At 36.9% G+C, this 1,153,433-nt stretch overlaps 1 protein-coding gene and 1 long non-coding RNA gene across 3 annotated transcripts; one reads left to right on the forward strand and one right to left on the reverse strand.

The window, feature by feature from the left end:
- Positions 1-23,461: 23,461 nt before the first annotated feature.
- Positions 23,462-499,150, forward strand: PCDH11X (protocadherin 11 X-linked). Of its 2 annotated transcripts, XM_050901950.1 has the most exons (7): positions 23,462-23,489; positions 32,276-32,859; positions 57,523-57,570; positions 60,662-63,148; positions 234,136-234,207; positions 357,671-357,869; positions 498,340-499,150. In XM_050901950.1, the coding sequence occupies exons 2-7, from the start codon at positions 32,320-32,322 to the stop codon at positions 498,729-498,731; spliced, it is 3,738 nt and encodes a 1,245-aa protein (XP_050757907.1). In that variant the 5' UTR covers positions 23,462-23,489; positions 32,276-32,319; the 3' UTR covers positions 498,732-499,150. The 2 variants fall into 2 exon arrangements, with proteins under 2 accessions (XP_050757907.1, XP_050757908.1); XM_050901951.1 differs by lacking the exons at positions 234,136-234,207; positions 357,671-357,869; positions 498,340-499,150 and adding an exon at positions 69,491-69,931.
- Positions 499,151-962,662: 463,512 nt separating this feature from the next.
- On the reverse strand, positions 962,663-1,041,982 carry LOC127019775 (uncharacterized). The gene is made up of 3 exons (XR_007766978.1): positions 1,041,841-1,041,982; positions 964,548-964,646; positions 962,663-962,950 (listed from the first exon to the last, which is right to left on the reverse strand). It is a non-coding gene; the product is annotated as an uncharacterized LOC127019775 (long non-coding RNA).
- Between the last annotated feature and the right edge of the window lie 111,451 nt (positions 1,041,983-1,153,433).

Here is a 1,153,433-nt window from a genome sequence, read left to right on the forward strand (position 1 = left end):
TGATTGCAACAGAACATAGATACATGCATTTTGCTCACAGATTCAATATGAAATATGGAAAATGTATTTGATTACCATCTTCCATAATGCGCTCTTCATGAAATAAGAGGAGCGATGCCTAGTGCAAGGTTTTAAAATGTTCAGAGGCTAAATCACACAGATGCGCATGGAAGGATCCCTTAGCTTGGAAAAGAATGATCTCGGAGCAGCCAAAATTTTCCCTTTACCCTTCAAGTGTTTGCAACATTGGTCTGTAGCACTGAACACATTGTAACTCCGTAGGCACTGGAAATTTGTGGGAGAATTACTGGAGATTCAGAACAAAATTTGTACATGATCCAAGTCTCTCTTGGGCAAATACAGCATGCTGGAAACTTGGGAAGAGTGTATATTATGTAACCAGGCTCAGCTTCATAGCCGATTTAGAAAAAAATGACATTTTGCTTCCCAGAATGAGATCTGGGTAAAGAAATTTTGTCTTGATCAAATGCAGCAGCTGTTGCAGTTTATATTCAAGCATGATGCAAATCAAACCCCCATTTCTGCTCTGTTCCATTCTGCCCAAAGAGGAAACTGTTGTTGGGTTTTTTTTTTCAGAGAACTGGCCTGTGGTTTGAACCCAAGTAATTACAAATGATTTAAAATAAAATTATGCAAGTTCTGGCATATTGTAATGACACATATAAACAATTTAAAAATACTTAAGTGATGAATCTGTGTTGTAACAGCCAGCTGCAGAGTACTTATAACTGGAGTATGTTAAACCATTTAAATATTCCAAACATTATGTACAACATATCTTGTACTAATTCATTATGAAAACAGCAATTTCATTTAATCATTTATTAGCTAGCTATAAGGTGTCTGCATATTAAGTATGCATACAGATTGTTGTTCAACCTGGCGACCAGTATAATGATTGCATAAGTGTCACCCATGCGTAATCACTAACGATTTTTTTGGTGACCATTGTTCTCAAGTACTAGTTACCAGCATGACTGTATGGTTCTGAAACATGTATGCGTAAGAGTAAATAAGTCTTTGACCCCCTAAGAGGGGGAAAAAACCCAACAAATTGCTCAAAACAATACTCAAATTTTAATGTAAGTCATTCATTACTCATTTCTGTTCACTTCTGGAATGTGTATTTACTACTGTCATAATAAAGACAGTGAAACAGGTTGCCCAGAAACACTGTAAAATCTCTGTCCTTAGAGGTTTTCAAGAGCCAACTGGCCAAAGCCTGAAGCAATCTGGTCTGAATTCAGCACTGACACCTATCTGCGCAGGAGACTGGACTACAGCCCTTTCAAGGACCCTTCCAACGTGAACGATTCAGTGACTTCCTATGAAGTCACAGTGGGGAACTAAGCAGAATGCTATTAGTTATCTATTATGTTTGCAAGGTGGTTAAACTTAATTTTGTCGTAGAATACAATGTTGGACTGTGATTAAAAAGGAAACAAATCCAGAGGAAGCAAATTGTGCAATACTCCGTCATTCTGCGTTGGTGTATCTTAATCATTGGTATTTTTACCACACTGCTGCAGTGCTTTGTTTTGTAATATGAATGACACGTGAGTTTCAGCTTCCCTGTTGTGATAATGAGCTGCTTTGCTGGGTCTTGCTGTACCGTAGGGGTAGGGTACCATAGGATGCAACTCTTATTAGAGTATATTGTTTGCCACGTATCTTCCATACGTATCTGAATCATCTTACTTATCTGATGATTAAAGCTTTGAGAACCTTAATCAAAAATTTGCCACCAAAGTTAAAAATATCCAAGGATTTAGGCTATCAAATCCTAGAGCATGACTCTTATGTGTGTCCCATAAATATTTACTATTTTGGAAATAGTAGTAGTGCATATCTTTCACAAATTGCAAAGATCTTAGCTTGAGCTCTAAATAGCTTTACAGCATAATGTAAAATGCTAATACTAACAATAAATGTAAAAATGTGCAAAATCGAACATACAGCCATCTTGCTAAAATTCAGCTGATCAGGTTCAAATAATTCTCTTCCATGCCTGGTCACATGCTTCTCTGCCTGCTGCATAAACCAGGATGTGCACTAAATTATGTGTAGATTGAATATGACTTAAAATTCTTACTAACAGGATTATTTATCTCATCTAGTCTTACTCCTAAAATGAGTATATGAAGACTGGAAGAGACCTTGTAGGTCTTAACAATCTTGAACCTTGCTACTGCAAACACCTCACTATATAGTCCTTTTCACAGATGTACTTACAGACTATTTAAATCTTATAAAGAGTGTGGGAAAGGGATAAGATTTTGTTGCAAATAATAATTTTCTCACACACCTCAGAACTTGTTGTTTATTTTCCCCTTCCCAAGTAGATAAATATAAAAATTTCTCTTGCCAGGAAAGAATTGATAAACTGATGAAGATTTCAAAACTCCAGCAGAGTCCCATAGTGATACATCGCTTTGTTCTTTCAACTTTAAACTCTTAGATGCAAATATTTAGTGCTGAGGTATTTGAGGTTAGCTACACTATGCATTTCTTATGAGATGAACAGACTCTCATAGACAGTGAAAATGTGAATTATTCACAGACAGATTTGATATTGTTTGTGATGCTATATGCAAGGGCACCTGCATTAGTTTCACTCTTTTTAATATCTGTATTGTTGCCATTTTAGTTAAAACTGAGTCTACATTTTGTTGTAAATGTCTATATTCATGAATTCCAGTTGTCTTTGTCTGATCTATAGATACATACCTACACATATGAGAGAGATTTCTTTTTAAAACCGATTTTATATTCAATTGTGAGAGTGAAATTTCCCTCTCTAGGCACTTCAAACTGAAAAAAGAAGTTTGTTTAAAAGAAAGACAACAAAAGTCAGCAATTGATAAAATTAAATGGGAGATAAGGAAAACTGTGAAAAGCCAGAATCTTAAGTCACACATCAGTACCTGTGGGCCTTCAACAACGTGGCACAATATGGCATTCAATCAAAATGAATATTGTTTAAGCAACAGTGAATGAGCGTAAAGTATTTCAGGGATTAATGACAGACTGAAAGAAACTGCTAGCTTGCAGTAATCAAGAGAACTCATCTGGCTATTAATTGCCAGGAATACCTGCGATGAAGTCTTCATTGCTATTACAACTTGAAATTGATGCAGAAAATAGTATAGAATCTTTTTGCATAACGAACATTCATTTGCTGTTTATTCATTTTTTCAGTGTTTGTTCCTATCACCTAAATGTTTCCAAAAATAGAAAGGAGGAAGGAAATTATCCAAAATTATCTACAAGGGCTTGTATAAAGTACTGCTTTTGCTGCTCCCTAGAAGAAACATGCCAGTTACAGGCATCAGTAACTGAACTACCAAAACCAGCATAAAACCAACAAGAATTCAGCGATGGTAATACCAAACAGACAAAGGACAGCAAATAAAAAAATAAAGGTCCATAAAAATATTTGTGTATCAACTTGCCTGGCACTCCAAAGAGAGCTTTTCTGGGGAAGTAACATCATTTTACATACATTTTGGTACTCTGAAAATAAACTTTGATATGAACACACATAGTCTGCTTGTCCTTCCATTTCTGCTCTTTTTATACCAGTGCACTTACACTGACTTACTTAAATGGAATTACATCCTGATGAAATATGAAATTAAACTGTCTTTAATGTTAATTAGTATAACATTAACTTCCAGAAGCCCATTACCTGAGGTTTAGGATGAACTGTTCCTTGAATGTATGACTGCAGTGAATTGTAATACTTGGTCATGAAAATTATGTAAGGAAAAACACAGAATACTGAGTACTCGGCACAGAGTACTCAGATCCTAGAAGTGGAGTATGTGACAGACCATTTCTAAGTAGCAGAATTGGCAACCAGTGTGCAATCCAGTTTCAGTAAGCACGGAAGCCAATAAGCTAAGTTATGATCTTGTATTCTTTACAAAGCAAATCAAAGAGAAGAGAAATCACATTTGTTAGTTTAACAGACCTTGGAAAGCTCTTACTTCCACAGTGCCGCCTGATTCTGTTTTATCATGTGAATATCCTTTTATATGCCACTAACAAAGTAATCTCTCTAAATTCCTTTCCAATTTATGCTTAACCATGCTGATTTGCATGCACATAGAAAAGGAAACGAGAAACTTTTAAACCAAAAATCTGTATTCTTAGAATTTGATATTCATGCACATTTTTATGCATGGTATTCCCATTAAGATTACTGGAAGAATTACCTACAAATCTTCTATCCTGGAAGAGTGATTAAATTTCCAGCATTTTATGAGAAATAAGAAAACTGTATCTTGCTTTTCAATTGTCAGTTAATGCTAATGAGAGGCATGTGCAACTACACCCTTGTGTATTTAAATTGACCAAAAGGTTTTTATGAAGCTGGTTTGAAAGCTAGAGTTGGATATGAATCCATGAGTTATTCATGTCTCAGAGGAAATACTTTTTGGTTTGACTTCTGCTTGTTGCTGAATAATTTTTACGTTTTATTTTTCTGCAGAAAAAACACCTTTAATAAGAATGTGAATACATGTGAATGTGCGTAGATTAATTCACGAGTATCAACTAAAATTAGTATCATGTTTCCTAGATAAAATGTAACCCTTGAGATAACACGACTTTGTTTTTTAAGGCTACTGTTCAATTTAAGGAGTTATACCTTCTGTTAGAACTATCAGTTAATCTGAATATGGTCTCAGTTGCATAAGTGTGATGTAGCAAAAATTCCCATTCCTACTGAAATTAAAATACATTGCAACTTCAACCCACCCAACTGCAAAATGTCCCAGAACCTTGCTTTGTTTTCTGTTTCTAGGGTAGCAGCAAAGAATAATTTATTTCAAGTTTCATCACTGCTCTCTAACTTGTGGGAAACATTTGGTGCCTCATTTTGCCAGATACATTATACCAGAGGACTTGAATTAATAGTGGCATCTTAGTCTGGTGGTGATGAAAAGCCCAAAGAAAGATCTGCTTATTTAGTCTGAGCTGCTATACAGTAATATACTGTGCACTATACACTGTGCAGCTGTTTAAATCTATATGGTGAATTCAAGCAAGTGTAGAAGGAATGAAACTGGAAGAATACTGAGAAACAGTTATTGAGATTGCAGTACTGGAGCATGAATGGCTGTATTTTTTATCTGGGAGAATGAGAAGAATCTGTTGTTCGCTGCATGTTCTTCTCTTTATATTATTTCTAAGTTTTCAATCCTGCGGAGTCACTGTAAACATTTCTTTAGGAACTACACAAAACAGTAATGAGGAGGAAAGAAATATTTCTAAATTTTTCTTTTTTTTTTTTGTTTAGACAAATTCTATAACCTGTATTTTATTTTTAAATTATTTTAATAATTTTTATTTATTTCTGATCCTAATGACTCTCAGCATAGCAAATATTCTCTCTGACATAAATAGTACTGGAGTAAAATAAGACGTTTGGAAATCAAAGTTATTTGATTTTAGAATTTATATTATAGAGAATTGAAAAGTTCTCATCAGGATTGGTTGCTGAAGATGATGTACAAACATAAATACACGATCCTGGCCTGAAGAATCTAGGAATATAAAGTGAGTGCAATGAATAAGTTTATTCTTGGATAACAGGTATGAAGTGAAAATAGGTATGTGCCTTCTGTGCTTTTTCTGGTCCTGACATGAAAAGAATTACTATGGGTTTCATAATTCTGTATTATTACATCTTTAGCAACTTGGAAAGGAAAAAAACTAAGAGAAAAAAAATCTAGAAAATGATACTACATTTTAGTGCAAAATTTGCCCTTTCTACCTATAGGTATCTCCAAGTCCAAAGAAAATATTGGCGAAACAGGATTTTGATTTTATTGGCTACTTTCACATTGGCAATACACAAGTCAGAAATTGCCTGAAACCTACCCAATAAAATCACAGAAATTCTTAGAAAATGTGTGAATTTAAGTTCCACCTGGTAGTAATAGTGTTTCAGCATAGTATTTTTGTCGGTAAAGGATGAGGCACTTGCAGTGTGTTCATTTTTATGCAGAGTGATCCTATTTTTTGACATATATTGATAATTTGAACTAAAGCCTTGTGAAAGGGCATTTTCTTTTATGAACTTGTTAAATGCATTTGTTAGTTTGATATCAAAGGGGTTGCTCTGATTTATAAGTCCTAAGCACACAAGCCAGACATAAGGCAGGGTGAGTGTACCTGTGTGAATACTGAAATGTTTATGGTAAAGAGGTCATGAAGGAATGTGCCATCAATTTCAGTTGCCAGCTGACTGATAAACTACCTTTTTGCTATTATTTTTATAAATTGAAGCTAGTTTTCATTAAATATGCTTCTGATATCACATATTTTTCATAAATTTTAAAGGCACAGAGATTTAAACATTTTGCTACTTTTGCATTCTTTGTGCTATACTCAGCCTTGATGTATTTTTGAAATTGTGTGGCAAAATTTTTTACATACAGTTGTTATTGACTGTTTTCCAGAGACAAACTACAGACTCTGCACAGAAGAGAACTTTCTGATATATAAAAAGCTATATAGTTCTTTCCAGAATTCAGATTCCTAGTGTAGCTTCTTTTATATTATTGTTCAGATCTAACTGGATATTGTAGATGACAGTAACACCCAGGGGCACTTTTGTCTGTTACTCTTATGTGACACGTTAGTATACCTGATTACATTAATTCTGAATTGCCCTGGCAACTGGACATCTAGGAGTGTTGTCAAGAATTCTAGGTACTTGTTGGCAGAGTAAGAGAGCTTGAGCATTACAAATATCTTTATTTTTACCTTTTCAATTAATGCCTAATGCCTCCTGCTTGCATTTTCTTGACTTCCTAATTACCTTTAGTTTTGTTTCACCTATAAATGAGGGATTGAGCCATTAAATTTACAGCAAAAAAGCACTCCAGATTAAAAAGGAAAGAAGAAAAGAGGAAATGTAATTGGTATAAAAGTTGTATAAATGAAGTTTCTTATTATTTTTCTTTAAATAATGAATTATTCAGTATTTTGGTGTTAATAATTTAACAGAATCCAAAGTAAGGTATCAGCAGGCCGTATGTGGGATGGGTGGTAGTTCAAGTTTGATCTAAAAGGCTTGCCTTTGTATAGAAGTTGGGTTGAAGCTTTGATCTATTTATAATGAGTATTCTAAGGGTTTACTAATTATTTTAAACCTGAAGAGAATCTCATAGTCCATTTTGCAGTTGGAAAGGAACCAAAAATAAACCTTGCTGGAAGGTAAAGGCAGAAAGTCATAAAGTTCAGGCATGTTTTTTAAAGTTAAAGCACCACCGCCTACTGGCTATAATTTCTGATAAGTTTGGGGAAAAATGTATTTTCTGTCTCCTTTTTTCATTCTGTAGCATAAGAAAATTTTCTGAGGTACTTCTAACTTCTGACTAGAGATATGGCATCCTTTATATATTCCACCCATTTAAAAAGTTCATAGCCATAAAGTTGAAATGCAGAAAAAATTGTTTTGTTTGTTTTGTTTTTTCTTTGGAATTATATTTACACAAAATGTGTATCAATTTCAGTTACCTACCACATTTAATCTATTAACAAACTAAATTAACTAACATACTTGTTTATGAGAAATTGCGGGATGGTAATCCATTTAGCAAGGGAAACGATATAAAAATGTTCATGACTACACAAATACAACTTTAAAAATAAATCTGAATTTATCACTGCTTAGAACACTGCTCATGATTTGAGAGGGTTTTTTGGAAACCAGATACTTGTGCCTGATCCATATTTAATTCCATCTTTAAAGGCAATATACTTATTCCACTTTGTTACAGTTTCTTTGTACAATGATTTTGTCATTCCTCAATGGAAAAACTTTAAGTTTTTCAGATACACAGAACACAAATATAATTTCCTAAGGTGATCGTTACAGAACAGCAGTGACAGTAATCAGGTGGACATAACAAAGTCCTCTAGCTGTATGTCTACAACCACTGCAGCACGTAAGCTGCACAGCCGTAACAGCTGGAAATTTTCATTGTGTTTGAGGGTTCATATAAATATTCCTTAAAACACTAGTAACAAGGCTAGCGAATTTATATGTATTTGCATCACAGAAAGCAGAAATTCATATAAAACAGTTCTGTAGATTCTGGCTTTGGATCAGTCATTTTTTAATCTGGAAGATGTGGAAAGTATTTGTTTTATGGAGACATTACTTTAACTTACTTGATGGTGAAAATGAATACTTTCTCTCACTGAAAACACCTACCCTCCTAACAACTACTGAAGCATTGTTCCTGAACATAAAAGGGTGTGCTTCACTATGGTAGTAAGTGCTATTTACATCACGTGAGAAATATTTTTCTTTGCATTTGCTAGGAAATTTTCCAGTTTTCAAGGGGTGCTGAATAGTTTAATGAATCTATAACACATACAAAATACTTTCTTTTTTTCCCTTGAATCAGTATTTGGGATTATAGGTGAACCTCTTTTCATGGTTCAAACCATTTTCATTAGCAGAAAGGAAAAACATGCCCAATAAGCCTGGTACTGTGAAGAATTATTTAAAATAGTTATGTGGAGCAATTTTTGCCTTTTCAGTTATACAAAGTGCTCATCAGGTTTTTGTCTTTGGTAATCTTTGGCTGATACTAAAAAACTGACACGGACTTCTTGACCTGACACAAATGTAATAGCTGTGAAGGTTTTATTTATACCTTTACCCTGGCACAAGATTAAAGAAATGAAAGTACTGCATTCCACAAATCAAGCTCATACTTATACCTGTATCTTATCCTTGCGATTAAATTTTTATAGACTCATAGAATAATTCACATAGCAAGGAACCTTGGGAGTTTCTAGTCCAATCTCCTCCTGCTCAGAGCAATGTCAGCACTGAATTCAGATCTGGTTGCTTTAGGCTTTGTCCAGTCAGGTCTTAACCTTCACAGAGAGAGATTCTACAGCCTCTCTGGGCAACCTGCTCCAATGCTTAATTATCCCAAGGGTGGTGGGGGGGGTTGTTGCCATAATATCCAGTCAGAACCTTCCCCATTTCAGCTTATGAGCCTGTCTCTTGTTCTCTCACTGTGCAGCTCAGTAAAGGGCCTGGCTTTGTCCTCCTGGGATTTTTTCCATGCTGGTAGTTCCTTTCCTCCTTGAACCTTGTGTCTTTAGGCACAAAGACCTTTTCCCTAAAGACAGAGGTAGAGAGGCAAAGTTTCTATTGTCTGTCTTCACTTTCATGTCCTGTGTATGTCCTTTTTGTACAGGAGCTCAGTTACGAGTTCCCTGTGAAACCAAGCAGGTCTCCTGGTATGTCTGCTTATTTTCCTGGGTTATCAGAATGGAGTGTTCTGCTTGCAGAATGTTGCCCTTAAAGGTCTGCCAGCTCTCTTGAGCTCCTTTTTCTTTCAGAGCTGCCTCACACAGGATCTCACCCACCCAAAAGAAATCCCTGCCTAAACTGAAGTCTGTCCTCTTAAAGTCTGGGGTCTGTACTCTGCTACTTGGCTTCCTTTGTCCCCTCAGGATCTTGATCGAATATCACTTCTAGACTGCTATAACACATCAAATAATATACAGGAATCTCTTAATTAACATACTTGTATAACTAGGCACATTTTACCAAATTCAGTGAGGTGTAGCTATTTTCTGGTAATTAATTACTGATTGGTCATTTAAGAATTTGTCACTGGGACCTAGATGGAATAGATAATGAGACTGCTTGTTACAAATTCAAACAATCTAGATCTAAGTGCAAAGTATACAAAAAAGAATATTAGAATTAGACCTAACCAATCACTTAATTAGCTGTACCAAGTAAAAAGCTGATAACAAAAAAGATCTTTAACTGTTCACTCACAGGATTTCACTTCCAAGGTGCTGTATTTTAAAGCCCCATAAGACATATACTGAGTCCATGACTAGTCACTACAGCAAGTAGTTACTCATTGTCATCAAATTTAGCATTCAGGGGACAAAATTTGCAATGCCATAATATTAGAGACAATTTATGCCTTTTATACAACAGAATTTTTGCTATGCAACTATTCTGGACTGATACAAGATCAGAAATACTGTAACACTGAATCTCTCACAATTTCAAAATTAACACAGACTCCAATCGAACTAGGGCAATGGAAGTCTTGTCCAAGTCAATGGAAGGTCAATACAAATCAAAATAATATAGTACATGGCTGTACTGTTCTTTAAAATTAATTGTATCTCTATGCCATTGGCTTTATTGGGATTATACTGAGGTAGGCTTTGGTTTGGTTTATTTAAAATATTTTTGTATAAAAAACAGGAAGAAGATTGGAAGAAGGGGGACCCTATTTTTCTCTAATGGAAAAAATGTTTATTTTCTTTCATTCAGTTTTTCCATCCTTTCTGTTTTACTAAAGTCAGTGGAAGAGGAGATTTTTAAGGCTCATAGCATCTGTCTGAATGACATGCAACCAGAAACCATATATGATAAACTACAGTGCTGAGTAGTCATAGTTAATTGTGTAAAAAGCATACTTAATTCTAATTTATTGTGATTAACTCTAGAACTTACTGATGAATCCAGACATGCTGTAGTAATCTACTAGCTAAGTAATACACAATAAAACTGAGTTTTTTCTTCTCTGCTCCTTATTTTGCCAACATAGTTGACACGTAGAAAGGGACACATGGCTTGTAGCTTGTACACATTTTCCTTGGGGTTGTGGTAATTTGAGTCTGAACAATGATTCAATACATCGTATATAGAAGATACCAGTAGCTAGGACATATGCAAAATCCTTATTCAAAACATATTTAGCTGTTCTAAATGTTTGAATGTGATGTTTTAAGCCACATCTGTATCTGTTATCATATGGTGTGCTCTAGTACAACAGCAATTTTACATAGTAATATATGAAAAATATTTCAATGTTTATTATTTGTCTCAGTACAAGAACACATTCATTCACATTTAAAAAAAAAAAATTACATTTTTCCACCATGGCTTAAATATACTGGCAATACAGAATACATTCAGACAGCTTTTTTTGTTGATGAACACAAGATTTCATGCGTTCTTTTAGTAAGCACAGGAATATTCTCTGTTTATAAGAAGAAAACCTTTTAAAACTTTTAAAAGCAGGAAATTCAGAAAGAACTGAAGTTTCTTTCTCATTATTTAACATAAATAAAAATACTTATGTGTAACAACAAAATGAAAAAAAAAAAGAAAAGAGAGATGCTTACATACCAGCAAGGACTGAAAGTGTAAGCAATGTATACAAATAACTTTCAAAAACCCAGGCTGCTTTCTCTCAGTATTTACCATGTTTAAGCTCCCTGAAGACTGCCATAATTAGTTTTCTCCCTTACAAGTAATTATGAGCACCTGTAATTTAAAAAAATATTTGTGTCTGAGATATGATCCCTCGGGTATTTTTTTTTAGAATCTTCCTCATTTGCTCTTAGAAGTTCTTTTCCACTAACTTCTACTCTTGGGATACTTTAAATGGAATGAAATGTTCCTCTTCAATTACTTTTAAAACCAGATGAGACCAGAAACAACACTGACAATGTTTTTCCTCCCCATGATCATTTTGGAGTGAATGTCATAGGTTCGGCATAGCTGACTACTACCCGATGAGACAGGGAGATAAGTGTGGTCTATTGTCGTGGTTTAACCCCAGCCAGCAACTCAGCACCACGCAGCCGCTTCCCCGCCCCCCTCCCAGTGGGGTGGGGAGGAGGAAAAAAAAGAAAAACTCATGGGTTGAGATAAGAACAGTTTAATAACTAAAGTAAAATAAAATACACTACTACTACTAATAATAATAATATAATAATTGTAATGAAAAGGAATATAACAACAACAAAAAAATAACACCCAAGAAAAGACAAGTGATGCACAATGCAATTGCTCACCACCCGCTGACCGATGCCAGAGCAGCGATCCGCTCCTCTTGGCCAACTCCCTCCCTGTTTATATACTGGGCATGACGTTCCATGGTATGGAATATCCCTTTGGCTAGTTCGGGTCAGCTGCCCCGGCTGTGCTCCCTCCCAGCTTCTTGCACACCTGCTTGCTGGCAGAGCATGGGAAACTGGAAAATCCTGAACTTGGGATAAGCGCTACTTAGCAACAACTAAAACATCAGCATGTTATCAACAGTATTGTCACACTAAATCCAAAACACAGCACTGTACCAGCTACTAAGAAGAAAATTAACTCTATCCCAGCCAAAACTAGGACATCTATATAGGGTATAGTCAGACCAAGAGTAGTCTTGAAAGGGTTTCACATGGTTCACATTTAAGTCCTCTGAAAATTTCATAGCAGATGGCACCAAGGTATGGGTCCGTATTAATTGCTCTACATAGTCCACTCCATGATGGCCACATATTTTAAAATAATTATAATGTAACCAGAAATGTAGCAAGATGGCTGCCTAGAAACTGCCTTGTTGCAGACCCTTGGATCAGACCCTTGTGATACAGGATATCTAACTGGTGTCTTGATGTGCTACTATGGGAACAGGATGGTGGTTCCTTTCGAAAGTGTCCTGGGCGCAGCTCTTAGTAGCTATTCAGTGACAGAGATATGGATTTTACAAGCAGCTGGATCTTAAGGAAGATTTCTGTTAAGGGGTGGTAAGTCAATATTTCATATTTTCTCACTGTTCTGTTCCACCCTTTCTCAAAATAGACTGTGTATCACTCTTTGGGAATTATGCAATACCACAAGTCAGAAGATACTTTAGACACAGAAAAACCCAGCATTATGTTCCTCTGCTCTTCCTTCTGCTCGGATGTGTCGCAGGTCCAACTCTACAGAAATAAATCTTCCATACCTGCATGTTGGCATTAGCTTTAAGCCAAAAGATTTCCTCAGAAAGAATTATTTAATAGTAATTTTGCTTAATGTGAGAAACAGACAGGATAAGCCATGAAGTCTACAAAGAATTGCCCATTAATTTGACAAACCTAAACCACTGACTGAGAAAAGAATTTGATTCAGTTTTTGTTCTAACACTGTATTGATCTTAGAATGATCTTAGCATTCATTTCAGTACAGCAAACCAGTGATTAAGTTTTGTGTGTTTTCTTTTTCATAAGATATTTTGCCATTTCTCCGTGCACTGAATCACCGATACAATCTGATGGAACTACTTCTTCATATAAGCAAATTCTCAGTGATGGATAAGAATCACTGAAACTGCTTTGGTTTAAAAAGCACTTTGGTTTAAAGGTTGTCAGATACAGTATATACACCTAAATTCACATGAGGGTTAGTAAGTGTCCTTAGAGGATAGAGTTGTGTAGCCTTAAGACTTTAAACCTGCAGGTAACTTATAAAGTCCAGGACCTATAAAGTCTTCCCAGGCTCTGGACAAAATGTCCATCATGGGAATTTTCTCAGTTTGTGCTGATAAGGAATTCAGACCTTTCCACTTTTGTATCCTTTCGTAGAAAGAAATGCCAATTGCACAAACTTAAAGGCGACACGTGCTGGCTCAATCTTCAGCCAGGCTGACTGGGAGACCAGGAGTCAACAGCTCCTGTTATACAGCTGAGAAAAAACCTAACTGGCTCTAATTTTCATTTTCATCCCTCCTTTAATCCCTGTTAAAGACAATGGAAACGCTATATTCCTGGAAGGCAAAAACATCCACTATTTTTAAGCTATAGCAGTTTCAGAATTTCTCTGCCTTCTGTAACGCATTAATACCAAACTAAGAAAAGGTTAATTAATACCAAACCAAGAAGTACAATATGCTTCAGAATGCCCTTCCTCTATCCTGTCATGCAAATACTTTACAAGAACAGGAATGGTATAAAGCTATTTATATCAGCCCTATGCTTGGCTCAGAAATTACCTATAGAAGAAGGTCTTTTCAAGGAGCAGTGCCCATTCCCTTTAAGGCCCCTTAATGTTTTCAGGGAATCAGCTCTACCTGGTTACATTTGACCTTGTTAAAAAGACTGCATTCAAACAAAGGGGAACTAATCTAGATTTCACAACAAGAATAAAAATGAAAGCAATCACTGGCTTTTCAAAACTTGCATTGGTCTTGGCTGGATATGCTCACCTTGTAATTGTATTTTCCCAAGAGCCTTTCTCCCAAAGAAGAGGTTGGGATGCTATTGTAATGTCAAATCTGACTCAGTGTTACAGTTGCTATTAAAAGTTAGCAGCTGTAATTAGGGGAGAATTTTGAAGCTGCAGTGTTGTATTGTCAGTTGTAACAGCTTTTAATTATCTTATATTTTTCTTTAAAGTGATCAGCTTTGCAGAAGTTGAATGTGCTTTTATCATTTTTACTCTGGAAATGAGCTGACACATTTAATATAATTTAGATAGAAATACTGTTACTGCAGAAAACAATTGGAATCTGTGAACTTTTTAAAGGATTTTGAACACAGGAGACCGCCATAGTGCTTAGGGGGATTTTGCCATCATCCAATTAAAATAGTCCTCCATTCTCTCTAATACCATTCTATCTGGTCTTAAAATGCGTAAGACTAATTACATTAGCCCACAGAGGCTTGCATGGCTAATACTATTGGCCATTTCCTCAAATAGAAGAATTATAAATGATTAACCACTTTGCAAATAATACCAGTGTTTCTACTGCAGGACTAGATTTGATACATAGATATGCCGTCATTTTTACACTCCGCTTGCAGCAGTGTATGGTACTTGAGCTTAGAATAGATGCCAACGTTGAAATTGCAATGGCCAATTCCATTGTCCCTCCAGCCTACTTTAGTCTGTCAGGAAACCAAAACCTTTTGTTGCTATTTCTAATCTGGTCTTATGCTGAGGATAGAAAGAATAAAGACAGAGCCTTATAGATTAGCCTTATAATAGGACAAGCCTTGTTATGCATGAATTCACTCCCTTGAAGTCCCTTCACTCGTATCAGAAAAAAAAATCAGATTTCCAGGGAAGGACCCTGGTTCTTAAAGACCTGAAAGAATGCAGTTGGTGTAGGATCTACTTGTGAAAAAGAGTCTGGGTTAGCAGACTATCCTGTGGCATGCACCAGTCTAGAAGGCAAGATACAGCTAAAGAAATATTGTACAGTATTGTCATTTTTGGCAGACAGCGTCCTTGTCAATATGCATGAGCACTCACATGAATGAGAGAACCTGTCACCCAAGGGATGTTACACATTGATGATAACAACCAGTCACAGGTCCTCTACTCTAACATGTAGTTAGATTAAGTTCTTTTACAGTTGTCACTCTGAAAGGAGGAAAACCGCTAGGCAGCAAAGGACAAGCAGCATTGGTAGTGCAGCCATTCTTGCAGCCAGTATTGATGTTTTCACTTTTTGGATCCTGCTTCATAATTGATTCCTCAAGACTGGAAAAAGTGAAAATTCTGTCAGCTTCAGGAGCCCCAGCAAACCTGAAAATTAATCCTTACATTATGATACTGTCCACTGTATCCCCATTAGAAACCAATTTAGCCCATGATTCTTAGTTCTGGGAATGCTGTCTCACCCCAGCATGTTGGTATTAGATTGCATTGTTTTGATAAATTTTAATTTCATATGTTGTAACTTTCATATTCAACTAAAAATCCATCATGGGAGAGATTCATGGTCATGTCATGATCTGGTTCATGTACTCTGTTTTTAATTACCCCAGATATTACTGGCTCTACACTCCCCAGATTCTTTGGGACAAGGGCTAAATAAAGGTTCAATTTGGGTTTTTTTGCTGTTATTAATGTTTGAGTAGGGATGATGCCTTTCAAATCAGAAAAGCGGAAGTAATCAATCAAGCAGGTATGGATGGGCATCCTTTACCCTTCTAATACATGACTAATATAGATCAAGAGATGGGTAATAAGACTATAATGTTTCAGGAAGGATAATTCCTTCTCCCTGTGAAACTCCAGAAAGCTCACAAAATGCTACAGGGGAATTTTATTGTTATGAATCTAAATTTTAGATTTGAAATTTGGCAAATGGGAGCTATCATTTACCACAGAAGGAAAGATTCTTTTCTTTCAAACACATTTAGAATTTACTACCTGTTCTAGGCAGGTGTAACACCTTGGAGTGGTTTGGGGTTTTTTTTTGTTTGTTTGTTTGTTTGTTTTTAATAAATATAAATGCCCAAAGTAAATCTCATCAGTAGTAAATGCATTGCAATCTAAATGATGTTGGATAGTATTGGACAGTTATATGGTCACAGTCACCTACAGAATGTTTAGTATCTTGGGGAAAGAAAATCTCTAACTGTTCCTTGAGGTAGATTTGTAAATAGTGGGCATGTTCTCTTAAATTTTGGTTTAATGCTCCAAAGAAGTTTATTTCACTGATTGCTTTTCATTATTTCTTTTCCATATAAGCAGTGTATATACACACACACAAATCCTAAATAAGTTTATAAATTGAACCAGAAGATTCAGGGTATTATGCTTTCCAGAGTAAACAGGTTTTTGAAAAAATATTTAACTTGGACTTTAAGAGCACTGGATGACATATCCAGCACTGGATATACATTTTCTGGTGCTGTGGGAACCTAAGTTCCACTGAAGTTCAGGAAGACTAAAGCATTGGTTCTGACTAAACCATTTGTGATCTGACATACTTTCATGAAGACATGTCAAATTAAGATATTTGAAAATTAGCCTGTAGAATCTGTATAAGGAAATATTTTCAGTATCTTCTAATACCTTTGAACATAGCCCTTCCACAGGCTTAAAATCTCACTATTCCAAGGAAGGCACTAAGGGCAATTTAAAATTGAGTAAAGAAAGAAGTAGTCTTTTTTTACTTTGAGAGACTACTGGCTGCTTCTTGAGATTATTGAATTTTAATTCCAGTATACAGGAAAGCAGTATATTGCCAAGATGAAACAGAAAGCTTAATAGGCACTGTATCTCTTGATGTTTATGAAAACTTTACCAACAATCTTAAAAGAAGCTGAATTGGACTCTAAAATACTGACATAAATTAAATGAGGAGGAAATACCCCTTGCAATGGTACTACCAGATGTGTCATTCACACTACTAAAATACTACATTATTCTTCTTTTTATTAGATTAAATTAGAAATCACATGTGTCCAAGAATAATGGGAATCTCACTTGTAGAAAAAGACTGGCATTTATTTTTTCAGCAACAGATTGAAATAATTTAAATCTTACAAGTAGCTTGATTACTTACAAAATTAGCTTTTAAAGAAAATAATTTTATCTTTCTTAACAAGAAAAAGATGCATAACTAGTCCATATTTAAATTTTTTACAGGAAACTGTCACAATCTTACTCTAGGGTGGGAAAACTTAATTCTCTATTATTCTTGCAGAGTTGAAACATGGCAACATGATTTTGATACCCAGTCGACGAAGTGTACTGTTACTTCTTGCAGAACACTTAAGGTCATTATAGAGTACTTGTTATTGTTAGGCACTAGGTGGCCTGCTTGCTAAAACATAGTAATGAAGACTTACGCAAAGACAATTTGCAAAAGCAGAGTGAAAAATAAGTAAATAAAAATGCATCTTTAATTTCTAATAGAGGATGATGCATTTAAACTATCCAATGCAAAGTAACATATGCATGGAAATCTGCAGATAGTACAACCTACCTAAAACCAACTTAGCACACAATTATTTTGTTCTTGCCTTGCAGACAATATTTAGTTCCTCTCTGTATGTTTGCTTAAGGAAGACTAGTAACTCACTCATAATTATAGTGAAATCATTCTTCTCTTACCCAGCAATGTCTTAACAGTCTTAACATCAAAAACTATCTAGCTATATGTGCGTCTTTTTTCCTTCCCACTACCATAAAAGATCAAAGTTTCCCACCGAAAGATGGGATACCAATCTGTATATTCTCTAAGTTGTAAGCTCTTAGTTCTCCTGAGGGAAGTTAAAAACTGGCAAGTACAATGTAGTAGTTGCATTTGTTTTAGAAACCTAATGGATTATGCTCAGAAACATAAAAAGGGTCAGTATTATTTATTGTTTCTAAGGAGCAAATGTAACAGCTAATGTTTTAGGAGTTAGTTGGACACATATACTCAATCTGATCTCGGATAGCAATCTATAGAAAACAGTAATTAAGAGCAGTAAGCAAAGCAACACCTTGCTGTTTTTTTTTTTCTTTGGTTTGGTTTTTAGTAACTGAAGGCTAGACATGACCTGTGGTCTTTGAGTATTGCAGCCCCAGTCCTGTGCTAGACCAAACCATGATAAGCTATATTTTTCAGCAGTTTTGATGTTTTCATTTGTTGGTCTGTGACTCTTGTTAGTGTCAGTAGGAGATACGTGGTGACTTGAGGTGGTGTTAGGTTTGAGCTTTTGGACATTGATTTAAAAGAAAAAAGTATTGATTTTATTTATTTAAAATGTAATGAAACAATCATTTCAATAACAAGCCTTCATTAAAGAACAGTTAAATAATTAACCACGGATTTATTTCAATATGATTATTCACCTTCTTAGTTTCAGGTCAAGTGCAAGACTAATGAGATGGCTGAAATTCTAATGATTATTTTATCTATCATTGATAGAATTCTAAAACATTAGCAGTCAAGGAGAGTGCAAAGCTTTTACTGTTCTGCAGACACCATGTGAGAAGTATATATCTGAACCAAGGAATGGAACACAATCTGCATTCCAGGCAACACTGTTTTGGTCATCAGCTTGGAAATTCATCTTGCAGATATTTTTCAACTGAATTCCCCTAATGTCTCTGTTATAAAACAAATAAATGAACAAACAACAGAAAGCTCCATTGCACTGATTTCTAATTGTATAAGAAAGGGCATTGTGTGGCTAGTGTAATTACTTTTTTCGTTTTCTGCTGAAATGATATGAATTTAAACAATAGATTCAGATGACTGATCATATTTTTCTAGGACAGAAAAGATACTTCAACCTGATATTTTTGTGCTTTAATCTGAGTAAAACACACCAGCAAATATATGGGAGAACATAGTGTGTTCCATGAAAACGTCTAATTTTTTTTTTTCCCTACAAGAAAACATTGCATCCCAATAGAAGAGGAACTACAAGAACTTGTATTTTTGTGATTTGATCAAAAAGTGTATGCCTCCATACTCCAGCCAAGTCTGAGCATGAATCTCTTGAATTGATTTTAAAGAAATCAGACTTGGCAGTATCCCTCAGGTTACAGAGAACAATTCTCCATTTAAAACAATGCAGCATCCATCCACACTGTGCACTGAGGAATAATATGCCTCCTCAAACTCTGTCAAAAAAAGAAAAAAATCTGTGATGCGTGGCGCACAATAAAAAAAAAAAATGCATCACTAATGCTGGTAGTAGCAGTCGTGAACGAACTACTGATGATACACATGCTTCTACCGACGCATAGAGAAACATCACTGTGAGACATTAGACTGCCTCTAGGAATTCATCATCTCTGGACATCAGAAAATAGGTATAATGTACTGCGTCACATAAAATATAGTGGAATTTTATTAGGCAAATAGATCTGCAAACTTAAGACACCATATCACACCCTTTTTATATACTGGCATGTTTGAAAAAATTGAAAGTATACTTTGCAGTATACATGGGACGAACATCATTAAGGTCCAGGAAAGTATTCCAGTAATCCTGTTAAACCTTCCAATATTTTCTTCCTAATGATTATGTTGCAATAGAAATTGTGGCTACTTTTCAATACCACAATACTTTAATACTTCCAGTTCCTATACCAGAATAGAACGTTTTCTTTGGGAAATCTGCTCTAGTGCACTTAATACATATCGCATATAACGCAACACTGGAATTCTTATAGATTTTAGTAACAGAATACCAAGTTTTCTTTACTAAACACTCAGGGTTTGAATTTTATAAGTTCTGAGCATCTATTTTACTGGAAATCATTAGGAGTTCTGACTGACAGTTACATTGTCAGAGGTTAAAGATTTGAAATGTTATTATTTTCTCTATTCATTTAATCACAAATCAATATTTCTACTTCTTATACCAGTAATTGAGCAGTTAATCTTATCACTGTTGCTCTATCTTGTGAAGCAACATATAATTATGTCCTTGTGTCACTTGCGTTGATCTTAAGTCATTCAAAACAACTTCTGCATATAAAGAAAAACACCCATTTTCTTGGTAGGTCCTAGATTTAGAGGCATAATTAGCTGATGTAAAGGAGCAGTCTATCTGATGTGTTTTCATGACATTTCTATTACAACCCTAATACAAACATCTAATTTCCAGAAATAACCAAAAAGCCTTTGGTCATTTCTAGTTGACTGAAACAGGCAAAGTCACCAAAATGTGAAGCATGATAAAACTTACAAACGATACAGTATTTAATACAATCCTGTGTTATTCAAAGATTCTCTGTGTTGTGATTACTTCAGCTAAAAGGCTGGTATGTGTTTTGTGGTATTTTTTGTGCTCTTTTCTGTCTTTCTTACATTTAAATAATAAGCTGTTATCAACTGGTGAAGTCACTCCATTTATATGCAAAATCAGTTTTTTCACATCGGTTTGTGGAGTAGGGACATGACTTTTATACAAAACAGAGGAAGAAGAATATACATCTATTTGAAACTTTAATCATTGTTCACATTATTCCTTTAAGATTTTTCCTCATTTAATTCCTACTTTCAAGAACTAATGTTCTATTTTCTTCAAAAATGTTCTGTGCAGTGTACCAGTAATGATAAAACACATCATGGGCCCATGATATTGTGTGAGAAAATACGCTTCAATATGATTTTTAAAAGCTTTTTCATGAACATCAATGAGCTACAGGACTCTGATATACAGATGTCCACTGTTCTCATTATTAATGTAGTTATGACTTGCCCCTCCATTAAAAACCTTTTGAAGCTGTTCATCCTCTTGCACTGTGTCACAAGGAGAACGGATGGGAAATAATATCCCAAACTTTTCTGTTCTACATTACAAGCCTAAGTCTATGCCACATCACCTGTGTCTGGACATCACTGACAGTAGGCTGGCCACACCAAGTCAATGGACACGCAGATTTCTAGCTAGAAATATTTTGTCCACATTACAAAACCCCTTTTATTTCATCCTAATTGTTGACAGGTTTCAGTGAGGAGGCAGTGAAGAAATGCAAACAACACATTTTCCATTATTTGAGTACAGTTTATGAAGGAGCTATAGTTTCTTTATAAAGTTTATGGATCGAGGCAAAACTTTAAAAATCCGGTTTTCTCAGATTCTGTTAAGCATCAGCTTTACCATGGCAGGCTTCAGTCAAGAGCATAGCTTGTTTTGATCTGGCCTGACATTTGTAATAAAATCTAAAATTAAGTATTCAATGCTGACACATAACAGTCTATCCAAATATTTAATAAAGTTCTGTTGTTGAGTTATGTAGGCTCTCTTACTTTACACTTAAGGCATTCGATTTCCAGAGCTATAGTTCCAGCAAATTTTGTAAACCCTACAGAAGATGCCACTGATTTCAGTGAGCTTTGAATCAATTTAATAGAAAATTGTTAACCAGATCCTCTGCTTTTTAAACCATATTTACTATACAGGTAAAACAAAATTTAAAGTGCATAACCAGGCCCTGCACATCAAACTGCTGTAACACATTTTAAAGTATCCTTATAATTCTGTTTCATCCAGTTCTGTGACTCTTTTTACTGAGTATTTTTTGTACAAGTAGTCTGACTGACTTTTGGTAGCTGCTTTCTCCCAAGTCTAAACAGCTATGCTCCATCATTTCCACTGGATAATTTAGTTTTCAATCACCTTTCCAGAATCACTTTAGCGTAGTGCTCCTGGCACAGCATTTCAGTGCTTTGAGAAGCAATCCATGTGTTTGCAATCTCTACAGCACTTTGGGGATCTGTCACGATGGGAGGTGCTATGCACTAGAAAGTATTTTACCAGAACAGTTAGATGATTCCAGTGTCATTTTGTTTTGGTTTTTAAAATAACAGAGAAAAATACTGTACATTTTTGTCTATATAAACTATAGAATTAAAGAAGTATTTTTCTAATATATCAATAAGGCATGATACTTTTTACTAGTTAGAGAAATTTCTTAAAAATTTACATTATTTCACCTTTCAAAAGCTGGTTTATCTTTCATAGTCATACATATGCTAATATTGAGTAATTAAAAAACTCAGTCCTACTCCATTAGTATATAAAGGATTAAGTTAAATTTTGTTGTAACTCATGCATAATTTGCTATACATCTTTTGTTTGAAACTTACATCAAATAATGTGAAAAAAAATTACAGAAAGCACAGTATAAAATAATTATTATTGTTATTACTATCTTTAATTACTTGCACTGTATCAACATATTGAAATAAAGGTCATTTCAAGCTACAAATGTAGTAAGGAGAGAATTTCTCCTTAGGACAATTGGAAGAACAACAGGTAATTAAAGACAGAGTTGTGTCACAAGGAAATAATCAAACGATATTACTGAATTTGATTGAATTTTAAATATATATTTACTCTATATTATATCATAAAAGATAAAGTCATGACCTTAATAATGTAAGATATGAATTAGTAAGACTTGATCTTAATCTTTTTAACTATAACCAGCTGGGATCAAACTCAGATGCTTTTGGTCTCCCACTTAATAAACCACAAGAAATCTTTTATCAAACTGCTTTTCATTTTCTTTTATATCCATTTATTTCCTATAGTTAGTAGAAGAAAAAGGGTGGTTCACTTCTTCCTCAGAGAAAATTTTTGTGATGCCAAACTACGCTGCAGCTGCTATCGCTAACACCTTTTATGTATACAGCACCTTTCACTTTGAGCTATCCCCAAAGTGCTTTATAGACTCTACATACAGGGATTTTTTTCCTCATACCCCTGAAAGTCTGTACCAACGGTGTTGCACTGAAGTGGCTTCAGGAAAGGGAGCACACAATAACCTCTCCACCTGAACCTGTGAAACACTGGCATTTACATAGGCCAGCCTGTGGTAACTTGGGACAGAATTTGCAGGGAATTTGTAAGTGCTTATTCAAGTAAAAGTTTACAAAAAATTACAGCCTCTCTTTGCCCCCGTTTTCTTCACCTGCATATCTAATACAAAAGGCAATACACACACATGTACCACAGTTTCTACCGAACAGGTTTACTATTTACCATTCATTTATGTTTGTTAGACAATGGTACTCGATGGGGGTACCTTGTCAAATGTCCCTCTTTCACCAGGCGGTGGGAGCAGCCCTCGGTGAGAGGCGTCGGCATGAAGCCGGCTGAGGCAGGAACGACCCGCCGAGAGGAAGGCGGCAGCCCCGCCCGCTCCCGGGAAGCTTCGAGAAGGAGGCGGTGGGGGGGAGGGTCACGTGGGGCGGCGCTCTGCGCTGAGCAGTGGGGGCAGCAGCGGGTGGCGCCATTACGGTGCTGTCCTCGGACCCGCCCGGCTGAAGGCGGCTACGAGGGTCTGAGGATAGAGCCAGTAAACTGTGGTATTTTCCCAGTCTTCCCGCACTTTCTGTCACAAGACCTTCCAAAGCTAAAGGTGGTGGCTTTGTCTTTGTGTTCAGGTAACAAAAAAGAAAGGGTTTTCCTAGAAACTGCTTGAGGGTCTGTGGAGGGAGTGGTAAGCCCTTAAGCTAGCTGGGCTCAGCTTGCCTCAGGACAGGCAAGCCTGTCTGGGAGGAGCTAGCCTGCCAGGACAGCGAGTGGAGAGACACTTGTTTATAATCTTATTTTTCTGTTTTGTCTCAATCAGTTGTTGGTTTTTTTTTTCTCTCCATAAAAGGACTATGGTTTTGTTTTATATTCTAATGTAACTTATCTTCAGGTGGTTTTGTTCTGCCCTTGGAAAAGCCTTGCTTTCAAATTATGTTCTCTTAGGAGAGTCTTATGTTACATACTGTGATGTTTTATTCATATAGCGTATTTAGATAGGGTCAGTTAGCTAAAAAACGTGTTGATTGCTTTTTGGACCCATACATATATTATGAGAAAATTCCTTCCAACACATGCAATTAGTTCTCATGTTCATGGTACTCTTAGAGATTCCAGAGTTCAGTTTATTATTTATAAATATGTATTCTTATGTATTGTATCCATATGTTACATGTGACAACTTTGGACAAACATGGGCATTAGGTTGTTAATTGGTGAGATATATGCTAAGGTATAGAAAACTTCTTTTATGATTTATTTTATATTTTAAACTCTTGACCAGTACCTTCTGGTTTGAATCTCATTTACATTTAAGCTATCTTTAACAACAAAAAATCCCATATGAAAATGAATAGCTATGCTGCCACTGGATGAAAAACATACTGTTTCTTATCTAAAGACTTCCATGGAGACTCTGCTGCTGTTAAAATTCTCTTTTTTGCTGTACTGTATAAACTTTTGCTTGAAGGAAATAGATTGAATAGGAGACATTTTACTTCTGTGAAGTGTTTGCAAGGATGAACTTAAAATTACCTGAACTATCCCATTTTACCGAGGAAGAAGAAAATAAGTTATTTGATGCTTAGCTAGTTATTAATTACAATAATAAGTAATGAAATACATTAGTTAAGGACTGCATAAGTGTATGAATTTTGTATGTTTTAACATGATCCTTCACGAGCCTTAGCATCAGAAATGGAACACAGTGTCCATTTCCAGACAGCCTGATGGGAGGTCGGAATAAACAAATACTAAAATACGTTTTATACTTGTTTTGTTGCTGTAATCTCCTGGTCCTGTTTTACGTAGGCACACTGATAATTTGCTGAACAGGAAGTATGGTAAAAATTCAGCTACTCTTTTCCTTTCAGGCTTGGAGTACTGTGAGAACTTGTTACAAAAATCTGTGAGAGTATTCCCCAGGACACTCAGCCTTCTCTGGGTATGTTATACTGAGGCAGAGAGAAACTGATGGAAATATAAAAGTTTGTGATTGAAAAAGAAATGTATAGAAAAAGTAAGGTTCTGATATCATTTAAAGTCTAATATATGAATCCTGACACCCAGGAGAACTCCCCCCCCCCCCCCCCCCTTCAGGAATTTGATGCGACTAGTGCAAAATTCCGGATATCCTGGGTTTAACAAGAATTACAAAATATAAATAGAAGATTTTTTTTTTTTTTTAAACCCAAGACTTCTTTTAAAAGAAAAAGTGGCTATATATATATAGTTTTTGTTGATTTTTTTTTTTCTATAAGTTTTGAGAACAGTGTTCTCACAAATGGAAGTTTTGGTTAAATGAGAAGTGTAAGTTAGTGTAGTTATATCATCTCTGTTTTGAACTGAAGGGGGGATGGAAGAAGGCAGCTGATTTCTGCTGCTCTAGAATGGTGTTATGTATATGACTGGACTCTAGGCAGAATTGTATTTAGTGTAAGTAGGTAATAGAAAATATAGCATTCAGCTGTGAGCAATATTCCTATTCTTGTTTACAGATACTTCAGTTGTTTAGTAGACACTGTGAAATGTATTTTTCTACTATTCAATAACAAAAGTTATTAACTGGCAGCGAGGCAGTAAAGCAAAATGCATTATGTATTAAACAGGTGATCTTGACAATTGCCATTTCAAAGGATTTGACACAAGTGACTAAAATCAGATTTACTTCCATTTTTAAATAAATAAAAATGTGTTTTAAGTTGAAATGCATCCAATGATCACATATGTGGTTTCATATAATTTCTTATTGTGATATCGTGTTCTCTTGCCAGTCGTTTGTGGATGACTTTTCTTTTGTTTCCATTAGCAGAGATTTAGTTTTCAGATTTGAGGCATGAACAGATTTTCAAGGACCAAAACTAGAGCAGTTTTCACTTGATTTGTAAAATGTATTCATGTGTACAAACACACAAATAGAACACTAAGAAAATGACATTATGAATCATACCATTAATAACTTGATTTTTTGTATTGTTTTTGAAAGTCGGTCATTGACTTTTAGTGAATATGTATTTGAATTTGTAGAGCAATGTTGTGTTAGCTCTGGAGTTGTAATATTCAGCAGGTTTATAGAGGGTTTGTGTGTTGGGTTTAGGTTTTGGCGTTTTTTTTCCTATTTGTTCAGACATCCCATTTGTGATAGAAAAGTTAAAAAAAAAAAACCCGACCTAAAAATGTTCTATTTCTAAAGCAGTGAAGACTCTGAATCAGGAGAGCATGCAGCTGTAAGCAAGTTGTGGCTCACACTCAATTCTTTTGTTGACTTAAATGGATGTGGGGTGATGTTTTCTCCTGGTGATAAGAATTTCTAGTTTCATTTTGTTCATCACTGGAAAAAAACTCAAACTAAAGAAACCTCATTGAGGTCTGTAGCATCATGCTAGTAAAAAGTAAATAGAAGAATAAATCAGTCCCTTAGTGGATTTAGAGTAAAATCATATGAGGGAATGAATTTGAAAGCCTTGATAATATAACAAATTGTCTGTTTCTCTTTGACGTAGGTCTTTTTCTTTGAATATGATAATGAAATATACTATGTGGGGAGTGGATCCTGTGGATAAATATTGATGGCTGTAAAATAATTTATGTTTGAAACATTATAGAGTGTGAAAATGAGTTCAGGTCATTATCATTTGTGCCTGGCCTTAAAAAAAATGAGAGGGATTGCTATCAGGCAACAGCTTTGTAGTGTTTCTTATTGTCATCAAAAATGGTAAGAAATACCAGTAAAATGTCTACCTTTTTAAAAAAGTTAACCACCATCAAAACCAGCCAGTTCCTTAAATGAAACATGGTATGTGTGGTGACAAAGGATAGACATTGCTGTGTTCAGCTATGTTAGTGACTTACAGCAAAAAAACCCTCCAACAACGAAAACACCAAACACTAAAAATCTGCAGTACCAGAAAAGGTCCTACCTAACAATCCAACAGCTGGGGTCTACAAGGTAAAGTTGGATCCTTATCAACATGATTCAGGAATTCAAAACCTCTGGCATATATCATAGAACTTCTTAATTATCAATGGACACTTTAGAGGGAGCCTTTGTGAACTGGAATAGTTGCAAATAGCTCGCTCTTCGGTTAAATAACATTGTAATCATACTATTGACTGACAAATAGAGCCCATGTCATGGGGATCTTTTGCTCTGAGAAACACTGTTTTAACACAGGGATTTAAATACTCCTATTTAAGAAGTTCACGGTGGATTAGTAGCAAATGAAAGGGATACTATATTGAAAAAGTGTGGTATACTAGCTAAATTTGTCCATGTAATTAAAATAGGTTCAGGAATATGAAGATAAGAATGGGAGTGATATTTTCAGGATTTCTTCTCTGTTATGATTTCAGTATTTGGATATTGATGTAGTTTTGGACTTCAATGTAATGTTCCTAAATTTTTTAAATAGTCTGTGATACGTTTTTCTTAAAACTTGATGTAGCAGTTACAGAATATTACTACAGCTTATTTATTCCTATTCTAAGTCAAATGTGAACCCAAGTATCAAGAAATGGTGTTGCTTTTTCATCTGAAGTGGACACCTGAACTCTTTACTGCATTTACTACTTTTCTGTCATCCTCTTAAGTAAGAAATAGCAGTTGAGTCCTGTAATAAGCTACAGGAATTCTGGCTCAGGTGGGACCAGATAGAGCCTTGTGTATAAAGAACAGATTTAGATTCCATCTTCACGTCATACTCCATTAGGTAGTTAAAGTTTTTATATTCTGTCTACTTTTCAAGGTATGATTTGACAGCTGCTAAATGAAGATAATAATGAACAATGATAATATTTAAATCATGCCATTAATATTTAGTATATTGGACAAAAAAAGCAGGTATATTTAAGTGCACAGATACTCAGATGAAAGAGAGCAAATCTCAAATTGTTTTTTTTCCCCCTCCTACCCTCCATCCTGTCCATCTGGGCCATTTGCCTTACTAGTTACAGAAGTCAGCAGTACAGACATCAATGCAGTCTTTTGAAAGCTGGGAAAATGGCTTGGCAAGCTTAATGTTACCTTCTGTTAAACAATTTTATTTGTTCTTAATTTTTTTTTTTACCTCCTTAAAAGTGTTAGTGAGTGCTGGAGCTTATGAAAGGTCCTTTAGAGTTGGACTACTCTAGCCTTCTGTAGTTTGGGTTTTTTTTTTTTTTCCATCTATACTCCAGTCATCAAGAAAGCATGTTTCTACACACTGTACTGTGACTGCCTTTCTGCCCTGTTCCTTTCTTTTTTCCTTTTTGTATTTTTATCTTGTCTGTCTTAGTTCATCTCTGACTTTTTCCACCATCTGTTACTATTCACATGCTCTCTTTTGACAATTTCTCTTAATGTCCTGTTTTGTCTGACTCTGCCATTTCCATTTGGAGTTTCTTTAGCCTTTCCTTTCGCTTTTGGATTTGTATTTATATTGTTTTCCCATTTTGTGGTATGTATATTTATTATATGTAGACAAATATGAGAGACATATTAAATAGCGTATGTCATTAGAAATACTCTGATTTCATAAATGTCTTCCAGGATGATGCTTGGTTGCTAGAAAGTACCTCATGCTCTTTTTCTTTGCGTTGCTGTTGCCATAGTATTCCTATCAGTGCTGTGGCACAAATGACAGGCAACATACCGCTATGGCTATATAAATAGGTTGCTTTAAGAACAACACTTTCCCCATGGCATAAGATGTTCCACTGTATATCTAAGCAGAAAACTTGAGTCATGTTGGGTTTTTTTCTCCTTAAAGGTCTACAGCTCTAGAACGGTTTTTAAAGGTTCAGAACTGTTCCTAGAATTGTTTAGAAAGGCAGGTAAAGACCATTTAAAAAATAGTGTATTGTACAGAAGTTCAAGAATTGTAAGTCATTGTTGGTTGTTTTTTCTACTTCGAGACCAGTTTTCTGTTAAAACTCATAACACTACCTATTACGTGTCTGTACTCTTTAGTAGTTCAGGAAAATCTACAGCAGTAAAAGACATTACAAAAAGTCATGTTAGTATTTATCTAACACGGTTTATAACAATGGTATTCTATTATTTCCATGTTTTAATGCATTTTCTTTAGTATGACACAAAAATAGTTTTAATAGAATGGTTCAAACTTTGTTTCATTTGAAAAAAGTAAATAAAAATATGCATAGTAATGTAATGCTGAGAAGTTCCACCCCCCAGTTTTCCTGACAAACCTCTTTGAGTTCTGCTGTTGTTATTTTATAATCCCTAGAAACTCCATTGCAGTTATAGCTGAGGTTATAGGAATTCTTATCAGTTATTTTTGATATAAATTACCTACTGATACTATCACAACTTTCAGAATTGATTCAGGAAAGTTTTTCGTGAACTCTTTAGACTGTTCGATTTGTGTACTCATCCTCAAATTGCTTTGTGAAACTTGATAGATAAAACACAAACTTCTGTTTTGAGTGTGACTAGAATTCCCTGTATCTTCAAAACTAGAGAGAGAGGAGCTGTGCAGCATTAGTGACCTTGTTAATAATCAAAAGATCTTTTTATAGTGTGAGATTATTTATTTGGAAGAAGTATATACATGATTATACAGTATTTTTATATTATTATAATTTATAGGCAATCCTTACATCAGTGTTGTCACAGAAGAATTTGGGATAGGGACTGGAATTTAGTTTATATGTGTGTTTGGGTTTTTTTTAAATTTTATTTCCTCCCCTCAGAAATGAACTGTAAGTTTAAAATATTACTCTGTAAACATCAGGATGTGAAGTTGTTTTTTCCCTGTTTTGTTGTTTTTCAGTTTAACTTCTAGTAGAGAAGAAAAAGAGGCAGAATAGTGCTTTCTAGTATGCACAGAACATGCTACCATTCTGTAATTTTGTTTTGAGGGGAACATTTAAATATCAACTCTTCATTGTAACCCATACATTTTTATTGGTGTTTTGCATGGAAACAATGTAAATATATTTATTTTAATACTAGTGGATACAAAAATGTACTTTCCTGAAATAAGAGCTTTCTGCAGGTTGAATGTACATGGGCAATTACTTTAGTGGGGTGACGATTGCTGGAGATGTATTTACAGAAGTATAAGACAGTTAATAAATAAAATCGTAATGGTCAAACTAATATATTTGTACAATATCACCACAGTTGTTTCATTAAACTCATGCTGCTACCATAGTATTACCATTAATGATAATCAGTATCTGCTGATGACTTCCTTATTTACATATTTAGAGTTTAATATTATAATGGATTTATAAAATGGCTGTTTATAGTGCACTGTTTCTTCACTCCTGAATGCTTGTTTAGTGTTGTATTGTGCCTTATACTGAATTACTGAAGTACTGCAAATAAGTCAGTGAATTGCTAAAATACTGCAGGTAATGCGTTAACTATGCCACATAAACTGCATATCCAGTTCTTACCCATGTTGGCAGTCTCATTCAGGTTAATTGAATTACTCCAGTGAGCAATGCCTTTTTTCATAAGTGAAGACTTGCAGGATTGGATTTTTATTTCATGTTGCTCCTTTTGTATAATCATAAAGCCAGAAAATGCTTTACAGTTAAATTATGCTGACGTGGAAAGATACACGTTGCAGATCTAGTTGGAATGTTCTTTATCTGTTACTTACTCCCAATCAAAAGCAGGTTGCAGAGTTTAAATGGAATAGCAATATTAATTGTTCCTAATCTGTTCCACTGCAAAGTCAAATGTTTTAATTTAAATTACCCTGAAAGGGGTACTGCTGAAAGGCAGTAACTAACGGGTGAAGACAATTACTGGCTTCAGTAATTTCTTCAACCACTGCAACTTGATCTGCAGGAGTAAATCAATCTATGCTATGACAAGGAGAATAAAATCAGAAAAGGCAGGAAAAAAAATTACATTTTTATCTGCACAATGAAAAGAATGTAGATGAGTTAGTACAAGTATATTTGAAACAGATGTTAAGCTAGTAAGAGCTAAAATTTCATTAACTAAAAAAATCATTTTAGATGGAATTCTTGAACATCTACCTTACAGAAATGCTATCCTAGGTTATCCTAAATTCTGGAAGGGTAGAATTATGCAAAGATCAGGCAAAGCAGCATATTCTACATGTGGAGTTCAATAGTGTGTTTTTTCTCTAAAAGTTCTCAGCTAAAGGCTGTAGCTACATAGATAACCGTATGTACCTGTAAGTCATCCCATTCTACTTCCATCTTTCTTGAGGTTGTTAACAATCTTGAGAGGAGAATATATTGTTATTCAGAAACTAGGTTGAAAAGTATAGAATGTTCTTTTCTTCAGCCCAGAACAAATCTGTATCTCACTTTGAAGGTATTGGTATCTCCGAGTACTTAGCTCGTATATGAGCAGACATCACCAGATTTGAAATTATATGAAATTTCTTACAGTGCATTCTCCAGGAGATGTATTAAATGTTGTCACATACCAGAAGGGAGATTATTGCTGCATAGTCTACCTTTTTTTTTCTTTTTTCCTTTTTTTTCCCTAAAATTGAAGAAAGCAAAAGAAATCTCAACTGTCTTGGAAATTAATGACAAGTATCCAAATAGAGATTATCTGGCAATATGGTGGGCAGTTGGGGAACTAAGAGGGTTACAAGTTTGCTCTTCCTGCTGGGAAAAATCTTTTAGCTTTAGTTCTACATCAAAAACTTTCGATGTTTTGTTGTTCTCCTTCTGTGTTGGAATTTGTGCACTGCTCTTTAGACACACAATCCAAATTTCAGTGAATTGAGTACTAGTATTTATGTTTACTTCCAAAGATCAAACCGGGTCTTGTCATCTTAAAGAAAGGGACTGCTGTATTAGTGTCGCTGTATTAGATTTCCACCCATTGTTGGCTGAAGTTCACCAGACTCCATCTAGATAACATTTTATTGCCAGTCTAAGTTCCTGTATTAAAAATAGCCAGATTTCTTTGCTGTTAACAAATATTATATAATTTTGTCATTGCAAAACTTGGGGGAAAATTAAGACAAGTGTTCTTGGTTTCCCATCTCTGAGCAAGAGGTATAAAAAGATCTGGTTCTCAGCAGATGGTTGCTTGCAAACTTCTTACCTACTTTTTTCTTTGGAAACAAAAAAATTGAGGACAATGTGGCAGAGGGCTCAAAGGAAGAGGTTTTCTTAAGGAGCAAAGGAAAATTTCATGCTGGAAATAGGGACTTTTGTATTTTTTTGTTCATTCGCTCTGATCCAGTTCTAAGATTCTTACCTCAGTGTTTAGTGAACAGTTTTAAGTAAAATATTGTGCAAGAAATTTTATACATTTTATGAAGGGTTTAAGTCAAATATCACTTTACTAATAGGTTTTTCAAACAGTTCAGGTTATTTGCTATAGGAAAGGTACTCCTTTCATGTCTCTATCACTTTAAGAACACAGTATTCTGTAAATTTTTAAGACTTTTTTCTTTCTTCCTTTTCCTTTTTCCAGGTACTCTTGGTGTTCTACACGAATACTCATTAGTCATTCTGGAGATGGACTTGCTGTCTGGAACCTACCTCTTGGCAGTCTTATTAGCCTGTATTGTATTTCAATCTGGCGCACAGGAGAAGAATTATACCGTGCGGGAAGAACTGCCTGAAAATGTCCTCATTGGCAATTTGCTCAAGGATCTTAACCTAACGCTGGACCCAGATGTGCCCCTTTCCTCACCGCTACAGTTCAAGCTTGTGTATAAGACTGGGGATGTACCATTAGTACGGGTGGAGGAGAACACTGGTGAGATATTCACAACTGCAAACCGCATAGACCGAGAGAAGCTGTGCTCTGGCATCCTTAGTGAGAATCGCTGCTTTTATGAGGTGGAGGTTGCTGTTTTGCCTGATGAAGTTTTCAGACTGGTCAAGATCAGATTCCTAATAGAGGATATAAATGACAATGCCCCCCTCTTCCCCTCAACAGTTATTAACATCTCTATCCCTGAAAACACAGCAATTAATTCTCGCTATTCTGTCCCATCTGCCATTGATCCAGACATTGGTGTGAATGGTATTCAACATTATGAACTACTTAAGGTGAGTTTCTTCCATTCTTCTATGTTACTGTCTGTGTTATGGTCTTCCCACAAATGTTGCCCGTCCTCATCAACCCATTAGAAATATGAAGCTGTGTACCACAGTAGTGGTACACTGGAGATACTTGTCTTGAAATGTTAATCTATACCCCTGAGTGCATTCTAGTGCATCATATCTTCACTTTGTGGAAAGCTGCTTGTTTATGTGTATGTCTATCTGTGTAACAGTATGATGAAACATGCATGTCTTCATGAACTCTCCACCAGGATTCAAAGTGTTTGTGCACTTCAGCTAACAGTCTTCTTAGACCATTAAAGATGTGTTCTTATTGCCACCAACATGACAGCGCCAAGTGCAACGATGTTTTGCATTGGGTTTATGTCTCCCTCTTGCATGACTGTCAGATTCGAGCAGTAGAACTTAGCCCAGAAGTTTATGTGATGTGATGCTCATCTGTATACTGATGAGCTATTTCAGAATGAAAAAGAGTCCGTTTGTCAAAGCAGCTTTGTAATGTTTGGGCGGGCGTAATGTCTGGGCAGGAGAAAGTCCAAGATATGCATGAATGCAAGGATAGCACTGCCAATGGCCTTGTAAGAGCAGATTTTTCATATTCTTGCTTCTTTTACTCTTTCTAGCCTGCAATTAGTGAACACAAGAATAACATGTAAACGTGTGTAAGAGTGTGTGATTACTAAATAAAGGATTACTTTCATTTGGGTTTACTTAAGTAGAGAGTTTAGAATAAGAAAGGAACTTATCTTAAAACTGTTGGGTTATTATGTGGGAAGCTGAAAATGTCTTCACTTCCCTTGATTTGGAATAGGGAACTATTGGGTAGTTTGCTCAGTAACCAATCTGACACCCTCATTACTGATCAGAAGATTATAGACTATATAGGCCAATATATTGCTTGATTGACTTGATAGCTAATATTCACTGATATCAGTACTTAGTAGCAATTTAATAAAAATAAAGTGCTACCTTATTTTAGCTCCTTTAAATTGCTTACAACCTGAAGTAGTTGTGGCAGTGTGGGTACTAACTAATGGCAAAGACGTAAAAATTTCTTTCAGAAAACTACATCCCACTGGACACTTCTGGTTAGCTACCTAAAAAAAAAAAAAACCCACGCACATACATCTGTCTGCTCTCAATGTAGCCTAGGAATTTAAAACTTTTCAAAAACTTACTTCAAAGTTTGAGGTCTTTGTAGTAAGCTCTTTAAAACTTTTAAATTGCTAGGTTATACTGAGAACAGACAGATCTACATGTGTGGGGTTTTTTTAGATAGCTAACCAGAAGTGTCCAGTAGGATGCAGTCATCTTTATTTGGCATTTTAATGAATAACAGCATATTAAATAAGTAACAGTAGGAGTAGAAAATAATAAAAAAAGCCAGGGCTACAGACAAAATGTGGCAAAATAATACACGATCTGAATAGAGAAACGTTAGTTAATATGTCTGAGAGAAATGTGCTGTTATTTCAGGAAAAGGAAAAAAAGAAAACAGCAAAATCAGGAGTCCCTGGGATTAAGTGAGCAACAGTTCAGATCACCACAATAGTAGTCTTGTTTTGTGAGTTTATTTTTGGACTGGGTGTCCAGAAACAGAATGTAACAGATCAGCAGAACAATAGCATATTTGTATCACACAAGTGGGAGCTCATCTAAAATACAAGCTACAGCTCTGTACCAAAAGTAGTGTAGGGTGTAAAGCCTTGTCTAAAGATCTAACGTGAGATCAGATGGTCTGCCAGAGAGCCAGGTTTCACCAAGAGATGTGCAAATAACTTTAAAAAAAAAAAAAATAAAGTAATTTGGTATTTGGATTGGGGGGGGGGGAAGTAGAAAACCAGTTACATGTTTATTCAAGTGTCTCTGAAAAAATGCTTTTGCCACATAAGGGAAAGAAAGATGAGGAGGATGAACACACACTGGTATGGACTGAAACTTCTGAATTCTTGTGCTAGATGTGCCGCAACCAAAACAATTTGTAAAATCACAGCCCTGTAGACGGATCTCCTAAATGAATTAATTGCATTTTTCTCTTGCATGCCTGTTGGTCAGGTAGTTTTTGAGTTATGGATCCGCTGCCTTTAAATAAGCCAGCAATTTGACATACCTTGGAAAGTATCTGTAAAACCAAGAAGCAGTTCATGACAACCAGACACCGTTTGGAATAGTAATGTCCAGATGTTATTCCATTGGTAGTTTTTACAATGTTAATACCAAAAGTGATTGTATAAGAAGAGGGAGAAAAAAGTAGTAGAAATGAAGGATTCTGGTGAGCAGGCAGGGAATGTAGTATGTACAAAGATTCATCCGTCACTGGGGAAGAATAGGGAGATGAAAAAGGAAGGGAAGAGTGGTGGTGCCTGAGAATTCTTTCCTGAGTAACACTGAAATACTGGGGGGGGGGGGACGGGACAGTCGCACAAGGATGATGTTGCTTGCCTTTTCTCCCAAAATGCTCTTCTCATGTGCGTTATCCTATGCTGTTTTTTGGGGTGTGCTCTGAAGATACTAATGTCTTCTGGCTTCTGATGTGTGTTGGCTTTTTCCTTCCTTTTATAACCAGCATACAGATAAGTGGGGAAACTGCAGTACATGCAACTGTCATACCTTCTGAACAGGATGAGTCTAGCAGGGCTGATATGACAGTGTTGTGGGGAATTTTGGGAAGCACTAGATATGAAGATGATGGGCAGGGCAGCATACTTGGAGGATGGCAGAGGAGTGGGAGATAAGATATGCAAGTCACTTCGTAGAATTACAAAGGCTGGCGCTTTAGTATGCGTGCAGCAACAGTGTGAAATGTGTTGCTCTATATTTTAGAGAAAGTAATAGCAAATTGACAAGCTGTGCAATGAAGAGAAAGTTCTTCAGTTATACTTCACTTTTTTAAAAAGCGTAGCTAAAATGTGCTTATTGTCTGTGTGAAGCCAGGCCTATTATTGCCAGAACATAAAGAGTTTTTTGCCGTAAGAATTTGTAAAAAAGAGTAAACTTCTCACTACAAACTCAGCTGAATAGTTTCTAGGTTTTTAACACATTTCAGCAACTCTGTATCTCATTGGGAAGGTAACATTCAGGTGTTACAATATTTCCTCACTTGGTTACACTTACCTTATTGCCTCTCTCAAAGTATGGGAAAAAGGTTCCATATAATTGTTGTATTCAGTTTCCTTTGCAAAGTAAATAATTAATGATAAAGTCTTTTAACTATATGAATGATTTTCACGTTATTTTAATCTCCTGCCTCTTTCTAAAAATCCTTTTAAAATAGAAGAAAACAAAACATCGTAAAAAAGGTGTTCTTGTGTTTTGGGTTCAACATTACTTGGAAGTTTTGTAACACAGGATTTGACTTCTTTAATACAAGAGAGCACTTTAATTACCACACAAATTAGCATTCAGGTATTTTTTGCCTGCCTGCATTTTGTCAAAATGTACCTCAATAGGAAATAACTTCTTTATGTATAAATGATGCATGGTACTGCAACTTCAAAACTTTCCAGGTGTCTGTGATTCAACTATACGCTGTCTGAAATGCATGAACTCTAAGAAGACAACAGTTTTATGTAACCTCTGCATTTCTTCTCGTAAGACTTACTTAGGAGTTGTAGAGGACAAGTTCTAAGAGATGTTCTAAGGAAAGCAGTGTTTTTAATTTTTTTACTTTTTTTTTTTTTAAAGGAAGATCCAAACATGTCTTTTGGATAGCTTTTGAATTGTACTTATTGTTTCCTTACTTAGAAAATAAGTTTCAACAATTTGCAAATATCTCCCACCCAGCCAATGTAATAGCACCAGTAATTGACCAAGAGTTGCTCTGATAAAGTTTACAAATATTGAATTATTTAAAAGTAGTGATGCTTTAACATTACATGCAGTTCTTTTTGTTTGTGTGTTTGTTTGTTTGTTTTCCATAGAAAAGAGGGTTTCCAAGGAACAGTCATGCATGGCATCTTGCTGTAACCCAAAAAATTAAATTGTTGTGCATAGCATTATAAAAGATCGTGTTTCTCTGCTGAGATGCCCAAAGCTGACCATGGAGAGGATGACATTAAGGGTTCAAATGGCAAATGGTAAACAGTGTTTACTATGAACAAGGCTAGGGAGGGAGAACTTAATTAGATATGATTTAAAAATAAAAGAAAAAGCATTTAGAATGAGAAATAGCTCCAAGTCTAGATTGGGCAGAAAGATGGTATAACACTGATAGTAGGAGGTGGTAGAAGGGGCAGCTAAGAGAGATAGTGAAGTAGTTCAGAGAAAGAAATGGCCAGATGGAAAAACAATAATTTTGTCTCAGTTGAGATAACTACTTAAAGTATAAACTGGGAATGATAGGGAAAAAGAGAGACGGGCGTTCATAAACAGAAGTAGTATGTTAAAACAGCAGGATGCAAGAGCAAATTTTAAATTGAATGTTAATAAGCAGTGATTTCTGATTAAGGATGAATCTACAAATACTAATGTTCTGGTTTTACCCCAGTAGGTAACTGAGCCTACAGGTCTTTGTTCACCTCTTCAGGGCGTTCACATTGCTTACATACTGATGTAAAATGTACATTGTGTCTGGCAGTACCACCACAGTGTTAAAAATACTTACATGCTGTTGTTGATTACACTGTTTCAGTACACTTATATTTGAGTTCAACGCAAGCTAATATTTAGTATAACCTCATTAATACACTTAGAATTTACAGATGTCACAGGTCTCTGCTTTGACTATGAAGAGTTTAATGTGAAGCATTTCTTTGTTCTCTTAGGTGCTAAAAAGGGGAGCTGTTTCAGAGTGGGTTTTGAATAGAATTCCAGCTCAGAGCACTGTAATGGAGGCTCACATGCATACTTCCAAAAGCATTCATATAAGTGCATGTTTTAAATTAAATTCTTTTTATTGATTACTTAGCATTTCTTGTCAAGTAGGTATACCATATACACTAGATGTTGCATAGGCGCAACAATACCCAGTTAGCAGTGGACTAGAGTGAAAACATAACTTTGCTCTTACAGGAGCAGAGCATTTTCTTCTGTGAGCTAATTCTGTGCACTAATAGGTTGTTGCTTTAATCTGTCACAGTTTGGAGGGAAATTAGATTGGTGTTACTGTTATAGTTCCATTACTCTTACCTATTACAGTAATTTTCCTGTATTTGCTTATCATCAGAAGCAGCTGGTGCATTCCTTTTAAAATAATGTAATAATCTTTTTGTAGCTGTCAGTTCATACCTCTGTAATCTGACAAAATAGATTCATACTCAGTCTCACAACACGTCAGTCTTGCCTCTGATGAGGAGACTTACCTCTTGCTACTGTAGATCATCTCTTGTGATGTCTTTCACTAGAAGCTTTCCCCTTCTTTCTGATACAGTTTATCAATTCCATGACCCGTGGAAGATGGAGATCACAAATCTTCATCATATTTCAAGCCCACTCCTGCAACTACGTTATTTGTGAGCCTCACGGTAGTTCTGGATCAAGTAACTAATGTCACTGTTTGTGAAAATCAAGAATGGAAGGAGATGGGTTTTATGTAAAATGAAAGGTAGGAAAGTAGTTAAATCAAAATTAAAGAGTGAGACTAGATTTGTAGTTAAATCAGAACAAGAAAGATTAACGAAATTATTGTTGATAATCATATTGTAAGCAGTGGTACAAATTTGGTAGTCAAAAACACTAACAGTGGAGGAGGACAAACAAAACTTTTCTATGACCTGTTTGTGTTTTAACGTTGCACCAATACTATCTGAGTGGTTCAGTACATAAAGGAAGAAAGCACTGTTAACGTCCCTGCCGACTCCACGCACAGTGACACAGACTTACATTTTTTTTAACACAGGTGTTCACCAGATCATCTTCACTGTCCCAAGCATCAGCTGCTTGTACTTCTCATTTCTGTCCTTTTTTATGCTTTCACTCCTTTAAGTGGAAGCTGAAGCAGCAACCCTCACTTTTACTCTCAAACCATGTTTGAATGAGGGAGCATCCTACAGCTAATCATACTGAAATTAAGGTGGATGATTCTTCTGTGTAGGCTTCAGCAGTATGAGAGGACAATGAAGTGGTATATTGGCCCTTTAAATAGGTCACAGAAAGTCTGGGGTCGTTGTTATCAATATCTGCCTTCTATGAAAAAACTGCCAAGATAGAGCTTTTTCTACATGTAAACAGACATTTATTAATATTGTCAGGTTTTACTGAATATTGCAGTTAGACACTAATAAGATGAGGTAAATTCCAACTTCATTACTCTCCCATTATCAAAAATCCTGTATAAATTTATGGTAACTCACTAGCAGCAAAGTATTTTTGCACTTTCTAATTTCTTATCTATTAGCAACCCTTTCTAGTAATTGCGTAAGGGACATACAGCTGAATTGTAAAAGATGGCTATTCAAGATCCCAAGAATTTTCATTTTGCAGAATTACATATACTCAGGAAAATACATGATTCAGATAGGAAATTTCTTGACTTCCTGATAAGACAACAACAATAACTTTTCAGTATTTCTTTTTTGTCATTGGAGAAAGGCTTAGTTGGTTAGTGATATTTCAAGATTCACTGACACTAAACCAAAAATCAGTTGCACACATATTGATGTCCCAGGTAGCAATAGTACTTAGGTATTTGAACGTAAAACTGAGAAATAATGGTTTTGTTAAAACAAATCCTAGATTTGACAGTGCTTATAGACAAGGTGAAAATAAGATGCATGTTAAAAAAGCATTTGAGTGTTGGTTTTTTTGTTTGTTTTTTTTTTTCCTCCCACTGACATGTAGCTTACACTAAGATTTTGAGTTTGTGCTTGGATGGAGGGATGGCTTGTTTTTCATATTTCACAGTCCCTTAATTGAACTAGCATAGGGATTTCATTCAGCATAACTTTGCAGGACAGGTTAACTTCTGTCTTCATTGTAATGGCTCATGTGGATTATACTTCATATATTTGCGGAACACTACTGTGTCATCTTTTCCATTTCATGTGCCAGCATAGATGGGGATGGTAGTAGATTTAGGGAGCTCAAAAATAGATTTAGGAACTTTTTTGCTCTGGAGTTGCACTCCAGTCAAGCTCTAAGATCACACTCTAGTGCCTGTAATTTAATAAATGTGGAGAATTGGACACGTTGTCTTTCTAAGGTAACTTTTAGCTGCCCTTTACAAGAGAGGGATTTTCTAGGACAGACAGGCTGTCTTTTGAATGATGCTGAGTACTTTTTTTCCTAAGTCCACAGTGGCAGTGGGGAATAGGTCAGAACTGAAACATCTTTCCCTTTCTCTGTTACTGCTAGAAGATCAGTGTATTTGTTTAATGTTATAACATAGCTTCAGTTTTTTTCACAAGTGGTTCCCTTTCCTTGTCTTTTCCACTGAGATGTGGATAATTACTGTCTGAAGTGACAAGAATTTCAGCAGTCCCTTGAAGATTTACAAATAATAGTTGCTGAGACGGATGTTGTTCGTAAAACTTACCTTATTTCCTTTAATATACATTTCTAGATGTTGAAGTGCCATTGCAGATTTCTGTTAAATCTTGATGCACCTATCTTCCAAGTAATTTAGGAATTTTTATTCTCTTTGTTTTATTCTACTCATGAAGTAGTAATGTGCTGCACAACAGGGCTAGATTTGAAAGTTAGTCTTCAGGTATAGGGAAGTTCAGGCATTAGTAAAAAGGCTCAGTTCTTTGAAAGATTGAGCCTCACAGTCTAAAACTATTCACAAATACATAACACTTCCCACTAATTATGTGATTTAGTTAATGTTGTCCTTAGTACCGTTATGTAGAGTTTCAGATGCTGACGCTGTAGAGCTCTGATTGGGGAAAGATCCTTTTTGTTCCAGAAACCTGAGATCAGTTGGTTTCAGCTGAAGTAATAACTTTGACACAACAGTTTTAGAGTTAACTTCATAAGTAAGTGTCCTTTACTCTAGAAATCAGTTCTTGAAAAGTAAATATATTTTCAGAAGTTAATGATTTTCCTTTCACGTAGGCTTTTGCCTGATAGGTACAATTAGACGTGATAATAGCTTTGTTTCTGAACTTGTTTTATGCAACAATCCTCTCCCCCGTGTTTCTGTCTTGTTTTTACATGTATACCAACTTAACTTACCCTGCACAACTTTTACCCCGGTACCTTCCCATAAAAGAAACCTGTAGTGAGCCTATCCAATGAAGATATAGGTGTGCATAGCAAGTATTTGATATATGCTTTAAAGAACACATCAAATGACTTAGGGCAGGGTATATTTAGGTAACCCCTTATGTTGTTCTTGAGGGAAGAGAGGGAAAAATCTGTTAGTATTGCAAATTATAAAAGTTCTTAATGTTAAATAAATGCTAATATCAAAGATGTGCAGAATTTTCTTGTTACCAGTTTCCTTATGATATAAAAGATAAGTTGAAGTAATGAGGAATAGTTCAAATAGAATGGAATAGAGAGTTTACCCAGCTTTCAGTTTAGGTGAAAAGTAATTGGCTCCCTACCACCATTTCTCTTGTCTAGGTTAGGTAGTTTTGGGGTCGTGGATAACATGACGTGAGCTGAAATAAGCTATAAAATGAGATACAGAAACTTGAGGGATGCTTATGAGTGCTAAGTGACATCCTAAAAATCTTGAAAAGCTCCCCTGCAAATATACGAAAGGGACAAATAACTTTCATTTTGATCTTATTTTCTATTAGTAATTACAGGAGAACTTGGAAGGTGGACTGAGGGAGAAGTTATAAATATGTGTAGATAGAATTCTTATCACTTACATTTGTCATTATCCTTGGACATCTAGTGAAATATATTAGCTTCTCACTGTTTTCCAATTACTTAACTTCAGGAACATAAGGAATTAAAAAAAAAAATCTTCCTTTTACATAGCTCCCTGACCTCAAAATCTTTTTACATCATCTTTGCATCATAAGACTATTTTCATTATTTTATGACGTAGTTCAACATCCACCTTCTTACAAAGCCCCCCCCCCCCATTTTTCTTACTATCCAAAATATCAAAGTATATGATCCTTATGAGAAGGTTTTGTAGTAGAATAAAAATACTGCTCAGTAGTAATTTGTCTAGAAAGATCTGGACAGATAAGTGGTCATCTATGAACATTGCTTTGAAAAAGTCACTGGATCTGATTTTTAAAGGGGAAAATATCTGATTTGCATTCATACAGCTGTGAATTAGTGTCCCTAAGTAGATAAAACTCTACTACTGACTGGTGGTAGTGAGTCAAGGTAATTGCTTCTTGTTGGTTGATACAAGGCTCCTTTAGGGTGGTTTATGGCATTATTACTGTAAAACTGTCAGGTTCCATTATCCTGACATCCCTTTGGGGGATTGACTGAAGAGTGGAGGAGAAAGTCTTGCTTCCAGGCACAGTAAGTTCAGTGAGTTAGGGTGAGGGACAAGTTGGTGTATCTTTTTGCATTCAAGGCACTGATTTTCACACTAGCTGTCATGAAACAATAATATATAACTTAGCATGTCTCTGTGTGGGAAGGATGATAGACTCAAGCTGGAAGGCACAAATCTGTCAAATGGAGATCTTCACTTCATCTATCTTATATGAATATTATCTTTTGCTGATGTCCAGACAGATCAGTATGCTAGTTAACACAGATGTGGTGATGCTTTCTGAGCATAATAGACTAAGGATTTGTTTACATAGTCCTCTTGAAACCAAGTATATAGACAACACTTAGAAATTAATATTTTCCCAAAATACATTGAGTAAAAACTTCAGTTTCATTTATATGGAAAGAAATTGCCAATTACACAATCCATAATGCTCTCAACAGTAAACCATAATAAAAGCAGTAACAAAAACCCCATGTATCTCAATAAAATTATAGTTTGGTTTGCATATATGCATGATATTGGAACTGCAAATATGCAACGTCAAGCAAAGTTACAAAAAGCGTGTTGTATTCGTAAGCAGTTACACTGAAGTGTCCTGTAATGCACCTCTGAGGCAAATTTATAGAAAAATATTAAAGGTTATATTCAAAATCAGTTAACTTGTATTTCATGTTCAGCTGATTTTTCCAGACGTGACTTAATTTTGGTTTTTATGGATACTTTTAAAGTCTTTACAGGTTGCCAAAATTTCTAATGTTGGCAATATCTGAATTGACTACAGGTGTAAAATGTATGGCAGAAATGGTGTTTTCCATGTGTCATTTGTGCGTTACAAGTTTTAAAGTAAGCTCACTCATTAACTGAATGTTCTGAAGGTCTTTGAAAGTTTCACATAAGCAACAGTATACTGAAAACTTCTTTTTGCCCTTTTCTGTAGGTTTAAATGCTGGTGATGGTTACCTGGAGGACAGGTTTTTTTTTTTTCATGTGCTTGTTTGATTTCGGATAGCTATATCTTATGAGCTACTTGGAGGAAAGAAACAAATCAGTGTTACTAGCTCAAAATAAGTCTGGCTTAAGAGAATTTGAGACTTGTGAGGGTTTATGAAGCATGTGAATGTAGACACTTAAAAATATTTCAAAAAGTACTGCAGGATCGTTGAAGATGAGATTTTTTTCCCCCAGTTATTTTTAAAAATTATTGGCTAAACATTTTATAAGTGCAGACAAACAATAAAATTCTCTAGGAAGATCTCTCTGAAAGTTAAAACTGAAGCCATGATTGAGTTTTACTGGTCATTTGATCAAGACTTCATTTGATTTCAGTAGAAGCTGCCTTGAGTCTTGAACTTTTCCTTGTGTTATGCTTGCCATAAAATCCTCCTCAGTTTCAGAGGGTAAGAAACTATTATTTTTATTTGATTTTACTTTCTCTATTTTCTCCTTTCTACAAGATGCAGGCAGGAAGACAACAGTTTTAATTGGATATCACTACAGATTATGCTGCTGTTACAGTTGCACGCAGATTTCTTGTGTACAAGTATGTCAAGTACTTGGAAAATTAATTTGAGCTAGGATAGCAGAAGTGTGCACTGTGTGTCAACATATTTCACACTCTTCCTGGGGGCTATACTTAAAAATACATGTAAGTAAAAAATTCTAAATTGAAATTTTAATTTTTACAGCTGTTATTAGCTTTCCTCATGACAATCTAACATTGAAATTCAGTCTTTTGAAAAATCAGTATCTTCACAGTCTGAAATGAAATAAATTTATCAGTGTTTTTGAGGAGTAAGTGCTTTTATCAATTATAAAAGCAGCTCCTGATCATTGTTTAATCCATATATACCGTTTTTAAAATCAGAACAATTTTGGAAACTGTATACAGAAATTAACCCCAAATTTGCCACCGAAGTACTCGGGTGAAGAGGACAACATCACTGCATGCCTTCCTAATGTATTAAGACACTCTTGATGCCTTACAGTGTAATGAAAAGTGCAACGATAGAGAAGAGTGAGGAATTCAGCAGAACTCTGCTAAGTTTTCATGACTTGATTTGCAGACAACTTGCAAGAATTTCAGGGGCCTCAGATTTCATCACATGTTCCCATTTGCTGTTGTTTTTGTACTTCCCTAATCTGTGTGTTGTTCCAACAAGGTAGCAGTTGTTTGCTACCAAGTATAGCTGGCAGGACACACACTGATCTTGCAGCCATCCAACGAGCAGTGTATAAGCCTTTTCTTGACTCTGTGATAAGTCATTTGATTTCTTTGTGTCTCTGTTTCCTGGGCTGTTGAAAATTCATCTGTCCTACCTGCTTTGCATAGATCAGGGCCCCCCAAAATACTTAGGGATCAAATATGGCCTTCAGGTTTCTGGCTGTTCTCTTTCCCCAGATCTGATAGGTGAGAACAGTGCTAACAAATTACCTCTTCTGGGAACTTTTTCTCAAATGCAGTAGAAGAAATAATTGTGGCTTAGACTATATATATATTTAGCAATTTTATATATGGGACATCTTTTATTCTGGCAGGTTGCTAACAGTGCACTTAGGACAAATTATACTGCACCCATAATCTTTACTACTGTCTCAAAATCTACAATATTTTAAAGACTTCATATTTTGCATGTCACAACGGAAAGAGGTAGGAGCCTTTTCAGAATACCCTGAGAGTTTACCGCCATTGTGCTGGTACATTGTTTTTATATATTCAATGTCAATATCTATGAATAAAGATGTTTCTCTTTGGCCCCTATTTTATCTTTAAAGAATGGCCTGACATAGGTTTCTGAATTTCAGACCATTTATTTATTATGTTAGTGAAACTGACTTCATTTTTCAACTTGATATAGTAGTCATCACCAATGTATCCAAAAGAATTTTTAATTTTTTTGGTAGTTTTCTTAGTTAAAAAGTTTGTCACTAAACTCATTTATTACTGAATAAGAACCTTATTACTAAAGGCAGCAAGAGCTATCACCATTCAAGCATGAAATGTATTATGTTTAAAGAACATTTTTTTTTTTGACCAAATTAAAAATAATTATCACAAGTTCTAGAAGAAAAATTAACTAATCGTACTCTGTATTGCTGCGTGGAATGTAAAAGTTCTCTGGACCCATAGTAATTCTAGTTTCAGAATAATTTTGTGAGAATTATTTTTTTTCTGCTTCTTTTAGTTATTGTAATGGATGCAGCAATTTTACTTGTATTTGACTATCATGTGAAACCTTGAATTAGGTTTCCAGCAGACTGCATGCAAATCCTAAAATTATTCCAATTATTATTATTAAAAATTCCAAGTTATTCATGAATAGTTGTCTTTTTCACATATACATATGAGACAAAAAACCACTACTGTTTTCAAAATGTTCAGTAAAGAAAAGAAAAAATGAAGGTGAATGATAATATTCACAAAACTTTCCGATTTTTCTTTTGTCCAACTCACTTTTCTGTGACCTCTGTTTTTGGGAGGAATGAAGATTTCCAATTTTTAAGATATGTTTTGAAAATAGGAGAGGTAGTTTCAGTTTTTCCTGGTTTTAGTTGTCATAAAATACACAATTAAAATATTAAAGAAGCTTTTACAATAGTAATGTGTTCTTGATTTTAATTTTGCTTTTAGCTTTCTAATATTGGATGTTAGTGATAGAGATTTAATTAATCCTAACTGGTTTTCCCCCAAATACACTGTATGTAATATTTTTCTTCCTTTCAAGAGGAAGTACAGGGAGGAGAAAAAGGTAAGTCCAAAATTATATTCTTTTAGCTATCAAAGAATACATTTAAATCGAGTGTCAACCATGGATCGTGGCACTTGACTGCATTAGTATGGTTATTTTTATTCCTGAAAGAAAGGTTTATTACAAAGTAATTTATATTCTCAAGCCCAGAAATATAATTGGTCTGAATACTGAAGTCCCGTAGAGCTTTTGAAGCTGGGACATGCAGCAAAGAGCATTTCAGACAATTTTAAAGAAACAAAAAGAAACATTGGTAAAAGGAATGAATTCTGAGTCATCAGCTGTCAGTATTGAAATACATTTTTCTCACATTGTGCTATAATTGCTGGCTCTATTAATGTGATGTGTATTATTGCTTTGGTTATTGCTGATGTTCCAAAGTCAAATAATTGTAGTTTCTTCTCTTTGCTTTATCAAGCAACTTGACATTTTCTGGTTGTTGGTTTTTTTTTTTTCTTTTCTTTTTCTTTTGAGTCAGGATGTTCCTCTGTGCTTTTCAGAATGGGATATTATATGGCTTTTTCACTTTGAGATTACTTTTTCCTCTTCATTTTAACCCCAGCCATATTCTTTTCATGCTCATTTCCATTAGGGACTTTTCAAATGTATTTGTTGTAGCACATTTAAAGGTATAAACAAAGTGGTAGCTTCTGTTTTGTTCCTCATCCTGTTTCCCATGTAACCTCAAAAATAGTATTCTGGCAGTTATATATTAGTATTTTCCATTGGTGAATTGACCTTTGTATGGAAAGCTAACACAAAGTGTGAATACCATAATTTGAAAGTCAGTCTTACAAATAGACCATAAAAGGTCGATGGAAAGCAGGAAAGTCCTATCAGTGTGGCGCACCTGTTATTGTTTCACATAAATGAAATATTAATCCAAGATGAATATCCCAGATACTTGCTATGCTTGTAAAATATCAGAACATGAATCGGTTCCTTGAGGTTTACAGATTACCTAGTTCTCTGTAAGATTTTTACATTGATTTTATGGGTTTTTTTAACTTCTGAAGTAGTCTAGTAGTTGTTTCTTACTCATAAAAAGTTGTCATTTGAATAATTTAAACCTTTAACTACCAGCATCATCCAGAGTTCTTGGCAATTAAGTTCAATTCCCAACTGGACCTTTGACAAAGTTAAAGAAAAAAAATTGTTAGTGTGTGTTTTAATGTCTGCTTCTGATGTTTTTATTTTTTTATTATTCAGATTTTGAAGTGCATTGTGTTAAGACTTTATGACCTTTGCTGTACACTTTCACATATGAATCTTAAGCTGGACTTTTGGCTTTTCAGGCTTTCCTTGTCTCTGTTTTCAAAGTCTCAAATAGTTATCTCTCCCAGCCCAGCTGTTTCTGCTAAGTACTAAACAAAGACAGCAATAGACAGCATGGACAGCAATAGAATCTATTTTGTTTCTGTGGTGGTTTTTGCTTTCAAGGTTGTTTGTGAGGGTGGGGTCCTAGAAGGCAAAAGTGTGTGCATTTCAATCATATTGAAGGGAAAAATAAACATAAACAATTGTTCAAAGAATCTGAATGAAAAAATAGAAAGGACACAAACTATTCCAATGGTCTTTCTTCTAGTACTGTGGTATATGGATGGCAGGATTATTATGTACAATGTTTATGACTTCTGTAAAAGATCAGTTTTATCATCATTCTTTCTACTAACTTTTGGAGAGAGTAAATGAGCAATCTGAATAAAAGTTTTTTGTTATTTAGAGCAGTGCTGTATGAGAAATAGTGGTGTCTTCTTTCAAACTGCATAGGCAGTTTTCTGAAAGGGTACAATTGACTTGAAATCCTGTTCTCATTTTGTAATGCAATCTAAACCAGTAGTATTTGTGCTCTTGTGTTGTTTTCTGTAACACATATATTCTGTATTCTGATGATGTGATCTTTGAGGGTCACTGAACTGTGAGATTTGGGTCATTGTTGTTTTGTTATTGGCCCGCAGAATAGTTGTGAATGAGTCACTTCTGCTTTCTGTGCCTCAGTTTCCTCATAGCTAAGTGATGTGAAGGAAACTGACTTGACCTGAGAATGGCCTTGCTGGATGAAAATGAGTTTCGTCTGATCTTGTATCCTGTCTCTAACACTTGATATCAGATACTTTGGAGAGACTAAGAACAGCACAAGCGTATTTTCCCAAGCTATTCCTGGGCTTCCACCAATTTGAGGCTCACAGATTTCTTGTCCAGAAGTGGTGGTTCTGATATTCTTATCTGGATTTTTTTTCATATGTGCAGTTTCTCCAGTCGGGTTTTGAACATATTTTGTAAAAATTGCAAGTTGTAAAATTTGAGCATTCAGGGTATGGGCAAAGTTTTAGAAACTACGTCATGCAACGAGCACTTACTTTACCTTCTGCTTGCATCAGTCTGCTGACAACATTCTTATACTATGAAAACAGCCCTGTCTTTGAAATGTGTTTTGGTTACAGTGATGAAGGAATTAAACTTTATTATTTTACTTAAAAATGTATATACTTTTTCATAGGCTGGTGGAGATCAGAAACTGTGCAAATACATTTTTCACAAATAAGCATGCCCATTGTATTAGATTAAGTAGAAATAAAATTAATTTGGTTCATATTTGAAATGTATATATGCTTGAGCTAAGATGAGAAGTAAAGGCCAGAGATATAAGCAGAATTTATTCTGCTACCCAGTGGCAGAAAACTTTGTACTACTCAAGGAATAAGGTTTTCTCCTAAGTTTTCCTATGTTAAGGAACTGGAAGAACAGTCAAGGCTCTTTAAGAAGTGAATTTACCTTTGTGGAATTAAAACCTGGGGGTTTTAGATGCTTCCATATAAATGATGAGCTTTGATAATAACTTTAAAATTATTTGATGTATGAGCGTATAATTCAGTGTTCCATGTGGTTGAAAATCTCACTCCCAGGCTTGAAACCTTTCACAATAATTAATGGGGGTGGGGGTGGTGTAGAAATCATATCTAACATTCATGGGGCTAGAAGAAATGGCAAAACCACCAGTCTCCTCATTGCTGTTGTAATGTTCAGATAATATTAAAAGAGTTCTTATAAACAGGAGTGAAGCCTTTCAGAAACTATTTTGAATATAGATTTGAAGTTCAGCTACATATTTGTCACAGCATAACACATGCTACAGGCTACTGAGTTTCATGAGCAAGGTAACAAAGAAAATTGCTTTTTGTTACTCAGTGCCTCTAACAAAAACCCAACTAATTTAACAGTTACGCACAGTGGATTTTTTTTCTCCCCCCCTCATATTTTTTTGTTTTTTCTTTGTATACTAGTGGGTGGAACAAGTTTATCCATTCGAAAAGGTTTTAAGGTAGTAACTTACATTGTGATGATCAGGAATTTCTGACATGGTTTGGATTTGAAATATTCAGTATCACTATAAATCAAAAGATGCAAGCTCATGCTATAGTGCTGTGTGGTACCTGGCTCTGAAATCACTGAAAACTAAAGATACACATTAATATGCGTATTACTGTGGAATGATTGGTTGGCTTTTCCTGCTGGGCAGCTGTTGGAACTAATCAGGTTGTGCCTAAGAGCATAGTAAGGAAAAACTTTAATAATGCTTAGCCCTCTTGGCAGCTCTGTCGTTTCAACTGTCGTACTCACTTTCACTAATTTAGTCTAGGTTTGCTGTTTCATTAAAAGCCATAATGCTGAATTTCAAAACAGATTTAATTTCATTTTACATTTTACAATGGGTTCTTCCACATATGCACAATAGGCCTCTTCTTACAGTAACAGTAAAGTTAATTGAGGGTGGGAGTAGAGTTTTGACTCTGTAGGTAGAATGCATAACAAATTTAGCAACTAGTTTCATCGTGTCACCTTAGGATTTTGAGATAGTGCTCTAAATTGTGAATCCATATAACAACTGAAAACTATTTTGTTGTAGTGAGCAGTCCTGCAGATTTCTATGACCAAATTGACTCAATCCTTTCGTGGAGAGTACTTGTTTTCTCTTATTTCAGTACCTGTGAATTTGATGTCTAAAGACAGATGCAGTAGTTGGTAGAATGTCCTAGGCATGTTTTAAAAATAGTAATGTGCCTAAGAAAAATTTTGAATTCAAAATCAACTGTTCATTTAACTCACTGCTTCATAAACATAAGAAATTGAATTCTTGTTCATAGCTTAATACCTTAATATGGAAGAATCTGAACAATACATTAAACCCTTTAAAATACATAGAAATTAAGTAAGTGTAAAAATCAAGGTATAGGCTAAGTCTTTGTGTCTAAGTTAAAAATTGTTCAAGGAGTGTTTAAGTTGAATTGTTTGAGGTGTGTTTTGTTTTTCATGCTGATGGTCAGTTTCCCAGTCAGTGGACATAAGTTGATGTGGTTTTACTGGATTTTAGGTTGACTTATTTTAGTAGTTTTGGTTTGGTAGATTCTGCTGTTTACATCACGTTTTTAGAATATGAAGGCTAAACTTTGCATTGAATTATTCAGAGCATGTTATCATCCCCAGAGGGTGCTTTCTTACAACCATTTTCCTAATTCTAACCTGTATGTGGCTGAGAGATGCTCTCTTTGTTAGGAAGTGTCTCAAAGAAAGGTTAATTCTATGGACATTGTGATGGTTCTTTAACCTGAGGTTATTATCATAGTGGAGTAGTTATGAAGAATCTAGGGAAAGTTCTCAGGTCTTGTTTGCCACGCTGACACCTTGGTGGTTGAAATCATGTTGGTTGCCCAAACGCTGTTGATATTTTCCACTAAGGAAGAGGCCGCAGGTCCAATTTCTGTGTGCATATTACGAAGTTTTATTGTACCACAAGTAGTATACATACTGTTATTTGGAAGCATCTGTTTCAGGACAGTGATTGAATTAACCTCAGGAAAGAACTTTGAGTGGATCCAGACCTGGGAAAGCTTGCTTTTTCTCTGACTTGGATTACACAAGTCATTACTGGGCAGAAATTACTTCAACTATCTTTGCTTAATTTGCTTTTTCTGGAATAGTACAGTTTGTGTGAGGTCAGTCATATTGCTAAATAACACTTCACCTATTTTGTTTATTCTGGTGCTAGCTTTCCTGTGGAGATACATCCCATCATTCACTTTACTACTAAGATTAACCACTCTATGCAGTTTTTCCCGTGAATTGCGGGAGAGCTTGTCTCAGCCTCAGAGGATAGATAGTTCACAATTTATTGGAGGATACAGGTTAACTAGGTGGGACTAATCTAGATCTTTGCAACAGGAGATGGATATTATATTTCCCTTCTGAAGCTGGTGTTCTTCATGCTTAAATTTTGGTTTATTGTGTTCTATGGTTCTATAGTTTTCTTCACCTTTTTTTCCTGTTGGAGGAAAAACCCCTGACCATTAACCAAAATTTATAGTGTATATTCAAGACTGAACTGCTACTAGAGAATATAAACAGTGAAGAAAAACTGAGCAGAAAAGCTGGAATGGAATGATGAGTGTTTGGTATTTCCCCTGTAAACATGCCATTCTAATATTCTTAATTTTATTTTCTTTCTTGCAAATCAATTGTGTCAATTTCATCACTGATTTTAAGTCTGAGAAATAGCACAAGTATATTCAATTAGAGTAAAATTGGAATTTTGTTTTTGATTTTAGAAAGGAATATATTCTTGAGTATAACTACTTATAAAAGTATGTATCAAATATGCTTTTAAGATTTTTTGATCCCAAACAACTCACAGGGAAGCTGTTTTTAGGTATGTAACTTGTTAACTAGAAAGTCATGACAGTTTATGTATTAGAACTTTCAATACACACAGGTAGCACACGACTTCTTTTCAAAATTGACTTTCAGAGTTGAGTTACTGCCTTACAGTAAGGAAATGTTTCTTCCTTTTTATCTTGCTTTTGTTCTACTGATTCAGATAAATAGAAGGCAGTAACACTGGAGGAGGAAGAAGACAAGTTGTCTTCCTGATAAATCCAGCACCGGAAAATACGTTTTTGGTTTATCCCCTACATTCCCTGATCAATGTGGTGAAAAGTCTTTTATTTAATGAGTTTTAGAATTCAGTCTCTTTGGAACTATTTTTAGTACTTACTGTCACTCTGTATGTCTTCTCAGCAACTGTCTCTGATTGATTACTCTGAAATTGCAGTATTATTTATTATCTTCCGATGTGTAGTGAAGTGACATCTTGCGCTTACATACATCATGTACTTTTACAATTTAATATGGTAGTTCCACTGTTATTTTCTCAGAATAATACAAAAAAGATAAGTTTTTGTTATTTGGAAAAACATAGCTTCATTTCTTTCAAAAGCAAAAATGATCCTGTGGTAGTTAAATGTCCCACACAAACTTTCTCTTCTTTTGAGTTTTACAAAACCCTGCAAAGAGTGGAGGTCTTGAGAAAGGCTTACTATCATGTTCATTACAGCAGTATTTGCGACAGGCCTACTATTTCTAAAGCCTGTTTGTGAAAGCTGGGAGATGTCTACTCAAAATGAAAGAGGTGAACTCTGTTATATTAGGTTTTTTTCTCATTCTGTTATATTTTTGCCCACATGAATTGTTAATTTTCTGCATTAAGACCTGTGTATTTTTTAATGTCAAAATTCATAAAGCAGTGATACACACACATTATGGTCTCTGCATGTGAAAGAATGTCCTTGTGATGTAAATGCAGAGAACAAGTTATCTTACTCATTTATTTTCTTTGTATTTCTGGATGCTAGGATCCCTGAAGAGAAGGGGGTGTGGGTGTGAGATACTCGTGCCATTCAGATGAAAGTTTTTTCAACATTTTTTCCTGGAAGTGTAAACATAAAGGGAAGATACAGTGGTTTTGCTCACAGCTGAACTTTAGTTTAAAAGAGCCTCAGATCAAATAAGATAATCTTGCTAAATAACTTCTTAGAAAAACTACAGCATGAGAGGTTAGGATATGGATTTGTCTTAATGAAGATGCCATGTATTTAAAGAAATTGTGCATCTTAGCTGAAATTTTTTGTGTGTGTGTTTAAAAGAGAATGAGATAATAACAATACATTAATTTAATGAACGTTGGTTTGCAAATATTTGTACTCCTTTTTAACAAAGGACAAAGGTTTTCTGTCTGTTTTAATTTTTGTTTTTCCATTTGTCATGAGCCAAATCCATGTGTGTCCATCACCCCCAGTTCCCACTGAAATTACTGAAAGCTGAGGATACTGGGCAATCTCTGCTTTAGGGTAAACGAATTTTCGGAAATGTCTCAGTTGTTTCTATTTTCTTGTATACAAGTGGCTGTCAGTTTTAATCCCCTTCTGCCTGAAAGTAGTGATCTGGTTATAGAGCAGGTAGTGAATAGGAGGGCATTACAGGTTCACACTACTCCAACACCCAGTCAGCATTCATCTCAGAGCTCTAACATGTGCGATTAGGAGCCTAAGATACCTTGTTTGGCTGTCAAAGCAAAATGAGGTTGTGATTTAGGAGCTGTTCCAAACAGCAATACAGAACTGTTAGCTGTTACCTCCAAAAGCACAGCGATGCGTTAGAGAATTACATCACTAAAACATACTAATTTATTTCTCATTTTTAGAGCTGCTCAGTTCTGTTCCTGTTGCTGTTCTCAACTAGGAAATAGAGGAAATATGTAATTGTCACGCATATATAATGCAAATACCAAAATTTACTTGTTGAATATATTGTTGCCTAGTATAAATCCTAATTTTTTTCTTCATTATATATCTATAGAGTGACTCCAAAGACAGAGAACATACTGAAGGACAAGTCAGGTATCTTGAGCTAGCCAATCTAGCTGTGGAAACATGGGAATTCAGAGCAAAGCTCAAACATATTTAATACCTTAATCTGAACACCTTCAGGTGTGTTGAAAATGTATTTTCCTGTTCAATAGGATGTCTGTGAATATTTCTGAACAACTATAATGGAGGAGATCAAGAGGGAAGGTTACTTCCCTAATTACCTTACCTGCAGCTATTGACCTTTCTTCGTTTGGGAAGAGTGTCTCTAAATGAAAGAATTTTTGTTTAAAGTTTAAAATTCTAAGGTTTAGTTTCTAAAGTTTAAAGTTCTAATTTTTAGTTTAAAACATGATTGGTAATTCAGAAGTGGCTGGCTCTTTCAGACAAGATACAAACCTTGGACAACTGATAAAATGTCTCTGTACTTCAGTTTCCCATCTTTAGATAGTGCTGCAACTGTTTATATAGCCAGGAGTATTGTGAAGATAAATTCCTTAAAGTTTTGTGGTGCAGCTGAATATTTTGCTGAAATATATAATTGCATGTCTATAGTACATTGTGCAAGACTATTCAAGTGACAGCCCAGTTCCTGCTGCCACTTTTTTGTAAGCAATTATCTTGGTAATTTTATATCATGTTAATGCAGTAATGTGGATACACATTACTCCTACCCTAGTTTGTAGAGGTGTGTGAAGTGAATTTTTATTAAAAGAGAAGTTTCCATTTTTTGTTTTGTTTTGGGTTTTATTTTTTTAAATTGTAAACCATGGTTCAACAGAGAAGTTAGATTTCATTAAAAAAAAAAAAGTTGAAACAGCATTTCACAGACCTAAGGTGTAATATGGGAAGAGAGTTACTCTTGAAACCTGGTACGGTCTTGAAAACGTTAAGTGTGTGTATTGCTACTTTCCAGCTTTCCATGTTCTCTCCCTTGTAAAGCTTGTAGATTAAAAATATTAACACATTTTAGGCATGGAGATTCAGGCTTGCTTTAAGTGTTGACTGGAGAATTTAGGGCAGCAAAAAAGTAAATATATTAAAAATGTAGTATTCACTGTCTGTAATTGTTTCTCCATAATGGAGGTGAACATGATCTAATAAATACGTTCTGAGAATTGGATGCCAAGAATTGAGGATGCAAAAATATTCCATCTTAGAAAAAATTGACTATCTATCTTATATCTATGTATCTTAGAAAATGAAGTTGACGATGTTCAGAATATGACAAGATTGAAAGGAACTCTTTACAGAAAGGAACAAATCTTCTGAAAAGATTAAGGAGGCTCAAGCGATGTAATTGTTAGAACTGTTTCAGTCTTTTTGTAGTAACATTAAATTCAGATTTCCAAGGAAGTAATTTCATGTTTAGGTATACCTCCTACCTTTTATTCTTCTTCTTCAGAAAATCAGTATTAAATGCATTGATTGTCTGCTTCTTCATTCCATATTATACTTTTTACTGTTCCTTTCCAGCATGAAATGGTTCATTATTATCCCTATGTTCTATTGATCTCATCTACAGCATTTTGCTTTCTGTCTGCTTCATAGGACGAGTAAGGTTTTGTGTGTGGCTGTATACATGAAGAGGAAATCTTTGGCAGTGCTTTACATTTATAGAAGCTCTTTTATAATTGGAGGTGGAAAAATAGCAAGTTATGATATAGACATTGCTAATAAATGATGTCCTTAACTTTTATGTAGGGATGGAGCTAATTAGGATTCTGAATGCGTGAAGTACACTTTAGGTTCATGCATGATTGAAAGCTTCCAAGTCCTACTTTTACTGTTGATTTGAACTTGTAAGTTCAGTTTATTCAGAGCTAAGCTTTGGCTTGCTTCAAAGGAAACCATGTGAAACAGTGTGTGATACTGACAGAAAACCATAAAATGAACAAAACTCATAGGAATCTTGGCCTACAAATTAAAAGTCTGTAGTTGTTTTGACAAAGAGCTAGTTTCAAATATGTAAGCAACTATGCATCTGCTGAGTTTTGCATTGTAAAAATTTCTTACCTTTGTAATTTTATTTCCTCCTTTGAGATACTGTCACTCAATTCATAAGGTAACCGTCAGTATTAATAACACATATTTCAAGTAACTTTGGGTTGTAAGCTGTGCGATGTGATGAGGGTAGTGACTGTGCAGTCTTTAAACAGGACAGCTGTCCAACAAATTTTAATCTTCTAGAATGCATAAACACGTGAATTGTACACTGTGTAAGTAATAGCAGACAAGGGACCTTTATTAGAGCTACAACATTTACGATATTATAGATCTGAGTGTACTAATATGCACCTATTGTAGGAACTTACATCCATTATTGCCGATCATGTAGAATATTTTGTGTTTAAGGCTTTAGCTTGGCTTTGGGAATTCACATTTTCACATCAAAAGTATCACTTTTGAAGGAAAAATGCAAATTTAATTTTCAGCTTTTATTAAAAATGCTGTCCACTGTATAACTGTTGTCCAGTTTTCTGCATGAGGAGTTGAAATTGTGCTACTATACTCTTTTCTTTGCTAATATAACACTACAGTTATAGAGCAGTTCCATATGTCGTGGCAAAAACAGACAAGGAAACAGTGGCTGGGACCTGTCTTGTAATTTTGCAGGAGACCTGCAAAGGTTTTCTGTGTTGCTACATCTGAAATAACTAGGAGTTAGCAAACATGCATTATTTCCTGGACTTTCTGAAAAGATTTTAGAGTCCTTTGGACACAAGATTGCATTTCAGGCAAAGGTTTTATTATTAAGTAATTACTTTAATGAATTACTGAATTACTTTCTAATGGGAAGCTGATGTTTTTAAGTTTATCTCTTTTTTTTTTCCCCTTCCTTTTTTCTCTTTTTAACTTTTTTTTCATTTTATTTCCCAATATTGCTGTATTTGGCCTGCTAAAATTTAGTCACTGCAAATCTACTTATTTTGTATTTCAGGCAGAGTAAGTAAGATTTTTAGAAATAATAAAACTAGCTGATTTTAAGAGGATTGTTGACATGTAATGAATAAGTGTGCACTTCTAGCTTCTTGCAATATTCATTGAAATGAGTTACTGTAGAACATCAGTAAAAGTTTTTTATGTGCATGTTGTCTAGCCCTTGACTTTTGTTTAAGATTCAGTTGAACTAAAGACATACATCCTATAATGTGTTTGTCATTTACAGTGCATGAAGATAAATATTGATAATAAGTATAGGGCAAAGTTGTAGACACAAAACAATGAGCTGTCTTTGCTCCTGTGTCTTTCTCTAAAGGTTCAGAATACTCTTCTTGAATGAAGATTGAGGATAGTGATCTACTCTTTGTCAGTGTATAGTTATTATGTACAATTATATAATTTGTAGTGTTTTAAGAAATAATCACTAATAGACTGTCTTAATTTCAGAGTACTTTGTATCACAAGCAGTCATTTTTGTATCGTTGTTTAGCACAATGTCCTTTCCCTTCCCTATTTTTTTGAGAAATTACTACATTCTATCAACTTACTGGTCTACTAGTGTAAGTTCATAAGATGTTTTGAACACAACAGACCGTGCCACTGTTATGAGCATTAACCAGAAGCTGATCTTTTTTCCCATTCCTCTCAACAATGTCCAGGTAGTCAATACCCCATGGGTTTCATGAAATACTGTGATGAAATACTGTGATACTGCAATATGTATGTCTGGAGGCAAGTTATGTGTAAAGTTTAGGTGCACTTTGTCACATGCAGTCCTGTCCATAATACTAGAAGCTCTCCTAGCTTATCACATCGAGTGTCCGTGTGTCATTGATTATGTATTTATTAATCTACCTAAATGTTACAATTTTTAAAAAAACTCTCTAATTTTTTATTTACATGACAGCCCAAAACAGCTCCGAAAAGGACATTTGGATCCATTACAAACGATCAGGTAAATACACAGTAGGAAGTGTTCAACAAGAATACTGGTTTCATTATTTCAGAGACTGCTGTGTGTATGAACCCACTGAAAAGGATGTTATGAAAATTGAATAAGGTAACAGAGTTGCTTATTGCCCTGATAAAGAATGTTGTGATCAGGGCCAGAGCTTCTTAAAGCTAATCCTGGCTCTGAGATGGGCATAACCTTGTTTTGCCTCAAATAGTTAGGTTACGTTCCTTAAACTGTCTTTTTAGATTTAAAAAAGTCAACCTTTTTTATTTCTCACTCCCATCCTTCTGTAGTGGTGGAGATAATGATGTAGCAAATTATTTTTACCAGTCAGTCATTTTAATGGTGAAAGGTGCTATATAAATGTTAATTATCTATTATACTTTTCTTATGGACTCATACCCTTCCTAGTATGAATGAAACCTTGAGATCACTGGGATAATGTGGTGACTGAGGTACAGTTCAGTCCAAATAACAGTCTGACCCTAATGGAAATTTTCACTTCACTCAGATTTTAATGATGATAGAGCCATTTACTTCTAACATCAAGAATTTAATCCTGAAGGTTTTTCTTCATGTGTCTTTCAGGATTTTTAGCTCTCAATGTCTTTGCTCGTAAGGGAAAGAATTAGATATTTATACTCTTAAAAATATGTTTCTTGAGTGTTTCATCATTTTATTGGAGTGTTTAGAATGGGAGAACTGTCCATTCCCAGAAACTGCATTTGTTAAAATGCAGCATAATGTCACACCTAACCTTATCCCTTAAACAATGTGAAATAGGTTTGCTTGAATTAGGAGAAAGTATAATTTTCTGTAACTCTTGATTTTTTTTGGTGGTTTAAAAAGATGTATAAACCTGTAATGAATAGCAAGAAATACTCTTGGATAATATTTTTCCATAGAAAATTACTCAAGTGTTAATAATTAACTTGGAAGAGATGTTTGCATTCTTTTCTGTTTCTGTAGTAGTTTAGTGCTAGTGATGGGGAACTGAAGCTCTGTATTTTATATCAAGTCATATGCTATAACGAAAAATATCTTTCTCATACTTGATAGTTAAAGAAAAGCAGAAATGGGTATGCATATGTATAGCTGCATGTATTCAAAGTCTATATGAAGCGTTTGTTGTAGTTGTGGGATCTAATGACAGAATAATCAGTGCCCATCTGTCAACTTGTGTACAAATAAAGTAGTAAAAGATAGCTGACAGGTTTTTTTTTCTCTAGCTTCTGTTACTTTTTTTTTCTGGAAATCTATGTTAAGGCATAGAATATATAATTCATCGTTTCTCAGTAATTATGAAATTTATTGCAAATAACTGCTAGCCAGATTGAAGATGAAGAGGAAACTCGCACTCCGCCTTCACGAAGAGATCAGCATAGAATTACCATTCTAAAATTTAATCTAATTGGTTCAAAATTTACATCTTGGTTTAGAAACGATTTGCAAGACTTAAATTTTCATATGCCTTCTGGTAAAGAAGCCAAAGCTGTATTTGTTTTATTGTTTCAAAATGTGTTCCAGTTCACTTTAGACTGTCCCTAGTTGCAACTTAATGTTGTCACAAATGCTGTGCAAGTGGCACAGTAATTTTTGAAAAGTGGATGAATAGTTCTTTTCCATGAAATAAATGATTACTTATGTAGGGTCAAATTCTGGCTTTGAGAAAACAAATCAATGAAAGAGTACAGCCTTACACAGAAGTAGACCTATAAATGCATTCACTTAACGGTGGGTAGCAAGATACAGTGAATACAAATCTCTTACAAGTAATGAGAAATAAGGAACCTTGCACACTGGGAACATTTTCTTTCCCTTTGGTCTAAAGTGTCTCAAACCAGTTTAGGACACGCATACAATTACATGAGTAAAGGTGAAAGACAAGCACAATAAACAGAAAAAGAACCAGGCTGGACGCAGTTGTTCATTATGACAAGTATGACACATAAAAAGAAAATCCTAATTAGTCAGCATCTTTATTGATGCCTCCTTTTTCTGGTCATCCTATACATTCAGCTTTAGTGATCTGCATTCTAGCTCTGCCCTTATGGAAGATACGGCTGGAAAACTGCCTTTACATCCTTTCTTCCGCTGAAAGGTGAGAGCTGTGAGGAGAGAAAAGAGGATAATTGTGATATTCTTAATTCCTGCTTGTCTGAAGAGACAGCAGAAGATGGAATCTAGTCCTAGATTCCAATCTTTATTTTAGCAGACTACTTTGTCAACACTAGTGTCTTAAAAGAAGCTATGTTTGTGCAATATATGTAGCATTTCTTCGCAATCCAGGTGTGTTAGGTGTTCAAAACACCCTGTGAAAAAAATTGATTATTTTCCAGCTGATCTCATAGTTCTGTGATATTTTTTGAAATGAAAATAGATATTCTTTTCTCACTGGGATTGAAATTTTCACTACAAATATAAAATATGTAATGATGAAGAAAGGAATAGTTTTAATGAGTTTTTAAATATATATCTAAAAAACTGTTATGCTTTAGTTTTTTCTATACCATCTAAAACCTGAATTATGTAGTAAGCCCCTTTTCAATGATGGTGTTGGTTTTTTATGTAATGGTTTCAGATCACGTCTAGAGTTGCTCCATGAACAGAGAAACAGTTGCTTTATCTTTCTTGTTTTCCTTGAAATTGAATATTGGTTTAGGTCCTCCAGTGTATGCATACTGTCTTGCCTTTGGATGTGGCTGAACTTTGGCTTCATTCCTCTTCTCCACACTCACTCATACAATAGAGAAACCAAATTACATCTGTCCAGGAATTTAATAACTTTTCTGTAGAAATAGAGAAACTGGTTAAAAAACCAAAACAAAACATACCACCACCCCCTCCAAATCCCCTCCTCTGTTTTTCTAAAGCATCCATTTCTTCCCATGTTTGCTCTGAAGGTTTCTTAAGGCCCTGGAGCGTAAAGCAAAATTGTATATTACAAAATAAAGGTAAATATATAAATGTATATTCCTGTATACAGTATGTATATAAATATATATTCCATTAAAATTTCAGAACATTAATGAGATGTTTTTCTATTTAAATATACTGTCATGCTAAAGTATGTTCTTTCTGTGTCTTGTAGGGTCAAAATGTATTTGGTCTTGATATAATTGAGACACCTGAGGGAGATAAGTGGCCCCAACTGATTGTCCAACAGATCCTGGATAGGGAGCAGAAGGATACCTATGTGATGAAAATTAAAGTTGAAGATGGTGGAAGCCCTCCAAGATCTAGCACTGCCATCCTGCAAGTCACAGTGACTGATGTGAATGATAATCGCCCAGTCTTCAAAGAGAATGACATTGAAGTTAGCGTTCCAGAAAATGCTCCAGTGGGCACCTCTGTTTCTCAGCTCCATGCCACTGATGCAGACCTGGGCTCAAATGCACAAATCCACTTCTATTTCAGCAATCAGATCTCCAGTTTGGCCAAGAGGCTGTTTGCCATTGATAACACCACTGGCCTCATCACTATAAGAGAACCACTAGACAGGGAGGAATCTCCTGTACACAAATTAACGGTTTTGGCAAGTGATGGTAGTTCAACTCCATCAAGAGCAACGGTGACTGTTAATGTCACAGATATTAATGACAATGTCCCATCAATAGACACGAGATACATCATCAATCCAGTGAACGGGACAGTGCTTTTGTCTGAGAAGGCTCCCCTTAATACAAAAATTGCATTGATAACAGTAACAGACAAGGATGCTGATCTGAACGGAAAAGTTACTTGTTTTACAGATCATGATGTCCCTTTTAGGCTAAAGCCAGTGTTTGATAATCAGTTTCTTCTGGAGACAGCCATGTTTCTAGATTATGAAGCCACACGGGAATATGCCATTAAAATAGTGGCTTCAGATTCAGGGAAACCTCCCTTAAACCAATCTGCAATGCTCCTGATTAAAATTAAAGATGAAAATGACAATGCCCCCGTTTTTACACAGCCTATCATAGGTCTTTCCATCCCTGAAAACAATGCTCCTGGTACTCAGCTAACCAAGATAAGTGCTACGGATGCTGACAGTGGGCGCAATGCTGAGATCAGCTATATCCTGGGTTCTGATGCACCCTCTATTTTCAACCTTGACCGCCGTACAGGCATTCTGACAGCAGTGAGAAAGCTGGACAGAGAAAAGCAAGACAGGTACTCCTTCGCTGTGCTAGCTAAGGATAATGGGATGCCACCCTTGCAGACTAATGCTACTGTGACAGTGTCAGTCCTGGACCAGAATGATAACAGCCCTGCTTTCACACATAATGAATATAATTTCTATGTGCCAGAAAACTTACCCATGTATGGCACAGTGGGGCTTATCACAGTTACAGATGCTGACTCGGGAGAGAATGCTGCGGTCACTCTCTCTATATTAAACGGTAGAGATAATTTCATTATAGATCCACTTACTGGTGTAATAAGACCAAATATTACTTTTGATAGGGAACAGCAGGGGTCATATACTTTCCAGGTGAAGGCTGTGGATGGAGGAAGACTGCAGCGTTCCTCAACTGCCAAAGTGACCATCAATGTTGTTGATGTAAATGACAACAGGCCCGTTTTTGTTATTCCTTCATCTAATTATTCGTATGAGTTGGTTCCAACATCAGCCAGTCCAGGGTCTGTAGTTACTAAAGTCTTTGCAGTTGATAATGACACAGGAATGAATGCAGAGCTCCGCTATAGCATCATAGGTGGGAACTCAAGGGGCTTGTTTACAATTGACCAGTTAACAGGCAATATTACTTTGAAAGAGAAGGTAATTACATCAGATCATGGCTTGCACAGACTGGTGATAAAAGTCAATGACCTAGGACAGCCGGAGTCTCTTTATACTATAGCTCTTGTGCATTTGTTTGTGAATGAGACAGTCACCAACAGTTCCTACATACAAGAGCTAGTGCGCAGGAATATGGAAACTCCAGTTGGCCAGAATGTTGGGGATGGTGAGATAACCCCACAAACCAATGATTATGTCAAGATCATCATTGCCATTATTGCAGGCACTATGACAGTTATTCTGGTAATTTTTGTTACTGCTTTAGTACGGTGCCGCCAGACACCTAGGCACAAGGTTGTCCAAAAAAACAAGCAGAGTGGTGAATGGGTTTCCCCAAACCAAGAGAACAGGCAGATCAAGAAGAAGAAGAAGAAGAAGAAGCGCTCTCCAAAAAGTCTCCTCCTCAACTTTGTGACTATTGAAGAATCTAAGCCTGATGATCCTGGCCATGAGCACATAAATGGCACTTTAGACATTCCTGTAGAGCTAGAAGAACAGACTATGGGAAAATATAACTGGGCCACCACACCAACCACATTTAAGCCTGATAGCCCAGATTTAGCAAAGCACTACAAGTCAGCTTCTCCACAGCCTACCTTTCAAATTAAACCTGAGACTCCTGTACCCCCCAAGAAGCACCATGTCATTCAGGAACTGCCTCTAGATAACACCTTTGTGGTGGGCTGTGACTCACTCTCCAAGTGCTCATCAAGCAGCTCGGACCCTTACAGTGTTTCTGAATGCAGCTGTCAAGGAGGCTTCAAGACCCCAGGCCCCATACACACCAGACAGGTAATGGAAATTTTAAGGTGCTCTCTTTACTTTGCCATTCCTATAACTCTAGCTCTAAGCACTGCAAAATAACTTTTTCTGCAAGGATTAAAAGTTTGAAAGGTCATGTTTGATCGAGGCATTGAAAAGTAAACAATCTGAGATTTGTCAGTGTTAAGGGAGAAAATTAAAAGAAAATGACTGTTGGCTGTAAGGAAACTGAGCAGTGAATTATTACATTGGTGGGTATTCCTGACTGCAGATGGCAGTATGGCACTTCCTGCATTACTGCAGTACCTAGTGCAGCTCCGTAAGGCAGAGAGGGGTTATGGGACTGTCCTCTGTAGTATTGTATGCTCAAGAATTGAAGTAATCTAGGCCAGGTGGAAAGCAATAAAGCTTTACAGGATCTGAAAAGTGGTTCTTAATATTAATGGAGTCTGGAATTGCAGCCTTCATTTGGGCATAGCTTTACTTCAAGGTCTCTCAAAAGTAGGCAAGGATTTTCTTCTGAGAATTTCAGTACCATTTTCAGACTAGAAGCATACTGGACTACTTAAATCTGGTGGAATGACACAGTCGACAGGCAAAGTTAGGGGAAAATTAGAAGCGTCAGTATAATTGCTCTCACTTATTTGCTGCTCTGCCTGATAAACCAGATATTAGCTTCTCAGAAATTCACTACAGCGAACAAAATGTCTAAAGAATCCTCAGCTTAAAATAAAAAAAAATTGAGAACCAAGATACTACAGAAAGGCTTTAAGTCACTGGAAATTGAATCTAATGTCTATCCGTATTCTGGGCAGTTTCATTAATAATAAAGCTTTGCTGTTTGTCTGTTTACTTCTCTTTCTTCACAGATATCACAAAGTTTTCAGTGAAAATAGTTTTCTAGTTAAGCTTGAATTGGTCAAGGAATTAATCATTAAAGAAATATATATCAGGAGAGTTTATTATATTATTGATAATATATTTTAATACTATTGCTTGGGAACAAATCCTCAGATGACTAAGTCTGTTAGACATTTTGCTCCAGCTGAGGTTTTGAATTTTTTCTGTGGGCTTTGTTTTATTACCACTAAAGTGATAACAGAAGGTGCCTAAAAAAAAGCTGCTCATTCAAAGTAGTCGTCATATTTTTGAAAATTGCAGGATGGGTTGTTTGTTTTATTCTATTTTATTCCCCTTACCAACACAAATCTGTGTGGTAGTCGATATCACTATGCTTTATAAAGCTTTTATCTTTTTCTGAGATGCATTAACAGAAAAATTAAAGGGGAAAAAAAAGAATTTCTTATTTCTAAGGCATGACAGCACTGCAAAATATATAACTTTTTGAGATTTGAGTACTTTCTATTAAAGGTATTTGAATGTGTTAATTTAAATTACACGTTAGAAAAGCTTCTTGCTAATTTGTTCATCTGTTCGAACTCTCATAACTCTGAGGAGGGTGGTGCTGTTTTCAGCATTTCTGTAGGCCTGATCTAAGTGATTTTTCAATTGAGTTCTGGTATAGTTCCTCTGAGCCAAAAAAGTTCTTCCGTTGTCTGCTCAAATACACTTTGTCATGCAGTAATGCTGCTAACAAAGAAAGCAAGCTCATGACTCTAGGTTTTTACTAACATAGTTCTTCCATCAGAAGGGGCTTTTAAAGTAGAATGGAAAGCAATTCTCTTCTGCAGAATTTGGTTGGGGAAAAGAGCATTTTCTTTTATCTGTACCTTAAAGGTGAATGACAGGGGCTTCCTATCTGGAGGAGCAGAATAGAACTGGGTTTTTTTAAATACTCATTACCTGATACTGATATTAGCTAATCTTCATATAGCTGTACCTGAAATTATATTAGTATGATGCGCTGAATGTATCAAAAAGAGATTAATGTTACTATCTGTATTGATTTTGTTAAATCTACAACTATCCTTCTTTTAGGTATATTTTTCTGTATGATAGTGATCATATTGTTGGAGAAAGTATAAATACTCACTATCAATGGCCCTTTACACTAATTTGAAAACAACATTTACCTTTAAACATGTGAATTCACATTTCTACTACTTATTTAAATAAAATATAAGTAATTTCATTAATGCATTTATTTCCATAAATTGGGCAAGAAAGACCATTAAAATCCTTTGTGTTGAACTGTGATCATAAAGGCAGAATTGTATTTCATGAGAAGTAAAAACAAGCACAGTATTTCTTAAACCTCAACGGATCTTTTAAAAGTCAGTCTTACTCCTAACCTGGTTTTGTATACTGTAGTCTGTATAGTTTTATCTCCTGTGGGGCTATAGAAGGTGACTCAGGACAGACTAACTTAGAGTTGTCACTGTTAGCCAGTAAAGAAACAAAACAAACAAAAATAAACTTCTGCCACAGTGCTTCAGATGTCATGCTGTCCCGCCATCCTCCAGCCTCGGAGACTAACAGGATGCTTGTGGTTAATGATGCATTTATTGTGCACTCTCTGAATTTTCAGAAAACTGTAGGACAGCCTGGAGAATTGAAGGATAATACGTTCAGTTAAAAAGGGAGGTGTGCTAGTTTGAAAAATGAAAAAGTCTCATGTGAGAAAAAATATTTTACTTTATAACAATTACTGTAATGCATCCCTTTTGCAAGGCAAAAGCTCTCTGAAGGAGACTAAAGATTACATTCACTGTGAAGATAGCTCTTCAGTTTCTAATGGGTGCTGATATTAATAGGTGGCACATCTCAACTGTTCTTAGTTTTGTCCATGCAAGACTTTCTACTCAGATATTTGAAATAATATTGAGTTAAAGCTAAAAATATATGTTTTCTTTTGAAGTTCTAAAATTTGTGTATGTCTGAATGCTATTGATTCAGGTCTTTAAAGAAAGGAAAGCATGTCTTTGCTTTACTGCTAAATTTGTCTAAGTGATCTATAAAATGACAGAAAGTCATTATAACAGTTGTACGCAAAAAGCATGCAGGAGAAGATGGAAGGGTTTTTCTACTAAAAACACAAAATATCTCTTTAGTGGTCATGTGGGCAAATAAATACAGCAGTGCAACAGCTGAAATTTTTATGGAGAAGGAATCAGAGACTCCTGAAGCAGCTGAGGACACATTGAATCATGAACTACAGGAAGTTGAAGAGGGAAAAGTATGGTCCTAATGTAATGTCCCCTAAGAGAGAGATCAAGCTTCTGTTGTATTGTATGTGAGAAAGGGCAAGGGAGAGAGATATTAATATTATTTTGAAGTTACACAGTAGGAATTAATAAATACTAGTGAATAGTATTTATTAATAATAAACACCTTCAGAATAGCATGCTTTCTTTTGGGATGTAGTAGAGAGAATTTTTTTTAAGAAGTTTTACCAAGTGATAAATTGTGAAGGGGCCTCTTATTCATAATAAAGTTTTTCAAACTGGGATATCTGGAGGCTCATAAAATCAAACTGACTTTCAGTGTCATCAGATTTTCATTGTTTTGGTAGTCATGGGCCTCGTAGAAAGATGCATTTCTTTAAAGGTGCTGTATGTTTTTCTACCAAAGTTTATCTGTCTGCAAGCTTTGTAAAAGCTCAGTTGCTTTTGACATTTACCTTAGTGAGAGCAGACTATATGAAGTATTCCATACTGACACAAATCTTCTAATTCTTTATGCATTTGCATTGGAATGATGAAAAGAAAGGAGAGGTGTTTCCAGTCTAGTTTTCATGTAGTATGTAACACAGTTTTAAAATCTGAAACCTTTGCTCAAGTACTTTAAACAACATTCAGACAATTCAAATGCCTGTCTAGGCATCAACCTGTCTATTCAAAACGTGCATAATTATAGAGTACAGTGTTATCTGTGGCAACTTGGTTCAAAGAAGCTACTGCCAGAAAGGTTCATTAGAACTTCCCATGCATCCTCCTTCTTGTCCCTTTCTTTTAATTAATGCTATTTCAGGCATTCTTTTCATTTGAAAATAATATAATGCATACTATAGGAGCAGTAGAAATCTTCGAAAATAAACACCTGGTCACTCAGGAAGGGTCCTGTGTATTGTCATTTTAAACTTCAACTTAAGAACAAGTTTTTTCTGGCTTTGTGTTATTGAAGAAGTGTGAGTGTTCATGAAAGCAGCACCTCTTCCACTGATAGAGCTGGAACATGCAATCATGCTCTGAATCTATGATTACATGCTTTTTGGTGGTTCTCCCTGCTTCACAGTGGACTCTGGTCTGTATGTTAATTTAGCTCCACTGCTAGTACACTATACCATCTTCGGAAGTTGTTGAGGAAGTGAACAGGCATGCAGATAGATTTTTCTCATATTTACTAATGCAAATCTTCATTAGTTGATTTTAGTTGCCAGGATTCTATCATCTGTGAACATATCCATACTTATGAATAGAAATTTCAGATGACACAGTGATCTCTGCTGAACTTGTTCGTTAGAAACTGATTGGAGATAGAAATTATATTCCTTACAGACATCTGAATGGGAAGTAGACCTCATTTAAAATACATTGCATTTTGTGGCCTTACTGTCTCAATTCTGTGATTCTATTAGCTACTGCTTAGACCTGCTTATGGTATTCTGATTTGAAATGTGGTGAAATGTCATTATAGCTTCCCACTCACTATGAGAACAGTGTACTTAAGATGTGAATTGAAAGACTATTGCACTGTTCCTGAAACTAACAGCTCTAAAACCTCACCTGTTATGTAAAACTTTAGCTCTAGGATTTATTGTTTTGTTTAGTAACAGTGAGACGAGTGAGTTTAATCTAGTATACTGTAATCATCAGTAGGCAGTGCTGATGCTTCTGGTGTGTAGAAAGGTGTAGAGATAACACTGGTACTTTGCATTGACAGATACAGAGTAAATTACACTCATTTTCTTCTAAATATCAGCTAAATAGCTGTTGGTGTAAACTCTTCCTAAAAGCTATTTCAAAATTGATTGCTATGATTCTAAATATTCTTGTTATTTTCTCTTAATTTTCTGGCCGGTAATTTTGCTGGTAGTTATGATATGCTGCTGTGTACATACATTTCAGAAAAAAACTGAAATTCACATCTGGGGAAAAGATTTCTAACTGAAGGATAAGTGAAAGTCTGCGACTCAGAAGTTAATGAGCAATTACTTATATGTGCAGTACTACTGAAGTAAGGCTGGTCAAGAAAATGCTTTTCCTCTGTGAAACACTTTGAAGAAAAACTTCTTCAGAATTGTTCTTTCAATATGTATCTTTCACTGGAAAAGCGCGGGGGAAGATATCTGGAAAGTGCCCCCTTGCCTCATAGTAGAAGACAAAAACAGAGCACAAATGGGAAGAAAAGAAAAAAGAAATTCATGTTTTGTGTGAGGAAAAAATGAAAGATTTTGAATATGACACTTAAGTAAAAACTAATTCAGAGAAAACATAGGCTTTTTTTTTTCCCCGGTAAGAACTCATTGACTGAGTTTGTACTGAAGTTGGTAGATGAAGTTCCAGCATTAATAAATGGGTGATTTTTATGCAAGCTAGAATGATATGCAACTCTCTCTCCAATAGCAGCTTGCCTTGGGGTAGTAGCAGCATGAATTTTCCTAAACATTAGGTGCATTTCACCTTCATTTTTCAGTGGGATAACTAAAAAGTTTACTTTTTTCTCCTCATGACCCAACTTTGTTTTTTTTAAATGACCTATAGCTATAAACCATTGCCAACAATGAAGTCTGATTTAACTGTGGTTTAATTTTCACACTTCTTTCTTTTCCTATTTTCTCCCAGAAAGTATTGCACTCAATAATCTGCAGTTAATAGCAATTTCCTGACCAGTGAGTGGCTAGTGTCTTAGTGACTGTGGTATTGATAGTGCTTTCTTTCCTGTGAAATAATTGATCGGAATGGCTTAATTTCTGTGAATTTTTAGGACTCTAACTCTGTTGATGATAAATATAGGTTAAAGATGCAAAATAACTCTTCAAATCAAAATATTTTATGCTCTTAGGAATGATGCTCTTGAATGAAGTCTGCTAAAACCCTGTAGAACATGTTCTAGGTAGTATGGTAGTCTTCTGATAGCTATAATCTTGCAACAGCACTTGGGTTTTTGAGCTGTTAAAGCAAAAAAAAAAAAAAGAAACCTAGAATAACATACATAGAAGCCATTTCTGTGGCTCCTTCTGTTTCGGCATTTTTGCTATGTGTATATAGATGTGTGCATATCTCTGCTTGTGTACAGAAACCTGAAAACACACACACATCAAAAATGGTTGGTTACTTAGAACCGCAATAGTTCAATACTTCTTAAACCATAAAGTGACTGACATGGTAGAAATTTGGAAACAAACTTTACAATATATGGGGAAAATTATGCAGGAAAGGGCTTTTCTCATGCTGTTTCTCTGTTTGCCAGCTCTGAACGTCATCGCATCTGATGTTATATACTGAAGTCGTACGTGTACACAATGATGTTAAGCCAGCAAACATGAAAACAAGGAAATAGCACGAGAAAGCCCTTTGTCCTGTCTCTGATTGCCGAAGAAATTTATCGTCTGATCTCCAGAGGGGTTTGGAAGTGACGATGAACTGTTCAAGCTGCCCTACTGAAAGGTATCAAGGGCAAGAATTTTTTAAAAAGAAAAGACAAAGAAATTTTAGTACATTGTGCTATAGTGTTCTATAACGTAGTTTTGCTAAGAAAAAAAGTAATGTGACCCATCCTTCTTCACAGTTGGTGATTATGGTAAATCTATTTTGCTTGTAATCATCTTCTTGTCCCTGATTTTTTCCTTATTTATTTTAGTTGAAACAATTAGGGATTTTGTTTCTATAAATATATTAAAAGGGAGCAATAAATTTTATTCATACATTAAAAAGAGAATGTAAAGTTCTTTATACTCCCTGCATTTAGAAGAAAAACAAATGAATTGTTGTCACTTATAGCACCATTATACATGTTAAGAATTAAGTGTTATTTATATCTATTCCATAATATTTTTAATGATGATATTGCTGCTATGGATCATAAATAGAATTGATCAAATCACTGCTTTCTCATTTTATAGGCACAATAGTAGTAGTGAAAAATGAGTACTTCCTGCTTTCTTATCCACAACATTTTGTAATAAATGATCACCTTTTAAATAACTGGAAAGAATTCACTTAACTTTTAAAAATAAAATTTAATTTGCATTTTGCTTGCTGAAGTCTAGGTCATGTCTGTGTAACAGGTGCCATACATTTAACCTTTTGAAGTACTTTTATTTAAAAAAAAAAGAAGTCATAAATCCAGTGGCTTGGTTTTCAGTGTGATAAAATAGGAAATAGCATACATAATTTTTTCACTGTTAGCCAGCACACAGGGGAAAAAAATGGCCTACTGTTGGGTTTTTTTTTCCCCAATTATTTCTCTCTATAGTTAACTTTTTTTAATTTAAATTTTTTACATTATAATTTGTTATTTAGCACAGCTCAAATTTTAATATCATAGCTTCGTTTGCAGGTTGGTTGCAAGTTCTTGTATATTGCCTCACATTTTAGGGAGTAATGCTTAATATGTATCATCTATAATATTAGAATTTCATATGTAATGCAGAATCTCTTAGGAAGCAAAGGAGTATAAAGAACCCTGTTTTCTGCACTTATATGAAGACATGTAATATTAGTTTGCTAGAATAAAATGAAATACAGACACTGCTTTTAACTGGGATGTATACAGTATATATAACTTTCTTTTAAAAAAAAGTTATTAATGATTCATGAATGAGACTACAACATGGAATTCTTACACATTACTGTATGTTTGATGTAAAGATATTTATAGGCTTGTACTTAATCACATTGCCTCAGTTCTTGGACTGCAGAATGTCTACCATGACTGTTGCCTATAGTTTCCTCCACATTCGCTGACTCTTTTAAAAATGTGTATTTGGCTATTTGATCTGTAAAATAAATTCTATTAATAATGAAGTACGTATTGTAATTTAGCATATTGTATTGCATAATTATAGCTATGACTGTTACAGAAAATTTTTCATTTCTGATAATGAAATCATTTTCTTGGGAAGAAGTTTATGTATCTGTAAGACAGTTTTGCTATTCCTATTTATCATACCCTTGCAGCATTTATGCTTCAAACTAAAAAACCAACACTTTCAGTGGTTAGACATACAGTAATGATATTTGTTGACTCAATGCCACAATTCAGCCAGTTGCTTTGGGTTGAAAGTTCATTCCTAACATAGTAAGGAATTTATTCAAGAAGTATTGTTTAGTGTAGCAAAGATTGGTCCTGCCTATTGCTGGTAAAATTGTTTGCTTAGGTGCTTCATAGGAGGGTGATGGGAAGCATTCAAAGATATTTGTTAAGAGTAATAACCGTTTGGCCTAGTAGAGTTGTCAGGAAGATAGTAGGATTTCACAGACTTTCAGTTTCTGTTTTTTCTTTGTTTTTTGAATCTTCGAATTTCTGTTCTTATGGTAATTAGGTTGGATTTCCTTGATGAGAAAACTCATATACATAAAATTAATGTTTGATTAAGAAAAGCACCAAATAATGTCAATGCTTACATTGAAACTTTTTTTTTTTTAATCAAGGGATACTGAGTTGAGATACTGGACTAGGTTAATCTAATCTAACCTCAAGCATGTAAATTAGTCATCTCAAGTGGACATATAGTTGCCCTCGGTTTTTTCTCTTGTAGTGAAAAGGCATAGGTATACTATAGTAGGTTATTTTGATTTTAGGACTGCATGCCCTCTAGAAGTGCCTACTTTCTTACACTGAGTATGAAGAGAACCTGTGATAAGTACCTTTCTAATTTAAATGTGCCAGCTATGTGCTAGCAGAGAAAAATATTTTTCATGAGATTCCTAGTTCTTTTGCTTTTACCCAGCTGAAGGTCTACCTTTTTCCTAGTATTTCACTGGTCATATCATTCTAGTCTATCAATAAATAATTCTAAAAGAATCTAGGATGATTTTAAACTTTAAAAAAGTTACATGTAGGAAGTAAAAGGTACATCAAGTGGTTGGATTATTGGTCCAAATCAGTAATCTCTCTCTTCTACTTCTTTCATGAGTCAGCACAGCCAAATATAATAACGCTCCAAATGCACTAAGGGACAAGCCAGCAACCTCTTAAGTGGTTCAGTTTCATGTGTTTCCTCTGTTTCAATTTTTGTTTTCTTACATCTAAGTGTCACTTTTTAAAAAGTAGTTCTTTCATAGACTGGCCTAAGACTTGTTCAGAGAGCTCATTTCCTTCTGATGGTTAAATGGGTTCATGAAAGTCTCATGAAAGCCTAATGTGTACTGACCAAATACCTATGTGTGCCGAATATAAATTTCTACACTTTTCAATGATGTGAAGGCTAAATGGAGGCCAGTCAAAAAATTCTGTATTTAGTTTTGGGGTTTTTTTTAAAGTGAGTGTTAGCATCCTGAGTCAAAGCTAGGTGCACGTGTTTCAAAACCAGCTCTGTTTCTCAAATGTTTTCACCTACAGAAATACTGTTTTCTGACTGCATAGAAGTCAGAGTAAATTAAGAGCAAAAATCACTAAGTTGACCAAATGCTGCTTTTGAAATTGAAAACTCATGATATTCTCTTTGGAATATCAAGCATACTTTCTAAGTTATTTTATTGTACTTTAGACTAATTATTATTACTCACTGTCATCTCGGTAAACTTCTCAAGAGATTCATCCTTTTATCTGGTGCACATTGCCACCGCTGTCACCAGTGCAGACAGGTCTGTGTCTATAGATAAAGTCCTAGAGTTTGGTTTTGGTTAGTTACAATGCTATGTGTGGCTCAGCAAAAAGAACAGTTCTTTATTTGTTGCCAGTTTTACAGAGTAAATTAATCGCATCGCTGCTTTTAGCCCTACAATGCCAGCAGCCAAAGATGGCTCTCAGATTTGCTGTTCTGCATCCTGTGTCATATTGTCAATGCTTGGATTTCATATGGATGTGAATCTACCAAAGCTCAATGCCACTCGATCTCAGACATGGCCTGATATCAAGTGAGTCACTCCAAGGAAAAGCTATGGCACACAATCTGCAGTTTGTATGAAAGCTGCCTATCGTATCAGAAAACATATTGAACTTTGGAGGATTTAAATCCTTCTGAATTTAAATGAGTGGAGGACTGCTGAAGGGCAGTAGGGTGCTGTCAGGACCAAAGCCGGTTTGTGATGTAAATAGAATTATTTTTTTAACATAAACTGTAATGCTGCGGGGTTTTTTTGTTACACATTTTCAGTGATTTCCCATTTTACCATAAAACATATATTTATGGTATATGCTGATCTTAAGTATTATTTGTAAAATCTTTTTAACAAATATTTTTTAATATGTATTTTTGCTTTCATATTGAATTACCGAGCACTGTTCCTTTTATGTCTTATTTATCTATTTCTACAATAAATTTTGTTTGAAGATTATATTTGTATACCTTCTGGAGAAGCACTGTTTTTAAATACACCTCTGGTCTGTTTGCTTAATGCATGGACACCATCAGATCTATACATATACTGGGGGTTTTTACAGTGATTAGGAGCTATAATTATTAAAATAACTTTACCGCACATAAAGTACCGTAAAGCTTACTAGTAATCTATCTGAAGAAATATGCTTCTTTCAAAACCTCATACTCCTTAGCAGTACATTTCTTTTGTCTACCTTTTCTTCAAAGAAATCTGGTCTAAGCAGGAATTCCAAGAGTTGCACATCTTGTAACAATGTTTACATGTATGTGTGAGTGTTTATACAGTGTTTAGAGCTAGAGAGAGAGAGATATAGTGCTTTTTTATATATATATGTATCTGTGTGTGTATGTATTTTGTGTGCATGTGTATATAAAGAAAGAGCATGAGGGTGTATATACGCATTTATCACATATTCAATTAGCAAAGTTTATAGGCAGTATATATTACATAGAATATAACTGTAGATATGTGACTATCTCAGTACCCAATATATCTTGCTATGAAAGATAGGCAAGCACTAAGGTTTTCACTTTACCACATTATTTTGAGATTTGGAAAGGTTGGTCTTCCCTTCTGAGAATGTACTGGGTTCTCAGTATATTAGAAAGTGACTCTTGATAACTTGGAGGTTAGGATACAACATGATAAGTACAGTTTTGAATTTCAGTTCTTTTTCTTTCACTATTTCACTTTTACTCATTCCAATACTGTTTCCCACTATTCTAAAATACTATTTTTTCTATTACATAGACTCATTCTCTTAAATCTTGCCACTGAAAATGTCATGAAAATGCCGTTTCTGTATTTCCTCCAAATTGTGAGCCTCTGCTTATTTGTAATAGACACATGTAAATCAAATTCAGTTATTTATATTCATACAGATGGATATTAAGTAAGTGTGTTATCAGGAGTTTTCCAGGGGTCCTACTGACTTTCTGCAATCTTTTAAATAGGTTTTATTCATTTATATTTAGTATGTGTTTTGTTTCTGTGGAAGGTATTCATTAAAGCTCAAATAACTTATTTCCAATAAAAACTGAATGATGATATCAAAGATGTGAGGCTGATTTCCCATCACTGAATTGCAGCTACGAATTATGAGCTGAATTTCAGTCTGTTTTCTCAGCATAGTTTTCATCCTTTCTCTGCTAAGAGATGTCCATGGCTGTCAGATGGATGAACTGCCCTCTGCTTATGTTCTCTGTTTCCTTCTGGGCTGTGGTGTTGTTTGTTCTTGATATGATCACCAGAGTCAAACATGAAATTTGAATCTAAGACCTTTCCTCAAAAGAATTTCTTCCTTTTGATTGTCTAGGCAGTACAAAAACTTCCCTTTTATCTGTGTGCATCAATAGCAAACGAGTTGCAGGCATATAGATACACTGAAACTAATATGGATCTGAAGGACTCCAATCGTAGACTTTCCCACACAAAAATATTTTTCCTAGATCCGTATCTAAACCGTCAATGGGCTGATTCTTCCTCCTCTCTTCCTCCTCTCTTCCTCCTCTCTTCCTCCTCTCTTCCTCCTCTCTTCCTCCTCTCTTCCTCCTCTCTTCCTCCTCTCTTCCTCCTCTCTTCCTCCTCTCTTCCTCCTCTCTTCCTCCTCTCTTCCTCCTCTCTTCTCTATTAGAAAGAAAACGACAGGGAACAAATTCTGGTCTTATCCAGACACTAGTGCATGTGTGTTTCAGATAAGCAAATGACTCACAGACAGAAGTACTTCAAACAGGTGAATGGAATTTGGAACCTCCTTTCCTTTGAACTTTTAGAGTATTTGAGTAATTGGAAATATTCAGGAAAACACATGCCTTCCATGACTTAGACATACTTTATGGGGAGAAGCAATTCAGGGAAAGAAAAAATCCTCTTATTCTAACGAAATAGAATCACAAGCTCTTTAATTGTTATTTTGTATTAAATAACAGTTTAAATATTTTAAATTTTAAAATATAAATTAATTACAATTAAAATAACAGCTCAATATTTTCTGGCAGAAGCGGAACTCATAAAATAGCTTCTTACAAAATATTGAGATTTATTGTTATTTTATTAATTTTAGAGAATTACGTTATGTCATTGTATGGTATACCAAAATTTCCATCTATTTGGGAGCGTGTCATTGGTGGAGTTGTACTAGAAGATCTGACTTGAAGTTAAGAGGACATTTTGGGTTACATACGTGTGGTATGCTGGTTTATTTTGTGGGGGGATAAGCACTCAAATTATTCTACATTTTCAAATCGATTTGTTGATAAGGTGATTTGTACGATCTTAATTGCTAAGGTACAAGAAAGCATCTTAAAGTACTTGAAAGAAACTAATGGAGTACAGCAGTAGTATTCATTCTTGCCCCCAGTTAAATGAAAAATACCTTTGCCTCAGCTATTCAGTGCTGTATATCTTTTGTGATTATCAACCAAAGTTGCCAGGGTCTACATAGACAAGGTCATGATCATGTGCAGGACCTAGGCGGTATTAGGATAGAAAGGGATGAGAGAAAAGGAAGATCTTGTTAGCGTATAATTTTTATTGTGGTGGGATAGCTCTATCAAAACTAAAGTATCACGTCAGAGATCTTTGCAGATGTAGTTTTGAGTCACGTTCTGACATACTTTCTTAATTGGATTAGTGTGGATTTATTATTACAGATAAAAGTAGCAGAATGTTGCCTGCTAACTTTGAATGTATGTGACCACATGGATACATGTTCACATCTCATCTGAGTTGAAAAGTCTGATTCGTATCAGGTTTATTGTGATTGTAAGGTAAAATGTCTTAATTGTATTGTAGACTGATTTTTATTGATTGTTAGAAATTTTGTTTCCCTCCCTTTGAAAACTAATGCATTTTGAACTGAAAAGAAATGCAACTTAGACTGGAAAAGCATATCGTACAGGTTTTTTTGCTATTTTAACTGGATGAAACTATTTCGATTCTTAAGGGTGGTACAAAAATTACGGTATGATTTACCTTTTTTCCATTTTTAAACTTACGTGAGGTAAAATTACAGTTTTGTATAACAATAAACTGTCTTCTAGCTTTGTTGCATTTTATTTCTTGAAATATGTTAAATAAAAAAGCAAGTACTTTTGCTTGCTTACGTAAACATACAGAAATAGATATTTAGAATTATACATTATGAAAGCATAAGCATTTTCTACCTTCTGTCTTCTGTTCTCAAAAGCATCTAGTTTCAGGGGGGTTAACATGAAACTATCTGTAGCAAACATACCAATGAATCAAACGGAAGCTGGGAAAGTGGTTTTCTGTTTTGCATAAGTATATTTGTAAACAAAACTTCAAGAGGGGAGGAAGACATTGGATTATGTTCTCAAGCTTAGGAGAAAGGAGGCAGTAACTTCTACAGCCTGCTGAGATTTTGATTGCTATTGATTTCAAAGTTAGAAGCCAAAACCACTACAATTTATAGAAGAAATGTTTCTCCCAACTCATGTTAAACTCAGAACTCAGTGAGAGCTGCAACTAAGAGCTGCTGCCACTCGTAAAGGTATGTATGATATTGTTATTAGCAGCAGTGATCAGCATTGTTGTGTTTGCTGTTCTGCAGTCCATGCTGAGTCAGCCTGATCTATAGTATTTTTTAGAACTGAGTGCGAACAATGGATTTACCAAAACTCCTACAAGAAAATCCTTTTTCCTCCCTCAAAATAGCAGTAAGCTACTCTTCCAAATACAGATATCTAATACTTTTCAGAAGTATGTCCCGTTAGATACATTGAAGTAAGATAATAGCTTCTATGTGGATCTTTATTCTTCACACTAAATATTTACCTTTTTAACTCTTATTTTATACATTATAGGGCTGTAGCTGCTTATACATAGATATACACACAAAAAGAAGGTAATTTTCTAATACTTTTCAAATTCTTATTTTCTCTATAAGGGCGTATTCTAAGATATTTCTTGCTGTTCAGTAGCATGGCTGAATGCATTTTTGAATGGCCCAAAGTAGATTTTTATTTTAATCTAGCAAAATGACATTGTGACTAATTAAAAAACATGGATGAACAGATTGGTGTTTACTTACACATGGGGCAATCATCAAACCTACTAATTTTGAAAACATTAGGCCTGAGGTTTCCTTCGAACTTATTAACTCAAATAACTTCTAAGTATGTGATGAATACATTTTAAGAAAGTAGTAACGTTCTTTGGCCGTTGTTTAGCCAAAGTTGTGAAGTAATACCTGGTAAGTGATCTTTGCTGATTCAATTCCCTTTCTTCATGACGTTTATTGTAAGACCACTTCTGTGTGTTATTCCTTTGGCCAGCTTCCTAACTCAAGTTACTTCATATCCTGTTCATCAAATATTATCTTTGTTCTTTCATGGTTTAAAAGAATACTTGTATGGTCTACCACCATGAGATTCTTGTTTTCTGGTCTCTAATAGAGGGTTTAGGATTGTCTTATTTATATGTTTTCCTACTTTAATATATTGAAACTATGGTGGGGTTTTTTTTGTGTAACAGTCCAGACATACATAAGTTCTTGCACTTGGCATTGTGTCAACTTGATGTTTGACAAAAGCGCTGTGATAATAACCAAAAGAATTAATATCAGATGTATAAATCTCCTCTGACAATATATTATAACCATTTAGGATATGTTGGTGGGTCACAGAATATACATTTATTTGTTATATTAGAGTTCTTAAAGATTACAGATCATGGAATCATAGAGTAATTCAGGTTTAGAGTGACCTGTGGAAGTCACCTAGTCCAATCACAGTGCTCAAAACTAGCTAATTTAGATCGATTTGTTCTGGACCTTGTTCAGTTGACTTCTGAGTATCTCTAAAGGTGGAGATTCCAAAACCGTTCTGAAACACTAGTTCCTATTTGACTACCCCATGGTGAAAAGTTTTTCCTTGTCTTAAATGGAATTTCCTTTGTGTTTAATTTCTATTGAAAGAGCATGAGTATACTTTACAGATTGATATGAAGTACTTGAGTACCAGTGAAACCTTTTCTGGGGCATTAGAGAAAATCCAGCAAAATCTGTTTTGAACAGAAGTTATTAAAGCAGATCACAGTCTCTGATTTTATTTCAGTCATATCTCTGTTTCTTTGACAAAAGTGTGCATTATATCCCAGACAGCATATATGCTCAATCATACTTAGTGATTGTATTGTGAGCTCTCATACAAGAAGTGTGTTCCCTGGCTTCCAAGTTGAAAAAGTCATGATGGGATAAGGTGAAAATTTCCAGTCAGCTCTAGTGAGGCCCTCACATGTTCAGGTGGTCTGTCTTTCTTCATTCCTTTCTTCCTATCTTGAAAATTGCTTCATTTTGAATGAGAAAACTGAACCGCTTCATGTTAGGAAGCTGCAGGATAAGTTCTTTCCTTACTCACAGTCTCACTTTTGTCTGTACCTCCATCTTCCTCTTCACTTCTGGATATTGAGCAGTCTTCAGCTGTCTCGTCATGCTTCACCAAACATGTCTTTATCTTTTTCAGTCTTCATGTATTTTGCACTCTGTTTTAATACGTACAGTAGTATGTTGCATCATCACACTATTTCTTTTGTGTCGCTCCCTGTTATTGCAAATACAGAATCTGTGAATATTCACACAAATGTGTTTTAAACTAGTGCTGAAAACCAAGCATATTTGGGAGAATTTGACTCTATGCCATGTCAATACTTTCAAGAAAGTACTTTTTCTTATTGAGCCTATTTCTAGGATCCTCTGAGAATCCTCTGGGATCCTCTCAGAATTCTCTGAGATTAATACATTCCTACGTCAGTATAAATGTTTAATATATCTGGATCCTCAAGTATATGTAGGTGTCACAGTGGAAATCAGAATCTTAGTTGTTTTTATGGATCCACTACTTATATGCATAAATATCCAAATGAATTAAATTTACTTATAGATGTAAATATTTTAAATATATCTATTCATGTGCATTTTCAGGGTAAAGTCCAAAGTAACGCTGTTTTCTGCTCACTTGTATGGCTCATCAACTTGTATTCATGTTTATTTTATAAATATATTGTGAGTTTTCATTTGGATTCTGTCTAGTTCTACTAGTGAAAACACCAATAAGTTGACATAGTTGTGATTGTTTCACTCACAAAGTAATGAGTGAATCAAACATTCTCAGAAATTATCATGAAGGTTGGGTATTAAAAGCAGATAGAAATGATAGAATAATTCTGTCAATAGCAATTAAAAAAGGAAAATGTAACTGGAGGGAAAAATATTCTTTTGATGTTTTCTGTATACAAGATATACAATGGTGCAATTATCTGTTCGCTTTCAGCTACCAAGCATGATTTATTAGTTACAGTATTTTGGCTTTGAAACACTGAACATGGATAAGACAGCACGTACTCAGTTGTGTAAGGGTTCCAACATCTGTCCTGACAATCCTCTTACAGAAAGTCTTTTTGGAATTAGGAAATGGCAACATGAGTTCTGAAATGGATATGGAAGAAACAGAGTAAATGGGGTGGGGGGGTGGGGGGACTGGAAGAGAATATTTCATTATTTCATTGCCCCTTTTTAACACATTAACTGCTTGAACTGTTTGTTTTTATGATTCCAGATGGTAGCAAGATGCATATAAATGAATAAAATGAAATAGAACAAATCAAATGCTTGGCTGCTGTTCAAGAGCAGCTAAGGCTAAGCTTTATTAAATTCACATGAGGATATGATAACTGTGGAATTTCACAGAATGAACTGCAATAATCTTACTCATGAAGAACATCATTCTTCTTGAGATAGATGGGAGAATCTAAAACTTTATCATGGAAAAAACAAAGCCCCTTAGGAGCTTTATTTTCAGAGGGCATTCATTACTTGAGTGAAATCTGTACATGTACCACAAACAGAATCAACATGCACAATCCATTTTTACACATCAACAGTTTTAAGGGTTTGTTCTTTCTCAGCAGCAAAGTAGAGAATACTTCAAAGAAAGTTAGTATGTTCTATGTTAAAATTCTTCCCTGTGTCATATGAAGTCCCTTTAGGAATAAGCATATTTAAAGAGGGGGGGAAGTATTAAATTTTAAAATTATATTAGACATTTAATTTATATTTAAATAGGAAAAAATATAAAGCAGACCAAACCAAATATTTTTTATGATTTTTGCCAGGATATAATTCACATTGTTGATGTCTTTTTTGTGACTGTAGATCATTTTTTTTATGCTTGTGCAGTTGAGTGGCTGTCTCTATACTCAATGTTTTTCAGACATCTCTTTTGTCACTTAATGAAATTAACTTTAAGCAAAAATTGTTGTTTCTTTTTAATATGCTATTTTTCTCTTATTTCTTTTCATTGAAACTTCAAAATTACTATTTACAATTTCTGATGAAAGAGTAAAATGTTTTCCTCAAAAACCCTGAAATATATTTCCTGCCAATACTTACTGGATATATTTTGTTAAATTTTCCATTTAAATATAATTCAAATTGAATTTCATTCATAAAACTGCATTCGTAAACTGCATCCCTCTATCTAAAATGAAGGAAAGAGAAAATGCTAAAACTCAGGGCTAAATGACTCTGAGCGCCCAAATCTATTGAGGAGCTGGTCAGGGAAAAGCAAGGGAAGGAATAAATCCAAAGCTGGTTTTATATTCTCTTTATATTTCCTTGGCTATTTTAGTCCAGCATGGTCCCTGTGCAATACCTTCTATACCAGATGAAAAGAAGGTCATAGCATGGATGGAGATGAATGAATGGAGAAATCTACACAGCACTTCATAGTATCTGGAGAGCCTCAGAGGAGGTTTTCTTCAGTGGACAGCTAAGATTATTTAGTGGGCTTTATATCAATAGAATAATGTGTAGCCTGGCTCAATATTGACTTAATTTCTAGCTGTATATTCGTAAGGTATTTACACTCCATAATGATTTACTGTTTTTCCCATTTACTTGCATAGAAAAGTGACACAAATAAGCAACAGCGTATGGATCTCTGAAAGTATATCTGATGAAGAGATAATTGTCACAACCAGAATTTAGTCCCTTGAGTAAAAGTTTCAAAATGCAAAAGCCAAAAAGGAGAAATTGAGTCAACTCTTTACCTTGTGGTAAAAAATATACTATCAACGTGACTCAGTTAATTGCAAGGCTTTCTCATAAATGAAATGAAAACTCTATTTGTGAAGGCTGCATACGGAAAATGTGCAGGGAAAATCACTCCTAGGTATGCTGTCCAGTGGATAGTGACCATCTACTATGACTACTGAACTTTACCGGGTTTACTAAATTTCATAGTCACAGGTAGAGAAATTAAGTAACAGGTGACATAATTGATCAAGTCCTGCAGTTCTTGGTATTTACACATAACTGATGGATCATGTAAAGTAGTTTACTCCTTCTCAGTGGAGTTACTACATGGATCAGGAGAAGAGGTGAAATGAAATTCCCGTTAAGGAAAGCTTCACAAACATGGGAAAGGATGCAGTTCTTGCTTGCAAATATGTCTTGATAAAAGTTTCTGTTTGACAGGTCAAGAAGATTTTGAAGCATTGAGATAGCCTAAAAGGTAACTCTGATATGACAACTTGAATAATTGCAAATGTAAACATTTTTTTCCCTCTTTCCTTGGTGGTTTTTTTGTTGGTTTTTTGTTTGGTTTTTTTTTTTTAAATGCTTGAGGGTTTTTCCCAAGGCTCATAGCAGAATACGCTTGCAGCAGCCTACAATATATTTTTTCTTTTTACTGGACACTGTACATATACCTTTTTACAGCTCTTTGGCCATTTGATGGAAGGTATGAAGTAAGCTAGATCCTCAAATTCAGCATAATATTTTGAAATGATTCGGTGCTGGGTACAGGACCAGTGCAAATATATGTTATATATTGGAATTTTTGGTAACAAAAATACTTTATATGACAGGCACTTGTATGCTGTTCTGTGACTTGTAAGTCAATTTGAAAAGATTAGACTAGTGACATCTTTTGATCTTGTCTTTAAAACTTACTTCCGTGTTTTTTAATTGAATGAAATGATTCAAAATTAACATTTTAGAACAAAGAAAGGGAAAACTGTATTAAGAGAGAGCAGTGAACTATATTGAATATTATATGAATATAAAGTCCAAAATATAAACATTAGCTGTAACAGAAACTGTATCTGATTATTGTTTATTACTTATGAGTGATACTTGTCTTTACTGTACGTTATATGTGTTTATACTAAAGTTATTTTTGAGCAATACACAAACCCAGAACATAGTTTGCAATAATACAAGGAAATATTATAGTACAGTAATTACAAATTTTTCAATAGGTGCAACTGATTGACATTTATCCATTCTGTCACAGGAAAGAAAAATGTTGAAAGAGCATGGGAAATTTTTATAGGAACTGATGAATCATTACCTTCCAAAAGTTAGGTATAATTAGAGTGGACATCACACAGAAATAAAACTAAAAACAGTAGAAGGCAACTGCTGTTTTAGTGTTTTGATGGAATCCCTTGTAGTTGGTTTGGGTAATGTCAAATGTCAGTTTTGGTTTTGGGGGCTGAATAGCTTGCTCACTGTTGTCCCCTTTGAAAATGAAGTGAAAGACAGAATCTGGCTGCTTGGTAAACTGAAGGTATTCATCAAAGCCACAAATGCAGAACTTACTTGAAGGCTACCTACACTTATTCCTGAAAATAATAGTCCAATGGTCTATATCAAAAGTAATGGCCAGAAAAAGTCTGACATATGTCATAACAGATAGATAACCTTTTCTCCTTGTGAAACCAGCCCAAATAAAAACTCTCAGATTTAATCAGAATGGTTTTTCCTTTCCATGTGTCAATCAAACCTTTCCTATTGATAATCTGAACAAAATAGGGTTGAGAACACAAAGTCTACTTTTGTATTATTAAGATGAAAAGATTCTGCCAGGGTTTGATAACATTTGAGATGCAGAGGCTGTTACAGGAACATAATGAATATCAAATATATCTGCGAAAAGGACTTTTTATCAAGATAAAATCCTCATTAAAAATGCCACTTATTCTTTATTTTCCATCAGGCAGGTTTAAAGACTACAAATCAAGAATGTAGATCTATATTTAATGGAGGTATTTAGTTTAGTACTCTGTGTGCTGAAATGTGAACCTTGAATTCCGTTGCTTCTCATCTGATCAAAAAAATAATTTAAAAATTAGACTCAGTTCTTTCATATTCAAATACAGAATATTCTATTAATCAGAATTTACCAATGGATGTCACAGCCTTATGGGTAAATCTGTATAACCTGTTATTCCAAAGGAGTTCTGTAGTATTTGGACTGGTTTCAATGTAACTATTTATTTTGTGAATTATTTCCAGAGGAAAAAGTATCTGACTGGTCACTTTTGATTTGTACACCTCAGAAGTAGTAGGTACCATGAGTGAAGAAATCAGATTGGGTACAATGAACCAAAAGTTGCCGCATGCTAATTTCATATGATAGTTCATGCCTGTCATCATTTTTTTTAAAGATAGACGAGGCTTATTAGTCTGTTGTTAATTGTTTAATTGGTTTCTGTTTATTTCTGGTTTTATTTGGCAGTACAACACATCTGATGCTGACTTTGTTAAAGGTGTTATTCAGGACAGGGAGTGAGGAGCTGGAACAGGATGTTCCACTACTGGTCAAAAAACTGTTGTGATGGGACTTCACAAGTGAATGTATTGTAATCCTCCACAGGGATTGTGGAAGATTGTCTTACACTGTTTCTGTTCCATGACTTGGGTGTGGTTGTAGGCTTTGTATGGATTGTCTTTTTTGTAATTGTTTTTGCCTTGGCCATGCTGTGGCTGGAGATTCGAAGAAAAAGGAAAAAGGTCAGAAAAGCTTAATAGCAATTTTGTTTTTGAAAAAGAGAGACTGATTGATCCAGCTTAAATGGTTACAGCTGGATCAACCAATAACCGTTGAATTAGAGAGACAAATGCAAACTGCAAAACCTTACAGGTCAGCACTACGCCAGCTCTAACCAGAAGAGGATAGTGGGAAGGAAAGGTGAATCAATAGGACATACCATAATAAAATTTTGAGAGGATATCCAGAAACAGATGGGGGCAAATAGAACACCCCTTCTTTACTAAGTAAATGACAGAGAAAATCAAAGACAACTGAATTTCATAGCCCTGCCATTTGGAGTGTTGTTGAGGATGAATGGGATTTTCTTAATGAAAGACAGAGTTCTATTCACAACTGCATTGGTTGTATACCATGGTGTTTATGTAAAGTACATGGACCATATTCAGGTGTAGGTATGATCTCACTGAGGCAATGACCATACTGAATCCCTTAGACTGATACAAGTGAACATTTTGTGCATATTTTAGTAAGAGAAATGCTGAAAAGTGATGAGGTAACGTTTTACTTTTCTTCTTACTATCTTTGGGTTACTTAATTCTCTTTTGCAAATTTAGAACAGATTGGCTGACATACTGGATCAGTAAATATGTTGTATCAGGCCTAGATACTCAACTGTCAGTGGGCTGAAGCACAAGCTTGGGGAGGGAGAATAAGCAGAGCACATACAGCCTTATTACTCACTTCGTATTATGTAGTGCTTGATGTTGAAGGCAGACATCAGAATCTCATAGTGATTTCTTCCAAGTGATAATAGTTTCCGTTTTGAATGACTATAAAGGTAGCAGAAATATTTTTTTATGAAGGATTTAGGTTGGAATTCATTTCTTCTGTAGGAGGTGAAGGAAGAGAGACATACCTAGAGAATCACCTGCTATAGCTGTCTCAAATACCTAGCATAAGCTGGAATGAGTCACTCTCTGTAACTATCTTCCCTCTATGTACTGTAGGAGGAAACTGTATGAACACTTAGCTTTTAGATAGCTGAAGCTGAGTGAGATGATTTCTGAAATCTAATACAAAAATAATTTTAAAAACTAGGGCTCACAAAGCGGAGAACTTTTTGAAGCTGTGACCTTCAGTACTATAGGCATATGTACTCTCAGTTAGAAAGAGCTGAGGTAATTAAATGATAGATAATGCAGGAAGGAGTTTTCAAAGTGAGTAGAAGTATTGTACTCAGATATTTTCACCTCCATTGACTCTGATGTTAGGGTGCTTATTCCATGTATGTTGTTAGAAGTTGTTTGAAATATTAGTAATTTCTACTGTGTAAAGAGAAATGAAATTCTTTGATATTTTTCCTTATTTTTGTAGAATAAACATTTTATATGCTATGTTATAATGATCATGTTTCTTACTTCTGAAGTAATTTCTCTTCATTACATCATTTTTGTATGTGTGTTTCCATCAGTCTGATTCACCTCCTTTACTCTTTGCCATGAGCTGATAAGATTCAAGTGCATTCATTCTGCTTGCTTATTTGGGCGTATATTTACAAATCAAAAAAGAACAAGGATTTTGGATAACATGTATTTAGTATATCAGCAAGTGCCTCCATATTGCCAGCTGACAACTTGCAGTGGATCCTGGTACATTCCAGTAATCCAAAAACCATGCCTGAGGAGAGAGTGAAAAATGTTGTCTTCAGGCAGTGTGGGTAGTGGAATCACTTTCTTGTTTGCCAGGTTCACAGGTGTCAACATGCATGTTTTGTTTCCTTTGATAGCATCTAACATTTGGAGAAAATGCCATTCACTTTGCATTCTGATGGTAGTCACTATTGAGCTCAGTCAATGAAGCGTTGGTCAGTTTAGAAAGTCTCTTTGGCAACACATCATTACAAAATAAAGTTCATGTCATGTTGTAAGAGAAGTCAGAGTCAGTGTCTTCTTGAGCTGTATTCCTATACTGCTGCTTTGTAACTTGCAGCAAAACATTTTGGGAGAAGCACTCCAATAGAGAACTTGTTTTGAGAAAACACTAGATATTTTGCTATATAAGTACTACTATCAAAGCCTAAATTGAGTTAATGGTTTTAAAAAGTTCATGTTCCTTTTGGATTATGCCACCAGGACTGCTTTTGGAAAAACTGGACTAAGAATGATAATTTGTCAGTATAATAATTCTGAGATGGGATGTAAATGGAGAACATTGTATTCAGTTGCTTATTTCCTCTTCCCAGAAACCTTTGGGAGACTGAGCAGCACAGTTACGTCTTTATGCAAAAGTGTAGGAGCAGAAGTTGGAAGTAGGGTGATAGGAAGATGGGAAGTGGAGACTTTGAGGGGGAGGATTTTATCCAAATTAAATCTAGGAACTCCTAAAATGTCACAGAAATGTTTGAAGCAGAAGAAACTTGTTGCTTTGCACAGCTTTTGGTAAAGTCCAGGGATTTTGATGTGTGTTAAGCAGTTTTTACTTTATCCTTCCTTTGGAAGGAGTACTGTGTGGGGTGAAAAGAACCTTATGATATGGGAAAACAGAAATTAAACTCCACTGTAATACAGTTCTGCCTTTTATCAAAATAGTCTGTTGCTCTTTTACTGTTGCCAGAGATAGACATCCCAAATCTCATAAACTGCCATCCCATGTGATATTAATTAACGCATTTATTGTGATGTCCAGCAGGATTTCAAAGTCTAATTAGCATCTGGCAGCTGAACTATATTTTCAGCGTAAGTGCAGCTCCCATCATGTCAGGGTTTACATGTGATAGAGTGGTATGGTAAAGCTGCTCTTACACTGTGATACGTTTTCAGACTGGAGAGGTTTCAAACCTGAACCTTCCTGAGTAGTCCTGATACCCACATGCGAGATTTACGGAGTAGGAAAAAAACCAACCCCAAACTATATTTTAATCTAGTTTCTATTAAGATAATTTGACAAAAAAATTACTTCTGATGGCTGCAGTCTGGTAAACCTTAAAAAAGAACTTCTATTATTACTGTTTATTTTGCTAATTTTTATTTCTTCAAGGCCACATCTTGAATTTATTTCAATGGAAAATCAAAGGTACAGTTATTGTTTAATGCATCTCATTTGCTTTCTTCTAGTTTGGAGAAATAACATGCTTTGTATGAATAAAAGGCCAAGAAAAAAGTATAATAACAAAGAAGTAGAATGATATTCTATAGACATCTTTGTGATACTGTACATCGTATTGCATTATATTTGTTCACAGCTTTACACTGTAAGAGAACCACAAGGGGATGAAACCTCAAGAGAAAAAGCCCTGTGAAATGGGAACAAATAATATCAGAGCATAAGGGGTCTTGCTAACCTTTAAAAATGCAGTGTAGTCCTACACAATTTTCTTCATTCAGAAACAATCTGCAGCTCTTTAGCAGCAAACCAATCAGTTGAGTTCTCACTCACTTTGATGTATGAGTTGAAATTTAATACAAAACAAGAAAAATTCTTTTGGAAAATCATATTAAGGGAGGTTCATTTTCATTATGTCCAGTTTTCTTTCATTATTGAATAGTTATAGGGATATCTCTCTCTTCCCCACTGCCCTTCTCTAGGTTATTTTTGTGTGTGTGTGTTTCTTCACATGCCTTGAAATCAGTGTGGTAGTCTCTGCTACCAGTTTCTTCCTTCCTATCTTGCTGTGTTAATTTTAGCTACAAAATTATATAGCTTAAAATTTTAGAATCATCTGTCCTTCACTGTGCTTTGACATCATATATTTTATTTCTTTGTTCAGTGGCAAAAGGTTGCTACTGCTTTATAGGAAATGATTTGTTTGGAGTTTTATATGAAACCAAGCATCTTTGCATGATCTCAAGTACTGAACAACAAACAAAAAGTGAAGATACAGTAACGGAAGTATTTTAGTAAATTGTTGACGTTCCAGATGAAGGGACATTATCTGCTTTTAGCTCACTCTACTACGTACTTTTAGTGACTCAAAGCACTGGAACTTCAATGAGTACTCATGTTCTACAGTGAATTCAGAGGAGATTGCGTTTGCTCAGGAGTTGAAGCTACTGAGCGTCACTGGTAGAGTATGAGGTCATTCCTGTTCTTCAGAAATTCTTACTTCTGTACATGCTTAAGATGGGCTTTTCGAAACTATGCACGCTAACTCCACTTTCGGTACAGAAGCGTAACGATTGGCTTCTGGGGAAGCAGAGTAAGGTCAACGCACAAAGCTTTACAAAACTCCATTCATCCAGTTTTCATTCCAGGTTATCATTAAGAAGGTAGCCAATATGAAACAGGGAGGTTAACCGTGAATGCAAGTGTCATTGAAATGGCTGGAGTTACAGATGACTCCATTACTGTCACTCTTTTTTCTAATATCATATTGTTTTATTTTAAAGTACTTAATTTTTCAGTGTTCTGTACAGTTTAGAGACCCATCTTTTTAGCCACATGCCAAACTGGTATGGAGTACACTGAGAATTATACCATTTATGACATTATATCAAATCAGATAATTCTGTGTGTGTCTGTATAAAGAAGCATTACATTAAGCTAAACTTAGCATTACATTAAATTAAACTGTAGTTTCATTCTCAAATTTGAAGCAGAAATTACTTTAGTTTTGAATAATCAGAGATGTGTGTGTGCACATATTTATTTCTCTGGTTGTTTACAGATGTCTACAGGAAAAAAAAGTTTAAATAATTAGAAGAATTTAAACATTGAAGAATAAAGAAGGCCTATGCTTAGGGCCATTAAAATCAAGACTTCTCTTTGTTAATCCACTGCTACTTACATCTATTTACTGGGGTTTCTTTCTTACCGACACGTTAAATTAGGACTGGATGAATCTAACTTTAAACAAGACCTCTCTGGTTTGATAGGACTAGGACAGTGGATTGATCCAAGTGAGGTGTAATGGATCAATTACCTTGCTACTTGGAGAGGGAGGGAATTGTCAGCATAGGAATGATGGTCTGAACGCTCTTTTCATGAAAGGGAGATTACTAGGAAGCAGTGGAAGAGAAGGAAAAAAAATTGTCTTCCATTTTAGCAGTGGAAGTTACAATGTATGTACATTTGAATGATAAAGACAGATGATTAACATGTTGCTAAATTGTGCTGGTCACCCTCACCAGTCATCCCAAGAAAGGACAGGTAGGATCTAATGAACAATTTGTGGGAAACCTTAAATTTAACTAAAATAAAATGTTGCTCAGGCAAACAAAAAGAGCAAGGATCACTCAAGACATTGCCCATTATTATATATACTGGAAAAATGTGAGAGCAAGATTTAGGTACTGTGGATGATGACAGAGTTTTAAATATGAGATTTCTTGATCTGTTTTTGAAGAGAACTTCTGTGTTGCATTCCTGAAGAAGTATGTTGCTGTACACTGTCCTGTGTCCCTTTCAGTTCTGGAGGCCAAAATGTAAGGACATGCTTGAATCAGACAGTGGGATGCAAGAAGAAACTTGTACTGGCCAGCTAGTCTGTTTATCTGCAGTGTTGTAGATAAACATAGAGCAACATTCACTTGTAGTGCTGTCTGTTCAGTTTCATCCCAAAATTTGTTGAAAAAAAGAATTTTTTATCATGAATGTTAACCAACCTGTTCACAGTAGAAGCTAGTGACAGCTTATTTCGAACAGTGTGAATCCCTACAGTCTGATAAATACATTAATAGATTTTCTTAGTTCAGATGGCATAGGAACTCACCATTTGGAAACCATTGGTATTAGTTTGACTGCATTTAGAACAGATGTTGTGGCTTAATGGTCTTCAATCTCCATTGGCTATATTTCCATATCAAGGACACTGCAAGCTTTTTGAAAAAAATTTCAGAGTAATTACTATTGCAAATTATCAACCACTTGTTCCACATAGTAGGGACTAACCTTACTTGTTATCCATTATTTAAAGGAACTATATCACTTCAGAAAACTGAGTATTCTTAGGTGGCCAGCAAAAAGATTTTATTAAGTTGAAACAATTTTCTATAATTATCCTTCAACAATTCACAGTTTAAGAAAAATGGCCCTTTTAGCAAAATGAATATAATGAACCACTCCAGAGAACTCAGAGTATGTACTCTATAGGAATCTCATTTTAAAAAAAAATCTCCCAAATAAAACATCTTTAAAACTTACTCTTTTAAGGATTTTTTTTTTTTTAATGTTGTACAACTGTCAATAAAACCCTGTAAACCCAGCCTAGCAGCATGTGATGGAACCTCTTAAAGAGAGGAACATTGATTGATGGGTGTTGGTATTAAGTAGCAGGAGAATTTTCCCATCAGATAGGACCCATTAATTAGAGGGAAACCAAGAGCAAAGCCTAGAAAGAATCTGAGACTGAATTAGATATGTACTGATCCACTGTGCCTGAAGAGAATCTTCTCAGTTAACTGTATAGTGTAAATGATGCTTCATTAGATGATGGATTTCACTGAGGATCTCTGTATTGGTTTGACTTGGAAGAAGTAATGGTAACTGGAGAATGGGCAAGACACCTTTGTGCAGGATGTTTTCTGATACAGACATTCAAAACAGACTTTATCTCCCTGGAAAGAAAAGGTTATAAGTTTTGGAAATATGGCTGATTTTACTTCTAGTTCATACAGCTGTACTAATAATTCATTATATTCAGCTTTACCCCTGTCTGGAAGAAAATAGGATGAAAAACTGTATTGAAATCTATCTTAGGAGGTTTGGACTAGGAGTTAACACATCATACTAACAACCTGATTGCCCTTACCTGTTGTTGTTATATACTTCCTGAAGTTCCACGGTTGTGGTTTAACCCCAGCCAGCAACTCAGCACCACGCAGCCGCTTCCCCCGCCCCCCTCCCAGTGGGGTGGGGAGGAGGGAAAAAAAGTAAAACTTGTGGGTTTGAGATAAGAACAGTTTAATAACTAAATTAAAATAAAATACACTACTAAGAATAATAATAATATTATAATAATTGTAATGAAAAGGAATATAACAAAAAAAAAACCCCGAAACACCCAAGAAAAGACAAGAGATGCACAATGCAATTGCTCACCACCCGCTGACTGATGCCCGAGCAGCGATCCGCCCCTCCCGACCAGCTCCCCCCTGTTTATATACTGAGCATGATGTTCCATGGTATGGAATACCCCTTTGGCTAGTTGGGGTCAGCTGCCCCGGCTGTGCTCCCTCCCAGCTCCTTGCACACCTGCTTGCTGGCAGAGCATGGGAAACTGAAAATCCTTGGCTTAAGATAAGCGCTACTTAGCAACAACTAAACCATCAGCGTGTTATCAACATCATTCTCACACTAAATCCAAACCACAGCACTGTACCAGCTACTAAGAAGAAAATTAACTCTATCCCAGCTGAAACCCAGACATTCACCCAGCTAAGTAATTGAAGTTTACAGCGTTTAAAGGTGTCTGTTACGGTGGAAGCTGCTTCACTTACATTCTGTTTCTGATAGATGTGTAATCCCTCATTTCCATATTATAGCACTCTGCATCTAGATGCCTACGAAGCAAGAACATGGAGAATCCTGCAGTTCTGTATTCTTTAAAGTTTTATTTGAATAATGATTAGGCTAACCTGGCTTGGACTAGAAAGAGCCTGTTTAAAATTTTACTATCCTTAAATGCCGTACAAATGAATTCTGATGAAGGATAACCTAGAGAATGTGAAACTCTTTCTGAGTACAAGCCCTTTGACGCAACCATCTAGAAGCCAAATCAAAGGCCTTCTCTTTGTTGCTAAATGTTTCTTCCTTGAGTTAACTTATATACAGAAGCTGTCCTGAGGTAAAAGCACAGTAAAAGGGCATATTAGTTTCAACAACAATGAAAGCTAGGTGAGGTCAGCCATATGCTGAGGCAGGTTGTTGTCTAGGCCTAATTTATCTCACAATAAAATGGAAGAGTATTGTCATCTCATCTATGTTATTTTGTTGTTGTTACGTCGTGTTGTTAGGTTTTTTTTCCTTAAAGCTGGAATTTCTCATGCAAATTAACTGCTTATCAGTAATAACTTTTTTTAGCAGTGAAATTACTTTAAAAGTGTACCTTCATTTCATGATTACTCTAATTTATCATCAGGAAGAGGCTTTTGCTAAACACTTTGCTTGGCTTCATTGGTTAATATAAGATTCTAATCAAACAGATATTTTCTGAAATTTTTAAGCTTTAAAAGATTATAACATTGATGAGTTCAGTAATGGTTAATTATATACATTTCTCTCACCTTCCTAACAAGATCAAATGTACCAACTTTTTGCTATCTGGCAAGAAGCTTCTTAACTCTTCTAATTCTCTTAACTCTCACTCATACTCATGGTAAGGAATTTATGTGGTATAGTTTTCCTTTTACATCAGTCAAAATAGAGAGCCGTAAGAAATAAATCCAATTCAATACTTTATAGATTATCTACGCAATTGAGTAGCCTGAGTTTAGTAAAATGCAAAAGCAATTTCTGCAAATATTTCTGATACTGTTCTAAAATACTCCAAGCTTACATACTAATTTACGTGTTTGTATGCCAGGGTTCTTCATTCCTTCTGCTGTAACAAAAGTAATTAAAAAGAAAACAAATGCTGATTTGACAACTTATGGACATTAAAGACCATTTTCCATCTTTAAACTGTAGACAATGGTGTAAAAATACAAATGTAGCAAGTTATTCAGTATGTAAAATATAACTGAAGTATAAAAAAATTGAATATGATACTTATTTCTAATTTGAGAAAAAAGACCAAGGAACTATGAAAGGTATTTGCTATATAACAGCCTTTTGCACTAGGCAGAGGCAGCTGGAGTTTCTTTGGTGAACAGAGTGGGAAAAAAAATCATCTGACAAAGAAAGTAAGGATGACTTTTAATTTTATGGCTTGAAGAACCTATGATAAACTCCATTCCAAAAAAGGGGACAGAATTTTGGGACGTGATAATCATAAATCACACTCAAATCCTGCTGAATATATTAAATAAAACTTACTTTTTCCCCACAAGTATTTAGGCTTGGTATTTATTGAAGTCTGCCATTATTTAGAATGAAATAGCAATGAAAAAGAACAGAATCTGAATCTGTTCGCCTTCCCATTTTCTAAATATTTCATAGTCCTACAGATAATAGAAATGCATGTGAAGCAGTAATGCAACATTTGGCCATTTGACTCTGAAAGATGCCAGATCGAAGTCTGAGTCTTCATTCAGAGAAGTCCATCACTTGCATTTCCAGTCTTACTTGCACTTATTGTCAGATAGTATCTGTCAAATTTTCATAATTAAGATAAATCTAAAGGGTTCAATCTCAGCTGATGATGTTCTCTAAGTTCTGATTTTCTCTACCTGCTTATAAAATAAAGATGATGAATAGATACCATCCACATATTTATAAGATGTACACCGTGGCAGCTGGATAGATTTATCTTCATCTTTGGTTTTATTTCATGAAGTTCATCCACTCCTGTTCTGATAGCATGAATAGTATCTATACAATTCGGTTTGAGGTTTTATAATCTAGGAAAACAGCAGCTATAGACAGAATTAAAAACCTTAATTAAAAGTAGGAAAAAAAGTGTTTGTGCATTTGTGTACAAATGGTCACACAAAATCAAGAGTATCAGAGAGATCTTTCAAGATCGTGTCTCAGTGATGTCAGATACACTAATTACTGAGAGCACACTCTGAATGTTAAAGCATGACAGAAAGCTGTTTGTGACCCTTGAATCATCAACTCCAGAAACATACTATATCCCAGAAAACACTGAGTTTCACCAGAAGTCATACTCTGCTTCCGTTGCCTTTCATGATCCCAGTCTTTCACCTAGCTTTATACCTGAAGCGGAGGCCTGCTGTTACGCTTTGGGTAAGGTGAAGGATGGTTTAGCATTCTAGCAGATATGTTAAGATGCTTGAGGGTCCTAGCTTGTATGTTTTCTTAGGAGTTTTGTTGTTATTCCCTATCTTATAACATGCTTAAGGTAGAGAAAAATAAATGTAAATGCACAACCATTTTTTCATAACATTCAGAACAGGCAACACAATTGAAGCCGTTCCTAAAGACAGATGAAAAAATCAAATCTATGTCTGATCTACTTGTACAACGGTTACCGCAAGTTTCTTTCTCTGCATTCAGCAGAACACAGGGAATGCATGATTGGAATGATGGACTGAAATGATCCACCAGCATAAATTAACACAGCTGAACAGTTATTTTAATTGAAAGTGAGTAGTGGTGTAGTGACGTTACACAGTGATTACAAAAGTGGGAACATCTCTTAAACTGGCCTTGTGTTCTGCCAACCCAGAAAAATATGTCTCAACCACTCAAGTGAGAAATCTCTAGATCAGTTTTTATTTCAGCTACAAAGAAAAGAACAGTTCAGCCGTACACAACGAGCAAATTCCCCTCTCCCCCCTCTATGACTCACATACAGATTAGGCAGACATACAGTGGAGTTATTCAAGGGTACTGTTCTCTGTCTCTTAGTGGACAGTGTAGCTGAGGCCTTATGGTACTTGCAGGAGTGTTGCTGCCTTAGGAAACCTGATAAATTCTTCACCACCATATGTTCTTCAAAACAGGAGCTCTACTCCATATCTGGTTACATCAGTTACAAGGATGCTCTCTAGGGATAAGTGATGCAAAGTGCATGTCCGTGACTGGACCAACGGTCCTTGCCCAAATTCCTATGAAGTTTTGAGGCTTTGTTAATTTTTATACAACATCTTAAAGATGAAGCATGATAGCTAACATCATCTAATATTGTCATTTATATGCAGAAATATATTCTGTTTCGTATATTTACTTCCACAGAAATCATCCGACAAGTGTCAAAATGCTAAAATACATATAACTTATATAAACATAGGCATAACTTGGCGTGAAGTCAACAAAACAAAACATTACCAATATAACAGTTTGATTTAGCTACATTCAGAAATGAGTAACATACTTGGTCATGATATCTATAGTCAAGAAAATATACTTGGGAATTTAGCCCCTGACGGCAGGAAAATAATAAATGAAGTGATTGTATTCTGTACCAAGGTTAAAAATAACCTAATGGAGTTTTAATGATCTTACTAAAACCAGAAAGCAACTGCTAGTTTTTCTGTCAAACTGGGTCATTTAACCAAAACTTGATTGCACAAAGGAATTAACCATATATTTTCTGACTTTGAAACTAGTTTACATATCAGTTTTATTTTGCATTTTGTTTAGCTGTCTGAGTTTTGTGAACACATTTTCCCTTAATGATTGTTGAGGCATCCTTAATAAAGCAGGTAAGTGTAATGCGTATGTCATACAGCAGTCAAGAAAGAAAGAAAGGGAGGAAAATTTTTTGGCACCATAAATCAATATGCTCAAAGATACTGACACTGTATATTCTGTTGTAAATTCTCCTTCTGCTTTCCTGTTACCACTGGCTCTTGCCACTGCTTAGACAATGAATGGAGCGCAATTCACAACATGAAGAAGATTCAAAATGCTTGTCTGGCGCTGTTTGTTCCAAAAGCAGGAATCAGAATCCTCCCCTGCAGGGTGTCTTCATGGCCAGAAATGAAGCTTGTGTGCAGTGTGGTTTCATATTTTAGATGTGGCAAACACACATTGTAATGACCTAATTTAAATTAGATGCACTAAAAAAATGGAAATGGCATGACCATCCACAAGAATGATAGAAAAGATGAATTACAGAGTGAAGCTTTTGTTTATAGAAATAAAGTGCATTTTCAGTCAAGCATGTAGCATATTATGTTGCTTATAAAGAATAAGTTTTCTTATCTGTAAGCGTTGACTGTAACAGGACTGAGTTATAAACTGTAGTATGGCATAATGATATGTATTTCTACCACTCTTTAGAACAGTGGACTACACTAAATTTACTTTAACTGAAAATTTTCCCTCTCAGTACAACTATACTGCTGTGCTTCAGTTAAAAATCTTGCTCAGACTGTTTTTTAATGTTTTGTTCCTAACTTGTCAGAAGAATTTTCTTAAGAACATAGTGCCTCAGCACAATCTACATTTAAAACTTTCTTTAAATGTGAAGACAAAAAAATTTTAGGTTTTCGTGTATTTCCCCAGTAACGGATTGCAGTAATCAGGCTTACCCTGCATTCCTTCCTCAGGCTAAGTTCCCAGAGAAGTGTGACTTTGATGGAAGTCATGAGTAAAGAGTGCTGAACAGGACCCATTGTGATTAGACACGTATTTTGAAAAAGCTTTAGGAATGCTAAACTGCACAGTTGCAGTATTGCTATTTTATTTTCTATTTAAGAAAGACCAATGAGATTTGAGGTCTTTTAAAAGAGCAAAATGGGTAATAAGAAGTATGTTCTCTTGGAGTTTTCCTGAAGGCACTTTCTTGTCTACTTCTGTCATGCTCCAAAAAGTGTAAAAGATATTGTTAGAAACTAAATGAAAACTTCTACAAGGAGAAGCTTTTTTTTCAGTGTAATGTAGGATGAAGTCTTCTGAGAATTCACAGGAAGTATAGTGGATTGAAGATTAAACAGCTAGCAATGTTACAAACAAGTAAAAGGTCAAATGGGGCCATCGCACACAGACATTGAATAATTCAGGGGTTTGCTGTGCATGTCACCTGCAGAGCTCAAATAGTTGAAGAAGTGTAGAATCATGGCTTGCTGAACCACAGTAATAGCACAGATTATGAAAGACCAATATTGCCACTATGTTAATTAACTAGCACCGAGTAAGCAAGCTCAGTGCTTATGACTTTTGTAAAGAGTTAAGCTGGTAGAAGGAAGAATGCAGTGTGAGGTTTGATGCACCACTCGGCAGTCCAGCCTTATACATTCTGCATTGGAGTGCATAGTTGGGTTTATAAACCTAAATCAGACACTTAATACTTTTATTTTACTTTGTTTGTATGATAATTGGTTTTCTCTGTGGAGCATGAGATGGAGGACATTAAATAGCAGTTGGGAGTGAAACTTAGCACTAGGCAGCCACTGGATAAGTAGTTAGGAGTGACAATGATTCTCTCTAGGGAATCATGTACAGGGTGTCACCTGCTGGCTGCAGCACAAAGGAGCCCCACAAGGAGACTGATAGGAAATAAAAAGCATACAATTAGGAGATACAAAAGCGAAAATTACTTTGAAACTCAGTAGGGGTCCACAGCAATCCACTGCTCAGAAGCAGATGAAAACTACCTAGGTCAGAATCGAGTCGTCCAAGTTCCACATAGCACTACAGATAATGAGTCCATTGCCAGTGAATCAGTCAGTGCAAAACCAACTATTTAAAGTGTCAGAACTGTCAAGGGCAGTTTGACTCATCTGATGACAGTGTTGAACCCCTGTCACTTAGAGGCAATCAACAAATTAAGTTTGAAATCTCAAAAAGATTATCTCAATTTAAGAGACGACATTTGAATCAATATGCTTTTGGATCTTCTAGTAAAAGAGGGATGTACGTTGATTCAAGTTTACAAGCTGTAGACAATGGTCTGTTAAAGCAATTATAGTCACACATCAGGCTGGTTGGAAATCAATATCTGCAAATGTGAGATATTTGCATTTTTTTTCTGCACAGGCCTATTTAAAATAAACTAACCATTTTCCCTCTCCAGGCTTCGAGTTACTGCTGTTTAAAATGCACTTTATATTCTACATTCAGGATTCTTAGAATCAGGTAATATTATTAAAAATAATCTAGGAAAAAATGAATGCCAGACCTTGATTAAAATTACTGTCATGTACACCATGGGAAAGAACTTGAATATTCTGTGAAATGAACTTCATTTACTGTCCCTTGTCTTTACTTAGCTTTCAGGTAGATTTCAAGCGCATCAGTACAGTGGTGCTAGTTTATTGTAGATTTACTTAGCCACACTTTCAACAATCTTGATGGACTATTTTGATTCTTTTAGTCCTTTCTCAGAGTAATTTTAAAGAAACACTAATTAAAGCTTTTCTATTGAATAATACATGTGCTTCACCCTCCAAAGTTTAGCTTAAGGGACTCACATTGACAAAAATACATTATATTCCTTTCACTTAATTTCATTAGTGGGACTTCTCTGACTTTATGGGAACATACAGATTTTCCTCCAGAGCATGTTAGAGCACAGAACGATTAGCAGAGCATTAGAAGTAACCACAGCCCAGGAATAATGTCAGTTAACCCTATGGCAGTATGTGAGTTCCAGGGCAATTTGTAGATGTTCTGTTCAATGGTGTATAAAATAGGGATGCACTGCATTGTACTTGAGGCACTTTCTCTAGAACTCCAGCCAAGTCTGATACACTAAATAATTCAGACTTATATTTTGCCATTTACCAAGTAGTATACTTTATGTACGGTATTGACAACAGAAGAACTTCAACTTAAAAAGCGATTTTTTTTTTTTTTTTGGTATGCAAACCTAGAAAAGATGGTTTGATTCTTGTGTTTATGCTACTGAAAATCAAAAGAAGTTCTACTGAAATCAAGAGGGTTTTACGGGTGTAAAATTAGGTTAAGGGAGAGGAGAATCATGCCCTCACGAAACACTAAGGAGCAAGGAGTGACAGTAGAAAAGCATTGGTATGCTACTGTGAAGCTAAACTTCCTGCAATAATGAGTGCATAGCAGAGGCCAAACAGAAAGCAATACATTTGGGTTCAACATCACATTCACCTTTTGTGGTCTGGGAGCACATGGGAACAAAAGGAAATACGAGCAGTGATTTCAAATATTTCTTGTTATCCTTTTATTTCTTTACTGCTTTCTATTCCTTTCTGTCAGTTATCAGTGATCATCATTTTAAAACCACTTGTAGTTCTGGGAACAGTTCGTACTCCTTTGTTGAAGCATTTATGATTGTCAGTAAAACTTTTCAGGCTATCATTTTATTTAATATAAGCCAGTCTTATTCTCTTTCAGGCTACTAGAAGCATTTTCCTTTTTCATCAGCCAGTCAAGTTGCATGGCTGTGCTGTATTTGTGAAGTTTTGAATTAATGTGCTGAATTACACTGCACTCATTCTCATTTTAAGGCAGGTCTTGCACAACCTTGGTGTTGTGTATCTACTCACTATATGCAGGCAATTTGCCAACATTGATAGGAGTTTATAGATATGTGCTATTATTAATACAATTTTTTTTTTTACGTGCCAGGTCTAATAAAGCGAACAAATACAAAAAAACATTTAGGACTACCGATTTTAATGTTCGTTCTGTGTAGTGCAACTCACAAAATTCACATTACACAGATACGAACTAACAATAATGCAGATTCTTTTCAAACAACAAGGAACTATCCTGCTAAATAAATTTTCAGTTTAAAATGTTAATACAAATTATTTGGTAAAATAAAAGCCAAAATTGACTGAAATTCTGCCACTACTGAGTTACTTCACTGAATATCTGCAGTTACAACTACATGTAATTCTACAGATTTGAAAATAAAGCTTCAAAACCTTTGCAGTAGTGTCATGACTTTCCTCACTAGGTCACCCACTCATCCTCCTCCTGGTTCTCTGATCATTTCTTTATTGTGTTATCCAATAGAATATCATCTCCTCTTCTATCTTCTGCTACTCTTTCAGTCCATTTTCATCAGTGGCCTGTCCTTATTTCCTTTTCTGTCTCCCTCTAGAAAATATATCTGAATATGATGAGTTTAAAGGCCATCACAGTACTGATGATTCACAATTCTACATCCTTACTCTACATCAGATATCTCCTGTAGACATTGAAATGAAACGTAACGCTCAGAATTATGCTTCTGATTTTTTTTTAGCCTTGACTGCTAGCTTTCGCTATGTTGCATCCAAATTAGCAAGCTTTGAGGATGGGATACCAGACTAAGCACAAGCAGTGGAGTACTAACCCAAACACAAGCTAATGCTTTCCCTTTAAAGTAAACAAAAAACTTGCATATGTAGCCATACAGGCTGCTAGAGAGATTAGTTCTTCGTATCTTAATGTGAAATAAGGCAGCAGCAGAACTAGTGGGTTTTTTGTTTCAGGCTTGGATACAAAATTTAAAGACAAGGCTACCTATGTTCTCTGGTTGTTAGATGAGGAGTTGAGTGTGTGACCCCTACACAACAGCTAGTCAATGTTTCACAACAGGTTCCTTTTTTTCATGCCATCCTTCAAGACGAGAAATTTCTCCAACAGGAGAATTTTGTTTTTACCAATACTCTTTAGGATACAGCTTTCTGATAGCGTAACTAATGGCTTCATTAACACAATTAAGCCATGCACGCAACCATGTTTTTGTCCTTGCTTTTGTTATGCCCTGAAGCAAGTTTCTTTCCAGGTTGCATTCCGCATTTATCCACTAGTGGTCATCTACATTTATATTTCTGTGGCTTCTGGTTTCATCCTGTGGCTGCATCTTTAAGGCTTCTGCTCTCAGCCTGGGATTCACTCAATATGCCATATTATTAAAGAGTCATTGACAGTTCACTCTTCAAAATAATGGTTTCTTAAAAGCATATGTATTTGTATGTGTGTAATACTTTTTCAACAATTTTATTGTTGATATCTAATTATGGCAGTGTTACTGACAGTTTTCAAATGTGTTTTCTTTATATTTGTTTGATTCTCTTAAGGTTACAGCAACTATAAACAATCTGCTTCCCACCTGATACTCCATTCAGAAGCATTTTGTACTTGACTCTTCCTAGTATGCTTTGATGCCCACATATTTACTGGTTGTTAGATCATTATCGTGATTTTCTTAGATTGTGCTCCATCTTGGATATTACACTTGTCCATTTGGTTCAACTCTGAGAATGTCCTGAAAGTGAGGAATGACCTTTCGCTTTCAAAATGGGGAATTATTAGAATTTACTATGCAGCAGATGTGGCATTTAAAAGGCACATTACTATAAATAATGGGTAGTACAATTTTGATAAAATTTGATTCTTTTTGTGCTTATCAACTTGGACACACAGGATACTGGAGACAACAGAACTTTCCCATCTCTTATAAAGTTCATCCCACTTTTTCCTCAAATTATTCAAATTGGAAAAAAATAATTAGTAGGTGACTACATATAAATGCAATAAACATTTTACATTATCTTACTTTCAGACAAGTTCTCACTTAAAATGTGAGGTTGATAATAAAACATAAAGTCCAGAAGTAATGCTAACCTCCTTTTTATTTCACTTCTGTGTTGAACAGTGAAAGCTTTTTTAGTTTGTTACTGAACCACAGACCTCTCTGGTTTTTATTTTGCATTGTCACATTTAGACAATGAATCTACACACCAGAGCTCGACTTCAAGTGTTTGATTTTTTCTGTGCATCTCTTCCATGTGCAGTACTGTAATCTACTACACATGTATAGCCAATTTACTTTGTGGGCTTGACCTCACAAGGAGATTTCCATTTATTTTCTCATTGTGAATGTGGGATAGTACATAGACATTTTATCAGTTTACTTTATTCCCTGAAGTTTCTTGTGGTGTGCAACACCGCATCTCCTCAGACTCTTGCTTCCTTTGCAGCCAGGTGGTTTTTTGGTTTTTTTAAACTACCTTCTTTTTTAGTATTCATTGAAACTATAGAATAATATTCTGACTTTTTAAAGGCAGAGGCTCAAAGTAAAAGGATGCTACACAGACACTGTCCAAATTTCAATGACAGCAGCATGAGCATATAGACGATATTACAGCTTTGCAAGAAAAATAAGATACAGTATTTATAAAACCCCTTAATATTATTGATATACAAGTGTATTATATATTTTGTCTTATAAAATTTGTACAATTTTTAAATTTGCTGTATTATTAGTAGTCATAGAAATAGGACTGGCCTCTATGCTTTTGAACAAGAAATGGCACTGATTCCCTGATAATGTAATTTAGCATATTTAGCCTGCCTACCCTAAGTGATCTTTCCCAACAGTTTGTCACAGTTCTTGTCCCAAATCCTGTCTGTGTGATCTGACAGAGCAATGTTCCTGACAACAGAAAAAACAATTCAGGTAGATTCAGAGACAATTCAGTAAGAAGATTTTGGATTTTCAGTAGCTCTGCTGGTTGATGTAATATTGAGGAGAGTTATGCAAACTTGATTCACTATTTTAGCCAAAATTAGCAAGTAGAACAATTTGAAGAAGCGGTTATCTGAGTGAAATTTGAGAACCAACAATGTTGATGAAAGTTTCAATAGGAATATGTAGGTGAATTGTAAGATGATAATGTATCCAAACTTGCAAATACTCTATTATTGGTGTTGTAACAGAATTTCTGTTTCTCTGTGATCTTTCTTTTGATGGTTATAGGCTAGTCAGAAGACTTATTCTGAGCTTCCTCACCTGGAAAATCGACTAAAAAGGAGATTTTTCCCATCCAGTCTGTCTAGTAGGTCTCTCCCCCTCCCTCCCCCTGAAATCTACCCATTTAAAACTGCAAAATCTCTTTAATCACTATCTGAATCGTAGTAAACTTGACTGAAATGTCTTTGTTTACTTGCCACAAAAGAAACTGTTAGACATAAAATGTACTGGCCATTGTAAATGTATCATCTAAAAAGGGCTATTTTTATTGGATTCCTGCCCTTTCTTTTCATCTTCACGCAAATCCATTCTCGTGCTGAATTAAAAATAAAAAAAAACCAACCCCAAAACAGATGTCTCAGGATTAGAATGCTGAAGGTTTTTTTGCTTTATTTCTTGATTTTGAAAAAAGAACAGTAGATTATAATCAACATTGTTTATTTCACTGCTTGACTTCCTAAATAATAGCGACTGGATTATGAGCTTGTCTGTGGATAATCAGAAAAGGCCAAGAATTGCCTATTTTGAAAATCCTTTCTAACCAGGGGTAGGAATCTGTATCTAGCAAAGCTGATGGCAGCTTTTAATTCCTGATTAGTGCCAGTTGAAAAGCTGTAGAAATTAACTGACCAGACAGTAATCAGAAAGCAGAGGCAGACAGAGGCTGGGAATGCTTAATGGATAAACTATGATTATTAGCCTGACAGTGCAGACCTCGTTGCAATACTGAAAGAAAACAAGAATTTTAACTTTAAAGTGGAGTAATACTTACAACTAGAAAATAGTTGAAGCAACTTGTATATAATGAGAAGATGACTTTTTTGTGCTACTTGTGTAACTACGTGTAGTGGAATGAGCTCTCACAGCACTGGAATTGTCAGTTCTCACTTCTAGAGCCCTTAGGATACTTAACCTTAAGCATAAGTTTAACTGCTTGGCTTGGTTACCCTTGTGTCTCAGATTAACACCTAAATGCTTCAAAATGCGAATGCCCTCTGCTTGTTTGCGCTGCATACCCACAAAGAAGAAACAAAGAGTGGACACCTAGAGGTGTCCTTAGAACAAGAGCTGTTTTTTTCTACCTTTCTTGAAGGACTGAGTCCTGCCCATAAAGTGCTGGAGATACCAAATTCTTTAGATTGTTTTTCCCTTTACATTTTCTGTGTTTGTTTATGCTTCCACGTGCCAAGCAGGTTCACAACAGGCTGAATTTCATATCCATACATGTTATAAATCAGCTGTTGATGCTCGGATCCTTGGTATAACAGTCATGTCTGGAAAAAATAATTCATGCCATTCTTAGAGTTGTTCCAAAATACAATTTTTTTGTCTCTGAACTGGAAAAACATTTGGCAACTTATCTAAGAATGCGTAGTGTTTTAAGAAGAAGCTTCATTCACATCTGATAAGTGCTATGTGTGGTTTGAGTGGTTTTGTTTGTTCTCTTGTTTTGTTAAGTCCAATTACACCTGCTCCCTATGTGTAGGAATGAAGGAAGTCCTAGTTAGGAAGCTTAGAGGTTTTACAAGAATTAGTTTGCGATATGTCACACGGTTTGTGGTTGTCTGTATTAAGTATGATTCAGTACTACCAGTTAATCTGAAATGCCATGATCCACCATTGCTCCTTTAGCACATAGGAATACTTTAACTGACTTAACGTGTAATCTTTATATTTGAATGTCCCCTAACTCCACGACACAGAAACCCATTGGATATCATGAATCTAGATACGCAGTAAGAAAATAAAATTGTGACTTCAAATTATTAAGAAACTTAGATAACTTCAGATGTCCCAAGCAGTGGTTTTCCAGCTTATAGAATTTCAAATGTTTTGATGACTTTCACCTGCACTTTTCCCATTATTTAATTTCTTGATGTAGTTTTGAGAAGGCTCTATTGTATTCCCCTTTTTTGAGTCATAGTGACGCAGTGGCCTAGTACTAGTCACACATTTATCTTCTTCTTATGATGTGAAAAGAATTGTCATCGGTGTGACCTTTCTTTTTTGAATAATCTTGAGCATTAATAGAAAATAATGCAGAATGAGCGCTCCGAAATTCTTCATTGTAAGTATCATGTCCTCAACACTGCAACTCCATAGTGTCTTTTCACAGTGAGACTAATTCTTTATTATGGCACTGTGGATATATTTAGTTTGCAGTAATGTGACACTTTCCTCGCCTTAAAAGTTGCATCATTTTCTTGGAACTAAATATAGTATAGTGTAGATCTTCCCTATAAGGCTAATATGACTCACTCGTAGTATCATTAGTCTATCACATTATCATTAGTATATCTTCAATATAATGTAACTAGAAGTAGTTGGAATTTTTAGTGCATTACTTGACCAGCTACATTACTTCTCCAGAAAGTGTGAATTCACATCCTCTATGGCATTTCTGGTGTTTGAGATTCCAAGAGCAACAAGTAGCAACCGCAGTACCAGTCAGTCTAATTTGTCTCCTTTTTGAGCTTAGTTATCATGACTATTAAGGTCTCAATCTGCCTGTCATTCTGTAGATCATAAATGTATTGCATAACTGTACTTCTTAGTAAAACGGATTCAACAACCAAAGGTATCATAGAGACTTGGTAAACAAATGTGCCTGTTGGACTAGTAAAATACATTAAGTTGTTACAACTGAAATAATGCATGTTGTTCCTGTATTTGTTAGTGATTTTGAAAAGAATCCCAGTATTTGAAACACTGCGAACAGATGCAGCTCAGCAAGTCATAAATTAATGGAATGCAAGAGACTCAGAAGGGAAGGAAATGATATTTTGGAGTATGTATCAATTGCAGGAGAAAGTATTTTTGTGTGATGCGTAATTAAAAATGCATATTATATCCAAAAGTCCAAATGTGAAGAAAACAGTCAAATAAAAGCATTTAAAATTCTCAGATCTTGACTATTTTCATTTCATCTCTGGGACAGAGATGAAAAACTTCCAAGAACCAAAAACAAATAGGAATTTGTGTGTGTCATCCAAAATGAACATGTGATTCTTAACATCAGAAGCACTCAGAACTGATGGCATTGAAGTGTGTGTGGAAATAGATAATATATGGTGCATGGAGGGGAGAAATATTGAATGTAAGACAGGTTTGATTCTTAATAAGAGTGCGAGTAAAAGACAAAAGCAGAAGACTGAAACATTGTGTAGAATATAATGAGCTGAATCAACAGAAGTGTCTACAGAGGAGAAGGAGATGCGAGAAGTCATGGTTACTGTTGAGTTAGAAAATAGGTTAAAGGTACAGAAGCAATGGGCAGATTAGATGGTGCAGCTGCAGGCAGAACAAGAAGAATTAGTTACAGGGAATTATGTGAGCACTACTCATTGTGAATTAATTTAAGCAAATGAGCATTTCACTTCATGCAAAGAATTGGTGCCAATTTGAAAAACAATGAGAAGAGAAATGGTTAAAATCTAAGAAGCTGCCAGAAACATCATCAGAAATATCTCCATGGAACCTCAGACTTGTGTGTTATACTCTGTAAAACAAATCAAATTCTGTATCTTGCTTTGCAAAAGTCCTCTCCTAGTAGTGGGAATCTGGTCAGAGTTTGGCACTCTGAAAAATATCCAAATGACAAGAGATCCAAAGCAGGTGGTCTTCTCTAATTTTTGTCATGCACAGTTAGAAGCTTCTGGGAATGCAGGAAGGGAGAAATAGCCAGCATGCTGTATTTGTGATCTTGTGCTAGTATTCAACACTTGTGTTCCTAAGACAAATTATAGAATGATGAATAGCACAGTATCTTTCAGTACTATAGCTATGAATTATGCTAATTAGTCATGATTTTATGAATGTTAACTAGTAACTAAATCTCAACAAATTAATTAATGAAGAAATGGAGAGCCTATTTTGATAAAATTGAGGCATTTTCTAAGGCTGCAGTTGGAAACAACACATGAGATGATCAGAGCACGTCTGAGGTATTTTAGCTGCTCTCTTGTTAAGAAGTTGGTCATTCTTTGTGGCTTTAATATGAGGGGGATCGTTGTTTTTCATTACATGGTCCATCCATCTGCAGACTAAGAGATAAGAAGATCACAGAAAGAACTCTAATATCTATCAAACTCTGTGGGGTTTACTTTTTTTTTTCCTTTCTTCCTTTGAATGGGGAGAGATATATTTCTGTTTCAGAATTTTTCTCATTAGTATGGGAGGATTTTTCTCATTGTTAACAAGTAAATTAAATAAATAATTGGCAGGACTTGATCACTTGCAGCCTAATTTTCCTGTGCAATTTGGGACATGAATGTGTCCAGGGTAAAGCGTAATTTGTCCACTGGATCAGTGCATAAGTACTAATGTTAATATGGTCATGGAGGGATTTGTTAAATGTGCAAAGTGAATACGTTATAAGCTAGATGTGAAATAATTTACTTTTGATTAATGTAGTTCAGTTTGAGACATTGGCAAACAGGCTGCTTATGCAATTTTTACTAATTTTGTTTTGCATCTGTATTCCAAGGACTTTTAAAAGGAAAATGGAAAAATAAAATAAACCTCATTTAGAAACGATAATGATGTGTGTAGGAAAATATAATCTTGTTTCTAATGTGAACTTTAAGATACAACATTTGACACAGTTACTCTGAAGAGTACACTCTTAAAAAGTAATTGTATTTGAAGTATCTTCAGCTGCTGTCTGTGGTAATCTTTTGAAAAGAGAAAACTCCATTTGCTGTCCTACCTGTAGGTTTTGGGTGCAAATGTAGTAGTTTATTTCTTCTGACGGCTCATGTCACCTAACTCTGTTTTCTCATGCAAATATGACCTTTCTCTCATTCCATTGAATTAAATTAAATTATGGACTTGTCTGGCTGTGCAAATACTTCAGGAAAGGCAAAAAGGTTATCTGAGGAGAAGTGGACCTGTGGACTCTTCCACTGCTTGTTGCTTGACTTTTTGAAGAAAACAAGTAATATTTTTTTTCTTACTAATTTCTCATCTCTTCATTTTGAGGACGGTACCCCCCTAATGTCCAAAAGTAGATTGTAAAAGTACCTTTAGCCATTCTAGGGCTTGCAGTCAATTTATGGTGTCTTGTGTTTCTGAATAAACCTGAAGACTAGCCTTGCTTCCTAGATTTTTCGGTTATTATTCAATAAATTTTCAAGAAAGACTAATAGACACTCTGGGAGTAATGTACTGCGGACTATTAATAAAAGAATGACAACTATGCCACTTTTCCGCCTTCAACACTCTCTCACTTTTTCCTCATTTCATGCAGTCCACTTCCTTATCAAAAAAGACCAACTTTAACATCCTGGCAACATGTTTTGTCATGTAGCCTGACCACTATTGATAGTATACTAAATAAATCGAAATAAAGATTAAAATAAAGACAAAGCATGCAGTTGAAACAGACAGGAGCAGAAATAACAAAAAAGGAGCAAGCAGAAGTTTACTATGTTTTACATAGTAAATGATATTTTACATAGTATTTTATTCTTCAGTTACCACAGAAGACAAACAGAAAAGGTCATTAATAATAACATTTATGCTCATCAGTGCTATTATTTAAGGAAGGACTACTGAATGAGTCCTTGGAGTTGCAGTGCCCATAGGTTTTTTTTCTTTTCCTTTTTTTTGATGCAAAGTTATATTTTTATCTGTGTGATGATGCATGATATGATGAAGCAGTAGACTAGATATGATTTCTGTTTTATTAGGTGCCATCATTTTGGATTATATTATTATGATTTTTTTTTAAGCTCCTTACTTGTAAAATAAAGATCAAAGCTGTTGGCTTTATCCATCACTTCTTTTTTTTTTTTTCCCAAAGCCAGATAAATCACAGAAGTTCAAATCACTCAAAACAACTTAATACAAGTCTATTCATGGCTGGATTGAAAACTAAGAATAGACTTTTTAATTTTTAAAAAGTAAGAATTGCAAAGTTTAAATATTGGATTCTGTAATAGATTGTAAAGGATTTGAAAGTAGAGGGGGTTTTATGGCCCATGTTCATTGTTGTTACTAGATACGTATGATCTCAGAAACTCTGGTTTACAGTGAAACCCTCTCATATTGTACACTCACAGACGTAGAGGTGGAGACAAATTTCTACTTTTATCCTTGAAGTTGTTCTGTACCAGTACGGGGCTCTAAGTCACTGTTGTCCAATATTTATCATATCTAGCTGAAACTGTGACTATGTCATGCTTTACAAGATTGCTTATCAATTCCCCTGTGAGGTGCAGTGGAGAGAAAGGGAGGTCTCTTTCTACTAGGCACTGTTTTCCATGCTTGAGTCACTTTAGTGAATAGCTGTTCATTTTGATATACACTTTAGAAAGATTTTAAAAGTACCTCTAATAATGTGTTGCTGTTTCATTGTTTATCTTAATTTAATATTGATGTTTTACTAATCTAATTTAATATGTGAGGGCACAAAGCTTTGGCTGATGTTTTCTAGTATGGATGGTCCTTTGGTTTTTTGTTTTCCTTATTTTAGAAGTAGACAGTTTAGATTAGTGCGTGCATAACTCACAAAATTCTGTAAGAGTTTGTGTATCACTCTGCAAGCATCCTGATTGCTTATGCATTTTGCCTGTGCAGTTTGGAATTTAGCACTGATCCTTCTAGTGGGTCTTACGCTTCTTGCAGTGACTATGATTGCCCAGTTCTGTATTACCTGTACAGCACGTGCTTAAAGCACTTGTGCAATCTCCTTTGCAGATTAACAGGTAGTGATTTTTTTTAAAAAATTGTAGGTGTGGTTTTCATTTGCTTTGTAAACCTGTCACTATCCTCTGTCTAGAAATAAGCCTAAAAAGGACCTTAGTTTACATCTCTGATTGTGACTTTTGCATAGGAAGACATAAATAGGAGAGAAGAATCTCTGTGGAAATACATTCAGAGCACATGTTTCTGAGATAACATGCTAGATGATTTTTGTGTGTGTGTATGTTCAGAAGAGGTTAAACTTTAATTATATGAGGTATTCTGAAAACTTTAACGGTAGTATTTCTGACTAGACTGTTTTATTCACCTGAACATAGTTAGACAGCTCTGTTCTCTGAAGTCCACAAGAGGTATTTTCCCCCTGTTGTTGTTGTTCAGAAAGTTGTGGCTCATATTGTGTCCAAGTTGGTACCCTGCATGGCGGTACAGCAGTTTACAGCCAGACACTAGAGCGCTTATAACTGAGAGGAGAAAGAGAATGTTAAGTGTTGTTCCTTTGCTTGTTGAGTTCAGATTCATTTTGTTTACAATGAGGCAGTTAGTCAAAATAACAAGCAGCAATAAATGAATAAAGTAATTCTATTCCTAGTTCCCAATGTATAATGTGTGGAATCTATTCAGAACTGATTCTTTGCTAAGTTTCTTGAAGTTGTTCATGTTGTCCAGATGTTGGTGAAAAGGAAGTGCAAGTTCGTCTTCCTTTTCTAAAGCCTATTTATTTTACTGTAAAGAACATTGCTAAAAGCTATTCTCAAGCCCTTGCTCAAACACAACTATAGTTAAAAAACCCCACAGTGCTCAATGAGAGCTCCACCTCTTTTGGTATGTCATTGCTGCAGTCTCTTCCAGGGCAGTAGGAACAGCTATCTAGACTTGTTTTAGTAAAATCAAGTTACCGCAATCTAATCTCAGTTTTCTCATCCACTCTGCATTTAAGAGGATGCACCATATTTTATTTTGACTGTATGTACTTGCAGTTCATGTGGCAGTTTTTCAGTAGTTCATCTTTATAACACAAGTAGTCCTCCATTTTTTGCAATGAGACCTTTTAAAATAGCTGCAGAAGAAAAAAATGTGGACCACTAATCTGAGGATCAGTATTTAGAAATTGTAAAAAATTCAATTAAGAAATCAGTGTAGCTAAAGTGGTGAGCCTAAAATGCCAGCATTTTAATGTACCAAAAACTACACCTGTCTTTTGCCAAGCTTTTGTATCACTCTTGCTATTAAAGCTATTGAAATGCTATTTGTTAAAGTGGTTTTCACTTTCCATTCTTCACATTGCAAGTATACTATATATCACTGTTCTGACATAAGGCTGTAGTGTGCACGTTGTGTATTTCTACAGTGTACTGCTCTGCTGTTGGAATAATAGTTTTCAAGTTACACTGCCCTGAAGAAAATTAATCTTTGGCAGGTTAGTTGAAGAAAAAAAACCTAGGCAGATGGTAAAGGAAAATAATATACAATGTTTTATTTTACAAATTGTGATTAATTTCATTTTCATTTTATAATCCTTGAGGAGTAAAGCTTTTAAAGTCCCAAACCTGATTTGAATAAGTATGGTGACACTTAAAATTCTAAACTGAAGTATAGCATCAGCTGATTTACTCTGCCATGTACATGCATTTAGAATTAATTTGGAAGACTGTAATTAGCACAGAGGACATAAAATAATATGAAAGCTTTATTGTTCAGTGGAAATTAGACTATTGTTTTCAAACTTCAGTCTGAATTTAGATCTTGAGGACACAGCTGAAAGCCAGCCTTAGTTAATAGTTTTGAAAAACTAGTTCCATTTCTCCTGCAAATGATAATTCTAGCAAATGTTAGCTAGCTCCCAGGTTCTTTCTCCTGGTTCTTTGATCTTCCACAACTACAAAAATTCATCACAGCGGGAGACTAGAGATACTGCAAAAACTGGAGATTTACCAGTTTGGAACCTCTGCCTAGACGGGCTTGTTTGATTTTTAAATAGGTATACAAAATCTCTGTTACATAGTTTTCCCTGGGAAGGGCAACTCTAACAGAAACACATGCTTCAAAAATTACACTTGTATTTGTTCTGCAAACTGGGAAGTAACAGGGTTTTTATTTGCCCTTTAAAACTGAGGGACACGGTTATTGTGGATTCCTAGATATAACCATTACTAGTTAAGGCTTGATGTCATTTTTACAATTTTTTCCCCTTATAAATGAGAAATAAAACATAGAAGATAAGATTGGTAGGGTATGATAATAAATACAAGAAATTACATGTGAAATCTGCCATTTGGCCGTACAATAACATGTACATGGTGAAAATAATGCATGCTAAAGCGTCTGCTAGAAAAAGAATCAGAAGAACTGAGCTCTAAGTTAAATGAATACATTTTTCTGTGAGACAGTCTAGCAGGAAGCTGCTTTACCATTTCTTTTAAGGCACTATTTTATTAATCAATATTGGTGGCTGTGGTGAATGCTGGGTTTTTTAAAAAATAATTATTATTTTTAATTCTTTTTATAGTTTCCTACTTCTCTTACACATTGTCATGATAGCTATGCTAGCTTGTTCTTAGCCCTTACTTAATTTTTTACCTTCCATGAAATTCCCACTACTTAGTCAGAAGAAAATTAAATTTCCTTGGATCACAAAACTCAAGAACTTTGATAAATGGTTTCTTTCATTGCGCTTTCCTGTAAGTCTTGTTTTTCCTTTTGTGTAGAACATTTATATATCTTCCATAAATAGCTCACTTGGATTATTACTTGCTAAGAAGGCTTTTATTTTGACCTTGAAGATTTCATTTCATTTCTGAACTACTAGGAGATATCTCTGCTCATCTGGCATTCTTTTGGAATGAAACCTGAAAGCAAGCACACGTTTGCAGAGAAATCTTATTTTTAGAGAAAAAAAAGGTGTGTTTGCATCAGCCACAGTTAGGTTTAAACTAAAAAGTTTAACTAATTTATGACCTTCATTTGGAAATCTTAAAAAAAATACTTTACAAATTTGTAAGGCTCCTTTGCTGAGATCATTTTAATTGTTTTTAGCACTGGCATCTCCCATGGATCACAGCTTGAGCTACTACGGAGTTCCAGGAGTGAACTTCATAGAGCAGTGACACAGCAGTAAGAAAACATGAGTTCTTCCTTTTGAAGAGTGCGTTCATAAACTTATAGTAGGCAAACAGATACATAATACTTGAAACTTTAAAATATATTGAAGTTTTAGAGAGTGTACAAAATCTTAAGGTGTACCTTTCAACTGTTGCTGATCCTCCTGTTTCAGATATACCTAATAAAGTACATACACTGTCAGCTAACTTTTTTAATAATAATATTATATTTGTAGTCTTTTGTTTTCAGTTAGGATAAAAATAGGCGCTCTTTCAGTGTTTAGTAATCTACTGTTAAGTCTATTGTATTTTTTCTTACTTTTGTTACATAGAAACACAGGAAAGGGCATTAAAGAATGCCAGGATTAGAGAGAGACAGAGAGAGAATGACTGACTGAATGAATGTTATCTTGAATACTGTATAGTGATCCAAGAGGCCAGTCCTGGGGAAAAAGTGAAACCCCAAAGAAACTGTAATTATGTTAGATCAGTGTCTTTCAACTTTTTAGCCTATGCCTCCCCTGAATCACTTAAAGGAGCTTTGGCACCCTGTAATATAGTTCATGGAGTGTCAGTGCTGTTCATTCCCAGTGAAGGGCACCACCCACTGACACTGCTAAGTAAAGTATTAACCAAATGCCACTTACAATTTGTCAGAGACAAAGGAGTAGTTTCTTTGCAAGAGTTATATCAATGTATTATTTTGAGGTAGTCGGTGTTACTGTAGATAATTTCTGGGAGTGAGAAACCAGTAATTCTTTCCCTGGCCACAGCCAACACCAATATCCAGGAGGCTTGACTTCTCTGATGTGGATCAAATGAAGGGCTTGAGCATACTGGGCTAACTAGTCTTTTGAATTCAATGTAAGCCCTTAAGGACCCATGTTATTTAACTGAGGTTTGTTTGGAGTTTGTTGTTGTTGGGGTTTTTTTCCTTTTTTCGACTCAGAATCAGGTTTGGAACAAAGCCTGTTGTACCCCAACTTATCACATGAGACAGAGACCTAAGCCTGAAGACAGTTATGTCTTTTAAAAAAACACCAACAAAACAAAACCAACCAACCAAACAAAAAAAATCCCCCCAAAATCCACGACAGTATCAAGTGATGGTAAAACCTAAAATGTTGAAATATGACTATAAGTTTGGCACTGTATTCACTTACGTAGATTAGTTAATGATTGCTGAATATAATTTCTCATTGAATGTTCAACTGTGAATAGAAACAGAAGTGCATACATACTTTGTAGATACATCAATGAATAAAATTAGAAGTTTGGAAATCTGAAATGGGTTTGAGCAAGGTTTGGATGTCCTTAAATGATTTATTTCTTGTAGTACAAAAGAAGAAATATTCAGTGGTTTACTGAAAAGGTTTAAAATATTTTGTGACTATTCTACTTCAGTGAAAAGCTGAGGAAATACTAATTCATATGACAAAGTTAAGTACTAAAAGTTGTGTAAACAGAAACTGCTGATTTTCAAAAATGTTTAGTAAATGTGTTGTTTATGTTTGTGGACGTTAAAGTGCTACCTACCTGCAATCAGTTAGGCAGCTTTCAGAGAAGTGGTCATATATCTTCTCTGTCTTGTTACAGTTTTCCATAAAACTTTCTGTGAAATTCAGTAGTTCTTTCCCAAAGCTGTGATGCAAAAAGTGAAGGCTTTTTAAAAGCAAAAATATCTCCTTTCCTTACACCTGTGTTGCAATACTGTAGAAAAAAAATAACCTCCATAATGATGAAAGATTTAACAAAGGATGTACCTCAGTTGTCATGTCTGCCACATGAGTATAGGAAATTAAACCTTTTTTCCAAGTGCACAGTTTCTCCTGTAGTATTCAAATGTGTTTCCTTGCTGAAAGTCTCTGTATAGCTTGGATTTTTTTCCCCTAATGTAGTAACAGAAATATTGGAAATTGTTTTATAATTATGCAATACACCTAGTACAGCAATAGATGAGAATCATGTGACTTCTCAAAAAAAAAAAGTACATTCATGCATCAAGTAATAACTTATTAGTGTTTATGGGTGTTGAACTAATGTCAGTACAGAATTGTCAATTACAAAAGAATCTGAAAATACTTTCATATTTATTTTGTACATCAATACCTACTGAGTCTCTGTACTGTTAGAAATTCTGCATCTTTCTTAAATGACATTTTGTGTAGAATCCTGGTAAAGTATATTAAATAGAAGTCATTTAAATGAAATGGGTAATGCTGAAAAAACTGTCATGAGGGTACTTGGTTTTATTAGGAAATGTCTTCAAAGTTAACTTTACCATGTTAATCACATAAATCTCTTAATTATCAGTCTTATTCACTGGGGCTAAGTGTTTAGCAGGCTTTAACAGCAATTAAGTACTTTGCAAAGTTAGCAGAGCTTTTAAATAATATTTATTGAGAGAATCTCATAGAATATTCATATGACACCTGAAAACAGTTTTTAAAGTATCTTTGAAAGAATAGCATGCGGGTACACGTCTAGCTCGTCTCTCTGAATTACAGTGATACAACGTGGGTTACTCTGAACATTTGCTATTTTGACAAGCTGAACTGCACAAATTTAAGAAGCATGTTATTTGCTAGCATTTGTGCTATGTAAAAGCTTACATGTATGCAAATGTTCATCTTTGCTAGTATTGTTAAGTAAAAGTTAATGTTAGTATATGTAGTAATCAAGATACAAACATAGAAGCCTGATTGTAAACCCTGTTTCTCATATTGAAAATGCATAAAGAGAGCTAGTGTGATATGTGTGTTGGCATATTGTGGTTCAATGTCTGGATTAATAGATACACTGATAGTAATATAGTAATAGTAATTTGCCCCTTAGAATGCAGGATGAGGACTATCAGTCAAGGAAGCTAAACTTTTTTCAAGAGTGTTGAGAGTGTTCAGTTTCCCTAAAACATTGCTGCCACTTATAATGTAACCTGAATTATGAATGCATGTGCCCATACACCTGTGAGATTTGCCTTTTTTAAGAGTACTGCTCTAGAACAGGCTTATTTCAATATCTAGGGCTGGATTATTGGTGTGAAAAATCATCAACCGTAAATTTAATGGATTATTTTGTTTAGATATTATCCATTTGGAATCAAATAGGCACAATTAAGGGAGCAGGTATATTCAAGAAGTATTGTGAAAGTACTCTCAAGATTTAATAGTATTAGTATCTCATGGTGCACCTTTGTGCAGGGATGGCTTTCCGTGCCTTTCTTTTGTGAGTATGCATGTGCATGTGTTCCTGTGTGTGAATAATTCTGTCTGAGATGTGACTTGTTTTGAATTTTGAGGAAGTTGAAAAAGAGTAAAAGGATGATAAATTTATGCGTTGAGTTGCTTCCTGTAAATCAAACACATTTTGTTGCTTCCATCTTGACATCTGAACTTAAATTCATTATACTAATTGTCTTTTTTAATATAGTACGTTTTGAGTTATTTTATGTAGGAAATATTCAAGCCTCAAAACCAAATTTTGTGATAAATGGGTAAGTGCTGATAATGTCAAAGATCATCACAATCATCTATTGTACAGAGGTTAACTATTTTCCTGAGAGTTAGTATCAATATGTTAGAGTTTTTTTGACGCATCATAAAATCAGAATGAAAACGAAGATGCTTCAATTTGAAGATGCCATCCTCTACTCTGATTCATTTTATTCTTCCCTTGAGACAGATAATTTGCTAGAGAGCTAAATGCCAAATGTCTCGCACTACAGTCCTGTATAACTGATGCCTCTCCCACTCTATGATACACAGCACTTAATTGTTTACTTAGTCTCAGTGTATGTTGGTCCATTTTATCACCTAATTAGATTGTGTTTGAAACACCATTTGGTAGTAACAATCCAATCTGCTTTGCCATTTGGTTCTTCATTAATTTACTTCCAAGGGTTTGTTTTTACTGGGGGAAAAAGAGGAAAAAAAAAAAAAGTTTTTTTGCCACAAGGTATCTAACACATTAGCAATCTAGTATTAAAAAACCACACTGAAGAAAGCACACAAGTTGTTGGTAGATCAGCTCTAAGCTCCACTTGGATTTCAACTTTACTGCATTTTTAGCTTGAGAGGACTGACACATACATATTAAAAGCTGCAGGGGAAGATTGGCAGGTAGAGAAGACAAACCCCAAATGCGTTTTCATTGTATGTTATAATTCAGGACTATTATATGCTTTTACCCATCCAAACCTCCTTGTCCGTTTCAGCTCTGTGTGCGAGTGTGCTGCTGTCTCGCAAGGAATCGCTTTGTTCTTTTAACTGTGCAAAGACATGTCATTCCAAGCTTTCTGAACAGTAGATATTTTCAATATGTCATCATCCCTGAAATAATGTTTGATAACTGAAAATGCTCTTTGATGAAAGGAACTGCCTCCTTCAACCATTTGTTTTCCAAAGCTGATTGCCTGTGGCATGATTGTTTTACCTGTGTCTGAACAAGAGAATATACAATTTACTCAGTGCTTTAAATCAGGGAAACATCCTTGAATGAAGAATAAAAGGTTGTCCTCACTCACAAAGCAGCATTTTGCACTATACGGTAATGTAAATTTAGCACCTCTAAACTTCTTTTCTTGTAGCTAGAAAATATGTAACGAGACTTCATTTTGTCTAAAATGTAGCTAGGTGAGGAATTGCTGTAGGCAGAGGACAAAGAACCCCCAACGCCCTTGTAGAGCGGTAGGCAGTGGATAAGGAGAAAGGAATTCTTAGAATTCTTTTACTGTACAATAATATTTTTTTTTATTGTATGGTGGCATGATACACAATTAGGCCAGAAAAACAGAACCTTGGTAACGAACTTTCTATTCATTGAAGTGATTTTCTTAGCCCCCATTAGTTATGCTGTGCAAGAAGTAACGGTTCTCTGAATAACTCTGTATTTCTCACCCCACACCCCACCCACCTCTAACATACATTTGTCACCAACCGTTTGGGTCTGAAAACTAGACTGATGAATAATAGTAAAAGGAAAATGTAAAAGAAAGCTATAGCTGATGCATTTCAGGCGTTGCAAACCAGAAGAACTTCTAGTCTGAACTGGTATGGCTTTTCTCATTTTTATCTAGACCAGCATCTTCTTCCTAGAGAAGACAAAAAAGTGGGAAAGGTAGAAGTAATTCTTTTCAGCTTATGATAGTATGTGTCTTAGTTACGCCTTTGATTCTTATAGCATTTAATGTATTTTACTCTCACAAATTAGTCCAGCTTTTTATGAACTCACAACATCCATAACATTCTGCATCAACGAATTCCCCAGTTTAACTACAGGGTGTCTGAACAACCAAGTTGTTTTGTTTTTTACTCATTACTTGGTAATTTCCCTTGATGTCCCCAACAAGTTCTTCTACTCTTATTCCAGTACAAAGAAAACATAGTAAACAGGCAATCTTTGCCTTCTCTGTGCCACTCAGGTTAAAGGTTTTATGTCACACACCCCAAAGTCAACTCTTCTGACGGAAGAATAGTTGTTTGTTAGCTGTCCCTGGTACAGAAAGCATAATCTTTGATTATGCTGTCTCTGGGTTTTTTGAAGTACCTTACATATTTTTTGATGAGTGGAACCAAGCTTACGCACCATATTGAAACATCTGTTAGTGCTTTAGATAGTGTTTCATGCTTAACTGCCAGAAAATTATAGCTACAGACTGTGGTCAAGGAGTAAAGGTATCTTTAATATTTAGATTGATATTACCTGTCAACTAAATGAAACTGATGTGAATGTTTGGTTTTCATTTGACATGTTTTTCAAATATCTGATTTGAAGTGAGAAATAACTAGATTTGTTCTTGCTCTAAAGTATTTAAATCTCAGATTTGAAATCAGAATGTCAATAGGACAATTAAGGATCATAATATCTCTTACATATGTTAAATCAATGTCTTTAGTGTGACATATGCTAGTGAGTATTATAAAGAGCTCCACGATATAAGAAGAGGACTTAATGTTGACTTAAGAGGATTTAATGAGAGAGTGAATTACATATGTGCTTCTTTTATACAGTCATAGAATGACTTCTATAGGCATAACAGCAGATAAATGATGACACTCTTTAAGGGAGTTTCTATAACTTTTGGGATGTTTGTTTCAATGTAGACTATTTCTGTAGTCAGAATACATCTTTCTTACTGTCCGGGCAGGAACAGGGACGAGTCATCTATGGTTTATGTTCTTTCTATGTGTCTGCTGAATTTGCTGTAACTGAGCCTCCAGCTTTAAAACAGAGGAACAGAAAACTAACAGCAAAAACACCTACAACAAAAAGCATTTGAAAGTCAGCAAACTGCAGCAGCTATTTTCCATGGACTACTGTGCAACAATCCTGTTGCAAACAGATTAAAACAGCAGGGCAGCAATTGTACTGATAGTACCAATATCTGTTGGTATTATTTTTCCCCAGGCATGGAGAGGAAGTCTTTGTGCAGTTTCATCTTTAGTATATACCCATCTCCAAGATGAAAATATTTTTGATATCTTACACAAGGTGAATATTAAGAAAATAAAAAAAATCCAAATATCTGATTGCCAATACTCTTTATTTTTCTTAATATATTTACAAGGTTTCTACTGATATTGTGGCTGCTAATCTGAAATTTTCCTGCATGGAATTGACACATCTCAAACTTTGCAAGGTTTACAGATGGTGGTCCTAGTTTCACCACTAAATATAGTTGAAGTTGATCAATGGAGGGTAATGAAAAACAGTAACTGTTCCAAGGAAATGACCTCAAATTTATGAAAACCTTTTTTTTAATCCGTGGTTAGATATCCATAACTTATTTACCTTGAACAGACCAGTATTAACCTCTCCCTTCACAGATGGATGGTCAGATGGATTTTGTATTTTTTCCAGCTCTTCATTCTTTTGGGACCAGAAAGGTGATGACTGGTGACCACGTATTACTTTAAACAACTTCTGTATTTCAGAGAAAAAGATGGAGATTCAGATCTGTGGGCTATCCATACATGGAAATGTACACACATCCATCTTTGTTCAGAGGTCAGCAAGACTAAGCAAGAAACAAGACTGCTTAAAACAGGATAGATTGAACACTTCAAAATAGTGAGACTTGAGTTTTGCAATGTGTAATCTAGCCCTGCCATTCTTACAGTTACTTAGCTGACAGTGAGCAGGGTTGTGAGGGAGTTTTTATACGTTTTGCAAGTCAACATCTGATAAAGGAAAGTTTGTTTTTAGTTTGCTTGATGTGTTTTGCTTGTCCTGTTTTGAACTTCTTTCTTCTCAATGATGCTTTCATGCAAATATATCTTTCATTATTTATGCTGGAGGGGAAAATCCCAGGCACCTATGATCAAATTCTCACATACACTATAAACAGACTTACTATATTGAGGTCTGAATTTACAGGGAGTAATCAATTGAAAGCACATCATGTTGGTCGTCTGCAGAAGTCTTTCACAATAATCAGAGGCGGGGGGGAAATCTTTCTGCTTTATCTATTTTTAATCACACTTCCTTCCCACAAACTGTTCAAACACACAGGCACAATTTTCCTTCTTCAGTTTGAGGTTGTTGATTTTACCAGAAGGCATGTTAGCATTTGTCCACCTTGAAGTGTTTTTACATCACCATAAAGATAAGTACAAGTTGTGTTTGTCTTCTGAAGAACTATGCTTTTTGGGATATTCTGTCACAGTTCTGATACAGATCTGAAAAATTGAATGAACATAAAATCCAAATAAATTCTTTTATCATAATCAACATATATAGAATTGAATCACAGTACGCACTAATGAGATAGGATGGAAACTGACAGTACACAAATCTTTGTACTTCTGTGATTTCTTGTGGGGGGGGGTTATGCTCAACACTGACTAATGAAAAAAGCTGAAAAATAAATGATAATTGCTTTTTATCCAGAGTTTATGAAACATGCAAGAATGTTGCTTTGTGTCAACACCAGACTCTTTCCCAAATAAATCTACATATGGAGAATGGAAAAAAAAAGCTTTCTGCAAACATAGCAGCTGAAATGCATGCTTGTATGAAAAAGCAAGAAATTTGAGAATAGGCAACCGAAGATGGATTTTTGACATCTAGTTTGTACACTGCCAGTTGCTTTTATCTGAATATTTCAACTCCTAGGAATACTTGGGCGCTGCTTCCTATAAAAAGTGTATCTATCTTCTCCCTCCTTTCCCAGAACAAATAATTCTGTTGTTTAGCTCTCCAAACAATGGGAACAGCTAACCACTACTCTGGTCTCCAGTGCAACTTACCTCCTCCTGACTTGTTGCTAACAATAAGGGTGAAGCAAGAGCTGGTGTTGGTTGAGCAGCCTGAACTGAGGAAAAGAGAAGTGATGTTTGGGAAGAAACATGAACAGGGAATTGCTGTATATGAGACTGCAGAGCTACTTTAAACTCTGCTTTATCTCCAGTAAGGGACCTCTCCAAATAGCTATGTATCTCTACCAAACTCACTACTTTGCAAACAAACTAAAAGGTATTATTAAATTTTGTGTTTGTTTAGCACGAGAGGCTAATCTAGGATTTTATGCTAGTTAATATATTTATATACAAATATATTAGGAACATACTTCCTATTGTGTCAGATTTTTTTGAAGACAATAGGAAAATTGTCTCAGGGCAAATGCTCTGGGGGCTGAAAGCCTGAAGGTTGACTCTTTCACATTTTGAAGTGTGTTGTAATGTGAGTTTCCCATCAGCTTGGCTGCTGGTAGAAGTGAGATGTTGCTGTTTGTAGGTAGAGAGGGGAAGAGTTTTGACTGAGAATTGTTAATCTAAAAAGCCAAACAACTGTGAATAGTAATTTTACTACTGATTTAAAAATGAATATATTTATTATAGTGCAGACTAGTATAAGCTCTAAGATATTACAGTGCTCATAATACACTGGTCTAAAGCAATAAACTTAATACATATTTATTAATACATATTTATTAATTATTGATACTTTCTGTCACTGTACAAAGCAGATGTTCTTCCTAAGTGAATATTTCCATTCTTTGATGTCCAAACACATAATATTGGATAACTGTAATCGCAAGAAGTAGTTGACAGATTGGCTCTGTTATTTGTGGATTGACATAAAGTCATCAAAGTTCCTGCAAACAGCCTATTTATTTATAGAAATGTCAAGCAAAATTAGTATTGCAAATTATATTAATTAGAGTATATCAAGCTATATTAACCAGCATAATATATTTTTGTATTAGAAAGGTTTAAATGGTTGCACCAACACTAATTAAAAGAAGTGTACAGAAATCCTTTTTTATTACCAGTTTGCCTTTCTTGTTCTACAGGTGTCAAACCATGCAAATAGCTAAAAAACAGAATTTAGAAAAACTACTAAAATTAAGTTTAAATAGTGCTGAATACTGCTATATTTTATGCCTCATTAAGTAGACTCTTACAGCAAACTTCATTGTTTCCTGCAGGTTTTTGAATATAATGTCAGATCCTTAGCTCAAAATAGAATGGGAATTTTCTCAGCTTTGCTTTAAAATATGCAAAAAACAGCATTTAATTGAATTTACTTCTAGGCATAGTAGCTCAAAGCTCTCACGTCCGATTTAAAAACAATATAGCAAGATTTTGAATATTGGAAATACTGTAAAATCACAAGTTATTCCTTGTGATAGATAAAAATGGTTTTTAGCACTTTTGGTATGTAATGAGATAAGAAGTAAATGTACTGTTCACAATTTTTACTGATTTCTGGAGTTTAAAATGCAACCACCTGTCTCTCAAAGTCTGAGTTGCAAATCTCTGGGGTGGGTACCTTGACCCTCTTTCCCATTGTAAGGTAAGGAAATAGCTCCGCATCCTTGCTGTGTTCTTTTGTTAGGTGTTCCCTAGCATCTGCATTTGATGCTGGGGCATCTGGCTGAGATACTGTAGACCTTCAGTTTAACCCTGTGTGAGTTTTTATCATGTTATGTAAGGCTCCACTTGGAAATATATAGGTGGAATTTTTATTTTTCCCCTAATTAATAATCACTGGTTTTGTTTATGCCTCCTAATTGTGTTCATTAGCAGAGCACCTTTGTGTCATTCTCCTGGGAGTGGAAAACTTCATGTTTTAAAAAGTTAAAATGTTTACCAGGTGGTTGCCCAGTTGACACTTGAAACAATTGAAACTTGAAAATATTTGATACATAAATCAGCATTAATGTTCAAGTTTAAATATTTGCTGTTGTCTTTATACTGCAGAAAGCATTCCTTGCCTTGCCCACTTTTCTCAGGCTAAACTCTGACAAGTTTACTGGGAGGTACAGAACATCATATAATATTCTGTAATTTTCTAGCCTTTTCTAGGGAGGAGGTATTTTTGTCCCCAGTGTTTTCTTCAAGAAGCTTTCAGCTGAGAACTTCTGTCCTTATTGCGACATAGAAATAGACTCACAGTTTCAATGAACAGTGGGGCGAGACAGAGGAGAGGGGAAGGAAGGCGTGGAGATGGGGAGGGGGTTGCGTGTGTCTTTAGAATTATTATTTTACTTAAATTTCTGATAAAAACTACCTAGTGCTATTTTTGCTGCCTGAGGATATCCAAAACATGCGTGTCGGGATAACAGGTCTTACATGGGATCTACAGAAGACCTGTACCTTTCTTGGTTGGTATTTGGTGTCCAGCCAAGACAACTTAGGGCATCTATAATAGTGTTACAGACCGATGTTTAGGCAATCATTTCCCACTTTGTGTACTGGCGAATTTTCGAACAATGATGAAGTTGGACTTCGAGGCCCTATGGTGTAGTTAGTATTACTGCCAACTTCAGGTGCATTTGTTCTCACATAGAAATTACCAAGTGTAAACTCTAACATTTGTTTTCTGAACAGAAGCACAAAAGGATTCTTCTTATTTAAAAAAAAAAAAAAATTCTGGTCCTGAGTTTTCAAGTATGTATTTCTTAATTACTGAACTTCACCTCTTAGCTTGTAAATTATCAGATCTCTCATTATAACCTAAAGGAATATATGTTCTTATTTTTTCCAGATGGGTTGTGGGGGGCTTTGGGGGGATGGAGGTGTTTAGAGTTGATTAGAAAGTGGCTACTACTAAAAAGAGCTGTTTCATTGCCTGAGATTTAGTTTGATCTTGGGAGGAACTCTTTGGAAGCCTGTGGGCATTTGCAAATGTTTCCATGTGTCAAGGCAGTTTAAGTGGTGGAACAGTTTTGAGCTGTGAAATGAGTGACTAAGTGCAGAGACCTGGTTTGTTTCTAAGTGTTCATCTTAGATAATGTCGCATTGGCAATTTAAAAATCATTCTTCATCAGTTTCAACTGAGTGCCAGTCAGACTGCATAGTGTAAGTAAAAAAAAAAAAAAAAAAGAATCCAGTATCAACAAACTAACCACAGGAGGCTCTTGCTTCATAACGATGCTCAAAAATGTGTTAAAATGTTAGGAGAGTGTGGGAAGCCAAAGAAGAAAACCTACTCTTGTCTGATCTGACACATAAATAAGTGGATTGATCTGATGTAAACAAGTGGATTAATCTGAGTTACAATGGTTTGCAGTCATCAATATACTTTTGTAATAAACTGGTATTTGTAGGAGGGGGAGAAAAAACCCTCTACCTGCCCTTCACTGATTCTTATCATAAAAGAAAACATTAAAGGAACAGCAGGACAAGATGTATATTTCAAGCAAACCAGAAGAGGCTTTCTTTTCTGTTTGATTTTGCACTTGGGGAATTTTACTTTATGTCTCCCTTCAAAGGTAGCAGAGAATTCATTTACTGTAGCCTGAGGTTATGATAGCAAAACAAAGGCTCGCAACTTAACATACTTCAGAAAAAACAAAATAATTCAATTAGACTAACTCACTTGGTTGTTCTTGGACACTTGTGAAGTTGGGAAGGACACATAACTTCTGTTTTTAAAGGAGGTAGTCTGTAAACTGGAAAGAAAAGAAGAGTCTGGGAAAAGGAAAGGAGGAAGATTGAAAGGGAGCACTTGGACTAAAAAAAGTCAGTCAGCTTTCACTTCTTCTCCAGGTGAACAGCGTTTTAAAGTGGAAGACCAAGAGGTCAGACCAAGAGGACTTGTCATTTCTAAGGATAATGAATTCAGTCTAGAAGATAAAATGTTCATTAAAGTTGAGGTAGCTGAATATTTTATACAGGTGGCCATATGATCATGAGAACTTTGTCCTAATGATAACACAGCTGTTTCTTCTCTAAAGCAAGTTACCTAACCTTAAGTGAGTAATTTGTCTTCAAGACTTGATGCATTGTTCTAAGTGACTTTTTCTGCTGTTCTGAGATTTTGTTTGCTGAACAGATGTCAGACAAGCCTTTATTATTTCTAGGATATTTTGGTTTGTTGTAGTGGAGATACTTAAGGCTTTAATATGGATGAATGTGTTGATATAAGTGCTATCATATTCCTGAACTTAGTGGCTCAAGCTTTTTGATGTACACAGTGTCATCCATGAGCTTGTAAATTATTTTGGGAGTTTTTTTTTAATATATAGACATCTGGTAGATTTTTATGAAAAACAAAAACTGCTAGTGGATTTTGCAGTAAACCGGGTTTGTACCGATCTGGATTAAATCCCATTGACGTACCTTTAACTTGTAAAGAGATTTGCCTGTTATTAGGGTATGTGTCAAACCAATTGCCATAGGTAATGATACATAGCCTAAGTTGAGCTGCATAAAGAACGTGATTTTAGTATCACAAGTCAAGATACTTTGTGGCTACATAACCTATGAAGGCCTAATGGGGAGTCTTTTCATAGTTCGGATGAATTTACGCTGTACTAGTCAGTCGATGCAGTTTGTACAACAGCTCGTCCTTTCAGAATTAGTTTGCATCAGAGAAAGCTTGTCTTCCGCTCTCTCCCATATTTCTGTGACCTGCAGTGTACTTCACTTCCAAGGGCTCTCTAGCCAAAATAAGTGCAGCCATTTCTGCCATCTGCTTCTAGTCAGCATCCCATTGTAAAATGTTTTAAAATACAAATCACAAATTTCATTTCTTGGCAGCCCAGTCTAATCAACCTGACTTAGGTTTCCTGATCTGCCATTGTAATTTTTTTTTCTCTCTTACAGGGGGAAAAAAAGTCAATAAATGGAAACCTGAACCCCAAATAAGAAATATACATCACAAGTCTATGCAGATATAATGCATGTTACTTACATTCTTCCTCACGGGTTTTGTAGTCACAGAGAAAGTGTATTGGCAGCCCTCTGCACTGTGTACTACCCACTCCTCTCGGGGGCTGCTTCCCTGAAAAGGGAAGAAAGCTTATGTAGGCCTGGGCTTAAGTGTGAACGCTCAGACTAGGATTTATGTGTGTATAGTGTACTCCTTAGGATGCTTGTACAAGTGGACAATTCCTTCTGCCTTCTGATCTCACTGGAGATCTCCACTGCTACCCTACTTGCAAGTATCACCTTTATAGGACTAAGCTTACATATCCTTTGAAAGGTGAAGCTCTGCTCCCCTCAAATCCTCAAAAAGGAGAGCTCTGCTCCCCTCAAATGCTCTGCTCTGCTACTTTGACTTCAGAGGAGGGGGAATATCAGCTGATCTTTGGCTCATCTTCCTGTCTTCCCTATTTTTCAAGCTAACAATTTGAGTAGGCTTGAGACAAGTCGTCCCTTAACTTTTACGTAAAAATAAATGTCAATGGAAAAAATATTTTCCCCTTCTTTCCATAATATTTCATTTGGTCTTTCACTCAGTCACCCTGGTGATATAACTCATCCTTTTCAAAGCAAAAACAGATGTAAGTGCTCCTGGTTTTCCCTTTTTTGTATCCAGCACTTCTCATGGTGCTGAAAATTGGGTTTTAATCTCCCCAGTTAAAAATATATTTGAGTTCAAGAAACAAGAAGATGAAATTTTTTTTTTTTTTTTTCTGGGACAGGTGAGTACATCTCTCCCTAATTTTCTGTGTGTTCAGTTCCTTTCCAAATCCTCATAAGTAATCTTGCTTTTACAAACATATTTAACTTCCTTTTTGGAGATAAGAGTTGCAGATGGTGAGATTTTTATAAAAATATTTAATCTGGAAATAAACCAAAGAGGATTTAAAACTGTGATGGGAAAAAACCAGATGAAGAAAGGAATCTTGAAGTGATCCAGGAAATTCAAAAGACAGCTCAAACCCGTTATATTTAGTATGTTAGTGCCTGTTTGCATTGTATTTTTCTTCTGTACAGAGTTGCAAGCATAAATTTCAGAACTTCTTGTAATGACGTCGTATTCTGTGCTAGTAGGGACCATATGCATTTGTAAGAAGTTGTTTCTAACATGATAATCCACTAATGGTGAAATAAACATTTCTTAATTCAAAGAAGTTTGAAGATTTTTGATCGTCTCGACTTTTGAACATCTTTCTTCAAGTCCAAAACTTGTATTTTCATTTTTATTAGCAAGTTAATATTTTTAATATGTTAAGTTTCAATAAAGGAAAAAGATTGTAAAAATGTGAATTGAAACATTTCAAACAGGTAGATGAAAGAAGAACATAGTGGAAAATGCCTCTGTGAGATTTCCATCAGTTGAAGGACTGTAACAAATAGCACTTATCCCTTTGTTGGCAAATGTAAGAACCGGAGGCATGGCTGGACAGCTGCAAGTGCTAAAATAGAGAGCAGGCATAGTGCTGGTTTTATGACAATAAAAAAAGAAATTGAGTTTTATCCCACCTGTGGCAGAAATTTTGGCATTTTGGAGAGAGAGAAATATATGCTTGTCTGTAAAATGTTAACAATCACTGAATCAGCATAGCTTAGTGAATATTATTTTGGGAAAGAAACTTTTAGGAGACCTCCTTTAAAAAGGTTGCGAGACGTGAATGTGTTATGTAAACAAATGGATAGCCTTAAGGAGATCGTAATTACTTCTGCAAAACCAACTTTGTAGGTATGTGGCAGCTGGGAAAAATGCATCTACTTACTTTAAGAAGTGATTCCTTTTCACATTTTATTTAAATACTCAACCAGAGGGAGGGATATGGACCACAGTTAGAGGATTACAATGTTATGTATATCACTTACTATTTAATTCCCCAAGGAAGTATTCTGCTTAAGGAGGAAACGAGAGAAAAATGGGCTTATGTTTGGGTTTGATTTTGTGTTAATTTATAGGCTTCTTTTATAAGCTACTAAGAAGAAAGAAAGAGTCATAAAGGGATCTTTTCACAGCTACGATTGCCACTGTAAGTTACATTTTTCTTCTGTCCTCACAGCATTCCAGTCATGCCAAAATGACCTTTGTCTTGGAGTCTAGATTCCTTCTGTGAGACTCTGCAGCTATCCTAAGTCTAAATTTAGCTATAGCACTGCCGCCTAAAATATAATGTCAACAACTAGAAAACATTCAAGGTGAATTTTTTAGTTTTCGCTTAGCAGTCGTGCTGTCTAGAAAATTCTTATTCACATATCTTGCCGTGCTGCAGTTCCCTTAGAAGGCAGCAAGTCCTGAACAAAGGTAGCTAGCCAGCTCGGCCATCCAGCACATCAGCTGCTGCCTCCAATTTTGTGTCATTTGCAAACTTGCTGAAGGTGCACCCCATCCCTTCATTCAGGTTGTTGATGAAGATGTCAAATGTATTAGCCCCAGTATTAACCACTGAGTAACACCACATGTAACTGGCTGCCAGTTATAGTTTGAATCATTGGCCCAGCTTTTGAGCCCATAGTACAGGCATTTTTTTGTCCACCCTGTACTCTGCTCGTCCAATCCATATCACCTCCATTAACCAGTATGGTATGGTAGACTCTCAAAAGCCTTCCTAAAACCAGGATAAATTATATCCACTGCTCTCCATTATCCACAGAGTCATCCATTTCATTGTAAAAGGCTTGATCGGGTTGGTAAAGTATGGTTTGCCTAGTGTTAGTTCCATTATGGCTCTTTCTTCTTGTGCTTTTTGTGTTTAGACGTGACTTCTGTGTAGACTTGCTCCATAATCGCCACTGAGACTGAGGTGAGGCTGCCTATCCTGAGTTCTTTCTTGCCTTTTTGAAGATGACCATAGTATTTGCCTTCTAGTCATGGGTCCTCCTTCAATCCTCACAGTCTTTGACATGACAGAAGGTGTCTTCATGATGACATTTTTCAGCTCCTTGCATGCCCTTGAATGCTGCCCATCTGATCTCGTGCCTGGACTTGTATGTGTGCTTATCCAAGCAGTCCCTAACTTGATCCTCCTCTATCATGAGTAAGTTTTCTTGCCTACCTAAACTTTGCTACTAGACACAGGTCTGTACCGTGACTGAGAGAAGCCCTTGCTAATGATGACTGAGGCAAAGACAACACCAAACACCTCAGGTGTGGGTACTAGTGAGAGTACCCCAACACAGTAAAACAGTTAAAATACTACTAATGATTTTAAGAAAATGGAAACTGAGATAGGTAGATAGGGTTAGTAGAAGATATGATCAAACAAGAATGCTTTCTTCAGGTTTTCAGCAAAAGTTCTGAAAAGCAAACGCATGCCATTGTGCCTTTGTACCATCCTGCTGAACTGTAGTAGCACTGAACCCACTGAGATCATGCATGCACTTTAATTAGACATGGGAACAAATACCTTGTTGAATCAGAACACTGTTAGTTGAGATATATGTACTATAGTCTAATTCAGTAGCTGCTTCTTATTTCTCTGAAAATTCAGCTGAACTCTTTATGCAAGTATTATCTTGTCTCTCCTAAGATTTATCCTTTCTATGGTTTATTAGATAAGTTTTTGAGTTGGACTACAGTCAGGTACGTGCTTTATATGCCTCTGCAAATAAAAAATATTATAAAATGGAGCTAAGCTTAGAAATAATTTTTCTTTGAGTTATCTGGACATGTGTTTGAAATTGCAGTGGCTGGTGCTTTTACATTGTCAGGCTGATGAATGTAGATGAACGTTGCCAGTGGAAAGGGAAGGGATACCTTGCAGTATAGGATACGTAATTCAGTGTTTGAGATCTGTGTATTCATTAAAGGTAATGAGTATCCCAAACATGCAGCCCTGTCAATTGCAACGATAATGAATCAGGAGAGCTCAGTTTTCCATAGATCTGAATGTATTATTGTGAAAACAGCTTTAATGACTTCCTGACAAAATTTACAATGAAAACATACTTCAGCTAATTAGTTTTGTTTATATTCCTTTGACAAGAGGGCTATGGCATGCATTTGTAATTCCCCTTGGAGTGCAGTGTTAGGTTTTAATATGTACACTTTATTTTCCAGCATTTAGTTTATAAAATAAGAATGAGCTTTCTGCTTTAGTTCCTTCTTTCTCTGCTGCCTGTATCAACTGTATTGACAAGACACACAGCAAATACAGTTTTTTAGAAAACTATATTTTTTTCCCCAGACAACTTGCATTTAGTATCTGGACATTTTTCTACTTTCTTTATTCTCTACATGTTTCCCTTCCTCCTTTAGGTTAATCACCTTTACATTTAAATAAAACAGATTTTCCTGTAAGATCATGTGTCTTGCCTTTTGTACAGAGGAATAGCTAAAAAAAGAAGAGGAGGAGGAAATGCTTTTCCTTTATTGTATATTGATTTAGAAATGAAAGACTATAATGGAAACGATAATATAACTCTATCCAAAGCAGTAGTGAAACTTCAGTGCTATGAGTGAGCAGACTGACAATCATTCTTCTTTAAGAATTACCTCTATATTATTTACAGAAGTTGCAATGGAAGTAAAGTTCCTGTGCTGACGGTGAAAAACAGCACCTAAACTTGGGTGCAAGTCTTCACACTTTTTAGGATACTTTTCTCTTAGATACGTTTTCATCCTTGTTCTGATTCTGATAAACGTACAGTAAGAGTAAAGAAAGTAGAAAAAAGTCCAGATACTAAATGCAAGTTTTCTGGGAAAAAAAAATCTTTTGTTGAAGTCCTCTGTCCTCTAAATGTAGAACTTCTTAGGCTGTGAAGTCAAACAAAAAGTCTAAGCTCCTAGGAGATTTATGTCCTTGCTATATTATTCAGTCAATATCTTTAGTTATTTGGAAATGTTTAGTGATTCTCTAATAATATTAGAAGTATGTTAATATTTCATTGTTTTTTCCTAAGGTTTCCTGCTAATCACTTACAGAAATGACCATTAAAAATTCAGGGACTGGATCAGCTCCAGTTGTTTTGGAAGTATACAGTTGTATCATTTAGTTCTTGTTGCTGTACATGAAAACACAGTGGCACAGTTGGAAAAAAAAAGTGAACTAGTTTTCAATTCCTATTTTGATGTCATTTTTTTAATTCATTATAATTTATTTATGATTGCATATTATCACTATTATGGAAACACTGAGAAGCTCTGAATAAGTGTTTAATTATATCAGACACTATAGACATGCAAAGCAAGCAAAAGAAAGGCTATTCTCCAGCTAACTTATAATCTTACAAGATAAAGATATGGTGGGAGAAAGGAAACTGCTTTGTCATCACTTTACAGATCAGGCCCTAACACAGACTGAGTCTTTCTGTCCCTCTCTCTCCCCCTCATTGTCTCTCTCATTTAAAATATCTTGAACACATACACAGCCAGCTTCATATAACAGTAGAATTTCTTCCTGGGTTCCAAAATTGGATTGGTTACTATAAACCTAAGGCATGTTACAGAATACATACAAGTAATGAGCAAATTTTTCAGCCCAATGGAGCTATCCGTCATTTTGCCAAGTCAAGTCGTTAGTGATTGAGGGCAGTTTTCAACACCCTGATTGTGGGAGTGTTCCTGCCTGTAGAATGAGCAATGCATAGTGTAATAAAATCTCTATTACTATTGCCATTTTTCACAGTTGTCTGCTAAGCTTGTTGTTTGATAAATTGCATGGAATTATAAAATACTGTATATAAAATGCTTATGGGACACTGGTTTATCTTCTGGGCATCAGTGGGAGTATGTCCCAAGGAAATCTGTTTTATGTCCAGTTCGATTCTTAGTCAAATATGGTGTGTAAAATTTCATAAGTTAGATTCTTGGTGCTGATTCTTCAGTAATAACATCTCAAAAATATCAGACAGTTCTCTATAGAAAGCAGGGTATAGCACAATTGAAGATGTTTGGGGTTTATCCAAGACATTAAAACAGAGTATAGAGGAGCAGTGATTTAAGGAATAGAATCTGTTGGAATAGAATAGGAAAGTTATTTATGTCAGTATTTTAGAAAGATATCTTATTCAGTATCATTTATAGGAAAGCTATATAGAGAGAATTTTCTTCTGTTCCTTTGATATTTTATTCCTAACAATATGTTAATATTATTTCTTTAGAAAAGAATGTTTTAACTTTGTGCAGAGAACAGATTTCTTGACATATTTTAATACAGTACTGTATAATTACAACTACAGATTCTTTTTTTGTCTTTGTTGTTGTTGTTTTTCCTTAAAACCTACAAGGCTTTACTTTTCCTTTTAATACAAACAAACACCTTCTAATTATAGTAATCAGTTCACATGCAGTAATCGCATTAGCTGTGTAATTATTATATGCATCACCTGGACCTCTATTTGGGTTGATAGACAAAATCAATAATTCTCAAGTAGGCAGAAGTGTGAGGCTGATTATGTGTTCAAGTGATCAGAGATCAGATTGCATTTGATTAAAAGAATTGGTTAGAGATTTTAGTAATTAATGTTCTTCATTAAAATACAAAAAACTAAACAAATGCATATGCTCTACCCTTGCTGATAAATGGTCGTGCACACTGAATGCCATGATTTGAAATGGGAAAATCAGAGTGGCAGCGTGACACCCAGGATCTCAACTTGAGACTGCAAGTTTAAAAAAAAATTCTTTCAGTCTCTCTGTTACTCACCTATTCTTTCCTGAAAATATAAATTCACAAAAAGTTGTTAAATCCTGCTTTTGGTACTCTGTTCTGTATCAGGTAAGCAGTCCTGTATGATTTTTTTCCCCCAGCATATTAGAACGGGAATGTGTTTGCAGCACTGCTGATTACTCATCTAACTAGCAGAGAGTAATACACAGCTGAAGTGAAAAATTACTGTCTTGCAGTCTCCTTTGTGTTTAATGCTTCAGGATAAAACTTTTCATGGATGATGACAAATCATACTAATGGACAAGAGATTAAGCATTATTGTAAAATAATACATAGCAAGATAATTGTTAACACTTGTATGTAAAGAAAACTTAAGTTTTAATCAGAACAAAAATCTTGAATGGGATTACATAGCTCAGCGCACCAGTTTTCAGGCTTGTTTTACCTAACCGCCTAAATTTTTTCAACAGCAACAACAAAAAATCCACAAACTATGTCATACTATATTCCCACAGTGGATGGGGGATTTATATAGAACACAGAATTTATATAATCTGTGTGATACATAAAACCAAGATTGTGCTAAATTTAAAGTTCAGTTAATACTTTTATTTTCCTGGATTTCTGATATCTGCAAACTACTGATAGTCCATGGACTGTAGGAAAACACTTTCTGGTGTGGCACACCTGGTATTTGGATTCTTCAGGCTTTGTCTTTTAACACTGCACTACCTAGATGAAGTTAGATCTTTGCTGGTTGAAAACTTCTGTATATCTGTATCATCCTGGGTGTATGGGTGTAATTCCTTGTTTTGAGATTGTTCAGCAAAGCTGGTGGTTGTACAGCACTTTCAACTTGCTAAACATGTCATTTCAGAAGTTATTAAAATTAACCTTGATATTTAGAATATTTTAGGTAGCCTTAGCACTTAATTTAGTATGTATTGGCATATTGTTATTTATTGTATTTAGAATTATAGTATATACTAAAAGAAATCTTAGTGCAGTACAAAATTATTACTAAAGACTTAACGAGCTACAGTGCAGGACTACTTTGAAGTATTGGTTTTGTGCAGTACCTCAGCAGAATGTATGAGACGGGATGATGACTAAATCACTCTTCCACCTCCCTTTACTGTAGGTAAAATTGATTGTTCTATGTATTGATAGAATAGCATCTTAAAATAATATAAAGTAGGTTAATTTTTTTATGATATTATAGTTGCAAATGTGAGCTGGCTAAGCAGCAGTGAATCCTGGCTTTGCTCCCCCTTGTCACTGGATGCAACAAAAAGGGGCATCTTCTCAGGACAAACATGTTTAAAATTCCTGGCTTTACAGTATCCGTAAATTGGATCTAACTGATACATTAGAGTGTTCTGAAGCCCTAAGAGATAAAGCACGCTGAAAATATTTTGTTATGTCAGTTTGTCTCAAAATGAATCCAGAAAACATTTACTAAAATTGTAAATGTAATTAATAAAGACTCTCTTCGTATCCAGATTATGAAAGAAGGACATTCTGTGTCAGTGGTATTCTTCTGTTTCTCTTTGGCCACACTGTATGGGAAAATAACTGCCTGTATAACGCTCATGTCAGCTCTGTCTTGGGGAGAGTAAGGAAATAAAGAAAGGACTCGTCCTCATGACACAAGAACACAAGTCGGGGAAAAAAGTGAACACCAGCGTTAATTATGACACACATCAAATAATATGTCTATGAAATGTCAGCTGTGTATGTGCTAGACAGTTCAGAGAAGTGTGAGCGAAAAACCCAACCAAACAAAAAGTTCTCTCATCACAGTAGTAAAAGCAGGACCAGTTATTGCAGAGCATTGCTGAAGGTATAGCTCTGCATCCCTGAAAAAAAGTTTCTGTGGTCAAAGGAGGCACCTTGTACTGGTCTTGAAACATTCAATTATGTCCATGACCAAAGAGAATCAGATCCAGCTGTAGAGTGAAGAAGCATCCCAAAATAGAGGGTTAGAATGAAAGTTTGAGAAAATGACAGGCGAAGTGTTCTGTACATCAAGATATGCTATTTCTGCAGAAGTAACTTTGCAGAAATCTACACTTATTCCCCTCAGCAAGGCTAGACTATATGAAAGTGCTGCTCTACACATTACAAATCATTCTACAACAGCACTAACTTAAGAAATGGTGCTGCCTGAGGCGCTTGTTACTACTTTTACTGTAGACTCAAAAAGGGTAGTAGAATGAGAAGTTGCAGGCAAGTAGAAAGAATGACCAGAGGCATGGAGCTGCTTCTGTCTGGGGGGCAACTGCATGAAACAGAACTCTTCAAACTGAAGAAGAGGCACCTGAATGGAGATGTGATGTGACAGAACTCTGTAAACCCACGTGTGCAATGGAAAAAGAGGCTAGGGAGCAACTAATCACTGTTTTCCAAAACAAGAACTGGAAGGCATCAAGTTAAGCTAGCATCTGGAAAGTTCAGAATAATAAAGATTCCCAGTTACAGTTAAACTCTGGAATTTCTTTGCCACACAGCATTGTTAGTAACGTGTTTTACATGAGTTGAAGTGATAAAAAAATCCACTGGGAACTTTAATACAAAATCCTGTCTCTTGTTCAGGAGACAGTTGAGTTGGAAGCTGAGGGAAAAATCTAGGGCAGTATGTTGTGGGGTCCATCCCCTGTTGGTCACTATTAGGGACATGACACAGAGTTAGATGAATCTTTTCTCTGTATAGCTGTGCTTTAACATGTAGGTTTTGAAAGATAAAACTAAGTGTATTTTGAAATAGTAAAGAAAGCTGGATTTTAGATTGCACGGTTTAAAGATTGATAATTGAATGAAGTGCCTTTTCACGAGTCTAGCACACAGACGCAAGATCACTGAACCACAGCAGCTGTTGGGGATGGAACTCAGCCGGGTGCTGGTAAAATTCAAGAGCTGGAAGCAGAATCATAGGGCAGGAACTTCTTAAAATAGATTGGACAGCAAAGAAATATTATGTAAATACATGTATAATTGTTTTCTGTGATGTATCTCACAAATAATGTTCCATAAAGATTTTTGAAGGACGTACCACATTACCTGTAATACTTCTGTAAGCTGGATTGTATTAGAAAAATTAAATTGCAGTATATTGCAGGAGAACTTCTTTACCCTTTTTAGCATATGGTAGGAATACTGCAGGGGGGAAAAAAAAAAAGGAAGACCTTTAAGGCCATTAATGGAAGTCTTTCTATGGCCTTAACTTTTATACAAACACATTGTGTCAGCAGGTGACAAGTGGTGCTAAAGAGGTTACCCTTCTTTCAGGGATAGGATTTAGCCCTTTTAGGGGCTGATTTTTTGAACAGATGAAGATATTTCTGGGGGTCACCAAGCATCTTTGAGAAAGGATAGGGCAGGGAATCTAATATATAAACCTGTAAGTTTAAGTTTGCACCAAATGAGCATGGAGAAATCTCATCTAGACATGATGAAGCTCAGCTGGTTTTTCATGAAAGAAATATGGCACCCTTGGTTGCAGGGCGGCGCAGGTGACTGCGGGTTCCAGCGTTGTAGCTGTCACTGCACCAGCCTGCAAGGACTGTTTCTGTAATTGATCAAAGATGTAATTGCTCCCAAGTTGGCTGCCACTGTCCTTGCTTTTTTCTTTGCAATTCTACTTGCAATGTTTTTTCTTTCCTTCTGATTTTTACCTTCCTCCCCAACCCCCAAAGTTGGAGAAGGTTATAAAAGCAAGCAAAGAGAAAGTTTAATTTGTGCATTCCTTAGCTTAAAAAAATGCTCAAAATTTACATTTTTAAACATTTTCCTTGGAAAGTCATCTGCACAGATTATGAATTGTATGCAAGTTTGCAAGAGAAATTATGATTTGCTATAAAATGGAGTAAGCAATGCAAGGGGATTTTTTCCTTTCCTGGTGCAAACACTTTTTTCTCCCTGGCATGTGTGTAACTAATACCAGTTTAACGCTGTGCTACTTTCAGAGCTCCCAACAGTATGTAAGTTTAATCCATATCAATATAAAGCAGATGAGTGATTACCTTGCTTCAAGACTACAATTTTTTAACATTGTTTTCATTCAGTTTACTATCTCTTAAATTATCGTAAAGGTTTATTGCAACAGCAAGTTCAGTACAGATCTTTTGTTTATCCAATTCTGTTTCTTATTTTGTGTTTCTTCTTGTTTAAAAGAAAATGAGTTCTCCTATTTACCAGAAGCAGAGGAGTTCTTTGAATTCACTTAACAAGTATTCCCTTTTGTCATTCTCTATTGGAAGAGCTTTTGAGGACACTGTCTTTAGCCTTATTAAAGCTGAAATATAAAGTACTTTCAGAAACCTACTTCTTATTCTGAATTTCATAGGACAAATTGTCAAGAGTTGCCTTGTTTTTCCACATTTTTATCTGTAAGTAGTAGTTTTCAGGAAGACATTTGTGAATCTCAAAAATATTCTCGCTCTAAGTATTAGTGCTACATCTGGAAACTTTTCATTAGCTCTAGCCGTATCGCTCATGGAGTTCACTAGACTTTGAAGGACCTTTAAAGTTTGTAACAATTGTCCCTAATGCTACACACACGCTGCTCACAGGAAGGTCAGTTATGCTGAGAAACACTGAGTAAAGAAGTAATTGTGATCTAGGAAATCAGATCAAAGCACAGGTTTGGTGGCTGCTTATAATTAGTAGCTATTTCTGTAACTAGTGATTAAAACATGTCTCACTGACATAAGAACCTGTAAGTGAACAGGGAACAGAGAAATTATGCTGATGCACAGGGACTGATAAATTAGTTCGAAACTTGAACAGGTAAGATTCAGCACCCTAGCTGCTGGAGAAAAGTGCAGGTAATTTTTAGATATAAATATGTGTTATTTATCTGTAATTTATGCATTTTGATATTTTCAATATCAATATCTGTTTTTAACTATGAGTCTATTATCTGGTGTCACCAGAAGTATGTATTGCAACCTGACTAAGTCTTAGGTACCATTTATAAATGTCTGTCCCTGTGCTGGATTATTTGTGTTTTCATGGCAACAGGGTTTCGAGAGAACTTTAATTACTGTCCTTAGCAACGTCAGCGTTCCTGGACTCTGCACTTCTTCTCGGGATGCAACACTTTGGCGTAGCCACCTTATGCTCACAGGTCTATCTCTTAGCATCTCAGCAAAGATCTCTCATAAATAAATGTGATCTCCTGTAAATAAATGTTTGACTGGTAGGTAGTACAGGTTTAAAAAAATTCCTTGTGAGGTGGGGTTCTCATTCTTAAGGGTACTTGTAGATCTTTGTTAAAGAGATCAGTAAAATGCAATAAAACGGGAATTATTTATACACCAAATGAGACATCTTCTGTCATCCTTAGTTGGAATCTCAGCCCATCTGTGAAGGCAGCTTTGTCAGCATTTCAGTCATAGTATATCTCTCTTCAATCTCTTCTTTGATAGCATAGTCTTTAGCATATGATGATCAGTGTCTCTGCCCCATGCTTACTGAAAGACTATATCTTCTGAAGTATCATTTATGATTTCTTTTTGATATGCACCCTGTGACCAAACCCTTTCCTGGAGTCCAGCGTGGTTCAGTGCTAGAGGCTTTGATACTTTCCTGTGACAACTTCTGTGCAATTAATTATGCAGAAGAAAATGGAGTTGCATTTAAAGGACAGGACTAATGTTAATCTGTCCTACTATGTACTGCTGCATTCCTTATACACCCTGCTGCAAAACATCCGATACATGCAGGTGGTAATGTTAAAAAACGTAGTGCTTATTCCTTTTTTTGTTTTTGTGTGTTACATCTATAAATCCTTAACCTAGAGTTACGTTCTTTGAAAGAACGTTTAAATGCAACTGTTCTACAGCAAGAAAGGAGAAGAATACAAAGAACAAAATAAAAAGAATAAATCAGAATCTAACAGCTGATGTTGGGAAAGAAATAGGTAACCATCTTGTCAAAACTTGCAGACTTTACAAAGTCGGTCATTCAGTTGCTGATTTTGGCTGCATGTTGAAGAAGGTGGGCAATAGTTCTTTTGCATATGATGTAAAAGAGATGGAAGGGCCAAGGTACTGTCTCTTGACACTCTTCTAGGTACACTCTTGTAGGTGTGCTGTGTTTCCAGATTTCCCAGGAGGTTTATGTAATTTTTTTAGCCACATGGCTGAGAAGATTGAGTTTCATGGAAGTAAGGTAAAAGCTTGGTAGAAAAATAATGACCTTTTCATATCATGATCTGAAAGAAAAGACTTGAACCATTCCAGACATTTCAGTTTGCAGTTTTATGGAGAGTCCTTGATGGTCAACAATAATGGATATTTTAGACAGGACGAACAGTTGTTGTGGATCTTCTGCCTGAGAACATTTCTCTTTTTTTCTTCTTTTTTCTGTACTGAAGCAGTCTATCTCTAATATCTGCTTCTTTGAATATGTGCTTCTTATATAGGCTAAGAAGTTTCTGCATGTGCAGATTTAGTTTGCACCTTCTCACCTTTGCAGGAATCCAGTTCAACTACAATTAACACATGTAAAATTTTTCTCACATTTTTAAACACCATAGAGAAAAAGAAAATCTAATATACAGTCAGTGAATTATGTTGGATAGCCTTGCAGCTATCCAGCTACTTAAGAACTGTAAATACTCAAAGTTATTGAATATATAGGAAAACATTAAAGTAGTATTAGCAAGTATATACACCAAACTGATGGTATAATATGTTGAGCTGCTTGAAGGAAGGAATGGCCTACTGAACTTGAGTTAAAGGACAAAATCTTTTAGTGTATCTCACGCAGTAATATGTGGTTCACTTAGAGGGAACCGGTCTGTTAGCATGATTCGCATTTCCATATTTATGTGTCTTTTTGTGTGACCCTAATTTGATGCACCCTATTGATAGAATAATCTAATACAGAACCAAAGGGCATTCGTAAGAAATGTTTTAAAAGGAAGCGGTGAAAAAATATATCTTGATTGTCTGCAACCCTCCTGCTTTGGGTTGGTTTTGTTTAGACAACTTTCATAAAAAGAGACTCTACAAGCAGAATATTCTCAACATACAAGTACATATTTATTGGTTAATACACACAAAACAGAGCTAAAGGTAACAAGCCACTAGGTTAAGTGTTAATATGCTCACTGATCCCAAAACCACACACAGGGAGGCTTTACTGGCCAGGCAGTCATCAGCTGGATGGGGGAAGGCTGGCCACCTTTGCTCCTCGGGACAAGCTAAAGTGCAACGGTACTGAGCTGCCATCTTTCAAGTTTGTTACCCTTTTGTCCCCCTTCCTCCACCCCCTGACCCTTCAGATTTCATACCTTTTCATGTCAGTGTTTTTCCTCTTATATCCTTGAGCCAGTCGCTACTACCGTCTCACTCTGTTTTTACTTTTCTTTTCTTGGCTCTAGCTTATTTTCTCACACTTTCTTTCTAACAACTTATCAATTTTCTCAGTAACCTGAGCCAAGGTCATTCGGCTATGCTGCATCAAAGCTAAGCCTTGGATCACAGTCAGCTGAACCCTTGGGTTGAGAGTTACATCTCCAGGATAACTGAAGTGCAACAGGTTTAGGAAATACATTTCCTGAACAGATCAGCCTGGATTCGTGATGAGCACTTAAGTGAATATTTAAACATTTCCTTTGGCTTTACAAAATAGACATAGAATTGGCATAATCTTGAGGTTTTCCTAAATAGAGGTATTAGTTATTGAGTTTGAGGAATACTTAAAGTTTGAAATTTGAAATTATCTTTCCAACAGACAGATCTTTAATACCCTAAATAAGTCTTCTTGCATCACACAGCATTAAAGCTTAGTAGCGGATTTCTTGTTGAAAATTTTCCAAAAGGCTGTATTTTTCAGGGAGCTATATTACAGTAATATAGAATACTTCTAAAGCTTAGCTATATCACACAAAGTAGCAACCAAACATCCGGCATTTGAATAATTCTCAGTGGATGTAGTTAAATCAAATAAAATTTCATGTAAACTCAAATGTTAGATCCTATAAGATCTTTGGAAAATTTTGATTATTTCAGTGGCTAATGAAAATAAAAACTCCATTCTTGTCTTTTTTCATTCTCCCTGATTAGGAAAACGTTATGGATTGAATATTTGGAGGTAACAAAAAGTTGTGTAAAACAGTGGGGATTTACTTCTCTCTAAATTCCTGTGTATTGTGCAAAGTTGTCAGAGTTCATTTTAAAAGTTGCTGCAAGATTTTTGAGGCACTAGGGTTTTCTCAGTCTTATTTAGAGAATCCCTGCTCCTACGAGTGATTTCACTGAAGTCAGTGACTATGCAGAAAGCTGACAGTAAGGACTGAGTCACAAGCAGGAGTAGCTTAACTTCACTGGTGGTGTTTCTGTTCAGAGTAGTCTATTCCTCTCCTCTGTTGTTTCATTTAGCATTCCCATCTTTGTGAATCAGCAGCTTAACCGCTATGATTTATCCCATGTTACATTAAACAGTCATTGATTTTTGGCTTTCATTAATACATTTCCTTGTAGTTTTCAGTGATTCAGGGAATATTCTATGAGCATTAGAGCCTGCAACATAGAGCTTTTATGGAAGTCACAGGTTTAGCCTTCTCCATTTGTAAATCAGGGCCCAAATAATGCTACAAACTGGGTATGTTTGTCATACAGTGATATCCAAAGCTCTTTCATAGACATAGCCTGGCTGGTCCTGAGTGATAAATGATGATACAGTCCTTGACCAGAACAAAATGACAGCCTAATAAGGTTCACATGAATGATGACAGGAGAGAGACGCGATCAAACATACAGAATTTTTACATGCAAGTATGTTCTTGCTTCTATTATTATAAATAGTTAGAGTAAGTATAAGTGCTAAAGTGTTAGATCCTCATTTTTGCTCTGGAATTATACTTAGTGTTCTCTGCTTATCCAAAAGGAAAGTGATAGTTCTTCATTTCCATTTGATCTATTTTTTTCCCTCCAGCCTAATGAAGAATGATGATACTTTTAGATGTTGACATTTTAGAAAGCTGAGATGGTATGTAGTAGACTACAAATGATGAAAGCTTAATGAAAGTTATTTTCTTATAATAGCTCTAAATTGGCTATTTTCGCAGAGTGGAGTGGGTCCAGTGGATTGAGCTTGAACTTTTTACCCCTCTGTAATCCTGTAGTTACCAAAAGTAATATGGAATGACTTTAACTGTTTAGCTTTTTAAAATCCAGAGTTAAGAGAACTGATTCAACTTGGAATTTTCACATTATTCCTATATGTAGGAATTTTGTTACTGTAAAGAGCGGGAGGATTGTTATTTCCTGACGTACTCCATTGCAAGCCTGGCAGTCAAAACCAGAAACTATGTTTTGCGAATAGTAAAGATCATAATGTAAAGCAGTAGGAAATGAGAATTTTAAGCTTCTATACTAGGATAAAATTTTCATATTATCCAAACTGTGAGCCAAAATACAAAAACTTTCAGTAAATCAATCTGTAATCATTTAACACATGTAGAGCTGGAAGGCTCCTAAATCTCATTTCTCTCTAGAGAGTTAGGAAGATTGTTCCCAAATACATAATAAAATGAGAACTTTCCCAAATTTTCTCTTTAAAAAAAAAAAAATCCAAATCCTTATTTCAGCAGAACCTTTTTTTCAATACTTAAAATTGTTGGAAATTTTGTTGTCCTGATTGATGCAGACATTCTCAGGGTGCAATAATTTCTCTCGTTCGTGCTCCAGTGGGTCAAAGATCCAAGATAATAAACCTGAGACATGCTAATACATTTCTAAAAAGAAGTTGTGACTTTTTTTCTGTCCTCAAATGTAATTTTTTAGATGCAAGTCTCTATTATCTATTACATTAAGTTTTTCAGGATGTATGCATTTATGAGAAAGGTTGACTTTAATTCTTGTAGTTGTCTCAGGCTAAAGGTAGGGTTGTAATATTTCAACAGTCTTAAAATGTCATCAGCATCCTGGGCAAACACATTATCAGAAAAATGTTTTCAGACCTAATGTGATTCTATCAAATAAGCATAAGCTTCTATTTATAGGTGATTGACGGAATTAATGAGGAAAACTCCGCTTTTGTAAATCTTCATTTTGTAAGCCTGAAGTTCCCAGTAAACTGTTTGTTCACCCTACCAATTTAATAGAAGTATGCCGTTGAACTTCCGAAGGATATATTCTAGTTGCTTGGCAATGGATTGTGGAACAATTCATTTAAAGTTCAATGAACACAGAACTAGAGTAATTTATTCAAATCCACCACTTATTAAATCAGGATTTGACTTAATTTTTTTTTCCTGATTAATAAAACGGACTTGAAAAGAACTAGCTAAACCTCTGTGGAATTGTGACAAAGTAATTCTGATGACTATGTTGTCTATTAGTTTTTACTGCCAGTAAGTAAGGCGAATGGAGATGAATACATTCCCCATTGTTTTGTAGATTGTCAGAAAGGGATTTATTTCTAAACAGTTTATTGTCTCAACATCATCCTCCTTTCAAGATAAGTAACATGGAGATAATATACCTGCATTTTTATTAGGCATCTGAAGTATCTGAATATTTGACAGGAAGGGCTATTTTCTTTCTCTGTCACTAGTAAAGTGAGCGTTAAAAAGCAGAGACTGCAAATGTTGAATTGGGATAGTTTTCTGATGGGCATGAATAATTTAATTGCTTAAATTTAAACCGTTACAACAATAAATACATTTTATTTTAAGTATCAGTTTTGGCCCCGTTTTACTAATGCATGTATTTCCGGTTGGAGAGTTGCTGCTTCTTTAATCTAAACAAAGACAGACAAATATAACGTGACATATTCTTGAAATGTCAAGCTCACCTGCAGTCACTGGATTTTACTGTGGAACTCTATGAGCTTTTGATCAGAGCCATAAAGCATGTTTTATTATGCATTAGGACCTGAAAGAAGGAAACGTGAGATTCTGAGAGTTGTATTGTTGTTATAACATTATCCTCACTATCTGTAAATCATCTTTAGATCAGAGCACCAGAGCGCTGTGTCCTCTAGGAGAAAACAAAGCAAGACAGACCGAAGAGCCTACAGACAGTATAACACAAGATATAACTGATGAAAAAAGAAATGCATTTCCTTGTCTCCTCAGTGAGATAACATGGAATATTTATCTAAACACCAGTCAAGTCTATGGGATCTACAGCTGTATGCAACTCCAAGACAATTCATCTTATTTTTTCCTACCCATCCTCCATTTTGAAGGGATCTCAGACATGGGCAGGGTGCAGACTGCAGCTGAGATGACATGATCTGGCAGTGTCTGCCTGTATCTAACTGCCAATTTTCTCACAGGCAGCCTCTGACTCAGGCAGGTCCAGGCAAGTCCATTTATCCTGTAGCTCAGCAGCAGCGTGTTCTGTGCTTCCTGACCAGTTGGCTTCATCACAGGATAAAGTGCACAAAGAAGGTGCACGCTTATGGTGTTGTGGCTCTTATGATTTAAGGATATAACCAAGACAAAGCTTATAGCAGGGAAGATTTTAGGCACATAAGCCCTTCTTCTTAAGGGTTTTGACATGTTCAGTCAGGATTTTAAAAATATCTTTGTGATAGCATCCTAAATAGGAATCGCCAGAATAGGACTGCGTTTATGAAGAAGGGAGGATATATTCCTAAGACTCTTTCAAAAGACCAAATGTGAAAATAATTACAGAGAATTACAAAATAAAATGGCAAGTTGATGAAATCCAAGCATTACCTCTTTCCAAGTGGACTTTGCCTGACAAACTTGACAAATACTCATGATCTGCATTATAGATGGCCATGAAGAAAAGTGATAAGAATGAACTAAAGGAATAAAACCACAAAGAAAGGAATGGACTTCAGAGATTGAACAGGAGGAAGCCATATGTAAAACTGCCTCTGGTGACTTCACAAACATGATCTTCCTAAGGGAATTTTAGGATTTTTCTGAGGGAGCAAAAAATATTTGCTTATATTTGAAGATTTTTGACAGAATTAAATCTGTCAAGGTTAACTCATATTTTCTTAAGGAAATCTGAACGCGCGCGCACGCGTGTGTATGTATGTATTCACTTACATAATGCATGGGTGTCTGAAATAGATTTGAAATAGTCTGAGAAAGACTTTCCTACTTTTCTCTGTTTATTAGACCTCACCTTTTGGGTCTTTCCAGCAGAATACCTTGGTTCCGATGCCACAAAATACTGTCCATTTTTGTTTCTATTTGGTTCCTCTGCTACATTATCACAGCCAACTCAGGAAAAATGTCTTTAGTTCTGAGTTAATTAGCATTCCATGACCAAAGCCTCACTCAGTGCAGAATTCACTCTGCCCAAGTACACACCTGCCCACAGGTTCCTCAGCGTAACAAAAGATTCCGTATGCTTGTCTTTTAGTAATGAGTCTCAAGAAAAAACGTAAGTATACAGCAGAAAACACTAGCCACCTGTCCTGGTTTCAGCTGGGACAGAGTTAACTCTCTTCTTAGTAGCTGGTACAGTGCTGTAGTTTGGATTTAGTGTGAGAATAATGTTGATAACATGCTGATGTTTTAGTTGGTGCTAAGTAGTGTTTATCTTTAGTCAAGGACTTTCCAGTTTCCCATGCTGTGCCAGCAAGCAGGTGTGCAAGGAGCTGGGAGGGAGCACAGCCGGGGCAGCTGACCCGAACTAGCCAAAGGGGTATTCCATACCATGGAACGTCATGCCCAGTATATAAATGGGGGGAGTTGGCTGGGAGGGGCGGATCGCTGCTCAAGCATCGGTCAGTGGGTGGTGAGCAATTGCATTGTGCATCACTGCTTTTTTTTTTTTCTTTTTTTCCCCTCTTCTTTTTTTTTTTTTTGTTATATTCCTTTTCTTTACTATTATTATTATGATTATTATATTTCATTATCACTATTGTTAATTTTATATTTTACTTTAGTTATTAAACTGTTCTTATCTCAGCCCATGAGTTCTACCTTCTTTCCCGATTCTCCTCCCCATCCCACTGGGAATGGGGGTGGAGTGAGGGAGCACCTGCGTGGTGCTTGGCTGCTGACTGGGGTTAAACCATGACACCACCATTTCTTGAGAAGAATTCTATACATTCTAAATACTTTGTGTCTTTTTTAATTAAGTAGCCTCTTAAAGCAAACTATTAATAAATCTTCTCTAATGTTTGTATACTTTTTTTTTTCAATTTGTGTGTATGCTTGCCGAGATAATAGACTCAAAGCATTAAAAGCGTATATGCCTTAACAAAGGGATTCATCAACGATGCATGATCTAAAAATGAAAAGCTAAGAGCAACAGTGAACATGACGGTACCTTATCGTGGTTATCAGGGGTGAGAAGAGACATCAAGAACATTGATGGATTCAGAAGTAGCCAGAAGTGTGTTTGAAAATGGGGGTGTATTGGAGGATGTGTATTCTACACCACTGATGAGTGGGTGTGCAACAGCAATAGTTACAAGAGATCAGACATTTATAAAGAAATGTGACATTCTAAATAATACAATTTTAGCAGACCCTAGTGTTTAGTAAACAATGCAATAGAGAACCTGTTGTTTGCAAAGCTCTTAAACGTTAGTAAATTAATCCCCACAACTTCATTAAAAAGGTAAATTGTTTCAGGTGAAAAGGGAGAAAAAAGGCAAAGAAAAGAGATATGCAATATACTTCGAATTACAGAGGGTTTTTTGGTTTGTGTGGGGTTTTTTGTTGTTGTTTTGGTTTTTTTTTTTCAAGTGGAGTGAATTCAAGAGTTCTTTACTTTCATGTGCATTCATATAACTAGCTGCTAATCCTTCCTTCAGTCTATTCACTTTGCTTCCATCATAGTTTGGCTCATTCACTAGCATTTATAATGTAATTATGTAGTGAAAACTTCCTAGAAAGGAATAATGACAGAGAATTTTATCCACTTGCTCTTTTACAAGTGAATTCAGAACCAAAGTATATAAAATGTTAGAAGAGTCAAATCAGTTTTGTTTCTTATTCAGACATACAGTGAGATCCCGATCAGAAGAGCTGATGACCATTTTCACCACTTAACACCTTTAGGTACCAGAGTCTTAGATGCCTAATTTTTTAGCAATGTTATTGCTTCCAGAAATCATTGATGCATGCACACTCTCCTTCTTTCCTACAAAATTTCTGTTACCTCTGGGTTCACTGTATTATGGAGGTATATTCATGTTATGAGACAAGAGTTAAAAATCTTTAAAAATTGAGTACAAGAACTTGGTTATTATTTTGGCACTGTTTCACTGTCACTGATAAGCAGAATATAACAAGAAAATAGTATCTCTAGTAGCTCAGTGTTGAAAATCACGTAAGTGTGCACTCCTTTACATGAGGTCCTTCAGATGTGACCAGATGCCAAAAATGTGTTAGGTAATCATGACTGAATTCTGTGTGGCAAAATATGACGCCAGCAATACTCATGTGAGTACTATTCCATTTTCTCTTCTTATAGTCATCAATAATTCATTTCTTTATCTTCCTATCTTATATTTCTAAGAAATCATTGATTAAACTGTGTATTATACTCATTGAATTTTATTCCTAGAAAAGAATTCAAAGTATAAATTTCAGTGAGACTGGGGTTGTAACAGTCAGCTTTGGGAATCCCATGCAAAATTATTTAAAAGAAAATCCATTCTAAAACCACGGGAGAGTATGATGGCTGAAACCTAAAAATGGAGACAAAGTGCATGTTTTGTGTGTTTTTTGCATCTACCTGGACTAAAAGTACTTCTGAAAAGGGCTTCCTTAAAAACAAAAAAACCCTTATGCATTCCCTAGTGAAGTTTTTAAAAGTCATGTTAGTAGCAAAATTTAATAGCATCTTGGAAAAAATCAATGAGATGAATCAGAGTAGACTGGAATAAATCAGTATGTGTTGGAAAGAAGTGACTAGAACTGGATGTTGAAGTGGTGGCTGTTTCATAATTGCATCATGTCTCATCTCATGCTCATGTTTTGAACTGATGAATTCCAGTACTTTGTAGTTTCTAGTGACATAGCAAGAATAGGAGGATCATTTTCTGTATATATGGCTTCTGACTTCTGCTTGAGAGCCAATAATGATATTAACATGAATTTTAGGGGAACGGCCAGGCAGCAATGCACTGCGTGTGTCTGACAATCTAGGAACAAGGGGGTTTCTGAATTTCAGAGCAAATTCAAGTGCTGCTCTCTTTAATTACCTAGTGACATATATGCAGGGCTGATGCTCATCTTTGGGAAGATAGAGAGTAAGAACTCACAGGAACTAAAGAATCAACACAAATGCTGCCAAAACATTGTTTCTGAGGGGAAAAATAATGAACAAAACCCACATCAGCTTCAGGACATTCAGTGAGAGAAAGTGAAATACAAGACAACCAAATATCTGTAATTGTGCAAAAAATTGTGCAAAAAAAAAAAAAGAAAATTTCTGTCCTGCCTGCAGATCCAGAGTCTCTATAAATGGTTCTGCTGTAGCTGTAGGGAGTACCAATGAACACTGATCAAACTCAAGTACGACAAAACATGTCTCTGTTCTATGTTTAGTGTAAGTTACTAATAACTGTATCTAGGCAATGGTGTCATTCTCAGACTATTCAGATAATTGGGGAACAACATTAACCACCAATTTACAAATCCCTTGGACTGATAGCAAAAAGAAAAATGCAAGGATATATTGCAATTTTATATCAAGCTTAATGGAGTTCTGGATGCTACAAATTCATGTTCTGCTTAAAATGGAAGGAGCAATCCTTTGGAGGAAATGTCATTGGTTTTCTTCTTTGTAATGAGTTGTAAAGTGGATCTGTTGTACTGAATGGACTAGGAATAGTTCTTTTTACTATTTATTGTATAGTGCCGTTAGTTCTCAAGGTGACCTTAGCTGATGGTTGGGACTCGTTCAAGGACATACATAAAATATTCATGATTAGGTAGGTTATTCAAATTGACAGTTTTTACTGGGTGATTGTATTAAATTGATAACAATCAAAATGTAGTTCTAGCTTAAGAAAAAGTTTATTTTAATATAACGAATTAAAATTAACATTCATAGGTGTATGGATCCTAATAACAAGTGAGTGTAATACATCTCACTGCTTGTGTGTAACTTGTATTCATAAACTCCTATATGCATACCCTTCAGGTACAAAATTATCTGGTTTTTTTCTTCCTGTTAAAACTGGCTAATGGTCTCCCATATATAGTGTGTATATACCTCTCTTTCTGCTGAGATTTACTTATCTGTAAGATAAAAGAGCCTCCCTAAGCAAACTGGCTTGCCCTGTTTTCCTGAGTAGTCCTACTGGCTTAGCCAGCTCTGTCTGTCAAACTGCACCGAACACTCACTGCTTCCAGAGTTCAGACTTTCCAGCTTTTCTAAGAAGCTGGTCAAAAAGTATCAGCCAATCTATCTCAAAGAGGCAAAGTGCACATCCCCCAGTCTTTGTGCAGCTGCTCATTCCAAACTTGAACAATATCGTGTGGTTTGTAATGTTCCTAGTGCCTAGTTCCGTGTGGCATGGAAACCACTGGCAGAAAGCAGTTGCAGAATACAGGAAGGAGCATCAATGGGCTTGTTCATCTTGCATACATCAGCTGGAGTTTTAAAATGTCCCTTCTAAAAGTCTTTATAAGTATTTAATTCTTTAAGCATTACCGTAAAAGTCTGAGCTTAAATTGTATTTTGGTCACAGTTACACTGCCTTGTGCTGTCTATAATTTAGATACTGAAATAATGGAAAAGACATTGTCTGACTTAAAAAGAATGTTTAAAGTATATGTGATTATATTTATAGCATAATAGGAATAACTACTTCTAAAGCTTAAGGACAGAGGTGTGCCAATTAAAAAGCTGATCTAACTTTCCATAGCAATGAGAGTATGGATAGGTTTCCTTTAAAAGAATAGTATAGCATATTTAAAGAATAGTATAGAGTATTTAAATAATAATGTAGAGTATTTAAAGAGATTTAACTTTCCATATCAATGAGAATATGGATAGGTTTCCTTCAAAAGAACGGTATAGAGTATTTAAAAAGCTTTAAAAGGAAGAACTATGTTTTGTGTTGTATTTCTGCAGATGGTTTTATTAGATCGTTAAAAAGTTATATACAAAGGGCAGCATTTCTTACCAAGAAAATGAGATTTTAAAATAACTCACATTAGTGGTCAGTCCTTGTTATGTATGTTTGAGTTCTAACAGGTGTAATGATTTGTTTTAAAGGAGCCATATCAACCTGTGCTGATTTTTAAGCCTTTGCTGATTGATTTGACTTGTTTGATGTATTATAAATCACACAGCTGTAAAGTCACAGTAAAAATTCCATTAAACTTGTGAGGTAAAAAAAAAAAATCTCCATAAATAAAACAGTACGAAATGCAAGACAGGAGCAAATGTGCTATTTCTTTTCCTTTTTTAAATTTAAATTTAAGTTTACAGCCAAGGCCTTTTTTGTGGGAAGAAAAACAATGGCAACAAAGAAGAATCTACCAGGAGTCTCACTATGTAGGTGTATTTTATTTCCTATACTTGAATTGGAAATGCAACAGTATTTCAGTTTCTTTCACTGCACCTCTATAAAGCTGATTTTTGTTATTTTATTGATCAGAACTGGTATTATTTGTTTTCAAATTAAGACTCTTGACCTGGGGAAGCTATTGTTGAAAATACCTAAAAATAGCTAGAAGAGGTGAGGACTTCCAAATATGATCCCTCTTCCTTCTAATACATTAATCCTTGCATTTCCACAGTCTAGTACCATCTAGTCTGTCTAACCAGTAACTGTGCTGAACCTCACACCAGACTCTGTTTTCTGTATGATTTCTTGTTGCTGTATATTTTGTCGTGTGAGTTACCCCTTTTCATTTCCACATTTAGGCGGAGTTGATAAATACTGAAGTAATTCTTTACAAGTGACAAAAATTTTGTGATTGAGAGCTCAGAAAGGAAAAAAACCTAATGTTCTTGATTAAATGTCTCAAAAAGTCGAATGAATTGTTCTAACTTACACAATTTTGTCAGAATTCTTGCCATTTTCTTCCCAAAAAATAAAACTTAGCCTAAATGTAAGTTAAAATGGTGAATATTGTTAGAATTTACTGTGTTTTCTTTAATTTTTTTCTTTTTTTTTTATAGCCATAAATTCAGGATACACTCATATTATTTCATTGTATCTTAGCATCTTCATAGACACAAGGTATAATATTCAAGACACCAGATTTGCATTTTGGATTTTATCATAACAGGCAAATACGACAGGGCATATTCTGCTAGTTAGTTAACCTAGACTTTGGTTGTACTGTGGGGCTAAAGGTGACATAGTGGTGTATGTGTGAGATAAGTGTTAACTGGCTACTAAAACATCTCCTGAAATATCTTAAAGCTAATGACTATCTCTTTCACCTGAGGCTGCATTTTTATAAATAGTAATACTGATGATCCATATGCCTGTTTCCTGTCAGTGAGATGTGGCTGAAGAGCTGCTGATTTTCTCAGGTGTTGAAGAACATATAATACATTGCATTATGCTTTATCTACATTTCAGTACAGTCACATGGACAGTAATCCTTGGTTGTTCCATACTGCTGTCCTCACCCTGACTCCTGCGACTTGCATTACTGGTGCTCCACTGTTGATGCAGTAGGTTGTATTCGCCTCAGTCTCTGCCCTGGTCCAGTTTGTTACCATCAGAAGAATGGGGTAATCTCTGAAAAAAGACAACCCAGCTTTTGTTAAGTATTAAGTGCTGGAAAGTCTGCCTTTGGCGCTGTGATCAGTGAGGTTTATGAGGCAATTAATGCTGTGTTGTCTCCTGAGTTGTCAACAATGAAAATATTCCTATAATTATTGCAGGGATGGAATAGATGAAGTTTCCAAACTGTTCAGGCAGATATATAAATATCAGATGCATAATATTTCAAGCAAATAAGTTTAGGAAAGAATACATTTCCTATTATATAGATCTTCAGAGGCAAATCCGTAGAATCCTGAAACATATTCATTGGTATATATAGTAGGAACATTGAAATGAGACAAGATACAAAGATGTCCGATGGACCTGTTCATTGCTGTTCACCACAATAGTAAAGTTGTAAAGAGGTATTCATTCCTCTGGCAAGGCCAGCATTCACTCTCTTCCCTTTCTGAGTAATCCTCATGCTGAGAGTTGTATGCCAGCAGGTAAACAGGCAGTTTAAATGTACACTGAGCAAGTAAGAGTTGGCATTGGTCTTAGGTGCTACTCAGTGCGTTACAGCACACAGTTGTGGCACACCATATGAATGGGCGTTAATGAGAAATCAGAGGGGAATACCAAGAGAAGAACATAGTCACAGAATCGTTATTTCTGTTCTGAGTCAGAATGGGCTTGTAGAAAATCAACAAATCTAGCTTACAGTTGTATTACCTGCCAGATGGGGATTCCTCTTCAGCTGGTTGGCAGATATATGAAAATGCGCAATTGATTACGTATTTGGATGGTTGCTTTCTGTAGAAGTGCACATGCTGATAGTTTTCGAAATGGTGGATATATAGCTGCCTTTAATTAGTGTCAGTCCGAACAAATATAGTGAGTGCCCCAAATATCGCATAACAAATATTGTAGCTCATGAGTATGCGAAGGCAAATATACATAGTCAAGGTGTATTCCAGTTCGCTCCCTTGGCTCTTGATGCACAGAGTTTCTGAAATTTCTCTGTAAAATTCTGTATCACATTTTTCACGGGATCACAACAGAAGGCACAGAAAGCACCTCCTTTCTCTCCACTGTTGCTTCTCTCTCTTTTTTCCCATTTCCTTGTTTCTTATTTCAAGTACTTTTATGACTGCAAGGAGCACATCTCATTAATCTGTTATCAGATTCCCTCTGCTGGTCTGTCATTTCGTCCACAACTTCAGAATCCTGACATCAAGTGCTGTTCTTGACAGGTCGAATATTTGTTCCAGAAAGAAAACTTGTTTTTATGTTTTTCTTGCATATACAGACACTATTACAATTAAATAGTAAAGGATTTTTTTGGCTGCTTTACTCAAAAGACTGACATTCCTTTGTTTTACGTATACATACACATTGAGATTATTACAGAAGAAGGAATAGTTGGATAATTCTACCTTTTAACCATTCAAATCTTCTTTGCAGCCACTGCAACTTTACAAGATGTGGTATTTCAGATACTACAATGTAAGAAAGACCTGTTATTTCATGCATTGGGTCTGAGACCATCTGTTTTTTGCTGAAGAAATTTTTGTATGTCTTTTGACAGTTAAACTGATAAATAACCAAATGGGAATTGCAAGTAGCAGTGGTAGCAGTGTGAGGTTTGTCATGCCAAGAAATCTCAGAGACCACCTGGAATTACTACTGAATGAAAAAAAGAAATATGTTTTATTACTCCTGAGTACCCTTCCTTTAATCACTTTATCTTTCCTGTACACTGATGTCTAGCTTCCTTATCTCATGTTCTTCCTGCAGCTTCTTAGAAACACTTCGGTTTGTTCAATGTTCTTCTTTGTTAAAGTCACGGGTTTTGCTCATGTCAGCCACAAACTGCTGCAAGATTATTGCTCCAAGATTACCATGAGTCTGTACAAACTTCTTGACAGGATTAGTAGGGGCCACTGCTGCTTCAGATAACGAAGATAGTCTAGACTGGTGAAACTGCGAGCAGTATGGAGGTGTGAGTACTAATCAGGGAGATGTCAAGATAGCCTATTTATTGTGTGAAAGTAGAGCACAGGAATGGTCAAAGAGCATACGTGAAAATGTTTTCAGTATGCTTGTTGAAAGGTGGGAGGGAACCACGATACCTGAATTTATTTCAGCTACCTTGGCTGCACGTGTTCGCTTCAATATACTTTTGCAGTATGAAGACAAGTTAAAAAGTCCTTGGTGCCCACAGCAGTGCTTACTTCTCTATGTGTTGGATAATGACATGTGGGTAGATACTCACATGTGTGCCAAAGTAATGCAGGAAGAGAAAATTCTGCATAAAGAATCTCTGTGATGAAATCACGGCCATTGCTGGAATAGCTGCTGCATGTCAGAGGTATGGTTTGTTGTCTCCAGCAGAGCTGCCTAGTAGCCCAGGGGCTGTTGGCTTTCCAAAGAGGTGTGCAGCATGCAGGAAAACCTTCTGCATTTGCTTTTCCTGTAGATTGCTGATGCTAGAATAGCCAGAGCTTTAGAAAAGCGAAGCCTGGGTGGGTGAATGCTTCTTGCTGAGCTGAGCAGAGGATGGCAGGCAGCATTTTCTCTTTGATGTCTGCTGCATTTGACAGAGTTTCCCAGGTGGCTAGGCTTCTTTCAGGATGATGTTCCTGTTAGAAATAGCTAATTTGGGAGACATCAAATAGTTCCCAATTTAGCTTATTTTAAAGGAACTCAATATTGAAAGTGAAGCAGATAGCAGTGAGATACTAGTGAGAGCAGCGGGTGGGTAAATGTATGTGGGGTGAGTAAGCAAAGGAGACACTTCAGAGTACTAAAAAAAAATCCATTTGCCTTATGCCGATTTGGCTTCAGATACATGTCTTCTGAAAGTGTCACTGAAATAAGATTTCCCCACTGTTCTTACATACAAATAGGAGTGTATTTACTTGTCACTCGCATATAAGGAATAAAGTTGAGGCGGCTGAGATCCTTCATTCAGACACAGTAAATACAGGTATGAAAACGTCAGTCACAGGACATAACACATGGAGATGTGAAGGAATATAAAGTCCGGTTTTGAGCTAGTGCATGGATGTGTGCACCTCTCCTGGTTAAAAGAAAGCCCTGAAGACAGGTCCAGTCTCTGAGGGTTTTTTCTCACCTTGTGATACATAGCCTGTATCAGGGCCATGTATACAGTCTTACCTGTAGCCTTCTCCTTTCCTAACATCCTTGAATATTATTCAGACATCTAATTTTAAAATGCCAGCTGGTTACTCTCTGTTTTTTATCCCTTCCCTCATAATGTAATGGGTTGCCTGTGGTCACAAGACCAATGGTGACTTTGAAAAAATTTGCTTCCAGATCTATGCATCCGATTCACAGCTGGCTCCTTAGGCAGCCAGAACCAGACTATAGATGACTTGGCCTGGTAGTGGTGTCTTACAGTTGCCCTGTCTTCCCGGTTGCCATTGAATGCTCAAAGAGAGCAGGTCCCCGTTGCACATGCAGAGTGCAGATGATTTATTCATGCGTCAAGCTGATGCTTTCATAATAAGCCTAATTAGCTGCAGATCTAGCTATTACCTGTATTCTGCATGAAATTGAGTGCTTGATGCAGTATGAAGGTGCTCTGCACATCCAGCATTTCCAAGAGCTTGGAACGTTTAGCCCATTATACTCTCTATCTTGTATATCTCCTTCAAAAAGTTAAACATTCACGGTCTTTAACACATTTGATACTGCAAAATCTGCTTGCTGGACAGATAGCATGTAATCCAAATTTACTGTGACAGTTGGAAGAAGATCCTCTTACCTTTATTTTGCAGATACTTAACTGTATCTTTTAGTATAACATGAAGATTTGACTTCTGACAAGATTGACACCAAGTTTGAATATACTGGAAACACAAAGAGGCTGAACATTGCTGTTTGCACTTAGCAAAGTAGCAGCACAATGCAGTTTATGAAATGTAAAATGTTTTTTTCATTCTGAATGTTTTTCATGATTTTTCATATTTTCAACATTACAACTTCCACAAGTAGTTGGAAAATGTTTATTTTCATAGTAGTCAAACATCCAGTATAAGATTATAATATCATATCTCTCTGATTACTATTTTGCCTTTTTCCCTTCACTAGAGGATTGTCAAATGGGTGTAGTTGATGATACTTCACAAGCTGACTGAACAAAAAAAGAGCTAATTCTTTCAGCACTGACAATATTTGCATTATATATGTATATAGTATATAGAAATGAACTTACTTGCAATCTCACCTAGAACTTTGATGGACAATCTGGGGCACTGCAATTAAAGAAAAAACTTAATCCAAATACAAATTAGAAGAATCTGATATAGATATGTGTTTGTGCAATCAAAAGGAGGGATTTTTGGTTTTTTTGCATTTGGTTCACATGTTTGAGGAATGAAATAATATCTTTATAATGTTCTTTAATGGCGGTAATATTGAGATTTTTACCATGACTCTTTCTGCTGAAATGCTCAGGCCAACAAATTTATTGAGTGCTTTATTCCTTGCTCACACTGGCATCTCTTTGACATAAGCACATCAACTGAATGCATTATACACAGAGAAAAAACACTTCTCAGTGCTCAAGAATCAATTATTTTTATAGTTGCAGTATCTGTTGCCACACTCAAGAAATGAAACAGAAAAAATTAAACACATGGTAGGTATTTCCAAGGATACCTTCAGATATCGCTTTCAAGACACAGTCCATCTTTAAATTACTTTTTGAAGAGGTGCTAGAAACACTATCCTTCTCATGTATGATGTTCCAAAAGATTTTTCTGGAAAAATATCTGATTAAATTCAAGGTAAGAAATTAGAAGTTGTTTGCTGAACAGTCAGTTATCAAAATCTCTGTCATATAAACTCCTGTACTGCATTCAGCAGAGTAGAATTTCTAGGTACAGTAGCAATTTGTGAAATAATCAAGGTGCTCTTCAATTACATTCAGACTTCTTTCTTTCTCTGCAGGGGAATGGCATTTTCATAGGCTATTTTTGCATGCTTTCAGTTTCATAAGGTTGAGACTTGCAGAAAATAAAATACTATTAGTAGCTTATGGCAGACTTTACACCCTCAAAAAGAAGTGAGATGCAGCACACAGTTCAGATACACTTCTGTATATTAGGTATTTATTAATACCCTCCAGATAAATCTAGTGTTTTTTTAAATAACATCACTGTTTTAATGTTTAAGGTGTCAGCACAGCTGCTACTCCATAAGTGTGTATTTAATTTTTTTTTTTTTTTTTTTTTCATTTGTGGTGTTGTGATCTAGCTGTATTGCATTTAGACCTTGGTCTTCATTTTGGAGGAATCGCTTTATTGCAAAGAGATTTGGCCAGATTTTTTAGCTTGTGTAAACTACCATCCCCTTGATTTCCCTGTTTATACTTCATCATTCCCAAGTGATGCCATGGAAATTATATAAGTTCTCCAGAAGAAAGTCTCCCTTTCTCAGTTACGTTTATAAGGGAGTGAAAAATGAAGAACACAAATATAGGTTCTACTCTCAAACTTGTAGCTTTGATCTTTTTTCTTTAGGAGGCTTGCTCATGCTTACTGAAGTCAACTGGTACTTTGTCATTGAATTCAATAATGTGTAATCTTGTTCTTCATTTCTTTTAGAAATTAGGAGTTCTGTTTGTCCTGGAAGTCCCTTTTGAGAAAGACAATTACTGTCACATCCACTGGCTGATGGAATGGAGTCCAGCTTATTGGATTTATTACTAGTATTGTCAGTTGTAGCTCTGAAGTAAAAAAGGCACTTAAATGGGCTGGTGAAAGATGCATATACAGACTTGGAATAAAGTAATTTTTTTTTATTATTATTTGTAGCATTTTATTGTATGTGGTTTGCATATTTTCACAGTCCTTGTTCCGGGAAAACCTCTGTCACAATCAAGTTTTGGCTTCATAAGAGTAGCAGGATTATATCATAATCCTGCCTCCAATTTGTAATCACTGTGTTTGACTTCGCACTGTTACAATAACAATAACAAAATGAGCATTAACAAAATCACTTTGACGTGTAACTCCTTTTTCCTGATGTGACATTGTCTCCGTAGTCCGTGGAGCAGCAGCTTTCAGCTCGGAAAGCACCTGTCTCTGTCAGCTTTTGGTTCTCTCTGTCTCTGTGTTAAACTGTTGTAGTTGATTTGGAGAGAGGCTGGACAATAGAATGAATGAACAAATATGTAATTGCATTTTAATGGCTTCTTTCCTAAAGGTTCTTTCATACTTGGTTAAATATAGGATCATAAAAATATAAAGGTAAATTTTTGCAGTCCAGTCAGCATGTAAATTAAGACTTTCTGGTTGGAGCTATTTAATGTCAGTCTAGGCAATTTGTCCTTTTTCTGACATAATTGGCTTGGCTTTGGATAATTACAGATGTAATAAACTGATGAGGAAACCTTCATATTTTTTAGCAATATAATATCTTCACAGGTAAAGTGACCTATAGATTCTACTCTGCAAATGTGGCTTTAGGTTAGCAGCTGCATTGAGTGGTGCTATTGAAGTCAAACCTGTAAAATAGAGAAGCACAGGAAGACTTTATCAAAGCAATCTGTAATATTTAAGCAGAATGAAATTAGCTGGGTAAGAATGAGATCAAAGCCTTAAGTGAGGTTCCGAGGGTAAAGAAAAGGCTGCAGTGGTGAATAGCGATTACTTGTAGTTAATTTAAACTTACTGAAAGATTTTAAGGATCAAAGTTGGGTCTTTTGAGGAAGGGGATTCATCCAATTTCCTCTACTTATATTTTTCCAATATAAATTAATCTTGATATATTTTACTAGCTTCTTACTTTTTTTGGAGGAGCAGGAGCACTTTGACCGCCATCTGCTGAAACTCCAGCTTTTGTTTATTGAAAACACACGGGAGTTTCTCTGTTGCTGTCTCTGGGTTTTGAGCCCTAGGGGCTGGCTCTGGTCCTGCCCCTCAACCGGACACAGTAGCACAGGTCAGTGCTCTGCTGGGGAGGAGAAATGATTCTTCTGCAAAGCTGTCTTGGGTCCAGTCAAATGTGGGTGCTCACGGTTTATATGTGCCCTTATAGGCATCCCTTTGGTGCCCAGATGAAGTCAGGAAAAAGATTTCCTGTATGTAGTTTATGAAATTGAAATTCTTTTACAAATAAAATTACATTCTATAAATTATTTGTTGAGGTACGTTTTCATTGTGTGTGGTTTCTCAAAACGCAGGCCGAACAAATAAAGTCATCCACTGCAGCACTGTTTGTAATTTAGGGCAGCAGAGAGAAGCTGCCTGTATCTCAGCTCAGAATATGCAGTGAAAAACACTTTTCAGCATATTTCTTACTTATAGAAGCGTAAAGCTATTTGATCTTTTGAGTATGCAGCATGGCCAAAAATTTTAATATTGTATTCTTAGGTAATTCCATGAAAGTGCTGTTTAACAAGCACATGTTGTCAAGTTTTTGTTTTCTGTTTGGCTTTTAATGCTTCAAAAAGTGATTGTAGCCATTGTGTTTATTATATTTTTAAAACTGTTTGTGTAATAGTGATAGCAACAGGTCTTAAACAATTTGTCTGCTACTAATTGGATAATCTATGTGAAGAAAGCACATTTTAATGAGTGTGTGATAAATATAGTTCCTTATTTGAAACGTAATAGCTAATAATACACCTTCGACTCTAGTAGGTTGTTTTACAATTAATTATGGCTGCCCATACTCCATTCAGTTACTATGCTTCAGTGGTAAATCTGTAATGAAACATGAATGCAATATTTGGCAAATAAAGCATTTTAACATGATGGCAATATCCCTTTAGGATAACCTTTCAAATTCTACTTTCTTACCTAACTTTGTCATCTGTGAAGGTATCCCATCAGATAATGTTGTCCAATGACTTCTTTATCTTTTCTGCAAGTGTCAAAAGCCTCCAAAAATATTTCCTTTTTTATTTTACGTTAGTGTTTGGCAGCTGTGGCAATACTAGTATATAATACTAGTATATAGCTGAATGGCATTTTAAATCAAATGTATTACAAATTGCCTGTTCTAAGTAATAAAATTAGTAACTGTAGCAAAATAATAAAGAAAAGATTAGTCAGGTATTGCATGGGAATAAAAAGTCTCTTGGAAGTTATGTTTCAAGGGGTATTTAGCAGTAATTTTGCTTTCCTTAAAAATGTACTCTGATAATTAAACATATATGTTACAATTTTAACAAAAAATACTATTTAGAAAAATGTTCACCCCGGACAGCTCTAGTAGGATTTTTGCTGGTAGTCAAATATCCCTCCACTTAGTACAAGTTAGGAAGTATGGAATATGTTACGTTCCTTTATATACTTGTATGAATATGAAATCCAGAAAGAGAGCTTAAAGTAAGAATAGATTTTGTTAAAGGTTATAATCATTTTATATACTTGGTGGATTGGTTTTAGGCTCAGACTCTCATGATGAGATTTCACCTGGTTCACTTCACTGTGAAGTGCTGGTGAAAGCGGGGACTCCCCTCTTTTCTCTGAATCTATCTGCACACTTCAGCTGGATGCAGTGATCTCTTAGTGATCAGGGTGATTCCGTTTATGATCAAAAAGGGAATATGAAACAAGCCATATGAGAAATGCTTCTTCCTTCAGCTCAGGTTGCTGAAGCAACTCTCTTTGCAATTTAACCGTCATAGTTCCAACCCAAGGGAAAGGTGCAAGATCACTCCTTCGACAGTAGTTTGCTGCAGACAGTGATCATCCTGAGTGGTCACCCTGTATCTGCTGTCCTCTGGGGGCTCTCCTAATGCTAAGGACAAGGGCCTGAATGCGGCCCACCCGCCTGCACTGTTAGCAGGTTTGTATTCCACACGCTTGACAAAGTTGTCCATACCGCAAGGCTTCCACTCTTCTGGCTAAACCTTTAGGTAGCGTGAAGCGTTAATGTTGTTGATCTCAATAAAACTGTCTCCAGTTTGAACCAGGTAAGAATTTGGCACTCTGAGTTTGGAATTTTCATACTTAAAAGCCTTCCTACAGCCTTGCTAGTACCTGCTGCTGTCACCAACGTTTACAGACACACTTCGTCTTGCTGTTCTGTGACAAGCTGAAGAAAAGCAGAGTTGCAATTCGGTTGATCTCCTGAGAACAAAGATGGGCATATTGGGGATTTTCTTTCATTCAGATCATATTATGAGCACGATTTATATCCCTCAGTTTTGAAATGGCAATCTTTTTAAACAATCTTCCAAATCATGACACCTCTTCTGATGACATCCTGTATACAAAAGCATACTTGCTAGATCTACTGACTAGAAATGTGTGTGAAAATATCTTTTCAACTTGGCTTTTCTTACCTCTTTAATTTTTAAATATTATAGCTCTTAAACTGTGTTTTTTATCCCCTAAAGTGAATGGCAAAGCTTCAGTACAACATTGGTATAAGGATTATGAAAGTCTTAGCTCTGAAATCTTTTTAGTCTAACCTTAATTTTCTTCTTCCTTTAAATCTGAACCATGTTTAAAATTTTATCCTTAATTATGAAAATCACAATTGTTATATCTTCAATTCATGAGCTTCTTCCACTTACTAGTAATTACGGCCTGGGGGAATAAAAACTTGCTAGTTTCTTTAAGACTGAAATAGAAAGCTGGGAGTTCGTAAAATACTCTGTTCTTTCTCGATTAATACTTGACTGCTAGCAGTGGTGTACCACCTTCTGTTTGGTCCATGAGGCTCCTAGTCATTGTCAAAAAACAAGTCATGGTTTTTAAGCTTATGCAACTGAATTGCTCCATAAGAATTGTGCTAAAATACTTCATCCCTCATACATTAGTCCAGCTATTCAGCTGCGTACAGTGATCTTCACAAGGAATTTTTCAAACCTGCTTCTGGTAAACATGTAAAATGTGTAATCCTGCACTTACCTACTAATAATCTAAATGTCACATAGTTCATCCCACTGTTTAATAAAAAGAATCTACACTACATATTCATATGAAAGACTGGGATAATGTGAGTGTATATAGTTAGCCTAAACCCACTGGTACCTTCTTGCGCTGTGTTATGGGAGGTTTAGATTCTGGAAGGGATGCAGGGAGTTACATCTCTGAGTTGATGATATTTGATGTCTTTAAAGACATGAAAGTGTGCATCTCCACAGAAGACTTTTTGATGATACTACAATATTGCTTGAAGAGATTTAAATTCCAAAACTACTGTCACTTGAAAGTGACTTATTATCTCTATATCTAGTTTCAATGAAAAGACACATGGCATAACATATACTTAATCTTATTTGGAGGTTATCTAAAGGACAATATGCACAGGTTGATGAAAAATAAAAGTTCAGTGGATACAAACACTTTTCACTATCAGTTTGTTGCAGAATGTGTCTACCTGCAGGTCTTTGATTACCAGATGAGTAAGGGAGAAGAGCTTAAAAGCATAACTTCTCACAGGGCCAGCAGATCACTAACTCACTGCTCAGTCAGATAAAGAGAGCATGCCTGATCAGGGAAAACAACATTTGCATCTCAAAGAAGGAATAAAATAATAAACATATTTCATTTATTTGGATACATTTCATAACTATTTCTTACAGCAATTAAAAATAAACATCTTTGGGATGTGAGAACAAGGGAGGGGGGGATGTGTTAAATCTGCTCAGCTCCTTTAAAAACTCAAAACGGAGATTAACTCTAAAAGCTAACAGACTCCATTTTCAAATGGGCTTCTCTGACTAAAGAAACCTGAGGAAGACAGAGTCCCCGAGGAGGTTTTGTCAGGAAGGCATCTAAAGCAAGTCAGCTGGACACAGGAAAAGAGAGGCCTTTAAGATATAATCCTTGTTTGATAGGTTAAGTGTGGTTTCTCTGTCATTTCTTCTTCTTGCAGCTATGTGAAACAGTAATGTGTATTTTGGATGGTGCATAAAGTACTTCTATTTTCAATTTACTTTTAAGCAAGTTTATGTTAAAGTTAAGTATAAGGTTTTCCTGGTCAACATCAAACTGTCCACCAAAGGGTGTAATCTGTAAATCAGGGTACTGAAATCTGAATAAATATTCAGCTCTCATTAATGCTTTACTCTGCGATATTTAAAGAGTAATGGTGTGTAGCCCCCTAGAAATTTCATAGGCCATTTAGTGATGTGGTTTTGAGGTGTGGAAGAAATGTCGTCTAGCGAGCAGTTTTAACTAGAATGGGTCTCTGGAAAGCAAAAAGGTACTAATAGCTGCAGTCAGCAAGGTATCATGATGTTCTTCCAGATCTAAGGGTATGGTTGAGTAGGAAATTTAATATCCATGAACACTAAAATATGATACAAAAATCTGGAGACCCATGGCAAGAATTTCCCAAGTGGTTTTTGGCTTGTGAACAGAGTACATTTTAAATAGTGTTCTGTGCACACGCTGGTGTTTGGAAAGATGTGTTCCATGAAAACAAATAAGATTCCTTCAGTTTGAAAATGCCAGAGTATTTACTTGCTAAATAAAATATAAAGAAAGCTGTAAATATGCTTCATTACAACACAGCCTGGTCTTTAGAGGATTTTGAATAGCTGTTGTGCACAGTGGAAGACAAATTAATCTCTCTGAATCTCTCTCAGCTGAAACATTCTAATGTTAACTAACGGTTTCTAGTGATCAAAGTGATTTAGTTAAATTATTTATTTGCATATGCATTTAAGAGTTTTTATTGTTGTAGCTCAAGGGAAGAGAAGGGAAGGGGGAAGAAGAAGAAGAAGAAGGTCTTAAGATAATTACCTGAGATTTAAGAGCAGCTGGCCCTGCCTTGTCCTACTTTCAAAGCTAGATCAGGCGTCTTTGGCTGTCTAAGGTCTCCCAGTTGCCACATGGTCTTTGCTATGGCTTCTCACAATTAGAATTGCAGTCATATCTGCCCTTTCTCCTTTTAACTAGTAATCAAAATTATCAAGAATAGATATTTTCCATCCATTAAAAAATATGCTGTGTTGTATTCCACTCTAGTCAAAATGTTTGCTTAAAAGGTAAATCTCTGTTTTCCTGCAGAGTCTATTGCAGTTGTATTTTATTGTCTCTTTTCTGTTGTTCCCTGTATTGATCTCTTTAATAGGAAAATTGTCAACTTAAAAATCAGAACCAGATTCTGTTTGGCACACAAGAGAAATCAGTGGAAGGCTAAGGTTATAACAGTGCTCTTTTTTTTGCCTTTTTTTTTTTCCCCCTTCAAGTTAATTGGTTACAATTGCATATTGCTGCTTTCAGTTAGTAGTTTAGCCGGTGTCTGCTATGTGGTAGTGTATAGCCCCAGGAAACAAACTGATTAATGAAAGCTAATCGGGGTGCAAATTTGTTTGTATTGGCGTTTGAAGCCTGAAATCAATACCATATAACAAACAAAGCAACTAAACTATCAAATCTTGTATAGCTCAGCTTCAAAACGAAAAAGGCAGCAATTTTTTGTTTTTAAAAATATGTTAGCAAAAATGATGAAGGGAGAAAATTGCCATTCTTAGTATTTTGAGTATCATTCCTGTTCCATTTTTAATTCTAATGCCTTTGAAACTTTAAAAAAAAAACACAGCAAAACAAAACCTCCAGAAAACCATTTAGAAAGGACAAGGCAAATCACTTTTTGTCTTATCACCTTTACATCTGTGGAGACACTAATGCTCAGGACTCATAGGAGGAGCATTCTATTGTGGCTTTGAAAAATGAAATAAATGTAAACAGAATACTATTCTGCATATTCTCACAAGGAGGAGGCATCAATCTGTATGCTTTGGCAGTCTTTCCTTTACTTTTGTTGTCTTCAGGACTGCATTTTAAATTATTGTCTTGGATACCTGTATAATAAAAAGCATATGAAAAGGGATCTGAAATGGTAATTAAGCTATTTATGAACTTTTTTCTCTTGTAGAATAAAAGTTCTTTATTAAAAGGTTAGTGCAACTTCATATTTTTATTTTTTCAGCCATTCTTTACAAAGAGTAGTCCCACAAAGAATTCTGGAAAATACTGTTAACCACATACATAAGTATCATATTTGTGTCCAGACTTCAGCATGTGTGTTCGTATATCCATGTACAATTATATATATGTATATAGGATTCTGTAGTAGGAAGTTTGAGAACCGGGTGCCTTTGTATGATTATTTGTTTTGATATTTTTCTAACAAAAACACACAATAAATTCAGCATTCTGTAATACAGCAGTGTGGTGAAAACAGATAAACTGTTATTTCAGATGGCAAGTTATAAATACCAGTTATGACTGAAAAGACAGCTTTAATCTAATAAGTAATATAACTGGTTAATTACATTGCCTCAGATCTGCTTTATGCTCTTATCAAATATGAACAAGACCTTTCTTCATTGCTCATGAATGAAAATGTATTAAATTGCTAATTGTTGCAGTTACTTTTCATGGAAGAATCACTAAGTGAAGTATTCTAAGATTAGTTTCAGATCTATCCTGTATTATCATATTCTGCAGACAGGACATCGTTATATTAAAAATAGACCATTTTATTTGAGTCATTTGCACATCGCTATGATTTTTAAAACAGGTGAGGCTTGACCTAACTCTGCTCCCGTTGTATCTGGCCATTTTCAATGATTCTATGATTCTATGATTTTATACTTAAATTGCTTTTTATTTTGTTTTGCTGTTCGCCTGCAGCCTAAAGAAAAAGATAATGCACTGAAGTAAATGGCGCTGATAAAATATAGAGATTAAAAACCTTTGGAAGACTTGCGAAAGTCTCTCTTTGCATATCTGTAAATTAGTCTCATTTCTGACCTGACTGACACTTTTTTTTCCAATTCTGATTATAGACTGCTTTTGTGATGTTGTCAATTAATTGTATGGGCTAGATGAAGACTTTTAAACACCTTTTCACTACTAGTTAACTCCCAAAGAAGGATTAGAGTCAAGGTCCCCTGAGCACACAAGTTAGTGTATTGGTTCATGAAGTTATGTTATTTCTCACAATAAAATTTAATAGGAGATAAATCGAATTTTTGAAGTCATTAGCTATTTCAGTGGCATTTTTTCTTCCAGTTTTTGTGATGACTTGTGGTTGCATCCATAAACACTTGGAAATCGAATCCTCACACCTAGTATGGTTTGATGTATATATCTGATTGTACATATGGATCCGTCTTCAGCACAGTGTAAAAAACTGCAGGAAAAAAAGACAAAAGAAAAAAAAACACTTTTTTTGCACGTCTAGATCTTAAATTTTACATAGCATTACTTCTTTCCTGTGTTTCGTTCAGACTTCAGATTCTTTTTTCTGTGTAAATAATCCTACCACTATGCTTTTCTTCTCTACCTTGGATATATTAATTTCATATCTTAATGTCAGACATACTAATAATTTTCAATCTTTCAAGCATTCTTCTGGTTGGTTATTTTTAGTATTTTGATTTTTACATGTTCTCGTTTTCCTGCCTGCCTGCATTCAGTCTGGATAGCGTATATGAGACAGATTATTTTTCTCCTTTTTGCCAAGTTCTAAAAATTTTCTATTTTAATAGCTGCATAATGGTAACTATAGCAGTTCTCTAATTCAAGACATCTGCAAAAGTAATATCTCCTTGGAAATATGTTAACCTGATCTAGTGGAAGTAAAGGAATGTTTATTTTTTTTCAAAAAGACTCACTTGAAAGAAGAGAAAATCTAATGTCTGCATATTTAAGCTTTGATTTAAACAGTGATCCTGAACCTTGAAGTTTTAAGGGTAGGGTTTTAGAATGTAGATCGTTAAAATAGAAAGACTGGGGGTTCTGATTCCTTTAACAACAATTTCAAGGGGTATGCAAGCAAGTCCTGAAGTGAGATCCAACTCATCTGATTAACCACTAGTATAAGAAAATTTTAATTACTATGGAGATTACTGAGACTGCCATCCTATAAATCAATAATTTTTCCCTGGGTCTTGTCTATGTGAGCACACATACCGTCTTTTTACAAACATTTGTAATTATGCTGAGCTTGTCAGTTACCAACACAGATCACTACTGATAAACAAAATCAAGAATACAGTTACAGTAAATATACGCTAATGCTTATTAGTAAAAATGTGTAATTACATACCTAAAAGACCTAAAGGCTATGGTAAGTTGTACTCTTTGTAATGTTAAAGTGCATAGCAGATGATACTGGTTTTCCTAAGGGCTCGCAATTTTATCTTGAAAATTGACTGTTAAAAGGGCTCTCTGTTCATTGTGTCAGATCTAACTTACCTTGAAAAATTACTCCGGGATACCAACGTCATAATGCGTTCTAATACTGCTTTTAATTAATGATCTCTAATAAAGATAATGAGTCAGCTTACTTTCTACCAGATTAGTTTAAAAATGAACTTCAAACTACAGTCTAAGGGCTAAGTCAGGCAGAGACTGGCAGAAAGGGTCTGACTGTATTAAAATATTGATTGGAGACAGAGAGATCTTAACTGACTTGCAGCATTCAGGACGTTCTCTGTCAGGACAGGACCATTCTCCTGCCCTTTGGACTTCTCATCAAGTTTTCCATTCTTACAGACTTCAGAAAAGAAGGATGATGTATTTTGTGATCATTTTGTTATTCTTTGTTTGTGACCCATTTCTTGCAGTGCTTTCTCCTTACCTCACAAAAAAGTGTCTATGTTCGGCGGAACATGCACCCACTTTTCCTTTTCATCTGGCTCTCTTCCTTGCCTTTCTTTCTGTATGCAATTAATTCCATATCTATCTATTATGTATTTGATCTAGATGTACATATTCATTCCACTGAATTGAAACTCTGAAGTACCCTAGCATGTGATATCTATAAATTATTCAAAATTCCAGTCATAAATTTTAATTTGATTCTGAACAACATACTAATCTAAGGAGATGTTAAGTAACCTTTGCAATATATTTTGATATATAAATAGTGGCATTAATGCCTCTGAACATTTCAATAAGTGTTTCATGGTATCGTACATTCTCCATCTCTCTCAGTTCTAAAAGCCATTGTTAGCATATATAATTTTCTTAGTGAATTCTCAGAGCCTGATCCCATATAGAGCCGCTCTACAACTTAAACTGTTTTCCATTTGTTTTGCTCACATGAAATGTAGAATTGTGTGCGGAGAGTTTAGGAACCTAGTTTTGCCAATTATCATTGAAGAATCATGGAATGATGTAGGCCATGCAGGATCTCTGGATGTCTTCTTGTCCAAACCCCAATCAAAGCTGGGCAAAGTTTGGTGTTGCATTAGGTTACTCAGGGCCTTTCCCAGTTACTTTTAAATATTACCGAGTATGGTGATTCCACAGACTCTGGGCAACTTATTCCAAACTGTATTTGTGAATGTTACAGGGTCAAAACCAAATAAAAATGGTTTGAAGTGTTATGATTAACACATCATAGTTGTCCTGTAACTTCAAGAGGAGCTGTTAATTAGCATGAGATCCTCTGTGTAAGAGAATAACATTAAATAAATTTTGTCTCTGTTTTTACCAATTGAATTTTAGTATTAATTAGTAGTACTTTGTAATCATATTTGAGTTATCATTTAAGAGTAACAGCTCTCACAGGTACCCATCAGCAGAATGCTGCATAGGAATACAGAAGTATTTTGTCTTTTAGTTATGAGTATGAAATGGTCTCATTCGATTTAAAAATCAAACAAAACTTTCTTGTGAATTGCTGTGAACTAAAAAAAAGGTTGGTATTTGTAGTACAATTTAGTGTAAAAGAATTAAATAAACCACAGAAAACAGTCAGTAGCAAGAAGAAGAGATAACTTGAAAGTTTTATATTTTGGATATTTCCTAAAGTAATTGTTAACTGTGATAAGTAGAGGCAGATTTTATAGCACTGCAGTATACCTGCCAGGAAGTATGTAACAAACTGTTTCAATTGCTAATGCACTGATATTAACAGTGCAAGCCATGACAATTGTTCTATCAATAATTACTGAGACATGGTGAAAAACAGTGTACGTTGCTTGATGTAGCCAGCCAAATGGAGGCCCAATAATTGTCTGTTGCATCAAACTGTAAAATATAATGACTTTTGAAGGTTGAAGTTTATGAGAGCAGTTCATTACGTGTTCCAAACAATGCTTTATTTTGCTATTGTTTCTTCATTATGTGGATAGGAAGCACTGTAGCAGAAATTGGGCTCAAGGGAAACAGTGTCTACCAGTAGTTTAACCTTGTGACATTCCACTAAAAAGCACAGATTCTTCTGAAATACATAATACATGAACTTCTCTGATTGTTTAGCATTGATCAGTACTCAAGTAAATTGAGTTACTATCTTATTAGCATAAACAGCAAGGCTTTAGTGATCTTCTTCACCCTCCCATGGTATATCAAGTGGCTTAGGGATTTCTGCTTCTTTAAAACTGAAAGTCAATTTAAAAAAACACAGAGCTAGAAAGCTCTTTAACAAAGGCAGAACAGTATTTTGAAGCGGCATCCTTCTGATTGCAGATGCATCCCTTTTAACTTCAATATTCAGGTTCCAGTATAGATTAGTTCTCAGACTTCTTGTCTTCTGTTGTCAGGTCTATCTGTCATTACATTTTCCTCTCTCTCCATAAGTGTATATATACATTATATATAATTGTATATATACAATATATATAGTAGATTTCTGTCGTAACATAATTAGGCTGTGTTTCAATGGTAAAATTAATAAAACTTCTCCCCTTTAGGACCCAGTAAAAGCAGAACATTAAATAGATATGCCTTCCTCAGAGAAGAAACAATGGAAGCATGTTTTAGAAGCATGTTGTCCTTTTCTTTATAAAAACATGTGTACGCACAGGTTATATCTTTAAAAAGCTAACAGTTTGTCATTGAAGATGTTTTCCATTTGCGATGTTAACTTTTCATCTTTCCTTCCTCTCACTTTTCCGGTTGCAGAAAGCAAACTGGCCAAAATGGGTGGAACGTTTCTAGTATAGACTGATTGAGTCTACTTTTATCTTCAGTTGTACATAATTATAATTGTCAGCATTTATTTTTAACTCTCAGCAAAAAGTCAGGATGAAATATTATGTTGAATCAGGGGAACATGCAGATTAAGGCTAACCATGTATTAAGAGCATTTCAACTCTGAGGGAGGCATTTCTGTCTAAATTAAAGTTTGATGTCATGGGAACTAACTTTGATTTTATAATGTTCCGAGCCAGTCGTCCAGATTATCAAAGGTAGTTTCCCTGTAAGACGGGCAGAAAACATCAAAAAGAACCCTTTCCAAGACCCTTTCCTAGAGCCTTAATTGTTCAGCATCTCTGACAGTTTTGAATCCCTCCTTACTTGTCAAACACAGCCTCAGCTGTTTCAGGTGATGCTTAGATGCCTAGAATTGCAGGAGTGTAGGAATCATAGAGGTATGCCAGGCAGCAAAACCCCAGCTTTTGTGTCTGCTCCTTTGTCTGCACACTGATGATGCTGAAGCTAATTTTTGATAAAATTAGCAAGACGAGTATCTCATAAATAAGTGGAACTGTGGTATAGGTGTATGCTATCATTTGCACATCATTTAAATCTAACCTTTTGCATGAAAAAATATTTCCAGAATTTAAAAGACATTAAGTGTGTGTACATATTTGACAGAAGATGTTATGTGGTATCAGATCAGGGAGTTTGGTGTCTTAATTGTTGTTTGCTTATCATTTTGGTCCTTTTCTCGTTCAGTTCCCAAGTATCTTTTGGTTGTTAAATATCTTTCATTCTTCAGTTCACGCACAGACACTCCATAAGTGGGATAACCAGCAGTAAGATACTGATTTCTGGATGCACAAAACCTCCTTCATGGTTCTGTGAGATGAGCTGGTACCTGTAATTCTTTTTTGGGCTTTCTGAAGTTAATGTTCATTTAGAGTACGTGTAAATTCAAGCTGTCATCTTGGCCAACAGCAAAGCACACGACCTTGAGAAAAAATGTAAGTCTGGAAACTTCTTTTAGTCTGTACTCCAGAGCAAATAGAGAAACAAATAACGCCCCTTCGGGACTTAAGATTTGTCCAAAGAAGCCACGTAAATAGAGCCATTAGTCTTCACCAGCCTTAGTCTAGAGCTTCAGCAGCTTCAGTTTCAGCTTGGCTGTTTATCTGGGTACTAAAAAAGGGATCTGAAGGTCCCTGAGCTTCTTGTGGATCTTCCCTGCTCTCCCTTTCAAAACATGATCTTACTGTTCTACTATTTCTGGATCACCCAGAGGAATCTATAACCATTGAGAAGTTCTTGTAGATGGTTGACCCCCAACAGGTGCTACTGACACTGTGTTGCTCTGGGCACAAAGAGCTGAGGTACTGGTCGGGAGCTGATTGCTTGTAGACTTCAGCTGGGCAGAAGCTTACTGGTTGGAAGATGGCTCCGGAGATGGTTCCCAGGTGGAGGAGCAGCTGTAAGAAAAGGGTTGTCTGCTATGGAAGGTGGTGGCAGGCACTGGTAAACTTGGAGAGATGGTGAGGTAAGGGTGCTTTTAACTATGGATTGCTGTACAGTAATTGCTATACACTAATAACTGTACTTTGTGAACTTTGAGAGCTCCTTAACAGCTGCATATACATACTGAGGGTTTTCACACCTTTTCTATACCAAGCTTACATGTCTGTGCAAGCAGTGTGTGTAGCAGTGAATTCAATCTCAAGTCAGGCAGTGGCATTCCTACAGGAGGCAGTTGTGTGAATGTGAATTCCTACTTAGGAGAGGCTTTGCTAGAGTCTTTGAATTGGCTCACTATAGTAAGGAATTTAAACATACATGTATGAACGCTTCTGTAATTAGTGTTTGCACAGGTAATGATCCTTGTTGGACCAGAGTTTCAGGAGTTAAATTTCCATTCTAACACGTAGAACTTTTGTTTTTATTTTCCAAATGATGAAGTAGCAGTTATATTTCTCTATAATATCCTTTTCCTCTAGGATGCAATCTCTTACTTATCTGTCCGGCATCAAAATATTCTATCTACAAGTTCCACTTGTTTTGTTTCAGCCTAGCACATCTATTTTTCACTATCCAGCATCATGGATTGTAATATAATGTAGTTCATACTTCTGCCTAATATTTATTGCTCTGAATATACGATAGTGTATTAAGACACAGGATAATAGCACCAATTTATGTAATTCAGTCATTTTGCCTTGGGGTGAAAGGTTAAATTACTGTTTCTGTTGTTTTCAGACCTGCTGAAACACTTCAACTCTGCAAATACCATTTGCTTAGATATTTTTCTTATTTGATTTGTAAAGAAACTAAGTCAGAGCAATTTCATTGTAGCAGATGTCGCTTAGCTTAGGCCATTGGTCCCCTATCTTTCTCCACTGCATTCTTGATGCACTACTGAATTGAGCATGGGTAAATTTGTTGATAACAGAAATGGGAGATCTAGATATGATTAAAAAATAATTGCCAAAACCTTTTCCATGCAATTTTTTTTTTCCCCAAACTAAAACGGTGTTATGTGCAAAATTCAGCCTTCCCAGTTAGATTATGTGTTTATATATGTGTTTATATAACCATTTAGTTAGATTTTGGTCTAACAACTGGCATGTAATTAGATGGCCACAACAGAAATACATTGCATTTCCTTTTAAATAGATTAATTGCAGGACTCTTGCGCTCTATCTGGAAGTGCAGAAGAATGAAGAAGAATCAAATCCTTATGGAATTTTTACTCTGTAGAGTAAGCAGCTTCTTCGCAATAGGTTAATTTCAACAGACTGAGTATGAATACACTTCGGACTGGCAGACACTTAGCAAGAGGAAGTTACTGATTTCATTATGTCTGTGTAAATCCGATGAGATTTATAGATGAGTTCTGTCAGATGAGTCAGAAAATAAAAACAGTTATTGGGAATGTGCTAATAACAGATTACTGCCTATATGCCGATATTGTCCTCTGTACAGAGGAAATAACCTCATTAACATAGTCAGATTTATCAGACCAACTGACACTTTTGCAATCTGTACATGGCTTTTCATAGGAAAAGCTGAGAAATGCTGCCAAATGTTGATTGATTAGGAGACTCAAAAGAACTTGCTGAAGAATCATATTTTTGTTATTTGTTTACTTGAGATCTCAGGTAGCCGATTCTGTAAAACTTTTTGTAGGATGGTTAATATCTTATTGAAGATTTCTACTTTACCTAAGTCCTTTGAAAGAGGAAATGATATGAATTGTCTATCAAAGTATATCAGAACTAAATTATTCTTGGTACTTGCATTTGAAAAGAATTCTAAAACTGCAAGTGTTTTAAAATATGATTTTAAATAACTGATCATTAAACTAATTTCAGGTCCAATTCCATTTTGTGAAGGTGGATTGAAACTCTTCGCTTCTGAAGATTTTTTTATCCATCAGTTTAGAGCATAGGTTTTTTTTTTAAATATTCAACTAAATCAAGAACGTATGCTTTTAACAGACTGAAATCAAAATGTGTATAATTCACATTATGCACAAGCTCCTTCCTATTGGAATTGCTACTGACAGTGTTTCTGTCCTCCCTTTGGTAGATTACAAGGTCTGACATCACAATATCTTTAAAAGTGGCTGTAGGAAATATTTTCTATCTTTACTTTAAAAGAATTTAGCGAAAATATTTGATCTTGGAATTCATCCTTTTCCTCCAACTCACATAATTAGTTTTTAACCGCTGCAGGCAAGATTAAAAAAAAAAAGATTACTAACTTGGGGGCTTGGGGTGTTGGTTTTTGGTTGGTTTTTTTTTTTATTATGATGTAAGTGGAAATAGCTTAATAGGGCCTTGTGCTTGGTAACCACCAAGATCTTACCATCTTGAAACAAATTTCCTTCCAACTGTCAAAAGTGGATTCTCAAGAAAGCACTAATCAGTTTCTGAAAAGTGTGGTCATACTGCTGTTATGCTTTAAAGAGAATCAGTGGGGCATTTTTCCGAAAATCTAGTGCCTGGGCAGAGCTCTGTAGGTAGATCCATCACGACTTCTTGAACAGCTTCTGTGACATTCAGATTAATTCTGCAGCAGTGCAGTAATAAGAGACTAAAATCGAAACCAGTGAGTTCCTATTTATGCTTGACATAAAGTTGCTCCTTAATCTGTGCTGAGGGGTAATGTAATCAAAGTACCCACATCAGATAACTGCGGAGGGGCAGCCACTTGCCCTTTGGCATGTATAGAGTCTAAGTGGCAAATTGCCTGACTTACAGCATAACTGCTGCCATTAATATTTATAAAAGAATAGCATACGCTGATATACCATGAACCCAAAGTGTAGGAGACCTGGGGTGTAAGAGCTGTCACTAGCCATATTTATATCTCTTTATAAAAGTAAGAGATGGAAAGAATTAATAGATCACCGAATTCATCCTTGCAGTACAGTCTACCAAAATCTAATAAGCTCAACCATTCAGCTAATTTGATTGAAGATTTTAAATAATCAAACTAAATCAAAATCATGCATTTTAAAAAGGAATCCAATCAAAGTATTCTCATTCTTGCCATACGGATATACATCTGCATGCATCTCTGTATGTCAGCTGTATACATCTAGATATACAATCACAACTGATAGGAACACTGGCTCTAATAACCCTCAAAGAGAAATACAGACATTTGAAGCCTAATTAGCAGTAATGTGAGCAGAAAATTGATTGGAAGATAGATGTTAAGACAAATTTGCTCATATTAAAGAAGAAAGTACATGCTAGAGAAATGCTTGCATTCTTAGCCTTTGTTACAGGGATTGTGAGTGGTTCTTGCCAGCAAAAGGGCAATAGCTTAATTCTTTTAAAATGAGAATAACTGAATTTTCAGAAGAGTTTATTTGTCTTGCTAGATTGAAAGATAGATGAACAGCATATAAAAGTTTATGAAAACATAATCAAAATCTGATTCTGAGATATTTATATTTTTACGGCAACTTTCATGGCATACAATGTAACTCAATTTACCTCCACTATTATTAGCTAAAGGACAGTGATAAGTCTCTGAAATACCACTTGTCTCAAGAAGCTATTGCTGATATTGTCAAGAAGATATTCGCCCATTACATGTCACCAGATAACAGTGACCCTGTAGAGGTCATATTTAAATGACTACTAATTTGTCATTTCTCACATCCTAACACTGAAGGAAGGGTTATCCTTAGCTATTTGGTATTTATCCCAAAACAAGAATTATTAATATCCCTTAGGCATTTTAAAATATTCGAGATGGATCTATATTTTTCTCTTCTATATTTGCCCTGTTCATCTACCAAATTTTGTCTTGCTGTCTTTCAGACACAAAAAAAATAGTCCTCTATAAATTCTTAACAGTTCTTTAATGTGGCATTTTATTCAATATCTCCGAATCTCGAGTATTAGAATTTTTAGCTTTCTTTGAGACTGAAAGGAGCGTTTTCAGGCTTTTATGTGTTTAATTTATATCTGCAATATTTTCATATAGATGAGTCTCCACAGATTTAGGCTATGTGATACTTCACAGTACAAACATGCAAACAATCTGAGCTGGTTTTGAAACACTTAATAGATTAATTTTCTTTTAATTATCTTTTTGCTCGAACTGCTGAAGTCAGCAGTCTTTCCCAGCACATAAGGATATTTTTCAGAGAGAGATACCAATAAAAAAGTAAACCATCAAAACCATATTCATATCTGAAGTCCACCTTTTTCTGGCAGTTTGCAAACAAATACCTTTAGAGCAGAATAGAATTATTACCTGCTCTGCTGATAAATTCTCATCAAAGCCATCAAATTAAATTTAAGTGCCTCTTCCAAAGCTCTTACTCTTCATTACTTGGACCATATTTATTTATAGTCCTCACCTAACTTCTGCAAAAGAACGTTTTCAGTGTTTTTATATTCTTAGACCTGATTAGTACTGCATTTTCAATGGATGAGTTTTCATCAGTGCCTCCTATCTTTGTCTCCCTTCTTCCTTCTTACGAACATGCAAATTTTTTTCCTAAGTATGCCTACCACATCATTATATCTTTTTAAAAGGAGAATCTTCCTCATAATTGATTGGTTCAGCATTCACATAATGTAAGTATTTTAAGTAGAATGAGAATTTACTATGGCCTTGGTAAAAAATGAAACATTTCTTTTGCTACACTTTTGACAAGAACAGTTAGTTCTGGACTGGAACTTAAAAGAGGTGGCCTAAATTTCTGGCTCTGCCACAAACCTTTTTTTGGGAGCATAAACAAATAATTGAATTTTCTCTTTGCCTCAAGTCTCTATTTTGTTAATGGGGATATTAATACTTCCCATTTTTCTGACAGTTTTAATAGATCAAATACTCAGGACACATTTAGGTACTGTAGTTGTACAGATCATATATTTACACGCATACAGTTATTTAGAGTAAAAAAAACTCTAGATATGCTTCATGTGTTTCATAGACAATAATCTAGTGTTTATTGCAAGGGAAGACTGAAAAAGAATTTGAAGGATGTGAAAGATGGAATGTGATTCTAAATGGGATTTTGATCTTTTGTGCTCTGTAACCTTGCACTAGTTAATATTCTGAGTTTCAGGGGTTTGTCTAACTTTAAATTGGATTATTTTATTGATTTATTCAATACTTTAAGTAAGATGCAGGTTAAATTTCTGGTATATGTAAAGGATCTAATCCTCCCGGTTTTCTAGGTTAAACCCAAAGATTTTAAAACCTAGCAAAATTTTACTTAATTGCAATGACCACAAAGTGTTGGCAAAGTAAACCTGTGGCCAAAACTGTTAAAATTCTGCTCTCCAGTCAGTCATTAAAATCTTTGTAAAGAGCATTACTAAAAGATCTCCTAGTTGTCCTGATTAATTTTCCATAACTTGCTTGCATATCAAAGAAAATATTTCGTAAGATTTCTGTAATATTTATTGGAGATGGATTCATTCAGTATGGAATGCGTTTATTAATTTAACAACAAACCAATTGAATTCAGAAAGTTCTGAATTTCACCAATGAGTAAGAACAGTCCTCTTAAGTAAGTAATTTGTATTCCAGTAGGAAAAAATTGAAACCGGGTACTGTAACATTGATAATTATTTAAGTTTCCAGTATAAATTCAGAGTCATTCTAATGATAACTTCACTGGTAGTACCCCTGATAGAGAAGCAGAATTCATTTATTGGCTCAAGTAGTATGTTACTTTAGCTACCAAGTAATTACCAGAGGTCATTCTTTGTCTGCAGGGAAACATATGTTCAAATGTAAACCACCAGACATCTGTTTGGTTTACTAAACTCTGCTCTGTGTATGGAAATGTTTCTGTGCGAATGTGTGGGTATAAATGAGCCTATGTTGTGTGTATTCAGCCAGTGTGATGATCTGAAATAATTCCCGCTGGTTTTGTGTTCCTTAATAAATAAGTTTAACTATGATTCATATGGTACCCCATAACTCACTGATGAAGAGTATTTCAGGTTTGCATTGCAAATATGGAAGGTGTCTCACTGAAAAATAACATTGATTTCTGATAACAAAGTAAGCCTAAATTTTCCTTCTGCAGTTTGTTCCCTCTAGGCTAATTTTTTTTCTTTAAACTTCTTACTCTAAGCTTGCTGATAATTTTCATTATAAGAATTTCTGTATACCTATTTTGTATGTCCCTTTTCTTTTCCGTTTGTGAGTTCAACCCAGATGTACCTCTGAAACTTATACTCCGTAACGAGCAGTGATACTATCCTCAGACTCCTACTAAAAAACCTGACACCTTCGAAAGACTGCCTTGAAATCAGAGCTCTCCTCTGGTTGCTGAGAGAGCTTTCTAAGGCAGGGCGATAGATCTGCTCCTCTTTTCTTCCCAAAGAATAGAATAGAATTGTATTTTCTCAGACTTATTGCTTATAGAGCATGGAGGTACCTATAGTAAAGGCTACAAGTCAGAATGAATGTCAAGAAAGAATGCTTAATAGCTGTTTCCTATAATATATGTCCAAACCACTCCATTCATGCAAAGAATTTGGTTGCCAGGCAAAAGACTTGCACAGCTCTTTAAATTATAAATTAATCAAAACAATGTTATTTCTGTACAGTCAATACATTTACTTTCAAGGAAATTAAATACAGCATAGAATTTTATTGTTTGGTAGTGTGACAAGACAAGCTTGTAGTAAAGGTAAGTTAAGGAACTGTGATTCTTTCATTGGTGGCATGAATTTAAATAATCATCTCAAAAATGTAGTCTTGACATGCTGGAATTGATACCAAAAAGCGTACCAAAATGTTGGGATGCTTTTTAAGAACTTGCCCTGCCTGAAAGATTGCCCCTTATGAAAGAGGCAATCAGAAGAAGGATGATTAATAATGGAAAGGAAAAAAAATGAAGAAAATGAACATACATTAACAAATACGGCAAGAACAGAGAAAATATCTTCATCAGTGTCTGTTACTCAAAACAGTAATATTTCTGTCTGCCTCAGCCCAGAGGCTTAATGAAATATTTGAAGAAAAGATGTATTTGCCTACTGTTGAAAGACTAAAATTCAGGTAACTGATGCAACTAAATTGTCTGTCTTCATCAGTTAGTTCCTTATTCCTCTGCTCCTACAGTGTGAATGTCTCTCATAAGTCTTGGAACTATTACAGTGAGAACATTGACCCATGATTTTTATCTCACTTTAAACCCTAAGAGAAACAAAGAGCAAGACTTAAGACTTGTATTGAAAAGCTAAATTGGCGGTTCTTCCTGACCTGAAGACTGACCCTACCTCATTTGTCTCGTCATGAAGTAGAGATACTGAACTCCATTAGGATTTTACAGCACAGTAGGTAACTTAATCGGATAATGGAGAAGCACACCTTTTTATTTCTTTTTCCCGCCCCTGGTAGTAAGATTAGCTGCTTTCAGAGATAACTTCTACGTGGGTATGTCATGGTTTAACCCCCACCGGCGACTAAGCACGACACAGCCTCTCGCTCACTCGCCCCGCGTCAGGATGGGGGAGAGAATCAGAAGAGTAAAAGTGAGAACACTCATGGGTGGAGATAAAGACAGTTTAATAGCTAAAGCAAAAGCTGTGCACACAAGCAAAGCAAAACAAGGAATTCATTCACCACTTCCCATCGGCAGGCAGGTGTTCAGCCATCTCCAGGAAAGCAGGGCTCCATCACACATAATGGTTACTTGGGAAGACAAACGCCATCACTCTGAACGTCCCCCCCTTCCTTCTTCTTCCCCCAGCTTTATATGCTGAGCATGACATCCTATGGTCTGGAATGTCCCTTTGGTCAGTGGGGGTCAGCTGTCCCGGCTGTGTCCCCTCCCAGCTTCTTGTGCACCCCCAGCCTCCTCGCTGGCGGGGCGGTATGAGGAGCAGAAGAGGCCTTGACTCTGTGTAAGCACTGCTCAGCAGTAACGAAAGCATCCCTGTATTATGAACACTGTTTCCAGCACAAATCCAAAACATAGCCCCATACCAGCTACTATGAAGAAAATTAACTCTACCCCAGCCAAAACCAGCACAGGGTAGTAACTTGTTTGTGACACAACCAAAGTCAGTTTAGCCGGAGTGAGTACTGCAGCAGGAGCAGTGCTGAGGAGGGAGGCTCAGGTAGGAAAAAAATGTTTTGTTCTTGTTTTAAATTCAAGATTAAGCTGTTTTAAAGAGAAATGTGTATGTCAAAGAAGCTGGAGAAAAGTGTTAGCAAGTGGCTTCTTGTAGGCTTTTTCAGTCCCTGCGTCAGTTTATTCGAGTGTACATCTGCTGGTAGACTTGTGTCAGACTGAATAAAGTTCTTAAAAGTCTCATTATTTTAAGAGTTAAAGGAGTTACTTTTTGCTGTAACTGTCATGATTTTTAAATTTTGTCAATGACATCTTTTAGCTAAGTGAAAGTACTTAAATGCTACGTTGTACGTAGGCCAATGCCCACATTTTAAGGTTCTAATCTGTTGCACTGCCATTAGGAGTAAATTGATTAAATAGCTAATTTGACTCATGTTAGCAAATTATTGAGTTTGTCTAACAGAACACAGAATTAGTCAGTCTGAGAATTCATATTTGGTGGGATTTGTTGTAATGCCTCCTGAAACTTAAATTTGAACTTGAAATGACTCAAAAGGCTAATACCCTGACTGTAAGTTCATCTTATTAGTTGCTGGTGACTTTATAAACAGCATTAGCAAAGGTAGGTTTTTCTTTGCGCTTTTGCAAACCTTGAGAGAAAAAATGAAAAAAAGAAAAAAAAAAAAAGTTAAATACACAGTAGCACAGGATATGCTAGTGTCAGACTTACCTGAACAATTTAGGAGGAATTTATGCTGAATCCTAAGGACTCTCTCCCATGGTATTGTAAAGTTCCTCAGTATTTGAGACTATTGTGGTTGCTTGCTACATTGCTATAGCCTCCTTAAAGTACTCTGGCTCTATTACGAGTCACTGAAGTTCTGGAAGTAATTTTATAGTTCATACAAACCATGGAAGTTTTATAATTAGTTTCAGAGAAGAGCAAGACTGGAAACCAACAGATAATTAGCTAGAAAGAATGAGTCCCCGTTAGCAGCTGAAGAATTTGGTAGAGTTTCACTTGGAAACCACATTGGCAGCTGTATGCCAGTTCTGATACACATTATGCTTCTGAAAAGGGAAACTCTGGCAAGTGATTTCCGTAAAACAGCCAACTTCAGAGCCAGCTTCGTCCAGCTGGGCCATATGGAACCAGCAGCAGTGGCAGCCCTACCCCTCTCTCCCATCCTTCTCAATCCATATGGAATAGGAAGAAGCCAAGCTCCAGCAGAATTGGCATGCTAATTTTGGTATCTAGCAAAGCTGTGCCTAGGTGAAAGAATGCTACCTGGGGCATCGCTGTATCTTACGAGCTCTTCTACAAGTTGTTGTAATGGTTCTCTGGAGATCAGTGCTTTTGGAGGGGCTGGAGTTATATTCTGAGCTTGAGAAGTTCCAGAATAGGGTAACAGCCAAACAGTGCAATCATGCATTCCTCTACCTCTTAAAAGTAATGCATCATTCTATTCCTACCGGTATATCTATGGTTTGTTACACAAGCTGCAGTTATCATTCTTACATCAATTATGTAATGGGTGCCATGAGAAATTTTACCCAAAAAAAGAAAGATACTGTTGTGCAACGTCTAGCTCATTGAACTGTTGTGTGTGCTGGGAGGGAAATGTGAGGAAAAAAGATTCTTTTACATTATTTTGGGATCAAAATTACATGTTGATAAGGCATAAAATTGCTGCGCTGAAGTCTGAAGTTACATGATAACAGTATGAGATTTTATGAAATGAGAAAGCATTGTCTCATCTCAGATGGAACATAATTGTGCAATGTACGTCAGATAAAGGGGTTGTATGCTGTCTTAGGTAATACTACAAGACTGCTTTTAATGAACTAATACGCTATTTTTTGTTTCTGCTTCTTATATTTTACATTGTAGGAAACAATATTGTATCTCTTTTCTTAAAAGATAATGCTACCTAATTAAAGAAACACATTGCTGAAATGGGCAAAAGATCAGATATGGTTTTTCCAAATTTCCAATTCATCTCTTTTGCAGAAAGTAGCCTAACAGAAGAGACTTTTTTTTTTTTTTTTAAGAGTATTACTTCTTAGTGGCTACATCTATACTGTTCTGTATCGAGGTCTTCCAAGAAAACAGGAATCTAAACTTATCTATATACATATTTGCTGTCTGAAGGCAGCTTTTGAAGTTGCATTTAGAATGATCATGCGGATATTTCTAAAAAGAAACCTCATTTCTACCCCCTGCTATAGAGCCTAGTCAAGGATAGGATACCTGCTAGTCCATCTGTCCTTACAGAAATAATGCTGGAAAAGATGAAGGAGAAAGCGTGGGAGTATTTCCTAGGTGGGCCCTGGCATTGGCGACGTGTGCAATTTCCAAGTAGGAATTCGCACACTTGTGAAAGCATGCGGAAGAGGGGAGGGAGTTTTGTTTCCTTCAGCTGAAAGGGAATCTGAAAGAGCAGGGATCTTCTCAAACAGAAAAGGCAACAATGGATTCCTAACAATTGATGGAGTTGTTTGCAGTTAAATGGCTAATACACTGGACTGGCATCCAAAGGCGGTTTCTAAATAAAGCTTGCTGGTTTAGGCTAATCTGCTCTGCAGTGTTGTTATTAGCCATTTTATCAATATGAGCTTTTGTTTATGGTTCAGGAACTAGAATTTCTTTCTTAAGAAATGTATAGTCTGAAAATTTCAGTCAGTTCTAGAAAAACGTAAAGATCAGAGAAACTTTAGTCTCCAAAAATTAGTCTAATTAGAATATCAGTAGCTGCTTTTCCAGTGTAACTGCAATAAGCATCATGGGAAATTAGCAAGATAATTATGGGAATTGTTGCTCGATGAACTTGAATGCTTATTTGGCAAATGGACTACTTGTAATGAAATGCTTTGTGCTATGTTCCACCATTTTCTTCAAAAATACTCTCTTAGATTCTGTTTTATACCCAGTTCACCAAATACTTTAACCCATTTAAACTCTTATGTAAGGGGGGGGGGGGGGGGGGAACCTGTGAAGTTCAGTTTTAAGCAAGTAATTCTGCTTGGTGAGGTACTGCCAAAGAAAATGAAGATTTTGGCTTTTCTTTTTTTCTTTTTTTGGTCAGTGCACAATCTTTTTTCACAGATTTTTAACAGAAGTCACTAATAAAAAATGATGATGCATGCACATACTGCATAAAGAATCTTTTTAGTTATCACTTTTTATTTATTTTCTGGTGAAAGATGGATTAATTTAGAAATAGACATTGCAAGTACACAAACTACAATTTCAAAAAAAGTTCTTGGCAGAAATAGCTCAAGACATAAGCTTTCTGTAAGAAGAAATGAAAGCAAAGAATGAGATTTGGCCAAAACTTGTCCTCATATGCATCTCCCCCCCCCCCCCCCCCCCCTTTTTTTTTCTGTAGGGCAGGCATGAGATTGTTACAAAAGTAGAGTTACATATTGTAAACAACCAAGTAAATAAATTTTGTCTGTTTTTCTTCTATCTGTGTGCTTTTAGCATACTTTTGATTTTACAATTACTGTCAATATAGTTCTTACTACTTTCTCATGCTAAGAGAAGATTAATAGTATATGTAAGAAAAAAGAGAGGTACTGTATGAAGTTTGACTCTCAAAAGAAGTCTTATAAACCACGGGCTCTGACAGAAGCATACACTTACTGTTATTGTTTTGTGTTTATTTAAAAGCTGCCAGTCTGCCAGTGAGGTTGGTACCATCCCCGGAGAAGAGAAGCTTTATGCCATTGCCAAGTAGCATGTCTTTGATTAAACACATCAATTAATTCTGCTGTAATCTAACAAAATGGGGTCCTTTTGACTTTAACCTTTCTTAGTGTGGCATGTCTGTTGCAGACAAGAATGTTTTTGGGGAAATAATACTGTGCACACCAAAGAATACTACTTTTTCTAGTAGAGATAGAGCAAACTAACCCCCTAAAATATCCCTCAGTGTGTTCTGGAGTGGGTTTAGGTAGCACTGTTAGCCAATAACATTTATTTATCACTGATAGCCAGTATTGTTGGAAGAGTTGTAGGAATCAAGTTGTGCTGCTTTGGGGGCATTTAAAGACCCACAGTAAATCTGCAAGAACAGTGAGTGCCTCAGTCCAATTCAGTTCTGTTCTACCAAGCTACAATTTTCTTACACCTTAATCCTCAGAGTTTCAGTTTGTGTAATCTGTCCTTGCACCACTGACGGCAGGGAAGACACACCAATTTACACTGGATGCCAAAGCTGTGTTGTACGGCATTTCTTTCTCCGTGTTGTTGCGTGCGTATGATGGACTGAATTGCTAAAAAGTTACTGTGCCAGTCCAAGAGTGTGATACCTGAAGCAATCTTAATGAAATGACACCATTTCTCCAAGTTCTGGGATCCTTCATAATCTAAGATGTGATATGTATGTGCCCAGGTAATCATTGGACACCCATATTTAAGGGATAGAAAAATACTGTGCCATTTCCCTTTTTCATCTCTTTCTAACAGAATCCAATAATTACTTGAAAGCAGAGAGAATTAATGACTGAAACAAGTCAGTGTGGAATTTATAAACCTACATTGAAGTTACCTGATGTGGTGAGGCATTAATCAGAATTTACAAGGAGGAGCAATTTTCATGTTTCTGTCCTGATATAGGTCAAAGCTGGGGTTTTTGTTTGGTTGTTTTTTTAGCTAGGCTTCCCTGCAGGCTGACATTGGCTCAAGAAAAGCTTAAATAATGTTTTAAATATACAAGGTAACAAGTTAAATTAAAATAAATGAAATTAATTAAAACACCAAACTCAAATTCCTCAGTATACCTGTTCATGAAGTGCTACAGTGATAAATTAAGTGAAATCTAGAGTGACAGAGAAGAATGTACCTTAAAATTGCATTTTTCACTGTAATCTAAAGAAAGAATCAGTGAAGAAGAAAAAACGTAAAGGTATGGCAATGCTTTTAGTTTTAATTAATAGTGAATATCAGCAATATTTAATCATTCTTTAAGTATTGCAGTACTTTGCAGTATGCTAATATGTGCTGACTACAAAAACGTTTGTGGAGGCCCAGAAATACACAGTGCTGTGACTTGTCTCTTTTAGATTATCACGGATAGTTCACTGCTTCCATCTGAATTTGTACAAATGTGCAAATCTCTGTGATGAACTAACACAGAATAATGCATATGACTTCTGGTTTTGCTGAAGTGATGCTCAGATAAATGTTTCTCCTGGCTTCATTCTCACTTTTTTTCTCCTTGTAAAGCCACTCAAAATCCTACATTTATAAATCAGTGAACAATGTCATGTAATGAAAAGTGTGTAATCCCATCAAGTAAAATTGAGATGTTTTAGAAATTGTGATGATTGGTTTATGAAGATGCCTACTGTTCTCCCACCCCCCCTTCTGATTTGGGCATGATTATACATTCTAGCTCTGAGTTTTAACCAGAAATTCATGCTGATTATTTTTCTTTAGCCATTAATGTAGGTTAAGCTCCTCACACATGGGGCTTATGGAGGTTTTTGCCCTTCTAAATAAATGCTACAGTGCATCCAGTTTTATTACAAACTTTTTTTAATAATCATGAAACACTGTGTGAAGACTTTTTCTGTAGAAGCTAAGATGTACTTTTTATGGTACATACGAGGAAGATGTGCCAGCAAGAGACACAGGGTTGCCTGTTCCTTTTTTATGTTGTGTCTGTAGCAAAAGGCCATACCCACATTTGGAGCGAAAAGTCTGAGTCTTTAAATTGCTAGAGAATGGGATCTGGTTTATAACGAGTAAGAAAAGCTCTTTATTTCTCCTGGAACTGACAAAATAATGAGTTAAATGCTGATAGTGCACTGACTTGGCAGGCAAATGGTACAAATATAGTATGCTGAAGAATAATTCACGTACAGCCTTGGACATTAACTATAGACTATTCTGTTAAGAAAAGACATGGTTGGCTGGTGGGATTCTCCTTTGTGTCTTAGCCCAGATGCCAAATGTGATTTTTGTGTGTGTGTTAGAAAATGAGTATATAGCTTGAGCAGATTTGGGTCTGTATATACAGATTAGAAGCCAGGTACAACATAGAAAAATGTGTTTCTTTTTTTTTTTTTTTCTTTTTTTTCCTTTCATTATTTATCTTTGCATTTTCTGTTTTCTTTCAAATTGATTAAGCCTGTCATGTTGAAGGTCCTCAGCTGCTCTGTAGTAATAGGACCATAGGGCTCAATCCAGCAAAATGCTGAGCACTCCAAACCCAGTGCAATAAAGCACGTAAGTGCATACTTACAATTATGAATGTGATTGGTTGCAATGGGCATTTCCATTTAACTGCATGCTTGATTTCTTTCTGGGTTTGAGGGAAAAACAATGTAGCACCTTCTAGGGACAAGCTCCTGTTAAGAATACATTTATTTAATTGTTACTGTTGGTGTGGTTTTGAGGTTCTACCTGCAGAAGTCATTGCTGTTTGATGTTGAGTGATCGTGGCTCATCTAATGAATCCTTGAAATATTTTTATGCCAGGTTAATCCATTTCTCATTAGCCTTTTTTAGTTTTTGTTTAAATTGCTCTAAGTTGGCACAGGTTTTTCAGTAGTCTAATATGATGCACGATGATCTTGCAATTCTTTGTTACATAAAATTGAACAAATTTGGTCAAATGAGCGTAAGAATTGAAAAATTTGATGGTGTAAGCAGAGGTTCAATTAAGTAAGTCAGGTTGCTGCTTCTTTTACTCTAGTGTTCATGTGATCGTTGCATGAGCAGTATCCCAATGCGTAATGACTGTTTTTAAAAATTAATGACCAATTCTGAGATATCAGCTCTTCATCTTCTCTTGGATTTGGGATTCCCAGTGGGTCCTTATAACAGAAGGAACATTTCCATGTTTCCCCTTTGAGGGAATGGAGATAGACTTAGTCCCCAGTGCCTAGTACATGATTTTAACAAGGCACATAATCACAAGCCATCATCAGTAAGATGCCATAACTCAAGTGCTGTAAAAACTGAGAAAGCAGGCTTGTTTAGTGTGTTGTAAATTGAGTACCTAGAATTGGTGACTGTGATATCTGTAGTAACCATAACACATCTGTGGGATATTTTGTCCAAGGAAAAGCAAAAATTTGTGAAACATAACAGAGGGAATAGTGTTGAGATTAGCCGTAAGGATAACTTTATGAATTCTTCTTAAGAATTGTCTCAATGCTAATTCCAGAGTAGAATAAATGGGTCCAAGGTTTTATGTTTAACTACTGTTGGAAATAGCAATGAATTTCTGATCGTAGAAAAAATCCTCTGTAGTACAACTAACCTCAGTACCCCCAAAACAGTAAACTCTAACGAAATGTAAAGCAATTAAAGGTCCCCTCTGTCTTACTGTGAGGTTAAAACAGCGAAATGCTGGGAAAGACAATCCAGTTCTAACTTTGTCACAGGAAGAGTTAGTCCATAAGCCTGGACTTTTCCATTATACCATCTTGATTTTCTGTTAGTTTACAGAGCATCGCATGCAACTTTCACAAGCCTGCAATTGAATTCTCCTAGACTGCTGCAAAATGGCTGAAATTTCTCTGAATTGCTGGCTGATTTATGATTAAAATGGTATTAGGGAGAAGTACTGTCCTTTTCATAACTTTGAGGAAAAATTGGACATTTGACCTTGTATTTACTGAAGACAATAGCCAGCTAGCTGCTTCTTCCTTTCAGGCCAGCTTGACATCTCGGGGCTTTATTATACATTTTCCTTGAGGCACTGGTGCTTTCCTTTTGCTTGATTTAGAATAACAGAAATGTTTTGATTCGAAGGACCAGCCAAAGCTAACTTCAGTGTTTACCCTGAAGCACGATCCCTGTGAACACATGGGGTTTATTCATCCAACCATTACAGAAAATGGTTTTAAAAAAATTACTCTTACATTCACTGATTTCATTGTAAATGAAGGCCCACAGCCTTCCCTGTGGGCCTGCCATTAGAAAGAAAGGTATAGATTGAAGAAGAGGGGAAGACTTGTATGTCTAACTCAAACATGTCAAGCGTTCACTTCTTTGCTGAAGAAGAATAATACATTTAATTAGACTATCATTGTGACAAATTGGTTGTGATGAGGCCATCTATCTCAGGAGAGTGATGCTAATCTTTCTTGTAGTTTAAAGGTTCTCCTGTGTTGGCATGAGACAGATAACTAATCTTTTTGAGGCCGTGGGGAAAACAAGAAATTCTTCCTATTAGAAATGATTGGATACTTCAATTGCTGTATATAAGTATTTTTTTTAAATGAGGAATGGTTTTGAGGACATAACGATTTTGAAGGACTAAGTCCCATTAATGCCTTAAGCACTGCAGAACTCAACTTGCAAGTGTCTAACCTCTGCCCCTATAGTGGAATCCTAAACCTACAGTTTAACTCTCCCATACAGTAAGGAGAGGGTTATGCATCTGAGAAAGCTGGTCCAGAAAGTTACTTGCTGACGAAAGGATCATCTTGAACGAGCTGAAAGGAATAGCAGAGCAGTGTGGCACATGCTTCGCAACTGAGACGCCTTCTGAGCTGCTGAGTGCAGGTGTTGCTACTTTTGCTCTGCAAAACCAAGAATCCTCTCCTAAGAAAAGGTACTGACAAATTTCTTTCTCAGTATTTAGCATGCCTGTTTCATTTCAGAGTGTGGCTTGCACTGCATCACCTCAAAAAATCGAGCAATGTAACAATTAGCAAAATCTTCACGAATCTCTATAATCATATTTTCTACTGCAGGGCTTGGCATAAAGAGAAATAGAGGAGTATTCTGCTGTACTTGAAGAAAATTTTGAATGCTTGCTTTAACCTGATAGGAGTGGTCCTTTAGGATCTTGTGAAGTTCAGTAAAAATAAACACTACTGCCAAGATTGTTGTAGATAATGCTGAATTGATACTGTTCATCGTAAAAGGCAGAAGACCAAATAGGTCATCAGCCTTTGGTGAAACACATACACGCTCCTGACACGTCACTGTTTCTAAGACAAATTTTACCATTTCTAATGCTCCATCTTAGCCTTTTCTAAAGGATAGCTGCACTCTTAACTTCGCGCCTTCCCCCCAATATCTTGCTTCCTGAATTTTTGACCATTTTGGTAGTCTCTGGTCTGTCTCTGTCTTCTGCTCCTCCTGAGGCCTCCCTGGAGCTGAATGAAGTCATGGTCTTCTGTCTTTCACATACAGCTTTGTTAGTATTTCCAACAAGAATTGGTAGTTTTGAGCCTCCATGTTGTAGAACATCATAACTTAAATTTTAGGCAGCTATATTAATCTCTTTTTCGCTGAATTTATGTATTTGTCAAAAAATTTAGTGTCAGTTCCTTACTGTCCTGTGTTAAGTCTTCCCGTAGCAAGGTTCTCTGGGCAGGCAGCTGCATAACATCAGCTAGGAGACTGAAACAGTAGAAGCATGTGAAAGATGGCGTTGACTAATAAGTGTTAACCTAAGTTAGGCTGTTGATCCAAAGTGACCAAATATACTAGAAAGAGAGTGGGGGTGGGGAAGTAGCTTGTTGCTAGCTCCTTAGAAGGCACGGGCACTTCTCTCTGAAAGCAATGCCTGAACTTACTATTCAAGGTGATCCGAGTGGCATCCAGCCAGTGGGTGCCTTTCATTTAGTTATTACAAGCACAAGATGCAAACACCTATATGGTACAGCTGGGGCATGTGAAGATGAGTATATTTTGCTGGAATGTTAATTAGATCTTGTAAGTAGCTAAACTGTATTAAACTGAAAACTGCAGTGCAAAAAGCATTAAAGGTCATGGGGGACTGTTGGATGTGTGGTAATTATTTCCTACTGTTACATACTGAAGTGTCAGCTGTACCTATAGAAATCAGTGAGATTGTGTTTCTAGAAAGAGCTGTTCACCCTCTTCCTGCAAGTTTACCCTCAATAGCATTATAACAAAGAATCTGCAAGGACTTTCACGTGTTTACAAGGTGAATGTATATTGAATTAACTATCTTATCCCAACCAGTTAAAAATTAGTCTTATAAAACTGAAGTTTATATTGATGAACAATTAATCAGATGAGTAGTCCTGTTGAATAAAGGCTTAAAGCAATAGACTTATTGGGAAAATTGCTACGTATCTAGACAGTTGATATCACAGAAGGAATCTATTTCTTTATTTATTTTTACTGTAATTGAAATAGACCCCAGGACATGGTGAAGATAAGAATGCTTATGTGAGCTGATCTTTATATACCACTTAAATATCACGTGATTTGTTCCTATATTAAGTTGCAAATGTGGAGGCTCAAGTGCAAGTCTTCCACACTGTTGGCCCTTCCAGTGAGCTGCTGGGAGAGATAAGCAACTGGAGCTGCCATATGCTGGCAGGATCACTGATTAATCTTGCATGGGTTGTACCTAACAGAGAAACTGTGTCATCTTGCTTCAACCTATGTTTGTTAAATATAGCATGTGGTAAAATAATAAGAAAGAGCGTGTGTATGTGAAAATAATCAGCTTGAAACACCTTGTTATTCAGACTGAAGGATATCTGTTTTCTCCCAAAGATCAGATTCAGGGGCTTGAATAGCCCTGCTGGCTGCCTCACACAATGCTATCATTACTTCTAGCAGCAAATGAAGCATATGTGCCCATGAGATAACTTTAAGCTAAGAAAATTCCATTTTCCAATGGTAGTCTCAGAAATCATGATGTGTTTATATGTAATATGTTAAAAGGAATTTTGCTGTATCGGTTCTTAGGATGTATTGTTTCCCCAATACATGTTGGGATTTTGTACACTCACAAATTGATCTCGTTTGCTAGCATCAGAGTTTAGTTGATATTCTAGAATAGGTAAACACCTGCTTAATGAAATCTCATTACTACGATCCTATTTAAATGACTGAAATTTGGCAACATTTTTTCTGCTGTGGTGTATCTTGATATTAATCTAGTTATGTCTGAAGGCACACTTCATTTTTTCTAGGAGATAGAACCACTATCTAAAAAAGCTATCTCTTTTCCCTCTGCCCTTCCCCTTTCCCAGTTCTCTAGCCTTCCTGCTACGTCCAAGCAGGAGAAGTAAATGCAAATGTTAACAGAAAGCTATGAAGCATGATTTAAAGAAAACACTGGGAAAACAAATGTTTACTCAGAGACTGATCTGAAACTTAAGATGTATTTTATTAAAAAAAAATTATAATTAAGAGGACACCTATGAAAAATTTTCTTTGCAGAAGGAACATTACAATCAAAGAATAAAGAAATGAGAGCCGTACTGGCAATAATGTAAGGCGTGTAGCAAGTGGGGAAACATGATGGAGTTTTGCAAAAGCTAAAAAAACAAGAACAACTAAAAAATCTACTCTAAAAAACTAAAGAAAATATGCTTTTGGGACTTGCTCCGAGAGGTGAACCAAAATAGACTTTGGCAGTTGCAAACAAGAGCTCTTCTCCCTTTCTTCTACATACTGCAAACGTGACATTTGTATATTGTTTTCGCTGATAACTGCCCTTGTTCTTCCCTTATTCCCATGTTCCCTGATAAAGTGTCAGTGCCATTTCTGCTTATGCTGTTTTATATCTGAGCTCATGACATAGTCTACTTGACACCATTCAGGTGGGATGGCTACTTATCCGTCCTACCACAAAAGCACAGCAGATGACGTGGTTTAGTTTCCAGTATGGATGAAGTGAGTTGTAATGCTTCCCTGGAAGTTACTCATATTTGCAGGCAGACCCTGTGAATATCCATAAATCCCTGGCCATAATGTCGTGCTGCAGATGTGCATGACTGTGCAGCAGAGGACTGCTTTCTCTATGGTTTCTGCACAGTTCTTTCTGTGACACAGTTTGAGATTCCTTTTAATGATTTTTTTTTTTCAGTAATCTGCAGTACTTGCCTTAAGAGAAGACAATAAAGATGTGCAGAACTGTGATCCTAAATATTTGAAGTGTTTTCATGATGTCTTGTCTATTTTTTTCAGTTTAAGCTGAATAATTGAAATTGCATATGGAACTAATCTTTGTCTTTTTGAGAGGAATTTTTGAGGACTCTCTTAAGCATGACACTGGAAATGAACACACTGGGTGTCACAACAGAAAACAAATTATGGTATAGATTGCTATGTTAAACTGTAAGCTGCTAAGCTTTTTCTCTTTGTTCTATGGTTTTAGAAGCCCAGTCTTTCAGGCTGTTTGCCGGGTGCACAGTAAATTTCAGTCAATTATTTCTGATAGCACTGATTTTTGCACATTTACAACTAAATACTGCAGGAAATCCTCTTTGTATAGAAAGTGGTATGCATGGGTTTTTATACCGAGAGAAGTATCATGCCCTACTAATAAAAGAATAGATGAGAACCGTGTGTATGTTCCTATGTGCAAAGAAGAAAATATTTTAATACATGGATAGAATTTGATATACCTGGACTAAAAGCAAAGTCTAGTCTTCTGCCTGAGTTAGAACTGCTCCCAGAGGTATTTTCTGAATCTTCCCCATCTGACCAATGATTTAGAATTGGGATTTAATGAAAAATTACCTCACAGATTAATTCAGTAAGAATCTTTCAGATTGCAACATTTACTACTGCAAACGGCTAGTGTCTCACGCATGGTTGAAGTCCATACTGTAGATAGTCTTCTACCAGGAGGAACCGCTGCAAATCAAATTATTGATGACCCAGAAGCTTACTGGTTAGCTCAGCTGTGCTTGGCTCTGGTGAAAATTTCAATCATACATTCTTGGTTTGCTTCTTTTAAAACCAGTCTTGGGAGCCCATAGAAGTTCAGCAGTGAGCCGCTTCCCTGCAGCCAGGAGAGACACTTCAGAAGAGCTTTTCTGATAGTTGATAAGCACTGCCATGATGCAACACCTGCACGGTTATTTTTCAAGAGCTCCTTGTATAAACCTAATGTACAAACAAGTATTGTATCTGGCATTAGCTTGTTAGAATTGCTGCCTCTACAGTGCTTAAGAGCTGTTGTAAGATTGAGGTTTAAAGTACTTTGTTTTGTGTGTGGTTGATGGATTCTGCAGAAAAGTGGGGCTGTTGTTATAGGAGCATTAGCTGTGTTCAACTGTTTGAGTTACAATGTGACAAAGCATTACTGCCAAAATTATACACTGGGAATTTTGAAGCAGAAAGTCAAAGGTTGGCCTCTAACAAGTACCTATAGGAATTCCCAGTAAAGTGTGGAGTTGTTTGTTTTTGGTTTTGTTTTAATCTGTTGAGTAGGCATCTGTTATGTTAGAGCCAAATTTGTGCTTTAGGAATACAACAGATGGATTTTAAATTTTTTCTTTTTCTGATCTCTGCTGGGTTTTTGCTATTGATCATGGGAAAGATGTTTTTATTAATATTTCTTGGTTTCAGAACCTCTTTTTGTCAATATTTTATTTGATGGAGATTTCCTGACCAATTCTGCTTACACGCTAATTTTCTCAACACTGAAATGTAAAAGCACGTGCTAGCTACCTATATTAAACATTTCTTAAATGCGTTTCAAATATTGGGCAAACCTTGTCAGATCTCAGCTGTTTGTTTAGCTTTTTTCTTCTACTTCCTAATCAGCTGTCTATAGGCATGTTTATGCATCTTTTCTGTTCTGGAGGGGTGGGATTTGCGTTATCCAAGAAGAAAACCACAATCCTGGATACATCCTGAATATGTGCTGGAAGTAGAGGGAGATAAGGGAAAAAATGTCAGAACAAAGCTTTTTTTAGACTTTGCTGGCCTTGTATATGAGTTAGATTCAAGGAAGACTCTTGGTCTTACTCAGCTCCGTTGTGATCCTGTGCTGTAAATGTCTTTCTTGCTCCTGTAAGGGTGGATGAAACCCCCAACTGGTGAGAGACCTTACACTGCTTTTTCAGAGTGAGTTCTGGTTTTTAGTTTTACCTCAACAGTTCTCTTTTTTTTTTTTTTTTCCTTTTCTTTTCTTTTTTTTTTTTTTCCCCCTTTTCCCCTCTGCTTATTGCTGGGCAGTCCTTTACCTGGGTCTTTCCTGCACTGACCTTTCTCACTGGCAAAGTGGACTTTTTGCTTTCCCTAACAAGTCTAGGAGGTTTGTCTAAGGAGGAGATATGGTGAACTGAGTTATTTGTTCTAAAGTCTCTGGCCAATTAAAGGTTAATTGGTAAGAAATGGGCCAAAGCTGCAGTGAGAGGATGAACGCACGCAGCATTGCTGGCCTGCAAGAGGTGATGAAGGGACTTAAAGACTAGTGGTACTGCTGATTTACATAAAAATGTTTTAAGATTTTAAGATTATGCTGGAGCATTTCAGAATCCAAGGCATGGTAATTCTTGGCAAATGGTGGACTTTGAAAAGATAGCTGTTCATTAAGAAGTAGATCATCTAGAGAAAAAAATATTGGAATTTCCTTGACCTGCAGCAGGTCAGGGTCTGGTAGAGAAGTTGTCAAAGGTTTAGTTTGTTTGTTAGAAGGTTCATTAGAGTTTGTTACAAGATTGTTTGGTTTGTTGCAGAGGGAAATGCAAAGGGAACATTTCAGTAAAAGCTGGTTAAAACTGTCATTGTGCTTCTGTGCTAATGCAACTTTTACTTTTTCCCTTTCTTTCTCTTGTTTTCCCTTTTCTTTTTAATGAATGCTGGTCACCTGGCTCGCCAGTAAGTGACCTTATCAAACAATGTGCTTTTCATCAGTTGCTTTCATCTGGTCTGGAACACTTAATTTAAATAGATAGAAGTTATTTTTTCATTGATTTGAAATTTTTAGAATAATTTCCTTTTTCCCAATTAACCTCAGTGTGAAGTCGTCTTCTTCACAGTGTTTGATATAATCACAACAGACACGTACATCTCCTTTCTTTTCTTTAACTTTGTGTGTTGTTTTGCCAAGTAGATTATCACAAATGAAGTTAGACTTGCTTTCAGACTTCTATAGTGCTATTGTATAGTCCATTAGGTACTTGGATCTCATGTTTTGGTTGCGTGTTTGCATGCAGACTTAGCTTCTAAACTTTTACCTGAGCTTTAAACAACAACAACAAAAAAAAGAGTCCAAGGATTGGGCTCTCATCCTGTGAAAACACTGGGTCAGTCATAAAATCTGGTCTTTTCAGCATGCTAAAAAAAAAAAAAAACATCACTAGGATTCAAATCCTGAGGAAGACTGTCAGATAAATGTGTCACATGAATATTCGTTTCAAAAGCTAAGTAAATAAAGTGTGTCACCAATATCTGTCCTCTTTACTTTCTTTGCTTGTATTTTGAAATAGCCCAAATACCCAGCTTCTACCCGAGTGTTTCCAAAGCTGCTCTTGTTCTTTTTCTACCTTTTTTTTTTTTTTTTTTTAGAAAAGGTTTGCCTTTTTCTGCCTATCAGAAGTAGAACTTAAAAATGCAAAGGTTATCCACTTGTAAGAACTTCTCTTCTTGGATGAAAGAAGAGGACAAACAGCTCATCATTCCTTAGGACAAACAGCCCATCATTCATTCTTGTTCTACTGACAGGTCACCAGTGTGAAATGAAAAAGCTAGAGATAGCTAGTCTCTTTTATCTTCCAGATTATCTACTGGAATAAGCATGCATCTGTACATCATCAATAAAATAATCAAGAGAATACATTATTAAATAGTCAGCACAAGCAATCAGAAAACGAAGAATTTTATTTTACTAGAAAATTCTCTTAATTATTCAAGAAAGCTACCGGAATACAGTAGCTGTGCAGAGTTTTTTTCTCTTGTCTTTCACAACAGGTGATGGGTTGTCCAGTCAGGGTACAGCACCAAGAGAGTTGCTTGGTTGTGCGCAATGCCAGGAAAGCTGCCTTGCGTGACTGAAACGGGAAGCAAACTTAAAGCATTTTGGTATGTCTGTGTAGCCCAGACCTTAATTTGTATTTAATTTCTGTTCTACCGGTGAACTTACTGGAAGGTCAGTGGTCAAAATACTAAGGTTGATTTTACTATGGTAATTAATTTTCTTCATTAACCTGTACATTGCCAAGATAAAATTGTGTCTATTTTTACATCTGTATTTTTCTTTTTATTGGGGATCTTACTACTGTATCAGTGGAATTAGCCAACATGAAAATGACTATTGCTATGAGGTGCTTTTTCATTTTTCTGCTTTATCTACATGCACTTTTAGCCCAGGATTAATTTTATCCCTAATAAACAAAGAAACCCTGCACAAAATTAAAAGGCGCCATTAAATTCGAATGGACAAAACACCACTATTAATTTGAAGGGAGTGGTTTGCTCAATTGAGGCCGTTGGCTTAAGGCCAAATGGGAGGTTATACAGGCGTGAAACAACCAGGCAGATTGAAATCACTGTCAGTCCTTATCGACTGGTAGAAAATGCAGTGGTTCTTGCTCGCACGTCTGGTCATGCAGTTGTTGGGGAACACATGGATGGGAGCCCTAGCACATTCTCTGGTGTTATTCATGCCACTGTTGGATGCAACAGCAACATTTCCAAATAATTTTTTTTTTTATTAAATGTATTGCATTTAAAAGCAGTGACACTGAACAAACCAGAGAATGCCTTTTTTTTTGTATGAGCTCTGGCTTGATGGAATGCTGGATCATGATGTATACACAAAAAGTAGAGAATGTACTTTAGTTTTTCCTCCCTGAACTTTTCTTCCTCCTTTTTATAAGGTAAGATACTGTCAAGACCTCATTTGAGCTGGAGGATGGTGTTTTAATTGAGTAAAAATCAGTCAGCAATATTTAAAGACAAATCTTTACTCTGAACCAATGAAACTGTCTGGATTTGTTATTATTTTTGCACTATAACGTCAGAAGTGAAGTTAGCATTTGCAGTCAAACGCTCTAGAACAGTTTATACAGCTGCTGTGTCCAGCTGTCAGCAGGCTTGATAACAGAATTTCAGGATTATTTATCTGCTTTGCTTAAATATTGCAAATTGGAAAATGCTAATGTTTCAGTGAAATCATGTATTTTCATTCTATCCCTTTTATCTTCTAGATATTCATTTTATCTACTTTATGCTTTTACATCTCATACTTTCTGGGTGTAGAAGTAGTATCTTCTTGCTTCGAATGTATGCAGACTAATGCTTGGCAGCCTTTTTTCCTACTTCCTGGCTAATCAGCTCTTGTGATCAGATACTGCAAACCACCATTTAATGGGGATTCTCTGAGCTGTGGTGCATCTATAGAAAGTCCAAATCTTGCAATAAAGCTTACCCAGTGACTGTGAGACAGATTACATACATTCAAAAAGAAGTGCTTGCAGGCACTTGCTTTTGAGGTCTCAGTACAGAAGTGAGAACCAAATAGTGTAGAACATTTAGTACTAGGTCTGCACTGGCTCTATAAGTTTAGTGGCTTACCCTCCATTTAATTTTTTTGTTCCCCTTTGTCGGGAAGTGTTTTACCTTTCTTCAAAGTTAATATTCTGTATTCTGTTGATAAAATGCTTTCCTAAATAGCAAAGTGCAGTTAAGGTATATTTTTTTTTTTTTCATCTTAAAGAGCACATCCCAGCCTAGCTACGTCTGTAGCCTTTCCCATCAGCTCCATAAAGGGTTCACCACAGTATGTATATAGCAAGAAAGAAGCTTCAGTGAAGATGCGTGCTAACTAAATCACCCCTTAGTTACAGATTTATTTACACAGACATCTTGAGAAATCTGAAGCGCACATATTTTGTCATGTTGGAGATATCACTATTTCTTATGCCTCATTCTGGTTTATTTCCTTATCATAGTAAAATTTTGTTCACACTGGGGTGGAGGTATACGGGAGAGAAATTTACTTTCTAATTAAATGAATTATAGGTAATACGTGTTGATTTTTTTAATGAAAATCTATTTATTTATTTGCTTTGTTTTTTATTCTTCCTCCCCCGATCTTTGTGGCTTGGCAAGTCAGTGTGATTTGAACTTTAGACTAAATCTTTTTCCTTCATCTCCTCCTAGATTTTTCCTGTGTACTTCAGTCATATTGCAGGAGTTGACATGCATATAAATCCCACTCAAATCAAATAGAAATTAAACATTGATAAGGTTATGCCGTAGCTTAATAAATGTAAGTCCTAATATTTCAAGTAAATGGTGAGTAAAGGAACACAGAGCTTCATGCAAGGAAGGATTTCTCTGGGAAAATGTGTTTAAATTTGGTGGGGATTTTTCTATGCTCATATTAAGCTGCTAGAATCACTTAGCAGATGCTCTTGAGCCTGACTTCCTGACTTATCTACAACTATATTTGTTTTGTTGTTTGGGATTTTTAGATCTTATTATATTTATCTGAGTTTCCATGTTGTTTGAGCAAGGAGCTAAAAGTCAGAAAGCAGTACTCCACGAGCGAGCCTGACACCGCAGGAGCAGCGTTGTTCTCGGGAGACCTAGCAAAAGTCCTGCCAAGTCTCCCACGTCAAACAAAGATGCCAGTGTGCAAGAAGAAAACAGGCCGAGTACTAACCACACACTGACTGAGATAGGAAACCCAGGGTCTTGTGAAACATCCTGTTATGTTTGTGGAGCTAATAAGCTGTTATACAGGAGCATTTGTTCACCTAAACTTTATTAAATTACACACAATTATGTCTAGGTAATGTGAAAAAATAAAACATACATTACATTTCTGTACTACAGAATAACGAAACCCAGAATATAATTTTTAATGTTGAGTTTCTACCCATTTAATCACATGCACACTTTCTCAAAGACATGAAGTAAAATTTGGTAATATGTTGTAAGGAAAGTTTTTATTGATAAGTTTTGTGATTATTTCTTAGTTTGGCATTTTGCAACTGCTTTTTAGTTTGCAATACCGGGAAAAGCCCTACACACATACATTTAATGCATTGACTTGCTAAAGTTTGGAGTTTGGACTGAGTTTTCCCATTTAAAAGTCAAACATCTGAGAGTTTTATAGTATGAATTTTATTTGGCAGAGTTTTTTTGTGTTTACATGTGTAGTATCATCAGAAGTGTTTCTAGCTTCACCTGTGTGTCCCTGAAGGTAAAGGCTAGATACTTTGCTTACGCTGTTCTCATTACTGGGTACATTTGCATCGAAACAAGATAATTACAATACCTTCTGCTTACAGTAGATTCCCCATGTACTTTTAATTAGATACAGCCTCCTTGATTTCATTTTGTGAACAATTATGTAGCTTGCTATGCAATGGTAAATAGTTTGTGTTTCACCCCAGAAGCGTGTGAAGTGATTCATAAATAGGATAGGATTATAAAATCACTTTGTTGGTATAAAATTGCAGATGGTGAAAAGCAATCCACAAACAGCATGACCAGGGATATATGGTAGAGGAGGTGGGCACTCCCAGGAGAGGGATGGAGACTTGGAGCTGCACGAGGCAGAGGAAAGCAGAGAGGATTCATCTATAGCAGATCTTTCCCTCCCTCCCTCCCTGCCTCCGTCCCCCACCAGTCATGGCAGTGAGAGGAGCTTCCCTGGTAATTGCAGAATATCACTTGCAGATTTCAAAGGAGGCTAATAATGCTGTTTGGAGCTAGTGGTTATCAGTGGGAAGAGGAAGAAATGTCATCTTTATGCTGTGTATCTGTAGATCTGTGGTATCCTAAACGTCTGAAGGTTCTGTTGATGTCTTGCAGAAGGACAAACATAGTGCATTGTGCCACTCTTCTGTTGCTTTGTCCTGCTATAGCTGCTGTGTCTTTGCTCTCATCCATTTCTTCTCTGCGGGAAGCTTAGAATTAGCTTGTAAAATGCTCTCAATACCTTAAACAGGGCACTCTGCAACCGTTTTTGAAATGCTCACTAGGTTAGCCAAAGCCTTTGGGGTTTTTGCCCCCATTCTTTCTGAGCATTTTCTGTGCATCTCGCCGATCTCAAGTGTCACTCTGCGTTTTCCCCACTGGATTTGTGGCTACTTTATTGTGTGTGTCACTTTCTTAACCACTGTGGGTTTGTTGGGTTTTTTAGCTTCTTTCTTTCAGCAGTCAGTTACCAGTAGTGTGCAGTAGGAAAGAAGCTTGTACAAAACCAATGATTTTAAAACAATAGCCAATTTCTGTGCATGTCTAAAGACTTACCTTGATGCTAAGCCTGGTCAAGTGATGGCTCAAATCTCTCTACTCTCTTTTGCCCATTCCTTTTTCTTTGATGCAGCTTCCATCTCTCTTGAGAGTACAACTGTTTTAAATATACCAGTCATGTTATGATCATAGCTTGCATTCATATATTTTGTCAAAGAAAAGGAAGGTGAATAAAGGATTTGTTTCCCATACATGTACACTGTACTTAACAGCATTCAGAACAATACAACAGAGGTGTTGGCCTAAGCAGAGCTGAAAAAATACTTCTGAGCAGCACTCAAACTGCTTAATGTAAATCCTTTTCCAGGATAGGCACACAAGTTTAAAATTAGTTTGTGATAATACTCCATCTCAGGGCAAGCTTCATGATGCTACGTTCATCTTGTCGGCAGGAGGCAGAGCCCTTGCTATTTCACCAGACATTCTACAGCGACCCTTCTCCTTTCCCTGTGCCGCAGCGCAGTACCAGGCAGCCTACCCCTCGGGTTGCAGGCACTTGAAAATATTTGGGAAACTATCAAAACCAGGGAGTTTTCCCATTTACTTCGCAACTAGCATAGGATAGTCTTCTGAAGGAAGCCTTAATTAGACCTAAAGGAGCTAAGCCTGCATCTGAATCCAGACATTTGTTTTCTTTGATAGTAGCCACTTTTAGTTATATTGGTAGAAAGTTCACGGACATTATTCTGCTTTTATTCCCAAACAAGTTTGGTTTTTTTCATCAGATCCTAAAGAGCAGAAGCAGCCTTCAAATCCAGTGACTTTGTACTGTTACCTCACTGCATAGTTCTAACAGCTTTTTCATGCATTTTGATGTTTGGGGTTTTAATTTTTAAACCGGGTTCTCTATTACTGATGAAAAGTCAACATCAAAGATACTAATTTGGAGGCAGGTCTTCTTCTTGTCTAAAAAAGAAACAGAAACGTTCTAGCTATCTGATTTCCAAGGGAATGCTTAATTTTATTATGCCAAATGCAGGTGCTACATATTAAATGATGAAACTTAGCTAGCAACAGTCACTCAGAGTTAGAAGGCCACAGTATAATGTAATTTTAAAATGGGAATGTGTGGTTTATGCATATGGAAAAGGATAATAAAAATTCTTGATTTTTGTATTGCCATTTGCATAGTTCAGAAACAGAATGTCCCCCGTCTGTAGTTGACTGGAAGGTCAGAAGGTTTCTGGTTTTAATGAATTGAAAATCTCTTTGTTATGACAAATCCTACTTTCTTGAGCAAATGTATTTTTATTTTGCCCTTGCTACAGTCATTCACATTTAATATAAAATGACACATACTCCTTCAATCGACATAATGCCGCAATGTGTTTGCGCTTCATGTCCTTTTATATTGTGCTCTGTTCCTAGGCGTGGCATCCATACCCAATCTATCACAGGGACACCAATGTAAGTGTGACATTAGCTCAGACAAAAGCAGTTGCCGGCTGTCTACATCTGAATATTGCACCTTTTTTACTGTGATTATACTGTCTCCCAGGCCTTCACATCCAGACTCATTCTGGAACGCATCGTGGGTGACTATGCAGCCTGCATCTGGCAGGTGTAGAGAGTGATGTCCCCTTCACAAGGTATAAGTAGCTTGTTGAGTATTCCAGACGGCTCAGGTGCCCTGAGAAGTTTCACTGCACAGCTTTTGCAAGAGAATGTCAAAGCATTATTTCTTGGGCTATATCTTGTGGTGGGCTTTTTCTGTGATTTCTGTGCTTTTGCACCCAGCATAAATAAGCAAATCCTTAGTTTCATTGCACCCGTTATTGTTCTCTATGCTGCATAGTGAACGTAAGCATTTATTTTACCTCAGGCTCCAAGCACCAAATACTTCTCAGTCATCATATGTGTTATTTTGAAAACTTCATTTCTGTCAGTAATACAAATGCTCCAAAGCAGATTGCAAATACCCCCTCAATTCCCCTTTTCAAGAGATAGTGTCTTCTTCTACTTCATCTCATCTGCAGAACTCTCAATTGACATTGAGCTCGAGTGCTAAAGACATCTACTAAATTGCCAACTTAATCATCTCAGAAGACGGGGCAAACTCTAGAGCTTTTCTCAGTGCTTCATTTATCAGTTACCAGACAGGGTACCCTATCTTACCCAGTTTGACAGATGGCCAGAAGGTGGGCAACTGAAGGAAAGAGGCTGGCAAGAGAAGGGCAAGGTGAGTGTCATAAGTTACCTGCATTATTAAGGTGGAGTGAGTGTTCTCCGTAAAGAATAAATAGTGATACAGAGATTGTATTTCATTATCTGTCAGTACAGTGAGTGCTTCTCATGATTTTGTGAGTAGGAGGAAAGCTGTTTAAGCTAGAAAGGGGGCACCAAGTTTGTAAACCTAAAGAAAAAAGATGCAGAATTAGAAGCAGCTTTCCAGGGAAGAAGCTTTGTGGAAGGTGGGAGGGCGGCTGTGTTTGTTTTAATACTGCAACAACTACGGTCAGTATGGAGTCTCATTGTTAGATGTTATCTAGCCATGTTTTATTTCACTTTGTTCTTCTTTATTTGTTTCCAATTTTTATAATTTTAAAATCGCTAATGTACTTGGTGAGAACAGACTCAGGTTTGGGAGGGGGTGTTTTGCTTCAAACTTGACTTGTTAGTAAGATCAATTTCTGAAAACTCTAGCAAGCCCGGTGCACGTTCCTTTTCAAGATAAAGTAGTTCAGTGGATGTACTTGCAGGGTGTTTGCAACCAGGAAAAGTCAGGAATCTCCAAAATTAGAAGCAGCCAGCAGTGATGTTGCTGTGCAGGGTATTGGGGAGGGTATTCATTGACCATGAGCCCTGTGGTGGGGGAAGATGGATAAATAGGCACCCACAGCCACAGGTAGTAAATGTTGTCCCCCAAAAACATATTTTAACAAACTGAATAGAGAGTAATTTTTTCTTTAATACTTTAGTAGGAGTACAATGATAGGAACTAATACTATTTAGTTTCGTGTGAACTGCTCTTTGGCTCTTTCAAATATTGTACCTGAAGAGTTCCAAGCAGAACAACTGATTCTTCCCTAAGGTTGTTAAACGATACAGCAGATTTATGTTTGCTTATGTAGCTTCTGTTACGCTTCATGAACACTTCATGAATGCTTTGAATGCTGAAAATCTCTTGGTCAACTTAGAGAAAGCTGAAAACACAGTCTCTAGTGTTTTGGCTTTGTTTTTTTTCTCCCCCCCCGCCATAAGGATTGTTTACTTACCTAAAATAAAACTGTCACAGTTCTCCTCAATCTTGCAATTGTTATTTATCAATCTAAATATGCACTGCCTAAATAGAGGACCAAAATACTTTAGACATGTTTTGATAATTTTGTTGTTGTTGTTGTTAAAATTTGTTCTAATTCAAGCCTACAAAGTAGATTTCTAAGTTGTTGTGATTTAACCCCAGCCAGGAACTAAGCCCCACACAGCCGCTTGCTCACTCCCCCAACCCAGTGGGATGGGGGAGAGAATCAGAAGAGTAAAAGTGAGAAAACTCATGGGTTGAGATAAAGACAGTTTAATAGGTAAAGCAAAAGCTGTGCACACAAGCAAAGCAAAGCAAGGAATTCAGTCACCACTTCCCATCGGCAGGCAGGTGTTCAGCCATCTCCAGGAAAGCAGGGCTCCATCACACATAATGGTTACTTGGGAAGACAAACGCCATCACTCTGAACGTCCCCCCCTTCCTTCTTCTTCCCCCCAGCTTTATATGCTGAGCATGACGCCATATGGTCTGGAATGTCCCTTTGGTCAGTGGGGGTCAGCTGTCCTGGCTGTGTCCCCTCCCAGCTTCTTGTGCACCCCCAGCCTCCTCGCTGGCGGGGCGGTATGAGGAGCAGAAGAGGCCTTGACTCTGTGTAAGCACTGCTCAGCAGTAATAAAAACATCCCTGTATTATCAACACTGTTTCCAGCAGAAATCCAAAACATAGCCCCATACCAGCTACTATGAAGAAAATTAACTCTACCCCAGCCAAAACCAGCACATAAGTCATGTTTGTCTTTTCAGCAGCGGTTGTCCTTGCTGTTTTTTTTTCAGCAGCAGTTTTCACTTGTTTGGGTACATGGAAGATACATGTGCACTGAGAACTAACTATACATTTGATAACACTATGAGATGATGTTTCAGGGTTGCTAGTGGGAGTTATCTGGCTGGAGAATGGGCCTGGGAGCTCTTGGGACACCCAGGGAATCCATGAGCTGAGTGCTCTGGGTGTGCTCGGAGCTGCAGCCCTGATACCCAGCTGCACCACACTTGTAACTCAAGGACAAACTGGACTTTGATACATACAACTCCCTTATACCTTAAATCCCACAGCTCTTGCCGCAAGAACTAAAGACTTCCCAAGTACAAGTGACTAGTTTTCAGAGCGGATGAAGTATGCCTTTAGAGGTTTTGTATGAGTCAGATTTTATCTGTTTCTTTGGAGACTTTGATCAATGTGATATTTATTACAGTATCCATATTATGTAAATAAGTACAGATTTTTTCTCTTGTTACGGCTGTACAATGCAAATGTAATTATCTTTGAGGAGGTGGAGAGTATGGAATCTGTTAAAGTGTGGAGTTCCTTTACACCTTGAAGAACAGTAGCAAAATTTAAGTGCTAGCTCAGAAAGGTTAGTAATTAAATTTTGATTTAGATACAGACAAAAATAGGTCTATTAAATGCATACTCTTTAATTAGGTCTTCCTTTTAAAGTCATGCAAAACTAAAACTTACAGGAATTGTTATATTAAGTATTTTATGCTTGTACTATAGAAATAGTGAAGTTTATATTTAACATTCTTTAATGTTAATAAGTCAAGTAAGCTGTTTAACAACACTAAACCCTAAGAATGTTGTCATACTTGCAAACCACCTGAGTATGTGAACAAAACAATCGACAGATGCCTCGTTCTGTGAAACAGAGAAAAGTATCCTTTCTGTCCTCTGAGCTATCCAGTTCACAGCTATTCGTAAACTGTATCAATTTTTAAGGCCTTTCACAATGTTTTTAATATTTTATCCTACTGATTTACTATTTGCAATTAAATCACCCTTATATTGCAGTATCACCTATGTCAGAATATTGCCACATTCATTTTGTCTTGAAAAACATGGGCTGAAGGCTCAAAAGTTAGTTCTAAAACAGACAGAGCATGTCATTTAGTTTATTTAGTTGTGTGTTAATGTGATACAGGGTAAATTGCTTTTATTATTTTACTATTACATTCATTTGTAGACTTACATTCAGTTGTATGCTTATATATGGTATTTATGCTATACCAATATTCTTTCTTATACTAGACACAACACTTTCTTGCTGGGCTTTCAAACTCTTTTCTGGCTTCTATTTGTGTATCCTCGTAACTATTATTTCTGGGAGCTTTAATATCAGTAACAAATACCTTATTGACCAGACTCAATAAATATTTGACTCCTGTAAATAATTTAGAACATTTCAAGGTGGCTCCATTAGTTAAGTAGGGGTTTTTGTAACACCTAGCATATCTGCTGAGAAACTGTTTTTAGCACTTTGTTTGATCATAATCAGTATCCATTCAGGAACTTAATCAGTGTTCCTCTTATAAACCGCTTCAGTCATACCAGTTCCTCTATTTTCATCACAACCAATTTATGTCTCTTTTTTCCCCCTGTCTTAAAATACCAAATTTTTAATGATAAAAATGTGTCTGTGTCCTGGTGGGATACTGATAATGATGATTAATTATGGTTAAGGAAGGAAAAGACTTTTTGCACTTTGGTGACTGGAATGTCATGAAGACATTTATACATATTTTATACATATTATCAGAATGTTAAAGTAGTCCCCTGTTGAAATATAATGTAATATACCAAGAAGAATATAGTGAAGTGTCAGATATGTGCCTCCCTCATGCAGTCTATTCCTTGATTTCAAGGGTGCAAAAAAATATGCAAAGCCTTACGCACATGCAGCATAACTAGACATCAGTAAAATAGCTCACACTGCGTTCAGTGGCTTTGCATCGGTATGTGGCCAGGCTATGTTTCTAACATTAAATATAGAAGCAATCCATCTGAAATCACAGGGATGATTGTTCAGTACTTTAAGGTACATGAGCAGGAAGGCAAAAATCTGTTTATATATTGGAACCATAAGTAACTCCTTATGCTTTAGTAGGATCTGATATAATTAAAATTCTCTCTCCCCTCCCCAAATTGGAGTCTTTGCTTATCTTACTGGTGAACAACTGACAAATAAAATGCCTGGCTTTCTTTCAAACTGCACATCTCGTAGTACAGAGTTAGCAGCACAGCATGCAAATGGGTACTCCAACGAGGGCTGGATCCTGTTATGGGCCCTGGAGAAAAGCTTGATCGACAATACTGAAACCAGAAAAAGACTTGTTTTCATAACATCAGTATTAAGTCGTGTAGTCATAATATGAGTGTGTGAAAATGGAGAGGAATTGTCTCTTTTGAATGCATGAAAAATATCCCTCTCCAGGGAAAATGATTCCTAAATACCCTCCTATTGAAAACACTTCACAGATTCATCACAGCCATCATGCTGTCCAAACTTAGGAACAAGAAAGAAAGTGGAATAAGCCTCTTCCATCTTAAATTAACTGTGTATCTAAATTAGGGCACGTTGTGTCTACTGACAAATTCTGGTTTCTTCTCAGTTTGAAGCCATCTGGTCAAACTGTGTTTGGAAGGGGCTTAAAATGCGAAGTGAGTTCAATAAAGTAGTGCAATGAATTGTAAAGTAACAGTAGAGAGATTAAAAAAACCCTCACGTGTATATTTGGAAAACAAAAGTTCTTGATACTAGTTATGTAGTTCAGCCATTGTTTTAGGAGTCTTTGAACTAAGTTAACCGTTTTCATACTGTGTTCTGTTACATGCTGTGGAAACACAGCTGAACTAAACTGCCTTGTGCTTGTAGCTGCCACTGGTGTTTTAGTGTGAATATTTGTTGGGAAAGTCCTGGTAACCTGTGTAATATTCTGATGACATTTGTGGGTGATTTATTAAAAATTGAGAGTGTTTTTACCAGAAAGGCAGTGATATCCCTAAGGGAGCCCGTGAGAGGTATCATGTTGGCCTTGTTTGGGATATACCTTATCAGCATCAAGCCATAAAAAGTTTATTTTGAAAGCACTCACAAGTGGCAGCTAGATGAAGTTCTTATGATAAAATTCTGTAGGGAATATTTCATTGAAAAGAAATTGAATACATATTTCTCAAATAACCTGAATTTAATTCTCCTAAATACCCATAGGTATGTGCTAACATAGAGGAGACCCTAAAACTTGTATTTTTAAAATAAATCCCTTTTCATGGGCAAACAAAAGCATGAAAGGTACTTTTTTATTTAGTTTCCTCTGATAGATTTTTGTAGCTTCAAAATGCAAATTAAAGTGTTAGATTGCCAGTTGTTACAGAAGGAAAGGTATGGGCAATTGTAGTGAGTTAGTAAGACTAAATCTATGTTTGTTTAATTAATAGCCACTTGAATCTGAAAAGTTTGCAATCTTATGTGTAGAGCTCAGTGAGTGTTTACCCTTTCTGTAGTTTACGTTCAAGACCATGAAGTTTTAAGGGTCAGCATTTGATCTGTGAAAATCACTGGATGAATTTTATCCATCTTTAAGGCTGAATTGAGTGCTAACATCCCCAACTCTGTACCAAGTTAGAAACGTTCTCTCAATGCATCTGACATTAGACATCTAACTTTTATTTCAGATTGTTGTTAACAAATCATAACTTGTGGTCATCTTAGCGCCAGAGGTTTTTTGAAGGAAATGAGGATAGTTTTTAACTAAAAGTTTAAGCCGATTGATGGTAACTGAAGATAAACTGCAATGTTATTGTTATCTCCACTTCATGTTGTTCACTCATTTTCAGTGTCCAATTTTGCATTTGGACTATGGGAGAAATGTTTTAAGACACTTGTGCTTTTTTGGCACATTGATTGGGAGCGTATACTCTGTACAATCATGTGTGCATGCGTGCTGCTGCAGTGTTATAACATCACAGAATATTATTTGATACAACATGTATCTGTAGGTAGCTTCATTGCTTTTAAGAGACTTGCACAGTGGCTCAGATCATGGTTCTGATCTTCCAATTAACTGTCATTACAGGTAATGGCACATAAGCCTTGTGAATAGAAAGGATAACCACTGATGTGCTCAGCCACTTTGCCTTCTGGCCTCTCTTCTGAAAAGATACATTACATGAAAATTGTGTTTAAAACTTTCTCATCGGGCTGGAACCATTATACATGCGATGTTCAAACTAACAGAAAGATGTTTTGTGCATAAGACAGGTTTTGTTCATATGTTTTGTCCAATAACTGTATGCTATAGCTATGTAAAGCCCTAGATCTCTGCTGCTGTTTTGTAAGGGTGACATTGATTTTAAAGCAAAAGAGAAAAGGAAAATGGCTGCCTGTTTGGTAACAATGCAGAACATAAGTGCTTTAATGAGGTAAATGTTAAATTCTTGAGAAAAGGGGCTTTTTGGCAAATGGAACTCACAAATTAATGTTAGGAGCTCTGTTTGTTATGAGTGCATCGTATGTTTTAAGTAAAAACTCTTCGGTCTGGTATGATTCTTGTTTATGGGCTGGTAATTTGATGCATAGCCTGATAATGCAAAAGAAGTAAATCCTGATCAATATGAATAATTTTATTGAGCTTGATCATTCAGGATTGACAGCAGAAAGTGCTTCAGTGTGTGCCTAGAAAGAGGAGAGCAAAAATTCTCTGAAGATAGAAACAGGCTTCCCCAGAACTGTATATGTCTTCTAAAGGTGGGCTGCTAGAGTTAAGAAGGTGACATGTTAATTATTTATCACTTTTTTTGGACTGAGTAATATTGCTCAGCAAAAATTTTATTCATAAAGTAGGCATTGGGAAGTTAGAGGAGTTTGCAGAATTTAGCATCGTAATAGGATGTGCTTGTTTGCTAACATTTCCACTCATTGCAATAGAAGCTTCATTTCTGGAAACATAAAATACTTTTTCTTTGTGATTTATAGGAAGATGCTTAAAGTAATTCAGTTTGATAAGTAGGTCTTTCAGAAATGATTAAATGCTTCCTGTTCTCTAAAGAAGAAATAGATACACGCTTTAGGTTATTATATATAGGCTGGCAAATTGCTTCATAATGCTTTCTGTCTTATTTCTATCCCTTGCTCTGAAAAGCAGGAACCCAGTAGTTCCTCAGACATCAGCATAAATGATAAACAAACTTGAAAAGGAACTTTAGGAAACGGGAGAAGCCTTTAAGAATCAGAGTATCTTCTTGGCCGGGCACCATTGCCTTTAACATCTCTGTTAAAAGGAATTCATACCTGACAAAAGAGGCAATTAGTTTGCTGAATGACAACAAGAAATGTCACCACTGGTAGTAAACTGATGACTCTATTCCTTATTCTGTTGGCAGGTCTTATTATTATGAACATTAAAGTAATCAGTTCCCTGTCACTTAAAATCCGTACCTACCTCTTCCTTTCCTCAAATACCCTGATTTCAGTTGCACGCTGTATTATTTATGTACTGTTTGTACTAATCCTTGCCGGCCTGAAACATTACAAAAATCTTGCAATCTACATAGAAATATGACCCGTAATAAGCATGAGGAAGAAATGACAATGCTAGCATATAATCATTGCTGAAGTGCTGTTTATAGCTTTGTAATGACATAGGGGTCCTCCACTGATTTAAAGAAGACAGCAAAGAGGATATATTTCAAAAACATAATATTAGTAAAAAATTATTTTCTACTGAAATGGAAATGAGGCAGATCTCTTCTTTTTTTCCTCCACTGTCTACAACAGTTCAGACCCTCCTTGGTGTCCTGGCACAGTCTTTTCATAAATGGCATCCTGGCAACATGCTATTTACCAAACGTACCCAACCTGAAACTGGTTTTGCTCCTTGCTCTACTTTCCTCTCTCTGGGATTGCTTAACTAAAACCAGTAATTTCAAAATAGCAATCAGATGGTTTTAGCTGATCTTAAATTAAAAAACTGTTGACTATAAATTAGGAAATATTAGAATAAAATAAGCTGTCTCTCAAAATTTTATGTAGCCTTATTGAACACTTGGAAAATGATCCCGAAATTGCCAGTTGGATGCAAAATGATGCGGAAGGTGCACCTGCATTTTAGTTCAGATAAAGTGGTCTGTACTTCGTATGCCTCACTTCATTTTGTGCAATGGTTTGGGAGTATGCAAACTGAATTTGAAAGTGAAGGATACATTTCAGGAGGACACCTTCTGTGCTTCAGTGAAGATTGGTTGTTAACAATGGGGCCAAACTGAAGCTAGACTGAAACACCTGAAACATACAGGGCAAATCCCGTGTTGGTCACCAACCATTTCACTGTACTTCAGCCACAGAACATTTCACAGACTCCATCTCTTCTGGGATTTAAGCTTTCTTCTCTTGTGTTGATATTGTGGTTTAAACGTCTCTTCCAATCATTAATTTGAAATACTGTGCTCAGTTGAAACTTAGCAACGTAAGTGATAAGAATGAGCTGGTTGATCTTTTGCTATGGATGTTGCACAGTATCTGTCTTTGGCTGTTGAGTTGGGTCAGAGCAATAGTTGCCTCCTCTAATGCTTATTGAACTCCAGGCAATTATTCCCACTGTATAAGGTTAAGGCTGTGCCATAGTTGTTGGGTGTTTTTTAAGTAGGTTTAGGGAAGAGTGTAAAAACAAGCCCAGAAATAATCTAGGAAAATCCTATAAAGAAAAAGAAATAAATATTGCTGGTTGCAAACTTGTTTGTCTAAACTTTGCATTTAAATAAAGAAAACCCTTCATTTCACCTCTTGAGTTCTGTGGGAAGCACTTCTGTGAAATACTGTGCTGTTGCTCTGGCTCTTCTGCCGCAAGACACGTTAGTATGGAGAGAGAATCTTAAGTTAATGACATGATTCATGGTAGTTTCAATTCTGAAATCCATCACTGGTATAGCACACTAATGACTTACCATAACATTGCTTATCCAGCAAGCGTGCAGTTCTGTTGTTCGGTCTTGTATACGTGAATGGCTGCTGGCCATACAGTCTGGAGAGACAAACAGGATCTGAAGTGCGATTAGCTAAACACTTCGACGATAACTTTCAAAAAACAGTCACAAGGTAAATGGTGTAACTCGTTTTGGCAGTTGGTGATTTACAGGAACATTAACTTTCAAGCTCAATTGACAGCCTCGGAGCTATGTTTCATATAAAGTATGTGCAGTTTGGAAAGAAAGTCACAGAGACAAAGAAGTCATCTATTCCATTAGAGGAAGTACAGTTTTAAAAATAACTTCAGCATTACGAAAGGAGGCATTAATGAAGTATTACTTTTACCCTTCTTTTCTTGATTCTAAACAAAAGAAGCAGGTGTCTTGCTATAGACACCTACAAAATGTTTTTTGTGCTGTCATGACAAATTATTATATGAGATTGGCAATTTGGGAGGTCTCGTGTAGAAGAATCAAAAGTGAAAAAAAAAAAAAGAAAAAACAAACCCACAAAAACTTTGGAAGTCGTGGAAACTTTGGTAACTTACTGTTAAAAACAGTCTTCAAAAAAGATGATGACCATTCTGAAACTGTGTATGCTGTGCAAGAGGTCTTCAACAGAGTGGAAAATATTATTCTAAGTTTAAATATCTTTTAATAAATACATCAGAGACTTTCTAAACTTTTAATTTAGAGTGAACTTTTTGCTTAAGAGATTTTAACTTTTTTTCTGATTGGATTGATACTTCCAAGATGAGTACCTCCTTACATTTCCTCCTTACATTGTTTCTTCTCTCTTTGTAGTTTGGTCCATGTTTTGTTCTTTGAGTGGAGGAGAGTTTTTGTCTGAATTCTTACTACTTTGGTGAAATCGGGTAATCTTTAACAGGTTGAATAATTCTCTGTGTCAAATGAATGGAGTTGCTATTGTTAAAATTGTGTGTTTGCTATTGAATGAGCTAATTTGCAAGATCTGTGACACAAATTAGAGATACAGAAACTGAGATGTAGCATGCGTATTTAAGTTTTGCTGTAATCTGTGTTGTATCTAGAACTGGCATAAAAAATTCATGTAACAGTTGTGACTGTAATTTTTACATAGTCTGAATTAGCCTTATTACTGTAAGTATTTTCAGATGTATCTCTTCAAGAATTTAATCTAAGACCCAAATGCTAAAGCATCTGCTCTGGAAAGATGTATTCCTGTCTGAATAAAATAATTCATGGGAATGAACGGTATGGTTTCATCCTACTGCTCCATTGTGCAATATCTGGCTTTATCCACTTAAGAGGGGTCATTAGCACTTGTTGCAGTATTACCTTCTGTCTGGAATAAAATGTGCACATGATATTGTGCAGGAGAGCCATCATATCTTTCATCTAAAATATTACTAGTCTGCTAGACTAAATGTTTTGCTGTTAGGAGATGCTACTTCCATTAAGTCTGTTTCTATGAATTTCTCAACATACCACCTTGGACAACTCACTTAATCTCTCAGTTTATCTTTCTGTTATTGAAAAAACCACACAGGATAATAGTGCTTATGTAGGGTGAGAATTATTTGATTCATTGATATCTCTGTAGTCTTTGTGCTTTGAGGAATTAATTACTTCATTGCATTTGAAAGAGCTATAAAATATTGCCAAGCATATTTAATCTTTAAAAAAATCATCCCACCTGGAAAGAACAAAAAAAAAATTAATTCAGTAGACAGACAGAAGTTATCTGTTCTACGACTGGCCAGTTAATGTTGCAGATGCCATCTTTACACTCTAACCGAGCATACAGTTCAGGATAGTATATCTGTAAGTAAAGCTCAAATTTAAATACTGTTCACAGCACTTGCTAAGAGATTTGAGATGACTATTTTGTTTCAAGAAATAACGAGACTCAGAAAAGGGCTCGCTTCTGTGGCAATGAAGGTAGCATGATGTATGCATCATGCATAAGGTAGCGCTTCCCTTTTCCCACGGTGATACTTGTGTAAGAACATTAACAGAAATATCTCTACTTCACCTTTAGAATACCTGTTGACCTCTCCGGTTTAAAATACTCATATCTTTCTCTTATTAGCATCTGTTGGGAGAAATGAAGTGAAAAGATTTCTGCCTTATTCTACTTAACAGCCTATTTAAATTAAAATGGTAATACACACACACATATATTGTCCTAATTTGATCTCTCTGCATTTTTTCCAAACAAAGCATTTTGTGTTTAAAAGAAAAGCAGACATTATTTGTCTATAAGGATGAATTAGCTCTGTGGCTGAAGTGTGTAAAGAGAAAGCAAAGATGAAAAAAGAGATTTCACATAAAAGCAGATCTGTAAGGAAACCAAGCTAAGTCTGTGACTTCCACAGTTCTGTGCTTTCGAGTCTGTGGAGTCTTTGTATTTTGGAGGCATCAGCAGCGGGAGGGAGAAGAGGATATAAAACAAAGCTTTCCAGACAAAAGAGAAATTCAGGTCTTTATCTTCCAGCTTCTAAAATGTATTTACTGGAGTCATTCATCCTGGCAGTCACTAAAAGTGCTTTCAGAAGGTTTCCAGTTGCCTTGAAAGACTTCACAGAATCATAGAATGGTTTGGGTTGGAAGGGACCTTAAAGATCGCCTAGTTCCAACCCCCCTGCCATGGGCAGGGACACCTTCCACTAGACCAGGTTGCTCAAAGCCCCGTCCAACCTGGCATCCACAACCTCTCTGGGCAACCTGTTCCAGTGCCTCACCATCCTCACAGTGAAGAACTGCTTCCTTACATCTAATCTAAATCTACCCTCTTTCAGTTTAAAGCCATTATGCCTTGTCCTATCACTACGTGCCCTTGTAAAAAGGACTTCAGGGTAGAAATGTTGTATTAGCTTAGTAGTTGTGTTCTTCTTCCCAGCAGGGTTTCAGAAGTTTCTCACTGGTTACTTTATCTGAAAATCCAGGAGATTGTTGCTTTATAATTCAATTGTGTTGTGAATTCTCCTCTTCAGCCTCTGATTTGTGGGATGTCTGAAATACAGCTCTGCCTCTCTGGGGGGTGAAATCTGGCGTTAAATCTTCTGCCACGTGGACTGAAAGTGACTGTAGAGAAGCAGTGATGGTGAGAGTAGCTCTGAGGTGCTCAGAGGGGGTGCCTGGAGGCCAGCCCAGGTGGCAGCCCTTGTGTGAAGGGGTGAGGAGTTGTACCTACAACTCTGCTTATTCTTCCGTGCATTAGCGCCCTGTTGAAGGGTGCCATTTTCGGGTTTAGTCTATGGTTTGGGACGTGCATCTCCTTACATGTGATGACAGTAGTTGTGAGTGGATCCTACACTGCTTATCGCAAAGGAACAGAGTACATAACAGTATTCACTGTTGTAATTATTTCAGTATAGGCTATAAGTTATAGCTTTAACACGTGGATGTTAAGTGTTTTACACTGTTGTAATTGTAAATCTATATAATTAGATGGAGAGTCTTTTCAAGACACTGACCCCTGTCTAACAGCACAAAACAATTTTTATTGATGGTGGTAATCCAGATGGCTAGTAATAGATAACTAAAAGGATAGAAGAGTAAGTGAAATTAAATAAACATTTGAAGTTCAACTCTTACTGCAAGAAAGGTTAGTTTACTAATTTAAACATTGGCAGTTCAGTAGAAGGCCTACTCACTCTATTGTATCTGAAATGGTGAAGAAGTTCTTCAGCTTAGAAAAGAGGAAGAAAAGCTGTGAGGAAAGTACTTGAACATCTTTTTGAAAAAGAAACCCACAACAATGCAATTTGTGACAAAAAGCCAGAAAACAAAAAGTTTTCATCCTTTCTTAAAATAAAGGTATACCCCCAAGGACCCTTAGTGCCATGTCAGCCATAATGGATCTTTGTAGTTCTGCAATTATGTTGTACCTATGATGTTTAAAAATATTTTTGAGAGACTGGAGAAGGTTACTTGAGTGAAAAAGGAAAAAAAAAAAAAAGCTATCAGAACTAGACACTTTGAGATGTTAACATTCACAATAGTTGCATAATTGAAACAAATGAAATTATTATTGTACACTTAAGTACGTTAGTAAATTCTTTGAATTGGCTTATTTACCTTTTAAAAGGTACTGTACTGTTTATTACCTAAATTGGTACATATGTATATATCTAAACAGTACAAAAGAGGGATAAATGTTAATTACAATTAGCAATTTTATTCATATACTAAAACTAACTATAAAAATTGATAAAATACTTGTAAATTAATATGCAGACTGTATTATGCCCTGTAGAAAAATAAGCATACTCTTTTAATTGTTATTAATATTTTATGGTATGCCGAAACACAGTAACAACTAACATAATATAAATAAATAGTAGCACAGTGTCCTGGTTTCGGCTGGGACAGAGTTAACTCTCTTCTTAGTAGCTGGTACAGTGCTGGGTTTTGGATTTAGTGTGAGAACAATGTTGATAACACACTGATGGTTTAGTTGTTGCTAAGTAGCGCTTATCTTAAGCCAAGGACTTTTCAGTTTCCCATGCTCTGCCAGCAAGCAGGTGTGCAAGGAGCTGGGAGGGAGCACAGCCGGGGCAGCTGACCCGAACTAGCCAAAGGGGTATTCCATACCATGGAACGTCATGCCCAGTATATAAACAGGGGGGAGTTGGCCGGGAGGGGCGGATCGCTGCTCGAGCATCGGTCAGTGGGTGGTGAGCAGTTGCATTGTGCATCACCCTTTTTTTTTTTTTTTCCTTTTTTTTCCCCCTCTTCTTTTTTGTTATATTCCTTTTCATTACTAGTATAATAATAATAATATTTCATTATTAGTAGTAGTATATTTTATACTACTTTAGTTATGAAACTGTTCTTATCTCAACCCACAAGTTTTGCCTTCTTTCCCGATTCTCTTCCCCATCCCCCTGGGAGCAGGGGGGGGAGTGAGCAAGCGGCTGTGTGGTGCTTAGTGCTGGCTGGAGTTAAACCACAACAGTCCTTTTTGGCGCCCAACGTGGGGCCTCTTCAGTACGCGTCACCTCCTCCTCTGGCCATATTCCAAAATCTTTGCCTTCTGGCCAGTCTGTGATCACTTCCAAAATTCCTGGGCAACTGGGGTTTCTTATTCGACTTCATTGTGTGATCAGTGCAACCCACTTACTCCATGTAGCATCAGTTGCATGATGTGTAGAAGGGACCTTCCATTTGAACATCTAGCCAGCACCAGCAGTCGGGGTGCTAATAGGAGCTGTGTTTCGTTACCAGCCACTTCTGAAGCAGCTCGAACTCCTTCACATGCTGCTAATATCTCCTTTTCAGTTGGAGTATAGCGGGCCTCACTCGGATCCTCGATATCCCTGACTCCAAAACCCTAGAGGTCGACCTCGGGTCTCCCCTGGTGCTTTCTGCCAGAGGCTCCAGGTAGGGCCATTCTCCCCGGCTGCGGTGTAGAGCACATTTTTAACATCTGGTCCTGCCCGGACTGGCCCGAGGGCTACTGCATGAACTATCTCCCGTTTAATCTGTTCAAAGGCTTGTTGTTTCTCAGGGCCCCTTTTAAAATCTTTCTTTTTCCGAGTCACTTGATAGAGAGGGCTTACACTCAGACTATGATTTGGAATATGCATTCTCCAAAAACCCACAACACCTAAGAAAGCTTGTGTTTCCTGTTTACTAGTCAGTGGAGATATAGCTGCTATTTTATCGATCACATCCGTTGGGATGTGGCGACGTCCATCTTGCCATTTTATTCCTAAAAACTGAATCTCCTGTGCGAGTCCCTTCACCTTACTCTGTTTTATGGCAAAACCGGCTTTCAGAAGGATTTGGATTATTTTCTCCCCTTTCTTAAAAACTTTTTCTTCTGTGTTGCCCCATACGATGGTGTCATCAATGTACTGCAGGTGTTCTGGAGCTCCACCTTTTTCCAGTGCATTCTGGATTAGTCCATGGCAAATGGTGGGGCTGTGTTTCCACCCCTGGGGCAGTCCATTCCAGGTGTACTGGACGCCCCTCCAAGTGAAAGCAAACTGTGGCTGACTCTGCTGCCAAAGGGATCGAGAAAAATGCATTAACGATATCAATTGTGGCGTACCATTTGGCTGCCTTTGACTCCAGTTCATATTGAAGTTCTAGCATGTCTGGCACGACAGCACTCAGGCACATCTCTGGTTGTTTTGTTCTTCATAAAGATACTGGGCACAAAAGACGAGCTTTGAGAGTTCCTTTGGAAAGTAGATCTGAGCTGAGAGTTTTGGTTTTATTCCAACATAAACAAAACAGTAGACTAGGGAATTTCAAAGAATTTCAGTTATGTTGAAAGTATTCTTACTTTCTGACCGCAATTGTTACGGAGTATGGACAAAGCATGCCATTTCATACTGGTGGGACATTCCTGCACATACCAGTTTGTGGTAAGCAAATTTATTCTGGCCAGAACAAGTCTCTGGGTGATAACTTCTATAAAATGTAGTTGTCGTGCTGCCAGATACGACAGCGCGAGTTTCATACAAATGGGCATGTATTTCTAGTTTTCTATAAACCCAGGATATTTACGGGTATGGGATTTCATAGTATTGTTTTATATTGGTAGGAATCTTACAAACAAACAAACAAACAAAATCCCATTTATACAGCCTTAATAAAAAGGGTTTAAAAATCAGATTCCAGAAGAGTCTTTTCCTCACACATGACTTTTTATCATGGGCTGATAACTTTAAATGCCTAGTCATCTTTACATGAAAGAAACCCAAACATGTATGTATGTATCTAAGCTACGAACTCCAACGAACTTCCAGACTGGGAAACTAAGACCAAAGAAGTGAAGGAGGGATGGATGCAGCCATAGACTTGTTGCGCTGGAGAAACCTCTTCTGGAAATGAGAATGACTATGAACTACAGTTGAATCTGTTTTCTTACTTTCACAAAGTCATATACAGTAGGAAAGAGAAAAGCTTTCAGCTTTGGAAGAATCTTTGGAAAGGTATGATCAATTTGGTTTTATCCCTAGTAGCAGGGATTGGGGGGGTTATTAGTAGAGTATAAATACATGAATTGTGATTTTCTCCTGGCTCTGCATGGTGGCAGCTGTGGAGGGCAGCTAACATGTAATGCTCCATGCGAGCCTTTTCACTGCATTGCCTTTGTTTCCTCTGTGCTATGTAGCAGTTAATGATTCTGCTGAAGAACTTGGCTATAACTTTTAACATTGGGTTGCCAGGGCCAAGGTGCTTGCATTTTTTTTGTCAGTGCTGCATTCATAACAGCTTGTATTTGTTGCACCTCTCAGCGAGGTGATCTCCTCCGCACGTTTGGCACAGAGGGCAGTCTCAGAAATACAAGTTTCAAATTCAGTACAGTGTGCTGCGCCAGGAATGTTGTGTTTGGTAGTTAACTCCTCTAGATTTACTTGCACAGCCGATTGGCACTGGCTGATAATGAAGTGGATGATTTACGAATGCTAAGGGCATGGTTAGGATGAACTTGTTGACATCTGAAAGCAGAAAAGAGCACGTTGAGCCTGAGGAAACGGTAAAAGCTTTTTATGCTAGTGAATGTGTACTGTGTATTAGGGAGCTGACCTTAATGCCCCAGCACATTTAATTTTTTTTTTCTTTTAAATTCCCTGAAATATTTTTTTTATTTTATTATTTTTTACTTCTCCATGTTAAAACTATTACAACCTACAGCTTTGTCTCATAAAGCTTGTGGTTCATCAATTTCTCTGAAAGTCAGAAACTAATTTTCCTATATTAACACGCAGGTTTGGAAGCCAACTATCGCAACATGCTCTAGCAAATACAGGACAACAGATCTCCTGTTACTACCTAATGGTTTCTTCCATGAACTATTTTTATTATTGCTGAAACACAGTTTACCACAGTGTAACTTACTGAAAGGATGATTGATTGATGTTGTTGAACGATTCAGTGATTCTGCAGGTTTTGCTGGTGCTGTGGTCACGCGATCTATAGTGGTTTGGATGTGGGTTGTGATGAGAACCATGAAATGCTGTGTTGTGCCCTGCCTACACCGGGAAAATCATGTCCTCAGAGCTCTGACTTTCAGTTACTGAAATTAAGTCACTGGAGCACACATGTAGTGACATCTTGGCTTAGCCTGCTTGTCAGCAGGAGATCTTGTGTTGTTCAGGGGGTTGTTTCACTCTGAAGACAAGCTATGGTTTGCCAGCTTACATCAAACTTGTGCGGACAAATGCAAATCTGCAGAAACAAGAAACACCGTGTTGCTAAAACTGTAAAGTACAGCAGAACTAGCACGGGCAAATGTGAGTTGTTTATGAAAAATGTGTTAGAAGTGCCATAGGGTGGAATTATCACTTATAAAGATCTCACTCCCACAGCTTAGAATAGCTTAAAGGTGCTGGAAAATAAGGTTCTGCACTGCTCTCTGGAGATCGTGTCTATTTTATCTTAATTATTATAGCTCTGAATATTGTTACTCTTTAATGCCACATTGTGAAATCCGTGATGTGCTCAGTACTCCAACCATACAGCACACAAGATATTTTTTTTTATTCCCTTAAAAAACAACATATTAATTTAATTGATTCCCCCACTTTTTGAACTAGAATTTTGCGAGCAGTCACCATATAATTTACTTGACCTACAAATACACCTGTGTGTGTCAGTACATATATCCTCTTATGTCACGCTTTTCATTTTCTTCCAAGATGAACAATGTCGTTCATTTTAATATTTCTGTAGGAAAGGTATGTTTACATTATCTGTATCCATTTTCTTCCTGCCTCTCTGACCTATCTAATGATGTGGTGGTCTTTCCAAGGTACAGAACCATTTCATGTGAAGTTATTGACTTGCTCCAGAAAGTCTGAACAGCTCGGTCATTAATTATGCTCCGGATTGTTGAGGTACAGCAGTCATTCTCGGTAGAGCTTCTTAAAGTTACTTCTTTGCGTGGCTGATTCTAGTCACTAGTCAGTTGAGATCAAGCCCTAGTTCCTGATCTTTTTTTTTCCCTGATACTTTGTTGCTGGTGCACTCTGTAACAGTGAGGCAAATGGAAAGAAGTGAAAGAAGTATTTCAAAACTGTAAGGTGGAAAGGCATATCCTAAGCGAAGTTCTAACTGTGGTGCATGTTGGGGTGTGTGAGCAGATGGAGAACCTCTACTGGTTTAAGTAACTCCTTTGTGTGGGGCAGCGTATTCACAGCGTTCCTGCCATCTTCCAGCTCTGATGGACAGTGATGGCAGTGAGACTGGGAGCATTGACTGGTCCATTGGCTCTGTCTGAACCCCGTTGTGATGGCAAATGCTTAATATGAAATGAATCTTTCTCCACTGCCACAGAGAAATACAAAAAAAGGAGAAGAAGGATGATTACAACTTTCCTCTTGCAGGCAAGAGGTAAGCCTTCAGAAAAGTTGGAGGAGTCAAAGGATTGATTTGTTGTGAAGGATAGTTTGAGGAGACAGCAAATCAATTTACTGAAGCGAGAAGTTTGTGGGAGGGTCTGCGAGGACTTGTGGCTAGGGAGGACTAAGTTAAATGATGCCCTAAAGTAAAACGATGTAGATAAAGGCGGACGTTTCTGAAATGAAAGGAAGGAATGTAGAATTAAATGCAGATCTCAAAGCAGCAAAGAACGTACTCTTGTGCTTGGGAATTTATGATAGAGTTAAATTATAGAAGTCAATTGTTGGCAGAAAATTGCTTGAAGAAATTTTATAAACTAGAGATAGCTTCATAAGGACTGAGAAAGAAAGAGAAAGGAAAAAAATCAAATCCCAATATGTTTCTGGGAGAGAAATGTTAGAATTTTTTAAAGTGAATCTGATTTCTGGTTGAGATATAATGTTAAACTTTTGTAAGGAGATAACTATTTAAGATTTTACTTGAGCTGTGTAATTTCCTTTATAGCCATTTTAGCCTTTTATGATAAGATTCTTCCATGCTAATTTTTGCTGAAACAAACTGGTTTCCCTAAAGTGAATCAGTGGTATCTTATGCTACAGTAGAGTATTTCTCTAAAGAAAGAGGTAAATGTAGGAAAAGTTTGTAAATAGAGAAGTAGAAAAATTATTTCCACAGTGGATTTTTTTCTATAAATCTTGTGATTTTGTAATAGTTCATGCATTTATAGGTATAATCTGAAGGGAAGTTTAAATATGAATTCTGTATTATTGGTGTTTCATCTAGTGAAGAGTGATTCTAGATTCTCTGTGTGATGAGTTGGGTAGTGGGGAGGGACATGTAATTTAAATCTTTAGTGTGATTCATTGATGTGTTAAGAATAGAAGTATAATATGTCATAATTCTTTGCTATCTTCTATTTACTGCTATTGGCCTTTCTAAGATTGTTTAAAAAGAGTCTAAAAATTCACTAATGTAACATAGTTCTTAAAAAATTTCCATGAAGCAGAGATGCGAGGTTATGTAAAATTCCTCACTCACAGGATTCAGGACAATGCAGGATTAGGTCTATTGTCTTAAAGTTTATATTTATCATACATATTTAACACAGAAAATAGTTTTGCATTTTTTATTTGATCTTCAGCTTTCCAGAAGTCTTCCTCCATCCCTGTTGATATGTCTTTTGTCTAACATCAGTCATGTGACACATGCTCATTTTGCTATGTATCAAAAGCAGCTGGTTTTCAGGGAACCCTTTTATGTCATTTTCTTTGTGTGTCATTTATGATTTTTATTAATTATTTTAGCTGTGATTTTTATATTTGCGGTAGTTAAATTTTCTTGGTATAATCAATGTATGTCTACAAAGGAGAACAAATGTCTTTTCCCTGTTTCAAAAGGTTTGTCTTTTGGGGGCTTTTCAGTTAATATCTTGATCAGCAGTGTCTCTTAGCACCCAGTGACTGAGCATCAGTGACATTTTTGTTCTTCTCATTTTCATTTTTATTCCAACTTTTTGTTTGCTAAAGAAACAGAATGGGATGATTGTTTCAGGATGTTGTCAGCATAGGTTCCTGGGGCTGGCCAAGTGTACTTGTGCCAGGTACATTGCTGCATCAGAATTGAGCATAGAAATTTTGAAGGACATGAAAAGTTTATGATGTTTGCTTTTTGAGTTCCACTTCGCTAATATTGAACAGCAGTGTATGTACTCAACTACATAGGGAAGGAAAGGGAAGAGAAGCTGGTGCGTTTGTGTAGCCAGCCCATCTGTACTGCATGTGATTGCCTACAAAATTCCATTTGGTTCAGTCAACAAGTTTTACATGGCCTCTTCTTTCTTTCCAACTGCTTCCTTTGAGATAAGTCTAGAATAGCAAAGAAAGGAAAAATAAAATTTTTACCTTTGAATGCAGAGGCTTTATACATGTATAGATAGATCATAACAGCTTTACATTCTTGTAATAATGGTGTTTTGTCTTTATTTATTTATGTTACAATGGGACTGACAATATTTAAAGGATTGTGGGACAAAGTGATTTCCATTTCCCTACTCCAGAAAGAGATCATTTAAATAAATTTTCTTTGATTTCTTTTGTTGATAAAGTTTCAATTCACACATAATGTTAACCTATACTTGCATTTGGAAAAACAAATAAAGTGTAAAAAATAGAGAATACTGACCCAGGATCTTTTTTGTTAATTTGTGGGGTTTTTTTGTAGTGAGCCTTGGACCAGTGTTTCCCCTGTAAATGTTGTTTGTGATGAGTTCAGATCTTTCGTTTCAATAATACTTCATGGTGTGTAGGAATTGGAATAATAAAGAATGTAATCTGAAAAGGTCAAAGGGCCACTGTCATGTAAGTTGTGAGAGTATTTCATGTTCCTTAAGAGTTTGAATTTACACCAGCAGGTTCAGTGCAATAATCCTGAGATAACAATGGTTTTTTATGGAATACATAAATCATAGGTATTAGAGAAGATCATGCAAGACTTACATAACCCTTTAGAAAATTATCACAATCTTTATAAGTGAAATTATTCCCAGTCTATTGCATATGGACAGAATAATGCACCTTATAATAAATTCATGAAAGTGGCTACTGTGTATGAGTTCACTGCCATATATTATTTCACTGAAAATGTGCTTAATCTAAGAGAAGTAGCAATTCAGTGTAAATAGTTTAGAAATTCAGTGATGGCCATTTTCGGTGTTTTTGCCGTTGCTTTTCACATGCTCCAAATGTTTATTTGCAAATCTCTTATGTTAAGTGAGATATGCAAACCCCTCGTCTTCCATCAGAATGATGTTTCAATGATTTTTATCTCATTAACTATTTCTAAAAGCTCAAATTATTCCTGGAATACGTCATCTGGAAGAATTAAAGCAATTCCCCCTAATAAGCAAACTGCCATTTTCCTTAACACATGTAAGAGCTCTGTGTACAAAATAGTAGCTCCTTTGATGCTGTTTTCCTTAATCCACTAGGATGTATTTTTTTCTACGAAAGAAACAGAAGAGAATGTTTTAAAGTGATCTTTGGTTTTGTAAGTTCATGTCTATGACCTTATCTACCTGAAATTAGAAATTCCAGGTTTTGCACTTTTTTCTAACAACACGTAGAGTTTTGGTGGAAAAAATTGAGTTCTCAATCTTGTAAAGCTTCCTGTATTTCTTTGTAAGCTGTCTCAAATTGAAGTCTCTGCTATCATGTGTTCACTATTTTTTGTGTTCAAACTAGCTAGAATTAAACCGGAGCAGGTATGTGTACACGTTACCATGTTTTGGATTCAGCATTAGAAATCCTTTGCTAACATTTTTGCTGAAATTCCAAGAGTTCCATATTCATCTGCTTGGGCCAGAGCTTGTCACTGAGGCATCAGATCATCTAACTCATTCCCTCAGGTTTCACGTGCCCCGTATCTGTAATGTACTCCTGGGAAGTCAGATGCAGAAAAAGAATTATTTGCAGTGATTTAGAAAAAAGCTTGACTTATACAGTGCATGGCTTAATAAGAATATCCTCTACAATGTAACAGAGTCTGTTTTATAAAAATGCATAACAAAAATCAAATGCGGTTTCATGTAGCACATCTGAAATATTTGAATTCTGGAGTGGCTCTGGAAATCAGAGAGCGAGAGAGCATGTGTGTGAATAAGCATCTGTTTTGAAAGGTGTGTTCCAAATTCTAATCTTCTGTATTATGAAATCTACTTCCAATGTTCTAATGTATTACTTTATGACAGTAGTTTTCTTCCTAATCTTATCAAAGAGATGACATTTTGTCTCTCATCTTGGCATTAGGAGTAAAAATTTTCTGTTGCTTTAATAATTACTGTATGTGTGACTCTGCTCTTTAGTTTGCCATTTTTAAAATGAGGAAAATGATGCTTCCAGAGGAGCGATACTAATATCAGTTCATTATTGTTTTTTATAAAACAGGAGGACCGTGCTTGAAAAGTTTTCCACTGCAGGCGTTATTAGGGGAAGCGGACCTGCATAAACTAATTTAATCAGATATTTATGGAAGACTAGATTTCAGATACTATATTCTGGGTTTTCTTTTTTTCTTCTCCTGCTCTGCCCCGAGGGGGAAAAACAATCTCTCATTCAATAATTCATGAATAACAGAAAATGAAATAGAAAACACGGAAAGTGTCAGGAAACGTATTTGAGAAACAGTGTGTGTCAGGATTAAAATAAGCTTTAAAATAGAAGGTGAGAATGCACTTGGACTTACGTACAATACAGTCAGTAGAAGACAGTCAGAAACTGATTTATCTTAAGTGAAGACACCTCACAGGATTAAGTTTAGACGTCCTTAACACCACTGTAACACCTGCTTGTCAGCGTTCTTCAATACTTCAGAAATACTCCTTCTGCCTTGCCCATTATTTAAAAGACTTGGATCTCCCCTGATCCTTTGCATTCTTAATTCTCACCTTGATTATAAAACCTATGGGGAGCGTGGGGTTTATTTCTTCTTGCGTTCATTATTTTACCTTCTAAACTTTATCTAACTGTCTTCAGTTACAATAGCAATAAAATTTTGCAGTAACGTGGGTTTCAGCACAGGCTGTGTAATCCCTGTGGATCGCTAATCTGCGCCGATCACACTGCTGCCCTGTCGTTGCCACGCTTGCTGCTGGGTACAACAGGAGTAGGTGAACTCTGCCTCTGCTGCATGCCTGTGCTCTGAGCATAGTTCTGATCAGAGACAAGATAACAGATGCACCAGAGGTAATACTTGTATTAAGTACTTCAGTTTTAAAGCCATCCCAATATCTGGGCCGAGGAATCTTGTAATGATGTCTAGACAATAATGAGGGCACATCTATGTTATGATAACTTCCCTGAATCTCCTGGGCGGGCCCATTACTTGTACCTATGTATGTAAAAAAAACCCAAACCCCAGACAAACAAAGACCCCAAAACCAAAAAAACTTTCAAAATACAAAACCTCAAAAACCACTGAGAATGCTTCTGAGCCTGCCTGATTTGCACTTCTGCCACCATGTCCCAAGCATACATATCTACCAGAAGTATGGGGGCAGTTAAGTGTCAGTGAAGTTCTGGCATTGGTGTACCTCGGCCTCGGTCCCCCAGGACTTCCAAAATCTTTCTTCAGTGCAGCCTCCCTAGGTGATGTCCCCGGCCCACCAAGGCTTCTGATGAGTTGTAGGTTCCCTCCTTCCAGAAGGGCAGCACAGCAGACAGACTTATATACGTCAGCAAGAGCAGTAATTTCATAATGTTATTATTTATTATGTTTAGCTGAAAAAAATAAAGGTGAGAATTTTATAATTCTTCCTGAAATAGAATTACTATTCTCTTCACAGCAAATCATATTAGCACAGCTGAATGTATGATATCAAGGTAGGATTTTTTCCTGTGACTTTAGAAGGGATTCCTGACAGAGAGTGAAGATGGGGTTGGTATGACGTATGAGTATTAGGGGAAATGTGATGGGACTTTGAACATCTGTGGACAGCAGTTTCGCATTGGAACAAGTAAATAAGTGTTTTCATATTTTCTTGGTGGAAAGCTCATGTGCCTAGTTGTACAAGGGAAGGGAAGAAGCTGCAGAGACACAGACAGGCACCAGTTTCTTTTCATTAACAAGAATGCAATACAACTTTAAATGGATTTTACTATAATACTGTTGAGATTTCAGACTCTATCCTGACCACATGTAAGGTAACGAATGACAGGAGTATATGATTACATACGTCTATGCTTATAAAAAGACTCATATATCTTTTTCACAAGTTGTGCTGATATAGCCCACAGACATTCTTGGCTTAAGCGGGGCGATGGATCTCCCTTGCATTGACCTGCCCTAGAGTAGATGGAGCTACTCTTACCTATACTTACCCGTGGTGACTCCTACATGCATTTCCCTGTTCCTCCCTATTTTACAAATTACACTGTTTGCATTCTGTCTGAATTCTGTGCCATAGGTTAGGATACATGCTGAGTAATTTACTCAGAGACTTGATAAGAAAAAAAAGTTAGTTCCAAACATACTTCTTTATCTCTTGAGGGATTATTTATGGTACAAGTGCCTGTTCTGGACATACTCTTGCCACCTGAAGAACAATCTGACTTTTTATTTTACTTCGTATACTAAGAACTACAATATGCACTAGAAAAATCAAACATACTTTATAAGGCAAATAGTCACAGCTGGGGATAAGGAATATAAATAGGATGACATCAAATGAAAAGAGCTGATGATCCAACAAGGTTCCTATAGATCATGTTGTCTCTAATGTCAAGAGAATTGCAGATTAGTCTTGCTGCTCTTTTATAAGTAAGCCTATTTATCAACTTTCTGGAAAAATCTAATTTAAGGTGGCACATTTTCCTTAGTTCTGCCACACTTCAAAGCTTAAAGTATAGGGCTTTGTCAGCCATTCTCTCCTGACTATAATCGGCGTGTGAGATTCCTGTTTCAAGCCTTTCTCCACCAGCCAGGTCTCGGCTACTCCTGGCCGACTCTGATAATGTAATTTTAGTTTGCTTGATGAGTAAAGTAAAAAAACTAGGAAGCCTTAGCTTTTAACAACTTTATCTAATTCAGACTTAATGTTCAGAGAGAAAGAGCAATTTAAATTGCAAATGTTCGTTATAAGAAGCTGGATTTCTATAAAGTGTAACTTAGTCGCACCATAGAGAAAGAAGATGACAAGCCCTAGAAAAAAAAACCATTTGGACAAGGTGGATACTGGCAGAGGCTATGCTATTTTTCCTGAATAACCTACAGAAAGAGATACTATTTTTATGAAGGGGTATAACAAGAAATGTGACTTTTAAGAACTCCAGAGAAAATATGCAGGAATATAAAAATTCATAGTTTTGCTACCATGTAGTACATTTTTAACATGATGCTTTATATCCAAGTCACAAAACGGATTTGTGTACATTTGTATTCATTCTTTAAAAGCTAAGTAGAGCTCAGGCAACTAAAACAAGCTGTTTGATATTATGTTCTTTTTTTCCCCTTTCACTTGATGTAAGAATACCTTAGCATATAATGTCACATTAGTTTTATATATGTAAATACTTTCAAGTCAGAACATGTAGTGTGAGCATATTTTATCAGCTATTACCACCAAGATTTTTACATATACAAACTAAAAAAAAAGTTCTGTGTTTATCAAAATTTAAAGTAATTTTGCTCCTTTAGGATTATCTGAATTTGTGGGAATGCCCCTGTTCTTCTGTCAGAAAGAATTTAACTGCGCATTGATTAAGAAATTTTTATCATTTCTGAAATTTGGGAAATTTGTTTAAGTATGTTAGCAATGATGTGCAAGATAAAATAGAAGTGTAACACAGTATCTGATTGTTACTTAAATGTAATAAAATCAGTTGAACAACAAAGTCTTCAATAGCATATTCTCATAGATAGGCATTTTCTTAGACATTCCAAAATGCTGATATTCTTACAGACAGCTTTAGGATAAATCCGTGTAATTCCTGTGCATGACATTTTGAAAAGACTGGAGCTGTGAATATCACACCTGATTGCTTTTAGGTCAAAAGCTTTCACGTGCAGGAAATAATGTTTCAATTAAAAAGAGAGAGAAGGGGGAGGTCATTTGACATTACTACATTGCATTCGAAATCATGTACAGAAAAAGAAAATTAGAGCAAATTCAATAGGCTGCTGACTCAAAGCTGAACAGACTTGAACGTTTGTATCACCTGTTGAGAAGATTGATAGGCCACAATTTTAGTATCAAAGTGCTGTATCGAGTCGCAGAACTTGGCGGTCTCAGTCTCTTGGTTTTTGAAATTTTGCTGTTGCTAGTTACCAAGTACTTGGTTTTATTCTCCATTGTTCCCAGTTCAACTTTGTCATCGTTTAGTGTCTGAAATCTGTAAGTTCTGTCTACTATAATTTCAACTGTGAAGATACTGTGTAAGATTACAAATACTGACAGCAGGTGGAAAGAATTTCTACACCTTAGGATACTGACTTTGCTTTGTGCTTTTCCATGTGAACTGTATTTGATTTACAATTAAAAGTATATATATGCACTTGTAAGATCAATGAGCATTTTAATTTTTAATACTACATACAGTATCTGACATTTCACTGGGGATTCAGATGAAATCCTTTCTCTTTGCATAAACTCAATAGGATGCATTTACCCTAAAATTGCCCTTGAAATAGATACTTTTTCTAGTAATATTTGGAATAATTTCTCCCAAATGACATCTCCTTTCCTGTAAGATGCTTGATCATTGAATCCTGAAATACAGATTTGGGTTTTGCTTATGGTTGGGTTTCTTTACAGAACCATTAAGAAAAAAAAAATTGCCACATGAAGATTCACCACGTATGTATGGATTTGCTAGCTGTATAAAAAGCATTGTTCTTCTACGGATGACCTCCTTGCACAGAATGATAGTTTTATCCTTCTCTACATCATTATGTTTGCTGTACAAAAATCCTGCTGTGCTACATCATAATAACATGTAATCTTCTTGCTTAGTTTAGCTGAGATTTAAGGAGCCGCTGTTCATGGAAGCAGTTTTCTAAAGTCTGATCTATAATTTACCAGAATCAACCAGGCAAAAGAGCAAGAGGCTTTATAAGAGGGATACAGCCCTTAAAACTCTTAAATGAAGATTAGTTTAAAGTTTTACAATCCGGCACAGAACCATCTGGCAAATCTCATGTCAGACTTTGTTAAACCTCTGAGCTTTCCTAGTATGCTGTAGTCATTCAACCCCCACCCCACGCCCTGCCTTTATCTTCCATTCCTCTGTCTCGGGCCAGGCACACGCTTTACTCATAGATATCTTGGAACAAAAGAAGGAAATAAGGAAGCGAAGGGCTGATTTTTCTACAGGGATAGTATAACAGCTGTAAGTGATGGAGGCTGTGAGTGTGCCGCACCTCTGGAAATCAAGCCCTTATAATTGCTGGCTGGCTGGATATGCACTAGGTGATTTGTTGCACCTTTGAAGAGGTACTTGCAAGATAAAAGCTGCCTGTTGGCAGAAGCATTAGAGACTTGCTGGGTTAAATTGTGGCTTTTGAGGCGAAGGAATCACTGGGAGGACGTATAGCAACATCACAAGGCATTTTGATACTTTCAGAAATGGAGCCGCAGTTGTTACAGCCAAAACAGTGTAGAAGTTGTGTCAGTGGTGATTCCAGGTTGCTGTTTGGTATGGAAAGCCAATTGTTCCCGTCGTTCCTAAATCACATTTCAGGGCTGTAGACTGTGGGTTCCCCGCCGATACCTCCACAAAGGGGCTTTTATCTGTGATTTTCAAATCGTATTTCTGTTCTTTGGCAAAAGGCAGACCTAATGTGTTTCTCGAACACAAAGCAAATACCTTCCCATATGAATCCTTACTAATATCTTGATTTCAGCTGTCCTATGGCTTTTCCATATACTTATGTGTCATACAGATATATTTTCATATTTATATAAAGCTTGGAAACGTGGAACAAAATAATTTGTTCTAGCAGTCTGTTACATAATGTTCTAACAATCTGTTACATAAAATTATACTTTCTTCACTTAAATTAACCCTCTGTTCACCTTCCACATGAAGGATTTTAGGAGGCTGAAGCAGAGGACTGCAGGAGTCCAATTACCTGAAATCAACTTACAGGCAAGAAGGAGGCATTGTTAATGGAGATAATCTCCTTCTCAGGCTTACAGCGTTTCTCTGTCTCAGTGTGATAACAAAGATGTTCTGCCTGGACAGAGAAATTAGTATACATGATTTCCTGATTATAATGTGGGACAGAAAAATAGTAAAGTCTGCAGTTCCTGTCTAAAAATGTAGCTTTTGGCCATATACTTTAAATATAACTAGAAAAGACAAAAGCTGCCCCAAATAAACATGTGCAATCCCAACCAGACTTCAATAATGTAACATAACTAATATATTACTTACAAAATATCTTTTATAATATTTTTTTACCTAAATCTTACTTCAAGCCATACAGGATTTCAGCTTGAAGGACAATTTCATAAAGCACTTTTTTTTTTCTTTCCTGTAAAGTGCAGGAGTGGAACACTTTGAGTCAGACAATCTTAATGCTGCCATAGCAATTTTGTAAGGCACCAGAGAAAAATGCATTGTATTATCTTTGAATTTCAGTCTGCTTTTGCTTCTCACAGCAATCAATAACCATTAGAGTTATTGGTGGTAGTATCTATCTAGATAATTTTAGGGCTTTTCCAGAAATCAAAATACATAAACCAAAATTGTCATGTTGTAACTTTTTCTTTTCTTTTTAACTCTAATAAATCCAGATTTGCTTTGAAGAAAAGCAAAAAAGTGTCAATAGGGAAACGGGATGAAAAGGAGATGACACCTAGCTGAACAGGTCCAGCAGTTAGAATAAAAAGTTTGAGGGCCAGAACAAATTCCCTTTGCAGCCTGGAAAAGTGATAGTCATTGAAAAATTAGTCATATCCATGGGTCAAGTTACTAGAAATTTTTATGATTATTTTAAAAGCCCAGCTCACGAAGCTGAGGCCAACCAATTGAACATAATTTAACTTCTCTCCAGCAAAATGAGAAGACTTTCCCACAATTTTAGAGTATGTATTTTGTATTAGAGGCGGCTGCCTGGCAGCTCAGGAGTCCTGGCTGTAGGAAGCGAAGGGATACAGCAGGCCCTGTGGCCAGGAGTGCAGCTCGGGCTGGGTTCGGCAGAGGCGGAGAGCAGGCAGCTGCCTGCCTCTCTTGGCTCCTGAGGAGCAGGGTGCTGTTTGCATGTGCAGCTCGAATTGGCAGCTTCCTCTGGTTGCTGCTGCTAGTGTGATGCGCTGGGGAGAGGGAGAGGCAAAAGGGAGAGCTCGGCGGGTGGCTGTCAGACAGGATCGCAGGGAATGGGCATCCCTCTTCCTCAGTCGCCTGCCTCCCCCCTTCCTGACCTACATAGGGGACTGGCAGGGCAGGATCCTAGACAGAGCGAGCTGGACTAGTACCTTAGGGCAGAGAGAGAATGGGGTTGAGTCTGATGGAGAAAATAGGTTGAGCAAATTAGCAGTGTCTTGTTATGGATCAGCCTGACCTGTACAGAGACCAGGACCTGAGTAGCGTAGGGGGAGGATGCCATCAGAAGGGAAGTCTTCTGTGGACAAGCAGTTGTTGTAAGATTAGTTTGAACTATCTCAGGTGCACCAGAGATTTCCCCCTCATATTTTGGAGTGGGGACCACCAGTGTAGCATCTTAAAGATAAAAATGAAGTCTGACTTAAAATGGTGACTTTCATAACCTTTTAAAATCTATTTTACAATTTATTTTCTCAGGTAGATTTTGGAAGCCCGGATATTACCTGTCAAGCTGTCATAAGTAATTATATGTTTGTTAACTTCTTGTTCCTAATAAACAACAGAAAATATTCATGATGAATTTCATTTTTCCCTAAAAAAAGATTTAATAACTACTTTGATTAAATATTAAAGCTTTCTTTTGCTGTTACAACTAGACAGAAAATTCCAAATATCAGCAAAATATTTTGTGCACAATCTTTTTACTACCTGGCCATTATGCTTTATTGATTGCTAACATAATTGATCAGGGTAATTTTTAGGTGGTCAGGTGGAAGACTGATGTGACTGGCTGTATGATGACCCAGCAAACTAAAAGTTCTTTCATACTGAAAATACCTGAAAATTGGACTTTCTGTGGATAGACAGGATTGCCTGGCCTTGGGGAGCAGTTGACAGTATGGTGTTCCCACTCGGCAGAAGAGGTCACTGATATAAAGGAAACTTTTACAGCCAGCAAGACCTTATGTGGTTTCCAGTCTTTTTTTTTGCTTTCCCCAGTGCCTGTACCAGGGCAGCAATACGGCGTGTCAGGTAGTGATTTAGAGCAAAATGAGTCTCCTTCAACTCTGGTGGAGGGGGAAGATCTCAGAAGGTGTTGGATGAATGATAGGAACCAAATCAGTTGTCTAGATATGGCCCGTGCTTGTGGAACGGTAGCTGGCTGTAACAGAAGTGGCAGGTGGTTCATCAAACGTGAAAAGAACCTAATTTATTCCAGAAGTCAAGGCTGCCTGCTAGAGAAATTGTAATCGGTGCGTGTACAAGAGCTAAGGGAGCTTTAATGGCAGTGCTGAAACCATAAAGTAATATCCAGGTTGAAATCATTCCATCTTTATCTCATTATGAGTACAATTTTCTTCTATGTGTGAAACTTAAATGTCAAATTGAGGAAGTGGAGGGAACATAAACAAAAGACTGTGGGCATATTCTGTTGTTTCGTTAGAGGAATTGTAGAACCTGCAGAAGGCTGTGGGAAGATGCTCCAAGCAAAATGGGGGGATAAAGGCTTCCAAAAACTTCCCACTTTTAGTAAGAGCTTCTTTATCTGTGCTGGAAGAAAGAAGCTCCCGGGAGGATTGTCTATCATTACCACATTCTTATTCTTTAAAAAAGAGAAAAGAGAACTTGTGAATAAGTGCTGCTTATGTGATCCATTAAGAATGTGTGTGTATCTCAGCGAGCGGTAAGTAGGGAGCTTGTATACTAGAAGCACAACTGCTATAGTAGCAGGTAGTTCAGAACAGGTATTTGCACAATTTGAGTTTTGCAGCATGCTGAGTTGGAAGCTGCAGCAGATGTGCTGCTAGTCAGCGGTACAAGTGGTGGTTCATTGTAAGCTCTCTCGCATATAGTCACAGCTCACGTATAAGATGTTTTTCTACACTGAAAAGTGGCAATGCAAATACACTTCCGGGTTCTCCATGGCAAACCAGATCTGTGCTGTGTGTTAGGGCCTTTAATTTCTAGAGCTCAATTCCTTTCGTTCTGAAAGGGCATTGTAAAACCGGAATGAGAGCTAGAAAGAAGATACCTACTGTGTCTGGAAAGCCTGTGGGGGCTGAAAGCAGTTACTACTTCTTTTTTTCTTTCTTCCATGTGCTCCAGGATGCAGGCTGCTGACTGACGAGTAGTTGCCCCAGAATCTGCTCTATTTTCACTCTTGCTGTGTTTTGTCACTGCTTTCTGACGCTTGTCTTTGGAGGGGTCAAAGGGTCTCTTTGGGTGCTGGGTAGTGGAAACAGTAGGAAGTAAATAAAGAATACAAGTGTCCTGGTTTCGGCTGGGACAGAGTTAACTCTCTTCTTAGTAGCTGGTACAGTGCTGGGTTTTGGATTTAGTGTGAGAATGATGTTGATAACACACTGATGGTTTCAGTTGTTGCTAAGTAGCGCTTATCTTAAGCCAAGGACTTTTCAGTTTCCCATGCTCTGCCAGCAAGCAGGTGTGCAAGGAGCTGGGAGGGAGCAGAGCCGGGGCAGCTGACCCCAACTAGCCAAAGGGATATTCCATACCATGGAACGTCGTGCCCAGTATATAAACAGGGGGAGTTGGTGGGGAGGCACGGATCGCTGCTCAGGAACTAACTGGGCATTGGTCAGTGGGTGGTGAGCAATTGCATTGTGCATCACTGTTTGTTTCCCCCCCCCCCTTCCTTTTTTTTTTTGTATTCCTTTTCATTACTATTATTATTATATTTCATTATTACTATTGTTAGTATTATATTTTACTTTAGTTATTAAACTGTTCTTATCTCAACCCATGAGTTTTACTTTTTTTTCCCCTCTTTCCTCCTCCTCACCCCACTGGGAGGGGGAAGGGGGAAGCGGCTGCGTGGTGCTGAGTTGCTGACTGGGGTTAAACCACGAAAACAAGGTGCTAGTCTATAAGAAATTCAGCGTTAAGAGGTGTTTAAGTCTTTGTTAAGTCATATCTAAGATTTAGAGCATGGTGTTCAGGTGTTACTCAAACATTTTAAGTATTGTCTCACCTAAATGTACTTTTACATCCCTTTTCTTCATGTACTCTTACACTTGCTTTTTCCTTTTTCTCTCTCCTCTAAAAGAGAACTGACTGGACAAATGTTTTATAAAAAACTGATGTGAAATTCCAAGGAAAACTATTTCTCAAGAAATAGTGTGACTTTTAATGTCAGTTCCTGGCAGGTTATTCCATATGGAATTATTATGGTATCTTGGCACCACAATTGATATGTTTAATAATTTTCATTATGTGTTTGGGTCCCTTTGATGCTTGATTATTACATTTAAAGAAAGATTATAAGGTAGAATACATTTGCTTTTGAACATACGAAAAACACAACCTTCCCTTTCCAGATGCATTCATTTTAACTCTGTTTAGCATTCACTAAATCTGTGGTTATTTCTTTTTTTCTTTTGAAATGCACTTATTGTTCTATTTCAAGAATGAATCATGTTCCGTTGCTACCCCAAAATGTAAGAAAAATGGTAAAAATGATTGTCTGTAATCTATTATTACAGGCAATCCAACCTGCCAAAACAAAATTGCCATTTAATAAGGTGGTTTTTTGAAATGAGCCCTGTGAATGCTCCATGCTAACTGAAGTTGCCCACAAATTCTGTATTTAAAAAAATGTTTCCTTTTAAGTGGCCATATTTTACTATATATGACAGAAAGTCCAATGGCGTATCTCTCCCTCTCTTTGTCAATCCTTGCAGTCTCCATGGGCATTTATATCACTCTGATGTGAGACCTGGATAAGATGTTATTTATATTACATATTGTCAAAGGCCATATCCAAAGGGTAGTACATTAGAGATGTTGTATTTCAGGAGGAGGAAAATCCTGGCACTACTTAAATAGTGTATGTCAACAGAGGACCTTTTTTGTGCATGTCATTGTTTCCATTTTATGACAGAAAGAATTTAGGGAGAAAGAAGGTATGAGAGACTTGTCGGTATTTTTGCAGCAATGTGTGAAGTTCCTTCCCTGGGAAATTGATATGGAGAAAATTAAAAGGAGCCAACATCCTATTCAATCCTCAGTCCCAGTGCTCAAAAATCTTACGCATTTATTATTGAAGCAGAGCAACTACAGACATTAACAAGTAATTGCAGGATGTTTTGGTAATACTAAAAAAGGAAGTGTGAAGGGTCAGCAAGTCTACTTCTTTGAAGACTGCTTTAATCTATTTGATTATACAGACTTTTGATTTGGGGTGGTCGATCTTGAGATATTCCAAGGTAGTGGAAAGCTGAGGAGACAAGAAGCTGTTAACTGCTCAGTCTTCTGGCTCCAGCTCCGAAGAGCATTAAGGAAAGGCAAGGGCTCTCATCTGAAAACATGGCTCCCCTGCCCAAATAATGCAGACTTTTAAGAAGTTTTCCTTAATATTTCTTTTAATTCACCTATTTAAGTTAGTTCCGCTGCAGTCTATGTCCTTCTTTCAGGGTGTCCATTGAACATAGCACAGACTGGGAGAAACGGAGTTGTGTTCCTTCTGAAATTCTGCTGCTGAACCTTACTCTGTTGGCAAATCATTTCACATTTTTGTCCGAGTTTTTTTCATCTGTACACACAGAGGAAGGTGTGTACCCCCACACCTTGAAAGTTAAAGCAACTCTATAAAAATTAAGTTACTTAGCTGCAAAAATATCAGACCTACATTCTACTCCAAATGTATGCAGTCATGATACGTCACCATTATTTTGTATGAATTTTGTACCTGACTGTTTTATTTCCTCAAGGGAAATTAATGCTGAATGCTGACAGAACGGTTGAACGTATAACTGATGCATTCTTTTCTCTCTTAAAAGCACGCAAAAGAAATGGGAAGGCCACAAACTCCTTTGAAAGAAACAACCTTGGAGCCTTGGACTCAGCCACAGGTAGGCTGGAACAACTTTTCTGATAATGTGTTTTCTGTAATGATGGTTTCTGTAAATCCTAATAGAATTAGTCTGGGGCTCTAAAGAAACGCTGCAACAGGTAGCTCTCTGGCTCTTGGCATCGTATGTCAAAACGATTTGTTTTGGTGGTTGGCTGCCCAGACTATTGGTGGTGTCCTTTTAGTTGAAGTCTCAGCTTTTTTCTAAGGGAGAAATGCCAGGATTATCTTGCCTTCAGTTTGTGTTCCTATGTGCTTAAAAAATTTGCAGAACTTAACAAAACAAAACTGCTTTCTGAATGGCGTGTCAATAAACTGCGAGCATCTCCTGGTGTAGAAATGAAGTTTGTCAAGTTTGTTGTTTTGAGAGGAAGGTTTGAAGGATCAACATTTTGCGTCATAAGGATTTAACGAAAAACGAAGCAATACTTAATCATGCAAAAAGAGATAAAGAAATGGGGATATTAATATGCAATCTTCCTTAACACGAAGTGGTTTTGGACGTTTTGGCCTTGCAGTTGTGTACTTACTTGAGCAAATCGGTTATTATAAATTTCTTACGTCCAGGAGTTCAGAGCCATTTTTTGCTATTTATTCCCTGTGTATCAGTGTACTGTACTGCACATTGAAATATGTGGCTTCGGAGCTGATGGGAGGGAAGGAAGGAGCCAGTTCGTAGTGTAGGTGAAACTGGATGTTGCTGTTGCAAGGACAAGGATTGGGACTGTAAAAGAGAAGGCGCTGGAGCAGGGTGGAGATGAATTAGGGTGCCAGGAAGACCAACCCGGAAAATCAGGCTGCTCCTGCAAATTCCCAGGGGAAGATTCATGCTTTTTATGGATGTGGGGGCATTTTTCCTTTAGCAGTTACCACATCTGTAATTCATATGGCACAGTGCCTCTTCCTGACAGAAACACCTACCTCTGCTTTGCAGGGTTCACCTGTTGCTAAAGGCACCAGTAAATCTATAGCTGTAATGCCCGAGTTGAGAGTTTCCTGGCAAAGATGGAGAGAACCAGGCAGAGGTAGCAACCCCTGATCCGTAATTACAGTGTGACTGTAGTCTGAGTAGGCTCTGCCTCGTATTTTCAGGCTGTAAGCACTCTGCCCAAACAAATATTCTCCTATTTAGTCTCTAGCTTTTACAGACGACATACATGAAATCCTAGAACTTAGGCTTGTTCTAGAGGCACGTTTACTCCAAAAGCATATGGCAAACACAGCGTAGGAATTTAGAAGTAGAAATGAAAAAAACCCACATCTCTGTTACTGCTACCTTTGTTCATGTTTGAGTGCATTTTTTTTTACTAGTTGCAATGCTAACTGTGCAGGCTTTCATGGTACAATCTATACAGCTGATTAAACTATAGTAGCTCTTAAATGGTAAATTCTTCACTGTAGTCACAGATATGTGGTATTTGTGCACCTCTGCATACAGGTAGTTATCTGTAAACATGCAAGCCTTGTACTGTAGGGAAATCCCTCAGCTGTTACTCTCCAAAACACAGGATCTTCCCTGCTTCCTAAATAAAAGGCTCCCAGGTGCAGTGTGTGCCCTCACTGTTTCCAGCTACTGCATGGTCAAACCTCCAAACGCCTCTATCCAGGCAGCTGCTAATCGCAAGAGTTAAGCATGCATTGATCTGTGTCTCCAGTCAATAATGTTTATGTGCAGGACCACAGGAGCTTGCTACGGTCCGTAGTTACTAATAGACAGTAACTCTTTATGTGCAGGAACAAAACTGTTGAGGAAAGTGTTTCGTTCCAGCAGTTACTGCTAAACAGCTGATGAATCATTAAGGGAGGGCTAACAGGCTCCTCCTGTTTCCTTGCTTACAGCATGTGTTGCAGAGCAGGCAGGTAGAGAGCTTGGAGTTAGGGCTGGGCTTTGGTTTGTGGCACAGAAGAGAGAATTTTGGCATCTGAGTTGTGAGAGGAGGAGTCGAAGCAGCTTGATGCCGTGATCGTCGTTTAGGGGAGCCCTGGTGCATGAACGTGGGTGTCAGAGGTGAGCTTTTGCAAGAGGTGGTTTGTGTGACTGCTGCCAGCAGCATTGTCAAAGAATATTCTGTTGGGCTGTCTCAGTGCTGACGAGAATCAGTGTTCTTCCTGAGTATACAGACCGTCACCGTGTTATCGGTTCACTTCTGAAAGCTGCCTTTGCCACGGCTTTATTTCATAACTACACAGATTAAAATGTGTGAAATGTTTTTGTCATTTCTATTCACTTTTGGGAAAAAAAAAATCTGCCTTTTAAAAAAATACGTACAAAGAAGCTAACACCAATATGCTTTTTTATTTCGTGGAGAGAAGAAATGTAATCAACAAAATAAAAAACTGCTGGAACCATTATTGTAGCAGAAAATTAAATTAGTTGTTAATTCTTTCATGGATGTAATTCTGGCCCCTGCAAATCCCTCCTTAGATATTTTGTATAAAGTGAGTAAAAATTCATGGCATGGATAAAAGCTTTGTCTATTTTATGAGCAACAGGCAAATGATCCAAATGGTGCTCATAAAGCAAATGGTTCCCAACTCTAAAAGCAGGAGGAATATATTTAAAAGCCGCTAGAATGAACCGTGAGTAAAACCAACTCCTATTTACAAGAAGATGTTATTTACATGAAAGTTTTTTGAGTTCCCCTCTCCCCCCTAAAGGGAGAGACTCACTACTTTTGTCTACTTAATAATAACAATAAAAAATCATTACACTTTCCTGGGCTACTTACTGCCATTCAGTGTTGAGAGCTGCTGTGGGATGCGTTTTATCAACAGCGAGAGTGAAAGAAATAGCTGAGAGCACCGTTTCAGTGTGCAGGGCCAAACAGTCAGTGAAGCAGAAAGTACCACATCTGGCCCCTAATATCATGAGGTGCGGAGCTGGTATCTATTAGCGGTCGGGCAATTTCACACAGAGGTTATAGTCTGGGGGAAACAAGAAACGGTGCTTTTTGTGTAGAGGGAAGGAAGGCTTTATGTTGCCTGTACTGTCATGGCTCTCATTTGCCTTATTTGTTCAAGGTTTCATCTTAGAAGTAGCCAGGTAGCTGAAAATTTTGAAACTGAACTGTTCAATTAGACAAAAAATGAAGAGCTGTAGTGCTTTGTCAGGCTCACTTCTTATTCTGTGGTGGGGTTTTTGTTCTTGGTTTTACGGTTTTGTTTTGGGGGGTTTTTGGCTGTGATTTAGTAAGTTCCTAGAGCAATATGACATTGACAACGTGGGAATTCTTTTTCATGGCCATGCCTTTTAACTTGCAGTTTTCTGTATCTTTTTCTGTGAACTCAGTGAATGGAAACTGATGTTACTGCCTGGAAAATAAAGTATGAGAGACTCGTTCCGATAAATTCGGGACAAGACCTTTGCAGATAAGGAACATGTGTGGTAGTAGTTGCCCAAATAGACTTGTCATTGGTTTACAAGCTTTATTTAAATGCTAAATACCATGTATTCCTGTGGTTATGTTTTTTGCTGCTTTGCCTGATTAAACATTTAGCTGATAAACCCAGTCAAGGCTGTTCAGAGCTACTGCAGTTAAGATTATGTATTTATAGCCTCTATTTTTATGGTCATTTAGAAACAGGACAGTTTAAAATCAAAGTAATCTGTGATTGTTTAAATTTTTGAATTGACAGTATTTTAAAATCTGAATTCTGTGTGGTAACAGCATGAAATGATATCGATCATGATGATTCTGATTCAGAAACAAATTGCTTTATTCTTCCAAATTACTAGGAGGATAAATCTAGAAAGAGAATAAGGATTTACCAAAATAAGGAAAAGAACAATGATTAAGGTTATATAGCTTAAAACTGCAGTGGTGGCTGATAGTGAGGTTTGTCAGCGTGGCAGATAGAGCAAAACTCCCACTCTTCAGTTGCAGAGTATTTCTGATTTAAAGCTTTTTCTTTTTTGGTGACTCTTACATCACTATCTATTATACGTCTATCTGAAATACTGCATAAAAGTGATTCTTAGAGGTGTTCGACAGGATAAAATGTGAGAAGGTAGTGTTATTAGTGCTGCAGCTTTTTATTTGTTTATTAATTGTAAGAACTCCAAGTGCCCTCACTCACTTAAGATAATGGCTAAAAAGCCAGAGTATGGTTGCATATGACTTTCCTGGCCCAAATGTAGCATAATTACTTTAATGAACACATTAATTTATCCCCTTTCCTCATGCTCTTCCTCCTTCACAGTTCACGTTGTCACTGGAAACCCAGACAATGATGACCCTCAAGGTTTATAGCTCTCCTTAAAGTTCTCTGTGAGGGTTAAATATCCAAGGACTAAGATTTGTCAGGCTCAGGTAGTGCACATTCATGTGTGTCTTACAAATAAGCAACATCTCGCACCAACATGGCTGCATTACCACCTGGTGTAACGGTGGTGCATTGCCACAGCAATGAGCATGGCAAGCAGGAGCAATAAGATACAGACCAAGTGCAACCATTTGTCTCTCAAAAGCAGAAGAGGAAAATAATTTGTTTCCTCTTTTGCATCTATAGTTTTATTTTCTCTTTGTTTGTGTGCAGAGCACAGTCTTTTTCTCTTTTTTTTTCTGTTTTTTAAAAACAGAATTACTTTTTGTGGAAAGGCAAAAACACTCAGACTGAAATCTAATTACAAATGATAGAGAGTAGTATTTTTCTGCTGAATTTTAAAGAATCACTTTATAATCTTGGAACAGTGGATAACAACATCACTAATCCAATATTTTAACAGTAAATACGTTTGATGATGGGAATTGCTACACTAATCTTATATCCCTCCACAGTATAGTTAAGAAATCCACAGGGGGTTTTACTAATCAGTTTTTGTAAAGTAAATCAAGTCATGTAATTCTCGTTCTCTCTAAACGCCCGGCAACTGCAGGCAGAACCATGTGCAGTACTTTTTGTTCTTTTCATCGGTTTTGTACCCTAATCTGCAGCCACGCTTTCCCCTTCAATATGCACGAAAGAGACTTCTGGAGAGAAAAGTCTCCAAGCACCCTCTGACAGAGATGTCGTCTTAGGTGAGCTGGCAATTCACCTTGTTCCCCTCGCCTGCTGTGCTGGGAAGGGATGGAGTGCGTCCACCTCCTGCACACAGGCGAAGAGCTGCCAATAGTAAATATAATCTGACCACGTTTGCTACTATGCTTCTGATACATATGGTTTAAGCTACTTAGTTTAGACCCCAATTTTACTGACCAGTGAGATATATTGCAACATGGCTTGTGTTTTTTATCTTGTTTTAAAAAACTGTCAAAAGTAAACTAGTTTTCTTTTTTTTAAATTATAAACATTAGGAAGAAATATTAACAGCCACGGTTAAATATTTGAAGAGAAGCAACTAATAAGAATTCTGTGCATATTTTGTTCCCACAGTTCGTGGGAACGGAATTATTTTTCATGAAGTCCTGGTGTGCTCTGTTTACTTAGCTCACAGCTTCAGCCTTTAGGATTCAAAATTAGTGAAAGTCAGAATGAAAGTGAAGCTTTTTTTCTGATTCGGTGTCTTCAGCTTAGATACAAACCAGTCACCTAAATAGATTTATACAGTCTAGTTATACCCTGGTTATATTTAGTATTTAGAATCTGTATGCTCAAAATATTCCCATTTTATTTGGTGCCTTAATAAATTTACGTATGCTCAAGTATATTTCTTATTTAATGGAACTTCAGGTGTAATCCTGAGTTCCAACACAAAAGACTTGGTAAATTTAAAAAAATAAAAATAAAAATCCAGATCAGAGTAGAAAATGTGGGGATTGTAAATGCAATTAGAATTGCCTACATAAATATCTGAACTGTTTTTGAACACTCCAATCTTAAAACCTGATTCTTTTGTCTCTTAAAATGGAGGCCTCACAAGCTAGAAGCCAACTGGAAGCAGACAGTTGTTTTGGTCCGATCTGAGTACTAGCAGGAATGAAATAGTATTTTATTAAGAAACTTAAGAGAAAAACACACTAATTATTGCACTTTGAAAATAATTATAGTGGATACCCTCATAAACATTTAATCTTTCCAGCAGCAGCTAGTGCAGTACCTGGCTGCCAAAAGGTACAAACCTGGCTTCTCACAGATAGCAACACTATTTCATTTTAGCTGTGTTTCTAGGTTATAATCTGTAGGGTGTTCCTGACATTCTAAACAAATAATGTATCCAGAAATCAGGGTACAGTTCTGGAAGGTAACTTAATGGAAAGGCAATTTATTAAGTGGAAATGGGCATTAACCATTTCCTGTCTAGCGATTGTTCTCCCTGATTGTTCCAGTTAATACAGAATAGAAGAATACCAATATGCCGTATATAAAACAGTATATCAGCCTGTATTGTATTAGGCCACTGGGAGTATTCAACTATAAATTCAAAAAGTGAAGTTTAATTACAAGATGTTTGCAAATAAAAACTTAATTATAATTAAATAAAGACTTACTCTGCAGTGGAGCAGGGTTGCTAAGATAACCTGGCCAACAGGAAGAACTCTATTTTTATTAATCTAGTAAGATTTTGGTACATTTGACAGGCTTTATATATATATAAAAAATACATATTTTTTCAAGATCTAGTTTTGCCGTAGCGTATGAGCATTGGAAGTTAGTAGCTGATGTAGCTGAAAAGTCACTCAGAGAAAATAAGAAAAAAAAAAAGCAGGATATCAGAGTTGTGAGCACTGAATTTACTATTGATTTCAGCAGGGGAGACCATTACAAAGGCAGAAAAAAAATCCCATTTCATTTAAGTTTATCTGTCTCTTTTCCAGACCAGCTCATGATTCTATGATTAAAAGCTCTCAATTTGAGCTAAGCTACAGTTCTCTTATGAGTTAATTAAAATAAATGAGAACTCTACAGACAGTTTCCATACAGTTTACTCAGTATATTCTCAGGCATTTAGCTGTACAGAAGCAGAAAGCCAGTCGCTTTGGGAGTTGTGTCTCTGAGGACAGAAACTTGCGTGTTTGTCTCTGTCAGATTGTTGCATGTATTTTCAGAACCCAAATGTCAAAGCTGCTGAGTGGAAAATTGGGGAATAGTAAAGGTTTCAGGTCCTTACTACCTTGAAGTATTTAGATCTTTTCTAAGTCATTCACCGAGACTTTGAAGAACATCTTTTCCTTTTTTGTCCACCATGACAGCAATGTTGTCTGCCTAATTTCTTTGGCTCACACTGTTAAATCTTTTCCTTCCTCTTGCTTCTGACATGTCAGCGTTGTTATTACAGACTTGAACAGCGGTGTAAATGAGGAAGGAATTGGTAACAGAAGCGGGGAGCTCAGCTGTAGAGCATCACCTGGAAATTCAGCCCAGTGTGCATGAAAACAGGTAACCCCAGAAAGCCTCCTGTCAGTGTGCATTGTACTGGAGATACAGGAGGGAGCTGTACTGCTCAACGCAGGTAGTTGATTTATTCTCCATTACCATATGCTGAGTTGGAGGAGATGGGGTACTCAGTAGTGAAATATCCAATGACATTGTTTAAAAAGGGCAGGTAGACAGCTACTCCTTCATCTTTTGAGATGCGGAAAGCCCTGTCAGTGTCTAAGTAAATCACCACCGACCTGCTTTCAGAAAATGTAGATGAGATCTTTGAGGTGCTTAGTTATCTATGGGGATGCTCAGAACAGCTTTTCTGCCCACGGTATTTCTTCTGCCGTCACCCCCATTTGGCGAGAAAGTGGAGACGTCCCCGTTATTTAGGAGAAAGCATCAAGTAGCAAAATCATTAAGTTGCATTGGACTGTAACTTACTTGCTCTGAGCTGTGCTCAACATGCATAAATCTTAAACAGAAAACATAAATGAGGTGTGATTCATCGAGGTGTCCATTTTTCCAGTGTCCAGTTCGCTGTCACTCGCAGAGCAGTTAGCTGTAATGTAAGGCGGGAGCTGTGCACGGGAACAGATCCATCCTCTTCACTACTGCAGCTGGCAGATGTAGTTATGCATCTCAGAGTAAAAGGAGTGGTCTGAAAAGCTTTTGGAAAGCATGAACATAATAAAAGCTTTCTGGTGGTATGTTTTAAACCTTAAAAATGGTATTGGCTTCAGCATGGACGTTTGCATGAAGAGTGTTTGAGGGAAAGCTTTTGGAAGCGTTGGGCTTTCAACTGTCTGTTAATCTCTTGAGGTTTTTCTTTTCCACACTATGCTTTTAAGAAACTTTTAACCACTTTTTCTTGTTGGTAGTGTTTTTGTTTGATGGTGGTGTGGGTTTTTTTTTTTTGTTTGGTTGGGTTTTTTTTACTATAAACTTTTACAATGTATAATAAGAACATTATGTCTTCCCTCCTGATGAATTAGCGACACAAATTTTATCTTCCTGGATAGCAAACACAGGCACTGCCATAAAGTCTTCTCACAGGGAATAACAGAAGTAGGCACTAGATGCATCCTGTGAGCTGTTCACCTGGAGATATCCATCCTGGTCGTAATTCTGTAGTGCTGAACATTTTACTATTGATCGTGATGGAAGAAGACTGAAACCTAGTGTTAGCTTTCAGGTAAGAGGGACAGATTATTCACAAATGCTGTTAGGGCCCCCAGTGCACACTGACCAAACCATAGTTCATATATCTTCAATGTTGAAAATAGTTTGTGACTGAATTTAATTAACTGAAATGAGGTATTTCACCAGTCCGTTAAGTTATATGATTATTGTTGTCTATCCGTAGTGGAGACGGTGGCTCTGGGTTGCTGTTGCCAGGTCACTTACCCTCTCAGTCAGTTTCTCAGCTATGAAATCCGTTGTTTTTCTTGAAGGATATTTTATGGGCTGATTAATTTTTTTGGCTGCAAATTATTGCACATAAAGCATATACACTCCAACTTGGTGCCCCAATGGCTATACAGTAATGGATATTATGTATCCATTCAAAGCCCAAATGAGATTAACACCACTGTTCTCTCCATCTGCCTTTGAGAAAGAATCCAATAAATAATGAGGCATATAACGGAAGATTATCACATTATATTCAGCATTTACAGTGTGTGTATTAATTATTGCAAGGAGACAGGCGCCCACTCAGAGTGGGTACGGGCTGCTGTGCCGCTGCGAGTGCCGCTGTTGAGCTCTTTTAACCCAGAGCAGCGCTGGCCTTGAAGAGGGACGCTTCTCACTCCTCGGGCTGTGCCTCGTGGACTCGCTGGCAAGCAAAGCTGCACGGTGCTGCTTGTTAAGATTTTATTGCTTACCTTCATCTAAAAGGGATTGCAAAATAGGGAGGGGGGGTTAAAAAAAAAAAAGGCATTGTGGAGGTTTTGCCTATTCTGATAGCTTTTGATTGCAGATTCTGATGCTGAGCTGGGAGTGTCAGAGTCCAGCCTGGCCACATGGCTCCCTTGCATGTGCCCCCTGATCTACATCCAAGTGTCTGTGCAATGTGTAGGGAAGCAAGTGGGTCCTCTCATAATTAGTTCAACAAATAAAACCATCTTCCAGATCTTTTCCTTCTGTGTCGCATGTTCTCCTACCTCATATTCCTGCAAAGCAGGAGCAGTTACTGATTTTCAAGTCATATGATTCCAAGTCATTTCTGTCCATCTGACTGAGCCTGCCTCTGTCATCTTCCAGCAGCACAAGTTTTTGTAACAGTTGGAGACAAATTACAGGGGGTCTCAAAAAGATGGTGGCCTGGAATCAATTGCCACTGAAATGGTATATCCAGCCTGCAGTCTGCCTGCTTGTAACTGAAGGACACAGATGAACAACATAATGTATGTGCTAACTCTGAAGATGCTTAAAATAGATTTGTATAATACAGTATTTGTCTTCTCTTAGAAATGAAAATATTTTTGTTTAGCAGCTAACTCTGATGATGGAAGGTGGTTTTTTGGTATATATCATTCTTCCTATGTATGAACTTCTTCATGTGCGAGGCTCCTACAACACTCATCCATGCTGTTATGAATACAGATTTTACAAACTGGTTCTAATTGATTTGTTTATTTATGAAGTTAAATTAGGGAATATGCCATTAGAAAAGAATACCAGGTTCCAGATAGTAGATGTTGGTGCTGCAGACCAAGACTGTAGTTTGGAAAATGATGACCAAAACTTTACATTTTGACTTTGTTTTGAAATACTTCTATGCTTTCCCAAATACCACACAAGGATAGTAAAAATATTTGTTGTGCATTATGCTGTTTTTCTAATTCTAACAGATATTAGAAGTAGCTCAGACCCAGAAAGGAATTAATGTTGCAAACACTGTGACAGTGCTTGGTGTTTGTAGTAGAATTCATCATCCCTGAAAAGATGCATATTTTACTGCTTTGTTTTTAAATCCATACATTTTCACCAGTAGCACAGTACTTTGTAATGTGATGAATTTCACTATATGGCTGCAATACAGATGGTGTAAACTGTGAACCGAGGGAGAAATTGTGCTTTATATTTTATTTGTCATGCCCTCTCTTTATGCTACTGTTCTCCCTCAGGTTTTTATTCTAAATTCCTCTTCACTCAGGTTAAATAGTCAAGTTGCCACCACTTGTGGAAACTTCCTCTCCCGAGGTGCCTACAAAATGGCCAAGATTAGTTCTATGTGCTCATTTTTACAGTTCAAGGTGTTCAGGGCAGTATCGTCCTAATCTGAAGTACTAACAATTCCCTAAGTATTTACAATATGGGGACATTTTTACTACTGGGTCGTTTATCTGGTAATATTCTATACTTAAGTTTTAGCTCTCCAAATTGCTGTAGTTCTTGGGTCTGTGGCTCAGATAACATGATAAAATGCCATCTCCTTTATTCTGTATGTTTAATACAGAACGTATGTTTGCTAGAGGATCTTGAACAGCTTTCCAGGTATTTCTGTGCAACCCGACTGTGGACTATGAGCATCCAGTCCCTAGTTTTACTGGGAAGGAGACCCAGGTTGAACCTGTAGCAGCACGGACCAGGTAGATAGTGGGAAGTGTAAGGAGCACGTTGTCTGCCCTGCAGCTGAGATGTACATCTTACATTTATGTTGGTTTATGATGGCTTTTCATCAGGATAATAGCCAGTACTGATGGATCAACATGCAGTACAGAAGGCTTTTAATATGGATTCAGCCTTTTTGTATATTTTGCTCTCTCTCACTTCACACGTACGTCATTGCCTAGCCAGCCTTCCACAGACCAAAGGGTCATTTTAGCAGGTATGTCAGTGATGGGCCATGCCTGTAATCGGTGTAAGCATACTGACAGAAATGCATAGAGTAAACCTGGTTCTTCTTCTGTTTGCTAACTTTATACAAATAAGTCAAAGTATGGAAGTATTACTTATGATTTTCTTTCTCGTTGTTTTGCGGAAAAAACTGTGGTCTAAAACTGATGGCTTGTTTTGTTTTAAGATTGCTATTACTTAAGGCCTTTAAAAAATTTTATGGTTTTTTTTCCTTTTCTGAAAAGAAGTGCACTCTCTATAATCAAAGGTGAATGATAAAGTTGTTCGTCCATACTCATGTGTTTCATTGGCTTTTCCTTGCTCTTTTCTTCCACTTTTCCCTATAGGAAAACCTGGTCTTTACAGTGATCCTCTGTCATGTGCATGTTACAATTTTCTCCTTCCAGATTTTGTTTTTGAACATGAAGGATCATTTCTCAGGATCCATAAAACCTTTGCTATCCACAGTGGATTCTTATGATTTGTATCCGCCGATTTTATTTTCCCGCTCAGCAGCCTGCCTGTGAGGTGATGGGACAAGGCAGGCAGGTCTCAGCGAGAACAAGGCTCTTGGTGCTTTTGAATTCTGGTCGTTTTTTCTTTAACTGCTTTCGTATATATGTCTAACACACAGATCTTTATCTGTTTAAGTAAAAGTAATGATGCTTTATGATCTGTTTCATTCCCTCTATTTCAGGATTTACAAGTGTTGTGACTCAGAAGCACCTGAACTTTTTTTTAAAGAGGAGCAGTGAGAGGGACTAGCTTGCTTTATTTATTTCTTTTTCAGAACACAGCTAAAATGGTAGGCTTCTGGGCTTGGCAGTTTTACAGCAACTTGATAAAATAAAAATAATCGTACCATCACTATTTTATCTTACTTCTTTCAGATGTGCTTCCTTCAGAATTGCTTCTTTCTTTCATATTTGTGGAACTGTGCTCGGCAGAGTGGCAGTCTGTTCACAAGCTCTGCCAAGTTGAGGATTTGAGAGAAAGTAAACAACTCGGTTGGAAACATGGATAGCAAGTGTTGCATAGACTCTAAGAAGCAGAGATATGCTGCTGTATTATACAAAAGTTCACTTAATGGAAAAATGCTGTTTTCCCCTCAGAAGGAATGAATCTATCTTGCTAGCCATTGTAAAGTAAGCCAGTAGTGCCTGACAACTGCACTCTGTTCGGGCAACTTCTCTATCAAGTTTTTTATAGCACTTTTCCTGAATGAGAAAAAACATTTTTTGGCCCTCGGTTAGAACATAAACCAATATTTATAAGGAATAAAACCGCAGGCTAGAACTACCTAGAGAGAGCTGATAGAAGGAGCTGGGAAATACCTGAGAGCGCTGCGAGATGGGCAGTTATTGAAGTCTTTTCCTACATATGAAATAGTTACTCCTTGCATATTCCTCAAATATTAGTTTACTTGCTAGTGATATTTATTCCGTGGGCTACAAATCCATTAATGATACTTTACAAAATAGTACTCGCACCCTGACAGATTTTAGGTTTTGCAAACAGGCATGATTTAACTCAGCTGCTTCTCAAGTAATTTGTGTATTGCTCCTACCCTCACCAAACTACCAAACAACGGTGAGATGAAAGACAGTTCCTAATTATCTTCCTAAAGAGGAGGTGGGGCTTCACTTTTAAGAAACATCCTAAAAACATTGCCTAGTGCAGTTTTCCTGAAGCAGAAAGATTGTTGTTAGAAGATTCCGGTCCCACACTGTTGCTATGCAGGCTTTAACTCCCTTTTTTGTATCTCCACACTCAGAGATAGATGAAGCTCAGAATAGACCCCAGAATTGATACTTTTTTTTTTTTTTTCTGAAAGTCAGTCCCATAGCTTTATGAAGCCCTGTGATATCTGTATTAGTTTAAGGGATTGCAGGTAACTCATGCTGTATATTTTGCTGAATTACTTCACCCCTCCTGGCAGCATACTTTAGGTCTTCAGGGATAAGTTTTACCTATAGCTGTGCGTCACTGAAAGAACTTAGCAGAAGTTGTTCTCATTAACTTTTTTCATTGATATCGCTTTGCTTTAGAAACCTAGGAATGTGACTGGCACCAAACATTTAAAATAGTGTGTATCAATTGAACTCAGATATCAGAATTATTGTAGGGCATTATTTACATTGTTGGAAAGTATAACTACCACCTTTTTGGATAGGAAAATTCCCATTCCACTTAAGTAGTGTCTTGAGAGATCATATTTTTAAATGAGGTGAGCATAGGTATATTTTAAAGGTTTTCCAAAACACTTATACTGGTCCTTATTCACTGATCTTCATTCTCCAAATAAACTAAGCTCCCTCAGAAGGCAAGGGTGGCAGTCATGATGATAAGGAAAGAGATACAGAATGAAGAGGAGGTACAAAACAGCTTATGTGATATTGTAAGCAGACACAACATAAACTTGTGTTGGTATGTGGGAACACACAAAACAGTGTATACAGCAGAAGACCACACAAACATAGCTGCAGAAAATAAATGCTTCTGAATAAGATTGTTTAGCTATGATAGATGCATTGTCAACCTGCTGCAGCTAAAAGCTAAATACATGAGTTAGAGGGGAAAAAAAAAAAAATCCAATTGAACAAAATCAATCATTGGGGTGTAGGCTATTAAATGTTGACAAGTGGTAAAGGCTGGTTATACTGCCCTAAAACTTTGGGGGATAGCAAAGCACCTTTGAGTAAACTTACACTCTTTAAATCAAAAATGAAAGTTTGTTGTTTTCTTTCATGGCATTATATGTCAGGGGCCAGTATTCTCAGAGACTGTTACACAGTGTGAAATTACTGTTTTACTCAGTTCTTTATATTTCTGACCTTGAGATCTTGATCATTACAGTCTATCCACCTTACCGAACTGCAGAGTTCAGAAAGAGTTTAGATTCTGTAACAATAAAAATCTCAATTTTTTTAGCTAAATAATGAGCAATACTGTTTATGCAAAGTGGAAGTCAGGTAACTGATTCATTTCATTCTATAGCGAACACTGCACAGAAAGTCCACACAGCTCCTTCATTTGTTTTTCTTCTACAGCCAAAGAATTCACCACACAATTGCATGAAAATGCAACCTGAAGTCTTAAGGAGACAATATTTCAGACTCTTTAGAATTGCTTTCTTAAAATAACAAAGCTTCCATGGATTTCTACTTCCCCAATATGTTTTAGACTATAAGGTTTAAATTGTTTAAATTTATATAGAAAACAGGGAGAATAGACAGAGCGCGTTAACAGTGTGGAGACACAGGGCTTCAATTGCATGTTTCCTTATGCATTGATCTGACTGTGTTATTTGGCGGTTCTGCCACTTTCTGAGGGCTGAGGACTAATGATCAGCGCTCACTGGAAGAATGAAAGGGAGCTGGTAACCAAATTTAACTGTGACAGCCTGCTGTCCTCTTCTCTTATCAATGCCTAGGAAAAACACTTCTTTTCATGCCAGTCAATGCTAGAATAAACTGAGGAGTACTAAGTGATGAACAGTAGTCATAACGTACAGGTTTCACTTTATAGATCTACAAGGAAGAAACAGTAAAACAAAGAACAAAAAAACGACGTGTCTACTCCTACTGTTGGTGAATTTTTCAAAAAGATGATTTAATCTCCGTTGTAATTTGTGTCCTCTTGCTGTTTTTCCTCAGAGATACAGTGTTGGGGTATCATGACGCATACAGTATCGAAGCTTTTGACACACACACACTTGTGGCTGGATTGTAGTGAACAAAATAGCAGGTCTAGGATCCAGAAGGGTAAATGCCTTTGGTCGCTTCTAAGCCTGTTCTGATCTTTTGGTCAGCTTTTATGGGGTGAGGTCAAGTGAGTGTAAAAAGTACTTGCTTGAGTCATTATTTCGGTATCCTTCTGAATGTTCTTCTGTCGGGGTGCTTGCCTTAGAGTTAGCGACAGTTTCCTAACACAAAGAAGAAATTGCCTCCGAATGAAAGCATACTGGAAATGATCAATCTTCCATAGCTGCAGTAAGCTACTGGAACAGAAAGCAAAAAGTAATATTGTATGTTATATGGCCTGTCACTGATTTCTAGGCATTACTACAGAGCAGTCAAGGCTTCTCTGTGCAATAGAAGGAACTAAATGTATAACTGCTAATTAAGCCTAGACAAAATAAATTTTATGGTGTGTTTCCTATAGGTAGCATCATATGGCTGTGGCAGACTTTATGGGGAAATTAAGGCCAAACGAAGAAACAGCACTGCTGCTGTGCATGTGGTAGTTTTCCTTAGAAACAAATAACAAGAAATACTCTGTGGTGATGTTACCTGCTGCAATGAGGTGTGAGGTAGAAGGAATTTTTCAAATGCTAGTTGTGGTTTTAAGGATTTTCCAGTTTAACTGTAGATGCTGGTGAAGTTAGCAAGGAGGCACAGAAACGCAGATATCTTTTGCCTCTGTCCCTACGAGAGTGGTAACAGCCCATTTTATGTCATATTATCCCTACAGAAGACATATGAGAATGGAATAATGTGTATAGATCCAAAATGTTTTTGTCTGGAGAGAGCTTTAAATGCTCCCACAGCAAATAGGCGGATCCCTGCCTCTTTTGGAGGTGGGTGACAAATTCCTCAGTGGCATAAGAAAGATCAAGTCAGGACAATGACAACTTGTTTTTGACATGAAAAGATAACAAAATTGAGAAACATACACTGTGAAAAACTTGGTATCTTCAGCATGTTAGTAAAGCTGTAGTTAAAAAGGCAACTTCAAAGCACTGAGTGGAAAGAGTGGCCAGCTGGGAGGTGGCCCAAGAGAGCACCTCATGGCAGGAGGAGTATATCTGTTGGGTACCCAGATGTCCTTTCCTCAAGACGTTAGTGTGTGTTACCCAGAAATATTTGCAATCTCTGTGTGTTGAATGGAACCTAAGATAATTTACAAGACTACTTAGAAATTCTTTGGTTTAAAAATTTTCATTGGATTTTGTATTTGTTTGAATTCTTTTTCTTCTGTTAGTTGCCTTGTTGATGAAATTTTGTTTTCTTATGCTAATCTTTGTTCAAGAAACCCACATTACCTTTTCCTCTCATAATGAGTTTGGATATGCAAAAGAGTAAGGAGACTCAAACATTCCTGAAAGGCAAAGACAACTGGAAGTTTAAAAATTCCTTAAGCTCCTCCAAAATTTTTAGCCTACGTTCTTTGAATTAAGGGAAGTGTGACAGTTTAAGGGCTTGTTTTACTGGTAAAATCTTTACTTTAAAATAGATCCTTTATGTCATGCATGAGATAAATCATAGCAGTGGTTGTTTTGACACTCTGGAGTGTAGTTATATTATGCACTGGTTTCCCAAGAGATCTTAAAATTTAACAAGCAGAGGCCAGTGTGAGTGATGAAATGAGGCAGCAGTAGAGCCATTTCAATTATACTTTTATTACGCAGCCATTCTTCCTAGAGCGCTTCATACTTTTTGTAATGCTTACTAGAGTATGAAGTGCTTCGTGTGAGGGAAAGGTAGCTCCGATTTTATGACTAAGTGGACAGCGTGATTTCAACTTGCTTTGACAGCAGTGCTGGGGTTGTAGCAGCATGAGTAACACAGGAGAGCGCAGGGAAAAAAGAATGCTCTGCTTAACTTTAATGGCTGAGACCCTTCTCAGAGAATGGTAAGATTGATAATTCAGTAATATTGTTAGGAACCAGAGGTACTTGCAAGCGGTTTAGGTTTCTCTGTTTTGTTTTGAAGGTGATTTACTGTTTCAAGTCTATGGTTAACAGCGGTTACCTTCCCCCGCCTCCCCCAATAGGCCAGTACAACAGCTTTAATATTAATCATGTTCCTTATTATCTTTTTTTCTCTGCTTATCTCATAGTTATCTGCTTGTACTATGAATTATTCCTGAATGTTTATTTCTAATATAGGCTATCATCTAGAAAGGCTATTAAATATTTTGAAGTGTTAATAATGTAACTTGTACTTTAGATTATGCATATAAGTAAGCTCCCTTTTCTGCAAAGACAGTAAAAAGCATGTTATACAGATTACACGTATAAGTAAGTAGTTAAAGATCCAAAAGTTTAAACCATCTTTCTTATTTATTACATTTTAAGGAGCAATTTGAATTTATCAGAAGGGATTATATTAAAATAACTTTCCATTTAAGACTGCAATAACAACACCAGGCGCTGGAACTCCTCTTGGGTTACACAGGACATTAAACAGCTTTTGCTTCTATAGTAAATTTATGATGTGGCCTCTATTTGCTTTAGGGTATGTACCTTTCTGTGTTATTTCATGTGCCCCTTGAACCGTCAGCACGGTCAAATGGCCTCCACTAAATGCATAACCAATGCGGGTGGCACCCAAAGAGGGGGTGTTCTGTTCACTGGGCACGTTTAGGACAGTGCTTCGAGGGGGACAAGAATCACGGCTGCTTCTTTGGTAATCGAACTGCTGCACATATTCTAGTCAGGCTGTGGCTGATTGTGGTTATTAAATTCCCATCAGTATATACTAACTTTCATTCTAATACAGCGTTATTAGAAATCTCCCTCACTGTCTAAGGTAATTGTTAATTTAGACCACTTTTGTCTTTCTGAGATTAGCGAGAAGGGAATCTATTTTTTCTCCCTTTACAAGCAGGCCTGTTAAATCCTTTAGCTGAATGGATAACGATTACAAGTCTCAACTGACAAGCTACAATTTTTTCAATTCCTGAAAGGTCGTTTATAATAACAGAAACGACTGGCACAGCACACCTACAATATCTGTGTTGTGAGGGAAGTCTGATTAGAATTTCAGCTGGTACCAAGGGGTACGCTTTTTGTATGCAGAGGGAGGCTGTTAGACTGCTATTCATGTCCACGGCTACTCTGGCCAGCAGCGAACATTCACACTCCTTTCTTATTAAAAAAATAAATGTGATGGTATAAATGCAAACTGCCTCCATTGATGGAATATTATTAAATTCTTCTGATTAGAAACAGAAGTGCAGCATTTCCTGTCACAGAAAGTATTGTCAGACTGTAATGCGGCAGTGCGAGGCGGGCATATGAGGAGAAGAGGGAAAATTCAGTTTTAGAAAATGCAAAGGAAAAGGATTTTTTTTTTTTTTTAATTCTATTTGCTATTTGTGCTCTGAAAAAAGTGAAAACAGATGACATATCTAGTGTTTGAGAACAGAGATATATCTCTTTGCCAGTCTTGGAGTGGGGTTTTTGTTTTGTTCTTTTTAATTAGCACTTTTTAAGAAAACTCTTAAATATGCTGGAATGAGTATGGAGTTCATGGTATAGGTTGAATAGTTCTGGTATAGTTGTAGCACTCTCTAAAATTCAGGAAGTTTGTGAGCACTACCACTAGATACAAGGCTGTAAAGTTTCTACAGCTGTGCTCAGACTTTAGTGAAGTTCATATGATGTTCGTGTTGCGACGTTCCTTTTGTTGCACCTTTGGACCCCAAGGCCGAGAGTCTACTGGAAGAGTCCTGCAAGCTTGAGTGTTGATTCAGGAGTGACAACTCATGTTCTGTTCTTTGTCTGTACCTGTGTAGACTTTAATATCTTTTGGGAAATCTTATCTTCCCTTGTAATATCTGTGATCTGAAGTTAGCTGGACAAAATGAAGTGAATATCTTGATGCAAAGAAGTTCAATCAAAATTGCTTCTCAGTAATTTAGCCAGCCATTCTGTTCAATTTTGGACAAATGACATACTTCTCTGTTTCCTTTTACTTTGTTTAATCCTTCCCATATAATAGGCCACTGCATTATAAAGAATGTTCCATCTGACAATATGCGTACATATTTTCCAGGAATAAATTAGGACATTTCCCAGTGCTCCAGCACATCACTGTTTAATATAGGCCAATAGATCAAAGACAACTACTGTAGTTTCCCTCCTGGGTCTGTTAAAGCCAGTATAAATGTGACCCTTTATAATATGTGCTGTATTATTTAGAAAGCCACTGTTTCCCTAGAGTTAATCTATTCAAGAAGTTACTGAATTTGGGCATCTTTTTAAGTACATCTTTCTATGGTATGTCCAAATACATATCTAGTTAGCTAGCTAGCTTGTTTTATGTAACCACCTAGTTACCTACCTTCACCTACCTACCACCTGCACCTACCACACTATGCTATATTCGGACCATGAACCAGCAGCCACAAATAATTTATCCAACTAGTAACTTCTCATTTCGTGTATAGAGCCCTCAAATGGTTAGTGATTCAGACAATTACCAATTTGCTAAGGAATCCAGAGAGCAGTATATGGATGATCATATTTTTACATATGTGATTAACCTATGCAAAGTAATTTCTACTTCTGAAGAGTACATTACATTTTATGATCATATCTGTAAAATAGCTCTGTTATTCTTGTGAAAGAAATCAGTGTGATTTCCCTCACAATACAAAATAAGTAAAATTGCTACGTGCATGTGTACGTAAGAGAAACAAGGAGTGCTGTGTATGTTTGTGAAAAGTTTGATTGGAGTATATACACCAGTCTTTGAGACATTCTTGTGTAATATGTTCACTAGCATATTAAACGCTAACAGTGTCTTTTCCAAAGTATGAAAATTTGTGAGCTTTACTAGAAAAGACATTCATTAAAATGCTGCATCATTAGACTAAATATTAGCACAATAAATGTCATCTTGCCACTAGAAACGAATGATCAGAACCTTAATATGACTTTCAAATCTTTCCTAGCATTTAGGTGATGCTGTATTACTTTATTGTGAAAGTATTATTATACCACAGCTGGGGGAAGAAAGAGCAGAATATTTTATTCTGCTATGGAAATCAGAATGTAAAAATATAAAACCCTCGTTGGTTTTTAGCAGCGCTCCAGGTTTAGAAAGTAAAAAGCTTTCTAGTATCCAGTATATAGTTCTCAGATTAAGAAATAGTGGAAAGGCAACTTTGTTGTAATTTGCAGTAGGAGAAATCTGGAATAGCCATAGTCCTCTGCCAAATTGGTAACCCAATTTACAGATATACCTATTAGCTTCCAGGTAGAAACTAGAGATATTAGTATCCAATTTAATTGAGATTTCCTAATAGTATTTACTGGTTTATAGGGGATAAATAGGGTAAAGTGATTGATAATATTGCTTATTTCTGTCAATTTCTGCGACGTTCTTTTTTTTCATGGCCACCCAACTGAGAAACTGTGAGTTGCTTGGTGTCCACATTGCTGTCCAGTCACGCCAGCTGCCAAGATTGATGTTCAGCCTTGAGCTCATGCATTAACTGACCCAACTGTCTGATTGAACAGTGCAATATAACTCCACGGTGCTTTATTCCTACTCTGTCATGCACTGTAGTTATTTATTATCCTCTCTTACACAATTTAGTACACTTTGGCATATGCTCAGATGAATTACATCAAAGATTAGTGAGGTCTTTTATTTTCCCCAGGAGACTGAAATTTAGCATTATGAAAATTAACCAGCGTTGCTGTCCCCACCCACCTTCTGTGTTAAAACTCGCAGGATGTAAGTTGAGCAATGTTTGCTTAAATCGGCACTGAAAAAAAACACCTGCAATCAGAGTTTCAGACATATTCAAAAATGGCTGATCACAGAAATCATTTCTTTCTGCCGGTAAACACAGTAAAGTGGTTGTGCGCTTTGGATGTTAATACAGAGAGGGCATGCGTGGCAGGCTTCCTGTTTCTGACTTACCTAGGCATGGTCTAACAAGTGATTTGTTATTTAATGAAATTTCAAGTAGCTGAGGTAAAGCATCAAGTTCGGTATAAACAAATCATTTATTATATAAACAAATGAGATCTAAATTACAGTGATTTTTCACCTGATACAGATCAGTACAAAGTAAATAGTAATTTACATTACACCATGTAGCTGCAAGTGTATGCAAATGTATTGCAGTGTTGAAGAGCAGAGGCTGTACGGTGGGAAGCCCTGTCCCTTTCTCTGCCCATTTTCTACTTGAGGGCGCAGACAGGTCTGTGGCAGCTGAGGAAACCTTCCTTCCTCCCCTTGCAGTCTCTCTCGGGGAGTGATGGCTGTTGGGCCCTTAAATCTTAAAAGAGCAGTTCATGCCAAAGGGGATAAAGGGGCCTCAGTCTTTCTCTTCAGTTGCATTTCATTTCCTTCCCTTGCATAGTTTTTTGATCTGTGAAAAACTAATTGTTCTTTCTGTAAAATCTGATCAGTCAAGAAGGGGAAGAAAAGATCTTGGATCTGACCTTTCCTGACATTAATGCTACAGGACTAAAGCAGTTCTAAATGTTTTTTTCAAATGTATATTTTACAGACAAAAGAATTATTCACTTAATTCCTAATTGTTGGAACAGTGTTGCCACTTTTAGTTGTCTTTGGGAAATAATCAGGCTTGGCAAACATGACCCGTAAAATTTCAGAGGCGCCAGTGAGTAAAAGCGCTGGGGAGCAGGAACGGAGGGAAGCGTTAGCAGTGATCTAGCTGCTCTATCAACTGATTGACAGCGTGGTGTAGGTACGTGAATGTCTGAAAGATAGGTCCAACGGTGCAAGACTGTCTATGCACACAGACAGGCACAGTATATATATATATATATATGATCTGTATATTACATGATTTTAAAAGAAACATTCTTAAAACTCAAAAGGGAATCCTGTTATTGGGGTTGATCGTTCCATTAACTGACAGGGATGCTAAAACCTGTTTCTCCTACCTTGATGGCCAACTGGTGTGTATCTGTCTCTCAAGTGCTGGATAAGGTGGTAGCTGTTGTTGTTATCAGGCAGAAAATGATTCCTACTAGCAAGTTTGACCTTCACTTGAACCATCAGTACTGTTAAGTTGTTGGTAATGATACACATTTGCTCCAGCCTGGTGCATTGGAGAATATTTTCCTGACCCATTTATGCTTCTCCCATGTATCCACAGCATAGCGCTTGTAAAATATTTTCTTTTTCCTGTGCTTTACCTCTAATGATTAATAGTAAACCTAGTGATGAATGTCAACGAAAGGGTGGCAATTATAATTTCATTAATCAGCTAATAATTGGGGTCCAGGGCTCAACTGTGACTTTAGACTTCTACATCCTAAGGAATTAAAGAGAAATTTCTATTAATCACTGTGTCCCAGCTGCTGACAAGGCCTGTTCTAACAATAGATCTAATCATTTCAAGATGTGCTACAATTAGTGTGAGGATGATAAAGGAGTTCATCGTCTGAGCCAGCCTTCTGGTCCCAGGAGGTTGCAGGAACGAGCCTCTCTGTTACGCCGATGATTTACCTCTAAATGCTATGCGTTAAAGTCATGCTTCCCTGGAGATTTATAAAAGTTTAAAGCTTTTAATAAACTTAACCTGACTTACGGAGTCTGTTCAAAGCTGGATGGTTTGTTACAGTTGGATCTCTCTCTGGTGATTTGGCTTTCCAGTTGCTGGGTGGTGCGCACCCCCAGCCAGAAAAAAAGATGTTGAAATTAAGGATATAGTGTGTTTATTAATTTGTGCATGGAAAAACATCTGGTTGCAATTCCTTCATTGTGCCTCAGCTTAGTGATAAGGTTTGAGCAGATGTGTGGTTAAATGGTAAATTAGAAAGAGTGCTGTGCCTGATTTTGTGTGACCAAAGAGCAACTTTGTAACACCATTAACAGCCAGTATGTCCGGCTTTGCCAAAAGTAGGGAAATGCATCTTATGCTGCTATTTCAGACCTCCAGCTGGTAGGAGCATTTTTTGTATAAATCTTCCAGAGAAATGCTTCAAGTTCCCTGGCTCTCTCTTATCTGCCCTAAGTACAGAAATAAATGAAGCCACCAATGTGTGAGCAACATTCTGAAAATAAAGACTCCATGCATAGAGAAATAATGAATTTTCTAAAATCTATATGTGGAGATAAGCCACAGGTATCCATGTTTGAGATACTGAAATGATGTAACTAAGGCAACTGGAATAATAATTTGACATCAGAAAGAAGCTGATATAAATGGGATTTCAGGGAGTTGTATACATTTTGCAGAGGTTTATTTAAACTCTTTTCCACAAAAGTGAAACTTGTCAGAAACATGAAAATCTGTTGAAGTTATCAACGCTTTATGTTTATGTTTATCAATCATTCATGTTTATGGTACATCTTTGCAAAGGCTTTTGGTTTTGAATAGAAGATTACAAGTAATCTTCTAAAAACAAATAGAGCATTGTAAAGGTTTCCATATTAAACCCTCTAGGCTACAAATTGTGCATGATTTTATAAGTGATTCCGCGTTGCAGTATTCATAGAATATCGCTTCGACCTTGTAGGTGCCAGGGTATAAAACAGCCTTCCCCATGCATAGAAAAACTCAGCTAAGACCTGTTCTGAAACAAGATTATTGAACTGAATGTGCTAAAGCTGGGGAGACAATTAAAAGCAAATGAACTTTGGATGTCGATTTGATGTTTGAAGCAGGCTAATCATACATAAGATAATTAATCCTGTAGAACAATATAATTATTTTATATATACACATAAAGTACCACCTGGATCATTATTTCAAAATGGTTAATTTGAAGGAATAGGACTAGAGCTGTGCTCTTTCTGTATCACACCTTTATTCAGAAGAGTGGGTGGCTTGCTGTTCCTAGGTAGCCATCCTAACCAAGGGCATAGGGTCCTGTCGTACAATGTCAGGTAGTTCCTAATGAATAGAATTAAATGGAAAAACTGCTTTGCGAAGTATTCCTGAACTGAATGCATGGTTTTGAAAAGTTTAATTAAAATCTTGGCCCAGTGATTAGGTGAATCGCATCTGATTGAGGTGAGCCTGAGTAGTTTAAAGTAATGATCTGAGGTGAAGCCAGCACAATCAAATACTTTGTTATTGAAATTGAGCTTTGCAAATAATTTAGTTGTAAATAATTGTTAGTGAGTTTAGCTTCCTTTTCAATTCAGAGGCTGTTTGAAAGCGAGTTTTGGTTTCCTCCGTGGTATTTGCTATTCCTATTGTTTTTCGTTTAACTCTGTGAGGCACTGAACTGTTTGCTTTGGTCGTTTCCTTCATCACAATCAGGTCTGAGCTGTTCAGCTCAGTTAGTGTTGCTGCTTGTACTGCTTGGTGAAGCGTGCATCTTAAAGAGAGGACTTGATACAGCTTCAGAAGCTTTAGGTGCTTAGGATAAAGAAACAGAAACTGTATCTTTAGTAACGAGGTTCAGTGGAGCTACAAAGAGCTGTACCTCTTTGTGAGGCTCAGTTAAATCCTGGTTCTTTTGGGTGAGTTTTAAGACTTTTGCTCTTTTCCTATGTGTAAGCAGGTGTGTCTTCCATCAGTCATGCTTGTGCTGATGGGAGAATTTGGAGACTGTTGCCCATGAGAATTTGTACACACAAAAGCTGTTGCTTGGCAGCATGGCAAGGGGAACTGGTGTGAAGATTGGAGTAGTGGTCTTCTGAATTCAAGTGAATTGGATTTTATGGACGTTCACTCAACTTTTATGCTATTTTTTCATGTTTCTGAGCAACACTCATTTTTCCATACAAACTGTTGAAATTAGAGGGGAAAATAGTGCCAGGATGTTTTAAGAGCAAATGGACTGAGCTTCCATTGTGTCCTTGGTTTAACATTCATGGATTCAGTTATATGACTTTATTATTACAGGTAGAACAGGTGACTGCCATCCTTTTTAATACAGACATGTTATGATATGTAAGAATAGAAATAATTTGAAGATAATAAATTTGAAACTCAGTTGCTGTTATTACACCCCCCTTCCTCCTTTCTTTAAGAAGAGATGTTTCAGATCTTTCTGCTATCTTACATTATGATGTATGGGCAATAATACAAGGAAAATTTATAATCTGTGAAGAAATGTTGGCTGAAAATTTTGTTTTGCTTCAATAAATGAAAAAAAGGTCTTTTGCATTCTTGTTAATTTATTGGCGTTCACCACAAAATGATTACATACAGAATTTTGAGAATTTTAAGTGGAGTTCAAAGTTACTAGTCTGAAAAGAGATCACTGGGATGGTCTGTTCATTTCAAATGACATTATAGACAACAAAAGTCTCAGCATAGGCCAAATGAATGAAGAAAGCTGAATTTGTGTAACAGCATGGAAACAGAACATGAAGAACAGGAATACTGAGAAGTGTTTCCAGAAGACAAATTACTTTTCAAACTGTTTGCTTACTATTACTGTTAGATTTCTGGCAAGTGCTACAAGTTCTTAAAAGGCTCATCAAATACTTTTTCACAAATATGGTTATTTTTTGTATTCTTTTGGATAATATTGATAGCACTTTGTCACGCAAGAGGAACTAACCCCAGCAAGTCATTTTGAGATTGAAAATAGTCACCATCTTCATACTTGCTACTGAATTACCACCTTTTGTCTTTGCTTAGGCAAACGTTCTCTTTTCATCTTCTGTCTAAAGTTTGGCACTACTAAGGATAGTGTAGAAACAATTTTTGTCTGTATGTGTTTTGATGTTGTTAGAAATGAATAGGCATATAGTGTTTTCTGTTACTAAGGGCTTATATTAAGTAGTAGCTGAAGGTGTGTGCTTTACATATCATAGTTATTTATTACTCATGACCGTGATTTTTTTTTTATACGTTTATACTCTGTTTTAATGTATTTGGGTATGTAAAGAATTTATAATATTATAGAAAACTTACACAAATCTTAAAACAGTCATCTTGCTTTGCTGATCATATTGAAGACCAGAGCGTGGAAAGACAGAAATGAAAGAAGCTGTTTATTTGTTCTTACAATACTTGCTTCCTTCCCTCTCTAATACCATTTTCTTCATACTTTCTTTCATACTCACACAGATTTTTATATATGCTCTACAAAAAATAAAGCAGTATGGTATTACACCTTCAAATAAGGGTACTGCAGATCAACATACTTCAGAATTACTCCAGAATTAAGTTTCTCTATGAGCAATGCTGTATACTGTAGTGAATGTGTGTGTAAGTGTTTTTATTGGTGTGCATTTGAGATTGGCCTTCTCCGGGCAGCCAATTTCTAGTACTCTTTGGGTCATGAAAAAGACTTCTTATGCTTTCTTCCATAAGTACTACAAATAATAAAATTTCCCTATTTGAACCTTTCTTGTAAGGACTGAGAATAGCAGCAGCAGCAGCAGCAGCAGCCGTGTTATGGCAAGTATTGCCATTTGGGATCCTGCTGGCAAATAAATATAGTGTAGCAAAAAGGTGTCATTACAATGACTCATTTCGCTCAGGTTGTGAAAGGCTGTGATTCATTAGTACCAAATATATGCTATAGAACATGATAACTGCTGCAGCCTGAAGTTTTCAGTAATGGGAAGGCAAGAATAAAATGGATTTTAAGAAGAGGGAGAAGGAAAAAGGAAGTCCCTCTACCATCAGTTGAAGATACTAGTTTTCACTTGATATTGATAAAATGAATATGCAATAAAAATGAATATGCAATAAAGAGAAGTTATGTAAAATCACTATTCAGATGAATATTGGGAATAGCCAATATTCATAAACCTTCGCATAGGATCCTTTTATGTCCTTTATTATTGTTCTTTCACTGTATCTTCCAGTCATAGGAACCTCAGCTTAGAAAAAAGACCTGTCATACAATTTATGTGACAGATTTATGGTAATCAAAAGATTTATGTTTTTCTTTATTTTTTTTCTTTTTCTAAGAATATTTTACTTTAAAACCTGTGCCCTGAAAAGGGTTTTGGATGCTTTAGCTTGATCCAGTAAAGGCAGTCCCATAAGTCTTGTGGCACAATTAGGATATGAAGTTTTTCTTATAAATGCTATGAGGAAGCTTTCTTCTCATTTACATCAGTCCTTCAGATCCCCCAAACTTCTCTTAACAAAGGGCAGAAGGATAATAATTACTAGTTACATGGAGATTTTGTTTAGACAAACAGGAGAACATGTTTTTGTACCCTGCATTAACTTTAGATTCTAGAGCTTTCTCATTGTTCCGGCATATTTAATTTGCTCTCTCAGCAAATTTTGTTGACACTTTTTGCTTCCTGTAATTTAGGATTTCAAGTTCACCTTGAACTAGAGCTGCATACCAACTGAGGAAATCTTTCCATTTCTTTGTTTTAATTTTTGGCAGAAGGTGTATTTGCAAGTAGGTGTAGTGTCCTTGCATATGATACCAGCTCTACAGCATTGTACATGCAGTGTTTTGTTATAATGATTTTTAGCAAGAAATGTTTGCTTTTTCATTTTTTTTCTGTTGATGCTTTGCTCTAATGTGGAAGTTGTCTTATGTTTGCTAGAGTTTGTTTTCATTATAGATGCCATCTGTGGAACAACTTGGCTTCAAACTATGTTGGAGAATATACAACATTTTCAATAAAAGTAATTCTTATGTCAAGACATGGGCATGTTAGGGATTGTAAATTTTGACTTTACTGCCAACCTCTGCCAGATTTTACTTGCCGCTCTCTGCAATTCTCTGTTGAGCAAAATATTGTCATTGTTATTCTTTAAACAGTTAAGGACAACATTTCAGTATTAGAAGGGAAAAGATTTCTCAGTATCTTTTCCTTCTTATGTTTTTTTGCTTGTTCCACTCTGCAGTGTTTTTTACTCACTGTGTAACAAAGTTGGCATTGGCTTGTAAATGTAGTATCTTATTAATAATCTCATTAGCATTCTTTTTTAATGTGTACTGCAATTCAAGTGTCAGAGGGGAGCTCCCTTGCCCAATTACTGTCATTGCTTACCTGAAGACTGTAATGATACAGAGTGTTTTTATTTATTTGGTCATAAATGCAACGGCAGCCGGGAGCCCCAGCCCTGTACTAGGTGTGAGAATCTTTCCAGTGCTGAAGTTTTCATAACAATTTTTGTTGACCTCGACTTTCCCCATCCCCAGTGCAGAAGTTCCCATAAGATAAAGGTGATGGAGCCATAACACTAGGTAACATCTTTTGCCGTTTGGGTCTAGCAGAGATACATCTCGGAGCACAGGAGAGGCTGCGTGGCATGGCTCTGATCTCACCAGCGGGCACATCCTATGAAAGAGACTGGTGTCTTTTGCATGCAACTCGACAGGTCTGGCATATGGGACCTCTATTTTTGTGAAATGAAAGGTCTTTACAGATCAGCACAATCACATATCTGAATTTGAGAGCCTCGTGCCAAAATGTTTCCATGGGCAAAAGTGTATGTCCCGAATCTATGAAGCTGAGGGTGAAGAGGGATAATTAATTCATGGACAAGAGTTTTGACTGCCTCTGTTCCCACAGAGGTAGACATGGGCTGGATTTGCATCCCTGTCCAGCAGCCACCCAGCAAGGGCAGGCTCTTTTTACTCACATCTTCTTGCATTTATATGCAGATTTGGATTACAGCAGCGCAACTCAAGCAGAGTGGAGGGTTACAGCATGGGAGCCACACGTGAAGTAACTGAGGTTCAAGGGTATATCAGCCACCTTTAGTATGTTATTTCCTTAGATGCTCTTGCATCCTCTGTTAAGTCCTAGAGGCAATGGAAGAGATGTGGCCAGATGGTAATGCTTTATTGGTGTAGTGCAGCACTTCATCTGCATTAGGCTGTGAAATGATGGTTAGGTGACGTCCACAGCACAGGGAACGCTTCAGCTGCCTGAAGTCTGCTCAGACTTACCCAAGTGATAGAAATCTATTTTCTAACTTCTGTCACTAAGTTCAAGTAGCTTTGTATAAAGAGCCGCACAAAGATGGTTGTCGTGGTTTAGGCCCAGCTGGCAACAAAGCACCACGCAGCCGCTTGCTCACTCCTCCCCTCCGGCGGGATGGAGAGGAGGAAATACAACAAAAGGCTTGTGAGTCAAGACAAGGACAGGGAGGGACCACTCACCAATTGTGGTCACAGGCAAAACAGACTTCGTTTGGGGAAAAATAGGTCAATTTAATTTGTTACTAATCAAATCCGAGTAGAATGATGAGAAATAGAACCATATCTTAAAATCACACCTTCCCCCCGCCCCTCCCTTCTTCCCGGGCTCAGCTTTGCTCCCAATTCCTCTACCTCCTCCCCCAGCGGTGCAGGGGGCGGGAATGGGGCTGCGGTCAGTTCGTCCACACATTGTCTCTGCTGCTCCTTCCTCCTCAGGGGGAGGCTCCTCACACTCTTCCCCGCTCCAGCACGGGGTCCCTCTCCGTCAGCCATGATCTCCCTCGTCCCGCACTGCAGTTCTCCGCAAACTGCTCCAGCCTGGGCTTTCCCACAGAGTCACGGCCTTCTCCGGGCCCAGCCACCTGCTCTGGCGTGGGGTCCTCCACGGGCTGCAGGGGAATCTCTGCTCCGCCATTAACCTCCATGGGCTGCAGGGGGACAGCCTGCCATCTCACCAGGGGCTGCAGGGGAATCTCTGCTCTGGTGCACCTCCTCCCTCTCCTTCTTCACTGCCCTCAGTGTCTGCATGATTGTTTCTCTCACATCCCACTCCTCTCTCCACTGCTGGTTTTGCAGCAGTCTTTTTCCCCTCCTTAAATCTGTTATCCCAGAGGCACTGCCACCGTCGCTGATGGGCTCGGCCTTGGCCAGCGGCAGGTCCAACTTGGAGCTGTGGAAGCTTCTAGCACCTTGTCACAGGAGCCACCCCTGTAGCCCCTGCCCCGCTACACAAAACCCCACCATGCAAAGCCAACACAATGGTTCTGCTGGTTTTTGCCCCATTTAATCTTCTGCTGACTGACAGCAAACATGAATGACAAACTTGATACCTTGAGTTCCTTGCATTGGCGTAGCAATGTCACTTGCAGCGCTTCTCTGTTGATGGTGAAGTATTTTCATCTCCTGGTTGTTGATCGACATTGTAAATCTTACAAAAGCAAAGGTTTAGAAATGTACTTTCAGTTACAGTGCTCAGATGATATTCCATATGCATTGTGTGTATCTGTTTTGCTGAACAATGGTATAGTAAATAGAAATATTTAATCTCTGAATTGTTAACACATTGCCTGTGAGTTTTTGGAGAATTACTTGTTTGTGTCTTGATTTGTCAAATTAGCGCAGTGAACAGATTTGCAGACTTCATATAGTAAGATTATATATTAAACATGAAGTCTGTACAACTATTATTGTGGCCTAATCTTTGTAATGCTTATGCTTCAAATGACCTCATACTGTAGATTTACCTAATAATGTGATATTTTGGATTGAGGGCAGGACTTTCAGATTTTTCTGCTGGTCACCACTCCTGTTGTAACTGAGGTCAAATTACTGAATGAGCAAACCTTTCCAACAGCGTCCGTGGAAGAAACTCTCAAACTCAGCTGTTTATTTTTGATGAATCAGACTAACTGTAACCAAACATTTTTGCTCTACAGTTTGTTTCTTAAACCACTGCCTATCATGAGTAAGCTCACTGTGGCTATGGCACCCAAAGAAACTGTCCTGGCAACCTGCCATACAATGACATGGTTTATGTTCCTTTGTTCCATCAGAAAATGATAATTTGTTTACTTAAAAGTATCATCCATGCTTCAATCTTCATTTTTCTTACCTTTGGAAACGGCTGCAGCTCAATGAAGGAGAGTGTGATCTTATATGTGACATATATATAATGTTATATATATAAAGTATATAGTAAAAATTAGTTGATAATCAGTTGATGTATGGGTGTTTTCTTGTGAAGCTTAACCAGCTGGTATTTTTAAATCCTACACCATCCTTAGGTGAAAAGTTAAATGCAAAGTGTTATGATGAGAAGAATAAATAGCATATGTTGGAACATAAGTGCACAATATGCAGTGCAAGAGATCCCAAAGTGTGGCCCAAAGCAGTCTCTAATCCTATTGCCGTGAACAGAGGATTGTGTGACTCAACCATGTACAAAGGCAAATAGTTGACAAACATTTCTGGTATGAATGGGTAGGACTTTGGGAAAGTCCTAAGGATTGTGTTTTTTCTCCCACAGCATAAAACCCATCTGGGATGTAGCTCCTCTCTTTCAGGTTCCAGTTCTATCCTCTTACAAAACATATTAAAAGCTGTACTTCTGTGGTTTAGAAATGACTTACCATTGATGTGATAGTTTAATTCTTTACTGTAGAAACTGTGTGAAGAATATCAAACCATTAACTCAATTTTATAAAATTATTAGCTTAATGTAATCAGTTGCAAATGAAGCTGCCGTTACGTTTTCCGTTCACTGGAGACTCTATTAGGCAAAGTGCAAAGGATTATGGGAGGATGAGGATGAACTTTCCTCTTGCCCACTATCCGCGTGTACGATGTTGTAAATATGTATTACGAGTGAAGTAGTTATTGAAGCCAAGAAGGTGAACTAATTCTGACTAGATGTTCAAACCAGAATGTCAATCAGCATGATCACTGCAACTCATCATGCGTTGCTCCCAGCAGATGGTCTGATAGCACACTTGTAATTTATTAGCTAATGTGAGACACCATATTGATTTAGTACTCTCTCTGTTATACCAGCTCACTGCTATGTGGTGCAATTCTGCCTTGGAGCATGACCTCAATGAAATGAGCTTTAGGTCTATAACAGCACCAATATAAATCATGTGTCTCACCAAAACACTCCTAAATGTTGACTAGTAATTAAAATTTGCATGGAGATGGGTGTATCTAGCCATCCACACGAGCTGTTTTATAGTTTTATATGTTTAGTGTATTTGGATTAGTTAAACCTTAAGCTCTTCATCTGGTTTCGTAAGGGTGTGTGCAGTCCTCACTTAAATTGGTAAGAATCCATATTTCAGATGCGTTTTCGGACTTGTGTGACTCCTAATTTTACAAGATTTCAGCAGAGAGGTAAATGTCTAAATACCTTTGAGGAGCTGAGAAGAACTTTTTTTTTTTTTGCTAAAGGTCTTTTATTGCTTATACGAAGATTCAAAACTTGCTGGAATTTTTCTCTTGAGCTAAGAAAGTCTCAAGTTTTTTAAAATTGAAGGAAAAGTTAGGAAGGCACTTCTCCCATTACCTTACAATTAATATTTTATTTATATTACTTGCATGAAGTGTGTCTCTATCAGTCTGAGATCTATGGTCAAGTGTATTCTTTCCACTTAACTGCAAGTTTTCAAGATTCTCTGGGGATATGGTATCCAGTATTTCTATTAAAAGAGAGTGCATGCAATAGAGTTTGACTTCCCTAAGGAAAACAGAATGAAGTTCGCACAGATTGTTCTATAGATTCATAAGCAAAAGGGCAGGAGGAGGGAGATGTGAGATTTATGTTCGGTTACCAGCAAGACTTGGTCACATTAGTGACCCCATGTTGAAGGTCGCCAGTCTTAGGAAGATCATCTGTATAGGTGAACGATTTCACAATTTGTAACAATAAAGAGTCATGTAGGTCCTTGGATTTCCAGCCTGAGGGACTGGGAATTTTATCACTACACTTTGGCTAGTGCTCTTCTTCATGCTCTTGCAAAGCATCTAGTTTCTCTTAACCACACCTGAATTTCTATGTGTGTAGTTAGGACATTATTTTTTTGTCTCTGAGGGGTTTGTTTGATAGATAGCTACCTCTGAGTTATGCTCCATATTAGTACAACTGTTAAATTTAACACTGTGTAAAATTTGACAGACATAAAGACAAAACCTTATGATTAAAAGCCAATAATCAACATAAAATAGTAAACTACCCCCCGAAATTTTAAACTAATATGTATCTTTGTATTGCGTCAGAATTTATCACAGATGTGGTGAAGAAAGAATTGATAGTTGAAGCTTCTAGATAGTACCTCCATTAATTAAGTTTCCAGCTTTTAGATGGGAATAAGCAACATGTATTTATATGAAACTTGCACATCAAATTCCTTCACTGACAGGAGAAAGAAAATTATTTATAGCAGTCTTCACTGGCTTTACTATTGCTAATTAGTTTCTAGTAGTTAATGGAATAGATGAGATTATGGAATTAAACCAATGCAGCTAGCAGTGTTTTGCCAGACAGTTAGGATTTAGTGATAGGCTGAAAAAAGTTAGTAAACAGTAATGGATAAATGACAGCTTGGATTAATTTCAGAGTGGAATGCTCTTTCTTGCAGGTATGATAGTTTCTGAATATTAAGTGGATGTTTCCTAGAGTCTGAATTCTGAAGAGCTAGTTAAATTAGACTGTAGGAATATTTAAAAGGCAAGATTATAGATTTTTTTAACAAGAATTTCCCTCCCCCCCATATTATCATTCTCATCTTAGTGTTTTGGATCTGTGGTGAATAATGGAACGCAAGTGGCACTGGAAAATGTACTGTGCTTAACACTTTGTAAAAACTGTGAAAATAAGGAACAGGAAAGCAATGCAAATGTGGCTTGTGCTAAGGAGACGTATGTGGTAGGTCAAGTATAGAATGATGTCTCGTGCTAATGAAGTCACCATATCTGTGAGCAAACAAGTGTAAACTTGGGCAAAATCTAACTGTTATCAGTTTCACATATCAGTGGTAACTGAGAGCGATGTGAGTTGGGTTTGATTTGTGTTCTGGCCTGAGACATGACCATATCCGAGAAAATCTTAATTATGATTAAACGGCTCATAAGGAGTTTCCATGTAAAAGTATAGAGAAAATTTACCAGTTTAAGAATATTCATCCCTAGTACTTCACATGCATTGTGTGTAAGCTGTGAGGCATGTAAAATGCTTTTTAATCAGGTCTGAATTAGGATTATGATAATAATCAAAAAGTCCAGATGGCCGTTTTTGGAATATTTCTGTTTTTTGCTGTATCGTGGAGACCGTTGGGTCTTTGTGTCCTCCAGGATGAAAAAGTCAAACACAGACGTTCACCTCTGACTATCCCAGTCTGGTCCTAACGAGTAAATAAGCATGATGGTGCCAATTTAAAGATATTTATAAACTACTTGTAAAGAGAAATAAAGAAAACATCCTAACATAACAGTATCGGTTACTTACATGTCTACCTATCAACAGTTAAAAAATTCATACAGTTACCTGTCAGTTATTTCTTGTGCTGATCAGGCAGTTATGATTACCTCTTTGTTTGAAAATGAGTTAGTGTTTCTTCTGAAATTGGGCTCTTGCTAAAGTTATAGAAGCTCTTCAGAATGAAACTAATTTGAAACAGAAAATTAAATGTTAGTTACATGTGATTGCAGATGAGAATTTTTTCCCGAGACCCTTTTGTTTGATATAAATGTGCTGATTTCTGTGAAACAAGTATTTTAAAGTGCTAACTCTTTGATACTCATCTTGTGAGCAGTTTTCAATCTGATTTTATTTTCCCACCAATAATATATTTCCTGCTGTTTGGAAACTACATGCAGCTGGCAACATCACTTTGAAATATTCTTATATTAAAATGTAACACACAATGATAAAGGGAACTACACTGATGTTAATTCTCAGTTTAACTGTGCCAAAAATTAGTGACTACGAGTTGTAAAGTAATGAGAGGGGCTCTGAAACAAATGTGGTGATAAAATGATGATGTGTTTGGCCTTTGCTGCAAAGGCACCTAGCAGATCTCTCTCAACGTTGCCACTGAAAGGACTTGATTGATCCTAAATTAGGCTTGTCTTGCCTAGGTCCACAGGCCGTTGGCCTTATTTTTTATGAAGAAGAAAGGTTTACAGTATACTGAGCTTTTCACATGCATGAGAAATAGCAGATCACTGGCACAAGCTCCGTGTCCTTAACTATGGAACTGAGAGAAAATTTCAAATAAAATGTCACTATATGGTTTTAATACAGTCGAAGTAATCTACTTTTCACGTTTTTTTCAGTAATGGACTAAATTGAAATGGCCATAAAAAAGACCAGTCAGAACTGTTAACATTTGGTGGAGTCTTTGTAAACAAATATAAATAAGATACCCTAGGGACTGTTAGGCAACCACAGTAGTCACCAGCCCAACCGCCACGACATGCTATAGCTTTGTTGGAGCTACCTACAGCCAAACAGAACCAGACCAAAATGTGCCTGACATCATCACAGCCTCAAGTGTGCCCTGGCAAGTAAAATGGAGTGGTTTGGTAAAGACCTGATAGGTAAAAACAGAGCTTAAAAGAAATGAACTCATTTGGCTGAAAGTGATTAAGAAGCACACGGATCTGGAGGGGGTTTATCAGTGGGGATTGGGCTAATGTGGTGGAAAGAGCTTCTTCAGTGGGCACTGCTAGAGTCAGAGGAGGGCACAGCCTGATACTTCCAAATTAATAATGTCTGAAAACAGATTTGAAATCCCAGGTGGTTTCTTAAATTGGTCTTTTGTTTAAATAAGGTAAAAACTGTATTTTTATGTGGGAGCTGACCATTAGGGAATTATAGTAGGAAATAAGTATTCCCAAACTGATGTATGCTGGGTTTATGCACATCTATATTGAAAAATATTTTTAAAAAATAATACACAGGGAGATAAATTGTGACTTGATTTCGGAATGCTGATTAATTTGGTGCTCAGTGTACATTTCCCAAAAAAGGTTAATGAATCTGTTGAACTAATGAACTTTTCTTAATTAATACAAGTTTCAATTTTCTCAGAGCAAGGGCGTTAGAGGAGAGCAATGAATATCAAACAAATAAGCACATAGGCACCACATTTTTGTCAACTAAAAATACATAGAGGATTGAGTTATTTTGCTGCCTTTATACAAGACACTTAAGGAGTGAATCTGTGTATGTAAATATATGTAGATATTTCAGGACTCTCTCCAGAGTGTTTTTATAGGTAGAGTTGAGCTTTTGTCCCTCTGAGACGCTTTTTCTTTGTGTAGCTATTTCACAGAGGTGAAATTCCTACGAGGAAGAAATAATTGTTCTTTTAGTTAAATTGGCTTATAGATGCTAAAGTGGAAAGGTTCCCGCTCAGCGCGGAGGCTTTTTTCCCTCACTAATGTCTAAAACTAAATCGCCCTCAGGCCTTGAGCAAATGGCCAGCCTTGTAAAAGAGTGTGTTCACCAAAGTGCTAAACGAGAGGTGGCAGGAGCTGAACGGAGGGGGATTCTCGGAGGAGCATGGTACGTACCGCTCTGTATTTGCCTGAGGTGAAGTTACAAAGCGGCTCCCATCGCCGAGGTGAGCAGGTAAGTGAAAATAGGAGCTCAGTAGCTGGGAATGTAAAAGTCGCTGCCTGCCCCTGGCCGCTCGTCTTCAGAACAGCTGTCAGCGGGGCGGCCGGTGTGCTCGTGCCGCCGTGAAGGCGTGCGGAACCCTCTGGGGGCTTGAGGAAACATATGTTCGAAAGCGAACTTCTTTGTTCGCCTGCCAGAGTCATGCTGCACCTTTTCATCCCCGGGTATCCCACTAACCATTTCGTGGCTTTACAATGTACTAGGAAATTACTTTCTTCACTGATTTTCTTCTGATTTTGACTCAGTTCCACCTTTCAGTATGGGCTTTGGACAGTGCCTCATGCATTTGCTTTTCGGAGTCCAAACTTCCTTGTGAAATTACAAGGTTCAGCTCAGCTCGAGTCAAGTGGCTGGAGTATAGCTTGTGGTTATCAGAGGGCAGATCCTTCAGGTCTCTTCCGTCTTTCATAGTCCAAGTGAAGCAAACTTTTCAAGAGTGCAAGCTGTATGTATGGCTTCAAACGAGGGAAATTTTGTTTCCTCTGTAATCACATTAAATGCCGTAATAAAGAAAAAGGTATTAAATAGATCATTCCTATTTATAAAAGTAATATTTATGCCGTTATTCTGCTAAGTAGCTATTAAGGATTGTCAAAGATGATTTGTAAAATAGGAAGCTAGAGCTTAATTATGTAGACTTTTGTGGTTAGCAGGGCTCCCTGTTACATCCTCTTTCTGAAGCAGGAAATTTATTGAGCTCGTACACCAAAGGGAAGTAACGGGGTGTGAGGGAGAGCGGGAGGAAATACAGCTGTTGTGAAGGGTCGTTAGGATGGATGTTCTGCTCTATAGAGTTTCTTTTGAAATGTAGTCCAAGCCACCCTGTGTTTGGGTAGCACTGGCTGCCTTTTGAGAACCTTATATACAGTTTCAAGAGTCCCTTTTTATTTTAGCTCATGGATGCGGCAGCTGAAAGATCCCTCTCATTTTTTCTTTCCTTAAATTGTCTTCGTTTCTCGGAATGAGCTTTGAAGTAAGTCTGTGATGCTTTTTGGCACTCCTGTATCGGTACGCAGTCCTACACCGGAGTTACCCTTACTGATGTGTAGGATTATGATGAATATGGAAAGAAATCACTGTCTCTTTGTACTTGCTTGCTTGTCTGGTCAGAGCTGATGGTCTGTAGGCGAGGAAGTAAACTGTTGTCAACACGGGGCTCAGAAAGGGCTTGCAAGGAGTAACAGGGAGCCAGGAAACTATACCTGTTTCTATTCCAAGGGTGGGCAGGTTGCTGTGACTTGGTTGATATTGAAATAATTTTACATAATCTTTTGAATCCTTCAATTTCTTTTAATAGAGAAGGTCCCCTCTTGCTTCTGATATAATGCATATGTTTTATAAATGCTTTTCTATGTTTTAAAATTTTAGTACTAAATAAAACAAATTTAATAAATTAGTTTGTAATCAAAATAAACTACCTGTTAGTTTTCAAACATAATGTTAAGCATTTTTTTAACTTACAAGAAAACCATTAGGCAAACAAACTTATATGAACTCTGTGTCTGTGTTCTCTTTTATGTTCTCTTTTAAACTAGTTTTGTTATTTACTGTCTATAGTATTGATGGACCTACTCTATGAATTAAACTTTTATTAAGTAATAACTTAAAGCTTCTATATTCTTCTGCCCCTCTCACTATACATATAGCTTTCAAAGCCAGTTTTGAAGGGTTTATATAAAGTTAAAATAACTTAGGAGAAAAATTCAAATTGTAAGTATGGTCTAAAGAGCAATGAATAAGACTGGCCTCTTCTTACTGAAAGAAACTCACCCTTAAACTTTGCGTGTGTATTTAAAATCACAAACATTATTTTAACAAGATAATATTGTATTAGTTAACAATGTGCTAGCAACAAAGTATAGAAAATGGAATTGACTTCTTTGCTTTGCATTTATCGGCATTGTTGTGCTTCTATTTTCAATTCCAGGAATTGTATTATTGATGAGGTTATATGTCTCAGATTAACCTTGCAAAGGTACATGGAACGGAGGGGAAAACCATTATATTTGTGTATTTTTAATAATTCACACTTCAGACAGATAAAGATCTTAATGTATGTTGCTTTAATGTACAGCCATTCGTGTAATCACAATTCCTTCTGAAGCACTAACAGCATAGATCCATCTACATTGCCGTTCAGTTAGCAGTATGGATTGAACAGCTGCTAGAGGAGCAGTATAGACATGCACGCAGTAATCAAATGCTTGCTTTGAGCAGGAAGCTGTAAAATAAAGCATCTTTAGAATAAAAGTGCCTTGAAAAGGGGAGCGTGTGTTTATAACTTGCACAACGAACATAAGTAAAATCAATGCCAGGAAGCAGGTTAATGCCCCAGCTCCTTTCACACGGCTTTCGGGATACTTAGGTGGATGCCGAGCAGTACAAAGATGAAATGTTTTCTACTCCATTGAAGGCCCAGGTATCTTAAGAGGCTGAAAAACACACAGCTCCTGTGAGGGCTGAAAGGGGTCTTCTTGCAAGCCCCTGTTTTTGTCCCCAGCATTTGTGGGAAATCAGGCATATGACGATTAATCCTTGTGTTACATTGATTGAGCTGTTTGTACAAACCCAACTCTGTTAATATACAGCTCCATCTGTAGAGAATACAGAATATTCAGGCACTATAATGGAACAATCAAGAAAAGCGGCTCACATTCTTCCTGGGAGAGTACTATGAGAACACAGTACAAAAGTAAGCAAATGAAAATGTTACCTAAATATCAAGTGACAATATTCCTTTAGTGCTTTTGTAAGACTCTGTTCAAAAATCCATTCTCTCTAATATTCAGCAAGCTTATTTTTGTTTTGAAAATAAAATTTGGTTTGCTACGCTCATTTTTAACTTGTGTAAATATTTTCTTGTATTTTCTTATTTAACTACATTGTATTTCTTTTTTCCACTGTCACAGATGTAGGCAATTTTCTATCTCCTCCCCCCAGCATTTTTTTGGCAGCTAATGAATGCAGTCCTTTGGATCTCATCTGATCTTTGGCAGGATATCTGGAATTGATGTCCTAGGATGTGTGTAGCTAGCTCAGTAATGATGTTACAGGAAAACTAAACACTCCAAGCTACAAAGCTCTATTCAGAAATTTTATCTCTGATCCAGAGGCAAACTAAAAACTGCTGTAGTCCCGTGAATCACAAAATGAATATTCGGTAACACACACAGATAGCCAAGGGAACGAGAGGGTGATCCTCCAAGGAAAGCGTAATACCAGCAAGTCAGAGTGCTCGGACTCCTTGTAAGGGAATTGTTGTATATTCTTGAACAAGTGGCTTAATTGTTTCTCCATTGTCCTCAGAAAAAAGTGTAACGATATAATATGAAGTATTGTTAGTATGTGGGTTTATATCCATATTTAATATCTAGATCCCACCGTGAGGGACTGTAAAGTCAGTTTGCATTTCACCTGCTTAAAACTAATTCCTGCTTCATGGGAGTAATACAGCAATCCCATCTAGGATTTATCCGGGATGCTACCAGGTGCCACGAGCTATCAAACAGTGCATGAGCTGATGTGAGACAGGTGGAGGACTCTGTCACTCCCCTCATCTCTTTGGAATAATTCATTAAATACTTCTACCTGTGTTAGTTGCAGGTAAAACCTATGGTGGAATTATTTGTCTCTCTTCTTGTTAATCCCTTGCCTGTCAGCTCTCATCAGGCATTACATTCTGCCTGCCTTAGCAATTTCGAACATGCAGATTCTTTGGCTGATGAAGTGCTGCTAGACTGTCTCATATAGGTGTATATTATGGATTTGGGTGTCATATATTAATCTTATAGTAATATTTCTCTTTGTAGTTTGGACACTTTCTAGCACAGTTTTTAACAGCAAATAATTGAAATCCTTTAAATTTTTTTCATGAAACTAGACATTTATATATTGGTTTCTGCTGAAACATCCAATAGCCAAGATTCCAGTTTCAATGGATGAAAGTGTGCTCCAGTGCAAATTGTTAGGTGTATAATGCTTTAATACATTTTATATGATGGTGACTGCATTGACAGTAGCAGCCCTATGCTTTACTGAAATCTAGCTACCTGGAGGCTGGGCACCAGCAGTCATTTAAACGTTAAATCTTTGTGTAAAATAGCAAGTCAAAAAGATGAAGTATTGTATATCTCCATCTACCTGCTGAAAGAGGACACAGGCCCTGTAGGTATGTCCTTAAGTTTCAGCTAGGAAACATCAACTTTTTAAGAAGCATCTTGTTCAAGTTCCTGTTAAAACGTTTCATTTACACAATATTTAGGCTACTGCACTCATTTAATTCTGACTCAGTATATTGTGCTGTCTTAGGAAAAAGACCAAATCATTAGCTTAATTTTATTATGTCATATAAGTAACAAAGTACTGATAAAAGTGTGCTGTGTATATTATAATATTTTTTATAAAGATAGGATGATAATTCAGCCATCCATGGATTTTAATGCAGTTAAAGTAACGTCTCCATCTTGAGCAGTGAAATGAAGGTGTTGTCTGAACTATTACCTTTACTCGTGCTGAACACCACTCTCCTTCCAAACAGTCCTGTTGAACTCGAGGCAAAGTCCGACTCAAAAGATGAAAACCACGGATTGCTGAGGGACCTACATATTCTGCAGCAACTGAAATCTGTACTTCTAAACTGATTAGATGAGTATGTTCCCTATCTTGAAATAGTTCAAATATTTACAGTCAAGGGAGGTTTTGTCCAACACCATTTGTTTCAAATGTCTGGCTGTTACTGTTTAAACATTTTCTGCTGTATTTGGAAAACTATAGATCTTGATTAGGCACTAAAATTTGCTCCTCCATATGACTTGTATCTGCATAGCTTATGTAGGGCTTGATCTGTTTCACTCTGCTTCCAGCCCAAAATATCATTCCTGTAATTTCCATTGAATACACAAATCGTTCGACAGCTGAAGCTTTAGAAACTATTCATCTCAGGAAGCATAGGGTTTCATCCCTAGTGACAACCAATATTGCATGTACGTGTGTGAAGAGCAGCTTATTCCCATCTCTGTGAGATTGTTCAAGTTGAATCGCCATATAGATGCATGATTACTACACACATATAAATACACATACACACACATCTATATAGTAAAGGGAACAATTCACTGTGAAGTAGTGTTTACCACAGAGCTTCAGAGGACTAGGGGTGGTTTTTTGGTTTAGTAACACATTTGCTAGAAAGGTGGTGGTGGAGAGGAGCCAATAATCAGTGTCCTCACACCTTACCTGTACTCAGTCATAAATTTAATAGTAGAAAAATGGGAAGTGTGATATTGCATTACCAAGTTTAACTTGGAGAGGGGACAGAGAAAAATGTAATATGAAGTGTGGTGGACAGAATAGGCAATGAACAGAATACTTTGAGAAATAATACAGAAAAATCCTCTCCCTCTCCCCCCAAAAGACACATAAGCCCAAGACCTACCCCACCCTCAACAGCCAAAATCAAATTATTTATCACTGAAGAAGGATGTAATATATTTCTGAGTGGAATAATGAATTCTGAAGCTGTCAGTTTGTTCCAGTACTTTAAGTGCTGGAAGCCCGGAGTACTTGCAAAAGTAGTTTTGTCCACATAATTAGGCTTTTAATGTAAAATCAGATCTTTGTGGATTTCTTTCTTTCGTAGGACTGCAACTGTGTAAGGAGAGTGTTTTGATAAGCATGAGTGAGCAGCAGCGTGTGTTTTCAGTACTGTTAATAGGCTGGAACCAGTGTCAAAGAGAACATATGTATCTCTTCTTCCAGCCACCTCTTCTGGCTGCTCTTTGGGCATTGATGCCAAATAAATGAATAAATCTTGTCAGTCCTTTCAGGCCATTCATTAACTTCATTTCTTTTTGTTAAATAATTTCGTATTACTCTAGGGGTACCAACGTTTTTTTGCATGAGTTTGATTTTCAGATTCATACACTTATTTCCTGTGTGTTAAGCAAAGCCATTTTCCTTTTTAATTGGATTCTGTGTGTGTGTATGCTTACTTAAAAGTAGAATACTCAATTTGGGTTGGGGTTTTTTTTTTTTTTTTGAGTATAGGATCCCTACAATTCTGAGAGCTTCCAGTAACCAATACCTAGTTTGGACCCTGCCTATTCTGCTTCTTGAAGAGTAAAACCTCTTTAGTTTCACTTTTCTAGTTCTAGTATTTAAATGCTGGTTTCAGAGGTGGTTGCTGCTTCTATTTTTTTTCCAGCGAGAGAAGAAGATGGGTCATGGGGTTCATTACAATGCTGTTCTGTGTACTGATGTAATGACTGAGTTAAAGCTGGTGAAAAAAAATTCAGGACTGGGGGACCACACTAGCCTTTCTACCAGCCCAGTCTGTTCAAAAGGCTTAGGAAAGGTTTGGATGGTCAGAACTCGCACAAGAGATGGCAGCAGCGTGTAGCTTGAAATACAGGAGGTAAAGGTAGATCTGCAGTAGCCAGCAGTAAGGTGGACAAGGCTTCTCTAAGTCCACAACCTCAACTTGCTGTTTGACCCTGTGTTTCTATGATGAACATTAGAGCTCTAGATACAATATTGGAATACCTATTGAGTAATTGGAGTACCAGCTGGAAAACATCCCTCCTGCTCATATCTTCTCATAGCTTATCCATCTCATAGCAGCAATAGTATGGCGGGATTAAAATATAGATGTGTTTTGGAAACATTAAAATTACAAATTATGTAGGTTTATTACTTTTGTTCGTGCTTTTAATAAGAGGTCTTTGAAATTATAAAGCTGTATCTTTTCATGCGATTGTGTGTCTGTCAGTATTCCGGAGGGAAGACTGTCTCCAGGAGAAGGTATCAGAGTATGAATACTGCTGAATGATTCATTTATAAGTTGCTTTATTTTGTTAGGAGTTTTTCTGTTGTACTTTCCTCTATAATACCTAAATTTTTCCATGCTGTAATAGGCTCATATTCTTAAAACCTCTGAGAAAGTGTGATATTACTTTGATCTCATAGGCTGAACAGCATGGCAAATGAAGCATAACGGACTTCCGTAAGTAACCTTAAGGTTCATCTGGAAATGGGGCATGTATATCCCTATTTATTCTGTCTTGTTACCAAAAGATAGCCTTTTCTGGGTGCATACATGTGAAAATAGCACAGAGGAAGAAAACTCCTGGTTAAGGCAATTGAGTTATCCGGGAACCTGGATTTTTTTCTGGTATACTTGTAGGTATCTGGTGTGCATGAGTGTATGTGTGTTGAACACTAAGACGACCACTTAAATTCTTTAGAGAGGTTGAGCAACAGTAAGCAATAAATGGGATTATTGACCTACTTTAATAAATGGCCTGTTGAAAGAAATCATTTGTGTGCATATAGTATTTCTTCTATGCTACATAAAAATCTCTGATGTGGGCTTGACAGATTTGTTCAAAGAAAATATTTATTGTACCCTGAACTATGTAACATGTCTTGATTATTGATGTTTCTTGGTTTTACTGGCAGAGAATGATATTATTGCTTTTTTCTTCTTTCTTTTTTTTTTAAGAATCCCTGACGTTAACAGTAAAGAACTAGGAGTTCCACACCTTCATTGCAGTGCTTTGCACAGTACTGTGTGTGTTATGTGTGTCTGTGTTATGAGCTACTGAATATTGATATTCTTCTCTTTACTCCCAAGATTGTATATCCTTTTTTTCTTCCACTTGTTTTTCAGAGGGAAGAAAAATATGCTTAAACTTATGTCTGAAATGCAATTCAACTTAGTCTTTTATTGTTATAATTTACACGGAACTTAGATGGCTTAACAAAGAACTTTTTTTTGAGTCAGCTAGATGATGCTGAGGCAGCATAACACACTTTTCTGCAGCAGTTACCTTAATTAGTAGGGCTCTTGCATGCTTTCTGTGAGGTCCTTGATACCAGCTTTAAAAAAGCCTCCTGGTTCTTTAACCTTTCTGATCAGAAGGGTGTTACGGGAGCAAAACAACTGCTTAAAATGAAAGACAGTCATAATAGGTTTAAAAAAACTTTTAGAATATGAACGTATACATTAGTATAGAGTTGGAAATACGGGGAGAGAAGGAATCTCAGTATGCAGTCTGTTCTAGGGGTCTAAGCTTGAAGATGAACAAAATGGTTCATTGAGATTTTCTTGTATTTTCCAAAGAAACAAATATATCTCTTGTCTGTGTCATTGTCTGTTAAGAAAATGCTAGTGTGAGTAATATTTGTTGCAATATATTCTTATTTATTTGTATCTGTATGACATTTTGTTAAACATAAAAGCAAATGGGAAAATAAGGTGCATCAGGGGGATGTTATGGCTGAGAGGGAAGTTTATCACTGAGCTGTCATGGACAACTGAAAGAATTCATAGACTCAAGTGTTGCACGATAACACATTGCTAACAGCAACTTATTTAAGTATATCATTCTGAATTTAAGCTATGTGCTACCTTCAAGGTTAGTAGCTAGAGGATACTTGGGATCAAAGAAGGCAGAGTATGAAAGAATCTATTAGAGTCTAAACCAAGTGCTTAACTTAGATGTTGAAATGGGTTTATCACCTGAATCCAGATCAATGACTCTGTGTTTAGCACTGAGTCTGTTGTAGTGTTTTGGTCGCCCAGAAAATGGTCCTATTCTTGAGGACAAGGCATCGTGGGTACCCTCATCATCAAGAAAATGATACATGGAGTCAGCTGAGTTTTGTCTTCAAGAACAATTGAATCCCAAGAACCCTTGTCTGTGGTAACTTGCTCTGTAAGGTTAGATCAGGTATTTTAAGGAGAAATCAATTTCTAGCAAGTTGAAGCAGAGCTTTGGTATTGAAAATTTAAGGAAAAGAACAAAATGATAGGAAAATGTTCCATTGCAAAGGACATTTAGCTTAATATTTTACTTTAAACATGGAGCCACTTTTTGCTATCTTTATATTTTTCTTTTTCCAGAGGAACTGGATAGTCCACAGAGACAATATTGGTTCCATTTATTTCTCCTTAACTGGTTGCTGATTCTAAGGTTAACTTAACAACAAATATATTTTTGAACATTGTGGGTCAACAAGTTCCTATTGACACAAGCATTCAGTAGCATTCTCCAGGATCAGTTCAGCTTTGCATGTCCATATTAATTGACTAGATTTCAGAGAGATCCATGAAGGTACGCTTGAATATATATGGCTGCTGAATATGCCTGTATAAAATCTCTTGTAGAATAATGACCTCAGATAACAGTTTTAAATTAATCATCATGTTCATTACAAGCTCCAAATGTCTGCAAAGCGAACATTTAGATCTTCCCCCTGTATGGAGGAACAAGCTGTATAGCATGTAGCTACTAAAATCATAAGACATCTATTTCAGCAAGCAACTTAATAGAACTGATACAACTATGAGAAAAAAAATGTTACCCTGACCATCATCTTAGAGAAATATTTTTATACTCCCTCATAAGAACCTTGCTGACAAAGAAAAACATGCCTAGTGATTCCAGGTATGGGTTGAAACATGCTATGTGGTCAAAGAAGGTCTGTGAAGAGCGGCTCCCTTTAGAAGAGTCTTGTGAAGCTTCTGGAAGGGAACAAGTGAGGATGTGGAAGAACCTGAGAGAAAGTTTGTGTTTGTACGTTGAGCTGTGATCTGGAGTAAGAAGTAAAATTTTCATAATTGCATTAGTAGCTTAAAATGATTGGGATAATTGAACTAGTTAGTTGATTCTGGATTGAATGTCAGTGGCGGTGTGTGGAGGGAATTCCCTGAAGGAGAGAGGAGCAGGTGCTAATGGCGGATCTCAGTCACAGCGAGCAGGTGGTGGTGTCCTGTGACTTCCAATAACTGTAGCTTTCCTCAGTCTTCATTTTGAGATGATTTTTAGCTGCCTCTCCTGAAATAAAGATGTCTAAGTTGAAAGACTGGTGTCAAAATCATGGAGTCACTCAGTTAACACACTTCCCTCTCGCCTAAAATAACTATATCCTTAATATGGGACTTGTTTCATATTACTGCTCAGCAAGATGGAATCCATGCTTCCAAATACATTTTTCACCATTTACAGCTTTTGATGCAGTGCCTAAAGCTTGATTTGTCGCTTCGGGATGATTCCACATTAGGTGCCATGAATCAAATTATTTTCTAACACAATGGGCTTAGCACCTCTCCTGCTGTGACGAATGGTTTTGCAGAGGTACCAAAACAAATGCTCCACAGCAGCAAGGTTTATCCCATATTTCGAATAAAATCTGCCCACTTGTCCACTCTTCAGTTAGCTAGAGAGCAGTACAGGAAATTGTTTTCCTTTGAGGTAAATCCACATCAGTATACATCATGGGCTCTTCGGAATTAATTGTTCTTGGGAGACAAATTTCCCTGAGTATGTGGGGCAGCTAGCTATGGGGAAGTACCTGTGAACTGGCACTCCATTCCAGTGTCCTTGGCAGTGTGAAGGAAAACCAAACTACAAAACCTGAAAAGTCAGCTAGTCTTGATGTCTTCTTTTTTTAAGTCTATGTGCATATCACTCCTTATGTGTTTTTGTAATTCTTTCAAAGGGAAACAATATATATGGGGGGTTTAGGCCTTGCAAACTGATTCCATGTTTGGAGCAAGAGTGCAAGTTAACTTCTGGCAACTTTGCTGATGTGAATAGTCTGGCTCTCCAGTGAAAGAAGAATTAACCTATCCATATTTTTTTCTTTACCTATTTAAAGATTAGAGAAATAAGAACACTTTGACTTTCTGTAAGGCCTTTCAGTTGAATACCTTCAAGTGTATCATAAAATATGAATTATTTTATCTTTCTATCCATTATAATGCTAACAGAACATTATAATCTCCATTTGTTGATGGAGTTATTGAGTTACATTGCAGTATTACAGAGAATTTAGATCATGATGGAGAGAAAAAACTGACACAGGAGTGGGACATTTTAGGGACAGAGACATTCTACATTTTGTGAATAAGGACACACACACACACATACACGCGCAAACACACTGACGTGCATAAGCAAATTTTAAAATAATTGTAAATGTATTAGCTTCCAGAGCCTTTGATAGTCTTTCCCCAAATCAAAAGCTTTGACATTCAAATGGTGGTTTTGTCCTCATAAAATGTTAGAATAAAAAACCCAGGGCTATATTGGCAGTAAACTAGAGTTGCTTTCTAAGTGCTTGTTTGATTGCAGCAAACACTAGCATATTATTGACAGAACAGTTTTTCTTCAGGTGAAGGTTCACCTTCATCTAGAAGTTTATAGGACATAGTTTTCTATGGAAACTTTTCTTTTTTACAAATATAGTTTGATATTTTACAAGGGATATTTTCTAGACTATCAATTTTATACTTTCCTTTTGGACTGCATGTTACTAATGTATTGTAATTTCTCCAAAATGCTGTGCAAGAGGCCTATTGCTTGGTGGTTTTATGTACAAAATACTAGCCTTCCACATCAGGTACTGTATTTCACATTTAATTTGAAATCCCTATGAGATATACTGAACTGCTGTAAACAATTTGGGTAGCTGGTGAAGCACAATATCAAGGCCTATAGGTAGTGTAAGAGATGGGGGTTTTTAGCTTTTTTGCTTAGGTCTTTCAAAAATATGGTGTCAGAGCTAAGGTACCTCCTATTTAACTGGATCAGAAATGTGTTAATTCTCTAAATTGCAAACTAATGAAATTGCTGCATAGGAAAAGGTGATACCTACTCTTAATTAACTTCAGATTTTTCATACACCTCAGATACCCACATTATGAAGTCATTTAACATAAACTTGAGATTTTAGTCTACATGTCTGTAAACATCCATAACTAAATATCTGTATAGATGGGAAGAATAATTACATTAATGCTAACTGATTAGTTTCTGACATAAAGATGTTTGCACCATTTGTGGACTAGTTCTCCTCAATGCATTTGATTGTACTCTGATCAGCTGAGGGAGGCTTAAAGACAAAAGTACTAAATTACTTCTGAACAATTATAGGATATGTAGTCTTCCCAGGTCTTCACAGTGAGAGGGGAAGGATATTGCTTTTGGTCCGTGGCACAAACTATTTTCTTAGATATGAAATTGGATTATCCCATAGCTAGATATGTTTTGAAGTAACCCTTTGGAATCCTTTTACATCAGATGCCCTTTCAGTAATGTAAATTCTTTCAGCTTTTCTGCCAGACTTTGTATTTAGTTAAGAATCTTTCTCCCAAGTATATATTTAAAATGCTTAAGCCACAGATAATCTTAGTCGAATGTAACTTTAAACTTTTTTATTTCAGCATTTTAGAGCTTCCTTCTTTTATCTCATTCCATAATAAAAAGGAAAAGACGCACACACAGTCAGTGTTAGGGCATGAAGATGAGGTTCAGATAATGGAAACAGACAGTGTTGAAAGACATATAGGAATTAGATATAATATTGTATCATTTATCATAGAATTTCTGATATCAGTGAATAAAATGTGGCAACCTAAGTGAGACTAGCCCTGAGGTATCTGAGGCTGAACAAAGGTCAGCCAGACAGCCCAATGATTTAGCTGATTTTAAGTGTTGTGTTGACCAAGTAAATCTGCAGTTGAAATACTAGCTAGTGTTAAAACAAAACCAAAATTTTGATTTAATCAAAATAGAAATTAAAACGTCATTTGGTGGTGCAACAAATTTTGCAAGGCAAATCCTATGCCTATTCTTACTTAAGTGTTGCTATTGTATGTAGGAGAGAACGGCACACACACTGAAAGAAATACTACAATAGAAATTTCAAAATGAATAAATGTCTCTGAGAAAAATCATATTCACTTCATCATGTAGCATTTATATTAGCACTGCTACTTTACTGGAGACAAATTAAGGGGATGACTTATTAGAAAAAAATTACTTGCACACACTGTAATTGCAATAGGTTAAGAACCCGTAAGTGCTATCCCAAATAATGGAAAGAAAATGTAATCATTTAACCTCATGGACTCTTGTCCGTATTTGGTATTTGGCTATCTGCTGGAATTATGAATTCCAATCTTATTTTTTATGTTATTTTGTGTCAGGCTTTTTGGTAGACTCTTCTCAAAATTGCAGCAAAGTCTATCTAAGATGTGTACATTCTGTATGGAAACATGTAAGAACAGTGAAACAGGAATCTCAGTAAACAATTCTATAATATCAGCTTTGGCATATGGCAATTCACTCTTGTCCAAAGTCATGCGTACCATTTGCAATCCATTTTAAGAGACACATTAGGAAAAAGTGCAATTTGAGGTGCTCAACAACCTGCATGGCTTCCCTTTAACTATTCTGTAATTGTGAAATATAAATACATGTGAAATCTCCATCTTTTCTGATTTTAAATGTGGTTGACTATATCCAAAAACATCTATTTAGTGAGAAACTTGGAATTAAAATCTAGAAATCCTTATTCTTACTTTTGTGCCTCAATCACAAAACCAAACCTAGGCTTTTGGGGTTTGATTTTATTCATAGTAAAATCATGCTAATATTAATTTAACAAAGGGAGGCTTCAGATCTTACAGGTCAATGCATAGACCAGTAGCATTATGTTTTGCTCTCCATGTTCCATGCAGGTGTTTTCTGGACTTTTTTTTTTAAACAATGGTACCACTTTCAAAATATTAATTCTACCTGCTGCAGCAACATTAACAACAACTGCTGGATTGTGAACTCCTAGAAAAGCAATAGAATGTAACAGTATTAATGAAGTCCTTAAAATGATGGCAATCATTAGAGTGATAATGAGCAAACCTCTTCTATGTTCATTAGTTGCAGAAGAGTATATTTTTATTACAGAACTGATTTCTGTAGGAGCAGCTCATAGTGTGATTGAAGTCTGAAGGATCATTTGTATTAAATATGACAAAATTATGTATAAAGCAGGTATATGAATCACCATTCAAGGTTTTATACCTTTTGACTTCTAATCAAAACTGTATTGTTACTGGTAAATGATTGTGACTGACTTTTTCTGTTGTAGCACCCTTAGCAATGTGGCATTGTGGTTTTGTGCTTGTTGTTGAGTGAGAATATGAGTATATTTCAAATCAGGAAATAAAACCAACATTGATGCTCTTGCAGTAAATGAAATAGGAACATATTAATGATGAAAAGAAAATCGAAGGCACTGCTTATGTGAGCTGAATTCTGTGGGACTGAAAGCATAAATAGTTTAAAAAATTGGCGTGTAAAAATCCATAGTCTGAATAGGAGGACAAAGTCAGACTCAATGGGTGAAAAATGTCAGTTTTACTCCCTGTTTGACAAGTAAAACTTAGTACTTTTAAAAAAGACCTTTCTGTATTTGTGACTGCTATTTTCTTTTCCATTTCATTTTTCTTCTTCTAACAAGAGACTATGCAGCCCCGTATTCTTATTCATTCAATCTGCAAAGTGGATGGAGAGTTCTTACCTTGCCAGAAAAGATTTAAAAAAACAAACCCCAAACCCCCTCAACTTTAAGTGCTTTGATCTCATTATTATCACTCGAGGAAGACTCTGCGAAGAGCTGCCACACACAGACCGTTTATTTTGCAGCTCCCTTTTGAAATCAAGTCAGTACAATACCTATAAAGCATAAGGGCTGCTTATCATTTGAAATGCTCGTGCTTTGGTGCTGCTGCATGGAAAGGGACTGCTCCCCACTGGGGAACACGTGCCTGCGTTACCCACGCAAGTGAGGACCTGAAGCCAGAAGGTACAGAATGATAATCAAGTAAGGAGAGCTTTAACGTTGCGGTACATGTACATAGAGATCCTGCAGAGCAGTCTGCGTGAACTGAGACTTCTTAGACATGCTGGAATCCTCTGGAAAGAGCTGAAGTGGCAAATCAGCCAATTTCCCTCGTTTCTAGCTAAGATAAATTTGTCTGGATGACTTGTAACTCTCTCTGCTTATGAATGAGAGCATTTGAGTTAAATGTATCACTCCTGATAAGAAAAAGAAGATTAGGAGACAATGACATCTGCTGGCTTTGGAAAGAGAAGACATCAAATCAGCATATCCCGACTAGGCAAGGACTTTGCTTTTTAGCAGTCCTTCATTTTGACTTTTCCATGAAGCTGTGAACCTATAAAACAATGTGAAAAAGGGTACGTGGACAGAGTCCTGCCGTCAGGAATACCAGGCGCCTTGGCAAGGAGAGCGGCTGCTGGCTTCTGCTGGATCGGAACTCAGCCCGTGCAGGCAGGCGTTTCAGAGAGAAGGAAGGTCCTGACCAGCGGCTCCTTGGCAGGAGCTGCTTCTCTGCAGACACCCTCGTAAAACGTCCTGAGAGACACTTCTGGTGCACTTCTTGATTTGGATAAGAACAAACACAGCTAACTATCCTTCAAGGAAGATGTTGTCCTAGAAAACCAGCATATAAGAAAAAAATGACAGAATTTTTTGTTTTATTCCTTCTTTGGGGTGATGGGATAGATCCCCTTTCAGATGTTTCTGTTGGAACTCTTAATTAGCACTGTGCTACATGAAGTATATAGCATCTTCCGTCTGGTGATGTCAGGAATCTTTAAAAAATAAATGAATAAATTGTACCTATCCTTTTTTCCAAAATGAGGAACTTTTTATCCAACGTTTCCAGTCTAATTTGTTTAGGGATCATAAGAGTGGATTGAAAATCATAACATTTGCATTGAATATTTTAGGAAGATTTTTCTGCATTTGCTTTACAGCTTTGATTAAGATTCATATACTAAATCCTTCTGCAATCTCTTAAATCTCTCACTGTCATGTAATCACATCTCTCTAGAAGCAGAGATCTAAGGAAAATACTAAATAGGAGGTGTTTTGAATTAAAAATTGAGATTTTTAGCATTTGGAAGCCTTTGTAGCACAGTAGGCACCTGGAGGAAACAGAGGCACTGTTTGTTTCAAAGATTTCTTTGGGGGCCCAAAAGCCAAATGAAAATACCAAAAATAAAGCCTAGGCTTCCAGCTGGTCTGTGACTGCAGTGGGTCTTAATGCTTCTCTTGAATAGGGAGTTTGAGAGAGAGAGATGTTAAAACAGTTTGGCTGCAGTAAAATAATGTCCAAATGTCTCTGTGGCTTTTGATTTGATCGCTCAGACTCAGCACAAAGGGAAAAGTTGATTACAATATAGGCGGGAGACTCAAAGTACTTATTATTTAGTCTGTGTTGTCCACTTTCTGTTCATCTTTATTATAGCCTGTTTCTTGCCTTCTGCCACTTGCCCTCAAGCTCCAGAGTTTGACTTACTAGCTGATAACTACTAAAAGTCAGCCCGCTGTTTTTTTGTTTGCTTTTTTGTTCTTTTTTTTCTAACCATACTTCAAATGTTTTTGTCAACCTGCTTTTTCTGTACTAAACTGTGTACTAAAGGAAAAATGCATCTGTTTTCAACAGGATATAATAGCCTAGATTTGAAGTCAAATGAATGTATTAGGATTACAGTTTCACTTCACAAGCAATTGCACTGTGTCATCGTGGTGCTCTTGTATGTGAAATATAATTTACTTATTTCCGAGTGGGGGAGTGTAAAAGTTTTTCTGTGATTCTCTGTCAGTCAGCTGTCGTTCACCTTCCTCTGCAGTAGGTTTTGCTGTTGTTTTTGTTCTTTCTGGGGTTTCTTCTGTTGTTGTTGTTGTTCTTGTTTGGTTTTTTGCTTTAAATCAAGCCTGGTCGTCTAGTTGGCACATTGTACCTGGACCTGTAGAAGAAACGTGTTGAAGTATCACAAAAGGGAATTAAAAAGATGAAAGATCTCTGGGCCCAAATAGTTTAAAAGCTCCTCTATATACAAGAAAAAAATTCTTAGCATTCATAGCACGCCTCATAGAAATGCATTATATATTGTTATCACGTCAGCTTGTAATATTGGTACATGGCTTCAGTGCCTTGCTTGTATTTGTAATTACATTTAAATAATTTAACTCCATTATAGTACAATGTCTAGTGGAAATGCATGATTCTTTAGGAAGACATTTCCTTTCAGATTGATCTAATGACTTCAGAAAATGCTGCTATTATTAAAGCTTGTTAACTATTGATATGCAAAAATAAAACTGTTATGAGTGCAGTGGAAGACATTAATAAATATGCTCATTTTTGAGACTATTTTTGCAATGAGCTATTTGATAACTCATTATTTGATTTGGCTTCTGTGTCAGATATCCTGAATAGCCTGACTAGTTATATTTTGCAGATCATAGGTAGCTTTTATCAAAATCAGGCTAAAAGGATTCCAATGGATGAGTGATTGAAGTGGTCCAGTGAAATACAGTAATTATTCTAGAATAATGCAATACCCAGCTAAATTCTTGGATGGCAGCAAGATTTCTTGGACTGCAATGGGACTGTGTTCACCTGAAGCTGGAAAAGACGGTAGAGTACACACAGTAGATTTTTTTTTTCCTGTATGTTTACTGGAAAAATGTTTTATGATTTATGTCGGATGTGCAAAGGGTAGCGTAGCTTCGTATCTGCTGAAATTCATCTCATATTTTGCTTTGAATTTGTATAAACACTTTGAAGTTGTTTTTCAGTCTTCTGTTGGGTTTCTTTTTGTGGGTTTTTTTTTCATCGTGGAAAACAGTCTACCACAAGTTTTGAGTATAAAATGCTACATCTCTGTTGCAGAGTGTGACACCAGAGAAGCTTCTAACATCATAAAAAAGTACATTGATGGCAAAGTGCGCTTCCTTTTTTTTTGTTCACACTAAACGAGCCTGTTTGCAGGCTCATGGTAGGAACTAAATAGTAAATACTAGGATGAGCACATTGTTTTTCCTCCGTAACACCAGTGAGTCCTTCCTTATCAGCACCGTAGAACAATATATGGAGAGCTACAGTAATTTATCACAGATGCTCAGTAAATCTGTTGCACTTTCTCGTCCTTGGGTTGCTGATTCACTTCTTTGCTGTCAGTCCACAAAACGGGCACAAGGCTCTGGCTGTCTCTCTTCCTGGGTGTACCTCCAAGGTTGAACTGCTGGGTTTCTTTGGCTTTTTGCTTTCCCTTTTTCCAACCTGTTTATTCATTTCCGTCAAATCTGCCTGCCTTCTCCCAATCCTTTATCTTCCTTTAATCCTTCGTGTCCTTTTCCTAGTCTCTGAGGGCTTTTGAATGTCTTCCGCTCTTTTTGTTGATTTTTCATCAGGGGATTCTTGTGGTGGATCCAAAGGTTTGTCTCAGGTTTGCAGTGCTCAATGTGTATGAAGTGCTCTGGCACCACAGTAGCAGCTTTCCGTACCCCCCCAGCCCTCCCACCAGCAGTGACAGGCTCAGATTTGTGTCACTGTGGAAAAAACCTGAAAGCGTCTGGATCAGGTTTTCCGGTCTATTTATCATAAAATAGATTTCCTTCTTCTTAAGAGGCTTCTGTGGAGCAGGGAGAAAAATCAGACATATATGAAGCTAAGTGGAAAAGATCTGAGTGAAATGTCAGGACCCTGTTTTCTTTTCCAAATGTGTTTTTTCTAGTTTTTTTCTAGTTTTGCCACTAGTGGTGAATTTAATGTATTAATGTAAGTTTTTCTACATGCTAATGGGCATGGCTGAAAAACCCTGAAGGTTTTTTTTAAATATATGCCTTTAAATATTTCTATATAAACTACCTTGAGGTTTGGTTGTTTTTAAGCTAAATGGCAACCATCTAAATTACTGACTTTGTATTTTCCTACTGAACTAAATGCTTTGATCTGCTTTAATATAATCAATAACAGAAATACACTCTGATTTGGAGGAAAACAGATGATTAAGTGTTTTTGCAAAATGAGGACAAATAGGCGTGTCTCCCTGTTGTCAAACACATTTCTTTTTGTTTGACTGAAAGTACAGATATTTTCATTGTACGTTAGCTGTGCTACTTAATGAAATGGACCTATCGTTACAGCTCAAAACTATATATAAATTACATATTGTTATAGTTGCTATGGCAAATAATTACCATTATTTAATGGTAACTTATGAAACCATTGAGTAGCAAGGCGAATGTAGTTGCTAAACGCAAAATGCTGTTTCTCTGTGGAATATATTTAATACCAGATCTAAATTATTTTTTCTTAATTGTCTAGCTTCATAGCTATTTTGAATTGTGTACCTCTGAAACATTAACAGGTATACAAGAAGGTAGCTTGATTTGGACGCAGACTGTACCTGTATGTACTCTGTGGTCCTGGTTCTTGTACTTCTAGTTTTAAGGATGTTCCTCATTAGTACTCCAACCTTCTCTCTTTCCCATCTGTTGGTGTTAAGAACCTGTGCCATTACCTTCTCATAAATTAGTCCTAGACTGCTTCAGACTTCAGGCTTGTCTAACTGTGGCTCACCTCAGTAGGCTATTACCTTTTAATATCAAAGGGATTTAGATATTTGTCATAAATGACAGTCTGAATTACAGCCAAGAAGGTATTGCTGATAGAAATGCTTGATGCTGGCCTCTTCAAAAAGGTGAATTTTCTATCATGCATGAATCTTTTGGGATGGTTCATGGAAATCAACAAACATGCCTCTTTGCAGAAATTTTCTAGCTAAAAGGGAATCATTGTAGTTTACTCAGGAGAGGAACAGATGCAACCACATGGATAAGTGTAAGTAGAAACACTGCAAGCTCAATATATTCCAGAGGAAAAGATGGAAATAAATCTTATATGTATATTATACTGTCAAACTCAGTAGTAATTTTAGGATTAATTTGCCTCCCCATTATTGATATGTGTCACATTTCCCCTGAGTTGAGTCAAACCCTGTTTATTTCTTGCCTTTTCTCTCCCTCCATCAAAATTTGAAAGGTGTCTAATATATAGAGAAGTCTGGAGCTGAGTGTTGTTTAAGTAATGGATTGATCCAGGGCTTTGTATGCAAATAAATGGTACTGGGAATAATTGCAGATTTTGCACAGCTCTAAAATGTATGGCAATTGAAATAAAAATTCAGCATTTATTTGTGAGTGTGTTGTGCAGTGTTGTTCCTCCTTGACAGTAGACTTAATTACAGGATTTTACTGTGGTAAAGCTTGGTCACTGTTGGTTTTATCAGGTACTGTTTGGTACATGACTTAACATTTTTGTAACAGGCTGCTGTTGCCAGTGGATAAACTTGGTCTAGCCAATAAAGGTGATCCAACTTTGCAATAGAGACAATACAAACACCAGCTAGCTTGAAATCCACACTCTGTCGCTTGCGGTGTCGATGCTGTGGCTTGTCCAGGTTGACATCTGTTTTCAAGGAGCGGGATAGAAATGGCGTATGTAGTTTTTCTCTTACAAAAGTGGTTCTGGCTCATTTCTCATTAGCGCACTTTGTTCATATCTCAAATATTAGAAGGGAAGAAGAATGAAAACTGTATTAAGAAATGTGGCATTTAACAACATAACCTCATCGATTAAAGAGCTTAGATTTGGCAAGGATTAGATATTTACAGCATGTAAATAAAATTATTAATTACATAAGTTATTATTTACTAAGATTCTTAATCCTCCTGCTTCAGGGTGTAAACTAATTAGTACGCAGTGCTGAAATATTGCATCATTTAATGATATGAGTTCATGGGAAAACTGTGGATGAACAAAATGAAAGCTGCCATGTGATATTAATAGACCAGCACAGACATCATTGGCTCTTGATGGGAGGTTGTACATGCAGAATGCTGGGAGAAATAATCCTAATCAACTGGAGAACTGAAGTGGGGATGGCAGCAGCCTTTCAAGAGCAAGGAAAACTTGAAACATCTAATTCAACTTCCTTTAAAAATGGTATCTGTAAGAATGGGTGATAATTAGATGTGTATCTTAAATAGACCTTTCTCAGCAGAGACCACACCGTAAGTATTTTAAGCACAGGTGGCGCATTCATCTTTCTGAAATGTGAAAATCTTTCTTAGGTTTTTAGTCAGCAGAATAATGGCTTACAAGAACCTCGTCCAACAGTGTGGTTAAATCAGGGCTGTCTGTCTGTGGCAGGGCCGTTATCCTGTGGGCCTGGAGCGCTTTGGCAGGCTTTGTGCTCTGGTGGGTAATGAGGGTTAGGAATGGGCAGCAGCTAGCAGAGGTCAGATCCCTGTAACGATTCACCTTCTTCCTACAAGCCTATAAAAGGAAAAATAAACTACCATTTTATTCAGCAGCACAGTGCTACCGCTTTGAGCGGACGTGTTTCTCACAGGCTGACTTTCCCACACAGAACCCTGCGCTGCTTTTAGCTGCTGTTGATCCCTCCCCTTGCTCATCCGTAGCCTGAAGGATTTGCTGGCAGTTTCAGGAGAAGTCCAGGCTCATGACCCCAGTACCCTTATCTTCTCTGTCCTGTTCACAGAAACTTGTAACGGAGAGAAGCTCTGTTCTTTCACCGGGCTGCCCTGGGAGCCCACCAGAGAGCCTCTGTAGTTATCCGTATTCCTAGAGCTTCATTAGGAGCTCAGGGATGCAAGGGAGCAAAGAGAAAGATATGCCAGTGTTAAACTAATTAAAAATCTTATCTTCATAATTTCATTTTTGTGGTTGAATTCACAACACCAGCAGGCTTCTATGTATTTGTGTGTGTATTTGTGGAGGTGTATGTGTGTGCATTCAAAGTGAGTGTGTATATGTATTAATCCTGAAGAGGAAAACAGACATTGCAGAAGCAGAAAACTACAAAGTTACTTGTGTCTGTAGACAGAATAGTATTGTGGTTAAAGGTAATAAAAACAAGGTAGGAATCAGCTTCTCCTTTCTTTACAGTCAAGGTCAGTGTAAAGAAGGACCTGTGGAGTTACAGGTAGTTCACATCAAGTATTTTCTTAAAACAGGACAGAATGTGAAACCTTTGGAGAACCAAAACATTTTTTCTGCTCACATGCAAATAAAGTGACTTAAATATTATTTCTCTGCTTCTGTTTTTCTGATCCTGTAATACTGGGGAAACTCAGCAGACACCATAGTTCATGAAGGTTAACGACTGCTGCCTCTTTCTGGCTACAGAACTAGTTGGGATCAATGCTCCAAACAGAAGCAGGTTTCAGGAGTTTGCACCAGCTCAGGACTCTGGATATGACAGCAGGAGAATGATCTCACTCCTGCCTTTGTCAAGCATTCTGAGACATGAAATAGTATGGTGGTGTAGTGTGCAATACGATGATCTGTTATATAGTTTGTGGATGACTTCATACCTAACTAGTGGTTGTGATGAGTATAAAGGTTGCGAGTACACTGTGAAGTAGCATAAAATTAGAGTAGCTTCCTATGATACAGTATGCAAAATGAGAGTTGTTAGGCTTCGAAGAGATCACAGGAGTGATACTGAAACAAGTAGAAAGATGGCAGGTTGCGTCTCCATTTTACAGCACTATTCTTCTAGCTCTTTTTCTTTCTAGTCTGTCTCACTAATTTTTTTCCTGAAGTATAAGATTATTAACAATGATCCTAAGTGAATCATTTTTCTAATTCTTTGTGTTGAAGTAGTAGATTGATGATATTCTCACTCATGTCTGAAACTTGCTCACCATTATTTTAATTTATTTTTCTAATTGTCTGGTTATTTTGTTAAATAATGAGTATAATAAAGCTTTGCAAGGCTTTCCAAATAAATAAGAAGCATAGAATGGCATATTTGATATATGATTTTTGAAAGTTCCTGACCCAGGCTTTCAACAAATCTTAATTTTGTAAGTAGGTGGTGGATGAATACAGTCTTGAATTCAGAACTGCACATTCATCTGTTTATGTAATTTTGTGTTAATTGGGATTGTCTGCTTTTGTCACTAGGCTGTTAGACCTTCAGCTCATGAAATGTTGGCTTGGATTCTGTTGCTCTTCTCTCTTTTTGCCACTGCTTCTGACTGAGTCTTTCCTTTGGCAAATAGCTTGTAGTCAGTCAGTGACTTTTTATTTTGGTACGAGTTTTCTGACTGGCTAAAATTTGTTGGCATGATTGAGACCAATGCAAGAAGTAGTGGAAAGAAAGCGAGAGAAAACTGTTGTAATTGCAATTTACTCTGATTCATGAACCCTCAAGCACAGGCTGCAGTTAAACCCCATCACATCTGCAGTCAGCAAATAAAATCCTAATGAGAAATTAAAAGTGTTGCAGCGACTCCAAACTTGGTATTCCCATGGAACTATAAACTGATGCTTCTCCAATATCCAGAAGAACATACCAAGATGAGAAATTAGTAAAATTATGTTAATCTAAGTTAGCACTTAAATGCCCACTTAATTTTTGGTTAACTAGATACTCTAATTTCAGCTACTCATGTGCTTTCAGTTAAGTCCTTTGTAAGTGGTTTATTTAGATGTAGACGATGTTTTTTCCATCTAGCATTACATAGTGGTCAGGCAGAATATGGAATATAACTTGTACAATAGCAGCAGGTTTTACAGTCTGTACTTCTTACTGAAGGGAACCGGAGGGAAGCAGAGTTATTTCCTTCATGTGTTACCAGTATGAATTAGCTTATGTTTGCTAATTAGTACAGTAATCTTTCAGTAATTCATTCTTTTTCTGCATGGCTTTTCATTCTTCAAGTGTTTTTTATTGGTACAGCATCTTTGTATTTTTGTGTGTTTTTCCAAGTGTAATGAAGACTTCAAACCCAAAGAGAGGGGGCAAGCATGAGTAACAGCTAAAAGAGGAATTAAAAACAGTGTTGCAGTGATGCTAAATACGTTCTTCCCAGAAGGCCAGGAATGACATCTCACTCCAATCTGCATAGAGGAATCAAGATAAAAAGCATTTTAATATTCTTCAGGACTTCAGTGCTTTGTATTTGCAGAAGGCTGTACTAATGTTACTTAATGGTTGCCTGTGGACCGCTGACTGCTTGTGTCCCCTTTGATTTATCCCATACACTGAAGTTCAGTAAAGGTAACGCAGCAGTCAGAAAGAAGTGTTATAAAGTGTGACAAACCCAGTTTCCTCTGAAGAGTTCAGCTGCCATGATGCATATTTTACATCTTTCTCTGATGTAATGAGAGGTGTGAGTTCCTTTCTGATGTTACATTTTGGAGCTGGCTATACAGATTTAGACTTGCCTAGAGCCAAAAGATGTCCATCAATATGAAATGCTTTATGTTGGGTGAAGGGGCAGCAAATCTTTTGCAACTTGAAAGAAGGGATGGGTTTCCTGATACACTCCACTCCAATTTGGGAACTTAGAAAGGGCTTAATGAATACTCTGCTAATTTTGCAACAATCTGTGTAGGTTGATAAATATTCTGACTTAACAAAATGTCGTAATGAAGTCAATCAAAAGTTCCAGGAAATATTTCAGGAATTCAGAATAAAATAGAAAATGATGTGAAAGTGTCTGTAGAGGTAAAATCAAATCCAATAAAAGCATGCCTCTGCAGAAAGTTTAGCTAAACTGAGAAATACTTAGGAAAGGAAATGATGATATAAAATGAAAAACTTTTGAAGGATGAAACAGAAATGCTTCAGGGGGGAAAAAAAAGGAAGAAAAACAAATCTTTCAGTTTAGATAGGCAATTTGATGTAAAGAGAGACAAAGTCATTTGAATTTTATTTTTTCCACTTAATCCTGCTGTATATTAAAGCAAGAGCCAAAGCTTCAGGACTGACACTATATCTTTTCAGTTACAAATCTCTTCTGATTCCAGTGTCAGCAAGTTCTTCTTTGCCAACCTTTGGGCTATTATTTAATTCAGAAAAGTCACTGATTAATTTAAAAAAAAGAAGTAAAAACCTATCCATGGACCTCTGCCCATGAAGAGAATATTTAGATTTCAGAGGTAAACAGAGAGAAGCTATGAAATGCCCCATTTTAAGTAAATTAGCCAAGAAAGTGATACTGTTCTTGGGTATATCTAGCCTGTTCTGTGTGTTGAAGCATACACACGTTCTTTATTTCTGTAAAGCTGTTATAGACTGAGGGACAAATGTACATAAGCTATAGAATGTAGATGTAAAAACAGAACTACAAGATTGCCTTTTTAGGATTCTTTTTTTTCTTTTTTCTTTTCAAGAGGTAAATAAATAGAGTTTTTCAAATGATCCCACAAGGACATCATTCGGGGAGAAGAAACTAAGCGAAATATTATTCCTTCTCGCAATGGGACATAACTAGCTGAAAATTCTTCAGTAATGAAATTTGATTGTAATAATAGAGGAAGACTGCTTTGAAAAGCTCTTGTGATATAAGGTTATGGGGATCTGGCAATGCTAAACTATGTACCTGGAAGACATTTACATACATAAAGACTGAAGAGAAATTATTACAATCAATTGTATTGTTTTTCCTCGTATTTCAGAATGGGCTGCAACATGCATAATACAGCAAAAATCAAGTGAGGAGAAAGGGATGTCATGTTAATTCATCTAACTAAATTCTAATTTTCAGGCCCTTTGTTTGGCTGGGGAATAGCACTGGCAGGATAGTGGCTGCTGGCAGAGAAGTTCATTTCTTTCCCAGAAGAAAAGAAATCAAAACAGCTTTGCACTGATCAGCTGGCACAGGCTGCTGGATCAATGGTTGGCAATTTGCAGAGCTGTGCTGTAGATAAGGCTGTCACATTTTGGCAGTCTCATCACTACCAGTCAGCCACATAATAGCTGATAGGTCCCTTTCAGATAAAGACGAGCAGAAGATAGAAAACTGAAGAGAAAGGGGAGTGAAAGGGGGATAGAGGAGGAAGAGAAGATGACAAATCAGTATTTTCAACCTCACTTTGTAGTTGTGCTCCTTTGGTCTCTGGTTCATTTAAATGTATGTTAATATTGCTGTTAATTCTTGCAGCTTTCAACTGATAGTGGTGCTCATCAGTGTAATTCTTGGTTTTTGTGCTTTATCCTTCTGAAAATGAACAGATGTTTGCTGAAAAATAGCGCTCCCCCCCAGCCCCCAAAACCAAAAGCATAGGTAGATAGATAGTCACTATCTGCCTCCAGATGTCAAAAATCCATCTGGTTTACATCTTAAGATTATTATCTCTCACTTTCTTTAGTGTAAATATGACATAGAGTGTGGTTATCTTGAAAAAAGAAAGTGGACTTTTGCCCAGATCCTCTCCTGGTCCGTTATTTATTGCAGCTTAGCTCTCGATGGTCTTGGGGTTTCTTTTGGCAAAGGTTGTGTCCTGGGGAAGGCAAGCTAGTAAAGAAATGAAAAGAACAGGAAAAAAGGTACTTAGGCAGCAGCTGGATTATTTTCAGATGTTTCTGGCTTTAGGAAAATTCTGAAAAATAGCCGCTTCCTCTGAATTCTGCTGCTTTCTATTTTTCTAGTGGTTCACTGCAGGTCATAAGGAAATCTATTAGTGACTGGATGACAGTGCAATGAAAAGAGGTGTGGGAATCATTACATTAATACTGATAAAGCTGCTAAATATGCTTAGGGAGATTTAGACATTTCCAGAAGCCTGAGAACACACAGAGTAAAGGATTCTTTAGTAAAAAGTGTCCTGGCTATTTGTAATCATCTTGAATCTTGAGCTTGTATTAGGTATTCCTGACTATAGGGAATGTTCTCTAATTCCGATGTCTGGTGTTCTACAGCCTTCCAAAATCAGTTATACCCAGTGTAGGGAATAAATTAATTTTTTACTTTTCCCTTTTTTTCAGATTTCCACATTTTACCTGTCAGGAGGAAAAATGCTTATTTTATTTGTAAAGGAAATTCGAAAGGAATTTTTTTTTTCTGCAAAACCAATTTTCAAATGTTTTTATCAGGCAATTTTATACCACTCATTTTGGAAATCTCCATATAAATTATTTTTGCTGTTTAGTCCTTCACTCTCTTCCTTGTGAATAGAGGAAAACAACTCTTTTTGATCCATTGCAAAGAAGCTGATGAAACTGCATGTATCTGCAGTGAGGTAGAAGAACTCTCCCTAAAGTCCAAAAGGATTTGGGATGTAGTCAGCCAAGTCTTTCAGACTATTTTCCAACTTGATTTAGTCAATTCTTATGGTGCATTGCACCACTTTGTTGTGACTTGATGTCAGAAATACTAAAAAAAAAAAGAGGGAAAAAAAACCCCTTTCTTTATTGGCATTCTGAGGAATTAAAGACCAGGAATGAGAACACCACAGTGGCAGCTGACATGGATTGTTTATTTAATTCTTCCAATTTGTTCACCTTAATGAAACACCAAAAGATTTGAGTGAGCGGTAATTAACAAGAGAGAGCCTGTCTAATGAAACCAGTACAGGATGATATTTGTTTCAAGGATCAATAAAAGACTGTGAGTGAGGATCATACTGGCATCATTCAGGAAAACAAATCACCTTGTGCCAATCAATTGTCGTGCTGCACATGCATGAATCTGTGTGAAGCATTTTAAATATTGCATCAGTAGAAAGACAGGAAAGGAAAAGCTTGGTGAATTTGGAGGTATCTAGTACTTAATTTGTTGGTCTGTCAGGTACTATAATTATAGTTGCAGCATTCTTCTGTGCCTTCAATAGTCATTACTAAGCAAGTCTAGTGACATAATCTAATTAAAGTATGCTTCTCTTAGAGCGTACTGAGTCCATTGTGTAGGGTTTCTTTGTATTCTAACTATCACCACTTGCATGTTTTCAGGAAAACGATGTAGACTTCATACCCAGAAAGAAAGAAAGAAAGAAAGAAGGGTAGCTGATAAAAAAAAGCTACTTCTCTGACAATCCTTTTGGCCCTCCAGAGGCAGCAGTTGGATTCCCTGTTGCCACTAGTTGACTTAGCAATTAATAATGCAGCAATTAGCAGTGAGTTTCCAGATCTCGGTGCACAAGGCGTGGTTTTATTTATACAGTGAAGTTCCTGACAATAACAGAGTAAAAAGGAAACAGTGGTGGAAAAGTTTTATCTCAAAATACAGAATCAATTTGATTATGGGAAGAATGGGGTTAGTGCTAAAGGAAGGTAAATATGTGCTACACAAGATTATTGAAAGCAATATTGAAGCTAACGTGAAATTGTTTTGCTTCTAAAGAACATAGATTTGAAATTATGTTCCTGAAAGAACAGAATTCAGAATGTTTTTAACTGCATGGAAAGATTCAGATTATAGATAAATGTTTAGGAACGGGATTATACTGCTGCCTGTAATTTAGAAGGGGATTGGTGAAGAGAAAATACAGATGGCCTCCTTTGAACAATGGCTGAAGGTAAGTCAGAGAGCTGTAATGAGGTTAGAGGTGATTTAAAAAAAAAAAAAAAATAGACATAGTTCTTTGAAAAACAAAATACTACACTTAAGCTCAGTCTTTGGGTTGAACAAAAAAGAGCAGTCCCAGAGCCAAGGCACTGCTGAAACTAAAATAACCAACTTAATGTAGATTTGTAGACTTGAGGTGCAGAGAATAGTGTGGAGGATGCAGAGAAATTATCAACAGGATTCATTCAGGTGGCTGGAGGAGGTTCAGAAGCTTTACTTTTTTCATCCTTGTAGATGCAAAGATGAATGACAATTTCACTGGAGTTGTTGGTTTATTTCCAGGAATTTTATTCTAGAGCACTTTTTTCTTTTTATTCTTATCTGTAAAAGAATTAGACAATTAATGTCATAACTCTGTGTAATGTATACTTTGTTAGGTATTCAGACAAACTCATTTGGATAATGGGAACGCATTTTTAACACAAATTCAGAAATTTAAACTCTCATGTAAATCTTATGGACCTTGTTTCGTCCAGCTACAAGAATCGTATTCAGCAATTGCATTTGTAACTGACTGGCAGCCAGAGCTGAGCTTAGTTCTGAAACTTCTCAAACCTTATGAAGTGGCATATAGCTCTGACTGGCTTTATTCCTGGGATGGCATGGACTCCAAATTGAGAAAGTGCCTTTAGAAAGTGGAATTTGCATGGAATATTCAACCACCAGCAGCCACAAACAGGAGGGAGTGCAGCAGCGAGACAGTAATTATGCTTTTTGTCAAAGTATCAAAGACAAGATGATCCACAAGTGGCACAAGGTGGCAAGAACTATAGGCTAGAAGCTGCAACAGATTAACAAGAGGGAATTGTCTTTAGCCATTACAAATAATGGTTTTATGTATCAGGATATTGCCCCATCGAATTATTGGAAGATACGTGGAATAGCATGAGCAACTGGAGGTTGCTTCAGTGACTACTTAGAAACATTACTTCTTATTATGTCATCCATGTGTATATATATTGATGGTGTGTGTCTAAAAATATATGTATATATTTAAGATAACATGGGTAATTTCTGTCATCACAGCAAGCGAATGGGTTGTGGGAGGGTATGAGACAAGAATGTGTTCAGTTTGCAGCCTTTCCTTTGTGTGGCAGTGGAAGTAACGTGGGATAAGGGAAAGACCTTACATAGTGAAACTGATTTACCATTCATTAAAATCCTTGAACAGATTTCAGCTGTAACAATAAAACAGAGTCTTTCCACAACTACCAATTTGGAAGCAACAAAATATTGCAAAGAATAAGGACTGTTTGTGAATGTCAAAAATCTAGATTTCATTAATCAAAATGAGATGCAAGACATTACAGTCATCGAACTGCAGAGACAGTAAATTCATACAGTTATTTAGGATCCAACCTAAGCTCTTCTACACTATTTACTAGTTTGTGCTTCTTGTCAGTTAAATGCATCTGTTGTCAGGAGTTCTTAAAATTCCCAAGTAAAACAATTGGGAAACTTGAATTCTACAAGGCATGACTGGTAAAAAGTGCATTTTTTTTGTAGTAGCCAGAATGTGAATCATGAGAAAGAAGTGCTGCTGACAGGAAGAAAATTGAAATCTTGAGGTGCAGTGCTGGCAAAATTTCAGAAAAGTAGACAAAGGCTTAGGTTAGAAAAATTAACTGCAGGGACTTTTGTCCAAAATAGGTTACAGCAAATTTATGTGTTTGATCATGACAGCCATCGGAATGATCATAATCTTAAAGATATAATTATATGAAAGCAATGCTGGAAGGTTGTCGTAATAGAGGGCAACCATGGTCACATGGATAGAAGATATGCTGGGAGGTTGGATCCTGGTGCTCGCTTGAGACAACTTCTAAAAATTCTATTGTATGTAGGTTATAAATAAGTTACATTTTTTTAGCTGTTTTGCTTTCATCACGTTTATTTTAACACTATAAATCTGAGAACATCGTTATGCTACTTCTGGAAGAGGAATTGATCCTCCTCCACATTTTACAAATGATACAGTTGTAAAGTTAATGAATGCTAAATTGCACAGATACTACCCATGTACTAGTCTGCTTTTAAAACTGTGATTTTGATTTAAAAAAACAATTTCTGGTGAATACGTCTTACGACAAAGCTTTGCAAAGAACATTAATTTTCTACAAGCATGACCCTGCATGACTGATAGCGACCATTTCTTTATGGTCAAGGCCATCTTCTTTCTCAAGGAGTTATTCGTACTGATATACCATGACGTGCCTCCCATTTGGGTCCAAACTCACTCTGCATGAGGGAACTCCAAACTGAAGAGAACCATAAAAATGTTTGAGAAAAATTCCCATGTTGTTTTTCTGTTTCCATGAGGAGACTGCTCTGGTTTTTGTGTAGGTGTTGGTCTGTCTATTGAAGTATGTTTGTTTGTTTGTTACTGTTGAGTATGTGTATATAAGTTGATAAGTGCACGTCTCCTTTATCTGATAGTTTTCCCTATTCTTGTTTTGATATTTTTCTGATGACTTAAATAATTTGTCTGTGAAATAATCAGCACGTTTAGAATAGGACTAGGTACGTTTTCAATAGAGAAAAATAAAACAGATGGAAGAAAACATTTAATTTGCAAAGGAGAGGTAAAGTAACTCAGTGTTCAGGCTCTTGTTTTCTGGTTTGCTGTCCAGTCGTAATAAATAGATAAAAGTAGATGACTTATCAGTAGCAATAAGAAGGTTGAATTAAAGTACATTGTGTTTTAAATTGTATTTTACTTGTAAATTGGTCTGGAAATTTGTGCAAGTTGTAAATGTTCTATACGAGAGCATGCATCAAAATTTGACATTCTACTGGGGAGGTCAAATTATTGGTTGACACAAGTTGAAATTGAGAAGATACTCAGTCTTTCTTAAATATAAAGGTGCATTTCTACTACATGTTCACGAAATTCACCCAAATTTCACCTTATTTTTAATATTCCCTTCTTTCTTAATTTTATAGTGTGTACCTGCTAGGCTATATTCATTACCCTGAAACAACATACATAAATCAAGCATCCCAACTGATTTCATCCCTAATGTATCTCAGAACACTAATTATTAGCTGACATTAAGAAAAGCTACACACGAATAGGTATGCATTAATGTACCACGTGAAAAAGCAAAGGGAGCACACTCACAGTCCTTGCAGTTTAAGTTCTCCTTATGAGCTTCAGATGAGAACTACGTTCAGAGGTGGTGTGTGGTGCGTGGTGCGTGTGTGTCTGAAAGTATTGCAGTGTCCCCGTGTCTGAAAATAATCTCACATTTGTTTGACACTTGTGAGTATATCTGGATTTTTTCCTAAAGAAATCAGGTACATAGACAGCTATGAAGTAGTTTGTTTTCAGGTGCTGAAAGGACAAATTTTTATCTTCCACTCCCTGTAATCTCTCTCTCTCTTTCATGCGCATCTCTCTCTTTTATCCTAAGAGTCTGTCCTTATTGTTGAGGACTCGTTATACTTGACATTTCAGCCACCTCTTGTCCACAGTCTTATCATTTATGTTGGTGAAATGTGTTATTCGCAACACTAGTAGTGTCTAAATATCTATTACATATTTAAAAGCAGTGTGAGGGCAAAATGACTTGGTTTTATGTTGTATCAATATTCATTGCACTTGTAACTGCTGTCGCAGTTGTAAAGAGAAAAGAAATGGGGAACCTATTAAACAGATAAAGTATCAAGTATCTGAATTGTGAAAATGATTTAGCATCTAATCTAGTTCAATCTGTGCAGATGTTGCTGGAAAGGCTTAGGGCTATTTCATTCTAAAATTTTTGCAAGTAGTTACTGTTACTTTATTTATTTAGAACAAGTTGGGTTCCTTCCATTTGAAGGATACAGGCAATTAAAAATATATTCTTTCTTTTCTTCTTGGTAAATACAAAAGAACAAATGTCGGCACAAATTATTGTATCACACAAATGGGAGGATATGCCAGTGTGACTGTTTCCTTTTCTCCCTAATACTTTGAAACTGTTACTCACTGTTGTATGGATTTGGTATGTGACAGGTAGAGCGACATCTACTCATTTAGGATAAGAAAATACGACTGGAAAGTCTCCAGGTGTTTGATTTGATTTAGACCCATTTGTAGTTGTGTAAGAGAGAGAATAAACCCTAAGGAAAGCTATAGACCTGTGATGTATTGCACTACAAGGACTGCATTAGAGCCCCTGTCTGGTAGTGTAAATAAAAATTTTTATGTTTTCATTTATTGACTGCAACGCTAAGAAGGCTTTACATTGTCCAGTAGAAGCGGCTGAAAAATAATGTATGGAAAATCTATAGGAGACACAGAGGCATTTTAGAAAGTAGAGAACAATTAGCTTTATCGTCAAAGACAAAAGCATTGTTACATATAGGCTGCTTTGCTTCTCAAAGAACCTATTGATATTTCCCCTTGTGTTGAGCTGCTAACAATACCTTCAGTAGAAAAGGCAAAATCTGTTCTCACTGGGGGAGGGGGGGCTTCATAGTCCATTTGTATTTTCTTGAACGCCAATATTTCCTGGAAAGAGTAGGTCCAAACCCTCTGCCACTGGGATTATAGGATCTTTTTCTTTAGCTTCAGTATGACCAGACTGAGCTCTGGGTTGTGTGGAAATACGGGAGTACTGACCCGAGTGTGTCTGGGGATGAGGGCACACTGACGACTGGACAACAAACTCAACCCACAAACCACAACTCAGTCGCATTTTTAACAAACATACAAGGAAATGGTACAGTGAAGACTGTGAAAAAATCACACATTCCATTAAGTCTATATTCATATTTCTTTTTATAGGCTTTTGTATCACTGAATGTGTAGGGGTTATGATATAGTATGTAATATCTTCAATATTTTAATAGAAATGAGTGATTAATGCTTCACAAAGCATTAAAATTCACTAGTCACTTCATTAGCTCATGAAAATTAGCTCTTTTCCACACAGCATATATACATTGTCCTGCTTTCCTGCCTTCGCTCTAGAATAAGTATATATAATATATACAGTGGTGAATGTACCCTTGAAGGCTTTTAACCATCAAAATACGAGTTCTTGAGTAGGCTGGAAGCACTGGCCTGAGTTCTGCCACTGTCATGATTCCTGAAGTCGTGAATCATTCCTTGTGGCTCAGATATCACTGTTAAAATGAAAATGGATGTGAAAAGAAAAAAGCTATGGAAGAGATCACAGCTCACATTAGTCAATCTAAAGCCATCTTTGTAAAGTGTTCCCTCGCAATCAAAATCTGTTTTTACTCACATAAATAACAAAGAAAAAAAACAATGATCTTGATCTAAAAATTCCCCATGTATATCTGCGGAGAGTTTTGTAGTCATCTCTTATTTATACTCATTTGATGAAAGAATGAAGTAGGATCGGGATATAGAGTTTGTCACTTAGTCTTTGATCAGCACCTATATAGGAAATATTACTAAGACAGGAGAAATGTGCTCCATGGTCAAGTCGCAGCGTTTGTGAGTCCTGAGCAGTGGGAAATGATGGTGTGAAGGGGAGGGAGTGTTAGGATTTAACTGGAAACTTCACTATGTGCAAAAAATGCTAATCATGCAAATAAAATATTTGTAATACTGCACTTATCAGTAAGGCATGAGAGAACTAGCGTCTTGAATTTAGAGGAAAAAAATTGAAAGGATTGAATGTAGAGCTGATCCAACGGCACAGAAACATGGCCAATGGTTCTGCAGCAGCACTGAACAAAGGTGTACTTTTATTTCTCTTTAAATGCAAAATAACTATTGTTTTCAGTCCTGTTGCCCTGGATTCACACAACTGGAACAGACTTCTGTTTACCAGTATGTAAACCTGTTCAGTGCCTATTTACCTGTCCAGGTTATTTTCGCCTGTGTACCAACTACACAGTGCTAGTTATTATAAATCTGTTAAATTCCATAACTTGATTTTGCACCTTCCTAATCCTCACACTGCAAATTCAAATGCTTTGGAGGAAAGATATATGCCTGTTGTCTTTAAATTAGCGATTCTTACCAAATGCCCATACATGGTGTTTAATTACGTGTTTTTAACTCCCTAAGTTTACTTTTCTCTGTTTATGATTTGCACGCACACATACCCAGTTACATGACATACAATCCAGTGCATCTAAGAGATACCTATGCTACTTACAAATGAGCCTCTGCTACAAAGTTAGCTTTTACTGTAGTTGAAGTATGTATGTATTCTAGTATGTAACTAGAAATTATTCAGAGCGTTTGTCTTTCTGCACTCTAGGAATCGTGCAGGCAGTTGTCGCTACTGTGTGGCCCAGCTTCCCTCCGGTTGCTCAGGTGCTGGGAATTGGGCAGCTGTACGTTTTCAAAAGCCGGAGAAGTTCTGTATGCAAACCTGCAAGTTGGTTTTAAATAATTCAATATGTTTATAAATGAGTTCATACAAGACAAACATTGCTTTTTAAATCCTAAGGTTTAACATTTTATTGTCACATAAGCACAACAATAATATTAAAAGGAAAGCAATGGGCTTTTTTCTTTCTTTCCTTGAAGTGATTACAAAGTATTAGTTTATCCCACTGCACTGGTTTGCTAATAGGCTAGACGCTTGCTTAAGCCAGCAAATAACATGGGCAGGATTGTGCCGTTACCCTGCAAGTAAACAGAGTAACAGTAAATGCACTGCCAATTTTAGGCTAATAGTTTTTTTCCCCGTGGCACCGGTGAGCGGGTGATCTGGAACCTGGGAGACAAAGGGAAACCGGTGTGACAGACCTGGAGGCCAGGACTTCACCAAAACATCGCCGAGGTGCTCTCAGGCTGCAGCTGTTAAAAGCAGCGTGAGTTTCATAATTTCAGTGTTCCTGCTGCTTCTCTGCTTTAGTCCGTTTTTCTATATTCTATTTTAGCTGGAGTCTCCCTAATTTCACAAGTCCCCCGTGGTGTATAGGATTTTTTATAGCTGTAAGGATTGTGAGTTGTTGCCTTGGAAACACAGTTGTGCATGCAGCTGTTGTAACTATACTTGTTACTTCTGCTTTATCACAAAAGGTTTCAAAGCTTTGCTGTATTTGTCTGACATTTCTTGATTCTGTAACTCTTTATAACAATCTGTTTGACAAATTACCAGAGGAGGAAATAAAACCTCAACCTCACAATGTACAGCAGGCCCCTGCGTCCTGACTGAATCACCTGCTTTCTTGCCCTCAGAAACCTTCAAACCCCATTCAATCCCCTGCCTGCCTATTTCAAAAAATACGAAAATGTAAGAATTTTTGAAAAAAAACTTTCGATATTCTCCATCAGGGCTTCTATCTGCAGATGCTGGGGACAGCCTGAAACTGCAGCTCCTCCAGGTTTCTGCCTGGGACCAGCCAGCTGTAGGAGGAGAAGTGCCTGCGCCAGCCCGGGCCTCTGCCAGGCCTCTCGCTCGTTAGGACAGATCCAGCAGGAACAGTAGGAGGTAGCAGATGATTCTGGAACGCTTCACCCATATAGAGGACCTTGTCCATGAAAGCTGCTTTGGCACCAGAGCAGGACTAATGTTCGTACTTGCTGCCTTTGTTGTAAGAGTGCTTAATCCTTTCCTTTGGGCCTCCTGCTCAAGATCAGGTCCTTGACGTAAAAGGTATTTGATCCCTTTCAGCACTGAGAAAGGGGGTTGTTAGATCGGAAAGAAACCACACAGGATCCCCTTCCAGGGCAGGTCCTCCTTACCTGCCAGCTGCGAACTAATGCCAAAGCTTGGGATTGCTTTCAGCCAGAGATGGCTGAAATGTGTAGACAGTAGTAGCACAGTTTTGAAAGTTGTGTATGTTCGCTTTTTTTTAGCCAAGGCTTCTAATTGCCGGCATATTTTCAATCCATATACCTGTCAACTACACCAGTTTAGCTGGCATTTCACTGCCTTTATATTGTCTTCTGTTTTTATAGCGATATAAAAAATGGTTCATTTTTTGTATGTCCCTCCCTCACTGAGCTTTCCCATTTCCCCAGTCTGCAATATAAGCCATAATAGTTGGAGAGGAGGACAGGTGGGCACTCTTTCTGCTGTGCGCTCCAAAAGCAGAAAGGAGCGCTGCACGAATAAACAGAAAAGCTGCTAACTGCAATTAGATATTACAATGGTTTTGTCTCCTTGCATCTACTTGCTTTCCATGGACCTCAGTCCATTGTAACACCTTGCGCTGCACATTGTTTGTAGCTAAAGATTTTGTAGATAGCCTTTAATGTGAAGATTTGAGTCAAGTCAGCAACTGAAATCACAGTCACAACTGTTTTAGATGACCAACATGAAGTTTGACTAGATTTGCTATGGAGAAAGGTAACCTTACCATACTAAGAGAGGCTTACTATAGTATAAAGTAGTAAAACTTTATTTTTCAATTTAATTTCTTTGGGTGATTTAACCTTAGTAAGTTATAGTCTGCATTTTTTTAAAGGAGTTTATTAGGAAAGCCACCAAAAAGCAGATCAAACCAGAAATATCTGAACAAGTAATATGCAGATATAATGTACAGCGCTGAAGCAGACAAGGAATGGATGTTTGTGCTTTCTTGTAAACAATCTTTATAAACTCAGAGAAATTTATAACAGTTCTTTTCAAATTGTCATTCATCTGATGAAAACACAAGTTAACTGTCAAATTGTTATCCAATTGCAAAAATTACTCAGTAACTCCAGAGGAACACGGCAAAAAAAAAAGAAGGATAATGGACAATTCTGGAGTTTCTTGAGCTGTGGTTGAGAAGTACACAGAACATCCTGAGGGTGATCACAGTCAAAGGCGCTTTTTTACCCCATTGTCTTTGATGGGTCACTCTTTGGAATAAGAAATATTTCTACAGAGAAGCACAAGCCATATCTTCAAGTCCCTTGATTACATTCATTAAGCTGACAGGGATGATATAGGATCTGCTATTTTACCCCAGTTTCTCACTGTATGGAGAGAGGATTTACAGAGCTTATCATCTTTTTGTCTGGGCAACTGCAACAAAGCGAATTTGTAAGTTCAGAGTTAGGGCAATAATTTAAAGTAGATGATAGTATCAGTTTCAGAGCAGCATCTCTGTAGTAGTTTCAGAATATGATTAAATATTAAAATAAGTACAGTCTAGATTGTTAAAATGTTGACAGCTAAACTAATCTGTATTTTTACTGATTTTATGACAGTATCTGAAATACTTGCTTCTACTGTTTGTGTTGAGTATAGAAAAGAAATTCTATTTGACTCTATAAAGTTCATATACTACCACATGCAATACTCTGGAAGCTAGATATTAATGGTATCTGTAGTTTAAGCATTTGTAAACTTATTAAGTATTTATTGAGGTTGTGTCCTTGGTTGCTGATTGGAGTGAGCTGTGAAAAGCATTGCACAGTATGTTCTGTCTTACTCTGAGACTTTCTTCCTCTGTCAGCCCCGCCTGGGAGGACACTCTGACATAATAACCTTTACAACAGAAGTTTCCAAAGCGTGGACTCTGGGACCTTAATATATTTCGGACTTGCATGTTTTTTTCTTGACTTGGAGGATCCTTTGGATGGGAAAGAGATTTTCAATTGCAAAACACTGTATGTATAATAATCCAAACACTTACTGTGCTGCATTAGCAAGAATGCAGGCAATAGGTCCAAGGAAATGATTGTTGCCCTCCATTCAGCTCTTGCGAGACCACGTCTGGAGTGCTGTGTCTGGGCTTGGGCTCCCCGCTGCAAGACAGATGTTGACTTACTGAAGCAAGTTAAGCAGAGGCCACCAAGATAGTCAGCAAGCTGGTGTACATGTCTTGTGAGGAGAGGCTGAGACAATTGGGTTTGTTCAACTTGGAGAAGAGGAGGTGAAGGGAAGCTCTTATTGCAATCTGCAGGTGTCTTAGAAGAGAGCAGAGAAAAGATGGAGGCACTATGAGTGTGGTCAAACACTGGAAGCAATTTCCCAGAAATGCTCTGGAATCTCCATCCTCGGAGGCATTCAGAACCCAACTGGACATGACTCAGGGCAACATCTTCTAGGTGGACATAGTCTGAGCAGGAGGTTGGAGTAAGTGAGCTCCAGAGGTTGCTTTCAACCAAAATTATTCTCTTCCTCTCTGATTTTTTTTCATCCCATCAACCTTGTCAAAAATATATTCATCATCTACGAAGGCAGTTAAGGAAAAAAAAAATTATTATTTGAGGATCGTTTTACTGTTTGTTCAAGCACAGAAACTAGTACAAATCAACAGATATTTGCAATTGTGGAAAAAAGCAATGGGTAAGATGAGAGAAAAAAACCAGAAAACCCCTGATGAAGGTTGTTCAGATCTCAGAACTCTCTCAGAGAATCTCAAGAAATGAACTGTCTTAAATTATCCTCCCAGGAATGGGGTGGCAGTGGAAATGAATGCTGCATTTGCTACAAATGATAGCATCTTAATCACTGCACTTTGTATTTCCCCGACTGTCTTCCCTATCGTATTTCAGCTGTCGAACTCCAAAGTCAAAAAGCTAACAGCTTTGCAGATGAAGTTCTGCTTTCCCATTCCTGACTGCAATTGCTTCTGACAGCCTGTGTTTGCCTATCGCTGAGATTCACACAGATTAATTTCCATCTTGGCACTGAGGATTTGCATCAGGGTATTAAATGTACAAGGACGCAGTGAGTGAATACCTATCAATATCCTGAAGACACTTTGGGTCTTGAGAGCCTTTAGGGACTTTATAAACTGGCTTGTGCAGATAAGGAGATACGTTAGTGAACCACCTTTGGCAGCTACTGCAACAGCCTTACGATTTAGGAGGGTTACTTACCGCTTTGTTCCTGATTCTACTAAGTGAAAGAAAAACCTCTGTAATAGGAAAGGGTTAGATACCACCACTCCTGAAAATAACTGTAGAAAATCAGTGGTCACTAAAGTATTATCTTCTGTCACTGTTCACACCACTGGGATCACAATACTTTTTCAAAAGATTGACATCTTTTGAAAAACAACGAACAGGATTTTTTGTTAATACCTTAAAGTTTGTATTGTAAACCTAGAGATGTATATCATAAAGTGAGGAGTGGCATTGGAAGCTTGTAGCTATCAAGCTAAGCATCCTTTTTTTAGCTCCCTATTTTAGAAAGTGTCTTTTCTTGTTAGTTGATGTTATCTTTTGGTGTCACACATTCATGTCATTACTACTTGACACATCAGCAGCCTTCTGATGGCTGGAGAAGTCGAAAGGGAAAGGACAGTAGCGTAATGAGGATTCACCTACTCTTAAAATGATCACATGATGATCATTTATGACCTTATAGTTTAGTAATAATGTATAGACCTATTCTGTCTTCTCAGAACAGCTTTATTGACACTGCAATGTGTTCTTCAATGCTTTGCTTGTGAAAAGAAACTCATGTGGTTGGTGTGCAGCCCCGGTGTAAGAAAAAAGTAGTAAGTTCTTTCCTCCGGACGGCAGAAGAGACATGTGCCAAAATTCTATGTAATCTCTAAATGGTGGCTTGGAGTCTCCCAGTTCCGCTGTACTTAACTGTTTTGAAAGATTGTGCTAAGGGCACAGAGTACTGACAACGGGCTGTTACACAGGCAAAAGGTTAATTTGACTGGTCGTGAAAGTACTAACATAGAAGTATGTGGCAAATCCATTCTGCAGTCAAAGGAAGGGGAAATAACTTGTTATTACTGAAGCATGTATTGTTATTTCAGAAATCACCAGCATTGGTCACAGAAATAGAAACAAGATGGTTGCTTTAAGGTACTTAATCTCCGAGAAGGGAAGCATGGAGACGGTGCAGAATAAAATTGGAACGATGTCACCTGTTGTTAGCTGCCATGCCTACAGATATAATAACTAGCTATTGACCAAAGCAAGGCTTTGATGCAAAGACAGGCTTGCTTTAAAATACCCAGCACTGACAAATGAATTACTGGGTCAGCTGAAATAGCTGGATGGTAAAAAGTACAGATCTGATGTTTGTTATTTAATAACCCAGATTACTTTAAGCATAAAACTCCAAAAGAAAAATAAGAATCTATTAGTGAGTATGTGTGTCATCCTATAAACTACAACAGGAAGACGGTAGGAAGCTGAAAGACAGCATTTAGCACTCCCTCTCACCATAGTTGGGCTTCTTGTCACAAGTGTGCACAGTGCGCTGATGGTGACCCGCTCTTCAGTTCATCCTTTTACATGCAAGAAAAGAATTGGAGAGGATAATGGTATCTCATTCATTCTCTTTAAGATAATCAGATTTCTGGAGGTTACTAGTTTTATGGGTTTTGTATTCTTGAAGTGAGGTTTGCCATTACCATGGAGTTTACTTTGCAGCTGGAAAGAGTCAAAAAGCATCAGGGTTTTTAAAGGTCAGTGAAGCTTTTCTATTTCAATAGATATTTTCTTTCATAATGTGCCAACAAGCTGATTGGTACATTGAAGGTATGCATGTGTGTGTATCTACATGTACATCTATGCACACTGCATATAAATATACATTAAAAAAAACATCTAAGAATTCACTCGCAGCAGTAGCTATGCCACAGGTGAAAGGGTGAATTTTTAGGGCCATTGAACACTGTAAATGTGTTCATTGTATCAGTGCTTCAGAAATACCCATTCTAAATGACTTTGTGTTGATCCACTGTGAAAATTCATTGTGCTCAATTGCCCTCAAAATTTCTCATTTCTCATCTGTGATGTTGCAGTCTGCTGACTGCACACGGAACTGCTGTACAAAGCGTGTAGGCACCCTGCTTCAGAGTGTCTTAAAATACTTTATAGTGCCTGCAAGGTTTCTGTGTGTTACTTAATAACTGAATAGATCTGTGTCTAGGGCTTGTATCTATGAGATTTTCAAAGATGGGAATAGACTTCATGGAGTTAGTTTATGTTGAGGCATGTACACACAATGAAACAGTCTTGCGTATGTCACATATCAAATGTATCTAACACAGAAATGTGGAAAATGGAACTTTGGCTTTAATTTTTAATCATACCTTTGATTCAGAGAAATCAAAACCACTCTCACATCATTTCAATTCTATTCAATTTAGGAGGAAAAAAAAAAGAAATTACCGGTGGCATAAATAACTTTCTTTTGGCATGTATGGCAAGAAGTTGAGTCATAAAATGATTGGGTTTTTTTGACATCTCATTGGAAACAAGATTTACTGTTTTTTTGGGTTTTTTCAATTTTAAAAAGGGGCATTTATACCAGACTTCTAATATGGCTTTTATGTCCTTTAATTTACTGTATTGTCTGATTTCTTATAAAAGCCTATGCATATCAGCCTTTAAAGCGTGGGAGAAACAAACGCCTGTTTTGGAACAAAGGATAGGTGACTTTTAAAGACCTCTCCAGAATATGTCTAGAGCTGTCTTGGTTGGTCCTTACTGTGTTACAATACATTGGTTATTGCCTGCGGATGCTCTCAAGCATTAGAATAATGATATCGTTATAAAAGCTTGATGGGATTGACAGAAACACTGGCCGAGGAAGGTGCGTCTAGGAAAATGAGAACTTTGCATTCAAATTAGATGTGGCAGAAAGTGTGTTGAGGAGTCCAAAGTTCCAAATTTAAAAGAAATGCTGGTTTTGTTCACCGTGCAATTCTATGCTTGTAAGTTTACAAGACAAAATCTTGCCTGTAATTTAGGCAAGTTGGACACTTCGTCTTAAAAATCGGGACAGGAGATACTTAATCATGTAAGAAGACTTTGATTTTTCTTCCAGTTAGTAGGAACTTTAATTATGTCCTTGTACTAACATCTTGCTGGAGCAATGGTTCATTTCTGAGTTGCTGTAGCAGGGCAATACCTCCTTAAGCACCATACAAGCCACTGCTCCAGGAATGATTCGGTCTTACATTACTAAGCCTGAGATTCAGCTGGACAATGCCAAGGTCAGACTCTGTCTCACTCAGAATCTGTTAAATATGTGAACTCCCTAGTAACTATTTAATTCATATTTCACTACAAATTCAAAACCGTGTATTATTTACAGTTTGTGCGGTTTTAATCTTTAACACTGAAAATGGGAAAATATATAAATAAATACAATTTGTGTGTTTGTTTGTTTGTTTGTTTTTGTTATTAACAGCCCATTTGCCTTACATCCCCAGTCTGCTCTGGTTTTTGTTTTTCAAATAGATTATTTGTAAGCAGATGAAAGCTGTCTTCTAGGGATATGAATTTCCATCATAATTTTTTAAAGAAAAACAGTATTTGCAAGCACATTGTATTTCTAGTCTTGAATGTTAAGTATGTAACAAATTATAATCTTGGCAAACACATAAAGCGCTTTCATGTCTCTGCACGTCTCTACATTCATCTCTGGCATCCAGTAATAATACTCTGGGTGGCAAAGAAGTACTAATTCATATAAATGATGGGATGAACAGTCATAATTCATCTGTTCTTCAGGTTTAAGAAAAGACCTAGTATTCTAAACCAGAAAATATTGTCTGATTTGATTTTATATAATAGTTTTGTTCTTTTGAAGTTCTTGGGAGCAAAACGGAAGATCTCCCTCGTTTTAGTGCCACTTTTTTTGTATTTAAATGCATAAAAAGAATAGAGCCATTCTTATAAAGAAAGTAAAACATCAGAGAAATATTCTTCTGACTAGGCTTGTGAAAGCTGGGTTTTGTCCAAATTATTTGCTGACTTCAGTCATCCATTTCTCAGAAAGAAAAAAAAAAGGTATCGCATCACATAATCTCAGAAGGTCTCTCAAGAGAAGATAAAGGCCAGCTTGAGTCTATTGTCTAGACTCAACCGTTCAATGCTCATCATCTTTATTCTTTTTATTCTTATGCCTTAAAGTAATTTTAAAATGAGGAAAGATAATAGGAATAGTTGTATGAGAGCGATATCTCTGGCAAATCAGACCAATTTTGTAGAAAAGGAGCTGCTCTTGTTATAAAGCTTTAATTTTCTTTTACTTAGCTTTACTGCAGGTCTTCAGCATTTCACTGCTGTTTTTATGGTATTTCAAAAAACATATACTTTCACAGTAAAAGATTATATTTATGTAGTCTGCAAATTTACACTTTTACATAGTTACAATTGCATCTTTTGTTTCAATAAATTGCATTTACATTGCAGTTACATTCTGTTTCATAATTAAATCGCTTTCAATCTAAGTAAGTACAGGAAATCTATGCTTCGATGTGCAAGTCTGCTGACAAAGTGAAGGGTAACCCAATTCTCATCCATGCAACTTTTTAATTAGTTGCTGTACATCTGAGAATTAGGTTTGTTGGGATGTCTTGCAGAAAAAAACATTAATATTCAATTTGGTTAAGGACTTTCAATAAACAAACAGAATTAATAAAGCTATTAAACAAATGTCTCTGATGACCAGTTTCCATATGTATTGCAACTATTCTAAGCCATTTCCAAATGCAGAGAGTTGAGAAGGGTTTATCTTTCAGTGGTTTTGCTGAATCTTGAAGAGGATCTGGGTATTTTCCATTATGAGCTAATATGCGTTTGAATTTGCTGAATATATTTTCTATGGTCTGCAAAAGCCAGGTGGAAAATAATGCTTTGTTACAAGCTCTGTTATCAGCCTCTCAAAGTACATTATTTCATTTTCTATTTGTCTAGCTTTTGGAATATTCTGCATCCGAACAAGATAGCTTTTTTTGCCAAGTTTGAAATTATTATTTTAGAGATGAACGGTTTGTTAAATTATGCCCTTACCTGGAATATTTTTAAATGAATTGATACGTGAGGAATAGTTTTGTGAAATAGTCTGGATGAGGCTCTACAGCTCTGAGTTAAATTACTGGTATTAAAAAGCAGCTCATCTAAAGTAAACCTGGAAATTATTTTAGGCTTATATTATCATTTGAAAAATTTGGAATTTCAGTGCAAGAGAACTGGTATAGAAACAAATTCTTATTTCCCATATCCCTTGGAAAATAAGCTCTGCTATTTAAGTCCTGGCAGGATGGTGTTGATTTTGTGTGGAGAGTTTTGGCTGGTTTTATGGTGGCATAAATTCATTTTATGTTATAGCTTGCTAATACATACAGTGCTATAAATCGAAAACATTCTTTCACAACTTTTGAGAGCTATTGAGGTGACAGTGATGATGTAACTTATCCCAAAATACTATTTACATTGTATTAAGATTCCTGTAGGGACAGGTTGCATTTACATCGAAGAGCCATTCAGTTCCTACCCAATATATACGAATTTTATTTGTAAATTCCATGTATTTGCAAGTGTGTACGTGAAATTTATTTCACTTTCTGGTTTTTGCCAAGCAATTTCAAAAACGTTTTAGATAGCACTAGAAGAAAGGCTGTTAAGAAACCCTGCACCCAACAGGAGTGTTAAACTCTTTGGGTGTTGGTTTATGAGGAGCTCTGCACTAAACTGCAACAAGAGAGTTGTTTACCCGCCTTGCAGAGGGTGAGATCCCTGCAGGGGGATGGCTGCGGTGGGATGCAGGCACTCCTGAAACATCTCTCTCCAAACCTAACTGGGTGAAGAAAACAGAAACTGCTTCCTTTAACCCACTGGCCTGGGAGCTGCATTAGCAGAGAGGCTGTTCAGCAGTCTTGCAGTGGGGTTGCAGGGCAGCATCCTCCAGGAGAGGGTTTGGGCAGGCTGCTAAGGAGAGTCATTTCCCTAGTTGTCCCAGTTCAATTTGCTGCCAATTTGATTTAAGCCTCTAATAGTGAGTTAAATGTGCTGAAGCGCTGCAGGTGGTGTTTGTCTGGAAATTTCATGTTCTGCTATATTGCAGAGGGTGACCAGCTACTCAGAAAGCGAGTGGGACCCCGAGCACCGTACTGACTCCACTGCTCTTCCTTTTGCACTTTGCTCCGTGCTCCATGCTAAAGTTCAGGTCTTGAACTCTTGTGAGTAAATGAGGAATATTCCATATTGTGGCTGCCAAAAGGAGTAGGTAGTGGAAGAATATTTCAAAGGGAGTTTTCTTGTGACTTTTCATAGCTTTGAATGTGCAGTTTGCTTTGTAATTTGCCTAAATTTCGTAGAAATCTGGGTTCTTTCTTCAATGTAGTCTATCGTAGCCTTATCTGTCTTTAAGGGGGTTTTGTGTTCGTTTGCTTTTTCCCATAAAACATCTTCTGGAATCTGATTCAGTTATAAAACAGTATTTAGGCTGTATTCTTGGTTGTTTTGCAGATTGAGTTTTATGCAGTAAGGTAGATGCATGTGGGCTACTTTTGTATAGACTTTAAAGAAAATCCTAATGTATTTACTCTATTTATGCGTTCTCTAAATTATTGAACTTTACAGATACAAAGCTTAGGGAAACAACTGTCAATGTGTTTATTAAACGTAAGTGTTGTGGGTTAACCCCTGGTAGGCCACTAAGCCAGACCCAACCCAGTACAGTAAGGTTTATTTCTAAGGATCTTATATATGTTGTTGTAACCAATGTGAAACAAACCTGAGAGGAGTAACACTAACCCAGAGATGCAAAATTGTCCGTGGTCCTTTTTAATGGCCTGAATTGTCATTACGCTTTTTCACCATCATTTCACTGCCCCGTTGTTGATGAAAAACAGAGTACTGATTTTGTTCTGTGGTTTCTTCCCTGACTCACGGTCAGCAGTAGATACCATACTCCCTTCACTTTATAGGCCAGGGCGAAAGTCACGTAAGGGATATCATTTCTTTGTGTAACAAAGATGTAATTATTTATAGTAAAATGTTTTCTCACCATGTTTTCCTGTCCTGCGTGGTTGAACGCTCAGGATGCTGATATGAATGGTTAATCCACTGAAATAACAGCAGTTTCTGCTGTCTGAGGCATTGCTCGTTGTCAGCAGGCAGGTTCCAGCAAGTGCCTCCCCACCATCTGCAGGGAGCTAGTTAAGCTCCATGATGTTTGTTACTGTTAATTTAGTATGGCATTGCATACAGGACTGGCCCAAAGTCCAGACTGCAGTTTAAGGAAAAGCAGTGAAATGATACAATTCTTTCCTTATTTGGTAGAGGTTTTCTTTCAGCCCTGAATTTCAAGTTATTTGAGGATTAAATGCAAAGTAGCTCTATAGGAACAGATTTGTAGTTAGCTTTCATTCCTTAAATTAGAATGCCAAAAACTGCAATTCTATGTGACGCTACTTTCACATTTTCTAAATACCTTGTGAATTGGATGGCCTTTTCCCAGGAGCAAGGGGATTGATGCCTGGATTTTATGTAAGGGTTGGGAGCCAGCCATACTTCCCTTCCTGCCTTCCCACCTTTCGTTCTGTAAGGCAAGCGGTTACTGCAACAGATACAAGGCTAATGCAGATCAAATACGTCCTTCCTTCCATGTTGAGAGAAAGATAAGATTCCTAATGCAACTGCTACTTAGCACAAACATGGGGAAGGTGAAAAAATCTTTCTGAAAAAGGATTCTTGTGCTACGAAGGTTGTTATTGCTTAGCCATAACATTATGACAACTTCTTAACCACTTTAATGGGACTTCTGCTGTCAGAGATAGATTTTATATATTAAGGTACCCAGGAGGAACCTATTCACACATTGATCTATCGAGTTCTCAGGAGAAATTAAATAAATAATAAATTGTACCGACACGATAAATTTGGAGGAAGCCTTTAATCAATTATTAATTGGTTATTCACATGAGCACAACCCTTGTAAAGATCAAAACCTAATTTTGACAACATATGCAAACTTTTCCTTTTGAATTTAATAATATATTCTCAATCTGTTGTTCATTAAGGTGAACATCTGTGAATTGATTAATTTTTCTCCGAGATTGCTGCACCACAAACTTCATTTCTTTAACAAATTTTCCAAAGAATAATCCCATTACAGGCTTAGTTTATAATACATACAATGACAGCTTCGTTAGCATGCTTATTTTCTTTTTGTCTAATAAGTCTTTGCAGCAAAATCTATTGCAGGATGGTATAGGGCAGTCAGACCAGGGAAAGTGTATAAATCTGGTTGAGGAAACTGGCTGCAGAGTTTGAGATCTTGTTATCTGAGCTCATAAAAATGTGACAGCATAGGTTTCCCAAAATATGGTGATTTTTAGCTCTAAATTGTCATTTGCAAGTTACAGAAAATACAGAATTTATCCAGCTTGGTATTTGCCTTATTTTCTTTTCCAAACGGAAGTTTTAATATAATACAATTGTAAAAATCCCTCTTTTGCTAATTTTACATTACTATGTAAGTGAAATTATAACAGTCCTATAGTCCTAAAGATTTTCAAAGCATACCGGGAAGGAGAAAGGAGAAATAGGTTAATGATTCCACCTGCAAATATTGATTTTGAACTTTTAAATGGAAATGTGTAAGTAAAACTGTACTCAGAGAAAATACCTATAGGTGTTTCTTTAGACACTTTCCAGACAACGTAGATACTCTTCCCTCTTACCTAGTACAATTGTAACTGAAACCCGCCTGTCTAACCCTTTCAGGCATATATCTATAGATAGCTGCCTCTTCTTTCTTTGACATTTTTTCATAAAGTTAATGGTAAATGAAATACTGACGTTTCAGAGAAGATGAGTTACATGCTGTATTAATCTGACCAGTCCACATTAGGAGAGCACTGAGCAGAATTTGCAGCTGCAGAAGATTGTCACTGTGTTCCTGTGTTTAATGGAATAATTTAGGCATAGAGACAGAAAGAAGTCTATACTAAAATGAGTACAAACACTTTTAAGTAGAAAACCTGTAGCTAATTTTCAATCCTGTAATTGAATTTGCAGGATAGCACATAAATAAAGCTAGGCTTTTTTAAAAGTTGGATGCTTTCCGCTGCGTAATAATGTTTTACTGCCTTGTAATGCTTTCCCATGTATTTTCCCACATACTGTGCAATTACATCGCAGCGCTGCATGCCTGAAATCTTCACCCGTGATGCAGCCTCTGCAGCGTTGCATCAGGGAAGCTTCAGAAATACATGCAGGATGACTGTTGGCAAATAGTTGACAGCCTGCTAGATCTGAGTTGTTAATTTGTAATTTGCTGTATCATGCTCAGCCATCAGTGCGTGGTCCATGCTGGGTTGTATCCTAAAATGAGGTGCAAAACTCTTTCCTTAAAGCCTTTTTGATGATCTTTGTGTTTTGCTCCCACTAAAAGTCAGAGCAATTCTTAAGAGGTGCAATTCCAAGCCTGAGCTTTAAAGAGTTTTCCTGAAAAGAAATTCCAACAGAATAGTATTAAATTATGTTAAGAAATACATAACATTCTTTATATCTTTTTCTGACTTTATTGAACTACTTGCATTTAGTAATTAAGCAGAAGATTTTGCAAATTACTGACTAAAGTGGTGTTAAAAAGTTGCCGTAATGACATCAGTTTAAACAGTCATGTCCTTGAACTCAATACTACCTCACAAATCTGTGTTAGATTATGTACATTTGAGATGCAATCTTACAAAGTACTGAGTTCTCTCGACCTTTTTTTGAAGTCGATGGAAACCAAGGCCACCTGGGTTGAAGCAGAGGACATGGAGCTCATTGTAAGATTCAGTCTTCACTGTAACTTATGCTCTTAACATTTTAGATAATCCGTCGATCTCTTTTGAACAGGTAATATCTGTAATAATACCACATTTCTACATCATCTGAAGTCAATTAAAAGGCATGTATTATAGCTATATTTCAATCAAAACTTACTGGGAAATGGAAGTAAAGATTTCTGCTTTTCTTAATAGTACCATTTGCAAAAAGAAAAGCTGACTGGAAAATCAAATTAATTATCTGTTCTTTATACATCCTTTACATGTCCACTTTCTTCCCAAAATGAATTTAAATTACCTCTATCCTAAAGAAAAAGGTGTTTCAAAATCATGAGAAAAAGTAGATGGATCTCTCCAGAGCATTCACATGGAGAATTCAAGTATAATTCGTTAAACTTTGCTCTATAAATAAAACCTCAGCAAAATACAGGTTGTCACTGAGAGGTGGTAAGTGGACAACTAAGTTTAGTATCTTCCAGTCCTATCTACTAACAAGACTTAAATTAGAGGGAATGCATTTCACTATTAAGTAGGATATGGAAGAAACAAACTGTCATATACAGAACTGCAGAATGGGCTTGAATGCACTGCTTTTTTTCTCACTCTTCCAGTCTGAAAACTCTGCTCAGATGTATAACCACTCTGTACGCCGCTGTTCCAGGTCAGCAGCAAGTACCTGCCTTCAGAAAATTGGCTGCTGTATTATTTCTGAACTGTTCAGTATTAGTATGACTGTGTACTACACTGCTAAATTTTGAAGGGTTTCAGGACCACAGTTGAGAAGCATTTGCTACTTTTCGGTGTGTTCTAAAGTAAAAAATCAGTATCTTACGAATTAAGTCATCTCATCCGAAACATGATCTCGCATACCTGCTCAAAGAAAAGAGTTTATTGCATGCATATGAGGGATTGTTGTGGACTGCTGAATTTGTTTTGATAGCCTAAATAAATAATTAAAAACGGAATCTACAGTTCATCTAACGTATTGTTATTTACATTCTGTACTTCTATGGAAGGTAAGCTCAAGAGCGGATGTAATCAGGAAAGCAAAGGCTGATTTGTTATTTACCGCACATTAAGAATGGGAAAAAAAGATACTGCATTGGCAATGAATCTATTGGTCCTGTGACAGATTTGAGATTAAGTTCTTACACTTCCATGACATTTTGAAGTAGACCATTTTTGCTGAGGAAAAGAGAGAGGAAAAGGAAAGGTCATGTCTCTCTTATCAGGCAGTCATAGTCTCCTGTAAAATAGAAATGTCTGTTTAATGTCAGTGAACAGCCCAGATGGAGATTCATGTTGGAGCAAAACATCTACACTTTATCTTATACCTCAAAGTTTATACTACTTAAACCTTGTGATAACAGAATCCTAAGTCATTTTCAGATGTGATTCCTCTGCCATTACACCATGATTCTCCATTCACGCACTGTGTCCACCTTTTTCCTCTTCTCCTCCAAAGTCAGCCTCTCTGCATTCCTGACAAAATAATCCTTGTATCAGGTATCTAACATCATGAAAGACTCAGCAAGCTCAGACTCATGTTACTATGTTAAAATGTTTCACGGTTTTTGCTCCGAGTGGATTTTGCAAGTCCTTTTTCCTTCCTGGCTGAATGTACAGCCAGAGAAGCCAAGCAGATCATTGACCAAAGTGATTAAAAGGAGTGGTGCTACAGTGGTGTTATAAGGCACAAAGCAAGGGATGGTAAATAAAAGCATATTACCTACATAAAGTTTGACTTCATAATTCCTTTGAGCTCTGTATGAGGAACAACTTCATTTCTGTACTGCCTTTCGTTTTATTCCGCCTCTCTCCTCTGTCTTACGAATCTATTTCTAGCATTATTTACCTAAATGTTTTATTTAAAAAAATCATTGCTTTAAAGCTTTCCTTTACTGATAAAATAAGATTCTGTTCTTCTTCTTTTTAACCTTTACAGGCTATATAAAAATGGAAAAAATTATTGTTGGCAGTCATGATAGTTTAATTATAGTAATAAGAGCGATAGCTTTTACTTTATTACTCTGTGGAGTTATGTTTCTGAACTATTACTTTTCGCCACCTTAAAATAAAAAGGATTTAAGTGCAGTCTACCTTGAGGTTAAATGTGTGTACGTGCATTTGAATGGTTTGTACACATGGGGGCTTGGCATAAAACTGGGTAAAATCAGACCACCTGTAAATTAATATGCTTGAAGGAAGTTTTGATATTACCAGAAACTAAAATCATTTTAGCAGATGAGTGTATTTTTTTGTGTGTGTCTTTGTGTGTGCACGTGTGGTGGTTTTTAATTAGGTACATAGCCTTTTCTCACTGTGCCCTTCTACATAAGGAATATCCTTCAAAGAAAGATACACTTTTTAATAGCTAACACTTTCGCGTTATTTCTGGCAATAATTGGTGAATATTATTTAATAAGTAATGATTGAAATAACTTTCACAGAAATTAGCTATTAAGGAATTTGAGAAGTGATGGCAAATTATATTGCATTGCATATTCATGCAGTTTGATATAATACAATATTTAATGTAAAATATGACATTAATTGCTTATAAATAGTTTCTTATCCTCTAGATGCAATTTTTTAAAATCCTATACTATCAGAAATAATGACCTGGCAATACACTTTCATCAGTCAATGTCTTTGTTAATATTAGGTGTGTTGGCAAAGCAGTAACCGTAGTCAAACAGGGGACTTAATCACAGGTCTTCTGGAGCCTGATACCATAAAGCAAGTGAGGTCAATGTTTTGGCAGCTAAGATTCTAGGAAAAAATAAATGTAAGTAATTAGTTTATGTTATATGTTACTCTCTCCAATTTTTCTTCCCCTGCCCCTTTCTCCTACATTTCCCTTCCCCTTTTTAATTTTCTCCTATTTCTTCTACTTTTCTCCAGTACCTTCATGTCACTGCTTACTCCACCTTTTGCCTATGGTAATTATTTTTTTTTTTCCTCTGTTTCAGATTCAATCCTCCTCTTAGTCCCTTCCCTCTACCTTCTGCACTTGGGTTTCATTTATCATCCTCAAAACATTATTTTTCCTGATTTTTCATACATTCTCACAGCCCCTTGGAGGCTTTTTTGATAAAAACAGAGGACATGCATCAACTCACAGTCCTCATATGCCACAAAGTGAAACGGTCATGTCTGTTGAGCACAGGTTACAGCAGCAAAGTCAATTATGTACAGACAGGTACCTTTGCAGTGTTTTGTCCTAGATTTCGGGATTTACCTTTGATGGGCAGGGCTTTGTCTACCTTCTTCTCTCTGTTATTCTGGAATTTTGCTTTCTTTCAATACCTTCTTATTAGGAGCAATGAGTTGTTCATATATGGTGTGATTTGCTGTCATTAGTATTATTTTACATTCCTTTCCAGATCAAAACATGTAAATGTCTCTGGGTCTCTTGGGAAGCTTTAATCTTATAAAGTAGGTTTTATTGAAGAGTTGTTGTTTTTCAACATTCATGATAAGTTTGATAATTACATTAATAATTATTCTTTCATGTTTGCTATTTACAATCAACAAAGCATCTGATTGTGAAGCTCAAGGAGAAATCAAAATATTAGTAGAGTCAAAGCTATAACAGCAATTGAAAGCAAATACAGTTTACATTGGAAAGAAACAGTTGAGTTTTAAGAGGAAGGATGGTTCTGGACAACTCTGCTGTTTCACTACCGCACCGTAACAGTTATACAAGGTGTGTTTCAGCTATGGCAGATGAGAAAGCTGTGACTGGAGCGCGGTCGGATTCCCCATTATCCTCAGTAACCGTGTCATCTAACTTTCTTTCATAAACTAATCAATTTCTGCCCTAAATCCCTTGAGCAACCATTTAAATAACTGGGAGCTGGGAGCTTAGTGTGTCTATGTTTTCAATTTACAAAATTTATCACTTCACCTCTGGGTTTATAGTGCGGATGTGCTGAATACGAATACTTCAAAGGAAATTTAACAGTTGGAGTTCCTAATAAATCCTTAGCTCACCCATCTGTATAATTTGTATTAACACGTCCATTAAAGGTTTGCTTACAGCACGTAGATTTCTTTCAGAAATGCTTCAGAAAATTGAAACAAGGGGAAAGCAGAAAATAACAACATTCTGTAAATGTGTATCTATTAAAAGCTCAGACAACTTTTTTTTTTTTAAAAAGAGGTATTTCTTACTCCCATCATAATTAACCAAGTGCTTTTCAACTCCCAAATCATTTTGTATCCCAGTCTCTCAAGCTGTGAAATATTGGAAATATTGGACTCTATCCTTGTCCTCTTCCTTTCAGTGAATTCTGTTTTGGAATTTTGTGCTCACAATATCAGGTCTGCTCTGTTACTTTTCATTTTTTAGTATTCTAAAAATTCAGTTCATGAGAAAATTCAGTTCTAGTACTATAGTTAAATATAATTTAACTTACCTAACAGTTTACCTGTGACAGGCAAGCATTGAATGGATAGTAAAAGGTATTCTTGAATGACATTATATCTATCTCATGACCAAGATTTTTCTTTAAAAAGAAAAAGAAAGGGGGAAACTTGGATTGGTTAATACTACTGTTGTGTATTGTTTTGTTTTGTTTTTTAAATTCAGATACAGTGCAAGGGCTTACTGCCCCTCTCCTGGGATGGATGCACTTGCACTGCTGTTAGTATAAAGTATTGTTTGGAAATCGAGAGCTTTAGACTCTTCTATATCATTGGTCCTCTGACTTGCAGTCTTTGAAATCCACATAGTTTTCAATTGTTTGTTTGGTTTTCCTCCTAAAGCTCATGACACACTGGAAAAAAATCCATGTTTTGTTTTAATTCAGACAGAAATCTTTTGATATACTTGAGTTTGGCCACCAAAGTTAATGTCCAAACATTCTTTTCAACTTCTTTCATCCTTTATTTAAGGGAGGGGGGGGAGTGAAAATGGCACATCACCTTGCTCTGTGCTGGAAAGCAGCAGGTATTGGAAGAGCTGTAGTTCGTCAGCACTTTGGGAGAAATATTGAAATATTAAGGCATTTCTAATGGAAATGGGGAATGTGTGCTACATTTTGACTGACAAAACTACTTACTTTTAGCATCAATAATCATCTAGAGCCAAGCTGAGTCCTAGGTCAAGTATCTAGCCACCCTGAGACCGTGCCTGTTTATCCCAGCAGCTTCAGTGTCGCTCCATGCAAAGAAACTGAATGCGACTTCTCTTGCTTAATGCAGTTATAGGAAGATAATCTTGTAGAGACTTCCATTGGGAAACTCAAAATGTATGTAGGCGCATGAATTTTCTGATACGCTTTATATTCCATCCTTTTACTGTGTTATTAAACATGTTTCCTTCTTCCCTACAACCGCCTTGATTATTTTCTGTTTTGTCATAAAATATTTGCTTAGTAACAGGCATAGGAAATTGGCAGTCATCTCTGCATTTCTGCCTTTGATTGTTAGGAGCTTTGAACCCGTGCAGAACATTTTGCAATTCAGAGGGGAAAAGTAAGACTGGCAGTTGATTTCCAGCTTTTAACCAACATACAAAGCAAAATATTTATTTACAGTGATCACAGTTCTATTGTTCTGCAGACTATGGGAAACAATAATGCCTAATCAGATACTTCTGCAATTCAGAACCTAAAATTATCTTGACTTCTACAAGATTGGCTTTAACCTTTATCTTACAGGTTTTCTTTCTCCTGTTTTCCTCAGATTTTTCATGGCAGGAAAAATGAAGACACTTTTGCATTTTTCTGACTTCAGCATGGCAGGTTTTATTGCCTATCTGTCTGGCTCAAGTTAATGAGAATATTTATCAACCCTATGCTAGATATTAACAATATTTATCAAAAAGTTCATTTTTCACATGAATCTAACATTATTCTTGAGCCATCTGCTATGCTTCCCTGAATTCAGCAACTTAAGGGGATTTACTAGAAAAAGTGGTCCAAATCCCCAAATACTTCTTTTTAGTGAATTCTTAACGCTCTTAACTAATTAATTTTTATTTTTTAAGGCAATAATATAACTTTTGGTCTTTTAAAATTCATCTGATAATTACAAATTATTAGACCATTCCACTTTCTAGACAATACTGATCATAGCCAACAATTTAGCCAAAGATATGGAAGGAGCGTTTGTCTTTTCTTTGTTTAAATTTTTGCATATCTGAAAGTAAGCCTCAGGACTGGACCCTTTTGCATAAGAAGAAAATTAGGTGGCCATGCAAGTAATAATCAGCTAATACTAACAACTGGTTTTTGTGGTTTCAGGTCATGTCATGTAATCACGTTTTTACAAACAGCCTTCAATTATTGTATACTCCCCTTTTTCCATGGGCGTGCCAGATTTATTTCTCTCTGAATACTTATCTCACGGGGCTGCCTGACATATGGCAGCCCCTGATAGTGGTTCAGACATGCTCAGAAAACCCGGGTCTTTTAGCGATGACCAGTACAAATGATTGGAGCAGCTCTGGATGTGCTGGGCGGTAATCTGTGCTTTCACAGTAAATCCTACAGGCCTTGAGCATATCCAAATTGCTGAGCATCTTTCCTGGCTGGGCCTTGGAGGTTTGATGGTTTGGGAGTGGTGGACCCACAGAACATATATTGTATATGATAAAGTCCTATGATGTGGAAATTTCAGGGAATAAATTTGGTACCTTTGCATCGTGTTTTCCCAGAAGTACATATCAAGATTGAATAAATGTTTTAAAAAATGTTTTTTCAAACTTTTCAGAACTTTGAAATAGAAGAGGGAGAAGTTTCCTCTTTTTGTTGTGGAAATATGTTTAAAATTTATTGGATAAATTAACTTTTTTATTTCAGTTAGAAAACTGAACAAATGTTTTAGCTTAATTGACATATACCTTCATTTTATCCTCATTTTTTTAATGCAAAATGCTTTTAAAAACTCGATTTACAGAAATACTTTTTTGATTTGGGGAAAAAAAGAAGTTGTGAAATACAGTTTTCTGATTCTCCACTAACTCTGCTGATCTCTGAAACCTTTTTCTGTGGTTTGTGCAGGGTAACTACAGACAAAGTGCCATTTCTTGACATGTTTGTACAGGTCAGGTCATAAATGCCTCTATCAGTTTTGAGTCCTTCCATTGTTTTGGGCTTTGAAATCTGTTTATGTTGAGCTCAGACAAATCCCATATATAAATTTTGTTTGGCTTCTTGAGGTCAGGTGGAATAACAATGCAGGTTTGGCTTCTCTGAGTATCTGTTGTCTTTAGGATTTGATTTTTCATTTTTAGGGAGAGCAATGAAAAGAAATGTCTGACTAACATTGGGGCTAATAATGTAAAGATCCGTATCACAAACCTTGTTACTAAAAGTTAAAAGCATGATGTAGTAGTTTCTCCTACCTTATTTACTTGGTACCATGCACAGAATAACTTCCTCATTTAGCATTTGAATAAATTTCTTGAAATGCAGGTAGTCCAAAATTTTCTGCAAGATTATCCCTGAAAATATATATCCAGGGAGATAAAATGAAGAAAGTTAGGATGTTAAAATGCAGGAATGGTGGTGAATTTTGCATTATCACTGACAGGAAAACAAGCCTGTCCCATAGCCAATCCAGCCTCATAAATAAAGCACAGACATCACAAATCATTTGCTTCTCTTTTCACTATCTCTCCCCCTTTGTGTTCATATTTTTCAGCAGCTGTATGTGCTATTAATCTGCATTTAGGTATGCGACTGAATGTCTGCTGTGTACTTTTTAACAGATGCAGTGTTCAATTTGCTAGTTGGGATTGAGGCCTTTTAAAATGTCATCCTGTGTTTTAGCATTGCATACAACATGTTTCTTCAATTTTGATTGAAAAGCTTGCTTTAGCGAGGGAAGCATGAACCACCATGTTTGGTATTTTTTTCCTTATTAGCACGCCTAAGCATATTCCGCATTTGCTAGCAGAGAAGCAGTTAGCGTACAGTGAAACTCTCCCTGATTGCCTGCTAATCTGTAAGGATCTTTCTTACTTTGTTACTACATCAGCAAATTACAGGCTGCTTGTTTGCTCCGTGCTTGACTAGGTCTGGGGCACTGCCAATACATTCCATCAAAAGAAATTGCGTTGTTCTGCATTAAAACCTCCATCAGATGGAGTTTTGCAGGGCAGAGATTGTGGCACGCTTGTAATCAATGCTAGTTGTAACATAAACAATTAGTGATACTGCTGGGTGGTGTATACCACACGATAGTATATATGAGGTCCTATTTATTACTTTCAGCAAGAAATTAAAGCAGATTGTGACTGTACACTTATGGCGATAGGAGTCTTTGCCTTGAGAAGTACCTGTGGGTTTCTGACCAAGATCTCCAGTGCAGTAATCTCAGACACCCAACGTCTGTGCAAATCCAACCCATCACTGTTATTCTCTGCTCAGTTCTCAGGACAGCCTAAATCGCAGACTCTCACATGCAGGTTGTCTTGAAAGAAACCAAAGCACCGCTGGTTTTGCTGTCGTTCTTTTCAAGTATCCTAGCAGAGCATTATGAAAAGTTCTGCCATCTTATATGGTTGATGGTATAGATGGTACATCTGCACATTGTGCTCTGGGCATGAGCAGAGTCTATCTGTGCTCTGAGTCAATAGCACAGATTCAGAAGAGCACAGAGCCTGCACGCGGGCTCTCTATGGTGTAAATATATCCTGAGATATTTTTCCATGTCAGTGCTCCTAGCAAACAGTCACCCTTTGATCCATGGGGGAAATAGTCCCTGGGAGATAATCTGAATAGCAAAGCAAAGCAAAAATCAAACTTCTCTTTCTGTGCATCTTTGATGCACTAGAACTTAATTTACTTTATGCATAGAACTGCTTTAACTTCACCTGGAGGCAAGGTGCAATTTAGATTGCTTTTCTTTTTTTTTTTTTAAGAAATCCCATTAGCAGTATTAAAGTGTTTCATGCCTATAAAATCATAGGCTGTAGATTAACCGTTATCCCTTTTTATTTTTTTTACTCAATCAGTTTGAAGCATGGGCTTCTACGACTTACTTAGTTTGGGTTCGCCAAAATTAACAATTAATTTATTGCAAACCCTTTATTTATCAAGTTATTCTTTCAAATACTTTGCTAATATATATATGGCTTATCCTATTCTGCAGGTAGATGTTAATGTTCTTATGTCTTTACGTGGCAGAGATGCAATAGGCATGTCCAAAGAAGGGCGCAGCTTAGTATAAAAGCCCATCTTGTTACACCGTTGAGGCATCCCAAATTGTTTGAGTAGCAGTGATATAGCTGTGATTTATCAGTGGGAACTCTGACTTCCAAGTGAATGAAAGCCAGGGTATATACAAGCAGGTACATCAAATTAGATGTACAAATTTAATTGCAAGATTTACGTTCCTAAGTAAGTTTTGACCTAATTTTTCTAAATGTCAGTCACTTGCTATTCCCGTCTGCCTCACCAGGACAGGTTTTGGTTTTCTAAAAATATAAGTGGGAATGTAGCTTTAAACACCTCATTCTGAAAAAGAAGCAAGATAAACAGTTTAAGTCCTGGCACTAGGCTTGAATCTCTGATGTTCTGATTCTCAATATATTGAATGCACTTTTTATTAAAACTTATTAATAAGTCTGGCATAGTGACATTAATAGTGAGGGTTTAATTCTGAAACAAAGCTTATTTCCACCTATAAACTCTGTTCAAACCAAAATTTTTAAGTTGACTCCTGTAGGTTTATATAAATTTTTGGTTCTGTGATACCTGACAGAATTACAGGATGCCCAGCAGCAGCTGCCCATTAAGTTTTCACTCTGCCGAATGGTGGCTCGTGTCTGTGCTGGGATTCTTTTCTTTTCCCAAAATACTGTTGTCTAATAAGCAGAAGCCACATTTTACCACTCCAGATTTTAATTAGAACATTTGCTTAATGCAGAATGCTATTCTTTCTTAACTGTAAATCCACACAGATTTTGTTAAATTCTGTTGTCCGTGGGTCAGAGCTTAGAATGAAGTAGCTATTGGTCTCAAAAGGAGTTAATACTTTAGACAGTGGGGGCTCAGTAAAGCAAGTGCATTAATATTTTCATCAATTCCAGCTAACTTACAGTATTTCACTGGTCAGATCTAATTTGTTTGATGAGACATCACTGAAAGATGTTATCTATAGTGTAAGCTTAGAAATTGATTGTAACACATAATTCAAGGGCACCGTTTGATGCCTAGGGCAAGAAATACTATTTTTCTCTTCATTTCATTTGCTCTTTTATAATAGCTTACCTTTTCCAAACTATATCCACGAGATTTGTTTGTAGATTTCCAGAGAAGCAAAAACCACAATAACAAAACACCCTAAACTGCGTTTTTTTCACTTGGACCACACCGTAAAGTCGCGTTTGTTTATTTTTTGCCAAGGTATGTCGGAAGGCAGCAATATCTTAGGCAAATCAGATCTCAGTTTATATTTGCATTCAAAGCTACTGTGGTTAATTTGGTTATCTCATTCTTCAATCATTAAAAAAAAAAGACTTAGCCATCAGAGTTTTAACAATATTGTGAAATTCACATGTTAAACAGGCTCCACTGATATTTTATATATATACACACACAAACACAGCAGTCACCTCTTGAGCTAATATCCATTTAGCATGTATCTTCAAGCTGAATCTTCAGCTCTCAGACTGAAATTCTTATGTTAATTGGCTTTAAAATGTCCCCTTTCTACCAGTTCCATCTTGTGTAAGCCTAGAGACATCCTTCTGCTTTGAGAGCACTGTAGGTTTGATCAAGCGTGTCCCGAGATGATGTGTATTTCAACTGTTTTGTTCGCTTCATGGTCGTTTTTTCCCCCCCTGTAATATGAGAGAATATACTGTGATGAGTCAGCTGAATACTTTAGGTACACATGAAATTTACTGCTGCTTGCCTTTACCCTTATCACTGTAACTCCCCCGGGTCTACAGACATAAATACATTGCCTTCTCTACAGCTGTCATTGTGACAGTCTAGGAAATTCTGACATTCAAAGTATTAAACCAAACCATCAGTAGTTTTCCATAGTGCCCGTGAAAATTTCAGATTTCAGACAATTCAGGCATCATTGGCCTTGAATGTGTGTAATTTATTAACATTTCTTTACATTTTTTAAGAGAGATTGACAATTTACTTTTTCCATAATTGCTGTTAACTCAGATTTCTATGCTTTCAATAGGTTGTAAGCAACGTTAAAATACTCTCCTTTAGTACACACTTCATCTGATACTGGACACAAGAATAATTTGGGTCGCCTTGGACATAGTCTTTTCTGAATTTCTAAGATTCAGGTAATTAACAAAGTCAAACTTTATCAGGGCAGAGCACTGACCAGAACAGCCAGTCTTCTAAGAAAATCAGTTCTCTATCCATGATGGTAACCCATCTATCTTAATTGCTTACAACAGGGGTTTATGTCTCCCTGTCTTGTAGCTTTATTTTACTAGGAACAAGTTTCCCTTTATGTAGCCAATGTTGATGCTGTTTGTCTGCCTGCCTTGATTTCACATTATACTTGAGGCTTTTATGTGTGCAAATTTATTGTTCTAATCGTTGTGCTAGTGATTGGTCTCTCACATTGCCAAACTCTTAGATGTGATTTAATGTCTTATAGATCATTAATTAATGAAGTAGTAGTAATTAATTTAGTACAAAGAACTCTTTTCCTGGTCAGATACCAGTCTGACTTGTCAAAAGCTTGTGGTCAATACTTCGGAAAGCCAAGTTCTACCCATCGGCAGTCATACCAGCATCACTCCCAAAGTAAGAGCTTGTGTTTGCTCAGGTGTTAGCTCGAAGTATCACTTCTGTGTAACATGAGGCAGGGCTCACTTTTTGCCTTGATGTCTGTGTTCTCTTCTCCATCTTCCTCCAACACACCATAGTTTGACGTTTTTGGATATTATTTTACTTTTTTTTTTTTTTTTTTTTTTTTTAGATTGCAGCAATAGAGTTGGTTATTGGACATTAGGATGTATTCAGTGGCCTCTTTGTGCAGTGGCTTGTGGAGCAGTTGTTCTGCGGATCTGTCTTTAATGCCCATGTATAATCTGATTGCCTATGACCATAAGGGACTTGAATCATTGAAGAAATGCATGCTTCCAGTGCTTTGATTGTGCTTTTTAATTCAATCACTGTGTAGATCCGGTATTGTTTTTCACTGTTCGTTTCTCATTCAAGCAAAATTATCTGACTATTCATGTGAGGTTATGCACTGAATGTATTTGATGCCCCTCATTCTGAGCATTGTCTGCTCAGGATTCAACACTTCCCTTTGACTGAAATTACCATTGTAGGTGCTGCTGTCATAGTTCAAATTAATCTCCTATTTAACAGGGATACTAACGAGCTACAGTGACAAGAGTAAGTGCAGTTGGAGTCTGCTCAGCTGAAAACTGAAAAGTAAATTGGTGGTCTTTTGAGTTCTCAGTGTTATGATCGCCTTTCTTACAGGGGAGGCTTTGTGATTCTCCCTTTTTTTAATGATTTACCTTTTATGGTAATCAGGTGTATTTTGTATGTCTTATGTATTATGTATGAGGTGTACGGCACAAGTGTATTTTCTTGAATGACATTTGGCATGGATTGCATTCTGTCTTCTCCTGCTCAGTTGAACCCATATGTATTTCTATGCTGAGCATCTGCATTCTTGAAGAAAATGGCTTAATTTATAGAAATATTTGACCTGTCCATATTTCAGGTATTTTAGTGGAACACATAGTTGATGCATTTTAATTATTTAAAAAAAAAAAAAAAAAAGCAAGCTGCTTGGATCTGCTCCTAAGTTTTAGGACTTAAATGGCAGCTATAGTGCTCTGTGACATGTATGAGAATGAGCAGCTCTGGAAGAACTGAAGGACCTTCTGACCAGACATACGTGACCACCATTCTGAGCCCTTTGTCTAACGAGAACAATCACAAGAACATCATTTTCTTTCTTAGATGAACACCCACCCCAGTATTGATCAGAAGAGGAAAGAGATTCCTCTTCATTATCACATCAGAGTTCAGAATCCATAAATAGTATTATTCTTCAGAAAGGTTTTAATATAAGCTTATTGCTATGTTAAGGAACTGGGTTTGTAGAAGTCTCCAGAAGCTTTCTGTCTTGGTTCAGGCTCTTGCATTTTAGTCATCTGTTCTTGCTATGCTTCGGTTGAATGAGGATAATACTAATTTCTCTTCATGAAGGAACATTCTGAGGATTCATTCTTAAAAGTTGATGAAGTTTTTGGAAATGAATCCTGAAAGCTAATTGCTTTTAAAAGAGTATTAAATTTAGGCATTTTAAAAAAAAACCACAGTAACATATAATAAAGAAAATAATGGTAATGTATTTCTACATCTCAGGCATTACATTTTTAATAAAAATTTACTATTACCTAAACCTTTTTCAAAATAGCATTCTATAGATTCTAGCAATTATTTTGAGGCTGAATTGAATGTTCCAAGCTGGTTTTGTTCCTTTCTTACATTGTATACCAAGTAGCTGCAACAAAGTATACTTTTCCTATTCCAGAGTACTTTAAGAGGGTATTTGCTGCCATCATTTAAGAAAAGGATTTAAAATACTGTTCTAGAATTTAAAATACTGTTCTAGAAAGGAAGACAGATCCCTGACTTGTAATGAGCAGTCCCTAGGACTATGTTTGTGTTTTTCTATCCCTATGATCAGAGCTGGCTGAGGTCATCAAACCCTTGGATCAGGTCCTACAGAAACAGAGCATATGTGTGTTTTAATTTTTGCCTAAGTAATCTCATAACACTTTCTCTTCCCAAAATATGTCGCCTTTGAGATCAGTGTGTTTTGCTAGCGCTATATGGACTGATTTTCTGTCTGCTTTCTTTGTAACCGCTGGAGCCAACGCACACGGGTGGAGATGAGAGAGGAAATGTGCAAGTGAGCGTTGCTGCGGGACAGAACCTGCTGGATCACGTAGGCATCTTTCAGCACGTGTCAGACCATTTCCCAAAAGGCAGTTTATTACTTTGCCACCACCCTCAAACAAACAATAAATAATGTGAAATTAGTCAGACAACAAACAGCTGAAAAGAAAAGCAAACCGTACTGAGCACCTGCAAAGGCAGACGATCGTGCTTTGGCATACATTGAGGAAAAGAACATTCCAGAGTACACCTAGCAGAAGTAGGCTTAATGAACAAGTTGACTTGACAAATTTCACCTCCTTTTCTGCTCATCTGCAAGCTTTCATCATTATGAATTTCCTATCCTGAATTACCTGTTAAGTATTTCCTGCAGACAGATGTCAGCTTGTGAATTGCTCAGATGCTCGGTTTTTCTCATTGCTAGCGCTGTCTGATTGCCCACTTAGTTAAGTGCTCCAAGTTTCTTGCCCCCCAGGCAAAATACAGCTGCAAAGAGGTAAAGACCCCATACCAGAATTAGGTTTGTATCCAGAATCTTTACTTCTGTTTGCATAGAGAAATAAAAGTTCATGCCCAAAATGCTTGCATTCAGGTTTACCGCTGAGTAACGGAATTAAGGAAGTGATGGCACAGTGGTTCCCTCGTCAGGTTGATCCTGACTGGATGTTACACTTAGACTCATGTTCATATAATGTTACAGAAGATATGCAGACATTTCATTCACATTGTTACTGAATTTCCCCCCCAGGCATATGGTTAGTATTAGGGTGCTGGCCCTGGTATGATAGGATGTTATCCCTTTTAGTTGTATTTCAGTCCTGGTATTTATGGGGAAAATTTACAGGGATCCAGTTTCTATTCACCTCCTCTTATGAAGGTCATTTGTTAAAAGTAAAAAAAGAATGGACGCATGTGCAGACAGTTGTCCTGGTGAGTCCTGATAAGGTGGCTACAATGCCAGAAAAGTAGTGTCTCTGATGGTGCTCCATTGTTTGTGCTGCTATTAAAAGAAATAAGAGGTCAGGAATGGATATCTAATTATATTTCTGGTTTCCAGCTTTCTATCAACCCTTTCATTATAGTTTATGACAGGTCCAGTAACATGTATTTCCTTTTTATTTTAGCTCAAAAATAATCTTTCCACGCTGTTTCTAAATGGTCATTGTAAGAAAATTTGTGGTATTGGAAAGATAACTGTCCTGTATCAGGTATCAACACATGCTGAAAGTTTGGAGTTGTGTCATCCGCAAATGTGGATCACATCCCAATCCATTTTTCAGTAGCGCAAGGAAGGTGTGACCCAATGAGGGCATGCTGAGCTGGAGTGGCATACGTGGCTTTAAGTTATTGACTGGGAAAGAAGCAGATTTTTGTTCTTTCCATATCCTATACCCCTGTCGTTATCTCTGCACCCTCCTGCTGTTTTTCTACAAGCACTACTATTGTTCACAAAGCAAATTAAGTTTTCAAGTAGATTTTCAACTTTTTTGGTGTTGGGGTTAGGCAGTATAGAAGGTGAAGTAATGAAAACCCTAGACACTAATGCCTATTTACTTATTGCCGAGACAAAAGAAATGAACTCCAGATCGCTCTGATGTGGTCTTAGCTGTAGCTCAAAAGGTTGAAATGATTCCCCCTTGATTGCTGCATAACGCTTTGGTGATGGAACTCCTTCAGTGCTGGAGTTTCATCTCATTAGTTATACCACCTCTTTTGCTGTAGTCTGTCAGGGCAACTTGAAAGGATATTGATTAAGGGCTTAACTCACTTTTTATCACAGCTAACTATATTTTTTTGGCCAGGTGCTAGATTTCAAGACATTGGTTTTGGAGCAGCCTCTAACAAATGGAGGGATGATTAGAACTTCAGCGAACTGTTCGCTACAAATTCTGACTATCAGCTATCAAAATTGGTATTCATAAAGAACTTGAAAAGGAAAATTTTCCAGTTTTCTGAGATAGCTGTTAAGAATTCAGACCTTATCTTCGTAGTGAGTACATGCTGCTTTTCATCTTCCCTTACTTGCACTGTTGCTTGTCAAAATTGGGGGGGCGTTCTGAACAGTAAACCACAAAAATTTTGGTGCAGAATTGGCTCTGAGGGAGCCATTGCATTTCTGAGATAGATGTTAAGAGCACACCTTTGAAAATGTGAGATGAAGAATTAACCAGGGTCAAAGGTCCTGATGTACTAATTAAATATAATTATGTTTATACAAGCATCAGCACAACAACTTTTGCTTTTCGCTCTTTTTAATAGTGTTTATATGCTTATAGAGTATTCACTGTAGTAAGGTGCTAACGCTTTCTTGTTATTGCATGCTCATTTTTTCTTTCTGAAGCTAAACAGGTATTTATAATTGCATTTTATCATCTCAAATTACATAATATTTTTGTTAATCTGGGAAGCGTGCTGAAGCCAGGCTTTTTAGGAAGAAGGAACAACACTAATTAACTTTGTAAGGAATGAGATCAATATTGTTCTTTTCCAGTTTCTCAATTCAATTTCTCTGTTCCGTTTTCTGAAAATGGAATTGATGTAGGATATGGTCAGAGGTTTAATGTGATAGTTTTCATCGTTGCTCAAGTGAGTAAGCATCTCTCCCAATTGCTTCCACAAACATAGTCTTGTACACAGCCACTATTACCGGTTTGTTGCATCCAAATTACAGAGGAGGTTGCTTGAATTCTCCATCATTTTGTAGTCAAAATCCTATTGCAGGCAAAAGAAAACAATTTCTGTGCAAAACTAAGAATTTTTGTTAGTCTAATTGAAGTCTTAGTGGTCTAAAGAATTATTATTAGTCCAGTTACAATGATACTTATAATTCAAATTATATACAGTTAAATTTAATATATGCAAACTTTCTGTTATCTGCCCCTTTCTTAGGTGTTATGTTACTTTTCCACTCCCTCACTGCTCAATAGCTTCATTCTGGAGGGAGGTGAGAATACCTCAATCATGAGCATTCGAGTCCTTTGCCAGAAATGTGATGCTGATGATGATTTCTTCTTCCTTGCCCTTCAGTCCAGTCGGGGTCATCTTTATGCGTTTGCTAAACGTCCTACACCTTGCTCTTTCTTCATAGGACTGCTTAGGTCCAAATTTACAATATACAGTGTCTTTTACATATGTTGGATACTTTATTGATATTCTTTTATCCTCTTTGTTAACTCTAAAACTAGTTTTACCCAGCTTTCGGGGGTGCATTCACCACTAATGAGATGGGGTTTTGTAGCTCTTGGGCCTCCAGTATCATCCTGTGCCTGTACTTTGAAGGCCCCTGCTGTTATCCCATGCCCGTACTCCTCTATGCTGCATTTTATCTACAGTCATAGACAGTTCATTTTACCCAGAATAGCTGCATGTATTGCTATTTTTTAGTTTCATATACTTATAGGTGTATATATAAAACAATATCTACTTCCCCATACCAGAAGCACAGAAACAATAGCACCATTCTGAGAATTGCTGCTACAAGCAAAGCAAACAAACCAGCAAAGCAAAGCACACCTCAGCCCAGCCAAGGCAAAGCCTGAGAACACCTGAGGTCTGTGCTGCGGCTTAGCACAAAGCCTCTGGCCTGTTCGAGCAATGGCAACATCGTATTTATTGGGCTACTGGGCTACTAGGCTACATAACAAAGAAAAAGTCTGAGCTACTTACAGTTTTATTCTCCACTAGCATATCACAAACTAAACCTTTCTCTTTCCTCTTTCACCGCAGTAAGCTGAAACCCTTAGCTGCCTTTTTCACACTTACCTTTTTGCAAACATAACCTTGTTACCCCAACAGTCCTTCTGCCCCAGGCTGGTACCTACAGCTGCTACACTTGTTTCATTCGTGCTCTTTGCCCGTGCTAATTTTCTTTACCTGTGGATGACTCCTGAAAGGCACCAAACAGTGAGATACCTGAATGCTGGAAAATGATAGCTGATCCCCCTTAATAATGAATAATGGGGATGAAATGTATGTCTGTGTACCTTCCCTGCATTCTTAAATGTTGAGTTTTGGGCAGAGGCAACAGGGCTGTGTCTGGTGCAGATCTTGAGCACTGAGCACACAAAGAGAAAAGTCTGGACTCCAAGTAATTTGCAATAAGCATTTGTAATTCCAAGTATTAAGTGTAACAGTGCTCACTCCCCCTGTGATTTTCAGCACCCATTTTTTCCTCCTCTTCCTTGATTGCTAATCAAATCGCATATAGAAATGCTTTGCTGATGAATCTCACTCAGTCTATGGGCAGTCTCTCATATGTACTTCACTACCAAAACATGCAATTTGATCACTATATGCCTATATAATATAATTCATCTTTTCAGAAGCTTAGAAGAGTCTCCCTCTGTGTCAAAAGGCTGAATATCCCAGGCGGCCATTAAGTGGACTTGTCCCTCAAGCCTTAAGAAATAAATGGAATGCTGATTTGATACAGATTCGAGCACAATTTAAATAACCACAGTATCCCATTTCATAAACTGTGTGCTGTCTAAGGCTTCTCTGTATTGACTTCCATGTTTGGGAATGTTATTGTGGGTTTTTGTAATTTTGCTTGTTTGTTTTTACCGAAAAAAAAAACCAAAGAGGAAGAGAGAAGGGAGAAGAAAATAAGTCTTGCTATACCTCTGAAACGTTTTCCTATTTTCATATGTTGTAGGCTTTCATGTGTGTGTTCAAGCTCTTAAGGATTTTGTATGATAGATTAGGCTGGGTCAGTGATTCTGAAAAAGTAAGATTTGAGGGAATAATGAGAATGTACATGTGAACAGGATAGGGAACAAAAGCAGGCTGTTATTGCATTGCCGTGCCTGTACGCTGACAATAATGCCTGGGATTGCAGTAACGGACCCAAATGAATAATAAGCCTTTTTTTGAGCAAGTTAAACTGTCAGCCTGTCCCTAAGATATTCCTCTGTCTTATCGAGTTAGCTGTAGCTCAGGAGAATCACCAGGTGCTGTTTTTATGCTCTTAGTGTGCAAGTAGAGATGTCACACCAGCTGGCTTTTTCCCCTGTTTGTAGCTCCTGTGCTTTGCCAAAGGTCAGTATGTGAAGATTTCTGCTTAGCTTTGGAGTCTGATGTCTGGTGCTGTACTAAGGTAAATTACCCATGTAAGCACTCTCTGAAATGAGTTGTCTTTTGTTCACAATGGTCTGATTTGAGTCATAGTATATAATAAATAATGAATGCAAAAGAGAGGTTGCAGTTCAGTCACAAATTATTATTTGCAGAATTACTGCTGACCTCTCATTAGCACTTACAAGTGGCAGACCAGCTCTTGAAGGATTTAGGAGATTGCTCAATGAAGAGTCATTTATTAAGATGTATGGCTGTCTAATATACTGGTCATTACATTGATCTTAGGATTGGATCAGAGTGTGAGCAGCCTCAGTGTAACTGAGGAATGAAAAGGAGAAGCAGCTAACTACTTGGAGCAACTTTGTAGTCATTATTTTTTGGATTTGTCTACTCTTTGTATTAAGAGGTAGCTCTTTCTTTCTTTCACTCTTCTCTAAAAGCTTTCCTTTCTTCTTTAACGAAAAGATATTTTGTTACATGGTATTTTTAAAAGCCAAATTTTGTATAATAGTGCTGTATGCTATTCCGCAATTCAGTATTACATTTTCATTACCTATTGTAAGGCCTACCATAATTCTATCCACATAGGCATATGTAGTCTGCTTCAAGCTGTGTGGTTTTGACAGACAAATTATATAGGTATGTCAAAAGTATAAACACAGTAGAGAAACAGAATGTCTGAAATATATTTTATTCATAGGCATGGACTATTGTGTCACTAGATGTCACCTAATCAGGGAAGATAAATGTCTCTCTGAACTTAAGCAATTTGTAGGTATAAATTAAGGTTGTGTCGTGCCCTACCCATATTTCTATTTTCTCATTTGTTTTCTTACCAAAACTCATCTAACTGCTAAGAGATAAATATGTACACATTGTTTAGGAATGACATATTTTTTCTTTCTGCTACAGTCATTCTTGGTGTGCAGTCACCTTCTTTCACAGCCTTTGTCCTCCTGGGAGAGACAGGGGAATATCCTTGGTTTTGATGGAGCAACTTAAAATATCTCCAGGTGTTACCCAGGTCTCGTAAACAAAGGAACCTGGGGTCTCCTGTGTGACCCACGAGGGGCTTAGTGCCCTCCTGATGCACTGCTGGAGCTCCAGCCGCATGGCTTCTGTTTTATGGTAACGCTGCTTCTGCGTCGTAGCATTTTTATTGTGCGTGGAAGAATCAATCTTCCTTGCAAAATACCCAAGGGTGAGGGATTGTGCTTGTGTGGCGAATAGTGCTATATATGCCAGATTATAGCCACAATTCCAGCATCGAAAGATTTTGTTTGATCTGTCTGTAGGGATTTACTGGGTTTATATATGACTAAAATACTACTGGCAAAGAAGTGACTAAAAGCAGTGGGTCTGTGTTTAGCTGTCAGTGGCTGGAACCCCACTTCAGAGGGATGGGCATGAGTTGACCTGAAGAGTAACAAGCTTTGGATTTATTCTGATGGCAGAATAATACTATACAAATACAGTAATGTGGATTAAATGTAGGGAAAGTGGTTTTGGTTTTTTGTTGTTTTGGGGTTTTTTAAAATCATTTAAATGGAATGATGTAAAGCCAAGGTAAAGTATGTTTTGAATTTCAGATTTTCAGGATTTCTTCTGTTCCTGAGTTTTGCTTCACTTTCATGCAGCAGCTCAGTATTGTTGTTTAGTGGCTTCGGATATATCTTCCTAGGGCCAGAAAATTGGATTTTGCCTGATTTTCCATTCTGGTGAACTCAAATTAAAAACAAACAAACAAACCCACAAATAAAACAAAGAAACAAACAACCACCTCCAAAAAACCACGTGTCCAATGCTTTATTTTCATGGATGGGAAAACAGCCATTGATTGTTTTACTCAAGTTTTAAGCTAGCTGGGATAACGCAAATCATTACACTTAAAATATAAGTTGCAATAATTGAACCTTCTGCCTTTGGTAGGGTTATCTCAGTGGGAACCTTTGTCAGACGTTAACATGCACTGAGGAGACATTGACTGTTTCAGCTTTCCATTTCTGAAGTTAATTGTCTGGTCCTCTCTCACCTCTGTAAATCGATCAGGTTTTCAGCTTTTTCTGCAAACATGCACACTTACAGCACTGGTGGAAGTTAAGGCAGCACATTGTAGAGTCTGTGCTGGATTTCCGAGCTGCAAAACAGACTCATTAGAGAGAAAATCTACCTTGCACTTTCTTGTCAAGCAACAAGTGTCACAAGTATTTTAGTTAGACTCTTCTAATTCAATGGCATCCCTTTGTTTGAAGAAAGGCGAAGCAGGGAGGCGAACGCACGTTGTCCCTGTCTGAGTGGTGGGCATTCTGACCGTGGGAGAACAGTCTGGAGGTGATGATCAGCCATCATTAACAGCAGAATTTGACCTTTTTATTTTTCTTTTATTGTTTTTAATGAGCCGAGCATTTTGCAGTTTAAAGCGAAATAACTCTCACAAATTACCTTTCACCTGGCAAGAGATCCTTTTAAAAGAGAAGAAAAATCTGTTTGCATGTTTGCATTAAGGTATAAGACCTCTGCCAACTGTAATTGAGAATATGTCTAAAATCAGTTTGTTTTTCAATATTTTTCAGTCACTGAAACTATCAGAAAACCAAATTAATTAGTTTTTTTCACAGGAATTATCAAGAGTATCCTCAAAATAGTTTAGAAGTCAAACTCCATACAATAATATAATTTTTTGAATGAACAAAACAGTAAAAATCTGAGGGCGTGATGTCTTCAGCTGCCTGGAAATTAGCTGGATCCATTCTGGTTCCTATTTTGGACTTAACCACAATATCACTAAATATTTCCAGAAATTACCGCAGAACGAGCAAATTGTAAACAAATTAAAAAAGATAAAGTTTATTTTTTCCCTGTTTGCTCTCTTGTGGGGATTATTTTTTTTTTTTAAAGGCTTTAAAATGGCTGAAGAACTGATTAATCCACGTGCTGCTTGTGGCAAGATGAAAAAGAACATGGCATAAACGAAAAAACGCTGGTGTGAGAGCTAATGTAGATTTCAAGAGTCTATTGAGTAAATCATACGCAGCAGCGTGACTCCACAGCGGCTTCATACATGCACTGGGGAGTGAATTAGTTCTTTGCCGCCGTACTCTTATCCGGGAGGCAGCAAGGACTCTTGGCTGGCCTGTTGCTAAGGGAGGGTGGAGTGCAAGGTTTTAGTAGAAGGTTTTCCACAGGTTGGTGTTTAAAATGAAGCAGAATGTTTGGGTACCTATGCAATAATTCAGCCTAAACATACAGCCTGTTAAGGTGTCGTGGTTTAACCCCAGCCAGCAGCTAAGGACCACGCAGCCGCTCGCTCACTCCCCCACCCAGTGGCACGGGGGGAGAGAATTAAAAAAAAAAAAAAAAAAGTAAAACTCATGGGTTGAGATAAAGACAGTTTAATAGGACAGAAAGGAAGGAAAATAATAATAATAATGATAACAACAATAAAATGACAATAATAATACTAAAAGAATTAGAATATACAAAACAAGTGATGCACAATGCAATTGCTCACCACTTGCCAACCGATGCCCAGTTAGTTCCCGAGCAGCGATCTGACCCTCCCAGCCGACTCCCCCCAGTTTATATACTGGGCATGACGTTATATGGTATGGAATATTCCTTTGGCCAGTTTGGGTCAGCTGTCCTGGCTGTGTCCCCTCCCAGCTTCTTGTGCCCCTCCAGCCTTCTTGCTGGCTGGGCATGAGAAGCTGAAAACTCCTTGCCTTAGTATAAACACTTCCTAGCAACAACTAAAAACATCACTGTGTTATCATCAACATTATTCTCATACTAAATCCAAAACATAACCCTGTACCAGCTACTAGGAAGAAAATTAACTCTGTCCCGCCTGAAACCAGGTCATAAGGTAAATTTGCTGTTACTACTTTCAGTGTTGCTTATTTGAGAGTGTCTGCAGCTGGAGCTGTAGCAGTGTGCTTGTAAGACACGTAAGCTCAGACAAAATCAAATCTTTACAGATGGATGTGTTAGTTTGTGATATAATGCCTTTTGGCTGATTTTGATTTGCATTGATTTGCCTGTGGTTTTGTTTGATTACCTCTAGGCTGGTATTAGAAATGTGGGCTTTTCTGTTTGATCCCCCATTAGGCTTTTACCTAGATGCCCTGTTCATACATGCCACTCGCTTCTCCTCTGGCCTCCTGCTGAATGCAGCTCCCTTCCTCTCTGCCTTTGGAACTTGAAAACTTGAATGAAAAAAATTCGGAGTGGGCCTGGAGCTGAACAGAGCTCTGGTGTTCTGTTTGAGTTTCTAAAATGAATAACAATAAAACATTTCAGCATTCATTTAATATGATGAAGCTTCATGAAACTTCAGTACTAGCATTCCTGAAGAAGCTCTCTAATGCTGCTTTATAGCAGGGCTTTGGTTAAAGAGAGTCTCCTGGAAAAATATTATGGTCGTTTTCTGTAGAATGTTATTTCTTGATACAAGTTGTGTCAATGTTGAATTGCAAGACTGATGTAGGAAAATCACTGAATACGTCTCTACTAATGTTTCCTTTGTGAAGGGAAACTTAAAATTTTAAACAATGTCCTCTGTTTCTCTGAGTATGTCTGGGTTTGCCGGTGATAGCTTGTTGGGACTCAAGATTTAGCCCTGTTTTGTGTATCTTCAAACTGGTCACTATTACCATGTCTTAGATTATGAATCTGGATTTTATTGAGGCTTTTATCATTCCCTTCACCCACCAGTTATTTGGAGGGAGGTGGGGCTCGGGGAGAAGTACTTCAGGGAGCTTTGGATCAAGTCTGCCATATGTAGGTAATGCATCTGTCGGGGGTATGGTGGTACTACCTTGAAGCATTTTAAAAATCTGAGCAGATTGTAAGATTGACTTAAATGCTAAAAGGAACACCCATGCTTCTAATCTAAATTCTGCATTACATTGCAAAGCTGGTAAGTTGTTGGACGTGACAGATTTCAGGCTCCATGCTCGGAGCTCCTCCCAAAGCTCAGACTATTCTCGTGGAACGAGTGGCAAATGCTGGCAGGAGCACTGCTGTCAATGCAACTTCAGAACAAGAAAAAGACATCTTTAAAAGTGATAGCAGATAATTGTAATGACTCAGTCTTAAGCCTCATGAACCTGCAGAGCTTTTAAGCAGGAACTTTGCTTGTCACGGCAGTCCTTTCTTAGCCGTGGGTTTCTCAGCTCTAATTTGAAGATTTCCATTAATAAACTGGTCTGTTACTCACAGATGGAATATCTGGCAGAATGCGTCTTCTACAGTCACCCGTTTTTCATTCTTGTTAGAGCAGATAAGGTCATTGTTCTCTCACTTGCTCACAGAGGTTTAGTGTTAGATAATGTTGCTAATGGCATTTTTTAATCCATATGGCTCCATTGAAACAGACTGCATTAGCAGTCACTTCAGTGAATACCCGCTAGTATAGGCCAAACTAGTCAGAAAACAGTTTTTATTGAGTAACTTTCTTTTGGATTTGTGGTGTATTGTCTGGCTTTGATATGGTTTTAAGTGATGCTGTATGTGCTTGTATTTATGTGCATTATTCTTATAAAATGCACATGCATAATTCCCTCTTTCGGGCAGTCTGTGATAGTTTATTGGAATGTAAATACCTTTTTTTGGTATATTTTGAGAGAGAAGAGCTTTTTCTCTGGGGAGGCATGCTAGATGGAGAACATGAAATGTAATTACAACTCGCCTAACGGTGTCCCTTCTGTCCAGGACTCCTGATTTCATTTTTGGATTCTGCCATTGACTTAGCCTAACCCTCAGTCACGAGAATCAAGAGGGCATAGCCATTTGTGCTTTGGTTTGTTGATTTGTAAACTGTTTTAATAACTGTCTTTTCTCTTCTGTTATTCTGGAACTGAATTCATCTTTCTAAAGCCCATTTGAGTAAAGAATGATATATATGTGCAAAGTACTATTACACTATAGACTGTTTTTCAGATTTCTAACATCTGTTGTCAGTCTGTGGTGGTTATTGTACATTTGTATTGCTGGGAGAAGGAGATTTACTGAAATGCAAAACCCACAGGATGCAAAAATGCTTAATGTCTACCTAGCAAGTGTAAAAGTACATCACTGATAAGGAGTTTTGCAGAGTTAATGCCGACAGGGCGATGCGCTTGTGGAGTGACAGGGAAATTATTGATTGGAGCTGGAGAGTCATCTTTTTGTAGTTGTTGTTTGGCTTCTCTTTCTTCTCTGAGTCCCTGGGGAGTCAGTTGGGAATTAGACTGTAGTCTGTACCAAGAGTGGATTTATAGTCTTTAACTGTGGGGGAAAAAATGGGGTATATCTTTTGAGGTAGGGATGTAAACAATTACAGAAAGTGAATTTGTTGGCTGGGGTTACAGCGAGCCAGCACACTGGCACATAACACAAGAGGAAATTATTTCCTCCCAACTAAGGAAATGACTTCCACAGCTGCCTGATCTCTTTCATCAGAGACTCTCGGCATTAGTCATTATTTCTGTTATGAAATAAATGAACGTATCATGGGCCTGAGTCTCAAAGGCAATTCTAGAGATGTAGGTGAAAGGGACAAAGTGTTGCTCTGGATTCCTTTTGTTTCACTGCCTGTGATGGCATTTAGTATCTTGCCGCCTTACTACACGAGCCCTGACTGAAATCTGCGGTAGTTTTGATTGTGTTCATTTGAGATGTGACAGTACATTTCTCTAGTAAATATATCCCTGTCTGTGCTTCAGCTACCTATGGCAACACAGCCCAAGTCTTTTGAACTTCTGGGAAGAGTCAGCTGGTGTGCTCCAGGCTGCTGCTTCACTTCTGGTTTCCCAGTAAACTACTTTGAAACCAAAGCAATGCTTCCAGCCTTCTTTCAAACAATGAGCCTGCCTCAACAGTTTAATATTATTCCACTGAATCTCAGAGAAGCATTGGTTTTTCAGAGAGGGGATGGTTGGTTTTTTTAAGAAATTATTTTTTTGTTTTCGACACACTAGAATGAGATCAAAGTCACTTTAGTTTGTGTTCTGTGCAAAGGTCTGAATCCAGTGTTCTGGAAGTGAAGCTTCATCTCCCTGTGGCTTTGATTTCCCCCTTGCAAATACCATGTTTATGTGTTTTCTTTGTTATGTATCTCAAAATGTTTAAATGTCTTATACATTACAGGTAGTATTTCTACTGCTGAATCGACTACAACCAGTTCTGTAGCCATTCCTCCCCTTCCCACCACCCCTCCTGCATTCACCCAGCTTCTGCATAAAGGGATTTTTAAACAGTGTGGGCAATTAGCTATAAGAGTAGCTACAGATATTTTTGATTCCTCAGCACCATCTAAAACTGCCAGAAGACTGTAGAAATCACTCCATTAAAGGTGATTGCTGACGTTCATGACACGCCTTGATTTCTGGCTACAAATGAAAATACATTTCAAAGTCTGTTGAAATGGAAGCTGTTTAACAATAAGCATTTACCTTCCTCTAATTCTTCACCAAGAACCAACATGATTTTCAATAAAGTAGGATTCTTTTTAAAATGATGATTAGTCTCTGGTGTAAAGAAGGGTCCTGAAAGTGTTTAATTAGGCAACAACAAAAAGCATGAAATGAGCAAGGCTGATTCCGTAGATACCTGACGATCATACTGAGATATAATTGAAGTAGAGAAGCCTGTTGCTTCTAATAGTTTAAGTGCCTTGCACACCCACTGCATGTACTGAGTACAATAAAATGTTCTATCACACGTTCTCTTCATCACACCCAATATATGATCAGTACTCCTGCAATAATAGCCGGGATAATTAATTCTGGCTTAAGTATTTAGAAAATTATTAAGCGCCGCAATTACAGGCTTTCCAAATGGCAGTATTTAGAAGCAAGAAGCTATTCTCTACACTCCCCCCCTCCCATATCTGAGTGCACTGAAAAACTTCAATTCAGCAACGTAAGGAAAAAGCCTCTGCAGGAGTGCATCTTAATGTAGTATTAATTGGGTAAAGGAAGAATATAGCTCAGGAACACAGAGGGTGCATTTGGAACAGGACAAATAATCTGAAATACAGGTTTGATGAATTCCCTTCATCTCTGTGCTGTGGTTGCTGCAGCACTTTTGTTTATATTGATCTGAACGGCATGGAAATTTTCTTTCATCTGTCATTTACATTCATTTTACCTCTTGCAATTGCCTCTGCCAGCTTACATGCTTGTTTTCTGGTGAATCTATTAATAAGATTTCCAGTACATCAAAAGAATTTCTTTTGTGCAAAGGTAGAATATAATACACCTAAGGTGTAGGAGGGTTCCTAGCTTCAATTTTACCCGCTAAAAGTTATTAATGAGTTCTGTGAAGTAAAAAAAAAATGAAAAGGATAATGCTAATTGCATGCTATAGATTTTCCTCCATTGCTTACTCATTTAGTTGGTGACTTGCAGAATAGAATATTTACACCGTAGCTTTCTTCTGATTGCAATATGCCTCCTGAATTCACAAAAATAGGACCAAAGGTCAAATTAATTAAAAACAGTAGGAGAAAGAACATAATTAATGCTGCAAGTTTGTATTTACATGTTTTGCCTGGAAAATGTGTGAAGTGCATTTTGTTTTGTGCAAAGCACAGAAGCTGTATGCCAATGAAAATAAAAAAAACACTAAGAAATACCTTAACGAGTAGAATTAAATTGAATTCTTTAGTCAGGAGAATTTATGCATAATGATGGTTTCAGGGTGAGCAACTAGGGCAGTTACCATTGGTATTCGATAGTGTAATTGATACAGGAATGCAAGACTATGTGCGTGTACGTGTAGCTGTGTGTGGAAGATACCTGTGCCCGTAGTGTCTCCCTGTTGCCTGCATGCCTTATGCCAGCTCTGCTGACATTAATGTTATTACCCTTCCACACACACATTTTTCCTGCTGGTTTCTTTCAAAGGTCCTCCCTGGTTCTTAGATATCTACAGCAATTTGCCTTCTCCTGAGCAGTAAGAATACGGTGTAGACCCAAAGCCTTGCATTTGTTCTTGCATGACCGCATGTTACAAGGGATTTCTGCACCGTCACGCTTTTCTGGATCAACAAGAGCAAGCAGTTGCCTTTCCTGATCATCTCCTTGGTGTCAAGAGTTGCGAAAGTATTGCAGATTTATAGGTTGCAAGTTCAGTGTGGCTTGTATGGAGAATAATATTTACCTCTGATTTAACCGAGCTTTACGTGAAATTTGAATAGTCCTGAGGTAAAGATGGTAACAGTGTTAATCTTCTGCACGGCAAGTGAGGAACTAGAGGTAGCCACTGAATGCACTCAGGGAGTTGCAGAAGTGGCATTCACTGTGCCTTTGGCCTTCCCTCCCCAGCCCCTTTTATTCCTCAGCTCTTTGGGGCACATTTACTTGGGCTTCTTTCCAAAGATGCGGGAACTCAGACTCAAGATTATGCTATTTATGAGTATGCAATAATGTTATTTTTGGGTTTATACAGTAAATGGCTGGGACTAAGTTGCTCTTAAGCAAAACATTGGTATGCTCAGTGCTGCTGACAGAGGCACTTGGTGGTCTGTGTGGGCTACGCAGCTGGCAGTCCCGTGAGGAATTGCTGGCCTTCGTGGCTCACTGGAAGTGCCCAGTCCTCACTTCTGCAGACTTCTCTACTATTTCCCCTTGGTGCTTTATGTATTTTTGCATTAGTACCTTTCTCTTGACTCTTTGAGTTACTACGTAAACAACTTCACTTCTGTCTCGGTTTCTACTTACTGTGTATGGCTTGAGTTCACCCGTTTTCTCGCTCACCTCAGTAACTGTTTGTCAGGAAAGCAACCCAAGGTCACAGGTCTGTGCTTTATAAAGCCAGGTCCCTAGCGACAGACGCCTGAACCTCACAAAACTGGACCTTGACTTACAGCTGCCCTCCGCAGCTGCACTCTCATTGTGATTTCAGAGCACAGCTCCCGTGGTTGTAGGTCGTGGCTGGGTCGGAATCGGGGCGGCTGTGGGCACAGGGGCCCGACTGCGGGCAGGTCGCCTGCTCTCAGCTGCACGCAGCAGCTCTCGGCTTGCTTGGAGAGGAAGCGACTTGCCTCAGAGTTCAGCTGGAGTCCCTTGATTCCCCTTGCCCAGAACTGCATTATTTCTTTATGCAAACTAACATATGCTGCATTACTTCAGTAATTTGTATTACATATTTTGCTCCGTGAAGAAAGATGAGTAAGTAATCTTAATAGTCCCAAAGAATGGCTGCACTGAATATGAAAATAAGCTAGAAGGATTTAAGGAACAAGGGAAGGCTAATGGCTTTATATTTTGCTTTACTGAAATTACACAAGTGGTGAATTCTGAGAGACAGTTATATATTCTGATTATCTGAAAGGACAATTGCAGAGACATTGCTCTGTAGGAGTGAAGGATGGTATCAATGATACAATACAGCACTTCAATTTGTAAAATTTTTCCCATTTACAAATAGGTATTTCAGACATCCATTTAAGAATGCGTTAGTAGGATGTAGCTCAACTCACTTTAGTAATTTTGAATATTTCATGTATTCTACTGTAAATAACAGCTAAAAACTTATTCATTATCACCCTGATAGTATAAGCTGTGAAAATAGTGATGAAAATGGGAGATTTCTGACTTTAATCAAATAAAACATAATGTTTTTTCTTAAAACAACTTGGAGAGAAAAATGGATATTTCAAATATTTGAAATAAAACCAAAGTATTGCAACAGTGTTCACCGTGGCATTTATCACATAGCATCTTTCCTATTTACAATAACAGAAGATTGAAACAAAGCGAAGTGTACCAGTCAAAAGTGCCTTTATTTCAGTATATGGAATAACTTCTCATATTGAGAGTAAAACTTTTCTCCGACAATTGGAAAGGCAATTTCAGGATACATGTTTTGACCCTGGAAGCTTTCTTGGATTCCTCTCAGTGGTACCTCTTCTGGGGAAAGTTTTCTTGATCCAGGGAAGATTGTCCTGGACCACTGGAGTCCACTAAAGAGTGTAACGCTGATAGAAGTCTCCATACTGAAACGCTGGAATTTTACTTTGTGCAAAGCAAATACAGCATGAACTGCATCACTGCTTGTAAATTTTGGCCTACAGCTTTATTTTACACAGGCCAGCAGGTTTTCTTTGTATTCTCTTCCCTCTTCCTTAACCCTTTCACCTAAAGGTGGACTAATTATAGTTGCCATGAGAATGTACTTCAGATAGGTGACCTCAGATGGCAAACACACTGTACATTTAAAATTAAGAATGGGTAATCTAGGTGGTTAAAGGATATTTGCTAAAGGCCAAAAAGATAAATGTTGCAAGCAAATACTGATACAGAGAGCAGAAAAGAGAATGCTTTCACTGCACTCTAAGTAAGTCTTGAGTTTCCTGAGAGCCTATTTTGAGTAAAAGGGTAACTTTTTGCCTATTCTTTCTCTTCTCCAGAAAGAGCAAGATGCTTTTTTTGACAGCTGCATAAATTATATTAGGTTTATCCTTCCATTTTAACTATCATCAGTTCCCATTCTAGCTAATAAAACACTTGATATCAAACATTATAGATTTGCTGCTATAACAAATTAAATGCTGTTATAACAAAGGTGTGCTGTCATAACAAACGTAGTGAGATAGTGACATGCCAAAGAGCTGCTTTTCTACTCACTTTAAAAGGCCCTTCACTTTTAATTTAATTTATTTTTTAAATTTTTGTGTTGACTCTTCTTAGGAGATATTGCAGAAAACCTGCTTCTTTACTATGTCAGGGTGTAGCAAGGGCTGGCTGCTCCCTGGGGGCCAGGAGCAGCGGGTGGTCCCCACAGCTTTTGAGGGCTACTGTGAATGATATCAAAATTGGTGGAAATGTAGTCTAGAAACCTTTGGATCCAAAAATATGGGGCTTTTTTCTACAAGAAATTGAGGAGCTGTGTCTGTCTGTCTTTCCTTCCGTCCTTCTGTCCTTCTTTCTGTCTGTCTGTCTTTGTCTTTATTCAAGAGGTACCTCAACCTCTTCAGGTTCTAAGCTTACACTGTAGACTTGCTCTCTGCCCCGATTTGGGTACCTTTCTTTTTAACCATAACAAAATGAGTTCAACTACATACGTGAACACATGAACTGCTTGATAATCACCCCACTCAGATATCCTATCCCCACCTGCAGGAAAAATTTCTGTAGAGCCAAGATTTATTCTATAGGGTGAAATACAACTAAAGTGATACACTACTACTTGTGCTAGAGTATTTAGGAATACTCCTTGAACATGTCTTACTAAAAGTATGCCTGTGTTTTTCTTCTGACTTCCGTATACTTTCAGCCCAAAGAAGCAAAATTAGATAAAAGTCCCTTTTTCTGGGAAACACTGATAAGAATAGCTCCATTTATTGGTTGCAAATGATGAAGGCACATTTTCAAGCCTCTTCAAGTGAATACTTGTGATGGCTTGTGAAGTTATATGCATGTGTATTGCTTCAGAAAGATTTGACCTTTAAATGAAAAACTGAATAGAAAAAAATTGCAAATGGAAATTGAATCAGGTTCTTGAGATTTCTTCCAGGTCTCTATAGCTCTAACAACCTCATCACGCTTGAACTTAATGGCTTAGCCTTGACTGCTACGATGCAAAAGTAGAGGCTGGAGGTCAGTGAATAATTCACTGGAACAACATTTATTATTCCATAAATCTATACCTTACTCATGAAGAAAGATGAAATCTATTTATCTGAGCCACAACTGAAATGTATAAATTAACAGAATGAAATTAGAGCGAGAGTGCTATGTACATTTATGAAAGTATAAATTCTGCTCTATTTCAGTATTAACACAAAGAAAATACTAGGTAAGCAATAGTGTTGCTTTTAAAAGAAATATTCACAACTGTAATAACACCGATCAATATTTCTGCTAAAAAAGATCCATGTTGTTGGGCCACCAGTCAGAAGTGATCTCAAATATTACCAAAATATTTCTTTATTATTGTTTATTATTATGTCCTTTTAACTAAAATGGCTTTGCCTATCAGAAATCAAGCGTTCAAGGTAATAACATCAAAGATGATAACCTGGAAAGTGAAGAACATATTAACAAAAAATCAGAATTGAGACTTTCCTATTTCTCAACCTTAGCAACAGCACAGCCCTAGTGCAACTTTCATGTGTAATTTTTATTTAATCACATGTCAAATTGAAGACTTACATGGATTAAACTTTAAAAAGCATGCTTTCAGCTATCATTTTGACATCTAGTTAGCATACAATAACTGCCTTTCAAAAGCTAAATAAAATGTTTGACAAGCTTTAAATGTTATTTTCAGTTTTATTTGCTTTTTGATTTCAGTTCTTTGTTGTTATTTCAAGAAGCTCAGAAAATACAATTTAATTGTTAAATGTTGCTGGGAAATGTCATATGAGATATACTCTTTGGTACAACGAGGATTAGAGTCTGAAAATAAATACCCATTGAGGTTGTTAATCAGAAATTTGTGAAGTTCCAGGTTTATAACGTTTTTGTTCAGCGATGATTTGGCTAATGAGTTTGTTCCATGACCTCTGTGCCGCAAGAGGAAGGTGGGAGTATCGGCTTAGCTTCTAGTTACTTCAGTGAAAAATGGCATCAGTGAAAATTTGCTTCTTAAAGCAGGTGGTGTTAAAAAAAATTTCTGTTGCTTACCTACATGAAAAAGGGTTTCATTATTCTTTTGCAAAAGCCAATAGCTGAAATATGACTTTTTCACTTATCAGTCAGGTGCAGTTTTACATGCCTGCAAGAAATGCCTGTAGGGGCATATAAGTATGATTTTAAAAAGGCACTCTGAGTAAGTGAGCGTGGTAGAGTTACAAGATAGTCTTGCAAGATTATTTCTCATCACTTGAGGAAACTCTTTGTGTGAGTGAATCCAACTACAAGATCTGACAATTTTAAGTAATTTCCATTTGAGCAGGTAAAGGGGCACTGTCTTGTTCCACTGTTTTGCTGTGGAGGTAGTAATTCTTTCATTGAAAAACTACAAATCTGTCTAGGATAATCATCCATATTGAATTTGCGTTTGTCTGGGCAGCCAACCAAGCTTTTGCTTGCCTTTTTGAAATTAATAGATTATTCTTCCTGCATCTAAATAAATTAATAAAGTGGGAGGAGTTATTTAAATCAATAATAAGTGAAAGCCTAAAACTATTTATGTATCTCATACTACTATGGAACAGTTAGGTTGTTAATCACAGTGAGGAAAAGTAAAAGTATTTATCAAAGCTTTCTCTTCTTTAGAAGGAAGCCAGATGCTTTGTTTTCCATTAGTAATTAGTGAGGATGTAAGACACCAGTTATTAATGTTAGTGATATTAAATCAGGAGGACTAGATAAATTTCTAACAAGAATGTCAAAAGGATTATGTTGGATTTCTGAAGTTATAAATAGCTGAAAATCTAATGTTTTGCCAATATTTAAAAGGATAAATATGGTAAACTGGGAAAACAGTAGGTCTGTTTGATTTGACAAACATATAGAAAATCAGAAGCTGAAAGGGATGCAATCAATAAAGATAGGACAGTAGCTGATACAGCTGAACTTGTTCAATAAAAAGAAGGGCTTGTTCAACAAGCTTGATCTGTATGAGTTGACAATTAAGGCTAACGGTATTGGCAGTAGTTGAGGGCATTACTTTTTCATGTGAGATAGGGAAAATACTGATTTTAATGTCCACTAAGCCTGGACTTCTGAAATCAGCTGGATATTGTCACTTTGATGCACACTACCTCTCCCCTTCCCCCCCAGCAGACAAGCCCTTCATTTTGCTCTTTTAAAAAAAAACAGTCCTGTGCAGGATCACTGCAGGCCATATTGAAGAAATTATAAAAAACCAACTGCTAAATCATCAAAGGTGATTGCAATAGTGCTTTGTTATTAGTGAATTGTTTCTAGTTGTGTGTGATAAAGGTGACCAAGAGTGTTCAGCATCTTTATAGATGCTTCAAGAGAAAATACAGATCACTGTTGGTAAAAATCTAGAAGTTAGTCTAATTTGAGTGAAAAATGATAATGAGCTACATTATATATTTTGTCCATTACAAAGTAATCAAGATAACATAGTAAGATCTTAGATTTAATGCTCAGAGCTGCAATAAGTATGTGAAATACAGACTTATAAAACAATTTATAGCAACTGTTTGGGCCATAATAGCTATGCTGTACACTAGTAAGTTTAGGGAAAGGAAAAATAAAAATACTAGCTTGTCTTTCTTGAGTTTCAAGACAAAGACATGTTTCCCACTGGGTTTGTAGTTGGATCCTTTCAAGCTGTTTGTTTTCATGTTATTCTGAGAATTTTACATTGATAGTAGCTGGGTCCTGTATGTCTCAATCGAAGCATATGGAAGAAGAGATTGTTGTTTTGGAACAAAAGGTGATAGTTGAGTATAAAAAGATTTGAGCTGGAAATTATAGTTTGATTAGGGATTTTCTTCAACAACTGAGAAGTACTGGTCATAACTGAAGATAGTTGTTGTCTGGTTATTTAAGGCATGCATTTCATACCTTCCTAGCATTTGAAAGACAGAAGCAACTGAGAAAATGAATATTAATAGCAAAACTAGATTTTAAAGTTAAAAAATATTTTTGACTACTCCTTTATTCACTGGCTGCTAATAGTGGAGAAAAATGTTGAAGTAGTCCTATTCTTTTACTTTTATGCTATCTTACAGCATCTCCTAAATAAGGTCTGTTTTAAATCAGAATTATAATCTAAATAATATAATTAATTCAACATAAATTAAACAGTAGTATTTTTTCTTTACGATCTCCTTTTAAAAGGATATTAATTTGCTTCAATGGATGAAGATAATAAGGTTAATAGTTTAATGTTCCTCAGTTGATATCTGCTGCTTTTTCTATTACCTTTTTTCAGTTTTTGATTATAAATTGGCTAACCCCTGGTGTATAATTCCAGAAATCATCCCTTGAATGTATCCAAAGCTATTTACTTAGACTCATCTTTTATTATTCCCACTGCCACAGTCTAATTATTGTAGTGAAAGATTGAACACAGAATAGTTTGGGGCTTTGATCAGTCTTCATATAAATTTCAATAATGAGAGTAAAAGGTTTGCGGTTTTCTGAGATAATTTGATCCCTCCAGACACACATTACTTTTAAAAAATGCCATGGATGCCGTATGAGACCTCTGACAGAATTTGTGTCTGGGTTCGTGACATCTCTGGAAGCAAAATTCTTTTTTCATACCAATAAAGAGTAATTTAATATTGTTAAATATGTCAGAGAAACTATACGCTACTGTACGTTTTTCCTTAAATTTTCACTTCATTTTCCCCTATCAGTCTAATTGTCTGTATTACAAGTTCCTACATCAGCGTTTTCAGAATCCACTAAGAATACATAATGGATTTGCTTGCATTTCTGTCCTTTTGAAAAAATATACTAACTGTCAGTCAAATAAATAAAACAAACCATAATCCTTGTTATTCTATTACTATCAGTGCTAACTCCCTTTGGAGATAAATAGAAAAGCAGCTGGAGTCTGAGGATATTTTGTAATCTTATAAACTGAAATTTAAATGCCTCAAGGAGGAAATTTCCAAAATAATTGTGACAGAAGATAAGTCCCAGCTTTTGGCAAAATTTTATTAGAATTACTTGTTCCAGATCATTATCTGATGCCTGTATGAATTAAGAAAATGGCAGCACTGCCATGTGGAGAAATAGCTGGGGTTTTTTTCATCTTGATAAATTCTTCCAAAAGTGCTCTGTCCTCAGCGTTATCACATGTGACATACTCAAGGACACTATCAAATTAAAAATCATGAGCCTTTAGCTGATGGCAGTTTATTTTAAATCGTATGTTTTTTATCTTCCCTACTAATAACATCTCAATTTATGTAACTAAATAGTTACAATTTTTTACTGAATGTGAGGGTTAGTTAGTGAGATTTTTAATTTTGTTTGGGGTATGACTTTTGTTTTTTCTCACTGGGCTAAGCAGTTAAAAAAAAAGACTCGGTGACTTTCTGGTCTCCTTTACTGTCATCTGCTTAAGAACTTTTACTGTATTTTGGCGACAAACCATGAAAAGAAATAGTCATTTGTTTAAAATTAGTGAATCCCAGTTGCACATAATAGCAACCATTGCATTCCCAGCCATTTGCAAAAGCTAATACTGGTATCTAACGCTAAAACTTGGGCTAATAATGCTTTAAGAATACTTTATTCTTAAGATTCACTGGTAGCTTGGAGATGAAAAGATACAACCTAGCATAAGTACCAAACAGCACGTGCGCAACGTGAGACAGCACGAAGGCAATGTAAACCTCACAAAATACGCAGAGTTTTTACAAACAGTTCATGCAATGAAGGTTGATTTTTTTATAGATACTGTGAATAGCAGACTCATTTAAGACCAAAGAAATAGTATATTCCATTTCCACATGCTGTAGCTATATGTCTGTGCAAGCTTGCTGCAGTTTTGTATGCGGGGAGTAAACCAGAAACATTGCAGGAATATTTTCACTGGATCAACTCCACAAAACTTCAGTTATTTGAACGTTCAGGTAAGAGTCGACTGAGACTGCTGGTACGAATAGGGCTCTGGGAGGCAACTGACAGTTAAGAAGTAGAATAGGATAAGTCATATCAGCAATTTCTGTGGATCCATCTGTTTTTTGGACTGTGTAGACACACTCCATGTATCTCTACCCATCTGTGGTGGGAAAAGGATCAGACAGCCAGTGGGAGGAGCAGGACCACTGTCCCAGCCAGCCTTCCAGAGAGCCCTGGGAGCAGCTGCAGACAGCTCACTATAGAGTTAAATAATAAGATTCTTCTGGTGACATGAAAAATGTAGGGGGGGGGGGGGGAATGTGGGGGTGTTAGCTGCGAACCTTTCACCATCTGAGTTTTTTTCCAGTGGGCTGTAAGGCTTCTCCTGCAGTCACAGGTGGGATGTCTTGTCCCCTTTCCATCCCATGTGATGGGAAGTCATTCTGTGTGCAGGTTTTCAGAGCTCAGCTGGTGTCCTGGCTTGATCTGTTCCAATTTTTCTTAAAGATCTGCCTAATGAGGGAGAGTCTAAAACCTGCAAATTTGGTAAACAGGAAAGCAGGACTGGAAGGCAAAGTGTACTTGATGATAAACAGATGAAATCATCTGGAAAAACAGAATGGCAGGAAGAATGAATGCAAAGCGCCGCACTTAGGCTCCAGCAATCAATGGCAATAACCAGAAACGGGACAACTAGCAAAAGACCATTAGAAAAGGAGCTGGGCATTATGGTGGTTGGCAAGGAAAACGTGTTACGCTGCCATGAAAAAGGCAAAGCAGTAGTGGAGCCTGCAGGAGATGTGAAATGATCCTTCTGCTCTACTCCACACTTTAAAGATCTCAGCTGAAGCACCGTAATGAGTTTTGAGCAGTGCACAGAGAAGCATGTGTGAGCACGTGTGCAGGGGCGAGCAGCAAGAGATATCAGAAGGCACACGACAGATTGAAATAAGAAAGTCTGTTTATTCTGAAGTAGACTAAAGTGCCAAATGCCAGAAAGATGAGTGGGAATAACCGGACCATGATGGATGGGACTGAAGAAGTGATTGATTTTGTAACAAGAAAGAGGCAGGCTAGACATTAGAAGAAAACCTGTCCATTAGCAATGGTGAAGCACTAGAACAGATTTTCTGGGAAAGCCATGAATTTCTTACTGGTAGCTTTTAAGAAGAGTTTTCGCTCACATCTGTCAGGAATTACATAGGTAAAGTTGATCTTGCCATTTTCTTGGCTGTACCACACTGTACAGCAGCTGTCTGTGGGCATATGTAATAATGTCACAGTGATAAAAAGAGATTTTGAAAAATAGAGGAACTTAACTTTTTAGCAAAAACTTAATGTAACTGATGGTGTTCAACACCATCACCTATAGGAACCAAATATCTAGGGACCTCTGACATCTGCTGTAGTACAAACACAGTATATACTTTTTTTGCATAATTGCATCAAAAATCTGATCTCCAGCTTTACTAATCCCAGCAGTTCTGGAACTGGAAAGTTTTGCATTGCCTTTCAAATGGAATTTTGAGTAACATCAAGCTAAGAACATTTTAAATTGTTATTCTGGGTTTTTTTTGAATCTTCATGTTTCATGTTTCCAAAACACATGGAAATAAGACACATGGAAATAAGCAGGAGAGCTGCTTATTTCTTTGTTCGTATTTTCTTTTAATACTGGGACAGATTTACATTTCAGTTATTCAGCTCCTAAATCACGCAGAGTCACTTAGGTAATGAAAATACTGTCCTATGCCTGATGCATCAGATGTTTCGTTTCACCTGGCCCTTCCTTCAGTAGCTGTGCTGTGATGCTTTCCTTCCTCAGCTCTCTGTTTCCCAGCTTCCAGCCTTTTACAGTTAAGATACAGGTCTGTGGTATAACAGAAATCAAAGGGGTTGTAATGAAATGTCTGAAGGAGAGCAGTGGAATCTACTTTTAACTCATTAGTTTAATAGATGTGCAAAATCTATTAAAATTGTTTTCAATACATAAGGCTTGTTATTGTTTGTTCTTTCTCTGCCTTAGAAGAATCCAACAACATTAGAAGTGTGTCACATTTTTTAGGCCCAAAAGTGTGGAACAGGTTTTAATGGGAAAGAAAATGTTTTTTGAAAACTAGAAAACTGAGCAGTGAAATAAATTGAGCCTCAAAAAGTGATTGAAATCTCCAAGTCAATATACAAAAGGCATCCAAAGACTTGTGAAGTCTGACAGAACCTCTTTAGTTTGAGTTGTCTTTCATTTTGCATCAGGGCTTACATTTTTAAAAAATAGAAGAAAGCAGCGCTGTCAGGTGAAGCGGGTTTGAAAGCAGGCTGCCTGTTCATGAAAGCCTGAAATTGTGCACAACTCTAGATAATGCGTCTTCAGCAGATAACTGAAATAATACATTTCCTAAATTGCTTGCATTAAGCAATTACTGATACTGTAGTGGAAACCATATAATTTTCTTCCTTCCTTGTAGCCTCAGCGCCGTGTCACGTTTCACCTACCAGATGGCTCCCAGGAAAGCTGCAGTGACAGTGGGCTTGGAGACCATGAACCCACGAGCGGTGCTAGCACATCGCACCCTCTGCCCCTCGGCTTCCCCCAGGAGGAGTACTATGAGCAAGCTTCACCCAACAGCCGGACAGAAGGAGACGGCAACTCAGACCCGGAGTCCAGTAAGTGATGAACTCTGGTCATCTTAGTTGTTAAATCATTTGAGTGTCGAAAGTGGGCTGCTTTTTCAGGCAATTATTAAAACTGAATGTTGATTTTAATGTGGCCAAAGAAGCCCTATATTTCTAAAAATGTGAAGTCTGACCATTGGAAATAAAACACTCTTGAGCTGTAAAGACTTTATGGATGACCTGGTATTTTTATAGATCTGCTGTGCTGTACGCAGAGGAGCTTTCTGATGAGGTTAACACTGTTACCCTTACGGTCATAAATACTGCGCTGAGGGAGTTTACACTTTTTAATGTGTTTCCCTATCCAACACTACTGCGCATTGTAGTTTGTTTTAACAGGAAGAGCTTCTGGATGATGAGTAGGTCTGTGAAGACACTGCTGTCTCCAGAAATAAGGGTTTCTGGATTTGTCTTTTGAGAGCAGCTATGGTATGGAGGTGACAAACTCTTTTGAGATTATTACTTACTTCTGCCGTTATCACTGGCTTCTTACGATATTGAAAACAGTTAGGCAAAATCAAGGTGAGCTCAGGACCATGCTAAAGCTGTGGATACCGGTATTGCTTTCTCTGCCGTGATGTGATAGCCAGTTAGAGACTCCACTGTACTTTAGTCAATTGTTAATTGTCCAGGGGCTCTTTATCTGGATTAGATTGAACCATGCCATTGATAAAGAGACACCTGAATGTGTGTAAGCCTCTAAGGCCTTGTTAGCGGCCTAATAAGTGATTTGAAAATACATCTGTTCTGGGCAAAACTTGGCCCAAAAGGTGTATTTCAGCTGCTTTAGTGTATCATGAAGAATGAATTAGTAAGTCCTATGCACTTGAAATAGCTCTGTGAGAAGGTAGTTACATCTCTGCGCTGGCAAATACAGCATCCAGCAGAGAGCATTACCTCTGACTCTGAGCTGGCTCTGACAAATTCAGCCTGGCTCTTGGAAATCACACTGCTGCCTTTGCCTTGTGCTGCCCGAGACTGGAGTCTGAGGGGCTTGTCTGCACGGATGAGGTCCATTCTCTCTTTTTCTTTTAGTTCATAAACTATTAACTGGGGATCCTCAGTTTCAGACTTTTTAAAATTTGTAAAATTATATGGTTCCGGAAATAATGCCAGAATATTATTTTTTCTGAGCTGATAGACAGCTGACAAGAACCATCAGAGGTTTTGGATGTTGTACTGAAAACATTATTCATCGTTTGCTTTTGTTTGTGTTTATATATTTGAGGCTGTAATATACCCTTAAGAATAGGCAGTCAAACTGAATTCTTCACAGAATGAGGCTCTAAAGGGCTACAAATATACCCCCAAAGAAAGAAAATATCAAGTTATAGATTGTGTTGGCTGCTTTTGCTATGCATACTCATGATCTGAACTTGCTTTACAGCTCTCTCTTGTTGTTTGTAACTCTGGTATTTATACTTCACTGCAGTGAGCATGATGTACATGAAATCGGTATTTGGGTCCTTTCGTACAGAGAGTGTGGGACAGGACCTGGTGTATGAGGAGCTGTTAGAACAGGCATGTGGATCCTGACTTGCCGTTTACAAAGAGGCTCAGGTTTTGGATTCACCACTGCTTTTTGAGCCCATTTTTTGCAATTTCAGAAGAAATATGGATCATGACTCTTCTAGAATGTTGCCCTAAAAGTAATACAGCTTTGACATCTGAATATCATTGACACATGTCACTGTGTGGAGACTAAGCAGGCATCTAATATCTTTTCTGGGTGAAGCTGAAGAAAGTTTAATCACCTGTCTAATTACCTGACAGTTCAGTTTTAAACTTGAAATCACAGTTTAGTTAGCATTTATGTTATGTGAAAATTTTTTCCCCTTCTAACTTGTATCTTATTGAAACAGTTTAATTGACACAATATAGTGTGATGCTTACAGTGCGGAAAGCATAGTTAGCAGTCCTTTTTAGTGTTTTATGCTTATATTAATGGCAGCATCTAGTGGCAGGAAAAAAAGCAGATATAAATAGATGTCTGTTGTGTGCTCTCATACATCTAAGTAAAAAAGAAGAGGAAGACCCACAGCATATTTTTATTCAGTATACTGCTGTAAAGTGGCTTACTGTAGGTAAGAGCAACCAAAATATCTTGTGTGCTGATCTATGAAAGTGTTCAGCCTGATGTTCGTTTCGTTCACTTGTGCATGCGTGACACATTTAGTCAATAGTGAAATAGTGAAAACCGTTCTGAATTGATAGTTTCCTCTACAAACATGCTGCTAGATTTTTCATTGTTGGTTTTTTCATCTAATTTGGAGTGGCATGATGTATTCAAAGTATTTCTATTCTTGTTTCATGGAGCAAAATGTTGTTAATGTGAAAAGAGAAAGGAATATATGGTCAGATAATCTGAGTAGAATTCATACAGCAGAATAAGCATGACCGTCATTTTGTCTCAAGATCTTTAATGTCTGACCTGTCTTAATCTGAAACATTGTCTAAAACATTAAGCCTGATTAATCATCTGATGGTGATTTAGTTCAACTTTGTCTGCCAAGGAGACATAGAGTTGGGATGAAACAACTTCAATAACGTCTAGAGTCTACTGAGACGTTAAGTGGCTTATGAAAGCTGATGACAGATGCCACATCACACAGGGATATATTCAAAAGTGTTTTCCCCTCTTGTTTTTCCTGAATACAGTTCTTAGGTTTTATTTGTTTCTCTAATATTAGAAATTATTGTATTTTGGAAACTTCCCATTTCTTAGCAATAGCAAAGCATTTATTACAAAACACTGAAAAAGATGAGCATAACTTAAAATAACAAAAGCTGAGAAATGTTGGTGACAGGAAGCCTTACAAATTCACATCCAATATAGGACTGAAGCAAGGGCGAAAGAATAACTGCAAGAATATAGTGGTTAGAAAACGATGAGCAATTTATATGTACACCTTTAAAATTAATTGACTGTACTAATTAAAATTAGAAATAGGCTATTTAAAATGATTTGTCTTCTCTTACTTTAGTTGCTCCTCAAAAAAGCATAATGTGCAGTGTGGTAGATGCGTCATAAGGAAGATATGCCAATAAACTGTCACACTAAGTAAATAGTAATATAAAAATGTGTGTAGGTTTGTAGAGAACGTTATCCTTAAGTAACAGCACTGATGTATGCGGTATTCATACATTTTCTGCTCATAAATTGCTAAAACTAATAAGGATGCTCCAATAACTCCCTATGCTAAGGATTTTAACTGTAGTACCTCCCCCCCCCCCCCCCCCCTCTTTTTTCCCCTCTGTATTATGTTTAAATACAAAACACACTACAAACATAGACAAAAAGTAACAAATTCTCTTTGGGTAAACTTCCCTAGCAAACTGTCTCTCAGTGGTGCCCACTTAGTGGCTGTAAGCAGTGATGTTGACCAAAAGGGTTGAAAGGTACCTGTTAACCCCAGTTATGCTTGGTTATTTAAGAGATGTGTAACATACTAATGTCGAATTTTCATGCTTCACCTGTTTTTATAGCCTTACCAAAACAATCTGGCTATTTTTTTTTTCCTCTAGAGAATAAAATTATTTTTCTTACATTTATTTGGAGAATGTAGAATACGCCCAGTTCAGTTAAGAAATTGGGCAGACTAAGAGTAATATGATTGCAGCTTTGGGGGAGAAAAAAGCCAGAAAACCTGAAAGTAATATGCAATTAAATAATTGTAATTATTTTGTATAAACAAAATGGAAGTATAAACAAAGCTAGTTGAAAATTAAAGGACTAGTTAATGAGGCAGATCACACTGAGATTTCAGGGTTTCGAACAGGAGAAAACTGGCGTCTTAAGGCGAGGGGGTCTCCATAAGGATATTTAACATGAATTAGTGACTAATAAGCCAAGAAAGTTGTCTTGAAAATCAGAAGGTGTAGAGCTAAGGAAAGGATGGCCACAAGGCGAGGTGATAGGCACTGTGACTTCATGGTCACTTCGAGCTGGTGTTGCCAGAGGTGTCTGTGGCTGCTTGTTTGTGCACCTTCTCTTGTGGCAGCACAAGCATTTGTAGAGCTGCTTGGGTGAACTGGATAGAAGAATTCCTCTAGGTTCAATCTGATCTAAGGGGGGGAAAGTTATTTTTAAACAGATCGATTCCCCAATTCCATTCGTTACATGAGACACTACTTGTGGACAGCAAACAAGTGAATGAGTAGCTGGGCCAAAGCTTATGTTGGCTTTAAGTGATCATCAGGCTTCAAGAGAATTAGTCTTAAGAAGAATTAAGACTGTAATCTATGGTATTTAGCCACATAAGAAGGAGGTTTGCAGCAAGGATGACATCTGTTCATGATTAAAGATAGCACATATTTCTTCCCCAAAATTAAAAGAACACTTTCACCTTGCCTTAATTTTTGATAAGGGTGATGTTGATGAGAGCAAAGACAGGCTGATGAAGAATGATGATAAGGGAACTAAAAGTCAGAGCAGGTTCAGTGCATTCATGTGGAGGAGAGGAGATGATCTTCCTCCCAGGATCAAAACTGTTAGTGTTTTCCGTATTTTTCTGTAATTCTGAGAGACAAGGTGTCAAGAAAAAAAAGTGCTTGGTCAGGCTTCACTGCTGGAAAACGTTTACAAAAAAGAAACTAAGATATACGAAACATAAAACAAAAAACGGTATCGTAGGTTTCCCAAGAATAGTACTAGATTAGCTCTATTATCTCACTTCAATGACATGTATTTTTAATATTGGGGAATACATATATAGTTAGTCTATAGATATTTAAGAACTAATAACTATTATTATGACATTAAGGTGGAGCATTAGCAATTAAGAAGGAAAAGACACGGATTAATACAAGAATGGAAAAATCTCCATCATTATCTTCATTAATGAGTTTGGCATTAAAAAGCAGGAACGTGTCAATGAAATATTCTGCTATCTCAAAGCGAAGCATCACTGAAAATAGAGGAGGAGGTGTGTATGACACAAGAATTGGATTTTGCTAAGGATTTGGAGTAATAACAGTGGGATGTAATCTAATAGTTGAGAGTCTTTCTCAAAAGAACGGGTGTATGTAACTAGTATATAAATCACCAGCTGAAAATGACATAAAGAAAAAAACAACTGAGTATTACAAAGATAAACTATAAATCACCAGTACCTAATGTGATTGTGAAAAAATCCTGGGTTACTCCTAGTACAGGAAAAAAAGAAAGAAAAAAACCCCCGAGGCATTGATGATACCACAACTGGCCTATTATGAATAGTGTTGGCTTCCTACATTAAAGAAAGGTGAACTCATGAGAGAAACAGGTATGAAGAAACATTATTAGTAACAAGGGAATGGAATGCCTATATACAGAAAAAGGAATGAATATTGGCTTTTTTAAACTGCAAGGTAAAGGCTGGCTGGGGATTAGGACTGCTCTCAAGTAATAGCAGAGAACGGGGGCCAAAATGAAGCGCTGGGTTGCTTCGCAGGCAAATAAACAGGTGCTGTCTGTAAACCAGCCGAGGCCAGAAATTTGGGGATTTCAAACAAGATCAGTGAGGAAGTATAGAAGCAGGGAATGAGAATGCTAATTGGTGTTAAAGAGAAGCTTGATAAATTTATGAGAGGGCAAATAAATCGCCCTCCGTAATAGCAGCAAATCTAGTCTGTGATCCAAGAGGTCCCTTTCCTATGTTGGTAACATCAAAGCTGTCAGCGAGCGTGTGTGCTGAGTCTCAGTTCTGCGTTAGCCCTTGGCTTCCAGCTGCAGCGCCAGGCTGGACACCGGCCTGGCGCACGGCCTGCCTCACCCGGCCGGGGAGCTTCGCCCTGCTGCCGCCCAGCGCCCGCGCTGGCGGGGAGCCACGCTGGCAGCCCGGCCCCGCACAAGCGCTGTCAGAGGCTTACCTTAATGATGGCTTGCAGGGTCCTGTAAATCTCGTCGGTGTCGTCATGAAGACGGAAGGGTCAGTGCTGCACATTGACGGCAGACAGCTGAAGATAGGAAGCTTGCTCTCCCTGGGGAAAATGGCTGCATTTTTCGCCATGCTGACTTGTCTGATAGTCAGAAACTCTGCAGTTGCTGAAATATACTCTTTAAACATCATCAGTAAGACTGCTCTGGCAGCTGGACTTCAGACCTCATGTTGGGGCACAAGAAAAAATAAAACTACAGAGTTTTAAGTATCTTGTTCCCTGTCTGAAAACTGGGGCTAGGATTGCTTGCTAGCAGATATAATTTTTTTTTTTAATGGTGTTTTCATTTTTTTTGTTCTCTTCTTGTGTGCTTTTAGTTCCACAATAAGGTTGAAAGGTAACAGTAATATTTTAATTTGGTTGTTGCTGAGTTATGAACACACTATAGCGCTTAGGTCTAATTTGAGTAAAAAAGGAAGACACTGTCATTAGTTAAAGATAATAAATCTTGGGCTAAAATACATCCCAGTCTACCACATCTGCCCGTTGGGTCCTTTTACTTCTACTGTATTGGGTTTTTCTATCCCCACGGCTGAACACTAATAATTAATTCAGAAAGTGCTGAGGTAATTAATCTTTCTGAGGCAATAGAGTTTGATTGATCTTCTGCCTTTAATCAAATTAGCTTGTACGTAGGTGGGAGAATGTAATGGCTGACTACGGTACTGTACCACTTTGTGAAATGCCAACCTTTCCGATGACCTCCTGAGAGTGCACCCATGAATCACGTATATATAAACCACCACAGCAATCATTAAGTGGTTGCTTGATTTAAAAGATGGGGACCTGGCAGAGATCAAAATCAGGGTGTGCTCAACATTCACATTTTAAAGTATGTCTCCCTTAGAAGTCCAACTTTATATCTGCATGGCATATGTTTGAGGGCATTGAATGTCACAGGCCTGACAACTGTGTGGATTTTCCAGATGTTTTAGCTATCTGTTTCTAAAATAAAATAACTGTCTAGTCATAAGCACATGCAGTGAAGCAAGCCAACAGAAACTCCTATAAAACAAAACATTATGATATTCTTGATTTGTTGATGACTGGAGATTGCAGAGGGGGAAAGAGGTCAGATTGGAGAGGTGAATTTCAATGGTACAGATGAGTGGCTTTTGCGAGCGGGTTTTTACTTGTACCTAAGAGGATACAGATTGCATATTCAGAAATAATTCCATGATTTGGTAACTTGATCCCTGAGTGCCTGACTTCAGAGTTATTAAGGCAGCTGACACAAAGGGGAAAAAATGGACAAAGCAAATTAAATGAAAAAATGCCAAAAGATTGTACTGCTCGGACTCTATCAGTCAAACACAGCGCTATAAACACAGACTCTGATTTTTAAAATCTTATACTTTCTGTGAATAAGGAGCACTCTCTGTAAATTCTTCTAAAAGTAAATTTTACGTATTTTATTGTTGATATTGGAATATAATGCCTTGATGTACATTTTCTACTGTTCGAAGAAAAGTAAGATAAAAGCAAATTTTCCGAGATGCGCCATATTCTTTCATGCAAAATCAATGGGGATTGATGAGGAAAATCAATGGGGAAATCTGTTGGATTTTCTAGACTACATACTGGGATGAAGTAATTCAGGCAATAATAATGTGTTTGTGAATACCATCTAATGTTATTCTTGACTGAGGTTTATAATAGAAGTGACTCTGTCTAAAAAGATTAGAAAGAATAGCTCCACCTTGCAGTTTAGAAATCAGTCATTTCTTCTGAAATAATAAGGAAGGCTTTAAAGTGTTTGTTTTGGGGTTTTTTAAATAATAAATGAGATCTGACATCTATAAACAGTGATTTAGTGGCAGATGTTCTGTGATATATATTTATGTTATCACTTAAGCTGACATGGTAATGGATAATCCTATTTTTTTCTGTTTGAGGTTTATGAAAGTTTTAAAATATATCGCTATAGCAAGCAGCTTGGTGGGGCAGAGGTGGATAGAGAACAAATTTCTTCCCTCTACTTTTTCAGACTCCTTTTAGATCTGACTAGCTGTCGCATTTGCAGTAAATAGAGGCCCTGAAGTTTGGCTGGGTAAATGGAATCTAATTTGGAGCACCCTGTATCCGGGATTGTATTAGGGCTTTGATGGTTACGATAGCTTGAAAAGTCACAAAGGGCACAGATTAAAACGGAAAGTTTATCTGGAGCGTATGAAAGCTGAAGTCATTGATAGAGTTCCCTTCTGGTGACAGCTTTGAAGACGAGTGTATCCTACGTATCTTAAATCTAGTTATGGATGAGATAGAATTTTATCACGGGGAAGCAGACCTCTGCAAGCAAAGCAATCCCTTATCTTGTCCACCGGCTTTGCAAATGACAAGTGTGAAGACTGGGCACAAGTGCCAGGCGGCAGCGGGAGTCTGGGGCGGCAAAGTCACCCTGCTCCAGCAAGGCTTCCGTCGGAGGGAAGCGATGGCCGTCTTGACAATACGCCTTTCTTTGCTTCTGATTTTTATTAGGCCACCCAGACAGTAAGATAAAGTTCATATGATGTTTGTGTTTCTGTTACTTATGAGCCACGAAGCAATTAATTTTATGTCCTTCTTCTGTCTCTCTTATTTTGTCTCGAACTTTCACTTCTTTCTTATTTTAAGAATAGGAAAACACAGAAGATGCAATTTGGGGTTTTTTTTTGGTTTTTTCAAGTCAAGCTAATCAGTGTCACCGGGAGGAGCTTTTACCAGTATGAAATACTAAGATGTTTTTTAGCATCTAGTTACAGTTTTAAAAACAGAAATACAGAAAAAACCCTTTTTTTTGTATTTTATATAATTTAAGCCATGTGAAAAGTTGCATGATTATAATTTCATTTGAAGCATCATAATTTATTACTTGATTTCACTGTGATTAATGGAAAATATATCAGGAAATGTATTTAATGACTGTCTGCAGCTACCAATCTGTCTTAGAAATTAAACAGAAGAATTGTATTTATTGAACAAAGAAGATTCCCAACTGACAGTGCACGTAAAGTCACCATATTTGCTGAGTGAAATCTGATAAACTCAATAAGTCTAGTGATTTTTGTCCTTGTTTGTGTAGAGATGTGGTCATCCTTTAATCTGATGTTTTCCTTTTAACTGGACTTTTGGTAGGGAAATAGGATCCAATCTTGAAGTATGCATTAGGAACAACTAGAATTTTTGTTCCAAAAAGCTCATGTACATCCATATATTCCTGAATAAGGGAGATATTTTTGCCTTTACTCTTCAAATATCTTTTAGTCTTCTGGAAAAGCAACATGTTTTTAATAAACTGCTGTTTCTGTATTTTTTTGAGGTTGTATAATCTGCATTGTGATCCTTTTATTTTCTGGTTACTTTTCAAACCTTGACTTTGCTGCAGTAAGGTCAAGGGAAGGCTCAGAAACCCCTGCACAGGCTCTGCATCAGGGGAATGCAGGGCTGGTGTCCTTGGTACATGCTGTTGATCCAGCCAGTATAACACCAGTTTTTCTTGAAACCTACTGGTCACTGGTATTATATACACGTTCTGAAAAATAAAATGTATTTGTCTGGGTTGAGCTGGAGAAACCTAGGTAAAATATTTATGATGATACTTTTGGATTTGTATTACATCAGAGGTTGAGATTCTCACTTTTGTGTTTAATACCAATAAATAATGTCGCTGCTTTCTAGTTAGGGGCAGGATTTTGTATGGGTTGTGTTTTATTCAGAATGCTGTGTGATTCAGTACTTTTGTTATGAAACCAAGTGACATTCTAATTGTTCTTAAACGTTTTCAGAGTTAACTCTGACTCTGTACATTGCTGATTTCAGCAATGCCAGAAGCTCCTGTCTCATGTATCCGTTTCATAATTCTCATCCTGCTCTCACGCTGTCTTGGTTATTTGTACACATCCATTCCCATGTTTCAGTTTGAATTAGATGGTAAACTCCCTGGATTACAGGCAGAAATTTTGCTATGTATTTGTGGGGCTCCGAGCACAATGTGGCTGTTACGCTGATTTTATGCTCCCAGTACAATTGCAGTAAAAATCATCACTAATACTTGTATAATAGAAGTGGTTCAGATCTATACAAATAACATATGCTGTACTAGCAATGCTTCTAAGTGCCTATCAGGTCTTTTTGTTTTCATTTCATCCTGTAAAAATAGATAGTTAGCTTGTCTTGTATTGGATTCCCAAAGTTCAGTCACACTGTTAACGATGATGTGAATTGGGTAACTCATCATGATGTGAAAAGGCAGGAGCCGTGTGTGGACGAGGAGAGCTGCTGGGCAGTACTGTGGTGGGCCAGCATCGTGCTGTTTTAATTTGCAGAGTCACCCGACTGCCAGATCAACTGTTTCATGGAGGTTCTTGCAATAAGAATTTAGTTTAACCTTACTGTATACAGTGTCTGGCAAATATTCACCTGCATCTGTGCATGTTAGTAACACTAACTTGCTGATTGTATTTAACAAATGGTTTTATGTTCCTCAGATTTGTGTTACTTCTGTCAGGGTGAGCATCCTGAATAGCTTGGCTTAGATGGGATAATAGGATGGGATAGTGAGATGGAACAGGAGTTATCTTCCCTTTTTCCTGCTTTGTGCTTTGAAAAAACCATTGCTTTCTGACATGCCTTGCTGCCAAGCAGCACTGTTGCAATGCTTGTCCTTGCAACGCTTAAAGCTCTACTTAAAGCCTTGTTGCGTCAAATTAAAATTCTCTCTAAATAATAATAGGAAGCAACAACTGATCCAGCTAAAATGCTGTTTCCAGGATAAGGACATGGCTAGCTGATTCTGTATGGTCTACTGAACTTAAATTCCTCTCATCCAAAATAACTCTGTTTCTTTGAAATATCAAGAAGAACAATGACACTATTTCAATAGTAGTTCTTTTATCTGGTTATCTTGACTGATGTTCCAAAACCAGTGTCCCAGAAGATGTGTCCTCTATAGGATGAGATGTTATAAAATCTAGCCCTCACCTAATACTTTAAAAGAAAGCAAGCATTCCTCTACCAAGAAAGGCTTTACTCATGTCACACACTAATCATGTCACACACTAACCAAAGAACTGTTTAGAAAAAGAAAGACAACCTCTGCCTCTCCTCCTCAGTAGTAGTACATGTAAAGAAAAACAGTGGCAATAAAGGGAAATAGGAATGGTGAGAGAAAGCACTTTGAAAACTATAAAAGCAAAAATTGTTTTTATCTTATTAGAACTGATATTAAAGCTTTTCTTTATACACACGCTCATTTTTTCACTGGAGGTCAAATATCACTGATTACAGATTCTGCTGGGGTGGAGCTCTCATACGTCTGTCTCTAAAATTAGCTCCTTACTTCTCTTTTTTGTGAAGATCACAAGAATCTTTTTCCATCAGCCCCATTATCAGTCAGCATTGCTCTGACCTACTCCAATACTGGAACATATTCACAGCATTGTGAAAAAAATGTATGCCAGAGAAGATCTGTAAATAAAACGGGTCCTTTACCTTTCATTGCTATGTCCTATGAATGGAATAGCATTTAGTTATGTCTGTAAGTGGGGTCTGAGTTGTCATATGATAATTAGGAGTTTAGATGATTAAAGCATGATTTGTCTGTTTTAAAGAATATTAACAGTTAAATAATCAGCTCGGATATTGAACTATCCAGTTTTCCATTTAAGGATTCATAATTACAAGATGTTTAGCTTTTGGGAAAAGGATAAGGTACTTCCTCCTCAATTTTATTTTATATTTTTGTTTACATCTGCTCAGCTACAGAAAGATTTCAAAAGTGCAATGCTGTGAATTATTCTGGAGTTGGAAAAGGACAATTCTTTTTTGTTTGTTTTCTTCCCCCTGAAATCTTCTGATTTTTTGATACAGCGGGCTATTTCTGTGGAGGGAGTTTGTGTCTGGATCATTGTACGACTCCTGGCCCTTAATTTGTGTCAGAATGCAGCAGATTGCCAAATACGTGTCACAGCTTCAGAAATGTTATTCTCTCTGTCATCCTATAACTGGCACAATAGAAGAAAGCACCAAGGAAAGAGCTGTGACGTTAGTAGGACTTCCTTTGCTACTGATATCAGCTAATACAATAGTTAGTAGGGCTCTAACATTAACACTTAACTGCTCGATAGACCTAATGAGTACACTTGGTTTATTTGAAACTGCCTGCCTCTGTAACAAGAAAGCTGACTCACTAAATCTTAATGCAGTAGGAGATTTTCTGTCTTTGAGCTAAGACGAGGGGCGTATAGCGAGGCCTTTAAGGAGCATTTCCTAGGAGTGTTTGTTTCTAGCAGGGACCGTGCTGTGACAGGCATCTTGCAATCAGAGCTCTTCGCACAGAGCCCCAGCAGTTGAAAGCAAAGAGAGGAAAAGAAGGATTCACATCGCATGATTAAAATTGCCAAGGAGACCACTGTCCACATCATGATAATTCAATGCACTGACATAATAATTAAACACTCTGATAGACAATACTACCACAAATCCCAGGAGAGGCAAGATATTTAGGAGCAGGGAAAAGAAGAAAATGCCCTGACCTTATTCTAGCTCCTGGGTTAGGAGTGAATCATTATGAGGATTACAGAACTTAAGATATTAATATAGCCACTAAAGATGTCTTAATAAAAAACTCCCTCATAATTCTTTCTTTATGCTTTTTATAAATACTGAATTTTAGGATTTGTTTTCCCTTTGAAACATACAAAGAAATGTGGTTCTGCTTTGTACATTCATCATTAACCTCTGCTATCACCTTTGTATTTCTAATCTAATGAGTTCAAGAGACATTATAATACAAATAAGCAGATGTTTTCTATTTTGTATAACACCTATTCTTGCTGCATAAGGAGAAAATATTGTATATGTAGAGGGACGTTAATATTTCTGGTTAAAACGTGCTTTGCAGGCTGAAGAAACTCATATACATAATGATAGTCAAAAGTCAGGGAGTAAAAATAGGAATTTGTTAAAAACAGCTGTGCTGCACAACTCTTTGACAGGAATAGAGGAATGCTTTATCCAGTAAAAATTTCAGAGTTTATTTAAAAGAAACTGTAGCTGCTAATTTTCATCAAGACAGAAGGTTAACAGCTCTGTGAAATGGGGGGTTGGTTTGGTCTTGTTTCATGACCATGAAAAAAGAAATGTTTAACTCTCTGATAGAGCTGCCATTTTTCTCATAGCAGAATTCTCTGTAGCATCATACTGTGGCTGCAGTGTATTTTTAATGCTGCCAGCCACACCACCATCATCTTAACGTTCCCTGAGAATCTTTCAAAGAAATGCTGGCACAAAATAATATTTAATGCTCTTGCTATCAGTTATTTTTACTTTTTTTTTCCAAAGTGATCTTACAGTCATTGCCCCATTTCCCAATGGAAGCGCCAGGAGTGCAGCCCGGGGTGTTTGTGTGCCGTAGTCCAGCGCTTTGTACACTGGGCAGCACTGCAGACGGTGCGTGTGATTACCACTGACGTATGGACACAGGTTACTCACTGTATTATTCAACTGAAACTGGCATTACCTAAGTAGTTTTCTAGGTTATTTGGTTAGTATAGACGGTACGTCAGAAAAGATCTTGGCTTTTTAGCCAAATGATTAGCAAGCTGAATTACAGATGGTCAAACCTCTGAATTTAGAAACCAGATCCAGACAGCTGCCTGCACTGGAAGGCAAGAAGATAGTTTCTTACCTGCAACACTGATGAAGCTCCAGAATATATAGTACAGTACTATGTTGCATTTATGCTTTAAAAATTGATTACATTCTAAGCATATACCGTATCTTACTATTTCCAGTGATTGCGAGAAACTGGATCTAACGTCCTGTGCTAAACAGTCTTTGACTAGTAATGCACAATTTTGAAATAAGCACATAAACAGAGTAGATGGGGGGCGGTCACAGAAAGATTTTTCTGGTCCAGAAGCTGGAAGTGAACCTGTGACCCAGCCAGGCAGCCAGCATTTCTAATTCGCAGTCACTCTATCCTTTCCCCCCCAGCAAATGTACTCTAATCCATAACCATTTTGCATGCTGAGGTGAAATGTTAAATACAAAGAATTGCTTTTAAATAATAAGCTTATGACACAAACCAGCAAGAACAGGGATCTCAAGGTTAAAGATGGCATTCCTCCTTCAACCTAAGCTGCTGTAAAGGAAGAGATTTAAAAAAAAAAGGGGGGGAGGGGGGGCAAAAAAAGCTCCCTGTGAATACATCAAAATACATCATAAAAAGATTTTAAAAATCTGATGTCAGTGTATATATATCTAACTGAGACATATTTGTCTTCCAATGTTAAAATATTTGTATAGAGGCAAGATCTTTCTCAGGTGTTTGCTCCATATGTCCTCGATTCAAATTATCGTCGTCTTTGTTGCATGTATAACTACTTGCAGAGGGACATATTTTAATGCAGATGGCAACTTTTTTTTCTCACAGCAGTAGAAGATGGTTCCAGTAAAAATATACCATCTTTATTCAGATGTCCATAGTAACAAAAAGAGGAAAATAAACAAGCTTTTTTCTCAACAGACATCCCTTTGAAGACAAGGGGGTTGTTTTACTCAAGTGTCAGTGGTGTTTCTGGAACATATTTGAATCTTACGCACTTTGTCTGAGCTTCTGTTATGATTCTGCTCTGAAACAATCCTTTTTCATAAACATACCTCTTTCCTGCTTAGCATGTGTGTGAGTTCTTCCTGGAGGGCAAGTAAAAAATTGTTGATTGATGACATGAGATGGGCTGCAAAAAAGGGGTCATATATCTGCATATATATTTAAAAAAAAAAAAAACCTGAAGAATTCCATTGGATTCTATGCGTGAGTTTTGATTTCATTTTGTAAAGAGAAAGAACATAATTTGGTAGATTACTGATACAATGGGAAAAATCTGGCAAAATTTTAACTCCTCAAATATCTCCATAACTCTCACTGAGGACTCTGCAAGCCATCCATCTGCTCAAAGCTTAGCTTTGGGTTGTTCACAGTCTCTCTGACTCTTGGTAATGTACAAGGAATAATTTCAGGTACTGAAGAGAGAAAAATAAAAATAAACCCAGTCTGAGAGGATAGGTATGTGAAGCTATCAGTAAGAAAGCACAGCACTGTGTTTAGCAGACTTCACTGTAAAATCAGTAAGATAAAAACCAAACTTTGTAGTTCTATTTCAACAAATTCCTTTCTCCAGAGCAGAACTTCAGCTGAAAAGTGGGATGCCACTTTTCTTTCAAGGTTTTTAAGAATAAGAGAGCTTTCTCTGGAGTTCTTAATGGAACTTGCATTTTTATTCCCATTGTGTCAGGAATTTATCTAACTTCTGCTCATGTCAGAAGAAGACTCAGTTGTAAAACGTATTTGTAAATTACTGTTTGAGAATCTTCAACTAAAAGACCTGGTTTATTTGATGTGAAAATAATTCTAGTTTCATGCGTAAGATATGTAATACGTAACAATAATGTTGCATTGATTGTACTAGGTTTGTTTGGAAAAAAAATAAGCAACTCTGACTGAACTAGGCAATTTGCAGCCTTGATTAAATAGAGCAGACACATGAATGACTGAGAAGAAAAAAGAGCTCTGAAACTATGGACGGAGCAGTTTGCTCAGGCAGTACAGCTTTTCTCTTTTTTCTTTTCATGTGCCTCAGCTTGGTCACCTATTCAGCATCAAAATGACAGGGTTGTAATATACTTTTCCCCAAACATACTGAACTTAGCGCTGCCTTTCAGCAAGGCCCTGGTTTGCCACCCAGGATCTTATCTAAAAATATATCTACCACTGAGTGAGACTCTGGTATTAGTATGATTTTGGTTAGTCCTGCTCTGCCTGTTGATGGATACATTTTTCTAGTCTAACTCTGGGATCCATATAGTGGCATCGGGATAGAAATTATACATGACACATGCTTGCGGGACAGATGCTTTCTGCCTCCAAATACGGTGAAACTGTGGAGTGGTTAATAACAAGAACTATCAATCCATAAATCATTACAATTACTATTTGCAATTATGAATGCTAAGACATAAATTAGGAAACTCTGGGCACCAGTGTAATAGGCACAACCACAGCCAAACTTCACTATGAAGCGCAATGAATAAATAAAGTGATAGATCTGCAGAAATGACATCTTTTATGAATAAATGCAAATAAATTGGATGTGAAGGGGTTTGGGGTGGTGGAGAAGGTTACTTAGTTTTTCAGCAGTGAAGGAAATAGACAAAAGACCATTGCTAACATACAACCACACCTAAAACTTGGCTATATTAGTGGGAGATGTCAGGGCTGTGACTTACTGACAAAGGTGAAGATTGAATTGTTCATCCACAACACACGAAATAATCGTAGCTCAACACTGATCCTAGGCTGTATTTCCGAGGGACGCAGCATACTTTGGCTTCAGACCTTTGAATGTGTTACAAACTTACTGTCATGGACTCTTGAAAGATGGGCATCTCCAGTTTTCTGCTGGAAACTGAAGTGAAACTATCAAGGTAGTTTTCAAAGCATCCAGCAGATACCACATGCTGGTAATGCAGTACCCATCACTTACAGGCATGATATCAACCCAAGATCTAGTTAACATGCAGTGTCCTATAGACCAGTTTCTCCAAAGGTCTGTGTTCTGGAACTCAGAAAGGAAAAAATGTATTAATCTAAGTTTCAAATAACCTTTTACTTTGAGATTCTGCAAGTCACCGAATACTAGAGAGAGAGATTTTTTCCAGTCACTAGAAAAACAAACTACTCCTAGATGTAAATCCAGCACATATGATCAGTAAAAATTGTTTTGAAGTATATTATATTTTCATTTTAACATAGAAACTTGTATGTGCTCAGAAAGCTGAACAGTATGTCTGGCTTTAGCCTGTGCTCATTTATAATGAGTAATTATCTAATGACGATAGTGTTCAGCATGCATGAGAGCTCCTGTAGCAAGATTTGGAATTTTAAGGAAACGCTGTAGATCAAATGATAATGTCTCATTTGTATTCTCTCAGTTCTCTAGTCACTATTGCACTTCATAAAGCAACTACAGAAATGGATTGCAAATATGCATCATTTTTGTGTGAGACGAGAAAAGGCTCAATGATCCTTAAATAGTACCAATAATCCCTTTCACACACCTTACAGTATCAGATGATACTGTTCCAAGCAAATCACGCGTTGTATGAAATATATTTTCAGTCCTGTCTAGAAGTGCGCCACTAGTAAGGTCTTTGGGGATAAACGTGTAACTGAAGGCAGCATTAGCTCTGCATGACTATGTGGACATGTAGTGTAATTTTTGTCATCCATCTCCTTAGTTGGAGGACCTGGTGATACCTTTGTCGTAGCAGCAGTGTGCTGGAAAACTCATTTTGGAGTTTCCCCTTTCTAGTCTGCGATTTAGGACCATGGGATATATGGGATGTATGTATGAACTGTGACTTGAACAGAAGTGTCTACTTCCACTCTAGGTAGTGAAGCATGTTGTTCATACCATCTTCAGCATCAGTTTCGTAAGGCAGATTCATAAGTGGTAACTACATGTTAATCAGGTTTCAGCCCGGATGTAACGGGCCGATGGACAGAGGACATGCCTATTTTCCTGTTGTCAGGGCCCCATGGACCTGCAAATGAATGTGTAGATGGAGCAAAAGCCTTTTTCTTGTTGCTAATGTCACAAGCTTCCATTCTACCCCACTGGGGGAGTAACTGAAAAGATGGCACGAACATGAAAAAGTTTGGATTGACGAGAGGCCCCAAATTTGTGTGTATTTCCAGCCATCAACTCAATCCATGCATGAAATTGAGTCTAGCTGATTGTGTTGTATCAGGAGGAAGATTTGGATTTGTTAGGGTCTACAGAGCTGTGCTTGTCTTGCAAGCTCTAGGCATATCAGCATACTCAATCACATTTATTGCTCAAGAAAAATATTTACCCTACTGTCCTGGTTTCAGCTAGGACAGAGTTAATTTTCTTCCTAGTAGCTGGTACAGTGCTGTGTTTTGGATTTAGTAGGAAAGGAATGTTGATAACACAGTGATGTTTTTAGTTGTTGCTAAGCAGTGTTTATACTAAGTCAAGGATTTTTCAGCTTCTCATGCCCAGCCAGCAAGAAGGCTGGAGGGGCACAAGAAGTTGGGAGGGGACACAGCCAGGACAGCTGACCCAAACTGGCCAAAGGGATATTCCATACCATATGATGTCATGCCCAGTATATAAACTGGGGGGAGTTGGCCGGGAGGGGCAGATTGCTGCTCGGGAACTAACTGGGCATTGGTCAGCAAGTGGTGAGCAATTGCACTGTGCATCACTTGTTTTGTATATTCTAATTCTTTTAGTATTATTACTGTCATTTAATTATTTTCATTATCATTATTTTCCTTCCTTTCTGTTCTATTAAACTGTCTTTATCTCAACCCATGAGGTTGGTGGGGGTTTTTTTCAATTCTCTCCCCCATCCCACTGGGTGGGGGGAGTGAGCGAGCGGCTGCCTGGTGCTCAGTTGCCGGCTGGGGTTAAACCACGACACCTACAGATTCTTCTGGGCTCTCTCCCTAATGTGACTTGGCTACATCTTCACAGACTAACTGTTGTATAGTCTAACCTTTATATATCATTCCACTTGTTGTACCACTCCACGCAGGCTGTCTCTACCTTTCCATAAAATTCACGTGACCTCGTAAATGAATTTTCTCTGTATTTTGCCAATGTATGTTAGTGAAATAGCATCGTTCGGTCAGTAACACTAAGCAAGCAATACAGGCTTTAGACTAGGACTGCAAGATCAAGATAAGATTTTATGGATTGTCTTGTTATCAAATCCACACCAGTTAGTTTTTTAAGGTCTTACTGTTAAGAACATTGAAGGGCCTTGTATTGATGCTGTTGTCATAACAGCAGCACAAGTTCCTATGTTATCATATGTTTAATAATGACTCCTTTGTTGTAGAAAACCAGAGTGCATGAGATGGATTAATGAATATACTGTACAGACAGAACATCACTGGGAGCAATTCAATATTCTGTCTATACAATGGATTTTTTTTTTTTTTTTTTTTTTTTAATTATCTTGCAGGACTCTATACATTGAGAAACACACTATGGCTAAGTCATGGGTGCATGTTAAAACTATCAAAAACGTATGTTTTTCCTGGAGGCTCAAATTCTGTTCTGTGTGGGTCATGTGGATAAGGCAGTCTGTGGCCATAGAATAAACTTATTTTATAACGTTATAGTCTGTTCCAAGAGTTGCACATATTTAGTGCAATTGGGTATGGAAGTTCAAAGTCTGTTCTTTCACCTTGCAGCAACTGCTTTTTGATGTCTCTGCATTGAGAGTGAAGAGTGTTTATCTGCAACTGTAGGTTTATATTATGGATCCATCACTGTGATATCTGACACCAGCTGTTGACAGAGTGGCTTTATTCCCTAGCAGTCCCCAAAAACTGTATGAAAAAACCCAGATAATCTAGAAATTGTATGCCATATATAATATAAAGTGTATGTAACTGTGTTACTTCCTGGACTTTGTACTGCTGTTACGTGGTTTTCAGGGTCTCCTGTCAGTGAGAACTCTCTATGATTAAAGCCAAAGTTGAAGCAAAACTGTTCCTTATTGTGGGAACTGTTTAAATCCATCTATAACTTACTACACTATGGTATCTTATGCTAGCTTAAATCTATGAGCATATACAAAATTTCCACTGAAGAACTTGATGTCTTGCATTAATGCAGTAGGAATAAGTAATGTGATGCAGGGGAGGGAAAATGTATCGGTCTGAACCAATGATGCCTTTGCACTGTATGCTGTTATTTAATTAATGGCATAGTTCCATAAACGACACAGTGTGTTGAGTGAATTGTAGACAAATTCTCTGCTGAGTCAGATGCTCTTCGTCCGCTGTGCTTTTAAATGTGAAAAATGTTACTTTTTGACATGTTAAAGTTGTTTGGTTTGGCTTTTCATTATGTAGTTGTTCATTTCACAAAGATGGAAGGGTTTACAGGGGTTCTGTATTAAGCCTGAATTATATGATTATTATCAGTATGCCCATGATTTACATTTAGAGTCTGTTAAGGTTTCAAAGCCAAACATGTAGAAGAGAGTAAAATGAGAATCAAGACTTCTTACGTAGTCTTAATTCAGTGTCTTTTGCATATGCTGCATGATATTCAGTTGATCTTTGGGTCAAATCTTATTTTTCTACAAAACATTTTGTTTATTTAGTCATAGGATGGACAGTGTGGTTTGAATGAGAAGCCTCTCAATTTTTATTTTAAATCTTTAACAGATAGATACTGCAATTACTGAACCTTTTAAAGACTAGTCTGAATAAAGACTGGTGTTCCTCTTGGTCCTTAACACTTCCTTGGTTCTAACAAAGAGAGCTGGGGAGCATAGTGGAGATATTTCTAGAGATAAATGCTCCAGCTGGCACTAGCACAGTTGTCAGTGAGTGATCTTTGGGATAATGCACAGACAATCTAGTGTTGCTGGGCAGAGGAATGGGACTGGGATATGACGATGGAATTTAGCTACATATTTCTAACAAGTCTACAAAGGGGACCTTTATGCCCACTTGGCCGAGCACTGCCTCCAAAGCCACTGTTGGACCTGCCAACAGCTGAGACAAGAAAATATGTTTGATCTTTGCCAACTGGCTGACCAACCAGCACATGTGCACCAAAGGTTGTACAACCAGGCCAAAAATTAGAAAGGATTGATGAGAATATGAGGAGACTGGAATATATAACTGAAATATAATTGAGGCATGTAGTGTCCCACTTCCTTTCTCAATTCAAGGTCTCTTCTTTTAAATAATGTGTGGAAATTTAGGAAAAATCTTCTATAAAAAGAACAGCAATGTTAGTGAGATTTCTTTAACAGCTGTTAGTCCCAGTTTCAAAGCATGTACGTGTCAGAACTTTCCAATGGCATCGTAATGTTTATAGCTAAAGTGGAGGGGGAAAATAACAAAAGCTTGAACGGCTGCTTATAAATGAGAAGCTTCGTAATCCTTTTAAAACTTTTCTCTGTTTGGAACTGTTAATTAAACAAATAGAAATCTGTTTAGCAAAATAAAAAAGGTTTATAATGTTAAAATAAATGAACTACAAACGTGAGTATTCTATTTTTAAAGAGATTTAGAGTTTTCCATGGACAGTAGACAATAATTTGGCTTCTATTCTAATTTCAATATTTTTCACTGTGTAGGAGATATGCTTGTATATATGCACATATATGCATATTTATCTGCCTTCATAATGTGGACAAATTATGTGTGCATCTAAACATGTGTATATACAGATGCATACATCTCATATTCCACTGACTCATGGCTCAGTTTTGCTTAACTCAACACTTTATCAAAGAGACTATCAGGGAGCAGTTTTACGCTTTGTTGGGGAAAGACAAATATGCCCATGGAAGACAGTCTTGTAATTGGAAATAACAACGAGCAAAATGCTTTGAAGTCCACCATGGATATAAGCATGCAAAGCTGCGTTCACTGTTTAGCTTTTAACCTGCAACAGCCTATGTGCATTCTTTAGTTAAATTACATACTCTGAGCAGTTCCAATGAATTCAGTGGGTCTACCCTGAATGAGCAAAGTTAAGTAGGTGCATAAGTGTTTTCAGGCTTTAGGCTTTACAAGCTTTCATAATTAGTGCTCTAGACAACATTAATTAAAGAGTACTTTAGAAAGAATATAGCTGTTTAAACCTCTAGTGGTTTGCATCTTATTCAAGGATCCCAATCAATGCAACACATGGATAATCCACTCAGAAAGCGATGCTGTGTTGGTATGATTATAGTTTAATATAATCTGTATACATCTTTGCAGTTGTATATAACAAACATAACTTTTACAAAGTCACTTCAGTTCAAGGATAATTAAACAAAAGATAGTAATAATGAAAGACAACATATGTTTTCTATTTTATTATAGAGTTTCTTGCAAGTGTTGTGATCTATGGTAATCAAATATGATGAAGAGGTAGGATTTCCTGAGGCTAGTAATATTTCTCTTATTTCCTTCTTTAGCCTTGAGCCAGAGTTAGAATTTGTATCTCACTCGTCCTCCTGTTATATAATTGAGGGAGAATTAAAAATAAAGCACAGCTTAATAGCTGTAAAATACTTTTATGAACAAAAAGACTTACTGAAATGTTAAGCATTATGTTAGATCTAATTTATTGTGAAAAGGCTGTTTTGATTTGTTTTGTTCCACTGTACGTGTTATATAATAAAGTCTTCTTTCTTCATGAAACCATCTTAGTATCACGTGGCAAATATTTTGATGTATGATTGAGAATGGTGTTTGCCAGTATAGCATCCCCTGTAGCAGCTCTACTTAAGGCTTAAACACAGTTTTAATTTTTGACACTACTTGCCTTTTATGCTGTCTTTTCCTCCCATATTGAGATAATTTCCAAACGCTGATGAAGAAAATTACTGCATCTTGTGCTGATATCGTTGTAAAGGCACAATAAAATTTGACATCTTCCATTTAGTGAGTGTGTCTTGATCAGAAATAGGACTATCACTCAGAACAAATTATTTTGAAGCCTAAAGCAGGAAGGATATAATAGTTAAGCACAAAATTACCTGATGGGTCTTTAATCACCCGACAATTACAAAAGAAAAGATCTTTGTCCATTATTGAAAGAGGAACGAAAGACCAAGAATAGAAATAGAGACAATGACTAAATAATTGAGAGGGTGGGGGTCTCCTGTACTATCTCAAAAGTCTTAACGGTGCCTAAAGATGCTCAAGAGTAATGGGGAAACTCAGACATTTCCTTGAGTACGTTGAGCTTCTTTTCATCTGGCTTTGTGTTTTAATTGTTCGAACAGAAAGAAAATACTGAAAAGCCCTTAGACAATTTGGGTGTCTGCTTGTTTTCCTGTAATATTTCCCTGAAAAAAAGAAGTGGTGGACCCAGAGTGCCTGCAGGGTTTGAGGTGTGGAAACATATCCAAGTCCCTGACAAGCCGCCAGCCTGATTGCTGGCCTGGAGTGCCAGAGAGAGCAGGACTGCAACAATCCTTTGGGTTAAGAGATGGAGGTACCCAAAACCACAGGAACTCACATCTTCAAAATAGTGATAGGGTTCCTTCTCGAAGGGGGTCAAAGATATAAAATTCTGTAGTTCTGTAAATACTGTTTCTCTGTTTTGTTTGAAAGACCAATTTTTTTATAGTATGTACTTTCCACTCCCTGTCAGCATTGCTCCCGCAAATTCCACTTAGTTAAATTAAGCTCCACTATAAAATCTCGATTTGGCATCATAATACAATAATTATTAAACAGGTAAGTTTGAATCATCATTTTTTCCTCTGGCCTCGACTCTGTGCCAGTGACTGCTGATTATAAATACTATTAGTGAAACAGAAATCAGCACAGTGTACTCAAGTTTCTTTTCAAATAAAGGGCTTTTTTTCAGCATTCAGGTTCCCCACAGGCTTTTAATCAAGGTTATGGGAAAGTCCATAAACTTTCTGCTGAATATTTAACAAGCTGGAGGTCGTAGCAGACATGAGATCCCAAGGACAAGTGAAATGAGATTGCAATCAGAAGAACAGAGGAGACCTAGAGATAAGCAAAGCTTTGTCCACAGATAATATCGAACAGAACAAACACCAGAGTCACATTTTCAAGCTCCTTTTGTGAGACTTAATTTTCGCAGTATAAACAGCCATAAAAAGGGGTAAATACAAATGGGTGGTTGCACTAGTTTTAGTCACTGAATTTCATTGAAATGATGATTGAAATCCAGTCTGAAAAAAGTTTAAAAAGTGGAAGACATTTCATTATAGTTACACACATTGCTTTTTTGCTGTCCTGAAATCCCAATTCCTTAACACCTTTTTAAAATAAATTCTGTAGACAACCTCTATTATACTGAATTGTAATGCCTGTTTATATGCGTTTAGCCAAGAACTTTTGTTTGCTAGATCTTTATAATTGAACTATTTTTAACGGTTTAGTTGTGACAATATTTTTCTGTAGACAAATGGGAAAACAGTCTTGCAGAAACTTTTATCCATGCTGTCCTGGTTTCAGCTGGGATAGAGTTAATTTTCTTCCTAGTAGCTGGTACAGGGTTATGTTTTGGATTTAGTAGGAAAATAAAGTTGATAACACAGTGATGTTTTTAGTTGTTGCTAAGTAGTGTTTATACTAAGTCAAGGATTTTTCAGCTTCTCATGCCCAGCCAGCAAGAAGGCTGGAGGGGCACAAGAAGCTGGGAGGGGACACAGCCAGGACAGCTGACCCAAACTGGCCAAAGGGGTATTCCATACCATATGACGTCATGCCCAGTGTATAAACTGCGGGAGTTGGCCGGGAGGGTCGGATCGCTGCTCGGGAACTAACTGGGCATTGGTCAGCAAGTGGTGAGCAATTGCACTGTGCATCACTTGTTTTGTATATTCGAATTCTTTTATTATTATTATTATTATTCTCATATTATTATTTTCATTATCATTATTTTTCCTTCCTTTCTGTTCTATTAAACTGTCTTTATCTCAGCCCATGAGGTTGTGGGTTTTTTTTTCAATTCTCTCCCCCATCCTACTGGATGGGGGGAGTGAGCTTCATTGCTGGCTGGGGTTAAACCACGACACATGCCTATCCAGCAGCTGTAAAAATATAATTATAATGCTCTGCATAGTGTAGAGTGAATATTCAGAAAAGTTATCTGTAATATCAGCCTGACAAGCATGTAGAGGCTACATGGAGTTTGCACCATGACTTGGTTTTGCAGCAACAGAGCAAGAGACAGGAGTGAGACAGTGCCATAGAGCTGCCGTGGCTGCAGTGGCTACAGGAGCTGTGTGGTAGCACGGGCTGCAGCGAGCGTGTCTGAGATGACAGCAGCTTGCAGCCTCTGCTTTTTTTTGTGATCCTTGGAATTAACTGCCCAACAAAGTTCTCTCCCCATTAAATAGTGGAATTTTAACTGTGTCTTTCCGAAACTGATGTGTTGTTTATTCTTCATTTGTAGCAAAAAGTCACTGAAAATTTTAATACTTGGCAATATAGTTTCACAGCCTGCTCTGAATAGTATAGATATAAATTCCTGTAATAAAACCAAGTTGTCCTATGCCTTTTTATCTGATGAGGGTGGTGAGGCACTGGAACAGGTTGCCCAGAGAGGTTGTGGATGCCTCATCCCTGGAAGTGTTCAAGGCCAGGTTGGATGGGGCTTTGAGCAACCTGGTCTAGTGGCAGGTGTCCCTGCCCATGGCAGGGGGGTTGGAACTAGGTGACCTTTAAGGTCCCTTCCAACCCAAACCGTTCTATGATTCTATGATTTTTTTTTCCCCTTGTGTAAGAACCATTAAAATATCTACCCTCAAAGAATCTGCTGAACTTCAAGTTGGCATTGTAGCTCAAAAGCTGAGCACATCCCATTTCTATTAATAGAGTAGCACACTGTTTTGCCATAAATCTGGTTAGACTAGGTAGAATATACTCATAATATCGCCTTTGGCTTAATTATTATCATAGAAGAAAAACTGATGCTATGCTAAATGTTTTCCCTCCTTTTCTTATACCAGATACTGTTAAGGAGTCCAAATGTTAGCAACTCTGTGACAACTATTCTAGGTCTGTGGTGATCTCCAACAGTCTTTCATAAATCAAATCATTAATTTGGGGATTCATTTCTAAGCATTGGGTGAATTCTTCTTCAGATTATTCCTTTCCTAATTTCTGTTCATTTTCATTGAGGGGAAAAGAGAGCCCAGAAGAGAATTTTACGCAAGCTGTTAATTTTTGCGACAAAACATTTGAGACATTTCTGTTACAAAGGTTCAGTTTTTACAGCACCCTTATACCCTCTGTCATTCACTGAATGGATTCTTTAGTTCAAATATCTTGGCGAGCACTTCCAGCAAGGAAGGCTAAAAGTGACCCAGCGTTTTTTTCATTAAATGCCAAGAGCTGGAATCCCTTTTCTCTCTCTAATGAATGAGGACTGCTCATCCAGAATGGCTGGGCTCTCTGTCCCAGACGCAGTACTGATACTGGCATCCCTGTCCACACACTGTAATGATGAAAAATTTATGCACCTCAGGAGTAGAGATTTTTGCATGACTTCTTTCAAAACAGGGAAGAAAACACCTGTTTGGGTATTCTCCCTTGCCAGACTTAATGAGGTGAGATTTCTGCATGGGGTTATGCGGGATGAAGATAACTTTTCCTGTGTGGGATTGACAGGGCATGGTCCACATCGCCCCTTGGTTTTTGATCATGCTGTCAAATCACATCTTTGCCACTATATAAATAACTTCATATGAAAAAAAATCACTCTTTCTGATGTATTTAAAAATACAAGACAAAAATTTGAATCGTGCAATTTTTAAGTCTAGTCATAAAATAACAATCAAGCATTGCAACAAGGAAACATGTCTGATAAAAATACTGAAAACCTGAAGGAAAGATTGATTAATAATAAATGTAATCTCAGTGCTTCACTTGTAAGATACTCATGTTTCACTTGAGACTGCACTGCTTTGAAGATAGAAGGGCTGAAAAGAAGTATATTGTAAACATCCATTATATATAGTTCGTGCATATATCTTTTTCCTCTGCCAGTCTAGTCATGCAGTGTTATACTTTCAGCATAAGACAAAGAGAAACAAGTTCAGCAAATGATGAAAAAATTAGAAAACTTGTGTTGAAGATGAATCTTTTGACCCCACTACGTTCAATCTGTCCAGTGAACTTGCACAGGAAGTGTTTATGTTTTAACTGCACTTCTCCGTGGAAATATCACAAAGTAACAAGCGTAAAGCCACAAAAAGAAAGTTTGTTTGTTTGTTTTAAATAGAGAAGTTTGTTAAAAATGTAACAACTCTCTAACAATAATAATACCAGGAACAAAATTAAGAAGAAAATATCAGGTTAAAATTTAAATTTTGTTTTTAAAGAACTCTCTCTTTTTTTTTTTTCCCCCTGATACCAGTAATTTATAAACTCAGTAGCTATCTTACCAGTCCAATATAGGACATTTCAGTGTGGAGCTACTGAGTTTAGTTTCTCCCTGTAGCAAACCTTAATAGTCTCATTATCTTTGATTAAACATGTTTGTCTGCCAGAGAACAGCAGATGGATTAAAGATAAGAAAAACAAAAACTTTTCATCTCTTCTAACTGACCTTTATTCAACCTTTTTTTTTTTGCGTTAGTAATGTGTAATAGTTTCTCAATCTCTGTAGCATGTGTTTCGTAAGTTTAAATTTAAACTTAATGGATTAAACTTAAATCTATTTCTCTACATACACTTAAGTTTATGTATATGTATATATATTTTAAGGAACATATAGGGGTTGAGTTGTCTTCAAAAATAAGTATTTTACAGTACTGCATTATATATCAAGACTTTCAAAATGTTTCATAGTACATATAATCTAACAGCACTTAATAGTAGTCATACTTGTTCCAGACGATAGATCATAGCAGCTGTTTCTCCGAGATCGGCTTACTCTAGTAGCAGCACAGTCACAATCTCAGGTCTCTGCTGCTTTTGGCAAATAGAGGCTTGGAGTTGTCTGACTTTGAAAAAACAGCACAAATGTCCATGGAGAAAGATGGTTTCCCAAGCTGCCCCTTCTGGTTCTGTAAGATCCATGAAATTAGAAGAAAAGGGAAGAGAGACTAAGATTAGAGACCCTCAATGTGAAATACTTTCACAGTATCTCTGCAGAATATTATCAATGATGTGCTTATGAATAACACATAATCATTGCAGAGATTTCATTTATTCATATGGAGGTATTATTATGCAGTAAGTGCAATAGATACCATACGTATGTCTTATATGTGGAGGTGAAAGTGATCTTTGTCTATTCTTTGTGCTTCTTTGCATTGTCAGTTTGTTTTCTCTGAAAATATAAAATGTTTTTAGGAAATTTAAATTACTGAAGGTTTTGGGGCTGGTGGTGGTTTTGTTTTTCTTTAAAGATTAGGAAACACTAATAAGCCAAATGAGGGAAGGTATTAAAAAGGATATAGATAAAACTATTTCCATATGAAGCTGACTGAATAACTATTGATCTTGTGAGAACTGGAAATTTAAAACCTGTCTCTGCATAAGCTAAAAGATAGGTATAAGATACGGATCCTAATCTATATTAAAGGAAATATTAATGTGTTGATAGAAATGAGATGTATTGATAAAAGTGCGATACTTCCATTCCACATTTAAAATAGTAAATGTATGTATATATTATCTGATAGTTGTTTCACCTAATAGAGAAATAGTAACATTGTAGCTAACAAATATGATAAACAGGCTACACAGCTAAACGAAGAACAGTATCTGAAAACCTGGCAAGACTGTGACAAGCCTTCCAGATAGCTAAAAAGCAGTAATGAAAGAATGTGTAGTCTTGTCATATTAGAAATATTCATAAATCCTGCATAATGTGACAATGAAATGATTTTCAGCAGGATTAGGCAAGGAAGTGCAAAATTATTTATTCTTCCAGAAAATAAACTAGACTGCAAAAATGGGCAGGATGACATCCTGTCAGCATCTCGGAGAACTTTATTTAGCCCATGTCCTTCATATCTGATCTATATTTATAGATAAGGATATTATGGAAGGATATATGAAAGTTGTCCCCATTACATGAAGTTCGATACTGTGTTTTTACTTTATTGTAAATGCCCATTGAGCCATGTATCTTGATGTAATACAGAGAGATATGTTGGGTTTTGCACTAGAAAATAGAGTAGACACTTCCCTGCCTTCTCAGTCTGTAGGCGGGATACATAGCCTCCTGTAAGATATTCATCAATATGAATGATAACTTAAAACAAGATCTCTTTGTCAAGATGGGGCAGGTAAGAAAAAATAGTGTCGCTGGTTTGTCCTTGGTGCTCTTTCAGATTTTTTTCCATGCTGCCTCAAATGAGGAAAAAAATACTGGTTTTGCTCAGGAAGTTAAAAACGGTTTAATATGTTTTCATTTGTTTTTATGAGACACTAATGAAATATAATAAAAACTGATAATGCTAAGTTGAAGTCTGATAAATGAGTTATGAAAGTATGAAAATGGTGTTACATCATGGGAAAATTGTCAGGTAGCTATTGGTAGGAGGGTTGTCAAGCAGTGAAAATGATAGAGATTTTCAGAAATTAATTTGAGAGGTCAATATGTATATTTTTCTCAAATATTTTCTTCATGTTCATATTTTTAAACGGTCATCATAAATGTTTATTGTAATTAAATAATTTCGTAGATAGCCAACTTCAAATGATGTTTATATCAAGGTAATGTAAGAAAAGGTTATTAAATTTTCAGGAGCTTTATTCAATTTCTGTTGTTGACATATTTAAGAGTTGGAATTTTCTTAGCAGTTATGAAAAGAGAATTTTTTTTAAAGGGACATTTTGTTTTAGAAGCAAATATTAAATAATTCATTAATAAAAACCCCCACCTTTCTGCCAGTCTACACTCAATAACTGAATTTTCAAATGAAATTATGGAAGAGATGGAGAGTTGAAGTAAGATTAAACCTGCAATTCCAATAGTAGAACATAAGAAAAAGCTAAGAATAGTCCTAGAAATAGAAATGAATAAAGAAATAATTCTTCACATGTATTTTTCAAAGCTATGCTGACATTTTTCATTTTGCCAATCTGTTGTTTGACATCCCTCATTCTCATTATTCTCAAACATTAATCCAGCAATGGCATCTCTGCCTTCATAAACTTCCTGGTGTGATTGCTGTATGCTGTCACTGATGTCTGAGACCAAACTAATTTCAAGAAAAAGTTATATATGTAAGATTTATAGGTGAAAAAGATGCATTTCATGAAAATTTAGTCAAAAAAATCATCAAGCCCACTCATTTAAAATGGTTTGGAAAGTTACTGGAATAACAGCCATAGAGAACGTTTTCCTGGGTTTCCACAAGAGACAATAGTGATTGACTGAACTTGGTGTCCAACTGCAAATGTTAGCTAGACACGACGTTACTGCCAGCATTATAAAATCATTTACTGTGCAATCTGAGTAGTAAAGGTGACAATGGAAATTGGAGTTGAGCGCTATATGGCTTGCCAGGGACACATAGCCACTGTTGTCCTATAAATCTTAATTTGCTCAGTTTGGTTTTGGCGTAGTTTTATTATGGCATGCAAGTACCTTCTTACTTGTGAAATTACTGTGAAATTTTCTCCAGTATGCTCACAGAGACAAGCACATGATGCTGTACTCTATCTCTTTATACTTGTAATTAAAATGGTCCTGAAATAATGTAGAAATCACAGATATATATTCATGCTGTTTAAGTATGAGAAAATACTGTTATTCATTCAGCATGGGTAATTAGTTTTAGTTACAAGAAATTGTAGGGAAGTCCTCTGAATGGAAGTCAAGAGATGCAAACCTGTTGTCTCTTTTAATGGGTTTTGTGTCCATGCAATGGTTGATGTGTTGGGTACCTACATAAGGATGTAAATTAATCTGTGGTTATTACTTTATATTTGTGATTCAAGATGAAAAAAAAGTAACCTGTTATATTTAAGTCTGCCTGCTGGAATTCTGAAACTACTATCTGTAATTTCAAGTTAGATTCTTCCAGACTTCCTATAGTATTCAGGCTGTATGCATGTTTTGTGAGAAAAAAAGAATCTGTGCATACATATGTTGAAAAGGAAGAGTTCCTGACTTTGTTGGTTAATACTTTTTAGAGAAGTCATTATCTATCTCTCATAATAACAAATTTTTACATAGCTTTTCTTTTTCACCTGAATGCTGTGAAATCCCTGGTTAGACATGTGTCCTGTGCCTTTGCTAACGGTAGGAAATCATACTCTCTTTCCACAATTCCCCGCAAGGAATTTACTCTTTGTTAAATGTGAATAAAGGATAATTGGTGACTTGTTAAGTGAAGCTTTCTTTGGAGTTCAGTATCGCTTTATGAGTACAGTTTTCATAGCATGGACTATTATTTCATCAGCAGAACAGAAATCTCGCTAATTTATTTTACCGATGACAGTGCTTGGTAGCTGGCACTTAGGCTTGTTTAAGCTATTGTATTACCATTTTCTTTGGTGTAGCTTTCTGCTTTATACAGTAAATGTCATCTGCAGACAAATTAATAATTTTTTATCATTTGCTGAAGCAAGAAATAAGAGGTAGAAGGTAAGGTAGAAACCAAGTAAGTATCACTTAGAGTCAACCCTCAAAATATCCTGGTAGAATGCAATAAAAATGAAACAGTTTCTCACAATTGGTTGCCACCTTCAGTACATTAATAATAGATAAACATTCAATGGTGCTATCAAGTTCGTAGAATCATAGAATGGTTTGGGTTGGAAGGGACCTTAAAGGTCACCTAGTTCCAACCCCCCTGCCATGGGCAGGGACACCTTCCACTAGACCAGGTTGCTCAAAGCCCCATCCAACCTGGCCTTGAACACTTCCAGGGAGGGGGCATCCACAACCTCTCTGGGCAACCTGTTCCAGTGCCTCACCATCCTCACAGTAAAGAACTGCTTCCTTACATCTAATCTAAATCTACCCTCTTTCATTTTAAAGCCATTACCCCTCGTCCTATCACTACATGCCCTTGTAAAATGTCCCTCTCTGGCTTTCCTGTAGGCCCCCTTTAGGTACTGGAAGGCCGCTATAAGGTTTCCCCAGAGCCTTCTCTTCTCCAGGCTAAACAACCTCAACTCTCTCAGCCTGTCCTCATAGGAGAGGTTCTCCAGCCTTCTGATCATCTTCGTGGCCCTCCTCTGGACGCGCTCCAACAGGTCCATGTCCTTCTTATGCTGGGGGCCCCAGAGCTGAACGCAGTACTCCAGGTGGGGTCTCACGAGAGCGGAGTACAGGGGAAGAGATCACCTCCCTCGACCTGCTGGTGACGCTTCTTTTGATGCAGCCCAGGATACGGTTGGCTTTCTGGGCTGCAAGTGCACATTGCCGGGTCATGTTGAGCTTCTCATCAACCAACGCCCCCAAGTCCTTCTCCGCAGGGCTGCTCTCAGTCCGCTCATCGCCCAGCCTGTATTTGTGCTTGGGATTGCCCTGACCCATGTGCAGGACCTTGCACTTGGCCTTGTTGAACTTCATGAGGTTTGCACAGACCCACCTCTCAAGCCTGTCAAGGTCCCTCTGGATGGCATTCCTTCCCTCCAGCGTGTCGACCGCACCACACAGCTTGGTGTCGTCAGCAAACTTGCTGAGGGTGCACTCAATCCCACTGTCCATGTCGCTGACAAAGATGTTAAACAGCGCTGGTCCCAATACCGACCCCTGAGGAACGCCACTCATCACTGCCCTCCACTCGGACATTGAGCCATTGACTGCAACTCTTTGAGCGTGACCATCCAGCCAATTCCTTATCCACCAAGGAGTGGTCCATCTGTCAAACCCACGTCTCTCCAATTTAGAGACAAGGATGTCTTGTGGGACAGTGTCAAACGCTTTGCACAAGTCCAGGCAGATGACATCAGTTGCTCTTCCCTTACCCACCAATGCTGTAACCCCGTCATAAAAGGCCACCAAATTTGTCAGGCACGACTTGCCCTTACTGAAGCCATGTTGGCTGTCACCAATCACCTCCTTATTTTCCATGTGCCTTAGCATAGTTTCCAGGAGGATCTGCTCCGTGATCTTGCCAGGCACAGAGGTGAGACTGACTGGCCTGTAGTTCCCTGGGTCTTCCTTTTTTCCCTTTTTAAAAATGGGGGTTATGTTTCCCCTTTTCCAGTCAGTGGGAACTTCCCCGGACTGCCACGACTTCTCAAATACAATGGATAGTGGCTTAGCCACTTCATCCGCCAGTTCCCTCAGGACCCGCGGATGCATCTCATCAGGTTCCATGGACTTGTGCACCTTCAGGTTCCCTAGATGGTCTCAAACCTGATCTTCTCCCAGTGGGCGGTTCTTCATTCTCCCAGTCCCTGCCTTTGCCTTCTGTGACTCGTGCGGTGAGGCTGGAGCACTTGCCAGTGAAGGACGAGGCAAAAAAGTCATTGAGTACCTCAGCCTTCTCCATGTCCCAGGTAACCAGGTCTCCTGTTTCCTTCCCGAGAGGGCCCACATTTTCCCTAGTCTTCTTTTATCACCAACATACTTATAGAAGCTTTTCTTGTTGCCCTTGACGTCTCTGGCCAGATTTAATTCTATCAGGGCTTTGGCTTTCCTAACCTGATCCCTGGCTGCTCGGACAATTTCTCTGTAGTCCTCCCAGGCTACCTGTCCTCGCTTCCACCCTCTGTAGGCTTCCTTTTTGTGTTTGAGTTTGTCCAGTTTGTCCTTGTTCACCCACGCAGGCCTCCTGGTGTTTTTGCCTGACTTCCTCTTTGTTGGGATGCATCGCTCCTGAGCTTGGAGGAGGTGATCCTTGAGTATTAACCAGCTTTCTTGGGCCCCTCTTCCCGCCAGGGCTTTATCCCATGGTACTCTACCAAGCAGATCCCTGAAGAGGCCAAAGTCTGCTCTCCTGAAGTCCAGGGTAGCCAGCTTGCTGTGTGCCCTCCTCGCTGCCCTAAGGATCTTGAACTCCACCATTTCATGGTCACTGCAGCCAAGGCTGCCCTTGAGCTTCACATTCCCCACCAGCCCCTCCTTGTTGGTGAGAACAAGGTCCAGCATAGCACCTCTCCTCGTCGGCTCCTCCATCACTTGGAGAAGGAAGTTGTCATCAACGCATTCCAGGAACCTCCTGGATTGCTTATGCCCTGCTGTGTTGTCCCTCCAACAGATATCGGGGTGGTTGAAGTCCCCCATGAGGACCAGGGCTTGTGAACATGAGGCTGCTCCTATCTGTCTACAGAAGGCCTCATCCACTCAGTCTTCTTGGTTGGGTGGCCTGTAGCAGACCCCCACTTTAATGTCACCTGTCCCTGCCCTCCCTTTAATGCTGACCCATAAGTTCTTGGTCGGCTCCTCATCCATCCCCAGGCAGAGCTCCATGCACTCCAGCTGGTCATTGACATAGAGGGTGACACCCCCTCCTTGTCTGCCCTGCCTGTCCTTCCTAAAGAGCCTGTGTCCTTCCATTCCAACACTCCAGTCACAGGAGCCATCCCACCACATCTCCACGATGCCAATAAGATCACAGCCCTGCAAGCATGCACACGCCTCTAACTCCTCTTGTTTATTCCCCATGCTACGTGTGTTTGCATAGAGGCATTTAACTTGGGACCCCAATGAAGCTGACTTACTGGCTGGAGTGGCTGGAATTCCTTTGTGCTGCTCTTCAGGTGCTCTCCTGCTGACCTGTGATCCTTCTCCAGGCTCTGGGTACCTGTTGCTGGCACTGGCATCAAACTGGTAGGAGTGGGATGGATTGAGGTTCCCCTCCCCCGGCAACTTCAGTTTAAAGCCCTCTTCACCAGCTTGGCAAGCCTACGACCACAGATGCTCTTTCCCTTCTCTGCCAGATGGACCCCGCCAGCCCCCAGTAGACCAGGTTTCTCAAAGCGAGTCCCATGGTCTAAGTAGCCAAACCCCTGGCTGTGGCACCAGTCCCTTAACCATTGTTGATTCGCCAGATTCGCCTGGCCCTTTCAAACCCCTTCCCTTTGACTGGAAGGATTGAGGAAAAAACTACCTGCACTCCAGAGTCCCTTACCACCGCTCCCACGGCTCTGTAATCCTTCTCGATACTCCTCAGACTGCTCCTGGCTATATCGCTGGTGCCCACGCGAAACAACAGCAGTGGATAATAGTCAGTGGACTGTACGAGGCTTGGAAGTCTCTCGGTGACATCCCTGACACAAGCCCCCGGTAAGCAGCACTCCTCTCTCTCGAGTGCGTCAGGTCGGCAGACGGGTGCCTCCGCACCTCTCAGAAGAGAGTCGCCTGCTGCTATCGCCCATCGCCTTTTCTTAGTTGCGCTGGTTGTTACACGGGGAGCAGATGGGGCTGCCTTACTCAGCTCCAGCGCCTCTCCTGAAGTGATGGGTCTTTCCTCTTCAGTCTGCAGAGCGGTGAAGCGGTTCTGCAAGGGCACCTCAGGCTTCGGGGGAAGTCCCTTCCTCCTGCAGGTCCCTGCCGTTGCAAGCTTCCATTCTTCTGCATTATTGGCCCCCCTCCCCTCCGTGTGTGCCGGTGGGGGAGTTTTTGCCTGTTTGGCTGTGGGTCGACTGCAGACTGCGCTTGGAACCAGCTATCGAACTCCTTCTCAGCCTCCCTGATGTTACGCAGCCTTCTCACTGCCTCCTGCGGCTCAGCCACCTGCTGCAGGAGGTCCTCCACCTGGGCACACCTTTTGCAGGCAGGTCTGCTGCCCGTCCCTGCCCCAGGAGAAAGGTCTAGGCACTGCCCGCAGCCTGAGGTCTGCACTGCAGCCTCTCCTCTCAGCAGCTCTGTCTGGGTGGAGGCAGCGGCCACCGCTGGGGTAGATGGTGCAGAGCCCCCAGCCGGAGCTGCAGTCTTTGCTCCCAGATGAGTGCCCACCGTTCTGCCTCGAGGGTCAGGTAGGATGAGTGCCCTTGGCCTGCGCAGATGGTCACAGAACGGTGCCCAGTTGCCGGGTTATGTGGCCTTCAAGCCTCTCCACTTGGTCAGTTATGTTTGTTCTGTCAGTGTGATTAGGGAGAGCATCAATATTCTGAAATGGAACATGCTGTATTGTAGGCATGCGTACAAAGCCTCGTCTTGCAGCAACTGAAGCAGGAGTTTCATCATCCACTTAACTGTGCATCTGAACAAGCCTTTATAGCCAGTCAAGTAATTAAACACATACATAAATGATCTCTTAATAGGTTCTCCAGACTAGGAGTTTCTGAAGAATCTGAGAGTGTGAGGTAACTAGTGTCCATTGAATACTGTCATGAATTTCTTTCAGTGTCCTGTGGAAATGTCTTCTTCCAAATAATCTGCGTTATATTATCACTTGGAGAGGCCAAGGTATCTCTCTTTAAGACGCTGAGTCCCTTCAGAATGGTTCAACATAGTCCTTGTTTCCTACTGGCTTCAATTGGAGTTTGATCAGCAACTTATTAGCTAGAGGTGAAGGCTGCACTTGTCAGAAAGTACTTTTTATTCTGCAGGATTTGATCTTGCCATGCAGAAGGACTTGCTCGTAGAGGACACGGTGAAACCATTTACTTAGCTGCAATTGAAGGTAGCTAGCTGTCTGGCTGCTGCTTTTAATTAAATCGACCACCAGCCAAACAACTTGGCTTGTTTCCATGGCCTTGTTTCTTAGAGGTTTTTTTTTCCCCCCAATTTGTCCAAGGATAATCTGAATGCTACAGCTCATTTGTGATTTTGACTAAATAGCACATTGCTTTACTCTTGGTAGTTTTATTAATCTTTATTAAGCTCATGACCAATCTGGACGTAGTCCCTTGATTTGGCTTTTATTTTTTATTATAGTCCTTAATAAATAAAATCACCTTTATCATTGCCGAAGGTACTGTAAGGAGTAAAAAATGTCTCAGAGCAAGGATATTTTTACTAAATGGGTGTGTTTGTTATAAAGAGTTGTAACACGTCTAAAAAAAAAAAGTAAGCTTATTCAGTATATAGTTATTTGCTGGTACCTTGATGGATTAGCTTACAAATTAAGGCGGTCAGACATATCCTATTATTTATACAATGGCTTTTTTTAAGAAAGTTCATTTTTAAGGTAAGCAATCAAGTAATTCCTTATATGGAGATGGGGGAATACTTAACCTTGAGTACAACAACATTAACTCCAGTGAGCTTAATGAATTATTCATGCTATTATCCACCTTGAAAGACATCAAATCGCTCTGCAGTGTCTGCAAAGTGCAGTTTACCAAAAAATGATAGCTCGATGAATTGTGTTTGTATATCTGAGCATTAAACTAAAGACAGTACTGTGAAAAGGCATTGGCAGATATACCTGTATAATCCATGCAGAAGCAAGGTCCTGCATGTCATTTCCTAATCCACTTGCAGTCATAACTCATTAATAATTTGTTTGCAAGGAATGGCCTGATAGACAAAAGTAATTTAATATTCAAAGATTCATATACCAGCAAATACCAGCAATAGAGGATGTAATCGCTGCAAGCACTAACCCTTTTACGAAGAAGCCATTCATTATGGTTTCTGGAGTTTGGTACAACATCCTGAAGTATGAAGTTGCCTTTTTCTCTATTATGTTTGGTTTTTTACAGATGGAAACCAAAATGCTGTTTGCCTTTCAGTATGCAATTCTGGAAGGAAAATGACTATTTTACAGGCTTGGTTGAGACTGGCGCTGGCATTTTTGTTGACTATAATAAAATTTAATCTCTTCGAACTATTTTTCTGAGATCTTCAAACATATGCTCTTCACAAATATTTCCTGCTTTTCTCCCCCCATTCTAAAGTCCCAGTTTAGCAGGTTACTTCGGTACATATAGATAATTATGAAGCATACAGAGAGTATCAGTTTCTGAGTTCTCTGTGTGTTTTTACACAGAGAACTTTATCCCAGAATTTCCTTATTTAAAAGCATGTATGTCTGTTATTTACATCTATAATATTATTATAGTTTATTTTGGAGAAACTTCACTCAAGGAATTCATGCAAGAGACTGGGCCTTGTGGATTCCTTTTCTCAATTTATTTCTTAATAGTAAGATACAGAAGAGTCTTCAAATTCTAACTAAAACATCATTTACACAGCAGTTTGAGCGACAGACCAACACACACACACATGTGCACTTCGTACTACAAGGACACATGGATGGAGTTTCTGCTTTTTCTGATGACTTGTATTTATTACATTTTACTCCCCTCAGGTTGTAGTTTAACAAATAAAGTATCTCCATATTTTAATACTAAATTGCCATCTTGCTGGAACTACTGATTTCAGCAGGTTAGCTGTAATGAGCACAACACCTTAGCCAGCTCCCAAATTAGAAAAATGGCTTTAAACCACTTTGACTGGAAAGGTTTTACTTTGGAAGTTGTGGAGCTGTGGCCCTCCAGGCCTGTTGGCCAAGAGCCTTTGCACACCATACAGCCTGCGCTGAGGACAAAGTGGGAAATGCCTGCAAACACAGCAAGCTTCCTTCCTTCCTCCCAGCTGTCTCACGCTGGCAAGAGTGTTTTCAAATAGCTCAATTTTATACTAATTGAATGCACATTCTGCAAAGATGTGCAGACTATTTTTCTTAATAGCTTAATGTTTTTGAGACATTTTGTATATAAAAATATGTATGTCTAATATGCATACATATATACATTTCTATTTTTAAAATACTATTAAGAATGTCATCAATTTTCAGGGAATATAGGAAAGAACAAGTATTACACTGTTTATCTTCTATTCAGTAGACTGCTTTTTATAATCTAGAAAGGCTACCTAGATAGGCTTAATATATGATGAGACAAGGTTTGAATACAAAATTGCATGCTTCATTCCAGAACTTCCCCTCAATAGCTTAAATATATGTCTATGTACAAGTATTTACACTTTTCACTTCTCTATGGGCTGTTCATTCTCTGGACCTTAGCACAGAATTAATATACTTTTCTGTCATATTTATCATTAACAGTTTTAAAATTATATTTCCTAATCTTAGTAACTATCCATAATGCTTAGAAAGAAGGGGTGGGGGGTGTTTGAAGAGTTAATTTTGCTGTCTGAATGTAGATAGATGCAGAACTCCCACAGAAAGAGATTTATCATTAACTAAAATTCAGAACATCAAAAAGATTCAAATTGAACCCTCTGGCATCTTCAGCTCCGTATCAAGATGGTATTACCAATTTCTGAACATAGTCACTAATTGCTTTTGTCTGTGAAATGTCTTTTAACCCATTAAAAATGCTCAGGGCAAACCCCATGTATTTTATGGATTTAGTTCCTAATACTTTGTAACTCATAAGATCTGATAACTATGATAAATCTCTAAAGACTCCCATGATCTGAGTCTCATCTTTTCCTTGTGTACTATGCTTGTAGCATTAATTATGATTTTTATATATATGAGAACACATTCGCTAACTTTGAAATAGCCAAATAATTTAAAATCAAAATGCTCATTAAAAGCTGTTTACCATCTGAACAGCCAAGCACAGATAAACTTTCCTGGCTATAGAAATACGAAAATGAATGGGATAGATAGCAATTTGCATCAGTTCCAACTTTTGCCAAGAGACTTTTAATCAAAAGATTTAGAAGTTCTCCAGCCAATGTCTAGACTGGCAGGAAAATGTTGGGACCACTGCAAATCCTGGTCTCTCAAATTATTATGTATGATAAGGGATTACAAAAAGAAATTGTAAATATCGAACTTGAATCTATGTCACAGTGTGGACTCAAAGGGCGAATGCAGCATTGTATGTTTTTGCAGCCACCTGGAGTGTCCTGTGGGTTATTTTACAGGTTCCTCATAAAGCATTTATCAAGTCTGCCATTACAAAGGATTTTTTATTTGGCTTTTCTTTGTAGAGCTAATTTCAGTCTCGTGTTTTGACTACTCAGTGTTTTTGGAACATCTTCTGACTGATTTCAGAGCTTGTAATTTTAAAATTATATTGTTTGGAATATGGAAGGCTCAGTATGATATCTGACAGTTGTGTATCTCTACAAAGAAAACTATTTTTTATAATGATTTAAATAAAACTATGTTTATCTGACTTAACCTTTTTGCCAATAGAGATTTTGCTCATCTTAAAAATGTTTGAGAATGGGAGGAAGTAGCTGTTCTTTTTCTCTGAATAGCACAAGACATAATCTGCAGAAATTATTTATTTAAGTCTGTAGTTGTTTGGTTGGGGTTTTTTGTATCTCAGTTGAGTGGGGCACCCCAGGTACCCTTTATCTAACTCCACAGGTGATATTCTGAATATTGTCACTATAGCAAAAGAATCGCAGGTGGAGAATTAGTACATTGGGATTTACAGAGGTGGTGAAGAATAGAAAGGACCAGGACTATAGAGCAAAACAGCCTTTTGGCTTGTTTTATAGTTTTGATTATAGTAGTAGCTTTGCATTAATCCATTTAATACTAGAATACAATTTTGCTGACTACATGAATTTGAAGAAATGATTAGGCTTCCCCCCACCAAACACACTTTTAAAGAGTAATACATCATCTTAGTGCTTTTGTCTTTGTTTCCAGACAGGAATTTTTTTCAGATGGAACTTATTAGAATAGGTTGTATGTGTACTATGTTCTATATAATAGTTTATCTATGTGTGTATCGATATACATATATTTAACATTTGTCATATCAATTCCTTTTATTAACTATGCTGTTTGTAATTTGTCAAAGACTTTTTAAAAAAAGGAGGGGGAAATGTTAGCTAAAATAGGGAACGAGAAATATATGTTGACACTTACATTCATTAGAGATGTCTCAAGTATTTTCCATGATTCATACTATATCAAAAAACTTCCTCAAAAGCTTGGAAGATATTTTGGAAAAAATGTTTACTTTTGATGTTTAATATACCTTCAGTATATTTACCATATTTTTAAACACAAATCCAACAGCATAGAATGAAAACTTCAGTGCCATCTGAAGTGAATTAAAATACATAAATTTGAAATACACCTATTTGAAAATCTCAAATGCAGATTTTTTAAAATTTCAATCACAATAGTACTGATGAAAAAAAAAGTTGTTCAGATGCTTATCTTGAACTGACAGATTGAAAACAATCGGGATTTGCTAATTGTAAATCACCCTACTATTGTACAAAATACTCTGGAAAATAGCTCTTATAAAATAATCTGTAACCATCTGCTCTTTTGCTTTTACAAATTCCAATAATTTTATACCAAATTTTCTTATTATTAGTCTCCTATCTTATTTTCTGAGACTGTGTGTTTACCTACTGAGGTTATGAATGATCAGTTGCAAAGCAGAAGTCACAGGAAATGTATATGTGCACCAACCACATTTTCCTTAGGGGTTTTCTGTTGGTGTTTGGCTTAGTCCTTTCCCCAATCCAGAACAAAACAATATCTACTTAATTTTCTTTTGCAAGTGGTCCTGAGGTAAAAATTTATTGCAGATACTCACAGATACCACATCATATTGAGAAATATATAACTACTGCACTTAGCCCGTTACTTTGGAGTAAGGTCATTTATTATAGTATATGTTATTGTAGGTTGTATATGTTATTAGCTACTGCTGGAATTGATTCCTCAATTCACAGAATTTATTATGCATGTTTTAACCAAATATGAAGTTTAGTTGATAATTGTTTGATGAGTAACAGGCATGATTAACATAAAATAACAAAGATGAAACAAATTCCCTCAGTTCTGGGGCTGGGGGAGAAAAATAATATTCTTCAAATTCAAGATGACAGGTTTATGGATTGCAGTTTAAAGCAGGCTCAGCAGATGGACATATTCAGTCACATACAGCTACCTGATATTTGGTTGTCAAAGACCTTGGACTGTGCTGGAAGCAGACATATTTACCTCTCACATTTACAGATGGGTCAGGACTGAGGTCACGAACAACAGAGTGAAAGAAATCTCAGACTTTGCCTGCTAGCACTGTATCTTGGGATGCAGCTCTGTTCTGCCTGAGTTCAATTTCTAATGCTCCCTGACCCTTACTCTGTTATAAATAATCAGAAATATTCATTACAGAATGGCAATAGCTTTGGAGAAGTGATGGAGTGTATATTATAAAAGGAAAAATACATCCAATTCTCATAACTCCTTGCAAATTGTATTGGAAAGCCTTCAGCTGAATATATTCACATCTTGCTTTAAGAAATGCTACAAATGATGTGATGAGTTGAATTATCCTCAAATAATTCAGCTCATGTAGATGTGTGTGTACCTATTCCACTGTGCAGAGGGTTATTATTTTCTGTTTTCAGACTGATACAGCATATTGAAATATTGGAAAAAAATCCTTTCATTTAAGGTCAAGTATCACTATTAAAGTCATAAAGTCATATAGATTGAGTAGTGCTAACATGGTACTGCTTTGTTTTTTTCTATTTCTGTGCCTTTTTGGTTTTCTCTGTAAGCTTGAATCATTAGCATTAACAGCCTGGAAAATTCTACTTTTCCAGACATCAATGAAAAAAAAATCCGATTCCTGGCTCTGATTCCACAACTCGGCCACTTGCAATGGATACAAAAGAAGAATGTGCTCTCGGTACTGAATTCCCATGTATTCAAATTTAGTGAAGGGCTCTCTAGAAAGAAGCATGAGGCGCTTTTTTTGTATTAATATTGAATTTTGAGGATGGCTTTCTTTGGATAATTTTCCACTTGTTCTTGTGCAACTTGTTATACTTCCGGGGGGTTTTTCTCTGCAGCCGTAAATGATAGAAGCACTGTTGGTTTTGGAACTCTTACTCCCGCTTTGTTTTTGTTTTTCTCACCAGAGAAAATGGAATTCCATAATGCATTTGTAAGCTGATGCTTTAATAAAAGAAACGAATTGTACAAGAGTAAGGAATGAAAGATTGAAAGGCTTATTCAGGTTATGTTATGGTCTATAAAATGCTATACCAGCTGAAGTTCTGACAGGAACGCTAAGTAAAATTTTCTTTTCTCTTCAGTGCAACACAAGAAAAGCAGCTATTAGTTTTTGTTAATTTAATTTTTTTAATCAATTTAATTTAATTTAATTAACTTTATTTATTAAATACCTGTCTTCAGTTTCTAGCTTGAGCCTTTGCTTTTGGATAAGACCACAAAAGTCTGCTAAGTTGTAATATTTGCAAATGTTAACTTGCTACTGAAAAGAAATAAAATCTTCCGTTGTAGGCTTCAAGCACCAGTGGAACTTAGAAACTTTAGCGAAGACAGTACTCACAACTAAGTTCTCATTCCATGCTTTAGCTCTTAAAACATCTCTGCATTTATTATTATTACTATTAATATTCAGTACAAATCATATATAAGGTTACTGGGAGTGGCACTGCAGTTTGTACGCAGTGTTTTCTGAAAAATTGAAGCACAACTTAATACAGCTCTGAGGGCAATATTTTCTATTTTGCAATTGTTCCTATTATTTAAACTTATATTTACTTCTATATTGATTTCTATTTGGTTTGGTTCTTTAATAAGGAGGGACAATTCTGACGTCTACAATAGAGTGAAAGCTAATCATGTTACATGTGGCAGTGGTTAATGGAGGCTCCTGGGTTTAGGAAACCCGAGCATAGGTAAGGAGAATCTGCAGCAAGTGCTCTGGCACATATAGATTGAAGTCTGCTGTCCTTTCTACATAGACAAGTTTGTATTTGCAAGGAAGTAAATGCAGATGGGAAATTACATCCCATTCAGTGACACATACTGACTCCCCACGTAGATTCTCTATGCTCAGTGTTGTTCACTTCTGAAAAAGGAGAGTGAACTCTTGCAGAGGGTTCTTATGGCACATTAACTGTGTCTACAAGTGGAGGAAGTGCAGAGTTCCCTATAAATTTACAGCCTTATTTACTGCATAATAAGTTCCCAAGGGAGATAAACTCTCAGGTGCAATGATCCATAGAGGCTAAGAAGAAACTGGAGGCAAGCGGACTCACCAACATTCTTCAACTGATTACTCATAAACCTTGGAAAAATACCATTTTAAACTCTGAGACAGCCTAATTTTATCCAAACGGTGCACTGTTTGAACTTCATGTTACCCTAGAAATCTTCATGTGTTGCTCTGGTAATTTATGTGATGTTCCTTTGCCGGAATAAAAATCTATCTTACACTTAACTCTTTTTGATAATTAATTCTCTCCCATCTGCTTACAGCTGGTATGGTAGAAATGTGCTTGCATTTCCTTATTTGCTCATGCCTTGGAGTCATCTTTTAATATAAATAGCTGTGAATCTCTCAATAATTTTGAAATGAGCCTTTTTCAGTTTCTGGCCAGCGTGTCCAAGTCACATTCCTTGTTGCAATTTTTAGTATGTTGTTAGGGGAATGCAACCTGACCTTTTTATACTATTTAATAGGAAGGTACAAACTTTACTTCATATGTGATCCATCCTGCACTTGAAATATATTTTTAAGAGCAGTGTGATCGGATTCACATAACAGAAACATCATATCTCCAAGTTTATCTGTTTTCTTCTCTCTGAGAAACTCCACAACATTTAAAGTACATTCTTTTTGCAACCAGGCAATAATTTCCACCTAATAAATAATTCCAGAGTATTGCTGCTCTAACCAGCTTAGTTTATTTAGCACAAGATAAGGCACTCCATATTTCCCCTTGCCCTGGGTAATGCATTGTGCATTTGTGTAGGGTGGGGGTTTTTAAACATCTCTTAAAAGCGTTATTTTTTGACCCAGTTTTTAGGGTAAATGTATCCAACTTCTGCCTTGCGTATCTTATTTATTGTAAAAGCCTGCAATAAGCCAGGAGAGAATTCCCCCAAAACAAAATAATGCAGGAACAAAGTAGCTGGCCACAAACTAGGCTATTCTTAAGACCTCAGCAAATGAGCTACGTTGACTTAGGATTCATCACAGCTTTCCTGCCATGTCATAGTCTGCAGTGTTGGTTTGCTTCCTATGCAGTGAAATAAGCAACAGTCTTACAGTGGAAAGAGAGCTCTAAACATGTATTTAATGAATAAAATGTGTGCATGCAAGATGTGGATGCACATCGTTGTCTGGAAAGATACATTTGGCCTTTGTAATTACAGCTTCCACTCACAAAGGTTTTACTTGGATTTTGCAGAAGATAAGGTGATTCTTTGCAATATGACTGTGTTTAAGGAGGTCTAATTTTCAACTAGGCTTTTATTCTAAAGTTTTTTATTACTTTTTGTTACTCTTAACTGGTGACAGACAAGTACTGATATGTATTTATATTTTGTAAATGTTTGATACTTTTTAATAGATTAGACATTCCTTTAAAATTATCCTCACCAAACCCAGTATTGAAAACTCCTGGAAGTCCTATTTTTCAGTTAATAATACAAACTGAAACATGCATAAGTCCTTATTCATGTGCTGTCAACTACTCTGATGAGCTGTTCATTTGTCACAGTAACTCATAGTTTTCTAATCCAGTTAAGACCTGCCAGAAAAGGACTTGAGGTGCTCAAATAGCTTATATTTAATTAAATAAAAATTCTAAAAAATTGTTTTAAAAAAACACTGGAAATTTGGCTGTGTAAAATTAAATTAAAATACTACTTTTGGATGAAATCACATATCTTGTTTTTGCATTTTCAAATTAAATTTTGTAATCTAAAAAACACAATTCAAATACATTTTGAAATTATTTTAAGTAAATGTTTTGTTATTTAAATGTCAGTCTTCGATCTTTTCAGGGTGTTTTGGTTTTGACAAACAACTGCATACAATCAATGAAATGGCTGTTATTTTTATAATTTGAGTAAATATAATTCCAGCTAAAAAATATCAAAGCTCTTCTAAAATGAGTGGAAAAAAACAAGGATGATTTTTCTTTAGATCAAATAATCTGTTCTCAGACAGGACACATGGCAGGGATCCTAGCCAAATGCATGGCAGTATAGATACTATTCAATGTGACTACAGGAGAAAGTATAAATCAAACCATGTTTCCAGTTGCTTTAACTTGTTCTGCCCACTCGTGAGGAAGGCAGCTGGTTAATTCATGCTGTGGCATATATAAATGTGGATTAAAGTCACCTTTGGTTACTCTTAAAAGTACAAAACTGAATTGAATATTTCACATTTCATTGTCCTCCATATACAAACCTCTTTACAAGTAGTTTTTCTATTAATATGCTATGGAAATCAATGCTTTTGTGTTATGTATTTTAAAGTTCATTTCTGCTGCAGAATATAAGCCATAGAAGGAATGAAATAATCATTGTGAATTTTGGCATATTTTGCTGAAAATACATACTATTTTTGGCACTTGACTACATACAATGTACCTTATAAAACCTTCTCATTTGCAGGGATCTGGCTGAGCAGAACTGACAGCCTGATACTAGCTAATGAGATTTGGATATCTAACTTCAAGTAGTTATGGTTCAGTAGCTACTATTTGCTCTGGAACCTGTGGGGAAAAATACTAAACTTTTGTCAGGAGTTTGCGCGGTTACTGTTGTAGGTCAAGTAACATCAAATAGTTAAATGTCATCATAATTTCCTGAGTTTGCTGCTCCATGTCATGTCCACTGGTAACAGTGACTGGGAAATTTTCTCTGATATTTGCTTATACAGTCTCAATTTTAAGTATACTTTTCTACAGTTTCTAGATAGATATGTTTAATTTCTGTCTTTAGGAAGACAAATGTGCAGATTTCAGAGCTACTGAGCTAGTGGATTTTAAGAAGGCAGAAATCTTTGTAATGTCATACTGGTGTTTTTTCTTATTGTAATTATAGTGCAGTGAATTAGCTTCTTCAAAGAAATACTTACTCAAAAAAAGGCTTGATCATTTTTCCTCTTGACCTTTTTCCCTACATTATCCAAGTACTTCATTAACACTGTTCAGTTTATCTCCATAAAGCTTCTTGTGTGGGTTGTGATCGGATTCCATTTTAAAGCTGGAAACACAGGCAGAAGACGACTTAATAAAAAACTTTTACCATCTAGAAACTCTATGATGGACAGGAAATTGCGCTTACTGTAGTCCAGTTCTTTAATCACCAGACTGTTCATACTATTCTGACTGGTTTCGACTGAAACAATGTGTAATGACTATGGTAACTCCACAGTTAAACAAACAATTTAAATAATCTATTAATAGGCAGTTTCACTTCATTTAACATTCCTTCTTTTGCTTTGATTCATATTTCTTCTTTAAAAAAAAGCTCTTTTAAGTACTTATATTTACTTCTTTCTATTTATTTCTTTTAACAGCTCATCTTTATTACTGGTATTCTAGCCATAAACCTAAGTATGAGCTTTGCAATCAATGCTACCAAAAATGATGACTTTCAATATGAAATTGGGATTAATTGCAAATATTATTGTCTAGTTCCAGGCTCTGATTTAATTGCCTTGTTTTCATATGAATAACTTATATGGCTTTAGAAATGAGTACATTTTCCTTTGCTTATTTGAAGGTGGACTGGACAATTTAGCAAACCAAGGATTTGGGGAAGTACCTTTTCCTTCTTTGTAGGCAAGAAGTGAACATCAGAGCAATCATGTTTTAGGAGCACTTCACGGTACCTAGAATAAATTCTAAAACAAAGTACATGGACAAAAACGGAAAAAAACAATTCTCTAATAGTTTATATGTTTTGTTTTGTGATCCATCATTGAATAATAGTTTATATAAACAAACTACATAGATTTCAGTATTCTATTTTTGAGATTAAAATCTTAATGGGACCTAAACTATTGTTCTCTTACCTTTTTTTGTTTGTTAAATGTAGATTAAAATGTAGTTGCAAAAAATACAAATTATTTAAAAAAAACCTGATAGCAAAGTATAAACTTAAAACTGTGATAAACTACAAAAAATTACAATGTTGTTAATTAAGTTTTATAATTAGCATTGTAGGCTTCTTGGGAAAACCCACCTGGTGAGTAAGATCTTGTACTTCATTAATTTCTATTACCAAGTTCCAATTTCTTTTCAAGTCATTGCAGAGGTAGACTAAAGAGGACTTCGATATGGCTGCTTACTCAGTCACAGAATGGGAAAAGGATGTATTGAGGCTCTTGTTTACACAACTATCTGCTATCTGTGTTAATTTTTCTGAGCTGTAAATGCAGTCCATAAATAATTTCTGACTCCTGACATTCCCATGTAATGAAATCTCTAAAAGTACAAGTATTACATTACTGCTGGTGGTGATCCAGTCCAGTACATTGAGTCAACACTTATAAATATCCCTCAGGTTTCAAGTGCAGTTCTGATTAAAACCTAGAATTTGGATAGTCAAGTGCCAATTAGTTCATAATTCCCACAGAGCACATGGAAAATCTAATCTTCCTCCCTTTTTTCTTATCCTTTAGATGGCAGCATAGTAGATGCAAAGCTTTGTGCTGCTGAAGCACCAGCTGCAAAGGATACCTTCAGTGGAACAGCGTTGAGCTGTATGGAGCTGCCATGCTAGCTGGGGCGTTGAGAATGTTGTTGCCCTTCCATGCTTATACGGGTAGCCTGCTCCATTACCCAAATTTGCCCAGATATCTCTTTGCCCAGGTCAGATGCTTCTAAACTGCCCCAAATTGTGTATATGCTACCATTAAATCATAAGAATTTTTTTTTAATGAACTCTCCTTCCGAAGTACTACAGAGAGATTATTCCATCTTTATTTGTGCAGTAGTGTAGGCAGCCAACAGAATTTTTGTATATGGAAAGTCAGCTTCAAATGTTATCCTAGTAACAATTCTTCCTGGAACTAGCGAAGCAAAAGTTGTTGATAATTATAATGAGCCTATTAAGCCTAGTCATGAGTTTAGTTCCATCAGGAAAAGTTTTAGATTATTTTCTCATCTCTTCTATTCTGTTGAGAATAATTAGTGGCATGATAATCTGCTTACCTAAAAGAGGAATAATAATTATTTTCTAATCCCAATACAGTGTGTGATTTAAAACAAGGCCATTACACTTTTGAGTGGGTTTTTTTGTTGGTTTTTTTTTAAGTTAGAATTAGGAGAGCTGTAAGTGTAAAACAGGTGATACGGTCAGTTAAGTTGTTTTGGGCTGCTTTTCATGAGCACAGTGCCACTGAGCTTGCTTGGCTCTCTCATGTCTAATAAGGCTCAAAAAGTTCCAGAGGCTTCCAGATACGACAGATTTGCAACTGCAATTACAAGGATAAGTCCCCAGCAAGATGACTATTCAGGTATGTGCTTAACATGGCATTACATCGTAATAAGTAGTAGTAGCCTTGCCCTTCTGATTGTCATTGCAGCTGAAGTATGTAGAAGCAGACACCAAGGACACTTCCAGGACTCTGATTCCAAAGTGAATAATATCTGCTACATTAACAACAGCATTATGTATTTGCTGAAGATACAGAGATACCTTGTAATGTTTATGACTAGGAATGTCTGCTGTCTAATGCTTCAGCTGCTTTATACACGGTAAAATCAATAATGGTCTTAGACAGTTTTATAGTTTTAAATATTTCAGATACCCGTGCTGGTGCAGAAGCCTGTTGTTTCTGAGGAAAGCAGGTATGCATTTGGTGTCTTAAATGCTATACGCACTACAAACTATTATTTCTCTTAGAAGCACAAAAAGATATACATGCAGAAAAATTTATGTCACTGTGTTCCTGTGACTAAAAAGAGAAACAAAATGGCTAATTCCTGAATTTGTTCTTACTAGTTTTTAGGTCACTCATAGGAATAGATGCTTTGTTTCATGACAGCTCTTGGTGACAAGGAGCACAGTGATTTCTGTGTTGTTCCAAAGGTGTTTGGGGTTGGTTTGAATAGCTCTTTGTGACTCAGCTTTTCTGGTGCTTTCTCAAAAAAGGTGCTAATCTAAATCACAGACAGGAAAAGACCATGATCACTTCAAAATATGAAAGTTTTTATGGTAATTTCTACTATTGCTTAAAAAAGGTTTTGAGGCAGTGTTGACTATAGAGTTGGTGTGCACATTGAAGGTGTCTAAAACAAGACAGCTTGGTCCCTGAATTATGCCTGACATCTTTGTGTCATTTAAGTCCTACTTAATTTTGATGGAATCATGAGAAATGACTATTTCTTTTCTGGAGCACTAACCAATAGCTGTGCTTAGTTTCTTATATTCTCTGGCAGGAAGTTGCTATTTACTCTGGCATTGATAATCACACATTACAGTTTGAAGGACACCGTGGGGGGAATTCTGTGTGTACTAAAAACAAACTCCATATTACAATAATGATCATGTTTTCATGTAGATCATAAAAAAAAGGACTGGTACCGCCCTGCTGCTATCTAAAGGAAATGTCAATTTCTTGCTCTAAGTACACCAAAAATAAAAGAGAGTTTGGAATGAAAAATAAAAGAGCTATGACTGGGTGACATAGATTATGACAATGAAGCAGAAATTTAAACTAGGTTATATGTATAGCAATCAGTATTAATTGTGGGAAAAGGTACTGACAAAATTCCATGTGCTTTTTAACACTTTATTTCTCCAAAATAACTAAACATCAATACTGATTCTCCTCCTATGAATAGTAAATATAATATATTTTTTGTGATAGTATTAGAATAACATTTCTTGTCATGGTTTAATGCCTCGTTTCTGCATCACTAGGGAAGCTGCTTAATATGTGCAGAACAGCAGCAAAATTGTTAATAGAAGAGAAGCAGCTCGCAGTGTAATGCTTAAACAAGTACTATTGATAGAACAAACAGTCATCGAGCCTTGTAAAGCACCACCTTCTAACTCAAGAAGCTTGCTGGTTTTATGTAAATTTTCACAGAGAAGCAGACCATGAAATATGTTCTCTATAGAATACTTTTGCAGAGGATAGAGTATGTGCTTGCTGAGAAATGGATGTCTGAGGCTGCAGTGGGGATGCCTGCTGCATTTCTTGGTAGACTCTTTGTGAGAACTTTTTAAAAAAACCCATGAGCATTTTGGTTTACCCACCTGTTACCTTAGGTTGCTTTACCTAACTGCTTTGTAAGTGCTGTGTGTGTGCAAGTATGTAGCAGTTTTAGGTTTTAGTGTGTTGACAAGTCAGACAATAGAGCCATTTCTTTAACATATTATAGGTACGGTCTTGTTTTGTATTCACTAACTTGTGTATCATATTTATGTCCTTGTTATTTTAACATCTGTACATGACTCAGAGAGATCAGAGGTTATATTAAGGCGGTTTGTCTCCTGCAAAAGTTACAAAGCAAAAATGATTACATACTGAAAAACCGGTTGTATCTAATTGCAAGAATAGTGTACTCTCAAAATCAATATCCTTGAAAGAAAAAAGAATTAACAGCAATAATAAAATCTATTAGAAGTTAAATTGCTATGATATATTAGGGTATGTTACTAAAATGGCTTCCTATCTTTTCAATGGTGCATTGAAAAGTAAGGCAGGATGGATGGATGAGTCATAATATCCATTATTAAGAAATGGTTAGGACTCACCAATATCCTAGGGTCGTTAGGCAGTTTAATGGGAAATAATTCTAGATCCAGAAAAGGACTGTCTTGCCCCATACCTTCTCATAACTGGGTGGAGTATCTATAGCAATGCCTCCTTGTAGTCCAATGTGAACATAATATAACTTAGGTTATGCATCATCCTCCTTAACAGATAATATACAATGCTTTCCTGAAGGAAGTCAAACAGAAATGAGGCTTTCAAGAAATAAGTAGAATGGCTGCCATGCATGTAGAAATGCAAAAGTGAAGTATGTAATGAGAAAGCAGAACTTGATAGAATGACTAGCATCTATTCTGGCAAACTTCTTAAAGCCTGCTGGAATGTAACCATGTTCTTCTATACCTTTTCTTTTAAGAGTTTAAGTGGGAAATATATTGTGCAGAGCAGATTACATGAATACACATGAATCACAATTGTCTTTTTCCTCTCCTTATTCTGATAATATTTTCTTCTTACCAATAGTGCACTTATTTTTCGTTCTGTTTAGCAAACTGTTGGATTTATTTATACGTTTCTTGATTGCTGAGTTTCTATTTTAACGACATGGAGACTAGGGCTACCTAATTCTTCTAATGCATAGACTTAGAGTGCAGTGTTATGTTAGGACACTATGGACCATCAGTGGAATGAAGGTGCAGACTGGAATACTTCTCAGGTAGGATTAATAGCATTTGGGTATAAAGATGATTTACATCATCTTTTATAAGGGTGGATAGATAGCAGGTTGTGATTTAGTTTTCCATTATTTCTTTAATTAAACGTGAAGCCCAGACCAGGTCTAATTATGTCAGTGAAACAATATATTTCTTAGTATATGTTACAATTTTGTTAAATCAATAAATTCCAAACTAAAACTTTCCTGTAGAATTTTTCTGACAAGCTTTGTTGTAAAGTGCTCGAAGTACTTTGAACTACTGGGTCCTAACTGCCTCAGACGGCTCATCAAAAATTTGTGAGTACCTTTAATCTTAATTTCTCTCCGCCTTAATTCCTTTAGTTCTTGTCCATCACATATTTCATCTTACAAAGACTCTGTGAAAGCAGATTCATTATTATTAGTGAAGAGTCAGATACCCCAGTGATGAATGTTACAAAGTGGTAGTAAAGAGATGAATAATTCTCCCATCAAGAGGTGAACAGGTCTGTCCTGAGAGCTAAGTTTGAAGCGTGCAGTAAAAATTAAACAAGTCACACACTAATGAAGACACACCAACAAAATGAACTGTGCGTTAAATAAAAACCCTGCATCCAAGACCATATAATCAAAAACGGTACCAAACTGCATACATACAGAGGCCTCAGAGGTTGCAAACACAAGCTTAATTCAGGCATATCGTCTCTTCGAGTACTTGACTTTTTCAATGTTAACAGTGTTCTGTCTGCAATTAGTGTGTAAGGCAATATATGTAAGCACACATGATTCCTACTGATTGGTCAAAGCTTACATATTTCTACAGCATGTGGGAAACTGTACATACCATAATACATAATTTTTAAGTATTTTTTTTTAAACTTGCAAGAAATAAAAAGAGCAAGAAGTGACAACAATAGCAATTAAAACCCATCCTGCCAACATACACTGCTGTAGTGTGCTTATGACTCTAGTTCTTCATTTCCTAGATCTCTTTGGGCTACTGACATCTCTATAATTAAACAAAGTTTGAGAACTGTCTTAGAAATAAAGACCTGGAAAAACCCCCAACAGCCTCCCACTCTCCCAGCTTTAGGCACAAGCATGTAGAAAATGCCACTATGTGGGCAGTAATGACAAAAGCTACTTATCGCTTATTTTGTCTTAGCAATCACCTTGGATTGAGGCTGTTTTCTTTTTACACCACAATAAATAATACTGCATTTAAACAAGAAAGCAAAAATGAGATGAGAATGCATAAAAGAGTAAAATGTGTATGACCCAACCAATGAACAGCGCAGACAGTACATGTTCGGAATAAAAGTTGAGGTAGTTACCTCCCTCTGAAAACTAATGCAGTGCTTATGAATAACTCTTGGGAATGAACAATGGCAGATAAATGGTTGTTTCTGCCATTGCAGTTTAGATTCTTAACCCTCAGAAAAGAAAGACAAATTGCATACAGGATTTTTAAAAGCCTTGATGGAATTATCCTCATGTTTCTCTTAATATTCCTTGAGGTAATCATCACATAACTTATTCTTAAATGAGAAAAAATCTCTGCTCTTTTTAGAAATAGTTTCGGTGTGAGATACAGAAAAGAGACTTACAAGAAACATTTCTTCCTTTTCTTTCTTTACTGAATTAGAACTGAGTGTATTTAAAGTGCTTCTCTGGTTCTGCATGTCATGGTATCAAAAAGTTTGAGTCTGCTGAGGTGTGAGGAGCATTAGAGTGATATAATTTACAGGATCACCGTGGATCTGTAATTTGCATTCCTGGCTGAGCAGTTCTGAACTAAGAAGTTCAAATAAGAACAAGTTCAACACTTGTCTGTCTATTCTCCACCTAAATGAAATGAAAGAAAGAAAGAATTGAGATTTAGTTATCTTGTAAAATGTAAACATTACTAATAGGAAATGAAAAAGACATAAACCAAAGCAAACTTATAAAGAATGTGGAGGACCTACAGGCAATCTGGATGTGCCCAAATTGCTTTAAATGGCAGCTTAACCTTGTATTCTCTCTGACGTATGAGGTACTTCAGATAACGTACAAACATCTTAGACACATCTTTGAGTGCAGCAGGTAGACCACAACTGTATCTTAGATAGGATTGTAAAGGAAAGAATTTTCACTTACCATATTGCTCCTATCTCAACTTCTTGTTGAATTCTTGACCTGCAGGTTAGTGATTATTTTTTAGTGGAATCTCAGTTTCTTGCATTGTTCTGTATACATGCAGGATAGAATCAACAACATGTACTTACTGCTGAGTAATGTAATTATCAGTTAATGTTGGAGAGATCTTACTGTGAATAATGTTTAAAAACAAAATCAAAGGTAGGGTCCACTCAGAATTATCATCCGAGTTGGAATTTACTTACATATCTGTTAACAGAGATGTCTATTAACTGCATCACTTGAGTATGCAGATTACATGTTGTCTTTAGTAGAGGTCCTGCTGGTTCACAATCAGTTAGTGTACAGTTTGTCCAGAAGTGAATGTAGTTTTTAATTAAGCCATCATAAATAAAGGAAATAATAGGAAAGCCATATGACTTTCAAAAAATACTTGTTGTATTTCTAATAAATCTGAAGATGTAAAATGGTATAATGTCTAGTAAATGTGATTTAGAATGCTTTCCTTTTTTGCAGTGTTTCCATATATCTAGTACATATGGAAAATACCTTTCTGAGAAAGTCAGGATCAGTCACTTCGGAAAGCGCTAAACTCAAAGAGGTTGTTTGTTGTCTATTGAAAATTTTCAGAGACACTGTTGTTTTTGCCTTCAGTGAAAGATAAAAGGTTCTTACTACAAATACGTTATTTAATGAGTTGACTTTTCCAATTTTTAAATAACTTCTCTTTAAAATATTTTAAGAAGTGTCAAAAAATTCACATTCAATAGCATGAAAGAGGCGGGGTAAGTACATGAAAGAGAATGTGTTTGCACACAAAGAATGAGTGTCAGTTCAAAGATACCTGTGACCTTCCTATTTAATGAACACAAATCAGGCATAGTTCTGTTTTATAATTGCAGTCAGACCAGCAGCAATCTGAACTAATGTTATTCTTTATTCTCTAAGTGCTCTGATTGTGGTGAAAGAGCAGCAAATACTCTGCCAAAGCATTGTGCCTAAGATGAGGAAGAATAATGGTAGTTCAAAACTACAGTACAAATTGTGTGTGGTTATAAGATGCAAAACATAGCAGAAAGAACATCTAGTCTGATGGAGATCTAAAGGAAAGCATTACATTCTGATTCTTTTCAAAACTTTTTTAATCCAGGGTAATCTATCTTCACTGTTTTTTACAAGTTCATTTTTCAGTAAGGACTACGGATTTTTTCAGGCATTCTCCCATCTCTTGAGGGAGCAACTGAGTGCTATGGTAAACACACCAGCTTTGAAAGTATTTCTTTTAATTAGCCTAACAATAATAAAATTCTTATTCAGCTGAATGATATTTTCTTATATCTCTTTTTAGTTTTATGTATCATAAAGGTATACAAACAAATACTGTTTTCAGTTGAAAATGGAGAAACTGAGATAGAAAGAGTTTAGATAACTGGTTACACAAGATACTAGTGGTAGATTTAGAAATAGCAAATGCCGCTCCTGATTCCTGTTCCTTACCTGTTATTTACATTGTTACAGTATTTTATACCCTTTCTTCATAATAGTATTCAGTAAGTTTTGTCCTCGCACAGGATAAAAGACAGTGAGAACTGCATTCAAAAAGGACATCTTTAAAGCACGTTCATCACAACTTTCCTCTAGGAAAAACTAATGTAGCAAAGGTTTTATATTTAAGAAATATTATTCTTTATCAGTCTAACAGTAGTACTAAATATATAGCTCATCTCTGTCAATTTATGTATCCATAATTAGTAAGATTCAGCCATTAGGCAGGTACAATGCAATTTGTAATTATTTTGTTGGTGAAAAGCCTCCTAATAACTGCATAGTGGTTCTGGGCATTCAGTGCACTGCCCCTTTAGTAGTGTTACTCAGTAAGTAAGATTTAATTTACCTATTGTATTATTACGATCTCTGATTGTTTTCACTGGAACATTTTGTCACACAACAAACATTCCAACAGTTCTCTCGTGAATATATTTTTGCCAATCTACGTATTCCTCAATTTTGATAAAGAAATGTAAGAAATTTTCACTGAAAGCAATATGCTTAGAAGTATTTTTTAGACCTCTTTTTATTACAATTGTTAGACAATTGTGCTTTTTACCAATAATGTGAGATAAACTGCCTATGACATTGGATTCAGACTTGTTTCTAGCATTTTATTTAGAATACCTGAGTTATATCCTTAGATTTCATTAGAACTTCTTTTTCATCATCCATTTGCTGAATAACCTCAATAAACAGTCTGCCTTCATTCAGCAGGACTGCTGAAAAGTTCATTTGATCTTAATTGTATGTTACAGAATTCCACATTTTCTCATGTGTTTTATGCTCATTGGCCTTTAAAGAAGCATGGTAATCGCAGCATATATTTTTTTTTGTGAAGTACTTTGCAAACTTCTTCTATCTTTAGGATGCTATTATTTCAAAGATGAAATATGTATAAATCAGGATGTTTATAAAATTTTCCATTTGCTCTGACCCACTTTTTAGTACAATTCCATAAAAAGGATTTTCTGTTAAAGGAATTTCTGTTTCTAAAGGATTTTAAAACTTTACAAAGCTAGTAGATTTGTGGTCTCCATTATTCTGCATATTGTGATCATCCTAAATGATGACATCATGAAGAGCTTGTGTCTGAAAATCAATCTTACAATTCTGATGCATTATTGATATGCTTAATGAAACTGAATGAGGTTTTAAGTTTTAGGATCTCAGTGCTTGTTTACACATGTGTACACAGGAAAATTAATGCAAATGAGTTCCAAAATTATCTTAATTCATTTTATCTTTAGTTTAGGAGTGAAATAAGATAAACTAAATTAAGATCATTTTAATTTTAAATAAGAATATCTACACAAGGACTTAGGATAATGTAATTAATCCACTTCAAAGTTCATACATTTTAGTTAATTCCAATTAACCTTCTTGAGTATCGTCATGTTGGTAAATTCCTATGAACAGCCTATCTCTAATGTAGTAATGTAGACGAACAGGAGCGCTTCTGGCATCTCTCTCCAGAATGAGAGCAGAGAACAACTTTCTTGAAGATGGTTCTTTCTTCTGGGATATGTTACTCTGCTTCATCTAACTAGGCTCACTTTCTGAGCAATATTACAGGATTTTTTAAAGTTTACTTTTCTAAGGAAGAAGAAAATGCCCCAAACGCTATGTTTACATAACTGAATGTGCAGTACAAAAGACTGTAACTTCAGCATTATCCCAAATATCAAGAATCTCACTTTTTCTAGACTTCTAAGCATTTGTATTCATACAAATGTATACTTCTCTCATCACTTCACAGCATCATCATTGGAGTCACACTCCTTTATCATGTGTAGAGATATATCCCATTTGGGGGTTTAGAGCGTTGGGGTTTTTTGCTTGTGTGTGGGTGTGTTTTTAATAGTCAGAGGCTGTCTCATCTTTTTCTAGTCAACTACGTCAATTGAGTGAGACCATTACCTTTGGAAGACTGTTAGCCCTCATGACTCACCCTGAATCCTCATTGCAAAGAGTGAGTTCTAATTTAAATGATAGCAGGGCCTATGTTAGAAGCTGTACATCTACTGTTAGAGTCTGTCAGGATTTAAATCACTTCCAGTGCAGGTAAGAGGTTTTGAGATAGATAACTTGTGATGTAAAACCCGGGTAAATCTGCAGCGCTGACATAATCTAAATGATTAAATATTTTGCAAAACACATAAGGAAACTCTTTGAAATTTCTGTCTTCATGCTCAGATTTAGGATCAGAATGGTGTTCAGTTAGTCCCGCTCAGCCCTACTTACTATTTACATTATCTGATCTTGTCAGATTCATAATTTTATCCTTATCTTTTATCCTTCATGCCATATACAGATTGCAAGTTACCTATTCCCTATCACTTACAGTGTGCATACTTGTGTGTTCATGCACAGGGAACAGATCGTGGAGATCACACAGTTATTGTCTAATGAGAAGATACATTTGAATGAAATAGAAAGTCATTTTGTCATACATTCCTTTCAAACTGAATCAGCGTTTAATTCCACAGTGTTTTCATTACACTGCACCTAATATTTAATTGCTTAGTACTATGTCAACTCTGATAGGTAGGGCAGAAGTACATGCAAAAAGTGGAGTTAATCTTCAGCTCTTTTTCTCTGAAAACTTTTAAAGACCACTTTATCAGAAAGCAATAAATTTCAAGTTTATAAGGAACTTTCCTCAAGACCTTTAACTTCAAGGCTCCAGAATCTTTTTCTGTACTATGATCTGCCTAAACATATTAAATATGAGAATAGTCTCTAAAAAGAAAATAACCAATGATCTGGGTTTTTTAAAGTTTAAATGTAATCACATGATATTGGACAGGTTACATTCGCACACCTCACCTGAAATAAATTTTACTTTATTTTCCACCAAGTTTGCTCTCTTCACATGGTTTCTCTTCCCCAGAGCGATATTGCAAACAGCTTCTCTGTCCCTTTCTTGCTCTAACTTACTGACATTTACTCTTCAATCAGCTCTTCCCATTAGCAGCAGCAGATTTCCACCTGGTTCTGTTTTCTTCCTTGCAATATCCTACACTCATTCTGGATGCTTCAGCTTACAGGCTAATGACCAATTTCTTTTGAGCTGTGTATTTCCTTGTTCGCGTTTTCATTTAATCTATGGCCCTACTACAACACTTCTCTGCACCAAAATAGCTTTTCTTTACTATTTTATTCAACACTCTTCTTTCTTTGAGGCATGTTGTTGTTTCTCCTTTTCCGCAGATGTCTTATTCAATGCTGCCATCAGCTTTTTCTTGCATGTAGCACCCTACATTTTTTGGACTTGTTTTAAAATTCTCTCAAATCTGTGCTCCCTTCTTATTCTTCCCCTGCTTCCATTTATTTTTATATCCCTGCATAATATCTTGTCGCTTTCTTCTGGAAAAAAACCTGACAAAATGACGTGTGTATCTATGCCTTCCCATTGGTTTGACATTCTTTTCTCCATCACAAACATCCTTCATTACAAAGAAGCACAAGTTTCTCATCTACTTCCTATTCTAACTGTTCTGCTTGTCCCATCACATTTCCTTATATTCCTTGCACTGTTTTTATCTTTCCTTTTATTTCCCTTGACAATAAAACCATGCTTAAGCCTTAAGCCTCTCAACCTTTAAAAAACCCAAACACCTGAAACACTGCTTCTGCTCTTCTCTCCATTTTCTTTTGTTTTATGCAGTATTCTAATTAAGGTTGTCTGGAGCTCTTTTCCTCTCAATCTTACCCCACTCCAGCTTCACTCAGCTAAAACGATTGTTACCAAACTTTTTAATGAAACATTTTTAGTTGAAAGTGATTCTCATCTTACCTGAGCTATTAGATGCTTTTACCAGTCAGCCATGCTCTTTTTTTGGATATCTTGTCATTTCTTGTGTTTTCTTATTCCATCCTATTATGGAATTTGTCTGCATCTGTCTTCCATTTGTCTTACTGTATTTTGTTCTTTAAGAGCACACACCTTTTTATTTCATAATTACGGCTTCTATTTTTGTAATAATACAAATCATAAAATTTTAAATGAGCTTAGCTTTTTCTTAAATCATATTGTTTCATTCAAAGAAGCTAGTAAAGTTTAAGTAAGAAAAGAAATTTGAGAACATGTACAGAAATGGCGTATAGAACTAAAATGGTTAAAATGAAACATGGCACTAGCATTAACAATTTTAGGACATTATCTAAAATTGTAAACCTAAGTAACGTTTCCAAGTAGTAAGTAGCATATAGAGTACTATAAATTAGGGCTAGCTGTAGGGTAATAATCACACCTACCTGGAGGCAGTGTAAGTATTTTATCCAGTAATTACAATGCTACATTATCTTCTTATTATACTGGTGACATTTCATCACATAAGCAAAAATGGGAGAGGAAAAATAAAACAAAACACAATACTTCATCCTACACTGTATTCTATAGCAAGTCATTCCAAGTAATTATGTTGCATTTTTCAGTGACTTTGTAAAAAAACCCAAACATTCACTTATGTCAAAGTCCATAGGCAGAAATCCAAGATTTTCAAAACTGCGTGAAGTCTGTGGATATTTTTCACCAACACCTTTGAGAACTGTTCACCGAAATCGAGCATATATCTTTGAAAAACTACCATGGAATATCATACAATCTGTATGTAACAGAATCTCATTGAGTCAACAAAATGTTTCTAAAGCACTTCATGACATGAGAGGAATGAAATGGCTTGTAAAACATCAGCTTCTGCTGTTGAGGAGATTAAGTTGTTTTAATGAGGACAACATGCTGCAATTCTATGGTTTTCAGTGAAATAGCATTAGAGCAGACAGTTGCAATTTGTAGCTAATTGGAGGGGTTAGCTTAAAATCTGCTGACATTGCAGTCAAAGCAGGTAGGTATCTATCTTATTTTTAACATATGCACATGAAACTTTTAGGTGACCCCCGTCTTCAAAACATTCTAGTTTACAATAAGATTTTGAAACTAATATTTCCTGAACCTACAACTGGAAATTTGATCTAGTTTTTAAAAGTTTTGATTGATACCACCAACATGAGTACAAGACAACTGTTGCATATGAGTTTCGTAAATATACATCAGAAAAGACTGACTATTTTTGCACCTGATATTAATGTTAGAACATTATTAAAATTAATATTGTTTACAGGAAAAACAAATAGTGGATCATTATGGCATTGCATATTCCAAGTGTGCTGGTTTTTATTTGGACTTTTCCACATGATTTGACCTTTAGTACAGTAAATTTTGTTCTTGAACATTGAGAAAAAGTGTTCTAAGGTTAGTCCATAATAAATGAGGGTATAATTTAGAAGTAAATTCAGGGCTCATCAGAGATTTTCGGCAGTGGAAATTAGCATATGAGACTTTTTATATAAAGTTAGAAAAGAAAAACAGCTATGCAATACATACTCATAAAGCTATATCCATAAAGCTCACTCTAAAGCGTAGGATTATTGCATTAATGTAATTCAACTTTTCAATGAAAATGCCCTTAAACATAAAATAATAATTTCTGCAATCTTGATTGTTATTGTCTATATATGATTCAATAATATCTTACTCGGAGTCTAAGATTAAACTCATGAATCTGTAATCTCAAATATTGTGTTTTTCATGCGACCTCAGGTAGAAAATAGTCAATAATCTACTTTTCATTTAACCTTAAATAGAAACTAACCAATTATCTTTTTTCACAACTAATACTGATTTAGAAATGAAAACAGAAAGAAAGCCCTTCCCCCAGAAAAAAAGATTCACTGTGATCTAGAGGATTAAGAAGAACAATGAAGAAAAAAATGTTTTATTACAAGTGCAATCAGACTAAGCAGACTTTTTTACATTTTGTTCCTTCAGAACTTTATTAAAGAATATTATTTCACTGTTTCTCTTTCAAGAAAATCTCTGCTATGGCAGGAATATGCAGTAGGGAATCATATACAGGGGCTCTTGGGCTGGAAAGGGAGCTCGGGGCAGGAAACCATGAGCTGGAGTGGGTGAAGTGACTCTCCCCACAACAAGGCACCTTCTGGTCCAACCCGTTCCCCAGCCTTAGGCAGAGGTTACGGACAGTTGTAGACTATAGTACAGAAGTTGTCTATGTGAGATGGGGTAGGGGTAGTACAGGGTTTGTGATACAATTCTACTTTTATTTCCTTTACTTATATATAACCCAAACTGCTGCTGAATCAGCTTTTTAAAAACAGCGATTGGCTACATACATGAAAATACGGCATACAGAGCTAGAACAACAAAAAAAGTCACATTTTGAAAAAACAGGTAACTAAATATTGTGGTTTACTGTATAGCAAGGTCCCTAAGGGTCTAAGCGACAGAGGACAGCAGACGCATGGAAAGAACAGTCACGTGATGATACTAGAGATCCCAAACGTATCAATGCAGATGACAAATGGCCAATTACTATTCACTGAAGAAATGCAACCATGAAAGCTGAGTGGAACTAGTTTTGGGGCTGTTGTGGTTTAACCCCAGTCAGCAACTAAGCACCACGCAGCCGTTTCCCCCTCCCAGTGGGGTGAGGAGGAGGAAAGGAAAGGAAAAAAAGTAAAACTTGTGGGTTGAGATAAGAACAGTTTAATAACTAAAGTAAAATATAATACTAACAATAGTAATAATGAAATATAATAATAATAGTAATGAAAAGGAATATAACAAAAAAAAAGGAGGGGGGGGGGGGGAGAAAAAAAACCAGTGATGCACAATGCAATTGCTCACCACCCGCCGACCGATGCCCAGTTAGTTCCCGAGCCGCGATCCGCGCCTCCCGGCCAACTCCCCCCTGTTTATATACTGGGCACAACATTCCATGGTATGGAATATCCCTTTGGCTAGTTCGGGTCAGCTGTCCTGGCTGTGCTCCCTCCCAGCTTCTTGCACACCTGCTTGCTGGCAGAGCATGGGAAACTGAAAAGTCCTTGGCTTAAGATAAGAGCTACTTAGCAACAACTAAAACATCAGAGTGTTATCAACATTGTTCTCACACTAAATCCAAACCACAGCACTGTACCAGCTACTAGGAAGAAGAGAGTTAACTCTGTCCCAGCCGAAACCAGGACAGGGGCATAACAAAGAACATGTATGCATGTGAAACATGTTTTAAATATCTTATGGTGAAGAGAAGATAAAAAGAGTGTATTGAAAAAAAGATGTGCAGCCCTTACAAAGCACACAGAGAAAGAACAGAAAGAAATGCCAGGCTCCAACTCTGTCTCTGCTGTTAAGGACACCACATCTGCTTATCTGCAGTAGTGGTATTTGATTTGCCGTTCAGCACAGATTGCTACTGCAGATTCAGTAATAATTTGTAAAGTACTACCTTTCACTTTATGTGTCTTTTTGTGCTTGTGAAAATTTACACTATGGGCCAAAACATGTGGCTCAGTGATTTCGGATCATGCAGTGATCTTCCTGGGGTCAATGAACTATGTGGGAAATGGTTTTCATAAGCTGGTTGTTTGAAATGCGGTTCCAGATCTTTCTATCACACTGCAGCATAAAAAATCAAGGAGAGCTAGATCATCTGCTGATGTAACTTACTGTGTCTGAAGTCTGTGTCAGCTCAGGATCTGCTACCAGAATTTTATGCAGAAATTTACACATAGCCAGAAGGTTTGCTTTGCAGAAGCAGTTCAGTCTTTATTTTATATTGCTACTTGGAAGAATATGTAAATTGTAGAGGCACCAGACTTTTTTCTTCTTGCCTCCAGATGTACTATTTCAATTCTGATATTGCTGGTTTGTCTAAGCAAGGTTGGATTAGGTCAATACTTCATGTTATTCCTGAAGCATCCTAGTTTTCCTTAGAGTCTTTTCATTGAATAAATTGCACTTTAAGTCAATACTGAGCTTTAAGTCAACACTGTGTTCGGAGGCACTATTGCAGATGATGTGTCAAACAAGTGCCTCTTTAATTTGAAACGTTTTATGGGTAGGAGTCAGCCAAAAAATAAGCACTGGAAAAATGTGACCAAGAGAAATTTGTTCTTGAACTATGTAAATATACAAAAACCTCCTGTACTTTGGCATATGTTCTAAATTCAGCACTTATCTACCAAAAAGCCCTACACAACTTAAAGTGTCAGTTTTGGAGTGTTTAATAATTGTCACTGAAAAAGAAAAAATAGTAAGTTTAAAGAAAATCAGTTCCACATTTTTTTGCTAATATTCAGTGTTTTCAAACAATTTCTCTATTTTTATTCTTGTATGTTTGACCTATTATTCTGATAATGACATGAGGAAATTATAAATTCCTGCATTAAAAAATTATTACAAAATGGAAAATAGTTTCATATCTATTATGTAAGTCCATGTGATAGTGCTGTCTCCTCATTAACATTGCCCAATACTCTGCTTATTATAAAACGTTTTTATACATTATTGTAATTCTGGCAGACTTCTAACTCTTGCTCAAATCTAGCATGCTAGGTAGCTGCTGGAGGCTTCTCAGAAAAAACATTCAGCAATTCTTGTGTGATATTATGACAAAGACTACACTCAGTTGTTAATACTAGAAGTATGCACAAGAGGATGTTCTGTTCTGAAGCCTGAAATGGAAGGTCCATGAGTCTTGTCATTGTTTGTCGGGAAACAGTATTAATGTTTCTCATTCAGACAAATTCTTGGTTGTGGAAATACATTTCAATTTGTTCAGTGCAATTAAATTTACCATAAGGCAAAAGTTCAATATACGGCTGAGTCAGATACACCTGCTGTCAGCTGAGGCAGAAAATGGGGGAAAAAAAAGTAAATTAATAAAGTATTTCTCATTCTTTCAGGTATTTTATTACTCAAATGTACCACATATAATTTTCTGAAACATAAAAACATTCATAAGATTAGGAACAAAGCTCAGTTTATATTTATTTTTTTCTTATATCTGTTCTTTTGTGTTCTGTTATCTGTGTGTTATTAAATGTATCAGCACTATATTTTTATTTATACTCTTTAGATAATGATATTTAAATGGTTGTATTTGATGAGTATATGGAGTACCTTAAAACGTACTTGTATGCAATAATATTTCCCTGTAGCCCCAGGAAATTGTGAATATTCTCACAGTTAGCATAACACCTCAAAAAGCAAGTGAACACAGCGGTAGGACAATTATAGTGGATACTGCTTTCTGATACTGCAGAATAATGTATATTGTTGGGAAAGTGGCAAATGCTAGCTGAACCCCTACCTACAAATAATGAATTTATCACTGTCAGTGGCATGAAAACCTGAGACACTTTCTGTTCATTTTGTTGCATATCAGATTCATACCATTGTAACACCACTATTTGAGAGTTACCAATCCTTAACTAAGCAAAAAAATATTTCATTCTAAGCTTGTCTTGTCAAAGTTTTATTAGGTTGCACGAAAAAATACTACTCAAGTACAGTTTGCTTTAAATTACCAAAAAAAAAATTATTCTGCAAAATATAAAAGTTGGATAGACAGAAATAAAATCAAATTGTTTCATTCAATGTAAAAGCATACCGCAAAGTATGGCTGTTAATTAATAACACTATCATGTATCTTCTCCAGATGGAATGGGAGACAGGAGGTAAAAAAGACAAAATGCTACAAAAAATTTCAGACGGGGCAGAATTTAAACGAGTTTTTTAGAATTATAAAGGGTATTACTAAAGTAACAGAGTTACACAAAATAGTATCTATCAATCACATACACACACACAGAGATATATATATGGAGTATTAATGTCTTCTCTGAAATAGAAACCTTGATAATATTTTAAATAAGCTTAGTTATGTAGCAAATCCTAAACTGAATATTCAGGATCTTTAGCACAATCTGAGCACTGAACTTGACTCGCATAGCCATTAAGCAGGTTCAGCCATTTGCACAATAACAATAAGCACTGTTGGGCTGGATTTTGCAAATTAAGGATGCCATGCAGTTCCTACTATCCATGACATAAGGCAGCGTTATAAAGTCACTCTTTAGCAGGTAGGCCAAGGATAAATTAAGACTGATGGTCTTACTGTCATACTGATAAGAAGCCTACTGTTTGGTGCAGGTCAGAGGTAGGTCAGCTCTGACCAGTACAGAAGTATGAAAAACCTGTTTCCTTGCATTTGTCATTGTCCATGCCACTAGGCTAAAAGACCGCACAGTAAGAGTTAATACATACCCATTTGAAGGAACAAAAGTAGTAGTAATTCCAACCAAGGGATGAAAAGAGAACAGCCCTTGGAAGAATCCATAAACAAATTTCCAAACTGTGATGTTTCACAATTGTTATGATTAGGAGGAATCTCAATTTTAAAGCAAAGGTATGTGTTACTCTCAAATCTGTGATGAGCAAGAGGTCACTAGAGATTTAAAGATCAGGTGCTTTTCCCTTGGAAAGTCTCAAAGTTGAGAAAACTCAAGAATGACCTTATTGCAGAAATACAAGGCTGACAGCTGCAGCAGTATTAAAGCTTGCTGACTTAGTCAGTGCGGGAGGTGGCTAAGAAATGGCAGAAAGATTCCTTGGCAATACTGCAAGACTTATGTCAGGGCACACTTATGACTAAGTAGCTATTTTAACATACTTTGGTTGGTTCCACTAATGATGTTGTCACCCATGTCATATTTTAGTACATCAAACACTATGTTATATAAAATAGATTTCTAATTCATTAACAAGCCTTCAAGTCAACTACTGTGCAAGGATGCATGTTTATATCAAATCTGGCCTGTCCTGACAGATATCATTATAACATAGTTCTGTCAATCTGTAATACTCAGAATATACAGAAAAGTTTTCTCTCAGCTTATGTAGTGCAGCGAAGTCAGTGTACAAGGAAAGAATTGATGTGATTACACTGTATATTGTGGCAGAATTGTGAAGTTATGAAGTAAATAATTTTTAGCAATTATTTTCCTCTGAGAAGACAGGAGGGCCAAGGGGGAAGACTTTAAAAAAGCTCAGTATTTATTAAATATTTCCTAAGGTCTCAATGACTCAGTCAGAACTGGTTTCTTAAGTATTTCATAAAAGTTGTCTCAAGGAAACTCATCTGTCAGAAGTTTACTCACTTTACACAGCTAAACACTGAACGCTTTCCAAACTGTAGCAATTCTTTTAAGTAGTTGCACTAGGCTGCTTTATCAACAACCCCTTCAGGATGCGAGGGATTCTGTGAAATGATCAAAGCATAGTGCCAGTGCCTTTACTACCTAATGATTTTTGTTCCTATTTTTAAGAAACCCTTTGTACCTTCTTCCTAAAATAGCAATAGGACTCTTCATAAATGCAGTATTAAATCTCAGTAATGGCATAAGTACGTTTTTCTTACTGTATTTGGTTGCCTGTTGTTATGCAAAAGAGACTCAACAGCAAACCAAAAGACACCCTGTAGGGTACACAACTCTTTCCTCCCTGGGGAGAGAGAAGAAAGTTCAAATAATATACAGCACAGGTGAAGGAGTCTCATTAAAAGCATTTACCCCCTAATGCCCTGCCAGGTAAAACTGCGTAAGTGTCAAGGAGAAATGACTATTTAGACTGCAGAAAATAGAACACTGCTAAAATTATATTAAATTCAGGAAACAGAAGCAAGAGACAAACAGTAAAAGAGGATGAAAAATGCAGTTTATAGAAAATGTGATGATAACTTTAAGTGTTTCCCTTCAGTCTGTACTAATTTCCTATAATGTTCTGTACAACCATTTTCATATAAGGTCTTACGAATTAACACGGGGAAACAGGGAAAACTGTGCGGCTCTGTGACACAGAGCTTAGAGGTAGATGGTTCAAGTGCAAACTCTAGATTTCAGCATTCAATAGGCTCATAGAAACTGCCAGTTGTTTTGGCACATTAAAAAAAAATGTAGACTATGCAGTTAGGAAATAATGCAAGTAACAGTTTTCATCTGTGCCTCAATAGCTAAAGGCTAGTTTCTACTGTAGATCATAGAAGTTTATGGTGGTGTTGTGGTTCAAATCTATCAACAGACAAATAAATGAGCTAGTTGTCATCCTTTCTTGCTGTTTTTGCTGTTTTTAAACAGTTCAAGACTACAGTATGTTCTGTGAAAAGTACGTTATACAGTTCTTGACATCTGTATCAAATAATTCCACTTATGTAATTACACTTTTATGAAAAGCAATGAATAGGGTAATGGATTAGGACAGTGCCATGAAGAAAAAGAGGGGAGGACTTACAACTTGGGGGGAAAAAACCCCAAACACAAAACAAAAAACAAGCCCCGTTCCAGAGAATAAATTTATTGGAATTTTTGTGGGGAACATATTAAAATCTGGTTAGAGAGAATGTATTGTGATTTAGAAATTGTTGCAGCTTTCACAAGCAGTGATCAGTTGTTCTTGTGGTTTCTGTTGATGAATTTGAAGCACTACCAGAATGAAACAGAAGTCTGGTTTTACTTCTTTTTTTTCCAAGGAGTGAGGAAACAGAAGTTAAAGGAAAGTATTCAAGTGGAGAAAGAATAAGCACTTAGATTCTAAGAAAGAACAAAAGCAAAGCAAAATATAGAATGTCTCAAAAATATCTCTCACTGTCATAAGTCTATTTAATACAATGAAATTATCCCATTCCTCCTATTCTATTTGAACTACAATAAAAACAAAGCAGAAGAGGTAGAAAAACAAACTGAAAAAAGAACAGGTATGCTTAACAGGGAATATCAAATTTGAATACAAGATGATGCCCTGTTAATAGCAGGTATGTGCATTCCAACAAATCAATGTGCAGAAGTGGTAAAAATATACGGAAGTTGGTTTGTCACCATTTTGATTTTTATAAGATAAATGCAGTCAGTGATAATATGGATAGTTAAAATGCTAGAGGCGTGCGAAACTGAACTACCAACAATGCATGAAAATGCTTCCTGTTTCAGTGCCGTATGTGCTATCTGGATACTTTTTTAACACAGGCTGTATACATGTAGCATTTCTTTACACTTCTCTGAGTCGTTAGAATTCACTGGATACCAGATCATCTGCTAAGCTGTGTATAAAAGGAAAACATCTATAGATACATTCCATGGGAGCTTTGGCAATAAATTGGTAAAAATGAGTTCTTAATGGTAGGTTATTTTGTGGGATGGAAACTTGCTATATCGTGACCTTGCTGCCAGTAGATACACTGTTCATGCCTGGATGGAGTTTCTGACAAAATCAGCATGTAATCATGAGCATTTTATGAAAAGTTCAGAGAGGGAAGATACAGTCACTATGAGTTTGACAGGGTCACTTTGAAAATGCATTCAGCGTGCACTCTTGCATACCTGCTGTAGCAATGCAGTTCAATCAAAGGCATTTCGAAAAATGACTCTGTCACTAGATGCTTCATCTATGGTAATGTCTTTGGATCCCATTTCCTTGGAAAGTTAACAAGGCATATTCTAAGGATAGATGCCTTTGGCTAAGGTATATCCAATATTGTATACACAATTTTTCATTAAAATTAGTAAGTCACTTCAAAATAACATGTATGTATGCATTTCCTCACTATTGAGGGCCACTATTAAATATGTTTCTTAATATAGAATATACTGAAAAGCAATGTGAGAGAGAAAAGATCTAAGGCTGAATTTAGTAAAAAATGTTCTACATATTTTGGTTATTTTGGTAACTTGTCGTGTTATTCAGCTGATCAGATAGAAGACAAATAGATACTAATGAATGAACAGATGACTAAAAGCTAAAATGAAATTAGGTTCTAATCCTGTCAAATTGCCAGTCTGCCTCCTCATGAACTAAGTGAAGAAAGAAGCAGTATCTTGTCAAAAGCATCCAGCCTGGGATCCACCTTTTCTGGTGTCCCCTGTAAGGCACTCAGCAATTAGTGGAGTTGTAGCCTAGTGGCTAGTATTTACTGCTGAAGGCTCTTCTGCTTCCAAAAATAAGGGAATTGATAATTATGTTCATCTTCCTGGAAATGCACACTATTATATACATTGGTAGCTAAACTATGATAGTGAGCCAAAAGGTACAGGTGCCTTAGGGCAATCTCTTTCTTCCCCCACTTAATTCATGGTTAACATGAAGGAATCCAAGATTAATAATAAAAAACCAGAGAAAATTAGAACTGCCGTTCTTTATATCCTGGGTTCATATCATCTCTGCTCAGGGCCTGAAGCCTCTGGAGTGAAGGAATTGCCAAGACCCACCAGCCCAGCATCAGATTTTCAGAGCAAGTGCACATTTTCCATGCAGACAAGTTGTACATGCAAAGTAAACCTGATGTTGGACACATCAGATTTATTGTGTTTGCACAGAATGTTTGCATGTCACATACACCACAAATCTAACTGGGACATACCGACACCCAAACAGCGGTATGCCAAAACTGTGATGACAGCTACAAATTTGTATGCAGAAAATGTTTTAGAGTTGTGCCATACTGACAGAACTAGAGACCAATACATATCGTAAGAGCTTTTTCTCAGAGTCAGAGAAAACAATGTTGAAAAGTTCTCACCCAGCAAACGTGAAGTCTCAAGCGTGAGTCAAGGAGAAGTAACTGGGTGTAGGCCCAAAGTGTAGTTACTCTTGAGAGTGGCTTACTGATGTGCTTTATCACATTATTACTCTGTGATCCTAACAGGCACGGGTATTGCAGAGTAAGAAAATTTTACTTTTATATAGCTTGATTTGGTTAAATAATAACTTTCTTGACAGTAATGTGTGATTATTTAGTTATTTCAGTTATACTATAATATAAATAAACCCCGAGGCAGGAGTCATCCTTCAATTTTAGGATGCACCAGTAAAAGCAAGTGGTATGCACTAATGGCTTCCTTGCACACCACTCACCCAGTATATGAAAACTCATCTACATATCTGTCATTGGATATGTGCTAATAGCTACAAATCTAACATTAAAATTTCATTCTCTCTCTTCTCCAAGATGACATGGCTCTGGATAAAAACTAGTCAGAGTTGTAGAAAATTCTTTTTATTATTTCATTTATGCTTACGCACTAACCAGCTAGCACCACTTTCAATACTTCTACTCTCACATCATTGTATTATAGTTTATGACCAGCATGTTAAACTTGTCCAATACTGGAGGAAATATTGCAAATATAATACTAGAACCACAGAAACATGTAGGTTGGAAAGAACCTCTGGAGGTCATCTAGAGTGAAAATTGAAATGCCACTGGAAAAGCAGCACAACACTGTTCGTAAGTAAAGATTTTATTCTTGATCTTTATTTATATGGGAAATCCAAGACAAATCTTGTTCTTCTTCCCAGCAGAATGAGAAAAGTAATAAGTACTTTTGTATGCCGCAGGAAAGGCTGTCTTAACTACAATCTGGAAAGGGCAAGCTATGTGAAGTGCTTTGTGGAGAAGCCGAAGTAGTGGATGTCCAGCAATATCACTATTGAAGCCAATGTCTACAGGAGTGATATAGGTCACTCCTTGCTCTTAGCTGCTCTATTGTACCTGTAAGAAAGAATCATAGAAAGAATCTAATTCTTAGATTAGAAATTATATTTTCTGGAGAAAGACTTTGAGAGCAGTGAAACTTTAATAAAATGTCATACCCAGTAATGTTATTTATGAAAGGGTACTCCTAGTGAACATAGACCAATCATATGGATGCCGATGAATGCTGGAATTGCGTGCTTCTAGAAGAAGCATGATAAATATGTTTATATTCCTACTACTTCCCTGTATGTGGTCAAAATAATTTAAAAAGTGCTTTCATTTCTGCAGCAGAAATTGAAAAAATATTTCATTCTAGTGATTGGTCATGTTCTTCATGTTAATGATTTTGGGTGGTCACTTCTAAAGCAAAGGTAATTTTTAAGTGCTTCTATACTGCGCAGACACTGTTTTCTCATCGTATTATTGAGTTTAGTTTAGGTTAAAGGTCATAAAATGCCAAATTTAAAGTAAATATAATGTATAATTGCTTTTAGAGTGAATTCTTTATAAGAATTGTATATTGCAGTTTCTACCCACAGTCTTATTTACAAGTTATTAATTCAATACTAGCATTGCAGCATATACCATTCCCATTGCTTGAACTTAATTAAGAATGCATCCCTGCTAATTGATTATGGTAGTGCTTTCATAGAGATTACTCCCTAATGGCTATCTCAGGATATTTCCTGCTAATTAATTAGCAAATTTCTTTTCTTTCCTACATTGTCACTACAAGTAAAAACAATCTGAACTTCACCTTTGTACTATAACACCTATAAGCGTTCTCCTAAAAGTTTCAGAGAAAACGCATACCCTTACTTATGGTTTTTACTATTTCTTTTTGAAAATCAGGTCAGCCATATTTTCTTCCATTTTTTTCCAAGAAATTAACTGAATTACCAAAATCTAGTTCACAAAGTGTATTTGTAAGAATGTTTTCCTGCTCTATAGAAAAAAGGGCCAGACTGGATCAAGGGTAAGTTACATTTAATTCACAACTACCATCAGCAAATAAAAATGACTGCATTCAATATTGCAGTAATTTTCTTTCAAGTGAGAAAAATTCTCTGGACAAAAAGGAGGTAACTTAGCTCTGTGCAGAGAGGCAAATCAATAAGGTACAAAATGGTTGAATTTGTGTCAAATACTAGAACTTTCTGCAAATTAAAGGATTATTTCCCAAAAGGTAAAATCTGACATATAATGTCTGAATCACTCATTAATGAGCACCTAATCTAAATAAACAAGTGTTCAGGTTAGTCATTGTGTTATATCCTCTGATGTTTGTGTGTGATAAAATTCAATGACACTTTCACCTTGTTTATACTTGCAGATTTAGGAAGGTATCATGAAAGTTATTGCAGCACTGGTAGCAGCACCATTCATCCCGTCAAGACCTAGTGTATAATGAAATAAGGGCTACAGTAATAAACAAATGTTTTAGGGCATATTCATGGTTTCATAACTATGTATTTTTCATTACTTTGGTTTCATACATGTCTACTTCTGATGTAAAAACTGACAAAAGTGGACTCGGCCCCCTGCGTCCAGCAACATATGTGATTAAGATCCCAAACCTGAATTTGATGTGAATTTTTCAAGATTTCACAGCTTCACATTTGAGACAAATGAGAAGTGGCCTAACAACTGATAAACTCCATCAAAATAAAGACATATGTCTGTGCACGCTGTGCAACAAAATGTGGTTGAGAGCGCTGATTTTAGCCCTGTTTCTCAGGCAAACTGTTGCTTTCCTCATAGCAGCTCAGTAAGAAAGGTGATCTCACATTACCAAAACACCAGCAGGTGACAGAGGGTATTAATAAGTAAGCTCTGATGAATCTCACTGCTAGGTTGATTAAGTTCAGTTTTCAGACTTTGTACTGAAGTACTGAAGACGCACACAGACGCTTCCTTTTGTCGACTGCTGTGGGTGTGAGAATCTATGGAGCCACCAGCTGTTCTCACTGTTCTTCCACTGACTCCCTTGTGCGTGATAACTTCCAGGAGAAGCATTGCAAGAGCAGCTGGTAACTCCTTAGATTATCACAGGAAGACCTGCCAGAACTTCTCTTTCAACAGCCTCCTTAATGCTCAGGTTTTGTGCAACCGCCCATGTGCTGGCTCTGGTGATTTCTTCCAACAGAAGTTTGAATATCTCCACATATATAATTATGAAGATTGTCAATAGTTGTGATGCAAATTAAAAAAGTCTGTTTGAGGGAAATTAGAATAAGTTATACAGTGAAGAACCCTTACTTTTCCTTGAAGTTTAAAGGAAATGGATCTATAGTTCTACCTATCCATTTCTTCAGATCTATTTATCTATGGACTTGCTAGTATTTCACATATAAATCTACATGCCATAAAAGCACATAGAAGTTTTGCATTTTACAATGTGGCCTTTTCAATCGGTCATCTAATGGTAATCACTTATAAGACGTGTGGAGGGGAGAAATCCACTCAAGAAACAGAAGGGAAAGAACATATCCACGTACAGATATAATGATTAAGTTTTTTCCTTAGGTGTCAAATAAATTGCAATTTGTAAGCTGTAAAAAGGAAGTGTAAATGTACTTTTTTCCTGAACTGAATTCCTCTGAAAGGTGTCACAGGAATAATTTTTTTTATGCAGTTTACAAAAAAGATCATATTTTTAAAAAATACTTTGGTGGTCATACTATGAAAAAAAATCAAAGGAAGTATTTGGCATTCAGCAAATATCTCATTTCTTTGGTAATTTTGTTCAGAACAGACTGTGTCTTCCTGTAAGCACACTGACTTTCTCATTTGATTTTTTCCTCCTCTCTTGCATTTATCTTTGACATTTAATTTCCAGATGGGTGCTTAGTATGACTGATGCTTTTTTTGTGTGTGTGTGTGTAATCCAATCCTGAATTCATTTTCAAGGCTGCAGAAAGTTGATGGCTGCCAGTTAGGTACCAGTATTTTTGTATATCTGTATGTGAAATCCTAATTTGATTGATTAATTATTAAATACAAATTAACATACCAAGAATCACACAATCTCCATGCATCTCTGGGTCTCATCATTTCTATCTTATCTGATATATTTTGATCTGTTCTTCGTTGACATCACTGTCACCATAGTTACCACCAAGACAAGTTAGAAAAACATCTCAGTAAAAACAAAGGAGAAAATATCACTAGCGTAGGGTCTAAGATGGCAAAAGATTGTCTAATAGTTAGAAATTGTAGGCCTTATTCAGATTTTTTGCATTGTGAGGTTGTTACAGACATGTCTTATTTAAAGTTGATGGACAGGAAATTTGCGTAAGTGTTTGCAATTTCAGTGTGAGGGTAGCCATTACCACGGGCTAGTAATTATTTTTATTTGGCTTGAAAAAGCCTGAAGGTGAATACTTGAGACGAACAAAACCAGAAGAAAGTCTTTCAAAGGATTTTTAACAAGTAACGGGCTTTTTGTTTGTTGTTTTTTAAAGAACAGTCACTTGAACAATTGAAGATGAGGAAAACAGTTTGGCAATTGAGTAGGCAGAATAAAGTTCAGAGGACCTGCTGTTTGCAGAAGTTCATTTCAATAAGTTGATTAAGTTTTAACATTGTAGAAAACAATGATTTAATTTGCAATGGGCCAAACCTAGTCTGAGCATAGAAATAGTTTTGCATGGCTTGTGGGAGCATTACATACATGGCATGACGCGGCAGCGGGGGAGAGAGAGCGCGCATATATGTAACATACATCCTTTGGATCCACCATTTACATTTTCTTCTCTAATTCCCAAAATTAATATTGTACTATAATGTTGTAATTTGGAAGGCCCACTGATTCTGTGTGGGTATATATATATTAGTTAGTAGATACTGCGTGTAAGATAGTAAATAATGGAGTGGCTGTACTCTTTTGGATAATGTTATGCAGCATTGATGTCAAATTATCAAAGTTAGTTCACTTTCATAGATAATTCAGTAGTCCCTCTCCAGTCTAGATGAATGAAAAATTAACTATGACATTTTATAGCTCTTAAAGTATCTGACCTGAACTTTTTTTATCCCTGCTGTATATTTTATATTGATTGGTCCCACTTAACCCTGTATTTTGATGGTGAAGTACTTCCTTTGAAATTGCTATGAATGTGTTGGTATATATTGAATTCAGCAGTTAAAATGCAAAAAGGAAAATTATTTTTACAACAATGAAGTCTTTTTTGAGAAGTGGATGATTGTACTAGGTAAGATTCTGGACTCTTTTGGTATCAGATGAAGACTATTCACACTGCAAGTGGATGTGGACATAGAATTGACACATATGTACATTCAAATTCAGACACTGAAATGTGAAAATCGGCATAAAAGTGAATAATTCTGTAGATTCCATAAATCTGGCACTTGGAGATTTAAAGAAGCATCTCTAGTTGCTTTATTTTTGTCCTACCTTCCTCTTCTAATGCAAGATCCATCTGTGGGATTAACAATGCTTTATCATATGCTTAGTGCAGTCTAGATATTTTAATTTATAGATCTCAGTGATAACCATTATGAAGTTTCTCTGAGTACCTATCAACCAGTTAATCAATAAAACTTGTTTTCTAGCTCATATTCATTTTAAAAGACAGGAAACAAGAGGTCACACGTGAATGTTAATATTACAAATAGTTTTTTTCCCCATTGAAATTTGGTAACAAAATTTGAGAAAAAACACAAATTCTGGTTAAACTACAGAAGATCAATGTAAACTATAATTAAAAATTTTAAGTTTAGCATTTCTAATGTGTGATTGTATAGCTAGGTAACCTTCAAGTGCTCCAGATATATCAAGGATATTATCTCAGTGAATTATATATGAATGTTAATTATATTAGATTTTCCTTCTATACATGGTATGTCTAATGCTTTTTGGCTATGGCCAAATTGTTGGAGACAGAAGAGAAAAAAGATCTTAAAGTAGAAGCTTTCCAGCACATGAAAAATATGCCTTCAGTGGTCATGTATACTTTTAGGAGATCCTCTAGGATTATATTAAAATTGTTTACAAGTCTGATTATCCTCTAAATTTTAAATGTTAAACAAACTTTTAACATAAAAGCCTGTAATAAATCTATCTGTAACTCTGTTTTTTTATCTAATGACATTAGCCTCTCTAAAAAGGACAATGCTGATATAGCTTCCTCTTATTGACATTGCAAAAACTTGTAGCTCTTTGTTAGCACTAATTTATTCAGTTATAACAAGATATTGTGTTGTTATCACAATACAAAAAATGTAAAGTAGTTTTAATAATTTATGTAATCATCATTTCTTACATCATCTCTCCTGTTTATTAAGCCACTAGTTAGACTGGTATAAAGCACTATTATGCCTTTTTTCAGTCATTTTGGACATCCAATGATTAAAAAACAAAGTTCAAAGTATAACGTTTGTTTTTAAGTAGTCTATTTTTTGGTTTATTTAACGATTGTGTGTAATGCAAGGACAATCACAGCTTCATTTTGCTTCAAGGTGTATGTACGTAACAAACCAACAATACTGTATTAAATAACCAGCAGTCATCAGTATTGCTTCACCTTGTCAAATACCTTCTTTGGAAACAGATCCGACAATAAAAGGGTGTCATAATAATAGCTTCCACGCTGATTTGTTCTTTGTCATACACTTATGATGTGAAAAATGTTTTGTTGACTTCCTTTTAAAATACATAACCCAATATTAATAGTTCTACAAGTTAGAGCTCGTATGTCAGGTTTCAGCACTGCATGATTATTTTTATGACTGAGTCACAAACCCCATAGTGACTGGAGCTAAAAATGCTGATAATTGTCTAAATCTACTGTCATTACAGGGCTTCAGAGATCAGTGAAGTTTTTCAAGACCGCAAAACTGTCACCATCTCTGACCTACAGTTGTGGTGAGAGTGCAGGAGTCAGTAACTCGCTCAATTACAAGGCTTAGAAATGGCAATGCATACAGTACTTCCCGGGCAGGGAAAAATATAGACACATTTAGTGAAAATATGATTATTCTTCTACTTTGAAAACTCTGTGATAGTTTTACAAATTGTTACTGGGCAAAAAGTATTCAGCAACAGCCAATTTGCTGTTAACACAATTACAACTCAAATGGCTGACTAGAATTTTGTTGTGTGACAGGAATCTGATATCCTGCCACAGTATATTATGCATGGGAATTTCTAACCACAACCCATTAGAAAAAGCCACACTACTGCTCTTTTGAGTTCCTAGCTGCAATTAGGCAGCAGTGGGACACTGATGTGAAGCCTTTATGAATAGAAACCAGCATGCCCCTGGGCGAAAGAAGCGTGTGAAGTGAAGGGTTGGCTCAGCAGCAGCAGGGGACAAACTCACATTTTGAGCAACACTGTATATTGCATGAGAAATGGTTTTTAATGTGAACAGGCATCTAACTTCACCTGGGTATTATAGGAGACTAACTGCGTGACAAGATCAGCACTACCATTCATGACTTGAGCAAGTGGCAAGGATGGCTCTTAAACAGCAAGGTGTCAAATTTGTCTGTGGAAGTTTTTCCACGAGTTAACCTCATAAATAGAGCTAGTAACACAACTGAATCTCATTATATAGTAAATCCACTCAGGGCGCTCTTCAGGTTGGTTCCAAAACTGAGGAAGACGTACGGAAAACCTGCTTTAGAAAAGTAACAGGTGATTCAGTTTGCAAAGTTTGCCCACTAAGTTTTCTGTTTTGTTACCTGAGGGCTTTGATTTGTGGTAATTTCTTTCCTTGAAGATTGAGAGAGATTTGGTTGTACAGCCACGATTGGGCAGATAAGAATAAACTATCAAGAGCTGTCAACATATGAATGTACTTAACTAAGATAAATCAATGAAGGACCTTACTAAATGTCAAAAGATGCAGAGCTTGAAACAACTAAATTATCAGGTTACAGAGACAAGGTCTCTGCCAGTGGGGTGAGGAAAAAAATCAAGAATGAGAGAGGAGGCTGTATATTCATACACTCTCAATTTCCATTGTAATTTAAGAGTTCCTAACACTGTTGTTTGTTTGTTTTTTTAAATAAATGCTGTTCTGTGCAGTCCCAAACATCAACTGGTTACAAAGATGACAAAAGGGTAAAGCCTCTGAAATGATGTTTCATCAAAAAATTATATAGAACAATATTTACTAGGGATTAAGTTTCAAAGTACAAAGTCACAGGGGAACCACTCACCATCTTTGTGAGCAAAACGGTTGAAGTATGCATAGTTTATAGAAGCTGGAACCGAGCTTACCTTGAGGATACTAGAGAGATATGAAGCTGAACTGATGTTCATACAGCATGTTAAAAACACCTATTGCTAGAAAAGTACTAATACGTCAAAAGGTGGTGTTGCTGATATATAATATCACCTGTTTTGATGAGTAGTTCTGATTAAGTCACAACAGCTAAGTAAGCAAATCCCAGTAACATGGCTTATTTGTCCATTATCTGCATATATGCTATACTTATTTATCATCTAACCCTAGTAGAAATGTACAGCAGCATTCAGGACAACATGCATATACTGGTAGATCTGCACTCATATAAGGGATGGATACCCCAAAATCAACAGTTTTACCATAGTCCCTAACTGCTGATTAAAGTTAGGTTTGAAAGACTCTTGATTTTAAATATTAAATGTTAATGAGTTTTAAATCAGAACTATTTTGATCACTACAGGTATTTTTAAAGCTGAAACACTTCAGAGGTCAAAATTCCCAATCAAGATCCAAACATAACTAAATATGTACTGAAAAAGAAATGAACAGAAAATCTCCATAAACAAAAAATCAAATGGAACAGTTCAAAAGCTTCCAAAGACACAAGAGAAGAGGCCTCAGAGTACAGCCTCCAGAGTGGGAAAAAAGCTTACTTAAAGAACTCTATTTGGAAAATTATCTTCCCCAATCATAAATAAAATTTTGGCATTGTCAAATCAGTGTGAATTTTGTCCTTGACACTCTGAGTCTGGATTTTATGTGCAAAAATCCACGTTCCCAATTCATTTGACCCAAAGGAGTAAAGAAGTAATTTGACCAGTTCTACTTACTTAAATTTTATAAGACAGGATAAGGTAGTCAAGTCAGAATTTGTGCATCTTCTCTGTACCTGCCACAAAGCATTGTTGCTGCCAACATTTAGCTTTCTATGTGTCAGTTTATAAATCTACTTCAGAATTGCTCAGAGCATAACAGAGTCCTTTCACTCTCATAACATGTCTTAAAAAGATCAGTAAATTAACATTTATACAGTGCTCCCCTTTCAATGAGCCAGAGCAGGCCAACACACAGATGAGCTGCTCTGCTGCACCACGAGGTTTAACAAAGAGCTGTATGCAGGCAGATTTGAGACAAAATTCTTTTGGGCGATGGTGTGTTTAACCAGATCGACACTAAGCCATCTTCTAAATTTCCACTCAGATGCACAAACCTTCAGGTAAACATGTATATTTGTGCTTTTACAATATTAAAAGGTAGTTGAAACTGCAAAATAAGGTAGCAGTATTCCTCTAGAGAAGTAGAAGTTACATAAAATGCAAGAAAAAAGACACAAGAAGGCTGTTCTCCCATTTTGAAATCTTAGATTTATATTCACTCTAAACTAATGATGATTTAAGGCTTCTCCTCTGTCAAAAATGGCCAGTGAAGTTACAAAAAGGAGGCATATCCCAAGTCCCAGGTTCCTGAAGATGTACTAAACATTTTGAAAGAAAGTTCAAGTGGTTAGCCCTATCAGAAGCATTCAATATGCAGGAAGCATTTATTATGAAAATATTTTTAAAATCCATCGTTCTCAAAAATGCTTTTTTTCTGTCAACATAGCAAAAATTGAAACTCTGTAAAAAGCCTCATTATCCCATAAACGCAGATCTGAAAGCCTTGTCAGGCTGCCTATTGAATTAGCAAATACAAAAGTTGAGCACTCTGATTGATGCTGCCCTGTCAAAGCAGCAGCCAAGAGGATTTAGGTAGCTTTATTAAAGCTGGGTTGTACGGCAAGACTAAGTATTAATTCTTAATATGGTCGAACACAAGGTTGGAGCATGTCTGCTGAGACTGCTTTTTCCTTCTGTTAGATTACCAGATTCAAGCTTACTGTCAAAATACAGAACAGAGGTTTAGATGTAAAGTACTAACTATATTTCACAAAAAAAAGCTTTCAGTTTTAACCATATGACAGTTTTAAGAAAAGGACCCAAAACCCACCCCCAAACTAAAAGAAATAGAACATGTGAAGCAAAATATAAAAGATGTAAGAAAGTGTCTTAGGTACTATCTTCAACTTTGTGGGGGGGACACTTGAGTCTTCAAGAAAGGAGAGTGCAAAGAACGGGGTCCATTCTAATTACTAACAAAACAAGGAAAGGAGCAGATACGGCTGCACTATCTTGTTTATGCCAGAGCTTCCGAGAACCGTGCCTACTACAACTGCTCCGTCAGCAAGGTGGGGTTAGGGTTAAGGCAGCCTCTGCAGTCAGAAAGGTCCCCATTCCCACACACTACCATTTACATGAAAAAACCACCTAGGACTGGTTACAGGTTTTATCCTTGGATGGCAAGATGGACTTTCTCTTACATCCAGAAGGCTTGAAGTAGTATTTGTATTATTATGTAGGCTTCATTTGTCTACTGCACATTCTGATTAAAGGGGAGTTAACTTATTTCTACAGGAAAAAAGTCTGTAACAAAAAGAGCACCATAGTTAACTTGCTTATTGTTAACTGTTGCAGACAGAGCAAAAAATGAATAAGATAGAAACAGAGTTTTCGATTTTGAAAACATTTCTCAGGCTGCTCTTGCCATGTCTTTCACATGAGTTAAATAGGAAATGCTTACAACTAGAGGACTCATACTTTTTCATCAAATGCTAGTTTTATTGCCTATATATTTTTGTGCATCCAGAATGTGGTAGAAAACAAGAACAACATTCAAGTACAAGCTTACTGCTCATGAACACCGAGGCTGTGAACTATTAAAGTGTCTGGTAAGATATATCTCTATGAAATGTATCTGATTGTGTACACTGTCATGTTCCTATCCAGCTGTCCTGAGATTATGATACTGTGTTTGTGTCCCTTGTACACTTGATGCCAAGTGCACAGTGTTGGAGTGCCACAGACAGGGGATTCTGAGTGGGGCTATAGTCCATTGTGGAGAAAGGTTGATTTGACTATTTTAAAGCCACATTTAAATTTTCAGAATAAGCTTTCAACTAGCTCAGTGTTTTTCATCAAAATTTTAGAGTCTCAGTTGTCTGGGGTTTGCCCCCCTTTCTCTTTTTTTGAGGCTGCTAGTTTGAACAAAATAGAGTGTGCAAGCTTCACACCTGTTAGTTTTTCTGCCAGGGATTTTGTGATCATTTTCCCATTATGCACAAGCCCGACTTATTTTGCAAAGTGTTTTATTTGTTTGCATTTTATTTTGCAATGTTCTTTTTAAAAAGTGTGGGTATAGGCTGCTGTTTGTCTTGGCCTGGTAGCTGCAAACTGGGTCACCTAGTGAGAAGGGTAGAGAGCAGTAATTCTTCCATATCTCCTCTTAATGTAAGAGGGCAACTAATCCAACTCTCAAGTTGCTTTGGCATCAGGTAAGAAAGGGAGAAAGGACTGCGAATGAGAGACAACCAGCAGGGAGCCAATACGCAGACAGATGTGGAGGCCTGAGAGGCAGCAGACAGAAACATCTTAGGGACTTAGAGCAGAACGAATAGAGCTTGTAACAATGTCAGAGTTGCTAGACTGAGAGCAAGGCTGAACGAAAGGTCCTTTCAATATCCTGTAAAGACACAGTGACAAAGAGGGTGACCTGTTTATAAATCTTTTGGTTTTATTGTCTCATCCTGATTTTGAACTATTGAAGAAGTTAATAGCTCCAGGTGTGTTCTAACCAAACTTGGCTTTTGCATTTGAAAGCCCTTTTGTCTATGTCCTCATTATAAATAGAAAATCTACACAGATCCAGGCTCTCAAAGCCTGACTGGAGTCTTGCATCATCTCAAGCTTAAAACATTTCAGTAAGCACTGCATTGTTGAGGAATGATTGCAGCACACTGGCAGCACTCCTGGGACTAATGAAACAGCAATTTCTTACCACTTTTAGCATTTTAAATAGGTTTCCCTACTCTAGTTTGCAGCTTGAAAAACAGGAAAAAAATCTCACATATGCCGAGGAAACTTTGCTAGAGATTTTGGGAGTTTGTTTTAAACTAATTAAATGCCTATCAGTTTCTGGGAGTTGCATGCACTTTTGGGTAAGTTTATATCAGAATGATTAGCAAAAAAGGTCACAAAATACAGGGACAATCAGGATCTAGAATAGCTTTATAAAATTTTAAAAAATCACTCCATTTGTGCAAAATAAATGAGTATTGTACAGTTTCTGTTTCAGAACCATAACTCACCAGTTACAATCCATGTCCTACTATACAGTGTGGCAGTTTCTTCAAATAACTTCAACAACAAGGACACCTACGTTAAGAAGTGTTTGGTGTCCAAATTCATATGAACTAACCAAAATTGAGAGCGTCTGCTTAAGCCCTAAGGCATACCAGTATTCTACGAGCTGATCTTTGAACAGAAGCATACTGCAAAATCAGGAAACATGTATGTAACATAACTCAAGCTCAACTCATATAGTTCATAGCTAATTTTTGCCTGACAAACAAGGATACAAATTTGATGAGCTTTAACATACAAGAATATAAGAGCAGTCCCGTGACAGGGAACACTACACAAAAAGAAACAGAGAGAAACATGAAAAGCTAATTGCTTTAAATTCTCAGCAGCTGTAATGAAATACAGTAAGAAACATCCCCAAGCATACTGCATTAGATTCACTTGCATAGAAATCAACAACTGGTTAAACAAGCAAAACTGAGACTGAGCACTCCCTAGCTCAATGGCTCCAATTTCAACACAATTTTTACAAGAAAATGCATGCTGTTTACCCAGCACGCACAAATTAAAATTAAGCTAAAAATGTTTTTCTTTGTTCTTTTCTACTTTACTTTCCGATGAGCAATTTTTCTTGCACAAACACTGAGCAGAGCAAATAACAAGCTCATTGAAAATATGAGTCAAGAACAAGTAGTTGATTTCTTATCTTTGCACTGCAAATTAGGCATACAAATCAAGTACAAATCCTTCTTAAAATGTATCTTTAAGTGTCTGTAAGATCATCTTTATTTCCAAAAAAGGGGTTTACTCCACCAGCTGAAAGATATATTATTATACTCAGTTTTCCACTTCTGTATTATCCTGGTTTTACGTGTTAAATGGAAGCATATCACTTAAGCCATGGAATACTCACCTGAGGAGTAATACATGGTTTCACTCATAGTTGAAATGGAGTCAGTGCTGGTGCAAGTCAGTCCAATTTTCTTATACCTGTAAAAGTAATGTTAGAGTTAAGGATACAACACTTCTTGTAGAGAGAACAAAAAACAAACATCCTCAAACATTTTGCTGCTAGCTTAATCAAAGTAGGAGAATTAACCAAATCATATAGACTGAAAGATTTCAGTGTTAGATTATTCTGTGGTAACTTAGGTTGCTATATACACTATTACTACTGTCATGTCTGTCTGGCATAAGGGCTGATGCCCATGAAAGTTAGAGTCTATCATGATGATATGATATGATCTGAATTTCAGCTTATTTCAGTCATTCAGTATAATAAAAGTCTCATACTTTCCACTCCAGAGTTTTAACCATAACAATCAAGCAATATTTGTTTCTTGCTCATCTGACATGACTGTGTAGCAAGTTTCTGGAAAAATCTGTAAGCGGATCTCTAACTCTCCCCAGCACTAGCTACCAGCAACTGCTACTAAAACTAAATTTGCAATTATGACTACTTTTTACTCCAGATAATAGGTAACAAATGAGAATCTCAAAAGGTATTTTGTAATAGCTGGCATTTGTGAAAATCAGGTATTCTGGATTTCAGGTATAGTTTAGCTCTCTCTAGTTGACTGACAACTCCAAGACAGTGAAAATGGTATGTTTTAATCACCTGCTTCTCTTAAGTATCTGTCAGTTTTACCATTTTACTCATAGAAGTCTTAACTAGCATATTAAAAGTCATGCTACCAAGTCCGTTGCAGTCTGATTAAGGTCACCTTCCCTTAGGAACTCAATTTGGTGAAAATTTCTGTTAATATTTTGTAGTTAAGTCATTTCCTCTTTTTCATTTGGCTGTTGAAATAGTAGAGATTTATTAAATAAAAAGCTTGTGGGTGTTAATTCTCATACTCCACATCCTTACTGCAGTTGACTAACATGTTGAACAAAAAAATTATGCCCCTTTCTTTTCCAAAAACCACATAATTACTCATTTTCCACTTGAATATCAGGTGTCAATCAAATGTGGGCCTCATAATTACTGTTGTGCAGTAACTTCCATTAATTAAAATTATATGCATAACAACATATTGTTTCTAAATTCCTCCTCAGAAAAACAGGATTCCACTTTTTAATTCTGCAGTTTATTTTAAAGGTTAAACTTTGACTTTAAAGCAAAAATTACATTGTACCAAATATAAAGCACTGTTTGTTATGACTACACTGAAAAAAAATCTTGCTAATTTTATTCTGACACTTCTCATTCTGTACATGATTTTTGATAAGTTGAATATATTTAGTGTAGAAGTACTTCAAATGTTCTTAGCTTGACAGAACAATGAATAAATCGGTAGGTAGAAAAAATATTTAATGCTGCTAGCAACTGCTTCCATTGTAAGGAAAAAAAAAAGTGATTTAAAGTTTGTTTTCCCAATATCTAAAAAACAATTGTTTGCTGGTTTACACTAAACTGGCATAAAATTGTTATATCTCATAATATTTACACAATGTATATTGTATATTGACAAGAACATTTTAACCTTTAATAACCAGAAGAGTTCAATTATTACATAATTAACCTGAAATGCCAATAGGTTTTAGGTTGGTTGTGGTTTTTTGTTACTGGTTTTTTTAAACAGTTCTTGTGTCTGCATTAACAAAGAGCGAATTTTTAGATTCGGCTATTTCAATATAGTTTTTCAGCAGCTGAAGTACTGCATTTTACATCTGAACTTCACTTTCACTGTTTCACTATCCCCATAGCAGAAGTAAATTAGATAGTTCATCCAAGTAGGATGGATCCAAGGAAGCATCCAAGTCGTTCTGTACTGCACAGCAGACCTACTGTCCTGGTCCTGAAAGGGATTTGCAAGGGCAGGTTGTTTCCTCTTCTGTGCAGTGACACAACCTAGGATCAGTAGTTTGACAAAGCCAGCTGCTTTATAGAGACTAAAGATGTTTTTTTAAATGGCGCACAGGCAATGAACTGATGGTGTGTTTGATCTACAGTTCTCCACCTGTTCAGCATAAGGTGAACTTTGCAGTGTATAGACTTCTGTCTTATTAAACCATCATTTGGGAAAATAGTAAGGAATTCCAAGCAGTAGGCCCAAGTCCTAGTCTTACTGTGTGAACATCCTCTAGCTATTGCATGTCTGACATTGAGAAGCTTTCAGCAAAAAACCAGACATGCTCAAAATGGGAAAACGGTGTTTGTCCATTAGTATGTAAAATAAGTGTAATAATTTCTTCTGTGTTCCTTGAACTTAGTGGACAGGTAGATTTAATTTATGCTAATTACATGCTTAGCAAGTCTAACAATGTCAGCAATTCAATAGTTACAGGGGAATATTGTGTGTATCCAGCTGTGCAATGGGACTTCCAAGTAAAGCATCTACTTTGTAAGATGTACCTTACATTACCTAAATCTTTGTATTTGGCTGACTTGCAATAACAAGCCTTTCAAGAAAGGGATGCCACAATCCTTTAATTGCCACACATTAGGAAAGCCATTTTATCAAAGAATCAATAGGGTAATCACTTAGGTAATTTACATCATTTCTGCAGGTTTCACACAAGTGAACAAGCTTTTGCCTTAACGGGAGTTAAGGCCTGGTCTTCCTTAAGTTAAATGGTTCACAAAAAGTTCCTAACAAAACCTAGGGGTTGTTTTTATGGTCCTAGCATACAACTAGGTATCAAGAAGAAGTGTAAACAAGTCATGGAAATAGTAGTTTACGAAAAACAGTTGTTGTGGATTTTCAGTTAAAAGCCTTACTACACATGATCTGTGTGAAACGGGTTTGTGCCAGAGAAGGTGGGCTAGGAGGTTCATTATGTATGGATTGCAATCAAAGCACAGCACATAGACTTAATAGTTTCATTAAAAATGAGAAAAAAGTTTCTAAAATTTTAAATACATTCATTCCATTTTCTAATCTTCTCTCAGCTCTGATTTCACAGGGCAGGGCCTAGCTCATAGCTTTCTTGCATCCAGCCTCAGACAATTTGTTTCCTTTTAAATAGTAAGCTAGAAAACGAACAAAAGACAACCTGCAACGGCATGCTTAAAGAGTAACCATTTAAAACATTCTTTTAACAACCTTTCCTAAATGATTCTTAGGATCCCTGAAACACTTTTGATTGCCAGTCCCAAGGGTGATGTTTCCGAGTTACAAACAGGTACAGCCTAATGGAGTGGGCTAGGGGCGGTTTTGTTTTGTTTTTAAAACCCCCACTGCTACAGGAACGTGCTTCAGCCCTATTCTGGTGAGAGGATTTCTGACAGGCGGGAAGGGGAGTTCATTCTCCATGGCCCATTCAGTCACTGGCGTCTTTCTTTTCCTGAGGCTGCCAGCAAAAGTGCCAATTAGTAGCAATTGTGATGGTGATTTCTGAAGTGCAGTTTAAAGAATTTCTAACTGGGTTGGAGCTGTTGTCAGTTGACTGACTGGAATAATAATAATAAAAAAGCTCACTGCTTCAACAGAAGCTTGTTAGACTTTTCTGTGTGATCTGCTATGGATAGGGTGAACTGCAACAGCTTTTGCATTCAAAAGAGAGATTTTCCTAAAAGCATCAGTGAGCACTTGGCTGTTTTATCTGCTCTAAAAAAAAAATCCTAATTTTAAATTCTGTTAAAAACAAAAATAAATGAGGATCTGGAAATAGGAGGGACAAAAAATAAAGTAACCTGTGGGGCATGCATAACTGTTTCAATACACCAGGATCCCTTAAGTGTAGTCTTATCAAGTGGAAAAAATATTATGCATGTTTTCATGTACAGAGTTACTGAGATAGAACCATAAGCACTAAATGGATTAAAACACAAGGGGCCTGATATACTGAGGCTTTGTGTTGATATTTTATCATAAACATCACAAACTGACATATACTGACAAGCCATCCAAAGAAATAAACATTTATTATATACTTATAGTAAGGGAATGCTTGAACTATATACGAACAGTATGAAGCCATCTTTTTAGGAATTAATCTTTGTTTAAAACATTTGCTTTATGGGACCATACATATTTAGCTTCCTAATTATTTTTTCCTTACTAGTTTGATCTTACAGCACTGAGACCTGTTCTCAGGGTTAATGAACTCACACAAGCAGCCACTTAGCAAAACAAGTAACATTCTTAAATTTCAGAGCTATACATATTAGTTGCATCAAATATCATACCTTCATTTAGAGTTCCCAAGATGCTTTTTTTTAACTTAAGAAAAATCCCACATACACGGGCCTGAGCAAGTTGCAGGAGCACAGGCAGGCCTCCCTGTGTGGGACATGGCAGGCAGCCCCTGGGCAGGGCCCATGTCCTCCTTCCTGCTCCTCTCTGGAGGACCTCCAGCTGTCCCCTAAGCGCTGACCAGCTTTCATTCACTCCCAAGGGCTCTTCCTGAGCCGGTCAGTTCTTATAGAAAGGGGACATGACTGAAGGAGCACAAACAAAACAAGTCGCACATCAGACACCACAGCATGGCCTCACTGCCTCCCCCAGGGAGAGAGGAGCTTAGGCAGGAACTCCTGGGCTTCATCTGTCAGGCCTCAATCTTTCAATCCTGCTTTTATCAACATGCTAGTAAAAGCTGCTGGGAGGGAGCAGGGTTTAAAGTCGCTGTCTTTTGAGCAGGTGGTGTGAATTAATGAGTGTGTGCACCTGTGAGGCAGTGTCCCTGCGTTGCACACACGTGGGGACGGGGCTGTGAGCTGCGATCCTGCATGGGCTGAACCTGCAAAAGTCAGCCTGTGAGTAAAAACATGGGGTTTGGGTTGCTTATATGTGTGTTGGGTCACTTCTTTGTTACTTGGTAGTATTTAGACTGATGCTTTAACAAAATGTAGTTTGTAATGTTTGGGGTGTTTTCAAAGCAGCAAGTCAGAAGACTCTAATGTGTGAGATGTTACACGCTCATTATGTGTGGTGATTTAAGGATATTTGTCCAAAAAGATTTGGGGACCACCACTAAGAGGTAGTTAATGCTTCCAAAATTATTTTTGTGACTTAGGGTAGCTATTGCCTAGCATAACTTTTACTCAGAGGATAAAACCCAGGTTTTTTTGCTATGTATATCTGTTTCACAATGGGGTTTAAGCAGATGTAAATCATAAAGAGTTTTACAGAGATTTATGGTACACCACTCCTGTTTTCATAAATATGAGTTAAAACTCCTAATATTGTAATGCAGTTTTTGTACATACAGAATTATATTCTGGTTATATAAGTGACAAGTGCCTCAGAGGCTGAGGGTGTTCTGAAATATGCAGTAGCTGTCCTTTGGAGAGAAAAAAGGAAAAAACTCGATTAATACTAATAAGAAACAGAGAGACCATGGGTATAAAATGAGGAAAAAAAGACCTTTAAAAAGAACTGCTGACCAAAAATACAGGGTTTTGCCCTACATCCTTTTCTAGTGCATATTATAGGAGAAAAATCAAAATAACTTGTTTTACTTTTTAATCTGAAAAAATGGGGCTGAATTTTTAAAAATAAAGTTTTGTCTATTAAAAAAAATGTTGGGGCTAAGGTGTTTTTTGTAGAGTGAATTTTCAAACTGTAAGAAATAGTACAAGATTCCACTGGACTTGCTCACAGACCCTCCACTCCTGGAAGAAGTGGTGTCAGTGCAATTAATAGACCAACTAGTAGTTCACTGAAGTTTTACTGCTTGTGTTCATAGTTATAATAACAAATACTTTTTTTGACTGCAAAAGTGGATCCAGAATAAGACCAAAAATTGTCTATGGTTATTTTCCAAATATATACATTTTTAAAATATAGTTTTGTGCACAAACATGCACACATATATATATAATTGAAATGGATATGCTTCTTTTTCATAAGACAATAGCAACTGACAAATGTTTTTTATGTAAAATTATTCATGCAAGGATCTAATGTGTTTCTTTCTGGCTAAACACTTTCTGAATATATACATATTTTAACGTAAATGGCTTGTGTGAATATTCCTATATATACACCAAGAAAGATCCCTGCGATTAAAGTACGTCACATATTTTAGGTACAAGCAGTTTGCCAAATTCAGAGTTATGATCACAGAACACTTCTGGGTAAACAAATTCAGCCTCTGTTTCTGGCAACCATATCACATAATGTCTTTTATGTCAGGCTCTGTCTTAAAAATGATTCTAATGACTGCTTGGAGCTATCAAATTCCTCTAATGGTTCTTAAGATTTCTAATTTCCATGCCAGTTTATTCATGGCATTTGTTTTGTACCAACATTATTCTTTTAATTTGATAATTTTTATTCTTCTGATCCATTTTTTTTTAAATAAATTACAATTGTATTTTGGAATTCATTTTACTAGGCAAAGGAGCAAGCATCCTTTAGTCTACTTTATTGTAGACTATTCACCATTCACCAGTTGGCCTTAGTAGTTCTTCTCTACACCCATGTCAATTTAACTTCATTTTTTTCATTGCTGTTTACAATAATTGTATAAAACCTTCTAGGTAAGACCCTCATGCGTTGAACTAGAGCATGAATGCCTCCCAGTATCTATGGAAAAATACCAAAAATGCTTGTATAGAAAAGCAAAGTACATTTATCTTTTTCATGATCATGTTAACCAGGAATGCTTAGAGAGAGGAGCAGCTGGGGCAGTTCTGTAGAGACCCATTCTCTCCCAGTCAGAAACGCCTCTGTAATTCTTTAAATATATGTAATGTAAGGAAGAAGGGGATACTTTGAAAGAGAGGTGGGAAAATTGAGGCATTAAAAAGAACTATGGGGGAGTAAATGGGAGTTGCTAGGGTGGAATGATTTGGGGACACAGTCATCCTGTTAATATTCAAAAGATATTTTCATCTTCTAACTTTTCCTATGAACTACCCCCTGGGCTACCATTTCCTGTTTATTAGTACACTTAAATTTTAATAGTGTTAAATTTCATTCTACCATCATTCTCAAGGTCATCTAGTTCTTCATGTTTGATATTCTAGTGCCCTTCGAGCTGATGGCTTCCAACTTCCTGCCCCCAGAAAACCCCACCAGCACATGCTGCTTTTTTATGGAAGCCATTAACATTAGATAAGAAGCCTCCAGCCCATTTGTTCCTTTTTCTTTTGCAATGTATTTGCTTTGTACCCTTTAAACAGTTCCTTATCTATCTTTACAATTCTTTTACTAGCACTTTCTACAGATTAACTAATAGTTTCCTATACTTGTCAAATACTTAATATTAAGGTTCAGATAGGTTAGTTCTACCACATTTCCTCTATCTATAAAATCAGTTATCATTCTGACATCCAAAGTCATGCGTAAACTTATGCTCTGTGTCATCCCATTTATCATATACCTCTGTGTCTTTACAAGGAAAGTAATATAGGTTTCTTCCCTCTGTGTGGAAGAGAAACTCATCACAGAAGAGTTGAACAATAAAAGATAGTTTATTTCTGTATGTTCAAAGCCTGTTTTAGACAGCAAGTAATTCAAGTGCTTTTTTTTTTTTGTGGAATTATAATACCCATGGTTTTATGCACTATACAGAGTGCTGCCTTTCTGACTTGTTTCTCTGAATAATTCAAACTATATCTGAATTTCTTTCCTTGGGAAAAAAACAAACCTTTGACATGAACATGCAAATACAATAAAATAGAATATTGCAGTGTGCCTAGGAGTATGGTATGGGAACATTTTGATTACCTGATTCATGAGAGCAGTCCAGGTATCTACAGTGGAATTTCCTGCATAGAGCAGGAAAATCATATCCACTTTGTTATTTGTAATTTTGGAACAATGACGGTCATTTCAGGAATAAATTCAAGTCCTGTATATATATTCAATCTTAAAGAATTTTGTATTTCCTGGTTGACCTGGCTCAGCAGGTTATAGGAGTCAAAAATCACTACTTCTCAGAGGCAGGGTCCTTCTGGTCAGCTCCTTTGCAGTATCCTGCCTCTCTGAAACTTAGTGACTACCAAGTTGGTTTATTCCACCATGCTTTCAGTGAAACCTAACAGTTGCTTCTAAGTTCCTGCAGCTGCTTTGAATCCAGGTATTACACACACAACAAAGAAAAAAATGGTGTGCCAAAAATACTCAGAGCAAAAATAACAGTATGTACTTCTCCTACCTTGAACTCTGGGTCTATATGTAAGCAAATCTAATCAAATTTTGGAATGACATATAGAATGTTATCTAGATCCCTGGTTTTTGTTTTCAGTATGAAGATCTACCGTATTTCTTGACATTATTGCTACAAAAATTAACATAATTATCTAATATGACTAAGATACTGTAAGATAATGGGTTATTACATGTGTTATGTTAAACACAAAGATGTGTGGGTTTTTTGCAAAATCTTTCCTTAGTTTTCAGCACACTTCTTTATTTTGTTTATACTGTTTTCTTATCAACAGTCATTATCATTGCTTATAATCATTGCTCATACAATCTTATGCTACAAAATCCTGAGAGATACTTGCTTCAGAATAGTTAAGACATGTTTTCTTCAGCAGAACATCCAGTTCGATAAGGTCCTGCTCTGTTCCCCTGCTTCTGTCTGCCCTTCTCACTCCTACATCAGGTTTGCTGCCATCTCTGTCCTCCTGCCTCCCATACCCCATATGTACTGATGCATCTCTTTGTGAACTTTGGAAATGGTCTAGATGAACCCTACACACATGCACATGGAAAAAAAAAAAAAAGCCTAAGGTTTTTTCAACTGTTGTTTTTAATTTGACTTAACAAAGACCTGCAAATAGCTGTACTGGTGCAGTATGGAGGGCCAGCAAAATGAGTGACAAGAATAGTGGGCTGGGCTGGGTGTGTTAAACCACTTCTGAAGAAAATGTATTGTGTAGTTACATCCTGTGTCAGCTTTTGAGGGACAAGCTGTGTGTCACAAAACTGAAATCTATACTGCCTCCATACACGCCTTTCGTAGTTATTTTGAAACTGTAGTTAGCCAGACTTTAATATAGTTATGTTTTCAGTGATGTCATATCCTGAATTAGCAGTATTATATAATGTAGTAGTAGCTAATTTTTGTTTTGAACAAACTATCCATACACCTATTAACATTTAATCTGTGAAAATTACATTTGGATGTTAACATTCTATTCAGATAAATAGGGGCTGTTCACGCCTTGGTAAGTGCCTCACTGTTTCAATTTCATTGTGAACAAACAAGACAGCCATGAATTCTTGTGCAGTAGAGGGTCTATCTTTGGAAACAGAAGAACTAGAAATTTTTAGTTAAAATGTTCAAAATCTTACTGAATAAAGTATAGGTTGTATAAATAACCTATAGGAAGTTCTGAAATTCATAAGCTTCTCTTACTGTTTCACTTCCAAATTCCATTTCCATGAAAAGCTGATTTACTTTTTGTTTTATACCACCAAAATAATGTTGTGCCATAGGGAAACAGTACTGTTTGCATCAGTTTGCATTTAGGATTCCGGAGTAATCTGGCTCCCGTACAGCACAATGGAAATCTAAAGTTTCTCTTTGTTCAGTGTGTGAATATCTGTATTTCTCCAATTACTTTCCAGGGATTGAGGTAAAGAAACTGATATCATCTTGCAGAAATTGCCTTTAGGGATTTTATAAAGCTCTCCTCTCTTTGCCCCACAAAATTAAAAATTAAATATTAATCAAACCAAAACATTTGTCCTCAATTCATTGGATGTATGACTTGCATGTTCTAAAGGCAAACCATGAGAAATCTTGCACCTGAACTTCTAGGATATTCAACGCCCCTTTTAAAGCAGAGTAGCTAGATATGATGAATGTGAATTATTGATTGATTTGAGAAAATTTAGTGATTATACCCTTTGCTGTAGAGTAATTGAATGAGCCTATAAATATGTAAGTTGTAAAATCCTGTCTATCGTCTATGAAAAAGTTAGATTTTATTCTGCCCTGACATGTCTACAGTATCCTAGCCTGTTCTTGTATCTAAGCTGTCAAAGATTTCCAAAATTTTTAAAATCTGTCCCCTGTTCCCCATATTAAATGTCACTGTCAGTTTACTCCATGAAAAATGAAGTTTATTTGATGTGGTTGTCATGATACTTGTATAAGCAGTGCACCTATCACTTTCTTCTGTAAAGAAAAAACTGACATGATATGTAGTCAGACTTTTTTTCTGCAGTGACTTTTGCAGAGCAAAACTGTAGTAATGTATACTTTCTTTACTCAGATAATTTACAGAATACATAAACATGTAATAGTCTAAAGAAAAAGAGGGTAGATAGAATACTTACGTGCTACGCAATAGGATTTACTCTGTCCAGATCAGTATAGCTGGAAATACTGCTTGGAAACAGTTGTATGCAATGCATGTTTGTTCTTACCTATAGCAAAAATTCATTGTCAAATAGTTATGAGGACTGATCTGTAAATATTCACCCCTAAGCATTTATATAGATTTCTCAGGCTATTTCTTCATTGGAATGAAAGGGTAACACTGACCACTTACTTAGTGAACATTTACTAATAAGAACCCTCTTAGGATCTGAGTTGTCATTCCAATCAGGCTGCAGAGTACTGAGGAGAAGTGAAGGAGCTAAAAGCTATTCTCTTTTTCTAGGGAATTCTCCTTTTGGGTGAGAAAACTCCAATGGGAACAGTCTCCATTATGACAGTCCCCATTTGGCTTTCATACCAGTATGCTTGTATAGCATAAGATCTGTGTGGTTAACTCCCACATCAGTGAGTCTGCCTGTTGCTCCCAAGTCCATGAGGACATGGGAAAACCAAATGCCTTAGTTTGTTCACTTTTGAATTTTATTGTTTATCAGTCTTTTCCATACTTTCCCCTAAAATAACAGTATGTTATTCTTAACCAGTTGACACTACACTATGAGCACTGTGAACAGAACGATGTTCCTAGCAAATGGCTTGGCACGCTGGGACGACGTGCACAAACATGACCAGTCTTACATTGTCATTATGTGACGAATTTGCACTTTGAGAGCAGTGTTTCTTCAGGTGATTTTCCAAACCTGCATATGGCACATCAGTCCTTTAAGCCGCCTGTGACATTAGGCATAAATCTTTCTAACTGACTTGAGTTAGTACTTTTTATGTCCCTTGTTTTTTTCTTGTTAATTCCTCTGCATATAACAGATGTATTCATATTGCAGTTGATCTCTTTTTTTCCACTGAGGTTGTTTTTTTGCCCTTTCTGTTGTATTTTAGGATTGTCTCTATCTCTGTATTTTCCCATTGGGTATCCCCTCCTAGGTTAATCAAGGTACATATACAGTCTCTCATATTCATACAGAACACATCATGTATGAGAGTCACTTCAATATGTATGTTTGACAGCTACATTTGCAAATAATTCAGTTCTTTATCATCTGTAGGACTCCATTTAGTAGTACAAATTTGTGCAGGTCCAAGCCACTGTTTCAGGAGTGTATGTATATGCTAAGGAACGATCGTTTTACCACAAAAATACTCAGAATCTAAAATGGCCAGTACCTAGTTGGCTAAATGGGTAGTATCTAGCAAGGCCAGTGTATACATGTACTGCAGTAATATTGCTGTCTGTGGGTGTTTATTTGGTCTTATTTATTAAAGAATAGTATCTACTGAGTTCACAGAACACCTTAATTCAGGTCTTGTAGCATGACTGGGCCTCACTGAAATTTCTCTCCTGTACGGCTGTTAACAATGTCCTTCATAATGACATGGCCCAAGTCACCTGTTATCAGCAAGAAGAAAAACAGGTATTTAATGAGCCATATAGTAGCCAAGAAGCAAATTCCACACCTAACATTAGTTTAGGTATAAACTTCTTAACGAATGTTTACAAGTAATCATGAACAAAGTGAGATTTGGTGTTTTAATTAAATACCTTTCCTACTTTAGGAAGCCTATCTTAAAGTATTAATGTAAGTTCTGGTATGCACTGGCCTGCAATATATTCTGGTAAATTGAGGCATCATTTAAGTGAATATTTTAGTCTGTCAAACTTGCCTGAGCAGTTATAATAAATGTAAAAAAAAAAATTTGCAAGTCTAGCTGGATTATATATTATTAATAATAGCCTCCGAGACATATCAGGCACTGTACAAAAACATAACATGGGCTGTGATGCCAAAGGGCTTACACAAAAAAACAGGCAGATAAGAAGCAAGGATGTGACTAGAAACCTGTAGTTTTTCCTTTCAATCACTATAATTTCCCCCATTAAAAAAAAAAAACCAACACATCGGTTGTCTGTACTTCTCTCCATCTTTTCTAAGTTTCATTTATTTTTATAGTACAGCTCTCACTCACTACAACACTGCAGGCCTAATTTGTTTATCCTTATATTTGTACTTATATGTTCCCCATTAATGTTGTATTTGAGTACTTCAGAATCCTTCTGAACCTCATAAAGCAATTTTGAGGTCAAAATTTATTATAGAGGAGAACTGATAGAAACAAATAGTGAGGTCATGCAGAAGGTACAAATAACTAGAAGGGGTCTCCAGATGTAGGACAGCTCTCCAGCTATTTGGTGGTCTATTCTCCCACCTACTGCCTGTCATGTTCTTCCTCCTTATCTCCCTGCCATCACTTAAAACTACAAAGTACTGATTCTCACCTAACATTTAACCTAGTACACATCTGAAGAAAACAATCCCCAGTTTATTTTTCAGCAACCCAGTCAAGTCTTCATTTTTGTTCATTGAACTATCCTAATAGAAGGGAAAGAATTAATTTTGGAGAGGAGATGTGGTAAAGATGTGATATGAGATCATGGAAGATGTGGAGAGGGTAGATTCATATTTTCTAAACTCTTCATGTTCCAAGGAGGAAGGGCACAGAAATGGAAAGCTGTCCTGTTCAAAACCAGCACAGGGAGATTGTTTTTCTCTTGGGACTAATGATTAATCTGCATCACTCATTGCCATATGGTATCCTGAACTGAACATTAATAAGAATAAAATAACACTCTACTTGAAATGATTAGTATTTAAAAATATGTCACAGTATTGAAAGGATTACAAATCTTCATGCTTCCTTGCATAAATGGTCCTGTGGCACATGTGGTAAAAAGGACGCTTTTCACAGGGTAGATTTGTCTCCTAAATGAAGAGTTTTGGTTTTTTTCCTGTAAAATGTCACTGTTCAAGACAGGATTTGGGATTAGATGGATGACTGCTTTGATCTGTGCTGGCCATTCCTCTTGACACTCCAGTCAAGGAGTTCTAGGAGTAAAACTTGTCTCCTTGAAGATTTTTGATCATCTGGCTGCCTTGGGAGATGGAGGGTTGCTCCATGATCTGACAAAGTGCTGTGATGGGTTTAGATTTTCAGTCAAGCTTTAGGCAGCAGTGAACATTTACTGACAAATTATCGCCTACTCAGAAGTAGTTGATAGTAATGAAAATGCTAAGGAGCCATTAACTCTGTTTGAGTAACCTGTGCTACTGTAGTTAAGAGGGTATCAGAAAATCTACGAAAGATTATTTTATAGTCTACTAAAGATTTCAACTTTTCTTTGTTTCACTTCTTTAATAGTGACAGCAAAAAAATGCCCTTGTTTAGATTGAGAAAGGTTTGAGAGAGGAATAAGCAGATGTCTGAAGTTATTCCCCACATGCTAGCATTTTACATCAATTCAAAAGTGTTATTATTGTTAATGAAGGTCAGTATGCATTTGACAAGTAGATAATGTCATAAACTGGGCTATTAATTTTGGTGAAAATACTATGTTTAATTAGTGCATACTTGAAGAATTGCAGAATAATGGTTATGTAAGTAATGAAACAATAGGATTGTGTTTTCTTGTCTGGAAGTGACATGATTTTATTTTGATTAACTGGAGGAAATACTAATGGTGCATGCTTGTACACACACTCTCTCACTCTCCTTCTGCCCTACATCTCTTCTTTATAAAAGAATAATCCATTTTTAAATTTTTTTTCTTTTTTTTACTCAAAACACTACATAGTCCCTTCTTTTAGGACACCGTCACAGCACATACGGTATGCGAAGTCTCCGGTCTTTGGAGAGTGCTGTGATACAGTATGGTAGTTAATAGTTCCTAACTGTGACCATCCTGGCTTAGGATTTTTAAGTGAAAGTTTAAGGAGCTCCTACTGTACAAATTTAGTTTATCTAATGCTCACTTGAAAAGTGTAACCCAAAATGTCAGCTCATAGAAGAGTATATGGTTGTATGAATTCAATAAAAATACATTGTATTTTTGGGAAGTGTTAAATTTGGATCATAGTTATTATGGATCAGTAACACTGCATAGAAGAACAGCTTACCTTGAAACCAGTAGGCTGGAAGGAGATCTACAAATATTTGGACATATAATCTATCACAACAGATGCTGATCCAGAAACTCTCGTTTTTAAAACTGCCATTAATGCTAAAAAAACTCTGGGTGTATAAGCATGTATGACTCTGCTAAAAGTCTCTTTTCCAATTATCGATGACAGGTGAAGATTTTTCCTGGGGGGCAGGGAACGATGAAGTCAGTGTCTTCACATTTTAAAAATCGAGTAGAAAAAGTAGATTCTTTCTTCACATGGTTGCATATAAGAAATGCCAGTGAGCTCTGTTCTTATGTGTGCATCAGTAGCTATGTCTACATTGGGTTTTTTATTTTGAAGTTGTTTCTTTGTTTTAATCCAGTTTTGGGAGTGATCTTCTGCCTGTTTAACTTTGGATATATTCACATCCATATGACCCCCATTTTGTGGCACAGTCTGATGCATGCAGTCCACAAGGCTCTCACAGCTGTCCCTTGCTTGGGGCATTTGCCCCATAAATGATCTACATCCCCAGAGTCTCTAACCCAGTGGACGCAGCATGCCTAATCCTTTCTGCTTTGTATTCTATAGGACCTTTTCAGCTCTCATTGTAGAACCTTAATGAGGGCTTGGGAGCTTTTTTATTTTGACCAGGGTTTTTCAGGGCTCAAAGTCAGAAGCACAAAGCTGTTACGTTCCTGAAAGCAGCCAAGGAGATTTTCACAGGAGTACATGTAGTCCTGGTAAGGCTGGAATACGGTGAGGCACACTGTCACAAGGTCATGCACCTGGCTCAGTGTTGTAATTCTGAAACATTCAATTTTTATATGGATCATTTAGGGATTAATTTTCTTAATAATATGTTCAGCATGATTCACGGAGAACTGTATATGTATTTTTATAGCAGGACACTAGGGTGTGTGAAGCATGCAGATGGTGTTTGAGGGTGGTTCTGAAAGATCATTTGGAAGACTGAGCTGGGAGGAGTGATGCCTGATGCAGCCTCTGTCATACTAGCTCGTAGAGTAGTCCCAGGTTTCATCTAGTGGGAGATCTATTGTTTCCAGTCCAAAAGAGATTTTGGAAATGAGTTAGCATGTGCATAGTGTGGGCAGGAACCTCAGAGCAAGATCCAAGGGTGATCCATGTTGACAGAATTAGCTACTCTTCTCTTGTTCAACTGTATACAAATTGCAATGTGACTTAATTGATCCAGTAAGCTTAATGTTTTTCCTTTTGTTTATTTAATTCAACAAAAGCTCTTCCACTGACTTTCAGTAGATTCTGGATTGAACTCTCAGGCAAACCCAGTGAAATAATTGTGACTACTAGAGGAGCTAAGGCTGAAAAGCTTTTAATTTTACGGTACTTTCCAAACACTTAGGGGCTCAGATTCAATAAAAATACTAATGCTTTTGAATTTTGTTTTTGTTCTCTATACTGTATTAAATTGTGTATTAATTTAATAAATGCTCTATTGGAAGATGATCCACGCTTACGTATGTTTAACAGTGAAGCTTTATTCCCATGTTAATAAGTGATGTATAAATACGTAATTAAAAAAAACCCCTTTGATTGAAGATGCTTATAATAGACACATAATTAGAATGCACAACATTCACCTTTTATTTTCCAGTGTCTGAATAGGTACTAAGTATTGACTAGCTTTGTCTAGCCTAGCAGCTATCCCAAACTATTCTTTGTGAATGGCAGAGAAGAGATAGGAGTGGAAGGGGAGACGAGATGCAGGTATCATCTCCGAAGTACAATCAGATTGTTGTTTTATTTTGTGTTACCATTAGCAGATCACAGTTTGATTGTTTAAATGCATCTTGTGTTTGAGAAGACTTGCAGCCAGGGAGCATTATAAGAAAATAAATAATTCTAAAAGAAAAATCCTTTCTATTGTGCAAAAAAAGAAAAAAGAAGTTTTAAGTATTGCAAAGAAGTGCTCTTGTTACTTCTTTCAGATATGCAGGGAGTGTGGCATGGTTCATGGATCTCTTCAGAAGTGGTTAGCCATTAAAGGCTATAATGTAATAATAGATTTCAGTATGATTCAGTAACATGAGATTCAAACATACAGGCTGTTCTGATACTTTATAGGAAGAAGCAAGAATCAGTGAAGGATTCTAACTCTTGTTTTCTGTTTTAAAAAGTTTCTTTAAAATAAAAGCAGCTGTAAAAAAATTCTGTACAACCTTTCAAGCAAACAGCTAAAAGTTAAAAATCTTAATTTCAGTTTCCGGCAAGGACTCCCTGTATAACCTTGAGAGAAGTTAATTAACTTTTGTTTTGTTCACATCTAAGATACTCTAATATCTGATGTATAAGTTGAGTATCACTATGTATTACTTCTTGGCCCCTTGTGAAGGTAAATACCTTAAGCATGTTAAAAGCCTAAGTATATGCATTAACTCATAACTCAGATTGAATTTCATTCCATGTCTGTAGAGTCTCCAGTTAAGTACAGTCTTGATATTAAAAGGATTGAGCTGCTTTGTGTTCTACAGTTAATTGTTATTATTACCGTTATTTACTTTACAAATGGATAAATTAAAAATACTACATTACTTATAAAGTATAATTACATCAGTTGCATTGTTCTCACTGATTTCTTTTACAAATGAGGTAGGTATCCCTAAAGGAGAATTTTCACTAGAGGGAAAAACCTGTAGGTATTAGTGATTATGCATTTAAAACACTGTGTGTGGGTGGGTCTATATGTAGAGTTCTATAAGAATAATGAATGAACATGAACAGTCATTTGCACTGCATTTCCAGTTCTCATGAACACCGCTCCTCCACTGGAGTTCCTGAGCTGCAAATTACAGCAGGCTGGGACAGTATAGCCATCTGCTTGGTCATTGCTAGAGTCACGATGCTGGGGCAAATGGTCTTTTGGCATGACCCAGTGCAAATGTTCTTATATACTGAGGTTCAGGTGATTCTCTGAGGGAGAATTCTTTGACACTGAGATATATATGTGTATTATAAATGATAGCTACATTTGACAATTTGCAAAATTTGTAAAAGATCTTGAACTAATAGGGCAGAGTGTACAGAAATAGAGTACCTTGTACTAAACTGGTCCAGAACTTTCAAAACTTCTTAGTCTTCTGTCATTTCCACCTTATTTACACTAATATATTTCTTTACTGTAAATGCTTAGTTGTGACTGCAGAGTAACTCAGCCAAACTAGTTTTGCATGGGCAAATTTAGGTACAGTAGCAGGCTGACCCTAGCAATATAGACCTCAGTCTAATCTAATTAACAGGATTTCTCAGTGTAGATGCGTAGACAGATCGGCAGTTTTCCAAGTGAACACTTTAAGCATTTGTTTGTATACACCAGACCTATGGCAAATATCTGCACGCTGTTCTTCTCTGTGGGTACGTTAGATGGAAAATGATGCACCTTATACAGAGTATTTTGTATCAACCTATTTTTTACTCACTTTCTTGGGAACCTCCTGAGGAAACAAGACATAACAAAATTAAAACAGCAACAAAAAAAAAAAAATCAGTTACTGAGGTGAAGTTGAGAAAAGCAAAAGTGACAGCAGTTATACGAAGAAGCGCTGGCTCTTGAAGTTAAGCTGCTCTGTCACATACCATCAATTGGACTATTATCTGGCACAGGAGGACTGTAATAAATTGTCAGATTTTCTTCTTAGCTGAAATGATGGGATGGAAATTGTGCTGTGTATTTTTGGACAGGAATGGGGGGAAAAATCCAGCATGTAGCTGATTTCCTCACATGCCAGACCTGCCATGATGCACAAACCAAATTTCCAAAATGTAGCTCTTAGAAATCTTGTATGATGAGATGGTTAAAAAAGAAATCCTATCTCTTCTCTGGGAAAATAAGGTCAAGGAGGAGAAGAGTCACTAATGAGAAACAAACTGTTTTTTTTTTTCATATTTAAAACCAATAAAATATGTGGTTTCAGATGTTTTTTTCTCCTTGTCAGAGAAAATTATGAGGAATGCAGGCTTTTATATATCTCTGTCTCTGGTTCTGTAGCATTTTCATTTGAAGTAAACTTTTACAGAATTATAGTATCAGAGCATTTGGTTCTCTCATGGCTGGATCTGATGATCATTGCTTTTGTGTGGGTCAGGATATGGAAAAGATGTTATTACATATGGAAATACTTTGTGGGGTTTGTATGATCTGATTTAGACTATCTATCTGTGATGTTTTTGGAAAGCAGCTGATAATATGTAGTGATGGTACGACCAGTAGATAAAAATACTCTTTCAAAATGTTATATGTTTTCAGAAGCGGAACTTTTTCAGTAGAATTATTGTACGACTAATATATACATATCTGTATGTTATATGTGTAATAATAGAGTATTGATACCCACTTTTAAAGCCTTAGCTGAATCATAACGTAACTGCTGTAGTCAACAAACCTGAATTATTTTGCATGGCCAGCATCCTTAAGTCATGGCTAAGACTTCAAGGATCTTGCACGGTATTACAGTTTTCTGAAATATTTATAATATTGTAAACAACAAGTTCTTAATTGACAACTACTGTGAATAGAAATAGAAATACCATAATAAGGGGTTGAAGTTATAAGCGAGTAGATTTAGAAGATGTTAAGGCTGCCAGCTTTGTTCCTCTACTTCACTACGACCATTAGCTGGTCATTCACCTTTTCCTTTATTTTCCGGTCAGCTGCAGTGGTAGTTCAGTTGTGTAAAAACTCACCTATGAGTCTTTTCAGCGAACTTGGGGAAGTTCAGACAATGAATCAAATGTGTACAGCAGAAGAGAATGTGAAAACCTATCTACTACCTTCAGCTTTCCTTTTGTGGGTCTTTGCAAGCCATTTAACATGGAAGATTCAAGCTATGAACTAGAACAAGTACTTATACCTCAGTGTACCTTGTGAAGTATTCTGTGTGTATAATATTTTCATTATTAGATAGGGCTGTAAAATGTGCAAGTTGTATTTAGATCTTCTTTCTTGGCCAAAAGGAATTGTCATAGATCAGAACATGTATTTTTATAACAGTTCAAAGGTTTTGGTAGTAGAGTCTGAAATAAGTTTCTTTCCACCAGAAAATGGAAATTTAATCTGATGACGTCAATAAAAAAATTGTACGAGCCAAATAAGAACGTGTGGAACAACTAGCCAGAGTACTAGAAGCCAATGGAAAACACGTCATGTACTGGATCAATCAGAAATATGAAGACTGTAAAAGAATCAGCAAGTCTGTCAGAATACTAGGAAACAGAAAGCATAGTGGAGAATCATGAGATGGTGAAACATCAAGACTATTTACTTGCATTATTCCAGTGCCATTAGAAACTGAGCCAAAAATAGAGGTGCCAGAGCATGTCAAAGAAGTGTAAAAAATCATCAAGCGTAGACTATATTGATCTATGAATTTTGAAGGAACGTACTAACATGAGCAAACTGTTAACAAAAGTGTGTAGTTCGCATCTAAATAAACAGTGGTGGAAGGAAGAAGGTAGCAGCTGCTGTATCTAGTTTTTACAAAATGCTAGAAATGATCCTGGGATCATTTCAAAATGAGAAAACTTGTTGAGAAAATGTTTCAAAAGATCTAAAACCTCCCATCTATGTGAAAAGAATTCTAAAAACCTAAATTATGCTGGCATAGCTTCTGTAATAGTACGTTTTTCCAGCCTGCTTCTTTAGAATTTCCTCAGTTTGTTGATTGAATAACAGATACGCTAGAACCTGTTGGAATAATTCCTTGGAATATTAAAAGATTAAAGTCTCTGACAGATCAATAGAAAAGAAGTTGTCATGAATTGTCAGGTAAATTATTGCTTTGGATTAGAAACTTGATAAGACAGTAAAAATAGGGTGAGAATAAGTAAACAATTTAGAACAGTGTTGCCTCAAGGTTCTACTCTACTACAATAACAAAAAAAAAAGACTTAAAAAAGAAGTTGCAAACTGATAGATGGCACATGAGAAAATAGATTAGTGAATGTCAGAGAGGTTCAAGGGTGTTCAAAGATTTGATCTCAGCTGAGAAACTTCGGATTCACCAGTTTATGATAACTGGTATTTTCATTGTTTATACATGTGCATCCTATAAAGTATTGTGGCAATGCATGTTTTAAAGCCTACTGAATATTGTAAAAACATGTTTCTACTTTTTTATGTTTTCTTTTTTATTGGAAAGTATGGCTTCAGAGGAACGTGGACATAGTTTCATTCTTTGGGTGCAAAATTTCTGTTGTCATGTCAAAGCTCGTGATTTACCTGAAACCGAGTATTTCTTTAATTTGAGAAAAACCTGGATTATTCTATGAGGTGGTGCTATTACAATTGATTTTTTGGTGCTTTTGGTGTGGGTATATATCTTCATTTTGTGGCTGAAGTGGTGGGCAACAAATCTTTACAAGCCTTTACAGAGCTTACCAACCATGAAACAGATTTCACGTACCATCTGCTGTGTGAAGGACACATTAAAGTAGTCCCCCATTTCTCCAAAGCATCAGCACGTTCATGCAAATCCCTATTCTCCTACCTGTACTTTTGAAAGTGATGGAGTGTACTATCTACACAGTTCATTGAATCGTATTTGAACTGTGCACTCTTGTTCATAGGAAGACTAGATAGCTAGATAACACCTAAAATGCAGCACGCTCAGATGTATTCAACATTTTCATTTGCAGCAGAGGTAGTCAACTACTTAATATGGATAATTAGTCTGAGAATTAATTTTATCCAAAGTCCCATTAAGGGTATAACAAAATTTTGTAAAAGCATTTAAAACTTCTGGAGAAGGGTAAACTCATGACATTCAATGCTGAATTAATAGCAGTTCCTCAAAGAATTAATCCGTTATTTGTCACAGTTGAAGTTACTTTATTGAAAGTCTATTTGAACAGTGAGACAAAAACCAAAGAAAAAAATTAAAACGCATTAATGAGTTCAGTGGTTTTTGTTCATATTACTGACTGAACCAAATCATTTAGCCTACTTAAACCAGGTGTAAAGACTTTTCATCCAAATTGATTACAATGACTTTTGTCATTGAAGGCAAAAGACAAGAAGAAATGTTTCTGGCGACACAATCTAGTGGTACATTAACATCTGTAGATTGTGACCTTGCTGTAGGCTTTTACTTGTCTTATACTAGCAAGATGATCTCGGCTTAAAAGAGCTAACACACTGGAAGATTTCTTGACAGTCAATGTTTATTACTTTTAGTGTAGTGCTCAAAACCCCACAGTATTATTAATTGTCAATAGAAAAGTGGTAGTTAGCAAAATCCAAAAATATTAAACTGTTCATCATAATCAGTAGAACACAGCAGCTACCTGGAGAGACTTTAGACCTTTAAAAACAGAATAGCAGGCAGTCTGCAATATATCACTTCTAAAACCCTGCGTATGGTCCAAGTAGCACTTGAGTAGATTTTAGCAGCGATTTACATGTATTCCTTATATTCCACTTTGATATTCATGTAAGTATTCTATACAGTTATAGCATTTAAAGCAAACCATTCCAAAAGTATTCATTCCTTCACGTGGCCCTGAGGATCCAGACATTTCCACTTCCATATGACAGGAAATCCAATCCTGAGCTTTGTGTTGCGGGTTCTGTGCTATTAAAATATGTACTTGGAATGGGACTTTGATTCAGGGAAGGTTTTTGCAGATATATCAGCTTGATTGCTTTACTCAGAACTTTTATTTTGGAGGAAAATAGCTCCCTGTTTAAAAGAAATAAGGAAGGTGCCTCCTGTGTAAAACTTTCTCTTTGCCTGCTTGTAGGGCTTTTATCTTTTTTGTTGAGTAGTGAAGTAAGTTTAAAAGAAATTAGATTCCGTATCTGGAATGCTTAGGTTTACTACAGATTGAATTGGGAAGTTTCACTGTTTGAAGAAGTTTTCTCTTTTATTCACATCTTGCAGCTCAGAGCTATCTCCATCATATAATAAAAGAAAACAACTAGGTAACAGAATGAAGCAAAAGAAGCAGATTTTTATAAGTGTTAGCTGTGGGGCTTTCTTGTCCTTCAACATTGATTTTTACTAAATGCCATAGGCATAATTCTATTCATTCTTGGGAAGTGATTCCCTAAACTGCAGTATAAATCTTGGCTTATCACCTTAAAGACAATCTTAGTCATTCTGGAAATCTCATAAGGTAGTCTCATAGGAAACATTCCTTTCATTTGCTTACTCTGCTTGAGTTTCTCGTATCATGCTATCGAAAGACAGCTTGCTTAGTTTTATTCATTCTTGCCCCTGTTCTGTTCATAAATAAGCCTTAAAGAGGCTTTCTGGTGCCTCAAATCTAACATTGTAAACTATATTTTAAAATAATAACACAGAATGGGGGTTAAAAAGTTTATAATCTAGTCCAAATTTTAAAGCAGAACCTATCTGTCCCAAATTAATGTTTTGTTGTCTGTTAACTGTGGATTAAAAGGAAAAGTCATATTTCGTTCCAAGGTAAAGTAAGCCAGGAATTGTTTCAAGATTCATGAAATCAGCTGTGTCAATTAAACTTTACATCAGACTGTTATTTTTCAAATATGTAGCATGGAATTTTAAAGAAAGAAGAATTGTATATATTACTGGAATGTTTAGGAAGTGAATTCAGCATAATCACTGTTAACAGTATGAGTAGTTAGTGACAATGTCCTGTGCTTCTGTCATTTGTCCTGCTTGAATGTGGTCTTAGTGTTAGTTTATAAAGATTTGAAGTCTAAAGCTAGGAAAACACCAGAAAAATTAGAGAAATAACAGATTAATCTCTCCTTGGCTGTGTAAACATAATTTTGTATATTGAATTGAGGGGTTGCTAATCCCTTACAATCATGTTTCTTCCAATTAAGTTGCAGGGCTTTAAATACTTTCAATCACAGGAGGCTGAAGAAGCAAGTGCAATGTCAGGAAGGAGAGGAGGGTGGTAATCCTAAATGAAAGTAATTTTATTAGGAGAGAAAGCAAGCAGCAAACAGAAGTTCTGAAGTGGAGAAGTTCAGAAAATAAAAGATTCTGCAAAATGCTCTGACCCCCTAGGGAAGCGAAGAAATAAAATTGGGATTTTCAGCTTGATTAAAGTTTGATTTATGAGCTGCTTTTTGTTAAAAGCAGTGGAACAGGAGGAGGAGAAAAAGGATTTAACTTGTAAGGGAGAAAATTCTTTTGGAAATTGCCTTCAAGTTCATGGAGTTTAAAAAAAGTGACAAATGGAACTGTTTTGTAAGTACTCCCCTTCTAGCCTCTACTTTGCTCTCCACTGCCCCCCAGTCCATAGTTAGTAATAAATTATAAATAATAGTGAAGTAATCTAAAAACATAGTAGATGACTAATTTGATGTTTTATTATTGTTCAAGAGTAAATAGTTTAATATTGGGGCATATCTCCTGTATTTATATTGTGTGCAGTCTTACTTAGGTGCCACAAAAATGCATCAAAAGATCTACAAGGAGATCACAAGCTTAATTTTCATACATGGGGGTCTTTTCTACGGAGGTTATTATATGTAGGAGATCAGGAGGTGGAAAAAAATTTCCAGAAGTGCTGAACCTCTGTGCAAAAAGGTGCAGTCTTTCACAAATAGAATTAAGATAAGGAAACTATAAAATAATGAAGAGTCTCTTACGTTTTTCTCCTGCTGGGAAGTAGCATGGCTAAATTTAGGATTGGCAGGGAGTGGTAGGTGGTACAGCTTTCTTCTTGCTCTATGTATGGAAAGATTTCTCCATCCTTGTTTCATCAAGCTCTTACCCCAGTTTCACAGCTGGTGATGTGAGCTGTCAGTCCAAAGTAAATGGGAAGACAAATCCTCATTTGATATTGCTGTCCCTTTCTCTGCAAAACATTAGGTAAGTGACTCCTGGACCCAGCAACTTAAGGCAGGATGCTGTTTCCACAAGTCTAGTTCTCCAAAATGGAGTCATGGTGACATCCTACCTTAGATCCAAAGAGAGATAATGTATTAAAAGTTACCAATTCTTTAGTGCACTGAAGGGTTAAAGAAAATGCTGTCATGCTTTGTAAGTAATAATGGGTTCACATTGGCTTACAAATTGAAAGTTACTATTGTAGAATACCTTTTGAAGGTAAATGTAGGAGTAAAATTGCTTTTCAGTTTGAATTGACTCAAGCATTGAAAATTCTGAATTGTCATCATAAAAATTCAGGCTGCTAGTGCTTTAACAACCCTTTACCTTCCATTTTTAGATAAAGCACCAAATCTGTGTAAAGTAATAACACACAGGATTTTTTTTTTCACTGAAAAGACATTATAACTTGTTGTTCATCAAAAGTTTTAAATGCTGTCATCCATGATAAGAGAGTTTTGACCACTTGGCAATTACATGAAATTTTTTATTAATTTCAATTTAACGTGAATTCTAAGTAGACTCCCAAAATTTCACACTAATAAGAATGAAGTTGTCACTGTGCTAGTTGATATGGTAGTTTATAAACACTCAGATCGTGCATTTGTCAGTAAAACATACTAAGTAATACGCAGTAGCTCTTGAAACCATCTGTCACCCATCATCAGGGCTTCTTTATTTCTGAAAATTTACCTATTCACTATAAGCACAACTACCCAGTTTGCTAATACATCCTATATCTCAGTGAAAAATGGAAAAAGTATAAATAACTGATTTTTAAATAATGTTTCTTCCCTTAAAAATATAAACCAGTACATACTGCATATATTTGTATAAAATTCTTGGGTTTAATATTATGTTGGCTGTATATCAGCAGATATTAACATTATCTGTATTATGCATCTGTTGAACCAGCATACTCTCTATTTCACTGTTTCAGCAGAAGTCACTATGAGATATAAGAGTTTCCCAACTGTTAGCCAAATCAAGATTTTCAATCTGGAAGTCGGTAGGCTGAAGTTTGTCTCTAATATCTGATGATGATAGGCAAGAATATATCAACGCTGTCAGTGTATCACAATTTTAAACATCCGCTGTTTGCTGTTCTTATGTATGTGATACTTTCAGAACACTCAACCATATGTATGGGATACCAAACCATATGAGAGGTGGTAGGCACAGGTATAACAGCAGTATCTTCGTGCCTCCTTTACACCAGAGTGCAGAATCTGATCTAACTCCCAGCTCACCTGGCAGTGGAAATGGAGGAGATCTGGGGGTGGCCATGTCCTTTTTCCTTTCCCCAGCTTCAAGCACGTTCCTCTTCCCATCGATGGGGCACAGAGCAGAGGAACTCCATGGACAAGGTGGATGCGAGGCTGACACAGGAATGGGTAAGGGAAGAGGATACTTGTGGTACTACAGCCCACTGAAATGAGAGCAGAAGAGGTGGCTCCCCTCACCCAAGGCTGCCTCTACTGGCAACTTTGCTACAGCTACATCCTTGAAGAGGTTATAGCTCTGTAATGAGAAAGCACGTTAGTGGAAAGAGGGAGAGAGAAGAGATTTGAAACATCCAAGTGGTTCACAGATACGTTATGTAGCAAATATATTGGCATGACACTAATATTAAATATCTGTTAAAGACATAGTATATTGACTGAAAAATCTCAGCAAGTACTCCCATAGCAAGTATAAAACCTAACTCCATCTCTGGGGTTTTTGCTTCATAAGTGTGTAGGCATCAGGATAAAATCAGACACTAAAAAAAATAAGGATTGCATACCAAATGTATTTACTGTAATAAAGGCAGAGTACCTTCTCTTCCATCAGTGCACACATATAGTATTGGGTTGGATGCAGTAAGTACTGGTGTATGTAAATTTACAAATATCAATCTGTAAAGTCAGTGTCTGAGATTAGAAAGTACAATCTAGTGTCTTCTCTGTGTTGAAGGGTTGTCTTTATTACAGTATATGCAGTAGAAAGCTTCTGCATGTAGAGATTTGACCCTATGATCATCGTACCTTTAAGACTGTCTTCCTGTCACTTGGGTATTTCTAGGCTGTCTCTTTACCACTTAAAGAAGCTGGACTGTCACCACATTCCTGGCTGCCACTGTCAAGCTCTTGGAAGAGAAGTGGGCTTAAGTACTGCTAATGAGTGTTATCTGTAATTTACCACAAAAAGCAGAAACTTTCAGGGTAAAAATTCTGCCCTCTCATATCTTTTCTGGGTGCTATTTTATTTTTAATGTACTCTTACAAGGTAGCTTTGAACTCGATTCACATAAAAGAGCCTCTAGCCGTACATCTTACAAAAAGCACGTAGACCCCATTTAATCATTCTTTTTATTCCTCTGACTTGAGTGTGATCTCTGTTCCACTCTCACTGATGGAGCTGGCACTTTAACTTCATCCAAATTTATTCTTTATCTAATTCAGTAGAACACATGGCAGAACAGATTTCCAAAGTGGAATAATAGCCACTTAAATGTTGTTTAAGCCCACCACATACAGAGGCAACAATTGCAGTTTCTTCAAAATTATTTTACATCTTCAACAAACATGATTATTCTTCCTCCTGCTTATTAAGGTAGCGTCTAAGTCGCAGCATGGCCACTATAGGCCAGATGTAATTTTATGTGATCATTTTTACACCTTTTGTGTTGGAATGATTTTTTTTTTTTAAAGTGCTTGCCTCCATGTTGAAGAACGGTTGGGTTTTTTCCTCAAGCAGAAACTGGGATGGTTCTGCTTGGAATGTAAGCTACTGAGTGGGCAACTGCACCTGCTCATTCTCATTAACAATGAAATTTAGCCTTTTGGATCATGTAACTGTAGTTCCCAGGCCACAAAATTCTTTGATAGTGTGAATTCCTGCACCTATTTTCGTCAGACTGGAGTGGATAGATCAGCAGAAATACATTTATTGTTCAGTTTCTCAGAAATACTCTGATTAGTCGGCCTACAGAAAAATAATGCTTTGAAATTTATTACTGTCTTGAAACTTTGAGTCAGGTGGGAATTGTTACCTTTTCCTATCTACCTCTGTATGAGTAGAACTGTAGGTCAGCTGAAGTGGAATTGGATTTAAAAGTTGGGACATCTTTTCTCATTAGCCAGTACATGAAGTAGCAAATAGACCTCCATTGCATAGATTCATCTGTGTGAAATAACTTTTCAAGAAACTTTTTTGTTTAGCAGTGTCCCTTTCCATTCTTCAGTAAGCAGCTTCCTAGACAGCAAATGTAAAATAAAAACATCATTAAGGCAAAGTGTGTCCTGAATCAATCAAAAATTGTTCTTGTCCTCCAGGTGGTATTTCTTGGTGTGCTTTTTGCTAGGAAGGGCAATTTTTATTACTTTTGAAATCACTCAAAAAAAAAAAAAAAGGCAAAAGGGCTCCCCACCAAACTTTAGCCATGCAATAATATCTAGTACAGTTATCCTAACATGTTGGTTCACAAACTTTCAAAATAGTAAGTGTAATAGATATCTTTATCTTATAAGGCTATGCTGCACAAGGTGGCTGTCAAAGCAAAATCATATACAAACCTGGAATACTCTGGCCATCATCCTATGATTTGGTACATGCAGAAGAGAATCACAAATGGTCACAGAGTTCATAAATTAGCAGCAGCACTGCTGTCACAATTGTGCCATGACTATGACATGTCATTTCCTCACTGTGATTAACTGTGCTTTACCAGAAACCCATTTTTCAGTAGAACAAAATGGGAGAATTAAGTTTCCTTTATATTTCACTTAGTTCATTGTGACCGTAGACGTCAGTCCGTCTGATCCAAATTGGTTAAATGTTAAAGCAATTTGGCCTCTTTTCAGCTCCAATTTCTACTTTCAGAATTTGAAGCCCGTGAACTCTGTCTTACTAAAGGGTAAACTCAATTTTATTTTCTGTTATGTGAGCTAATTTGTGAGGGGTTCTCATAATGTCATGTCTTCAAGGAGATTGCAATGAGTGTCTTAAAGTTCAGGCCAAACATGTGAATTTGCTGTTCGTGTTATAGTATTAATTAGAACTAACTTAGATCTTTTCAAATGCCCAAACTCTACAATTCAGAAAACGGAAAGTCTCATCTACAAGTGATCTGAGACCTTAGACAAATTCCATCAGAAGTGTATTTAGAGTAGAAATTGGGATTCCTCTGTTGAATCTCTAGGTGTTCCATTGATTCATTATTTTTCACTTAGCCTTCAATTCTTTCTTCATTAGTGGTTGTCATATTGCTTACATTTTTACAGGGGCATGGCACCTAATTATTACATTTGGCAGACTCTGACACAGCAGAATGTATTTTAATATATAATAAGGTATTATGACTTGAATGAAAACAGCTCATATTTTCACCAGTGTTCTCATTGTGTAGTGTTGCATCCAGTCTTAGCAGCCAGTCCTCAAAGATAACCAGACCAATCAAATACAACACAAATAACCTTAAACAAGATCCTAAGATACAGTTCCTTTTAATGGTAATAAGACAATAATTTATATATAAAGAAGCAGTGCAGTACAGGCTATCAAAATGATTAATTCTGTTTCACCCAACTCTGAAGAAAAGGGGAATGTGTACAGCTCACTAAGGTTTGGTGCAGTATTACTTCAGCAATTTAGATGTGGTTTCACTTGTGCTATTAGTTATGGTCGACTTTGATTCTCCATGTTTCAGTTGTATGATTCCTGTACTGGGTTAATTCCCACAAAGGATTTCTGGTTTGGGTTTTTTTGTTGTTTTGTTTTGGTTTTTTTTAATTTGCTAATATATCCATTCTCTGGACTTTCGTCAAATTATATTTTCTCAGATAACCTGTTCATCTTGTGGACCATATATTTTCTCATAACTTGGTTATCTGTGAACCATCCATCACGACACGTTTTTCCTCAGTAACAGATTAACATTATTTTGAACCATGTCTTACTCATTTTTTGCCAAGCATGGTTCAAGATTGCCTTAAGATATGCTTGGTCATGCAAACGTTGTTACTCTACGGTTCCTGAATTTCTCAGGGTCCCTGAAAATTCAAGTTACATAATAGCAAAAGAATATATACGTGTGCGCGTGTGTAACACTTTTCGAACAACTTGTTACTAACATCTTAACATCTCATGTTAATGGTAATTCTCTAAGGTGTTTGCTTAAAATAATTTGATTCTCTTCAGGCTACAACAGTACGTGCAGGTTTGATTTTTTTTTTTTTTTTTTTTTTTTAATTAAGTTTCCCAGAAACATAGAGCAAGTCAAATGCTGCAAAGACGTATTCTGCTTTGGCCAAACGGAAGAATTGAAGAGAGTTTTCAAGATAATGAACACAGATGGGTTTGCCATTATCCTTCACATAAGGGGAAAAAAAAAAAAGAAAAAGACAGCCATTTTATGCTTTTGTATGGCTAGTTCATGCTAGATACATCTGAGTCAGCACTTCCAATACCAATTTCAATTTAGTCCATGGCTGTGAGCGCTACACTAACAAGAGAACACAGCTGTGATTCCCTACAGTGCAATGATAATCACGACTCACTGCAGTTGCTGATTAATGCAGTAACCATCCCTCTGACGTGCCAGGTGAATCCCCTGTAACTCTTTATGATGGATGCTCTCTGGTTTGTTTGCTCACAGTTCACTGTGTTGGTACTTTATGCTATTTTTTGTGTGACTGGGCAGCAAACAGGAAGGCTGACTGTTTTATCGTGGCTGCCGTACCCTACGCAGTTGAACACCCTGGGTGGAGGAGAGGTGTGCCAGGGCATGGCAGATCTATTTGGCGACAGCTCAGGTCCAGACAGATTGATCTCAAACTGATAATCCCTTGGGATCTACCATATACTTATATATTACTGTTGATATATTTTGATGAGTGGCAGTTGTCATGCATATGATAGCAAAAGCATTAATTAGATTCTTGATCATTTTCTTGACTCTGGCCCTGCAATAATAAAATACTCTTACCTTAGTTACTGCTTCTTTAATTGCCGCTGGTTTACAGGTGAGTGCACAGTAGATTTACTGCTGAAGTTTCATACATACGCATTTGCAAGCAGTGACTGGTGTTTATATGAGCTGAGTTGAACAAGTAAACTTGTAAAACATGCAAAAAAATTAAAAAATTTCAAACAGGAAAAGATAAGTTTAATGGGCTCTTCTGTTTTCTGAAAGCACTAGTCACAGTGGTATTTAAATACATAGAGGTTCTGTGCTTTCAGATATTTCAGATGCAATTTTACCAGCCCTTTGAAAATTAATTCTGTACCTTTCCATCTACTTCTATATGTAATCTATATATTCCTACTATGAAGATATTGATTTTTTTTTTTTTTGGTTCGTTTCTAGCTAAATATTGTATGACAGTAGGTTGCACTGAAAACAAAAAACTTCAGTACTGAGGAGAAAGAGAAGAGAAAGCTACTCCTACTCTATCTGTTCAAATTTGGAGAATAAAGGACTAGCCTTAATCAAACAGGTATCCTTTGGTGAACATAATAGCATGGCATTGGCTATGAGTTCTCTTCTGAGCTTTGTAAGTGAAAGTCAGGAGTTCAATGGAGTATTGTAAACTGCGTCATCTGGGAATTTATAAAGGGAATATATGGCCAAGGGATTCTTCTTCAGGGCTTCAGCTATTCAGGAATTGTTAAGTCCTATGGAATGCAGATCTAAGCATATAAATGCTCAGAAACTTTTAAGTTTTGTTAAAATGAACTAAAATATTTTTCAAGGGTAAGCTGAACTATTTTTTTTTCCTGATATTTCTGGAAGAACAGAATATAATAACAAAATAAGCTCTGTGATAGTGACCATTAGGAAAGCACAGATCAAATGGTTAAGCTGTTTTTCCATTGTTTACAAATCTCTGGCCTTCTTTTTTATTATCTGAATAATACCTCTGCAATCCTGTAACCCAGAAACAAATCCCTGCCCATGGTAAGAAAGCTGAGGAAATTTCATTCTTCTGAACATTTTTTAATTAGTTTGGATGGAGGGAAAAAGGCAATTCAGGCAAAACAAGAATAGTTCTGAATATAACTTGTTGCTATATACTTTCTCTCACCTGACTTAAACCAGAATTACATGTTTTTAAAAACGAGCTTATATTCATTACAAAGTCTTCTAAAGTATGCTCTTTTTGTGACTAAGACTGTTTCAAAAGGATGTGAGATGAGTCTGAAAAGTTAGTACAAAGAGATATTTTAGCACCTTAGACCCTGGTTTATCCGAGCTAACTCAGGTATATGGTTGTGGGCTACCAGGGACCAGAGTGGTCCTACTCTCCTCTGCGCCTTGGCCTTGTGTTCCTCCTCCCATTATTGTGTTTACTCTGATTGCCAGGTTGGCTGGTTTGTTTTCAAGCAATTCTTTTGTTTTTAAGTATCAGTTCTACTTAAATCTACACCTATTTTAAATCTACTTTTAGCATTCACAGTCCAATTTGTTTTGTATTAAGTGACCTGAAAGCCTCACTTGTGCCCATAAAAACATAAATTAAAACAGAATCCAAGTTTTAAGTCTGCTTCCTGACAGTTATTCACTAACATTGAAGGTAATGTAATTAATTACTCAGTTTCTTAAGAAAGTTGTAATGCTGGATATCTTGATACAGCTCAAATGGAAAAGCAATATTTGATTTTCTGTTGTTGTTATTGCTGGATTTCTGTATTAAAAAAAGCCATACTACAATTACTTATACTATTAAGCCATGGCTAAGGGGTGATTGCAGATCTGTGGATTTACAGATAGCAATCCTTTCATCACTCAGTTGTGTGTTTTATGAGCATAGGATTTGTACGTTGTGATAGTTGCTATGGTATCCACATGTGTACCAGGAAGATTGTAGGGGAAGTGTGATTTATGTTAACAACAAACTGAATTAAAAAAAAAAGTGATCAGAGATGACTGGTAAATTTTTAGTTGTGTTCCTCAAAAACAGAAACCTCTTTCTTTTGGTGTAAGGCTAAAAATCTAATTCCCCCCACCCCTTGCCAAGAAAATGCTAACATGGAGATATGCTAATAATTTGGGCATGGGTCCTGGGGTGGTACTCTTTAATACAGCCTGCTCTTTTTTCTGTTACCTGGCTCCAGAACGCTCTCCCCTGATCTTTGAATCTATAGCAAATGCCACAGTCACTCAAGGTAAAATCTAACTGCATGAAGGGGAGATGCAGGTTTGCTAATACCTATTCGAAGAAATACAGCAAAATACTTGTTTTGTTGGAGTGGCCACTGGCCCAGTAGTTACAGATTACACCTTTTTATTTCCATCTCATCCCCCTGGCTGAACTGTCAGTAATTTGGTAAGAAATCAGTGTGTTCAGTTCTTTGAAGTAAGGATGGGGAGAGCTGGCACTACATCTTCAGCAGTAGCCCTTTCCCCCGGCTGAAGGAGAGGCAGCAGGAAGAGCTCTGAGCTCTGGGCCGTTCTCTGCTGGATGAAGCGTGGCTGGGCCGGCTGGGCATGTGGCAACAGGGGGACATCAAATCCGGGTGTGTGGGGCTGCGCAGGGAAGTGACAGAGCCAGAGGGAGGGGAGAGCTACGGTCCTATATTAAACATGAGCTTTTCCTCTTTAAGTTTGAATTCTGTCTTCCTTCCAATTAAGAGAGGTGACCACTAAATTCGACCTAATTAGAGGGTATTTTAGATCTATTCTCCATTAGGGACACGGTACATGCAAGATCGGCGTCTTACCTTTGCTGTGAACTCTAATTCGTTAATCATTTATATTGCATAGTTTAATTACTTCAGTTCAACACTTATTTACTTTTGACTTCTAATTGACTTTATGAATGCCATTATTTCTATTGTATGACTCCTTAAGGAGAAACTGATAATATTGTGATTTTTTTTCAGTAAAAATAACAAAATACCTCCAGGAAGCATTGTTCAAATAGAGTATTATGCAGGTAAAATTGTTTTCTAAGAGATTATAATTTGGAGAACTTAAACATTTTTACATGTAGGCCAAAAGCTTTTGTACTCACAATTTTGTAGTTTCTCTGAATTGCTGATTCTCAGTGCTATTTAGTAGTTTCCCCCTTTTGTTTTCGTGCTACTTGATCAGGATCTCAGCTTTCTGAGAATCTGGAAAGACTTTCTTTTTGAAAAGGAGCTCCTACCTGTGTGGATTGAGATAAAAAGTTCAAAACATGAATCCTGAAGATGCAAAAATCATAAAGGTACAGGTGAATGCAGCTCTAAAATGTTCTCTGAATGTGACATTTTGCTTGATCTTTGAATTTGATTTTCTGAAAGTCGTCTGGTTGCTTAGGTTTAAGAGACATGACAATTCTTGTGTGTCATTGGATGTCTTTGGTGCCAAAACATAGCAAATGTAGTGTAAAAATGCACTTTCTGCAAAAAAGAAAGAGGGGCAGATGTCAGCCTCTTCTGCTAACCCTACATATTCTTCTCTAAGGACCTTGAGATAGAAGTTGCTAATTGTCTGTCTAGTATAACCCTGACCAGATGAGAAATGAGGGAATATCTGAAGTTTTTCTTCTCTTTCACTTCATTGTGCCTTGTTGCCCATCAGGAGAGCCAAGGTTTGTCCTGTACTTAGCTTTTAAACATTGCACAAAAAGGTTTGAGTAAGTTCTGTATAGTATCCCCATATCTGCCAGCTAGGCGAGGAAACCTGACCTTTTGTAATACTGCTTACAATAATAATCTCCGTAGTTGACTGTACAAGTAACATAAAATAGTGCTTTAATTATTCTTGCTGTGATTTGATTGTCTTTTACATGGGATTTTGTTTTCCCTCTGGATGCCTACATGTTTTTCAGTGGAATGGTGAAACATTAAGCCTCTGGCCATAGCTAAAATATTGCCTATATATTTTGCAAAACAGTTTATAGTCTCTGGATACATGTCATTCTAGTGATGCAATGTTTATTATTTTGTCTCTAATAAATATATTATTAATCCATCAGTAATGAATGATTTATGTATATCCTTTTCTTTCTTTAACTTGCTATCATTAGTTGTAAAGTGGAAAGGTATTTTCTTTTATTCAGTTTCTTTCCTGCCTAGAACCATTTTCTCCTTCAGTTTAACACTTACCCAATTTATGCAGTGACCATCTCCTACCTGGTAGAGCAAGAACCTTCTACTTAAAATATAAGAAATATTTATTGGCACACAGCTTTGTTTCATAAGGAGAATGTTTCCTTGAGAGAGTAATTGTTTGTTGGTTTTTTTTCCTGCTTACCAAAGAAGCTTATCAAGTCCTTTTACAGAATCCTTAATATTGTTGTTTTTCTTCCCTGAATGTGAATAAATGCTACAGTCTGGAGCAGAACCGATTCCTAAGTTATCTCTCTTTCTTGAAATCCAAAAAAAGTCTTTCACAAATTGTGAGTTATAACTCTGTTTTCAGAAAAAAACCCATTGCTGAGTCCTGTAAACAAGATGATCACCGTGCCTGCAAACTGTATTGGTTCAAAGGCAGGCAAGTCTCCTTGGCCCTTCAAAGAACGAGCCAGCTTAGAACAACATCTAATAATGCAATAGAGTTATAGGTCAAATTTGTTGGGCTGTAGAATGAGAAAATATTTTAAAGGATGATGTGCTGATGGTCTGTCAATATTAGGACTGAAGTGGGAATCAGGTAGACAAAATCTAGTGGGCATTTGTCTAATTAGAACTGACCTTTATTAAAGCAGAGCTGTCTGAATTAAATTAGTTATTGCTCATCTGGTACTAGCTTTCTTTATATCTGAGAATTTGGTAAATCTCATCTAGAATGCTAATTCTATCCTTCCATCTTTTCCTCTGAGGCACCTTTTCATTTAATAATGACTTTCTTCATTGTTTTTAAATTTAGGACAGAGCCCTCTTTTTTTCAGGTTGTCTTTTAATTTCTGCACTGAAATATGTAAATACTACTTTCAAGAGAAAGCAGTAGGAGAGGTGGGTGCTTTAAGTAGAATCAGATCTGTTGCCTTCAAACAGAAGAATAATGTACTCTGCTTGAGTAGCAAGGTAGCATCTGAAAATTGAACTTCTCTGTGTTTCAAAAGATTTTAAAAAGTAATCTCTAGCATTTAGCATCATCCTATTCTAAACCTAAAACTCTCATTTGGGGAGTTCTGTGCTGCCACTGGTTTAGATTTCTGCAAGTGGGCACCGGTGCTACCTTACAGCCTGAAGGAGAAGCAAAGTCATGGTCAAAAAAAGAGAATGAAAATGTAGCCCATGCTCAGGTTCCCCAAAGGCTCGTTTTCACCATTGCTAGCCATTTGCCTAGCTGCTAACCACGTTAACATGTTAATCAGCATGTGCTTGCTGATTTCAGTGACATCTGGTGTGGCATTCTGGTTATTTTGGATCACACGGGAGATGTGTAGTTCTCCAGAGGATCTGCATGGGCAGCTGTTTAGAGCTCAGAGAATACCAACTTCAAATACATCAGAGCTTTTTGGTAATGTCACATCGTACGCTGTAGCCATACCCTGGAAGCCATTCTGTTGTATTTAGTGTTTCATGTGCAAAGCACGTCCCTTCAATCTGTCGTTCTTCTCGCTCTTTGGGTTAATAACTTCCCCTTGCTTTAATAAAGGTGATTCTATCTGAGTTTGCCTTGAGTTGCTGACCACCCAAAGTTTTAACAGTTTTAGGCTCCGATTTGAAGAAACTTGCAGAAGTGCAAAGTTACTGTTGTTACTGTGAGCTCAAACTGCCAAGATGCCTTGATAAACTGGTAAGGAAATGAATATACAAGGGTAGAAGGGATTACAGATAGAGATAGAAGGATTAGGCTGTGAACTAGCAGCAAGACTTGCTGTAAAAATGTTGCTTCAGGCTTTTGTTTATTATTTGGAGAAATTCTATTTAAATGCAGATTAGATTTTCTACCTAGAAGTACAACTTATTCTTTGTTTAGGAACTCTACAAAGAAGAATGAATACAGAGTGTTCTTGTTTTCATTTCTTCATGAACTTTGACAATCACATTGCTTATCCTGTTATCTGGATTAGATATGCAAGCTGTGGATATAGGAGTTTTAACAGTTTGTTTAGAGACCCTAGTTTAATTAATCAGTGTAAGATTACCAAATTGCCTTGGGATGAAAAACTGCATCTGAGAAGTTGTAATTGGCTACTGACTAAACAGAAGGGCCCAGCTCCGCATAGGGTCCCTCCGCATGGGAGGGAGGGAGAGAGAGAGGCAGGGCAAAGGCAGGGGAAAGAAAGGGAAAGAAGAAGAAGAAACAAGCAATAAATTCAGCAAATATTGAATCTTTTGTGAACTGAAGTCTTTTCATTCTGTATACAACTTAACTTTTCTGTATTGCTGTACATTCTGTAATCAAACACCTCTTAAAATAAAAATGAAATTAAAATAATTCTTTATCAGTTCTGCTGGGCTTATGAAAAATAGCCTGAAAAGTCTTCACTTTAAATAGACTCCCAAATACTCAAAAATTTTTCTCTTGCATATTACAGGTTTACTTACCGTAACAATATCAGTAAAATGTAGCTAAGGGAAACATCCCAGTCCCTTCCCATGGGTTTATTTTTATTCCTTTATCCATTCTTTTTGCATCTTGTCACCAGCATCTCCAGCAATCCTTACTGATCTTCTCAAAGGTATGATAACATGATGTACCTACCTAAAACAACTTTTCGTTAATCATCTCAGCTGTCTGGACTAAAAAAAAATGGCAAATTCAAAACACTGATTTCAACAGATTTTTTTTCATTTCACCTTTTTCTTCTTTCCCAACATAATTTGTGAGTTATTCACCATGTTTTATGACAGAAGTTCCACACAATGATTGGCATGAACTGTCACTGGGATTCATGTATAGAAGCACTTGAATTCAAATACGTCTCAGGATCTGAGATTTTGACCCAATTTTAGAAAAGTATAAGGGTAGTTGGAATTCTTTGGATATATTGTTGTTTTTTGTCTAATATATGAGAAGGTGGCCACATTTGGCTGACTGAAAATCAAGTATGTTCTCTAACAAGATCTACTTCACTAGCCATTTAGCATGAGCAGTAATTTTGTATTGATCATTTAGCATGGAAATAACATGCTAATGTAATGGGTTTAATGTGGTGTTATGGTAATGGTGTACCATTTAGCAAGGTAATATTTTAGTATTATCAGGTTCATAAAAGCTCGTCTGTTGAGAATATCATGAAGATTTCTCAGTGTATTACCTAGCTTTGTTATGAAGTAGAAGAAATAAAAAGATCAAGCCATTGCTTAAAGGAGGTTGATGAAACTTTTTGCCTCACACTAGGTACATTTTAGGCGCCCTGTGGTTTTTTTGTTCCTTCATTTCTTTTTGATGGACAAGCTAAAGCAGTAACTAATACAAAAGAAGGTGATTCTTCAGGAGATGAAGAACCCTAGGCCAATAATTTACAGAAAGTAACATGTTCTTAAGAGCTCACACAATCCTATTCAAGGTTTCAGGGCCATTTTAAAATCTGAATTTAAGCAATACTTTTCTATGCCTCCCCTTCAGCAAGCCAAATATTTCCCTTCATCCATTTTTGGTAATATGATGAGCTATGCATAAAATAAGTCAGAAAAAATGGATTTGTAATGAACAATGTATGACTGGTGAGTTACAGAAAATGGTATATATTTCAGAGAAGAAAGTAATGAGTCACATGGTTAGCAGTATATGAACATGTCAGATTCTGATATCATACAGGGTCAATGGACAAACTGAAAGGCAGTTACTAGAACAGCTTATTTTTCCTTTAATGTATCAGCTAATGGTTGCTTGTACTCTTAGGCTACATCAGATATTTGTATTCTTTTTCAAGAGTTTCTTGTAACATTCTATTATTTGACTGGAATACCGTAACTATTAGCTTTGATTTGAATATATACTTGAAACTATGTGCTCCGGGCAAATTTTTATTATTTTTTTAATACTTATTTTCCTTTTTTTTGGCATGTCTGCATGTGTGCATTGACATTTCAGGCTAGTTGGCAGTACCAGCAAAAGTTATGAGCCCTAGCTTTAGTTGTGTTTAAGTTGTGAAGATTTTGTAACGGGTTTTTTTGCTGGAGGAAGAGAGAGGCTTACATTCAGGATGCTTACTGTGAGCCTGTAGGATTTCTGAAGCCCAATTGTATCTAAAAATCTTTGGACAAATGGCCTTTCTAGTGGGTACTTAAGGCTCAAATTAGAAAATACAGTTTTCTGAACAGACCTCTGGGGTGGCCAGCAAATCATTGCTTGTGAAGATGAAACCTTGTAATGAAAAGTCTGGCATTAAAACCTGATAGACCAGAACTCTTTTAGAGTATGTCTTGCTTTCCCCACTTTTCTTTTTTCTTTCTTGAAAGGAAAGATAGTCATATCTGCTATTTTTCTTATTTTCTTTGGATTACAAGAATATGACTGTTCAGTTCAGAACTTTGATTCTTCAAGTTGACTAAGTATAGGGGCCAAATGTGAAGCTCTTTTCTTATGTGATAAGAGTTAGATACCCCTTCCTCTCCCTGCTCCTTTATAGCTGTCCTCAAGCCCATTTACATACTCTGTTACATAATTATATTGATACAATCTCTACTAAGATGAAACGGCAAGCTCTAACCCATTTTTATATGCTTCTTAGTTCCTCTGTATCTGCAACATAGTCTTTCTAGCAAAAAGGGGTGCAAGCTTATCCAAGGAAATTTGAGTGTTGCATTGCAGTAACATGGATGTAGCTTAAATGCTTCTACACAGTCACAGAAAAGCTGCACGGTTGCTACCCTGAGCTCCCTGTTGCTGTAGCCATAATGGTAGTTATGGCTTAGCTGACTTGGGTATAACTAATTGAGCTGGGCGTATTGTGCTGTCTGCAGAATAGAACTCTGTGTTACTGTATGTAGCTGTACGTAGCCCTTCTGAATTAATTCTTAACTTTCTGCCATCTATATGATAACAATTTGTAAGATTTACTTTCCACGGATGATGATTGTATTGGAACTAGAAAGGGAGAGCAGACTCCCTGCTATCAAAAGTATTTTATACTTTCTTCTGCATATGTCTCCTTCCCTTCTCTTCATAGGCTGTCTTTGTATTTGGCTTGTTCCCTAAGGAAATAAGTATTTAACTTCGCTGCATAGAAACTGTAGCTTGTCTATAGTGGTTAGGAAGGAAAGGTTACAACCCATGTCAGAAACACACAGGAAAAAAAATCTTTGGAATAAAATACTCATCAGTTAGAGATAATAACAAAGTAGTTCTGAGAAATACTGATGTATGTGTCTCTTTTTAATTACATATGGCCCAATCTACTTTTAATTTACATACAAAATCATGAAGATTTTACAATGGGAATAGTTGTAACTATAGTCTAATCTATTTTGCAAAAGAATTAAAGTTTAATTCCAAGAAGCACTTTGAGGAATTTCTAGGAATTGGTTTACCATGTAAAATTTTATGAAATAATTAAATTTTATTAAATTAGAGTTAATGATAAATTTTAAGATATATCTTTTGGAAAGATTTGATACCATATCAAATCATCAAAGCACATATAATCCTGGGATTTTTAGTGGTTTATTAAAATAATGAGCTCTTCATCACAGGAGGACTATTTAAAGTGTATATATGGTTTTCTGATGTTGTATTTGGTTAGATTTACTAATGACAGTGAAAGATAAATCATTAATATTCACTATTCCAACAGATATGCTTTGAAAGCTTAGTATAATATCAAGTGCTCAAGTGTGCAAAAACCTAGTTTAACCTATCTCAAGGTGGGCACCCAGAAATAATGGAGACTGCATAATTTTGCTTAATTTCTTTATGCCTCAGTTTCCCGGATGCAAATGGCCTCAATAAAGCAAATAATGCAAGTGGGATATTATTCATGTTCATGAAGCTTTTGATTGTGCTGTGAAAACATCAAAAAAGTACACAAGGAAATAAATAAATAAATCTGCATTCAACACAAGGCTTTGAAAGTATTAATTAAAAAGGTGTATGGCCACATGCTGATTAGAGTAGATAAAGAGAAATATTGAATAACTACTTACTCTCTGAATTGGGCCCAAGGGTCCTATGAGAAAAATAGTATATGATAATTTAATTAAAGTTTGCATCAAAACACTTTTACACAAGGGACCTGAATTAATATTGCAGAATTTGCACTTCCTAACTTTGCAGTGCTTCACTGGGAAATGTTAACTCTTTTTTAATAGAGTGGTTCTTCAGTGTGACATAATGTACTGATCAGATACTTGGCTTATTCACCTCACTGAATTTCTTAGATTCAAGGCATTAATATAATAAAGTAAGTATAAATCTTGAATCAGAAATACCAAATATTGATAGCATTGCAGTTGGAAGCACAATTCTGTTGGGTTCTGGAATACGATAGAAGGAAGCGGGGAAGGGGAGCTAGGATGTATGTTCTGATTGAGTCAGCCAGATAAGCCTACATATTTATACATATTTGAGCACTGATATTTATGATTATAGTGATATTTAAGATCCTTTGTAAAATATCTCAGCAGAGCCTGGGGAGTTTTGTATTTCTTGGGCAGGTCTGGAGTACTCACTGTTGGGTTTCTTTTTCCCCCTTCCCTGGGGAAATTTAGTTACTCAAGTCTTGAAGCTGCATAATTACTCAGTGTAACAAGACTAGGAGCAGGGAAATGGCTCTGGTATGTACAGAATTAGAATACAAGTTTATGAAGTGATGGATAAATGGGAGTAACAGTCCCTTAGGGAAGTGGCCATGTCCAGTATACAGCAGCTTCTAGTATAGGGGAGGGGAAATTCTCCCTATGCTGCAGTTGGTGAGGAAACAATAACCGGGTGAAAGAATAACAGCTAGACTATTGACTATAATGCAGTGATTAATCAAGTGTTTCCAGGCTTTAAAATAAATCTCCACAACCCATATTACAATTACAGTGGTACTGCATTCATGCCAGTAGCACAGTGCTTTCCAATTCTACTGTATAATGGACTTATAATGGCAAAAAAAATTTGATTTTTTTTTTTCCATTGTAATAGCATCTGAAACATGTTATAAATGCTGTTATATCCAGCTGTTCCTGGAATTCAGATAATTTGTAGATATGTAGAAAGCGTGGTATAATACTTAGAATAGTAGATTACCCAAAATCTATTAATTACTGTTATAGAAGGGATAATTACAACAAATGGTAAATAAAATAAATTAGTGTTACATTATGCAGCATTACAATGAAGCCCTTTGCTGCATGGGTCTGTTGATTAACAGTTTGTGACCCTCTAAGTATCAGTACCATTTCTGTACAGCTTTGAATGTCACTGTCACTCCTTGTACTTGTGTGATGGAGCCCCTCCGTATCTCTAGGCTCTGTCGTATGCAAATGATGATGAGCAGAGCCTTAATGATTACTTCTGCCTCAAGGCAGCACAGAGGGTGAGAGAAGGGACCTGTGAGTGTGAAAATAAAAAAGAGCCAGTGTCAGGAACCTACATGTTTTGAGAGTTAGACTCTGGGGCTTTTTTGTTTGTTTGTTTTCCCCTTGAGACTTTAATGTCCTTTTCTGCAGAAGTTCTGCAGTCATTACAATTTCATCTCCCAGCATTCCAACAGCCCAGCTGGTGGAAGACTTTTTCCCAGCCATGATAAATTATTCTCTGTCAGAATCCAAATCTGCTTTTTCAAGCCTGATCATTTTTGATGAATTTATTCTGTTAACATGAGCTTGAATAGAAGCAATAGAGGATAATAAATTAACTTTGAGCATATTAATGACATCTCTAGGAGACTATGGATGAATTAAGGAATAAATAGATGAAATAGGTTCAATAACAGGCTGGTGAACACTTAGTCAGCAATTGACTGGTAGCTTGTCATTTAGGTCCTTTTATATCCTATGGTTAATTAAAAACTACAGAAAGATTTTAAAGCAACCTTTTGGAATACAGACTAAGTATGAACTCCTCCTGCCATCCATACTAGCTGTAGAAAAGACGGTTGTCAAATGTACTCCACTAAAACTTAAGAGACATCAGTTTCAGGAATTCAGGTTTGTACCCTCTTAAAAAGAAATCTGTGTGCCAAACATGGTGAGAGCTTTGTATATGCATCTGCCAAAGCAGGACTTACCCCAGACTTAAAATATCCTTTCTGTAGAGCTTATGAAAAAATAAACATAAATTATGGGCTTTTGTGGATTTGCTCTTATAAACTAGAGATTAGGGTAGTATATGAACTTCCATTCCTAACAGGAACTGTTGTGATTTCATCTTCTTTGGTTAACTTTAACGTGTGCCCGCTATGTTCGGGATTTCCAAACTAGTTTGAAACTTAGACTTTCAAAAGAGCTGGATGCTAAGCTTCAGTGACTTTATAAGAACTGTTTCTTAAATCTGTTTCTAAGGGATCCTCTGTCATATGCAATAGAGAAAGGGCTGATTGAGGCTTACATACTAAAGAAAGTGATAAGTTCCTTGACAAATCTGAATGCTAGTATTTAACCTCATTTAATAATATATGTTAGGCTTTTATTAGCCTAGGTATACTCATGCCAAAGCTTATCAGACAGGCGCAAACGTTACTTTTTTGCAAAGACAATTATGGTCTATTAAATGTATAAAAACACAAATTACTGTTTTATGCTAGGACGTCTTGTTATTCAAATAGGGCTGAGTCAGAATTTGACACCTACTCTCTGAAATTTGAAGCTCAACAAATATATCTCTTCAGAATCCTCAACACAGACGCATATAAACAGTGTGTGGTTATAAGAAGATGTTTATATAATTAAGTTTGTAGAAGCATATTTTAAAGATCAACCAATTTTTTTATTCCTATTTTAAAACATTTCTGTCTTTGAAGTAATGGAATTTAATTTCCTGAACAATTGGATACCTCATGAAGTTTAACTTTATAACCCCACAGTTTTATATTTCTTGTGCTCAAAATAATTTCTAAATAGATTAATAATAATAATGAATACACTACCCTGTTTTCAAGTGTCATCCTCATGGTTGCAGTCACAGAACCTGTCCTGACAGCTATTGAAACGGGCTGAAAAGATTACTGTCAGCAGTTGCTCACTCCCATTCTCTTGACTGATATTACTGACCCTAAAATCTTCCAGAATAATCACAGCTATGACTGTTCCCTAACACTAGCTTTTTAAAATTACGTATGCTGTGAGAAATCCTGTTCTTAAAAAATTGTGTCAAATGTTGATCTGGCCTAAATTATTCCCATCATGTGTCAATTGACCAGGTGCTGAGAGAATCAGCTGGTTTAGAGAAGGAAACTACAAGTTTACTGATGCTACTAGCTAAAATTAAAATATTTTTATATTTTAATTGAAAATTACTTATGAGAACAGAAAAGAATATTGAAGAAAATCTGAAAGTCACTGTTGGAGGTTGTTCAACGGAAACTGAGGATTAAAACTAAATAGCGTATTTTCTAAGAGGTAATTTTTTTTCTTTCAGCAAAAGAAAAGGGAAAAGTTTGTAAAATATATATATTTTTTATTTTATTTTTTTTTTCTATCCTGTCAGCAAAACTCCTTGATGCCAAAAACTTCTTAATAGTTGGAAAAGGCTTATGTGAAGTGATACGAGAAACTTCCAATCAAACAGCAAAACTTCGATGGAGAAACTGGTCACAACTGAATGTTTAAAAGAGATGATAACTGTAAAAGTATTGCCGCATCCGAACGGTGCCAAAATTTCTGAAGGTGCTAACAATGCCTATAAAGGCCCAGTTAGGAAGTCGTAGCCATCACAGTAAGTAGTTTTGAACTCATAGGTAAATGACGGAAACTCTAGTGAGGCATCCTTTTTCCTCTTTCAAATGTCTATTTTGAATGAGGCTCCGAGCTAATGTGCAAAGATTGCTCCAAATCACTCAGAGCCACACTTCTATGCCTGACTGGAGCACAATGAAGTTTGGATTATGCTGTTTTAAATTATCACCCATTTGAAGTAATTTTCTTTATAAAACAAGATTAAAATGACTGTAATTCAAAACATTTTACCTCAAATTGATGTGAAAATTGTAGTGTTCATATTATTTCCATTTTTCAATTTGACAAAACATTTTCACTCCATGTATAAGCTTTTCTGTGTTGTCACTATCTTAAGAGTGAAAATATGCATTTTACTCTGTGCATTTTACTCTTTCCTGATGTGTCTTATTTCTTAACACTACTTATTTAACTTTTTTAAAGCATGTCTTTATATAGTCTGTTGTGGTACCTGGGGAAAATATAAACAGATTTAGGAGGTTTGCTTACCTCCTCTCTACCCCACACAATAACAGTTTATAACTTCATATTGTTAAATTTGTTCTCTGGTCTTTCTACATGCCTGATGGTTAGATAAGTGCTGATGATAAAGCAAAGCAAAGAAGAATTTGAAGTTCTAGCTTGATAGAGTTGAAACTCAGATTATGGTGACTTTTGTTTACATGAAACTTCCTTTCATTTGTTTTCATACTAATACCATAGTAGAAATTTCTCTCCATATTTTTTCCTCAAGGTTTCATGTCTCCTGAATAAATCACTTAGGGAAAGAATAGTCTTTTCTCTTCCTTAGAAGTTGATGTCATAGACAGGCAGTTACATCAGTAATTCTTTTTTAAAATCCAGTAAATTCCAAGTGAGTTACTTGACTTCCCTATGAATAAAGGTATTTGTTTCATCTAATGTAGAGTGCTTCTTACAGAGTTCTTATAGTAGGGAAGTACAGAACAATACTGAAAAGCACTGGAAAATTAAGCGACTTGCAGCAGTCCATGGCTAAATTATTGCCAGTGAGAATTACAACTGTAAAGTTCCTGGCCTAAAAATACAAATGTACCAATGTCCTTATTTTTGAGTCATACTGTATTCAACCATAAGTGCAACAGAATGCCAAACCTTATCACTTCAAGTAATAACAATAAATACGTCAGCTATCAGACCCTCAAACTCTGGGAAAGAGCTGCTTTTGTGTGCTTAATCTGCAAAGGATAATTCATTCCTTACTAGGGGGTATGATTTCATGAGCTGAAAGCTTTAACTAGTACATATGTATAGGGTAGATTTAAAGTGATTATGGAAATGTCACCGCAGGACAATACATTATTAGTAGTCCCTCATATGTTGTATGCTGTCCCCTTATGTTTGCTGATAATTAAAAAGCAGATTGGGATGTCATGGTGAGAATGAGTGCAAAATGCCCCTTTTATCATTTGCAATAAATATGAAATAGTGGTCTTCCTGTATCCTTCAGTGATTGTTCTATTTGCGTTGGTGACAAATGACATCTTTCTCCTTGTAATGTGCCTGCAGGGTTAAATGACTTTATTATTATTAATGAGTCATTGCTCCAGCTGCCCAGAAATAGAGGGAGTAGGAAACATAAGAGATTTAGACCCAAGTAATTACAAATGTAATTATTACCTTTCAAATTTCATTTTTACAGCAATCACAAAGTTGTTAATCAAACATAGCCCTTTCCATGTATTCACACTTTTTGGGGTCTTTGTCAAAGGGATGAGTAGCTACGTGGTTCCACTGAGGGTAGTCTGTGGCATATTGACAAAGTGGTAATGACAGAAAACTGCTGTGAAAAATTGGTTAGAAAATGTTGTCTAGTCATCAAGGAGCCTGTGGTTCAGAGGGTTTTCCAAGAGAAAAACCCTCCTGAGCTGCAGCCATATGGAAGAGAGTGTCCTCTTGGGGAGGACAAAAGCTGCAGGACGGGAATCCTTTTGTCCTGTGGAGATATGAAATGTCAAAGTTTTACTCCTCCAGTCCGTCCTTCTGCAAGGTTGTAGATTGTCATTAAGGAATCTAATAAGCACAACAGAACCGACATGCTACTGGACACGTCAGGGGAATTAAAAAGTGTGCCCTCTTGGCCTTGCAATAGTTATCTTAATTACTCATAATTCTGGATTTTCAAGTTTTTAGGTGGAGCACAAGGCTTGTTCTTCTGCGGTAATGGTAAGGGAGTCACAGGGAATTTAGAGAAGGGAAGTGGTTGTGGATTGTGTTAGACCATGTTGCAGATGCCGTGAAATGTAAGCAGTGATGGTTTTCAGAATCGTAATCTGAACGTGAAATTTATTGTGAAATGGAAACTCTGAGGAAGAGCTTTGGAGAAATGAGAACATTTCCTTTCAATAATGTCATTTCTGCATAATGTTGAAATATTAAGGATTCTTATATTTAAAAATCTAAATGAAAATAAAATGAATAGAGAAAATGGAAACTATTAGTTTCCGTACTTTGTACCCCAAAATGTCATATGAATCAACACTGTCACAAAACAGTTGAGCTTTGAAACTACATTTTTGATGGAAAATTGTTTTGTCCTAAAAACTTCAACAAGCTTTACTTATATATTCAACTGGAATAAATAGATTTAATATTGTTGATGGTCCAATCAAATGTAACATCTATCAGCGCTCAAATAAGCATAGTGTGTTACTTAGATATCAGCATAGACGAATATTGTAAAAATGTTTAGAAGTATTCGCAAAATAAAGTCAGGGTGTTCATAATAAAAACAAAACATTTTTTGTTTATATTCTAATAAAGAAAAATGCTTTTTATTCCTTGAAATGCAACTGGAGTCACAGCATAAAAGCCATAGAATATTTTTAGAATGTTGTAGGTTTATTTTGTTTGCTGCTTTAGTGACCTTTGACTTTAAATTTCTGTTTGTGTATATCTGATGAAAACACAGTTTCAAAACATTTTTTTTGTCTAGCTCTTAAGTTATGACAGGAAAGATATGTTTACTAGCTTACTTAGCATTTGGGGGTTTTATGATTTCCTTTTGAAAATTAACATTTCATTAAAGTGTTTGAACCATGAACAATTGCCTACAGTTGTTCAATTACTTAATTTAAAAGAATTTCTTAGTATTCTACTTCAGATCAAACTTTTGTTTATTTTTACTGTAAAGTCAATAAAAAGAAAACAGAGCCCCATTTGGCATGTAGATACATCAAGAAACTCTTACTGAAGTGACTAAAGGGTGTAAATACAGATATTTGAAGCAGAACTGTAGGTCTTTTATCCCACACCTATCCCTTGAAGGAGTTGCCTTATGTGAGGTATCTCAAACTTAACTGAAAATTAACTTCTGCTTGTCCCCTTCTTCATCACCCTGCCTGTTCATTCCGCTGAGGATGACTCACTTGATCTGCTTATTGTCACAAGTGTTAGAATTCATTATTAGAGTGGTATGAGAGTATACTAATATTTCCATGTAGGTCTGTTATCAAGAGTAAATGCTACTGACCTTATTCCACCTAGACATTCCGTTCCCTTCTTATCCTTCTGAAATTCATCCTTTTTCCTATCTCCAAGCCCAGATCTTTGTTCTCTAGCCAGAGAACTACAAAAGGTAATTGATTTTTTGATTACAATGTCCACAGCCTAAGCTTAAGAAATGTATTTTCTGCTGTTTCCACACCAAATGAGTTTATGTAGATTCAGTGATTCTTAGTTCTCTTTATGAATCTTCACTCTTTCCTTTCAACGTATTTAGTGATTTATAGTAAAATCGGTAAAACACCTCTCCTTCACACACACACACACACAATTTTATTTAAAACTTAAACCTTAAAAAGTGAGTATAATATTATATTCTGTACACTGTAGATATTGTAAGCAAGAATTTTCTTCTTTTTAAAACTTAATATATATATTTGAATGCAAGTGTGAATGAAACAGCAATCCCTTCAGCTAGGTTCGAAGAAGAGAGAGAACAGATGTTAAGAATTATCAGTAGAAATTACTGCTAAGTTAATTTCTTTTTCTAAGGATTAGCTATACAAAGCTGTGTTTTGAAGACTGCTCGTTTTATAGCTTCAGACAAACAACCTTTCTGTACAGACAAAATCTCAAGCTCTTTGTATTGTTTTAATGGATTTTTTCCCTGCTTTTATGGGGAAAATATAGTAATGGCCATATTTCCATGATATAATATATTTTCTCACTTTGTTTTATCCTTTTAACATGTTCAGTGCCTCTTAAAATAGTATTGATACGCTCCTAAATTCCCCAGCAAACCCACATGCAAAAGATTCTCCTGAATGTTGAATTAAATGAAAGAACACACTATCTTGAACCGACTCTGGATTAAATAAATAAATGAACTTAAGCAAATACACATCTGTTTAATTGGTAGTATTGGATCCTCATATACATTCCTAATGAGGTATTTGAATAACGATTTGATCACTAAAAGGAGATATAAATGGTATTTCAGAGTGTACAGAGTTACCTTGTATTGGTTAAGTGATTTTTCTGTCAATTAGCCCCCATTCTGTTTTAACATGTTTGACTAGATCACTTTTTAAAGTTAAAAAATATGCCTGCATTATGATAATGAGAAAATATATAATCAGTTATTTCTATTCCAGTTTTTATCTTGTTGATTGTATTTTGTGGTATTTTTAAACTTTTTTCTAATACCATTTAGCGTAGACAGTTAAACAGTAAAAGTAACTTTTTAGGTAGAAATAGCGAAAGGGTGCTAATTCCCCAAAAAGCAACAGGCACAGCAGAGCAGAGCTTGTCTAACATTAAGGGATGAGTTCCACTTGCACGTTCAAGAGCAACTTTTACTGGGCGTTTGAAATTTAATCTCTGAAAGTTCATATTAGATATACTATTCTTCATAGATCTCCTGCATCTCATATTTCAAGTAAGTATTTCAAGGGTATTTAAGAAAGCATAAAACTAGGTTTTATATATGTATATACACGTGTGAGCAATAAGGCTTTAGAAACATCATCATATTAGAGTATTTAGTGAAGGTGGTGGTGTACTTATTGCTTCAGACTCTAATAATGCTTGCAGATACATTAACATTACTACACTTTTTGTTTACTGGTGACTGTAACAGGTAGCATTGATAAGCACAGCTCATCTTCCAGAGAAGGTAAAAGGTTTTCAGTGCTCTCAGTACCGCTGAGGGGGTGGGAGTGAGCGAGCGAGCGGCTGTGTGGTGCTTAGCTGCTGGCTTGGGTCAGCCCACCACTTCAAGATAAAGATGTTACTTGAAGAAGCAGTCATTCCAGGGAGATAATTGCTGGGTGTCTACAACTTGCTATAGACTCTTGTTTCCCTTACTGCAAGTAAGAGTTGTATCTTGAGAGGCTTAAAATGAAGTTTTACACATCAAGAGAGAAAGTTTGCTGTGTTACCAATGCCCTCCTGAAAACTCATATTGAAAATGTTTCCTCTTCCAGGCACCAGCTGAAAAGTGACAGCTGAAGCCCTTTTTCATCCAGCTTATTTTTGTAGGATGTTGGGTTTATTACAGAAACTTTACATCAGTAGAAGAGCTTAATATATATCACCTAAAATGCATAGTCTTCTCGGGTATGGGGGAAGAAATGCAAATTTCACTCTTTACTATGTTTCCAGGTCGAAGGTTATTGCTGGAGGATAAACCATTTTTCACTATGTAGTTTCACCTTGTTTAATTGATTTGAATTTAAATTTATATTCTGTGTTAAATAATGAACCATGTATCAATAATTAAGAAGCTTCAGTACGAATGTGATGCAGTTAATTAAATATTAAATAAAGCACATAGTATTACCCAGTATTGTAATCAATATACTAGATTTTAGGCTATTCATTTTAGATAGTCGTTATACTTTACAAGTTATGGTTAAAATTCTCATTGATAACTCAATATACACTTGATAGGCTAAGAAACATGCATCTTTTGCAAATTACCATATTTGTTTTGCCATAATTAGCAACAAAACATGGACATTAAAGATGAATACAATTGGACTGTTGAAGCAATAAGGGTCAGTGCCATGTATTCTACAACACTGTCATGCCCCTGTTCATTAGGCTGAAACAGAAGAGGTTGCAGGGGGTTCGGGGGCTTGGGGTTTTTTTGATGAAATCTCTTCCTGTGGAAAACAGCAATTATTGAAACTGAACTTTTTATGGGAGCATTGCTTTTAGACCATTTCTTGGTTTTGATTAGATTGAAATTCTAGTCAGAATAACAATAAGAAATGACTTAATGAAAGATTAATGTGCTTTATTTATATGGCTATTATTTGTGAAGGAAAGATTCACTTCACTTCACAAGCGTAGTTAATTATACAGGAATTACCATATGCTGTCTCTTTTACCTGATACTTCCTCCATTCCCTATCTTCTTCCTCACCAACTTTCCCCAGTCATCTTTGATAACGTTTGCTTGACTAATTGAAGCCAGGTGCAAAATACTCACACCTCATACCACTGAGATTTTATAATAAGCCTAACTCATGGCAGTTTTTAGGATTAAATTCAAATTAAAACCATGTCTGTTAGGATATAAACTGTGTTCACTGGATGGAAGCAGAGCTTATTCTTGCAAGATATCCAGTACAATCTGGCAAGCCTAGGTAGCACATGAAAATGTGTGATTTCCTGCATGCCTGTTGATTTCTCAGTTAGAACATCTGGAGGATCAGTCTTCCTCTGAGTATGATTTCTCACAAGCAAGGCAAGCTCTGTACACAGAGCTGAAAACTGAAGTGGTGTGTCCTACTTGTTCTTTGGATAAAAAGGTTCCAGGGCTAGAACTTAAGTAACTCTTTTAGGTTTTTAATTTATTGAGACATATACAGGAAATAAAATATTCATAGGAAACTTGTCCCAAAGGCATTTTATTATTAAACCAAAAAAAGTAGAGTATATTATAGCAGCAGTTATTTAGGGTTTCTACATTCAAGCTTCTTCCTCCTGACCTTATTAAAGTAACCCAGTTTACACTAACAACTATTCTCCCCTCCCTTTTTTATTGTTAATGTCATTTCTGTTCTCCTCATATAGTGCAGACCACTAAATGATGTTACCCAAGTGGCCACTTTTGGTCACCAGGGTAATTTTGGACTATAATTTCCCTATATTATGCTTGAATTCCTGCTTAGATTTAGTACCACATTTAGTAAATACACATGGGCAAAAAATGGGGGGGGCATGACCCATTCCTTAGGAGCTATTGGCTGAGATGAGTAGGATAAGGTTGTCATCTTCATCACTCTGGTGGGTTCCTGCTGAGCAGAGAGCACTGAAAGTGCGATGGGAGCTTTTTAATACGAAACGCTTCAGTAAATGAGAGGCACTTCTGGATGCTGACAGAATAGCATTGGCACTGCAAGCCATGTATTCATATATGTGCTGTGTTGTGAAAATATGAAAAATATCTCAGCAATGGCATAATTATGGGCAATTTGCTTAATTGCTTGCTAATTGTTGCTTGCTTTATTATGAAACAAGAGTGCTCTAAATGTAACACTGAATGGTTTGCATCCAAAATGTGTCAAATTCAACACTGGCTTTTCATTAAGACTTCAGCTACATGGCTTTAAAATTCAAGCACTCTGTATTCTGTGTTTTAAGTTGTTTTCTTTTTTCTTTTTAATTGTTTTTGAAATCTTCTTTGCACAATTTATAAGCCCCTAAGCCTGCATCGGTACAGTGCGGTCTGACAGTTTTTGAACTTCTAATGAACCTGAGTACTTTTGCTAATGAATACATTTACAAATGTCTTTTGATCATTATTACACGTGGATAAGGGTGGAGATGTTTAAGGCTTCTCCAGGAGCTCATGTTCTTGATTGTTCAACTCTTAGAAATGCACATCTCCCTTTTAACATATGCATTCAGATTTTTTTTTAGAGGGATATGTGCAATTCTGAAAGTTTGGCCTAAACTTTTGGAAAAACTATTCTCTTCTGTTTTGACCAGTATATCCTGCTTTGAGCAGAAGGTTAGACCAGACATCTTCAAAAATCCCTTGCAGCCTAAGTCTTTTTGTGATTCCGTGATGCAAGTGGTGATTTTAATGGCAAACTGAGAAAGGAACCAAGCCTCTTGATGTTGTCTCAGTAGTATATCTCCCTTTTGGGGGTGGAGGGGAGGGCATAGGGGTAGAAAAGAAAGTGTATTGTGTATACACGAAGTATATGCTTCAATGATCTTAAAGGTCTTTTCCGGCCTAAATGATTCTATGATTCTAACTTTTCAACATTCTGAGACTGCTGATAACACAGTTGTACTAACAGCCTGTCTTTCTTTGAGAATTCTCTGTGAGAAATATTCTTAAAACGGGAACATAATATTAAGCTGGAAATGCCAAAGTAGGCAGTACTGTGCCACATATTTTGTAGACTGAGAGGGAGAGTAGCATTGTAGAGTTCTACAGCTTTCATCCCCCAAAAGCAAAGATAATAACCAACCTTTTTATTTACTATCTATAGAACCCTACGCAGACTATAACCACAGAAAGTCTGTAACCAAAACTAACAGGAAAAAAATATCGAATGGTATTTTTTATAATTGTTTCGACTGAAGGATAGCTACCTGGCAAGGTTGGAATTCCACATTTTCTTAAGTGAAAGTAAATGTTCTTACTGAAAACTGCTTTGACCTATAAATGATAAAGACTGTGGAACAATGAAGAAAGTCTTTTAACTATTGTGCTTTTAGTTATATTTGACAGTTCTGATCTAAACATTTCATAAGAGCTGACAGACACATTCTTTAAAAATGTTCTTAGTTCTGAGGCAGACAATTTAAAAAATAGTTTCATTCCTAAAACAATCTGGAGTTCAAATCAAAGTGGTAAACTCACATGTGCATCAGTGTGATCTATTCTATGAATTAAAAATTCTCTTTCATATTACTTGTATGTCATGGTTGAAGAGTCTCCATGTAGTATGAAAAAAAATATAAAGTTAAGGGTTTATTACTGAGTAAAGTAAGAAATGAGGTAGACTGGTAAGAGTTTGATGGAATGTATTGTTTATTCATAATACATGGGGGATATGTGCACTTCTATTTCCATTTATAAACCTGTCATATCTTATGTGAGAAGATGTTACTAGACACTGAATTTCAGTAGTGAAAACCATCATTTCTTCTGAAAATATTCAGAGACAGCAGGAACCTTCTTTTACTTGATTGGTAGAGGCAGATGTCACAGATGTTTCCTACCACTGAGTACTTATCGGACTATGCAGGGTAATCGCCTACATTACTACTTTGAATGACAGAGAAGGGCTCAGAAAATTTTATTTTCACCCACATTTAGCAATGACTTGCAAAGATGCAAAATGAAAAGAAGCTTAAAGAGTAGCAGCTAGAAAATGCCATGGTCAATTTACACAGCCTCTGATAAATGGCCACTTGAGCACTGAACTTCACACTCACTCAGCTGCGTGGCTTGAATTCCTCCTCAGATGGTCCTCTGGGATGCTTGGCTGAGCCAGCCAGAGAATCCTTTGTTTAAAGTAGGCAGCAAGTGGTGGAGGGGAAGCCAGACAGGGTGCTGAGGACAACATCTCAGTGCTAGTTACAGTGACCTCTTTGCGTGTTAAGTCTGTAACAGAATACTTGGAAATCAGCTGCATTCTGTTGTAAGTTGGCACCATTAGTATAATACATTGCTGACATAAAGCTCTCTTCTTTGATAAAACAGGGAATTGTTAAAAATGTATTTTTAATAAGTAAAGCGTAGTTTAGATGACAGTGCAATGCCAGTGCCAAGTAGCTATTTAGAAGGATTTCAGGTGCTAAAGAAGCAGGAGAATGATGATATGTTAGGAAAATAGAGAATGAATTAGCCTGACAGAAAGAAGCTACATTTCATGGCCTGGAAGAGCAGGTATCGTGGTTTAACCGCAGCCGGCAACTAAGCACCAGGCAGCCGCTCGCTCACTCCCCCCACCCAGTGGGATGGGGGAGAGAATCAGGAAAAAAAATCCAAACGAACTCATGGGTTGAGATAAAGACAGTTTAATAGGACAGAAAGGAAGAAAATAATAATAATGATAATAATAAAAAAATGACAATAATAATACTAAAATAATTAGAATATACAAAACAAGTGATGCACAGTGCAATTGCTCACCACTCGCCGACCGATGCCCAGTTAGTTCCCGAGCAGCGATCCGCCCCTCCCGGCCAACTCCCTCCAGTTTATATACTGGGCATGACATCATATGGTATGGAATACCCTTTGGCCAGTTTGGGTCAGCTGTCCTGGCTGTGTCCCCTCCCAGCTTCTTGTGCCCCTCCAGCCTTCTTGCTGGCTGGGCATGAGAAGCTGAAAAATCCTTGACTTAGTATAAACACTACCTAGCAACAACTAAAACCATCAGCATGTTATCAACATTATTCTCACACTAAATCCAAAACACAGCACTGTACCAGCTACTAGGAAGAAAATTAACTCTATCCCAGCTGAAACCAGGACAGCAGTCAAAAAAGATAATGCCTGGTGAATATTCATGCAAAAAATTCCTACATTTTGTTCTAGGTTCATTCAAAAACAGATGAATTATGCTCCAACAGTCATTTTTACTTCATTGTGGTAAAAACATAGTATTTCACACTGCTGGTTTTATTTATTTTTACTTTATACCAAACAGAAACTGTTTTGCATCCCAATTGTCCTTGCTAGTACTATTTACTGCAACAGATTAGTTGATGAGATTTTTCTAAGTTTCCTGTAAATGCAGATATTGGGGACCTTGCCTGCCTCACACTATATTCATTGTAACACCCTTAGTTAATTTGGTTTCATACAGCATACCTAGTCTCCTAAAAACTGCCTCAGGGTTGCACTAATGCTATGGCCTATATGCAGGTGATTTGGATTAAAAAACCCACAAAACTCTGTTATTAATTTTTTTAAAAAAAATTGTACTCCTTTTAAAGTTAGTCTAGAGGTTAAGGTTATAATTGATTTTTTTAACTTTTTTTTTTTTAAGGAGTGCAGTATATTATAAAACAAACCTTGACTGTTACTGTTGGAAAAAAATTGAGTCAGACATCATACAGAAGAGTACTTGTATTTGCTAAATACTTTTTATTTCCTGTTCTGCAACACTGCAGAGGTGCTCAGTAGAAAAGGGTCTTTTCAAAGTTAAGGCGAACTGTATATTTTACATGTTAGTAATCATAAGCAGTGATGAAAAACATACTCTGACAATGAAGATTACACATACCAAATACCAACATTGAAAGAATGCTTTTGACTGCTACAAAAGGTGTATCTGCTAAAGAATCTTGCATTGGCAGACTGTTGTATAACAACAACCCAACTCAAAGCCAAAATAATTTGTATTCATAATTTATGATTACGCCCAGGATTATTCTAAAGTTTTTGTTATTTTTTTTGTTAATTTTTTTTTGATAAAACTAAAACTCAGATTAAAATATCTCTTTATTAACAGCATAAACAAGACTGTCATTCTGACAACGTTCTTATTCTCAGCATGGTAACATGTTCCAAGTCTACAGGTAGTCTGGCAACAGATGACACAAAATTACTCTCCTACTGATCCGTCGAGATGGTGTAGAGAATGTTTTATAAGTGACCTTTTATTTCTGCAGTTGCCTTGTCTAAAGCTTAAATGTGAACTTTTTATTGCCAAATGCTTCTTTTGATGTTTTAGCTTTGTTTACTCTCTGACTGAAGTTTGAGAGAGATAGTGTAAGTATTGTAACCGTTTGCTGTGAAGAGCTAGAAATGCGAAAGTATTATTTCCAAATAAATAATTGTGTGTTTTTCAGTTTAAGCTAATTAATAGCATTTTAAGAGTGATTAGAAAGCCTCGAGATAAAAAGAAACACTGAGGTACTGGGTATCAAAAAGGTTTTTTTAATAAATACAAAAAAGATCAGTTTCTGTATAAAGCAAGGATAACTCAACACTCTGTCAAGCTTGTACCTGATTTCAATGAATTGCCTTGATCAGAAGAGAAGCAAACCTGGACAATTAAAGACCTTAACAAGACTTATATATACTCAAATTTATGTCTCTAATAGCAGATAGTAGGACACAGAAAGATTAGACTAATCTACCAGTAGTAACTTTTTTTTTGCAGGAACTATTGCCTCTGCTGAATTATTTCCATATTTATGTCTCCTACTGCCCATCAAAACTGGATTAGTATTTCAACAGCAAGGTGCCAAAGCTTTGTCAGGATTACATTGAAAAATCCTGAGACAAAATGACTGAAGACTTGTTGAAATGCCAGTAATAGGGCAGAGTAACATTTATAAACAATCAGTTCTCTAACTGGCACATACTCATACAATGTACTTAAGGAGAAATAATCAAGAATATAGCATTCATGATACAACAAGCAACCAGTTGTCTATTTAAATGTGGTAGACTTTAAAAAGATGTATCCTGTATTTTGGACAGCAGTATTATATATTTCAATGCCTGAAGGAAAAACTTAATTCATTTGTATTGAGATGTAACATGGAAATATGTATTTGTGCTTTGTAGCTTTACACAGATTTCAACATGCAAAGTATTTATTAAAACAGAAATGCAGCATGTATTTAAACAGAAGGCTCAGGGGGTGAGAGGCTCCTACTCACAACTTGTATTGCTGTAAGTAATTCCTAGTGGCATACCTTCTCCAGTGGTTATGAGCCAGAATCCAATTTTAAAAGTTATTTTCATGAAGACAGATATTAAAAATACGTATGTATCTTTCATTGGAAAGTTTTGTGGAGACAACACAGCGAAATATCTAATCAGATACTCTTCTTCGCTCCTGATGTATTTAAACCATGTACACAGCAAGAGAATACAAAATTAACACATATAATATGAAAACTATTTCAAGGAATGATTTGTAGAAGTTTAATTCTATTAGTCTGAATTTACACAACATGGTAAAGCCACAGTCTAAGTGAAACTGGTCAAGATTGTTTATATATTGCAAATTACGTCTTTCAGATTTAGTAGTTTACTTTGCCTTTGAACAAATTATAATTTCTATAATCCTTTTTCAAGGGCACAAACCTTGCATCTACTGAAGAAATCTGGTTCGATTACTAGTAAACTACAGAGGTTACAGCTTCTTTTGCTATTACCCTTTGATTTTTCAAGGTTTCCAGTATCAAATGCATGGAGAAATCAATTCTCTTTAAAATAGCTGTTACGCTGTCTTTCATTCTTAAAGCTCTTGAGTGCATCTCTGAAGCCAATGTACCATCTTTGGCTATGTGTCCAAATTAATTTTGTTTTGCCTTAAGCAAAGCAAAACAATAAAAAAATCCAGTTTTAAAAGAACATTAATTATTAAAATTAGGAATTTTAAAAATTTTTTTTGCAAGTAGTTGTATGCAAATATATAGAATTATGGTATTAGATTATTATAAAGCTTTTAGCTTTATTACACAAATGACAATTTCAAAAAGTGAAAAGGTCATTGTAAATAGAATGTATAAGGGCTTTAGTTACACAGCTGTAATGATGGTGTCATCTGTTCATTAAACATTAACTTTTTTCTGATGGTAGCCAATGACAACACTGCGGGCCCCAAACTTGCAAACATCTGAACCTTCACTTAAGCTGTACACCTGGAGGTATTTTCTTTCCAAACTGTGGCCATTATTGTAGAACTGGGATTGCTTTGTTAACCTTGATTCCTTGTGCATATCAGTCTTCGGACCCCTGATAATGTCTTGTTTTTTTCCGTCCTGCCAGCTATCGAAGTAAATCTCCAGAAAGCCCTGGCTGAAGCCTCTGAAACCTGCACGCAGGAGTGTCTCATCCTGGGCCATTCTGACAACTGCTGGATGCCACCTTCTTTGACACAGTATCAGCAGTCCAACACCCCTTTGCCGTCGTTTGGCTTCCAGCAAGGCTGGGGCCGAGGAGCCAGGCCTGAGGGACGACACACTCTTGGGAGGCCCCTTCCAAAGGACAACACTGACAAAGGCCAGGGTGGGCCCAGGCCCCAGTTCTACAACACCTGCGAAAGACATTGCGCCAGCGAAGATCCTGTCAAAGTCATTCCTCTGGCAAACTTCGCCGCGTCCCACCAGGCACCGGTGTCTGGGAGTAGCACTACGTTTATACATGAGCACCAGCTATAAATGCATATCTGACAAATCCGTTATTTCAGGCTTTAAGTGTGACTGTATATAGTCACAGCCTAACACTGTTCTTAGTGCGTATACAAACTTGTTAGGCTTGTGAATATTTATGTATATAGAATCCTAAATTTGAAATTGAAAAGCTAAATCCTTAGGACTTAGTTGAAAGAAATGAACCATAGTTCTTGGTAAAATCCACAAAATGGGGAAGAAAACCCACAACCCAGAAACAATCAAAAGAAAAACACAAAATCCTGTTCATTTTCTTGTATGGGCCATATAGTGCAAATATCTGCCAGCAGTTCTTCCTCCCTGTTGAAAGCAATTTCTTAGTACAGTTTGGGGAATATTACAGTCTAAATATAGCTTACTCAAATTTTTCTTTGTTGTTATAATTTATAACATATTCATAGATTCCATCTTCCATTTGCTTAGCAATAGAGATCAAGTGGGCAATTTCTCATTTGATTACCTTACATAATAGAATGAGTAAGATCCTAAAATCTAATTCTTAAGAAGGATGATATATCTTTTCACCAAAATTTATCTTTTACGTAATTAAGAAGGAAAATGTACTTAAAGACATGACAACTGCTTTTGATTTTAATTTTTATTGGCTCAATCTACAGGTGTTTATTCTTTGAAAGAATGCAATAGATGAAATAGAAAGCTCTCAACTAGGCTTTTCTGTGTGAAATAAACAAGACGATAATGATAGGATATGCAAGATCAAAACTGGAAAAAAAATTATAAATAACTTTTTTTTTAATTTCCAAGGTTTTCCTTTCTACAATAATGCAAGCAACAGTATGATACATATTATGTTTTTCAAGCCATAAGTCTATTTCTAATTTTTGTTTAATTTTTTTTTTTTTTTCCATCTTGCAGAGCTTGCTTTGGCTACTCTTCCTGTTAGTTGAAAATTACATGGGCACTGCTGAAAACAGTAGGAAAATGGGGTAGTTTTTTTGGCTGATGTGATGTCGTGGCTGCAAGTTGCTGGTGTTTAAAAGAATATTATAGTGATGTATACGACTTTTTTTACAGCTATATTCACCTAGTGTAAGTATTCAGTAAAACGTTAGCTATAATATTAGTTACTTCACCACAAACTATTAGATGAAGGAGTACTCGTCATTGTGGCTTAGTTTATTAGAGAATGACTGACAGTTCTCAGCAAAGAAAGAAGAATCTAGGTAATGAGAGCTGGATAAATGTAATTATAAACACACTCCAATCATATTATTTGATAAAGTCTCAAGATGATTCTCTTTAAAGATAAGGGATTTTTTTCAGTGTTCTGTGTACTGGAGGATATATTTTTAATAGTGGCAGAAAAAAGCTGGTAAATTCTACACTGAATGAAAAGGAGGTTCCTTTCTTAGATGAAAAAACACATTTTCCTTCTAGGATTTTGTTGCTGTTTAGCCATTTCATCATTTACATTATGTACATACCAAGAAATTTTTTCTTTAAAAAGCTGCATAACTATGTTTAGTTTTATTGCTACATTAAGTGAGACAATCGAAGTTGTACGGAGGGGAAAAAAGACAGTGTGTGAATATTTCCTATGGATAGAATTGTATGTAGGCTTCATATTGTAACTTAAATCTGTAATTTATAAACAAAACTGTGTGTAAAAATGCTGTAATATTAACTGCTTGTAAAATTTACAGAAGTTCAAGTTGTTGAGGGTTTCCAATGAATGCTAAAAGAGCTTCTCTTATGTGCCCAGCAGGTATAAGTAGCTTTATATATCGCTGTCCCCACTGTACATCTATTCAAATCACATTTAGATTTTATGTGCAAAATAAAAGAAGCTTCACTTTTAACCTACTGATAGGGTTTAATTAATGAACATCAGATTATCTAATGATGTACTTTTTTTTTTTTTTCTTTTTTTTAAATGTAGTTTTCAATAACGTTTAGAAAAGATGTGGCACACTGGCTTCCAGTTGCATGTAAATCCTGGAAAAAAATAATAATCCTTTGGGTACTGACACACAATAGCTGACACAACTCATTTCCAATTCCAGCACAATTAAAAATTTGACAAATTAATTCATACTTAATATATACAAAACCCTTTCTTGTTTGCTTTGGAGACATCACAATGAGAAAATTCAGCAGTCCTTTTCAGGGATACGCAAAAAAGCTTATCTGTAGTTTACACAGATTTACCAAACATATTAATTGTGCAAATTTAGAATAATGCTGACAGCTAATGCTTCCTATTGTAAGCAGAGGACTTTAGTTTTTATTACAGAGGGCTGCCATACCAAATGTTTACAGAATTGGCAGCTGCACTGGAAAACTCTGTTTTTTTGCCTGCAACATTTCCTTTCTGGCTGAAAATTGTAACTGAAATTTCCTGGCAAAGAATTCATTTCTACAATTTTAGGATTTTCACAGGAAAAGGTGAAGGAACCAGAATTGGTGGTTTTTGATAGGTAGGGAAAAAAACCCAACAAACTTCACATTTGAATGTTTAAGGGTTTGTTGTGTGGGTTTTTTTCCCTAAGGTACAGAAGCAATTAACCATCCCCCTTTCTCTTGAAAACAAACAAACAAAAACCCAACAAAACACCAAAACAAGCAACAACAAAAAATTGCTTAAACAAAAAGCATTGTAAAGATGAATCTGATTACAGGAAGTATTAAATGTTATATCCATGAAATTGTGTTGTGATATTCTAAAATTCTGTCAACAAGATACCAAACAATTAATTGTAAATACATGTTGTATCAGGAGTTAAACGGTTCCCTCATTTTCATATATTACATATCTAATATATAAAACTATGTATTTGAGGCAACATTTTTCTGAGTGGCATGTCAGTATCCAGAGGAATAACGTTACTAGAGACTCTTTACACATCTTGTCATATATATAAATAATTTATCTAGTACATAGACTGTATATTTTCGTGTAATTTTTTTTTAGTCATTTAACTTATTTTATCTTACTTGTGTGAATTTGTGGAGAAAACAATCCTATATACAATATACAGTAAAATGGTAGTTACATGATTAGATTTGTTTCATACAGTGTAACAATAAAGGAAAACCTTTGCCTTCAAAGTAATGTGTCACACAGTCTAGCCTAGATTATTTCCCCCCCACCCCCCAAACTCAATACATGCTTGTTGCACTTCTAAGTATTGCATCAAAGTTGTGGGAAGTGGGGGCAGAAAGAAAGGTGCTTCTTTCCATATTGTAAAGCAGTCAATTATAAAAAAAAAAAACCAACTTGAAAAAAAGAACTGAAGTCAAACTGTTTGAAGTAAAATATGCTGGGACTTTTGTTTTCCTGAAGTGTAACTTAATTCTAAAGAAAGAATAATTAGGCATGTCTGCTTGGCCAGACAGAGACCACTGAGCACCTGCTCTCTCTGGGCTGTGAGCGGGCCGGATGCAGGTCATTTAGCTAATTATCATGGCAATGAGCCCATGCTAATAGGACCTGAGGGCTTATGAATGTTAGCATAACAGCTAGCTTGACATAGCATTAGTTATGTGGTTCTGCACCCAGCCAGGTCTTTTTGCTTGGCGTGGGCTGGAGGAGAGCAGCCACTTTGTATCAGACATCTATGACCCCAGCGTGTATAGATCTGTTCGGGTTTTTGGTAAGAGAAGCGAGTTTGCTCTGTTGTATTCTGAGCAAGCTGTAATCCAGTGTGGAACCCCATCAGCCCCGAGCTACCATTATTACCCTGCTTCCAGCTTGGTCAAGCCAAAGACAGTAGACCTAAATAATTTCTAGTCAGTAATGGCTGATTAACTCAAGGTTATTTGATTCAAGCTCATAAAGTTTGAGTTTTTAAAGCTTGAAAATTTACACTTGACTTCGTTTGCTCAAGTTTTGCTTTTGCAGCTTTAATACCAATCCTTAATGAATGATTATCAATTAAACGATTGCACTGCAGTTTACTACCATTATTTAACTGGATAAATAAAAAGGAAGGGATTGGTTTGTGCAGACACAGAGTAAAGTTGAAGGCAAAGATTTTATTTGGTATACATAGGAAAATTGTGTATAACATGTTATCCCTAGTGAAGAAAGAGATTGACAATTTCTTGTAAATATTTGAGTTTGTATTTCTGGGAAATCTCCCTGCTCTATGGCATACTACAGGATCTGAGAGTAAGCAGTGTATGTCTGTGTATTGAAACAGCCCTAACCACACTTTACAAATCATGCAGTTGGACATCATATGCTACAGTCCAGCAGCATTTAAAGTCCAGTAAATTTGCAGTAGTTCTATTTCAGGTTTCTGTACAGCATGTTGTCTTGTTAATTACAATGCTTATTAATAAACTAGATCCACAAAAGCAGTTTTCTCCTTTGCACCGTTTTCTTTGTGTTTCTGAAATACAAGAGTTTTAAAAGTATTCCTCCAGCTACACTCCTCTGCCATTTCCAGCTTTCCAAAACTCATTTCTTTGTGAAGCCCCAAACTGTCAGAAAGTCAAGAAAATTTAACTTCATTTGCTGTTGCTTCATGCAACTAAGTAGCGGGCTTTTGGTAAACAGCAGAAATATTCACACAAAATGTGTACAGCAACCTAGCTTTATATTATCAGGAATATCTTCCATTTCTGTGTCACTTCTTTTCATACCAAGCTCCCTCCTTTTACTATGCCTCTGATACACTTTACTTATAGAAAATCATTATGAGCTGGAGGTAGGAGCATTTATGGGTTTGGTTTTGTTAGAAAATAAGCTATTTCTAATTGAGAGAACATGGTTAATAAGTTGTTGTTGAGCTAAAGGGATTATCCTCTCACCATGAATGTGATATAATGAAATAACCATCAAACAAGGAACTAATGAAACATTTTATGCATTTTTCTATATTATTTAAGTCCATATTTTGAAAGTAACTCTTTTGATAGTTGTCCTGACACTAAGGCAGTAATACCTTACTCTTTGACGCAGTTATGGCTTTGCAAGCATAGCTTTCTTGTCTGCAGGACCTGTTCAAGCAGGAAAATAATATTTATTTTGGCATCAAAACTGTGCACAAGTATATTCCTTCACTGACAGTAACTGTTGAAACATTAGTTATTATTCTAAAGAATGTATTCAGCCTACAAATTAAAAAAAGAAAAAATGGGTGAAAACTTCTGGAGGGTTTCCCTGGTTTGGCTGGTAAATTCTTAAGCTGGGCTCAGTAATACTTTGAAGGGCAACCTCAGGAGGCAATGAAACTGTGGAATTTTACGGAGATCTGATAAACCAGAATAATAGAGCAAGGCAGAAATATGTAATATCTGAAGATGTGCATAATTTTAGCATTGGTGCCACTGTGCAAAACTGCAGGGGGATTGCAGAAGTAATGTTCCCTGGGAGTCATCTTTTCGCTTTCGTCCCTGTGGGCACAAGGAATACCTGGAGCACTTCTCTGGCCGTGCTGGAAATACTCGAATTCCAGGTATTTGCTGTGTAGCTCTGTAGAGTGCAATATTTTTACCAAAGCACTGAGGGAGGCTGGTGCAGTGTTCAAAAAACATCTCTTACCTGTAAGATGGACTCCAAGACCTCCTGCTGGTAATTTATGGTGAGGTAATGGCTTGTTAGCACATACACATGGATTTATTTAAAGAAGAACATGTGTTTACCAATAGCAGGCAATTTTGGAGATATGCTGCCCATGCGATCATTTCGCATTCTTGCCTTTTCTTCAGGTTTCTTCCAGGTGTGGCCTTAGGACTGAGCTGTAGTTTGATTGAACAGCAGGTAGTCTGCTCCTCCTTAGAAGTGCTACGTATCAAGCAGAAGAAGGAAATGAGCAAGAAGGTACTTTCTACAGTGAGCAGAAGACAGCTCTCCTCCCTTGTGTGGTGGTGAAAGTCGTGTTTTAAGAAGGTACATATGGACTCCACTTGCAAATAACAACTATTTTTCCAAGATGTAATCTTTTTGTCCTAGTCCTTGCATTCATGATCCAGTGTGAAAATACACAATGTCTGATAACTACAGTGAGACTAATGATATATTTCCATTTTTATTTTTATTATTTTAGTGATTTAGAGGTCTTTTGATGGTGCTAATTTCATGCTTAAAACTAAAGCTCTAACAGTAAATGCATTTATGATCTGAAAGCTATGTCTTCATATTTAAATCAAAGCAATTCAAAGCAGGAACTTAAATCTGTAGGTCCGTGCTTTCTGGATAGCTTTAAACTACGGAATTGATGCTACCTTTTCTTATGCTTTTTCTCCACTAGGATTAAGAAGTCTTTATTTATAAAACAGAAAGTTAGTATGTACACCTATCAAAGAGACTGATAAATGAAGTGCCTGGAAGCACTGTACTAGACTTCAACCCATAGCTTTAAGCCACCAGCTGTGATGTGTTCTAGAGCAGATGAGTAGGATGTGCAAAGAAAAAGACATTTTCTAAGGCACTGAAATGAAGTTATTCATTGCTACTGCAGCTGTTATGTATGTAGTAAAAGAGTTGATTAACATAATGAGATTAAACTAGGAGAAACTGCTTTTAACCTGTACGTAGCTTGAGTTGTTGTTTAGTTATCATCAGAGATGATAAAAGACTGTACCCAAAAGCTTGTTTAAACTTTCCAAATGTCAGCTGTTCTATAAAAGATGTATTTTTACTTCTCTGCTGTGTAGATCAAGCTTCAATCTACAGGTGTATGGAACTACAATAAGCCAGTGTATAGTTCTCAGCAGCTAAACTGAACAGAGGAAAGTTAAAATCAGTCTGAAGAATGAAGTGATTCTAAGTGGGGTGGGCCAGCAGGGGGAAAGGTGAATACTTTGAATGCTTTAGGAAAAATACTGTAAAGACACAGGCAAGCAGGTAAAATGAGTGACTTTTCCATCTAACATATACTAAGATAGACTGAGTTGTCTGCAGACTTGCAGTGCAATGCTAATTTTATTAGTTAACATTTTGTAGATACATGAAACTTTTGTTTTGCATAAAAATATCTGTTAAAGCCAACATAATCAAGATCTGTAATCGCAAAGAAGACATACCTGAAATATTTTTAGGCCTATTTAAAAAGGCCCTTGTACCAGGTAGGCCCACAGGCTAATTTCTAGTATATATAAAGGGACTCTTGCTGTTGCTGTGCAAGAGCTAATGCTTTCAAGTAATTCCAACTCGAGAGACCAGAATGGACCAGAATGGTTTAAAAACTAAATTTCAATGAGAAAATAAAGATGTGTAATCAATCTACATATAAATATACACAGTCTCAATTTAATTTTCTTTGTTTTCAAAGTTCATCTATGTACAGAAGACAAATGTCATCACTGAGCATCACACCAATTACTATATATAATCTAAAAATATTCATTATATTATGTAGGTGTGCACAAAGTCAAAGGTGCCTGTCTTGGCAGATACAAGTTGCTGTTTGTTTGTTTTAATTGCAGTGGAGATATTTAGCACTGTGCCTGCCTGGTAACATAGGAAACGTTATACAAGACCTTGACATCTAAAAAGATTAGACTGTCTGAGCTGACTGGCTCATAAAAATGATGCTGAGGAAATTGGCAAAGAAAACAAGTCTCTGAAATTCTAAACAAGTATTTTAAATGCAGAAAAATAATCTAAAGGGTCATATTTGCAGCTTATGTGCTGCAAATAATGTGCTGCACAGCTATATCCATATAAAAGTAAAATTTTCGCAGTGAAGCATGGTAAGAAAGCCCTTTTGTTAGCTGAATTCACTCTCTTGCAATGATTACACACAACCAATCTACTTGGATTTTTAAATGTTTTTTATCAGATTTCAGCCTATTGAATCATAAATGTATTTTTGTCAGTGTAATACTGCTGAATATTACAGAAAAGATCAAATTTTCCAACCCAAAAGCTGTCACTTCAGTCTACAAAAGGCAGTTATTGAAGCCTATTACTGTTTGGAAATGCTTGTCTGAAATTCCCTGAAAATATGCTACTAAAATACACAGAAAGGACCAAGAAAACACTAATATTGAAGATTTATGCTGTAAAATTTGAGTGAATTTGCATATAAATGTTTCATAGGATATATGAAATGTAATGAAAATTCAGGAATGTTAATGCTTTCTCTACTCAGAACAACTGATGTAAAGTGAGTACCTGAATCTAATTACAACAAAAGTAAATCTAGCCAGTAGGCTGAATAGAAGCAAACATATAAATACATATACACATTTGCCTATTACATATTGGAAAAAAAAAATTCTTTCTGTGTACTTCTAATAGGACACAATAGCCAAGGACAGATACATCAGAATCTGCATGTACCCAGCTGATGATGGAGGAAAGCTAGAAAATTAAGATCACATGTCTGCCTTTTAGATGGCTAAAATCAAATGAATCCAAAACCTAGTACTTACATAAAAGATTATATTCTAAGTATGAAAATTATTGTGATCAGTGGATATCAAATAAAACAAGCCCAACCCCTCTTCTCCCACCAAGCGTGACTACTAACCTCTTCAGAATGGCTTGCCTGCCAGGATGCACCTGGTTGTGTTTTGTCTTTCGTGCCAGCTTCCTGTCAGAGGGGTATAGAGAGCCTGACATTTGATGTATGCAAAAGAACAAAGAATAGGTTTTACATTAAAGCCAAATTGGCAAATATTTTTGTTTCCTGTGACAAGTTTTGCTTAACTAGCACAAGAGCCAGCCGTGCAGAGAAGCGTGCTCCTATAGTGTAAAACAGAATCTATTTAAGAAGGTAAGTACAGTTGCTGGGTTTCCACTTCCCTTTCTTCACTCCCTTGCTAAATGCTGCGCTGGCACATCACTTTCTTTTCTGTGACAAGTCTTTCGGAAAGCTAACAGGGAGCCAACTGTGCTTAGGCATGTGCACCTGTACCATAGAGGAACCAAATGAAAACATTAAATAATGTTTCTCTTTGTGCAGGAGAAACATCAAGAGCAAAAAAATCCTGCAAGAAGCGTTGCCATAATGCAGAGAAATTGGTAAATAGTCTTGTCTCTTCATGAAAAAAGAAAATTCTTCTGAATGGGGAAGAAGTGTCTTATTTTTATGAGTTTACCTGTTTGCTAAGTGCTTACATCTGAACAACCTGTGGCTGCAACAAACCAAGAAAACAATTATGTCAATGAAATTGCTTTCCCCCAGCTTCAGTTTAGCAGCTGATCACCTGAAGGAAGGTCACGTGCAGGGAAATAGCGCTTCAGTGAGAAGGTCATATTGGACTGACCTGGGCGATATCCTCAGGTCTCCTTTACTTGGAAATCTCTTGGAATGCCATCATCCACATTGTACAGTTACACAAATCCGACAGTGCCATTTCTAACAGGGAAAGTACTAGAATCTATTTTTCCAGTAAATTGTTTCAATATTTAGCAGCTCCTTCTATGCACATTTCAAACTCCTTCTCACTTAAGTTTCACAAGTTTACTCCAGCCTGCACCATTAGTTTTGACAATTTATTACTAATTATTAATTCATTACTTGCTGGACTGTGTCAACACTGCATGTTCTCCACAAGGTCAAGCATGAGCTGCCAAAACCCTGTAACTGAATAGCAGCTGCCTTACTTATTACATCTGCCTCACATGCTAGAGCATGTGGCACTAAAATTAGGACTTATTTGCCAGGTTTGGCAACTTTCTGCTTTCCAGAAAGGCCCTCAACTCATGAGATTTCCAGAAACACCTATTATATAAGGTCATAGTTGGCTGTGGTTGGAAACAACTTAGTTAAAGTAACACCAGCTGTAGTAACACCAGCGGTAGAAAGTTTGCAGCACATGCAATGGTGATTTCAGTGGGATTGAAAAGCGTCTTTAGTAGTATTCTCCAAGTCAATTCTTAGATGATAAATGACCTGAGATATAAGTTTAACATGAGAAATGTGCACAGGCAGTGAAAGAGTGGATGTTGGTATGAAGGAAATGATTAATAACATGAGAGTTGCATTTACCTGGTTCTCATTCAGCTGGGCAAAAATATGCACAGTAATGTAAATATGTACTGTGTATTTTTTTATATTTTTAAATCATTTCCTCTCCATCTTCCCCTCAACTTTAGTCTTTGTATCATAAACCTTTTTAACTACTCAAAAATACTCCTCTTACTGTGAGTTATTCATCTTTTTCTCAAATTTTTCCCAAATCCTTACAACTTAGTTGCCTAGTCATAGTTACCTTCACAGACCAGATGTGACATAAAAATATAATAACAAATATAAATTCAAAGAAGTTCTGCGTGTGATTTCAGTGCAGAAAGTTCATATCCAGTGTAGGAACATTATTCTTTTATACAGCTACATTACAATTCTTAACTTGAAGTGCAGGCACATGATAAAGTTACATATTCATATTGTATTTCACACAGACTTTATAAACTTGATTTGCCATTTTCTTAAATGGAGTTTATGGCAGCTGTAGTAACTAAAGGGCTTACAAATTTTTCTGCAGAGGAATGTGCCCAGTTTTACTCAGTTTATGAACGCTAATTTAAACAGCCAGAGTTTGTGACTATTGATTCTATAATTAATAGTTTGCATAAAGGGTTTAAAATGTAGTGATCAATCGAGTGCTGACCCTCTAGAGAGGCTTTAGCTGTTCAGCATAAGTCTAAGAAGTTTGACATAAGTAGATTGTTACTATATTGCTCAATAAAAAAGCTGAAATAATCAAGGTTATTGTAACCTTGTTTATTAAAAAAAGAAAACCATGTGTTTATTACAGTAGATGGTGTACAGTAGATGGTGTAGTAAAATTACTTTTTAGTCCTGAAAAGTGTTAATTTATAGTAGTACTATTACTATGGAAAATTATATGTATTGAAGCAACTATGACAAAGGTGATTTGTACAAATCAGTAAGTATTACATCACATGCTTCTATCCTTAACCAGCACAGTTAAGAAAAGCTGGAGAATAAGAAAAGGTCTGGGTAATATCTTTGAATACTACAGCAGCTTGTTCCTTTCTGGTCTTTCCATACAACTACCACAATTTCAGCAACAAAAAAAGATTTTAGCAAATATGAAAACAAATTTACCTCTCAATTTCTGTTTAAGGGAGCTTGCATTCCAGAGTAATTTAAGTGTGATGCTAGAAATGAAGCTAGCAAAAGTAATTGAGCCTTCCTAATCTTAATATAATTATCAGCAAGTGAAATTAAGAGAAAACAGTTATGCTAACTGAGTGTTCAAGGAAGGCAGTCAATATGGAAATTGTCAACAAAGGACATCCTGGTTTCTAAAGCTATCATGAAGTTTTAGGGCTTGAATTCCATAAGGGAATGAAATTAGCACTAAAATTTATATTAACATGGTAACTTTTACAGTCAACTTCTTACACTGTCAGATGCTCCCCTTTGGGCTCTCTATCTAAAAAACTGTATCCTTAAAGGGATGTAAATATTATTCTACTATTATTAGTTTTAACCTTGTCCTTGTCACCTCTTCATATTTTAGGCTAGAATGAAAATCTTATTTTCAAAAAAATTAAGCACACATGAAGATTTTACTCACAAGGGAGAGCAACATTTTAATTAGTTGCAGTTAACTTACCTACGTACTTACCTACATATCTGTCACAGGAGGATGTACAGGGAGACAGCAACAGCATGGTCAATAAGGGATTAGACAAATTCATGGACAACAGATCTATAAGCAGATACTAAAAGGGATGGACAGGGGTACAGCTTCTAACATCGCTGACACAAAAAGTGTGACCGCTGGAGGATTGTGGGGGGCCTGGACAGCAGAAGATAGACTGAGTTCACTTGCTCCTTCTAAGCAGCATGTCCAGCTGTCCCTATCCGAGCCAGAACACAGAGCTGGACACACTTCTGGTCTCACTGAGTAGGGCATTTCTCATGTGCTTGTGCAGTCTGTCAAGGACATCTGGACAATTAACAGTGCTCACAGCTCACTGAGATTAATCATGTCTCCCAGGAGCCACTTCTTTAATATGTCTGCAGAAATGGCCCCTCTTCAGAAGAGTTTCTGCATAAGCAAATGTTTTTAAAAACTTCTACTCTTCTTTGAATGCAGGCTTTAAAGTCCTCAGACTTTGCAGCTGTGATTTATTTTTCATTTGCCATAACTAATATTACTACTGGTCCTCGTAATTTTATTTGGCCTTTTCCCACTGCCATTTTCAAACAGTATTTGATAATGCAGAGAAATTCCACATACTACTTCATAAAAACACTCAAAGCTGTTCTCCAAACACATACTCATCACAGCGAAGTCATGGAATACAATTGCCTCTCTGTCATTTATTGTATGGAAAGCAGTACTGTAATTCGCTGGCATTGCATCATCTGTTCAACCCAGGTTACTCACCCTTTTGCATTATCAAGATTGTATTTTTCCTCCCTGAGAAACAGCAGTTATAATAGACTATTTTCAAAATGACAGCTTAAGTGGCTCCATGGTTCCTTAATATCTGTTCAGAAGTCTTGTCTCCCTGCATATTTTTATTGCTTTCTTTAAAAAGCAGCTTGTGAGAAAGGTAATACATTATTAATGCTACATGTCATAAAATAAAATAAATACTCACTTTTTGAAGAACCTGATCCACTAATCAAGAGTAAATGAATGCATCTGAATTATTCAAAGAACCTCAAATAGTGCAACTTGTACTCAAATTGAATATTGTGAATAGAATATTCACAATGTAACAAAAAGAATCTCTAGTCATATTAACTGCTCCATTGTCATAACAGGAAATGGGTTTTTTATTCTTATTTTTAATCGGCGTAAATATTTTACCCACCTTGCAAGGGCAAAAAGGTCGAGGGTAAGTTTCTGCACTTTGTTTCCTTTAACCAGCCTTCTAAAGTAATGTTTACGTTCATAAGAACAGTTGTTAGAGCAGGTGCCCCATGCTTCAAATGAACCAGGTAAAACTCTATTCCTGTGCAACAGAATTATGTCGCAGTTAATGGTGAGCTGCAGGCTGGCGGTCATTAAACGGCTGTGCAAAGAACATGTGAAAAACGCTACCATTTGTTGTGAGAAAATGAGCATTGCTGAGTTGACAGCATTTTGAACCAGTGAGTGACAGCATCAAGGGCAAGACAGGAATGAGAAGATCTTAGGCATTTAATTAAAAACAGCTCCTGCAGCCAGAGTTTGTCTCCTCCCTATTACAATCCATTTACGTCAATGAATTTTCTGGCGCTGCTTCAGGAATTTTTCACTACAGCACCCCATTTTTTCACAGTGTGGTATTTATACCGTATCCCCAAAGATATTTGCATTCCCCAGTAAGAGTTTTCTTTGGGAAAAAAACAAAAGAAGCTGTGCCACATTTCTAAATGCATCTGCAAAATCTCATTCTTACAAATAGAAGCCTCCTAAGTCCTGTGCAACAGTATGTCATGTTCAGATTGGAGATTTATTTAGATGTTTTTATTGAATAGATTCTCCTGGATTCAAACAGACCTGCCCAGGAACTATTAAGAATGTCAAATTGGTAAAAGTAATGATAGTCATCAGAAAGAAGTAAAGCAATAAACTGGTATAGGAGACTGGAGTTCATGGTTCTATTCCTTGCTGGTTCTGTGATCCAGTCTTGAATTCTTGAGATGATAATCAATTTTTCCTTCTTGGTTTCGGTTTGCCCGCTCAACACAAGCATGGTTTCCTAGTATTTCACTATCAGTGAAACTTTCTGAGGAGGGAGACAGGGTGGGAGGGGAGGAAGAAATCTTCAAGAAGACATACATATTATCTCTCAACATCTGAAAAGTAACAGCATGTTGCTTCAGACATGCTCACAGTGACTGACTTCATGTCATTGGGGCTGAAAAGTTAAAGAGCTGATAGAATAGTTTTGAACAGCCTTTATGATATGAGAATTTTGTTTATGTAAACCTGAAAGCCAATGCTGAAGAAACATATTTTATACACTCTAATATGAATTTAACCTGTGTGTTGCAATATAAATCATACAGCTATTTTTAAACTACATCAACAACCTGGAAGTAGTAGACTTCCAAACAGGATTTGAAATTCCAGCTTCCATTTGGGATTCTGAAATTTGGTAGACATACCTTGACTCATGATCCTATTACCAGAGATATCAAATTAATGCTCAAATCAAGTAGCAAGTTTGAGACCTCAAACCTGATCCAATTCCTATTGAAATCAATGGATTGTTTCCACTGAATTCAGTGGCCATCTGTTCAAACCAACTGTGCTTTGTATTTTGTGACAAAAAGACTAAAAAAGCAAGAGAATTTTTTCATCTCAATAGTGTTTTCCCTAGAGGAAAGCCACAAGCTGGAGCTATGGGATTTACGAACCCCTTTTGTTTAGTCCTGAAGGAACAAAATGTCTCCAAACGCCTATATTCCCATTAGCTTTATGTGCTGTGTCTCTGGAATAAAGATATTTTATCTGGTTGTGTTTCAAAAACATTGAAAAATCTGCAATAATCTTGAAGAAAAGCAACTTCTGCCTGGAGAATATGCAAATTTCCTTCAGAACCTAACATTAATGTAGAAACATGAAATGAAGTACATACTGAGCTCTTTCTATATGATTTAATTGAAATGTAAGAAAGAGTCACTTAAGTATTAATATATTTTTCTACTCAACTTCAAGTGTGTTTACATGCATACATAAATTTAATTAAAAATTATTTTCAGTGAATGGTAAGTGATATACTATATATCTATATATACAGACGAGTACTTTTTCATTATAGTGTGAGCAGGTCAAAGCAGAGCCAGAGAGAATGTATTTGTCACATCTTCTATTCAATCTCATCTGTTTTTCCATCTACATGTATTCATCATAAATCTAGTAAAACATGCTGAAATGCACTGGAAGGGCAACCTCAATAATGTCAGGAGATTTATGTGTTAGCAAGACTAGATTTTAACAGCAGCATTACTTTCCATTCCAAACCTGTGATAAAACTTCTGCTGCAGTTTGAGAGTTATCTGGCAAAACATTTCCTTGTTTCAAATGTGGCAGGAAGATGAATGATTGAGTTGGCAGAATGCTACAGATAAAAGTTTAGGAATATTCTTTATCCAGATTATTTTATTTAATATATCTTGGAGTGAAATATAGTTGATCCCATTTAAATCTTGAGTCCTTATCCATATGCTTTGCTGGGGGCTGGAATTTCCAGGAGCTGAGATATCAGAACCAAAACCCAGTGAAGTCGACCAAAAGATTTTCATCAGCTCTTGGTGGACCTTGAATCATGTACTAAATCAATAAGACCTGTTTTATAGCAGCGACAAATATATCTTTTTAAAACTTATAATTATTTTAGGGAGACCTGATATATCTCTCACTACCTGTCAAAAAGATAATGTATTTAGCATTAGTTAGTAAAAGCTTTTTTATATTAATATTTACTTTGAAGATTAGCCCTCTTTCTTCCTGCCTTCAGTATTTTGAGTATGTTAGTTGCCCTGCTGTTAGTATCCTACGCACCACCTTTTTCGTTTCAGAATATTCAGGCCTTATGCTGAACATTAAAATAAACAATTTCTTTATTTGCAGTGTATTTTTATACAAGAACACATCTAGACAAATAATTACAAGTGTACTAAGTGTTTTAAAGTGGTATGCTATCTTGGTATGCTTTGATTTGGAGATCGGTATTTGGCAAATGTTGATCTAATCTCTGGTATAGGCTGAACTTGGGAGCTATACAGAAGGAGCTCTGTCTGGATGAAGGAATGGCTGCCTGCCAGAGGACCACTTTCCAGGATGAGTTTGGTGTATCCTGATTATGTAAGAGTTTTGGGAGGGATTCAAAACCTAATAGAAATAATTTGTAAAAAATAGTTTCTTTTTAAGTATTATATAGGGAAAACAAAGCATTGACAATGTTGGGGAAAAATATCTCAGTTTCCTGTCTTATCAGTCAGTCATAAAGTATAATTGGCCCAGCTGCACAACATGGCATGAATCATTAGGGTGACATTATCCTGTCTTCACTGATTTCTTTTCTGCTATGTCTCACAGGTCTGAGACGGGCAGCTATTTTTAATACTGAAAGCTCTCATATGCCAGGTCTCACATGAACTAATGCTGTCCTCGATCTTATTCAACATCTGTCAGATCAGCAGTGGGTAACATGAGATGTTCCAGACTCAAAAGCCAATGACACCTGACGATACAGCTCATCTATCAGGAACAAACACAGCACCGTCCAGGTCCTTGAGTGACTGGAGTGTATGCACAGATGAGAAGTGGTTGTCTTGGGACTTTCAGAAAAGCTAATACTCGAACCTTTCCTCATAAGCAGACTTAGCTGCAGCACAGGTTTGTCTACCTAAGCCTGAATCTCTTCAAGGCCTACATCTACCCTGCAGTCACAGTTTCATTGGGTTCTGTCACTCTGTAATAACGTGTGTAAAGTCACAATAAACTCAAAAGTGGAGTGATTAGAAGTATATTAGATAATGATGAGTGGTGTCTGACAGGTGAAGAGGAATTAATTGCCCATCAAAGAACTAGAACAAAACTAGCAAGAGTTCAAAGCATGCAAAATGAGGTGGCTCTTCAGGTGGTTGCAGTTCACGTCTGGCATTCCTGGACACAGGATGCTGTCACTGCTTAGAGCTTAATGGGTTCAAGAGGAGACATAGCAAATCCTCAGAGAAATCCTCCATGTTATTTATTAAATGTATAGCAACATTGTCAGCTCAGGAAATGCTGAAACTACAAATGGTTGGATCCTGAGAGAGTAGCAGGAGGAAGTACTGTACCTGCTTTAGCATTTTCTTATCGTCTCATCAAGGTATACCTCCACTGGGTTAGTCAGACTTTTGGCTTGAATCCACTACAACCTCTCTTATGTTCCTTATTCACAGCCATCCAGTTAGGCTATTGAGCTCGGGTATGGACTGCCAATTAACATGACGTTGTTTAATCTATGCGTGCACACTGGTATAAATCAGAGTATGATTTATAAGTTGGTTAGAAGGGACATTTGAAGGCCATCTGGTCCATCCCACCATCTAAGGCAGAGTTCAGGTTAGGTCAGGTTGCTTGGGGCATGCCTTGCTCAGCCCCTGTTCCAGCACCTGATCACCCTCCCTGTGAATTATTTTTCAGTTATATCTAATTAGAACTTGTTCATTTACTTACTTGTTTGCTTCTGGTTCTGTGTTTGCACTGCGTTTTGTTTTTCTGAGCACTAGACTGCTAATTTCAGTTGCTTCTGGGAGCTTCTAGAAGGTTCTGCAGCCCACAGCAGCTGTGGGCTGTGATTGGCAGGTTGGTGGTTGTTAGTTGACTCCTGATTGGCTGGTTCTTGACTAAAAGAGGCCTGCAGGGTCAGTTCTTGACTGGTTGGCCTGCTGGTTGCCTGTGGTGGAATACCTCCCTAGCTGGTAAGTGAGGGCCTGCCTGGCGGATGGCTGACAGGGCTCTCCGTGGCGGGTTGAGGGCTGGAAGCTGTCCAGGAAGGTGTGGGAGTGCTCTGCAGTGGTGGTGCCACACTGCAGGCCCAGTTCCCAGTGCTGGCAGCCGCCATCCTGTTAGGGGTGGCAGGCAGGGCCCGGGAACACTTGAACTGAGCTTCCTTCAGCTGAGTTGCATGTTCTGGCCAAATGTGTGAGAGTACAAATGCACCTTCCAGGCATAAAGTTTACTTATGGTAACATAGTAGATATGAAACTTTGGGGGAATTCTTTTTCTGATTTTGACTTTTTTCTCTTCCTTACAAGCTGGGCTAAGCTGTGCTTCTGTTACAAAGCCTTATTAAGGATTCATGTCTATAAAAACGGAAGGATCATCCTGAAGGACTGACACTTAATACTGGCTATGGACTGTTCTTTGGCCATTGTGACCTTTTTTCTGTCTTCAAAAGAGTCAGAGAAATCAGTTTGTTCAGCATTTGGAAGAGAAGACAAAGGGGTGATCTTATTGCTGTCTACAGCTACCTGATGGGAAGATCTAGAGGAGGCAAAGCTGGACTCTTTTTGGAAATGCACAGGGAATAGGCTAAGACAAAATGGACGAAAGTTGAAGCAAGGGATATTCCAGTTAGATACAAGAATTTTTTTTACCATGTGAGGGGTCAGACCCTGGAACAGGGGATCACAGGGGTTGTGGAATCTCTGTCCTTGGAGACACTCAAAACTCAGCTGGGTAACTCTGAGCAACCTGACCTGCTTAGCCCTGCTGTGGGCTGGATGACTGAACTAGATGAGCTCCAGAGGTCCCTTCCAACCTAAATTATTCTATGATTCTATGAATCCTATTGGTAAGCCTTTAATACATCTCTTCATTACTACACATGCAGTAGATTTGAATAAAAGTATTAACAGAAATAGTCTATGTGAAATTTGAATATCCTACTTAGCATTTCCTTATTTCTTTCTGCATGTTTTTCCTAATGATGATTCCCCTTACTGAAGAGGCAACTTGAAATACTTTCTTGCAAGAATTTCTGAATAACATTCCTGGCAGGAAAAAAAACCAAAACAAAACCCTAAACCAAACTTTGTTGAAATTCTGAGTTTACCAATGGCATTTTTTTAATTTACTTTTTGTTATTTTCATGATCAGTGTTCAGGGTTCAATGTTCGCATTGCGAGTAGAAGAGATTAGTGAGAGGGATTGTTTTGGTGTTTGAGGTCAGGAGAGAGTGAAAGAATAACTTGTAGAAGTACTAAAAACGTGACCCAAAATGATTAAGAATTTTCTTTTGTTAAGTCTGCAGTTTTTAACTGTTTGACAACAAAAATTAAAACATTTTGTTCGCATGCGTAGACTAGAGAGGGGAAGGTAAGCCAACCAGTGAAACAGGAAATTAATCAAGAGTATGCTATGGGTACAGCTGCGCTAAGAGCTAAAATCTTTATATAGGCTGCCATGCCTTCTTTTTCAGGCTTCTTTCTGAAAGCTTTTCTTAATAGCCACATATTTCCTGCCCTCTCCTAGCTTTTTATTATTTAGATATAAACTATCTTCAAGTACTCCTGTCTCTGTGCTTTTTGAAAAAAATCAAAGGAGCTCTTTCCCTCCTTTCCATAGTCCTGTTCTGATTCTAATGCTTAACCTGCATTGCTATGTCTCTTTTAGCTTCTGGAAAAGTAAGTGAAAGTGGAGGGGGGGGGGGAAGGAAATACCATTCTGGTGCCCTTTCTTAGTTATCTTCTGGGAAAGCGAGAGTATCAAGAACAGCATGCTTGGGGTTGTGTATCATTGCAATTCTGCGTTGTTTCTGATGGAGCATCTGACACGGTAAATAGTATATAATCTAGGAGTAGAGTTGTTATAAATTGTACATCTTCTATGAGCTTCCTCAACACTTTGGTTGAGCTGTGTTGTATAAAATCTCAAATTTAAAACTCAATGGAGGAGCTTTGGAAAGACAAAGTATAGCCTCAGATCAGTCTGGGATGTTATATTTTCCCTGAGATGAATTTCATACAATATAAGTCTGAGAAAAGATCGGGAAATAGTGTAAATAATAGTCTCACAGAAGAAGCTACCCACTCACCATGCAGGTGTTACTAAAAACGTATAGGGCAGTTTCACTTATTTGCTAACATTCTTTTCCAGCCTTTCTACAAAGGGATTGTTACTAAAAGAAAATAAAAATGGCTGTTATAATGTGTCTTTTTCATTAGTCTTTGCTATCAGGCCCTATAATATACAGAAATTATCTCTTCTTCACGTTGTGTTAGTCCCCAGAATATGTCTGTACATAATAGAAAAAGAACAGACTAGAGATATCTATGGTAACAGGATAATGAATTTTATGACGTGGTTAGTAGACAAAAAGGAGATGACAGCATCTCTGGTAACGTGGGGTGTCTGTTTCATTTGTTCCTACACCTTCTTGTGTTGGTGTCAGGTCTAAGGCTCTATTTAGGATTCCTGTTACAGATGAGTCCCAAAGACAGTGTGGATAGGTAGGGACAGGTGCCTTCAGGCATATGCCCTGCCAGCCTGATTCCCAGCCTTCCAGGTTAAGTAATTAGATAACTAAGATGCAGTAGATTTCTGTCCAGTAGCAGCCAAAAGGTGGTGTGCAGTCAACAGAGAAGTCAAGCTGAAAAGCTTGGAGATAAGTGTTTCTAGGTCCCCTTTTAAGGACAAATCCATTGCAGGACCATCTCACCAGCTCTATTTTGCTGCAACATAAGACCGATTGATTGTTCTGAATTGTGTCAAAAGTTCATATAGCCTGGGATTCTACCTCCCAGAGTAGCTGTAAATGGATGCTTCAAGAAGAGAAAGACAGGTTCCTCTGAGTTTGACACCTAATACTTTCCCTAGTTTCAACTATTTTTGGTCGGCTACTTACTAAACCAAGTGTAGCTAGTAATGCATAATTAATACAGGATTTCTTTTCCATGAGCTCATCCGGACTCTTACTGAACCCATGTAAAGTTTTGGCATCAATATGTTCTTTGGCAAGGAGTTTCACATCCTAATGACATGTTGCATTAATGGTGGACTAATGTAGGTTGCAACCTGCATCCTGGTAGTTTATTTCATGCCATCTAGTTCTTATACATGAAGGGCTAGTGATTGATCAACAAATTCATCCAGAGCCACCTCCTCCATGCCACTCACAGATTTCTGTTGTGTCTGAAGGATACAGAGGAGTCTCTGCTTACTTGATCATTTCTCATAAGGAAGCCTTTTCATAGCTTTGATCATGCTTGCTGCCCTCCTCTGAAACTTTTCGAGGTCTAGTATATTCTTTGAGGTGAGAGGATCAGAACTGAATGCAATATGCAAGATATCAATGAATCATGGTTTACTTGTGGTTGCTTGTGGTGCTTTATCTTGTTTCCTTATACAATGATTAACATCTGCTTTGTCTTTCAGGCTGCTACTGAGCTGGTATTTTCATGGAACTATTTATAGCAACCCCCAATGTCTTGGTGCTGAATGATAATAATCACCTTAGAGCCTGCTGTTTTACATATGAAATTAGGATTGATCTGCTCGCCCAACATACGTCACTTCATGTTTTTCTTCATTGAGTTTTGTCTCTTTTTAGTGCCTAGCTGCTCTAATTTAAAATCCTTCTGCGGTTCTTTACAGCTGCTCTTTGTCCTTACTCCTTTAAATGATTTTATATTGTTGAACTTCTATCACCTACCTACCTAACTGCTCGATCCCTTTTCCATCTTGTGAATGTTCAACAGTCACAGTACACATCCCTGCAGAATGCCATTAGTGACCTCCCTTTTTCATGAGGGCAATTCATTTGTTCCTACATTTTGTTTCCTATCTTTTAAGCTATCATTTATCCATGACATTCCCTCTTATGCCATAGCTTCTTAGTTTCTTTCAAAGCCTTGATGGAGAAATTTGTTGAAAGCCTTTTAGAAATACATGTAGAGTTTTATCAACTGGATCACTTTAACTGCACAGAGGTGACCTTTTTGGAGAATTCTTTTAGGTTTGTGAGGGGCAATTTCCTTTAACAGAAGGCAGGTTGACTCTCTTGAAGTACATTATTTTTGTCAAGATGTCCATTAATTTTTTCCTTACAGTATCTATAGGTGTCAGATTTCCAGACATGTTATTTCTCACATCTATCCTGGCATCCTTCTAAAATTTCGTACCATATTTTTCCCTCCCCAGTGCTCACATGCCAAGGTGATTTTAAGTGAATGGTTATTCACTGCTGTGAGTAATTTGGCTATTTGACTTCCCTTAGAAGTTTTAGATGAATACCATTTAGTCCTTGTAATTTATTATTGTTCATGATGTAAAAATGTCCCAGAATATCTTCTATAGTCACTTCAGTTTCAGACAGATCCTTTGAGTCCTCCACAGAGAAGGATTCTGGAGTAAGAATCTCCTCTCTTTCTGCCACAGGGGCCATATGCAAAGAATTTGCTTCTCTGAAATAGTGCTGGCTTCTCTGAATGCTTCTCTTGGAGTATATGTATTGACCTTATAGACTTTTTGAAAGGTTTTCTGCTTTTGATGTATATGGAAAAAAAGATTGATAGCTTTGATTCCTTTTCATTGTTGTTTCTTGAATACTTCTTTGGTTGACTTACTGTGTAAGTTTAATCTACCAAAGTTTTATCATCACTTCATTTTTAGCGTGGTGCCTTATTCTGTCCAATAAGCTGTAGGGAGTGCTAAAACATTTTTAAGATCTTTAAGGAAATGGAAACATGCTTGAATATCGTAAAATATGTTTATTTCCTCTTCGATATTTAATTTGATTCCCTTTAAAGGTCATTTTTTCAAAATTCCTTTTTTTTTTTTTTACAATAGTCTGTATAATGTCAGGCACATAAATGCGTATATACATTTCTTTACTGAATAGGGAAGGATTTAATTAGAGGCTTAAATATTCTGCTGAATCAGGGCTTGATAACTCTAACTTCCTAACAGTCTAAGTGATATTTAATGTATCGACTATGAAGAATAAAATTTATCCCCAAACACCTTGAAGATTCTAGTTAAAGCTAGTCAGAGATCAAAGCTCAATTTAGCAACTTTCATTGCTTTTACTTTCTTTTTTATTACAATGTAGCATAAAATACAACACAACATAAAATTACCCTGAAACCTGTTTTCCTTCCATTTCTAGTGAGTTATGAATCGAGGGATTTGAAGTGGTTATCATGTTCTTCTATTCATTATTGTTCATTAATTATAACACTACTGTTCAGATAGAGATTTATCAGGTAAACTGAAATTCTCTCTCGTTTCCATTTTGGATGACTAGTTTTAGATTTGTAGTAGCTTGTCTAGATCTCAGGTCTTTCTTTTAAATTAGTTTCCCTAGGGTTCTGAAGTTTTATCAGATAGTGGAATAGTAAACAGTTGTTCAGACTTCAAGCCCTAATGTTTCTGATTAAAGCCATGAAAGATTTGCTTTCCTGTTACAAGTTTCAATTGAAGCAGAAATGCCCATTTAGGATTTTCTTCATAAAGAAGTTCTTCTTTGTAGAAAGAAAAAATAAAAGCCTATATTTATTCAGCTTGCTTTCTTTAAAGATTAAATGAACTTGGAATATAAATTGCTTACTTTACAGCTATTTACTTGGTTTTTCTACTTACCATAATTACTGAGGCTTTCTAACATATAGTCCACATCTCTAGTCAGACTATCTCCAAAATAGCTCTTCAGGCATACAGCGTTACGTTATTTTGGTTAACAGTAGGCTCTGCATCTCAAACCTTCCTACCTAGACAGAAATAATAGTTTAATGTTTACAGCTTTGACATGAGACATGCTAGCTACACCACAAGTTTGGGAAAATGTAATTAGAAATGCCTTCTTGATAACAGGAGGTATCCCTAAGGTATGAGTGATGGAGGCATATGTCTGACCTTTGATTCTACAGCACTGAAGTAAAAGCCATGCAATATGCTGGTATAGGCACTCAAAAAAAGGAATTCAGCATCACCCTGAAGAGTTCCGATTCTGTTCTGCTTTGTAGAAATTTCTTATACTGTTAACTTCTTATTCCTCTTAAGGGCAAATAGATTTAAAAGGGAAATAAAGGCCTGATCTCACATCTATAGTCTAGGCTGGCCCCGTGGCTTGGGTTACTTCTATAATAAAAGAAAAAACCTTAGGAGATATCTGGCTATTGTAGCCTGGAGAGGCTGGAGAGAAGCCTACTGTTGTGAAGACCAGTAGCTGATATCAAAAGTAAGTATAGTGATGGCTAATGCTTTTTGATGCTGGAGATGGCTTTGGGATTATTATGAAGGCATGAAGACAACAGTAATAGTGTGTTACTGAATCTTCTAGATCGAGTGAAGGAAGTGTTAGTGACATATGTCTGGTTTCAATACATGTGTATTAAAAATGAGAATAATCAAGGATTAGGAGCAAGGATTAAGCCAGGCTTTAGGAAGAGAGACTCTGAAGTAAGATTACAGATGGATTAAGTAATGCTAAAACTCTACAGAGTGCAGGTGCTTAGTTTTGGTGTAAGTACTCAGTTAGGTTTGGGCTTGGAGAAAGGCGGCTGTACATTCAGTTTATTGCTGAGGTCCTAATGTTTAGAGTGAGGGTTGGAGATGGCAAAAACTTACTTGATGGATGTACAGTTTATACAATAAGGTGAAGGATTTGGTAGCATGTATGAAAAGTAGAACTGATGGGTGGGGTATATTGGTGGAGTCTACATGGTCTGAGTTTGTGCCTGTTATAGCTTTTTTTGTCATTAAGACGATCTAAAGGCTGGGTTAGGTATGATTGCTGGGATTAATGGTTACTATTTAATTTTAGTTTAGCTTATCATTCAGATGTAGTTAAACCCAAGGTCAGGGTAGGTCATGATTAATTATTGAGAAAAATGTTATTTATTAGTAGGGTCAGTTCTTGATCTCTTCATAGCTTATTTGTGCAAAACTCTGATATATGGTTTCTTCTTAATTTTAGTCACAGTCCTAATGCCTCTTCCATTGACAGGTAGACAAGCTTCATTTAATAGATAGATCTTCTGGGCTCTGGAGGACCAGCATTGGCTTGAAATTGGTAGGAATCATTCAACATTCTTGAACTTCTCTAAATGTCACTTTATCTTTGTACTTTGTATGTGTACAAACATATATGTGCCAGTCTCTTTCTTCCAAATAAATAATTGCAGTCAGCCGCTTATCAAATGTAATATCCTTGAGCCTGTCAAAATTTTCAGCATCATTCCATTGCCAGTTCATTTCCCCCATCCCAGACTATGTGTTCATTTCCCATACAACACTGATCAAAACAGTTGGAGAGTTTGGCCTGCAGACTAGGCTTTGGCAACCTCATTTAAGTGCTAAATTTGATTTTCATTTCCAAATTAGAGGTTATGTGTTCTCATCGTCTCCTGACTCCTGCTGAGTTTCCTTCTCAAGAAGCAAGATGCTACTGATTTCTTCCTTAATGCAGAGGTAGTAGTGCCAATAACACCCCTCCGATGGGTTTGGAATAGGATGGAAGCCAAAAACTAGGAAGAGCTGCCTCTCACAAATTTGTTCAGTGTGCCATGGCTCTTGGCTCCCTGTTCTGTGGCAGTCTTACTATGGGCTGCTGAATAGAGATGAATAGACTGTCTCTCACACCATAAATTGCTAACCTGTCCTCTGAGCAGTGGTCAGTTTAAAAAGAGTACTTTGTTTTAAAAGCATTTCACTAATGTGTTTAATTCCTTTTCATCTTAAATTCAGACTATGCATTAGCTCTACGTGCTGCTTTTTTTTTTAATTGCTTTCTCACTCCAGACTCAGGGCCATTTGAGATGCAGGCAAAGATAAATAAATAAAAAATTCTTTCTTTGCCTTTTAAAGAAAAAATAAGTAAGATTTGTAAATTTTAGTTTCTCTTTGCACCTACCAGTATTGGAGTGTCATGATTTAACCCTGCCAGCAACTAAGCACCACACAGCAGCTCACTCACTCCACCCCTGTCCCAGTGGGATGGGGAGGAGAATAAAAAAAAAAAAAGTAAAACTTGTGGGTTGAGATAAGAACAGTTTAATAACGAAAGTAAAATAAAATATAATAATAATAATAATACATAATGATAATAGTACTGAAAAGGAATATGACAAAAAAAAAGAAGAAAAAAAAGAAATAAAACCCAAGGAAAAAAAACCCCAGTGATGCACAATGCAATTGCTCACCACCCACTGACTGATGCCCGAGCAGCGATCCACCCCTCCCGGCCAACTCCCCCCTGTTTATATACTGGGCATGACATTCCATGGTATGGAATACCCCTTTGGCTAGTTCAAGTCAGCTGCCCCAGCTCTGCTCCCTCCCAGCTTCTTGCACACCTGCTTGCTGGCAGAGCATGGGAAACTGAAAAGTCCTTGGCTTAAGATAAGTGCTACTTAGCAACAACTAAAACATCAGACTGTTATCAACATTATTCTTACACTAAATCCAAAACACAGCACTGTACCATCTACTAAGAAGAAAATTAATTCTCTCCCAGCTGAAACCAGGACATGGAGTTTCATTAAGTGTTTTCCATCAAATAGAAGGCATTGCTTCATGTCTCCAAGCTTTAATAGTTCTAATAGTAGATTAGTAACTCTCATTTGTAGAGATATTCTCTATATAATGAATAAGAAAATCTAAGGCAATAAAATTAATGAGAGAAAAAATTGGTAAGAAATCAATGACAAGTCAATGACAGCTGAATGCAATTCATATAAATGTGACTGGTACTAAGAGCCATCTGTGAAAGCCTCAACTAGAGAATTAATCTGAACTTCCTGAACTCTTCACTTTTATTTCTGCTCTTTCTTCATATGTATTTTATTCCTGTCAGGAAAGCCTTTGCTCTTCCAACAGTTTTACAGAAGATGTTAAGAACTGCAGTAAACTAGCAGACGTGTACAGTAACTTCTCTACAGTCTTTTAAAACAAAATTGATGGTGCCATCTGGAGTCCTGGGAAGATTAAACAATTTGCTTTTTAAAATGTGTTTGATTGCATGCTTAAAGGTGTTTTCTTATACATATTGTATTACCATCATAATATTAAATCCAGCGTTATCAAGCAGCAGAATAGTTCAGCAAAGTTTTAATGTATTGATTACTGTAAGATATGGGGGTAGAGTTCTATAAATGTGCTTTGGAATACATGAGCATTGTGCTGCACAAATCATGCAGTTCAGTGCCTTACATTACAGTGTCTTTAGTGACTCGAGTCTAGTATTTCACCATGACAGCAATTGCAGTCATCTTCTCTAACGTGATTCTGCAGCTCTGCTGTTCTGTATACCACTTCCTCATGAACAAAACAATAGGCTATAAGATATTAAATAAGCTTAAGCATAGCATGAGGAATGTTGAAATGGGGAAATTTAGTGATATAGCTGTAGTAATATAACTCTCAGTATAAACAGATTGTTTCAGGATTTACAGTATCGTTTATAGTGTTATTTGTGTCTCCTTGGAAGTGGCTCAATTTTAGCAAACCCACCAAAAATATGAAAAAAGGAAAGAAAAAGAAAAAAACCACTAAATTTCAATGATAAACCTGTACTAACATAAAGAGTGGTACAATTACGTTGGTTTGAATATACCAATACATTTTGCTGGGTAGACATTCTTTAACCATATTTTGGAATTTCTATTGATTTTTCTTGTTAGCAGTGACCAAAACATGATTGAATGTAACATCTAGCTTATGCAACAGTGCCCTGAAATAGCCCTTAGACATATCAGCTCAGCCCTCACAGTGACACACAAAATCTGAGTACAAATTTCCAGCAGCATCAAAATAACTAATAAATCTTTCCCCTCTCAGGAAGTTAACAGAAGATCATCAGTCAGGCAACTGCTTTCTCCGTCCTTCAGGATACTGCCTCATGTTACACCTTTCCTTCACAGGGATATCTTGGAGTAGTTTAGTGGTACATAGTATGAATTTAAAATACTTTCTCTTACAGGTAGAAGTAATGCTATCTGCAATTTTTTTTCCCACGTAAACCTGTGTAACTACAGCTCTATAGTTAAGTATATACACATAAACCTGTGTAAGTACTTGCAGAAATTGTAATGGGTACAAAATCCATCTGTAAGTCTGTATTTTTATATATATATATAAAAAGATTACTTGGGGGTGGTTGAAGCATTTTATTCTAAATAAACATTCTGTAGTTGCATAATATTTTTTTACTAAAAAACTTGATTTCTGCCACATCACCCCTGCCCCCCAACTCTCCTACTCAAGAAAGCTACTGATGTCTTTTTATTAAAGTCTACAGGACTAATATGTCATTAACATGGTTAAGAAAGGGAAATACTCTGTGTACTACCAGAAGTAAAACCAGAAATAGTCTGAATTTGAAACTAATAAATACTGATAAGTTGTTAGAAATTTTAGAAAATGTCCTAGGCATGTCTTGTATTCCATTTTTCTACCTTTTAAAGGTCTTGCATTAAGTCGGAGATTGTTTTATAATCCATTATGCATGGTGCCTATTAAAATAAATGTGGCTACTTTTCTTCCATTTAAAATTTGGAAATCAATATTTCAAGTTTGTCTTTAAATGAAGTATGGCAAGATATGGCAACATTCCTGTGAGGTTAATTTTCACTTGAATGTCATGAAATATTACCCTGGTCTTCTGCATTAGTTCTGCCATGTATTCTGAGTTCTACTCAGTTCCAGGCCTAATCCTGCAAGTAGTGTGACCAGCTCTTACTCTGCAAAAGAAAGAGAATGAGATCAACGGAAGAGAAGTGCTTGCCTATTTGGTCATAATGATTTCTCAGTCTGCTTCTTGCATCTTCACCCTGGGACAGCAGCCCTGTATTGTTCAGCAGTGGCTTGTTTCTGCAGTCCAAGGATAAATGGTAAAGTAGCAATGAAGACAAGTAACAATTTGATCACCTCATTGGTACGCTGTGCCATGTGTTGTCTAAGCAAGCCATGAAAGCCTGAGAACTTGTGGAAGGCTACAATTTGTGTTTATCACTCATATTTTATGGATAACAACTTTGATTTTCAGTTGTGAAAGCAACAGCAAGTGATAGCTGGGAAGCTGTCAAAATCACTGAAGTGTTTAGCAGTGTTATTCCAGTGACTATGCTGAAGACTATCGGTGGAATTCAAAGCCATAAAACATAACTAAAGTCAGGTCCCTTGCTTATCTATTTAAAATGGTTGAATTCTTTGTCTGGAGACAAATGTGAAAGACGACGTCAAAAAGAAAGGATATCTGAAGACTGGAAATAAATATAAATTATTTTCCAATACTCTGTTTACTTGGACATTTTGGCATTAAATGCCAAAATATAGAAAAACAGTGACATAATGATTGAGAAATTTGTCTGAAAGAGCTCAAAAAGTCACTAGGACCAACCCTTTCCTGTAAGCTGTTATCAACTGTCTGTCTAGGCAGCGTGTTCCAACATTTACCTGTCTCAATTGTTACAAAGGTTTTTGTAATGCCTGACTTGAGTCTGTCTTGCTGCAATATTAAGTGATCCACTGCTGTTTATTGTGCTCTTGTGAACGCGGAAAGCATGACCTTCCTTTTTGCAATAGTCTTTTATACCACCTGCACTGTTATGACTTTTGCTCAACTCAATCTTTCAGTCTATCTTCTTAGATAAGGAGGAAGTACTCAGACTCACAGGGGTAGAGACCTGTTATCTCTTTCCTACTAAGCAGTAATATTCATATCCTTAACACTTAATGCACTTCTAGCTGAACTACACGGGCTCCCACAGACTAGCTGTTATAACAGAATTCTTGACAAGTTGAGAATGTTGATGTTCCCTTATCAAATAAAATTGCTTCATTCTGCATGAAAACTTAGGAGATTTTCCTCATGGAGTAATGCTGAATACTGAGTAGTCCTGTCAATTTATCACAGAATAATCTATTCCCAAGTCAGACTGTGGGTAATCCAGGCATATTGTAATATCTCTTAACATAGAACATAGGAGGTGTGGTATCTTGAATATGTCCCAGAGCTGCAGTAAATCCTCAAAGTTCAATGTTATGCTCTGGATAAAACATTTCTTGGGAGAAAAAAAAAAAAGACTGGTGGAAAATGATGGTGTAGGGATGCTCTTTGGAACCAATTAGCTATACAAAGGGCATAAATGAAGACGTGGTTAGGACATATAAATTGTTGTTAGTGAACAGTAGTTGGATAAATAGTATGGAAAAGGACAACAAGCATTTAAGCATTACAGAAAAAAATAGTTTCTTTCACAGCACAATGATGGTGCCAATAATCCCATCTAGTTTAAGAGCTTCACTGAACTCTAAGGTCTGTAAAACACCAAAACAATTTAGAAACCACCTTCAGAGTCTGTGTGGCATGACAAGCTATATGCCTAAAAAGATTTAACTATCCCAGGAATACCAAAAGTAACGTAGCCAGACTTTGAGAAGCACAAAGAATGATAATGTTGCATTACGTTCCTCTCAAAGGATTTGTTGACCACCCTGCTATAGCAATGTACTTTGCTATTCCTTTATTTTACTGTATTATCAGATATTAACAAATTTTAGCCTATGAATTTTGCAGCTGGTGACAAATGCACTCTGCTGCAAATAGAATTTTACTTCTGCAGGAAAGTGGTTATTCAGTTTTATTTTATGCAAGAAAAACAGAGAAAGATGAGCAAGACTTTTTGAGAATGTATAATAATTGTATTGAATTAATGTCTTTCACCCTGCTCTGCCACTCCCCTGATTTTGATTTAACTGTTAGCCTACACACAGTTTTTATAGTAGCTTGGGAAGATGAATTGAGAAGAAAGCCCATTTAGCACCCAGAAGCTGGAAAGAAGCAGGGTGAGGAACTGCATTCTGGACTATGTCTTCAGCAAATTTCTTAACTTAGGAGGAAGTAAAGACTTGCTTATTAGTTAAAATAGGCCACGGCCACTTTGGATAATACAGTCTAAAATTCCACACTGTGACATCTGTGACCTAAAGAATGTATGTTACGATTATCTGCAGAAGTTAGCCACTGAATTTTTATTATGACTGCATTGACAAGACCATAGTTCTATTGTATCTGCACACGCCATAAAATTGGCTGGATTGCTGGGATCTGTACTTCTAGATGAAAACCCTTTTAGAAAGCTTAACAGATTTCATACTTCAGGGCTTTATATGCAGATTCTGACATTGTCTTTTTCTCATTGCTTCTTCTAGGGAAGTAGTGTGCTTTGGCATAAAATTAAGTTGCTTTCCCCTCCCCGCCTCCCATACAAGACAACTGTACATACGATGTCTTGTAGGTATTGAACCGGTCAGTTACATCACTTCAGTGTCATTGTCAGAAATTGCCATGTGATAGGCCCAAAGGCTTCATCCGGTACAGGCATACTGCTCTCTCCCTCAGCTAGATTCAAATTGGTAGAAATGAAGAATTTCTCCCTTATTTAGGCCAGGTGGAGTAAAGAATCCCACAGAAGCAACTGTAAGTTCAAGGCCCGAATCCGCTTCACTTCATGTTCAATAAATTCAGGTTTATTGTCCATCGCCAGAATTGAGGCTATAGTTTAGTAAATGCTATAAATCTGACAGGAAAAGAGACCATGATATTCTAGCTTTTTTTCTATGAGATTTAACACTTCTAAGGGCTTTCTAAATCCATGAGTTAGCATGTCTACATATTTTAACAGTCATATAGTGACCATACACTTTTCAGTGTTCATTTAATTTAGTAAGCCTAAAGCATTTTAGTTTGGGGACCAAAATAAATGTAACAATACTGTTGGAAACATGCTCTTTAATCATTCTCTTAAAGAATTTTCAGAGAATGAACATGTATATACCCTATCTTTTCTCCCTAGTAGAGGATCTTCCCTCCTCCACCCAAAAAAACAGAAGAGGGGCTGCATGGATTCAAGCTGTTACACTTCTTTCCATGGTCAGAATATTGAGCAGAATAGTTCTAATGCATTAAAGTCAGGTGGAATATAGAAGGAGTGAAGATCAGCCACGGTTTTATGTTCAGAAAGCCTAAACAAAGACCTAAATCTCATTCTTTAAGTGAGAGATATACAAAGAAAGCAGAAATAGCTCAAATAGTATAAATTATTAAACTTAATAATGAGGGAGAAGAAACCAAATGACCTTGAGAAAGCACACAGTGTTCCTTATTCTGAGTACTTGTTATCCCCATCTCTCCTCTACATAGGCTTTGCTCCATCTAATAGTAGACTGCTTACAAATTCCATCTGTACTTATGGCAGGCAGGTGGTATTTGGCGATAGGCTATCTTATTTCCTCAACAGTAACCACATGATGGTGCTGCAAGGCCAAGTGGAACAAATAAGAGTCTGCCAGATTGCGTACTGAGCAGTGACCCATCCAAATACATCCTCTGTGATATCTCTACTCCTGAGAAAAGGAAGGCTAGCAGAAAAAGTTTTGTACAAGCAAGTGAAAGTCTTTCTCCGAGACTTACTATCTAACTGGAGTTGCCTGGTTCATTTCTATCCTACTTTCCTAACTTTTAAAAGACTATCTCGTTTCCTCTGTAACTTTGAGGGTGTACTAGCATTAACAGTGCACTGACACAACTTTATCCTCAGCAGGACAGTTCAATAAGTAAATAACCTAGACAGTGGCAACATTCGCTTCAAATCCAGCTTTATTCTGCTTTTACAGAGCAGTTTACTTGCAGCTGAATCACATGTAACTCAATAGACAGAAGAGAGAGCAATTACATCTATGCAAGATAATAAGTGTGAAAGCTATACACTTTACCAAACTGATGAAACTGGTTTCATATTAGTGTCTCATATTTTGTAAACATAATATAAAATCCTTATGCAGTCTTGTTAGTAGTGGCTCTCCTTGGCTTCAGTCTTTTACTCATTTTAGTCTGTGTGCTAAGTATATTGCAGTGAAAGTAAAACTATGCTGCAGATGCAAGAGAAAGACAAATTCAGACGAAATTGGATCTGCTGGCAGTTACAATCATACCAATGACTTGTATGACCAATATGTATCTACCTATTATTTTTATTGTTTATACTAACAGATTAAACTGCATCACGAACCATAAATTAAGATTATAGGGTCATGGCTTCTTGTTAATTTTCCACTTACAAAGGCTAGTAAAAAAAATGAAGAAAAAACATTATGAGACCATATCTTAGTGTAAAATAGTTCTGTATGTTTCTTAGGCACACCTTTGTACTAGGTCAAAATGCTTAAGAAATTTTAGGAGAACATCTTGCATTTAGCACACTGCTGCCCTTTTAGGAATACCATCTAATAGGCTAATAACCATGCAAGACTACACGTCTTCTGGACATCTGATTTTGGACACCTGATGAATCTTATCAGACTCTTGTAGCAATATGATCTTGCTTTTATAAAAAGAGAGTCCTTCCAGATATTTAGAGAAAAGTGGAGGAAACCAGAAACAGAACATAAAACTTAAAAAAAGGAAGAAGGGAGGATCCTTGTCCCCTAACTCATTAACCTCTAGCTCATCAACCTCAGCACAAGGAATGTTTCCAGATAGGACAGGAGGGTGAAGAAATAAGATGAGAAATTTTTAATCTTGGTATGTTTGTTGTAATTTCTGAGTGAAGACTATTTGTTTTTCCAAGCCCATCTGCAAAGTCTGTGGCAAGTGTGCATCAGCCCACTGTTTCTGTTCAGAGACAGACTAGAAATAGGACTGCCCAAAAGTCTAGGACTTTGGGAAATAGTGTACTAATGCCAGTAAGGAACCTGGGAAAGGTTGTTACCATAAATTCGGCCGCAAAAGAACCCTCTAAGACTTAGTTTGAAGTTTTAGAAGGCAGGCATTCTTTATTACAGCGCCGGATGCATGGGGAATCACTCTGCCCAACGTGCATGCCGTGTATTTCATCAGCTAAAGCTTATATTACCCTATCACATACATATACATAACTGATTACCATATTTACATAGTCATTATGCATGCGTGTTGGGTTGGTAAGGCTGTCCTTTGGTGGTCTCTGGGGGTCGTGGAGACCCCTGCCGGTATTTTCATGGTTGTCCTCTGGGCGAACTCTTGGTCTTTTATTCGTTATTTGGTAATCCTTGGGCACGCTTGCCAAATCTTGAGCAACTTCTTGTACGTCAAGATAGCCTAATCACTGATGCTTCAGGTTTCGCATCATTCCTGTCTTAATGGCCCCATTGTTTCTAGCATTTCATTGTTTCAGGTGTTTCACAACCGCTATGGCCTGAGGTATCAAGGTCAGCTGCATTCACACAACTCAGGGCAATGCAATGGTGATATCGCATTTCTGAGACAGGGAAACACAGGTTATGCTCAAGAAGCATGTCAAAAAGTTAAAAATGACAGTGCTGGTCAGCACAAAGGAAACCTGAATGGACGCAGTGCCAGCGCATGAGGTCCAAACACAGAGTCCTGGGCTGTTTCAGTGAAGGGAGTTTGCATCTTGAGCTGTGCAGAAAAAATAATACAAATCAATGTGTTGGTGAGAAATTATCAACAGGGGCTATAGACAGAAAACTTTCTAAGTTTTTCCGGAGGAAAAAGCTGGCTGATTCATTCCCTTTCCTGATACAGGGCAAATCTCTTCCTGCAAGATTTCCTTACCAGGCTCCCCTCAGTGAGAAAAAGAAGTTGTTATCCTGCTAAAACTCTCAGATTTCACTCAAGAATGTTTCAAATCGTTCTCATCCTCTTTTCTTTGTAGCAGTATGAACTGTTGCTATCAAAGCAATCACCTAGTCTGTATGTGAACAAAGAAAGGTATTTCACAGGTTTCACATCATGCTACAAACAGTTCAGACAGCTGGATACTTTCTCTGTCTAAATAATTCCCTGTTGCCTGCAAAGGAACCGTAGGACAGGCTAAGGTGTGGGGTCGTTCTGGAAGCTGTGTAGGAGACAATATCATAGTTCACTTGAAACTGAGGTAGAAGTGATTAGTCAGGGCCATGATTACTGGTATTCTGTGTTTGCTTTTTTCAGTAAATTAATAATTTTAATGAAAAGTTTCTATTTTTTAATAGTGTCATATCACAATGTGAGACAGCTTTGTCAGAGTGACAAGTGGTTTTCAGCTTCCAGGCTTGTGAACTGCAGTGGTGTTAAACTAAGAGATCAATTTTCCTTTGAAAGGGACACAAATCTTCCTTTAAGATGACATGGGTTTAGTTTTGTCATCTGGTTTGCAATTCTTACTGTCCTGATGGGATCCTTTAGACTCCGTGAGATGTTTAGAGAAAAGCAGGTCACCAAGTAGGCAGCGGCAGATACCTATCTATCAAAGTACAAAGGGAGAACAAGTTTAGTATGGAGTTGGGCTCCTGTACATTATTTCATATCAAATCAACCCTTTGTTTGTGTTGACTGACAGCATATTTTCATAGTTCTAATGCTTTGACAGCCATACAGAAAGTGCTATTGCCCACCCTGAAAATATTCTATTGGAAACTATGAAATAGATTAGGATTCAATATTCTTTGATTTAGGGATCAGTGGATATCAGTCCACTGCAGTGGCTGCTAAATAGTATGGAGAAATCCAACTAGCTGTTTTGAGTTACTCTGTCAAGAACAGCTGCATAATTACGGCATTAGGAGGATCATAATGAGCCAGTTCTGTTTGAATTCTTGGCCACTCTGAGACTGTAGTATGGGCGTGCTCTGTGTACAGAAATTTTCCTTTCTCCTTTGAAAAATTTCACACTATTACTACGGGTTATATTTATCATTTTTGTTTTTAAGAGCAGGAAATATAAGATTTCAGATCTTTTCTCAAAGGTTGACATCAGCTGAACCTGTGTAAATTAAGGCAGAATTGGACTTACAAGGTGAAATATTTAAAGTCATTGTCTGTCAGGAAGCGTGATTCCTTACCTGGTCCCTGCATCAACATTTAACCATCATTCCAGCACTTGACAAGACTATTATTACAGACAGCTGTCATATATACAGTTTGCCACTTTGATCTGGTATTGTCATATCACGTATTTTATATTTGAATTTGACATGCCAGGCTTTGCAAGTTTTCTGTAACTTAAAATGAGTAGTTGCACAGGCATATGAGGATTTCTTTTTCAGTAGTGGAAAATGCATGAACACTGAAAGGTAAAAAGTGGTAGCACAAACAGCATGTTGCATTAAGCCATCCTGCCCATGTGGAAGAACTTCTTAATGATAACTGATGACATTAAACTGTAGCAGATTTCTTAATAAATATTAATGTAATTAAAGTGGAATGCATAAACAACAGCTCTCCACTAATGTCCTTCTGGCTATATGACTCAGCCCTATCATATACCAGATCAAATTTGCCTCCTCATTATGGTCTTGTAGGTAAATGTAGGTTGTTTATGCACATATGTATTGGGCTTGCACGGCGATGTTTTGGTAGCGGGGGAGCTACAGGGGTGGCTTCTGTGAGAAGCTTCTAGAAGCTTCCCCTATGTCCAATAGAGCCAATGCCAGCCGACTCCAAGACGGACCCGCTGCTGGCCAAGGCCGAGCCCATCAGCAACGGTTCTGGTGCCTCTGGGATAACAGATTTAAGAAGGGGGAGGAAAAAGCTACGCAACAGCAATTGCAGCCGGAGAGAGGAGTGAGAATATGTGAGAGAAAGAACTCCGCAGACACCAAGGTCAGTGGAGAAGGAGGGGGAGGAGGTGCTCCAGGCACCCCAGCAGAGATTCCCCTGCAGCCCGTGGGGAAGACCATGGTGAGGCAGGCTGTCCCCCTGCAGCCCATGGATGTCCACAGGGGAGCAGATAGCAACCCGCAGCCCGTGGAGGACCCCACGCCAGAGCAGGGGGATGTGCCCGAAGGAGGCTGTGACCCCGTGGGAAGCCCGCGCTGGAGCAGGCTCCTGGCAGGAGCTGTGACCCCATGGAGAGAGGAGCCCAGGCTGGAGCAGGTTTGCTGGCAGGGCTTGTGACCCCGCGGGGGACCCACGCCGGAGCAGTCTGTTCCTGAAGGACTGCACCCCGTGGGAGGGACCCACGCTGGAGCAGTTCGTGAAGAACTGTAGCCCGTGGGAAGGACTCACGCTGGAGAAGTTCACGGAGGACTGTCTCCCGTGGGAGGGACCCACACTGGAGCAGGGGAAGAGTGTGAGGAGTCCTCCCCCTGAGGAGGAAGGAGCAGCAGTGAATAAGGCCACTGAAGAACATCAAAACAACCAACAGGTAGACATTGCTGGACGAGAAAAATGGGCAATACTTTATCTCTGTACTGACTCATGGATGGTGGCAAATGCTCTGTGGGGGTGGTTGCAGCAATGGAAGCAGAGTAACTGGCAATGCAGAGGTAAACACATCTGGGCTGCCGCATTGTGGCAAGGTATTTCTGCTCGGCTAGAGAACCTGGTTGTGAAAGTACATCACGTAGATGCTCATGTACCCAAGAGTTGGGCCACTGAAGATAATTAACTGTATCCCAGCCAAAACCTGCACACAGAGCAACATGGCAAATGGTCTACTGTAGCACAATAGAACACGGTTAGCGTTTCTTTTTCCTATCCCATAATCAAACAAGTATGAACTCTTGATTTCTCAGCCAAGAAGGGTAACAATTTAAGTAGATTTTGCTAAATCCAGCACACTCTGCTAGGCAGATTTTCTGATCTTTAAAACTCTGAGCACAAGACTGGACCAGTAAGCCACTAGTAGAATTACCTGCTGGTAAGAAAAGTGATAATTCAAAAATATTCCAGGTTTTTCCTTGGCTCCAGACCTGAAAGGAAAACTCTCAGATCATCAAGAAGTGACTCATTATAGAAAATAGACCTGCCATCCTCCGCTACTGAAAATATTTCTACATTTTAACGTAGTCCTGCTTGCAAATGGTCTGCTGAATTTAGCAATTTTATGTGAAGCTAATCTGGAAGCTGCATAGTGTGTACAACAAAAGAAAACCCTTTAAAATTCATTCCTTAGGCTGCCCTGGGACTTTAGGGGGTCTATTTAATTGGGAGTGCTTCTTTCCACCCCACCCTGTTCTGGGTTAGAGACTGCTGCATTAGCTTCATGTATGTGTGCATGCTTGTGCATTCAGGTATTGACCTCTGATATGTTCACCCAAGATATGAGAAAGCTTGGTCCAGATGAGAAACTTAATTAAGTGCTTCTGCCCATCAGTGTTTTTTGCAGCTTTGTATTAAAGACCATGAATTAACACTACAGTCTGAGTCTTCCTCAGTACTCCAGGAGGACGGTGACGAAGAGGAAGCATGAGCTGGGCGAGCACGTGAGTGAAATGCAGGAACACTGCATGCCAGTAGCAATGCCAGTATGATTATAGGCAGGTTTTCGAGTACTATCTCCTCACATTTCCAGCTCATCTATGTATGGTAAGAATGAATGAGTTAATGTCAGTGCTGTAAAGATATAAGTCAAAATGTATGTAACTAAGAATTATGAACAACATAGATGAATTCAACTGCGTCCGTTAAAGGGAAATGTGCTGTTAAAAATCCTGCACATAAAGGATAAAATGTGTCAAGACTAAAACCAAACAAGCAAGCAATTTTTAGTCTTAATAAGGTCTGATGCCTTTCTGTCTAGAGGGCTTAATCTTTTAATACAGAACTATAAAGAACAATTACTTTTTTTATAGGTTACAATTACAATCTAAGATGATTTACTATTTGGCTTATATTGCTGATGAGAGTTAGGCTGTTAATTTTGCTGGATTTTTTTGTTTTGGTGGTCTATCTTGTTCAGTCTCTCATTGTATTTTCTGCCTCCTAAAACTCCTTCATGCTTCCATGTCAGCAAGTAACTCAGCTATGTACTACAATTTGTTGAGGATGTAGCAGTAGAAAAAGCATTACCCCCTTCAGATGTGACATTTGGTGTATTACCTGCATGTGCGGTATTGTCAGGGGTGTAGTTTCTGACCTGCAATGCATTATCTGCTCTACTGACTTCGGGGCTGTTTATCACCAGTGACATATTTCTCTGCAGGAACCTGCCATTCTTCCTGTGCCTGCTTTAAAACACTAAATGCAGACATACGGTCAGAAACTAGGTGCAAATTTGAGAGTGGAATGAAACCAGATTTTTCTTTTTTTAACAATTCCCTTCAATGTTGTCAGCTAAACAAGGTGCCTAGTAAGCTTCTTTTGCTACGGTAACAAATATCATGTTAAAGAGCAGAGGCACTGCAAGAGTGAAATTAATTATGTATGCTTTATGCTTGTCCAACTAACCACACTGTATTCCCAATGAAATACTTAACACATCTGTGCATTCCTAAAGTCAACTAACATCACTATAATTTGAGACTTATTTCAAGCAGTGAGGAAAAGATTTTGTTACACCCACAGGAAAGCTATTCTTTTGGAGGGTGCTTTTTTCATTCATATGCATTGATTGTGCGCTACTTAATTTAGTCAAAAATTCTAATTGAGCTTATTGGCAGGCTGCCTGATATTTGGCACAGTAGGAATCTTTAAGTTTGAACCTTTGGGGATATTTCAAAGGAACGTATGTCTTCTATTTCATGCTTTATTGTGGCAGACTGATGAGAACTTTTAAAGCAAATGACAGTTGACATAAAATAACTCACACTTGAGTTTGTTCTCCCACTTTTGCTTTTTAAATGATAAATTTCAGATATTCTATTTCATTTAGAATATGTAAGTATTTGATATGATGGTAATAGATGGCAACAGCAGCAGAATAATTGAGTCATGGAACAAGAGGTTAAGTGTGAAAAGAACTCTTAACAGGACTGATTTCTGACTAAGCAATCCATGGTAGACACTAGAGCAGTATTCGGTATCTGAAGGAGTTAACCAAGATAGACATTATTTGACAGAGCAGTATGTGTCGTAGTCTAAGCAGACATAATAGGATGAAATTAAGAAATATGAATATTTAGGCTACAGACAAGACTATTTCCTGATACTAAGACCTGTTCTAGTTTAAATGGTCTCTCAAGAAAAAAAAAAAAGCAGCTCCTAGCAGGGAATATTTAACACCATGCCGAACAATATGCTAATCCTCACAGGAACATTACAGAATTGTCAGCAGGATGAACTAGCTGATCCCTTCCATTCTGTTCTGTTTAATTTCAGTAACTCTTAAAGTTTCTGCTTAGGCAAATATGTACTTCACTGCTTCATTTTCCTGTGTTCTTGAGAACTGTCATGTCTATAGCCTAGAGAATGACCTACTGCTGCAGGACATCCTCTGTTTGCTTCTCATTGCCCTTGATTTTCACAAGTAGACTTGTCAATGAATGTCTCCAGCTGAAGCATTTGAGCTCAATTTACCTAGTTACATACTAAGTATCTCTGTGGTATCAACCAGCTGCTTCCTAGTGACCTGGATTCATCAACTCTCCAAAGCTCCAGGACTCTGCAAATGGATGTACACAAACAAAAAGTGTCCTTTGAAGACTTGTCATCTCCCCTCTGCTCTCCCAGGGAGAAATTGGAGGATTTACATGAATGTCTGCCCCCCTTTTTGCCTCTGGAAACATGGAGATAATTCCACTTAAATAGGACTTGTGTGAAAAATGAGACAAAACTATGCTGAGAATGGTTTTTAAAATGTTCTTCTTAACTCTTCAAAACATTTTAGGTGAGATGAAAGCTTTCTACTTTTCTGCCAGATCTAGGGTGTTACATACATCTGTTTTTCAGCACTGCTAGCCGCTACTCTGTTCATAAACCTATTTTACAGTATGTTCATGCGCTGTGGAAAAAAAAGTGCTACATTTTAAACTTTCAGGTTGATGACCTAAATTAAACGGATTAGATTATTTTAATTTATTAAATGAAAATATATTTAATATTAGTGAAAAAAATCTATAGAAATAGTTGTTGTTAGAAAACAAATTCAAATCAAGTCCTGCATCCTGCTACAACTTGCTTGAGTTCTTATAAAGGCAATTGGCTTTAGAAGCTCTGCTGGTCTGTGGTCCCTTACAATTTTCTGTTCTTAAATTCAATGACTTTTTGAAATGTGGAAATCCGTTTGTATGGTTTGAAACTCTGTTGTCCTCAGAAAGTTCTTTAACATGCTATCCTCTATGGGAAATTAATATGAATTTGGAAGTTATCCAAAGTCATCAGAAACCTCTAAAAAGATAAGGTCTTTGGGTCAAATTCATAGTGTCCAGAAAAGCAGTGAAAAAACAATCCAAATCAATCAATCATCGGTGCTGGGTATCCAAGTCTGCAAATGCATCCAGTTTTAGCCCCCTTTTCCATATGCACCTGTGACATATCTTTATGTGCTAATCACAGTGTTGCTCACCCATAGCGGGTGGTAAATTGTCACATTTTTGTCAAAGTAGCAGCTTGCACCTTCATTGCTTATTGCTATTGAACAGAATAATCATAGATACTTCTGGACAGTTTATTTATAAAGAACAGAGGAAAATGTTTACTGTGAGATTCCCAATGTAGTTGGTGAACCATGAAGTCTTCTTCCTATAATAGTCTTTGGACTTTCTAACTTCTTAAGATACTGAACCTTGAGGTTTAGTTTTTCATGACCCTTCCCCTTCCATAAAAATCTCTGGATAGTTTGCCAAACTCAGTGAGGACTTTTTTTTCCCCAAGAAATCTTTCAAGCTTTTTGCCTAATTTTATGGAAAGTAAAATAATAAAAAAGAGGTGCTGTGTAATAAATACTGCTGCAAATATCTTTCTAAGATATGATCCCCATTTTACTTGTGATAAAATTGAAATGTTCCTGTTAACTTCAGTGTAAATTAGATGACAACTTTAATGATACAGCGTGTGCTGTTAGAGAAATGAAGTAGCAGCTAGTAGTTAGTACATTTGTGATCATTGCAATTTTATTGTAAATATCCTTGCTCAAAGTTACACAGCTATCAAAATAATATAAATAATTTGACATAATGAAAAGTTATTGACCCTTTTAAGAGGTAAGTTGTACAGTGTGTAAGCATTCTGGTCATAATAATGAATGTTATATAAATAAAAAATAAATGCGATCACTTCATGACTCATGCTAGGATTTGAGAAGGTATTAGATACAATGGATCTGACTCAGAAAGGCTTCATGTAAATACATGTAAGTGGGGTAGAACTTAGTTTATGCCTTAGCTTTCTGGGAAAGCCATTCTTTGGATGTCAAGATCTGAATTATTTCTGAAGATTTTGCAAGGTTCTGAGAATAGTGGTGATAAGAGACCAAGAAGAGAAGAGATTTGCCCATCCAAGGAGAAGGCATGAAGATGTTTACAAGGTTTTTGGTATTGAATAGCAGATCATCAGAATAAAGACCAGAAGGAAAACAGAGAAATCCATAAAGACCAGAGAAAGCCATAAAGCACAGATTCCCAAGCACCACTGATGACCAGGCACTTCCTCATTAAGAGCTTGTTACAGTACATATATATAGGCTCCATCAATTTGTTTTATTTTAACAGGGTACCAATTGCTTCCCATAAAGCATGGGAACCATGCTGGGTGTTCAGTACTGAATTGAAAGCAGCCACATATAACCCTTGTACTCAAATAAATATCTAGCTTTTCAGAAGTAATCAACTGAACCTTATATACATCAGTATATACAGAATAGCATAAAATAGTCATTTTTTTCAGTAATCATGAACCTGTACATACTATGTAATGATTAATACATTTTTAATAATTGACATGTTAATACTGAGGACCACTTTGTTCAAAGGAATTTTTAACAGGTTTGAGAGTGGAAATGGTCCAAAGCTTACTGTGCTGGCTCTAAACATACTGTAAAAAATCAAAACCAGATTTACTTTGTTCTTAGAGAATCTCAGCTTTGTTTTTTCTCATGTTTTATTATAAAACTGCTTATATTGTTACAGTCTATGACACTATACAGTATGCATGCAAAGTGATGGAATTCCTTTCTTTTTCAAGCTAGTTCATATTTAAGTTTAGTTTAAAGTGGGTTATGTCATGCGGTGCTCAAATTTCCTATAAATGGCTCCTCTGCATGTTTCCCTGAAGCTAGGTTTCTAGCTTTTGACCCTTTTACTGCAGTGTCATTCCCTTCCTCTGATTTAGGACCTTGAGCTGGCTGGCAGCGTGTGTGATCTTTGGAGTAGCTGGACCTCCATGGACAATGGCCTATTGCAATCCCACACATAAGCCTGTCTTTGTTTCATGGATTTCATTTCCTGTGACAAAAGAAAACTGAAAACCTGTTTTGAAGGAACTAACTTTGATTCTCCACTGTATTGCATACTGAATAATTGCTTACACCTTCACAACTTTTCCAGGTGACTATCAATCATCAGATTGTCTTGGATATACTGATATGAGTAAATATACATGTCAAAGGCAAAATATGCTCATGTTAAATTCATACAGTCTAATGGGAATCTTCATTTCATTAACAGCTAGTAGGATGTAGTTTCTTCATTTGGACACACTGAGAATAGAATAAATAGAATCATAAATAAACATTTCTAATAGCTTGACTATTTCTTGAAATGTATAGGATCTGTTGCTGGAGGATATAAAAAGAACATTTATTTAATAGAGTTCTGTAACTTCATATATATATTTGAGCATGTAAACTGCTACAATGTATTATAATGTACACAAAACCCAATATGCTCTATATACAATCCCATCTGTTTTAGATGTGATGATTACTGATCACGGCAGACGGCACACATAGTGTAAACAGTTTGCTACACACAAACCGATATATTCTAATTACAAGTCAATAAATTTCATATACAATCCAATTAGTTGTCATAGAGACTCCTGTATTTAGCAAATGTAACTGATCTGTTTCAAATTACTAATTTAAGTAGACCATTATTTAATTGACAGGCCAATATATTTGAGGATAGAAAACAGCATATCATACAATAGAAACAATATCATGAAAATAATACTTCAAAGTACAACCTAGTTAAATTTGTTTGTTTGATAAATCAAGTAACTTCATATGGGAGAGGGTAACATGAACACCATTGAAGTCCTCTTCCTACCAGTCCTTCTGTGGTACTTCATTTTGTAGGAAGTTATCTCTAAACCTGCGCAAAACAGTAGATATAACTAGAACTTCAGGATACAAAGACTTAGCTCTCGAATGAACTTTCACACTTGGTCAAACCAGCACCAGAATGACTGCAGAAAGTCTTATTCAGAGATGTGAAGGAGGAAAGAATTAGGATTATCCACTATGGTACTAGTGGTTTAAAAAACAGCATCTACGTATCTCTGGGAAAGGTAAAGCATTTCCAGAAACACTAAATAACTTTGAGAACAAACAATTAGAAGAAAAATAAGGCTCTTCACAGCATTTTGATCCAATGATCAATTTAAATCCAGTAGGAAGGTGAGAAAAAAAAGTCTTTGGTTTTTTTTTTTTTCCTTCTGTGATGCTGGTTAAAATTTGATTCCTGAACTGGGAAAGACAACACAGGTGGCTGCACAAATCTATCAGTACTGCTGCTCTGGGGAGACATTACAATCCAGAATCACAGTATAATGGATAGAGTCTAAATGTAAAATCACACAGGGTTGCCTATACAGTACACAGTCTGTAGCATAGGACGTTGACTGATTAAAAACCAGCTAAGATTACTCAGAAGGTCTGGGCTTAATGTAGCTGCACTGATTTTGGGCAGATGAAATCCTAACCAAAGCATTAGGGCAGGTGATGTCAAATGTTCAGTGGAATTCCCTAGAAAGATTTGTCTTCAAAATTTTTACTGAAGGTCTTGAACACTGCTTCAGTTGCACCTATGCCGATAACTTCATTATCACTAGGTGTAGCCTTTTAGATTCCTTAATATTAAAGTCAGTTTTGGGGCTGTATGATGATTGTATTTAGCCATCAAAAATCTAGCATGTATCAAGTTGGAACTCAGAATGGTAGGATGAGATTTGCTATTGGGTGAGTTAGAAAGGAAGAAATTCCTAGTTCTCTTCCAGTCCTCTTTCTTCTGTTGTAACTGTTATGATTATTCCAAATGGTTGCACCCAGCTCATAAACACCATTTTATCTAGTCTAGCTGAATTGAAAGTTGTAGTCTTGTCTCTGGCAATAGTTAGTAGATAAGCTTTTTTTCATTTTAGAGGTGTTATTCTTGGCATTAGTAAATTCACAGTTAGATAATTTTTTTCTTCCTACTGAATATGCAGAATATGACTCTTAGAACTGCCTTAAAGGCTCCCCAAAGAAGGAAGATGACACTAAAGGGGAATTTATGTCAAAGCAAAATTGTGTTGCTTGCAAGAGAAAATGAATAAAATTGGGAATTCCTAGCAGAAAAGCCTTAAGACTCCTTAGCTTAAAATTATTCCTCTTTCCCATATGTCCTGGTTTCAGCTAAGACAGAGTTAATTTTCTTCCTAGTAGCTGGTACAGTGCTGTGTTTTGGATTTAGTAGGAAAATAATGTTGATAGCACACTGATGTTTTTAGTTGTTGCTAAGTAGTGTTTATACTAAGTCAAGGATTTTTCAGCTTCTCATGCCCAGCCAGCAAGAAGGCTGGAGGGGCACAAGAAGCTGGGAGGGGACACAGCCAGGACAGCTGACCCAAACTGGCCAAAGGGATATTCCATACCATATGACATCATGCCAGTATATAAACTGGGGGAGTTGCCTGGGAGGGGCGGATCGCTGCTCAGGAACTAACTGGGCATTGGTCGGCGAGTGGTGAGCAATTGCACTGTGCACCACTTGCTTTGTATAGTTTAATTCTTTTAGTATTACTATTGTCATATTATTATTATCATTATCGTTGTTTTTCATTCCTTTCTGCCCTATTGAACTGTCTTCATCTCAACTCATGAGGTTTTTTCCCTGATTCTCTCCCCCATTCCAGGGGGGGGGGGGAGTGAGCGAGCGGCTGCGTGGTGCTCAGTTGCCGGCTGGGGTTAAACCACGACACCATTCTAGTCCAATCTCTGAAGAACAGCAAAATGGTCTGAAAAAAAATCTGCATAAATAATTGATTTCCTTTACTCTAGATGTGGATTCTTTCTGCATAAAAATGTTCTGGTGGAATACAGTTTGTAAGGCTGGAAGAGTGAAGGATTTTGTCTTTTCTTTAATACGTGATGGTTTCCTTTCGTTTTCCTAGCTGTGCTACATAGTTCTGGCTAAGGGAAGTTCTTATACACCAATAAATGATGTTTTTGATCCTGGGCTAATGATTTGAATTGGTATCACAATTTGTTTCTTCCAGATTTCATTTTTAGCTCATGCCATGGTTAGGTCTAGACAGTTCTGCAAAATTAGAGACTCCGGGCATAATTTAAGAAAACAGCTTTTTAATAAACCCCCAAATGAAGCAAAAGAACCATGTTAATAGTGCCTTTGCACGTTTCTGAAGACTAGACAGGGAGGATCTGATTTTATCCTCTACAGAAAGAGCAAACAGAATTACTGTTTGCTTCTCTGAGATGTAGATGCTGTATCACACAGTCCCTGATAATGTGCATTCATGTACTTGATAGCCCACAAGAAGAGTGGTTATTTCCACAGGTCTCTGCACCAGAAAAGAAATATCTTAAAGAGTCTCAGGAAAACTTTTAACACATATCCTAGTTTTCTTTTAATGGAATCAGGTCACAATTGTAACTCATAGAGTACAGCAAGGAAAGCCTGAATTTTACAGGGATGGGAACAGAATATTGGGAATTAGCATTTTGTACAGTTTTGTAGTCTTCTGCTGCCTTTCTGCCAACATGGATTGGTGACGGGTATTACCTCTAGTCCACCTGGAACTTGGGCCTGTCAAAAAAATACAAATCATGATATAAAATAATCAGCTCATGAAAAAGTTCAGGCTGAGATTTGTTTCTCATTTGTCACATCAAAAACAAAAAACCTTTTATTCAGGAAGCTGGAGAGTGTTTGACATTAATCCTGCTGATATGCAGGGAGAATAAATGAGGAATTTTTGTTGTTCATGTGTTCATGTAGCATATTAATGATTTTGATAACAGCATGAGGATATCTGGCTACTGTCTAACATGTTAAATTGCTATGGCCTTAAAACTGGTTTTGTGTGCCATTGTTCTAGTAAAGTTATAAAAACATGTGATTGTTATAAGAGTGGAGAACACGATCAAGTGTAGTTCAGACCACAGTAAAAAATTTATTCTCTGTAAGTAGTTTCATTAAATCTATTTAGTTTGATTGACAGACACACACACCTGCTTTCCTTTTTCTTTTTTTTTTTTGATCAGCAACCCGCTTCATGTTCTGTGATATTTATGTGATGTATGTGTGGAATTGTTGTTTAATGACGTTAATTTTAAAAGGAAATAATTCAGCATACTGAGAAGAAGCTATAAAGAGAAAAAGCAAGAAGCCAATTCCCTTTTAAAAAAGACATGTTTTTATTTAGACTAACAGTCCTCCTATGGAAGTTGAAAAATGTAACATGGACTAAACTTAACTTTGTTACTGTCACTAAAGATAATAATGTGTCCACCTTCTGACAGAATAAACTAAATGACACTCACTTGACTAATAGTTACCATCATTCAGGTCCTACAGGAAGGACTATTCGTGAGTGATGGTAGTTTGGAAAAACAAATATGTACCCCTCATCTTGAAAAGACATGTTATTGAAAGAGACTTATGAACTGCAATATTGATGCAAACCACAGAGCCGTCTCCTGAGCTATTAGAGGTGGCTAGAAAATGGTAAGTTTCTTTTGTCAGATATTCAGACCGATTTCCTACTGCTGAGTGATTGACTACAGTTGTTACAATGCAACATCCTCACGTGAAAATTTCACCAATGGAAAAAAATCTGGTTTCTCATCTATTCAAAGTCAGTCTTCGGCTTTGAAGGACTTGTATGCACAATAGAATCAGATTTCTTTTTTATTGTTACATTACTTCATCCTGTGACTTACAAAACAAAATCTCTAATCGATTTTTTTTTTTTGGTGAGTTGAGAATCACCCACTCTTTCTCCAGTTATCTAGTTCAAGAATCTCATCTTGATTTTTGCAGTTAGGAAACATACATATAATCAGATGATCAGTTAGAGAAATGCAGACCTGGAGCTGGGCAGAACTGTTTTCAGGGGTAGAAGAGAACAAACAAATAGCTGATGTATGTTAGACACGCCATATTTAATAAATTTGGATGTAATTTGCAGCTGCAGGTAAAAGATGTGAAAGCATGTTAGAAAACCTAAAAAATGGCAGGAGGTGAATAGAAAGATAAGGAAGGAGAGAAGGAAAAAGAGACCCTCAACATCAGCATCATACTCCTCAAGGCAAAGGATTTAGGATGCTGTTGAAATGCCATAGCCGACTCCTCCAGCTCCCTCCAACCAGACTGAAGTCATCAACATTAGGACACCCAAAGGGAAGTGGAAGGGTGAGTGTAACACCAGAAAAAGGGGTAGAAACTTAGAAGCTTGGGTATAACAATGCTACAGAGTATCCAGGGCCAACCAGTGCCCATTGGTTGTCATCCCAAGCCCGCACACTTCTACACAGCATCCTGTGTCCCCACTTCTTAACGCCTCTGCTATCGTACCAGGCCTCTATTCCTCTACACAAAATCATTATGCTGCAGTCATAAATATCTCATAGTACACAGAATAACTAAACTACTTGTTACTATTACCTATATAAAACCAAAGGCTGTGCCATACAAAGATTACCAAAAGAAATCAGGCATAGCCACTGGGTCTTTAGAAAAGTTGCTGTTGCAGAAAAATCAAGAAAAAACCAGACCTCTGGGTAGTTCGTGTAAAGCTTTGACAGAGCCTGACCTGCCTCAGTCCTGACACCTTTCAAACTCGGGACAAAGCCTGTGGCCTGTTATTAGCAATGGCAATTTTCTACTCCTACAAAAATACGATTTCTTTTCAGTCACGGCATGAAGGTTACAGCTTTTAAACTTGAAGGCTTGTAACCATGTGGAAGTGAATGAAATGTTCATTTTGGTGCTGCTGATTCTGGAACAACACTTACAGGAACTGTGAGTAGAAAATTAGGAGTTTATTTAAGATAATGAGGCTTATAGCACTTTCATCATGTAAATGCAACAACTAGAGACACACTCAAATCAAGATAATTAAGTTTTATTACATTAACTTGTTAAATTCTTTTAATGGCATTAATGCCAGTAGATGCATTTTTCAAAACTCTATCTGAAAGACAACAATAGTCTGTGACTTACATAGGTCTTCAGTGTCTGCCCTGCTCCTGAGCATTTTCATGCAGGAATAAGCAGTTCAAGAAGCAGATCTAGTATAAAAAGCAAACTAGCGCTATAGTTTGGGGATGATTTCCTCTCCTAGCCACCACATCCCCGTAGCATCTCTTTCAGCTTGATTCACTTTCTCTTAGGATGAAGGCTGGTCGACCATCACGATAATGTTGCCTTTATGTACATGGCTGTATGGCTTTTGTGTAAGAGCAAAATTTCGCTTGCATTTTTCAGTGCCTAATTAGATAACAAATACAGTGTCCTAATCAGAAGGAAATAAGTGATGTAGTGAAGCTACTTCTTGGTAATATTCTGGACTTCTTAGTTAAATTTAAGTAGTTACAAGAAAAAACTGTTTAACATGCATAATGACAGTTGACTAATATTTATGCCATACTTGTAATGTCAACTTTGTAGTTTCTGACCCCATTTACAGGTTAGCTTTATACTCAGGTCTCTTGGATGGGCAGCTAAAGAGAGCCAGCAGAGGCATGTCAGTCTGTGCTCTATGGTTTGTATTTTACACAAAACAGTTTCATGGAAAATACACAGAGCAGTGGGTGCTTGAACACGGGATCCTCCCATTTCTTTTGTAGTCATTAGACTTCAATGTCATGCTTAAACTAACCTATATTTAGCTCAATTAAGTTTTATGCCTTAAACTGAAGTAAAGTCGCTTCAACAGGAGGATGAAGTTCTTTATCATACACTGTAAAATTGCTGAAATGCCTTAGATCGTCGACTGAGATGCCTGAAAGTTTAGTTCTGGAGGCCTCTCTTCCACAAAGGGAGTTCATCCCACTGTCTCAGATGTAAAACATGGGAAGAGAGGTCTCAGAAGGGGAGCCACATTAAATGTTGCTTAGCTGGGCAGAGAACACTGAGGACAAGGGGATGTTACCAGAATCTCTGAGTTATCAAAAAAGTACAAGTTATTAACTCAGAAACAATTGCATCTGGTGCTTAGAAATCTAAGTGCTATTCAAGGTTAACTTTACATGCCACAGATAAAGTTCTCTCCATGTATTAAAGGCACACGAATGCCACCAAGTAGAGAAAAAGATTAATAAGGTCTGTTCAGTTCCCACCTGTTCTTCTATAGATCAATCTGTCATTGCTTCCTTTGATTTTACTGCAACAAAACATAACTTTAGACTTGAATATAAATCTGGCTTGCAAAGTTTACCCATTGAAACATAAGATATGAGACTACAAAAGAGAAAGTCATATAACAGAGTGCTTTCTTTACTGAAGCAAATCCTTTTTCGCTCCTTAGAGAGTGAGATAGTATAATGTGGAAAGATTGCACTTCTCACATTCTGGAAGAACAGTTTATTCATTGTTCTGACAGCATTTATATGGATCTTGAAGAAATAGGTTATAGGAAGTATGGTGTCGTGGTTTAACCCCAGCCGGCAACTAAGCACCAGGCAGCCGCTCGCTCACTCCCCCCACCCAGTGGGATGGGGGAGAGAATCGGCAAAAAACCCAACTCGTTGCTTGAGATAAAGACAGTTTGATAGGACAGAAAGGAAGGAAAATAATCATAATGATAATAATAATGATGATGATGATGATGATGATAATAATAATAATAATAATAATAAAATGACAATAATAATACTAAAATAATTAGAACATACGAAACAAGTGATGCACAGTGCAATTGCTCACCACTCACCAACCAATGCCCAGTTAGTTCCCGAGCAGCAATCCGACCCTCCCAGCCGACTCCCCCCAGTTTATATACTGGGCATGACGTCATATGGTATGGAATATCCCTTTGGCCAGTTTGGGTCAGCTGTCCTGGCTGTGTCCCCTCCCAGCTTCCTGTGCCCCTCCAGCCTTCTTGCTGGCTGGGCATGAGAAGCTGAAAAATCCTTGACTTAGTATAAACGCTACCTAGCAACAAGTAAAAACATCACTGTGTTATCATCAACATTATTGTCCTACTAAATCCAAAACACAGCACTGTACCAGCTACTAGGAAGAAAATTAACTCTGTGCCAGCCAAAACCAGGACACAGGGGGAAAACTTTGTATTTGTCATGAATTACCCTCCTTGGAAATCTGTAATATGGAATAATATCAGTCAGTCAATGTCTTTTGAAGAATGTTTCTGGCATCATATTCTTCTTTTGAGAAATAGATGCTAAGGGTAGTTTCATTAGTAAAACTTAGCACCCTAGCCCCCTGGAAAAAACCCAAACCAAACCAAACGAACAACACTGTGAAAATCTGTAACTGATAAGAAAATTCTAGCTGGAGATACAAGCAAACAAATTATCTGTAGATGCAACATTCTAGAACCACAGAAATACAGAATATTTTAGGTTGGAAAGGACCTTTGGACATCATCTGGTCTACCTCCTTAAAAATAAGGCTTAGTTTGGTGAGGTTGCTTAGCGCTTTTTCCTTTCAAGTTTTGAGTATCATCTCCAATAATGGAGATTTCACAGCCTCTCTGGGCCCTTGTTCCAATGTTTGACCACCTTCAGCATGGAGAAATTTTTGCTTAGCTCTAATAAAAACTTTCTTTTGCTACAACTTATGTCCATTGCCACTAGTCTTGTTGTGCATCTCTGAGAAAAGTCTGGCTCCATCTTCCCTATGAAATACTCACTAGGTAACTTAAAACAGATATTAGATATCTCATTAAAAAAAGTTTGGCAAGGTACAGAGAGTCCAAAACTGGGCAAAGTGTGGTCCAACAAATGCCAGGTAAAAGAGAATAATCACTTCTCTTGACCTGCTGGCTATGCTTTTGCAAATGCAGCATAATATGAAGTTAGTGTTCATTGCCACAAGGACACACTGCTGTATCATTTTCAACTTTTCCACCAGGACCCCCAGATCCTTTTCTGCAGATCTGCTTACTGGCCAGTTGATGCCCTCCCAGTACTGTGGCATGGGGTTGTGCTGTCCCAAGGATGTGTCTTTTCATTTGCCCTTGTTGAACCTTGTTGATAGGTTTCTGTCGGTTCATTTTTTTCAGTCTTTTGGGATCCCTCTGAATGGCAGGGAGGGCAGCCAGGGAGCCAGTGCAGTTGAGCCAGTTCATTGTCACCTGTAAGCTTGCACAGGGTGCGTTCCACTCACCATCCAGGGAGCCAGCGATGTGGAACATGAGGGGCCCTTGTAACTGCCTCTAAGTAACGCCACTTTTAATCAGCTGCCAGGCAGACTTCAAACAGCTGATGCACTTCAGGTCTGAATTTTGCTCTTAGTTTATTTCTAGAGTAATTTCTTCATCTATTTAAGGAATTCCAGAAATTAACTATAATTTCATTGCTTGTTATATACGATAATAAAATTAGTTCTTCACAGAGCTCATTGAGAGTACAGCTAAAATAAGTGTCGCATACAGAGCATGTCCTGATTATCTACCTGTGAATATTCCTTTGAGGCTGTATAGACCTATATAGGTAAAATTTGTCGTGTTCATTTATGTCACAAATGACACAATGACATTATAGAGACCAGGGCAGAAAAAAAGATATGCTGTACCTTCTCATCTGAAATTTCTAAGTCTGACAGTCCTTATGGTACTGTAGTGCCCTCAAACTTGCTTTGAAAGTCTGAGGCAAAAGCAATCCATACTTTTCACTGTCTGTATGCATTGGTTGGCTGACAGCTCCCAGAAGCTCAGGTGACCCAGAATATCATAAATTTTTATCTCAGTTCTAGGCTTTAACCATAACCATCTTCGTCTGAGAATCCTAAAATCAGACACTGTTAAATTTTTGATACAGAGACATCAGTTTCTGGTGTCAAAAATAATGAAAAGAGAATATTTAAAAGTACTAGAAATGGTGTCCTTTCACTCTGCTTTCTACCACCTTAAATATCAGTGTTCCCTACATGAACGCAGTAGAGTGTAAATAAGAGACCCGACCATGCAGAAGTTGAAACATGTTGTAATGAGATGGCAACACATTCAAGATAGCAAACGTTTGTAATAAACAACCCTTGGCTCTATTTATCACTACTCTGGGATATCTAGACACAGATGCTAGTCTTGAAACAGGACCATAAAAGTGAAGCCAAACACATTCAGAAACCCTTTTCCTGATAAGCACAATCTCACAGAGGTTTTTGCATGAGTAAAATGAATGTACTTTATTGAATGGTACCACACAGTAGATAGGAAAGTTTGGCAACAGATTATCAGCACTTTGGGGGAAAAAAATCTAGTTTTGTTAGAAAACGAGTCACTGAGGTATGTTTGGCAGTAAAATAGTTACGCAGTAAAAAATAATTTACCTTTTTTTAACCAGTATTCCTGAACATAGCTAGATGAATATGCTCTTATGGCTCTGAAAAGTCACACAGTTATGTCAGTCTCATTGAAGGACATAGACCTTCTTAATTATAAAATTCCAGTAAGGAAACTACACACAAGCAAGCTTCCTTAAAGATGCAGGCAATCCAGACAAGGATGTCATTGCATTATTCTATAATTACAAGTTGATTTCATCAAGTGTTTTAATATACCATGTATTAGATTCAATTCTTAATGTATCTAATTCAATCAGGTGATGTTTCTGGTTTGAAAGGTAATGCATCTTGATTGAAGTGAGGTGCTGGATGCTGTGGAAACTACACCTAATGCAGCAGTGGAAGTGGCTGATTCGCTGAGTGTTATGTAAGATTCAGGAAGCGGCATCACAAATTTAATGGGTAACATGTCATTTAGAGTATAGTCCACTGCATGGACTTTTTTTCTAAACTTCAGTGTGAAATCACACATTTATATAGTGTGATAAGTTTTTTTCTGTCTGAATTTTATCATTAACGTGTTTTAAAAACAGAGAGAGATAAAAGTACCATTAGAATAATCAGATCGTGAAAGAGGTGCTATGTTTGGGTGTACAAACACACAATCTGCGTTAATAGCAAACAAAACCAACTACGTTTGGTGAGAGACGGAATGGAGATGTTCGGGATAAATGAGGAGAACTCACACAGTCGACAACCACCTTAGATTTTGAAGGCTTTGTCAAATTTGTTCTGCTAAGGTAGCAAAAAAATTTGAGAAAATGTCTTTGCAGATAATCAACAAAATTTAATAAATTTTAAAATCAGAATGACAGATCAGTCAAGCTCAGTCAAGCATCATCCTCAATCTTCCTGTGAATCTTAACATACAAGTTTCATGGGTCAGAAAGACGAGAGAGGCTGGGGGCCAAAGACACAAATAAACTTTGGCACATAGGGAGAAAATAGACAAAACCATAAATATTACAGTAATACGAGCCAAAGATAGGCTGCTGTATTTCACGTTCACGATTTCCTGACATTTTAAGCAAGTGTAGTGCAATTGCTACAGATGTAATATGGCAAGAAAGTGCTGGGTTTCCTAAACCAGAAAATGAAAAAGAATGTTTTTCCTATTTTTACTGGGATGTTTTCAGAAAATGTGTGTCTGAAAAATATCTCTGTTTTTTGTTTTATTTGACATACTAATCATACTCAGAAAAGGCAGAGGCAATAAGGCTTGAAGAAGCTGTGCTTCTTATGCCATTCATCCAAGTGTCTGTATGCTCCGTGTTATCTTCAAGTCCTATTGACACTGAGTATCTTCCACAAGACTAACAGGAGCAATGAGATATATATTCCTGTCCTGATTCTGTCTTTTGCCGTAAGTGGAGCCACAATGTGACTAAGCACGTTTTCCCAAGGGATCATAATAGGCAACAACCTGAAAAAGAGAATGCAACCCCAAGGATTTTCCTTCTGTACTTCAGGGTAACTCTTCATACCATAAAACATAACATTAGTGGAATAACACCAAAAGAATGAATCTCCATTTGCTGTATAACTAGAGCTACACAAAGGCAAGAAATGTAATTTCTACATTATCATATATATTCTGTCTCATGTATTCACAAGATTTCTCGGTTCCATAAGTTTAAGTCTAAGAAGATGAAAGTTTTAACCATCACTGCAACTAATACAATAAGCATGGAAAGCTCCACCATAAATTGCTTTTTCTTTACCTTTTTCTGTCATTGTACAGATAATAAATTGTCTTCCTAATGTAACCAGTTTTATTACATTCTTGAACTTAGAAGACAGATAATCACCTTTGCACCATTAGATTTGATTAAGTTAAACTAAGAAATTCCAACTGGAAGGCACTGAAGTGTACGTTTCATAGGCCAAGTTTAAATGAACATGAATATTTTTCAATACTAATGACTTGAAGGGGTTTTGTTTTACAGTTATGCAAATAATTTTCCTAGTTGTTTTCTACAGAAAATTAATGTCAAGTATATATTTAACAGTATGTAAACTGGCATAATACAGAGCAACAAAAGCAACCAACCATGCAGGTGAAGTTCTGTTCTTAAAATTCAAACCTAAAATGTTCCATCTTTTAGACCTGTGTGCGTTAAGTGCTACTCGTACATAGTAAGGTACAATAATATTAATTCCATTAATTCAGTTTAATTGTACTACTATGAAATAATTTTTAAATGAATGAAGATGAATTTTTAAATGAATGAACTTCTGATTTTCAGTTTTGAGACATGTTTTTGTTTTAGTTTTCAATTATTAAATTTCTTTCAGATAACTCAGGCGGAAGAAAGATATTACAAACATTGTATCTTCTGCAATCTTATTTTATACAAAATATTTAGTTTAAATAAGTGGACTGTTTAAAAGTAATGGGATACTTCCACAATTTAAGTAACTTTCTGTGCTGCTTTCCAGATGAAATAGCCAATGTGCAACTAGGGAATGTGACAGTAAGTCAGTCACAAAGACACACACAAGGTAGTTATAAAAGTGACACTCTGAGCATGTACTTAGGATCTCTGCAGGCCTTTACAACTCAGAGTGAACCTTTTGCTGCCAAGATCACAAAATGATTGCTACATGAATGTGCTAGACAAAAGCTACCTTTGGAATAGATACATGAAGAGCACTCTTATCTCCTGATTGTACTGCACTTACTTATACCCAAGGGAAAAAATATTTTTTTACTAAAACAGTACAGTCTGTACATACCAATCCACCAAATCTGATCCACTGAAAACTATTTGATCTGGCTTCCAGGAAAGCTAGTCAATGAAGTTAATTCTTAGCTAACTAATAGGCCAGCAGGTTCTTTTATATCTAGATAAGGAATATGAAATTTCTGTATTTTCAGTTTACTTGTGTTTATTCTTACTTGTGATATACTTCAACTTCTTTGTGTGCTGTCATTGAGACCAGCAGTAAAAAGCAGGATGACAGTATGGGACGTACTGGAGTCCGAACGATTATACTGCTTGTTTCTACTATTAGAGGGATTTACATCATAACTAAAGATTTGTTTGTGTTCTTAAGTGAGGAAAAAATAAATTATGTCTGCAGCAGACACTTCTACACCCACATCCAGTGTAGGTCTCCTAGCCCATTACCTAAACTCAGATGAATAACTGAGAGTCTTAGCGGATGGGTTCTTTCCCCAAGAGAAGCAACCTTTCTCGTTTGGAGGGCAATGGTGCTGCAAAGCAATGGAACTCTACAAGCAGAACTGCTGTAAGGTAGCCAGTGCATGCTTTTAAAGCAATGTAAAGTTTTGTTTTCTGAGGGCTACTTTTGAGTTTTTCTTGGGTGGGGATGGAAGATGACTCCTGACTGTTTGCTTGCTTGAATTAGGAAACATGACCTAATACACCTTTCTTGTAGTGAAATGCAAAAAACATAACATAAACCTTTTGAGGACTTCAGCAAATTTTCAATAGATTTGTATTGGGAAAGAGATGCGTAAAGACAGGTTGTCCTGTCCTCATGGGGACCTGTACATGAAACTCTTATTCTGAGCTTGTATGTAAGTAAACACAAAGTGGAATATTTTCTGATATTTTTGGATCCAAACTGAGTACACTACACTGCATATTGAAGGATAACATTCGAGAAACTTTTCTCACTGGCTGTGCCTCTAAAAATGCAAGCTTCCAGTGACTTTACACTCTCTCCATTTTCTCTCTCTTTCTCTCTGTGGTGGGTTGACCCTGGCTGGACGCCAGGTGCCCACCAAAGCCGCTCTATCACTCCCCTCCTCAGCTGGACAGGGGAGAGAAAATATAACGACAGGCTCATGGGTCAAGATAAGGACAGGGAGATCACTCAGCAATTACCATCACGGGCAAAACAGACTCAACTTGGGGAAAAAAATTAATATAATTTATTACCAGTCAAATCAGAGTAGGATAATGAAAAATAAAACCAGGTCTGGTTGCGGTCAGTTCATCACACGTTATTTCTGCCGCTCGTTCCTCCTCAGGGGGAGGACTCCTCACACTCTTCCCCTGCTCCAGCGTGGGGTCCCTCCCACGGGAGACAGTCCTCCACGAACTTCTCCAGCGTGAGTCCTTCCCACGGGCTGCAGTTCTTCACAAACTGCTCCAGCGTGGGTCCCTTCCACGGGGTGCAGTCCTTCAGGAACAGACTGCTCCAGCGTGGGTCCCCCGCGGGGTCACAAGCCCTGCCAGCAAACCTGCTCCAGCCTGGGCTCCTCTCTCCACGGGGCCACAGCTCCTGCCAGGAGCCTGCTCCAGCGCGGGCTTCCCACGGGGTCACAGCCTCCTTCAGGCACATCCCCCTGCTCCGGCGTGGGGTCCTCCACGGGCTGTGGGTGGAGATCTGCTCCCCCGTGGACCTCCATGGGCTGCAGGGGGACAGCCTGCCTCACCATGGTCTTCCCCACGGGCTGCAGGGGAATCTCTGCTCGGGCGCCTGGAGCACCTCCTCCCCCTCCTTCTCCCTGACCTTGGTGTCTGCAGAGTTGTTCCTCTCACATATTCTCACTCCTCTCTCCGGCTGCAGTTGCCGTTGCACAGTAACTTTCCCCCCCCCTTCTTAAATCTGTTATCCCAGAGGCACTACCACCATCGCTGATGGGCTCGGCCTTGGCCAGCGGCGGGTCCGTCTTGGAGCCGGCTGGCATCGGCTCTATCGGACATGGGGGAAGGTTCTAGCAGCTTCTCACAGAAGCCCCCCCTGTAGCCCCCCTGCTACCAAAACCCTGCCACGCAAACCCAATACACTCTCTCTCTTTCATGTTTTAACTTTCCATTTAATACATACATATAATTTTTTAGGCTTTATAATAATGTAAGTTATTATGAAACTCCTCATTTTCTTCTTGCCTTATTTCTTAATGAGTCTCCAGATTGTTACCTATGTGTGTACAGATACATAGATTCACAATGAGGAATAAAATGAGTTGTTAGAGAGAGGAGAAATACCTGATAAGTACTTTTTCATCTCTGCATGAATTCTCTTTACAACCTGGGTCCATGCTTTGTTGGCAGTTAAGTTTCTTAACCAAGGAAAAAGAACCTCATAACCAAATAAAAAGAAAGTTCTTTGAGTTCCTTTTCTTTACAGGAAGGAATAAGCAAGTAAAAAGGTTCTTAGTTATGCATGTTTCAGTAGAGATCATGTTATTAAACAGTGTGAATGCCAACTGAAAACTTGATATTTTGCTGAGGCAATCATAGGGTGTAAGGTGAAGAAAATCTTGCAGTGAAGTCAGATAGGAGTGAAACATCATCTTTTTTTATGATTCATCTTTCACACAGTTACCTCGAAAGAATAGCTCTGAATAATTCTGCTTTGGAATGAAGTGGCCTACCAAAGCCAAACAACGTGAGAGAATTAGACTAAAAACATACTGACCATCAAGGCTGGATCGTGAGTATTGTGTTCACAACCAGCAAAGCTGCCCGAAAATGTGTGTTTTTGCAAGCGCTTTCCTGAAATGGAGCAACTTAATTTGGTTGCTCTGCAGGATTATCTGATTTTGAGGGTGCTTAGACATTGATTCGTCAAACTCAAATTACTTTCAACAAAAGGTCACAGGTGCCTACTAGTTCATAAGATAACTATTAGCCCTGATTTAGATTTGAAATTACTATAGATTTCTCACATTTTCAACATCCTCTGCCTTTCCAGGAACTTACCAAAAATAATGAAATAACAACTCAGGAAAATCACATTCATTAACATCTGCACTTGTCCAGATATAAGTCTTGACCACAAACCCTTGTAGTTATAAAATACTTCCTATCTTCTCTAGCACTGTTAGGAGAGTTATGTATTGTTTCTCAGTCATATTTCTGAGGGTAAAAAGGCCATCGTCCTTGCCTGCTGGTATAAACGTCTGGTAACAGATGAGTAGGACATAGCTTCAGAATGACAAGATTTAAAAAAAATAAAATGCTAGCTAACAAATTTGTTTGTTAGGCCAGACCTTCATGATGAACTCCCATAGGTCTGAATTTCTGGTGTTCCTCTTATTGGGTGTGTGTATCCTAGTGTTTAGTACAAAATAAACCTCATATGTGCAAACAAGTTCATTAAAATTGCAAGAGCCTGTAGCACATTTGTAACAGCTTGCCCAAAGGTTAACATTTATAGTTTTGCACTGCCAACATCCTGCTTTTATGGGGCACATTTATATGCTAAATTGCCTATTATGTTAAGCTGTAAGTTCCCATTTAGCAGCATCAGGAATCAGATTTGACTATAAGTGTTTAGATTTTATTAGTGCTATGCTAGTCTTCTTAAGAGCTCAAACTTCCTACAGGCTGAAAATTTGCTGCATCCTCTACAGAGGTTCTTGTGTACGAGATGTGTTTAGGAACAGCTGAGGATAAGGAGCATGGGAAGAAATGACACTGCTCACTGGTTGGAAAAAGGTGCCTTACTGCATCTCACTTCTAAGCGAGTCCTAAATGTCATGTTTAAGCAATGATTGCATCTAAAACAATCTCAGTAACATCCTCTTCTTGAGTTAACAAGACCAAAAAGGTCAGCTGAAAATATTCCAAGAAGGAGGGTGTTTTTATTGGTAAGTAAATATGTCTAGTTGCTTTGCTTTTGCTGTTGCTTTGCTTTTGCTGTAGGTTACTTCCCAATGCATGACCTAACAGAATGAAGTGTGATATACCAGCCACATAAACTGAAACAGCAGATTTTAGCTGTATATGCAGTTCTCAAAGGTAAGAGAAATATATTTGCTAATGAAATTGTGTATCACTCAGTCTTCCCTTGCTAACAGGTACTTCTCAGGAGATCCTGGGACTAAGGGAGTTACCAATATCACAAAAGCCTTTCAATTCTAGGTCACCAGTTTGCCAGAGCAGGGGCCTGATTTTAGATATTACTTTAGAAACATCCATAAATATTTGCTCTCCTTAGTAGTGACTGAAGTCTGTCAGTGGTGACTGACCATTGAAAGTGTCTTGACAAAAATAACAGAAGCTCAAGTCCTTAGCCTAGGCTTTCTCTGCAATTTGAAAAAAAAAAAAAATAGTGTGAGAAATTTCTTTTTGAATGCTTCTGTCAAAAACAAGAATGTGAGAACATTAAGATGCTACTCTGGTCCTAAGCTTTTTCTAGCATGCTGGAAAACAGCATTCGAAAAAGTTGTACTTTACAAGCTGTCCAGGCCAGTTTTTGCAAACTTATTTAAGTTCACATAGTGGGTGTAAGAATGATGCTCTGTGTTTGTAGATCGTCAAAGAGCTTTGGAAACATAAGCCATTTAAAACCATTATCATTGTCGTGTTGTAACCGATATCGTGACTGCAACTAGCTATTCACCCCAACCATAAGTGGAGCTTTAGGTTGTTCATACAGAAAAAGAAATATTTTCTGAGTAAGAATCACAAATGTATTTTGATAAAACAGGAAGTTCTTAGTGGCAAGTAAGAATGATAAAAGTAATGTAAAATCTGTTGGCACAATCCGTAGCTGAGGAGGGCTACCTCAATCGCTGACTAAATAGGATTGCAGAGAGTTTTGAGTGTTCTCTGCAGAACTCATAATTTTTCAGTGATTGTAGGAGTGGGAGTGAGGAAGGTGCTTTCTGTGTAAAAGACAATATCATTTCCGAGAGACAGAGGTCCCACATGAAAGCTCTGAGGTCTCTGTAGGAATCTGTCTGACTGAACACGCTGACTTTGTTGCCAGTAAAGGCTGCAACCCCTAGCAAATGCAGACAGCGCTTTACCTATTAAGACAATCTGTAGGGGAGAGACTTGAGGAAAGTAGTTCAGAAAGTTTTTTGAAAAAATGACCTATTTTGAAAAAGTTACATTTTTCAAATCATTTAAGGAGAAGACTTAGTTAATGCTACTTAATCAAAGTTCTCTGCAAATAACTTAAAGGTGACAGGTCAGCAAAGACAAGCTTATTTAAAGGCTGTATTTTAAGATTTAAAATGCTAAGAGTCTTACCAAGTTTAATCTGCTAAGAATTATAATAAAGTATAAGAGAAGTTCAAACCTTATTTATTTCAAGATCAGATTTATTATTTTTTTAAGACCTTGCAGGCAAAGAAACAGACAAGAATTAACACAGCAACTATTTCTCTAAAAGCATGCAGCCTATCTACACTGGTGGTCGGATGATGATTGGTCATTTCTGTTATCCAGAATATTTAGGATTTCTGATTGATAGTTCTCCATGGTCTAAATGAGTTTCTATGGTTTAGGCAGCTGAAATTATTTGCTTTCAAAGTTGTTTTTTTTTTAATATAGACATGTGTCCTGGTTTCAGCTGGAATAGAGTTAATTTTCTTCCTAGTAGCCGGTATAGTGTTATGTTTTGGATTTAGTATGAGAATAATGTTGATAACACAGTGATGTTTTTACTTGTTGCTAGGTAGTGTTTATACTAAGTCAAGGATTTTTCAGCTTCTCATGCCCAGCCAGCAAGAAGGCTGGAGGGGCACAAGAAGTTGGGAGGGGACACCGCCAGGACAGCTGACCCAAACTGGCCAAAGGGGTATTCCATATCATATGATGTCATGCCCAGTATATAAACTGGGGGGAGTTGGCCGGGAGGGGCAGATTGCTGCTCAGGAACTAACTGGGCATTGGTCAGCAAGTGGTGAACAATTGCACTGTGCATCGCTTGTTTTGTATATTCTAATTCTTTTAGTATTATTATTGTAATTTTATTATTATTATTATTATCATTATCATTATTTTCCTTCCTTTCTGTCCTATTAAACTGTCTTTATCTCAACCCATGAGTTTTTGTGTGTGGTGGGTTTTTTGTTGTTTTTTTTCTGGTTCTCTCCCCCGTGCCACTGGGTGTGGGGGAGTGAGCGAGTGGCTGCGTGGTGCTTAGTTGCCGGCTGGGGTTAAACCATGACAACATGACATGACATAACATCTGTAAATATGCTGCAACACTGTGCTAATTCCAAGTTCTTCTTGGTTGTAAATTTATTTTTTAAATAGCTGTTGCTGTAGTTTGAAATGAAAACAGTGACCTTAACAAGCACTATCATTATCATGCCTTCAAGGGACTTATACACACTCCTATTCACTCTGATATGCTATATGTGAATAGCTTGGTGTTCTGGGCCTATTATTTTGCTGAAGTCACTGAAAAAAAGGGGCTATGCATTGCCCTGTGTTGCTTTCTTCAGACGCATTTCATAATAAACCACTGCACAGTAGGATTCTGATTTCACGTTAGTAATTGGAATGGTATTTTAATTAAAATTGTGCACCTAGAACTTTACTTTTCCTATGTCAGAGTTGCATGGTGAATATGTAATTGAGGAACAAAGCCCAAGTGGTTTTCTACTTTTTATTAGGGTAAGAAAGAAGTGAAGGCTATCCAGTGAAGGCATTACAGACTCCTGGAAGGAGAGAGAGTTCATTGCTGTAACCTGGTGCTCACAGCTGAGAAAGGAGAAAACATCAGCTAATGAAATGGAGTGAACCACAAGTTCAAAATTCTAAAGAAGACTTGACATAACCACTGATATATTACTAGCCTAAATCCAAAATATAACTCAGCCTTGCAGTCAGGTCTGTGAGAGTGACAGGATCTGAATGCCCTTTTTATATCTGAACGCTATTTGAATAACAACAAGTTCAATAAGGAAAGAGTGGGGTTCTGAGAGAGGGGAAAGATTGCACCATTGTGCATTCTCTAAGTCAGTGCTATCCCAGCAAAAAATAATCGAGGACACATTTTAGATCCATTTGAAGATTTGTGAGGCATATGTGTCAAGCATATTAAGAACAAAGCAGCAAATCCAGACAGCTTTTAAATACCAAATGATGTGCTTTAGTTTAGAATGAAGCAATCGGTGTTCGGAGAATGCTCTTGATAACACTGTCTCTCCTTCTGGAAATTACCCATTCAGTGCAGGAAATTTCTGTTTGATTATTTCTACAGGTAAACATTGTATTTATTACATTCAGAAAACAACAGGAATTTACATAGCTGAGTCTACACATACTCTTGTAGCATTTTCCTTCTCCTTTACATTTATAATAAACATGAATTATATATGGAGACAGCCATGCTTTGTTTAAACTGCTACACTAAGTACTCCTTGACAGCAGTAAATCAATGGTTTGCTTTCTTATACATTTGAATGAATGTAATAACTGGAATAAACAATTAATCTGATGGATACACAGGAACTCTCTGCAGCTAAGTAGAACTAAAAGAATAATACTGTTCCATTGTTCATACATGTGTCATTTGTTGATGATCACACATTATTGACTTTGTGTATTATTTGTCTAATTATTTGATTCTCAAAGTTATTTTGAATAACTTATTCAACGTTCACTTAAACTGATGTCCAAAAAAATTCTTTTCTCGATCTCCAACTAATGAGACAATTAAAATCAGCTTTGGAAGCTATTAACCAGATTCCACTTTCTGGTTTTGCTACCTAATTAAATCTAATGCTCCTGGTATTACAGTGACACTCAGGCACTTAATGTGTTAATATTTTTAAAAAAGAATGCCAGTATTTGTATAAAATATATACACATACATACATATATATGAGATACTAAACATATATATATACATATATATATATATAAAAAATACTAAAATACCAATGACTACTTGCTTACTAACTTTAAAGACCAGCATGAGCTCCAGTTGGGCTATAAGGATCTTTGGATGAATCAGGAGACAGTAAGTGAGTGAAATTGTTCAGAAGAGCTTTCATTAGGCTTCTGCTACCTGGTGCCCTGAAGGTGTCATGGACATCATTAAATTAATGGAGGAAACAAGAATGGCTGCACAGTGACATTCTGTGGACAAGCATGAAACATTAGATAATAAACTTGCAGAGCTTGTTCCATTTTGTATCTCCTCATTTTAGAAATGGAGGAATTGGAACCACTTACGTGAGAGAAAGAAATGCTTGGTGGAATGTTCCTGTTCCTGTTTCTCTGTCTTCCTTGCTAAGTGAAATCAAGGAACAAGGAAAATGATTTCTTTAGGACTATTACCCATTGTGCTTACTGAAGCTCATGGATTTCTTCATTAAGTGCAGAGATGCTGGATAAGTTCTGGAAAAATGCTGATTAGGATTGGCCTTGCACATACCCAGACCTGATTGTTGTCTACCCAGACAGTAAATGCAGTCACTTGACGTCCTAGGCAAACTGTTTACTATAGTTTAAGGACTGCAACAAGGAACCAAGACAAGTGGACCTTACATCTAGGGAGAAAAAATTAGGTATTTCTCCCCCATGAAGCTTCTGCTTTCTCCAGTATAGCCTACATTCTTACATTAAGAATGTTAATCATAACTTATGCAACCACATAACTGAGATCAATGCATGGAAGACATTCTTGGTTTCTGTCTGAGGCTGACAGTGACCAAATCTGTTTGGGACAGGATGAGTCCAAAGGCATGAGCTTGCCTTTGGGAAGCAAGAGGCTTAATTGATAGCAGTACTGTGAAAAATGTTTTTCTTTGCTTTCTGCCAACCCTGTGAAAGGATTATGAATAGTTTGTGTGCAGCCAGTGGTATTGATGTTTAAATGATCAAAAACTCGGCTTTGAACATTTTTGTCTTGAGGCCTGAATAATTTCTTATACTTTTTCAAAAATGAAACCAAGCCATTGTATAGCTGCTGAAGAAAGGCAAAACAAGCTCCTGTGGATGGACACATATGTTAAAAAAATAAAAATCCCAGAGTCATTGCAATGTTTAGAACTATGTAAGACTTCTCCTAGAAGAGACTTCAGTTGCAGTGCAGTCTAATTGGAAAATAACCTAACTAAAAGCCTGATTCTGCTTTTTAAGTTTCCATGACTAAATGGAAGAGGTAGGGCAGCCTTCTGAGAGATTCTAGGTCTCCATCTTAGGTAGCTGAAGTCATTCAGCATCACGGGAACAAATACACCCTACTTATTGCAGTTATCTTTGGCTATGTATGCAAGAAGTGATTAAGACAGACACTTGCTATAGTCCAAGACTGTATGAAGGAGAGGGAGGAGGGAAATCACATGGTAAACACCAACCAGGCAAATCTCCACATGCTAAATGGTGAATAATTTGTCTTAGGCTACAGTTTCCCATGCTATACCACCATGTGCTGGACACAGCAAGATTTGAGTCAGGCACATTTTATGTATTTTGTTTGCTTGTTTGCATTGTGTTCTGTGCGTGGGAAGGATGAGCCAAAGAAGTTTTTTTACAAAACTGAAAAATGATGGAAAGCATTCTTTAAATTTAAACTTTAAAATTAAGAGGTACAGTGGTGTTGCAGTTAAGGAATCTTTTCTCTTAAAATGTTGAAGAGCTGTCTTTGGACATGTGCCTTTCCCTGTGGTCCTTCCTAACTTCACCAGGAATGTATAGCTGCATCCTCAACCAAGTTTTCTTCACAGAAAGCCAAGTACAGAAAGCAACCGTCCCCAAGGACCTCCTGTCATCAAACTAGAAGTCAGCCTGAATTTCCCCACCCATCCTCTTGCTATTCTTCAGCAGCTCCATAAGCATGTCCTGAACATTCAGGAAGACAACATATTTCTACCCTCTCCCATCCAACTTGCCAACACTACTGAGAAACATAAGGCTGCTTTTCATTTGACAGCAGTGTCATCTGCTGTAGAAAACCCATGTGAACAAGAAATTGAGTCTGTGACACAAGCGTTCAGGTTTCTCATAGTTGCTGAGAATTATTATTCTGTCCTGCTATGCGCTGAGGCCGTGGGCACAAAGCCTGGCTCTGCAGCAGCCTGCTTAAAGTAGGGTTGCCTGCAAATCTAGAGTTCTAGACTCTGGATTTCAGTTGGTGCCTAGCATGCAGATCAGTCAAGATTTTGTAAATTCAGGCATATAAATTGAAGAGCCTGAGCCAACAGCTGACATACAAGTCATCTGCTCTCTCCTGGATTTCAGCACACTGGATATGAAACCACTTACTTCTTCCATCAAAACAAGGTTTCTGACCTTTAAGTGTCTTTTTTTGTAAAATCTTGGCTAGCAGTCCCAAAAGGTAGCTGAAACAGTGTAACACACCTGAAATTTGAAGGTTTGTCTCATGTTTAAGTAAGTTAAACCTCCAGAATCTAAACCATTTTCAGTTTTAGTTTGTAAATAGCAATAAAGGATGAGTTTGTGTAGGAATAGTCCACAAACCTAGCTGTTTGTCTTTTTGTAATTAAGCGAAAAGCTAGATTTATAGGAAAAAACAAAAATATATTATTTTTTCCTACATGTTTTGGCTTTCTGTCTCAGAAACGAGCAGATCCAGTGGACACTAGTATCCATGGTTAGGGGAGGGGGAATGCAGCTTCTCAAAAACTAATTTTATTTTTTGGCAGATCCTTTTAACACCTGAGGTAAAAGTAGATTAGAATAAGCTCTGCATCAATGTAGAGGTTAAGATGGTAAAAGATTTTTTTTATTATTATAAAAGATATTTCCTGAGCTATCTAATTTAAAGAAGTTATCTGTTCCACAGATGTAATATTGCACTTAAATAGGAGCCCAGATTTTAGATAAAAATTTGCTTCATACCCCAAAGTCAGAACTGACTCAAATACCTCACATATTACTAAAAACTACTCCTTTTTGAAGCATCCTGGAATGCAGATATTACAGTTTTACTCTTTACATCCAGAAAGGGTTGTATGTTTGGGGAGGATGGGGCAGAGCATGCCACAGATTCCTTCTACTAGGAAGAAATAGCATTATTAAGTTAGTTGTTTCCTTGGTAATATTTACGAATAACCACACAAACTCCTCTACTGGTGAAAGAAACATCAAGAGTTGATTAATTTCAGCCTTTTTTTCTCTTTTAAATTCTTCTCTTACATCGCTTTTCCTTGTACTAGCTAACAATTTGTTCATATTGTTTAGATCTTCCTGCCTGCTTTTTTTGGTTTTGTCTTCCCCTAAAGCTACACTAAACCAACAAACTTGTGAACTCTTTTGCCTAACATGTGCTTTTATTTCAGGTCTATCACCTATTAATATGTACCCCAAATAGGGGTTGGAGTGTTGGAGTTTATCATGCCCCAAAACAACAGCAAGATGATTGCAGATCAAAAATCCCTACAGCCTGGATTTTCTTCATGCCAGTATATTAAAAACTGGATAGAAAAAACCCCAACAAACCCTCTTCATTTTGTCCTTGAAACCTCACAGAGAGCGCTACTTCATGAAAGCAACAGAAGTATTTTTCCCGTAACTGACAACAGGCCTGTGTCACTTGCTATAAGGATCTGATGCACTTTAATTCTTAAGGTTATTCACTGTATTTCCACTTACTGAGGCACTTATGCTCTCTCTCTGTGCCTCTTGTGCTGTCATACACATTAGCGTGCTTATAAATGCAAGTGGGCATACCTAGCTGAACTACTACTATCAAAAGATAATCTTCCATTTTAGTTTTAGGCTATGCTAAAAGTTTCTTAGAAATTGTCATAAATACACAGCATGCTGAAGTGGCCACAGTCACCAAATGCATAATTAAATGTCTCATTTTTAATAATAATTTTAACACTTAGTCCTTCATTTGGTAACATAAGAAGGTATGGTAACTCATGTATTTCTCCAAATTACTCAAAGTCAAATGGACATTTCATTGAAAAAGTCTACTTGAAAAGTATGAGAAGCTGGCCAGTTAAAAACTTCCAAAGGTAAACTTTTGCTTGTTTGTGAAAACATAATTACCAAGTGAGAGAGATGATGTAAGTATGATGGTTGGATAAGGCTGATATGATTACCAAAAGCCAAATGACAATGAAAATAAAATAGAGCTTTGAATTAAGATGACCTAATTTTATTTCCCTTCTCCCACTGACTGCCTTTAATAACTTTTAAGGACAATGCTGTTCTGCATGACCACACCGGTATTGCATCCTCTTCTGAGATGTGAGTCCTCCTCTGCATTTTTTGTGAAATATAGTGAAATTAAAATGACTGATAATTGAGTGTGTAAAACAGTTTGGCAGTCATGAAGGTGAGCCTGGTTTTGATACAGCCAAGAGACCTGCTGGCATTAATTCTTCTTATACTAGGGGGAAAGAAAAAAGTCAATTCCCAGATAACATTTACTGGCTAATCTAAGGCCTGGGTGTCCTTACATTTTGTTTAACCTCTTTACAGATGTTTGATGGAATGTGGACAGATAATTGAGTGCAAGATCAAGTCTTATTCCTGGAATGGCTTTTAGGGCTACTGAAGTAAATTTTCTCAGTCCAATAACATCAAGAAAGCTTTAAGTAAATGGAACATCTCGTATTGTGGTCAAAGAGATATGAAACATAGCACTGTAATAACCAAGGCAGTCTTATTATCAAGAACTATGCCAAAGGAAGCCAATAGCATTCTCATTTAAAAAAAAAAAAATATTGCAATCAGAATTCAGAAAGGGAAAATTGATTTCACTTTTTAAATCCATGAAACTGCATGCAGTAATAAAATGTGTTCAATCCAGTAGCGCCTAGTCACTATTTCCTCTTTCCTGTATACACAACGTACTCACTGTCTGCTTCAGTTCTGTTGAAGGTGATAATCACTTGCTGCCAAACCAAAAGGAAAAGCAAGCCGTTATTATTCTCATGGCAGCAACAGGATTTTTTGCAATGAAGAAGCTTGCGCACTCCAATTATTTGACTTCCTGTCAGAAAACTACATGTTACTATGTTTGTTTTCTGCTTTCCAGTCAACGTGCTTACAGCACTGCATTTTCTAATCTTTCTGGTGCACAGGCTGACATTGCAGCACCACAGTATAGTCTGTTACCTTCTGTCACATCTGCTTAGATCTAAAGTAACATGTATATACTAAGACACAACCTGATGAAACACAGCACATTGGCAACATAAAGTCATGCTCTTTCTTGGCCTTGGGGACAAGTGTAGAAACTGAAATTCCAATACAAAAGACGTTGCAGGCAATAGTGCATTTGTTTATTGGATTCATCGATTAGATGAGAATATTCCATTTTCAATAACGAAAAAAGTTAGTAATATTTAATGAAAACATTTGCTAAAATGTATGTTTTCAACATATGGTTTTTCTCATTGCCTATTTTGCGAATGTTAATGGAAAGTCATAAATGAACAGAAAGCCAATATCTAAGTCATTCCTGCTGCTTATTAGAAACCAATTCAATATGTGATTAAACACTGTACAAGCCTTGTTCTAATCCTACTCATGAAGTGAATTTTATTCTGTAGAAATAATTTTTCTGTAGAAAGATCATATATAGAAAGCATGTCACGACAGATTTATCAACAAATTCAATTAAACTAAAAGCTAGAATGTCTGCACTAGCAAAATTGTACAAGAGAAATTACGTCATGAAGTTAATGATAATGTATTATGTCTACTGATGATCCAGCCTTCTGATTCCAGTTAAGACTTAAAAAGAGAAAAAAAACCCAAATCAGAATCCTTTGCTCTGTCAAAACACAAAAGAATATGACCCTTTTAAACTTAACACGAACTGAAGGCTCATAAAGATGTTACTAAAAAGAAATCGTAAGGTGTTTATTGTTGGTAGAGGATAATGGATGGGTATGTTCAGGAAATGAAGTTACTTCAGTGAGAGGGGTCTTCTCTGCAACCATGTAGCAGACCTTGCGTTGAATGGTTCATTCATTGTCTTTTCCAAGTAGAAAAAATGTTCAAGTATTATAATTTCCATTTTCCCTGGTAGGGGATCAAGATGGGGGAGACACAGATCACAACTAATATTTATTAAAACCTTTTATTAATTAAGCTGGCATTATTAATAGAATCCAGCCTTTATTTTTAATTACAAATAACTATACATCCACTTACGCCCCAAACAGTTCAGTCATACACACACTCGCAGAAGGTGAGTCACCGTTATGTGGATGGAGCAAAGGGGAAGCCAACCACATGGAGAGCCACGGTAACATCAGCAGCTTCTAGGTAGGTGTGGAAGATGCTCAAGGGTGTGTGTGTGATATTGGCGTCTTCGTTTGAATACAGCAGCCACCACCTTCTTGGATGTGGTCCGAGTGATACGACCCATCGTTGATACTACTGTGTACTGGTGGCTTTGGACAAATTCAGCAGACTTTTGGCGTTTTATCCATTTTTGCAGGTTCAGCCAGACCATTAGTCTCCAGAGCTTATCAGACCTTGGAAAGCTTTTAAACACTATTCTCAACACATACTTTCACCCTCTTTTCACTATTTTCTGGTAGCTTCCTCTCCGTCCACACACATAGGTACCTGTAAACCCATTTCACACAACTTCACGCAGAAGGGCGTGACACACGACTGAACTTTCAAAAGTGCATACATAAAATGCTATGATAACATTGTATTCCTGCCAGGTTACGCACAGAGGGTGGAGATGCATATCCATATCTCGACTATCTGGACCATAGTGACAATGTTAATTTATGATCAAGATTAATTTTCCATGGCCTGCTGGATTAACATATTTGCAGCCCATTTTTGGACAGGCACCTGAATTCAGATAACTCATGTATGCTGAAAAGCCTAGTAAGGAAAGAAAAAAAGCTGAATAGCTTCCATTTGAATTTATTTCTTCATTTTTAGGTTCAAGAGGGGGAAAACCCCCCCACCTATTGTATTTAACTATTAGGCATATCATTGATACTTGAGAAATAAAGGACTCTCCTTTTCTGTTGGGGTACTGCTGGATCTTGACTTGCTCATAGTAGTCATTAGAAGAAGAAGAAAGTTGATTTTACTGTTTGAGCACTGGCTGCTTGTTATTTTTTCCATGTTGTGTACAGGTTGCTGTCTGTTTGTTAAAAGACAAAAGAAAATCAATACAGGTGTTGAAAAGGAAGCTTGTGTATTCAACTTTGCAAACAAAGTTCTTAAGCACCAAGAAAAGCAGTAATAGAAAAAATATGAATGCCAGACTTAATTACCACTGTACACATAAAGCAATATTGCTTTTTCAATGTATATGCTCTATGCTCTCAAGTATAGAGAACTGAGTGGAAAAAGCGAAAAAGTGTTTCCAAGGAAAATAAAAATGGACTGATAACATACATTTGCATTTCAGCTATGTTTATGTTCTTTCATTTAATACTGATGTATCATCTTAAATGATTTGTTGATACAGGGGAAAAGTAAGAGAGAAAAATTAATTCCTCATACTTAGAATATAAAGAAAAAGGTATGATTTTTATTTCCATTGTTGGCAAGAATTATTGAATGACCTGTATAATCTTCTAGGTTCTAGCTTCTGAATATTTCAGTGCATTCATGTGGGCATTCTGAAGATGAAGAAACTTTAAATAATTTATGATCCTCTCAGGAAAAAAAAAAAGGCGAGTCTGCAATCCTATGTTTTGGTGGTGTTTTTTTTTTTTTCTTTAAGCTAATTCTACAAGAGAAGTAAAACATGGATATATTCCCTGCCTGCTCCTGAATTAAGATACTGATAAAAAAATAAACAGAGGTAACAAGCTGGATATTGAGTCACTAGACTGAGCGTAAATTAATTGTTTGGTTCTCTACTGTATTAATCTGTCTTCAAATTTCACACTGATTTTCTCAGTGATTTATAATTAGTTATAAGAATATTTTTATATACCTTAATTGATATCACAATGCAGAAGGCTTAGAAAAAAATACAGAGAGTCTTTTCAGGTAAGAAGCAGAGCACATCATTCACCTGAGAAAAACATCTACTAAGAGTAGAATTAATGATGTCTAGTGCTAGGCTTTTCCAAGATTCCTGTCCCATTTCACGTATAATTTGTAAGTTGCTTGCCAAGACAGAGCTGCCCAGCACAATTAGACTTTCATGTACTAAAGAGAGCAGGAAGAGCTGCCAGCAAAAAAGACAAGCAAACCAATCCTAAAATATGTAACAGTTTGCTGGGAGGGTGAGAAAAGGTACATCTAAGGATGAGTTGGGGAAATAAAAAGCCACCTATGTGGTCTTGTGTTCATTGACACCATTTCACAGCCAATATGTAACAGGGGTGAAAAGAGGGAAGGACACGAGCTATTAGATATTGATATTTGCCAGTTCTGTAGCTTTCAATTACAGCCACTGGTGTCTACCTTGTAAACACTTAGATATTTAAAAGACGCAAGAGCGCAAATGTAAGAGTAATATGAGCTACTGTGATGGACTGTAAGAAGCTTTAATCTTCAGTTATCTTTCCCATTTCTTTGTCAATCTTCTGGTCCTTCTCCCACTTCCCCAACCTGCTCTCTTTTAGTGTTAAATCATTTAATTGTTGATACTAAATTCTCAGACAAGAAGTGAGCAGAAGGAGAGAAGCGTGTTCATAGTTGCTGTGGATATTTAAATAGGGAACACCAGAATTTAGAAACCAGTCAGAGAATAGTGCTTTGTAGATTAATGTAGAATCATACAGAGAAAGGTATTTGTGAGTGTGTGTGTTTTATGAAGAGTTTTGTTAACCTCTGTCTTTAAAAAGCTGACACCAAAGAGCCACAGTCTAGGCTTAGAATCTGTTTACTTTTTGGTGTACATCTACAAGTTGATTTTGCACAAAATAGCCATTACTTTGCTACTGTAAAACTAAAGGTTTTTGTTAGTGTTTTTTGAACACTCTTTACAATGAACACAAAAATAATTTTTCCACATCGCACTCAGCCCCAGCCAGCTTTAGCAGTTTCAGAGGTACCTTGGTAACATGCCACCAATATATACTGAAAAATGAGAGAAAATGCTCATCCAGAAATCCTTTTAATTCAAGCAATTAAAGAGGTACAGTTCTGAGCAAAGCAGTTGGTGTTTATACTTTACATATTATGCAATTAAAAAAAGAAATCAAAAGCTCTTCAGGACTGTGCTTATTTTTTTAGTGAAATCAATGTCAGCTTCTAGTTACTAATAAGAAACTCTCAATAACAGATCCTTGCAAAAAAGAAAAGTTATTTCAGCTTCAAGCTGATAAAAGGATTATTAGAAAACAGCTCTGTGTTTGTGTGCATGTCTGAATGTTTAAACAATCTTGAAAAATAATACTTCGACATCATTCACCTCAAGCCCATATAAACAAGACCGTCTTGTCCCACTAAAAGCAAATATATCTAAATGTGATGGATTCAGGAGTGTATCTTGGACTGATGATAATGGCTGTAATAAGCGCACACACACACACAAATCATCCTTTTGAAACTATGATCATGCTAAGATCTTGTGAGAAGTTTTCATAGTATTTTTTTTTTATACCTACCCACTGCCAACTTATCATACTTGCTGGGATTTTCTGCAGTAGCATACTGCACACTATGCGGTAGACTTACTATGTAAAATACCAGCAAAAAAGGTTGACATAATGACTCATTACAATTTAAATCTTATTACACAAAGCTTCATTCAAGTCAATATACATAGTACAGAACTGCAGGGGTGCATTATAGCCTGGTGTGAGAGGAATGAGTCATGCAATTCTCATTACGGTTAATAGAAGAACCACATCTATTGCCTCATGTAAAGCCCTGGAAGTGCACCTCGCAATGCATATTCAAATCACATTGGGCAGTGGCTACTCCAGTAAACAGTCAAACTAAAATAGCTACATTTCAAACTTTAAAGTTCATCTGATTCAACATTTTTGGAAATGAAATTGCATTGTATTGATGACCTAGTGCAAATACATCATTGGCAGTGATGATTACTCCTGATTGCCACAGGAATAAGTGGAGTCTTTCAGAAGCTTAAAAAGGGGGGGCATAAACCACATTAACACGGATCTTGTCTTTCGTCTCCTCTCGTTATCTTTATTGGCAGACTGCTAACTTTTCCCCTCCTAAACTCTTACAAACATTGTTGTCTGCACAGAAATGGTTATTACTGAACCTGGCCACTCCCTTATTGAATTTTAGGATATATTTTTGATTTTTTTTTTATAAACTATGCTAGAAGACAGCTTATATACTTATGGTTTTAGTTGCTCATTTTACTAATGGCTTGTTCCAGCTAATTAAAGGAAATCTCCAGGAAATCTCTTTCTTCTGATAAGTAGGTTGCACAAACAGCTTCAAGGAGAATGCATCCTTCCAGCCATAAATCTGTACTTATAACTGCCAAGTCTGTTTGCATAGTCTAGAGTGGTATGCTTGTAACGCCAGTCTTATTTTATTATTGTAGATTCATGTGCTGTTGAAAAGAGATATTTATTATTAATTATCGGGGATTTTTGAAAAAGCATCCTGTAAAATATTTTTAATTATGGACAATGTTACTGTAGATTATAATCAGGCATAATTTTTACTGGAAATATCTACATCAAAAAGGATTGAATTCTCAAAAAAGTGCATCCTATCTTTCAAGTTAACAGAAGTGATTCTCTTTTTAGTGCTTCAGTGCAATTAAGGGATTTGATTTATGAATGTGAACTGCAAGATCCAGCTTATATTTCCAACTTTTTAATTTTTCCTGGTTTTTGCAGAAGATGAACCCCCTAACTCAATTTTAATTCAGATAGCTTGCATTGCTTACGGAACTCTAAACTTTAAAAACAAAATCTCTAATTATCAGAGAGATATTTTGAAAAACAAAATTGCATGTGCTGTGAAAGCAGAGTCTAACTCAAAAAACCAGACTTTATTAAAGATGAAAGCTATACAGAACGTGTGTTTGAATTCATTTGGAAATGAATTCAAATGGCTCTTGCTAAATCCTCAAAGAGCAGAAAGGTACAGATTACCAGTGCAGTGCTGCTTCTGCAGAATGGCAGCATCATCAGGAATTCAGCTTCATTGCTGAGGTTTAGCGGAGAAGCAGTAAAGCACCCCTTATCCAAAGGGCTTGCAAAGGCACTTTCTAAAAGAGCAGGATTTCCATTGTGTCTGTGTTGTGAGCTAGGCAGAGGTATTCATCAGCCTTTATTGATTTAGAAGAAGGCATGGCTGGAGTGAAGAGGATTGATCTGAATCCTCCTTTGGCTAAGTTAACTATTGAGGGATCTGTTCATATCAAGGTGAAGCACTGAAGAGTAACCTACAATGATAGGAAACAGGTATCTCTGTCTTTCTTTTTCTTTATAGTGCGTGTGAAAAACTCTGGCTTGTTGTTCTTGGGTTTGGGGTTTTTTCCTCCCTCCATTAGCTTTCAGAAACATTATCTTTGCTATGTTTAGTATTTCTTGATTTTGCTGGGCACTTCTTTAGGGAACTAGAGAGTAGCAGTTTCCTCTGAGATGATCTGGTAAAGGGATAGGGGAGAAAGAGCTATTGACTTTCTATTCAAGCTGCAGTCTTACTTGTGAGAAACGGAAGGCGTTAAGAGGTGTCCAACAGCAGTATGGCTTAGCTGTGCTTTCTTAGTCAGCCCTCCCTGTCCCCAAATGTCCTAGCATCTCCCCAAGTTATTTTTGTGGTCAGTACTGTCATCCTTGGCTTTCCCGTTTATATATTGCTTCTCTTCCAGAGGAATCTGCAACTTGTGTTTCTCAGAGACAGGACCGTGAGCTAAGTGGACCCAGGAGAACTGTTCTTGCATCCTCCTTGCTGAGGTCCCTTACCTGGATAGCAGCTGGGCTTGGACCTCTCAGCTCTGTAATTGCGGGCCATCATATTTCATCTGCACAGTTTTGTCCAGCTTTCATCTTATATCTGCAACATCTTTCTGCAGATTTTACAAGTACAGATTTGCCTTACTTTTACTGCCTTCTGAAATGCCTCTGCAAGGAGCATTTCTCTTTCCCTCTCTTTGTATCCTTTCCTTTTTTTTTTTACCCATTTCTGTCACTTCACAGATAACCTGACTGTCACGTGCCTTTTATGGCCTTTCCTCCAACTCGTCATTTCACATGAGCTACTGATACATCAAGTGCCACCACTGATTAGCTTCTGATCTCAGCTTGTTCAGCTATTTACTGGAGTTAGGGACAAACACATTTGTTCTTTGTCTTGTGCTGTTCTTCACAGTCTAGAGGTCCTTTCTACAAAAACACATACAAGGCCATTTCAGGGTTTTCCCTGCAGTCTTTTTCAGGGAGAAATAAGTACCTTTTGCTTATATGCTGCTCACTTCCTCTTTATGGCTTCCACTTGGCTGAACAAACACACTTAAGGAGATTTTATCTCCTCCAAAAAAACCCCCAAACCCCAAACAGGTGTATCTTTTGTTATTTTCCTGTTAGTCCCACTTTAAAGGACTTTGTTATTATTCCCACAATAAACTTAGCAAAGGTAAGACTGTGGGTGTATAGAGTATACCCATTATGGGAAGTAAGGTATTTATCATCTTCACATTCTGCACATATCAATAACTGGCTTGTATTTGGTATGCAACTTGGGACATCTTTTTCCTTCTGGTTATTGCAGTGACTAGCACAACAGATTCCCTGATCTGTAAGTAGGACCCCTGTATGCTACAATACAAAAAAAAAAAAAAAAATTATTCTTATTAAAAAGACATTCAAAAGCAAGACCAAGGAGTTACAGTTTAAGTCTGTTTTGTAATAATTTTAAATAAATATAAAATTGATATTATAATTTAGAATGTTACCTTTAAAACCAGATTATTCAGACCTGATGGCTTCGTAAAGGAATAAACAGAAGAAAACCTTTTCAAAAAAAGAATAAGCATGGAATTCAATGATTCTGAGTAGCTCCAGATCTCAAGACCTTTACTTCATTACTTGGTTTACTTTATCTCAAGATCTTTATTATTTTAAGTACTTCAATCTTAAGAAACCTATATATATGGACTTACTTTCCCCACTTACTGTGCTTTGTTTCACGTGGCGGAGCACCAGCTGTTAATGGGATTTTAGTCCCAGGGACCAGATTAAAGTCAATCTGAAGTAAAATTCCCTCAACCATGCATAATGTGGTTGTTGGGTTTGCATTTCAGGGTAAAAAAAAAAAAAAAATCAGACAGAATATCCCTTTGAAATTGTTAATCATGAAAAGGAAGGTTACATACCTTCATTTGCCTGGATTCCTGTGAAGTGGACAACAGAAATCACAGTCACTCTTTTTATGATCAACTAAACCAGGAAGGAAATACTAATAGTCCAGTTCCTCCTGAAAGAAGACGCAAGTTCCAGATGGGGAAGAGTACTTGAAATCCAGAACAGTGAAGGATCTGATATGTGGCTGACATTTTTTCTTTCCAAAAATTTTGTGTTGTGATCCCACAAAAAGCTCTGGCTTTTGAGAGTTTTATTATATTTTATAAACTTCTCATCTTTGCTGCTGAAACCACGAGACTACTTACTGTGTTCAAAATAAAGTGATCATTGTAGTGAGTTCACCTTCAAATCATCCCATATTTCCTTTATATTGCCTTTACACTTATGAGTCATAGCATATTGATTTCGCCCTTACATTGCACTGAGTTTGACTCTCCCTTAATAGACAAAATGACTATTTGCTTTCTATAAATCCTACTATTTGTATTTCTTTTCTTCTCTGAGCCGTAATCTGTGACTCACAATAGGCCACTGCTCAGTAAAATGATGAGGTGCTAGTTCAGCCTAATATTGTTCAAATTAAAAAAAAAGTCTAACTGCCAGTCTGTTGTTACTGGCGCTTTTCTAGTACGTGCTCTTTAAATTATCTGACTTCCCAATAACTTGAACAGTGCATTATATTCACCTGAAAACTGTTCCGGTAATTATCTCATACAATATTTTGTCCCTTCACAATGTTCAGTATTGTGTTCCCTGCTCCATACTGTGCGGTTCCAATTTATCATTCACCTTTTGTAAAGTTGACTATTACTCTGAATTACACATCATACCGCATTCATTCCTTCACTGTCTTGGATATAACACACAGGACTGGATTGTCATTACAACATCCTTCATCAAATTCTCTTTTTCTTCTAAGACCTTTCTTGGTTCTCTAAGGTGGTTACATATTTCTGATCTGTGACCTGAAAATACAGCGCCAGCTCTGTTTCACACAGTTAACAAGTGAACGTGCTCCATAACATTTGTTACAATTGCACATGTCACTGGAGCCCCACCAACTCGTACCTCTCCCCTGGGTCTTCCTGCTTCTTAACTTACCTGTTCCTTGTCAAAAGCTTTTGTTGTATTTTTACCAGGAGAGGTATAACTTTGACCATATCCATTTTTCATTAAGAGATCAAGTGAGATATTAGACCCCAGCCACTTTTGCCTTTTCTAGTCTTGTGTAGAAAGAAAAAAGAATTTCAGGCAAGGTAGATAGTACTCTCACACAATAGAGAAATATGCTTTTAAAATAATAATTTGAGACAGAACAACATGTCATTAACTCATTATTCTTTAAAACTGTGGACTGTCTCCACACTCAGCTTAGTGTTTAGCCCATGTTTCAGTGAACCAAACTTGGGGCTCCTTTAACTAAAATAAAGTACATAAAGATTATTCCAAACTGAATTAGAAGGATTTGGCTCCTTTAATATGTTTACAAAGACGAAAGAAAAATGTGTTAATATAACATATTTTGGTTTTCTTCCTTCTGACCATGACAGCCATGAACAGCTCCATTCAGGGAAAAAAGACCTCATTCAGCTTGTTCTTTAGTGCCAAATTATCACACTGCACTGATCAAGTCAAGCGCCTTGGTTTGCCTGTGCTTCACTTTTCTTCTGGAGAAATGCCATTCTTCACCACTTACTGGCCTCAACCTTTTGTCAGCTTTACTCTCCTTACAACTTTTAAAGATTTCTTTTGGAGAAATTTCTTCACCAAAAGTGAAAACAAGATCAGCATCTGTTTTGGAGAAGTGCTTTTCCAGCCTACTGAATAATGAATGCAAAGGGAAAGAGTGTGGAACTTATAAAAAAGTTTCTATTGTGGATCTTATTGGTTTTGATTTTCTTTCTCTCATTACAATGCAACTGAATTAGTATCCATGACATTCCTTTTTTTAACTTGTTTTTAAAAACAGATGTTTTAATGAAATGATAAATGCATCTGGAATCTGCATAAATGTGACAAAGAAAAGAGGATTATCAGCTCTCATATCAGCAAGATATATTGGTACTTTTACTAAAGTGAGAGACCTGACCTAACTTCTTAATAATTAGGACTGTTTCTATAAGTTAATAAAAAATTGCATTTAACAAGAGTAAAATTTTCATTTCCTTTGATTAAAATAGATTTTAGCAATATAGCCTCATGCATCATATATCAAACTCCAGAGAAGCAGTCATCACAATAGTTGGTGGTAAAAACCCCATTTTATTATGGGCAATTTATTATACAAAATAGTACTGGAAAATCACCTTCGATTAATTTTAATCAGGGGCTAGCATTTTAGCAGGCCAATAAGCCAATAAGTCAACCAAAGAACAGATTAACTAAATGGAAGGTGCACCGCCTGCATGTAGAATAGCTGCTCAGTTGTCCTGTTCTTAAACAGATTAAAGATATGACTGCTGTGTATCCCCTCAACTAAATGTTATTCCTTATAATGCTAGCTTCTAAGTTATTTCTCCAATAGTCTCCAAACAGTAGACTCCTCATTGCTGCATAAGACTTGAGCTGCTGTTGTTTGACTACAGGAAAATCTATGCAGTAAAATTGCATCCATTTTGCTTCACTGAGAATCTTCCCTGTTCCTTGGCCTCCTTACTTCCATCCCAGTGTATGTGTGAAGAAGAGCCTTCATCCCATCAAGACAGCAGCCCTTATATTTGATGGAAGTTCTGCACCTATTATTGGACACCTATTTCATTTAACCTCAAGTGGACACCCACTTGCTACGAGATAAATTCAATTAGCTTTTACGCATGGAGTTATGAAAACATGTGAATAGTGGGGGAAGAAGGATCATCACAAGGGAAAAAAGCTGGTCTAAGTTGAGCTACCCGTCTACCTCTTTGACAGTGAGGCAGGAGGGAAGCATGGCAGCATTGTTATACAGCACACAGATGAATGATGGCTGAACAGAGCTTTTGGGCCTTTTAATCTGTTCTTTGATCATCTCTGAAATAGATCAAGGCAAAGCCATTCCTTTCCTCTCTGACAAAAAGTACTTACTGACTTCTCTGTATTAAACATAGCCTCCTATTCTAGAAATTGGGCTCAGGAATATCACCTACTTACTCCATTTCACTCTGCTCAGTATAAAGGCCTGACCTTGGAAGAGCTTTGGACCCAGTCCTGTGGTATCTCATTGAATAGCCAGAGTAACTGGGGCATGTCCTTCCTGAACTGAGGCAGATACGATCGATAAAAGGAGCCATAAAAAATGCTGAAAGGAACTAATGAGAAAGAACTGAATTGTTTGTATATCAATGTAGACGGCCTTTAAAACTAAACAGAGGAATTTAACAAATGATGCAAGTCATGAAAGTTGATATTATAAGAATCAATAGATACCTAGTATGAAAAAGCAGTGATGACTGGAGTACATTTATCAAAGTCCTTGCACTCTCAAGAACAGATAGTGCTGCAGTGTATGTTAAAGATGGACTAGGGCATAAAGATAGAGTAGCACAAGAAAACAATCCATTTGGGTCAAAATCACTCTTGAAAAGAATGATAAATAGCCATTGAGAGACTACGGGGATTCTTTCTATGTAGTCCAAAAGGTTACCTTAACTCATGATTGATATCTTGATAGTATTTATTACACAGAGGGACAAAAGCCACCTGCAATGGTTTAATTTTCTCTCATTGGAGAGAAATGCTACTGGCAACAGTCAGGCCCATATGTGCTTTGCTGTGAAAGTTCACAGGGTTCTTCAACAAAAAGTCACCAAACCCACGAGGTAGGATGTTACTTTAGTTGCAAGTTTGGTAACCAGTGGTGATATTAAATAAGTGATAGAAAAATAACCTTGTTGTTGATGAAGGCATCCCAAGTTCACTCAGTTTAAATGTAATGAAGAACAAAGAAGAGGGTCTGTGACAGACGTCTCCAATTTCAAAAGGGCAACAAAAAAGGGTAAGGAAATGTTCTTTTAGTTTATTGTTGGTCTCTCCCTTCCCGCATTCACAGATTTAGTTCCTAAACTTCTTGAAACATAGCATTCGGAGAATGCAAAGGGCAATGTAACCTACAATGACAGAGAAGACCTGTTATCCCAATGCTTTCTCCAGTTCTTCCCTCCATTTTATGATAACTGACAGTTTTGAATACTCCTGCCATACATATGCACAGGTATTCAGTTCTGTATTCGAAAATTATTCCTATTGCACCACTGACTTATGGATGCTAAACCCAAAACCTGAAATAGCCTAAAATTCATCAAGTTAACAGTAGTAGCAGTGGTACAGGGCATAAATCCATATTTTGACATCCTGAAGACAGTGTTAAGTTTTCTGTTATCTTATTAAATTGTATCAGACTTGCCTTGCATAGAGTACAACCAGGCTTGATAAATGGTTGGCTTCAGCTACACTCTCCCATTTATTTTCACACTGTCAGACTTAATCCATAACTGCTGTTCAAAGGCAGCAAGCAGGAGATGAGGGTGCATCTTGACTCAGCTGGTAGCTGGCTACTGGCAGCCAAAAGCTACAATAATTTATTATTATTCAGACTGCATCTTGACATAATTTATTTTCATTTTTTATAATCTATTCTCTAAGGATAAACAATTTATAACACATTATTTAATTAGTTTTTTATTTTGTGTCAATTTGCTTAATCTTATTGACCAGAAAGCATAGATTTTTATGAACCTCCCCCCCCCAACCCGTAATATCTGAAAAGCACATAGAGGACATAAATGCAAAACTTGGATTGCTAGAGTTAATGTAAAAGTCTGCGAACACATCTTTTACTCAAGCTGAACATAGTACAGATTTTACTGTTCCATTGCAACAGATAGGCTTGAATTATCCTGAATACTTTAAAGTGATGGGGGTAGTCTCTCACTGGATTTCACTTCAGCACAGTCTTTGGCTGGTACCTTCTCCATTTCGTATCTGGCATTTAATACGAGGGACAGGCACAAGAAAAGAAAACTCATTTTCCCATGAGAGAGGCTGTATATGTTCACCACCCAACAAAAGTGCATTTTCCTTTGTCTAGGGGCTTATGTGGAAACAAAACTTTGCATCCTAAAACAGCTTAAAAAATACATTCCAATACATTTCCTCAAATGATCTGCCATAGAGGTGTAAATAAAACAACCTAATACGGATTTTGAGCATCAGTTCTTCCCATAGAGAGTCATGTCCACAAATAACCGTTCTCCTTGTACTTTGAGAATATTCCTGCCAAGAAAAGACACTATGTTGAATAATTAACAATATGATTGGTTTTCTGCAAGTATAAATATTGAAATAAAAAAAAATATCTGTAAGCATATGAGTTAAGGTTTGTAAGACCCTTCTATTTAAGCTGTTTGTAAGCAGCCAAGAAGTTAAAAGGTCCTTATTAGGTCCTCAGTTATGGCTCTTTAGCCATAGAAGCTTTATCAGATATTTCTCTTTCAGATGCAACCTCCTAACAGATGTTGTCCAAAGTGCCCAAGGTTAGCATCTGTCTTTAACTAATATTGCTGCAAATGAAAACCTGACCATTGTGCTTCTACACGTCAGGTAAATCATAATGTATATGGAATAATAAAGATATATAAGCCATCTCTTGGAGACCATAACAAAACTCACCTGTATTACCTTGAGGCATGTTCCCTAAGGCAAAGAAAACACAACTGGTATATAAACACACAACAGTGCTATGAAATTAGTGGGAAAGATGTTTGGCTTGTTGTCAGAACACACCAGCTCTTTATTTTCCTGGGAATCTCCTCAATAAAAAACAGCAAGCACTGGTGGTGGCATGGCCCACACAGCAGATGTTAGAACGACCGTTGGTAGAAAGCCTTTGCTAGAGAGCAGCCCCTAGGCTGGCCTCACTACCACCTCTGCTCTGACATTTCTTTCCCATGCTTTTTACATGCCAGCGCTATTTGTTTTATTTGGTATATAGATTAATGAATAGAGGGTAGGGTGTTTCTGCACACTGGGTGCTAGCTTATCCTTCCTTTACCAACAATTTGATCACGTACAGTAAAAGGAAATACACAGATTTTGTGCTCACAAGAAACACTCTGGTATGATTTCTTCATATTCTACACTTTTTTAAAATAAAACAAAACAAACTTAGGAAAACTTTAGTAATACCGGTGCCGGCGTCTAAAAGGTAGCGTCATACTTGATGGTCAGTCAGACAATGTCCACCTTCCTTGGACTGCAGCTAAATCCTGCAGCTGGCCCATTCCTCTGCAGGGATTTATATACTGAGGGGCAGGGGAAAAACCTCCACAACAAAAAAGAGAGCTTAGCGCTGTAATAGATTGCCTGACGCAGCAATATAAAATCCCTCTCATTGGAGAGTTTTAAGATTAGATTAGACCAGTCTCTTGATAACCGAATCAAATTCACTGGCAGTCACTGCCAGTTCTCCCAAGATGCCCTCATCCTGGGCAGCAGTCCCACGGCTGCTTGCTGAGCCTTTCACAGGACACATCTAACGCCTCGGCGCCCGTCGGCTACGTGCTCTGGCCAGGCACTTGGGTTTGTCACCACACTTCTGTGCTCTCATGGCACAGTAGACTTCCAGGCGCACACTTTGAGGATGCCTGGGTTGGACAAAGGTGTCAGAATGATGCAGGAGGCTAATCCTGCCTCTGATGGGTAGTGTGGGTGGACTAAACAAGCTCTTCACATTTCGGGACTTTTTTTTGTGCTTTATGATATTATATTGCAATGCTTCTTCCTAAAGCAGAGTTCCTTCAACAGAGAGTACACATGGGCACCCTTATGGCATTTTTCTTCAACAAGAACACCCTTTGTAAGCACAGGTCTAGAGGAGAGAGGAGGAGAGTTATTTGAGCCAAGAGTTTCCACTTTTTCATTGAAATCATACTGAACGGTACCAAGCCATCCAGCCAGGTGGCAGAAAGAGGAGTTTGCAAACAAGTCCTGTCTAAGAGAAAATAATGTAAGTTCTGAGAATATTCAGTCAGTTCCTGAATGATTCATGAGTAGGAAAACAAAGGAAATCAAAATAGACAGAATATGTCAGTTTACTTCCAAATTATTTACGTCAGTGGATTGCTCTACTTCTAACCCTGGTAAGACTGTCAACGCTGAAAGTGGCACAAGTGTTGTATGTAAGCTTCAGACTAAATCTTTTAAAACTTTATTCAAAACAGAAAAAGCACTGATTCAAAGAGGCGTACCATGTGATTTGGTAGTCAAGGAAAGAAAAACAACTCTGAGGTATGCATTGTACTGACTTGCTGTACCTCTGCAGTAAAAGACACGTGGTAGAAAGATCTTCACACTAGAGGGGACTGGGAGAGGAAGGAAAACAAAGTGTAAAGGGGAAAAAGAAAGATCAACAAAAAACTGCATGAGGAAAGAATCAATCATTATTATTATTATTATCATTGAGTAGCATAGAAGCAAAATTGCACTGCAAATCATGCTAAGTACTAAGACAGCAGCATTAGGATTTTGTGCTCATACACGCCAGTCAGTTACAAGACGGTAGGATCAGTAGCAGAGCCCAGCGTCGCCACGGCACAGTGGTACCGTTGGTCTGTAGGAAGCTCCTGCGACAGCCTGTCTCTCAGCTCTGAATTCCACCATTCCAGCGGCACCGCTGGAGTCTCTATAGATCATTTGGTGTGAACACTTCTATTTCAGAACCTCTGTATTAGGACTTTATAACTAGGTAATAAAAACTGACTCCATGATATTACTTGGCAAGTAGACTTGATGCTTGAAAGCAATTTTTTTTTTTAAGTGGAATTTATATTTTCATAGAGTATGCACTTGCAGCTGTCATCCAAGCTTTGTTTTGTTTGGGAACCTGACAGCTTTTATAGTCCTATTGGTTCTAAAGGACAGCTTCTCTCCCTCCCCCCTTAAGCTGGGAAAAGATCTGATAAGGCTGTTTTTCACTGTTTTGTACTGAGCTTTGCATAGGCTGGGATAGCTTAGCACTTTGTCAGCTGTGACACCTATATTCACTCCTTTTAGGTAACAGAAGATCAATGGCCCTATAATAACATTTTATCTTATTCTTACTTTTAACTTGTCTTGCTGCAAAAATGCTCCATGGGGGGGAACTATGTCACTGTGGTTGTATCATAATTTTCCAGCTACTATACTGCAGAGGGAGGAACATTCTCAACAGCACATCGTATATTTCACTGTTTCATCAGGTATATTTATTCATAGAGCTTGTTTATTACAAAGACATGTTAAAAGTGAAAATAAAACAAAATAAGTGTTTCTGGATGTTCCTATTCGTCATTAGAAGCCATCTGAATTGCAAAGATGCCACTGTATCAAGCAACCGTTTCCTTTATCCCTTGGGCTTTTGATAAAATCTTATTACAGCATGTGAATTGTTCCCTTGATTTGGGATGTAAAAAAAAAAAAAAAAGAAAAAAGAAAAATGTTCCATTTGCTGATTCCTTTGCAATTTAAATTAATCAAATAGAGTGTATTGTGCATGTCTTCTCCAAATAGCTTCCTTCCCATCAGCAAACTGCTAAAAGGTTGTCTCATAGTCTATTATACAGTGTTGCTTAATCTGCTCTGAATTGTCATACTGTGTTTTGCACCAATTTCCACAGGTTACTGAAGTATGCAAAATAACGTGAACTGATTGACGCAACACCTTGTTATCTTCTTACCATCTGCATTCTGGTGCTGCTGGTGCTGGTGGCTGTCACTTGCTCGCCACAAAGCCAGCTGAAACAAAAACCCTTCTACAGGAACAAGGTCTAGCAGAAGCAAATATTGCATCATTGTACTTTTGCACTGTCCTTGTTTTCACTTTCTGCTTGTGGGTACCAGTCAGGAGGGTTCGAGCACTAACAGTACTAACAAAGCCCATGCCTGGTTCAGACTTCAGCAAAAATCCTGTGCATTCCTTCTCTTCACCTAAATAAGGCATTCAACCATATTTATTTACAAGCAATTTTGACCTGCTTAAATTATCCTGTCTCTAACCAGTTGATAGTTAAGCTACTAATTACCCTGTGGGCAGAACAGCAGTCATGGTCCCATGAATTTGTTGTGCAAAAAGCTGAACGACCTATTTATGCAGACAGAAAAAACTGAAACAAAATTTAAGGGATTCTGTTGTGTATCAAGAATATTGACTCACATGAAACACAAGCCCTTTTATCTCTTCACGCTTACTTTTTCATCAGCATAGTTACAGAAGAACTATTCTGAAAACTGAACCAATTGATAACCACTGTTGCAAACCCACTTAAAAAGTTGGCGACGCACTAGAGAAATGGAGCAGAGGATAAAGGAGCGGCAGCACTAAGCTGGGAACAGTGTAGCGATGTGAAGATCTATTCCCTGCCTATGCTCATTTATTGAGGCAGAACGGTGAAAGGAGTCCAAAACTAAGTATTCACATTCATTACCAGGAAAAAGGAGGGAAAAAAGAATTTTCCCTTTACTTCTTTTGATTTCAGGAGTGATTAGGTTCAGTTGCATCTCTTAAATTGCTTGGTAAGTGTTCTATCTCTGTCATTTCGATAAAAGGGATAATATATTTCATTGTAGCATTTTCACTCAAAAGAGATTGGAATCATAAAGAACCAGAAAGAGGGGGGCAAGGTAGTATTCTGAGGTCATTAGGATGTTTTAAGAGTTGTTTCATTGTCTGTCTAAAAGCACTCTATCACCCCTCTTCATATCCTGTAAATAGGAGAACTGCCTCTCCTGAAAAACAGCATTAGCGGTCATTTTGGGATTTTTTTTCAGGATCTATTATCCTCTGCTAAACTACTGAACACAATTCATCAGGACATTCTTCTGTAGCATCAGACTGAGTTAAATCTTACTATAAACACCAGTGTTCTGTCACAGATGACAGCTGCTTTATTAACAGCACCATACTAAGCGCTATGTACCCAACAATAACAGAGAAGTTCTCTGAAAGTAGACATCGCTTGGCCTCAGTATGGCAGGATCAGAAACGCTGAAGTCTGCAGTAACAATTTTTCTTCAGAGCTTCCTGCTCAACTACAAAACCATTTGCATCCCATGTGCGATGTCATCACTCTGCTGCCACAATGCCAGGCACGAGCCAGGTCTGAAAACGTGGTTGGAGAACCCAGGTTACACCCTACACCTGCAGTCTTTTCTTGGTACTGCTGCTAAACGAACACAAAAAAGGAAGGAAGTGTTGAACTTACTTCAATGTGATGGGCTAACAAGCTTGGCATAATTAACTGTAGGAAGAAAAGGTGGAAAATCATTGAGGAAATAACTAATATTAAAAATATATAAAGGTCCAGATTTTGGCTTGCCTATGAGACAGATCAACAGCATCTTAGCTTCAATTGAGATTGTTTCCATCGCAGAAGTTGAATTAAAGAACAAATCGTTATGTCCCGATTAAATATTCTCTTTGTGACACCTGTCCAAACTTATTTGTAGAAAAACAGAAGAAATAGGGAAAACAAATTTAAATATGCTGTTTTGGAGCAGAACTCTAAACTCAAAACTTCTTTTTCTGGTAGGAGAGTATTTGCAACAACTTCCTAGTGCAAGCTGAAAAACAGACAGTACGTATTAAAATTGTATTCTCTTATCTATGCGTGACAACTTCAACTACTCCTTAACATGTGCTGACCTCACAGCAGAAACAGGGACGGGCCAAACATGAAGTAATTATTCTCAGAGCCACCAATACTTGCAAGTCAGACTTCCAGACCCAGAGGAGATGCCTTTGTATTTAATGACCTTTAATTGATTTCCCTTTCACGAATTTGTTGGCTCATACCAAACACGCAGACATTCTCTCTGTCAGCTCAAACACAGATGGAGCCCGTTTTATGTAACTGGTGCTCACGCATGCACACTTGATATATTACTTCGTTGAGTCTGTGAACATTGTTTGAAGAAAGGATGTGTCAGATGTTAGAAGAGACTATTTTAGAATTTCAAGGACACAGTCTTTCTTATTAATATATCACGGACATATATTTTAGCTACATGAGCAAACATTTTATGCTATTCACCAATTTCTGATATAGCGTCTAACTTCTTCAATGTATTACAAATTTGGATTTTGATCTCAGCTTCAGGCTCTATGCTGGGAACACTGGATCTACATGATTCCTCTAACTTCTTCAATACATTACAAATTTGGATTTCTTTATTTTTCTGAAAGCTGGAAGAGAGAACAATAATATTGTGACCCCGATATGCGTACTAAATGTGTTTAGATGTGTCTTAGGACAATAAACATGTTGTCTACTGTACCTGTTAGGGAAACATTATGTACATATCTGGCACTATTTTACAGAAAAATAAAAGGAATAGAGATTTCATTAGTAACCATGATTTGGAAGATTCAAAGAAAAAATCTTACTTGCAAGGAGCCATTTAATCCTACCATCAATTCATCACCCATTTCCCTGACTCAGGTGCCAAGTCTAGAAAAGCACATAGAGTGTGTAATTTGAATAAATCAATAACTATTGTCCTTTTTATTGATTTCAGAAATTAGTATTATTGTGGGCATAAGGGCAATCTTTGAACAATAAGGCATGATTCCAATTAGCTGTCAGCATTGCCAATCAAGAGTTGCTTCCAGAGTTCAAGAGAATTACATTAGATGCAAGTGAAATCAGAATCGGGCCCACACATTTCAGCACTGTTGTTTCTAAAGTTATGCAATAGCACCAATACTAAAATTTTAGAGTGTATGGTAAAGGTCAACAGATAAAATATTTGGAACTTTTACTCATGAATTTATTTAATTTGCTACTGCAAATTATTTTGATTACATTTTACAAAATACATAGCTGCTTCTCCTTTTGCAATTAAAGATTCCTAATAATACAGTCAAACCTTCTTAATCACTGTTCATTCTAGCATAAAGTAAATCTTGCTGTGTTTGAAGAGAACCTAGTCATCTTAACAGCATCCGTTTTTGTTCCTTTTTATTTTACGAGATTAGAATACTTAATGACCTTTACCATATTTGGCCGCAGTAGAAGTGTGAAGAAGAGTAAAATTTGCACAGTGGATTATATGGCTGGGACAAAACTCAGTTCTGTAATTAGGTTTGGTTCTGTTGCTTAGGTTTGCAGAAAAAGTCAAAATTAATGGTTCTTTTTGCCTAAGATTCCCCTGCAGAGTTATATATAATAGCAAAGCATGGTTAGAGCCAGGCCTGTCGTCTGAATATTTGCCAAATCCATCGATTTCTTTTTCCTTGCTAAAAACATTCCCGTTTGGAGGAAAATGAATAGAAATACTCAGCACCTAAACACTCATAATTTTAATTGCAAATAACTAAGACACTAAAATAGCCCTGGAATGCTCACATACACTTACACTCATCCTTGTAAAGACTCAGAGAAACTCCAGGAACAGCCTCAGGTACTGAAAGTCCAGAGTTGGTATTGCTGCACCTTTAGAGCTCTGCTGCAGAGTAGTCTTGGGAAAGATCAGCGAGCCTTTACGGACACCCCCCTAAATCCTCAGAAACTCAGCATGGAGTTCTTTTTACACAAGCTTCGTTTTCATTAAAAAGAAAAATGTGTTCAGGCAAATTGATGGAGAAATGAACCAATTTGAATGTATTGAAGTTCTTTGCTTTGCTACAGTGCTTTTTAAATGGTGTCTAAACAGTTGGTCACAGATTTATTTATGTTTCCATGTAAAGAAAGAAAATATTATCATTTTCTATATGGGAAATAGTTTCCCTAATTATTTGGCTCCTTCTTCTACCACATAAACACAGCAATTTGTACCCCTCTCCTTCAACTGGCTGCAATTAGCAGCTACATAGCAATAAGCAGATTATGTTAATTAAAAACTCAAAACTATGTAAACAATGGGAAAGCTGACTAGCCATTTTCTATTTTTGCCAACTGGGAGGAACACAAGAGAAATTAGTACCAAGCTTAATTTTACTGTTTATAATTCAAGTTATTTGTAACAAATAATAGCATTTTAAAAGTATTTTTAAACAATTAACTGTATCTCTCTACACTAATTGAACCACATCCCACATGAGAAGTTTTACATCTGTATGAACTGGGGGGGGGGGAAAGTTTGAAAAAAAAATCTAAAAAGGTGTTAAGGGAACAGATTTGCACACATCATCACCAAACTGGAATATTAAACACAAGTTCCCTTCCGTGCCTGAGTCACACTCTCAAAAAGTCATAGCTAAGGATAAAAGTATAACTTAGTTCTGCTTCTTCGGCAAAAATTTGAGCAAACTCTAGTATAAACATTAGCCAGCAGACGTGAATAAATTGTGAAGTTTTAAGAGGTTGCTACAGTTTCATAGAGGCTATAGTTTTGGTTTTGTTCTTCTGTTTCCAAACCTGGATTGTTTAATGAGGGTGGGAAGACTGGGAGGCGAAAGTGGATTTGCCTGTTAGTTATTGTGTTCCCAGTGCTCCCTCTCTGCCATGGAGATACTTCTCAGTAACACACACTAAGGGGACGTCACCACCAAACAAACTGCATGCACAGAGAGGCTGTGTACATATATGAGATTTATTGACTATGAACTTGCCATTGACCCGACTTTGGGGAAGAAGAAACGGAATGAAGGACTACAGCCCTTCTTCAGCTTTATATAGGAAATATTCCCAGTACATGAAGGAGACAGCATATTTCCTTCCCCAAGTTTGCACTACTAGCTAGTGCTGATCGACTACAAAGAGGAAAATATGAGGGTGGGGAATGATCACGGCTTCAGATGAGGTGTTAGACTGTTTCTATGGGGTTTTTCAATGTCTATATAGGAAAAGAAAATAATACAGAAATATGTAATGGCTCATTCAATGTGGGACCAGACTTTCAGAGTGGCCAGTATAAAAATACTTGTTCAGTGTGTTGTTTCAATTATACCCTTGATCCAAACTCCTTTAGAAAATGGGGAGATTCTGAGAAGATGTGAAAGTTGCTGATAGATGTGTTATTCACAGACCCTTAGGAGGCCACATGACGTTAAGTGTATAGGAAAAGACAACAAGAGAATGGGAAGCTTGAAGAGGGCGGAGATTTAGAAGAGCTGGCCACATTGTTAGATTTTGCATCTATTATCTTTCAGTCATTTACAGAGAGTGGAAATACTGAAGTGTTTCATGTATATTATGTTAGAAAAACATTTCTTCTGTTTTAGGGGCAACGCTGATTTCCCATATCCTGCTGCCCCGCAGAGCTCACAGATTGTGGGAGGGCTACTCAAAATAAAAGTGCAGTTGATCATTTTGCTTTTCGTATTTCCACTATTTTCCTTTTGGAGACATGAACTTTAAATGAGCTGCTGTACAAGCTTCTTGGGGTCAAAATAGAGGAAATCACATCCACCACAGAGACAGGCACAGCAGAAACCCCAAATATGACCATTATGTTCAACTCAGCAGTCTTTTTCCTGTTGGTAGGTTTTTGATACAAGCTTAGCATCAAGCCAGGCTGTCAAAACCAATGAAATCTATTTCTGTGACATTGAAAGAGCTCTTGATGAAAGTCAATCAGTTTAAGGAATATTTTTTAGAGTACCTGGAATCAAGACAGGGGAAGAGTTGGGTTTTAACAGAATTGCTGCTTTTTCTTTTTAGTTTCTAAGAGGTGAGGAATATGTGCTAAGTAAACCCATTTATTCTGCAAACAGTACATGTAGTTCTTGATGCTAACAGCTACATTTTAGTCTGACCATTTGCTGAGAGTCTTGTTTCTTAACAGAATTAACTCTTTTGCCAGATCGTTTATTTTGAAATTATTGGAGGGGTTTAGCTCTTGATGGGACTCTGTTTCTGGGTAACACACAGAGCAGCCCTCAGGCTCCCGAGTGAAACAACTCTTAGTTTTCATACTATAGAAGGAAGAATAAGAATATCAAAGGGGATAGGAATGATAAACGGGAGAAATAGCATCTTGGGTAATGCCAATGACACTGGATAATTTTTCTATATTTAAGCTTTCACAGGATTTCCTGTACAAATACATGTTCATTGCAGTAAGCTACTACTATTAAGAAGTGCTAGACTTACTGCAGAAGGCTTTTGCCGGCACATACAGTATTCTTGATGCTTTCTAGGCATTCTGGACTTACAGGATATGAATACATAGTTTGTAAGACCCTTCAACAACCTTATCTAGTCATGAAGCTTTTTTAACTACAATTTAAACAGTTTGTTTGCTTATAAAGAATTTTATGGACTCTTTGATTCCCATTAAAAAAAAGGGCAGAAGATAAATACCCCAGCAATAAATAAGTGTTTGGTGGTGTTATGAATCATTAATTGTTCCTTTGTATGGATTTCCCCAGCCTGGAAGCTAGCTATGCCTGTTTAGAGATGATCACTTTACAAAAAGGTTCACTTTTACATCTCAATCCATTCTCTGCTCAAGGTGTAATGAAAGAAATTGCTATCTTTTCCCCAGCCAGTTATTATAATGGTATGAAAAAATGACTTAAATATTGACCTTGTCAATACAACCAAGTTCAGATGAGCTAAAAGTAAATCAAACAATCTTTTAATCCCAGGAAAATATTTTAAGGCTTTTCTTTTTATTGTCTCAAGCTCACTTTTAAGACTTTAGTTTATGACACAGTAGTGATTCATGCAATCACCAAAAGAAAACTGATAAAAGAATAAAACAATGGTTATCCACTTTGGTAGCACTGAATCAGTTTTATGGCTTGTTAACTCAAAAGCAATCTGTACTTTTTTAAAAACTCTACTGATTGTTACTTAATTTTTCAATAAAATAAACCTACCAGCGATTTTCTCATCCAATATAAATCAAACCAACACATCACTTAACACTGGCACTTTCCTTTGCTCCCTTTCCAGCTGATGCTGCTCAATTTTACCCACTGTTAATATATATTACATTTTCTATTCAATCCAAATGGTTCTTATTACTGTTCCTCTAGCTTCTGATCTCTGAACTGAAGCCAGGACTCAGTTCAGAACCTCCAATTCTACATGGGGAAAAAAGGCACTTCAAAACAGAACCTAAGCTACCAACAATCCTAGCTATTAAATCAACATACTCTGTGGGTAGAGCACAAGCACAGATTAGGATAAGCAACTTATTTAGAAGGTTTTAATGCTGATACCATTGGATCTACAATATTCCAAGGAATTAGTAAGTTAACCAACATCAAAAAAAGCAACAAGAAACCTACTGTTAATATATAATTTTTTCTCTTCCTAGAAGTGTAATTTTGAAGCTAGCCCTGAATAGATTTTACACTTCCATTAATTTTATTGATATTTTCCTAGAAGTTTTTTTCTAAAATTTTTTAATAGGTAAACTGATTAAATGTGTTCCAGCTTTGAGATGATGAGATTAGGTTGTTCAAAAATTTAATTGATGCTATAAGGATACAATTGTGTTGCAGGTTTATCAAAGATCTCCCATTGATTCTGGATATCCTTCACTTCTTTGATGGTATCTCTGAATAATTATTTTATTTTTTCATACTATGAGAAAAGATGAGACATAATCTGCTTAATAAAATTACAAAGAGAGGATGCTATGGTAGCTTTTCCCCTCCACGGAGTGGATTCAGTTGCTTGAGTTCAACCCCTGCATAAATGTAGCTTATTTCTCCATTAACTTTCCCAATAAATATATTATCTTTCATTATTCTAAACTCTATCATGGATGAATTCCAGTGCCACTAAAGCTACAACTCTCTTTGCTGTTAACTATGCCAGTTTCTAGATGAAGCTATCCCAAAGGTTCTACAGAGTCTTTTAAAAAGGTTATAGCATCTTTATGTTGTAATTTACTCCATGAGTAGCCATGTTATAGCATTGATTCGGGCTACAGTCACAGCAGTATACTCCAGACCCTGCCACTGAGTCCAGGACTTGAGGTCCCAGCTTTTCTCATGCTCAGTAAGAATTCACTTTCAGCAGAAGTCTCTTCACCTCTAGTGGCTGGTTCTCAGAATAAGATTATTATTATTAATAATAATATTATTTATTATTATTATTGGTATGGCTGGGATTGTGCAATATATCCACTTTCTTACCAGCAAATGGGATGCTCCAGATTGCCAGGTGGAAACAAACAAGCAAATGGTGAAAAAAACCCCAACGAGCCCCAGCAAATACTGAAGAAGGGGAGAGTAAAGGACTTGTTTCAAATAGTGGATCTCCCCTCAATTGTAGTTTAGGACACACACTCACAACATGCTGGTCTCATAAACTGCTCAGCTCTTCTGAGACTAACGGTGCTTCCTAGCCAGGTTTCCTGTAACCTTACCTCAAGAATATTCATGTGCTTTATGTAATTTTGTTTAGCCATACATAATGATTTTAGTTCAACTTTTCAATTCATCAAAAGAATCTGTGTATAAAGCCAAACGGTGGACCATGGGAATATTGCAGTTTCACACAATGGAGGTGGTGGTTTTTTTGGTGTACTTAAAGAACAACCAACATAGGGAATTATATTAAAGCAACTTAAAAGGCAATTTCACAGTAAGGCATGTAAAAGTTAGAGATAAAATAACACTAGCCATATTTCATTGTCTCTTTATGCATGTGAGTTACCGCTATATTAAATTATCGTATACTGTTTTTCCTTTTCATCTCCTGCCTCAGTGCCCAGAGCGGGAACCCTGTTCAGTACCGCTGAAACCCACAGCCAGCTGTTCTTGCTGCCCAACCCACCGAGACATCCTCAGAGGAATGTTATACCAGAAATTCCTCAGGGATTACAACATTTTCCCATTTGTGAGAAAGACTTCGTTATTTTTAAGATTTGGGGTGAAGTAGGGTTGGCAGAGAATCATACAACCATTGCTATTTTCCTCCCACTCCCTTTCCCTGCTCCACCAGGAGCGATAAACAAATCCAGAGAGATGTGCAAAGCTCACCTTCAGCATGACAGCCCTGAGTGACCAGAATTTTGAGCTGACAAGGACATAAACTCTTGTAAGTGAAGTGTGTTATTGATTTGTATGCAGCTACAGTGCAGAGATCAGGGGAAGTTCAAGGCTATACACTGTTGTTAAATTCCTCTCAGATTAGGAAAAAAAAAATCTAATTACTTTCATTGAGGTACAGAAAATGAAAAATCTATTTTAGTATTTTGAATTTAAAATTGATCTATTCCTTTGTGTAGTTTACCTCTTGAACTGATGGAGGCTTTGATCCATTATGTAAAGAACAATTAGATGTTAGAATAAATTAAAAGCAAACATATTGTTTGTAAAACTGAACCACAGATGTTCTCTTATTGTGGGCATTTTAAAATAAATAAAATCAAGATCATGACTCAAGAAGATGCATGAAAAAATTATGATTATTTGAAATGCTCTTATTACTGTTAATACAGATGACCCAGGAGTGATTTACCCTCAGAGCAATCATTTCTCATTTTATTTTTAGTAATTTTCAGGCTGACTCCAAGGTTCTTTGCAGCCCCAGGAAGCTCTGAATGGTCTGATGGTTCATTTTTGCTATGCTCATTGGTATTAGTATTTTATCCACCACTTGCATTATCATCAAAGCTTAAAAAAATATGCGCTCTAAGAAGTATCTAGAAATGAATTAATTCCACATGATTTTCAGAGTCTTAGGCCTATTTAAAATAATAATCTCATCTGCTTGATACAAATAAGTCTTGTTTAGCCCTTCCCTTGCCCCCAGTTTGATTCAGCTTTTCTCTATTGTGGCAGACCTTTCAAAATGTGTTTGATCAGACATTCTTTCTGTTTGATGTTCTGTGCCAGTGATTGACAACAGTCCTTTGTGAGCAAGCATTTAAGTAATGATGTACGGACTTGTTAGGGAGCTGCTATGTCAAGAAGAGAAATGAACAATAAATTAGAATAAAATGGAATTGCATTTGAAACTTGGCTGGAGGATTTTGCATTTGTGAGGACAAAGGACATTTGACAATCTGAGTCATCTTGCAGCTTTGCCTGTAGCAACTGTCAAATTAGTTCTTAATGCTACAGGGAAAGGGATTGAGTCACAGCATTGCTTAAAGTTAAGAGGCTCATCAGTAAATCACTGGCAATATTAACAATTATGAGCTACACATTAATATGGCGAAAACACTCTGAATATTATGCTTACAACAGAAAGCCAAAAGGTGAACATAATTTTGCTTTCAGATTCCTGTGCCTTCTCCCAGGAAATATGGCTTTAAATTGGGAAAGGTAGAGGAAAAAGGAGTAAATTAATTCAAGATTTTCTAGACTACTTGCCCTCACAACTATATAACAAGAAGAAAATCAGGCACTAAATCTGGATTTAGCAAAGTGTAAAAGTGAGGTGAGGAAGGGAGGTGCTTACCTGTATATAAATTCAAGATTCACCTGCATGTCTGTCATCCCTAAACTAGACCTAGCAGGATTCTGCACTGCTCCTCCCTCCCCTCAGACACCTTTGACTCCATCCCTTCTCTGCAATAGCTGGAAGATGCGACCAGATGCCACAGTGACTACCTTCCCACCAATATGTGGTTCAGATAATGACTTTGGATTGTGTGTCCACGCTGGGGAGGAGGAAGGGCTGTGTCACACCAGTTCCAGTCCACTCTAAGAGAAAACCATAAGTTGTCTGTTAATTATAAGCCATATTAGAGAACAATACTCTCTTTCCAATTTCCTCACACACACAAGAAACTCTTAGAGTGTTACACGACTTTGGATGCCAGAAACTTTTAAGTTGCTTCACAGAGTGCAGTCCCTTTGGTGGATTTGGGTCAGACGGTACTGTAGTGTTAGAAAGGCTCACACAGAATCCTTGGATTTGAACTATTTTTAAAAATATGGTGCATTTTCAGACCAGCACTGACTTTGATGATCGTTTCATGCGTCATTTTATAGAGTGGCTTTCAATGGAAAAAAAAATATACGGCCATGTTTTATTTTTAAGACTGAAGATAAGACTTAACTCTCCCATATGATGATCAGCATAATTTCATCTCTTTCAAAATCTCTGTAGGTCTAGCTCAATATGCTCTATGATATTATAAGGAATCTATTGTGCCAGGCTCTACGCCACTTTTCAAAGACACAACTGCACAATTCTACCATTTTCTGGCATGAAAGGGGTCAGAGGGGAACAGAATTAGATATGTTGTGGGAATGGCCTGAGGTACAGTTACATTGACAACTCATAATGACACTATAGGATGTCTTCTTTCGTAAGCTGCACAGGTCTTTCACACAGTAGGTATTGCCCTTTTAAGTGCCTGCACGCTGTAATGAAGTCCTGTAACACTGACAAAAGAAGGATGATGAATACATTCACCACCTGAAGAGTCTCTTATAAGTGACACCAGAGAAAGAAATTTCCTGAGCTCTGCAAACACTGCACTAATGAAACTTCAAGTGGGATTGGTTGAGCAAAATTGACTAAAAAAAAAAAAAGAAAAACCTCACAAACAGGCGAAGAAGTTAACTAATGTATAGAACTCCACTGATACATATTTTTAAAGTACTATTTCACGTACCCCAGCTCCTACACTGAGCAGAGATGTCTTTCTACTCACCAAATTCTTTGCCTGGCACACAAAAATATGATCACAGGATCTCAGATATCTCCCAGTCATAATGAAGATTATGCAAACTTTACAGCTATTCACATTTGAAATTGGTCAGTCTACATTTGTTGGAAACTCGTTTCAGATTTATGAGAATTTGTGAGTAGACTTATTTATAACCAGGCTGGAAGTATATTCAGTTCCTTAACAAGCTTTACTATCAGTTGGATTGTTAACTGAACCTGAACATGCAATTCAACTCAGCTGGACAAGTTACAGTAAAAAAAGGATGATTTTTTGGTAGATCTAGTTGAAAGCAGAAAATGACATCCAGTTCAAGGGATTTTGTAATAGACCTATTTCTATTTTGTGCTGTAATTTGCTTTTTACTATATGGGCTCAAATTTTGGGTAAATAGAGACAATACTGTCAGTGTAACACCACCAAATCTATAGTAAAAGTTACATAACATTTAAATAATAATTTACAAGCCAGCTTGTGCAATTAAATTCTCAGAGGTCTGCAGGACTAACACCAAAATGCTTTCTGGATTCTAAAATTGCCAGTTATGAGGACACCTCTATTAGATGCTCTGTTCTCAGAGTGACTTTGCAAGGCTGAGCGTTAAATGGTACAGTTTCATTTGTAAGTGAAAGGCATGAGAAACCAGCTCCATAAAATGGTTTGGTATTCTGAATTTTAGATAAAAAAATATACCTTAACATAAAATATGAGAAGTGTCTTTGGGCCTAATATCTGGTTTCAATTCTTTGCAACCTCAGGCAAGTCTACTTGCACTTCCAAGTATTTTTGGGATAAGTTTTCTTTTTTCTGTGAGAATATTTCTCTATTTCTAGCCAAAATCTCTAACAAGGTCTGAGAAAATAGTTCATTGTGTAGAAAATAATTTCAAAAGGAGCAACAATTCAAGTCATGGACTCCTAAAACTTCAGGTACAATATATACAATTCCTTGTTAATCATAACAATGTTGAATGTGTGAGCCTTCCTCCTCTGACATAGTATATTATGTCCTCACATTGGAAAGAACTGCTGAGAGCACTGAAAAGAGTGTAACACTGAATTTAGAAATAATTTCCTTCTCTTCCTTCAATAAAAGTCAAATAGTGAGCTCAGTTACTTGGTTTTGAACACGTCAATGTCCATGCTCCAAAACACCTACCTCCCGTGCTTGAAAAAACTTCAAACTCCGTCCAGAGTCAGGACTTTTATCTTTCTGGTTGTCTTTTCTGAAAAAAAACCTAAAGAACTCACGTGGTGCTTGTTACTGGTAGCTCAACCTGCAAGAGCTAACGAGAATCTGAAAAACTAACTCTAGACAAATGTAAACTAAGGAATATCAGCAATGATTTTTAGACAAATCCCTGGAGAAGGGAAGCATGGATCTAATTTCCTTGACATCTTCCTTTTTATTTGTTTGCAAGTGGAACATTGCCATTTTCTTAGGCTTTATTATATGGATTAATAAGCAAGGGCTTTTCTGCATCTAGAAACAGGTTAAACACCCGAGAGGAACTCAAAAGAAAAACCAACGAAACAAATAAACAAAAAAAAAAAACCAAAACAGAAAAGAGTAATTAAAATAATTTGTTTCTCTTGTACTAAGAGCCCTGAGGAAAGGAATCAAGATTTATACACTAGTTGATGTAGGGTCTTTTCTCTTTCCAGGGAAAATATCAATGAAAAACATCCTGAGGGACATAAAAATGGAAGAGCTGAACTTAATGAAGGTTGACAATGACTATTATTGATGTCCTTATCACAGATGACAAGAGGTTTAGGAGACTGTTCTAGCATATTGACACTGTACTCATTCAAACGCTCTTTTTTTCTTTCTTTCTTTTTTTTTTTTTTTTTTTAAGCTACTGTACCGTCTGCTTCAGAGGCAATGTTGGAAAAACTTGATGTGCAGAATGATATTTGTCACCTTTTGTTCCTCAGCTAAGAGCACTATCTTCCTGTTAGTCATCTTTCAAACTGAATAACAGCTGCATTAACACAAATTGTTCTCTGTCCATCAATTTTAATTTCAAGATGAAAAGCAAAGGCAAACTCCAAGTGGAAGAAGAATGTTTCAAGAATAGTTTCTCCCCTACCCTCCTCCTACCCACTTACTTTTACAAGAATATGAATTCAGATGCTAGAATAGAAGATAAATGGGAAGTAGAGTTTAGAAATATTTCTACACCAGCACGATCCAAATTGTAAAATGGTATAAAATATTCTTTAAAAGATGTCAGCAATTTATATTGTACTGCTTCACTGAAACGCTAACAAGGAAGTTAAGAAACTGGAAAAAAACCAACCCTAAACATTTTTACCTCCAGACATCAAGAAAGGGCATGGTGCCCTCAGGGTACACAAGAGGTCATATAACAAAAAGCAGACTCAAATGAAATCCACCCACCCTGCCCCTGCAATCCTATCCTAAAAAGATACAGGTACATGCCCATTCATTATGAACAATACTTGCCATATGCAAAAAGAACACTACAACTCCAGTCACTCAGAAATTTTCAGTTAGTTTCCCAACATAAGATTTACTAAAAACCATTTTGAAATATTTCTAACTTCTCTAGGTTTTAAGCCTTTAAAATAAATACTCAAAACAAAATTTCAAGCTTTTTATCTACAACCAAACACACTAGAAATGTTTTCTTAAAAAGGTGTAATCACACAATTCCTGAAGCCTAAATATAAGCAAGGCAAACCTGTGGTATAATTGTACAACTAGGTAACACTGTACTCCCGTATAGCATAACATACTCCTAAGTCATTAGTAGTATCTGAAAGTACAAACTCCCCAGCTCATTAGTATTAAAGCCTGGAAAATGAGATTTTATTAGATAAATTTATCTTTCCGTAAAACAAATGACAAGCAGATTCAACCATCTTTAAGACAAAAAGTTCTCCCTTATTTTATTTTCCATTTTAATAACAAACAGTTGCTACGAAAGAAACAAACTCTAATTACAAAAAGAAATAACAGTGCATAGTAAAATAAGTTTGAGTACAACAAAAATTTTCAGCTTTAATATATATTTTTGATCTATACCAACACTTACACTTGCATGTATAGAAGACCAGAATACTAGTGTATTTTATAAGGAAGGCTCATTAAGATTAAAATATGCAGACCAGAAACTGTCTGCCTCATAAAACATTGCACAAGTTAAAAGTATGTACACCTCAGGTTAGATATCTTTGAAAAATAATTCCTTTCCATGTAAAAAATTCTTTAGATCTTTTCTTTGAAATAGGACAGGACTCAAAATGTGGCTGAGAATCTTATGGCAGAGATATGACTTGAGAAACAGATGTAAAAAACTCCACTCAATTTATCCAAGTTATAAACCTCTTAAAAAACAAACCCCTAGTCATTTGCTCATGTTGAAGAGTTCTTTGTGCTAAGTTTCCAGAGTCCATTTGCACTAAGATAAGTTTTCCTAGCAAGGCACTCTCATGTTCCTGCTGGCTGGGCTGGCTATAGAGATTTAGTTGGAGAACTGAAGAGCAGGACAAATAGGTAAAATGATTGCAGGGAACAAAGGTCTCTGTAGACCCATTAGATAATCAAAATAAATTCCACTAGTCCAAATAAAACCACCTCCTCTAAACCAGACCCTTCTGTTTTCTTCGTTCTCTAAGAGCATCATGGCTAAATGTTCAAGTAAAGAAGCATCCCTCAAATGGAGCAGTATTCTTCATGGGGGGAGAGGGGAGGGGTGGAGCAAGGAAGAAAAAATTGGTCAGGCAACAGTCAGTATATTATTTTAGTACTTAATATATCCCATCTCATATTTACGTTGTTAAAAGGTTTTCATTGGTCTTTGTCTGTTACACTTAAGATACGTTTTAAAAAATGATGCTACACCTGTTTCACACTTTGCTAGCAAATTCATGCCATGTTAGAATGACTACCTACTTCAGGATCTTACTAGGAGTTTACCAAGTCTACAGCACACTTAGGCAAATAATCCAAAAAACCAATCGTCTGATGGAGTTCTTTATTTCCACCAGAGCTTTACAGAAATTGCAGTCAATGTAGAAGTAGCCAAGAGTTATGAACTGTCAACATGCTGATAGGAAAGTAAACAATGTAAAAGTGAAGCCAGCGTTTGAGTCTCACAGCATGGTACACTGCTGTAATGGTTTAAATCATAAGCCAAATGATTGTTATTATAGAGATAGCGAATGTCATGCTTACAGAAAAATTGTGCGTGTTAAAAATGACTGCCATTAAAAAGATAAGTCTCACAGGGGGAAGGGACCTCAAGCCAGTAAACAGACAAAATACATTACAGCAAAAAAAAAGCAGGACAGAAAAGGGAAGTCTCGTCTAATTACCAGATTCAGCTATCATTTATAGTACTCTTTACTGCCAAGAAAAGGCTGGAAGAGAGGCATACACAAGGGCAGTAGACCTAATTATTTATTTTTTTTAAAGCAACAGAATCTCAGTTAGAATTAAGAGCATGGCATCTAAAATATGCGTATCTGAAAAAAGATACTGGGTCTTTATAGGCAAGTCTTTGGCATTGGTAAGAATTCTGCACATAAATGGCATCCTTATTTAAATGTCAAAATAAAAAAAGAAAGATAAGGCTGACCCATAGAAACTTAGAGAATCATGTCCCTCCACCATTAACACAGAAATGTGTTCCTTATCACAAAAGAAGAGGAAATCTGCACAACCATCCCGCCTGTTGTTATAATCAGATTAGAACACCGGGTAAGGAAAGCTCTCTCAATACAACAGTTAACAGGGAACCATTTTAGTTTATTTTGCAGGAGGCCAGAAAAAGAGGACTTCCTTCATGTGACAAAATACAAGCTACCTTTTTAGTGTTCTCCTAGCACACAGCTCTGGCCAGGAGACAATTTATTCCCCTTCAACTCGGAATCCTACTGACAGCTGTATAGTAGCTGACACGGAAGGGCAACATGTTCAAGAATGCTTAAGGGTCAAGATTCAAAGTTTTTAAATCCAGAGAGGACCACGATTATGATGTCTAAGAGCCTCCTGCTCAACTCAGACCAATGGATTTTCTTGAATTAATTCGTGCTTGACTAGGACACTTCAAAGAAAATCAAATCCTTTTTTTTTTTTAAGTTACTGCTGATGGACAATCTACCAACCAAAATTTTTAGAAAATTGTTCCAATGGTGGCTTATTCAGCGTATTGCATGAGATAAAGATGTTATGAAGAACCTACTTTGCACAATGTGTGGAAAGTTTCACTGATCCTGTACCATCTTCTTACAGGCAAGAATATGAATTTAGACACACCCAATGCCATAAGGTCTGATCTGGTTTTTGAAGACACACTTATTTCTATACTGTGATATCAAATACTCTTGAGGACACTGTACCTAGTGTTGTAATCTCTCTGAGAGTGCCAGTATTGGAAAGCTCAGTTTCCACATGCTGTATGAGAGCCAGCTTTGTTTCCAGTAGAGATGATGCTCAGGCTGAATTTGTAAGCCTTACTAGCCATACAGTGGCTTTTCTGAGTTTCAAGGGTGTCGTTACAGCAATAGGTTGCTCTGAAATGGGCAAGCACCTCTGGAACAGAAACCTGTTTGATAGGATAACTCCTACTTACATGTACCTTCTCTTCGCCACTTCTCAGTTGCTACGCACCCAGTTTGCATAGCCATCAATGTTCATATTCTTGGGATCTTCCCAGGAAACATTCAGAACTCCTCTTGAGCTCTGACATCACCCCAAGCTCCTATGCCTTCCCAGACTGTGAGATGACTGAGGGGTGCAGCAGAAAACACATCCAAGTGTGTTGCACAAATTTCTGTCACTTTCTATGTGCACCTTATCAAGTATACAGCTAGCAGAACCAGACACTTTACTCCTGTTATTATCATGGCCATGTTAAAAGAAAAGCTTCTGGAATTTTTCTATTTAATACTCTCTTCTTCATACAACTAAGGAGCATATCAGCCCCCTTGGGCATTCAGACAAGCTTACAACTGATTGCCCATTCGAATTCGAGTGGGTTATCCACTGTAGTTGCAGATTGCTTCCAGAATATGTCTGGGGGGTGGACGAGATTCTGTAAAAAATTGTTCATTATTCCTAGGAGCAGAACTTTCTTTACTTCTGTCCATTTCAAAGACTCATTATATATTGGCACCAAAATCCACTATTCCAAGAAACTAGTATGTGAGAGAAATGCTCAGTATAGAGTATAAGTTGAAGGGTAAAAGTTATCTTTATAAACTATTCTCAAGGCAATCATGTCATATCTCTTTTCATTATGCAGCATTTTTTCAGGTATTCATTTTGAATATATTTTAAAAAAGAAAACATTGAGCTCACTATATTTTAAGATTCCTAAAATACTTTTACGCATTTGAAGGATTTTGTGCTCCAGGCCAGTAGCTCGTCATCTCTGTTTCTCTGTTACCTGTGAAACTAGATGAGAAAATCAGATTATCACTCTCAAAGCCCTTTAGGAGAAAGCTGAATTAACATGACAATTCAAGTTCATGGAAGAAGATATTTGTGCAAAGTGTGCATGACTTATAAATTCATTTAACATTGACTTTGCAATTAAGTTAGCTTACTTCCTTAAAGATACTGCAGCAAGCTTGAGAATGTCGTAGGTAAATGAAGTAGCAATGCAGAAGGCTGAACTCATGCATTACCTTTTACTACCATTTGGATAACTGTGCTTTCCAAAAGTCTCCATGTCTTCCAGAAGTCTTCAGCACAAAATTATGACAAACATAAAAGAAAAAATATAGCTGGGACTTTAATGTTTAGAGGGAAAATGGCAACTGCAGAAGGAAAGGACAAGCATAGCTGCTATAGGCCACAATCTGGGTAGGAAGTTACATATTTAGCACAGTTCATTGTCACTGTATTCTGGAGGGCAATTTCTATAAAACTGGTGGTATCTCAGGGCTGGCATATAATGCATTTAACAATGCTAATATGTTAAAGCAATTTAATTTGCTCAGTTCAGCACATTGCTTAAGTGTCCTTTGAAAGACTCGTAATAAAAGTACAAAGATTGGTACGAATGAAGTACGAATAGAAATATGTGTATGTAAGCACCAGATGAAGCAGCAGAACAAGACTTGAAAAGAATGTCCTATACTGATAACAGAGGAAACTATACCCAGCAATAAAATGAGGAATGTGCTGCTTTTGTCAAAACCAGAAATCCTGCGCTCTGATACGACCACGGCCATAGACTGCGTGTTGGCAGAAGACTCTGCATTCTGCAAGCAGGGCAATAGCATCAGGGTTACAGCATGTCACATAGCTTGCTCCTTTTCCGGTTAGCCCACCAGGAAAACAGACTGTCGTCTTATAGATGGGTCTGTCTTAAACAGGAACAAGACAACAAGACAGCAACCTTGCCTGTGATTTATGGAGACTAATGCGGGCAAGATTCAGAAGCAAAGGCCCACTCCACAACAACTGCGGGCTCCAAAGAGTCTGAAAGTCCAACAATGAGTTTGCTGTTGACACATGGGAACCTCAGAGACACGATGGGATGGGAGACAGGATTCAACAGTTGATGTCTTTCGTCCTGTGTCAAGCACAGGTGATCTTGGACGGACTATTTGGGCACACACATGTCTGTGCTTGAGTATGTTGGTTTGAGAATGAATGCAAGTTTTGAGATAGATGACGAGTAAAATCAGTTGACTTGCAGATTTTGTAAATACATACCAACTTCTGCTGGTGTAACTCCTCACACTTACACAAGCAGAAAAAGCAGAGCCTTGAACTTTCAGTGGAAAAAGAAGTGGTTGCAGGAGAGGAAAGGTGATTTATGTGTTATTACTTCTCTAGCAAACACCTATAGCTTTTGCTGAGAAAAAAGGTCCTTTTCAAAAGATGTCATGAAACTACTTAAGCAGGATAAATAGATGAAGACAAACTGATAGTTTTCATGCAATATCAAGCTTAATTTCTCTCTCATGTGGTGGCTTTATGTTTATAAACATAGATTATAACATCCAATTTAGGGGAGAAAAGAGTTAGACATCTTTGTGCAAGCCCCTGCCACTTTTAGTGAAAGCTCTTAGCTGAGGTTAAATCTCTACACTTCTAAAGAGTTTCCAGAAATAAGCAGCAGTAGAATAAGTGCAGTAATAGAACAAAAATCTGTCAAAGAGTAATATACTCTTGAAATCCAGCAGAAAAACTAGTGCCATAAGTTTGGAGATCCTGGAGAGAAAAAGGTCCTTAGATTACTGCAGAATCAAAAAAAGATAGAGCCAAGAGGCCTGAGCAGTCAGGCTATGGACTAGTATAAATTGCAGATTTATACCTAACAGCCTGCTCCTGCTCAGCAACCCACCAGCCCAAGAGTCCAGTGTTGGGATTCATACACACTAGAGAGGTGAGCAGTGGAAGCAGAGAGCATGGCCAGGGCTTGACATACTCTATTTCATGGCTCAGTGAGTCACTGACATTGCATTTAAAATCTGCTGTATTCTAATAATCTCCTGATTATAACAAACGTCAGCATAGCTGAACTTTACATATGTGACTAGCTTATTAACTAAGTGAGTTTAGTAGTTTAATCTGTATGGTTTTTTTAAGATGGGGTAAAGAGTCAGCAATAAATATTTTTGTTCATCACTTTGTTTTCCGAGTTCACTTATAAGTTGTTTTTCCATAATTTTCGCCTGTCATTGCTCAAGTTATGATGTGATAGGAATAATCATTGATGTAAAGATCCTGCAGTTCAATTAAAAAAGGGCAGTTAATAATTAGGAAGAGGCAGACAGGAAAGCACAATTCTGATAAGCATGGCATGCAGTTTCTTGCTCACCTCACAGCCAGGAAGCAGCAGTAAAACAATGCCAAGACTGAGGTGCTACAAGCATTAGCATACATGAAAGACCAGCTTCCCAGAGATGTCAAAGAAACATGCACATGGCAGTTGTCAAGACAGGGGATGTTGAAAAGCTATTGCCATAACTGAGTCTTGAGATGATGCAGCTGTTTGCTGTGACACGTGTTTCCCTAGACAACCCACATAGAACAAACCTATAACACATGTGAGGGCCTGGAGAAATGTCCAAGTCAAAGAGCAGCCCTTTAAGACAGGCAGAATGGTGATGATCTTGGTCTGACGAGCAGACAGCACTGCAGGCTGCTTATTAGTATCTGTATGCACGTCTTGACAAGAAAGAGAGTCACAACTACTAAAACCCAAAGACAGTAAATTCTGCAATGACCACACTGAATGACAAATGCTAATTTCAGTTAAAGATAACCTCTTTATCACAGTATGAACTTCTGAAAGTAAAGATGTGTTGTAATGTTGAGACTGGAAGGGATCATCATCACGCTCTGGAGCTAGAGCATTTAAACTCATTTTTCCTTCAAGTTTGGAAGCTTCCTATTCTTCCGCTCCAGATGAGTGCAGAAGAGTCTGTCTTCATAATGTAACTGTAGCTGAATTTTACACAGCATCACAGATAAAGAGTGTGCAAAATGTAAAGCTTTGCAGTGCCATCTGGTTTCTACAACACAGCTGCAGAGGATATCACCATACGACACCAGAGGTTTTGCCAGAACTCAGATGAATAGGAGCTTAATAACTTTCCTTTGTATTTGTCACTTTAGATCAAAGTATTAAATTTCTATTTTGCACTTATAATGTGCCTTTGAGTTACAGGAATACCAAAAAATACAACTATATTCAGAGATAATTTCCTTCATTGCTGAAATGAATCCTCCTTTGGGATAATGAGGGATTGAAGACCGTACACCAAATTGAGAACAATATTATGTTGAAATACAAATCATTGAATCATAGAATGGTTTGGGTTGGAAAGGACCTTAAAGTACCTCAGCCTTCTCCATGTCGCGGGTAACCAGGTCTCCCATTTCCTTCTGGAGAGGGCCCACATTTTCCCTAGTCTTCCTTTTATCACCAACATACCTACAGAAGCTTTTCTTGTTGCCCTTGACGTCCCTGGCCAGATTTAGTTCTATCAGGGCTTGGCTTTACTAACCTGATCCCTGGCTGCTCAGACAATTTCTCTGTAGTCCTCCCAGGCTACCTGTCCTCGCTTCCACCCTCTGTAGGCTTCCTTTTTGTGTTTGAGTTTGTCCAGTTTGTCCTTGTTCACCCATGCAGGCCTCCTACATTTTTGCCTGACTTCCTCTTTGTTGGGATGCATTGCTCCTGAGCTTGGAGGAGGTGACCCTTGAGTATTAACCAGCTTTCTTGGCCCCTCTTCCCTCCAGGGCTTTATCCCATGGTACTCTACCAAGCAGATCCCTGAAGAGGCCAAAGTCTGCTCTCCTGAAGTCCAGGGTAGCCAGCTTGCTGTGCGCCCTCCTCACTGCCCTAAGGATCTTGAACTCCACCATTTCATGGTCACTGCAGCCAAGGCTGCCCTTGAGCTTCACATTCCCCACCAGCCCCTCCTTGTTGGTGAGAACAAGGTCCAGCATAGCACCTCTCCTCGTCGGCTCCTCCATCACTTGGAGAAGGAAGTTTCATCAACGCATTCCAGGAAGCTCCTGGATTGCTTATGCCCTGCTGTGTTGTCCCTCTAACAGATATCGGGGTGGCTGAAGTCCCCCATGAGGACCAGGGCTTGTGAACATGAGGCTGCTCCTATCCATCTATAGAGGTCCTCATCCGCTCGGTCTTCCTGGTTGGGTGGCCTGTAGCAGACCCCCACTATAATGTCACCTGTCCCTGCCCTCCCTTTAGTCCTGACCCATAGGCTCTTGGTCGGCTCCTCATCATCCTCAGGCAGAGCTCCATGCACTCCAGCTGGTCATTGACATAGAGGGCGATACCCCCTCCTTGTCTGCCCTGCCTGTCCTTCCTAAAGAGCCTGTATCCTTCCATTCCAACGCTCCAGTCATAGGAGCCATCCCACCACATCTCCACGATGCCAATAAGATCACAGCCCTGCAAGCATGCACACGCCTCTAACTCCTCTTGTTTATTCCCCATGCTACGTGTGTTTGCATAGAGGCATTTAAGTTGGGACCCCAATGAAGCTGACTTACTGGCTGGAGCGGCTGGAATTCCTTTGTGCTGCTCTTCAGGTGCTCTCCTGCTGACCTGTGATCCTTCGCCAGGCTCTGGGCACCTGTTGCTGGCACTGGCATCAAACTGGTAGGAGTGGGATGGATTGAGGTTCCCCTCCCCCGGCAACTTCAGTTTAAAGCCCTCTTCACCAGCTTGGCAAGCCTACGACCAAAGATGCTCTTCCCCTTCTCTGACAGATGGACCCCGTCAGCCCCCAGTAGACCAGGTTTCTCAAAGCGAGTCCCATGGTCTAAGTAGCCAAACCCCTGGCTGTGGCACCAGTCCCTTAACCATTGTTGATTCGCCAGATTCGCCTGGCCCTTTCAAACCCCTTCCCTTTGACTGGAAGGATTGAGGAAAAAACTACCTGCACTCCAGAGTCCCTTACCACCGCTCCCACGGCTCTGTAATCCTTCTTGATACTCCTCAGACTGCTCCCGGCTATATCGCTGGTGCCCACGCGAAACAACAGCAGCGGATAATAGTCAGTGGACTGTACGAGGCTTGGAAGTCTCTCGGTGACATCCCTGACACAAGCCCCCGGTAAGCAGCACTCCTCTCTCTCGAGTGCGTCAGGTCGGCAGACGGGTGCCTCCGCACCTCTCAGAAGAGAGTCGCCTGCTGCTATCGCCCATCGCCTTTTCTTAGTTGCGCTGGTTGTTACACGGGGAGCAGATGGGGCTGCCTTACTCAGCTCCAGCGCCTCTCCTGAAGTGATGGGTCTTTCCTCTTCAGTCTGCAGAGCGGTGAAGCGGTTCTGCAAGGGCACCTCAGGCTTCGGGGGAAGTCCCTTCCTCCTGCAGGTCCCTGCCATTGCAAGCTTCCATTCTTCTGCATTATTGGCCCCCCTCCCCTCCGTGTGTGCCGGTGGGGGAGTTTTTGCTTGTTTGGCTGTGGGTCCACTGCAGGCTGCGCTTGGAACCAGCTATCGAACTCCTTCTCAGCCTCCCTGATGTTACGCAGCCTTCTCACTGCCTCCTGCGGCTCAGCCACCTGCTGCAGGAGGTCCTCCACCTGGGCACACCTTTTGCAGGCAGGTCTGCTGCCCGTCCCTGCCCCAGGAGAAAGGTCTAGGCACTGCCCACAGCCTGAGGTCTGCACTGCAGCCTCTCCTCTCAGCAGCTCTGTCTGGGTGGAGGCAGCGGCCACCACTGGGGTAGATGGTGCAGAGCCCCCAGCCGGAGCTGCAGTCTTTGCTCCCAGATGAGTGCCCACCGTTCTGCCTCGAGGGTCAGGTAGGATGAGTGCCCTTGGCCTGTGCAGATGGTCACAGAACGGTGCCCGATTGCTGGGTTATGTGGACTTCAAGCCTCTCCACTCGGCCAGTGGAAGGCCCCTCGTTGGAAGAGGCGCCCTCCCGCGCGAACTGCCACGCCACGCCCTGGCTGACGTGCCACACCCTGTTTGCCCGTCCTGGTCACTAGCGCTCCCTAGGGCTGCCTCTAGCGGGAGTAGGGGGTGGCCGCCATTCCTCCTGGCCCCACCCGTGCCTCATCAGCCACTCTCCCTCGTGAGATCTGCCGGCTCCTGGCAGATCTCTGCGCTCTCCTAGGGTTTCCCTGGCTCAAGAAACCCCTCCTTGCACGTCGCGATCCCTTGCTCCGCTGCGGAACGTGTCTACACCGGAGCTGATTGCCTCAGCAAGTGACTGTTGATGGCCCTGTGTCAAATCTGTATATGTGAGTCTAGCAAGTTGCGTGGACTTTGGTTTCCAGACAGACTCAAGCCTGGTAGCTCAGTAGGAGAGAGCATATTTGGTACTTTGAATATCTAGCCACAAACAGCACAATTAGAGCTGCTGTACAGCAAGTTCTCTTCAAAAACATGACGGTGCACCTGCAGCCGGAGCACTTAATAAGGCACGTGTATCAGTCACTGCCAGGGAGGCTTTTCGTGCCATGCAGAAGCTCTGAGGTCGCATCAACTCTTAAGTGCTGCCTATTGAACTTTCAACACCATTTCTGAGCACTGGTGTTAACTAAGTCTTAACACAGCACAGATTAGCTTAAGTGCTCTGTACTAATAGGATCATAACACTGGAAACTGTGACCTTGCCCTCCCTAACCCGTGAAGCCTTCTCAGACTGTAACGGAGTCTTTGAAAGCCTTCAGTTAACATTACTAATTATAACTGCCTTTTTCTGGGTTTAAAAGCAGTGAAACATTGTTTTTAGCCTGACTGAGGCAATGCTAGAAGTCTCAAGAAAAGATATTTCTTTTCTCAAGCCCCCAAAACTTTTGATAAATGCAGAAAGCTTACTATCTTGGAATGATACAAGATAACTTCTTATTACTGGATTACATATTAAATCTCACACAGAAAAGTATTAACTTCAGGTATCACTTTGTCTTATTAAAGCATTATAAAAAGCCCAGAAATAACAATTATTGAACATGTTCATCTCTGCCTCAATATGCAGTTTTTGAAAACTGTATCTACTTAGGCTATCACCTACAGAGACCACAGAAACAATTAAACAATTGTCACCAAAGAAGTCGTTTCCCAAGCACATCTTTCTAGTATGTTTTATATGTAGATGCAGCACAAAAAATATTACTATCCAGCTTTAAAGTCAGAAAAAATTCTCACTCATAGCAGACTCCCCCCCAAACAGTACAATTGTATGGTTTTAAGTAGCTGTATCAGTAGAACTATGTGGGTCATTCAGTCACAAACATGACTGACATCAAATAGAGCAGCTCTCTTCCATCTTGTCTTGTCCCAAATAAGAAAAATGACATAGTGATCTCATATAGCAAAGACTCAGGAGCACTTATACAGACCTCTGTCTCACAGCTTCCTAATCAAATTAAATACTTCAGCCATACATCTGCCTTATCACATGTTAAACTTTCGCTTCAGAAGCATCAAGATCACATAGATAAATCTCTCCTTCCTAGATGCCTTGCACTCTTCAGCAACCTAACTGAAAGGATTTATCTCCAAGTCCAAGTACTCAGGGACACTAACGCATTTCTGCTCAGTGAAGGTGTCTGACCCTCCCTGCAGGAAAGAAGTGCTACGAACATGTGCAACAACAGACATTCTGTGAGACTCCCAAAAATCTCTTAACATTTAATTAAAAGAAAATTTGATTTTTCTAGTAGATAGGGAGCTACTTGGGATGGGGAGGTGCACATTCCCTCCTTCAATGACTATGTAGTGTGAAATGTTGGTGTACTTATAGGAATGAGAATACAAGTCTGAATTTCTCAGACATTATGCTTAAAAGTCATGTTGGTGTGCTCTCTCTCTCTCTCCCCCTCCCATCCCCCACCTTTCCCTTGCATCTTTTCTCCAGCAAAGATTTAATTATTTAATGCCAAGTGCAATAACATCAGGAGCGACCAAGAGCATTCTTCCATAGAATACTTCATAGCACACTAATTAGGACTCTTCTGAGAGATTTAACAATCCCTGTAGGCAGAGGAGGGAGCTGAATCTGATCTCTTCTAATCCCAATGACTGTCCTCATTTTTGTGCTATTGTAAAGGGGAGCAGAGGGCTTCTAGTGGCCACATTTTGTGAGAAAAGTACTGCTCGTGCCTCACTCCGACTGTGGATGGGTGCCTTGTTCAGTTCCAAGAAATAGGTTAAGACTGCGACAAACCTTGGTGTCTAGCGCTTGCTATTGTTTATGTAGGTTGCACAGCCTACCGCTTAACATGCTGGCTTTGATCTGAGCGTGTTACCAGCTCTTCCTCTCTGGAAAAAGAAACTTGTGTACCTAATTCAGAACTGTGAATTCCACTAGGTACACGTTCGCGTGTGAGGCTCTCTAACGCTGGCCTTAGCTCCCTCCAGCTGGATGGAGCTCATGCAATATGAAGTATGAAAGGAGCGAGCCATCCGGGGAGCACATTTTCATTGATGGCAGAGCATGTTGTTGCGTGGTGAGGAACACACACTGGAAGGGGAACACCAGCATCAAGCAGCTGCCAGGGGGAAAGCAGCACACCAACTGGCAAGCTTTACTTTTCTCACAGTTTTGAGCTTCTGACCACATCATGACCACAACATCACACTTTGGTCAGTACAAATGGGATTTTGCAGTGCATGAGAGAAGTATAAGCAAACTAGAGGATTAGCATTGGTCTGAACATTGCATCTGATTGCAATGAAATATGTTACATACATATTTGGGCCATTAGTTATAGGTGACATAAACCAAGGGCACAAAAAAAATTGCTCAAGTGCTAATAGTATTCAATTACCTCTCACCTTATTACGGATCACTGATGTTTCTCATATCTCTGCTCTTCCTTAAACTCTTCAGTTTTGCCATTGAAAATTCAGCAGTAACTAGCTATGATAAAAAATAAGGACAGCAAATAAGGACTGTTTTTTATTAAAGCATGGCCAGTATTTTAAAAGTTATTGTAACGCTTATTGAAATCAACATAAATCTTCCCTGAAAATTAAACTAATCTAAGAAGATCTTTTAATTACAAAAGAAAGTTGTAATATGAATATTAGTTATGTCACCCTATACAATTGATCTTTTTTAAACCACAGCAAATGTGAAATTTTAGTCATATTTTTAAGTTGCTGCTCTTTATTTTTACCAATTAATGACTCTTTTGAACTTCACCTCATGATACTTGATTAGCCCTGTTAAATATACTGGAGGTTATACATTCTTCATTTATGTCATTCATTAATCACTGTTCAATAAATGCTGTCAGAAAGGTGTCATCTTTGATGTCTCATTGTTCGCTGCGTTCTTTCTTGTTGGTAGTTAATCAAATGCTCCCCTGCTGTGGTCAAAGCACAGTTTGATAGCAGTTTCAGAGGTGATCCAGCACTAAAACACAGAGCTTATTGTAAAGGTTCATTTTTTCTTATACCATGCTAAATTGAAAGCTTTCATTTTGCAGTCCTTGGCAAATGACACATTGTTGTCATGCCCTTATGACTGGGTAGCTTGGAAAATAGTACTAAGTTCTGCCTTCTAACTGAAGCACACTGTAATGACTAATTACCTGCAGCTCTGAAATGAACTGCAAAGTTTCCACTGTCAATCACAGTGAAATAATATTTCTTTTTTTTTAGAGATTGGAATTAGAACAATTGTCAAAATGTGTTAAAACTTCAGGGGGTGGTAAGTCAAATGAAAGCATCCAACAGAGAACAACTTCTATCCTGGGATAAAACGAACATTTTCATTTCTAGTGTTTGTTCAAGACAGATTTATACTGAAAATATTCAGAAAGAAATTCTGCTAAAGCAATAGTTAGCGGGCGGACTGAAAACAAGTGAAGTACCAACTCAGAAGAGAATGAAAGAGGAGAATGAAATGGGACAAGGAATCATCACTGAAAATAAAAATAAATGTAAAAACAGACTACTAGAAAATACTGTGTGTTTTTATAGAAGTTTGGCATTGTCATGCTTATTTGCTTTAAAAGAAATCATCAATGTTTGGAGTCTTTGTAAAGATGTTAAAATCATCCTGTCTCTCGTTTCAGAGATCTTATCCCCGATTACATGATTGCCCAAACAATTGCAGCTGTACAGCTGAAGAAGCAGTAAAATGTAGTAAGAGATCTATCAGATTAAAACATATTATCATCATCTTTCACTTGTAAGTGAATTTGTGTACTTATATAAGACCGGTAGCACAAATAAAAGTGAAAAGAAACAATAATGTTTTGGATATTGTAAATGTAAAAAAAAAAAAAAAAAAAAAAGGCATTTATAAAACCATGTTGAGCTGGAATTCTAAGCCCAGAAATGAAGGTCAGATTCAGATCAAAAGCCTCAAGAAAATGACCAAAAGCACCAAAATAATTCAACTTTGGGAACAGCTGAGATAAAGGAGTAATTTTTAGCTGCATGGTTCAAGTTGCTTGGGAAATGAAGAAATAAAAAATTATTTCTTGCCTTATTAGGAAGGAAATGTTCAGGAGAAATGTTAGGGAAAATGTTCATGTCTGTGCTTATTGCTTTGTATATTATTGAAATATTAGTTTTGCTTGCTATCCTGAGATCTAACCTGCTTTGCAAACATGAAATTGTGCGATTAGCATCTGAACTTTAGACCTGCTTAAAAAGTTCATTAAAGTGCTTTAAAAGGCTCATTCAAGTACTTAAAAACTCACTGGCATCACTGATAAAGAAGCAGCACTTTTAGAAAGAAGGCTATTATACTACATAATAATTTTATAAATAATATATAAAACCTACTATATTTGGCAAGTGATAAACAGTAGTCCCTGAGAAGAAGCTAAGACACTTTTAGCCAGTTAAGAGCCTGCGCTACTGTATCGCTGTTCACTGGGTGCCTCTTCTGCAAAAAATCTAGTGATAGTCACCTATCATTAAAACGCTCAAATTAGTAAGACAAGATCTTGGGAAGCGTATAGGAGAAATATCCTGGAAACTCTCAGATTGTGAGCGAGGTGGATAAGTGTAATTTTAAAAAAAATACTGTAAAAGCATCTTTGTAGTAGACATCTTATGATCCAGCCATGGTACAGATAATGACAAAACCCATCTGTATCATATTTGGATCTCTGTGCTGTGTGGTTTTGCTATAGCTTTCATGAAGAATATACATCTGTAATTAAAATAAGAACTTAGTAGAATATTTATATTCTAACTTTCTCTTTGCTACCTGCTATTTCCCATTTTTCCCTCGTTTGAGACTGAGCAGAAGAAAAGATGATGTTTTAGCCTGCAGGCACCTTCTTCAGATTGTTTTTCAAGTGACTCACGGAACAAAATATTTTCCTTTCTCTAGACACTAGCATTTCACCTGACTCAAATCCCCAAGGCCTCAAGTATCATTTTCTTTTCTGTTCAAGTCTAGAAATAAAAGCACTAAGTTAATACATAGTCAGTCTGATCATTCTTATTACAATACACCTCTTGGTGTGCCTTTTGATCTTAAGAAGAGCCGTATAAAAACTTAAGAAAAAAATCTGAAGGCTGTAAGTCCCTGTTGTACTAATAGCAGGCACTGATCTCTTAAAAATCCAGCGGCTAATTTGCTAAGGTTACGAGGCAGTAATACTATCCCCATTCATACCTGCAATGCTCTAAACAGTTCTCTTCCCAGCAGTATCTGCTATTCACTGACCTGCTTAGCCTAGCTCTTAGCTTACATTGCTCAACTTCTGTGTGATATCACTACTGTCAACTTACACTACTCTCAGACAGGTAAAATTGGAACAAATGTTTCCAGAAGAAAGAAGTGACATCATGATCCTGATTCACGATGAGCTGTGTGGTGAACATCTGTTGAGTATTTCAGTGCCAGCAAAAGATGGGCATTTGGAAAGAGGAGAGATCCACTAACATGTCTTCCAGTGAGATTTAAGTTCAATTGCCTAATTTTGTTTTTCTCTCCCAGGCACCAAATTTTTGGTGTTGTATCATTGCCTTCAGTGAAGTTACTGAATGTTTTGCAGGAATATCTTAAAAAATGACTTGGCTAAATCTGTGATGTTGTCCAGTGCATCAAGCCTCAGTGAAGTGTAAGCCAATAAAATTGCATTAGGATTAATTTGGACCCTTATTATTTAGGGAGCATGAGGGACTTCGTTACAAATGCAAAATGACAGATTGCTGATGGCTTTTACATATATTTTACAAACTGAGTTACTCATAAATAATTATGCCAAGCAAAGTAAACTCCCCATGGCTTGTCCATGGAGGAAACTCTGAGAACATTAAAAAAATCACCCAGCACCAATGAGGTAAAGCAAGGAACTAACTGAAAGGTGCTTGGTTTACTTTTTTGCAAATTCAGCTATTATTGGGGGTGGGGTGGGGTGGGGGGAGGCAACTCCCACAGCAACTTTCCAATAGGTTTTCACCAAGGAGTTTAAATTTTAAGATTTTTGCATTGTGAGCCAAATGCAGAAAAAATCCCTCTGCTCAATGCCCAAACCGTGGAATCAAGAGGATTCCTTTCATTTAATCTGGTATAGCACTGAGTCTTTTCATATTAAGAATTTCTTTACTGTCTGTTTTCAGGAAATACAATCCAACAGGGAGAAGGAATTTGACTCAGATTGCATTATTTTTCACCTAGCAAATCTGCATTCTCAATGTAAAGTTCTCTACTCTCTTGTAACTAGTATTCTAAGGTATAATTATACTGAGATTGAAAACGTTTTGTTTTCTCAATTTAAAACTGTTGCCGACAGCTCCTCTTCAGGACACAGGCTGATTCAGTATCTTGTCACAACCTGTAAGATGTCTTCAGTATCTTCATTGTCTCTTAAGGTTTTTGTCTTTCTGTGATTATCTTCCCCCCCCCGCCTTTTCCTTTTTCTCTTTTTCATTGTTCATTATGTCTCCATATTTCCCTATGGGCTTCCAGAAGACTCTGTCCTTAGTTCCCATTCTCCTCTCTTTGTCTGCAACCATTTTCATTTTTAAATGTAATTATCCTTATTAGCTGCTTTCGCTACTCTAGACTGATTTTCTTCTATTTTGCCTGTTTGATAATCTAATCACATGTACCTAGTTTTGAGCTGCAGCTCAGCTTGTTTTAAACAGAGCTCCTAATCCTTCACCAGAACTTCATTTCTGACCACCAGACAGACCATCAGCTTCTTGCCTGGCACGTATGGTTATAATATAGGGAGCAAATTTGACATTCATCCCCCTTATTCAGGCTGTATCTTGTTAATTCTTTCTGCATACTAGAACCCATTTTCCATTCTGCAGGAAGCAGTTGCCATTCTTTCCTGCAGCTAGAACATTACCTGAAGTACGCATGCATCCTGCCACGGGTCCTGATTGATTCTGTCCTGCCCCACTCACAGGCATGGGGAATGCCTCTCATCCCTTACTCATCATTGAAAAATTAAATAACTTAAAATAGCCAAACCCACTATTTTTTGCTAGTTTGGGCTAGCTTGCTCATCCCACTACTTCTCCTCATCATTATCTTGTTATGTTTTATATTTCTCACGTGTTTATCAGTACTTACAGGTGCCTCTTATCGACTAGTAAGGGAGGAAGGGAGAAAAATTTCCCTCCAAGCTGGACATTTGTACTGGCTTCATAACTTCATAGTTTTCCGTACACTGAGGTACTTAGCCTCAAAATTCTCCTTTGCAGTAAATATTACCTGCTTTTTACGAACAGGAAACTACAGAAATGATCACATCATCAGGAATACATTGTATTAAATGGAAAAGATACTCTTAACCTTAATGGTATCTGGAAAATATCTAACTTAGAAATACAGGCTCCTGAAATGCTCAGTGGAGGGTGAATGCTTCCAGAGGGAAACTCTGATCAGCTACATTACAAGGAATCCAGTTGCTCCTAAGTAGACATGTTGGATCATGCTTGTTGTGGGTTTTTTTACGTGGTTCTGAGTTTTTTTGTGTGTGTGTGTGTCTTAGGTTTTTTTTATATAAATGTCCTCCCACTGACTTGTGCAGCAAGTTTTGGAAGTTGGCCTAGGTCTAGGAAGTTTAAATATGGTCCTGAGATAACCCATTTAAGTGAATTATGCTGTCTCTTGAGGGAAGGCTCTGGCAAAGTTAAGTACTGATGATTATTTATTTCTCAATGGAGTTCAGATGCATCTGCACACTAAAGCACTTCCCCTCAGTATGTTGTTTACTATATAAGTAGGAAGAAAGGGCTTAGACTGACTACTAAACTGACACTAAATATGATCATGTAACAAGACGTAGTTTCATCTAAGCACACACAAAACATTAGACTTGTACTACAAAATGGTATATGTATAGAACCTGTATGTGTGTGCTGGTTTTGACTGGGACAGAGTTAATCTTCTTCGTAGTAGCTGGTATGGGGCTATGTTTTCGATTTGTGCTGGAAACAGTGCTGATAATACAGGGATATTTTTGTTATTGCTGAGCAGTGCTTACACAGAGTCAAGGCCTCTTCTGCTTCTCACCCCACCCCACCAGCGAGGAGGCTGGGGGTGCACAAGAAGCTGGGAGGGGACACAGCCGGGACAGCTGACCCCACTGACCAAAGGGATATTCCATACCATAGGACGTCATGCTCAGCATCTAAACCTGGGGGAAGAAGAAGGAAGGAGGGACATTCGGGGTTATGACATTTTGTCTTCCCAAGTAACCGTTATGCGTGATGGAGCCCTGCTTTCCTGGAGATGGCTGAACACCTGCCTGCCAATGGGAAGTGGTGAATGAATTCCTTGTTTTGCTTTGCTTGCGTGCACGGCTTTTGCTTTACCTATTAAACTGTCTTTATCTCAACCCATGAGTTTTCTCACTTTTACTCTTCTGATTCTCTCCCCCATCCCACTGGGTTGGGGGAGTGAGCGAGCGGCTGTGTGGGGCTTAGTTCCTGGCTGGGGTTAAACCATGACAATATGTAAAAATACAGTATATAAAAATTAAAATAAACATTACATATGTGTGCATATATGCATACAACTCTAATACCAGGTACATGTACTTACATTGAATAAAACTTACTGACAAATACAAAATTCTGCACTAGCAGAAAAGCAGTATGCTGCAGATGGCATATTTCAGTAGCATAAGAGATTTTTACCCATTCTTTATTATCAGCTACATTTCTAAGTTGAACAAAAAATGTTATCTGTCATCTTGACTCAGAACTCAAATGTACTGTCTTCACAGTACTTCCAATGAGAGGAGACATACCCATTTTTATCCTGGGAAAACCGACACACAGTTACTTACCTAAACCCATACTAGAAGTTGTTAGCTGAACTGAAAATTGAAGTCAAATAACCCAGCTATTAATGCTGTGCTTTTTTCATTAGGTGATTGCTCTTATCATGGCAGGCAGCATGAGTAACATGAGCAAGATTAGTGTTTGTTTCATCCAGGGCTGATATCCATGTTATCTTCGTACTTGGGAAGCAATTTATAATTTTGGCATTAATTTGTCATCTTAGGTGCAGGCATACTATTTTCTGTGCTGCAGAAGTTCACATGGTCTGTAGCTTGACATGCTGGATCACAGTTCAGAAAGGACAGTGGAGGAAAAATAAATGAATCACTTTGACTTAAAAATGGAATTTAGAATGAAAAACACTGATAGAAGCTTCATTTAGAAGTGTTTTCAGGTGTCATTGTGATAAAGCATAGAGCCTAGACTGCCACAGATCTTACAAAAATAATCCAAATATTTGCATAAAAATTTTTTTTTAAATTAGAAAAAAGATTAATCAATGATGGATTTATTTAATTCAAGATAATCCTGATAAGCAGAGCTAGAAAAATGAAATACCATTAAACAACTCCTTTCCTGCCTTTGTCTGTAATCATATCTCACTGTTATCACTGCAGTTGGGATTTTCACGTGAAATATTCACCTGCTTTATGGAATGCTTCTTCAGCACTCTTGCCTTTTTTTTTTTTTTTTTTTGAGGAATGTGTTCTCTGAAACGAGAAAATGATCTTTTGATATGTCATATTTTTCTTTTTATTTTAAAGTGCAGAAAATTTTATTATCACATTTTCCAAAGGGGATATACATTTATTTTATTGAATTTGAAAAAGGGAAATTTATTTAGGAAAAAATAATTACTGTTGCCTGTTAGCTACTATTATTTTCATGGTGAAGTGACACCCTACTGACAGGCATGCACTGCTCAACACTATTGGCATCTGCTTTGCAGATCCAAGTGATTCATAGTCTCACTGTGAACATTGAGACTCAACTTCACCTCATTCAGGTGGCAAGGTTGAAATCCCAAATTTCTTCATCTATTCTGGGTCCTTGAGCATATGCTGGGCCTGAGCAGCCTTTCACTATCAAAGTACAACATAACTGATTAGTTTCACTTAGATACATTGAACTTTCCCGAAGGAAAAATACTTTTAGCTGGGAAGTTTCTAACAAGTTCCACTTAAACAGTGCTAGCTTTAGAAAAACTACTGTCTTTCTATACAATATAACATCATTGATCAATTGAAAATTTTTTACTCTTTAAACATTATCAGACTTCAAGCAGGCTTGAAATTCCTTGCAAGAAGAAAAAAAAAAAAGGGTTATTGAATGAAGGAGACCATTTTTGAAGCATTCTGTATAATTGAATTGTTAGACTTTCAAGTGTAATTAATGGCAAAACTCACCTAGATGAGACTAAAATCAAGATAAGTTACAGAAGATTCCTTTATTAGTGTATTTTTCCTATTCAGTTCAACTATCACATTAGTGTGGAGAATATAATATTTAAGTTAACACAACAGTACAGTTCAGATCTCAGCAATATTAAACTAGTTATTTTATGTGTGAGGAAAAAAAAAAGTTTTAATGTAACAAAAAGACAGCTCTCATTCCTTCCATGTTAATCTAAAGCTTGTTTTGAGACTTTCCCTCTGAGTGATTTTCAGTTAAAGAGGAGATGCTTTTTGTTATACTTTCAAAGGAAAACAAAAAAACCAGGTAAGTCATTAAACTGGCATATTAGTTATTACACTGGCATATTAGTTGTTAAACTGGCATATTCCAATAGTTTGAATTTTAGATTTCAGGACAATCAGGTTTTTTTGTTTTTTAAGGGGAAATTTTTAGAGAGGTAAAAAACCCACAACAGTAAAGCTGAAGTGAATCCCCTATAATAGCTTTTTTTGTTTTGCTTGCTTTCTAAGTTGGGAAATTCACAGAGAGCTTCAACTCAGTTGCTTAAGAATGTTAGATTCTATTTGTTACTTGAGATTACCAAGTAACTGCGTTAGCTATCAGGCCTGCATTTCAACACTTGTCATGGCACACTGTGGAGGTTATAGGCACACTGCGCATTTGCCACTGCATTATAGTTACAACTTATGCGATACCATTGCACTCAAAGGATGTTAGAAACTATTGACTAGTTTGTAAGGCTCCCTGTAAATAGCACAAAGGCAATGCTACGTGGACCATCACTGAAGTGCACTGTCAATGCATTTTTCTGCCTGGAGTTCTGCAGTGTGGCCAGAGGGCTCCTCTCGGTTCATACTCAGCTTCTCTGGAGAATTGACGGCAGCCGTCCCTATTTGGATCATCCAGCACAGCAAAGCAATGCTCCAGGCTTTGACTGATGGCTGCTGGTAGAGTTCTGAGAGGAATGAGACTGCTACATGGGAAACACCATTTTTTTCCTTTATCCTCTTTGCTATGCAAGGCTTTCCCCAAAGGGATGTAGTAGGATATTTGATGCCCTGGAAGGGTACAAATAGAGGTTGCTGAACTGCATTCAGATTTTTTTTTTTTTTTAATGCAAATTTGTAGCAACAGTTGTCCAAGACTGTCACACAATCAAGAACTCTTAGTTCATCTGTTCATGAAATACAGTAAGATGCAAGCAAGGACTAGCCAACCCTAATCAAGAAGAATGTTTCTGTAATTAGATGGGATTGTTTGTTAGCCCAAGAAATTAGAGAAAGCTCTTACAGCACAAACAATAACAGAGTTTATTGCCTCTGTAGTAATTTTTTCCCTTCACAGTCTCATGATTTGCAATAACATTTTGATTTTCATTTTAAGTTGTTTGGATTTTGCTGCTTCCACTGCAGTACTTTTAGGCTGTAATGAATGAAGATAATACATTATCTTAATAATTTACCATCACAATAATGCTGTGGTAGTTTTTGTTTCATTTTGTTTTTCTTAAGAAAGTCAAGAGAATCTGCTCTTAATGACATTTTTTATGTCACCTTCCCCCTCTTATGTCTGTTCCCTGCTTGTGTCTGTTCATCAGGCTACAGCCATTTCACCATATGAATACGGTGAGTTGAAGCAGGAGCAGCAGTAAGAAAAATATTGGTGTTTCCAGATATGTAAGTATGCCATATTCCTAAAAGACTTGAACAAAGAAAGTGGGAATGCACAGCAGAATAGCAGGTGGAATGCCATTGGCATACTGCAAGTTGCACTGGTACCTCGCAATCAGGATAAATGAGGATCAAAATACAGCTTTCATTGCTAATAAGCATAGGAAGAAGTAAATCAGGATCCCACTCATTTTTGCTTGATAGAAGGCAGTCACAGATCACTTCCAACACTTCCCTCAATGAATGATATGCCATGCTAGATGAGGCAGAGCTTATTTGTGTCATTACAAATGCATAAAGCAAGTTCCCCTGGGCTATCAGTGGGTACCTTTTATCCTTCCTCTGTATAAGATCTGAACAGGTTTGTATCTGAGTCTCTGAAAGTATGTTCATGACAACTTAAGCGTTACTTCATGAACACTCTCCAAAAATCAGACTTGCCATGCATGCAGTCAACAGTCTGAAATATATGGATGGCTGCGTCAAGTCTCCATGGTTCTTCATGGCTACGCACATGCCTCATTTTTGTACTCTGCCCAGCAAGGTCTACAAAAGGCTGGCATTATGTGACAGTTGTTTATGTGGATGCCAAAGAGATTCATATGTATACACACAACTTGATTTTATATAGGGTAAGTACTGTGATGTTGAATCACCTGAATATATGAGACCAGAGGCTTACCACTACCAAGCCATTCAGTTTTTCAAAAAGTAAGCTGAACTAGAACACAATAAGTATAAAATGTTGTAGAGAACAGAATTTAAACCCCAAAATTATTCTTAAATTGAAAATGACAAAAAAAAAAAATTAAGTGGTCAGGATAATTGACACAGCTGGTGGAAAAAAGTGCAAATCACAAAACTGTAAACGCTTTTATATGCTAGGATTACTTCACCCCCCAGCACACAGTTGACTGTCCACTGTTACGCAGTTCCTGTAACCTATGCAGTCTTATTACCTACCAAAATGGATTCTGTGTGATTGCATTTTGTATTGTGCGTTGTACCGAGCAGCAGTTAGGCGTATTCAGACACAGTTAACAGGACTGCAATGCTTAGAGCTCAGTAGTGCTCTGCACCTTTATCCAAGGTAAGTCCCTAGCCTTTATACTCAGTGCATTGCTTTTGAACATTTACTTCAAAGAGGTAGAAAGGCGTGTTCAATAAAATTAAAACACAGAGGAGAGGTGGAAACTATCTGAGTGTGGCCATATCATGTTAGGCAGTTGCCTTGTAGAGATGTACTTGGGATAAGATACAGCAAGAATTCAGGTTCTACAGGAAGTTAATCATGTGCTAATTTCAATAGCTCAATCTCAGATATGTGATTCTAAAAAAACAGCTAATCTGCATTTTCGCAGTTTTCCTTTCACATCTGAACTTCAAAAAGAAAAAAAAATTGCAATTGCCCGTTGTGTTTATTTTATTTTAAGTTTCACTGTTTATTTAATGAAATAAGGAATCTTTTGGACTTTTATCAGCTGGTGTTTGTACTATCTGTGGATCATTCACGTATGATGGTTTTAATCCTAAATGCAAAGAAAGGTGAAGAGAAGAAAAAGTGCATTCTTCCCGAGTGCACTGAGTATGACAATGCCCAGACAGAACAGCCTAAGTTGTGCTTGGTGGATAATACACGCATAACTCCCATTTTCCAGAAGCTTTCCATCAGCTATAAAGTGGCACATCTTAACAGAAAAAATATGTTATTTTGTTACAGTGACTGTGACAATCCCAGGCCTCTCTGGAGGTTATTTTGTCATACGGTCACCAACTGCTTCAAAGCACGAGTTGTTGGAACACAAACAAAGAACTGGTGAAAGCACCCCAATTGTCCAAGTGCTGATGACAGTTTAGGACTCATGATGTCAAAAAGCCATTGACCACCTTTACCCTGTTTTGCCTCCCTGCAGGAGGCAAATCAAATCTCTTGTGCTAAAATGTGCCTGCATGCTCTAGGAAATGTTTTATTTTGTTACAAAAGCTCAGTGAGATTCTGATTACTTGTACTACAATACCGATGCAATGAAATACATGTATGAGAAAGAAAGACTTAGGCAAGAAGTTACATCCTTAAATTTTTCTGTGGAAATCTAAGAATCTTAAAGTTTGGAACACTATACTACACAATGATTAAATTTTCATAATGAAACAATTTGTGGGAAACCATGACAGGATAGGGAATTGTTTTGGAAGACACAACCAGTGTTTATTCACCTCTCTGTTATATCATGTAGTTGGCCCTAGATTAGAGCTGGGGGAGGGAGTAGGCATTATACCTGCCTAAAGAAACATCCTCGTTCACATTACTCTGAACAAGCGTTCTGCCTATCTGCTGCTTGCACCTTTGTAACACTGGCACGTTTCAGTCCGTGGCCAACAATAGAGAGTGCTGAGCTTTCTAAATAGGTTTTAAAACAATTTTCTTTCATCCAACACAGGAAATACTGAAAGTACCAAAAAATGTTAAGAGGCCCCAAGACAGAAGGGGAAAAGGGCCTTGGAACTTGGAAAAAATTAATATAAACCATTTCAGACACTGTATCTGATCATACATGTAAGTCTAGTCATTCTGAGTCTCATTTGGAAAGCACTGTTTTCTTCTGAAGGGTTCAGATTAAAGCTGCAGAGCGTTTGCAAACCCTATTCTGTAGCAAGCAAAGTCAGAAGTCTAGCAAGAACCTAATTAAGGTCAATGAAGAAATTAACAAATGAAAACTAGAGAATAAAAGGAACACATAAAAGAAAAGGGGAACAAGAGTCACGGTGGTCAGTGTTGTCGTTTGGTTTGGTTTTTTTTAATTGTCTTTTGCATTTTCTGTATGATGAGTCACCCAGCCTACAGTTACAGCACCACAAAAATGCATGCATCTCTATATGTATCATACATCATGCAATTTTGGGTTCACGTTTCCCCATCAGAAGCTGAAAGTAGATGTTATACAGAGAAGCCCTGAAAACAAATTAGCTGACTTCCTGCAAGAGAAACCTCAGGGTCAATTTGAGGGAAATCCTGAAGAATCCTTTAGGGTGCACGCACTTGCTCTGTGGGCCAGATTGGCACTTTTTGCATTATCCAATTCTATCTCAGCTATCACACCTGTTCTTGTAGCATTAATGTCAGATAAAATAGATGACTCTGATTCCTTTCTTGCGGTGGTGTCGTGGTTTAACCCCAGCCAGCAACTAAGCACCACACAGCCGCTTCCCCCTCCCTGCTCCCAGTGGGATGGGGAGGTGGAAAAAAAAAAAAAAGTAAAATTCATGGGTTGAGATAAGAACAGTTTAATAACTAAAGTAAAATAAAATACACTACTAACTAATAATAACAATATAATAATAATTGTAATGAAAAGGAATATAAAAAAAAAAATAGAAATAACACCCAAGAAAAGACAAGTGATGCACAATGCAATTGCTCACCACCCGCTGACCAATGCCCGAGCAGTGATCCACCCCTCCCAGCCAACTCTACCCTGTTTATATACTGGGCATGACGTTCCATGGTATGGAATATCCCTTTGGCTAGTTCGGGTCAGCTGCCCCGGCTGTGCTCCCTCCTACCTTCTTGCACACCTGCTTGCTGGCAGAGCACGGGAAACTGGAAAATCCTTGACTTAAGATAAGCGCTACTTAGCAACAACTAAAACATCAGCGTGTTATCAACATCATTCTCACACTAAATCCAAAACACAGCACTGTACCAGCCACTAAGAAGAAAATTAGCCCTATCCCAGCTGAAACCAGGACAGGTGGTTTCAGCATCCTTCCTAAAAGGACACCAAGACATCACCTATTATGCAGGCAGAAAGGATTGGTAGACTGCCTGAACTTACATTCTGCACTGGGAGGCAGCCTATGCTTTGTGTGCGGACAGATCATCCTGGAAACTGGGACATCTGCAGAGAAACCTAGTCAGGAACAGGCAACCTAACTTTATGGTTCAGGTTTCCCTCATACTCAGTATATTTTAATGTAGTCAAGGAGGGATCATCTCTAAAAGATTAACTGGCCTTTGTACAAGAGTTTGGGTATGAAAGCTGGACCACTGTGGAAAAAAATCAGTTCTGATGGCTACTTTGGAATCAATCAACTGGATGGGGAGGAATGGTAGTATGACATAAAGTAATACAGGTCACCAGTACATCATAAGTTATTACCTCTCCTTATGTAGGTGCTGGAAGGTTGATAATGCTGAATGTGAGACTCTGCAAGTATGTGTAGAGGGATTTTAGAAAAAAAAAAAATCCTTGCAGCTGTCTCTTAATTTTCTAGTGATGCTGGAATTTGTTTCCCATTTTCAGATCCCTATGTTTTGATTTTTTTCCTAATGTTTTCATGGGTTATGCCCTTTAAATATCACAAAAATTGTTCACAAAAGACTAATTATAACCACTTCATACTACTTCAGTGCTCAAATATGTTGTAAAAGACTTCCTGTGAAAGTGGCACCTTTCCAGCTATAGGTGTTTACACCCTAAAAATAACACATTTGAACCATATGCTCTGATAAAAAGAACAATTTCTTTTCAGTCATCATTGCATAATTAGGAAAACACCCAAAAGGAAAGCTGAAGCAAAAGTTAGAACTGTGTCTAAACCCTACCTGAAAAGTCTTGATGTGATGCAAACCTTTGTGTGTGTAACTGAGAGCCCTACTCTGACATCTCCTCTGATGGCTTGGTACTGGAAGTATGGCTGGACCCGTCTACTTCTGGTTTACTGCACGTGCCATTCAGACAAGCTGTTTGTGAAGTTCACATCTCAGAGTTGAGTATATGAAACTGGAATTCTGGAAACATCATAAAGCTGGCATTAATGAAAAATGAAAATAACATAGTAATGATGAGTAGGTGAACTTCATGGCAAAAATACCCACTGCCAGTCTAGACCTTGGTCTTGGTGTTAGTGACAGGTTTAGCTGTTGAATTTCTGATGTGGGAACAAGTTGCAGGAGAATTCTGAAATATGTTATTGAATAGCAAATGTTCCTTTGTGTTGCTTAGTTTTGCGAGTATATTCCAGCAGCTACAGAGTAGTCAGCTATCTAATAAAATTAAAAATATGATCAGTACATAAGTAGACAGCTAAAGGATAAAACAGTTCCATATTTGTTATAAACTAAAAAACGCAAGCTAAATCTTCATGTTAGCCCTATCTACAGAAAGGAAGATTCTGAAAGCAGGGAACCTCAGCAGTCACCCAGAGACAGGTTGGGAGTCAGACTGATCAATAAAATAACCATTTGGGTATTATTTCTCCATAGCTCACACATGACATATTGAAGAAAGCTCTGCCTTGACAGACGGTCTGTAATCTTGTCTCTCATAAAGCTGATAGGGCCATGCCTCAACCTTTAAGTGGAAGAAACACTACATTACTCTTTTCTACCACTTAAAAAAAAAAAAATTTTTTAAAATCTCCTTCTCTCACATCTCCATGCATAGGACGTATAGTTACCTGTCCTACAATCATATAGGCTTTATGAGCACAGGTAGTTACATTCTTATTCTAGATTCTGAATTATATATAGGTTCTTTCAAGCTAATCATGACATAAAATATGGCAGTTTTCTTTCCAACAATAACAATAATTCCAAAAAACTAACAGCTTCATTACAGGATTCTATGAAGTTGCAGATTTCGAACCAAACTTTTTTAAAAGCACAACAAGAGTAGAGTTTTCTGCAAATAGGTCTAATTACAATTGCTGTTCAATTCTTGTGAAATTATCCAACACTTTACTATCAATTTATCTGTTTCTAAATTTGACAGAAAGTGACATTATTGTCTCTCCCAAGGTGGTAGAAAATATTCAAGGTCTTGCAAGACCTTTTTCCAGTGGAGAAAAAAATCAATTAAATAGAATCTGAGTATACATTAAGTATAACTTGATTTAAATTCAGATATAAGCTGTATCTCAATCATGAGAGGACTACAAGTGATAGCATTTGAAACAACCTTATAGAACATAATAGTTTTCAAGCACTGACTCTGCTTCAGGTATTCAAGCACTCTGTTAGGAACAAATTTCCTTGCACCACTCAGAACATTACATAAGAAAAGTGACAGCAGCACTTTGCATATCTTCTAGAAACACACCATTTATTTACAGACTTAAGAGAGCCTGGAACATTCATCTAGGCAGCTTGTTATGCAATTTATATGGTACAATTCGCTTCTAAAATAAAAGAAGAGTACAGACTGCCTTCTATGTCTTTATGTAATATGCCATGTAGGAACTATAGGCATTACACAGATTTGGGGTTGGAATCTATACTGATTTCCAATATAGTAAGCATAGTCATTAAATTCCAAGCCTGTATGTTTTTTTTTAATTTTCTTTCCTTCAGAAACACCCTCAAAAAAACCCAGAAAACACAGCTCTATTTTAAATATTGTTTTTGCTAAATTTTATCCTCCTACAGCTTAATATTACAGGCACAAAGAATACATGAACGGGAGTAATAAACTTTAAAAGGTAAAGTCAGTGGAAATTTGCAGGTGCAGATTTCTCATTCTCAGATAGAGTGAATGTAATTGTTCCTTTTCATGAATTACAAGTGGAACACAGATTAGGTTTGCTATAAATCTTGGTGAACTCATTTATATGGTTATATTATTGTATATCAGAGTGATAATTCATGTGACAATGGTAGAAATCACATGAACATTCAGCACCAACTTATTTTTGCCAAACTTTCTTTATTTAGCTATAACATCAATTTGCATATTTCAATTTAGTCAGCATAATTTTTGAACTGCTAAGCTAATGATAAATGAGGCTGTTTATTGCCACACAAGGAGATTATCGCACAACTGTTGGTCCAATGACTGCCCTTATAATAACAAAGACAAGTCTTTATGAGTTAGTATTGCTCACTCTGTGTTAGCTTTGCAGTATTCCTGCTGCTTGATAACAAAGAAAATACAAACTGCCTTGCAAAGCAGACAGACTTTCCTACTGTGCATTTCTGACGTAAAGGTTTTGCTTTACAAACTGATTTGAACATTATCACCCACTTTTAAATATAAAATGGTCAAATAAGCAAAAAGACTAGTAAGCACATAACTCTGTCAATAGCACATACATCTTTTCACACAAAAAAGAAGTTGAAGTTAATCCTTTTCTAGTGCTTCAGACACAGTGATAGATATTTTGCCATTTAACTCTGAGTCATTTCTGGAAGTGATCCCATGTTTTAACCAATATATCCCTTGTTGCTCTATGCAATTTGTTCAGTATATTTACTGACTAAAAGAAAAACATTAGGCCATTAGGCACTGTCATTAAAATACAAAGCTACTGGAATCATGGACATCATACAGAAGAGAAGAAAAACAACCTATCACCCCAGCCATCACATTGACTGCAATAAAAGCCAGCCTTTGGCATTTACTCATCTTAGCAAGACATTGTTATTGAGTAGGTTCACACATTACATTTCATGCAAAATACCATGTGCAGCAACAACATACGGCTTGGCTGAATTTTGGCTAGTGACACAGCCGGGAAACATTACCTAGATGCTGGAATTGGAACAGATTTGGGTTACTATCTAAGAAGTTACTGTACTATTTCAACTGTTCTGCATATTTTTGAATAACCTGAACTGAATGGGCAGAATGAGTTTTTAAGGCCAGAGACATCCCTGAAGTATAAAGGGTTATTGGGCTTCTATGACAGCAGCAGCGGTGAGCAGGACAAGCTCACACAATGTGGGAAAGGAGCGTGTGAGGCGCGTGGATAAAAATCACAGGAAAAAGCCTTCGCATTGATCTATCAGGTTTCTTGAAGAAATCGGTAGGGTCAGGAATGGAAAGAAAAGCAGTGAGGAAGGGTAACATATAAAACTTTACAGAGAGTCAAGTACAGCAAGTTGCTTTAAGTGACAGTAAACAGGGGCTCAAGTGCATTCACTCGAATGACACTGAGTTTATGTGACGCATCCTTTTTAATAACCAGACTTTGTCAAGTATTACATGGTAAAGTGGCAGAGGATTTTCTCTAAGATAAAGTTTTCCTTCTTAATACGTATATGATTTCCTTTGAAAGGGTTTCTCAGATTCTAAACACGTCCTTACTTAGGACTTTGGGTTTTACTACTGTTCTATTACCTCTCCCCTTGAATAGGTTAAGGCCTGTTCCTGCTTTCCTTGGAAATTATTACTGCACAGTAGTGGATGCAATTAAAAGAAAAAAGAGAAAAAAAGTTAAAAAACCCCAACAAAATAAACCCCCAAACTCCCCAAACCAAGCAGTAATACCATTCAAATTTTAAAACTGAATGACTCATGGACAGAGTAAAGATAAAGACTTAATGCATCTTGAATACATCAGGAAAGCAATACAAGTTATTTCAGTATAGTTGGCACTTCCCAGAATACAACAGAAAGTTGTGGACCCTGGCTTTACTTTTCTGTAATACATATATTTTGCATTTAATTTTTGTTTCTGCTCTGGAATATTTCAAAAACTTGAGAGATGCAAAAATATTGAGAATTCTTTCCCCATTTCATAATGATGAAGTTGTAGAAGCAGAAGTAAATATGACTCCTCTAAAATACAAAAGTTCCAACTTTTTTCCAAATAAAAGCTAATGTTTAGCCTAAATGTACTGTTAAATCTGTTCTTTAAGACAAATAAAAAGGATATTATTAACTGAAAACAATATCTGAATGATATTTTTTTCCCCTTTAGAATACTGATTTAAAATAATCAGATAGTTTTATTATTTGTGGATCTCATTAAGGAAAGAAAAAGCAAGCCTTGGATTTGTAAGTGACATGCATATTGGAACAGGACCCTGGAATTTCTAGAAATTCAGTGCAGAAAGGGGGTCAGATAACAAATATTCATTACAGCAGGTGACCATTTTTTTTTCACTGCTGAGTCTTTGTGAGCATTAATTCAAGTTCCTAGAAGGCCAAGATACGATAGAGCGCATGAAATTCTGGTTATGATGATTCAGAGGCATTCTGATGACTTTGGAATAGTGTCATACGATGTACAAGCTATGGTCTATTTGTCACCTGCACAGATTAGGGGTGAAAAACGTAATGCCATTGAAGTCAATGGAAAAGTTCCACTGCCCTCAGTGGAAATAGGATTTACTGGGAAAAATTCATAAACTATTTCAGACATGAGACGAAATTCAGAGTCTTCCTGGCGTTTTAGGTTTATATTAAAAACCACAACCATTAACATCTCTTCAAAGGAGTCTATGACTGAAATAGCAGCAGCAGCATTAGATTCAGTCACTACACAAACCAAAAGAGAAACTTCAGAAAGCTTTAATACATATAGTATCTACTTGAATAAACATTATTCCAAGTAACCCTCTTACCTGCTCAATTCTCATAAGTGTCATATGATCCTATTGGCATTTCCTGAATGGTGACAAAATCTGATACTGTAAATAACAACTGCTAGTCTTCAATTCAAATGCCAACCAGAGCTCAGGCAGAGGAATCAGAGTGAGCTGGTATGCAGAATCAGCACTATGGATCCCATTCTGGTTTTTGTATTTTCAAAGAGTTAGGATCCAGGGACCAAACCCACATTCACCTTTTTTAAAATCTCTCTATGTTCTCCATTTCCCCACTCCTTCTCTTTTTCTAAGTCTTCTTGACAAATAAATGTTGTTTCTGTTCAACACACAATAGTGTTTCTTGAATAGTGCCCAGGGTGTTGTCTTTGCACATCTCACTTTCCCAGACCTGTGGTGACACCATTGGCAATTTTAAAGTACAAAGAGATTTTGGCATGACGCAGCAGTACAGAAGTTGAATTCACAGTTAGTGATAATGAAAAATAGGCACCTGCCATAGATGAATCATCCTGAACAAGGAAAACGTTATGAGACCAAGGAATTAAGCAACAAACAGAAATTGCAAATTACTTTATACCATCACAAGAAGTTTAGGAAAAAGACTCCTTGCCTAACTCATAGCCCATAATCTAAAGCAGAAAAATTCCAAACAAGATGACTTTGCAAAGAGTCTGCCCGGAAGCAAAGTCCAAGTCATGAAAATTCAAACAAACCAGTAAGATTAAGCCAACAGCCTTCTTATCGAAAGCAATCCAAGCAAGCAGAGAGAGAGAGGTAAACTCATGCATGTTAACCAACAAGTACCAAGCATTCAGGGTCCCTGCTTTGGACACTGAGTTCTGGACCTATCCCCCAGCTGGTTCACATGGCAGAGCACTTCACCTGTCTCATCTGGTGTGGAGCAATTTCCAGTAGCATTAGGACTGGACTGCTGTAGCAAACTACCTCAGACACAGAAGAATTTAGAGAACAATCACCAGGACCTGATACTATCTCTTAAAGGACAAATTTATGTTAGCAATGCACAAAGCTTTCACATTTTACCCACTTGCAGCGCATGAAAAAACATCTGGCTGGAAACATAGCTATAAATACATATATTCTGTCACTGAGGTACTTTCTGCTTCTCACTGAGTCAGAACTGCATAGAGTCCATAACAGCCTTGTTATAACATTTCAGAACATGCTTCATGCAGAAACACTTGGCTTTACAACACCACAGTTCTACTGCACCTGGAAAGGTTTCCTTGGAGCCTTGGGCCAGAGGGAACCATAAAGACCACTGCAGCCAGCCTCATCTCTCCCCCACACCAGCAACCCCCCCCCCCCCCCATGCTCCACTTCCCTTGCACACCTGAGATACCTGAAATAGTTCCAGCTGTGGCTGGGTTGAATAGCAGCAATTTCCTGGGAGTGAGTCACTGTTTCACACACTGAGTATTTCTTAAAACAAACCAGCCTTTTCTTAAATCAAAATCTGCTGTTCCTCATCAAATAAAACAGTCCCTCAGTTACGGTAAAAAGCTATCAACTTTTCTCCTTAAATAAAAAGCAAAGGAAAAGTAAATCCATGTTCAATCACAGAAAGAAGAGAGGTGTAACTCATCCTGTTGTTCTATACTATATGTGTGCGTGCATACTGTAGGCTGATTTTAATATATTACTGCATTAAATAGGCAAATACCTAGGGTCTGACCACGGGGTAAAAATGCTTTTATCTATCAAGGAGTGGATACATGGTTCCTTGATATACAAGTCATAGTATCCATGTACGGACAACGTGAGGTACTTTTCTGCAAAACCATATTTCTCACTCTTTTTATCTCCTCTTTCCATTTCTGCTATTTTTCAGTTGAAGAACTGTGATACTACTGTAAGTTTTCTTCTCCAAAATACTAGCTAGAGACGTCCATCTCTTTCTCTGGGCAGCTTTGGGAGCTTGACCTCCTTACACCTTCACCTTTGTGAGAGAAATCCCTACCTCCACCTTCGACCTGACTCTTCCAAAGTCTACGGTGCAGATAAAGGAGCAGGCAGTTGAGCATTGGCCTCCCAATTAATTTTTAGCACTCTAACCATCAGAATATCTTTTATTTGAAGAAAGTTTAGTAAGTTCATACCTTCCCTTACAGGAACACAATTTGTTCTAAGAAAAAAAGAAAAGAAAAAAAAATCCAAGACTAATATGAGTGTCGATTACTATTGATCTGTAAAGATGCTAAAGATTCTAATGAGCTTCTAGCAGTAGCTTTACTTCATTTACCTCTTAAAGTCTCCTCTTCCTAGCTGAGACGGCAGCAACAATATAAGATCTTACATATGCTACATCTTCCCAGCTCTTACCAGTTGTATCATTTAAGCTAGGTATAAGAAAACCTACATGAAAATGGGGTTTAAAATTCTACCTGTCCTCTGCATCAGGTTTGTCCAAATGTTACCAGTGACAAGAACAGCTGGAACTTTCTGGGATGTCTGATATTCAGATCGTTATGATATTGTATGAAGCGCTCCTTTGGATAATCTTAACCATAAGAGTAGAAATTGATCTAAGAGCTAAAATACATGCATTTTCGATGTTGGTGAAAAAAAGACTGGGACAACCTACTTGTAGCACTGAACAGATTGGATTAATAAATATTCAACTCAGCACCTGAATTCAGTTCAGGTACTAGCAGAATACAAGCTACTATAACTTGGGGAAACTAGTCTAAATAGACATTTAATAATAAGAAAGGTGGAAAATTCTCAGAAAAATAAAAAGTTAAAGCAACATTATTTTCATATTCATTTTAGTTTCAAAACTACTTAATTTTCAGGTTCCAATTCAACTGGGCTTTTAGATATAGTTACCAGCCCACTTAAAAAATAACTGTTGTCTTTTCACTACATCAACTAATATACTTTAACAGAATCAACAGATACGACAGAAAATACTGCATGATCTAATTTTGATTTTACTAGTTTCCTTATTTAGTATAAACACTAAATACAGCCATGTTTTTAAAATGTAACTTGGAGTGGAGTTTTTAGCTCTGAGCAGTAGTATTTGTTTTTCTCAATGTATTAAAGTGACTTGGAACAAATATATACCTCTACCTTCATGCAAAAACCCATATGATTATTTAATGTAATTATAAAGAGAACACACTGAGAACCACATGACTTAGACAATGGTTTTAAAAAATCATTTTGTTCCATCATTTGCAAATAGTTTTCCATGATTCATCACATAACTTGTTATTCAAGCCTTTTCCAGAGGAACTATCAGATTCATAAATTATTTAATAGTAACTCTATGTTGAACATGTTTCACCCCACTTCATACTATGGATATAATCATATTTTTGTCTAGAAATAATAATTCAACCCTTCTTTGACAATTAGAGTGAATCACACTGAGTTTTTTAATCAACTAAAAGATGGGTAAAGCTAGAAAGAGAACTAAAACTACATCCAGAACCTATAAAAACAGAAAATCACAGTAATACCTCTGTTCTTTTTGTTTAACTTTGAGCTGTATATATCAATCATGTATTCAAAACAAAAAATGAGGAAAATTTTAAAACCCAAGGTTAATATGTAAGCCCAAGCAACTGCATCATTCTTTTAACTATTTACCAGAATTGTCTTGAATCAGGCTACATTTAAAGCTTAGATGTGAAGGAAAAAGTACTATTCCTAGGGGGCACATGGAACCCAATAACTTTCTTCTTCATGCTTAATAATCTTGTATGTGAGGGACCAATCTAATTTGTGGAAAGGAATTGTACCTTAGGGATATGTTATTTCAACCCAAACTGAATATATTATTCATTCTAAAAAGTAGCAATAAAGATTATATAAGATGTAATTCATTATTTTTCTAAATGTTCCATGATTCCACTGGGAGGTGAGACTTAAATAGCTTACAGGAAGCCTACCTTAATTAGGTTGCTTTTCAAATCAAATATAATATAATTTTAACATAAAAATGTCACTCAAGGGAAGTATTCCATTTATAAGGATGATTAATGAATTTAAAGAGGAAAAAAGATAGATCCATGGGTAATATAACATGTGAAGGAATCTGAGAGAGGGAATGATGCACACGTAAATGGATGTGTACAAATATGCAACTAGCTATGAGCTATATACAGATATCTGTCTCATATTCATGCATGCCTGCACACACTCACAGAGAAAGGCAATTTGTTACCAGAGCAACCACGGTCAGTTGGTTTTTTGTCCTCCATCAGAATTGGTTTGCATTTTTGTTAACTCATTTTAGCTACTAGAAGCTCAGAAGAATTTATTGTATAAACAGATTTATTTAAGCTTAGTACTTATGTTTACATTTGTAAGAATGTCTTTTCCAGCATTATGATGAACAAAGAAGAAAATTAAAATATTTTTCAGAGATTTACAAACAGTTCATTGTAAGACACTGAAGTTATATTTGAGGTACTTCGCCTCAGTGGTGCTATTAAAATATTGATGTGTATGCCATAGAAATAGTCATTGCCTTTTCTGTGTATAGAGAAATGTTTCAGTTTCTCAGATCCCTGAATGCAGTAATTTCCATAAATATTGACTTTTAATGAGGGTCGTGCTCAATGATTTAATTTGTGGACTGCAATTCCACTGCAATTTAAGAAGCAACAATAAAAGCTGAAATTTAGGAGCTTTAATTCTCAGTGTATCCCTTACACTGTCTAAAGACACTTAGTACTAAGTTTTATAAGCCTTCAAATAGCCTTTAAATGAAGTACTTGAATTCCACTATTACCATGCACTTGCAATACTCCAGGTACCCAGCCACAGTTGAATTTTCTGCAATTAGGCAGCAAAATTTGAAACTTCCAGCCTTACCTTTTCTGCATCCCCATTAACACAGTAGAAAACATACTCTAGGAAAATTAAGGCATTCAAGGATTTATACATCCTAGGTAACCATGGACCTTGGCTAGAAGATGCTGTATATAATCCACTCACAATTCCTTTTTCCTATCAGGCAAGCAGCTCATTGAAATGAAGAGGTATTTTGACCAAATAGTGAGGAAGGGAAGCAAAAGCTATGATTTTATCGCTTTTTTCCTATCTTTTTTTTTCTCCTGTGGAAAGGTGTAAAAGCTTGTGAGTCAAATCAAACACAGAATACAGTATTCTGTGATAGGACCACTCACATCTTCTATACAAGAAACAGGTCCATCCTGTAAGTCTGGTCTAGACTTAAAACAAAACAGACTAGTATATTTTATTAATTACAGTCTCTTCATCAGAGACACTTTTCGAGTAAATAAAAATCATATTTCCTTCAGAGGCATGACATGTATGAAGTGGTTAGGGGCTGCAAACAGTATTTTTCCTCATAAATGGCAATGGGGATTTTGTAATACGATTTTGCATACAACTCAGATATTTTAATATATAATGTTAAGAAGTACTTCACTAGATCTCTGAAAAAAATGTTATTAGTTTTTGGCTTGGTGAGAGACTAAAATTTTTAATCAATTCTGGGTCAATCTTTTTCTAGTTTGCTTAGAACAAACAACAGATGTTGTTTTGAGTCAAATGAAACTTTGTTTTGAGCTATATATTTCAACCTTAAAATCTGCTATTTAGTTTTAGGCAGCTTTCGAGATGAAATGTTATTTCAAAACTAAAGAAAAAAGTCTTTATGTATGTTTCTTTTCAAATTTTAAAATGTCTTTCTGGAATTTAGTTGATTTTTTTTGTATGGATAATGTAATGTACTTGCTGAATAAAAAAACTGCTCACAACTTTGTGCCACTCTATATGGATCTGCAGACCCAAATCACCCCGGACGTTTCACCCAGCTGCAGATACCTCTCTGTTTCATCGCCCACAGAAGGTGACTGCTACTCACCCCCAATGAATGAAACACATCGAACAGCAATCTTTCTATATTGTCAAAAAGATGAGGCTGTAGTAATAAGCAATTCTGAAACCTTGAGAGACTTACTTAGAAATAACCAGCGCTCTCTTGTTAATGAACAAAAAACAATTAATCAGTTCCACATAGCAATTTGTAAAGCAAATAGGTAGAGTGACGGATTGTCATGCACAAGCATCATGTACCCAAATACTGATTACATGCTTTATAGTATAATGTTCTCTACGTGTATTACTATGCAGATTTAAAATAAATTACATTCTTTGTTATGATTAATATTTGATGTACTTAATGATATTTGACAGATGCCAATCTTTTTCTTTTTTTTAAATATTTTCTTCTTATATCGTATCTTCCCTGAGTCTATTTTTAGCCTTCTCTAAACTATTTGCTAAGCTGTCTTTTTCTCTATGGAAAGCATCAAAATGTTAAGGACTGTGGCATTTTGGACACATCCCAGTCATCCCACAGTAACAGCCCCTGACATCCTCCTCCAGCAGGACTTTCAGCACATGTGAAAGATCCTTTACTACAGATGAGAAGAGCTGGGAAAAAGAATAGCCTCTCAGAGCCCATCATGAGCACCTTTACTATTTGGATCCACAGATACGCATATTCATCAATCAGCTCTTCCTCTTAGGCACTGATTGACTTTATGACCTGAGGAGGAAAAACAGCTTTTGATACCAACATAGAAAGTTCTACAGCAATCATATGACATCTTGTGTTGATAATAGGAAACTAATTAGCTACTGGCTGAAGGAAATTAAAGGTATTACTCCTTTACACACTGATGATGATGTCCTCTGAGCTAAGGTAAACACATCTCTCAAATGCAATCATGACTTTATTGTTAGTTATTCCACACATGGCCCCTTCAGCTCCATGTCTTCTCCTAGGAGAACTCTTCTTTGTCCCAGCTGCGCAGTTCCCGCCTGATGCCCTGGAGCCGACTCCTCCTCAATCTGGAATATTCTCATAGGTTTATAGGCCATCTTCTCCAGCTCAATGAACTGCCTCCCAGCCTGTCTGTCAGTGTCACAGCATGTGCATGATGCTTTGTGCAGGCGTGAGGTTATGACCCTTCGGCTGCAGGGTCACTGCAATATGAGTGCACATCACCTATGGAACTCAGAAGGTCCATAAGGGACAGGTCCGTTAGGGGGTAAGGGAAGGAGAGGGGTGGTGGGTAACAGTGGCCTCCTTCTCCCCAGCGGACAACAAAAACATTGTACAAATGAGATTATACAAACGTACAAGTAAATCACTGTCTGACCATGTCTTGCAGCAGTCCCAGACCTCCCACCACCTTCTGCTTCACAAGCACTTCATGCTAAGTAAGGGTCACAACATCTGTACTAGCTGCATCCAAGACAACCTCAAGGGACTTATAAGGGCTTGAGGGAAGGGGCTAGATCAATACACCAATTTGCAAAGCTCTTTGTCCTGAATATCTTGCTACTGTGCCTGGGAGTGTAGGGGACCTAGTGATCTCCAGTTCTGTGTTCTTATTGTTAACGAGCAAGTGGTTGGGTTTTTTTTCAAGGTGGCTTACTAACAACACAAATATTTGAAATTAAATATGGATGTTTATATTTTCCATATTCAGATGAATCATTTGGGATTCAGCTATGGTTGCTACTGTTTAGGTAAGTGAGGGTCACCAAGGAATAGGGAGAGGAAAAAAAAGAATTTCTGGAAGAAATATTTTTCAAAGGAAAGGAGAGAGTTCAGTTGTCATTTTTTATTTCCTATGATTTTACAGCCTGCTCTTTGATTTTTTGTGCAAGAAACAGTCTGCCTGTCTTATCTGTAAAAGAAGATAAGGGCACATCACATCATAGTATTTTGAACCAACTCTTAGCCTTGGACTCTGCTCTAAGGTCTCATTATTCCCAGAGGATATAGATAGAAATGTCTGTCTCAGGGGTACATTTTTTTTTCCTTCAAATTGTATGACAAGTCTTTAAGAGAAGTTATTTGTCCATTATGCTACAATATGTCTAGAAATGGTATCCATCACGACTGAGGAAAAATCATTCATTTTCAGACCTGTCAGTCTGAGCAGACAAAATAGGTAGGCATCTCAGCATGGAAAAATAGAGGCAGCTCATCTTCCATTAAAGTTTAGCACCGTCAAGGGACCTCTGACATCCAGTAAGTTAGTTCTTCCTTCCTAGCATTTACTTTTACTTTTTTAACAGGAAGTTCAAGCTTAGAGTTGGAGTACAGCTACGTTAACTCTGATAGCAGGAGAGAGCTGAAAAAATGGAAAAGCTCGAGTGCATACTCAACCTATACCTCTGCTGTGCATGAAAACAAGCTGATAGTTACACACTCAGTTTATCGCTTGTTTGTGATATCCCAGTGAAAATTAAGCAGTAAATGGTTAGCACAAAAATTCAGAATAGAGGCTAATGAAACAGTATTAGGCAGGTGCAGCAAAGTCATCATGTTTTGGAACACATAGAGACTTGTCATATAATGTGATGATGGTGTTAACTGCTTTTTGGACAGAAGTCTTACATCATACTCCAGCAGCTCACAGAAACTACACCACTATCAGGAAGGAAGCTATGATAGTAAAAGCTACATTAATCCATTTTGTAATATAGATTTTTACATGCATCCTTTGATCAGGTTACTTAATTAAAAAGTTTTTTCAATATTTTAAAATAAAATATGAGAAAATTCTCCAGTTTTTAATGAGAAATCTAGTTGTACAGGTTAGTTAGAAATAGAAACTGTGTTAACATCAGTTAATGGGTAACCCTTCCTCCTCTCCACCCCCAAACATGCATAGCTTTATGTAGCAAAAAAGAAAATTAATCTTGGGGATATTAGACATCTTTTCCTTCTAAGATATTTGTTTGTTTCTATAGATGGCTTGGACCATGCTGAGCACAGGACCTGAACATTAAACTTCCACGACCCTCCCTCGAATGCCACTTGGAAATCTGTGCCAAAGAACTCCAAATGAAAGCTGTAACAGGACAATATGCCGAAGGAGTGAATGCTGCATATGCGACATAATTTTGTCTCATAGTGAACTTCGTCTCAGAATCATGGTGTTTTTAAGCATTCATCTGCAGATTGTTCCATATATAACAACAAGATAGAAAACAAATACTCATGTCCTTAATCCTAACCCTTCATGGCTTGGACTGTCTCTTTACTACAGCTTCTCACCCAGTACCACAAGACCACAGTTCTGGCAGGGGAATTAATGATGGTTCGATTCCACAGTATGAATATCTTATAATAAAACCCCAAATAAGTAAAACCATTAGTCAAATCTGAGGGTTAGGTCTTCCAACTTATAGCAGCAGACACATAACGCTTCATGCTTCACTTATTATGGGGACAAAATAATTCTGACCAAAAGGTGGACGGCAATTCATAAATGCCATTTCTTTAATTTAGCCTATCCTTACTGTAACAGACATTTAAAAACAAAAAACCAACAAAACCAACAAAAAAAGAAGGCTTGAATTAAAGCATCTTTATCACACAAAACCATGTACATCAAAACAAATTGCATGTGTAATTGTATTTTGATCGTGTTCTTATTATCTATTATAAATCTTGTGTCTGAGTATAGATATTGTACAATTACTTTCTACATTTGGCATAATTGTTTTGATCTTAAATGTTATTCATTCTAAGAGAAAAATACACTAGATAATACTATCTAACAAAGAAAGCATTTATGAGTAATGATGCTGCTTATCAAACCCATTTTTATTTTCCCATTTAATAACTACAGAGCTACTGTAATGGTTATGTTATTTGTGTGGCCAAAATTATGTGGCAATTGCTAATATAATGATATGGCTATGGTAACTCTGCAATTCCTGAAAAGTGAATCAGATAGATAGTCTAAATAAAAAGTGCTGTGCATTACCTGTCTGTAGCAAAATGTTAAGTTAGTAATATTTCAGTTAGAAAAAAATACATTATTAGGCTTTTATATCACAGGAGGTGGCATCCAGTTCACCTAACTTTAGCCACCCAAAAGTAAGGAGTATAGTCTAATTCTAAAATATCAATTTATTGCACCATCATTTACCAGAAGATAATTAATTCCTTCTTAAAATAGGTGGGCTGAATTGTCCTCTGCAGAATACATTCACTGACTACAGATCACTTCCAGACAAGTTTTGTAGACTAAGCACCTATCTGAAACACAGGTATTAGCTAAATGTTCTCAGACAGGCTTTTAGACTTTTGAAGTCAACCACCTGTACATCATATATTCTTCTGTATCATTTGACTTCCCTCTAACAAACAGCAATTTCAATTACTCAAAAATTCTGAATTCTCAGAAAACCCTCTGAAATATACTGACAGAATAGGAAAAAAGCCTAGCAGATCATTGATACCCAATACCTCCCCAACGGCAGGATATTTGTTGAGTGAGATGAGATACACAGATGATCCAGCTGATGAGCTCTACACATACTGAAGAAGAAAGGAATAATCCCAAAATTGGAAAATCAGCCTTGTGTTGCAGAGCTTAAGGAGCTTTATATATTTATCTTACCAAAGAGAAGGCTGAAGAAAGGTTTGCTCTGCCCTGAGCAGGAGCGACAGGTATATCAGTCAAGCCAAGCAGCAATTCTAATACCTCCTTGCAGCACCCAGAGTTTATCATCCTGTCTTCATTTGGAAAAAACCCTGATGTTTCAGAAAGGACAAAAGAATCTAGCAAGTCATGGTAAAGTAATATTCCTATGGAAGGGGAAACAAATATTAATTTCTGATCTGTCAGATGACTAAATGAGGCTTTGAAGCATGAGACTAGTAAGTGTTAAGTTTTTGTACAACTAAGCATTATGAGAATATTTAGAGCAAAAAGAATGTGTCACCAAATGCCCCAGGAAGATGCAGTAGACTACCTGAAAGATTTGGGATGATTTCTCCCTACACACAGGCTGAAGATTTCTTCTGAAAAGCTGAATTAAATCATACACATCTTAGAAAACTGTTCCAACCCACGTCAAAGATTCTGAATGATAAGAAGTTGCATGTTTGCACTGTCTGTCAGACTGCTAGGAAATCATATCCTAATTAGGCAATGAACTTCTCTAACCTCAGTTAACAGTCTTTGGATAGAAGGATCTTCGTGCCTTACACTATTCAAATGTATCCATGTACAAGCACTTCTAAAGAGAGACTAAGTCTTCTCTCAACTTCCTCTTGGATAAGTCCACTCTTTGCGACATAAGGCTTGATATTCCAAATTCTGGATACTTTTTGTGAGTTTCCTTTATTCCCACTTGATTATTTTAATATTCGTTTTGGACCGTGGTAGTTTTAGCACAGCCAGGAAAAAAAGGCAAAATTTTTTCATTACCTAAATTTTCTTTTTTTTTTTTTTTAGATTGTTAATTTTTGGAGTGTATTTTGTGAGTTAACTCTGAAATGAATTTCAATAGTATATCTTCTCATAATGACCATTAAACCCCTTTTTAGCTTACTGTATTTCTACACAAGAGCTCCAACTTCGTAAGCACAGCATGTGGTCTTCATTTTGAAATGCATATCATTATGCATATCAGTATTCAATTGTAACCATTTAATTAAGTGCTCCAGGTCATTCTTAAGACCAGATGTACTGGAAGAAAGGAGGAAGAGATTAATGGAGTTGTAACTTCTGCCCTGAGGGAGGATGGGTTGATGCAGTGAATATGCTCCACTTGCACGGCTGCTATTGAGCAGCCTCTTCAATCAGGTCATCAACTGAATCCATACCTTGCTCTGCATTAGTATCCCATCCTTCTCATCAGTTCCTACCACAGAAATGTTGTATCATTTGCAAACTTCACATAAATGACTCCACATATTCTCTGTATGTCTCCAGCAAATATTAATTGCTCAGTAACAGCCCAGTACTTTCTTTTCTTCCCATTAGCAACTTAAATTTGTCTTCTATGAGGGAGTCACTTTTGAACTTAATCTGCAAAATATGCTGTTATTCCATGTAATGAGAGCTTTCAATCACAAAGAAGCTGGAGAAATCCAGATATTATGATACTGATTGTCTGTTTTGACCAGGTCTGCAAGCCTGTCAGAACAGACAAATACAGAAAGGAAACTTTGAAAAGACAAATTCCACAAAACCAGACAAGTAATGTAAGAATCATTATTGCAATAATTAGTCGTCTTTAAAGTCCCAACTCAATTGTTCATTTATTTTTCTTAGAATCAATATCAATCTAGTTGATAGATAATTCCCAGGTGTCCTGGTTTCAGCTGGGACAGAGTTAACTCTCTTCTTAGTAGCTGGTACAGTGCTGGGTTTTGGATTTAGTGTGAGAATGATGTTGATAACATGCTGATGGTTTAGTTGTTGCTAAGTAGCGCTTATCTTAAGTCAAGGATTTTCCAGTTTCCCGTGCTCTGCCAGCAAGCAGGTGTGCAAGGAGCTGGGAGGGAGCACAGCCGGGGCAGCTGACCCCAACTAGCCAAAGGGTATTCCATACCATAGAACATCACGCTCAGTATATAAATGGGAGGGAGTTGGCGGGAGGGGTGGATCGCTGCTCAGGCATTGGTCAGCGGGTGGTGAGCAACTGCATTGTGCATCACTTGTCTTATTTCTTTTTTTTTTTGTATTCTTTTTCATTACAATTATTATTATTCTTAGTTAGTAGTGTATTTTTATTTTTACTTTAGTTATTAAACTGTTCTTATCTCAACCGACGAGTTTTACTTTTTTTTTTCCTTTCCTCCTCCCCACCCCACTGGGAGGGGGGCGGGGGAAGCGGCTGCGTGGTGCTGAGTTCCTGGCTGGGGTTAAACCACGACACCAGGTCATGATTTTCACCTTATCCAGTACTCGGGCAATTTAATAACCTCAATCTTTCATGCAACCCTTGTTTTGTTGCTAATGTTGATATTAACTGTGGCTCAGGACAACAGTTAGTTCTTCTGTGAATCCAGGATTTATGTCACCTAGACTAGAAGATTACGCATGGTATACTTTTAGTAAATGTTTCTTCTTATCCTCCCCAGTTATAGCTGACAACCTTTCTATTTCACAAGGGCTGGAAATAGCTTCTTTATTTCAAATCCTGGCGTAGCTGTTATTCCTTACACAGGTTTTACAATGCTATTTTTAACCCAAACACTACTTATTTTGAAAAACCTTCCTTTTTACTTACTCTATTCACTATTGATATCCCTGTTCTATTTTCTCTCCCCCTTAGTAATTGCATGAACCTTTTAAATAGTAACTTGTATTTGCTACCTTTTTCCTGTTTTTATATCCCTTATCCTGTTTTATTGCTGCTCTCCTGTCTCCTTTTGACCTAGATGACTGCCTTGCACACTGTAGCTTTATTTAGAGAACAATGTAGGGAATAAAACATCTATGCTAATTGTAATTATTTCCAATCTGTGTGGTTTACAATATAGTTAGTATTATATATCTTTATATCTATTGGAGCAAACATTCCTACTGCTTTCAAATATCAGGATTACCGATACTTTTGTTGATTAAGATAATTCAGCCCTCAGTGGCCTGGCCGGCACACAATCAATACAACTTCGCTCACAATGCCCAGTTTGGTGGCTAACCAGACTCAGGCTCTTCCATACGAGTGAAATGATATGATACCGCATATGGCTTCATAGCTGCAGGACTTGTTTTGCAGTATCTGTGGATTTACTTAATCCTGCTGTAGCTACTTGCTTCAGTATGGGTCTACAAATAATATTTGACTTCAGTTTTTAATTTAATTCTTAAAAAATGGCTTACTTAATAAAGTAACAGAGATTAAACATATTGGAAAGAGTGATTTTTATGGAAAAAATAAATGCGTCCTATTTAAGTGACAAGTCAGTATGCTGCAAAAATAAATAAGACTAAAGATAAAAATACTAGGGGGAAAAAAAGATATTTTGCCAGTGGTGAACACGTCCCTTAAAAAGAAAAATCACTAGGATAGGATCTGTCCATTAATCTGTTTTTTATTCCCATCTGTGCAAGATACAGCTATGCATGAGTGGAAGGAAAGGCTGCAAGAGCATTTCAGCACTCTGAATTCCTGAACTCCCTTTCCTCCCTTCTTTTTCACCTGCAGTTTCTAGCAAAGGTTCGTGTTCTCAGCGCATGCCGCTTCCTGGTCCATGTTCACTTGTTTTTAAGTGGTGCTAGAGAGAATAAATGGAGAGCAGAACAGCAGCTGAGGGCAGGACTGGAGCGAGCAGGCTGCAAGATCCTTGAGGGAAGAGAAGCTTCACAATTGTTAAATTGTTTTTCTCTGTACAACAGAAGAGATAAGACTTGGTTTTATCTGAATGCTCTCTGGACCAATTGTTTTTCCCCTTGCTGTCCTTACAATACCTTTACACAGCTTTGAAGTCAGATACTTAAAGAGTCTTAGCAACTTTCTGCCATTTAAGACATGAATGGCTTTGGAGAAGCTACAAAATATTATTTAAGGGCAGAATTTAACCTTCATTGTTTTGCCATGAGCTTTATGGTTCACTGAACTTTCAATGCATCCAAGGTTCAATTACATACAATTACAAGTAACTTACTAACCAGGTTTACATGTTCTACGTGGTACTGACAAACTCCTCCATTGAACTGAAGAAAACAAAATGTACATATATATAAATAGGCTTGAATTTCTTTAATGCAAGCATCATAGTTTCATTCATATTTCACTGCAAACCTTTGTACCAGACATTAAGACATCTTCATCCATGCTCAGCCAAATGATCACCCTCAAAATAAAGGAAGATAAACTGTGTATGACAATATTAAGTTTGGACACATCTCTCTCCTCCTTTACTTAGTTTAAAAGAGACTGTTCACAAGCCCTACAATTTATTTTTCTTGGGAAGAGAGTAGAGAAGATGAATAAGGAAGTCCTTCATTATACGGAATCTCTAGCCAGGGATTCCCATACTGTAAGAGTACTCTGAAATTCAGTTCTTTATAAATCAGAGTATCAGTCGTTTCTAATTCTTGTTTGGATTTGACCTGAATACCTTTTCTGTCCTTCCAATACTTAATGTTGCATAAGATTTATTAAAGTCACTTTTGGAAGTATTTGAATTTGAACACAAAGTCTCTTAATAATAATTATCTGATACAACATATGAATGCTGAATATGAATATGATGCTACTTGATACTGTCTTTGCCTTGTTACTTTAGAAGCTATTTAAGTATGATATAAGTCTTGAAATAAATTAATCATACACTAATGCTTAGGTAACAGCTTCTTTTATATAAGAAGGCAAAAAGAATCTGCTCCTCAAAGATTAGCTTGCTGAGAGTTAATTGTGCTCCAACGACTGCTGTGTAACACAGCAATATCCAAATTCATTTTAACTCTACTACTTACTGGTAAAACTATGTATAGCAGGCTTAAACTCAGAAAAGGCTCTTCCACTCTGAGAAATGAGAAATGTTATAGCCTTGATCTAACATTTCTTCTTCTTCTTTTTTTTTTGTGTACAGATTTACAAGTCACAGAAATATTCTGAATAACATTATTTTTAACCTTCATTCTTAAAAAGTTATCTACAGAGGTTTACTGAATTTTTTATTTGATTAAGTACATGTTAATGTGAAATTGAAAGGTGTCCATTCTGAGCTCAGAGTGGGCGGCCAAGAAATTTTACAATTTACTAAATTCAGTAATTTGTTCTCTGCCTGAGAGCACAAAAAATGCACAAGCTTTTCAACAAACAGAAACTATAATTTTTGTCTGATGGGAGAAGACAAAGCATGGTGCGGAAAAACAGAAGGTAGAACATGTTATCAATAGAAACAAAACAACAGGTATATTCAGGTATAGCAGATATAGCAAAACACCACCATGATATTGTAAACTTAATTGAAAAAAAGGCATCAGTAATTAAAAAGAAGTTGACAGTTATTAAAGGAAACTCTTGTTTCTTATTTACCTTTAATACCTTTAATTCCTAATACCTGTTAAGGTATGAGCTATCACTAACAAGGTTAGGACTTGACAAGAGATGGATATGGTTAAACCTATCCATAGACACACTCCATTATTCATCTAAACAGAATAAGTATTTCTTATATAGTATAGGATAAGATAGTTTTCTTTTTGTGCTACATGTTTCTTAAAACACATTTAGGAAAAAAATGCAACTGAAACATAATCAACAAAACCAAATCCACATAGAGGAATGAGAGGCAAAATGCATAGAGGCATAGTTGGAATTCATTAATTCTTAATAACTCCTGAAAGTATTTGCTGCCCAAATTTTCTGTTACTATAATCTCTGTTTCACTAGAGCTTTTTTTGTATGGCTAGTGAATACACATTTAGTATGGCCTCTGAGAAAAATTCTTCTTCAGGTTAGAACAGAACTGTTACAGAAACACAACACCAACCCTGTTCCCCGAACTAGCTAACAGGAGCATGGTGGGAGTGTATCACTCTGGCTAGTTAGAGCTTGACTTAGAGGCTGCAGTCTTTGAGGGTGCTTTCTTACCAGAGGCCACAATGGGCTCTGAAACACATCAAAAATGGAACCAAAAAAATGGTTTTGAGCCATCTTTTTGCTGTCAGCTGAAGTACAGACTGGATGAGGATGGCCGTTGAGTATTTGTGGGTTTCTACTGAATATAAACTCATTGTGTACTCTCATAAGTCTATTTCTCCATTCTTTGCTTGTCCAGTCATTATATAAAAGGCCTGAAAGCTGTCTTGTTTCTCCAGAGTTTTCATCAGAGCTGCTCTCTTTAAAGCTTTTCAGAATGAGGCCGTGATGGATGGAGACTTGAGTAAAAGCCAAAAGGCATTTAGAAGGAAATGGTCTATGGAAAGAGAGTGCCCAGGCCTGGGGTAATTGAAAGAGTAAGGTGGTTTTGACAACCGCAAGGGAAGCAAAAGGGAGAAAACTCAAAAAGCGCTAAAGTGAATCCTTAGGCAGCTGCTTTCTGTTGTTGTTTTCCATTTTTCCTGAAGAACTGGACTGGCAGAAAGCAGTCAAGGGGTGCTGCTGGACTAAAAGTTAAGAAATGAACCTCTGAGCTTTACTGGGTGTTTTTCTCTCTACCCTTCCCAGTACACTGATTCCAACTGCTCAAAACCTGGATCAAGCTTATTCGAACCTTCTATCAAGCTGAAATTTCTTTCACAGTATGCTCTGCATATGCTAATTTCCCTACTTCAGTGTCTATCTCAAAACAGCCGATGGTTTACATTAAAAATATATTGGTCAAACAAAATGGCGTGCAGGATTAAACTTCATTAAACTAGCTATTGAAAAGAAGTCTTACAAAATTTAAATAATACATCATATGAAATTCAGCAACTGTGCATCTGAACAAATCTATAACACTCAAGGCAACTCGTAAATCTATTTCAAACATTTATTTAAACAAAGAGACAAATACTTTTAACATAGCATACAAATATATCTCTATTTATCATTGTTGCATTTCTTTCTTGTGAATATTTAACCTTTGCACATCCATAGCTTATTCAATTCATATTTTCTAAAAGTATGATGAAAATGAAATAACATTCAAATATACTAATTATAAAAATCACAACCACCTCTCACCAGGAAGTTGTACTTCCTTACACTCAACCTAGCTGCAGAAATACATTTATTGTGTGAATGTTACTCATATCCATGAACTGTTTCAAGACAGATAAATTGTATTTTACAAAGAATTCACTATTTAACAAGAAAATGTTTGTCCCATTCCAAATCTTCATGGAGCTATAGGAGACACCCACATGGTCTTTCATTCACCTAACTAAAGCGCCTAAGTTAGCAAGTCAGTCACACACAACATACCTAAAAGTAGAAGGAGGATGTTCTCTGGAGGAGTCCAATTCAAAGCACCTAAGTTAAATTCTTACTCTGAATTGCCCTCTGGAGAAAACTGTCTCTCTCGTCATGAATTTCCTTGGAGGCTTAAGGAGATTAGTTTCTGGTTTAGGCACCAAAAGCTCTTGAAGTTAGATGGTGCGACTATCTCTTTATGTACCAAATAGGCTGAACTAAACACACTGAACCACACTTTCTCTTCGTCTACAAATGTGGACTTAATGAGCTGTAATAAATTTCCAGTATTCAAATTAAATTAAGTCACTATTACTTTTTTCATAAAATGACAGTTTATGTTTGGATTAAAAAAAAAAAGAAAAAAGAAAAAGAAAAAGTGACATTTCCAGTCCTTTTAAACCGTTATCTTCATTGCTGAGGCTGGCAAGGGTGTGGAAAGCATTTTGACTATTGAAACCCTTGCTATTTTTCCATACAGATTGCCAGCAGCAGTTATAGCATTCCTGATTATATTTAACCGAACTTACTTGTTAAACAGAATAAGGGCATTTACCCTCTGGAAAGAATATGAAAATGAGCAAGCAACCACTTGCATAAATAAAGCAGACATACAGGAAGCAGATCACACTGCACCACTTGACTTGCTCTGGGTGACAGAGCAAATATTAAGCTGCACTGTGGTTGAGTGATTTTTGTCCAGAATAGTATCAACAACACGCAGTTCTGTTTTCCTCACTCACTGCCTGTCAGCCCCCTCTGAAATTTGCTGTATTTCAGGTGCTGTCTCTGGTTTCCTTGACATAAGTCAATAATTTGTGTCCCATTCAATTTAGTTCATGTGAAAATACTCATAGCTCCTTGCCGTATGTCAGTGGATGATAATTGCATTGATCCACCTTGCAGTGGGCTCAGTAAGGGCACTGTTCTGATAACTGAGTAACCAGAGGCTATTCCTTGTTAGAATTAGTAAATTTGACTGTTTGACTGGTTTGATTCCAATCAGGCTTGACAGAGTGATGCATAAAATAGGGAGTGCTAAATGTGCCAATAAGTGAATTACTTTTCAGATTATGTTGCTAGTAGAGATATTGATGAGTACGCTTTGTGAGCTGAATATAGCAGTTTGCTACATTCTATTTTCTATTGAATGGGTGAACGTGTTCTGATAAAATAAAGAACAAATTTAAGTTTTCATCTCTAGAGTATTTAAAAGACAAGTATTGTTTTAAAGAGCACAGTAATTTTTTCTAACAACTATTTTCACTCTTCTACTTTAAAGTTCTCATCAGGAGAGAACTCTGAATGAGAAGACCTATCTTCATGACAATGGGAATTCAAAAACCAAATTTATAAGATAGACTTAAGACAAAGCTGTTGGAAATATAGCCAGACTAGCATCATTTTGGGGTATAAGTTTCTTGCTAGCTGATCCTGCATCAGAGCCCAGTTCCATTTTTTCAAAAAATTCTTTTTTGAGATATTTAAACCATCAACTTCTCTGGCTAATGCCCTGAAAATCTTTATTAAAAAGCCCCAAATATCCAAACATAAAGATACCAGCAGGTGATTAAACTGGCAGTGTTCAGTCAATGCATTTATCACATAAGTGTACTTATACTTAAGAGTCCTAATTTGAACAGTAACAACTTTTCATGGTTCTCATCTCTCTCTTGTCTGAGAATATTTTCTAATATTCTTCTTAAGCAGAGTAGCTCTAAGTCTGTGAAAAACTAGGTGTAGAATGAGAGATTAACAGTTTCATTTTAAAGCTGTCTCTTAGCATCCACTGCTCCAAAGAACTTGCACAAAAGGTGCAGGTGTTCAGCACCTGTTAAGGATATTGCCAGGAGGATCATGCTTACACTGTGACTTACAGCATGCCAAACATCCATTAGCATTTGTAGGACTTATGTAGGTTTCTAAGTCCCTCATGCTTACTCCCTTAAGTTTTGGCCAAAACTTGGTGTTCTACATGCTAAATATTGCAAGAATCAAATATTAGCATTAATCTCATCATTGCTGTTTAGTCAAATTTTGCCAGCCCTTTTTACTTTGCTGAGCACAGATACAAGGAAATAACATCAATAGTTTTAATGGGGTGGTTTTGAAAGAAAAATGCTATTTAAAGTCTGTGGAAGTACGTGTTTGAAAGGGAGACTATCCATAATCACCTAAGACTTGTAAACCATAATTGAAAGCCAAACACATGAGACTATTCCCCACCCACTTGTAAATGCATTTAAAAAGAAGCTATGTTTAATATCTAATTTTTTACTCCAACAGAAAACATACATAATAACTTTGTAGACAGAAAAGGAAATAAAAACGTGTTTAAAATCACTTAAGGACATTTTAAGTGCTTTAGTAAAGTTCTTGTTTGATATACTTATTTCACTTTTTAGAGCTTAGTTAATGCGACTGGAGAAAAAAAATGTGTGTTCTTGTATTATGTTGTTCAATAGTGAATGTCCCCTACACTGTCATGTTGCCTGCACTCAGATAAGTTAGATTCCAGGACTGCAAGAATACCAGCAATATTAATTTGTTGAATTTGTCATTGGACAGATATTTTCAGTAAAAATTGTATGTGTGAAAGCAATAAAGAACAAGATGCAATTCCTGAATGTTGAAAAACATGGTCATTAATTAATACATTAAGAGTGGTTGGCTGTTATTCCCATCTTTGGAAAAAAACAGTGGGTGTATCAGCACATATTCATTGGCAGGAAATTAAATTTCTAAGAGAAGAAAATTAGGATAACCATAACTCCTATGGTTTGTTAATTCATTAGCACAGCAGGATGAGCTTGAACAGCAACTAGTGAGCACATGTTGAATCAATGAAGCCTGTGTGAAGAGTTTCAGTATTTGCTGGCCTCCAGATGATATGTGGAAGTTTTACCTAAAAATCAAAGGCAAGTTTTCAAGTGGAGTCTGATTTAACATTTACTGAAATGAGAAGAAAAAAATCAGTTTTAAGTTCCTCCAATACACAATCATAAATTACAAATCTTACATAATTAGTTATGGTGAATCAGATGCCTAATTTTGGCTACTATTATAATTAGTTACATGCAAAATTAATATTGAAAAATTAGCATGCATCTAATGAAAATGTGTGCCTACTAGGCACACTTAGTCTACCCATAGATTTTAGATTATAAGTGGAAAGCTTTAGAACAGCTAGGATTTGTGTTTTAAAAATCTGAAGTGCCTATTGAAATTTCATCTCCTACTCATAAAGTAGAGCAAAAATATTCCTATCACCCTCCTCCAAACTATGTCATTAGTCATGTTTTCCTACCTACTTAATTTTTTTAAATGGTGTTTTTAAACAGCATGTTACAGAAAGGGTATCAGATGGTAAGATCTTCTTTAAAAGCTTAATTTTTATCTACTACAATAATAAGAAAGAGAATTTGTGATCCAAAATAATAGCAACAGCAGAAAGACCGAAAAATATATGGGAAGAGGGAAGAAAATAAAAGAATGTGGCTGGTTATGGATACCTGGTGCTGGTTTAACTTGGTCTACTGAAGTGCTGCTTTAACAGGTAATTAGATATTCTGCTGATGCCTCACAGAAATTTTTCAAAAAGCTTTTGCTTATGGACAATTCTGCTGGTAAAGCACAAGTTACTGATTTATTCGTTTCTTTGGTTCACTTTTTAAAGAGTAGGCACACACGCTTTGTTGTAGGACTGATTATTGGGCTGAATTCAGTAGTAATAAAAATACATGAAGATTGCATTAAAATTAAGGTATTTAGGCTTCATTTAATTCAATACTTTGCTCTTCACACAAAGTCACAGTCATTGTTGGGTAATGAGCAAGCCTCAGAAAATTATAATAAGGCTGTACTTAGGGTAACCTTTTGACTATTCACTCTGTTGGCTGATTTCAACAATGTCATAGCTTCACATTATTAAGTGCTTAGGATGTATATTTGGGGTCCCAATCAACTCTTAAGCCATTCCGTTATTCAAGCACTTAAATAGTTATGTGCATGCATCCAATGAATGCCTACTTTACTTGTTGAGTGACTGTTTGGCATAAAACATTATCCTGTCCAAATGGTATCTAGAGAACTGCATCCAATATGGAGTAGTCAGTTAACAGCTTTGGAACACAGCACTTAAAATAGCCAATATAGTCAGTTCCACAATGCAAAAGACAGTCTTCTCTTGCACCAAGTAGGTGAGGCAAAGACATCCTTAATCTATCAGACAAGGAAGAGAAATAAGATCAAGAAATCCTTATGTTCCATCCATTCTGATTTTTCTTTGTATCTTTATCCACATCATTTGACCTTGGTGCATTAATTTTCCCTCTCTAAGATGAGGGCTATTACCAGCCTATTCATCACACAGAGTTTATGATCTCAGCTGCTCCCATAAAAAAGTTTTAACTGCTTAAACTTCTATTATGAGAAAAAAGGGAAAAAATGGAATGTGGGATGCATAAGCTGACGAGCTTATAAAAATGCGGGTTGTGGCATGCAGTACTTTGCAGCTACTGTCTACAATAACCATTTCTGCTTCAAAATAGCAAATCATTCCCAGGAGACAAGCACACAGTCCATGAACAGCAGCTTGACTCCATTAGGTTGCCTTTCTAAATAAAAATAGTTTCTGCCTTTAGATGCCTAAAAAGAACTGTGGTACTTTCTGTAAGCAGAAGAAAATGTGATCTTTACACAGAAATGATAGTAGCTATTATTGTATAGCATTTTTTATATATGGAATCTGGAAGGTTCCAGCTTTAGAGTCGAAAATATACGTATAAAATAAGTCTCTCCAAGGAAGAAAAGAATTAGCCATGGGTAGTCTCAAGCAGTAAGACTCCTTCTGTACTAGTATCAAGGCTGGTTTACAAGTTTTGACCAACCACTAACAAGACATCAATGCCAGTCTTGAATCTTAAACACCTCTTATTTATTGCATATAACTAAATGCCTCCACTATTACTTCATAAGAAAGATCTGTACATCAATGTACAGAACAGCTTCAAGGCACTGCTCTGAATACATTCACATGCAGATATTTATAAAGGAAACCACAATCTATAATGAAAAAAAGTTCACACAAAGAAACGGTCCCAGAAGCTCAACAAACAGTAATTAGCCAAAATAACAACAATCTGTACAAGGTCATAAATTTAGAAAAAATTCTGACAGTCAGCCAAATATGCTACCCAGCAAACAACAGTGAAACACCATAGACTACAATTCTTTGAAGGCCATGCACTTATGTTGGACCTGCAGCATATTCTCTGATGTTCTTGAATATCAACATAGAAAATATTTCCACCTTCACACTTCCCTGCCCAAAGATCTCTCCATTGCAAACACCATCTTCCTTTATTCTTGGCGTCGTCTCTAAATAACCTGTAGAGCGTTGGTTTTTAGTGAAGCTACACTGAGTGCAATGAGTAGAATATATATTCAGGTCTTTCTCAATGCTGCATGTGAGATAGCATGCATAAAATTGTGGTACTCTTTGTGCAAATGCATTGTATATAATAAATATGATAGGCATTGCCAGTACCTTCTCTCAGCATGCTGCTCTCATCTGTCACTGCTTCAGTTAAAAAGATGCCAAGTGGGTGAGAACAGTGGGAATTACTCATATAGTCATCACTTCACCGGGCCAAGAAGGAAACCAAGAAGGTTTCTTAGCACTACGATTTGTGTTTCTGAGAAGTTCTTTTCTGAGAACACTCTTGAGTTTGTGCTGGTGTTCTAATGACTGTATTTACTTTCTGTTTATTCATACTTTTTAGGCAATGAGAAAAAAAAATGTTCTTAAAAGTCTTCATTCCTAGTGAGGCACTGCTATTATAAGAATTTAGGTTGTACTTCTAGTAATCTTTGTTTATGCTTTACTGAGAGAGTAATTTGGATTCCAAGTTACAGGAAGGTATGAAGTATCATGACACTCCGGTTCATATTATTTTCTGAGGATCGAGCTGTGATAATCTGGGGAGCTTGTACGTAATTTATGAGCTCCAGCTTTAATACGAACTCCAGATTTAATAACCATCTACAGCCTTATGTCTTTCTTGCGCTGTTACTGTATGCTGCTTATACAAGTGACTGTGGGATGGACTGGAAGACAGCAGTCTCTCAGCATTTATTAAAGTCAGTCAGCCAGAGCCAGAGCACAATTGCTCTTAACAGGGAACAGAAATAATTCTAAAGTACAGAATCCTTATTAAGACTTCTCATGTCGTTTATTTTTTCCTGTTTGATACTCTCTGAATCTTCCATCCCCTTCTGGAGGGGAAAGAATGGGAACAATCCTACCTAGCATACTTTGTTGACAGGAGGAGCTTCAGACTGGGGAGGACACTGAATCCACCATGCTTAAGTTCCCAAGGGCAAGATTTAAGAGTACATCCTTGGGATAAGGCAGCTCCCTATTTTCTATGTAGAAATTGCTGCTCTGAGTTTTGTAATCTTTCCACATATTGACAAAAGCTGAACTTGGTTTGGATTCCACTCTGGAAACCAAGCAATAAAAATTGAGGAGCTACAAGTCTGGCAGTGACCCAGGACTCTTGTTGATCTCAATGAACTTCAAGAATAAAAGTCTTGACATATTATAAGGTTTTCCATCCAGAGTCGAAGGATAACAAGGAAGACAGCAGATAGCAAAGAATTATTGGAGTGTTGGTTTGTTTGTTTGTTTTAGATCAGCGCATTTCTTATGTGATCTAAAATAGTTACTTCAAAACTTTAGTCTATATACTTTTTTTAGCCATCAGCTATTGCTGAAGAAGTGAATTATAAATGGGACAGGAAAAGGGTGTGTTTAGCACTTGGAGAGGCTGTTAGTGTTGGCACTAGTCACTGAGTATTGGCAACTCATCTTTAGGAGGGTGGTCCTAGAACCATCACCCAAAATATGCTTAAAAACGAGAGTTAGAATCTGCTGAGCCCCATTTACATTAAAAGCACAGACATCCAAAGAACTCAGATGAATGTCCAGTAAGGGAAACTTAACCAGCAGTCTGAGAATATCATAGGACAACAATAGGTGAATGTGGTTTTATTCTTTACGTTTATGGCTCTTTGAGCTTTCTTTCTCTCATCTAAGCATTCAGTGCTTCTTGAATCACAATTAAGTTACCACAAAATCATATTTCTTTAAAATTTTTTCTAAAGCTATATCAGAAGCTTTTCAGTTGCAGTTCACTTCCATTGAATCCAGATTATTTGGGGTGTTTTTTAATTGAAAAAAACCTAACATTTTAAACTGGTACATTGATGATTTCACTCAAATTAGAACATAAAAAATTCTGGAATGAAAAAAAAAAAGCTAACCAGAAAAATTGTAAGAGAAGAGAAACCAGATTGTCCTTTATCTTACTCCAATTTACTCTGCTGAAGTCAAGGAAATCTGAGCAGTGTAATGAAATGATGAATCAGACCTAGTGCCTTTCTCCATTGCAAATTTAATGTTATGGAAAATGATATTAAAGTATAATATCCATACTTTAGGGCTTACCAGAAAATGACTCATGATAAACAGAGTGCGTTTTTTGAAATGGCATTAAAAAATAAATTTAACTTCTCTCTCAGACTCCTTCAATATTTCAGGGTATAATTTAAGAACACATCCTTCATTGCTTTCAATAATTCTTCCTTGGGAGTGGGAATTCAGAACTTTAATAGTAACTTTCACATTCATGCATAAAGTCATGAAGGAAACTTAAAGTAAAAATGAACATTTCTGAATACAGAAGTAAGGTAGCATAAGGAAAGGCATGTTTCTCTTTCTCAAATTGCCTTTGAGTAAGGCAATTTAAGTGACATGAAAGATATTTTAGCTTCTAGAAACCGAATTTAATTTACAGATTATTAACTGTGTCAGTCTTTCTTTGTTATAAATGTCCATTTACCTCCCTATCGAAAACATTTTTATTGGCTTAAACCTGTGCAAGTTCTTTCAGATAATTTACCAAATAAAAGAAATAAATTAACATTAGACTTACAAAGAATGTAACAGGGAGGACTGACTGTCAGACGCCAGCTTGCCTTGGACAAGCCAAGTGGCAATGAGAAGTCGACTTTTCTCAAAAAAACCCACCCACCCAACTCCCCCCCAAAACAAGACAAAAAACTCCCAAACCCTACTTGGCTGAAAGTTGCACAGTTAAGTTATTCTTCCTGAGTGTTTGAGGATGAGATGTTCTGGTTTATGGTGAGATATACTCTTTTATGATACTCAGCTAAATGAAGTAATAAAAACTTCTGCTTTCCCAAACTACTGTATCAAGTATCTTATTTTGTACTTGCAGCCCTGAGAATACGTATCTCCAAGATTTAGAGAGCTTAGTGCTTTTATTAAGCCTCTGTCATGATTTAAAAGGGAAAGACTTAGGCAAAACTATTTGAGATACCTCAACAGAAAAAGTACACTGAAATCAATACACATTAAATTAATGTCAGCCAAATAGTAGTAACAATTTTCTTTCTACCATCACTAATGTCTGTTTCAGAAATATTTTAAGCTTGATTTTTTTCTTTCCTTTTTTTCTTTTAAATGCCAAGTTTATTAACTTTGAAAATGAAATGCTCTTCAGCACTGTATAGTCACAGATCAATTGGTACATTCAGGTAAAGTGCTGGAGCAGTGGGAATGAAAATCAATCAGTGCAAAAAGTTGCAGAGGTCACTCCATCACTCCACTACCAAAAGCCACTGTCCCATGTAATGTGCTGAAGAAGCATCTGAAGCTGAAGAGAATTTCTCTTAAGGTCACATCCTTTTCTACAGCGGTAACGTGGGAAAACTTGACAATGAAAGTGCAAACCACACAGAGGTGTGAGCTGATAGAAGCGTCACTGCAGGTTATGTCTTCTGTTCGTCCTTCCCTCCTGAACGTAACCCTAGGCAATCTCAGGAATAGAGTCTGAATGGTGCATTCAGCCTTGGTATTGGGTCTGTTTCCCCATATAAACCACACAGATTTTATAAAACAAGCACACAGCAAGAAAAGAAATTTCCATGACAACATATTGCAGCAACTAAACTCATACTTGGAACCATTTCTCATTTTAGTTCTTAAAATCAAAAAGTGTCTCTAGACTATACTGGTCTAACTACAATCATTATTGGTCCAAGATACATTGTTAGAAACATGTGAATTGAACATAAGGAGCTATCCCCAAGTGCAATGACTTCAGTACTTTGCACTTACTCTTAACTTCGATGTTTAAAGCGTCATCGCTTTCACTGGAGATCCAGTGCTGACTGATCCAGCAAGCATTGCCACCTGCAGCTTAGCTCTCAGTTCTGTAGCACTAGCAAGTATCCGGCTGAACCAACAGAGCTCCTGTTTCTGCTTTTCTCAATCTATACACAATTCTTCTTTTTATTTCTGTAAGCATTCCACGTGTCTTTCTATAAAGAGAGAACACATCACTCCTGGAGTCAGGTGTAATAAAGCATAACTCGCCCCTTTACAGTATTACACGGTTTCCTTTTGTGATTCTCTCGCTCACCAATACTGTGCCAGCTCAGTGCCACAAAAGGAAAGATGTAAGGAGCAACTGTTGTCACAGATCACATAGGAAGAACTGGACGATTGCTTTGATTATGTGGGGCAGGAATGTGACAGCAGCATTGCTACCACACACTCTCAGAGAAAGACCTGTTTGGCTGGTATTAAACAGATGCCTAATTGGAAAAAGTGCTGAAATAACATTTTTTAACATTCAAAGCTGCATTTTAGTAGTTACAGAAAACCTGTAGTGTTGCTTTATGCAAACTTACAATCCTCAGGGGTGATTATCTGACTTGAATTGCAGAATGAATTTTACATAGTTATAAAACTGTATAATGCAGCTTTGACAATCTATGTTTTATGTCAGCACTGTAAATGACTTGAGATGAAATGGAACAAACCATGATAGTGCATTCCATTCCTTCAGGAACATAAGAAATGCAATGAAAAAGGTTTGGTTTCATTTTGCTCCCTATTTTAGGTTTACTTCGTCTGCAAATCTATCCATTAATACTTAAAAAGAAGCTGCTGTCCCCTAGTTTCTACTCTTAAAATCTTCCGAAACCAGTCCTTACTCCAATTCCTGCCATAGACCCTTCAAAGAGTTTATGGTTTGGGTTTTTGTAAAGGACTTTAAGTAGTTGGGAAAAACTTTTCTAAGTGATAAGAGCTCCCTAGATAATGTAGAGATGTCACACAGCGCTCAGATACTGAAATATACTGAATAACACGGCTAATAGATTGACTTATTTGATTGCAGATACTAATCAGGACACACATATCTTTGAATTCTGCCTAAATTGTTTGACTACTGTATGAACAGTAGACTGTAAATTTAAGTGCTTTGTACATTTCCTCTAAGAAATAGCCGTTTTTAGTTACTTAATTTATACACTGATCAAACAAATATTTTATTTCAGTGTAAAAATCACAGAGGCACTAATCAAAAGTATTTAGTTAATAATAAAAGAGAAGACAAAAGCCACTGGAATGATAACATGGTTAAAGAGTTCTGTGAAAATTGTAATACTGTTTTAAAAGAAGTCAAATGTTTGATGTATTTTTTAAAAAACACCTTTCTTGATTTCAGTCAATATTAATCCCTAATTGATGAAATAAATGCTACTGCTGTTTCTCTTTGAAATGAATGGACACAAAAATGTTCAAAAGGAATCCTTTATAGACATCACATGCAGCCACATCAGAAACCTTAGGAAGTTAAACCACATCAGAGTGAGAACATTAATAGTGGCTTGAAATAGAGGCATTGATCTGTTGAAACTGAATGTAGACCAAGTAGCAAAAGAAAATCATACCAAAATTATTTCCTTTTTGAAACATACAATCAATTAATAAAATGAGAATATTATCTGAAAAATTATTTGGAAATCCTTGTTAATTATAAATTTTTTTTAAAATGTCATTTCTCTAAACACTAGAATTCTGCTACAGGAATATCACGACGTCTGTTAAAACATACAAAACAAGTCCTTATTCTAGATAGTAGCAACAACCTACATGAACAGAAATTGAGACATAGTCAAGATTTCTGTTTTCTGAAGTGACTGTTGATTGTAAGATGCTCAGTACGAGACAGGTTGTATAACCTTAGTTTTTCAAAGTTCTGAAAACTAAAAGGTTTCTCTAGTCAAGCTTATTCACTATTCAGCCTCTGAAAATGAATCCTAAGAGTTTTACTAACATTCACTAACAGACTTGGTCAAGGAGTTGTGAAATCCCATTTCACAGTACAGTCAGGTCTTTCTGAACTCATGCGCCAAAAAACATGCTTTAAAATGTTATCAGCTCCTTTGAGAGCTGTCTGCAAAGACTGCTTTAGAAAGTCAAAGTGGTAGACTACTGTAAGGCTTTACAAAGATGGATGTCTACATTTCAGTGATACATTCAGAGGAACAAAATTATAGAAATGTAGTTTGCTATTATAACTATGCATAAATGAGGTATTAAGTTGATAGCAGTATAATATTTTGAAGGTTCAAAACAGTACAGGAATGAATTGCATCCATTTTTAGTCACCATGAACCTGAATCAGGTTATACCAACTAGGTAACACTTCATCAGCAGGAATGATACTGGATCATTTTTTTCTGTCACTTAAAAAACAACAACCCAAAACTTAACCTCGATCTCTTAGCTCCTAATTTTCTAATTTACCTCATCCCGCACAAAACCCCAGGCCCCATTTGCCATTTATGCCAGGACCACTATCTAATTAAAGAAGGGCATGATGTTCTTAACAGAGTACTCAGGGTAATTGTCCTGTAACGTCCTCCTACTTGTTCTATGCCTTGTGTTTTTATAACATTACAAACTATTCAGTATAGTAATTGCTTTTCTTTAATGCTACCTCTTTCACAAAGACATAAAAAGGAACCATTAAATAAAATTGTTCCAGATGTATGGAGAATAGTTTTTTCTTTCTTTTTCTTGCTTTTCGTTTTACAAAGATATCAGGGAAAGTCAGGCAAAGCTGGATAATTCCAAAGATTCTGAAGGAATTCAAGGGTGAATTTTTTCAGCCCCTATTCTGAGCTTGCCAATTTTAATTGTCCAGTTGTTAAGCAACCCTTCCAGCAGTTCAGGCATTTCTCTCCACCTGCCACTGTTGGTGCACAGACTGCTGCCCTCCCCAGCAAGCAAGTCCTTCTGAAACTTTCAGTTTCAGCTTCTTCAGAGACAGTCTCTTTTCCATTCTCTTGGCACCAATACACTTCACACTTTCAGAAAGTTTTCGTTATACTTTGCAAGTGCTTTCTTACATAGATAGAAAAAGGAGGACAACAATATTAGACAGTTTTTAACAAAGCATTTCAGTTTTTCAGAGTGGGCAGTAATTTATGGAAAATAGTTTTCACTTTCCTCACTGTTCCATATACAGAAGAGAGATATACACTAAGGCTCTGCAGAAATGTGTGAATTCTTTCGCTGAATCATACCCTTTAAAATATAGGCATCAACACCCACCCAAACAACAACAACAATTATGAATTAGGATTAGAGCTTTCATCCAGCAGTTTCCAACAGAGATGCTGATGAAGTCTCAGAGAAAATTTCCTCAATACTGCACAAGTGTGATTTGGAGTCCCATGGTCTCTACTATTTATTAGAAGTTGGTTTAGACCCACAGTAAAACTGTTCAGTCTAAATGGGCCAGAGGACACCTTGATTAGATATCCAGAGTAAACTCATGAAGGACTGTTAGGCTGAATACTTTTTAACAACAAACACCTTTACGGTAACCTTAGACTTTATGCTTTCTTGAGGATAATGATTCAGTCCAAACCCGTTTTCTTTTTTTTCTTTTATGGTACACAAGTCTATTGAATGGAATACAGAATATACTCCAGTGAAGCAACTGGTTTCCGTGGATACAGCTAAGATTACACTTCAGCATATTTTTTCTTGCAATTCAAAGCTTAGAGGAGCTCAATTTGCCTTATTAAGGAAAAAAAAATTCTTCAGTAGTCTATCCAAAATGCAGACAAAGGAAAGCAAATGTAGCATTCTAAAGCAAGAAGTCTTATAAGGTCTGCTGCCCTTTTAGTTAGAGATCATTAAAAAAAGGTTACATACTTAAATATCTGGAAGAGAAACTTTTAATTTGAACATTGGGAGGATATGTGCAATTCTAATAATTATTTTGAAACTATAATATAGATTTAAATGTTTTCCCTCAAACATTTAAAATATTTTTATCAATATCTTGCCAAAATCCAGAATAATATGCTGCGTGGGAGATCTACTTTTCTTGGTACAGGTAGACTATAACATACCAGAGTAGAAAATGCTAATTTGTGAGGCTTTTAATTTAAAACAGGATTTAAAAAAATTAGTTGGCAATAAATGATTTTTTTTTAAATACTGAATACAAGAAGCCATCTATTTTTCTTTCTTTCTTTAAACAATTAGGTGACCCAGTCAAAACTTTTGTCATTACTGTACAGTTCATAGACTCCCACATATTTCTGCATCTCATCATTACTCTAGAATAGAAATATTTCTTCAGCTACAGATACAACTGTGATCTTTAAATGATTCAGTTACTGCAGCCTCAATTACTAAGATGCCTCCTTTGTTAAATGGCTTGCAGCAACCTCTGTTTTTATAAAAATTGTTAAACTGTAGGATTTGGCCCTATAAAGCATACGTATGTATTCTAGTGACATCTTAGGCAATTTCCTGTAGATTCTTGAATCCAAACAACAGATTTCAGAATTTTACATAGGTCACCAAAAAATCTATTATTTTTAGCTCCCACTGAGTCAGTGGAAGGCTAAACTTAACCACAACATGAAGAAATTCCTATTCAAAAGATATAATACAAGCATTGAAATTAGAAATTTACCGCTTCTCAAAAGTTTACATCCTCTTATTATGGCTTTTACTATTGCTTTATTCTAACGATATTGATTTACATTAAACGCTTACTATTTTGCTATTACCTCCCTTGCATGTTTAAAGAACAAACATCATCTTTCTGCCCAATTTATGTTTGTTCAAGAAGTCTGCAATGTTGAAGTATTTTTATGATTTTATTTAATGAAGTATATTTCCTGAGTCTGCCTGCTTTTTCCCTAGTTGAATCACTCCGAAGACACTCCCAAACTTCTATCCAATTTAACATATCTGGTTCAGCTACTATGACACAATTCCTTTTTGCCTTTTGCCAGTGTATTGTTTGCTGATTAATAAAGGAGACAACTCTGTAAGACTACCTATCTGCTGAAAGGCTGTCATATTTCTTGATCTTCAGTTCTTATTCCAGACAATGTCATGATAAAATTCAGTAGTGATCAAACTTCTGTTCTTTCATTAGGGCTCCCTTATCTATATAAACATTTCATGTTCTATCTTTCACGACGCCTAGAGGTTTAGAATAGTTGTATGCATTTTTTGCCACTTTTATCTTTAATCTTGATTCTAGTTGGTTCTTTATAGTTAGCCAGAGGCTTGGGGTTTTTTTGTTTTGTTTTGTTTTTAACTTCAAATACAACTTTCTGTTATACTTTCTGCACTGAATACTGACAAAGTGAAAGGAAGGAATAAGGGAAACACAAGGCAAGACTGCATTAATCTGCAAAACTTACTGGAGATAAGTAAGTGGCTGCATAATTAATATTCTGCCAGGAGAAGGCCAAAGAGTATGAATTTTAATACATAAATAAAAACTTGGGGATGTCTGCTTGTAGGGCTTGATAGTTATTTTGTTCATACAGGTTCATATAACTTCAAACTGCATTGAAAAAAATTATCTTCCACGTACACCTTTTGGTGAACACTTTGCAGAAGCTGCTTATATTTTAAGGAAAGTTTTGTTTGGTGTTTTGGTTTTTTTTTTTGAATGGACCATGTGACTTTGTATAGTTTTACTTGCCTACACCATGAAAACATATACATATTTATCATTACCATACATCTCTTTCTGGGAGAAAAAACAGTCAAGAAACATATGCTCTTTATAACTGAATACCGAATGACACATTTAATAGACCAAAATTGTAACATTCTATAATACCTTACAGTTTTTAAACTGAGTGGTTAAAAAAATTCTTTGCTTTTGAATTAGACTTACTAGAATTAAAATAGTTCTTCACTTATCGTACCCCTACTTGTAATCACTCATTCTATACTCAGAGATCTGAGAAATATTTATTTCATTGCTGTTGGTAAATGTGAAATATAAACCTAGATTATTAACTTAAACATTAATTTCAATGCATTTCATTTGAATTTCTACATTGGTATCTTATTAATCATACTGCAAATTAAATGCATCAAAGCTTATAAATTATGCTGAATAAAGTTTAGTACAACAGTAGTACTGCACAAATCTTAGTATTACCATTTCATTGGTAATTACGACACATAACATATATGATAGACTGTATATAAGACATATTATGATACATGATATAAAATATTTCATACATTAAAAAATCTCAAAACATTTCTTTTAACACAGCAAATTTTTTTTACTTCAACATAGTTGAAATGACTTAGTCCACATTTTTACTGTACAGTATTAATTATAGAAACTGCATTTATCTAATTGTCTCTTAAAAGTAAAAGAAGAAATAGTTTTATTTTAAAGGATTTAAATGCTTCTTTCCAGAATGAGATTTCATCAAAATGGCCACATTCCCGCAGAAAGTTGTGAACTCTCCAAAATTGCCTTTTGTCACAAATAGCACTTCCATTAAAAATGTTGCGACTACTTCAGGCTATGAAGATTTTGGTACAAATTGTTGCAAAAAATGTACTTAATTTATACATACAGGGAAGGGAATTTTTCTTTCATTTAATGTTTAGGTTACAGAACATAAAAAAAAATTATTTTCCTTTTCTTAATTGAGCATAATAAGGACACACACTGGTGAAATAACCTATTATATTCAAACAAATATTTGAGGATTTTTTGCCTCCTGGTATTTTCCATCTCAAATATACAGCTTTATCATCTTAACTGTGAAATTACTTTCAGTCTGCTACTAAGCCCTGCCTTCTGAAAATAGCAAGTTTTCTATTTTCTTTTAGCCGCCAACTCCAATTGTCTGAAAATTGTTAACAAATCTTAAGTCATTGGAAGAATTCAAGTAGCCTGTTTGGTAGATTATTGTTTTCTTCATGCCCACTGTAAAACAGTTATTGCCCATCTCTTCATCATCAATACATTCTATGGCCCTTCTGTTTTGATTCAGCTCTGTCTATACCCCATAGAGCCCCTCATTTTATTTGCAGCACCTCATATAGTCTTTATATACCAGTGTGCCTGCTAGAGGCACTGAGTGGATAAAACCAGAAATTGTTTTGTGGTGTTTCTCAGTGGAGTATTACTCCAAGTTGTCCCCCCATCCCCTATACACTACTTGTCATGAAATTTGTAGGAACTTAATTATCTTGGAGACTTCTGTCCTTGTGTCAGATCTGGTTGAAATTGGCCAAGAGATTCAACATTTACTGAAGGGAGCAAGGGAGACCAGACAGAGAGCGCTATCACACAAAAACTGTTTCCTTAGGACACAAGGCTAAAATAACTGTGTAACAAATGGTTTGAAGGAAACTGTTTCGTGAATGTACCAATTAAATCACAGGCAAGTGATTTGTTTTGCATGTATTATCATAAATATGCTGCTTTACCCTTTGGAAAATCTCATTTAACTGCATTCATTTTAAAAGAACAATTTCAGTTTGAGTTTTGTTTTTGCGGAGCACTGAGGGGAAAATGTTCTCTTATCTTCAAATGTTATTAACTGGAAATAAGTGTAACCTACGCTTTGAGGTCCTTATTGCAATTTAGATAGACAATTAGATATACAATACCAAAAAGAAAGAGAACTTTGTAGTAGAGATTTTTCTCCTGGTGCCCCAGGTGACTACAGTAGACTTCCTTCTGTGTTCAAATGATTAAGAACTACAATATCCTTCAAGCCATTTTTAGAAAGGTATTTATAATTGCAGTATCAAGTAATATAACTTTTAAAAAATTAGCTTATGACATTTACATACGATTGTGCTTTTTATAGGAAGGTAAGTTGTGTCCTCATTTGCAATAGCTATTCTATTTTTTCAGGGCTGGAACAGTGTACAATAGAGTAAACCAAATTCTTCTTTCACATAACTGGATACATGAAGAAGAATTTCGACCTTGGAGATTTCCAGTAGCTTCCGCTACAGACATACATCACTTTAACTAATAAAAATGTATGTCTCTGCTCTGTCACAAATCTATCCTTCAGGACAGTGCTGAAAATGAAATGCTTTATGCTGTGAAGTTATGTTAAAAAATCCCCTTCTGGTTAGATGCTCAAAAGGGACAAAAGATGACAAAAGAATCTTATCTCTTTTCTTGTATCCAGATGTTGCAAGCAACTATACTCATAAAGTTTTTACAGATAGAAGGAGCTTTAATGATTTAGTCACACGGGACCCATGAGAAAGTTTGTGATTGTTTTGTGGTAGCTTGCATGTTGTAAGATGGGAAATAGTACATAGCTTGAACAAATACTTCTTTGTGAGCTAAATGACCTCCAAAATTAGAGGCATATAGCTATATTAAGTTTAGTTCAAAAGCATCTGCAGAATCATGCAGTTGTTAGAAGGTTGATTTAGATGTTGTTTTGTCTTCCACTTTGGAAATAATGCTGAGAAGCCAGAGTGGAGCAAAGAATAGAATAAAGAATTTTGGCATTCCCATACCATAAAAAGACAGGGAAAGGAAAAATCATAAATGCAAATTCATTTGCTTTTCCCCAATTTCTAACTGTATTATTCAATCATGCATAGATTTTATCAACTGAAATGTATACCGTATGAGGTCTACAGGAGCTACTCTCAGAAAATTTCCTTATTTTTCACTCACGTATTTGCATTGGCATCAGATTTTGGGGGATTCTGAGAGCATATAATGCTAGTGAAATGGTATTTTCATAATCACTGGAAATCTGCATAATTTCCTTTTGTTAAATGACTACTTCAAAACATAGTGTGCTGTAGGCAACTCATTTTTCACTTCTGATAATTAGCTTTTGTTTAACAACATTGTTGTGTGTTTTTGTTGAAGTTGTATCTGGGCAGGAGATCTTGGTATGATGTGAGGGGATGACCCTGTAGAATGCCCTTGCTTAACTAGAGCCCCAGATTCAGGATGTTAATTGGCTACAGAGAGCAATGTATACAGATAAATAGAAACAGTTTCCTCTGTTAACTGAAAAATTTATGTGGTAATTAAACTCAATTTAAGAGAATAAACATCAACAGTTTTTGTAAAATAACATTTTTGCAAAAGACTAAGCACATTAAGAAATACCTAAAGGTCAATTTATGTAAGAATAATATGTTATCTTCACCAGGTTGTCACCAGATAACTCAGAATACATTTTTCTTTTCCGAAACAGAACTTCTGGGAGATTTAATAATCAGCTCTTGGAATGTAAAGATGAAAAACAACCAGACTAAACTAACAGTAGAAAATGTGCATCTTTTCAGAAATCCAAGATTTCTGGAAGCTTATAGAGGAACTGAGATACCAAAAATCAGAAAATCACAGGTAATCAGAAAACCAGGCTGCTTTACTCTGTAGAAGTACATGCTTTACTCCAGTGTTTCTTGTTTGAGAGCACTGACTTCCTTTTTACCTGCATAATAATGATTTCTGTGTCATTGTCTTAATTTTAAGCTTTCCTAGCAAATTCCACATTCAAACCTAAGGAACTCAGTAAAATACAGAAAATGCTGTCCTTATCTCATGGATCTCGGTCATTCAGTGTCACCATGATCTACTGCAGGTTGACCCACTGGATCTCAGTTTGTCCACACAATACCTGTCTTTCTTTAATTGCAAATACAGGAAAGAGTAAATTGAACAAAATAATAAGCAAATATTTTAAAATTAAAATTTACTTTAGAACTTATGTGATTGCTGACTAGAAATTTGAACTCAAGGTATGGATAAACTATATTATCTTTCTCTTTTTTTTTTTTAAAGATATGATCAATGGATAAATCAATACACATTCTTCAGCTAGAAATTAATACCAAGAAGGTTCCATTAGCAGGACACATGTTTTGTAGCAAGATCATTCCATTCAGCAGAAATCAGTATTCCAGACCCTAAAACTGGAAGTCCTGTAAGTATATTTCACTTAAACTATACAAATAGTATCAGAATACATCTCTTCGTTCACGGAAGTCAGTAGGGTAATCTTCATTGATAAAAGCCTTAAGTTAGGTTGTATTTCAAAATGATATCAAAATAACACAGATAAATTTTATCTAGCTTATGTTCTACTCTACACACGCTATAGCCTGCAACACATCTGACTGATGTTATTTAGCTATGAAAAATGTAGCTACTTGATTGCCATAAAAGCTTATAACCTAGGTTTTATCAAAGAATTTTAAACCACCTAATACAGCCTGTTAAGTAGATGTTATATTTAAGTATTTGAAAAGTCACTTTTAACCCTTTTTTAAAAAACATGATTTGACTAACTGCTGAAAGACTAAGAGAAAAATAGTCATTAATGACACTGTTCAAAATGTGTTCAGACTACAAACATATGGAATGTTATAAAATAAACCAGAACTTACTCACTTAACATATAAGTGAAAAGCTTATCTAAATGTCAGAGAAACTGTTGCAGATGTCAAACCAACTTTCTGATTAACTTCAAAAAGCTTCACAGGAGGATCTTTGACTTTCTTTTTTTGTTTGACCTTTGAAGTCATTTGGCCTCCTTTTTTTTGTCATTCCTCACTTCCTCTTCATCTTTCTTTTTTGAGGGAAACAATGAAACAGAAAAAATACCTTCCCTGAGGACAGCAGATGAAGACTTGAAGCTCCTTGCATTTCACTTGAGTCAAGCTCTGGAAGAGGATTATAGACTTGGTCAAGAGGGAAATGTTGTGGAAGACTATCAAGCCTGTCCATGTAGCACATTAAAAGACTCTTTCTCTCCACTTGACTCTGCTAATCCTTCCAGCCATTGTCGGTTTTATGCATAATTTTCACACCATGACAGACTTTAAATTGAAATGCTAATATGAATTTGAGAAATCAATACAAACTTTTAATATCAAAATAGTTTTCTACAAAACATCAAAGAGTTTCTGTCAGATATTGTGGCAACTTCAATTTCGCTACCAGATTGTAAGCAAATGTGATTGACAGTACTTTGATTTTAAATTATATCATCCTATCCTTTAGACAACTGGGAAAACTGTTTTCTCACCGAACAGCAGTGCACCAGTATCCAAAGCTAATCTGAATTTGATTATATGGTTTAATTCTTAATTTGTCCCAATGCTTTACTATGTTTGCAGGAAAAGAAGAAAAAAAATTTCCATGGAGCTAGTATTTTTCATTCAGTTCATTCCGGTATTCTTAAGTCACAATACATGTAAATGGAAACCTCTTTTTTTTACTACTTAAAAACTAATAATAAGCCCAATAAGTTAAATGTTTCATAACGGCATATTTTATGTATTTTGAAAGCAAGAAAATAGAAATTTGGAACACTAGTAAGCTGATAAAATAGTGGCCAACTTCCATTTATTACTAGTAAATCTTCAAAAAGAAAAACATGAGAATTTTTAAAATGGATGCATATATCTATAATGCCAGTGACTAAGGACAGTTTTTATAAGGATACTTTCTATCCTGCAATCCTTGCTCTGTGCCATGCTTCAGAGCTGCAGCAGAGTCTCACCCATTAAAAATTCAAAAATCAGAAAACATGATGTTTCATAATCCTGACACATTAACTCATGTTTCCAGTTTACTGATATAATTCTTTTTATTTCCAACTAAAGTAAATGCTGGCAAAATTAAATGTCTCAGAGGAAGACACAGACTAATTGAAACATACATTCTCAATTTAATGGAGTTGTAAATGCTTTCATGCTAGGTAGTGGAAGGTCAACTTCTTTAACTTTTTCCTACATGCATAATAGAAATAAATAGCGTTCTAGTTAAATCTAGCTAGTCTGAATTCCTAGAAACTCTTGTATCTAATTTTAGAATCTTTTATTGTCTAATACTGAAATTTTATGAAGTACAAAAGCATTATCTTTAATCATCATGCCAGATACACTTTAGAGTTGTTCATTGTGAGATCATAAATCTGTAAATTTTTGTTCTTACCTAAGAATTTTTCTAGAGTGTGTGACTTCTTACAGCTAAGAAAAAGTAATTTAGTTTTAAAGAGAGACAGCAGTGATTACGGTATGACCAGGCTGCATATATAATTATTTTAGAAAGCAATCTTTGATGGAATTTATTATGAAGGTATTTATGAATCTTATACTTCTAACACAATTACTAGTAATTTTGCACTAATAGGCCCAAAATATCTTAAAAAAAAAAATCATACAAAGATAAGTATGGTAAATATTAAGTAGCATGATTTCAATTTAGTTTGCTTTAAATGACAGTCAAAATGTATTTAAGATAGAAAATTTCAGACTCCTTTTCTACTGTTATGACTGACTACAGTTCAGTAGTTATTCTGAACAGTCCCATTCAGCCTTTGAGTCCCACATAACTTCTTTTGACTACAAAAAAAAAATCCCTTTGCACAGGATCAGATGTTTCAAGAAGAGCAGAAATGGGTGAATACATTCAACTATTCATATTGGTAGAAAAACAAAGGCAGTTGGACGAAATACTCACAAATCCTTTCCATTCCCTAGAACGCAACTTTCATACAGAACTTAAAAATGCCATTGCAAAAACTTGTAAGCTATTCCATTCACTACTTAATAAATTATTACAGTGTTACTATTGTCCTGGTTTCGGCTGGGATAGTTAATTTTCTTCCTAGTAGCTGGTATAGTGCTGTGTTTTGGATTTAGTGTGAGAATAATGTTGATAACACGCTGATGTTTTAGTTGTTGCTAAGTAGCACTTCTCTTAAGCCAAGGACTTTTTGGTTTCCCGTGCTCTTCCAGCAAGGAGGGGCACAAGAAGCCGGGAGGGAGCATAGTCAGGACAGCTGACCCTAACTAGCCAAAGGGATATTCCATACCATAGGATGTCATGCTCGGTATATAAACTGAGGGGAGTTGGCCGGGAGGGGCTGATCGCTGCTCAGGGACTGGCTGGGCATCGGTCAGCGGGTGGTGAGCAATTGCATTGTGCGTCACTTGTCTTTCTTGGGTTTCATTTCTCTCTCTTTTAGTTATCTCCCTTTTCATTACAATTATTATTATAATAATATGTTATTTCAATTATTAAACTGTTCTTATCTCAACCCACGAGCTTTACTTTTTTTCCCAATTCTCCTCTCCATCCCACCGGGGCAGGGGGATGAGTGAGCGAGCGGCTGCGTGGTGCTTAGTTGCTGGCTGGGGTTAAACCATGACAACTAGGTAGCTTTTAAAACCAAAACGGAAAAAAGCTGAAAATCCTGCTGAAGGAATACATAGCACTTTACCATTATCTTACCAGAAGATATCATTTGTTTAATCCAAGAGAATCGTTAAAATGAAAAAAAAGGCTAATGTTGTCAGAAAGTCTTACCTAACTGCTAGCTATGATTCTGCATGTGTCTGTGACAATTTTAGAAGAGTATATGATTTCAAAGATAAAAAGAAAATATAAATAGAAGGTATGGGTAGTTTGTACTAATTCAAGCATTCTTCAAACTCTGTTTATCTGTCACAGGCAATATTAAGACTATTCTTCTATAACATCTTTGTTTATAAGCCCCAGATTTATTGCTTCTATTTCCTACCTGCACCCAAATTTTTAGCGAAAGTATCTCTTATGGAGTAGTTCTTTGTAGTTGCTGATGACACAGGCACGGTGTGAGACAATGTTATTAAAACAAAGATTCCTGTATTTCCCATTCCCACACTCAACATGAAGTGCAAAGACCATGTTTTTTCTTGTGCAACAGTCAAAATCATACCTTACCTACATAAATCAAACTTCAAAAAATAGATAGAGGCTCTTCAGGAAAGAGCTGGGAAGGTGTGGAGAAAGGGTTATGTTCTGTGCAGAGGAGTGGCTGAAACACACACAGCTTCATCCTGGGGCAGCTGATGGGCCAGGGGAGAGCTTGCAGGAGAAGATAAGGGATCCGCACAGGTAATGCTGTGGTAGGCAGCTGCTACAGACCAGCTGATCAAAAAGATGATATAGATGAAGCTTTCTTTAGAAGCTGATGAGCTTTACCTTTGTCCCTAAAAGAGCTATGGAGCAAATCCTTCTGGAAGACTTTCCAAAGCTGGGTTATGCCTGACGACTGTTTGTCGCAAAAAGATGACAGGCTCTGTAGGCCCAACATCAGTTGATGTTGATATAATTTGCAATTTTAGCAAGGCCTTTGATCCTGCTACTCACAGTATTTTTATAGCCAAACTGGTAAGATACAAACTAAGTGGGTGGTAAGTTAGAAGGAAAATTGGCTCAACTGTTGGGTTGTGATTGGGAGTTCAAAGTCCAGCTGGTGGCCGGTAACTAGTGTCTTTCCTCAGGTGTCAAATACTGTCATCAATAGAGGTAAATGTGTTGATTAATGACCTATAATAGGGGACAGAGTGCACACTAAGAAAATTTGCATGATAGCAAGCTAGGGGGAGTAGCTGATATGCTGGAAGGCTGAGCTGTTATTCAGAGTAACCTTGACAGGCTGGAGAAATGGGCTGACAAAAATCCCAGGAAATTCAACAAAGGCAAATGCAAGTTCAGCACCTGGAACAGAATAACCCCACACAGCAGCACTGATTGGGGCCAGCAGGACAGAAAGCAGCTTTGCAGAAAAAGACCTGGAGATCCTGGTGAACAAGTCAAACATGAGACAGCAACCTGTCTTTGTGGCAGAGACAACCGAACACATCCTGGGCTATCTTAGCAAGAGTGCAGCCAGCAGGTTGAGGGACATGACTGTTGCCTCTTATTTGGTAGTTGTGTGTCCAGTTTTGGTCTCCTCAGTAGAAGACAGACATAGACATACTGGAGCGGGTCCAACATACACCACTGGGTGGTCAGGGGGCTGGAGCACCAGGGAAGGTGAGTATGTTCAGCCTTCAGACAAGAACATGGAGAGATCATATTGCTATCTACAACTGTGTGGTGGGAGGGCAGAGAAAAGATGAAGCCAAACTTCTCTTGAAGATGAATGGTGATAGGATGGAGACAATGGACACAATTTGCAACACAGGAAATTCCAAGTATGTGTAAGGAAAGCTGTTTTCACCATGAGGGAAGTCAAACAATGTAGAAACTAACATCCATTTGCAGAATGTCTCCAGTGACAGATGTAAAGGTGTTATAATGGGGGATAGCTGGGAAAGGGAGGGACCGAACAGTATATGTCACCAATTCAACTAAATACCAGAAGACAATCCTAGAAAAGGAAGGCTGTGTTTCACAAATTATTTGACAGAAAGTATTCCCACAATGGCAGAGAAAAAGCACGTAGTAAATTAATACTAGTCTTTCCATCACAGCTTTATAACATCCAAGTAATATCAGACAATCCAAGTTCTTATTTAACAACCTGGCATAGAAGTGCACACAAACTCTTGCCTTGGCAAATCTTTTCACAGGAGGGGATACTGTTGAACTTCAAGGATACTATTGGCAATAAGGTAGAAAAAAAAAAGATGCAGAAACTCTGAGAGGTTAGTACACTGAGACCAGTTTTGGTTTTTCAGGTAAGTGAACCAGAAAGTAGTCTGAGAGTTAAGTAATAGAACTAACAGCAAAACTACCACACATTAGAAAAAGAATTTTCAAAAATTGTCCTGTATTTAAAAATAAAAAGTTGTACAACCTTTGCCATGAGTTGTTTTACTAACCAGTCTAATGCATGAATTGCTTTCAATAAGTTGAATTGTTTTTGCATCATAGTTGCATGCTTCTGTATGCCCATCTGTTGTAGACCTTTCATTAAAAGCTATGTATGATTTTAAAGTATACTAATTAAAAAAAAAAAAAAAAAAAAAAAAAAAAAAAAAAAAAAAAAAAAAAAAAGTATCAGACTGTTTCGCTAACAGAGTTAATTTTTCTATTATAGTGCTGTGTTGAATAGAATTGATAACACAGTGTTATTGGGATGATAAGTAAATTTTAGCTCGTGCCAGCCAGCAAAGCTGTAGGGCGACATGAAAACCATACCAAAATAATATAAAAAAAAAAAATAAACTATTCTGAAAAGATGTCAAATTATTATTATATTATATTTTTTTATTCTTTTGTTATTAAATGTCTTTATCTCAATCACGATTCCTGACTCCATCAGTGAGAAGCAGCTGGTGCTATGCCAGACACAAAATACAACTGCAAATTAGTTAGATATTATAACTGCAGGAACATATTTATACCTTATAATTTAAAAATAAATTATAACTTTAAAGAACTGTACTGTTTTATCTGTGATGTTTTAAGAACATTACTGGTTTATGTACAGTCTGGCTACATTCTGAATTTTTAACAATCAGGCCTGTGGCACAGATTTTTATATTGGATAGCTGCAAAGGGTATAAATTGTGATTGTTAACATTTGGGGGGATTGATGTTAAAAAACATTTGGCAGATTGCTTTCATTGCATTAGTAGGAAAGAAATAATAAATGAGGAGGAAAGGACATACAGATGCCTGAAAATAAGTGAAGGGAGCACAAAAAGGAATGGAGAAAATAATAGTAAATGAGACACTTCATCTTCATATACAGCTAGTAAATGAAAAAAAAAAGAGACAAATTAATGAGGGAAAAAAACGACAAATCGGGGTTAAGCAGAGCCAAAAGACAAAACAAGATGCTGCTATTAGAGGTACATTATAAGAGGTTTTTGCCTATAACTCAAGGAAGTTTAAAAGCTAGCAGAAAGGAAGCATTTCAGAAAGATGAGCTTGGGACTATTGTCAGCAGTGTGATTAAGAGCTTCATGTCCATACAGTAGCCAGCATGTTTTACATAATAGGGTTCAGCATCTACTCCCATTATAGTTAAAGTCAGTCTTCCATAAATGCATTCAAATTACTATCTGAGTTATCTACATATTTTCTTAAGCTATTTAGTAAGTGCACTTCTGATGCAAAAAAACTCAGTACAAAAGGGAAAGTTTTAGACTTACTAGCTTTAGATGAACAGGCAAGAGTAAGCCATTCAAACCTATGGAAAATTTCTTATTTTGGATGACATTAAAAACTTCCAAACACTTGAGGGCTTAGTCTATGCTTCATTTCTCTATGATTAATACTATAATCACAAGTATAGTTCATAACGTAACAAGTTATAAAAAGATTTTACCTTATTTACAGAACATAAAAGCTGTAACTACTCAGCAACCACTGCAAAGAAAATGTCTGTATTCCTAATTAATGGCTTAGCCTTATTCAGTAGCTATTTTTAAGGAAAGGGGTAATCCTTAAAGAAATATGAATGCACTTATAATGTTTAGGGACAAGGCATAACATTTAGATAAAACATTAGATATGCAGCAAATAGATCTTTCTATCTGTTGATTAAGGAACAACCATGCCTGCAAATATGGTGGTGGTCTTCATGGAAAAAACTTAAGTGAATCAAGAATGGGGAATTCAGCTTCTAAATGGAATGCCAAAAATAAAACTAGTGGTCAGATGCTTTGAAGTATATAAACATAAAGAATTTTAGTTTATTTCTCGAAGTACAAAGAAGGTAACATGACGTGATTAAAATATAGCAGAGTTGAGGTTATGAGTAAGGTGGAAATTTGTTTTAAAACACATTGCAGTTTAGCTGTTTATGTAATTGACTATATGTGGATATAAACATTCATCGTGGAACATAGTTCTTATTTAAAACTTGTGCTCCCTTGATATACAGCCAAATGACATTTAAAACGTGAACTTCTGAAAACCGTGCCTTGTTAAATTGTGAGTAAAAAAAATGAGACAAAATGCTGTTAAGACAACAGATCAGGGGATGGCACTCTGGCCTTACTATGGAGGAAGTCAGTACTGTACTAAAAAGAAACGAAAGAAGAGAAGACAGAATTTTACTTAGAAGACTCTCACCATTTTATAAAAGAAAGTTGAAATGATCATTGTGCATAACATTAAGAGGTCCGTCTGGGAAAAGAGATCCCATTTAGCAAAAGCAGAGAGGCTGAAGAAAAAAGAGAGAGGAGATTGGGTGTGAAATCCAACCCTCTTTGAAGTCAATGGGAATTTTGCCATCGATTTCACTGGGTCAGGATTTCACGCAAGGTGGATGCAGACTGTGCTTTGTGATATCCATATTGAATTGAGGTTTCTGATTTCAAAAGCTGTATTAAGGTCACCCCCACATAAAACTAATGTAGCAGAATACAGAATAAAGTCCATTTTTTTTAATGAGGGAAAATGAAAAGATTACAATCAAAACCTTACTGTTAATATCATTAACAATGGACAGAAGGAAAGTATACACATTTCAGCATTTACCTCCTATGTCTATTTTGTTTTTTCTCTTTTAGTTTTCCTCCCTGAACACTCTTATGCCTCCCTGCTTCACTCCTTATATTCACTTCAATGCTTAACTGCAAATTCCAGTGGGGAAAGTAAGCTGACAAAAGCATACTCCCATTTTTGTACAATCTAGCCCCTTAAGCTGCACTGTTCAAGTTTTGGGTAAAGTTTGTTATACACAGTTTTTTATGTATAATTTTATATACATTTTTCAGTAAAAAAACCCCAAACCAGTCTCAGATGTTTATTTTGTTATTAATGAAACAAATTCAAATGTACAGGTAACAAATAAGAAAATGTCAACTTTGAGTGAGTTGGCATTAGATGTAAACAAATAGCATTTAACTGCTATTTTCTACTATTGTGAACAAGCAATAATAAAGATAGGTTATTAGTAATATCATAAACAATACTTTTTGCAAAGGGGAAAAACAGATCCCTGACGGGATCTTTCTCATGAAGTGCATTCAAAAGTTACAAGAAACCTCGTGCTTTTAGGTAGGTTATCTTTACTGGTGGGAAGATACATTTTCCTTGTCCAAATATCACATATCTTGTGCACATATCATGACAGCCAAAAACTTTCATAGAAACCGTATCCAATTAAAACTGAGAACAAAAGAAAGAAAAATAAAATTTTATATGCTATACAGAAGTTTGCCTTCTTTCTAATTAAAACTACTTCTGGAATCTAATGTTAAAAATGTGTGTTCATTCCACACACGTATTTAATGGAATCAGTGGTGCTATTTAATCAGATGTTAGAGATTTAAGTTGGAAATAATGAATATTAGGTTGGGAAAGTATTCAAATATTCTTTACCTGCTTCTTTCCTACAGTTCGTTAAATGTATTTTTAATGCAAATATATCAGTGTGCTTTCATCTCTCTGCTGTCCTTCAGGAAGACAGCCCCATCAGGGTGAAATGCTGGCCTTTCCTGTTTCTTCCCTGCTGTGCCAAGAGAACAATTAAGTTGTAACTATCATAATATGAATGATGCCTACCTAAAGCTGGCAGATCTGTGTCTAACATAATTTGGTTTTAATTTAAAAATATTCTTGCTTACAGAATGCAGCAGTTCAGAAAACTATTGTTGTACGTATAGCTGAAAAAATAAGAGTTGAATATTTATGAGGCTCTATAGAAACAGTCCTTCTAAACAACTTCATGTCTGCAGAGAAAGACTGGATTCCTGAGTTAAAGAAGGCATCCTTTTGCTTTTAATGTCAACAGTGTCAAACATCTTATTGAGTTAAGTGTGAATTACTAATAACTATAAGGATCAGACCTAGCAGTCCCTTTCTGTCATGTAAATATTTTCTTTTAAAAATTGAATTGATAAAAAGATTTTTCCAAAGACAAACTAGTTAATGAACTCTAACTGAAAGGTGATAAAAATAGGTCTTAAGTTTCATTTTTGCCTTCTGAATGTATCCAATTAAAGAGTATTGTTATTCACTACTAAAATATAAAGAAGAATAATAGCTAGTAAATAAAACATACAGAAAATTCTTTGACCAGCTTTCCAAGCTATTCCAATTCCTCACTGCCAAACCAGGTCTTCTCCATTTTCCTTAAGTTGAAACTTAAGGCAAGCTCTTTTCAAAGGAAAATAATTAATCAGTAGCAAACCAACAAACTCACATATATCACTGTGTGCCTCACATTATACACAAATCATTCTGGAAAAAAATAAATTTTACAAGGACCACGTATTTTAAAATGTATTTAAACTCCAAACTCTTACCTGATTACATAACTGTATACCTACGGTTATCTATATATCTCTATATCTATGGCCCCTGAAGACTCATATTCTCAGTTATCATTTAAAATCCAGATCCTGAGAGATGCTAACTTGCTTTGACTTATGACTATAGAAGATTACATCTCATTGAAAATAAAGGGAAATCAGGCTAATTTTGAATTTAGGGGATTGAAAAATTTGACAAAATTTCCTTTGTTTTAGATGAATCTAGAAGATTTTGCCGTGCTGAACAAGAAATACATCTCTTTGAACATCATATGTATTAACTGTAAAGAAAAAGCCACATGATGATGTATAAATGAACTGTTATATACAGTGAAATAAAACTAATTACAAACACAGTGTCCTGGAACAATTAAACATTATTTTTTGTTTCTTTTACTAGATGAGAATTTTTCTGTATTAAATATAGTCCATTTCTTCAGATAAAAAAGTGAATCTTCTAAAGTTTTTCTTTTTTTCATTTCAAAGCTGTTTTCTTTCAGGTGTCCTTGTGAAAAAGATGGCTGTCTCTAAATGTTTCCAGAGGCATTTGTCACTCATTCAGCCTTTAACCATGTTCAGCTTAATGCTGCGAATCGTAATATTCCAATCCCTTCCAGAAATTAGAAAAACAGTACATGCGATAGCAACTAAGGCAACAGCCACTTTCTACTAAAGGTTACACTGAACTGTATAGTCTGAAATATTTTTCACAGAGCCTTTTAAGACCAGAAACACGTATAATAGGTCATTGTCTTCAAGTTGCTGAAGACATTTACAAACTGAAAGTTATTTTGCCTAGACCTATTAATTTTAGGGTTCAGCATGTTATTATGAATGAAATGAATAAATTCTTTTTAAACACTTGTTTGCATCAGTTCAACAGAAAAATAGTAACTTTTGATCATGTGCTTTGACTTTTTTCTCAAAACTTCTGTATTTAGAATAAGTTATAATATCTACCAGTTTCTCAACTTTTGTCCAGTGAGACAGCTTTGTTTTTGATGTATAATTATACACACGTAATAAGAAAAGAGTAATTACCTATCAATACTGAGATCTACAGTCAACCCTGATGGTCACCCTTGTCTTGTTCAAATCATAAGAGTCACAGTTCTTCACAGGCATCTTCTTGTGATGTTTCTTATATTTTACATTTTAGTGCTCTGTCTTGACTCTGTTTGGAGTCTTGGATTGTTTCTAAAGGCTGACAATAGGCCTGAGATAGAGAAGTAGGAATGGAAAGAAGAAATGGTAGTGCCATGTTCGGGCCCTCTAATGAGCAGTTTAGCTCCTACCGTCTTAAGGGAACGGGCCTGCACGTAAGTCTCCAAGCACATTCTTACTTTCACCAGAGCTGCAGGACTCAAGCTAAATTGTTGCTGGGAAATCAAGCTAAAATTTGTTGGCATTCTGGGTTCCAGAATTACTTTAAGCATCAGTTTAAATACACAATAAAGTTTATTTATTGACTGAGCAACTGTTATTTACAAATATATTAGTGGTAGCAACCACTGCAGGGGGAGGGAAGCTGTTAAAGCTCCTGATAGTGTTGTCACATCAGCATTAAAGCGAAGCAGAAATTTAGGCTACAAACAAGAAACTGGTTTATAACTCCCAGAAGGGTGAGATTCTGAAGCCGCCTTCTCATGGGGTAAGGGGAGAGCAAGAGGAGGAATACACAACAAAGCAAAGAATACATTCATTTTAAAATGAAGCTTGATAAATTTAAAGAACCAGCCTCAGCAGAGGAAGGTCCTTCTACGCCTGTATTCCCTATAAGATTAAAGAGATTGTTGAAATCTCTTCAAGCCTACTGCGGTGCTGTCCAGTGAGACTCTAACGGGATGTGCACGCTTCAGAAAAGGCACATGATCGTTGGGAGGACTCTGCAAATGAGGTCAGGTTTGTCTGTATGTGAGTTAACAAGAAAACTTTGCAGTTTGGTTGAAAATGAAACAAATCCCAGGTTGTACTGCAAATTCAATGAAAAACACAAGAATGCTCTGTCTCCACAGTAAAGGCTGTAAGCATACAGGCTGGAAAGAGAAATTAGTATCATGAAGGTAATCCCTGTACCAATTCATCAGGTGGTTTGGTTGCTTGCTTTATTTTATATTTTGTACTACTGTAGCTCTAAGCCTTAAGCCTTTCTATAAACACTGCTCCTTTTAAAGAGCAAGGTGTGAATGATGTAGCATTTGTGCTTTAACAGCATTGCTGTGGTTTTAACCCTTCCAGAGCCTTTTGTATATATTCAACTACTAATGCAGTCTGCTCACTCTGCCTCAAATATGTAAAAAATGTATTTTCTAGTGAAATTAAATAAAATTGACTTCTGTTATTGCAGCAAAAGACTAAGGCAAATCCAGAAAATGAAGACTGGTAGGCTAACTTCTGAACAAATATGAAAGGACAATAATGGAGAAATTAATGTAATCACAAAATAATTCCTTCTTCACTAGAAAAAAGCTATGAAGAATTCTCACATTACAAAACACTGAAGGTCACAGTTAATTGTCACAAATTATAATTTGCATTAATTTCAATGTAAGAGAAAAAATTCCTTAAAAAATAAATGTGTGGCTGGTGTTTTTCACGTAGAGAAAGAGCAGGTTGTGGGTTTCATAGAACAAAGAAAAAATGCTCACTGATTACACACAGAACAGGATGGCTATGCAGTATTGTCCTCTTCACCATGTATCTGACGCTGGCTCTTTGGGATCAAAGCAGATCCCAAACACCATGGGGTTTGACATCAGATGGGCCTGTTCAGCTTGCAAGGATAGCTGTTTTATGTAGCAGGTTACTATAGCAACTTGCCCCAATTTACATAGTGAATAGCTGCATAAGTTAATGTGACTCGATATAAGCATTCACTCCCAGTCGAAGATTTCAGCTTGTTAGCGTAAGACAGACAGAACTCCTATGTAGAAGTCAGAAGCTGAAATGCCTAGGCATAGCCATTTAAATGACTCAAGCCCATCTTCCCTACACAAGGGTTCTCTCTGCAGTTTGTACCTTACGCATGCTCCCTGCTCGCAATAGTCAATTGCCAACTTGAAACCTAGCTTGCACAAATGGACTAAAACTTTTTACTGTGAACTTAACCTGCACAATTAAATACAAACTTAACCAATATCTTCCTCCCATGCTGTGGTCAAAAAAAAAAAAAAACAAAAACCAAACCCCAAAAAACCAAAACCCAACAATTTCTTGCATGGAGTTTGAGACCAAAAGTCAGTTTCTTGTGCAGGAGCCTTGGGTCTGCTTCTGTCCTTAATTACTTAATTCAGCCTGACAACGCAACTTCAGAGTCTTACTTCTAAGAACATTTTAAACATGTTGCTGGACTAAGGGCAAGACACTGAAACTCAACAACTCCCAAAATGTTTTATTAGCATTGTGCCTAGTCTTAATCAAGAGCTACTACTGACCAATATGCATTAATCCCACTTACATACTTCTGTAATCTTACATGCACCTACACACACATTTCTAAAAGCAATTTCCATGTATGAAGGAGCTACTGAAGTGGGCTAATCAGTTTTGCAAATACACAATAAAGAATCAAAGATTAGACAGAAGTTCTTCAGAACAAAATCTGGGTATTGTTTTAGATTGCGACCAAAGTATGAGTCAATGTCATCATATTGTTGAAGGTAAATATCATACTGGGATCTACAAACAAGAGTTAATACTTGCAAGATATATGAAGTGATCCCTATTTACACAGCATGGATAGAATTTCTGTTGAAATAGGAGTTTCAGACATTGTGTTCCAAGATATACATGGAGGAGAGCAATGAGACGGATGAGAGGTCAACAGAAATATGTACTAGAAAAGATAGTTAGGTACTATTTAGCTGAAAGGAAAGACTGAGTTCTTTATGAATTTAAGAGGCCCTTGTAAAGAGGAAGGAAATCATGTGTTTTTCGTGTTTGTGGGTTTAAATTGCAGTGAAAAAAATTAGGGTTAGACCTGGGAGGGAAAGGGAAACCTTTCTCACACCAATGATGAAGCCCTAGACTACAGAAAACCAGAGCAACTGTAGGGTCTCCATCAGTGGAGTTCTTAAGGAATATGTTAGATAAACTTATACCAGGAACAACAAGAGTATAGTCAACAGGATAGTTCTGTTTAAATTTTCTCAAGCCTAGTACACCATAGTTTGTACACTGGAAATTAATATGGTACTGACAAGAAAAGTGAAGATTTTTCTCCCAGTAGACTTATTTTTATTGTTTTTTTAAACTCATTTAAACTCATTGTCAAACTAAAATGTTCAAGCATTTGAACAGTCATAAATAACTTGCACCTCATCATAGCACAGAGACCTTAATATTCCTTAAGTAGGGAGGGGAGAAGCAGAAGTCCAAAGAAAAAGTTTGAAAAACTTATTTCCTTGAGATTATTTGTCCCATGCATCATGAAATGAGTATTGAAATTTCCTCTTCCACATTATTTTGGATCATCTTTACTCAGAATTATATTGAATTGTATTATACTGACTGTATTAATTTATTGCCATTCAAAGATAATTTGTTGGTCAGCCTCACAATAGTGAGTAAGGGTACTCTTAACCTGAGCTCTTTCATTCGTTATACAGGTAAAGAGTTGGTCTGGTCTTTCCTACAGCACAGGTTTTCAGACTGGAAGTTATAATAATATAACTAATAATATAATAATGATAATTACAGCAATTTAGCTTTGTCTTCTGCTGCTTTTACTGGGCTTTATAAAAAATTTTTTGAGGATCAAGAGAAGCAAGCTTTAAGTCAGTGATAGGATCCTACAACAGAATGGAAGTTATTGAGCATGAACTGAAGTCAAACATAATGCTAAAGTTAAAATGTGTGAATTAGAGAGAAGAAAAGTTATGGCTAACTATTTTTTGCTTCTGAGCTAAGGGAAGGTTCTAACTGGATAATATTCTTATTGCTCTGCTTGAAGATCTGCAAAGACACTCCAATCAATTACTTTCAAAGGAAATTCTCCTTTACCTGAAATAAAGTTTTGTTTACTTCTAAAATTTCATTCTAAAGTGATCCTGGCTTCCTTGATGGTCAATAATTGCCCTCTGAATGCGTTTATTGAGAAAAGTAACTATGTTCAATATATTTTAAAAGTGTAAAATTTCTTTTTCTATAGAGACATATATAACATTTCTTATCTCTGAGTTCAGAAATATTCAGATAATGGCCCTGGGTCCATATACTCAGTATGAGCAACTATTTGAGGAATTCCATAATGCCACTCTGAGTTGAAAAAAAAATAGATAAGATGAAACACATGATCCAGTTACAACTGGGAAATACTGCTGATCACCCCCGCCTTCATCAGTGAATTTCAGAACATACAATTATTGCAAGATTTAGAATCAACCGATACCTATTTTCTGCTTGTTATACTTTTGTTCTTTTTGCTGAGAGTGCTTTCCTTGTTTTTTTGAATAGAATATTTTGAAAAGAACAGTGTCCATGGAATAAATAAAAATACTGAAGTTATTTTAAGAGTAACTTCTACCTGTAAAATTTTAATCTCAGAAAAGATGAAAGGAGAATATTGCTGCTATCCCTATTTTTCAAATAAAAACAAAACACAAAAAAACCCAAACAAAACAAAACAAACAAAAAACCCCCACAAAAACCTGAAAGAGGCTGGTGAAATGACTTCCTGAAGTGGAAGAAAAAGAACCTATGTTTCTGAAAACAACCAGAGGCTATTTAAATAGGACATACTTTCTTCTTCTAACTCCAGGCAAGCAATTTCTAAAATTTAATTATCTAATTTCGAAGTGTAAGCATACTAAAAACTTCTGGAAAAATAGCAGCTCTCATTTTATAGACAAGGTATTGAAAGAATTAGTACTTCACTTAGACTTTCTTAAATCTATTCATTTCAATTACTAAATAACATACTTAAATGTGAGTGCATGTGAACACACACAAAATACAGCTTTTTTTCAAAGAAAAATGCATCTTTTCAAGAGTCTCTGCAAGAGTACACTGTACTGTTATGCACAAATTGTGGTTATCCACAGATAACACATTAAGTTCTACATTAGACCTCTGGAAAAAGAACGTGGTCTCTTTTCAGCTTTCTTCTAATAAATACTTTATGTATAGCTTGAAGGTGCATGGGCAGGAGACTATCCAGTTTCTAGTCTCTTGAAAGTCTGATTCAATAACAACTAACTCAACCAAAGACCCTAAAGGATACTGAAAATATATGCAATATATACTGGAAAGCGTGATACTTGATAGAATCGTGCTCTCTTATAAGTACTGCTGAAACAAATGTGCCAAGTTTTAGTGGTGGGAAACAGATATGACAGAAAGCTATCTGTGTTTGAGAAGCTTTATTATGAGACCAAAAGGCTGAAATAGTTGTGGCTTATTACAAACTTAATAAGATTCAAATTTTTACATGTCTTGAAAAGAAGAAAATATTTCCAAATTGCACATTTTTTCCAGAATACAGGTACAATTCCTGGTATATCAATAGCCCAAGGGCACAACATATTGAATGACTTATTAAAGACTCATGATACACATTTATTTCCTAATAACACTGTAGGAATGTGTTGTTTTCCATTACAGGAAGCAACACTTCTCAAAAGTGTTTACAACTCTGAGATTGCAAAATCTAATTTTCAAATCGAATGAAGCATAATGAGCTTCATGAGCTCCTCATTCTTCACACCCAGGCTTAGCTACAAACATAACACAGCAAAACAGATTAGAACAAGCAAACCAGGTGTATTAAAGAATTCTGATGTAGTGAATGAGCATCTTTCTCTTGACCAACAGCAATTCAAGAGAGTCTTCCAAAGAGCAAAGCGTGGTCAAGCTAACAATCTATCTTCATCTCTAAGCTGAGAAAAACAATGAAATTATATGCTCTTTGCTGAACATGGGTGAGCGAACACTCATCAGATTAAAATTTTTTTCTGGCATCTTATATAAAAGCAGCTCACTGTTGAGATGTATACCTACATATAACCTATGTCTAATATCTTTGCAGAAGGCTATGATTCTATTATAAAAATGCTGTTCTTGTATGACAGTACCATGGTGGCAAGTGGAAATTCAAGGAAAAATTTAGCAAAATGAGAACCAGAAGTACCCATCAAATTACAAGTAGATAAACTGAAAAATTACTAAATCTGAGATTTTGAGCCCAATTTTAGAAGAAGTGAGACTGATAGTGTAGATCAATTATACTCCACACACCAAAAGCTTCACCTCTGCTTCTGTGTGAATATCACTGACTGGAAATTTTGAAACCTGATTATTTCTATTGATCCAGTCAAACAATCAAAATAAAAGAACCACCACACTTTTCAATGAACTACTGTGAAGGCTACCATTGTTTAAACAAACAAAACCAACAAACCAACCAAAACCCTGAATGTGGTGTAAAAATAGACATAAATTTTCAGTTTTACACATTTTTCTATATTAATGACTTAATAAAATATTATATCACAAATTATTACTTCTATTTTGAATTAGTTTTCCTCACTTTTTCATCAATGGTATCAACAGATATTTACTCAGGAGGAAAAAACTCATGACAACTTAACTCTAAATTACTCAGTCCTCTAGAGTAGTTTTGTCTTGATGTTGTTGTTCTTAAAAAGACTAAAAGACATTTAACTCAAAAGTTACATTTTATCAGAAAATAAATTACAGTATTTATTTTTATAGAGAAAATTCAAAATAGCTAAGTAAGCCCAGGTAGAAATATAAAAACAACTTAAAAACAAGTGCCCAAATATATCCCTGCTTCCAGATTGGTTTCAGTCTATAGTGTACCTTTCTGAATAGCGGCAAAATCTTAATAATCCCTGCTGATCAAGGAAGGTTATTTAGAAGGTTGTCAAGGCCTGGAAATCTGTTCCCTGCACTGCTTAGTCTACAGATCCTTTGTGAGTGCCCAGCATGCTGTTATGACCCTGTCTTTCTCTTCTGCCTGGCATAATCTCCCCAGACAATGCTCAGTGTTTGCCCAGGAAAGGCACCATCTCCCCTCTCTCCAGACAGTGTCACCTTGCCTGATCACTCCTTTATAAAAGGAATAAGATGCAAATTCAGAACAAAGAACTCAGATGTTTTCTGTCACACTGCAACTTGACAAATTCAAACACATACAAAAAATAGACGAGGTACATGATTTGCAGTGGGGCTTGGAATCCAGTTCCACAAATAATTTGTAATTTTTTCAAAGTGTTGTTAAAAACCAAGATAAATTTGAATAAAACTTCAGAAATTTCAGTAAGTGTCTTTCCTGTGACATGCCAATGTATAATTGAAGAAAAGCCCAAGAGAGGCAAGAGTTTAGTTTTCCCATGATAGTCATTTCCTTCTGGTTATGCTGTGACAGCTGGAGAGTGAGTCTTAATTTTTTTAGAAGTGAATTTAATTGCTTTAGAGAGTCAGTTTAGCATATCACTTCAGAAATGCCCCAAAGGTACAAGTAAACCCATTGTTAGCCAAATAGCTTCATATTTGTAAGATTCTTAGTTTAGGGCTGTAGTTACCAAATTAAGTTTTCAAGACCTTACAGAGTATTCCACAGGTGGCCTCCAAATCTTAATCCTGTTGGAACATTTTCAATTAAAAGTTTTATGATAAGGATCCATGATAGTCTGAGAATTGTTGATGGTAGATAATGGGCTATAATCCAATGAATTTGGGAATGAGTGGCTTAAAGTTTATCCTGGCAACAAGAATAATCCACTGAGTCTAAGCAGTTCTAAGGAAATTATTGTTTAAAATATGATAATAATTTTTAAAGAAGTGGTAAAATTCCTTTTCTGAAAAAGATAATGATTCTCAACTTGAAAGTAGCTTATCTTAAATGAAACAAATATAATTTATAATTAACAGTGATTTACCTCTGCTAAGAATACAAAAAAAATTTGCTGTTTTAATTGTAGAAAGTTTTCTAATCATCCAAATATCATGGCTATATGTTTCCCAGTATCTGCATTTCTTGGATAAATGCGTGATAGATACTTTATATCAACAGATAACGTATCTCTACAGACAGCTTTGTCTTCTGGAGGCATACCATTGATTTCCAAACACACCAAAAGAAATCATTATTGTATATTTAAGGAAAATAAGGTAAGGCAACATACAGTAGTGACAGAAAATATAGTAATCATGCTGTATTTTTTCCCTAAAGTACAAAATTTTCTGGAGATTAAAAAAGTAGGAAATTTAATCATCATCTTGTATTTCATGTACATCTTACATCTTGATAACTGCTTTCCACTATTTTTGTAAAGCTGTTCTTTGATTTTTTTGTTTGCTTGTTCAAAGTGGTAGGAGATTAATGCATTAGTCATATAGTTAAAAAATAAGATGCTTATGTACATGTCCAATATATCCATACAGATATACTGTTCATAAATGTGTGACTCAGTTACTATTCAATGACAGCTTGTCTTCTGATCGAAGATATGCTGATACCTTACAGCTAGTTCTTGTAGTAACCAATACTACTGTCATTAACCAATTAATAAACGCTATCTTACAGGCTGGATTTATTAATAATTATTTTATTCCTCTTTTCAGAAAGACAGCAGAAAGCAAGCTCAAATGGGGAGGATAAGCTCAATACGGTGAGACTATACTCAGAAAGCACGCTGTGTTCCAGGGAAACAAGAAAATCAAAGGCTAAAAGAAGGACAACCACTGAACTAATACATACATGACACTGGTAGAATACACTTATATTTCTCAAAAGGTGCAGTTCATGGATCTGGAATGAGAGTTTATCCAAAGAAATTAGCAAAGTAACCCAACATCCAAACACTAAAATATGAGGATAGCTCAATAAAAGGATAAACAAAATAAAGAAATCAGAATAGTTTTAATAAAGAAAAATGAAACAGTTTATTGTAGAGCAACAAGTATAGTTTTGAAGACACTTCTCTAGCTGTTGGAAATGTTTCTAACAGGTGAAGACTTGACCAGATATGCTTTCCATCTGGCAAAAATTCTGCTCATGAAAGGATTGTGTACAAATCTCTTTCTCTTTGTTTAGAAATTTCTAAGTGATATTCTATGAATAGTGAATGAAGTAATTGGACGTTACTGGAAGTACACTTGCTCATGAATTTTAAATCATTTTACTTCATACATGTACTAGGAACCTGTACTCACAAAAAGAACACAAACACCAGAACACCTGAATTTAAACTACTTTAGAAGCAACAGTTCTGGAATATGGTGTCCTACCCTGCTCTTATATATGCCACAGTGAAGCAACAAAGCATGACACAAGGGCCATTAAAGGACACATATTGCAACAATTAGCAGCAATACTAAAAAAGATCTATCTCTGTATAAAGACCTCCTCAACTCACCTGCAGCAAATTTATGAACATGATGATCCCTGTTTTCCAGGTCACCATATCAGTCAAGTCATACTGATGTTCCTGACAGTGACAAAAAGTTTCTTATTATCAGTCTTACCATTTCTCCTCCTTTCTGACCTTTAAAATTTAGAAAAATTTTACAATACATAGCAAAGTTATGATCAGTAATAGTAACCAAAAATACAAGAAAGCTCTCACAGTATTATGGTAAACTTATAGACTGTGATGGCTGAAATTTCTTTCAGACTAAAAAGATAGTCTTTTTACCTCGAAATACGATATGCTTGAAGGACATATGAACAATTCTGCTGAGGTGTGCAGTGTGATATTTAGGCCCATTTATTAATTTGTATTTCTCATGAGGGAATTTAGTAACAAGCTGCGAAATATAACTGCATTGAAATGTTACTTTTGCTAGATACAGGCAGTCTCTTTACAGCTATTTATAGAGAACTTAATTCTAATAATCTCATTTGCCTTTAACTTAGTATGGAGTATCCTTATGTCTTTTATACAGGAGAAGGTCATTCAGACTCAAATTTTTTGCATGGAACTTCTATGTTTCTGTGTTCTGGGTCAGCTGGCCACATGCTTGCAGGTTGGTAGGACTCAGTGTGCAAATACTGTTTGCTGTGATCATCAGAATTCAGTAAACAGAACTACCAAAATCTTAAGTCTAGGAAATCAAGGTCACCTTATTACAGTTGAAACAATAGAAAACACCTGGTAAATGCAGCACACAATGAAAATTCATACCATGATACTTCCATTTTCTTACAGGCATGAAGGGCTTTCTGCACTACATTTAACTGTCATTCTACCAAATTTCAAGCACTGCAAGCAGATTAGTGATCATAGTTGCTTCAATACTTTTCTATCTGCTGTATAGGATTATGGCACTCCTTTTTCCTACAGCACAAGCAAAGAAAAATAATTATTTCACCTCACAGAAACAGTCTAAATTTACTATCCAAATATTACAGAAAATGTACAAAAACATCTTACAGGACAGCCGATGAATACTTTATTTCTAGCAGTAGTTTTATTCCTTTGTACTTTTTGGCACATGGCTGATCTCTAATGCTTAGCTCTTCTAAGAGAATTGAGGATAGTTGCAACCACATAAGTAGGAATTAAAGAATAAAAGTCTACTAATTCATAAACATACACTCAGTGTAAAATCCAGACAAAATCAGCTCATCTATGCTGTTTCTTCTCTTTGCTAAGCCTACTCTTGTATTTGTTATGGCGTATTCTTTTTAGTGTCTCTTCAAACAGAGGTCTTTCCGTAATCATAACCGTTTCTGCCTCCATGTCTAGACTGTGTCTGATAAACAGATTGTACTTACTCTTATTTCATCTGTCTCTTTGATGATATGTATTAATAGCTCAGCAGTAAAACTATTTCTAGCCATGAACATGTACGAGCGACCATCATTTGTCATGCCTTATTGGCACTTCAATAGTTGACATTAAATGAAAAAAATCACAAAGCCCAAACAATCTGAATTGAATTCATAATCTACTTTGGTAGGATTCTCAGAAGCACATGCCTATAGTTTAAAAAGAGTATAGCAACAGTTACCATATTGGCTAACATGCCTCAAACAAAACAAAACCGTCAAATCTAAATGGATGACCTAGTATGAAGTGAAATAAAAAAGCCATCAGTGCTTGTTCAAAGATGATTTACACATTTGCCATTTATTCTGAGATACATCTTCATCAATACCAATTTCTCACTTAACGCGCTAAATTACAAATACCACATTTGCAGCCACTGATTTTTTTAATTCTTTTTTTAAAGAGATTTAATTGTGGCAAGAATGTGTTTTCATGATTCAGGCCAGCCATCTACAGTATTCTATTCATATAGAATAGACTATTTCAGCTGGAAGGGACCTACAATGATCATCTAGTCCAGATGGATACACGATTATGAATTGTAATCCATAAGGCATTCAGTAATGCCACAACTGCTGTTTAAAAAGGTGGTTAATTTCTTAGCATGTGTGAACTTACTGCACCAGACGTATCAGACACCAAATAACAAAATACAAAACCAACAGTTCTCAATACCAGATAATCTACCATCTAGAATTTAGAAACTTCTTTGACAAAATCACTGAATTCATACTGTCTTTTTCAAGAATTCAATAAAAGAAAGTGTGGTCCTGTGTAATCCATAGTTAAAGTGTATTTTGATGGTGGCACGTCATGCCCTGCCCAGACTACCCAAGCTGTTCACAGCCTCATTGCTCCAGATGTGGAAGGTAGTTGCATTTTAATGGGAGTAGCGTACAATTGGCATCGCAATTGAAGAGGTCAGAGAACATCAGCATTAATTTGGTCTCATTTTAGATGGCAACACATGAATTAAAATCACGGATAAAACCTTCCGTACCAGAACAAATTGATTGGTCACTCCTGAAAATGTTAAGTGTGAGTTTGCATGACAAACATTGAAAAGCAGTTTTCCTGTGAAAGGGCATGATCTTGAGTATCACTTAGAAAGTTTTTTGAACAAATTGTATCCACAGTGTCTTTGATTTCATTTTAACCCTGTTTTCATTGATCTGTGCAACTGCTATTTCACAGCAATGTTAAAAAGCAGTTGCACATGGGCAGAACAACAGAAGCTCTCTACAAACTTTCTATTTAAAAACTCATAGAAGCCTTGAAAAATAATTGCCAAGTTCAGCGTAGAGGGGTCATACCTTTGTCCTTATTTATATTCCCACACAACCGCTTAGGACAAATAGAAGGTGATACAGGAAATGGATATAAATAAACACTTCCAGATTTTTGCCATTCCTTTCAGGTCTATACAGGAAACATGGCAATGGTTTGGAAGGAGTTTCCAGATGTTGGATGGCAAAATAGACTCCAGTGAAATATTATACCAGCATAATTCAGAGTTCTTATGGTTACTTTCAGTGGAGATGAAGAACTAATTTAATATCTGGATCTTAAATACAAAGTTGTTGATGATACTTCCAAATTTTAATGCATGTTTATCTATATTTAAACTTACTATTTATATAGGGATTTGAATGGCACCTTCAAGCTGTACTTCCAAATCCTGTTAAACCGCAATGCAAAGCTGTGCTTGTATTTAAAGACCAAAAATATATACAGCAGATATCTGGATTCTTTCTTCACTTTTGGATTTCCAAATAAGCTGGTTTGTAAATGTTGGACATCTATGAAGAAAAATAAAATCTACTGCATAGTTTAGGAATAAGCAATAACTCTCTATGTCCTGCCATTTCATAACTAAGGATTATTTTTTATACCCAGAGTAGTCCTGGCAAATCCCATGTTTTTGTCATTGCTAGCTGTAATTTGGACACACTAAGGGATCCTCTTTAGTGAAAACTCTATTGGGATAGAATCATAGAATAGTTTGGGTTGGAAGGGACCTTTAAAGGTCCAACCCTCCTGCAATGAGCAGGGACATCTTCAACTAGACCAGGTTGCTCAGATCTGTCAGATCAGCTGCCAAATTGTATCAACATGTCATTAAAACATAATCTTTATGTTTTACCAGACATCTTAAACTGATTTCTGAAAATTAAATTAGGTCTGGGATCATGGAGCTGGTCAAGGACTGGTACTTTTAATCCCATTCACAGAGCTGACTCTGAGATTTCACCATCACAAAACTCATCATTTTTAACGAAAAGTTTCAAAAATTGAATTATATTTTTTTTTTTTTAAATGCCTTACATATAAAGAAATAGCAGAAGAATCTGGGAATAAAATATGTATTCTTCAGTGATGAGTTCTTTTCATCCTTAGGGAAAAGGACTTCAGTGAGACTTTTCTGGGAGGCCTTACAGCTGAAAGATGTATGAGATGCATAGATTGCAAAACACAGCTGGAGTAAAGGCGTGAGCACATGAACACATTATCACAAATTTAGCTAAGGCAGCCATTTGCTTCCTTATGATAAATGTAAAGTAACAGGACTTCACAAGTGGTTACTATGCCAAAATAAGTTTTTCCAAGTGGATATGATCAGAACAAAGTAAAAACTCTCACAGCCTCATCCAATGCAGAGCCTGGGCTGGAGAGTAGATGCACAATTGTACCACTGCTACTTAAACCACAGAGAAAGTTACATTTGATGGACTCCAAAGGCTTTGGAATGACAGAGAAGTGAGTGCAATTGCATTCACTCAAGCTCTAAGCATCTAAGATATTTTTACTTCATGTAAACTATGCCATTCTCAATCACCTTTTTTTTTTTTTTTAATCTCCCCATAAGCTGGCTATGATTGAATGCATGAGGCCCCCTAGGCAAAGACATCACTTTAGAGTTACAGAGGTACTTATCAAAATTGTCAGTATTAAGGTTCTGTCCATGGTATAACAATTTTCTTGAGGAAAACAGTATATCTGAATATTCAGCTGACTTTATTAAATCAGTTCTCCTAGGCCATGCTCACATCCTTTGGGGTGTTTGATTTTCATGAACATTTGAGTGACTAACTTATTGGCATGCACATTTGTGCAAAGTTAATTTCAAAGTACTATACACCAGTATTTGCAAAACGAAAGTAAAATCCACACACGAAAGTATTTATGCTGGAAGGCCTTACTGCTGTGGGACTTATCTGATTTACCACAAAATCCCAACCTCCAGCAGTCGATACCTACTGAACTACTCGTGATCTCTGGAGTTCAAAATTATTTCAGAAACTTGACTTCTTAAACTATTAACATTTGTGTAAAAAAATAAAAAAATCTGCTTATAAACAACAACCAGAAAAAGAGACTATAAGATTTTATAGTGAACATATTAACTACTTAGCTCCATCGAACTTCAATTATAATTTTAGTAGATACAGTTTTCATGGAGAATCATATTTGTAGAAGTCTATTGGACAGAGTTTTTTCCTGTTTACTTTTTGCATGGAACAATATAAATCCAATGTTAGTTCCAATGTCAGCTTTACACGCACTTTATCATTCCTTTCCTTCCATATCAGCCCCCTTCAGACCAGATTAATTTTTCCCCTCCAGAAGAGTGAAATAACAGGTGATAGCTATGGAAAATACAGCTTTATTCGATTTATTGAGTGAATCATTGCTTCTCTGGTTCATTAAACTTCTCAGTAAGAAAATTCAAATTCATATACATTTTTCTCCATTTTCAAGTACACATTCCAGTTATGTTGCTCATCTACTTTCAATATAAAAGATGAATTAAAGCCTTAATCTATGCAATCATCTTCTAAGGGAAGCAATGATAGTTTCATACAAAATTCACTGTATAATGCTGTAATCACATATTGAAGAACCTCTCATAAAATCACATTGAGCTGAGGAAGGAATAGAGCCTCAATAGTTGTCCTTATAGGACTTTACTATTATTTTCTGAGTTGCAGTTGCTAAACTACATTGGAAACAGACCCTTGCTTATATTTCCACTTCAGAAACATATTTGGATTCTACCAGCTGTGGACATTGTCAGGAAACATGCAAAGTAAAAATAAAAAAATTCATTTAGAGGGCTCAAAACAAAGTTTTAGCCAGGCTTCATATTCCTACATGAAGATGCTTCTACTTTACTTATCACTGCAGGATTTGTAGGAAAGGAAGAAAACAACATATTAAGTTGTGCTTCCTTGCTTTTCTGTGATCAATGGAAAAACTGAATTTATTTTCAATTTTTAAATAGATAATAAAATAGGCATGTAAGAAATGAAGTTGGGTGCGTTGTTTGGAATGGAATCATCATACCAAATATTAAAGGTATGAACACTCATTGCTCATGTATAAGGGCATGTTGCTATTACTTTTACTACTGAAAATGAAAGACTGAAAAAGTTCGGGAAAGAACTAGGTTCTTCTCTCTTTAAAATCTGCATGGGAAGAAGTGGTAGGGAGATCCCAGTATCTGGCTTCTCCTGAATCAAGGAGGCATATAAAATAGAGAATCTGAAAGTAACCTGGACAGCTCGTTAGAAGAACACCTCCAGCACTCCTGTGCTGCTCTGCCTCTATAAAATCTTGCACTCATGCACAACAAGTGCCTCAGAAAGCAGCATGTCAGTGGGATTATTGGGTAGGCAGAAACCTCGCCTGGGGAGAATTGTACACTTTTTTATTCTTTTTAGAACGTGATGTGCAGGGCTTACAAAAAATAGAGCTGAATAAAGGAGAGATGCTAACCTGCAAAAATGTGAAAGAAAATAAAAGGTGCCCTGGGAGCCAGCACAAAACACAGAATGAGTGGAAGATTTCTTATTCATATACATGAACATGGCTACTTTTCACTTCCTTCACACATGACTATTCCACTTCTCTCTGAACTCCTACTTAACAGGCAGACGATCTCTTGGAAATCCTCCCTCCAGGAGCTTGTAAGGGACATTATAAGTTTTCTGACCTTTACACTTCTCTGCTTCAGGGTCTCATGTGACAATTACCAGATCTTCAGTCAAGGACTGGAGGCTGCCAGTCAGAGCTAGTTAATACCACTCCATCCAGCCAGCTCAACATGGAATACTAACAAATGTTTAATTTGCGGCCTAACACAGACATCAGGGCAAAGCCAAAGACTGTTTCCAATACAACATGGCATAACATATCAAACTGTTCTCCCAAGTTCAAATTTTACATCTGATTTTTGTATTTGAATTTATTAAAAGTGTCCTGGTTTCGGCTGGGACAGAGTTAACTCTCTTCTTAGTAGCTGGTACAGTGCTGGGTTTTGGATTTAGTGTGAGAATACTGTTGATAACACTCTGATGTTTTACTTGTTGCTAAGTAGCGCTTATCTTAAGCCAAGGACTTTTCAGTTTCCCATGCTCTGCCAGCAAGCAGGTGTGCAAGGAGCTGGGAGGGAGCACAGCCGGGGCAGCTGACCCGAACTAGCCAAAGGGATATTCCATACCATGGAACGTCATGCCCAGTATATAAACAGGGGGGAGTTGGTGGGGAGGGGCGGATCACTGCTCGGGCATCAGTCAGCAGGTGGTGAGCAAATTTCATTGTGCATTGTTGGTGGGGTTTTTTTTCTTTTTTTTCCCCCTTTTCTTTTTTTTGTTATATTCCTTTTCATTACAATTATTATTATATGTCATTATTATTATTGTTAGTATCATATTTTACTTTAGTTATTAAACCATTCTTATCTCAACCCACGAGTTTTACCTTCTTTCCCAATTCTCCTCCCCATTCCACTGGGAGCTGGGGGGGGAGTGAGGGAGCAGCTGCGTGGTGCTTAGCTGCTGGCTGGGGTTAAACCACAACAAAGAGTTATCAATTTGTGAAGGTTTAATAAGGACTGACAACAATATCTTTCAGGTCAAAATTTAAATATATTTAGGACAAGGAGCGATTTTTGTTTTGATACTTTGCAAATACTTAATTTCTTACGATTGAAATCTGACTTGCTTAGTCTATTTGTTTGCCCACATGAATGCATTTGTGATAAATCTAGTATATTACTTATAACAACTTCCAGCTACAGTTAAGGTCAAACAGTTTGTCATTACAGCAGTAGATGGGGAAAGGGAGTTGGAGGGAGACAGATAATTAGCCTTTCTCCCCTCCTATTCTGTCCTTCCAATTTGCATCTTTTTCTTCCTTGGATCTCCCCCCCTGCATCTCTCCCTGGCAGACAGCCTCACCATGTGAGCTCTCCTGACATGGCATAGGGAGAAGCTCCAGGACTGAATGTATTCACATCAGGGTCATGTCCTTCCCTTTTCACTGTTACAAGCATTTTTAACAGATGCTCATAATATTTAATTAGTATTTCTTGTAAATATAAAATTTACATATATTTCCTTTGGAAAAAAACATATTTGAATTAAAAGTAAGGTTTGACAAAATCCGTCAAAATGAAAAAGAAAAGAAGTCAATTAAGATACATTTACTCCTACTGTGTACAAAATTATCTATCTTTTGGCTGATTATTTATCTTTTGCCATTGTAAGAAACATCCTGCCTTGAACCATTGACTTTGGCCTCACAGGTTAATTAATCCATTGCTGTTGTGTGTACAATTATGCAATATTAGTTGGAGGTAGTAGTTACCCTGCCAGTTAGGTATGTGCCAAAAAGTGGAGTTCAATGTCCCCTCTCCATTCTGGGTGTCCATATAGATGCTGAAAGAACTGAGATAAGGAAGCAGCTATCAGAGTAGATTTATATTGCATAGGTAAACAAAACTCACCTTTCCCACACACATCCCAAAAAAAAAAAAAAAAAAAAAAAAAAAAAGGGAAAACCAAACTTGCAGGTACCGGAACCTGCAAGTTAGGGCTTGAACCTAAAAATTAGATACAAACAGTTTAAGCCTTCATGCTACAGATTTTCCTCACAGTAACTGTAACCTCCAATGAACTGAGTTTTGATTACTCATGACCCTTCCTGGGAATCTCTGGATCAGAAGACTGGAGGAGAACAGAAAATGCTACTTGATGAAAATTCAGAGATAGTGGATGTCGTATAAAGCTACAGTTGATATCTATTGACATATTGGTGTTTGGAAGCTTTGCAAAGATTAGGCCATACCTGGCCCTTGAGCCTGTGGCAACATGAATGGATATTCTGCAAAGATTCCTACCTTTAGCGTTGTGATCCTTTATCTTAGTAAACATCAAAATCTGAGCACAAAAGACAGAAAATGAGCTATTGATTTTCCAGTATTGTCTTAACCTGCAGCTTAATTGAAGGTCAGTATATGTATTCCTGTCAAAGACAGATTTTTGCTATTCATTGTGGGTGTCTGACACAACTCTCCTCAAGAGGGAGAGCACAGATACTCTTTAGGCAGTCAACAAAAGAAGAATACGCAACCCAACACTTTCAAACATTCTCTAAGGAAAATTGAGGCATGGAGAACACAAACTGCAAAGTAATTGGATTAGATGTCAAAAGCTTTACAGAAAAGAAGGGGGAAGAGGGAGGGACAGAAAGAGAGGGAGAGAAAGGGTCAGAAAGAGATGAATGTGAGTTTGTCATTATAAGACAAAAAATAAATTGTCTCTTTAGAGAAAGACTGCCCCTCTCCCTCTGTGTTGTTCTCTCTCTCACTGAGGGATGTAAAACTGCAAATTCTCCTTTTCCTAACACTGTAAAATAGCAACTCTTGTGAATAAAAGTACCTTGTTTTATTAGAAGGCGAATGTAGTGTGACAGTAAAACAGAAGTTGTCAGATAATAGATAGGAAAGAAAATCCACATCTTTCTCTTATTTTCTGTTATTGCTCTTGCTTTGTTATCCTTCACCTTCCTCCTCTCATGAAGTATCAGATTTTGCCATTTCATATCTGTCATTCAAGAAAGTTGCAAAGATTATTTATCAAAAAAAAAAAGAAAAAAGAAAATCAAAAGAGTAGGTACTTCTATTTCCAAGACTTTCCAAATCATTTATGAAGCTTGTACTTTTCCTCTGTCATTAATCTACTTTAAGTCTCTTTCTCCTCCACATTAAATGAATTCATTTTCTCCTATATATGTCAATCAACATCTTCATATACTCCTCCTGCTTCCACTCTAACGATTGAAAACCTGGAGAGATGAGCAAAGGAAAAAGCTTTATATTTAGTTAGCTTGACATTGCAGTGGAGCTCTTCAGATGGTGGCAGTCAACCTAAAATGTTTTGGTAAAATCAGAGAGTCCTGTAAAAACCCTTCATTTCTGTCAGTATAAGACTTTCTGAACGAGCTTTAGACTGTTGTTGGAGGATGACTTGCATGATCACAAAGATACTGAGCAAAACCAACATTAAGTCATTCACATTTAATTCATAAGATTTTTACAGCTGGGAGAGCATAAGGATACCTGGCCTTACCAAAACTTTTAAACATGGATTACTTGGTGGTGGATGAAGCGACTGTGTTTATTTAACTGTTATTTGCTCCAGAATGAATGTATGCAAGAGCATATAAAGCTGATAGCTAGTAACTGTTCATATATGAAATTTCAAACCTTTTGTGCTAGGGTTGAAAAAAATTAAGTTGAAATAAATGGATAAAAGTAAACCTAATCACAGCTGCCAAGTAACATCTCAAAAATCTTAGCGGTCTAAAAGTGTTCCCTAGGGCAACTCAGTTCTCAAGTCCTGGAAGGACAAAAGGATTCATAATTTTCAAAAGTACAAAATATCTTCAGACAGCAGTGTTCTATGGCCATACAGACACAACATAGAAGGCAGATGTTTTATTCAGCAAGCAAGAATTTGTTTTTCATATCATGATTTTACTAAAGTTACACTTTTCATTTGACCTCCAACCATCTTTGGACCTTTCCTGGCTCAGCTCTTTGAATGAAGATTGAATGGGTGGCACTGTACATCTTTCATAATGTGGTTATTGTATTGAGTTTGTCATTGCAGATTCTGATACTGAATTCTTGCTATCATTTATGATAGCTAGCATATGTTTTTGAATGCTTATTAACTAATAAATCTGTTCCTTATTTTAAAAAATGTATGCGCTGGTCTTTCATTAGAAGGGCTCCAAGTATGCGGATTTGCATCCAAACCAGTCAGAGCTAGGTCTACGACATGCATCAGGATTCTGGGGTTTCTAGCACATAATCTTGTGCTCAGACTACTGCCATAAAGCATGCACAATGATATGGAACAGCACAAAAGCTACAGTAGCGGGTGTATGAGATTGGAGCATTACTCACAAACAGCAAAACTTATGAGTCAGCTCTGGTGAGCATCCTAAATGAGTGCTAGTAAAGCCTTTTTTATGGCATCTTCATGTACACTACATGTCTTCATACTACAAGAAAATATTTTATGACCATTTGAAATAATTTAAATATCTTAACGTTCTGTACCTATAAATGCAAGAAGAAATTACCACAAATCATTAAATGAATACAAGAGATCAAGAAAAATTTTCAAGATATTCTTTTAAGGGATAACAAAAAGAATTTCAGCTGTAAATAAATAACTGAAAAGGGTAAGGTTCCATTTCCGTAACTCAAACCAGGAAGAACAGTGGGATGCAGCTGAGGAAACTCAAAATACTGTTCTAAGATATAGACTCTTCAAAGAGCTGTCTGAAGTACAAATAGGGAAGTATTAATACCACTGCAAAATACAGTAAAATGAAGTTGTTCTGGAACAGGGGGTTCAGGAAAACAGAGCCTGCTAAATTAATGAGAATTAAAAATTCTTGCCTTGTTCATCCCAGAAAAATAAAGGCTTCACAAAGATAGTATTCCTACAAGTTCAGGAGGGTGATAGACACCAGAGAAGTAAATAACAGAAGAATTAGGATGTTGGAAGAAGAGCAAGTAGATATAAACCAGCAATGAATAAGTCTTCTAAGACATTAGAAGGTTCCCAACCATTAGGAGAGGGAGTTCTTCAGTAACTTAGTAATGGTTTATGCATTTATAATTTCTTTTTAGTCTAGACCTTCCAATTATCCTTTCTAGTCAATATGCTCTTACATTAGAAATCCACTAAAACTAAAAAACAGGAGCAGTACTAAAAAAACCCCAATTATCAAAGGCTGACTGACAGTGATTTAATGAAACCAAAAATAACCCAAAATGCTTTGTTTCTCACAAAGTTTGCAAAATATTTTATGAGCATAAAACGAAGAAAATGTCTTCTAAAAAAAAAAAAAACCACCTCGAAACAACACAGGCAATTGTTTTGATACTGATGTGATTAAAAAAACAAAACCAAAAAACACCAAAAAACCAAACGCCCCTTTGGATATTGTTGAATTAATTGTGTATGTTCAAAACAGAAAAGATAATCTAACCTTCTCCGAGCTTTTTTAGAAAGTCTCAAAAGCCTTATTAGCACGAGGAAAGGTATCAATGAATAGAGAGAATGGGAGCCATCCCGAAATTCCTAAATTTTGCTATTTTGCCTTTACATAAATATGTAGAGGGAAAAGAAAGCACCTGCCTCTGTTTCTGGAGGAAGGCGGAAATGAAGGGAATATTTTAACTGGGAAAGGCAGACCTTAGGCAATTCAGACTATGAATCTCTTTACTTGTAGCATTTCCATCATCTCCAGACAGACACATTTTTCCTACCTTAATGGCTATTTTTTTAAATTTTTGTTTGATAATTCTTTATGTCACACACAACATACACAATTATGAAATAAAAAAAGACAATCATAGGCTTTGAATATGTTTATCTGCATGTGTTACCCTACACAGTGTATCTATTGCTTTAACAGTTATCATGCTTATTCATTTATTATTTTTGTTTCTAAATGAGTTCTACTAGAGGTGTTGCTTTAAATATTAAGGTCCAAATCCTGCTGCCAGACAGATGAAATAAATTACTCTACTAGAACTCATTCATTTTTGCTCTGTTTATCCCACCTATATCTTTGTTGTTGTTCTTCATGTAAGGTAGCTGCCCATACTGGATACGACATTCTGGCCCATTTCTTTATACTTTCTCATTCCAGAGAAGGGAAATGCTTCTCTTACTTTTAGTTTAATTTCCTTGACTTTTAAATGAGTGTGTTAGTTCAGAGAACATTTCTAGTCCAGCATACTGGACTAGATGATAACAGGGTTTCTCAGCCAATCTTCAGAAAAGAGCATTGTATAATAAGATTATTTGATTTCAGACCATATCTCAAAAATAGTATATACAGTACCCGATATCCATAAGACCCATAGCTTCAAGGGTCAAAACTGAGCCATGGAAAAAGTCCTTTCTTTTAAGCAGCAGCTTACACTGACCACTGTGGCATGGACAAAAGAATATTTCAGAGAGGAGGATACAGATGATGTAAAAACATTACAAACCAGTTTGGAAATGTTTTCATGCTTCCTGAACAATTGTCTGTGGTCTGAATTATTCCTGTAGCTATGAGAGCTGAGAGTCATGCTCCTTGGCACATCACAACCAACTTCTTTAGACAAAGTTAACTAATGTTACAGAAACAAGGCAAACTGAGAACAAAAACCTTCCTAAACACCTGAACACCTTCACAGCTAAAGAAACATGAAGTTCTACATGATGCCATAAACTTGTAGCAATTCCTTTCACAGCAGGAATTCAATACAAATATAAACAGAATACTTCATCTCATGATATTCTCCTGATGGAATATTCATTCTTCTGGGATTTCTTATTGCTTCGTTTGAACACACTTTTTTTTTTCCCTCTGGTCCAAATTGTAAATTGTGATTACTACAGACAGCAGTATAAATTGGCATTGCAGTGGAGACTTAGCTGCACATCTTTCTGGCTATATTTATAACCCACCACCACCTGTATATTTTGGATCTAATACAAAGTATATAGCACTACACTGAGATTCTCTTTGGAGACTTCAGTCACATACAAGATTGCCTGTATTTTCTTTCCAGGCTCACAACTCTATTTACAGTAATTTGTGACAGTAGGATTAACCCATAGCATGTATTTTCTGAATTATCATAATTACCAGTGTTTTTCTGCTGTCCAGAGAGTGCTTTTGCTTCCTTTTTTATTATGTTATGTAAACTAAAGATTGAATGGCCACACCTCAAGTCAAGTACTCTATTATTGAATTCAGAATAACTAGTTTATATATTTTTAAGGAAGACTGAAGAACACAGAGAACTGACTTGTAAACTAGACAACAAAACTGAGAAGCTTAAAAACATAAAAATGTATTGTCTTTTCAAGTAAAATACAGCTGAGATACAGAAAGCAAGCTGTTCTCCAAGAGGTGGACTTTAATGTACCAACATACACATTCTCATATGAAGGCTCAAACTCAAGAGTTACAAAATGACGACCATACCAGAATGCAATCAGTAGCTGGAGAATATGATCTAATGAAGAACCAAAGCACTAACTTGTTTTTCTTTTTGTCTTTCCAAAGCTTATGAAATCATTGTGTTCCAGCATTATAAAAATTCTGCTGATATGCCATACCTTCACAGTGGGAGTCTGTTTTTTTCTTTTTAATTACTAGGAAGCTGGAAAAGACTTGACTTCCCAAGAGAAAAAGGACTTGAAACTCAGCCAGCCATCTACAAGTGATCCTACAAAGACAGTACAAGCTACTTTACTATACCATGATCAAAAGCCTAAAAAGAAATGACTGGGAATGCACTGAATGTAGAAGTTCCTACTTCCTCTTTCAGACACTGTTACAAAAATCATAGATGCTATATTTTACCTCTAAGTATCTCTGGAAAAAATTATAAATTGCATAAATTTAAACTAACATGCTCGTCTTTTATATCTAATTCTTTTTTTTTACTTAATCGTTAATCTTTTATTACATTTATACAAGATAGCTTTTACTTTAAATTTTTTTTTTTTTTTTTTTTTTTTTACTTTGAAACATTTTCAGGTTATACTCAGGATTTATTTATTTTCTGTTTCATCACTCCTCTGACTTTCCCTTTCCTACCTCCTAACTTCATACAACTTTGTATCCACCACATATTCTTAAGTTCAGGCTTTTTGTTCAAGATTTCCAGAGTACTTTTCTGCACCATTGCCTTCAGCATGGGCTTGTTTTTGCCTGGTTGAATTTATTAGGGGTGTTTTATAAACAACTAAGTATAAGCACTTAAGAATACTGGATTTGAGAAAGAAATCCCAGTCTGACAAATTTAGGGAGGGGATTTCTCAAATCTTGAGCAGTTGGGTTTGGCCACACATAACAGTCTGGTCTTCCTTCACAGCTGTACCAAGAGGAGAGTCAGGTAAGCTAAATGGAGGGAATGGTGAATGTCTGGTACCTCATACTCCTTTTTTAGAACAATTTTTAAAAGTACATAGTCATAATATTTGACACAAATATTGTTTTAAAGTAAAAATAAGAAAGTATTCTGTCTAGATAAGACACTAATGAAACATGTTTTGTAGTGCTTTGTAAAGAGTAAAGTTTCTCTTAACAGTAAATAAATTTGAGTGAACTGCTGCACAGAATAAAAGTAGTTCATTGTGGCTAACTCTAATAGCACTTGGGGGGGGGAGAGAAGGGGAGGTATTTTGTTATTATTTATTTATACAGACTCATTCCTTGAAACATTTGTTATAGTAAATATCAATAATGCTCTCATACAGGGATATACTTAACTCCTGTAGGTTTTGGTGCCTGTTTTCTGGGTTTAGGGGATAAAACTTGGCATTAGTAGTTCTAAAAGGAAAAAAAGAATCTTTTTACTTCAAGAAAGAATAGTTGAGAAATCAGACAATAGAGATTTCATCTTAGCTCATATGTGCAAAACTTTGGACTTTTCACCATCTGTATGTGTTTTGGAGCAAGTTCACCAGTAACTCTCTATACAATCTTCTCAGCCTCTCCCACTGAGCCCCCACAATCTCCTGTTGCACAAACAGAACAGAAAATACTGCTGTGTTAGTTCAGCAGATTGTCTGTGCTTTTTAACTCTTCCTAAGGGATGTCTGTGTGTTTGATATCTCCTCTCTCTTCTGCTCTGTTCATTAAAGTCTGTGTCATATGAATATCACCTATTTCACTTTATTACCCAAGGGTAGTTCACTATTTTTAAACTAAGATTTTCAGAAAGATTTTGGTATAAAACCTCCTATAGGTTTTGTAAACAAATGTAAAAATGATTCTTGGTCTCAAAGCAAGAGTTTGTGTTGCCAACAAATATTTTACATCCAAAAAGAATATGAAGTGCTGGATGAACTTCAAATTTCAAAGAATTCAGTATAGATAAGTTCCTTGGAGTTCAGAAACATGTAAATTTTAGGGGAGCCAAGGCATTGAACATGAAAAAATGTTACATATATTTAATGTTGTATCTTCATATATGGATTTTTTCTGAGCTTTTCTTTTCTCATAAATTGTGTCCCTTCTGAAAAACCTTTTCAGTCTGCTTCATTTGACTGTTGAAGTGGCCTTTTTATTTAACTGAGAGTTTTCTGGTTGGTGGCATTTTTTGTTTTTACAAATTTTCTTTGAAACAATTTGGATAATTCTATCATACGATCAGCCTAGTTATGTTTCATACACTGCTGAAACTCTGGAAGAAAAAAAACTGTTTGTGAAATGTCTAATCTAGAAGAAACCTCAATAAGATGCTGTAGCATGTTAAACTGTAACTCTGCTAAAGCTTTCCTAGAAATATGACAGGTGTCAGCTAGTGAGGTGCAATATCGGCAATAACTTTTTTTTATCCCCATTGAATTGAGAAATACTAAAACGAAAAAGAAAATGGAGAAATAGCCTTGAATTTTCACAGATTTCTTACACAAGATTCCTGATGAAGAGTGTTTTGCTGGTACAGATGCTCAATTAAATCAGCCCTTTTTCATTATAATTTAGCTAAATGAAACGTGAGATGCGGGCAGAGAAAAACCCTCAAAAGTCCATTGACCATTTCATTATCACTTTATCTCAAAGATTCAGAAATGCCAGATGGAAGTTAAATACATTAAATGCAGTTCAGTTTTCTGATGCCAATTGTACAATGTGCAAAATCATAGGGGCTTCTACTACATAGCTAGTGTATATTTTCCCTTTTATTCTGTTAACTATTTCTGAAGAATTAAAACCAAACCAATCTCTGAACCTGGGTGGAAAAAAAAAAAAATTAAAACTAGCTGTAAGAAAGAGTTTTTCCATATTGGAGAAGGAATTTCAGAAAGCAAGTACAGATTAGCCAATAGCTATATAAATTAATTATTGCAGTGACTACTACTTATAGGATATACTTCACTGACTGCTGCCTCAAAAATTTTAAAATACTATAATTAATTTTGTCAAGATCTTTTTTCTTCAAACCAACAGTATATCGAGCTACAGTTTTAGGGGCTTATGGGTTTGAGGATTATTTTTTGGAGTACTACCTAGAACATATTAAATGAAGAGTGCTTGTGTCATTGTAAATTGAAAGAGTGAAATTAGAGAAGAAACATGTGTACCAACAGAGTTCTTAGAAAAAGATCTTGATATTATATTTAGCTAAATGCTATGCACGTCAATCACATAAATACCTTTTTCAAGTATTATACATTTCTTGTGCAATTCAAAACAACCTTTCCACAAACGTTAACCTTTTCTTCTCATCTTCGCTGTATCTTAAGGTTCTTGATTCCTAGTACCTTTACATCAGCATAGAGATCAAAATTATGGTTAGGTTTTATGTTTTTATTAAAGTTGTAACATTTAAAATACATCTCCATAGATAATTTACACAGGGACTCCTCACAAGTGAATATATCAGTTAAAAACCCTGGTTATTTTTAAAATGCTCAGTGCTTTTCTATGCATTATATCAATTTCTCCAAAGTTTGTTATTCAATTACAAGTGGTTTCAGTCCTCCATATTCAGTCTTAAATAAATAAATAAGAAGCTGAAACATTATACTTGGAGCCAATGCAATAACAGAAGTAGATGCTTTTTGTTCCCTCAGCCTATATTGTATCTTGATAACTGATTTTCTCATTTTGCTGTACAGGCATTACAAAGTGATCATCATCAACACTCACTTTCTGCCTGGGGTTTGATTTTTTTATTAATAAAGCACAAACAGAGTAAGTTCCAGCCTGTTGAAACTCAGCTTTTCAGGCAGTATGCCTTACAGGTTTACCTAGTTCATGCAAAAAAAGCTTTTTTTGAGAAAGCCAATTCCAAACTACACTTAGGTGGGCAAGAGCCATCTGTCTGGTTAACTTTTCCATCTTGACCTTCCTATATGTTATCATACATGACCTCCAAAGTGTGTTACTTTTTAAAAATATGGTCAAGCCCACTCCTTATACATAATATTCACTGAACAAAACATAGTCACCCCACTTAACGGAGATTGTCTGAGTTGCAATGCTTTTAATGCGAGCTGTGAGATATTAGCAATTTTGGGGCAAAACATTTGGGAGTGTAGAGGAGGAATGTAAATATAATTAATGCTTAGACGTCAACACCTTTCCATGCCTTTACATTCACACTGCACTGAAATGCCAATGCTCCTCTGCTCCTGCACACAGTTTATTACAACCCTTTTCCAGTATCAAAAAACTTTCTGAAATTCATCTCTATGGTCCTCACAGTTGCACCTTAACCACAGCATAATGTATCAGGAAAACGTATCACCCGCATTATTGGCACGTGTCTGACATTCATATCTAAGAGAACAGTAACCCTTTTACTCATTTGTGCTATCCCAAAGCATGAAAAAAACCCCTTAAACTGATAAAAACAAAAAAAGAACTCTGTTATTCCAAGTTGATATTGTCTCTGTTCAACATGTTCAGGTAGGTAATTGTCCAGTACACAACCTCTTATCTGTATGACTACTGTTACAGATAAAAGCCGTGTACAAGAAGGGATTCAATATAGAGTTCACTGAATATCTCTATTTTTAGTGTTGATCTACCTATAAAATGTGATAGCTAAATGTTTACCACGCCTATTATTTAACACATTTATAAAACGCTTTGAGAAGTGCAAATAAAACTCATAAAATGAGGTCTCCCTATTTTACAGTTATCAGACAAATTCTGAAACCTGTTTTCCTTTTTCAGGCGGGGGAAGCTTTTTATTTAATCTTTGACTTTCATTGAGGGAAAGCCACTAATGAAAAAAGTATTTTCCCAAGAGTGCTAATCACAGTTATCTGTACCATGAAGCTTTCTGACAGTTCTTGTGATTTAAAACACACAGAATCTATTGACACTCTTCAGACTTTTGGCAGCCATCAGACTTTCCTGAGCTTGTGCACAACTGTAACAATGGTGTTTGAAGCAACAGCCCTCCTTAAAGTCAGATGGATCCCTGCCCAGGCTGCTCCCTCAGCTGATTCACAGAAAGAGAAAGTGGAGGAGGAAAAGTACATCTGTTTTTCTTCATGGAGGACGTAGCCCTAGTCCTAGATTTTATTCACATCTACCTATTACCAGTAAAGAGGCAAGGGAAAATATGTTTGGTATTACATGTTTTACCTACTATGCAGTGGCAGAGAGGATTTTGGTAGCTGATGTATGAGGCCTGCTCTTGTAGCTGTGCTACACTATGATTTGTGACACACTTTGCTTGCTCTCTGACTGGCTCAAATCCCACCTTCAACTCCTATGTTCCCTTCCACAATCTCCCTTGAGGCTCCTTAACAGCTCATAGTATCAAAGTTACTGAGGAAAAAAAGTTTTCTCCTCAGAAACCAGCTGCTATTTCTTCCTCCTCCAACACTGCTTAGTTCACTACATAGGAAGCTGGGAAAGCAAAATTAATTCTAATATATAACAGCACATACACTGCCTACAGTTGCAAGTCTGCCCATATCTGGAGAAGCATAACTCTCCCATCAAGCACAGGGAAGATATCCAAGGAGAGATAGCTCTTAAGTATGTTCTCAAGCCATCTGTGAACATTTTAAAGTGCGTTCCAAAGCACGCAGGAGACTATGGCATCATTTGGCGTGCAAGCGAAGTGCATGGCACATGGCTGAATCCAAGATAAATGCCTTCTGTAGGGAGGTTAGTAGTAATCCACACAGTTCTTTTGAGCATTATTTTACCTTTCCAGAGCTGTGACTGGTGACTATCAGACTGCATAACTCCATGCTTACAGATGATTATTTTGCTCCATTAATAGCCTCCTGTAGAAAGGCAAATCTTTTATGGGCTTTCTTAGAAGCAAAGCCAGCAGGGTCCATGCTAATGCTGAAGCTTTCCTCTTTCCATCTTCCATGTACAGAAATAATGCATTTGGAGTCAAAGAAAAAACCCAAAGATACTATTGAACATACTCCTAAGACTAGAAACTTCTGTCTGAATGAATTGCTTTCTTTTAGAAACTATGACAAATTGATTTCTTTAAATAAAGGTTTATTTTAAAGGAGGTCCTGTTATGTTCATTGAGAGTAAACTCTTATGGTAACAGCCTGTCTTTTGCAGTTAATTGCTGCTTGTCTCCTTGGATATCATCATTTGCATAATTGTGATTCTTTTCAATAAAAAGGGATTATATAATCTTGGAGAAGCAAACATCATAAAATTTAAATTTACATGAAATTAAAGGAATAAGTGTTCCATGGTAACAGTGCTATTAACTTCCACCAAAGAATAAAGTCTTTAATATTATAAAGTCAGAGTATTTATAGAAAATCACTTAGACTACGCTGCTTCTCAAATGTCATGCAAAATTAAAACATCAGACCATGCTTTGAAGCAACATTACTGAAATAAATATTAATGCCAACTTTAAATGTTTGTAATAAGGACATAAGGTTCTCCTGAGTTTCACATTTCTGAATTGGAAAATTTGTACCCCTTGTAAGTGCAAAATAAGCAATTGGATTGCAATTTTATGAATAAGAGTAAATTTCAAAGTATATGCTGTAGTAAGTTTTCCATGCCTTCCAGTAGATACATTTGTGTAACCCATGGTTGCATAAATGAAATGGAACAAGTTGCAGTGAGACTCTGAGGTTAGAGTTTTTCCTGCCAGGGTAACTGGACCATTTATCCCTTCCTTTTTTATGTATGGATTAATTAATTGTATTTGTTCTTATTGCCACTAACATTTGAAATTGCTGAGAGCCCGTGGCAGGCTAATCTAATTAAGAAAGTGCTTTGTAAGCTAAAGAACAAAACCAAATTAGTTCAAAGGTCTGACACTGAAGAGCTACCAACTTAAATTCTCTAACATTAAGTGTCAGTGAATTCTTAAAGAATTCTTTCACAATACATTGTGGCACATTTAATACTTTAAGAATTTAAATTAGGCCAAACTCCAGCTTAAAAATACAAAACAACCACTCGCACCTCCTTCCCACCTTGCTTAGCACCATCCAACTTCCCACAAAGTTTCTACTTTCTGTCAAGTCAGTTACGGTTTTGATATCCTAAGAGAATTTATTTCAATTAAATCCCAATTATGACCTTGATTGTCATTCATACATGCAACTTCAAATCAGTCAGTATGGAGAACATAACTACGGAATGTAACACAGTACTCAACACAACCAGCTCTCTTCTAGAAAGAACAGTCTCAAATGTTGAAGATGATGGAGGCACAATTCAAAGCAGAATATAAAAAAAACTGATGAGAATGAGCACCTGTAACTTCTTTGAAGGACATAAAATCTGCTGCTCCAGCCTGATAACAAGTACTTTTCCCTTAACCTTTATATAGTTAAAGAGGCATGACAGAAAAATAAGCAAGCTGAATAATCTAGATGTCATCATGATCTGGGGATGAATGAATATGAGCCTGTTGCCTCAGCACACCATGCAGCTGTTCAGCTCGGCACAGTGAGCGACAAGAATTCTTCCTAGGAAAAACTATTGGCCACATGTCAAGGAGTCTTTGCCTTCTGGAATATTTTTTAGTTAAAGACTGTTCAGAAAGACAGATAAAATCACATAGCCTGTGTCACCCACCTTAGTGCTCAGAAAAGAGCAACTGCATTTTAGTTGGTTCCTCAAATGGCAAATGCCTTTAACCTAGCAAATCAGAACGTCCCTGCCTACCCTGCTCTGTCATGTCTGCTGTGAGGATTTGTGAAGCTATGAATTGATGTTCACAGAAAAGTAAACAGTTTTGTCACAATTCAGTGTACATATTGAAAAAGATATCCAGAACAATAAAAATAACTGTATTTATTTTAGGCACGGATCTTGGGTAATGTAATTGGCTGAGAATATAGACAATGCAGAAAATCAGCCTGCATGTGCTTCATATTTGCCTTTCTCATTGCAGCCAAATATGTTAAATGTTCATGCTTAAAAATAAGCATCGAGGGAAAAACAGTAACTAAAGACTGGGTGCGGAGATCCTTTAATCATTCATTAAGGACAAAAAAAAAAAAAATTTCTAGTTCTACAACTGCAAAACATTGGAAGACTTCCTTTGCAAAGAAACATCTTTGCGAAGTGCAGTAACACAGAAACAACAAACCAAATGAACAGTAATTCCATAAGTATCTTATCTGCAGTTAAGAATATGATAAGGTATAACAACACAATAAGAAACAGTTTCTCACCGAGACACAAATTCATATTTAACAAAGCAAAATAAGGACAGGGAAATAACAGGCATTCACATCTTGAGATTTCATCTTGAGGTAAGAAAACATTTACAAGCTTGGAAGAGTGACTTCAGATAAAAAAATAAATTTATGTTATTCATTACATTGTATTGGACCCCTAGATGCAAAGTAACTTGCATTTATGAAGTAATAATATATGGTGTGTTGGAAGCGCTTGATGAAAGTTAATGACCACGGACATATATTCTGCAACTGTCCAAAAAAGTCTTGTAAGCTATGCTTTTGTTCAGAAAAGTAGTAATACAGGAGATTCTGTACAAACCTTACACAGCATAAAGTGTCCATAATATAAATCCTGTAGCTTAAAAAAAAGGGTGGGGGCAAATTTCTGGTTTAATTTACTGATGCCACAATTACTCTATTAAATAGGAATTCTTTAAAAATAAATTGCTTCATTTTTAAAAGCCTTGGGATGTTTTAAGTGCATACCTCAGTAAAATACTTTTTTTCTTTGTAACTAGAAAGAAAAAATAACCTCCATTGTTGCAAACTGATTTGAAGTATTTTTCCTAACTTCGTCTCTAAATTCGAGACAGGGGATGATAGGGGGGGAACAAACAAACGAACAAAACCCCCAGCCAGGCAACCAAAGAACCAACAAAAGCACATTCTCCGGTGAAGTATAGCTTCATCTCTGTAGTGACCTGGTACAATCTGTGGCAGTGCTGGAAAAGAGACAAAAGAGGCAGGCTGGTCTGCTCCCAGAATTGGAAGGACCAGAAATGGAAGAACTTCTTCTAGAAGTGAAAGGACCATAAGTACTGAGATAGTTACATCTACACATACAATTGTGCACAGCACACTGTGCTCAACAGGAATGGCTGCAGTTTTCTCAAAGACAGGACAGTGAAGTTAACATCTTGGATTACTACCCGGGAAGTAATAATTGTGATAAAGCCACTAGCAGCCAGAACTTGATGAGAACCCAGGTGTTCTAGTCTTATCTAGATTTTCTCTAACAGAGTTCTTCTGGACAGACTGTCTTCCTTTTGACTACAGATGGTTGAAATTAAAATAGCTATGACAATTCATTAACATTTTGGGGACAGCTGCTTTCTGTCTGGATTGATTTTGTCATTTGCCAAGTACAGATCTGTACCTCACATAACCCTAACATACACAATTTGCAACCAGTTGCTGCTGGGAGTCATTGCCATACCAATGCATTGCTAAGGTATGCATCACTCTGCACTGCCTGGCTCAGACTAGGAGCTGCAGCACAGAAAGAGTCATTAAAACACACACATATAACCATGTGTCTTCAAAAGATGTGTATCAAAGTACTTATGCAAAATGACTTCAGAAATTGTTACTGTACTATACTATAATACTACACTATAGTATGATATATAATGAGATATATATGTATATAATACAATACTATAAATTTCTGAGGACTTCTTCAAATATTTTAATGAATTAATGGAACAAGACAACCACTGTTTGCTTTGGTTGAGAAAGGACAGCATTTTTTAAAGATAACAGTTGCACAATCTGTAGAGAGAAGGAGCCTTCCAGGTCCCTTCTCTCAGAGGGACCTAAGGTGAAAAATTACAGTATGTCATCGGAAAACAGCCAGGTCCACCATCCAAGGAAAACAGTCACAAAGGGCTGCATTAGAAAGACAGGGAGGGGAAAACAAAGAGAGAGATCAGAACAGCTCCACATACACAAATTATATTTAGTGGTGCTTACTGTGAAAGTTGGTATGTTTCAGGTGATATAGCCCTTGGTTGACAAAATGCCTGCTATCAGAGTATAACGTCAAAAAAATATTTTCATGTCATAAATGCAGAAAAAGCCATCTTGGCTGGTAGAATAAGTTTCTTTTCCTTATAAAAAGGGAACCATTTTCTCTTAGCTGAAAAAAAGAATTCAGGTTTTAGAAGATCCTCCAAGGTATACCTGTTTTTAAACATACTAAGAACCAATATGCTTATTTGAAGAGCCATAATTTCCCTTTACATTTCTTTTTGTTTGATTTTTCATTTAAATATTTTGTGTGGAGAAATTCTGATTGAGCTTTATAAAAACATACAGCTTAATACAAAACTGGAAGTCTAAGGAAGTTCTAACATTAAAAGAACCACCTTGTTTCTACTTCAAATAATTGTTCAGTGTGTATTCAGCCCAAACTGGCCTCTGTGATCAATTACTGTTGGCAACCCAAATTAGAGTTAAAATATGTGTCCCCATGCATTTCACTGTATGTTACTATACAACGTACACCATTATGAACTATCCACCCTATAAAAGACACTGTTTGAAGGAATTATTCCAATCATTTTTTCCTGGAAGAACAACTGTATAATCACTATCAAAAATGTGCTAACTATAAGCGCAGAAGCTAAAGAAGTTCTGCTATTGCACCCTCAAGAACACACAAGCACAGGATCATGTTTCTTCTTACAAGAAAATAAGAAAATAAAAAAATATTTCAGGGAAAAAAAACCCAAACACCCCCTCCCCCCAAACACCAGAACCAGGGCCATTTTTCTGGAGATTTAAACATCCATGGCATATCGCTATGCTTTAGTCCAGATTCACAAGCTTATGCAAAATATTAGCTGTACATTACACCCAATATGTGATTTTAAGTCTGGATTAAATAGCTATTAAGAGATAAGAATCAATGTAGAGCATTCAAATGTGCAGCAAGCCCATTATTACTTGCAGTCACTACAGACTGCATAGTAGCTGTGTATCTTCGCAACTTCTAACAAGTTAAATATAAGTTATTGCTGCCACCAACAGGATGTTCCTCAGTACATTTTATCTTAATATTTCTCAAAATTTGCCTTTCTATACAAACGTCTGTATGCTTGCATTCAGGTGTAAGGTTACTACTGATGTGATATGAAATTGACAATTAACATTGAAAAAGCTGTACAATAAATAATTCCGTGTTCCTTAGTAAACTTGAGAAGTGCATTACTTTTCCTCCTTATGAAAACAGCCTACTGTCATAGGTTCAAGCCAATTGCTCCAAAAAAACCAAACAAAAATCCCCAACGAAAACAACACTGAGAAAGTAAAGACAGCCTGTAAAATGGATGAAGGGTTCAATCTGGTGAGTACCATAAAAAGTAGCAATGACGCTATCTGAATTTTTTACAGTAGCAACAGTCTATATACAGATAATGCAATCGTGATACAACTATGTTTAGCATAAAATGATTGAAAAGAAAGCAAAATTGGGGATGAAAAGCGCTGCTGACGTAGACAAGAGGCTCTTCCTTTTCATATTCTCCTGTTGATCTGGCCTTGTTCGGCATATATGTGTTCGCTTACCATGAGAGGGGAGCAGAGGAAGAAAAAGAGAGGGAACTATCACTGTGGCATTTCATGTGGTAGATGGAGGGATGCTTCACAAGTGACGCTGTCCAAGCTTTGCAGAATGACAGAGAACGTGGCTGAGGAGGTGCCCAGCAAGGCGGTACCATGCAGATCCCACAAAAAAAAAAAGAAAGATTAAAAAAAAAAAAAAAAATCATTACAGCTGCTATGATACACTGATAAGTATCAGCACTGGCCAGATGATAGCAAAATTATTGTCTATAAGAACAAAGCTTTGACAAGACTAGCAGATTTATAAACAAATCAATTCTAATCTGTTGAAAGGTCATATTTCCATTAAAACTGAATAGGAATGAGATTAAATTATGTGGTTGGCTACGGACATCTACAACAGGGCACCAAATAGGGAGAAGGTTAGGAGCTGAATTGCATTAAAAAAAATGTAGAGTGATACTCCACAGCTTTGCTCATGAAACACTCACATGAGGCTGGCTAGCCACATTTTGGTGAGGCTGAGTTTGAAACATATCTTTATGATGTTAAAAGGGAAACATGTGACTAAAGAAACACTGTAATGACAGTTCACTCTATTCTTACACAACAAATATTTCTTTCTTCTCTATAAATTAGTTCCAGCTGCTGAAACCTGCAATGGTAAGATTCAACTGTAGAGGATCACCCTCTGCTGTTTCTCTTCCCTGCAAATTTTGCCTGTTAAAGAACTTTAATGAATTTCTGTTTTAAAAAAGGAGACTGATTACAAAGTTTAGAAGCTAGACACAGAAGCAAGGGATGTGTGTATTCAGCTATACTGGACAAAGGGGAGGAGAAGCAGGAAAGGGACAGAACAGAAACTTTGCCATCAGCATCCAAAATCCTCACAAGAAAGGTTATGCCCTACCTAAAAGGATAAATTATGAAGAGATATAATTAGCATCTGGATTACTCAGTTCACTCTTCATGTCTCTGGAAAGTCAAACATGAACAGGTCTAATGCAAATCAGCTCTTTTTGCTTAGTTGATGGCTAAACCGCAGCAGATGCTAGAGGATTTTTAAGCTGCAGAGACCGCATGTAGAGGCTGATGCAGTACATTGCCCATATTGTATGCTAGCTTGATTTCAGCATTCCCTTTGAAGAAGGTAAAAAAGCACTTTGCAAATCACTGTGAGAAAACTATTCTTCTCCACTTCTGCCCCCAGAATATGTTTTAAGACTACCTTTCTGTTTCTAAGATAAAGACAAAGAAAGCAGATAGATATTTAAAATCACTAAAATAACATGCATTTTGTTGGGATTGTTTTACATGTTTTTCTAATGTCTGCTTTAAACCTGTCATTAAATACTTTAGCTTAATTAGCTTATACTGGCACCTATTGGTAGAAAATAATATTTGCATGCTCCATTATCAATTATTGCTTGCTTTTTAATCAGGAACAGAAATGCTGTTCATAGTAATTATTGGTTTGCACCCTTCCCACTTCATTAGGAGAGTATTTTCCATTGTTTTAATTGTCCTACAGTAATTTGGTGCTGAGAATAACAAGGGGGAAAACCTGTTCTAATTCATACGAGTTAATTTTTCTCTTTATTTTTTTTAAATGAAGTGTTCTAGGAAGTTTCTTAACTGATTTATGCTTGTACTCAGAATATCTGCAGAGTATGCTCAATCAGTGTGATGGGACAGAAATCAATGACAAAACCAAAGTTTTTAAATGGAAGCATAGCATGCCTGAATCTTAGCAAGCAAACCACCATCTACAGCAACAGTAGAAGAGATAATTAACAATTATCCTTTGAATGGTAATTAACTAGAATAGTAATGCCAAAAAGAATAAACTAAAATAAAATTAATAAACAATAAATAAAATAAATGAAATAATTATTATGAAAATTATTCCTGCATGGGACTGATTCGGAAATAGTTTTGTAGCTTTCTTTTTTTCCCCCCGTTTGATTATGGATCCGATTATTTATTCAGAAGGGTGAAAACTCAGCTCTTCAATGGCAATTTATTTAGCAGATCATATCAGGAAACTAAAATTATTTCAAGGATTTCTGCAACTGTGCTCTGAATGCGTATCTCTCTGTACTGAAAGGATATCACCTCCAAATTTGTGTCCTGATTTGGAGACACTCTTTTCCCCGCCTAGGGGCTTAATAATATTTGAGATTATTGAAAATGATATGAATTTTTAATCGTACTACTTTTCAGTTTTGCAATGGCTGTTTCCTGTCATTCCCAGAGACTTTTTTTTTTTTCTCTCCTAGAACCCCAAATTTCAGCTGCCATAAAGGTCACTACTCAATAATTCAGTTGCTTAACTGTAGGTTTCTTGTGCCATTTTACATGCTCATATGTAGCCTCCAGCTGCTGCTCTAGAAGAGCGCTGGTGTCCCATCCATCCTGTCTTATACCTGCTAGCCCCACAAAGCAGTCTTAAATGCCTATAATATAAAAAAAAATGGCTTTAGATTTCAATATTAGGCAACTGAATTTTACACTTAATATCTAGAATTCACAAACATAGTTGCTTCTACTGTCAGCTTGTACTTTGTCAGCCATATAAATAGCTAATATGAATAAAGAAATCGATGCAAAACTCTGAAGTTTCATGGAGTGCATTCTGTAACTGCTCAGTTATTTATCCTTTCCTGTTGTCTATTCTTCAAATGGATCATTCAACCAATTGAATGAATCAAATGGCTAACTTGCACACTCCAACAAATGTTATATTTGTATAGTGAATTTAGCTAGTTTTCACATGCTGATTGTATCCATTACACAGGAGCTGGGATAAAGATACGCAGCGAAGCAAAAAAAAAAAATCTGAAATGCACGAAATATTTTTGTTGAACAGTACTGGCCAGCTCTAGCAATAAAAAGAAGTGCAGGGAAGGAACACAGTGTCTACTAGACATTTTGACCATATCTTCTTTCACTTTGAGCTCTGTAAAGATGCCCTAAGCACACATCTTTATGGTATTGTGGTTGTGATTTCATTTCACATCATAAGCTGCTATCAACACAGCCTTGTCATTGCAATTTGTCACACATAGTAGCATGAGCTTTCTCTATCTCACAGAAATTTTTATCTCACCAGTCACAATCACAGACTGCTAGTTTAAAGCAGAGCTCTCAGACATTATGAGAAGATGGAATCACAAAAGATAGCATTAATAGACATTGCCACCACCATAGAGACAAATACTATAGCTTTTCTGGAGCTTATAAAATCAAAGCTAATATGGTATAATAGCCAAACTTTCACATATGTACGTATGTGCGGAAAAAGAGAATCCACTTACAACACTCCTGAAATTTTCATGAAACTTATCCAATGCTGTTTGTTTGAAGTATGAAATTTGCCCTTTTTTTTAATAATTTTTTAATGTCTCCCCTCTTCCCTTCCCACAGTGGCACTCTCAGGGAAGAAGCTTTGTTCATTCCTCAGGTCTTGAGTTTCTAACATTATTTTTTCATCATTACACAGATTTGCTCTGCTCATGCCCTATTGTACTGTGCACTGTAAAAGACACAAGCCTTAAGCCAAAGATTTTAAATCAATCAAAGTATGGATAAATAACAGTGTTTGTCCTAAACTATAACACACAAAGAATTCTTAAGAACAAAGACCTTCCGTGTTTTGTGGCTGTAAAATTCCTGCCATGCTTCGACTAGCATGCACACATTTGATTATTCATCTGTGGATGATTCTCTTTTCCGGGATCTATTGTTATCTTTCAAACTACTAAATGAGATGATTGTTTTTTCACTTGGATCTCAAAACCAGCTGAAGTGTTTTATTGAGGCTTACTGAACTAAAATCAGCAATCCCACCTATGCCATTAGGCACGCCTCAATTACAAATTCCTAATTTCTTCTGGTTTCAAGTTAAAAGGTAGACACTTTGTTAGTGGGGTAACTTCTGATGATAGCCATATAAAGTAAAGGAATAAACATTCAGAGGTATTTTAGTATCTATTTCTCATTAGTCCCCAGTTATTTTTCTGGAATTGAATGAAGCATCAATAAAAGCTTTTTCCAGAAAGCATTTTAAAACAGTGAGCACCCTAAAACATGTTAAAATAAATCCTTGCCTTGGGTAAACATGTCACAGTTACTGGGATATGTAATTAAAGACAGAATACATGTAACTGCTAAGTGCTACTGAATCTGGAAACAATCATGAACAGTTTGTATTGTCTTGTTTTTATTAGTGTTCTACCAACATCATTTTTATTCCAAACTCCTTTATTAAAAACTGTTCAAGGGATATTTTCATTTCAGTTAAAGTCAAGCAGCTTACTCTTCAAACAGTAAATTATGCTTATATAATAGAAAATATCCAGTTTATTTTTTCTCTGGTTCTGTCTTTTTTTTTTCCAGGCGTGAAGCAAAAACTAAACCACCCTTCTGTGAAAAACCCTTATAGATACAGTTGCATTAAAGAACAAAAAAACCCCTAAAACAGAACAAAAAATACTGTAAACATATTGGAAAAAACACCCCAACAGCCTAAAATATTCTGCTTTGTACATTATTGTATGTGTATTTGTTCTACACAGCATCGAAATAGCAACAAAGACAGGAAACCATTTTGCTCTTTAAGCAAACAGGCCTCGTTCTGCGATAAGTTGAGATGGAGTTTATTATGTCAAGAAAAGGAGGCAAGACTTCCCTACCCCAGGTGGATGCCCTGTGTTCTCATGTATCTGGTAAGAATAACCAACATTTCCAGTAGAATTTTACAATAATAAAGTGTTTTCATTTTTTCCATAAATGACAGTTCAAAAGATATCATACCTATGCCGACTTACACTTGATGAAGTACTTCAAAAAAAAAAAAAAAAAAAAAAAAGGAAGTTTAACACGCAGTCACTTGCTTTGTCACAGTCTGAAGCTTCCTATTAAAGTATTCTTCACAAAGGGATCAAATTAGCACTAGAGCTTCTGAAGGTTTGGACCTTTTTTTGCTACCATGACATTTTGTATGTTATGTAGTTGGATTTATTCCAGCTTTTGCTTTCTTTGTCATTGTTTGCACTGTAAAAACCAGATGCTTATCCAAGGACGTACAACCTTTAACTTTAGTGAAAAAAGTATTTGAATGACTCAAGAAAAACTTTTGGGGCCTGATATTGGAGTTTGCTTTCTCTACAGAAAGCTAGCACTTCTGAATAAAGAACAGTAGCTTGGTCAAAAAACCCACAGGTTTTTAAACACACTTTCCTTTGTTAGGTGTAAGAATACAATCTCATTCTTACTAAGCAGGGTTATAGAAATAGGTCACATACAGATAACTCCATCTTTAGCAGACAATTTAAAAAGTACTGCCAGGAAAGGCAATGACAGATGTATAAAACTAACATTAATCTCCTCTATTATTTCTGTGTATTTCTTCTCCTCCTCCTGACAAAATTGTAGGTATCCTTATAAATTGAAACCAGGTAGATTTTTCTAAAGAGTACCTAATGTCATAAAATTTTACATGAGAAATGGTATCCTCCTCAAGACTTGGCAAATACAGATGAGGCTTCTTGGCATGTGGAGATACTGTGTAGTAAGATTAACTGTCCAGGAATTTGATCAGTTGGAAGGCTGGTCTATAAGAAGTTTGGATGTTGAATCCCCTAAGTGGTTAAAAAAGGGGGGAGGGGGAAGGTAGGAGTAGCAAGTTTTCACGTTTGGAGAACCATCAGCAATTCAGAGAAATTTTCCACATATATTTCCTTTGGTGACAAAATGAGACATTCCTGAGAAATTCCCCCTAATGCACTGCAGGTCCCCTTCATTTCTATCTGGAAACATAAAAATAATAATAATAATAATAAAAAAAAAAATCAAATAGTACAAAAAATACAAGTATAGTGTTCAGCTCCTACTGAAAAAAAAGTCAAGCAGAAGTCTTAATGGAAAGGTCTAATCTTGGGTATGAGGAAAAGCTTATTTTATTCCAGACTGTCTTTAGTCTACCAACTCTGGAGAGGATAAGACCTCAATAAGTCAGTCTGTAAAGACAGAAAGTGATCTATATTTCTCTGTGGAAACTACTTAAGATGATACAGCTGTTAAAGATAAAAGGTTTAATGAAGAAAGAGGACTTTTGAAGAGTGAGTTCGCATTTTCACATATTGTTTATGTTTACAAAAATATAAAACTTCAGTAAAAAAAGTTTTCTTAAAACAATTGTGTAACAAACATTTAATGTTGTCTTAATTTTTTTTTAAATATATAAGGATGATGCTGCAGAAGAAAGTATCATGTGAATTAACAAAGATGCAAAAATAGTTTTCAGATTTTTTTCAAGTAAAAATTTCTATGTTAGTGCAACTTAACAAAAAGATGGGCTCACAAAATATTGGACGTTTTATAAAAAATATCAATGTGGAACTAAATAATTTTGATGAATGTATTCAGTTGACACTCAATTACTTGGCAAGCCAAACAGGAGATGAAAGGCTGAAGCAAAAGCTGGATTCAGAATGAATGAGGTGTTCAGAACTAGAAATGGGTACAATGATTGACAGACATATACGAACATCTCAAAGTTAATATCCTCTCAATCTCCTGAATTGCTGGATAACCTATTAATTCAACAAATGCATTTCTAACTATTTCTTTAGCTGAACCCAAGGTGCCTTTTTCAAAAGAGGAGTTGGAATAAAAATACATTTAATTAAAAGTCCAAGAAATAATCACCAAAGCCACTATACACTTAACCTGAAATGTCTAAACCAAAACATTAATATCTGATATTTGAAATAAAAATATACAGTATTGAAAATTATATTTTTTCTAGAAATTTCACTCATCTTCAAAAGCATAATGAATGTCTAAATGAAATGACTGGTTACATGGACTGTTTCTGTTTCTACCCAAACAAAAACATTGACTTCTTGGTTTTATAAACTGTCTTTCCAGCTGATCAAACAAACATATTCTATTCTCTCTATGTAATTTCATTTTTGACCTCATGATATTTATAAACTGACAATGAAACAACAAGCTGCAAGAAGCAAAATATGCAACATGTCATTTGCACAGAAAATGTAGAACTCATAGATGAGACAGACTGCTGAACAAGGAAGGTACCAACATCTGGTCATATAAATAGGCACATGTAAGTATGACAAGTTTATACCTTATGAAACCATTCAAGGGGAGAACATATTAAGAAGTATCAAATTATCTTTGTATTGCAAGCACAAGCACGCTTAATTTATAAATAATCACATGCTATGCTTCACAACCTGATAAAGTTACACTATGAAGAAACACAGAAAGTCAAACTCTACTCTCAGCTATACCAGTATCATGGAAGCATCAACTTCCAGCAAGACTCCTTTTGTTAATAGTGATTATCGTTTAAAAAGTAAGGTAAAAGGACACTATGGATTCAGGAAGCAGTTACACAAACACATGGAATAAAAGTTTGTCAGAGTCCAGCAATCATCATCACATTTCATCACTCATTAAGCATAAGGAAGGCACAAGAACAGAAGTCAGAGTCAGTGCAGAATACACATGTAAAGTAGCATTAAATACTTGCCTTATTGTAACACACTTTCCCTAAAGCTCCCCACCTGGGAACAGAATCTGGGCTTGGACCAACACGTATTATGAGCCATTAAGGCTATTGCTAGGTAATAAAGATAGTGAAAGGGTCCTCGGCAAACTTAAAGCAACTCCTGGCATCTGACAGTCGTCACTGATATTTAACAATAAATCATCAGCATACATTGAGAGCTTCACATTTGCAGCTCCTTTAATCCAGAATTAGCTCCTTCATTAATTTAATCAGAAACTTTTTGACTGTTCATAGCAAATTTTCCTTAAACTTTGGGAGAAACAGCCAGAACTGTAAATACTGGCATACTGGTATTTTTAAGTTTTCCCCTAAACAGGAAAATATGTGATGCAAACAGTCTTGTTCTTAACCCCTAAAGTTATCACGTCTGAGGATAGTTCTAAGTGCAGGGTTCTCCATGCAGATTGGATAGGACAGTATATTTCTCCTGCACCGAAGCAGGTAGCGAGTACCTATTAACGATGCCAGGGCCTTCAACTAATGACAATAACATTTTCCCTCAAGCACCACAACAGACAATATAATATACGAGGCTGTAAAGGCTGAAAATATCCAGGCCTGAAGCAAGTGGTTTTCAATGAACTGCTCAGACACGTTCCCAGCAGTGTTTCTATGCTCCCATGGACCAGCAGCTGTGAAGCTTTTAGCTTCTTCCATTTGGGAACATCACATGACTTACAGGAGCAAGTCTGAAGGATTTCTACCAAGATTATGCCTCCTGAAGTAGCTGAGAGATGAATGCATGCACAGTGTAAAGCCCTGCTACGATTTTAACAATTTTATTTTAAGAATGAGCTTGGACAAGGAAGCGTGGTGATCATTATATCTTCCATGATCCCCACTTCCTTATCCTCTGCAAAAGAAAACGGAGCTCCAAGGCATATAGGTTGTTCTGCTTCCAGTACGCATTAACTGGAGTACAGAAGCTACAGGCAAGAACTGTGCGATCTTGCGACAGCTACGTCTTGCCTTATGCCAGATGAAGGCTGCAGAAATACCAGTACAGGTGGCCCTATTCAGTCTGCCACATGGATATAACAAGGCAGAAAACGGGCTGTGAGGATCAGCAGCCAGTTCATGGAATGTGGATGTAACTCTGAGAGTAAAAGGAGGATGCAGTTATTCAGAATTGCAGTTTCACCTTAAGCTTTGTCCATTCTAACTTTAGGCACCTGCTAAAAACGGAGGTCTTCTCTTTCCCCTCTTCCCAGCCATTCATTTTTCTTGTGCTAAGTCTCATCGCCTGTAACTGCACAGTGCAGTTCAGGAGCTGTTGATCTGGAGGAACACTAACTCATCCAAACTAACCAACCAAAGAGGTTTGGGTTTTTTCATTGCATTGGTTAATTGTAACAAACATTTTAAAAAGTACATAAACTTGATGCTGCAACTCATCCTGCCAATGGATATGCTGATAATAGCACTTTAAAAAAATCTTCAGTACATTAATAAATTTGCTGAAAAATTAAACATTGATAACTGCTTATATTTTTATTAAGAATCTCTCCTGCATTACAGGAAATGGTTTCACCTTCTTAATGCTTTTTCTGGAACACTGATAGAGAATGACTAAAAGTGAATCAGTTAAAAACTGAACTAAATTTTTTCTTCCCAATTTATCTACTTATTAATTGCCTACTATTAAGGACATTACAGTTTAAAAGTCCTCCCTTATCCTAAAAATTATGGCAGTAAAATAGTTTGCAATCAATTTCACGAACAACTCAGATTTTTGCTTTCAGATGTGATTAAAACCAAGCTTGACTCATTCAAAAAGTCTTCCAGCACAACTCCCACACCATGCTGGCAGACAGATAAATCCTAGAAAAAGCCAGGGCAATAAGTGACCTCAATATGCTTTCAAAATCCAGAATATTAATGTTAATGAGTTAATGTTAACTGTAAAATACTGAGCAAAATCTTGCATCCCTTACATCACCTCACCGGTGGAAAAAAAAAATAGTGCAAAAGTATCCTAGAAGATAATATCCTAATTATATAAGATAAAATGATGAAAGGTTGTGCTTTTCTTGGTTTTTAAAGTCTTCAGAAGCTTGTTAGCATAGTTATAGGATGCAAACAGCTTTGTAAGTAAATGGAAATAATCCATAATATCAAATAAATGGAAATATTTTCCTTTATTGTATTTTTACTTCAATTTTATTTGCACTTACTTTACATTGTCATATAAGCCAGACTTCAAGCTTGGAAGTACAGAACTCTAGAGGAGAGAAAATTCCTTTTAAGACAGCACTTTTATAAATAATATAATTTTCTATGTTTTCCAGTTAAAAAACCAATAATTAATATTTTAAAAGTACTGAAGATTCATGCAAACTCTGGAAATTTGGTCTCTTAACAGTTTGCAGAAACATTTTCTTGTCATAAGTTAAGCCTTTCAGCTTTGTTTTTCGTTCCAGACTTGAAGAAATAGTTAAATTTCACTTGGTTTTGCCCTGCCAATATCACGGATAGTGCAAAATCCTAACCCTGTCTACAGAACGATGAAGCAGATCAGCAATTCTAAACAAAAAAGTCTGCAAAAATTTCAAAACTTGAAAATCCCAAACACTGAAAAGAAAGTAAATTTAGTCTGTGGCAAAAACTACAATCAAATATATGAAAATTTTTGCATGAACTTGTGCAATAGACACATTTATTTCTGCATCAATTGCATTACTTGAATGAGGAATTCATCGGTTTCACACACTTAGTGTATTGGACCGTCAAAATGCCCCACAAATGTAACATCTGCTGATTACCTCTTTCTAAGCACCTACAGAACACGGGTAAAAATTTGAGAGACGTTATCCCAGTGTACACTGTGGTTCAGGTTGGCTACTGTTGACAGTCTTTGCTTGCCTCATTGCTATGTTTCCAAATCCATGAGGTATTTGGGGAAGCAAAAGGAGTCCCCAGGACATTACTTACTCTAGGAGAGCAGAGGTGCAGCTCTGGGCTCAAGGACTTTAGGCTGCCTGTTTGCAACATGTACCATGATAGCAACCTGCCCTTGTTCAGCTACTAGAAATCATAAAACATATTTATTCCTGGAAGTTAATTACAATCTGGTTTGTCCTTACAAACCTAAACACAATTAAATAGATAAAGCAGTATAGTGTTAAGGAGATGCCTCTCTGCTGATGAAAGAAGCTTTGGCAATCATAAATCACAGCTAAGAGGAAAAAAGCTTGCACTTAAGAAAGCAAAACATGCTAGTGCAATAATCCTGTTATTATATTATACCTCTGGCAACAAAGAATATCCTCCATCTGGATGGGCGGATGGCTCAGATGGCCTTAAGTACTTGATAAATGTATTTTCCAATCTATAACTCCAAAGAGTATAATAATCACGTGTCATTTGGATTTTCTGTAACTTAATAAAATCCAGGAAAGTTCCTCAGAAATATGTTGGTTAAGCTATAGTACTTTTATATAAATTTAGTTCAAAAAGATCTCCTGTTGAAAAGCTAGATTAAAGTATCTGAACTGTCCAAAGGTAGTGTCTGGAGAAATACTTCATTTCTTTATGAGTCTCTGTGGATGCTTCTGTTTGCAGTAACAATAGCAGATGAAGCAAATGTCATTTATTTGCAATATGCATCATCACAGGTGGACCTGCTATCTTAGAAATACATAAAAACTTAGGTTCTTGCTAGTACAGCCTAAAGACAGAAACAAAATAGAGGAAATGAAGCTGAAGAGCAGATGGCACTGAATACCATTGCAGCAGAAAAAACTAAATAAAATATGAAAGATAATAAAACTAACATTTTAAAAACAAACCAGCATACTTCTGAAATAGGTGTGCTCCCATAATGACAGTTCTTTTGGTGGCTACTTAAAGTTTCTGGCATGTAAAAAGGCATACAGATACATCTTCAAGATAAGTCAACTAGAATTCAACTTCTGCACCAGAAATAAAGAGCTTTCTGCTCCAGCCACATTTAATTAGCTTGCCTAATGAGAGTCTTTTAACATAACTGCTGAACTATTCACCTGTTGTACCTTTCAGGGAAAACATCAAGTACATAATTTCCACTTTGTCAGAAAAAAAAGTTTGTTTTTATTTCTGTGAAATTGAAAACCATCTGACATTTTGAGGCCAGTCTGGAACCTCATGAAAGTTACTTTGGGATCCGCTCCTCTCAACTAAGTTTACTCTTCTGGGATTTTTTGCTAACAGTTAAAATACATAAAACAAATAAGACCATATTTACTGGAATTATAACTCTATAGAGTGTGAGTGGACATCATGAATAAGGAGGGCTAGAATAGCCACTTGTGAATGAGTATGCAGTGTGACAGAAGAAATTGGACATAAAGAATTCCCATGGCCAGAAACACATTTTAACAAAAGCTTAACCTCAGTCTTCTGATTAAAGACCTCTGAAGTAATTAAAAAAAGTTAAAGATACAGTCAGTACCTTACTCCAACAGAAGCTGATCCTACAACAGAGTCCTGTATCAGACAATACATGGCATTTTTCCACTAAGTGTAATACAGGGCTATAGCTGGGGTAAATGGGCAGTATACATAATTAGGTAGGCAGGAACAAGGAGTGAGATGAAGAAAAGCAGCCATAACCAAAGCACACTGAGAAGCTAAAAACCAGGGACGAGACTGCTTTTCTTACCTAGTAGAGTAACAAACACCAGCCAGCCTCAAATGTAAGTCCTCAACTGGTCAGGAAAAGCTCAGTAAGGCTGACCCTCAGGAAGCCAACACGGGGAAACAACAGCTGAAGTGCCCTGAGGACCCTCCTTCCCTCACATGTGCTTTATATCCAGCTGGTTGCAACCTAGGCTGGCAATTCAAAAGGCTCCATTCTTTTTGTATCCTGTACAAAACTTATCAGCTACGACTTACCTTAAAGCCTACTTTTGATGCCTTTCAAAGAGCTGGCTGGGCTTAGCCAGGAAAGTTTGGGATTTGATGTAGGTGAAATTCTATAACGAAGTAAAGCGGGAAGTCAGACTGTATGACCATAGATGGTCTCTTCTAGCCTTAAATTTTCTAAATATTATGGGCATTGGGAAAAAAAAAATCCAAATTGATAGACAAAAGAAGAACTGCCAGTGAACAATATATCTTGATTTAGTATTCCAAAGACTGGTACCACAAACTAAGCAGAGTACTGAATACACTGAAAGCTACTGATAATAAAGTTATAGTACAAAAGGCAGAGTTTATTTCACCACTTACAGAATGAAGCCTATCAAAAAAGAAAATAAGTTAAAAATTGAAATCTGTCTTGGGGCCTAGAGGCACTCTCAAGCAAGAAAAAGAATAGCTGTATGAAGAGGGAAAAATAAGCCTAGGAGAAGGTTAAAATCCATCTTTTTCTAGACTTCACCCAGTGATCACCCTCAATCACCCATTTTAACAGGTACAGACTGCATTGCCTCACATAATGCACAAAATAGGAAACACAGCTTTCATAGACCAATTATGTCATTACAAGCATGTAAATAGTAACACATTAAAATATACGACTGGAAGTTCAAGTTCAGGTAAGCATCTAGAAATTGAAATGCACTACAACATCTTATTCTGTTTTCCAATACCTTCACAATCCAACAGAAAGCCTAACAAGAGCAAATCATTGTAGAGTACGCCTTATTAAAGCCCCAGGTAGAAACCAGAAAGCTATCTACAAATACATTTTAAATAACACAGGCGCTGTTCCAATATGGATATTAGTTAATCGTTCCCTAATACATATACATACATACACTTAAGCATCCCCCTTCACTCTCCCCTTGCCAAATAAAAAAACCCACAGATAAATCAAGATATTTCTTATGGGCTTCAAAGAGAGATTGGACAAGCTCACAGAAAAAAATCATTGAAAATTTCCCGGAATCCACCTGAGGGCATTCCTCAACCTCTTGGAAGGTATCTGAGGCCAGCTTCCACTACATGCTTTATTTTTGAATAAAGAAAATAACTTGGGTGAGTAAAAAAAGGGAGTTCTGTAAGACAAAGGCCTATGCGAGCAAATTCATCAGTACAAACACATACATAAAATAGCCCAAGAAATTTGCATACAAGAGCTAGCAGGGATTTGATTACACTGTGAGCTGGCTAAAAAGGGAAGAAACAAATGATATGAAGAAAGCTGATTGCCGAACATCGCTTGTAGGATTTTAGCCTCATGCAGTGTAGGCTCCTGAAGGAACCAAATGAAACTGTCACCTAAACTGTAAATTATAATTTTCAGAACAACTTGAGAAGTTTACAGTCCTGTCCTGTCCATTATTTGTTTCATACATGGTATTTGCAAATTTTGTGGGGGAGTGGAAGAATCAAAAAAAATATGTGGCTCAGCTGGAAATATATAACAGGAGAGGAAGATGTGCTTTCATGAGAACTATGTACTCCACTGTGATGTCGTAGCACACAAAAAATTCTGGGTCTTTAACTGATTTTTTTTTTTCCTGACTTCTAATTACTTATGGCTCAAGAAATACTTTATATGCTCATATATGGGTGCAATTCACAGTATATTGATTTATTGTAATTAAGACTGAGTAGCAGCTAAAAGTAAAATTGTTAATCCATTTATTAGTTTTCATATAGAGTCCCTGTTTCTAAAACCTTATATGCCTGTTTATCTTTATATTACTATACCTGCTGAATTAATGGGAATAGCATGAATATAGTGAAGTGAATCTGTAGAACTTCATAGTACCATTGTTCAAACTATGACTTTGATTAGAGAGCTTAAATGAATATGATCATTTCCTGTATGTGAAATACTGCTCATGCAAGCATTAATATTTGTTATTTTATTGACTAAGTAGAAATGAATTAATAAAAAAAATCTAGTCTTATATTTTTTCTTCAAATTAATACGTTTGTGTTGAATTTTGTGTGCAATTTCTTGATTTTTATTGTCAGTTTTGTATAAAACTGTCATATCATTAAAGACTGCAGGTATTTTTTAATCGCTCAGTCACTTTGGTAATTTTAAAATTTAATCATCCTTTCCATCATTTAGGATACTTGATTGGCCCATGAATTTAATCAGAATGTTTATTAAGCGTATCTGTGAAAAACAAGGGTTCTCATTAAGGGGAACTGGTCAAGCTTTTACACTGACAGCTGGTATCCACTGAGGTCACTAGAGGTTCTGGACCAACACTGACTAAAGAAAGGTGATACAAACTAACTTGTTGTTCTGACCTTCATTCAATTGTTTATTGTTCAGTTCTTTGGGTTTCTCTGTATTGCTGTCTGAATTACAACACAGAAATACTTGAGTAATACAGAGGAATGACCCAGTTTCAAAGTTGAAAGTAGTTAACTAGGGCAGTATAGAGCTCAGTACACCCTTAGCTAACTTTTTATTGGCCACATTACTTCCAAAATTCAGCTTCAAAGTATCATATAGGGCCTGGAACCTTTCTTTTCACAAAAGGACAAATGGTCAATTGAATACAACCGCATTATGCTCATTTTATTATGTTGGCTTCCAAACAGATCCTCAGTAGATGAAAGATTCAATGCAGTATTGAAGTGCTCAACATCTCCAGCTTACCAAGTAGAAGTCTGTATTATATTATTCTTTGTACGCAACCATTTTTTGAGACTTGAAGGGCAGAAAGGTTAAAGAGCAGGAGGAAAGGTCAAGCCAGATAAGTAAAAGTCCATATTTCATAGAATTACTGTTTTACTTATCACTTTCCTTGAGATTTGACAGGCATACTAGTGATTAGGTTATCACCTTCAAATAGATTTATAGGCTCCAGGGAATTTTTATTCAACTTACCCTTGGGGATGTCTTGATATAATGTCTCTGTGTTGTCATTTGTGATTTTTAAAGGTCTCACAAAATAATGAAGAAAGACATAAGCAGCAAATATCTTTGGATTCACTAAATATTCTGGTAGCAAATATTTAACACTATTTTAAATATGCCTGTTTGCATTGCACATTGCTTTTGAATGCAGACTGTTACTGTTCCAAGATAGTTTTTCCACTTTGGACTAACTTTGGTATTTGACTTTTGTCATCAGTGGTCTTGTTTGATGCAACATTAATTAACTTCAAGGAATTCTTTCATATTAATTGGACAGGTGAGCACTGAAGCAAACACAGTAATGGATCTAAGATTCTCATATGCAGGAACAAGTGTGCACACTCTGTTACAATATAGCCAGCAAGAATTTAAATAGGGAATTTTGCAACAGCTTGTACACTTTGTTAGAACCAAATGCAGCCTTGCAACTACACATCATAAATCCATCGATTTACTCAGCAGCTGATTTCTCAAAATATTTTCAGTCTGTTATTGACAGAGCTGTAATCTTCACTATAAATTCTTACAAAAAGTGGTCCTGCCAAGTTTGCCACAAAAGACGTTCCCATCTCTACCAAGAAAAAGAGCATCAGATACCATTTTACGCAAAATGAAAATCATAGCATTGCTGCTGGAAGCAGCAACCAGAAGTGACAGCAAGATCCACAGACAGCTGCCTCTTCAGCAGTAAGACTCTCCTCTGGCTGATTTGTGGACTGCTATTTCATTATTCTGGATTTCAATGCCATTTTTTGGTAAAATCAGCCAACAGCTGTATGAAAGGGCTAGCATAGTACCTGGACAACCACTGTCAGTCTCATTTCAAAAGCAAAGATTTCACTGCTCTCTGGGTGACCAACCGCTCTAGTAAGAAGTCTCTCAGATTAAACCTAATTTTAATTTTTCAGTTTCATTGGGTCAATGTACAATGCCTATGTACAAAAATGAATGAGATCTTTTTTGTACTTGGTTGTTAATACCCATCAAATATTCATGTGGTTAGCACAGACGTCTCAATATGGCAACGGTTCAGAAGCAAGAAAAGAACATTTCCCCACAGGAAGAAGCTTACTCAACTTATTGTTTCTTCAGCTTCAGAAAGTAGACACCTACTTGTCGGGGGCAGGGGAGGGAGAGGGGGGAGAACTGTCACTGTTCCTTTCACCCGTTTGAGACAAAAACATTGACCGTCAGCTAGTTTCTGACAATTGGCTGTTATTAAACTCCAACTTGCTAGGGCCAGCTGTGCCTAATTTGAGTCACTGGTGCAAAAATAACCAGTCAGCAGGAATTGAGGCAATTATGGGTAATTCTGCTGTAGAGCAGTCCTGCATCAGAATCCCAGGATTAACTTTAGGCTGGCACTCCAAGGTGATTGAATGAAGAACACAAGGCTTCAGTAAAATCATCAGTAGCTGAAATCAGGTTTTATATAAGCTGATTTTGGAAGTCTGTAACCTGTATTTTAATTTATTTACAGGTAGATTGTCGAAATTCTTTTAGTGCCTGAAGGTGCATAGAGGTACGTACTAATATTTTCAAGGGGCTACTTTTTTTACTGTTAAATATCCAGCTCTCTTGCCCATATGTTAGCCTACAATAATTTTGCAACCCAATCAATCTCTAAATATGTTTAGAAATTTCTATACCTTGCCTTGTATCCGTTCTGCTAGATTGCAAAATAATACATTCAATTTTCTTTTTTTTCTAAAAAAAACAACTTAATTTTAAGAAAATAATTCCTTCTTCTTGGTTGAAAAATATATAAGGCTATCTTTGTAAGTACTGCTATGAAATGCATACAATAAACAAATTCAGAGAGTAAGAAGTATTCTTCTAAGCAACCAGCCTTAAGTTCTGTTTCTATGTAAAAAAAAAAAAAAAGTAGAAATAAAATTTTAAGTAACCATGTCATTTTGACAAAAGACTCCAGAAAAAGTGGTACAACTTCATACTGCAAGACGTAGTTTATTTTAAGCTTTTAATATGAAAACAGCAACCAGATGTGTTATATTACTTAAAGAGCTTCATTAAAAAAAGTAATGCATAGAAAAAAATCATGAAAAGAACCTAGCAAGCAGTTTAAAATTCAGTCCTGTCATTAATAGCAATATTAGCGAGACTAATATAAAACATCTGTAGCTTGTTTTTAAAGATGGCACCTTACACTCAGCCCTTCTGACTCTGTTGTGTCACTGTAACAGAGAAAACTTTTCATAGAGAAAATCAGTAGTATCTTAATTCTACGTGAGAATTACTACAACTTCCAGTTTTTCAGCTTCTTAGAATACATGTGACAGGCAAAAATATCAGGTATACTGACACTGTTTCCTTAAGTCAGCTTCTGTTGAAACAAAGCATAGGCTCCCTACCTCTAAACAAGGTATAATTTAGGACATCAAACCTCTATTCAAGCTAATAAGCAGATCCATGTCCCTTCAATTATTTATTCCTCTGGCAGACAATTCCATTAACCCCCTCCTGTGCAATAATTTGTTCTGCCACATGTTAGAAAAATTATTTTCCAGCTGCTCAGCAATACTGCTACAGTAAATTGAAAGTATTTCCTGGTAGACAGCTGATACTCAACAGAGAGGTGAACAGTGACATCTGATACGTGGAGGGTAATGTGGTAGTAAATAGCATAAGACAAATGTTAAGTTCCTCCAGCATGATGTTTGTGGACTGACAGCAAGAAGACATGCAAAAATACTGATGAATTATTCACTCAGCTCAACAAATAAATTAAAGCTTTTCCTGCTATATAGGTGAGACCCAAGCAAGAAGTGAACACTAACACTTGTTACATAGAAGTTAACTTAGTAGTAAGTAGTACACACAAACATGTTTAAGTTCACCCACCACGACATTTGTAGACTTACAATGACAAGACATGTAAAATAGTAATGAATTATTCACTTAGCTTAGGTAAACAAGACACCATTTCATTTTCAGCACCCAAGAGGACTGTCTGGTGAGTCGATATGGACAAATGTATTATGGCAGCAGACTCTGCTTCTGTACTTTATTTTATAGGAGGCTGCACAGCTCAGAAAGCTACACACCTAGTGGAGGCTTTGCAAAAGGTTTTACAGCTACACCAGATGGTATCTCCACAATAGGTACAAGTTTCTGAATGGGTACCCAGTAGCACATAATTCTAGATTGAGAGTGGTAAGTAACAGCAGAAGTGTTCCCATTACACTGGAAACGAACAACTATGAAGGCAAGACAACTCAGACTTTGTACAGATGTCCTAGTCTTGAGTTGGAACAGGATGAAGATTACTGGAAGGTCATGTACTTAACCTAATGTATGACCAAGAAACAAAGAATTAAGAAGCAGCCACAAAAAAATTAACCAAATTCCCACATCATTCAGAAAGTCCTGTCTAACGGCACACATACCAGATGTTTCTAGACAAAAGTGGTATCAGCAACAGGGAAATCAAGACCAATTGGCTGAATTCCTCTTTTTTTCCCCTCTCTCCATTTTCCTGGGGAACTTGTTTGTATTTTTTCTGCAGCTTCATTTCCCATGTATTCAACCAAAAGATATATAGCTGTCTTTTTGGTTTGAATATACACACACACACATATATATATATGAGTTAATCCTGTTCCATGGTTAGAAGCTAGGAAGGCATTTTTCATGAGCAATTTAACCAGAACAGAAATTACATAGTTTTAAAAAACATAGAAAGAAACAGAAATCCAGCCACCAGGAGAAGCCAGTTTAATGTAGAGAAGAAAAGACACAGAATGCTTTACAAATGCTAATGTATGTGACAGAAAACTATCAACCTCATTTCTCAATATAAAATTCAAAATTCCAAGCTTAAATGGTTTACCAAAAATTACACAATAAGTCACTGCTGAATTCTGAAAGTAATCCCAAACCTAATCCGCAGACCACAGAGAGTCCCTAGGGAATTACTTATGGACGTATTTTTCACTGAAATTGTGCTTTCCCTTGTTTCCATTGTATTTAATAGAAACCATGGCTCAACATCCTTTAAATTTATTATATTATATTTCATAAGCAGCGGACAGAGATGAGCACAGACTGAAGCCGTTCCCTCACTCTTTACAGGCCAGTCAGCCCCATGCAAATACCAGCCGCCTTTTCCATGCTGAGGATTTGGCGGCCTTTGGTTGCATGAGGGCCCCCTGCCCCCTCAGCTCGCTGCTCCCTCCCACCTCCTGTCAGAGAGCTGGGCACAGTCATTCTCCATGTGGGAACCAAGTCTCGGAGACATTGTTCAAAATGGACGAAAGTAACATTTGTGACTCACTAAATGCAAAACATTTACCTCATCTTAAAATGCGACACTCACAGGGAGCAGCGGGACTGTGGCCGGCAGCTCAGCCATGCCCTTGCCGAGGTGCTGCAGGCCCAGCACCCCCAGCGGGCCTGGGGATGGGGCCCAGGGCCTCCCGCAGCCCCGGAGGCCCAGAAATGCCTGCCAGGACACCAGGAAGGCACTTCAGCGCCGGGGTCAGGGTCCCGCCAGTGAGGCACAAGGTTGCTCAGGCAGGAGCTGGGGCACAGGCGTGGGCACAGCGGCCACGCAAGGCGGGGCAGCTCTCCTCAGCTGGCCACCCGCTCCCAGGGCTGGCACCGAGCACAGGCTGCCAACCACCCACCCGACCCGGCTGCCACTGCAGTCCATAAAAGAGCCTCTGTAAAAATTAAATCCAGGTTTGAATGAAGAAATGTATGTTTGGGAAATTTTTATGAGTCACTGCAATGAGTGAATAAAATTGGGAAATAAGTATTATAACCAGAATCGCAGAGCCACAGCGTCCTACTGCACTGTCAATTGTTCCTCATGCTGAAATGGTTCTTAATTAACTTGAGAAACTATGTACCAAACAGCATTTTTAAGCTTTTTACATCACCTATTTATTTCCTTATATTAGCTGCAGGTAAAGCCATAATTTTCTGGATCATTTTAAAGGAAATCTAGGCTGCCATAAGGAAATTTTATACATCCCAGGCTGATTGTACTTATGCAATAACGAAGCTGCAGCTGAAGAGGGCTTGATATAGTCACATCACTGAATTCAGCAGAAAAATTCATTTTCTTCTAGAATTCAGGATGCTGTTAGTCAATGGAAAAAGTAGAAGAAAGTACTCTGACAGTATGGGAAGACATGAAATATCACTTATATGCTTATCATCCAGACTGAGAGGGACAGTTGGGAGGGACTGAGCAAGGACACTGGGATGGAAAGCTTGTTTCTGGATATAGAGGGACGGAGCTAAAAATGAGTCTAGGAAAAAACCTCTGGCTAGGTGAAGAGAATGAACAAAAAGATAGGCAAAGATAGGGAGAAGTGGCTTGTATGAAGTGGTCCATTGGAACGGGACACAAAATTTAACTATTCTTTTTACAGGAGATATCCAAAATCTCCCAGTAAAATGTTCCCTCCTATCCGGGGCTGGTTGATATGGCAGTGGTAAGCTGTTATCCTCAGCAAGGTACTCTGCTGGGTTGTGCAGCAAAGTCTGAGCACTACACTGAAAAGCTCCAGGACCTATGCTGGAAGTAGAACAACAATATGATGAAAAACCAATGAAGAAATTGCACCGAGCAAAAAGAGACATATGAAAGTGTCAGGGCTGCAAAAAATCAAATTCTAAAACATAAGAATAAACCTTGCCTGAAAATAATGATTTGGCTGTCTCATATTTAGTGACTCTGATTACTGGATGATACACAAACCCATTGTACATTTGTTTATTGTTTCAGTTCCTGTAGAAACTGGAATGTAAATCTATCATTGTTACAAAAGAAAAAAAGGATTGTCTTATAGTCAGAACAGCTGAATGCTGTTTTAAAATAGAAATTATAACTGCCTTTGTTGCACAATTCATGTATAATCCTAGGTTATCCCTTTATTTAGGTTTTTCTATAGGTGGTCATTTTCCTCATGGGAAGTGTGGTATCTTCATTAATTCCCTAGCACACAGCTTTAAAAATTGATCTTGCTTACAGATATGGTACTACAGCAGCTAATTAAGTCAATGAAGCTATGATATAAAAATACAAAGGTCCATATAATGATACATGAATATGCTGAAAATACCAGAATTTGCTTTCTTGTTTTGGGCACCCTGTATGAGAGAGTATTTTTTATCTTCTTTCTGTGCCCTGGTTCCTTAGTTATAATTCCCTAGTTACATGGAGAATTTATTTTTCATCTTACTGTTTTGACAATAAATAAATTAATGTTCTTAAAGCACTTAGACTTTTCAAATTCTGTACAAAAGCCAGATAGAAACTAATTCCATCTTAATAGTGTGATTTTACTTGCACATCATAACTTAGGACAAGAAATGGAACAAAAATGAGCATTATGTGAGCGCCGTCCATCTTGTTTTAAAGGAGGTAGTGTCCTACAGAAATAACATGATGACTGTTTTAAAGACATTGTAATTCATATTACAGACTGATTAAGAGTGAACAGACAGCACTAATTCAAGAAATCCTCAACTCTGTTAAATTGGATTTGGTATTTTTATGTAGTATTTTGTTTGCAGTACTGTCTGTATGTCTCAACAATAAGCAATATTTAGAACAGTAGCTGGACTAGAAAAAGTAGCAAAATAATAAATAAAAAAAAATAAACCCTATAAGTAGTGCTTATGAAGCTTCAATTCATGATAAGAATACAAATGGAAAGCTGTAAATATTTTTTTTTCTTGTCATTTAAAAAAAGTGAGTTAGAACAAGCCCATAGAAAGATGATTGATGGAGTATGGTGGTATTATGAGCAATATTCTGGAAATGTCTCAACAGAGAGACTATAAATTTGAGTTCATACATCCCTGCCTTTCACAGATCACAGTTCCACAGAGCAATGTCTTCTATATGACCTTCCTCTGTTATGCTTGCTTTATGCATTGCCTCTGTCTTAACGCAGACACTTGTACTGGGGTTTTTAGCAAATCGATAGGGAGGGGCAAACAAGGGGCCTGGCAAAAGGTTACCCCAAACCTTCAAATGAACTGTCTGGCTAGAATCCAGTCAGTAGTCAAGAAATTAAATACGCTTTCAAACTCAATGGGTCACATTAAGAAGAAGAGAAGGGAAGAACTCTTTTTATTAATGTGGGAGAGAAAGGTAGGTTGATATTTTTGCCTTCCCTTAGATCTACATACCGTAGATATACTTTGGGCCAGCCTGTAGAGCTCATCAGGTTAGAAAAAACTCAGATGTGCTGGCTTAGAATTTATCTGACTTAGCAAGTCAGCTAAGGGGCAAAAGTCCTTTGGGAAAAGAGCTTGACCATCAGGAAAAACTTTAAAAATATTTTAATTTTCTATTGTGTCTGACCATGGTGTCTAAAACACTAAGAATAATTTATAATAGCTATTAGTTCAAGTTCAAATGGATATAGAATCTATATGACACCAACTTTAGAACAGAAAGATTTCAACAACATAGAACTCACAGTTGAGACTTGGTTACATATCAAGTGTAATGAATAAATTCCTAATTGGGAAGCTGAAAGTTTGTATAAATGCTTTCATAGCATTAATTGTCTCACTTATAAGACTAGTGACAGAGAACAGCAAAGGAGAAAAACTATTTCTATGTGTACATAACAGGAACATCCAAGGAAACTGATTGTGCCTAACTCAAATAATGGATTCCTTAAAAAGTGACAAAGAGGAGATAACCAAATGATAAAAATCAAATAGCAAATAAAGGACTATATAAAAAAAATCTACTCTTGTCAATTTTGTTTTTATAAGAAATTTTAGTTCTCTGAGAGTTGCTGTATTAACTCTTCAACTGTGTCATATAATGTAAAATTTTTTGAAAGGACCTTCAAAAAAGGTTTCCTTTCAAGACGGCGTATATTCTGAACTCTGCTATCTGGTACATTTATAATACACTGCGAAGTCCATTTGCTTCTAATTTTAAATGGAGATTTAGTGTAGTAATAGATTTGATCTGAACTTGGTTTTAATTACCTGTATATTTTGTCATAATAGATTCAGTTACCTTTCCATCACATTATCTGTGTAGCACAAAACAAATAAATATAAACTGGCATAACATGTAATATACTTAAAATACTTTACTAACTCCTACATTTTACTGAAAATGAATGAGGTAGTGGAACAAATCTTCCCCTAGGATGACAATTTTAGCTTTAATTATGGCTTCAACCGTTCAGACCTCACTTCTGGTAAGAAAGTAGCTTCTAGTGAAAAAAAAATGGAACATTTCAAGAGCGCTAAGACTGGAATAAAAGAACATTTTCTGAGATCTTATTAAGAAAGCTGCAATTGGAAGAAAAATTATGCTTTTCAAGCACTGATTCGAATGTCAAAAAGATGTAGCTTAATTGGGACTGGATGAAATCTAACAGGATAATGCGTTGCCATACAAACAACCCATGCCTTCTGACTTGGAAGCAGGATCTGTAGAGCAAGAACTGCAAATCCCACATACGTAGCAGTATGAATAGATTAAGTCTTGAAGTGTTCAGGAGACTGATTGTGGGAACACGATACATGCTGTCTTAACAAGAACAACAAAAAGCTCATATGCCATTGGGAAATATTGCTGAAATATTGAAATTTGCCTGAAATTTATTCTTAAGGTTCACCAAAACAAATTTATCATGACATTACATACTAAATAAGGAGTCTGAAAAGTAGGTTGCACATATAGAACTGGATACACTGTAAAAAATATCAATTTGAAGTACTTTTGAAAATCTGAGCCCATGAATATAAAAGGATATTACTTTAATGTTCTGACTGGGTGAACACCAATTTAAGAAAAGCTCTTTAGCAGGACCCCAAATCTAGGCCATATGAATTAAGAAGTTCAAAACTTTATTTTTAGTGCCCTGAGTAGGTGAATATCTCTTTAACTGGAATATTTTATTTGCTTCTATTCTGATAATCAAATGACAATCAAAGATGACAATCAAAACCAGAGTCTGGGTGGTAAAACAATATCGTAACTCTTGATAGTACTTTTATTAGGGATCTTCAAGAAGGAATTTAGAATAAAAATTATTCCTTTGGCTTTATATCAACAGATGGACTACTTGGAAAACTGTTCTCATACACAGTTTAACTTTCCTTCCTAAACACTATTGACTGCCACATATACCTGCCCACAAATATCTATATGTGTATTCAAAAACTGTGTTCCTTATAATGTACACTAAAAATGTTTTACAGGACAAAACCTAGCTGCATATATTAGTTTTACATTCACAGTCTTTGTTGATCCTAGAAACTACAGATTTGTTGAAGTACAGCCATGTCTCCTCAATATTACATTAAATGCAGTGCTGACACAAATTATATTGAGCATATAGGCCCTATAACATTGGAGCAACAGGAATTTCTTTAATAGTAGTTATAATTAATTTTGTCATTAAATTCAAAGGCAATAGGGCTAAACCTCTAGCAGAGTAAATCTGAGACTGTACATGAGAAGACATCATTGTTCAAAAATTTATGTTTGGACAACACAATAGTCTCTTGGTTTTGTGCCTAACAGATACCAAATATGACCGTGGATGAAAAACATTATGTTACCCTAAACAAAAAGTCTGTAAAACCAATAGATGAAAGTGACATTCTTCTATCTAGTGAAACTAATAACAGTCTTCCATTTCTAACAGGAAGAAAACCTTTGAATTCCATAAGCGTTTGTCTTTTGGAAAACACATTCAATAATTTTTATCTCTGCTCTCCTTTTCTTAGATGCAACTCTTGTTAGTTCAACTAATTGATTACAATGCCTTAAGTAAGCAGCAGGGGAAACCGTTGACAATTCTGCGCAATTATATTCCAATAACCGAAGATCCACCCAGCTGTTACATATAACAGCCTCATCAGTGTGACATGTGAGCGCACTGAGGTCCAATCCCGTTCTGTGCATTCATTGGTGCATCAGTTTCCAACATAAACTACCATCTCTGTTTACAGTTATACAAGACTTCAGTCCTGGTCACATTCCATACATCAGCCTTTTTCTAAGTCACAGAAGGCTATATTCCTGCTAAATATTTTATAATCTTCAAATAGGCAACTATCAAATGAATTTGGAGTTATTGTGCATGTAATAATATAAAGTAACCTCCTGGAGAAGTATTTAGCAATTATTTCAAATTCTTTTCTACACCTTGTCAGTTTTTGCTGTCATTAAATTGCATCTCGTTCACTTCCAGAATTAAACATATTTGAAAGGTATATTTCCACCTGAATAGAAATATAAAGTGACGATGGTTCTTCTTTGTACATTCCCAAGACAGAAAAAGTGACGTTAATGAAATGTGAAACATGATGAATTAAAGGTAGTAAAATATTTAAACTTACTTGTAGTTGTTCTGTAACTATGACACCCAGTCCACAGTAAAAGTATACAAGAAAACTAATTAGTGGGGTTTTTTCTTCTTCTTTTTTCTTTTCTTTAACACATTTTTAAAATGCAGTGAGTTTTTCAGTGGACACATTATACTCATCTCACAGTTTAGAGATTCTAGAGCATTAAATTTGTGGCACTGCCTCCAAACTCTTATTGAGCCAATATTTGGTAAATGGATATAATAGAACAGAATGACGCAAAATTCTTAAGATGACACTATTCAGAGTTTCTGAACTGACCTTCTGCCTGATCATACCTAAACTTGGAGTAAGGTTTTAGAGCGTTTAGATAGCCATTTGACAGCAATAGTCAGGGATGAAATCTAATTAATTGTAAGATAAAGCTTGCAACATTGGCAAATAGGTTTATATAATTTAATTCTTAATGATAGAGGGGTCTGGACTCCCAACCAAGACACCTGTTATTTCTAGTCCTAACATTTAGTGTGATTAATTCTGCAGAATTAATCTGCAGAATAGACTTTATGTAATTTGCAAACTATGATTAGCCAAGATAATTTTTACTGAAATAACATTCTATACTTTTGCTCATGAATGGCCCATGTTCTAACTTTAATTTGAATGTGAACAATTGTAACACATTTCACACTACCTATTTTTAATCTTCTCTCCCTTTCCTCAATGAATATGATTTTTATATTTCTTCTCTGACTACATAGTGAACTCATTTATATCCTGTTTCAGTTTCCTATCTATCTGATTAGTTCTTTTCCCTACAGATTTAGTTTTGCTGAACCATAATGGTACCACACAGACAGCAGAATAAAATATAAAATTCGTACATAATCGTGTAAACAGAGATAGAATACCTGCAACTTCTATTCGTTTCAAAGAAGCTGCCATTGTTTAGTACCTTTAGAAGTTGCACCACTGTTTATGTTCAGCAGAATACATTATCCTAGTATATAGCACTGGATAATTTTCAGTACATGAATGCACACTGTAAAATAAATATCAAAACTGGCACAAAAAGAAATACCTTCTTTGCAATCCACTCTTGTCTCCAGAATAATTATGTAACCCTTTTTGGGCGGGGGGGGGGGGGGGGGGGGGGGGGGGGGAAGTCTGAAAAGACCATTGAATGAAAAAATTCCCATATCTTTAGGTTTAACAAGAGTACCACTGAAAGAACATGTACAAAGCTGGGGAGAAAGCTCTGAGAAAAGCAGACTGAATTTCCATCAAGAATCCAAAAGATTTTAGTACTATCAGCAGACTCAGATAAAACTCTATACATAAGCACTTCTCTGTCTTGCAAGAGCATATAATAGAAAAAGGAACAGCAGATTTCATTATAATCGTCAGTTCTATTCAGATAAGCATATAGTGGTACTGTTCCCTCACATGAAGCATTTTCTGCAATTTATAAGGCCATTCGGAAATGTGAGCAAGCTGGCAGTTTATTACCAGCTGCATTTCGCGTAGCAGAGATGGTGCAAGTAATTTCCATCTAGAATTAGAATGAAGTGGTGGCAGTCTCCCACTGCCAATAACCACATGGTCTAGTAGGTTGGATACAAAATTTAGGTTAGAAGAGACCCATCTTGCTGCTACTTTAGCAATGGGCTTAGAATCTCCTACATTATCTAATAATCTTTACACAACATGTTGGTACCAGAACTACAGTTAAGACACTTCACTGTTGCACATACTGTTCCTATGCTCTAAATTAGTTCTCAATGAAAAGTAACTCAATTTTTTAAGGTATTGGGTACAGCAGTGTCCAGCAACATCTCTCTACAGGAATTGCTACTTGTTGGCAATGTTAAATTAACATTAATATTAGTAGGCCTTAATTATGACAAGTTAATACAACCAGTAAGTTTATAATAAACAACCAGAACAGCAGACATCATGGATGAAACTAGCTTGAGTTGCCAGGCTCACTGAACTTGAGTCTGACCTTTAGACAGTTACAAAAGTCCATATGCAAAACTAATCTGGTGCATTGTAAATTTTGGGCCAATTTAAAGCCTGAGATATCTCTTTCTTACTAAATGGAGATCTATTCCTCCTAGCCTTTTACCTTTTATCTATTTGACAGCAAAATTAGAAACCACTGTGTGAAAATTCAACCACGTGAATGGAAGAATTCTTCAGATGGATCAGAGGAATACTATAGCAGCAGTTTCTTTGAGCAGCGAGAAGCACCTGGAAGCGGCTTACAGTTATGCCAGTTCCCATGTTGCCTGTTAAGGATAAGATGGCACTAAAAGTAGGTTACAAGTATACCGCTTCACTTTGTGAGAATTGAGCCCTAAACAATTAAAGTAGAACTGCTGGAATAACTAGTGTGTGAAGAAGAAATGAAAAAGGTTAAATATTTGATGGAGTGGTGTCAAAGCATCCCATTAGTATTTTGCCCCTGCTTCATGGCTTTTCTGGGAAAACTTGTAATCTCAGCAGCAGCACTTCAGTAGCACCATCTGAATACATAAAATCATTCTAGTGAAACTTGTGACCAGAAAATCTGCATGAAACTGAGAGCAGGAGATAAGTGAAAGAGAAGTTTAAAACATTTAGAATTTGATCATTCAAGAAAGAGGTATTTCTTCAATTTGCATGATTCAAGGCAATAACCTAAACTTCAAGCTCCCTCAACTTCTTGATACTACCCACTCATCCTCCAGTATAGTTACTAAATGTCTTACCAACAACTGCTAACTTTTACAATTTGAGTAATCCCCACATTAGCAATGGAACTTAGATTTAAGAGTTGTTGCTGCTGAAGTGCATGAACATAGCCAAAGACAGTTTGGGAGCAGGTTAAGTGTCCCAGTCCTGCAAACAGATATGACCCTCCAGGTACTCATTTGAATCGGCAGTAAAGAAGTCACACTTTTAAGCTGTGGTTTTTTTCATTTCATATCTATAGTTCAATGTAGACAAATAACAGGTCTACTATTAACTGTGACTTTACAGGGGGGAGCAATGAAGATGACCTTTGGCAGCCCTCATTCCTGGGCCAGAAGGTGGTGGTTCTGTCCTCCTCACTAGGCTTTTGGGACCTAGCCAAAACTAACACTGCAATCTATTATGTGCTATTCTTTGGATGAGATGTTATAGATTTGGGTTCACTGCTACAGATCTCACTAAACATTTTGAAAACAGATGGGGATAACCAATGCTTTCTGGCCAGCATATCCACTATCACACAACACGACTGCAATATACCTTCTGTCAACAGAAATAGGATGTCATGCTGAAATCTTATTTTACCAGCCACTGCTGGTCATATCATAACTGTCACTCATATGACAGTCTCCTATCACTGTCACCCTACCTTTACGAACTGATTCCCTCAAGAGATACCGTATGATTTCAGACAAACTTCATTATAGACTATAGAGTAAGCAGAGTCCTTATTCCCTCCTTTGAACTACCTGCCATCTCATTTTGAGCTGAGGCAAGTAGTCAGCACGTTAGCTGCTTAATTTAAGGTAACTGAGTAAGCAGCTTAATTTGTTTCCAGTGAAACTTCACAGAGCTTGGCACTAGTATTTTTTAGATAAATATTATTTTAAAAATCATAACATACTAATAACTTAAGACTTTTCAAATAGTATAGAAATAGCTATGACAAACCCAAATCAATTATCATGTGATCAAATGTTTTGCTGAGTCGCAAACTTACTTTGAGGTTTCTTTTATGCTCCACAACAGGGAATTTCAGACTGACCTAAGCTAGCAATATCTTTCCATAACCCAATAATTTAGATTCTTTTCAATTAAAACATGATAGCACCACATTCTCACTTTATCTAGCTATACTGAAAACAGAGGCACAAGAAAATCTTCTGTACATGGCTTTCATGTCACTTTGATACTTCTATTTCTACATGAAAGTCTCAAAAAAAAATCCCAACAAAACATTCTTTAAAAAGAATGCAGTAGCCATTTTCCTGATGGCATACAAAATGTCTCCTCTTTTTTAGTTCTTTCTGATTACTTTTTTGCAGGAGGAGAAAGATATCACAAAATATGAAGCATGAAAGGAAGGGACAAGAAAATCCATATCACAGACAAAAATCTACATGATTTTGCTGGGAATAACGGACCCGATTCACCAAATAGTTTTTGAGAAGCAGCTAGAGTTCAAGAAACTGCCTTCTTTTCAACACACAATCAAATGAAACAATATTTTCACAACCGGGAAGTATGTAATTTGTTCTACGCTTCTTTCTATATGCTTCTGTACTTCCTCTCTAGAGACAAGTCTAAAACTGAGATTCTGTATAAAACAATACATGGAACACCATGAAAAAGAATCAACTCCTTGCCAACATCAATAGAATGAACACTTTTTCAGACCAATAAAAGTGATATTTGTGTAGGTTGTTATGTTATTTTAGATACATTAGGGCCTGATTTTGCAGTTAATTGGATTCAAGGGAGTGCCATAAAGTATAGGTGGTATCTGTCAATAATAACTGTTGCCAAAAGTAGGGAGATGTTTTAGAAGTAAAAGTACAGACTAGATATTCCAGGAATGTTTATTTTTCTGCTGAGAATACAAAAATATTTATGTACTTTTATACCTCTGTAGCAGATGTCATATCATTTCTGATTAAAATTGCTTGCCAATAATAGATTTCTCTCCGGCACAGATTAAAATCAGCTTCTACAGCTAATTCCACAAACTAAAAATTTCCACTGCATTTGCCAAAATGTCCTCCATATTTTCTGATACAAATAGGTAGACAGATACAAATAGGACATCAAGAACTGAAAGCTAGAAGACACAAGTATTCTGAATATCTTCTGAGAGCTTGTTCATTTAGAGACCCCACTACCTGTGGATAATTTATGTGCGCTCATTCCAGCTATTGCTGATTTAAAATATTAAGACAGCTCACTAACCTCAGTAAAGAGACTCATAGGCTTGAAAGATGGGATAAGGCAAAAAGAACAAGCTTGCTGAGCATGCCAGATGAAAAATTTATAATTTTAATATCTTTGTATTTCCATATTCTATTCCATGTTCATCAGAATCTGAAGCACAGAATAGCAGTTACTTTATTTCTTTTCTGCCTCCAGGTACACACCAAGGCATCAAGCTGATATGTTGGTTCATATAACACCAGCTCTCTCATCACTCCGGATAATTTATTTATAATGAGAATCATGTGTTTTCCCAGTAAGATGTTGATGCAATATGACTGCCTTTTCAGTTTCTAAAGATGTATAATTGTTAAATGGATACAAATATTGATAAAACATCATTCCTTACATGAGAGCAAATGTGCCATACAAGGAGGGTTTTCAGTGATGAATCCTAGGAAATAAATTACACATCATCTGATTTTCAACCCAATGAAATATTTCTTCAATATTTAAGGTCTGAACTGCTGACCAGCTTTAGACTTTTCACTTCCACATTAATTAGCCTATTCACAATTACCTGGAAGTCCTTCACTGTGTATAAGAGTGATGTTTACCTGGCTTAGTTCCTGGAGAATGGGCACTGAGGCTGTATTTGGATCCTGAGTTTACAGAAACGCACAGACATGTCAATTCCATGCATTAAACCATAATATATAAAATGGTCCTCTGGCATAATAGGATGCACAATACATGCACGGGGTCATGCCAGATGTTACACCAGTACACAAAGCCATGTGATGGGAGAAATGAGGGTGTTAACTAGAGAATGTGCCTTACTGCAGGGCACCTTTGCACATGAGACTTTGCTTGTGCGTACGTGATCATTATCAAGTACAGGTTAACTCCTTGTGTGATTCCTGGCAGAATCAGGGCCCTGCAATAAAAGTAAAAAGCACTGGAAACGGTTCAGGTTGCCTACATCAACATGATGCCAAAAAAGTATTAAGAATCATACCTCACCTTATAAACTGTTTAGAGAATTGAACACAGATCTTTCACTTACAGGTTGCTGGAAGTGAAAGGCACTAAAACATCTTCTGAGAAGCATTTAATAGATGTGAGTCAAGTTATATAAAGGAGGTTAATGAACGCAAAAATAAAGGAAAACAAACACTGTACACATTTGAAGGTATACTTACAGTTAGCATAACCTTCCTTATAGGAAAATGAGCTTCAAATTCTGTGATTCTGTTAAATTCTCAAAATATGTCGAAAAAGAATTTTATAACTTTAAAAGTTACATATCAAAGCTTTCTTTTAGGTTTGGTAGCCACTGAGGTGGTAAAAGTCCTCACCTCTACTTTGACTAAGCCCTATGCAGTACAGCACTTTTTCAGACCAGAAGTTAAGTGGTACACTTGGAGCTTTGGTTTGTGCCCAAATGACTCAGCAAGACTAAATTCAGTGATAATGAAACTTCACAGATTTACAGACATCCTGAAAACAGTAGAAGCAAGTTCAATATTATACTCCAGGACATAATTACAGCACTGAAATATTTTCATAAAAAAATTAAAAAAAAAATTATGAAGAGGAAGAGACAGAAATTGTTCACAGAATTGAACAGTCATATCAAAAGACAACTATAAAGAAGAAACGTTGCCAGCCCTCCAAAAACGATGTATTTGTTTGAACTGGTGATTTCAGTAATTAAATTTCAAAATATCTAAAACGTTCACTCTAGTATGTAAGAAACAGTGACTTAACTAAGAACATTACTAGGTAGCTCTGCAGTAATTAGCAGTGTACTTCAGAAGTGCTTAAACACAGGTCATTATGTCCTTACCAGAGATTACTCCCAAAAGATGAAGAAATGCAGTCTTTTAGGCAGTGAGTAATTTAGGATCAAAACCTAGCAATGAAGGAGTTTGAGATGAATATGTCAAGAGGGGCAACAAAGTATTCCCAACACTTACCATACTGTTGAGAATGTACGAAAGTTATGAAGACTTGTTATGTGCAGAACAGTGTGTAAAAGTTTAACCTTCTTACATATTTTTTATTCCTAAAACCTGAGTTTAGCTATACGAGATAATCTACATCTACAGCAACCAACCAACCTGAATAACATTTTCTCTGTTTGAATTTCAAACATAGCCTATGACAGTTTCAGAGTCTCCCTCTAAAGAAAACTGTAAAATCCATCTGTTCTGATGAGCAAAATTAAATAAATAAAACCCTAACCCTTTTCACATTCCAAGCATGTCTGTTAACTCTCTATTAACACTCTTTGGATAGAAATAGCATATAGAATGCGCAAGAGCTAATATTGGAAAAGCTAAACAAAAGCTGTAATCAGATTTTAAAACAGACAATATAAAGCATTGTAATTAACTGGGTTGGAATAAAGTGGTCTTTATTAGTGCAAATGAGCTCATCTGCTATAGGAATGAATATTTCACAATCTAATCCAGAATGTATTGACATCAGCCAAACATTTACATTTCTTCCATGGGCAGATTGTTATTGACCTTGTGATGTGACATATCTACTGTCACTAAGCTACAAAATGGGAATCTCATCCTGCCTCTCCTCTTTTATATACAGAAAGCAACTAATTTGTCAGCATGCCAGCTTTAACTAGCTGAGATGAAGGTAAGCTAATTTAATAGGAACTGTTCAATAGCTTCGACCCACCTGACACTGTCAGTTAAGGCAGCTCCACATTGCAGTGTCTTTCATTATTTCCAGCTCTTTCTTCAGACTACTTGAACAGCAAGTCAAATAATACGCTTAGGAGTCAATAGGCCTGACTTTTTCTCAAGGACATTCTTTTGATGCCAGGAACTGTCAAGTGGGAAAACACGTAGCGTGAAGGTGAGAGGACACTAATTAAATATACATAGCTCTGGCCAAAGAAGAATGAGGCACAGCTTGCTATCTGAAAACTCAGTTGCCTGCTTGACTGAGGTCACAGCTGTTGACTTGTACAAGTTCTTAAGTTGCAGTCTCAGTATGAGACGCTTTAACACTCTTAAATACTAGACAAAGGCTATCTTCAAGGATTCTGTGTACAGTTATATGTGCTTTTGTAGTTTAAAGACAGACATAATAGAGTCCTTATTTAAGTTCAGCTAAAATGCATATGTATCTTTTATCTATCGAACTTTGAGGTATTATGGTATTTCCTGAAGCCAGGACAGAATCTATGCTTGTTACAACACACGAGTGATACTATTAATTATGTCCATGCAGAAACTGACTTTTTTAAGGCCTATTTCAAAGTGTGATTCTAACCACAACACCCCTTCAGATTAAATTGGCAATAGTGAAGAGCAATGAACAACAAGTAATGTGTTTACATACATTTGGATTATTTCACACAGGTCAGCATGCATGTTCCCATCCGTATCAAATACTTTCAGGCCATGAAGCTAACATAAAAATATCAGATGGCCTAACGCTTTCTTCTCTTCCCTCTGTTTCTTTGCACTACTGATTGTTCTCATTTAATATATATTACCTAAAATCAAACTTCCTACTATCCAGAGCTGAAAGTTTATTTTATTTACGTTATAAAGTATCAGTACAATTTTTCTTATGAGTGCTGTTGGACATAGCTGCGCAGTGCAAGTGTTCCGCAGAGTTCCCTGAACGGTGCTACCCTGCGCTCTTACATTGACATGGCTCAGTGCAGCGCTGTGCCGATGTGCCAGCAAGCATCCCATTCATGCAGTATTGTAAATGAGCTCATTTACAGAGTCAGAGTTTATTAGGACTTACTGGCTTGAGCACTCTGCCCTCTGAGCACAGCTATACTGCAGGTGGACTGGTATCTCTGCATCTGCTCCACGAGGCTCGGAGCACCCCAGCTTAATCTGGGAGTCACTTCACTGCTGTGATGCAGGTGTGTCCTTTGAGATAAACAAATAATAATAATAGTTACAGAGTTGAAATATTTCTTACATATCCATAAGACAAAAATTCCAAGTAGTATTACTGGTATTTGATTGTACTCGGTAATACCACATCCAAAAAGCTGTCAGAAGACTATCATTTCGACCTGAAAGTTGTGGCCTTTAGTTGTCTTTCCATCTTGCCAAATGCCACCCTGACCTGCAGAGTCTTACTTTTACCCTGCTATGTACGACATGATTTGTGGATGTTCGGCCTTTCACAGACACCTGGGTAGCAACGGTCTGTACCTACAAACACTTCTGTGGTTTTGCTCAGATATTTGTGCAGGAAGAGGAGATTTTGTAAGGCAGTTTACATGTTATGAGGACTATCCCTCCCTTCAGACTCAAGGGTAATCAAAATCCACATTATCTGTAAATGGACAGATGAGGAAGTGCTCAAAACTGGGCTTATATGAGAGAAAAATTATGCAAATTAAGACATTTAATAGTTGCATAATTTCACACTAACAACTAAGCATTTGAAACTCCAACATTTACTATTCCTAGTACATAAATATAATGGTGTATCATCACATTCACTCTTTATTGTTTCCAGCCTCTTGCAATTTTACCAGTCTGTGGCCAAGGAGAAAGTGTTTTCCTCAAAACCGGATTCTTCTTCCCAGTTTTCCCTGCTGACCACGCAAATGACATTGCACATTTAGCTTATAAGAATGACTTTCTTTCATCAGCCATCACAAAGAAGGACAGGGGAAAACAGAAGTTCTTGCTTTCTTCAGAGACTGGACTTGACCTTCCTCTTCTCTCCACCAGACTGTTTTCTGGTCTGAAAGCTGTGAGATTAAATATTGTCTGATAAATTACTAATATGCCATTTAACTAAGTCTCTTGGACTATTTGAGAGCAACCACAGGTCTCAGTTCATAAGCTTTTCAAGTTAACAGCCTTTTTTCCCAGGTTGTAACTGTATTACTCTCTGAACACATTTATATGTAGGTTGAGAGCAATATAGTTCATACTCCTTAGGAGTAACATGTAATACGCTATTGCTGAAGGCAAAATCTCCAGCAAGATTAACACATGCTTCACTAGATCCTGTTTTTCACTTCCGTTTACCTTTGGTTGTATTTTTCATGCTTACTTGATTAACAGTCTCTGTATATATGAATCAGTCCCTTCAGTTCAAGACTTAGCTGTCCATGGATAAGTAGGTTCCACATGGTTGAGGGACACTCAGCAGCTGCCTTACTTACCTTGCTTGATTTCAATCTATTCACATCATGTTGTTACAGTTTTGCAAACATACTGAAATAGCAGACACTTCCTGCCTCATTGCAATTACATATTTTTTAACATCTTGGGTGTCACGTGTACAGTCCACGAAAACCTGGCTGAAGCAGCTGGCAAAACTAAGCTCTATGGGTTTGGTCTGGCAGCTCAGAAGAGACTTCCTCACACATCCTTCTCCCATTTACTGTGAATTTGCAACAATGTAGTTCTACTGCTTGCAGAGGAATCCCTTATATTTATAAAAATGTAACTCATAGCAAATTTTGTCCTTTTGGGCTTAAACACAGATTAATGTTGGCTGTGTTTGCTAGTTTCAAATCCTTTAACACATTATGCTCCATATTCTGATATTGTGCTACAATCACACTCCCATCCAAAATTACAAAAAGAAAAATTATATGCTTTGATCTTTTTCAAAAACATATATTATTTCCAGAGTATTTTTGAAGTAGAGTAACAGAGAGAGGAAATACAAACACAAGCATCAGGAAAACTGTAAGTGACAGTAGCTTGTGATAGGGGCAAACTGGATGAAGGCAAAATGTTCAAGAAAAATATTTTTGACTTACCATTCACCCTGAAACAATTGCAATATATTGATGGTAGATAAGAAATGTGAGATACTAAGATTTCTACAAAATAATACATCAACTCTCTACCCAATAGCTGTTCTGTAATTAGTGCACCTTAGGCACTGACCCACTTTAAAAAAAAAATCAGAAAAAATAAAGTTATTTTCCTCTGTTCATTTCTTCAGGGCAGGAAGCATGTCAATGTTTGTAAACTGTTATGTAAATGCATAGCACTACACAAATTTTGTTAACAATGAAATAATTCTATTTCTATGCACAAAATCCAGATATTAAGAGTAACCCTTTTCTAGCCAAAGACTCTATGCAGAAGCATATATCCCAGTATGGCATAATAAAGCAAACCCCACAACAGCAGCTTTATTATGTCACGCAATCTCGCAGCTTCATGAGCACATTAAGGGTGCTTTCAAAACTGGCCTTATGAGCAACTATTCCTGAAGCAATCACCGGTGTGATGCACTTGGTGACCACAGCTGATTTGTATGTGACTGGCTCAGCCTGTCAGCAGAGTACATGTTCTGCCATGCCCAATAATGTCCTGCCTGCATTTTGGAGATGGAACAAAACACCTTCCTCTTTCCTTGCCACTTTCGTAACCTGAGAACATCTCTTTCTTTTGTCTCATTTGAATGTATAAGGAAATATTGAGTATCTTTTTATGATAAATAGAACTTACTGCATAGCAACAACTGAATTGGAGATAATACTCTGGGTAAGAGCAGGAAATGATTCACTGGCTCTAGTGAATTGTTAAAAGTGTTTGACTTGCAAGTAGTCTTTATTGTGCAACTCAGAATGAGATTTTTATACAAGCCCTGTGCTTGTAATGCTGTACTCATTCAGGTCTCAGGAGCACAACTACAGCAGTATGGTGTGGGCAGAGAAATGAGCAAAAGGGTCTCTGCTGCTTTAAAGCATAATCGAAGGGCTGCTCTAGAGCATCCTAGTGAAGTTATCTGCCTTGTACAAGTCATTGATCAGTGACAGATCTAGCCTACAAATAATGCTTTATTATCTTCTTTTAAACTGAAATTTTAGAATGGATCATATGTTTACAGGAGCTTTATGTATAGCTCTCTAATTTTTCTGGGTATTTTAAGGTTTGGTGAGATATTGAAAATTTAGCAGTATGACAGAATATTGAAAAAATCACGGGTCTAACAAGGACACAGGTCATGTTTCTAGCTAACGTGTTCAGTTCTGGCTCAAAGTTGAATCAAGAGGATTTCCATCATCCATGTTTCTTTCATAAAAATTGTGATTTCAGATCTGTTGGTTAGGTGTCCATTTTTCAAGAACTCTAATACATAATCACATTTGTTTCTTTTATTTGGCGAGGGCATTGGGTTTGGAGTTTTTATTCCAAATAATGGAAAATATGAAATTATGCCATCGGTAGTGTATGCATCAAGATTTAAGGTCACCTGTAGGATTAAATCAAAACTTAATTTCCCAGATTAGGAGTGAGACATATTGTATAATAACAAATCCTTGCTGAAAAAAAAAAAATCATTCTTGACATTTATCTATAGCTTTTACAAATCTACCAGTAAAGCTTTTGCAAAACCCAAAGAACTTTTATATTTAAAAAATAATTCGTATGATCTCTCAAGTGTATATAGATTCAATCAATGCAGGAGTACATTGAGATCGTTTCTCAATGTACTCCTGGACATTTTCTAGGACCTAAGGATATGATAAGGTATATAAATTCTTTAAGTTGGATACTAATCCACACCTTTTTCCTGCACAAATGATTTTTCCCGTCCACACCAGAGGGTAAAACATTATATTTTTAACTGTTACAGCAGTGAAAAATTGCATTCACACTAGCTCTTAGGAACATTACTATGTATTATGCTAGTTTAAAGCCAGAATCCTCAGCAGCCTACTTCTAGAAGATAGTTTTAAATAGGCTGGAGGTCATTATGTCACTTGTGCAATCACTTCTCACTAGAAAAAGACATTCATTCTTTTCATATTCATTATATTTATTCTTGGCATTATAAACACTAGCATTTGACCTGTTCCAAACTAACATTTGTATGGAACTGAGTGCGAGCAGGTTCTCACTTCATCAAGGAAAACTAACTGCCAACAGCTGATGTAATTTAGATTATGGTATGATCTTCAACAAGAGTCCCAGTGTTATCAATCTGCCTGAAAAACATTGACTGAAAATGTTTTAACAGCACTTTCAACTTAACTCCACTCCTTTGTTACAAAAACCTACTGAGAGTATATTATAAGGCCATTTGATCGATCTATGGTATTTAGAGATATTAAATATTCCACCATATTGGTCAAATCACGAAACTGAGATGCTAAGAATTTAGAAATCACATCCACGCTTATGTGGTGGGTTGACCCTGGCTGGATGCCAGCCACCCACCCAAGCCGCTCTATCGCTCCCCTCCTCAGCTGGACAGGGGAAAGAAAATATAACAAAAGGCTCATGGGTCAAGATAAGGACAGGGAGAGATCACTCAGCAATTACCATCACGGGCAAAACAGACTCGCCTTGGGGAAAAAAATTAATTTATTACCAGTCGAATCAGAGTAGGATAATGAAAAATAAAACCAAATCTTAAAATACCTTCCCCCCACCCCTCCCTTCTTCCCAGGCTTAACTTTACTCCCAAATTCTCTACCTCCTCCCCCACGGCGATGCAGGGGGACAGGGAATGGGGGTTGCGGTCAGTTCATCACACGTTGTTTCTGCTGCTCCTTCCTCCTCAGGGGGAGGACTCCTCACACTCTTCCCCTGCTCCAGCGTGGGGTCCCTCCCACGGGAGACAGTCCTCCATGAACTTCTCCAGCGCGAGTCCTTCCCACGGGCTGCAGTTCTTCACGAACTGCTCCAGCGTGGGTCCCTCCCACGGGGTGCAGTCCTTCAGGAACAGACTGCTCCAGCGTGGGCTTCCCGCGGGGTCACAAGCCCTGCCAGGAGCCTGCTCCAGCCTGGGCTCCTCTCTCCACGGGGCCACAGCTCCTGCCAGGAGCCTGCTCCAGCGTGGGCTTCCCACGGGGTCACAGCCTCCTTCGGGCACATCCCCCTGCTCCGGCGTGGGGTCCTCCACTGGCTGCGGGTGGAGATCTGCTCCCCCGTGGACCTCCATGGGCTGCAGGGGGACAGCCTGCCTCGCCATGGTCTTCCCCACGGGCTGCAGGGGAATCTCTGCTGGGGTGCCTGGAGCACCTCCTCCCCCTCCTTCTCCACTGACCTTGGTGCCTGCAGAGTTCTTTCTCTCACATATTCTCACTCCTCTCTCTGGCTGCAGGTTTTTTTTCCCCCCTTCTTAAATCTGTTATCCCAGAGGCACTACCACCATCGCTGATGGGCTTGGCCTTGGCCAGCGGCGGGTCCGTCTTGGAGCCGGCTGGCATCGGCTCTATCGGACATGGGGGAAGCTTCTGGCAGCTTCTCACAGAAGCCCCCCCTGTAGCCCCCCTGCTACCAAAACCTTGCCACACAAACCCAATACAGCTTACTACCCCAATGCTGCTCTGGTTCAGACTATGTATTTTGTAGCACTTTTTAGATTATAATACTAACCTTTAAATTAATCAATTAAACTAATGACATAGTTCTTCAACAAGAAGTTATAAAAGATCATGTTACATGTATTGATTTAAGAAAAGATATGACAGAGGTATATAAGATAATGAATGATATGAATCAAAATGCACCATCTCATCATAAATGATCTGAGAGTTAATGAAAACTGGGAAGTAATTATTAAAACAGACCTTTTTTTTTTTTTTTTAATATAATACATAATTAACACATGGAACTCATTGCTTCCAGGCATCATTTAATGAAGACGTTTATGAGGTTGAGGGTTTTTAAGCTTTGTGTGGGTAATAAGAAATTTCACATATAATCCAGAAGGCATATTCTGCTCCAAGCTAAAGACCAGGGATATCATTTAAAAGGCAAGACTCAAAAAACAGAGCGGACACTTCAGGTTTATAATCCACTAAACCATGAATATGCTACTGTGCGCTGTTATCATTAGAAGTCACAAACAGATGCACTTATCGAATTTATCATTGTATTAAAAACACTTCTACATTAGGTAGGGAGCAAATGGCTCCCTCCAGAAAGCAGATTATTATAGGCTTCGTGTGTCAAGACCTAGAAACACCATTGATAAACCTCAACTTTTCAGTCCGAAATACGGCACCTTAGAAAGCATTAAGAGCTCAAATGGATGAGATCAAAGAACCCTCAATGGCAACGACCTGTCTGTCTCTATGTGGACTCTTAAGGAAAAATTTAGGAATAGTACAAGTTTAGAGTGATACTTGCGTAGAAATGCTCCCATCATCCATCAGTTTGAAGCTAAAAGGTTTCCTGACTTCCTGAGGTTTTTATCTATCTGGCAAACCTGAACAAACTTTCCCTGCAGGAAACTTTCAAGCCTCTTCTGGAATCCATGTATACTTTAACTATTCATAGCATAATAGTAAACAAAAAATTGCCTTTTAAGGGTAAGATCCTTTTCCATATACAGATATTTCCATTTAACTGCATTGCATCTTAAAACTTCATTATAAGGGCTACATCTCAATTGGAATATGCAGATGCATAGTATTTTCCACTTCTCCAGGCATGTATGCTGCTCTAACCTTTTGGCCTCATCGGTAAGATCATGTTCCCCCAAAATGCCTTTATTTTCTCTTGTACATTTATGGTCTGAAGTGGACATATTGAATTGATGGAAATAGATGCAAACAGAATTTTAGAAATGTCGAATAGTTTTTTAACACAAGCATTTGATTATTATCCTAGAAGAAACAGATCAGGCAAAATAACGGCCAATAATGCGCAGACAGGGTTTATTGCAAGACAATCTAATAATAAAAACAAATCTAAACTTTTGCCTACAACAAGAAAACAAGTATTTTTCTCTAGCATTAATTATTTTTTTAAAGTATCTTTAGAGGGTTCTGAAATCACATAAAGCCTTGTTTTGCAAAGATTTCTGAGAAAAAAGTGTGAGAATAAAAGCACTCTGGAATCAATGATTAAGTTCAGATCACAGTTGAGTTGGTGAGAATTGGAGGCGAGGAGTATGTACATAGGTATGGATACATGTACATGAATCTATATCTGACGAATGCAAAGTAATAAGGAGACGAAAAACCTTGTATATTATTTGTGAGGATAGTTCTTTTCCAAATTTGCTATTTCAGCTCAAACGATAATTTCTAAACCACTAACTTAAATACGTTTAACATACAGTTTCATTCTTGTGAATTCCGACTTGAAGAAAAAATTCCCCTGAATTACACAATTTTTATACCTACGGAACACTTTTTCTCTACAATCTGAAGAAATTCTTATGTTAAGGAGAATTGAAATGTATAGATTACCAGATGGGAATGTACAGTGAGACTCAGTACCTAATCATCTATCTAGAAATTACAATACATGTTAATGTGCAGATATATAATGGTATCTTATAAAGATACTTCAGGTATGTGAACTGGATTAAAGATAAAAAGCATTTTTTCCAGGTTATTTAAACTACCATTTCAACAACTGGTTATAATATAAAATTATACTAAAACTTGTATTAGACATATGTATAACTAATATCCAAATGTCCAATTAGACAATGTATATATATTTAGTATAACATATATTAAATATTAGTATAAATATCTGCCCCATTTTATTAACACTGGGAATCATTTAAAAAAAAAATCTATTCTGAGATTAGAAGAATTTTGGGTAAACTTAGATATTTTTCTAATACTAAGGCTTAGAAAAATTGACCCTTGAACAATTTTGAAATAGAACATGGAAACTATGTGAAAACCATCTGCTTTCAGAAAAAATGTTTAATTGTCAACAAAAAGGAAATACTTTTCACATCTGATTTTCCTGAAGCAGTTACACCTTTTATGGAATTAAGCTGGACAGAAAATGGAAGAATTTCAAGCAACTGGAAAAAAACCAACACAAATCCACACTGCACTGCAAACACAGAAACACTCTGAACTTTGGAGAGTGCCCTAATCATCAGCTACAGCCAGAGCTTTTTTCCTCTCTTTGAAGATGTAAATATGCAAAATGAAACAGCTTCAACATGAAGAGTTGAGGAGACTCTCCTTTAAAGCCTAACCAGTCAGACTAATATTTGAAATCTGAACTTGTGTCTCCCCCATCCTAATTTAGTGCTCTTATCATTTGGATATTAGGAGGAATCATCATCATCATCATGAATTTACAGTTGCACATCTAGCTCATTATTTCCTTCTCTTTTCTTGCAAATAATTAAAAAGTGTAAAAGAGCCCAGTTTATCTTGTGTAAAGCAGTTCATGACACAAAAGACAACTAGAGGGACAGGTTCATTTTATTTGGAAATGCAAAGTACAGTTAGAATAGATTTGATTTGGTTTCTTTAACTTCCAGTGTGGTTACCAAATAAAAAATGCAAACAATTTGCATAGCACCAGGATAGATACTCTCTTACAAAATAAGAAGCTATAAATATCAGCAACCAATAACTATAGTAAAAAGAAACAAAAATTGGACTGAAACTCATAGCTATTGATCTCTGCTTAAAGAGACCCAGGCAGAGTTTTAAGACTGCAGGAATTCCTCTAGTTTCCATGGATAGGGAAGGAGGAGAACTGAGAATATGGTAATAGGCGAAGTATTTTGTGATATGCAGATGGTAAGAAGCTAATTTCCATCTGACTTTTTTTCCTCCACTGGGTAATTACACTCTCCCTAGCAGAAGCTTTATGTCTGCTTTGAAAGCACTAGCCGGTTCTCTGTAAGTAACCTACTTTGTATATTGGGACAGGGGGAAGTGGGTTTTGCAAAAATATTTTTTATCTTTTTTGTTTAGAATTTTTGTGCTGCAATTTCAGTTCAAGTGGCTACTGTAATTACAGGTTAAATTTGGCACCTACACTCTACTAATCTAATATTTTGCTAACTCATTTAAGCTGTAACATAAGAGGATAGAAAATTAGTTTTAAGCTTCTGTAATGTAATTATTACCTTTATAAAAAATTAAAAATGTGTACCCAATTAGTAAATAATGAAAACTAATTTCCTTTTGGTAGTTGGTAAAAAAATTGTGTAATTTCTGTCTTACAAATTTTTTAAATTACCTGCTGTACATGACCAATTTTTCTTCCGCTTACTAAGTTTTGTAAGGACTTTTACACAAATAAACACCAAAATTCTATAATTACAAATTAGAATCACTGATTACATGTATTTACAGTAATTACATAATTAGCAATAATTACATTAATTATACAAACAATAGACTGCATTGAGTAGCAATGAAAAACAAGAACATTCCCACGTATAAAAACATGCTTTGAGCCAGGAAAATAGGATTTTATCATTAGCACTAAAACGCAGAACAAAAGCACAGAGCAACACCACTGTAGTAGGCCCTGTTTTGTTCAAGCACTGAAAACTCTTTTTAAAATGCTGGTTACAAACATGAAGAAGTATTTTGGGATACATATATCCCAAATAACATCTGCATAGCTAAGGAATACACAATAGATGTGGAATACGTTAGGGATAAGGATTTCTTTTTCAAAAGCACCTGACTCCTCTTTTCAAGAGCCTGACCCTGTGGCTGCACAATCACCTTAAGCGGATCATACTCCATATGGGCTGTCACTGAAAGGTGTGACCTTGCATTTGGCACTGCTACACCTGCAGCACGCTCCCACCCTTTCTCTTGTGCTGTCTCTGGTGCCAGTGTGGCCATTGAGCTCAAATATTCATGGTGTTAACTATTTTTATTTGGCCTTGTTAGTTTTCTGCCAAGCTGCTCCAGATTATCCTACAGCTGTGGGAGCACTGGAGCTGATGCTTGAAGGGAGAACAAAACTCTCCTTTTGAAAGGCAGCATTCTCTTAGATCAAATTAAGCAGACAGCAAAACTGCAAATTTAGGTGCTTAAATTAGATAAACATGGTATGCAAAATCAAGGAAAGTCAGCACCTGGAAGATAAAGGCATACTGGGGACACCTCACTGCACATCAGTCATACACAGAACCTACTGCAAGAAGAGTAAGAGGAGGTCACTGGAAGAAAGCTGAGATCTCCATTTTCCAAAGAAAATGAAAAACCCTGTCTTCTTCATGACTTCATCTGTGACCAAAGAATGGTCACAGTTAGTAACTACACATAGAAAGAGTATTTTTAGTCCGAACCTTGTAAGAACCTATGGTTACATCTGTAGTGCTAATTATGTCCCTATCGAGGGAATGAACCACAGAGTGCAGCCAACTCTTGCAGAGTGGCCCTGAGTTCCTCTGAGCTTCACATCATGGTGTCCCATTCTTTCATGCGGGGGATTTTTTTTTTTTAATGAGTATTGACAGGATTTGAGGACTGTTGCAGCCCACCTGAATAAAGGTATCTATGGCCTGAAATGACAGGTATGCTTTATGCAGCTGGGCGTATAGTTTTGGAGCATGTGAGCTTCCTGAGAGTGTGAAGCTTGCCACAGTGGTGTCCAAGGGAAGGGACAGCCAAACCTGGGTCAGTCTCCTCCACACTGCTCAATGGGAGAAGTCCCTGCAGCAAGTGATTCCCAGAATGACACCTGTGTTTTATAGAACTTAGAGAGAGAACTAATTCGTTCAAACCAAAAGAGAGATCATCAGTGAATTAATACCTATGCAACACAGATGATCAAGGGACCAGGAAATAGGACTGAACGGGGAGATAAATTACTTGACAGCGTAGTTGTTCCTATTACATTTATCAGAGTTGTAGTGACTAGCTTTGGTGCCTGGGTACATTTCTCTCTTTATTATAGCTTTGATGTTCAGAAACCTTGGCTAAGTTAAATTGCACATCTGCTTTTAAGTTGAAAAATGAATTGCAAATCAAGACTGTTTGTTAGGTGAAGGACTATAGGAAATAGCGTGCTCAGAGCGCTGAGGGTGAGGCAACCTTGGGTAAGTCAATACAGGCAGCTGCTCTGTGAGTTTCACTAAATCTGTGACATCTGTATTTTCTGTCAGAGCGGCGCAAAAGAATTCAGGCCAAAAATTCCTAAGTTACCTAGGTTAGACTCCTCCCAGGTCAAGAATACATGTAGTTTTGTCAGTGTGACACTGAGCTCAAGCTCTTAGTTTGGAAGGTGCCATGCTAATACCACTCTAAAGCTTGAGTTACAGCATGTGGAGCTATGGTCAGTTCTCAGTCTAGGAATCAATGTCCTGTCATTCATTCTTGTTTCCCAAGAAAGTGTGCCAGGGATACAAAGGAAGAAATCATGAGTGCTGAAGCTCATTTAGGTCAAGGAAGCAGAAGAGTATATGTGTCGAATGCGTAAGGCTCTCCAGAGCAAACCAATCAGCAGCTGAGAAGCAATGTAGAGAGGAGCAGTCAATCACATACATAAAGGCATTTTCTCTGTTAATTCAGATTTTGATACAAAATAAATTATCTAAATATTAGTTGCTTGTTCTGATATCTAAGCAAAATTGTTGCCAAATATAAATTCAACACTGTTTTTGGGCACAGGCCCACACAAATGTTACCAGTATATCACCAAGTGGTCCATGTATACTTATCTGCTTTTACCTTTATTGCCAAATGACCAGCCCACCCAAAAAAATCATAATCGTATGATACTATGCTTATGATACTAACCTAAGGATTAGCAGGACAGCAGGAACACAGTTTGTCTCAGTAACTAGAATACCCTGACATCAAAGATTTAAGCATAGGGAAGGTCTACTAGTTCAATAAAAGGCCGAAGCTTCTGGGGTTCACTAGGATACATCTTGCTCATTATCTGCTCTAACCCTTATTCCTCAAAACCACAATGAGTTGCAGGTAGAGCAGTTACTGTTTAGAAATTTAGCTACAGCAGTCTGACTTAAACACTTTAATTACGCTGTTCTCATGCTACCTTTGCATTTAGTGAATGACAGGACTGATGAAGGTTTAATGAGCTGTGAATGACTATACAAAATGTACAGGATCACAAAACCTGCTTCTGGTAATTTACATGAACAGTTACATCCAAGTGCCAGAATCTATGTCATGATCCATTGTTAATATACTCTGCATGTTCCTTCTTAAGATTGGCTGGAATATAATTATTTTCAAGTCTCCAAGCTAAACCTGTCCATTCTGGTTTTCCTTTATCTGAATCATTCATTGATACACAAAAAGCTTGCCTATGAACATCAACTCCCTAGGGGTTTTAACAGTTAAAATATTTGATACATTCATACTTTCCACCTAACCCGAGTTTTTTTAAGTGACAATGCTCTACATTTCTGTTTAAATCTCAGTTACACTCTGCCTGTGGATTTGCGGACTGCCAGTATTCCCTGCTAGAATACCTGTAGGCACGTAGCACTGCTCACAAACCTGATAGAGGCTCTTGAAGAGTGAACTGATGCATTACCTTACCTTGCACATACATTTGATCTTGTACTTTTTCCAGCTACCCAGAGTGCCAGAGCTTTTATTCTTTGCACATTGTAACTGAGAACATGCTATTTCCTGAATGCAGTATTTTTTTCTGAAGACCACTGGTATTCTTGCAAAGTGTCCGTATCAGATATAACACTGCTTACCTTAGGCGACTTAAAAATCATATCTCAGAGGGACATAGATTAACACAGTAATCCTTTAAGCCAAGTCAGATAGTGTTATCTCATTATTTGTAGTAATTCCCTAACAAAGAACCTTTCATCTTCTATATACTCATCTGCACTTCTATCTCTACTTATAAACAGGGAGCATTTAATTTAAGAAATTCCTATTATTAAGAAATCCTCCATTTGTATCTCTTTGAGTGTCTCAGCTCAGGAAATGACTTGACATCATCTATTCAGTAATTACATAGATAACCAAAAGCTACCTCCCACATTAACAAGGGAAAACTGTAGGAAACAAAGAAACTAGAAACAGAATTGATGAATGTTCAATATTTTTTTCGTGTCAAGGCTCCTTCAATTCAGAGTATAAAATTTGGTTTAAGTGTATACGAAAATGCATCAGGAAAAATAATTCACTTTAAGCCCTTTACATATACATACATGGGTGCTTTTACTATTAAAGGATCTATTTCTGCAGTCTACAGAATGCTTAAAGATAAAGTAGAGAATAACTCAACTGCAGTAACATGGCTAATGTAACGCTGACATAGAAGATAAAGTCATAAAGGCTAGGAAGTAAAACATTATTCTTTATTGCCAACTTGCAAAAGATTTAAGAAAAAAAAAACCAAAAAAACCCATATTCTGTAAAAAAACCCCAAACACCTCCTTGTTCTGTTTACAGAATTGTTAATATCAACTATAGAAATATAAAATAATTGCCTGGAGATGTCATGCAAAGAATCTTGCCCTTGATGTTACAAACATCAGATTCATAAACAAACTTTTTACCTGAAACGTTCCTACAAGCTTTACAACACACCTGCTTAACATCTACATCTGAAATAACTCAACATGGTCCAAAAAAACCAGAAAAACAGGAGCACAAGATAGAAATTTCATTGTGCAACAGAGAAAGGAAAGACACAGGAAAGAATTCTCTACAGCCTGGGCTGATATGAATATGGAGAAGTGAAGGTGGGGTTGCTATTCAATTTCCAAAAGATGAATCCAAAGTAAAGGAAAACTTTTTTCTTCTTGTATGTCAGTTCTGCACATCAATCCCTTTATATGTGACAAAGGCAAAAAATAGGAGAAAATACAGTGCACAAATAATTCAACTTCTGAATGCCTCAGTTTTGTACTCAACGACCCAGTTCGTCGAAATCACACGTGCCTATGCTTTTAGTTTTTCTCTATGTACTTTAAGCATAAGAATTGTTGATTGCAAATATGCAGTGTCAAGTGTCCAACTGTGTTTGTCCATGAGCTGTTACAAAATTCTGTGTCTATACTGGGATTAACCCCAGCTTTAATTATGCTGTTTAGGGAGTTTGTTTTAATGTCAAAGCCACATGTTCTCTGGCATCTTGTGCAAATTGAGCATGCACATCAGTGGGCAAAGCCCAATTAAAATAATACCACAACTCAGCAGTAACAAGAGTATGGTGACCTTCCATGGTGTTAACAAGTACATAATGTTTGGCCAGTGCTGGTACACTTGTTCCCAAAGAAGTATTTCGTTATCTTGACACTTTGAAAAATGATGACCATCCTGCTTTATATGATGCTAGTTATAGCCTTCTTTCTTTTCTATCTCTATGGCTTTTCAGAAGAAAAAACAAATAGACCAACCTTAAAATCACTAAGATTTTTTTCTCCATCTAACGGGTGGAAAACTAACACACTTGGAAAACAGCCAAAAATTTCTTGTTGTAGGTTTGTTGCCTTTTTTGGGGAACATCCATCTTTCAGAATTTCAGCAATTCAGGTAATGAGTTCGCTATACAAAGTGTAGGAAGAGTCATGAATACCAGTCCAAAATTGCCTAACCGTATAGCCAGCAAGACCCAGTAAGGAAAGGGATGTTTCTTTCCCCCTGAGCTACTGTCTTAACGTTATCCATACCCTCTTGTTTGGATTTGTAATTCTCATCAGGAGCTAGGTGCCTGAAGCTGCGCTGGTGTCGTGGTTTAGCCCCAGCCGGCAACTAAGCCCCACACAGCCGCTCGCTCACTCCCCCAACCCAGTGGGATGGGGGAGAAAATCAGAAGAGTAAAAGTGAGAAAACTCGTGGGTGGAGATAAAGACAGTTTAATAGCTAAAGCAAAAGCTGTGCACACAAGCAAAGCAAAACAAGGAATTCATTCACTACTCCCCATCGGCAGGCAGGTGTTCAGCCATCTCCAGGAAAGCAGGGCTCCGTCACACATAACGGTTACTTGGGAAGACAAACGCCATCACTCCCAACGTCCCCCCCTTTCTTCTTCCTCCCCCAGCTTTATAGGCTGAGCATGATGCCATATGGTATGGAATATCCCTTTGGTCAGCTGGGGTCAGCTGTCCCAGCTGTGTCCCCTCCCAGCTTCTCGTGGACCCCCAGCCTACTCACTGGAGGGGTGGGATGAGAAGCAGAAAAGGCCTTGACTCTGTGTAAGTGCTGCTCAGCAATAACAAAAAAGTCCCTGAATTATCACCACTGTTCCAGCACAAATCCAAAACATAGCCCCATACCAGCTACTATGAAGAAAATTAACTCTGTCCCAGCCAAAACCAACACAACTGGTGTACAGTCACCCTTCTAAAGCAACATCCTCTTTATCTCACTGTTGGATCATCCTTTGTTTAACAGAACTATTGTTCTTTGTTTAATTCAGAAGACATAATTTGAATATTTACCAAACACATGGGATAGTTGATAAATAAGTAGATCAATTAATCTGAAAAGGTCTGAAATTGCTGTTTCACTTCCCCTGAAAAATTACAAGTGATGACAATTTATTTGAAGACAGAATTCTGCAACAGACTTCCATTAATTAACAATCCAATGTAACAATCATTCTGATTCCCAAAGGTCCTGAAGATCAATGTTACAGTATTTTACTCACTCAAGCATTATTTATTCATACAGTAATTTTAAATTATTTTTTGCTGCAATATGATGATCTGTCAAAAGACAAAACATTTTACAGTGCTTTATCTTTGGAGTAAGGTGTTAAAAAACCAAGAGAGAATATTCTTAAGACCAATTACTAACAGAGAGCCACAAGACTGCCTGAAATGCTGCAGAATTTTCTATTCCAGACATATAATCAGGAGTGAACTGCCTCTCCTGTATCTCAAGTTAGTGTCCTAATCCAGTGTCTACATTGTTTCATTTTCCTCTTCTCTCACCCCTAAAAAAAATTCCAAACAAAACCCTCCAACACAAACTACTGCTTCAGTAAAGATAGATATTGTAAGAATATTTAAAGTGCTTGAACTGGTAATGTTTAGGAGATGGACTTTATGCTCAATTTCCACATCCATAAAGATATCTCGTGAATACTCCACTTAAGCTGTAGTCAAAAGGAATTACAGCATAATAACTACAGTTGTAAGACCTTTCAGAGTTCATCAATAAATCTCTCTTTGATGCTATATGAAGATATGGGGAAGTTTAATCAATAATTAATGTTAATCACGTTCAGTCTTAATCAATAACAGAACTACCACTCTTTTCAAAGCCCAGAGACAGTTCTGTTAGGTACAAAATCAAATTTAATTAAAGCTGTGCATGCATAAGAGAGTTGTTAATGCTATCATAATTAGTTTGTTTAATACTGCAATTGCCAAACTCCCCTGTACCTTTTGCAGACTACTTGAATATTAAATTCATTTTTTGCACCTGCTGCAAGAGCAAGCTAGGCTGTTCATGTACAGTACACATACGTGAGACTACAGAGACACAGGGATTCTCTTAGCCTTCCAAGCCCATTGAAAAGTTTGCTCAGAAATAAGTAGATAGTACCCAGAAATCTGAGCATTTCTGAAGATGAAAATTGTGAATGGAAGATGCATCAGAGTCACTCACCTGCATCCTGTCAAAAGCTGCTTTTAAATGTATGCTGTGACTTTCTCTTAGCCTCCCAGGATCATTAGGTCACATTGTGGAGAATAGCAATTTCATTCACTGCAAGTTATTAGGAAAAAGAAGTTTCTTCTTTAACTTGGGGATCAAAAAAGGTAAGTGCTACCCATTACTCCACCTGATCTCTTGAGAGATGTCAAACTGAGCCTTTCTATTTCCCTTCTCACTTGAAAGAGGAGGTCACAGCGTAAAAGTCAAATATTTAACAACCCTCCAAACAGTGTATTCAGTGCCAGAGGACCTGAGTCAGGGAAGAGGGGTAAACGTTATGTGAACTGTGCTCTTTTGAGACTGTTCTCTTTCCATTTCAGTTCTGCTAGTAGATGTCTATTTTCACACATTATAAATTAGGTAAATGTTAACCCGTTCACACTGACAGCTGCCTATAATGGTACATTTCACACCCCGTGCAAAGAAAAGAAGAAAAAAGCCTGGGGTTTGTTACCAGTATTTCTCATTCGCACTAGTAAATGTCACTGGTCAAAGGACTGTTTGATACCATGGTTTTGGTGAGAAGCAAGACAGTGATGTGCTCTGATTTTTACTTGATTAGAATCTAAGATTTGCTTCCGAAAACTAAACTCTATATTTTTAAATTTATAAAAATAGAAATTCTCCCCTGCATTGAGTCTTAGCCTACCTAAGTGTTAATGTAGGAATTAATACTACAACACATACCAATATTCTCAGTTTCATCCATTTGGATAGCTGCCTTGAGCTCACATGTATAAAATTAAGCAAGTACATAAAGATTTGTGAGCTCAAGACCTTAAAAACGCAACCATTCTCTAGCAGTCAGGTTTGACTGAAATCCAACAGTAAAAAATCCTGTAGCATTAAATAAACAAACAAAAGACAAAAGCACAAAATGGAAATTCATGAGCAAGCGTGTCACCACACGCAATAAAGAATACCATCGATTAGCTGCCTGAATGTTTGTTATTGCTCTTTTGGCTTTTTTGAAAAGTAAGCACAGAGAGAAATTTGCTCTGTATTTATTTTTCTGTCCTTAAGCACTCCTGATTGCTGCAAGATTCAGTCTTGTTAAAGTGCAGTCTTGCATCATTATATATTTCATTGACCATTTACTGTAATGCTGAATGACTGATCAATTGGCAGTTAAACTGCTCATTAAGAAAAAAGTACAAGTTTCTCTAAACTCAGCTACTCCATTTTTCTCCCAATCATTTCCTTGGTCTATTAACAGGCAGCTTTTGTCCTACTGTTCAATAGTGCAAAGTTAGATTTGCCTTATTCTGTATAGTGTAAAGCACTTACTTAGGCAGTTTTAAAGTGAAAGTACTTTTTGCAAAGCTTCTTTAGAGCAAAAATGACAGTAATAACACACATTTCAAATGCTAAATTTCCACGTTAAAGCATCAATTCAATAATCTGTGATCTGTGAAAAAGCAAAGTTATTTTACTGTGATTTTATTTGTTACAATGAACTGACTGCAATTCCCAGGAGCAAATATGCATGCTATAAAATTTAAATTTAAAAATCTGACACTAATGGAAACTTCAATACACAGACAGAAATCTACTTAGTCAGCAGCCACAAAAAAGGACCACCATTTTCTTTCAATAACATTTGCAACCTGTCTTGTAAGTCAAAAGGGCTTGTTAAAGAAACCAAAACCAAATGCTCACGAAGGTGCAGCCCCTGAATTTTTCACGCCTCCACTTCAGCATTGCAAGGTAGAGTCTGTGCACAAGAACACATCTGTGTCACCTCAGATGATCCCAAGTTAAATACGTCATACGAACCTCTTCTTTTTCTTCTTGACAAGATTCAGGGGCATACATACATATATATAAGTCATATGAGCAGGTCTTCAGAACTGAGATATTAGTGACTCATGAAACACAGGTTAGTGCTCATCTGCATAAAAATCATAAACTTACGGTTAGACTGAGCACTGTCCTATTTATTACAGCACTGCATGTTCCCTTTTTCCAGATAGATGGGTCTGCAGCATTTGGCTTCAAGCTGGAGACTAGATGCCAAAAAGATAAAAGGTACCTGTTTACTAAAGCTCAGAAGCAATTCTTCCATCTTACAACATTGTTACCGGTCAAAACTTGCTAAAGCCACCATTAAAAGTTACACATCTCCATTCACAAGCCACTGAAAGAACTCTCACCTCAAACACCTGCACATGAAAACAAATCATTAAAAATCCCCACATGCCACAGTAACGCTGACGAGCTGATCTCTACAGGGTACTGAAGCAGTGGAGGTACAAGTGAGGAAGGATGTATGAAGAGCATGAAAAACTTTGAGAGGAAATCTGTAGGATGCTGAAGAGCACAAAGAAGCAAGGGGACAGTGAGAAACTAGAAGATGTTGGGCAACATCCTGACCAGAAACAGCCTCGAAGAGCAGACAAAGGCACCGTTCTTGTTCAGTTCTTCCTGCCTGTGGGGAATCACAGAAACTTCATCCCCCATTTCTCCTCCATAAAGAAAATAAACAGTAGACTGAAAATTGGTGAACCAGTTGGGCTAAGAAAATGAGCAAATAGCATATCTCAATAGCTTTACTCCCACTAGCTAGGACTGCATTGTTCGCCAAACAGCATTTTAGAAATAGGGTAGAGCACCCTTACTGTTATTTTTTCATACTATTCCAGTGCAGATGATAGAACTGCAACCTTCTGTAGTTTTAAACCGTTCAGTTCCTTAATACTAATGTAAAATGCCTCTTGTGTGGGTCTTTTAGTCAGATTAAAGGCATGATTCTCATGATGTGCTTTCTTCAATAGGCAGTCTTTCTATATGGTTTCTTTTTCATTTGGTTAAGTATATTTGCAAGCTCTGACAGCTCGAATCTCATCAGCAAGAGAAACATAGAAATGTGACAGGTCTGGACCTGAAAGACAGAATAGTCTGGGTTGTGTGACATTTGGGAAGGGGATTTTATGTTTTGGAGGAAGAAAAACACTCATAATGCAAGCAGAAAAATCAGAAGTTGTTATTTGATGGCACTTAGAAATTTTGTATATTTGTAGTTTTACACAGAAAGTACCCAGGACATCCAGAGGAAACAACAGTTTACCACAAAAAATCCAATTTATTACATGGTTGTCACCAATATGTATAAAAACTGTAGAAAGAGGGACCAGTTGCTTCCTTTTTTGATTTGAAACTCTACCACCTGTAGTATAGTTATAACAAGTAATAGACCTCGTACATACAATGTCAGTTTAATCTACCTTCTGAGCACTTTCTAACAGTAATGGAAGATTTTTGCTGCATTTTTAAAAGGCAAGTTCTTGAATTTGCGTTTTCATATATTAAACATAACTTTAATCCTATTACCATTTTTCATTTTTGGTTTGACTTAGTTTGTCTGACAAAATTTCATAAAATCTCTAAGAACACTACTGATGACCTGTTCAAATTTATATTAGTATATGTTGCCATTTAATAGTAATGATGAAGACAAAATACCAAATTTGAGAAACATAAGGTGGGATATGATAATGAACCACAGTACCTCAATTATGACCATGCACAAAAGTAAAGCTCATATTGAGAAGCAAAATCTGAATTAACATGCTTAATCCCATAGGAACTAAAAGAGCAATATTTATGTCTGATTCAGAGATGAAAATATGCCTTAGACAGTTAATATGGGGCCATCTGTCATGATAAACCAAGTGTGGTGACTGGGAAAGTAACCGGACTCTTTTTCACGAGCACTTATTACATACACTGTCTAAAACAGCAGACAGGATTGCAAATGAAAAAAATAATCTGTGGTGTACATATCACAATGAAAAACAAAGACCTAGCCTTCTCCTGATATATAACTCTTTAAGTGAATCCCTATGCTGTTTAGCTTTTATGAGTGTGGTGGGTTGACCCTGGCTGGACGCCAGCCGCCCACCCAAGCCGCTCTATCGCTCCCCTCCTCAGCTGGACAGGGGAGAGAAAACGTAATGAAAGGCTCGTGGGTCAAGATAAGGACAGGGAGAGATCACTCAGCAATTACCGTCATGGGCAAAACAGACTCGCCTTGGGGAAATTAATTTAATTTATTACCAGTCAAATCAGAGTAGGATAATGAGAAATAAAACCAAATTTTAAAATACCTTCCCTCCACCCCTCCCTTCTTCCCGGGCTTAACTTTACTCCCAAATTCTCTACCTCCCCCCCCTCAGCAGCGCAGGGGGACGGGGAATGGGGGTTTCAGTCAGTTCATCACACGTTGTTTCTGCCGTTCCTTCCTCCTCAGGGGGAGGACTCCTCACACTCTTCCCCTGCTCCAGCGTGGGGTCCCTCCCACGGGAGACAGTTCTTCACGAACTGCTCCAGCGTGGGTCCCTTCCACGGGGTGCAGTCCTTCAGGAACAGACTGCTCCAGCGTGGGTCCCCCGCGGGGTCACAAGCCCTGCCAGCAAACCTGCTCCAGCCTGGGCTCCTCTCTCCACGGGGCCACAGCTCCTGCCAGGAGCCTGCTCCAGCGCGGGCTTCCCACGGGGTCACAGCCTCCTTTGGGCACATCCCCCTGCTCCGGCGTGGGGTCCTCCACGGGCTGCGGGTGGATATCTGCTCCCCCGTGGACCTCCATGGGCTGCAGGGGGACAGCCTGCCTCACCATGGTCTTCCCCACGGGCTGCAGGGGAATCTCTGCTGGGGTGCCTGGAGCACCTCCTCCCCCTCCTTCTCCACTGACCTTGGTGCCTGCGGAGTTCTTTCTCTCACATATTCTCACTCCTCTCTCTAGCTGCAACTGCTACTGCCCGTAACTTTTCCCCCTTCTTAAATCTGTTATCCCAGAGGCACTACCACCGTCGCTGATGGGCTCGGCCTTGGCCAGCGGCGGGTCTGTCTTGGAGCCGGCTGGCATTGGCTCTATCGGACATGGGGGAAGCTTCTAGCAGCTTCTCACAGAAGCCCCCCCTGTAGCCCCCCCTGCTACCAAAACCTTGCCATGCAAACCCAATACAGAGAGCTGTATTACTTCTGCTAGTTGCTTATTATGAATAAGTGTTCAGTCTTGGACCTTTACGCACTCTTATTTCACTACTTTAGGTAGGACAATTAAAGTAAAACATGCAAATAGCTGAGGAAAGCACTGACCATCTGGAAAGACATTCGATCTGCTTGTAAATCCAAGCAGCCCTTCACAATAGTAGCATGAACAGATTTTTACCTTTACAGATTGTTGCTCTTTCCCATTTTGGAAAAAAGCTTTGTTTTAACCAGAAAACTCCAGTTTGGCTTCCACCAATTCACAAAGTTTTTTTGCATGATTCCCAGACACAGGAACCTAAATAGCACTCCATTACGTAGTAATAAAGATAAAGCAACCACCATAATCTTTACTGAGATTCGAAAAGATAACCTCATAGTCACTATAATAAAGGCAGAGTCAGGCACAGATAGCACTGTGTAATTCTGCTCTAAAACTTTCTGAAAAAAACCAACAAGGTTTCCAAAGAGCTATACAGCTTTTCAGATTCGACTCTATCTTAAAATGAAAACAAAATGTGTACCTAGTCACCCCTCTCTCTTTCTATATATATATGTGTGTGTATCCAGATACATATTAAAAAGCCTTTATTGCTCGTTCATATAAAGTTATAACATAAAACAAATAAATGTCAAGAGGTGGATTTTATTAAGTCAACCTAAATGTCAGGCCTGAAAGCTATCACTGCCCCTTTAAGTATAAGTCTTTCCCACAGTAAAATAGTCAACTACCTCCCCACTGAACTATAAAGAATAGATTTAGTGGATACATTATTAGCGCATTACTCTGTTCCTATACCTTTGCAGCAGAAAGCCAAATTAAATGCCGGACTAAGCAAGATCAATTCAGTTGTAGTCAGCAGAGATGCATCAGCTTACCTGTAATCACAACACAATTTGTAACTGAAGAACTGCCAATGCTGTATAAATAGTGATCAACATTACCTGAAAGTTTTTTTCCTTTCCATACACATGGCTCTGGAATTAAATCCAAAAGTAATGATTTTATTACCTAATTGAAAACAACGGCTTTTAGGGGCTATGTATATTAACGTCTTTGAGAGGTAACTCTGACAGCAATTGTGTTAGTTTACAATAGGAGGAATTAAAACATGCCCTTCAGTTTCAGTCATTATGCACATTGCTTCGTCGCACTTTTCAACAGAGAAGGAAATAACTTGACAGAGATATTAAAGAGGCTTAAAAATGAAGTTTATAAGTGTGAAGCAGGTATGTGGGATATCATAAAGTAAGAACTGGAATGATCCTGTTGAATGCAGTAAGATAAATGAAGGTCAATGGGTATATGAATAAATTGAAATGAAATTAAAATTCCTTGGGCTGTGGTGTTCTGAAGCAGCATTCCAGCATTCTGAAGCAGCAGAGTCAACATAAAGATCCTAACTGCTTTTGAGATGTAGCTTGATCAATTTATTTTACAATCCCTTTCCTATGCCTGACTGCACTAGCAGGAAACTGGATTCAGTCATGCAGGGTGTTCCTTCCAGTACTCTTCCCTGCTAAGAGATATAAATAATATCTTAAATGCTTGTATTGTTTAATTTAAAAAATCAGTGGAGTGAATTTTCTAGTTAGCTGGAGCTATTATGCTGGTACAGAGGGAAGGAGGCTTTGCCAAGCTAAGTATATAATTTGCAATGACTGCAATTTGAGTGCACCTGGATGGAGATGCCCAAGGAACTCCATGATGAACTGACAAGATTATCACAAAATGTACAGAAAGTAAATAGCTGCTCCCACCTGTGCACCTATTTTTTAAAAAATAATGTTTTAGCATAATTCTGAAGAGATTAACACTTATACATAAATACATAAAGGCACATTCTACAATGGAATGGCATTTTTTCCTAAATACAAATTAAACAATTTAGCAAAGCCATTTAGAGACATTCTGTTTTCATGAAAACAGAATTTTGATATCTCTCCATGCACGTATAACTAGGCACAGGCAGACTTGTGTCCAGACAATCTATATGTAATTTCTGAATTCTGGTCTGAAACTATTTATGTCGTGATTGTCAAATTAAAAACTCAGTTTTGCTTCTGGAGGCAGTCAGCTGGATAAATGCCTCCATTCCTAGTTCACAGTTTAGAGGGTGGTGATGCACAGTTAAGTCTGGGAAAGGAAATAATTAAAGCTACACCTTAAATTTAACTTCCTGTAAATATAGAGTTGTATTTTTATTCACAGCTATTTTCTTCATCACTTTTCAATAAAAATGGAGTTCAACGCTCTTGCACTTGAAAATGGCGCTCAAGTGCTAAATTTTGACACAATGATTCATTGCCTTTCTCTAATGTTTGAAATCTTTTCTCCATTGATGTGCTGAAATCTTCCACATTTGTTATCAATACCCAGGGTGGGCCCTTCCATTTATTATGATTTAGCATAACCATAAAGGATGCTTAAGTACGAAAGAAAGAGTAAAATGCAGATAATTGGTGCTTGTATCTGTCAATGAGTTAGAAAGTTAGGAAAAGAAAGATGATCCTGATCCTCTACGACTGTTACTTTCATTACCAAGATTTAAAAGTTTCTTCATTTTATTTTCTTCTGCTTTTTTAAATACATTTTCTGTTTTAAACAAAGTTGAGAGAATCATTATTTTTAATACGGGTGTGCTGGAAGTAACTGGAAAACCGACTGAACTATGGAGAGATACTAAAAGTTCACTTTATCGTAAGATACAAGTTCTGTTACTAAAAATCCAACATTAATATTCAGATGTTCCTGATGAGTCTTGGCTTGCACAAAATTTTAACTCATAGCTCATTACTTTTAGATTATACATTTTTAAGTCTTTTAAATTAACAAAATAAATAAAGATCTGATCTTCCCTGTTGTAATTTAATAATTACTCCTCTGCTAAAATGCCATATCATTAAGTCGGATTATACCAGCATCTAACCTGGATCTTAACAAATACATTTTTAATTAATCACACTGGTTTTTTTGCCTGATGAACTTCAACGGCTTATCTAAAACACTGTAATCCAGAAATGCTTCCATGTCATATCATAAAGCTAATAACCTTGCTAACCACTTATTTGCTGACAGAACACACTGTACTCATTTGCAGAATGTGAAGAATTCAGAATTTAAAAGAGAAAAAGCCTTTAACAAGGTGCAAAGCACAATTTTGGAAAAAAGCTTCATCACTTAGCTACATTTAGACAATAGCCTTCTTGCCTCTAAAACCATTCTAATTAAATACAGCTGGAGATAGCACAAAAGAATTTCATTAATTAATTGGCAACCTGCTGACACTAATTAAGCTATGAAAATTCAACTCCCTCACACCAGATTTTAAACATTAGTCAGTTACATTTGTTGGGAACTTCGCCTTGCATCTCTAACACAATCAAAAAAGAGAAAATGAACTTTGTGGTTAACATGTGTGGGAACAAAATGACCTATTATTGGAAAAATTAGATATTAAACCTTGCACTGATACACAAAAGAAGTTGTGCTACCGAAGCTCTTACTGATAGATTCCCTTACGAGTGGGATTAAGGGCTTCATAACTACAGCCTCCTTCTCACTATATAGGAAAGAATCCCAGAACACTAATAGCACAGCGGAGGGTAATTACCTTTATTTAATCCTCTGCAACACCCTGTGTAAGGTGCCACAAAGCTTCACTTCGCTGTTGTTTGTGCAGCCGTCTACCAGTCAAGATTTCATGCAGTAACTAATAGAAAACATACCAACTCTTTTACCCATATTCTAAATCTCATCTGAAATATCCAATGAGACCCCACTTAGCATTTTAACAGTTAATTACACTGTAACAAGAAAGATTTATTATTTCTTGTTTCAAGGCCTACTGGCAATGAGTGCTTCTGTTATTATCTGAGTGGACATTAATGATTGCCATCTGGTGCACGCTCTTTCCCTTTCCAAAAACTCAGCTCCATCTCATAACATGAGTAAGGTTTCAACACCATGTTGGAAATGTGCTAACCCTGATCTGTAGCCACATTATTTATTAACAATCTAGACAAAAAGAGGAACAAAGTGCAGAATAAAAATTGTCTACTTTTAAAAAATCCTAACACTTACAGTGCTGCAGGGACTGTAAGAATCAACAAGCAACTGATTTATTTTAAAATAAAGGAAATAAGTTATTGTAGAAAAGTAGCATATAACTTTCCTGCTTTTTTTTTGGTTTTCTTTTTCACATGAGACATAACAGTTAAACCACGCAGCCTCTGTATTATACAGTACAGCACAATTTGACCACCTTACCTAATTTTCAGAAATCTAATTAATTGGAAGGTGGAAAATAATTTTGAATCTGCAGGAAAGTATTTTTCTGAAACAATTTTATAAGAATTTATTTATATAAAGTAGAGCTTCTGTAACCTAATATGCTTTCAGTTCTGAAATTCTCAGTTCGTACCTGGTCAATTAGCCAGGAAAGTGGCAATCTCATGTTAATGAATGGCTCATTCGTTAAATACAGAACCTTAAAAAAGAAAAGGAGTTTACATATACACTAGTTCACATCCTCCCCTTCAAACACACACTCATTATTCTAAGATATGAACTTCATACTGAGGCCGTAACTCAGTGTAAAGCCAAATAAAATTCGCAATTTCTGTGCAGGTTAAGATGACTAGCTGTGATTCTCAAGACTGACTGGCAAGATCTGAAGAACTACATCTGACAGTGTCCTTAAATGCTTTCTTGCTATGGTTGAGCTAACCCAAATGGAAAAAGGTAAGCGTATGCTTAAAAGCTTCTTGAACTGTTGCCAACTAGGAATAATCAGTCACTGAAAAATAATGGAAGACCCATTGCCTCAGTCATTGCTATACAGTGCTAAAAATCAGCGAGATGTGAATATGCTCAGCACCCACCAGAATCAGTCTCTTGGCAATGTGTTGATTATAATACACAAAATATAATAAAGAATGCATGCTTTCCATTTAGGGTGGAAAAGAACTATTTTAACCAGTGTACCATTCCTACTTCTAAGCTTTATTATACTCTCATTTACTACAGTCATAACTGTAATATTTTATCATAACATTAGAGTGCAATTGACAATATGTTTGACAATGCATTTGATTAATAGACAAACTGAAGTAGTTTATGTTGGCTAGTATCCCACAGTGTTTACATGGACTCTTCCATTTTTCAGCCTACCTCATGTTATACTACTTCGGCCACATCTTCAAAACACTGTGAAGTCAAACTGTCAGCAAAGTCACCGTGGTACAAGAAGACATTGAGATTATCAAGTGCACCAGAACGTACCTGGAGGTTTTACTTGGGTACAAGCAAGGTCAGACAAGATCAAATGGGATAAGACCATTCTAGAGACTGATCCACAGATTTAGACATTTGATTATTTTTCAAGAGAGAGTCACAACTGAATTCCAGAACTATGTTTTTTACAAACATTTACTTATATAGCAATAGTAAAAAATGGGTGATCAAGGGAGAATGGCTTTTGTTCACGGGGGTACTGTCAGATGAGGGCTGGGAAGAGGAAGAGTTTAATGCAGCGCAGGATAGCGTCTCACTGTGAGAACAGCTCTCATAATAAGGCCCAGAGACATCTTCCAGGCACCTGGCAGTTTCTAACAGTACCACTTTTCACAAAACTACCAAAATAATAAAGGAAAAGAAGAGATGCAGAAAATGAAAGCAGTATCTTATTTTAAGAACAGACTTTTTTACTCTATTGTAATTAAGAAAAGGCTTGGACATTACATAGAAGTAAATATTAATAGTTGAAAGTAGCAAGCTCTTCTATTGGGGACTGAATCCTTCAGTTATCATGAAGACAACAAAATGAAAATTGAGACAATGAAGGTTATATTGACAATAGAAAGGAAAAAAGTTCAAGCCATGCCTGGGGCATGAAATGGAGAGCAAAAGTTAAAGGAAAGATTCATGAAAGATGCATGACTATCAGATTCACATGTATTACTGTTAAGTGCATTCATTAAATGATCATAAAGAATATATGGCATAAAAATGAAAGAGAAGAGCACAGTCTCTAATAGAACCTGATAATTTCAGTGTGTGAAAAGCAGCAGACCATGACAACAATTTAAACTAAGATCACTAAATCTTGCATTCCAGCTTCCACTGCAAGCAACGCTTAAAGAAAAAAAAAAAAAATCACACAGTGAGTGATACAAGTGACAAAAAAAAAAAAGAGATCGAATTTTAAGGCTACACTGCAGTAGCACACAATGAAGCATTCATTTGTTTTGAAACCATCATGAAATTATCCGATCATTAACCATGTTGAGAAATGCATTGGTTCTGAACGCACACACTGCAAATCTCCTGAAAATACATATCCTGGCAAATGAGTTGTAGAGATTTTGACCAGGTCATTTGGTATTTGAAGCCCTTTAAATTCCATTGTGGTTTATATCATCTGTATTATTTCACATAGCAGGTTATAACAGATCCTTTGGCCAGGGTTTTGACACCTCTGCATGAGATTATGTTTAACACCTCATTAGTTGGTATACATATGCTAATCGTTGCTGTTTAGCACCTGTTTTCTCCTTTCCTGCTGTTCAGGCACAACACACAACTAGCACAACTCTGCCTTTGCAGTATTTGCAGAGCATTTCACCACTTCACAGAGTAAATCAGATCTATCTTTTGAAAACATAGCAAAGAAAATCCTGTCCCCACCTCAAGTAAAGTAGTAAAATGGCTGAAGTAACCACTTCTCAGTAATATTTTTTTTTTTCCCACTAGTTTTGTTAGTATATTGAAAAAAGCAAGTCAGGTATGGAGAATGGGAAGGGATTGCCCTCATGCAGGAGCCTCTCCTCACCAGCTTCAAAACTTTTTGTGGGCATTGTCCACCAAGTTCCACACCATACATACACTGGTGCTCTCTGCCAACCCATCACACTTGTTAACTGAGCATAGTTCATTATAAAATAATTCACAGATTAAACACAACCCACTGATTCCCATGAGTTTGTAATCAAGGAATGCAGCCACTAGTACTCTGTGTCGCTGGAATTAAAGTAGGTGACGAAGCTGACAGGGATTGCTCAAATGCCAGTTTCCACGGCTCTGTCTTGATTTCTCAAGGTCTTAGCAGAGCTTAAAACTCACCCTCTCTCATCATCTCACTGGTGTTATGAGTTTTCTTCTTGGGAGGTAAATGAAGGATGTGAGCAAACGGAGAGAACACATGTTAGAATTTCTGACAAGAATTTATGCAGAGCTTTTGATCAGATAATTTTAAGGATAAATTAGAAGAGATTATGGAACTTCAGGGTAAAACCACTGTGTTTGTTCTTGAGTTTACCCTTTCTTTCAAAACGTGAGGGGAAGGCCTGCCTCCTACGAGTGAAAAGGAAATGAGGGACAGAGAATCATTACTACAATGAATAATTATAACTGTCATCCAAGAATATAATAAATGACTTCAATATGAGTAATCCTACTGAATATTGCCATGATATACACTTGAATACTAGTACGGAAATATTTGCCAGTACTAAAGGAATACCAGTGGCCTCTCTCATATCTCTGCAGTCCAACCCAGCAGAGTCTTTGCAATGAATTTTGAAGTATGTGGCCATACATATTACATCTTACAAAGGAAAAAAAAAAGTCTGCATTTTCATAAAGTTTGATTGACATTGATGGATGCAGCCATAGTATCACAGGGAACACAGAATATGTGGCAATGAGCACTGGAGATGTGGCCTCTCCTGTGCTCTCCCTTCTCTATTACCAACCAATTAAAACTCACTGTAATGCATCAGATTCAGGAATCTCATCTAATATTTTTATTCCAAACAAAATCCTGATGAGTGGGCCTGCAAAGTATCAAGCAACATAACGAAACTTTTTCCCATTTACTTGCAGTCAAGTAAAGTAGATCATAGCCTTGGACAAAGGAGCTTACAATTTACCTGCTGTAAAACTAGTACAGTAAAGCTCACAGAATGCATGGCCTTTGCTTACAGAATTTAAAAAAAAAAAAGAAAGGTGCCAAAGCATACCAAAATGGGAGAGATAAATGGTCTAATTCATGTCATGCAACTAGCTGTCTGCATCAAAGGCAGTCAGTGGAGATGTAAGCAATAAGACCAATGGAATTTAAAGCATAATTCATCCAACAAAACATAGGCAACTCCACAGACTGTACTGACAGGTCCCATCTCAGTGTAAAGGGAGGCTTTGATGACTAGCTTAGATGTAGAAACTTTTCAGTACAAGCACTTCACATTTATTCAGATGAATCATACTCAAGAAGTCCTTAAAGGTTACTTCCTTATTTACCAGCTCCTTACTGTTTGACAAGCGTCTAAGAAATTTCCAGACATGAGAGAGTTTAAGATTCTTTTTACGTCTAGTTTAGTAACATTTAGTAATAGTGACAAAAAGCCTAATTTAATATAGAATCATAAATTAATATAGTTTGGAAGGGACCTCCGGAGGTCTCTAGTCCAACCTCTGTTCAGAGCAGGGCCACCTAAAGCAGCTTGCGGAGGTTGAGTCCAGTCAAGCCCTGAAAGTCTCCAGGTGTGCAGACTCTACAGCGGCTCAGGTACCTCTTCCAAATGTCCTGCCTCCTGGTGAAAACAGTTCTTCTTACACCTACTTGGAATTTCCTGTGTTGTAATTTGTGTCCATTGCCTCTCATTCTATCACCAGGCATCTCCAAGAAGAGTCTGGTTTCTTCTCTCCACCCTCCCACAATGCAGCTGTAGGCAGCAATAGGATTTCCTCTTCAGCTTTTTATCTGAAGGACAAAGATACCCAGTTCTGTCGGCCTCTCCCTGTGCTCCAGCCCCCTGACACCATCCTGGTGGCCTCTGTTGGGCTTGCTCCACTATCTTGGGAGCCCAAAACTGGGGGAAATACTTGAGACAGGGTCTCAAGTGCTGAACAGAGTGGAACAATGGCTCCCCTCAACCTGCTGACTACAGTCTTGCTAATACACCCAGAATTCACTGTACAGCCCAGACCTTTTTGACTGGAAAGGTACTCTGTTGACTCATGTTCAACCTGTTGTGTGTTAGAACCCACAGATCCTTTTCTGCAAAGCTGCTTTCTGTGTATGCAAAGTAATAACGCTGAAAGAAAGCAAAATGCCATCAAGTTTTCTATGTATGCACAATACTATGATCTCAAAAGTGATCACCAAGGTTGACTCAACATTAAAACTAAGCTCTAGACATCTACACACACTTGCATTTTTTCTCTAAAGTCATACCAGGCCTCTAAGAGTTGATGCAAGTTCCTGAGTAACATTGAAAGATTACTAAGATGTGTGAAATGACTGACACATGCACAATTCACATTTTTCTGCCTCAGATTTGAAAGCATCAAGACTCTAAAAATTCTTGGGTTTATCTCAGTTATATAAAAATTATATATTAAAAGATTCCTTTTAGTGTATGAAGGTAAAGAAATGTTTCTCCTGCTTAAGGTTATACGTTGCAGAACAGAAAGTGAGGTGTCATGGCTAAAACGATATGGTTGGGAACAAAAAAGGCAGTGTGATGAAAAACAGAGAAAAGCAAATAGTAGAGTAGAGGAAAAACCTGCACATATAGAAAATGGCTTAAATCAGCTCATCATCATATAATGATGAAATGTATTTTCAACGCATTGACGTAATCAGTTACTGCATGGGTATTTATTGCCATGAGGACACTCAGGCAATGGCTGCTTGAGGCTGCTTAAGGCAGCTGCTTAATGGCTGCTTGAGGTTGTGGAAGGTTTCCAGGAACAGACTGGATGAAGTCCTGAGCTCATAGCAGACACTGTTCAGAGCAGGAGGTTGGACTAGATGACCTCCTGAGGTCCCTTGTAACCTGAGTTATCCTTTGTCATAGTTTTCCTATGCATTATTTTTTTATTGACTAAATGAATGTTAAACCAGAATCCAAAAGCACAGTACAGCATTAGCATAGTGTCTTTCTAGGGGTTAGCCGTCAGGTATCTGGGAACCTATGTGCTCTGGTCAAACATGAAAATGCTAGCAAGAGCAATGCCCAAGCCTTTTGTGATAGCAAGTTCATCAGAGATGTACATAATGACCATCCCTAATTTGAAATACTAATATGTCCTCAAATTAATTTTAACAGGTAAATATCAACTATGGAAGTAGAATTTAACATATTGCAAATTCTTGCCTTCATAGAATTACACACTGTGCTCTTGAGAGTTTTTTACATTTGTTATATTTATTAATTAGGACAATAACATGTCTGCTTCAGACATCAGTATATTTTAAGACTCGGAGCAAAAGAACAACATCAGTGCTTCAGGCACTGCTGCTCGAGCTTTCAAGATAACCTGAAGCATAATTTGGCTTCATGTTGTAAGCAGGTCTAGAGCCAAATTCAGTATTCCCTGCTGAGCTAGTCTAGATATCACATGTAGCTGTGGCATAGAAATGTATAAAAGAACAGAAATTTGACCATTTTAATTTGAAGAACAGAATACATTGCATAAAGCTTTCCAGCTCCTTGACATTGAAAATAATGGTGTCTGACAGTTCTAGGGTTAAGTAGCCACTCATTCAGCACAGCATCGTTTATCTGCCAACAGTATGTGTCTCTTGTTGTTACTTCAAAGAAAAAATTCAATAAAAATTTAAATAAAAACAGATCTGTCAGTATAAAGCTTTAATATTTTACACCATACTCAATCTCTTTCCTTTGTAAAGTGCTTTCATACTTCCTGAACTTGTCCTGCAGTACACAATTCTCATTATTTAAAAGAAAGAAACCATGAATCACCTTTAAACATCTACACTTTCCTGAAACATTAACAGTTATTTTTAATAGACATCACTCTGAAACTGGATTCACTAAGTACTGTAGAATGCTTAAGAACTTTATGTAGATTGAGAGCTATAAGAATATATATGTTAAGTACTTCAGCATCATTACATACAAGCAGGTTACTTGGTTAAGCATTCATGATTCAGAATATAACATTAGTGGTTTCATGTCTAAGCATAAATCTTTTCCTTCATGTATATGAAGTATACAATAGCCCTTAATTCCATATGCTCTCTCATACAGCACATTTGTTGTTACAGACTGCAGACTGCACTATAAATATACTTTGAAATAAGTGAAACAAAGGGTTCGGTTATTCAAGACAATGGCCTCTCTATATATTTTTGCCCAATTTTTCCTTTACCCACCCACATTTTATAAATCTAACAATTAAATACTGCAGTATTCACTGCTTATGTCAGACTTTTGTTTTAAAGCTGCTAGATCCAAGTAATCAAAGACAGTTTATGAGAGAGAGTTAATGTCTCTCTTCTGTAAGTGCATATGGCAAGGTATAGTCTCTCCATTTTAAGCTTTCTCCCATATATATTTTAATAATAAAATTATTAATCTATTTAGAAATCTCTCATACTATTTAACAATTCAGCTCTGGAGTGTAACTACTTTGAGAAGAAAGGAAGTGAGCCACTGGCCCCATGTAACAGATTCAGATTATAATAGCTTCAATAAAAACATTTTCTTTAAATTTGATTGCACACCCTAAAAGCGAAATTAACAATCTGTCAAAGCCAATATGTTCATATAACGAAAAGATTGTAAAATATGATCATAATTATATGCAAATAAACAGGCTCGCTTCTATTTGATTTTAAAAGTTTCTTCCAGGCAAAACATACTATCATCTATTTTCTATCCCAGTCACAAGTTTATAACCATGCTACCAATTACAGCACTAAAATTTTGTGAAAAAGATTATGATAAAATTGTCATTTCATATCAGCTTTACTGGGTAAAATATAGGCATTAAAATGATAACAGGAATAATCTATTATCTTATTTAAGTATCTTCATTATTTGAAATGATAGTTGCTCCACACTATTTGCCAAAATACGTTAAGTGTTTTTAAAAGTCATAAACCTCTGCCGCTCTCTTCTTTACACAAGTGTTAACTATAAAGTTCTATCATATATTATGAAATAAAAGGGTTCAAGTCAACCCAATAATATTAAATCTGTTCTTTCAATAATAAAATCCATGTAGCTGAGAGCTGCTCATTATTTATTTAGCTTCCACAAACCAACACCTGAATTTGTTTCCTTGTAACTTCACTTCACTGTTTATCTTTCTTTTCCTAGAAGAAAAATTGTAGCTGTATCTTCCCACTCCTGTATGTTGCACTATTCTCTGGTATGAATCTACCTGTATCATCCCATTCCATTACCACTTATGAATCCAGGTAATCATCACATAACGTCTAACTGAATGCATGGTCCTATCCATATCACCACTGAAAATAATCTATCTGAAATCCCCAAATAACCTAAATGTGATCTCAGACCTCCATACCACAATACTGTTAATTACATAGATCTTTCATTTCTTAAATAGCTCAACTGCTTTTCTGACAACTGGTTATATGTCCCTGCCTGATAGGAAAAACAAAAACCATACTCCAAAGTAAGCCATAGTGGAATACAATCCCCATAAATAGTAGAAGCGTGATCAAATACTGGTCAAAGCTACTCTTTCTGAAATTGCTTCAGAAATACATCCCCAGTACATCCCCCACATGCAAATTGCCAAATGATCCTTTCCATTGTATTCAGGAACACATATGAGCTCAGCTGAGGGCTCTCTGTTACTGCACTCTCTGAGAACAGGCCACCTTCTGAAAAGCAAAAGCAGAAAGGCAAAGTAGATGCAAAAAAAAAAAAAAATGATTTACTGTAGCATTTGTAGATGGCGGTACATGAGACTTCATTGGTGGAACTTCAATGAAGACAAGACATTACTAGAACAAGGCTAAGATGACACAAAAAGGAAAGAACTTGTGGATTTGGAGAAGGGGGAAAGAGCGCCCCGTACTTTTCAGGAGGCTGCTGTCACACCACTTACAGCCTAGCTCAGTCTCTGGGCAGTTTGTAGTTCAGTCTAAGCTGTGAAAGGTCTGACACAACTAATACTGAAGAAGAAGGTGTTGCAGCCTGCAGAAGTGAAGGGCTAGAATTCAAGCAGTCAGCACAGCTATGCTAGCTTTAAGGCTCACTTGTCAGAGCAGAACAGGATCAGAACAGAACAGTGTTTAAAATAGAACAGAGCTTAAAATATTTGAGTCCCCTTAGGAAAGTGCACTAATGAGGCAGTCTATCTATAACATCTAATTCCAAGCAATAGGCACACTGTAGAGCTGTGCTTACTCCCACAAGTCAAAGGAAGGGAATAATCTCCTTCTCAAAAAGCCAGTAGAATTTTTGTAATGAAAGTGAAGAAGAAAATGAAATGAAGTGGCAGAAACTAAGTTCAGTTTTGCAAGTCCAAGACGGGATACTAGACCCCATTCCCTATGGGCATATGTTAGTAGCTAGTATGCATCCTGCATATATTAGTGACACAACCCTTTTTGCTCCTCTGAAAGGAAAAATCTTGGCTTTCTGTTGGAGCATGAGTTCACAAAGAGCCAAGGATATAGCTGGGAGGCTGCAAAATAATTAACCGGATCAAATAGCCAAGAAAAATAATGTCCAGGACTCAAAAGTGCAGATAAAGCCCAGATGTGGGAGGTATGAGCGAAAGGGGACTCCTTAGCTTAACCTTGATTAGATAATTGCAAAAATAATGGTATGAAAGGTGACCTGCTTGCTCTTCTCAACACAGCAGTACTGCAGTTCTGCCACACTAAGGTTTTCAAAAAGGTAACCTGGCATCCGTGAAAGAAATCATTATGGACAGTAAACGACTCAGAAAGACTGCTTCTCATAGGAGGGACTGTAAAGGAGAGGAGAACTTCACCTAAAAAGGACGCGTCTTCAGATACTCCTCTGCACATATTTGCATCTCCTCCTAGCTGCCTTCCAGATGGCAGAGGAGAGCAACACCCAGCTGGGAGCTGTACTGACTGCATCAGGGGCAGCCCACCGCACGTGCAGGAAGGGGCTGCTCTTCCATTTCCACAGCAGAACATTTCCTCTTGTGGCCAAACCTCACTGTGGTTCATTCTCTTCTTTGCAAGTTTTAAATAAGTGTTTGATGACCTGTTTTGAGATCCTCAGATGGAAAATGTTATTAATTCACTGTTATTTACAGTGGAATTTAATTATTTATAGAACTGAATCATAGCAGCACCAACCACTTCCCTTTATAATGCTGGAAAACCTACCTTTTTTTTTTTTCTTTTTTTAAGAGAATAGCAGAAGAAACCTTTATTTTAGCAAATCAGGAATAACGTATATAAAAGTTCTTGGCACTTCAAGGGAAAAAATTTCGTCCTGATTTATACCTGACAATCACGCCATAATGCACACAATACACAAAATGCTCTTTTATGATTTAGAAATACTACACAAATAAAGTTTGAAATCTTCCTGTGGAATTGTAACTGTGCAATCAATGAAAGCCCAACAGTTAATCAATGGTAGCTTCATCAGTGATTAGTTTATGTAAGGGCAGCCTTCCTCAGGTCCTTGATTTAAAAACTTGAAGTTAATTCAAAGCAACATGAGGCAGCCAGAAAAGCGTTGTCTACTACCTAAAAAGTCACACATTTGAAAGTTATCTATCTGACATACAAAAGAAAGCCTACTGTTAATAATCACCACAAAAGTAGCAGAGGATTTGATAATATACCAAAAGATCAGTGTAATCAAAAAAAAGTGTTTTTCAGAAAAAAACCCAAAAATCTTTTAATATTTGTAGAAGTCTGGTAAAATAGCAACTGGTAAAGCTAAGTTTTCAACTAGTAAGAAAACAATGAGTGGCTTGCTGACTCTTCCCATTAATTATCTATTGTAACATTCATAAAGTTTCAGTATTTCAGACAAGCTTAGATGAAGATATAATTCCCTCTGAAATTCAGAGGCATTTATCAGATAAACAGAATTAATCTAAAAAATTCTCAACACTGAAAAGCATTGAATGCTGCAGATTTTAATTCCAGTAGCAGCTTTCATACCTGCCTCATAACAATGTAATGTTAATAGTTTTTTGCAGTTCAGTGAAAGTGTAGGTCAATTTGTAACTCACTCACTGTTAAAACATATACCTCAAAAAACCCCACATCAGAGAGGAGAAAAGCTGGAAATAGTAGTAGGATGATCCTGCTTGGTTCAAAGAAACATCTGCCAAAAAGAGGAGGAGAACATAATCCTAAAATGATGGACAAAGAGTAAGCACTAGTGCAGCTCCGTCTGAAGAAGCAGGCCTCTGTCTTCAAGGCTCCTCTCGATTTTCACTGATTAATCGAGGCCAGGATATTACAAACAGCTTACATAAAATGCACAGGAATAGATCACCTCTAGAGCTAAATAGCAAAGTTAGATACATGCAGGACTCTTGCTGTTTTTCAATCTTGCTCAGTTCCCCAATTTCCCTTTTTGTTGCCTTTTCTACTTTACATCACATTTCTGCTGTGGTATAGATGGTAACCCTTGGCTAAAATTCAAGAATAAAAGATTAATTTTGCTTTAATAAGAAAGATGAAAGGTACAAAACCTGTACCTTGAAACCTATCCACTCCAAGGCTAGGTCTTCGTGACCTATGAGATGTATGTTCAAAAGAAGTCCATGTCCTTCTAGTCAATCATTAAATGTAAAGACATCTGTTAATAAATAAATAAATATATAATCTAAATGCTCTATTTTGTCCTTAATTCTATGACTTTTTATATCATTTTATGTCAAGACTAGACAAAAAGCCCACACCCTAACACCTGCCATTTTCCATAGGCAGGTACCATACTACTATGAAAGCAAACTTGTGTAAGTACTTGGTCTTGTTCAGAGTCACAGTTTCTACAGTTAAGAAATTACTTCTTTGTAGCAGACAAAAATATAGCATTAAGAAAGCTTAATTTCTGGTGGTATTATGCACATAGTACCACCTTTACAGGCATAAGAATAGAAGCTTTAATAAACAGGATTACTTTTATCAATGATGAAAAGAGTATGTCTAATCATTTGTAAGATTAAGACTTAAGACCTATACAGGATCTCTAAATGAAACTGATGACCAGATATTTAATATTTATTAGTATTTTTCATTTTCTGCATTCTCTAACATGATTTACACTTTTAAAAAGAAGTATTGGTGTACACTGTTGGTAGGTGTGCTTAACAGGGCCACTTAAAAAGAAAACTGTATCTGTCCTCCTTGTATTTGCTAGAAGGAAGACAACAGGGAAGTCACGGGTCACAGAAACACACATTGCTATGTGCCCTTCTTGAAACTTACCTTGGGCTGAACTACATATACCATTTTGTCACAGCTGAAGATAAAGAATAACATTGTTTTTATAGAAATTGAAAAAAAAAATAAAATAAATCAAAGCTGTTATTTTTAACTATATCAACAAGGCAATTTAACTACCAGTGAAGTAGAGGTGCTACTTCAGAGTCATATTAACCTCTTCAATATACGGCTCTTCCAACTGTTTTAACCTGTAGGGTCATCTGGCAACAACCAGCCTTCACTTGTGAGTATTCCTTCTTTCTACCTCTTCTGGATGCTACTTAGCTATCTGCTTGTAATAGTTCCCCCCACCCTCCCAACATTAAAGCCTGGACAAAATTTATTCTTCAAATGTTAACTTTTTAAAAAATTTGTTCCTCTTGGCACTTGTTTGCTATTTGCTCGCCTTTGAATAGATTTTTCTTTCCACGTTTTTAATGTTTGGTGTCATGATTGGTTTCTTTCTTTACCTGGGAAATTAGAAAACAAGAAAAACTTTCCAAAAAATCCTCCACAGTCAGTAATTTTCCAATAACAAGCAGTAACTCCTCCCACCTGCCACTGGATATAGCTATTCACCATTATTAAGTACTTCTAGTTCCCCACAGCTAGACAAATCCCAAAGTACCTTCTTTATTGCATTTTTTTATTGATGAGGTTTGTCATTTTATGGGATGTGGTATAATAGAGGGCAATTTAGTCACTGATGCACACAAATGTTACCTTTTTGCAATGCGTCAGCAGCAATAATCTTCTTTCAAATATGCTGAGAAGCAGCTATAAACCTTCTTCTGCCAGAGGCAAGCTCTAGTGAGTCAAACTCAGCTGTGCTAAGAGATCTTCACAGACTGTGTTTTTTTAAGGTCTACGTTCATCAAATATAGCAATAATTAAGGCACAAAAGCAGTTCAATTTTTGCATGGCCCAAAGAAAATAGCCACTGAATTATCTCTTAAGTTTTCAAAACAGTTTATTTATTTGATGCCTTTTTAGTGGTTCTGTGTGAAAACCTTGAGGAAGACATGAGGCCCAGATACTATTTGCATGTCTTAATCATCTCAGGAAAGGGATTAGATGGGTCACAGGAAACAATGAACTCCAGGAAAACCTGTTAACATTCCAGCTGATAGCAGAACTCCTGCAAATGGAAAGGTGTCAGGCATAGACCCCTGATTCCTGTGGATCAAAACTTTTTCTCTTAACCTTGGTGAAAGTATCACTTTTAACTTCACCAGAAGCAGAAAGAAATGAAAGTCTGATCCTCTCTTCAAGCTTTACAAGTCAGCTAAATAAAAGGTATTACAGCATGCAATTGCATGAAGCAGTAATATTCATTGAAATGAAGAATTTTTTCCCCAAGTACTAGAAAACACTTGATACTTGCTAACAGAAATGGAAATATTTCACGGAACAAGTTATAGAAGTGGTATTTTCACTAGAAACAATCTGAACTAAATCAGTCAATCACTATTTATATCTAGAAGTGAAACATTGGACAGATTAAAAAAAGGGAACTCATCCACCAAACTTGTTTCTGAATAAGCTGAAGCTGTAAACTACGATCGTCATTCACAGAGCAATAGCTCCCAGGGCCAGTAATTCTAGGAGTGACAGACAGGCATGGGAGACCCTGTAAGTGTTGTTACAGCCCAGGTATTGGCCTGGAATCACAAGCTACTCAGTAATAATTTTTATTCCAATCGCAGCTTATGGCCCTGAGGAAATCACTTCATTTCTATCTCAGTTTTTTTCATTTATATATGGAGGAGGATGTACATTTTCCTATAAACCTATTTCAGAGGGGCAGTGGGCAATTACTTACGACTTGTAAAGCTTTCTGAGGTAACAAATCTCTCTTTTGCTCAAGTCTTGTATTTTAAAAAGCCTGCAATTTTCATAAATCTACCTCTAAACAGCTCATGGCACTAGAAAAACTAACCTAAATTCTGATTATACTTCCAGACTGAAATAAAAGTGACCTAAGAAAGTATAAATGAAATCTATCAATATCAAACATTGACCCTCACTGTGCCTGGGGAGAATTTTCTCAGCAACAACGATGGTGATGTATTGCAGGATCACTGCAATTAGCACCACTGAAATCTCCTAACCTAGCAAGTATTCCTTCCCACACCAGGAATTGGCATGTGTGCATATATATGTGTCTGTATCTGTCTCCCAGATGAGTTTGGCAATTATTTTTTGGCTTATTTTTGGTACACATATATTTCCAATTCATGTTTTACATTATATAAACACAGAGATGGAAACTTAAACATGTCGAAAGAGATTCCAGCCAGCAACCCTGAGATACTGTTACACATTTTGTACTACCCTTCATTTTTGTCTTTTCTCCTAAAGCAATTAACGTAACAATTGTTTCATAAACTGACAATAAGTAGGAATAGTAGTGAAGCACTATTAAACCTAGAGTTATCCATCAAACTTCAAGCACTTAACTGTGGAGTTAAAAGGAACTGCAGATTCTGTGCATAGCCAACAATAAGATGCAGGACTTGCAAAATACGATTCCTCTCACATCACCACCATTCTCCAGACGTGCGCTTCTCCTTAATGACTATAGAGGGAATCCATGGTAATACAGTTCTTCACCTGGGAACCCTGGATAGCTGGGAGAATGCTGGGTGCTTGTTCTCTCACTCCAGTGTATCTTTCAGTCTGTTTATACATGTGACCACAGATATGCAGATTAAATATGGCCAGTATCAGGAGCAGGAAGCTCTCAGAAGCTAAGTGCTAATAGACTTACCTAGTACTTGAATTAGCTATCACCTAGGAATCCTGAATGTTTCAAGCATAAGCTGGTGCTTTTCATATTCTTTTTTTTTAATATATGTGCCATTGTCCTCTAAAAATGTATTCATCTTGTGATTATTTCTTCACTGACTGAAAAGCACAATGAAAATAAAGCCTGTAATCTTTTCAGTATATTAGGCATATTCTAATAATCTTAATCTTTCTCTCTATTAGCAGCTATCTATAGAAGGCTACTTCAGTCAGCAGTGAATGGCTTGAGAAACCAAAAAGCACTTACTTTGTCCCTGAGACCAAAAGCTTCAAATCCCTACTTTTAAGTTGCTCTAGGATTGAGACATGATTCCTTTCTCCTAAATGGCAGCACTATACACTGCTGCAATTCCACTGGGTCATTCTTTATGTAAATTCTCATTAAGAGAGGCTTGGGTAACATTACATTTGCAGTATACTTCTCCAGATTCTGTATTTTGAAATCCAGCAATAAAGCTAAAGCAGCTCTTTCATTAACTCACAAATGCCAGACAGAATACTTGGCTTGGCAGCCACATACAAGTTTTTTGGAATGTTTACAGACAAAAATCCTCTCCCTTGACCAAAACAATAAAAGGAATTATACCCACAGCTTTGGCCTGAAGATTGAAACATAATACAGCTGGAACTGAAAGTTAATGGTAAGTCAGTGTTGTCTGATACAGCTTCATACAATATTCTGATCCCATTGACCTTTTGAGGATAATGTGGCACCATTATTCATTCAAATTGTGGACATCTCAAGAGAGGAACCCACAATGTTTATTTTTCTTAAATGTTATTTTTCGTGCATTGCAACACAAAGGAAAGGACAAGAACAGAACGCTTGTAGAAATGGCGATAATAAACAGATTTAAAAAAACCCACAGCTAGAAAACCAGTAATAGATGCACTTTCCACAGACTTAGAGCTAGATATTGAGCAACCTATGGTTCTCTGGCCCCAAACCTGCAAACTAGTTTCCACCGAATTATCTGCTACTAGATTGCATAGGTCAGCCGTTTGTAAAACTGTAAATGAAATATATTATAAAGAAAAGAAAGAACAAAATGTAGATTTCCCTTTTGCTTGTAATATGTAGGTTTTAATTTTTATTACATAAGAGATCCTATCATGTCCTTATGTTGTTACATTTTCCAAAATGAATAAGCATTAAAGAATGGACATCAACCAAGAAACTTGGTTGATCTGATAAAGTATGCTTTTTTGCTAGAATTTTCTTAGCACATAAGTGTTTTTGGAAACTCCATCACAGAGACTATGGGACCATATATAAACTGATAAACCTCATTGCAGTGCTGTTGGTTAACTGATACCATGGTGGCTTTTAAGTGCCACAGTATAGAATCACATAGAGCAAACCGAGAATTCCTGAGAAAAAGGCTTATCCAAGTTCCCATCACTCACCCCGCCATATTTCAGGTGAATGTGCCAAGTCCTGGATGCTCTCTATTGCAAGGGAAGCTTTTAGTTTCTTCTTTTAGATTTGCTCTGCTTTGCAAGAGATTGAAGCCAGGCCTCACATCCTAGTAACTCCACTAATTAAGCTAATTAGCTCTCTATATCAGATTTCGTCCCATGAACTGATGAATATTACATTATTTAGAATATGGTCAACTGCCAGGAGGCGGTAAGATGATCTGTCCCCAGAATGGCCAGTATAGATCAGGTGGAACAGTAGTTTCACCTCGCATTCTGTTATAAACACATAACTATGTTATACTACAACATTATGTTCAATCTTTATAATACAGCTTTGTGTAGTTAACTCATAAATATATGTCCTACAAATTACACAGTGTATTTTCACTTACAAGAGAGATCTAAATAGGAAAATAAAAAAAAAATAACATCCTAAATCACTCTAACATATAAGCCAACCTGTTAAACTGAATCAATATAGAAGCAGTAAAGCCAACCACCACAAAAAGACACAAAACATGATGCAGAATTAAAATCTGTGAAGACAACTGAAGTTATACTCAGCTTAGGTTATACTTGAATTTTACTTTTTACTTTTATATGTATGCATGCACTATGTGTAATCTTAGAAATTTATTATTTGGTCTAACTAATATTAACCAAAAAAATTTAAATTCCAAATAGAAATCATAATGAAATGCCATTCTACAGTTTGCAACTTTACTTACAAATAGGACTAAAGATATTTTGAGACAGACTAAAATAAGACTTGTCTAGTGTATGCTAAACTATCATTTCAACCTCTCTTATAAGAAAAAGGAAAATTCCTGCTCATGTTCACACTTAATTCATAACTGTTACAGCATAGCTGGTGATTACCCCAAACACAAAAAAGACAGAATCAGATCTCCCATGACAAAATGCTCATATTTACATCATGCTCACAGACAACAGAACTGACTGATTGAAGCAGTTCAAGGATCTGAGATGTCTATGCCAATGAACTCCACATATAGTATTAAAGACTGTTTTTCCTAAAAAAGGTATGTAATAATGCAAATATTAGAGTAATTATTTTAATACAAATACACTTTTCAGGAGGAAATCAGTGTTTATGTTTTTAATATGGTGAAGACACAGTTCCTTTGTAAAGGAACGGTTGTGGATCTGATCTATTTTTCAGTTTCCTGTCTTTCATTAAACTTACCAGCTAAAATGTGACCATTTTATAGTAAAGGGTGCTTTATTATTTGGAGTTTGTTAAGGAAGGATTCTAAGGTTAGGATGGAAATTCTAGTTAAATTAAGAGTAAGAAAACAAAATAACCATAAAATAAAGAGATAATGGATATAAAACTGAAAGGATGAATTGGAGGCTTTACATCTTTTATAGTTTACGTAACTCCTCCGAGTATCTGGCTGTCACTCATCTGGCATACTAAATAATAGTTATACAAAATGACAGAGAGATACAATATCCAAGTAGGCAAAACATTCACATGAGATGCAAGAGATCTATTTTCAAGTCCATGCGCTAAGCGGTGCTATAAAATACATTGGCTAGTCTAAGCCCTCCTATGCCTGCTTTTCTGTTTGCTAGGGGGAGAGAGGAAGAGATACGGATATCGGTTTGAGGATTTTTTTGAAATTTCAACAAACTCTACAGGACAGGAAAATGAAGTTGTTCTGGATATTTTCAAAATTCATTGCATGTATACTTACACATTTTACAACAGCATTTCTATGCCTTATTTTCAGATATTCATTAAGGAAAAAAGTTAACCCTATGGGCAAAATGCACACTAAACTGCAAGTTACAATCCTTGAGCCAATAAATGCACATTGAATGCTATTCCTTGAAAAAATGGCAGAAAGTAGTATCAGACTCATTCCCATGGTACATCTCTTTCCACAGTCAGGCTCTATCTTTTGATAAGTCATTAGAAAAGATGACGTGTATCCTGGCACAACTAGGTCCTAGGGAAAAGTTGACAGATGTTACAGTATAAATCAGTTCTGATGCACATTGTGTTGCCTCCAGAGGCATCTTCTGGTCTTCTACAAAAGGTTACCGAACCATATATAATACAAAAATGCAGATACAATTGTAAGGAATAAATGTAAGGTTCTGCTCTACCCCACTTAGAAAGTCTAATGCATGAATAATGTTCCATCTGCACAATGGTCAAATGTGACTGAAATTGATTTTAGATGTACCACATGGAGCAGCACAGACCTTAACAAGCTTAGTGACATAGGGGACCTTGTCAGGAATCTGTACAAAATTCATGATACAAGAAATTTGTATAAATGAGAATCTGGGACAATGAAGAATGGGGGTTATATTACAGGAAACTTTTGTACCAAGTAATCAAAATGAATCACATACTGAAGGCATTCTCAAGTAGAATATAACAAAGTTTAGTCACATTAAATTTATAATAAACATGTGAAACATGTCAAATGTGCAGCTACATATCCTGACCATTAACTTTTCTGGATGCATGAATAAAACACGAGCAATGGGAAAAAAACAGTCTTCTGCTAACACGTTTAGCTGGATAGATTTTTCTTTGCCTGCAGCTTCAATCTTTCCTCAACCTACCTTCGTCAACATCAGGGTAGTATATCCCACCTGCATCCGTGACAGTCTGGAGTTGCTCTAGGCTTCCTCATATCACTCCTAAAATGCTAGACAATGATCCAATGATACCTGGCAGTTCTGCAGAGGAAAGAAAAAAGAGTTAGAGCAATAATATTCCACACTTTCTTTCCTCTTCTCATAGCAAATGCTCCATGACACTGCAATGCTGGAGGGAGTTGATGTATAGAGAATTGCTCTAGCGTCTTGATTCTCCATCATGTTTTTGCTTGTGTAATTCTGTAATCATTCTGAGCAGCCATATTAAACAAAGCAACAGGGAGAACTTGTGTTTGATCTGTGTTCGACAGGAGAGAAACTACGTTACAGCAGCGCTTTACTTCAGTAATTTTTTGCACATTGAAAAATGCCATTTTATTCTGCTTGCTCTGTTTGGCTCACACTTGTTTCACATCTTGAGGGCTAGATTAATTCTCATTATTGGGTTCATCTAGATTCAGCATAACATGAACCACCTGGTGAAAACTCTCTACAAATATATCCGGGGGAAAAAAATCAGAATGCATTTATAGTCTGTTATTCCTCAAAATACATGGTTTTCTTATAAAGACTATACCACATTCAATACGTTTTTTTGTCAAAAAACAAAATAGTAACAATATTTCTTAAAATTCTTAGTTTTCAAAATAAGCCATATATAAACATTTCCTATAAGGTTAAATCAAATTACTGAGTTTAAACGATTAATAACAAGCAAGTTTATTTTATCTTACCAAAACTATTTCAAAAGCTTGAAGATTTTTAATGATGACTTTGCTTTCCAGTCTTTCATTAATCTTTGTAAGGGTTATGGATTTAAAAAATTATTAAAAGAATGAAAAAGACTGTAAGATAAGTATTCTAAATTTTGGAAATACCCTATGCCAGAACTGGTACCTTTATTCATTAAAAGCTCAGGATCAACAACAATCTTTGAACAAGCACTTATAAATATTTTTACCTTTCAACCTGACCTATCATTTTCATCAATATGTAAATACTATTGATGATATTTACATCCATGTGTATTCACTGCACTCTGTTCACCTCATTTCTGGAATATGAAATAATTCGTTTCTTGATCAGCTCTTTAAATCCTCTGACTACAGCAGGCAAACACCTAACAAACAGGAACTGCCATATCCTGATGAGGCAATAGTGTTATCTTCATTTTCTAGATGGAAAAGAGAGACAGAGAAAGAATAAAGTTTCCTTTAAATTAGGACGTCCAATCTAAAATCCTAAGGGATCCATTTTTCAGAGTACTTGCACTTATAGCGCAGTGAACATTAAAATCACTGATTTAATTTACTTCAAACTGGAAGTCAGTGTCAAATTCTCAAGCTGTAAGCCAAAAAAATTGAGGAAAACAGCATTAATATTTGTTCCAGTGTTTTTAAACACTATTCCCAAACCTCCAAATTGGATAAAATTCAATCTTAACAGCCTCAACCAGGAGAGTGTGCTCTCAAATCCTCCTAGCCAGTCCCACTCAGTATTTCCCACTACATCATGCACTGACAATTCTGCAGCCTTTGTGATGATCAAAATAATTTTTTATTTATAAAACCACCTCCGCATTCATTGAGGTGGTTCACTCTCAGACACGTCTTTCCCAACAAGGGTTCAAGGCGGTAAGTCTCATGTTGAAGAGTATATCACAATTCATTTAAAAGCGACATAAAGACTTCCTCAGTTTTAATAGTTCTAAACTTGAAGTTTGATTTTGCAATCTTGGTTTCCTTTGGCTGTGTTTTGTGTGAATAGCTTCCCCCATGCTTAAACAAACAGAAAGCAAACCTAAAAAATTCCCAGTAATTTAATCTTGACTTTCCGTCCCTTGACCTACAGCATCTCCACCAATTAGCCCAGTTACGGGTTTCCAAACTTAGGAACGTGTAACAGAAGAAGGATGAAGGAAAGCGATGTAGTTTGAAATACCATAGTGCAGTGAAACCCTGGCTCAGCTGAATAACTGAGAACTGAGACAGCAAGGCCAAAAATGACGATGTTTGAGAAGAGGCTTAGCACATGCCAGAGTGTAACTGTATATTCAGAAAATCAACCCTCAAAACCAAAATCGGTTTCAATAAGTAGTTGTTTTTCCCTATCTAGTTCCTTCTTTTGCATTTCAAAAAACCCAGAGATTTGATCTTTTAACATATGAATGGCATGAGAACTGTAAGGATGTGTATACATTTTAGCTGCACAGGAATAATAAATGGAGAAGCCTAAAGCTTCTTCCCTACTTCCCTATAAGACGATTGTTTCAGAGATCAGGCTTCCAAGTAGACTCACAAAATATGTCTGAACCAATATGTTCTGTTCAGAAAGGCATTCAGGCACCACAAATTCATGAACTAAAAGGTCTGTCAGTCACCAATTTAGTACAGTGATTTATTCTTACATGTTGCAATGGCATTATGAGCCACATACCACTTAGCTTTGAAAGAAAACAAGAGCAGTATATTTCAAATCGGGTTTAAATTTATACATTGATTCCATAATATCTCAAGCTGCTTTATCTAACTCACTTCAAGATTTTGATTATGGAACCATCGAATTTAAAGACAAGAAACTGAAATAAAAGTTAATATAATAAAACCAGTTAAGTGGGTTTTTTTTCTACTGTCAGTCAATTCGATTTTCACAGATAGGAAACAGAAATAATTCAAATAGTCATTCACCCAGTCTTCTTCTCTAGATTTTGACATACTTTGTTTTGCATTCTTTTAAATGCATGACACTTTAAAGTGTTTAGGGATCATATTCCCTGGCATATAAAGATTCTTCAGTATAGATTTATACAGAGGGGACTGCAGCAGCTTGAACGATGGAAGCTAATAACATCAACACAGCATGCGTATGATTTTATGCACAGAAACTTGGCAAGAGTAAGAGTGTTTTTAGTGGAATGTGGCTATGCTAATACTCCCTCCTGTGAATAGCTCCTTTTCACTGTATAATCAAGATCTCCATGCAGTGATCTGAGATGCCTTTTCACAGAGCTGCTTTCAAAAATGAAATTATCTTCATTATTATTAATTTTATGAAAATAAATTGCCTTGGAGTTTAGTGCTAATTACTGTCCCCGTCATATAGCCCAACAAGGGGAGGTGTAGAATTTTATGCAACAGAATCTCAAAGATACAGGCTACAACCTTGCAAAGTAATAAAATGACTTCTAATAAGCATAATAGAAACCTTGAGCTAAAATGTCTCTAGTCGCAATTACCTCACAAGAGAACACAATACAGAGCATATTTCCCCTTTTATTTTATACTCCAATAATACTACTTTTATGTTCAGAGAAAGCTTCAGAATAAATAGTACCCTTTCTCTACTGTATTTTACAAGTTGTCAACAAGCATACATGGCTGACAAGGAATCCACATGTGAATTTTGGCATGCCTGGGGTTTTATTTCCTTGTTTTGCAAATAAGAAATTTTTATTGAAATACTATTGAAATAAGCATTAAAAAGCACATATGAAAATCCATTAAGTCTTGGAAGTTTCTGCCCTGATTTCACCTATAGATGAAGGGTTCAGGAACACAGAAAAACTCACTAACCTTGATTCCTGTTATCACTTAAGAGCAGGCTAGATAAGCTCTTGGATCAAATTTAAGATACTTCAGTCTAAAATCACCTGCCAAGGGCTCAACCAGAGGCTTAGGTTGAGCTTACTGTCTAAGACAGTATTGTCTTACATGTCACAACTTGAGGGCAGCAGTACATGAAATAGGAGCTCTGACACAGCCTCGTATAACCTCTCCTCAGAATGGCTTTTTTAGGATTCATGTACAAAATTGAGTCCCAAGATGCTCTGAGTAGTAACCTGAAGAGACCTGCTTGATGAGACTGAAAACCACACAATAGCTTGTGGAAAACTATAATACTAATAACAGTTCATCTCCTCAAAAACTAGCAATTTTAAAAAAAAATGACTAGTTTCATTCTCTACCCTTACAATTCATGAGAGAAAGAAGCTAGAAACATCCGAAAAACATACCAAACCCCACAAAATCCTAATTCATGCTGTTTCATTCAAAGAGAAGTACCAAAAGGCTGTCTGTATGAGAAGAGGTGAATGTGGAAACCCCTGCTGCTTTTAGTACCTTTCTATAAAATACAGTCAGAAGAACTAAACAGCATTTCCTACATAAAAATAGTTTAATAACTGCTAGGTAAGAGAAATAAAAGTTAAAAGCAAGAAACAGTTTTCTCCATTCTTTCTTCCTCTCTCCCCCATTCAACCAGGGATGGATTAGATGAAGCAGTTCAACAAATCTTAGGGCTTGTTTAGGTAAAAAAAATTATGAAGAAACAAAGAAGTTAGTAAGAAATCACTGTTTGGGTACTGATGTAAATTTTACTTTAATTCAAAACCAAGTCAAACGCAGCACAAATCACCAACTATACGAAAACAGTTACCACTTAGAGTAAACAGTATTGCGAGCCGATATATTACACTGTACACCCATGAGACATTTTCAATTGAAAGCAAAGAACATGTGGATCTGCAGAAACACCACCTCCCTAATTCTTTGGGTTTTTAAACCTAAAGGATTTATTTAAGGTACAGTATGCAGTGAACACTTCAGTTTTATGAAAAACCCACCCTGTTTATTTAAAGCATTTTTAGAGAAATCTAATTAAATATATTGAACGCTTATTTTTCTCATAAGTTGAGAAAACAAATGTGAAGTTTCATTAGATATGAAATATCAGGCAAAATAACATAAACATCGCATCCATCACAACCTCATTCGGTTAATTAAATTCAGATGCTCAGCTGAGTAATTTTAATTAGTAGTACTGGACATATTTTCAAGTTGTCTGGAAGCCGGAGTTTTCAATAATTTATCCTCCTTTCTTGGAACTCAGAAATATATTTCACTATTTGATTTCAAATGGCTATGCCCATAAATTTTTCCCATGAACCATGAATTATTGTAACAGTCTGTTCACGATAACAGGTGGCTAAATAGGAGTGGAACGGGGCTAACATTGTGTTAACTGCAGCTCATCGTTGGAAGATGTTAGCTTGATGGAGTCACAGTAAATGATTTTTTTTTTCTTAATCAAATCTCAAATGCAGATCTCCTGTAAAAGCACTTTTTATTTTCAGATGAGTTAAGGTTGCATTTCAACTCACTTACAGTATTCCCAAGTGACTTCATGAAATCATGGAGTTGTTTTTTCATCTAGAGTGGTAGCTGTACTTTTGACCTCAGCAACTAACAAAAAATACTGACTCTGACTTTTTCTTTTTCTTAGAAGGAGGAACTGATAACGGATATTGCTTGACATTCTGTTAATTGAGAATTTGTTATTTTATAAAATGTAACTTCTCAAGAACAGGAGATATCAAAACAAAAATTTCTTTCCTCAGAGCAACAAGGTTCTTGCCAAACCTTTGTGTTAGGCTTTTTCCTAATGCTGTGTTCTCTGGTGGCTCAGGTTGTGCCCCACGCTTGTTTCTTGCTCTGCCTTTATATCTGCCTTCCACTTCCCATCTCTAAACACACATCCCTCCCACGCGCACGTGCACACACACGCGTCCTATTCAGAACAATAATGAGCTAAGGGAATCCTATTACACCTCATGCCTTGAGCAGTCTTATCTTTGTCTTCAATCACATAGGTACCTACCCATGTTTTGATCTGGCAACTGCTTGTTTTCAACAGTAAATTGTAATGATTTCCAACAGCTATCTTAAATGACATATATCCTGCGTTCTTAGCTAAATTATACCTAGCTCATAACCGCTTAATACATACCAAATTTTTTCACAGTTAAAAGCATTGCTAAAATTGCTAATTCAAGTACTGAAGGCTAGGAAATGTCCCCAAGGTTTCCTTTTCAACCTTGGTTTACCTCCTAGGCATCATTAAATATTGTTAATTTTTAATAGCATGCTAATATCCGTTTTTTTTCACTGACTACATTACTGGGGAGTCATTCACCCACTGAAGCAGCAGCACTCCGCAGACTGCCCCGATTTTAGTTGGTAGCAAGCGAATGGTACAGAGGATTGCAAAAAACAATGCACAGACTTGTGCTAAAGGTAGCAGAATGCCTGCCTCAGCCACAGAGTTCCTTGGTTTGTTTACCATTATCCTTACATTAGACAAGCCTAAAGTACAAAAGATTTGCCAGAAATGTGCCACCATGTGCAAAATTTTTCAGTCTAATACAGTTGATAGAGCAGCTGATAAAACACTGTATTTATTGTTTGCATAATCTCAAATGCTGGGCGCTTGCTATTGCTGAGATTCTCACGTATAATTTTGGTTTAACAGTCAATGTTGTTAATATTTTTTACAGGAAAAAAGTAGAAGTGCTGCTGCACTAGTCTGCCTGCATGAGAGCTCAACCTGAAATCACAATGTTCCACTTTTTCCTGTAGAACATCTGTGAAGTATAATTAAGCACGTCTTGAATATTAATTGTTCTAATGTCACTGATGTAATGTCCTAGGATACACTGAATCAGTTCTGTTTCAAAGTACTGTTTTATTTAAGAGCTTTGCCAGATGTTCTAATCATTTCACTTAGATTTTTCCACCAGGAAAACAGTTGCTGAGACCTGTGAATCTCCTGCCTTTGCCAACTGTCAAGGAAATAATTTCATCCCCAAAGAGGAGGTGAAATCTCTAAGAATCTTCTTTTAAAAAAAAAAAAAAAAGCGATGTTTCAGAAACATTTGTATTGCTGCTGGCTTATAGAAGGTTTTGCTGAGAACAATGCAATTACTGTAATCTTGGGCAACAATGTGCCCTTTTATTCTTTCAAGTAGTCAACTTAGTTTTTTATTTGCATCTTATTTTCCCATCAGATCATGCAGCAGAAATTCAATGCAGTCTGTTCCAGTGTTACAGAAATCACCATTGTAGAGGACCATATCCTTGACTGATACGTCACTGTATCTTGACTGACTTGGGTGGTCATATGCCAGAATAGAGCATCTGAGGATCTGATCTCTCTCTAAACAACTTTTGTAATAGTGGGGAGAGACTCTCAAGAACTGCTCAAACTGAACATATTTTACAATTACCGATTCTGATAGTCCCAGACCATTGAATGTAAATTCACTTGCATTACTTCATAGCTGCACTACCTTAAATGTGTTATTGTAGCTTATTTATAAAGAACAATAAAAGAAAGGCCTTTGCATCAAGGTTCAAGTGACAATGAATGACTGAAACATCAAACTATGGCCTCAGTAAGAACCCTATTTGCTTGACGTATTTGTTCTGAAGTAGTTCTTTCAAAGTAACTACTTATAAAAAATGAATAAGCAGTTGAGGAGTTGATTTCATAATGTGTCAAGTGCCTTTCAAGAAACAATCAGTTTCTTATTATGCATTGTTTTCAGCAAGAATACAGATTCCATGGAGTGGGTTACAACTTTTAAATCCACATGAGCTTAACATGCACTGGGCAGATTTCGGAATCTTGAGTGGGGGTTGGACCAAGACAACCTCCAGACATCCCTTCCAACCTCAGCCATCCCGGGATTCTGTGAATGAGTGGTTCATTTATGTGGAGAGAGAGGTAGAAGCACTTATTGCCAGGATTGTTTTCATGATTTATAAGATAAATTCAAGATGCAGGCCAACACCTGCTTGGGATTTGGTTGGATGAGCTTTTGGGCAAGCATGTTTGAAGTTCATGCATAAGTAAGAACACTCTTTTGACTACAAAAGATAACAATGTGCAATTTTTTGCCATGTTCACTTTACACAATATTCACCTGCACAGAAATAATTTTAATCAGCATGTGGTAACCAAGGTGAGTTTGGCTAGCTTCGTAAAAATCTGGATCAAATTATTCTGCTAGTACTGTGCTAACTGCAAATAGAAAATGAATTGTGCCAACATTTCACTGTGCCAACCACATACTCACCCGACAAACAAGTCATATATGAGTCCTGAAGTACCAGACGACACAAACATTATCCTGCCCATATTCTGTTCATAAGGGCAAGTTCTGTGTGGGGAAACGACCTCACTCAGAGTACAAGTTAAATAGTTAAATTTTGCTGTAAAGAATTCTAAATCTAAGTTTTACATGGAGTACACAATGACACATTTTAAATAGGATATACCTTATTCAAAACATTTTTCTTTCTTCTTACATACCTTGATAAAAATTTCTTAATAAATTGGTCTGAGACTGATAATATTTATCAAGAAATGAGTTCTTGAAAACATCTTCAAAGCAGATCATGATAGGAAGAGCAGAAGATGTAGTTTATCACCATACTCATTAACAGATGGTATTAGCATGTGTCTCATAAATAACAAGGAAAAAATAGATGAAAAAAGTAATTTTTCAAAGGTGGCCAGAGTTTCTAATATTAATTAACGTGTTAGAAGAAAAAAGTGAAAAAGATATGCAGTAACAAATGTCACTGCAGTGAAACCCTAAGAAAAAAGGAAAGTTTTACCCAAATTTTTTCAAATGTTACAATTGTCCTTCTTCTGCTTTCTTATAACACATAGAAAAAAAAATACCAAGGTTTAAAAATTTTATCTTTGCATGTAACTATAGCCTATTTATTATTTTAATCAAAATACAACTGAGAGTAAAGGAAAAAAAAAAAAGCATGATATTCAGAAAAAGAATACTCACTGTGCCAGAAAGACTTATTTTTGAATCAAAAAAGATAAGAGAATAAATTCCCCATTCCAATAAAATCTTAACTACTTAGACAAAGCTGAATAGTTTTATCGGAAAACTCAGAAAGTTGCCCTAGTTAATAGTCATCCGTTCATTTCGATTCACGAGGTAATCAGAAAATACTGCAGTACGATGACTTTTTCAATTGTCTTTGAATGTTTCTGTGGTAACGACATATACTTTACACAAATGGATACTAGATATCAGTAATCTTAATATCTTAATTCTTAATAGTAAATTAAGAACTAGTTTTCTGATGTATTTATATTTTTATCCCAGAATTTAATCACAAGAACTCAGCAGAATAAATCTTTTTCTAGACCAATGAAGCATCAGCTGAAGTTAATGCAGAAATACCTGATCAAAGCTTTGAAAAGGCTACCCATCTAGCAAAACTGGTGTTATCACTGAACAAGAACAATAACATATGTTATGTGACTATTTTCACACTATGACTGATTAATTTTGGCTGGGCTGGTTGCTTAACGAATACTGGGTAAGTGCCAGAGGTAACTGTTTTCTTTCCTGTTTTGTTTCTGGAAGCTTTCATTCAGCAACAGAATACTAGGCAGTGCTTCTCAAGTGTTAACAGACCTCAGTGTCCTCTTGCCAGCTGATGAAGAAAGAAGAAAATTAATTCCATTACCTCTGCTAACAGAACATGTATGCCAACTAGTAAATCCAAACAAATGAGCACATGAAAAAAAAAAAATCAAGACTTACAGAGTTGTTCCTTATAAAGTAGACTTGTGTTCTATACCATTACCACAATTTTCAAGCAGGTCTGTGACTTTACAATCTTACAAGCTGTATTATCAAAACCTATTTTCCAATGGCTGATTTGCAGAAGTTCACAGAATTACCAGTGAGGCTGGGCACTGAACCTGCAGATCCATGACTTCAGTTCTCTGTGACTGCTCTTTCCCTTTGGGGAACTTTACAGCTGTCCTCACATCAGCAAGACAGATGCGAACATTTTTCACTTCAACAAAGAAAGCGAGCATATAGTGCACTCGCTTCCACAGAGAGCAAAGGTTGCCTTTAATGGGCTCACTGCATTCTCATTTCCATAATTAATCCTGTTAATCAAGAGGCTGAAGTTTAATCTTACATTCTCTTTTTTAGTCTAAACCAAAGACTGATGGCTTCACCGTTTCATCAAGACTGGCATAGATACTGCTGAGCAAGCCAGAAGTTTCCACAAACAGTAACAGGTCTGCTTTCGTCCAAGGCTTGGACTACAAAAAGGAACATAATTAAGGAATGAACTCTAATCCTCCACAAACTCCCTTATTTTTAATATTACCTTGCCATGAAATAGATTCATCATCAAACTTTATCATTCTAGTCAACAACATGATTTGAAATGTGTCCCGCTCTTTAGTTGAACATCAAAGTGAGAATATCAAGTAATTTCTAATTATAAACAATCAGAAGGAGCAAGACTACTTCTTGTTAAATATATTTAATGTTAAAATATCTTTCCCTTTTCAGGGGAATTCATATCCTCAGATCCTTCTGTTCTTCTCACTCTCTAAGCAAGTTCCTTCGAAAGCGCTACTGTGCTTAGCTGAGGTCACTTGAGTACGACTTCCTTGAGTAGCAGAAAAGCACAAAGATTGACAAAATTACAAATAGCTGCTCTGGAAATCCTAAAAAAGATCTATTGTTTTACTTAAAGTGCTATTAATTTTTCTTTCCCTGTCCGGAATATAAGCAAATTGAATATATTTTTTATAACATTTTATGTAAATGTTAGATAACCATAAATAAGACTGTGTGCATCCTGTCTTGTGTGACACTTTATTCTCAGAAAGTGGCAATGTGGTGTATTTTTTTAATCTCATGCATTATTAAGGACTTCTGAGATGTAGAGCACACAAAGGGATTCCACTGACAAAAGATGCCCCTAATAATAAAGAGCAAACACCTAGGTACTTAGCATAGCCATCAAAAATATAATTCAACATATGAATCAGCACATGGTTCCTTACATTTATTACTACCTATTTTAACTCTGAAGCTATAGAGTTTTGTAACTTCAATTTGTTTTATCCAAATTTCCCAAAGCATTGGTGCATTTTGTACCACAAAAGCTGATAAATGACATCTATTTACTAAATAGTACTACTGACCTACTTTTACTTTAAAAAGTAATCTCTTACTTAATTTGATACCTCACATGAGGCAGGCTCCACTGAGAAACATAAAGGAATCTAGCTTTGCAAGACTGTCAACAAAATATATTTGGTTTTGGACAGCGCGAGCTATAAACAAGATAATTTGTTTCCCATTACATTTATCCCACTCAATACACTATTTTTTGTTAATTATACCAATATACCCTGTGTTGCATATCTCTCTTTTCAGCTGAGAAGTAGAAGAAAGTATGGGTAAAGCAGTATGGCTGGGGAAAAATCAGCTAGGAAATTATCCTTGAGTATAGTTCAACACTATCAAATTCTTATTGATTTCAAATTGTCAGAGGTTGACAAACACACAAAATCTCTTTCTCTTGCCTTCTGATTTCATTATTTAATGTACTAGGCTGCATGACAGTTTTCTAATGTGCTTACTTGCTGCCATCATGCTGTTGGACACAGAGCAAATACCTTCTAGACTTTTTTTAAATGGAGGCATAATGAAAATGGAAAATGGTATGTGCTAATGATAATACTTGTTTATTAAATAAGGTTTGTTAATATTATTTGAAATAAGTCATCTTAAACTGTGAGTGAAGCAGAAAATATGTTTTAAATTCCTATGTGATCTTGCAACTGCCATTCTCTTTACTTCAAGACTAAAAGTGGTATTTTTCTTAGTGAAGGCAAAATGTATCAGCTTGTCCGCCACTGGTAGATGTTCCACAAGCAGTTTGGTCATACTTCATACAACGTACCTCAGTGATGACTGCATGAAAGAAGTAGACATAGTTTCATGTGGTTTTGGTCCCCTATCGATCTGCAAACACTTCCAGTGAGACTGCTGATTACTACAAACAAAGAATTAAGTGCCATATATTTTTGTCCACTAACATTAACTAAACACACACATCAAACATTCGCTAGCAAACTTCATTGAATTTCAATGTATTTTCTATTATAATCCACAGACGACATACTTTTTTCATTCTTAGTTCAATACTGCAGAGCTTACTATTTCACGCATGAATAAAAAAGTTACTATTTTAGTGATGCGGTTATTTTCTTTAAATAATGATTGTTTCAGCAAATAGAAGTTTATATTGTGATATCAAGTGAAAAGATAAGCAAAACATAAGTACTAAGGATGACAAATTTAAAATGCTGATATGTTGGGCTGAATAAGCAACTGTACTGCACACAGTAACAGTTTGATGCATGCATGTGGTTTTCAGTTTCTGTAGATCAGACATCTCTTTTTGCTGAGCACATTCTTAGCATTGTTAATATTCATACCTCAATGTGAAAATTCATAGGACTATAACCATGCTGAACTTTTGCTCATTATTTTTCTAAACAGAAAGACATTCATAACAATTTATTTCAGCTCACAAAAAAAAGAAACAATATTTGGTCAATATATGACCTATATGAAGAATAGAGTAACAAAGTAAAATATTTAGGATTTTTTGTGCCTGTCTAGCATTGAAGAGGACAAATAAAATAGATTGATAATTTATTTTCTTTTCCTCAATTATTAAGTTTTCTAAAAAAATCTAGAGTCTTTAAAGATATTAATCTAGTATTTTCATCATGGTGAGAACCACCTAGAAAGTTTCTCATATTTAATGAACATAGGTAAGCATATTTAACCAAACTGAGGAAAAATGGTTCACGGAAAAATAGGCATAAATGAAGATACAAATGTCTCAATCAGAAGTTTAAAAACGTTGACAAATAGCTGGAATCCTAGCATACAATCTGAGTCATGTGAGAACAAAGACCTTATGATTCAACTTCAAAGAATAAATCTTAAATAAAAAGTGATAAATACCTGAGATAGTAGGTTTGACAGCCTATGCTGTTGGGTCTGACACTACATAAATCACTGTAATCCAAAATGAAAAGGTTATCATTCAATCTTCTATTACCTAAAAGACCTTGAGCTATTACTAGTTTCTTAACAATCTCTACAAGTTACTCCTATAGGAAATAACTGATCTCCCCGTTCTTGGTTATAAAAAAGCGAACCAAAACAAAAAACCCAACTAGTTAATTTTCTGCTTGTGTTTTACATTGAGAGTCTCAAAACTTCACCTAAAGTTTGCAAAATTTTAAAGTCAAGGGCAAAACAGCATGCGTCTTTCTCCAATGACATCTAGGCAGGAGAATCAGCCCTCTGTTTCTTGCCAAGAACTGAGAGGATTTGGCATGTACGAACCCTGCAGCGCAGAGTGAATAAAAACTGCACTCAGCTTTGTGATATTGCACATCTATCTGCTACACAGAGATAGGGATGTACATAGAGCATTTCATCTGCATTCAAATTATGGTTTTCTGTACAACGAGGTTTTCTGTGAAGGAAGAAAGGTGGAGAGCAGTGGCACCTACTCCAGGTAGCAACTAGTTTTCTCCCCTCTGCCCCTTAAAAGATCGATCTGAGCAGTACTGAAATCAGAGAAGTTCAAGACCATTAGCTCCTGTCTGGGAACATATTTTAAACAAATGAAGCCCTATTACTGCCTAGCGGTAGTGGGCTTTGACTAGTGGATAATCCAGCCCGTGGGTTTCACCAGTGGGCAGTACAAACTAAGTAACTTACTCCAAATGCATTCCAGAGAAGCTAGTGAGAGTAAGTAATCAGTTTTGTATTTATTTTGTAGCACACCTCACAATAACTATCTCTCAGTACATAAACCTGTTATGTGTAATCTTACGCAAGTCACTTCCGTCCTGGATTATCCCTTGGGATCCTTCCACATGCTTCAACCCCTGGCCTAGGGATTGCTAGAGGATTAAACTCAGTCTGAAATGCCTCTTAGATATACAACATGCTACTTGACTATTGAAGACTAGATCCTACACTTTTCTCATGGTTTAATTTTTTGAGACCACTGCTTTATTGTAGAATTTTAAGTTGCAAAAAGAAAGTTTTCAATAAGACTGTTACAGTTTTGGCTGAAAAAGACACTGATATTTGAGACTGAAAGGAATAACTGTGCTCTTCCAGACTGAGTCACTGGACACTGACAGTAGAGTACAGTCGCAATACACACAGTAGGCTTCAGGCAATGACTCTTGAACACAGCCTACAACTTGTAGTTAACATACAATGTCAGGCACAGAACTGAATTTAGTTACCCCCAGTAAAAGAAAAATCTGTCCAATCTCTTAACAATCAATTACAGTAATCCAACAGATACGCTCTTTCATAAATCTTACTTATAAAATTAACTTCAGCTTGCCTGTACATAAGTCCCTGTAACAGGGACTGAAAGCACCCAAAACAATAATCAATATGCCATACTGCAAAGTTAGGTGCAAGAAATAAGTAGAGGTATTATCACATATCATATGAAAAACACCCTGAAATATGCATAAAGTATATATGAACCAGGAGGAAATACGGACAAAAATAATGAAATATGAATAGATTTTGAAAGTGAAAAATATCTAATGTACTGCAAGAATAAGAAAAGCAATCTCTACGGTGGGAGAAACTTGAAGAAAAGTATCCTTACAGCCTACAACTGATGCCTCAGGAAAGGCTGCATTTGCTGAAAAATATGCCAAAAGAGGAGCGGGATAAGCTTATTTCTCTGGAACCAAGACCAATCATCACAGTGGCTACACATACTGAGGGGAGGGGAGGGACAAAATCCCTCATTCATACATTATTTCAAATAATTATAACGGTAAAAAGAGAACATCTTACACTTAACAAAAGGAGACACTTGTAATTAGTTTTCTGTAGACTTTTAAATAATTTTCTATAACATGTGACAGTTATATGCCCCTGCAAGCACCCTTTTAAAAAAAAAAAAAAAGGCTTTTGTACAGATTCAGTACCCTTTGAAACTATTATTTCTTCACATTGCACTCCACTTTTAAAAAGCAAAAACATGTTCTGCTTTCTTATAGATCAACTAAGGTTATGTGGGACATCTGATCGGGGAAAAAAAAAAATATGACCAGATACCTCAAGCAATTTTAGAAAAGAAAACAGAGCTCTTGGGCTAAAATTAAACAAACTTGTTAATTCACTACAACTGACATTATAACAAAAATGGAACAAACAGACTACAGCAGCTTTGACACAAATAATCTAAACACCTATTCAGACAGACACAGAGGGATACAAAAATTCCTCAGTGTGTTTGAGTGGGAGGAAAATCTTGCTCAGATTAGCAACCTGGAAGTGTTCCTGGGCAAAGATGTCTAACAGAGGTAGTATGAGAAACCTAACAAAGATTTGAAGAAATTTCTCATTTTAAAGTGAAAGCACTATGCTAAAAGAAAAGGAAGTTATACTTGACTATTTTCAAATAGTTCCTGGCGCTGCCTTTTGCAACAGTTGGCGCAAAGCCAGAAACAAAGAGTTTATACAGCATGGAAACTATCAGAAATGGGACAGCGATATGTTCACAAGACAGCTCATCCCTGAGTGAAATTTCATGTTTCTACCCATTAACTTTTATCATTATTGCCAACGGGGACCTAGACAATATTCCCCTATGATTTCCCTCACTTTTTTTTTTTTTTTAAAAAAAACTAGGTCTGTATGATTTGCAAACTGAATTTAAACCAGGCAGCTGCTGGTAGTTACAGATGCATTCTTAAAAGCATTTGACAGAAGTTCACAGAAAGCACGTTGTAGAGCATCCACAAAGCCTTTGGAGTTACCCCAACTACTACGTCCTCCTAGCAGAAGAGGACAGATAATTTGGGTTTGTTTAGAGGCATCTGGATGGTAATCCTTAACGTGTCAACGAAACAGGTGTTAAATGGCACATGTAAGTAAATTAGACGTTGGAAATACTATTAGACGAACAAAAACATTTCTTACCAGCAACAAAAGTATTAAAATAATCACCTTTTTCTCCTCATAGATTGTCCTTAGTTCACTGTTACCTGAACAAGACTGAATAATGCAATTAAAATGCCAATTAAACTTCATTTCTGTACAGATTTTATTCACAAATCTGAATCTTAAAAAACTCCAAAAAACTATCCAACACTGAAAACACAAATTTTCCACAAAATAAAAGTAACCTTTGTCATTTTCTGTTTTCTTGTGTCATATTAAATAGTATTATCCCACACTTTTCTTAAGCATCATTGACCAAAACACAATTAACCATCAAAGTAACAAGAGGAAGGTCTTATTTCTACCCTTTGTTTTTCTGTTCTTCTGAGGGAATTTGCTCCGAGTGAACATTTCCCGCTCTGCTCCTAATATCTGGGCTGCCTTCTCCTTTAGTCGCCCCATTCCATTTGTTCTGGAGTTGCTGTATTTTCATGCTCCCTGCTATCCTTGGTTTGCTCTGCTCCACTCCCAGTGACTTCCCAGCACCTGACTCTGCCTAATCACCAGGACACTGTCCATAAAAGCTCATTCTCTCCCAAAATAATTTCATCAACTGTCTTGAGGAATGGCACACTGGAGGGTCCTAGAGCCACAGGTACATTGAAGCAAGAAACCTGACTGCAAGACAGAATTATTCTCCTCCCATCTTTCTGCAACCTAGCATGACAGATAATTTGCCTGAAGAAAAACAAAAAGACTGTGTATACAGGGTACTTTTAGGTGAATAGACTGAGGTTAATCTGACGTACCATCCTTTGTAAAGACCTAAGACTGAAATCCTGATCCTGCTACAAGCAGCAGCATCAGAGCTCCATACTGAGCTAACCACTTCTATTAATGTCAATGAGAACACAATCAGTGCTCTGCAGAATGTGCCTAAAAAATATCAACTTACATTTCTAGAAGAAAAACATGTAAGCTGCGAAGCATGTACAGTATAATACATACAAACAGAGCAAGCAGTCCAGAAATTAGGAACAAGCGAATGAATATTCATATCTGCCATGTAAATTCTTTTATAGATTCATACATCTATATTCAGATCTTTATACAGTTTTTTAAAAACTGTTCATATACAAGTCAGAAGAGGCAAGCAAAGATTAGATCTGATCTGTATTTACACAACATCAAAAAGCACAAGGGTAGTTTCCAAATTCTGTTCTTACTGGGGATGCTAAGAAAAAAAAACAACACCTTCAATTTGTGTTCACAGTATTAAGATTTGTCCACAGTGAATAAAATTGAATGCAAATATAAAAGTGAATTTAAATCATAAGATTGACTGTCAGGACTTAAACCCTTACTCTGATTGTGATTTCGGGTTGAAAAGGATGCATTTACCTGATCCAGACATAACTAAATCTACTGCCTAATTCAGTCTCGGCTCATACGAAAAACAACCTACATGTGCTATAGCACTACATTTACGCAGAGTGTTACAAGGGTACTAACAATACAAAAACGTTTTCTATGTTTTTCCTTTGAGTGAAATTTTTTCCTTATATATCTTGAGTTGTTCTTTTTATTCTTTACTTGACTTAACATGAAGATGCCTGGAAGCAGTAAAATATTTTCTCTTCCTTATTCTACTGTCAGCAGCATTACTTTGACCTTATCAGACAAATTTATGTTGACAATTTTCTCAAACTGTATTCTCTCATGAGCTACTATAATGTGCATCTTTATATTATCTGGTGTAATTTAGATGTGTGAGGAATTTTTTAATTATTAATTTTGTCCTGTTTTAAAAGTATATATTAAAAATGTAAAGAAATCCCTGGACACACAAATCTGTGTTGCACTTTATGAATAATACCAATAAATAAATATTAATGCTTCTATTTCATTTATATTTCAAGATTAAAGCTATGAAGCTTGAGATTCCCAATAATTAAGGTTACAATTGCCTAATGCTTCACACTAAAATGTTATAGTACTTTTTCAGGTTGAAAGTGTGAGGAGCTGCTGCTTACAACACCATAGCACAGTAAGAATGAAACAAAGGCAATGCTGATTTTGTGAATCAGTGAAAAAGGAATTATGTAATGACATTTCAGTCCAGTTAAAGAGAGCTTCTAGTGGCACCAGAGATCCACAAAGCTTTCAGATGATGGACATGCACTAATTATTTCAATGGTATTTTTGTTATGCAACAAAAGGAGAAAAATATGAACGTGGATAAAAACGTTCAATAAATTATAAAGCTGCACGAATTCAACCAAATTCCATTTGCAAAAAGCTTAAAGCTCTTCCTTAAAACAGCATTAACATGATTCAAGTGATGTTAGATAGTTCATTTGAACCACCTAAATCTTGTTGCAAAGTCCAATGGAAACTTCGAACAGTTAATCTCACATTTTATTTAGAAATAAAAACTTTCTTCTCACACAGAGAAAGAGATCTGCAGTATATAACTGGCAACCTACAGTTCGCAATTGTCTCCATCCAGCAATGCACTTCAGTGCAGTCATGTCTGAGCACAGAAATAATCCACAGAAATAATACACCTGCTGTTAACAGATCTATTTAAATTCTGAAGTAAATGAATATGCACTCCATGAAAAAGAGTCTAACTGAAAAAAGTATCCAAGGAGGCACATGTGACTCTTTCGGTATCCTCACTTCTGAGAGGTCTCTCAAGAGAAGCAGATGCCCAAGTTCGGGAAACCCCACCTCAGAGGAAGCACTTGAAACTCAACAGTTTCCAGACCACCCTGGCTTTGCCCCCACCTGCCCACCCACATCCATAAGCACTGTCTGAGTGCAGCGCTCAATGCCAATGTCATGTAGCAGCTCCTTGGAACACCATGAGTGGACAATGACCCCAGGATTAGGGAAACACCCCACCCCACCACCTCCCCCCCCAAAAATCTGCTAAAGAAGCCCATTATAGATTTTACTTATGCCAAATTTTGAGGACCCTCACAGCAATCTCAGAGTTGCTCATGTATGAGAAACACTTCAGGCCATACTCTTAGGAATTAGCCTGAAATATCCAACTTTGGTCTTAGTGAACATCTTTTCTTGCCAGAAGCCTATCACTTCCCCAGCTCCCCACAGCAGGCTGCTGTAAACAAGGAGCAGTGAAGAGCTCACCTTCTAGCTCATAAATTGCCATGTTGGCTTAATCCCACTCGCATGCATCAGCTCAGTAAGAGTTAGAATTCTGAAATTCAACTTTCTAAGGCTTTTTCTGGTGTTTCAGTCTGGAATAAAACCATCTCCCTGTGGTGTTAATTTTAAGAAGGCTGGTTGAGAATCTGTGATATACCATGGGGAGTCCCCACTCCAGAGACAATTCTCTCATGAGTATCTTTGTTTTGACTTCTTATTTCTTTTTTGCTTTGCTTTTTTGTCATCTCTTTTAAGTGTTTGTCAGGATAACCCCTAAAGAGAGCCCATAGGGATGTTGCGAAGGGGAAACTGAAGGATAAAAATCAAGCTTCATAGTCCATAGAGTCCGTATTTTTTTTCATATGGAAATCTATGGCCAATCTTCTCTGTGACCCCTGAAAGAGCGATACGAGTGTAGGACCTCACAAGGAGGATCTGAATTGCTCTGTGCAGCTGGGCTTAGCTGACATTGTTACCTGTTTAGAAGGAGGGAGCCAGAACCACTGGAGTAAAAATGACCTTCATGATGGATGTTTTACTTCACAAATAAAACCTCTTGAGTGAAGGAAAACTGCTTTGCTGTGTCTCAGCATAGATCTTGTCCCCTTGCTCTCTAGGTACTACTGGTGGAAAAGGACTTTGAGATTAAGGAGACAATAAAATTTCCTTCTCACTTTGAAAGCTGGGGGAATAGGTTTCTGTGGCAAGGAAGCAATAGAGAGATTTGGGGGGGGGGGAATCCAGCCACGTGGCATTCCTTGCAACTCCCTCAGCCGCTGTGGCATGGACTCACCCATCTGTTATCAGACGACACTTTCACTACAGCTCCAAATTGTTCAGGGTGGAGATTATTCACATGTCAGCTGGGACTTGGTTTCAGTGTAGCCTGCTCAGCCATCCTGGCAAAACATTTTTCATTAAACATTGGGGAGATGAGTTTCTACGGCCTGTCAATTATGATAAAGGAATAGGAAAGGGACACGTTCCTCAAAACATTACTTCAGAGAGGTGTGGCTTTGGTGATAAAAAAGCCAATGGAAAAATGAAAGTTATTTTACTTCTACAGAGTTTTTAAAACTCCTGGGTGAATTCTTCAAGACCGTGTCCCAGCTGCAACGCCGAGGAAGGAATGCCAAGAGCTCTGCCGCAGAACTGGGGCCTCCCAATGTCGGCAAAAAGACCGCACCTGCTTCTCCCACCATTGCTGGGTTATGCCCCATGACCAACAGGCAATCTTTATTATGCACCAGATTTAACTTGATCATTTCTGTACTGGTAGCTGAAGAAGACATATGACTCCCACAAAAGATTTATTACTGTTATATCATCTTTTCTTTTACAAACATTAATCTTCCTAGTGTCCATTATTGATTTACGTATAAAAGATGGTGAAATTAATCAGCTGCTTCAAATTATGCCCATAAGCAATGACTACGGGAAGCAAAGTCATTTCAGTTTTAATGTAGAATCATGCAGAAAATATTTTAACAAGATGGCATCAAAGAAAAGTAAGCAGAATCCTGAGATATTCAAGAAAAAAAAAAATCCTTCTTGAAATCAAAACCTCGCATTTGATCTGCAGAATGAATAAGTGCCCACAGTATTCCCCACCTGCTTTTCTGCTTCCCAATTAATATTTTGCTTTTGTTGCTGGGCAAGCTGCCAGTGCATATAGTCCACACTACATGATTGTGCTGCTCTTCTGTGAAAGTGACCTAAAATGACATTGAATAATACTTTATCCATAGTAAGAGATGTCAGAATAGCCTATAGCAAGCACTAGAAACAGCCATAAGAACACAGGTAAATGTTGGACAGAGCAAATTCATGAGAGATTGGACAACATTTGACTTCTACTGTAAAACAACACTGTCTCTTCATAAATATATATTTGTATATTATACACTGTGCTGGTTTTGGCTGGGATAGAGTTAATCTTCTTCATAGCAGCTAGTATGGGGCTATGTTTTGGATCTGTGCTGGAAACAGTGTTCATAATTCAGGGATGTTTTCATTATTGCTGAGCAGTGCTTACACAGAGTCAAGGCCTTTTCTGCTCCTCATACCGCCCCGCCAGCGAGGAGGCTGGGGGTGCACAAGAAGTTGGGAGGGGACACAGCCGGGACAGCTGACCCCACTGACCAAAGGATATTCCATACCATATGGCATCATGCTCAGCACATAAAGCTGGGGGAAGAAGAAGGAAGGGGGGGACATTGGGAGTGATGGCGTCTGTCTTCCCAAGTAACCGTTATGCGTGATGGAGCCCTGCTTTCCTGGAGATGGCTGAACACCTGCCTGCCGATGGGGAGTGGTGAATGAATTCCTTGTTTTGCTTTGCTTGCACGTGCAGCTTTTGCTTTGCCTATTAAACTGTCTTTATCTCCACCCATGAGTTTTCTTACTTTTACTCTTTTGATTCTCTCCCCCATCACACCGGGGGGGGAGTGAGCAAGCGGCTCTGTGGTGCTTAATTGCCGGCTGGGGTTAAACCACGACATACACATATATTAAATCTTTTATATTTTTTCTCTCTAAATAAAAATAAGAGATGGTGACAAGTAATCTTTATTAGTCCTACCAGCTGGACTCAAATATATTGTATATGTCAGCTCAAATCTGTGACTGGGGCTCTGTTCAGTTGATATTTCTCTCATACAAAATATTCATACTTGGGAAATACCTAAAACAAGCCATTTGAAACATAGCATTACTTTTCATCAAGCTAATCCTAGACTGAAAAGCAAGATACCACATTGTACAGTTAATTTCTCAGCCAGTTTGAACGATCATGAAAAATCAGAAAAATTTTGTCCCTTCTCCAGTGTTTGAATAGTGGTACACTCTGAACCAAACCTTAAACTTTTCAAGCTTCTCCATCACTCTGGTTTGTCTCCGTGGTTCCATAGCACTGTCCAGTACTTTTTTTTCACGAGTGTACAACTGAAGACTAGGGATGTGCTTTGCACTCTGGAGCTTACTGCCTGCCCTTGGAGACCTTTGGATAATGGTGAGACAGGTTTATCACTGTTGTAGAGGCAGAGAGGAAAAAACGAATGATACGGTAAGTCAGTCTATATAAGCATACACAGATTACGTATGGGGCCAGCAGCATTTAAAATGTCAAACCTAAACGCTACGCGCATATATAGTAGTAGCTACTCAAGATGCTCCAGCTGAACACAGTGGCCAAACAACTCGTACATGCCTTTATAAGGCAACAGGAATCCATAGAACAAACTTGCAATCCTACAGAAGTAAATGGCTTTTGATATTGAATCTTTCAAGGACTGAACACATTACTGATAGCAGGCCATTCCCCTGCAGTAATAGAAGATTATAATGTCTGTGATAATGTCAGAGGGCTAGATGTGCAGCATTAACCAACATAGCAGCCAACAGTAATGTATGATGCCGTTCAACTCATTTTCAAGGCTTGCTCACTTCACAACAGCCTTCGATAAACTGCAAATCCAGTTTAACAGCTGAGCTGAGCAATCAATCATTTAGAAACAAGATTCAGAGCAGTCCTGGTGAACACACGGAAGGCAATTAGATGCCACCATTTGTGAAATAATATTTGTGGGAATTCTTCTCCCTCATCTGATTTATTTCTGTCAATCTGCAGTTTAGATTCTGTGTCATGATTAACTCCTTTGTCCTGAGATGCCATATAAATGTAACACTGGCATTATTAAATGCTTCTGAAAGTAATTCTGAACCTCACAATTGCTGAGGAAATTGATTAAAGAGAGTCAGCTAGCACTGCTAATTTGCAACTGGCTATTTTTAATGACAGACTGATAAAATGAAATGCTAAGCTTGAGAATAAAACTCAGTTTATGTAATATGTTAACTTGTACAGAACACATTTGCATAAACATTTGTAGGATAAAATGAGTCCTTGGGCAGTTCAGAATATTCAGGCTGGCTGGTTTGGAAGAGAGGCTAGACAAAAACATAGTGACTGCACTACCAAATTACAATGTCAAAAGTATCCATTAAAAGTCATAATCTGTTTAACTTGTTTGTCAAGTTTTACAGAGTAAGTTTTTGGCTTGTGCTCTGCAATTAAACTCATCGGAGAGAGTTCAAAGAACCAATAAAGATGATATTCAAGGACAAAAGAAGTGAACAAGTTTGGACACATGTAATTCAAGCAAGTATGAAGTAAGAAGATATGCAGTAGTTTCCAAAGGCAGTATCTGAAAGATAGAAAATCCAAGGTGGAGGATAATTGCTTTAAGAGAAACAGAAGTGTTTCAGGAATACCAGGATGATATTAAAGAGAAAACTTTTATAAAACAGGTTTGACTAAATAGTAGATCACCTTTTTTCCCCAAAGAGAGAGACAGAAAAGTATTTGAAGCAATCAAAAGATAAAAATCTGCACTGATTGCTCTCCAGAAAGCAGGGTAAAACTGAATGCCTATGTCCTTACAAACACATTGGACAGATTTCTAAAACCCTCTGAAAAGCAGGTTTAAGGCAGAAAGAAAAAGAAAAATCTTATTTCTGTAGAGAATGCATCAGGAGAAAGTTTAAGTGATTATGATTTTAAAATAATTCAGAATATTATAGTAATAGAGACATATTCAATGCAAACACTGCAAATGGATCAGGTTTGCTGACAATCAATGCATTAGAAGCTTTTTCAGAGCCCTGAAAACTGATTAACTGCATTTTGAAACCTATGTAAATCAATTGACTACAGCTAAGCAAAAGGTGAAATTCAATTTTACAGTAATTTAGGAGTTTTCAAAACATGCACATTTGACAGAGTTTTGAGTGTTTACACAGGGACAAAAGCAAATCTCTCAAACACTAGTTTGTGAGAATGGGACACAGCATTGATACATCTGTATTCAGACTGGACTTCGGGTTTTGAAAAGGATGTCTGAGCTGACAATATATGCAATTCAAGTGGTATTTCTTTCCTGTTGCCAGACTTGACACCTGAATGCTTGATGAACTTCACACAAGGATCTATTCCCAGATAGCAGAGTACAGATGCTATAGTCCTAAAGTAAGAAGCAATTTCGTAGTTTATGAGCTTCAGCATCTACCACAATTCTACAAAAAGCAGAGGTCTATCAGCTTAAAAATGCTGGTTTTCCAATAAAAAATAGGGAGATGCCCATATCAGATACATGAGCGTATCATTTTATCTCAGCAAGTTCTTACCCTCTGATAAGAAATGATATGAACCTCCTGAACATATTTACACACAATAATTTGCTATAAAGCCACATTTGATTTTCCATAAAAAGTGGTCCACTTTTAAAAATAATCTTCTAAACGATCTCAATTAAGATTGAATTGTCTATTGTATTTTGTTTTATACATAAATACTTTGAACTATTGTGTAACTGAGTTTGTCAGTATTGGCGGGTATTTGGGGGCCATTATTGTCTTAGTTGTTTGCTGAGACATTAGAAAAGAATTCTATGTCAAGCAATTTTCAAATGACATATAGTTTAAGTCAGTGCAAGACTGGATAACAGATAAATTACAGTCCATATTACATTGTATAGGGCTTGCATTATATTCTTTGTAATGTCTTCACTGTTGCAAGAAAAAAGAATTTTGAACACAAATCTTATAGTCAAATAAATTGCTAATGTATCTTAAGGTGTAGGCGTCTCCTGATTAAGTACAGTGTTTAAGGTCTAGCTAGAAAACAGATTTTAATCTGCATTCCAACTAGTACTAGTTGTACTTTTTAAAGACTGACAGCAGAGTTTTCTCCAGAATCCATCAACCTCATTAAGTGCCAGTAAAATCTGGGCTACAATTTAAGATCACAGTGTTTAATGCACTCCAAATAAAAGTCAACATAAGCCAATATTCAAATTCAGTGCAACACTTCATTATCTATCCAGGTACAACTACAGTAAATATAGCTCAACAGTCACAGGAAAACAACACACCTCTGTGACTTAAATGTAATGAAACAGAGAAAATTAGTGGCTCTTTCCAAAACATAACTAAGGAACATTGTTATTTTTCTCCTACTGTCTAAATATGATGCTTATTAGTTTTACAGATATATATACTTACTTCAGAATTGAAATAATAAAAGAACTACTCGACAGCAGTAACACAATAAGCAAGAAAACTTAAGTGTATATACATCAAACATTGAACACTCCATCTGAGAATCTAACCATTACGAGGAACAAGAGTCAGTGCAGGCGCACATCTCATCTATTATGATAATTCATTCTTCTTGCCCTCTTGGGGCAAGCCCTCATTTTTTTTTGTCCCATTAGCCATTTGGGATTCATTCATGAATTGGCAAATTTACAACATTTTGCATAGTTACTTTTCACTAACTATAAATGTCATGGCTAAAAAGAAAATATAATGGGCCATCCATACCTGGTTATACAAAAACATACAAAATTATTCCGGTTGATATCCCGCTGGTTTCAGCGGGACAGAGTTAACTCTCTTCTTAGTAGCTGGTACAGTGCTGGGTTTTGGATTTAGTGTGAGAATAATGTTGATAACACGCTGATGTTTCAGTTGTTGCTAAGTAGCACTTATCTTAAGCCAAGGACTTTTCAGTTTCCCATGCTCTGCCAGCAAGCAGGTGTGCAAGGAGCTGGGAGGGAGCACAGCCGGGGCAGCTGACCCCAACTAGCCAAAGGGGTATTCCATACCATGGAACGTCATGCCCAGTATATAAATGGGGGGGAGTTGGCCGGGAGGCGTGGATCGCGGCTCTGGCATCGGTCAGCGGGTGGTGAGCAACTGCATTGTGCATCACTGGTTTCTTTTCTTATTTCTTTTTGTTGTTGTTGTTGTTGTTGTATTCTTTTTCATTACAGTTATTATTATTCTTAGTTAGTAGTGTATTTTTATTTTTACTTTAGTTATTAAACTGTTCTTATCTCAACCCACGAGTTTTACTTTTTTTTCCTTTCCTCCTCCCCACCCCACTGGGAGGAGGGAGGGGGAAGCGGCTGCGTGGTGCTGAGTTGCTGGCTGGGGTTAAACCACGACAATATCAAAGTAAGGCAACACTTGTCACTGTCTTTGTCCATATTTCTTTAACAGTAACATAAATACATCATTCATGACTAGGATAGAGGCTTTGTGGCCAGGGCTGAGAGCGCTGAACACAGAGCAGCTCCGTGTTCAGCAGAGCCGAACCAACACTGACTCATTATTCTTTTTCCATTCAGGTCCCTTACTTTGGCATGTGCCATAAAAAACAGAACATTTGTATTAAAGCAGCCTCAGAAACAAATAGAAAACTAGTAAGTTAAAAGACAAAGAGAGGGCTTGGCTGGTTTTGAATGGCCACACTAAAGATAGGGAAAGATAGTTCAGCTTCTAGAAGTAAATTAAAAATTGCTGTCAGTGCCATGTATGTGGACAGAGACTATTCCAACAAAGATAATGAAGCTGAAAAGTATCAATGTCAGTTTTCAATGTACCTGGAATTTGAAATATATTTTTTCATAAGAAAATTGGATTTTGTAGGAGGATAAACAACAGCATAAAGAAAAAAAGAAGTTGGATTCAGAAAAGAAAGGAGTACTGCTCAGGGTAATTTCCAAACTGAGTGGAGCAAAATTTGTTAAAAACTCTTTAAAAATGAATAGGTGTGTAATTAGGAAAACAAAAAACAGTAGCAAAGATGCTAGAATATCACTGTACGTATGGAAAATGAGTACTGCTTCCCAGAAACACACCTTGGGGAAAAGGCAAAGCCTTTCACAGTCCCTGTATACGAGAAAGGAGAACAAAAGACATGAATTCATTTGCAGAACACAAAAAACTGCATAAGATTACATTTTTCCTCATTGGTTCTGTTTGTCTTTTTTATTGTTGCTGCATGACAGAGAAATCCTTTCCCCTCTAAATGAGAGAGGGCAGGATCCACTCCTTTTTGCTTTGGAGAACAAAAGCCACCCTTTACCTCTATAGACCAGTCTCTGTCCAATTGCTTCAAAAGACATTTACTGGCACAAAATCATCATCAGGTTTTGACAACAATCTTTCTAATATTTGCTGCTGAAACACCCCTGATACAATCTTTGATCTTCCTTGTGGTTGTAAGTATCCTCACACAGCATATTGGCTTAGACTACTCACTTCGTAATACTCAGATCCTTTTGTTCCTTACCGTAGCTCACCACAAGCATTCTTCTCAGCACATTTCTGAGTATATTCTTAATATATTTCCTGCTTCAGATAAAAGACATGGGCTTCGTCAGAGTCTTATTTTGAAAATTTTACCTCTACCAATCAATCTACAACAAACATTTTCATGCATTTCTGAGTCACACTGTATGAAAATATGACTACAATTGACTTTTGTTTAGCTGACAGAAGTACAAAAACTCATGAAACACCCACTAATCAGCATTTCTTTTGGGGGAAAAAAATCCTGAATACAGATTCCTTTAATACAGACAATTACATTAATAAGGCAGCAGCACCAAGCAATACATGGAAGCACTGAATTTCGCACACACACATGAGATTTGCAGGCCTTGTCAAATAGCTTGCTTCTGGCTATCTTCAGTCTTGTAACATTTTCACATTAATTTTGGGCAGCATGAATTATCCCACTTTTCAACAAGAAATCCTTGGGGCATTTTAAACATACTTGAAAATAAATAATTAATGCATTGGACACTATTAATTAGCAAAACTCAGAAACAGCTACTGTTACAGATCCTGAAAAGTTTTTCTAGACTTGTCAAGCTGTTAATAATAAATAGGGTGGAAATGGCCAATTAACATACTTAAAGAACAACCTTTATAAACAGTGAAAAATGCTACTTTTTCTGTTCTTTTGATACTAGAAAAAAACATACCAACTCTGCTACTTCAGCGCTGTGTCCTGGGTTTGGCTGGGACAGAGTTAATTCTCACAAGAAGCTGGGAGGGAGCACAGCCAGGATAGCTGACCCCAACTAGCCAAGGGGATATTCCATACCATATGACGTCATGCTCAGTATATAAACTGGGGGAGCTGGCCAGGGAGGAGGGATCGCAGCTCGGGAATGGGCTGGGCATTGGGTTCTGGGTGATGAGCAATTGCATTGTGCATCGCTCGCTTTGTATATTCTTTTACAAGTATTATTGTTATTATTATTTTTTCTCTCATTGTGTTGTCCTATTAAACTGTCCTTATCTCAGCCCACGAGCTTTCACCTTTTTCTTCCAATTCTCCTCCCCATCCCACCGGGAGGGGGAGAAGTGAGCGAACGGCTGTGTGGTGCTTAGTTGCCCGCTGGGCCTAAACCGCAACACCCCAATACTTCACTAACAGAAATGTGGTTTTACACTTTAAGGAGATCTCCATGTGAACTAGACCTATGGAACCAACATGGTACCTAACTGTGACAATTTGTTTCAGATATTGGAGATACATGTGTTTACACTTTTTGTGTGACAATAGAATTCGTTAAAAATAACATTTGAAGGTGAACATATATGACCATATTTACCTACACCTACAATTCTGAAAATCACAGATCTATAGTCATACAGGTTATATTACAGCAAAGTATGACTTCTCCAAGGCATTAAGACAAAATGTAACTAATTTGTTTTCTAGTCTCAATTTTTTCTAAGAAAGATTCACTTTCATTGTAATACTGGAAATAATGAAATAAAAACATGATGATGATTGGGAGTACTCAGCATGGATTTACAAAAGGGGAAATCATACTTAATGAATCTGATAGCCCTCTCCCGTGAGAAGACAAGCTCAGTGGATGATAGGAGAGCAGTGGTGATGTGTATCTTGACTTCAGCAAGGCTTCCAATGCTGTCTCCCATAATATCCTTGTAGACAAACTGACAAGGCATGAACCAGAGAAGTAGACAGTGAAGCGGACTGAAAACTGGCTAAACTGCTGGGCTCAAAGGTTTGTGATGAGCAGCACACATTCCAGCTGGAGGCCCTACTATTATATTAATGGAAAATAACCTACAGTAATGTGATGTCAACAGGATCAAGGAGAGAGAAAGATGCAAAATCAGGCAGCAGTACTATTCCTTTACTTTCCTTCCTCCTAAAAATTAACAGATATGGTAAAAGAGGAAATTATACAAAACTGACTGCTGTAGCATTTGAGGCTTATCAATATTCATCTTCAGGTGACCACGACACTGATCCTGCTTATATACCACACTGGTATGGCATAAACCATCTACTTGACAGTCTACAAAAACTGCAGTACACTGAGCTATAATATTGTTGTTGCGCTACCAGTTCATTTATTCATGAACTGCAGAGGAAAATAAGCACGTGGAATGTATATAAATTTTCAGTTCAAAAGTTACTGCCACCAAGGGACAGCCTTAAGTTATGCACTACCTTTAAAAAAAAAAAAAAGTTGTTTGTTTTTTTTTTCCCCAGGAATGCATGCATTGCATCTAATGAGCACACCCCTTAGCCTCTTTCTTTTGAAACAAAGTGTTCTTTTGTTGCTTGGGGCTCACACTCAGCGTGACATGTGCACCAGAAACAAAACTGGTCTAAAAGTTTTGAAAGAAGTACCTTCTGTTTTCTGCTTTTTTTTCTTTTTCCAAATAGCAGGACTCCAGCTTCTTATTTAACTGTATCCTCATTGGCTACTCTTGCCTACATGTGGTCATGCAATAAAAAAAAATCTTGCATAGCAGAGTAATCCACTAAAGGACACAGACTTAAGATAAAAGAAGATTTTTAGGCAACGATCAGAGAAAAAATTCTATCCCAGGAGGTAATGCAGCCCAGAGAGCATTTATGTTTCCTTTACTCCATTGACAATACTTGAAAAGTGTAAAAATCTTGACTAGCTTATGCAAGAATAAAATAATCTCTATTTGAGCTGCAGCTGTCCTGAATAATGTAGGGCAAATTATATTGTTTACCTGAGCTGGCCAATTCTCAGAGCAGTGTGAAGCCTGCTGCTGTCCTGAGATCCAGCTGCCACGCTGCCTACTAAACCCAAATATCTTTGAGACAGGAGATGTCAGCGACCATCCAGGGGGAACCACAGACCGGGAGGTCTTCCTTATCTGGGTGAAATGATGGACTACACAGGGTTGGCAAGATGTCCAGTCCAGTAGTTCATGAAAACTTCAATATAACAGTATGGAAACTCAGTACATTCAGGCCTTTTTTAAAGAGACTAACCAAGATTCAATGCCTTAAGTTACCTCTGAGTTCTGACAAAAAAAATGTTTAAGTCTTTGTGATAACATCAATATTTTGGGTTTATTAATGAATAGTGCTGTGCATCAACAAAAGCATAATTCTGTGGTTTTCTGACTGTCTTATTACACAAAAGAACAACAAATATATATAGTTTTCATGTAAAACATTGGTTAATGAATACATTTAATTGATAACTAAGAATTACAAGGAAAGATGTTTCTACCAAAGACCTAATGAAATGAAAACCCTGTGACCTGTTAAACCACCAAACATTCTGAATCAAGCCACACTCATAGATTTTGAATAACCAAGAAGACTTCAAACATATGAAATTTTCAGATTTAGTTATGATGAACTTAAAAATTACCTATTCCAAAAAGTAACAGTGGCTTCAGAAAAAACTAAGGGTAAAGTACGTAACTATACACTTGTAATGAAAAAGTAGTATCAGTGAAGGAGAAAGAGAGAGAAAATATTCAATTTGCTGTTTCTCTATAAAATTCAGAACAACAAATTAATTTCATTTAAAATATTTTATAAACATACCTTACCATTTTTCTAATTCTTCACTTTCAATTTCACAATGTATTAATTATTAAAACAGGTTATTGAGTCAGTTCTTCAAACTAAGAAAACCAAAATAAACCGCTAAGAAATGTAATTAGCATTTCCTTCTTTTTCCTTATAGTAAAATCTCTTTTACTGTAGCCATCAAAGTGTTATCACACTGCTTTCTGTTTTCCTCTGTCCGCCTCATGCAAAAACACGCACAAAAATGGGGGGAGAGAGAGATGACGAAAACTTCTGGTGTAGTTGACATCTGATCTGAATTCTGATTACCACCTGCTGTATCGTTTAACTAGAAACAAGACCTAAAATCTCTCTAGAGAATATATGACTGTGATTTAGCTAACTGACATCTGGATGCTTTACATAAATATAGCTGAAAGAACATTTTCCTGGCAGTTACAAGCCTGACTGATAAAGTAAGCAGTTTGAGCATTAAGGCTTCAGGTGGCTCATTACATCTCTATTGACAACTCAAATATTTTTTCCCTAAATCTCAAGCCAGTTCCTACACAAACTCTTTGCACCATGCACAGTTGAGTTCTGTGACCAACTTGGGAGAGGAGGTCATTGTCTTCTCTGGAAAAACACACCCAAAATGCACACATCACACGACACAGGTATGGATAACTGAGGAGGCAGGAATGCTTCGTATATATCCAGTCCAACTTATAAAAATTGTATTTTGTAAGAGGGATTCTACAGTTCATCTTCTGTTCCATATTTTGCAATGAAAACTACAACATATCAAAATAGGTATCTACAAATACAGGTTCATTTCATTTATACGTAGGTCAACAAAACCAGAGTAGTACAAGCAGCAAATTCAAAGCTGTACAGAAGTGCAAATCGCTGGAACAACTTGTTTAAAGTCTAAAACCTCTTCATGTTTTTACTGAAGGTTACTTGTCACCGTGATCGTCAAACACTGTGAACAGAATCAGGCAGAAGGAACATTGTTGGGCAGACCCTCTGCACTTGACAAATAAATCCAGAACCAACTTGTTCAAGCAATTCAACATAGGAAAAAAGGCATTTTCATATCAACACCAACACAGGAAAAAAGAGGGGACAAAGTAAAGTAACACTCGGGATAAAAGTTACCTAATGAAAACCTTAAGAGTTAAGAGCAGACTTATACCAAACACCTGTAAAATTACAAAATGATGCACTGCTAAAATGTAAAAAATTTTAGCTTATGATAAAAATACTTGGAGCTAGAATTTTTGTGATACAGCTGAACTCTTTCTGAACAGGTTCAAAGAGCTTTAGCACAAATAGTTTCATTTTCTAAATTAAATATATAAGATAAATAAATGAAATTTACCCTCCTGAATAAAAAAAAAAAGCCAGTTAAATGCATTTTGGGATCACTAACAACTGCAGAATCTGCACTCCATCAAGCTGTTACCCAGTTTTTATAAAATTAAGAGATACATTCAGAAGCCTTAATATGATAATGCATTAATATAATAGTGCATTGTGTCTCAATATCACTACAGGACAACTTTTAAAATGCAAAACAATATTAAGTTGCAACATAACCCGATTCAATCTAATTTGTTAAATCCCATTTAGTCAAGTTTGCAAACTCTTTTCTGCCAACATCAGCTGTTTTGGTTGCCAGTTAGTAACAACATTACTACTACTGCGAGAAAAGGTGAAGCCACGGGCACCACTGTGGCGCATAGACCTCTTACTGCCTTCTGCAAATACATGCTTTCAGCAAAGGGCTGTGCAGATAGACTGAAGGTCTCACTGCTGGATAGAAGAAATCCTAATAAACTGGATATGAGTCAAATACTGCGATCCTCTAATTTACTCAAAAGCTACCAAAATTTCAACTATCACAATTTCTTACATTAATATCATCGATTCACTTGGTAGAACTGGTCAGAAAACCATAAAAGCAGTAAATATGTTCTATGAGTAGACAATAGTACTTGGGAGTAGTTGGGAATCTTCTACTTAATCGGGGGAGAGTATGCAGCAGTGCATAGAAAGTGCAGATCTTGATTTTTCTAATAGTGCAGAATACACTAGCTTTAAGTAGATTTTCTCAGGTCTGTTTAAAATTATAATGGGTCAATTTAGTTTACTCTAGTTTGATGATTTATTTTCTTCAGTTACAAAGCTGCTTAAGAATTTCTTGTCTCTAAGCTGCAGCTCACTGCTTCTCACAGTTATGGCAGATAACTGAAATTGACTGGGTTAAAAAATGTCAGATTTGTCTCAGAAGTTTAAAAAATGTCACTTTTTTGCTTTGATATTCCAGAATAGTTCCACAAACATCTAAATCAGCAGAGCCAAGGTGGTAGTAATGAAAGCACCTCATGTAACTGCCCCTCAGTCAGCAGAAACCCCAAGTACACCAGGAGCTGTGACACCAGAGTAACTATTTGAGTCTTGCAGTGAAAAGGCTAGGAGAACCACTCCAGCAAAATTACTTCTGTTTTTAAACTCCTTAGTTAAACCACGTCAGTTCCTTGATTCAGTTCAGACGGGACCATACCAGGGCCCCAGGACTGGCACACGGGAAGGAACGAGCTACCTGGGGCAGGAGGTGGCAGGACTGCTGTTGGCAGCAGCTTTCAGCATTTGCCAAAATACACCTTGCGGTTGACCCTGTGAGACATTTGAGAAGATCGAAGGGCTTGCTGATGTCAAAAGGGGCAATCCTGCTGTTCCTGGCTTCTCTTGCACTGGCCACGTGCTCATCTGACCTCTCAGGAAAGTGGTTCAGCTTTTTGCCAGCAAAATAACAATTCAGGAGGAGAAAAAAAAAAAAAAAGTGACAAGTATTGGAGCTGGGCACAGGAGACGCAGGAGGAGTGCCTGGACTACAAGATGAGAGAGAAGAAGCCCAGTAGGAAGCAGCAAGCTGTTAGATGAACTCCAAGGTGTCATGAAACTTCACGCTTCAAGACCTAGGTTAAAATTGCTATTTGAACAATTCATTATTTCAGGCACACAAGCACTTCTAGGGAAATGAAACAAAAGAAGAGAACTTCATTTAAATACAGGTTGGGAACAACTGTCAAGAGGAACAAGGTCAGCATTAATTCCCTTGATCATATCCCTTATTTCTGTAAAGTACAAACTGCTTTTATCTTTTAACAGTTGAACTGATTAATATGACCAGTTAAAATTGCTAGCCTCCATGGGATGAAGAGAAACAGATATATGTGAACATGTGTTGAAAATTAAAGGGTGGTAAGAAGGTAAGAAATGAGTAGGCCATCCCCCCAAACTCTGCAGAAAGCACAGCTTTTAGTAGCCAAATTCTGAACTGTGGTTCCCAGCCTCATTTCAGAGTTGCCAGCTCTGTCAGAGGTGAAGATGACCTCATTTGCACTGAAGTGCACTGCCTTGTTTTCAACAATACTTTTGCTCTGATGAAAGATAAGATAAAAGAACTTCCATCTTTAGCCCCACAACACACCACCACCACGCTCAAAACAACACTCAAAAAAGAAAACAGAAACAAAAGAACAAAAAAAGGAGAGCGAGCTCATGGCTGGCACTACTCTGAGACAACTCAACCAGTGGCTTTTTCTCTTTCAGTTTTCACAGTATAACCCAAAATATCTTGGTTTCATCCTGATTCTTGTCAAGGATACTGCTGAGAGCTCAGAACTTTTTATAAAATAGATTTACTGGGAAGCTGGGAACAAATCCATTTAGATGAATTGTAAAATGAGGGCTTAGCATTCAGGGCACAAAATGACATGCTGAAATGAATTAACCTCACTGGCTTGGAAGTAATACCTAGTGTCTTTAAATGTATCATTCCTCCATTTCTAAAACTATTTAAAAAGAAAAACTCCTAAAATGTCGTGAGAGTAAAGGAAGGGACTGAAAGAAGAATTGAGCTCCTCATTCTGGTTTTGATTTCTTAGTGATCTTAGCAAATCACTAACTCATTCTTCACTTTCTGCCTCATAAAATTGAGAAAAAACTTGATATATATCTGACACTTTTAATATGAAAAGCACTTTAGAGAAGCTTTTTGACACAGGATGAAAGATTGTACTTTGCCATACAGAATAGCTGTATTACCTGACATGCTCATTATACACTGTCAGAGAGCAACAACTTTCAGCATATTTTCCTCTTATTATTCCTCACTCTTTGACCGCGTTCAGTAATTACAGACGGAATTTTGTAGATTGCTTTAGTGACTTAGGAAAGTAATTCCCTCAGAAATCCAGACAAACCCGTTTCTCAATTGTTCAGAAATGTTTTAAAGAGTCTTGCAGGTATTTGGATAGGTTTTTTTGTAATGCAGCCTTCTCAGTCCACACAGTTTCAAAAATAGGAATCGACATTATTTAAAATCTCTGGCATTTCTTATTGCTATAAATGAAAAATAATCCAAATTAATTATTTTTCCTGTCTGGTGTCACTAGACACTGCACACATGCCTACACAAACAGCATTCACATCGCAAACACAATTATTTGTGATTTCTACACTTATGTTTTTGGGTCACAACTCAGAGCCAGTTTTGCTTCTTCTCCCTGTTTGTCTCTGTTGTACGGGCTGCACAGAGGCACAAAGATAAGATGACCACATTGTGAATGTTACACGATCATTTTTGCTGCATACATTAGCCCAGCTCCCCTGGCTGCGCTTACAGCTATTGGAATTTCTCTAGCAAATCAGAATGATTTTTGGCACACTTCAGACTCACTCTTCTTCAGCAGAAATTGGCCTGCCTATTTTAGAAACAATCAGAAAGCACCAACCACACATTTATTTGACTACCTGACCTGCCCTTCAAAACAGTCATTACCATGCAGAATAATGACATTCTGCAAAGAGGAAAGTGCCATTCTCAAAAGCAGTGAGTGCTTTTGGGAATCATCTCAGCAAGCCAAACAATGCTGTTCAGCCAATGAACTGCCTTCATTCCTAAAAATACTTCTTTGTGTGTCAGTGAAAATTACGCCCAGACACGCTAAACAAGGAGGCTGTATGTTACTTGTGGGTGGCAGCCAGCCGAGACTGCTATCTCACTACCCATCTGCTTCTTCCACGCTGCCAAATCCTAGGACCTTTATTAAAAACAGGACCTGAATTATGCAATTTGCCAGACTCTGCCCCTTTCCTACTATTGACTCTAGCATAGTGTCATACTCGTGTCTAGAGGAAGGGAAGAAAACCTGCTTCTCTTCCATTGGCTTTCACAGGAGGTTCAGCCAAAATACACGAGTTGCTGTTGAAAATGCTTAGAAAATTCATGACTCCGTGTATTTCTACTTCTTCAGCTCCTCATGCCAGCACATTTTCGATTTTCCTCAGAATGAAAGTCATTCTAGAGAATAACTTAGCCAAGTGCAAAGGAATCCAAAGGGATGTCTCCTAATGAAGGTGCGTCTCCTCGCAAGCGCTACACCATGGAGTACTGTGGGGAAACCGCTGCAGCAGAGTATGACAAAACTGTGGGCTGGAGAATGAGATGGTGAAGGGTTCCAGGACTCCTCACAGCTGAGATCTCCACCTGAGGCTGCCTTGGGCCTGTGAACATACCCAAAGTTTAATTTTGCTTACATGCTGCGAACATTGTCTGTGTCTAACAAGATGTTCCAGATTCCAGAACTATTCCAGGACGCATTCATTTCGAAAGACTTACAGCAAAACAAAGATTTGGGAGGAATTTGGAACATTACTGTCTGCCCTTTTAACCAAAACTAAGGAGAATGAATTAAAAAAAAAAAAAAAAAAAAAGTCAACAGCTTGAATCACCTATTGAACTACAGGATTGCTGTATAAACCACTTGTATGTATTTACATGACATTTCCAAATTATGTTTTTGGGATCAATTAACCTATTTTGTAATTTTTTTACTAGCTGGACAATACCATACTATATGGAATGAATACACATTTGAAAAACGTGTAGAGAGAGGTGTAATTTGCTCTCAATTGCAGACACTCAAATTTGGCAACTCACTACATCACTGTATTGCTCTATGGCAACTAACCAACACATTGCAGGACAGTCTACAACAATGTATGTTACGTTTCAGCTGAGACATTATCAAGTGTTGTAAAGCAGAACTGAGTAAGAAAGATTAAACAAAAGCAAAACAATTCCCTCCCTCCCCCTTACACTGGTTTTGCTCCTTTGGGACTAAAGATAACTTTTTGTTTGCTCATTGCCCTTTTGGGGAAACTTTACCCCAGTCACGAGATGAAACTGTGTTCTGTCTTTTGGCTTAAATCTTTCTGGCACTTTCAAAAGTCCTATCCAACGCTTTTATTATTTCTAAATGCTCCATAGGCCACAGCTGATCTTAACATACTTTTCTGAACATTTTTACATTGAACATCGTAAGACTTTTACCTTACAATTTTGCCTTTTCACTTCCTTTTAGATTTATACGACAGAGAGAATAATTTTCTTACTGCAAATTATTCCACTTCAGGCAGTACGGAAGGTGTACGCATGGCGCAAGGATGCGTGCAGTCTGAGTAGCAGAGGATATTCCACTCTAAATGGAATATAACCCCAGAAGAGGAAAGCTTGCTAGAAAAAAATCATGTCTAACTCAAGTGTGGCAGGGCTGCTGTGTTCTCAAATACAGCAGTATTAGCAAAGACCACAACAAAAAGTACAGCCTCCATAATGGTGTTATGTTGTGTATCTTTTCCATGCATTCAAAAATATTGCATAATTGTCAAAATAAACTGAAAACAGAACAGAGGAAGCTTTCTGAAGACTGCAGAAATGCACAGTAAAACTTTATATATACTCAAAATAGACAAAGTTGCAGTGGGAATGTTGACTTTTTAAAATATATTTGGCTGTTCTACAGAATACACAGTAGTGAGGAAAGACCAGTGTCTGTTATATTATGGTAAGAGTTCATCTTGTCTCAAAATTTCTATTGGTTAATAGTTTATGCTTAAGGTTCAGTAGAAAAAAAATCTTTCGTTTTTTTCGTTGTTTAATTTAGGAAGTAAGAGTAACTCTCTTTTATAAACAACATGCACTCTGGGGCCAAGATAATTTTACTGTGCACTTGTTATTTAAATGAGTGCAGTGTCTCCATATGGCCATATGGATGCTAGATATATGTTACATACTCAAGGGGCATCGAAGGGTTTAAGGTACATATGTTAACAAATAATGCTGAGCTGGCACCCATGCATTGCTGTCTTCACTACAGCATACAGTAATATATTCCATTTTTTCATTTATTATTTTCCTTAGAAGTATTTTTAAGAGCTAAAAAGCACCTGGGGGTTTCACAGCGACTTTACTTTATGAAATCAAGTTATTTCAAGAATTACACTACTGGAAGCATCCTATGGCTTGCAGTCAGTTCTGGTACGGTAAATCATACTTTCCTCTATGCTCTTCAAAGCAAAACCAAAACCAAATGCCATATATATAACTATAAATATTGGTTAAATCTAGAATTCTCAGACAAGCTTCTTAGTATTAACACTTCTCATTTACGATGATACTATGTTAATTCATGCCAGATGGAGACTATTCAAATGTTCATAACTTGTACTTGTCACGAACATATGTTCCTGGAATAATGGAGTGGTTTCTTAGCAAACAACATCCCATATTTAAAGACCTATGATGAGGCTCATAAAAGAAAAAACATAAACAGAGAAGGGCACAGCTGGAAAAGGAAAAATTCAGGTTCTTCACTACCTAGGGGGTTATGGAGGGTAACGGATTCTCTGCACACTCCTAGCTGCGTGCTGGGCAGAGCGCTTCAACCTATTCCAACCAGCTGAAGAGGAACACTTTGTACTTTCTGACTGCCCGCACCAGAGCACTTCTTGTACGTTCAAGACAAATACTTCCAGCATAGGGCAAAGCAAGCTAAAAATTAGGTCTTCAAAATCCTACACTTCATTTCAAGGCCTACCTTGTAGAAATGCGCAGGGTAAACATGTGCATGCTCAGGAAGTCTCAATTAGAGTGCCTGAATATAGAGCTAGAATTTGGGTCTCGTTACTATAAACCCAAGAAAGGCATGATCAGGGATAATAAAGGCTTGCTCTCACAGTGCTGTCATTAAGCCATCAGAGACAGGTGCTGTAGAAGAAAGTATATGCTACTTATTTTTTAAAATATTCTGCTTAATTAGAAAAATAGATTTCTCAGCTTGTTGCCATAATGTCCTTGAATTATGAGCACAGTTCCTCTTCCCTACCTGTGTGCCTCATTCCTACTGCCAGAGTTAACTTCTACCTGAATGCTTCATTTCCAATACAATGAAATGATTGCTTTTGGTTTTTGCCCTAAATTGCGAAGTATCTCCAATTAACTTTGTTGCAGATGGGCTGGTTTCTGTTCATGAAAATATGATCTGACTAGTTAAATGCTCTTTTTTCCCCTTTGAAATAGACAGAGACGGAATTATTATCGCTCACACGATGAAAGGTTTCAGAACACCTTCCTCAAATTTTGTCAAGGAGAGAGATAAACTCCAAACCTAACTTCTGCCCTGTCATAACTAGGACACGCAGAATTTTCAAACTCTTTGTGCGTATGTTTGAATGTGAAGATTTGGAAAAAGAGAACGGTGAACTAACTTTGAAAAAAAAAGGCAGCAGAGTTGAAAATGGCACGTGATGGACTGAGAGGTGGTGACAGGGGTATAAGTGGGAAGACAGAGGAAAAATCCATGCAAAAAAGGATCACACATTCCAAATGGGTAGAAAAGGAGTGGTATAAGTAGTTATGAAAATACATTCAGAGGAAACGAGCAGCAAAGGAAACTCATAAAAATATAAACATTTCTTCTAAGACACAGAAGTCACCTACAAAGGAAAGAAATTGTAATAGGAAAAAGGAAAAAAGGCACTTTTGTTTCAAAACAAAAACACTAAGTGAATTGGACAGGTTGCACTGCATGTCACACCAAGAGTTTTAAGCCTTAAATTTCAGATGTGCAGAGATGTTAATAATCACAGAAGCAATTTTTATCCTTACAGTAACCGAGTTACATCATCGCTAATAAATACATTAGAAGGAAACGTCTGTTTAAGATACTGAACCACATCTGTACAACAAACTTCCAAAGGCACTGTCAGAGGCAGATTGCATGAGGGGAAATTTCCCTTTTGGTTGGTAATTCTGCCAGAGCAGAACTCGTTCTCACTCACTGGATGGTGCGGAGCCCCATTCCCATAGCACTGCCTCAGGCTGCGCAGGAGAGGCAACCTGGCCAGGAGCACGTAGAAAGCTGATCTGTGAGCAGTCAGCTGTATTTAGGGTACGTGTACTCGTACTGACAAAATTCTGCCAGAAAAACTTGATTTGATTTTATTTTTTCCTGCTGGGGAAGGGGAGAACAGGGAAAAGCCAAAGTGAAGAGAAATAGATGTGAGCTGCTGATGCCTGCTGGCACATAGCAGCAGTCTGGGGTCACACTCAGTGTCCCTGGGAGAAGCATCCACTTACACAAAGACTGTCCTACAGTCAACTTCATGTGGATATGGTTTCTGTGATGAGCTAACCTTGTCTCATCTTTTGCATTTTTCGCACAAACCCCACCAGATTTTATTGTGCCAGGCAACTCAAAATAGAGATCCACACCGTATGTAGTCTGTATATATGCAACAAATTATAATTCTAACCAAGCAGATCATTAAACTACCAGACTGATGTTCTTCAGGGTATTAGAAAACTAACGTAACTAGTTTCTTTAACAGGTATTTTCACTTAATGTGCCCATCTTATCTTCCAAACTGACTGTCAGAGATCACAGCTCCCAAAAGGGGACACTGGTTGCGGCTGCATGTTTACATTTCGGAGGCTCCACAAATTCATTTGACGAATCGAATCAATTCATAGCCTAGTAATATGCACCATCTTTGAGGCTGCTCAGGGTCAGGCTACTGTCCATTTTGGAAGGGCAGATGAGAGAAAGGAAGAGACAGGTAATAAGGACTAAAAGAAATTTTTAGATTTTGAATTATCATGACAGAATGAGCTTCTGCAGCACTGAAAAGACCGTTATAATATTTATCGAGTTCTGCCAGTAGTAATGGCAGCATGTTTCCCCCTCTATGCTGACTCAGTGTGCATAGAAAATGAAAACCTGTTGGATGAGATAATAAAATGTGCATGTGTTCTGCCTGATAGCAGTAGCCCTGGTGATAATCCCACGAATTCCCAAAATATGTTCCAGCATGATTCAGAGAACAAGTATTACACCCTGCACAGAAAAAGAAGGGGAAAGGAAGGGGTGGTAGTAGGAATGACCAAAACCTCCAGCCTAACAAACAGGTAAAAAAACCTCCACACAACTGTTTCTTTCAGAAAAAAGCTAAAAGCAAGCAGACACCCAAAAAGCAAGTATTCAGCCTTCAGTCAAACATAATCTAAAAATCCCCATCACTCAATAGAACGCACATGAGTTTTGTCTCTGTCATATATGCTTTGTTTACAAGCCCTGAGAAATCTCCAAACCATACACCTTTCTGTGGCTGAGACAGATCATATGTGCTCTTGAATGTAAACGATAATACTGTTACAAACCCTAAATGTATTGTTTTCCCCATATGATAAGAGCTGCTGTACAGAAAAGAATCAAGAGATGCAATAATTTTTGTTCCTATTAGCACAGTTAACGTGTATTTATCCATTACTTCAGAAAACGGCAGCTTTCTGTTTTCAGTCTTCTGAAAGAGTGTGAAAATGAAGGAAAAGTTGAAAATATTTTGCATACTCTTTAGAAGTGGTGAGCTAAGGTTACCTGCACCTAGAATGTGTGCGTGTGTTCGCACATAAGCCAGACACATATACAGGCATATATACATGTAAACATAAACATGAACAGCTTTTTAAATAGATAGTGTTACTTTTTTTTGTTACGAAACACGAATTTTTGAAAATACCCAAAAGCTACTGTTAGTAACCAAGCAGAAAAAGAAATACATTCTTCTTGCTCTTTTTTTAAAATGATTTGTTCAATCGCTTTTTATTACAAACCATTTAACTTGCTCTCTTCTTCACTGACAGAAGACAAATCAAAAACTGTCAGGTATTTTAAACTGTGATCTGCACTACACTTGAAGTTTGAACCACAGCTCAAAATCACTGGACTCAGACCTACAATTGTTGCTATTCCTAGATATGTCACAAAATTCAGCTCTAGTAGAGGTACGTGGATTCTGCCTAATTAAATAGGACAAAACGTTCAAGGCAAAGAAGTCCTACAAAGCCATAACACCTATGAACAATCCAAACAGCAATGTATTCTCATCTCATCACACCAGCCCAGCTCAGCAGCTGTGCTGATTCACCCACTAAGCCTCTTTCCCATGCAAATGCTTGTTTTACCTGTGCAGCTTTCAAACGTTTTACCCTTAGAGAGTGATGTATTCTCTGACCTTTCTCTTGTTCCTGTTCCCAGTCCGATTCCCAGATTCACCCTGAAGCTGTTTCTTACACTTGCAGTCTCCCCTTTTTCCAGAATGGATCTCTCGCATCTCCCCAGAAAATGCACCTCCTCCTTCCCTTTTTGCAGCCACATTCAGCATCTTGCTAAAGTCTCAGCCTACTAACTAGCCCTCCTGAAGGAATGGTTCCCCACCTCACTCGTGACTTTTCAATCATTTGCTGTGCATAGGTGAGGAGTTTCTCTCACCACGTATTTGAATATATTCAGTCAATGAACAGAATTCTTCACAGATGATGCACAACTACATTCAGTTATGAGGATGACATTAGTGGCCAGCAAAAGTTGCAAATACTGCTGTCCGTAACAAGTTCCACCACTAAATCCATGTATAAATATTTTTCTATTGTCAGCTCTGAAGATGATGGTACTCTATTTGAACACACGCATGTATACCCCTAGAGTCATGATTTGTTTCTTTACATTGAGCAAAAGTTCTCCAGGAAAGTCTTTAATAAAAGGATAAATTACTCAGAGTCATAATAGGTTACAGAAAAACTTTATCCTAGGTCAGCGGTTTAACTTGACTCTCTTGAAAAGTTCTGGGTGCCAACTGGGACATAAGAGACAAGAAAGAAAAGATACCATGTCTCTGCAAGTATTTTTCTACCTAGCACCTGAAAAGTAGGAACTCCCAGAAGTAGCAGGAGATCCTGGCTGCAATACTGAGTCTGCTACAGTCGTACCCCATAAGGGATGTTCTGGAGCATCTAACATATGTGAGGAAAAAACCTTGCAAATCAATGCTTCTTGAAGGACTAATTTCTATTGACCCTTCAAAAAGACTCTGCATGACTTTTCCTGTCATTGCTGAACATCGAGATTGCACCAAAGGAAAAATATTCCAAAACCATCAGAAGTCAAAATTCTTTGAAGAGTGCAATAAAACAAACCCTATATCCAAGTCTAAAACAGCACATCTTCCATCTTCTATTCACTGAATAAATCAGTGTTACTAAACACAATGAAAAGGGAAAAAAAGGACACTCTGCACTTTATTTGAAATATACTGCCCATACTCAATTTTGTATTCCTTTTGTAATTCAGTGAGTAATGTTTTACTGCACCACCTGCCTAGATTAAGAATGTCTCAATCTACATGCTTATCATTTAAAACCACGATTCCCCCTAAGGGGACGCAATGGGAGCACATGATGTTAATTAGCCTTATGGCATTATATCCCAATTCTGCGTTCAGTACACCACTGTTGTTGCATTCCCAATGCCTAGTCCTTCAACCTCTTACGAAAAGGATCTGCACTTAGTCAACTTGGAGCATATTACTTTCCCATAAGGGAAAAAGACTCATGTAAAACGTACTGGCCTGAAGTGAACACCACTAAAACATTAATGCACTGTTCTTTAAATAGGCTTTCCTTTTATGTTCGTTTTATCCTAGTGTCATGTGAAACTGCTTGACATGTTTTGTTTGGCTGGTTTTTCAAAGAGTGCAAATTTTACTCAGTCCAACTTCTAGGCCCCTGCAGCCCATTCATCCAATTAAAGAACTGCAGAATGAAAACCGAAAAAGCGCTTTGCGGAGCTTCAGAAATATTGTCTCTCAGGAAGGCTGCCTGCAAAAAGCGAACAAATCCATTGTGCAAACTGGTGCATTCCAATAGAATAAAATTGCTCCTCAAAGTCTCTTTATCCAACATGGATTACTGACTCCTGATAGCTGTAGGTTAGTTGAAGGTAGAGTCTATCAGAGGCCGGAAAGCTCTTATTACCTTTTATTATAACACATCCTCCCCCCATAATCTATAAAAAAGCCTCTAGGAGCCCATTCATTTCTACACCTCTTCACCGCCTTTCAGTTTCAATAATGCTGAGTACAATTCAGCACTGTTTTCAGCCCACTGTAGTTTTCATATGTGTTCACATGCTAAATATTCCTAAAATGCCCTTGGGAAAGACAGACTGCCATTTATTATTTCAGATTCTTGGGAACTGCAATTCTTGCAGCTACCTGGGAATATTGTTTCAGACAGTTCTGCTAAAACCTGCAACCTTACCACCCGGCCACACTAAGTGTAATTAATTTTCACTCAAAGTGCCATGTGATATCCTTTTATATATATTAATAGTATAAATAAATAGCAGAGGAAGACATTTAAAACTAGGCTGACAAGCAAACGCTAAACATTGAGTTTTTATGATTACTGAACTAAGGTTTGAGGAAGTTCACAGCAATAACTGCAGAAGACTAATTATGCACTGCTTCACGCTGATTGAAAACTCAGGAATACTGCTTGATTGTCCAGATTTTAGGCGCACACACACTCTTCCTCTTCAAAGAGATAAGAATGAGCTAGCTGCACAAACTCGTTCTCTTTTTTCTTAAGAAAGAGCAGAAAATCACAGGAATTGAGCTACCTTTCATATATCCCACCCTCCGATACCTTCACACAGTTTTGGTAACCCTGACATTAATTCATTCCCTTTGCTTCTCTAGAACCAGAGAATGCCCCCTTTCACCCTGCCCACAAATTAAAGCAGGGACCACTCCAAAAACGAGTTCACATTTAGACTGGTTTGAATGAACCTCGAATTTCCAATGAATGTGATATAAAGCTGAAGAATTTTGCAGGTGAATCAGCTGTAAAAATCGGTTGCTACAGCGCACTGCATGGTACCTGCATCTCTTGGATAATACTGGGGCAGTTAGTTTGGATGTTGCTTTTCCACTGTGGTTCCGCTGCTTTTCTTTTCTTTTTTTTTATGTCTATTTAGAAAGCAAATCCTTGCTTATTCGCACATGGGATTGATGTACCGCCATACTCCAGTGATGTAACTTGAGATCTGGGATAGTAATTTGCCAAAATAAATCATATCCTGATATGAAAAGAACCACTCACTTCCTGCAGGCTTTAAATTTACTTATTAGCAACAAAAATATTGATCAGAAGCCTGGACTTCTAATTCATTTTTAACAAACAAGATTCTTAGCAGAGCTTATTGCAAAACTAATGTGAGAGGAAGGAAACCCCAGTGGTCCTGTCTGTATTCTTCACAAATTTGTTCATGGAGCTGTCACATACTGGCAAGGAATGCCTCTTTTTTTGTTCCAGTATATTAGTACAAGTCTCAACCTTGTATTCAAGAGCCTTTTGTAGCTTCTTAGAGACCAATATTTTTTTTTAATATGTAAAAGTGAAATGTAGCATTGAGAATATATTTTCTCATGCTTTTTTTTCATGCAGTATAGCATGACCATTTCAATATCAGACAATGCTTTTTAATTAATTTTCTAATTGGCAATTACTAACCCAAAAGCATTTATTAAGGGAAAGATTAAGCTAAGAAATAGCTTAATTGAATTATTATTATTACAGATTTGCTTGCTGTTGAAATTTGTCATTATTTTCTATTAACAGAAAGAAGGTAACTTTCTTACCAGCATATCATAATTATTGATTTTATACACATGTCTAGGTTAATATATTCCACAATTTAATTTGAATATATACTAAAACATTTGGATGCTTTCCCTGAAATTTGTCATGACAGCTTATGAAAAATTATTGAAAAAATTATGAAGTGAATCTTATATCCTCATTTTCTGTATGCTGGTACAATATGAATAATTAATCACTCAAAATTATTCGTTAATTTATGAATTCTAAATGCCCTTATAATACATATGAAGGAATAAATATACATACACATACATATAAATATTTATAGAATTTTTCTTCTCTGCTCATTTGATGAAGTCCGTTTGTCCATGCACCACTAACAACCGATATAAACTTAGAATATCAGTACCTAACAAAGGCACTTTGAATAGACTTAAGTTTCAGTTCTCATAAATAAATGTCAACTGTTTAGATTTATACTTCAAGTAACTTTAAATACATGTGGTCAAGTGAGAACCTATTTTTCTCATCAATGAGTATTGTTAAACATTGTCTTTCTATCCAGTTATACATGAGAGAAGCTAATAAATCTTCACCTTCAAATGAGATAAACTAGATTAAAATAGGCAGCTTACAAATTAAATGCTTATTTACTTGTTTACTGTATGACAAGTTAAAAAAGGATTCTTCCTTAAATGAGGCAAATTATGGTTAAATTAACTCCATTAGTATCTTTGATGACAAGAGAGTCGAACAAACACATTGAATTATAAAAAAGAATTAAAAATTCAAAGAAAGCATTCATCAGAATAATATTTGCTGTCAAAGGATTTGGACCGGCAAATCAAACAGCTGCCCAAGCTAATAGTGGTTAAAGAACGTGTTCCATAAGCTTGTAGTTGATGGAAAGTACTGAATTAAATTCTTAAAATAGTTCCTTTCTGAGTTGGGCGGGGGGGGAGCCTTATGTGCAGAACATTTCAACTTGGTAAGACTAAAATACTACAGTGGTATCCCCAAAATCTGTACAGGATTAGAATATGTGATATCAAAAGGTATCACATTCCCACTTGTGATATCCATTCCCATTTCAGGTTCCCTCCTCCCCCTTTTCCTTTTCCAACTTCTCAAAGCCCCCTATGCAGCTTGCGCAAGTCACTCGTTCATCAGCCTCTGCAACAGCCGTCTCTTTTTCAAGGTTATTTATAAGGTGAACTTAAAAGCAAATGTAATAACTATGAAACCATTGAATTGCAAGCCTAAGACCACAGTATTCTCAAAAGTTCATTAAGAGATCAAACTCCGTAATTCCAAGCATATTTGTTTGGCAATTCCTGGAGCATTAGGTCCCAAATTAAAAAATATACTTAGGTGCCTTTCTCTTATTTTGGAGCTTGCATTCTTGCTGCATTTAGGGTGATAACAACATCATTTTCTTGGGGATGGGATGAAAAACGTTCTCCAGAACCAATTGTTAAGTGCGTAAGAATTAAATCTTCCTCTGAACTCCTAGAAAAATTATTTGCCTGCCTTACAGTAAAATTAATGACCTGAACAATTTAATTTGTTAATATATGGAATCCTCAAAGCCGGAGCTTTTATTGTCTTCAACTAGACCTGTAGGACAAGAACACTTTATAAGAAAGCATGGCTATAAATATAAACTTTGGATGTCAGCTACCAACTGGCATTATAAAATAATGACCTTTTTCGGCTAGGAAGACCTTATGACTTGTTAGACTTTGGGGCTGTGTGCTGAGTAGATAGGGTCTTCAGAGATGACAGTGAAGCAGAAACAAGATGATATACTTAATCATATTCAAAAAAGCGTGATCACCTCCAGCACCTCACAGCAAGCGCTGTTACAGTATAAATTCAGTCAAGACGAAAGGGGATATCTGTACTCTTACTTTGGCTCACAGTTTGAGCTCACACTGGAAATCAAAATTTTTGACAGCCCCCTTGTTCAAGTTCAGTACAAGTTGGGAATGAGACAACTGGATCATGAGCTGGGGAAACTTTTACACACTAAGTAAGCAGAAAAAAACTGGTGTGAAAGGACTGCTGCCCCAGAAGCGGTATGGACACAGTCACCGGCCTGGCTCCCTCCTTCCAAACCAAGCCACTCAGTTTGACAATCTTGTCCATGTTCTCAGATCTCACTCTTACCTATCCTGGCCTGAATGTAGCACCACAATAGGGATTCGTGCAGTAAAGGTAATCTGCCATCACTGCCATGTTGCCCAGCATTTGCTGTGGATAGGAGACAAAATACGTGTGAGATGAGATGAGTTGAAAAGTTTGAGTTTTTGCCCCAACCACATGCGGCTCAGGCCCAGCTAGGCAAACTGCTCATCTGGAGAGCAGAGACAAAAGCGCACGGGATCAAGCATTACAGCACACACAAGCCCGTGTGCAATCTCAGCTATTAAGGCAGAATACACACATCCAAAGAAAGTTGTTGTCTCTATCACCATTTACTTGTTTATTGTGACATGAATTTTTTTGACATCTACTAACTAAAAAACTTAAAACCAGTGTTATCCAGTGAGGATATGCACATCAGTATTCTCTCAGTATGTTCTCTCTTCTCCAAGTACTATGTCTAGCTAATGGATGTGGCAACATCCCAGTCCCCTGTGCTCCTGTCAGTCTGGAGCACCAGTTACAGAAGAAACATTGATTTGGACTACTTTTTTAGTTAGCAAGCAACAAGATTGCTTTGGGTACTGGATTTTATGCGTTACTTTCAAATCAGTGTAGCTAGATTAAATTAGTTTAGGAATAGAAGAGATAATGAATACCATACAAGTGTGGCCTTCTGCGTCACAGCTGATCCACAGTAATTTCCCAGTCCCTTGTTGCGAGAAGCATGTGGGACATGTACTCAATCCCTTTTCTTTGATATTATTTCTATCCTCAACTTCTGTTTGCAGCCCCATAATGGAACTCTTTGAAAACAGCTAAGTTGGGAATATAACAAAGAAACAGGATCATGTGTGGAAAGTGCTAAAACTGTTGAAAAACCAAACTTAAATTTGACAGATAACTTTAATGTATAGAAATATGATGATTAAAGATAAAAAGTGATTGAAAATATATTTTCCCCCCATAAATCTATAATCTGATAGAAGAAGAGAAAAAGTAGCTTCTATGTTGTTAGATGAGAGGGAACTTCTAGATCTTTTTGTTAAATATGGATTTATTTTTTTTCTTTGTGAAAAGGGGTCCGGGAAGTTGGACCTGTAATGTTAGGGCAGTTAAAAGACAGTGAGTAAAAAACCCTGTGTGTTCTTATCACATACCTTTTCCCTCTTTCAGCTGAATCCTGATTAGGGTTTCCATTAGCTTTCCAGGGCTCAACACAGCTGACTTGTTCTATTTCGCAGTCTGCTGAAAAGGGGATTCTTCTGCTACCCACAAGCCCCTTTTCTCTATCAGAATGTGCAGCGAGACCTCTCCTGGCATCTTACGCTCTTTTTCTATTCTGAAAGGGCTTGTCAGGCTACAAGATGACATGCACCAAGTCGTTACGTTTCCTTTTTCTGCGCCTCCAGCTTGGAAGAAGGTTTATGCAGCAACAACAGTCTGTTTTTCTTTGCATTGTTTTTCCTATTTATTTGTGTTGTGTTTCTGCCACAGTGACTTAATTTGTGCAACTGACGGTATTGTCTCACTCACCTTCCTGCTGCCAGCAGGAAAGGAATTAATGCTTGGCACTCATGGATGCTGGTGAGTTTGTAAGGCTAAACACTTTGGTTTTATTTAACTCAATTTTATTGTTTCTGTTCTGTCCTCTAGGATTGGCATTAATGCCCCACAGGCAAATGCAATGCAGTGTTCCAAAACTACTTATTTGCTATGTGATTTATTTGCTACATAAATGTTTTTCATTCTTCTCTACCTCTCAGCAAGCTATTCACCATAGATTTTTTTGTTGTTGTTGAGAAACGAAAAAATGTTATGTACTACAGTGTCAAAAATCTCTTCTTCAATTGCATAGAAGAGGAAAGGGCATGTGGAGAGAGGGGGAAAAGGAGGATTTCACCCACTGCAAATTCCTTGGACCACTCTGAGCTCGCCTGGGAAACAAAGGGACTGAAGTCTCCCTCTCGGTGGGCAATTCAGTTAGGCTGCCTGCTGCCATTTCCTAGGTGACTACGCTCACCACCAATTCCTTGGTTATTCTGAGTAGATGTTTCTTGATTTCCAACCACTGCTTTTTGAATAAATAATTACAAATTCAGTGGGGGACACAGAGAGAAAAGATGCTAACTGTCTTGCTGGTAAAGACTCTCAAGATGGGTCTTGGGAGAGCAAGATTAAAAGCTCTAAATCAACAAATATTTAATTACTTTATATACAGCGGAACAACGATTACAAAAAAGTATGAAAAGGACCAACTTCAGAGTAGCAATACAGCATGATGCTAGCTGCTGGGATGTCAGAGACTTCTAATCAAATTCATATCAGAGACTTTGGGGTTGAAATAATCAAAACCTTCCGGGAAAAACTGCAAAATAATCCAAAGAGCTTTATCCTTTTCCCTCTAGTGTAGGACGGGATAAGATGCTTGCTTGAACCAGACGGTACACATGAAGTGAGCTAATAACGAACAAAAACAAACAGCTGATTTTGATCTCTTTCCTTCTCTGCTTAATCCCTTTCCCCAGTTCCCTTTCTCCATTGACTGGAATACTGACAACTTTAACTCAGATGTGTTTTATAAGCCGTTTCCACCCAGTGCCCCATCTTACTGGTTTTGTGTTGTCTGTGAAGTTCAGATTTTAGCAAAGCAGTGCCAACTCACCCGTGCCGTGTCCTCAGAAATACCCAGGAGCCGTCTGCAATGCCGCAGGTGGCACCGAGACGTGGGAGGTTAAGTGGTGTTGCCATTTGCAGCCAAAACAGAGAAGCAGAAGAGGAGACCATCCATGGTACTCCTGCTGATCTCCCAGCCAAGGGGCTCTGTCCTAGCAAGGGCATCGATATGACTGTCCCAAAGTTGATTTGACAACAGAAGAGGACAGGGATGCAGGACTTGTTTCAAGTTTAAGGTCTTTTGTGTTTGTAGCTGACAGGCTGAAGAGAACTGCACCACAGGCAGCAGAAATGGGTCAAGCACTGGTGATGGGACATCACACTGTGAAGAAAAGCACTGAAGGGGAGAATCTTTAACATCATTTTAAAAAAAAAAAGTGTCTTTTTTTAAATTCAGAAGTGTGATTAGAGATTGAACAGTTGCTTCTAAGATGACACCGTGAAAAGGCTTGCTAAGGATTAGGCAAGAGACACACACAAAAAAAGAGAAAGGTTAAAAAAGAAAGAAAACATTTTTCCAGAGCATCCAGGTAATGTTGAATAAACATAGAAGAACAGTAAACATAAATAACGATAATTTATAACATAAGACAATGAAATGAAAAGAGGCAATTCTTCAGTAGCCATATGATATATAACACTGGAAACAAGTAGAAACCAAGGTAAAGTGAAAAAAGGTGCAGTTAGTATATATTAAGAATTAAAAACATCCCCTAGAAACTACATGTGCACACAAAATATCATTTCTTGTGATGAATATAGATTCCCTTCTAACACAAAGAGCTACTTTTGTTACCGGAGAGGGCAAACCTTTGGAATACTTTGAAGAGCCCAGAGCACCTAATTATTTATTTTTTAAAGCTACAAATCCTGACAGTCCAGCAGAGGGTAACCAAACATTCAAGGCTTTTAATTATTTAAAAAAATTAAAGATGGTAAGCCTGTCATCTTTGACAAAGCAAACCCGAGGGAAGATCAGAAAGACAAACTGTTCCAAAGGGAATAAAAAGGCAAACTGTTAAAACTGCACTGCAGCTAGCATCGAAAAAAAGATAAAGTCAACTGAAGAAAACACCGAAAAAATAAGACATAAACCTGAAAAAGAAACAGTCAGGATGACACAGGAATATAAACAAAATGCATATTTTGTCAGGTTAACGTGGTAGAAAGCGAATAGGAGGTGCCAGTGCACGGTCGGTGCATTAAATCCCGACATCTACTCAGGAATGGCCCTAATCTCCGCTGCTGGGCTTTAACGGGCATACTATCGCACGGCCTTTCACCATGGGAAACGCTTCTTGCCACTGCCGTGTAGTAGTCATCCCTGTTCCCCACCATTTATCCTAACACCAGTATCCATCACTAGTTACTGTTGTTATGTTATTACTACAACTGCTGTTTTACTAGACTTTTTTTAACTCTGCAGTTTCACAATTCCTTTTGTCCACCGGAGAAATGTTTACAAAGGGAAGAGACAGTCTGGGGGAGGCCCTCCCAAAGACAGAAAGAATGAAAAAGCAGCTTTAGGAACAAACGCAAGGAAAGGACTTGCATCCTTTTGCTTTCTTCAGACAGTATAAAAGGAACTCCTTGCCAAGAAAATCGTAAAATTAACAGGTTTGGAATAAGAAAAAAGTTTTGGAAAGGCTAATGAAGAAAAAGTAGTATCTTAACTAAAAATGAGCCACCTCCTCTTCAAATTCTATCACCATGACTTGGTCATAGATGATTTAGGACAAATACAATTTTAAAGTGACTTCCCTTTGGAAAAAAGTTTGACAAGTTTGAATAAAAGGGAAATAACTTTTGAATTATACGTAGTTATGGTTTTAGTTACTGAGATTTTAACTACAATGTGTTTTTTTCTCTGCTTCTAAACTGAAGATTACTTTGTTCAAAAGCACTGTGTTATTTAAGATCAGTGATTACAAGACCAGCGCTCCAAACTCACATAGGCATTTCAGAATAGACTTGCCTCTGGTGTGGCTGTGTTCCTCTAATGCACATTGCTCTTCATTTCAGTTTTAAAAAAGTGAAAAAAAGTTTCATTTTCTTAAATACATATATTATAAAAACTTCCATAAAAGCATCACCAGTGAGGAAAGATGAAAAGCTGAAAAAACCTGCATGTTTAAAAACACTGAATTCATTTGTGAATGGCATCGACATTCATAGAGGTTTTGGAATGATTGCTTCCCGTTGAAATAAGCAGACCAGCTTTCACCCCTACTTCGCAGGACAGCACAGAAGGCATGAGGAAGCTAAGGTCTTACACAGACCCTTCTTCGCTGTCTTTTCGGTTTCTATGCATATGTCTTTATATGAAGGGCTGACTGATGGACCATTTTCCAGAACACTGCTTTTTTTCCACTTACCTGAACCTACAGAAAATCCCCTTTGATGGTGATTTTCCCCTTTCAAGTTCAGGCAGAGGAAGTCAAGCAAACTTTCCACTGCTTATGCCACCCAGCAGTTTACAAAAGGGGATCTAGGTTTTAATAATTTTAAAAAACTTGCTGAGCAATTTATATTCTTTTGCTAGGCTATAACATAAGTAAGAATGTCTTCCCAATAATTATTTCAAAAAATAATTTCTTAGGGCTTGATTTCCAATTCAATCGAACAATAAATCTAGTAAGAAATTTATATGACTTAATTTAAAACATCTAATTGAATGATTTAGCTTTGTGTAAATGTAATGAGCCATTTCATAAAATCAATAACATTGTAAAGTATAAACTAAATTATTATAAATGAAGGCAATAAAAAAAGAACTCCTCTGTATTAGGAAGGGTGACACTTGATTAATGTGTTGTTATTGTAGGTTGCAATAGAGCAGGCAGAAGATACTGGGATGAAATTTTCAAAGGTACAAAGGTTTGCTGCCCAGCATGCATAGGGCATGTATGCTAGGAGTCTAACTTTCATAAACGTAGTGGACATATTCTCAAAACCATAAACTGTTAGTGCGCAACTCAAGTTCCCGCGTATGTCAGTCCACGTAGGGCAGAGAACTCACCCCTGCCCTTGAAAATGCCTCCCCTCCCGCTCCTGACCCCAGTGCCTGATTTCACTGCATTGCTGTTTGAAACACACTTGCTTAAAACCTTCCTCGAACACGTATGGACACGGACGGATAGAGGTCGGTGTGAGCTCGCTCCGCCTCTGCTTCAGACGGATGCTACGTAAGGCATCCCTCCCGCGGTGTACAGTGCTCACCAGCCTTGGTTCTGGCTTCGGCACGGTGCTGAGCACAGGCAACTTCTTCAACCAAAGCTGCCTCGGACGTGACCAGCTGAATGCACAGGCAGAAAGACAGTCTCTGTCTACATATACCTAGGTAAGTAATGGTTGGTTGTCTTTAAAAACATAGCGTCTAACATATGAGTTTGTCTGGAAAGCTGTGTTCACACAAACACTGTTAAGACTTACAGGTCTATATTTTCCATTAATAAGATCTTAATAAATTCCGATACCTTCTTACCAAATACACGCCAATGTCCTTCTGTGAAGGAGTAACACATTTAGAATACTGTTATTTAGGCAAATGACTACTTTTAAACATTACTTGCTAACCAACAAAAATGAAGGGCTAAAAACCACTTACAAAAATGAACATTAAAGTCTGACAAGTGTAGTTTACTTTACACATTTACAACTTATTACACGTATCTGCCCACATAGTCACATATCTCCTTACTTCAAACACTACAAAAACGGAGTTACAAATCTAAGCTCCTGGGCCAAACTAATAATTCAACATTTAGAAATGCTGCATCTGTTTTTCCTTCTTTCCTCCACTAAAGTATAATAGACTCAGACATCTTCAGAAAAGCTTAATGTTTAATTACATGGATGGAATTTCATTTGCAAACATGCAAAAGAGTACCATATGCTTACACTGATACTTCACTGCATGCATAACAAAATTTTAATACATATTCATATATATATCAATACATAGGATATGGGCATATATATGTATTCTTGTCAATAATATGCTAATAAACTATATTGGCACATATTTCATGTAAATACATGTTATATAATATATATTTTATGCAACATATAATTATAATATGCAACAATATATATAAATACATCACAATCATATGGCATAATACATATAGTTTATATATTTACTGGGTATTAAATAGGTCATATATATGTGTACATATTTCTATTCAAAGCATAAGCAACTAATCAACTGCTGACTTATATTTAGAATTAAAATACAACTATATTAAACAGTTACGTCTTGATCCCGATACAAGCAATTCATATGCTTAGTCTACCCAATATCAACTTCAAATATGAAATCAATGAGATTCAGGATGTAGCTTTAGACACAGCCTAGGTATTAAAAACATACAGCCACGTTACAATCAAAAGGGTATATTATCCTAAAAAGTTTCATAAAATGTATTAGCAAAGACCTAGTACAAATACAATCTGTAAGCACACTACATACCAGCATCACTACCTACAATGAAACAAGTGCACTGATTTATCTATTCCCTTATATTGGTGTGACAAATGCTGTTTTACACTGGAGACATCTATTCTCACAGAGAGTTATTTTTGCCTTATAACACCTTCAGAATTTGAAAAGTATGATGCTAATTATTCTAAATATTTGAAAAATTGTTTTAAATTCCAAGACCCTTGATATTTATAAAATGCCATTTCTAGCATTGTAGGTGGAATAGCAAACAACAGTGTATTAAGTTTTCCTGTGCTCTGAAAAATCATTCTCTTTTAATAACAATTAACAATTTTCCTTAGTCCACCTCTGAATGCCCTTTGAAGAATATGGTTTTCATGAAAAGAATTTAAAATTACAAATAGAGATTTTTAAAAAAAGTTTTATATCTGTGCTGTCTCATTTTCAGATTAGGGGAATAGCCACATACTTTATTAATTACAAGCGTTCATTGACGGGCTGGGCTAGAATAGCTGGAAGTATTTTGGCCTTAGAGTTAACAGCTTAGAGAAAGACATGAGAGGAACCGTATCGTTTTCACTATGCAACAGAATGAAACAGGAACCTTTCCTTTGGTTTCTGTCAGTGATTCCACACCTGCAGGAACAACCTGAGGACACCCTGAATAAAGAAAAGGTAACACAAGAAATGCAAGAGGAAGCATAAGCAAGAAGAAAGACCTACTAAAATAAAACCCCACAGATTTCCACTGTACGGCAAAAAAATGCCAGGCCCTCCCCAGACTTCAGATATTCCACTCGACTCCACTAAACCCAGCAGCAGTTATGGCCTTGCAGCACATACAGTGGTTCACGCGAAAGGAATCGCTCTCCAGAACCGTACACACACAATCCACCGCTTACACCAAAGATTTTGGTTCTTGCATCAGGACAGTATTTCTGACTTAAAACATATCACAAAATGCAAACTATTACATGAGGTGGAAAACAGCTGTGATTAAGAGAAAAGAAGAATGCCACAGGCAGAAAGTGTCTTGATCTACAATCCTGCTTGGAAAGCACAGAGAAACATGAAAAGCAAAAACATAGGTCAGCCTCAGGCCAGAACAGATTAATAGAGGGAAACAATCAATGATCTGAAAAAGCTACATGCAAAATCAAGCCACATGCTCACTGAGTTACAGATTTATAGCCAAATCCAGATCTTAAATTTGCCTCTAAAATGGACAAATGATGGAGGGCAACAAGTCTTTTCCAAAGGCAAGAGCAGCTCACCTACTATTATTTCTTAATAATGGAGGAAAGAGAGACATCTAGCTGCTAAAACGAAATTAGCAGGATACACTGTAAACAAGACCCCAGTTTCACAGCAGCACCCGAATGGGTCCTTGAACCGTGCCGGTGCCAGTCTGTCGGTGTTGCAAACTGGGCAGGGACAACGCCATCGCAAAAGTGGCGGCTTATGCAAGAGTGCCTGCATCGAAAGCCAATGGATTTTCACCAGGGAAGATAAATAAAGGTAAGGGATTGCTCGTCTCTGAACTGGAACAGAGTGGCTTTCAGTCCAAAAACTAAAAGAAAGATTGCCTTCATTCACATGAATGATGATAGCCAGAAATCTAGCTGGAGAGAGCATGAAGAAAACATTTTTTATATTGTAGAGAATTTGACTGGTCTGTGGAGAGAGATAAGAAGAACTCAGTCAGCAGAGCACCTGAACACCAAGAAACACGGGCGGTTTTGCTCAGTACGGGATACAGAAGTTAGGCAGGGAACAATAGGGAATGATTAATCAGGTCTCTGACAATTAAACTAAATATTTAAAGCACTCAGAAATAGGTTCCAATGGGATTTCCTCCTGAGCTGAGGGTTACCCCTTTTGCGTAAAGCAGTATTTCTTCCTGTCTCCACAAAGGCGTTGATCAGAGGCTGCATTTTCACTTGGGTCTCTCTCAACAAAACACAGCAACAAAATGCTAAAGAGGAGGCAGGCAGGGCACCTTCACCGACCTCCAGCTGCGTGTGTGCGGAGGGAAAGAGGAGAGTGCAGTACTTTCATTCATACAGAAATACCCTTCCTTTTCATGCCTGATACATCAAATACACTCAGGAAATCTAGCTATACCGTTTTGTTTTTCACATATGCAAGAGTTTTGTATAGTATTGGCTAATGCTACGGTTTAATCAATCTGCTTCCCATCAGAGTGTCCTTGTCTCTGCCACCGATATGGTCTGCTCCGTGACCTTGATTCAGGATGCTTCTTAGGCATACACAGTTTTTGAGATCTTCATAAGAAATGATCCAGATTTGAATGCTAGGATTCAGGTCAACGATTTACTGTTACACAGAATGTAAGTTAGCATTCTCCAAAGAAATAAATATGCATAACGTATAGAACATCGCCTACTTCTATATATTTAAGGGATAGAATAGCTCCATGAATGAACTATTACATACAAGCATTGAGCATTTTAGTAGAATAGCTTTTTTCTAAAGCTGAAATGATGCACTTTTGTTGTCTACTTTAAAATCAGTACATTGACAAATTAACAGGTACAAAACAGAAAAAAATTCACACTAATCACCAGTGTCCTAGCACAATATCTCACATTTGCACATGCAACTGATGGCGGTGTAGAAAAATTTTAGCATTTTACTGACATGCAACCAGTCACGAAACTAATAAAAATTATCCTACATTTCCACATATGGAGAGACGGTACCAGCTGAACGTTGTGTACCAGCGATGCTCACTTTGGTTTAAATCGGATAACTCATAAACAGCACTATTCTTTCGCCACACCTGAAATGCTTGCTGTAAAGCCTACCACCTACATTTTCAACAAGGACTACAGAAAGAGACTGAAGTTACCTTCTGCTGTTTAGTTTCTCCTTTAATATCTACTTATCTAATGACATGCCTATCAGTGAAATGACCTGGCTCAGTGAGGCCTGTTCAGCACTGAAGCTGTGATGTGCCAACCAGAACTGCCTTAAAAACCCCCAGAAGTGCCATCACCATCATCCATTGCTTGCAGTATCAAATGCCACGAGTGTCAATTCAATAACCAGGGCATGCAAAATGATCCTCTTCACAAACAAGTCACGGAAAGTGTCACATGGATATCTTGTGGAAAAATCCCAGTTCGCATAATACTGGGAAAAAGTGTTCTCTGATCAACAATATTTGTAAAGCTTGTCAGCTTTGATTAAATGATGGAAGTGTGTTTAGATCAGTTACCCAACAAGAAAGATCCTAACAACAGACTGCAAAGATCTAAAGATTGTATTTGTTATTTTTTCTTTAATAAAAATTGTCTCTTTGCAGCAGTGGATATTCCAAAGCCCCAGGCTCCAAATTGCTTTTCGCAGATCTGAAGCTCCCTCTGAGGTAAAGAAATCAGCTTTAGTACCTCACAGGTTTAGTACTGCTTTAAGTACTGCACAGATTTACTATTCCACCCACCTGTTCGACAAACCGCTGGAAGCAGGTAGATGTTTGTGACCTTTTCCAAAGTTTAGAATATCTGTTGTTTATAAATGTCTCTAATAATGACTTGAAAGGATTTTCCACATATGATGTATATTGGTATTGGTACAAGCATCAGCATTGCAGTCTTAATCCACGTCTTGGTTTCATTAGTTATTTTCCCTTAGGAGACTTAAAATACTTATATTTTGCTAAACTATTGGCATTTTGAACATTTGGCATTTTTAGGGTACAGTGTGCCAGGTACACCTAAGCACTCATGATTGTCAGATTTGGACCACTTAATAAACTCTTATCTTCTAAGTTTAGGGAAAAAAAAAAAAATTAAGGTTCCTAAAAACCAGTTCGGTTGTCTCTAGTATTTAGGTAGCATGTGAGGAGGGGTTTTCAAGGATCAAAACTTTAGACTTTATCTGTTTATGTCCCCAGGAAGACCCCTCCTCGCACTTGAGGCCGAACAGCCTCGCAGTCTGAGATGTTTGCAGGGAATGAGAGTGTGCGCCTGAGTACGGGGGAAGAGGAGAGGAGGGAACAGACCACAGAGCTTCTCCGGGGCCGGCAGCAACAAACAACTTCCTAGAGTTTGAACCAGCACTGTAAAGGAGAGGCTGCCACAAAACACAGCATTCATGACTGAAAAAAAACCCAACATATGAAATGAAATATGAAAAGTTCATTAAAAGAAGGGGGCACTGCAGATCTTACAATAGTAGTTAAAATAATCTTAGTTGTTTCAACTAAGATTCATATCAGCAAAATAATGTACAACCATTAATTGATTTAACCTTGTAACTCCCCTCTGGACAAAGCTAAACATTGGTTTCAAATGGCTTGTAATTTAAGGATGTGCATAATTCAAATGAGTCAACTAAAGCCCAGGTAAAATATTAGGAGAGGCAGAAAGCATTTTGTCCATAACTGATACATGGTGAAGGACAATTCTCTCTCTTTTACATAGTTCTACTATGTAAAAGCTATGGTCAAGTGTAGAGCAGAGTATGCATTAAGAAACAAAAAATAGAGCTTGAAAATTACTAAAATGCCAAAAAATACAAAAAACGTCAATGAAAGAGCAAAACTAGAACTCAAGAGCTATTCACTCCCCAATTCTGTGGCTGCAAAACACAGCTTATTCTGTCTCCAGACGTAAGCTGCATTTCCTTACCTCAAGCAGAAAATAAGAATAAATAGGAGTTGGGGGAAAAAAAAATTGAGAGAGGTTACTTGCCTAAGAGAGTTAAATGAGATGACTCTGGTCTATTTTCCTTTGTTATTCGATGCCTAATGAAGTGTCTGGGTAGTTGGAACAGCTCCTGCAGCATGATCTGATTGTTGTAGTTGCCTGTTTGTTTGCCTTGAGTTATTGTTTTATTTGGCTTTCATTTCTGAGCTGTTTCCCTGGTCTGTTGGGCAGACGGATGCTGCTGGATTGTGTTTATGAGCCTGTAAATGATTGGGGAGCTGTTGCTCTAACATAAGAGATTATGAGAGAGAGAGAGAGAGGGGTTGTGCTGTGCTAGGAGAGCACAGACTGCTGTAGCATATGATGGTCTTTCTGTGTCCAAAACCCAAGGCAACATTTGAATGCACAACAAAGCGTGGATTTTTTTTTTTTTTTCCGAAAGCAAGCTAGTCAGTCAGTGAAGTGAACTCTTACGTATTACCCAATGTCCTTCATATCGAATAGCATCTTGAAGGATTCAGGATGGTGAGAGTCAATACCTCCAACAGGGGCTTCTTGCAACCACTTATATCTGCCTGTGAAAAGTATGACAAAGCGATCTCATTTTCACAACTGTAGCTTTTGGCTTCCTATTTAAGTTGTAATCAATATTTTTGTTTATGCCAGAATATGACATCAATCACCTAACACCATGCTGAATAAATCAAAACTTTTGAAATGAAATTCTCATGCTTCACTGCAAGTAAGAAAAGAATATTTTGTGAGAGTCCAGTACAAATCAGTCAAATAGCTTCTGGACTGCAGAAGACATGCATTGTTTTGGAAAAATTACTTGCCACTTCTGGAAGAATTTGGACTTTTTAGTTTCAGTTCCTTATTTCGTTAACCATTTCAAAGCCAGATAGCATATAGCATAATAGATACTAACAAAATATTCTCAAAGCTAAGGAAGGGGGCAGGGGGAAACTGAGGGGGAGGAGAAAGGTTGCGTGTCTCTTACAAAAAAGGAATTGCACATGTCAGATCAAAAATTTGGTACATAAACCTCGAAATCTCAATGTTCACCCAAGCTCTCTATTAGAAGGTAGCTTCTGCCCTGTGCTAAGGGAATTCAAAATCTGTAATAATACTGAGGGCTAAAAGATTGCCCTTTTAGTTCTCCTAACATTAGGTATTATTAACGAGCGCCTTTTGTGATTCTTTTGCACAAGGGCACTACAACCAATTCCAGTTCATTACTCAAATGGTTTTCACATCATTTAAGGAACCATGAGAGCTCAAAAATTCTCCTGAGAAGTCTCCCTCCCAGGAAACATTTCATCCTAACAGTCCTTTTGAATAGGAAGGCAATATGAAATATGCTTTCTTTCAATGGTAGGGCTTATGCTACTATGCTTTTTAGGTAAAACACAGCGCAGAAAAACAAACAGATCAGCAGCAGAAACTATGTGATAAAACAAAGAAATGAATGTCATTATACAGAGGTCTGTAGGTACCACAATCCAGAACATCCAGTCATCACCTACTATACTGGAGGTAACTGTGCTATTTCTTAGGTGGTTTACAATTTAACACTAAAGTTCCTCAAGAGCCTAGCCTTTTGCTTCTGCGTAGGCTGGGTCAAAGTAGTTGAAAATATGAAGTAACAAATAGTGACAAGGTTTATATCACAATTTCCTTCCTCAACTTCTATGAATAAAGCATTACTGCTTTAGCATGTCAAGGCAGGTAGAGAGCCAGGGATCCTTGAATACACACCTCAGTAACCCTTTGGTCAAACCCTCCCTTTCCTACACTGGCAATCTCACACAGCATCACTCAGAGTTATTTGGACAGTCAGTTATTCCTCACTCCTGTCAGCTAAGCACTGGGAAAAGAAAAAAACCTACTCATGAGCAACAAAGAGCATCAACATACTGATAGCCAGCTGACTCAGTCTCTCCACGAAAGCTTCCCAACCCTGCTTGTAGGCATGGCAATAGAAGGAATTCCAGCTCTGATCTCTACTGGAGAACCTCTGAGGTTTTAAACATAATTGCTCAGCTCTGCTGCCTCCCAGAATAAAACATTTCATTTAGTATTCCTGTTTAAGCCTGCAGCCATACTATCTGCATCACATGGTCAAAAATACTGAAACCAGCTGCAAGGTCTAAATGAATGAGCCTGTGTTATACTTGGTCTTGGTCCATTCCCTCCCACAGAACCCTTGGTCTAGGGAACACTTCAATACCCTCTGTGGGGCCACACACCTTTAAGAGTTAAGACTACAAATGCACCTGCAAATTCAGTTGGATGGGCTAGCTATAGTATTAGCCCCTTCCATCAATAAATTCTGCTTCTGCAAACGATATTTCAGGCAGTCACCGGGAGACGGGTGACACAGTTGGTTTCACTGGCACAGCACACAAGGTTTTATTTGTCAACAAATGGGTTTCATGATCCATCATTAACACTTGATTGATTGGCCCAGCACTTTGGCAGAATAATTTTTTATCACACTTTTCTACGGCAGAATGTATTTCAGGAACTATCTTACTCACTGATTCGCTGGCAGAGGCTCTGTTGGCAGAAGGCAGAATGTTTCCTTGCATTCTTTGCTGGTCAGTGTGAGAGTGTGTAGCAGATAACATGAGGGACTACGTTATGGCTTTGCACATTACATCTGTTTTTGTTACGATCAGATCTGTCCTTCCTCTTATCACAACAAAAACAAGTCTCACATCATTTTCTCATTTATCTAACATACTCCAGATCCTCAGATATATAAAAATAAACAACCAAAAGAAACGCCCAAGCCAACCAACCATTCTATATCCCAAATTTTAAATATTCACCTTTACAAATTTTCCATATTTCTTTGTACAATAAATAAATTCAATCAGAAGAAAAATACACTAACTCACTGTGACAGATTGGACTCCATCTGTCAAGATTTCATGTTTGATATAGAGTGGAAATTGTAGATAAAGGGGTAATATTCAGGTACTGTTCTTTCAATGAAAGTCCCGGAGGGAGATGAAGAGAATGATAAATTGGTTATGGTTACACCCTGAGCCAAGCCATTGGAAGCCTAATTAGAATCCAGAAGGATTGCAGCCAGGAAAGACAGATGCTGGAGAGAAGAGTAGTGGGGGGAAAAGGATATTAGTTTCAACTGGGACAGAACAAATATACAAATGACCTTAACTGTTAGCCAGGAAAGAATATACTTTCTAAGCTTGGTTACAGAAGGATTTCCTGTATATGCAATAAAGGATATTTTGGAAATAGGTTAGGAAAAATAAGAGAAAGTTTGCTTAGGAAATATTCAAGGGAGGAAGGAGCATCCATCAACTCAGAACATTAGTGTGAAAATTAGAAATCTGGAAGACTTGCTTTATGACAGCCTCCTGCATGACTTTAACCAATTAATTTAATTCCCTGAGTTTCCACATGTGCTAGGAGGCTGCAATGTGCTCTTCTGGGACAAAACAAATATACTAGCATGGGAAATGTCCAAATACTAACAGGACCACAAACATTGGGAGATATGCAGTGGCTTTTGCACTAAGAAGAAGAAAATATCTTCAGGTGAGAGCACAGGAACAAATATTAATTTCACCTAATCAAGACAAAACAAAGTACCTGACAAAGAATATTTATGCAAATTCACTCCAACTTACTGCAAAGAGTCCAGTGACTAAAAGTGACAGGCCAGCAGAGCTAACAGAGGGCACTTTGCTCCTCAGGGACTAGGAGGTGACCCTCTGACAGACGGCAATGCTGACAAGAGATAGAGGGCAAAACCAACTGATGGGCTGAGCTGACCGCTTGCACTTTGAGCTGTACAGTGAACGAATGCAAGATTGGATTTTATTCACATGAAGCTGTTTCTCAGTTAGAATCTCAGTAAATGCCAGGACTGCATGAGGAATCAAATATGAGAGAAAGAGAGTGAAGTTCAGAGAAGCTCTGGAATATCTTGGTGCTGATTTTCTCAGAGCTAGGATGGTGTCACTCTGGCCCAAACAAGAAAACCTGCATCACAGATAACATCTAGCTTTCCTCTTAAGTTGTATCAAAAAAAAACCAAAACAAAACTAAACAGGAATCATTTTAGCCAAGGTTTTAAGGGAAAAGCTGTGAAATAGATTCTGTTCTCTCAAAACAAAGGAAAGACTAATTATAAGGAGTCAGCAGAAAGATCCCGAGCCTGTGACACCGGGTTCAGGAGAAGAAAAGCTGCCTTCAGGAAAGGTCACAAATGCCTATGACTACAACTCTGCAGTTTGATGTTTGGTCACACTTTGTCTTTGGCTCTACACGCCTGTTCAAAACCTCAACCTTCAGTCACTAAAGCAGACTAGGAGCACAGGATTAAGTAAATGATCTTCCCATGGTGAAGCAGTACTCCATCTCTGCAACCCTATCCTTTCTCAGTCACTTACCAGCTCTAGTGCTTTTGCTTTATAAACATTCTCGTGAAGTTTTCTGCTTTATTAACCTTTGAAAACAAAGACGTAAACCACTACCTCCAAAAGAAAAAAGAAATATTTATTTTGGATTTATGAAAGAGCTATTAGTAACAGTGAAATTCTCCAAGCAATGCATTGCTGTAAATGAAATAAATTAGATAAAAGCAGTATGGGCTTCAGGAAGAAAGAAGCCCAGGTATTTTCCTTGACAGACATGAAAAGAGATACAGATATGTCCATACTTACAATACAAAATACTATTCATTTCTAGATATATTATCTCATATCAAAGACAGACAAATGCTAGTAATAATAATAATAATAAGTATGTTACATGCAGTAAGTTTGGTGGTTAAGACTTTCAGTTAAACTATGCCCAATCTTGTCCTGGGCACGGCAAGACAAATTCACTTCAGAATTGAGTATAATGTATGAGGCCAACAGAGCAACTGTCAAACAGGACAATTACTATAATCTCATCAGTAAGCCACAGACAAGTGATAATACCTTGCTTAAAGATGCCTGATAAATGTGCTTAAAAATAATAGAACAAAGACATTTTCCAAGCTGTAATATATGTTTGCTTGGCCAGCAAATTACAATAATTGAAATGTCTGTACATTTACAGCATGTGAGGATTGGTTATACAGCAGTATTGGGTTCTGTTATTATTGATCATTTTTATTGTAGAAACTGGTTTAGTTTAATGACTGAAAATAAAAAAAAAAAACCCAAACAACACAAACTCCTACAACTATGCTACCGTACTGTAGTACCACTAACTGCCTAGCAAAGGAAACACAGAAGATAATAGTCCATGCCCATTTCTATGTCAATAGTGCCTTCTCCCTAATTTATTATCTCTTCCTACTTAATTTGTTTTCTTGTTGCTGACCGATCAAGCTAAGAAATGGACTATGACACTCATAAAACTAATTACTTCCTTTTTTCTTTTCACTCTCTCAAAGGCTAAGAAACTAAACATCACAACAGGCACTCCAACAGTAATTGGTCTTCAGTGTCACTATGCGCCAACTAGCTTCGAGCTGAAATACAAACTTTAATTTAACAAACATCATCAGCAGAATTGAAAAGCCTCACCCTATCACAGATCTTTGTTAAGATGACATTGAGGTGCACATTTTCAGTATGACGCACAGTGAGTTATGAAAATTACTTGCATTAATAACAACATACATTGGACACATAATTATTGTAAGTACAATCAACTTTTCTCTATATAATCATTTCCGAAAGACAGCTTTGCTGATATGATACAGATTAGAAGAGAATGAATATACAGGCAGCAAATGAAAACAGTTCAGCAGTTTGTAAATGACTTTCTGCATTAACATACATGATCTCCAAATTCCAGAAGAGCTCAACATACCTGTGGCCAGAGCAACGGAACCAAAGTTGTCAGTGAGATTTAAGTACGAAACTCAAGTTTGTCCCAGAGCTGTAACTGCGGTGTAACTGGGTATCAGGGCTGTGCCCCTGAGCACACCCACAGCACTTAACCTGCTAGTTCTCCTGCTGGCCCAGGAACCCCTGAGCCAGTCGCCTGCATAGGTGAGCCAACGGATCACCTCCAAACTAGGTACTCACTGAACTCCTGAACTCCTAACCACTTTCAGCATTAAGTATTTGACTAACAGGCGCAGCAGCTCTCCAGTTGGGAATTTCAGTCAGTTATGAAGATTCCCCCCTGCAGCTTCGGCTGGGCCTAAACAAATTTCCATACCGCGATGTGTTGATTAACACCCTTGGTGGAGAGTCTGGCCCTTCCAGAAACTTCCCGCTGCAAAATTGATCAGATCATACATAGGTTAGACATCTGTAAATAGCAGAAAGTGTTTCTGCAGATGCAGAAATGGTAAGACAGTCTTTTTGTATACAGCTCAGATAGTTAGATGGGATTTTTGTAATTTAAGATAACCAATAGCTACAGATCGTGCATGTGCTGGGTTGGTCATGTAGGACTCCTGGCCAGCTGCATAAAAGGATGCAGCAGAACAACAGTCTGGGGAGCTGAACATGTCATTGCAAGGACCCCTGCAACAGAGACTTCTGTCACCACCCAGCCAGCCACCACCAACCCTGTTCAAGAGATTCTATCCCCCGTGCGAGCATTACCCTATGCCAAGATCCAAATAAATTTGCTTCTTTTTCTTAGAAGCACTCAGTCCACGAGTATCCATGCAAGAGAACCAACAACTAGAGATCTGTGTAAAGGAGTTCTCATTTTTGAGCCTAAGGAATCTAGGCATTCCCTAGTGTAACTGGAAGCATTACATATCCAGTAACCATTAAAATAGCCAAAATGCAGATACATGGGGCACTAACTACTCTGTAGTAACTGCCTATATGCATTTTGTTCTCAGGCAGTAAATGTAAATACATCACCTACTTTGAGTGACCTATTATCTGCTATTTCCTGTGGAGTAAAAGCATACACCAGGGCAACTACTACAGATTAGCTTTTGCTTTGTAAAACTACACTTTAGATTAACTGGTTCATGTAGCGAACTGGTAAAACTCACTTGGCTCTGAATGTCATCAGATCCTGAAGTCTCAACTCCTGTCTACAACCAAGGAGCTGAAGTAATTGAAACTGCAGGATGATTCAGCGCAGATACTTTGGTTCACATTGTGTTCTCACACACATCGCGTTCAGAGGTATTAAACTTCCTCTAATTTCTCTTAATATTTAAGATATTCCTTACTATTATTATTTTCTCTGTTTTGACTATGTAACATTGCATAATCTGGATTTCTGAATTTTCCTATCTCGTGGCAGGTAGCAGTAGAAACTTAAATCAATTTTTCCTATGTGACTGGTATGTTACAGGCCAATATGAAGTCTTCACTAGTAGATATTCAGGTTATCTTAAAATCAATGCCACTTCAGTGGTGTCATAGAAAAAAAAAAGTTAAGCACTGTAAATGAAAAATATGGTAAATAAGCTAGCATTACATGCTACCCATTGCTTAATGACAAAATGCTAAACATGTTGAAATAACTGATGTATTCAGTAACCTGCGCCTCCCAGCATAATGCTGCATGAAAGTTGAACAGAAAGTTTATATTATTCTTTCTTATATAAAATAGTTTGCTGCTGCAGACCTCAGACTGCTGAAAAAAAACCTGCATGTGTATACATCAAAGAAAGAGTTCAAAAAACAATGTAGATATGTACAAGTGACTATCCCTCCTGTGTCCCACTGTATGACACACAATTTACTACATGCTGAGGCACAAATTTATCTTTAACTTGGCTAGACATATCAAAAATGTTTTAATTGGCATTCTTCCTTAATTATGACAAAAATAGTTTTCTTCTGTTCTTGATTCTTTTTTATATATGTCTCATCAATATATTTGCTATGTTGCTACTCTATTCTGTATTAGTGACAAAGGAACTGGAGGTTTAAGTCTGAGAGAGTCACCTAGCTTTTGACATTGGTAAGATTTAAGAATGACAATTTGGAGATCAAGGGGACTTTACTGCTGGCAGTGGAGGTATACAATTTTGGGATTTAGGTAGCTAAAGCAGCAGTCAGACCACAAGACTTGTCTCCTTGATTTTTAACACTGTATTTGAGAAAAAAACATTAATACAGATCTCTCTGGGGTTTAGATCAGAGAGGGGTATAGGGCATTCTCATACATTTCAATTTTTTGTGTCTTTTTAATGTTCCAGGCAGGACATCTTCCAAACATAGATGAAAATCTTTTTTTGATATCCCTTACTACATATAGAATAAAACCAAGTACAGGACAGTGCGGCCTTGACTCTGAATTCAATTTCTTTTTTTTTCCTGCATGGTTCAATGTTCATAAAGAGACCCTTGCAATCCTTAGGGATTACTTCATCTCCTTTCCAACATGTGCAGAATACTGCTGGCTGCTTTCCAGACACAATGATATAATTTCTTCATTTTATAGGATGCCTGAATTTGCATCCAGTGCTTTAAAATGTAACCATGGGCTTGGTTCTTTTGAGTTTCCTTAAGCTTAGCTTTCTAGCTCAGCTTAACTTTTTGTCTTGCGTGTTTAGGCTCCATTGTCTGCTCTTGTCAGACACCAAACACTGATTTCCTTTTATTTCTCCCCAATCTTATCTACATTGCAGACAGTTTTCATTCAAGTTACAGCACTTAATGCGTTAATCACTATTAATTTCTGTTTTAACAAAGGGACTGTTAAAGGGCATGACAAATAAATGTATAGGTGAGATGACTCAGGAGTGATCCTGGCACATGAAAACAAGATAGTCTGGTCTCCTGATAGATTACTGCATTTGTTTGCACTGAACTGCAGCATCATCTTCAGAACTATTATGATTATCTTAAGCTCTATCAGCCTTCTGCACTAACAAGTAAGATAAGTCCCCACCTATACAAATGCACAGTGAGGAACAAAGAGCTCAATTTGGGAAGCGGAGTGGGAGCCTGGTGTGTTTAAGTTTCCTAGTTACTGATGCCATTTAGGACTCAGTCACTGCTGATATCAAGGAACAAATCTAGGAAATGTAAAGCTATCAGTGAAACCTACTAATTAAAGTGCAGTTTAAAGACAACAATTAATGATCAGGTGTGTAACTGTTCACAATAACCATTCACAGGAAGAGAATATCGCCACACTAAGATATACCGTGCATGATCAGCAAAATAAAACATAAAATACAGATGGTTTTTGCTCCCTTCTAAAAACATCTTAAGTATAAAACATTCTTGCTAGCCATTCATACCACAAAAGGGAGAAAAGTGAATAAAAACAGAGCCTGTGATTAACTCTTTGGCAGGAAAATATGGTATCAATTTACCAGCATTGATCCGGACTACATTCTCCTTTTCTACAGCTAAGGGATGTTTTGGGAGTTCAAATTTGTTAGACATTATATCTTCTGGACTTTTTAATACATCAGCAAATATTTGCTGGACAAAGGATGTTAAATACTTTCTGTACCCGTGCCAGTGTGTTTGCCTGCCTCGTTTGCTTCTCTGTCTTCTTCACTGTTGTCTTCCATCACAACTAACTCTTCTAATTCCCTTTTTATTTCCTTTTTCCTCACTCTAAGTTTTCCTAGTTTATTGTGCCTTATTCTCAGCTGACTTTCTTGGCTGCTCAGCACTCTAATTTTCTTGTCTCCACCAACTCCATCTTACACAATTTCAATCCCTATTACTGAACTTCTTGGATAAACAGAGTAGCATAGCAAAATGACACAACTGAACTACAATTCTGAAGAAAATGCCTCCATTTTTTGAAGCTATTATACTGAAAAAGAAAATTAAAATGTTACTTAAAAGAAGGGGACAGAAGGAGAAAAAGAAAACAAAAGATTTCTTACCAGATGGAAAAAAGAAAAGACAATGCGTTAGTGAGGTACAAAATGCCTACTTTTAGACCAGCTGGCATATGATATATTTAAAGACACCAGGCCTTGAAAGAACATGTGGAAATGGACATATTACTGTTATTTGCAGTAATAACACGGTGGGTTTTTGTTTGGTGTTTTTTCCCAAGCTTAGTAGCACAGTACCACCATGCCCAACCACAGCAGTGCTCCTCCATGATCCATTTTACTTTTATGAAACCAGGCAACAGCAGATGTCTCCAAGGAAAGTCCACAGTGTTCAGATTATTCCAAGTTTAATTGCTCCATTTACATGTTCCTTCCAGCCAGCACCGGTGAGATGTTGTTTTCTGAAGCAGAGCGTCCATATTTCTCTCAAATCAATGGAGAAAATACCAGACTAGGTCTCAGGGCCTGGGACTATGGCAGTCAGGTAAAAACTGAATTGCTAAAGAGAAGTCTCTATACTTCTCTTTGCCTCAGTTTTTCATTGCTTAAGCAGTGAGAAAATACATTTCCTGTAAAATACTTTTCCATAACAGGATTAATCTTATTGTAGAAGTACTAGACATTTTGTGAGGCTGGAGATGCAGATGTTATCATTAGCCGGTAAGTGTCAACTCCCCTTCTTGAATCTTAAGAAACAGTCCCCATTTTTTTCTGGCAGCAGTGAATTCAATATGTTAAATGGGAATGGTAAAGAAATTAGTTTCATTCATATACTTCAAATTGATTGGATGCCTTATTTTGTTAGAAAGAGTGAATAAAGCCTGAAACAAATAAACTAATCTACCTAGGCACACAATTATTTATTGTGATTTCTTTTATTGTGCTCCTTCTTATTCATTCTTTCTGTAAGATAAACAGTCCCAATCTTCTCATCTCACTGCATACAAGATTTTTTCAAAGGCCCTAGTTACCCATTCTTGATAACAGAAGTCTAGATTAGTTTATTGGTTTATATTATCACTACACAAAAATATTGGCTTGCTTGAAATCAGTTGTCTTCAACTCTTTGAAGAAAATTAGTGAAATATTAGTTATTCATATGTCCAAGATGAAGTTTATAGTTGATGTTTTTCACCACCAAAAAAATGGTACAGATATCAAGAGAATTGTATTTTATTTTAAAGTAAATTGTAGGGCCCTGGACTATTCTTGGACTGACAGCTTACTAGGCAAAGCTAGGGTTCTCAGTAGCATTAGGCATCAGATATCTATAGACGCCTTTTCACAATTTCTATCATATACCGTCCTGGGGAAACAGGCAGAGTCAAATATGTTCAAAGGGGGTTTTTTAATAGAACTTACCTGATTATTATTTTCAACAGAAAATGTAAACTTTTCCAAAAGACTTCTGAAGTCCTTTGAAAAAATCAAAGTTGCGGTTTTGAAGTCTTTATAGACAGAAAGCGGAGCTGACATGAGCTGCCCAAGCAAGCAGCAAGGTAACTGACAATAAAACTCTCAAAAATAATTTCATTCACTAAATGAGATTTTTTGGAACATTCCTGAACTGTAAATAATATAAAGGTTAGTCCTCAAAGATTAGAATAAGTTAGAGGATAATTTATTTTCTGTGTGTTTTGCAAAATACAGAAATCCAATTTCCAGCTACTTTTTCCATTACCTGAAATAAATATTAGGGTCTGATCACACATTTAATAAGAATATGCATAACTTTCTCAAAATTTCATCAGGAGAAAGGAGGATATAGGCAGTATAGACAAACAATCGACAGAAATGAGGCACTTTGGCTTTGGGGGAAAAAAAATGTTTTCCATATTATAATAAAAACTCTTTTAGAGTGTGAAGGGAAGATCATCTTCTGTAGTTTCTTGCACATTTTTCTTTGTTCTGAATTGACAGATTTACTTAGTCTTTTGAAAAAATTTATTTCAGCAATACTGTTCACTTGCGTAAGTGTTTTAAAACGTATATTCGATTAGTAAGCTCAGTTACTGAAAGACAGACTTTCAATAAATCCAAAAGATTATTTCCCAAAGGTTGGGAGTAGTTGTTACGAAAACTACTGACACTTTTTGGAACAACAGACACCTACCATGACATATACAATACTGCAGAAGTGTGAAAGTTCACCTCAGGCTGTGGCAGAATTCTTCTGCCATCAGGTAAGGAAGCGGTTCCCCAATAGAGAGGATTAGTGACAACTCCGATTTAATAATTTGCTTTCTATTTTTGGCCGCCTTCACGTGTTATATCCCCTTTAGTTTACATTGCAAGGCCCTGCTGTGACCCAGAGCAGGTTCTAAATAAAACACAGCAAATCCCTGACACAGTTTAGAGCACAATCCTGCAGAAATTGTTTCAGCCCAAATGAGGGAATGTCACGCCACAGCGTGAGCACAGTAACAGCGCAAAGGCAGGACAAGAGATTCTTAAGCTACTGCAGATGTTCGGTGCTTTGTCTTGTGGTGTGTCCTTAGAGTTGAGCTCCAAATCTCAGTAATAAAACTAAGAAACTTATTTTAATAAGAAAATATTTTTATATTTGTTTGCAATTCATTTAATTTCTAAATACTTTGCAGTAAAAAGCTGGATCAATTATAAATCCTAAGAAAACTGAACTATATCCGCAAACGCAATGAGCAGAAAGTCTCCTTGCTCTTTAGACCAGTTACACGAAAAGTTGCAATGATACAAAGGAAAATAGTTCAGCTCTTAGAGCATTTACTTTGGCAGAATTATTCTACTCTGCCTCAGTTAATACTGCCATTTGTTAATATAGCACATAATTTGATTTAAAAGTGAGACCAATTCAGAGATCTCATGTCTTGCTATCTATGTGCGTTTTCTTTACCTAGTGACTGAATAAGTTATAACTCCTTGGCAATGCACATTACAGTGAAATATAATATTTAGTTAGTTTATTACCATTACTAAATGTACTGTTACAGTATAAATCTTTAAAAGCCTGTCAGAACCTACCTAGGCTTTGTGACGGATTGAACATTAAGGCTTGCACTGGCCTAGGAAAAATCTAATTTCCCAATATTATGACAGCTATACAATGTGTAAATGCTGAAGTCACTGATTACATTTGAGTCAAATATTTATTTACCAACCGACAAACTGTTAGTCCTGGCAAGATATACAAAAGCTGATGCTAATTAAGGAGACAGTTTTCTCTTGATGGCATCCAACACTCCATAATGCAGTTTTTCAGAAAAAAAACCTCACAGTCATTTCAAAGATTCACGTGCCCCCCTCCCCCCCCCCCAAAAAATGGTATAAGTACTTCCATTTCATGCACCTAAAATTTCATGGCACTATTAAGAACAATGTTCTTCACCTTATTTACCTCTTACTTTTCTTTACCACTGTTAAAAAAAAAAAAAATGGTGTTAACTAGCTAACGTAATTGTAATACTTTGGAAATATCAAAGTATGAAATATAATTGCATTATATTACTACTCCAGTCTGCCAGAAAGTATCACTCACCTCATTTGATAAAGATGTAAGGATATTGGCACGATACTAACAGGAAAATACAAAAAGCCCACGCCAGAGAGTTTCTGCGAAAGCAGCGCTTCAAGACAAAGAAAGTATTCACAGTTTTGTACGGGAGGCAGGCAACTGAAGGCCAGATTTTGTGATCATGAGAAACTGAAGGACCATTAAACAGGCCATTTAAAGATGGAGAACTTGGCACTAGGTACAACTCATAGAAGAATGAGTACTTTTTCTGTTCTTTCTTCTATGCCCCTCCCTTTTAAATAATAATCACAGCATCATTTTAAGATCTTTGAGGAATTCTTTTTTTCCTTCTTTCTTCTTTGATCCTTTACAATAGATTTTCAAACCTACAGTCTTTCTCAAATGTTACCTAAAAGAACAGTCTAATCAGGAAAAATTAGATAGCAAAGATTGGTTTCTTCATGCTGAAATCAGTCTTGAAAATGGAATCGAAGTTCCTAACAAGTTTATGTCTTCCTGAATTGAAACCGTTCATGAAAATTTTTTAAACAGGCAGTAAAGTTTTTCTTCTTTTCCTTTAAAATTTAAGTTGAGATTCACATGTAAAAAAGAGGCAGGCAGACAAAGCATTGAGAAACACACCCAATCAGCAGTAACAGAAGTTAATGGGAAAAAGCATGCTAAAAAAACAGACAGGAAAATGATAAAAAGAAACAAAGATGAAATACATCCAGTCAAAAAATACCCAGGGAATGTATGAAGTAAAGAAAATCAGAATACAGGGAGAGGTTAGGATATGGACTAATTAATACTGAGATGTATCCATCATAATATAGCCAGAGATTTTGGAGTTACTGTTTTCACTCAGTTCCATTAAGGAATTAATACACACAATATGATTTGAGTTTCATAACATACCTCGTGGTGTAATATGCTGATATGCTTTTTGTGTGACATTTTCACTCTTAAACATCCATCTTCCTTCAGCTAAAACAGACTGATTAAACTTTAAACAGAGAAGACATGAGTTAGGATGGGTTTATTTGCTGCTCACATATGGCTTCTGTCATTGTTGCACATAACATTAGAACAGAAAGAAAGGGCAACTGTCTAGACCCCGCTGAATCACTTGGAGTCCTACATATGGTTTCTATTAATCTTTCGTTTTCTCAAAAACCTGTTCTTTTTTCCACCTTCCCCTCAATCTGTAAAACTCTGCCTGTCTTTTAAGTCTCACCACAAAACTCATTTCTGGAATTAGAGTCTGATTCTGCAAACATTTGCCCACATATGCATATAAAACTTTAGGCTACATCTTCTTAATTACTTCAATATGACTCAAATAATTAAAGCTCAAAGCATACGCAAGCTGTCTTAATTCAGGATAGAAAGTAACTGCCTTCCATGTCACAGTAGATGAGGACTCTGTGATCTGATGCATGGTAATGCTGAAATTCAAAGGCAACCTCGACATCTGACGCTCACCTGAGGTAGAGCAGCCTCAGGGAACGCGCAGACAAGGGAAATGAGCCAGAAAGGGAGACGAGGCATGCGATCAGAGGCATGCTTGCCCCCTAAAATAATAAAGCATAAAAATAGTCCCAGTTACAAAACAAAAACAAGTAAACGCTTTTCTTTTGAGAAGCTCTCAGATACTTGGGCTTAACTGGCTAAAGCGCAGACACAACTTTATGGCTTCGGGGATACCTACTCTGAGTAACTCCTGTCCCAAGAAATGGTGCACTAACTACTACACTGTACCTTCATAAGCCATGTGAAAACACAAACGTACATACGTGCATAAATATACACACACACTCACCAGTGTAAAATTATATGCAAATAATAAAATAAGCTGGATAGACTCACTTACTGTGAAATGTATATCTGTGGATTTCCTTAAGAAAAATACCCAGCCTTTTATTTTTGATTGTTTTCTATGTTTCCCTCAGAGAAAACAACAGAAAAAAGGCAGGAAGGAAGACAAATCCTTTGCGTTAAAGTAGTCACCAGCACAAGACACTAATGGCACAAAACCACTAAAACTATTAAATAAATATTATTTCTTATCACTGAAATAGCGATGTATCTAGAATAGGCATTTCACTAGGTATCAGCTAACTTACTTTCACTAACGTAGAGAAGTTTATCATAATACACAGAAGTATCCATCATAGTTAATTTTACTTCATTCTGCAAACTTCCCAGGAGTAGAAAGCTGCCTGAAAGTAATGAATTGTCACATGCTGCTTCTGTTTGTTTAAGGTGAGGTGACTGAAACAAAGATTATATAGGAGAGAGATCAGTTTCACAAATTAGAAAGCAAGTTTCTCAACGCAATTCAATTGCAATCCAATTGCAATCATTTTTTAGTTTCTAGTAAGTGTATCTGCTACCGATTAGGAAAAGGCCTTCCCCTCCAGGTCACTTGTATTGGAAGAAAAATATCAGGTTGTTATTAAAACAAGGTAATAGATATCTAGTGGGTATCAGTGGGTTGGGCTGCCCTTTTTATTACCTGTGTATGACATCTGGAGCTCATAAAAATCTGTTTTTTCATTTTCTCTATCTAGTGCATATTACCTGTATTATTAATAAAAATAAGCATACAATTAATCTATTGAACAAAAAGTTTACTAGCCACAAGGACCCATTTTTAGTACCAAAATAATACTGTGTTTTCCAAGTATGATGAAAGAGACTGTAAGGAGGTACTCTTCCTCCTTAATAAGAACTTACATATTAAATTATGACACAAAATATTTGAACTGTGCAAGGCAGGACTTCTATTCTACAAAAACTGGCGTGAAAAAGCCACTGACCTTTTCTTTACAGACAATATTAATATCTCAAAGTTATTGCTTACAAATATATTGTGTCCAATGTGCATTGGTTTTAATCATACTTTCTTAAGGAAACAATGCACTCATCAGATCCCATGATCAGTAGCATTATGTATTCATATGAATAATTTGATTAATAAACTTTTATAAGTTTGGTGTGGTTTTTTTTTATTAGGTTGTTTTTGGAAAGAATATGCATCAGTTGAAGTTTCTTCAAATACAGAAGATAGGCTTGCATTTGTAAAACCAGAAGCATTGCTTTTTTTGTGTGTAAACATATAACAAGGTGCTGTATAAGAGAATGAAGACTTAAGGACACTTTAGGAGAGTGCCTCTCTAAATTAACATGAGCTACGTTGTACTCCAGAACGTAGCTGAATTCCTTATTGCAAGAAAACCACTCTGTATCCATAGCCAGGCACAAAGACTTTCAATTAATTTCTGCTAGTTGATTAACTGAACAACACAATCCCCACGGAGGATATTTGGCTGATATTATAGCCAATGTAAAATTAAACTCACAGTAAAATATTAAGCATTGAACCAGTGATCCTTCAAGCTTAGTTGTGCTGGTGTGGGCAGCCAATGCATATGTCGGATAAATACTGCTCAGAGCTATCGCTATATGGCCATTTAAAATACAGTGAACGACTGAGGGATAGGCCAGTCAAATATTACAAGGACATGCTCAAGGCAAATTTTCAAGCTGTGTGGCATTAATTCCACAACATGGACAGCAGAGCTGAAGACTGTCTGCAGGGGCAGAGATTATATACTGAATCTGTCAAAGTTTATGAGCAAAACTGTATTGACACCGCACATCACTACAGATGCCAGAGAAAAGCAGGTGTTGTGGATGAAGGAAATGCAACTTCTGCGCCCACTATGCTGCTATAAAAATCAGAGCAGTTTCTCAAAGAAACATCAAAGGCAGAATGTTTTATACAAGGTGGATATAAGACTCCATTCTTCCCTACTTCTCTACTCCTTCAAAATACAATTATGAGCTAGACCACATTCATTCATGATGCAATTCCACTGAAGTTATTTCTGGGAGAAAATCTAATCCACTAACATAAGTCTGCAGCATTTTGATACCTTTTAATTAAACGAACTGGATTTCCCTTCATTTTATCTGTACTGCTTGAAAAATATCAGGTTTTAAAAAAGGAGATTACTACTATTACACGTGGACTAGTAACGATTAGATGTGTCAGGAAAGAAATTCAAATTGTTCATCCGGGGTAGAAATATATTAGCCTTTTCCTAAACAAGAAGCTGCCTTGAAATCTCACAAAACAGATTTTAGCAAAATATTTATGATGTAGGCCTGGTTTCAAATATTAACATACTTGAAAGTGAAATGTGAATGTTCATTTGCTGTCTTTTCTAGATAGCTGCATAGAGACTACTCTGCTCAGAATCTGCCAGCAGAGCACAGAGCAGAAAAGCAAATGTTCATATCTTGCCAAATAGCCCATCGACGTCTGAGCTGTTCGGGCTGGTTTTAATTCCTTTTAAGGTAAAAATCCGTATGAGGTACTAATTTTTTGTCACAAAACATAAGCCATTCTTGTGCAGCCTCTGGTGAATTTCCACTCACGCAAGTATTAAACATGCTTCCACCTGCCCTGAGCAGGTAGAGCTAGAGCCAAAAGCTTTAACATGTATTTCAATTGACTTTGCTCACACATCCTCCATGCACACATTCCTAATTCCATTTACTATACTTGTCCTTGCATATGTTTTTGCATTATTCAGCAACAAATTCAGCCCTCAGGCATAAGCAAACAAATCACATATTAGCTACAGAAAGGTCTAATTGCAATAAGCAGACACAGAAGTAAGAAATTCCAAAATTTAAGGATCTGTCAGAATTGCTATTACAGTCACACTACAAATTGCATATACTTAATACAAACTTTATAATATAAATAATTTAATAGATACAAACCTAATGAAAAACTGAAAGGAAAACCAGAAAGGAATACGTATTAGAGCATTAACATCCCATGGAAAAATACATTCAGGTATAAATTGGCCAAACATAATTACAATTTCAGTTTCTCAATGGGGAGCATGGGTTTAAGACCCTGCTCCCATGCAACAGACACAGTTGAGATTTTACGTTAATGAAGAAACAAATAAAACCCACAGAATATAAAACTGAATTCCACAGAATTCCAGGTTTTACAGAAGACGAGGGGATCATGACATAAGTAACAGTTAACAGATTGCTTTTCTGTTCCCCGTGTAATATAATTACCCTAGATGTTCATTCAAACCTAAGTTATCTTTTAAAAATACTTGTATACCTAACATTACCTCCAGGTTCTCACGCTTATTTCAAGCTGCTTGAATTTTCTGTTTGGCTATGACTTACCATAGCCAAGTAGTAGTAGCCAGGTAGTAATACCAAGCTGTTAATAACCCTAGAAGATATCTAAGCTTTTAATGAACTTACAGAAGGGTACGGGGGGGAAAGATATTCTGTTTCTGTAATGAAACTGCATATCTACAAATGGCATGTTTACAAGCCATATTTACAAGGGCGTGTAGTGATAGGACAAGGGGTAATGGCTTTAAACTGAAAGAGGGTAGATTTAGATTAGATGTAAGGAAGAAATTCTCTACTGTGAGGGTGGTGAGGCACTGGAACAGGTTGCCCAGAGAGGTTGTGGATGCCAGGTTGGACGGGGCTTTGAGCAACCTGGTCTAGTGGAAGGTGTCCCTGCCCATGGCAGGGGGGTTGGAACTAGGTGATCCTTAAGGTCCCTTCCAACCCAAACCATTCTATGATTCTATGATTACATATTAGCATTTCAAAAATACCCTAGAATAGTATTTCCTGTGTTAGTTCTGGAACTAGCTTGCCGAGTTAAGAAATTAGCCAGCAAGAACAAAAAACACAACCAGCTTTCAAGGAAAACAATGTTATTCCTACCTTATCAAAAAGAGACAAGTACAGCTGCCAAATAGTTATAAGTTTGACTGTCTCTAAAAGAGTCTTATGTAAAAAACAGTGGCCCAATTCCAGCCTTAAACATTTTTTTAAAAAGAAAAAAAGCTTTATTACCATACAGTCTCTCGTATTAACAAGAGGTAGATGCATCTCCTACAAAATCAGAAAGAGCAACTTCTGTGTGTGTGTATAAACACACATATATATAAAATATATATAGTCTACTTATATGTGCATAAATGTAGGTGGAGGGATATAAATACATATGTGCACTGAAACACATGGCAAGACTAACTTAAACAGAAGTAAAACATCAAAATTTACTACAATTTACTCCAATTAATAACTGTAATGTTTGGACAATGTCTTGCGTCTATTGTAAGAACAGACAAATATTAAGTCCAACATCAGTAATTCCCACAGATCTACAAAGATCAACCATTTTTTCTCTATTTTTCTAGGGAATGACTAAGAAACGTAGCAAATGCTGCACTTGTTCACTCATCTTAAACTGCAATGCTTTCTATTCTTAAATTATCACAAAGCCCTTTTGTTAGCAGCGCTGCAGAGGTATTTCCACAGCTGCAGACTGTATTCACAACTCTGGACAACGATGTGTACTGACTTGTTACAATGACTTATTCTTGCGTTTTCAAAGCCATCTACATAACGTTGAAGAGTTTCAGTCTTGCACAACTCATACCTCTGTTATACAGTCCTTAACTTTTCCTGAGAGCATCAAATAGATAAGTGGTAAGCCACTTTGAACTCACTTCGTTACCTAACTACATCCCAATGAATAAACTACTGAAGTATAGCATCTTATGTGATCTTAGGTATGGTATTTATGGATGACTTTACAAACATACTTAGTGGCTTATGAGCACAAGTTGCACTGAAGGTAGAAGGACTTGCACTCCTATAACACTAAACACCGTTGAAGTTCCCGTCTCCCTCTCTCTCAACTTCATATCACTACAAAACAAATTCTAAAAGGAACTTCATATGAGAGATGAGCATTGGTCCAATTTACCATTTCTCATTGAAGTTGAGATGGAGTGTGATACAACTACGAAGAGTAAAAAGGTAAGTTCAGATGAAGACAAATGGGAGCCAAGCACTTCACCAGATATCTTCTTACAATTACGAAAGTGTCAGAACCTCTGTCCTAAATTTGTTCTGTTGAGGTTAATAAAACAGATCATTGTTTCCAAGGCTAAGACATGGTAGAATTTTTATTAGGAACTGCCTTCTAACAAACGAGAAATACAAGAGCAAAACTGTTATTTGAATGTCACTGATTCTTCAAGTTTAATACATCTAATTTCCTCTTTCTCTTAGCAATGCTGCTAGTTGAGCTGTCTGCAGAATTATACAGTGCTCAGGCACAAACACAGAAGAGCCAGTGGTTTGCAATTGAAATGAGATTTCATAAATCAAGGGAATACAACATTCCCTGTTAGCGGAAAGCTGGCTCTGCACTATTTTAAAGCAATATTTTAAAGAACATTTTAATACAAGCAGAAAATTATTTTATCAGTAGTATTAGTACCAGTTATTCCTTGCACATAAAAATATATAGTCCTTCCTTCCTTCTTTCAACAACATCCTTCCTATACATATTAAAGATTTTATCCAACAATTCTACTTTCTAAAAATCTTCTCCCTTATTTGATTGTGCAGTTTTGCTGTTAAATATTTTTTCACTCTGTTCATTTCCTTCATGCAAAGACTCTAGTGTATTTTTAGTGTCTTATATAATTGTTCACTAATGCCTTATTAAAGCTGAACACCTGTAGCTTCAGTTATCTTATAAATGAGGTAACAAGGAAGAACACCCACCCCCCCACCCCCCAAGGGAAGCTTGTTTTCTATATCTGAGCCACGAGCATTAAGACATTTTATACCTCCTCAAAGTCATCTGCTCTCTGGTTCCAGCATTTCAAGCTGTTATTCATGCTTTTTGGCAATGAGGAAAGAATCAAATTAACACCAAAAAGAATGAACACAGCAAACTGAATTCTTCTATAGGAAGCCTCTGCAAAAGCTCATCACTTTGAATATGTTACTCCTTAATAGAGATGATGAAAGCATCCATTTCAGAAGCTTGGCATTCTGCTCTGCAAACAGACAAGAAGTGATATCGTCCGAGAAGCGTTTCAGATTACCATAAGATTATTTTCTCACAGTTGTTCATTCTGACGCCTTTAAAATACCAATGCAGGCACTAGCAACAGGTTTCTTTGCTGCCTCTAAAAAGCCTTTATTAGCAAGAATATTGCGAGGCTGCATAGCTAGCAACAATCAGCTAGCAGGTTATTTGTGCAACGCAGTTTCGGACTGGGTTAGATAAGCAGTCCTACTTGCAGCTGAGCCTACCAGCCACCCCAAGCATCTCCTTGTCCTCACTCCTCTCCCATGGTAGAATTGCCACTCCTGCAAATTTCCCCACGCAGCTGGGCATGTCCCAGCTAGGGAACAGCCACACATGCTGCCACACCAGCAGAGCTGAACGGGAGGAGAGAGAGAGGGGACCCGTTTCCAGGGCAGAGCAGCGACTGAGCCGTGACCAACAGCTGTAAGCAGCAGTATTTCCACCCAGCTCAGAACCTCACACTGACCCCAGTCTTGGTGTAGGTAATGAAGTTTGCTACTTGTACTGGCACAAATGTCTCCTCCCTGAAACCACAGTAAGTTAGAGGACAGACTATGGTAATGGGACACCCTACACAGGCTGGCATTTACAACAGATTAGCTATTCTGACAGCAGTTTGTCCTTGACTGAAATGGAAGCAAATCCCCAGTATAAACAAGATCTCAAAGAATGTATGTGGACAGAAGCCAAAGAGCAAGGACAATTTTCCAGCACCCTAGAATCTATTGCTTTAATTTGTCTCTACAGCTATATAAAACTAGCAATTTATCTTGTCTTTTTCTGAACAGCCTTTTATAAAGCAAATCAAATATTCTCACAAGTGTGATTCTTAGTATCATTTCTGAATGGGAAGCTCAGGTCTTCTTAGTATCATTTGATAGTGTGCAATGTAATTGGCCCCTGGCTGATGTCTTCACTTATTTCACGCATTTTTAGACTCACATCAATACTGAAATCTGGTGCAAGCCCTGTCCTCTTAAGGGAAAGAGCTTGCGACATAATCCTGTAGGAAGAAAAAGTAAATGATCCAAAGTGGGCATGACCCAAACTCAAAGTTCCCAGTAACGTCGTGTGTCTCTTTCCACACCCCACACTGCTGGATGCACCTTCTGTGCTGTAGCTCTATTTAAAAGTCTGAAAGAGGAAAGAGGTCTAGGTCTGTGCATATGTACTAGATCTGTAATACACAGTTCACAATAAAATTAAAAAAAAAAAAATTCACCAAATGAGCACTAAAGTAATTAAAGCCTATCAAATTGATCCTTATTACACTTACATCATTGGTAGGATATATCCCTTCAGACAGGACTCTATTGAATTCCCATTACCTTAACTGAAAGCATAATAATGCAGAGCCACAGCCTGTTCTAAAAATGGTTCTCTGAGCTTTTTCATGACTGATCATAAAATAGACTTATTGGAATATTGTAAAACAATTCTTTGTTTATTTACAGGTATGCAAATAAAGCCCCCAGTCACAATCTGTCAGATTTTACAGAGTATCACAAAACCCAGAATATATGCCCAGTTTAAACACTGTAAAATAAAGATGACTCACTTCAAACGATGGCCTAAGGGCCTGAATGTTGTAAAGTTGACACATTTGAGTTATAGGAAAACCAAAGTGTCCTGAGCTAATTAAATCCATTCATCTTGGACTTTAAAGTTTCAGACAGATCTGTAATGAAAATTTATTTCCATTTCTTTCTATTACTTATTTCATCTCTCTATATAGCTCTGCTGAATGACCAGATGTTTGGAAAAATCCTGGATCTGGTAACTGGGAAGGTTTTTGTGTTGCTGAGAGCTCTGTGTTTTAACAAAAAGAACCACAATTCTCCAACAGATTACATTCTTAAGGAGACATTGATCCTACATGAATCCGACGAAAAGCATCTCTATAAAATTGTACTGGTAAGATTAGGTGCAGGCTCCTAATTGAACCCGTATCAGAGTATATATAGCCTCCCCTACCTCCTCAATGCCCCATTTTTGGGTTGCAAGGGAGCTGTAGCACCCACCAGATACAGGACTGGTCAAGATGATATAGGGACCTGGACTTACGCAACACCAGTCTGTTACATAGCACCCCTGCCATGAGACTAAATGTAGGCCACCGAAGGACAGATCTACGGAAGCTGTTATGCATCTAGAATGGAACTGAATTCAGGAAAGAGATGTTTTCTTTTATACCAAAGTTTTCACTAACGAAGCATGATCAGATCAGTCTCGGGAGGGCTGATAGGTATCCCACAGCTATACCCATCTGAGGTGCTGCTGTGCTGCGCTCCCTTGAACTAGTTGTGGTTCCCCCAGTTCCCTGCTCTGGAATCAGGAGGCCAAGAGCTTGGGGAGCCTTTGGTCCATCCATTTCTCTGTTGGCATTAGGAAACCTGTAAACCTTGAAACTACGGGTTGAATCCAGGACTCTTGGGGCTTCCCTGCTGCCGAGCTGGAAGCCTGGAAGTTCTGGGCTGGGTTCCCAGGTCCTGTAGCGCTCAGGCAGTCTGGATGGCAGAGCAGCCATAAGGCACAGATCCTGAGAGCCCTGCATCTGCTCAGGGAAATTGATATTCGGGTAGAAACAGAGAAACTGAAACACACAAAAAACAATTTTACAGAGCAGCTGGGGTATGGAGAGAGCCCATATTGTTTGGAAGCATTATATTTTATTTCCTGAGTTTGGGGGATAGGGATGTTTTTGTTGTTGGCTTTTTTTTTTTAATCCCTCACTCAAAAGAAACAGAAACATCAAAATGCTTTAGGTTGGGCTCTGAGCAAAATGTCCCCTTTTCTTAAAATACCCAAAACACAGCTCACAAGATGAAAAAATCATAATGGCTCTGATAAAGAATAGATGAGACAAAGTGGAAACAACAGTCATCAGTTCAGGGAAAAGCCCTCCAAAAAAACTATGACATGAGATCTGTGCTCCCTAAAGTTACAGAACAGCTAAGCAGACAAGAAGACATTGGTACTACCTAGCAAAAGTAGCATAGGAATATGCACCTCTGACTGGATTCTATGACCCACAGTTACTAATCATCAATTTGTCTAGGCTTCAGCCACTGCCACTGCACTTGTATGCAGGTCAAAAACCCTGCAGGACATTAAGAAAGACCAGAGATGCATCTACCTAAGCACTGGTGACAGTTTCTTTCCTAAGTTACTTTTCCTTCTACTTCAGGTATACCAGGAATGATTACAATTGGATTCTGTCTCTCTCTCATCACATTTAATTTGATGTCTGTAGCCTCCTTCCTATGAAAAAATAAAAAAAAAAAAGTAGGTAGGCATATTTAAGCAAGAATGCACGATTTTCCCATACCTATCTCTATTTTTTACCCGTTTGTTTTTGTCATGATTAAGTCTTAATTATATTTTCCCCTACTACATAAATGCTGAATGACAAACAGGTACAGGACTGAAAAGTAGATCAAATCTATTGAACTCTCTTCCATAATGACAGACGGAGATTGTCTTTTGCGTTGTTGTGACAAATGAGTTTTACAGCTGTGACTCTGACTTGACTATTATCATCTACTTAATCAATCAGTGAAATTCCAGGCAAATGAAGCTCCAACTCAAAGGTCAGAAGTAGTTATCACTAGTGTACTTTGTGTTGCATAGCATTTTAATTAGTTAAATGGCTCTGTACATATGTATGGCTTTTATTTGTAATTTATTCATGATTTTACATTAATCACTGACATCCTGACACCTAATTAGTAAAGAGGACAAACACTCACAGGTAATATGGGGTGAGAACTACCATACGTATTTTAATAATCAAAGTTGAGACAGCAAGCTAAAAAAAAATCAGGGCTTCAAAATGAAGAGCGACAGCTAGTATTTAATTAGTTTCATCTGTACATATTCTATTCCATTTCACTACAGACAGCTCAGGCTCACTCCAAGTCAAACAGAAATTAAAGCAAAAAAGCTTTCAAAAATACTTTATAGCAATGCTACAAAATTTCATTAATATATGAATACCGTAGTTTATTATCTATGCCTTGGAAAATCCTATGGAATTCTGTCATCAAGTTTCTCCTTGTCAGGAGAAAACACTGACATAATTTTTGGCTCCAAAAGCATTGCTGCCATCCACACACTAAGCCACAATCATAGAATCGTTCAGGTTGGAAAAGACCTTTAAGATCATCAAGTCTGACCATTAACCTAGCACTGCCAAGTCCACCACTAAACCATGTCCCCAAGCGCCACATCTACACATCTTTTAAATACCTCCAGGGATGGTGACTCAACCACTTCCCTGGGCAGCCTGTTCCAATGCTTGACAACCCTTTCGGTGAAGAAATTTCTCCTAATATCCAATCTAAACCTCCCCTGGCGCAACTTGAAGGCCATTTTCTCTCATCCTATCGCTTGCTACTTGGGAGAAGAGACTGACACCCACCTTGCTACAACCTCCTTTCAGGTAGCTGTAGGGAGTGATAAGGCCTCCTCTGAGCCTCCTTTTCTCCAGGCTAAACAACCCCAGTTCCCTCAACCACTCCTCACAGGACTTGTTCTCTAGACCCTTCACCAGCTTCGTTGCCTGTCTTTGGACACGCTCCAGCACCTCAATGTCTTTCTTGTAGTGAGGGGCCCAAAACTGAACACAGGATTCGAGGTGCGGCCTCGCCAGCGCCGAGTACAGGGGGACAATCACTTCCCTAGTCCTGCTGGCCACTCCGCTCAATCTGAGGATTTGAGTGCAAACATTCAGAAGATCTCTAAGAACTAGGCCCTCTTCCCTATTCAGAAGATGTTTCAGCGTAGAACTTATTTAATTAGAAATTAATTTCATGCTAAACAATTTTCTTCTTTGCTAATTAATGACAAATCTGTCAAGGAGATTTACCTGGAAAAATGTATTTCCTATATTTTCATGATGTGCTGATTTCTTTTTGTGATATTTTGTTTTGACATGAAATTTTTCTTTTCATTTTGACAAAAAAAAAATTCAAAACATTAAACTTGAGCCAAAATATATTTTCTTTTTTATATGTCAACTTCTCCACCCTTTTCAAGGTTCAGGTTATACTGGACCATTCCTGTTTTCTTTTATTTTGCTTCAGCTAAGGAACCAAAAGAATCAGTTATTCACAGAGTTCTGCTGCTCTGTAACTTACCTACAAGGCTTCGTTTCCCCAGCAGACAGCTATAAGCTCTTTAAAGAGTATCATGGGCTTTTCAGCTGGAGGGATCATTCAAATACATTGAGCTGGGATCTGCTTCCAAACACTCAACATTATAGACTTCATCTACTGTTATATCGAGAACACAGAAATTGAAAGCTAACTATCTGATTGGTGCATTTCATGAAACAAAAATTCTGATATGCAGATAACCCCTCTTTTTTGATAGTGAATGTAACAGGAATTTGTTCTTTTATTTGGATCACTTATAATAGCACTGTTTCTTAGCAACAGCATGTGGTAGAAGACTTAGACATAGAAGAAGCAACAAACACTACATTCACTAGAACAGTGAGAACTGGAAAGAAATAGCAAAAACAGATTTAGTTAGTTTGATTGTTTATCTCCCAGACAGACACACATATCAGGACTATTTGGGAAGGCACTAACCCCAGATCTAAGCCTTTCCTCTTTTGGTTGAGACACAGTACACTAAAAAAACATTTCATTGTAAGTCAGGCTGCAGAAGTGCAACTTCAAGTAGCTGAAGGGAAGGAGGAGGAAGACGATTCAAAAAGCACTGTCCCATAACGACAAAGGAAATGGCAACCCTGAAGCTTCTAGTTGTATTTTCAAGTAGTTAAAATGCTTCTCCTGCATACATATTGATACTGTCCATTTTGATCAAGATTTAATCCTTGGACTGAACCGGTGAATTATACAATAATATTCATAATAATGTCTTATCAGGAGCAGAGTAGTAAGCACTCTAATAAAAGAGTAAAAATTATTGCTCCCTTCCTCCTCTTCTGCAGCAAACAACCTCAGCCATAGAAAACAGATACAGCTTTCCACAAGTCATTTACAAAATCGTGGCTAGAGCCAGAAAGTCCAGATTAAAGCCTGCTCTAACATTTAACATAAAACCTGTATTTTTTTTCCCCAAACCACTTGCCCACATCCTCAGAGCTTTCTCCACAAGAAGCATGGAAGATGGGAAAAGTGCTGCCCTGGAACTGAAATTTTTATTTTTATATTTATGGCAACAACTAACCCAAAATAATTTCATGGTACTACTTAACATGTGATCACAAAAGAGCACTTCTCTAAACAATGAAAAAACCCCATAATGAGAAGAAAATAAACACTTACATACCTTGAGACTGCTATGACTGAATGACTTCAATATGTAAAGGGTTTGGAAAAAAAAATGCTTGTCAGTTGTGCTAAATTATTCATAATGGTTATTTAAAACAAGGTAAACTCTCTAAGTTGTACCACTTTTAGGTTGGCATTTTGTGCATTTTAGCCACCTGTTTTAGTAAGAGTAAGTTTCTCCATTGGAAAGCACCCTCACATCTGCCTTTTTTCTGATGGCATTTATCCTCCTTTTTCTCAGCAGCTCGTGCCAGACTCCAGTGGTGCAGAATGATTGGAAATTTTTTCTCCTCCTGTGAACAACAAGTGAACCATCCATCTTAAACAGCAAAGACTATCACCACTCCCTTCCAGCAAACTGAAACGGATAGGTAGCAATTTAACATGTTCTCATCAAGACATTGCGTTGCAGATGAAGGGGAACATGCAAATGGCTGGATACGGCTGTTTGTGGATCTACCTTTACACAATATTGTGTAAACTAAAGCTACTCTGAATAGCCATATGATCTAGCTTTTCCTGTGGACAGTCCAAAAAAATCCATGAAATATTATTTTTGCTTCAGCAAACAAAGGTGTTCTCTGAAAGCACAGTTTAAAATGACAGCACTACCTAACTGTGCTGATAACATGGAAAGATTACACGTTACGTTTTTTGGAAACTCTTAGGAGCTCATAGAGATTTCAAGTGCCAGAGTCTACATTCGCCCTGAAATTCCAGCACTCCAGTAGATGGTAGCACTCCAGACGTGGTCCATTATACAAATACATGAATTTTAATACATGCAATGTATATAAATATATAATATATTCACATATAAAGATATTTGAGGGAAATTTTAATATACTGTTATATTGATAGTTTATACTATAGACTATTAGGGCACTTACAATACTCTGAAAAATTATGAAATACATAAACACTTGCATTAGAGAGCTTATATACTGAAACAAAAGAGGTAAGAGAAACATAAAGGTTGGAAAAATTAGAAAACAACTACAGGATGTAGCAAAGACCACTCAAAATTCTTTTAACACCTCTTGAAGCACTTTAGGATCTTTAGCCCACTCATTTATGATTTCTTTTCTAAAGTATTCTCAGTATTAAATGAAAATCCTGCCATGGCCCTTGCCTATGAAAAAAAAACCCCAAACCCAAACAAAACCCACAAAAATACCACACTGCAGGAGCAATAATTAATTGGGCATGAAGCCTGTAACTTTGCTTATGTTTTCGTTACTTCTAGGGTGGCAACCACCAGTACAGTTCCAGACTAGTCTCACAGCAGAGGCCTGTTCTCAGACGCTTTCTGAAACACAAAATAAAAACACAAATCATATAAAAATTTAAAAGAGGCAAATACAAAAGACTCCTGTGTGGCTCATTACTATGAGCTAACTTAACGGTCACCATTAAGTTACCAGTGGTCTTTAATTACCATTTGATGTTTGTAAAACATGCTTTATTCCAAAGGACACCAAAGCACTTTATCTCTATTGGTATCACTTCAGGAAGGAAACACAGCAGATATTTAATAACAACAGTTTAAAACAGTAAGTGCTCCACATTGCATAAAGCAGGGGATAAGTGTAGCTGAACACAAAGTTGTGACAAAACGATGGAACGGGACCTCTGCGAGCTTATACATACGATTTATTCTCTGTAAGAGCATATGTACATGCAGCCTTTATTCCAACTTCAGGTAATATGCAAGATACACTTAATTAGCAATTGTTCATACATTACTAATTTCTCTTATGTGTGTAAACTGGGCACTTAAACTGGATAATACAGATGAAAACTACTTCATTCAAAATGCTTTACTTTAAGCTAATAAGAATAATGAAGCATTTTTACTTTTCATTGTAAGTCGGGTTAAATCCTAGGGTTAAAGCCAGTTATTCCTATGTTACTAGACTGAACAGTAATTGCCCTGAGGCAAATTCCTATGCTAAACTTGTGATTATGTTATCTTTACAGCATCCCACTGCAATAGGCTTTCTCTGCTTAGTCCTGTCACTTTTGATAAAGATTATTTTTCCTCTTAATTTCCCTACGTTATACTATACCATTGCACCTACCCACCTCACTTTCTTAAAAGCTCTTCATAGCAAACCTATCATTCTATTAGTAGCCGTAATGAATTACTGCTAGGCAACGCCAAGCAACATGCTTTTTATTGCGTGTCACTGTTTCATAGTTCAGACATTTACTTCCATGCTTGGACGCCACAAAGCCCATTTACTATTTCCTTGGCTATCCATGGCTAACACTAGCATAGCACTATGATCTACAGACAGTACCTTGTTTATAATGTCGTGATATGACAGACAGAAAATGGAATTATTATTCATTACAATTTTTACTACTGTTTCACATGTCTTGTTCACATACGGACAGTCTTCTCTCTCTACCCACATATCTCATGAACCCAAGATCTAGATCCTGACCACCGGATCTGCACGTACATTTTGAATATCCTCTGTCCTGTCCCAAGAGTAGAGCTGAGGTACCATTCAGATCCATCAGTAATTCACAGTTCTGAATGTGTAGCAAGGATAAAAGATATGCCTGATGGAATTATCAAGACAAATAAGCATTTTCTTTCCACAGACTGTTAATAAATATTTCAGTTCTACTGAGTTGCAAGCACTTACCTGGCATGCTGAGGCGGGTGCGCAATGCAGTCATAGCCAAAAGAAGAAATTCCAGTGCTTGAAGCGGAAGCATGGCTAGGGCAACAGGCTGTTGCTCTGAATACGCCACAGATAGATAGCCAAGTAGTTTCCTTCTCTCAAAGAAACTACAAGTGCTGGACTTGCATGTCACGGATCGAGTCCTAATCTGAATAAAAAAGCTGAAGATTCATTAGAAATGAGTGATAACCATTTGGAAAGCCTTTACACTGAAATATCTTGAGAGATAATCTGTTCTCAATTCTGTAAATAATATCACAGTGGTTTTTTAAAAGGTTCCTTATGTAGAAACCTCAGCCCAATACCCTGATTGTACCTGTACCTCTCCATGATTTGTTTGTTGTTACATTTTTTGTTGGTGTTACTGTAGCTTTTAAACAGACACAAAGGAACAGAATGAGAACGAGCAAGTAATGAACAAATCATTAAAAGAGTCACAACTGTGTGAGACCAAGATCAATCTAGCACATTATCCTGCTTCTTGTGGGGCCAATAGTGGATTCCTCTATTGGATTAGAGGATGTAGAGGATAATTCACTGATCACTACTTTATACCAATCTTAATGTTATCATTGTATCTATATCCCTCTTAGGCATCTCTTTTCCAGACTTCGAAATTCTGGTTTAGGTAGTAATTTCTAAAGCCATTTTTCATTTTGGCCTTTTCTGTTCTTCCTCTGTTTCAAGGATTCTTTCTTTACCAATCTGAATCCCTTCAGATCAGTCACCTCGCACAGTATGCTGTTGTTTTAATGTTTAGAAATGAACCACAACTTTACAAGACATGGGAAGAGTGTGTGTGGGGTTAGGAATGAGTAAATAAAATAGTATCAAGGAAAGCAGGTCTGACCCAAAAGGCAGCTGCATGGACAGAGGGTGTCGAATCACTCCTGGAAGCGGAGCGAGGACAGACAAAACCATAAGCGTCCACGGGGCTCTGTCCCCAGACGCATCATGAAGTTTTCCTGAGGATTCACAGGCTCTGCTTTACAAAGAGCTCAGAGTGTTAAAGGTATTTTATTATATAGAAACCTTATTTTACAACTTATCACCCATGATGTTCCAGTTAACTAATGCAACAAGCTAATTATTCAAAGGAATAAAAACTTTAGTACTTACACTGACCACCTGACCTACTTGCTACACTTACTACATCAGGTAGCTTGCGAGTATAGATTATATTTAGACTTTATATTTATGATGTATAAAAAAGCCTTCTATTTGTCCAACATATTGCTTTATACCTCAAGAACTTAAATGTTTATTGGAAATATCTTGCAATTTTTCTCCTATGCTTAGAAACAAGTTTACTGTGTTATCATCTATACTGCCTTTTATTCAAAAGTATATAATATATACGAACTCTTTCTTGCTTTAGAGTTGTAACATCATTGTGACTTCTGGATGTTTTCATTCTTTATCAGGTTCCTTTTTTTTTTTTTTTTTAAATAACCTGTATTCTTGGCAGGAGTCATGAATTCCTATCTGATGGCAGAAACTCTATATTCTGTAGCACAGGTATAGGGGTTCTCTTTGAAGAGCAACCCATTGTGAGGCTTCACTTCACAGGCTGGGACTATTGTACATTTTGCTCAGTAGACAATGTAGTATGTTGCTTTTTGCTTCTTATTTGAACAGACAGGGAAGAAAGCAAAGTGTTTGATTACTGTCCAGCAGACTGTTTTCTATTTCTGCCTCCCAATCACAAATATCCTGTGGATCTGGCTTCAACTAATATATAAATGCAAGAGTCTAGAAATACTTCTTAAAATTTTACAACATGAGTTAAGCATAACATGTTCTAAAAAGGATCTGATTTCTAAGAGAGAAACTAAGACTAGGTGAAAAGAATGGATAGAGTGCCACAGAAATGGCTCAGAAATGATACAGAACCAATGTACCATGCAAGAAAGGAAACTGAAAAATGGGTAAAAATCCATAACAGAGTGTCTGAACAGTTGGGGAAAAGAGAATCTCCAAACTTCCTAGGTTAGATGGTGGAGGAAAAGTGTAGGGGATGCTGACTTCAGAGATCACAGTAAGAAACATTACTGTATATAGTCTTTTAAGCTGGCAGATAAGTAATTTTTAAGCTTACAATGCTTGAATGTATTGTTAAATTACAAAAACAAAGAACAAACTTCTGCTGAGCAACAGGGAGGGTGATTTTTTCCTTTTTTTCCATCCTTTTTAAAAAACCTGTTCAACTACTATCAACATTGCAGACAGAATACCTTCCTCAGAATTGAACAGCAATGAGGGGTTGAAATTTGATAAAATGGGATTTTGTTTGCTGACTCTGTTCCGTGTCTCAGGTACACTGAACACAGTACAAGTTAGGCAGTGCATCACTCTGTTTTTCTCAGAGATAAGTTAACCTAGCAGACCCTGAAAATCAGCATCAACATCTCAGCAACAGAATGACAATACTAGAAATGGTGTTATAAAAAGGTAACTTTACTAATTTTATTGGTAGAAATAATAAAAGAAGAACTAAAAAATTTTGAGTATGCAACTGGTGGCCAGTGAGGTTGAATGTAAAAAAGTGCTCATGAAATTATGGCGAGCTATTTGTAAAATGTATTTGAGCTAAACAGAGAAGATTTTTCAAAAAACGCCAAGCAGCATGTAACTCCCTGAAAACTGTTTTTGTAGACTTATTGGTGTGTGGACAAATGCAGTGCAGGGAAAGAAAACACTGCTGCAATTAGCAATGAAGTGTAAATTTGAGATTACTAAATGACTAATTACAAAAAAGAGAGACTTCTTTTTTAAATCTTCAAGTGGCTAAGTAAATGTTGCATTTCCGCTTCTCAATATATTACTTACTACCCATATCAGTGCTTTTGCCATATGAAAATTGTATTGCTGATAAAATCCAATGCTGTGTAATGTGTATATATACACAAATCTTTACACGGGGTGCTTCTTCCTTAAACAAAGGCAACAGGAGTGTCTCCCTACAAAGATGGGTTGAACAAATAACATGGAATTTGGGACAAACACATTTCATTAAATTGATTTGAAAAGACTGTGCTTTGCTATCTGCACAGGGTACCCTGGTGAATTTCCCTCCTGATGCAGAAAGGATAACTGTATTTGCAACGTGGAAAAGATACATCCATATTAGGAACTGCTCTTTGTATTTGGAACTTTTTTTATTTAATTCCCACGAGCACTGATAAGAGTTGGTCTCAGAAACCTCTGAGCACTGAGTGTAGAATGATCTAGTGATGTGTAAAAATGCATTGATTTACACTATATAACAAACTCCATTCAGAGAGGTTGAGATTTTGATATTTTTAGTTAAAAAATGTCAGAGTGATTTCAAGTACATCAAGGATGTATTCCATAAATTCTGTAACTCGGGGGGTTTTTTTAACATTTTTATAGGTCTTAAAGGCTCAAGTCTCTTCAATTTTGAAGATCACTTTTTATAACGATATGGTCTACTTAGATACAATTTTTCATAAAAGACTACAGAATCCTTTCTGCCACCTTCCTACTGAATTTACTTTAAATGCAAAAAATACAGGGGGTCTTCAATTTGGTCTGTCGGATCAACAGCAGGAGACCAATACTATGATGGAAACATTTTAAAAATGATAAATAGCTCCAGCCACTACAAGACTGAAAATAAATAGTCACCCCTGGTGAACAAAATTATTTGAAGTGTGGTCCTCCATGATTAGTAGAGATCATCTCCCATCGTGCTATAAATCTTTCAAAACGGATTGCCACCACTATTCCTGTTCAGAAGCTATTATCCCTGTCACATTATATGATACTTAAAAAGGGTACATACAGTACAGAATATCAAACAGCAACCTGCAAATACTGACCAAAAATCAGAGAACGGAAATGATTAATTATTATGCAAGAGTAATACAGTGGGTTTGAAAATGAGCCAAGGATAATCATGTACTTTTCAAAAAGCAAGGCAAACATTAAAAAAAAAAACCCTGAAACAGAAATAGTCTTTGACACACATAAAATCTTAGCAACTGTATCTAGATACTATATTGGTAAATGGAGGGAAAAAAAAGCGCTATTGCTTCTAAAGTCATTGCAGCTTCCCTGCAAATCCTCATGGAAGAGGAATTCAGCAGTTTCAACAAGACTTGAACCTATTAATTCTATTTTAGACCATGTCCTCAAAGGACTCAAGTTTTTCTAAACAAGAACTCAGAGTGCTCATCTAGACTCAAACACTACTGTCCACAACATTGTCTCGAAAATAAAATGACTTCATCAGCAAAGACAGAAAGACAATATTGAAAGCCAAATAAAAAATCTCTCAAATTAATTGGGCCAAAACCACCACTGGCAGAATAAAGTTTCTTTCATAGAAGAAAGTCTCCTTCCCTAGTGTATTGGGTTTGCGTGGCAAGGTTTTGGTAGCAGGGGGGGCTACAGGGGTGGCTTCTGTGAGAAGCTGCTAGAACCTTCCCCCATGTCCGATAGAGCCGATGCCAGCCGGCTCCAAGATGGACCCGCCGCTGGCCAAGGCCGAGCCCATCAGCGACGGTGGTAGTGCCTCTGGGATAACAGATTTAAGAAGGGGGGAAAAAAACCCTGCAGCCAGAGAGAGGAGTGAGAATATGTGAGAGAAAGAACTCCGCAGGCACCAAGGTCAGTGGAGAAGGAGGGGGAGGAGGTGCTCCAGGCACCCCAGCAGAGATTCCCCTGCAGCCCGTGGGGAAGACCATGGTGAGGCAGGCTGTCCCCCTGCAGCCCATGGACGTCCACGGGGGAGCAGATCTCCACCCGCAGCCCGTGGAGGACCCCACGCCGGAGCAGGGGGATGTGCCCGAAGGAGGCTGTGACCCCGTGGGAAGCCCGCGCTGGAGCAGGCTCCTGGCAGGAGCTGTGGCCCCGTGGAGAGAGGAGCCCAGGCTGGAGCAGGTTTGCTGGCAGGGCTTGTGACCCCGCGGGGGACCCACGCTGGAGCAGTCTGTTCCTGAAGGACTGCACCCCGTGGAAGGGACCCATGCTGGAGCAGTTCGTGAAGAACTGTCTCCCGTGGGAGGGACCCCACGCTGGAGCAGGGGAAGAGTGTGAGGAGTCCTCCCCCTGAGGAGGAAGGAGCAGCAGAAACAACGTGTGATGAACTGACCGCAACCCCCATTCCCCGTCCCCCTGTGCTGCTCAGGGGGAGGAGGTAGAGAATTTGGGAGTAAAGTTAAGCCTGGGAAGAAGGGAGGGTTGGAGGAAGGTGTTTTAAGATTTAGTTTTTGTTTCTCATTACTCTATTCTGATTTGATTGGTAATAAATTAATTTTTTTTTCCCCAAGTCGAGTCTGTTTTGCCCGTGATGGTAATTGCTGAGTGATCTCTCCCTGTCCTTATCTCAACCCACGAGCTTTTCATTACATTTTCTCTCCCCTGTCCAGCTGAGGAGGGGAGTGATAGAGCGGCTTGGGTGGGCAGCTGGCGTCCAGCCAGGGTCAACCCACCACACCTGAGTTTTCCTCTTCAATTATTTATACAAACATCTGACATCTCCAGATTTTGACAGGAAATTTCGTAAGAAATGGCCATTGTTGAAATACCAAAAAGTATATCGAAAAATACTTCAAAAGTGTAATACCTTTTGTATGAAAATCCAAATGATCTTTGAAATATTAGAGAAACACATAAACATATCGTGTGTCTCATAAACCTGAGAAACATTCTCAGGTAATATCCCATTAAGCTGCTTATTCTATGAAAGAACTTTATGTATCCATAAAAATCCTGTAACATTAAGAATTTTGAACGTACATTGCTTTAGTTCATGATGTCAATGGAAGATGGCAGGCTCCTTTCTCAGGACTTACGTATTCTGCACAAGGATGTAGCCAAAACATTTCTAACTTTTGTATTTGGTTGCTTTGGTTTCTTTTAAACAGGAGTGTCATCCCTTTTGTTCTTTAGCACATGATTAATCTAGGTTTACTCTAGTCTATTCTGGATTACAGACATAATGACTTCAGGACTGCAAAAGAGCTGATGACATTTTCTAGTCAGGTACACTTATGCAAATAAAAACATCAAGCATTTTAGAACTTAAAGTTGTAACTCAGTACTAAGCAAAGCTAAGTAAAGCAACATGAGTAGTCACAACTTTGTTGACACATTTGGAGTCCCTGCACAAACCCCATTACTATTGCAGTGTTCCCCCTCCACAAGCACAGCAGCAGTAGAGCTTGTGGGAAACACTGCATTTCCCACTGTACAGTTTGCAAAGCGATAAATTCATAGTGACTGTGATGGCATCATTTAGAGTTCAAAGGGTTAACTTTGTCCATGTTGATTTTTCTTACTTTAAATTCAGTTTCCAGTCTACAGACAAATGCAAACACTGCCTTGGAAGTTTGTCAACATTTTACAGTAACTGTATAAGCAACCGTGTGATATCTCAGAAATCCTAGGCTTTCCCTCTATATAAGTACCTTCTACTCAACAGCGAATCGACATATCTAAGTATTCTTTAAATACCTGCCCACTTCTTCAGCAAGGCTGTTATTCTGTTTGCATCTGTACAGTGTATTTCTTAATTTATAAATGTGAAAATGTCACAAGCTCAAACTTTGCTTGAAAAGAAAGCTCAGAGACCAAGCAATCACTATCACAATCATACCATGCCCTTCTTATTACTACACCTTTGTAGTTTTAATGGTGGACAAAAGACTTTCCTACAATGTTTTTAAATTGCTCACTTACTTAGAGAAATAAATAAATATACTGGCAAAATAATAGAAAACTATCAAACCATCAGAGACCATTAGTTTCACATTATATGCAGGACTCTTCCTACAGCTCTCGAGTCCTGTGAGGTATTAAATTCCAAACTAGGATTTGACAGCAAAGATTTGCTATTACAACCTGCAATTTTATAGCAAGCAAACAGTTTAATTGACCAATAAAAGTAATGCTTAAAAGCTACTTTTAAGAATCTCCCTTCCAAAACAACTAATTGGACTACTGAAGAGAAAAACAATTCCCTCCAGACTCCCCACCACCGCCACACGCACATGCATAATTCTTACCATTATAGCCCCTCCTATTAATCCTAACATTATATTTAGCATTTTCACCTGAACAGCCAAGGTGAGGTACAAATTGCAAGATCGTCTGGCTTTTTTCCTACAAAAGCTTACAAAACCAGGAATCCAGAAGCCTGATTGCGTAGAGCACTCACCACAGTCAGGTTCTATCCTAGAAATCCTCTCAGCCACTCTTGGAAATCTGAATTACAACGTAGCTTCATTATCTGAGATATGATTGCTCTGTGATCTATCCCAAACAGCTCATCTTGATAATTTCTATATTCCCACAGTCGATTCTCTTTGGTTATACTGCTTCTTTGTCCCGGTTCCTGACAAACATAACAAAACTGCATGAACTGGAAACAGAATCAGTATTTTTGCATAAATACACGCTCTAGATATCTATCAAATTCTTTTCAACCAGACTGTGAAAAGCCAAAACCAATGATTAATTTGAGTATCATATACAAACACTCAGAACTCAGGAACAGTCTGCTGTCTTCCTGACAGGATAAAATCATACGCATTTAATTATATTGCAAATAGGAAAAAAAGAACTGATCTTTTTGTAATGGATGCCTTCCCAAAATTTTGTGTTGGATTTCAGTAGAATAAGTATTTGAAAATCTTCAGGTATTTGTTATCTTGTAATGAAGAGACTTTCTTCCTCTATTCAGACAGTATGAAAACTGAACTGTTAACACCTGTAAAGTGAACGCCCATTTTTTTTTATACGTGTCTAATCCACTAGTCTGGATTGCATTCATATGAAAAAAAGATTTTACAAGACAAAAGTATGTTAGAGAAAACTACACTGCTTTCCTGACTTTCAAGGGAAACTGGCCATGTATGAAGAAAATACTGATGTATTTATCACAGGCTGAATCACATTCAACTCAAATATGCATTTATCATTAAAAAGAACACATAGAAGTTTACAAACAGGAAATAATATATTCTGTTTTTTATTCCCATCATCTTTAACATGTTTAATATAATCATTTTCCTGATTATTTGGGTCATTTAAACAGCAAAGCTTGCTTATAAATTCTACAGTATAAACAAGATTCACAGCAGAAGTTGATATTGAACATGAAAGACATGTAAGAAATGTAGTAGTGGAAAATACAACATGCTTCAATGACACCATCAGGAACCGAATTTGAATTTTTGTCAAGTAACATCATTATACTCTTTTCATCAGGAGCCTCTTCAGGTCACTTTTTAAAAACTTTTTTTATTTTATTTTATGCACCTTTATATATATATATATATATATATATGTTAGATTTCACAGAAAAAGCTAGCACATATTTTTATACATTTTTTAATGTATTTTAATTTTTCAGTTGTTTTATTGTTCCTCCATTTATAATTTATTCTGCAAAAGAACCGAGACAGAAATGCTACTGCCCATAACTGCTTATTCACACTGCCTCAAATCCCTGTCAGATGTTAGCTCTGCTCAGTGCTACCACTTTAACTGTTCACCTATGGGTGCCCTTACCTTTGCCAATTCAATGACTCAGCTTTCAAAGGTGTGGGGGAGGGAAATCAGCAACTGAGCCTTACTTGCAGACGGTAACCACTGACTTGATGTCTCCCATCAATACAACTGGTCATACCATGTTGCTCTCCGCCTCTCTTAGATCCATATTTCCAATCTGCTATTTGCTTTGCCCATTTAGACTGAAGACAATCAGGAAAATAATGTGTTTGTTTCCATGTATTTGGAAAGTAGTTGGCACAACACTGGAATTACAATCCTGAACCCACTGTTCCTTTTGTTCCTTACCTGGGTAATTGGTTGGACATCATTTAAAAAACAGTTTTAATATGCATCGTAAATCTATCTGCTATAATGTCATTGTTTAATATAGGTATAGCATTTTTTAACAATATAATGAAAATAAGAAATATTTTTTGCTAATACATTCTTGGAGTATACTTTTTCACTATGGAAACAACATTCAGGTACACACTACTCCTGTAGCATGAACTTTCTTCCCAAGGAAAGCAGCGAGCATGCTGAGACACTCACAAACATCATGCCTTGACCTGCTGTGATTTTGGTCACATAACTATACAGATCAGGGATGAGGACAAACTGAATGACTGCTTCCTCCCACCTTGCACACTCAAATCTTCTTAAATGAGATGGAATTAAGACCCAGCCAAAGACACACTCAGATGTGAGAGCATAAAGAACTTGAACAGATCACAAGTTAGATACAGCCCAAAGATAGATCCCAAAGGGACTCAGAAATGTAGTAAGCCTCAATTATTTTTATGTTCTCAAAACATAAAATTTATAAAATTATAAATTTAAATATAAATATAAAATTTAAATGTATTTATAAAATATACTGTAACTGCCAGTTTAAATTCATGCGACAAAGTGAAGACATACACACAGTCACCTTAACCAAGTTCCTTTAAATCTACAGCGTGGATGGTGCTGAATAGCACAACTCAAAAAACTGAAGACAATTTTAATTTTCATCCTACTTTAATATTTTTTTCACCAGTTCCTTTACCTTGAAACAAGAACTGAAAGACAGACTTATATCATGTCGTAGCAAAGTGGCACAGTGAAATTCCTCAACACCAATTGAACTTAATCCTAATCCTAAACCTTAATACTGTACAGTAGATTATATTACTAATGTGTATATACATAGACGTAAAAATACTAGTATAGTATCTCAGCTCATAATTGTCATTGCCTTACCCATAGTGTCGTGAAGACTCAGTACTTTCGAAATAAAAGCATTCCACTAAGTTAGACCTTGATTAAAAAATTATTCTTGTGCTGTTCTATAAATCAAAATATTTTGTACTATTGCTTGAAATAATATCTATGCCCAGCTAGTTTATACACATACACACACACATAAAGTAAGTATTGATTAAAAAAACCCCACTCTCTATCTTCTGTTAGTGTCTATGCTTAAAATTAAAATATCATTTCTGGAAGCTCTGCTCACTAGAACTGGCAGATGCTCCATGGAAAATTGCCATTAACGATTAACACATAATGAAGAATCAACCTGCTGGGGCACCTGGGATAAATTTAGTTTTTTCAATGCATTATTATTCCACTTGAGTGAGATAATAGATTATAATTTTAGAGAAAGTGACATATGGAACGTTTATGAGACTTTGCAAAAATCATTTGAAACCCTTTACTTAAAACATTTATCACACACTCTTGGTAGGGGAGGGGAAGGACTTTGACAGTGCGATTTGGTGGGCCAATTTTCTTAACGGAAGACTGAAAGACTTTTATCTCAAAGAAACTTCAGCTATAAAGTCAAAATTCAGTTTCTAGCTCATGCCTGGCAAAACTATTAGATTTCAGGAGCTACTCTTGTTCTTCAATTTCAGTCCATTCTCACATTGCTAGTTGAATCACCTGTTTCAGAATCTGTACCCAGATCCCTCTCCCAATCTCGTAACACAAAGGAGAGCATAAGTGCAGTTCTCGCGAACCCTGAAAACCCTGCAAAAGAGGCAGCCACCAGCTGATGTCACGCAACTGAATGTTACAGAGAGTGAAGGGAACTGCCACCTCTGTCTCGGAGAGGCCCGTATCAGGAGGAACCTAAATTTGACTAGCTGACAATACGTGAAGATTTTTTAATATTAGAAGATACAAATTCTTCACACACAGTATCTTCGCATCCACGCCATCCCTGTAAAGAGCTTCTAATTTCCTAGCTGCTCTGCTTCAGCCACTCTCTCCTCCAGAGAATGAACCTCTTCTATTAGTGCCTGCACCACATACGCCCTCTGGGCAGATAATTACACATATTGCAACAGACGGAGAATCCCCTTTTGCTGCTGGACATCTTCCAGCACCTTAAATGTGTTATTTTTTGAAAGGATATGCTAGTTTACTTTCTCCTTTAATTAAGTGGGTAAGATTATGTCCCTATTACTGTCCTCTACTCTTATTAACCTAGTTAGCAATAGGTGCGATCACCACACAAGTGTGTTTAAAAAAAAGATAAAGCAAGGTGATCCAAGGTCTCTGTATTTTCACCTGTGCTGATTCCTGACACAAACTCCTGTACACTTTGTGTCTGCTCTCCTTCGGGATTAGACTCAAAGCAACGTCCAATGTTGCCATTATCCTACTTTTGAAGTATACAAGTAAGTATCCTACTTTTGAAGTAACACAATTTTGTAAGTATTTATTTTTTAAAAGAGCTTTCTCCTTCCAATGCAAAGACTTCCTCCTGTAGTAGTCACATAATGCCTTATCGCTGACAGGTCATATATATATATATGTATATATTATTACCTTTAATGATGTGCAGTGATCAGTATAGACTTGTGTTCAGAGAGTGAGTCAGATGGTCTCCTGCAGGGGAACCTTTGTAGTATGGAGGGGCCCCGAGGCCAAACAGTCAGTATCCAGTGTCGTACCTTTGCTTTAGCTCCAGTCTGAACCACTGCCCATCTTGATTTCTGCTTCCAAAGTAGATGACTCCTCCTGTCTTGCTTCCTGCCTGGTCAATTCCAAATCCTAGTTCTTGCTCCTGTCTCCAGGTACAGCAGTCCAAATTCTTGCTCATGCTATCCTTAAATGAATAGATAGAACAGCTCAAGAAATATCTCTAGAAAAAGCAAGCCTATAAAAGAATATTTCAACTGCATAACAGCCTTATTGCAAAATGGAGGGTATTTTAATATAATCCAACTTTTAGATGTTCTAGTACCTACTGCTTCTACCTAATGATCTGATCCTTTTGCACCACATTACCAGTTGCGAGGGTATGGCTAACGCTGTAACAAAGACCAAGAATGCCCTAATCAATTGGAGAGAGAAAGTACTGTTCCGAACACCAACTAGAATAATTTTGAAAAATATTGGAAAAAACTAAGCTATTAATTTTCAAGGGCACAGAACTTCATATACCAACTTTTGTAAATCTTTTCCTCATCCTTCCTCCTGCTTCAGAAAGAAGTTCTGACCAAGTCTTTGTTTGCTCTGAGATGAGGAAGTTGCGGCCACGCAGTTATCTGCATAATGGTTCCAGGTACAACTAGTCTGACCTACTGCAATCTATTCAGAGTTTTTCCATTTTCAAATTTCTTACTTGTTACTTATAATGGGCGATTGAGCTATTCCAAATTTGGCTGTAGTACAAAAAAGCTTTCAGACATACTGGGAGAAAGACTTAAAAGGAAACTGTAAACCACACTTTTAATTCTTTGATTGCTAACCTATATTTTTAAACTTCAGTATTTATTTGTAAGAGGTACAGCAGTCTATATGATAATTTGGAAAAAACACACAGAGCACGGTAAAGCTTTGAAGGAAAAAAACCTTTGCTAATGAAATAACAACTGTGAGACTGAAAAGTACAAGCAGACAATGAAAGCTACATGAGTTCACTGCATGAGCAAGTGAAATCCAAGCACAGAGGGTTATGTTCCTGGCTCTTACCTTTCTGGCTCTGTATCCTTATTCACCTTAAGGTGCAAATGCACATCTGCTGGGTATTTAGTTACATTACTAGGGCACTAAAAGACAGAAAAACAAGTTAAGTATTCTAAATACCTGATGGACTTACAGGCTTGAAAGTGACAGAAGTGGTGATAAAAAAAATTCTCTGGAAAATACTAAAATAAGGTATGATTAAATATGTATACACTTAGATCTAATTAAAAGGTGGATCTGGAAAAAAAATACAACAGCAACATTTCAGTTTAAGTCTAAATATACTTAATTGAAATCCTTAAAAGTATTTCAACGTGTATTTTTTTAATGAAAGGGAAGAAATGCTCCAACATACCTAATTTTTCTTAGTCCTCACGTAAAAAAAAGCCAAGAATAACCTGGAGATTTGCATGCAGGCCAGTAATGCCCCAGTTTGAGATATGCCTCCTTCCATTGCACTGAAGCAAAAATGTCTATCTGTGATCCACTTAGGCATTCAGAAATTGGGGGGTTTTGAGTAAATAAATAGTATCATTTAAGCTAAAAGCAACTTTCCATATCAAAGAAGAAGAAAAAATGGAATCCCAGCCTACCAGACACATATTTGCACATCAAACTGTGGGCTCCTGTGTTTTGTGAATACTACTGCATTTCAAAAACTCTAACTTCACATTCTGAACAGCAGTGTGATCCTGATGTACACTCTGTGAATTAGTCTAGTCATTTGCTAGGACAGAAGTTGACACTTTGGAAAGATTATGCCAGAAGATTTGTGACAATGCCACTGAGGATCACCAGAGCTGGCTATTTCCCATACACAGGTAGGTTTTATATAAATATTAACTAAAGATGAATCTGTACAGAAACTAAGCTGGTGCTACAAGACTGGGGAGTGGTGCAGTCTACAGCTCCTTCAGCTAATCACATGAAATAAAACAGGCCAGTTAGAGCTGCTTCTTCCTCTGTTTTTTTAATGGAAAAGGGTAGGGGTTGTTTTGCTTTGCCTTTTAATAAAGCAGAGCTTTATAAAGAAAGAACGCTGACTGCTTTTCATATATCAGACCATGTAAGAAGATCAGGTTAAAAAACACGTAAAGTCTGTTGTAAGAATGCTAACAAAAGCAGCAAGACCAGTTTTACGAAGAACATTTTTCAAAGCACATTCCGTCATGAACCGACATATTCTCTGTATTGAAGAGCTTCCTTTTGCTAAGCCTGTATTCATGGTCGTCTTGTCATGTTGCCCTTGAAGAAAATGTGCAAGAGTTTTCATTCCTGAGAATGAGGGGGAATTTGAAAAAAAGCCAGCCCTGGCAATAGCTCCAGTGCTTGAAACACTTAGTCTGAGGAACCAACTACCCAAGAAAAGTGTCTGCCTCCAGGAATATTCACAAGGCAGTCAGAAATAAGAACTATAATCAAGTACTGCCCAAATCCATACTAAGAGTAAAGGCGGACAAAGAAAACCAGTCACATCTTTCATTGGTTAGAAAGATGCAAAATTGGCCCAGCAAAATTTCACTCATTTGTCAAATTGACAGAATTCAGTTAATAGAAAAATCACACACACAAAAAAGTCAGGGTTATTGTTTTTCAGAACACTGAAATAAAGACAGAACACACTTCAAATATGTTATGGAGTGCAATATCTGCATTTTTCCACTTTGAAACAATATCTTTCTTTGAATTTTACCTGCATCTTTTAATTTTTCAGGTAAAATAATTAACCACAAAGTATCTGGAAATGTTTTTTCATAAGTGAAAAACATGGTTAATGATTTTGGTTTTATGACAAATTGGAAAATCAGTAGTTCATTTCTTCAACATAGCTGGCTTGGTTTCACAAACCAGCATGTATTGAGCAGGGAGGACAGACTCAAGTTGTGACAGAAATGTAGGGGAAAATCTCACTTTGCACCTCAAAAAAACTGGTGACACTGGTTGATTCACAGCTCACGCTGAACAATCAGATAGGTTAACATGTGATTGACGATTTCATCTTCCCTTCAAAGACAGTCACATGCACAGCTGAGTATGTCTCCACTAAAACATTGGATTCATAATTCTGTAACTCCTGGCTCAGAACCTCTCTACAGGTTCCAAGATGCCCACAGCCTTGAGGTGGAACTGCCCTGATCCTCACAGGGGTCTTCCAGTTAGGATGCCCGATTCCAAAATATAACTTACCCTGTGTCTCCCTGCCAATTCTATCCTGTACTCCAGGAAAATTCTTCAAGCTGAATATGGTTGGCTGTTTTCAGGAAAGAACCAGTTTCTCCCCTGAACACACCTTCCTTGACTCAAAACCCAGCAGCTAGGACAAGATAAATGAGACCTTCCTGCCTATTGCCCAGCCACATCTTTTAAAAAGTGCCATACACATATACATATGTAAATATTTGTAAGTAATCAGCTCTACTGCCTTTTACATAGCCCATAAGCTCTCCTGATACCGGGTATTTGAAAATGAACATATATTTATAGACATTTTTCACATGCAAATACCTTGTATATTTTGGATGGATGCTTGAGAGTTGATTTGTCCTTTAATATGTCCTACAGCAGCAAAATTCAATAAAGTAACAATCCAAGCACATTTTTCATTCCAGAAAATCTCTGCTGCGGATGCTCTTTCTTTCCTTTCCTGCTTTTTCTATTGATTGCCCCTTCCACAGTAACTAGAAGCCACATATCTCTTGGTATGATGCTGAAGCTTTGTTTTTGTGTTTTCTCATTTTTAATAGGCTAATTTCCTTTCTCAGAATGATTTTGTGAATTCTGCATCTAAGAAGGCTAAGAACAAACTGTAAAGATTAGACAGTTGGTAGATTTTCTGTCTGCTTATTAGGCACAGGGAGTTTGATCTAAATGAGTTCGGCATTCTCCCTTTATTTTTCTCCCTATAATCTCTCTTACTCACTTGTAATTCACATATGAAAAGAAAAAGCCTAACAAAAGAAAAAAATGTTAAATCATTGTTCTGCTTTAGATTCTCAATCCCTTGAGTGGTTCCCAACTCACAAGTGCTTCTTTATTCCTTTCATTCCAATTACCGTTTAACCATCAAATGAAATAACCAGCAAAGGAAATAAGTTATGCAATATACGGCATTCCCCTGGAAATATTAAATAGCTTTTACAATAGGTTATTTGACAAAGCTGAGAAACAGATAGAAGCAATTAACATCCAATTGTTACTTTTCTTCAAAGGAAAATATTTGTTTAATTCCACCATTCAAATGAAAAGAGAAATTTAATTACAACAGTGTTTTATAACTGCCTGTCCAGATTAACAAAAAGCACGGACATATCTCTCTGGAGTCCTATTCAATATTAATGTGGAACGTAGGTAAGTTGGTTGAAGAACAGGGCACACAATGCTAACCGTTACCTTCCTTGCAGTCCATAAAAATACCATCACACAAGATTTTAAGCTCTGTAAACTATGAACACTGTTATTTTTAAATAAACACATAACTATCTGAGGATAAGCAAATTAAAATATTCATTTTCCCATCTTTTATATTTAAGCTGCAAATTTAGTATATGCTTGGTCTGCAACAGGCCACATTGCAGTTTTCCCCACTCTATTGCCAGCTGTGAATTAGGATTGTATCAAATGGGATTTTCACCAAGACAAGGCCAGCAAATCAGGACTATTACCAAAAATCCCTGAAAAGCATGGTAGCAAGAACAGTAAACTCTTCTCTTAGTCTGCAATGAACAAGACAGCTCCACCAAATTCTGCTTCTCTTGCAAACAGTCATCCCTGATCACACAGGGAGCATTTGCATTTGCCTAACTTTGGACAAAACCTGTCATATTGGGAAAGAATTACGAAAATGCACATTAACTGGCACCTCGTTTCTTCACTGTTGAGCAGGCCAAGTTACATTCAACGCAATCTCAAAAGTGCTGAGGGGAATTTGTGGTCTACTGACAATTTTGGTCATCTGTGATGAGTCAGTTATATTCTGTTAGTCATATTAGCTAAATAGCTGTTCACCATCCTTCAAACACGATCTGATGCTTAAAGGAAATCATACGTCTGCTTCAGGTTCAGTGCGACCCTCAGGGACAACTCTGTGATGTGGGACCTTGCCACATGAAGAGCGGCGCCACTGACAAGGGACTTCATTCAGCAGTATAGGAACTATAGTACCTTTTAAAACATCTTTTAAAATTAGGAACACCGACACTACATGTGTGACAGTAGCTAGTCCTCCCCTTTTTGCTTGTCGTTTTGATCTTGCTGTCATTTACTTGTACTTACAGAAAGTAGCTAATTAATTCAGAGTGCATGTTCATCGTGGGGCTGCATTTTCTTACACACTGAATAAAAAAATAGAGACGGGTGGAAAAACTACAAAGAGAGAAAAAACAAACAGAAATAGGTTATGAATCTTAAAATTCTTGTGTACCGAGAGAACAAAGAATGAAAGTTGATTTAATATAAGGAATGGGATTTCTATAGACAATTCAGAACCATCAAATACACAAAGGTCTCTTTCAGTGAGAGTACTGGAGTATTCATCCCAGGGCTTGATAAATCCAACTCTTACTGTATTTGAAAATCTGATTGAAGCCAACAGCTTATCGCCATTAGATAATATAATACAGGAAAAAACAGGAACACATTAAAAGAGCTGGTTCAGTTACAACTGCAGCTGCTTCCTGTAAATTCCATCTTTTGAATAATAAAATTATTGGGCAATTAAAAGCAATTGCCACTTCTGTTTTCCTACTGATAAACATTATAAAAACCCTCAGAACCACTGCTTTTTCCTGTTTATAGCAAAGCTCATCATCATCCAGCAAACTGTTTTGCGTAGGTCACACTGGATTTGCAATGTAAGCTTAAAAAACAGAGCTGCAATAGGACCGGCTGATTTCTGGTTACTTCTAAAAACCAAATAATCCATACCGCTTAACCATGCTATTACAAATATGCTACCTTACTGAGCAAGTTTGCAATACACTGCATGGCATATGTTTTCACTGAAATCTGTTGTCAAATTACAGTGCCAAATTCAGCACACGTTTGAATACGCTTAACCGAAACAACTAAGCTGAATAGCACACTTCTGGGCAAAATTTTCCACTTCCAACAGAACAGGCATTATTTTATAATCTTGAGATCTACTGCTCAACTTACTTTGCCTGTACATACTGTACTGTGCAGCCCTGCAGCCCAGTAAGTATAGTCTTGCCATCGCCAGTTACAGGCCACAGGCTTTGTGCTGACTTTGTACGGCCCCAGGCATCAGGCTTGTCAGCCTTCGTTTGAACTCCCCTTGGCCAGCCTGGAGCTCCCTTTTAGCTTGCTCAGTTGTACAGGAATTTTTCCCTAACGACCAGTTGGCTCTGTACTAGCAACTGGAGTGGGGCTGCGGGCCCTGGGGGCTCATATGCCCAGGTGCCAGCCGCTGGGGAGACCGGGGATCCAGGGGCCAGCCACAGGCTAGCCTGACTAATGCCAGTGGCTGAAGAGATGCACATTGTATACATATACATGTATAGATAATATTCATATTCCCACTAACAGACTTTCAGCCTGATCAGCCAGAGAAGGGAACAAGACGAGGCTTTTGATCTTATTTGTGTCTGCATGAGGGCTGAATGTTTCTGTCTGTGTTGAGCTGCTTGGAAAGCTCTGTGTGTGTGCACCTACGGCAAACGTATCCAGCCTTGCCACCGGCTGGACTTGGGAACAGAGAGCTGTGCCCACCTCATCTCCGTGGGGCTACCATATCCAGTGACCTTGAACAGTATCCAGTGAGTAATTAATTTCAGCTTCTTTTTTTATATTTACTTGTGCACCAACACTTTTGGCACTTAAGCAAATATATTTTGCAGGACGTTCTGAAGTTCTGTCATCTTCTACGCATAAATTATTTGCGGCTATGCTGGTTCAGAATGTTTGTGCTGAAATGGAATAGGGCAGTATTTTCACAGGCCAGCTAGTAATTGTATGACTTACCTGACAGAACACATGCAAGGTAATGGTGATCAGCTATCATCAGTTCAGTAACAAGACCACTTCATCAGCCATAGGCTCTGTCAGAGTGTATGTGATAAATTTTGTCACCTGCAGTAGGATGAAAGGTAATGTAAAATTTATTAGTACTAGATAAAAATAGAAAATCTTTGGATAAAAGTTTCAGCGTGTATGGCATAGAAAAGACTTGCTTTTCCCTTCCATTCCAGACTGTAACACATTTTTAAAATTTTCAACAACATTTTCACCCCCTTAGTCTAAAGACTGTATAATTTTTTCAAATATAAAAAGTGATACAAAATACAGAGTAGTTGTAGTGCAGTGTAGCTCTACTTCTGATCACGGTAGGTTTTGTTTAAGTTTAACAACTGATTGATTGAGATAAATGGAGAGCAAAAGCAAACTAAAAAGTTTGAGGTGATAGTTAACTGATCACAATAAATTAAACTAAACAGCACTCTTTTGGGAAACTGCTAATGGATTAACACTGGCAGCTGTTTATGGGAGGTGATCCACTGGGAAAATTTCAAAGATCTTTACCCTCTGCTCTGACTAATACAAAACACCAAACTTTGATGCTCAGTATACACAAATATAAATGAAATGACAATTCAGACCTTAAAACAAAAGATGTGGGATTTTCTCTAACAGTCTTAACAGTTAAAAATCTGTAGAACACCTTGAATACTAAAAGAAACAGGATATATAAGAAAAGCTGCCTCTCAGCAATGTTACGAGGCAGATCCTTGTTCTGTACTTCATTATATCCTAGCAGGAACTAATGTCATGAGTGGGAAGAGGATGGCACCCATCACACACTAGCTGAAGCTGCTTCTTTACTGTATCATCACAGGGAAAAGAGAGTCTGAAAACCTGTGCTCTCACCAATCTCCCAGGTTACTTCTGCTTCATGCTTCTAACATGCTTACGCAGTGAACTGTTCATTTTTGGGTCAATGCAGGATTAAGGCGTATATATAGATATATTTTTGAAATATAAAAGATACTCTGCATCTCCAGTCCCAAACTTCAAGTTTCAGATCAGATAGACACAGAGGGACTAACATAGGTATCTGACGTTAGAAAATACGAAAAACAATAATGCTGGAGTGTGAAGTGCATACTGTAGGATGACCAGAGACCACAGAAGCGACTGATTTCCATATACTGCAAAGAAATGTGCTTGCTATATTGCCCATTTCAAAGCAGCAGCTCTTATCTTCATTTAGAGCTAATCTGCTAAAACAGACCACAAAGAAGTGTTGTAAAAGTGAAAACCACTGAATGTTACAGTTATTTTACAAGCAACATTTAATTTTACTATGTTAACCTGTTAAGCTGAACAATGGAAGGAAACACAAATACTCAATTGTGTTTAAAGAGCTTCAAAAAGATCAGTTATCTTTATACGGGTAAGAAGCTACTATTGATTTCAACAGTGTTATTCAAATTCCATTTAAGCAATGAAATGCACTGCTTTTTTTATCAGAAAGAGTAATGCATTATACTGATGCAACCCAATACTTAACACTGTTCAAGGGTATACAGCGAGCAGAGACTAGTGGCTTCTCTATGACAGGGAAATCTCTCGAACATTGATCTTTCTAACTAAATGGAGCTTAAAACAGATTTCTTTTTAGCACTCCTACAAAGTGACTGGGTAGAAATAGCGCATCTCTAAAAGATGCAAGGTAAAACCTACTTATGGCATGCCAGCAATTCAGTATATGGGCCAGACTGTATCCGGCTGTACAGATGGGGTTTGAAAGACAAAGGAAAATCACATTCACAGATTCATAGGCAACGCTGACTACCTTCTAAGGAAATTAACTGGCGTCCAAAACATCTCAAAGAAGAAAAAACCCTTGCTGGACTCCTAATCAAGCCAAGCAAGTCTTTACATATTACCAAAATTATTTTCTTCCATATTGTAGTCAATTGAAACAGGTGATTTTTATGTAAAGCCTGGCTTTCAAACCATTCCAAACCTCGCCACAGTTTGATAAGAACTTAAAGCAAGAGAAATGAAGTTATTGATGGTTTAAAAGAACAGAGCTAGGCCTAGAAAATCGGACACAAATACAGGATTGTTTGCAGCATTTCTTTAGTGTCTGCTGACAGCCTGCTTGATTACAGCCCTTTTCTTCAGTCAGAACACAGCTATACTCCCAAATGGTTGTGTGACTCTAATCAATCCACTTTGTGTTCACCAACAGAAAAAAAAAAGGGTGCAAAATTGGGCTGTAGATTTTTATTACCCTCTACTATACAAAGGGGAAAAAAAAAAAATATCGGAACTGATAATACCTAACTCGCTGTGTAGACCACAGCATCAGAAAAAAGACTGCAGAGAGAATCTAAGATTTCTAAGATTACCTTGGAAATCTTGATAAACAATTACCACAAGAGAAAAAAATTATCCATTTTGCACAGAATACTGCTCTCTGGGGGAAGAGCAACTAGGAAGCACAATTTAAAATAGGCTATTTAAAACTTGGAATATTAAATTTAGACACAAGGGTAGTTTTCAAGTCTGGCCACTTCCAAACTGTAGGCAAAAACTTATCTCCCCAAAAAGCTCTGTTCAGACGGACAACTGCACCTGAATCAGCAATTCCTGAAGTGAAAATACAGATAGAAGATTCTGTGACACAGTGCTCCAGAGGACAAAATACAGTGAATGATGACAGGATTACATCTGATGTTAGGATTGTCTACACATTGCATCTGCCTTTTCAGGTTTACCTCTTCTACCTTTCCTCACAATTAAGATGAACTGCCCAGTTTGTTTTTGTAGGCAGTGAAAATACACTACTGAATTTTAAATTACAGTTAGTATTCATATGCATTTTCTTCATCTACCTCCAAAGTCCCCTACCTTTGGAATTTAACTGTTTCTACAGGTTTTATAAAATTTTCAACATGAAGGATAATATGTTGACCTGCAGTTTGACAAAATCAAATACTCGCTTGCATAAGAATACCCACAACAGGGAGGCAGCATCATACCTCACTCATCACCACAGTATCTCGGCAGACGTTCACCTTCAGTTAGAGAACTCTTACACTGATGCGGAATGCTTTTCCCAAGCTCTTCACACCCTCTGAATCCTTCATCTTGGATAGTCAGCTGCCACAAGTTACTATTTTCTTATTTGCTGTCTAGTAAATCTATACTATGGAGTTCGTAATTGTCCTGATATATGTTACATTTTGACTGAGTGCCTGTAAATAACCCTGTTGTCAATAGCAAACACAGCAACAACTATATGTATGCAGTTGGTTTGATGTGAAAAATGAAAAATCAATGTAATATGCCCTTACTGTAGGCACCTGCAGATAACATCCAATAGAATTGATTAAGTCCTACACAATAGATAATAAAGCCAATTAAAATACAAATGGAACATCACAGTACAGCTCCACATTTAAATGCAGTGGCAAAGACAACGGAAGAAGAAATTAAAATAAAAGCTTAGACATGACTAATGGAGGAGGGTAGTAATTTGTATCTAGATAAAGGTTTATTATTGCCCCATAAAGAGTAGATGTAAAAAGACATACATAGTGTACATATTTTACTTATGCTAAACACCAAAAGTATAACCTTATACATTGCAGCATATCTTTGACACATTTTTTTAATTAAATACCAATCCACGTATTCATGGAATTCTACTGAGATGATAGAATAATTTCCAATTATTCTACTCCCAGATAATCACAATTTTAGATTACAGATTTAATGATTTTATAACCTTCAAGCAATGTACCCAAAATATCTGAAACAAAATGAAAATACAGTAAAATTAGCACCAGACAGTCTTTAATGTGACATTTCCTGCACTCCCTCCAATTCTGGGACTCCATTGTGGTGAAAGTTTCCATATTGACTACATGTACACCCCTATAATTAAAACTGCCACTTTAAAAGGAAGAATGTGATGAAGGAACAAAAGGAAGAAAGCAAGGGGGAAAAAAAACCCATTTCTTATTTTAATTGGGTCTTGCAGAAGAAACGCTATCCTGGATGTATCTCTAAAAACCAACTAATTCTTAGTTTCATTTCTCTTGTCTGTTCCTACAAGCTCATTCCTTAAAAGCATAAACCAAACAGAATCCCATCAGAATAATCTAGTTTGCATAGGAGATGAGACTGGTAACAACAAATGCCTCTCATTAGCTAGGAACACTTTCAAAAGAATAAAAAGGTCACAGTTGTTTGTAAGCAAGACAGTGTTACAGAATTCTCCAAAATTATAACGTATACAGATAAAGTTCAGAAATAGTATTTTTCATTTTGCTATTATCAAAGAACACTTCAGACAGTAATGAAGTTTGGTGGACTTCAAAACAAACTTCAAAACAGCAGGAGCAGAAGAAACACTTCTGTCTTTTGTAATTCTCTCAGCAACTGTGCAAATCTGTGATGCCATGTAATTCTGAGCAAACAAGGCATGCCCTCACTCATCTGTGCAGTAATTTACTGAACAAAATGCTTCTGAATTTGAAAAGGCTATATCTAGCTTCGTTTTATCTTTTTTATACCTGGGTACTGTTGGTTGTTCCCTTCAAGATGCACTCCTTCCTTTGGCCACACAAGGCACTCTTCCAGTGACATTTCTTAATTCAGGTTCTTCAGTCAAGCTACATAGAAAGGGCACGCACAAGACTAGTACTGCTGATCAATGCACACGGTGGAGTCCTGCTACTGAAGTCATGGCAAAGACTGATGGCTTCAATTCAGAACTACTTAGTATCTTCCTTTTATCTACTTGGTATCTTCTATCATACATCTATTATGCATTTTTAATTGGGCAAGAATTTTAGCCATAGTTTAAAGACGGACCGGAAGCCAATCAATTTCGTATGTCCTTACTTTGAAGCATTCTCATTTGATTTCTGTATTCTAAGCGTTTCCTGCTTTGACCACCTATATTCTACAACAGCCTTTTAGAGCTCAGAACAAAAGGCAGAAGACCTGTAGTCCTGTGTAGACTGGTCATTGGTAACTGGGCCATGAAATTTCTGTCTGGCCAGCTGCTTGTTCTGTTGGTGTCTTGAGCAGTCTGGTAATTAATTGCACAGCTGAGATGAGCATCTCATGTTCAGCCCTCCCGAACATTACTCGTGTAACTAGAAACCACTTCTGCTTTTTAACAGACTGTTTTACAACCAAGGATTAATCCTACCACTCACCCACCAGTGATGCTGGTGTGGAGTATAACACCAGGAAAACACAGTATAGTGCAAGTGCATCAGGAAAGTGAACCTGGCCTTGAAAAGTTGCAACCACATTTTTGTTGAGATCTGGTGCAGCCTCTTACACATGAATGTTGCCACCACCACTGTTCAGGACACGATATGCTAACTTGAGTATAACAGTACAAGGCCTTTTAATTCTAGTCAATCACTTTAAAACGTAGGATAAAATAAATTCTTTTAACAAAAAATCCAAACTGCCTGTATTTTGCTTTTGTGCAGAAACTCCATAAGGAAACAGATAAAATGCAATTCTATATGATATATACATTTCGTATGAAAAGATACTATGAATGACAATTCTCATCTGGTCTTGAGAGCAAGTTGCCTAATGAATAGCAACAGCTCTTTAATGTTAATGAAAAAATCCTGTCTAACTCTTCTTCAGACACCATCTTTCACTATGTGACTATCACCTTCTCAGTTGCCACAATTCCCTCATCTGAAAGAACAGCTGAGCTTGTCAGCAGTCTAGTTGCAATGTCAGAGATTAGCTGAACTGCTCCCGTTAGCGTTAATGGAGTTACCTACTAAATCCCTACATGTTGGGTTGTCAAGCTTTTCTTAAGCAATAATATCCTTGCAAGCTTCCAGTTACCAAAGGTTTAAAATGAAGTCTGGTTTTTCCTCTTTATATTAGACAAAATGAAGTCTTCCCTTTGATATTTTAAAAATCTCTCTATCTCACATCTATTTCCAATAAACAGAATTTTCAAGGGCTTAGTGGATGTTGTGATGACATCCAAATAGCATAAGAACAGATTATATCTTTCAGTGATTTGATTGAGAATTTTGCTAGTAGAATAACATGCAAAACTATGAGAAAATCTTCTCTAGATTTCTCTATCCCACATGCACATATGTATCAACTCTTCCTGACATTTTAGGCATTATGTACAAAAGAAGAAAGCAGCAGACTTCAGATGAATTAGCATACTGTCTTCCTGATAAGGAAGAATAAGAATCTTACATTCTTGTTGTGTATCTACAGAAATTATACTTTTCCTACTAACATTAAATCTCTACTAGCCATATGTAGCAAGTCCATCTGTTTTTACTAAATTTGACTATGAAATCTTTCTATGCATATCATAATTACATATTGATCTTGAACACATTCTTGCATATGCAAATATTTAACTGGAACTCTGTGGGACAATCTCTTTATGGTAATTAGTGGTTTGAAGAGCTCTGAAAATAGTCTCGTTATGCTAGCAAGGACAACAGACTTTTCAGAACATGCACAGGTTTTTTTTCTGGGTTTCAATAAAGGAGTTATCAATGCAGTAAACAGAGAAGAGAGTATGAAATTGTGCCTATGGCAACCATGTTATCTCTCTCTACTTTGTATGTCTGTGGCTTTTCAATAGATTCTAGAATTCACACTCATTTTTCCTGTACATGGGTCAATTAAAACATATCTCTGAACTATGACGTTATTTCAGAATTGCTACCCACTACAAAACTGGATCTGTAAATTCTCATCTAAAAAGGAAACAGTCAGTCTTTTCAGGAAGAAAAAAAGAAAACAAAAATCTCTACTGAGCTAATTACTTCCTAGAAAGTTTCTGCTATTGTTGCTATCTGGCACCAAAACTCTGTTACTTATAGGCAATTATTGCAAGAGGAAGACCCAGGGAAAAGAAGAAAGGAACAAAGAATGAAGTTGTTCACTAACCTGCAGCAACTCAAAGGCTGGGGGGGGGGGAGGGGGGAGTCACAGTGCAAGGCTTTGAGGATGAGCCTGCAAAGTTAAGAAACCTGCAACAAAGTATTTTGGTATTGTGGGCTGAAAGCCTCTGCTGTTGACTTGACTCTTCCCAATTCTACTGTTAACCATTGGGTCTTCTAAGTCCTTCTTCTAAGCAATTAAGATGTGAATTTGCCTTAAAAATAGTCATCAGACTCTATGGGTACTCTATGCATGTTCTCCTTCCTCCCATGTTCAAGGTTAGCTACACAGACTACAGGACATGAAATCCCATGTGAAATACAGCGGACTTAATCTGTGCTGACAGGATTGAGGTCATGCAAATCCAAAACATTTTTAACGTACTGGAGTTATGTTCACAGATCAACCATGCAGCGTGGGTGCCACAGATACCAGTGTCTACTGGATAGAACATACACATTTAAATACATTTCATAACATACATACAGATTTCAGACTCTGCTTGGTTTTTTTTTTTAAAAGAAAGTTAAACAGTAGTTCTGTAGGAACTATATTTTTTGAGAAGACAAAATGTCATTGTCTATGTTTCCTTCTACTAATATAAATTTAATTTCTAAATTTAATTTGAATATGGTTTGGCGTTTTTTTTCATTAGCCAGAAAAATGCTACCAGTGCTATCTAAAATAAAATTGATCTGTTCTGGATTCCAGGGATGAAAAGCTGTCTTTAATATCCAGATTTACTACTGCTGATACAGGGAGCTGTTGCATCATGGCAACATACAACAGTTATTAGGTAATTTTAAGTATTAAAAATGTTAGTACTTTTGCAGATCATGCTTCATTCATGCTTGTCACAAGACCCTTCTAACACTGGCATTTAGGATTATGAAAATAAGAATTCGATGTAATAAATAAAAAATATTTAAAAGGAGTGTTTGCAGGTTACTACAGGAATGAAAGAATGCATTATTTTCATACAATAATTCAATGGCATAAGGCTGCGAACCTGCCATGGAAACTCTTTTAACTTGTCATAAATGTTTACAATCTATTTTCAGTGAGCTACTGATTTCTCAAACTCATTTTCTCCGAGGAATTTTCTAGAGACCTCACCAGCATTTTTACCATGAGGTGAGCTCTGCACACACTGCCAGGTGAGCAAAGCTGAAGCCAAATCTAGATCTACCCTTATAAAAATATTAGAGCCTTTCTGGTGCTTTCAGTTAATGATTGCTTAAAGGAGGGGATAGGGCAGGAATCAATGACTTTACTAGCTTTCAGAGCCTCCCTTTTGTATCTTTTCTATCCTTTTAGAAACATGATGCAACTGTTTTTCACTTCAGTGTTTTAAAACAAATCGTCTCTCTCAGCCCCTAAACCATAGAGAGAATTAAATCTTTACTATTATAAAGTCTCCTCAGACTTCTCAATGCTTAATAAAAAAATAATGACAGTTAAAACTGTTTTAATACTCGCACTCCAGCCCCTGCCTACCTCTTTCCTCTCCTGGGTACTGTTTTAAAATGTGTTCCTTATCCTAGGCTTCCTTTTACATTCCTTAATGAGCAGCAGACTAGTCTCTTAACTGTCCTCCACATAAACGGATTAAGTTTCACATGAAGAGAGAGTCCCAGGTATGTGTTAGAAAAGCTGTAAGCAGTTGCCTGAGATGGGATGAGAATGGAAAGGTAATTCACCTGCTCCTGACAGCAAAAGCACCAACTCTCTGCAGCATTTATGTTGACTCCCAATGAAAAGACCCTTTTAACTTGTCGCATCTTTTATTCAGCAACTCATTTTCTGCTAAGTATTAAAAGTCAGTAGGGTGTGAGGATTTGTTCCAAGGCTTGCTGAGATATTACTTACACAAAGGAGATGCAGATCATTTCTGCTGAGTAAAGCCATTGGGGATGTTTGAAATTCAAATGCCTCTTACCCCCACCCAGCACACAGAGGCCATCATGGTTCTTTTCCCTTCTCTTTGTTACTCCCCCCTCATCCTACTTCGCTATATATTTTTCTGCAACTTTTATTCTTTCTACTGTAACTTTTAAAAATAATAACTGTTAAAAACATTTGAGATCATATATCGAAATTATTGTTCCTATCTCCAAGAAAACAATGTTTCATTATAACTGGTATAAGTTTACATTACTATTCAACGTAATATTTTCAGGCAAAAATGATCAAGGCTGAAGTATGTTTTCAAGATGAACCACTATCATTTTGGGTGGTTCACTATTAGATCAGGCCTCTCAAATATATGTCATACATATAATGTCTCTTAGTCTTGGAGCCCTCCATCAAAGACAGCACTATTGGCAGCTGTATAGGTAATGACCTCATGTAACAGCAAATCTATTAGCACAGTACAAGCAGAACTTCTTCCTAAGTATATCCATGGCATCTCTTTCTCACAAACTAAGAAATTACAAGTTTACACGTTTATGGATAGAATTGCATTATATGAGCAAAAAAAAGATAATCTTCTCTCTCATGAATATTCACACTAACAACCAAATCCTCTGTAACAGATTATATGAACTCTCACTGACTCACTGTTTTGCAAACTCAGCTGGAAAGTTCCCACCCCTCCCTCTTCTACAGTATCAGCTCTGTTTAAGGTGAACAAAACCCAATGTCTTCTGTGGTTCTCAAAAAGAACCATGTTCAAAGTAGCAAGATTGAAATATCATATTTAATAGTTGTAGTATTACAAAATATACCTGCTTAGACCTCAACAAAACTTTCAGACGTAATGATGTGCCTTTTCAAAGCAAGATACTTTGTATAACCAAAAAAACCAGAGCAATTTGCAGCCTTAATGGTACAAATCCAGACTGACATGAATATTTCACTACAGTACGTAGCAAGTAAGCAAACTAAATATGACATATCAATTTATTCAATGTATCAATGTTGTAGTCATTAGTCCTCATTTCCTGTCAAGCACAATAATAATGCCAATGGTAACATTCAGATTAGAACCAGTTATCCTGGTCCTATACTGGCTACTGGAAAATGCATAGTAAGGAAAATGATTAAAATGTATGACTCTTTCAGCTCTCTATTGAACTGAACAGAGAACAATCTACACATGGAAGACATATAAGCTAACATCCCCTTACCTGTAAAGCAAACCTTCAAAAGATTTCTTATAATACAGATGTTAACTGACTGACACCACGTTTGTATTTCAGTCCGTTTTGTATAATACACTGCTATAACGCCCAGCTCCTCAAGGACATTACATGTGTAACTCTTGTACTTTGGTACTTAAATCACAGCCAGTTGGGTTAGTCAAGCAACTACTAGATAAAATACAGAAATGGACCCTGGAATAGAGTAGAACTGAATTCTGTCATACAAGTATATATCCTCATTACTTTTGTACCCTGTTTTTCACCTCAGGAATATATTACATTTCTTTTACCAGTGACACAGTAGCCTTTAAAATTGTGGCTTGGGCATTCTCCAAGGAGGTGGAATATGTGAATATGTGTGCCCCTAGCTGATTTAAAACTGAACTTAAATCTTTCACTTTCTGGGAATTTGTTCTAACTGGTACCTCAGCAGATCCAACACCAGTTTTACTGGTACACTGCACAAGGGCAGAGCACAAGGCAGTAAGCACCACCATGATTTGCTGGTTCTTTGCAAGATCTGCTGCTCTTGGGCACTGGGAGCCGTAAGGATGTGAAAGGGAACTAAAAGACATAATTACATCATTATTCTAATATTGTTAGTGCCTCCTTGCAGCACTGGAAGTGCAACAAAGACACAGCAGAAACAGGAGAGCAGCAGTATGTGATGAGGAAAAGCAAAGAGGCAGCATGAAAAGACCAGGGTGACTGAAAAAGCAGTTAGGCACTGGGTACAGAGAGATTAAAAAAGGGAAAAAAAGAGGAAAAAGAAAGAGAGTGATCAGAGAAAGAGAAAAAGCAGCTTTAGGTAGTAGTTCCACCAGCCCGAAACAGATTGGCAACTGCTGAACTTGGCAATCACGTAAGACCCAGCTGGAATCACCACCATCTGCCCCTGTATTCTGAAAGCAAAGCACAGCATAGTCTTCCATGGGCTATGGGACAACATAAAATATGTCCCAGCCCTGCAGTAATCCCTAGCTGTCCAAAAGTCCTAATCCAAATTTACACAGCCACATGGAATAACGCATTATTTTACGGAAACTCTAGCTTTTGTTTGGAAGGAGTACAACCACACCAGTGTGGCACTGCCACCAAGCTAGGAAGTGTAGGAGTTATACAGCTCAGCTGACCTGTGACAATGCTTTCAGTACTGGAAGTCACCTACAACTTCAGGCTCTGGTTTACTTGTGCTGCCTTAACTCTCTCACCAAAGGTTGTCCAGGCGGTGAAGGTAATTCTTCTGTGGCAGATGGTAGGCACCTAAGTTCTGGAGAGCAACAGGATTTCACGTGTGTATCTTTTGTTTGTTTCTTCTCAACTACTCCTGTGGCTCTCCACTCAAAAATACTGGCTACTGCAAATTTCTTTCCTGAGCATCCATGCAGAATGGGAAAATATGCTGGGAACTTCATGCGGGAAGCCAAGCTCCTGAAGCATTTGTGAATCTGGGCCTTCGTGTCAGGAAATTCAGTGGAAACTGTCATGTGCCATAAGCTTATCTGAAATATAGATTTTAGTGAAAAAAACAAAGAGTATGATTCATTCCTTGTGCATGCTGATGACAGAATGTCAGTGTTCCTTAATGTATTATATGAGAAAGAATTTCAGTCTGAAGCATACACATTAACAGATAGATGAGCTTAAAAACAACCTTGAAAAATAATCACAAGTTTTATTTTTCTTGTGTTGTCTGATCACTAAAAAGCATCTTTAAAAATTTATCTTATATTGCTGAGATGAAGAAAACATGCTTTCAGTGACATTTGATTGCTCCTTGGTAGATAATTATTTGTTCAAACAAAAGAACCCAAATTTCCTTTTCAATCCTTTGCTGCCATCTGTTGGCAAACAGAAGATGGTGAAAAGAAGCAATTTGTTGACACGAAATAACAATAAAAGCTAAAATGAAATGCTTGATTACATTATATGAAATGCCTAATTATATGTGATTACAGTTGGGTAATTGGGTCTACTGTATTTTTCCTCTTGCTACAACCTGAGATTACAAAAAGGGTGAGACACATGCTGAAAGTTAACATTCCCCAAATTCCCAAATCTTATAATGCTTAAAGAGATTTTCTCAATATGGGAGGAAAAAAATAGACAAAGGGAAGAGTCAAGTTTTCAAGAGACTGAAGATACAGACAGTGATTTTTTCTTTTCTCTACTAAAGCTTTATGGCGAGCCTGTATTTATTCCAATCGGAGTTAGTTACTATACCTACATGCTTTTCAAGTTATCTACGTTTTTGTAAGCCTAGACAACAGACTTTAAAGCATAAAGCCTAGCTAAACTCTAGCTAGGTAGCCTAGCCGGTGAATTTATTATTATCATTATCATCATCATCATCATCATTACACTGAGCTTGACAGAAACACAGCTTTTTCCATCTTTCTTTTCAAGAATTCTGAATCCAATCTAAATGAACAAGCACCTAAACCTTTACAGCAAGCCAAGTCACACAGTTACAAACTCTACATAGAAGCAAGATGGTAAGATAGCTCTAAAGAGGATTCAGGTGCTGGTGAAAAGAATAACGCCAGTGCAGCAGATGTGACTTGTACTAACAGCAGACAGATACATGGCATAAGTCATGCAGTTCTCATTAGCTCCTTGACCTCAAGCATATGCAGTAACTATTAATGACGTAAAGACAGTCAGAAAAAAGAAGCAGGAATAGGTTCTGATTCTATTTCAGGCTAGAATACAAGCATCTGTGCTTTACTTTGATGGATAAATTCTAGATTGAGCCCGGAGAAGCAAAATGAAACCGTTAACGTTGATGCCTAACCTCTCAAAATGGTCCTACTCTTTGGTGGTATTTTTTAAGTTTCTGACTAATCAAAAAGAATGACCATTTTAAGTTAATCATATTACCCCAATCACAAATCTTAAAAGTATTAGGAATCAAGGTAGATGTCTTCCAAGTGCTGGCATTTCAGAATTAGACATTTTCTAAGGCACAGTTTGATGGATACATTAAGGATAAATTGAAAGACACAAAGGATTGGGTCAATCAGTTCAATTAGAATATTCTGCTTAGTAAGTTTTTACAGTAACCTCGAGTGAGAGTTGTAGTGAGATCAAGTTTTTGCACAGGCAGCAAGTCCTTTCGTCCTCTAAAATACCACTTGTTAGATTCAGAATAAAGCAAAACCAAGACCTCCACCGTCAGCAAAAAACTATATATTTTGGTTTAGTTTTTATTAACTTCAAAAGAACAAATTCCTCTGAGACCACAAAAAAATAGGAAGAGGCTCTCCAGGCAGAAAACCCAGATGATATTAGTGCTGAAGTCCATAAATACACAGCGTATCCAAGCTGGCAAGAATTTCAGTATCAGTCCCCCCCAACCAAAAAAAACCCAACCCAGTCACCAATATTCCAATCTTGCAAAACAGGAAAAGTTTCCAGACAACGTACTCATTTGAACTTCATTTGGCTAACCGCCATCAATTGGTATAGCCTACTTTAGCCAATGTCAGCTAATAATGCATCACCACAGCATCTTTATATTTAACCTAAATCTAAGAAAAATATTCTGGAATAAGAAGAATTCTGTCACAGGTATGCTTTTCTTTATGAGAAATTTACTGTCAAAGGAACACATGAAATAATCCATTATGGTTGCAAGGTGTCTTCCCACATGCAAAAATTCAACTAGATGCTCATATCATGTATATTAAAACCTTATGGACAAAATAATACCTTAGTTTTTAATTAATATTTTAAAGTAAAGATAGAAAGTGATAAAATTTGTTATGAGTCTTTCAGGTAGAAAATTTTATTCTTTGGAAGGTAGAAACTGAAGCCAGTTACTATAGTGTCATGATGCTATCTGTAGGCCAAGTTACCAACGAAATCCAAAATGCCTTCGGACTTCCACAAATCGTATTTCCCAGATTATTTCCTAATGAGTAACACAAAACAGGACTAACTACAAATACTTCAAAACAGTAACAAATGATAAATTGCCATGATTCTATTTTAAAATCCAAGTCCTCCTTTTTTTAAAATACGTGTCTAAGAAACATAAAATTTAGGCTGGTTTTATACTGAACTTTAGTTGTATTTAATTCTCTTGGTTTTATTTTTCAGCTAGAATACTGAGAAAACAAGGAATTTACTATTCTTTTAATTGACACCAGATGGCACTGCAAAAGATGAACCATGATAAATACTGAGGCCTCAATACCTTCTGCTTTGAAACCACGTTTCAAGCCACACATACAACTGCATTTTGAAAGTATGGAACGCACCACATTCAGATTTAATATATACAGTAGCTGTAAACAAACTTGACAAAGCAAGGTGGTGAATTAAAATCAAAGCCACCTTTGTGGAAAACCCCAAGTGCAAAAAAAGATATCTTTATATTCTGAAGATGCCCATATCTAATCTGATTGTTAAATTTTATTCCAGAAAAGTTAACTTTTATTTATTTTACATTTAACATATTTATAATTAGCTATTGTGTCCTGGCAATGTTGCCCAGAAATATCTGCAGATTTTTTTAAAAAAGTGTGCAAGAAAACGGAATGATTGCTTACAGTGTAGATCTGAGCTATGAATACCTGTCAGAAGTGACACCTCCTGTTTTAGGAGATTTGCTCTCTAAGACTACTGTCACTTCCAGTTTTCACTTTATAGCCTAAATTGTATAGCCTTTCAGTAATCCATCTGGATGCCAGAAAAATAGCTAAAAGAAAGGGAGCTGGATTATCATATTTATTCACTCACTATAATTTGCCAAGGCTACGTAGACTGTTAACACAGAAATGGAAAGAAATTAAAAAAGGAGACACTGAACTTAGACTCGCTTTGAAGAACAGCAAAGGTATTGATATCTGTATACTACTCACACATTGCCTTACCTCTACTAATATACTACAAGCATAAACCCTTACCTAAAATGATCATTGCTATTATCACCACTATTGTCATCAGAGGAAGGATCTATCAAAGGCTAGTATAGCTGGGGGACTTAACTAAGCATTAGCAAATAAAAATGTAGAACATCAACTAACAGTGCTTGAGTTTGATAGAACCCGGAGAAAGCTGCTTTGCTTTAGAAGTGTTAAAAGGCAGTCTTTGTACACAGGGTAGCAACAATAAATGTGCTTACAGGATATACAGGAGTAAGGTCACGTGGCCTCTTTAAGAATTTGACCGAAGAATTTTTTACTTCATTTTTTGTCTTAAAATTGTAAACTACAGGAAATACAGAAAAATATTTTGTAGTGTTGAAATACAGTAGCATTTTTCTGACTGTATTCTTCATCTTGTTTTAACTCTTTCTGATGCATTGCAAAGTCTGGCTGTTGCAGTGGGTCCGAATGATGATGTGAGCTAAATGACACAGCTGACATACTCAGTGCAACTCCTGCAAGTTGCTTAAGATGGTAATTTTATTTATTTCTTCAAGACTACTCAAAGGTATAATCATTATGCCTCCTATTGGCACAAGTAAGCCTTTACTAATGTTTTCATTAAATGCTGATATATAATCTGTCACTGGGCCTTTTTTTTTTCCTGCATAGGGCCAAAGACAATTTTAATCCTTAATACATTTAGTAATCTGCTTTAAAGACAGAATTGCATTACTGTCCACAATGAATGCCCAGTTTGTACAATGGAACTAAAGTAAGACTGCTACTAATGACTATACGTCAGTAATACTTGAGAAGTATGCATCTTAACGACCCTTTCACTTCTCATGAATTCAGTAGCTGCTCTCTCAAGGCACCTTTTTAATATTACAATATTCACCAGAAAACTAATTCTGTTACTGTGAAAGACGCCTCACATTTTTTATTTAACCATTCTACTACACAGACAACATAACTGCAAGAAAAATAGGACTGACTGCACAAGATGCATTCAGTTGCAGGTTTAAAAAGTAAATTTACCCATTAGGAGGTATTATCCTCTCTCAACTTGTAAAGCTATACTATTACACAAATAATCTGAATTAGTAGCACAGGGATAAATCAGGAAAATTTTTTCTTCCATGTCTTAAGGATCACTATAGACATGATTGACCATTTCAGAAATGAAAGAAGTATTCCTTCCTCGATATAAGGGGGTTTAAGAGGCTAGAATTGTCCATGAGATATATTTATGACACTCATTCTTGTGATTGCCTACAGTATGTTCTAAACACTAGTCAAAGATGATTAACAGATTTTATGAGCTGTATGCAAATTGGTTTAGCCATGAACTGGATGAATGAAAACAGTTTGTAAATAGAAATATTTTGTTCCAGATGGGGGTAAGCAGGATGGAATTAAACCCCTTATAATGGAGGGGAAAAAAAGGAGGAGGAGTGGAAAAAAAAAACCCCAAACCCAAAAGAAGGACTTAGGCATCAAAAAAAAAAAAAAAAGTGTTATTCTACCTAGCCTTGAAACATTTAATTATAATTAGGACCAGCTAACACAACGACCACAGAGAAAAGATGACAATAAAATGTGCCACTGGCCTAATGATGAAGTATGTGAGAAAAACCATTAAACTTTATCTCAATTAGGCCCATTAATATCACACCAGCCTACTATGCCCTACAGCCTACTGGAAAATAAAAAATTAAAGAATCACAGGGACAGCTTCAAACCTCTGTGATCATACAAAAAAGCTAGGGAAGAAAGGAGAACAGATAGATGAGTTTAGCTTTAAAAGAAAATAGAGACACTGAAGGAAATAAAACAGTAATCCTATACATTGACTATTTCCTCATTGTAAGAAATTCTAGGCCAAATGTTTGCCTCCTATAAACCCATTTTTCTTTTCTTAATGAAAGGTTAAGACAGATTTTGATAGTCGGACACATGTCCTTGAAGCAACTGAAGTAGAAAAAATGTGTGGCAGCATTATTAGCACTTCCCATTTAACTGGAAAAATGAGAAAAAAAATTCTAACTTTTTGTACTCTACACGATACCAATATACTACCAAGTACCTCAAATATGAGGCCATTGACATCCCTGGAACCTTCTCATATTGCCTTTTTCACAACTAGCAAAGAATTTGATTCACACTGCATGATTTTATGTTATGGTTTTATTGAGGTAACCTAATTTTCCCATCAGAAATTCTGTGAAAGATAACAAGCTATACTTGATGGTATATAAAACTACCTACCCTTATGGTATAGAGTAATTTAAACACAGTCCATTATACAATTCTCCCCATCTTTTTGTAGTCCACATAAGCAATGAAAACAAGCACAACGGACATCTAGTCACAACGTAAAATATTGAAAATGTCAAATAAAAGAGACATTATATTTCTGATAGATAATGAATTATGCTAAGCAGAGGAGAATAAATGACAAACATTAATCCCTTCTTTTAACATTGATTGCAGGCAGAATATTCAGTGGTACAACTGTAACAGCTGCTTAGCCTGATAGGAAAATAAAATATATTTTTTACCAAACTCAACTCCACTGAACTGAAAAGCTTCCATGAATTTATGAGCTTCAACAATCTCATGGAACATTTAGCCAAAAGTTGCTTTACATAGCGTCTTTGTAATACTTCAAAAAATACATGATAATCAGAAATGCATCCCAAATATTGTCCTTCTATCAAGTCTTTCAACGTTCATTCTTTAGCACATATTCATGGGATTGAAAGTCCAATGATAACCATCAAAGAATAACCCCATTTTTTAAGTAACAGCATTTTCTTCTACCCCTTATCCAAAGTAGGGTACTTCTAAAATAAAAAAATAAATTCAATAAAATCTCCATTGTCTGGCAGGTTGGAAGTTTGTGGGTTGTTCAAGGTAATATGCATATACTTTACTAATATGTAAGAAAAAATGATGAACAAAGGGAATTTAATTATTCTGTTACCACTAGAGAATAATCTGTACATGAAAGTAAAGCATTTCAGTAGAAAAACATTTTTTAATGTTTTGTTTCTTCCATCCATTAAAAGCACTGGTCAGTATGAGCTACAATAGGGGATGTCAGATTGGCTAACTTATAGAAACGTATCCATTTACTGCAACTCTGCCTCTTCACAACATTTCTCCCATTATGGATGATAACCACAATCCTTCCTCTGCTGTTTGGAGAAAAAACTTACCTACTTAATTTGGTCCAGCACAACAGGTAAAACCCGAGAAGTGCAAAAGAAAGTGCAAGAGAGTTCAACTAACCTGCATTCCCTAAAAAAGACAAAAGAAGTACGTACACACTGTGACAAACAGAAGTTCCTTTGAATCAGGAAAAGGGTTCATTCTTTGAAAGAATCAATTCCACAGCGAACAAGATTCTTGTTTGAATGTGCAGTGTTTATATAACATAAAAGAAGTCACACTGTTATCACACATTTAACTACGGGTGTTCAACTGATTCACGCCTTATAAGAAAATATTAAATAAAATAAAAGCATTTCTGGTGCTTACTTGAAAGCAACTGTTGTGAATTCTTGTAAAAAGTACATGCCAGCCGTAAATCTATTTGGAGACCTCATCCCTGTTGGTAAATTATCATGCAAGGTGTGTGTGGCAGATGGTAATCAGAAGGCCTTGTAACAAGTCAGCTAACCAGTCTGTTAGCTTCTTAAAGCTCCAAACAATACAGGTGGCAAAAGCTCCCCATTTCTAAAATCTGCTCTGGCAGCCTTTTCCCCTGTCAGCAAAGCTACTTGCGAACACTTCTCACCGGGTAACGTACTTGTGAAACAAATCTGTTGAACTGGAAAAACAGACTGGTTTATTAGTCAAGGAATGGGAGATGTAGGAGTTCACATACAGTGAAAAAAGTTGGAACCACACACTGGGCCTAAACCACTTATTTTCAGAAGCACAGAGAGAAAAAAGTTAAATTTTGACATGCCATGCTATGAAATGCAGCTGATGAACAGTAGAACCATAAAAAGTGCAGTCCTATTAATTCCCAGATCATTTTGCTTTTGGAACAGTGGAGTTAAGAAATACAGAAGCAAATTAGAATGGCTAAAGTGGCATTTAGCCCACTCCCAAAAAATTTCAAAGGTTGCTAGGAAATGAGGATTGATCTCCTTAATCTGATTTGCTTAATTTGCTCTAGCAGAACAGGTAAAAACCCCAGGAGCTGAAATTATATATAATGATATAGTAAGATATGATGGCGCAAAAAAGGCTTCAGTTAATCCCAATTGTGTGATAAATAGAAGTAGTCACGTGGTGCTACAGAGCAAATGCCCCTTTCAAACAGAGAAAGGCACTTATTGCTTGAAAATTAGTTCCACGGTGACAGCAAATGACAACTCTGAACAGCAAATACACACTTCTGATTCCTGAAGCACAAAACAGTTAATAAGAAATGGAGCAATGTGACTATTAACATACCTCACCTCCCTGTTTCTTTACAGAAGCTTGCAAAATGCCAAATATTTGTCTGGAAACTCTTCTTCCTTATTACTTTACATAAATCCCAGTCAAAGTATTTTCTGCACCAGTTCAGCAGCACTGGTGAAAAATAGAGTCATTTGGTAGAACTGGTAACAACCAAAAGGAGTGAATTTTACTGCAGAGGAAGATGTTCTGCCATCTGCGCAGGATCTACTGGCATCATTAACAGACTATGGCACTTTCTCTGTAAAGAAAAAAATAATCTTTCAGAGAAAAGATTATGCATTTATCTCTTCATGAATCTCTTTTCCCTTGTTTAATGTTCTCATAAACAGTGGCAATGTTTTCTTACACTAAAATACATGTAATTTATGTACATAATGCATAAACATAAGTGTTTATGTACCCACACAATTCTAGACTTCTATTAAAAATGAAAAGCAACAATTGCACAGGGGTAAAGAACATTTTGAGAAGTAGAACTAGTCTTACGATTCTTGTGGAAGTTTGACAAAAGGACTGGCCTGAAATCACTGGTATTGCCACATAACCAAACGATTACGTACAAACCGGCTCCAGTGCCTACACCAGACATGGTAAGAACCAGTTTTCAACTTGCAAACACCAGCGCTCTGAATCTGACCTTGCCTTTCTTTGAGATGGCTGGGAGCAAGCAGTAAATGGAGACTTACTGCTCTTGCAAATTCATGGCACTTTCACTTTAGTACGTTACACAGAAATTTAGGAGCTGCCACTTAGGCCCCGTTACTTGGAGATACATGCTCATATCCTTCTCCCTTTTAGCTAAGAGACTGGAGTCTTATTTTACCCAGTTAATACTTTCTTCAGGGCAGCATGCCTGTCTGAAAGCGAAGAGGTGAATCCTTTGGAGTTATCAGAAAGCAGATAAAGGAACAAGAGAAGAGATGGCATCAACAAGCTCAGGACTAAGGCGGCCAGATACCAATTATATATGGTGTTTTAAGTCATAGTTTGTACTGTGCTAGAGAGAAGATTGTGAGTCTAGTTCTTTTATTTTAAAATATGCAAGGAGTGGAAAGCAAATAGAGAGGGCAGGCAGACATTGATTGCCGGATAGCACTTTCCTGGATTTTGAGATTACCAGGATGTGCCTGTAGTGTCTAATGGGAGACTGCAAGCAGAAAGGCGGCAGGAGAATGACAATCTACAAACAATAGGATTAAAATGCTCTGTGCAGTTAGGACTATAAAATATTTGAATAATCCTTCCAAAGTTGTAATGGAGAAAGAAGTAATTAGATTTCTTAGAGAATCAGAGTGTCTGGAAATACTATCACTTTCAAAAATGCTATTAAACTTAATGAACACAGAGGTTTCTGGGGGAGGGGGGAGAGGGTTATGTATTTCTTTTTAATTATCTCAAAATACAATTCTCCTAAAAAAAAAAAAGACGACACAGAATGTTGGCTTTATTTTGTTGTCGACTGCAAGTATAAGGCTAAACTTCCTACACTCACTGCTGAAATCAGTCATTTACACTAGGTGAATGCTTCCAGGTCCTACTGTGCCAGATTTAACATCCACTGAGAAACAGTCCCTGTTCCAAGGAGAATGGATCAAAACTGGGAGAGAGGAAGCTCAATAGGTCAGTTACAAGCGAGGAACAGAAACAGGGACTTAATTTTACCTGACTTCTTAGGGTACAGCTCAATGAAATAATGTAAGAATCAGAAAAGGTTGCAATGGAATGAAATTTTTTGCTCATTATTAACAAAACTTCAGCTCTTCCCTTGTGAGCTGATTCAATTCATTAATTCAGGAAAACTAACATGGAAAAAAAAAAAATGGCTATGTTGCTCCTGAATCAGTTTTGTGAAGGGCTTGACAAACACCAGAGTCAGTGCAAGGGTTAGACAGAAATGCACAGCCAGCAGCACACACAGCGGAAGAGTAACAGAGGGAAAGGCAGACAGGGACAGTTGTAACTGTGTCTTTTCACAGTGGGCAGTTGTTAGATCAGCTAAAACATCTTACATAACTTTAAACCTCAGTGAAGAGTACATTTCACTATATGCAGGATCAAGAATTAAGAGTTGCTCAGGAATTTCTGAGCCATATCTTTTCCCCAGAAGTCTCTTTTTAGTAAGTCCAAAGACAGGTAATAGCCAAGCTTATCATCATTGTGTTCCTCCTGAAATAAACCTCAACACATTACCGCCTGCCTAGTTGCTATGCTCAACTAAATACTGCACTAAAAATAGCAAGTTTTGTGGTTTTTTTCCCTTTTTACATTTTTTTTGTGAATACTAATAATTATGTGCCAGGAAATGTTGCTTTTCTACACGCTATTTTTACGTATACATATGCTGCTGTTATCATACATAGCTCCTACCAATATACGTTTCCATGTACTGGGCAAAGTAGGAAGAGCAAGCAGGCTGCCCCTCTCACATCATTCCGAGATAACTAAGTGCCCCGGTTTCGCCTGGGATAGAGTTAATTTTCCTCCTAGTAGCTGGTATAGTGCAGTGTTTTGGATTTAGTAGGAAAAGAATGTTGATAACACACTGATGGTTTTCGTTGTTGCTAAGCAGTGTTTATCCCAAGTCAAGGATTCTTCAGCTTCTCATGCCCAGCCAGCAAGAAGGCTGGAGGGGCACAAGAAGTTGGGAGGGGACACCGCCAGGACAGCTGACCCAAACTGGCCAAAGGGATATTCCATACCATATGATGTCATGCCCAGTATATAAACTGGGGGGAGTTGGCCAGGAGGGGCAGATCACTGCTCGTGAACTAGTTAGTTAGGCACTACTAACTACTAGTTAGTAGGGCATTGGTCAGTGAGTGGTAAGCAGTTGTATGGTGCATCACTTGTTTTGTATATTCTAATTCTTTCAGTATTATTATTATTATTATCATTATTATTATTTTTTCCTTTCTATCCTATTAAACTGTCTTTATCTCAGCCTATGAGTTGTACCTTTTTCCGATTCTCTCCCCCATCCCACTGGGCGGGGGCAGTGAGCGAGCGGCTGCCTGGTGCTTAGCTGCCGGCTGGGGTTAAACCACGACAGTAAGCCACAGAATGTGTCACAGCTCAGCAATGCCTATCAGGCTCAAATGATTCAATTACATCAGGACACATAACTTGATACTAACTTGTAAAACTATTTGCAGTAGAAATAAGCTTGCCTAATGTCTGCCAGTTTTCTAACTGGTGTTCGAGCTCCACAGTGCCCTGAGACTTCAAAGGCTCGGTTGTGTAGTCGCTATAATTTCAGTCAGTGGAAGTACGTGCTAAAGAGAACTTCTAATTGAGATGGACAGCAAAGACGACGACAGGGAAAAAGACACAATGGAGGGAGCAATAGAGTGGTCTGCAAACATCATGTTAACTAACATGTCAAATGAAGTTAGACGTGCTCCCGAGTTAGTTCAATCTGTTCAGACCTCTGAGTATCTCCAAGGATGGAGATTTAACCAACCTCCCTCTGCAACCTGAACGTGAGCAGATATGTCTATTGATTTATTTATCAATTACAAATATTGCCAGTCTTAGCATTGGCGTGCTAACTAAATAGAAACCACATCCCGTTCAGCAAGTCCCTAAGCCACGAATGCCTGACATTTGGAAGAGCACCTGGAAGTAGTATGAAATGTGCTTACCCTGTTCTTACACGCTTCCATAGGCATCTACTGTTGACCACTGCTATAGAAAAGATACTAAATGCATAGACCTTTCACCTAATCCACCGCAGATACTCTTTAAGTTTTTAGCTTATATGCAAACAGTGCTATATATTTGAGTTTTGTGTTCTGGAATTCTGTTGTTGCTGAAATTTTAAGTAATAATCCAGGTTTTCAATTTTGTTGTTTAGATGTTGTTTTGCTAAGAAATTCCTTCTAAACATAAAAATTTCTCAGAAAACAACAAATATCATTACGATGTAACAGCCAGGACTGCTTTTTTTTAGACACAACTGTAAAATGTGATCAAGATCAGAATTTTGTTTTCACCGTGCACTAAAGAGAGAGGTCAGGTATATACAAATAAAAGTATTTGAGTCCTCATTACCATATGCCCACAGGTTCCACACCTGAAAGAGTGACTAAATATAGAAGACTACATTTAATTAAGAGCACAGTAGGAACTTTTAAAACAGTTCAGCAATGTTTTTACGATTTTTTGGAAAGAATGCTAGTGATAAGAAGCACTAGAAGAAAATTATGCCCCAATCCTGCTCATTTCCTAGAATACAGAACTAGATTTATCTATACTATTAAATAAATTATTTATCTAGAGTTGCATTTATAACTATTCTCTATTCAACATAGGACAGTCTCTTTCAACATTTTCTCCTTATCCAATATATTCAAAATACAAGTTACTTCCTGATGAATACAGAAGTTTTTTAAACAGTATGTATTTGATAGCAGACCAAATGAGCCAATAAATCAATTTCAGTTTTTATATTCAAAGAGGGAAAGGATGTTATTCTGTTCCTGCCATAAAAGACACATTATTTGTTTATATAAACATGCATGCAAACTTAATTCAGACATAATAGACCCATATGTTGTCAGATATATATACCAAACTGAAACAAGTAATGCCTTTTGATAAAATTAAATGCTTTCACTCAGAGCTTTATAATAAACATTATACTAATGCCTATAAATGTTCTAAAAATAATATCACTTTTTTTTAGAAAAGAAGTATGTGACTGTATAGAGAGAGGAGAAATAACTAAAGTGCCATTTCGCCTTGGTTTCAGAAGCCTGCTTCCCAATGAAAGAAAAATCAGTCACATGAAATAACTGAACATCTTATTTACATGTACGCAAGAAACAGATTAATTTAAAAGAAAGAAGGCTGTTCTTCAAGAAGCATGTCCATTGCTCCTCAATGTACGATGTATACCAAGCACAGGCTCTAATCTGGTTACTTCTAAAAGAGGTGACACAGAGGCTATGCCATCCCTTCTGTTCCCCAGTCTTGTGGTGGGGATCTAATAGACAGACTCTTTATTTTCTGACTTGCTCAAGAAGTTTTGCCATGATAAAAATACCTGCTCGTACTGGAGGACTGTCTCTGCCAAATACAGAAGTAAAATACAAGTGGTGCACATCCAGCAGGTTATATGTAACACTAGAAATTGTTACAGAAAGTAAATTCCCTTTCTGCTGTGTAGCACCCTTTCACATGCGGACTGTCTCTCAGTAGAACTGTGCCGAATCAAAAGAAATGTATGAAAACATAACCTTACATACTGACAAAAAGAACCTGCATAAGAAACAATGACTAGAATTTCCTCTAAAATAAACAAACACTCCTGATACTTTTTTTGCTTTCCATTTTATGTTATTTTTAGATTGTCATATTGTCGTGACCTACTGTCAACATAAGATTCTAAAACAAACAAAAAAAACCCCAAACCAAGCCAAACATCACAAAACAACCCAAAAAACCAAAACTGATAAAACCATCAAAAGTGACATCTTAGAGCAAGCATCTGGAAAGTTCCAAACTGAAAAATTATGTAAGACTTTTTGGTTTTATATCAAAATTATGTTGCAGGAAAGACACATACTATCTCATCTTTCAAAACATTTTACTACGACCAAGATCACGTTTCATTACTGAACAATGATTACGATGACACCAAGCTAACAAGTTATAATTCATATGACATTCATAATGGCCCAATACAGTTAAACAAATATTAAACAAAATGACTGATCAAAATAATATTTTGGCAAATGCAAGATGCCATATAAACAGAATCATTAATTATTAGACTTCTAATGAACTATAATTTGAATGAATTATTTTTATATTTCAAATTATTTGAGAGTCAGAGGAAGAGCTGTATACCAAGACTGCTCAAAATACTTTGTCCTTTTGTACAAATGACTACAAGCCAAATCAAACACAAAAATAAGGAAAAGGAGAAGTTCTATAACTACAACCCTACTTTATCATTTTAAAGTGCACTGAAAGAGAAAAGTGTTCAGTTCCAAATTTTCCTATCTCTGAAACAAAACAGAAATCAAGCCAATTGTTACACGCCAATGCATTTAAGAGTCACGAAAATACCCCAAGGAGAAAACAATGATTAAGATGATTTTGCTGAAGAGATGACAGACAACGGAATGGATCACACCAATAAGTCAGATAAAACACAGCATGCAATGTGGATAGGAAGATAGCAGCCAAAACTGAAAAGGAAAACATTAAAGACAGAAAATGTAATCTCATTATGGCAAAATTAGTATAACTTATCATCTCAGCTAACCATTAGAGATTTAATAAAATAAAAATATTAGACTTTAAAATTTTTTAAAAAAATTCATTTTCCTAGATTTTTCAGTGAGTATATAGCATATGCTCCTAAATGCTTCAGAGTGTAGTCCAGCTACAACTGGAAAAGGAAGAAGAAAATCTCTTGCAAATACTTTACAGTCTGACACTTTTTTTCTCAAGAAGAGAGCTAAAGATTTTCTCAAAGCAGAACCGAAGGAAGTGGGTTTGGTGGTGCAGCAGCATATGCTCACTTGGAGAACAGAATAACTTTTTGGAAAAAAAGTTAAATCAGTTGCTAGGGAGGCCTGCAAAAAACAAACAAACAAACAAACAAAAACCCCAAACAAAAAAACCCAAACACCACCAAAACTTTGGATCAATACAGTACCTTCCTCCGAGCTCAAATGACTACTTTCGTATTATGTGATCTGCTTCAAAACTCTGTAAATTAGCTCACACTCAACAACAACAACAACAAAATTAAAACGGGAGCTTACCTGACTATCATTTTAGATAATTTCTTATAAAAACAGCTCAGCTAAAACTTTTCACCCACCAGAGTAATAGAATTTCTAGGAACCGATATTTCTCACAATATAGATGCTATCTTTTTAAAAGATACAGAATCAGTATCTGATTTTTTCTTAAGGATGATTTTGACGGGCCCTTTGAAATGAGGCAAAGCTTGCTTTACTGCTAGGCAAAAGACTGAAAAATGACTAGCATAAAAACAAGTTCCATGAACTACGTAAACCAACTGCAAATGATGAAAACTACATCCACAGCCATACTTATCTAATATTAAATCAAGTAGCTCTAAAGATTTTTATCCTGAACAAATCAGAACAATAGAATTTTGACTATACTAGTTTACACAGCAAAATAAATTACCACTGTTCTACTGCATTGAAAGTCTAGATGTAATAAAAAAGTAGCTAATTAACCTATTTATCACAAATACCAAACAGGCCAATGGTTTTTGTAATTATCAAGACAATTCAATTTTTGCTTTAGTGTGCAGGCTTGTTTGCCCAACTCAATTGGAGATCATCAAAATTACTTACAATATACTGTCTAGCAAAGCATGACAAAATTAGTCTGCTACAACCAATTAATTGAACTTAATAAAGCTTTTAAATTATTTTTGTTTATTACCATTCCTTTGCGGTTAATGATGTAGTCCTTTTTGGCTAGGAGGAATAATTAATATTTTTTTAAAAGAAAATTAGATTTTCAGTGTGTTAAGATAGAGCAACAACTCTCCCTAATGGGTAAATAGTAAATTATTCTTCAAAACCAATACTTAAAACATTAATTTATTTCTCTAATAAAACCTTCTGCCTACATACAGTTGTGTGTATATATACAGACAGCTTATAGGCAAGATCACATATTATTAAAGATGATTGCCGAATTAGTTCTCAACAAATATGTGCTAATTAAAATTAATATTCATAAATAAATCCCTGTTGTCTTTTTTAATAGAGAGCAATCTGACGATCATTCTGTGAACATAGCTCTATAAAGTTTCATGCCACACTACTTTATTGCAGTTGATTAGCCATAGTCAAAAATAGCTGATAAGTTAATTGCTTTAATAACAATGTCAATGCAATTAACATTCAGATATTCAAATGAAGTCATGCCATGTTCATCCAAATGAATTAATGCTTAGAAATTCTAATGAAATTGCTCATCTCCTTTCTACTTTCTTAATATAAAGAAAACAATGTATTTACTGCTTTGAAGACTTTTTAATTGTTCACTAATGTCAGAAAAAAACCCTGTTCTCTGACACCTTACCATATACGTTTCCACCTGAAGAACTTATATTCTATTTTTAGAATGAGTAAGATAGATGTAAACATTAAGGTGCTAAGCATGATCCCGTTTAGGAGGCAATGTGTATCGATTCAGAGAGAACTGTTATGAACATCTTCATATCTCACCTAAAATACTTCTTCAACAAGGGGTAAATGTTCAGAAAGGGATATCTTCAACAACGGCTTCTTCAATCAGTGTCCAACAGGAATTGCGGATAGAGTGACTCAGTCACGTTCAGCTCCAGGCCCTCTGAGGAATATACATTTGGGCAGTCACCAAAAATACACTTTGGCCAGGAATTACTTTTGTAGCCTTTTAACTCTTTTTTTTCCTGGGTTTTATGGTGACAAAACATCACCTGCCAACTCAATCTCAAAAAATCCTGCATGCTAAGAAAAATTCACTGTACTTTCTCAATTTGCTTTTATTCACTGTTCTGTCGTGCTTAAACCGGACTGAAAAACACTAATAGGATCAACTTCAGTAACAAAGACCACAGCCAGCAAGTGAAGTTAAAACCAAAACCTTGTTTCTCCCTTAAGACTACATTTTTATGAGAGGCAAGAACAGAATTTTACTCTGGTCAGTCATCCCAGACTATCCAGAATAAAAATACCATGCCTTGACAGCAGAAAGAAGGGTGTCAAAATTGTATTTATTCAACTATGACAATAATGCTGGATGCAGCAACCATTGAAATATGATAATTTTATTATTTCTAATGAAAATTTTTCTACAATGGCTCTTTCTGAACAGTACTATGTGACCGACACTCTGAATATACTCATTCAGCCCACACTACTTATTCACTTTACATATAGACATGTGTCCTATATCCAGGCAGCAAGAAGACACTGATAGTTCACCAGCCAAAAAATACCTTGAGCTTGTGCACAGAGTTGGAACCTCCCTGCAGGATTACACGGCTGGGGCAGGCACGCTGCACGGAGGCACAGGCTCACACACCTGTTAAAGAAGTCTGAGCTGAAGCTTTCACCGCCATTCCAATATGAAGAAAATTTGGGTTTCAAAGTGGCTTTGAGACTATACTAATACACAGAATAGATGTAATTTGTACTACACCTTGAACCTGTGACATACTTCACAGCAGCAGCTGGTAAACAGAACAAATATCAACCAGAGCTTCCCCTTGAGAGTGCTCTTTTCTTCCTTCGCTTTGACAAAATGGTTACGTTTAACATGCTGTGCAAGGCAGTTTTTGTGGATTCCTGTCCAACCTTTGATTCACTGCACTGAACAAGCCAATAGGATGTCACAGGGTGGCTCAGTATTCCTTGAAAGATGGTGTTATCGATACAAGAACCGTACCAGAAAGTTCTGTAGAAATTAAGAGCAGAACCATGGCCTGATTTTCTGTTCGTATGTAAGCTTGGGGAGCTTGAATCCCATCACCATGACTTTTTCTTGGTTCTGAATATTGACACTGAGCGGCTGATAAACAACATGGCAAATGCTCTTTTTACGGCATTCAGATCAATCCCATTCTCCTTCACGAATTCCTGTTGGCTCAGTTTAGTGAAATGATACGAATGACGACTGATGTCAGAAAAAAAGCACACCGATTTAATTATCAGTCTAGACAAAACTAAGCATTTGATCTAACTTGACTAAGCATTATGCAGCTTCCAACTCTATGTTACAACCAGCTCCGCATTAATCTCTTTGGCCAGGTTAGCCATCCAATGCCAACACATACTGCACAGGTGTGGAGATGCGTTGGGCTCAGTCGTATGAAGATGACGGAACAGCCCATGGATATGAGTGAGAAAAGACATTGTACCTTTTTATTACATTCATGCATGTCCTTTCATCTGTGTATGAGGATCAATACCAGCTAAGAAATAGTGTTGTGGGTTATTTGAAAGCTATCCTAATAGCTACCACTCATTTTTTAGATACTCTAAGGTAACACCATGACATCAACATTTCTATGAAGTTAAAACTACAGATTTTAAGTCCTTTATGTTATGCACTAAAAAGACAGGAAAAAGGAAATTGTTCTCCCCAAATACAGAACGAGGACAAACACTATTTGAAAACAACATCAATAGATGGCCACTTCACCAAAACTATCATGAATATCTCTTACACAATAATTTCAGGAGGACAGACAGATATCACAATTTCATGAGTAGTTTTGATTTAAAAAAATTAGATCTTTCCTTAGGAAGTAACTCTCTGCTGCTGCTCACTGTGAAGAATTTTTAAAGTGTTATTTTTACAGTGGGTAATTCTCTTATGTATCAAAATTATTAAGTAGAAAATATTGTATTTAAAATATTCTCAGATTAAAGTTAATAATATACAGTTCAATTCTTTGTTAGCAAACCTTGAAAGTTTATCACCTTGCTTAAGAGAAGAGTCCTAAAAACTTTTGTGTTAATATTCAACTAATGCTGCAATGTTTCTTGTGTTGCACAAAATCATTGGCAAGCACACTTCAGAATGCATTCAGCCTGCCTATGAGAACTGACAGGTATGTATTTAGATAGAAAATTAACATTTCATTGGGGGGGGAAAGAGGGGAGGAGAGGGTGTGACTCTAACACCTCAAAATATAACAGTACACTAGAGGAATGATTTGCTTTAATTCACAGTGCCAGCCCTGGATACGGAGAAATAAGAGTAACATGACGAATAAAAATTCAGCGGACTTTAGTGCGGTTTAGTCTTATTTACTAGCAGACACCAGAGAAAGCATACAAGAAACTGATTCTCTTTGCCATTATATTAGGGACAAGTCAAATGGAGTTTGTTGGTTGTAATCTGGTCCACAGCAGTTTTTGTCCATTCAGTAAAAAAACCTGCAGATCTTGGCAGGGTGACTGACACAAAAATAACATTCATCACCTGGAGCCAGTCAGCTATTGTACTTGCAGTACATAGTAAATTTCCCCAATTTTATTTTTTTTTTTTAATATCATACCACCATGTACTGTTATGTAATCTTACTGACATTATTTGTACAGAATAAATATATAGAGATGTATTTACAGCTGTATAGCTGCTTTCCTGCAGTCCTGACACAGCAATTCTCCTTTTTCTGTTCAGAAGCCACAGTTAAATCTACGTATTAGGAACTGGTCTGCAGGGTCTACTGAACAAGCTCCCTCTTCAGATTAACTTTCCATTCAGAGTGGATTCTGACACACAAATCCAGAACTGGTTGTTTTTCAGATTCACACTGAGATGTAGCCTTTCTGGCTCTAATCCACAATGTCCTGGCACCTCCTGAAAACCAGATGAGAGAAAGAACGTTCATGAAATAAGAAAAAGCAGAATTGAATTAGTCCTGCTGGAGAAAATATGAACATTTAAGGCTTCTAGCTCCAACTCATTTTGTAACTTAAAATATAACTTCATTATAGTTTTATAGCAGAAACATCCTGTTAAGATCACCTAACTACTGCTTTATTTGTATACTATTAAATGTTATAGTTTATTGCTTGAAAATCGATTCTTATTTACAAGATTTTTCTCCTTCAATAAATCCCATCTAGGATAACTGTGTTATCAGCTGCTGTCTGTTATCTTCAGTAAAACAATTCTACTGTTTCCACCAACTACTCAAAATGTTGTATTATGGGCTATTCCTTATCACTGAAATAAGCCAAAATGATGCATCACAGTATGATTCATCAAGGATAGAGTCATAAAAAGACCAACTTTAAGGGAACCTGGTTTTTAGAAAAGAGATTCAAAGAATGGAAGAGAAGTTAAGCGTGCCAAGAAATGCTGATTTTAAAATTAAATACTTCTTCATTCAAATGAGGGAAGAACAATTTCTAGGAAAAAAAAAATTGTTTCTCAATTATCTCACCCATACAATTTAACTACAAAAGAAGACTTCATATCATTATTTTTCAAACATTTGACAAATGATTCAACACTCGTCATGGCAGAAAATATCATGGCAATTATATGAAATAGTTTTCCACTGAAGAACCATTTCACAAGTAAAACACTGAACTGTGTTTCTACTGTTTTTGTATTATAGCTTCTCAAATTCTTCCTCAATCAGTCATAACAGCTTAGCTTCATTAAACTTTGTGTTATCTGTAGAAAGCTGGCATTGCTGTTATGTCAATGTATTTTGCCAGAGCCCTGGTCAGACAGAATGACTTGAAAGAATCCTCAGTAATTGACCACAGTCCTGCTGTCTCAGCACAGTTTCTTTCTATTAACCCTCCTTCACACACCGGCCTCAAAATTTAAATTTCATGAAAAAGCACAGAATCTGCTTGCTTTTCCCCCTCGCCCCCTACAAGGAGGAGTGAAGTGAGGGAGGATTCTATTTGCTGTAATTCCAGACATTTGAAAATTAAGCTCGCCCTTGAAAAACCCACTGGTTACTAAACTTTATGGAGACAGCTAATGCTCAAGGTATATTGACATCTTTTCTACAAGATTCTTCACCTATATTTCACTGTTCTCTCAGTGAAAAAGTCCAGGTGATTTGCAATGGTCAAGATATGGAATAGCCCCAGTTCACAGATTTTTATTTACATTGTGAAAGTTAACAAAGAAAAATTAAAATCTCTAAAAAGCCTGAAATCATTGTTTATACAGACTAAGGGTTGCTAGCTCCTCTTTTCCAAAGTTTCTCATGCATATACTGCTCGCCGTCAGAAACAGAAACTGAGCAAAAAGGTAGCAATTATCTCTTCAACACTGTAACAGGCACATTAAAGAAGTGTGATTCATGACCTAACTGACACTCCGTGCTGAAGAGTGCACACGTCTCCACTGCTGTTGTTCAGGCTTTGGGGAACGCTAGGAGAGCAGTTCACACAGAAATGAAAAAATAATTTGCTTCCCCCTGCCCCCCGCCCCTAAACTGGAAAGCAAGGTCTTTCATAGAAGATGGGCTGATAGAGAATTTCTGCTAGTGTTGGATGCAGCTCTTCTGTTGATCGGGCACATATAACTCTCTACCCTTTGTCACATTACCGGCACACAGCCTCCAAAAGGCAGTACTAACAAAGGAGCTCCTGCCATATTAACTCCATAATGAACATATCCCACGTTTCTCTATATTGCAGCAGGATAAGATTAAATGCCTACAACAAAAATTTGAAAGGCAGGCTTCCATAGTTATGATGGAGATGATGCTACCTACATTTTGACCAGCAGACCATGACCAGGCACCTTCAGAGCTTCCACTGTAACCTATTACATTACCAAGACATCTAAAGGCATAAAATTGGTTCTTCATGTTGAAAATCAAGCTGCTTATTCATATCACATTCACTGCTTTTCTTTAAACACCATCTGTCAGTTCTTGGATTAGGGTGGAAACTGCCTGCCTTCCTTGGTATACTTGAAGGGCCTGCATCTACAGAGAAAAGCTTAAGAGCCTAACCATAAAGATCATGGTACTCAGAACAATAAAAATCAGTTTTATTTTTTAAATACGATAATAGAAATCTAACTGTAGAGCTTTGAGTACTTGAGATAAATAATCCTGACAATTTTCAATGATCACCCTTTAACAAGAAAACCACGAGTACAAATTATTTGGGGGGTTAGTTTGCAACATACTCATCAAAATTTTTGCAAAGTTTAAGAAAAGTCTCTGTGCAAGTGAGTTACTGGCTTGTACTAAGCATAATGAGATATAATTTAAATAATTTGTTTCTTCCATTACAATGATGTGTATCAATGAGACACACTATAGATACAAGCAAGCGTTTAAGTTCTCAATCAATAATGTGCTCTTATTTTATTGCCTTTCATTAGATATAAACAGTCACCTGAGTTATTATAAAGTAAGAAATTACTGAGGCTTAAACCCAAAGCAACTTCAATTATGCCTTTATTTCAGGCATTTGAAGTGCTTAGTTATTCTTTCAGATTCTATTAAGACATTATTGCTGCTTTATTGCCAGTAAAACAGTATGTTTTCAAGTCTTTATAATAGGATGCCAAAGGGACATCAGTATGTGGAACAAGCTGTTTGGTGTTTCCCCCAGAGATTTGTCAGTTATGCTGAGTTCAACAAAAATCATACATCTGTATACAGAAATGTTTGTGCCAGTACATACACTACACTGTACTGTATTCATATTTCATATTTATAAATATTCATTTGGGAAATTTCCATGCAAATGTCATTAACAGTGGTCTGTCTTCTGTAAATAAGCTTTTAAAGTACAAATCACATTTGGAGGGTTATTACAGCTTCTAAAAGCAAAGACATCTCAAGGATTCTTTACTTCTTAAAGGCAAAACCACATTTAAATCGCTACATTTATTGGTTAAAACCTTGCTACTAGGTACACCTGCTTCAGGCTTTGATGGAGTCCCATCACACAATCATTTTCCTAATCCACTTTTTTTCTGCTAGCCCAATACCTGCTTCTCCAAAATGCTTCAGGACAATGGCAAGAAATAATGATTCTGAAGAGTGTATCCATCCTCAAATGATTTATGCAGTCTTGTGGGCGTTTCTGTTCTGTAAGCTAGACTCCAAGGATTAAGAATGAATTTCATTCTTAATGAAATTAAGACAGACAGATGACAGAGATATGTTATTGGGTATTGTAGAAATTCCAAGTCCCTTCTGCATATTCAGGGATACGGAGCACAACATACCACGGCTCCATAAGGTATATAAAGAAACGTTCAAGACAGAAGTATTGCTCTCTTTACATTGATGCTTATTTTGATGGAATTTTTAAGTTGGCCTTTTAAGAAAGTTAATTTTCAACATGGATTATGTGGTTCCTTGTTTATAATCAAACATTCATTCCAACTAACCAAACCTTTCTTCTTGAAAAGGTGAGAGGTTTTGCTATTATTTCCACAAGTTGGTTCATGCCCTGCCACAATGAAACAATCATTGATTCATCTCACATTTCTGACTGACACTGCTGTTTTATTACTCGATGTGTGAAATCAGTACCATGACCAGCCAAGCCTGGTGCTGCACTCCCAGTCCCTTTTTTTCCCTTTCCCTCCTCTCCCTTCACTTTTTCTAGTGTTCCCCCCTATACTTTTTCAGCACTGTGCCACAGACAGAGCTACAATAATTTAATGTTTGAATGGGGAAGAAACATTGAGTTTTTATATTCTTGTCTCGTGTATCTGACATCCCAGATTATTTCGCTCGGTGTGGTCTCAATAAGTTGAATAAATATTAATATAACTGCAACCAAAAAAATCACAGTATTTTCTTAAAACAGGAGTCTTTATCTTGGGAGGGTTTTTTTTATCCTTGCATGTCTATGAAATAGAGACTTTCTGAAAGAACTTCCAGTAGGTAACATATATAACAGAAGCCTTGCTGATGCCCTAACACTATATATTTGATGAATGTCACCATTTGCTCTAAGAAACTAACCTTGGGGGAAAAAGATCAGGAAAAAGTGCAGAGAAATGGTATTTCAACATGGAAAAAGTACTGAAGAGTCATAGTATAGTACCACCATCCTCCCTTTCAAATGAACCTAGACAAGTTTAATGGAAAAATGCTTCCAGCATACTTGAATAAAAATCCTATTTATTCTGTCTCAGAGATTTGTAAAAGTTTGCATGTGATCATTAAACAGAAGCATTTAAGGAGATAACAGGCCACGATATGAGACAGAAATACATCTTGATGGTTAAAATGGAATGAGTCTTCCCTGTTCTCTGGTGAAAAAAACTATCAAGTTGCCTCTAATAGAAATTAATAAATCACTAACACTTCTGGGATTTCCTATCAAAAAAAGCCCGAGAGTTTCCTAAAAATATGTCCTGGGAACAACAAAAATCCCAAAGACAAAAATGTATATTTAAATATAAAACAGAGAGCCAGATTTAAAATGTAAGCACAAGGAACAAATTTATCGGTTTACTACTTCTTGACGTTTGGAGTTTACTTCGGTTGAATGCATTTAATGTTGACATTAACTAGAAATCCAGAGCAGTAACCAGACTATACTAGGTGATGAACTGGAGAAACCAAAAGTCACAGCATATTCGCAGCTGTTTACTTCAGCTGAGAATAAACAAGCTCTCTTTAGACAATATGGCAGTCACATGGGGTTCATCCAAGGATTTTTGCCCCAGCAATATTTTGGTTTTACCTTATCCTTCCCTTACATGCAGAAGCAGTGGGATCCACACATGTGCAGTGATAAATCAGTATAAAGATTTTGCATGTTCCACTCACTTCTAGGCTGGCTTTTGTTGTTGCTGTTGTTTTTATTTACATAATTAATTAATTACCAAACCAGTTCTAACATAATAATAAACACTTGTTAATTCCAAATATTTGCCAAAAATCAAGAATTTGAATCACGCAAGCTATGGCTTACTATATAATCACTGTTCCTAGAAAAAGTGAAATGTCTACTGAGTCACTCTCACTTTGATTATAATTGGGAAATAAAAGTACTGTGGCTCTTTTGTCTAATTACTTATTTGAGTAATTGCCTTTAAGATAGCGTAATGATTCAGTGTCTGCTTATCTAAAAATATGTTTCCATAACAAAATCATTTGTGCTAACAGCCAGCAAACTTTGTGAATTATGAACATCTGTCCTCATATGCGCACAAAAAAAGTGATGCAAAATTACCATTGCATGCTCTGCCAGTGGAAAAAATGAAATCTTAACAGGTTAAGAAAACAGCAAGACATGCTGTTGTGTTTCAATAGCAATCATTTTGGCTGGGATTACTTCTGAATACTTCAAAATGCTTGACTGGCTATGGCAGTTCTGTCTGCCTTCTACTTCTGACTTTGTTACCTAAAGATATACATATTTATAGCCAGGATTTTCAAAAGTAGCTAAGAAATGACACTAAATGGGAGAACTTCAAAGGAATCTTATTTTTGGAGAGGGGATGCTAATAAATTTCTAACATCCAAAAAATATATATAATAAAAGCCAACAGTAAAGCATAAAATATTCTGCACAGCCCGTTGAAGTTTTCCAAAATTTTCATTATGCATCACAGCACTAAGACACAAGAGAACCTCATTAGTCTAAGTGGTTTACTTAAAAATCCCTCATTTCCAGGCAAAATTTACAGAGCTATATTTATATGAACACTTTATTATTTATTAGGTTAACTATTACCTTAAACAAGATCACACAATTGCCTCAAGCAAACTGGCCCCTGACTAACCATGCTGTCCATCGGTTAGCACACTCCTTCAGGCACTTCACACTGATCTCTTGAGCCTTCACATTTTAGTCTCCCATGTCCCAGATGAATACTCTGACCACCAAACCAGCAGCTATTGAATGACTGGTCTGTAGAAGCCGCTACATGCTACTTCATACCAGTTAAATATTAGTTCAGAGAAACTAACTGGTTTTCTCTCTGGCTGAAGACAGATACACAGTAAATAGCAAAGGCGCTAACAACTCACTCACTGATACTGAGGAAAAACAGCACGGCAAAACTTGCTAAGTTCTTTACTGCTTCATACAAAACAGCGTGATCTTGTCCATACTGCCTACTGTAGTCCTGTTACAGGAGAAAATGGGAAGACACTAAGAAAGCTTCGTGTAACAACTGCACATGCACTTTTCTTTATATCATTTGGATTATTAGACTTTAAAAGCATTATTTGGACCAACAACAAGAACTCAACTCTGTACATATAGGGTGTTCAATTTTCCCCATTAAATTTTATGGTTAAGACCATAGGAACAGCCCATTGACCACTGTTTTGCTCAATCCATCCTCGAGCATTTTCTTTGAGAGCACGTGCAGACAGAGGTACACTCATGCCAAGCAATCTGCTGACAGGTAAGCAGTGTAGCTGGTCATGGGCTAGCTTGAAGCCGTGCCTCAACTTGTCCGGCTTCTGAATGGTGATGTCTCTTCGATGAATTTTGCCTTTAAATGAGTTTTATGTTATAGAACATCTATGGAAAATGTTTTCCCTAAATTTCTGAGGGTTTTTTTTTGATTGCTTAGAATTGAAACCTCAGCTTTAAAGAACCATTTTTGCAAAGATATCTTTTAGAAGCGAAACACATAAACAGTATCTTGCGGCAAAAAGTGTCAAGACTAAAAACTTAGTAATTATGCAACTCATCTTTCTCATCTAAAAACCTGAGATAGGTTGTAATGTTCTTTACATAGTTTCATAGCCTCTTATGATTCAAAGTCTCCAATACTATATTACACCTATAAAAGTGTATAGCATAAAATTCCTTTATAAGGTCAGACACTGATTTGCGCCCTAACGTCATAAAAACTGTTATTGTACACACGAAATGGCAATTTTTCAAATATGGGAAGAATGATACAAAATAAAAGTTGTATTTTAGTGCTGCTCTCAAATAATACGGCATTGATGCTTACATAAGCAATACTTGACCATGGAAACTAGAATGGATCATTCCCAGAAGAGTCATAGTTATTCAGGTGTGGTCTATAAAAAGACTTTCCACTGAGATCCAGAGATCAGCCCTAGAAACTAATCTTACACTGGACTTAAACCTACATCGCGGTAGTAGTATCAGTTTGAATCAAAAAGAGGCGAGCATAAGTTAGGCAGCTGACAACAACAGAGCTACATTGCAGATACAGTGCGCAACTACAACGAAAATCTCAATTCTAAAAATCACAGAGATTACAAATACCAAAATCTGATGTAGACAAATCTCTGCTCCTGTTTACCAATAGCTCATATTGCCTGTCAGCTCTTTGCAAATAACTCTATAGGTTTTAAGATGAGTTGTGAGATATTATCGATAAGAATTTCTACAGCTGCATGAATTTCCTTAGCTGTTTGCAACTTCTTAAATATGATCTACCATGAAACAAGGATACTTCCTGAATATAGTTCCCCATAACATTTTTAGAATTTAAGACGAGATTTCCCTTTACAACAAAAATTAACTACATGAGAAATTTTTACAATTGCTGGCTATTACCGTTTGTAGAGAAAACCATGGGGAACAACAAAGACTATGTATCGAACACAACACTGAAATTACAATTACACACAATTACTGCAGTCCAAGTTGCACAAAGTGCAAAAAAAGCCCAAGATAAAAGGCCCAAATGAACAACAAAACAAAGAATAAAGGTTTCAGTTTGCTTGCCTCATAAGAAGAATAATCTATTTTAATGAAATAAGAATTAAGCAACTATTTTAATAATGAAGCATCACTTCTGGCATGGATAAAAATGACAACACAAAACATTTAGTCTTCAGCTTTGTGGGAACCATCATTGCAGTTAACTGATGTATAAGTGATCCACCACTCTAATGAGCTGTAAACATAACAGCAGATAGTAAGTTTATAGTAGCAAATAACATTTTAAGTGATACAATTAAAAATGCAAGTAAAAACATCTTGCACTGATGTGCATGCATTCTGTCACAAATGATTTTGTTAGATAAGTAAATCTATGGAACCATCAACCAGTTTGCATAGGTTCAGGAAAGTAAAGAAAAATATGTCTATTTAAGCAATTCAGTCATATTTTATTTCCCCCAAAAAATCACTGATCATAATACCTAGAGAGAAATAGTAAAAAAACCCCCTACGACTCTGTATGTTTAATTTCTTGTTTGTGAAATTATAAAAACTCATCTATCTGTGGTGTATTTGGGCCTAATTAAGATTATGCACCTGTGTAAAGTTAGGCACTTGCTGAAATTAAGGCTATAAATTCTTCAGGACAGAAGAGTTCGCGGACTTAACATACAGGCAGTCTTTGACATCAAAAAATAACACAAAAGCCCAGTCAACCTCTAGGAATAAACTTTATCAGATCATATAATCTCTCTTTGTTTCTGTGTAATTCTGGGATGCCTCGGTCTAGATTTCTCACAGCAACAGGTAGAAGTGATTATCAACAGAAACAAAATCTAACCTTGGCAAGCAATACTCATAGTGGAAGAAATGTTGGCCTCTTAAAGAGTTCCATGTCTCACTTCCTATTCTAGGGTATTTCTACAACGAATGGATTTTACATAAAGAGCTAGACATCTGGAAGGTTACAGAATTTCAGCGTTCATGCTTAGAGGCATGTGTCACCAAGCCTACAGTGATGATGATCATTTGAAAGTTTAAAAGATCACAGTTACACATAATTAACTTCAAAATTTCTGTTTCACTCAACAGGGTTGCAGATGTTCAGCCTGTTCCTCACATCTCAAAAGTCAATCACAGGCTGCTATAATTGTCAAAAACAGAAAAATCTTTTAAGTATCTTGAGATTTCCTGGTGCTGCTGTGTTCTAATCTTTGTCATCCTTGGTTCTGTTTAAATTGTTTGAAAGCAAGATATTGTTATTAATTTCTTCACTAGAATATACATGTGCTAACCACTTTGAATCAACACAAGGCTGAATAAAGTAGATGGCAATGAAGCTATTAAGAAAGTTAAGAAATTATATTAGTATAAAGTTTTATTCCACTAGCATTTTCAAGGCTAGAGTCCTATCAACTTTCCTAAACTATAACATTATTGCAATTCACCTAGCATTAACAGTTAGATACTGCCAGCATGTGGCCTGTACATAGTTCATGCTTAATTAATTCCCCGCAATTTCTGTTGCCCTGAAAAAGAGCTCTAAAGAATATTCCTAGAAGACAAAAGTATTGTAATTCAAGAACTCACATGAGATTGTTGTAACTCTTATGCAGACCAATTACACTAAAGAAAAAAAGTTATCTTGAACATCATATTGTAGCATGAAAAATGAGCTTTCTAAAATTTTAATATAATAAATGAAGATTTTTCTAAAGGGAAAAAGTAACCCTTGATATCCAAGCATTTGCAGTGCATAACCAAAGTTACCTTCTGTACATCGCATTTTGAATATATATTTGTAACACTGATTATGCAAAAGGAGTGTTTTACACCCTTCAGAATGTTATTTTTAAGGTAATATGCTGAAATGGCATCCATTCTTCCCAAATCTGGTTGCAATTCAGAAAACACAAAAATTGAGGGCTTACTCAATTGAAGGTAGTCTGAGAAATGAGAGAAAGAAAAACACATCTTCAGTTTGGCTGTCCTCAGACTCCAAAGCAAGGACACAAAACATCACTTTGGCTGGCCTTTACCTCAATTTATTATCAGAGGCAATCGTTCCAATTCAACTGTGGACTGCTAAAGGCATCTCTGTAACTTCATTACCTACATATAAAATATAGCTAAACTTTCGAACTGATAAACAGCAACTTCATTAAGTTACTTTCCTCTGTGTATTTTCCTAATGTGAGGAGAGCTAGACCCTCACTGGCATTACAGATATCTAAATTCTTATGATTTAAAAAATAAAATATACTTTTACTTTACTTTGTGCTCAATGAAAGTATTTTCTCATCTAACGGCAAAAGATATCAAGTAAGACTGGAAAGGATGGCAGAAAAATTCATGTCAAGATACTACCTAAACAAAACATCCAGTTCAGGAGCTTTGAATTGAAAGTAATTGCAGGCTGGAAGAATATTTGAAGGAAGATTTGCATATGCTTCGCTCTCTTTCCTTCTCTTCCATTTGTGCAGGGCCACATCTAAGACAGGGCACTAGCTAGACAGACCTTCGGTCTCAGTCATTATGACTATTCCTATGTTCTAGACTTTTCTTTGTTCAAATCAAAAGGCAAATAAAAGATTTAGATCAGGAATAGCCAGGCCTTGAACTCCAGCTGCCAACACAACCAAGTCAGCTACATGAATCTGGAGCAGTAACTTCCTGCTCAAACAAGCTACAGACTGGAGGACTCTCAAGGGCATCACAAATCACAGGATTAGTGGTTGGAAAGGACCTTGAAAATCATCTAGTCCAACCTACAGCTCAGAAATGGGCTAAAGTCACAATCTAGCTCTAAGTAAAACATCTTGCAACTTATTTCTGCAAAGCTGTAGTATCAGATGCAATCAACTATTTCATAGATATGCAATTACACGAGGTCATCTTTGAAAATGAGTATGAATTGATAGATACGATAGGCATTGTATAGGGAATGGCTATTGTATTATATGAAAAATATGATATGAAAATTTGAAATAGGTAAAAACTAAACATTTTTATTAAAGGAGAATCAATGCAACTTAAGCATTAAATCACTCTCGTTGTTTCAATGCTAATTTTCCTAGCAAAAGAAAAAGTTGTATTAGAAGCAAATCTTAGGAAAACTGTTTCAATGTGATTGTGCTGCTGAAGGAAAAGAATAAAATGGTCCTTGCAATGGACTGCTGGTGAAAGTAAGAAATATAAAGCATAGTTTGTTCTTGTAAAATTTTTGTCTTTCAAAATTCAGGTGTAATAGGAATGTTAGAGACACTTTTAAAACAGTGGTACACAAAGGCCTGATTCACAGGATGGGACATAATCATTTGGCCCATATGATCAGAGTATCAGATGCGTATCCAAATAGCCAGAAGTAAATCCAGCTGTTGAGAAGCAAACCCAAGTTCTCAGATTCAGTAAACTCATAATGAGATCTGCAGCATAGGTAGACTGATTTCTTGTAGCATGGACCTAAATAAACACCCTGGTATGCTTTTCTCTGAGGAAAAAACAAAACAAAAAGAAAGAACTGGTCACTGTCAGTCTTCCTGTCTTGCAGATCTCATTATGAGTTTATGTATGTGAGTTTTAGATGGATGTGTTTGAGAACACTACGCAATCTAAAACACACGTAAAGTTATCAAAATGTGTAAATGTTTGCAGAAAAAAACCACCTTTACTATAGCTTCATCAAACTGTTCTATTATTTGATACAATTTCCTTTTCCTATCTTTCCTAATTTAGTACGAAATGTACCCTCTACAGAAAATCTTTCCCAGTTGAAAAGTTACAGGTCCTATTTTTCTATCTCATATTCTCAATCAAAGTAAGAAGTATCCACTGAATAATTACACACATACTCCATTTGTAAACCACTGACAATACAGTCTATTTCCATATAAAATGTATTCCTGATTGGTGCCACTTTTTCACAATTCCTGGTTTATTTTTGCTACTAGGTATACTGGAGTAACCAATTGCCAAGGAAATCATAGCTTGTCAGGCCCATAAGCAATAAATCTTAATTTTACTGTGGTTTTTTTTTTTTCCTTTCTCACCTTAAGAGAGAAATATCAACTCACTGAAATTTATTATCCAGAAATCCTTGCCTATTGAAGACACTTGAGCAAAAAAGCCAACAGAAATGAAACAGAAAAAACAACCAGTATTCGTCAAACAGTTTTTCAAACCCTTTATCATAGTAGGGTCAGTACCAGTGAAGATATATACCCCATTTGTATGTTTACATATTTAGAAAGCTTGAAATCCATTTACATCAATATACAGAGCCAGTTTCCATAGACTAAGAACTAACGGCCCATGACAGTAGTCTTAATCTCAGTATTTCTCACACGGGAAGCATTCACAAGTCAATAGTATTCATTTCATAGAAACCACCGTGATTAACATAGACTAAAAATTTTTCAACGTTTCTGTGCTTCAGTATGAGAATGTTCTCTAGTGCTTTTTTTTTTTGGTAATTTATTTCCATGTCATATTTTGAGTTTACATTACTAAAACAAGCAAACTTTACAACACAACACACTGAGAAAGCATAATTTATAATTGGAAAATGAACATCACAAATGAGTCACTTTTCAAAGAGCTGTAAAATACACCCAGATAGTACTGAGTCATTTTAAAGAGGAATAGACACAAGTAGGTCTGCAGGATACACAGAGAACAAATCATGTACTATAAATGACTTGAAAGTCCTCTGCTATTCTAACCGGGGTAAAATTTCACCAAGACACTGCCACATGTATTTCTTTGTAATGAATGGTCTGAAGATTAGCCTCCATCTGACCACCCAGAGCACTTCAACAAGTTCAGAGACTTAAAGTGGGCAAGCTGCTAGTGGTTAGACACCAGGGAGTACATATCCATAGAGACAGAAGCAGTGAAGAATTAATCAGACATGGATGAATGTTTCTCTTATAACTCTCATTTGCATTTTCAAATAATTTTGCACATGATGAATCTACAGCCCCTGCAGATTAGCATTTTATACTTAATGGACTAAGAATTTAGGGCACCCCAAGGGCTTATAATTTAGGTTAATAAGGTCTATGGTCTGCTCCAGCCCATCTCCTTCGAGGTAAATAACTGTGTTCATACTGTTTTATATTACATTTTCCATTTCATTGATAGAATTAGCATCTTATAATCTATGTAAACATCCCCTTAAACCTGTGGGTTTTGCTAGCCATGCTTGTATTACTTCGAAATCTAGATTTCCACCAATGAAAATTGGTTAAGACTTTCAGACACAAATTTTAATACATCTGTGCTATAACAAGAAGATAGTTGCTTTGAGCTGAAGGAAGTCTGTATTAAGTTGTAAACAGGTATTTGAGCTGACATGCTAATGCAAATTAAAGATTCAACTCAATCTTTGTTCCTTTTGTTCCTTCTTACTAAGGTCCCCTAAACTCTTAATATAAGGCAAGCAAACTTATTTCAGTGTCTGGAAGCTCATTTATTATTCACAATCATCATGTGAATGGGTTTCTGCGGTGGGACTCTTACAAGCAGGCTCTTGCCAGATCCTTTTGAACACAGATCCCTTCCCTAGCATTTCCTAGTGCATCATCTACACTGTTTTTGCTATTAACTCTCCTACTTTTCTGATTGTTATAACTTCTAACTGATCAAATCATCTGATGCTTATGATTTCCAAAATCTGTTTACTGAAGTTCAGAACAGTTTCATTCACTTTATTTTACATTAGATTTCCCGAAGAATCTCCTCTTGCAGCTCCAGCATGCTTTGCAAGGACTGCAAGGGCTTTGGAAGAGAATATTAATCTGTGCATTTCCCTGTATAATAGACTGCAATTCTTGAGGATTTTGAAAGTTACACAAGAAAAACTCAAAAGGGCTATAAGCCCTGTCTTTACGATTTTTGCCATTACAACCAGAAAGCCACGGGCTCTTTACTGACCTGCAGGCAGGGTAGGTCTCAGGTCTTGGCTTTGGTTTTTTTGGCTGTCACCTTTGTCTGGCAGCCACACCACTCCGGGTGTAGCTCGGGCTCTGTGGGCGCCAGTTATGGCAATGGCTTGGCAAGCCTGAGTACCGGCTGCCCAACAGCCCTTCACGGCACTCGGGGCTGGGCAGAGGCCATCGTGCGCCCGGGAACAAAGGAGAAGGAAACCGATAAGGAAACACACACGGAGCCCCAAGCGGACCCCAAGCCAAGGAGACCCCCTCCTTGCAGTCCTCTCAGCAAAGGCCTCACCTTGCCGAGCACCGGCTGTAAAACCCCACCGGCCCCTTGGGACTTCGTGAGGCAGAGCTAAACCGTCAACCCACAGCCTGCTGGTGGGGCGAGCTAACCCCAGAGACAAGGACAGACACTGGGAATATTTTGTGTAACTTTACCTACACTGTTAAAGAACTTTTCTCTATTAACTAGATCATTTGGATCATTAGGCTTTTAAAGTATTATTTGGACTAATGAGAAAAACTCTGTTCCATACCTATATATATTTCTGTGTATGTGTGTATATATACACATATATATAAAGACAGATATATTTATGGGGTGTTCCCTTTTCCCTCTAGTTAGATTTTGAGTTAATGAAGAGGATGATACAGACAAATTATAATTTCTCTTTAGAAAGAATTTGACTGCAATCAAAATAATCAGAAAGCTCATTTCAGTAGATTACCCTATTATTCAAGTAAAACACAAATCTATAAACTTACAATATATGATCAAGATTGTATTTGAAACGTATTTAAGCATTTGTGAAGGTTAAAGGTTAACCATGTTGTACTTACCAAACCCGTCAGTGTAATGAGCTGGCACCCTTTGAATGTGCTTTACGTTATGTTCTCCTCGGTTTGCAGATTTGAAGCACAATATTATTAGTAGATATGTTAATCTAAGAAGAACACCAGGGCTAATTATATGAAAAATGTTAAATTGCTGGGAAAAAAAGTTACTGAAGTCAGCAGTTGTTCTTTTTCACACTCCCAGCACATCCCAGGATGGCATCTCTTGAGGAGCAATTAGCTTTGTCGGGGCAGCTGAATTCAAACACACAAAGATGTCGTTTTTCCATATTAAGAAACATTATTAATAAAGAAATTATAGCAAGTTGTCATAGACTACCCAATTACTGTAATAACAATCCATTTCTCCCAAAGCTCAGGGGAAGGTCTTCACAACACTAAGGTGGCAGAAGAAAACACTGTACTGCTTCTTAAAGTAAAAAGGAAGCCAAACGGCATTGCTGTTCCTGACTGGCTGAATGGGAGTGTTGAGCACAGATACAACGGTAATACAAAATTTATTTATACTGTGCAAAAATTGGTGTCAGATCAAAACCAGTTAGAGCTAAAGCTTTATATTTTATTCTGCATTCAAAGACACATTAATAGTAATGACTAGGATAATGACAAAATGTCTGCCACAATGTGACATAACCAAGCTTTGTATTGTAATTATAAAATATCAATGGTGTTTCTTGGCAAGGAATAATGTCTCACCTCAGCAAACTTCCTGTAAGATTTCTAATATGTTTGCTATCTGTTTATGCAAAGTGAAACTATACAGAAGCTTAAATGTGACAAGATTCTTTTTATCTGCCCAGGTATTTCTTGCACACTGATTACTGTGACACCCATCTGTCAAATACTAATTGTCTCTGATACTGTTGCCAAGTCCTTATTAAAATCACAATAATTAAAGCTATCAAAAATTCCAATAAAATAAATAGTTAAGAAATTTCTTACCAATTAAAAGTTAAAACAATGGAAGCAATCTTCAAAAGACCTAACTGGCAATCATTGCACAAACTAATAGCAGAGTCCAAAATTGTTTAAAATACTAAGCTGAGAGTTTCTTGGTATCAACAACTCCACAAAACTAACCGTGAAACTTAATCATATAGAAATTACTTCCTTCCCACATTATGCAGAAATGAATGCAACTGGGCTTCTTGTTATTTTCAAGGCTACATAGCTTCTGACAGAAGAGTGGTTTCTTTTTACCTACACAGGTTTCAGGACAAAAGGTCACAACTAAATCAAATGACAGTGAGTGAGGAACAAAGGTCTTCAAAACCAGCCTGGCCAAAGGCTTTCATTTTTTAGCATGTCGCTTAAGATGCTGTACGTCTATTTTCCATCTGTACAGTCAGAAAACCTCACCATCTTCCCTGGAGTATTCTGAGGCCCACTGTGATTGCTCTTAAACTTCCAATTGTTTTTGAAGTTCATAGTGGTTTTTCTGGTGTTTCCCTTTTCCACTCAGAAATGGTTGAAACCCTCCAATCCAGCAGGGACACAGCATTTATGAAGTGCTGCTGGGTCTCTAGCTTATTGAATGTTCCACCTGGGACCATAACACCATTACTGTTAGACGTTTCATCAAAGGTAGCTATTTCAGCATTCTTCCTTAAAAAACAAAACAAAACAACAAAGCCTTCATAATGCTTAATTAAATTGTTCACAAGAATTACAAACACAAACATCATCTCCCTGTGGCTGCTGAGGCATGCAAGGAATCGAAGCATTAACTTACATACCAAACCAATAACAAAACTGGTCAGGATTCTGGAAATCTCTGCATTAGATATTAAAAGATCAGATCTTGTAAATGGCAGATTTTAAATAGCAAAAAATTATATTTACAAATTCTAGGGTCAATATTATTATACTGGCAGCTATTACTACTACTATTATACATGTGTGCATACAGAGACACAAACTAATTAAATGACTGAACCTAAAAATCTTTCCTTAGGAAAAGACAATTTAAAGTTCTGTAAACACAACTGAAGTGATAACTAGTCAGGGCATTGTACTTCTATTTTAATTATCCATTGCCATAGCAGAGCTTCACCACAGAATATCAAAGATTAAGAGCTAAGTGAAGACTCTTCACATTAGGAGAGATGATGATCAAAGCTACGCATTACTTAACAGGTAAAGTAGGATGCCAACTCTTTTAACTAAGACTAATAGGGAACTTTCTGATAAAGTGATTTTTGCACAAACTGGCAACTTTGGGAAAAAAAACTAAAATTGTTTGAGAAACTCAATGATCGCACTGGATTTCTCAAACATTTTTAGAAAACATTTCAAACATTTACATATTTGAATAATTTAAAAATACAAAATATTCTTAGAGAAACATATCGACTTTAAAAAAAAATCAACCAATTAAAATGAATATTCTTTAGAGTGGCATGGTAAGCAAGGGAGTTCCAGTTATAGAACGAATGTCACATAACTGGCACCCGCACAGTTTACAAAGCTTTTTGACAAGCTTTCCCACACTTCCAGGTTCGAGGTTAATACAGCAGAAACAGGGGTCACCCTCATCCAATAATACAGACAAGCCCTTCAAGTTTCACACTGACTTCAATGGCTGCTACCTATGAGACTAAAATTAATACCACCTTCCCCCTTCACTGGCGGTTAATTGTATATTTTGCTTCCATAACTTTCCCCTGCTACAGTCCTTCTTTCCAAAGTATGAAAAATGAATACTACTTGAATAGTTCTCAGCAATATACACCAGTGGCAATGACAATCTAATTAAGAACTCATTTATTTTCTTCAAAGTTTAGCCATAGTTCAACCAATAGTGATCAAACACATGCAAAGAAGAGAAAGACCTATGAGATAACAATTCCACTGGATTCACAAATAGTTACATAATAAATACATTTCAACGTCACAAGTGATTACTCCTGCAAATAAAACTTTCATAAAAGTTTTTCTTCTACTAATGTCACTATGACTATCATCAGCGATTCAAAGGAACTACGTATTTAGAAAACTTAAATGCCAAATTTCTCTCTCATCTCTGATAACATCTCAAAACGTAAACTAAACTGATAATACCATGAATATTTATATATGGCTCAGCAGAGAAAATTAATGTAAATTAAACAACTGATAATGTCGGTAATATTTGTTGGTATCCATCTTTTTCACCAATCGTTCTTATGTGGCACCAACTCTGTTAGCACGAACTCCAGGAAATATTACTATTGTGCTGTCACATGTCAGTGCTTGTTTGGCATCTGCAGCCTAGATTATTTACTTGCAGGGAGCTGCAAATACAGTCATTCAGTTATAGCCTTTCATAAATAGAAGTGGCAACCATGAAGAAATTATTCTCTCTTTTGTATGCAGTAAAGCAGACAATTCCTGTTAAGGTATACATCCTTTAAGATTACAGTTAGCACAGACAAAATGATTATCTAACTCAGTGTAAGTAAGAAAATAGATCTTCCGAAATGGATATTAAAAACAGAGAAGTGTTAAACCAGATTCAAAACACCATGGAAACTAGCTATTAAGAAACTCAAAGAAATGCTACAGCACTTTCCTTCAAAATTATTTATCAAATTTTTCAGAAGATCTGCATTTTAATCACTTTTGGGAACACTTGACTTTGTTATGCACTAAAGTATTGCTGATAATTTAAATCAAACAACATATCCTTGAAGATGATAGCCAAGAACATAGCCTGAATTTCTGTTAGACATCAGTAAAATGACATCCCAGATAGGATTCACTTGATCTCTATTTAGGCTTGTAGCAACCACCATGCTAAACAAGTCACTTGCTTACTGCCCTCCTTGCTGGAGAACAAAGAGTATGCTGAACCATGCCATATGCCACCCTTGTTTCTATAAAATGTTGTCAGGAAGAAGTAAGATAAAACTTCACTTGTTCTAAAAGTTCATTTAGTTTTTAGAATTATTTGAGGATGAGAATTAGTTTCTGAGCACTCACCAATTTGTCTTTTGTTGTTTTCCTCATTAAGGGTTCTTAGCCAGGGCAATAGGCAATGCCTTTCTTCTCCATGCCTCCCATGATTTTTTGCACAAATCCAAGTATGATCCGTGCAAGCTGACTCCAAAAGCTAAGCATGGGTCCAGAGAAGCCATTCTCTGTGCCCTGCAGTCCAAGGAATGAAGTATGAACACTCACCTAGAATTCACTTGGAGTTCTGCAGCAGAATGGATAGTTAGAAAAACTCATTAACTTAAATATATTTTTGAAGGAATCAAAATCCTGAGAACGAGTATCAGCCAAGAATAAATACATACTTTTCCAAAGTAGAATAAATATTCTGATGAATTCAGTTCTAATAGTTAGTCTTTGCTCTCTCCCTCAAAAACAGACTTCCTAACTTGCGTATTTATCATCCCTCAATACACTGATAAGTTACTAGCAGGCAAGGGTAGGATTCTGTTGTATTCACAGACATTTCCTAGCCTATGAACATCGTTTCTTTTTGAGTACGAATATGATTCTACAACTTTAATCCCACATCCCTTTAGAAAAAGAGAATTTGCATTCCTCAAACAAGGACATCAGTGCCAAATTACGTAACCCTGGTAATTTGGTATGCCAGCTATACTAAGTACAGCAGGTGGTTTCATAAGAGACTATCTGCTTCAAAGTTTAAACAAAACAACTCCAAAGAATATCCAGTTCCAAGGAACCGAAAGTTGACTGCACAGAATGAAACACACCATGCACACATGTTAACTGTTCTACTTGCTCATACCAAGAGACACCAAACAGCAGTAATTCTTAGCTGCCTTAGAAAACACCAAATGGTGCTGTAATGGGGATTGTAATTTTCCTCACTGGTTTGCTAGATGAAATAATGAATGTGAACTGATGGCATCAATTTGTCTTTAAAGCTACAGTACCTTTTTTTTTTCCCCACCACACCAACAAACACTTCTTCCAACAAACTGCAGGGATGCTATATGTGGTATTTGAAAATATCCTTTATGCCAAGCTCTTATCTGCACAATTGTCTCTCAGCATGTCCTGAGCAACTTATGCACTACAGAACTGAACAGCCTACTGCTGAACTTACTGCAATAAAGAGGTTTGAGTATGGCAGATCAGAGCATCTTTGCTAACTGTAGTGACTTGGTTTAGTAAGGATTGCCACGTATCTGTATGTTCTTATAGATTAAAAGAGAAACAACTTTCTATGCAACTACCCCTGGTTAGTGTTACAACCCCCAGCAGCAAGGGATTCTGGAAATTTTGATAGAAATGCACTAAGTATGCTAAATAATCAGTATTTAGATCAGCCTGCATACCTCTATTAGCAATACTCTATTCTTGGCAGAAAACATAATATAACCCTTCTGGAACTGTCAATCATTAGGATACGAGGCATACTAGCAGTGCTAATGAGGGTTAGGTGGTTACTGTCGCTAGCACTTTAACTCTGCTACATAAAGGTCCTCTCAGGGAGGACTTGCAACAGGGAGGTTACTAAAAGAGCAATGCCGCTAACCTTCTGTACTGTTGTCTGCGTAAGTGCTTCTGCCAAGCCTACCCTGGCAGCAGGCGTCAGTACAAGGAGTAAGGTTAAAGAAAAGGGATAACAGACACAGATGGATACATAATCACGGGAATTACAACTGTTTCAAAAGCTTATACTGATAAGAGAAACGTGGCTTTGTGCTGTGAAGACCTTACAGAAAGGCTGCGAGGGAGGCTACGCAGCCCTTGGAGGGGGGAACCACCAAATGTAGGAGAGTTAATTTCTGTCAAAATGGTGGGTCCGTGTTTTGCAACACATTATATAATACACAGGAAAATACTGTATTAATCTTTCTCCAAAGCACACCATACAAGCTTTCTGTAAAGGTAATTCTGCCACTAAAGACTTAAAGCAGGAAACATTATGAAATTCAAAATATAGGAAAGGAAACCACAATTAAATCTAAATAGCAAAACTATCAGTAGGGGTTGGGAGAACTAATCTTGGCTTGGAGATATGGCCACAAACATTCATCTTTATGCTTAGCAGTGCTAAAACCAGGAAGAAAAGGCATAAAATTCAATTAACAACTACCCTATCTATGGTCTGTCTACCTTAATTTGCACTGCAGACTAAAAGTGTGGGAAACTTCAAGGAGACACACTGTTCAGCCATAGATTCTACATTTACTCTGTAACAACAGGAAAACCAATTAAAATATCCTCCAGAAAATTCAGAGATATCTACATACTTAACAGATACTAAATAACAAGATAGACTCTAAGATGTTCATTAGAATCAACACAAGGGATACAAAAAACAACACCTGAGAAACTATACAAATTATTCAAACAGCTTCTGTGGAAACCTTTAAGGCTCAGTATCACATTTCCAACCTATAAAATTCCAAACATTTTGTCTTAAGCTTGTATGTTTGAACCATTAGTAACATCAATAGCAGTATTTAGCATATAAGTTAATAAATAAACAATCTGAAAATTGGAAGACAGTATACCTGTGATTATAGCAAGGACCCAAACTTGCCTCTGGTTCCACAGGATAGCCAGTCAGTGGGGTTTCCGTGGTCACTATTTTTGGGGTTTTTTTCTCCAGGTTTTAAGTACTGATTTGACTGTCTGCTGTTTACACCTCTTATTTAGTAACTACATTGGAAATGAGACATTAACACCAGGTGTTTCAAAGGTCCATTCTGAAGGTATGCATGCAAATGGATAAGGCAGCAATGAGATTGACAGATTTTTTTTACTTTCATTTTTTGTTATTTAAAAAGGTCCTTGTAGGTTCCAAGTTAACAAATATTTATAGTAGTAATAACAGAAACGAAATATTCAGTTCTTCATAAAGACATTTTTAGGAACATAAGTGCTAGTCAGTGCTGTGATTTACATTTTAGGATACACAAAATAGTTCAACAAGGGAGACCTCCTTTGGTATTACTGGGAATCTGCAGCAGGAAGAGTCCAGTATCTCGTATCTCATTAAACACTACTGTGAGTCTGAGCTTCGGTTTTGGTTTATACTGACAGCTGCCTTCACTTGATCCTTCTCCAAGTTGGTATGAAGTCATTTAGTCTCCATAGTCAAAGGCTTCTTAAAATGTCACCCATATAACTGTGTGACAAAACTACCGAGACTGCTTCAGGTAGACCTCTTTCCTTGACTTTCAGCATTCAGCTTTCTCTTTTGAGTTTCCCTATGAACTTTGTTCTAAAGCAAAATTAGTAGAAGCCAGCAATAGTACTCCCTTTCCTTTACATGGTCTTTGAACGACTTTTATACATGAAGTTAGCCAAGTAAATTCACTGCTGGATTTTGCTTCTTTCCTTATAAAATATGAAACACTCATGCCCTTAATCACTGAAGAAATTGTCCAGAAACGTTCTTAATTATGAAGCACCTGAATTGCCCTGTTGTCCCATGGTGATTTCTTCTAAAATGTGTGGAACGCATGACACTCCGAGAAGGTGAACTGGATAAATAAGAAGTCCTGTATGTGGTCATAGCAGACATGTATAAAATGGTTTTGAAACACTAAACAAAGAAAAGTTGTAGACATATTTCTTCACAATGTTAAGATGACACCCCAGTGGAATTAGAAAATGTAAGAAAAAAAATGAAATTGTATTATACTGTACTTAAAATTCACCAGTACAAGATATTTAAACAAAGTGCTTATTAAGACCGAGTAGAAGCTAGACAGGTCATTCACCGCAGTATTGAATAAACTTTTAATAACTTCTTAAATGCATGCTTTGAAACATAATAAAATTACTTCCTGGCACTAGAAAGAGACTTACCTGATGTATAGATAATCAATAACTGCCTATTCCACAAAGACAGACACAAAGCTACGGTTGATTTAGACTTAAATTAGGCTTTTTTTTCCCCCCTTATGTATTACAAAATTTATTCTAGACGAACCCACTGAAGAAAAGAAGTATTTGTCTGAAACATAAGAGGAGTACATTTCTGAATAACTACATGGAAAAAAGCAGTAGGCTAAATAGCAAATGCCTTGCTAAGCCTTTTCCATCTCCAATTCCCAAGTCTTTTTGAGGAGGCACTTGTTCTTGCTGTACTCCAGGAATATCAGTACTAATCTTCATGAAATCCAGAAATTAAAATAAAAAAATGGCACTGTAGTAGAACGTCACTGTTAATACATTAGAACCTACAACTTTCAAGAACTTTCCTTCTACTATCTCCACAAATCTGGCTTTATTATTACCAAAGGACTGACTGAACTGAAAATAAGGTTTTGTATTTGAGAGCCAATTGTCAGTGATGGCACAAAGAACAAAGGTCAAAACTAATATAAACACGTCAAAGAAAACATAGCAAAAAGTCTTTTTTTTTTTTCCCCTGAATAGGCAGCATTGCACTGTAACTTAATAGAAATCAATTCCTTGAAAGGATTGCTATGAAAACGTAACAATTAGCAAAAGAAAAACTCCCTGACCCACTGCCTGTTAAGGTAGCAAATATGTTTCCAAAGATACTGAAAAAAGACACGTCAAAGACTGAACACTCTTGAATAGCAGGAGGTAACTCCAACTAGCAACTATGATGAAGATCCGCATTTTGTAATCTGTACCCAAGACACAGAGACCAGGCTCTGCTTCTACTCTGTCACTGTGTCTGATACAGCTATGAAAATGTATCACACATTCTCATGATAGCTCAGCTACTCTATTTGATGTGTCAGGGTATTTGCTTCAGAAGCGGGAGCTCAAATAAATGTCCATCAATATTAGAAAGGAAGTTCCGCTCCTTCCTGCTATGCAATTCCAACAACGTACCTTGCTCCAGGCCCTTTGTGAGAAATTAACTCTCTAAAATTGCAGCAAATAAACCCAGCAAAAAATTGCAAGGGTTTATGTTATTTCAACAAGTTAAGTCACCCCACAGAGTGGTCTAGCAAGCACCAGGGCTGGGAAAATGGATAGGCTGGAACCACCCAGCTGGCAGCATAGAGCAGTAATTTTCCAATCGTTAGTTTTTATGTATACACATTGGGAAAATAATTGGGAATAATGGATTAATCTATTCTCAGATTATTTATTGTATTAATGATAGAATGGTTAGGGTTGGAAGGGACCTTAAAGATTGTCTAGTTCCAACCCCCCCTGCCATGGGCAGGGACACCTTCCACTAGACCAGGTTGCTCAAAGCCCCATCCAACCTGGCCTTGAACACTTCCAGGGATGAGGCATCCACAACCTCTCTGGGCAACCTGTTCCAGTGCCTCACCATCCTCACAGTAAAGAATTTCCTCCTTACATGTAATCTAAATCTAAATCTACCCTCTTTCAGTTTAAAGACGTTACCCCTCATCCTATCACTACACTCCCTGATAGAGAGTCCCTCCCCATCTTTCCTGTAGGCCCCCTTTAAGTACTGGAAGGCCGCTATAAGGTCTCCCCAGAGCCTTCTCTTCTCCAAGCTGAACAACCTCAACTCTCTCAGCCTGTCCTCATAGGAGAGGTGCTCCAACCCCCTGATCAGCTTCATGGTCCTCTTCTGGACCCGCTCAAGCAGGTCCACGTCTTTCTTACGCTGGGGGCCCCAGAGCTGAACACAGTACTCCAGGGGGGCGTCTCATGAGAGTGGAGTAGAGGGGGAGAATCACCTTCCTTGACCTGCTAGCCACACTTCTTTTGATGCAGCCCAGGATGCAATTGGCTTTCTGGGCTGTGAGTGCACATTGCTGGCTCATATTCAGTTTTTCATCCACTAATACCCCCAAGTCCTTCTCCACAGGGCTGCTCTCAATCCACTCATGGCCCAGCCTGTATTTGTGCTTGGGATTGCCCCGACCCATGTGCAGGACCTTGCACGTGGCCTTGCTGAACTTCATGAGGTTCGCAAGGGCCCACCCCTCAAGTCTGTCAAGATTCCTCTGGATGGCATCCCTTCCCTCCAGCACGTCAACTACACCACACAGCTTGGTGTCATCAGCAAACTTGCTGAGGGTGCACTCAATCCCACTGTCCATGTCGCTGACAAAGATGTTAAACAGCGCTGGTCCCAATGCCGACCCCTGAGGAACGCCACTCGCCAGTGCTCTCCACTCGGACATCCAGCCATTGACCACAACTCTTTGAGTGCGACCATCCAGCCAATTCCTTATCCACCGAGGAGTGGTCCATCTGTCAAACCCACGTCTCTCCAATTTAGAGACAAGGATGTCATGTGGGGCAGTGTCAAATGCTTTGCACAAGTCCAGGCAGATGACATCAGTTGCTCTTCCCTTACCCACCAATGCTGTAACCCCATTGTAGAAGGTCAATCAAATTTGTCAGGCACGATTTGCCCTTAGTGAAGCCATGTTGGCTGTCACCAATCACCTCCTTATTTTCCATGTGCCTTAGCATAGTTTCCAGGAGGATCTGCTCCATGATCTTGCCAGGCAGAGATGAGACTGACTGGCCTGTAGTTCCCCGGGTCTTCCTTTCTTCCCTTTTTAAAAATGGGGGTTATGTTTCCCCTTTTCCAGTCAGTGGGAACTTCCCCAGACTGCCACGACTTCTCAGATATGATGGATAATGGCTTAGCCACTTCATCTGCCAGTTCTCTCAGGACCCACGGATGCATCTCATCAGGTCCCATGGACTTGTGCACCTTCAGGTTCCTTAGATGGTCTCAAACCTGAACTCCTACGGTGGGCAGTTCTTCATTCTCCCAGTCCCTGCCTTTGCCTTCTGCGACTTGGGCAGCGTGGCTGGAGCACTTGCCCGTGAAGACTGAGGCAAAAAAGTCGTTGAGTACCTCAGCCTTCTCCATGTCGCGGGTAACCAGGTCTCCCATTTCCTTCTGGAGAGGGCCCACATTTTCCCTTTTATCACCAACATACCTACAGAAGCTTTTCTTGTTGCCCTTGATGTCCCTGGCCAGATTTAATTCTATCAGGGCTTTGGCTTTCCTAACCTGATCCCTGGCTGCTCAGACAATTTCTCTGTAGTCCTCCCAGGCTGTCTGTCCTTGCTTCCACCCTCTGTAGGCTTCCTTTTTGTGTTTGAGTTTGTCCAGGAGCTCCTTGTTCACCCACGCAGGCCTCCTCACGTTTTTGCCTGACTTCCTCTTTGTTGGGATGCATCGCTCCTGAGCTTGGAGGAGGTGATCCTTGAGTATTAACCAGCTTTCTTGGGCCCCTCTTCCCGCCAGGGCTTTATCCCATGGTACTCTACCAAGCAGATCCCTGAAGAGGCCAAAGTCTGCTCTCCTGAAGTCCAGGGCAGCCAGCTTGCTGTGTGCCCTCCTCGCTGCCCTAAGGATCTTGAACTCCACCATTTCATGGTCACTGCAGCCAAGGCTGCCCTTGAGCTTCACATTCCCCACCAGCCCCTCCTTGTTGGTGAGAACAAGGTCCAGCATAGCACCTCTCCTCGTTGGCTCCTCCATCACTTGGAGAAGGAAGTTGTCATCAACGCATCCCAGGAACCTCCTGGATTGCTTATGCCCTGCTGTGTTGTCCCTCCAACAGATATCGGGGTGGCTGAAGTCCCCCATGAGGACCAGGGCTTGTGAACATGAGGCTGCTCCTGTCTGTCTATAGAGGGCCTCATCCGCTTGGTCTTCCTGGTCAGGTGGCCTGTAGCAGACCCCCACTATAATGTCACCTGTCCCTGCCCTCCCTTTAATCCTGACCCATGAGCTCTTGGTCGGCTCTTCATCCATCCCCAGGCGGAGCACCATGCACTCCAGCTGGTCATTGACATAGAGGGTGACACCCCCTCCTTGTCTGCCCTGCCTGTCCTTCCTAAAGAGCCTGTATCCTTCCATTCCAACACTCCAGTCATAGGAGCCATCCCACCACGTCTCCGCCATGCCAATGAGATCATAGCCCTGCAAGCATGCACACGCCTCTAACTCCTCTTGTTTATTCCCCATGCTACGTGTGTTTGCATAGAGGCATTTAAGTTGGGACCCCAATGAAGCTGACTTACTGGCTGGAGTGGCTGGAATTCCTTTGTGCTGCTCTTCAGGTGCTCTCCTGCTGACCTGTGATCCTTCTCCAAGCTCTGGGCACCTGTTGCTGGCACTGGCATCAAACTGGTAGGAGTGGGATGGATTGAGGTTCCCCTCCCCCAGCAACTTCAGTTTAAAGCCCTCTTCACCAGCTTGGCAAGCCTACGACCAAAGATGCTCTTCCCCTTCTCTGACAGATGGACCCCGTCAGCCCCCAGTAGACCAGGTTTCTCAAAGCGAGTCCCATGGTCTAAGTAGCCAAACCCCTGGCTGTGGCACCAGTCCCTTAACCATTGTTGATTCGCCAGATTCGCCTGGCCCTTTCAAACCCCTTCCCTTTGACAGGGAGGATTGAGGAAAAAACTACCTGCACTCCAGAGTCCCTTACCACCGCTCCCACGGCTCTGTAATCCTTCTTGATACTCCTCAGACTGCTCCCGGCTATATCGCTGGTGCCCACGCGAAACAACAGCAGCGGATAATAGTCAGTGGACTGTACGAGGCTTGGAAGTCTCTCGGTGACATCCCTGACACAAGCCCCCGGTAAGCAGCACTCCTCTCTCTCGAGTGCGTCAGGTCGGCAGACGGGTGCCTCCGCACCTCTCAGAAGAGAGTCGCCTGCTGCTATCGCCCATCGCCTTTTCTTAGTTGCGCTGGTTGTTACACGGGGAGCAGATGGGGCTGCCTTACTCAGCTCCAGCGCCTCTCCTGAAGTGATGGGTCTTTCCTCTTCAGTCTGCAGAGCGGTGAAGCGGTTCTGCAAGGGCACCTCAGGCTTCGGGGGAAGTCCCTTCCTCCTGCAGGTCCCTGCCATTGCAAGCTTCCATTCTTCTGCATTATTGGCCCCCCTCCCCTCCGTGTGTGCCGGTGGGGGAGTTTTTGGCCGTGGGCTGTGGGTTGACTGCAGACTGCGCTTGGAACCAGCTACCTAATCCCTTCTCAGCCTCCCTGATGTTACGCAGCCTTCTCACTGCCTCCTGCGGCTCAGCCGCCTGCTGCAGGAGGTCCTCCACCTGGGCACACCTTTTGCAGGCAGGTCTGCTGCCCGTCCCTGCCCCAGGAGAAAGGTCTAGGCACTGCCTGCAGCCTGAGGTCTACTCTTGACCACTCTTAAAGGAAATGACAGGCACTTGTCTTAAAATTTGCAATTGTACATCAAGCACTTAAAGAGTAATGAGAATTGGAACAACTGGAAAAAAACACAAGTTAGATAAAGAATATTTTCCACACATCAATGCATTCTTGGAATTCCAAAGGCCACAGAGGGCTTTAAATTATTTTTCCTTATGAAAGAAGAATAAGAAAGTTTACTTCTTGAAAGTGTAACAGAATATGATACAGAAAGTTATTTCTCTGAAGGCTCTCAAATAGTCTTTGAGAGTCTGTATGAGAACTGCTAATTTTTGTAAGGCCTAAGATACTGTCTACTTTGACCTCTAGCAACAGAAAAGAAAAAACTGAAACTTTTTAAGGCTAAATATTCCATTTAACAGGAAAAGCAATTTAAAGTGTCTGTTACAAGGTGCTTCAAGCACCATGAGCATAAAACATAATCAGTCTTTTTAAAAAAAAAGGTAAAACAAGTCTGTGATTATAATATTAATTATCATACATTATTCTAGTAATAACCATTTTAATATCAGTATTGGATTTCTCTCCCTTTGTTGTCTAGTAACACATCTTTACACAGTACCATCAATACGACAACTGCACTCCTAAAATTTCTAATATTACTAGAAAACCAATGAACTTACTACCATTCCATTTCACCATTGAAAATTATTCAAATATTAAAAATATTTGAAAGAATTTCATGTTTCTTTAAAATGATACTGATTAAGGACGATTTCAAGACAAATTTCTCAAATCAAGGTGTTCCACTTCCTCAAAATTATTTCCAGGTTGTCTATATACCCAGAAACATAGTTCATTTCTCCTAGGTAACTAGTAAGAGATATATCTGTAGTTAACTGAACATGTGGCTCTGTGAGCTAGTAATAAGAGGCCTATACGTGATAAAATTTTCTAATAGAATCAAATGTTTACCAGAAAGCTCTTTGGCACGCTCCAGACTAACAAAGATCACGTCTGACCCCTGACACCTCGTAGTGCCACCTAACAAGCTCACTTCTAACGAGTTCTGAGCAGGGTGAAACCCTCCGGCTCGTGGCAGCCTGAAACCTGTAACTGTAATCCAAAACGTAATGCAATCTTCTACTAAGTCGAGGGGTGGCAAAAGTACTATTTCACCTTATCAAATAGTTACAAGTAATTGATGTCTTCCATCCTAATACCACCAAGTTGAAAATCTAAGTCAAAACTACTTTTAGTAAGCAAAGTTCTCCATTAGTACTCCAAACAAATCTGTATGACAATTGCAACTAGATGAGGAATAGGGCTAATCAGGGAAGCTGTTTTTTAATGATAGCAATAAGGAAAAAAAAATGGTCATTTGTAGAAGTAGTACATTTTATAAAAGCATCATTTTATATGTCTCAATGACACCATACTACAAAACTTTATTTGTACTACATAGGTGCTCTAAAAGAGTAAAGACAGCAAATATACACCTACTTTGATGATGTTATTTGTAGCACTAACATAGGTAATTCTACAAAGCTTCTCCCTTCAGTATTTATCATAAAATAAAACATTTTATACTGGACTAAGAAGCTGCAACAGAAGTCTCACTGTCAAGTTTCATGAAGGAAAATGATAGTTACAATGTAATTTGCTATTAAGATTGTGATTATAGAGCTATTTATTTTTTACTTTTAGTTTCATTTTTTTACTTACCTCTTTCGAATACGCTAGTATTACTGTTGTTTTCTACATAACTAGACAGGTATAAAAAAATCCCTTCAAAGTATTTATTGATGTATCATTTTCATTAATTCCTTAACACTTACCGTCCCAAGAAGAGTCTCAGAGGAAGGCTTGTGTAACTTAGAAAGGGAAGCTGTTATTTTCAAAACATTGCCTGAAAGCATGCAGAATATGCAGTTTTCGTCCGGCCATCCACTTAACTAAGGTATCAGCTAAAAAGATCATTAGCATTGAAAAAAAAAAATCAAATAGATTACAACATAATTGTAATAAACATTATTTTGTATAACTTGAAGATGAGAATGAATGGTTGCAGGGGATATGCCAAAACTGGAGTGAAACCAAATGACATGATTTGGAAAGGTGTCACTCAGTTGTATCTTTTTTTTTTTTTTTTTTTTTTTTTTAAAAAACCAATATATTTCAGCTAGCCTATTTCCCTTCTTCTGTGCTAATCATGGTGGTATTCCTGCAATGGAAATTTAAAAGCTAAGTGGTCCAACTAATTAATAGAACAAACCCACCACTTAAAATACAAAACACAACCAAAACACTCCTACAGTGATTGTTTCACCATTTTCTTGCCCCAGGGTATAATCTTCTCGTTAATGTGTAATGTCTTCATTACATTCTGCAGCGGTGCTGCAGGTGGAAACGGTGCTTGCAGGGTCTGTAGGCTGGCACTATGGATCCCCTGCAGTGCGCAAGAATGTTCACCAGCTGTAGGTCAGATAAATAATTTATACAGTGTGGGTAAAGCGTTCACAGCTGAACTTCTTTTACTGCCACTTCATAGTCTAACTAGCACTGAGGACTGTACAGAGCTTTTACCATCCTCAGTTGTAACAGAGTACTTCCAGAGAAGCAACTCACAGGAGAAATATCCCTTAAAGACTCATACGTCCCTACCAAACTTAAAGCTGCTATTTAAAGTCAGAGAAATAAATGTACATACACATGGGAATTATTCCTCCTCTTTGCTTAGAAAAGTCTGTAGAGAGCAACCAAGAAAGTCCCGAATATCCTATAGTTCTATTGGGGATACATAAAAATACTCTTTTATCATGAAGCGCTGAAAACTTAATCTCATCCCGCAACGCTTTGCATAAGAGTGACTTGCAGTGACTGTGTAGCTTTCCATATAGAATCATGACCTTAGATATCTCATGAATGAATAATGGAAATGGAATCAAAGATGAACCAAAAAATAGATAGAATTTATGGGGCTTTCTGGGTAGAAGAACGCTTTGTAACGTATTAAGTTACCTAGATTAAATTAGCTACAATAGTGTAAGAATGGATGCAGGAAATTATGGTAATGGTATGGAAAAGCAGAACCTAGATAATTTGTTTCCCTGTCCTGTAGATACCACAAACGTCTACCCAAGATGATCATTCTAAAGTAAATGCCTTATGAATTGGGACAGAGCTTCCATGTATCTCCTTTAAGGAAACCCACTCCTACTTCAGTCAACTATACTTTTTAAACATGGGATTTTATAATGGAGCCTGAAGTGGAGTGTTTACGTTTTAAAGCCTATAACTAAAAATAACATATTGAAACTGCATAAAGACTTTAAATCATATTTTGGTATTTTTGCCTTTAGTCAGTTTTAAGGAAGCTTCTGTAGGTCCAATTAATTTGAGAATCCTTTATGTTTTTCAATATTTTAACTCCAAACTTAAATAAGCTGAATTAGTTATACTTCTATCCACAAGAGATGAACTGACAGAGTGCCTTTGAGCAGCCAGAAGCAAGAGAGATTAGAAAGATGCATGTTTGTTCACCCAAGTTACAAATCACAGCCAATCTCTATAGAACTATCTGAAATTTTTATAAAGCAAGTCACAAAGCTATCATTATTAGCATTTATTTAAGATTTAGACAACACTTCTAGGCTGAATTAGTATAGGATAATATGACTTCAGAACCTAACATTTGCTACATCCTAGTACAAAATAGTTTAGAAGAACTATATTGTCTTCTAAATTTTGCTAACTTCTGGCAGTCTTTGAGAAGCAGTTTCTAACAACTGGCAAGACTAATCATAGTTTATGTAGAAAAGGATATATTATTTGGACCTTATGCCATTTTTAAGAACCATATTCTATAAAATCTTAGCCTTCACTTAACTGTAACAGATTTGTAACATACAATGAGCGATAAATATGTTATGAAACAGTGGCTACACATGGGGTAGTAGCTGCTTACCCAACAAAAACATTTATCTTAAGATACAGAAAAAAGTTACAAAATAGGGTTCACAATGGAGTAACTTACATTAACTTAAACCCAAGTTTTAGATGCGTAAGACCTCCTCAAATTCTAATTCCAGCAGTGTCTGCATTTTTCCTAAGATGTCAAGTTTTTCGCAAACACATTCTGAATTCCAGCCTAAATTAAGCAGTTCATGGTAGTCGAGTCCTTGACTCTGCAAGGATTTATAAATTAGATACCCATGTCACTTAGTACCAGGCCTCTCCCCACAAGGTATTTCCAAGAAATAGCTCTATTTGACAGCTCTCTTGGAATGAGAGTGTGCTTGAATTTCTCCTTATTTTGAAGAAAGGATGAACTCCCACTCTTCACAGAGCTACAGGTATTCTGTAATAGGTCTTTCTAAACGTGTCTTTCTGGTTAAAGCAGGTCCACTTTGTTATCCTCATTAAACATTAACTGCTTCATTTTCTTTATTCATTGTAAACAAACATTAATATATTTTTCTCCTAATTTTAATTAACACAGAATGAGCCATGTCATGGAAGCACAGAGAGGCTTCAGCTGAGGCTGAAATTCCCTAGACTAAGTGCTGAATAAACATACTGTAAGCTTGTTTGGTGTTTGAGCAAAGACTTTTTATTTTTATTTTTTTTCCCCCCATTCAAACAGACTTAGCAGAGGTTAAAATAAGAAACTGAAATATGGAGTTGAACTCACTTTATCAGAAATAACATACAGATTTATCAGGCCACAATACCTCTCAAACTGATGTTAAAATGTCGGATGATAAAAGTAGCCAGCACTCTAAATGTATCAGTGGTTTGATAACAAGAAAATTGACTTCACTGTAGATCTAGAGCCCAAGAGCCTTCAGCCTCATAACAGATGCTTGGAGAACTGCTTTTTGCTTTTTAAAGGTCATCTGTTTTGTCCTTCCAGGTTCTGAAATCAGAAGGTAAGAAGTTGTACAAAGAAAACAGTACAGCCTGTTCTGAGATTAAGGAAGCAACACGCATTACACAATGATGAAAACTAAGCCAGTTCTGAGTCTCATTTCTTACTATAACACGTTAGATACTATTCTTCACTTCCAGTTTGAATGACTGCACTCCCATTAGCTACAGAGAACAGAAACGTACATCCCAATAGTTATTTCACAGAGTTGATAACATAATTTCTCTATAGGGGTACTCTACTCATCGTGTCACATCCAGAACACCACCTCTTAAATGCAGAAGTTATTGCCAAAGAGAGAATCAAGCTCATTCTGTATGGATCAGAGAAGTAAAACAAGGCAGGCCAGTAAGTACAATAGCCTTGGAGAGAAATAAGTAATATGACAGATGATGTATAATCGTATTTAATCTAATTTACGACTTATTTCTAAGAATCATTTTAACTGACACTTTCACTTTTGAGTGTTGGTATTTGTTTTTCTTAGTAATTTTTTAAAAATCTGCTAGGACTGAAGGTTTTTTTCTGTGCATTGGTAATCAATTGTTCTTCAGCTTCTAAAGAAAAATTACTACTGTGGTTGGCATTGTGTTATCTTGTTCAATTATTACTACTATCTGGCAAGCACCAAAAATCAACTCTCCAATTCAGAGAGAGTAAAAATGAGGACTGTGCCATGGGAAAGAAAGGGAAGTCGCCTGGATCAAAAAATGTAATACTTTGAGAAATACTTCATGGATGTTGCCTTCAATCTTCACATCTTGACTGTATAGCTAATCACTGATTTGTTGTTTCCCACTAAAACCAGAAGGGAAACCTCTTCTTCCTTTTAAAAGTGACATACCACACATGCAGTGGTAGAGCTATTGAAGAATAGGGCTTCCCTTGCCACTGCTGGTGCTGCATGCTAGTCTAAATCCTTTTAAATGCTCATCCAACAGAAAATAAAAAGGCTGAAGTTTAGTTTCAGTCCGTAAACCTTTTCCACGATTTGTTCAGTTACTTTCCCTTGCACTGAGGAACACAATTGGTACTATGCACAATGTACTGAATCCACAGAAGATAACACTGTACAGGTTCAGTACAGGTTCTCCACAAAATTCACAGCTCCAGGGAAAGATGGTGGTGTTATAGATACAGAGCTTATAGTGTGATCACCTGATACTCAGCATAGTGAAAGTGGTAAATGTTAACAGCAAAGCACAAGGCTATATCCTGATTATTTTTAACTTCAGCACCACTCTCTGAAAACAGAAGCCATTGGTTCTATACAGATGCTTAACATCTGTCAGCAAAAACTGTGTGTCCACTGCACCAACTGGGCACGAAAGGAAAGCAGAGCCTATACCATCATCATGCTCCCTGTATTTCTGCACATTCCTGCTGTATTATTATTCTGGGATAGTTGCCTTTCTTTAGTTCCCTTACTGAATTTTTATTTCTTGGCTGCCTGTCAATGAAGCTTGACATGTCCTTAAATTAATTCTTTAAAACATTCATTTTCTTTCAGGCTTGCCTATTTACAGTGTAAGTTCCTCCTCCATCGTCTTTCAAAAACTGGAAAAAAGCATTCTAGCATTCTTACTTTGTAGCAAATGAAACTGATTTCATTCCATTCTTATCTGGAATCTTTCTTCTGTGAATTGTCCAAGTTTGTACACCAGCTTTTCTGTTAAGGTCCTGCCTAAGAAAAAAGAAAAAAAACCCTGATAACTTACTGAATGGTAACTGCTGACATTTTATATTAAGGAATAATAAAATAGAAACAGACTTCAACACCATTTATCATCGTCAAGACTGTTTTAAAATCAGTTTCTCCTGATGGAAGAAAAAGAAGGAACATTTATGCTTTTAAAAATCCTATGCTTTTGAAGAGGTCAGGATCATAACTTCAATAAAATATAAAATGCATTAGTTGGCAGACCTATGATATTACAGCTACCTAATTTCATATAAAACACGTGCTGCTAAGATAGCGTCATTGGTCATTTCATGTGCCCATTGGACCAACGTGTTTTGCGCTCTCCATTAAAAAAAGATGAGAGAGAGAATATATTTAGCAATTCTAAATGTCACTTCTATAATGTCCTCTAAATCTCAAGTTTGCATATTGTAGCAATCAACTTCCTCCGATATAGTTTATTAAATAGTGCCATCCAGTGGTGACTTATCACAACGAAACGCTCTCTACAAAAACCATGTCAACACTAAATTATTACCATTCATGCGACTGCAGAGAACAAATATTTCAACAGTTCATATAAATGTTTAGCTTATACATAAGCTGAAGTTTATTGCAATACTAAATTCCTGATGATATTTTGGCATGTTTTATGTTAGTTACAGAGACAACAGTAAGCATTAATTCTCTGCTATGGGAAAGGACACATTTAATGGGCATGGTAAGGAAGCAATACCAGTCCTAAATCCTTTGAAATCCTTGATAGCATCTAAATACATGGCAAAGGATGTTAAGTTTTACTATCAGAGGTTCTGAGTGTGCGGAAGGGTAGGCAAGACAGTGGAAAGGAGTGACCTGACTATTAATTTTAATTCTACCAATTCACGCGTAACTGAATCCCCACCAAAAGGTGAGAGAATCATGATACAATTCTGTTTCATTTCCAATGCACCTTTGTATTATTTGCTAGTGATGGAAGACAAATATTGAACCAACATATAACGTATTAAACCAAAAAGCATTTAGAGAGATACCAAAATCTGCTTTCCAGACACACCTGTTGCTATTGACTGTTTACAGACCTGCAGAATTTGGTGCTAAAAGCAAGTACAGAAGCACATTTCTAAGTAATAAGTAGAGCACTGAAGAGCCATCAGCAACCTAAGAGCTCATTCCTCTCCCCTGCTTTATAATTCTCCATGAATTGCCAGCATGAATCACAGTTCTCTTCAGATAATGAAGACTTAGAAATTTCATTATATAGTGTAGCAATATAAATCTATCCGGCCATCCCATTAGAAATGCCTATCAAGGAACAAAGTGTACTTCCTGGAAGTAGTTCAATGCAAATACCTCTGCTTTTTTCTTTTTCTTACATTTCACTAAAGAAACTAGAAGATGATATGTGTAATGTTTAACAGCCAAAACCACCATACATAGTTCTATATGTAAAGCATTATGAGCAAAAGATATTGCATGTTCAGAAATGGGCTTTGATTTCTGTATGTAAACAGTCCATATCAGTAAAAGGAACAGAATTTAGAAATGGGTACATATTCTCGTATTCAGATATCCATTAGGATTATGCCAGAAAAGGTGAAATTAACACATTTGCTGTAAACAATAGAGTCAAAAGGAAAAGTACCAAAGTACAGTACCAAAATCTTTTCAAATGGTAACACTGCGTGGTATTTCCTCTATCATAATCACAAAAATCAAGTGATGAACAGTGGTGCATATTAGCAGTTATTCAAGGTAAGAAGAAAGTATACTATTCTTCTAAGTTGACATCCTTCATAAACAACAAAAGGTTCCATCACCTTTCCTGTTGCCTTATTTTTTACTCCTGTATAATAGAGATTATAGTGGAATTCAGTTCAACAAAGCTAGTTCTTCCCAGATGCTTTGAGGACAGTGAAGTTTTAAATTATACAATAATATATTTATAAAATTATCTATGGATACTTGGAGATAATTAGAAATAATAATACTTAGGTATAGTTGTAGGTATACCAAGAATATAAGTACATTAAAAAGGAGTCTTCCCATCACTAGCAGCTACATAGGAAGTAAGTAAATATGCAGTAAGACAGAAAAACTCTTTTTAACATGTGCAGATTTTTTTGTCCAAGTCCACTCATGGCTGTTTAGTAAAGACTAGAGCAAGTAACAAAAAACAAAACAAAACAAATAAACCCCCCAAAACACCAACAACCAAGAAACCTCCGAAAACAACCCTCCTGCCAGAATTTCATACAAAAATAAACTTGACTGATGTTAGCAAAAGGTTACTCATTAGCCTCCATAAAACCATTCACAGTAACGGTGACTTCTAGTCACATAATCAAACAATCTCTTTTCTCTAAAAGGTAGCAAACTCATTAGTATTTCTATTGGCTCAGTTAGTAAAGCTCTTTAATCCCTATGTCAACAAGAAAAGTCTTGGGAATGTTTTATTGATTAGCAGTTATAACACAGATTGACAGATTTCTACCTAACGTCTACATTAGCAGCCTGTTAAAATAAAACCAGGACAAGATCCCACCCATGACACGTGCCATACACTCTGGAGATCCAGACAAGAATTTTTAAACATGCAGAGAGCATCGCTATTAATCAGTGTATAAATACCTATGGCACATCTCCTGTTCTTACTGACCCAAAAGACTTGAACTCTGCATCAGACTCAGGGTAACATTACGTAATGACACCCATGCCAGAGGTGGCTCTCCCAGCTCGCTACTTTGCAAGCCTGTAACAGTTGCCTGGCATTTCCAGAGGCCTGGCAGTGCCTACAAAACTGAAATTCTGTTTCACAATTTTTCTATTTCATAATTTGGTTTTAGTTCAAATTGTGATGATAACGTTTCAGTTTTGGAAGAGAACTCAGTCACACTAGAAGAAAGTATTTTTTAAATGCCCAAATAAACATCAGTAATGTGTTATACTGAACGCTTCTAACACACAGCAGGCCTTAACACTGAGCAAGTCCAGCCAGCCTATGGCACCTGAACAGAGTCAGGCATACCAGAAGTAGGAATCTCCTCAAGCATACATTCCGGCATCCCTGTGATGGAAAGTAGCAAGGGAAAGGGCAGCTAGCTTTGGGGATCTAAGAGAAAGAACACCTCTCACCTACCTTGTCCCCATACCACTCTTTAAAATATTTAAACTCTTAAAACTGCTTTGATATCTGAAGCACTTTGATAACTTTCCTGTACTTTCTTCAATTAATCTCTTAAAGAAGTTTCACTTAAAGACGTCAAAACCAGCATGCTGAAACGAGCAAAACCTTTCTCACATACTAGAAAAATCTGTGCTACCAAAACTTTTCCTCTACAGTGTCAGACATGGTGAGAGCAGGAGATAAGTTACCACAATCTCCACTATAAGTGTCTTTCTTCCTAGTTGAGTTGAAATTGAGAGGAAAAGCAACTTTTGCAAACAAGCTATCCAACAAATGGATGATTATAAGGCAAAAATGAGAGAGTAGGACTCTGAAAAGAGAAGCCTGAAATTAAATGCAAAACAGCGACAGGTAAGGAAGGTAGAAATGGATCACACACAGCCATGTTAGTGTACCTTGGTCTTAATCTGCACTTCCTTGCCTTTTCAAAGCTCTAAACTTAATAGAAGATCTAATCATTTAAATCGTGCTGAAAACTGTGGAGGCATTTATTTTTCATTTATGCGTGTGTATGTCAATACACACACACAAAATCTTTTTGAACAAAGGATGAAGATTAACAAACTGATGTTACCTGAGAAACTGAAAATGCACCCAAGTTTCTGAGGAAGAGTTTGATGCATTAAACCACTACATTAGTACTGCAGCTCCTTATCACTTGAAATGCATGCTGTTTGATAAAGTTAGGATTTAAAAGTGAGAGAGAAATGGGAAAATTATATAATTTCACCTACAGCTGCCTATTTAAAGGTTAAAAATAGCAAATCTTACAGGCTGTCTTACTGTTATACGGTTAACAGTCCTAGTGAGAATCCACTGACCCCTTCTGCTCCAGTGTAATTAAAGAATAAAATGTCGGCACTATGTGGAGATAGAACTGTATTCACTTGCTTATATTTCTCCACTTGATGGAGTGGACCTAAAAAAACCCAACAGCCTACAGATCATAAAAGTGCTCATTACTTTAAACTAGTGCGCACTGGGCTACCACCCAGGTTAAGTCCCTTCCAATGTCAAGTACTCTGTGATTCTTTGAACTCTAGCAGAGCCCTCTCTCTCTCACATTGCCATATCATTAGTTCATCGCAAAGCTAATTTTCAATGTTTCTTTTGAGCTCAGACACATTAAAGGAGAGAAAAAGAAGTAAGACTGTAGAAAGTTTACATAATTTCTGGTAGTACTTTGTGCATAGCATAGCATCTGTACAAACAGATGCAGTGGACATTCTTTTAATCTGCTAGATCACAACAAATAGATCCTGATTTTTAGTGGCATATTCCCTAACAGGTCTAACAAACGTTATACCATTTCCACTCCCACCACGTGGAAGCTTCAAGTTGCCCAACAGGAGATGCTGCAGAAAGTCCTAGAGAATATATTCCTCAAAGAGTGCCTTCCCCTCACTGAGGTCTTTTATCACACTCTCAATATCAAGTCAAGCTCAGTTTCACTAAAACAGAGTTCCTCATCTTCAGCCCCCCCAAATTCTCCACACTGCCTCTTCTCTCCATCATTCCAGGAACAATTAAGTATCCTGACTCTCTCTATGGTCAGAAAGTCAGGCATCCAAAGGCAGGGATATCTCAGGCCACACATCAGTGTAAGTTTATATAAAAACGTTTTAGGATTTTACTCTTATGCCTACACTAACATTGGCATAATGATTCACAGATGAATTTTATTACATCATCCAACCTTACAGTTACTGCCAGAAAGTACTTTGCACCTATACACGCATTAGTAACATAAACTAATAAAACATAATAGAGCTAAAAATATATAAATAATTATAAGATAAACTAGGCTGTTTCTGAAATTCTGTTATGCCTTTTTATCTAGGTGCATAATTCACCATGGTAAATTATATCTGATAATAATTTTAACAGGGAGCAGTCCTGCTTATAAACTTGACAGTAAAAGCTATACTGGCCAAACATCATATATTGAAAACTGCAAAATGCAAGATTTCGCAATATAACCAAAAATAGGATTTTCAGTTATAACATACTTGCATTAAGTTATGTAATTTTTCTGTATGCAATTTCTTAGAAATCCATTATCCTTTTATAATTTTTTTAAACACAGAAAATAAATCAGAATATTAGTTACCCAAATTCCTATAAAAATTATTCTAATGGTAACCTTAATGAATTTCATCTTTTTATAGGCATGAAAATTTGAAGTAATTAAACAGAATCAGTAATGCATTAATTATTGTAGCACAAAAGGTGCAATAATATAACTGTTAATTAAACTAAAAATGTTGTTAAATAATTATTCTCAAGAACATAGATTTTACTAATTAAAGTATTATTGCTAAATATTATAATTTCTCAAGTTATTTTATACAAATAGTATTCTTAATTAAATAATCAGTTCAACTGAAATAGTCAGATGATAGAAGCTATGCAGTTTGGAAACAATTATGGCCAGTTGCTTATATATTTTAAAAGCAAATGCTTCTGCCCTAAAAGTGTTTTGTTGCTTGATAAATATTCATCAGCAGCACCTCCAATGAATTCAGTGCATTTACTCATCACTCAAAATCAAGAGGCAATACATAAGTGTACTTAAAACTGGTATAGAACCAAAAAACTATTTCAAGGTATTCACTCAAATTAATTGTACAAGTAAGTTTGCAGGATCAGGCAGATCATTTAGGCAGTGATCTGCATGGAAATGTTCTCTTCCTGCTGTATCTTCTTCCTGTCTGTAGCTGATAGCAATCTGATATCTAATGAATCTGTTACTTAAAGGAGAATTGCTTTTAAATGTAGATTGGTCTACCTTTCATAAGCATGCACTTAGATCATTGTCCTGGTTTCGGCTGGGATGGAGTTAATTTTCTTCTTAGTAGCTGGTACAGTGCTGTGTTTTGGATTTAGTGTGACAGTAATGTTGATAACACGCTGATGTTTTAGTTGTTGCTAAGTAGCGCTTATCTTAAGCCAAGGACTTTTCAGTTTCCCATGCTCTGCCAGCAAGCAGGGGTGCAAGGAGCTGGGAGGGAGCAGAGCCGGGGCAGCTGACCTGAACTAGCCAAAGGGATATTCCATACCATAGAACATCAAGCTCAGTATACAGATGGGGGGGAGTTGGCCGGGAGGGGCGGATCGCGGCTCGGACATCGGTCAGCAGGTGGTGAGCAATTGCATTGTGCATCACTTGTCTTTCTTGGGTTTTATTTCTCTCTCTTTATTTTTGTTATATTCCTTTTCATTATAATTATTATTATTATCATTATATTTCATTATTCGTAGTTAGTAGTATATTTTATTTTAATTTAGTTATTAAACCATTCTTATGTCAACCCACGAGTTTTACCTTCTTTCCCAATTCTCCTCCCCATCCCATTGGGAGCGGGGTGGGGGGAGTGAGGGAGCAGCTGCGTGGTGCTTAGCTGCTGGCTGGGGTTAAACCACGACATTCATGAAGTCACTATACAACAAGACACAACAAAAGGCAAGGAAAGGAAAAGTTTTCCTTGCAAAGGCAAGTTTTCATCACAGCTTGGTAATTATTAGTATCTCCATTCTTCTCTATCAGCTTTCTTATCAAACTAAAACCCAAGAATTCTAAACATTGCATTCTGTCGGCACAGTAAGTTTGTATGTAACACTGGATCTTACAGTGGCAAAGTCAAACTCTCCCATTTATCTTACATTCACTTCAGTCAATAGCAGAGTTAAGTTTATCTAAGTGTTCAATGGCACAGTCAAGCACGTACATTTTCCAGGGCTTTTTGAAATTTTTGAAGTCTCCTGTTTGCACCATCTGACATATGCCGTTTCTCTACAGGAGTTAATTATAGTTTGACATTCAATAACAATAAGAGTTTGAGTATCCTGAGCATTTTTGTGTAACATTACACACCTTCTGCAAACAGTTCATCAAGTAATTTAAGAGCCAGTTAAAAATAAAGTTATGAATGTGCTTAGGTATTTTATTGCCTATAAGCACTGATACAGAAAACCTCTCTAGCATTAAGTATGAGTCTAAGTCTTATTGACAGGATTTGAATGCACAGATAAATACTTGAAATAGAAATACTGTACCAAATTAAACCAAAGTTTGACACTACTTTATATCCAGAGTTATGTAGTTTCAACCCACAGCAGTATTAAGCATTAACAAATTGCCATCACATTCATTAGGCCACAGGTACATGCTTGTTTCTGTACAGAGTGGAAGAGAAGTAAGATACAAAGGAGAAAAGGTAGCAAGGGAAGGAAGGCAAAGCCAGAACGTGTGTAGCCAGAGATGCCCTTGATTCCAGGAGCAAAGAAGTAAGGAACATATATTGAATTAAAACAGATTGAACTGCATGGAGGAGATAAACCAACCTCCATCATCAACATCTTCCCTAACAGGAACAAATTTGAAAGCTTCTGCAGTTTGGCAAGGTACTTTGGTAAAAACAAACAAACAAACAAACAAACAAATCAAAACAAACAGAACAACTCAACCAAAACAAAACAAACAAAAACCCCCAACCAAACCAAAACAAACAAAAAACCCCAATCAAAACCCCCAAACCTACAATGGCGATCCCTGCTTGGATAGGGTCATGACAATCTTTTGTTTGGCTTGTACTAATCCCTGATATGAGCTTCCCTATGAGTTTAAGGTAATATTTCTGCTGCTTAAAATGGACATACCTATCCTGACAGCTATCCTACTAATATAGAACAGTATACAGCATGACCGCTATTGTAATTTTATTCTGTAATTTAAACACACTATGTCTACTATGAAGGAAGAAAGAAAAAAATTATCTTTCCTTGGGATACCTTTTCACAAAGACTAGCAACAGTGAAGAAACACCATTCAAACCCATGAAGGCTGTTTAATGTTCAAAGCGCAAGCTGCACTGCTCCTGCCAAATGTAAGAGATTCCCTAAGTAACCAGTATCATATTCCAAAAGTACATAGGAGACTTACTGAAAAGCTTGCTGAAGGACAATCAATTCCCTATACTTTGGGGATTATAAATACACAGACAACATTTCCCAGAGTCAGGAGTAGTTTCCAGACTTGGCAACTCTAAAAATAAAAGGTCCTGGAAGATTTGCCAGGCCAAAGCCTCTGAACTTGGTGGGTAAGAGAAAATGTGAGCCATTAAAATGGACAAAAATGTATAACATTAATTATTGCAGTCTAAACAGGAAAGAAATACTGACTCTTGATGCATATTTATAACCTGTTCTTCTGGGAAGAGCAGAAATAAAACAGCCGAAACACTGGCATTCACTTTATGTCATTACTATGTCCCTTCTAGGAAGCTGCAAAAAATACTGCTGTGTTGGTCATCAGCTATAACCTGTTAGAGAATCACCCTGTTAAAACAGTATTAAAAGATATTAATTTTGGTATGTGTGCCATCAGGTCCTCCCAAGCAGAGGAGATGTGAAACATACTGAGGTTGCTGCCGTTATATTAAGTGAAGGACTTCAGCCACGTACCTACATGCACCTCTGCAGTTTACGATACAATCTTTACGCAATAATTTTTCCTCCAGATCTAGCCTCTTTTGGTTCAAAGCATGCAGGGTACAAATAAGAACAGCCTTCTCTAGTGAAAGCTGTTGTAAGCCAGTACCCTGAAAGAAACTAAGAGTAGTTGCCAGGAAAAGTGTAAGGGCATACTGCCAGCATTCAGTGATCCATGAGATCTCAAGAGCTTTATGAGCCAAAGACACTGCTCTCTTAGAAATCGCTGATGGATTTTCCTTCTATGAATCCTCAACTCTTTATTCAATATTCAGTTTCAGTCTTTATTTACTACATACTTTTCAAATCCACATTTCAGATAAGATCAGATCCCCTTTTCAATGGAAACTTTGGTTGATAGAGCAAGCAATCTGCACTTCAATAACTTGAAACACTTTTGAGAAAACATGATCCAAACAAAGCAGACTTTATAACATCAACAGAGTTATTTTTCATTTTACACAAGTAACTTATTTTCATCACCTGTGAATACTGCAAAATGATTGCTGTGAAAGAAAAGCAAGCACTGAAACCGCCTAACAAAACATCTGAATGCAAAAGCTGAGCACAGGCAATCAGAATTCTTTTAAGCATCACATTGTTACCACTAGGAATAAGGTGCCTTTTGAAATTTTAAACATGACAATATTTCTTTGCATTTCAATTTTGACATAGATCGTCCCTCCGCGTAATCGTGTGCTATACACAAAAGCAACAACTGGAACAGTATTTATGTTACTCTCTTGTTTGGTTGTATGGCACTGTGAATTCTTGTAGAAAAAGGAATCTATCAAATTTTTGCAAGATAAAGGTGTAATTTGTGTTAAATAGGTGCAAGAATTCTGCCCCTTGAGGCACTTCTTAGGTTTTGGGTTTTATTTTGGTTTTGTTTGGGTTTTTTAAATGTTAACGCAAAAAGCTTTCATTAACTGCCACTTAGATATACTGTCTTAATCCTTTTACCATAGTCCCAAAACAGGACAGACTGGGAAGGAGAAAATGAAACAAAACAACACACAGCAAGCAAACCAAAGAAACCCTAATGTACCTGTATCTCAGAATTTCTAGCACATTAGTTTTTCTTCTGAGTGGAGACTGGTAAGAGACATTACCCTTTTAAAGAAAAGGCAGAATACTAAGAACACATTAACTTCATATGTAATGCATATATTCTTAATATCAATAGATCAATTTCCTGTAGGTATAGGGAGATATGAAAACAGGATTTTGTTCAACGCTTATAAAATTTAGAGCAATTAACAACTTAGAAAATTAAAGAACAAGAGGTAATCATTTATGCTCCTACATTCCTCAGAGGCAAGCCAGAAAATGCAGATTTTTGAGGAAACAGTCTTACCACTGAAGCACCAAAAAAAAAAAAAAACCAAACCAAACCAAAAAAAAAAACCCCACCAACCAACCAACCCCCAAAACCCAACAAAAAACTGCTGAGTGATCCATACCCAGAAGACCAATGCACAGCTGCAACACAGCTTCAGAAGCTATTCCACAATAGCCAATCCTGCCATTCAGGATTCTGTCTTGGTATCTACTGTGCTCTCACAGGCACAGTCTCTGGTCACTAATGCTCCAGAAATTTGCCTCTTTCACCTTCCTTATCTCAACCAAAGCTTTTACCCCATTGCTCTCATACAACAAACTAATCACCAAGGTGTGACCATACCATTTAAGAAATGCACAGACTAACAAACATTTGCTGCAGTATTTCAGGGTGGCACAGTGTGAAAGAAATAAGCAGGATAAAGAGACAAAATGAGCATTCAATGGCACCATTAGGGTTTTTTAGCTTTACTTCAAGCTAATAGAGATTACAAGGAATCAGTTAATATATAGCCTTAGCAGTCCATCCAGAAGTGATTCCACATCAGATTTACAAAGCCCAGAAAATGCAGGATATATTCAAAGTTACCATGAACGATTTTGCTTTAAAAAGGATTCAAATCTAGGTCAGGTGCTCCTAACAGCTTCTTTCTTTCTTTCATATAATTTTTATGTTCCTTTGCAGTTGAGAGAATAAAAATGTCGACATGCTACCAGCATAGCATACATGGTGTCAGACAAGAAACAGGTTGAAAGCTTTAGAGATTAAGAGAACCACCAAGCTGAGAGCTGGTGACAAAGGTGGCTGAATAAGTTTCCTATTTTGATTCAAGTTTGGAAGAAATCTACCCCAGATCCACCAACTAAAACTTCACAATTTTATGAAAGACATTTGGTGATTCTTATATGTGGAGCACTGTAACGGCAGTGTTTTAACCATGAAGTTGTTCTCATTTCTTTTAAACTATTTTTTAGGTTTTAAACTCCTTTTTCATAAATGATCACAGAATATCTTGCTTGAGGCTTGGCCTTCAAATTACTGATTCATACTATCAACAGTAACTTTTTCTACATGTAATTTGCTTAGTCCCAGATTAACACATACCTGTACTTGAGAAACTTCCTTGACTTATTTTTTACAGAGTAGCACTAAGCAGGTGTTTTTGACCTTTTACATACCTGGAGTTGACCTTTTACATACCAGGAGTTAATGTTACAACTTCACATGAAGAAGATGTGACCGCTGAAATCTCTCTGCTAGCCCCAAGTTCTCATGACTGATGACAATGTGTTTTCATGTGTTTGTAATTATGCCGTTAAACTTTCAAGATTGAGTTGAAAAATTTGCTTTCTCCACTCTTTTCGTGTTCCAAACAAGGAGGAAGACGCAGAGCCTTGCATGCTTCATTTTTTGAAGAACAAGGATAACCAGATAATCTGCCTATCCCATGTTAACATACTTTACCCCAAAAAAACCATTTTCACTTATTTTTTATTTTCACATCATGTATTATAGTAAATATGATCATTACTCTGCAAGTTCCAGCTACAGTATTCACTTTGAAATGGTAAAAATTACACTCCTTTTTAGGAAATAAAGTGATCTACTTAAAGAGTATAGGAGGGAAAAAAAGTACTTGGTGGAAAGAAATCTATAAATTCAAAGTATTTATCATCCTCTCCAAGCAAACTAGTACTCACCACTTCCTTGCATTAATGGTTTGAGGTTCAAGTACTCAATCACCTTCAAGTCCTCAGAAAGAAGCCTTTCGCTCTTCAGTCCTCATCCTTATCATCAATACATAAATTCTACTCCATCCTTCTCTTTCTACAAATGTTTTTTTCAGTACAGTTTCTATATATATTTGGATTTTCTGACAGCTCATGAGACTGGAAGGTCTGCTTCCTTGTGTGAACATGAAATGATATCAGAGACAAGATAGGAATTTCCAGCTACCAGAGACAAGTGCCTATGAAGATCATACTCATTTCTTATAGCTCTCATTAAGAGAGCCTAGGACTGGCCTCTGCCACTACCAGTCACTCTTACTTTATGACAAAAATACAACATCAAAATGATTTATTCTGAAAGCCAGTTTCTTAAAATGAGCTATGGGTTTTGTCTGGCAGCCAACACTGACATGAAAGGCAAGGTTTCAGGGATGCAGTGCTGTACTACAGGTCTGAACTAGGGAGTGAGATAGTTACTAAGTAACACGATAGTCACCTAGTGATACTAGCTTGGGAAAAAGGCACTAAATCCCATTTAATTAGCTCTGAAAAGCAGCAGAAAACAGATACCCCTTCTGGACCCAGAGCGCTCTGTTCCAGCCTTGCCTTAGCAATCTCCACACCATATATCACTTCATGCTGTGCAGCCATCGCCTTCCAATTTGTATTTCAGCTTGTTGATGGTATGATTTCAACACAAGGATTCCCTGGCTTGCTTTGTCCTCCTGCAAGAGGAAGAGGAAAGAGTGAACTTTTTCAAACAGAACAGCAACTGAGGTATTCAGCTCCTGCGAGCCACTGAATGGCATAAAATCTTAAAGCAGGCACAATCCTGCTTTGCAATATTTATTCCATCACCACCAGATGCCAATTTCAAGCCTAACAATGCAGCAAGCATATGTTGTTTACTTACTTTGCTTGTTATTATCTCTTGATGCCAAGAGGGTCAAAGGCTACCGCTATTAGAGGAAATGCGGTGCATTTTTTATTATCGTAATGCATCAGAAAATTCAGACTGATCATTAAATGTAAACATGGGTACAAAAGGCCAGCAATTTTTAAATGCTGCTTACCACTTAACAACGGTTTCTCATTTTGATTTGGCAATACAAACTAAACCTCTGTAGTCGAAGTAATAGAAAATCTTTCTGTATTATTTCAAGACAACCATTTTGGTAAATGTAAAAAAAAAAAAAATCCATCATCACATGCAAAGCTACTTGATAAAGAAATTTAGAGGATATTCATCATTAAGGTCTTGTGCTCCAGCTATATTTTAAATTTTATTAAATGCAACATATTCCTTGAAAGAAAATACGCACTTTTTTTTTTTTGCAATAGAATAATCATAACGTAAGAAATAAATTAGGATGTCAGAGCTTTGCTTTGCTGGTTTGATCAAATCACGATTTCATCAGAGTTTGGTTATCAAAGCAGAAATTATCATTCATCACAAAGTCTTTAGTGACTACCACTTGACTGTAAAAGGGCAACTTCTAGCTAATGCTTTCATGTACCTACTGATGTAAGAACTGCCAGGGTCTGTGGTGAATTAGTGAAAATATTCTTTAACCTTTTGACTACTCTGGTCTTCAAAAGCCCATGATTAAAAAAATACTGAAACACTGAATACCTAGGATGCTGGATATGAGTTTAACATACAACTATTAGCTACAATATTTAGCTAACAAATTACAACATTAACTATTATTTACAACATTAACTATAAACTATTACAACAATATTTAGCTAACAAATAAAAACAAATGCATAGTCCACATTACATATATTCTGGGTTTTGTTACACAGTTTGAGAATTCTTAAGATTTCTTTTAAAGTCACACTAATAGCATTAAATGTAATATATAACTTTTTGTGAAAAGCACTGGAAAGTCACTAAACTTTAGTTTTTGGTTTAAAAAAGGGAACCTCCTTTCTCCCCCTCAACCCAGATTTTCACTTTAAGTACAGAATATTTTCTCTATCTCCCCACTTCAGCTAGCGAGAAAAAGGGATCTGTGAAAGCAACGCAATTGTGTAAATTGGTTCTCACAGACTTCAAAGACTTGTCTAGAAGCTTCTCCCATGGGTTCATGGGAACCCACGTCCAGTTTCAGGGTTGCCCAGCTACTGATGAGTTAACTGCAATTGTAAAAACATCTGCAATTTTCACAGACCTGGGAAATGGGGACTTATGTCAAGATGTAAACTTCCAAAATCTATTTTGTCACAGGACTGTCTCTTCCTCAAGTTTTCTGAGGAACGTTAACCCCAGGAACTCCAGAAAGTACTATAATACCTCTTCTCTTTTATCCCCTGCTGGAAATCTTTCAATATTTGGGGGAAAAAAATACCATTGTTACCTCCTTCTTGCAGAAACTTTCAAAACTTCAGCTGCTTTTCAGATACTTTGTTTGGAATAAATAGCATTTAAACTAGAAAGAATCTGATTTGTGGACAGCTCTCCTCTCTACTCATTGTCTACTTACAATTTCAAGTGTGCTAGAATTGAATCTCACAGTCAAAAAAGAAAGGAGCTCAATATTCTTCTTACTGTAACCAGAGGGTTTAATGCAGACAATGTGGGATGACTGATGACATTCTTCTTCATCATTACCTCTGAGAACCACTGTTAGTAACCTGAAGAGGATAATAAACGTCTGGGAAGTGGGGTTTCTAGTCAGATAGAGTTGATCCTGTCTTAGAGAGCTTGACACTGGATTAAACAACTATTTTCTATTATATGGTACTGTCTCCTCTTATGTTGTTGCACTGATTTCTCTGACTAATTCCTCTGTGGACACTACAGGATGAGAAGGCACTCAGTCCTCAGTGGTGGACAGCAAAATTAAGTACAAAACCTGTTTTTTCTCCTGCACACTGAAAAAAAATTTCAAAGCCATTCCATTTCATCACCACTTGCTTCTGTGGTTCCACTGTCCATGTATTAAAGCTGGCTTTGATTGTCTGGCATCATTTCCGTTCACCATCAGAGAACATCATCAGAGTCAACAACAAAAAGCTTGTGGAGAAATGCCATACTGTTCCCTTGATAACCAAAGTCTGTCTCACTGCCATAGCCTGCAATGATACAGCAGGAAAAAGACCATAAATGTAAACATCAAGGTTCCCTCTGCCTTTCTCCTATGCCATGACACTCTGACAGATCTTATGCTGTCTATAGAGGCTCAAATCCAGTAAAAATTGTAATCCCATAAAGCATCCAGCCAACCCTATGAACCCTACCATCTTCCTTCTGATTTTTAAATGGCAGTAAACAAACTTCTGACAATTTGAGCAAAGGTGAATTAAACCTTAGTCTGGACAAATTGCATGACAGTGGAAATAAGAAACACAGATTCTAGTTCTATTTACCCTTTTATATCTTTTCCCCTACATTTAAAAGAGGTAGTTACATATCTTTTTTTCAATTTTGCAATAAAAACTGCAGAATTATTGCTGAAAAATGAAGTCAGCTGTTCCTTCTGTTACACTCTTAATATTAGTAAGGAGCAATAAGCAAAGCATAACCAACACCACTAAGTTATTTTGTATACAGTAAAGAGGATCCCCTGCCACCCCTTTCCTTAGGAGGGTTATGATTTTGGACCTAAACCAGAAGCTAGAAATTAGTGATTTTGGATTTTGCATTGATTCTAGTTTCTATCAGAGCATTTATTTCCAGGTTTCCTCCTCTTGAGCAGGCTGCTAATGTTCCCTGTGGCACTCAGAGCTCAGTATCAAGTTCCCTTTGGAATACAATAAAACAAACAATAAAATGTGTGCTCTCACTTAGACACCAACTGAGTTCTGCCATCAACTGAAAGCCTGGCTTACGCAAAGTTTGATGCTTTTGGCTACATTTGTTAGAATACTCCTCTTAAAAGAGGACACTGTCATCCAGGGGAATATTCCTCACTGTAAGAACGTTAGGTTACAGCCTTCCCTGTTCCTTATCTTTTCATCATTAACATTCTGGATCCTACGTTCTGGAAAAAAAAGTAATTCTAACTTTTTCCTCTTGAAAGATACACAGTTTCTCTCTCTTTAGCTAGCCCTTCACAAGCTGATCGTATCTAAACGGAACACTGTGCTCTAAACCCTAAAGAAACGGTCAGATGTGCCAAGGTACCATGAAACACAGAGTTATCCTCTGAATTTCCTCCTGTTCTGCAGCCTAGGGCAAAGTCTGTGTGTGGTAGTTTCATACGCCATCTACTAATTGGTGGTAACTCAATTGGAAAAAAAGTGGCACTACTTCCCAAAGGACAAAAGCAGGTTACTTTGATTTTCCAAGTAGGTCATTCACTCTTCAAATGAAGAATGGCTGACATTCAGAAGTAACACTGATACAGCAGTGGCAGCTGTTGTCAAGAATGTCAGCTTCTTCCAGCTTTGCAATACCGCAATGACATTTTATACTTGCCTTGTTTTGATCTACTGCAGATTTAAAATGATTCGGCACATACCTTTACATGCCAGTACCTTCCCACTGGGATGTCACCAGTCACCATTACTTACAACTTTGTTACATCAATATCTGTCAGTATGCAGCTTAAGAAAGTTTGTATTTTCCACTGTTGGCTATTACTTTCTGTGTTTCTAACTTTCAACCAGTAACTTCTACTTCTCAGTCACACACAGTCAGAATGCTTTAATATGCATGCTTTAACATGTAAGCCACAAAAACAGCCGATAAGAAGTGACCCACAGAAATTCAGTGATTTCAACATCCAGATATTTCGTTCAGTAATATTTACATACAATAAAAGCTATTTCAAACCTTCTAAAAATGGAGCAGGACATTCTCTACCTCCTGGTCAAAGGTTTTCCCAGAAAGACTTGTACAACCAGGTTTAAAACTGTAGGGAAATGAACACAGTTCCTGTTATCTTTTTTCCCCAAATCTCAAATATTTCAAAGATAACATTTTGCAGAAAACAGAGCTCCCAAAGAAGAATACACTGTAGACTAATCATCATGCTTTTCCAGTGATCTTTAGAAAAGTTGGCATATTATCCAATGAACACCAAAAACCAGTTTTCCAGTGCATAACACTTTTTCTTACTGTATAGAAAGGCTCACTTGACATAATTATGCCAGAAACATAATCTAATGACATTAGCTCAGTTTGGGGGGGGAGGGGAAGGGGGAATCAATCCTCTGTGTTTCAAAGATCAGTGTAAAAATATAACCTCCAAATTGCTAAAGGTTAACAAAAAGAAAAGGGGGGGGGGAAGAAACTGAAGTTACTTTTGAGAGAATCATTAAATCTTAATGGAATCTCATAAATTATGAATTGTCAAGGAAGGCAATCCTTGCTCACACCTTCAAAACAGCACATACATGCTGTTTTATGCTATCTTTCCACTTACCAGGAAAATATGCATAAAAGAAATAAGAAACTTCATCCCTCCAAAAGCCAGTTTAATTTGGGTAGTCCTGCTGTTGCCGTAACGGTCTAAGCACGCAAGCAAGCCCCAGTTTTTTCAGCTTGGCTTTTTTTCTTTCTGTGTTGTGCAAGCCCCATTTCAAGTGGCAAAATTCAGTATCTTCCATGATTTATTTGCAACTTTGCTTATACAAGAAGTTGAGCACAAACGGGGCCCGACATTTCTCAAATTCTCTCCAGATCTGAAAAAGGGTCTGCGAGATTAAAAGCTTTCCTACTTTTTTTACAATTATGGTAATTACTCTAACGAAAGATACAAACTCTATTACAAGCTTTGTTCTAACATATGGCTTCAAAAATTTTGTTTAATTTGCAAATACACACGTACCCCACTTAACGGAATATTCTTTCTACATCACAAAAATCCATAAAGCAATTCAGTCACAGACCAAATTAAAGTCTAAATTACTGATCGTTACATTTTGCATTCAAGTTCAGATCGCAGATATTGCTCTTTGACTGTGGATTTGTGATACCATTTCTGTAAGGAATAAGTACCTGTAGGTCAGGTCCTCTTAACTTCATAAAAATCATCAAGTGCTCAACATTTTTTGAAATGACAAGAAAACAACCAAACTTGAGAAAGTCTCAAACAACAAAATCCAAGCCCTCCCTGAACCCCAACCTCAGGGATTTATTTCTGCAATTATGAAATTTATGAACACTTCTATTTTGATAAACTCATTTTCCACATTCACAGAAGTTTACAGTTTTTAAACTTACAGCTTAAAATTTGTCCACAGGCTGATTAATAACACCTTCACTTCAAATCTGGATTGCAGTGCACAGATTTAGGCATGTAATTGATATAATTTTGCCCTATTCTTTAAAGAAGCTCAACTGGTTTTGAAGATCTCTGAGTTGAATTGATTTATGACAGTTATTCTGATAGGCTTAAATTAAAATCCAGTGTTAATTGCTAATAAAAGCAGCACCTTGCTGAGAAGGTCCTTAGCCTAAAAGCTTGCAACTCTTGGGGGTGAGAGGGAACAAAACCAGCATTTTCAACCATTCCACTAATGGTTTGTCACTTCTGCCATTTTTAGTAACCCATGAAACAAGGGTTCCATTCTCACTTGTTGTGGTATTGGAGGACTTATTTTTTCAGGTACACAATACTGTAGAATATTAGAGTGAAACTGGATACACTAATTTTACTCATGTGAACAACTACTTAAACAGGAAAGTCATCAGTTGAAGCAAACACCTGCTGAAGCTAGTAGACGGCGCACACACAAGCTTTAGTGTCTGTTCTGCAGGTGACCGCAGGATTACAACAGAAGTGAATAAAAATAGCTTTTCCAAGCTCGGCGTTCCCTGTAGTGAGAAATTCTTTGTGCACATTGAATTCAGACAAAATCCAAACTGAACAGAAAGGTCCTGCTTTTGTAAAATGGGTCACTGATCTACTTAATCCTGGGAGAGCAAGGTAGTTCCCTTGTGTACATTCTGACTAATCAGACTTGATGGCACTGAACTATGAAAGGCTGAAAAAGGAAAACTCCCAAACAGCTGCTATTTGAGCTTATTGACTGGTACTAGTCTTTGCTATTTCCAGAGAGTATTCAGGAAAATTCTGTTACTCTGATATATGGCCAGCATCTTGACATAAACTGCGTTACGTTTCCTTTGTTGGCAGATGTTTCAAAGATGGAAAACATGTTGATATTTTATGGTAAACACCACTCCCCAGCATTCTCTTCTATAAAACTACACATAGCAAGCACCTTACAAAGCAAGCAGAGTTTGCCCTAGTCTCAGAACTAGCACATTATCGTAAGATGCCTTGCAAGAGTCCTGTTCCCTTTTCTAGCTGATATGTTCTTGTAACATTTAAATTTCTTTAATTAAGCCTTGTGTCATTTCTACTACTAATCATTTTTCTGCCATATGATGAGAGTGATTCAATATATTTTTTTGAATAACGTTACTGTACCTTCAAAAATATTAAGCAACCATTAACACTCAAATGGCTTAATGCTCAAAGGGCACTTAAATTTGGAACAATTTGAACTCATCAATGTTCTACAGTGTTAAGGTTTCATTCAATATTATAGGCCATCCCCCCCTACCTAAGCAAGAGCTATCTACCAGTCAGAAAAGCAAGAGGATCTCATTAGTTATGGCTTTAAAATAATTCAGATTACTTTTTCCAGGGTGATGTACAAGTAAGTTTCTTCTTAATTCTTCCTATGTCTACCTTCATAATTTGGAATCATTCAACAGAACTACTACGCTGTTCACCAAAGATGTTATACTCGTTCAAAGGGAAGATCCATTAAAATAAATTTATAAGCAGTCTGCATTAAAAAGAATAGGTTCTGACTTTCTAGCAGCTTTATAAACTATTATGACAATATTCTTACTTAAGAATGGTAATAAAATGTTAAAGCTCTCTGAAGGCTTCAAAACTTATTTTAATTGTGTGTGCATGACTGGTAATTGCTTTCCCGCCCCCAATAACACTATGTGTGTAATTTGATTATCTTAAACCGTGAAGGACAGTAACCTTTACTTCAACACAGTTTAAAAAAATCTGGCAAAATAAACTCACAAATAATTAGATCTCATCAAGACATAACTAATTCCTGACACACTACGCTATTGATAATTGAACTTATGACTAATACTAAGAAAGAAATATTATGTGAATGATTTATGAGACAAGCTAAAGAAGATATCCTCATGCAATTCTTTCATTTCCTGGTGGAAATAAAACTATTCCGTATTTTTAATAATACATTATTTCATTTCCTGTAAGATATTCCCCACTGATGCTGAATACTAGTAATGTTTATAAATTTTTTCCAGCACACTGTTTTTAAAGCGGTAATTCGAACTTGGTATTTTCCTCCTCTCTTTCACCAAGATCTTTTATTCCCGATTGATTAATTACCATAAGAAAATTCTACGACTTGCTTCAGGATGAGGGACTTGAGTGGGTATAAGTGAGGGGAAGGATTTTAGGTTGCTTTCAGGGGAGCTGCCATGGCTCACCTTCAGGATCAACCTTGTGAGGGGTCACAGATCAGTATTGATGGGGTTTGCGCATCAAACCTTAGCTGCTAGCTTGGCAAGAACTCTTCTGCATGCAGTACCACATTAATCCTTACATCCACAGGGGTCTGCCATTTTCATCTAATTTAGAAATTCTTCATGTGGTTTGAGTAAGGAAAATGGTTTAACTAATGAAGCCTCTAAACACTGTCTTTGATTCATGTTTCAGTCTCCCACCGCACCAAAATACTTGAACTCAATACTCACTCTTTTAAAAAAAACACACTGTGCCAAGCTTACAGTGAGAGTTGCACCTAAAAATAGACTGATCTTATACAGTAATTTATGGAATTCATTGATGTTTCTCAAATATTGCATCAAAACTAGGTCTATGATTAATATGCCTGCTTCAAGATAATTTCTGTTTTCATGAATATAACAATAAATGCAAAACCAAAGGTGGGGTAGCTATATAAGGCACTGCTGTCACTAACTACCTTTTAGCAACTCATGACAGACCCACCGTGAGCCAGTTAAAGTACAAAAATTCAAAACTTGGAACATTTCTAAAATTCTAAAATCTTGTAGCTGCCTGTGCTCACTAGTCACGTTATGATATAGCTTTTTTCCTTTTTTTTTTAGTGTTCACTATGAAGAAAAGGCACACCTTTCACTCAGATACATTTTTTTTTTAATTTTATGAAAACAAGTCTTCCGTGCTATGTTGCATATCTTAAAGCTTTAATATATACACTTTATACTACAAAACACTGACACTAAAAACTAAGTACTGAACAACAGCTGGCTAGAAATTAACCTCAACAACAAGAAAATGTGAGGCACTACTTACTATATGCATACGCCTTCAAGAGGAGCTCAAATATTGCAAAGAAAAATACAGCAAAGAAATAAATAATAAAGGGGAAAAAACGTAGCATTGAAAACTTGATTTAGGTGCATAAGTATGAACCTGTACGTCTTCTCCACTTCAAATCCATTTCGGTTTTTTTCCCAAAAAGTTTGTCCATAGGACGGGTGCCTCAAAATTCCCCCCCAAGCTGAAAAGGAAAGACTCCCTCAAAGCATTCCTTTTCATCCCCCAGAGGAGAGGCAGGTTGCAGTTCTTGGCCAGTCACTCTTAGAAACTAAAATATCTGCATGATTCCTTATAAATGCCCTGAGAGAAATCCTTAAGAAACCTGGAATCATTTGTTTTGGTCTTCACAAAATAACTTCTTCCAAGCTGTTAGAAGATTTCAAAGAATTGAAGAGATGCACTACTACAGCTGGTTTAAGAAGCTTTAAAGTAACTGTGTACCAATACCACTTGCCATTCTGCTGCAGTCTATCAGTGGATAAATTCCAGTTTGTGTCACTGATTTCATCTTGGAAGGAAAACAGAATGAAAAGCGGCTGCTATGGACACAGAGGGACAAAATGAAACTGTGGGGTGGTTACACTTGGAAAGCATCAATCTATTCTACGGCACCATCACTAAAAGACCAATGGGGAAATAGCATTTTCTAAGAAATACAAATCCTTAGTGCATACAGACCTCCAACAATTCTGTTTAATGAGCGCTACACCCTTTTGTCAACCTTAGCCTCTTTCCATAATTCATTTCCTAATATCCTACAGAAAAAAACCATGCAATGTGTCATATTTGCAATCCCAGCACACAGCTATAAGGTGTCTAGCATTAGATGTGCATTCAGTGCTGTTTCATTTATTATATTAGACTTAGCAGAAAACACAGAACTTAACTGCACCTGGCAGGACAGGACTATAACTCAAGCCGAATTTTTCAAGAAGTCTGGAAAACTATCAAAGGTCACTTACAACAAGAGCTCTCGTTTTTTATGGATGGCACTGAATGTGAACAAATGCCTTTTCCTTTTTCATAATAATCATACAGTATTTAAAGATCATGTATAATCTACAGTTTAGCAAGGCTGTGGGAAACAGACTTACAAACTCCAAAAAAGGACAGAAAAAACTTGTACTTCTAATGTCTGGAGACAATGGAAATAAGGGTAAATTTTAATTCATGAGGTTTTTTCAGTGTATACCAAGAAGCATGGAAAGATCCTTAATTTATTTCTTCTTACAGCTTAGTGTAAAGGTAAATAGACTATCCATTAGGTTTAAAATTGTATTTCACCAATTCCATTGGATATCCAAGACCTTATCATCACAATATTGGTTAAAGTATGGCAGCAGTAAATGTCATGTCTGTCAAGCTGTACTGTTCTGAGCCAATCCATGTTAGATTTACTCTGAGTAAATGTCAGTGCTATCGAGAGCTCCCAGAAAAAGCAGATTTTTCTTTACAGACAAGCATTTAACAATAAATTGTCTGGCTAGTACAACAGCAGCAAGCTAATGACTAGGTCTTGCTTCCTGGGATGATTTGAAAGATGTTACACAACTGATTTTTCATCTCAAGGCAGTTTTCACACTGTTACACAGCTACCTCTCCACCACTCCAAGATGACATTTACCAAATGGCTGCATATCCTGGCCTGTGTGTGCCTAGGTTTTTCTAGCCGCTCCAAGATGCTCCTTGGAGGTGCACTTTGCCAGTTACCTAAAGCAGGAAAATTCCATACAGTAAGTTCAAGGTTTACACAGTCTGACCTCTTATCCCACTGGAAAGCCTGTCTTGGGCAAACACAGGAACTGACTGGCTGTGCCAGACATGCAGCATTACTCGGAGCTGAAAAGAAAGCAGAGAGCTAAGCTGAAGCTGGGAACGGCCCTCCCAGCGATGCCACGCAGGTCCTGCCTCTACAAATGAGCCACCTCTCCAAACATGATTCATAGAAAGTTACATTCATTATTTGATCCAACACAGCTGATGCATTCTTCTATCACTGCCCAGTGGCAATTCTCACATATTAGACATGTAGAAAGCTGAGATAACCAGTTCTCTGTTACTTGTTCATCTTACCTGTAAGTAAATGTCCTTGGGTTTATCAGGTTCCACTGTTTTTAAGGCCTGCCTCTAATCCTCATCCTTACACATTCAGTCTAAATTCCCAGCCCCTCCACGCAAGCTTGGCAGGACTCATTCTGCTGCATTTCACTACTGTCCCAAGATGTTCTCATTTGAATGGAAACCCCTTTCAATTATTGATCTCCATTGCTCCTGGTCTGGGATATGTACCATGCAGCACTGACAAGTGACAGAGCCTGAATACATCGAACCGTTTAAAGTTACAGCAAGCTCCAGAAAGCAGAAATTATTCACCACAGTCAGAGACCGATTACTTAATGTACTTCACGGAAGAACTATTCATTTCAGTTAATCAAAATAAATACTGAATAAAGAAATCAAAATTACCACTTGCACAACTGCCTTTTAAAGTCTCATTCTAGATACAGGTTTCATTCACTGATTTCTACACAAGTGGGCTTTAACCATGAATGCATTTCAAAAAAAGAATTGCTTTCCATTTTATTCTCAATTTCTTAGCTCCTTGAGGCAAACAGAAGGTGGCCACAAAAAGACAGAGGAAGCAGCAGAGGCAAAAAACTGAACATTGGGACCTTAAGCCATACTAGCATCCCCAATACTGCCAGACATCTCCCCAGCAGGTATTACCAAAGAATCTGCATAAAGGGAAAACGCCCAGCATTCATCTACTTCTGACTTGCTTCTAAATTACACTGAAACCGAAGGAACCAAATAACTCTTTCGCACAGTTAGGATCTGGATGTGTCGGGTTGAGTGTGCAGACCTGGTCTACGAACAGTAAGGTTCCCCTCTGCTACTCACCCTCTGGTTGTTTAAAAGAGCATGAGACCTCTCAGTGCTACCGCAGTTGGAACAAAACTGCAGGTAACTGACAGTATCAGAGCTGTCACAGGTTGGGTTACAGTAAAAGTAAAGCTAATGCATTAACTCTGTCCTTTCTTTTGATAAAGAATCCACCTGCAGACTGCACTTGAGGATTGGCACGTTAGTTTCCATTGCTTCCATTTCCCAGACACACAAAGGACTAAAAAAGGAATCTCTCTCTTAAAAGGTCTTTGTGACTGTGTTCTTTGAGGAAGAGATGATCCAACATCTTGGGGTTTAGAGGAGTGTGTGCTTGAGGAAAAGACAACCCACACCTCTGGGGTTTAGAGGAGTCACAACAAAAAGTCCTGTTTCAGGTTATCAGAGCTTATTCCATCTAAGAGTTTGCTGGGAAGGCTTCTTATTAGCACTGTCTGGCAGAGAACAGTCAAGCAGAGAAGAAATTTCACTTAGAGCTCAAACAGCAGCTCTGTGCCTTGTCTGAAAATTTGAACAGGAGGTAAAAAGTGAAAACAAAGACAAGTTGGGCAGGCTTAAAATAGACGCGATTCCCTGCCATTATGGGGAGATGCACCATAAAACTGACATCCTCGGCAAAGTAGCCTGTCATTTTATGAAACTTTACAATAGGAATCACTCTGGGCTCTAGAGCTGCTTCTACCACCTTCACTTTTGTGGGAAAAAAAACCAAACCAAAACAGAAAAACCCCTACCAAACCAAAAACAAATATAACAATTTTGTAATCAGAATGGTGCCAGGATTGTGGCATGAGCAAATCTGAAATCTCTTTACACTTTATGGCTGCTGTGATGCAGGATTTAACCGCCTTCTCTGCCAGGGAAGTGAGTGCTGCCTGATGAAAACTCCCACTTTCTTGACTGCTGTATGCACACAGCCACGCCGTAGCTCAGTAGGGCCTTATCACACAAGCTGTTCTGGATACAGTTTGAGCAGATGAACAGGATTTCCGCTCTCAGCTGTTAAAGATCCCCTAAATCAAAGCTACACATTACTACAAAGTAGTTTTCCACCTAGACCCGGCCTTTCCATATCCCTTCTGAGCACCTGGTGTACTTCTGTATACAGATTAGAAACCCCTGTGTCACTCTAAGTGCCTCAGCCTGGACCACAGTCACTTGGAAAAGCTAATAGCATCTTTAATCCAGACAGCTGTTTCCAAGTAGGTGTTCTATTATATCCTGCTTCGTCTCTAAAGAGCATAGATTTTACTTTCACTGGTACAACTGGTACACAGATGATAACTTTATTTAGAAAAGGGAGTTGATGTTTTAACCACATAGTGATGCACAAATTGTAAATCTTTCAGCTGCACGGTGGAGAAGATTATGGATGTCTACAAGTTTAATCAACACCAGATTGAACAGATTTCTTAATCCTAGAATATCTTTCCTTACTATAGTCCAGGAGAATGGATAAATCTGTAGCCATTGTTTCTGTAAGCTCACAGGTCACCTGTTGTATACATCCACCTGCTGAAGCTGGTAAAACTTATTCTTAAGTAAAATGGAATTAAAAAATATAAAGCTTACAGTATTTCCTTTATTCATTTATATTGAAGTATACACTTCCTAATTCATTTATATCGTATACATTTTATAAATCACTTGTTTAGAACAGGAACCTAGATAGCTCACCTACACATGGTCTTATTCTTTTTTAGCCTTTAGAGCAAATCCTTCTAATCTTGCAAATTTTACAGTTGCTTTCATAAAGTTTGCTACCAAGGTTCTCTAAAAATTCCCATGCAGATTTCCTCACATATTCTTGTACATTCAAAGACAACACATAGAAATTAAAAGGATTTCCTATTTCCATTACAACTTGAAAAGACATTTTAGATAATGTCCCTGCTGCTTGTCAGAAAAAGCTGAAGGGGTGAACCTGAAGTCATTATGTACAATCCCATTTTTAGCTCTTTCATCTTATGAGATATAGGGTATTTTTTAGGGAGGAAAAAATACTGTAAATATTTGTACATAAAGACAGTAATGTAACAAGCAACAAGCAACAATAATGTTACAAGTCTGTGAAAGGATGAAATGCAGGAGCTCAGAAACCACAGGTGAAGGGCAGGGTTTTTTTGTTGTTTTTATAGAGAGGAATTTACCTTACAAGAGACATAAAGTTTCAGCTGCAGGATACTATACAAAAATCTAAAGTCCCTGAGTAACTGTCTAAGCTTAATGGGTCTGAAGAGAGTAAAGGGTTTATAATACTTTAAGCAAAGACATGGCTGTTAGATGTCTAAATGTAATTATTTAATATCTCAATTAACTCCCAGAAGACTCGAAATTTATATTATTTCTGCATGGAAGACAAGCAGAGCCACAAGTTATAAATACAGATGGCAAGCCTAGCAACCTTTTAGATAATATTATGAACTAAAGAAATTAAAATCAGATGTGCTCTTTCCTCCAGTTATATGTTGCTGCCATGCATTTCTTACACTAAGTTATTAAATTCCAAATTCAAAATGAATTTTCTTTTATTTGTTGTATTTATTAACACATGGCTCAGGCATCTTTTTCATGGACTAATGCCACTTTGCATTAGAAGCTGTTTCCTCCCTCAACGACGTGACATGCTTTAGTACTAGTGAAACAACTTCTCTCTAAATGAACATAATTTTTGCCCATGTTGTCACATCCATCTATGTTAACTATTTAAAGATTTTTTACATTATTAAGTTGTCTTTAATGACACGATTTCCAGTAATTTCCAAAAAAGTTACACTGAAACCAATTTAACCTGACAGGTTCTGTTTGACTAATAGGAGATTTCCCGGAAATAATTAATATAGTGTCTGCTAGTATGACTTTTGAAAATATTCAACACAAATATATATTTAAAAGTATATTTTTTTTGTTTTGAACAGAATTTCAAGTTCTTTATTGTTTTTCTTTCTTGTAAGCTATGAACACTACGCAATTTCTCAAAGAATTATTTGTCAGAAGATACTAACAGTTACTAAGTGGTATTTTTCTTTCTGTCAGTCTCAGTATTGCCAACCACAAAGTGCAAACATCGTGAATCAGGACACAAAAATAATTAGATTTACATTTAGAGCAATTAAATATCTTTTTTAAAAACTGATCATTTTATTTGTTACTTGGCTTCTGAATGGTAATTTTTTAAAATTCTAGTATTATCTCTTATCTCTAAAGAATGTCAAAGCTTCTGCTAAACTTTTCATCAAACCTTGAAATACTTTACTGTCATCAATACCAACTGTGCACAGGTGACTAATAACATTCTTGGGTGATAAGAAAAAAATAAGTAACATCAAAGGAAAGATCTGTAGTGGATGACATATGGGGATAAGCATCCAATAGTTTGGTAGTTACTTTGCTGTAGATATTTTTTTTAAACAAATTGCTTTCTAACATACAGTTTAGTATCTCATGGAAATGAGCAGGGACAAAATTAGTCCCAGGGAACAGAAAGTTTGAGAAGAGAGGGGGGATTGGAGACAATTTTTGATTCAGATGACTGTAAGCACCTAGTAGTTTAGGAATCCTTCCTCAAGTCTTCCTATTTCCCAGTAGATTATCTCTGGTAGTGATAAATCACAATCAGTGGAAGACGAGGTATTTTCTTGAGAAAGGTGGGGGGGGGGGGGGGGGAGATGGGGGGGGGGTAGGGGGGTTAAAATCCCTGATCTCTCATCTGTAAAAAGGACAAGTGCACTGGCCTGACTTAGCCAGCTCTGGGTTCAGTAAGTTCACTTATCACTACTCACAGCTTGTTCAAGATCCACATCTACAATTACACTGGCTCAAAGTTTTGCTTTAATAGTATTTGGGCTTACTGATGCTCCACAAAGGTTCCACAGAAATAACTGCAACAGTTTGAAGAGTGCATTTTGCTTCTATGCCCTGCTACTGTAGATTTGAAGCTATCGAGCATCAATCTGCATAATAACTGAGAAAAATCTGCTATAAATACAATGCTCACTCTTCAGTGAGACTGCAAGCACCTAATTTACTTTCAAGGGAGAGGTAACTGGACAAATGTATGAGACATTACATCATTCAAAAAACCCACATAACAGTCTCAGAAGTGGTTGTTATTTTCAAACCTTCTCGTGGATTTATGCTGCTGAACAGGAGATAGAGGCTCTTGGGACAGGATTACTTCAGCTCAGTGGGAATGAAGGGCTATTTCTTCCACTTATTCCGAGACAAAAACTTGAACTGTAGAATTTACTCTTTGTTCACATTTGATTGAATGTCATCTTAAAAACTTTTAAGTTTTCTGACTGACTTGCAGAAATTAAGACAGTTGGGTCACTTCTCATTTCCAGCACATTGATATAGCCAGTGCGCTCCTATTTGTTCATGTGCTGAAAAAGCTTTTTACTGTGATATTTATTCCCTCTTCTCTTCTTTCTATATATATTTTACAGCTCAATAATATTCTTATAATAATTTTGTCAATAACAACCATACAATATCAAGCTCCTTCATTCTACTCTTATAACTGCTGCTCCATATAATATGCCTTCTGATCACAGTCATAAATATATGCCAACCAAAAGTAATCCTTTCTTTAATACAGCTAATAAAAATTGTAAGGAGTATTCCAGATGAGGTGCCATAAATATTTCCCCCTCAGAATATTTTTTTTTTATTATCAGCATTACACTGACAGCCCACAGTGATCAGATCAAGTCAGCAGCCTTCTCATCCATTATTACTGACAGTCTTCATTCCTTACATACATGACCTTTATTACCTATGTACATGTTATAGTACTGAATTTCCTTTTATTTCTCCTACTTGCAAGGTCATGAAGGCTTCTCTACATGATAATCTGACAACCTTCTGTCCTGACTACATGTCCCAAACTTGTAACTTTGATTTGGATCAAGGAGGACACAACTTGGCCTGAGAAAGCTTCACACGAGACAGCTTCCTTCTACCTATAACACGTATTTGGTTTCAAACAGTAACACAACCTGTTCATACAATAAACTACATCTGGATTTTGTTACTTTTCAAGTCTTGAAGCATTTCTTTGTTCACATGATTTCTTTCTTCTTCTACGTCACAATAGAGATGAAAACATTAGCTGTCGGTTATTGTTCACTGCTATTTCTTCTGTCATTTCCCTGTCTCTTTAAAATGCATGACAAACCAAAAGGTTTTAATTAGGTGTTAAGTACTTGCCATTTATTAAAATTTGGATCAATTCCATTCATTAAAAGTAAAACAAGGCAATTCAGTGAAAATGGTTCTTAAAATATAGGCTCTCTAAACATTGTCCAAGCATATTGGTCAGGTAATGCATTCTGACTCCTATTAAGCATCACAATGCTCACTAAATTACTTAAGGAGTGACAACTGCTGAGATCAGAATTATTTGGGGATCTTAAAAAGAAACTCTTTGTTTAGTTTCTGTGTATATTAAAAATACTTTAGAATGGATGTTTTGATAAAGCCCATTAAGAAATGTTTGCTTTTTAGAAATTTTAGTCCTAACTTTCTTTTATCTTTCTTTACAAACTACTAAAAAGTATATAAAATAATGTATAACTAAAAAAATATTAATTAGAAATTCTACAGAAACTGAGCTCGGGTAAGACTGCTTTGCCCAAGGAATACTCGAAAAATGGTCAGCCCAGGAATTCTAAAAAGGTAAAGATCAGTTTTCTTTTTAGAGGCAAACATTTAGGGAAAAACATTGGAGGATTTCTTAAAAAATAAGCTACTGCAAAAAATGTAAGAGGCTATTTAAATATATAAGTTTTTTAAAATAGTGTTGCTAAAAGAAAGACAGTGCAAAATTAGCTTCCTTTTCAGTTCTCTTAAGGAAACTTCTTCATATACAATCAAAACATGACATTGCCTTTGTTCAAATGAATAAATATAAAGCATATATTTGTGTAGACCTTCTAGCAATTACAATCACTAAATTTGTTAAGATTACATACAGTATTTCATAGTTTTAAGAGACAATTTTCTTCACTACATATTTCTAACACAAGTCAGTTGATATTCCACTGTATCGTACATCGGAACAGAACATGTATATACAGGAAGAGACAGAAACATGGAAGGAAGCATTTGTCTGTACTAACTAAAAAACATTCTAACAACACGGTGTTAAAATGGGGCAAAGTAAACATTTTCTATAGAAATCATAGCAAAACTAGAAATTTTCTTTGTGAATAGCGAAAGGAAGATTTAAACAGACAATCTACCAGGCAAAACATCAAACCTAGCAGAAAGAGTTAATAGCCTTTCAATTACAAGCCCTTCCACCAACGGACCAATTTATTAGAATTAACATTACTCTGAATAGCAACTATAGCCATAAAAAGATCCTCTATTTCTCAATCCTTGACAACCGATAGTAAGCTAGAAGAATATATCTACTGAAGTATGTAGAGCCACTGCTCACATGAAGGTGTTACTTAAAATGGAAATTATACAACAGCTATGTCTACAGCTGTGTACACATATATGGACAAACATATGGCAGCATTTAAGTTTGTGGAGAGCGTATATCAGAGCAGATGAAATGTGTATTTTGGTAGCAGACCTTGAAAACCATCCATAAAGGAGAATTAGAAACAGGTGTATATGTATGATCGCTCAGTTTTCAACAATTCACAGTTTCAAGTTTTATTTAGTCATAAAATGCATCTAGGCATTATATTTAATATCCACAAATGTGTCCTGGTTTCGGCTGGGATAGAGTTAACTTTCTTTTTAGTAGCTGGTACAGTGCTGTGTTTTGGATTTAGTGTGAGAACAATGTTGATAACACGCTGATGGTTTAGTTGTTGCTAAGTAGCGCTTATCTTAAGCCAAGGACTTTTCAGTTTCCCATGCTCTGCCAGCAAGCAGGTGTGCAAGAAGCTGGGAGGGAGCAGAGCCGGGGCAGCTGACCCCAACTAGCCAAAGGGGTATTCCATACCATGGAATGTCATGCCCAGTATATAAACAGGGGGGAGTTGGCCGGGAGGGGCGGATCGCGGCTCGGGAACTAACTGGGCATCGGTCAGCGGGTGGTGAGCAATTGCATTGTGCATCACTGTTCCCCCGCGCCCTCCCCCCGCCATTTTTTGTTATATTCCTTTTCATTACTATTATTATTATATTTCATTATTACTATTGCTAGTATTATATTTTACTTTAGTTATTAAACTGTTCTTATCTCAACCCATGAGTTTTACTTTTTTTTTTCCTTTCCTCCTCCTCACCCCACTGGGAGGAGGGGGGGGAAAACAGCTGCGTGGTGCTTAGTTGCTGACTGGGGTTAAACCATGACAAAATGGTTTTAGCTTGTTGTTTAATTATCACTTAAGATTACTTTATACTATATCACGACACTGAGTACTACAATTTAATACTGTGTCGACAAAAATTTATTCCTTTTTCTTTGCTTTAGACAAATTTATTTAGATGTCTAGTAAATCCAATAGGTGCTCTTAAATTCTTGTATTCTGAAAAACGGTCATCTTTAGTTCCTTATTCACATTTTCAACACATTCTCAATCTTGTATACATCACTCAAAACTCTCAGTCATCCTTGTAATCAGGCTGTGAGAGCCTGTCAATTCACTCTCCATGCACAAACGCTATTCCTCAGCTTTGATAATTCTTGTCATAATGATCTTTACAGATACTATTTCCATTTACAACAGAAAGCTTACCAGCAAGCACTGGAACTTGTAAAATGTCTACATTGACTTCAGAGGTATATTTAGCAACAGGTTTCCAACTCCCATTTTCTGCCCAGTACATAAAAATAACTAACACGAAAACTGTTAGAAAACCCAAGATTCATTTGTACTGTTCTAGAAAAACATGGGGTAATGCAATTATTCAAACTTGCAAATTTGTGTACCACTCGCCTCCATGCACAGCTAGCTAGTTAATAACAATTAAAATAATCTTTAGAAGTCTGGAAATGGATGTTGTAGAAAAGATTAAGATCCCATTCACAGAAAATTTTTGCTACTTCTTTAGCTCAGTTTTTCAGGATTATTTGTGCTACCGTTTAGACTCCCTGTTTTTCACAATTTCCTCTCTTGGATAGGTTTGCCTTAAAAACTTGGTATGAACCAGAATTCCCAGGGCCTTGTACATAAAAAGCTCTTTAAGCTTTTCAAAGATATTTCAAAGATAACACTTCAAACTCAACAAAATCCACACTTCCCAAAAGAAAACACTGTTTTGCTGAAAAATATCTGACCAGCCCTAGATACAATAATCTATTTTTCTGATGTAAAGTAATGCTACCTAGTCTGATAATCTTTGTTGCTCTTCATCTTTACTATTCTTTTTGTTGCTGAACATACATCCTACCTTAAAAAATTTGACATAAAGAAAACAGCCAGTGCTAGTCAGCAAAGAGACAACTTCAAGGCACAGTGGCAGACAAATCACCCGACAGCGTACATGCCTTTTCTACACTAATTTCTAAATACAATTTCATATAGGTATATAATAAAACAGTTGCTGACATCTCGACTAAGAATAGGGGTCATAAACAATAGATCTGTTGGGTTACCAATAAATGATTCATCCTATTCTGCTTGTTTTTATGCTAATTCAGAGGTATCAGGGAGTCAGGCATTTACATTCAGTACCCCCCCCCCCTTTTTTTGTAATCTTACTTATTTTTAGACAGACTATTACATCACACTGCCACGAGGTGATACTCGCTCCTCTGAAACTGCCAGTTGCAACAATTAAATAGAAAGAGCTAATTATCTGGTTTAGTTCAAATCGCCCTTCTTCAGCATAGGTTTTATTTCAGACTTCAATGACTGTTGGCCTGAAGACTCAAAACTACAGCCAACCTTATGGGTTTTCTTCCCCTTAAGTTTCATCTTTGCTCCAATAACAGTCAGAAAACCCACTGCAATTCCTGAACTCTCAGGAATTCTTTTCTTCCTGTGACCATTTCCAGAAGACTACCAATTCTTCTACAGAGAGTAAAGATACTTGCCTGTATCTTGCATTATGTGTAAAGATTTGCTTACTAGGGACTCACCCTTTAATGCCAAAACACCACTTCCTGTGAGAGAGGGGAGAAGTGAAGCTCTGGACAAGTTTGCTCCCCAGATACAGACTATCAGTTCTAGTTCTACGCCACAGCCAGACTGTGTCTTCCTGGGACGTGATGGCCCTTGAGAAAAAAGGAAGGTCTTTGGCATCTTCCAAACTTAGTCTCTACTGGGCTTTTGCTAAGGACACAGAGCCTTCAGAGACCATATTTAAAATCACAATTCCAATCTATTACTGCAATGAGATTAACTGCTTAGTTTACCCAGAATCATTCTTTCTTTGGCTCTGTAACTTAATTATTAATGAATATTTTATTGCAACTCATAACTCATAGCACAAGAGAAAGGGATGAGTGTTTAATTACAGTACGTATTTTTACTTAAATATTCAAGTGTAACACTTACAAACACAATCTTCAACCTATTCAGACTGGAAATTAAAGAAAACATGGTAAGCCATTATTTTTAGAGTTGTTTGTGGCTATATTGTGACTTCAGGCATTGCAGACTTCTTTCCCTGAAAAGGTCACATCATTCTTCAGAAAAAAAGAACAAAAACCCTGAGATTCCTTTTATTTCTTTCTATATCACTATTCTAAAGCAGGTCTGAAGTGAGAAAGTAGCCAAGGTTTCAGAACTCCAGTGGAGACATCTTCCAGTTAATCTGACCTCTTTTCCAACAGTAATAACTCAAAAAAATTTAAGACTTCAGACATGCCCTTGATTTGTTTTAAAGGGCACATTCTGCTTTTGAAAACAACATCAGTTCAGATAACTCCTAAAGCTTTCTGCAATAACAGCGTTCAAGAAAAAACATATGAGGAATTTTATATCTACAATATTAACTCTTAAGCTTCCCTGGCTGTTTTAAGAATCTTACTTTAATTACACAGGACATGTAAAATCAAGGTTGGCTAACTGATGGAATCTGAAGTCTACTACACTTGAATTTTGGTGAGAAAAAGCAGATACTTTTAACTGTGATACCAAGCAGCCTCTCAGAGATTTTTAGCCCGTTAAACCTGTCTCGGCAGAGGGTAGAAACACAAAAGAAAGACAACCCCATCTCTCCTTCAAATCTAGTTTTTACAGTCTCACATACTCTCACCATAAGTGACCTGTCAGAGGGATTTGTAATCTTCAATAAGTAGGACATGGGGGCAGAATTTTTGTTGTACTTCAACTTATTTTAGAGAACTTTCTAACCACACCCATACAGGACAAGGGATTCTTATTACATGCTTGTTGAAACTACAGATTATAAAATGATTCACTATATTCCTTCAGTGCCTCCAACTAAACAACTTAATATAGCTACAAGCTGCTCTATCAGCAGCTTTTAGAGTGTGTGAGCCTCGATAAAAACTCGTCTTGGTGTTTCTTTATGACAGAAGGGATATTTCCCTTGTGCAGACACTATATCAAAACCAATGAAATTCAAAGTGTGGAAGATTAAGTAATCATCTTGACAAATTGTGAATTCTGACTGGGGTCAGCAGTACCATCATTAAGGACAGACAGAAACTGAAAAGGAACAGCAACTCAGTTAACTAACATGCTGGCACCAAAGAGTCTACCCAGACTCCATAGCAGGATTACAGAACCACAGAGGTTCTGGAGACCATTGAGTCCAAGCCGCCCCGCTCAAAGCAGGGACAACTAAAGCAGCTTGCTAAAGATATTGTCCACTTGGGTTTTGAGTATCTGTGAAGACAGAGACTCCACAACCTCTCTGGGCAACATCTTCCAGTGTTTGACCACTCTCACTGTGAAAAAGCTTATGTTTAAATGGAATTTCTTGTGCTTGAATTTGTGTCCATTGCATCTTGTCCATTCACTAGGCACGATGGGAAGAAGAGTGTGGCTCCGTCTTCTTTACTCCCTTCCATCAGGTATTTATCAAAGTGTGTATTTTATACACATATATAAAATCTAACAGTCCCCTTCCCCCCGCCCTGAGGCTTCTCTTCTCCAGGCCAAGCAATGCAAGCTCTCTCCCTCCATCTTTCCTCTTATATCAGATTCTCCAAGCCCTTGATCAACTTTGTGGCCCTTTGCTGGAGTCATCCCAGTGTCTGTTTTGTACTGAGGAGCAAAGAAGTGGACAAAGCACTCCATATCTGTCTCAATAGGGCTGCACAGAGGGAAAGAACACCTCCCTCAACCTGCTGGCTATACTTTTCCTACTGCACAGGATGCTGTTGACCTCCTTTGCCATGAGGGTGCATTGGTAGGTCATGTTGAACTTCGCATCCACCAAGACCCCTGGGTCCTTTTCTGCAAAGTTGCTTTCCAGTTGGTCAGCTTGAGTCTGTACTTGTGCATGGGGTTATTCCTCCCCAGGTGCAAGACTTCACACTTCTCTGTTACACTTCATGAGGCTCCTGTCAGCCCACATCTAGTCTGTCCAGGCAACCATCTGATCTATCAACCACTCTTCCCAGCTTTCTATCACCTATGAATTTGCAGAGGGTGCATGCTGTACCCTCCATCCAGGTGACTAATGAAAGCATTTAACAGTTTTGGCCCCAGTATTGATACTGGGATATGTCACTAGTGACTGGCCTCCAAATGGACTTCATCCTACTAATGACAACCCTTTGTGCCTGACAGTTCAGCCTACTTTCAGTCTATCTCACTGTTCACTTACCTAGTATATATCTGTCCATAAGGAAGCTATGGGAAACAGTGCTGAAAGTATTCCTATAGCCAAGATCAAAAACATCCACTGCTCTCTCCTCATCCTCTGAGCTAGTCATTTTATCGTAGAAGGCTGCTAGGTTGGTCAAGTATGATGCCTGCTGTTCTTTTCTGTATCAGGATATTATAAGTCCTGCCTTCAAATGCTAAATGTGTGAACCAGCTGTAACACAAAACATTTACAACTCCTCTGGAGTCAGTTGGAAGAGTCCAAAAACTGAACTCTGCAATAACATCTACTATGACGAGAACAGTCTTCAGAATTCTGCGCTGAGAAAATCTCTATCTTCATATGCACGACCCCTACACATCGCATTCCAGGACGTCTCCTATCTGAAAGGACGTGTGCTTCCATCACAGATACAAAACCTTTTCTTAGTATCAGGAGTCAGCTAGACAAGTACTTTATTTACACTTCTGTGTGTCAGTGGGTGATAGTTCAGAATATTCAAAGTACTCTATAAAATACTCATTCAGATGACAGAGGTGTATCCTCTGAAAATAAATACACTTTTACCTTAGAGAGATGGCATCCTGTGATTCAGTTATGAAAAAGATCCACATAGCTAGCTGATTGTTGTCTTAATAATACACCAGAAAAGAAAAAACAGCATCAGTGCTGTGTGTTCTTAAATAAAAGTGTCTAAAGCAACATTCAGAAGTACAATGACTCAAGTACAGAACAGTCAAAAGTTAGCTTATAGTCGAGAGATTAACATGGTAAATACATGATGATAACTGAAGTGCTTATGCCTGAACCAGGGGTGAGGACACTAGACTGAAAAATAAACACACTTATCTTAAACCAAATACATAAAAAAGTAATTAAAAATTTAAAGGTAAAATGAGTAAAAGAAGATGCAACCTCTGCTATTTCTTTTGGAAGACTGTTGAATTTTGCTGTTGATACCAAGCGGAGTGGGGAAGTGGACACTTCGGAAGGGAGAGTCACCCTGCAGGAAGACCTGGATATGCTGGAAGAGTGGGCTAACAAGAACCTTATGAAGTTCAACAAGGATAAGTGTGAGGTCTTGCACCTGGGAAAACATAATCCAGGAGTGCAGCACAGGCTGGGATCTACCTGGCTGGGGAGCAGCTCTGTGGAAAGGGACCTGGGGGTCCTGGCGGACAACAAGCTCAATACGAGTGAGCAGTGTGCTGCTGCGGCAAAGAAAGCCAACAGGATGCTGGGCTGCATCAACAAGGGCATCACCAGCAGAGATAAAGAAGTCATTATCCCGCTCTACTCAGCGCTTGTCAGGCCACACCTGGAATACTGTGTTCAGTTTTGGTCCACACTATGCAAAAAAGATGTGGACAGGCTGGAGAGGGTCCAAAGAAGGGCCACAAAGATGATCAAAGGACTGGGAAGCCTGCCATATGAAGAAAGGCTGAGAGAACTGGGTTTGTTCAGCCTTGAGAAAAGAAGGCTTAGGGGAGCCCTTATCACCATGTTCCAGTATTTAAAGGGTGGCTACAAAGAAAATGGAGGCTCCCTTTTTACAAGGAGTCACCTGGAAAAGATGAGGGCTAATAGGTACAAGTTACTCCTGGTGAGATTCCGAATGGACATAAGAGGAAAATTTTTCACAATGAGAACAATCAGCCATTGGAATAATCTCTCCAGGGAAGTGGTGGATTCCCCAACACTGGACGCTTTTAAGATTCAGCTGGACAGGGTGCTGGGTCCAACCAAGAAAGGTTGGACCAGACGATCCTTGAGGTCCCTTCCAACCTGGTATTCTATGATTCTATGATCTAAACTAATCCTTCGATTATTTCAGTGACATGCGAGTACTTCTCCTGGTTTCGGCTGGGATAGAGTTAATTTTCTTCTTAGTAGCTGGTACAGTGCTGTGTTCTGGATTTAGTGTGAGAATAATGTTGATAACACGCCGATATGTTTTAGTTGTTGCTAAGTAGCGCTTATCTTAAGCCAAGGACTTTTCAGTTTCCCATGCTCTGCCAGCAAGCAGGGGTGCAAGGAGCTGGGAGGGAGCACAGCCGGGGCAGCTGACCTGAACTAGCCAAAGGGATATTCCATACCATAGAACATCATGCCCAGTATATAAATGGGGTGGAGTTGGCCAGGAGGGCTGATCGCTGCTTGGGCATTGGTCAAGCGGGTGGTGAGCAATTACGTTGCGCATCACTGGGTTTTTCTTTCTTTTTTTTCCTCCTCCTCTTTTTTTTTTTGTTTTGTTATAGTCCTTTTCATTACAACTATTATTATTATATTTCATTACTATTATTGTTAGTATTATATTTTACTTTAGTTATGAAACCGTTCTTATCTCAGCCCATGAGTTCTGCCTTCTTTCCCGATTCTCCTCCCCATCCCTCTGGGAGCAGCAGGGGGAGTGAGGGAGTGGCTGCGTGGTGCTTAGCTGCTGGCTGGGGTTAAACCATGACAGTACTGAATAAAAAATGCTATCTATTTGAAATTTGGCCATAAAAAGTATATTAAAAAAAAAAGCAACTGTCTAGTAGGAACATCACACTTTCTAGTTTTCCAGAAATGTAAATACAGTGCAAACCCCATCTCAGATATTTTAATGTAAATTTAAAAAAAAAAAAAAAAAAAAAAGAGTAAAATGATCTTATCTTTTATCTTTGTCTAAGGATATCTTTTGGCAGTAAGATATAGGTAGACCTTTAAGCAGCAAAAGCGATATACATTCATATATAATCTGTAAGTTTACGTTCTAAGCTCTGGAGTCTTTTTATGTCTTCCCAATTCAACATCAGAATTTCTAAATAATAAAAACAATATTCCCCCTTTCATTCTTGATATAATTGTAACCATTTTAGCGGGGTCTAAATGCCTGCCTATCTGAAGGATATCTGCACTGATGCGATAAAGCTAACAGCTCTGCAGTATAATAAAGCTCCAATTTATTCACCTGCAAAAGCAATATGCTCAAAAGTGCCTTATTCTAGTAACAAGCCTGCAAATGAAAACTCTAAAAATGGCCTAATCTTAGCAAAATGTGCTTCCCAGTGTAAAAGACTTCTCTATTCTACTACAGAAGTTCTGGTCAAACGAAAAAGAAAAACCATCCATCTGCCCCTTCATTCATCCAAGACACCTTCATACCTTTGCTTTTGGCCTGGCAAGCCAGGAAACTCTACTCCCATGTAACAAATAGGTGTCATAACTATCAGTTTGTGTTTAGTTTCTTAATCTTTCTTGACCTATCTCTCCCATATAATAAAAATAACTCACTGGAGGAAAATCTAATTCAGACACATATAGTTGTTTCAGGAGAAATGAACGTTACAGACTGTACATAAGGCTGGACAGAAATACCATTTAACTCTCCTTTTGACATGAAAAGAGCAAGCAATACCAAGCAAGCTATACAATTCTGTGCATGGTAAGAAAACATCTTTCCTGTTCATCTTCATTGTTCTATATATAGATGTTATTAATATGTGACCATAAAATTGTCTACTCCCTTTCAAATTTAGCCACAGAAATTTTTAATAAGTGTCTAATGTATTAGATATTAAACTACACATTAGCTGCCAGATCTCACTAAGTTGTGCAAAATTATTTTAGCTACTTATCAAGGTGATATCTGCTGCAATCTCATTTTTACCAAAGCACTGTAGAAAGCAAAATTTGTCATACAAAATTCATGGAAGGACCTCGTCATTGCCCCTAATCAAAAGGGAACAAATAAATGCTGCCATAGAAATCCATCTCTTTCCTCCTATGTACATAAATAAGGAACTTCTGCTTCAAGACGAACCTTCAGAAATCAAGCTCATCATTCTCTTACTGACACAAAATACTTAAATGACAAATATACATAAATAAACGTTTGCCTGCCCTCTTTATTTAATGTTGCATTTGCACCACTTACACACTACGAAATTCTGTTTCTTTGGAGACAAAAAATAAAGCTGTTGCCATACAGGTTCTCAACTTTTATATCTTTAGTGTTCTTAGTTTTATTCCCTTACTTGCTGAGCTGGTCTTTTGAAACAGTAGTAGGGATTTATGCTCTAAACCAGGCACTAAAGTGTGTTCATTTAAAAAGTCTCATATGGGTAAAAAGAAATATGCTATGGACATTGACAGTTACCCACATAGCATAAACCAGCTGAAAAAAAAAAAAAAAACCAACAGTACAAGGATAAACCTCTTTGTGAATAAATCCAACACACACAATTTGGCCCAAGGATCAGTGCCACATCACATGGCAAAAGAGACGGGCTTAATTAATTGCCTGAACTCAAATATAAATTCACGTTATTTTAGCTTTGTAGTGCAAAGACACATTCAAAATACTTCAAGACAGATATCCTGAAAGGACATAAAAGTATTCAAAAGAAATGACAGTCCTCTGCAAGCTCTCACCCATCACAGGGAATGGCATTGCACATTGCATATTAATTGTTTAGCAAAAAGCTCTTTGTCTGAATAAGACTGAAATCTGAAACATTCTTATCCAGCAATACATTAGCGAGTGCTAATAAGTAAGGACTAACATATATTTGCCAGTGAATAATTCATATTTGGATTGAATTTGTATCCGCTGCTGCTATTATTTCAAAATCCATCAACATTGTCAAATACTGGAAATTGTAGTAACACCAGAAAAGCATACCAATCCAAAGCAGTAATTAAAACTTGAGGTGACTCCCAATCTGCTTTAGACGGCTTCTTATGTGGTTCTGACTTTATTTTCTCTTAGTCTGGAGCATTTCTAATGTTCCCTGCTGGAAATCATTTATCAGTTTAATGAACACATTCAAGGAAGGCTAACCATAGGGGTGGAGGAGGGATGATATGATTCCTTTGTTACTCACACAGTATAACTACCCATCTTTCAGTAAATCTGACAGACTCCAAACATTAAATTAACTGAAAGGAAAACCTCATTTTGAACTGTGCTTTCCCATACATATCAAACAGCCTGTGAAATGCCTTAGATTTTATGTCCAAATCCATTAAACACGCTGGAAAAAAAAGTATAGAAAATTCATGGTTGAATATATGCTCACAGAAACCTTCCATACTTTGTTAACTTCGTAGCTGAATTGATCCATGGGGTGCAAAGCAAAGCACTGAGCATACTAAATAGCACGGCATGGCATAAATGGAAAAGCAAACCAAGTGAAATATGAATATTCAAAAGAACCTAATCATGTAAACTGGTTTCCTATCTAGCTCTCAGTGTACAAGCAAGCACATGGATGTAAGGCCAACCAGCAAAGACTCCTCATGGGAAGTCAACAGATATTTAAAAGAATAATGTTTCAGAGCAATGAAGAAATGTGATCATTTATTTGATGAAGCTGTGTTTTGTAAGTGGTTGTGTAAATGCGTGTCATAGGCAGGAACACATATAGTGTATCATTCTGTAAGATGTAGCATGGTAACAGGCTTCAGCTTGAAACACAGAGCAGCTTAATTTGCGCTCTCTTGATAAAGCACTATACGCAACTACGTAAAAGTCAGTAGGAGGAGGTTAACGGCAGTGAACTAGAATAAAACTAAATGTCACTACATCTTACTTTTCTGTAAAACCTTCTAAGTAGATAAGACATGTTCAGGAAGCTGTAAAATGTGCCCTTTGCTTACAAGAAAAAGGTCAGTTCTGTGCTAACAAATTGTAATAGGTTAGTCATAAATGATCATAGCAGCAGCTGAAATATGGTACCTTACACGTAATTTAAACATTGTTACAACTACTCGAATCACAGAGAAGCCCACTTCGCATAGTGCAAACTCCTGCATGCATTAAAATGATGCAATTCATGAAAATATGAACACGATACCATGAAAAAGGAAAAATCACAAATTTCACAGCAGTGAAACAGGCCTAAAGAACCAATTGTACAGTTGCCTTTGGCATTAAAGACCAGTGCAAGAAATGCTTAAACATATTCTGTGCAGTGATTCTCTGCTGCTTTAAGAGACCAACTTCACAAAACAATCAATTCTGCTGGTTTTCAAAGTAATGAGCAAGCAGAGGTTCTGCAGCTCCTTGGATGCATCGCCTCTCTGAGAGCTTAAGTTCCCTTTGCGCAATTCCTAGCACGCAGTTTTATACAGAAGAATGCAGAACATACAGCAGCAGACTATTACCTTCCGCTTCTCTGCCAAGAAATAAAAAAGAGCAACATAGAGCCAATATTGGGTAGCAAAAATCCAATACCACAAATGCAATATTGGGATAGTTCTGTTCTGATAAAATAAAACAGTTCTTGTTATAAGGCCAGATGAGGCTTCTGCTACGCACCTATTATTTTTGTGACCCAAAGTGTTATTCAAAAAAATTTTTATCAGTTGCATGGTTAGTTCAGTATTTCCTGCTGTTCTGGTGTCAACAGTTCTGCTAGGTCCTTAATAACAAGTGTCCCATTCTAAGTGTGTTCAAGTTATGGGGTGAAGCCAAGCTTTGCTAAGAAAACTAGGTCCTGAGCCCCCACCTGCTGAGAAATGCCAAAGTTAATACTCAGTTCAGAATATTCTTAGGGATATTTCACAATGATTTCTGACACTGGTATAGCACATCACACACTCAATAGTAAAATGCTAATTATTGATATTATTTTAATTCACAATCATTAACAAGCCTGTTCAATAAGGTGGGTTTTTTTTTCTTTGAACACTGTATTGAGTCATGTATTTCAAAGCTGACAGACCACTTTAAAGATCAAATGCATACATAGGATACTAATGTTGCTGAGGCAAGAACACATGTATTCAGCTCTAACACACATTCATAGTCAGTACAGTAATATTTACTCATGCTAATACTTTGCAAAATGCAGGGAAAGGATATAATCAGTGAGCAGAAGTGCTATTACTATCAAAACAGGTCCCCTCTCCACTCAAACTGAAACACTTCGCTCTGAAATACCCTTTTGAAATGGCATTTCTAGTGTAGCTATTACAGTGCTAAGTCTTGCTAGAGTAGCTGCTCAACCTGCATGGCGGTCTGTGCTAAAACCTATCACTCCCAGGTGTAACAAGCCATTTATCTACTAATGACTTTGAAAAGATGATACAAGATGACTAAGGTAGTTATGGTTCTTGTGTCCTTTTTGAAAACTTAACTTCTATATCCTTTAAGTCAAAGCCCACCTGGATTACACAGAAAATATTGTTTTTAACTTCATATTTACATAATAAGGATAAAGTAGGATCATTTATAATGTTCATTTGATTCATACTGAATGCTATATTTCACAAGTCACAGAAAATATAGTTCTTACAGAAAGACATAAATTGTGCTCAAGAAAGAAAACATTAACACAGTTCCCATTTTCTACTTCACTTCTAGGGTTATTAAAGGGGAGACTAAAGAAAGAAACTATACTCACGAAATTTCTGCTGATATTTCAGGTCACTTTTTAATTTTTATCTTTAGTTATATGAATGGTGAAAGACTGAGTTAGAGTGAGGCCAATGAAATGCTCAAATTCTCTTCAGCTAGGCCAGGTTCTGAATAACTCAGATTTTAAGTACTTGTTCAAAATATCTTAGCACTAAATCTTCTTTTATTTCTTAAGGTTCTATTTCTTTAGTCTCTTCTTTATCCAAGAAGTTAGTTTTCATGCAGTAACATCACAGAAAAACAGTACTATTCTAATATTTACACTTTTAATGATACTGTATCACTTAAATTTGTAATTTTTAAAGATATGTTTACTATTCAGCCTGTAATTTTGTAGTGAAATGAGCTCCCTGATCGCCTCCTTTTGAAAGCCATCTTTCACTTTAAATGAACTTTTGGTTAAATATGTCTGCAGTGTTTATTCCACAGGAAATGTTAGGCTGCAAGTACCCCATTGGTACTTCACATTAGAATTTGTCCCACGCTATTTCATGTTTGTGTGCGTGACAAGTTGGCTTATCCAGGGAGCCAGCCAAACTGCCTCAGTTTTCAGTATTGTCATTTGATAAATAAAACCTATGTTCTAGTACACAGCACTAAGTTGTGCAGATTGCCTCCAACCTGAAGGCAACAGAGAATATCCATCTCATCTTTTTCTGAACCCTTCACAGAGCAGTTGGGACTGGAAATTAAATAGAGGCTATCTCAAGGTGGTTTTGTAAGGGACATTGCCTGTTTCTTTTTTACTTTAATCTTTTAATCCTACTAATCCCTATTATATACTCTGTTTTTTTCTGTGAGTAAACTGACGCTTCTGCCCCTGCGAAGACACTTTCTGCTCTTTCTTGCTTATTGTTTACTCTGTACTTTTGAATAGAGCGTTAGAGCAATGTTTGCAATAAGATTCAGTGTGTTTTGATGGGCCTTGAACTAATCTGAGCTGGAAATTTAAAAGGCATTTTCAACTTAGTAATGAAGTTTTAGAAGAATTTCCTTGTGACGGTGATGACTTTGTGATGGAATTTGAAAATTTACTGAAAGGATTACATGACAGAATTGTCTACGATAATAGCAATGAACTGAAATAGAAGGGATTTCCATTAGCACCAATATTCCTACACAATCCTAGAAAATGAGTGCCTGATTTTTAATAAAATCAAATATCTATGACTTTATAACTTGCTTTGCAAAACAGTGTTTTCCAACTACTTCTAAATGGACATTGTGACATGAATTGAAGATGGCTTATTCTTTTTCAATTAAAGTTTGCATACACCAGTTTTATGCTCTGAGGTGGCTGACATCACAGAATCCAATATTTCTTCACAAGGAGATCAAATGAAGTGCCTCTTGTTCATCCTCCACCTCTCAACACATACAAACACAAATGAATTCACTAGATACAATGCCAAATGGCTGTGAAGCTTACAAAGCTATGTTTATCAAGACACACTCAAGACTTCCTAATGGATTTGCTTGCCATAAGACACTTCATCTTTATAAATTTATTTTCTGTAGACAAAATTTAATTTGTTGTAGACAAGATTAAAAGGTCATAAACAAAACATTGTCATTCAGTTTGCCCTTTAAAGTCATTTCAAAATGATATATGATCTACTTAATTATATTAGAATTTGGTGTGACTGTATAACTTCTCCAAGATACGCCTGTTTACCATGGTAAGCATCACTGATCAGCTTAAAACATGCATCACTGTCACAGTGAGAAGTCTAACAGTATGCAAGTAACATAGCATACTGGTAAATCACTATGAGCTAGGTATGCTAAACATTCCCATTAGCTCTTCTGAATCATGAAACAAATACAAAGAATTAGGAAGTACGAATGTAAAATCTTGTTGTCACAGGGCATAACGCAGTGTGCAGAAAGGAAACGGAGATAAAAAAAGACCACTTTTTTCCTTCACATGACCATTTTCCCACCCATCTGCTGTAAGCACATTGTGGATATTTTAAGCCTGCAAAGGTTCAAAAAGCAAATAAGTTCCCAGAAGAAAAGTCCAGAGAAAAAAAATACTACTTCCTGGTCTGGGAAACGGAAGAACAGAGAACAGAAACCAGGTAACTGCTCAGTACACAAAACAGATTTTTTTTCCCCTGTCCTGGTTTCAGCTGGGATAGAGTTAATTTTCTTCTTAGTAGCTGGTACAGTGCTGTGTTCTGAATTTAGTGTGAGAATGATGTTGATAACACGCTGATGGTTTAGTTGTTGCTAAGTAGCGCTTATCTTAAGCCAAGGACTTTTCAGTTTCCCATGCTCTGCCAGCAAGCAGGTGTGCAAGGAGCTGGGAGGGAGCACAGCCGGGGCAGCTGACCCCAACTAGCCAAAGGGGTATTCCATACCATGGAATGTCATGCCCAGTACATAAATGGGGGGAGGGGCGGGGAGGAGCGGATCGCTGCTCAGGCATCGGTCAGCCGGTGGAGAGCAACTGCATTGTGCATCACTTGTCTTTTCTTGGTTGGGTTTTTTTCTGTTATATTCCTTTTCATTACAATTATTATTTTTTTTTATTATTATTGTTAGTATTATATTTTATTTTACTTTAGTTATTAAACTGTTCTTATCTCAACCCACAAGTTTTACTTCCCCGCCCCCCCCCCCCCCCCCCCCCCCCCCCCCCCCCCCCTTGATTCTCCCTTCCCGTCCCACTGGGAGGGGGAGGAGTGAGCAAGCTACTGTGTGGTGCTTAGTTTCTGGCTGGGGTTAAACCACGACATCCCCTCAAATTTTTCCTCATCTAATACATATTTGTGTAAAAAAAAAAGGTGTACCACTATTTTTTTCACACAGTCCTATTAGTATCTTTAATGTGCTAACATATATCCAGCACTCAGAGGACAAAAGAGATAACTATACTGCAAGAAAAATACTTAGTTCTTTTAAAAAGCCCTGAAACTAGATGAAGACAAAAGTCCAGTAAATTCTCCTCTGCACCTATTGTAAGTTATTTGCAAATCACCTAGCAGTTCCACAGATGCGGTTTTCTTGAAAGTAATGAAAATAACTTGACTTATGGAATGAGTCAAGTATCTCAGCTAGTGTCCTGTTCAGTATTCTTCTAGGACCACAGTCAACTTGGCTCTGCAATACAGGAGCATCTGGGTACCTCTCACAGTCACATGTTGTAGTCTTAGTGGTCAGGGAAGGTCACATTACTATTGGAGATTAATAAAGTGCTAATTAACAAAATGCAGAAAAATTACCAAGGTGGCAAAGTAGTAGTAAAACTTTTCTTCCAGATTAAACAGGAGTCTAGCCAAATTTCTGAAAATTTGAGAATTTATTGTATTTGTGCTTCTAATGAAACTGCATGGCCAAACACACGCAGAAGCGTCAATGTGTTGTGCTTGTGTCTGACCCCTGGAAACAACTCTGAGTGTCTGTAGTTTTTGAAGAATGTTCCACTTAATGAACCAACCACGTCCTATATATGTCTTTCAGGCTATATGAAGAGATGTCCAAATTCAGTCAGGACAGCTGAGATGCCCTAAAGATAAAATATTTATGATGCTATTTTTGCCAAACTTTTCTCCTGGAAATGATATTTCACCTATTTCTTTTTGTTATTCTGTATTCTCTTTTGGCGGAAGAGTGAAGAACAGACAAGCCAGGAACCCATTAGGTGACCTGACGCAATTACTCAAAGTTAAAATCTGGTTATCTTTTTCTTTCAGGACTTAGCTCAAAATACAAAGCCTATCCTTCCATAGGATAGTCTCATTGGATTTTAGGTTGTTTCTGTGGTTTTTTTGCAAGCAAAACCACGAGCAAGCATTCATTTTTAGATATAAATTCTCTTGATGTGATCATTCCTTCTTCCCTTCACCATCTTTATAATATTTTTGGACACTTAGTGGGTGCTGATTAAATGTTCTGTTTGACATTGTGACACCACTGATTTCAGGTGGGGGCTTTCTCTGTTGTTGTCGCCCTTCCCACCCCCCCCTTTTTTTTTTCCAGAGTACATAAACTGCTTTATTGCAGGCTGATCCCAATAAGTGGTTACTATTTAAGCGAAGACCTCAAGAGTACTTAAGTCTTTTTGAAATAGGTCTCTGATGTTCTATTTCACATTTAACCTTTAATTATAAAATGATAGGGACAAAGTGGTTTAGTCGCTTATTGTACTATGATAAGGATTTAAATGAGTTCAGGTATCAGTTTGTTGCAAAGTGGTTAGACGAATGGTAAGAGTAATTGTCAGAAATGACCACTGTTTCTCAGTACTCAATGGATTTGAAATATCCTCAACTTTATTATGCATAAAATCTTCATCTTTGCCCTGACATTTAAGTAGCAGGAGGCACTTATTAACCTGAGATAATTTTCTGTTCCACTGACATTATCTCTTAAATTTATATTGTCATGAAAGACTGAATATTCACAAAATGAACTTGTTCACAGTGCCATTCTGAATATCTGTGTTCAAATCCGGAATTACAGAGGACTTAATTTTGTTGTTGTTTTTTACAGCTTGTGTAGCCTGGAGTAGAGATAAAAGGTGGGGTTGGGCTTTTTGGTTGGGTTTTTTTGTTGCTATTTGTTTTTTTTTTAAAAGGGACATCATTAGAGTATTTTAAGTCTTTCAGAAAGAGTAAACAGCATAGAAAAGCCAATTAACTGCTTTTAATGGGCAAAACTGTAGGAAAACTACCAAAAGTTTTAAGTAGCTAAACATCACGCAAAGACTCTAGAGTTCCTTCAAATACTAATATGCTTTACAGTTAAAGTTTGACTTCAGCTTCATTACAAGCCAAAATTACCATCTTTCCTGCTGAGGAGGTAGCTATGCTGCCTCGTTAGCCACGCTACAATGGCTTTTTAAGTGTTTATCATTCAAGGTAAAAATGTCTGCAATGCCATCTGGTCATTCATAATTGTCATAGGATTGAGAACACACCAAAGTACACACAAGCACTAATAAGGCTAAACAGATTTTATGAAAGAGCAAGAGAGAAAGAATTAAGTATGTGTATTAACATGGGTGGGCAATTGCTTTGTACGGAAGAACCTGCCAAGGTAACATTTAAACAGAACACTTGTCCAAGCGTAGAACAAGATGCACAGAATTGTTTGTAACATATTTGGCTATTTTCAACAGTTAAACACAGTAAGGGGAAAACTAGGATGCTGGTGATGCACATGTTGGCCCAATACAGTCACTCCCTGCAACCAAACCCTTAACAACCTAGATCAGCAGAGGCTGGCACTCTGTTCTCTCTGGCTGGTGGAGTGAGTTGATTTCAGCCATCTGAATACACACATTTTCTGCAGGATCCAACCAAATTATTGTGTTGCTACTGTGCAAAGTGCTTTACCTGTAATTTCTTACAGAAAATAAGATGATTATCATCTTATTCAGAAGATACAATAATGTAGACCAAAATATCAAAGACTTCACCTCTCCAAGAAGAATGTGAAAGAGAATGCTGGCTTCACTGCAAAGGATAAACTCTGCCTGTACAGCACTGCTACATCCCAAAGTGCTCACCTTAAATCCATTTTCACTGCCCTAAAATGTTTGTCCATTAGGAAAGGTGGCCAATGTAAGTAATACGTGAAAGGATGTGTTTCTAAGTGAAATAAATATGGTTAATACAGTTATATGATACACTGTACTAGAGATTTAAAACACTTTTTCTTGAGGAACAGTGCCAAAAATTATTCTTAGAATTCTTTTTCTCTTTTACCAAGTTAACTTACAAGTCTACTGTCTGATATTTGTGACTCCAAATGATCTCATGGTACCATGCTTTATTAAATTTATGTAATTTCAAGTGCATTTACATGATTTTATAACAGTAGCATTGTAATGTTATCATTACATAACCCAGTACATAGATATCTATCTCACATCTCTAGAATTCTAAAAAAGTCATGCCAAGAATTATCTCATTAAGGTGTCACAAATAATCTATCTTTCTTTCTACTTATAAATACCATAGTCCAGTTAAAACAAATATAAACCCCCCAAGATTAGGTAGGAGAAACAACCAAACACCCACTATCAAAGCTGACAAACCACTAGATATACTTTTCACTTTCTATAATGTCCTTAATCACCTTCTAATTTTACTCAAACCTAAGAATAGTTTTCCTGAGTCACACTGAGTCACAAAAATCAATACTTCAGAATGCCCAAATGAATCTTAAAAATATTTATGCAGGCAACATGTCAGTAAAGAAAGAGATATGAAAACAGCATGTTTTCAAAGAGCACTAGCATGGGAAGCTATACAGTTCTCATTGTACTGCATGTATCTTATGTCCCAAATTATTCCTGTAGGACAGAATACTAAGTAAGGTTCACTTCTTTTATGGACAACACTTTTCTTAAATCCTTTCATAAGCAAAAAAACCTCCTGTAGCATGAATCACACATAATTTATTGCCATCAGTAAGCAAGTTTATTCCCTGTTATATTAAAATTGATGAAAGAATAATTAAGTCTTTACTCCACAAAATATATTTTTTTTCCAGCCAAGTTGTGTTTTAATTTTTTTTGTGACTGTGTAACAGATGCCTCACCACTGCTGTTTTGTGCCTGCTACTCCACCATGTGATGTTCGTTACAGAACCTGCTGAGAGACCAATCAGCCAGATAGGACCAGCAGAAAAATGAGAACTTCATGAATAAACATTTGCTTAAAAATCACATTATTTCATCATTTTCTCTTTCTACTGTGGTTACTCCACATCTGTAAATTGAACTAGTACCAAGCAAAACCTACTGCAGTGCTTTAGTTTCCACTGGCATAGAGATTTATACAGGCCCATAATACACATTTATATAACAGCAGTTTCTCCAAGCTCGCAAACTTCCTATCGAGATCATTATTTCATCCCTTCGGGTGTTCCAATCATCCTTCATTTTTTACCAAGATAAAGCAAGGAAAAGAATGAATAAGAAACTTGGATAAAGAATAAGAAAAATACTTTCATTTTCAACATTTGGATTTGTTTCTTTACAATGTAGGTTCTCAAGTTTTAGCAGGAAGAGATTTATGCTGAAGAAAGACAGCGTGTATTTCTTCATCACAGAAAGATTAATCAATTTTCAGTAATTATTACTGATTGCAGATATCCAATTTGAAACACATTTAAAGAGTCACATTTTACCATGTGCAGAATATGTCTTAAGAATTAGGTGCTACTTTAATATTTAAATGGGGACATTCAAAAGTACTAGGCACTTCAAAAGCATAGCCTTAGGCTTTAATACTCGAACAAAGAAGCAGTCATGCAAATACATATAAAAAAGTCTCCTTCTACAGTACTTCTACTTTTTCTTTTCTCTTGCTATTCCTAAACACTATGCATACATCATATAGAAAAAACAGTATCAGGAAAAAAACATTAGCAAAGGAGTTATCCTAGAACATCTTCTGAAAAAAGCCAAAGGGTATTCTGGCTTGATTATAGAAATAAATTTGCAGTTTTCTTTTGTTTTCTTCTCAAGCAACTACATACCACAGCAACTGCCCACCACATGAGGAGAAAAAAATTCCTGAAGTAAGCAGTTCTTTCATCCCTTAAAAAGAAAAATTGCTAGGAAAGACTATGTATGTCTATAGCATGCAGAAGACTTGTTGATTAAAATGTTAATTTTTAAGGAATTTTTAGCAGTCAGTATTGATTGAGTACTGATGTACTGTACTATTTTAATAGTCACAATTGATTAAATACTCTATGTTTATGTACCAGCTTCACTATTATTGAGGTTTTTTCCCTTATTATTTTAATTTTTCTATGCAAGTCCTTCTTTCTTACCTCCTGTAACCCTACCTCTCTCATCACTCTGCTTGGAATTTCCAAATAAGGAATATTAAAAACTAAACCCGATATGAATTCTGATTAGGATTGTTCTACAACATGATATGAATGTTACTAACCAGCTATCTAATCTAGCTCACAATAACTCCCCTACTGTAAGAAATATACCACCATCATTTTCCAAAGAACAAATTACAGATATAAACACTACGTCTTCTGTCATTTTTGAACAAAAAAAAAATGAATCTATCCAACTTAATGCACCAGTGATTAAAAAGTGAGTAATACCATGCAGATCATGAAGCACGATGTAAAGTAGAACACAGCACTGGAAATGACCAGATGCATATAATATCTTTTAAAGGGATGATTCAACAATGAAAGAAAAGACAACCAAACTAACTGAGAGTCAAGGAACGTGGAGATACAAATGATCTACTTCTGCTTAATGAACAGCAGATATGTCACAAAGGATTAGCTCTGCCTTTCTCCATTTAAAAATATAAGTTTTATTCTTGCTGCCAGCTCTTCACAGTCTTTGAAGTCCATCCCTGACCAAACTGTTGAAAGCACACACGTCATAAAGACCAGAGAAATTCCTAGACTCAATGTTATTGAACACATGCACTGAACGACAAAGCTCCAGCATATGAAAAAAATGCATTGTCAAAGACTAGCTTACTAGAAGGACAGCTTACCAGAAATCCACGTTTCTTGAAATGAGAGAATCAAACCATTTTCTGGTGCCTTCAAGTATGACTGTGGGGAAAGAATACTGTGGAGGCTAGAGTAACACCAAATTATCTTCATAACCTTGTCATTCTTACAATTTAATATGGTCCATAAAAAGAACTAGGATACAAAGATTTTTAACGTTCTGGTTGCCTAATATTCCTTTTTGTTGCTAAATCAAACTGTTGATATGCATTTGACATATGTTGATATGTCATTCACTACAATCATTTAAAAATGCAGAGGAAGAGCAACACAATTTCAAATATATGCTCTGAAAAAAAATACAGGACAAACCTTTGAAAAAGACCACTTCCATATTAATGAGATTCAGTATTTATATTATAATTAATATCTAGTGGGAAAATAGCATTTATGCCTATTACTGCAAGATATTTTTAGAACATCTTTATCCGAAGTGTCAGATACTGCATATTAGGAACAAAGGTTTTGTTTATTAGTTTCACCTCAAATGCATTCCAGTCCGAAACACACATACACTTGTCCTTCAGCAGAAAAAGACTCAGTGGTTTTGAAACAAAGGAGCTTCTTATGTTTTGCCTTGATTTTTAATTCTCTACAACTATCCTCATAAATCGTTCTTTTGCCAGAACCCAGTTCCTCTGCAATTCTTTTACTACGTGAAAAATGAAATGTATTCAATAAAGCCATGTGTGACTTCTGTATAAGGATTTGACGAAAGTGTCTTAATTTTGGATTCAACACTCTCTTTCAAAGCTTGTGGGCTCTGAACTTCATTCTTCCATTAAGGAATACTTCTAGTCAAAATAAAATAAAGAAATATTACCAAAGGCTGTTGGGATCAAGAAGTGTTGTTTTGTGCAAAGCAAAACAGCAGGAGAAGTAGTCTTGAGAACTTTTCCTACCAATTTTGACACAGGAATTAATAAGCTTGTGAAGAACTGATGTTCATGTGACTGGAATTTCAGTGAGTTCAAGTAAAATACTTAGGTTTAAGTGTCCTCATAGAAGGTGTTATAAAAAAAAAAAAAATCACACAAAATAAAATGCAACTGATATTTATATGGCAGCAAAGATGCAATAGCTAACGTATTTCCTCTATCCCACTAAGCAAGTGTTTTCTCCCATGTAATAAACATTGGGGCATCTAGGCATGAAAGGACTTACCTGTGCAACACTGCTTAACTAAAAGTTGTAAGTTGTTAAAAATGAAAATATCGTATGTACTGGTACTACTCCTATTATATTCAAAAATACTCTATGAACACAAACTCATTTACACATTTCTCAAAATAGGTATCAGTTATTCTTTATGTATCCAGAAAGTAAGGAAATCTCAGAAATATTAGCTATCTATATGCATGGCAGGAAACAAGCAAAAATACAAATTCACATTGGGAATGTGCATAAATCTTTTTCCCTTCTTACGTTTCTTTTAAGAGAGCCAAGGATAGATGACAATTATAGTCTTCCAATAGTCTTCTATCCAATGGTTGTCTTTATCCACACTAGAGAGAGATGTGAGAGATGCTAATGAACTAGATGGTCTTCCTGGGACTGATAACAAAGTCTGTCCTTTGTTTCTCATGAATCCAATTAAAAAAAAAAAAAAAAAAAAGTGAAGCCACATGTCTAACACAACCTGCTTAGTTCCCGAGGCAACTCCTGAGGGAGATATAAATCCTTCAGTTGGACACAGTGTAAGGTATTGAGCCCTCAAGTTCTAAAGATACAGATGAATGCCCTTTCGATCCTTTGCTACCTTGCACTCTTAATGTCCCAGCTACCCCAAAAAGTGCATCTTCCACATCTTTCAGCAGCCAGCAATGCAACTTGGAAAATAGATTCTAATCACTACTTTAGTATGTGACAATTAGCTGGTGAGAGAACACTGCTTCCTTAAGACTCGAAGAAATCCTTCAGAAAATTTACATTGAGGAATCAAGAAGCTTAGTCTAAAAAAGTTTGATCTTTAAATCTTACAAGCTAATACCCCTGGCTGAGATTTTTTTTTTTTTTTTTAAAAAGCTGGCTGTACTTAGTTTTGCAGCCCTCGATTCGAACCGTGTTGGGAATGTTCTTTTCACAAAGGTTATCCCAAATCCATTTCCATGCCCTTACTAACTAGAAATGTTAAGGTCAAATTCTGGCGCTCTCTGCTAGAAAGTAAAGGAAAGCCAGACTGATTCTACCATCTTTTTACTAGACATCTACACAATTTTGGACTCCCTCCAACAGGAGAGGCTAAGAGAGAACAGTGGTACTACTGTAATCACAAATCTTTTCACTGTGAGGCCTCATCACACTGTTTCTCTTGAGAAATGACAGACCTTTCTAAAGAACTTAGTGCTCCTCAGCACTGCTCCTTAAAATCCTGATTTATAGTCTCACTGTTAGACTAGCTTTAGTTATATCTTACCAATTAACGTACTTGTTTGATTGTCTGTCTGCTCTGGAGCACTTCTGACCATACCTAGAAACTCCCTGGAAAATAAAAGAGCTAGAGACGAGCCAGCTTCCCAGCACATGAATACACCACTTTATACAGCAGCACCACTGATCCACTGGGAAATGACAGGAGAGGAGAGTTTACATAAGCCTCATTCTGAAAACACACCACCCCACACAAAAGATGTCATGCTGCTCCCAAGACATCATACTGTTCCCTAACAGAATACTTTATTTCATCACTGTGCTTGCTCTGTATGTTATTTTTAAGGTTTAAAAACGCCACTTTACTGCCACTAGAAAACCCACTTCCTGAACACAATAAAGTTCTGTTTTAGTAAATGCAAGTTCCTACAGCAGCTGCATAAATTTCTCAGTCAGATCGGTCCAGCAAATAGGTATTGCTACAGGTACTTGAAGAATTCAGCGAAGTATAACACCTCTCCCTGGGATGGGCTTGTTGCATGGAGTGTGTTACGCAGTGTTGGTATCTATCCTGAGGGCATAAAGTTCTTGAGAGAATAAAAGAAAGTTATTTTCCAAGGAAAGCTTTAGAAGTACAACTTCCAAGACCTAATGTTCTGTTGAAATAGATACAACGGTAGAAGCTCCCTGTGGTGGTTACTTTCTTTGCTCTTTTTACTACATTCTTTTTAAAATCTTCCTATAGAATTCAATTTTGGCTGACACATTGGAGCAAAATTCATAGTCTGGGAGTTCCAGGTTGGGAGGAAGGTTATCAAATTGTCATTGATCAGTTTACTTGCTAATCTACCTTTCCACTCCAAATTTTTTTGTGCTCAGCAGCAGGGAAAGAATGGAGTCAGAGGAGAAACAGGGAGATAGGGGCACCAACCCCATCAGTAAGTAGCAAAGGGAAACATTAGCTTCAGCAGCAGAAGAAACAGAGGTCACGAAAGAAGAGCAAAACGTAGGCACAACAGCAAGACAATCCCTTAGAACTCTAGCAGGAAAAAATTGCAATGAAGGAGGGGAGAGGCTCAAGGGCAATGAGGTGAAACTCAGAGGAAGTGGAACAAACAGAGATGGATTTCACAGAGGTAAAGAATCAAGGGAGTTGGAAAGAGACACATTTTATAATACATCTGCCTTCGCTGCAAAGATGTGACTTAAACTCATGAGAAAATGCCTGTGTTTCTATAGACTATCCATCTCAGGTACTGTAAAGGCCACACTGAATACATATGCCTGAAAATAATCCATGCCATAGTATAATGACACAGTAAATAAAGATTTAGGGACAGATTATGTCAACTAAATAACTGCAAGCACCAGCCTAAGAGCATTTCAAATTTGTTCAAAAATTGTGAAGACTAGCTTTATTACATCAGCTTTTATATCACAGTCTGTCTGCTCTACTCTAATTCTATGCCCATTTATCTATCCTACTACACCCAACACAGAAGCAATAAGCCATCATGAATCCTAATCATATGTTCTAGCTAACTGAACAGAAATCATACCATGTATTCATATATAGTCTGGATCAAATCTGTACTGCCTGGAGATCCAAGAGTGCACAGTCTAAACATTAAGGAGTTTTGGCCCAAGTTCAGTGCTACAGAATGACAGTTCTATTAACAGTGCTGGCTTTTTCAGCTTTTGTTAGAAAAAAACAATGAAATGAGTATGACACTATCCAAAAGACATGCATGCACTGAATTCTTTTCCTATAGGCCAGATGTACATGAATGTGTAGCAAGGTTATCATATAGACAAGGTTTGTTTATTTTTTTAATACATATATATATATATATATATATGTAAGGATATAAAAACTTGGTTACCAATCTTGGTAAGCCTCTTAAGAGGAACTTAAAATTTAGGCAGACACAGTTCTACCTTTCAGAAACACTTCAGAAGCCAGAGGTTTCCTTCTTGTGAGAACCTAGACCATCAATTGTACCAGAAAAGTTTAAAAAAAAAAATCTACTGCTAGATTTTATATTTAAAGTCTACATCTATAAGTTTAATAAAGATGTATTTTCCAAACCAGAACACGTTTTGTCTGCAGCACTTAACATTCAAATTAAAGGGAGGAGAAAATCAAGTCTATAGTATTATATAAAAATTATGCATATCTAAAGTAATAAAGAACGAAACTGATTATTAACAAGATGGTTTAGAACTGCAGTATTTTTTCAATTTTTTATTACTGATAGGAGCAAAAAGACTTCCTTATGGCATTCAGTATTATTTATGTATAAAACTATATATGACCCTGCAGCAGTATTTGTTTTGAGTGACAATTCTCACAGTGTAATTAGTAAATAAAATTCCTGTCAGAGAGAGACATTTTCCCTAAAGTTTTCAAAACAAAGCTAAAAGGCTGACAAATTTTTTTGCCATTCAGAATTCACACAGCATACAGGACCATGGAGAAACAGAGCCACGAACGGTTGTTATGCAAAAATTAAAGTCTCAAATCTATCTACAAATTATTCAGCAAACTATTTGGTAAGAGAAGAAATTAATGATTAATGGTGCGAACTAAGACACCCTGAAGACTAACTGTTAACCTTCACAAAAAATTTGCAGTAAATCCAATGGGTCACGCTTGTCTGTGCCAGTATGAAAATTTGCGTGGAACCTTTCAAGTTCCTAAAATAGTTCTGAAGTAGAGCTTGGCTCATCTCTGTTGTTAAGACTTATATAGGCAGGATTACAGGGAGATGACTTCAGTTGCTACCCATTATGCATGTATATACTAAGGCATGTATTTGCTAATGCATGTATTTACTACGTTCAAAAAAATTGAGTTCAACACACATTTGTGTATCAGGTGCATCTACTCCCTTATGTCTCCACCACAGAATTGAGAAAGACACAGTGCAACCTTAAAGCTAATTTCAGTAATGAAACGCCAGCCTTTCCTGTCTGATAATTAACTACACAGTGTTTGGTTCAACAAGGATATAATTAAAATTTCAAATGCAAGCATTATAAATTACTGATACTTTGGGATTATATATCTCTGTAGTGTTTTCTAATGAAAATAAATTGAATTGACATTGTTTCTAAAGGAGTTGACTCATTTCACCTTCATTCTTAGTATCCGATAAAGCTCTCTGACTCTGTCTTTTGGAAACATTTGAAACATCTTCCTAGAAAACAAGAGTTTAGTAATGCCCAGTGTCATAAAGCAAGCAAGCAAAAAATTCCATAAATATTGGATATATGCACAACCTGACTATTCACGGAGATTTAGTAACTTAACATTAAAGGTTGCAATAATTACTTTAGGCTTCATGGATACATGAATATTTCTATTATGCTACTTGATCATCCCTAAAATTGCAACTTTGTTAAGAGGTCCTCATCACAATAACCTGGTCCAGTTTGATTAGAAGAGCTACATTCAGTTTCTGTCATAAAACACAGATGACAGAAGCATGGTAAAACAGACTTAAGACTCAAATGGTATTAACCAGAAGACAAAGTACATGGAAATTAAAACAATAATAAAATGTAATGGCATCTACCGTCTCAAAGAAAAAAGAAATGGATTTCCAAGAATTGAATATAGTACAAATACTTCGTTCTGAAATGTTTGGTTAAATGGGAATGTGGTTCACCCTTTTCTGTGTCATAAACCCAGGATGAATTCCACCAATCTGACACTTCATTTTTTCTGAATGGGGATTATCTGAAGTCTTACGCAACCTTAAATCTTCACATCTGCATGCATAATACATGTGTAGAAGGTGTTACAAATATTTCTGTATTTTAAAAGCTTGTTATGGACAAAATCTAGAACTGCCCCCACCCCAGATCTTCACAGACACAGAACAACATCCTCCAAGTAATCCAAAATGAAGCTTACTAGAAATTAAGCATCTGATAATGCCAACTTTTTAACTGCTGCTTCTCAGCATTTTCTTGAGTCACAGAATTTTGGAATACTGCCTTGCAAAATGCTTTGGTTTTCTTAAGCAAACAGAAAAATCCCCTCACAGCTACCTCCTTTTACATGTTAACTTTATCTTGGTCTTATAAGATAGTGGGCTTTCTAACCCAAGAATGTGGAGCCCAGCTGCTCCACATTGTAAGAACTGTTTCAAACTAGAATGGATTCTGTTTTGTAGCAAGTATGCAGTGGACAAAAGAGTCACACCTGTGATCAAACAGCCCTCTTGATCTTCACAGAGATGACAGACCCAATTTTTTTTGCTAGGTAAGAGGAGGTATTAAGTCACAAAAATTGACTATCAATACTGTTGTTTACTTCTGGAAGGGTTTTTTTGACTGTGCATCTTTGATGTCACTAACTTTGGAGTTCTACAAAGATTTACAATGAAATCATACCATGACTTGTGTATGATCCTACCAAAATGGAAGTAATAAGTGTTCAAGAGAAATAAAGCTAAGGCAGAAGGAGGTGAACAGAGAAACTGTTTTGTTTCAGATTTTTTTGGAATGTACTTCCGGAATAATTCAGAGAAGCAAATTCAGTACCTATTAACAGACGGTTACCTGCCTGGGAACAGCTTCAAGTCATGAAGTTCAATTTTTAAGAGATGCAGAAGAGTGCAGCCCTCCTTGACCTCCCAGATCTTAGCTCATCTTAGAGGACCTCATCTGTTTGCAGTTGACCCAAACTACAGCTATCTTTGCAATAGAATGTGCATATTTGTCTTGAGATGTAGCACAGTGTCCTAGACTTGATACTGCATATTGTATGTTCAGTGTCTACTCTCAAAGATGTATGAAAAGGTCATAATAATACATTTCTGAAGATGCTGAAGGCTTTAACAGAAAATGCATTTTTCTTAGCCTGAAATGAAAGAAATGGGGAAAATGAACGAATGTAGGAAAAAACACACAAAAAAATCTCATTAAACTACCAATAGCCTCTGCCTCTATGTGAGCAGGTGCTTGCTGAGTCAAAAGACTGAGCTCACTTAACTCAGAAGAGCCAGACTGGAATTTAACCACTAGACAAGTAGTAAATTAAATGCAGGCTTCAAAGCATAAGCCTCAAGAGAACTCAAAACACTGATTTTCAAAGAACTTGGTTTTTTTTCTTCTCTTTGAGAAATTGTTTTGTTGTTCAGAAGCTATAACCTCGTGAGTCACAGACTTATAAAATCTGAATCAAATACATCTTATATGTACAGTCTAATTATTTGGACATTATTTTGACACAAAGTATTAAAATCCTATCACAATTTGTCAAAATACTTTAACATAGATGCCTATAAAGCAAGTAAAAAATGGAACTATCACTCAGTAAAAGCATTGTGAGCTGATCTATTAGAGAAATGTTTGTAGACTGCTCTGTATTCAAGATTAATTGATCCCCAACACTAGAGCAGTAGAGTAGTTACAAGAAAGTCAGACAGAAAGTGTGTGCATATGTATATGTGTATATATATATGTATACATACAGAAGAAAATCTGTACAAGAAATATTGAGTAAATACGGATGGTTAAAACAACAAAAATAATAATCCTGAGAAAATACATCAAACCCCCACAATTTTATGCCAAACTAATGTTCATATTGTCTATAGTTTGCAAATACTACTTTATTTAGGAAGGGAAGAGGTTTAGTGACAAATTAGACTACCGTACATGGAATATATTCTAGGGAACAACCTTCATTTTTAGGGACAAACATACAGCAACTGACACTCAAAAAAGAGGCATGTATTTTCTGTCCTAAAACAGACAAATACAGGACACTTCACTTTTGATCAAGAAAGCAGAACAGCAGGCTATGCAGAATTTGGGCTATGATGTAAGGAAAAACTGGAAAAATGTTTCAGCCATTATTCATTTCTTACATTGCACGCAAAGTACTTTTGCTAAAGAAAATATTGCACCCAAGAGTCCGTACTATATATTTTAGCATGAAAGGAAGGATATATAAGGATGTGAAAGAAGTCTTAAGCTAAGCAACTAGGCTATCCTGAAGCCTTTAAGAACACTTTCTCCTGTATAATTGAAGTAAGTAATAGCAACTAAAGGTTATTCCAAGATATAAATCCTGCCATGTGGTTGAGAAAAATCTCTCTCTCTCTCCAAATGAACCGAAGCATATATTTCATTTTAAGTTTGATCTTTTAACTGTTTCCTGTTCCTCTGGTCTGTCTTTTTTTTTTTTTTTTTTTAATTTATTAATGTGGATATACCTATATTCAAGCAAAACATAGCTCTACAAACCAACCTCTCTCCTCCCCTGCCAAAAAAAAACCCCTTCAAAATTTGAACTACAATAAGAGGCAGGAAACTCTCATGAGATTTATCATCTTTAAAAAAGTAAAGAAATCTGGAAAATGGATATCCTTTACACATAACTGTCTGACTAGATAGAAAATATACCAATACATCTAATTATTGGAGTTGGAAAGGGGCATGAGCTGTGACAGGCAAAAACCTATTTTGACTTTTCAATACTAAGATGCCATTCTTCAAGTAAGATTCCAAGCCAAAATTCAAAGCAGAAATAGTAGGCTTGCAAACTTAAATCCCTAACACTTCTCATGCACAGAGAGATCAAAATGTGAACGACATGCAACTAGAGCTAACTGTGCTTGGAGGCAGCAGCATTAGTTCTTGTATGTTGCTTCCAAAATACCATTTTCAGCTGCAGAAAAAGCTTTTGATCTTTGACACAGTTTAAAAACATTGGAATATCAGCAACCATTTTAATCAATCTGCTGCTAAAAGAAGCAATTCCATCATTCAGTTGCTCACTCAAAACCCAGAGCCACCTCCTTTCCTGTGTCAGCACAAGCATTCACGTGGTGAATTGAAACAGCAAGTGATCTGAGTTTAAGAACAATAACAAGTTAATTTGATCAAATTCACTGTGAGGCCATATGTATTTGTGCTGGCACACGGGAAGAAGGTTAGAAGGCTGTCTCAATCTCTTCAAGGGAAATGCAATTGCTAGGGTTAAACAGCAGTGTAAATCACACTGATGCAGATTCCTGTTGCACACTCACTCTCAGTATTGGTATACTACTAAGCGAAGCAGCATGAAAATCCCACAAGAACAGTTTAGCAAAATAAAAAGTGAAAACACTTTGCAAGACTCATGTATCACTGCTTTTAACCTGCACTAGCACAGTACTATTGTTAGCACAACTATTTACTGGAGGTAAACAAGAACACGTTTTTATTTTATACTGTTATCCTATTCTAAGGTGAATACAGCTTTTATACATTTCTGATCTTTTCCCTTACCTAACTTTCTCTTTTTTCTATTCTAATTGCATGCCTGCAGATTACATAAACATAGGCTAACATACACGTGAGTCATTTAGACACACAGAAAATCTAAAGATGCACCCACCTCAACAAAAGTAATAAAACGTAGTTCAAACAAATGCCATTTGGCCATCTATATTAAAAAGCCATTCCTGGTTTTGTTTTTCCTCTACAGTCTCTCTCTTGCTCCTATCATTAAGAAGCTACTTAACTCTCTAGCCAAAACCATATCTCGAAACCATCCCAATAGGCTTCCCTTATTCAGGCAGCACAATAAATGGCAAAAGTACACAAGACCAGAGTCCTGTTGGCCACTGTGCCAACCAGCACCTAGAATCCAAAGCTACATAGGTTTTCTACATGTCCTCTACACAGAAGAGACCATTACCCAAAGCAAGTGATTCTGTGGCTCAAAACAAATCATGACTGTCAACTAGTGCGGCTCTGTGACTCCTGACATCCAATCAGCGGAGCAGTGGACCCGTATGGACACCAAACAGAGAAACTGTAGCCATCAACTTAAATAGGTAAAGAATTTTGTCATACCAGTAAGCCCAATACCATTTAAGTTACAATAAAGCCCACCACTAACATGTTTAACAGCAACCATGAAATCAGCTGGCATTCATTAGAGTGATAAGAATATATGAATGAATGGAAAGCAACACATTGCCAGAGCCTCCACCCAAAATGGCCAGAATGCTGAGCAGCATGCTGGAACAACAAAGCCACGTGACTTGTTCCCACCACTAATGAAACATAAGCAATCCAATAAATCACCAGAAATATTCATTTTCAGGAAGGTTCTTTTCTGCACGGTATAGCAACACACATGAAGTCTTGGGATACCAGAAGAAAAAGAGGCTTGTCTCATAGACCGAGCCACACAACTTGCTGATATCTGTAAGCATAGGCAAGCCTTAAATGTAATCAGACAAGCGATTCTCTACTTTGAGAAGATGCTACTAATGGTCTGTCACAGGAATTGGGACTAAACAAAGACGGGACTAGAAAAGATTCAGACAGAAACAATAAAGTAAGCAATTTCTGATGCATTATGTGGAAAGGTTTGATCAAACCCAGGACCATTTATTTCTTCAAACACTTTTAGTCTGCTCTGCCAGTTTAAAAAAAAAACAAAAACAAACAAAACAAACAACCAAACCAAAACATTACTGTTTTTCATATGGCTTTAGCAGTATATGAAAATTTATAGACAAGTACATCATTCTATGAATCTTTTTTAATAGAAGTTCGAAATATAGAGGATGCAATGAAATCTTCCCAGTTGTACGTGCTTTAATTCGACTTTGTAAAATGACACGTCTTCATGCATTCAGTATTCTGCACTGTAATTATTAGACTACAAACTACTTATAGCTCTGTGTGGTAGCATGGAACACTCCATCATCCTGGCATCCCACAGGAAAAAATTGCAGCAACAGACTCTTCTCCAGCTGATTCTCCAAAAGCTGCCATAATATCTTCTGTTCTGAGCACCAGAGTAATGCGGTAGATTTGGCAGACGTTCAGAGAAGTGCCTGCGTTCTTAATGCGTCTGAAGTTGAACCCCAGAAGGAAAGAAAGAAGAAAGAAAACAGGGGGAAAAAAGACAGAATCCCCCTAAAGACAAGACAAATAACTTACCAAATAAGGAGGAGGGGAAGACAGAGATCCCTCTCCTCTTCTAAATCCAGATTTTCTTCTCCTAACAGCATCACTGATTGTTTCATTTTATCAAAAAGAAAATCATTACTAAAACGTAATGTGCAAACTTTTCAAGTACTTGGCAAACCACCCTAAGCCTTATGCATGGGTCTCCTATGAGGGAGCCATGAAAAATTATGCAGGAAATGCAGCGACAATTCTGAGGCAACATATCCAAAGATGATAAATACTTCTCTCTACTGTTAGAAAAGGTTTTCCCTACCTGAATCTCAATTTAAACACGAATTTCAAAACAATTAAAACTTTAGTAAAGCATTATTTTCTAAATGACTAAGTCACTGTTCAACTCTGAATTATAGTAAAGACTAATGAGACATCAAGGAGAATTAATCATTTTTTCCTCAAAACTTTTCAATGGAATTTAAAATAAATACTGCTAGTCAAAGAAACACACACCCCAAAAGAAACAAAACTATCTGTTTACAAGAAGGAACACCCTACACTTCCATTATGATCTTGTTCTCTCTGGAAAATTAGATTTCTCACACTATGCATGTATCCCTTCATAACAGCAAGAAAATTCAGAAACTTCAAGAATGTCAAATAGTTTAAAAAAAAAAATTACACAAATTCACTAAAATAGGTACATCATCTTCCACAGAAATAATCTTTTTCAGAGAAAAGCACTATATCATTACCTGCTCCCAAATTCTCTCTCCTGTGCTATACTTAGCTTTTCACGAAACTCATTGAAATAAGACTTATTCTTACGACAAAATGGAACAAATTATTAACACTGACAGCCTGCAAAAATTGTTTAGCTTTCTACCAATGTATACTTTTACAGTAAGATGGATCAGTGCAGCTACAAATGGTGAAACATGAAAGAATAGCTGTTCTGTGTAAAGCAAAATGACACACTAAAAAATAATTTTTCCAGGAAACAATAAACTATCAAGAAGGGTTAACTGATGTTAGCACTTAATAGAAAAGGTATACTAATGTCATCTAAAAACCTGCCTCAGCTGATGCAGTAGCCTCTCTTAAGTGATCTTCAGCTTTCCTTTAAAGGTACTCAAACCATAACAAATGTAGTAACTAAATTGAAACTACAAGTTTTTGTGGTTATAGAGCTTTCTTTTCTGTTCTTAGTAACTACTAAGGGACATGAACACTGTCGCACAGGCAGCTAGCTCGTTTGGACTATTTGCAGATGAACTGCAGTACCAGGGCACTGCAATACATTTGTGACCACTACTCCTCAGTGGGACATTATTTTGAACTATACATTCAACAGCCCATGCCTAGAAATCAGAATGTACTAAGTATCATACCAAAGCTGTGTCGGAAGGACAGGGGTGTATACCCCTAATCAGGAATGAAGCTGACTTCTTTTCCTGGAGAGAAGTTAGAAGGCCTGACAAAAGAACCTCCTTACAACCAGCTTAGCAGCATTTTTCCATCCAGATCGTACTGCCACAGATTTGCATTAGCAGATCCACGTCCCTCAGCTACTTACCTTCACCACAATGAGTATTTCTGTACAACGGTTCACTCTACACAGCTACTCATGAAGACACTTATGATCTATTTACTGTAGTTCTGCTTCTTCCATGAGAAAGGCGGGGAAAAAATGACTAAGAAAGTTTCTCGACATCTGTTTGAAAACACAACAATATTTTCTGCCCTTGTACTTCAGTCTTCTTTTTCCTGCTACCACAGGCCATGAAAACATCCTTGGAAATTAACACTTACAGACAGCACTTTTATACAATTTCTAGCAGTCGGCAATACTGTGTGTCTTGTACTGTCAATAGAAAAATACTTTTACTTTAGTTTTTGATTTTCTCAAGGCTCTAGGTTCAAAGCACATTTTTTCACTTTACAGTTGTGGAAAATGTTGTTTACATACTCAAAAGAGAAAGCAGTATGATTGGTCTGTGCTGCTCTCAGGTAAGGGGTATATAGCCAAGAATAAACTTCAAGCTGAGAGAATATATATGGGGGGGGATTATATAGGTTATATATAAATATGTGTGTGTAAATATACATACATATATATGCATGTAAATGGAAGCTGAGATATCTGCTGTAAATTAGAGAACAACGAAGTTCTGGCATACTATAAAATGCTGAAGCCTCCATTGACACAAGGTCTGGTAAATTTTATTGTTGTGCCAGACTGCTTTTTAAATTCTTTCGAACACATTTGTAATTTTAGGCCTATCCATTTACAGTGGTTGGCACAGTTTCACACACTGGCAACCCAGTGGTATCCCTGCCACCTGGGAGCATTCAGGCAAAGGGCTGGCAAGCAGATGTGAGGCTGTCACGTATGACAAGGGAGCCTGGCTGCTTCGGGCGTGCTGATGCAGAGGCTGCAGTGAGCGAAGTGGGAAGGTGTTCAACTGCTGCTCCGGGAAGCAAGTGTAGGGCAATTCCAATTCTCATATAGGGCCTCCAAACCCGTGAAATCGTCACGACATGACGTTAGCCAGTGTCAGAACGTTCTCAAGACACTTTGTAATGCTAAAGGGAAATGCACCAATTGCTGAGTTACTGTGATCCCTTCCTTCTGTATGAATGTTCTTTGTCAGAAAAGGAGATGCTAACATTTTAAGACGTTCTGGTCTTCTAAAACAGCAGGGAGAGCACTTTAATATACAGTCTGAAAAAAAAAATTATTAAAAAGAGGAATATCCAGAAGCACAGGGAAAGGTAAAGTGAACAACGAGATTTACAATACAAACAAAACCAGGTGCTGTGAAAGAGCCTTAGAATATACAGGATAATAGTAAGAATATGAAGAAATCCCTTACATAATGATATTTCAAGATATTTCGGTCTAAGTCTTTTGGACTTAAAGATGTCTACTTATATTTAGATATCTCAGTCTTTTAGAATTAGATGATAATTTCAAGATATTTCAATATATCAAATATGGAATATTGGATCCCTAATAGTTTAAAAGTTTTAACATTTATGGAGAGCACAAAGTCTGTAATAGAAAAACAAGCCATTTATTTAGAAGGGATTACTAAGAAAATTCTAAGTCCTTCAACAGTGGACAAGCACTTCAACAAAAAGGACAAGCACTCACCATCTACATACATAAACCCTAGGAAAATTTAGTAGGACTATTTACAACCTTTACTTTTTGTCCATCTGCTAAAACAACACACTCCTTTTCCATGTTTTAACTTGATTATTTTCTTACCATTATTATTTTAATCTGTTACACAGCAGTTGTTTCTTCATTAAGAAAACAGATAACCTTGCAAAAGTTCAGAAAATCAAAACTTTCTTATATAATGTTAGAAAAAAGAAAAGTGTAAAGGAAGGCATTATAAATATTGCAGATTTTAAAACTGGATTTCATGAGATGCTGAAATGCTCTTAACAAATCTAAAAGCCAGCTTCTGAAGCTTTAAAAAAAAACAAAAAAAAAAACCCCAAAACCCCCAACACATAGAGCACAAACCAAACCAAACCCAAACCAAATAACTGTTTCTTTTACTATAATAGTAGAGAAGTTAGTAATTGGCCTCAAGGTTAGCTCAGGCTTTAAGAGCACTTACCACTGTTTTTCTTCTCAAAATGAGTTGACACAAATGCTTATTTTTGCTGATGATCAGTGCCCGTCAACGAGGTGTTTCCAGTACATAGACCAATTTCTCTACTTCCCAGCAATTAATATAATTACTGTTTCACAGTCACCACATATATTCATTAGAGAAAATGGCTGGTTAATATAACTGACTGGTCAATGAGATACCAAGTTTTAACACTCAGGCATTTTCTTTTTTAGATTTTTTTTTATCCAGGTTTTCAGAAGTATTGAGCAATAAGGAATGATGGAATCACTGACAAATGATGCATTTTAGGATGTGCTTTTACTTTCAAAAAAACCCAAACTGCAGGCCTGAAAGGAAGAGAGGATTCTCTTCAGGCTGAAAACTCCCTATTTTATCTTCATTCCTTTTCTCAAAAGTATTTTACCTTCTCTTGCTGCACCCTGCAGAAAATTAAGCCATAAATCCTGAATTTATTGCATATAAGTAGAAGGGTATGTGGAATTGCAAATGTGTTTCTACGAGCAACACCGATTTTAGACTGAAGCCGTCACAGCAAAATGGCAAGAGTAGCAGGCTCTCTTCCGTGCCTGCAGAGACATGGTTCTGTAAGTTTCTGGTGTTAGAGAAGTCAGTAGGATTAATCTATTTACTACCAAACACCCAGTATCTCAGTTCTGGGAGCTATTTCATACTCTTACCTTAGCAGTCAGTTTTACATGACCAACACACTCAAACACTGAGGGGTACCTCAGAAGTACTCCCGTGAGCCCTTCAGAGGCCTCTGTGCAAACTAAAGAGTTCCCCTCTCCCCCCTTATTACTGCATCTCTTTTCTTCAAGAAAGCAGAAAACGATATAATCAAATTCCAAAGTAATATAGCACAGTAGATGTATTTGCCTAGCTTTCGAACTTCCTAAATATTTATGCTACTAAAAAATTTTAATTAGACTGGAAAAGGAATGTGGATAGAAGATACATAAATATAAATAAAACCAAACATTAAAATTAGAAATGAAGACAAGTATCTATCCATTCACATAATTAAAAAAGTAATCACATTACGCTGTTCTATAAATTTTTCTTCCTTGTTATTTAATTTTTGATGTAAATTAGTTTCCTTCTGAAGATTCTGAGCAAAAGTCTGTTTATAATATGAAATTATTCTGCATCCCCAACCTACTCCCCAGTTTTAAGGTATGGATGTCATCATGAAATAGAGTATGTGCCTTTCAAAGCAATCCGACACTTCAAAAATCTATCAAAAACTGAACAGACTACAGTCAGTCAGTTAAAGCTTTTCTTTCTCATAGAAGAAATATTTGAGCAGGTCAGTGTCTGAATCACAGGAGGACTAAACTATAAATGTATACATAGAAGGAGGATTTATAAATATACAAGTACACCACTCTAGGAAAGACATTTAAGAGAAATAAGGTACAATTCCTGAAAGATTACTATAGCAAAACTTCTTTCAACTGTATCATCTGAACAAAAGCCCAGAAATTGTGCAGTGTCCTATTTAGCACTAATGAAAAGACCCCAACCATTTTATCCCTGCAAAGAAGATGCAGAACAAGTGACAGAACATATGTTTGAGTGCATCAGGTTGTCTTCAGAAATAAAGCCGGTTGATCCTTGGACTGTATATGCAGCAGGTTTGAATGACATTCAACTAAAATGCTTTGCTAATGAAAAACATTCCAGAAATCTTAATAATGAAATCTCTTAAGGCAACAGCCAATCAATCCTTTTTAACAAACAGAAACACACATCCTTTTTGAAACAGGTTCAACCACAGCAGTATTAAAATGCAGTAAATAGTGTTCCTTGATTGCAAAAAGCAAAAAGGCAAATTGAAGTGGCAGAGAGTAGAGTATGAGCTGCTTCATAATAGAATACCAGGAAGGCAATGTCAGGCACACAGAGCAAAATATGGACATTAAATTATTTCTGTAACACAATCACTAAGATGGAATACAGAAAACAGCTATGAACAACTGTGGTGACAGTCCATAAATTTAAATAATAATAAAAAAAACCCACCACCCCCACCCCCCCCCACCTCCCCACCCCCCCAAGACAGGAATTTCCTTCCAAAATATGACCTTGAGCATAAAGAGCAGGACTCCGCTCACAGCTCCTTAATTACCATAAGCAAATCTGTATTAACTAATTAGAAAGACAGACATACTCTCAAATGTATGTTTTTTGTTCTGTTTTTCAAAAACACCACCACTGCTTGTAAGATCAGATAAAAGCAGCATGACCTGGCAGCACCACTGAGCAGGAGAACAGGAGTCTGTATTCCAGCACTCCTGAGCAGCTCAGTTCTTTCACAGAATAGGCAAAAATTACTACTGACATACAATCTTTAATCTGGAGAGCCTTTATGTTTTATTAATGTAGAGATGTAGTAATGCACCATAGTAAGGAAAACATAACTTCTTGTTCTCCAGGTCAATGTTTCAGCACTAAGCAATCAGAATTTGAGCACAAGCATAGAGCTAAATCCACATTCACATTTGACAATCAATCCAAAGTAATAAATTAGCAGGGAAGCATCTTTAGAATCATAAATCTAAAAAAAAAGCCTGCTAAAAATGATCCAACGTTAAAAGAAATCTGCAGGAATGCTGATTAGAGGGCAAGGATGTGTAAGCACAGTACAAAATGTGATTAATTTCACAGTAGTTAACACAATATGCAAGTTTATGCATCACACTGAGATCACCAGTACATAAAAAATGTTGTTGCTGAAATCACATATGTATTTTAAAAAAAAAAAAAAAAAATCACAAAAGAAGTATTGAGTACTTCTAACTGAAACTTAGATTGCCTTTGTATTACAAGTCTGAGCCTGATTCTCTGCTTTTTCTCCAAATGATCGCACCTCTAAAGTGGTTTTAAATTGCTATCATGTCAAAAGACAAATTATTTTAGAAGGTTAAAAGTCATCCTGTCACTCTGTAATTTCTTTAATTACAACACTGTAGGAAAACAGAATCTGAAATATCTATGTAAGATATATCATAGAGAAGTTTTTGGATATTCTCTTCATAGTACATGCAAAGACAAATTTAAAAGAGAAGTTCTGCCTATTACAGGTTGGGCTTTATAGGGCAGCACTGCTTCCCACTGCATCCTGTTCTAAACAGTTACTGGGTACCTTCTAGGATGCTGCCAGACAACAGATGAAACAGCTACTCAGTTACTTCATTCATGAAAGATAAGTATGAGTAAAGGCTTGAGGAAGAGTTTCAGGACTATCTGGAAATAAATAGAAGCCCGACAGGCCTTTGCTCAGCAAAGATTTATTTACCTCTTGCACTTGCAGAACATTCAGCTACTCACTATTAAGAAACAAGCAGCTATGATGCAAGATTTATACAGCAATAACGAGAGGATTTGTTAGTGTGACTCTGATTATTCTGTAATAAAAGTCTAATGAAATTAATAAAGCTTTATCACAACCTGCAGGGATCTTACCAGAAGCCAGACAGAATATCTGAATTAGGTTGTGGGAGGTCTTCAGAAAGTCAAGAGAGGAGCAGGTGCTAAACAAAGAAAGACTTGGTAACACACAGGCAACAATCTGTAATGATAGGCTGCATTGGCAGTTAGGCAGAAAACAGTATTAATGTCAGCGTCTTTTGGTTCAGGCTATCTTGAGTTGCTAGAAATATCTCCCATATGTAAGTTTCCAAAGGGCATTGAGAAATTTTAGATTAATTTGACACAACTCCTCTGTACAGCTCTTTGGATAACATACTTTCTTCTCAAGAGTTTGATATTAACAGGTGAGACAGTTTAAGATTTTTAATTCCTATTAATCACATTTATTACATTGGTATTAATGAATGAATGAATCTGATGTCTCTAATTTGCCCATAATTTCTGTGAGGCAAGCAAGCCCCATGGCAAGCACAGGAGCCTGCCAATTAATAGCTAAACAGCAATAACAGCTATAAATTCGATGTAGCACATTCCAATCAAATCTGTTGTTATCTTGAACCCTTCGAGCCTCACATTGGGTGCCAAAAAGGACTGTTGTGGTTTAACCCCAGTCAGCAGCTAAGCACTGCGCAGCTGCTCGCTCACTCCTCCCCCCTCCCAGTGGGATGGGGAGGAGAATCGAAAACAAAAGTAAAACTCATGGGTTGAGATAAAGACAGTTTACTAGGTAAAGCAAAAGCCAAGCACGCAAGCAAAGCAAAACAAGGAATTCAGTCACCATTCCCCATCGGCAGGCAGGTGTTCAGCCATCTCCAGGAAAGCAGGGCTCCATCACACGTAACGGTTACTTGGGAAGACAAACGCCATCACTCCCAACGTGTCCCCCCCTCCTTCTTCTTCTCCCAGCTTTATATGCTGAGCATGACATCATATGGTATGGAATATCCTTTGTTCAGTTGGGGTCAGCTGTCCTGGCTGTGTCCCCTCCCAACTTCTTCTACACCCCCAGCCTACTCACTGGTGGGGTGGGGTGAGGAGCAGAAAAGGCCTTGACTCTGTGTAAGCACTGCTCAGCGATAACAAAAACATCCCTGTATTATCAACACTGTTTCCAGCACAAATCCAAAACATAGCCCTATACCAGCTACTGTGAAGAAAATTAACTCTGTCCCAGCCAAAACCAGCACATTCACCACATCTTTTCTATTAATCTGTTCTGGATTCTGTCTACCTCTGTGAGCACCACAGACCATCCTTTTCAACTATTGCAAAGCCAGTAACATATAAAGAACAGTACTACAAATATGCTTTTTATTATCCAATCATTAAAAAGCTGTTACTTAGCATTCAAGCATTCTTAAGATGATACCATAGAGTGTTTTCTGAGAGATTCAAACCAACTTCATAACAGCACTACATTTCTTTTGCTCTCTTACACTTCACATTTCTTACTGTGAACCAGAAGAACGCTTCCTGTTTTCAGGTCTACAGACAGTCAACAGCAACTCCTGAAACAACTGTGAATGTCCACTACTGTTAAAAACTTACTTCACAAAGGGAAGATTGGTGTTTATGAACCCATACAAAATTAGTGCAAACACAATTCCTGGATTCCTCCCTTACAGAATTCACGCTGGTTTCTGAGGAAGCCCATCAAGCCACTCTCTTGAAAGCCTGGAAACCAGCCGATGGTCCTCTAGCTCACTTCAAAGTCTGCAACGTGGTACTGCCTTCATCCGTTCTGCTCCCCCCTTGCAGGGCAATGGGAGTTGCAGTACTAATGCAACAAGCTGGTTGCTTCCCTAGAAACACAGTCCTTACAACACACCTTCTACTCTTCAAACTGCTACAGCACCAGTTTACTCGTTTTTGGCTCTGATCTACTTACAAACACTTCCCACTTCAAATTTCAGCTGGTATCACCAGGAGAGAAAGACAACATACCCAACCAGGCTGTTTTCCCACAACTGAAGTTCCCAAATAAGCTTACAATGGCTAATAAACACACTTGTCTGTGACACTGAAGAACCACGTGAAAGCTATCCAGAAGAGTCACTCTACAAAGCTGTAAATAAAACTTTTTTACTAATAGCTGTATTTCTTCCTTCTGCATGCTGCTGAGTCATGCTGTTTACAGATACAGGTATTGTGACATGCTTAGTAGAAAGCAGTTGGGAATCAATCGTCTTAAATTTGTTAACTGTCCCTTGTGACTTGTCTCAATGAAGAGCCAGTAAAGAGCTACATGCATTTAGTCTATTTAGATTATTTATAATAATTTTCAATAAAAATAGATTGATGAAAATCTAAGATTCAATGAAATACTCATTCTCATCTGAATCAACAGAAAGCAGGTGAAACATTTTAGCTCATGTTGAACAAGGCATTGCCTGAAGTTATCAAAGTGGTATCTATGTATCTAAAGAAATAAAGCAATCCTTAGTTTAAGTAAGAACAGCCAGGTGCTTTCCTGGACAGGGAAGATCATATTTCAGGATAAAACACTGAATCCGTCTAGACTCTGAAAAACATTTTGAAGTGGAAAACCACCTGTGAGAGTTAATATCCTCTGTGAAGAAAGGAAATCTAGAAGGGTGTTGTGAGAATCTTGAAGCGCAGTCTCTAAAAGCCATCCTCTGATGACAGCAGCTCAAGGGAAACGTTACCTTACATGTGAATTCCTTAGAAAGGCTTCTGACTAGCATCTGTCCAACAGATGCAAGTTGAGGTGCACAAACACTGAAAGCCTAGCTGCTGCTTTGTCAATAAGTCCACTTCTGATGTAACCTCAGTGTAAGTAGTTCAAGCACTGTTCCCTTCATTTCATCACCTGTATCTTTCATAGACCTTTTTAACCGCAAGCCTGGGGTGTTTTGTTAATGGGTTTTGTGGTTTGGTTGGTTGGGCAGGGCTTTTATTTCAGTATAGCTTAAATAACTGTTAACTCTGAGCCTAATCAACAAGCTTGCAAAGTCAGAGCATTGCGTACCTTGATAAATAATCTCACTTGTGTCGCCTATTCTCTGCTGTATCCTAAGGGCAACAGAATGGGCCCTGTTTCACCTACACTGGGCAGACAGAGTTGGTGCAGCAATCAGCAGTAATCAGGAAAGTTCTCTGTAAGAACGTGTCACAGTCACTTAAAAATGCATTGTGTGCTGTTCCCAGAAACAGTCTTTAGCAAGGCTGAAAAAACATCAGTGACCTGAAAACAAATAATTTAAAAACACCTTTAAAGTTTAAGTAATATAATTTATATTTTAAATTGTTTAATGATTAAATACTTATTAAGCAAATAATTAAAAAATCATTAAAAATGTTTGTACTGCATTCCACAGTGTCTGTCCCTAGCCCAAAGACTGCTAGTTTCTTACTGCTGTGAGGTTATCCTATCTTCATTTAAGAATCATGCTATCTCAAAGATGATGAAAAATGAAAACAACTGGACCACGTATTAGTGCATTTCCCATAGATGGTTGGGGTTAGGTTTTTTGTTTGTTTGGGCGTTTTTGTTTGTTTGGTTCTTTTGGGGGGTTAGGTTGGTTGGTTGTTTTTTTTGCAGTGGCACAATAGCTTCCCTGTAGCCCCATTTGCCATAGAGGGCTATTGGTTGCTAGGCAGTGAGTATCCAATCTCAAGCCTTTACCAGAAGTGCTCATCTCAAAAGTACACTAGGTCAAGCAATAGTCACTTGCCCACTAGACAACTGTTGAGAACAAGCCAAAAGCAGCTCAAGCTCAGACCAAGCCCAGAAAAGTCCCAAGAACTTGCACTGGCAGGTCGCTGCAAGGCATGCTGCTGCCTACTAGTAATGGCAAAAACATATTTACCAGGCTACACCATATCGTGAGTACTGGGTACAGTTTTGGCCTCTGCCTCAAGAGGATACAGCGGTGGAAAACATGGGCAACTAAACTGATCCAAGGGCATGGAACACAATTGCTTTTACAAGGGATGGTTGAAAGGCTAGATCTCTTCCATCTGGAAAGGACAAGGCTGATGGGGATATACAATTAACATTTTCAAAATCATGAAGGCGACATATCCATCCGAATACAGAACTGTTACTTGTATAATCCTGCACTACCAAAACACACAGTAAAGGGAAGAGGTAGAGATGTGTCTAACATCCCTAATATATCAAGCGTGGATGCAGAAGGACTGTGAGGAGAATGGATAACCAAAAGTGACTAGGCTCACACAGTCGCCCTAAACAGTGTTAGTCTAAAATGCCACTGTTGGAGATCAAATATTGGCCTACGTGGACCAATGTACCCAGCAGGTCAGTTCTGTTCTTAACAATTCAAGCTGTATGACAGAAGAGGGAGATGTCCTTGGGCTAAATATATTGTTCATGTGCCACCAGGTCAACTCCAGACACTTCTTCCCTGTGGGATGATTCTGCTCTCTCATCAAATCATGGATGCACCCCTGTCTCATAACAGAGTGGTACAGCAAAGGCAGAAGCAGGCTGCTACTGCTGCCAGAACAATTAATATAGCCCATAGCCAACCCCAAATTTCTTGACAGCAAAAAAACTGCAGGCTAGATTAACTGCATGCTCTGGAGTAGCTGATGAGCTGTTGGTGGGCACCACTGAATCTGTAGACCACTTGAACAGGTTTATCCTGCATAAGGGCAGAGACCTGGAACTACCCATGTCGGAGATCACATCATTCTGTGAACACATCATTAACTGGCACTTAATTCAAAGGTAGATTAGACAGCTTCTCAAGGACCAACTAACAGAATTGCCTTGGGTATGCTGGAGTTAATGCTGATAAACCATGAAAGCCTTGTTAATGAAAGAAGTCTGTGTTAATCATGATAGGAAACAAACAAACAGCTCTTATCCTTTTGAGAATCACTCCCACAAATACACTGCCGCTCACAGGGAAAAGTCAGCCTTTTCTCATCTCCAAGGGAAAGATTTAAATGCTCAGAAGCTCAGCTCACTAACTGTTTAACATTATCTTAATGCAGTGTTCACATTTTTTTCCATACCATAAAACTATCCCCATCTTGAGTTATACAGAATATACTTGCATATTATCCAAAATATTGTTATAAATTTTCTTTTCCTTATCAATATTTAGTTCTTTTAAGAGATATTTGAACAGGTATGAACAGGATACACTTCCCTTTCTTTGGCAGTGATAAATATGCATTTTTAAAAAAAAAAATCTATTACTGAACTACAGCACAAATCAATCCATTCTTACTTTACTTACTAGGTACACTAAGTATTTGCAACCTTCACATCATCCAAGGAGAAACAGCTCCATCTAAAGGTTAATTGGCTGCATATTCTCCTGCCTTGTGTTCTCCTTTTTCACATTAGCTATGTCACAAGCATAACAAACATCAGTAGAAGTAGCATGTTCATGAAAGTTAGACAGTGAAGGACATCAATTGGAAGGCCATGTCCTAATGCTGGGGAGAAGCCGATTTCCCTACCTCAACAGAAACTTGACACCAGAAGACTCGTTAACATCTTGTTCTTCTTTGAATAACCTCACACATGTTCATCTTCTCAGTTTACTTATGTTTTCATGGTCCCTGCTGTATTAACCGACTTTTGGTTTGCAGTTTACAATCCAATATCACATACAAACAACAGTCTTCAATTTTGAATCGATTTTATCATGAAAACAAGAACCCCAAATCACTTTTAAGTGCCCTGTCTTTTAAAGACACCCAGAAACCTCTTATCTTTTGAACAAACAGCTTTCAGAAACACATTCCTAGCTGTAGCGATGCTGATCTTTGAAAAATTGTCATTTAAGTGTATACTACCTTCATCAACCAACAGCTTTTTACTCATCCTTATAATGGTACCATGAAGTTCATTCTCAAGATAGTGTAACTGCATTTGCCAACATTAAACCCGGAAAGTTACTTTTTACTCATTTCACAGTACAGTGAGTTAGCCACAGCTAAGAATGAAATAGGAAATTATTTTATATAACTTTAAGAATATTCTGATTAAAGGTTTCTAAATTCTTTTTAGGCTCTCATGTCTATGTAATCCTGAGCACAATTTGTGCACACTGTCAAAGCAATAGCAATGTTTTAATAAAGACGTTCAATGAGGATGAAGTACTTTGGGACTGCAGCCATAATTACCATCATAATTGGCATTAAGTTAATAACGATGACAAAACCCAAGCTTTTCAGAGCAGAAATCAAGAAGTGATCGTTATAGCTATACAGTGTTTATTGAAGTGCTATTCTTAATCTAGACAGAGCATTAGGAACCAGAGAGGAAAAACCTGATTATATTCCAGGTAGCAAAATATTCTCAGTGGATACAGTTACGCTCAAAGCAAATTCAGCAGTACAAGTTCTGATTCCTATCTGGGATTTAGCCATACTTCAGCTATATTCAAGATAGGACTGCTTTGAATCTACTTCTGCCTTACTCCAGTACCATTTTATTCCATAATTTCTATAATAATCTTGATAAAATATATTTACTTTCTGTAATTTATTGAACATAATTTAGAAAATAGTAAATTGAGAAATAACACAGCCAATACTGAAAGTTCTTCTGGACATTTCCTTGATTGCACGGGATGAAAAAAGACTACAAACCAAATCATTTAGGGTTTTAGCATTTACCTAAGCTATCAAGTTAGCAGTCTGGTTTGGTGTTTGGGGTTTTTTTTGGTCAGTGTTCCTGGTCCCCATAGTGCCACTTTCCCTCGTCCTAAATCTGTAGCATTCCTGCTATTTATCTTGTATCACAGCATCAGATTCTTACAATCTGACCCTATGCACCAAACCTCACAGTAATTCGTCTTCATCTCTTCTCCTTGGGGAGAGAGCTGGCTTTCTTTATAACATAGAGACTGAAATTTTAAATCTAATGAAGTCTACTTACAGTATAAATTTCATATTGATTAACGATAATAAGGATAATAGCAGCACCCAGAGGCACCCAGAAGAGTCCAGCAGGACTAATACCAAACCAGACACAGTGAACAAGACAGTAATCCTTGTAAGCTCATCTCATGTTTCTCGTAACTGGCTTACTTATCCCATTTGCAAGTTTATTCATGTAGCATTCAGAAGACATTTCCTGTACATCATTTTGGACTATTCCACAGAGGCAAAGAGGTACATAATTTAGTATAGCCACTCCCCTTTTTTACCACATCTACCTGCAGCATTGTGATGGCTTTAAATGGAATTTTAGTTACAGACCTACCGATGTGCATCATATTTCCAGGAAGAAAACCAGGAGTGACACTGTGTCATCCTAAGAGATGTTAGTCTCTCTTCTGACCAAAAGATGTAAATTCGTTGCTAGTAGTAGTAGTAGTCATCTTTAAGCGACAGCATTTCAAGATGTGTAACTGTAAAAATTTACACAACAAAAAAAGAAGTCAACCAAAATAACAAGCCATAGAATTATTATTTTTTTCTAGCACACACATAAAATTTAGGGGGTTAGGAGTTTTTTTTTCAGATTTTTCTTCAGTTTCTGCTCTATGACTGAAGGCAAGCAGCGCAGGGACTGTCTTTACAGGGCTCCCCACATGGACTAGACTTCATCCTGTTCACATTATCTAAGAACAGAACTGCCCTGCTAGGTCAGACCAATGACCCACGTAATCCAGTACTCTTGTCTCCAACTAACAGCAGCACAGTAGAGAAATAAGGGTTGGGAATAGGACACCTGGCACCCAAATTCTCATCAAAAGCTTTTACACATTACCAAAATACCCTCTTCAAAAATATCAACAAACAAAACATAACAGACCACTGATTTCTTGACTAAACAGTATCAGCAACAATACTTTCAGATTTCAGAATTTATCGAGATAAATCCAACAGACTTTTACACCAGCTATCACTGACTCTTGTTTTGTCCCTTAAACAAATACTACTTGGTTCACATCTTTTTTTGCACAGGACTCAATACCTTCAGCAGCAGTTCTATACGATGCTTGTGATTGAATAATCCTCTGCAAGGAACTAACGTGGCCAGCCTAACCTTTGCATTACACAGAATCTGTAACCCAGCGTAATGGTATACAAGAGAGACACGGACAATGAAAGTAGAACAGTTTGTTGATCTGATTTAATCTCTTTACATATCTACCACACAGTGTCCGAGACCAGTTCTGGAAATGTCTGTTTTATCTATGACAGTGCTATCAGTCTATGCTTTTCACTGTAACCTTGCTGCTGGTTGGTGGGAGTATGAATATGGCAAAAGCAGGTACCATGAAGAGTGGATTTTTGCTTTGCTTCCATTTACTTATTTTCCAAATATATGACAGAGCCAAACGGTAATCCTACCACATCAGTAACAAGACCGCACGTATGCTTTGTGCCCCTCTCTGTATCCCCATTCCACCAATGGTTGTTCTGCGGCAATCAATATAGGTGGCCAATAAATGCTAGTTCTCTTTTGTACTAGCTGTTAAACATTAAAAAGTACTTTATCTCTAAATTTATCACACTGGCAGAAAGTCCAGCCTGAATACCAAGAATTGGCATGGGGGGAGACGGGTCAGAATTGATCAAGATGTTTCATGAAGATTTTTCAATAAATACAATTCTAACTTAAAATACTTTAAAGCATTCTTCTGCGTCTGTCGGATTTCTGCGTTCAAAACAATCCTTTAGAAAAAAAGTCTGAGACACTGTATCCTAGAGAATTTTTCCAGAGACTGCTGTGCTTGCTTCTGTTATTGTTCATCAATTCTGTAAAAATATTAGTAGCTACAGTCACAGTTCAAAGCATGACCTGTGGTTTTTCTTCTGTCAGAGGTGGGAAATAATCTCGATGCCATACTTGCAATAATAGGAATCCTAGTAGCTTAAATAAAGTTTCCACTCTCCTTCCACACCTTCAATTTTCTTTAGATTTCACAATTTGTCTGACCCATCACTGAACTGGGAGCTGTGGCTCCATGTCCCACTTGGTTCTGCGAGAACCTAATTAGATTAAGCCCCAGCCGGGTCCCCCAGCAAGTTCATGGGAGTGCAAATCCTCACTTAATGCCTCTACTTCTGCTGGCAGCCGTGGACAGCCTCCCCAGAGGATGGAACTCCTCACAGACCACAGCTGGAGTCCGTTCCAGCCTTGTAGGTCAACCAGGAGAAAGAAACTTCAAGACTAGCCCATACAGAAAAGGTTCCTCTATCACATCCCTTTCCCAGCACAATGTATTTTACATTTTACAGGAATGTATTTTAGGTTGGCAAAGGCCTTTTTGCCATGACTACTGAGACGTGTTGAAGGGTGCTACAGCTGATGCCTGCTAACCCAAAACGAGTCCTCCAGGAGGGAGCACTACTTTCCTACCTCCTGCATCATCCCTCATCTAGGTCAAGCCAAACCGTAACATTACAAATAACTTCTTTCCAGATTTTTTCTTTTTCCCCCCTGACTCATGCAAGTCTACAGCTTAATTTCCCAGCTATCTCAATAGGGTGCCATGTAATCCAGTAGTCTTAAAACGTAAGTCCTAAGCCATTTAAAGCTTTATGAATAGAAGGCCGTAAGTATTTCAGAGCTTTATAAATCAAAAACTAGTAATGTGTTCTAATGCTCTTAAAATGTTTTGCGGAAGAAAATAACAAAACCTTTTCAAAATATGTATTTTTTCATTTTACAAAGAAAAGATTGTGAATGACAGATTTATATCAGGTACAATGCAATGCATACAATTACAAAGTGAAGCACTATAAAATTATAGGAATAAAAACTGAGTAGCTGATTAATAAACAGTAAGATTAAACAACTCTTCTCTGTTTAATACAAGTTCACAGTCTGATCCCACATACAGCTATGTATTGACTGCACGCATTTCTTCCCTGTTTAGCCACATACTTAAATCACATCAACTCCTATGGTATTATAATACATCCTATTACTAGTGCCTAGACAACATAAAAAAAAATTACTGTATCTCATAAAACATTTTTTTAGGGCTGCTCATGTTAAACCTAAACATATCCACTTGAAGGGTTTGCGCCTTGCTTTGAATAAAAATATTGTGTGTTGGTTTTTAAACTCAATTTTTAAGAAAATCATTTCTCTTTAAACAGCCACCTAAAAATTGTTTGTACAACATTTGTGACTACATTGTCTATTCTTAAAAAACCCACAAAACTATTAAAATAATCTGTGAGTTAGATCAGTAACAAATTGCAAGTTCCTAATATTCTAACAAAAAATGCAATTCAACTGCTTTGAGGAAGTAATTTTCCACTTGTGTAAGCATCAGGTTGATGGAGAGTTAAATGTTCAAGCTAGTTGACAAAGAAAGAAAGATTGTCTGGAATTCCTTCCCTCCTGCAAACAAGCCTGAAATTGGAGATATGCAATATGCGATTAGGATAATGTACATCAGCTAGAAAAATAATAAATTGGCAAATTAAGGTGCTGAGCATCAGACAGGAAAGATTTATACTCTGCACATAACGAGTGCTACAATTGGTCAACGTAATTGTAATCAGTAATAAGAACTGTCAGAGAAGTGTATAAATACTGGTTTAGTCTTTTTTAGTTCAAAGGTAAATAGTCAACTAAGATGAGTCATTTTCACCTGATGTTAGATTTGTATCAGATTTTTATTTAATAGATTATTCTCCTGTGACTTTACTATCCATTCCAGAGATCACATTATTTTAAGATCTTTAAACAGCTTTCTTCTCTTTTGGAAACAGGAACAAATTGCTTCTACAGAAAAACTGATTAATTCAGGCTTTGCCAGTAGATTCATGCTTCACTTTCTTATTCCTTCTTTAGGTCTCCTGCTGGTCCCACACTGAGTTAAGGAACCTTGATTTTTATAGACTATTCAACTCCAGTGAACAGCTAGCATACTGTGCACACAGTCTGCATAAAACATTCATACATCAGAATTAAAGTCTTCTACTAAATCCTTTATTTGAGTTCAGGACGTCTCTTCTCAGAGATTTCACAAACATTAAATGTTTTCTTCGGAGTACCTCAAGAAATTCTACGTGCAATTGGTTCAGTCTGCACACTGATTCATAATCAAGATAATACATGGACTCATATTCCCTTGTCCCCTTACTTGTAGGGCAATAGTAAATAATCAGAATTACACTGTGCATCGTAAGTCTGTAGCTTTCCCCCCTCGCCCCCTTCAGAGCTTCAAGTAAAAGTCAGTAGCCTCTGCATTCACAAAAAATTAGAGCATAACTCTCCATTACCTTGAATATCTACATTAGAGCAGCAGAACAAAAGTGGTACTTTAGGAAAGTGGAATCTTAACAAAAGGTATCCCTTGAAAAACAATACATCAAGATAGAGGAATTAAACACCTCCTAGATGTAGCATCTTACTCTTCAACTGCTGTCTAGGCACTTGATCAAGCCCTGGCTGCATGTCAAATGTAAGTACCGCCTCCACTTAAAACTGAATCCTTAAAGAGATGTGTTAATCATTACTGTTCCCTCTATCATGAGTGAAGAGCCAATCATCATTACAGTACCAAAACACTTGAAAAGGTAGCTAGGATGTAATCATCAGATATCATTTCCTTCCCCATATGAAGAAGAAAAACATCTCTTACACACTGTATCTTACTATGTGCCACTAAAGCACTTCCAGCTCTCTGGAACCTACTCAAACATTATTTTCAAAGTATACCCAACTACGCCAAGTTAGCCGTGATCACACCTCAAACAGTACTTTGGAGATGACTTTAAATATTGCTTAAAAAAGTGATTTCCATCTGCAGACAGATCATGAATTCCTGCGCAAAATTATCCCCAAATTGCACCTTGACACTATTTACATAGATTTTTCCACAACAACAACAAAAAAATACTAGTCCAACCACTAGAAAAACTCATGAATGTGGCCAATGTATTGCTTGGGTAAAAAAAAAAAATTGTCACTGAGGATTACTTAAACAATATGAAATTTTACCTGATCCAATACAGTTCACTTGATAAAGGAAAGGCAAATTCAAAAGGCGTTAGCTCCCTACAAAGTCATGCTGAAAACAATAGACAGGATTAATGTGCTTCATTCACCTAAAGTTTACGTATTTAATCACAAACCCTGAGAAAGCAACAGGGAGAAGCCTGGCTTGAATTATTTCCTGTTTTACTAGTTTTTGCTTAGGAATCAGTCAAGGGGGAAAAAATATGAATATGTAATACAACACATTATTGCTTAATCTACCTTCTGGGATAAATAAAAGAGAAAGATACTGTGGCTGCATTACAAAAAGAAATAGTGAAGATTGCTGCTTTCTCTATTCTCACAGCACTGACTTCCAATGGCACAACACTAAGAACATCAACAACTTTGTAAAGCATCAACTAACCAGTTCGACTTTAAGTCTGGGTGCACCTGCCAGATCGACTATGCTAAACTCAATCCTCCACTGAAATTTCATAGAAACATACACAATCAATTTTCATTTTATGGACAAAGGAAACCAAGCTGGCTTAAGGGGCTCAGAGGAAGATGATGATAACTCCAGTAAATTAATGCCTCGAGCTTAAAATGTCTGTCTTTGAAACTTGCTTTCAAGCCATTAACCTTCATTTTCTGAGTTTTGGCAATATTTTAGCATATATATTACATTTTATTTCTGCCCAAATTTTACTTATGCCTGGGGGCAGGGGGAGCAACCAGCTGGGACAGACTACTTCAAGTACCAGAAGCTGGAGATTTAGCATTAATATCAGCTAAATATACATTTTCTTAATTGAATACATAAACATATGTTATGTTCAAATTTATTCAACTAGATACTGCTTACCACCAAACCATGAAATTGTATTTTGGGTTTCAAATGTACAGCAAATACTCTTTAAACAAAGTAAGCAAAAAAATCAACCTAGAAACACTGTTTAAATAGTTTAATTTATTAAATATGCTGGGAAACGGGAAAGCCCACATTTATGACTGTAGAAAGCTTCGAAGTTGGCAATTAAAATTAAGCCCATGGACTTAAGATTCCTCTACACTACGTAGCGGGTGAAGAAGGCTTTAAAAATCATTACTGCACTGGGCAGTCACATCTGGTTTTGTTATTTAGCTCTAAGTCATTAAAAGACCTCTGTTTATGCAAAGAATGGGTAAAGTTACTCTTCAATTATGATTTCTCTTCAAACAGGACAGCATCTGCTTAATAAACAAGACCAAGCCACTCCTGTTTATTAAACAGTAGCTGCGAAGAGACAGGAAATAGCAAATAAAGTAGCAGAATCAAAATTGTATCTATTACCAGTCACACTGTAATTACATATCTGACAAATTTTTAATGTTAAACTTGTAATACAGAACTGATGTCTTCGCCATTCCAAACACATTGCACAACCAAGCTATTGAGCAAATTAAATTTTCTTTGTCATCATTTTTTTTAATGCACTGCCTCCACTGATGGCTATTCACTCTGTAAAAATTCGACTACAGCCAAAAGAACAAGATTAATGGAAACTTCCCTTAATCTGTTTTAGAATAAAAGGTGGAGCAGTAAATTACACACAAAACTCAATTGCTAAGTGATAAAAGGAAAATAATAATCTTCATATTCATCAATGACATCAGCATTAATCATATAATAAAACACACTATAAGGTTTAATTAAATATCAAAGAGAACTCTTCAGACATACAGGATCAAAAGCCTAACATTTCTAATGGTACTAAATGTTGTTCATTCAAGCTTGATTCTTATTTTATAATACAGGCAACCATTCTGCTCTATGTAGCAAACTGTCATTTCACTTTTAGTTGGTTACCAACTTTACTTTAACTCATTCTGGAGATTTTGGGTTAGATTAAGTAAATACAAGCTTGTATTTATTTAATGTCATCATTCAGAACAATGTAGAAAAAAACCCATGGCTTACTTCTAAAATGAAATTAAAATGCCTCCCCACACATTCAAGTTTGTTTGCTGAGCCACAAGGTCAGCTATTTGATCAACCTAACTTAATTTCTCCTTCATAGCTGAGGTGACAATCTACTTGAGATATTTAACCTAATGGCATTTATAAATACCAAAATAAAGCGTGTCTGCTATTATTATAACTACAGGGCTACAATCAGCTACTGTGTTTCCAGTTTTTGAATTCCGACAAGCTTTCTCTTTTTATAAATACGCTTTGTTTTAAGTACATTAACTATTTTGTCATTACTCTTTTCTTTACTCATTACCAATGAGCCTAAAACCAAGACCTCCCATATTTCAATACAGCAACGTAACCATTATTTCTAGAAACACTGTGGGGTTTGGAAGCAAACCTCCCAGTGAGATAGGTCCGTAACAGTGGTACCTCTCTCGTAAAAGACACAAGACAACCCATTTTCCCAGTACTGTGTCCAGTCACTTATACTAATGCTGTAGCTCCAGAACAGGACAGGAGCAACTGGATGAGTTATTGCAGAAAAATAATTCAACGAGGAAAGGTCCAACTTACTTCACACAAAAATTCAATCTATTTAAGCCAGTATAATTCCTTTTCATCTCCTCTCCAATATTATGACTCAGGAATGATGGCGTCTTGCTCCCCTCTCTGTTATACAGCATCTGTAATTGCCAGTTGAGAAAATCAGTATAATCCTGAGTCAGTGAATACCTCTTAGAAACTATATCCTCTTCTAAAAATATGATGGACTTACTGACAGACTGTAAAATATGAATCCTATTTCCATTTAATCAGTTCTAAGGGATCCAAAAGTCCGCACATGAGGGGCTGGAAATTGGTAACATGAATACTTTTCACAAATGTCATTAATTTAAAATCATTGTCAAGTCACTAGCTACTACCAGCTGTCATCATCTATCAGAGGACTACTGGTTGCCTATCACTGCTGATGAGTCACACATTCTTCTCCACTTCTCCTAGGACTATAAAATCCTACAAAGATGGCTTTTCCACCTATGAAACAGCAAATAACTAAGGAAAAGTAAGAAATTAGTCATTTTTGGTCTTTCTTCAGGTTTTTCATGAGAATTGTTTCAAGCAAAATTAAACAACCAAAAAGTTTTTCTGCAATTTTTTCTTCCCTCCTCACAAATGTCATGATCGCACAGATCTGCAGAAACTGTCTGTATGTGTATTAAGTTAGTCTTTCAGGAATCTTTGTACCTCTGAAGCAAAAAAAAAAAAAAACCAAACAACCAAAACCCACAAAACTTACCAAGCTTTGTTTCACTACTGAATGCATTTTTCAATAGTCTGCCACAAGACACAAACCATATGGCAATTCACCTTGCCTTTACCATCTTTGTCCTCAGCTGGCACATTTACCTGTCTTAAACAGACTACCTGGTATCTTATGTCACAGTAAACTTTCACTAACTATGACCTGGCTTCCATAAGACTCATTCAGATTTGCTGATGAGGTAGGAGCCTTATTAAAGTTTAGCTAGGACAAGAACAGTGAAGAGATGTAGCAACTGTTGTCCTTTTGACCTTACATCCCTTTCTCTCTCCCTCCTCCCCTCTCCTATTCTCCACCAAAAAAAAAATTAACCACCTCAAGTCCTGAAGTATCACTGACAGCTTTGGACATCTGTGGTATTTCATCTCATGAGAGGCTTCTCACTGATAGATCGGTCTCACACACTGCTAACACCAAGTCTCCATAAACAATGGCTGTATGTTGCAGAGAATCATTTATCAGCTAAACAAGCTGTCATACAATTTCTGTCTTCTTAAGACTAATTATAAAACTGCAGTTTTTAAATTAAAAAAAAAATCATCAAAAACCCCAGTCTGATAGTCAAACTTCCACGGACAAAGAATCCACATCTCAAAATCTGCACATTTAGTTTATTATTCTTGATACAGCTTTCAGTACCTTGTATAGCACAGGCCATCAAATTTCCTATTACAAACATAAGGTCTAAAGCACTTCAGCTTACCACGTGAGAGCAAACTAGCACAATTTTTGTCCATGTTTTATTTCTTTTACAAGCAAGCTAGTGACTCCCTTTTGCCCTATACTAGTAATTTCACATCTTTTTGAATTTTAAATTAACTTTATTAAACACAAGTCACTGCCCTGACAAGAGCCCCACATACGTACAGGAAGAACAGTGGATCACAGGACACTGCAAGTAAGTCAGGTTTGACGCTAAGGTTGCAAAAGGGACTCCAGCAGTCCTAAAAACCTCAACTGGTGACATTCGTAAATAGCATCCATGATAAAGTTAAGGAAGAATAAAAATCACCATTTCTACACTGTCAGAAATTTCATATCTAAGTTTTATTTTCCTCCTACTGAAACACTAACATACTTAATGGAACAGAAGGTAAAAGCAGAAGAAAACTCAATTTGACAACAGGAAAGTGTTTCATAGTAACAATGTTCTGATATTCTCAAATGGGAATATTTCATTTGGCATTGCTGTGCTCAATATTTTCATTTTGAATTATTTGATATTGACTTTTATTTTATGACAGGCTGCATTGTTTCAGGAATGTTTGAAAGTCTCATTTTTCTGTCTTAGATTGCCATTTCCCACAGCAAAACACAAAAACCTATTTCATCAGGTTGCAGATGGAGAGACAACATGCTTTCAGGACTCTGTACTTAACTCTTGTAACGATACCTCAAGATCACACAGCAGATAAGTTTCAAAATGACAAAGAACAACAAAGATCTATAGTTTTACAGTATCCCATCCACTGTCATATACTCCATCTCAAGAAAACTGTCTAAGGAAAAACTGTATTTTGATGTACCCAGTCTTCACCAGGGAATCAGACATAACTTTAGTCATGGACAAAAACATCTACAGTAACTGTACATCAATTCTGATCACCAATTTTATACATGTTTTTATAATGCCAACAGAAAGGACGCACTTCCAACATGAAAGTCAACATTATTTCCCTCCAAAACCGTGCAGAGTATTTTTAACTTCTGTCATAGAATCAGATACAAATTATTGGCAATTCAAGATCTTCTAAAGCTAATTTAACCTTTCTTGTTCTTCAAAAGGAAGGAGACTAATAACCAGCATCATAACTTCATGTTACTGGACAGCTTTATTTCCATTCACAGTGGAAAGCAGGAGATGAACAGATTTTCAGCACTGAAGCAAATCAGTCTCTGACGGATTTATTGAAAAAAATTTTTAAACACATCATCAAATTAAGCAGTATTACAAGCAACCGAGCTATGTGTAAATTTCCTTGCAAAGTGGTACTTAACTAGAAAAAAAGGACTCAGAAGTGCAATTCATAGCATCCTTGGCTTCTTAAGCACACAGCATTAGCTCTGTATTTTCAGTCTTTGGAGGAAAATATCTGTATACTAGTTAAAATTTCAACTTGGGGGTCAGGGTAGGAAAGAATGAGCCTTCTAGAACTGAATTCAAAACAGGAACTGAGTTTTATACCATTTTTATATTGTCAGTGCTGAAAGAAATTAAGTTTGCAGTAGCTACAGCTTCATTTAGGTACGGATTATATTTAAGTGTATCATCCTACAGTATTTCTTTAAATGCCTATTAAAGCCTTATGAATAAGACTGAAAGCATAAAAACCAAACATGAAAAACGGATACTGTCAAATCTGTCCAGCACTTTGACAATTGACATAGTAGCAATATAACACATTAGGAGGAGATTTAATCCTACAAATGGATTAACACTTTCTGGGTTAGAAATATTATTGTAAGAAAAAAGGGATATCACCTTCACCTACATACAAAGGACAAAGACGTTTTGGGTTATTTCTTGGAAACTTCTACATGTTTGGTATCTTTATCATAACAACAATCTGTATTAACATTATAACAGGAACCTCTGGGAAAATTTTCACAAGTACTTCAGAGAGGCCGGACTTATTTATCTTCTGAACAACCACTGGAGTAGATCTGAGTTCATAAAAATTCTGATAAAACCAGTATGCCTAAGTATTCAAGGCTGTAAGTATTTGAAATCACTACTTCATTCTGAAACCACAGGGTAGCTGACATTTCCTAGTCTCGTTGAAAGTTCTGAAGGAAAAAAATCTTACCAAGAGATTACTGTATTTTAAGTAGCCCTCGATAACCTCTTTCCATGAAACCAACAGATGATGAATGAGATTAATTTAGGGAGGGTTTTTTTGTTTGTTTTTTCTGTTGTAGAACTGTTTTGACTGCAACTGAAAAGCTGTCTTTGTGGGACATATGTATAATATATTCTGTGTAAGAACTGTCATTATACAGAATATTTTTTGCCTCTGATATTTCTTCATGCCACACATTAGTTAGAAATATGCTATTTACTTACCAATAAATCAAAATATTTAATAGGAACTTGACTTTTCTTACACTGAATGTCAAGCATCAATCATGAAGTACACTATTTAAAGAAGTCATTTTGCTTTTTGTTTGTTTTGTTAGTCTTCCCTAACAGCATCATCTAGGCATCCAGTATGCATCATACTATGGGAATGTAGAGCCTTAAAAAATAACCACCCTTCCTGATTTTTGCAAATTCTTTTTTTGTTTGTTTTAAGGAAACATTAATTTGAGGGAATTATTTCTTATTGAGCACTGTGCTAGCATATTTAACTCTTAACCCCTGGCATACTGTTCAAGAGCTACTGTTGTAAGTTTACTACATTAGCCAGACATTACTAATTACTTACTGCTATAAGTACCTAAGTTTGGAAACACTGTGGTGCTTATAATGTCAGCTGATGGCTCTCAATACTTCCTTTGCACAATCTGATTTTCAAATAGAGCCAATAATGATGGGACTTCATCTGTATTTCTCTAAAATATAACAAGTTTTCAGTTTGGGAGAATTTTCAGAATTTTTTCTTATACTACTCAGCCATCAAGGGAATTCTCTACATATATAATTGGTATAGTAGCTTTATCTTTTACATCACAGTATTGCAAGACTGGTAACATCCTGTCTAGATTAAACACATTATATTGAGGACCCACTGCAGAGTTATGTAAAACCATTGACTGAAAGCTCTGTTATACTTAAAGATATCAGTGAAACGTGACTTTAACCAGCAGTATTAGGAATGGAAAAATCTCAGCGGCTTGATTAAAGCTATTTCTGTAACAAACATAAAACAGTGCTGCATTCTTTGAATTTTGGAATGGATGAGAATGATTCCTTAAGGACAGGGCACTTTGTCAGAAATACCCTAAATTATTCTTATTCTAGTATCATAGGAGCAGAATGAGTCAAGGAGTCTGCATATCTGCCAGTGAGAACTCTGACGTGATTTATAAAGCTTTTTGTGCTTGAAATTTCATTGTAAACTTACTTGAAAAAACAACTCATCTATTAAGAACACATGCAGGGTCTGATGTTTGCTATGTTAAGCAAACAGAAAGGATTTCAAAGCTAAATAAACATTCTTAGAACCTTCTTTTCCAGTAAAGGCTGAAGCTTGTTAAAGGGAAGAGAAAGTGCTGAGAAGTAATGGGGTACTGAGAATGGAAGACTGACATCAAAGTTGTGCAATACCTTGTAACAGTTGACTCCCTTTCCTCATTGCAAAATAGGATTTCTTACAACTTCAAGTAAAATACACCTTTTCTAAATGCTATTTTTATCTGCCAAATCTATCTCAAGTATCTGCTTTCATACATTTTTCACTTACAGTCTTCAAAAAGATACAGTTCTGAGAACTACAGGATCAAAAAAGCCCAGTTACATATATAAAAGCTCTAACAGATATAGATCTCTTTCTATATATGCATTGGTCCTCTTTTTGTTTTGTTTTGTTTGCTTGTAGAACTTATTACACACAAGTTTAAGTTTGTGTTATAAGCCAGAATCATGGAAGGTAACACCATGAAGCTATTGTTTTTAAAACACATTACCTTTGAACTTAACACAACTGGAAAGACAAGAAAAGTACTAGGATAACCATAAAAATTCAAGAATATATGTATTTTATTTCCAGCAGCACTGATGACAGACACACTCTTGTAGAGGGAATTATGCATAAAAATAATTCAGCAGAATATTACTTGTGATGCAGAGGAAGCCTACCAAGAGTAGTAGGTCTTTTGCCAAGCCACACTTGTTAAACATGGTTAATGCAGCTCCCTTGTGTTTTGCCATCTGTGACTTGAGGATGCAAGAGTTAATATGCAGGAGTTAATTCTGCCATAGTTCTCTGAATATACAAAATATTAGTTATGTTAACCAAGCTGGACAAAACTGGCCAAAATTCAATTAATCTCAGTGAAGCGTCACAAGAACATTGTGCCTCAAAATCAACTTGCTGGACCTAAGTCCACATCATACACAAAGTCACACAGGCTTGATTTCATTGTGCATGTATAACTACAGACAATTTCCCAGCTGGTGCTTTGACATGACAGTAGGTTTAATATTGCACAAACACAGTTTCAAAAATTTTGCTTTCCTATGGTATCCAGACAGAAAATATACTGTACTTGCTCATGGCACAATGAAACTGAGTGTTACTGCCAGTTTTGACTTGGAAAGCTAGCAGCAAAATTTACTCAGTTTCTGATACAAGTTATGTATAGAAAGCGTATTTCTTTCAGTGTTTTAGTCTACACATAAACCATTCCTTCCAGTGATTGCTGACATTCCATAAGAAACTTCTCCTTATGACAGTCACAATGACAGCGTAGTCTTCCTTTAAAATTTATATCCATATTGAAAAGAAACTATTCTCCGAAAAAATAAAACTTGTCTGGAACACAAAATACATCAAAAATAATTATGATAAATTACTTCTTAGACCTCAAATGAAAACATATTCTATTTGCAAATGCAGTACTATCAGGCTTACTTCTAAGCTCTATTTACAGCACACCCTGCGCTTGAAGCTCTAACATTGTAATGAGAGATGCAATTAACCTCCTTTTCTCATTTAAAAAAATAACAATTCCTATTAGAAAAGTGAGCTAATGACTAGAGTCACTCCTGATTTTGTCAAACAATATCAACAACAGTTTCATCCAGCGAGAGTACTTCAAGAAAAGCCTTTCTTCAAAAGGTACATTAGATAAGTCCGTGAGAGACACTTGTTCAAGAGAAAAATCCTGGTTTTCTATGCCACGCTAGGTACGTATACATTCACCTTTTTTCTTCAGAATACAACTATTCTGATAGAACTAAAGCTCCCATTCATTCAAGTAAAATTTGGTGATAATTAACATTTTAGGTCTGTTAAGTAACAAAACCTGGAAATATAACCACCCAGTAGGAATTTATTTAAAACACAGGCTAAAAATCAACCTCTTAACTAATCTGAGTAAAATTACACCTCTCAGACACTCATCCATTCTTGATTTTAAGATTGCTGTTAATGGGGATTTCTTCACAACCTTGAATAAGCTGATCCAGCAGTTAAGTGAGCTTTACTGTTGAAAGTGTGTTCCTCTGTATCTCACAATCTGTCTAGCTTCAGCTTCCACGAAAAAAACATTATATCTTTCTTTACTGAAGCAGAGAGGACTAGGTGTGTATTTGAAGAGCATGGACACACCATAGCTCTTACGTCAGCATTCCAAACCTGCTCCTTTTGTTTCCCATACATAAGCCACAGCATCTCTACAATAAAGAACAGTATGAATACTTTGCTCTTGCCTACACTTTGCATCCTACCAGAAATTTACCACAAAACAAACCAAAAAAACCCCACACCGCAACCAGCCACAAATACATACTTCGGGGAAAAACAGGGCAGGAGTCTGATTAGAGCTGCCCTAAACAGTTTTGGGGTTAGAGGTCAATTACATTAACGTTTCTGGCATTTCAAGGTAACAGACTTTTCCAACAGAACAGACAAAATAAAATCTTTCAGCATTATTACCTTTCTTACCAAATCATGGACATCTTTCTGATAACATCAAGACTTCTAGAAAAGCATGTATTTAGAAGCTTCTGTTGCGCCAAAGCTTTAATAACCATGATGATTTAGCTAGCAAGTTTCAGAAACAGTTTGTCGCAGTATATTTTTCCATATCCTTCACAACTGTCTAACAAACGTAGCTCCGTGTATAGCGGCACCACAGCTTGAGGTAGTCATCATCAGTTTATTCCTCCTTGAATTTGAACACCACCAATCCTGCTGTGAGTTCCTTAAAATCTAGTCTTCTTTCCAAGTGTCACAATTAAGGCAAATTCAGTTTGAGCACAGCAAAAACAGAAACTTAAGAGCAAAGCATGGAAGGATAAAATTATTTTGGTTTAGCTAAGTTACTAAGAAGTGAGCAGAGGAATACATTTTTAAATTTTACTGACAGTCCAAAGGCATTCTCTAAAAGCAACTTCTATGGTATTTCAAGAACTCAATAAAATGAGACTATCTTTTCTTTTTTGGAAAAAGCTATCTCCTTTCTCTCTCTCCCTCATGAATCAGAAATTCAAATGGACACAACTGTTTCTCAGCAATAGCGAATGTTTCACATTCATTTGTAATATCAGTGTTTTCAACAACTTCAAAAGTTCATAAACTTGAAGCAGTGATAACTAACGGATTTAAGTGCAAGTATAGTCATTCCTACTAACAAATAGCAGTCAGTTCAACTAGACCAATGCATCATCTCACAGGATGTATACACACACGCACAAATGAAGGATAAAGGGCAATGATTTTTGAAACTATATAGGTATTCATTAATTACCAGATGAACGGTCTCATTTTCTACTAGCTCAGAGGTAAAATTAAAAAGTTAACTATACCCTAATTAATTGAAATACATTACCACTGACATCACAGTATAGAAAATCCTCATTAAATGTATAATAAAAAAGTAATTAAAGATGTCCATGTCCATATTATGTCTCCCACTAAAAGAAAACAAAAAGTGCAATTACTAAAGCAGCTTTTTCACCACATGGTGAAACCAGAATATCCAAGTAACTTCAAAAAATAAGCCAATTTCATTCTTAGAATTAATTACAACATACAGCTCATCTACACTGATTCCCAAGCATCAGTTAATACACTATTCGTGCCCTCACGAAAGACAAATACTTATTTTCAAGTGTCATGTCTATTTCTTTAAGGTGCCAAAGAACTTAGTTGACTGTGTGTAGAAATCCAGCTACAGCCACCACACAGATTACTCAAAAAAAACAATACTCCACCTCCAAACTTTCCTTCTTCCTAAAATGGAAACAGAAAGGACTCTGACTGGATATAGGAAAAAAAGTTCCTCAGTTCACTCTGAGGATAGTTAAGCATTGGAAGACGTTGCCCAGAGAGGTTGGTGGGATCTCCACCCCCAGAGTTTTTCAAGACCTGAAGCCACCACCTAGTTTGAATTCAGCACTGACTGTGTTGAGGTGGGGATTGGACTAGACACCAAGGCTCCTTCCAACCTGAAGAGGCTGTGATCCTGTGAAATACTACGATCCTGTGTAATACTATGATTTTCATTCATCCTTTTGTAGAGGTAGCATAAAATAATCCAAGAACAACATGGCAACTTCTGTTTCAGCGTCTGACGGTTACTATGTGATATAATAGCGCACTCACACACACACACCTCCCACACACACACATATTTATTCCATGGTGTTCCTCTTGATTTTATGTAATTACCTAGGGAAAAGAATGCAGCAGGAAATAATACAGAAGCATCAACTCCAAGAAGTCTACCTAATCTTTCTCAATGTGTACTTGCGCAAAGGAAGTTAAATGGTACTTTGCTGTTTACTTACAAGTAAAAAGAATCAGTCTTATTTTCCCGGAACATGACATGCAGCTATTAAGCTAAACTTTCTTTGTAAACTATACCTTTAGAAAATTAGGAGAACAAAGATGAATGATTAAAAAAAAAAAAAAAAGAAGAAAATGTATCAGGATTAGCAATTAAGGAGAGGAAAAACAAACAAACAAACAAAAGATTATGAGGTAGAAGCTCCCCCACCCCCATACACTAATTTTATCAGTGGAGTAACGAAAAGAAAAGATACAGTGACACAAAAAAGGTCATTTGTTTCTGTGGGGTTTTTTTTTTCAGTGATAGGACCACAACACTGGAGATTGTTTTCCTTAATATTTTTAGGCCTAACTTTCACAGAAGTCAATACAGAAGCTGTTTTGAACACCTGCTGCTTCCAGTGCATGTGGAAGAAGAGAAATCATTCAAAGATAGGCTGCTAGATATACCTCAAACTCGACTTAATAGAAAGTCATTTTGGGATTTAATTAGCTTTATTTCAAGATAGTTTTCCTAAAATTTTGGCTGAATTATATATTACTAGGGAAAATAATAACAGGGAGAAGTGCAACATAAAATTAATTCTGCTGTAGTTTATGACTAAATATAAAACCACTCTAAGGTACAGTTAAATTTTACCGTAGGGAGAAAAATTAAAGTATTTAAAAAGGTCTAGAGATCATGTGTTCATTAATGCTCCTGATGCATTTTATTCTTTCTGTAGTTAAGCTGTATTGGAGAGACAGTCTACATATGCACTGTGAAACACCCCACTGTAAAAATCATTTATAATTTTAATAACAGTATATTAAAAAAGGAATCCGCTACTGGATGCCATAAGATTTATCCCTGCTGCTCCCCGGCTCTGGCCTCTCCCCAGTAGATGGCACTGCAGCTCCAGAGCTCCAGGGCCCCTCCGCCGCAGCCTGAGCAGGGGGAGGAACTGTACAGCTACTTCATTATACAGTAGTTATTAGGTTGATAGCATAATAATGCCTCCTGAAAGACTGATATAATAGTTGAGGAAAAAAAGATTCCCTGAGAGAAGGCTTTTCTTAATATCTTTTCTAATTAGGCCTGCTTCATCTGAAGTACAGCAAGAACTACCAGAAGTAATAAAAAAAATCCAGAGGGTTCTTATACGTATCAGATGAAAACATGCTGTGTTGCAAGTAATATTCCTTCAAAGTTACTTCCTTTTCTATATGCCTACATTCATTCACATCCATAAACCTAATCACATCCATATATTTCTGTAACAGCCTGTAGATAAGGCAATCTTTTTAAACTCTCTTTTAAATTATTTTTTTTTTCAAAAAGAAATTAAGGGGTTTTCCCCCCCCCCTATATCAGGAGAACTAATATGAACGCTCAAAAATATGTAATATTTCTAAGTATTACCACCACTGTATCACTATTTTGGAAAGCACTGCCAAGTGACATTTGCCCTTCCCTTTTATCCTCAGCTACCAAAAAATGTGAAGACAACGAAACAGTTTCTTACAGAGTTCCCAGTATTGTCATATATTAATTCTGTTAAAACAAAACCCAAAACAGTAATATATTAAAGGTCAGTATTGTATCTGCTATTCCACATAAACGAAACTCAGCAACAGTGGCAGCCGAATCAGTTACTGCTGCAGTTAAATCTAATGTTTTAAAGGTGGCTGGAAATGGTCAGGGAGCCTACAGAAGCTGTATTTTTACTAGAGCTGCTGATAAAGATGGGAAAGCAGGAGAGGGCCCAGCAAAAACAAAACCAGCAAAACAATACAGACGCTCTCGTACAAATCCCAAACGTTTGCTGATTTTCTCCCTTCACCTTTCCTCTCCCACAAAAAAAAAAAAAAAAAAAAAATCAACCTGTTAAGAGCCACCACCTTCTCCCTCCACCTTACCCCTCTTTCATCCTCAGACCATCACTACTCCTAGACAGTCCCAGTGACAACACTACTGTAACAACGCTTACACATTCTATAGACTTAGTTTAGCCAGCCACATAATCATCGAACAAGAAAGAGTCTAGCTACATTATTCTACTGTAAACATTTAAAAGGATAGCATGGCAGAACTTTTTAAAAATGCTTTGCAGGTTTAAAACAAACCCCCATCCTTACCTGTAAGGAAAATTTTAATAAAGGCACTGACATATCAACCTGTCAACTAGCGTATTTTTTCCCATCCTTCTTTTCAACAGGATAATATAGAGGTGGAATGTCAAATTTAACCATCAATTTCCTCCTTCCAAACTAAATCTTCAGCTGTTACTAGACTTTGCCCACCACTACCAACTTAATTTTAAAACAGCTGACTCAATTAACTACATCTTCCCAGAACATTTACCAGACACAAATATCAAGCGGTCTTTATGCAAATCTACTGCATACAGCCATTTTCCTACCTCAAAACATACCTCTCAGGCAAATACACGCATTTTTGCTGTACCAAGATAAAGTATGTTTCTACCAACCTAGCTTCATTTTAGTATCAGCCTACAGAAATGTATGTATTGTACAGTTTATTGAGAAGTTAAATTAGTGGTAGCTTTGCAGTAATTGCAAAAATCACTATAGTAGCAGATGCATTATATATACGACTATAAAAAAAGATTTTAAGTGATAATTTTCAACTGGGTAATTTTAAGCTAGTTTGTCTCATCTCAAAAACATCAAAGTGACATGTTTTCACAGTCAAATCTTAATTATTATATTTTGCAGACCTGTTGATAAAGCCTACAGGAATTCTAATTAGCTGTGCTTCTACATTACTGCTACTGCTGTATATTCCACTGTTCTCAGCATGTGCTCTCCTCTTGCAGCTTGCTCAGTCAAGGATGGATACAACCACTGGAATCTTGGCTTCAATCCAAGTTACAAAACCTGATTTTATTTATTGTTTTAATCATCTATTTATTCATCCTCTCTAATTTTCTATCTCCAGCTTCCTATATTCAGAGAGCAAAAGAAAATCTTAGTCCCTTAAAACCAGAAAACTGCTCTTTTGTAAATGTAATTTTAAATAATAAAAAACAGTAAAAATGAATAATAGTAATAAAGTGACAGTAATAAAGTAACAATAAAATAAAAAGGAATAAAAAGCAAAAGGCATTTACAGTAATGATTTTAGATATTCAGACTTACCATGAATAGGGAGAATTCTAATGAGATGTTAAAGCACTACTTTCATCTGCTTTTTGCAATGAATTATCTCCCAAGGAAAGAAGTTTTATTATACTGAAATTTGTATTTTTAATATCCCTATTTTTATACTAAAGTAGTACTCAATAGTTTAAGTTTGCTGGATGTCATACATGAAATGAAGTTTCTTATTGGTTTTGTGATCTTCTGCAGTAAGAGTTAGTGATGGATGCTGGTTGTGCAGAGCCAAAAATTCAACACCCCTATTTAATTCCCCTTCCCCCATCTGCTTCTAGAATCTACATAATTCACTTCCACAATGTTTTTAGTGCAAAGACAAGACACTAACTATTTACTTAAACAATAATAGCAAGAAAAAAAAATTCACAATGGAAGAATGGAACTGGGGTAATAAAAACACCTATCACTGACTTATTATTTTTAACTTGCTAAATAGGAGAGGCAACAGTAGTACTTCCAACATAAAATCTACTTTGACACTGGTTTTGAAAGTAAGTTTAATTTTATAAGATTGTATTTATAATAAATTTAAATAAATATTAGCATTTGGATATGAAAAACACTTCGCAACAAAGCATTGACCAGAATAATCCTGTATGTCAGAGGGTCAAGCAGATACGTTGCAGTACACTGAATAAAGGAAATACATGGAAGCTAAAGATTTCAAGTTGAATGCAAACATTGTTCTACTGCCATTCAGTGCCTTACCATAGCCCAGAGCATAACTCCGGATTACAGCATACTATATAAACTGGAAAAGGCTTAGAGGTTACAGAATCACCAGATGACAAATCCTTGCTGAGTTTAAATCTCCTGAGCTCAACAGACCTAATGTGCCATCAACATTATTACTGTTAAAAGAACTCTTTACGAAGCCCTGTAAGTCTTGTTTTCATGGAGATGAAATTGTATGATATAAATCACTGTATTTACAACTACCAGAGGATGTGATTAACAGGACTATCTTTCCAACTCATGGCAACAGAACAGCACACCAGAAAACCAGCCAGAAGTCTTCCTACTTAGCTAACAGTTTTAAGCTTATGGCATCAAATGAATCCTAAAAGGCATACAAGATAAATTGGGTTAAGGTTGTCATTTGGTTCTTCTGGTTGTTTGTTTTTTTGGGGGGTTGGGGTTTTTATGTTTGGTTGGGTTTTTTTTTTTTAAAGTGGAGTTTTATCTGTAATACCACTCCCTGAGATATTCCACTACAAAAACAACATGTAAAGACTGTATCTGTTAATCAGGAATTAATATGACAGAATTCTTCATCCAGACCTGGTTGCATTTCTGCTAGTTTTTTAGTTACTTTTTGTTTTTCAAAAAGAGGAATAGGAGGGAAAAAAAATTTTCAACAAAAGTTTGATTTGGAAATTTTCCTTCAAGAAAGAGCAGCAGTTGATACCGTGATCAAAGGTCTTCAAATAACAGTCGTACGAAGCCTGACACAATTCCTGTTGAAGCTACAGGGATTTATGCTTCGCCCTAGACAGCATATATACCCGTAACTTAGCTCTAAGGAAACTCTGGACATCCAAAACATGGGTATCTTGGAATTTCTGAAATAAATTGACCAGGAGGTTGGAAGACAAAGAAGTACATTCACGAGACACAATATGTATTCTTTGACATAGGAGACGACTAAACCCATATAATACAGACTCATGTTCCAAGCATTTCATCGCACAACTATGCATAACAGAAGTACTTTAGAGGCAGATGACTGATATTCTGATCATATTTTGTCTCGGAGTTGGGCCCTTCGCTCTCCAGACATGCCTTAATGTAATTTACTTAGCAAAGCTTTCTAAAGCCTAATGATTTAACCAACTGGAAACACACCAAGCTGACAAAAAACAGCAACTCACTGAGAAACTTGCTGAGTTTTTGAGACAGTGTTTGCACTATGCACTCACAATTTATTTCTAACTACTGTGATATAGGGTATCTGAGATCTACCTTACTCTATCCTATAACAGCTGCTGAGCTTTAAATTCTCATATTTTCCCTAACACTAGAGGAAGAAAAGCCACTAAAGGCAGGTAATGTGAATAGCGGAATCATGCTAGGCGAGGAGCTGAAAGACTCTGTATCAAGCAGAATACTGTTTAACCTTTCAGCTTACCTTAGAATCACAACCACTACAGAGATGCCGAGTTGAGTACATCACTTGCTGTCATGAGGAACAACAGCATGACTACTCCAAATTATTAATATGCTCAAATTGCTAATTACCAAAAAGCATTAGCAAAATTACAGCCTTCAAGTACATAAAAAGTGGCTTTCCACCAAACTCAGAAAAAAATGTCACTATACTAAATTGTTCATCTCTCCTGCTATCTTACTTGTACACATAGTGGCAATGATTTATAGTCCAGCTGTGTGACAGACAACTATGTCTTTATGTAAACTCTCTAGGATACCTTTTTCATAAAAGTGAAGAGTGATTTAGCTGCATGAGTTCCATTAACATTAATGGGTGTCACATGGCTAAATCCCCGTGCCCTACTCTAAAATTTTATATCTGTCTGTGTAATTAGAAATAATTTTCTCTGAACTGACTTCCTTTCTAAGCGATTGTGTGAAGAGGCAGCAGAAAAATATCGCAGTGCCAATCCACCATGACATTGGTGACACAGCTTGTACAGAACACCCAAGAAATTATTTCACATGATTCTAACCATTTCTCTCTTGCTTTCATAAGTTCTTAGTTTCTTCCTCCAAGGTATTTTGATTGCTGAAAATAGATTTCATGTTCTTTTTCTTTCACAAAAGGTACAAAATAATAATGATATAATGCTTTCCTCTCTTAACAATTCAGCCACAGAAACCAGGTATTTAAGTTATGTGCTTCTATTTCTTTGGGCCTGCCACATCACTTCGACCATATCCTACGCAATGAGCTAACAGCTCATAAGCACACCCCTTTCTTTGCTTAGGGAACTGGTTGTTTTCATCTTTCAGAGCAACTGCTGCAGTCAGCTTTTCTGCACTAAGCCAGAAAGATTATTCCACGTCTGCTTCTCTGAGTCACGCTGAACAATTCAGTTCCCCACTATTTCTACCATGACACACAACCTAATGAAATAATGATCTTGTGCATACACTCACATGTGTGTGTAAAATGGAGAATGACAAAAAAAAAATGACTTATCCACATAGAGAAAGTCCGTACAGGCCAGAAAAGCCTTTTCAGAGAAGATTCAAATAATCTGCCAGAAAGAGATGGAGGACTTGGGATATGCAAGTTATCTGCACACTCTCTGGAGAAGCAACTGTCTCCAGACAAAGGAGCACCAGTAGAGGTTAGGATACTTACTGAGAGCTTTTGCAGTTAGACATGGAGAAGACAGTAAGCGTAAATGATGAGTAGGAAGGACAAGGTAAAAATTAAACAGTCTTAGGGGGGGAGGGGATCATGAGTGCCTTTTGATAAGTGTCACGTGTCTGTGTGTGTCCCCCCCACCCCCGCAAGATATGAGCCATTGTAATCATGAATTCAATAAAGGAGAGAGAGGGCAAAAGACAGTTAAGGCAAAAGGTAAACACCACAAGCAGAATAAAAAGCAAATGGGGAAAAACGCATACGTTAACAGACAATATAGAAAAAAAGAATGCAGCAAACAGGTAAAGCAACAGTAGCATGATGAAAAAGCATTTTTAAATGTCTGAAATGCTTGTTTAGAGAAAATACTCACTAAAAGTTAGGACTTCGGGCTCACCACCTATTTATAGAAGTGTGTAATACATGCTTCACCTGCTGTTGTGAGCTCTAAGTAACTGATACAAGTTTTGTATTAACTTCAAATTGAACTGGAAACTTCAAATGGAAGGTTTTCTTAACTGTTCAAGTGTCTCTTAAAGGCTTGCACATCATCAGAAACTTTGCCCCACTTTTGATGATGGCTGTATTGCATGCCAATACTATCCACTACTATAAGAGGCCAATTGTTTGGTTCATGCACTCAGGTCTATTGTAGTCAAGAGCCATTTCCATCCAATAACTGCTTCTTCATGCATACAAATTGAGCCATTTATTTCAGTTAGCATCTTTATGAACATGAAGCAAATCCCACATTACTCTGATTGTTGCCATTTTCATGTGCAAGCTGAACTGCAGTTACCTATACAGTTTTTTATCTTCCTTTGGTAATAGCTCATTTTAGTGCTACACTTTGAACAAAAAAAATCCTGATCTTTCTAGTTTCTTCTCTCAACATTTATTTCTGAAGTGCATTCCAGTTTTGACAATACTTTGAATGGGTGTGGAAAATAGCAAGCTATTAACACTTTTTTAGTGACGCTAGATTCCTAGTGCCCCTTGTGAGGCTGCCTTTTTCTTTTAAAAAGCCACATTAATGAAACCACAGCCTCCCATATGAGTTCCCTGAGCAATTACATCCATGAAGATTTAAATAGCTTTATATAGCTTTTACTCTCCTGAAGTTATGACCAGCATCATGCAAATACACTCTAGAAACACTTAAAGGCCAGAATTCTGTGCCTGTGCAACATAACAACAGCCAGTACAAAAGATTCCCACCATCTTCATAAACTCAAAGTCACTATACTTTGACAATGAGACACAATTTTAATGGACAGAGTTAGTTCTAAAGATACACAGATTAAAAAAAACCTATCATCTTAATAGCATATTAAAAATGTTTTACCATTATAAGCCACAGCTGTGACATTACTCTGTGCTAAGAAACTCATCAGTCTGGTAAGCATCTCTGATAAAAGCTCAGCACAAGTGTAAACAAATTTATGCCACAGCCATGACTAAAGCATCTGAGAAAATAACTTGATTGCCTGGAACACTAAGCTACTCAGATTTCCTTTTCTGTTTGTTTTCTTTTTTATTCTTTAGCAATTATATACATTTTTTTTTCCTTTTTAAAAAATGCAGTACCAATGGCTGAGAGAACATCAATTTGTTCAGTCAAAACCCACCTACTGTGCATGGTGGGTGTTCTTCCATTTGGCAGATACATGCCTTACATTAAAAATAAATGCAATGCCACTGCCTACTGAATGGCTGAAACCTGACATTCACAGTTACTTACACAGCAGCTCAAAAGAACAACAGCTTTATACTGTATTGGTAAAATGCAGAAACATGTTATCCATCTTGCTACCTGTTGATATTTGATTACTACACCATAAGTTACCAAAATGGCAATGCAACACAGTTTTAATTAAAAACCACAAGGCATGTAGGTACAAGTAACTAATGCTCGTGAAACTCTCCAACATGAATAAGAGAAGTATAAGATCCCCAATATAACTTTTTTCCAGGTAAACCAAGAAAAAAATAATTAATTTTCTGCCATTATAAAAGTGATCAGCTCAACTTAAACAGGTACAGCAAGATTCACAAATCAGATTTAAGACAGAATGAAAAGGTTCAGAAATGGAAAAAAAAAAAAGCAGGAGGAGACTGTAGAGGTGCTGATAGTGACTCATCTACTCTGGGCACACATGTTCAATGGAATAGAATAGTTCAGTTGGAAGGGACCTACCATGACCATCTAGTCCAACTGCCTGACCACTTCAGGGCTGACCTGTTCAGAACAATATTCATACTACTACTACTAACAACAGGAGAAGGAAAGGACAGACTACAAAGATAATATTTACATTCAGGCAGATAATTATCAATATACTTGTCAATTGAGAAATATTTATCTAGAAAGAACTGGATACTAACAACATCCATGAAAAACAGCTGAAGTCAACTGCCTCATCTCATTTTTACTGAAACTTTTTTGCCCAGTGAAGCCATACAGAAGTAGCAGACAAACTTAACAGAGGTTAAGTTTGATTCATGCCATAGGCAGTACGACTGAAGGAGACACATTAAGGTTTAATTAGCACTTTGGTGCCTACTAGGCTGTCAACATTTTGATTTCCACAGGAATGGAAATACAGATACTTTCCTTAAGGCTACTTTTATTTAATAGACAGAAAAAACTTAAATACTATCCAAGACACAAAACTAATTGCCTGTGAAAACAACATCATATCCACAGTAACACATCATCTTTTTAAGTATTGGTGCTTTTATTTGTGAATGGATCTTGGAATTCCTTTCCCTCCCCAGTTTAGTACATCTTTATTTCCAGTTTTTATCTTTCCTTGCAGCTTACCCCTCCTTTCCCTGTCAGCTTCCGTTGTTTTTATTGTTAAATTGATCTTATTCCCGAAATCCTTCATCCTCTTCTCTTGTAATTTTGTACCATTTTTAGTCTTAAATTCATATTATTATTTCAGACTTTTTTTTTAATCCTTTGCAGTTTTTATCTTTCTTACATTTAATCCCTTTTATCTCCATATCCATCAATCTTTCAAAGATCTGCACTAGAGGCAGGCTTCTCTCATATCTTTATCCTTCAGGTTGCTCAGGAATTCATTAAGTAGGAAACTTGCAAATAGACAAGTTTTACTGCTCTCTAAACAGTATCATTATATTCTCACTCAAAATGATCTTTATTAAAATTGCCCGAGAAGGTCATAATTCTAGATGAACAAGTTATTAGTTTGCATTTGTAGAGAGTTTAGCCCTGGCCGATACTGAAATAAAACTAGCTAGAAACAGACATGAAGTAAGCTTTGCATCCAGGACTACTAATATACCTAATTCCCAAACGTCAAAACTTTCATCACCCCCCATCTTTCGTAAGAATGCCAATCGTGACATATTTCATTATATTTATTTGTAAACTGTGCAAAATCATGGGGATATTTTCAGTAGATGTTCAATGAGCATATTTTTCTTGCTGATCAGGAAAAAAAAAAGGTTGATGCTAGATTTACTGATGAAAGGCTACAGAAGTCGTGGATCACACCTACACTGGCTCACTTACATAGTTTGCATCTTCACATTACATGACAGTATCATTTGGGAAACCAATACATAAGCACGTTTTTAGTTCAAAGCAACTTCATGCAAGTAGTCGTGAATATGTTTTAAAGTTAACCATCTGAGAACAGTCATCAAGCTCAGACTACTCACAGCACGACAGGCACTGCTCATTTACAGCTAGATTCCTATGAAGTAACAGTTCAGTTCTATAACAAGAGAAGACTCATCATACTGTTTACAATCAGGGTCAATCCACACCTCAAACTGAGTTTCAAAACTCATGCTAACTTTAATAGCTTCAGGATTTATTTGCAGATGTCAAACTCTGTGCAAGTAGCTCTTGCAAAGTAAAAGAAAATTTTTCTATTAAATAAAAGGTGTCCCTTACCACATTTGTGTCCTGGAGTTGCACAGTAAATTAGAGTTTCTACAAATCTGTATCACCAGCTGTAAAAATATTACCTACATTATCATACTCTCCATTCATCAGGGTTAAATAACTTGTTTTTGACAAGCAAGGAAAATAGCACTCATTTTTCATTACCATTAGGTGAAATATGAGCAAATAGACTGTCTAAGCAGGTAAATCTCATGATTATTTCTCAACACTGTTTGCAATGAAGTCAAGTTAAAAAATACTCCAATTTTGGCACTGCAAAAGTAGAGAGAATGTGCCAATCTTAAGGAAATCTCCTTTACTGTGCACTGCTGCTGCCTGTAAAACTCAGCAGTAGTTTGTTTTAAATCTGTTGCTTCAAGATGACGTGGTGTGATTAGAATAGGTAAATATCTTGAGATTGTGTATTGCATACTGCCCCTCTGGGGGTAGTAATATCACTTGTTATTCTCTGTAGACTTAGAATTTGATGCCTTCCTTAAAACAAATGATTTAACAAAAAAAAAACCAAACCAAAAAACAAAACAAAAAGGTAGCTGTTCTACCTGCAAGCAGGTTTTACCATTGTATATTATACATTTGATTGTTGTAATTAAGTACCTTACCTTCTTCCTCTATCTTCTGTCTCACTCTCCCACACCAGCACCACTGACTTCACTAAGTTGCTCAGTATTGAACTCCTCTGGGAATGAGAAAACTTGCTTTCTTTAAAGTTGCCATTACCTTATTTGCCAGATATTAAATCCAACTTTAATGCAGTGTATGAAAATCTTTCCTTGATTTTACTCAAGTATGACCAGAACCTAAGATGTTTACATGATGTGAGTTGATTCAGTAATGCAAGTATTTTAAATAAGCATGAAGCTGATAGAAAATTTCAGAGTGACAATTCAAACGACAGTTATAAGACAATGACAGTGCAATACCTCTGTCTTCTGCCAGTGTACCTGACTCCTGAAAGCAAACTAAACATGTAAGTTCCCTATTCTATTCCATTCTGTGAAGTTAACTGCATGATTTCTCTGCTGAGACTGCAAATTCTGGAAAGGTTCCTAACATTCAAAATTTAAGATATTCATCTCAAAACTCTTACATTTGGTTTCTGCCCTCTTTTCCCACAGCTGTTGATACACTCTCCAGTAGTCTCTGACCTACTAGCCTACAGACAATTCTTATACTAGGGATTAAGGTGGGGATCCATCCCTCCCTGAACTTTCCAACACTCGGTAAAATCCTTCCAAGTCTTACTTCCCTCTTATGCTAAGCACAAGTGATGCACATGCTAGCACCAGGCCTGGCAGGACAACACACCAACCGCACCTGCGCAGCAGACCACAGTGCGGACTTCCCTTGGTATCCCCAAGCTCCCTTCGATAGGCATGGGGCCACAACCAAGAAGCTGGCACACTAGTCCTATTCATACTGGGAGCAAGGACCCAAGAGGGAAGCCTGAAGAGATGGTAGGAATAAAGATGTCCATCAAACCAAGCAGGCTTCTAGGAAAAAGGGGCAACAGTAGCAGAGAACAGTATGGGAACCCACCATGACTTTAACTAGTCATTCTATTAAAACAAATTTTAATACCAGCAATACAACTCTGTTCTAGCCTGACGCAGCAGCAACAGAAAATTTCTGCTTTTGCTGTAACACTGTGGAATGATGGACAAAGTTTATTTAGATACGGCTATATAATGTAGGTGTTGAGAAACTCAACTGTAGCAATGGCTGGCATAGCCTGGGGACACAATTATTCTCAGATCAAGATTTTTCATAACAATCCCAAGTGCTCTATTTTTCAAAGAAGAAAAGGTACATCTCCTCAGAAAATTTGATGACCAGTATCATCGAATACATCAACCTAGATAAAGGCAGAAAAATCACAACATTTAGACACCAAAATATGCAGAAACAGAGTATTTTAGGAAAATAAACTAATCGAACGAATGTGCTATTCCATTTAAATGGGAACTCTTCCTTCCAGTCATCGTTTGGGTGATCGCTGTATATATGTCTGTGTCATAATATGAACTCTCTTCTCATTATGAACCTGGTCTTTCCTGTAGGCCTGCCTTCTACTGAGTCAGTCTACAGTTCTTATGAATTTATTTCCATTAGAAGGACTACACAGGGCATGAAGTGAGAGTTTCGGGAGGGAAGAAGTCACTTGGTAAAAACCCCCGTCAAGATAAATTCACTCACACATAAAAAGAAGGAAGCTCATCAGTGAGTGACCTGAAGCAAGGATGAGAAAGATATGAAAGGATAACTCTGCAATTTGATTTCTATGCTATTTTTAACAATTCAGGAAAGGGAGATAGTTGCACTATCTAGCTCTTTCTCACTGGCTTGCGCAATACAGCAACTACCCAACGTTCACACACTCAGTTACCAATCATATAGAGAGAGAGATATATGATGAAGAGAGACTGAGATTGGAAATGGAAGGATACTCCTTTCTCTCTCTTTCTTGAGCAAAACCAGATTAGAAAGAGTATTCAATTGCCTGAGCTTAGTTTAATTGAAATGACTGAATTAACACGGCGTTATCTTACAATCTCCTTTATTTACCCATCACACTCAGAATTTGTCATTCTATCACTAAGGAAAACCTTGAATATTCTAAATTAAGAAATCTGAGTTAATTAAAAGAGATAATCCTGGAAAATTTAACAGCTGTCATACCTTTCCAGAATGAGGTGAAGCACTTCAAGCCAGTATTATCAGTAACAAATTACAAAGTGTGTAAGAAAGATTCATAAGCAGAGTTAAAAGTTAAAAAGATCCTTCTTTGCTAGAGAAGAGTAGACTTTGGTGAAAGAAAGTGCTGACAGAAATGTCATAGAAACTGCACTAATGACAACTGCACTACTAGCTCACTAGTCAGTATGCAGAAGAAAATGACAGCAATGAACACCAGGTTATACTACTCTCCGCCAAAAAAATAACCAGATGTAAATGGACTACATTTTTAGCAGAGATGCTTGCATAAAGCACACTTCAATCCAACACCCAGAAACTTCTGCTTTTCCAGTCATGATTTCTAAGGCATTTATCTTAAAAACTCCCCATGCAGGAACTGAGGATCAACTGTTAGTTTCAACTGCTCAGACAACACAAGGCAGACAGAAAACTGCACAAAAGGAAAAGCTTCAGGAGTCCTTTGGTGGCATAAAACAATTCTCTCCTTTCCCCCTAATTTTCATGATAGCAAATAGTTCAGGGAATACAGCTAAGATTTCTTTGATTCTCAATTGCAAAACACGGGGAGGAGAAAAAAAACTATGCACTTTAGCAGAGGTGATGGCAGCTCTATGCAGCACTGAATATGCACCGACAACTCCAAGCCAGCCTCAGGATTGAAGTGATCTACACAACAGCCTCAAATATAGCAAGTTCTGTGATCACAAGTCTTACTGCAAACCACACCTACAAGCATAATATTCTGCCACTCTTTAATTTGCATGTTATGAATTTTGAAAAAAATGGAACTAGAAGGGAGGTAAGCAACAGGAAGAGTGACAACGTGGGTTTTTTGGGGTTTTTTTGCACTTCTATATAAAGTATCCTATGAGATATGAATGAACCACTCGAACTAATAATGGAGAATTTTCTCACATTAAGTCACAAGTTTGAACCCAAACTACACCTGATTTTTTTTTTGTCATTGTTTTTTTTTTTTGCTTTTTTGGTTTGTTTGTTTGTTTTAAGTTGAAGAGGTCTTCATCTTTGGCTTATAATTGTGGATGATTTTGCCCAGTCAAGTATTTTTTCTCATAACAGCCCTTGTTACAATTACTGCTATTTGTTGTCTCAGAAAAGACAAAAGACTAAAAAGACTGGACATCAAATAATCCTACAGGGAGAGGTTCTGCTCCACCAGAGGAATGAGACAGCATGCAGCCTTTGACACCACTTCTGTTGTTTTTCAGTTCTGGCAGCAAAGAATCAGTGTCTTCAGTGCTGTTATTACAGCAGCCTCTAGGAAGTAAATTCAATTATTAATTACATCAGTGAATGAACAATTTAAAATTAGTGAATTAAAGTTTCATGAATTATGTCCTGGATTACCAGCTTCTAGTCATAAAAATTAACTGTGTAATTATTCAGCAGATACAAATGATCAAGACAAATCCAGTAACTGACCAATTTCATTGTCATCTCACTTCAAAGAAAACATTTGTAAAAGAGAAGATGATAAACCAGGAGCATATTTAACAATATCCCATTTCTACTCCAGCTGCTCTAATTATTTTTGTCTTTAGCATCTGCTAACACTGCCATTTTAAGAATTTCAAAACTAACAGTATACCTTGACTAGGTACCTATATTTATTTCTAAATGAACAAATTGATTCCAGTGTATTCAGAGATTTGCTAATTAAAATGACTGATGGTCAATACCAAAGTCATTTATAGTTCTTGTCAACATATTTATCCTGTTCCTTAACGTATTATGCACATTATGAGATATTAAAATGCATCAATGACAAACTTTAGGAAGATAATTGATTAAGCCTGTGTATTATTCACTGTATTTGGAAAGAAAGCAAAGACCCTGTACATCATTCAAGAGAACAGGGTCATCCAAGCGTCTCAAAATGGAATTAATATCATAAACTAACCTGGAATCAGGCCAACAAATAGGACAGAAGCAAGCAATTAAGCAATGTGTCCAGAATAGCACAAAGCTGGTGGCACAGTGGTGCCAAGAATATTTAGGGATTTATTTAAAATATCAACATTATCTGCAGTAAGAATCATTAACGAATTACACACAGTACTATCCTATAACTCACACCTTGGGACTTCAGTAGTGAAACAGCATTAATCACTAGTAGCCAACGAATGCAGTAAGTCTGTGCACAGACTCATGTCTTATGTCTGTCTTGCTCCCATGTAAGCTCTTCATCCTAATGCAATAAATCCTAGTACATGTGGTCCTGACTGTCTACTCAACTACTAGTCACAGAGTTTTCCTAAGCAGTTAATTCCGGAAGATCTACAAGAACATACATTCACAAGTGTGATCTAAACATAAAACATAATCTTTTGATTTTTTTAAAAGAGGTTCTTGGCCAAAGTGTCCCAAAACCTTAGGATGGATCTGAGAAACCTGAATGTAGGAGAATGATTAGCAGCAATGTGACCATCAACAAGACAAAAGAACAGAACGAATTCAGCAAGATGAAGACAAAAGCCTGTTAACAGCACATGCTAAAAGCTTAGACCTATGAAACTATGTCCTTTATATGCACATGAAGTCTGAACCAGCATTACTGGCATCTTTGAGGAATGTTCAGCAAGGTTCAGGAAGGTGTTTTAAGATTGGAGAGATCATATTTTATTATAGGGGCTATTATTACTTCTTGGGAATAGTATGAAGGATTCAAAAAAACTGAATATACAAACAAATGTCAATGAATATTAAATAGTGACTTAACTTCAAGATGATAATTAGAAGCTGCTTTGGAGGGAGGAAGTTATCTGACCATTGTGGTTTCACTTTTTGGTTTCAAATATTTCATTGGCATAAAATCAGTTCTCAGGACATCAGAGATCTCAAATCTCAAAAAGCTTAGTATGAGTGAAAATAAATATAAAGAGTTACTATGTAGGATTCATACATGTATTAAAGCTAATAGTCCCATACTAGAACTAGCATGACATCTGACGAAATCAATGTGTGGAAAACTCAAAACCAACTAGTAATTTTCTTACATTAAAAGCCACTGCCACAAGCATTACTAATAACAGGACTTAAAAACTGATTAAATATTTACAGCTACAAAGAACATCCAGAATTATTACACTGGGAATTACAACTTGAGAAGGGACACTAATCTTTGTGCATCCCAGTTTAAGGAAATTTTAGTATTAGAGAAGACCTATGAGACACACAAGTGTTTTACATAGGCATAGGAAGGTTCTCGGGCCTCACCATAAGAAACCAGTTTTGTGTCACTTCATTATCAATCAGTCAGTATGGAAATCCCTCTGATCTCAAAAGCATGTACACAAGATGACTGTATTGCCAAATGTGATACCACGACAATCAGGATGAAACATGTTCTACCACTATCACATACTACTCTTACTCTTATCACCGATTTTATTTTACACGTCCTGAATTTTGACAGGGTTTTGTTTCCTCTCCTTTTTACTCAGACACTTCATTAGTAAGAACTAGACTTCAAGAATCTCAGTAATAATGCTCAAGGTTACCACCGTTTGGGATTTTAGAACTGTGTAACTGTTCATAAACTTTAACTAGATAAAAATCTCATGTTTATACCTCAATGATAAAGTCTGCTAGGTGAACAACCGATATCAAATTTGAGATGATGATTACCTATGCACGAACAGCATTTTAGCAGAAAGGCAAATTCTCTTGACAAAAACTGAAATTCTACTTAAGGTAGTAATAGTCCATAGCTACTATCAGTAACAATCTTGAATGCCTGACTGGCCTGAATAACACACTCATCAACTATCACTGACAATTTATTGCTGATCCTAACATGTTTGATGATTTCACAAAGTAATAAAACAGTTGATTTATCAACTATAACCTGAAAAAAAAATACTACAGTGTTAAGTTATAAGGAATAAACTGAATTTGTAGTGCTCATATATATTTGGTAGGTACATACGCACACACTCTTCCTTAAGGAGAAAAAGAAAACACTATTTTGTTTAAGAGAGTGTAATAGCAGCAGAGAGGAACGTGGAGAGGAAAAGTATGTTCTCTAGATTCTCTATTAACCTGTTGAACAGAAAGGAAAATAAATTTAACAAAAATCTGGGAAAAGGGGATGAAAAGACACAGGAAAGGATGCAGAAACAGCAACTTATAACAAAATCAATTCTCTTTATCTACCAGTAGATAATTGTGATGTTCTGAAAACTCATAGGAACTCACTTGCCATGAATTTACCATTTGTAGAATGATGCTATCTGCATCTGCCTGGAAGAAAAGCACTCAGACTTAAGTTTGCGTTGGTAAAACACAAAGCTCCTAGAACAGAAGTTCAGCGTTACACATGCACTAAACCACAGAGATAGTATTACCTGTTCTGAAAGAATGCTACAATAACAATTTAAATGAGAAATGGGGTAAGTCCATGACACACTACTAGGTGTTGTGTTGTGGTTTTTTTTTTTCTTAAGGAACCCCGCAGGAATAGGATACTAGCTTATGTTTTTCAGTAAACTCCTCTGAAGGGTATGTCTAAAATAGTAGCTTTTTCAAGCAAATAATTTTATTTTTTCTGTTTTGTCGTTCTAGATTTTCACTATCTAAATAAAATTTAAAAAAATTAAACTATGTTTGTGTTATGAATTAAATACCAAACACTTCCTTCAATACATGAAAGTTTCTCAAAATACTGGCCCAGTCCTGGGAGATTCATACAAATACATATGGTTCATCTGCAACAATGTAATACTTGTTACTTCACAGGAGACAATTCAATATAACAAGGCTTTTAGTTTGATTGCTAACACGGGACTCCTTCATATTTGTGTCTCCTTCATATTTATGTCTTCAAACACATAAACTCCCCCCAGCTCATAATGAATGAAAATAAATTGCTGAAGAAACACAGTAAAGAATGTGTGTTAATAGTTGAATGAGTGCATTTTGTGTGTATAAATTAAAAATCGTCTTGTGCCCTCTCCTTTTGGGGTGAGGGTTGCTTCGCTCCTAGACAGTCCTACTCTCTAGAAATTGCACAGGTCAGTTGGTCAGTTTGTGGTTCTCAGAACCACTGCATACTGCGCTGCCATCTTCACCAATGTACATGGAAATAAAAAGAAGGAAGACTCATTCTGTAAGTTCTAACAAGAGCTGTCAAGTCTTGCTGGGGGAAATTCTATGCGTTTGTGGGCTAAGTATCTGCTTTCAAGTAGCATCAGAGCAGAACCTGAAACTAATTGTACTGATCGAGCCCAAGACATCTCCAAAGACAAAAGTGAATGTTCCCTCTTGATAGTGAAAGGCAAGAAGAGCCTCTGCTTACAGCAAACCTTTTGTTTCAAAGAAACATTTCAAACACTACAAATGTACTACCTGCAACACAGACTAAGTCATTTGCAAAGGTCTGAGTTCCTATGCAACAGACACGGCCACAGACTTGTTCTAGATCCAATACCAAGGGAGCAAATGTGATAGAACAATACAAACCACTCCCCCTTATATAATCTTAACTGGAAAACAGGCAAGGAAGTATCATCCACACAGATACTGCAATAATGGGAAAGCATACATTAAAACGTATTTTCAGTTTCTTTACATGTTTCCAGGCATTATCTTCAATTCGGAGAGTTTACTACTGTTGCCTCAGTTCATTAAATAAATGCTACATTGTACATAACTAGTTCATATTTACAATTTGTAAATAACATGCTATGCTCCCATTTCACTTTTACTCTTCTGTTCATTTTTGTCTGTTTTTCTACACAGCACTGACAGGAAAAAAACTTCTGTATTTTGTTCGTGTACAATAGTTGTTTCCCACTATGCTTCAGAAAAACACTGCACAGTACTTTCAATTACGCAGTCTATAAAGTCTCCTGCTTGCTTCAAATGTATAAAGCTGGCTTTGGGAGCTCCAAAAACTAACAATAAATGACACAATTGGTAGCAGTTTAGCAATCCTCTGAGGGGAGGATACCAGCACACAAGGAAAAGAGTTAAGTTCCTTAGATTTAGCTGTCATTATCTGCAAACTACATCTCCACAATGGAGACTAGAAAGTAAGCACTGTTCCGTGGTTGGGTCACACCCCCCCACCCCCAATGTCATCTGGAAAGAATTTATTGAATCATCAAGGATGAAAAATGTGAATCGTTAAAAATAAGACAAACATTTTCATACCTACTGTTTCATGTTGTCATGGTACTTTGTTTCTTTCAAACTACACACAAGATGACATCTCATTGCATTCACAAAATTGGTCCCAGGGCATCCAAGACATTACTACCTTGTCAAGTTAACCCTGAGGAACTTTCTAGTATTTTAATAAGAGACATTAATAGTCTAAATATTCAACAGTATTACAATTTTTTCTTTAAAACAAATGAAGTACTAGCAGAGTGGAATAAGAAACTCAAAAAGATTCAGAGAGAAAGACCTACAGTGCCCTGTGTATGATACCTCCCAGTTCTGCCACGTAACATGAGTTCCCTTATTGTGCAATATAAAGGCAAGAAACATCCAATACTAGCGCCTGTGCACTGCCTACCAAAGGTTCTCTCTAAATTTGGAGGGAAGGACAGGTAACAGAATTTATCAGAGTATCCAAGCACTATAAGGTACTGGAAATGACATCTATCAGAATACCCCAGAAATAGCATCAGGCCTTCAGGGTACTTGGAGCAATTTGGTGTGCGTTGAAGTTACGACCAATGGCTCACAGGCTGTGTGTGGTTATCCGATACTGTGTTACGGAAATGGGGGTTTTTCTCAAAGTTGTCTTCTCCAACACCTCAATGCAGCTCAGTTTTTAATTTCAGTTATTTTTCCAAATTTCCTGTCAAGTGACATTATTGGTCACATTACAACAAGATGTGCATGTCTCACCTCTTACAGATCTATGCAGAGTGGAATAAATTACAGATAATGATTACTACAATAATGCCTTATTGTTCCTAGATATATTTTAGTCTATAATAATACTCTAAAATAGATTCCTACAGATTTCTGTGATTTAGTCTGAAAGACTTTTTTCATTGAAACAAGACGACTGATTTTTTTTTTTAAAGTAATCTCAGCCTGCAAACAGCAGCTTCTCAAGTACATTAAATTAGGGAAAATCTTCCTTGTAACAAAACTTAACTAGTTATTAACCTTTGCAAGCACATGATGTTGTAAATTTTGTGTTGGAATCACATACTACAAAAAAAATCTCCTATAAAAAAATAAATTAAAAGTTAATTTGAACTGGAAAGGACCTCAGGAGGTCTGTACTCCAACCTCCTGCCCAAAAGAGGCTCTGAATTCACACTGATTTGCTCAGGAGTTTGTCCTGTGGTTTACCAAAATCCTCCAAAGATATAAGGTTCACAACCTCTGTAGGCAACCTGTGCAATGGTTAACCATCCTCAGAATGCATAATCTTCAATGCAGAAGACTAATTATCAGCCTGCACATGCGCTTTTAATTGTTCACATGGAATAATCACCACATCATATCTCATGAAATGCCACTGAGAAGCACAAAGGAGCTCTGAGGTAGTCTCTTCAAGACTGTCTTGCCAGTATTTTTTTTTTTTTTCCATAATCTTATGCCAAAATACTGGTTATAGTTGAATATAGTGGGGTTGGGTGAAGCACCAAGTAATGATTTATTGAAAAAACGTCACACGTATTTTTATAAAAACTTTTTAAGCACTCTGACACTTGTAATTATATACTTTCCCATCATAACATTAGAAAACTAAGCTGTGACAACTATATCGTTCTGATTAATGTAAATAAAAGGAAACAATGCTGCTTTGCATCTCAAAATCTATCTTCCTGAGCAAAGCAGACTTTAATAACTCACAGTTTGAAAAATTACAATTTCATTTCCACAAACAAAAATTACTTGATAGAGCGGATTGAATTGATTTTATACTTCTGGGAAAATCTGCAAACAATTTTTTATGTAACAGACTGAAATAGGAACAACATTGTGCAGACATTGCAACAACATGCCAATTACCATGGTGTAGTCTCCGGTGAAATATATTTCCGATTTTCAAAGTTGAAAGACCTTCAATAATGGTAATTAAAGATGCTCTAATGCTTAAAACCCTAAATACACCAGGGATGGAAAAAGAGATTAAACAATTTCCAGTGGCTTAGCATACAGCTGATGTTGCAAAAACATACTGGGACATTAGCAGAGAACACCACATAGCCTCATTTACAGGCACTCTCTGGAACATCTGACTGCCAAGCCACGGCTGGGACCTTCCTAACAGTCTGCCAGCAGAGAGAGTTGGGTCCCAGCACCCAGGACGTCTCCTAGGCACATTTGAATTGAGTATATATTCAGTCATTATTTGCAATTTACCCGTTTTGTCCTCAGTTGTCTCTGTGTTATTGAAAAAGTGCATTCTAAATCCTTTTCTGTGTCTAAATTGGATAAATGAACTGATAGATATTAAATAATATCCTCAATGGCACAACTAAATTTGATTTAAATCAGTAAAAAAAGTCAGTAGGGCAGATCACCAATCACCATTAGTTCCAGTCTTCTCTTAATAGAATAAGCAGCCTCTAAATTGAGAAAAATTACAGTGAAAGTAAAATGTGGTAATCGAGTTCACATTGTAATCTTCTTCAATGCACTAATATTTCAATGGATTCAAAGGCAGAACACACTAAGGCATGTTTAACTTCAATTGAAAAGCCACACAAAAAGAGCAAACTACCCACATTTTATCTGCTGAGTGGTCACTTAGAAGTAAGAAAAAAAAATAATTAATCTACTCACTTACAATTTGTATTTCTACTGTATTAATGGCCAAAGCTTGACCCTAGTTTAGTACTTACCTTTTCTTCACAAAGCAGACTACAACCTGATTTTTATCCTTATCTTGATTTTTATCAAGACTTTCTACATAGAACCACAAAAGTATCTAGTACTCAGAGCCAATGCTACATAGATCAAATATAAAACACCTTCAAAGTAACTTAACATTGTATGAAACAAAGTTGGGGGAGTTCTATTAGTAGCTTTGCTTATGCTCAGCTGTAAACTTATCTCTACCTCCTCCGCCCTCTTCTTCAACCTCACAACCTCAACCCCCAAAACCATTTTTTCACTTATTCCCCATTCTTACTGATTACCCCTGCCTCTCCAAATCAGGACTTAACTCCGTATTGCCTTCCCCATCTTACCAATCCATGTTTCCCACCTCCATACACCCATAGCTCCTAATCTGTAAATGCAAATCTTCGTAAACACTGTCAAGCACACCAAAAAGTGAGGGACGGCTATTATGCACAACATGAAGTTTTTAATTGGCATAGCCCATGATGTACAGACAATTATGTTTCATCTTACATCATATAATTCTAGATAGGCAGTCATCACTTGCCACTGCTGCCAAAAACTATGAGGAACTGTAAATACAGTAATGCTGTAGCATAATTCCTCATATCTAATCCATTGGGTTGTCACTTGTATGGGCTATATTATGAACAACCAGATCACGTTTTCTTTTATCCTTCTATCCACATCATGTGGTTACAGTCTAGAAATGCCTCTTTGGCATACATGTAAGAAAAAGAACTACTTGATCTAAGCTCAGATAATTTTAGAAGTTTACTGATACAAGCAGGTTGTATAGCATATGCCATGGAATCCTCACCTGCACTGCCAAAGGTATCCAGTGGTAAGCTAAAATACACTACTTGCACATTCAGAAATGGGAGAAGAGCTTGAAAGACAGGCAGCTACTCTTTTATAGAAAAATTGAGTTAATTTTAAAACCTACAACATAACAGGAGAAAATTCATGGAAGAAATTAAATTAAAAATTAACAGAAGAAAATTGTTATATACATTAACAAGGTAACAATCATTAACAATCATCCAAGATGCATGGGAACAGCATTTCCACATGCAAAACAAGGAACGAAAAGGGGTATGAAGACAAACTTACTACACTGAAGAAAAATAAAAAGCCAAACACTCTGAAGAGGTTCACTGTCTTTAATTCATTGAGTTAGATGTTTTCACGCTAGCCCAAAATCTGCCACTATGGCAGTTAACATGAGTTAGGCCTAGTTAGTATAGCTGCTACCTTAAGACTGTTAAAGTTAACAAACTTGGTTTAGGAGATGAAATATGACCAACCTTTTGTCCCAAACAACAGAATGAACTTTGAATGTTTTTTTCTGTGCTCAAAGAAATAAAGCCAAACGACACAAAACAACCTATTGATCATCAAGAGATGCAAGTACATCCAGAAGTGTCCTGAGAGCACAGACGGGACTCCATCGTGTCTCCTACAGAACGGGGAAGTCATGTAATTTGTAAAATTGCATATATCTGTGATTAAAGTGTTGTGGTATCTGAATGTATTTCAGTTTCCATATTGCCATTTCGTCTTATGGGAGGCATAATTTGACAAAACGTAAGATGTAACATGTCATGCAGGAAATTTAAAACCATGGGAGAAGGTTTATTTCCAAAAGCCCCACTTTAAGGTGCCTCAGAAATATTACAACAATCCTGTAATGGGAAAAACCCCATGTATTTACAAAGATGATTCACATCTACCTAAATATAAAAATTCATATCCTGTATTTTTAATAGTAAATTTAAAATAAAATATTACAGTAAATATTTCAAATATAAATATTTTCTAGCAGTAACTCATACAGATTTCTAATCTGATTTTTTTTGAAGGAATTACATCCATTTATCATTTTTTTGCTTTATATGAAGGTCTTGTTTATTTCTACAGCAGTACCCGCATTTTATGATTACTAGCCTTTTTTCAGAGCTCTGCAGCATTTCATTATTGACTACTTCTCTTTCTATGAGGTTTTATTGTTCCATCTGGCATTTTAATTACAGACCTAGTATCAATTTTACATACTTGCTGAAGAGGAAAAAACCTGACCTTAATACTGACTTCCCTGCAAATTTACATCATGACTCCATTAAAACAATTAATTTTGCAACAGAAGTTCAGCATTAAGTATTCTTCCTTTGTAATACAGAAATATATCTGACTATATGTTGGACAGCATTAGAACAAGTAATTTAAATGAAGGCTAACATTTAAAAAATCATCATTTCCAGTTTTACAGGAAATCACTGGAAAAAACCCTGAAGTTGAGTTTCAATGAATACATAAGAAACTTGGTCAAGATTAACAACGTGACCAATTACAGGAAGCTAGGTGTTTCTGAGGACACACAGTGCTATCTGCCTACCTTCCATCAATCCAGCACCAGGTATGTACCGGACACACTGACTGGATGCTGTATTCTGTACCATGCACAGCAAAGTAAGAAAGAGTGACAGAAATCAGCAAGAAACCATTGTACCCCCTTTTATGGCATTTCACTTGAGATTCAGAGCCTACTGATAGGTTTACAGACTTGATACTTTTGTTTATATGAAAAAAGTTAGTGATTTGGTTTCAAAGGTCCATACTCAAAAAAACCTGTCATATAACACGTTACATAGAAAGACATGTCACTGCAATTTTATCTGGACAGGTCAGAACTCCAGAAAGAAGAAAATACAAAGAGAACATCAGTGAAGATACTTACTGTGAACTAGGACAAAGCTTCTCAAAATCCTTATTAAATTCATCAGGTAACCATACAAGAGTTTTCCCACAGCATCAACATACATACCCATATACATAACTTCAAAAAAAGCACTATTCAACATGCCTTGCTATGGGTAAAGAAAAGTACATCAACATTCTTGGTAAAACCCAACCATTTGTTTATAACTTTCTACATGAAGCATTATATTTGATATATCATGTCATGTTGCTTGAAGTTTCATGTACTGTCACATTATCCAGTATGATTTGACAGCTGTAATTTGACAAACTAGAAGACGTAACATGTCATGCAGGACATTTAAAACCATGGGAGAAGGTTTCTTTTCAAAAAACCAATGTTTTCACCCCTCTAGAACTGTCTTCATTCAGCTATTTTAAAATATGACATAAAAAAATAACTCCATAGTTGTGTAATTTTCATATCGACTAATGACATGAAAATCACAACTCTGAAAATATCAGATAAATAAATCAGAAAGTTTTATTTTAGCATATACTATTCTTCTAATTTACTAGTAACATGTTGTATCCAGAAAAAGTGCACTGCTCTTTAGAAAGTCAAGTGACTTTCTACTCAACTTTTAACTGTTATTCCTCCATGGGCAAGTCCAAATTCAGGGACTTGTATAATTAATTTCCTGTCCACAGCTGCTTCAAGATTTACACACAATATCTACTGCCACAAACTAAAGAATTCCCCACCCAGTAAAATACTACAACTGTTCCTGTATATCAAACAGTTTATGACTGAGACTGCTGTTTTGATCTGATCAGTAGAAAAAAGCAAACGATGACATGAAATCGAAAAGCATTAGCTTTGCTGAATTTTCTACACTGACTAAGCAGATTTATCAATTCAAGGACAGAAGGGGAAAAGGGGGCAAGGACTTCAACTCTCCTTAAATGTAAATTACTGACACAATTGAGATACTTATGCCAACATAAAGTTGAATTCAACAGGACCCTCTGGAGTTTTAAATCCTCTGTACAGTGATTCTAATGGGCAGTATGTGCTTTCTTACAGGCAAACTGACAAAATAAAAATGAAAAATATGCAAGTAGGGATATATTCACCTCACTGAACTATTCAGAAAATAAAAATTAACTATCATTTTCTTTTTTGTGTCCTGTCCACCGGTTATCAATTTTTAAAACTGGAGCAAATGCATGATCTAAATTTCTTTCCATTACCACAAATTCTATTGAAGATCATATGGAATGAGACTAACACTGAAAAATAACTTTTATTGTCTAACAACAATTATTTTCAAGTTTAAGTAAACTGCAGAAACAGTTTGCTGTTTTGCACTATGTCAGTCATTTAATGGTACTTTTTACTATTAAAATACATGCTGCGAAATGAAAAGACTTCCCAATTAGTGTCTTGGCTCCTTCCAGTCATTCTATTCCATATCATAATATATTCACAGAAAGCTTAATTCATCATTAAGAAAAGTCACTTGTAATATGAAAATCCTAAATCAAATACCAGACAGAGGCTGGGAATACTAAAGTCAATCATTCTGACGATAGATATAGGAACACTGACCAGAGCAGCATACACCTCCATTTATGCAACAGAAATTTCCACCTGCACACAGACTGCACCGTGAGCGCAGCCTAAATTCAGTTTCATTATAGCATCCTGATCAAGGGGCTGTATGCAGTTACACATGGGGCTTGACTGTTTAGGAGAACAAAGTCGTGTTTGGTCCAGGCAGACTGCTGAGCTGCCTCATTGGAGTCCTCATTCCCTTGTGGTTAGCAGTTTGTGCTTTGTAACATGGAATCTTCACTCAGACTTCATCTGTTACAGCGCTTTGTTCTGAGAGTCCCTAGATAAGCTCTCTTCCCTGAGACAACAGTGATAGTCTGATGCAAGGAATCAAACTTTAAGAAAAAAAAAAGCAGCAGGGGGAGGGTTTGAGACTCTGTGTAGCAGTATTTCTGAATCAAATTATCTTTCTCCTGAATAAATCACCTAAAGTTTGAGAGCTTTTTATTCACAACCTAAGCTATCACTCCCAGTAGAAAATTTTGTATTATTTTGTTTCATAACTAGGTCATTTCATATAGAAAAAGTTGTTATTTTCCAGATATAAATAATGACACTTCATACTAAGTTTTGGAAGGAAAGGAGATAAATTAAAGTAATATTGCCCCTTTTAAACTGCATTGTAGGTTCTCTTAGTCATAGATAGTACAAAGAATATGACACTGTCCTAATGAAAACAACTTTCATGCATCTATGATCTTCTGTTTACCAAGAGCTACAGCACAGATGCTCTAACAGCTGTTTGGTGGCACTAGTGCAACACCACCACAGCGTTTCTTTAAACTAGAGACTACATAAAATTTAAAAGTAAAGATACATACCTGAGCATCACAGACACAGAGACATGAGAATTTTCTGATTTGTGTTTAGCAGTGATCCTGGGAGAAATGGGCATGAATAGTGACTCAACAGCCTAACTTCAGCCACACTTTCCTTGTTCATTTAAGTATAACATACAGTAATTATAAATAATTTTTTTAAGAATATCTGTGTGTAGATAGGTAAAAAAACTCCACATTTTATGCTCCTGATAATATAGCCTAACATGAAAGGAAGAGCTAATCTCAGACATCTAAGGTAACAAAAATTAATAGTTCTCTCTTCAATCTCACCCTCAAGTATATAAGACATCATACATCTACAACACAACGGCTTCCAAGAATTACATGAGGAAGGAAAATAATGGGGGAAAAATTGAGGATCAGTCTAAAATTACATTACAGAAGTAGTCAAACTGCAGTACATGACAAAAACTATCCTAATACATTATCAGCAAATGAACTCACATGACCACCAGGTACACTCTCAGATTATATCAAATCTTAAGTGACTCACTATCTCCATCATAGCTGGGTCTGTCATAACATGGAAACTGTTAACTGCACACGTTAACAACAGCATTTCATAAACTGCATCAACATGGATCATTCTGGTTATTATTTTCACTGAACACGTTAACTATTTTGAGAAATCTTTAATCCTAAGAAACATGAGGAGTCATACTAAGTGCTTGGGGATAGTCAAAATATTTTCCTCTCTTTAATGTTTCTCAATGCATTACATATCTTAGCAAGTTAAACTTTACTAACTCTTGCCATACAACACTTGCAATCGCCCTAATCAAAGAGCTGATCTCTTAGAAGTTCAAAATGAGCAACACTTGGCCTGTGTTAGAACACTCATGGCTGTTATTGTTTCTTTAAAGGACCTGAAAAATCTCAAAATTCAGCTTCTGTTTTTGAAGCTACTGAATATACTATCCATTTCAGAGCTGCCAGAACTGAATACCAATTTTTATTTCTTTATTTATTTAAATGTTAGTGGAAGTGAGATACAGTCACATCTCAAAGGACAGAGTATGGAAGCAGGCTATTAATTTATTTCCCATTACCACCTGCAATTTCTTTTTTTTTTTTTAACTATTCATAACAATTTATCATCTGTTCTGCTTAGTTCACACCTATCAAAGTACATTCATAAATATAAAACTAAAAAACATAATTTTCTGATATACTACAGCTGTAAACTAATCTGACCAGTGGCCTAACAACAGCATTTTAAATTAGTCTCTCAAGTATTTAGATGCAACTAGATGCTTCATGTACAGTATGTTAATTAGATAATCACTTGTAAGTGAAATTCCTTTGCTTAGGTTACTCAGGCTCCCATTTAAGTAAGAGACTCATTACTTCGCTGATTCTCATACTTAGCTCTTCGAGTACAAGCAACTACCTAAAATCATTATCTGAGCCGCTAGTAATGGGGGGGGCGGTGAACAGAAGTCATAAACCTTTGACATCCTAGTCCTTCATTCTATAGTCTCTTAGTAGTGGAAAAGCATTTTTAGTTATACATATTATTAGTAAATGAAGCCAAACTGTAAAGTAGTTATGGTCACAACCTTGAAATGGAGACTAGAACACTAAACCATCTGGGGAGCACCGCGTTCTTTAAAAGCAATTCTGCCAGAATACTTGCCTGCACTAGTAGCATATACTATAAGGGCACATTAAGTCAGAACCTTCATTTCACCTTTTGAAGGATGCCAACTGCCAGCCCCTTTTTTAATCATCTTCCTTCTACAGTGGAATGTTTGCTTTTCCCCAGCTGCTTGATAAAAGTAAAAAAAATAAAAAAGCAGCCAATTTTTGAAGTGCAGTGCTAGAAAATGGGCTTCCACGGTGACACAGAGCAAAACTGTTATTTACCAGCAAAGACATTGTCCCACCCTACTCACTTCCTACAGACATTACAGCCCAAAAAGCCATTTACAGTGACAAGTTCTGTCCTGAAATTGTTTTATGGGTAAAACTTTTGACACATGAATACAAACAGTACTGATTTAGCAAAAGCACATGTGGTAAAAGCATAAAAAGTTTATTATAATAAACAATACAAAGGCTATCTTAAGTGCATCATGTATTTCTACAAACAGTTCATTAAAGCTATTTCATTTTTTAAATTAGGCTATCACATAACTGATAGCCTACAATGCCTCTCACATTATACTGAATTGCTCCATATAGAGATTCTCAGAACTACCTTCTGAATACAAAAATAGCAGGCATATAGCAGTAAGAACACTGCACTTCTGGACTTCAGACAGACTAGAAAGGTATATCACCTGCTTTAAGTTACAAAATCTTTTGTTTCTACAACTTACCACACTTCTCCGGTCATCATCAATTAAAAACAAATCAACACACACACACAAATCCATCTCGATCTCTCTAGAGAAAAAGACTCCTCTAATCTTAGTGACTTATTTTGATTTTGACATATTGCTGGTCACTGTGTAAGTTTTTCAAGTTATCTAGGCACACAACTAGACTCGGGACTAATTCTGAATTTTGCTCTCAATGATTTGTAGCAATTGTCAATGGTTGCCTAGAGTCACCTCCCTTCCCTTCTGTCCATTCTAGAAAAATCCCCATGTAAATAAAATCAAACATTTATGTAGAAAATGTCCTAAGAATTAAACTACCACACAGTAATCTTACAGTACAGTATAATGCTGCAGTCTCTTCAGTAAGACGTCATAACTAATATCCCTCATAGAAAACAGAATTATAGAGAGAAAAGACAACGAAGACCATGAGACTTGTAGCAGTTTCTAGTAGCGTATAAGAAGGTGGGGGGGAAGAGTAATTCATCCAGATCTTCTTATCCTGTGCTCCATAGCTTCTATAGAGCTCTCCTAGAGCACAGTAGTCTTTGCTCAGATTTTAATCCTTCTTGGGTTTCTTATTTATGAAAGTATCCTTATTTATGAAAGTATCCTAGTATCCAAACTACTGTCTTTTCAGCTTTTGTTTTGTTGGGGTTTTTAACACATATTTAGCATCTCAATTTGAAAACTGTGCATTAAAAGTTTAGGAATAGAAAATATCTGATGCTATTTCTGTAAAGATGGGGCAATACATATTAAGAAGTCACATAACGGTAGGTACATGTCATCAAGATAGAAAACCCTCAAGTCTTTAGGAAACAACGTAAAATTGATTTCCAAGCAGTCAACAGCAAATTTGAGAAGGACATTAAAATGCAGAAGGAACTCAGACTGCTCCCTACATAGAAACCATTCAGTAATCTTGCACACTCATACGTCTACCAAAATTCATAATCTTTCTTTTTTTTCCCCTCTGAATACTCATAGAACTTCTGCTGTTGTTGCTGGTTTTCTGAGTGGATTTCATGAGCCCTATTCCAAATAGGCCAATAGATTTACTTACAATTCATCCACCAGAGGGCAACACAGGATTTCACAATCAGCTAGACTCAGAGAAGGCAGGAGAGCTAAGCACTACTATAAAAAAAGAAGAAAAAACATGCAAGGTTTCAGCAGGTGCTTTTTTATTTATTTAGGAATTTGTCTTGGCACCCACACCCACCCACTGAGTACCCTGCTGTAGTATAATTAACTTTGGAGACGCAGCAGCAGAAAGCTTTCAAAATTAAATGACCCAGTAAAATAAATCTTGTATGTTCAGAAGTCAACAGCACATCAAGACCATAGGGATGATTTCACCTGGACCCTGTCTTAAATCATCCTCATCTCTTTCGAAGTTCAACTATTATGCTCAGGTTGGAACCAGGAAACAGCCCATCAATTTATAACAGTTCATTACCAGCATTTAGTAATCTTACCTTCAAGCAATTTTTAGCTAAAAATAAAAAAGCCAACCACCTTCTTAAGAGAAGAACGTAGAAGTATAATAGAACATGTACAGCTTACATGTATGTTCAGACTGCTTTACTTTTCTCTTACACAGCAAAAAAATCAGATGAACTTTTAGGATTCATTTGGTTTGCATTATCTCCCAAGTTCCAGAGTTGCCAGGACCCAGCTAGGCTTCTCCAGTCCGTTTCCTTTGTTTATCTGCATTCTTCCCCAGACAAGCATGGCCTTAGTGAACTTATGCCTAATGCCCGTATTGTTCAGTGACTCTTGCTTGGCCCATTTTACAAGTCTTGCTTCAACTTGAACTGTTACTTCCCAAACTGAGCAAGAACATTTATACTGATGACCCGTTAATTACTGTATCACTGTGTGGTACTTCAGCTTTTAGTAGCTCTCAGAGATCTCCAGGGGTGCTGAACTGAAATGCAGTTCCTCCTGAATTCCAATATACCATGTCTTCTATGCAAAAAATACTTGACGATACAGAGAAATATTCATGGTTGAACACCATCATACATGGCTTCAAAATAAAACCACTGGAATAAAAATTAAATATTAACCCATTTGTATTAGCCATTTGTTCCATCTCAACCATTGCCCACTGACTGAAGATCTTATTTTCTGAATCCAAAATTGTAAAGAATTTATTATAATTACTGGAGCTAGGCAGCAGCCCACAACAAAGCCTGATGGTTGCTGAAGGAGGCAAATGAGGGCAGTAGCTTGCACAAAGAAGAGGACCAACAAGGGCCGCAGGAAATGACAAAAGTGGAAGTTGGTTGAACTTTCTTTAAGAATCAAGGAAAAAACATCAAAAAGGTTCTAAAACATATGAGTCCTTTGACTGTCTTTGACCCACCTGTCAATATTTCAATAAAAATATTGGCAAAAATGCTTATGCAGAAGCTGAACTGTTTTGATACCTTCCATTTGGAAGTTTAAAAAAAAGCGTCCGCTCTAGAAGTTCCAGACAAAGCTTTTAAACTCAAAGCACATTGCTGCATACGTATGCCACCAATCCAGAAACCAAAAATGATGCAACACGTTGAACAGAAGCTACTGCCAAAGTTACCTGGATATTCTCTGAACTGTTCTTCTTGCAGGTCTTCTCTTCATCTAGATTTTCCAGGTAGACACCTCTAATCAGAAATTTGAAAAGTGGGGTTTTTTTAATGTCCTAACACAAATCTACTTCTGGATTATACTGCCACTATGACATCATCAAAAGAAGTAGATGTTTGAAAGGGTTTATTTGTGGCTTGGGTTTGCTAAAGAGAGAAAGATCTTTCAGAATTGAAAAATACAATTCACTTCTCTTGACTAACAGCAATAGCTGCTAACTCTCAAAATAAAAATTAAGGTTTTGGGTTTGGCTTTTTATTTGGGAAATTGATTAAGCTGAAGCAAATTTTTTATTTGATAAAAATTCTTGCTTAAGTTTCTCTCAAATTTAAAGAAAAATTAGGGGGTTTTGTATTGCGCTGGAGTCATTTACTCCCAAGTTCACCCTCTCCATAATCTGCCATTTTAAGTTAGCTCTAACACTCACACAGGTCAATACATCTGGAGCACAGCTGTTTAATTTCATATTTGTAAGCTCTCCTGCAGAAGATGGTATCTCTTAGAGATCACCTGTAGCAGTTGTGCCAACAAATAGTGAAACATTACCTTTCATCACTCTTCCCTGTGAGTTTTAAGGTTGATATTGTCCTGGTTTCTGCTGGGACAGAGTTGATTTTCTTCTTAGTAGCTGGTACAGTGCTGTGTTTTGGATTTAGTGTGAGAATGATGTTGATAACACACTGATGGTTTAGTTAGTGCTAAGTAGCGCTTATCTTAAGCCAAGGATTTTTCAGTTTCCCATGCTCTGCCAGCAAGCAGGTGTGCAAGAAGCTGGGAGGGAGCACAGCCAGGACAGCTGACCCGAACTAGCCAAAGGGGTATTCCATACCATAGAATGTCATGCCCAATATATAAATGGGGGGGGAGTTGGCCAGGAGGCGCAGATAGCTGCTCGGGCATTGGTCAGCGGGTGGTGAGCAACTGCCTTGTGCGTCACTGTTTTGGTTTTTTTTCCCCTTTTTCTTTTTTTTGTCATATTCCTTTTCATTACAATTATTATTATATTTCATTGTTATTATTGTTAGTATTATATTTTATTTTAGTTATTAAACCGCTCTTATCTCAACCCATGAGTTTTACCTTCTTTCCTGATTCCCCTCCCCAGTGGGAGCCGGGGGGGAGTGAGGGAGCGGCTGCGTGGTGCTTAGCTGCTGGCTAGGGTTAAACCACGACAAACCACTAACCAAAACATTCTCACTATCTCTTGTCCAATTTTTTGGCAGTAGGTGATGGTTCTGGCTGCTGCAAAATGGTCACAGGTGGTGCGATAAATGCTGGGAGCTTATATGCATATAACACCTGAAAGTTCTCTTTTTGTTACCTTTACCATACATCCTTCATCCCTTGTATACCTCCTCCAAATACACTTGAAGTTCACTGCTACAATTATTATCCTTTAACAGGCAACAGAAACAGTCTTTCAACTGATGACCCCTGGTGAAACAGGACAGAGAGGCAGCGTTCTCCAACTTCAGTCTGGTTGATGAACTGCAGCAACCTGGTACTGCATGAGCACAAACCACAGCACTGACTGCAGCCAGTTTTTGTTGGCTTCTTTTTCCCACCCCCAGGCCTGGAGGTGGGCCTATTTAATTTTTACTTTTTTTTTTTTTTTTTTTTAACTAGTATGTTCTTAGAAATGAGTGGCTCACGGCAGGTGCCTGCCAACATGAGTCTTCAGTGAGTTACAGCACAGGTACTGTATGAAGACAAGCACACACACACAACTGCGAAAAATTGAAATGGCAAAGACTGCTACAAAGAAAAAAGTGAGAAAACCTGAAATGACAAAGGCCGCATTAACAGCTTGTCTCACAGTCACAAACTGGAATAGCCGCTAGCAGTTGTAGAGTTAGAAAGAGTTAATATGATGAAAGGACTGACTTCAGATAGCCCCATTTTTTTTTCTTTGTTCACAGATAGTTTATCAGCAGCTGAGAGTTGTTGACACAGTAAAATGTTTACATATAGCCAGATGTAAAATTTGGATAGATTCAACACATCATCAGCAGATGATTCCCAATAAATAATCACAATGCTATTTAAAAAACAAACAAACAAAAAACAAAACAAAAAAACCACAAAACAAAGACTAAAACAAAATACCTAGGAATTGAGAAGTATCAACTTTCAACTTCACCATTCTGAAAAGAAAAAACAGAAATAAATTTAAAAAAAAAAATCCAAGAATATTGGCAATAAAGCAGCCTAAAAGAGAAAGGACAACAGTAGATGAAGTGCGAGAAGCATTTTTGTTGCTGTTGGTTTTACATGAAAAGAGACAACATCAAGACTGTGTATCAGCACTTCCCAACTCTTGGTCAAGGTGTTCCCAGAAGACGTTCCTATGTCACTCGTGTTCACCAGTGACATTTCTCACTAAAGTACACAACTGACAACAGAACAACTGACAACAGAACTGCCCACAGAGAAGGATTTGCGTTGCAGTCTTCTCCTAGTGCCAAAGGTGAGGGATCATCATCCTCAACCTGTAATCCAGAAGAACAATGCAAGTTTTGGGAGCTTCCCAAGGGTTTAGAAAACTTTTTATGCCTTGTTTTCAAGCTCCAAAAGCTGGCACAGGTTTGCGGGTCCATAGCACACCTACAAGCCTCACACCAGGAAATGTATATTATTTTGTTATACAGACTTAGGTCTGAAGAGTATCCTGGAAATGCCTCCCCGTGCTCTTCTACTGTTGTTATACACCCCGCAGACTTCCACTATTGATTGACTTCAAGGAGACAGGAGTGAAACTGGATGAACCCTCCATTTTACCCAATTCAGCTAATTCTGTGTTTTCAGTTCCTTGTCTGATCTTCTGATGCCCATAAGGTATAAACAATAACATTACACAGTAACACTACAAAACTCCTGTCGATAGGCCAATATATTTATTCTGTCAACTGTAAGTAGAGGGCAGTCCTAGCCCCCCTGCTTTCTTACGAGCTACATGATGCCTTAAACCTGAAGAATTCCATTCTCTGTATTTATACTCTACAATAATAATCCAAAACAGATAATTCAGGTTCCAGAGCTTACTTCTGAAATCTTAAAACAGAGAATTTAAGACTGTTGTGTTTATTAAGCATGTTTAAGTTCCAAATATTTTTTTCTCATTACTCCTGTTTCTTTTGCCATCCAGTAATACCTGTGCAAAGGAAGGAAGATACACAAAAGTTTTCCCCATGTGAAGAGAGAAAGTGCATAAAGGAAAGAAGATTCCATGAGCTTTCCACTCAAGGATCATTGCTCTATTCATTGCACTAATTTTCAACATAGCCTATTGCTACTATTAACTGCAGCCTTCAGGATTTTAAACACTAGATCTTGCAAAGGTGAAGGTTTCCAGTTATTTCTCAGAACTGAAAGTCATCTGCAAAGCACAGAACTACAGCATCTAATTGCAAAGTAACTCAAATAATCCAGATCATGGCAGAAAATCTGTAATCAGCTCAAGACAAATACTTCTTGAAACACCTTATCTTGCCACCAGAACAGAAGGAAAAGAAAGGCCTCTAGAATAGAAAAAGACCAGGAAGAGCAGCTAGCTTAGTTCTTATGGTAAAGGAAAGGGGGGGAAAAAAAAAAGCATAAGAGATCTTTTGCTGCAAAAACTTTTCTTTGTGCCAATGATCATATTGACAGCCCATTTCTTCCTTGTTTATGAATCTATTCAACTCTGAATATCATGATGCCAATACTGGCTTTGCTATTACTCCACAGCGTAACTTCAGCAATAAATTTAACTCTTTGGTGACTGAAACTCCTCCCATGCTGTGTATAGCCTATAGTAAGAAACTGTAATACCAGCAGTAAGGTGAGAATAGAGACTGTTCACTTAAAATATTTCAAACAGTAGACAAGAAAGGGAGAGAAGAGATATAGTTTCTTAATTCAAAGCCAGACGTACATCTACAACACACGTATACAAGCAGCATAACATAGTGAATAGACTGCAGCCTGTCAACTCTTATCCCAATGCAGAAAACCCACAAAGGTCTGTAGATTTTAAAACCTTTCGTTAATTTAACACTTACTAAAAGACATTAAGTAGCATTACCATATTTGTTAGGCTCTCCAGTATCTTCTGCATATGTTTTTGTCCTTAAAATATTTTTACATTCATGTTGGACATGTACATTTTTTCAACAAATTAAGAACACTGTAGTTTAAGCTAGTAGATGCTGATCAAGTACTTAAAAAAAACAAACACACACACACACACAAACAACCCCAACAAAACTAACATTTTGAAAAGGGGATACATCATTGTAAATATTCTATCATCTAAATGTAAACATGAAAACAATTACTGGGTAAACACAGATATAGTTTACCATTTACAGATAAAGAAGCACTGGACAACAATAACAAAAAGAGATGCTGACACTACTTCTGTGTACCACCCGGTATGCTGTAAAAGTATGGCAATTTAAAAAAAAGAAAAAAACCAAAAAAACCAGTGTGAAAAAGATTACTGGGAAAACAGCTAAGGGTCTGAAACATGCCAGATTCACTTCTGCAGTTCTCACGTATGAGAAGATGTGAAGTTCAAGTGAAAGACATAATTCTCATGGGTACTGCATATAGAATATGTGCATCAATATGGCATCTTCTAGGAACACCAGATAAGCTTTATTAACTGTTGGCATAAAGTCAGGAATATGCCTCTTCCACAAATAACTATGCAAGACTAATTCATCTGCCCTGTAATAGCTCACCAGTATAACACTGGGGGGGCAGGTGGTGAAGTTATAATTTTTGTCTTTTCTATGCTTCTAATAGATCTTTCAATGTTTAAAACAGTATGACCACATCATAATTTAAGATAGAAACCAGTTATCCTGCCCACACTATTTATTACATATACAGGTGCTCCTATGTATTACCTTTCTCAAAAAATTTGCCCGGAAACATCTTACAGCCACCAAAGACAGACTGATCCAAGTCTTACAGAAATCTAAGTATATCCTTTATCTGTTAAGAACATTCTCAGAGGTATGCCTGATCACCACCTAAGCTTCTTCAGAGGAACCTAAAGAGGACTAACTGTGAAGCAAGAGTGAAGACAGCTCATTCTTTGACTATTTTGTACAGGGAAATCTAGTGTGTCATCAACCTCTGGGTCTTTTTATCCAACTTTCTTGAACTTGGGCATTTAGCCTGCTCATGTAATCTGAAACAATACGCTCAGAAGTCACTATATGGCACAAAGCAGTATGCAAAGTAAGTGTAATTCACTACTGCATAAAGATGCGTAGCTGACAATAAAGATGTGAAAATCAGATTGAGTTAGCTACTGGTAATTACTGCTCACAAAATCTCATGATTTCACATCTCATTATTTTTCCCTCCCCTTAATTAATCAGGAGTTCCAAATCGCACTTTAAAAGCTTTCTATTGTATTTCGTTTTTAAAATAATACTGTCAAAGTGTAGCTTTTTTTTTTTAAAGAACTACATTTAGAAAATTTCTGAAACTTAGCCCAAGAAATTCATTGACATTGTTAACTTCAGCTGCTACATAAATCATCTGCTATTGGAAAAATGAAACAATTGCATATTAACCACTAGAGTCACAAAGGCACTGTGACTTTAAAAACCACTAGGCTATCAAGCACAGTAAGTTGCAGTAAGGAGTCCTCCCAAACATACTCGTATAGCTACGCATAATACGGCACTATTTCAGAAATGGACATAGTAATAGTATAGAACCTATTATAATAACAAACATTGTGCATGCACACACACAAAATCAAGTGTCCCTTTTACAGTAGAGATACTGTTTAACGTTAGAGTGAAAGGTTAAAAAGGTTATGCTCTACCTATCCCAGTTTTCATTTATTCTTCCCATGCATCACTTCGAAAATTTTAACAGAACTAGTTTAAAAGCACTAAAAACAAAACAAAGCTTTCTGTGATGCTAATGGAAAATTCCTTGTAGAGCACCCATTCTCTGCTCTGCTTAACATCCCACTGTTTTCAAACACCTTGGGTTATTTCTGAATTTAAACGGTACCTGTACTGAGTTCCTTCCCAAAGTGGACAGTGAATGTGACAGAGCACACACAAGATACTCTGAATTACATCTGTTCCATTACTGAAGCAGTCTACACTCCCAGTCATTCTTCCACCCGAGCAGCAGCATTTTCTTACATAGAAATTAATTCATTAAATAGTTTCTTCAGTGTGGTCACCCATGGAGGCAACAAGCACTAATGAAAGATTTGACTAGTTGGCTTCACCTTCACCTTTCCTACACAAGAGATGAAAGAATTGTAGTTGAGCTTATAATACGTTTGATTCAGAGAACAAGCAGAGTTGTTTCTCTTAACTTTTCACTGACACTGGAACTCAGTACTAATGTATGAAAGTAAGCCCATCCCAGTAAAACTACTGAACAATTTTATCTTTCCTATCAGACTGACACCTTCCCCCCCCCCCAAAAAAAAACCAAAAAACCAAACCAACCAACCCCCTCCCCAAAACAAAACAGAAAAACAAACCAAAAAACAACCCACATCAAACCATCAAACATTGCAGGCTCCATTCACGAGAGATACATTTTTGTCCAGAATTCAGAATATACTGTATACTAGTTTTGTCTTTCCTTAAATAAATTCAGAAAATAAAACTTGAATTTTTTATTTGTACTGAACAGTGACAATTCATTTCAAAACAACAATACATACCTCTGGTATCTAAAAAGTTATCTAAAATTTGAATTACCTTTCTACAGTTCTATCAACCTGTTTAGGGCTATTTTTACAGAGAGAGAGAGAGAGAGAGAGAGAGATAAAAGCATAGTCATTATCTTCTATCAGTTGCATGAAACACTACCACTAAGATTGACTCTTGTGATTTCTCTGTTTCTCTTAAAGCCTTGTTCCTGGTATCAGAAGATTGGGTGAAAAAAAACCCAAACCATATACAACAATAGCTTCAGCTCTTACGTTAACAAAGAAAAGTCTGGAAGCATCACGTAAAAATAAATTAAGGAGTTAAAAAACTAGAAAGTTAAAGTGAGCGCAAAATGTAATAACCTTTCAGAATTTCAATTTTGTCTACAATCTTGTGATCTTCATTTTTGACATCATTTTGAAGGACTGGCCTTTAAGATTAAATTAAGGCTACGATGTTCACCCTGGCTTTGGGAGTGAGACACAGATATTGTATAGGAGATAGCTTACTTGAGAAACACATGCACATACCTTCCAAACTAAAGTCAGAATTACATTTTACTTTTGCAGAGTTCACAAGAAACATAGGCCTTAATTCTAAACTTGACATAGAGTAATCCTACTGTCAATATGAAATGTCACTGCTTTTAAGCTACAGAGTTATAGTACATGACAGCAGTATAATACATTGAAGTAACTGCACTGTATCAACATAATCTATTTAAACTGATACTCTGGTAAGTTTCTCTTAAAAATGGGTAAAAAAATATCACTCAAAAAACCACAAGTACATGAAATAAAAATGACCTATCTCATCTAGTCTTTCTTTGCTAATACTACATACAGCTATACAGCATAGCTCTGTATAAATCATTGTTCACATATTCTCATCTTAATAAAGAGGCCCTCAAAGCCACTCATGAAAGACGTGTTTGTAATTTAGTCTTATGCAGTCTTTGCACATTTTAAAAAAGACAGACTTCACTAACAGAAGCTTTTCAAAGTAGTTCAAACTGAAACATCCTTCATGTCAAAAGCAGAAGAAAACAATTTGTACATCTGAACAAGAAAATCTGGAAAGAAAAGTAAAGGAGACAGTAGGAAAAAGATGTTATCAACATTCTAGAGGTTTGAAAATATGGCTAAAGAGGATAAAAATACACACAGAATTGACAAGTATAACAAAATAGATGTCCCTGCTGTTCTGAAATCTTCTTACAGTGTACAGCTTAATAAACAGCTAGATATTAAAGCTACTGAATTTCAACTTACTGGTCAACACTTTTTATTACCATAGCAACCAACAGTCAGAACAACAGAAATAACATTTGCCTTCTGCATATGTAAAGACCATATTATCTTTTCCAAATTTAACTTGTCTCCGAGACAACGTTGCCTTCCATCTTCATCAACCTTTTCCACACTACAAACACAGCCCCTTACACAAGTAAACAGTTTGTGTTCCCTCATTCTCACCCCACATTCTCCACCAGCTTTTCCAGTTCTGCCCCCCCATGATACATTTATTTTCTTTCCAGTCTCTCCAATGAAACATGAAATTGTACAGCACTAATTCAGCAGATTTACTTAACTGATTTCTCTATAAATCAAAGAGCATACTTTTTCAGTATCATCAATGAAGACAGTTTCCTAAGTGGTATTTCAGAAATCTGTTAGAGATTTGTTTAGAAAGGACTATAATAATTAATCTGTGCTGGTTAACAGGTTGGCCCTTCTTTCTTTACCAGTCTTCCAGAACTCAAATTAATATCAAGCTAGAACCATAACTACTGACACACTTTCATCTGGCCTTTTGTAAAAAAAGTGACATTTCAGCTCCGTTTTCAGAGAACAGACTGAACAGGTACCAAATTTATCTTTTGTCTCCTAATGCAACTCTTCTATTTTTGCTTTATCTTATCTGTTTGTCTGAAATATAAATAGGAAAGCCTGCATTATCTTTGTCTGTATCATGCTGTAGTATAGTATCAGAGGCTTTCATATCCCAGACAGCAAATGCACATCATTTTTATGGTATTTTTATGGCTCTCTCCAGATTATTTATTGGCCAAAAGTTTTGATCATTTCTGATATTCACCAAAAAACCAAACCCCAAAACAATCAAACACAAAAGGTCTTTTAAACTATTTTAGAATCCTTCCACAATTCACCATGCCTTAAAGTCCAGTGTGTGGGATGTGCGGTCAATAAACTGATCTTTGGAACCTTACACAGTGAATTTATTTATATCCAAGACATATAGATGTCAAAATGCATTAGTCCAGTCAGCGCTTAGTACACTCAAGTGTCTATGTATGTCACAGAATGGTGTACACATTAATCATTAGAAAACGTCTCACTGCAAATCATAGATGCAAAGACACTTTTCATGTACTAAAGCATGACGTGTACATGTCCTCCTAATTTTATCTGGTTCCTGTCGATGAGCTTTTGAAAAATTGGACCAATACGTGTAAACTTTCTTTTCTCCGATTTTCAGGACAGAAAATTATTGGTTCTGCTATATTTTAGATATTTCAGTTTAATATTTGTAAAAGCTGGAAGATCAAGGAGGTAATAGATTCAAATGACTAACCCTTCACATGATAAAGATGACTTAATTAAAAAAAAAAAATTATGAGCAAGGTTTATGCCATTACACTGAAACGGATACAGCTATCTACCCAAGATATGCATGTATTTTATTAAAAGTCTTTTTCATCTGTGTTACATATCAAAACAGAAAACTGAAATCTGTTTTCCTCGATCCAAGCCAGTGCATATTAACAACTTAAATGACATCCACAGGTTCAGATGACCAAAGTTATCTCTACCTCCAATGTTCAGATAATCTACAACAAAAGTTTTCTAAACTTTTTCCAAACAATTATAAACATCCAGAAGGGAGAAAATGACAGATGATAATTAAATCTCTTGACAATAACCAAAAAGAAAGCAAGAGGCACCATAAGTAATGCAGCCACAGTTGAGGAATATTACCAGAAAGTTATTGGATTCCTATTAACTGGCGCTTGATGGATAAAGCCTTATCACAAGAAGGAATGAAAGAACTAGTCTTTTTTTCCCCTCACATGAAGATTGTACATGGGATGTTACAGTTTTAGCTCAAAGTAATCTCTTTGATTTAAGGTACACACTGGGTATTTATTCAGCTTTTTCGCTACTGCTAGCTATTACTTTACTTAAAGATTAAGTACAAAAAATAAAAAGCAAAACCTGTTCACAAATCCATTCTGAAAGATAGAGAATGAATCTAAAGTAACTTAATGGGTAATCACTCTAAAAGCAGGTTGTCTTCACTGCTTTTGTGGAGTTTTAAATTGTATCATGTCATCCAAAATACAGTTTGTTGATAATTGAGTTTTAATTTTATGATTTGAACATGTTAAAAAGTTTGCAGTAATAGAACTGGAAATATTCTTAAGGTACCACAAATGACAAAGCAGTTCTTAGGTTAATCATCAGACCAGAGCAAAGGCTGTTTCCCTTCACCATCAGGCAGAAGGCTTAGAATGATCTCCACAGTAATTCTGCAAAACACCATAAAAGGTCAAAATACATTTTATGTTTTCAAACTTATTATAAGTTTCATAACTTCCTGCTGAAATCTTTCTTAAAAGCACCTGAACTGAAATTTCAGAGGAGAAAGAATAACAATACAGAGATCACACTAATCTAAGACAGACCTTCTTCCTACAAGAATTATGCTTAAAGGAAACAATGCATGTCATATTTAAGAACACTGTATTCTGTCTTTCTACATTAGTAATTCAGGCCCATGCTATGATAAAAGTAATACTAAGAATTTTATTGCAAGTAATTTTTCAGATCCACAGGAAGAGTTTTCTACATTTCCTTGCATATTTTCATTTCCCTTTTTTAGTTTACCCATCAGGCTTTGTTTAAAGAATCCTAGATCACCCATAAACTTGGCTGAAAAGCCGTTTCAAATACACGACGGCATGTACCACATGCAAAGGAATGCACTGATTTTGCAACAATTAAGGGACATGCTGCTAAGTGACACTGACAGTTTTGAATTTTAGCACATGCGGATACTCTGTGAAACTATGCAGGCAGTGAAGCTTTCAGAATTGCAAGCCAACAACTACACACATCCATTTCTGGGCAGCCTGAAGTTGTCAAGCCTAATGTCAATTTTATAACAAGATCAATGTTTAACCTCCTCTCCTTCCTGCTAAAGGAAGCTGAGAGAAGGGTCACAGACTTCTGACACTTCAGAGCCCAGCCACAAACCCCCTACCTTAGTCGAAGAAACTGCAGACACTGGCAGAGAAACTGATCACAAAAGTCTTTGCATTTCTTTTCCAGAGGTTCCAATAGACCGACAAAAGAACTAGTGAGCTGAGGAATTAAATCTGATACACTTCTGACTGCTCTTTGCAAAAAGACAGGTAATTCAACTCCATGTTATGAAGGGGTATGATTTTCACTGGCACTTAATGGAGTGGATATATGTCTGAGAAAAACACTATGTACTAATTAAAGAACCTCTTGAATATTGGCAAGTATAAAGTTAGCCAAATTCCTCTTCTCTCGCCACTAGAACCACCTGGTCATATAAACCTGTGCTCTAGTTCATGCTCCAGATGAATGCTTAGACCCTCCATCATCCATAACACAGAAGGACCTATGCCAAGTTCAACAGAACTCTAGCAAATGCCATTCTTTCAGAAATTATGCCAAATTCTGTCCTGGGTAACATTTTGTAGCCTTGTAAGGTGAGCTTTGGCTTCATCTTCAGCAACAAGATGAAAGTTGCCTATTACCTTTGCAACCTTAATTAACCACAAAATATTCAAAACTATGTTCCAAATAAAGACGCCAGTCCTACAAAGTGTTTTTCTTGAGATACATGCTTTAAATTCACATGTATAAGGCTTTGATGTGAATAAGGGCCCAGTCACCACTATTCCAACCTTTCAGAAAAAAGGCTTTTCAATCAGAGAAATTCTAATGAGAAAATGGAAATTATTTACCAATGAGAAGTTAGTATTTATAAATATACAGGATGTACAACATTAACACACACATGTTGAAACAAATGCTGACATTTAGCTTTATCCCTACAGGACAATGTTGCAGCTCACCAATTAAAAGCCTTGTTTCAGTGTGTCAGTAGAAGCAGTATGCTGAATGTTTGAGCAGGGCTGGAGTGGACTGCTGAGTTTTGCATTGGCGCTCTATACTGGAGTCAACTGCACTATCAACCATTTTTCAGCAGTATCTGTGGCACAGACAGAAGGTCAGAATGCACCTGAAGTGGTGTGAGCTGTTGAGAAACCATTCATTCATACCCTATGGACACAGATTTAGTATCTGATAAGGAATTCACTACATTCAGGTGACCTTTCTGTGGTTTGAAATGCATTCTTTCTACTTCATCAGCATTTGACAATGGGCATTTAATCTTACTAATCAGAAAAGGATTATACCATGAGAACTGAAGCACTAACGAAAGCTTTTGATGTGCTTCACACATTTAAGCAGATGTGACTCACATTGATAGGCATATAAAAAGATTTGATGCTTAAATACGCTGTTCCTTTTAGAACAGTTTGTATTTGTCAGTTGTTCAGTGTAATGAGATTTATTTTCACCAGGGTATATTGGGGGGGGGGGGGGACGGGGACAAACAAACAAATCAAAAGAAATGTGGATTCAGATCTAGTGAGTTTTCACATTGTGTGCCAGTAACAGAATTTGGGGAGGAAAAAAAGAGTAAGAAGCAAAAATAATAATAATTTTAAAAAATCCCTAAACAGTGAGAGTATAAACCCGAAATCTTCACTCAGTCATTTATCTTCAAAACTGTAGTTCACCTCTATTTATAACATGACTTAATGTTAAAAATCACAGTTTTGGAATATAATTTACTATCATTCATTATTTCAGAAACTATTAAAATCCCCAGATAAACTTTTCAGATAGTGGTTCTCCTGTCATATTTTATGTGATAAGTGAAAGAGAAAAATATTTATTAGCGAAACACTACTCTCTGTCTAAGGCCATTCACAAGAACAAAATCAGAAATTGTACAAGAAAAACATGTGTTGCTCCTAGCCTCTAAGTCAGTATGCTTAAAAGAATTAACAATACACAGGAAATCTTATTTCCTAGACAAATTTTCACCATGGTCACTGATTAGACTTACCTTCCTGTATTACTGTTGATTCCCAATAATTTCCTGAGCGAGGAACTGATATTTTGCTAGGATACATTTCAGACAGCTTGCCATTAGATGCTTACCACACACATTAGACCACCTTTATTGCACCTGCATGAATATATTTCAGGAAAAAAATACTTCATGTGTTTTCGTGGCCAAAAACACTACCTCTCGAGGAAAAAGTTTGCTAAGATACCTCTTCTTGACAACATGCTATTGCAAAAATCATTCTTTGAAAATACTGCCCTATCGCTACTTAAAGTATATTCATCACTTTTAGTTTAAAGAAGTGCTCAGCTGAACTTATTACTAGTAACAGTAACAATTATGTCAGAGACCTGTCAAAAAATACCAACTAATGAAAACATAGGATAGAACAGAAACTCCAGAGTTCAGCCTGAGCTGAAGGATAACTTGAATGACCCAGATGTATAGCACTATGCTATTTGCAAAAAGAGTTTTTGGAACTTTTGACCCACCTACCCTCCCTTTTTTTTTTTCTTTCTTTTAATTAAAAAAAAGCCTTAATTTCTAACTATTCTATAAAGAAAGGGGTGTGGAAACTTTGTTGCAGTTAGGGAAAAAAAAGACAGAGTCATAAAGGATGACATACACTTGCAAGACTTACAGGTAATGGAATACAGCAGTAAGGCCAAGATTATTTCAGCCAAGATGTGACTTCATTTTGGCTATCTTTCAGTTCAACAGTACTGGTACACTACATACAAACCAGCAACATCTCTACTTTTTCCTCTTGAAAGGTCAGAAAATAAATGAGTTACTGTAAATGATGAAAAGAAAAGATGACATCTGATAGACTGCCACTATACATTTGAACCTCCCAATATTAATCTGCAAATTCCTTTTTAACTTTCATGAACCAAGTTCTAGTCAAGCTGGTACCCGTGAAAAGTCTTCTTGCATGAAGTGCACACTGAGCATTTCCAGTAATTAGAAGTTGTAAAAAGTGAGAAAGAAACTGATGGAAGGCAAAGACTTGAAATGAGATAAGCAACTGTTCTTGGAAATAAACTCCAGGTATGATATTAAGAAAAATTCTGGAAACCACCACACCCAGTAATTAAATATCTCTGAGGAACATTACTGTCCTACAAAGAGTAACATTTGGTACCTTCTTTTCAAGACTTGAAACCCTATGTAAAGTTAACAGCTGTGTCTGCAGGACTATGCTGCAAAAAGGAGGCTGTGTGTCCAACTGCAATGAAGAGCTGGCTTGCAGAAAGACAGACATGCTAACAACATAAGGAACTTACTCCTTTTTGCACCTATTAGAGAAAAAGATTAAATATTAACTTCTCGTTGTTATACTGTCTCAAACTCTTACTTACACTTGACCAACACTACATCTGTGTTTTCCTGCTTTCTCCCTTTCTGCCCTACTAAATTCTCTTACATGCTCCTTGGTACACCTTTTTTTTCCTTCTTCTGTGAAGAAGAATAGATTCATCATGGTTTACTACGTAGCAACCTTTTTACATAACTGAGTATTTTATTAAACTAACATGTCCACAATATTTTTTGAACTGATTTCTAAGAAAAGAAAAAAAAAATACTTCAACTGATTGAAATAATTAAAAAAAAAAATTAACACTATGTATTTTCCTAACTGCAACTACCTGAGTTCATAGGAGAAATGTAAAAACTTTTGGTCATATCATTAAAGTAACAAGTGACACAGCAGGAGACTTAAAATCTGGAAAATACCTTGGCATAAAACTATAGTCATATCACTGCCCTGTTTAATAGTTCCAAAAATTGCCCCACTGCTTATTTTCCATGTTCAATTTAAAAGTTCAGAAATAGCTTACAAACCACAGCGGATCCTCAAAAACATTTAACATTTCATTTTTCCTTTCTTTCCGAATTTGATGAACAGCTTCAAGAAGTTCACTAATACAGGAAGATACACCTTAGAACTTGTTGAGCTACCAAGCATTCTGCATTGTTTCATTTGATCCCACACAATTAAAACAGCAAGGTGGTATACTTATTAAATTTTTATGGAGATTGAGTCCTGCAGAGACTTCAAAGACTTCCCCCCCCCCCGCCTTACAGAGATATAATTATACAAAACCCAAACTTTTTCTTTGCTGAGAAAGCCACGCTTTCTACACAGGAACTTTTGCTGCTTTTCTGGGTAAAAATAACTGTGTTCTAAAATTTTGAGTATTTATCCTCAAAATATAATTATTTTTGTTAAGCAGTGAAGCATATTGTCACACCATTTTGATAATAACGTGTCAGAAAGACATCTGACAGAATTACCCATAGTATCCCTATAGCCAAATTTGTGAGATATGGACTAGATAAGTGGACTATGATAGGGGTGGAAAATTGTCCAGACTGGTAGAATCAAAGGGTTGTAATCAGCAGTACAAAGTCCCACTGCCAATCAAGTACTAGTAGTATCCCTCAGGGATCAATACCCGAGCTGAAACTGTTCAACAGCTTTGTTAACAACCTGGACAATAGCATAGAGTGCACTCTCAAATTCATGGCAGTGGCCAATACACTGGAGGGCAGAACTGTTACTCAGAGGAAAGCTGACAGGCTGGAGAAATGGGCTGACAAGAACCTCATGAAGTTCAAAAAAGGCAAATGCAGAGCCCTCCATCTGGCATAGCATAACCCCACACAGCAGTACAGGCTAGGCAGTAACTGGCTAAAGAACAGCTTTAAAGAGACTTGACAGTCCTGGTAGACAAGTTGAACATGAGTCATCAGTGCCCTTGTAATGAAGAAGGCCAAATACATACCAGGCTGTATTAGCATTAGTGTGGCTACCAAGCAGAAAGAAGTGATTACTCTCCCTATTCAGCACCCATAAGACCACATCTGGAGTACTGTGGCCAGTCTGGGACCCTCCCAGTTTGAGACAGACACTGACATACTGCAGCGTGTTCAGTAGAGGCCACAAAGATAATCAGGGGGCTGGAACACATGACCAAAGAAGAGAAAAACTCTCAAAAAAAATTCATAACGAGATGTAATGCTGAGTTAAATCTGCATCTTTTCACTAAGCTGGTTCCTATTAGAAAAGCTTTACGTGAAGGAGCCACTCAAGGAAAATACAGAGTACACTGTGACCATACTTACTTACATTACTACCAAAAATGCATGTATGACGTTGCTCTTTCACAAGCAAAGAACATAGTGATTTCATATGTATAAAGTATACACGTATGTATTTCTTGCTTGTGTACCATTAACAAGTGCCAGGGAGCAGAAGAAATTGTACTCAACCAAAAATGTTAGGCTATTAAAAGGAAAAATAACTAAAAGAAATACTTTCACTGTGTATGTAAAAGTCCAGTTACAGCTGTAGAATCATGAAAACTGAGTGGTAAAGCTATTAAGTACTAACACACTATTGTACTTTGCACAAACACTAGAGCAGCTCAATTAATTCATTTTAATTACTGCAAACCAGTACAAAATGTTTCAATTTACCATATATTAACTCAATAGTTTAAAGTACAGCTAAACATTGATGCACAAAAAACCCACAAGAGATGAACAGGTGATAAAATTCTATGCTGAACAAATTAGCAAACACTAAATGCAGTAACATTTCCAAATTCACAAAACTGAATCAGGTAAAGCTGATGAGATAAAACTGAATAAGCTGACTTTTTCTTAAAGAAAGGGGGTTGGTTTTTTGTTTGGTTTTTTTTTTTAATAGCCTTCTATTATGTAGAAATACAAAAGACTAACTTGGGTATAATTTTAAAGCATAAATCACCAACTCTTTAATGCTTTTAGTTGTCATTTTAATTTGTTAAGACTGATGAACAGTTGTTATCGATTTTGTGGGGTAGAACTCCTTTGAAGCAGCTGTACAGAAACAATCAATACATTTTGACATCTATTCCCATAGTATCACTGTCCAGTAAGACCTACTGTTCCTCCTTCCTCCCCCAAGCTGTTTAGGACAGCTATATTTTTAGTCTGGTATACAATGACTTTTTTTTTTTTTTTTTTTTTTTTTTTTAAACTTTCCCCCAACTTTGCAATGGACAGCAAAGTATTGATCTTATGTTATTTCAAGATTTTCTTTATGCAAATATAACTTACTCTTTCTTTTTGACAGAAGAAAAAAAAAATTGGTATACAAATTTGCATCTCAGCTGCAAGTTGCCTATATTCCATAAAAAGTTATCTATTTCAGCAAACTCAATTGTTCAGTGAAATTCAGGGCTTTGATTAAAAATTATTAAAAATACCCCCAAAACAATGTAAAATGCTTACTGAAGCTGTGTTTGAAGGTGGATAATGTCACACATGGTAAGAACATCATGCTACTTACAAAATTTCTAATATTCTGTTCACCAGTGGAAGTCTAAGAAACAGACTTTTAGGTCACTGACCCACCTGAAAGTAAAAACTGTTTCAGAATTTGACATTTTCTACAGTAAATATTCAATTTTGAGCTCAAAGTCGGGGGATTTGTCTAATAACACTCTCCCTAATACATGTCTACGAAGGTGCAAGACAAAGCTGGAAGGCAAAGTCACTTATAGTTGTACTCATAGAAGCACAAAACAACTCCTGTGTCTCTCTGGCACACTTGTTAAAAATCATGTATTTCCTCAGAGTTGCACAGAGCTTTAAGTCAGTAGTTGGACCAGCTGCAGCATGAGCTGATTTGGTCTAATTTAAAACATTCTTTGTAAGGTCAAAACTACGTATAATCTGTTTATTAGCACAGCAAAGCTCAAAGTCGTCGTCCAAGGACAGAACAACTATGTTATGCTTAATGGTGCATGAGCATTCAATATCGTTAATTCCTTCATGCTGTTTGTTATTGTTATTTATAGGGATATGTGGCTTAAGGAGGGTTTGTCTGTCCTATATATATTCCAATTAGTACTGTCAGAAATAAAGCTCTTGGCTCTACCAGTTGTCTGACAGGGCAGCTGTCAACTCTTCTAGTACTACACCTGCCACGGCCAGAGACCCTCATCAGTATACAGCCTGCCACAGCTTTTAACATCACCCACAGTGACACAGCTATGACTACCACTGTTTTGTCTTACAAACAAACAAAACAGCAACAACAACAAAAAAAACCTCCACCCACAAACCAAAAAAAAAAAAAAAAACCAAAAACAAAAAACCCCCCAAACCAAACCCACAAAGACAAACCCATAACCAAAATCACTAGCTGTTCCCATTTTCAGTGCTACAGCTGTTGATACCAATTACTGCCTGGCAATTCTAAAACAAAATGGTGTTTGGTGCCACAGCACCTAGGTGCCTATCAAGTATTGAAATCGTTATTGACTACAAACTGGCATTAATATAATTGCTTTGATATGAGAAACCACAGATGATGCTGACAAAGAAACAACCACGTGAGAAAGATAAGTATTAAGACATCCAATTCTAAAACACTTTATTGTATTCTACTCAGTCAGTTTACTAACCTAAGCTTTCTCTAAGTAAATCTGACCAAGGAAGCACAAGGAATGGAGAGTTAAGTTCTGTGTGCACAAAGCCTAAGATTATAACTACTCGACTCAGAACAGGATGTTTAAAGATAAACAAAGTAGCTTTTCAGTGAATTAATAAACAGCCATCTTTATAATAATTCAAAAGATACTGTATCTCTAAATGTGGAAACAAAGATAAAGAATACACACATACGATACAAATAGAGAGGGGGAAAAAAAAAAAAAGATTCAATCTACTTTCCAGATACACGCTGCTTTGCAGGTTACAGCCCGTAGAAGTGAGAGTGATAAAATGTTTCACTACCAGTTTGCCAATGGGGTGAATTTTACATGTTCATTAATAAGATTTGATTCTGGCTGATCTACTTTCTACACTTGCTCCCACTCTTCAGAACATTTGTGCATAAAATTCTGCTGGCTGAGCTGGAATACTGATGGAAACATATATTTTCTTTTTTTCTTTCTTTTTTTATACTATCACTAACCTATTTTTCACTTTTGCTAAAGTAGGCAACCCAGAAGTTTTGTTATGCAAATTCTACAAACAATGTCACACCACTGGTATGTAAAAATTGAATTATCAGTATTAAATATTTACAAGCCATTTATAATCTAAAAATCATTCTTCAGTATTATTCTACTAATCATTTAAAAGAAATACATTTGAGGTAACTGTAATATGCCATTAAACATTTTCAAGAACAAATTACTTTCACTGACTACATTATCCACTGTGCAGTATTTATTCAGAATGACTCAGTAAGTTTTACCACTTTTTTTTTCCTACCGTATTCAAAAAGCTGATTATGTCTGGCCAGTGGGAACTATTCTATCAATAGTATTTCCAGAATGCCTAAAGCGTGTCCACTGGTTTTTTTGTTTCTCTTCCCAGTAATCATTGCTACTTTCAGCATTTGGCCTATTGGCTCACATGAACTATCTATTTTTTTTGATCTCTTAACTGCTGTTCTGAGATTTATTTTGATTCTCTCAAACCTCCTACATAGAGGTCAAAAGAAGAATCAGAGGTCTGACACGCAGCATTTTGTTAGCAAATTACCTTGCTGAAGGCAAACAACGCAGTCTTGTCAACCTTGTTATTCCCTTGAAGCATGTCCACCAACTTTTTTTTTAATTACTTGCTGATTGGCAGAGTCATAAAGTGCTCCAGTAATTGTACAGCTTCACAGCTTTTTTTGTACAATGTTAATCCTTGAAGTCATACTAGCCACAACATTTGTTATTAAAAATTCCACAAATATATTGCCTAGGAATTATTACAATAACGGGTATTTAGAAAATGTCAGCAATCATTCAGGTGTTTTTGCACAAATTTAATTTTTCCAGTAACAACAATAACAATATATTAAAAGAAAATTAACAAGAAGTCTTCATCAAGAACATACATATCATAAGCCAACCAACCAAAAAGGTACTTTTGTAAAGAAGATGCCAGGAAAAAGAAAGATCTCTCAGACATTTTACAATTTCAGTGCAACCACATTTGGGAGTACACAGCAGCAGTAACTTTCCTCAGCTGCATTTCATTTCAGAGTTTACACATGCTAGTTCACAAAATGGATACCAATTTAATTATAGCTATATCCCACAGCATTTTAACTTTCAAGACCTGCAGGGGAAAAAAAAAAAGAAAAAAAAAGAAAATAGGAAGAGAGGCGGCTACTACGTGCAGTCTTTTTCCACCACCACCACTGCTCTCTACCTTGAGTACACAAAGCTATCAGGGTGGCTTACTCCCATTCATGAAGCAGCATAGGTTTAACAGCTGGGAGTGGAGAGAGAAAGACAACAGATTTCAGCAGGAGATGTTAGGATACTAATTGGTGGAAGAAAAGGCGACTGGGAGCAATAAAGAGTGGTCTGACAAACGGGCACAGAGTTATGTATAGATGAAACGATTCACTATACTAACTTAATTGTCTGCTTGAAGTCACATGTCAATTGTTACACAGTAAAAAGAAATAACATTACCTCAAAGTACTATTGCTCCCCCCATCAGTATTCTTTCTTTAAAATGCTTCCTTAGAAATCAACAATATTCTACTCACGTTTTTTAAAGGTAATTCATTTTCTCAGCACAAAATTTTATTGCATGCTGTAGTAGCAATGAATTTGCACTATGTGGTTCTCATTTTTAACTTCTACTTGCTGCTACAGAGCCAAAGAAATTTCAAGAACTTCTAGTAAAATGTTATTTTGGGTATCCTTGATAGTGTTCAGCACTAACAGCTTCAGAAGGCCCTTGGGGATATTAGTAATTGTTTCACAAATTTAGCAGCTGAGTTTTCACACCAGGCTGCATTTTTTGTCATGTAACCTAAAAAATCTACACCTGCACAAGATCATCAGTTTCTAGTTTCCACTGAGCTACCAGATGAAAATACTTGTTCCACAGCAAGTAGTAATGACACATTGTCCTTACAGCAGTCTCTTCTGGAGAAGCAGAATGACAACCGGAATACCTCAAACTTGTAAGAATCCTTTGCAGCAAGTGTTTCCAGTTGAGGAAGGACAAAAGGACAAAATCTATATCCACAATCAACCTTTGGGCTTGAAGACAGAATGAGAGTGAAGTTTAAACATGAAACAAGATTTAGTTCTTCATTTCAGACATTTAAAATGGATGAATACCAGTCTAAAAACCTGGTATCAACTACTTTTCACACAGAAGCAAATTAAAAGCCAATTGGAAAAGACAAAGCCAGAATTGCTTCAGAACATATTATCTGCAACTGGCTGTGAATGGAATTTCCTTCTCCATGTTCCTACTTTTACATACTGTTCTACTGCACAACTGATTACTTTCATCTATCTACCATATAACATATTTACAAAATGTGACACCAAATCTGGCCCAGGTGAAGGAATCCGGACCAAATCTTATTTTGACGTAAGTACTGCTTTTAGTCAGCAAAAAATTTGGACATTACAATATTTTCACTAAAAAGTTTTGCTTGCCAACATCTGAGTTCGAGGAGACCTGCATAAGTTGAGTATCATTTAACAGCTAATAAGGCAGCAATTTCTTTTACGGGCACAAGAAAATTAATCAACTTTCATACAACATGCTCTTGTCAATTATGTTAATTCTAAATTAATCCTGCAAAAACACCATTTTATTTGCTTAATTAGAACGGTTACTGACCCTGTTACAGACAGTATAAAATTTTAGTTAAGGACACTGCCATGTGTTCAGAAGTCCGCTATGTGTATACACTACCAGACCTTTTCCAACAAAATGTTCCACAGAAGTAGCTATTATTCACCTGGTGGGATTTGCTAGCACAGGTCAACAATATTCTAATACTGACATATAATCTAGCCTGTTCTGAAATACTGGATAGCAACTAACACACAAAGGGGGGGGGCGGGGGGGGGAAGATTCTCCTTCTAGTGATTGGAAATTACTGTTAAACATCCAACAGGGAAGAGAAAATAAGAATGGATTTGTTACCAAAACAGAGCTCTCCTCTTCCAACTCAAGATATTACCACACTTCCTGCCATAGATGACTTCTCACTGGCTCTTAAAAATTCTTCTGAAGAGCAAATAATGGTTTTTATTATGTACTTTAGTTTTGGGTATTTCAGTAAAAGCCTTTACAAGGTCTTAAGTCAGACAGACAAACAGTGGCCATAAATAAATTTAGATGAGAAATCAGAAAGAGGTTTTTAACCATTAGAAGGAGAAAGCTTTGTAATATCCTTGCAACTGGAAGACAACAATCAAGCTAGTTTTAACAACTAGCACAACTGATTTATTTTCATTCAGACAGAGCTCTTATATGCACAGCTGACTAATAGCTAGGGAGAGTCGAGCTAGAAACGGAAAGAACTTTCTCAGCCAATGTTTCCAAATTTTTCTACCCATTCATTTTGGAACAAAAGGATATGTATGTATGTGCTCCATAAACAAGTCATCAATTCAAAACAAATAAATGCAGTGTGTATATTTCAAGCGTGTGATAATTTTGAAGTAATTTATATCACTTTAAAAATATCTTCTTAGAGATATCAATGATTAAGTATCAGCTGCAGTTACTTTGTGCAAAAGTGGAAGAACGCATCTGTTACTGAAGAACAGACCTTGAGCATGCTGACACAGTTGGAATCACGGTGAATAGGAAGCAGGAGAGAAAGCAGAAGTTCTGCCTCGGACAGTATAATAAAGTCCCTTGAGCATGGTCCCCAAAACAGAAGTTATCACTCAAAATAACCTACTTAACAGTTCTGTCCTTTGCTTGCATTTAAAGCTTCCTAGTATAAACTGCATAAGCTTTAATGATGATTAACACATGTATTCTTTTTGTTCTTAAACTTGGCCTAATGTTAACTTGGAATAATCCAGTGCACGTTAGCCACATGACTCTTTCAGTCATCACACATTTACTATTTACAGATGGTCTTGTAAACTCTTAGTGTTCATCTCCCACTGGCTACGAAGTTTGTATGACATGATGCAGTAATTCATCTAGGATATACAGAGGCTCTGTCACAGAAGGGAGAGTTCCACACCTGCTTGTCTTCAAATCCTAATTGCAGTTAGATATCATTATAGTATCCTTAAATTCAACTATTAGATTGCATCTTCTGTATTTCTAATTCTGCTTCTGCAATAATCTCAGGAGAAAGGTAAAAAAACTATTTTGCACAAAGCTTTCAATCATGTTGTTGGAATAGCTTGGATGATGATCAGCTCAGTCAGTAGATAAACAGTAGAAAAGCAGAATTTTCATGTCAAAAAACAATTTTAAAAAAAGTTGTTCTAAAACAAGTACTGTATCTTCTCCATTCCATAAACCAAACTTGACAGCCAGAACCAAATATGTAACATCCTTCAGCACAAGATCCTTAGCTAAAAGTTCCAGTGACACCTGAAGTCAATACACAAGTTGCAGGTCACAAGTCCCAAATTCTTATACAATAGCAGATACTAAAATGTTTCACCGAACATTTTCTTCTCTCTCAGTATGAATGAAAGGTTGATTTCAGAGTTTACACTGACATTCAGGCATGCAGCCTAAGAAAAAAAGAAAAAAAAAACCACTCTATATATTTCTCCATCCATGCATCTCCATTTCTCTGTAATGGAGACGTACCTTTTGTTTAAAAACAAAACAGTTCAACAGTCACCTTATACAACAGGATCACAGATCACCAGACCAGGCACTGGACAGTCTAGCACATCCAAACCGCGTGGGTCTAAGGTTGCACACAATATAACTCTGGCCACAGAAATAACTGTCTTGATCTCAATGTCTTACCTGAAGACCTACAGCAACATGTTAATGCAGCTTTACTAGTTTCACAGGCAGGCCAGCCACGCTGAATCACAGCATCTTGAGACACGTACATGTAACCACAGGAGATACTGCTTAGCCTCTTCTGTAGATGGAAGGCTTTGTTCAAAGCTTTATAAGGTTTTACTTTACCCAAGAATACTACTTTCTACACCATTAATAAAGCAAGGCTTCCACACAGCATCACTAAAACGCTTCTCTAGGAAAAGACCACATCAAAACTTGGACTTGACAAGATTTAGCTGGCAGCAGCAAAGTCATTTAATATCATTTGACATGTGAATCCCTATCCATAAGATACGTTAATGAGAAAAAGATCAGTTCTTGAACTCATAAAAAATAAATTACTCTAAAAGTCTAAATGTTTTGCAAGATACGATCCCTCCCCACAACTGAAAAAAATCACCAGAAGTCAAAAAGTTCCACTTTCAAAATGTCAAAACATTGACTCAAAAAAAAAACCCCAAACACAAAAAAACAACCTACTTTGAAACAACATTAAACTACATGACAAGCAAAGTTTCTCAGCCAAACTGATTTTATCAGATATTTCATTCATAAAAATTTCCAAATTGTAGTTTTTCATTTCACAGCAGAATAAAAAAAATTAGTCAATGCAAATCAAGTACAGCATCAAAAGTTATTTGAGATCTGGTTTCCATAACAATGAAACCATTTTCTTACTTAACCTTTCAATGTAAGAGTTGAGGAATATCATGAAAGCTGGGTTTGGAAACATAAAAAATTTCAGCATATGAATAAATTCCATTTCTTAACAGTGACAAAATAATTCAATAGGATTAGACCCTCAAAGTTCTTCATAAAAGATGCCTATTTCATGAAATACAAATTGAACACAAAGCACTTCTTTCCATTCACTCAAAATTCCTATTTGGGATGTGTCGCACAGTATTTGATCATAAAAGTCTTGTTGATACACTATGAAGGCAAGAGATACCATTACGGCACAAGATCTGCTTTTGCAATGAATCTGAATGAACTAGACAATGCCAAACATACATTTTACAAACACTGTTTCCATTATTATAAAATCTGAAATGTAATTGAATATATAAAATGCATTAACATTTTAAAAGATCAGATAACCTATCCTGATGTTACCAAACCACAATGTATTGCAGTCCTCAAGTTGAATTCAAACAATGGTTGGAATCAATAGTCAGCAAAAAGCAGTTCATCACTCCTCACTTTAAGAGGTATTCCTGAATTTAAGTCAACAGTTACTTTATTCAGCTTACATATTTACTTCAAGTAACTTTTCTTTTTTCATTTCTTGATGCTCTCTGGCTCTTTTCCATGTAAATCAACTAGATACACTATAGATCTATTTTAAAAAATAAACAAGAAATCAGTTATAATTGGCGTCCTCTTTTCTAGCTTAGTATTGCTATCAAGGTCATTTATGCAACTGACAGCTCTTAAATTACTGCTACACAAGGATTACAAAGTACAAATAGTACTGCTTCCTTTTCCTGCATGGTATGATATCAAAGCATGGCAGCTTTAGGAATACATTACAAATACTAAAACACTGACCTTTCTCTCACCTAGCAAAAAGTATAAATTAGCTATTCATATGAACTATAGCTGATTAATTCTCCAAGCTACATGAGAAAAAAAAGGGAAAAAAAAAATCCACCTCAGTTACGACAAAGCTCTGTAATTTTAATCCCACCGAACTGACTCACTAGAGGGCATGATTTCGCCAGAAATGTGCTCTAGTCGGCAGGGCGAGGGGTGGGGGGATGGAGGAATACAAAAACCTCTTCTCTTGTAATGCAACAAAAATGGCTAGCAAAATGTCGAAATTGATTTTTATCACAATTATCCTTTTCATCATGCCTAAAACAAGTTTACCAAAATGCTTTTTAGAGAGACCTCTCTCTCTCTCTTCAATACCCTGAACTGGAAGAGGTTGGATGAGAAGATACTTGCTAAACTAAGATTTAACGAAGGCGTGGCAAAGAAAAATCTCTCTAAAAGCCGTGGTACACACAAGTGTTCCAGGGAAAAGAACAGACTTATCGGGAGGAAGTTCTTGGAAAAGCCATGATAAATTATTTTGGTTTTGCATTGCATTTGCAAGCTGCAGAGTCTAGTTTTCATCATGACACTTATAGCCAGCAGCCTGAAAAGTAGTACTCACTTTTCAAACAAAAGTATCCCCAAAGGTGTCTAAAATTAAAAGATAAGTAAATTTTGATACGCTGTTTCTTGTCTTCCTCCTGCACGAGCCTCTACATAGAGTTGGAAATGATAACCCCTACAAGCACCTTCCCTGAAGCCAAATACCACAGCAGTATTGCATAAAAAACCCCATAGTACTACCTGCAATTCCCTCACCTTATTTAGCTCTGTTCAAGTTGACTTGTAATACAGAGTAAGACACACAACCCAGTGTTTTGATGGCTCATCACTTAAAAATATTACAATTTACTACAGTATACTGTAGTAATTTTAGCAATATCTCTTCTGAGGTACTGCTGCAAATTCTGTGACGGCCAGATCAACGGGAGAGACTGAATCGCTCCACAGGATTTAGCTTATCTTCATTCTACTGCAGCTGACTGTTCAGCACAAACCGGTATCATTATTTTAAAAGCATTTCTGGTTTTCAGTAGGCAGATATTAACAACAGTGAAGAAAAATAATACAGTTGGTCTGAATGATATTCGGAAATGCTCAATGTTAAGGATGTTACCAGGCGAGTAGATCATATTTTCTCTATAAAGTAGTTTAACCTCTGACTTAACAGCTTTAAGGCAATTGTGCTAGCTAATCAGCCACTGTATCTCTTGGTCTCCTTCCTCCAGTTGCTGAAATCATTAGTCAGGGAATTGGTGAGGAAGCCATAGACACTCATACTAGCAGCAGGGAATAAAAGTCTTTAATGGTAATAACTCACACTAAAAATGACAATTTATGGCTTTTTACAGCATGTAATATAATTTATGGGATGTTACACATTGATATGTATGCCTAATGAGTGTTGTAGAAAGCCATAAATCATCAGTGTTTCCAACTTCCCATTAAGACCTCATTTATTACACTATTCCAAGTACATCCTCATGATAACCACACCCTTGTCTTGCTTTATTAAAAGATAGGTAAAAGATAGAAAAGGTAGATATAACAGCGGTCTGATGCAGTATTAAAACCAAAACCACACTCCAACTAATACAGCAGAATAAAAAAAAAAGATGAGTCTTTGCTGAGAAATGCACTGACTTCCCTGATCTTATTTATTTTATTAACAACTGGGGGAATACACAAAGAAACATTTTACCACATTCACCCTCTGAAATGCAACATCTCATTTAAAGAGGTAATATAAAAGGGAAAAGAAGACAGGAAGCCTGTCTCCAGAGCAACACAGTTCTCTCCATTGGTGACTACTGCCATACTGAATCTAGTATTATGGGTTTGTATAATTGTAGTATTCATAAAATCAGAATCCAAACCCGAAGAATCCAAATAGTTCAGTAGGCAGCCTTAAATAAATGCATGTTACCCTAAAAAAAGTCTCAACATTGAGAAAAGAAATAAAAAATACGGAGCATTCTGATAAAAAAAAAAAAAAAAAAAAGCACTGAGCATTAAAAAAAAATACGTAAGAAAGAAAAAAAATCAGGACAAGCACAGTATGTCTGAATATTGTTTTGGGGTTTGCTTGGGTTTTTTGCTTTAGGCACTAGTTTCTAAGTCTCTGGTATGTATTAGTATAACTCAGATCAAAATCAAGTGAAATTTCATAACAGTTTCAGATGAGATGATCCCAGATGAGGTCTTGCAAGAGATGACTGGGATTTTATTAAGGAATGTTCCTAAAAAAAAAATTCTCAGGGACAGGATAGAACTTCTGGTCGAACTGAAAGCAAAAGACATACACTCAGAACTGTTAACAACCTCAAAAGGGTGGGAGAAAGTCCAACTTTTTGTTCATGGCTAGTTTAATCGTGCAAAACCAGGGTATTTTCTAGCCAAACAGACTGGAACTTTAACTTCTACATATACATGCCACAGGCATTTATATACCAATTGGGAACACGAGGTGCATTTTCCTGCTCTATAAGAGACAGTCACACCTGGAGAGGGGAAGCTAGCTACAGAGCTAGCAAATTTAAGCAGTGCTAAAGGTTGTTTTATCAATGAAGAAATGCAAGTGCTTCCATTGCTTTCTGATGCTCAAACGAAACAGTTCCCCTCTCCTCAAATTTGTAAATTGTAACACTTCAAAATATAAGCTGTCGTACATGTAATTGAGCATGCACTGAAAACCCAGGTATTATGGTTTGCAGGTTTTTAAACAAAGCCTTCTCATTTTGCAGCAGAGACCCTGCAACTCTAACCTGAAAGTCAAAAATTCTGCAGATTCGCTACAGAACCTGTCTTCAGGTTCACTTCTTACAAAAGTAAGTGTGTTACAGCATAGGTAAGGTGTGCTTCAGATGAGCCATTGAACATTCTCAGCTACAAAACTCAAAATAATTTCAAGACTGCTGAAGTTCATAACCAGAGAGTATGAATCGATTCAACCAGGTCTGAAGTTGAAATGAATCCTAGCTCTGCCATGACTACAGTGGATTAGCAAGCTGTTCAAGGTGAGAAATTTTATGATACTTCATGGTTCAGATTAACTTTTACTGCTTCCTTGGGTTTTACCAAATTTGAGAATTTATAGGGAAACAAATTCATTCAGAAAGTCTGACCGTATCTTTACATGAACAGCTTGGACCTCAAGCAATGAGTTCTGAAGCTTAACTTTTGTTAGGCTTCCTCAGCATATACCTTTACTTAGTAGACAGTATACTAGCAACAAAGCCAGCTTGAAGGCCAGAGGACCAAAACAGGAAGGGTTGATCTGCCTTTTGTATTGTAGCAGCAAGCACTGTAGATCAGTCTAACTGGATGACAAAGCAAAGACATTTATAAGCTTCTTTGGTTTTTTTTTTGTTTTTTTTTTTTTATACTGCCCAATTCTTTGGCAAAGTTTACAGCAGCCAGGTAGCAACTCTCAGATATCCCATTTGAAAGCATTTCTTGAAAACTATTACCCAAGCCCTTGAATGGCACTGATACATTTTGCCAAAGATGAGACCAAGCTCCAGCTCTCTCATACAACATACAGGTGAGACTATTTCCATAGACTGGCAACGTCAAGGTACTTGAATAACACCCAGAAACCTGTAACTGATTGTCTGGAAGTGGAAGTGTCAATGCCTGAGCTAATATGGCTAAGACTGGGACATACACAAGCTCTTGTACTGAGGTTTTGTTGGCCTTTTTTTTTTTTTTTTAAAGTTCGTCTGGATCATACATACAAAAATGCATTTATCCATAAATAAACTCAAGTGCAACGGAAATTGTTGAGATTATGCTAACCATAAAACAAATACAGCTGTTTAATGTTTCAGCCTTAAATATTTAATTAAGCATAGCAACAGCTCCATAAAAGCAGGAGTATTATTCAACAGTATTCATTTTATTTGTGGTAGTCTTGAGAAACAGAGTTTACAGGACTCCCTACAGAAGTCACTCACTCATCCTCCCATGTACACAAAGGATAATGTTTGCAACCCTGAAAGGCAAACACCATATATAACTTGAAACACAGTCCACACTTTTTTTGTTAAGATCATCCCAGAAGTGGAAACTAAACCAGGCAACTTCTTTCAGCTTCCTGTTCTAGTAACTACATCATACAAAATCTTCCCAGATAAGCAAATATAACAAAAGTCATAAAGCAATTTGGGTTGGAAGGACCATATTGAGTTCATCTAGTCCAATCCCAAGCTCAAAGTTATCTTAGGTTGCTCAGAGACTTACTCAGGCAAGTCTTTAGTGTCTCCAAGGATGGAGATTTATCAACCTTTCCCAGCCTCTGTCCTAATGTTTAACTAACCCTCATTGTGAAGATTTATTTTTTTCTTACACATAATCAGAACCTCCCTTGCCACAGAGCACCTCCCCTAGGCAGGCTGTTCAACCCCTACAACAAAACAACCTCAGTGCACTCAAGAAAGCTTCTGGATTGCCTGTGCTCCACCACATTGCCCTTCCAGAAGATATGAGTAATTAAAGCCCTCATGAAAAAAACAGAGCCAATGATCATGAAGCTTCTTCCAGCTGTCAAAAACAACAACAACAACAACAACAAAAAGGCTTCCTCCACTTCCTCTTCTTGACTGGATAGCCTGTAGGTGGTGGTCACCGTTGCACCCCTCTTGCTGGCCTCTCCTCTAATTGATTCTGATGAGCTCTCATGGCCTGTTCTATAGCAAAGCTTCGCGCACTTGAGCTGCTCCGTTGTAGTAACTGCACTGCCTTTCTCCCTTACCTTCCTAAAGACCCCATATCAATCCATTGCAGCACTCTGGGGATGCAATTTATCACACCAGGTCTCTCTTATTCCCGATTAGATTACAGCTCTGCAGCTCCGTACATAGCTCAGATATTCCACCCTGTCCTCCACCCAACTTAAGTGAGGCTTTTGAGTGTCTCTCCTTTCATGTAGTGCAGGACTCTGGATTTCACCCCTGCTCATTTTCCAAGAACCAGTTATCTCCTGTTTATTCTCTCTGACACTTGTGCAGTTTGCTCATGTCCTCCCATAGCTCCATCACTTAGCAGCTCAGTAACTTGAACAGAGCATACCTCCCACAGATGAGGCCACCGCTGCCTCCAGTCCCAGCCCTAGGGTAAGTTACCTGGCACACCTTGCAAACAGAGACCTGCACAGCAGCATTGCCCATTAGGAGTCCCATCTGATTCAAGACCTTTGACACGCCTGTGAAGTTCAAGCTAGTTGATGGAAGAGACTTGTGTCCTGCAGTGCATCACCACCACTGCTGCACAGACTAGCAATCTTGCACAGTATCAAGCAATGCTTCTGGGTCCCACATCTGCCCTCTTCCCCTCCAACTGTTGCATTAAGTGCCAAATCCCTGTTTAACCAGCCCCAAGGCTGGTTCCCTGGACATTAAACAGGAAGCCAAACACAAGCTGTCTCTTCTCCCTTCAAGATCACCTGCTGAGTAGGCAGTCGACTGCTGTGTTTTGTGGCTTCCATCCTAGCCATGATAATCTCACTGCCTGAAGGCCAAGTAGGCCACATGCTTCTCCCTGCTTTACTGTACCCTGAGCAGGAAGTGGAAAACCGGCAGAAAAATAAATTAAAATAAAAAATAGTCATGAAGCAGACAAAGAATAGCGCTCCCAAACACATCCCATTAGAAAATGGATAGTAAACAGTATGTGACTGAACATAAAGCGTTCCTTTTGCTAGAAAATCAGCATCAGAGCACTAAGTCTTGACATGACAATAACTGGAAAGTATCAGTTCCTCCTTCTCTCACCAGTTTCTCCTTCTGTAAGTACACCAAGGTTGTTTTGATTTCCCTTATCTCTCCACAGATTGGAAAGGTAAAATAAACCCTCTTTATTCTTGGTGATAAAAAAAATTCTTTCTAAAGTACTCAGAAGATAGATAAAAATTAAATTATTCCATGCAGAAGTAGAAATACAGTCAAGAAAAAGAAAATTCTGGAAAATGTATTTACAAAGTAGAGTAGTAAACTAATGTTGGGTTTATTCTGAGTGTTTTGGGTTTTTTATTGCATTTGATAGACTGAATCTAACTGGATCTGCCAACATACAGAACAATTACAAATACTACTACTAGGAATCTTGTCCATATTTCACGTAAGTGTTCAATGACATGCTCCCCCACATCAACTTCAAAAAAGGATGTATAGATTTTTAAAAGACTTTCTCAGCGTTTAATGACTTAAGTGTCTTAATCTGTGCTGCACAGACATGGAAATGCCAATTTGCTAGAGAACACATTAGGGGAGACATCATAAAATTGGAGAAGAAAAAAACCAGAAAAATTACAGATTCTAACAGCTTTTTTTTAACTTTTGAAACATATATATAAAACAGGAGAAGAGGCAATAGTTACAAACCCAATCACATGAAATTCCATCTGAACATGAAAAAATATCTTTTATTGGAAGGGTCCTTGAACACTGGAATAGCCCAGAGAGGTTGTGGAGTCTCCACCTTTGGAGATACTCAAAGCACTAGACATGGTCCTGGGTAATCTGCTCTAGCTGACCCTAGTGTGGTTAAAGTTCAGATACACAGTCTCCAGAGGTCTCTTGATTTTAAATTCTTTATTATCAGACACCAATAAACACTTGGTAAATACGAAGTGTTGCAACAATCAAAGAACCTTCTTTTAAAGTACAGACAGGATAACAGAAACCATTATCCATAAAACAAACTACATGCTTATAACGCCTTTTCAGCTGGAACACTATGTATGACAAAAGAATACGTTATTTCTCAATCTTTTCTCAATGCTGTAACAGATACGTGATTCCTGGAGACAGATTGAAAAGTACACTGCTAGAGCCAGATGAATTTTAATTTGTCCAAACTACAGTCCCCCAATTTGCATTATGCTAAGAACTCTTTGGGGTATACCCTGACTAAAAGGACCAAGCAATTCAGCAGTTTCCAGATGTTTATTTTGTTGGGGAATTTTTAGTGTACCCCGTGAGGCAAATGAAACATGTTTGTGCTTGAACATTTAAAAAAAAAAAAAAAAGCGCAATGCATTGGGTAGAGTCCCACGGCCGTAAGCAGTTCTACAAGGAGCCTGCAAAGAACCGTCACAAGCAGATTCCTTATATACACTTGCACCAGCACCACTCCTGTGAGCATCAGCATGGGGCACCTCAGATTGGCGTTGGGTCCATCCCCCAGCCCAGCTCTGCTGCCCAAAGGTGGAGCTCGAGCCCTGGAATTCCAGGACAGCTACAAGACAATGCTGCAGCTGTTTCATACCTCATCACCGCAGGAAACTTCACTCACTCACAAGGAGTTCCTCTGTCTCTGGCATTCCTGCTTCCAGCCCATTTAATCCCTTCTGCAGTTGGGCCTTCTTGTCCTCCATGCCAGATCATTCGCTGGTAACAAATTACCACTGCTGAGCAGTTGCAAATTGAATTTCCCCTTCAATTTGTACCAGGAGCCACAAAACCACAGCGCACTTAAAACTGACTGTAGCCACTGCATAGTTTTTACCTAGATAAAAGTACTTGTCTTGAAATTCACCTGGCAATGTTTTCTCTTAAAAATCCAGCAATTTTCTCATATAATTTTCTACAGAGTACGATATAATCAAATATTAATTTAATTTACTAACAAAATCTGGAAACATTAATTGCCAGTTTGCAGGGAAAAAGGTCAAAAATGGTTAGAGCTACAAGCAAAATGTAGTATTCCATCTACAGCACACTCTTAGCAGAGAAACTCTCAGAAATCTTGCATTTCTCCAAAGTACACGATTCAAGCCCCCAAGCACTTCAGCCTGCTCAGCAATGATAAAGGTTTGAGCTTTTGTTGTCACCTTAAAAACAATTATCTCTCACAAAAATTCCATTCCATGTAAAGCCATAGATATTACTGATCCCACACTCTGAAAAGGCCTTTTAACGTCTCTTTACACAATTGCAGCAACTACAATACTACACTAAGAGCCAGAAGCAACATCTGCTAAGTTGCAATCCTTCCCAACATTTTCAATGCTTTAATGATTTTATTTGGTTATGTCTTCTGTCAAAGGTTCAGTCTCTGTCACTCCAAAGTACAAAAGAGCAGTTCATGCTTTTAAGTAAGAGCTGCCTAACCACCTTCAAGACTGTTAGCTGGGACAGGAAAGCAAAACCAGGAACAACCAAGCCTCAAGCAAAGAAATTTAAAATTAATATATATTAATTGTATAAGACAATCCCTGTCTGAAACAATACCATGAATATTATGGAGAAACATGAGGAAATTACCAGTAAACCATCTACCTAAGATCACCTGTCTAGGTCTGAAACAGAACAAGAACACAGGTCTTCCAATATAAAGTTCACAGTCCTATTAATTAGACCAAAGAAATTCAATAGTGAAATCATGAGATGCAAACAAACCTAAAAGAAGTGTCACTTATTTGCTCTTTATTCTACGTCTACCAGTAGAGGTGAGGTTTCCCCCACACACATACACACACTTAGTTTCTTCCATATACTAGATTTTAGCCATTAAAATTAACAGATTGTATTGAATTGATGTGCACTCTTTAAACAGTTAAAAATATTAACCACATTAATGTTAAGTGCAATTTACTGCAAGGTAGCACTGCTACCCAAAGACCCTTTTGCTAATAAGGTTGGGAGATCTATACCATGTAAGAGTAAATTAATGAATACAATTCAGATAATGCTTTAATTCATTCAGTAGCACCATGCTGTAAATCCTCAAAACAGTTAAATGCAAGAGACAATTAGGAAAATTAGCACTTGGACTTGTCAGTTTTTCCAAGTTTTTGTAGCGTTGTATCAGAAAGAAGAAAGCTGGAGGAACATTTATGAACTGCACTTAAAAACAGTATTTTGGATACCAGGAATGAGTCAGCATTCATCACGAAGATTTTTGGATACCTGACCAATATCAAGACCATTGTGTACTTTCATATTTATATTCCATCACCTCCAAAACTAAGTACTGAGAGAACCGATCCTTCTGATGATGCATGAGCCATGCTAGATTGATTAAAAGAAAGCAAACACACACTTCTGCAGCACAAGTTGCACTTCCTGCAACATCCAAATCATCTGTAAAAATAAAAAGTGGTGATGAAAGCAAGCAGACTTTTAAAATTACTACAATACCAAAGAGAAAAAAAAAAAAAAAAGAAAAGAAGATTTTAACTCACTTAAATTCATTTAAAACTCCACTCCCTTGGAACTTACTAGTTGTGAAGGGGAAAAAAAAAATCATTGATGAAACTTTGGCTTCTGCAAAGGTCATTAATTTTAATGAGAACATTAGATATTTATTTGCAAGGGAAAAAAAAAAAAAAAGGAAGTACCTTTTTTCTGAGTGATAAAAATCTCCAGTCTCCCAGGCACAGAGTTAAGAAATAAGCTATCAGGTACTGTAAGTCTCTGAATCAAATTCCAACTTCAAATCCTCACTGAATTTTCCCCAGCTCTTGTTGTGAGTTACCTATTTACACTGCATAATAGAAGTTGTTTTTCAGCACAGTAAACTTTATTTATCCTGTTCCTTCTGTCTAACAAAATATACTTTAGCCACATGCTGCAGCACATAGCTTTCGTATAAAGGATGGAGGTCTGGCAAAGCTAGCAACTGATTTTTAGTTTTCTCTGACCAGTTGCCATTTCAGGTGGCAGGTCCCCCTGATCCTGCTATCCTGCAATATCCAGCCTTCTGTCTAAAATGAGCTATTTATTATATGCAAATATGCTGGACATTTCTCTAGCACCCAGTTTACAAGTACAACTTGCTTAATACAAATCAGAAACAACATACATTCAATCCTTTCGCCTTTACAGTCCAAGTTCAACACTCAGTCTGTTCCCAACATGCATTTTCATAGAAAAATATACCAGCAGTTCTTAGAAGTTCAAAGGGCAACAGCCAACTTCTGTTTTACCACCCACCAGGTTTACATTCTAAGATGACTCATAAAAGTATATAATATTACAACTAGGGAATTTTTTTCCTTTGGTCTTGTAGAGCCAACAGGACACTAAATTTGCAAGGGAAAGAGACATGACTTTTGCAGCAAAGCAGAGCTGCTATATTTCCAGATGTGAAGAGTCAGTTAACTTGAAAACATCCTGCAACTGATCTTCTCCAGACTTCATCACCAAATAGTATAATGCCATTACTTTGAGCTAGGGAGTACTTACCCTTTGCAACTCTTAAGAACTACATTTTAGGAGTTGCATTTTAAAAGATGGAGAATACATTTCACTGAAGCTCTCAAGGACTTCGAAGGACCTTGTTGTTTAACAGCATTGCCTTTTCCAAAGCAGATGTATGCTAAGCACCATGCAGCAAAAACAAGGCATTATTAAATACTACTTTAATGGTTATCTACAGAGTCCTCAAAATCCTGCAGTCAGAACTGAAGCTGAAGTCCAGTGAATTCTAGAAAGTAAGTTAGAAATAGGAATTCTACCTTCAAGTTTCAGGCACAGAAGCTCCTCTCCAAGTAAGACAAGCCATCACCTCAGCTTCCTGCAGAAAGAATAGTGCAGACCAGCTTGAAGGTAAAAGGTCTGCTGCTCTCCAATAACTGTGTTCCAGGCATCTCCTGGAGGGTTACAGAATTTTAAAGCAACATCACTTGTTGATCCTATGGAGAGCATCACTATGGAGTATTCCTCAATTTGCCACTCCCTTTTTCACCACATTTCTTGAAAACACTGAATCACTATACACTTATACGAACTTCTCCTTGCAAAAACCATTCACATTAGAGAACGTTCTAAGATTATAGAGGTATAATTTTAGACTTCTGTTACTTCCTCCATAACAGTCCGTAAGTTTCAAGACTACAGCATTACAAACACAACCACTTTTGCTGATTTGGAGTTTGCGACATCAGTACAAAGATCCGGTAGTCCTACACACGGTTAAGGTGACTGCAAAATAAACAAACCCCACCAAATTCCAAGAGGAACCTTCCTGTCAATTCCAAAGCAATTTAGCACCCAAACTGAGATCAAGTTAAAAGAACAAACTGGAAGAAGGTATGTCACGAATTTAAAAACCTGTGCTCTGGTAAATTTTGTTTCCTCAAAATTATAACCATTCCCTTGTGGAAAGTGTCTGTGCATGCGCACGTGTAGGTACTGCAAATAGCTAAGCACATAAAAACCATTTATAAATCAAACTAATATTTTGCTTATTTAAGTCTGTTTCTACAGTTACGTATTCAATTTAGAGATTTAAAGGTCAGCAGTGCAGCAGCTGCAACCTTACAGCAGACTAAATAATTGAGTCAGAATAGTTGGTAGTTTAGCACTATTTGATGAGTTTAATTGATTTATAACACAGATAAGCACCAATAAACCAAATTAATAGAATCTGTGGAAATTAACACGTCTTTCTTCCCAGAGCAATAAAATTCTGCATATAGTAATCTTTAATCATAGAATCTTTACAATATTAAAAAAATGAGTGTGAAAGAAATGGTTATGCAAATTTTCGTACAGGAGATTAAACTCTTCATAGAAGTTTTCTTCCTTCACCAAAACAAAAAAGCCCTAATCAATTAGGGGTAGTTCTCATTTGTTTTCAGAAAGCAGGTGCTACAGTCCTAGATGGAAGACAGCTTGTACCTCTAAGTAATTCAGCACTTTCCAAGTTAACTGTGGAGATGCTTGTTACTGCAGATATAGAAAAGAAGTCTACAATTTAAAATCATGGAAGGAAGGGCTACCATCACATGGAAACACCAAGTAAATACTTCTTGGGTTTTCCTTTGTTTTCAGTTAAAGAGATGGAGGGGTTGAGTGCTTATTTCACATTTGTCAACATGTGCAGGAAGTCTGTGACAACACTGAACTGGATGCTGAAGCAGTAAGCCTTCCTTATTAAGTCCTTATAAAGAAATATGGCAGTATAGTCTGCAATATTTAGCTCTTCTCTAGGTATAGTAGTATGACATTTGTTGCAAAGCCTTATGGTTTGGAATATGTTTGTTTCCTCAGGCAGCTTATTCAAGCCAGCTGTTGAAATCAAAGCTAACATTACAAAATAAGAGGGTTAGGGAAACCCATCTCCGTACCATCACTTTCTCTTCCAAGCCACAATTGATTTATATAATGTTCAATTTAGAGACTGAGACCACGTATTAATACAAGTCTAGTTAAAACTGGTGCTAGGTGCTAGATGGGAAGTCTCCTTAATTTTCCTTCCCAAACATGCCAAATTCAAAATACATGTAATGATATAGCTGACACTTCTCTTAGTTTCACTTATGAAATATTCCCAACAACAACAAAAATTCTCTGGTAGATTTAAGATTCTTCTTCTTCAAAGGTGCCTTGAGGAGAAGCAACTGTCCCTTCTTTGTTTACTCATTTTGATTAATTTCTGTGGTAAAGTTTACAGTTAGATTCACATTCTTAGAAATATCAACAGTTTTAATAGGTGACTGAAACAGGAATCTCACAGTGGAGTTCATTTCAATTCCACTTGCATATTCTGAATCATCTTCTGCATTTTATCAGTGTTTTTACTTCATATTGTTTTATCTTATATGGGGACAGGCACTGGCAAAGAAATACTCTTATATCTATCATCTCTTTTACTTAGCAAAGTAAAAGAGACAGTGTCTCAAAATGTAGGCAGTACTTGTGGAACCCTGTATAATTGACAGTCAACAGTATTCCTTCCCCCTCAGTACTTTAATCATTTTACTAAGCTTATCAAAAACCTTAAAACCCACACCACAAACCATTCATTAACAAAAAAACCACCCATCACAAACAAACAAAAAAAAAGACAAACAAACAAACAAAAATCCCAAAAAACCCAACCAACTTGCTGTAAACTTTCTGGTTCACATTAATGACCTCTACACTGTGGAAGCTGCAGATAAGCATGACTTCTTTCGTAAATGTTCTGCCACTGAAACAGAGCTCACCTTGCCTACACACTAAACAGGTGTTATGCTAGCTTTTAATAACACACTATTCTTAACCTTTTCATTTTTATTTCATTAAATAAGCCTTCACTGAAAGTTAGGAAAAGATGGAACTCATTAAACTCTGCAATACTGTGACTAGGCCTGTAGGTAAAATATAATGAAGTATGCCTCTGCCAGCTTACTGACTAAATTGGTTAGCCCTGGACTATCTCCGCTCGCTCTAAGTATGCCTTTAGTAATTGTTTCTATGTCTGGCTACAAGTTAAAGATAGGTGGAGTTTGTTGTATCCAAAAGGCACCTTTATTTAAAACTGAAATTAAAGCCAAATTTACTTGGAAAACTCCTGATCATATTTTAGAACTGCATTAGGCTATACAGCACACTAGAATATATCCTTAGAAAATACACTTACACCACTGTGCATGAAGTACTATATAAATGCAAACCTGTTGCTCTCCCATTACGTCACTTGGACATTAAAAAAATAAACTTCCTGGAGCTGAATTGCTATGAAGAAAAATGTACAATTCTGAGATGACAAACTATAATTCACTTGTAAACTCCAAAACATATTATGCCAGAGTAGACTTTAATTGGCAAATACAATGGGTAACTTTTTGTAGGTTTTTTGTTGGTTTGGTTTCACACTCACACCACACCCCCAAATCTCTGCAGTAAAAGAAGAAATTTTGACCATTAAAACGCTCTCTAGGCTGGTGCCTAAACTACACCAAGCAGCTGAAGCTCATGGAGTTTATGAAACTCAGAAGACATGTCTTCTGATCTATTTTTGGTCAACTACATCTCTACAGCAGGTAAACTGTTACAAAACATGCAAAAGTATTCTGGAGCTTTAACAGCAGCAGCCACAAGCCTGAAATTAGTTCACTTCATATTGAATTAATTGGTTTATGCTGGCAACTTAACTTGGATATATAAGCTGGGTGCCCAACCTAGGGCCTGATTCTCTCTCTGTATTTAATGGGAGACAGTCACAGGCTGAAATCCAAAGCTGTGAGTCTACATGTTAAGCTAGTTTATGGTGCAAACACTACTTCGCAGTCTGATCCAAATTCTATACACATACATACACAAACACACACGCAGCTTTTGGACTAAAATTTTTGTCCTTTTATAGAAGGTCACATCAAGGTTTGAATGAAAATTTTAACGTGTTGGTCCAACAGGTGTTTAAGTAAACTGCGTGTGGTTCTTCATGTCTACTTGCTCTCTTGGTGGGGGAGGCAGAGCTAGTAACGCTGTTTCGTCATACTTCTTTCACTGAGTATGTGATCCAAGGGTCCTTTGTTTAAACAAAACAAACAAAAAACCCACCACTACTACACACAGCCCCTTTAATCTGCCAAAAGACCCTGCACAGCCCAGTCAACAGAATATAGAAACTGATTTTGGTTTTACTGCTTCTTATTTAAAAAGAATAAAATCATGCAGAGGAAGAACTGTTAATAGCTAGCATTTCCCCTGTACTGGACAATTCCTCATCAGAACTACACACACATTAACATGCCCATACACCAAACTGCATGGAAGACCCTCTCTGAGGAAGATCATTCCTCAGTCCTGTGAATTGGTACAGTTTCAGTGTTATTTATATAATTCAGTTTCAATGAAAAACACTCCTGGTCTTCCAATCCAAATAGGTTTGGTGAGTTAGCTTTGTAGACACTCCAGTGCATATGCAACTATTTTAGGTATAAAGCATAACATAATTGTGCACAGGAGCTTTAGCTTTGCAACCTGCTCGCATATTGTAGCATTTATTTCTGCTTACTCAATCATTGCAGGCAAGCAAGTTTAAGGCACTGAAAGCCAGGAACAGGTGTTGGGGAACGGCAGGGGGCACACATCAGTGGCATTCCCTGTATCATGACAGAGGATTCCAGTTATCTTTACAGAGAGCAAGATGAGAGCTGGATCAACTGGTAGTATTAATTTATAAGACCAATTATATGCACTGCTTATCACCTGATATTATAGCTGCTGATAAAAGGGAATGAACTCTGGTATTTAAACAGGGATCTGCATGTTGCATCTCTTGGGTTCTATACCTGATTCTGACCTTAATGCATACTGAAGCGACTCTAGGTCCCTCCCTGTACACTCACAATAGTGGCAATATTACTTGTTCAACCTGCTAACTGAAAACAAGTTGAGAGAAGAGAGCAGTGGTCTTCAGGGAAAGTCTCTGGGAGCCTCAACAAGCATGTGGTTTGTACTTCACAATAGGATAGTGCTGTACAAAACAAATTTTTGGGAAAAAAATATAATTAAGTAGGAGCAAAACTGGAAAAAAATTAAATATACTATTAGACTGGTGGGCTGATGTGTTGGTTGGCGTTGGGCTTTTTGTCCTAAAGAGTTCTCAAAGCTGGATGTAGGAGTGTTTGTTCTACATAGTTACCTTCAAGCACCCTTCGTTAACTTCATCTTGACTAATGATTATCAAATGGAAAATCTGCAAGGGACAGCAAATTCTGCTATGAAACTTTACCATTTCTTTCACAGGTAGCCAGCAGAGATCAAATATACTTACAACATTTAATACAAATGTACTTTTCAACCCTTCTCAAAAATTAACTAATGACAGTTGCCTCTTAACTGCCTATAGCCCACAAGTACTACCCAAAATTTGGGCCACAATTAAATCTGTAAGAAACTGTTCCACATAGAGCTGTATACATAGTGAAATGCATTATTGAATTAAAACTGCTGTTAAAGTCTTGTTACCTTATCAGGTAATTCAACCAAGATAATTAGAAATAATTATTAAAATATAATTTGGCTGTTATCCAACAAGAGGCTAGATATTATCTTGGTTCTCAACAGATTTCATGTAAACTAGCTTTGGTGCTCTGAAGAGCTGTCATATCTTGCACCTCTCAGCCTGTGGCCAAACAAGTTATGTCGGTCTTGCTTGGCACGGTACCTACCCTGATTTGGGCTTCGGAGAAAACAGTAACAGAGCAGTAAATTGCTCTGAAAGAATTAATTTTGTTACAAAAAAAGCTGAATGTTTCACATCACTTTCAGAGATTATACTGCTTTCATTATCTTGTCTCTATAGCCCACAGTGTAATACAATACACCTCAAACTTACCAGAATGAAATAAACATCAACTTCAGAAAAGTGTGATCCAGATTCTTAGAGCTTAGTAGAAATAAAGGAAATGCAAAAGGTCAGTGAGATTTGTAAATCAGGACAGTATCAAAACAGACTAATTACATGTATTAGCTGTTATTTTTGTGAGCAAAACATTCACAACTTCTCACAGGAAAGAAATATTATTTATGATCTCAGTCAGAAAAGAAGCTGCCAGTCAAATTCAGCAATTAAAATTTATTTTTTCCTTTGTGAATATTTACATAATACCACATTACATCCTCCTCTTTATTGCTCTGCTGCTCAGCTCAAAGTCAATGGTTTATTTCTTGCTGCTTGGAATGTTACATTTCTAAATGGCATGTGAATTAAAATACAGTACCTCTCCAGAGTGAAACAAGATATGTAGTTAAGAGCACCCTCTAACAGATGGAGAGGAGCTTTACTGATGCAGTACTGTATCTTCACAAGGTAGCCCACAGGAAACATCACTTTTGAACATAGCCATTTTGAGAGTGAACCCTGCCGATAAACACAAAGCAGATATAATTATGTGCACTAGTAACACTCCATAGTAGCAATAGGGACTTGACTTAATGGTGCTTAGAGAGTCAGATGAGTGTGCTGTTGATGCCTTGGGTACCAAGAAAAGAATAATCAGCATTTAACTGAGCTCATAAAATTCAGTCTTAGCTAGGACTTTTCTGTTCTAGGGAAAAGAAGATGGAATACAGACAGATTTTATGACATCAATTAATGTTTATTTTTCCATTCCTCATACGCTATGTAATATATGTATCTTTATACACTATAACACAAATGTTAAAAATAACTGGGAAATCTGACTTCGTATCTTGCAGTAAGAAGGAAATAACAGAACTAAGACTAAAAAGGTTTTTCAGAGTTAATGAGTATATATTCAAATAGAGGTTCACAAATATAATTCACCTAGATATAAACAAGAATTCTCTGCCATTAAAAATATAACTCTAAAGACAAAGAATCTGTATAATGACAAAACGTCTATATTTTTAGGATTCTTGCTGTAAAGTCACTTTTGATGAAAGATGTAGCATTCCTTAAAACCAGAGGCAAGAATATTATCATTATAATGTATGGGTCCCACAAAAAGAGATCTTCATCCCATAGTCACATTCACTTTGCAGTAAAACCCCACAGTCTCAATGAACCTAAGGGAATATGTAATTAAAGCCCCATACTTTTACCTGTGTTAATTAAATATAGTCTGGAACAACTGAAGGAAAAAAAAAAGTGTAAGTGGGGGAAGGGGTGTTTGTTGTTTTTCTATAAAAAGGCAGAGCACATTAAACACTATTCTTGTATGCCACGCATCACATCTGTACTCTCCAGCACTATTTAGTCTATTTGCAAGAAAATAAAGTTATACAGGACATGACAGCTTCCACTGCAGATGAGAAGGCAAGGAATATACTCAGTAGTATCACTCTTAGACAGGACGTTCCTAATGTCATTACATCCTTTTGAAATGAAACACATTTGGAAAGGTAAGGTTTTCTCTAAAACTGAGAAGATAATTTACATGGAAACATTTAATTTCAAAATCCTAGTATGAATGAAAAATTACACTGCAGAATCAGACTTTATTATAGTATTTGCCTGCTGAATGCTTTCAATACATACAGTCTGCGTACTGGTGACCAGCTGTCAGAAAAGCTCCTCAGGAAATTCACTTTTGACATTGTTTGACCTAAACCAGTTCAGTTTTGTAAACACCTATTTACAAATGTTTAAAAAGCTTGGAACTTGGCAGTAAGCCATGTGAAATCAAGCACAGTGGTTTATATTAAGAATACAGTATGTGTGATCTTTTCTAAACTTACAGTTGGAGTTAATTTCATTACTAGCTTAGGTATGGGGGTACTGACAGTTTCTGTCATGCTTTACTTGGATGACTCACTATAACAGAGAAGAGAGGAAGCCTAATATAGAGTCCAGCAACCTACTGACTGTGTAATAGTGAACTGTGCTAGATAGGGTTATTCCTTATTTATTCAGTTACTTTAAGCCTGTTATTCACATCACGAAATACTGCATCACTGAATGACTGCTTGTAAGTGTAGCTGACGGGTAATCATCCTCTGGAAGATACTTCATTTGAACTCACATTTGACACAGTACATCACGCCCTTGTAGTACTGACATGCTGTTAAATGTTAGACTTTGTTCCAACTTGTTGCCTATAGAGATACTGTATTTGTGTTGTTCATTTTAATGTAACCAAGTTACATACTTTCTGCTTTATAGCTTTGTCGTGGTTTAACCCCAGCCAGCAACTCAGCACCACGCAGCCGCTTCCCCCTTCCCCCTCCCAGTGGGGTGAGGAGGAGGAGGAAAAAAAAAAGTAAAACTTGTGGGTTGAGATAAGAACAGTTTAATAATAATTAATAATAATGAAAAGGAATATAACCAAAAAAAGGAAATAACACCCAAGAAAAGACAAGTGATGCACAATGCAATTGCTCACCACCCGCTGACCAATGCCCGGGCTGTGATCTGCCCCTCCTGACCAGCTCCCCCCCATTTATATACTGGGCATGACATTCTATGGTATGGAATACCCCTTTGGCTAGTTGGGGTCAGCTGCCCCGGCTGTGCTCCCTCCCAGCTTCTTGCACACCTGCTTGCTGGCAGAGCATGGGAAACTGGAAAGTGCTTGGCTTAAGATAAGCGCTACTTAGCAACAACTGAAACATCAGCGTGTTATCAACATCATTCTCACACTAAATCCAGAACACAGCACTGTACCAGCTACTAAGAAGAAAATTAACTCTATCCCAGCCGAAACCAGGACAAGCTTCTTGTTAAGTGGAGATGTAGCAGACTAATAGTTTTTACAAATGGCAGGGATATTTTTAAACCAGAAGTATTTATTGAGGAAGCTTTTCTTGCAAATTTACCTGTCAATAAAATGTTGATTAGAAGATATTTCTTGACTACTATACAAACAGAAGAGAAATACTAAGTCAGAGCAGAACTTGTTTACAGCGCTCACTGATTTTAGAACTAATCTGCGTGATTGAGATTAACATGTTAACTGCATTTACACCAAGAACAGGCTGATGATGGATTTTATGATAAGTCTTGAGAAGGCAAGTAGTGGATAGTAGACTTTAGCATTTGGAACTATTTGACATAGGAAATGTGTCAGTTCAATTACTTTGGGAAAAAGAGAATTTGGATTTAAAAACATTGCTCAGTTGAGAATCTAACCCTTCTCCCATTTTTTATAAGATACAGGGAAGTTTTTTTTAGCATTGACTAGTGTATTGATTAATTTCTAAAATTCATGTTTCAGACATAACAAATTGCCTTAGCCTGAGGCATCCAGAAAATATAGAAAACTTTCTCAAGCAGTTCATCACACACGTTCTATCAAGAAAATTCTAAGTTCCTTTTATTTGTACTCAAGTTTTTCACTTACGTGCCCAGAATAATGATAATGTAGATTAGGCATCAGTAAGTTACTCCAGATCAAAGCTGGGAAGATGTGATTTAACAGAATGTTAATTGAGCAGCTGAAATGCAAAACAAGAGGTACATAAAAAACAAAGTAAAATATTGTTGTCTTAAGAAGGAATAGTTGGAAACTCACTGAAGGCAGAGAGCTCCCAGCCATTCTAGATCTAGGGAAGTGAAGGGCACACCATATCCATTTTCACAGTATTTCCATCACAGAGTATGACAATGCATCAGAGAAATCTCTGTGGCAAAACATTAACATACATTTTATCTAAAGGGAGCGGGAAATGAAATGCAAAGGTTTCAAGTCACGTAAAAGAAACCTTTCAGTGCTGTGTTTAATGATACTCAGATGTAGAAGTACATCGTATTAAAATGAGTCATCTGACAGGTGCAACATGTGTACTGCAATGGCATTTTCATTATACTGCATTTTCAAATATAAACTCATTACAAAACAGCCTCTCAAACAAGGTTGCTCCATGAACAGAAGTAACACTGATGCAAGTTACTGGCTTGAGAATCCAATTTGTTTCAAGACACTAATGCTGAATAGGTCATGGGAGCACTAAATATTTTAATATCATCCTGGGTGGTATGATGTGATCCTTACTAAGTGGGAAAAGCAAACTTCAGCGTAAGTGGTAAATCTTTGGCTATAAGTATACTACCAGAGAAGAAAAAAGGCACTTCTATTATTATTACTATTACATTCAGCATATTCTGGGTTGGTATGTTTGTCCTGTCCTCAGAAATCAAGAGTTCTGTTAACTACGATAAATGTTGTATTTTGTGATGATCCCAAAATAGAAGTTTTCCCATAAACTTGATCTTTAGTGGAAAGTGTATGTCATAAGCTTTAAGACACAAAAAGTTAAGGGCATAATTATTTCTGGAAAAAGCAATGGAGACAGAACCTTGGAAGGTGCTCTAAACAGCAGCTGATGTTACAAAGCACTGATATTCTCCAAACATCTTTTTACGATCAGTGCAAATGTTGTCCCTCAACTCCAACAAAAAAGTTTCAGATCATCACAGCACTTACAGATTTACACTTTCAAAAGCGAATTTTCCAGTTAAAAAACAGTAGTGAGGTTAACAAAAAAAATTGTGCATAAATGAACGTATTGTTTTACCAAGATGAAAAAAAGAAAAAAATACAAGCTGGAGAACCAAGACTAACTCTGGAAGCAACCAAAACCAAACAGTAGCCAACCCAGGATGAAAAGCGCAGCACGTATATTTAAAATTGCATGGATTTTGCATGCCATCAGGAGGATTCAGAGACCTAGCCTATTTGCAGCCTGACATGCATTCACAAATTCCTAAGTTCTCTTTCAATTTGGTTCTGAGACTGGTAGACCAAAAAAAAAAAAAAATTTTTTTTTGAAATAAAAGCATTTCTTGACAGATTTAACAAAGTTTATGTACTTGTCTATGTACTTGTCTGAATCAAGTTCAGAAGTCTCACTTCCTGTGATCTGATGCCTTTTCTGAGGGCTGGCAACTTGATGATCAGCAGACGATCTGCCTTCCTAGTCCAGGATACTACTAATTATTACTAAAAGCTAGAGCTAACTTTAGGGAAGCATGAGCAAAGACAATTTATTTCTCATTTAGTTATAGAAAGAGCTGTTGATTTATGTTTTCAGAATCCAGTTATAAAACTGTATATGGTTACTGTGACTAAATTGGTATTATAAAGTGTCTAGTTTACTCCCCCACCATCTCTACACTAGCAAGCTAGCTTTTATCAGTGTTCCTGAATTACAAAGAATATGCAAATCATTCTTGAGGCAGTGGTATGTCCTCAGAAAACAAGTATATCCTTAGGAAAGCTAGCCATGTGGCAGCCTGTGATTGTTGCTTATGTTCCACTAATGGAAGTGCAAACAAGTGTGACTGCCAACGAAAAAAAAAAAAGGGGGGGCGGGGAGAAAAGGAGCTGAGAGGGATATAAGTTTCTACATGAAGATTAATAAGTGTTCATTCTGGATATACAAGCATGGATTCAGGCCTACTTTAAATTATCGTCAAAGCACTTCATCCTCCTTTACTCTGCATGTAGTTTCAAATTCCTCTGTCTAGTAGTAAGTATGATATGCTGCCATTCAAATAAAGCCATTAATCTGTTTTTGCTACTGCTGGTTAGTCGAGCAGTTGAAATTCAAAGTTCAAATTCAGTAGCACTCTACTTCAAAATGAGACCTACAACCTGAACAACTAATTCTCATCAAAAACTGCTGCAGTTTTAATGTTCTGTTCTTAGCCACGTATTTCTGTGTTTGACATACTTCTGAATTTTTTTGTTAAAGGTGTAACACGAGTATACTTTCTTCTATAGTTAACTTTCAGATAATTTCTGGATGGCAACTACTCACAAGCAGTTGGCAGCCTCTTCTTTTTACCATCTATGCAGCTAAATAGGATTTGTTAAAATATCAATAGTAGCTATTAAAACTGTGCTTTGAATTTTGCGTGTGCGCATGCGCACACGCACACACATTTCAAGTGGGGAGGAAAAAAGTGGCTTAACTACCACTTGATTTTACAAGACAAACAAAAATGCTTCACAAATAATACCTGAAAAACTAGCCAGTTTCTTTACTGCAACCTTAAATAATGAAATGTGGTAATAGTAAGTGCAATTCTCAACACTTTCGCAGCTGGGGGCAGAAACATGCATTACTGATATTTGGCATGATGAAAGACATGATATTTCTGCAAGTAGAGTCAATACCTTCCAACACCACAAGACAAAGGAACACATTTCTAGTCCAAACATTTTATTTAAGAGCTATTTTGAGGCATCAAGAATTGTAAAAAAATACCATGAAATCTAGAACCTCTGAAGAAATGAGACACATTAGGGATCAGAATCAGTTTACCTCTCTCACAAACTCCAATCTAACAGAACATCAAGAATGAATTATGAACCTAGTCTCAAAAATAGTAATGGAGGAGCACTTGCTCAGGATTAGTACTGACGATGACTGTCGTGTAAGCACTTGCTCCTGTAAGCAGCACCACTGCTGGAAAGTTTGTCATGTACAGAATTCAGCAGGGCTGCTATGCACTTTTCTGTGCTGAAGTTTTGGCAAAGGAAGACTGACATTATTTATGGTTGGGAAAAGCTAGTAATCAGAAAACTACCTCATACTCTGGCAAAAAAAAAAAACCCACACTTTTAGTGGTTTCTTAGGAAGGTAGCAAAAGCACGTATTGCTCGGTGGAAAATGCTTAAGTAACAGTATAGAAAGGTATAGTGCACAGCATGCTTTGGAGGTGATCAAACAGCCAGAACACAGTAAGATGGAACAAAAATCTCATGCCAAAAAAAAAAGCTACTTAAAATAATGCAAAATTGTAGGTCTTGTATCTTTTTTTAGCTTACATCACCAGACTACAAACAAAACAGCTTTTTTAACCCATTCCTCTCAGAACTTCTTAAAACAGCAAGGACCTGAGAGGTGTCTGTTCCCTGCATCAAACACGACACCATCCCTTTGAGCCACAAGGCAAAGGCGTGCCTTGGTCAGCACCAAAGGCTAGAGCCAGCTGAGCACAACACTACTTCACCTATCCCAACTTTGCAGCTTCAACCAACCAAACACTAACGCACCTCAAAATTATAAAAGAAACACTTTCTTTAACGTCCAAAGTATTCACATACAATGTGCTGCTCTCAAGATACTTTCCGGTGTCTGCACATATCTCTGAACAGCAAGACAGGTACTTGGTACTCTACCTCCCCCCAGGGACACAGAAGCAAGGCAGGCACAGGACAGCGCTTCCCACCTCCAGCACTAAAGACTTGTGACTAACTCTGAATGAACAGGGCAGAGGGCAGCCTCACCTGCCGACGCACTTCAAATAAAAAGGCTTAGAAATAAACCTACCCCCACGGTGGCCTTCGCGGGCGACGCTTCACCTCTAACCCAGCTCTCCCGCCCGGCAGGCGCGGACATCGCCACCAGCCCCCGAGTTTCCACACAGACACCCGACACCTCCCTCGCGCTCGCCCCGCGGCGTTCTAGACGCTTCCCCTGCCGCGCATGCCCAGTGCGCCGCGGGGCGGCGGGCGGCGGGCGGCGGCGGCGGGCTCGCTGACTGACCCGGCGCGGCGCAGCGCGGCGCTGCCTCGCCATGGCGGCCTGGCCTGAGGGAGGCACATACACCCGTACGGCGTACGTGTACACCAGCCACCCTTCTTCTCTCACGTACATGAAGGAGTTTATACTGGGGGCTCAGTTTCAGATAATTCAATCTGTGGTTACAGCGTGATGGTATTTTTTACTGGCCGAACTGTTTGAGAGAAAGATTCAAAAACAGAAATCAAGCAAAAATTAGACGCGTTTCTGTGAATGTAGCTTTCACTGAGATACAGAAAGTTTTGTAGTTTTCAGATTTCAGTGATTTTATATTTATTGTGAAAGTGCCATGAGATGTGTACAGCGCTCTCCAAATCATGAGCCATTTCCTCAGTCAATAACACAGCAAGCGCTTCGCTCCTTGTTCACTGAAGCTGGTCCTGTCTTTCCAGTTGCATTCTTCTAACAGCTATATATAGTTGAAAGCAGTAATAAGTGGTAAATTTTTCACTGTTAGGACAAAAAGCTTATGCCGAATGAGCAATAACTACTTGCATGACTACGCGTTGGGCTAAATGCTGGCAAATGTTGTGTCAGAGGCTGCTGTGTACAGCAGGACTGCCCCACCTCTCAAAACAGCTGGAAATAAGTGAGTATTGTCTTACCTTAATTCTGGTGCTAGTTATCAACACAGTCGCTCAGCTTGGGACCGGCGTGCACGTGCCCTTGTTGGGGTGTACTCGTCTGCAAGTCATCGCCCTTTGATTGTTGTCATAAACATTATAACAAACTATAAGTATTACACCTTGAAATGTTATAACTGGTAATTAGAAATAATCAATTGTTTGTTGACATTTTTTGTTACAAGCAAGTGAATGGAGATACTAGAGCATACCTAGCACAGCAATAAGAAAGACAGCTATTCTCTTGTTTAAAAGATTGTTTAATTTCATTCATGGAATTGAAAGAGAAAAGGAGTTTTTCATTAAGAAAACTTCTGTAGTCTTTTTTAATAAATTGAAATGGTCTAACTACCTTTCTTTTTGCTAGTTATTAAGTCATTAGCAGAACATTAAATAGTGAAAAAAAATGCGAAGGATGGTCTTGAAATATTTTCTCCGTGTTTTTCACCAATGGGAATAGTAGGTAGCTTTGTGACTTTTTTTTTCTTTTTAGTTACTTCCTAGCTAAGGTATAAATTTACTTAGCTAATATAGATAACATTGCAGTATAAGAAAAAATTCTCATTGAATTGACAGTTTATTTAAGGTAAGACAGAAACTGCCTAAGAAGAGCAGAAGTTCTTCTGTATTCTTTTTATGCTTTGATGTTTCTTATTCAATAAGGATTTTTAAAATGTCAGAAACATTTAATGAATAAAAGGAGATGTCCCTACACAAATGAACCAGCTGTTCTATCCACCTGGTTAAAATAACTGACCAAAGTGCAACCAGTCACATCATTTCTCTTATAGTTTTTCTGAGCAATACCATCCATACCCACTACTGACATCAGGAGAGGTGCTGATATTAGTTATAGCTTGAGGGAGACTGGCTCTAGCAGACTTACAGAGCATTATGAACAAATTAGAGCAGAAAGCAAAATTCATACTTTCTGAGAGACAATACAATCTCTGGTGCCAGTAGGAACAGTCTACAGAAATACTGACTGAAATAATCTGAAGAGAAGTTTCTAAAGAAGAGTTTACAGATTTTTTACACAATCATCATATAAAGCTATCTAGGAAGGCTTTCAGAATAATTACACCATGAAAATTGAGCATGCAAGTTTTAAGACTTGAACATAAAGGGTATCAAAGCATTCTAAAGACAAGCTAGGACTACAAATTAAATCTAGTGAAAAAGCAGCGGACTGGTTATGCATGAGCTGAGGTTAATGTCAGCCTATAAACCAATACAGAGGATCTGAGGTGAGAGCCAGAATAGCTTTCAAGCATATTTTGGCTTGTCTGGTTTTGACTAATACAATAGGACTACCAATAGGCCAATAGAAATTTTATCTAGTTTATTGATAACATCTTAAAGTATCTGTCTTGGATCATCATAAATCCAGTGTTTACAGCAGAAGCTTGATGAAGCTTTCATTTCAAATTAAAGTCAAAACATAGTCATTTTCAAGCAAGATGGGTGTGGGATACTTCCCAAGTCTGAGCTGTAATGACGCTTTTGCCTCAGGCAAATGACCTAGACAATTACTGAGAAGGGGTATTAGCAAGAGCAAACTGAATTGAAGAAGTACAGATGATTGGAGTGTAAAGCTGAAAGAATTTTCACGTCTTACAAAACCTTACCAGATTCATGTACAGGAGTTCACTTAAGTAAATTGCTTGTCAGAAGACAGATAAGGATCAAAGTGTTAGAAATCAGATGGCAAGCACAGCTGATACAGAATCATGTAAGAAGACAATCTAATAAAATTACAGGGAGAAAGGTGTTTATAAGTCATGTGATACTGCATTATGTTAAGAAACTAATTGGGGAAATGCATTTCTTCGCCCTGCTCCCCTATACTCTTTGTACACCATTGCAGCTGAAAAATCCAACAAGAGTCAGAAAAAAAGTTATCCATTCCACTTTAAATAAAAAAGGAAATTTATGTCAAATCCTATGCAGGATGGAGGCTACAGTATAAGATGTGCCTTATACAATTTAAAGCTTAAGAAAGCAAGGATGAACAGAGTAGACTACCATTAGAAAGTAATATGAAAGCAATTTCTTATAGTTCAAACTATATTTTAGGCATTTAATGAAGTCGGGAGCCTGAGCACTAACTTTGAGGATGCTTTAAGTGTGATACTGTAAGGCTATTAAAATATTTATGCTGCAAATGTATAAGATTGTTACATAACTAACAGGATTGTAACTAATAATATCCAGTAACACCGTTTAGTTAGGCAGAGGATATTCTACTTACTGTCTTGCTTTTTCAATAAATCCTATTTTAGTCTCCTTGAATAAAGACAGACTAACCTAACTGTACAGTTTCACAAAAATATAGTGATTGCTTTATGGTAAGGGCACAGTGCAAGTTCTTCTGTACAATTCGTTGTCACGCGGGACTTGCAACATCCTTTCTCTTCCAAGCTGCAGTCCTTGGCAGAAATAATGTTTTACTCTATTGTTTAAAATGTCATAGGAATGATGGGAAAGGGAACTATGTGCTGAAACGGAGGCAGTTCTTTAATACTGATGATGGAAAGTAATATATATATACACACAACTCATTTTACTTAAACTGAAATAAATTGGGGAGGGAAGGAAAGTGATTTCACAGCTGCTCTTCAGTATGCTGCTGAATTCCTTTTCTCTGAGTTGATCTAAATCCAAAATTCAAGACCGGTTTTCCTTAACATTCAATAATTACTGTGAGTATGGATTTGGAAGTTTTGGGTGTTGGAAGAATCAAGGTTTGGCTTTGTCTCATCTATGGTTGATGGAAGGCTTACAGAAATATGAATTTAAACTAGATTTGTCATCTCAGTGCACATGACTGAATGCAACTTTACTGCTGTCATCTGAAAAGTTACATAATGTTTCAACTTCAGTAGAAAATGACAGTATTTATGAAATGCACATAGTATATAATACTAACCACAACTTTCTGAAAATATAATGCAAAAAATATACTTTCAGCAGCTGCGTAGAAAAATAGGTTATTAGCAGAGTTATAATAAAAATCTTTTATTGGAATTAATAATTAAAAGAATACTGTAAGGAATTTTATGTTTTTTTAAAGATGATTCTTATTAGAAACTTTTCCTTAAAGAAGGAGAGGTAACTTAGAAGGATATGGATGGCATTTGGTTTATTTTATTATTAGGCACAAGATCTTTAATGTAAGTCATTTCAGATGTTAAATTGTCTTGTGAAAGCCAAAGGGCTCTTCTGAAGTACTTTGTTCTAAGCACATTATGGCTTCAGTACAATGGAGTTAAAGAACTTATATTTCATAATGTAATTGAAAATCACTCAATTTTATCCTGGTCAAAGGATGGAAAAAATCTAGATTATTCTATATTTTTCTAAGTTGAACGTGTTCAGGACAGCTGACAGGTATTCAAGATAAGGATGAGTCTAACAGTAAGTGTTCTACCTTTTGAAATAATGATTCCGTTAAATAGTCACAGAAGCGCTTTACAGAGCAGAGGAAGTGAGAACAAACACTGGTGCAGATTTAAGCTCAGTGGCTATAACAAAAATGATGTCTTAAGTAAAGTTGTCTGATAAAGCTGACAAGAAAAGTCTCTAAGCAATAGTTTTGCTGATGGCACTGAAGGGTAAGGAAAATAAAAATTAGAAATAAAGATTTTCCTACTGACTTCACTAAAATAGTGCAGGAGTGAGAAAGGCAGTAAAATAGATTCTTTAATGAAAACACTCCAACAAAGGATATTCTGAGGGTATGACTCCATGTGTTTGTTAGATACAGGTATAGAAACTTAAATATATTGAAATTATTGAAAAAATGAAGTACATACTATTCATAGTATTTCTTTTTCACGTTGTGCTTTATCACTGGCTCCTTTTGTTACTTTCAGTAACTAAAGAAAATGCTGCTAGTTCTGAACTATAATTACATTTTTCATCCAGACTGTAGACATACTTTTAAAGATAAAATTTATAACTAAAGAAGATGTGTTTGGGACTTCTAGTTTGTTCTTCTTCCTCCATTATATTATATTATATTATATTATATTATCTCTCTATATATATCTGAATGTGCTCATCTTGTGTAATTTCAAGGCCAGATTAAAAGGCCAGAAATAATTACAATTTTTCTTTAAAGCAGAACTAGGTGTAGGTCCTGTCATCCAAATAACTATACTGCTGTCAATGGAAACTTTGCTTACTGTACTTCCTGGTAGGATTGTTTATGGTTGACACATGGCCCATTTAGTTCGTTGCTATGTCTTGCTTGCTTTGTCAAAAGAGCTTGAGATCAGGTAAGAGAATATGTCCAAACTCAGCAGTGGTAAACTTCTCCCTAATCCCTGCAGACATTTTAAGCTTTGAAGCACGACTCCTATCTTCTTCTAATCTATTTCTATGATCCTTTCCAAGATGTACTTGATCACGTAGTATTTGTGATGTCTAACATGTTTTACTGGAATGCTTCTACAACTTATATTTCTTGCCTGTCAACAGGAAAAGCTCTATCTGTAAGCTCATTCTTTTACTCTTAAGGTGGTTTATTACACAAAAAACCCCCCTTTCTGCATAAGTAAATAAATTCCTTTTTTTTAATGCAATTTTTCATGCAACTAGCATACAGATCATATGTATGTGCATGTGTAGAGAAGCCTTGTAGAGCTTTCTGTGAAAGCTATTTAAAAGGGGTTTAATTGTTGTTGTTGGCTTGAGAGATTGTTACAGCTATATTCAGGGACTTTTTTTTCATTACCCTAAATCACAATCTCCCATGCACCATGTTCTTGTGATTTGTTTTTGTACATCTTAAACCTTTCTGAAGTTTTGCTTTCCCAGGCTATTACCATGGGCAGCTAGTGGGAGAGCAGTTTTTATCAACCACTGAGGTAGCTCTAAGTGGAAAAAAAATACAATGACTGTTTCTGTCTCTGTTTCAGAGGTTCTTCAGCATTAGCAAATTTCAGAAAGAATGGTGCCATATAGGTTGTGTTTCTGTTTTTACTGATTACTGCTTAATGATTATTACCTCCTATGTACAGACCAAAACATACTTCAGAAAAGGCAGCAGCACTCACTGTTGCTTGTCCTCACTAAAGCTGGCACTCACTTACAAGGATTACGGTGGAAATAAGAGTTTCTGATGCTTTCAAACATATGAAAGTATTCCAATCCCTTTTTCAATGTCATTTGACTGCAAGTGAAGAAAATGACAGGCTGAGGGAGTGCCAATTATGAAAATCTCTAACCTGATTTTGACAAATGTGCATAGAATAGAGTTCACCTACTCTTGGAAGATTAAAAAAAAAAGGGGGGGGGTGTCTTAAGGGGCCATATCTGTGTGAGTAAGATAACTGTTATAATAATCAGTAGTTATATAGATCAGCCTTCAGGAGCATTCCATTGTACTGTGTCTACAGTACACTTAGTATAACATGCAGCATATTCTTTTTACATGCTAAGTGTTTCTTTGAATTTATCGTTGGTTGCTCCATGTTATCTTTGCATTTGTGAGAATCACAATTGAATACTGATAGCACAACATGACAAAGTACTGAAAGACTGGTTGGGGTTTTTTGTTGTTTTTCTTTATAATCGATGTTCCTGTTACATGAGATTTCATATTGAATTTGGTTTTGCCCTGAGGTGACTGGATAGTATTCCAAAAGAGTTTTCATAGCCTGTATTTTAGGAGATAGAGGTGTTACTAGAAGCAACTCCCTGAAGAAGGAATACATGCAGTGCATTTATTGAAAAAAAATGATATTTAAGTTACTAACAGTCAATACACCTGATGAATTCTTCTTTACTGCTCTTTGTAACCACAATTCATAGTCTGCTGTATGTTACTTTGTATTTTGTTGAAGGTTTTCCCAATAAAATCCTTCCATGCGAGTCTGCACTGTTGGTGAGAAGTTTGTGTTAGATGTATGAGTGGGAGGTTGCAAAGCTCTTCTGTACAAGAGTAATCAGGGATAACAGTATTGTGGCCATGAGAAGAGTGATATTTTGGACCAGTTTTCTGTTTTTTCTTAGGGATTCGTGGTGGCATTTATCATGCAATGTGTGGTATTCTGCACAGCTTTCTCTTGTTTAAGATTTTAAAACTCACAAAACCCAATCGTATTTTGTACTATTTGCTTGTCTTTCAATACACTTTGAATTAAAGTGCTCTTTAAAACCAATGACTTCTAGCTATGATACCTGTATGCAGCCTGAACAGGCAACAATTAATTTGTCAATTCCCTGTCGTATTTAGGTTTTTTACTAAAAAAAAACCCTGTAGTAAGATATCACAGAGAACTACCTGAAAGAGGATCTGATCTGCTGATTCATCATCACATTTGATTTTTTGGTTCAGGGTTTTTTCATAGTATTGCTTAAAAAAACCCTTTCAGTTTATTTGAACTTAATTTCAGATACCTTTGGAAATGAGATCCCATTGTGCTATGCATTAAATGACATTTTGAAAGTCCTGAAGTGCTCAGAAATTACTTCAGGACATAGTGTGCAATGAGGACAATCATGGAATACTTGAGGATGGAAGGGACCTCTGAAGATTGCCTAGTGAAACCCTCTGCTCAAAGCAGGGTTACCATCAAAGCTAATCCAGGTTGCACAGGGCTGTTTCCAGTCAAGTATCTCCAAAGATGGAGATTCCACCACCTCTTCAAGTAGGTGACCACTCTTGTTGTCAATTATTTTCTCACGAACAGGAAAAATTTTCATTGTTGCAGTTTCTGTCTGCTGACTCTTAACCTATTATCTCTTCTCACCTTGGAGAAAAGTCTGTCTCTGTCATTTCTGTAACTCCCATTCACTAGTGGAAGACTGAAAATAGCTTCTTCTCTTGCCAGCTCTTCTTTTCTCCAGGCTAAACACACCCACCCCTTCCAGCCTCTCTTCATACCTCACATGCTTCAGTACCCTAGGGATCTTTGTGTCCCTCCATTGAACTCACTCTTTCTTGTCATGAGAGGATCTAAACCTGGTCTGAGTACTCGAGACGCAGACTTAAAAGTACTGAATAGAGAGGGAGGAAACTCAGTTCTTGCACATAGCAACAAACCGATACTAAATGACAATAGAAAATATACAGTGTCTAGGGCACTGGTTACATCCAGTGCTCTGTCTTGATCTAGCCGGTGTTAAGGCATGAAAACACAGAATATTGAACTTCACATGAGTCTGTGCTAAGGCTTATGAAATCATGTCTGTTCCCTAACTGATCTAAACATGTACATGAATGGTAGCTCTTGTATGTTTCTTCCCTGGCCTTGTGTGGGCTGTAAAATGATGGACAATTGCAAGACAACCAAGGACCTGTGATAATTTTTTTCTTTTGGTAACTGTGTATATGTGGACCATGAAAACGGGATAAAGTCTTATGTGTCCATGAATGGTATATTTTGTTTATTTTAGTTGCAGTAAGTAAAATAAATCTTGATGGCTTTCCTAGACTCTATAAATAGTGGCTACTTTGAGTGATAGTTCAATATCAGTGGAAAAAATGTCATTTCACTTTTATCAAAAAAAAGTTCATTTGGGATGCAAATACAGTTTCTGGTTCAGCATTATAAGTGATCCTATTTATACAGAGAAATGTAACAGATTTTTTGTTCTTGATGTTATTTAGACTGAAAGGTATTTCTAATGCATCATTTGTTCTATTGTTCTGCGTCATGGCAGGCTTGATGTAATTATTCCTAACTTTCCTTTAATAGGTAGCTTAGTAGAAATAGGAATGTTCCTAGAAAAACTAACTGTACAGTTTCCTGAGGCAGCTTGGTCCATTGCTTCCTTTTCTCAAAGTAGCTCTGACTTTAAGTAAGGTATGTAATGACAGTATGCTCAAAGAAAGATACTGTCAGAACCTAGGTCATTCTAAGGAAGTAGTCTTATTTTCTATTTTCAACTCCTCTAACTTGTCCTGCCCCACCGTTGATAATGATCTGCTCTTGTTAATTTAATAAGCAGTAATAATTAAGTAAGTTGGTAATAAGAGCATAAACAATATTTTCACCAATTTACTAGTACAGGTCACTATCCCTGCCTTTAAGATCTGTGTAAGTCTTAGGTGGATTCAGCCATATTCTTTGTGAGTGATGACTTGAACCACACATTTTCTTTTTATACATTTTTGGGGACTAAAGAATGCTTTTGCTTTGTGAGAGGATATGCCACTAAACTTCCTCAAGGTAAGCTGCAGCTTGTTGCTTTTTTACCTAGACGTGTGCTGATCCTTAGTGATAGACTAGACTATTGAAAAATAAACTTTGCTTTCAGCTTGACTGTGGTTATTGTTGCTTGAAAACTTTTAACATGATTTTAACTTTATTTTCTTTCATTTCTATACCAGCAGTGCTTTTTGTTCATGTACCAAGGGATCTGGAGCTTTCATTTGTCGTTTCAAGGTTTTTTAACAAGGTGGCAGGGGATACTGTTACAAATTTTGCTATTTAGCAATGATGTTTTCTGAGATGCAGTTCAAGTTTTGGTGAACACTGAATAAAAGCATGCAGTGAGTGAGTAGTATTAGTTTTTTTGGCAGGGAAACCTTGAAAGAAGGAAAAAAGATCCCAGCTGCAGTGGGAACATAAAGAATTTATGTCCTATGTGTTGAGAATTTAAAGAGAAAGGTCAAAAATCTAGAATAAAGATCTTTTGCCATTTAACTTTTGTGAGGTTTCATCACTGTAAACAGACTGATTTGGCTTTTATGATACAATTAGTAAGTGTATGAAATAAGTGCTGCTTTGGTCATCTTTGCAAATCTTTGCAAGCTGTGCAAGGCTTAGCGCTGTAACTCTTTTAGTTTCTGTGTCAGATTCTACCACGATCACAATGGCTTGAGATTTTGGGAAAAGATGAAGTATAGCATATGTCTTTAGAATTAGTCTGCTCTCTCTGTCATGGGACTCAGCCTTGGCAGGAAGATGCTATGGGATACATAAATCAGGAAAGTAACCTGTATGTCTCCTGATTTGGTATGCTAGAATGCAGCGGTCTCTGTGGTAATATGTTCTTTAATGCTTCATTGAATCTGTTCTTAGAGAAATGAAAATGCATGTGTTTGACATGCTTGAGTAGTTGGTTGGTTGATCAAAATAGATTTTTCTTAGCATTTTTTTCTCACTCATCTTTTCATGGGTATCATTATCCATTACTTAAAATTATTCTGAGAACAATGTCTGAAGCTTCTTTCTTAAACTTATTTGAATATGCCTGCATAATCTACACAGAGCAATGTCCTTTTGGACATGTGATAAAAAATTAATAGGACTTCAAATTTTTTAACAGTTGACTCCAGCTGCTGGATTTCTTCCTGTATTAAAATCACTTAAAATCTCTTTTCAGTTCTGTTCAGAAGACAAATTATCTATGAAGGGTAGATAAAGTAAAACTGGCAGATCTAGTATTTCTTGATGAGATGTGTGTGTATTAATATATGTAGTTCTCTGAGGCAACATATAAAACATGCATAATCTATTATAATGAGATTCCAGAAAGTACCATTCACAAAGGCTGAAATGTTTGGAAGTGATATGAAGGAATGTGCAGTGCAGGCCTGGCTTCAGATGGAAGCCTGACTTCTGTGAAATTAGTATGGGAGTTATCTGTGTACTCCAGGACAAAATATACCTGTTACTATTGACAATATTTGTATTACAGCGTGGGAACATTGTCCTTTTTTTTCAATTAAAAAAAAAAAGTTGAGCCCTGTTTTACTAAATATCACAGATATACACTGTAAAATCACTGTAGTATAGTCCCTCTTCCTGTGTTTTTCTTTCCAATACAATGTGATAGAAGGTAGGAGAGGGAAGAGTATTTTTATTACCAATATTTTGGAGGGGAGAGGAAGGCTGAAATATGTTTACAGAATTTGTCTGGCATTAGGCAGATAGTCTGACAGGACAATGAATCATTTTTAAAATCTCTGTTTTCACAGTGTAAGAGCAGTGTAGTTCCATATTCTGCACACTTTAAAATTTTGAGTAAGATAGAACGATGTTATAAGAGGAATAATTATTTAGCTCAGAATTACACTATCCTTTTCAATAATAATTTATTTTCAAAATATTTGAAATTGTTACATGGTGATAAGTAGTACCCCGTTGTTGCCTCACTGTTACTAACATATTACTAGTATTCTGTTAATTAATCCATCTTTTCTAATAGTCTGAATTTCTGAGCAGCTTTTAAATAGTACTTAGGACAAGACGTTATGTGCTGTGAACATAGAATTTGACATGCAAATTAAACAGATACCAGGATATAATTATGTCAGACAGTCCAGCAGTATGAGTTATTGCCCTGAATAAACCAGAAATTCAAGAATGCAAATGAGAGATTTGCTAAATGGGACACCTGAGGCAGCTGATGATGGGTAAATGAAGGGAGACGTGTTTGAAATATGACTTGTATCTTGAGTGGGGATAGCCTTCAGCTTGTAATCGGTGTCACTGTGTGGCTGGACTCTTAAGCCCTAAATGCCTCCATGGGCTGACATGTTTCACTCTTCCATTTAGGCACACAATTAAAAACCACCTTCTTAGAAATACAAATTGGAAGGGTGACTGACCAAAGCAGAAAGCTCTCTGCCTTTTTTGTTATTGTGTAATGGTTAGATTACACACCGAGGAAATCCAGGAGATTAAAAGTCCGTTGCAGCCATCATGCAAACAGTAGGTTTAAGCAGTTAATATGTACAAACAAGAATTATAATCTCCCATTGACATCAGGAGAGAAAGTCAGTTGGCATGTTGCATACTCATGATTTAGTTCCAATTGATATGAACTGATATTCACCAGGAACAGGGTGGCAAGAGATGTTGTTTTGGTTTTGTTGAGGTTTCCTAATTCTTTGATAGATATTTTACTTGTCACAAAGGGGAGAAGAGATGGTTCTAACTGGAAAACAAGAGTGTGAGCCCACAATAATTGTTATCATGCCTCAGACGCAGATCTATTACCACAGTATATTTTGAGCTGAGTGTTATAGCTAAAGTATGATCTAATTATTTTAGAAGAGACTTGCGGCTTACTTTGACTTCATGTTATTTGTTGTTCTAAGTACCTTTTTAATTAAATTACATGGTAGTAACTGGGCTTAAAGTTTGTCAAACCATACATGGACCTCATCCTTGCCCCCCAGATAACCATACTGCTAAGGTTTTTGAATAACGTTCAGAAATATCTCAATAGGCAGTCATGTTTCAGAGGAGACAAAACAGTATGTGGAACTTTTATCTTCCATTGCCATTTATTTCATTTTATTTAGCATCTAAGAAACAAATAAAAGGAATTTTGAAGGATTCTTCTTGGGCATGCAATATCACGAGATATGCTAAAACACTTGTATAATTTGGAGACTCTGTATAGTTACAGCTTATATACATCTTATTTATATCTTATAGATGCCATTTATTAATATTAACAGTAGAACTAAATCTGTCTTCCTTCTTTTTTATAATATAGTTGTGGAAAGTTGAAGGTGGAGGGTTTGGGAGTGCTGAATATTTTTTTGTCATTTCAGAAATTCTTTATCTTATCTCACGTATATGTGTCCTGGTTTCGGCTGGGACAGAGTTAATTTTCTTCCTAGTACCTGGTACAGTGCTGTATTTTGGATTTAGTGTGAGAATAATGTTGATAACACGCTGATGGTTTAGCTGTTGCTAAGTAGCGCTTATCTGAAGTTAAGGACTTTTCAGTTTCCCATGCTCTGCCAGCAAGCAGGTGTGCAAGGAGCTGGGAGGGAGCACAGCCGGGGCAGCTGACCCGAACTAGCCAAAGGGATATTCCATACCATAGGGCATCACGCTCAGTATATAAACAGGGGGGAGTTGGCCGGGAGGGGCTGATCACTGCTCGGGGACTGGCTGGGCATCGGTCAGCGGGTGGTGAGCAATTGCATTGTGCATCACTTGTCTTTCTTGGGTTTTATCTCTCTCTCTTTTTGTTATCTCCCTTTTCATTACTATTATTACTATTATAATAATAATAATTATATTATATTTTATTTCAATTATTAAACTGTTCTTATCTCAACCCACAAGTTTTACTTTTTTTTCCCCTCCTCCTCCCCATCCCACCATGGGGGGAGAAGTAAGCAGGCGGCTGCATGGTGCCTAGTTGCTGGCTGGGGTTAAACCACGACAATATGCATAGATTTGCTGTTGTAGCAAATCTGGCTTTCAGGTCTTTGTTGTTTTGTTGGTTTTTTTTAAGTGAGCATGAAGGCATTTGTAGCACAATTAAGAAAAACATACATGTGAAATCTACAAAAATTCTGCCTATAAAGAGAAAACACATTACATTTTGTCAACCTTGATACCTGTCCTTTAATACAAATTTGGGTTGAATAAGAAACTAGATACATAGTTTTATTTGAGTTTCTGAATTTCTCTGCCAGTGAAGCAGTAACTGCCTTCATTGAAGATAAGTGCTAGTTGTACTGTTCAGGTAACTAGGTTCTCAGTGGATACACTGTGAGAGGCTCAAAACTGCTAGCATCAATTCTTGTCAGACTTTTGGCACAATATTGCTGGCATTTTCTGTGAATACTGTTGAAGTCACCTTGTGATTTGAAACGCTACTTAACTTTTAAATGACAGCATATAATTAATATAAAAGAATATTATCTGCTGTCTTTATAATACAGCCATTATATCGGTGTTACAACCAGTGGAAAAATCACTCATTTCATAGCATGCCCATCATTCTCTCTTTTCCCCCTTTTTGGCCTATGTACTTGCTTGTGAGGTCCTGCTGTTGCAGAAATTAACCCTTATTTATTTGTTATTTTAAAAGATAACCGCAAACTGTAATCAGAGAAATAAGTAGAACAGCAATTACCGTGGGAGCTGAGTAACTGGCAGCACTTAAAGGAGGAAGAGAAGTAAATGTATCAAAAAAAAACCCCACCGTTTTTTTGTTGCATGTGCCTCAAGGTGTCTGTGGCCACAGTTTGCATTGACTGAAATGCCTTTTATCATTCTTAAGCATAGTCCTACTGTAAGCAATCAATATCTGGGTGTGGGAGGCTTATCTTTTTGGCAAAAACTGTAAGATTGATTACCTGCGTCAGTACTATTTTTAGAAATAATTCATCAAGGTTGTACAGACACCTTGATATCTGTTATAATATTAACACATTTTGGGCCTCCCTTCTCATCCCCATCACAGTTAATCTTGCTTTAGTCTTTTACAACTTGGAAAGAATTAACATATCGAGGCAAATGAAGCAAGAACTGGGTATGGTGATATGTCCTCAAATTCATACAAACCGTTTTGCAACTCTTAATAACAACCAGAAAGTCCCTGTGCAACACAGGCATGTTTTTTGCAGATCTAGCTGGACAGAGCTATGCAGTTTGCTGAAGTCTGTTGTTGCATGAGGCAGCACTTCGCTGTAAAGCAGATGCTATTCCCAGTTAAAAGAAGTAGCAGAGTCCTCTTAATGGATATCCCTCCTGT

The sequence above is a fragment of the Gymnogyps californianus genome, chromosome 9 (assembly GCF_018139145.2).
Source record: "Gymnogyps californianus isolate 813 chromosome 9, ASM1813914v2, whole genome shotgun sequence".
Classification (NCBI taxonomy): Eukaryota; Metazoa; Chordata; class Aves; order Accipitriformes; family Cathartidae; genus Gymnogyps; species Gymnogyps californianus.

Coding starts and splice junctions, on each gene's coding strand:
- PCDH11X (XM_050901950.1), top strand. CDS start 32,320: ATGGACTTGCTGTCTGGAACCTACCTCTTGGCAGTCTTATTAGCCTGT. Junction 63,149..234,135: donor GCCCCATACACACCAGACAG/GTAATGGAAATT, acceptor CTCTCTTAAAAG/CACGCAAAAGAAATGGGAAG. Junction 234,208..357,670: donor AGCCTTGGACTCAGCCACAG/GTAGGCTGGAAC, acceptor CCTTCCTTGTAG/CCTCAGCGCCGTGTCACGTT.